The 1,153,433-nt window shown below is 36.0% G+C and overlaps 1 protein-coding gene and 3 long non-coding RNA genes across 18 annotated transcripts; 3 read left to right on the forward strand and 1 right to left on the reverse strand.

Moving 5' to 3' along the window:
- Window positions 1-163,376: 163,376 nt before the first annotated feature.
- On the reverse strand, window positions 163,377-842,255 carry PCDH9 (protocadherin 9). 12 transcript variants are annotated; one of them, XM_071806020.1, is made up of 5 exons: window positions 841,684-842,255; window positions 837,304-840,470; window positions 543,470-543,535; window positions 407,764-407,839; window positions 163,377-165,703 (listed from the first exon to the last, which is right to left on the reverse strand). In XM_071806020.1, exons 2-5 carry the CDS (start codon window positions 840,337-840,339, stop codon window positions 165,330-165,332), a joined length of 3,552 nt encoding a protein of 1,183 aa, XP_071662121.1. In that variant the 5' UTR covers window positions 840,340-840,470; window positions 841,684-842,255; the 3' UTR covers window positions 163,377-165,329. The 12 variants fall into 12 exon arrangements, 11 of the variants coding, with proteins under 11 accessions (XP_071662121.1, XP_071662116.1, XP_071662128.1 ...); XM_071806039.1 differs by lacking the exon at window positions 163,377-165,703 and adding an exon at window positions 331,096-331,240; XM_071806042.1 differs by lacking the exon at window positions 163,377-165,703 and adding an exon at window positions 404,920-406,502.
- LOC139827535 (uncharacterized) lies at window positions 192,274-202,430 on the forward strand. The gene is made up of 4 exons (XR_011738219.1): window positions 192,274-192,426; window positions 195,189-195,330; window positions 200,536-200,695; window positions 202,162-202,430. It is a non-coding gene; the product is annotated as an uncharacterized lncRNA (long non-coding RNA).
- LOC139827536 (uncharacterized) lies at window positions 370,249-375,815 on the forward strand. The gene is made up of 3 exons (XR_011738220.1): window positions 370,249-370,422; window positions 372,040-372,117; window positions 373,498-375,815. It is a non-coding gene; the product is annotated as an uncharacterized lncRNA (long non-coding RNA).
- A 472-nt stretch (window positions 842,256-842,727) lies between the features above and the next one.
- Window positions 842,728-866,365, forward strand: LOC139827537 (uncharacterized). Of its 4 annotated transcripts, none has more exons than XR_011738242.1 (6): window positions 842,728-846,315; window positions 854,533-854,690; window positions 854,777-854,838; window positions 856,802-856,839; window positions 857,388-857,486; window positions 858,541-866,365. It is a non-coding gene; the product is annotated as an uncharacterized lncRNA (long non-coding RNA). The 4 variants fall into 4 exon arrangements; XR_011738232.1 differs by lacking the exon at window positions 857,388-857,486 and having other exon boundaries at window positions 842,730-846,315; window positions 858,541-860,290; window positions 864,759-866,365; XR_011738248.1 differs by lacking the exon at window positions 857,388-857,486 and having other exon boundaries at window positions 842,737-846,315; window positions 858,541-859,213; window positions 860,087-866,365.
- Window positions 866,366-1,153,433: the final 287,068 nt, after the last annotated feature.

A 1,153,433-nucleotide genomic window follows, 5' to 3' on the forward strand; every position in this document is an offset into this window, starting at 1 on the left:
GAGAGCTAGGTAGTCTACTTGAGACTGGTCACTTCAGACCTGTCAAAATATGTGACAAGTGATTAGCTAATCTTGGTGCTCACAGGTGGAGAGCACTATAAAAGGGACTATGATAAAGAGGTGTACACACATAAAGTGTACTTGATTATTCCATAGTCCCACAAGTGCTAAACCTGAGTACTGGAAAGGACAAAAACACAGTAGACAAAATGACAGGTTTCAGTTCAAAAGACATTTGAGGCATAGCCACTTGACTCTCTCACTTTCACTAGCTTCCTACAACTTAGTACAACTCCAAGTGTAGATACTATATGCTTTTTTAATCACTTTTCTTTGCATGTGGAGTGGAAAAGATAAAGAGTGCACAGAGGTGAGGCTTCACTTTGTATAGCTAAACCAATAAAGAAAAAATGTGAACAGCACAATATCTTACAGATACAGACTGACATTTCTAGTCCTGAACGAGTTATTTATCATAGCTACATGTTCACACTTTTATATCTAAATAAAAGAAAACAGAGATAAAGTTTCACCAAGTGACATGGTCCAGATTGCAGCATCAAATTTGGCTCTCCTTCCATTTGTCCCTTATAGTGAGTAGGCACATCTACACATTATTACTATTAACAGTACCTGAAAGGCACTCTGCTGGGAACTGTGCCAAGGTACTTTCTGGAAAAGTTCTAAGTGAAACAGGCCATTTCTTCCCAGAAGTCTGATAATGATTGAATTAATGCTTTGAGCCTGCTTTATGTAGCAGCCTTGATTATCTGTCCTGGTCACATACTAGTAAGGTCAGATGTAGTTTGTAATTCACCCACTGAAAAGTAAAGAAAGCTTACTTTGAGATAAAGAAAATACTGTTGAAACTAGTGGTCATAATCAATGTCCTTCATTTAATACAGTAGAAACAATAATACTTTCTGAAACTCAAGTGTCCATAGAGAGTGAAAATCTCTGGTCAGGGAAAATGTACATTAAGTAAGCTCAAGATTAAGACTTAAATTAAATGGAAGTATCACTGAGAATTTCGAAGTTTAACTGTAAGTGCATGAGTAGAAGTACCAGCAGAGAGACAAGGCAGAGAAATAATAATGGATAAGTGCAGAAACGAGGTAGTAGCAGCAGAATTAGGGGGTAGGGGAAGCTTTTGGGGGACTATATGCTAATCAGTCAAAAAGATAAAGGAAATGGGTCCCTTGTTGCTTAAGTCATCCTGTGTTCAGCGATTAAAAAAAAAAAAAACCAACACAACAAACTAAAACAAGAAACACTGAGTCCTGAACTTTGACTAGTTGCTGAGGTCAAATGAGGTTATATTCTAAACTGTTTCCAAAGTATTTTTCAAAAAGCCCTGATAGTTAAAAACAACACTTCGTTCAGCTTGAAGAAGAGGAGACTGAGGGGGGACTTCACTGCAATCTACAACTTCCTCACAAGGGGAAGAGGAGGGGTAGGCACTGTTCTCTCTGATGACCAATTACAGAATCCAATGGAATGGCAGGGAGATGTGCCAGGGGAGGTTTAGGTTGGACATTAGAAAAAGGTTCTTCACCCAGAGGGTAGTGGAACATTGGAACAGGCTCCTCAAGGAGGCAGTCATGGCTCCAAGCCTGGCAGTATTCAAAAAGAGACTGGACAATGCCCTCAGACACACGGTGTGGACTGTGGGGTTGTCACATGCAGGGACAGGAGTTGGACTCCATGATCCTTGTGGGTCCCTTCCAACTCAGGACATTCTATGATTTTATGATTCTATGATTCTAACATATGAATAGTAAAAGTTACAGTGTTTTACCATGAAAGCAGGCAGCTTATTAATTTAAACTTTGGAAAAAAAAAAAAAAACAGTAGCATATTTGTACTTGGGTAATTTCAGTTGTTTGTTTGTTTGGTTTGTTTTGTTTTTGTTTTTTTTTGTTTGTTTGTTTGTTTGTTTTTTAGAAAAAGGTAACTAGAAGTCTTATATCACAAGTTAAAGGTCTTAAAAATATTGTATTGTCTCTCTCACTGAGCACATCAGCAGCAAATTTTTTCTCCTCAAGGCATAGGAAACAAATATTGCTAAGTACAACACTATTCCTATTATGATCTCTCTGCTGTCCTCCAGGACTGTTATGTTTGTGATACCAATTTCTTTATATGTCGCTTTTTGTAGCAAGTCTTTGTGCCCTTGTACACACTTTGCCTGTTCATCTGCGTTCACAGGCATGGACATTCAAGACTGGAGGGGCAAAGAAGGACAATAGCTCTTCCTGAAGCTCTATTGCTGTACTAAGAATAAACTACCTTATTTTCTAAGCACCCTGAGCCTACTTGCACACTAGGATTAGACAATGAAAATAAATGCATTACTGTCTTTTACTTATTCTAATTAAAATTCAAAATATCTGAATTGTCTATTCATAATCTCTCACATTTATATATACTCTCATCTTGTTGTGCTTTATACAAAAACCTGTCATTCAGACTCTCTACAGAATAGGAAATGAATTTCACCGTTGGTAAATATTAACACTAATAGAAAATATAGCTATATCATTATTACTAGCAATCATTCATATAAAACTGTAGCATGTGCTATGCTTTACAAAGAAATAAACATTTTGAGCTACCAAAGCTACTTAGACTAAACACCAAACTACTGCAAACCAAGGCACAGGACAGCTCTCATGAAAGCTGTGGACTGTTAATTTTAAAAAAAACAAGGAGAAATAACTTCAAATACATATTTTAAAGGAAGTCTTTAAAAAAATCAATAAAAGACAAGGTTCATTCTAGTTGTACAGATGCAGTGTGTACAGTTAGTGATTCATGCCTTCGGTTTTCCTTATTGACCTCAATTGCTCTTATCTAATTTTAGGTAACAAACATGTATAATTGAAATGTCCTTGTATAGTCTATTCAGACGGATAAACATTTCCAACAGGTGAATCAGGAATCAAAAAAATACAGAAACACATGTTTTTATTTAGATGGAAATTCTTGGGTAAACATAAAAATACGGTTTGAATACGTTTTCTATTTTTTTCTAATGTTTACATCCTTACATATATATATTGGCAAGCACATCACTTACTTTGGTCCGTATGGCAAATTAAGCTATTAACTTGATCTGTCTTGCTACCTAAAAGAGTGCTATGGAGCAAATGTCTATAGAAACTGTCTTTCTATTACTATTTTGTCAAGAGCTTTGAATTTAACTCTGACCTAGTTTAGCCAGAGCTTCTAGACACTGCGCTTGTATTGCAGTGCAATTGATACATAACCAAAGATTCTTCCCAGTTCCTCCTCTAACAACATTATTGTCATTTGTAAATTATTTGATCTAATAAAATATTGATGAAAGATTCGCACTGCTCTCAGTAGTGGAGTTGAAATCTGTGCTCACCCTAAAAATAGTTTATTTGTAACTTATTTTCTTCCCAAACTATGTGACTAATATTCTGTTACAGCCTATGTATAGCAGGACTACATCTTGACAACTATGATAAAAGTAAGTACACAGATTTTCTGGATAACTTTAATGTTTGCCACAAAGTGCATGATGCTTCTTTTCCTAACCAATAAAAACGTAACAAATTTTTAAAGGAGTTGGAAATGCCAAGACCATAATTGTGTATGTAGAAATAATACCTAAAGCCAACTGCTTTATTATAACTGATTTGTTATACCTAACAGTCCTGAAAGTACTTAATCAAGGTTCACTCTCCCATAGGGGTCTTTACGGGCATAATTAATATCACATAAGAAGACTAGTTCTAAACTTTGTTATATATGATTTTAATATACTAAAAAGCTAGAATACAATAAATTATTAGTGAGACACTTTCAAAAGATTTATGCATCTCTGGTGAGTACCAAGATATTATATCCAGCAGTCAGCTTGGTCACCAGAAAATGCATTATTTCGCTACTTTTCACAAAAGTGAAGTGTTTAAAGGTTCTTTGTATTCCTTTCCTCTAGTCATCTCTCACACACAAACATATACTACACACATTCCCACAGAGACCACTTTGCAAGGATGGGGAAAAAAAATCATATTGAAGCTAATGAGTGAACATACACATTTTTAAAAAATATAAAAAAAAATCCCTGATTTTGTCATAAGTAAGTTTCTGAACAAGGTAACCATCAGTCAGATATAGTATTTTAATGTTTTCTTGAAAAGATATTTTGGTGTTTGATATCATGAACATATCTGAAATGGCAGAGACAATTGTGTTATACAGCCATCAAAAAGACTGAGTAAAACTAATAAGTCTTAGTATAGGAATTGCATATTTCATCTCAAAGGTTTCAAGGGCATCTATGTCAATTAAAACACATGTTTAAAGGGCTTCAGCATTACTCGTTTTATGGACTTATTCTCCATTTATAATAAAACTTAAGTTTTTTCTCAGAAGGTATTATATTAGTTCATACTTTATTTCCAAATTTTTATATTTTTTTTCGTAAATCCTGCCATAATCAGAGCTCTCCTCTTTATGAAAATTAAAAGGATTTAGGTACACATGTATATGCAGAAAGATGCAGACTTATATATGCTCCAAGCCAACTGGTTATTAACCAGCTTCATCTTAGAAGTCCTATATCCACATTAGCCCAGCATATAGACACATCAGATTATAGAGAAACATGCATCTACCTGCATGCATCCATACAACAGTGCTTTCATATATTCTGAGAATGTAATTAATGTGACAGGGAAGAGTGAGGACCATGACGTATCTGAAATTATACCCATTTATATTTAACTACTGGATAGAGGTAGCCAGATTTCACTAGACTTAATCTCCTTCTGGAATGCATGAGAGCAGTCTCTTTGAAAGACTAAAGGTTCAGTCATTTTTCAATAATTCGCATAACATCAGTGAACTTCAGCCTTCTTTTTTCAATAGGCCAGTGGTGGGATTCTTCTTCTCTAGCTTCAGTTTCTAAAAGTTAAGGTGTTGATTCAGCTGTCTGTTTGGAGTACCATTAAAAATGCAATTGGCTATCCTGTTTGTGTTCCAGTTGCTACTCCAGGCCACAGGTCTCCCACAGTTACCAAGACATATTTATCAGCCACACAAGGAAAACTTCAATACCCCACAGCATTTGAAACAGTGATAAGAAGCTTGTGTGTTGGATACTTAAGTCTGAGAAAATCATCTCCAGGTTCATTTAGTTTCATCCCAAGAGTGTGTCCTGGTTTTGTTAAAAAACAAGTTTCTCTTTTAGTGAATTTGCCTGTCAGCTAAAGCCTTCGTATTAGCTGCGTTTTCCTGGAGAACCAGATACATGTTTTGGTAAACCTAGCAATGAAATGCAAACTTATTGATAAACACGGATGGACATCTCGCGAGAGGGGCAACGAGAAACCGGTGACCAAGAAACTGACCAACCGGTGTATAACATTCCATTCACGTGAATACTTCATATGAAAGTGGGAGATCATGAGGATCTCATCTCTTTCCCTTTTCCTTTTTCCTCATGGCTGACATTAGGAGAGGACCTTGCTGGTTGTCCCTGTGAACTGAGGTCTAGTGAGAGACTGAATCCAGCTCCGGTTGGCTACAGAGTCTAATCCAGGACTTTGGGTGCTGGCTCTGCAGTTGCTGAGACTTTCAAGATTGGTTTTGTATATTTTGTATTATTTTCTCTATTCTTATTAGTAGCATTAGTAAAACATCTTTAATTTTTCCAACTCTCTTCTCTTTGTCCTTTCCCTCCCGATCGCCTGTCCTGAGTGGGAAGCGGGGAGAGGGAGATGCAAAAGGGGGAAGTGGGCAGGAGAGGAGGTTAACAATACATCTGCCAGGGTTTCTGTTGTCACCCCACAATGTTAACCCTCGACAGAGTGGTGTCCCAGACTGTTCAGATCAATGTCTCTGGAAAAGATTATTTCTCTCCACTGAATGATTGCACGAGGAGTTTAAAGACCCACAGATAAACACCTTTGGAGAATGTGGGGTAGATATGTCAGAAGACCTGTGGAAGACATATACCATGCTTGAGTCTGCAGGGTATGCCTAGCAGACAGGTAGCTGAAGGGCATCACAAATGACATTTTGTGAGTATGTGTGAAATGGTCTCCAGAAGAACACACTCAGGCACAGATTGCTGGCTTTCAGAAGTCACGGGCAGAGTTTAGGCAACATAGGCACCTGATGCCTCTATGATGTCCAAGACATCCACAGAAGCTGATAGATATGATGCACCTAGAGGTGAAGTGAGTTCCATGAAGCATCTAAAATGACATGAGACTCCTGCATAGGAGTACATGAAACAAACAGTGAGTAGTTACATTTATACAGTCTTAAAATTACATTCGGCCCTTTGAAGGCAGCCGCAAGGTTGATGTGTTCCCTGGTGAAAATGAGTTTGACACCCCTGGTCTAGAACATTTTAAATGATGCTAGATGCTAAGAGTCAAGCAAGTAAAATGTGTCTTGATAAAAGCATTTGAGATGGTAATCCAAAGAAATTATGATGACATCTACCAGATTCATAGTGCTGTGTCTGGATCTGTGTTAACTGTTGAGTCCATGATTCATTTGATCTTGATGATCTTTTAAAAGCAGATACTTAAAACTTTCGTCCTGATTCTCCTGGAAGTAATGGTCTCTATGAACTAGTCTGTAGCCTCTGAAGGATCCATAATAAGTTTATGAACTGTCTGGTAGAAAATTCCTTGGGAACTGTCCACTGAGCCCATAATGTTTTTCCATGTCCTGGCAAAGCAACCACCAGAAAGCTTCATAATACAGAGGTGCCCGTTACCAACAGTAACAATAAATGTTTGCAGAAATTTTACCAGTTGCACCAGCGCAATATATGCCAGCACACTTAAAATTCTGAACTTACACCAGTATAATTCTCTGTGTCCACATTTTTACACCAAACTAAGCGTGTCTTTTTGGTTTATCTAAAGCTATTTCCCAGGCAACACAGGAAATTCCTATTCTGTAGCTTAGGAGATATTTTGGAGAGAAATTCTCCAGAGTTGTTTTTGTAAAGCAAGAAAAAGGCAAAACTAAACAGTTTGTAAATGTAGTTTTCTGAACTGAGACATTTTGCCACAAAGCTTGGTGAGGATGATGTTTAAAAACCCTGCTTTTGTATTTGTAGAAAGAAAGAACTACTAGAGAAAAAGACTATAGCACATGCGTTATGTTCCAGCAGCTATAAATTGTACATTTCTTTTCGCACTAGGAATTCATTTTAAGAATTAAAGAATCCCTGAATGGAAATTGCTACTGTTATTTAAATATTAATTCATAGCTCTTTACATAACTTTCAAATAATAACTAATTTTTTTTTTTAAATTGCTGACTTCATAAATTTACATGTAGATATCAAAGGTAGATTCAAAGTGCATGTTATCATGACTATGAGTATGTTATTAACAGTAGAATTATTAATTGTAATTAAAAATAAATAATCAAAATACATAATAACCATCATCTACTTACTGTAACTTTATATTACAGTAACATCTTTGGAATGAAATTGCACTGATGAGGGATACATGAAAGATTTACCTGGTCTATCTGCCTGTGGTACCAGAGAATTCTGTTCTAAGCTTATCTTTCTATGTTATCCTTGGTGAAAACCAAATAAGTATACAGAAACCAAGCCAGCAACATAAAGAGAAGCTTGAAGCGTCATTTGAGTTCCTCTGAGATATAAGAGACTGGTAGTCACAATACAGAATCCATGGCAGTTAGTGACTATTGGGGATACCGTTGGTCATTCTAAATGATAATATGTTTGGTCAAAGGAAATTACTCTCTTTCTTTCCTGCTTGCTCCATTTGTACAATTTCCCTTCATTAGAGGAACTGGAGGATGAAATATACTTGTCATCTGAACCTTAGGATTTATACCTTAAATGTATTTAGACAGAAAGTCATGTTTCATGTGCTTATGTCACATATTCTTTTATGTCTATTTTTCCATTTTACTGTGATAATGTCATGAATATCACTATTTAATTGGATTCAAAGTGTTGTGTTTGTGATTATTTACATCAGAAAAGAACTATGGGCTGCATCAAATTCCAAACCCAGAACAATGTTATATGAATTGCTATAGGGTAAAGACAAACAATTAAGCTTTCAAACTGTCAGAATGCAAGAGATCACCACAGGCTGAGTCTGTGGGAAGTAAATAAGGAAACTTTATCAGAAATATTGAAATTGTCTGGTAAACAATTATTCAGTTTCCCATATATAATGTCAAGAGGTCAAAATTAATTTTTTTTTTTTACCAGCATAAAACTGAAATTTCTCATAAATCAAACAATCTCTTCAAAGACACAGCACCATGTAGGGTTCTTATTTGGTTTTTGGAAGACTCAAACTTAACCCTTGTTTTAAATAACTTAGTGCAGACATCACAATTTTTCTCACTCTTGGGATGATTAACTGAACCACTAAGCCTGTGGCTACTCTCTGGAATGGTCTTCTATAATTAATAATTTCACCTTGAAGGTCAGTAAGTTTTATTGTAACCAGGGTTTTCCATGAAAGCTTTTCACTTCCATGAAGAAGCATATCTTAGCAAAATAGAAAAAAAAGTAAAAAAAATCTTAGCAAGCTAAAGTGGAAAAAGGTTAGAAGAAAGGTGAAAGAAATCTCTGGCAACAGTTATTAGCAAGCAAGAAAAAATGAGTAGATGAGCAAAACATCAAAAAGTTTTCCTGAGTGGTACTTCTGTATATTTTGGTACAATTTGATGTTTGGTGCAATACAACTGTATTATTCCATCTGGCTAACAAACTGCAGAAGCATGACATCAGCTATGACCTGGCTGAGAGGCCTCAATTATCACAGTTCTACATGAATAGTCTAAAGATACCAATCACCTCTGCCAGTGGAATGTTCCTATGATGTTCTTATCAGATGGTGTCTGATGAGAGTGCTTCCTCTGTATAAGGACTGTATTTAGGATTCTACAGACAACGGATCCTTCATGGAACTTAGATGCTGTTTTATGGAAGTGAAGACCTGCCTACTGCTGAGCACGCAGAACATAAAAACCCGCTGAGAAATTTTTATAAGTACCACAAGATAAAATCTCTTAACAGAGTTGGGTGGCACTGCTTCTGAAAAATACAAACAGATCAAGAAAGGTCTTAATTCTAAGATCTGAGCTTTCCTGTGTTTATGTATACAATGAAAACACGACAGAAAGAGAAAGCCAAACTGACTATGGAAATAAATTTGTTTTACTGAATTCTCACTCTCTGTAGAGAACTTGAGTACTGTAAGACAGTGCTAATGATGAGTCTCACTTGAAAACATATACAAATAAGCACACACATATTGGCTTGGTTTATTAATTTTGAATTTTTAAAATTTAGTGCATGATATCCTGCTATGTCTCCTGTTCTGAGGTTTGGTTTAGGTTTTATTCCTTGTTTTATATGGGCACTATGCTTACAAGTGAAAACATATTTATGCACATGTGACATACATGCGTATAAATGCACGTATTTATAATTTAGAAAGACCATGATTTTCTCCAGTTTCTTGATGAAGACTGGACTTGGTAGTGTCTGTTCAGTGTTACAGGAATGCTAGTGTTTTAACCAGGGTTCTCACTGCTGAAGCAGATTCCTTTGTCTTTAATTCAACCAATCCTTTTACCCAGGCAAGCTCCTTAACTCATGATAGCTATCAACATTAATTAGATTGCCTGAAATGGCACTAGTACTAACTGTACAGGATTTCATCCTATTACAAAGCATTTCTAAATCAGATAGATGCAGAAAACTAATTTAAAGCTAGAGATAAAAAGGATTATGTATAATCATTAGTAAGATATACATTCAGTTTTGTCAAATTGCAAAAAATGTACAACTCATAATATTTTTTAACTTATTTGAACATTTCATAAGAATCTTTTTATGAATAAATACATTAAATCAACTTGAAAGATTAATTTGTAGATAAACAAGAAGAAAAGGAAGTTAAATCAATCTGAGATTGTTTTAGATGTAATGAAGAAATTATTAATGAAATAACATTTTATAATGTTAAACCTTTTGACTAAGTGTTTTATAACTTTAATTAACATTTTTGGTATGAAAATTAGTAGCACTATCATCACAGATGATAACAGTGTTGAAAAGACGTGCTGAAAATGACATCCCACAAGACTTCTAAATACTTTTTTTTTTTCAAGTTTGCTGAATTCTCAGTGTTCCAAAGACCTAAAGAATATACCTGCAGACAAAAACAGAAAAGACATGAGATATCCTTACTGATCCTGGAAAGTTAATCTACAGCATCTCTCAACAAAGAACTACTCTATAGAACTGAAGGGAGGGAACATAATCGGAATTACTATCAGATTGAATAAATGCATAATTTTAAGCAAGAGAACATGGCCATTGATAAAAGAGCTACTGTTTTTACCTACAAAACTCTAAAAATTCGTCAGAAAATGTCTGTGTCTTCACTGCGTTACTTACACTAACCCGAACCAAGAAATCTATTAGTCAGATGAGCTATTCTACTAAAATACTAATGAGTTTTAGGTTTACTATGCCTTCACTCTTTTTTGTCAAGCTCCTGCCATTAGCAATCTGTGTCACATAACAGGTAGGAATGACAAACAGATAATAAGAATGATAATTATGCTTTGATCAATTCTACTCAACTAATTTTTATGCTTTTGTCAGAGGAAAGTTGATTTGAGCTCACAGATTGACATTGCTGATCTTGTTGCTCTATAAAACTTAATCATCTCCCTTTGAATTGCCTACCAGAGTAGAGTTTTCTCTTTTTCACATATTTATGCAAAAGCAGGAAGAACTTGAGATTCTGGAACCTTTGAAATCAAAAGTATAAAGGTTCTAGCTTTCTAGGTCGTGTATAATGAACATCTAAGGGAATTAAATCCAAAATTGGGGGTGTACAGCATTTGTTTTTCTGTTTTAAGAACACTAAAAGATGGAAAAAGTAGAGATCTCTTTCCTTAATATATGAAAAAAGTAGAATCAGGGAAGATATTTGAAAGAAAAAAAGAGTGGGGAGTAAAATAAATAGGAAAAATTTTAAAGCAAATAAAGTTAGGCCTGCACACCTCAAAAACAGTATTGTTCTTGTGTCCATAAATGAAATTTAGTGCCATTTTGGAAAAAAAAAAAAGTGTCCAGTATTTCAAGTCACTGAAACTAAATTCTCAAGAAAATGAAAAAACTAAAATGAGTATTCAGTTCATAGGTAATACCTGTATATCAACACCGAATCTGATTTTGCCAAGCAAGAGGTCTGAAGAACTATTTTATTATTTAAATGATTAGTCACAAATTCTGATAGAAATTGCTAAATTTTTTAAACCAGTTTTCAAATTAACTCATACTAAGAAACAGATTTACTTATAAGTTCAAAGAAAATTCTATCCATACTTAAAATCTTGAGCAGTAAATCCTGTTGTAAACAGTGTAATTTTGGGGACTATACAGTGTACTTCAAACATAACAAGTATATTCCCACTTTAAGTGCAAAACTGGCTTTCATTATGAAGCCACTGTCAATGGTTTTCTGCTCTCTTTACTTCCTTTGTTTCATTGGCTGGGAAATGTGCACAGGTGTGGAAGCAAAGAAAAAACAGATACATAGTTGATTTACATTTTAAAAAAATATATTGTTGTATCTGGATTTCACATAATCTTTCAAAGAACCAGATTGCTTAGAGGAAAAAGAAATAGAAAACATATAGCATTTGGTTTCTTTGGAATGTTGAACTTTTGTTGTTAGAAAGAAGAAAAATCCTTTTATTTTAAATTGATTATTTATGGTGATCTTTACAATATTTAATTTCCTTGTCTTTTTGCACTCTCCATTCTCTTTTCTATTTCGGTTGAATGCAAAAATATATGGGTGGTAAAACAATGCAACATAGGCACATAATTTTATTCTTTGCAATCACATTTAAACAACTCCCTTCCACTACCACAAGCCTTCATCCTTTCTTTTCACCAGTTCACTGTCATCTAAGAAAATGAAAGTTAACAGAGAGATATTAAGACAATGTACATGACAGAGAGTAAAATGATTAAGCATAAACAGAAACCGTGCTATATCTGATGTTAAGCCCATACATACATAGTGTTATTGGGTTAGCTATATTGTGGAATAATAAACTTATTTCATAACATAGGGTGAGGGGGTAAGGAAAAAGTCATTGCTGTAGTCCTCTAGGGATGCCTCAGACTAGATAAGTTTATTTAAGACTGACATTCACAACTACAGTGGTCAAAATGGAAATACAGCCATTATTGCCCCCTTCCTGACCTTAAATAACAAATAAATGAAATGGCAGTGTATATTGTGACTCAGAATAGATGTCATACACAAATAATGGGTTGCCACCTTTAGAAAAGCTCATAACAGTGATACAACAGCTGTTATCTTAGATAATAAATCTTACAATAAGAAAGGAAAAACAAATACTTTACAATATTTGCAGAATTACTCGAAAAAAAAAAGGAACTTTCAAAGTTTTCCACAAGGCGTCACCACAGTCTTTCCAGAAAGTTCCCATAACATGCAGAAGACATCAAAACCGAGTTTTTGTTTTGTTTGTTTGTTTGTTTGTTTATTATGAAGGCACTTTGTGTGCGAATAGGAGTGTTTGATGTTTAGCTGATCTAGAAAGTCTGATTTCTTAAAGGAACTACTAGCACCATGTTTGTACTCTGAATAACATGGATTAATTTAGTCACTAGAAAGGTCTTTTTGATGTGCATAATCTGTACTTTATGTTTCAATTAGCAAGACTCAATGACAAGCACATACTGTAGTAGTTCCTGCACAGCAGTATAAAATAAAAATATATCACCATCCACGCTTTTGAGTAAATTGAAGAAACAATGGTGAAATGAAAGGCTTTTGAAAACTGAGAAGTTCAATTAGTTTTAAAAGCCAGATGAGGCTGTGATTTGAACCAAATAATAGAGGAATGCTGGCCAGTGAAAGAATAAAAACTTTGTTCCTCTGTGCTATGTATCTGTTACAATATTTAGTGCATCTCTGTTATCTAACTGAAGCAGTTATATGCCATTTTAGTTTTTCTTATACAACGTTATGTTCTAATATTTAAATCTGGTTTGCCTACTTCCACATAATACTGACATTAAATAAGAACTAACAAGTAGAAATTCTTCTCACGTCTATACTCTTATTCAGATTATGTCAGTAAGCTTCAGCATAGTCATCCAATATTCATTAATATTACATGAAGTGGTTAACAAATTATTTTGTAAAAACAGTATAATAAGCAGAAGCATTTACCTCAGCATTTAGAAAGATCACAACAAATAAACCACACTGCAATAAATACATAAGGTATTTAGGCATGTATTTAAAATGTGTAATTGTATTCATTCAAGGTCAGATGCTAATTTTCCATACATTTGATTAGTGCTTGCAGTGATTGTTTTTAAATGTATGTTTTTCTACAAGAATATTCTGAAAACTTTCGTTAAAAACAAATAAATAAACACTCAAAAACCCCAAAATTATTACATCCCAATATTTTGGGGTTTTTTTTGTTTCTTTGTTTTTGTTTGCTTTTAATGTTTTAGCTTTAAAAAAAAAAAAAAAAAAGATGCTCCACAATCCTGAAAAAGCTCCAACCTCTTTACTCTTTCAGAACAGCAAGCTCTTTTTTTATCTATGCACAGAGATGTCTGTAAGTATCTGTCAGTTTATCCATCTGTCCAGAAAATAACTGCATATCTACAGGATGTATCTCTGTGCCTTTTTTTTTTCTTTTCCTTTTTCTTGTTTTAGAAGGAGAGCTTTAGGAAAAAGAAAAGAATATATATATAATCTTATAATTTTGCCTCTCTTGGGAAGAAGGTTATTTTGCTCTCTTTCTTATTTTTCATTCTTCTGGATCAATAATCTTTCACTGAGGAATTCAGGTGAAATCCTCCTTTTAACCTCTGAAGTTACAGAGGAACTATCACATCTGAACAAATGCAGCCTCTCGGGAATGTAAATAGATGCTTAGTTTCTGATTATCTCTTTATTTTCCTAGCTTGACTGATTTTGTCCATGTATGCATGCTGGTGGGAAATAAGAAAGATCTTTCAGAGTTTGTTCAATGCCTCATTCAATATACAACAACCTTAAGAACAAAACAGCACTTACTTAAATGGGGAGGGTAATTAGTTACCTTATAGTACATATGATTCTTTAATAAAACATTTTCTTTAAGAGTCTGTGCTGTTTGTGCATCTATCCAAGACTGGATTCCTCATGAATAACAATTTGCACCATAAAGCAAGACTTTCACATCACTTAGTACATTACAAATAAAAATGGAAGGTGAAAAAAGCTCAAGGAAGTAGTTATTTTACAAAAAAAAAATATTCTTTTTTAAGTGATTGTGCAGATAAATTCCATCTTCAGTAACCAGTATATAATTTTTTCAGCAGGTGTTAGGTTATCTTCATTTGAAGATAAAGGTCAGGGCAAGCCTATTAAAGTAATCTAAATCTGCATTCTAGACCAGAGGCGCAGGGGACCTTGCACAGGGACCTGGCAGGGAAACCTGGAGGGGATAGTGTAGAATCACTGTTCAATAGTATCAAAGATGGAAGTGTTTCTGAGACAGTCCACAGATAATAATGTCCCTCTCTGAATGTGTTTTTAAATTACATTTGCTGTCACATCTCTGATACAAGACAACAAGCTTTGACAGTACCTGTAACCCACTTGTAGCAATACCTTGGGACAAGGAGGTCATGAATGTAGAAACAATCATAATGACTACCACAACTTTCTGAAATGTACATTGTTTAGAAAATGCCTTACTTCATGTTTACAAAATATCATATGAAAATAACATTTGAAAAGGTGAGGCATTTAGAATAAATATGCCATAATTTAATTTCTAATTTTTTTTTTTTCTTGTTACTCTGCTCTTCAAGAAGATACTGGACATTTGGACCCAGATTCCTTTCTGGAACTGGAGAAATACTTTAAATTAGAATGTAAGTCACATTTTCATCCAGAGAGAGAGAAGAAAAATATTTCAGACATGATGGTCAGAAGTGGACTGAATCACTTGTAGGAATATCCTATAGTCTTTAAATGACCATAGAAATAGCTTGGGGTGACTAGAGTTCTAAAATAGATAAAATCTGAAAACAATTTGTTTGAATCAGGTACCTGAAACCAGAATAAGCATTCTGGGGGAAAGCATCATTTTCCCCCTGTGTCTGTAGAATGGAAGGTAGCTTAATGGGAGGTCCTGCTTATATGTGGTCAACTGACTTGATAAACTCATTGGAAGCCTGAGATGCTCTTAACTATGTGGTCAATAGGTGATATGTTACTTCACAGATTTAGGGAAAAGAGAAGCTAATTACAATATTCCTGAGGAAAAAAAAAAAAATTACCAAAGCCCTTTTTTTTCTGTTGTTGCCACGGAGAGACCCAAAAGTCAGTTTTAGGGGGCAAAACAATTCCAAAACTGACTTTATTCTGGTTGGAAAAGTACAACCAATGAATTGACCAAAACAGGGTTTATACAATTAATTATTACTCTGATAACGTAAGATAAAGGTTTGGATATCAGTTGAGGAGATTATTGGGGTGCAGCAAACGAGAATAACGAGGATCCACAATGTGCATGCAGACACTCACAAGAAACAAAGCCCTCTGAGTCCAGGATACTACATTCGCCTGATTTGGTGAGGACTACACTTGCCTGGTCAGCAAGAACTACAGTACATTATCACTCACCCAAACGAGGAGGTGAGGTGCTTCCAATCCCGGAAAGTTTCCTTAGACAGCGTTCCCACCTAAGGGGAGGGCTCTGGTACAGACCTGTTGCTCTGAGAAGACCACACAAAGGGAATCTTCTTCGGGGACCCCATTTTATAGTCTGATCAGATCTGGCTGTGGGCATTCCAGAAGCATCTAGGCTTCTCTGGGTCTCTCCTCCTCTGCTAATGACCCTGTCCAACCCACTTCCGGTCCCACAAAAGAACCATTAACTGTCCCATTGAAGGAGAGGGGGATGTACAACTGCCACAGCAGTTCTCAGAGTGGGCAAGAGCGCAACTGCTACAGTTGTCTCAGTTGTCTTCAAGGAGAATGATAGGAACATGTGGAAGTACTAGATCATGACTGTTTTCAAGGAGGATTTAAACATCATCATCATCACAAAGTCAAAAGTCAATAACTTCCTCTTTCTTTTTTTTTTTTTCCCACTAGTATGTAGGATCAATATAATTTTAAATATTAAAAGAAAGTCAATTATAACAGTCAACAGTTTAATATTGGTATTGCCCCAATCGTAATGGGGAAAATTTGAGTGGCAGAGTCTCTAATATTCCCAAGTATTGGAATACTGGGTGTGCCTGCTACATTTGCAGAGTAAATACATTCACTCCTTTCCAGTCAACAGTAACAGTGGAGGCTATGCAGGCAACCCACTCAAAGAAATAAATGACCCAAACCCAGCAATGACATACTAATATGCATATGAAAAAAAATCTTAACTCACAGAATTGTTTCTTTTGCTTTGAACACATTACCACTGGTTTTACACTTTTTTTTTTTCTCTTCTTATATGTCATAATCAGAAATATATATAATCACAATACAGCAAAATCAACTGAATAAAGATTTTAAAGTCAGTATAATTATGTGTCTTAACTAGCTCTTTTATAGTCCTTAACTTACAGATCTCTGTGAGATTCTCCTCCTATTTTGCTCTAACATTCTCAAACTCATTGTACAAAAGTTCAAAAAAGTAAACACAAGTATAGAATTTAGGATGGTTTCCTGAGAGGGAAAATACCTGATTATTTGGCATGTAGAAACTCTAGTGATGTGTAGATTAGGCTATTTGCAGATTTAAGTGATGATTCCATCTATAGTGTTGTCTGGCACAGTTTAGATTGCAGAGGCAGAACAAGGCATATGTATCGAATTAATACTTTTGAACCATAGAAATTCTATATAATTCTTGGAATGAGAAGGAAAAAAGTTTTGGTATGATGAGAATTGAATAGGATTGTATGATAGTTCAGGCTGGAAGGACTTCAGGAGGTCTCTGGCTGAAAACAGGGTCAGCTATGAAATTGGATTAGTTACTCAGGGCTTTATCCAGTCTGGATACTCAGTTACAGTTTCTGCTATTTTAACAATCCCTTTGATCAAATAGAAAGTAATTTACAATTGAATCTAGTTAAATGGCATTTTCTACTGAATAAAGCTACATAAAATTATAATTTATAAAGTTTAATACTAGAATTACAAAATAACCATAAAATAGGCTTGGACATGACTTGGGCTACCAATATTGTGTACCTGAGCTGTACAACTATCAGAAACACCTCCTGAACTGTATTTTTTTTCTTTAGTTCTGCAGAGATTCATGTATGAGTACAATCTTCTACCTAACACAGCCATGGAGAAGTGGTTTGTAATAAGTGGCTGGATTGTCTCTGTCCCCTTATATTTTAAAATTTGATGCTTTATTGCTTAAGTACTCCTGCATGTTATTCACTTTATTATGAGTTTTCAGTGAGGCTGAGAAATAAATCCATCCATCTGAAAATAGGTAAAATATGTCATCTATTGTATTGCTGGTTTTGAAATGTATTTTCTTTTTTCTAACATTTTCATACACTTTGCTAGTAAAAAATCCTAGAGTTTACAGAAATGCAATGAAAGGTTCCAATCAAAAACTAGATCAGACTGCTTTCTCTTAAGGTGTTAAATGTCCAAGCTATGTTAATGAGTAAGATAGTTAATGCTCTGCTCCAGAAATGCAACACATCAAAACTTATCCTATGGATTTCAAAATAGTGCAAATAAAACAAGAATAATATAGTATAAAGAAGTCTAGAATTCAATCACATTATTTCTGTGACTATTGGAGCTCTATATGCAAGATTTTGTTGACATCTGCATTGAACCAAACATAAGATCGCTCCTGAAACATATGCATAGAATGGGATTAACCTTAATAATTTTAGACTTTTACTATGTAGATACCCACATGAACTAGTCATCTAGGCTCCTTTAAGTATGCAAGAAGAAAAAATAGGAATTTTCAGGATGTACTTAACTTGACCTATCTTAAACTCCTACCTCAAGAGTAGAAAAAATGCTGTCTGGAAATAGTGTTTAATCCGGACACATGACAAAACCAGAATGGTGCCTGTAGTTGCTACATTTCAGATCTATTCACACACACATACACACACAACAACCCAAGAAAACCCCAAGAAAAAAAAAGCACAAAGCAATTAAAGGGTTTTATTTGGTTAGTTGATTGGTTTTGTTTGTCTGTTTTTGGTTTGGTTTTCAATTTTTAACGTTTACTGTTTTGTATGTAATTGCCACTTAAATGTAAATAGTTTTTTACTATTTTTTACTTTTTTTTTTTTTTTTAATTCTGTTCTCATTAATGTAAAATAATTCTGCTGGCAGAATTATGAACACAAAAGCTCACACATTTAAAAAACTCTCATGCTAGTCACTTGGTAGCATAGATACATAGAATCAACTCCAAAGTAAATATTAATATTTGGAAAGAGGCTCAGAGTCTGAATCTGGTGATTGTCATATCATATTGTCAGTGACTCTACTCATTCTCAAGTTCAGGAAGTTAGATATTAGGTGTTTTGAAGGTGCAGCAATACAATTACTTCAGTTTCTAGTTTGTACAGAAGCCTGATGGACAAACAGAACAGGCTTGGAAATCTGTAGAAACTTATTAACGTGTTTCAAGTCTCTGGAATCGCATGTCTTACAGCTCTAGCTCTAACATTTTTATTATACTGAAAATTATTAGCACTGTTTTGTTTTTTTTTTTTTCCCAAGGATGTCTAATTATTTTTTTTTTTTCTCAGTCACAAAAAAACATTTAGACAATCTCTTAACATTTGTTTTGGAAAAAATGTCTGTGTATACTGTTTTACTGCAGAAAAATAGAATACTTTCCATCATACCTCAGAAAAGGAGATGTATAACATCGGTTGTATGGTTGAGTAGCACATTGGAGGTTCATAAATCTATGCAACATCTACCGTTTCAGTGGTATATCAATATGAATATCAACCTGTTATACTAATTAGAAATTTAGATTTAGAAATAAATTAGAAATTGTCTTATTAAAAATAATTGCTAAACATAGCCCGTTAAAATGTCAGATACATTTGAAATTGTGAATCCTAGTAAAGAAATGCGCCATGTCTACACCAGTTCCTTACACCCACTATGTTATAATATATATATTTTTATTATATATACTTATAGAAATAGATACACATGTATTGAATATAAATAAAAGTAAAATTAATATAAATTTTATAATGTACATATATACTTCATCAGTAGTTGCTGCTACTACAATGCAATATGCAATGAAATAATCTCTAGAAAACGTAGATAAGATACAAGCAAATGTTAAAGACTAGTGTTACATTAAGCATTCTGAGCCATAAGTGTACTGTAATGTCAAATGTCATGCAATATCTTGCTTTCTTCTCTATGAATAACCTACAGGCAGAGAAATACTAAAAAAACAATTATTGGTCAAGAAGACCAAAATAAATTAAGTGAAAAATTTATAAATTTAAATGTTAAGGATGAGCTAATAAAACCACATTGTATTTGTTTATCATGCATCTATCATTATGTAGTAAAATTAATCCCCTATTCATGTAAATTAATTTTCATCAAAAATTAATATTGAAGGCTTTTTCTCTCTTCTCAGATCCACTAAAGGTAATATTATCCAAATAATTTTGAAGCACGCTCTGTAGAAAAGATATTGCTTCAAATAGAGAAAATCTAAGTACATCATTTCTGTCACACATGAGATCCAATGACTGTACACTGAAAGCAGGAAAAATTCTTATTTTTCTCAGTAATATTTTCATCATTATGACTATAATTCCAAACATATTTTCTGAAATGTTACAGTGGTAAAGCTCATTAAAGTAGCTTTTTTAAAATCACACTTTTGTGTAAACCTTGATGTTGCTCAGAAATTAACTAGAACATCATTAAATCAGGCTTCTGTTTCATGTTATCTAACTTTAAAGCTCATGAAAATAAGGAGCTTAGGCTAAAAAACAGTATGTCTATCAAAAGAGAAAAATATGCACTTCCAGGGGACAAGTGATCCTATCCAAACTTTTAGCATGGCATGTGTCTGTCTTCCTAGAGAGACCTCTTTCCATCTGTTTTATAGGAGGCATAAACACCTAGTTGATGATAACTTCTTATCTTTCAAGTACCTGATATTAGCATAGATAAGTCACCTGTTTTGAACAACATATTAGGTTTAGGCAGTTACATCTTCAACTCATGTCACTGTCTACTTACTTGTGACTGCTTACAACACAAGTTACTCCCTCATCAAGGAGAATGACCACACTATTTCTGAAGAGCAGCAGTCCGTCTTACACTGGATTCAAGCTTAGGTGGCTTCCCACTAGATTAATTGTCCATGCCAGATTATACTAATGTTTTTTTAATGAATCCTCATTCATAAATCACAGTCCAGCTGTTTTCCACTGTGAGAAGCTATATTACTGAAGAGCTATTACCAGGCTGGCACCTGCCCTCGTCACTTTACATCTTACAAAGCCATTTTGATTATAGTTACTTTCATTTATTTTTAAGTACTTTGCATGCAGAAATAATATGTGGATGACCAGAAAGGTCTTCAGAATATTTAACTTAGTTCTAGTCATATTATGTAGGTCAAGGAAGTATACATACGTAAAACTCTTTGCAAATAGTCAAAAATCCTTGCTATACCCCAATAAATAATCAGTAAAACAGAACATGAACGTTAAACAGATAAATTAATCAGAGAGTTCATTAATATAAGCTTTCATATATTACCAATAATTGATAAACAGTTGGTTCACCGGACCATGGCTTTTTATATCAACTTGAGCAGCTTGCAATTTTAATTTTTAGAGTGCATATTTACAACCAAAGATTTTATTTCTAATCTCTTTTTACATTTAGTTTACACAGAAGACAGAAGAATCTGAAGAGTTTTTGGAACTCTAACAATTGTCTTCACAGTTCATCACATGATTATTTTCTATGTAGACATACCAAAGTTATCCCACCTAATATTAAAAACCTAAGTTTTCCATTTCTCATGTAGATAGTAAAGAAAGAAACAGAATATCTCCAATTTATCCAGATGTTGGAAACATCAAAAAGCCCTTTGGATTTATATCAGCTAGAAACAAAATGTTGATGCTTAACATTTGACAATAAGAACTTGAGTCTGAATGTTTGTAAACTTTCATCTAAGTTGCAGGACATGTGAAATTTCTTCTTCTTACATGTGAGATTCATTTTCCTAAGCCTGGAAGGTCAGATCAGATAGTATTTGGATCCCTCCTTGACTAAGCACCAAGGTATCCTTACAAGAAAGATCACAGAGAGGAAGGATGAAGCTGCAAACGTTGTGTTGACATACAGTCAGGTTCCAGTATCCTGACAGTGCAGGACACCCACTTGAAAGAAATGGGTAGCCAGACTGGCTGTAAAGCCTTATGTGGTTGGATAATAACCCATATATTCAATTCACTACACAAACATGAACTGGTTTGATGTTATTTTTCTATGGATCCTTGAAAATAAGTATGTTTCTAATAAGTTATGTGCACAACACAATATTAATTGCAAAAGGAAGAATCTTATATTTCTTGCAACCCATTTTTTATAAATATGTAAACACTTAAAATTGGTTAATTTTTACAGTGGAACCATCTCAATCAGTAGAGTTTTGTTTAACTTCACAGTGAACAGGAAACTGCAGGAAGATGACTTATTATTATTATTTTGTTATTATTGTTATTATTATTATTTTGTGTAATTTGGACAGCAATTGCACTAACACATTTATCGCTGTTACTTTCTTTCAGTTTAGAAGGAAAACAATTCGACCTACAAAACAGATTCTCTTGGTATTTTGTCAAATTTACTTTATGTCAGCAGCAGTCACTGATTTTAATTGAATGGAAACAACAGCTCTCATCCTTTGTGTCACATTGCTGGATTTTGTATCATTGAATTTCTATCTGATTTCACTGGGACCTGCCAAGTGTGGCTTACACCAACCTCTGAGTCTCCTTGCTATACTTCTTTCCAGGGCAGCATTGTATGCCTTTTTTGTGCTCTCTGATTAAATTGACAGCATTTTACCTTTTGTGACTCCTGTGTCATTTTCTGTTGACAGCATCTAGTAACGGTAACAGACCAGTGTCCTTGTGGAAGGGGCAGAAACCATTGATTGGTTGGGTGTATTAATGCAGACCCTTTAAAAGTCATGCAGACCTGGCTTTGTGCTAACTGGCAGCTGAATGGGAGCCAGTGAAAGACGTTATTAACCACAGATAAGAGTCAGCACCCTCTATTCACTACCAATGTCATTTTGTACCATTTGAGGAGCAGTTGGTAGCGAAATTTGTTAAAGCAATTCTTCTACTCCCTATACACATCCCAAACTGAAGCTATTTAAGGCAAAAGAGTGGAAATAGTGAACTGATTAGACTGATGTTGGTAGGATGCTCATATAATTTCCAGGGAGCTGAAACACTTAATGCAATACATCTGCACTTCACAGCTAAAATCTCTTTAGGACAACAAGATAGGCCCTGCTGCCATGAGAGGTTAAATGTTTACCATGGATAGGGAATTCATAATTGCCTTTTTAGAAATGAATGATTAAAGTGGTTGCAAGAAGCACTGGCTATATAAGTCCTATCTGTAAAACACAAGGGAGATGTAATAATTATGTTAAATCCTTCCATTATAATACTTTCAAATAGGGTAGAAAAGTGAAAATACCAAAATTCTGTCTTCACAAAACATCTGCATTTAAAAATAAAGCGTTTGAGAAATGGTTTTTGTGTAAGCTTATATGCTGAACATGAAGCACTTATTCAGCTCCACTTCCGTTTAGCAACAAAATCACACTGTTTTTTGTCATATTTTCAAGATTTACACACAAATTCCAGTGTTTTGTCTAAATTAAGAAATATACTGATAGTTACAGTAGAAACTACAGTGTGAACTTCGTCTTCCTTCTGCTCAGTTTACCTTATCATGAATAACATGTTTATGTTATTCATAACCAATGTAATTTGAATTTTCATCAACATTCTGGAAACATAACTGTCCTCATATTTTTGTCAAAAACTGAGCATTTCATTTTGAGTTTTAGTCACCCGTTGAACAAAATAAAATTCTGATGGCAGGTCAACATTTCTGATAAAAAGTTATACTGTACACTAAGGTATACTAGTTTATGCACACTGCCACATCAGAGTAACTGGCTTCCATACTATAGCTGTCTCACATCCAGCCACCTCTACGCACTACTGCAATAAATTCAGCCTATCTACATCCACCCTTCTAAATATTTCCTAATTATTGCAAGACATTGTAGAAGCTGAAGGAAAGTGCAAATCCCCAGTGACTCATATAATACAAGTAGTATCTACATACATATAAGCAGGACCTACAAAATAAGTACTGTCATATGATTAAGCCAAAAGATGGTATGTGTTGTATATTATTTTGAGGATAATTAAATCCCCCCTACTGTGACATTACATGCACTATTCCATAAAATCAGTAGAATGGTATTTATTTTACTGAATGATTTTCTTCCCGATAGTTATTGTTTTGCTTTACTGTGCCATAGTGCTGCCTACTTAGGTTATTATTCACTACCTATTGTTTTCAAAAAATATCTTTCTCATTATGAGTAATATAATTAATCTTCTTTTTTTTTTAGATTTTTTTTTTTTTAACAACAAACATAGATGATTTTTATGTGTGTTAGGAAGAAAAAATTAAAACAAAAGGAATATTATGTCATTTGTATTCAGATTCATCATAATAACAGTCAATCCAGTCTTGACAAAGTGTCTTACACTTTATCAGAAAAATGTGTGATGATATACTGCAAAATTGTATATACCACCATAGACTATTACTAAAACAATATTGTAGAAGAGCTCTTCAGTTGAAGTGCAGCATCTCAATAGCAGGGATTCTCAAATGAGAATTCAGTTGTGTATATGTTGTCTCCACATTTGTGCCAAAAAGCAAGTATTCAGAGCATCATTTTAAGTAAACTACATCATTAATTAGGTCTTTGTATATTGGAATTTTTTTGCTGCTGTATTTGAAATATTCCATTAGATGTCTAAAAATAGATATCCCTATAGTAATAAGGATATTGCAACATTTTTGGATGTTTGAGTGACACAGATGAAATAGCATCTGGTTGCAATCATAACCGATACAGACCTGTCAAACTACCTCCTGATGGATATTTTTGTTTCTGTGTCTCCAGTTCTAAGATAACAGTGATGTCTATGACTCTCAGAGGTTGCTGTAATTAAACTCTCAGTCCATCTGTGCAGAAGATTTTACAATATTTTCAAGAATAGATTTTTTTCAGTATTTGTACTTTTTTTTTTTTTTTAATTATTTTTAGCTTGCTATGGGATATATTATCCTGCATAATTTTCAAGAACAGTCTGTAAGGAAGTTTCCTCCAGAATGTTTTACTGAAGCAGAAGGCAGCAACTACCTACGGTGTTTAAAGGTTAACTCCATTTTTTTCCTTTAAAACACCTATGTGTAAAGTGCAAGATGCTTCTTTTGTAAGACTTAGTGACAGTACTAGAACATAAAGTAGGGCAGAAAGCTTTTTTTTTTTTCTTTCTTCTGTGGCATTAAGTATTCTATAGTTATCAAATGTGTAGGCAGTGAACCTACTCTAGGGCTAGAGGTCAAAGAATTGTAAAGACTGAAAAAGACATGGGAAAAAATAAGATTACTGATTCAGTAGATAGTCACATTTCACTTCTTGCATGAGAAATCATGTCAAGAAAACTGTATTACTGATTTCAACAGCTGTAGCAAAATATACTTTGCAGCCATGAGCTCATAAGTTGGCAGATATATATGAAGGCCTCAGAATGATGGAAAACACTTTTGGAGTTCAAATAGGAGTGTATGTATTTAAAACTGTTTTCAATGAGCCTTTAAAGGAAAAAGAACATATAACTCAAGTCTTGGAAACTTCTGTACAAATAGCACTAAATGGTAATACTCACTAGAGAACAATTCCATTTCCCTAGAAACTTTTAAAGTCTCAGTATCTGCTTAATCCCATATTGTGAACAAACAAGCAAACATGCAAAACCACTCATCACCCCCCCAACATCAACAATAGTTTTCTTCAGAAAATGAAGTGCATATAATTGTAGTATCAGTGTTCAATACTGTCAATATACAATGCTACATTATAAAACATCTATCTGAGCTTCTTGTCTACATGATTGGTTTCAATACCTTGTACAAACTCATTCAGCGATGCTTTCACCATGCCAGGTTAATATGAGTCATGCAGAGTACAGATGTAATGCTAGTTTTCATCATTGATACCTAGTGTCTTACTGAGTGGAAAGTTTGGTTGAAACCATCAGCTATCTGCTAGGTATTTCTGCTTCAAAAATATATTTCACCAAATAGATTCTAAATTCTTCGATTCGTGAGTGAATAATGAAATGTAGAGGTATTATGTTGCTTTTCTTGTAGTAAAATAGATTAAGAAAAAAATTATTCTTACATTAGAGAACAAAGGCTTTTATTCATGAGAAAATTAGAAACAGTTGAAAAATACGAGAGCTCTTTTGATGAGCAAAGAAGTGATGGGTAGGGATCTTTCAAAAAAAAACACAACTAAATCTTTTTTATCAATTTGAAATACCTTGACAATAAGGTAATACATTCCTGAAAATAGATGTAATTCATTATTTGATCTTCATCACAGTTGTGAATCATCTGGAGGCTTATGAATATTGTTGCCTACCTCACTAGCACATCTGTCCTCACTTATTCTTCTGTGTTCTCACTGGTGCTCCAAACTTTTGCTGCTGCTTAATGTTGCAGCTCCTTTTGAGTTCCTCACAAGATGAAGTTCTGCACAGCTGCTAGTGCCACCACTTGTGGACCATCAGCTCTCACAGCCTTGTGTAGTTGGTCACTTCCACCATATGATATAATAAAGGGAAGGAGGAAGTAACAGAAAAGGAAGTCATCATCTGAAGACTGGGAGCTACAACCATTATTGATTTGTCATTCTGTATTTTCCTTTTTAACAAAAGGCCACACAACTAATGAGAAACCGGAATTTATAATGCAATCGGTACAACTAAATACAACTTGGAAATTATGTCCCTAATATTTAAATATAGATTTTTTTTTTTTTTAAATAAAAAATCTCCTAAGCAGTCCACAGGAAGAATTGCCAATATCAGCTCCCCACTTTCATAATTTTTTCTCTTCATAATTTAGGAAAGTGTATGCCACTGAGATCTCACTAGTTATTCCGCACTACATCTAACAGGGTTTTCAGTATCATCCATAAAGTCAAGATACTTATAACTATTTTTCAGGTATATTTCATTTCAGTAAATCAGTAGAATCTGAAAGTAAGCGTAAAACAATCACACAAAAACCTGTTTCAGTCTGGTCATCAGAATAATTTGGATTTATTAAAGAACACCACAACATGCCAAGAGGTGGGAGGGCTCAGTTAAAACAAAACAAAACAAACAAACAGACAAAACAGAACAACACGGAGAAAAAGGAATCAAGGAACACAAAATCAGGTTTAAGTTTCCTATGATTATTCACAGAAATATAAGTTGACACTTTATGAAAGACTACAGTACTTCTTTAAATCTTAATTTTAGAAGGAACTCCAAAAGATAAGATATTCCATCCATCAAGTAGATGTAATCAGTACTGCCAAATTTGTCTGCCTTTCAGTCAAAGAGAATCCTAAACCCCTAGAATAATCCATTCCAGTGCTTAGCATTTAAATTTTTTTTTTTTCCCTGTTGTCTGGTTTTCCTCGGTGCGATTAAGCTTCATTACTTCTTGGCCTACACTGCTTGGAATATAGAAAAGAAAATTATTATCTTCTCTATTACGTATGTCTTTTTATGAAACTGCTTACTCCATTCACTCCTCAGCCTTCCTTTTCTCTTTTTCAACTGCACGTACTAATTTATTCAGGGTTTCTCCATTTGATCCTTTACACCAAACATTTCATGTTTTATTCTTATTTTACCTTTTGCCTGACTATTCAGAGTTGCCCAGATATTTCTATCAATAAATATGGAGCCCAAAAGTGGAAGTAGTATTGCTACAGAGATCATACAGTGTTCAGCAGAGTAGAAAGTTTGTTTCATATCTTCCAGATTATACTTCCTGGTTACTTCTTCCTGTTATTGTTCTTGTTTTTTTGTTGTTGTTGTTCTTGCTGGGTTTTTTTGTTTGTTTGTTTGTTTGTTTTGTTTTGGGTTTTTTTGGTTTGTTTGTTTGTTTGGGTTTTTTTATGGCCTTGCTCAATTTGATTCAGACTTTACTAAAATCAAGATACATGTGACCCTTGTTGCTCCTTTGTTTACAAAACTTCCATCATTTTATACATAGAAACTGACTGATTCCTTATAAACACATACGAGTCACAATTCTTCTTGTTTTCCTATAGGTGTCTCCAAATATTTATTTATTGATCTGTCCTGGGTGTCAAGGTGACAAGAGTATAATTCCCTACTTTCCTCTTCTTGAAGATGAGACCAAGGCCATTTTCCTCCAGACTTTTGACAGAAGATCATGTATTTTCAAAAAGGCTTAATGACTTCTCAAAAATAATTACCAACAGTTCTCAGATTCCATCAGCTTATACTTTAAATAATGGGGGCTGAGACTCAATAGTTCCAGACAATCTGAAAACCTGTAATTTGTTAAAATTGTCTCTAACCTGTTCTTCCTCATTCAAGGATGAGATCCGATCCTGCGCTGAAGTTGTTGACAGACTTCATTAACCACAGGATAATAGATGGCCTTTTCTTAAAACAAATAGAAGTCCACACAACTTTCCAGCCACATCTCTGCTGTTAAATAAATTATCAATATTGCTCATATCAATAATTGTTTACACATCATTTGGCACTGGTTTGGCTCACTACATCTCATACTGCCTGAGGCACCACAGAGGCACAGTTCAGTAATTTGAACAAGACTGTATCAGATTTCATTCCCTCAGCTTTCTACAATTCTACAAAACTATTGCAGTAAGCTTTACACTGGCCATCCCCACTACATACCCTCATGTCATACATTGCAGGCAACAATACATATCTTCCAGTTGTATCTATAAATTCAGCTACACGTAGGAGCAGTCTCCGGCAAGGAAATACAATTTTCTTTGCTCACAAACTGATGGAGTATCCCCAGCAGGGTTTTGGCGCATTCCAGCTAGCACCAGCCATTTCCCAGCACAGTTTGGCAGTTTTAACTTTAATGGGCTCATGCCCAATAGAGAATTTCCCTGCATCCACAGCTTGGAAGTTCAGTTTGCAAGCTATATAGTGTTAGCTGACATCAGTTCCTTGTGGAGAGTTTTTGGAAGAAAGAGGACATTGGCTGTGTGCTGTGAACAAGCCAGAGCTTGATGTGCCTGCGGTGCAGGCTAGGACCTACACGGAAGGTTTTTCTGGAGACACCAAAGACAGAAGGGAAGTAAACAGAAGCTGGTCTGCCCTCCACCCAGGCTGCAGGAGAGGCGCCGTCGTTGCTGCGCATGAACAGTTTGTGAACAGTGCCCTGCAGCCAATCACCACAGTGGGGGGGGGGAAGAGTGACTGTAGGGAGTAACCAATCGTAGCCTGCGCTTGCCGCGTGGCCATTGGGTAAAGAGTATATAAGGGTTGTAAAAACGTGCTCTGGCGGGCATTGATATTCAGTGTTGTTAAACGTTCCTTAAAGGGTATCGATGTTAAACTCGCATTGAGCTAGATTCATTACTCTCGTTCCAGTCCGCACGTCACATTCAAAAAGACCTACAAAATTCTTCATTTTCCCACAGTTCCTGGCCATGTTAACTTTACTGATGTAGATACAGTCTCAGATCCTCACTGCAACAGAGTCTCCATATTATAACAGATCCACAGCTCAGTTCTGTATATTACTTCTGTGGTAAACTTGTTAGTGAAAACCAGAGAACAGTTACTAGGTCACTTTAGCTTACAGAATCACAGAATATTAGGGATTGGAAGGAACCTCAAAAGGTCATCTAGTCCAATCCCCCCACTGGAACAGGAAAACCTAGATGAGGTTATACAGGAAGGCACGTTTTGAATGTCTCCAGAGAAGGACACTCCACAACCTCCCTGGGCAGCCTGTTCCAGTGTTCTGTTATCCTCACCGAGAAGAAGTTTCTTCTCATATTTAAGTAGAACCTCTCGTGTTCCAGTTTATATCCATTGCCCCTTGTCCTATCATTGATTGTCACTGAGAAGAGCCAGGCTCCATCCTCATGACACTCACCCTTTGCATATTTATAAACATTAATGACGTCACCCCTCAGGATCCTTCAAGATAAAGAGACCCAGTTCCCTCAGCCTTTCCTCATAACGGAGGTTCTCCACTCCCTTAATCATCTTCATTGCTCTGCACTGGACTCTCTCCATCAGTTCCCTATCCTTCTTGAACTGAGAGGCCCAGAACTGGACACAGTATTTCAGAGGTGGTTTCATGAAGGCAGAAGGGAATGAGGACCTCTCTCGATCTACTAACCACCCTCCTTCTAATACTCCCCAGGATGCCATTGGCCCTCTTGGCCACAAGGGCACAGTGCTGGCTCATGGTCATCCTGCTGTCCACCAGGACCACCAGGTCCGTTTTCCCTACACTGCTCTCTAATAGGTCATTCCCCAATTTATACTGGACCCTGGGGTTGTTCCTACCCAGATGCAATACTCTACACTTTCCCTTGTTATATTTCATTAAATTTTTCCCTGCCCAACTCTCCAGCCTGTCCAGATCTCGCTGGATGGCAGTACAACCTTCTGGTATGTCAGCTACTCCTCCCAGTTTGGTGTCATCAGCAGACTTGTTGATAGTACACTCTATTCCCTCATCCAAGTCATCAATGAATATATTGAAAAATACTGGTGCCAGTACTTGAAGTATGATGCGATGAATGCAAATGCCGGCAGGAGCTCTTTGAGCGCGACGGGCGGGCCGGGCGAGAGTAATGAGTCCAATTCAATATGAATTTAACATCAGTATTCTTTAATGAACTTTAACAACACTGAATATCAATGTCCGCCAGACCACGTTTTTCCAAGCCTTATATACTCTATACCAAAAGGCCATGCAGCAAGCGCAGGTTACAATTGGTTACACTTACAGTCACTCTTCCCCCCCGCACTATGGTGATTGGCTGCAGGGCACTGTTCACAGACTGTTCATGCGCAGCGGCAACGCCCCTCCTGCAGCCTGAGTCGAGGGCAGACCAGCTTCTGTTTACTTCCCTTCTGTCTTTGGTGTCTCAGCGAAAAGCTTCCGTGTAACACAGCCACATCAAGCTCTGACTTGTTCACAGCACACAGCCAGAAACTCTCCACAAGTACTGACCCTTCAGGCACTCAACTAGATACAGGCCTCCAAATAGACTCTGCTCCATGAATCACAACTCTCTGGCTTCTTTCCTTCAGCCAGTTCGCAGTCCACCTCACTACCCGATCGTCCAGATTGCACTCTGTAAGGATGCTGTGGGAGACTGTGTCAAATGCTTTACTGAAGTCAAGGTAGACCACATCCACTGCTTTGCCATCATCTAGTCACCTCATTATGTCCTCATAAAAGGCGATGAGGTTGGTCAAGCATGACTTCCCCTTGGTGAAGCCATGTTGACTGCCCCTAATGACCCTTTTATCTTTGATAGGTTTTGAGATGGCACCAAGGTTAAGTCGTTCCATCACTTTCCCAGGGATGGAGGTGAGGCTGACTGGTCTATAGTTACTCGGGTCCTCCTTCTTGCCCTTTTTCAAGACTGGAGTGACATTTTATTTTTTCCAGTCCTCAGGCATCTCTCCAGTTTCCCAAGACTTAGCAAAGATGATAGAGAGTGGCCCAACAATGACCTCAGCCAGCACCCTCAGTACCCGTGGGTGCATCACATCTGGACCCATGGATTTATGGATGTCCAGATTGCTTAATTGCTCCCTAACCCAGTCGTTGTCAACCAAGGCAAACTCCTCCATTGTCCTACCTTCCTCTGGGGCCTCAGCAGTACGAGGTTCCTCAGAACAGCTTCCAGCGGAGTAGACAGAGACAAAGAAGGCATTCAGTAACTCTGCCTTCTCTGTATCTTCTTTCACCAGGGCACCCACCCCATTCATCAGTGGGCCTGCATTGCCTCTGGTGTTAGTTTTATCTGCCATGTATTTGAAAAAGCTCTTTCTGTTGTCCTTGATCCCTCTCACCAAGTTTAATTCTAAGGAGGCCTTAGCATTCCTAGTTGCTCCCTACATCCTCTGGTCATTTGATTTAATGTCTTCATTTTTGTTCTGTGTCTTCATCCTTATTTTTGTACCAACAAAACTGTTTCAATTTTTTTTGAGTTCCATTAGAAGTATGCAATGTAGCCATGTTTGTGACTCCTAACTCTTCAAATTTTCCTCTACAAGGTGACACAGCTTCTGGGAAGTCTTTCAGACCAATTCCTATTTCTCTTCAAGCCTGCCTTCCTGTTTCATTTCTATTGCATTTCCTCTTTCCCTTTCTGAAGACTATGAAGGTAAACATTTTCTACTTAGCCTACCTAACTAGATCCCACCTCAATATTCCCGATCAGTTCTTCTCTATTAATTAGAATAAAAGCTATTAATTAGAATCACATCCTCAAGATGTTTTCTGCACCTTCCATACAACTAAATTGTTATTAATTCCTTCCAAGAATTTGTGGATCAGTATGGCCAGGGGATTCACCTCATCCAGCTGTTGAAATCAACAATGCAAACTAAGAAATCTGACTGTGACATTCAAAGATTCAATTATAGTCAGAGGAGAAAAAGAAGCACTTGGAGTACATCACTCATGTGCTGCATAGCAAGTGACGGTCGCTGTTACACACCAATTAGGCCGATCATTTGAGGGAATAGCTTCAGCTAAAACAATGGTTTTGGTCCACTCACCAATGGGATCTTAAAAGAACTACGGCTGCTTTAATCACAGAATTTGTGAAATGACTTTTCAGTACATAAATAACTGTAGATTGCTCACAGGAAAGTAATGAAACAATTAAAGTTTTTAATCCTGTCATATCATATGACAACTCTAATTTACTTGATTTCCTTTTAAGTGTCATTGTACTGATCACAATTAACTTAGTTCAAATTTATACATCGACCTAAACTACTAAAATTGGTGGTAACTGCTCTTGTTCTGCTGGTTCTCTCCTATGTTACATTTGAAAGTTAAAAACATTCTATTCTGGAAATGGTTTACTAGGTTTGTAATTAGCTGAACATTTCTGTTGTCCTAAAAGTCTTACATTGGAAAAAAGTAGTTCATTTTTGTTTGAGAAAATGCCAACTGTGAAAGCAGGCAACAAGATCAATTATCCAAGGGGGCTTTGACTTTTATTTTTAACTGTTTGTCAGTGAATTTACCACCCACAAGCTTCTCTGTGGGTGTACGCACGTGCAGAGAGTATCTTTCAGGGCTGCTCAAATTCTGCATGGGAATGTTTTCTGCTTGCTTATTCTTCTAGTCTCCTGATCTATATGTGTAAGAGTCAGTTTAAAAGTTCTTTACACAATCAAGAAATATAATATGTGCTGGGATTAGGAACTCTAGAATGGTATGGGCACAATGTGCTTCTGCCTTTTTATTTTATGAAGACTTATAGAGCCTACAGTTTGGGACAGCTTAGTATAATAGGATCAGAAATATCATGTATGCAGTAACAAATCTTTGTCCCATGGCAGTGGATCTGCACTCCTCAGCCTTTTTAGATTTACTGTATGTATTTGGTCTATTAGAAAAAATTACCCACACTTACCACACTCTACTACATGAGATACTCTTCTGTCAAGGGTTAGATTGCGGGGGTGACAATAAAACCCTGGCAGAAGTATTGTTAACCTCCTCTCCCCCCCACTTCCCCCTTTTGCCCCTCCCTCTCCTCCCTTCCCACTAAGGACAGGCGATCGGGAGGGAAAGAAGGACAGAGAGAAGAGAGTTGGAAAAATTAAAGATGTTTTACTAATGCTACTAAAAAGAAATGAGAAAATAATACAAAATATACAAAACCAATCTTGTAAGTCTCAGCAACTGCAGAGCCAGCACCCAAAGTCCTGGATTAGACTCTGTAGCCAACCGGAAATGGATTCATTCTCTTAGTAGGCCTCAGTTCGCAGGGACAACCAGCAAGGTCCTCTCCTAATGTCAGCCATAAGCAGAAGGGAAAAGGAAAACGCACGAGATCCTCGTGATCTCTCACTTTTATATGAAGTATTCATGTGAATGGAATGTTATACACAGTTGGTCAGTTTCTTGGTCACCGGTTTCTCGTTGCCCCTCTCGCGAGATGTCCATCCATGCTTATCAATAAGTTTGCATTCCATTGCTAGGTTTACCAAAACATGTGTCGGGTTCTCCAGGAAAACACAGCTAATATGAAGGCTTTAGCTGACAGGCAAAATTCACTAAAAGAGAAACTTGTTTTTTAACAAAACCAGGACATCTTCTAAAATAACAAATTTTAGTAGCTAAATCCCTTCTGTGTTTCAAGTTCCACAATAATGGGATAAATGGTAGCATTTCTGTAGGTTGGCTTTTTAGTGGCAGGCTAAACCAGGTACTGGTACCTAAACTGGTGGGAAAGAAATAACAATAGATGTTAATATTTTTTTCCTTTCACATTACAAAGAGACTACATGAAAATGTATATCATTAGCAACATATAGGCAGATATCTCCATGGCACCAAAAAACTAATCATACACAAATAATAAAAAGGAATTATGATAAGTGAGGTTTAAAGGAACAATTTCCAAAAACTTTACATTTCACCAACTAATATTTATTTCTAACTAAAATATAAGTTATCCCTTAAACACAAAAGTTCAATAGTAGACCTAAATCAGAAAAAGTCAAGACAGGATTCCTTGGCGAAAAACTAATTGCAGAAATCACCAGATGAGATTCTATGGCCCATGGCCCATGTTGTACAAGAGGTCAGACTAAATGACTGTGAAATTTTCTAAATCTACAAAAATAGATGTTGTTGTCTTCTATAGGATTCAATTGTAGCTTCCTAATTTTTTATTTTTTATTTCACACGGTGAACCCTTTTTCTCTTCAGACCTTAAGAAAGCAATTGACACTCTTTTTTTTTTCTAGTACCTTCAGTCTTGAGTATACCATTACTTTCAAATGCTATAAAAGAAGGGTACTCTTTGAATTCATGTATTGGCCTAGGGATTAAACACCCTGCTCATCACTGTGGTGGGGCGACTTTGTGCAGCTGCCAGACACTTACTCAGTTGTTCTCTCACTCTGCAATTCCTCAACACAATAGGGGGAGAAAACAAGATAAGAAAGCTCAGAGGTCAGTATAAAGAAAGGGACATCACTTGACAGTTACTGTAACAGGCAGAACAGAGCCGACTCAGGGAATATTAATTCAATTTATTACTAATGTAAAACAGAGTAGGATAATGAGAAACAAAGACAAAAAACTAAAACACCTTCTCCCACACACAGTTTCTTCCCAGGTTCAGCTTCACTCCTTTATTCCTCCATTCTCTGTCTCACACTCCCAGTTGACTCTGGTGAGATGGGAAATAGAACACTGTCCGTAACAGTTTCTCTCTGCTGTTCCTTTCTCCTCACACTTTTCCACTGTTCCAGTGTAGGTCTTTCCCACGGGTTGCAGCTTCCTTCATGGCACTTTCATCTACCATGGCATGGGGTCCTCCATGGGCTACAGTGTGGATAGCTTCTGCACCATGGTCTTTCATGGGCTGCAACGGAATCTTTGCTCTGTTGCCTGGAGCATCCACTCTCTCCCTCGCCTCTCACATTCTTCCGTCACCTTTCTGTCTACAGGATTGTTTCTCACTTTTTTCCTCATTGCCTGTGCAATATTTCTAATATTTCTTTGACTGAGACATTCAACTGTGCCCTGCAGTGGGTTGATTGGAGCTGGATGGAACCAGCTGCGTCTGGCATGGAGTAGCCCCGGCCTCTCCTCACAGAGGGTGCCTGGCATCACCCCTTGCCATCTACACACAACACAGTTATTAACATCTTCCCTGACTGTTTTTGACTGTTCTAAATTTGGTTGGGTTTTTTTGTTGTTTTTTTTTTTTTTTGGTACAAAGATCTGACTACAATGCGAGGTGAGACTGGAGATGTCACTAGAACTCTGAAAAAAAACACCATCCCTTTGTCGTCTTTTATTTAGCAGCATTGTCAAATATAACTCTTCCAGTGTCATGGCTTATACCATTTTGGTTTTATGCCAAATAACACAATATGATACAGATCACCTGCATGCGTTCTGTAGTCCTTGTATACCATCCTTGCATTTGAATAAACTGGAAATAAAGAACTCTGATGGACTACTTAACACAGGAATATAGTGCTTTAGTTCATCTTGTAGTGTTGTCATGGTTTGAAATGCAAATCAATACAAACAGGTAATAATGCTTGTATCTCAGAAATATGTTCAAATTGGAGAGTGCCAATAAACAAGTTTCATGCATTTTATGGTTTAGACAGCAATGTCGTCAAGTTTTACAGTTATGCAGCTTGAAGATGGCTGGATATGCAGCAGAATTAACTGTAAACTGCTTCTCTGCATCACAGAATCGCAGAATGTTAGGGATTCGAAGGGAACTCAAAAGATCATCTAGTCCAATCCCCCTGCCAGAGCAGGAACACCTAGATGAGGCTACACAGGAAGGAGTCCAGGCATGTTTTGAATGTCTCCAGAGAAGGAGACTCCATAACCTCCCTGGACAGCCTGTTCCAGTGTTCTGTTATCCTCACTGAGAAGAAGTTTTTTCTCATATTTAAGTGGAACCTCCCATGTTCCAGTTTATACCCGTTGCCTCTTGTCCTATCATTGGTTGTCACCAAGAAGAGCCAGGCTCCATCCTCATGACGCTCACCCTTTGCATATTTATAAACATTAATGAGATCACCCCTCAGGATCCTCCAAGCTAAAGAGACCCAGCTCCCTTGTTATATTTTATTAAATTTTTCCCTGCCCAACTCTCCAGCCTGTCCAGATCTCGCTGGATGGCAGCACAGCTTTCTAGCGTGTCAGCCACTCCTCCCAGTTTGGTGTCATCAGCAAACTTGCTGATAGTACACTCTATTTCCTCATCCAAGTCATCGATGAATATACTGAATAATACTGGTCCCAGTACTGACCCCTGAGGCACTTGACTAGATACAGGCCTCCAACTAGACTCCACCCCACTGACCACGACTCTCTGGCTTCTTTCCTTCAGCCAGTTCGCAGTCCACCTCACTACCCAATCGTCCAGACTGCACTCCCTCAGTTTAGCTGTGGGAGACTGTGTCAAATGCTTTACTGAAGTCAAGGTAAACCACATCCACTGCTTTGCCATCATCTAGCCACCTCATTATGTCCTCATAAAAGGTGATGAGGTTGGTCAAGCATGACTTCCCCTTGGTGAAGCCACGTTGACTGCCCCTAATGACCCTTTTATTCTTGATATGCCATGAGATGACACCAAGGTTAAGTTGTTCCATCACTTTCCCAGGGATGGAGCTGAGTTACCCAGGTCCTCCTTCTTGCCCTTTTTCAAGACTGGAGTGACATTTTATTTTTTCCAGTCCTCAGGCATCTCTCCAGTTTCCCAAGACTTAGCAAAGATGATGGAGAGTGGCCGAACAATGACTTCAGCCAGCACCCTCAGCACCCGTGGGTGCAACACATCTGGACCCATGGATTTATGGATGTCCAGATTGCTTAATTGCTCCCTAATCCAGTCCTTGTCAACCAAGGCAAACTCCTCCATTGTCCTACCTTCCTCTGAGGCCTCAGCAGTATGGGGCTCCTCAGAACAGCTTCCAGCAGAGTAGACAGAGACAAAGAAGGCATTCAGTAACTCTGCCTTCTCTGTATCTTCTTTCACCAGGGTACCCACCCCATCCATCAGTGGGCCTGTGTTGCTTTTGGTGTTAGTTTTATCTGCCATGTATTTGAAAAAGCTCATTCTGTTGTCCTTGACCCCTCTCACCAGTTTTAATTCTAAGGAGGCCTTAGCTTTCCTAGTTGCTTCCCTAAAAGAAAATATAAGGATAAGGAAAATATAAGAAAAGAAGTCTAAAGACAAACAAATTTATTTAAATTAATCTAGAGACTGGATCTCCAAGTAAAATAGCATGTTTGTTTTCACTTGAGTCTGAAACTTTCCAGATACTCAGTTTTCCTTTCCTTTCCTTTCCTTTCCTTTCCTTTCCTTTCCTTTCCTTTCCTTTCCTTTCCTTTCCTTTCCTTTCCTTTCCTTTCCTTTCCTTTCCTTTCCTTTCCTTTCCTTTCCTTTCCTTTCCTTTCCTTTCCTTTCCTTTCCTCTCCTCTCCTCTCCTCTCCTCTCCTCTCCTCTCCTCTCCTCTCCTCTCCTCTCCTCTCCTCTCCTCTCCTCTCCTCTCCTCTCCTCTCCTTTCCTCTCCTTTCTTCCCCTTCCCCTTCCCCTTCCCCTTCCCCTTCCCCTTCCCCTTCCCCTTCTCCTTCCCCTTTCCTCCTTCCCCTTTCTCCTTTCCCGTTCCCTTCTTTTCTTTCTTTTCTTTTTTGCAAATTGAGTGGTGTAAACAGCATTGCCATAATTTTGTAGCAAGTATTTCATCTATTCAAGAACTAATATGGTGGTGAATGTCGCCCTGTGAGACACAGCTGAATTATGCATCAGTTTTACTTTTAATTCCTACAAACTGTTCTATATTTTACTTTAAGTTATTAAGTTTCTGTTTCAATGTATCTGCAAGCTAGAAATATGCTTTTCTTCTTTCACTTAAGTCTATAATTTATTCTCCTTTTTGTTGTTGGTGTTTTTATTTTTTTATTATTTTTTCCTTTTTTTTTTTTTTTTTATTTTTTTTTTTTCTTTTGAACTGCATGTTTTTTACTGCATGCTGGGATCCGGAGCATACTGTATTCCAGTATATGCCAATAGATGTAACAATTCCTTTAGGCAGCCAGTGGAATCATAGTTGGACTCCAAGCTGCTCATAGGGATAAAACACCATGGTACTGTCACAGAGGAAGAGAAGTTTTCATCAGACATAAAAAGGTACAAGATGCCAGTTGGCTCACTGTCCTAGAGAAGGTACCAATAAAACTAACGTAAAATAAATATTTTAACTTTAGATTGTTAAAGTTGTACATGAAAAATATCATTTGCTGACTGAAAAACATTTTGTAGCTTGGTTGTTACAACAATCACCTGCCAAGATTTTTTCCTGAGTTTTTTGATTTTCATATCCATGGTTTTTCAGATTCAGATAAGATATTTTTACCAAATAGTCCCGTCTTCCAGGAGAGTGTACTGGCCAATAGCTTCTGTTGCTTCATGACCTGGTCTCACCAATATCACTGTTACTGTTTCATAAAATACTTGGATTCATTTTTAAAAATTTAAAAAAAAAAAAAATATTTTTCCCTTTAGGAATGAAAAGAAAACTATTACTTGAGAGTTAGTGTAGATTTGTTGTTTGCTTTTTCATTGCATCAGTGGGCTTTGCCATTATGCCATAACCTTAAGCAATTTATCCTACTTCTTACTTCTTTACCTTTCCCTTCCTTTTCCTTTCGTACCTCTGGCAATCAGACTGTAGCTCGTAGCACTTCGAACAGTACTGCAATTTTTGGATCTGGTGCTTTGCTAGTGAATTTACACTGCATGGTGAACTGAAATAAACTGCCACAATATCCTTAAGTCAGTGAAGTCCCAGGAGTAAAAATGAACTCTGTTCTCCCATTAGTCTGAGTTTGTTGTCTAATGGGAAAACAGGTTCTATTTTATAACTATTTCAGAAAGCCTAATAAGATACTTGCTACAAAATAAATAGTCCTGCAAGTATTGAGCATATCTGATGAGAAAACACTTATCACAAACTGATTCCTATTTTCTGTGTGAGACTAGTATTTCTTTCAATGCTTCTCTTTTCATTATTTTCCCTTCATGGAATTTCTGCTTTTCTTGGCTCATAAATCCACATGATTGCACAGATCATCTGGGTGTTTTGGCACGTCTGATACAGCAAAAAATTGGGTTATCCTGCTTTACTTAGGCTGTTATGAAATGTATTTGAAACCTACAGAAGTCTTTTAGGAGATAACTGTGAGGAGTTCCAGTATCATCAACCTATAACCAGTTACTCAGTTTAAGGTTACTTTTAAAAGTCCTTTGCATTCACTTTTTGTTGATAGACTTTTTTCATATTTTCATGTTTGATCTTGTCAGTAGCTTGCACTAAAATATGATGGTATGAAAATATATTCTCTGAACTCAGATATCAGATTATTACTCTGAGTTTGAAAGCAAAACATGACATTTTCCTAGATAACAAAGGAAGGGCTCTACATTATTGGACAAATCTTTGACAGTGTTCTGTGTTAAACAGGAGTTTGGAAACACATTACTGTTGTCGTAGGGCATCATTAAATTGTTGAAATTATAGATTTTGAAGCACTTATTTTTCAATTATAATCATAGCCAGTTTTAGTTAGCATTTATAAATATGAACAGAATCACCCACTGAAATTAAGCAAAGATAAATCACGACTCTCATCCAGATCTGTACATGCTTCTGTACAAAGTGTAGAGGACCTACTTATCTACATCAGAAGACGGTGAGAACATCTCATTATTTTTCCAGCATACTAAACATCCGATTGACTTCAGTTAATATATGCTTCAATGAATATTCTGTACTCCTAAGAAGTTATTCATCCCTCTTTGAGACAGATTGGCCCATAGTTGGGAAACATAAAAGCGTGGTATTAATATTTCTTGATGACAATAAACTATTTAGGAGATATTCATAAGAGAAATACACAAAGGCTCAAAACTAAACAATTTCTGAAAATCTCTGAAAAGCAGAGTATTTGTGAAGTTCACAGTATTAACTTCCAGACTAGTTGTCATTTTAGTACACCTTGAAATGTTAACTATTGATCCAATATTCTGGAAAAATTATGTCTCAAACATAGTGACAAAGCCAGTTCCTCCAGCCGCAGGAGATGAGACATTGTCAGTGTCTGAAACGAATCATGCCTCTAACATTGTGGCCTAGTAGCAGGAGATGTGATACTCAGGATAAGATGAATTGCGATTAATGTTCCAACAGCAAGCAAAGGAGCCACAGACAAAGGCTGGCTGGTTGATAGTAGAAAGTGGGGGACTTGCCGACAGGCACGTAGATCCATCTTCTGATACATCCAGCATGGCACAAAGGGAAAAAGCTGAGACCCTTTGAGGTGCCCAGAGACCTGTGTGTCTTTTACAATCACCCTCCAGACTCTTCTAACTTTCATAATAACACTTCCGCAGAAGATCAAAAAATTACGCAAGCAGGCAATCCAGAAGGCTATAAAAAGGTTCACCTATACCAGCAGTGGCAGGGAACACGTCACCCTTAGGACCACTCTACCCACCGGCCTTGTTGCGGGAACCAAACTAAGCATTCACGAACTACAAAGCCCAACATCCTCATTGGGGGCCCTGGGGGGGCCACACTTCACTGGACCCAAACTACAAGTCCCATCATCCATGCTGGGGAGCTGTAAGGGTGTTGGGATCCCTCACTTCCTTCCTTCCTTCCTTCCTTCCTTCCTTCCTTCCTTCCTTCCTTCCTTCCTTCCTTTCCTTTCCTTTCCTTTCCTTTCCTTTCCTTTCCTTTCCTTTCCTTTCCTTTCCTTTCCTTTCCTTTCCTTTCCTTTCCTTTTTTCTTTTTCTTTCTCTTTTCCTTTCCTATGTCCCTATTTCTTTTCCTCTCCTTCTGTGAGTAGTATCATAACACAAGGCTTACAACCCCACACATGCTGCAAACTCTTATGTAAATCCTTTTGCTGTTAAACTGTTCATCAATTAGGCTTAAGTAACATATATTTTTCTGCTGCAGAATTGTCTGCTAATTGGGCTGAGCTGCAAAGTGAAAGGTGTTGCTTTTATTGTTTACAGCCCGTAAGTATCGTGTATACTGTATTCCAACCAAGGAGACCCATGCACCTGAGTCACATCCACTCTGAACTCGTACCTCTGGGTGGAACATGACAAATATTCTAGAGAGACAGACTGAATTGTCCTTCCATTTGAATTTCTGTTCAAGAATTTCAGATTAATTCATACAGAGAAAGAACTCTGATGTTCTCAATAGATCGTCACTATATTTTGCTTTCTTTAAACTGGGATCTGTATTTCATGAACATCTGTATTGCAATTCATGCTAGAATTACAAGTGGTATTTATGCATGCATCATTTTTTATATGTCAACTAGGCCATATGTGACTGCTTGTCTTATAGTAGCTGGACTTTAATGGATTAGATTCCTCAGAATTTAAATAATTAAAAAAAACAATGAAATTCTGAAGTTTGATTTCCAAGTTGCATTTTTACAGGTTACTGAGACTTTGTACACTAAGTTACAATATAGTATTCTACAGGTAAGATCATAGGATTAATATAGAAGTAACCAACAGCTTGTAGGGAGAAACACAGATTCCCTTTAGTTGAATAGGCAGATAGCAGAACAAGTCAAAATAAAGTAAACCAGGGTGATATATTTTAAAATGCATTTGAACCTTGAGCAAATTTAGAACAAAATTGATTGTTCTGTGTCAGGAAAAGTAAACAGTAAAAAATGCTACAAGAAATATCCTTCAAACCAAGATAGAGAAGTCAAAATACCGAGCTGGGAGTGAGAAGTACATCAGATGCTAGAGAGACTATGCCAGCTCTCTTAACTACATCCTTGTGTAATACGAGAAATCTGAGACAGAGAAAATGTCCAGATCCCTCAAAAATGACTTAATGTAAGCTTAAACAATGCTATTTTTCTGTACAAACTATAATTCATAGACCATAATACTAGCTATGAAATATAGAAATAATGGTCTGAAAAGTTCTCCTCTGTAATAATTTTTTTTCAGAATTCCATTAACTCTTAACTTTGATCTTCGCTCAATTCTCTGAACAGTCAATTAAAATAAAACCTACCCTTACATGTCTTTAAAGTGCACCTCCTTCAAACAGCCTCAGAGATGTTAATTTAGGAACACAATGTCAGATGTACACACACAAACACACATATATATAAAGCAACAAGCTAAGCTTTACTTCCTTCTTCTGTTGAAGTCTGTCTAAATACACCTGCTTCAAAAAGTAAAATTTACATTTAAAATTATCTTTTATTTCAAAATTCTTGAATATCTTGTCACTCCTTCATTTTGTGATATACCTACAAGATTAATGAACCGTCACGGTTCTTTTTATGTCACCTGTCACCTCCATTGTATTTTTGATGTATTATTTAAGCAAAGTACCTGAAAACCTGATTTTTGTTCTGTATAATATTCTTATTGTCCTTTTTGTTATTAAAAAGTGCATTTGCAAGTCAAAACTGTTTCATCTTCATTCCTAACCAAGGAAATAGGACACTGTTTCACTGTTAGTAAACGGGAAGGCAACAGCTATAACAAAGCAATAAGCTTGATGAATATGGTTTATGAAACTTCCAAAATAAGCATGTATGCATTGGACGGGAGAAATTATATAGACAGAGAATAAATTGAAATTTCTGATTTATGTATGTATTTCCAATATCACACCATTGTATCACAACCTCCAGTTGCATTCAAGATTATTCCCAGCTCTGATGAGATGTTAATAAATCTGAAGATAAACTTTCAAGAAGGAAATACATTAGAACAGAAAATGATCTTTTTTTTTTTTTAAAAAAAAAAAAAGAAGTCAATAATATGAATTCTTTGTTCCATGTACATGAGAAAATTGAAGTGGGGAAAAGTTCTAGAATTAGGCAAAGGTTGAAATCAATAAGACACTTCACAGACAAAAAGAGAAAAATGGCCACAAACCTAGAATTAAGTGATAGCATGGAGGCACACTCACTGGAATGTTGCTTGTTCCATGGTTCTGGATGCCCAAACAGCTATTTAAAAATATAATTATTTATTTAATATTATTGTAAAATTGTTGTAAACTTAATCACAGGTCAATTATGAGAAGACAGAAGGTAGAATTATAGTACTCATTATTATAATATATAAATCCAGAACCAGGTATTTTATACCTCCTTTCAGTTTGTTCCTTGATTTCCAGCAGTGACCCCTGGAGGTACACACACTTAAGTTACGAACTTTCAACAGAATTTATCTGTAAAGAGAGTATTATTTTCTTCTCCCAGTGTACCCAAGTCATAATTTTAGCTGTTCTCATAAAAGAGTTTTGGATCATCTTTAACAGAAATGTGAAGGCAGACACACTTGTATATGTAGCAGATGGAAGATTTATGCTCTTGTGAACCACACCTGGTATCTCTGTTAGGGTTATTACTTCAGAGAAGTCTTGGAGGTTTGACCATTTTTGTGCATAGTAAACTGAGTGAAAACATTATTTTTTTCTAATTACTCTGAAGTTTTATGTGAAAAACAAACAAACAAACAAAGTGGTTGCTTAAATACTGTTGTATTGTTGGTTATTAAATGGATTGTTTCATAAACATTATTTTCTCCTTCTATTTTTGCTTGCTTTATATTGCTCAACATAAAGCACAATTTATCCTGTGTTATGTAAGGCTCACAGTGCATAATTACATATTTGTTAGTAAAAAATACATAAATATTGTGTTCACTTGAGTCATTCTCTTTCTAGTTAGTCTTTTTTCCTCCTGTCATTTCTTTCCTGTGTACTTTATCATCTTATATGGAGGTAGAATTCAGATTCACACACATTAGACAGGGTTTAGTTCATCTTTCTACACACGGAATACTAGTGCCATTTCCAGTGTCGGGTGGTGTTTTTTTTTTTTTTTTCTGACCTGTGGTTTCTGTTTCAGAACTATACAGATCTCCTAAAAGCATTTTGGCCTAAGTACCATACCTGTGAGATGCCTTATATACTCTAGGGCAAGTAAAACTGCAGTAGGTGCCTACATTTAAGTCAACTTTTTAAATTTATGGTCAATACAGCCACTGAGACTTGAACAATTTTCTCAGATGTGTTCATCTCATGCCATTTGTGAAACCTCCAGCTGCCACTCCAGGAAGATGTAAGTCTGCTCTATGTACCATCTGTCACTTCTGTGTGGATGTCTCGGATATCCTAGGATATCTCAAATGGCACCAGAAGCCTATATTTAAGCAATTGAATTAAGCCTATACAAGCTGGAAAGCTGTTCGGTTGACTACATGTCTCCTAAAGGCTGAACTGAATAATTTCTTGGGTTTGCTCAGATCCATTTTAATAGAGACCTGATTCATTTTTTTCCAAAATACGCACACAATCTATTTGAAAAGTTTTGTCATGTTTTGTTAGACCTCAGGTGCCAGTACAGGATTACACAGGTCTCCCATGCAGGTCCTCAGTTATATCTGTTAGCTCCACACAAACACCTCCGATACCATTAAAGGTCTTGTCTCACACTGAACACCTGTATGTGGCAAGGGAAAAAAGTTCTAGATTCCTACAGACTATAATGACAGCATAGACAACTCACAAGTCAGCACGTGCATGTGGACTACTTTATTACAGTTGCTCACTACAGGTGCTTGCACCAAAGTATCTGGGTGGGTTAGGGAACTAACTCTGGTCCACTTTTATTAGTGCCAAAGGGTACATGCTTTTCTGAAGGTTTTGTGTCGAATTTTTTAGCTCGATGGGACATCTCGAGTACTCCAGGATGACTCAAATGCCAGCAGATATCTACATTTAGGAAAAAAACCAAACCAAACCAAACCAAAACACCAGTCCATCTAGTTACACAGATGATACCAAACTGAGGACATCTGTTGATATCCTAGAGACTAAGGCTACTAATCAAAGAGACCTCAAAAAGTTGAAGATATTGTGAACAGAAATCTTACGGAGTTCAAGAAAGACAAATACCAAGTCCTGTACCTGGGATGGAATAACGAGATCAAATAATACAAGCTGGGTTCTGTCTTGCTAGAAAGCAACTTTACACACCCTGGTGGACTAGAAGTTGAACATGAGGAAAGTGTGCTCTCCTAACAAACAAGACTAACATTAAATGAGCTGGTCTAAAAGTCTAGCCAGAAAGTCAACAGAAGTGATTATTTTTCCCTATTTGTCCCTTGTGAGAATGCATCTAGAGTAATGAATCCAATGGAGACACACCATGACAATTAGGGACCTAAAGTGATCCAAGTGGTGTCTTCAGTTTCTTGAAAAGCATTTATGGGGAAAACAGAATCACAACCTTCAGAATTGTACAGAAAAAGGGCAAGAATCAGTGGAGAAGTTGCAATAAGTTAGATATTAGCAAAAGGTTTTCACGATGACAGCACTCAAAGCCTGGAACAGGTTGCTCAGAATTCCCGAGGAATATCTGTTCTTGGAGATACACAGATCTCAAGTGGACAAGATCATGAGACACACACTCTTACTTCAAAGTCATATTTAGATAAGAAGAAATTTAAATCAGATGCCCTTCATAGGCCCCTCACAACCGAAATTATTAAATTATTCTATAATTTTTGAATCCTGTAGTGTAAACCAAATCCTGCAAAGGAATTTCCAAAGTGTGAAACCAGCGTTCCTTTAAATGGTGGTGATGGTAGAAAACTGATCAAATTCATCCTACCCCTTCTTCTCATAGGTAACTTAGAAACAGGTAAGGAACTTTGTACAACTTTTATGTTGTTTATTTACAGAGAAGACAACCTACCTTGAAGTCAGTGTATTGTTCATGAGAAAACATGAAAAGAAGGAAGGACTGTGTTTTTTCCCTTTTTTTCTTTTTTCTTTTTGAAAGGCATTCAAAGAATAATGCAATCATCAGGCACAGACAACATTGGTTTACAAAAAGATGTAATTTTTCTGGGTTTTAGTAAGGTTTTTGATAGTTTCCCTCACAGCATCCTTCTGGACAAATTGTCCAGCTGTGGGATGAGCAGGTTTGCAGTGCTCTGGATGAAGAACTAACTGAAAGGCAATGCTCAAAGGGTTGTAGTGAATGGGGCTACATTTGGCTGATGACTGGTCACCAGCAGTGTTCCTCATGGTTCAGTTCTAAGTCCAGTTCTGTTCAATATGTTTATCAATGATCTGGATGCAGGAGTTGAATGCACCATTAGCAACTTGCTGATGACACCAATCTGGCAGGTGCTGTTGTCTCTTTTGAGAGGCAGAAGGCCTTGAAGAGGGATCTAGATAGATTTGAGCATAGGGCTATGATTAATGGAACAAAATTTAACAAGTCAAAATGCCAGATTCTGCCCATATAATGGAGTAATGGAGTACAAGTATAAATTGGGAAAGGGCTAACTGGATAACAGCCCTGCATAAAGGCATCTGGAGATGTTGATTGACAGCAGCTCAATCTGTGTCAGCAGTGTGCTCTGGCAGCCAAGAGGGCAAACCGCATCCTGGGGTACATCAAATACAATATAACCAGGTGGTCAGAAGAGGTGATTATCCTGCTGTATTCAGCATTGGTACTGCCTTGCCTTGAATAGTGTGTGCCATTCTGGGCCCCAAAATTTAAGAAGGATATGAAGGTCATGGAATGCATCTAGAGAAGGGCAACAAAGCTGGTGAAAAGACTAAAAGGAAAGTCTTATGAGGAGTGGTTAAGGAATTTGGATTTGTCTAGTTTGGAGACAAGGAGACTGAGGGGTGACCTCATTGCTCTCTACAGTTTCCTGGGGAGGGAAAGTGGAGAAGGACTTGCTGACTCTTTGGTATACAGTGGCTGGACATACAGGAATGTTTCGAAGCTGCATCAGTGGAGGTTTAGATTGGGCAGTAGGATGCCTTTATTTCCCAAGAGGGTTGTGAGACACTGACACCACTTCTTAGAGAGGCAGTCGATGCCCCAAGTCTGTTAGTGTTCAAGAGACATTTGGGTAATGCCCGTAACAACATGCGCTAACTTTTGTTTAACCCTGAATTGATTGGGGATTTGTACTAAATGATCATTGTATGTTCCTTTCAACTGAAATATTCTATTCTAGTCTTGTCTAGTTTAGTCCTATTCTAGTCTAGTCTAGTCTAGTCTATTCTTTTTTGCTTAGCTCAGCAATCCTGTATTTATGACTAGGTGCATCAGGAAAGATGCACCCTCATATGTTTTCTGTAAGGCATAGTGAATAGATTTATTGCAATGTAAGAAAAAGAGGATTCCTCTGAATTTTGATTACTATCACTAGCGGAAATATTTTTGATACCCCATTAAACAATTGAGTTATTTGTCTTCCACTTCTTTGTATTAAATTCAGAAGTCTCTATAAGTTAGGTTTAACTCCAACTAGCACCATTGACAGATGGGAGCATATTACAGCAGTATTTGACTCAGCTGTGCCTGATCAACTTTACAATCCTCTCTTACATCCCAGTGACAGTAATGATACCCATCCATGATTATGGTAGCTAGATTTCCTAATGAGAAACCTTTTGTAAGTGTAAAGTGTTATCATCTTCACAAAATTCAAGATGTTCATTACAAGAAGGAATATCATGGAGGAGAAAAGATGTTAAATTCTTATACACTGTAGAAATTATAAAAGACCCTAATAGAAAAAAAAACAAACCTGTTTTTAGGCTGAGTTACTGGAAACAAATGCTGGAGGACATCTAAGATGACAGTCTAAGTTTTTCCTCTATAAGATGTTGTGCGAGCAATAGGATGTTTAAAAACGGAATTATGGAAGTTCTTGATATTTTGGAGCTGCAGCCCAATATTCTTCAGAGACACAGAGTAGTGCAACATCATTAAGATGGGTGCATATATCAAAGTTTTATGATGTATGACAGGCTTTTTAAATGGACTAAAGCAGTTGGTGTCAACCTATACAGTTAAAACTAATATTGGGTGCGATTTTTTAATCCTTGTTCTATCTTGAGCCATGGTAGATGGTGTCCATTGAGGTTCTTAACCTCAAGTTCTCACCATTTAAATGAGAAGAAAACATTAGTTAGGTATTGGCCCTACTGACTCTGAAATTAACTTTCCTATTTGAAGCACTAGAGCCTGAATATCTTGACATTCATATTTGCTGTAACCATGTTATTAGAATTTGATGTTTGATCTGTGGAGCAAGTAATTATTAGGGCAGGATGAGTAGAGAAGTAACTTATATTGAGTATTTTATTATGAATAGTAACATTAGCTAACAGTGCTCAAAGCATGAACATAGCTTAGGAGAATAAGAAATAGCTTTAAGTACAATTGCTCACATTTATGAGTTCACACTTCACTGCCCAGGCATATTCTCTAATACTTGCTCAGAATACTAAATTTCAACACAAATTTCAGACAGTAAACTCACCAATGGAATATTTATATACAACAAATAAAGAAATATGCATTTTTGCAAAATCAAACCATTTATTTTTTTCAGGATTATCTGAAGTATGTGTTCAATTTTTGTTTATTTTCCCTCGCAGTGAAAATACCATGTGTACAGTACACTGGTTCTTTTCATTCAACGTATTTTTTCTGAACTTTGTGGTCAGTCACGGTCCACCTTCTAATATAACACAACTTTTTGAGACCTGACAGTTTTTAAATATTGTTAAACATAACAGTTACAGCAGTTCTTCAAGTAACTTTCACTCTCCCATAAGTACCTGAGAAAGAGTCCTTATTTTCTGAATATATTTGGGGTTTAACTGAGGCCTGCACACTGCATAGACTATCATGACTAAAATCATCTTCTGTTCCACACAGATTTAGACATCTTTTTATGATTAGTAAGTATAAATTATATGAGTCAGTATAAATTATTCATTTTCCCAAATCTTTTGGTGATACACAGAAGATATACAAAGGAAATGCTATGTCTTAGGGAGCTGACACAATGACATGAGTCATAGACATGACGAAATTCAGTTCTGAATTTCAGATATCTGACCGTAGGCATCTATAGATATCTGAGATGTCCTATCATATGATGTCCTATCACAACTTTCTCTCCTGCCCAGTTATGCTACGCCAGTCAAAGAGTACCAATTTTTACCATTAAATCCTGTTCAGCTTTACCATGGACCCAATCTATATAAACTTTAAATTTGCAATCATTCTAAAATAAATGTGAAGGTTTTTACAAATTAGCGTGAAAACATGATATGCCTTTGAGAGTTCCCCAAAAGAGATGATGTCTTCCTAAATTTAGTTTACATAACACATTCACATTCACAAATCTAACATTCTAAAATACTACCCGAAGGGGGTTGACACGGGGTTGTGGTCCAATGGCAGGGTGGGTGTAGCTTCAGGGGGACTGAGTAGGGACAGTGAAGAGAGAGCCCTCAGGCCCTGGAAAGTGGAACACATGTGTTACTCTTCAGCAAACTGAATGCAAAAGAAATAATATACCAGGCTCCTGTCAGTTTCCAATCTACCATGCTTGTTTGGAAAGAACAAGGTAAAATAAAAGTTTTAAAAATATTTTAACAAAGATATGTTTAACATATGAGGAAGTTATTCCTAGTATGAGGTAGATCAAAAAAGACAAGTTACCAAATAGCTAGGCACTTCCTTCATTAATTTTTTTTCTCTAACTTCACTCAAGGTATGAAACCCATGACTCATGCATATAAAGGATTCCCTAAATCCATCTACCAGCTAATTGGATTTTTACACATGTACTGAATTTCTGGTTTTACTCACTTTCTTTACCATGTCATTTCTTAAGAAAAGCCCAAAATGGCACAATGAATGTCAGTGTCACAGTGAATGTCAATGACACAATGAAGCCAGTGTACCTGGCTGTAACCAGAAGTAAAAGGCCTCTTTTCTTTTTCTTTTTTTGTTGTTTTGTTTTTTTTTTTTTAATTTTCCTACAATCAACATTTATGTCTTCTATCTCCAACCCAGAGTACAACCAAGTTACTTGCAAAGTGAAATTCCTTAGAGCAGCATTTTACATTTTAAATGTATACCATTTCATTTGAAGACATACAATAAATTTCTAATATGTGACCACAAATAAAAGTGTTTTCATTAACTTCAATTTTGCTACTTTAAAAGTAGCAGTTTCCTTTATTATTATTATTAAAGTATCTCAGAAATATTTAACAAAAATACTGAAAATCTGAAACAGCTACAGGTTTCAGAAACCTCTGGGGGCAGCCCTTTTTACATTTTTTTGCTTCCATTTTAGTAGTGTATGTAGGTATATGGAGCTAAATAACTAAAACTAAATAAGACATGTACTTGACACTTAGCTGAGGAAGGAATCAGCCTTCTGATGCTGAAAGCCCACCAGGAATAAAAGAGGTTCTATGTTTATTAATCATACTTCTGACAACTGAAGAATGAAAATGCTTCCTGAAAATACCAGAGCTATTTTAGGTAACACTAATCGTCCATGATCTGGTAAAGCAGACATTCACTGACAGTCAATGATCCTGCCTCACATCTTACCAACACTGCTGTTCTGGAAGAAGAGAACTGATACATACTTCAGCTGGTGTGCAGTCTGCCAGTAGGTCAAAACAACTTTTGCTTAATATTAGGATGTTCGTAGAACTCCACAGAAGTCTGAAATGTTGATAATTACAGTTTTTGTCTTCCCAAAGTCACAAAAGCTTGATTAAGCCTTTTAAGAGAGGGGAAAAGAAAACATAAATGTTAAGATTAGGTCATAAATCTTTTGGAAACAACATTTCATTAGAGAAATATATAAAATAAAACTAACTCATTTAGCTGGTGCTCATAATTATCAGAGAGACAAGCCTACTCAGGAAAAGAAAAATGCTGGACAAGCAGTGGTTTTTTTCATATGGAGTTGTTTTTTGGAAATGGAGGGAGTTGTTTGGGTTATTTTTGTTTGTTGTTTCTGTTGTGTTCTGTTGTGGTGGTTTCAGTTTTGGTTTTGTTGTGTTTTTTGGGGGGTTTCTTTTTGTTTTGTTTTGTTGTTGTTGTTTGTGGGGTTTTTTGGTGTTTGTTTTTTGTTTTTTAATAACAAAGAGAATGGTAGAAGTTAGTGTGCAGGTTTTTATAGAAGTCCTCCCTGGTTTTTTTCGCTGTGCAGTGTATGTGTGTATGGATTAGAGACCAGCCAACTTAAAACACTGAGCTGGCCAAGGCACAAATCCAAACTTGTGCCAAACTCATTCAACTCTTAGCATAGCTTTGGTCCATGTCAAGCAGTGCTTTCTTGTAGAAAAATTAGATATTCCTGAGACGTAGCACAAGGAAGCGCTATTGTGAAGATGTTTGTTCCTATCTATTTCAATAGAGCGAACGTATTCTGTAGGGGAAGAGATTATAGGTTTATGGATTAAATCATTTCCACATTATTTTTCCTCAGGGCCAAAGAACCATGCCATTCTTGTTTTGCTAGGGTAAACCTCTGTTTCATTTCTCCAAAGCCATAAAACACTAGATTTGTTTGCAGCCTATTTCAGTTTTAATGCTTAATCCTTTGTAGAAAAATGTCTGTCAGCACATCAGTAGCATGTGTTTCCCCTTCTCTAGCCAGTTAGCAGAGAACTGATTCTGCTGGACAACTAATCATAGCAAAGAGAAATTTAAGAGCTGTAATTCTACCTTGTTTCATATATTGTATTATTGTATGCAGTATTCCTATATACTATGTGACCTGCAATTATGAATACAGTGTTGCAGTTGCTTCCACAAATAAAAGTTTGTCTCAGAAAAATAATAATAAAAAATGTCATTTGAAGAAAATAACAACTAATGATATATGCTGAATTTTCAGTTCAGATAAGTGCTGAAAAGTACAGATGTGTAATAAAAGAGTTTTATCCAAAATATCTGCCTGTTGGGCCAAAATTTCCAGTTCTATATAATGTAGCTTTGCAGTCAATTGCAGACAAAATGTGTATTCAATAAGAATTGAATGTATATTCAATGTGATACCAAACTGCTCAATTTGGGGTCATATGCACTGCTATCAGCTGTGCCTTATGATAAACTATAGGTCTAAAATTAAAAGTCACATAGTCCCCCTTACTGAATCTAAACTCAGGGAGTCAGAAATGCTTCACAGCTTCTCTTTCTCTTTCCTCACTCCCACTCCTTAATGGAAGGAGTTGTCCAGCTTATTAAACTCCTCTGCACCCTGTATGTGTTTGGTTTTCTCAATGTTCTAGATATTCTGAAGCTAAATGGAATTTTGGCACCCACAGATTGACAATCTAGATGATTAGTATCCTGAGGCATGCTGTGGTACAGATCAGAAACTGTGGACGTGACCTGTGAATGCCTATGTTTAGACAGAATATCAGCTCCCTCATGAGCTTTGCAGTTGTCTCTCCTTTTCTGCCAGACTACAAGTGCCAGAAGACTATTTCCTGAAGTAGCATATGGACAGTTCTGATTCTTACCAAATTTGTAGCTAATGGGAGTGTTTATATAAGTCAAATAAATTCTATAAATACATATTTGAGCTTTCAAAATAGAATTTGCATAAAATTTGTTTGCAAAGTGATTATTTTCTGAAAAAAACAACTCAAGGAGTTCCCCAGTCTATGATGCTTATGCTGCTTTCTACATAATTTATCACTAAAAATGAGTAACAGGAAGAATAATGTAATCATTATATGATTTAATTTGAATTTTTCTTAACTACAGTTGAATTTATCCTCCTTTTGTTTTCACTGTCTGCAGTTTACAAAAATAAGATCTCTAAAATTTATGATGAACAGGTATAATGAAAATCTGATGTTATGCTCAGATGGAATTTTCCAGGTATTTAAAAATAGTCTTTCCTTTTCTCAGCTTTTATTTTTTTCTCTCTCTCTCTTTTTTTTTTTTTTTTATTTTTTTTTTTTAATTATTAATTGGCATATTGGGCTATACTACAATTTAGAATTTGACAAATACAATAACTCATCTTAGCACCTATGGAATATCAGCAAGTTAAGTATCATATTAAAGATGAAAATTTAAAGAAACAATAATTGTGTCCTTATTTTCATGAAGGATGCATTTTTTGATGACTGGTTAATAAAAGCCACTTTGTAGTGTAATCAAAATATATTTGTGCAACTTTAAATATTCATACAGAGCTAACCATACCTGAAATACTCAAAAGATTACCAGGCTCTTAAACAGACTCATTATTAGATTACATTTCCCAGTTTGCATCTATTTTATTGTTAAACTGGAGATAGTTCAGAAGTATTTTGTAACAATGTATTTCTTTTAATATTAATTTCTTATTCATATCCTTAAACAACATAAGTACATTCTAAAACAAGTAGAAGGAATCACCTTTTGTGATAAACTCCACTTTGAACACCTTCTAGCATGAGAGCCTCCTCTATCATAAAAAAAAAAAAACCAAAAAACAAAAAACAAAACTCTGCAGAGCTTTTATAGTATTCCCAAGAAAGTAACTTCAGTTCCCTCCTTCCCAGATTAAGTTAATTTGATGAGGTATAATTTAATTACCATTATTTTTTCTACATGTGATGCACAATAAATAATTACATCAAACACCTAATTGCATGTTATGAACTCCATTAACAAAGAATCTGTGTTATAAATTTGGGCTTAAGCAGGGACCTATTCTTTCAAATTTAAAAGTCTCCTTTCCTTTCTTCTTTATTTATCAGTCATTAGACATGTCTTTAATGCCAGCCTTTTTCTGTTGTATCCTTCCATTTCCATCTTACACACACATCCCAGAGTTTTCTAGTGTATGTTTGTTTACCTTATAGCTGAAGCTCATCTCTAATAAGCTTAATTGAATATCCAAGTCTGACCTCCTTTAAAACTAAAGAAAAATATAGATTCACAGAGCTAAATTTCCAAACCATTTATAGGAAAAAGAAGCATGTTCTTAAAATTTTCCCAGTCGTAAGCAACAGAAAGACAACCTGGAAGACTGAATTGCATCAGCACAGACTAATAAAGGGTATTTTATTTTCTCTTGTTCAAGTTCAGCTATGAATTATTAACATAAACACAAAAACTTCTGTTATTTTATCTTGAAATCACGTTATTTGCATCAATGAGGGAAATGAACAATCAGTTGGGAAGAGCTGAGCACCAACAGATATCTTGTAAGATATAAATATATTCCACTGGTAGTGTAGAGTCTCCAAATATTTTTCTCTGCAGTATACATATGTGTAGGTGTGTGTGTCTTTATAATCACACACAAAAGCATGGGTGTCTGTGTGCACACTGTGTCTGTACTTTTTATATGTGGACAGGGGTGTGTAGGACACAAAGTATCCTAGCAGTTGAATGGCTCCCAGGTAATTTGTTGACTAGATATTATTCCACTTTTTTTTTTTTAATCTGATTTTTATAGAATTACAGATTAAATAAAAGCGTTATTCTAGTAATACCAGCAAATGACAAGTGTACCCTTCCTTTTTGTGTAGTTAATTCTTTATTAGGTGTTCATGGCACACATTAAAGAGTTGTTAAACAGTATTTTTCACAATATTTCTCTGTGTGCAATCCTGTCATATGAAACAACTCAAATGTCTAAGAAACTGCACAAAACACATATCCTTTCTTTTTCACCTGTCCCAACATTCTGGATATATCCATGGATATTTTTTGTTTGCTTCTTTTCCAGTTCCCAGATGATGTCATCCATTATTACCTTTATCTTTAATAACACAACTTATGCAGGGTGTTTCTATACTAATATTCTTGAAACAAGAAGTTTACCTTATGTCTTCAGTTCAATTACTTTAATTCTGTGCTATTCATATATTAGAGAACCACAATATATAAAATATTTTTTCATAGAACACTAAATGACTTAGGAGCCTCTATAAAAAGAAGAGAAAAAGGGAAATTATTCCATTTAATCTCATTATGTCTTATCCTTTGAGAAAGCTTCTTTTTGAAAATGTGTATCTGAAATTAAGGTTTTTTAAATATATATATTTTTACATTCCAAGATACATTTAAAGAAATCTAAGACTGGAAAACAAGAAACAGGAAATCAAGTTACAAAAAGACTACAACGATGTACATGACTTAAGTTATTATGCCCAAACAAAAACATACCCATCATCTTTCAAAAATATACATCACGGAGAAAAATCATTGTGGTGGTATTTCATACATCGTTGTAAGGGATCTTGTTTTTGACAGGCAATCTAAACGAAAATTATTTCATGAAAGCAGAAATTCTTCTTAAACCAAAAAAGCTATGTTGATCAGCTCTCTGAAGGTTATTCATTCTCAAGGACAAATTATATTATTGTTTTTTATCTATAGAAATATTATCCATTTTGAACTTTTTCTTTTTTTAATGCTATCTTTGGAAATGGACAGTATTTGTCTGCTAAAATGCAGTCATTTTAAGCATGCACAGTTTAGCTTGTAAAATGGTTTAGAACATCATAGAGGTCTGAAAACCGAAGTTCAAGTATATCCCTTGAATGTTTATGTCAGGCAGAATGGATTTGGTCACACAAAAATGCAGACCGTAGAAAGGAGCGAGAGCTGTGCTAAGAACAGTTTCAGTTACTGATTTTTACAGTAATTTATACTCCTTCCTACCTCTAGGCAGCCTAATAACCCAATAAGACAAGAAGCATTTAAAGTAAAAGGCCAATGGACAAAAGCCAGGCCACTCTACATAATTCCCAGCAATCTTTCCTAAATCTAATACTGCTATGACATGTCAAATAATCAGCTCTGCTGCCCTTAGAAAACAGTACCAACTTACAGAACTTAAGAGGAGTGGTAACTAACTTGCCTATGCATTTCTAGTGAGTCCAAAATCTTGGTGTGAACTGAAAATTAAGGTCTAAATATCTACAAAAATATGGGCTATATTTTCTAGTTCATTCTGCACTGCAGGACAGTGAAGAGGTGAAAGGAAACATAGTAATACCTGTAGGAGGAAATCCATTAAATGTAATTCCTGTTTCTCTGCAGAAACCAATTTCTTCATATATTTTATTAAAAAAAAAAGTTCTGTATTTTCAAAGTCAAAATAGTTGTTTAGTGCTCTAGCAGAAGATTATATAATAGAACCTATGCTACTTTTGTACTTTTAGGAATAAAACCCACAGAAAATAAAAGTAAAATTTGAATATTTTATTGAATTTGATTACTAATTTTCAAAATAAATCAAATTAGTATATTAATGTAATACAAAATGTTTTTATTTTAAGGTCTTGGTTAGCTCAAACTTTTTAAAAGTTAGAACTTCTCTAACAGAGATAATTTTGACTGAACTGAAATAGAGAGTGATTACACAAGCAGGGCAGATCTGAGGGTGGGGTAACGTCTGGTGGGTGGAGAGTAGGAGATGAGCAGGTGGTCTTGAAACACAAGACAGCTTTAGCTGACTTTCAACACTGTGCTGAACAAAACTGACTTTTTTACACTTAATATCAGAAGAAAGGCTGAAAAGATAGGACATAAAGGAGAGCAGGAGAACACTCTCAAGTGTACATTTAGGCAGTTAAACTGTGATGAAGAGGAGCAATATGCAGTGGGGTTTATTTTAAGTCTACATCAAATAAAGGTATCAGAGAAAGTAGGCAACTTTCAAAACACTGACAAACATTTCACTTAGTAATTATTCAGTATAACACTCAGATTTTTGCATAACTAACTGAAGTCTGGAGAGCACATTGGCCAGCTGTGATTACCTTAATCTTTAACAAATACCAATCACCATTGACGTATCAGGACAGGGACAGGTAGGACGGGGAATAGGTGAGGATAGGCAATCCAAAATCAATGCACCAGTGTCTGTTTTCCAATAAAATACCCATTTGTCTTTCATTTCAACATGGCAAGGATGATGCCAAACTGTCTTCATATCAACACTTCATTTTTTGAACATATTTTTTCACTTGTTTCTTCACCAGTGCAAACAGAGGTCGTTATAACTGATGTGCCTTAAGTTAGAAATGAAAATGTAAACCTCTAAAATATCAACAAAGCTGACATAAAACCTTTCTGGTTTTCTAGGGTAGAAGTTAGAAAGATTGTGGCCTCAGGGCAATATACTGAGCCTAAAGGCTCATGGAGTCTGCTGTCACAGATTGCGTTCATGTATTATTACATTATTGACATTATGCCCTTGGGATTTTCATGGGCTTTTGAACATGATCTCTAAGATTGCTCACATTTTATCTACTGCACACTAATATACTGCTTCTAATATAACTATGGGTGGGCCAAAAAATGTAAGTCTATTCTTGCATTGGCTAGCAAGAGTGTGAAATTACCAGCGTAAACCAAGTAAAAAGAAATGCTAATTAAAGGGGTAGGATGTATTCCAGTTGTTCTAATCAAAGAGAGTTTAATCCCTTCATAAGCTGACGGGTTTTGTTGGAGGAAATTCTGAACAACCTTGTTACTTTTGATAACTGTAAGCCACTGACTCATGGCCTCTTGACAGCTAGCTGAGCATGTAATAATGTTTCTCTGTATTTGGGGACTGGCTTAGCTGGCTTTATAATAGATTATTTTGGATGGTAAAGTGAAATGTTAGTCTTTCTTTAAAGCTCCGTATTCCTGGTAATTAAGGTTATAAAAAGGGCACTGAATACAATGCGGCTTCAAGGTCGCCAAACACTGATACAAAAGTCTTCAATTTGTGTAAATAAAGTATTAGCCACAGGTTTATTCTGCAGCGCTAATAACTGAAGGGTGGTTCTTCTATTACCAGTACATGACAAATTCGCTGAAAGCTATTTTTAAGTGCAAACAAATGCTCCTAACCTCAATTAGAAGACCCATAAATTGTAAGTCCTTTTTTATATGAAGACAGAAAAGATGGAAACACATTGAAAGTAGAAAGGAATAAAAAATAAAATAAAATAAAATAAAATAAAATAAAATAAAATAAAATAAAATAAAATAAAATAAAATAAAATAAAATAAAATAACTCTCAGGTAAACAGAATAGTAATGGACAGACCACAACCAAATGACATTGCACAACTACATCTTCAGAAGTGGAGATTACTTAATATAACAAGAACCTTCGCAAAATTTCAGCTTTTGGCATAGCAAGTCTAGAGGGACTGTGAAAACTAGTGATGCTTATTTGTAGTTTACGTTTTTCAATCTATGTTTTCCACTGTGAATGTAAAAGCTTGAAGAAAAGAGTCTCCTGTATTTTAAGTATTAAATTCCTGACAGGTAAGAGAGTAGGACAACAAGAACTACATAGCCCGAGAATGTAAAACCCTTACTAAAAATAGGTTAAAAAAAATATGCTTTTTAAAAAGAGGACTCTCTGGCATTTTGCTGAAAAATTATAAAGGGATGGAAAAGGTAAAATGATATCTAAAGGCAGCCACTAGGAATGACAAACATAAAGGCACACTGAGATGTCTGTATGCACCTGCATTTATTAGATGACTATAACTCTGTTTTTGACAGAGCCAGCATAAGAAATTTCCTACTGCTTTGTGTCCAGATCAGCAACCTGGTGTTACTTTCCAGGTCTGCTAATTCAATTGTCTGTTTGATAGTACTCTAAGAGAAATGTATGATATTACTTGAAAGAAAACAACTCCAAACATGCCACAAAAATATATCGTATAAACACAATGTGAAGTGCAATGGGCACAAGCTAAACCAATAAAGGATCAGATTTGCTAGAAGGAAGAACTTTTTCATGATGAGGAAAGTCATCAACCAATGAAGCAGTTTGTCTAGAGACACTGTGGGTATTTTCAAGACCTGACTGCATAGAGTCCTGAGGAATCTGATCTGCCCTGTAGTTGACCCTGCTTTGCCAGGCTGGTCTAGGATCTTATTGAGGTCCCACCAAATACTTAAATATTTGCTCATAGTGGAACTACTTCTACAAGAATGTAAGCAATTTTTAAACCTTTGATCATTGCTGCAAAACACTACCCTAAGTATGAAGTTTTTAACAAAGCAGGTAAACTCAAGTAAAATTCAGACAAAACACTCAGCTCCTGTTTCTTCGCTATGTATTTAAACAGGCAGAAGAAAAATGAACTGTTAAGAACAAATATGTAAGCTTTTAACCTACAGATAAAGGAGTACTAAAACTATGTAAAACTTTACTATTTGGCAAATGAAGACAAAAATTAAATATCTGGCATATATATATATAGTTGTATCTGCAGAACCAAAATTTAATTATGATGTTTGCAAAGAAGGCAAATAATCATGAATGTAACTTAAAAAATCACAATCCCCCTACATCGTATAATCACCCAAACTATTCTTACCATGAAAGCATATATAAACATAGTAGCAACCACATATCATGAATTTATTCTTAGTTATTAAGACTAATTAGCTTCTCCAAAAAGAAAAAAATGCTGTCTCTTTCTTGATGTGTGCATACAAGACCCTGTTCTGCTCTAAATGGCTTCAACTGAACAGATTCAGTTGTACTAGGACAAAACATTGTTATGCAATGTAGTATAGGTGTACTTGTTTTGAGAATTGCTTAGAGGACTCAAACCAGTAAGCATCTAAAAAGTGAGCAACTCTTTTTGGAAAGGTCTAAAAGGAAAAGCTACAGTTACATGTTGTGAAGGCCTTGGTCTTCCTGGTAGTCTTGTTCTTAAAAGGTCTGTTAGTCCTTCAGGGGACCTGGAGTCTGCCCAACTTCAAAATTCTATCTAAAACTAGAAGCCAGGCAAGCAAGCTGCTCTGTTGGGGGCAAATTTTTGCCAAATTATATTAGCAGGATACAGTAAGAGATTAAAACACCTGAATTTGGGTGCCTTAATATGTGATGATAAATTCATATATGCATATGTCATATTTCCCATTCACTGCTTGCCTTACCCTGAGCTCCAGAGCACTCTTTCCTGTGGAGCATTTCAGCTGATTCAAAGTCCTGCAACCAGGTGAAGATAATTTGCTCCTTTCCCTACTGCTCATCATCATAAATATTATAAAAAAAATATTGAGCACATAGATACTTAAATAGTAACCTATGAACATTTGTCATATATACACAATACAGTATAAAGTCAGATAATTATCTTCATCCATCAGTTTTAATGCATCAAGAATTTTCCATTGCTTAGAATAAAGCAACGCTTTTTGAAGGGAGAACAAGTCAGCAGAATGTGTTTTTCTACATCAACTGAAGTTACTATACATTCCAAATTATTCATTCATTCTATAGCTCTAATTACAGTTTTGCATTTCTAAGCTCTCTCAGTGCAGACTACATTTCCCGTTTTACACTGAAATAAAAAAAAATCCCAGTCTGAATTGTTCACAGCAGGATATCAATGCACCAAGCTTGTAATTTGCAAATGCAATGTCAAGGATAGATATGGCTTCTATGATAACAAGAGCCAAGCCTTCAACTGCAATAAACAAGCATTTCATCACTGACTTTGTTAAAGGAAAATCAGTTTACACTAACTGAGAATTTGACTGGAATTCTGTGAAAACAATTTACAAAGGCTTTTACTTACATAGCTTGATATTCTATTAGAAGTATAAGCATTAAATTAAATTCACTAAAAAAACCTACAACACTTGGCAAGATAATTGAATAATCACCCTAAGGAGTTAATGAAGAGTTAAATATTTCACTTTGTACCTAATAGTTGTCTACAGAATCTTCACTATTTATATTTATCACCCAGGTATTCATTAGTCAGTTAACAGTATTTTTTTTTTTTTTTTCCCAATGGGAAATTCATCAAGAAATAAAAAGGCAGGCAGGGAAATACCTGTATCATTCCCTTTCCTTTCCCATTACTAGAGTGAACCCTAATGCCCACCTTGTGACCCAATCGCTATTACAGAAGTTCATGCATCTCATTCTTCTCCTCAGACTGCTGCTTGTAATTTTCTCTAGAGTTATGGTTGCAATTTCTTGGATTTTCATCACACAGAAAAAAAATTCAAAACATTTGGAAGTTCTTTTTGTGGGATTTTACATATGGATCCAACACATTTTCCTTTCACTACGTAATTGAAGAACATCTCACAATATTTTTGTTCTGCATCACAATGTAACACAGATGGGATTATAAAGATTATATAAATTTACTTGTGTGAGGGTAATTATATAAATTTACTTGTGTGAGGTAATATTAACAGAACCATATTTTATACTGTCTTGAACCAACTATATTCATATTGTCAGCGCCAAAGAAAATAATACTGTAGCATCAAGCATAAGCATAACAAGTGCTACATTTCCCTTGCATATTAAATTTGAACTCTGGTCTTTGACACAGCAACTTGCTGATTACACACCATTATGTCAGTCATGACAATCTGTTGGTTCAGCTCAACTAATTAAACAAATTTAACATCATTATATAGGCATGTATGTAGAAAAATATATGTAAATATTTATGAGACTAAAATTTTATTAATTATTCTTTTTACAGCTGATCACCCAAAGAGTTCTGACTCCTGAGAAATTAATAAGCAAAGGATGCGTCAAAAGAAATACAATTCCTGTAAAGTAAAAGAACAAGGAGCTTCTGTCTTGAGCTCAACAACTGAAGAACTCCCTTCCTTCTCTCTGAGGGAGGCAGCCTCAGTTTCTCTCAAGAAGTGGCAGTTAATGCTGTGTCTCATATGGCATTTCTCAGCAAAGCATGGAGTCCAGCTGTAGAAACAAATGTCTTCCCCACCATTCCTGCAGGTTAATAGAAAACAACGCAACTTCACAATCAAGAGAAGTGCTCTCTGCTTTCCAGGAAATGAAGAAAGAGATGTGCTCTGTCACTAGAGCTCCAAATTCATCTAGGAAATAGAAATTGATAGCTATTAGGCAACTGAGTAATTTTGTCAGATATGCTTGCTGTACCCCTCAGTACATTATGATGGTTCCTTCTTGACTCTACATGTTGCAGCGTTTCAAGCAGCCATCTAGGATATATGTAGGGTCTAGCAGTTTTACATTCAGTGGCACAATATATGGTGCAATTTCTTAAAAATTGTAATAACTTGTTAATGGAAAGGAGAAATATCTTTCCATACTTCTTCATCTTCATTTCAACTCATCACTTCTTTTCTTTTTCTGAAGAGCATTTGTTTTAAAGTTTATACTTACTTTAATTGTGTAGTATGGCTATGCCCAGAAGCCAATAGGGCTGATTATCTGTAACATTAGAAACTTCATCCATGTTCTGAGAGGAAGATGTTTCTCTGTCATTCTGCCAACCATCCCCCCTTAAACCTTTTCTTTCCTTCTCTCTTTCTCTATTATTTTCTTCTCCTTAGCTATGTCTTCCACATTCTCCTACTTGGATTCTTCTAAATGCTAACCAAGAATTCCAGCAAATAGTTCTCATTCTGGTATTTATTTCTGTCTTTTAACTGTATGAGGTATCCAGTGTAATAGCTTAAATGAGATCTGTTTCCACATCTGTCTCAAAACTCTCTTTGATTCCACAGATATTATGGGACATTATTGCCAATTATTCTGTTGTTCAGTAACAAAACCTAGAGTAACTCCAATTTGTATGGTAACCTAATCCAATAGGTGCATACTAAATGCACCATTCTCAAAACACTTAATATATTGAACTCTTTAGGGAGCGTAGACACTTCTGCCATTAATTTCTGAAAACTAACAGTGTTTAGGCAGACGACTGCTCTGAATGGGGCATATAAAAAGGTACATTTCTAAGAATTTGTATTTGTGGAACTCAGCTGTGCCCTGAACTTTGGGTAGCAGATGAACACACATAGTTTGGGACAAGAAAGGAGAAAATTCTGGACAATCTTTCTAAACTAAAAGTTTAAGTCTTACATCCCTCATAAAAATAACATTAAAATGAAAATTTCAGCACAATGTTCTTAGAAATCTACATTGTGCAGCATTCAGAATTTATTTTTTACAGTACTGTCAATCCTGCTGGATCAGAAACCATTAGAAATGTCATGTTATTAGAGTGAGAGCTTTCTTTCATAGTATTTACAGAAAGATTTCTCAAGCAAAATGTCTGTATAAATACAGCTTTCTGGTACAACCTGTAACTAAAACAGCCTACTATCTGCAATCTCATTATACTGAAGAAAGTGGGAAGTCTTACTTCCTTACAAAATAGCATAAACGAACCTGTAGTTATTAACATAAAACAAGAATGATCCCCTTGAGTGAAGAAGGGACCATCAGTAACAAAGGGTAGTAATAATATAACAATCATGTTATCACCATATGATGACTGCTTGATTGTGATGGATTAAACAATTGCAACATTTTATTACTTCATATCCCTCCTGTAGTAACATTATAGCAGCAATCATGCCAGTTTTTTTTTCCTGTAAATTTGGCACCTGCTGACTTAGAGTCATTTATAGGATGTTGTTAAGTTGGTTTCTTAATGCAAGTGCTAAGTTACCATGAATACACTTAATGACCACAAGGAATATGAAATTAGATCAATTAAAAGAGGAGGTTAGCCCTCCCACAGTTTCTAATCACATGTGGACGACCACTAATGAATTGGAGCTCTCTTGGGTATCTGTTCAGAAAATCAAATCTTCTAGACAGTTAATCAATTGAGATAGATATCAGTTGAGCTTGCTCTCCACTGGATTCCACTGAATCATTGCTACTTAGAAAAAAAGAGGCCAAATGAAAAAGAAGGGGTGGTGTAAAGTAAGTTTGAAGGAGTTTATCTACAGTAATGTATGGCAAATAATTATGCTTATTGTTATTCCTGAAATGCCATAAATGTTTGAATAAAAGAACTTTTATACTTTCCTTCTGCTGATATTTTCTATGCAAGAATAATGACAAAAAAAAAAAAAGTCCACAAAAAAGGAAGATCTATTTTGTTGTTCTCAGATCTTGGACACCAATACTAACATGAAATAGCTGTGGGCTAAATATCTTTTCATGCACAAACACAGCAAACATTCTTTTTTCTTTCTAAAGTATTTGCTACCCCATACTGCCAGATGTATGTAACTTTACTAATGCCAGGACTACAGCAATGTTTTCCTTATTTCTGGACTTAATTGTATGTCACAAAACAGAGTAAGTCATGATATAAGGAAAACAAGATAAAAAAAACAGAGAAGTCCTTTTCATGGAGGCAGCCCAAAAGTCAATTTTGGGCAGACGACAAGTTCCAAACCAGATTTTATTCTAGCCAGAAAAGACAATAAACTGAGTAGAAAACAGAGTTTATACAATTATTTAGCACTCCAACAACATAAAATGCAGGTTTGGATGTCAGTTGAGGAGATTATTGGAGTACGACAACATAAAAATAATGAGAATCCACAACGTGCATGCATTCATTCACAAGAAACAAAACCAGAGGCCTCTCACTCTGGGGTACTCACATGAAATAATCACTTGCCTGAGTTAGGCAAGGACTCATTCAAGGATATGTCCAGTAAATAAACACTCACCACAGGAGGAGGTGAGGTACTCTCAATCCCGGGAAGTCTCCTTAGAAGGTGTCCCAGTCTAAGGGGAGGGCTCCAGTTCACAGACTTGCTGCTATGAGGAGACCACTCAAAGGGAGTTTTCAGCGGGGACACCATTTATTAACCTTGTCAGATCTGGCTCTGGGCATTACAACATAGTCCAGAAGCTTCTTAGCTTCTCTGGGCACCTCCTTTGTTGAGGACCCCGTCAACTGACTGAAGGTCCCACTCCTTTTGCCCCTCCAGCTGAGTGGAGGTGAAGTCACCTTACCCCAGCATAGAGGAGGATGTGACTGTCAGCATCTTGGCACTAACCTGGATGAATGTGTACATTGGGACATGGGGCACAAAAGGTTCTAAGGAGCCATCAACTGCCATGTTGAAGGCTCTGGATCCCACGAGGATGTGCAACTGCTACAGCCCTAAGAGCCCTCAAAGCCCTCTGAGACAAAAAATATTTTAGTACTTGATCTAGGACTGCACTCTAATTGTGAATGCTAATTGTAGCTGCCAAGTTGTGCTTTTAAGATTTGCTATTGATACACTACTTTATCCACTGTCCTGAAAATAAGTGTTTTGCCTCTGCAAAATCTTTTTTTTTTTTTTTAAAGTATGTAGTTCAGGACAGAAAACTGCAAAGCAGTGACTACTTGTGCTGCACATGAGGTCTATCTCAATTCTCACTGTATTATACCAGTTTCCACAAGGGACTGTGGCTCCAGTCTCATTCAGTTTATTTTTCCTATCAGTATATATGAAATACCAACCAAAAACTCTGAACAAGAAAAGATGTTGGATTAACTGGCTATGCAGAGGTGATACACCAAGACCATTCCACATCAAAAGCCTTCAAATCTCTGTGGAGATTTGCCTCTGCAAATCCCTGTTCTCAGAAGATTGACTAGCACTGAAAATTACTTGGTGAAGGGAAGCTCGAGAGTACATAAATAAGCTACCCCCCAAAAAGAACATATGACTTTGCTTCTTAGCCATGAGCATGCTACTCAGCAAAAAGTAGGAATACAGTTCCAGATGGTAGCTTTTAAAATTTGAAAGATTAAGATATTTCTCAAACATCTTGTAGGAGCTGCCTACTATCTAACAGAATATATCTTCAGACTTTCAGCACTACTGCTTCTTCTTGATCAAGGATACAATGGAGCTTTAATAATTTATTAAATCACAAAACTTACACCCTTTTGACTCATCCCAAATTCCATAAATAATTGAAATTTTTAAAGGACTTTCAGTCAATAAATGCAATGGATTCTTCCTTCATTAATTAAGACAATTAAGATACAGCTATTGCTTTTTCTGAGCTGTATTTCTGGGAACAAGACAACACTTCGATCTAGAAGATGCGTTACAACCACTAGTAGTATTTCTTGAGTTTCAAAAATCTGGAACTGAGGAATTAATAGCTCTTATTTCCTCAGTATCTGAGGTTGAATCATACATAAGAGCTGTTGGAATTAGTAAATCATACCTGCATCATCAAATCTTGTTTATTGATATTTGTGATATTGGAGGCAATAAACAAATATCCAGTATGAAAAATATAGTTTTTTAAGGTATAAATTTTACTCTGTGACTAGACCAGTACAAGCCATCTCTTATCAGAATGTTTGTGCTTCCCACCTTGATTATGCAGTTCATGCCATTTTTCTTTGACAAATTACGAATGTCACAGTGAGTTCCAGGGTTTTTTTTTCAGCATATCCAGACTACCTTAAATCTTTGATGCCAGTGAATTTATCAAATATAAGCTACATAGGCTCTCTAAGGTCAATTGTAAAGAATGTATGCTGTACTGACATGGTACAATGTATATGCATTCATGCTCACATCTTTACTAGACAAAAAAGAAAGGGGGGAATATTGTTTTATTTCCAGAATAAGTTTTCTCCTGTTTCCCAACCTCTGGTTTCCTAGCTAAGGACTAGCATTTGTTTGCTTTAATTTTTTTCATCTGACTTTTTGATGGGAAGATATCCACTGTCATTCTATCCACATTTTTCTGGTACTCTTTCTAGTATTTGATTAACCTAATTAGTGTTCAAAGTTAATGCAATTGCCATTGGTGAGCGTGAGATGAAATAACCCACGGAACTTGCTGCAGCCCAGTCTTGTCAGTGTCTGGTTAAATCTAGCTCTGTGTGGCAATTGCTACTGAAAGGTCATTGTTGCCCATCATTTCAGTTTGTCCATTCTTTCTAATCTCCTTCTTTGACAAGACCCTCATGAAATAATACCCAGATGCAGGATATGAGAGATACACAGAGAGAAATTTGAAAAGTAATCCTTTAGAAACAGACGGGGAAGAGGTGAGGGAGGATATCTGATAAGAGCAACAAAAACTCTGCTGATTCCAATTCCTTCTTGCCCTCCTTACCTCCATTTAGAGAAGTGAACTATGTACATAAAACAGATATGCTAAAATCAGAACTGGTATCATCTCAATATCTCCTTCCAGAATGTCTGAAGGTCACAGACAGGATAATGAACATGAAATGCCTAAAAGGATCAAACTAAAAAGCTCTCATTAGAAAATACAGTCTCAAAATTACAATATTGAGGTCTAAGGGGTTTCCCCTTAAGCACTTAAACACCATGGAAATATTTTATCTTTAAATATTGTAAATACCAGAACATGGTTACGGAGAACAAAGGAAACTCAAGTAGTCTAAACTTTCATTATACAGACAGAAAAATGTCAATCCACATTCTGCAATGGTAATTAACTGTGGCTAGTGATACCCTAAAGAGGTGTTTCTAAAGAGAGTTTCTGATGTATGCTGTACTTTAAAATATACATTTTAGGGTCTTCATTTATTATTTATATTGACAAGTAATAGTTTGTTTCTTCAAATCTCCACTTCCCAGAAACAGAGTGACAATGATGTCCACAATAACTGAAAACATAACAGAGGTAACAAGCAACCACAGTCCTTGGAGTGGGAATTTGGTAGAATTTAGAGATCACAAGCTAAACCTTTTAGTTCCTGAGCATCTTTCCCCTTAACTCAAAGTCAATTAACCCATATTAGTACTTTCTTTATATCACTAATGCTTACCTCATTATTAAAGCTATACCTCTGTATGTATATCAGATTTACTTTTATGTGTCTGAATAGATCAAAGTCTAATATAGTTCAAAACCTACAAATTACAAAGCAAGACTGGACCAAAAGGAGACAATTTCAATGTTTGTTATAGTTAAGACATTTTCCAAGGGAGCAGAATTTAATACAGATTATATTCTATCTCAAAGAGAGAGAAAATTACCATTTGGCCTACTTTCACTAAAACAATTCACAAACAGACTTTTGAGTAACAGTCAGAACTACAAAATCTGATCCACACTTCAATAGAAACATGCAGGGGTAGAGTGATTTTTCGTTTGTTTGTGGAATTTTCAGCATTTAGATGGGGAGGATAGGTCATATTTAGTTGGTGGTGGAGGGTTTTTTTTTGAGAAGGGAATCCAGAGTGTCAATTCCAAGCAGCAGTCCTATTGGCAAGAACTTAGGAAGAGATACACATCTGACTCTGTATTTTCTTTCTTGAGTGTTGTTTTCCAGATTCCATATTGAGGTATCTAGCTGTGCTGCTATTCTGCTTCAGTGTTTAGGCACCTAAATCAGAAATGTTCATCCCAGTCCAAAATTTGTTCATCCCACTTCAAAGTTAGATTATTCAGAAACCGATTTTTTTGAATCCTCACATCCTTTATTAGTTCAAGCCACTGATATTTACTGGAAGACATGCATTAGCTCTATTTATTAGTCCATAGTATAAATAACAGATAATAATTTTAGTGAAAAATACTTATCTAACTACTAGGAAAATTTCCATGTAATAAATGCTGTAGCTTACAATATTACTCATGCTGAATTTCTTTTAAATACCTTAAATAACTAACATTAATATTATATGAAAAAAGAACATGAAAATATGTGGGTTTCTTAGAATTACATGTGTGTCTTATCCTCCAATTTAGTAGGAGGTTTGTAGCATGTAAAATACAATAACATAAAATATGTTGGGCTGAAAATTAAAAAGATCAGGACAAGCTGAATGACACAGGAAGAAAACATTTTAAATGTTTTAGAGGTATGTGTGGTTTTCTGCTGTCTTCTCTGGATATTCACCAGCAGAAGTGTTGTACTTGCAAAATAACTGCTGTTTGTAGCCTTGCATTTTACCAACAATATTCATAAAGTAGTTCTTAACTGCAAGCAATTACAGACTGCAAGAAATTTACTTTACTTTGAGACATAAAACATACCTTCTAAAATTTCAGTGTCATTTAATGTGAGAAACTCTGTCCTGTGCTCCTAGGTAGGGCACCTCTGCCTGTATAAATGTAATCACATTAATTGAAACATCCGACACAGCAATTGATTAAAGTTACAAATCAGAACCCTACAGAATTCTCTTTTGCACACCACTAGATGGAAGTTTGCCAAGGGATATCTAACTGCCCATCAAAGAGTTAAGAATTTGTAAAGGCTGAGACAGGTATGATAGTAGGTGAATATGGAAGATGGAAGGGAGGATTTATTTTTAAATAGTTTAAGTATAAAGAATTGCAAGAGGAAGAAGCAATGCTGTTAAATTTTATTATTTCATGTCTCTCATATACGTTCATCATTGTAGCAAGCTACAAAAAACGTCCCTGTCTACTTTGTCACAAGATAGATAAGTATGATCAACTGGAAAAGAACCTTCTATTTTTTAAATAAATATGTTTTAGTTTGTTATCTTTAGTATGTTACTTTGTTTTACAGACATCTGCAATCAAGGACCAAACAAAGAAATTTTCCTGTTTTGTAGTAATAATTAATTCGATGAATGCAAACGCCGGCATAAGCTCTTTGATCGCACGGGCGGGCCGGGCGAGAGTAGGGAGTCTAATTCAATGTGAATTTATCATCCGTACTCTTTAATGAACTCTTAACAACACTGAATATCAATGTCCCCGAGACCACGTTTTTCCAAGCCTTATATACTCTATACCAAAAGGCCATGCGGCAAGTGCAGGCTACAATTGGTTACACTTACAGTCACTCATCCCCCCCCACTATGGTGATTGGCTGCAGGGCACTGTTCACAGACTGTTCATGCGCAGCGGCAACGCCCCTCCTGCAGCCTGGGTCGAGGGCAGAGAAGCTTCTGTTTACTTTCCTTCTGTCTTTGGTGTTTCAGGGAAATCCTTCCGTGTAGCACAGCCGCATCAAGCTCTGACGTGTTCACAGCACACAGCCAGAAACTCTCCACACTGTTTCACCTTCTACTGCACTCTAAGAAATTTAGAAAGCTCTAGCTGGTTTTCTTTTTGTCTTCACTTTCTCTTAAGTTTTCTTTGTATACGATTCACTCCCTGGTTATGATGTGTCAAAGACTATTTGTCTGAGGCATCAGCAAAGTAGAAAGTTCATGCCACTTTCCTTTCCCAAGGTGAAATTCAGAAAAAAGAAGGAAAAAAAAAAAAAAACCACAACCCACGCAACAAAAAACAAACACACATCAGAATTTCCATAGTTTTATGGTCAAGTTGTCTTTCTAGGCATGGGATATACCACTTGAATTTCCATGGTTACACTGTAATAAACCTGATCTTCAACATCTAATACACATACTAAAAGAAAGCCAAAAAAATGTATATTAAATAAAACTGCAGTATTAACAGAAAACAAAATCACTAATGAAATGATCATTTAAAAAAATGAAACAAACAAGCAAGAAATATGATATAAAGACTTTCTGCAACCTATCCAAAATAATAATTTTACTATAGGGAATGCACATAACTTTAATGTTTACACAGTGCTATGTGTCTGTTCACCCACATATAAACATACAAACATATACACATATATATATGTATATAAATATATATCTTATGTGCCTGAAAAATTTTTAAAGTTATGAAACCTTATACCATCATTTGACATGCTTATGTTAATAAATTTTGAAACTTTCAGGGGGAGGCATATTCCAAAAGGTCAATGAATCATTCAATTTCCACATGTACTTCCTCTGTCTGTGAATAGATTCCTAGTGTCATACTGTCAAACTCTGGAAGGTTGTGTTAGAATTAAACACTCCAACTCAGGATTTAACACAGGATGGGAAGCTTATCTAGCCTGACAGACTCTAGAAATAATCATTCTGACTTGTCAAAGATGGTACATGCCAGCATCTTTACACTATTTAGAAATGAAGGAAGTTAAAGAAAAAAAAAATTATAAAACCATATGATCAAATATGAATTGTGGCAAGGGAGACATAAACCAAAAGAGAAACAAAAAATTTATAAGATCTCATAGTATACATCATTTATGACTCACAGTTTAGTTTTAACCCTTAGCTACATCTAGAATTCTATTCAAATTGAAGGAGTAAATGATTAAGAAAGATGATATATCTCAGCAACATTTGTCAGTGAGAAGTAGTTTGTCATCTGTTAAGTGGTTGTCACCACAGAAGCACTCTACAGTTGACGATGGTCATCTAAAATGTTTTTCAAAGATGAAAAAGCTTCACCTTTTCAATTATTTATAATATGTTCAGTGAAAAAATGTGTGAATTTTAAAACAAATGTCCCTTTTTCATGAGAGAGGCAAACCCTATTCTAACATTCTCATAAAATTAAAAAAATAAATAATCTTTCAAACAGAAATTTGCTAACTATTTTTTTTTCAAAATATCTCTTATTCTGACCAGTCCTCTTCTGTTTCTAAATATGTGGTTGTTTTGGTCTAAACAGACAGCCGTAGCTGCACCAATGACACAGTGATTCTCACTCTTAGACAGAAGGTAATTTACTTGAAAGCAATTAGTTCTGTTGCAAGGTTCTGTTTGCTCTTCAAACAGTAAAATGCTTAAATATATGCTAGGGATGTGTGTGTAATCGTGTTGAATATGGACCGCTGTGGTTTATCAAGTACTTCGGTCTACTGGAGTATTTTTTTAGTTCTCTGTACTCAACTAAGTAATCTGGATGATGAAGGCCTTTTGAATTTAGCAAATATTAGCTAACGGAAAGGATCTCTCATCAGACTAGTGATTCTCTGTAGCAATTGTACTCAAGTAATGACACTTGCACAGGCTCCTGTCATGTGCTTTTGTAATCTAACTACATTAAATTTAAACTATATAAAATATTTAGACGTATGGATTGATTCAGGTGCTTAAGAATGGGCATGGAGAGCCTTTTGAGACATACTAGGGTAGCCAAATAGCCATATAGTGCCATTATATTTGATGCAGGATGTGCAAGAGAGCTGCACCCTTCTGAATCAGCAACTAAAGACATACAAAAATACCCTAGGATTTCTGAAATTATGGTAAACAATTAAATTAAAGCAACTGAATGGAACCTCTGTGTCTGTATTCAGATTAAATTGCTTTTTAAGCTTCATTGGCTGTATTGGTTGACTATAATCAGAGCTTAGACCCACATCTTGTATAAAAGCCTCAACACTATAGATGGTTACATTTGCGAATCTGAAGCAACCTCCCAGTCTAGGTGCGTAATTGTTAGTAATATATACATTATTTCACTATTTTAGCTCCTTTCAGTTTCACTGACAACAAGGCTTTTTCATGGGCCCCCCTCCTGCTCAGCAATCCAATCACTTGTTTCTTAGACAGAATGTCTAATTGTCATATAGTTATATGTCATACATATGACATGTCATAGAACTCCTGCAGTCTCATTCTCACTGTTCTCCACATGGCAAAACAGACTGGTTTTCACTGTAGCTTCTGGTTTGCCTTTGTGTAGACCCCAAAATAATGGGTTCAAAGAGAACAAAGAAAGGTCTGGAAAGAATAGCTGTCCTTGGAATAATTCAGTGTGATTTGTATTCAGTTTAGTGCAGTGTTAATATAGACCAAAGTAAGCCAGTTCAAAGATCACAAAAAAAGTAGGAAGAAAGAGCAGGTGGGGTGACAGATGTCAAAACTATAAGACAGGAGAAACAAGGATCAATACCGAGAAAGGCATGACAAGATCCCTGACTGGACAAATGAAATTGGTTTTGTGTGATAACTAGCAGCCTATTAAGGACAAAAATCGGAGACAGGAAAATGTAGAAGAAAACAGGAGAAAGAAGGTTTTGACCTAACAACACAGAGAAACAAGGCAACAAAAAAAAAAAAAATCTTTGCTTGTTTGCAATAGATGATTAGTGTAGTCCCATATTGGCTGACTGGTGTCATGGTGTGTTATTCTGCAACTACTTGAGAATCTCATGATAAGCTGCTGTTATCTGTTCACCCTTGGTATGACGATAGCCCTTTTCATCTTCTCATGAGCACTGACTGGTGAGCCCACTGGGTATTCCTTGGTTGACTGGTCACTTTAGTGGGTGGTGAGTGTCCCTTCAATTCTTTGGTGTTGAGTATGAGAGATCTACAACTAGTCTATAGCATGTATAACACCAAAACCAAGATTTATTTTATTGGAAACAAAGGCAAGGTGAGCAGTGGTTCACTACAATGTCATTCTGGAAATGCATGGGTGTAACTATAATGCATGCTGGGAGTCTGGACTGGTTTATATCCTTCCCATAAAAGAGTTTAAATGTAGTTTTTGAAAATCACAAACAAGTGCATTACAATTTGAAAACCAGTTTCAGATGCAAACATTCTATTGAAGCTGCCTAACATATGACAGGAAGACCTAGAGATGAGAATTGTCTTTAAAAACCTCATCTTAAATTTATTTTAAAGGATGTTATCCTACAGAAGTGTTATCTGGGCCATTTTTCAAATCTAGAATGGCTCACCCAGGCTTCTAGGTGGTTTTTAACCCCACTAACTTAAAAAAATAAAATTGTTTAGATCAATACAGTCAAACTAATACTTATAAATTCAACTCTGATTTCATTTATAACTTGTTTATCAAGGGTTCCTAACTTTAAAAATTTATTTAATGCCTTTGTGTATACGTCAACTGCCAAGTTCCTATGAACGGCTGTAATATATGTGACAGAAATTTTGGTGTCAAACTCATGGTAAACATAAAAAGAAATTTTGAATAGCTTTTAGAGATTAAATTGACTTAATAATTATTATTTCTGTATGATGATCCATGGAAAACTCTGGTAATTCTGCAAGGTCTCAGAAGTTCTGTCTCTAGATTGCATTCGGATCTTGCATACTTTGGGGCTTCCTTTTAAAGCTGCTTTTTGAAACTGCAATTAAAAATACCAATTAATTATCTGGTCTAACCAATAGGGATGCAATATCACACACCTGAGGAAAAGAAAAAGAGACACAGGCCAAAACCAGCATTACAGAGTACGCAAGGTTGGGAAATGTCTGTAATTCAAATGAGTAGAGAATAGATGTAAATACACTTTCTATCCACTCTCAGATAAAAAGACATTTTGCAACTCACAGTTCATGGAAATAAAATGTTATTGTTACTGTATCACTGTATGATCTGGGTAATGGTGTTCTTTATGACTCAACTCCATTCCAAAGGAGTCTTGTTCTGGGAGTGTTAAATTTTCTACACTTATCAAAGGTGTGTCATTAAAATGGAAGCAGATTAGTTAAATTGTTCCTCACTGACTCTTAACATAGTCTGAGTAACTCCATCCCTAATCAGGGGAAGCCCTCATTGATCCTCTTTATATTATAGTACTTTAATACAGACATACCGTATAGGCCACATACAGCTGTTTCTTTCACTTTGGCAGTGATCCAGCAATATGCATCTAATGCCGTTTACACTGTCACAGGGCTAGACTGGTCCTCAGCTGCTGATCCAGAATGATTTGGAGTTTTCATAGGCTCATATTCTAATCTCAGTTCAGTCTTGAGGTTTTAGATAACTTTAAGCATTTTAAATTGGCACCTGAAACACTGCTTTTGTAGTTTTTTAGGTTTTTTGGTTTTTTTCTGTGTTATTCAGCACTGATACAACTGGGGCCCTACCATATAACAGATTTCTAGGCTTTACAGTAATACTAGAACAAATTATGATGATTAGTAGCAAAGAAGAAAATGATAATAAGTAATGATAATAACATTAATGATAATAATAACAAACATTATAATGAGATTAGGAAGAAAAGAGAATGTATTAGTACAAGCAATTTGATTTGCCTGCATATACATGAGAAACAAGTTAGCACTACCGTCAAAGTATAATACATGTGACAGTAATACCTGAAATGTATAATAATCAGAAATTACACTGAAGTTTTGTGAATTGAAGTGTGACCTGAATCAAACTATATTCTGTTACCTAAATCAAACTCACTACTTTAAACAGAGACAATTCCAATGACTGCAGACCATTCTGAATGAAGATACCACTGCAGGATAGAACCTGATATTCCAAATCTGTTACTTTTTGTCATCACCTTCTGTTTTCATCATACACTGGAGAAGCGTTGGATAAAAAAAAATAATAATTGAAGGAATTGAAGGAGTAGGTAAATAGTCTAAATAGTGTATATATATATATATATATATTTTTTTTTTTTTTTTTTTCCCTTACAGCTGCATGGAAGGCGTAATCTCCAGGGTTATATTTTCTGTTATTATTTTAACCAGGCCTGTAGTGATAGCACAACGGACAACAGTTTTAAACTGAGAGAGGGTAGATTTAGGCTGGACTTTCTATAAGGTAAGGGTGGTGAGACACTGGTACAGATTGCCCAGAGAAGTTGTGGATCCCCCAGTCCTGGAAGTGTTCAAGGTCGAATTGGATGAGTCTTTCAGCAACCAAAGTAGCTCAAAATTTGAGCATCTAAAGCTCTTAAAGGAGAAGGTCTAAAACTCTGGGCTCCTTTCTGAAAGAGTGACCTAGCCACTAAGCGGCTGTGCAAAGATCATCAGTTACATAAAGAGAGACTGAAATGAGTTCCATAAGGTAAGATTCCTATCAGCTGTCTGAATAAAGAGAGTTTTTTCAAGACTATGTGCTTTTTCTTTTTTAAATTGAACAGTCTTTGGCTGAATAAATTAACACAAGAAAGTTGATGACTACAGTAAGAATGCACAGTAGGTCAGATTTCAGCCCACAAGGAAGGTTTTGACAGAAGTCTTAGTCACCTAAGGCATATCAGGTGCTTGTGAAGTCTGGGTAGCATTTGTATATTGTGGTGCTAAATTTAGGCTTATAAGTAACATTCCATCTCTGTAAATTATCCTAAAATGCTGTCCTAGTGGTATGCATTCATATAAGTCCTAGCAGGTACCAGTTTAATCACTTTACAAATCCTTCAGAAACTTTGGTTCTAGAGCACAGAGGTCTAGATGTCTCATCTGACTTTTATGTCTTCCTCTTTTCTTTTACCTTCGTTGAAGACCTTGAAAGACATTACTTTATTATGAATTCACCTTATATCCCCACCAATTACCTGAGAGCTGAAGGGGTTCTCACGTATCAGTTTGAAAGGATTAAAAAAAGATGAAGTAAGGCTGTCCATTCCAGCTCACAGTGGCAAAGGGTTAGCTTAGAATTAAATTAGAAAAAAAATAAGTGCAGTGTACACTCTTTGACTGCTAAATCAATCTCTTTCTAACAGAAAAGGCCAGAATTCAATCATGTGACTTTGAGCACTGCCCAGAAATTGTTCGGCAATGGTTGTCTATGGCTGACAATGTCTTATAGAAGTAATAATGTTATCTGGGTCTGTGTCTTTGCCTGTGTGTTATCTAACTCAAGATCTAGTTTCTATTAGATTAATAAAATGAAATAAAATAGAATATACACCCTTGTAGGAAATTATCTAGCAAATGAGTTCCTTCAAACTCTAGTCTCAGGAGAAATATTTCACTCTAAGGCATAACTAAATAAACACCTGCTAACAGACTGCAGTTAATGCTAGTACTTTAACATTCAGCGATAGCAGCTCTAAATAGTGCTCAGAGAATGGAGATGAAACTGATTAAAAAAAAAGAGAAAGTGGAAAAGAATTGACTGGAACTCTTGCAGCACAACTGAATTGATTAACTACACCCTTACAGTTCTGTATTACTTATATATGAAACTTCATGTGATCAAATATGCCACCACATAAGGATATTAAATTTGAGGGGGTTTATCACTGTTTCAGAGCTTGGTACAAAACTTAAAATGAAATATGAATCACTGCATTAGCAGCTATTATACAATTGCCATGTACCTACACAAGATTCACTGACACTTCTTTTCCTGTCTTATTTTAAAAGAAATTTGTATTTTACACCTTGATTAAGTTGTTCTGGTTTTTTCAAATTGCAAAAATATTTTTACTATTTTCGTTAGTTTTCCTCCTGTACTCCCCTAGTATGTCTTTGAATTTTAATTACTCAGGGTTTGTTTCGTTTGTTTGTCTGTTTGTTTTTTTCCCAAGGACAGTTGTTTCTCTTTGTAATTCTTATTGTGATGTTCATTTAATAAATTGTTTATTTTTCCATACCAATTTAGGGAATCTAATTCTCCAATTAACTGAAGGCTCTGTTCATTATTGCTATCTTATGATGATAAGTATTTGGGTAAGCTAAGGACTGGGGAAGTGAGAGTTTCCATTTCTTCACAGTTTTGTTTTACTTGCTTTAGAATACCCTCCTATGTCATGCTTTATCAGAACCTACAGTGTACTGTTTCAATATTTCATTATTATCTGTTGCTACCACTCTTTAATATTTAACATAACCTTTAATGTTATATATTTTTATCCCCATAAATTTAAAATGCAATTCAATTTAATTTTAGCTAAACTGGTTTCCTGAAAGATAATATAGAGATTATTACTACGTATGCAAATACATACAACGCATTCAGGGAATTCAATGGTGGTGAAAGATGAAACACTTACAGAATATTTCTTAAGGGTAGAACTAATTAAATATCATAATAATGCACACAGGTCCTCAGAGGAATTCTATGTGACAGGTGTAGTCTACATATAGACTTAACATATTAAAAATATTAATATCATTGGTTTAAGATAAATAAGCATGAGAAGTCTGCGCATTTATATAATATAAAAATATTTTAAAATATATATATATACTATACTATAAAATATACACTATGCTATAAAAATATATATACTATACTATATATATACTATTCATGGGGTAAAATTACATAAACTGTGTGTGTGTGAATGTGAATGTGTTATTGTGTGGGGACCAATTCCTTTTAATATCTATTCAGCATTGTTCAGCCTGTTGTGTTTAATTTCAAAATCTAACATTTTTCATAGTGTAAATTGTTTGTTCACTTCTAATTTATATCGCATGAATTCATATCCAATATAAAAAATAATTTAAGTGGAATCATACTCACAGGACTTTAGAAATTCAGAGCATTGGTCTTAGTTGTGATTTCATCCTTAAAATGACTTTTCTGTCATTAAAAGGGACACTTTCAGAGTCTTCCTGTGGTTATGACACTTCATGACATTCAAAATGAAAACATCCATCCCAGCATGTGAAGGAAAGATATCAAATACCTAGTATCAGAATTTAAGAAATTCAGGAGAATTAACTAAACCATATAACAAGAATCATATTGCATATACTACATAAAGTTGCATAAGGAGGCATGTATTTCGTGAAGACCTGTTAATGGGATAACAGAATAAAAGCTTATTTTATAATATGATTCAGTATCCGAAATGTCACTTAACTAATATCATTCCGTGAATAAGAGAAATCTGTCTGAAACTCTGCTCAGACCCAAACTGACATGGTACTTGTGAGCTAGCAAAAAAAAAAAAAAAAAAGGAAATTATTGCAGAATTTATATCAGCGTCTTTAAATAAGTGAACATATCTGTTCTTATCACTGGTGCTCTCATTTAAGGTTTACTCTAGACCCCTAGCTGCTAATGGATGACCATACTTCAGTAATAGTCAGCTCTTCTTGGTCTCATGTCTGAGAGACTGTATTTTCTCTAATCAAGTTATCATTATGTCTGATAGAAAGACCATACCTAGCTATAATTAGGAAAAAAAATAAGCCTCATGCAACAGCTTACTTGATAAATGGAGCCTCTACTTAAGCACGTGTGAGAGCAGCACTCTGAGAAGTAGAGTAAAAGCTAGATTCATTCCATCTACGGAAACACTGAACTAAAAATTAAACTTACTGAAAACTGCTTTAAAGGAAGTGAAGACTGTTTTCCTTTCAGGAGACAAAGCTGATCGTAGACAGTCATTTTTACTCTCCTGAGGTTTTTAGCTGAATGTCTTTAGGCTGAGCACTACTATGACGTCCACATGGGACACAAGAGAGTCCCAAACTAAATTAGGGCTAGACTGAAAACTGTGAATCAGTGAACCTCTGAAGTAAGGCACTAACTGAATATGATTAGATGGGGTGAGTCTGGGACCAGATAACTTCAGCCTGCCTATGCAATTTAGCATCTAGTTGGTTTATCCTTTCTTAGGAACAGTTTTTTACCTAAGCAGTGATTTTTTAATACTTAAAGGACCTGATTAGAAGCTCTTCATTACAAAGAAGAAACTGGGAAAAGTAAGGGAAAAAAACCTCTCAATACAAGCCTGAAAACTGATCCCATGTTTTGTCTAAAGCAGAACATGAGGTGGTGAATTTCACTCTCACAAGGAAAAAAAAAAATCCCAAGCAAGGGAAAAAAAAAAAAAAAGTGTCTTGGACCTAAAGAGTTTAGTGCCATTTGAGATAGCTTAGAGAATTCACTTTGGCAACCAGTTGTTGCTCTGGAAGCCTTTGGGTATTCTACAATGGTCTATGCCCTGTATTGCAAATCCTGTGCAGATGTCCCAGACATTTTCAAGCACATAAAATTACTACAGATGACTATGGAACCTTTCATTTTCAATGAGTGCCTTCTTTGTTTAACACAAGCATCCAGACATCTTTTATTCCCATGACTTTTTAATTTTATTAAAAAAATAAAAGATTCAGCCAACATGTAAACTTGGTACTTTTCAACTCTGGTTTCTTTAAAATTGAACCTGAAGATTGTGCTGGTGTCAAATCTGGTGAAAGAAAGTTTCCACCAAAAGCACAGGGTCCTTAATGACTGAGTTTTTGCCAAAACTAGATTAATTCTTTCTTGTTTCTGCAATGAATAAGGAAATACACAAATATAAAAGAACAAGTATCAAACAGTTCCTAAAATCACCTGATGTAATTAGCACATTTCTTCATTCATGTGTCCACTTCTTCAGAAAATTTTAATTACTAGAGGAATTGAAAACAGATATTTTAAAATTAGAGTATTCTGCCAGGCACAGGATTTCTTTCTCTCTTTTTTTTGTTTTGTTTTGGTTTGGTTTGGTTTGTGTTTTTTTGTTGTTGTTGTTTTGTTTTCTTAAAAAGAAATGAAATATTTAAGGAAATGATTGGGGAAATGGGTCTTTGACCACTATGATGGTAAATAATCCTGTAAGGTCAGTTTTATACACGCAAGTTAGTATGTCCAGTTCCATGACTGATGCATGACTGTCCTGAATGGCTTTGCTGTTTTCAGAAGAAAGATGGCATGCAGCTTCCCTGATCATGAGTCATCAGAACAAGTTTAATGAAGGTGAAAATATGTGTGTTGCAGTTGGGCAAGCTTTTTAATATTATTGCCAGGAAGACAGAAAAACCTGAGAATTTTGTGTCAGTCTTTGAAAACCATAGTCACAGCAACAAGAAAATCAACATCTGTTGTGTGTTTTTCCTTTGTTTCTTCTAATCGATCCAGCAAGTCTTTGCCACACATTTGCACAGGGCATCATAGAAATGTCACTTGAGGGTGAAAAAGAGTGTCACTTTGCAAGTAAATGTCATTTTGCAAGTAAATACAATTGAGTAGGGAAAGGAAAATGATACTAAGAAAATAAACTCAATGGCTAAATAGTTTCTGATACAAATAATAAGAAAAACAAGCATGTAATGAACATTCCAGTTAATTTGTACCCCATCTGTCTGATGTCTTGATAATAGAAGACGGTAAAGGACGTGATAGTCCTAAGTTTCCAAATAATTTCAACACTGGAGCTCTACCATTCAACAAGCATCTGCAGCAAGCAATAGTATTTCCACCTTAGCCAGTTATGGCAGTTGAAATGCCTCTCCTTTTCAATTACTTCTTTTCCTTTGACTGAGTCTCAGGTTTTCAATCTTCATGTTTCTCTGCTTATGTTGTCCTTTTGCTCCCTTCACCTCTGCATCTTATTTTCACTCACTTATCTATGCTAAGCACTGAGGTCCAGCTGTACTTTTATCCAGCTACATCACCTTTGAACATTTTAACGTTTTCTGTGCCTTCATTCCCCACATGGAAATGGTATCAATGCTATCCAGAAGAAAGGATAGGAATAAGTCTGGAAGGGTGCTAGCAACACACACAGAAATAGTATAATATTTAAGACAAATTTGATCTGCATCTATATTGAGAAAAAAAATACATATCTGCAGTGCTTGAGATGATATGAAAAAATATGGAAGTTCTACATTCACACCGGTTTTTGCCTAAAAATCTCAGTTCTTTACCTGCTAATTTCCACACAGATAACAAAATTAAAACAACTGTCTTGTGATTTTGTTTTCTGATATTCAGCCTTCCAGTCATTTCTATGCATTTATCCATTCTTTTTGTCCCCTACTTTAAACTTTTCTACCTTAAACTTTCACTTCTGCTCTGTATTACTTACAATCCTGAAGAGAATTTTTTCTATACATTGGGAGTGCTTTAATCCAAGCTCCTCCTCTTCCTCAAACCTGTGTGTTTAAGGCAGAGAAGCCTTCTAATTTCTCACAGAAAAGAGTGATTTTTTTAAAAAATGTAATTTTGTTCCTAACTTCTTTTTCTCTTTCTTTGGTAGAAGTTAACAACAGGAGACAGAAGCAGTGTCCCTGCTTCCTATGGCAGTTTTCATTAGCTCTTCTTGCCTTGAATATCAAGCAAAAAAGTCAGCTTACAGGGTCTGGTTTGCCTTTTTTTTTTTTTTTTTTTTTCTCTATGCCCTCTTTGGGGGTTGTACTAATAATATATGCACCTAATAAATTTTGCATTCTGTAGAATTTATTTCTGGAATCTGCCATTTGGTACCTTGATATGCACACAATAAAAGGTCTGTTTGCACAAGAGGAAACCATGTAATTGGCAAACGAGGAGAAAAGGCCAGGAAAACTGTAGATTTTCACATAAACTGTGCAAAACCGAAACATACTAAATATTTAGTGCTGTTACTGACATTCCCAGATTACATATCTGCTCATTTGATTTACATTCCAGAGGACCAGACAGCAGATGGAAAAAACAGTGAGACATTCAGAAGAGTACTATTCTCTGTTATAAATCTATGTAGGACCTGCTAAAAATCTCGACTGCTGACAGTCATGCAGAATAGCATTGTTTATAAGTAAAACACTAAATGAAATAAATTGGTGTTTAGGCACTTAGCTATGCCAACGTATTTCTGGTAGAAATGACAGGTAAGACCAAATCAGTCCAGCTGTAAGTTCTCTTCTGCTACAAGAGGTCAAGAGGTTTTTTAAGTTATTCTAACAATTCTGTAAAAAACCATATAAACCATCAGAAAGAGGGAACAAATACTGGATACAATAAAAAAAGATAGTTTATTAAGCATATTTAGAAATGACCTTTAAACAATTTTCTGAATGTCATCTAAAAAAGAAGTGGTGGGGATTGCGGTAGAGGAGCAGCCAGGTTGTGAGACGCTGGTCTTCAGGGCACCCAGTTCGATCCCCACCCCTGCCTTGACCCTAGGAACGACAGGTCTATCAGTCTTACTTCTGTTTCTGGCAGAATCATGGAGAAGATAGTTCTGGGAGTTACTGAAAAACATCTGAGTGACAACACAGTAATTGGTCCCAGCGAGCACGGGTTCATGAGGGGAAAATCTTGCTTGACCAACTTAATTTTGTTCTATGACAAGCTTCCCCACCTAGTTCACAGAATCACAGAATGTTAGGGATTGGAAGGGACCTCAAAAGATCATCTAGTCCAATCCCCCCGCCGGAGCAGGAACACCTAGATCGGGTTACACAGAAAGGCGTCCAGGCGGGTTTTGAATGTCTCCAGAGTAGGAGACTTCACAACCTCCCTGGGCAGCCTGTCCAGTGTTCTGTTACCCTCACTGAGAAGAAGTTTCTTCTCAAATTTTAGTGAAACCTCTTGTGTTCCAGTTTGAAACCATTACCCGTTGTCCTATCATTGGTTGTCACTGAGAAGAGCCTGGCTCCATTCTCGTGACACTTACCCTTTATACATCTGTAAACATTAATGAGATCACCCCTCAATCTCCTCCAAGCTAAAGAGACCCAGCTCCCTCAGCCTTTCCTCATAAGGGAGATGCTCCCCTCCCTTAATCATCTTTGTTGCCCTGCACTGGACTCTCTCCAGCAGTTCCCTGTCCTTCTTGAACTTAGGCGCAAGGGTAGTTGACTAAGAGAAGCCCGTCAACATGATATTTTTGGATTTCAGCAAAGCCTTTGATATTGTCTCTCACAGTGTTCTCCTGGACTAGATGTTCTGCATACAGCTGGATAAACATACAGTGCCGTGGGTGAGCAATTGGCTGATGGGCTGGGCTCAAATGGTTCTAGTAAATGGGGTAATGTTGGGCCGGTGACCAGTCACTAGTGGGGTTCCATAGGGATCCATCTTACAACCAACACTCTTCAATGTCTTCATAAATAACTTGGACACAGGTCTTGGGGGGTTGTTTAGCAAGATTGTTGATAACACAAAACTGGGGTAAGCTCTTGAAACTCTCAAGGGCAGAGGGGCCCTGCAGAGGGATCTGAACAGATTGGAGACCTGAGCAATCACCAACCACATGAAGTTCAACAAGAGCAAGGGCAGGATTTTTCACCTGGGACACGGCAAACCTGGCTGTACATACAGAATGGGGGACGACATGCTGGAAAGCAGCTCTGCGGAGAAGGATCTGGTGGTTTTGGTCGACAGCAAGTTGAACATGAAGCAACAGTGTGCCCTGACAGCCAAGAGTGTCAATCATGTCCTGGGGTGCAACAAGCAGAGCATTGACAGTCGGGCAAGGGAGGTGATTGTCCCACTCTACTCTGCAGTGGTGTGGCCTCACCTGGAGTACGATGTGCGGTTCTGGGTACCACAGTATAAAAAAGATATTAAGCTGCAAGAGAGTGTCCAGAAGAGGGCTACAAAGTTGTTGAAGGGTTTGGAGAGGGAGTGGCTTGGTTGAGGAGTGGCTAAAGTCTCTTGATTTGTTCAGCTTGGAGGAGACTGAGAGGAGATGTCATTGCAGTCAACAGCTTACTCACAAGGGGAGGAGGAGGGGTAGTCACCGAACTCTTCTCTTTAGTGACCAATGACAGAACCTGAGGAAATGGGAGGAAGATGTGCCAGTGGAGGTTTAGGTTGGACATTAGGAAAAGGTTCTTCACCCAGAGGGTGGTGGAGCACTGGAACAGACTCCCCAGGAAGGTAGTCACAGCTCCAAGCCTGACAGTATTCAAGAAGAGACTGGACAACCTCCTCAGACACATAATGTGAAATGTGGAGTTGTCATATGCAGGGACAGGAGTTGGACTTGATGATCCTTGTGGGTCCCTTCCAACTGAGGACATTCTATGACTCTATGAAATAATTTAATCCTGGTTTCAGTAATGGTTTCATCCTGGTATCATGACAAGATCCAAATTGTTGATTTGACATGGTTTAACCTGAGGTAACAATTCAAAACCACAATAGCTGCTTATTCACTGCCCCTGACCCCCAGACCCAAATGGGAAAGAATCGAAAGAGAATGGAGAAACTCATGGATTGAGATAAACATAGTGTAATAAAATAACAAAATAATACTAATATACTACTACTACAACTGATATATATAAAGTGGAAAATAGAATATAAAGTAAAAGATACTCAATACAATTCCTCATTAAATCCATCCATGTGCAGTAGCCAGTCCCAGGAAGAGAGCGAGCACCCTGGTCCTGAACAGCCGATACCAGGGGGAAGAGAGAAAAAAAAGGCAGAAAAGCACAGAGGCTGACTGCAAAATAACAGAATGGCAAAAAGCCAAACTAAAAGAAAACTCCTGAATGGAATTCCACCAAAACAGAACAGAACTGGAACGGGTCTCTGTCCCTAGCTGGAAAACCTAAACTCTCCTTAAATATGAAGCATGATGCTAATGGCATGGGATAGTCTAATTGATCAGTCTGGATGTCAGTCCACATCTTCCCCATCCATGCCCCACTTCCTAGCCCACACCTGTGGGCCAAACGCTCAGAGACCTTGGCCCCCAGACAACAACTGAGATAAGAGTACGTTCTTACATTCTCTTTGTTCCAACTCAAAGATGCTGGGAAGTTACTTGAAGAAAAAAATTAACTCTGTCCCAGGGTGTTATCTTCTTACTCTCAAACTAAATCCAAACAACTGTGCTAGCTATGAAGAAGAAAGTTTTCTAACTGCATGAAGAAATTTAACTCACTCTAAGTCAAATGAGCACATGATCATATTTTGAATAACTATTAACTTTAGTTAGTAGTTTTAAAGCTTGGACTTTTAAATCCACTGTTCTCCTCAATTTAAGAAATGTATTGTTTAAGAGTTATTTTCTTTTAATTACATTTGAATGCATAATGTGCAAGCAGTATCCACCTTAATTCCATTATATGGAAACTTCAAATATAGAGCAGAGCATGACTTACTCAAAGTTTACTGTAGTTTGAAATGTAAAATTGGAAATTACAGTGTAAATATTTTAACAGTTTAGCATTGTTTGGCTTGAAGTTTCCTTTTGCTTTTAGTAGGTGGTATTAAACCTAAAGACATATCAGGGAAACAGAATGGATATTTAGAAAAGGACTATCTCGTTTCACCGAAAATAAGACAGGGACTTATACTAATTTTTGCTCCAAAACTTATTACTTTTTTCATGTATAGTTGCCTGGACACTTTTTAAATTGACTTTTTAAATGAACTGTAACTATGGCTTATTTTTGGAGTAGGGCTTATATTTCGAGCATTCTCAAATATCCTGAAAAATTATGCTAGGGCCTATCTTTGGGGTAGGTCTTATTTTCAGGGAAACAAGGTAGTTACCATATGTACTGAGCATGCACAAGTGAGAAATATGAGTGTATCAGCAAAGCCTTGGGACAAAACTCGACCTTAACTCTTTTATGCTATAGTTTAGGTCCTCAAAGCACAATAATGAATTAGTGCTACATTATGTGATTTTGTTTACTGTCAAATTGGGAACATCACCTGATGTTAATTCAAATTATGGGATACTAACACGCAACACAGAAAACTATTCTTGTTTATAACTTCAGTCCTAAGCTCACATAGCATTTGAAGTATGTTCCACTATGTCAGTTTAAGATTGAGATCTACCCATACAGCTTCATCTGCCTCCACAGGTTAAAATGTTTACTGAAGAATGGTACTGTGTAAAATGAAAAGGATGAAAAAGCATCATGGTGTAAAATACCATATCAGTGTCTTCCTGACAGCAACATAACATTCAGTAAACAAATTTAATATCAGTATTTATAATCAGAAACTTCTTAAGTCCATTGTTAACAGTGTTTAAAATCTATAAATTTGGTTCTTGGATCTACAAAGTTAATCTTATAAAACAGGTTTCATGGAGATTTTCAGTTCTTCTAGTTGCTGGTCAAGCCAGGAATAAAAATATTAAAAAACAAATAAAAAAAATAAAAAAAAAAATCCTTTTTTATATATATATCTTTAAAAGGACTTGTAGACAATTCCTTCTTTCTGTGAATAACTTGTGATACCACTTCTAAGTCAAGAAGTTGTATGATGTTTCTTATCCAAGTTTCTTTCACTGTCTTTTAGTATAAAATTTGCACTTAGTAAATAGTGCTACCACACAACTAAAAACTCTCCAACCTTATTCAGACTTTTCTCTCAAACACACAATACCACTGGAAAGCTCATTTGACACACTCTTCTTGTAAAGGAAGCTTATATAGTTAATATAGTTATTTCTTTAGTTACTGTGCTGAATATCTGAGGCTCTGTTAAAAAAATAAGCATATGCAGCAGTGCAAAATGACTGATGAAAAGCCAAGTCAGTACCTAGAATGAAGCTAATTGATCCAGATGAAGTGTTTTAGATGAGATTGATTAAGTTGTGTGAAAGTCTTAGAATATTGTTGCAGAACTTATGTTGACCTTTGGACATATCTGATGACCATGATCATTCGTTTGTGCTGAATTTCAAGTGACTAACCACTGCATTTTTCTTTCAGTGCTGCTTTATGTTGTTAAAGGAATTGATACTTCAGCATCAGATCTGTAACTATCTGTGGAAAATTTTCCTGGTAAGCAAACAGTTTAGCTGTTCCAGTAAAACTTCACACTTGCCTCAAAAATTACTTTTATAGAGCTGTGATTTGTGTGTATGTGCATGTATATGTGTGCCTGCGTGTGTGCACATATGCTTCTGTGCACATCTAAAGAACGGAAATAAATTCCTGTAATGAATATGTAGCTTTGTAAAGAGAGATGCAAGATTAGAGATGGAGTTTAAGTAAACTATTTTTTTTTTTCCTGAGGAATTCTGCTAGCCTAGAAATTCTGTAAAATGGCCGAATATTTTCATAGAATACTTCAGTCACTTTATCCCTACAGTGTATGCAGATAGCAATAAATGCTAAATATGCTTATAAGTGAAAATGAATTTACAGAAGGTAAACAGTCTTTAAAAAGATCTCCACCATATAAATGATTGAAAAATAGGTTATGCATAAGATTTTACAGGTGTTTGTGGCTTAACCCTGATAGGCAGCTAAGCCTACACAGCTGCTCACTCAGTCACCTGCAATGCAATGGGAAAGAGAACTGGAAGAGAAAAAAAAAAAAAAACAAACCCAAAACCAAACCCTCATCGGTCAAGGTAAAGATGGTTTAATAAGTGAAACAAAGCAATGTGTGCACAAGCAAAGGAAAACAAAGAATTTGTTCACAGGTGTTCACCTGTCTCCAGGGAAGCAAGGCTCCATCACTTGTAATGATTATTTGGGAAGACAAACCCCATTACTCTGAATGTCCCCACTTTTTCCATCTCCCCCCAGCTTTTTTAGCTGAACATGACATCAGATAGTGTGGGATATCGCGTGGGGTGAGCTGTCCCATTTGTGTCCCCTCCCAGGTTTCAACCCAGGTCCAAACCATAACCCCATACAAGCAACTATGAAAAAAATTGACTCCACCCAAGACAAAACCAGTAAAGGGAATAAGGTTAGTTTTGTGGATATATTTGTACTTTATTAGTTTCTGATTGAATTTATTGAGTAAAACCTCACTAGAAATCTCAAACATTAGAAATTGAGTTGGGTGGCTTCTTAGAAGAGACACAGTAGTTTCTCTTGTCAGAATAATTTAGTCTGTCAACAGAAAGAAAAAAAAAAAAGCAAAAGATAATTACTGTATCATCTAATAGTCACATAGCAGAACCCAGTAATGGTTGAGAACCAAGAACAACATTTTCTCCCTTAATCCACATGAAATAATTATCTAACTTCCTTCCTCAGGTGGACTGAGAAAAAGAGGTTTCTTCTGAGTGATTCGTTCTCTCATCAGAGAAATATCATAGGCGAGGAATTGTCTGGCCTGAGTTAATTTCTCTTCATAATCAGTGGAGAAAAAACAAACAAACAAAACAACAACAATAACAAAACAAAGAGAAATGTCCATAAAACAATTTGTCATTATACCTTAAGATAACTACCTGAGATAGCTGAGGTAACTTATGATCTGATAGTCATATCTCTTTGTTGTTTAGAACTGCATCTAAAACAATGAGCTAAGGTTTAGACATCTCACAGAGATACACTGAAGCAACAAATACCATCTTAATTACTTTTATTACCACAAGCAGCATACTGTGACCACACATATGTAAAATTAAGTGTCAAAATGTAATTCTCCATAATGTCTGTTTCTTTGTTTTGCTCATCTACCTTATATCACCATGATCCATATAAATCTGTATTCAAATAGGGTATGTTTTCTTCATATATTCACCTGGATAAAGATCAATTTTATCTGAGTTCTTACATTATCCTGGAGAATTATATTTATTCCTAAGTATTGTTTATGTTACTGCAATCCTTGCTATTCTTACTCTAACCTCTGTGAGACTGCAGGTCACATCCCACTGCTTTCTGTACTGTAGTGCTTCATCTGTTCCTTTACCTTGCATCAATTACGACAGAACACATCTCTCTTCAGAGGACAGCTGGAAAAGCTTGTTCCTGACTGCCAGTCTTCTCTTGAGAATTCATTTGTGATCAACTTGCAGTGGTAAGTATATTCTCATGGTCTTGTACTATTTGTTAAAGTATACCCTGCCACTGGAAAGCTCTCCTCTGTGCTCCAGGCACACCAGAAATCTCTTTTGCTTTGTGCAACCTAACCAAATCAGAATACTCAGCCAACTGAAGGAGTCTACAATTATCACTGAAAAAGCAATTTCTTAAATAGTGATGCCATCTATTTTATTGTAAAGAACCTTCAATTCTAATTCTGCCGTGTTATGTTACACTTGTCTTTAGTTACGGTATCTAGTCCCATTTGTAAATGAAGACATGCCTTTGCTACTTATTTCACTAATATTATATAAAAGATTTGCTGTTCATGTGTTTGTACTGAGCTTGTCATTTTATATGATGACATAACATGACATATTGCCTTTGTAGTAAATTTTGATAATGTCGAAGTACAGAAGACTGGAATTTTTAGACTTTTTTTGTTTTCTCTCAACCTAAAGGCATGGAACCACACAAATATGCAAATTATTTGTGAGAAAATATATTTAAAAGATTTAACTGACACCTACAAACAATAAGATAAAACTACAAAAGATAAATTTCTTCAATGTGCAGCACAGGGCTTACCTGTTGCTCACAGTGTTTACGTGGTGATATTGTATTTTCTTCTCATCTTGAGCATCAAAAGCTAAGCTGTGCATACAAAAGAAACCAATCAGAGAAAAATAATTTTATCAAATTAATTATTTACTAAAAGCAGTGTGCTCAACAGAATATCTTTTAGATTAATATATCTGTAAAGAGAAAACACTATCTTTGTACCAAACCAAAATGCGCCTAATAATACAAATAAGACTCTTTAATAAAACCTAATTGAAGATCAACCTGTCACATTAAAGCATGTTCTTGGCAATAAGGTTATGCACAAAACCTTTCTGTGATTAATCTAGAAGTTTAAGCTAAAGAAGTACCGTATAATTGCTTATTATCTTGAGCTTCTTACAAAATCTTAAGGGAGAACATAATTTGCACAAACATATGCTTCTTCTTAGATTACTAAATATTTCTTAGGGGAAAATGTTTAGAACGTTAATGAACAATAACAACAGATAATTTCAGTACATTTAACAGAGACATAAGCATTTGTTTCTGTATCAGAAATGTTAATTGCCACAATACATGAAAAGCAGTGATTTAGAAATGTGGTTTTTTTTCGTCTCATGTGTTTTAACAATTATTCAACCTGACAAAAAATCTACTGTGAATCATCAGATTAATTTCTTTCTTTTTAAGGTTTTTTCAAAATTCACATGTATACAAGGGAAATAAACATGACTGATAAAGTTAAAATCACTGAATGTCAGATAGTTTTCCTATAACAATAAGTTAACAAAATGTATGACATGAACTTTAAAATTTTGCATAATTTATTAAAATGTAAATATTCAGAGGAATAGGGAAGGAGGTAGAAAGTAACATTCCTTGAAGCTACAAGAAAAATTGTAGATGTAACACTTGTCATACTAGGAAAAATGCTGTCTACTACTTGGTTTTATTTCCTACTCTTTTTCAGTTACTGGAACTGAAAAAATAAATACATATGAAAACAATCTTTAGAAGAAAATCCTGTCAGACTGAATCATTAACATTTGTTTCTTTATTGCTTTATAGTAAAACATAACTTTCTATGAATGATTTGATAACTGATACCTAGGATCAGTTGTTTATTTTAACATGTCAGCAATTTTCTCCTTATGCAAATGTCAACCAAGTAGGACAAGATGTCAATACCAAAAAGAACTTCTATATCTATTGTTTCTAAATAATGAAATTCAATGCACTTTTCCATATCATAGCCTTAAGTTTCAGGGCACTTGTAGCTTTGAATTTAGTGATAATCCCTGTCAGTTGCTTTGAGACTATGCCTACACCAGTGAAGTCACTACTTCTTCCTACACTGAGGTCACCCTCACTTCCTGGTGAGTCTTCACAGAGCAGCCATCCTTCTCTTGCTACTGCTTTACAGTAAGTTCCAGTCTCTGATATAATTTCTATTTCAGCGTATTATATTAAGCATTTATAATTCAACTTATCGAAGTATTTGGGACAGTATTCTACATGCCTGAATTTCTAAAATACACATTTTGTGTTATTTTTAGATAAAGTAACATACAAAGATGGCTACCAAACCCAGGCTCTCACAGTATTACAACTATAGATACGGTTATAAGATAAGAAATATCTCACTCAGAAGAACTTGACTTTTACAAAGACAAAATTGATAAACAATATTATTGCATTTTGCAGAGAGAGAAATAAAGCATAGACCCATTAAAATATTTAAGCAGTGTCTGCAATGAGCTGAATAAAAGGATCTTAAAGATCAGAGTATTTTGGCTGGAAATACATTATGGGTTCTTTTTTTCACAGCATCACAGTATGTTTGGGATTGGAAGGGACCTCAAAATATCATCTAGTCCAATCCCCCTGCTGGAACAGGAACGCCTAGGTGAGGTCGCACAGGAACATGTCCAGGCGGGTTTTGAATGTCTCCAGGGAAGGAGACTCCACAACCTCCCTGGGCAGCCTGTTCCAGCGCTTTGTCACCCTCACTGACAAGAAGTTTTTTCTCAAATTTAAGTTGAACCTCTTGTGTTCCAGCTTGATCCCATTACCCCTTGTCCTATAAATGTTTGCCACTGAGAAGAGCCTGGCTCCATCCTCGTGGTATTCACCCTTTATATATTTATAAACATTAAATATTTATATACATTTATAAACATAAGGTCACCCCTCAGTCTCCTCTTCTCCAAACTAAAGAGACCCAGCTCCGTCAGCCTTTCTTCATAAGGAACATGCTCCACTCCCTTAATTATCTTCGTTGCCCTACGCTGGACCCTCTCCAGTAGTTCCCTGTCCTTCTTGAACTGAGGGGCCCAGAACTGGACACAATATTCCAGATGGGGTCGCACCAGGGCAGAGTAGAGTGGAAGGAGGACCTCTCTCGATCTACTAACCACCCCCCTTGTAATACACCCTAGGATGCCATTGGCCTTCCTGGCCACAAGGACACAGTGCTGGCTCATGGTCATCCTGCTGTACACCAGGACGCCCAGGTCCCTTTCCCCTACACAGATCTCTAATATGTAATTTCCCAACCTGTGCTGGAACCTGGGGTTGTTCCTGCCCAGATGCAGGACTCTACACTTTCTGTTGTTAAATTTCATCAGGTTATTCCCCGCCCAACTCTCCAGGCTGTCCAGGTCCCGCTGGATGGCAGCACAGCCATCTGGTGTGTCAGCCACTCCTCCCAGCTTAGTGTCATCAGCAAACTTGCTGATAGTACACTCAATTCCCTCGTCCAAATCGTTAATGAATATATTGAATAAAATTGGCCCCAGTACTGACCCTTGAGGCACTCCACTAGATAATGGCCTCCAACTAGACTCCGCACCATTGACCACCACTCTCTGGCTTCTCTCCTTAAGCCAGTTTGCAACCCACCTCACTACTCTATTGTCTAGACCACACCTCCTCAATTTAGCTGTGAGGATGCTGTGAGAGACTGTGTCAAATGCCTCACTCAAGTCAAGGTAGACCACATCCACCGCCCTGTCATCATCCATCCACCTTGTTACATTCTCATAAAAGGCTATGAGGTTGGTCAAGCATGACTTACCCTTGGTAAAGCCATGCTGACTGCCCCTGATAACCCTCTTGTTCTCGATATGCCTTGAGATGGCACCAAGGATAAGCTGTTCCATTACTTTCCCAGGGACAGAGGTGAGGCTGACCGGTCTATAATTACCCGGGTCCTCCTTCTTGCCCTTTTTCAAGACTGGAGTGACATTTGCTTTCCTCCAATCCTCGGGCACCTCTCCCGTTTCCCAAGACTTGGCAAAGATGATGGAGAGTGGCCCAGCAATGACTTCAGCCAACTCCCTCAGTGCCCGCGGATGCATCCCATCTGGAGCCATGGATTTATGGATGTCCAGACTATTTAATTGCTCCCTAACCCAGTCCTCATCGACTAAAGCAAACTCCTCCATTGACCTGGCTTCATCCGGGGTCTCAGGGGTACAGGGCTCCCCAGGACTGCCTCCAGCAGAGTAGACAGAGACAAAGAAGGCATTCAGCAATTCTACCTTCTCTGTGTCTTCTGCCACCAGGGCACCCACCTCATTCATCAGTGTACCTGCATTGCCTCTGGTATTAGTTTTATCTGCTATGTATTTGAAAATGTTCTTTTTGCTGTCCTTGACCCCTCTCACCAGGTTTAATTCTAAGGAGACCTTGGCTATCCTAGGTGCCTTCCTACATCCTCTAACAGCAGCCTTATATTCCTCCTCCCAGGTGGCCAGCCCCTGCTTCCATGACCTGTAAACTGTCCTCTTCAGGACACTTGTAGCTATGATGAAAATATTTAGATACTTTTTTTTTTATTATTTTGTTATTTCTTTGTTTCCAAATCATCTCAGACCTGCACCAAATGTATTCCTAACATCCAATCCTAATAGCAGGGTTCAGTTACTGTAGAAAAATATCTCTGTAAATATTAGTTGTTGTTCAAAGGCATTCCATTTTCTTTTCAATCTTACACATTTTTAGCTCTTTTTTTTTTTTTTTAAGACATACAGAACAAAACATCAGTCAAGAAAAGGACTCTAGAGACTTCATGACTCTGAGTACCATGCTGCAAAACAACAAATCTTCATGTGTAAAATTATATCTCAAGTCATTAATTGGGGCTTCATCAAGGGTCTATGTCTCTTGAATAAAAAAACACCTGTACAACTTGTAGCAAATATAAAGAAAAAAATCTATGGGCACTTGTTTCCTAAGAGACAATTGCCTTTCTTTAGTCCAGTACTCATTAATTTGCAGATTTTCTTTCTTCAGTCAACATGACTCAGTAAAGATTTTAATGATTCTGTAGTCTTTTATCTTACTACTTCTCAGCAAGTTCATAAAAGCTTCCAGTTCAGCAAGTTCTAAAGCTTCAGAGTAAGTACTTTATTTATTTATTTATTTACAATGCTATGTGGCAGTTAATGATATCAAATTAAGCATGCGGGTTGTGATATTTATACTGCAAGATTTGTATACATCTATAGACCTGCGTAAGGAACACAACTGGTTCAGTCTTTTTTTTTTTTTTTTTTTTGATAAAAGTCACTTCACTTCTCTTCATATTTGTTTATACCTCCTTGTACTGTTGTGCATGGTAGACTGGAAAGAGTAACTAGAGATGACATTGTCTACATCATTTAAGACTTTATGTACATCAAATACATTTTAGAATTGTATATATGTCACAACCCTTTTAAATCAATGGCTTATAGGTAAATTAGACTGTTGCAATATTAGTTTATTTGTTTCAAAATATTATCAAGCAACCCACATTACTTTGCAGTTTACTGTGTCTTTGGTCACCCCGTCTACTGCTCCACACTTCACTATTTACACTGCTTCATGTCTTTTCTTATTCAGTTTTTCCAATTTATTTATGTACTTGCTGATTCTGTATGCAATAACACTATTTTTAAAAACGCAGCATATTAAGCGGTTTGTGGACTGTGGATATTTGCCTGTATTCTCTTCTACTGTTTCAATAATTTACCATTGTTTCCTTAGTCACTGACTAAAATTCAATCTAGATTAGGCAAAAACTATTCCATGTTGGGCTGTTAACACAGTGATTTAGAAAAGCAATCATTTACTAAATCCTGAGTATTTCAATTTTGTCTCCATTCTACAGCTTGCCTCAGAGATTTCCCAATTAATACCAAGGAGGTTGAAATCAAATCATCCATAAGCACAATCTTGTTAACCTAACTTGCCCTCCTTATCTCTTCATAGAAGTTTTCATTTCCGTTTCTTTTTCCTGTCCTTGGAGGTTCATTGTATGGTGTACCTGTCTTATTATCACTTTAATACTCCTATGTATAAGCTATCTTATTTCCTGAAGATGTCAATTCATTTCTTCATCCGCTTCATTTTTGCTAACTTGCAAGAGTACAATAAAGCCTGAACAAAAACAATCTGTCTCAGGAAACTTTCTGCCATAAGAGAACACTCTGAAGAGTGTTAGGTGTTTAAATGGGTTTTCCCTAAACAATACTGCTTCTAGAATGGATCTAAGAAATGGTGTTGTTTGAAATGTTCTGGGAAAAATGTTTAGCTTTCAGATTAGATGCAAATTTTTTTTTTTTTTTTTCAGACACTGATATTTGGTTGCCATTGTGCTGAATCTTCATGCTATCACTCACTGTTCAGAATGTATGTCTTACAGTTAATGATGACTCCTTTTTAGGAGACAATTTCTCATAAGACTACTCTCCAACTTGTGAACTGAGGAGAGGTCTAAACCCACAGAAGCTTACAAATACAACTCTCTTGAATACTCTCAAACAAAAAAAAGACTTTTATATGTAATATTTTTATAGATGAGTCAGAGTTTTCTTTTTTCCTGTGTGAAGAATACTTGGAAACAGAAAAAACAATGTTACAAGAATTTTCGGTTAAATAGTATTTTGATAAAAATTGGTAGCCAGTTTTGACCTCCATCATGATATGATGCAAGACAGGCACACAAAAAAATGATTCAATTGAAATATTCTTCGGCACTATTCCATCAGAAAACTACAGGCATTTCTATGTTTTTGATTAGGATTTAAGCACTCATTTCCCTTTCCTTTCCAGCAGAACAGCAGAACAGAGTTCTGCTTCCTATCAGAATGCCAGTTTGTAGGCATTCCAGATATAGCAAAAGAAGGCCAGCTCCAAATGAATTAAAGTAAGAAAGAACAGACTATAGAGAAAAGATACTATGCCTATAATCTTCCAGCTACCTTCTTTTTTTCTGGCCTCTCTTTATTTTCAAGCACCTTAAAATGGTGAAGAAGGGCCAAATCGTGACTATATACATTTCTCACCACAGTTTATCTGAAGGCAGAACTCAGTCCCAAATTTCTTACAGTAAAATCTATTCACATTTAATGGAGAACATCTCCCTTTCTCTTTAGGTCTTATTTCTCAAATTTCTTTTTTTTTTTTTCTTTTTTTCTTTTTTTTTTTTTTTTTCTTAATGTCTTCTATCTTTTCACATGGATGCCCTGACTCAGGCACTTTGGCCATATGTCATTCCACTATTTTCATTGTCCATTTCTAATTTCCATGTACATGGTTAATTTTTATCTGTTCCTTCACTTCCTACGCTGCTTTGCTTGTCCTTGTTTTCTTTCCAGCTGTCCTGGAAGTCTCCAGTACAATTGTCAAAGATCCTCCCTGTGGAATCCCAAGTGCCTAAATTTCCCTTCTAGCTATTTGTTAATTGTAATTAACAATGTTTTTAGCTGCCCTAAGACTGAAAATGTTACTAAGTAGTCATGCTTAGGTGCTTAAGCATTTATATTATTTTGCCTGTTTGTTAACTCTAATGTGTAATTAAAGTATTCTGTGTATTTAAAACACATAAAGAAAGCACAAACAACGTTTAATAGTATATGTTTAAGAAATGGACTAAGGTGAAAATTGTAAAACATATGTTTCTACTCCAGATAAGTTATTTCAATATAGTACCTCCTGAGCTCTTACAGAATCACTGATTGCTCTATGAAAACAATTAGAAATAAGACACTAGCTTGTACATTCTTCAAAAGTCATGTTAATGTAATGTTCCCCAATTACTTTTTAGGTTTTGAATTCTTTTATATGTGTGTATGCACATGTAGAGATACATAATTTTCTTCTGCAATCAAGCTTTTGTTCCCACCTAGAGAAGGTAGATAGAGAAGACTAGGAAGATTTCTGAGATTGCTGCTATGGTAAATTCAAAGTTGCATTTCTTGTGTCAGTAGACAACACCACCAATTGCTGTGACTGATGGTTCATCCATGATATCAACTCAGTTTATCAAACAATAGATAATTAGCTAGAATCTGCTTCTGGATGGTTATTTCTATCTTCTGACAAATCTCACGCTATAACAGACTAAATGTCATGAATAATGAGGAATTATGTTAGTGAAAACTACATCACTAAATCTAAAAGTATATTGTCCTTTGTCTTTGAAGAAGAAGGAAAGATATTTTTATGCATTAGTGGTCTCAGTTCTGTTTCATCTCTTCCTTGAGAGAGAATGCTAACACGACTTACAAAATTAAAAACTGAAGATAACGCTCTATAGAGCTCATACCTGAAGAAACTGAAATAAAAGCTGTGATGCAATTTTAAAAATCCTCAGTATGCTCAGAAAATGTTTGTTATTTAACCATACATGAAGTTTTTTTGCCTCTGAAATGGTATGTTATAAAGTTATAATTGTATTAGGTGACTAACATTTATGCAATTACCTTAGGATATTGCATTATAGTTCCAAGGATATATTTTTACTAAGTGCTGCCTATTGAGTTTGTTCACATTATCTCATATATATAGATGAGGCTCTTTTATTGTCTGTTTTATGTGAGGTGCTTAAAGTACAGAAACAGGCACCTTCCCAATGTGCTGCACAATATCTACACAGCACAGCATTCCCCGAATCACTGCACATTTTACACACACAACAGAAAAAGTGGAATACTCTTGTTTTCTTCTGAACTGGCAAACAACAGGAATATATTTGTGTTTAAAGTTTCCACTGAGGTTGGTACCACTGAGTAAGCAGCAAATGAAGACAAGCCAATGGCAATTATTAGGATTTCACTCCTTAAGTTTTTGTTGCCATGTGGCACATGACTTTTGCTTGGAGCTGCTTGCAAACTGAAAGACGCAAGGGAAAGTGAGCAAGAGAGAGAGATTTATTATTGGAAATATGCACCATTGGAAAATCCTCTTGACTTTCACTTAATTCCTTGACAATTTTTGTTCATTTTTATGCACTTTGGCACCTGAGGAGATATAGGTGTTCTATAAGGCATTTTGCATATGATAGACGGATGCTGAGATCCCATCTAACAATAGAGGTCTTCTGTATATTTAGCACAGTTTCCATGTCTATGAGGGCTTCAAAGAAAATGAGAGATAATTTTCTGACGATATTTTAATAGCTGACCCAATTTGGCTAGGAGCCTTGCCATTCAACAGAAACATAGGTGCACCTAGAGGATGATTCATACAGAGGTAGGTTTTTAAATTAAATTAAGTATGCTAAAACTGTGAGTGGTTCACTGCTGGATAGTATCCCAGGATAATCCACACATGAACCTGGGCAATTTCAAGGTGAGTATTGCCAGAATGCTGCACTGGTCAACTGTTCCTTGTGGGCTCAGTTGAGAGAAGTCAGGCAACCAGGGAACACCAGGGGCAGCTGCAGACTTTGGCAGAGGTCATCCCCCCTGGTGATGGAGACAGGCCAAATCCAGAGCAAGACATGGGCTCACAGGTGAACCTGGCTCAGCAGGGCCCATGGCTGGGCAGAGCAGGGCTGTGGGGAGATGGAGACAGGCCCTGCTGCAGCATTGCCAGGAAGGGACTGATGGTCTAAGGGGCTGACATGGGGTCCTGGGACATGGGCAGGTAGTGGGAGCCAATGGACTGGGCAGTGAGTTCTGTGAATGCCCTCAGGGCCCTGACACTATCTTGCCAACATGTGTAAGATTTCAATGTTCAGCTAACATTGTTAAGTAAACCAACACTATTGTATTGACAAAACTACCTAACCGAATAAGGGTGGTGTCAACGAAGCGGCAAGACACTTAATAGTGGGCCAAGTGATGATGGAGAAAAAGTGAAACTCAGCTGGCACAGTCCTTCTTTTACGCCACAAACAGAACTGTTGTCATTGCTCGTGACTGCCGAACAGACAGGTGGACAAAAAGTTATTTACTACGACCCACAAGATGAATGTAAATCATGAGCAGAGCAAGTATGTGATAATGTTTCAAAGTAAAGAAATTATATTATCTAAGACTCACTCCAATCTCTTTCCTTCTTGCTGTAAATGTGCAGGCTACTGTGCATGCCTGCCTTCTCCCTTCTGTCTCTTCACACTTCTTTCTTACATATCTGACCCCAAACACCTTTTAGTATGTTTTATAAAATTTAAGACCTTAAGCATGTGATATACACAAGCTAGACTCCTGAAGACCCTGAAGTACTAGCATACCCTAGAGATTACTCCAAAATAGCAAAGTATTTGGTGAATATCTGATATGCTATTTTCTCAAAACTTCCTGTATTCACAAATGTTTGGAATATTTTTTTTAAGAATTTTTGTCCCATTTAGTGATTAAGAAATACATTTTTTATTTCAGTGAAAAGGAAAATTAAGAAGTACTCAGATGCTACAGCTGAGATACTTAATAATGTATGAGTGTTCTGTAGTCTAATTCTTCTAACTTGACTCTTGTATTGGGTTCAGGCTTTATATTGTTTTGTTTTCGTGTCTTACACTTCTAAAATAGAGAACATCCTTTGTTGAGCATTTTTTTTACCAACCAATACTTTCAGATGATGCTCAATACAAACATGCTGTCTCTTTTAGTGATTATATTCTTCAAGGGAAAAAAAAGTGGTTTTATTATTTTTATTTTTTAATTGTTCATTGTTCTGTATTTCTCATTCCTTAGATTCCAGAAAAGTAAACAAAAAGACATTGTATGCTGGAAAGTGGCCTCAGACTTGTTTCTGTCTGGAAATTAAAAACAATGTGCAGAACATGAGAGGAGGGTGGGTTTTTTTGCCTTTTTAAAAAAACAAAACAGAACAAACAAAACAAAACAAAACAAAAACCCAAAAATGTGTTTTTAATGTTCTATCTTTCTCTTTCTTGGAATTTTCCTTCATAATTCGAAAACAACTGTGCACATTGAGGCCCATTCCATATTATCCTGGGATCCATGAATTGGTTTTAGAAGAAACCAACAACACCAATTATGAAACTACAGTGTTCAGTGAAGCACAGAGGTTGCAGCTCAGCAAGCTGCACCACTGAATACTGAGTGAGTTTAAGAGGAAAGACTCTTTTTGTAGCCATTGAACTTTCTTACTTTATTTCTTGCTCACAAATCTTCGAAGTGGCAAAAAAAGATTTTTAGTAGTTCATTTCTCATTGACTTTAATGGGAATAGCAACTGAAACTTAATGTATAGATTTAAAAATGTAGCTGTTGTTGGAAGGTATTGTATGACAAATAATTAAACAAAATTCAGACCACACACAAAACATTTCTATATAATTAGAAATAAACCAGAAAATTGTAGATAAGGTTGAGATAAGCAAAAAAAATCTTAACAGAATAAAAATAGTTAGAAATGCATTTTCATTCAGTGAAGGAGATTATTTCACTGACTTCAGTAGAGCTACGACAAATTACACGATCAGACCCATAGATTTATGTGTCTGGACATTCTTCTTACTCACTAAAATTATGTTTTATTCCATAGGAGTATTTCTTAACTGTTTAATGCTACTTGAATTGACAGACTCAGGAAGATTTGCCAGACCTGGCTTTGTGTGTGGCTGTATTGTCTCTTTAGGTAGATTGAGCTCAGACTCATTTCATGCTACCTACAATTTCTCTCTGTTCTTTTATCAGGAAACATCAAGGTCTGTCTAGGAATGATTCCAATGGTCTCTGTCTCTCAATGCTGGCTATGTTACACTGTCACAAGGACAATCGGCACCGGCAACGTGCCAAATCAGAAAGGGAGCAGTAGGACACTTCTACAGAACGTGGAGGAAATCTGTAATAATGTAATTAAAGGAACCAAGAATCAGTTGGTTAAATGTAAATTCTACTTTTGGGTGAGATTAATTGCTTTCTGAAGTCCATGGCTTGTATTGATGAGCCAAAACCAACCAGGACAGAACAAGTTCTCGGACAGAGGCGGAGGCGGAGGTCCTGAGACAGCCCCACCCTTGTCACTGTCGGGCAGAGGTAAATGACCTAAAAGAAGATGAGGGTTGGAAGCTTATTCCAGTTTGGCATCACAGGCAGCCCCCCTCCCTACCTGATTTGCCTCCCCAGGTGCCCCTCCGTAATAGGTTTGAGGCCCTGGATCTTGAAGAAGAGGTAGGTGAGGAGGTGGTGCCAAGCCTGCCTACAAGATCACATAGGAAGAGGCGGTTGACTACACAACTGAAGACTACCTCTGATAAGAAAGATAGAAGGGTGATTGTAATACGAAATTCTGTTCTGAAAGGAACAGAGGGCCCAATATGCAGGGTTGACCCTCATCTTAGGGAAGTCTGTAGTCTACCTGGAGCCCGGATCAAGGATATTGCTAGAGAGCTCCCCAGACTGGTGCACCCGACAGACTACTACCCGCTGCTGGTCTTCCAGACAGATGGGGAGGAAGTTGCTTCCCGTAGTCTGAGGGGAATGAAGAATGACTTCAAGGTCTTGGGAAGGATGGTGAAAGATTCAGGGGCTCAAGTGATCTTCTCTTCACTCCTTCCCTCTTCAAGTGATGATGTGGGGTGGAATGGGAAAATTCAATCTCTAAATGGTTGGCTCCAAGACTGGTGCTACAGGCAGGGCTTTGTTTTTTTTGATAATGGCTGGTTTCATAAGACTCCAGTCCAGACAGTGTTATGCGGGAAAGGCTTATCTCGCAGGGGCAAAAGGATGCTGGGGCAGGAATTAGCTGGGCTCATTTGGAGAGCTTTAAACTAGGCTCGAAGGGGGATGGGGTTGTAGTTGGGCTTGCCCCAGTGGGGCAGCATTCTAAAACAGATGAGAACCGGGTGGCCTCCTGTGCCCCTAGGGAGAAATTGGTGTGCTCTGCTCGCTCCCTGAAATGCCTGTACACCAATGCGCGCAGCATGGGGAATAAGCAGGAGGAGTTAGAATCCTATGTTCGGTCGGGAGATTATGATCTGGTGGCAATTACAGAAACGTGGTGGGACAGTTCACATGACTGGAATGTGGTCATGGATGGCTACGCCCTTTTCAGGAAAGACAGGCCAGCCAGGCGTGGTGGTGGAGTTGCTCTCTATGTGAGAGAGCAACTGCAATGTACTAAATTCTGCCCAGGAGCGGATGAGGAATGAGTTGAGAGTGTATGGGTCAGGATCAAGGGGCAGGCTGGCAGGAGTGATACGGTTGTAGGTGTCTATTACAGGCCACCTGATCAGACTGAGGAAGTTGATGAGGCCTTCTATGCGCAGCTGAGAGTGGCCTCACAGTCACAGGCCCTGGTTGTTGTGGGTGATTTTAACTTCCCTGATGTTTGCTGGAAGGACCATTCAGCCAGCCAGCCACAGTCCAGGAGGTTCCTCCAGTGCATTGATGATAACTTCCTCATGCAGATGGTGGAGGAGCCCACCAGGAGAGGTGCACTGCTGGATCTCATCCTCACTAACAAAGAGGGTCTGGTCAAAGCAGTAAAGGTTGAGGGCTGCCTGGGTTGCAGTGACCACGAGATGGTGGAGTTCAGCATCTCGTGTGGCAGGAACAGAATAGCAAGTAGAATTGCAACCCTGGACTTTGGCAGGGCTAATTTCGGCCTTTTCAAGCAATTGCTGGGGGAAATCCCATGGGCAAGACTGCTTAAAGGAAAAGGGGCCCAAGAGAGCTGGATTGCATTCAGAGGTTGCTTCTTCCATGCTCAGGATCAGAGCATCCCCACACGTAGGAAGTCGAGGAAGGGAGCCAGAAGGCCTGCGTGGTTGAATAGGTATCTGCTGGGTATGCTCAAGCAGAAGAGGCGCGTTTACAGGTCATGGAAACAGGGACTGGCCACTTGGGAGGAATATAAGGCTGCTGTTAGAGGATGTAGGAAGGCAGCTAGGATAGCCAAGGCCTCCTTAGAATTACAGCTGGTGAGAGGGGTCAAGGACAGCAAGAAGAACTTTTTCAAATACATAGCAGATAAAACTAATACCAGAGGCAATGTAGGCCCACTGATGAATGAGGTGGGTGCCCTGGTGGCAGAAGACACAGAGAAGACAGAATTGCTGAATGCCTTCTTTGTCTCTGTCTACTCTGCTGGAGGTTGTCCTGGGGAACCCTGTACCCCTGAGACCCCGGATGAAGCCAGGTTAATGGAGGAGTTTGCTTTAGTCGATGAGGACTGGGTTAGGGAACAATTAAATAGTCTGGACATCCATAAATCCATGGTTCCAGATGGGATGCATCCGCGGGTGCTGAGGGAGCTGGCTGAAGTCATTGCTAGACCGCTATCCATCATTTTTGCCAAGTCTTGGGAAACGGGAGAGGTGCCCGAGGATTGGAGGAAAGCAAATGTCACTCCAGTCTTGAAAAAGGGCAAGAAGGAGGACCCGGGTAATTATAGACCGGTCAGCCTCACCTCTGTCCCTGGGAAAGTAATGGAACAGCTTATCCTTGGTGGCATCTCAAGGCATATCAGGGATAAGAGGGTCATTAGGGGCAGTCACCATGGCTTTACCAAGGGTAAGTCATGCTTGACCAACCTCATAGCCTTTTATGAGAATGTAACAAGGTGGATGGATGATGACAGGGTGGTGGATGTGGTCTACCTTGACTTCAGTAAAGCCTTTGACACAGTCCCTCACAGCATCCTCACAGCTAAATTGAGGAGGTGTGGTCTAGACAATAGAGTAGTGAGGTGGGTTGCAAACTGGCTTAAAGAGAGAAGCCAGAGAGTGGTGGTCAATGGTGCGGAGTCTAGTTGGAGGCCATTATCTAGTGGAGTGCCTCAAGGGTCAGTACTGGGGCCAATATTATTCAATATATTCATTAACGATTTAGATGAGGGAATTGAGTGTACTATCAGCAAGTTTGCTGATGACACTAAGCTGGGAGGAGTGGCTGACACACCAGAAGGCTGTGCTGCCATCCAGCGGGACCTGGACAGCCTGGAGAGTTGGGCGGGGGATAACCTGATGAAATTTAACAAGGGAAAGTGTAGAGTCCTGCATCTGGGCAGGAACAACCCCAGGTTCCAGTATAGGTTGGGGAATGACCTATAAGAGAGCAGTGTAGGGGAAAGGGACCTGGGGGTCCTGGTGTACAGCAGGATGACCATGAGCCAGCACTGTGCCCTTGTGGCCAGGAAGGCTAATGGCATCCTAGGGTGTATTACAAGGGGGGTGGTTAGTAGATCGAGAGAGGTCCTCCTTCCCCTCTACTCCGCCCTGGTGAGACCCCATCTGGAATATTGTGTCCGGTTCTGGGCCCCTCAGTTCAAGAAGGACAGGGAACTGCTGGAGAGGGTCCAGCGTAGGGCAACAAAGATGATTAAGGGAGTGGAGCACCTCCCTTATGAAGAAAGGCTGAGGGAGCTGGGGCTCTTTAGTTTGGAGAAGAGGAGACTGAGGGGTGACCTTATTAATGTTTATAATATATAAAGGGTGAGTGCCACGAGGATGGAGTCAGGCTCTTCTCAGTGGCAAACAATGATAGGACAAGGGGCAATGGGATCAAGCTGGAATAGAAGAGGTTCAACTTAAATTTGAGAAAGAGCTTCTTCTCAGTGAGGGTAACAGAGCACCGGAACAGGCTACCCAGGGAGGTTGTGGATTCTCCTTCCCTGGAGACATTCAAAGCCCACCTGGACACATTCCTGTGTGACCTCACCTAGGCGTTCCTGCTCCAGCAGGGGGATTGGACTAGATGATCTTTCGAGGTCCCTTCCAATCCCAAACATACTGTGATACTGTGATACTGTGATTTGAGTTATGCATTACTGTTTAAATTGCTTACGGTTAATTCAAGTTGCTTTGAAAACATGATGAATGCTGGAGACTTCAAATGTTGTGTAGCATTTTAAAATCTGGTCACTCTAATGACCGGATAGTGGACACACAATCTGATTTGGCCACTATCAGAATTCAGTGTTGACAGCTTTTGCTGTAATTTTTAAAAAAAAAATATCTTTTATGGAACCTTTTCCATAACTCAATAATTTCCTTTTTTTTTTCTTTTTTTCTTTCATACATATGACATGCTGAAGATGCTATCTTTACAAGATAATCCATAACAGCTGTGTTGTTTTAATTAATATTTCTTTGGCCACTCTCTACTCTGAGGGTTTACACACATTTTATAATGATGCCTGATACAGCTATTATTAGTGTAGAACTGACTGCTGCATATCAGTAGTTCCCATTCTTAAAAGTATTGATTACTTGCTATGTATCCAGCTTAGCTTTGTTTTCACAATATTACCCAGTAATGTTACCGAGAGCTCCTTTGAGGATTATTGTTGCCTGGTTTTGTTACAATTTCAGTACCCATTGTTACAGATCAAAAGATGTACTAAACACAACAAGACATTCAACATATCACTTAACCTAACCCAAGAATGAATCTATATAGCTCATTAAGCTCCTCCATCATAACAATTTGAAATATTAAACAGACCAGATTCTTGTCTTATTCTAGAACATTTTTAAACTCTCATAGTGGGATCACTAATACAAAGAATTAGAAATACTTTAAATGTAAGGATGGCAGGTACACGCTATTGATATATTTGGGAAGAAGATCAGTACTTCTGAAAACTTCACAGAATCACAGAATGTTAGGGATTGGAAGGGACCTCAAAAGATCATCTAGTCCAATCCCCGTGCTGGAGCAGGAACACCTATATGAGGTTACACAGGAAAGCGTCCAGGCAGGTTTTGAATGTCTCCAGAGTAGGAGACTCCACAAACTCCCTGGGCAGCCTGTTCCAGTGTTCTGTTACCCTCACTGAGAAGTTTCTTCTCAAATTTAAGTGGAACATCTTGTGTTCCAGTTTGAAACCATTACCCCTTCTCCTACCATTGGTTGTCACTGAGAAGAGCCTGGCTCCATCCTCATGACACTCACCCTTCATATATCTGTAAACATTGGTGAGGTCACCCCTCCATCTCCTCCAAGCTAAAGAGACCCAGCTCCCTCAGCCTTTCCTCATAAGGGAGATGCTTTACTCCCTTAATCATCTTTGTTGCCCTGTGCTGGACTCTCTCCAGCGGCTTCCTGTCCTTGAACAGAGGGGCCCAGAACTGGACACAATATTCCAGATGGGGTCGCACCAGGGCAGAGTAGAGGGGAAGGAGGACCTCTCTCAACCTACTAACCAACCGCCTCCTAATACACCCAAGGATGCCATTGGCCTTCCTGGCCACAAGGGCACAGTGCTGGCTCATGGTCATCCTGCTGTACACCAGGACCCCCAGGTCCCTTTCCCCTACACTGCTCTCTAATATGTAATTTCCCAACTTATACTGGAACCTGGGGTTGTTCCTACCCAGATGCAAGACTCTACACTTTCCCTTGTTATATTTCATTAAATTTTTCCCTGCCCAACTCTACAGCTTGTCCAGATCTCACTGAATGGCAGCACAACATTCTGGTGTGTCAGCCACTCCTCCCAGTTTGGTGTCATCAGCAAACTTGCTGATAGTACACTCCATTCCCTCATCCAAATAACTGATGAATATATTGAATGCCCCGGTACTGACCGCTGAGGCACTCCACTAGATACAGGCCTCCAACTAGACTCCGCACCATTGACCACAACTCTCTGGCTTCTTCCCTTCAGCCAGTTCACAGTCCACCTCACTACCCCATCGTCCAGACCGCATTCCCTCAGTTTAACTGTAAGGATGCTGTGGGAGACTGTGTCAAATGCCTTACTGAAGTCAAGGTAGACCACATCCACCGCTCTTCCATCATCCATACATCTTGTTCTGTCCTCATAAAAGTCAATGAGGTTGGTCAAGCATGACTTTCCCCTTGGTGAAGGCATGTTGACTGCCCCTAATGACCCTCTTATCCCTGATGTGCCTTGATATGGCACCAAGGATAAGTCATTCCATCAGCTTCCCAGGGAAACTTGTAGCCATTGTTCCGTTGACGGGGAAAGATGAACTGAAAAGGGCTTTGTTTGCTTGCCTGTTTAACAAAAAAAAAAAAAAAAAAAAAAAAACAAAAAAAACCAACATAACTTTTACATCCTGTCATCTTGGAGTTTTGTGGTTCTTTGTGTCCACCTCCTTCCTTTGCTTTTTGTTGTCCTCTCATAACTGTCAGTTAATGGATATATTTTGGTATGTATTTTTCAGAATGATTTGGTTATTGGAGAGTTGCAATGGTCATTTATAACCTCAGTGGGGGATATCCACAAGTTTACAGATTTTGGTGTGTTTATCTAGAGTTAATTTTCTGTAGTTCTAATATATGTGTTTATGACCACTAAATATTCCTATTATAAGCTTTACATGGTTATATCTCACAGTTTTACTTTTAATTCAGATTTAATGCAGTTTTAAATTGGGTACTTTTTTTTCATAATCTTGTAAGAATATTTAGATCATAATAAAACCTTATATTCTAGGTAACACCCTATAATTTATTAAGAAATTAGAAAGCAGCTGGTTAGTCTGAATGACATTTTCTGGTTTGCATCAGATTTGCAAGCCCTCAGGTATTTATTTTGAGGTTGTATTTAGAGATGTCATTGTTATTGTTACAGATCAAAGAACTTCACTAGGGGTAGAAAATATTTAATGTTTCAGTTTCCTGCAAATTGCTCTAAAAACTTTACTAATGATAAATCTTCTCCTTTGACTTTCTCTTCACAGAAAGACTACCATCCTGATAATGACCATAGATTAATTAGAGTAAACGACTAAGACTAAGTTTTGGCAACAGCTGTGAGAATCTAAATTGTACTGTGGAAAGTGCAATGTACATAAACAGGAGACTAGAGGTGTCACAGATCTTAATTAGTACATACAAAATTTATGTGTTTGTCGTGGTTCAGCAACCTATTTGTTTCAGTATCCTTAAACTAACCTGAAAGATTTTCTTGTTTGCATCTTTCTCTTAGCCTTTGCAGCTTCTTTGGTTTATGTCTCTGGTGTTATCTTCCATCATCTACATCCTATTTAATTTGTTAATAACATTTCTTAAAGTTGTGGATTTCAAGTGAGCTACCTGTTTGCTTTCATTTTCTTTCAGACAAGACTGACAGATGAGTCTTTACTGAGAATTAATCATTCTTTTCAGTAGTGGCTAATAAAAGATACCCTTCTATCCCATCATAGTAGTGATAGATCATCACATTTTTGTATTCTCTTGGAATCTTGTTAATAGTTGGCTTTGTTGTATCAGCATCATAACAATAAAAAATGGAGCTAATTCAGAATATAGGCACCTCCTTATTTATATATTAAAAAAAAAAAAAAAAAAAAAAAAAAAAAAAAAAAAACCACAATCACCACTGTCTCCTTCCCAGAACACTGTTTAATGTGATGTCTCCTGAAACAGTCATCCCATATCAACCACCTTCAAAATTGATCTCTGTTGATTTCTAATTCCTCAAATACCTCATAGACTATGTCCATGCTCATAATGATGACTTGCATTTACCATTGTGTTCTGTAGGAGCTGTCATTCTGACAATAGGGGGGAAGTTAAATTGTAGAACAGCACTTTCTCAATAACAGGATCAAATCTTTACCTGATCAGACTAAAATAAACATAAATTTAACACCCTTTCAGTTATAGTACAAGTGCACATAGCATGGGGAATAAACATGCTGAGTTAGAAAAGTGCTCACACCTGCAGAGCTATCTATGATCTTATTGTCATTATGGAGACATGGTGGAATGGTTTCTATAACTGGAATGTAGGAATGGAAGGATATAGGCTCTTTAGGAAGGACAGGAAGGGGAAACAAGACAGGAGGGGGTGTCACCCTCTATGTTAGTGGTCAGCCGGAGTGTATGGAGCTCTACCTGTGGATGGATGAGGAGCTGAGTAAGAGCTTATGGGTCAGGATTAAAGGAAGGGCAGGCACAGGTGATGTTATAGTTGGGGTCTGCTACAGGCCACCTGACCAGGAAGATGGAGCACACTAAGCCTTCCATAAAGAGCAGCCTCACGATCACAAGCCCTGGTCCTCATGGGGGACTTCCACCACCACGATATCTGTGGGAAGGACAACACAGAAGGGCATAAGCAATCCAGGAGGTTCATTGATAGTAACTTCCTTCTCCAATGGAAAAAGGAGCCAAAGAGGAGAGGTGCTATGCTGGACCTTGTTCTCACCAACAAGTGAGGGCTGGTGGGGAATGTGAAGCTGAAGGACAACCTTGGCTGCAGTGACCATGAAATGGTGGAGTTCAAGATTCTTAGGGCAGCAAGGAGGGCACACAGCAAGCTCACTACCCTGGACTTCAGGAAAGAAGACTTTGGGCTCTTCAGGTATCTGCTTGACAGAGTACGATAGGGTAAAGCTCTGGAGGGAAGAGGGACCCAGCAAGCTAACTAGAAGAAATCAAAATAATATATGACCTGACTTCAATAGCAGTAGGATTAGATCTAGAGTCACTAGGTGCCTGACAAGACTTTTTTTAAGAGCTGACTGTTTAATATTTATGTTTTAATTTATGTTAATTGCTCTTTTTTTGCATCATTTTGTTGTTTAAAGATGAATAAGTTTATCAGATTTAAATTCATTTTTAAGGGTTAGTTCATGGTTGTTTTGCAGAAAGTAAGCAAGACCACTTTTAGATTTTAATTCCAGACAGAATGCAGTATTGGGGTCAGGATATCGAGAGTGAAATCTATTGCACCTAATTTGGCAACGAGGCAATCCAGGCCACCTAAAGCAAGTTTCTAAGTTTTCAATAAAGCTAACCTGGAGATGTGTGCTTTTTGTTGATCTGTAAAGTGAAATCCAGGACACCTTAGTAGGATGCTTACCTTTTTTCATTATACGTATATTAAGTCTTGTCCACCAGAGGCTGATTCAGTTTAATCATTCTTAATGTAGGTTAGATATCCTTCAGATGACTACAAGGCTAGATAGACCTAGACATATACGTCCCAAGGCAGATGGGATTACATGCTGATTCCCACTTTTTTTTTCACAGTTCAGCGGCTGTGACACTAACCTAAAATGGGGAAAAAGACAAGCCTAAAACACAGAGGATCTACTAAGTTGATATTTAATTATATTTTTAATGTGCCATTCTTCAAATAGACGTCAATAAGAAACATTTACTACAGAGCAATCAGAGCAGTGCTTAATGGCTAAAACACTCAACTGAGGATGAATATTTTTCCTGGTAAACAACTCCAGAGACTGAAATGTTTAAATACCCACATATTCCTAAAGGTAGTCAATACTGAAAAATAACTTGTTTGGCTGTATTGCATATAATTGAAACTACATCCCACATAAATTTGTTCTGAAGGTGTTATTTTCTAAGGAGTCATGTTGATCTGCTAAATTAGGTTTGGCATCATTATTTAAAAATTGTCACTATTTGATATCCCTGAAAGCTTGATCTCTGCAAACTAATTATAAAACAAAAATGATATACTGTTATTGGCTATGCCTATACTTTTGAGATAGTCATAGTGAAAGTCTAAGCACTGATAATCCACAGGACTCAGCCAATGATAGCTTAATTGCTGAGCACAACTTTCCTCTTGTCAACAAGAGATCAGAAACACAGCCAAATCTCTGGTCAGGGCATATCAACTGCAAGGGACCATTTTCAAGGGCAAGTATGATTTGAACAGGGTTTGTCTCTGTACTGTATAACACTTTTTCAAAACTATCATCTCAGTAGAGTTTTCATGAAGCGTATAATTTCAGTTTCATTCCATTAAAATACCACTCTGCTAAGCTGCATTATTATAACGTTATTATAAATATTTACATGAGAAAACATGCACAAAATATTGTCTTATGGATGTGTTGGCTTCAGCTGGGATCCAAAGGAGAGCCAGGCTGAATCGAATAAGTGCTAATGCATCCAGTTTTTCTAGCTTTGTGACAACAGGCTCCAAGCATTGTTGATGAAAGCCAGTCATTTCCACATGACCTCTGAGACAGGGATTGGTCCCTGACTCTCTTTTTATTTTGAAATATATGCACCACTTTTTTCTGTGGACTTGGTCAGGAGTTAACATCAGCAGCATGCATTAACTCCATTCCCACATTTAATTCAAATATGCTTGTTAATTCACATAGTCCCACAGAATTCTGTATAGAAAGAGGCTTTACAATGAGAGTAGCTCATCGCTTCTCCAGGTAGGGCATTATTTATCTCTCAATGGATAACGATTTCGTAATACTTGAGTGAAGTTTAAGACGTAACTTTTACAGTACTAAAGGGTTCTTAGCACTTCTGAAGTAGTTAGAACACTACACGACAAAGTTAAGTACACAACAAAATAAGTAAAAGACAATTTTTTGAAAGAGGAAGATAGTGATAGAACCTCAAGAAAGGGATGTGGTACAGAGGAAGATTGATTTACCAAAGTCTGTAATTGCAACCCAGGGGAATTTGCATAATGGATTTGGGTAATCCATTAGCTGTGTAGAGAGAAGGAAAGATAAAACTTGAAGAAAAGAATGTATATTTTAAAATTTTACAAAAAAAAATGCTTCAATGGAGCTGTTTATATGAATTATGTCAACACCTATTACATTTCATTTGCCAAAGTCATCCAAAACTGCAGTATTAATCTTAAAATATATTCACATTTTAGGCATTTGAGATATTTACTTTAGTGACACAGAAGACTAAGCTGGATACTGTGAGTGTATGTACAGGATGGTGCTGAAAATATGCCATAAATAGCCAAGACTGAGTTTCAATTATAAAAATACAGCTGACATAGAGAGAGTTTTGGGAAGGGAATCAGTGCTCTGTAACCAGAAATGAAGCTACATGTCATACAACGTGTTCTGACACTTCTACATATCTTCTCTGTCCAAAATAAGTAACACCAAGCTTTCTGCTATCCAGTTTTTCTACCTCCCACATACTATCTACTTTTCACTTTTTAAATTTATTTTTATTGCATTGTAATAAGTTTACTAGTTTAACCTTATAAAACTCCAGATTGGAATTGCCTTAATTCTTGGGAATTCACAGTCTATCTGGAATGGGCAGGTGTGGCTCCTAATCTAGGAATCTTTACTAGAAATCAGCACTAGGTACAAAAGAATGGAGCCTTCTCTCTTCCAGATATCCTTCCATGCTGGGCAGTTTGATAAGAATCACTGTCAAAATGTAATGACTGAGGCATTCTTCACATTAGCTCAAGAAAAGCTAAGCTAAGGGTTATGAATTGTTTCATTGCACCCACTTCTTTTACTAGTGTGATTGGAAATTCTGATGATAGAAGGAAAATCTAGCTTGATTGTATTAAAGGGCAAGATTGCACCTCCAACATTCTCAATATGGATGTCTGCAGTGATCAACACTTTTAGTGTGACTTGAAACCTACATCACCTCTTTGAAATCAAACCTGTACAGAGGTTTGCCTTGTGCTTTGTACCTTTGCAACATACTTGTATGGCTGTAGCAGAACACAAACAAAATATGCTTCAGAAATGGATTTTCAATTAATTAGAAAGAGTACAAGATCAAAGTTTTATAAATGCAAATAGCCAAAGACATAATCACAAATATTTAACCTTTTAAAATAAATACATTTGATTTTAAAAATATTCTTACGTTGTGAGTCATTAAAATTTCAGAATGAAGAGACAGATCACATCACTGAATCAAGTAGTTATCATAATACTCCATTTTCAGAATAAAAGGATTGTTGAAAGTGGCTAAGGACCTTGGTTTTTTTATTGTTTGTTTGTTTGTTTTTGTTTTTGTTTTTTTTTTCCTGCACAGAGAAGTAAGCACCAGCTTTGCAGCCATCTGCAACATCCCTGTTAGTTTTCACATCTCCATTATGTCAACAGCAAAATGTAATAAGAGAAATCTTGAAAATAAAGCATAGTTACTTCCAGACTGCAGTAAACTAGTTTCCTAACAGAAAAGAAACAAAAAAGTAGGTCTGTGACTCGTTCTTAGAAGTCTAGTGGCTTGTAGTGTGACACATGGATTGTATTAAGCTCAGATGCATTTCGTTTTACACTGTCAGCTGTTTAGATTGCAGATGAATATGCTTATAAACAGGATTATTGGCCCACTATGGCATGCAATAATTTGAGATTTTTCCCAATTTGGACTCACTCTAACAGCTATTATTTCCATTAAGGTTGCTCTAGTCCTTACCCTTACATGTTTCTTTATTTAATGGGATAAAATGTTTCTGAAATATAAGAAATTTCACTTTGCAGCTCAACTTCTTTTAGAAAGAAAGAGAGAGAGAGAAAGAGGAAAAAAGGTAACTGTGATAACATATATATATATATATATATATATATATATTAATTTTTGTAGCCACTGAAGAGTTTGTTTATTGGTTTTGCTGAATATGCTAAGAGAGAACAGCTATCATTAAAAATGCCTTTCTGCTTGTCTTAGACTCCTGGGGTTGTGAAAATAAGGTCCCAATCAGCTAAATTTACTGCTGTAAGTACAATTTTGACAAGGTATTGAGCTACATTCTCTTCAGGATGGTCTATAGTTTTGGCACAGAGCTTTAAATAACTACAGAATTGACATGCCACTTTACAAGAATTATAAAAAAGCAGAGATTCTCATATAGGAAATCAATAGCCATTACATTTAAGTACATACATAGCAAAGTTATCTACATACTGCATTTTTGTAGTCAAATTGTTCAGCTCTCACATGACTGGCAACTTGGATAGAAGAAAGCACAAATAACAAAGATCAGAACAAGCTACAAATCTGAAACACGAACCAAATGCATGAAAATCACAGAGCTTATGAAAAACACAGTTAAATGTTCTAGCTCCCATGTATAATTCCCACATATTACTGATATTTTAAAACTGAATTATGGGAGCTGAGTAACTAATGTCCTAACTGTATAACTATCTGCTATTATTACCCAAGTTGAATCCCAGTCTGTTCACCTAAATCTGTCTGTCAAAACACACAGCATAACTCCTACATAAAATTCATCATATTCTACTGTTAATTTTCCTCTATCAAAGATCACACTACAAATTCCAGTATCACTAAAGAGCTCTAATTCTTATGCACCTACTAAAACTGCCAACCTAATTTTGAGAATGGATATAAAATGCTCTTGGGAGAAAAAAAAAAAAAAAAAAGTAATTTCCTTAAAAATATATAAAAATCCCTAGAATAATTTAGTTAGAAACATAGGAATATTCTTAACTGCCAAGTAAAAAAAAATGTTCTGAAGGTTTTCTTAAAAATCAGGAAGATACATATTATTTTCTACTACTAATGCATTTCCAGTGCCTTTCCAGAGTGAATGTTTATAATGGGGAGTGAAATTCAAACTTCAGAGAAAGTTCACCTATTCGTTCATAATCAGGCCAGAAAGGATCATTAGAATATCTAGTCTGTCTTTCTGTATGATATAACATTTCATGCAGTTACTCTTGATTTGAACCCTATAACTTCTGCTTGTCTACAGTGTCATTTTCAGAAGTTTGTACTGAAGAATGCAGCTACAGGTCATATCTAAGAACGGAAAGTTCTTATTAGATACTGTACTTGCAAAGACTTTTCAATAGCTTCTTGAGGTGTTCATCTCAGTAACTGAAAATCTTTGAATCTTTCAGTACTTATATGTAATAAATCAATGTTAGAGATAGAAATCAACAGTTCTTACTAAGGATCCTGGAAGAAATTGCATAGCACTGTGGTAACAAGACTTAGATTAACAGAAAATTGCTGTATTTCTACATACACTGTTGATAAATATACTGCTTAAAAACATGTGCTTTTGCAGTTTCTGTGGCACAGATTTTTTTATTGCAGTGCATTGACTTATATAAATATTTCATTAGAACAAGCTGATATATCTGTAGTTTGAGCACATATAGATCTTTGAACGTATATTTCATTATTTTGATCAGTCCTAGACATATGAATATAACAGATAAATTCTGCCATATTTGAGAAGTCATAGCAAAGTTTTAAGAACAAGCACAAGACTTCCTCTAAATTGAGATCAAAAAGTGTTATTTATTTAGAGTTGCAGTTTTTGAGGAAAATGTATTAAAAAACCCAAGTATGTTAGTCAAATATAAAAGGGTTAATTCTATACCATTGTTGAACTAGATAACTTCATGCTAAAAGAGATAGCTGAAATAAAAATTTCAAGAACTATACTTAAAACATACAAAATAAAATTCTAGTTTAATTTCTCTAGTTGGTACTCCTTCATAGATTTATGATTTGGGATTAGGTCCAAAGCTGACTAAAGTCTCTCTTTAGCTTCTGTTTCCATAAAGGTAAAAATCACAGTACCGATATCCATAATAATAACATTTTAATCCAGGACATTGAAAGCTTCAAGACAAAAGAAATATTTTTAAGTTTCTAGACACTTTGGCTAAGCTGTTGTGATTGCAATTACACAAACTTCGGAACATCTAAACTCCATCTTTGATCTGACCTTGAATCCAGTACCTCATTTGAGCAAAAACTGGTTTCTAACATCATCTTTTTGACACATCTTTTGACATGGCTGCCTTCAGCTCACTTACGTGCTATAATTGTATTTGTTTAACATTCCCACAGCTTTTAAATAAGTGTTTAGTAATGACACTGACTGTAGTCAAGCATGCACCACGTGACTATGACATTTAGGCCATACGCATGAAATATATTTCCATCTCTTCAGCAAAATATAATAGGATAGTATCCTTACTAGAGCACACACAGTTTGTAACTCTGTGTCACATAAATCTTGCAATATAGGATGGTTACACTGAATGAAATTAAAGCTTATGCTATTAGTCTTTCAAGCATCTTTTCATCTTCTTTTTAGATGAATGTCCTATAAAGATCTCAACAAATGCAATTGGAGCAATGCTTTTGCAGCATAATGTGGAAAGTTCCATTAATGAGTTCTTGCTGAAAGTCTCAAGAGGGAACAGGCGAAAGCAAAAGAGTTTTTCACCATATTATTTCACATGCTGCTCTCAGCACTCTCTGATAATTGACATACTAGTTCAAAACAGCTTCTTCTGGCTTTCCTGGACAACAGGGTATTTTTCAAATGATATCTAGAAAATAGGTAAGCTATTTAAAAAGGTAAAATGAAAATTTCCATGACACTCTGAAACAGACACTGAGATTCAGAAAAAGAATTCAGGAAACAGATTGTGGAGAATGGCTTTCATGAAGAGCCTTTTAACTTTCTTTTGCTAGTTTTTACCTGAAGTAGATCATCAGTAATATTTTTTCAGTAATAAAATGACTCTTGAATAAAGATCGAAGTTTTAGTCTTAATAAATATTGCACTTTATAAGATTTGTGTATTTAGTTAAATAGAGCAGAAACAATACATAAGCTCTGTGTTCTCGGATCATGGCACAATTTAAAGTTTACACTTAATAACAAGTAATGAGTAGAAGTGAGTCAGAGTAGAATTTTTGTTTCCAGAAATCAATATTGCTCTTCCAAGTCAAAGGAAAAAAAATTGAAAAAGTATGATCCAAAGAAAAAACTAAGGCTTCTAAAAATTAATGTGTCCCAGCTACAAAAGTGTCATTCCTCCATTGCACCAGAGATATGCTTTTCAAGATAACTGAAAGAACGTCTGCAAAAACTGCAATAGATGGTAAATAATCAGTGGGTGCCTTCCATGTCTTTTTGTTACAGAGGAGGTGTGGGTGAAAGTAATATGATTACATTCCACATATGCAAACTGCTAAATTTATTGGAAGTTTAAAGAAGAATATCTGCAATTGAAATTTCAAAAATGTTCTCCTGTGAGAACTTCTTCAGACTTTTAGCATCTGAAAACTAACTTAACCAGATGGAGCTGCAAATTCCATGTAGAATGAAGAAACACATGAACAACTATCATCTGTGCAATGCTGTTGTCCTGGTTCTGTGACTGCACACGTGTACATTTTGGAGTTTCATTTTTTCACAATTGGCTTTATTACTTTAATTTTATGGTTAATGTTACTTTAAAAGAACTTTAAATTAAATATTAGTATAGCTTAAAGGAAAAGGAGAAAAAATATGTAAGAAATTTTATCACGAGAAAACAGTGACAAAGTACTAGACTGAAACTTTTTTTTCAGTATGTCTGAAGATCATATAGAAAAAACACTTAGGAATTTGAAAGTACTAAAACTTCACTCTTTCATTCAGTATAGAACTCTGCTAAAAAAAATTTATTTGAAAATGTTGTAGGAGAAAACTGGTGTAATATTTTCCTCTTAGGTTTTTAGCAGTTTTTTCCTCTCCCTGAGGATTTGTTGATTGTGGGGACTGTTCTACCTTCTTTGATATAGAAGAGTTCACATTGCAAAATATCTGTGCTTGTTTGCTTCCTTGTACTGAACATACTGTACTTCTCAGCTTTCTCTTCTTTCCCTTACTAGTTTTCTATAGTTGTCTTCTTATTGTTCAGTCAACATATAACTCAGTTTGAACTAAAGACAGGGTCTCATTTACCAAACATCCAGAAAGCTAGCATGACTGTAATACCATCAAGAGTAAAACAAGCATATGCTAATGAAAACATTCATGGAAGTGAAGAACCCTCACATCAAATAAATTTTTAGTCAGTTTTGTTGTATCCTTTTTATATCTACATCTGTGGTAGGTTGAGCATGGGTGGCAGCTAAGCAGCCACACAGCTGCTTGCTGACTGCCCTCTCCTGCAGGATGGGGGGAAAGTGGAAGGTGAGAAGACTCATGGACTGAGACAGAGACAGTCTAATAGGTGAAGGAGAAGCTGAGTATGCAAGCAAAGCAAAGAAGTAATTTCCTCACTACATTGCATTAGCAGGCAGCCTAGTTGCTGGTGGGGCAGAGTAGAAAAAGAAAAAAACCTTGATGCTGTGCAAGTATTGTTCAGCAACAGCTGAATTTTTGGTGTATGCCAATAAATCACTGGTGAAATCAACCTTTAGTAGATCTGTTGACATGGAGAAGTCATCTGCTCATTTACCAGTATTCGTCCTGCTGTTTTGTTGAGAATAGTTAACTTCTAGAATATGTGATTACTCAAAATTATATAATCTTTTTTTAGTGTACGGACATAGGCAGAATTCATCTAAAAAATCTTATCATCCAGGCTTCCCTCTACACTTGGTGGACAGAACTAAGAACCTCCAGACAGTGATTCATCTGGGGTTAGTTTTTTGTTTGTTTGGTTGGTTGGTTGGTTGGTTTCGGTTGGTTGTTTTGGTTCTGGTTTTGTGTGGTGTTGTTTGTTTGTTTGTTTGAAGATTGAGAAGTATTAAGCCAGTAGAATGATAAATCTATTATCAAAAATATTGTTTTTAAGGGTATAGTTTGCACCAGAAAACATAGCAGGAATTTGGATAACTAATCTGCACAGGAGGATTAATTTTTAAATCACAAAGTTACAAAATACTTCTTTCGTTCCACCTGTTTTCTCTTAGTATCTACATTCATAGTTATCTCATAGAGTAGGCAATAAAGCTGCCATTACTGTTGGTATCCTGAGAAATATAAATCCTGTAATTTCTCCCATATATATGGATGGTCTGTTATATCAGTTTGGTCTGTTGATGTATGCAGCTTCATGTACGAATTTTTTTAAAGAAACATTGAACATAACATAAAAAACTAAAGAGGCTATCTTGCTTAATTAATTAAGTTCTATATTGCTTAATTAATTAAGTTATCTGTAAATCTAAACATTTTTTACTCTAAAGTAAGCTTTCATTAAAGCATCATAGAATCATAGAACCATAGAATCATTTTGGTTGGAAAAGACCTTTAAGATCATCAAGTCCAACTGTTAACACATCTCAGGTTCTGTTTCACCCCCTGTCAGCTCCATCTTTATTTCTGTGTTCTTCTAATAAAGGAAGTGTTGAACTAGCAGTTAGCAGATGCTGCATGTATCCTAGAACTGGTTGCTTTGGAGTTGTTTGAGCAGTCCCATCTCTAGGAAGCTGAGAAATCTTTAGGAAAGCATATTCTAGATGTCAGACTTATATGCACTTATTACCAAGACTTGACTTGATGAAGTTTCATATCTCTGTCACTGAAGTTGTACATGAACAAATTCATCACATACCACTTCCATATCCAAATTCATCGTTCTTCACTGTTTTCAAAAAAACAAATTATGTGCTTAAAAAAAACCCAAGATCAAAGAGCAAACAAACAAACAAATCCCAATACAATCTTTTTATATGAGGCTTATCATCCTACTAGTTAATATTGCTTGTTACACGCCAATTTATAAGACCAGCAAACCTGGGATCCTATTTCATGCCTTGACTGAACTCTTTTTCCTCTTATGGAAATAATATCCCCTTGTATACTTCTTCTGTCCTTATTCCAGCCCAATTTAATTCCTTTTTGCCACTTTTACCCTACTATTCTTCGTACCTAACAAGCCAGAATGTACCTTCCTCAGTTCTGAGCTGAACACAATCTTGCCTTGCTCCCCTCACTGTCTGTAGACTATCATGAGGTTCAGATAGTATCTTCCCTGCATGTCAGACAGATTTCTCTCAGCTCCTTGTATCCTGTCTGATAGACTGTGTATATACTGCTAAGAAGGGAGCTGAGGATTCCTTTTCCACTAGGGAATTGTTACAATGAGATAAAGCTGGCTCAGCCAAGACTAAATCAGAAGAGTTCTGAGCATCCTGAGGACTGTCAAGTCAGTACATACACTATTGGTTTATTAGAAATGGAAATATGTTAGTTGCCAGGATGCAGTTTCATTTGTAAATGTACTTGAAACTGCCAGTGATTTAATCAATTATATGTTTCTCTAGCTTTCTAAAGAGAGTTAGATTTCATACACAGTACATGAAAGCTGGATCTTGAGAATTTGTCTAGTTAGGTATTAATGTACTTGTTTTGTAGTTATAAATATTTGGAGAAAAATTGCTATAAAGTGAATTACTGAGCAAAAATCTGGCACAAATGAAAACTATAAATTTCTATTTTCTATATCTGAAAGATACTTCTAGGCTTATTTCATAATAATGCAGAACTTAAAGATTTATCTGGAAGCCCTGAGTAAAAAGAAACATGAAGGAGACCTTCAGCCAAATATTTGTGCTACAGGAAAACACCAAAGGATTAACCTCAATACCAGCAACATAGTGTCTCATGTGTAAGCATATTATACTGCCCCCCGTCATGTGCGACTGTGGTACATTGCTGTCATGGTGAAAGTGACACACTAATATAGAAATTTCCTATTTGAAGGTAAACAACTTTGAAATTCCTCAAAGGGAAAACTGAAATCATCCTGCAGAGATCTCCATGAAGCAGTTCCAGGTTTTTTACAGAAGATAAGAGCTATGAAGAAGTGTAAGTACAACATTATCCTTTTATCTGGAGTTACTGTACAATATATCAGATGAAAAGTCACTGCAGTTCCTCAGAAAGTAGTAACCTAAGAATTCAATGTTGAGAGATGAACTTAGTTATAGAAAGCATAAGACTGGTAGGTATGCTAAAAATTAATTTAAATAGCCACAAAGTAACATTTAAAACAGTGAAGTAATAAAAGATGGTGATGTGCTTAGAAATGTTATTCATTGTGATTTCATACATCGGTGTTGTTAAAGATATTACAAAGACTCATAGATTTAGGATTAAGATAAGGCATTTCCACAATAAGGCTTCATGGTAAAATGTAGTAAACGTAAAAACTTCCAAATAATAAAACCCACTTATATCTCTTAGTAGACACTTTAAAGGTAAACTTTCAACAGTCAAACCTTCAAACGTTTGGGTTTGGTTTTTTGTTGTTTTTGTTTGTTTGTTTGCTTGTTTGTATATGTTTTGTTTGTTTGTTTGTTTGTTTTTTCTCAGTAGTTTAACAGCTTAATATCCAAATTTTATAACCTAAAAATGTGTAACCATTTTCTTAGTATTTGTTAGACTATTTTATCAGAGAATCTGATTTTTTTCTTCAGATGTATCTCTAGCATATCAAGTCATACTAAATCATAACGCAGTTATTTTAATTTGTGTACGGATGTGCTTATATGTTCAACTGTCTGTCTGTGTGTCGCTCTTCAATAAAATCTGAAACCAAAAGACTTTGAATATGATATTATGAATTTAACAGTCATCAGTTCTCCAGATGCCTAAGGCACTTATTTTTGTAAGTTTCAGGGCTCATGGATCTACTTGGTTAAATGATACTGCAAAATAAAATAGGTTTAAAATACAAGATTCCATTTAGAATCATAGAATCATTTCAGTTGGAAGAGTCCCTCAGGATCATCAAGTGCAACCATAACCTAACCTAACTCTAGTATTAAACCATGTCCCTAAGAACCTCATCTAAATGCCTTTTAAACACCTCCAGGGATGGTGATTCCACCACATCCCCGGGCAGCCTGTTCCAATGCCTGACAACCCTTTCTGGGAAGAATTTTTTCCTAATATCCAACCTAAACCTCCCCTGACGCAACCTGAGGCCATTTCCTCTTGTCTTATCACTTGCTGCTTGGGAGAACAGACCAACAAACTCCATGCTACAACTTTCTTTCCAGAAGGTCTCACCTCAGCCTCCTTTTCTCAAGACTAAGCAGCCCCATCTCCCTCAACTCCTCCTGATAAGATTTGTGCTCCAGACCTCTCACCAGCCTCATCGCCCTCTTCTGCACTCTCTCTAGTACCTTAAAGTTCTTCTTATGATGAGGGACTCAAAACTGAACACAGTGTGCAAGGTGCAGCCTCACCAGTGTCGACTACAGTGGCACAATCACTTCTCTAGTCCTGTTGGCCACACTATTCCTGATACAAGCCAGGAGGCTGTTGGTCTTTTTGTCCACCTGGGCACACTGCTGGCTCATATTCAGCCAGCTTTCAATCAACACTCCCAGATCCCTCTCTGCCAGGCAGCTTTCCATTTAATGCATTATCAATACAGTATACTCATTATTTTTTTGGAACACTGTATATGACATTTCTTTCTATACATCAGAATAAAGAGATTATCTCAAAAATCAGTTTGTAAAACTGCAGCATTTCTGTGGGGGAAAAAAAAAAGCCACAAACCAACTAACCAAATCAAAACAAACAAACAAACCTGTACGGATTAAAATAACATTAGGAAAATACCAGATACATATTTAACTGTTTTCACATTGATCAACCTTTTGTACTCTCTTGGGGAAAAACAAACAAAAAACAAACAACAAAACAAACAAACAAAAAGCAAAACAAACCAAACCTGCCCCCAAAAAAAAGGAAAATAAAAGAAAAATAGCCACATTGGTGTCTTTTAACTTGCTTCCTTTTCTTCCTCTTGGTTCTCATCCTTCTGCTGATGTCACCTTTTTCAACCACATCTGTTTTTTTCCATTAACAACGCCTAGAAGTAATTAATAAATGAGCTACGCTTTCAGAGGCACTGACTGTCAGCATTTCCTCAGCAAGGTTTTTTCTGTTCGCTTGTTTCTATCCATATTGATACAATTTTTTTTTCCTCTCCTTCCTCCCCTTGTCCAAAACGTGTATCTGTGGACAATCCACAATAAAGATGTGGAACTTGTAGAGACAGCTGAAGGCAAACAAGAACCATCACTGTTCTACGGGGCAGGTAAGAGTAATACTAGTATCCTTCTATATACAGCAGTTCTTCAGGCCATTCTCTTAGCTGCATAATCTTATTTTCTGAAAAGGTTCTAATTCACAATTTAGTGCTTTCAGTCGAGGAAGTTGAACTGATGTGATTTCAGTCAGAGGACAAGGAAAAACAAACTATGCTTGTGGCTAAAAGTATACACAGATATTTTAAAAAATATTCTGTCATCAAAAGCATGGGATTGCAAAATTAATAAAATATTACTTGAGAAGTGACAGATTTATGATGTTCATTGATCACAAACCACTTCCATCACAATGCAGGGTGAAGGACATGAATGACAGAATTATTAAGTGATTTTTTCTTTCATGTAATCAGATGCTTTAAACTATCAGTCAGCACATAAACTTCTACAGCCAGTTGTTCTGATTCTAATTTCTTTCATGTGCATAGAGATGAAGAAGGCCAGATTAATGGCAGATATTCTTTCACAACATTCCTACCTATGTAATCAAGCACATGCAGGCATGGGCAGGAATATCTATACAGGATTTTCTATCTAAATAACATGAGAAGGAATATGTTAGGCCATAGCATCACTGTCATGGAACAAAGAGATGTACCTGTACTTGCTGAAAGTGCCATGTAAAGAACTGTTACAGTTTTTATACTCAGATAAGCCTGGAAATTGGGAAATATATTTGCAAATACAATACAATTTTTCTTCCAATAAACCATTCTTAGCACTTCAAAGAGCAATATGGACTTAAGTAAAATTCTCAGTATTTCCATTAAGTGCTATTTTGCACTACAGTTCACACAACAAATAATTAAGTACAAATATAATAAACAAATTAACTTTTCCCTATCTTTCTTATATATTTGGATTTATGATTTAGAGTTTTAATAGGACAGTAAATACTGTCTGGAATAACTTTTCCCTTTGAGTATATAAATTAGTTTGGTAATAGCCAAGAAAGTAAAGCTACTCCTTCCTAATTACTCTAGTTGTTTGTAACTACAGACAATTTTTTTCCTTATCAGGGGAAATGAAACTTTTAGTTTAATTTAGTTTAGTTTCATTCACATTCTTATTTTTTTTATTATTGCTACTGTCTTCTTCTTAGGATAGAATCTTCAATCCACTCATTTCTATTGCAGAAAATTTTCTTAGAACTTTCATTTTTAGAAAAAGAAATTAAAATATCTTTTCATTCAATAACTTTTACTGTATTATCTGTCACAGATTCCTTCTGTTTCCTCATTTGCTTGATTTTTTTTATTTCCCTAAGGTTTCTTCATTATGCCTGAAGCATGTCCTTGTTTCCAGTGTCTGCTATGTAACTCCAATGTCCCTCAACACAGTAGGACAGGACTGGGAGTTTGATGTTGTATTTACTGCATGAACAACAACTTAATTAATTTGTGCTTTAGAAATATCATCAGTGCTTTGTTGCTACTCTTGCACTTGGGTATGTATCACATTGTTCTGACAAATGTTCTGGGAGAATCTCTTTGTAGTTCATCTTGTTTCTGGAACACTACTGGCTAAGGACCCTGGAACAAATTGTTTCTATTGCACAAGTGGGAATAATGCTTTCAGTTCCAAAAATGAGCACAAAAGAGTCAGCATGAGGACCAAAGTTCTTTCAGGGCAGTACGCAATCTAAATCAGAATTAGACCTATTTCGCTTTCATTGTTATTGCATATGCTTGACATAGGAGATTATATTTCTTTTCCCCCCTACTTTAATAATACAGAAAACCCAGGATAAAATTTCTTCTTCCCTTCTACTTTGTATGTATAGTTAGGGAAGGCAGAAAAATAGAAAAGAAAGTACTTTATTCTGCATTCTGTGGTACCTGGGCCAACATTTTCTGTTCTATTCAATTGCCTTGCACCCTGTGTGGTATGTTCACTTGCATCACACAGGTGTAAATGAAACCACTGGGCTTGATTGTCCATCAGTTTTCAAGAAGTGTAATTATTTACACCTTTATGAAGACATTTTCACAATTGCTGTCCTTAGATAAGGTGAAAAGACCACAGTGCTAGGAGGATCGAAGTGAAAGAGCCATAGTGAAGGAAGAGCTAGCATTCAGAGATTACTTAAATTCCATTAAAAAAAATGAATGCTATGATAATTATATGGGAAAAAAATGTGGGTATTGGAAACAAGCATGAACCAAAAACATAAGATTCCTCTCATCGTAGACCCACAACTGTTAACAGTGTAGATAGCAATAAAAGGTTTCATAAAGTAGAGTTTAAAATACATGTTGCTACCATCAGAACTAATTTTGTAGAGTCCATATAGTTTCATGTATAATTAAATAAACTATTTGAAAAGTCTACTTGAAATTTCTGGTCTAAAGTCTCTTCATGTGTTTGGTGGTTCTTATATATGTTATTGTCCCAGTTGGAATACTGGACTCAGAATCACAGAATCACAGGATCACAGAATCACAGAATCACAGAATGGTTTGGGCTGGGACAATCCTTTGAGATCATCCAGTCCACACCCCCTGATGTAATCAAGGACAACTTTCACTAGATGATATTGCTCAAAACACCATCCAAGCTGACCTTGAACACTTCTGGTGACAGGGCATCCACAGCTTGTCTGGGCAACTTGCTCCAATGCCTCACAACCTTCATTGCAAAAAATTTATTCCTTATATCCAATCTAAACCTACCATCCTTCAGTTTAAAGCCATTGACTTTTGTCCTGTTGCTACAGGCCTTGACAAAAAGTCTCTCTGTATCTTTCCTATAAACCTCTAAGTCTTCTTTTTCTTCTGTCTCTAAGTAAGTATCCCCTCAATATCTGGCTATCAACCACACATAACAAATATGTTGCATCCATTCATTGATAGTAACCTTTATTCCTTAAGGCAAAATATTTGCGTTTAAGGCTAACTAGCACTGGAATATCTTTCAAACTGACTCTTGACAGGGGGACCATGTTCAGGGAACTTGGGGCCCATGAAAATTAAATTTCCTTAATGATTTCTACAACTGTTTCCCTGAGATACTCGAGTATTCTAGAGCCTGTCTATTGCCATAATAGCAATACATCCGTATCTGTATCAGCAGAACCCATGTGTATAGAAATCATATGCCAAAAAGGACTTATTTTTGTTAGCAAATGTGTACAAATTTCCCTCGTAATATTACTTAAACCAACATTTTTTTTTTTTTTAACAGTTCAATATTTTCCTCCAAAAGGCTGTACTAGCAAAATGATACCATGTAGTCCAGGTCTGAATTTACTATTTAGATTATGGTACAGGTATTTCCTCCCAAAAAACATTATACAAAAGTTAAAATATTTAAGCCATGTAATGCAAAATGATGCTTTTTTTTTTTTTTTTTTCCTTTCGTTCATTAGTTTTTTTGGTTGTAGAAACAACTGCAATATCCTTAAGATAAGCTTCATTCTTTCCATGACTTTGATTTATTTCATGTAACGTACACTGTCTACACTGCAGAAGTCTCTGTCTGAGCTGCTAACCCTGCTCTCCTTTTGTGCTTAATGAACGGAAATAACCACACATATGTTGCAACATCTTTTATCCAGTTTAGATCTCTAGATTAGGTCTGTTGTTTCTCTTCATTAACTATGATGGGAGACTAACTCCATAGAGCTGTTTATACTGGAGTACAAATACTTGTATTTTGTAATATGGAGTATGTACCCTGTAATAAATATTATATCCACTAGTTCTGTATTCACAATGTCATCTCTATTGAGGAATGACAATTGTTGTCTGAAATTTGCATAGCGATGAGTAGATTTGGTTATTATAACAATTTAAATAAATGGATAAATGAAACACTAAAGAAAAAAAAAGTGTAGAGTAATTTTCTTCATTGTGGGGCTGAAAAACACTTGTTAGGGATTTCTGTCAAAGGCTACTATTTCTGTAACAATATTTCTGTGGTTATTTAAGAGACTGTATTTTATGCCAACAAGCCTATGGGGCATTTTTGTGAATAAACAGATTCTAAAAAGAAATGTAGTTTTGAAGACTTTGTCATTGCTTTGTTTTCCATATTCAGTCATCATTTCAACTTTATATTTGGCCAAAAACATGAAAATAATTCTCTCAAATTGGAGAATTATATCCTTTTAAGTAATTCTAGTTAAATATTTCCTCAATTTCCTATGACTTAAGTGGTCATGTCAGGGTCTTATGCTTCTCTGAAGCACAAAATCAGAACTTTTTTAACTAACAATGTTTTGTTTCACACTATATAAACAAAATATACCTGTTTTTCATTATTAGCACTCTTATTTATTTCATGCATACTATAAAAACAATAGCTTAAAATATTGCATATTAACACTCAAGAAGTTATGATTATATAAAAAATACAAGTAGATTCCACAATTTTAACAGTCATTTTGCAAATACTATGGTCTTTTCACTTTGAAATGTGATTATAAGTTTTACCCATGTAGTCATTAAGGTTTACCAGAAATTGTAATTGCTATTAATTGTGGTCTTAAACTTATGAGGATAACTTCCCCTTTGTACACACCCTGACTTGTGGATGTTGAGCATTTTTGATCTCTTACCCATAATGTACCGCTAATAGTACTGTAGGGTGTTTTGAAGCATTGTTTGTTACAACACAGTACAGCAATTACTAAAATTATGTGGTTTTCTCTTTTTTTTCTTCTTTTTTTTTTTTTTTTTTTTTTTCTTCTAAGCTGTCTGGACAGATCTCACGGATGTATTCAAACATGCACTAGGGAATGTCTGCAAAGCTTTTATGGTGTGCTTTAAGTAGTTACATACTTTTGGTTTTTAGAGAGAGCTTTGCCCTGGAGGAAAAATACTTCAGAGATAAGAAGAGAGGGAACACAAGGACTCCGGAAAAAAAAAAAAAAAAAAAAGTTTTGCAAATGTAGAAAGTGATTAGTAGAAAGGAAGGAGGAGGAGACATCTGTTGATTAAATGATTTTTAGAGATAATTAAGTGCATTCATCCAGAAATAACAAACATTACACATCGTTTGCAGGCACACATGGCTTTCTTGAAAACAAGAGAGAATTAAACAGACCCTACAAAACAATCGGCAGCTTGGGGCCAGTCAAAACTGTGTCACTGGGATGACCTTCCAGATTTTGTACAAGCCATTATGAAGTAGTAGTAGCAACCATGTGCTGAGTGCTAGATTAAAATGGTCTATATATAGATGGAGGAAGCTGAAGTGAGATAATCCTTTTCAAAGGTGTTGTTCAAATTGCTATTTTTCAAGTAAACAATATTCAACATAAATACTACTTAAGTCCATTTATTTCTGTCATTCTCACCTTAAAAATTTCATGTCTTTTCTAAAAGAGGTTAGGTATTTCAAGGAATTTAACCTGCTTGAGAATCTTCTCATACTTTATGTAAAATGACCGTCTATGTACCTGTAGCTAAGATTTAATCTCTAAGCCTACACATTTTCTCTATACAATTCTAGTTTGTGATCAGAATCTATGAAGAGAGACATTGTTGTGACTAGAATGTTGTCTGCGGATGTATTTGACCAAGGTAGACATATGGTGGACATGTTTGACCCTACATAAGTCATTATTGATCCTTTTCGTGACTGGCAGTTTATGAGAAAGTATGTTTGGTTGACCTTGGCTGGCCACCATGTGCCCACCAAGCCACCCTTTCACTCCCTCTCCAGCAACAGGACAGAGGGAGAAAATACATCAGAAAGCTCATGGGTTGAGGTAAGGACAGGGAGATTACTTACCAGTTACCATCAAGGGCAAAACAGATTTGACTCAGGAAAATTAATTTGACTTATTGTCAATTAAACAGAATAACATCAAGAGAAATAAAAACAAATCCCCTCACCTCCTTCTTCGCAGGCTAAACTTCACCCTCGGTTCTTCTACCTCCTTCTCCTGAGAAACACAGGAAGGTGGGGAGTGAGGGTCAGTTCATACCACTTCATCTCTGCTTCTCCTTCCTCCTCACACTCTTCCTCTCCTCCAAAGTGGGTACCCACCCGCAGAAGACAGTCCTTCATGAATTTCTTCAATTTGAGGCCTTCCCATGGGCTGCAGTTCTTCATGAACTACTCCAGCACAAGCCCTTTCCACAGGGTGCAGTCCTTTGAGAATAGACTTCTCCAGCATGGATCCTCCAAGGGATCAGAGGTCCTGCCAGCAAACCTGCTCCAGTGTGGGCTGCTTTCCACAGACCACAGTTCCTGCCAGGAGCCTGCTCTAGTGGGGGCTGTCCATGGGCTTCAGCCACATTCATCTGCTATGGCATGATGTCCTCCTCAGACTGCAATATAGATATCTACTTCACTGTGATCCTTCACCTGCTTCACTGTGGCCTTCACCAGGAGCTGCAGAGGAGTGTATGCTCTGACACCTGGGGCACCTCCTCCTTCTCCTTCACTGACCTTGGTGCATACAGAGCTGTTTCACAAATTCTCACTCCTCTCTCCCAGCTGCTGCTACACAGTGTTTTTTATCCTTTCTTAAATATGTTATCATAGAGGTGCTACCAACATCACTGATTGGCTCAGCTTTGGCCAGCAGCAGGTCTGTCTAAGAGTCAGCTGGAACTGGCTCTGTCCAACGTAAGAGCAGCTACTGGTGTTTTCTCACAAAAGACACCCTTTGTAGGCCACCTGTCTACTACCAAAACCTTGCCACATAAACCAACAGAGTTAAAAACCCACAGACTGGGGTGAGCAGATGAACTTATGAGGCAGGCAACTGATGATATTAGAGATGACTAAACTTGAGGAATCAGTAACAACCCATGCAGACACTCCATTTAGCAAGGTTGAAGGAAGGATCATATTCATGCATAGCAGTAAGCTAGAGAGGAACTTTCCTCAAGCGATTACATTGGCCACAATCAAATCAGCATTCTGTTAATTTATTTGCTTGTTTAGTTTAAGCTTCCCCATTGAAAAACAGGAAATAAAGGTAACTTAGTAACAAGTTAGAGAAAATCTAAGAAGACAGTATCCATTGCGTCCAAAATACTTCAGAAGTAAAAACTATAGTAAAAAGTGCTGGCATCCAACGTGTACCCCAGTATTCCTACGGATTCCAAGCTTACAATCATTGAACTTCAGGAAAAGACAGAAAATACTCCAGATGCTAAACAGAATGAGATAATTCTCTGTCCAAAACAGTTCTTAAATAGAACAAGGGATTTTGTTATCTCCCAGCCATAAGAAATATGACTGCTCATTTTCCCAAAGACTAGATTCTTCTATGCATACATGCGGCTATTATCAAATGTGTGTTAAATAGAATGTGTCTTCCGTTTAAACACATAAAATTTACTGGTATTTTCCTTACCTATCGAAGCCAATATGTTATCCTAAACTTTACTAATTATGAAGGATCCAGATGATATTACAAACAGATGAATAGACTTAAAAAAAAAGATTTATTGAAAGTATACAATCTTTATTTTCACAGATTTCAGAAAATAATAATACATTTTAAAAAAATAACCCAGAAACCTAGACCTCTGTCTAAGCTCATAAAAAAGTTTAAAGCCAAATAAGAGACTTTTTTTTCATATTTTCCCATTCTGTTTTTCTGCGATGTCTGTTATCCCATTGTTTTTACTGTCATATTTTCATTTGTACAGTACCTTTATTTATTTTATTAACACAGGCAAAACTCTTCTTCCTTATTTCAGAGAGGCAAATTTATTTTCTTTTTGACTAAATACAAGCAAATTTTATATGTAATATTCAATCATACTCTAATCTGAGCCAGATGTGGTCATTTTCCCAGTTTTCTTAATTGACATGTATTGATGCATCTCAATACATGTCAATGTACATGTCATGTATGAATATACTTTCAGCTCAGGTAAATGATTACATATTTACTAAATCAGTATGTGCATATGTTTATTTACCTCAGTACTTTCAGTTAATGAAATACGATTGTAAGTAGAACATGGTTCTTCTAATGTACACAATTCAAACACTAACATAGCAAAAATTTGGATCCTTGCAAGGAGAGGAGTAATCAAGTTCCCTATGGAGGCAGTAAAGATTCAGATTCTAATTTCTGCATAAGAACTGGCAAGAAATGCTAGACATACACACCATATTCTCCTACCTGAATCAGTTTTTTCTCATCACTTTTAGAGCATAAGACTTAATCAAGGAATCTTTCTAATAGAAAAAAAAAAAAAATAAAGTTGAAAATAGCATCTGAGCCTACCATGTTTTTTGTAATCTCTCTACAGAAAGTCCCATACCTACATGTGAGCCCTAACTGTTTTATAACATTAGTTTGCATTCCTCCTAACTCCATTAGACTCTCATCTGTGACTGCACAGGATTCTAGCCTCAGAAAATGTAAGATCTCCTACTCAGGATACTCCATAGATTGGTTGTCATAGCAGTGTCCTAGGAGATGCAAGTTCAAAGCCTTTCCATCTGACAGGGTCAAAAAAACAAGCTAACAAATTCCTATTTCATGGGTAAGCTACATCACAGCTATCAAATGAGACATGACATTTATACACAAACTTGACAGTGGCAAATCACATTTATGTTTTGGGGTTTCTCAGTGGACTTCGAACATGCATATGAGTCACATTTGAATTCCAACCTGAAGACAAGTACCTGTCCCCTCAAAACAGGCACTCCTGAGCAGGCATGACAAATTAACTGTCATTGGCAAGTGAGTATTCAGGCTAAGAAGAGTAAGTAATGAATTTCAGGGTAAAACAGTTCTAGAAAGAAGACAGACTGAGATGCTGTGTGGCACTAAAAAGGAGACTGAATTCCAGTTAATGGGGAATTTTGTTGATTGAAATCCATGACATGAACAATCTTGTCCTCTTATTTGGAAATGCAAGAAAACTAAGCACCCTATATTTCTTAGTTGATTCAGTCTTAACATACACTTGGTTTTGGCTTCATTCTTCCTCCACCTCTAGTATCTATGTCAGAAAATCAAGACATTAGAAGTTCTTTCCTTTTTAATAGTAATTTTCTGCTTCCTTTCCTGTCTGCACATTTATTTTATGTATTTGTGCTTTGTCCAGTTCGACTCAAATAATCCCACTGATTTAACTTTTTCCTGACACAGTTATAGTCTAACACATCAGACCTCAGGATTAGAGATGTCTGATCTTCACACCAGCTTTGACTGATTTGATTTCATTGTATTGTTTTTCTAACATTTCTCTGTGATCATTTCCATTTATATCTTTGATGTGTACATTTTTGAGCGATAACCAGTGGATTATGGTGATTTTTTTTTTGCTGTTTCTTAGTAAATATTCCAATACTTAGGATCTTTTAATCTGGTGCTTATTTTAAGTAAAATCAGATTAATTCCCTGACCACAATAGTTGGTTCACTCTTTTCCATTCATTAATGTATTTCTGATAAAGACATGACCAGATGTGAATGCAGACTTTAATCTTATTACTATATATTTAAAGTAGTTGTGCAAGATGGGTTTTGAATCAATGAACGACAAGTTCACAATGAGATGTCCATCAAACTGACATATTAAGAAGGCTACATTAGCTCCTGAAAAATTTACATTTGCTTAAGAAAATGAGAGGTATACATTTTAGAGTCAAGAACAGTAACTCCTGAACAGAAGCAGATAAATCAGACTTGATGTCTTATAATGCCCGTAAGCTACACAAGCTGAGGCAACACCTCAACGGTAAACTCCAAGTAGCATTAATATTAATTATGTTAATATATAAATTATTAATTAAAAATATGTTAATATATAAGCAGCAGATTGGACAGTAATGGGAAATAACATACGATCCGGAACAGCAGTGGCAATACACCAATGTATAACAGGGTCACCAGAAGAAAAGATGATAGATTGATAAAGACACTTCTGGAATAGTTGCCAAAGCCCAGGAATCTCAACAGAAGAAGATAAACAGAATTTCAGAAAGACAGAACTTGGTAGATAATCAAGAACAGCAGGGGTACAGACTAACCAGATACTGCAAAAGATGCAAGACATCGGGAGTCCTGTGTCCAACAGTGGATTGATAATGACAGACATGCTAAAAATATGTTGTATTTATATTACTAGTGTAGTTGTATGATGCTGTCATATTTGATTAAGCTACTCCATACTGAGTATCTCTCTCATATTCCAACTTCATGTGGCTATACACAACATGATGAAGAGACATAATGGAACCAAATGTTTTGTTTTCAAACAGATTTGTTGTCAGTTTGAATAAAGGACATTTATGTGTAATCTCACCTTTTGAAAGACTATATGTTAATTTCACAAATAGGAAGCATATTCAGTTTCTCTAACAAGTCTGTTGCCCAAGTCACTTTCTTTTTATCTAGGTCTTGGCCACATACAACTCACACTGAGTCCCCTGGGAGCATTGCCTTAGCAAAAGCTGTAAAAGCAGAATCCTATGATGACTGAAGTCAGTGGGAAGTTTTCCAGTGATTTTAATGGAATTTAGATCAGGCCTTCACAAGAGACAACCATTAGGTATTTTGCAGTTAGCTTGTATGTGCACAGATGTTAACAGAACCTTCAGCCCAAAAGAGACACTCATATTCACTTTGTGATTCATGCAGGTATCTTTTGTCAGATTATCACACAAAAAAAATAACAATTTGGAGCATTTAACAAAGTGATGAAATATCTGTTTTCTCAAGGTTACCCAAGACTAGAAACAAAAGCTTGATCATTAGTATCCTACAACCTAGATATGTGTTGTTAATAAGCTATTTGGGCTGTGTTGCAATGAGTTCACTAGCTTCTACTTGGTCACAGTCCTGTAGTGTCATCAAATAAGAAAATTAATTTTGTATTACTCCAAATATATATTTGTAGACATTGTTTCTAGGCATATTAATACTTGTTTAAATTTAAGGAGATGCTTAACTCCCACTGACATTGATAGTACTCAAATTAAGTGATCAGTTTGAACCAGGTGCTTATACGCTTCACTTAATTAAGTCATTAAGCAAATGCTCATTTTAGATTTTTTTTTTTTTTTAAGATTAAAGTATTTTTACCTTGCAATTGCAAATAAGGAGGTAAATAGTCAATATATCATTTGGAAAAATAATTTGGGCAATAATGGTTGTAAACTAACCCTACAGGATACATTAAGTTCTAGTGAAATACGGAGGTTTTTTTCAAAATTGGGCATTCATTTTAGTTCTGAAATGAAAACTTCAAAAACTTTTAAAAGGTGGATATGTAAGGCATATTTTTTTTTTGTTGATGCAGATACTTGAAATTATTCCAAGTCAGGACTCCTAGAAAAAGCAAGATACCTCACAGAACTATAAAACCAAATGATAGCAAATAACATTTTAGAGCTTATCATTAACAGTTTTAATGGGTCTCTTTAGTTTTAGAAAGTAAAGGATAAAAATGTCAACAAAGCACAAGGCACCTAACACATTCCTCAACCCATCTCCTTGTCTCTGTAAAAGATAAGAGGAAAACACCCTGCTGATACAGAGATTTAATGTGAAGTAAGATGCATAAACTTTGATACCTCCTCACGGGTTCCTTAACTCTGTCACAGATCTGCTATACTCTGCATGCTGTATAAACACAGTTCTGAGGGTAATTCTCACACTAAAATTAGAAAAAAGAATAGCATGCGTATTTAAAACCTCCCAAGTGTTTTACTTCAGCAATAAAGCATAGCAGTGAAGTAAGAAGAAGCTTGCAATTCCTTTCCTGAGCTGCATACCTGAAAGACATCATACTGTAGCATTTGTTTTATTATGTAGAAGTGTGTCCTGGTTTTGTTAAAAACAAGTCGAATTTCTCTTTTAGTGATTTTTTTCTTTCAGTTAAGTCCTTCTTAGTAACTGCAGTTTTCTAAAGTAGGATACATGTTTTGGTAGACACAGCAATGGAATGCAAGGTTGCTGGTAAGGATGCATGTCCTGTAAGTGAGAGGGGCAAGGGGGAGCAAACTGAACAGGTGACTAAAACTGACCGACTAAGTATTCCATCCCAATCACGTGACACTTCATATAAAAGTAGGAGATCATGAGGGTCTCGTTCCTTTTCCCCTTCTTTGACTGTGGCTGACATCTGGGAAGGACCCTGTCTGCTGTCCCTGCAAATCTGAGGCCTAGTGACAGACACTGCATCCTTGAATCCAGTTTCAGTTTGCTGGAGAGTCCAATCCAGGACTTCCAGGTGCCTGCTCTGCTGCTGCTGGAGCAGCTGGTGCTGAGGTGCTGGGAATTTCAAGATTGGTTTTGTATATTTTATATTATTTTCTCTATTTTATTAGTAAAACATTTTTAATTTTTTCCAACTTGCAAGTCCTCTCTTTTTGCTTCTCTTTGCCCTCCTATTGCCTTTACTTAGTGGGAGAGGTTAAGGGGGAGGAAAAGGTGGTTGACATAGCATCTGCCATGGTTTATTTTCACCCTGCAATCAAACATTGACAAAGCAAATTAATTTGAATAGAAATGAATTTTCCCACACCCTTTTCTATTTATAAATGAGAGACCAAAAAATATGTCAGCTTAAAGAGTCTCATAGACAGAGTTTATCTTTGGCAGTCTAGATTCAGAAACAATAAGGCTGTGGAAAAAGCAATTCTACAATTCAAACTATTGCATATATTTTTAACAAGCTTTCATTTTTCCAAAGAAAAAACGAAAATAGGTAGCTGGTTACCTTACTGGTTACTGTAATATTTCAGCCAACGTGGTTTGGTGTAGAGTTGAAAGCATACAGACTCATACATCATTTATTAATAATTTTTTTTATTGACTTACTATTGAACTTCTGATGAGGAAAGTGCTCATAAGACAACAGTATAGTGATATACTGTTCTCTACTATCATATTGTCATCATGAAATTACATCTAACAAGTAATTTCAGCTTCCAACACAAAAGAAAAAAATACTATGGAAGATTTAATCTTGCAATTTTGCCCCTGTATTGACATTTACAGGTGCAAACACCCATTACTAATGGAAGTAATCCTACTTAAAGTGTTGCAGAAGATATTTTATGTTATGATATACAATAGTAGTAGCAAGACTTATATTTTAAATTCATTGGGTAAACATATCATGAGATGCAACAAGAGGAAATTGAAAGGCAATTGTGAATACTGTGTTCTTACTAAATGCTAGTTCAGAACCTAACAGTTTAACTTTTTTTGTGCTTTCAAATAATTACATTCTGGAGTGTGATAGATAGGTGTAATACATTGTCCTTTCCTATGTATTTTATGTCTCAGCAGACTACAAAGGACAGAATTATACTACAGTAACCAAAAAATTGAAGTAAATATTTCAAGGGTCAAATTTTGTTTTGATTTACACCATTACAAGTGTTCAGAATCACTGTAGACAATAGATTTATTCCATAAGAAAGGTACTGCAAATCAGAACAAGACCAAGACAAGAAATGTAATTGAAATGCAGTTCTTCAAGCACCACATGCAGTAGTATCAAACCTATTGGTTAATTTACCACACCATGTTTGTCTTCAGTTGTGGTGGTTGAATTTTTTCCTGTGCCATTTATGTTTTGTTCAGGTTGTATGACATATATTATGAACAATATATGAATTATATATATGTAAGTATAATTCTGCTATTTATGTATAAGTATGAATATATGAAGTACTGAAATAGGAACACACCAAAAATGAGTGTTGGAATGGTTTTGGTGAAGCCCATAGTACATAAGTTATACACAAAAATTCAAATTATCTTGAGCTTTGTCACTTTATTAATAGCCTAGATTCAACTATAAGCCAGTGAAGTCAGTAAGGTCTGACCACTAAGTGTAGGTATGAAGTTAAGCATTGTCTTCATGAACAAGGGGAAGTTTGGCTCTACATTAATTTGTAATGAGATTAAACTCTAATTAAGTAAACTACATGAGTTCAGCAAATTGCTGAAACTCTGTTGGATATAAATTCAATATAATTTTTTTTCTGCTGTTGATTTAAACTCTGGTAGCATATAATACCTGAGGATATTTTTCTTGTTTGATTGTTTGTTTTCTGTGTTGTTTGTTTGTTTGTTTGTTTTCCTCTGGAGGGTTCTGGTAAAAATTTGCCTTCTTAAAGTGCAAACTCCTCTGATCAAAACCTAAAATTATAAGCAGACCCAGAGAAAGAAATGGTAACTTTCTGAAGTATGAAAGCCATTTTCTGAAGCACTTTGGGGCTTCTCTCTGGGCATTCTCCGGACTTAGGTAATGGAAGGTTTTAATGTTTCTGTACTGGCAAAAAAATCTTCCATTTAAGACTCTTTCAGAATCCTGGGATATCAAGTGAGTAACTTTGGTCTGGGGGACTAAAATCAGGCCTTCCTTTCTCTTGTGTTTTCATATGTCCATCATGCCTCCGATAACATTGATATGGATGTTTCATGCACTCTGAAGACTGCATAAAGCTCAATTATATTTCTTTACATAGGAATCTATTTGGTTGAAAATAATTTAAATCTTAAATATTACTTCTACTTACTGAGAAATATTCACAGAAATGAAAACAGATATCCTTGCAAAGTCATAAAAAGGTTTCACAGTGTAAACAACTCATTTCTTGTTTTGAATTGTGCTTTCAGATTGCTACTAAATAAGAAAAATACATCAGTGATGAATACTACTAAAAAAACCAAAAGCAAATGAACTTTTAATTTTTATCACTACTTACAAATAGATACCTATAAATAGAATGCACATAAATTTCAAGGAACCTGACTAAAGCAGAATGGTACTTTGATCCTTAACATTAGTTTATCTTGCAACAAAAGCAATTTGTTCCTTGAAAGTAAGGTAAACAAACTGTAATGAATCAAAATATCACTTTTAATATAAGAATTGTCAATTTTATTGCGTATCAGGTGGTTAGGATTGGCAAAAATACTTCATTCCACATGTTGTAATATATAAATAAAGTTTGAACAAGATTTTGAACAAAAGAATATGAATGAATCAAGGGATAGGCTTACAATATTGCACTGTTTAAAAGAAAATATATATATATGTAGTTATGTAATATAAGCTCTGTTATTTTTCATTCTATTGCCCTGAACACTGAAGATTCATAATCACAGCAACATATGTTAGTTTATAAATACGCCAAGCATAGGTGATGCCTTCTGATCTTCCATCATATCAAGGGATCCCTGCTGAAGGGACAAGAGTCACACTGCCAAGTTACAACTGTGAGGGAAGTGACGGCATCACACAGCAGTATTTCTGGCCCTAGCAGAAGTCAGCAAACCCAATCAACATTGAGGAAGGAACTTCAGCTTTGTTTGCCTCTTACAGTTTAAATAAAAGTATGTTCAAGAGGTATCACAGAATCATAGAATCACAGCGTGGTTGGGGTTGGAAGGCACCTCTGGAGATCATTTAGTCCAATGCACCTACTAAAGTGGGTTCACCTGCAGCAGATCACACAGTATTGCGTCCAGGAGAGTTTTGATTATCTCTAAAGAAGGAGATTCTGAACAGCCTGTCTCAGTGCTCTGTCACCCCCAAAGTAAAGAAGTTTCTCCTCATATTCAGAGACAGAACTTGAGTGTTTCAGTTTGTGCCTGTTGCCCCTTATCCTGTCATTGTGCACCATTGAAAAGAGTCTGATCCCATCCTCTTGACACACAGCCTAAAGATATTTCTAAGCGTTGATAAGATCTCCTCTCAGTCTTCTCCAGGCTAAACAGATCCAGCTCTCTCAGCCTTTCCTCATAGGAAAGAAGCTCCAGATCCCTAATCATCTTCGTAACCCTCCACTGAACTCTCTCCAGTAATTTCTTATCCTTCTTAAACTGGGGAACCCAGAACTGGATGCAGTACTCCAGATGTGGCCTCAGCAGGGCAGAGTGGGAGGAAAACCTCCCTCGACCTACTGGCCACACTCTTCCTAATACATCCCAGGATATCATTGACCTTCTTGGTCACAAGGGCACATTGTTGACTCATGGCCAACCTGTTGTCAACCAGAACTACCAAGTCCTTCTCTGCAATGCTGCTTTACAACAGGTCAGTCACAGGTAACCTGTACTGGTGCATTGACTTATCTCTCCCCAGGTGCAGGACTCTACACTTGCCCTTGTTGAACTTCGTAAGATGACTCTCCGCCCAACTCTCTACCCCAGGAGTGTGTACTTCTGGATAAATATAGTAGTAGTCACATTTATCTAGTCTAAAATTACATTTGGTCCTTTGAAGGCAACCATGAGGCTGATGTGGTCCCCAGTGAAAAAGAGTTTGACACCCCTGCTCTAGCCTGTCCAGGTCTCACTGAATGACAGTACAGCCTTCTGGTCTATCAGTCACTCCTCCAAGTTTTGTATCATCAGCAAATTTGCTGAGGCTATGCTCTGTCCCTTCATCCAGGTCACTGATGGACAGGTTGAACAAGACTGGAGCCAGTACTTACCCCTGGGGAACACTGCTAGCTACAGGCCTCCAACTAGACTCCACACCATTGATCACCACCTTCTGAGCTCTGCCTTTCAGCCAGTTCTCAATGTATCTCACTGTGCCCTCATCTAATCCACATTTCCTGAGATAGGTAATGCGTATGTTGTGGGGCACAAAGCCTTACTGAAGTCAAGGCAAGCAACATCCACTGCTCTCCCTTCATCTATCCAGTCAGTCATGCCATCATAGAAGGCTATAAGATTGCTCAAGTATGATTTCTCCTGGATGAATCCATGATGACTACCCTTGATAACCTTCTTTTCCTCAACATGCTTAGAGAAGGCATCCAGAATGAGCCATTCCATCACCTTTCCAGGGATGGAGGTGGGGCTGACCGACCTGGAGTTTTCTGAGTCCTCCCTCTTCCCTTTTTGAAGACTGAAATGACATCCGTTTTCCTCCAGTCCTCAGACACCTCTCCTGTTCTTCATGACCATTCAAAGAAGACACAGAATGGTTTAGCAATAACATCTGCCACCTCCCTCCCATTGAAGCCAGTGGATTTGTGGGTGTGCAACTTGCATAACCCAATCCTCCTCAACCAAGGCAAAGTCTTCCTTTCTCCAGACTTTCTTTCTTGCCTCCAGGGTCTTGGATTCCTGAGGGTCAGCCTTAGCAGTAAAGATGGAAGCAAAGAAGGCATTCAGTAACTCAGTTTCCTCTGAATCCTCTCTCACCAGGGCACCCCTCTCATTCAGCAGTCAACCTGTATTTTTCCCTTTGTTGCTGATATACTTAAAGAAGCCTTTCTTGCTGTCCTTGACATCCCTGGCCAGATTTAGTTCCAAGTGGACCTTAGCCTTCCTCAGGACTCCCTGCATACTTTAAAAAAAATTCCTATATTCCTCCCAAATGGCATGTCCCTTTTTCCACATTCCATAAACTTCATTCTTCGATTTGAGTTTTGTCAGAAGATCCTTGCTCATCCATGCAGGTCTCCTGCTTCCTTTACTTGATTTCTTGCACATCGGCATGCACTGGTCTTGAGCCTGGAGGCATGCTATGCTACTGTAAGATTTGTAACCAGTTCACCTGTCACCATATGGGTTATAAACTTTTCTCTTATTTACGGGAAAAAATATACAAGAATATTTGGACACTTTTTGACATTGGACATGTGTTAACATTTATTCAGAGTAGTTTATCTTAAGGAATAATGTGGAAGGAAAATGTATGTAATTTTGAAATAGTAATTCTACTTTATGTATCCAGCACTACAACAAAACAGGCTATGAATTTAATCTTCTGTCTTTATCTGTGTAACTAAGCTCACATTTTGCCTTTTATAACCCAACATATTCTCCCTCCAGCAGAACAAGACAGGTACATTTGCAAAATAATTAAATAATATCAGTAAATAATTTTAGAGGTAATCAAGAGAAAGGAGAGATTCACTCAGTGCTGTTGCCCTTTTTTTTCCCTATTTTTTCTCCTGTAGATTTTTAAGTTACATACATGATTTTTCTACCTTCAGTTCAAATTAATTTTCTTTTTCAGAAATTCCAGACAATGACACAAGCCAATGTGAAGACAGTTAGTATCCTATTATTGATTTTTCTTTGCTATCATAGGAAACTGCTATGTCTTTTCATTTAGTTTTCAGATCATGTAGTCTTTTCTTCCTTATAACTTCTTTTGACCATCATCTCTCTGGTTTAAACAAATAAACAAACAAACAACAACAAACAAACAAACAACAACAATGAACAAAACAAAATAAACCAAAAAACACGTACAGAAAATAAAATCCAAAAGTCTTAAGAACCTGTTTATATTAATCAAACCACAGTTTGCTAATAACATGCCTAGTCAGTGAAGGAGTTAGGAACAGAATCCACTCCTAGCCTTTTCAACCCCTGTGAGCTAACACTAAAGAACAGTTCTACCTTCCTCCCTCTTATCTATCACCTAAACCTTATTTTATCACTTTAGTGTCCAGATGCTTCAATGAAGACACAAGTAATACTTTTCCTGGTCCCTGCCTTTCTGAACAATGCCACTACATGTTTTATTTCAGACACATTTTCTGTCTTTTTAGTCAGTAATGACAATTATTTTTTTACACTACCCAAAGATGATAATGAATTTGCAAGTAGACCTCACTTCTCCTTTCCTTGACTTCACCAATCAGCAGATTTTCTTTGCTATTATTTCCATTGTGATGCTTTACTCAGCTTGATGTTCATTTGACTGACACTCATTCAGAATCTTACGCATATTGTCATTGACGCAGTCACACCTAAGAGTATAAAGATGTATGTCTTGGAATGTTCAGGATGCTCATGTCAATTAAACTTACAGTGCTGTAAATTTTTCAGTGATTCTGTCCTACAGATAAAACAGAGAGTTTTCACAGGACCTGCTTTTCCTCATGAAAGTAAGAAAAGGAAACATGTCAGTTTACTTAGCAGAGAGAAACAGTTCTAAAGCAAGATTCATCTCATGTCTAAAAGAGACTAGCTAACTGACTCTGTGAAAGTCTCTGTTTCTCTCCGTTCACAATAAATCATGATCGAAGCTGTGAGCTCAGATTTGGGTGTTCATGCTACAGAAGTACAAAGAGATTAAATTAAATCTAAATCAAAGCATTATTCTCATTCTGAGTATTCACTTCTGGATGTTTTTGCCTTTATTTTCTAAAAATATTCTAGCATATAAGTTATAAGACATAAATGAAATTGCACTTACTAATCATTAACTAGTCAACTTGTTGTAATTTGTAGTTTTGTTCTTTGATCAGGCATTCCACATTTCTCTTCATTAATATCATCATCCTCTATGCATTATTTGGTTTTAATTGTTTTTATAACACTTACTAGGAAGATGCTAAATAAGTGTACGCTTATGCTGGTTGCTACATGCTACCTTTTCTGTTATTTCTAGGACTTTTTCTCAAGAAACTCGGACATCAATATTATTTATTTTTCCTCACAGTTAGAACATTAAGGGCTTAATTCAATTGCTTAAACAGAGAAGTCAACTATTGCTTTTTTTTAAATACTCTAGGTTACCTGAGATATCCCCAAAGAGAAGAAAACTATATCATAGCATCTATAGGAGTATTATACTCTCTGTGAAAGGGATTTGAAGTCAAAGCAGGCTCCACAGAGCACCTGTGTCATTAGTTGCTGATCTCTTCAACTGAGCTGAACTCTGTCAGTTCATTGGTTCTATGGCTATGTAAATTCTTGTCTGCATTCTTTTCAGAGAAACTGGTTAGATTAGAAGTGCTGGATTGATTTTTCATTTTTTTTCTTTAAATACAAAAAGTAAAAATGAAATATTTCTTGACCTTCTCCATCAATCTAGTTTCTACAAACTCATGTAATATATCTGCTATAGGAGATAGATAAAATTCCATTTCTAGTTAAGAAGCCTTAATTAGAGTGGCTATATGTCTACATATTGAAATGATAAGATCACATTAAGGTCAATAGTCAACTCAGTTCAGCTGTTTGCCTATTTCTATCCATTCCCAATTGAGTTGTAAGAATATTTTGGCTAGCATCTATCCGACATTTCAGGGCGATGCAGAGTTCCCATAGTATTTGTGTCATATATGCAGATCCATGCAGTCTTGTTGATTATCTTTGGAAGTCTCAAATTCATTTTTAGATCTATGTTTAGGTAACTGAATCAGCTCCCAAACTGAATTTCTTTCTAGGTTTCATTGGCAATACGGAAAGCTTCAACACTTAGTCTGCATATCACAGACAAACAGAAACTGAAACACGGCTGCTTGGAGCTCAGGCCCAGTCTTTATATCATGTTTATTTTCATTGCCACAGTTCATACCAGATACTATAATACTTTTATACACCCAGGCTAACACACTAGCACCTACAGGTGGAGATGGAAATACACTGAAAATGAGAAAGTCTGGAAAAATGAAAAAAAAAAAAGTAGGCATACAACTCCCTTTCTTGACAGAGTTATGCTCAGAGTCATTACAAATTAGAAAAGCTGATGCTGCTCTCAATCTAACAATGAAAACTACAGTGCTGTTTCATACAAACTAAAGCAGCATATTTTTCTTTATTTTGAATTTTTCTGTTTCTTAGAAAGTGCAAACCCAAAGTGCATGCAAGACATACGCACCCAAGGGAAAGCCAGAAAAAGTCTGCTTAAACACTTTCGTCCTGTTTACCACTACTGTTGTGTATTGATAAGGACCATGGCTGGAAACATTGTGGCGAAACTAGTTCAGCCAGCCAGAGGAGATGACACATTTAGTATAGGAGGAACTGCAATTTTCATATCAACGACAAGCTAATGAGCCACAGACCAGTCCGGCTCTTCGATACCTGAGGTGGAGGATGTGCTGGAGGGCACATAACCCCATCTTCTGATATGCCCAGCTTGGTAAACAAAGGGGAAAAACTGAGACACTTCAACGTGGCCCGGGACTTATAGAGACTCGTCAGTCTTTCGATATCGTCCCCTCCCTGTGGATTTCTGCATGACACAAAGGAGAAAAGCTGAGACCCTTCAACGTGGCTGAGGACTCATCCAGACTTGTCAATCTTTTGCAATCATCCCTTTCCCCCCCAGACTTTGCTCTGAGAGCTATAAAAAAAGCTCACCTGAAACAGCACAGATAGGGAATCCAGCACCCTGAGGACCCTCAGCTCATCAGCCACACCTCTGGAACTGAACCAGACATGGGAGGATGCTGTGCTCCTGAACTGCAAACCTCGCCATGGAACACCGAGGCCACACATCATTATACAAGTCCTGTCGTCCACACTGTGGGACCGTAAGAAAGACTGGATGCCTCACTTTTTTCTTTCTTCCTTTCTCATGCTCTTTTCTTCTCTCCTTTTTTCTATATCCCTATTTTTTGTCTCTCCTTCCAGGATATATCACTCTCTTTGTCTCTCTCTTATACCTTAGTTTTCCTTCCATCTCTAACACTCTCTTTCATTCTTTCCCTTTTGAACATATAAGGGTAACATCATCTTTAAGTTTTGCTGTTGGATTCTAGTTAAATTTCATATTATAGTTACTAATGATCGCCAGTACATCGTTTGTAGTAGGATTTTTGCTGTTAATGTGTTGATAAGTTCTGTGATATCATAAAATACTTTCACCAAGCCACTATTCACTGTAACCAATATTCCAACATGTACTTTTAGTAAAACTCATAATTGAATTGGATCCCTGGAGTGATTGTCTGTCATTCACTTTGCATAACTGCACAGAATTAACCCAGAGTTAACTCACACCTGATCTCATCTGTTGAGTCAGGGTGCGTGTCACATTTATAGTTAACTCATCCCTCATCCCATCTGTTGGGATGGGACAACTACTCTGGGAAGAGTCAGAACTGCTCAGCTCAGTCACTACTGCAAGGTCCTACAGCAGCTAGGGCAAGGTGGAGGAGTCCTTCATCACAGAGGGTCCAGTCTGACCTCAAGAGCACAACACTGTAAGTAGTTTTATAATAATTACAGTACTCACTTATACCAATTCAAAATATAATTTTACCTCATTTTGAGTATGTTTCGTGATTGAAACAATTACTTCCCCAAACAGTAACTGCTTTTTTTAAGCATCGCTCTGCAAAATCACCTTGGGCCACAGATCAGAACTGAAAACCCAAATAAATGCTGAGATAAAACAAGTCACTTCCCTAACTGTTCCTTCATCTCTGTCTATAAAATGGAAAGTATGAAATCAAGCTCCTCTACACAGACATCCAAGAATGACTGATAAAAGTAGTATGAAAGAAGTAACTGTTACTATTATTAAAAAAAGGGTGAGAATATTTTTCTCCCTTTCAGATGGTAAATGTTGGTTTGTAGGCAACCTTGTGGAGTTTTTCACAATTGTTTAATAGTGGGTGAGATTTTCAAATGTACTCAGCTCAGATCTAAGTATGATTTCAAGGAAGCCAACGAGAAAACTCCCACTGACTACTATTGTTGTTCTTTAATACTTACTGCTGAAGTTGGAAGAATAAAAGTTGAATAGCAAAGGACCAGAAAATATTTCTGTTTTTTATATGCAATTGATACACGAAAGTGCACTTTTTTTTTTTTTTTAAATAAATGTTAAATGAAAGAATTTAGCATCTGAAAAGAGAGATAGAAGTCAATTTGCTAATATTTATCTAGTCAGCACTGTAAATATGAACAAATCAGTAGAAATATATTACATCTGGAAGTAAGGATGTAAAACTAAATCTTAATGATTCAGTTATTTACTACATTGAAGACACAAGTGATCTTCAGTCTTCAGTACAGTGATATACTGTATTATTAGAGTGAACGTCAAATTTTTACATGTCATTGTAGTATCTTCGCACATTGGATCCACTTTATGAGCTTCTTGGAGAAAAGTATGCATTCAGATTCACAGGAAAAAAGCATCTCTGTAATTTTGGGACTTTATTGCTTTTTTATTCATTAGCTTAAAGAGATTATGAGTGTACAAATCTACATATATGTGTACTTGTTATACGCAACTAGATGAGCCCCGACATCACAACACCACAACACAAAACCAAAACAACAGCAAAATACAAAAAAAAAGAGAAAATGGTTAGTAATGAGAGTGAACTGCTACAGGCTCCAGCAGAGGCAAGATTAAATTTAGCTTACACATAGGCATTTCTGAAAAGGAGAAGGTCACGTGATATTAAGAAAATAACCTATTAAAATAATTAAGATTAAGATATAGAGGTCTCTCAGTTCAAAAAAACTGCTATGTAGTATCATGGAAAAAAAAAAGTACAAAAGAAATAACGTCAGGAAATTTTGTTTGAGAATATAACACTTTTCTATTTTTACCATCTTTATCCGCACAAAGAGGAATGATGTCATTCCCATTTGTAATTTTCCTGTTAAGAAGAGGCAGTATTAGACGTATTAATGTGTTTGCTTCTCCTTTAATTTATGATTCTCTCCCCACTTTAATGAGATCTGCTCTACAGCCCATAAAATAATTGTTATGGTAAACTGACTTTTTAAAATTAGCTACACACCAGTTGATCCAGAAACCTATTCCTCTGGACTATTCATGCACAAAATACCTTTGTGTGAAGCTCTTTCTAAATGTGTAATGACTGGAGTAAGTCCAGAAGTTTGCCTGCAGAGTCTCTCTGCATGATTGCCATTGCAAGCAGTCTTACAGTTTCTTTTCCAAACAAAGTTATGGTCAAGGTTGCTGCAGTGTAGAAATGCTGACACTGCTTTTGGCCTTAACAATCAAAACTATAGTGCTTCTTAATATGAAATCAAAGCACTTTACTATTAAAAAAAAAGAGCTGTTCTAAACTCCCTGTTGTACCCTGTTAGGTCACAACTTTGTGTTACAGAATTTTTTACAAGAAATCTCAGAAGTGGAGAAAAATCATCAGGGTTCTCCATTCTGTCTACAGTCTCATTAAGTTACTTCAGTGTGATACAGCACTGCTGTTTGCCCCCCAGACCATGTCTACCACTGAGACAGTTATTCTATCCCAATTAATTCCTACTGGGAGTGTCAGTTTAGGTCACAAACACTGTTTGTCAACAGTACTTCCTAATCAGCCCTAGGGAAAAAAAAAAATCCCAGAAAATAGTGAGTCAAGAAACAAACCAAACCAAACCAAACCAAACCAAACCAAACCAAACCAAACCAACAAACAAACAAACCAAACAAACAAACAAACAACAAACAACAAGGACCACAAACCTAAGGTGACTGCGCTATATCATATTTTAGGGGCTGCATAAAATAGAGATACTGAAGAAAGTTTAATGATCAAATCACACTAATAAGCAAATTTTGTCAGATGTAAATACTGTATAAAACAATACATACGCATTTCTGTTGTCACTCATAAAAATAGGAGTGTTTCTCTATGTGAGAAGTGGAACAAAAACATAATGGAGAGTTAGTTTTATATTCCAGTGAAGAAGATAAAAATCTCTTTTCACTGCAGCTCATATTTTTTGTGCTCTTCAGCTCTTACAATAACTTCTGTAGAAGAGGATGGCTGCAGCCAAACAGGGAGCTGATTTGCTTTAGACCTCAGCAGTCATCCTAAATGGCTGAGCATTTTCACTTTATTGCCTGACAGCTCTACTTTCCTTTCCTTTCTCAGCAGAGGAATTTTTAGACAAGAGTTGTAATTGAAGACTGTGCAGGGAGTTGGAGCAGTCTGCTATTGCTTCCAGAGCCTTGGCATTTGTAGGGTTCTTAGCAGGACAGAAATTAGAATTCTTCACATTTTTCCTGTGTGTATTTTTTTTTTCTCTAATGAAGATCAGGAGTATATATATGAATAGAACAAGTCTTAATCCTTGTTATAACCCACTCAAAAGAATCAAACCTAATACCTATACCACACATTGACACTAAATAATATGTATCAGAACCCAGCTCATAGGCCCATTCCATTATTTTATGACATAACAGTACAAAGTAAAATGAACACAATGTTTCTGCAGCTGGAAGCAAGGTCTGAGTCATAACCAAGAAAGTGCATTAAACAGATTATAGAGCTCTAGATCATTTCATGCTTGGTCATCTCATACTGCTCTATATGCATACACAAGAGGTACAACAAAAAGAAAACAAAACATCCAGTTTGTTAAACAAGGCATTTTACTGGCCTCCATCTCTTTCAGCAATGTAAGACTGAACACATGCTTTAGTTTCAACCATGGTGAAATAACACCGAGAAGTAATTTTGAAATATTCTCCCAGTAGGATAAAGATTAGCTAACTACAATGGCAAAAGACACAGAGAAGCCTTCATTTACTGTGAAATATTTTGCAAACAGTGGAAAAAAATAAAATTAAAGAAAATAAAACAATAACAGCTACATAATAAGGTTACCCACATTACCAATAAACATAACCATGCAGCACTCTTACCCAATAAGACAGAAATCACATCAATAAATCTCTAGAAATACCAAGAAATTATGGTAATCTATCATTATACTTTCAAAAACTACCTTAAAAATGAAATTCGGATGAGTCAGGATTTTTATCATTTTCAAACAAAAAAAGAATTGATGAAGTGACTCAGTGAGACATTCAAAACTTTTCTCATTTGAATTGTGTGAGATTTGAAAGTTGTTGAAATGTATAGAGTATCTGCCTTCTCTGAAAATCTTAGTGTCAAAAAAATTATGACAGAGAATAAAGCCCGTATTCAATCTACTCAAAAAGTCTGTTGAGATATGTAAAATACATTAACTATTCAAATGTAAGTAAACGTAATTTAAATTAGAGGTGCTCCTTCTCTCTCTGAGGCAAGGAACCTCTCTTCATTTAGTGTAAAACTGGCTGATCCATGAATTCTATTGCATAGTCAGTCAGCACAAGTTTAGTTCCAAATGCACTATCCTTTGCTCTGCAGGTTTGCCATGGGGGATATAGGAAGAAAGCCTAGGGAAAACCAGAAGCAAATCTGTGAAGGATTAGGCTTCAATATCTCCCTTCCTCATGAAACAACCGTTTCATTTTTCAAGGGGACTATTTTTCTGGGTTTCTGGAGCAAAAATATTTTTTTGAACTTTATATCTGAAGTTTATATCATTTGAAAAATATGCACAATTCATCTATACAAAGTCTGTAATACTAATAAGATAACTAGAAACAAAGTAATGGGAATTTGTGACATAGCTGAGTTAGTACTACAGTGACTGTGACTTTTGAACGGCGATACTATATTTTGACTCTAAAAACTTAATCCTTGGTCTAAAACCAAGTGTCCTGGTTTCAGCTTAGATAGAATTGTTTTTTTCCCTGATGGATGTTTTGGTGCTGTGTTTTAAATTTAGTGTGAGAATAATGTTGATAATGTTATAGTTGTTGCTAAGCAGTCAAAGACTTTTCAGCTTGTCATACTGGCTTGCCAGCAAGTAGGCTGGGGGTTCACAAAAAGTTGGGAGGAGACACAGCTGGGACAGCTGACCTCAACTGACCAAAAGGATATCCCACACCATATGACATAATGCTCAGTATATAAAGCTACTGGAAGAAGGAGGAAGGGGGAGTATTCAGAGTTATCGTGTTTGTCTTCCCAAGTAACCGTTACACACGATGGAACCTTGCTTTCCTGGAGATGGCTGAACAACTGACTGCCGATGGGCAGTAGGGAATTAATCCCTAGTTTTGCTTTGCTTGCATGCACGGTTTTTGCTTTACCAACTCATGAGTTTTCTCACTTTTCTGATTCTCTCCCCCATCCCACAAGGGGGGACTGAGAGAGTGGCAGCATGGTGCTTAGTTGCCTACTCAGATTAAGCCACAACAATCAGAAGCTTAGAAAATAGCACATTTTAGAGAGAAGAGTCAGTCATAATACCCCAAAGCAGCATCAGCTAGACCTCTGCTTATGTCTATACAGACCTACCATTAAGTGATTAAGCTCTGGCTTTTTCTTGACACAGATCAAGAATCAGAAATGTAGTTGTTAAACTGATGTAGATAACCTGTGATGTTCTGCAGTTAACAGTGCAGTTTCCCTGCAGCACATTCTATTTGTGCTGTAAATTTCTGGCACATCTTCTGAGGATATTTTAAAATTAGAAACAAAGAAGTATGTACAGAGAAATTCAAAATTAATAAATCCTTGGTGAGAAAAAAAAAAGACTTATTGCATGCTTAGAGGAAGGATTTCAATTCATTTGAAATATTTCTATTTGGAAGTCCTTTCACTCACTGTCGGTTCTGTTCCTAGGAGGATGGATGGGAAAGGACGAGAAACATTATTTACAAACGCTTTCATTCATTACAGACTCATCACTGTATAATAGCAATAATTAATGAAAACGAGCATTCAGGTGATGGAATTTAATTTTGCTTGTGTAGCCATAGAAGGAGAAAAAACCTGAAAGTCAGTGTAATGTCTGCTGGAGTAAGTAGTCAATGATTTTTTTTATTTTTGTTTTTAGGAAGTGTTTAGTTTATTCTTCTGTGCATTAACTTTAAATTTTTCAGAGAGTTTCTAGCTATTCCAACAAAATAATAAAGACAAACTAGTATATATACTTCCGTCAGAGTTTCAATACACCATTTTGTGGGCTTTCTTTGAAGTCTTTAAGGAGACATGATTAGGATGAGGATTAAAGGCTATTGTGGATAATGTGCTGCTTAGGAGACAAAACCTCAGAGAGAGAAAAAATGATCCATTTTCAGACTGGAAATAGGCTTACACTAGGCATTATTAGCGCTAGAATTATTTACTAGTGTGAACAACTTTCTGATGCCCACATCTAAGGAGTACATGTAGACCGTTAAGACTATGGTACAGTCAAGGAAAGAACTGGAAGCAGTATATTATCTTTCAAAGGAACTAACCGAGTACATGAAAATGGTAGAAACCTACTTGACCCCATATATTTGTTAAATCAATTTAATAAAATATTTTGAGTTGTATGCTTGTATCTTCAGAGAAGATGGAAACCAAATTAGAAAAAAAAAATCCCAAACAAACCTTTAGAAGAAAACATTAGTATTCCTTTCACCTCATTCTTCTACTGTTTTATTTTCCTTCTTAAAAATCCAGGAAAATATATAACCTTGTGCTGCACCATGAGGTTCAGGATTCAAGCTACTCTGAGGTCAAATAGCAGCCTAATATTAAATGGTAGATTACATTAAGAATATGTAAAGCATCACTCATACCCAATTTGCTGAATGGTTTGAAGACATGGACTAGTGATGACATATATGACTCCTAGACAAATGTCATCTGCACCAGCTGTGGAACATATTGTGCATCAGATGGTAGGATAAAATTTTCAATAAGCAAGTTTCAGAGCAGAGCTATGTTCCAGGGACTGTAGCCATGATCATCACAGAACAGCTGCATTGGGCTGGTCACACATCTCGGAGAGAAGACAATGGCATCCCTCAGCAGCTGGTGTGCCTTGGACTTGAAGAAGCACCATGTAGCCAGGAAAGACAGATGAAGTACTTCAAGGTTACACTGAAATACAATTTTGGGTAATAAAAACTGCTGAGACAGCAGAAGAGTAGGATTGGTACCCCACAGTTCAGGCTGAAAATACTTGGTTGAAACTAAACTTACTAGTAGAAACATGCATGGTCTTTCTAAGCCATTGTGAAGGAGAGAGGTCTCCAGTTAAGATGTCATTATAGTTCCCTGCTAACTTCTGTGTTTCATTTCCTTACAGAGTACTGTCCAGGGAAGCTAATATGATTGGATCTGGTTACCTATATTTCAGGATAATACCATGAAAGGTATTCTCTTCACACCTGAAGGACAATGTAACAAAAGCAATTTAGTAATTGTCAGAGAAGGGATTTTTTTGTGAAGACCACCTAGTAGGCACTGTCTCTCAGTTAAGTTGATGAGAAACTCAGTCTTAAGGTTCTGCATTAATTGCAGTTGAAACAAGAGAAGATAAATGTTCAGATACCAATTTCAGTACCTCATTTTAATTAAGAAAACTAGTTTCAAATTTTATTTTTGAATAGTCAAACTAATGTATTAGTTCACAAAATTATTTTGATTTCTAAGTGACAATAGAAAAAGTTTTATTAACTTCAATGAATTGAAGATCAGACTTTAAATATCACAGTATCACAGTATCACAGTATGTTTGGGATTGGAAGGGACCTGAAAAGATCATTTAGTCCAATCCCCCTGCTGGAGCAGGAACGCCTAGGTGAGGTCGCACAGGAACATGTCCAGGCGGGTTTTGAATGTCTCCAGGGAAGGAGACTCTACAACCTCTCTGGGCAGCCTGTTCCAGTGCTCTGTCACGCTCACTGAGAAGAAGTTTTTTCTCAAATTTAAGTGGAACCTCTTGTGTTCCAGCTTGATCCCATTACCCCTTGTCCTATCATTGTTTGCCACCAAGAAGAGCCTGGCTCCATCCTCGTGGCACTCACCCTTTATATATTTATAAACATTAATAAGGTCACCCCTCAGTCTCCTCTTCTCCAAACTAAAGAGACCCAGCTCCCTCAGCCTTTCTTCATAAGGGAGGTGCTCCACTCCCTTATTCATCTTTGTTGCCCTATGCTGGACTCTCTGCAGCAGTTCCTTGTCCAATATCTCTGAATTCCTGGAACTATATGTTTATTTATGCTCTTACTTGTATTCTGGATTTACTATAAAACTCTTAAATCTAAAAAGTTAAAAAAAAGTTTCCATAGTACTTGAAATTATTAAAATTAGACAGTACAAGAAAGAATATGTATCCTTTCAGTATACGTTATTCATCTACTACTTTATTTATTTATTTATTTATACATTTTGGCTTCGAAATTTTCATTGTGAAATTAATTATCAGAGGGTAGTAGTTGGTAAACATATAGGGAAGCCATTAGTTTCATAACTAAATAAAAGAAAATCAAGGAAAATCTCCATCTTATTTTTCTTTTTAGTCAAAATAGTTGTGGCTCATCTGACTATGGGTAGATGTCCTACACGGTTGTAGATGTCTGGTTGCAGATATAACTCATCAGAGTTATAACAACTGCTTCTCCACATTCACATGCACGCAAACACAAAATATATATATATCTATAGACAGAAGGATTTGCAGCTAGACATCAAGATTTAGAAAGCATCAACATCTGCTTTTCAGCCTTCTCACATCTACCACAACTAACATCCCCACTAACATGGCTAATATACTCATTACTTCCATTTTGCCTGGACTGTGAATACAAATCAAGACTGTTCGAAATAAAGTCTTTGGGGAGACACCCACGTTCTCTTGTTACTTGGCCTGCAACCATACAACCATGCATGCCTATCCTGAAATATAGTGTTATTCTAAGGACCTTAACAAACAGAACATGCTTTTTTTGGGGGAAGTGGAGTTGACTGACAGAGAAGAAGCACAGATTAGACCAAGATTTCTTACAGATAATGGCAGGTTTTAATGGAAATTTGGGGTTGAGTCTAGTTATACACATGATTAGTAGGACTAGAACTTGTGTGGGGATCTACAGTCAGACAGGGCAAAGTTTGGACAAGAAAATGAGGAGGTGCTGCTTATGGACAAGGGAGGGGAGGCAAGTTACAGTTCAGAGAGGTTAGAAAAGAGGTAATCTAAGTATATCAAGATGTCCATCACCTTGTTTGGTGCTTGTTGTTTTGGAATATTGTTGCATTGAAGACAACCTGGCCTGCTCAGACTCTGGTGGAACTCGTGAGTTTTGAGACCACTGTTGAAGTCAAGAAAAACTTCTATGAAAAGTGAGAGCCTTCCAGCGTATTACCAGCTCCCTTCTAAATTTGAATTAACACTACCATAATAATTCTAGCTCCTTTCAGCAAGGCTGTATTGTGGGTCACCAAGCAACCTTTCAGTGTTCTGGGGAAGAGCTTCACGTACAGTGTATACACAGCAGTCCACCTGCTCCATGGGTCTGACAGCCCAAAACTGGATTGCATGTTCCTTCTTCTTTGGAGTTATTTCCCTATTCTTCCACACTTTTTTAGGTGGAAGAGTCTGCATAAACATTTACAAAGTTTAGGAGTATGTGTCCTGTGTCATGCATGATACTCTCTGACATCATATAGAGACATTCCCCCAGAAGACATTAATCCTGGTCTCGGCTACAGCAAGCACAAACACGAAGTATAACATCTTTCTTTCCTCTTTCCCTTTCCTCTTTCCCTTTCTTCACAGACAATCAAACTCATTTCACCCTATCCTGGCTTCTTGCTCCTTTCAAAAACCTTCACACTTAGTGAAAGCAGCTACTCTGCACAATTATCTAAAAGTGTGGTCCCTGTGACACCCTTGAAAAGCAGGATTTTGCCCTCAAAATATGGAGGTACTGCCTGCAACAATGTAAAGGTAATCTACAGCAAATCTCGAAACATGTCAAACATCAGCTTTGGGACATATTTCCTTGTGCAAAACTTTGAACCCATGGATAATTTGGATTGCTTGAGAGTCTAAAGGAGGAAAAGGAGTGGCCTTTCCACCAATGTTACAAAGATTCAGGGAGAACAAGGTCCTGCAGGATTGGGAGGCTTATGATTTGTTAATATGTATCACTTACCTCGGATGCCTGGGGAGATTTTGCAGTAGAGCGAAGATAGGTAGAAACAGTGAACATGACCATACAGTTTTTTGCAGCCAGAAGGTTGAAATGCCACTAGAATAAGACCGGGAGCAAGCAGCCAGATCATATCAAAAGAAAAACGTGTTTATTTCACACAATAGCAGAAATAAAAAGTAGTAAAGAAAGATATTTCATATCAGAAGTCGTCTCTCAGGTGAAACTATGACTTTTTATTTTTTTTTTCATTTTCCAGTGGCAGTACACATACTTGTCATGGAAGCAGAGTGCTCTGATTTTAAGAGGACACATTGTTCTGCACTCCTGTGCTCATCCTAGCTTTTTGATAATGATCATAGGGTTCTCCCGGGATGTCTAAAGGGGTCAGTTGTTCCCAGCAGTAGCAGTGGAGGTGCTGAGAGGTTTCTCAGCAGTAGGAATGTAGAGAGCACCCTTTATACAGCTGTGTTGGTGTTTAAGGATGAGCTAGGAGAAGTAAGGGAGGTCCTACCACATGTGACACACTGCCACCTACACTACAACCCTCTGCAGTAGAAGCTCATGTACCAAACAGTCTATTGTAGGCTTACCAAATGGGGAATAATATAACATAACACCTCTATGTAATGGTAAAGAAAGTTGTAGACAGTTCTTTCTTCCCATATTACCTATGCTTGTTCCTAGATAAGGCTAAAAAGCAAGCTGAGGACACTCTTACTCGGTGCATAATGCTCAGCCTGATCTTCAGAATATCTGTTTTCTGGAATGCTAACATTGTGATCTAGTTCTCACCATTCTTCACTTAGGAAGAGATGAAGTTATTCCCAGTCACTTGCAATTCAGTCTCAGATGTTTTGGTTTGAGGATAAGAATCTATTTGATTTTGCCCAGTGAACATGTTGATGAAGCCAGTATTTGCCTAAGTCCATGAGCAGCTTGTTGGATAGAGATGTGTGAGGAAGTTATGAACGTGCAGAGCCTACTTTGTAAGCACTGAAAAAACATTAAAACTCATGGAGGTCAACCATTAATTTTAGTGCTGATGGGAAGACGTAGTGCTGAAGTATAATTGGGTGCTGTGTGGTAGATCTGCAACTACATGCCGTAATCTAGGCAGTCAGTCTTTCTAGGTTAAGATCACTGTTCCTCTTTACTCCTCTATGTAAAGTAATTGTTGATTACACAGCTGGATTACTTGGGGGCATATAAGTTTAAGGATTTTACAATGTCTGTGATTGACATATCCTTTCATCCTTACTTGGTGTAATGACTGCTGACATGAAAACTGCTGCTTAAGCTAATCTGTCTCCCACTGAAAACGAAGAGAGGTTTTAACACAGAGACTTTTGCAGAAAAAAAACCAAACCAAACCAAACCAAACTAAACCAAACTAAAACAAAACAAAACAAAACAAAAACAAATAAACAAACAAACAAAAAAAACCAACCAACCAAACAAACAAAAAAACCCCACACTTTCAAGAAAACACACAAACAAACAAAACAACAAAAAACCAAGATGTTGTTTCATAAAATTTTTGCTGCAAACTATTTACTTTTGGCAAAATAACGGGTCCACAACCTCAGGAACTGATTGGAGGCTGCCTATCACACAAAAAAACGAGGTGGTACATGCAAGAAAAGGGCAATGAATTCAGAATAGCTCCCTGTGCCCATGGCCTAAAGTCATGTTAATTCTAGAATAATCACAGTGCCATAAACATTCAAAATACAAAAACACTTTCCCAAGTGGCAGCTCTCAGTATTCAACAGATTCAGCAGCAATCAGTCCATGATAAAGCCAGTCAGACACTGGAAACTAGTCAGAAAATAGTATTTTGGTAGCTGTATATCACGAAAAATGCAGTTTCACTCTCATTTCTGTTTGTTTTTGTTTTCCAGTTCTTTTAGTTGGCAGTTGGTTGGTTTATTGGTTCAAATACTCAAAAGAATCAATGGTCATTAAACAGAATTTCTGTAATTTTGGAGATGTACAGACTGAGACCTCATTAATCAGTAGTATCCCTTTTGAAATCATCCATGTCTACTCCCAGTGTTAATGCAGTTGTATTCATAATTATGCAATTGTTCTGGACTAAAGAATTACAAAGTTTGTGACTGGAAAGCTTATTATAAATAGTAACCATGCATTTGATATTCTAAAAATGCAGTGGAACTCAATTTCTTTATACTTCCCATATGAGAAACATATAGTTACTGAATTCAGACTTCTGTAGAATTATTGCTTGTAACTTTATTTGGTTTAGCCTTTAGCATGGTAAGTGAACCATACATAGTAGGGCATCCAAAGAAAATGCAGTATTAGCAACATACTTCCCTGCAGCTATGTGTTTTACAAAAAAAAAAAAAAAAAAAAAAAAAAAAAAAAAAAAAAAATCTTTTTTCCCCCCATTTTTTATTTATTTTTGTGTAACCAGAGGGTGCTCATATTAGCTTCAGTCTCTCTCTTGCTGTTCTGCTTTTAGATTTTCAGGTTTTTAATAGTAGTGATGGGTAATTTGATATGGTAGAGTATCCAGAGACAGCTGTCAGCTGTAAAGTTTGAAATAGGTTCTGCACCCTGATATTCCATAAAACAGAGAGCTAGTGTGTCTAAACTCAGGAGTGAAAAGCTTCTTTCTGGAGGTCTTCAAAGATAGCTGTTTACATGTTAGGGAACTTGAAGTTATTTTAAAAGTTTTGTCCACTATGCACCTAAAACTAAGGAGACCTACCTAAGACTGAATTCTCCCCAGATCCATGTATTCAGAGGCTACTCATGTTTCAAATGGTTTTCAGAATGAGGTTTAGACCCACCATGAGGCATAACTGCTCATGTTTTCTTTCGATGTTGTTCCTAAAGAAGGAAACAAATGGTGTGTTGCTGAATCGGTCAGCATCAGTAAGTAGGTAGTTCTTGCTGAATGAATAGATCATTGTAAATTTTGCTTTCACAACACGGTACAGTACTTTGTGTGAATAAAACAATGGTCTTTATGTGGCTGACTCCTGTTCTTTTTCATTTTTCTCTTGGGGGTTTAACACCACATGGTGGATAGAAATTATGCATGATCTTTATTAATAATGTAGAAGCAACTTTCTATTGAAGATAGTTTAAGTGTCCTAGGAGTACAAGATCATGCAGTAAAAGCACAGGCTTATTCCATTCCCTGTGGTAAATAATACTCCTGAAAACAAAACAAAAGAAAAAAAAAATACAAACACTGTAAACAGAATTCAAACTTTCTCTTCCCAAATGAAAACAAACTATAAGTTTGCATTATAAAATATACAAAGAAATATACATGTAAACTTGAAGAACACTCTCTTGAAACAATTTCCTTGCTCAGTACTAAGAAGGATCTAATGCTTGTTACCTAATGATTAAACAGTGACTTGCAATAGAAAAAAATATATAATTAATTTTTCTATTAATGTAATATAGGATTTCTGGTTTTATAAGACTGAAGATCTTTAACCTTACATTGGGTTAATTTAAATAACAGATGAAAGCACAAACATCTTCACAACTCAGAGCTTTCTCCAAAATGTTGCACATGAAAAGAAATCCGCTGATCATTTTATGACGATAAACCTGCATCTTTATCAACTGTGCGCTTATGCAGGACTGGGGGGTAGAAGTGTCAGAATTGTTTATCAGGAGTGTTATCCTTTGTGTATTGACCTTTTTTTTTTCCCTCTGTTAGATCTGGCAAAAGAAAATTTCTTATTCGTTCAGGCTTATGGGTTATTTGCAAGCTGTCTGTAGCTAATCTGGATGAAGGGATTGAATGCACCCTTAGTAAATTTGCAGATGACACCAAATTGGGTGGGAGTGTTGATGTGCTGGGGATAGGAAGGCCATACAGAGCGATCTGGATCAGCTGGATTGTTGGATTGAGGCCAATTGTACAAGGTTTAACAAGGCCAGGTGCTGGGTCCTGCACTTGGGTCATAAAAACCCCAGGCAGCGCTACAGGCCCAGGAGTGGCTGGAAAGCTGCCTGGCAAAAATGGATCTTGGGTTGTTGATTGACAGATGGCTGAATATGAGCCAGCAGTGTGCCCAAGTGGACAAAAAGACAAAGGGCATCCTGGCTTGTATCAGAAACAGTATGGCCAGCAGGACTAGAGAATTGATTGTGCCACTGCACTTGGCACTGGTGAGGCCCCACCTTGAATTCTGTGTTCAGTTTTGGACCTCTCATCATAAAAACACTGGAATACTAGAGAGAGTGTAGAGGAGGTCAATGAAGCTGGTGAGGGGCCAGGAGCAGAAATCTTATGAGAAGCAGTTGAGGAAGCTGGGACTGTCTAGCCTGGAGAAAAGAGGGTTGAGGGAAGACCTTGTTGCTGTCTACAACTACCTGAAAGGAGATTGCAGCATGAAGGGTGTTGGTCTCTTCTCCCAAGCAGTGATAAGACAAGAGGAAATGGCTTCAAGTTGTGCCAGGGGAGGTTTAGATTTGGTATTAGGAAAAATTCTTCCTGGAAAGGGTTGTCAGGTGTTGAAACAGGCTGCCCAGGGAAGTGGTGGAGTCACCATCCCTGGAGGTGTTTAAAAGGCATTTAGATGAGGTTCTCAGGGACAGGGTTTAGAGCTAGAGTTAGATTAGGTTATGGTTGGACTCAATGATCCTGAGGGTCTCTTCCAACTGAAACAATTCTACGATTCTATGATTCTAATGATTTTAGAAGCATTTGATATTAAAAATTCACTAACCAAATTAAGTGTTTGGTTACTGAAATTGCATGGTATTTTTTCTGGTCTCTATATACATGTGGAAGGCAGAAGAGCAATGTTTCAAAAAATTTCTTCTTAGAAGGAATGTGAATACCAAATGAAAGAAATTCAATAAGCACTACTGAGTTGTCGTAATTGTGGATACCCCATTTTCACAAGAAAGTAGTGTTAAATGTGATGTGTGTACACACATCTGTACAGATAGGAAGGTTATTTTTGTGGTGTTACAGAGATATGAAGACTTAGAACACATTGTGAAGGGCTTTCCTTCTCCTCAAATTCAAACTTACATTTTACATTGCATTTTTACTTCCTCCCGAACACATGCAACTTTCTGTTATTCCCTCCCATTCCTGCCTTTCTGCTACACTCCCTCTCCTGTTCTCCATTGAGGAAGTTATAAGGTAAACACCCACCTTTTCTATTATCACCCATACGACAAAATGTCTAAAATGTCTGTGAAGTTGAGGACCACACAGATCCCACTTTCAGTTCCTTACCTGAAAGAAATAAAAGAACACCTTTCTATACAGGGAAGAATCTTGTATGGAAAATTACAGTGAATGAAAAGAAAGCAGAAGATGCCTTTCCTTTGAAGGAGGCTGAGGGGAGATCTTATTGCTGTCTACAGTACATTTAAATGCTGATGAAATACTGTTTCTTTGAAATAATCAAGAAAATTCCCATTGGATATGATTATAACTAATGGTTAGCAAAAACAGTTCCCAGTTTTATCAACAATAAACATTTGAGCTCCTTGAAGAGGTACACATTCTAGTTGATCCACTCTACAAAAAAAAAATGGAAGCTGACTATGAAATGTGAAAAAACACTCTTTAGTGTATAAGATTTCTGACTCATCTTTTGTTAAATCAGCTGTTCTAAATATTGTCTTCTGAGTGCAGAGTCTCTTCCTCTCTCATTTGAGACTTAATGGTTAAAGATATTTACCTGAGAAATGAAGAACGTTGGTTCACTTATGACAGCTACAGTAAGCAAACCCTATGTACTGTATTGTGCATTTATTTTATGGTTGACTTAAAGTACATATGTCATCCTAATTTCCCTTGGGAATAAAGGCAAAAAGACATTTAAAAGCCATTGGGACATTCAGAGTTACATGAAACAAATATTGTCTCTGTTTTCCTTTAAATATTGACCATATGCAAGAAGATAGTAAACACATAAAAAGACACATTCTTAAAACTCAGATCACTAATAAATATTGTTATAGGTATATATTTAGACAAGAAAAGAAACAGTTATAATTCCCGTACAGTACTTACCCATTTTAACATTATCACATGGTTGTACAAACAGGATTATAACAAGCAAAAGAAAGCACTTTATTTAATGAATAAATAATTAAAAGCGTTGGCGAGGGTAGTCTTAAGAGTATGCTGCTTCATACAGTTTAAAGTACATCAAACAACAAAATCCATAGTCCCAAAATTCCATTAAATAATACTGAGTAATTATGTGATTGATAATATTCAAGTATATATATATATATATAATCTATATATATGTGTATAATCATATCATTATGAGTAATTAAGGTACCTATTTACATGCCATGCAATATTAGAATGTGTTGCAATACCTAGGCACAACAGGTGGATTTAAGAATGACTGTGGTAAAAAAAAAAAAAAAAAAAAAAAAAGAAACTGAAAAACCTAAAACAACCAAAAGCAACCAACCAAAAACCAAACAAACTTATTTTTGAAAATGAGGGACAACACTTTCAGTTCTTTCTTTTCATAATAGTCAGTGAGAATTTGACATTCTTTCTGGTAGCTAAGGACATACTTTTTCTGTTGTACAGTTAGGTAGCAGTAGAAACTTAAAACTTTAGTTAAAGTCATGAGACACCACAGTTAGGGAAAGCATTCTAGCTTCAAAACTTAGCACATGACACACATGTCTATGATATTCTTCTTTTTGTGGACCCAGTCCTGTGAAATGCTGAGCTTCTCCTACAAGAGGATGCTTACTGCTGTGTTCTAAAGAAATTTAGTGCACTCACTGTCTCAAAAGAGTGGCACAGTATTTGGCAGGATGGGTGGACATATCAGCACATATTTTTTATTAGTGTCAAGTGAAGCTATGTGTCTGTATCAATTAAAAAAAGGTTCTAATCCTCCTTTCATTAGCATTAATTTCAGTTTGTAAATAAACTACACTGTGTCTTAAAAACCTAGAAATTACAAATTTACTTCTTCTCAAGCATTGTCTAATCCACTGCATACTAAAAGGACTTGCTATGCCTGGCATTTTACTCAATAAGAGATTCAATAAAACCTAAAGGATCAGAATCCGGACCTCTGTGTCACAATCTTACTATGCTCAACTTGTTGAAAACAGAGTATAATGGGTTCTCACAAGAAAAATAGTTTATGATATAAGCAGCTGTGTTACATAAGGCATTATATTTCAGAGAAGACAGACTAGAAAAAAATCAATCCACTCAAGTAGTGTGTGAAAAAGCTTATCTTACAATTTTATGAGGAAGCATCTACCAATAAGAGGTATTTTTGGAATAAGAGGAAAAGTAAAAAGTGATTTTGGATTATGGAGTAATTATATTTGATGGATGTGTTCACTAAGGTCATCATCAGTGCAAGTTAATAAAACTAATATTTAATATTTAAGGATACATGTCATAAGAAATTTCATCAACTGAATCAGGTAAATATTGTGTGGTCACAGGAAATAGTCATCACAGACTACTTATTCTTCTGACTGATCTGGATATAGAATCATAGAATCTTAGAATCATTTTGGTTGGAAAAGACCTTTAAGATTATCAAGTCCAACTGCTAACCTAGCACAGCAGTGCTCTTATGCCAACATGAATACTTTCATAACCTTTTCTGAAGTATCAGATGCTACTCTCTAAGGGTATTAGCCCCTACACCCATGTCATTTGCCTTGAGTCCCATGGGTCCCATAACATCACCTGTTGCCATGTCCCATTGTCCTCACTGTGTCCTTCTCTTTCATCAAACCTACTAGTGCCTCTCTTTCTTCGAAACACCACAAGATTAAACTTCTAATAAATGTCGTGTTCCTCTTTTACCTATTTGTTTGTTTTCTCATGTCAGCTATATCGGTCTTTATCACACCCATTCTTTCCTCTCACACAGATAATGCATCTCCTGCTTTTATGCCATTGATGTATCCAAAGCTTCCTGAGTTTCTCCATCAGAGTTTAGTCTACTCCATGCTCAAGTCATTAAAATTCTTTCTGATCATGGTTCCTATTAAGAACTTGATACAAGGTAATAATCACATAAAGCAAGTAATGTGAATATAATTTTCTTTATGACTATTTGTTAAAAGTGATGTATATTTCTGCATCCTACTTAATTCTGCTCCATGTATAATATTTCTTTGTCTGCCTTTTGACAGTTCCTTAGGAGAGAGTCCTGACTGTTCTCTTTAGTAAGAGTTGACACAGCATAGGTTTAAGTAGGACTAAATAAATATATCTATATGCTTTTCATTTTCCATTTGGACAAAGAACTTTTGTCAGTGACAGTAAAAATAAAGGACTATTGAAGAAACTTTTGGTTTATCTTTTTAGCAGTCCTTCAAATATGGGCATTAAGAAATAAATAAATAAAGGGCACCCATTCTTTCTAGCTGAAGAAAAAAATCTAGAACTGACATCAGAGCGGCATCCATGTCACGCCAAGATACCAATAATTTTAAGCAATCTTTAGCTTCAAGCTAGTAAAATTGCATAGTCACCAATATTCATCAGCCTTCTCATTCTGCGCAGTGGGATTTTAAAATGTATTTTCAAAACTCCTCATCGGACATATGACTGAATTCCTGCCAGGTTTTAATTTATTTATTTATTTATTTTTATTTTTTTGAGAGCAGTACTATTATTACTGATTGGACAAACCAAATTGTTGTGAATGAATGGGCACTTACTAAACAGGTTTAGAGAGAAACCCAGATTCCATGGAAGTCTTTGGAAAACATTATTTTGTCTTATATGGGATTATGATACAGTACTCAGTACTGCAGATATTTCCTTCCTTCCTTCCCTCCTTCCTTCCTTCCTTCCTTCCTTCCTTCCTTCCTTCCTTCCTTCCTTCCTTCCTTCCTTCCTTCCTTCCTTCCTTCCTTCCTTCCTTCCTTCCTTCCCTCCTGTATTTTTTTAATAAATATTTCAAAGTTCAGTAAGGCCTGAAAAATCTAAAATTACACTGAATTTGAGAAAATGATATGAGAACATTTTCACCTGCTGGAAATCTAAATCATATTTGTTTGAGCTCTTCTTGCAAAGGTTGATGACATTAAAAAGTTTTGAAGGTTGGAAGATAATATAAGTCTCTTTTTATAGCAATAGTCACATCATTTTCTTCTTGTTTATGACAGATTTTTTTTTTCAAATATATTCTGTTTAAAAAGGTACTTATAATTTAAAATATTTAGTGCTATTTGGGTTTTCAAATAATGATCGTATTTCTGGTTTTAAAACTTAGCATGTTCAATAATAGTTTACTTTTATTAATATGTCTTTATCAAGGTTATTGGGCTTTATTTTTTGTTTGTTTGGTTTTGTTTTGTTTTGTTTTATTTTATTTTTTGTTTAGTTTTTGTTTTTGTTTTTTTACTTTCCTGCAACAAAAGTGGTTATATAACCACACAAATGTTGCTCGTGAGAAAGTATTTAATGTATTTTGACATGGCTACTCTCAAAAGAAAGACTGAGGTGTAGTAAGTGCTGACTTTTCTGTATGCTACCACTGCACTGTTACAAAGATTCATGCAAGGAGGCTTATTACACGTGCTTAAGTATACCTAACAAATTTGGGCTAGATTCTGTCACCTTTGTGCCGAGTAACACTTTATCCAATTCAAATAACTCATTTTGACTAAGTTCCTATTCACCATAGGAATGACACAATATGACCCTCAGACTTTATCATTAGTTGTATATTCCATACTTATCTGTATCAATGAAATGGACCATGATATGTTTAGAAATATAAATGGAAATTCAGAATGAAATAAACAAACCAACCAACAACAACTGAAAAAAAGAGAAATGAATAGGAATAAAGTCCCTTAGGCGCCTGCCCAAGAACTAGCACAACACAATCAGGAATTCAGAACATTTATTGCAAGAGCTGAATAAGTAAATAACGTTGAACTGGCAAAGCAGTAACAAGGATAACTGGTTAGATATTTATTCTGTCAAAGTCATCAAACACCCCTCACAAACTGACACAAGTACTGCAATATGCAATGCACCCCTAGCCCATTTTTATTCCTTTTATAATGTGGAGGGGGAAAAAAAAAAAAAAAAGTGAGGGAAAAAGAAAAAAAGTGAATTGTTATGTACAAAATAATGAAGAAGAAGAGAAAACAAGCTTGTGTTTTTGGTAAGAATAAAATCACCTCCAGATTAGCTAAGTTTGTTACTTTAAGACTGATGTTTTGCTGTGGCATAAGTAACTTTTGCTTTTTTCTGTAAGGACTTTTATTTCTTTTTTTTTTTCTTTTTTTTTTCTTTTTCTTAACATGCTATTTATTTGTGTAAATCATCTGTCATGCCTTACCAAAAGCCATCTAGAAATGTTTGGATTTGGATTTGCTTTGCGTGCAACTTAGATCTTATTAACATTAGGAGTCACTCTGCTGGTTTGACTGAGGTGACTTGATACTGGTACCTGCCAGGCATTGACCAACTATGATAACAAACAGTTAAACAGCAATAATTAGAGATTTAACCCTTTAATTCCCCCAACTAGCCTACCAGGAGAATGCTCTGTTACATCATAAAGGCACAACACATTAAATATTCTGTGGCTATGGTCTAAAAACACTTGTGTTACTACAACATTAACGCAGATGAAGATCAACACAAATGCTGCTGTTTCAGCAATACAAACTGTCTTACGTATAGACACACACCTGCCCAATTGATTAAACATGCTTATTGTATTTTGCTCCTGTAGAATTTCCTCTGTATATTCCAGTTCAATGTCAGCTGACAGACTGAAGTTAATTTGATCAGGGATTCCAAATGAATGGCTTTCCCTCTCACCCACTAGCACAAATTTAAATTCTTTTGTTTTACAGTTTCCTTGTTTTATGAAACATAATGTAAGTTTAGGAAAAAAAAATAGAAAAGACTAATTTTTTTTAAGCCCTTACACAAGCACTTTCATTTTTGTCGTATATATTAAAAAAAAAAAAAAATTCTACTTAAATGCTGTCATTATTTGCTACTACATGGAAAGATTTTCCTTTTTTTTTTTTTTTCTTTTCTATAACAAACCTTCCTTCCCACACCATAACTCCTTTTTTTTTTTTTTAACTTTAACACAAGGGTTTTGAGTTCCTTGGAACATTGTGTGTCAGACAGACCACTAACACAGAAACACCATCACTGAAAATAAAAGCAAAACAACAGGAAGCAAATGAAGGAAAGTAAAAAGCAACTGTGAAACACAGAAATGTGCTACAGTATCTTTTCAAGTGAACGTTATAAGTACACAAAAATTTTAAGCAATAATTGTTTCTATTTACAAGTATTTGAACACTGTTTTACTTATAAGTGTCCACTAACATTGTTAATAGCACAATAGGTTTAATGTTTACAGTTTCATTTGTTTTGTTTGCAATATGATCTCAAGTATAGCAGTCCCAGCATAGATCAATGACAATAAAAGCACAATTTTCTAACTGGATATGTTTTCCAATCATTGTAATCCACTGAACTTTCTTGCTCTCTCACTCTCCCAATGCATCTTCTGTTGTTCATAGCAGCAGTCCAGGGTCAAAAAACAAACAAACAAAAAGGATATTTGCAAACTGGAGACATCTCTGCAGATTTTAATTATGCCTATTTAACAAAACCACACAGCTAGCAGAAACACTCTTTCATGTTGCAGGACATCATACCTTCCATGGTGCTAACTTAAAGATATGCATATCTCTGCTAGATGAAGCATAGTTCTAGAGGTCTACTCAGTACATAAAGCTCTGACACACACGCAGTATTAGCAAGTCTAAGTAGGCTAAAGCCATTGGTCCAAAGTAACCTTTTCTTATAGCTGGTGCTCTTTTGGACTCTCAACAGCTCCTGAGGCCTGTTTATAAGACTTCAAGTTGGCCAGAGGGATGTCAGTCATATGGTTGCCAGTGTTGAAATGGCCCTCACTGGAACCATACTGCTTTCGGTCACTGAACTGGTTTCTGTTGCTATCTTCTTTCCAGGTCCTGGTCAATGTGTGTCCATTAACTAGTTTGTCCTTCTTAACCCATTCTTTCTGAGGTGCAAAGGTGGAGAGAGGAGACTTCGGCTGTTGGTATGGGCCCAAGCTGGGAGGCATCCAACAGTTGTCTGAGTGACCCAAAACCAGGCATTCTTGAGTACACATCTCTGTAGCTTCAGCTAATCCTCGTGGCCCAAGAGGCCCATCTGTAGAAGAAAAAAAAAAAAAAAGAAAAAAAAAAGAACAGGAAGAGGGAGAAAGAAAAAAAAAAAATAATATTAAATTGTGATATTTGGCATTAAATGTATACATATACCTCCTGAGAAAATTATCAATGATTCTGCAACAAAACATTGTTCTGGTAATTCCTAGATACATAGTTGCTTCCTGTATATGCTACCTGCATAGTTTCTAAAAGTGGAAATACAGTTCAGGTATCCCTAAGTTATCACTCTCACATCCTGCTGTGAATAAACTTGAATAATTTTTTTCAGTCACACTAAGAAAATGGAGCTAGCTAGGTGTTCAAGGAAGTAAACATACACTTACAGATTCTGAGTGAGATTAATGCTGCTTGTAAAGACCCACAGTTTGGATGGGTTCTCTTCAACTTTCAACTCTCTTTACTGCTGCAGAGCCTTGGTGAACTAATAGCCTACTGTAAACTGAAACAACTATACTATCCAAAAATTGACTTGCCCAAAGGAAAGCTCTGCATGCAGAATTATTCTAATGTCTGCTCTTTTACAGACTCAGGTTGGTGCATAGTTCTAGACATCTACCCAGTGAATAAAACTGATGAACACTCCCAGCAAGTAAAGGAGAAGTTACACTTTGCTGGATTTAGTATGAAACCATGAAACACTTCAAAACATTGTAACAGGAAAGAGAATAAAATCTATAATTCTTCTGACTATTAAACACATCTGAGATAGCTACTATGCAACCATAAAAATTGAGGGATAAATAAAAGAAGGCTTATGTGAATCTTGTGCTTGATAAAGAACTGTTCTCACAATTCTTTGCAAGTCAGGCATTGAAGACCGCAGGAGACAGAAATTAAGTCTGCTGAATTACTATGCATATTAAATAACCACATAATCTTTACACACTATTGAGGACACAGCTGACCAGCTGCAGGCATCTTGCAATCAAGCAGACAGGTCACCCATGTCTTCAGCAGCACTAAATTCCTCTACTGCATTTCTAAATGGCTGAATTTGCCCACCTGATCCGACTGGATGCATGAGGAAGGGCAACTCAGGAAAAAAAGCAGAGAAATCACTTTCTGTATCTTTGTTAGATATTTCTCAATATCTGAGATATGCTTTGATATAATTCTTTGCTAACTGCATTGTAATTTTGAGCAAGAATTTTGAGATGTCTTTTCTTGACTTCAGAGTAAATCAGTGGGCTGTAGACATTTTGAAGAGTTAAGGAGATCTTTTTCCTTGATTAAACAGTCCAGTGACAGGAAGGAAATTGTAGACTGAGAAAGAACCTTAACAGGTAGGCATGAATAGTGAAGTTATGAAGCATCTTAAATAGTAGTACTAATCAGAAGAAAAATATATCAGCAAAGTGTATCTTTATAATAATAAAACTGAGACCAAAATATTAAGTGAGGACACTCTAACAAAGTTTACTGTGTTAAAATGGCAAATAATATTTCATTCTCTTGTAGTCCACATATAGACCATAAATTACACTTAGTAACAGATCTTTTTCTGAATACTGAAATTACCCCAATTGATTCTATGGAAATGGCTATTCTTTCTCAGTTGTGTTTTGTGTTTTTTATTGTTGTTTTGATTTTGTTTGTGGTTGTTTTGGTTGGTTGGTTGGTGTGGTTTGTGGTTTGTGGAGTTCTTTTTCTGGGGGGAAGGGAGCCCTTCCTTCTTTCCTTCCTTCCTTTCTTCCTGCCTGCCTGCCTTCCTTTTCTCTTCCTCTCTCTCTTTTTTTTTTTCTTTTTAACGGGAACATAAAAACTTATGGTGTTAAACTCCTCAGATTATTAACCCACTGCTTTTACACACACATACAGAAAATGCAATGAGGTATATTTCTACATATTGCAATGTAATTAGTTAATAATCTTATCTCTGAGTAGCTCTTTTTTTTTTTTTTTTTTTTTTTTAATCCCTGGAGAATATAAGGTACACCATTGATGTGACAGAATATAATAAATAATAATAAAAAGTGCTTCTACATTCCCCATATAAGAAAATCCCACTGCTGATAACTAGAACATGAACAATGTATAGAAAACATGCTACTTTCCATTTAGGTCAAAACAAGATGAAATAATTAAGCCATAGCCATTAAGAAAAAAAGAAAAAGTGTCTGTAAAGTACGAACTTAGCAGAGATTTCAATGAAAACCAAGAACCTTGATTCTAAAATGAGAACTGTGATAATTCCCTGGAAGAGATTATTCTTCTTTATGTAAAGCTCTTTTTTGAATCTTGTAGTATGAAGTCGTAATCAAACTGAGGCAGCTACTTAGTACAAAAACAAACAGTAATAAGGAAAAATTCATGGTATATTGTTAACATTTCTAAAGGTTGTTCGATAGGTTAAAACTGGATTTCTTATTTTCCTGGCAACAGAAATTTAATTTCAATTAAGTCTTTTCCTATTTTTAGAGAAAAAATTGAGAAGTGGTAGAACTATTTTCAACTTGGCTACTCTCACAGTACAATACTATCTTGCTGACCAAAAAAAGAGAGGTTTGTCAAGGATTAAAACTTTCAAAACACAAAGAAAACCCTTCATCACAGAATGACACATTTCAAGAAATACAGTGCACTCACTCTGTGCTTGCAGTCTACAGTGACATAAAAGTTTAGCGGAAGAACCTTCAGCACTATAGTTCTGAAGAGGATAAGTGACTTTTTCTATCTAGTTAAATAAATTTAAAGAGATAAGACATTTATTTCTATTTAAAATTTAAATTAGTAATAATCTGGTTTAACTTAGGACTAAACATGCATGTGGCTACATGCCAAACTCTTTGGAAGATTTACTTCATGTGTTTTGCTTCCTTTAGTAACAGTTCTAGACAGTTAATGCTCTTAAACTCAGAATGAGTTCTAAAAATCCTTTGCTTCAGCCATCTTTAAGTTGATAAACTTTCTGGAAAGGACCCAAATATTCAGATACATGTGAGCAGCAGACAGGAATATCGTAACAATGCTGAGATGATCAGGAGGACCAGCCCGTTGTTCTTTTTGTTTGTTTGGTTTGGTTTGGTTTGGTTTTGTTTAGTTTATTTGTTTGTGCTTCTGTTTGTTTGTTTTTGTTAATGAAATACTGTTGTCTGACTTGAACTTCAAAAGTTAATTATTGTGTGTAAGTCCTCCTCCAGTCAGCCTTCCCCATGCAGAGACTTAAACCAAAGGCAAGACTACAGCAGTCTCTGTAGCAGGCCAGTCACCATGTTTTAATGGATGTAGGTTGTACCAAGTGACAGCTGTAAACAGAGTGAGGCCCCCTCCTTTTAGGAAAGGACTGAGAATCTCAGAAGATCACCGGTAGGACACTTCTCTTAGCTGTATAACTATTCAAATAGCTGTGAGATATAGTGCAAGTCTGAACACATCTCTACATATGCCTGTATACAAAAATCTGCTAATAAAATGCATGTTCAGAATTGAGAACAGACTCCTATTCAAGTGAGTATGAATATTTTCCAGTACTCTGACTCATGTTTTCTAACCTATAATATACAGGGAATATTAACTTGCATTATTAAAATATTGTGAGTTTTGAGTTTACAAAATGCCTTGGACTTAAGACTTCATCTAATATGTAATTAAAAATTATTATTTCAACCACTTGCGGTTTAAGCCATTATAAGAGAAAAAGAAATCCACAAACTATTTTTTTTTTAGAAATGGAGATTGTTGAAATAATATATTTTACTGTTGAATGACCATGCCTACTGATTCAGGAAAAAGACAGCTTCCCTCACAATATGTGTGGTGCCTGTCACACTTGATCTCTAAAGCCCTTAGATATTAGCATAATGTTTTTGTAAATATTATTGCTAACAATGGTGATGAATATGATTTATATGTCCTACTGTGAGGCATGGTAAAAAGACGAAAAACAGATTTGGGGAAAAGGGATCTCACCTACAAAAAAAAAAAAAAAAGTCTTTCAACAATACAGGATTTTTTCAGTTTCTGTTTTGTGTAATTATGTTCTCAAGTGTAGAGAGTTTGCTCTTTTCTAAGACTCATTATTCAGGTTGCTATTCAGTAGCATAAAGTGAAATGATCATGAGCAATATGATGGGAAAGAGACCTTCTGGGGGTAACTTACACTGAAGGGTTAGCTACTTTGTATTGAGAAAGCATAATCTTGCCTTAATGGTAATTATCTTTCTCTTCCACCACTGCTGAACAATAGCTTTCACCCAGTTTTCTAAAGTTGTTTCATTACCACATACAATGACACCACTTAAAAACCTGTTCCTGCTGCTTTAATTTTATAATTGCATTAATTTGTTTTCTTTCTCTTCATAAAAATGTCACTGAAATTTCTGTATCAAATTTTTCCACACTGAAATACTTTATTGATATGTGGGGATTTTTTTTTTCGAAGTATTTGTTCTCTGAACAATCCATAATACGTGAGGCTGGTTATCAGTCTTGACTGCTTGAATATGTAATGACACAAGTGCTGATAAAACTGTACAAGCCATCTGTCTCTGGAGTTAAATGTTTTGAAAGCAAACACAAAAGTGAATAACAAACACTCCCTTAAATTGTCTTTGTAAATATTTATATCAGATCTTACCCAAAAATGCTTTTTTGTTGTTATTATATTATGTTAATAGCTGTCAAGCAGATGCATGACTTGCCTACTCAAAAACAGACAGGTGTAAGAAGGAAAATAATACATGCCACTCAAGAGCTGGTCATACCCTAATGCTGGAATTTCTATGTGAACTTTTATTTTTTTGTACTCAGAAGCTAAACTGCTGTTTCATTGATTAACTTACTACTACAACTAGCTTCTGGTGTGTTGACTAGCTGCTTTTCAACCTGCTTCTTTAAAACTCTCTTAAAGACAGAAAATCCATTCTTCAGTTCTGAAAGAGTTAAGACAAGGTAAGTTCCACTAAGTAAGACTTTTTGGTCTGGAAAAAAATATAAATATATATATTTATAAATGAATGGGTACTCACTGGCTGAGGGCACTAACATTAAGAGTAGTGGATTTGAACATGGCTATAGTTGTGTTTCAGACAAATTTATTTATTTAACTTTCCATATTGCATCTTAAAAATAAAAAAAGAAAAGAAAAAACAGCAACAACATTTTCTGCTCTATTTAACCTCAAATACAGAAAGCTTTTCTAAGCTTTTATGGGTAACTTACTAAATGACCTTTCTGAGACCACATGTTTTGACAACCTTTCCCATTTATATTGGAATTGAAATGACATTATTCCATTTTATAGAGGTTTTGCAACTACTGAATATAGTAAATATAAAAACTAGAAAACAGTTTATAATGAAAAGATGCTTTTGACTTTTTTTTTCCCTTAAGTATCACCTAAATAAATGAAAAAGACTGTTCTCTACTTTTAGTCTGTTAAAAAAAATATATATATATATATAAAAATATATAAAGATCCAAGACTACAAAGCCACATACATGCTGTGCTGGATGTGCTTTCTTGGTTAATTAAGAGCAAGATTCTTCAGTGACTACAAAAAATATATTTTCAGTGGCTTATTGCATGGTCATTCTACATGGCACAGTCAGTGCTAATAAAATCACATTTTATCCCCAAACAACCTTGTTCCAAAGTCCCTGGATTCCTATCCTTGCTGCTACCAGTTTTGGTAGACTTAAGAGCACCACCTTGTAACCTGCTGCTTCTCTCCTTCCATCCTGGAGTTGCATCCTCTGTACTCAGGTACAGATCAAGAAATCCTTGCTTGTTCCTGCTCCCTCTCTTGGCCCAAGCTTGTTTTTCATCACTACTGAACCAAATAATACTGTAAGGTTAGCTTATATCTGCATTACTTAGCAGAGATAGGCTGCCAGAGCTGTCAATTAACACAATAACAGGAGGGAGAAGAAGTCAGTGGTAGCACAGGGTAAGGGTGAGTGGGAGGTACTGCCTGGAATACAGAAATGCAACAGCTGAAGCATTTTCTGAAAAGGCAGGAAAGCCTGGCAGAATAAAGTTTTTCTACATAATTGCGTGAAGTACTTACGTGAGCAAGATAGGTTCCACAGAAATGTAGGTGTCTAAGATCCAAACTATAATTTCAAAAGTCATGCATGACTTCCTTGACTCCATGGGAGGATATATTTTGAAATGCAAGGTTATGAAACTGCTTGAAATTCTGCTTCTACACAGAATTACCTCAGTCTTCTTATTACTGAGATTGCTTCATACCTAAATATTCGCAGAGTTAGGAAAGTAATTGTTCCCTTCTGTTCATATCTTGAATATCTAAATGTGCTTGGCATTTTAAGAGTGTAACTAACATATACCAACAGGCTGTAGCTTTGAACAATATAGCAGAACAGGAGGCTGATTTCCCCCCCACTCCAGTTTATACCTACTGGCAGAAAGAGAACATGCCTTTTGTTTCAAACATTGTGCAGGGAACACTTGTGGTTTAGGACATTTCTGGAAAGCTCAGCTCCAAGTTTCCTTTTCTTCCTGATAGATTCTGGCTACTCTCTCCTACAGACATGCAAGAATGAACCTTGGTAACAACAGCTCTCCTAATAAATGAGAAACAGTTCTGTAATCCCTCCTGCAGAGAAGGAGACTACCATGTTTTCTTACACACTTAGGAAATGCTGAAATTACTGATCTGCAGTAGAAAAGTGTTTGATAACACAGTGATTACTATTAAAAATTATTTCATATTTCCTGTCTTGAGTACCTTTCACCTATAGCTGCTCCAGTGAAAAAGCTACTATGAAAAGGAGTGCTACTTAGATTTTCTTGGTTTCTTTTGGTGTGTTTTTTTGCTGTATCTTTCCTAGAAGTTTAATACTATTACCATTTAGAAGTTAGACCTCCATCAGTAATGGCTCTGTTGTCAATATGTTGTTTTTATCTGGCCTAGCTTTCTGTGCCCATTTCCAACTACTTTTTCTGCATTGGCATACATGGTATAAATCTGTATGCATTTCCATGTGTGCATGCTCAGGAAATAGTCATGTACCATATAGTCCACACTTTGAAGCACTGGCAGTCTAGACAAATTTTTAATTCCTTGCATTTTCCAAGGCAAGATATCTTCCAAAAGTTGACACCTTCCAATAAATTGAATTAATTTTTCAACACTTTTGAGCATAAAGCCTTTGATTTCATAGACATGCTTGTCTACACATTTCTTGGAAGGAATTTTGTGGCCCATTTCTGCAGATGGGAACAAACTGATTGCTTTATCTACTGTATAGCTAGATGCAGAGCAGGTGCCTCAAGACTAAGCTGGCATGCTGCAATGTCTGAGCAAATACACTTAGAGAAAGCATATAAGGACTTGCAATAGAGTTTAGTAGTTTAGAGTTGTTAACAATCCCATGAAGTCTTCCAGAACAGCTTGTTTGGAAATGGAAAGTCCAGTCTATAGGCAGGCCACATGTACATGTATTTGCCCTTGCCATCTGAACCCACCCTTAAAATTAATTTAGCTGTGTGTTATTACATTTCTGGTTTAGTTCTGCATTTTTTGTAACAGAAATTATTTAATACTGAATTTATTTAATATTGAATTTATTTAGGATTTAACTCTTAGTAACGTCTCATAGCAAGAAATACATTTTTATAGCCTAGTGGTAGTTCCTCTTGGTTGCATGAAAGGTCACAGAGATTTAACCAAATTCTAGCCTTCAGTTGTTCATAGGAAATAGCAAGCAGGCCATTTCCTGATCTCTACTGAAGACACCTCATGCGACTGCTGAGCTTGTGAGATACCAGGTGTCAAGTTTGTTTACCATTGTCTAGTCTTTATGAATAGATAGATGAATTGACTGTTAGATTTGTGATCATTCTGCAAGCCTGTTACTATATTCTTTGAAATCACAAGGGCATGATCCATGCAGTGAAGGGTGTAGGAATATGTCACAAGAGGCATGCAAAGCAGTCATAGTCTGGAGTGGTGTTGAGCCATACACTGAACAGCTCAAACCTGGATGATTCAGTGCTCTTCGCTGGTCATAGAAATCCAGCTCTGTTACTTATAATAGATTGCATATTGCCCATGTTCAGATCTCTCTGCCAACCTGTTTCTTTTTTTTCCAGAATTTAACTGGGTGAAACTTTATATCTTGTAGTAAAAAATGTAGGTTCATTAGATAATCTACTGGTTCTTTCTGGCCTTAAAAATCTATGTATCAGCAAATATTAACATAAAACTGTAATCTGTATAAACTTTCTCTGACAAATATAGCCAATTATAGCGTACCCTTTAAAAATACAGAAGATACAAAATAATAGTTGGAATTGTTACTTTGGTTTAATGCATTCTGTCATTAAAAACAAACAAATAAAACCCTGAAAATGACCACAATTTGTATTCTCAGCTTAAGTGTCACATTGTGGATGCAGACAGTCGCCTTCCAGAGAGAGCAGGAGAAAACAAGTGCAAACAGGACTTGGCAAAAAAAATCTTTTGTTAACAAATAAATAAAGATTAAATGTTTTACACATCTCTCATGTAGATTTCAGTCTTTGGTCAGAGATGAAAAGTCAATATTTGCAAATGGAGATAGTCCAAATATAATAATACATGGGCAGCCAGAACAGCAGATTCTCTCCCTGAGAGGATATTGTTATTTAGACAGACTTTACGGCACACAAAGAGCAGACAGCATGTCTTTATAAATTTGCAATCATCTTCAGCATGGAATGGAACTCATCCATTTTCAAGTCCACTGAAGCTACTCCTATGAAGAGTGCTCTTTCATCTAATCTTATTTCCTCAAAAACAACATTTTTTTCTACCATACTTTTAATTTTAGCAGCACAATCTAGCAAATCAAAATTCCACAAAGAATTCAAATGAACCTTCTAAATTTGATTAAATCACTTAATGATACCAAAACACAGCCAGTGTTCAGGTATTTGGAACACTATTTATTTTCAGCTTCAATCTTTTTCGTGACATATCTCTTCATTTTGCTACCTAAAAAAGTCTATTCCCAAAAGGTGATGATGGAAGGTTATAATAAAATATTTATAAAGCATTCCATGGTCACAATAATTTACTATCTTTTTTCTCTCACACCTAAATATTTATGGTACCTGATCAAAATATTTAGTTGATTTGATTTACAGGTAACCTGCTGAGACAGCATCATTTTTGACATGGTCACATTTTTTTATCTATTAAGATGCCTCAAACATGAACCTGCTGTCAGTCAAAAACAACTTAAGTCTGAATTTGGAAGATTCTGTCAACTGTTTACCATAAAGTCAAACTTTGGTGAGTAATTTCTACAAATTTCATGTGAGAAAAGGTAGGATTCAATGTGACAGTAAAGATATTATTCAAAATGAGAAATACTGGCCGAATGCAGTGAAACTGAGCTGAACAATATTTATTTCAACACTATATGGTTCTGTAAACTTTTCGTGCAGCTGCCAAATGCCTGACCAATAGCAGAAAAAATGAAATCAGTCAAGTCGAATTTCATTTGATTTTCATTATTTTAAAAATATTTCTAAATCAAAGAGTGGGGTGTGGTTTTTTGTTTGTTTGCTTGGTTGGTTTTTGTTGTTGTTTTCTTTTTTTTTTTTTCTTTTGCTGATCACTCTCTAATTTACAGTAAAAGCTTGATCTTCTGACTTGTGATAAATACGTATCACATCTTGAGGGCAGCTATGATACCTTGTGATTTTATCAAAGTAAGGATATTAGCTTTAGTAATACACAACTGAATAAAAGCACAATTCATCATCATATACACATGTATGACGAACTGTGCTATCTGTACAACTGTATCTACTGTGTTTTATTTGTATATATAACACATATATTTATATAATTTTACTTTTATAAATATTGTGTATCTGTGTATATCTACCCATCTAAGTCCTTTATCTTCATTTAGCAACAGAATGGAATTAACAGAGTGGTGCATATTGAAGTGAATGGAATCACTCATAAAATGAGCAACTTAATTGCTGTGCTCAAGTTGCATATGACATCATCCTAACCTCTTTCTGTTATTAATGTAGAGAGAAGCATTTGCACAAAGTGATTCAGTTCTCTGAAGACCTGAGTCACTTTCTAGAGGTGTGCATTTCTGTCCATTGATAAAAAGGGAATCCGTGGATGGCAACTACATCTGTCTCTACGTATTTAAAATGGATGCATCTAGATCTTCATTATCATGCTAGTTTAATTCATTGTGATCTCTTGAAAATGCAGTTGAATAAAGTTTTTCCATTATAATATATATATATAATACATATGTATATATATAAAGTGGTTCCAGCAGCCGTTGAATAAAACAGCAGACAGCTACACTATTCACAGTACCCAAATGGCTGTGCATCTCAAGCATAGCCAGGAAGGAGGATTCTGTGAAATGTGGAAGGGTCTTACTGGAGGGAGCCTGCTATTGACAGATTATCTTTCAAAAAATTAATACTTCAAAATTATTCTAGTTCTCCACACTTCAAAATCAGTTGAAGACTCTAAAATGCAAATTCTATCACTTAGTTGTGTTTTTAAACATTCAGTCTTATTTCCCATGTATTATTTTCTTAACACTAGATTAACCTCTGTAAAATGGCAAGTGGCAAAGTAAACATTTTCCCCATGATTTTTGAATTGAAAAAAAAAATGAGAGAGAGAAGCAATTTGCCTACTTTAAGCAACAAACGAAAAATGGGGGAAAAAATCAAAAAGCTACAAATCTTATAATCCACATAGCAATTCATATAAGACCAAAATTAAAATGCAGACATATACTACAGTGTTTAAAAATGCAATGTTAGTTAAGAAATATAATTAAGACTATTTTTGTACAGAAAGATGAAATTCATTCTGTAATTAGGTTAATTACAGCTATCTAAGTAAACATTAAATTGAAGTTGAAATGCATCTTATTTTATTAAGCACTATAAGTAATTTATGTTTCTTTTCACTTTTGTGTTTTCAAATTTTCTTTCAGCACAGTTCAGACCAAAATCAAATTTAGGTTAAACTGAATTTGTTGTGAATTTGTGGTAGATGCCTTATGTATAAGTGCTATTATGTAAATAAGTAGCTTAATTAACTTGAAAAGACCTTTCGAAGTACTTTTCTCTTTGCAGAAATAGGACCTTAATCTGGCAACTCATTCTCCTAACTTAAACTACATGACTCTGAATAACTGAAGTACATAAAAAAAAGAAAGTGCTTAAATTAGGTGCTGAGTAAGCTTGATTATATTTTGATTTTGTCCTCCATTCTACGCAGAAATGTATGCTTGATAAATTTCACAAGATGCCGATGTCAGAGATACCGTTAAACTAATCTAGAGAAAAAAGAACAATTTCTTAATTCTGCTTGTATAATGGCATCTCAGTTAATTTTGTAAAATTCAGTGCCAGTTCAGTTGTCAGAACTGCAGCCATATTACACTGAGAATACTAAAAAGTGCTTTTCTTCATTATGTCTGAGTTATACCCATGCTACAGTTCCTTTATTTTCTTTAAAAACTATGTTCATTTACATCATTTTTTCAGAAAATATCTCCATAAGTATGTCTCTTAATGAGCTTATATAGTTTACAGTGAAATTCCTATTAAACAAATGTTCCTGAGTCAAAACACATTTTATTAAATTGTGATTGAAAATTAATCTGTGCTACATTTAGTCATTACATCCAATATACCAAAAATTACTATGGAAGCTATGTCTGTATACACTATTTTTCAAATAATTTTAGTTAGTCATACAGTCCTATTGTGATCCGTGGCACATGCTAGACTTCCAGGCTTTCAAATCTTACTTGGAACATTAAAGAAAAAACATCTTTGTGATTCTAAAGGGGAAATCAACCCTAATTTCACAGGAAAAAAAGAAAAACTGTTGTTTTGCTTCCTTTAAACCGTTGGTTTTGTATAATACCAAAGGACAAGATTTAAGACCTGTTCACATCCTTAGAATTCCTTTCATTGTTATAAAATATGGCTAGAAACTTATATTTCTTGCCCATTCATACAAGAATCTGACAATTCCTATAACATGAAAGTTGCAAATACTTGGCAGTTCACCAAATCTTTTATTTTTGTTCCAATTTGAAACATAAAGGCAAACAATTATTTCCTATATTTGAATTTACTGGTTTTATTTTCCATCCTGTAATAATAATAATAAAAAACCAAACAAAAACAAACAAACAAACAAAAAAAAATGAACACATAATACAATTTTGGGCAAATACTTAGTGAGGTATGTTACAGGCTTTTCACACTCAAGCTTCTGAAAATAATGGGCAATATGAATAGATCTGCACTTACTGAACTTGTTGTAGAATTGAAAAACTATGAAGCAATTCAGATTAACAACCTGAATTAAAGAACATATTTTTCTTCCTGTATATTAAAACAAAACAAAACAAACTGATTTACCAAAATATGAAACATAAACTAAGAATTCCAGTTGCTGGATTGAGTTCACTTAACATTTCCACTGTTTCATGGCCCTGGCAGGAACTGTGGTGCTGATGTTAATTAACATTTATAGAATGCCTTGTTAAAACACCTAAGAATTATTGTTCTGTTAATGACTTTGTCCTGTGCTTGTTTTCAATGACTGATTTGAGCTGAAGAACTCTGAAAAGGATCACTGACACTTGGTTAGGACACCCAGTCTTTCCTGGCAAATCCAAGTTAATAATGCATGGCTTTGTGCCAACAACTTAGCTTTAGAAGAGGAACTGTTATAAAATTGTAGTTATGAGGGAATTACCAGTCACATTTAAGAAGATTATTATCCTTGTATCAAGTGAGTTAATTTATTAAAAGGTAACTTCAGAGGCAGCAAGTAATTTAGAAACAATGCCAAACACTTAAGAACACAATGACCTATCTGAGACAGCAGAATACTTTATTGGTAGACAAACAGAAGTATTGCAGACCAATTTTTTCAGTAGGATAACAGATACAGGCAGGTGTTTTTCCACACATTCATTGGACACATACCTCTTCCAATTTGAAACAGGTTGGAGTTTTGCTACTGCCTTCATTGGTTGAAACACTGGGTCTTTTGTCTCCATAGAACATCAAATTAATTTTACTAGCAAGCCTGATTTAGAAACACATGCACTGAAGGAATAAGTTCAATTCCCTTGTGAACTACAGGACATTCCTTTAGCATTTAGCTTCCTTGTATACCACACCAATTCTTCCATTGCCAGTTCTTCAACTCAAGGCTCTTTTACCAAGCTGTCTATATATAGTTCTGCTTACTCTCTTTTGACATGTTTTCAACTCAGGTCTTGTCAGCATTCCTGTTTTTTTCTCCAAAAAGCTATTTCCTCCTACCATCTTCTCAGCTGCCTAGATGATAAGTTCTTCTCTTACATATTTATATTACTTAAATTAGTTACTAGATTTCACTTAAAATGAACGAGGGCCTTCTTTTTGTACTTGATTAAGGTATAAAATTTAAGATTGCTCAAATATAGAGTCCTAAATAAAGTAGGATTCATTCTACCCCATGGTTCAGCTCTAGAGACTGTTACCTCAACCGATTATACAAAGAGAAGGTTTCATCATGTATATATACAACTTCAAGGATCAAGGTGACAAAGTGCTACAGAGGAGACAAGTATAGGACTGAGATTCAGATTCAGATTCAAAATTTAGATATCTAAAATGTATATATTTACATGGGAACCATAGATATACGTATTTTCTGATCTCTCATTTTAACTAACATAGATCCTGTTAATCCTGTTGGTTTTGTCAATACAATATAGTAGTTCACCAAACAGAATGTACAGAAATGTATCTGAACAGATCACTATATTAGCTGTTTCATACTAGATCTCCATTAGCCATAAGGATAAGTTAAAGCACCGAACTCTTACGCACACATTTTCATTGTAGATATCTAAATTTAGTATTTGAGTCTGAAGCTATGTCCCACCCTTGGCTTTGTCATGACACTTTATCACTTTGATCTCTTAATGTGCACTCACAATTTAGGAAACCGTCCCTTATACAATTGATTACTTCTTTAAAACTGATTGTTATATTAAACTGCTGACTTTTTTACTTACAAAATTAAGCCCATTTAAGTAATTAATTTTTCCTGAGCTCCATTATTTGTGAGTGGTTTCCATCTGGGCAGAACAGAGCCCTTACTCTATCAAGGCTTTCAGATGGTCTCAAAACATATGCTGAACAGTTTCGGGATAGTTTCTCCAGAGAAAATTTTCATTTTTTCTGCATTGTGACACAAAGATAAAAGGGAATTTCATCAAAATACCAGGGACAGTATTCAGTTTCACAGTGTTGCAGATCTCTGCCACCACAGAAGTAAGGATTTCTGCAGTACTAAGGGAACAACCTTCCAGCCTTCTATGATGGTATGACACGGTGGATAGATGAGAAAGCAGTGAATGCTCTCTACCTTGGCTTCAGCAAGACTTTTGACACTATGTATCACTACATGCTCATAGGTAAGCTCAGGAAGTGTGGGTTGGATGAGTGCACAGTGAAACGGGTCATGAACTGCAGCTGTAAGGCAGAGCTCACAGGATTGTGATCAATGGTGCAGATTCTAGCTGGAGGCCTGTAGTTAGTGGGGTTCCCCAGGGGTCAATATTAAGCCCACTCCTGTTCAACCTGTTCATCAATGACCTGGAGGAAGGGACAGTGTACCCTTAGCAAGTTTGCTGATAACACTAAACTGGGAGGAAGGGCTGATACACCAGAAGGCTGTGCTGCCATTCAATGAGACCTGGAATGGAAGAGGACTGGACAGAGAAAAACCTGATGAAATTCAACAAGGGGAAGTGTAAGGTCCTTCACCTAGGGAGAAATAACCCCATGCACCAGTACAGGTTAGGGGCTGACCTTCTGGAAAGCAGAATTGTGGAGAAAGACCTGGGAGTTCTGGTTCACAACAGATTGCCAAAGAGTCAACAATGTGCCCTTGTGGTCAAGAAGGCCGACGGTATGCTGGGGTGCATTAGGAAAAGTATGACCAGCAGGCTGAGAGAGGCTATCTTGCCCCTCTATTCTGTCCTGGTGAGGCCACATCTGGAGTACTGTGTTCAGTTCTGGGCTTCCCATTTTAAGAAGGACAAGGAATTACTGGAGAGAGTCCAGTGGAAGGCTACAAAGATAATTAGGGGTCTGAGGCATTTTTGTTATGAGAAAAGACTGAGAGAGCTGGGTCTATTCAGCATGAAGAAGAGAAGGCTGAGAGAGGATCTTATCAATGCTTATAAATACCTCAAAGGTGGGTGTCAAGAGGATGGGACCAGACTCTTTTCAGAGGTGCTGAACGGTAGAATGAGGGGTAATAGGCACAGACTGAAACATAGGAGATTCCATCTGAATATGAGCAGAAACTTTTTTACTTTGAGGGTGACTAAGCAGTAGAACAGGCTGCCCGGAGAAGTTTTGAAGTCTCCTTCCCTGGATACATTCAAAACCCGCCCGGACACATTCCTGTGCAATCTGCTCTAGGTGAACCTGCTTTACCAGGTGGGTTGGACCAGATGATCTCCAGAGGTGCCTTTCAATTCCAAACGTTCTGCAATTCTGTGACCAAAGATATAGCTGTAGACCAGTGAGGCCAACAAAACTGAAGAATGGTCAACAACTCAAAATTGCATTTTTTTTTCCGCATTCAGATATTAAGTGATAGCAGTATTCCCGATTAAAATGGAAAATGTTATTCCCTGCTGTGAGGAGGAAAGTAGCACTGAAAGCAGAAAACACCTGGCAGACACCTTGAATATGAAACTCTTTATTAGGCACTGCATTTTTTTTCTTTGTTAATTAATCTATTTCACAGTCTTAGGTAATCACTGCAACTTCTCAGTAGTCTGACTTTCAAAGGAACTTCACACTTTGTCAGTTTCTATACCTGTGTTGTCAAAGAACATGGAAGTGACATAAACATCTTGGTAATTTGTTCACCACTGGCTTGCACATTCCTTCCACAGCACTCTTTTTCCAGAAGGACATTCATTGTCCTAATGGCTGTGCATTGACAGTGTATTCTCTGGGTCTATGTTAGTTTACCAAGTAAACATTCAGAGTCCTACTATTTTACAGGTAAAAGATGGAGGTAGTAAGATCTCCTTGATGACAAAACTGATTGAGACCGCAACATTTGTCTGCACAAATGCCCACCTCAGCATGGCCTGCAGCAGTTACAAAACAAACTAAAAATACTTGATTAAACGTCATACTAACTCTGTTGCATATCACCTAAGCTTTCCTGTCCATACTTGATGTGCTTTTGTCTGATACCTGCTGTTTACTGGGGAGTCATTTACTACAGACAAACAGGCACAATTCAACACCAACCAATTTTACAGCTATGTGAAGTATGAGATGTGTACTACCTGACTGGGATGTCATAAATATACAGCCAATCTTAGAGGAAAGAAAAGTGAGCACAAGTTACTACAAATCTATAAGAATTGATCTGAATTAATTAAATAGAATTAAAAAGGAAAATATAAAACAATGATAACTGATAAATGGAAAGATTTGCGACATATATATTAAGAATGGTAGACAATGTGAGATTACCATGGTAGATTACTTCATTTTAAGAAGTAAAGGAAATTGAGTAAATCTCATCTCTTTGGACTTCAGTAAAGTATATGATGAAGTGCCATAGAGGAAATTATTTTAGTTTAGCTATAATGTATGCTAATAGAACCTGTAGGCTGAAGTGAGGAACGAATATATGGTGCTGAAAGCAGAAGTGTGAGGCTGGAGAGAGGTTCCGCAAAATTCAATATCAGAACTATTCCTGAATAATATTTTCAGTAATAACCTTGATGTAAATATTTGTGAAAGGCTGATACAATCTCCTGCTGACACAGAACTGGGAAGTACCATCAGTAAAGACCAAGTTATCTTATGAAAAGAACTAAAGAAAGAAAAAAAAAAAAAAAGACAAGAGTCTTTCTTATTAGGGAAAAGTAGGAGATTTTGACTTGTTTAATTTAGGAGAATTAAATCAGAGAGAGAAAAAGGTAAAGAGCAGGGGTAAACAAATAGAGACATAAAATGACTTTGTAAAATCAGAGATAGTGTTGTCATGAAAGTAAATCTGGTGACAAAGTGTCTATGATAACAGATTACTAAAGCCCTTGCTATATTAAGAAAAATTACACAAGAAAAACAGTAGATGTATTTTTATTGTGCTTATTAGTGGAAGTTTATGCTCTTACATTTCATTTCTTAGTGTCTGACTACAGTCATGGCAGCTGATGTACAATAGAAGTTTGCACTGTAATAAAATATTAAGACACTATAATCACAATGCATTATTTCTAATACAAATAGATAAAAGGATTTATAACTCCTTACAGAGTATATATGCAGCATTAAGGATAAGAATTCTTAGCAAGAAGGTGGGATTATTCAGTATGAATGTTGTCCAGCATTCACCCACTTCTGAAAAATCTCATCTAGTAAAAGAAGGTACTAGAAGTAGGAACGATCTGATGAAATACTGGCATTTGTAGTTGAAGAATACCTTTCAGCTAATCACCCTGATTCTTTAAATAGGCTCTTTTACAATGTGATTCACCTGAATTCCGTTAGGTTTTACTTTACGGTGAGATGAATTGGGTCCTGAAAGCGTCTACTTTTCCCTGCTGACTACTAAATTACACAAAGTGCCCAGATCAGATGTATATGTGGGATTCTTAGCTTCTAGAGCTGAAGCAACTGAAGACAGATCTTTCAAAATACCTACTGAATCAAATAAAATGTGTGTGACCTTAGCTATGTCATTTAGTTTCTCTGTGTCTTTACTGTTCATCTGTAAAATGAGGATAATAGAATTTCCATACCTTAAAGGACAATGCAGTGAGTTGCAAATTACATGGCTCTCTAATATCATGGCAATAGATGCCCTATAAGTACTTAAGCCTCTTCTGGACTGTTAAATGAGGAAGCCAAGAAGGACAGCAAAACTCACAAACTGATTTCTTTTCAGAGCGGAACATTTGACATCTCCCTGAAGCAAAGCACCATTGAAGGACGGTTTCGTGTAAAGCATGCTATGATTAATCATAACAAAAACAGTGATGTTTTCAAAAGAGGGGGTATCCCTCCCTCCTGAATAAAGAAATTCACACGGGATTTTTTTTTCTCTTTTCTGACAAGCTCTCCCATTTTTCTCATGATTCAAGTAAACAATTGCTGCATCAACAAAAGAATCCTCTGTGTTCATTGCCTACTGATATATCCTTTTACATTTTCTTTGTCCTCTTTTAAGACAGATATCAGGGAAATGTTTGCCAGTGTTCAAATCTTTAGTGAAAAATTCATTACAACACATTTCTAGTGTTATACTGTGACTCTTGTGATATGTTTCATATATGCAAAGACTGATTTTGATCTCATTTACACCAACACCGATTTACTTCAGCTGAATTACTCCTAATTTACCCTAGGATTGCTGTCAGAATCATCCTCTTATTTCAGCCAGAGCTTATAAATCTCCAGCAAGAAAGTGCCTTTTTGTTGTAAGGCTAAGTTGGCATTCATCCAGAATTCCCTGGGAGAAAGGGTTTTTTAACCACATTGATTTAGAGAAACATAGAGGTCTTATTTATTTAAACTCAAGGATATAAATATTTTAACAGCAGCAGCAGTCATAAAGAGAAGGCAAGCATTCAAAGTTGCTGAAAATAAAAAAATCTCCTGTTACATTGTCTAGAACTAATGGCTGATGATAGAATTTGGAGAATGCAGAGAAATAGATACAAAGAAGTACTTGTCAATAATAAGAACAACAGCCCTATATTTACAATCCGATGTTTAAAGCCAAAATAGACATTCTTTTCTCTGTTTGATCTCAGGAAAAGTTATCTGCAGCTCACAGGCCCGACTTTGGGTTTTCTCACATGACTCAAAAGAAGTACTGAGACAACTGTGCTAGAGATGACAGACTAATATACCTCTCTAGCAAGCCAGACCTGTGGGGGGGTGTCATGTTTTCTATGTCTGGGCTGAAATGCTCTTCCTAGTTAGAAATGCTCTTTTGTTCTCCCATAGTGCTTGAAATTCATTCTCAAGAGATATGAAAAGCTGAAATTCATCTCATAGAAAAAAAGGTCTCTTCAGTTTCCATAAGAACAAAGAATCACAAAATGAACGTAAATCTTTATTTTTTTTTTCTCCTTCTCAAGGCAGAACAGCTCACAGAAGTCATAAGCCAGATCCTCAGCTGTACCAACTGTTGTAGCACTACTAAAGTTAGGGGGCATCTCCCCAAATATCTGTTTCTGTAAGACACACATAAGAATAATCCAATACTGTTTGATCTCAGCCACATAAAAATCAATGAAATGAGGTCAGATTGTTTGTAACTATGCATTTGCAACATATACTATTGCTCATCAGACAACTGCCAGGAAAAGAAACAAAACCTGATGACTTTATGAGCTATTGTGTTTTAGTATAATTATTGTATTTTTCTCAAAGCATTTACAAAGCATCTACACATCATTTTACTTGTTATAATAAAGTATCAACCTAAATAAAATATAGCAAGTAGAGAATTCTTATAGATTAAAGAGATGGAGAAATTTGAGAGACCAAGTTCAAATATCTAGACATTTCAAATCACATTATGCAAACCATATCCTGAAAGATCAAAACCAGAGCTCTGAATCTTTAAAGCTAGTAACATTGCCAATTGAAAGGCATGTGGAACTACCTTGCTTCAATTTGGCAATTCTCTTATCTAAAAACAACATTTCCGGGAGATCAAACATATTCCTAAACCAGCTAAAACACATGGCCAGAAACATGGATAAGTGTAGTTTTTATTTTATTTTTTTTTTTTATAGCTTCCATCAGACAGGCTTTTAAAACTCTTAGTGCAAAAGCAAGCTTTCCCAGTTTAATTTTCAGTGAGCAATCTAAGAGAGTGTCCTAGTAATGGCTTTCATTTACAACTGCAAGGATCATTCATATCTGTATTGGCAACATCCTTATAACATACATTTTCTACTTTTAAAACAATGCCTATGCTATTTGTAAATTCATCAGGGGACTAAGAAGTCTCTGCTTTCCTCCATTCAACACACTACCCTTCATCTCTTGCTTTCCCTCAGGAACTCTCTCATTCTGCAAAAATTTTTCAAAACCCACTTGCTTGTCCTGAAGTTCCCCTTCTGTTGACCTTATGCATCAATGACAAACAAGTAATATGAGCTAATAATAAACAGCAAGTCCACTCACAGTGCCACACCAGTCAGAACAGGAGCGGTGCAGGCATAGCAGTGTCCATGTGTAACTTGCATCATGAGCATGTGGCCCTGAGACCAGAAGCCTGTACATGAGCTCCATGCTAGGGCTCCTCCATCACACCATGGTTTTGACAAAGAGAGAACTACAGTTACTCTCTTGATTATGGCTTTTTATATGGCTTTGTTTGCTTCTGATTAAGGTGTGCTTAAGTTTTGAAAATGGAGTAGGAGACAGACAGATATCTTGATGACTTTTTAAATAAATATTTTGTCTTTAAAAGATTTATGAACTGTCATTGCAGAACACAGTTACAACTTCCCTTGTAATGTAAGCACTTTACTACTTGAGCAGTGATTAGATGCTTGTTCAAGTAGTCGGCGACAAGCATTAGTCACTTTCTTAATTATTTCCCCCAACTTTAAGAGTCCTATTCTTGGGTCACTAAGAAAGCAGCAAAAGTGTCTTCTGCCAAGTCTACATGACAGAGATTTTATTGAAACTAGCAGTGATACAAGCTTAGAGTAGAGTGAAGCAAATGGAATATAAGACAAAAGACAAAAGAACAGTCCCCTCCACAATCCTTAGAAGACCTGGCAAATCTCCTCTGTGAACATAGTTTCAGAGCATCTGATATAAAAGTAGTAAGTGTTTTTCAGCTGTGACAATGGGGATGATGTTTCTTAGGCACTTTAAGCCTATCAGAGCTCTCCCTGTTCACACATGGTTCCCAAACTCTAGGCATATAGACCCTGTTAGCTATATTCTCTGAGTCAAGCCATTCCTTTTTTCATCTTTGCAATAAAAAGGTTTTGCTTTGCTTTTACTTTTTCTTAGGTCATGTAATATTTACACAACAGGAGGACAGGTTATAAAACATTTGCCTTCCTTAATAGTTTCTTCGTATACTTTTACAGGATGTTTACTTAGGATTTGATCCCAATTTACAGGGAATTATCTGAATCCACCACCTTCAAAACTCTGGACAAAATATTAGAATAAAAAGCAACAGATAAACAACAAAATATACATCCTTAAATGCTCTCCTAGTCTACCTATATTTAGTAATTATTTCTTAAATTTCGAAACATAGAAATAACTGAAATCTCCTACTCCTGATGAATGAAATAAAATAGAGAATCTGATGTATTTTAAAATTACCTGTGTCTAGTCTTGCCTATATGAGAAGGCATTTAAGATGCAGGCATATTGAACACTATCATACTGCATATATTGGGAGAGTGTCATTCTTACTATTTAACAATGTGTTTTATTTCTGGATAAGTAATATCTTAACTAGAAATATTGTATGACTTATGCTTCATCCAACTAGTGGGTATGATTATGGATATTCTCAGTACAAACCAAATGCAGGAAGAGAAACAGTATCTGAAAATCTAACTATAAGGAATGAAAAAAAAATGTTTTATTACGCTAATTTGCTGACTATAATCCTGGCTTTTGGGAGATGAAAAATACAAATACAAAACATTCAAGACACTCCAGAACACTCTTCAGAGTGTACATTATATGTGTGATTAATAAAAAAAAAATCAGATCATAGCTAAATGTGCAAAAATGTGCCAAATGTGTCACTCAAATCATTCATTAACAGTAAGCTGATTAACACAACATATTTTACTTCAGAATGAAATTCAAAGCCTATTATGGCAAAACAATTTAAGCTTACAGGATTGTATTGAACACTGTTATGCTTGACCATGCTAATGTAGTTGTTTTTATTTCAGAAGCACTGGGGAGGGAAGCATGAAATCATTAGTAATTATATAAATATTAAGGCCACACAACTGGCTCTATTACCATTTTCAAATGGTAGCATCTGCAAATTCAGCCTGTAATAAACACTAATGCATCCAGAGACAAGAGTGCTGACACATGAATGGGATGCTTTGTCAGACTTGCATAAAAATGTAGATGAACTGCAGGGAAAGAAAACCAAATAATTCAAAAGGTTTCTTGATTGCCTTCTTTAAAATGCCAAGAACTTAAGCTGGCCTTTCTTATCTTCCTCTACATGCATGTGACACTTCAGGAGGTCTTTCTTATTGTGCTATAATTCAGTAATTGTTCCAGCTCTGTGCACCATACCTTACTTCCAAAGGGCAGCATGAGATATATAATTCTAGTAATGAACAGCTGCATAATTTAAGGGTCGAACTAGCAGGGTATTTATTTGTGTTTTCTTAGCAGTTGCCAAGATATTCCAAGCCTATTTAGGAATACAATCCTTTGTCTGCCTTATTTCTCGTAGATGATATATGCTGAGACTTGGTCACATTCCAGAAAGCAGATTTTATCAGCTGAAGTACCCAAGCAAGCTTTCCTCTCATTTGGCTTCAAAGGGCAGCAGTACAGAACAATAACGAGGTAATTTTTTCCCCAGTCATGAACGTTCTCTGTTCTATCAGGCAGACTTGCTCAAACCCAGTGCTATCCCTTTTCCAAAGCATGACAGACTTAATCACAGAGCTATCAAAGACATTTCCACACAACATTTCTCTCACCAAGGCTAATCTTCTAAATATTAAACAGGTCCAGGCAACTAGGCCCTTGAAGATGAAAGCTGCATGCTGATTAATCAGCTGCTTTTTTATTCCGTTCTGGCAAGTGTTCCCTATTTGTAAATAAAAGGTTTACCCTGGATTTCGTGGAAACTAAGAAGCATAAGGTAACTTTGGACCAGAATCATAAAGCAACAAAGCCTTCTGCTGTTGCATCTGCAGGGGTATGTTGCTTGTTCTATCACAAATATACTTTCAGGTGTCCTGGAGAGAATGAGCTAAGCTAACACAAACATCATTCCAACATGAGAAAATTTTGTGCAACCTCGAAGTCATCTGCTTATTAATTATGCTCTTTGGCTTCCAGCAGCACTTTAATTGTTGCTTGCTTGAGAAGACCTGTCTGTAATTTATGTCATTGCAGAAGTCCAGGTTGGTTTATGTGTGGCACAATGTAACAAAAGTCCCTCACAGAAACATTCTCATATTAAAGCTGCATACATTTATTTCTGTTTCAGAGTGCTGGCTCTCTATTCAGATGGTAAATAGGTACTGTGAAAGATATGTGACAAACCCAAGAAGACTAGAAATTATCTGCAAACTAGCAGTCACTGTGGTTCACTGACAACCCAAATTACTTTCAGGTAGTTGGGCACATATCCATTTACCACACTGAAAAGCCTAAACCAAAGATAACCAATTAATACGAACACCATATTTCTCCTCAAAGCTGGAAGAGAAATACAAATATTTAAGATTTATAGTGTGCACCATGTCATGTACACTTCACAAAGGGATGTAAAATATTTATAGGTAAAGCATACGTAACTTAACTTGCACCACACCTTCTTGGACTCTGCTGAACTCAGGTTATCTTCTATGCTGTGCATACCACCACTGTACTTTTTATTCCAGACAATGGTTTCTCATGTAGACTGAATCCTTTCTGCTGTAAATCATGCAAACGGCTAACGCAAATAGTTTGTGAATATAACAAGTATCTGGGAATGAGCTTTTGAAATATCTAGCTACTCCAAGAAAGACAAACTGTTCCCTCCCTCCTTGATTTTGAAGGCAAGGTGAAGGTTGTTTGTTTTGAAAGTAGCAGCACCTTAATGAATCAATATCAGTTTTTGACATTATGTAAGACCATCCATCACTACACAGGAATAACAGCTGTATCTTTTACTATGACCCAATGCAAATTTATATATGATTTGAATTATTGGTAGTGTAGTCATGAGGGTCAGTCTTATATAGCTCTTGTATGTACACAATCTTTTGTTGAATCCACAGGATCTCCTCAAAGAATTTCCACTAGGCCTGAGTAAGTTTACAGAAGTCCTCTTTTATCCAGATGAGCTTTATGTGTTCACAGAAGAAGAGAAAAAAATGTAATAGTACCACATACTATAAGTGTTCATCAGAAAGACTTGTGAGGTGCTCCTTTAGATTCTCTAAGCCCAAATTAGATACGTAAAATAGACACATGGAAAGCAATGCTCATGGCAATCTATAATGAAAAAGTTTGAAATACTTGCACCTTTCAGAGCAACATGATACAAATCTTCGTATTCTATTCATCAATTGCATTTAGAAACTTTTGGAAATGTATTGAAGAAGTGTTACATAATCAATAAAGAATGAGGGTGACACTTTCCCTGCTCCCTGCTATGTGAAGAAAGCTGCAGCTGGCCCCTTTCCTTGTTTGTCCCCCTTGAAGCATTGGTGAAACAGTGTTTTAAAGAAAAAAGAAGTTCTCAGGTAGTTACAATCTCAGAGTTACAATCTATTCCCACCCAAAACCTGATATTGAACTTGAACCGGTAAGAGGACCACTAACTTTATTTCAAGGCTAGTAGTGTAAATAATATCAGAATCCCTGGTTTTAATTGCCAATGAATATGTTTCACTAAATTTTTTTCCACTTAATCACATGATATTTTTATTGCAAAGTCTAGTAATAAATATAGGAAATGAAATGTTTGCTTGGCAAGTTATTTTGGAACAAATTTTAAAACTAACCATCTGGAGTATATTCAGTTTTTCAGATACTTGATGCTAAATTTTTCATATATAATTTCCTCTGCCGAAACTTCGCCTCTTAACATACATGTTATTCAGAAAAAAAAAAAAAACAAAAACAGATTATAAATGTTAAATTATAAGGAACGCTATTTAAAGATAAGTTCTTAAAGACAGTCCATTATAAAGAAAAATATTCAAAATTCTGATGCAGATTTTTAATTAGGTGGTAAGCATAAGCAAATACTGCTAAATCTATTTCACAACTTAAACCAATAACAAAATATCAACTATAAACCATCATTTACATGATTAAAAACTAAAAATAAAGAAACAGGTTTTTGTTGCAGCATTAAACTAGAATTGTGTAATTCGGGACAAAATGAACACAAAATAAAATATTTTTCCCTCTCCTTAATGAGCATGCTAAACACAGGAAAGGAAAGTAAATCAAATTGTAGAAATTATAAAAGTTTTGCAGAACAACAACTGCTAAATAGAGTGTTCCTAAATAAACTGATTAGAAAGAGACTGTGACTCTAATATAACTTCAGAGTGAAAAATAATTTTGTGGATTTTCAGAAGATAGCCTCCAATAATGTGGTGAAGTTCTGCATAATCTGGGGCTCATTCAAATTAACTTTACAGAAAAAAAATCTAAATTGTAATATAATTTATCTAAATGTAGTTATCTGGGTTTAAATTCTAGATCTCAATCATCATTATTCAAAGAAATTCTGGCTTTGCATTTTTGTTTGTTTCATTCAGAATTTTGATTAGTGAAGGAATAGTTTCAAGCAGTAGTTTCGTTTCTCCATCACTGACATATAAGCACTTTGTTACGCAAAATCTTCAGTTAATTAGCTTTTATAAATCACTTGATGATATTATTTATACAAGAGAAATGAGTATTATTGAAAACAGATGTTATTTCATGTCTAGCCATATATAGTCTCCAACAGAGATCACTTTAGTTTGGGATTATTTTTTTCCCTTTTATTTTAGATAATCCAGTCAAATAGCCCAGAAAGCAAACCCACTAAAGCTAACCTCTCAGTTATTTCAGTGGCTCACTGTCAGTAGATTAGAAACAAAACAAAACAAAACAAAACAAAACAAAACAAAACAAAACAAAACACAAACAAACAAACAAAAAACACAGCAAAACCCCCAAACAGCAACAACAACAACAAAACCCCCAAACCAAACCAAAACAACAACGAGAAGAATAAACAGTGCCTGAGTGAGACTGCATCTGAGATGGTTTTCACTCTGGAGACTGAGCTGTCTCACACAGTTGTGACAGACCCAGTCGATCTCATTGTCCTGACATAGTCCAAGACATATTTATTGTATAGGGAGTCTCTGTAACAAAATCAATCAAATATACACAAATTTTATTGTAATTTGCATAATTTTCTGATAATAATTAAAAAAATGCAATTCTGATTGTCTGGAGTTATATATGTGAGCAAACTATTAAAAACATTCAGTTAATAAAAACAACCTTGGGCTTAGCGTAAGAACTCTTTTTTCCACCCCACTCCACGTCCTCCTCAAGATTTTGGCCGGTATTTGTATTTTAAATGTATTTCCTAGATTAAATGTTACTGCCATAAATAATATCCCGGTCTATGTCACATTTTATCCACTCCTTGGAATTACTGCTTACATTTCTCTCTTCTCTCAAGACTTCCAGAAACACTTGTGGGTTTTTTTTTTGTTTTTTTTTTTTTAAGCAAGGAAAACAATGTCTTTCATTAGAAAATAAGTCGAAAGGAACTTCCAAAATAAACGACTGCAATGAACTACCCTGTCACAAATACCTAGTGGATCTGAAAAATGAAAACAGAAGATGATTCATTACACGTCTGCTTACAGATGATTGTTTGAAAGGTCACCTAGAAGAAAAATGTTCTCCAAAACAAAAAGGTATATCTGGTAAGTAAAATTACTCTTGTAGGACAAAAGCTTACTATACTGATTACTTGCATTAAGGAAATAAGCTTTTCACTGTTCAGATACTCAGATTTCACAGTTAAAACATAGTTTTACAGTGGAAAAAAGGCACATACAAATCTCTTGTTTGCTTCCTTCATATACAAATATACAGACAATTAGACTCTTTGTTGTAAATAATTTTTTACCTTAGATGGCAGAATTTTTCCAGGTAAATCTACTCAATCGTGCTGTGAACACCAATTATAGCATGAAGCTAAAATCTACAAAACAGTCTTGACTAATCAGCTGTCTTTAAAGGTTCCTGTACTCTTGTCTCATATGCTTTGCAATCCATACTCCATTATACACATTCTTTGCTCTAATTGCTGTCCTGCTATGTTTCCAGTGAAAATAATTCCCTTAAAAGATGCAACATGTTCTCTCAGCTGAGAAAAACATTTCCTGTAGAGAAAACCAGTGTTGCTACATAAGCTGAGAAGTAGTAAGGTTACATGAATTTAACTGAATCTAACTGGAAAATCTAGATCAAGGTTTTGTTCCTCCATCCTGGAGAAACTGTTTGTGAAATATGTGGAATTTTAAGCTAATGTAAAGTCTATAAATAATACAAAGAATTCCCTCAATTAGTTGCTCTTGCATGAGAATGTGCTGTAGGGTATGCTCTGAATTCATAACTGAAAAAGAAAGTCTGCAAAGGATTTATGTGAACAAATTGTACAGTGTCTCAAACCCAGAAATATTCAGCACGCAATTTTTCTTTTAAATACTGTATGTATGCTTCTTTTGTCCTAAATATGTCATGTCAACAGTTATGTGTTTATTTTATCCATTGCAACAATAAATATCTCCTCAGCTGAAGGCATCAGATTTGCATACCAGCATACGGAAGTCAACTGCCTGTTTAATTATAACGGAAATGTTTTGCTGAATGATTTGTATAATAAAACAAGGACATACAATTTAGACAATGAGTTCTTTTTAGGATTTCTGTTCTTGGCTGTGATGTTACTGGACTCCTCCTGAAAGTGGAGTTTTAATAAGTAGAGGAATTCCTTTTAATGAAAACAATAAAAAGACATACTCTGAAGGTAACACTGACTTAAGCTAAGTAATCTATAAAGCTTTTAATTTAAATTATTACATTTCATGGAAGCTAAAGAAATATACTGAAATTTAATGCAGTAAATAAAATGAATAAAATGATAAGTAATAATCATCTCAGTTCTTTTGTGCAAAGTATCTCGAGCTGCTAAATGTCTACTGTCAGTGCCTGGCAATCATCCACCTTTAACTGAAGTCCTGAATTTCAGCAAAGATGAAATTAAAACTAGAATAAGAACTAGAATTAAAATTAATTAGAAAAAGGAAGGAAAAAATATTCCTTCTTTATTGAAGACTACATAAAGCAGAGGGACATGTATATATATAATGACTTTATCATAATTCTACTCACAGGAAACATTCATGCTTGTGCAGGTACACACCTGTATGGATAAGTCTGTCTTCCAACAGCTATACTTCCACATAGAAGCAGTGACCAGAAGTTTAAAGATAAACTGAAAACTAAGCAAAAGTATTGACATATCTTTGTTGAACTCTATCAAGTTTCAGTCTGTAAGTCCTTTTTACTTCAACTTTAATCTTTCCAGTTTGATAACACTGCTTTATAAGTTGTTTCTAATGTTATTGCTTCAGCAACTTTCAATGCTGGAACAGGACTGAATATTTGCACCACACTGTGAACATGCGTCTACTTATTAAAAGGTAACAGTGCTCAAGTAAATTCTTCCAATTGAACTATCCATTACAGTGTCACCATGACCAAACAAACAGCCCTGATCAATGCAAAGGTACATAGTTGCTGTAAAATAGCTCCACTAACCAGGGTAAGTAATCGACAATTTTAAAGACCTGAAGAACCAACCAATTAAACACTGGATAAGGTCAAATATTCTTGATTCTAGATTCAAATGAAATTCCTTTTGTTGCTTTTCATTCTTTTGATTTTGCTTGTAATCTCAGTATTATTTCCTTAAAAATATACTTTTTTTCCGGTGGCTGCACTTACATAGCAATAGGATGTAAGTAGTGGTCTCAAAGAAGAACACGATGCATTGACTTGAAGATCAAAACTGCTACAAAACTTTGGATACAGAAAAACTAAAAAAAAATCCCCTAATGGTGTAACTTCCACAACCTTTAAACAGCAGGGTTTGCCAATCCCATGAACTTTTCTAAAAAATACCAGGTAACTATATTTTGCTAATTGGGGAATACCAACAAAAGCTGATTTCAGATTTCCTTCACAGATACTGGAAAGGGAGTCTAAAACAGCATAAGGAGTGAGAGTAAGGTGTTCTTAATGAATACCTTTCTATGTCTTGAACATGCTAATACTCTAGGACAGTCTGGTCCTAGAGTATTAATACACACAAAAATCCAAGGTATCAACTACAGATTAAGTATGCTATGCATTGCTCTTTTGTTCTTTTCCTGCCATAAAATCTTCAGTGAGAAGAAGTAGCTTTCACAATTTGGAAAGCAAAAATATTCAGTATTACAAAAACTACTCAGATGCAAAACTGTTTAAAAAACCCCGTATTTACAGTTAATTTTTCTAATCCTTTTATTGTTGGATAAATTCACATAAAAGGCAAATTTTTATAAATAGATTTTCTTATACATTTTTTCTGGGACATCTTGTCTGCATAGTAGTTAATATATTTTGTCTTCCCTTTCAGAGACTTTGCAACATCATTAGAAAACAGAATGAAAACATTCCTTCCCAGTTGGTAAGGAGATCATCTCCAAGCGTTCGTCTTGTAAGAGTCTTTCTCTCTGAGCACAAAGTCCCTTTCTTTGATGAAGATTCACGGTGGCCAGGTATGCCCTATATCAAGTTTCTGAATTGGAGTCTTCAGAATAGAGAAGGAAAGAGGAAACCTTGATATCTTTGCCTTTTTGTAGTTCTGTTTGGGATACCTATCTTTGAAGCTCCAAACTGATAGGGACTACAGAAAATTTCTGGGTTCTTGGATTCAAAAAAAGCAAGAGAGCTCTGTCGATCTGGCAGTCATCTAGTGTTTTTTTTTTTTTTACTTCGAGCAGCTGACTGTAATGCAATAGTTAATCAAAGTTCAGAATAAACTGTTATGAACACTGATTATAAGGGAGGTTAACAGCATTTTTTATTTTACATTTTTATGAGACAGAGATTTTTTTAATTTGGCAACAATCCATCCTTCTGGTTTGTACATTTTCCTTTTCCAAACAGATTTGACATGATATCTTAGCTTTTCTCTAGCTTTTTAATACCAATTTCATTTACCCTAAAATAATATATGCTACATTTTTGGGCTGATATTAAATTAGTCTCAATCTCAGTCTCATATGCATTCTCATCTATCCACAAGTAGAATATGATATGCTGGTGTATTTTTATCTGTCTGTCTCCAGACAGCTGTGAACAGAGACATGGAAATATCACGTATTTGGAGAAATGCCACCTGGCACAAATCAGTCACTAGGTGGCTGAATATTGTGAAGGGAAACAACTGACTAAATAGAAAATCCACTTATTAGAATCCAGCAGTGCATCTGACTTTCACATTTAAGATTGAAACAAAATATTTGTCTTAGTTAATGGCTTTGATGCTGTTTAAAGTTTTTTCCCTAGTTTTGCCTATCTCACTAATGCAATGTTATAATTTATCCGATGATGTTTAATTAATTAATTAATTTATTTATTTCCCGATCCATAGCAAAAGAAGAATAAGAAAAGTTATGTCCTATTTTTCTTAAACAAGACACTGGTACTTCTCATGGGAGTACATAAACCACCACAGACAATCTCTTTACATGATATCTTTAAAATTGACTTCAAACTCCATATAAAATAGAAACTATGACAGCTTCTCAAATACGCTGGTATCCTTTAATGTCATCTGTTCCTATGTCATGCATGTCCTACCTGCTTATGGATTTGTGCCAGACTTTTCTATAGGTCAAACACAGACAGAAGTGAGAAACCAATAACCTGAGCTAGCATGAACAAATGAAACCATTGAAGATTTTCCACACAAATGTGGGCTATTTTCCACAGAAAATAGAATTTTTTGTGATATAACTGTCTGTCATTTCTACAGTGGAAGAAAGGTTCCTGCAGATGAAAATCTAGTTAGGAAGGTCAGGTTACATAAAGGAGCATAAGGAATCTGCATTGCAGATCTTTTGAGGTACTAGCACATGTTTCTGCATTAAAATATTTGATCCTTGGCTAGAAAATATTTGGTTTGGAATTTTTGCCCCAAAATATTAGATTTATTCTTCCAAACATCACTTTTCACATGATTCTGCTTTATAATTTGAACCCAGTGTAAAACTCAAGTGGCTTTCATTACTTACCACTTTTATACTGTTTGTCCTAACAGAAAGTAATATAAAGGATGAAAACAAAACTAAGATCAACGAACTTTGCATGCCACCAGAACTGTAATCTTATGTTAGAAGTTTTACAGCAGTTTTACATCAAGTGACACTGAGCAGCATCATACATGAAAAATTCTGCTGAAGTCCTACTCTCTCTGTTACCCTCTCACCATGCCAGCTTCAAGCCCAAGATAATGGCAGTGAGATAGTCCATTTTGACAACCTTAAAAATTATAATGAAGAATGACTTGCAAGAAACAGGATATCAAGTAGGAAGTCAAATGAGTAGGTACTCCAGCTAAATCAGATATGATGAGACACATGCAATAAACTCCACAGGTGTAAAATTAGATTGTATTTACTGTGCATCATCTGTGCTTGGCCCACAAATTCTATACTACTGGGACAGCTTTGAATGTTCCATATCTCAGAACACCTGTCAAAAACACCTGCTTTTTTTGTTTTCTTTTTTTTTTTACCTTTAAAGGAAAATCAACCACAAAAATCATGTTCTTTTTTTCGCCACATTATGTTCATTCCCGTACAGACACCTGAGATTATACTGTAGCACTTGCAGTTAGAAGCTGGCTCTAAAAAGACTTGTATATAGAATGAAATACACTTTTTTTAACTCAGTGAAATTACTTACTATGTGCAAAATAAAATTTAACACACGTGAAAATCCTTGCTCCTTATTTATAATGTTAATTAATACGTAAGTGAATGTGCTCTATTCTATGTAACTATCTTTTGGGTCTTCTCAGTGTATGGTATTAGTGCCCAAACCTAACGGATGCCTTTTCTTTTTTAAGAAGACATCTCCCTACACTCATCAAAACGTTTCCTGATTGCCATACAAATTCTAGTGAGTTCATTTTTTTTTTTTTTTAAAAAAAAAAAAGTCTCAATTTTCTTCTGCAGGTTCCCCCAAAGAAAAATGCTCCTGGCATGTGTTCTGAGTATATTACCTATTGCCTCTCTTCAAAACGATTGTAGGCTTTAAGAAACTGACTCTTATGTAGGACATGAAGGACAAAAGAAAGCGAAAAGTATGACCTAGATAATTATTATTGCTTAACTACCACAGTCATTTAATTAAGTTGTTTAAAAAATACCTTCTAACCTGTAAAGATTTAATTAGCGTGAGTTTCCACAACAGGTAGAGTTCTAGGAAAAAAAAAAATCTAATAATTGTAATTTTAATACTCTTTTTACATACTTATTGTTACTATTATAGCACCTACTGTGGATTGTTATTGTTTATGGGGATTAGCAATATCGTCATTTACAAGACATAATTATTCCTGGTAGAGACATCTCTTAATATCAGTTAATTCTTCAGAAAGACTGTCCATATCTTTCTGCTAAAGACAACAACTTAGCTTTTCCATCACATACATAATTCTATCCCAAAACAATTCCAAACACTTTTTTCCCCAACCCCCTTAATTGTTTCCTTTTAAGAAGTGCATGCAAATGAAATTTTCGTCCTTTGCTGCACTACATAGTCCAACATCATTTCTAAACTCCTCAGTAATCCAAAATTTGCTTTCTCAAGAGAATCATATATATCAGTGGTAAACTTAATTCTGAGAGAATCCTGGCTGGAATTACAGGACAGTGAACAAAGGAATGTAAATGGAAGATGCACAGACTGCATGCTACCAATCCTTTATTAAAACTGTAATCTGCTACAGTTTATAACAGTGAAGAATTTGGTTCATTGATTCAATTCAAGAGACAAAAAAAACCCCGTATCTCTGGAGAAATGTTTCTCCTTGACTTAGCTCATCTGACGCATTGTTTTATCTACTGCTGTAAACAAAGAAAAACTGCCTGTGCTCTATGTACAATCCTGAAACTTCATTTGATTTCAGCAATTTCATGGTTCATGTACTAGCTGAAAGAAAATTTTTCTCAAGAAGACTAGGCACTTGAAGCACTGCCAATCTCAAACATTCAAAATCTTGAGTCAAGGAACAAAATTCATGCTAGCTTACTAAAAAAAAAAAAAATCATATTTGGTTGGTTAGCTATGCCTTCTGTTTTCTTGCAGTTCTTAAGATAACTTTCAGTTTCCAGGTTTCTCCCCCAGATCACAAGTACTAGACAGTTATTTATTTTTGTAATAAAAATATTCCCGTCATTCTGGACTTTTAAGAAAAAAAACACTTTCAGGCATATGAACATGTAACCTGAAAGAACTGGCACTACCATTCTACTCTGAAAAATGCCCAGAAATAGAGTGTTTACAGGCAAATTTTCAACGGACTAAGGATTTTTTTTAAATATAAAACTCTGCAACACTTTACGGATTTACACACTGTGGCCTGAATTCAGTTAGTAAAGTATATCCACAGAACAAAACAAAGAGAAATGCTGAGCAGAACAACAATGAAGGTGGTCTGCAGTTCCTTCACACAATGCTATAGAAGTCTATGCTCTCTTGTCCATACTATTGCTGATTTATGTCCCCTGTGCTATTGGGCATGATGCAAATTGCTTATGTTTTGCATGACAATAATTTACCATTCTCATTTGCTGGGTCCCCAACTACTATTAAGCAAATATAGGTTTTTCTAGTAAATGGTTTCACCACATAATTATCCAAGCCTTTTTTTTTAGGTTGGTTGCGGTTTCAATTTTTTTTTTTTTTTTTTTTTTTTTTGAGGGTGGTATTATGTTTCATTTTGGTTTATGTTTGTTTTGGTTTTGTTTGTTTGTATGTTTGTTTTTCAGGAACTATACGATGTATAACTGATGTGCACTTCCAATGGCAGACGAACACCTCAGCTAAGACTGGGGATGTGCAGGCTCTTTAAATTGTACCTTTTGTAATTATGGGGAGGGGCATGGAAATTAACTGCTCTTCATAATTTATAGAAAGAAAATAAATAAAATAAAAAGGAATAGGGCATCATGCTTCTTAACACATATACAATTTTGATAAGTATGATTTAAAATATGATGAAGCAAGATTGAGATGATCTTAGACTACTATTGTAGGAAGCTAACATAAGCTAAAATGCCTACAGTTGCATTCACATTTGTATACTTGTAGTGAATTCATGAGCTTTCCTTTAAATGCAATATTAATAACTTGAGTATGTGATTGTAGAGTCATATCAGCAGAGAGCAAGTATGTAACCATTTTAATATTTTCCTATTTAATACTGCGCTAGTTCAACAAACCTGGTGATGGTTATAATCCTTTCTTTTTTTTTTTTTTTTACCCAGATAAAATTTGGTATAATACTTATATTAAAATGCCTGGGAGAGTTGAAGGAATGTAATTTTAAATGGACAAAAGTAGTGTTTGACAGAAAACTACTGGGTTTGTACCTACTGAGAAAGTGTTACTCGGCAATACATTTGGTGGCTTCATGATTAAAAGCCTAATTAAACCAAAAATTCAATCTTATGTATACATCATAATTCAATTACTTGCAAAAATTATAGGTTTAATTTGAACATTAAGAAATTACAATGTAAGATCTCAATTCTAAATATTTTTGTATTTCAAGATGGAGGAAAAATACTGAATAAATTAATTTCAAAAAATTGCAGATTGAAGAAAATAATGCTGTCCATATAAATTAAAAATGTGAAAATAGTCACATACCTTCTCATTTGAATTTTTTTTTTTCCTATTTATTATAGTTTGCACCTAAATGGTGAACATGCTAACATATCCTCTTGAACTGTAACCACTTAACTCATAGTTCAGAACACTTCATTAGTAAACTGGATTACCATCGTAAAAAGAGAATCACCATGGAATCACACCTCTCAGGAGAAGAGAGCTACAGCAATACTGAAGGTAATAACATCAAATGCTTTAATATGCATGTGTATTGTAAGATTATATAGTGTCAAGTGTATTATGTATGAAGTGCTACTCATAGGCAAGAATTTGAGCACAGAATCGATGGACTGATGATTTCTTATGGGCAGGAACACAAACACAGCATCTTGAAAAATTTCTCATGGATATTCCTGCATGCTAAAAGAAAAATTGGTTACAAAAGTTGATTTTTGTTTAAAGAAACAAATCTTGCTAAACCACCCCATAAAATAGGCCACTCTTGAGAAAGCCCTCAAATCATAGGACTTTAAGAAACTGCCGGAAGTCTACTCTTTTCTGGAGGTAGAATCTGTTTTATTTATGGTATTTCTGACAAATGTCTGTCTCACCTGGTCTTAAAGCCTACCAATGACAGAGACTTTGCAATCTATTCAGAGGAATTCTTTCCATGTACTTCCTTACCTGTATTCTGGAAGATTTTTCCTACTGTCTAATATAAATCTTCCTTGCTGCATTATTGCTTTATCTTATTTTCTGTCTACATGAAGAACAGCCTTTGCAGTGGTTTGTCATGTATTTTAAAATGCTCGTGCTCCTGTTTCATCTTCCTGACGTGTAATTCCGACAATCTTTACAAGCAGATCATTGTTTTGAAATGTCTTCTTATTCTCTTTGGTATTCTTCCCAAATGGTCCACAAGCTTCAAGTTAGAGTTCTGCTCAGAAACAACTGAAAGAGCTTATTTCTTTCCATGGACTATTAAGGGAGTCTAGGGTTATTAGCCTCCCAAGGATGAAGTTAATCTTTGTGAAGCACTGAAGTAAATAAATTGTATTTTGTAGTTTCTTGCTAGATGTCTGCAATGTAAGGACCATTGCTCCTAAAATAGCTCCCTGACTGTTATTGTATGGTAAATGATGTGAATGACTTGTTGCTGTATTCACAATACAGATGGTCTCAAAATCCACAATTATGTGGCTTTATTATGTGACTAGGTTCTGAAGTGTAATACTCAGCTATTTTATTAAACTTACCATGTGGAATACTTGAATTCAACAGATGGGAATCTCTAAGTCATGTTATGAATCAGAAGACACTCACTGGGTACAAACTATGTGAAGAAAAACTTGACTGAGAAATAATCAGGCCTTGTATCTCACAACATCTATTTATGTCATGCTGGTTTTTGCTCATCATTATGTCAGTGAGAACACATTTAATATTTTTGCATTACTTTATTTTTCTGTGTGTAATTCCAGCATGTGACCTAAACTAGGGTCAATTCTGGCTCTTCAGAGTATTATTTTTATATCATCGGGATGCAAATTCTAAAGCTCCCCTACCTTTGGCTCTCAGATAACATGTTGCCTCGTATGTTGTTTATTGTCTCAGAAAATTTAAGAAGAAAAATGAAATCTAAAAGTAGAAGAAAATAAGTCGTTGCTCACAGCTTATTATTTCCTTAATGTTGGTGTCTGTAGGTCAGGTAGTTTTGGAGGACCATGGATCGATTATAACTACTCCGAAGATTTTGTGAATACCAGCTAAGAAACACTGGACACATAGAATGGATATCACCTCTGTCCTTTTCCAGGACAGTTTGAAAGGCAGTGATACAATAAATCAAAAAACTTGGGCAATCCATAAAAATATATGACAGTTACAATTTTTCCACTTGTATAGCAAAGTCATCATTCATAACAGTGAAAACACACAGTATGTCCCTAAAAAAATAAAATAGCCATGCCCTTAGGAGTCTTTTCTGAACAACAATAAAAATATTGCTGGCTATAGAATTTGTGTGTAGTTTCTGTTCTCTCAGTACAGAACTGATGAAGATGAATTGCATTCAAAAGGAAACATCCAGAAGACCCAGTGTGGAAGCATATGAACTCAGAAACCCAACACATACGATAATGAGAAGTTATCAGTACACTACCTTGTGCCAGCTGTCTACTGCAATAGGTTACTTGTGGTGACTACCTATCTCATGTTGGTTAAAGGTTAATAAAGGTTAGGCACTCAATGAATTCAGTATGAATCATTCAGCTGACATGGGCAGCTATTGAATTTGGCCCTAGAACAAAAAGAACTGTATGAGGAAATATTTCAGAGCATTATTCTTTATTATCTCAAAAGAAACAGCATTGAGAACAACAGAGGTAAGCATGCTCTTTTGTATATCTCCTGTATGAATAAAGCTGTAAAGTAATATTGATAAAGTAAGAAAGCAGAAAACAGTGAGGCATATTATTTCCTTGTAGCTGGTATTAATGGCAAGATATAAATTCAGTAACACACACACTTCTATTTCAGTGCTTCAACCAAGGTCATCCTATGCAAAACGGAACTCGCACTCCAGATGCTGAAACCAGGAGTGTTTATTAATCTCAAGATGTGATGCTTATAAGAGGTTATAACTTTCATGACTGCCATACAGGAAATCTTGTAGATCTCTTTATGTTGAGCAAATGTTGATCAGAAAAACAGGTGCATTGTCATTGTACTCGAAAAAGTGTGCTTTTGATATTATTTTATAAAGTAGTAGTTTTCACACAGAGAACTCGCAAATCTGTACCACAAAAGAATGAAGACAAATCTAATCTTCCATAAATTTAAAACACACATTTCAAACTAAGAATCTTGGATGATTTGAAATCACATTGAAAACAGTCTTAATTCTTATATTTGAATAGTACTTCAATTCACAAGGTAAAAGTGATTAATATAAACTGTAGAATCTGTTATCACCCTCTCTAATTACAATCATACAAGCATATTTGTTTTATTTGTATTCTCAGGCAGCTTGACCCTGACACCTCAAATAACTATCCCACCTCTGTCAGAGCTGATCTTTTACTTGTAACACACACAAAAGGTAGGCAAATTCTTTGATACAGTCTCTGATCAGAGAGAGTCTTTGAGATCAAGCTGAAGACAATTCTTTCAAATGAGGCTACTACTCTGCTTTCTCAAATACTCAAGTTAAGATCTTCTACATTCCTATATTGGCTAACTGATGAGATAACCTACATAATAACATACCCCTGCTGTGTATTTCTACCGAATCAATAGAACTCTCAATCTACACAAAAGCAACACCAGCATGTATCAAGCTTATAGAACCAGCACTCTCACAATGAGTTTCTCAACTGTTGTAAAGAGTTGTGTGCTAATCTCACAATTTCAGTCCTGGAGTCCCCAATTGTTCCAGGTTTTGCATCCTAACAGTAAATGTGTATAATTCAAACCAGTCTTTCTTCTACATAAATTGAAATATACTGCACAGGAATACAATGGTTTCAATTAAATAGATGATAATGCAGATGATTTTTGCATAACAGAACATGTACTTTTCATTTTAGGTATTGAAATTACCACTTCACAATGCCAGATTTGAGAAAACATCCAATAACGACTTGAAAACTGTGCTTTTACACACTTTGTTGTGGTTACTAAACATGCGCCAATGCTCAGATAGGATTCAAAACATTGGAATTTGTAACTATAGTTCTGCCCATGCCTCCCCCCACCAAAAAAACAACAACAACAACAACAACAAACAAACAAAAAACAAACAAACTCAACTTATAGTTCTTGAAAAAGGTTGTAAATCTGTAGCAGATGTTTTAATGCCTTTTACACTGAATTTTCACACAAGCAAATTTTCATAGCTAGGCTTATTTTGTCATAATGCCAGCTTCCATAGTCCAGTCTGTTACCAGTGGTTATGCCCATCATGGCAAGTATTTTGAAGTAAAAGGATTGGTTTAGCAAATCACACCAGTTAGTACTAAGGCCCTTACAAAAGCTGTTGGAGGGGGAAGGATGGTTGTTTTGAATTATATTCTATTTGGCCCACTGGATGGAAAATCCCTACAATGTATGCTACTTGAAGCCCGGCCAAAGGTCTAGTGTTTCCTTCAGATGCCTTATCCCATTAGAGGTAAGAAATCATTTAGTCTGTACCTGCCAGATCTTAGCTCTCTCTGAAAGAAATTTACCTTAAAGAAGAGTTGGAACACTAAAACTTCTCTGCAGATCAAAACAATGCAGAAAAAACAGGGAAAAACAGAGGATTTGCTTTAGAACAATGCAACTGATCCAAACCAAAACACTAATGCAGATATATCCACTGAAGCACCATTATTTTTTTTTCTTCATCCTTGCAGAAAGCAATTAATAAATAATGACCTTGACAGAGTAGTAACTGTAAGCCATTGCTAAGCTGAAGGTCCTATGTAGTAGCATTAAAAATTTCACACCACTTCTGAGCAACTAGTCTGTTCGACATGATTAATCAGGACACACTGTCATGAGAAATAATAACATTCTATGTATTCAATGTAAGAGGTATATGCTGTATGATTTTTTTTCCCATATTTTCTAATGCCGTCAATATCCTTGAAAATATAGATGTCTGTTAGCTATAACCAATGATACAGTTTTCAGGAAAACAGAGGAAGATTTCAGAAGCAAAACTAATTTTGAGGTGAGCAACTAGTGGAAAACACAAATTAAGACATACTTCTGTAAGACTAATTTGCAAACCTTGGATAGGTTATTCTCATTCATGTTTCTCTGAAGGCATTTAAAGGTATACAAATGTAGCAATGCAGTGCTAGATTTTGTTGAGAAAGTAGATTATTACAGGTTTAATGTCATATCTGGAATCAGAGCAGCTTCTTGTCCCATAATCTTGTACTTCACACAGAGTGGGCTGAAATGTCCTCTCTGTCTCAAATATATGTGGCCATATCCTCACTCCAAGTCATTAAATCCAGTGAGAAGAGGGACCCTCTTCTGACTAACGTCATGGTAAGCTGAATGTCGATATTCCTCTTGCATTACTCAAAATCACTCTACTCTTAGCCTTTTTAAAATCACCCAATCAAGAAAAAAGATTGTTATTAATGAATAGCAATGTTGTTTCTAAAATGCATGTCGCTGTGGTCAGTTTTTGAACTTTTCCAATCTAACTCTCCCTCAGACATATGTTTGTTCTCCTTATCTCAGTAAGTGTGGAGGTGTGGTTTGGGAGGGGCATTTGCTTTGTTGGTGGTTTTTGTTTGTTTGCTTTTTTAAAATCAGATTAGTACAACTATAGTAGGATATGATTTTGTAGAATATCTTGAATTCATAAAGAATGAATGTGGCTTAGGCAGAGTGCAATCAAACAACTTAACAGACAGCAACGAACAGGATAAAATAAATTTGCAAAATTTCACCCAGAAATTGTAAATACCTTTGGTACTACTTGCATATTTAAAACTTTTAACATTATAATCCCTGTCACCTTTAAGATAGACAGTAAAAACAGATCACTGAACTTTGCAATTGTAAACAAGTATCCCCCTACGTAAGAACAGGATTCACCGGGAAAAAAGATCACTAATTTCAGAAAAAAATATTTTCTTCCCATTGCTATAAATTGTTTAGGATTGTTATTTTATTTTTATTTATTTTACTACAAGTTGTGGAGATACTATTGTCGTAAACCTAACATAGTGAATGATCTTCATCACTGCCAAATAAAGTAACAAAATAAAGCTTTTGTAGCAAACCTTAAATATTAGTTGATATGAACTTCAGCTGGAATCTTAGCACCTCCATCCTGGTAAGAACTTTAACCAGATGGTAAAGGGAATATGTTTAACACTTATATGAAAGCAATGATGAGTTCAGTCATACAGCAGACTGAAATAGGATCTTATCTGCAGCGGAATATTTCCTCCCACCCTCCAAATTATTTCATAACTGAAATAATACATTCGGGTTATATGCAAAAAAAATAATTAATAATAGCTAGTTTGTGCCCAGCACATTAAATTGCTAAATTTTTCAACAGCCAGAGCTGAATTACTAGTGTACACTGAGACATGAGTCGTATGAGAAAGCAAGCCCAATTGCCAAATAAAGTATTAAAATGAAAGGGGGTGAGTGGGGGAAGAAATCTGTCCAGGAAAAAAACTTACATGAAGGGAGACCAAATAGCAGTATATTGTTATATCCTTTGAATGTGCAATTTGCAGATTGATTTTCCTACTCTCTTTTCATAGTGGATGTACAGATTATGCTGAAATCTAGTAAAATTTGTACGTGTGCCCAAGTTAATTGAGAACTTGAGTCAAATGCCTGCCCCTGTTCTAACAAGTGAGAAAATAGCTCTGCAGGGCATTTCTTTGTAAACGCATCCAACTGATTTTGCAGCTATGCAGTTTAAAAGTGTAGGCATGCAGGATGAGTCTTCCTCACTGATTCAGTTTGTTCTTACAACATGACCTACTTTGTGCATCTTTAGCCTTCTGTGATAAGCAGGAATGTCACACATTTCTTATATTTCTCTCATTTCCGTGCTATCAGTGCTCTTTGGTGATGTTTTCTTGGGTGTTTTTGTTGTTGTAGGTTGGATGGTGTTTTGTTGTTGTTGTTGTTGTTGTTTTAAAATACACACTGTCCCTATTTCCTGCTTACGTTTGCCAAGCCCATGGCCATTCCCGCAGCAGAAGGTGAAATTATTGAAAACCCTTTCCACCTCTAACACTCAACAAGAAACATTTCTCAAATGCCACCCATAGTCTGCTTGATTGACAGTTGTACCACCTCTGGAGCAAAACTCACCACTCCTGCTCCTCAGTTATCTCTCTCTATTTGGAGCAGTTGACTTTCTCCCTCCAGATACTTGTCAACATTTATGGAAGATGTTTTAACTGGCACCCTGTCAGATGATATATCTAAAACAGGAAGGCTGACTAGTTGTGAAAGATGTGACTCCCAACCCAAGCAAGACTTAAAGCACTGGAAACCGAAACAAATCCCTTAAGAGCATATGTTAGCCTACTTAAAATGAAGTTTTTGTGACATCCTTTTAATTGCAACCATATGACACCTACTTGTAAGCCAGAGGCACTGAATATGAGTGAAAAGTCTCATGTGAAGTACTAAGCTTTGAGTTTTCATAGGTGCTTTCTACACAGATGAGTAGTTTCACTTACATCACAAAAATAAACAAAACCCCAAAAGCTTTTTTCCAACAGTTCTATAGAGTGGACATATATACAAGCCATTCTTGTCATAAACTCAGAAAATACTGGTCAGCAACCAGATTTTAAAAAATATATCATTAGTAGAATGTTTGTTTTGTGAATAAATCGAATTGGTGGGACCAGGGTTAAGCATACGAGATTCAGACACAAGGAGGCAATGCGATGAACTACTTTTAAGAAGTATAACACGTATGGCATTTCAAAATATTTTGCCTCTAATGCTAGCCTTAGCCGTTTGCATATTAAAGTAGTATTCCCCTGGATACCAGTGAAGTTAGTCCATGTTTAATTCAGAATAAATGAGAACTTATTCACACCTAGACTCTCAAACCTTCTTTCCGGTTTTTCTTCTTTTTAAAACATCTGACACAAGTTTCAACTAAAGCATACTACTGAAGAATGCTTTTTTCTTTCTTTTTTTTTTTTTTATTTTCACCACCTGCATTCCTCTTTCACCTATTTCTATATCCAAACATACTTGAAGGGATGTAGATAATGGTTACCTGACTGATTCAATTTGTAATAAGATATGAAGCTCCAGAATGGTTTCCATTAGCACATCTTTCTTACACTGTGTGGGGTAGGAATGAAAGATAGCTTTACGTGACAATGTTGTGAGAAATCAAAGACTGAGATGACATGCTGAGATACATAATTTCAGCAAAGTGTGATTAATTTCAAAAAAAGATTGTAAATTCATACAGTCTTAATTTTAAAAGAGTATAAATAATATCAAAGTATCAAACAGGAAATGCTAGAGGGAACAGAGCTAAGATATAAAGAGTGAATTAAAATTAAAAGCTGTGTATGCTAGATTAATCTCACTAGAGCTGTCTGAGTTTAGCCATGGTTATAATTTGGTCCCTGATTCAGGAAAGCACTAAAACGTGTTTAAATCTGTCTCTATTTAGAGAAGCACTTTAGCACATGCTCATCTTCAAGCATATGCCTTAAGAGCCATTGATTTCTGTGAAACTTAAGCACGAGCTTAAAAATGTAATCATGTAATTAAAAATCTATATTGAATAGAGATGCTTCCCTGAAAGAGGGCCTGTGCCATGTACCTACAAGCAGTTAAATTAAGAGAACTCTAGAAATGAGAGAGTAACATTGAAATGGTATTGGTAGCTGGATGCCTAAAAGCAGGATAGAAAAGAAAATAGCAGCTACTTAAGCAGAATATATGGCATATTCAGGTGTCATATTCCTGCCTGATTTCATTCATCAGTTAGTATAGACAGAAATAAAATGATTCTCCCACTTCTGTTGCCATGTTGAAGACCCTGATTACACAATGCTTTCCTAATGCCTCTCAGGAAAGAAGGAGCATAGCAAAACAATTATCTTCCTCCTTTACCAATTCAGATAAAGTTTTGAAATCTCTCATGTCTCAGGGATCCAAAAAAAGCTGCCAGTTTGAACAGCACAAAGCTGGTGAAGATTATAAAAAAAATGACCAGTGGCTTTGAGAACATCAAAGGTAGTGAAGAAAATTTAGAAAGAGATGACTAGCCAGTCATGATGAGCATTTTTGTTTTGGGGCTGACAGTGACAACAGCAGAAGACCCTGAGACTAACCCTGTCTCATATTGAAGTTGTATATGAGATCTGCTGAAGGCTAATGGATTCATCCTCTGCACAGTAGAAGGAAATGAACTGCCAAGACACAAATGATTTGCCCAAAGTGGTACTGAAAATCTTTGTGAAGAAGAAAATTGAATGTATACCAACAGAATCCCAGGTTAGTTGCAATGACTGAATAATTTTTCGTAGGAAAAAATAAAAAATATTTGTAAAAATAAGACAAAATTATTATTCTTTTTTAATTAGAGAAAAAACAGACATCAAAGTTTTTACCAAGTGACTGAAATAAACTGAATCGATAAGTCTACATCGACATGCAAATATTGGAAACCAAAAGCAAATAAAAATACTAAAAAACATGTAAAGAACTAGAGACATTAAACGCAATATTCGAAGTAAAAATATAAATAAAAATAGACAGTTAAAAATTAGACTTTTACACAGTAATGGCTTCACAGACTGAACAGAACAATTCAGAAGATAAATTGTGTGTATACTTTTTAGAGAACACTTCTGAAATATATTGAAAAGACAATCATACTGAATGTCAGAAAACATATTTACAACCCTGAATTAAAAATAAAAATAAATGCAGAAAAATGATGTTTGGATAAAATATTTTATGCAGCTTACACTGCCAAACATTAACATTCTGGTCATGAGCTGCTCTGTGGGGATTAATACACAACGGTATGACTAACAGCAGAAGAGTACATTAGCTATCAATAGGATCAATCTCACCTAACCTTATATGGGTAACAGTAATATCAGGTAGTACATAGTCACTGCAGAGAAACCGTTACCTTCAAATGGCAGTTCCTTCCTTTCCAAACTGATTTTCAAAGACAGGAAGCATCAGTTTCACCTGAAGATGGTTTTCTTTCAATCTTAGAAGGATCCTGACTGGATTAATCTTAGGTGACAAATATTTACATGGCCAGAGTTAGATGAGATGCATCTCACACTGTTGTAGAAAAAATACCTTAGAAAACCTAAATGTTTTGGATATTTTTCCATTGTAGTCAGTCATTTAGTTGATTAGTTTAGGCCAGATGATAGCTAAATTAGAACTAACGCTCAACAAGGAACATGACATGTTTTTGTAGGAAGGCAGATTAAAACATGTCAGCACGTCTAGAAATGCTTTTCAGTATCAAAATAGCTTAGAAATATAATTTATTTGCAGAAATAGATATTGTTACTGCAGAAATTTATATTGTTCCCCTGTCCAGAATCTGGTGACAAGACATATAACAGCAGCACTTTAGCCATTAATGAAATATAACAAGGGAAAGTGTAGAGTCTTGCATCTTGGTAGAAACAACCCCAGGTTCCAGTATAAGTTGGGGAATGACCTATTAGAGAGCAGTGTAGGGGAAAGGGACCTGGGGGGTGGACAGCAGGATGAACATGAGCCAGCACTGTTCCCTTGTGGCCAAGAAGGCCAATGGCATCCTGGGGTGTATTAGAAGGGGGGTGGTTAGTAGGTCGACAGAGGTTCTCCTTCCCCTCTACTCTGCCCTGGTGAGACCACATCTGGAATATTGTGTCTGATTCTGGGCCCCTCAGTTCAAGAAGGACAGGAAACTGCTGGAGAGAGTCCAGTGCAGATCAACCAAGATGATTAAAGGAGTGGAATATCTCCCTTATGAGAAAAGACTGAGGAAGCTGGGTCTCTGTAGTTTGGAGAGGACTGAGGGGTGACCTCATTAATGTTTATAAATATATAAAAGGTGAGTGTCACAGGGATGGAGCCAGGCTCTTCTCGGTGACAACCAGGTAAGACAAGGGGTAATGGGTTCAAACTGGAACACAAGAGGTTACACTTAAATTTGAGAAGAAACTTCTTCTCAGTAACAGTAGCAGAACACTGGAACAGGCTGCACAGGGAGGTTGTGGAGTCTCCTACTCTGGAGACATTCAAAACCTGCCTGGACACATTCCTGTGTAGCCTCATCTAGGTGTTCCTGCTCCGGCAGGGGGATTGGACTAGATGATTTTTGAGGTGCCTTCCAATCCCTAACATTCTGTGACTCTGTGATTCTGTGATCTAAGAGCAAGTACAGTCAGAGGAGAGTGCATCTTTAGGTAGCTCTCCATATCTAAAATTTGACTCACTCTCTGCAGGTACTATCTTCTGTTATGAAACAGCAAGCTAGCAGTTAATAAACTTCCAGTGAGGCACCTGACAAGGTGTGAAGTGATAGTATGAATCTAAGCCTAATTGTATAGACAATGCTATCTGTAAACAACCTCTAATCCACTATGATGCTTTGCTGAAAATAGGCTAACCACAAACTTCATTTTCCTTCTCTAAAAATGTTACTTCTTCAGCACCTCATTCCCTGAATAAATGAGAATGCACTTTCTCAATACTGTCTTGCAAGAATTGCTACTGCAAAACTGACTTTCTATAAGCAATTTTGCAAGGAAGGAGCAATTTTTCGTGAGAATCACATAATTGGCTAACAGTGCCCTTAGACATGGATTGTTTTAAAACTCAGATTTTATTTTTCTTTATATGTTAACCAAATTATAAATTTTACAGCTACAAATGTTTTCTCACCTCAGGCCTTATCTGCAAATCAAGTCAAATCTGAACTAATCTATGGTGAAAATCAGAAACAGAACAATTTCATTGAATTAGGGCAGAATGCTGAACTAGATCATCTGGTCCACAGCCATTTGCTATGATACTGTAAATTGATTATACACAAAGGTTTCAGATTAGACATTTTCCTATTTTAACAGAAAAATTTTGTTAAAGCAGATACAGAGAAAGAAAACCATATAATCCAGAAGTGTTCATTTGAAGTATCTAATAAAAAATAGCCCTTAACTTCAAATATAGTAACATCGTCAATATGAAGCAGGTGAGAAATGAACATTGATATTTAAGGAAAGTCTTATGATATTTCCAGTTGGCTCACAGACATGATTTGAAACCAGTGTAATTAATTGTCAGCATTTACAAATTACTTCCATTGTCTTTTACTACTATTCACATCATCTTTTCCTTATAATTAAAGGATCAGCAACACCCATTTGGTGTCTTGCACAGAAAGCAACATTTTCATAATGAAAAGCAAAGTTTTGTAGGCTTTTTTTTTTAATTCTTCCTACCCACAATAGAGACATGGCCTAAAGCATCACACAGATTAAAATAGTCTTAATTAGTTTAGTTTTGAATTAAGTTAATTGTTAGCTTTCAGCCTAATAAGCTGTTTAAATAAAAAATTCCTAGTTATCAAATGAAGTAAATTATCTCTCTGCAACATATTATTGGCAAATTCTGGTCAGTGAAAGTCTGAAATATGCTATGTGTACAGCTTTTTTGGTAGAAAGGAGAACCTTGGCTGCTATCCTACCTACTCACACCCATGTGTGTGCTCAAAAACAAAAGTAAATGAGGCATACAAATTGAGAAGTTTATAGACAAAATGAACCATGTCTTGGAGAAGGAATTCGTCTTTAATTAGTAAGACCTAATGAGATTAACACAGAGAAGACAGAAACTCTTTTTCTATTACCAAATACTTCCACTCTAAAAATGTTCCAGGGAAGTATCAACCATATTCATTCATTTCACTGCATTCCGAAGGTGTCCTCAAAAGAAATTCACACTGATACTAACCCACCTAAAATACTGTAATGTAGTCATCATGCCATATATTCCCAACTGTATTGCTTTTTAATCTGCTTCTTCTAATTATTTTCACCCTTTTGCTCTTTTTCTCACCTCTCCTCTTAAAATCTTCTCTGGCAATCAATAGCATTTTATATAGAACACTAAAAATATGTGACTTAATGAAGAACCTGTCCTCCAGTAGTTAATCTGCTTTACCGTTTGGCTTTCACTTGAAGGTAGGGATCTTCTCTCTCATGCTTAAAACACAGTTTTAAAAGAACAGAAAGGAACTTTCATTTTCCCCTGCTGGCAAATGCCACTGAAACTGTACAAAGCACTTACAATACATGAACATTTAGCTAGAAATAATCCATACCTGAGTTCAGCAGGTTTTTTTTACAAAATTTTGGAAACACTGATTTCCACTGCTTAGGTTCTTTAGTATTTGTAAAATTACTTCTCAACACTTACTGATTCACAAAAACTTAAAATTCAAAGCACTACTAAGTAATAATAAAACATGTCTAAAACTTGTCAGAACTTTTTACACAAATTTAAAAAGAAAATTAAGGTAAAAATCTGTCTGCACCATATTACTGGCAAATTCATACAATATATAACTGCCTGCAATGATAGAAAAATTGTAACATGTCTTGTTACCCAAAATCAGGAAGGGCACGACACTGGATTTAGTAGCAGATCTTTTGAAGAACTGCCCATTGAATTGTTCTCCTAACTTCTTTCTGAATCAGTTATTGCTGCTAGCTCTTCTGGGTACATTCTTATATTTTGCTTTTCTTGGTTAATATATAGGCACTTCCAGTGAAGTCCTAGTCACTGCAAGTAACATCCATCATGTGTTGTTTGCTTTGGCGTGATGATGCTTCCTCACTACGCCCTTGTTCCTCATAATTCAATCCTTCTATCTGGTCTTAGATTAGACAGTACTTTTGGGGAGAAACTGTGTGAATGCTCATCACAACAAGGCCTCCGAGCACTTCTGTTTCCAATGATGTCTTCTGAATGTTTATGGAAGTGGTTCTTCAAAACATCACAAATAACCACGTTCTCCACTGCTTACTATTTATTTTTCTATTGAACTGCATTTAAAAATCATATAAAACCAAAAGAAAACAGTATGTATATTATATGGAAAACAAAAAAAGTAGATGTCTGAAATAAACAGTAGCCATGACCAGGCTTCTGAAGGGCCCTAGGTTAAAAGTGGAAATTTACATGAACGTGCTCACTTTTTATGTTACCCTCTTACACATGTCAACAGATACAGTGCAATTAGTATGCAAATAGTTATCACACATGATCACAGACCACACACTACTTAAACAGCAGTTAAAAAAAGCAATCACCAGAAAAAATGGTAGACCCTTCAGAGGTCTGAGAAGTAGTGGTTACTTTGTACTGGTAAGGTGTAATGAGATGACAGAAAAAACCTCAAATAAATCATGTTTTGGAAAAAGACTTAGAAACCAGTGTATGAAAACTGCATTTAGAGTTGTCCTAAAGCCAATATATGGAACTAGGAGATTATTAGGGATCTACTAATAATGCTTTGTAAATAATAGTTTATTTCTCTCAAAGCCTAGTGAAAAGATCTGGAAAACAGTCTGCATTGCTCCAATGTTACATTCCTCAAGGTTTACATAGGATTAATTTATGGTTAACTTATATTCAAAAAATAGAATGTTAGCGAGAGGACCGCACAGTTTTGCAGAAGAGTTAAATCATATGAAATTCTCTCCTTCTCCAGATATTTACAAGTGCTTCAGAAGTTGTTTCAAAGTAATATTAATAGTTCTATGAGTAATTGCTGCTGGAGGGAGATTGAACATGGACCTTCCTGGGAACAAAACTGTAAATGATGTTACATTCTTTCTCTCTGTACAAGCAAAAATGGTTAGATATTAAAAACATATTTCCCAAGAAAGCTGAATTACACAGAAAGAGAAATACTAATTCAAAATGTGTTTCTGGACTACATTTTTAACTCCTCTTTATAGGAATGATTATGGAAATAACTTTGCTGAAAAGCCCCAAGGAGAAAGTAGAGCACAAAATCATGTGTTTAAATGAAAATTGATTTAAAAATGAAATATTAGAATTGTTGTCATTCAACACTTTGGCAATATAATAATATTTTATAAAGGTTTCTCGGAACCTCTAGTAAAGGAATAATCCATCTCTGACTCATACAACAGTTGTTACCCCACAGAGCTCAGATGTAAGTATACTACACTCCTTTCCTTTCTGTTTTCTGTCACCAAGAAACAATTAAATTATACCCAGATTTAAGAACTGATCAGTGTGCAATCTCTGTTTTTCCTTTATATAATAACATCGCTACAACTCAAGTATATATCTTCTGTTGCAATTAATGTAAACATGTTCAAATAAACAAGAGAGCAAACGAAAACAGAACTTGGAGGTAAAGAATGAAACGTGGTCTCTGACATTTACCCACTTTATAGTGTGATATTAAAATAAAACATAATCTCCTGCTATGCATGTGCTTTACTGACATAGTTTACCACCTGGTTATACAACTACTATATATCAATATTTCACTCATGTGCTAGTCTCCTAATACTAGATTAAGGACATGAATTAACATAGTAATAACTAGTTCAAATCCTTTTCATGTGAAATACTCAGACAGTAATATTCCTAGAACAAAATTGTTCACAAAGCTCAAGATGGAACATGCATTGGTGAGGAAAAGGTGACTGGTTTGTATTTAGAAGACACTTGATCCAGAAGAAACTGAGGAAAAACAACAACAAAAAAATAGCATATGCTGTTAAAAATACCTAGTTTTGGTAAAGATCCTCATGTAGAAAACTTTGTATATCAATACATCCATCTATCTGACCCTGCTAGATAAAAGTAGCTCAAAACAGTGAAAATAAATGACCAAAAAGCCCAAAGACCTCCAAAATAATGAAAAATTATATTCTAGACAAACATAAATGAAGGAATGAAAGATCTTCACTGGAACATTTTTGATACAGGAAAGACAGCAGAACAAGCCTCTAAGGCTATAATTTAAATATCCTGGAACTATTCTCTGGTGACAAGATCACCAACATCGAAAAGCTTGTGCTGCTGCTATTAAATCTTTTGCTCTCTAAAACAATCAGGTTAGGAGAAGGCATGTCTGAACTGCCTACTGGGGATGGTCTCTGGTCTGCTCTGACCACTGGACTGTGCCCAGGAGCTGCTTGGAAGAATCTCATTTGGCCTGGACCAAAACCATATGAGGGACAAATCTCACCATTTAACAAAGTAGACAATTTTGTTCCAGTGGCTGGAAACATTCCTTGGAGCTGGTTTATTTAGTATAAATATAGCCTGTGTTTTCACTAGAGATCTGCTATTGATAGTCAAGTCATGTGGAAGATATTTCAATTTATGAATGACAGTATAGAGCCTTAATATAAAATACAGATCTCTTAGGGAAGCATTGAACAAATTTAACTTCTTATAGAGCAATAGCTCTTTACAGAATACAATCAGGAAAAGGCACTTAAAGCCTATACTATTACAAAATGCAAAAAAGTAAACCCTTGCAGGTTTCTTAAATTATACAGTGAAAAATATATAATATTTAAAATACTACATTAAGTAATTTATTATTTCTTATATTGACTTTATCATTAAAATAATCAACTTTTATGTAGGAATATACAATTAATTCTGAATTAAATTTCCTAAGCTGTATGTTTTTAGAAACAAAGAAAAACCCCTTTAGCTCCAGAGGTCATCATTTTAAGGTATAAAGTGACACTCTGACATCAGTATTACCAAATATAGCAAAGATACCAACTTGTCTGTATTCACAGGCTAGTCGGTAGGCTTGTCAGACATGTCTGAAGTAAAATACATTTAAGTACAACTTTTATGGATTATTAAAAACTCTTCTTAGACTTCTATTTATGAAAGATTTTATGAACCAAAAAAAGCATTACTAGGGTATAGTCTGTGAACACTCTTTTTTTCTTATTCATAAGGAAACTTCCAAGCTGATGAAAATACAGAAACAAGAATCTGACGACAGTAACACACTCAACTCTCCAACAGAAGGTCCTGTATAAATAACAAAACCACAAAGCTAAAAAAAAAAAAAAAAAAAAAGTCAAAATCTGGAAAATCTCATTTCTCTTCTTCACTTTCCACAAGACAAAACAGGGGGAAAAAATGAAAGCAAAACAAAACAAAACCATATAAGATAAAACCAAAACAATAGAAAACCCACCCAAACAAACTCAGTCTAAGCCTACTTGCATATAAAAATTAATTCCTTTGTTTGAAAAGTAAAATATGCTATTTACATTAGAAACAAAAAAAGTGAAAACAACCTTTCTTACTGTTCACAGAATAAAGAAAAGTAACAAGTCCTTGACCAAATTGTCCTCTTGTAGCTGTGCTATAGGACAAGCAGAAATTCTGTTTTGACCTCTTTTGACTTCCAGAAAATAAATGGGACAGCAAATGTTCAATCAAAGTGATTACATTACCTGAGGCTTTCCCCTCAAATCTGCAGCTGCTAGCTGGAAAGCAGTAAAATGAGGTCATGAAGATCAACACAATGGCTGCCAGAGCTACAGAGGCACTCGTGGATGTTCCTCCACTGACAAAGTACTTGAGCTGGCAAATATCCTGATCAGATATTTTAATACCAGCAAACAAAATTTGTTTCTGCTTGTTGCTAACTAGACCTACTCTGGATATTTAAGTCATGGTAGAAAGCAAGTCCTGGGCACAGCACATCTACTGAACAAAAGAATCAAGCAGTCAGAGAGTTCAAGTTGCGAGGGATCTTGAGAGGTCTCTAGTCCATCCTTGTGCTCAAAGCAGCATCAGCTGTACCGTTATCAAAAATTGCTCAAGGATTAACCCAGTCAGGAGAACCTTTAGGGATGGAAACTGCAGAGAACTCCAGGCAGCCTGTTCCTGCTCTTGACTGTCTTCATGTTGAAAAGTTTCTCCTTCTATCCATGCATACTCACTGCCAAAAATGAAGAGATAGTTATACACTTTTTTACTTAATACATCTAGTGGCACTAGTATGTATGAAGAAAAACGGTATATCATATGAACTGCATATACGGTGTGACATCTCTTGCAGCGGGACAGGAGCTGCTCAGGCTTCATGTGCTCATGTCTTGAGATTTTACACATGAAAAAATTGTCCCTTGTTGAAAATTAAGAGTATTTTAAAATGCATAAATATGCTTCACTCGGCGATCCAATGTACCATTATCTGCAACTGCTAGTGCTGTTACTTTGAGGATATATCATTGTATCTATAAATCAAAATTTTGTTCTGCATAATTGGTCAGCTCTCAAAATAATACAGCAAACATGACCTTGTGCTAGTCATCATGCTCTCTTTAAGGTTGTGTAAAGAAAATAGCAAGCAACTTACTCTAATCTACCAAATTATTAAGAGTTTAAGAACAAGAGAAGACATTTCACTTTGTCAGATGAGAATACACAAGGACGTTGAGGTAAGATTCCAGTTCTCTTTGTAGTTGATGCTTAAAATGAAGTTTTCAAATTTTCTAGATATTAAAAGTTATTCTTGGAAAGAGAGGTTGGCTGCTCAGTTGTGCTTTTGAAGTTCTTTATAGATGACAAAAAGTCCTTGTCAGCAACTAAATACTACTTTCAAGTATTTTAGCATGTACTAAAACTTTTTATGATAAAGCTTCTAAATTAGAGAAATTTTATCATGTACATGCTCAGGTTTCTGGCATTACTGAAAGATTACCTGACAACAGAGAATCAATGACAATTAATCTGGTTATAAACATAACTTTTATCTAAAAACACCCCAGGGCAAAGCAGAAGAAAATGAAAAAGAATTGTAAAGACACAATCATGCCCAATTAACTGACTTCAAGTCTTGCTTTCAGGAGGTAAAGTTATTGCATCCTGTTTCATTTACTTTTTTCCTGGAGAAGAAAAAAAAAAAAAGAAAAATGAAAAAGAATATAAATTTTTAAAGATTTGCAGACCCTATAGGAATGACGAAGTTTGGGGAAAAAAAAAGAAGTTTAATTGTCTGAGGAATATATTGTAGTTCAAAAATACTAGATTGTGTGTTTGCATGCTTCAGAAATCTTAAGAAATAGTCTCATGTTTTATCTTAAATTTCCCGCTTTTTGAATTTCTTAAAAACTTGTTGAAATTACTTAGTCCATTCCCACATCAAATTTATATATTAAAAAAAAAGTTGTTTAAACAGACTTGAATAGATTTTAGAAGTTCATTAAATACTATTTCTCCTAAGGCTGAGATTTAATTCAATTTCAAACATATGCATGAAGAGTTATGGACTTAAGTTCAGAAAGTAAAGATGCAATGAAATACATTAGTAGTGATAATATGCACCACTTAATACTAATTCAAAGCTAAAAATAATTGAGAGCAGTGAGAGTTGTGAGAGTGGTATAAATGTATATGTAAGAGATAAAAATACGCTAAATGGTAACTAAAATGTTTTTTTCTTCATTATCCCTTAGAATATAACATTTTTTCCGTAGTTAAAATTGTTGCTGAAAGTACTTCCATACAAAAGGACCTAAAAAGAAGACTGATTGATTATAATTAAACATTTTAAAGGAAATAAGTGGTATGGTTAGGGTACTATTTTAATTTTCATCACCACATTAGGTGGTGTCAAATTATTACTTAAATATAAAACACATGTGCCAGGTTTCTCTGAGCACTATCATCAGTCAAATATCAAGAGTAGATCACTGAAATCTAAAAAGAAATATAACTTTGTTTAAGGAGCCAGCAACTTTAATTAAACTGTATAATATTCTGACTAGTTATATTTTATGTCACCCTCATGCTAAGCAGGACAGGGGCAGCAAGAAGAGACTGAAGAAGGATAAGGAAATTTTGTTCCTCGTTCACATACATCTCCCCAGCTACAGAGTTAGCACATGTTCATAGCACAAAACTCTCTTTCCTCTGAACCGACGTTAGCCCTTTCACAGTTTCAGCAAGTAGGGTTGTTCAAGACATTGATATGCCAGTTGCAGAAAACTATAGAGAAGATAAAATGCCATGTAAAACCATGAAATGTGCTTTCCTGCCCTTCAGATCTGCACTAGGCTCACCATCAACCTGAGCTGAAGCATGAAAATAGGTCCGTATTTCCCCACCTCATTTCTGGCCTTGTAAACCAGAGATAGTGCAGTGTCCTGCTATATAAAACACATTAAAAGAAGGAAACAAACTGGAAAACTACAGTGATCCACATTATGACATTTCCTTCATGGTCCTCAGATGATGACCTTAGACTTTCTCCAGTGACATGCCAACACACAAACTTTTAGGCATGGTGAAGGCCGGGAAGGCCATTCCTGTTCTAGCCTGCTACTAGGGGAAACTGGAAAAAAAATTTGTACCAGTGCCAAAACTGTCAGTACTGTTCACTCATAGAAACCAGCAACTAAATTCAAGGTCAGCTGTAGAAATGCATTTCTTCTAAATAGAACTGTATTTCTTCTATATAGAGAGAAAAGACTGAATGAGGAAATAATGTGAAATGTGTCAAAATGAAGCACATTTACCAGCCAGATGTTACCTAAGAAGTCATTCTGTATACCAGCTAAAAATTAACTCTTCATTTCCAAGCCACAGGGACTTTTTTTTTTTTTTGTTTACTTTCTCTATGCTGAATATTTTAGAGTTGGAAATTACCTGCTTACAGTGACAATGTTCCTAAAACTGCTAAGGATATGATTATTCACTGTTTTCAAATGAAGAAACACATACTCACCCAATAAAGGTCTGGCAGTCTTACTCTGTATTATGGTACAAGAACCTTATGTTACATTATGTTGCCTGTTCATGACATATAAAGGGAAATGGAGAATTTGTAATTAATACAAGTTACTGAACTAGTAATATCTGACTGCCATTCAGAGTCTGTTTACACAGAAAAACAATGATGACAGCAACAACAACAAGCTTTAACAATAACCACTCTGAAATAATCTACTTTAATCTGGATAAACAATTGGCATAGGCTAACAGAGGTACCATGGGTTTACCATGTTTTCAGTAGTATGACAAATGATGGATACTTCAAATTCACATGCATTGACTAGAAAAGAGAGCCCAGCATTAAAGACACTAAAGTAATAAGATTAAATTAGATACTGTCAGATATAAAAACTAAATCTATCAAAACCCTGACAAACATGTATTTTAAATAGAAGCAAAAGCTTTATGGTTTATAAGACAACTGAAATGAAATTCATTATATCAAAACTAAACATCCATATCTGAGCTAATCACCCCCACGTGCCTCTTATAATGAAGGAAAAATAGATTTATCTAACATATAATTTAATTCTACCCAAAGAAGCCACCTAGATTAGGTCAAATGAATTATGCCTGAAAATGAACACCTTTCTCTTAAATGTAAAGGTCTGATGCAGATATGTATACTGTAGATTTCTAAAGCTAGGCAAGATGAATCCCAGTTAACATGACTAGTTAAGACACCAGTTTGCCAGTTATTAAAATCCAGTATATTGAAAAGATTTTGTCCTATTTAATTTAGCTACATAAAATGGTGCCTAAAAAAAAAAAACAAAAAAAAATTAATCTGAGAATTCTTACTCCCCTCACTTCTCCTTGAGGATGAATTTGTGCTACACAAACCTTTGACTAAGTGTCTTATGTGTCAGTGTTTTAAAACTGCTGAAGTTCCAAACTACCATCTAGCTTCCACTTTAAAATTGCAGTAAATTAAACAACAGCTCTTAAGTTGTCTCTAAGTGGTTATAATTAAATCTTCACTCCTAATGATGTTGTCCGTTCCAAGGACAAATTCAATATGGTAAGAGGTAAAGGAAAGGAGAATTATAACAAAATCCTATGGCTTGGCATACAGCCATGTGTAAAGGACATACATTAGCACTTCAACAGTTTCTGCAGGAGTTGTAGGAAAAGAGTCAGTTGAGAGAGGGTACAGATGAAACACAGTTAAAGACACAGCCACGTTTTCTTATTCTGTCCTTCCATACCCCTTCAATTATTTTGTTATCTTGTAAACAAATTCTTGCTTCGTTAGACAAAGCTTAACCAAATTGTACTTTATATACTTTATTCTCAAGTAGTGTATAGCTATGTTAACAGAGCAGAGGTACTCAACATTAGATTGTATATCCAAATCCAGGTATTACAAGATTCCCTGAGATTCCTCTACTTTTCTTGGAAGATTTTGTCCTTAACCCTTGTTAAATTAGTTGTTGTCAAGGAATTTACAAAGCCGCCTTTTATTAACATGCCTAGGTTACCAACAGATTATAACAACAGATAGGAAAGTGAGTTTTAATAGTGTGTGTGAATGGAATATCATATTCTGAGATGATGTTGTCCCAAACCAGAGACCCTTAAAGAGGAAATTATCAATGAAAAGCTTTACATGAAATTACTGTTAATTAGATAAAACAATAAGACAATTGCAAAGGGTCAATTGAGAAACAGAGTTAGTTTTACTAGAAGAACAAAGAATCATGACTTCTGTGATGGCAGAGACACTTTGGAATGGAAAACTGGTAGCAGTGCAGCAGTCGAACCCCAATAGGACACTGCCAGAAGTAAATCTACCATCATCCTGACCTTGTGGGCCTAATTTGGTCTCTTCCCCATGTGACAGCACAGGCAGCTGCACTCCACCTAAAGGGATGTCACTGCAAGGCTGCCACATGCTGGGACCCAGCCCTCAGAGTACCTATGTGAACCCAATGGACCATTTGCACCAGCAACAGGTAGTACTGAGCAGCATGGGTATAGGTCACACATAAATCCAGCACACTTGCAATCCGACCAAGAGTTGGGTATTGAGAGGGGAACCTGCATTCATAGATGAGATGGGGTGTGCACAAAATCATGTGGTTGTGCATCTGCAGTTAGAGCTTTCTGGGATTACTGGAGGTTAGTTAGAAATGTGTAGGGGTTTGATCACATTTTGCAGGTGTTCAGTATTATGCTTTATCCATTACATTGCTGATATTGATCCCAAATGTATAGTTCACAAATTAGCCCATTAATTAGATATAATTCAAAAATTGATCACAGAATCACAGAGTGGTTAGGGTTGGAAGTGACTGCTGAAGATCATCTAGTCCAACCCACCTGCCAAAGGAGGTTCACCAGAGCAGATTGCACAGGAATGTGTCCAGGTGGATCTTGAATGTCTCCAGAGAAGGAGACTTCAAGGCCTCTCTGGGCAGCCTGTTCCAGTGTTCAAAGTAAAGAAGTTTCTGCTCATATTCAGACGGAACCTCCTATGCTTCAGTCTGTGCCTATTGCCCCTCATCCTATCCTTGGGCACCTCTGAAAGGAGTCTGGTCCTACCCTCTTGACATCCACCCTTGAGATATTTATAAGCATTGATGAGATCCCCTCTCAGCCTTCTCTTCTCCAGGCTGACCTTGCTCTCTCAGTTTTTCCTAGGTGCTCTAGGCCCCTAATCACCTTTGTAGCTCACCGCTGGACTGCTTCCTGTAATTCCTTGTCCTTCTGAAACTGGGAAGCCCAGTTAAATCACTTTGATCTCAATTTGAGTAAACCCAAGTGATCTGAGTAGTTCTTCCTTGCCACATTTGTTGCACTTACAGCTTAGAATAATTACAGTTCTGATAAAAACCTCTAATTAATTCCCATCTACCTAACTTTTGCCCAATGAGGTCGCGCAAGATGGAAGATTTGAAAACTAGATCATCAACATACAGCTTTCTGAAAATTTTGTTTAGAAAATGACTTAAAAGTCTGACAAGAAATGGAGAGAACTTCTACTGGACAGCAGTACTGAGCAAGTACTAAACCAGTTCAGTTTTCACAGTACTGAAGTATGCAAATAATTTTTGTTTATACGTGCACTTTAAGATAAATAATTTTGTTTATACTGCAGTGAATACTTGTTCTCTCTCAAAGATCATCAATATCAGGAACACACACAACATCAAAAGTCATTGCTGTGGAAGCCAATTCAGTGGTCTAACAATAAGGATTCTCAGCGTTATTTTGAGTTGATTAACTAAGGTATTTTGAGGTAATCTTTTTTTTTTTTTTCTTCCCCATATGATACTCGTACTTCTATTTATGCAAAAGTACTTATGAATTGTAACTGTGATGATGATTTTTATAATGGCTTCTCATCTAACCTAACCTCTGTTTGATGTTATGAGACATTATGATTTTAAAGATAAAAAGTGATATCAAATATAAAAGTAATAGAATATGTGACTATTCTAGCATGTCAAAATCTAAGAATAGTAGTGATATTGTCACCTGAGATATGTGTAAAAAAAGTTTGCCTTTTTCTTCCATCAATCTGAAAAACAAAATTCTCCTTCTAAACTTTGTCTTACCTAATATCTAGTGAAAATGCAATAATGTTTCTTCACAGACAATTTTATGCCATAATGAGTTGGTTCAATTTATAATGGAAATATGATGTTATATAAAATGATTGTTTCTCTTTTTCTCATGTACAGACATTTGCGAGTGCTTAGATGCTATGGGTAATGACAGCAATGTAATTTTGGACAATGTTTTTTTCATAAACCTCTACCAGTTTATCACCCTATATCTGATGTTGTGGCCAGGTAGTTTATTCTGAATGCAGAAGTTAGTCTACAGACTTGGCCATCACGTATTTCAGGCAAAAAAATCTCTGCTACAGGTAGTACAACTACAACTTACACCTTGAAACATTTTCAAGTTTTAAAATGAACCATTTTTACCCTTAGATTTTACCTCCTAGAATTAGTATCTGTCGGGCAGGAGGAAGTAAGCCCCTGTAAGGTACAAACTGAGCAAGTAGATCTACAGCTGCAAATTTGAGGGTTGTTATGTGAAGACAATGTTGGTATTTATTTTAACTAGCTTTAAAGGTATACAGAAACTTTTCTTATTTTTATTTTTTTTTCTGTTTTTTAAGAAGTGGATGACTAGAATGACTAGATAAATACTTTTGGGGAAGGTGAGTAGAGTCACTGCAGTGTAATGATAGAAAGAAATATATCTAAAACAGAGAAGCTGCTGTGTTATTTTGGTACCTTTTCTTCTAGCTATTTTCAAACATGAATTCGACTTTCTAACACTAATTGGAGTATCGACTGACCATATAAATGCTTGCCGCCATTGTTCAAGTCTCACAAATTAACTAGTGAGCGCCTCCAGTTATCTAAATAAGGTGCTGATTGATTGTGTGGAAATAATTAATCAAGCCAGAGCTGATATGATCTCCAGCCATGCCAGAACTTTCTTTTCTCATTATGCTTACCTAGAGCAGAATTCAAATTTACAGCCTGTGGCAAGAGACTTCATTTTTTGAGAGGTTTCTACAAGTCAAATTACAAGGAGGAAGTCAGATTTCATTGTAATAAGACTTTAAATGAGTCTAATTACATTTTAGTTCATTCGAACAGTCTTGCTTCAAATATTGTTCTGCCTATCTGGCAGCATTTAGTAGAAGCCAACATTGAGTTTAGAGCACTGGAGAATAATATGCCGACTTTCCTGTCTTGAATCACTGGAAGCAGGAGTCCTTAGTGGACAGGCACTTAAATGCATGTAATGCAGAAACTGAAATGCTGTTACAACTGTATTTCTCCTTAACGACAAGTAGACATAGTAAGCAATACAGTGCCTTTTGATGCAGCAACTCATTTATCATGAACAAGCTTACTCTCCTTCACCCTTCACCCTTCATACACATACACACACACTTAAAAAAAAGAAAAAGATCTTTTTAACCAAAAAAGGAGGAGTATCTTACACTATTATATTGTTCAGCAAGGTATGTTACATTCTCAGTGATCATATAAAGTCCCCAGTCTTCTGTGCAGGAAAGAACAGCTGAAGTGATCTTCTAAATCATCAAATCTAGACTAGTGCAATAACTACAGAGCTTATCCTCTCAACACACTAGAAATGAGACAAGAGGAGAAAGCTTTTAGCAAAACTGTCATAATCTTATGACAACGCAAGTAGGCTGAGAGCTAAGCCCGCCACTCCTGCAGTGTAGAAGCATCTGCTTTCTCCCCTAGTTACATAATACAAGAAGTCTAGAGGCATGAGATTCCAACCTATACTAATATTAACTGTTCACCCAAACAGCTGTGAATTTCTGCTACACCCAGAAACATGAATAGCGTAGCAAAGCATAGCATAGCATAGAAAATGAATAGAATAGAATAGAATAGAATAGAATAGAATAGAATAGAATAGAATAGAATAGAATAGAATAGAATAGAATAGAATAGAATAGAATAGAAGTAGACCTCCACTGATGAAAACAAAGCAAAAAGCAACTTTTCATACATAATTATGAGTAGTTCCTAAATATGTACACCTAGGTAACATTCCCTCATACAAGTTTGGTGGTGAATCCCAGGCCATAGAGCATTTTCTACTTCAGAGGTGGCAGAAGCAAAGGCTCCGTTTTAATTGCATATGAATCATCTTTAAGCTGATTTTTACATTGTTAAAAGAACACAATTAACAGCTTTCCTTCAGCACACAACAGAAAATTTATGCTTTTACCCTTTGAATTCAGAAAACATGAATTTGTAGTAAGGAGAAAAAGCTGGATTCTGCACCTTCAGATATATTCCTAAGTGAATATATCTGCAAAGTGTTTGACATTAAAACATAATTACAGCAAGGAACTGTCACACAGAGTATTTGAAAGAAATGCACTTAGTTTACAATGATATATCTTTAATAGCCATTTAAGATATTCACCAAAAGGAACAGAACACAAATCTTCAACATTGCCGAACTGGGAAAATAAATGGTCATCTTGTTTCACTCATAAACGAGCACCGTTGGCAGTGAACCATTATGGAGAAATATATTGCCTTATTTCCAGAGGTAGACCATTATCAAATGCTACCAGATGCTCATCTCAATTTTCAGTGTCATATTTGAATACTCTAATGATGCCAGCTAGTTTCCTACATAACAAAAAAATAGGGGTTCTTCACCTCAAAGCTGCTTATCCCAGAATACACTCCAATTTTGCACGCAGCTCCATTTTCATTCCGAATGCAAAATTTCTTCAAAATAGACCATGACTTACTGAAGGGTTTATTAGCTGCTGCAGAATATTGTTCTGGTAGTTCTCCATAGCTTAGTTCCCAAGAAAGAGATAAATATCTGAAATGCAACCTCAATGGTTATGCCAGCAGTATTGAGTTTATCATGAATATATTAAATTATGTTTTAATCATAGTACAGAATTTTAATAAGTATGTTCAAGAAGAATGAGTAAACAAACAAACAAACAAATAAACAAGCAAACAAAGAAGTATGAAAAATACTTACATATTCATTTAAAACAAGCTTATTCTGAACACAATATAGCAAATTTTATATACATGCATATATAGTATAGGCATACTTCCAACTCTACAGTCTTAAGTTATGGTTTGTATTTTAAAACAGCTGATCACTTTTGGCCTCTGCTTGCAGCTTGCATGTATTTTAAACCAGGCTTGAATAAAGTAAAAAGTCCTAACACATTTGAAAGCCATGCAGTGCATAGCTGTGCTTATCTAAGTGGATCAAGCCATGAGTCAGAATGTTGAATGACCATTTGGTATCATAAATAATTGAAGGAATGCCATGAAATAATTTATTACAAATGGATTTTTAAAAGGGAGTCACTAAGTGCATGTGAGTTCCTTGCTAGGAGATCGCACTGCTTCAGTCACTGAATTCAAATACCATTACTGAGATCCTGCTGAGAGATCAACATAGGTACTTTCTGAACAGCCTGTTTGTTTGCTTCCATCTCTATTCTTACTGTGCTTCCATCTCTATTCTTACTGTGTAAGTATTCATTGTGCTGTAGAAAATATGTGACTACTCAAAAGGCAGCTAGAAATAATGAGCTGAAAAGGTTTTTTAAAGCCAGATTTGAAATTGAAACTTCACTCCATATCAGACAATAAAACATTTTATCCACAATATAATATAATGTAGTTTACAATTCATTTACAGAGCAAGCCTAAATCCAAGCCTATCAATAGAGGCCTTGATAAACATGCTTCAAATTGTATCTTGACTTGCTGCACTTACATGGAACATGTCCTTTTCAAATTCACAGATCTCTCTCCTGTCCAGGCACAAGGCAGCACAGTGTTTCACTGCTCTTAGCAGAACCACAGTCAGACGCAGAGGGACTCCTACTTTACGTAAATCCCTGTATAGCAGCCACGATCTTCACCACATTTTAGTCAAGGGTTTGTCAACATTTTCGTTCTTGCCATGGTGTTATTACTCATAAAGAATCACTCTGGGCTAGAAATAGCACTTAGTGTTTTAGGAATGAAAAGGATAACTATATAGCACTTAAAAAAAAAAAAAATCTTCAAGATTTTTTAAGATCTAAGTACACTGAAGGCAAGAGATACAATCAGTTCAAAACTTCATCATCTTCCACAACAAGAAGCTACAATTTTCACCTCATGTATGGTTTCTTTAAACTACCACTACAGCTTATTTTAAGATTTTTTCTGGATCCGGAACTTGCTGTCATCTTCCTTTTGTTATCCAAAGTAAATGTTTCAAGCACATCTGTGTCAACAAGAATTGTCAGTTACAGTCACATGTTTCACTGGCTTCATAAGAACAAGCAACTTATTTCACAACACCTGGCACAGACATTAATATTCAGGTTCAATGCTTCAAGTCAGTGTTGCATGGCAATAAGTTTATACGTATTCTTTGATGCCAGAATTTATGTATGTTCTATATTTGAGTGACCATGCTCATGACTCCATGAGTGGCCTGCAGCAACCTATAAAAAACAGAGTTAATCTGCAGAATAATTCATCATATACTGTATAGAAATGCATTTTAAGAGTGCAGCCTTGCCAACAAATACCAGCATGCATACAAATATTCTTGCTTCAAGTCCCACGGTATTTACGTAATTGTTTCTGAGAGCTCACAGCTAGTCTGGACATTCAGAAAACATATTTGTTATATTAGTGAGGAACTAGAGAGCCTCTTAAGGTTTCTGATAGAAGTCATATTTACATATTTACATTCAACAAATTCTCTTTTAATCACAGAATTTTACTTTCCTTCATAGCATCCTTATTTCTTCATCTTCATTTCTTCATACTGTATTGGGTTATTTTCACTTGAGGCATTCCAGGAAGCAAAGAGCACGAGTTGTGCATGTGGGGACATACAACCACAAAAGTATGTTCTGGTGTTCCTATTTTCATTAGGTTCTTGGGATTTTTGCCCAGAGCTCACAGACCAAGATTACGTATGAGTGCTAGAACAAATTCTGTAAGGGTAGCCTGTGGTAATCACTTGGACAGAGTTTCTGTTAAAATAAAAATTTGGAGAATTCATATAAAAAAGTTGCTTACAGATGCCCTAAAGATAATGCCACTGTGACATATGGACAAATAGGAATGGAAATGCCAGAAAAATGCCTTATTTTGGATAATCTTATCAATAGATTCAGACAAACAAAATACAATACTAGTAAAAATAAAGCATGTTTTTAGATTTGAAATATTATAAAATTTTAGTCTTGTGCTCAGAAGCAGGTAAAACAACAGCCCATCACTATCATGATATATGTATAATATTATCTCAGTAGGAGGGAATTTGAACTGTAAATTATAACATTAAATAAATGAAATTAATTTGCTTTACCCACTGAAACCATATGTGCAAAATAAATTAGAGCTAAATGGGATGATTAGATGATGTGGTGATGAAGGTTAAGCATGAATCTAGAATGAAAAACTATCAGTAATATATGGCTCATTGAATATTTTAAAATGTTTTTAAATTGAATAACCTTACATAAATATGTGTTATTTAAGTATTTAAATAATTAAATCTACATGTCCGTGTGGAAGAGACTTTTTCTATTTGCTTGATCTTTTCAAACATTGGAATTGATCAAGTAGTTTTATATTTTTATTGTTTTGATTTAGAGAATGTAGTAAAAATCAGTAATTCATAATAACGTTGATGAAAAAATGTTAATGAAAATGTTAATGGCACCGACACTAACAAAAAATGATAAGTTCTTTCAGCGCTAAAGCTAGACACTAGGAAAAGCTCATTCAGTTTAGAGGATAGAAGTATTTACAGTGTCAAAATAATAGCACATTTGTAATTTCTTGCAGAAGTAAAAATTAGAACTTTATTAATGCACTGACCACACAATATGGATGCAAAGAACTCACTGTAAATAAGCTTCAAATAACTCTTTTGCAAACTACCATGAAACATAGTGTATTGTGTTAATGCTATTTATGTTAGAAGGTCTCATACTGTATTATTTGAAAAAAAAAAAAAAAGGAAAAACCATGTTTTGTGAAAAATTCAATGCTAAAAAAATGAAGCAACAATGTTAAGACAAAGTGATAATGTATTTCCAAAATAAGGTTAGAACTCAAGTTACTGTTCTGCCAGATGAGAAACAAGTACTTAAGAGTTAAAGACATGGAGACAAGAATAAATGGTCTTTAGAATAATGATTTGCCATCAGTTTGTCTCAACTATGAACTTCTGTATGTTTTATTTGCAATACCTTCAACATTAATTAAATGGTAGAGGCCCACATATCAGAAAGTGAACACGCAATTTTGTTTTGGTTTTCTGACATGCAAATCCAACCTGTTACTACAGAGGTGGCCCATGATATAACTTCTAGTTCCTTCTCTGCTTCTACTTGGTATAGCTTTTTTGTACTCTGACTGTTCAGGTGGGTCCGTGTTTCCCTATAACCTGAGGCAGAGTTGCAGGACAAACCAGTCTGTCCATCCCAGCTGGCATCAGCTGGCTAAACAAGGTTTGATTAAGACAAGTCATTGCTTCCCTCTTGCATGCACAGTTGTTGTCTCAGATCTGCCTTGGATGAGCAGTTCAGTTACTTCATACTAAATATGCCAAAACTTTCTTTTGAAGTTAAAAAAAATCCAGTATTGTGAATCTTTAAAAATGACTGCAGATTTTTCTGTTGTGCTTTGTATTGATAAACTGTATATGCCAGTGTAATTTGATTTAACCATTAAAATTCATTCTCTTAATTTAAGAATTTGAAAGTTATCATTATTTGCAACAGTATTGTTGATTGACATGGTTTTTCTATTTATTAAATCTTCATAATGGATAGCGCCCAGACGTCACTATTCATGTTGTTATAAACGAGTTCCTATGAAGGCTGACATGCTGTGAAAAATGTAATATGTTAAACTCATCTACAGTAAAATCCTTCATTTCTAGCACTTTAAATCAATATCATGTTTATATTTAATCATACAAAATGCACTTAAAGCATTAGAAAACCAAATTTAAAGTGAGAGAAAGACAATGTATCTAAGACTTGCCAATATTAATATCCTATCAACAAAACAAATTATAAGAAACTAAGTACAAATTGGTTTTGTAAACTACATTATTTGTGTTCACTTTCAGAACCTTCATGATTTTGTATCCTCAAGATCATGCTATTTTGATGCAGTCATTGTGCAGCAGGTGATTTATAGGCAGACCTTTTATAGATATTCTTTATAACTACTATTACAAAATGTACCTCTATCTATTCAAGACCCCTGTATATCATTGACAGCTAATAGATCAGAATAATAAATGCAAATGCTTGATCTTCTTCAATGCCTAACACTCACCAGGTTTTATGCGTGTCTCATGAATTAAAATTCTTTTACAAGGGACACGAGGAACATCGACTGCAAGTGGATAGAAGGTCAAACCAATGACAAAGGAAAATGTGGATATTATTAAGGACTACTCTTTCTATTTCCCACACTCATCTTTTTTTCTGTAGAAAAGTGAGTTTGCCACTCTCACTGTTTATATACAAGAAAATGAGCAAGATTTATTTTCAAATTCAAACAGCAACAAAGATTCTAATTAGGTTACAAGCACAAAGTATGTATCATCAAAAAAAGTGTTAGCTTGGCTGTCCAATTCTAGGCTGATTTGTTGACCTGCATTTGGAAAATATTATTACATTTTTTTTTTCCTGGCTGATAACTGAGCCCATCTGAAAAAGAGTAAAAGAAAAAAAAATACATAATGCCATACTATCGGTTTTACAGTCAGTTTGTATCTCAGGACTGCACTCATATATTCTCCACTGTTTCAAAATTTAAAAAATGCGTCTTTCATAAAGACATTCTTACAGAACAGTGCCAGGGCCTCCCATTCAAATAAATTCAAACCAAGGCTTCCAAGGAAAACTTCTGTCCACAATTTACATGACCTACACATGCCAGTTTTAAAATAACAAAAAAAAAAAAAGCACACAAACAAACACAACCCAAACAAACAAACAAAAAAAGCCTGGAACAAAAAGAAACAATGTCCCTTGGAAACCGACCATCCATTCAAGTAAAAAATCAAATACACAGTACTGCTAAAACTGAAAAGAGGATGTGTAAAGCATACTAGAGGGTAAAACCTTTCTGCTAAAGCTGTGTCATACTATCAGCTGACCTTCACACTTTCACTCCCAGTGTAAGGCACTATGCACAGTACAGTGTTTGAAGCACTTACAGAACTAACAGGAAAGAGGAAAAGAAGCAATTAGTATGCTCAGGCACAGCATAGGAAAAAAAAAAATCACACTAAAAACCACCTAAAAAAGACAACAAACAAAAACACACCCAAACTGCTATGAAGCTATGTAAGAGCACTATGTTACAGTTCACTCTCTCCCTGCCTTCCCACTCTCAGTCCTCTCCCTTGCATATTAAACACTGGGTTCAGTAAGGGACACAGTTTTTTGGATTCTCTAATGAAGACACATCCTTTTTCCATTCCAAGTACCTTATGTAACTGTGCAAGCGATGGAAGCCAATTCAATTGCCATGCCCTCGAGCAGTGTTCATCTAGTGCAAACAGCCATGGAGAAATCTGGTGCCACCTCACATGTGATCCCAGTCTCAGGAAAACATAATTCAGGACTTTGCCAAACATCACAGCCCTAACCATTTGATTATAACTTACTGACTTCATAGGAAAAAATAAATAAATAAATAAATAAATAAATAAATAAATAAATATTTTCATTGTGCCTGGTTCCTAAGCAAACAAGTAAGCTCCCTATAGTCACACCTGATCTCTTATACGAAAGATTAAGCTTGACTCATTCCAGCCAAACAGTTTTGGTTGACTCTCTTAACAAGATTCATACAGATATTTAAAAATAAAACAGAAGCTTAAAGTGTTTGCATTTATTGGCTATCAGAGCAAAAATTTATGTATCTGGACCTGTTAACCACCTACTGCAGCATATATGCTAGCATTTATTATTATTATTTTGTTGGAAAGTAAGAAATGTTTCCTTATGCCCTGGAAAAACAAACTAACAAACAAACTACAAACAAACATCCCCCTATCCACAAAGACCTCCCCCCATTAAAAAATGCTTTCAAGTGTAGTGTCAGCAAGCAAACACAGAGCTGAAGACAAATAAAGTTGCATTGAATGGCTTCTTAAATAGCCATTTTTCTCCACACAAAAGGGTTGTTCATGCACCGGCTTTTAAGTCTTACAAATCCTATAGTCTCTGATGTCCTCTGATTCCTGGAGTGTAAATTCACAGAAGACACCATGGCTTGGCATGAATAGTCTTTGAATGTATTTATTTTTCCTTTGTGTAATGGAAATAAATTAATTGATTAAAAGGGCATGGTAAACAAACAAAACCAAAACCAAAACCAAACACACACACACACACACACAAAAAGAGAGACTGTCAAGAAGAAACCAGAAGCTGAACATTCTCCTTAATGGCAAAACTGGTCTAGTTTGTTCACCTATGGAAAAGATGGTGTATTGCAGTAAAAATAACCAGAGCACAAGAAGCAGGCAATGTCTGCTACTGTAGCTTTTAGGGGGTAAAGCCTCATAAAGGAAAAAATATTTAATGTTTCCTGATATAAGGTGACTGAGATTTCTAGATTTGGTAGTAAAAAAAGAATTTTCTCTGAGGTTCATGCAGCAATTGGCAGTAAATATTAATCATGTATTAGTTACTATCAAATAAGTAAAATACATCCACAGATCTTTAAATTAAGGTTAAAACCGTGGTTTATTTTTTGGTACTTTTAGTTACTATGCTGAGATGTTTAATGGTATTTGACTGCTAAATCCACACCAGTGTTACTGCCCAGATTAAACATCATTTTCACTGATAAATTTGAGGCATTAGCAGACTGAAGGGGTAGGATTTCTGTCAAATAACTTCACATATCTATATTACACAGGTGTCTGTATCTGGAGACAAGTTAGGCTCCTTTATAATCATTTCAGACAAACAGACAATTCCTGGATGTGATTCATCTCATACTGCAGGGGATATCTAAACCGAGTCATGTGAATTGCTCTTTAAAAGTGCCTATTTATCTCCACTGTGACAACACAGAGTGTGACTGGAGGTGGACACCTACAGTTCAGAAGAAATTCATTCCATATCTTTTACAGCAGTGCAAGATGTACCACAAATGAAGTCAGTACTGAACACTGAACCTCCCAAACATTTTTACAGCATTAAAAAGGAGTCTGTTTGAGACTGTTGAGACACTTTAGGCAAAGCTGTCATATGGTTCAGACATCTCAATACTAACATCTTTCACAAAATCGTGTGAAGTGGTAACACCTTGCACAGCAATTTTCCTAAAACCAGCCAAGTAGAGATATCAAAAAATGAAGTAATAAAGTAGATAATCAGGAAAGAAAAAGACTTTTTACACATATTATTCCTTTCAAGAGAATGGAGTCTGAACTCCACAATCAGGTTTAGATCTTAACTTTAGTCCCTGATCAGGGGAAGGAATAAAAGCTGTAACTAAAAAAAAAGAAAAAGAAAAAAAAAAAAAGGCATTTTTCTTTAGTTTTTGGTTACACTGTAATGGATTTGTAAGCCAGTATTTGAAAATCATAGGTGTATTTCCAAATTGTATTAACACTAAAAAAAAAAAAGTTCAAACATTTTAATGGCAATGTCAGCTTTAAAAATAACTTAAAAAAATCTTCACGTTGCTTTTTTCTTCAAGTCAGCTTCGATGTGGATAACATTATACAATCATTGAAGGTGTAAATACCTCATTGATGACCTGTTACACAGTACCCCAAATACTGGTCAATATCCTTAAGAGTTCACTAGGTTTTTCTATTTTCAAGTTCACTTGCTCATTCTTTTATTTTTCTTTTTAATTATTATTATTTCAGTTTTGTGTATAAATTGCTTTGGTTTGAAATAACTGAACCCTGATTTCCAGAAAACAGTGGTCCAGGCACACTTGGAAAGTGCCACAATTTTCCCCTAAACTGCTTGCTGAGCAGGTCAGTAACTTGAGGACTGTGAGAGTGCTGAGTATGAAACTAGAAACTAGTTACTGAGAAGCTATAAATCACAACTAAGATTTAGAACTTACTGAAAAGAGAAAGGAAAAGAAGCATGTGACTCTTTTGGCACCTGAGGTGCAATAGGGACATGGTTTGTAAAGGAAAAATTGTTAAAGCATTAAGACTTCTTTTCCACGAGAAACCCAGTACTGTCATTTTTAGTTGGTTTATAAAGTATCTGCTTTATATTTTATAAAATCGGATGAAGTCAGGAAACAGTACAAACAGATATTACAGGCTTAGGTAAATACTTCAAAAGTTTCTGGTGGGAGAAATGCTAAATGAAAGGGAAAAAAAAACAACTACAGCAAAGAAATGCTTATATAGTTCTAAATGCTAAGTATTGAGGTAATTTTTCAAATCACAGAAAGATATCTGAAAGCACTAAAAGTACAGTTTTATCTGGGTTTGTGTGTTTATATATATAGATATATCTTCGTATAGAATGTAGAAAAAAGTCAGTTAAATGCCAAAGACTGAATCAGCTTTAACAACAGTGATGCAATTGTTCAGTGGTGCTATAGGAATACATAGATAGGAAGAAACACAGAGTATATCTGTAACGTGAAACAAATGAGTCTAGGGATGAAACTGGAGTGCTAGCCATTGTGCAGAAGCATTTGCAGCATTCTAACCAGTTCCCACCAAGACTCAATCCCAATACAGCTCACAGGGCCATTCATGCCAGGGACCCTTCCCAAAATTCAGCAAGGATGTAACCATAGCTGTTTTGAATCCCTTTTGCCTTTGCTGCTCTGTATCATCACTGTTCCAGCAGGCTAATGTCGGTAGCCTAAAAAATCCTCGGCATTCTTTAGGACCTTGTGTACCCACACTTGAAACACAACATACATGCTATAAAAATGCTGCTTTGATAGTTTGCAACACATCTTGCGCATCAGTCCAAAATATTCTGAACTGGTAGTAGTGTCTCATAGTGGAGTACCAGCCAAGGCTCTAGGGAAACCCACAGCTCAACACTGTGTGGGGTAGACAGACAGTCTGCTCCAGAGGGACATAGTCCCAAATAATGCAGGTATGACCATGCTGCGGCACTTTCTGTGTGTAAGTAATGTATTTGCTCACATGTGGACATGTGATAGAGAATCCAGTTGTTAACATACAGTAGTAAAATTAGTACTCTGTTTATGACCTACTACATTTACTGCATGACACAGTGGTAAAGTGAAGAAAAAAAATAAAAACAAACAAAAAAAACCCAGGGAGTAGAAACACACAAAATTGGGTGCAACTGAACCTGGATCACTAGGAAATTTTAGGTTTTTTTTTTCAGACAAATAAATTAGGAAACCTTCAGGTACTCATCCTAAACACTGCAAAGGGCCTCGCATAGCCCCATTTTTCCATAGCCAAAATAAGGTCTGCATAGTTAAATGTCTAAATTTAAGCAAGATGCTTCTGAATCCTGGAGAACTGAGAGCTTGAGGGAGCAAGTGAGTGTGAATGTGTGAGAAGAAATGTAACAGAACAGCAGAGGAAGAAAAAAATTATATTTGAAATGCTGAACAATACAGTGAGGTGTTGATAGTCTGTGGAAAGAAAAAAACACCCTTACAAACCTGTTAAATGAACTACTGTGATCTTTTTTCTCAACAAGTGGCTATGAGAAAAAATATGTGTTTAGATGATAAATTGAAAGCAAGAGCACCAGCACAAAGTTCATGAAATGCTGTAGGAAATTTTGAACAGTTTTTGTTCTATACACTTTTCTAATAAACCTGCTCTTCTAACTTTTGCTGAAAACCTATGAAAAATTTCAAGACCAACAGTTTTTATCCTCAGTCCCATGTATTGCCACATTATGTCTTTCCCAGCAACCTAAAAAATCCCAAAACTGAGAAAGCAAAGACCGCCAAGAAAGAGCATGTATGTACAGAAGATTTTGATTTTTCAGATAATGCCTAGATCATATATCCTTCTATTTTTTATTTACTTCACATGTCTTATTTAATATTAACCTGAATATAGTCCTTTTGATAGTTCTAAGAGCAATGAAACCAAAACTAAACATTATGCACCACAATTTGGCTTGCTTCCATGGCAAAAGAGGTAACAGTATTCCACCATAGAGCATTTTAAAGGATTATGTTTCTAATTATTTTAAAAAAATTAATAAAATAAAATAAAATCTTTATGTAAATGGAGAGCCTAAGGAAATACATAAAACAACACTTCAGATTTTACCTTCACATCACTGCACAAGAAGTACCAACATTCAGAGGAAAAGGAAGGAGGAGAATCCTAGACAACTGATAAATTAAACTTCATGACTTCAAAGCTTTGTTAAATGAATAATTAAACAACAAAGCATTATACAATGAGTGTGTGTTGTGGGTGTGATGAGGGAGTGCAAGTGAAGGACAACTGCAGTAAGCACTTTTGTAGAAAACAGAAGTGAAAATAGCGGTATTCCATTCTTTGTCTCAGACACAGTGATATGATATCAAATAAAAAATGTACAGTGACTTCTTTCCTGCAATAGTTGCTATGTGCACAAAACTGTGTTTTAAACTTACAGCTGGCTAACACTTGCACTATGAGGGGTGAGAACAAACTGCTTAAAATTCTGTTTAACCTTTATAAACATTATCAGATACTAACTACAGGGCTTCTGATGAAGTAATGAGAATTGTAAAGCCTTAGTGTCACATTATCGTTTTCATATAGTACTGAGGACTTAGGGAGTTGAATGACTTTAACCTTAAATTTCTTTGAGAATTTCAAGGAAGAGTGTTTAGGTTTGATCAGCCCTCAATTATTTCACGCTTAACTTTTCTTGATTTCAAGAGAGATGCTAAGGTATGTCTAATGGAAGATCTTCCCCCTCAAAACTAGGTTTTCGGGCAGATTAAAACAGTGGGAAGCACTTTCAGATAGCTGCATACAAAGAATATATACCTTAAATAGCCACGAACAGTTTAGTGATTACACCACTGTTAGTCGCTGAAAATCTATGCAAACATATTTATGAACTTGACACATCATTGAACATATTTTATAAACTGGCATCCTGTTTTGGCATTTTAGTCTACACCACTTTAAAATATACTTTTAACTTCATGGATTTATTGAAGGTGTTATAGACAAATAGATTTTACATTCTATTTCTATAGCCACACTGAAACAAATCCATTTTTTTTTCCAAGCACTATTCAGCCCCAATTCAATTGCTATGACTGTTGCACTTCTCAAACACTCAAACACAGACAGCAAGATCTGCTCTGAACTTTAAAATTCTAACATTCCTCAAGTAAAATTTTATTAATCACAAGGCACAGTGAAATGTGTCTCAATTTTCCATAAAATAAGCAGAAATCTACTGAAAACAGATTCTTAGAAGTAAATAGTACATGATTTTGGTAAATCTGATTCCCCTCACAGTGATAATGTGAAGTGAAGTAGATCCACATGAATAATAACAAGTTTAAAAAAAAAAATAAAGTCCAGTATTTAGCCTGCAAAACAGTTAATTCCATATGTCAGTGTTAATAAAGGCTTTAGTTCAGCCTTACTTCCTTCAGAAATGTTTGCTTATAATTAGTATAACATAATTTCTGCTTTATTCAATTCAAATTCTATGTGGCATAACAAATAATATATGACACGATAGTAAGTATCCCCATTCTACTGGAAATTAATCAACATTAAAAAACAACTAGCTAGAGCAAAACAATAGCTAACCACATTAACACCCAATAAGAAACCATAAACTATTTTAGAAGAGTGGCCTTAGGAAGTGGAATTCATGGATAGATTGGTTCAGAACCTTTCGCTTAGAAATCACAGGAAATTTGGTATCAACTTCTTCAGTAAGACTAGATTTATATTCTTTTCTATGTTTAAAGTAACAATTTAATTATTTTTGAAATTAAGCTAACTAAAGCATATAAAAATAGAGATAAATCTAAATAAACAAATGTAGTGCATCTTCCTTTAGCTTGTAAATGTCACCCTTTCTCTTGCAAATGTTTGAAACCTTTTAAAGAATTCCTCCTTCCAGTAAGCTGAGTTGATTGTGAGGGAGCTGAGGAGCACTGGAAGTGGATATTTTCATGCTGCCTTCGGTCAGCTGAAGGGGAAACAGGCACTTTTGTAATTAGGTCTCTCGATACATTAAAAATTGACTAGAGAAGGTAACCTTGACTTAATATTTGTGACTAAAATACTATGCATATTTACAGTTCTGTAATTATAATTTCCTTTGGTTTAAACCTTGTGATAAGGACAGATGTAACTCAACTGAGTTCATGGAATACATAGTCCAGAGAAGACTTTCACCCTGTTTTATCTTAAAATATTGTCTTATCTCTTGAGTGTACAACCTCTACAATTCCCTTTAAAGAACATATAAAATTCCAGTTTTACAGGCCGAAAGTATAGATATGTCTGTATAGATATATGGCAGACTACCTATGCTCACACTTCATGTTCTCTTTTTTTTTTTTTTTCCCCCAAGGAAAAAAAAAAAAAAGGCATCTAGTTAAGCAGCTTAGAAAGCACTGATGTGAAAAATCCCTCAGAATTCAGTAATGATGTGTTCATCTTTCTGCACATCTGCTCAAATTTCAGCTCACAATGAAAGACCCATAAAAATTCCAAGTCAGTGAGAGAGACACTCACACAAATGTTAAAGTGCTGCTGAATCAGTATTTCAACTACAAACTTTTTATGACTGAGGAAGTGTAAAACCTATAGCTGCAATTTTCCTACTGGGATACAGGAATGCATGGGAGACAAATACAATCAAGGGGACAGATCTGGCCCATTTCCTGTAGCTTGTTATCTTGCTCTGTTCAAACCTCACAAAGAAGGAAGGGTGAACCTCACCTTCACTGATGTGAATTGAAAGTTTTGCCATTAACGTAGAAGGTTGTCATCTTTCTACCCTTTCTACCCTTTCTACACTTTCTACCCCGTACTTATCATCTTTCTACCCTTTTTGGTGTTAACAGTATCTTTCCAGTTAGGAAGCAAAACCTTTCTTTTTGTGTTTGAAGATGGCCTTAAGCAATAAGTCAAAGAGAGGAGATCCATACTATTCATAAATTTATGGGATCTGTTGATCTTGAAGCCAATGTATAAAACTTTAAAATGGGCAATATCTTTTACCTGTGTAACTGGCAGAAACTAAAGTAAGAAGTTGCTATGAGGAAGAAGAAAAGACAGCTATCATTTAGAAGAAAAAGAATAGGGGAGTATAGAAGAATAAAAATAAAATCCAGTAATTTAGTTCTCAGGACAGATTTTTTTAACCTATTCTGTGTTGAACCTAACAATATTTTCCTTTCCAGCCTTTCCAATATTTTCCTAGAATTTGGTACCCCTCTTAAAATATTTTAATTTTTCAGTAATTTTCCATTAATATTATAATAATTATAAATATTAAAAATAAGGTAGTGTATTAAACCCTAGGCCATATTCTTTCTCGGTTGTCTAAATAAGCCTTCACATGATATCACCAACTCCACCTTTTTCTGTTGAGGAATGTATCTCTGTGTCATCCTAAATTTATACCAAATTCACAGACTATGATTGAACTGACAGTGGCAGGTTTGTAAAATGGCTACGTGTACTACTGGGCAATGAGGTAGGGAATGAAATTCATAATGGCTAGATGCAAAGCCATTGAAGACATAAAAAAGTCAAGTGATCAAATTTTCAACATCTATTTCAATATATAGCCATAAGAGGTGTAGCACCGCTCTGGTAGTCTCAAGTTGGAAATTAGCCTAACACTGTATTGTCCATGAAGTTTTCTTATGATCTACAGTACTGCAGTCACACTGGACAGAACAACTGGTGAAGGACCTTGTCCCTTTACCTTAGGTATTTTTGATGAAACAGAAGAACCCACAGAGCTTGGAAAATTGGTTCCTGTAGGAATGACTGTGATCATCTTTTTCTTTTGTTGTTTTCACCTTTTTTATCATGCCTGAGAATTTTTGTTACAGAGCGTTTCTTTATACAGCGGGCAGGAAATATGAGTATTTGCTGTGCAAATAAACACAGAAATATTCTAAGAATATAATATTAACTTTGCCCTCGGTATTATTCTTATAGTGAAACAGAAAATACGTACTTAAGATATCTTTCTCCACAGACTGAAAAAGAACCCCAAAATCTCAGCATATATTCATTTTCACAGAATCACTGAATCACTGAATCATAGAATGTTAGGGATTGGAAGGGACCTCAAAAGATCATCTAGTCCAATCCCCCTGCCAAAGCAGGAACACATAGATGAGGTTTCACAGGAAGGCATCCGGGTGGGTTTTGAATGTCTCCAGAGTAGGAGACTTCACAACATCCCTTGGTAGCCTGTTCCAGTGCTCCGTCACCCTCACCGTGAAGTTTCTCCTCATTTAAATGGAACCTCCTGTGTTCCAGTTTATAACCATTGCCCATTGTCTTATCATTGGTTGTCACTGAGAAGAGCCTGGCTCCATCCTTGTGACACTCACCCTTTATATATTTATGAACATTGATGTGGTCACCCCTCAGTCTCCTCCAAGCTAAAGAGACTCAGCACCCTCAGCCTTTCCTCATAAGGGAGATGCTCCACTCCCTTAATCATCTTTGTGGCTCTGTGGCTCTCTCCAGCAGTTCCCTGTTGTTCTTGAACTGAGGGGCCCACAACTGAACACAATATTCCAGATGTGGTCCCATCAGGGCAGAGTAGAGGGGAAGGAGAACCTCTCTCGACCTACTAATATACCCCAGGATGCCATTGGCCTTCCTGGCCACAGGGGCACAGTGCTGACTCATGGCAGCTAATAAAGGCCAATAACTAAATAATATATAAATATCATTATAACATTTAAACTATCACACTAGAGTTCTACTGTGTTAGGTAGATTACAAGGAGGAATCAAATAAATGATTCAAGATAAACCATATGTAAATAAACAGCTAAAGATTTGCTGAGGGACAAGGCTGAAATTATCAACTTAATTAGTTCTTCCCAATACCATCCTCCCAAATTTATTTTAAATCTGCACTGGATGGTAAGTGAAATATATATATGTGCAAGAACTATGGTGGGATTAATGACACATGCTTTTTCTGTAAAGAAAAGACATTATTCAGAAAAAACAAGCTGATACAGTGAGGTAGGAAGAAGCATATCTTATCTATCTTGCCAGAGTTGCCATAAAGGGTAATAAATGTTGAGTGAGGAACATCCACAGATAGATAATTTTTTTTGTTTAAAATATTATTTTTCTCTGGAAATTTGTATCTGCTGATAAAGTAATTGATAATTCATTTGAACAAGGCTGTCTGATCATTTAATACCACTGCTCAAAGATAACGAGAGCAAAATGCATTGTTGCCTTATCTGCAAGGTAGAACAGTTTGATACATGTGAAACCATATTCTACAACCCAATCTACAACTGAGAAAACTGGAATAAAATTTTCTGAGATAAGGAATGAAAAATTAAACCAAATTCAGCAAATATCTTTATGTAAGCTAAATATCTTTGTTCCCCAGTTTACTCTCATGTCCTCATTTCTAATTTTTATTGCTACAGAAATCTCAGTTCATTCATAACTTTCTAGAGTAAACAAATTAATGACTTCTAAAAGAAAACCTATGTATGGTTCTGAGGACAGTTTGCTACAGGGGTCATTTGTACAAATGTGACTACATCAGACTTGCTCCCTTTGCCCTACACAGTCCTCTAACATTCTTCCTACAGTTTGCATACCTGCAAGCATTCCTGCCTGCCGTTGGGCCGCATGAAAGGCCACCCTCATCCCTTCTTTTGTGCTTTAAAATTCTCATGCTGAGGACTGTGACACACCCTTCGTAGTAGACACCCTGAACTGAGAAAGCACACAAGAAATGATTGCTTTCTCTCAGGGTGACACAGACATGACAGAGCCAGGACCGTGTGTTATGTAGCATGGATGTGATGAGTCTGGTTTGAGAGCGAGTAGCCCTGAGTGATGCTCTGCACATGAGCCATTCTGCACTACTTGGCATGGGATCAGCCCCTTGGGGTGGGTGCAGGTGCAGTCAATTGCTAAAAATGAACTCAAGGTGAAAGTAACACTAGAAAGGACGGCAGCTGGTACCAGCTTTCTGCTACCTGCTCTCTTCCTAATACTACCATGAAAGTCTTAAATCTCCCTTGAAATTCTGGAGATTATTTCCTGTTCAGATACTCACGCTTGTACTCAACATCATTGTAATCAAGACCTCAGCTTAATGCACTTAGAGAAACAAAACAACAATAGCACACAAAAAAAAAAAAAAAAACCACAAAGCTTTATTGCACTGCAGCTGAGATTTATAACACAAGTTGCAGGTAATTTCACCACTGTCTATATTCCAATGGTATGTGAGAAGAGTATGTCTATAAATACATACATACACAGAGAAAGACAGTGTAAACTTAACCTATCTCATCCTCAAGGCATCTACAAAGCTATCAGCTGAGAAGGGCATGAAGTGTAACAGGCCTGGTTTCTCCAGGCCCATTCAGCTTCAGGAGCAGCAAATCTCATTGCTAAAGGAATGCTAAAACGTAACACACTGAAAAGAGATCCAAAATTATAATCTCAGAAACAGGTCATATAGAAATTATTACCCTGACTTTCTGTAAGTGTATGTGTAAAATCAGATGTGTAGTTAGCTATATTGGAAGAGTATCATAACAGAATTAAAAAGAAGATGAAAGCTTACAGAGTTCAAGTGTCTGACTCCAGCCTGAATCTGCAAACAAAAACTGTCATTTTGTCATATGAGTATCCTGAGTAAATCGTTCCCTTGCTCTTCCTCAATACCTCTGTGCCATTTATGGGAAAGCTTTCATCTTTCAATGTAGACCATTGTAAAGCTCACAATTATTATTCCCAAAGTTTAAGTAGAGTCTTAAGCATTATCTGGCTTTGTGTTTCTCTCTTCATCAGTCACTGCTCTACGGGATATACCCCAAGGGTCAGTCTCTTATGTTACCAACATCCCCAGGACAGCGACCACATTCAGCATTAACAGAAGCACTTTTTCCTGCTCCACTTTAGGCAGAAAAGCTGTGTGTCCTGACCATGAGTCTGTTGCCCAGTATCTGCAACACTATTTCTCACAGATAATGAGTCACACAGAACAAACTAAAGGAAATGAGGATCAATAGCAAAAGGGAAACACAACGACCAGAAAATAAACCATACGAAGATACAGTAAACGATCCAGTGTCATTTTCCAAACACGAAACTCTGGGGACATGATCAGTCTCTTCAAATACTTTCAGGATAATGACATAAAATAAAGAAGGGATTTCTTTAGTCTAGAAAATGGTAAGGACAGGGGGCATTGGCCAAAAGCAAAGAACGGAGAAGTGGTGGCAGTAAATAAGAAAAAGGTCTTAACTCTAAGATCAATTGGTTGCAGAAATAGGCTCCTTAAGGGCATTTGGTCAAGGCACTGTCATTGCAGAAGGTACAATGAAAGCTAGATAAATCGTTATTTGGAATGATGTGACATAGTTTTGCAAGCAGCTGAGTAGCTGACCAGTCTGATGTTTTCTAGCATTATTATTGCACACACTATCATACATACAGCTCTCTTGCCTCTAGGTTTCACATTTTCATTGTAACGCAGATCTAAAGAAGACCAAAGATGGGAGAAACAATATTAATTTCAATATCCAGCTGTTTATGATTTGAACATCTCAAGAAGTAATTGTTAAATTTTTAGCATCTCATTTAGATACTGCTGAGTCTCTAATTTTACACCAACATTTTATACATAAGACTTTAAATATTTCTCAACACCAGCTAGATTGATGTTTACCACAAATCTCATTGTTTAAAAGTAACTTTTTGGAGCATGCCTTTTTTTTTTTTTTTTTTTTTAATGAAGTTACTGTATTTGGCAAAATTTCATTTTCATTTTTTAGATACTGCTAAGGGGCAGCCATTAAGAAGGAAGACATTTTCTTCATTACTGAGTAAAAAAAAAAAAAAAACTATAGTGAGTCATTACTTGAGCAATTTTTTTTTTTTTTAAATAAACAAAGGGAAGGGAAGTCTGAATCCATTAAATTCCTGAATATCTTGTGTGAATTCCTTATCTAAAAGAAGACAATCACAAAATTCCTTCAAGACTAGCAAGACCAGGATTTCATTAAATTCCATTCCAGCTCCCACGAGCACAAAGATTAAAATGATAGGATTAAATAAACAAGAATCCAGACTGTGTAATGCTATGAATTTATGCTCACAGTAATAGCTAAACCTATTATGATTGATAAGCTAAAAGGGATCTAACCAACATTTAAGTACTGTGTTGTTTTACAGAATGAAAGTGTAGTTTCAAATGCACTTTCCTGGTTACAGTGATAGGAAATGACAGAGAATAGGCATCAAATGAACCTGTCCATATGCCATTGTCAGATAACAGGAAAGGTAACACAACTGTCTGCACTGTAACTGCATTATGTTATTATGAGAGAAAAGCTTTTTTACAGGCTTGAGAAAGTCTGATACCAGCAGCTAATAACTAGCAGTACAATATTGCAATGCAACTGGGCTAGCTAAGATCATGGTAGAAGACCATGTTTGGGGATTTTTTGCAAAGATGATAGATGAGGTTTGCTTTCTTTCTACTAAACATGTTGAGCTACACTGCCTTCAGAGCAATATTTTATTTTCTACTTTTCTCACTGCGGTGTCCAGAATATAACAAAAACAAATTTTTACTCCTCTCAAATATAACATTATGATCACTTCTCAAGAACAAGATCACTTAGGAAGACCTGGAAAATAATTATCCCCAAAACTTGTGCTCCAATATTCATTATATTAAATACTCTTTACTAAATGAAAACTTATTTTCTTCCTTAAGCGCTTTGAGGAGAAGCTGCAAACAAATGTCCTGCTCTTTAATCTTGCATCAGATTTCAATATTTCTGTCTTTATATGATCCAGATACTGCAGGGATAAAATATTAACCTTGTGTCATATGAAGCATTTGTTAAAATCTGTTTTCCTAAATATATTTTAGAAATGTAATAGAAGTAAATGTTAACAAAACCGTATGGCACCTAGTTACTGAAAAAGAGTAATGTATTCTGGATATGGTAAACTCGTGACTTCAGAATGATAATTCTGTGAAATTAAAAATGCTATTAAAAAGAAATTTTACTAAGCGTTCTTGTTTATATTTTGTGGTGGGTTTACCTTAAAAAGAATGTGTACGTAGAAAGTGAATTAGGATTGGTGATTCTAATTAGTGCTTACCATATAGCATGTGGTTTTTTTTCAGGTACAGGGACCAGGAAAAAAACAATATTGTATACAGTAGATATTTTAAATAATGCTTTTTTGTTTCAAGGTAAAGAGCCCAAATTAGCTTCTATTATCTGCTCTGTGTTGCCTGGTACTTCCTCCAATATGTGTACAGGTCTGACTACCACTGAAGAAAGGCAGTAGTGAAAATGTTTTTCACAGCATTCAGTAATTTGGACAGATGTACACCAAAGAGATTACAGTGCACAAGGTTACCAGCTGACAGGATCTGTAGTCCATCAGTTTTCACATGGACTTAATATTTTAAGGAATGTGTTGTGGCTACTTCAGTTTTGTTAGGAAGGAAGCATGAAGAGGCTTATTAGAGGAAGGAGAGGAATGAAATAGATACAGGCAGAAATGATAACCAGGAACAAGAAGACAAAAGTTCATGGAGTCTTGGAACTGCCAAGACTTTGGAATATTGGCTAGATGTGTGATTTTTTTTGCAAGCTTGGTAAGGAGCCCCACTTGAAGTATTTCATAGTTATTCCCTATGATTCCACTTACAAGTCAATCACAAAGCTAGCATGATTTGTCCCTCACACACATCTCATGTTTGGATTCAGAAGCACTTTCTATGATTTGCATAATTCACTGTAGTCTATAATCAATTTTCCATAACTTAATCAAAGAAGTTTTTCAAATGTTCTTTAAAAAACTGGTAGCAAGATGTGTCCAACAGATATTTTTTCCATTCATTAAAAAATCCTAAAGGAATTAATAAATATTGTATTCCTTCTCCTATTTTAATCATGGTTATCCAGCTACATGAGAACATATAGCCATGAATTACTTTTTTCTTGGGATAAGGAAAAAAAAAAATGTCATACAGTTATGGGTTAACATTATTGGGCAGCTAAGCACCACATACCTGCTTGCTCACTTCCCCTCATCCCACCCGCAGTGAGGTGGTGGAAGAGGAAAGGAATAAGAAAAGCATGAAAACTTGGGGTCAAGGTTAAAATATAACTATATTAATAAGGAAAATAAGATTATGGAAGGAATTATTTCATAAGTGGAAGAGGAGGAGAGGAGAGGAGAGGAGAGGAGAGGAGAGGAGAGGAGAGGAGAGGAGAGGAGAGGAGAGGAGAGGAGAGGAGAGGAGAGGAGAGGAGAGGAGAGGAGAGGAGAGGAGAGGAGAGGAGAGGAGAGGAGAGGAGAGGAGGGGAGGGGAGGGGAGGGGAGGGGAGGGGAGGGGAGGGGAGGGGAGGGGAGGGGAGGGGAGGGGAGGGGAGGGGAGGGGAGGGAGAGGGAGAGGGAGAGGGAGAGGGAGAGGGAGAGGGAGAGGGAGAGGGAGAGGGAGAGGGAGAGGGAGAGGGAGAGGGAGAGGGAGAGGGAGAGGGAGAGGGAGAGGGAGAGGGAGAGGAGATCTGGTGTAAAAGCAATCACTTACCACCTCCCAGGTATGGACAGATGCCCAACCAGTTCCCAAGCAAAAGATGGTTACAACTTGCACTCTCCTCTTTCGTTGCTGAGCAGCATATTATATGGTATGGAGTATTTCTGGTTAGTTCAGGTTATCTGCATGGTTGTCAAATCTCAATTCATTGTGAACACCCCAGTCTATTCCATCAAGAAGCAGAGTGAGATGCGAAGTTGGCCTTGATGCATATTCAGCAAAAGCTAGAACACTAGTGTCTTATCAGTATTGTTTTGATCAGAAATCTAAAACACAGCAACATATGAACCACTATGAAGACAATTAACTCCATTCTAGCCAGGCTGAGTACAAATACGTAATATTAAAAGTTAATAACAGGTTAATTAACTTAAGGCAGAAAAAATTGTTGGGCGTTTCAACATTAACACAGTTTCCATTTAAAAGAGGGATTTCAAGGCTATATTTTACAAATTTTCCATCTACGTTCAGATTTTAAAACAGCTGAATTCAGACTCAAGTTTAACCTTTTTTTGTGGTGCTGAGAGGTGGGGAGGCAAAGAAAAACCCTGTAGACACAGATGAGCTTTAGCAAGAAAAAGTTTCCAAGTTAAATTTTTACAGATTAATAAATCACTGAAAGAACTGCAGTTTAACATTTTAATCTTAGCAATCATGCCTGCTAGCCTCCTTTTATGATTGCTTTAAACTGTATACAGAATGATATACTCATTGTGAAGGTTCTCCGATGTTGTACTGCATAAATTATCAACTTACATTGATAGCTGTCACACTGAAATAAAGAAAAAGCTCTCTATATTTTAGTTCATGCATTTATTAAATGAAAGTTAGAAGATTATCAACCAAACTAAAATTCTAACCTATAATTATCATAGTTTTAAATGACAAGTTAAATGTATAGTTATCAATTAAAAGCTCAATTAACTAATGTAAGGAGAATTTGAGGCTTGCTTTTTTTTTTTTTTTTTTTTGCATTTGCAGCTCTTTAATTATAAAAGAATAGGGAAATTTATACTGATTTTCAATTATTTTCATGTAAAAAATATGTGAAATTAACACACACTTACAAGAGGATGAAATGAACTTCTAGTTTTGCAGGACACTCATGTGGGTCCCAAGAGGATAAATTAGGGAAGTAAAAGCCAAGGTCTTTATGCCAGTGTGGAAGTTGATTATTGCTAAGTAGAACAGTAGTAAGCAATGAATAAATTAACCAAATCTGATCTATTTTTTTTTCTTTTAGTTTAGTGGAATTCATAAAGAAAGTTTCTATCAAAGCTGGCAGAGCTATCTGTCCTACATGACTGATCAGTATAGATTTCTATCATATGTAATATCATGCACATTCATGTGAGTCGATAAATCAAGTCCTAGGTGTTTACTTATTGTGGTTAGATCTCTACTGCCTATCATGCAATATAACATGCTTATAATAATTTAAAGTACTTAGTGTTTTTCCTGTATGTATACATAGGTTTAGGCGTTTGTATTTCCTGGCAGTTTTAATCTTTGGGTTTCGCCCTCAATATTTTTTCCTCACTTCATCTGGCAGCAGCAACATGGGATGTAGGATTGTATGGGGAATCTTCACTCCTTTCTTCATTTCAGCACTCTTACTCTTTGTCATGATAAGTTCAAGAAAGATAAATTTAAGCTTGTTCTTTTAGAAACACCAATTTACTAGTTTCTATCCAGAATGTTCTTGACTATCACTTTTTACATTAAGACATGACAGAGGGCCATTAACCATTAATTGTAAAATCTAATATAAATCCCACAAGTTTTCTTGGAATCACAGACCAGTGATAGTTACAGTGTTAGCGACTGAAAGTAGTTAAAGAACAGTAACTAAAATATCATCATTTTTTCTTACAGATTTCTCTTATATTAGTTATGTTAGTCCCAACTAGTGACATTATACATATATATATATATATATAAAATATATATTTGTTGTTGTGGTTTTTTTTTTTTTTTCCTTTTTAAATCCACTTTGTGCTTCAAAATTGAGAGCATTATGAAATACAGCAGCTAACATAACTAAATGATTTTGAGACAATCCAGGGGAAACATCATTATAGCAATCGGAGCTAGCAATTATGTTCTAGAATAATACTATTAAGCAGCTTGTGAGCTAAATAATGTACATATTTATCAAGAAAACTTTTTTTAAAAAGAATATAGAAGAAGCTCAGGAAGATGCAGTAATTTGGAAGATCCAGAGGAAGAAGTTCATTTAGATTAGCTTTTCACATTTCACAGATATGACAACAGTCAGATACTTTGACTATTTGAGAGGCTCTACTCATAGTATCTATCAAATTTTCAGAAGTAGTAAATAACATTACTGAATGTGTTTGTCATTTACACAGAGAAATTAATTTACTCTGTTTACTGTATTCTCCATTTAAAAAGAGACCAGTTTCTCAGGCTGAACCTTTATGACCCTGGATAATGAAACAGAACAGCAAAGAACTATATTCATAACCTTTAGATCCCTGAATTTATGCATCAGTGAAACATACTTTGCCAGAGAAGGAATTAAACTAGAAACTGCCTCTTAAGGAAGGGATAGAAAAATCCATTAAGTCTCGGCTGGATTCCTTGGTGTTTCAGGGAATGTCAACAAATTAGCTTTTATTATTTGTGCCTCAAACAATTACAAGCTCAGTGATGTTTAGAACAGAACTCAGAGAACTGAAAATGCAAATCACAAAAGAACAATTTAAAAGAAAATATTTAAGGTAGCGTAATTAAAATAGAATTAAAAAAAAAACCACATAGCAATGCTTTAATCTAAGGCTCCTTGAGTTTTACATCTATTTTAGAAAGGGCAGCTTCATCACATTTGTGAGGAGAGGGGAAATAAGGAAAGAAACACACTGGCGGAGGTTTTAATTCTCTCCTTTGAAACAGCAAATTAGTGTTTAACAACTTCCTTTTGGCAACCAATTCAGAAAATTGTTAACTAAAAATATGATTAACTTCCTTTAACTGCTGTCACATGGATTTTAAATCTGGAATTCATCTTTTCCACCCAGTTTTAAAATCAAGTCAGATGTGTCTTCCAAATTCAAGCTGAGAACATATTTGATCATGCCTTAGAAGGCAGCATCTGCTAGTTCTGCCCTCTACCAGCATATGGTGCCAAACTTATGATCAGAAAGAAATTTTTAAAATGCACTTTGTGTATGGAAGGCATAATTTTCACTTTCATTAGATTTAGACTTTCCACTGTTCATTTATTTTTAATGTCTTGCCTTATCTGTGTTATGAGATAGAATGAAGCATCCTAATTCACCTGTTCTGCATGACTTGTTTCCTCTTTTTTTTTTAATTGTATGCCTCTTTTTGATATTCCTCTATGTTTTTAAAAAGAATGTTTTATTTTTAATACAGCCGTTAACAGACTTGTCTTAATAAGAAAAAAAAAATAAGAAATGGAAATATATATTGTCTAACATACTACAGTTTCAATTGACACAACATCTCAACCTTCTGGTGATCCCAGGCAAATTACAATTCAAAAAGACAAATGTCTGTCAAAATAGTTTCAAGTAGAATTTATTGAATGTTTTAAAGATATAGGACTTCAACATGATCTAACATATGATGAAACCAATATCTGCAGTAAGGAGAAACTAACCATTATGTATAATAAAATGTTAAGTGCCAGCACATGAAAGAGACTAAAAGATACAGGGAAACTGCCAATTTAACATTTTAAATTTCACCACTGTTAAAGTCTAACAGGAATATTAATACTGCACTTAGAAATCACTGAAACACCATCCTGTAAAGAACAACAGCACCAAAAAAAGTAAATATATTAATTATTTTTCTTCTTATTTATTGATAAACTGTTTGGCAAAATATAGGCTGCTGACCATGAATATAAGAACATCTGGTAGTACACAAAATATTTTAGAATTTCTATTTAAAGTGTGTGTTCAAGCTCATGTGTTTACTAAAGCATACTCACTGACTATAACTATACATATTATCTGAACCACTTGAGCTCCACATCTCTCAAAATCAAGTTTATCATCATGTTCATAAGAGAAGTATGCAATCAGACACTCCTTTCACTCCAGGTTAGATTATAAAACATTCGTATTTTAGGGGGAAGACAACTGTAATATTTAAAATGGTCACACAAAAATAATGGAAGGACTAGCATTTTAGCTGAATATTTCAGATACAAGTAAAACGTGTCAGTTACCCATGATTTTTCGCTGTGGGCTAGTAATTGAAATGTTCTCAGAGATAGAGGTAATCTGTTTTCTAAATTGTTACTTCATCACTGATAATGCTATAAACTGTGTAAAAAGCAACAAACAAATCCTTCCGTTCTTCTACAGTGCACATTGAACAACAACAAAAAACAAACAAACAAAAAACACCACCATAACAACAAACAACAACAAACAAACAAACAAAAACAAAACAAAAAACACACACACACAAAAAACCACCAAGAAAACACACCAAATTATCACAGTTGCAATGAAGAAGCTACAGGATGACTATGTGGGAGGTTTTATCAAAGCCTGCGATATTGTGAACAAAGGTCTTATCATATACTTGCTTCTGCATCATATTAATTGGTTTCTTATCACATTGGCCAACTCCCGTCTCTCTAATAGAATACAAAAGTGAATAATATGTTAAAACCTTGATAATACTTTAAGACTTAGTAACAATTTTCATGAGATTAGCTTCTTCCTTTTCCAGTAGCACAGTAAAGCACCCAGATCATATACTGTCAAGTACCTTTCATATCCTATTAGTCTAAATAAAATCATTAAGACAAAAGACATGTCAAATATATGATATAAAAGCCTCACTGTTTAAGTAACTTCCTAAGTGTACAGGCTTATATTTTATTACACGAGATCGCAGAAAGCATTCTACTGGCAATATTTCCCTCTTATCATTAATATGGTGATAGATTATTATGTTTCATATAACAGCCAAACAAAAGGCAGTTTTAGCATCCTCTCTTCACAGTGTAGCTGCTATAATAATTCAGGTTCCTCTGAAACATCCATTGATGTATGACTATTGCACCAAGGGGTGATAGTGCCCTCAGTCCTTCTCCTCTATCTCTTGTTGGCCTACCACACTGGCATGGTATCTTAATTAACAAATATGTTGGAGCTGATACACCCACTGACAAAGGATATAAACTTTGTAGCCTTACAGCTGTGGTTTATTAATTTGCATAAGAAAAATATTCTGAGTTGAATTAACACAAATTCAAAATGAAACAACATTTTTCTAAAATGATAGAAGCTGCTAATTTTCCTCATATAAGCACATCTACTAATTAAGAAAGTTGAGGGGATCTTGCCAAAGGGTAAGTTCTAATAACTGAATATGCAGGAGGTATGATGTCATTCTGTAATGCAAATGGTGCAGGATGCAAATGACCTCCCACTCTCCTGGGAGGAAAGTGGTGCTGTTTACCTCAGGATCCAGCAGAGCATTGGGAGGGTGACCGTAACATCAGCAAAAGTAGATGGATATGAGAAAGTTTATACATATCAGGGCTCACTGTTTTATTACTGGAATTAGTAGTATTTTAATAAAACTGTCTATATGTGTCAGCAGCAGTGTAATTTGACTAATAATAACTTTGGTTTTATTTTGACTAGACAGTTCAAACATTGATTAAACAATCAGTATATTCCTGGTGCTTCATAAGATGCATTTTCTTAGTCGACACAAATTTCACAGGGGATAGAATGTGTCCACAGAAAAATTAACCACAGAACTCCTGACGTACTTGTCATATACACTAAATTTAGTTAGCTAAGCATAAGCACAACACAGGTACTGCTCTACCTATGACTGTATTCATGGAATGATCTCTATTAATCATCTTCTGATTCTGCAGACAAGACTGACATCTGCTATTATCTGCATTATCATGCAGGCCAGAAAAGGGTAAAATGAACCCCAAGACATTATGAAGAGCTACCTCTGTGGCCTGCAAGTTTCCTGAAAATTTGGGAGAGGTGGGAATGTGTGGATGGAGACACAGTCAGGGTTTTTACTCAGCTGTCACCCGGAAATGGCTAGCACAGCTGTGTTAGTGCAGAAAGAAGAAATGAGTCAGACATCCACAACTGGCACAGTTTACTTTCCTCTAGGAACAAGGGTAGAAAAAATGACAGCTATAGTTTTCTAAAGCACAATCTGGTCTCAACTCTCTACTTCCAAATAGTAAGAATTGCATTTCTTTTTTTCTAGAGGCAAAATTTCACAGCAGTATTTCTTCTAGCAGAAGTTGTACTAGAAGTATAGCATTGCAGATCAAACTACAAGTCTTGAAATCTGTGGCAGTGACCCATTATCTAAAGTTTCTGTTCTAAATTTATCTCTTTTTTTAGTCAGCTGTGTTAATAGTTCTTCTCTGTAGCATTCCACCCTCTGGACTGCAGCTAAAGGAGGACAGATAAATCTTAGTAAGTAATAAGCCACCTATGATTGCCTCCCTTTTAAATACATAATATTTGCATATGAATGAAAGCAGAACTGTGCCTCCATACACATTTTAGGCATGACTTACATTACAGTGCCCCAGATTTCCTATTTAAATAAGTTTATAGTGCCTTTGTTTCCTCTAGTTGGATTGTGTTTGTTAATTTTAGGTTTAACATTTATTTTCCTAAGAAAAATGCCTTGAAGTAGAAGGTGCAACAGATACTATATATTATTCCCTAGCAGTAATCTGGAAATAAGTGGATTATAAAACAGACTAGTACTACAGGTCCAATTCCTAAGAAGGAAATATAACAGATACGCAAACTCATACCTATGTGTATATAAGTATGCATTTTCCTATGTGTTATGTGGTTGAATATATACATTCATAAATACCTATATGCATGCATTCCACTAATATCAGTGGTTTATTTTGATAGTATCAAAAGACAGTATTGTAGAAGTCTATTATTGTTTACATATTATTTCTATAATGTAATAATGTAAATCAAAAGCAATAGAGATAAGGAAAGAACAACAAAAAAAATCAAATTGATTTCTAATAGGCTTTGTATATACACAAATTTGCTAAGAAAATAAGCAAAATATTTAACACAGTAAGTAATTAAATGGTATAGTTTTAGCTTTAGAAACGTTTTCAAGAATTACATGTATTTCACTAGGAGAAAATTAAAGGTGCTGTGTTTCCCTAAACATGTAGTCTGAACATTTGCCTTCGGTACCACACCTTGCTCAAGTTAGTACACTTTGCTACCCCAGTTATTTTTTACTGCTAATCTAATCTCTCTGTAAAGTATTGGCATCATTTTGCGGTCCCATTACAATCTTTCCAAGGAGGTTGAGTCTCCTCGTCTGTTTCCAGATGAATAGTCACAACATTAGACCATAGAGACAACACAGATACAATAAATCTTATCTACTTGAAACAAAACTACGATGTAGGCAACAGAGCTAATCAGTCTAGTTCCCTTTATAATCAATGGAGAGAAACAGATGCTGCTGGAATGAAATTTATTTGATCTCTTAGATATCTGCTTTAGGATAAGACAAATTACACCTAGAACTGCTTTCTTCTTCTGTAGCCTGTAATCAGAGTCTAGATAGGTAGCTCAAATATAGATGCTGCCTGTAAGATAAATGTCATCCCTTTTTGCTCTCTAAGTGTATGTACTTCATTCTTTTTGGCACATTGATTTACATAAAATGAAGGATTTAGAGTGCTCACACCTGATAAAGAAAAAAGGACCTGTTCCAGTGCCTATTTAATAAAAAGTTCAAAGAGGGACAACTGCAATGAGACTGAGAGAAACCCAGCTCAAGAGAGTCAATAAATTGATTTGTTTTCCTTGTTCTAGAGAGCCATCTCTGAGTGTCTTCTTGGCATCATTCAGGACAATTTTGAAAAAAAGTATTACCCATTCTCTGAAGGTACAGTAGCCCTTAGAAAAATAGCTATTCTGAGGTAAATAGGTCTCACTTTCCTCTTCAAGAGTTTCAGACATCTTTGTTTTATTAAATTAAAATCACAAAACTTAGAAAATCTTGAAAGACTTCGCAGAACAGAAAATTCATTACCCATTCAAATAGAAGATCAAAAAAGATTTTAAGGTAACAACAAAAAATGTGCCTTATAATGAAGTTCAATAACTGCTGTGGGTTCATATTTGCCATTTAGAAAGTGAATTTCTCTCCAATCTGCAGAACTCCTTCAGCCAAACCTGTGGCAATAGAAACATGCCAAGGTCTTAGTTTGTTCCTTTGAGCAAGATGGAAGTTGAAGCATTGGAGTTAACTATATAACTTAGAAAAGATAAATGTATTCACTTATATTTAAGGTGACTTTGACTGCCAAAAAACAACATCAGAAGATTCTCAGTCTGGCTCTGCCTTGGTTTTGTGCCAAAAGAGAACACAGAGCCAAGCCAGCCACAGGTGCTGAACTCTAATTTGACTTTAACTTTCATGACACTCCTCACCACATTGTGATCAAAACAGTAGACCTGCCAAATCTTCAGCTGGAACCAAAAAGGCTCTTAATTGGCCACCAAGGGTGAAGTCAGTAAGAAAGAAGTCCTGTTTTGTTTCCCATTGGGAGACTGAGAGTCTGATATTATAAAGTATGATGATGAGTTCCAGAGTCCCTCTATGTTTTTGGCTTCCTATATATCAGTACTTTCTCTCATCTTCCAAATCATTAGACTAAGCAAAATATTTTCCCCTTCATTTTTTATCTGTACAAAATCTAGGAGAATAACTATGTTTACATAGCCAATATTAATCCAGTCAAACACACACAGAGAAAAAAAAAAAAAAAAAACAAGAAAACAAAGAGCAAACCCAGAAACAACACTCCTGGTAGCATGGCTTTAGTATATTGCTATGATATATTCCCTGCCATTCCCAACAGGTTTCCATCCCAGCCTGACTTTAATCTTCCAATTTGTTCTACAGAGAAAACTATAAGGATTTGAATACTTCAACCGGAGTGGCCTGTGTTTTTTAAAAAGTCACAGGGGCAATATCAAAGAAGGAGAACAATTGGAGAACCACCAAGTCACTTGGTCATTTGCGAAGATCCTCAAATGCAAGATTCATTCACCTAGATTAGTGTTCTAAAAACAAGTTGAACATATGATAGTTCCTTTCAGAACTACATTTTAAACTAGCATTTGACTACCTTGAAACAGACAGGTAATGTTCTCATGTTAGCTTTTCCTCTAACTCATTACCATCCAGAAAACTACCTTTATTTATGTCCAGTTCCTGGATTCTGCACAGCTGATATCGTGATCTGCTAATACCTGATTTTTGGACAGCCAGTTGTAGTGGTCTCATAACAAAGCACTCTTGCTTTCTACCACACTAAGAATTAATGTTTATTCTTATTGAACTTTTCAGCCTCTACCAGAAACTTTAACATAAGCTGTCCAAATATCCATCCACCTTTGACTGGGAAGATTAATAATAACCCTTTTAATCAGAATGACTCTATTGACCAGCAATGGTTTCCATGGTAATTAGGTGGTAGACAGAGCTGAAGCAGATTCAATCATTTGTAAAACAGCATTGAATTGTCCTACACTTCTAATTATAACTTAATAGGACTGACTTTTACATACTGTAGCTCAGAGGCATAAAAAGAAGACAGTTTTAACTATTGGAAAGCTTTCACAAGGAAAGAAATTGCAGTGTACTAATTGCTGGAGCTTTTTGGGGATGTTTTGGGGTGGATTTTTTTTTTTTTTTCCAGGTAAGAGTGCTGCTGTGAATTAGAGGATTTTTATAAAAGGAATGAAATATTATGAAGTACAATTCAGATGCACCTGCTGTATAACACTGAGACTTTTAGTCAGTGTTTAATGTGCTAGTGGGAGTAACACAAACTGCTGCAGGTCTTAGGAATTTTATGTCAGAATAAATCACATATCTTCCAAAATATTAGGTTTAAATGTGAGGATAGGTGATTCCAGCAGCAAGGACAAACACGACTTCCTGTTAACATTTGTATTGTTATATTTTTCTGATTATTTCTGTTTGTTTCTTTATAGAAAAAGTCCTTGCAAAAATCCAGTATGAGGTTTTTATTTGACAGTCCAGCTGGTTCCCTTGGCATAGTATTAGCCAGCATATTATAAGCATGCCAAAAGAATGCTTAACCCTTATTTTAATGGCAAACTCAAGAGTTGGTTGATGCATGTTTGGAATATGAATTAAACTTGAAAAGAAGGGAGCTGAAGATTACTGTATGTTCCTACATTTACCACAACCCAATTCAAATGATGGTGGTACTTATTTACAATAAGTATTCCTGGAATCTCTAGGTAGACTTAGGAGCGAATAAAAGGGGAAGCAGGAGAGAATAACCAATCTCTCATTACATGGAGTTTATTTTTCAGGTAAGAAAGGCATCGGATAAGGCTGAATGGAAAGAATGCATATTTGTTGAGATTCTAGGATGACAAATTCTGTGGCTTGGGTTCAAACTTGATTTTTCAGCCTATAGGTCTTGTGTACACATGTGACTGCAAACATTCTTATTACATGAACAGCTACAGTTGTACATATCCAAAATCAGAGACTCTTCTTTGAAATTATTACCTGCACAGTAACACATGTAGTCAATAACAACCAATGACAAAAGGGAATTATAATGCAACTTTTCCTTCTAGTAATGGCTATAGAAGTTGCCATGAAAGGACAGAGGAAACACATGGAAATATTGAAAATTTATATTTTTTCAAGTTTGGTACCGTATAAACTATAAGACTACTGAAATTCATGCCAGAGGTGATGGAGCAGGCCAGACTTTAGTTGGAAGTCAGTTTCCTAAAAATACTATTGGAAGTGTAAACATGATTCTAGTTCATGGGGTAAAAAACATCAGTGAGTGTACACCATGAACATGCTCTGAAGCTAGGAGACACCAGGTGACATGCAGAGGTTTGAGCTGCACAGCTGCAGACAGATGTTGGCAGGTGGAAGGCCTCACAACAGTATTCCTCAAGTCCCAGAGTCGAGGCTGCAGAGCTGCCAGATCCTCACTGCTTCTCTGTTCTTGGAATAAGCAACCCAAAGTCCTTGGCTTCAGTCATGCTTTTCAGTATTGCAGTTGCAGTGAGGATCCTTGGAGGATAGGGGAGTTTCGACTGCAGAGACAAGAATCCAACTGTGGAAATCTTCCAAATGTGATCTGAACCTCCAAGATGGTGTATCCGGAGGCTATGAGCAGTTAAAGAATAATTCTGATGATTGTGGAGAAGCAAGCATTTTTAATTCCATTTTTCTGGCCTAGTTTTGCCTGGAGATGAAGTCGCTATTTTCTATTAGATTTATTAGTTTAATGCACAAGAGATCCAGTCAAATCTGAGGACCTAAAAGTGCCTGATACAATATAAACATGAAATAAAAGATATCATGGGAAAACAAGGCTTTAGGACAAGGCTTAGAACACAATTAGAAAGAAAAATGTAAGAAAAGAAGTGGAAAAAAATGCAGAAAGAAAATTAAATTAAATATTTCAGAGTACTAAAGGGTGCAAAGACTAGTGAAAGAACTATGAACTTTCACCTTCTGACAGAACATTAGTTCACATGTGATCCAGTTCATTACTGTGTTCAAACAAAACATCATTACTGACTTATGGCTATTCAACTCTTTATGAAAATTGATCCTATGGACTCAGTTCACTTCCTGTTGGACAGATGTCTGCATTACAACTGACATTCTTCTTGACAGCATCAAGAAGAATGACATGAATAGAGTACACAGAGAAAACCTATAAAGAGATTTTGATTTCTTGCAGAAAACTGTTTGTTTGTTTAGCTTTTTCAATATATGATGTTGAAAAATCTTTCAAAATATATTCTTTGTAGATAATCGCAGATTGACAGTAGTCTCCTTCTCAGCAGAAATGTGGAGCTCAGCAATATTTTGAGAAATACATATTGTGACAGTTGCACACTCCCTCTCTCTCCCTTTCTCCCCCTCTTTCAGTGTGGAAGGTGCCTGCACACCCCCATCCTCTTCTCCAACCCGTCCCGCCTCTCCTGCTATGGAGCAAGTTAACAGCTCCTTTTGTTTAACTGTCTGTCTGTCGTGTAGCTAGGAGAAGGGAAGAGGCGCCAGAGAGTCGGGAAGTTTCTGGGTGCCCACAGCCAAAGTGGGCGATGCCGAGAAGTTACTGGGTGCCCATAACCAGAGTGGGGGAAATAGAGAAACTTCTAGACTGCCCACAACCAGATCCAACATGACTATAAACGGTGTCTGCTGATGCTGCCTTTTGTGTGTTCCTCTTGGAGCACAGGCCAAGTACTGTCACCAGGAGCCCTCCCAGGACTGGGACGTCATCTAAGGTAACCTGCCGAAAGAAAAATGGGACTGCCTCATCTCCGTGTGTGAGTGAGTGATAATTTAGATATTTCCTTGCAAGATAAGCAAGTGTATTAAATAATTACTTGCTTTAATATAAGCAAGTGTTTTCCTCGCAGGACTTGCGGGTGTTTTCCTCACTAGACATGTGGGTGTATTCTGTGCTTAAATATAAGCACGTGTATTTTCTTTAATAATTCCTTGCCAGATTCAGGCAAGCATATATCCTTAATGTAATTTCTCGCTAAACACGTGGGTTTATTTTTCCTGGAGTCAGGAACGGCTCTGGCATTGCTTTTGGTGAACCACGTGTATGCACATTGCGGATCTCCATTATTCTTATTTGTTGTACCTCAATAATTTCCTCAAAGTTGATATCCAAATCTGTATTTTATGTTATTGGAGTAACTAATTGTATAAACCCCATTTCTAATTGGTTGTTTTCCTGGACTTTTCCAGACAGAATAAAAGCCTGTTTTGGACCTGGTTGTCCGCCTAAAACTAACTCCAGGGTTCCTCCGTGACACATATAAAGGATAGAATTCTTCATTTAAATCACTTCCAGTGCTCAAAACTGACTTTTTTAGATGTCCAATTTTTGCATTAGGTTAATGGCTATTCCAGTATTTACACTATTTCATAAATGCTTTTATCCTTGTAATAGATTACTCTGAAAGCAGCTCCTACTATCAAATAATAATTACAAACAACCCTAACCTTCATCATGAGTTTTCATTAAATTCGATATTATTCTGAACACAACTGTGGATAGTTGTAACCCTAAGTATCTTTCTGAATCAGGGCACAGCTGGAGTAATTTGTCCAAGGTAAACTGACAAGACTATAAGGAGAACCACTTACAGCAGACTTTAACGAAGGACATAAAGTTCAGCAAAAAAGCAGTCATATGCTTATCACTCCATTTGTTTAAGGAGGAGTACACACAGCAAACAGCAAAGGAAATAAAATGAGTTCCAGATTTGCCTCATAATTTGCAAATGTTGGGTAATTATCAAATTAAGTTTAATGTTGCAAGGGAAAGCACAGAAGAAGGACAAAAGTGTGGCATTATTGGAATCACAGTACAGTAAGAAGACTGAAGACCTGATTCTGCATTTATGGAAGGCAATAGCAAAACTCCATTATTTTTTACTCAGGTGAGACTGGATCCCTTAAAAACAGACATGTTTCCAAAATACCTAAACAACAGCTAATAGCAGCAAAAGGAAACAGATTGTTCAGATATTGAAAATAGACTACAGCTAATAGTACCAGAAGGAAACTCAAATATATATTTATTAGTGTGAGACACAATGTACCATAAGGTATAGAAAATCTTTGAGGACATCTGGATTGGAATATTTTAGAAGTGAAGAAAATCTAGATTTATACTTTCTCCTAGCCACTTAATAACAACTGAAAAATTATATAAATATCCTGGGGAAATTAAAAAAAAAAAAAAAAAGTTGTTATGTGAAATTTCTCTGACTAAATCTACATCTAAGACACAGTTCCTCACATTCAGTAAAAATAACCAGCAGTTTTAGAGTAAAATCTGATTTCACTACCAGGTAGCTGTTTGTAATAAATTAGTTGAATCATATCCTAGAAAAGCCTACTTCTTTTCAGTTACTAAAGAGGTAATCTAGGTAACAAAGTTAGCTGAGTTGAATCTTACAAGATGTGTAATTGTAGAGAAAGAAGGCAAATTACACCACCTGGTTTAGAGTAGAAGCACCATCTTTCACAGTATAGGCTAATATCTACTGAAGATTCTTGAATGGGGATAGGAGATACGAAGTAATGTAAGCCTCTGTCATGACCTGTAATATCCCTAACACAGACAGAGACTTGACAAGGGATCCATCTATTTGATGATGTTCACATAGAAAATATCTGGAACCAAAGGTCTTTTCCACCTCTCTGCTCTTTGTGCAGAAGAACACTCCTTTCCATGATTTAGCCTACAACAAGGTCAACCTCACATCAGATGTTTGTATCATGACAGGAAATGTACTAATCATTGAGTTCCTCTTATGTCTAAGTTGTGCCTGAACAATCTGACTTCCTTCTATGGTGAGAGAATTGGCTGTGTTCATGAGAGGAGAATAGTGGATATGGCATACTTTGAATTTAGCAAGGCATCTGTCACAATCTCTGCTGTATTTTTATAGCCAGGTTCATGAGCTATGGACTGGATAAATGGACAACAAAGTGGGGGAAATTTGGCTGGACTGTTGATCTTGAAGAGCGGTGATCAGCAGCAAAAAAGCCAACCAGCAATATTACTGGGCAAATGCAGTTCAATAACTTTATTAACAATCTAGAGGATGGGAGAGAGTACACTCTCAGCGTATTTGACGATGATACAAAATTGTGAGGAACAGCTGATATGCTTGAGGGCAGGGTTGCTGTTCAGAGGGAGCTGGACAGGTGTGCGGAATGGACTAATAGCAACATCGTGGAGTTCAAAAAGCGTAAAATCCTGCATCTGGGAGGGAATAACCCTACGTAATACTATAGTCTGGGGGCTGGCTGGATGGAAAGCAGCTCGACAGAAAAGTATCCAAAGGTTCTGGTGGACAAATTGAACATGATCCAGCAGCACAACCTTGCAGCAAAGACAGACAACTGCAGCCTTGGAGGTATTAGCAAAAACCCAGTCAGCAGGTCCAGGAAAGTAATCCTTCTCTTGCCAGCAGGTGTGAGACCACATCTTGACTGTTGTGTCTGGTTTTGGGCTCCCCAGCACAAGAAAGACACTGGTACACTGAGCAGGTTGAGCAAAGGTCATCAAGCTGGTGAGGGGGATGGAGCACATGGTGTGCAAAGAGAGGCTGTAAGAGGCTCTGAGGTCTTTCCAGCCTTCAGAGGGCTCAGGGGAAACCTCATTGCTGTTTTCACACACCTTGTGGAAGGACTCAGAGAAGATGGAGCCAGGTATCTTGGAATTACATGATGACTGGGCTGGAGGCAATGGACACTGGTTGGAGAACAGGAGATTTCGAATGCCTGTGTTTGTTTGTTTTTTTTTTTTGTGGGGTCTCCACACAGATATCAAGACATTTAAAACTCAACTAGACATGTCTCTGAGCAGGTCTCTCTAACTGGACCTCCCTTGAGCAGGGGTCAGACAGAAGGCCTCCAGTGGTGCTTTCCAGCCAATAAGGTTCTGCTTCATGTGAATGCAGCTTGCTCTGATGAAGTACTCTCTTGCTTTTGAAGACAGAGAAAGACATGAAGGTTTTTGCCATTTACTACATCTAGTAGAAATAATACTGCTACCAAAAAAAAAAAATCCAATTCAGGTCTGTTCTGTGTTAAGGGCAAAAAAATATGCAGATAGTTTAAATCCCTTAAAGTTAATTAAAAAAGGAAAATTTATATATACTGCCTCTCAGCAATGTAGACAAATTCATATTTAGCTCAGATAAGGGCACTTCAAATAAATTGGTTAAAGAGACATATATAGAACTGAAGAAAAATAAACTAGACCAAGACTCAAGGAACCAATGGAGTATGGTAGCCAAAGGGAAATCAGTGTTTGGAAATAGGGTTATGAAATAAAATATACAGTTATTTAGGAAGTAGCAGATAGATACACAGCAAGGGCTATTTGCAGAGACGGCAATGTCTTAGAAAGAATTAGTTCCTACATGGTTTTGTTTTAAAGAAGTTGTCCGTTGTAAATAAGCTAAAAGATTTCACCTAGAAGTACAGTAAGGTAACACTGCTTAAAGAAAAAATACTTCAAAAATCTTGTCTTGCAGTCTGCTACTGAATGTCACATTTGTTATTGTTTTTTGGTCTATTATACAAGCTTATTTTCAGTTTCTGTCATCTATTCAGCTTCCTGTCAGAGGATAGGAGCCTAATATAAAGAAATAAAGAAACCATGAAGACAATCTCTTTAATGCAGTTTAAAAATAGATGTATGCTTGTATATCCGGGATAAACTGCAAGAGCATCTGTTCATCTCAGTGAAACCTACTAAGTTTAGTTTACATATAAAAAGGGGCAGTAGGTATTTGAATAGGAATATGATCTGCTTTTCTAAGAGCATCTTCATGGATAGCCACAGAGCTCAATAATTTCAAAAATGATAACTGCTTTTTGTTGCTGTTAAGTAGTCAAAAGAACCTGAAAATAGTAAGGATCATAAAAGTTGTTTCGTAATTCATTCCTTTACACAATGGAATGATTAGCTTCAGGATTAATATAGTTTTGTATAACTCATAGTACAAAGCTATGCTTTCTCAAAATCAAACCTTTTTTCTTCATTGAAATTGTAATCTTGAAATACCTGTGGAAAAAAAAAACGTGTAATTCACTGTTCTTTTTTATTTTTTTCACTCAAAATTTGATCAACATGCTACAAATGAATAAGCCATGTATCCTAGCGTAATGGGCATAAGAAATCAGTCTGAATGTTTTCCTTCCCTTTCCCATTCTTGTGTTGCTGACAAACCCCAGTGGTCAACTAAACACCACACAGATGTATATTCACTTCCTCCCCACCCCCAGAGGGATGGGGGAAGAGGAAAAGAAGAATAAAAGCAAGAAAACTTGAGTGTTTAGATTAATTTTTTTTTTTTTTTTAAAGTTTAATAAGTGAAAGACAAATGGAAGAGAAACAAAACCAGAACAAAACAAGTGATGGAAAGGCAATCATTCACCACCTCCCCAGGACAGACAGATGCCCAGAAAGTTCCCAAACAAAAGATCGGTAAACTTCCCAAAACCTCCTCTTTTCCCTTTTCTTGCTGAGCATGAAGTTATATGGTATGGATTATCTCTGGTTAGTTTGAGTCATCTGCAATGTTGTGTCAGCTCCCAAGCTATTGTGTATCCTCAGTTCTTTACACTAGCGGGTCATGATGAGCAGCAGAGAAGGCCTTGGTCTTAACAAAGTGAGAAAATTAGTTTCTTATCAGTGTTTTGGTCACAAATCAAAACCACAGCAACATATAAGATGCCATAAAGAAAATTAACTCTATCCTAGCCAAATACAACCTTTCCTTAGCTCTTCCCTTCTCTTTCTTCAACTAACGATATCTCCAGCCTGCTGTGGTTTGTACTCTTTTGTTCTTCGTAACATTGTGTTATATATATAGTTATATTTTACTTTTGCCTGCTAATACTGAATATAATTTCTCTTTTTCAGACTTCCTGAAGGTTGTCTCTTTATGTTCTAAGTACAGGTTCATAGGGACATGCATTGCTATGCCCAGCAGACAAGGTCAGTGCAGAAGTACGTGTGCATAGTTTATCATTCTAGTCTTTCCCAAACCTGCTAGCTTACAACTATGGACAAGAGCATTGTTTTTGCAAAGTGACACCATAAATTGCAACATACTTCATGAAGAACTGGCCTTCACCCCTCCTAAAACTTCAATAAATAGTATTTGTAATATCGGAAAAGGACTCAGTCAATGAAAATGTTGTATTTGTAAAGGTTTCTGTAAAACCTCCAGCTGTCACATAAGTATCCTTCAGTTATGCCACCTGGAGAAAGTATCTGAAGGTCACTTGCAGATGTTTCTATTTCTTTCATGCAGCTAAGACAGATATATCACAGTAAAATACAGACACTTTATTTTAACCAGGTATTACAAGCTAATAAACAGTTGAACTCTGTCACCATAGACCCAGATTTCTTTAGACTATTAGCTTTGCAGTACCTTTGTTAGTAATGTATTAGAATCCACATTTCAAAGATGGAAAATATGTTCTGAGATAGACCAAACAAATAGCACGCAAAGTCCAGTGGAAATAGAATGTATCTTAAGTAGGAAGAGCACAGAAATCTGATTAATCTCCAGGTAGTGACATGTTTTGCCAGGAAAGCTTATAGGTGCCTCAAGTTCTGTTATTGCTCAGACTCTGGGGGTACCCCAGAGGCTACTTTAATTCATCTGTGCATTTTGGTATCTGTTTCACACCTGAAGCCCAATTGAAAATCAGAAACAGACCTGAACCCGAGATGCCTAAGAGACCTTATCTGATAGGCATGTCTGATACATGGATACCACTGAGCTCACCGCAAAGTCACCTTCTGCCGATTTTTTTTTTCAGGCAGGGGTGAGAGGCTAAGCAATATTTTTTTGTTGTTGTTGTTCAAGAAGGAAGAGTAGTGAAAGCAAAAAAAGAGAAGGGAAAAATCAAGTTGTAACCAAATAACTTTATATTAATGAGTTACCACCCATCAGCTGAGTGTGTCAAATTTGATGTCAGGGAACTATTAGCATAGCATAAAGAACAGGCAAGTTTGATTGTTTATACTGTGGTTGCTATAACTTTTTATGTGAGAAAAACAAAAGTGAGATGCATCTCCCTTAGCTTGATCCACCTAAAAGCTGTGTATCTACTGTTCCTCACTGCCTCAGACTCATTCTATATCCAGTGGGGTATTTCCAGAGGACAATTCTTTCATTTTGACATGGCTGCTCAAAACAGAAGACATTACTTTTTCTTAACACCAGTCTCAGAAGTGGAGAAGATATCTGCTAAGAAGGCCTTGATTCACTTCTTACCTACAGTGCTGCAAAATGGTATAGCACATCCTCCTTTTACTTTACCAGAGCAAAAAATAACCACACTCAATAAAGTTACAAATTTATTAGGAGGTCATTCTTAGGATCAGTACTTTAAGCATAGTTAAAAACATTTTATTTTCCTACCTAAGCCTTTGTTCTTCAGAAGACAAATGTACTCTGTAAGTACAGATAATGTCAAGCAATTTTTAAATGTGCTCTTCTAAGGCTTTGTTGATAGCATCTAGAAGATTCCTATATCCAGTAATTAAGCTAAGTTAAGAAATGGTTATACTAAATTATAAAAAATTGGCCCAGAAGGGAAAAGATTTGAGGAAGTGAATCTGCCCACCCCAGATGCTGAGCACATGGTGATATGATGAACTTACAATAATCATGTAACACTCGAACATATTTGCAGCAAGTAATAGTCAATCATTCAATAAGATATGCTTGATAGTTTAGAAGTTGCGAGTATATTTTCTGCATAATTACTGAGCATAAATAATGTTAAAACTAACTGGAACTAAAAGAAAATTAGGTAGTTAATTATTTCTTTAAAAGAGATCAAGTACTTTATTGAAAGCATTTGTTTTCATTCTTTCAATGGTTTGTTAATTTGTTTGAAGTCATGAAGAAAGCCCTATTTCCATGTTGATCTCATGAAATCTAAATGCAGGGGATAGGAAAGCAAATCAAGGAAACAGCAGGGACTTTTTTTTCATTGCTTTGTCACTTTGTCAACTTTGATAAGTATGTGAACTCGTTGTAAAAGCAATTCCAAATCCATGAGGTGTGGGTTCATTGACAGGAAATCTGTAAGTTCAAAAGATAATGCACGTGATTTTTTTTTAGGTGTCTATCCTCCTTTCTGTCATGACATGGTCTTCTAGCTCTATACAGAGTCTTAGCACAGACACTGCAAGACCAGCTCGTGACATTCTCATTCCAAGAGACACAAAACAGATGTTTCCAGAAGTGCATATAATAAGAGTGCACTTAGCCCTCAATGGCATACTTAGCACTTAGAAAGCAGCAGCTGTCTCACACATAAAAACTCCAAAATGCATCAACTATGAACCATGAATCATCTTTTATGCTAAATTTCATCAACTCCAATCACACCGTGCATATATTAAAACAATCAAATGCACAGTCTACATCTAACCTATTCACAAATGCAGTATCGAGGACATTTGCTGTGGACCGCCATTTTTACAGTTCCATTGTTCTGTTTGCAGTATGTAACACCATTACTTCAATTATAATAGCTCTGCCTCTTTGTGACCTGGTTCCCTGAAGCTTAGCAGTCACAGAAGGTTAATCTTGTTTTCTGATTTTTTATTTACTCAAAGTTCCAGTATCTTTACTTTTATGCAAGTTTCCTAGGGGCTGTGCACTGAAGTGGATACATGTACAACCTCTTGTCCTCTTTAGTTTAAGTAAAAACTCAGATCAAAATAAAAGCCTAGCTTTTACAAAGTTCAATTAGTACAGGAAAATGATGGTAGAATCACAAAGTCATGTAAAAAAATAAATAAATCTGGGAATGGAGATGAAGGAAGCCTCCCTTCTTGCCCCTCCCCCCCCCAAAAAAAAAAAAAAAAGAAAGAAAAAAAAACCTGTGACTTGGAAATAAGCATAATTTGGTTCTTATAAGCCTCTGGGATTCTGAGGCCCAATTCAAACCCGTTTCAAAACCTACCTCTTTTTTGGGAAGATGAGAGGTGGGGGATAACTTATTCCCTATTAACATTACTATAATCGCAGTGAAGAATGATAGAACTCCTATAACTTGAGAAAAGGCCTCTGGGTAAAAAAGCCTGGAGCTATTTCACTCACACCTCATGAAAAAAATACTACTATGTGCCATTACACATGCAAGTATTCCCAGGACCTGTCCTGTAACAAATGCATAATAGTTGTTGTTTGTGTTTTTTTTTTTTTCTGCAAAGACAATGAAAGAATAAAAGATCCTATTAACAGTCTGAGACTAAACTTCAATACACAGAAGGTACATATATATTTACAAGTGTAAATATATATTACCCCTAGTGCCATTTCAAGTCCCAGAAGCCCATTTAAATGACCATGTGGATATCACTAACTGGAGACTTCTTTATTTTACAAAAACTATAATCATCTGTATTATCTGCACGTATAATTTAGCTGACGATAAAATCGGTAGCAAATAAAATGGTCTATCTAGCATCTTATTAGGTGATCCCTTTAGCTGTATCCAGGGAAGATTATTTAATTCTTGACTATGATAAATGGAGAAGACAAATTTAAACATAACTGGTAAATCTTCTGTAAATTGGCAAGCATTTTCAAGACAGCAATTACGATGAGGTAAGCTACTTTTAAGTGGATGTCACTTAAGTCAATGTGGATTTTTTTTTCCCATGTGGTGATCATCTACTCATCTTCCTACACCTTCTTTTAAAACTTTCTCATTACACCTGTGGCTTATTTTGTTTCTCTCCAATTCTGTACAAAATGTAATTTTATGCATCATATACTTAGGTACTTTAATAATGTTCTGCAAAGCCAAGTAAATTAGTAGTAGCTTAGAAAAATGCATACACGATGCATTGTATTTGTTTCTCCTGCAAGTCCTCTAACCAAATTTTAGACAACTCTCTTTCCTCAATAACAGTGAAGTAAGCTAGTCTAATTAGTGTCACAGTACCACTACAATATTAATTTCCATTACCCACTCTTGCATGAGTTGATGTGATGATGATACAAAACAGTATTACAGAAAAATGTGTCATGTAGCTGAAAATCCTGTTAAATACAATAGTACTGCTAGTGAGGAAATGTTTATTGAAAAACACTATGGTTAATTGTTTGAATCAAGGGCAAGATAATTTTAAAATAATATATAAGGATGAATTTATTTTCTATATCCTCCTCTCTCACTGTTCACTTGTGTGTACTTTGCTTAAAGAAAGATAAGCATCTACTGCAAAATGAGACTCAGTAATATTAGACATAGTCAGAGCAAATTCATTCTGATAGATATGAAAATGAAGACACTTCCTTACCACTTACACAGTATCTAAGACCCTTTTCTTAAAAAAAAAAAAAAAAGAGTTGAAAGTCACAATTTTTTGAAAGAGTTCTAAATTTTATATGAAAGCACTGGTTTAACTTGACTATAATTATAGATGCAAAGTGCTAGGAAAATACATTCAAAATGCATCAATGCAAGTATTTGTAAATAATCATTTGTAAGAAAAAGAAACAAACAAACAACTGTTAAGGTATTTAGTCTCCTTTTTTCCTTCAACTCTGTTAATGGGTTTTCATAGGTTGCCAGAGCTGACTTAAAAATGAAAAACTTATACTAATGCATCTGGTTTTAGTCCTTTGGGATTCAGTTGTAATAACTTCCTCTTCCTTGTTAAACAACAACCTGTTTATTAATTTCCTAGAAACAGACCAAGTATTCTATCTCTGATTGTTGGCTATTATGAGTAACTTTAGCTGAAGGTCTTTTGTTTTGCAATGCAGTCCTTAATAAAATTAGCTATACTGTTAAAGACTAAGTCTGCTAGTAAGTCTTTTTTAGCCAGGCACTTCATATAAGTGTCCTCAAGGTAGCAGGTACTTTGCTTAAAATATTCACTACAAATGCTAGTAATGAAATAGGTAATAAAAATATACATTTATTCCTTTATAATAATTCTTCTTCTGTCTTTTCCACTGAGTCCTTTATTTTTATGAAAGCAATTCAGAGATAAGTATTTTAACAAGTTAAGCCCAAACTACAATCACAAGGTGTTAGTTTCCTCAAAATATACTCTGTCCTATTGTACATACCATGACATTACTAGTGAAGTAGTGCTTTATTTTGCTGAAAAAATTGAGGAACGAAAGGACAAATATTGCATGGGTCATCTGGTGTATGAGTCTGATGATCCGTATTTCAAGACCACAAATTTATGTAAAATAATGATATTATTTCCCCTCTGATTAACATCAGAAGTAAATAGACTACACCTTAAGACATCCCTCGATTAATAGTTGTTCTCCATAGATAAAACAAATAATAAGCACTGTTTGTTAGAGACAAGTAACTACTATGTGCAAAAAACCAATAAAAACCATGGGCATGTTTGTGAAGTGAGGAAAAAAAAATATTTTCTGTGTATCTTTCAGTTTGACTGAACCAGAGACCACCTTCTCTCTGAATATCACACTCCCATCCTCCCACACTGGTACTCTGCTGGCAGTGCCCTTGGAAGAATGTGTAGGAGGATTAATTTTTTTTTTAACTAACTTCTCTGTTTAACCTTCACAGCATTTGCTTATTGTGTTGTCAGTAGACACAGGTTTTAAAGTATATATGCGCTGCTGGAAGCACAGTTAAGTGCAACGTTAAGCAACTTTTCCTCAATATCTGGGTAATTTGCAGGTGGAAGTGAGTGGATAAAAACTATATTTCTTAAGCAGAAAAATAAATTAAACAAAAAAGATTGAGCAGAAATTAAAGATAATTAGCTGACAGTCAAAAGTTTCTCATTTTGATGCAGATATTGTTAAGTGGACTGAAAGTCTACTTTATTTGACACCCATAAAAATAAACAATTTTCATTTATCAAGTGTCCAGTAGATTTAATTTATTATTTCTTTGTATGATAGTATCTTCACAGAGTTCTTGACTGAGACCAGTATCCAAGGTTTTTTTGTGAACTTGTGAGGAGACAAGCCATTGGGTAATATTACGTACACACACAAAACAGTCAAAGGATGGAAAGGTAAATGAAAACAGAGGTTAAATTAATTGTTTTAAGACATCTAATAGTCACTTGAAGATTTATGAAGAGAATGCAAGATTTCTTAACCAGAGTTCAGGGGTGTAAATTGTGTGACAAGTCCTTTTCACTGGATAGAATTGTTAGCAAGGACTGAGGGCTCTGTAGCCCTTATTTTAGTAAGAATGACAGTTTTGCTTCAGTAAGGACTGAAGGATCAAGAGGAAACAACAAGTAGTAGGGAAATTACAAATTACAAAATTACAAATTAATTCACAAATTATATTGTCCTGCTGATAAGGAAGTTATAAACCCAATTTCAATAGCCAGGTATATAAAAACAAACTGGTCATTCTGAAATTTCTGATTATTGAATAGATTGGTGAAGCAATAGGTTCATTTAAGGAAAACACAGACTTGAGTCAGAAAAACCAAATGCCTTGGCAACACCTCCTCACACATGGATTCACTTAAACATGGAGACCAATAATATATTTTTCCTTCTGTTTACAGAATATTTACCACTTTGATTTGCATTGGGTAATATTGTAAAAGAGTTCTGTTTAGTTGCACAGCTATGGAAGGATGAAAATACTTTGACAGCAGTTATTTGCCCTTGGTAAAATTCATTGAAGGATTCAGAAGGTTGCATGTTAACAACAAAAATTAATTTGTGCTCATCTACCAGAGACACAGGAAGCTTAAAATACACTTCCATGGCAGTCACCCATTTTAAAACACCATTTTGTTACAAGACAACAGAATTCTTAGCATAAACTTATTGGAGCTTTTCCATTTTATCTCAATAAATGCAATTGTTAGAGTCTACATTTTCTAACGAATTTCCTACCAGTTTGTGATGTTTGTGCTATGTTTCCTTATAGCATGGAGGAAGATGCAAGAATTTTGGAATATCCGCCATTCTCAATGGAAGTATGTTGTTTAAGTAGCTGTTAAGAGAGAGCCTTTTTTACCCCAGTCCTGGCAGTGGGCAGGAAGTATGGAATGAGCTCTTCAGCTCTGACATCTCTGTACCATTCTGATGAGACTTTACAAAAAAACAGTTGTTGCAGGCACATAATCAGGTTTTAACTTGTTCTTGCAAATTTGCTAGCTCTCTTCCTATAGATTACCACATGGAAACTGAAACAGATTTAATGATAATCAGTTCAAAATCAATTCAAAATGTTACTAAGCGGCAACTAAGATAATCACTGCATCAGTAAGCAGCAACAAGATAATTAGTCTGTAATATCATAGACAGCATTATTACTTATTACCCTTCTTTCATGCCTTTGAAGGAGAGATGCAAGCATAAAAATAAGATTATTCAGTTTAGATAGACTCTGATTTCTTGATTTATTTATTGCAACAGAAAATATACTCTTAATTTCTGTGGTTTGGCTACCATTTAACTTTGTTTCTTTCCACCCTCCTGCTGAACAGGAGGTGAGAGGCAAGTGAATAAGTACTTCTCTCATTTGAAATTAAAAGCCAGTTGAACATAATAAAACTGCATCAACAGAAAAACATGGTAAAGCTTAGATTCACCCTAAAACATTAACTGAAGACCGTTTGCACTGAATAGACTATGACTTGCCAGAACTATGCCTAATTTTTTTACAGCAGATGAATACAGCCAATGTGAATCCCCTCAAAACAGTGAGAGGTCTTATATGTACCAGGAGTGCATTTCTTTAATAAAGAACTCACCTAGTAAATACTGTTATGTTAATCATGCTCCATGTAGTATATTAATTGTCAAAAGAAATCTCCAAACTACCAACAATATCTGAGCAGTCTGTTCATCAGGTGAGGACCTGTAACATCTACTGTCAAACCCCTGACATTTTATTGAGACTAATATTGTAAAAGAATGTGAAACTAAAGCAATATTCTTCAATTACTGTAGCTAATAATAAGTAAGGAGTAGCAGGAGAGCATCCTGAACTTCACACTTATTTATTTTTTTACTGGAGAGTTTTCTCTGCTTTGTACTGACAATGTTGCCAGCACAAATTTAGGGTCCTGCTATACTGCGGGTAGGAGTGACTTAGTCTCCTTTAAGTGGCTGCCTACATAGATGGGCTGACCTAGAGCAATGGATTCCATCCAGCTGAGCAACACAATAATGCACATGCTCAAAGGGCTCTGCTCCAGGGAAGGCTGTGTGTCACGCCACTAAGTACAGCTGTCAGCAACTACTTAAGTGCAGAGAGGAATGGATGAAAAGGCAAATAAAATAATTAATGGTGTTCTGTATGACTTGAAGACAAAACACATGACTTTTCGGTGATACCTACACAGCTGTTCATACTGATAGATTCTGACATGATCAAAAGCTCTGTGTTTTTAACATGGCAAGAAAAATCAAGGGTGTCTTTATTCAGCCATTGTTGTAGTTCTGACAGCTACTCCCTTCAGTATGAAACTCAGGAATTAGCTCAGTGAAACTGTAAAAAAGACTGCCATTTAAAATAATATTATTAGTACATGGATGCATAGATGTGTATTTAAACATTTTAAATTAATTTACTGTGTAACCATCCAGCGGTTTCAGTACAAGTTCATGTCTCTCTTTTTCATCATAATATTATCATCTAGCATAAAATACTTTCAGACATTGAAGTATTTAGTGTTGTGTCAATTAGTAAATATCTTCCTATTGTATTTCAAACTAAGCTCAGTATAACACACTTAGTGCCAAATTGTGGTATCTGCAGGTATTAAAACTGCACAAACACAGTGAAGACTGAAAAAAAGGCATAAAGAAGGGATGTGTATCTTTTCTTGTTCTAATTTTTTCATCATGTAATGCAGCTGCATCCTGAATTTGACCTTGTTTTGAAGGCTTCTTGGCTACAATGACATATATGCTACAGTTTTAAGTCTGAAAAATAGGGTTTTTTTGTTAAATTACATATTCTAGCATTTTTAAATCTAAATTGCTTAACTTTTTCTGTTGTTTTGTTTCTACTATGCATGACATTCTAATTTTTTTGAGACAGTGAAATAGATACTGTACACACTCCACAAAAGTTTACAGTTTATTTTGAAAAATATTTGTAATGGAGATCTAGATCTTAAAAAATAATAACAATAATAATGATTTTAAAAAAACACACAAAAAAAACCCAAACAAACAAACAAACAAACAAAAACCACACCAAAAAAAAAAAAAACAGTACCAAAAGTGGATTAAATAATGAGCATGAAAAATCTACGTTATCCATGAGCCTATATGAGGAAACCATATGTAAGATGGAGAAAGAGACAAGGAAAGGTAAATCACCACATAATTACAAAAAATAATGGTAGGAACCAGTTATAGACCTGCTTTTTTTTTTTTTCTATTAGGAACACCTGAAAGGCTTTATGTGGCTGAAGGAATTCTAACCCAAGGAAGCCATACAGAAAACTAAATTATAGTTTTCCAATACAGACTGATTGATAAGAGTACCCTTTTAAAGTAGTGATTATAAGAGCTGATGGCAAGCAGATTTAGGAAAACTTGATCAGGAAAGAGAATTTCAATGCTGAGAGTTAAAATGAGATTCAGAATAAGGAATGCTCAAGACTACATATGTTATCTGAAGTGCTGCTGACTCGGAAAGAAAAGATAGCATCATATGACTCTTTTTATTGTACTCCAACCACAACATACCCTTTCAGAATGCTCCTATTCTCATGTCATCGTTTTCATCCCATTTAAAACTTGTTCTATTGTCAATGTTACAAACCTCAATATTCTGTTTGCTTGAATGGTAGCCCTCAAGGCATGTGAGAGCAACCTGTAAATGCGCTGTTCTTCCATTAGGATCTGCTTTACTAATCAAGTTCAGCCTAAAGTAACACAGTAGCTACAGAGGTACAGCCATCACTTTCATTCAATTACACTCACAGTTAGAAGGCAATTATTATTGCAATCATTTAATAAGAAGTAATTAATGTCAGGGCCCATATTTTTTCCATGAACCATAGTGTGTTAAATACACACTATACTTCAGTGGACATTTATTGTGAAAACACACAATGGTCCAAACTAAGTTCATAGTTAGAGCAAATCTTTAGCTGGTGTAATTGAGAAAAATTTCATCAGCTATAAATGAATAATAAGCTAGATCCAAAATAAGTCCCAGCCAGTGAAGAGATAATAATCTCCTACTTTGGTGCTGAAGACAGGATTTCGAACACACCTTCTGTTGTCAAATCCTGGAATCACCTATCTTACATCAACACCTCTATTTTGGACCTTGTAACTGTGTTTATGTCTAAGTTATTTCACATGCAGAAGTAGGGGGCCCTGCCAGACAACATCCCCTGTTGATTCCTCTCTTCCACTTGGAAATCATGGAAGTCTGTGCTCAAAGGCTGTCTAAGAATGTCAGCAATGGCAATAAGGTTTGTGTAGGGCCCTCCAATGCTACTGCTGAGGCCAAATCCATCAGAACACTAAACTGCAAATGTAACTCGAGGCATTGCCAATGCATGTCCCACAGGACATGCAGAATCCCAGCCATCGTGTGCATTAATTCACCACCACAGAAAAAATTGCTTCTTTGAATCTCAAAACAAATCAAAGATCATAGTGTACTCATGGCCTCTTGCATGGCTTGTCTTTCAGTAGATTTAGAGATACCTATCATATTCAGCACAAATTCCAATTAATTTCCACAAAGAATGATAACAATTTTTTTTTTTGTGAATTGCAGAAGAAAGTCATTAAAAAGAGGGTGAAGCCTGCTTTAAGTGCCGCTGTTGTGTGACTAGGCCTGAAGGGATCATGAAAGGTTCAAAAGGGAGGGAAGAAGGTGGCCATGGCCCCTGCAGGGAAGAAAAAACTCTGTTTTTAAATGGCTGCCTGTCGTCACAGAAAAAATAAATGGGTTGACAGAATCTGCAGGTCTGTTCAGGATGTTTATTTTAACATTCTTGTCACAGACTCAGGAATATTTATATGTTTTATACAAAAATAATTCACTTCAGAAAACAAGTCCTGGAGTTTGTGACTGGAATCACATGTTTCGCCATCTTTCCAGTTCTTCTGGATTTCTATCTGTACAGTGATTCATTTTCAAGAGTAAAAGAGAAAAAGATTGTAAACCATAGACCTCATCTGTGTGGAGAAGTCTTTTACTTTTCCATTTTATGAAATAAAGTCCTGTCTCATTTTTTTTTTCCCCACAAATATTTAAATATATCATACAAGTACAGCAGAGAAAGAAGAGATTGAGAAAGACTTTATTCAGAATATATATATAGCCCAGTACTCGATGCAATCTTGTAGGAACACGCATTCTATTTTATCAAGCACTAAAAGGATCTAAAGGAAAGTTTATCACATGGTGAATGGTTCTTTGATCACTGAACACTTAGAAAAAATGTGCAGAACCTTGTTATTCTGTATTTTGTGTGAAGAGATTGGCTTGGATCCCTGTTCTCAGGACACGTTCATCTGTCAGTCCAGTGAGAGGGACAATATTCTTGCAAAGGTAAGGCTTAGAGGACAATCCTCTCAGTGCTCAATGCAACCCAAGCTAAATAGGAGTCTGTAAATTACCTAGGTTTGTTGCTTCTCTTTCCTCTTCCTCCAAGGAAATCTGTGCACTCACGCTATTCAGTAGAAAATGCCAAGTGCACAATAACTTACTAAATAAATAAATAAAAATGTATATTTAAAGTTATTGTGAATCTCTTTAAAAACTATTCCTTCTTCCTTCTGCAGCATAGGTAACACACCAAACATATGAAGAATATGTAGATACTTGGGAAATATGTATTCTTTTAAGTGAACCATTGTCTCTGCAAAGCTAGCCTTATAACTTAATATTTCCCACACTATACTTCCATGTTTCAGTGTGGCGCTGGCATGTGCAAGTATCTCTGCATATTTACGATGTGTATTAACATTTGTAAAAGTTACTAAACATAAAAAAAAAAAAAAGTACTAGTTGCACATTTGTAATGTAATGAAGGCACTCACGTTTCTCTGATTAAGTAGAAAGGCTATAAAACTTACAAAATGGAAAAGAAGGAAAAGAAGAAAAGCAAGGATTTTTTCCTCCTTCCATTGGTAATAATTATTAATTCTGAGCAGAACCAAGAAATATGCAAAATTAAACATAATTTCAAATTTATTTTATTGTCTTGCCATCTTGCTATATACTAAAAGCATTCTGTAAAAAAAATCACTAATATATATTTGGGAGACAGAATTCAGCGCAGTCACTTTACAGCTGCACAGTGATAAGTCAATCCTTAAGTCAGCTAATTATAGAGCTTACACTAAAACCAAACAAACCAAATCAAACCAAACCAAACCAACACACACACCAAAAAGAAAAAAAAAAAAAAAAAACAAAAAACAAACAAACAAAAAAACCACAAAAAAAAACCAAACATAAGCTGCCACTACTTAGAAAATATTTTATTGCCCACTTCTGAAATCCATTCAATTTCATATGCTCATAAAAAAGTCATATGCCAAAGATGACAAATTTGAAAGACTGAGGTCAGCTTCCAAGTGTTATAAGGAGCAACAACCTTATGCCATGTTTAGATGAAAAAGAATACAAGTAATTGTTGGGAAGAGTGGCTGACACACCAGAAGGCTGTGCTGCCATCCAGCGAGACCTGGACAGGCTGGAGAGTTGGGCAGGGAAAAATGTAGTGAAATATAACAAGGGAAAGTGTAGAGTCTTGCATCTGAGTAGGAACAATCCCAGGTTCCAGTATAAGTTGGGGAATGACTTATTAGACAGCAGCATAATGGAAAGGGACCTGGGGGTCCTGGTGGACAACAGGATGACCGTGAGCCAGCACTGTGCCCTTATGGCCAGGAAGGCCAATGGTATCCTGGTGTATATTAGAAGGGCACAGGTTGAGAGAGGTTCTCCTTTCCCTCCACTCTGTCCTGGTGAGACCACATCTGGAATATTGTGTCCAGTTCTGAGACTCTCAGTTCAAGCACGACAGGGAACTTGCTCGAGAGAGTCCAGCACAAGGCAACAAAGATGATTAAGGGAGTGGAGCATCTCCCTTATGAGGAAAGGCTGAGGGCGCTTGGTCTTTTTAGTTTGGAGAAGAAGAGACTGAGGGGTGATCTCATTAATGTTTATAAATATATAAAGGGTGAGTGTCACGAGGATGGAACCAAGCTCTTCTCAGTGACAACCGATGGTAGGACAAGGGGTAATGGGTTCAAACTGGAACACAAGAGGTTCCGCTTAAATTTGAGAAGAAACTTCTTCTCAGTAACAGTAGCAGAACACTGGAACAGGCTGCCCAGGGAGGTTGTGGAGTCTCCTACTCTGGAGACATTCAAAACCCATCTGGACGCATTCCTGTGTAGCCTCACCTAGGTGTTCCTGCTCCGGCAGGGCGATTGGACTAGATGATCTTTCAAGACCCCTTCCAATCCCTAGCATTCTGTGATTCTGTGATTTTGTGATACTCATTTTTGATTTGCACATTTTAGTTAGCAAAATAGGTTATTACTTCAGCACATTTTCCTACTATATATCCCCAGAAAAAGAATATGAAAGAAATTATACATGATAAAGTGAATTTTCCATATTTTCCACATTATGTAATTTGAATTTACCATCAATAACTGAAAATATGGACAAAAAAGCCTCATGTAAAATATGTTAAGCCAAAAAATACATAAACAGTATGACTGTTTATTCAGTAGAAGAACTCCAAAAATTCTTCGTTCTGTGGAATTACAGCACTAGTAATATTCAGGCAGGATGTAATCTACTCAGTAAACTGTGGTAGCTCAAGCTAAAGTTTTAACATGCCCCTTTCCATCATTTGATGTATATCAGTATATATTGGGGGAATTTTGAAGCATGCACACAATTTTGCCTAAATGTTGAATTCACTAGACATATTTTGTGATGACACATATGAACAGGCATTCTGCAATCATACGTGTTAGCTTATGGATAGAAACTCTAGTATATATCAGAATGGTGTGCTGCTGAGAAGTTGCAAGGGGATTGTTTTGGGAAGGGTGCTGTTCAACAGCAAACAAGGAATGGATCCCCTAAGTCAATTAAACGAGAACTAAATGGAGCCTTTCCTAGGAAATTTTTCTAATGTTTCAAAAATAGAGTGATTTTGAAGTAAGATCTAATGACATACAAGGACATGGAAAACTGATTACGAGGTTAACATAGCCATTCCCCAGGGTTTATTTTGCTGATATCCAAATTCCATGAAATTGGAAGAGGCACAACGCTCCAGCTCTGCCTCAGTAATGAGATGTGAACACCTTGTTATCTATCCTTTTGAATCTGATAAAGTACAAATTTATTGACACTCTGTGTTCTTGTTGATTGTGCTCCAGGCTCTCTCTTTCATGTTTCCATTCCATTCTGAAGAATTTTTTTCTTTTCAGCCTTTGTTATCAAAACACAGTATTTGTTCTTTGCTCTTGGGCAGAAGGAATTCTTGAAGTTAGAGCCAATGATAAAGACAAACAAGCAATAAGGCATAATATTTTAATTACAGTTTTTCAAACAGTGAGAGTATTAACTAAAACCAGACTTTTGTTAAAAATTGTATGGAATACTACTTTACTGAACTTTTTAAACAAAATGAATATTCAACTTCTTTTCCCAAAAGACAGACAAGCCTTGGCTACTCTTCTTAAAGATGAAGTAATTTCAAGGAGCTCCTACAAGTTTTTTAATGAATAATGACAGATCATTTATTTATTTGTTTTTGTTTGTTTGTTTGTTTGTTTGTTTGTTTTTCCTGAACTTAAAATCTCAGTGCTGATTCCAAAGCCACTGCCTGGTCATAACTTACAACACTCACTCTTTGCCAACCCATTTTCATAAGATTTTCTGAGACATCGTACAAAACACAGAATAACACTAAAAAAATGGAAAACACACATCCAAATTAAACATTTCTGGTGCAGAAGCTGGGCTTTTTCTTGGTTTAGTCAACTGTTCATTGGACTGAAGTTAATTCCTTGATGGTTCCTTTTTCTATCAACTTGAAATTGCTTTGTCTTAGTTAACTTCCTTGTGGCTAAGCCTGTCCTTCTTAGAAAACATCCAGAAGAATTGTGACATTTCTTGGCAGTCTGAACAGTAGTGTCAAGCACCAAATGAGCAAGCATTCAGTGCTTAGCTGTGCATGCCCATGGCCTCGTGCAAAGCCACGGCCTCAGGATTTTTTTTTGCACGCTGGTTAGACACTGTGCAGAAACTTGCATCGCTATTTGCCTTTTCAAACTAAATCTCCAAATCTGCCCATCTGCAGTCACTTTCTGTAGGGATGAAGGCTCAGTTTGGCTATCTTAACTTCAGGTAATTGGTGAAAACATACGAGGTTCCTATAGACCTCTACAAAAAGACACAGACTTCTTCCAGAAGATGAATGAATCATCCTTCAGAAATGCCTGTTTCTTTATGGAGAAAAAGTGCTCTTAAGAGCACTGACATTCATTTCAGTGTTTGAGGTAGCTCGAGGTAGCTTTCTTAAATCAGATGGATAAATCCAGGCATAAATTTACACTAGATATATGCTAAGACTCCTGTTAGAGATGCATAGGAGTAAGGCAAGAGGCAAAAAGGTTGCTCATACTGTATTGTTAGGACCAGAGAAGACCTAAACTACAGAGAACGAGGAGATGTAGGATTGAATCATTGAAAGTATTTTAGGGAAGTACTGTAAATATTTTAAAAGTCACAGTTTTCAGTGAACTAATGAATTTTTAACTGAAAGGTACTTTTCTGTTTGCAAGTTTTAACTGCTTTATTACTGTACAAACAAAATAAGATTTCTATCTTTTAAAACACAAAGGAAACACTGGATATTGTTGTATTACAGTGGAAGTAAGTTGCAGCAGGAAGACACAGAAAATCTCAAATGAAGATGTAAGTTCTGAGATGCAGCAGCATATCTGGTGATAACTGAGACTACTGTAATGGGTCAAACTCAAGGTCTTTTGCACAAAAGTGGAGGGTGGGTTTTTTGAGTGTTTTCATTGTTGTTGTGTTGTGTTGTTTGGCTTTTTTTTTTTGCTTTGTTTTGTTTTGTTTTTTTTAAGAAGTCCTCAAAAAAAAAAAAAAAACAAACAAATGAACCCCCACCACCACCAAAACAACAACCACCACAACATCTCTAACACCTAAATATTAAGGAATGGATCTTTAGTCTTCCAGTTGTTAATTTAAACAAACCCAGCCATAATATGATAAAAAAGTAACTGAAAGCTTTCACATCCTCTATATTTATTCAGATTTGTTGTTAAGGGACAAATTCTGCCCTCTGATGCACATCTCAGGTAAGATTTAATGTCCAGAGACTTGCAAGAGCATAATTTCTGACTTGCTAATTTTGCTGTAACCCTGACTTCCCACAGGAGTTACTGCCTTCTGATAGATTTGTAGAGAGATTTCTGTCTCCAGACGGCACACAAATACAGTTAACCTTAAATCAGAGACAATATCAAAGCCAAAGACACAATGAAACATTTCAGTGCCTTTTCCTACACAGAGCAAGTTTGCCACTGGTATGTTTCTCAGATTACATTCTGTCAATAAGAAGAAGAAAAATCAGTCAGAGAAGTCAAGAAGGGTACACAGATGTTATATTCTACATGACAGATGTTCTTAAATACTGGTCTATACACTTGGTTTCTCAATCTAAGGAAACATGAAGGAGAAAAACAGTTTCTTTTAACCTAGAAACCCAGGTCTGCTTAGGAAGTAGGACCAAATAGTTTGGAATTGAACCCAGAATAAGGTCAGGAGACAGCTGAAGCATGTAGCCTAACCCGTTAAATAGGATTAACTCTTGCATTGCATCTCAACTTTGAAATAGCCAAAGTGAGACAGATGTCTCCTTTGTGAGAGAGTTGGAATATCTGCATCCCTGTTTTTGGGAAGTCTAGGAACTTCCTTGGGCAAACTTCATAGGTTTTCTTGCAATTTCCACCAAAGAAAAATATAGACTCAAATCTTTACATGCCGCAGGTGGTATCTGCTGAAAAATCAATAACACTAGTTCATGAAGATTTGATAAGTAAATCCATTAATTCTTCTGAGATTCTCAAGCAGAGACAAGGACAGAAGTCCACAAAACCAGATATTTCAGACCAGAGTAACTCCAAAATAATTCTCCATTTTTGTTGTGATGGATAGAAAAATACATAACTGTAAGATAAAAGAAAGTGAACCACTACTAAACTGTACAGCTTCTTGACACCACACATATGTTTATATATTGCGAATGTTTGATGTATTAAAGTTAGAAGGAATGTAAATAGATTTCCTGAATTCCTCCCAGACACACTGAATTTCTGATAAACAGACTGTCAAAATATTCCACAGAGCTTCCTCTATTTGATTTTCACATAGTTGTGAAAGCACTTCTTTTTCAAGATTTGTTCTGCTGCAAACTGAAGGGACTGGACTCTCTGTCTCTCATTTATTTCTATTTTATAGCATTGTTAGCATCATTCCAATTATGTTTGCTTTGATCTCAATGCAAGAGACAGAATTCTGAAAAGTAGTAAGGACGTCTTACTTAATGTATGTCAATGAATAATTCATTATGAAATCACTCACAGCTCATTTATTAGTACACCTTACCTTCATTTGGGTTGAAGTGAACTTTTAAAATCATCAAGGAATAAATTTCAAAAAGCAACAATAGTGTTTTATTCTTAAAATCAGAAAATAAAAACCCCGTCAGATAATAAATAATTGATATATTTATGCGTTACAACATGCAAAAGTGAAGGGAAAGACAATGAGAATGGCTTAGCATCAGCCTAAAGCTGCAGTCCCCTACCTTAGCAGATCCATGGGCAATGACACTGTAAGAAGAATCTGCAACATCATATTATGTTCTTTCCCTTTCTTCCCACTTTATCAATATTCAGTGAGTGTGAACTACATAAAGAGAAGATTTTTCCATGTGTACTATAGATTGAGAACACTGCCTAACAGATCAAAGAATGCAAGAAGTACAGCCTGCCTAATGCAATGTAATAAGCTTTCCCTGAGTCTAGTACTCTATCAAACCCATTATTTACATCCAGAAATCTGTAGATGTCTAATGATGCTACAACCCAGGGTTACAACAATTTCAAATATATTTGTTTTTCTCTCCTCAGCTTCTCACAAAAATCCCATTTGGATGTAAACAGAGCCATCCAGAAAAATACTAGGATAAGGGAAAGGTTTGGGATTTTTTCTTCTATTTTTCAGAATTCCTCCTGATTAAAAAAAAAAAAAAAAAAAAAATCCCAAACAAACTTGCTCACAGTTTTCCTATGGATTCATTATATGGATACATTAAGAATTTACTTATGCTTTACTGGAAGAGCCTGGAAGTCCAGTTGTCTTACTGAAGAACTGGATGAGCAGCAAAATTATCAGTTGTATTTTTTTTTGTGTACCCCTGAAATGCTAGATTTAATCCTCAGATTATTTTAGCAGCATGTGCTGAGAGACGAATGACTTCAACTCTCCATTACTCGTGGCTCTCAAATTGTTGAGCTGGAGTTAAGCTATTGTAACAGTTTTTTCAATCTCTTCAAACATGCACTTGAATTAAGAAGTGCAGCCAAGTTGCTAAATCTAAATTGCCTAGACTCTGAAAATGTCAGTGCAGGCTGAAACAAAACTGTTTGGAAAACTAGTAATTTAATACAAATTGACTATATTACAAAGTAAGCATATATTTGAGAATGCAAGCCCCATCTAATACTATTCATTACACTCCCTGAGAAGCTGTGAAAAAAATTAATATTCTATACTACTTTTCCCTAGGAAACAGTATAAAATATATTATCATACGAAAGGAGAGAAAATGTGTGTTGTAAACCCACACAATCTCATGATCAATTTTCTTTCTTGTGTTATTCCCACATAGCAACAGAAGCATAGTATGTATGCTTCCATAGGTATTTTTCCTTTCACCCCTTGTCAAACAATGATGATTTAGAAGGGCCCAAAACCACTTCCAAGTTCCAAATTATGCTGGATACATAAAGCACTCAGATAATTTTAAAGAAAGGCATTTAAGTTGCTCTGCCTTCTGTTTACAGTCACTGGAGCAAAAGAAACGTCCTAAGGGTGTTTCAGAATTTAAATGAGTACAGTACCTGGGAAAGCTTGTCTTTCTGAACTGTATGGTCATTAGCACTGATTAAATAAAAATTTTAAAAAGTCTTCTGGATCTCAGTTCATTTGGGACTCATTGAGGATATTCTCAAAATATTAGCTTACCTGTATGATACTATTCACTCAGCACCTGAGTCACACTGTCACTATCATCTGCTAAATTCACTATCCACTTCTGTCTGATTTTGCAAGAACAGTGTAGCATCCACAAAAACCTGCAGCACACCTTGTTTCTTTAAAATGCTGCATTTTCTCCCATTTTAAATAACTCAAGCAATGGGGCTTCCACTTCCTCCCCTGAAAGACTATTAGCATTAAGTTTTCCTCATATGCTATTCTCCTTTGTATAACTAATTCACATATTTTATTATGTTCATTAATAATATGCATTGCTGTAATAATAGGTATTTAGGACTCTTTTCCTCCAACTATCAAATTTTCTTGTTGTGAGCATGTAGTTATTAATGCTTCAGAGACTTTTTCGGAAGCACAGTATCCAAAGTGGGTATTGTTTCACTGTAACATGACTACGGTTTTCCGATATTAATTTAGCCTTTCCTATACATTTCTTCACAATGATTATTTGCTTTGCTTTGCTGGATTATTATTCTTACTGACATGGTAATTGCTATCATATATAGCAATCTGTTTATAAATAAACATGTGGATGAACCACAGAAAACAAGCCACCAAAATAATGTAATGAGGAACAATTTGCATTTAGAAGAAGATTACAAAATTGCACAAAATAACGAGAGAAATACATATTTTTCGTAGTTTATCCAGAAGTCTTTTCTAAAGAATCCGAGGCTTATTTGTCACTTATTGGGAGCAAGCTCTGATCTGGGATAGGAACATACCATTAACTGTGGTATCAAACCAGACTTGACCGCAAATAAAGCTGCCTGGGAAATAATTTTCCCATTAAGATTTACTTTGTAAGTTTTCACAAACTTTTTTGTACTGTTGTTGAACAAACAAAAGCCTTCCAAAATTTCTCAAGAGTAGGAAGAGACCTATGTCTACTCCAGAACGACAAACGGTTGAGAAGAGGCCAGTGGTGACTGGAACTGTCCATCCCCCAGGAGGCCTCTGTTCAAGTCCCTTACACTAATGAGCAAAGCAGGGGCTTCAACTTTTCTCAACATCCCAGTGAAAGTCTCTAACTGAATGTTGCTGAGAGGTGTTTCTTCTGTTTCCTCTCTCTTTTCTGAAAATGATTGATGGATGTGAGAAATATTTCTTAGGACAATCTTCACTGGAACCGGCATGTTTCTGAACAAACTATGATTTTGCTGAATTTGTGTTTCCTAACAAAAAAACTCTCTTCCTCAAAATATGTTCTTACATTTCCAGCTTTCTACTAGGAAAAAAAAAAAAAAAAAACCACAAAAACAAAAAATTGGGTTTGACAATAAAGCACACTGAGACAGATCTCAGCTGGTGAACTCTTGCCCCAGTGTAGCTTATCATTACAGGAATGCTGTATCTTTATTTCCTCTTTGCTCACAAGATATTTGGTATTGTGATTCTTTGTCCATAAGATATTCAGTATTTGCATTTCAGAATACTTTTCTCCATTAAACATTTTTCCCCTAAATTTCATTTTTTCTTGTTCCCATCAGCCTCCCTCCCAACTTTGCTTTCGTAATACTTTTTGTTCACCATTTTCAGGTACATAATAGGTGGGAAAAAAAAAAAAAAAATTGGTCTTTTTTCAATGGAAAAAGTTAGGCTACTTTTACTTTGTTGAGGAAATATTCAATACTTTTCAAAGTTGTTTATTTATGTGGGCAAAGGGTCTGACTCCAGGAGTCCTGCTATAACACAGAGAACAATAAAGATGAGAAAATACTGTCTTTACATGGACATGCATCAGTATATATCAAATACTGAAAGCCTGGAAAGCAACATTTCACTCAGACTTATAAATGATTTCCATTCACCACATCTTGTTAGAAAAAGTCAGCAAATTTAATAATGAGATATATAGTCATGGTTGACAATTTAATTTGTTTTAATGAGGACAGCAATATACCTGTTTTCAGCACAAAGAAACATTGTGCTTTGACAAAAGCACATTATGATGTCTCACAATTAAAGTACTGCAGAAACAACTATTGAGAACGTAATAATAGAAAGTGAAAATATGACTAAGATCTTTTTTTCTGGTGTCATTTTTTTAATGAATATAACATATCAGAGGTTGTTGGGGCACGGTGTTCTTTTACTTACAGGTTCACTAGAGAAGAATCATAACTTAAAACAGACAAAGCCTCAAATACATTCAGCTCTTCCAACCCCTCATATGTGAATGAGTAAGTATTAATCTACTTTCAGTTATCACTTTAACTGCTAAATGACAGTATTCTGTAATTATTTTTTGTCACAATTTTAATAGCGGCAAAATGTTAGAGAATAAAGACAAAATTGCTATCTGTGGTTAGCTTCCACTAGAGCAGACTCCACTAGCACGAGGCCAGGACAAAGACAAGGCTTGATTCTGCACGTTCTGGTGTCTTACACAAGCACAGGAATTCATCAGGACTCCAATTAATACGTGTTGGAGCAGTATTTGCTCAAGAAACATGAACCGTATATAACATAAACTCATACTATTTACTACTTTGTCTTAGCTTACAGGTATCTACATTTCTAATTCTATAGGAAAAAAGCAATTAAGCAACTTCTTAATGGATGGGAATCTTCAGAAATTTTATTACTCTGTTAAAAAAATAGGTTTATCATTTAATGTATTTCCTATCTTGTCATCTAATCCCCTGTGTTCAACATTAAAATATTATCTTTTTTCCTGATATTTCTCATATATCTCTGATACTGCACATGGGATTTGAAACCAAAATACAGGAAAATTTGCACCATTCTCTTCATCTTAGCCAACTGACACAGCTGAAAAAAGAAGGACTGGTGCTGGAAAGGCAGGGAGCCACCTGCTCCTGCATCGGGCTCTGCAGCTGGAGAGAACACTTAGGGGCAAAGACCATCATCTGCTTAGTCCTTTGCCTGATGAACAGCAACTGCTATTGGAGTTTAAAAACATCAGCAGGGCACCTCCACCCACTAAAAAAAGGGACCTTTGCTGACCTCGAAGCCAGCACAGCCAGAGCCAAGGGAATTAAGTGAGCAGCTGAGTCGGCTATTTTACACAGCCGCGTTTTGGAATGTCCTACCACAGATTAAACATAGCATGAAACATGATTGCCTCAGTGTACTTGCACTGCAGGACACTGTCTTGAGAAATCAATCTTAAAAAAGCAAAGCTTTGAAAAAATATATATGGTTTAAACAATGAGAAATCAAAAGGCATAGTAAGTTGACAGAGTATAAACAATTTGATTTTGGACCATTCCCAGCTCCCAGTTTCCTGGTCCAGACAGATAGAAATAGTATTTGTAAGCAAAATTAGGAGGAAATATGCTGTGTCTTGATGAGAATTAAATCCCTTTTTGCTGGACAGAACAGACTTTTGTAGTCTAAAAGCAGAAATTACATCTTTCATGACCACCTTAAAAAATGATGATTCAAAGTACTATTAAAAAAAAAAACAAAAGCTTTACTGTTCCAGAAGGGTAAAAAGGCATAGCAATCTCAAAACAGTCAGCAATGAAGCATGACAGAAGATTCAGTTAGCAGCAAAAAGGACTTTGGTTCTTTACTTTGTAAATTCCAGTGAGGCCCAAATGTAGCAGAATGTCCGAATGTCCTGCACTATTAACTAAAGAGATTATATGTAAAGATTGAAACTATAAGTTAGTGCATCCCATTAACAGTCAGAAAGATGTCACACTTCTTGAGGATTTCCCACTAAAAAAAGATAATTATGGAAGTATGATGCATGGATCTGACCCCTGCACAGCACCCTACAGCCCTGTATCACTTCAACCCTTCTTGCTTCTTGTTTCTCACTAAATTCTGGAACCAGACTTTTGTTGCATAACACCCAATAGTCTCCTTAACCTAACCTTTACATAATCTTCAGAAGGCTGTTACTTTCATTTAAAATTAAACATTTATTCCAAGATTAAATTACACAGCTGCTTGCTTCCACCAATAAAATTGTTCAGCTGGATGTTTATTTTTTTAGCTTTTTGTTTGTTTGTGTTTTTTTTCTGTTTCTCTCTTATGTAATGATGACAAACCTTAATGAACACATGCTGCCTCTTTGTGTATGAACAGTCCTAGCAATACAGAGTAAAGTAAAACTTGAATTGCTTTAACAGAATTCCACCAATAACTCCTGAATAATGCATTTATTAGACTCCCTACAATATAACCTACAATTTACTGTGCAAGAGGTGACAAATGACAAAGGATGAACTCTTCAGAACATTTGGAACGTCATTTGGTATTCATTTTACATGCTCTCTTATATAAAATACCTTACAACACTTACCATCCTTGCAAAATAAAACCCAGCTCTAGTTATTAATATCTTTATTTAAATGTAGATCTTTATTTTCCCTGGAGACTGGTAAAGCTCCAGCACTGAGCTATCAGGGGAAAAGCAAATTTTGAGTCATAAATTATCTGCAATGAAAGGACTTTTCTAGCATTTGGTGGGTTCAATGTGGGGGTTTTTAATTTGTTTTCTTTTTCTTGTTTTTGGTTGGTTGGTTGATTTGTTTGTTTTTTCATGGTTTTGGTTTGGTTTGGTTTGTGGGGTTTTTTTGTTTGTTTGTTTGGTTGGGTTTTTTTTGTCTGGTAATCTATAATCATAGATGTTTGCTTTTAATACTGTATTATACTTTCAGTCGTAAGACAACATACAAAGAAATTGCTTTCATATAATGAGTCACTATGCAGATTACAGTCCATGAATGTAACAGTAATAGGGATGATAATAATGGCTGGCTTTCCTATAACATTCTGTTATAACCATAACTCAATAAGTTTCCAAGAGAGAGATAATTATGTGTGGTTTATGGATGGAGAAACTGAGGCACTGAAGGAACTTAAAGATTGGATTTCAATGTTTGCAAAACAGGTTATTAAGTTATCTTTCTTCATAAATTCTTTATTACAGGAGACTCCAACTATCTAATTAAAAGTGTAACTGACTGATTGCAGGTGCTGACTGAATGTAGTTTCTGCTCGGTATGGTGTCAGCTGACTTAGAACTGGTGCAGAACTGGAGAACCTTTTTGAAATGCCTTGTTCAAGGGCATTTAAAGACTAACTTTTTTTTTTTTTTTAACAAAGAATGCTTAAGATAGATAAAACGAAGTCAACCAGTACAGTCATTGAAATGGAGTCTAATATATTATTTTTCCTTTCTGTAAAACTAGACTGTAGTAGCTACTTCTTTAATCACATCATAAGCTTGAAATGAACGTTACAAGGTAGAAGATAGCAGAAAAATGTTTTGTGATTTAAACATAAAATCATAATAACCCTGGTGCACAATATCATGGGTTTGTAATCTTATTTAAGATTTTAAACTGGCAAGTGGTTACAGAAATTACACAAAATAAGTCTGAGATGTAGAGAAATTTCTATTAAGAACACGGCAACAAAATGTCTAAAAAAAGAAGATACATTTTCTGGATATGGTCATTTGCTTCATATGTCACTGGTTAGCACAGAAATAGAGGATATGACCTAAAAGAGGTTTTGATGCTCTGTTTTAGTTCTTTTCTGAAGTCTTAAGGACCTTTCTTTGTACAGGTGGCCATGTTGCAAAATAAAGATGGGTAGTTTGCAGAGATCAGAGTTAGCATGTATCTCCTACTAAAAAAAAGCAGCACAAAGAAGGAGAATTTGATAATCTGAATTAAGAATTATACCTGCTAGATACTGAACAAAGTGTGGAAATCGGAGGAAGAGGGTGACAATGAGAAACAGAAGTTTAGAGATCCAGGGAAAGTTCCACATGTGGAGAGGGTCCTCCTCTAGGAAATAAATCCTGTTTTGTGGGAAGGAAGAGAAAAAATCAGCTGCCTGGATAGTCTTGCTGCTCACAAAGAGAAAGAACTTAATGAGCTCAAAAAAAAAAAAAAAAGGAAAAAATGTTTTGCAAGTAGTCATTACTGAGGATAGAAAATGCGCCCTGCATTAACAGACGAATAATATGATGTATTTTTTTTTGTTTTTCTTTGGGTGGGATTCAACTGTGTTTACTTAGGAATGTCAATAATGTGCAGGAACGCCTACTGAATGAAGAGAAATAACCATTTCCAGATGACTCAGCTAATTATTAAGTGAGTCCTACCCCTGAAAATGCAAGGTGGTATTCTAGCTAATGAGATTTTACCCAGGCTGTTTCTTCCACGACTAGAAAGATTCTAGATGATTACTTGTTTCATTTTAAGTGTCTTTAAACTTGAAGAATGAAGATACCTTTCTCCACTGACTATAGAGCAAGTCTATAGAGCAGGTTAGATCAGATGACTGACTTACTTTACTAAAATAAATACTATCCACAACATAAATACAAGTTTATTTATGTATCTCTGGTCACCTCACAAGAATTTATTGGTGATGGTCCATTTTAGCTCAAGTGCCATTTATCTGTCTGAATTCATAGAACTTGTGGGGAATCAGCTGACTCAGCCAGTCAAAGAACATTAAACTAACAACTGCCAAGGAGGGTGTGGAGGAGAAACAAATGAACACTCATTTAGCCCAAAATCAAGATGTCAAGAATAAAATTAATCAAGGCACCAAGAAGCTTCAACAGAAATGCTTTAGTTGCCTATATATGAATTCTAGAAGACTGGGCAATAAAAAAGAGAAATTGCATTTGGAATTGCGCTTTTATGATCTAGCTGGTATTACTGAGACCTGGTAGGAAGATTTGCATGAATAGAATGTTAAAATCACTGATATACTGTTTTTAGGCAGGATCTAGTGAGCAAAAAAGAATAAAGGTACTTTATATCAAAATACAGGTATTACCTGCTCCTGACTTCTCTGGCAACTCAGAAGAAAACCATTTTGCTTGTTTATAGATTCATGCTCTAACAAAAAAAACAAATGAAAAAAGTTACTAGGTACTAGTTGGTGTCTGTATTAGACCAACAATTTAGTCTAGGAAAAAGGATGACTGACCTCTGAGAAAACTGATTTCTGCTGTGTGGGTGGAAAAACTACATTACAATGTGCAACTTAAATGGCATATGTTGAAAGCCTCATGATCCTTATGATTTCTAAAATTTATTGTAAAAAAAAAAATGTATTAAAAGAAATGTTGCATCCTAAATGTTCTGTGTTTGTTTCTGTTACCTCAAGCAAGCAAAGAATTCTAAAAATACATACAAACATACACACACACCCCTCCCCGAGTTTGCTTTTTTACAAAAATGATCATGATATAATTACATCTGTCACAGCTAAACAACAGTAAGTCCAAGAAAATAATATATGCATTTTCATCAAGTGTGTGGATGACACCAAACTTTGGGGGAAGCAATCAACGTGTTGGAGGACCTGACTGTCATTCAGAAGGATTTATACAGACAGGAAGAATGGACTTCCAGGAGTGTTAGGGAATTAAAAAAAAAAAAAAAGATACAAAAACTCACAGACCTGCATCTCCAAAGGCAGAACTCCCTGTGCTGGCATAGATGGAGTGGCTTGGTAGCAGCTCTGCTGAATCAAAACTGTAAATCCTGATGGACTGGAAACTAAGCTTCCTTTAGCAGATATTTATTATTATTCCTGACTATTTTACTGCAGCACTCTCAAAGACTCCAGTCAAGGACGGAGTCCCAGGTTAATGCTAGAATATGGCATATTCAACACTGAAATTCAAGACCATGAAGCCAAGAAATATCATATAGACATATTTTTCACTTAGAAATTAACTAATTAACTAATGAGTTTACTAAAAATCAGACATGGAACTTCACATGGAATTTTAAAGACAGTTCTTAGGACATTAACAACGCTTTATTGCTATTTTTCTTTTTCATTCTGAAGTACATTGTCAAAATGACATAGTGCTATGATTTAGACAACTCTCTGCCTTGAAGAAAAAAAAATGCTTTCCTTCATAACTGGCAAACTAGTATGAAGTAGATACAGTAAAAGAATGTTAAACATTATAGGTTAGTTATGTTTTGAAGATTAAGAGAAAACTAAGCAAAGGCAGTCACAAAGTTCAGTGCTACAGTGCATAAGCCATTGATAACTTTCACAGCAGAATAAACCTGTTGTGTTGTGGGTTTTTTTGGTTGGTTGGTTGTTTTTTAACTCCTGTATAAGGAATCCAACAAAGCATTAATAAGCTGTGTAATGAAAATACTAATTATCACAATACACCATTTATCCTTTTTATCAATGTCTTCCTATGTAGGGCTTTTCTAGTTTGTTTTCGTTTGTTTTTTTTTTTTTTTTCCTCCTCCTTAGAGAGTGATGCTATACTAATACCATTACAGGATTTACAACAGTGGGAGGCTGTGTAAGAAATGAAGTGCCAATGACCATACTTTCAAAAAATTAGAGATAGAAGGGAAAATTTGGAAAATTTGGAAACACCTTCTTTCATAGCTAGTATAAGGTATATGATGTGAATTACTGGTTTGAATTAGAATGTTCTGCTTTTTCCAAGATGGGTGGAAATAACAACTTTTCCTTTGGAATGTAATGTTTCTTTTACTGTGATTTTAAAATTTCATTTTAAACTTCATGGATTTTTACAAAAAATAATTTTCAATAGAAGTAGGGGTTTCAAACTGATGCCTTTAACTCTTGGAAAAGTCTCTTTTGTCAGGGGAAAAAAATCCTTACTTAACATTCATATATGACAGTATGCACTTCATTTAGTTATTTCATTAGTTATTTTTCTTACAGTATACTCAATTGCCATGGCAATGAATTTTTATGCTGATCAGAGGCTAGCTATTTTTATTGCAGGGTGTTCCATTCACTCTTCCTCTGAGATAGTTCCAACCATTCAGTTTTGCTTCACAGTCCCCTAACTCTGAAGCAGAACTGCTCACCTTTTAAAACAAAAGTGTTTTCCCTCTGGGTGCAATAACAAAATAAATTGATGGTACAGCATATACAAATTTATTTCAGCCTTCGGAGACTTGCTTGCTGCCTTTCATACTCAGATACATATAAACATGGTAATTCACTCTGATTTTATGAATTGCCTCCTGCCTATCATTGGGGAGTGATGGTTAGATGGTGTTAAATGAAAGCATCTAAGGCAGGTTGAAAATGACTGCAGTGTGTCTCTAAAGATAGATGAGCTGGCAGGTAATGTTGTAAATTACCATCGAGTGTCATTCACAGACGATACGAGCTTTATCCTGCATGACAGTCATTGATCTGCTGCAGAACTAAGATGCAACCTTTGATGACACTCCTTGAGGATAAAAGGTTATGCTTCACATTTAGTTATGAATAATAAGGTCATGTTTTAATTAAAGTAGTATCTCAGTGGAATATTAGGGCAGTGAAAATGTACAAATTAGTATGACTTGTATAACAATTGTTGCTGGAAAACAGCCTAGTGCTGAAGATAATAATGTAGAATAACAATGCAATTACATTAATGAGGCAAATACCCCACCTCATTAGAAGAAGCTGAACTATTCAGACCTAAAATTAAAAAGAACAATATTTTTTTTAGTTTACATTTGACACAAATCATCAAAATAAGAAAATTTACACTTTGGTAAGAAGTAGATGAGACACAAACCAATCTCAAAACATTTGATTTGAGAAATATTTTCTGCAAAATCTAATATTCAACCTAAAAATAAGCTTGGGACTGACTCCTTATAGAGGTTTCTGAGTCTTCTGGGCAGCTCAACGGACGGTTCATGATTTTCTGTCTTTTGTACAGCCTCAACTATTACTGACCAAGTTTTCTGAAAATAAAACTGACCACATAACAAACTCATGCATTCACAAATGGCTATTAAATGAAGGCTTGCAGCAAATATTATTTATAAATAGCTGTGAAAGTTCTATTATATAGTATAATTTAACAGGTAAATATTTATGATGCTGATCCAGCAGAATACTTAAGTTTGCACTTAAGTTTGAGCTTAAGTCATCTAACCAATGCCAATTTTACAAACTCAATTAAGGGATGTAGGGTGGGACAGAGCTATTGTGCAGTCTACTGAATAGTCAATTGCACATATTGCACATATTGCAACTGATACTCCAAAAGGTGATTTCACTCGCCCAAGTCTCAGGAATTAACCTGTCATATAGCAAGTGTTATGAAAGGTCAGGCATGAAGATTTAACAAGAAAGTACCATTGCTACCTTGCACATTCTGTCAGCATGACAAACTTTATTTATTTATTATTTTGACATACTTCAAAGCATGTACCACCAAGCCTGTCTTTCTTCCCACCCACAGCTGTTCTAGCTTATGGTGTCCTCAATCCAACCTAAATGTTCATTCTGCAATTACTCTGCTGTCAAATGATAAGTGAAATACAGGATATATACACAGTAAGTACTTAATAGCTTTAAAAATATACTTTCCATTATAATGTCACCAGTTGCTTGTCAGAAAGAGCAAATTTTAAAATGTTTAGTGCTCGAACTAGCAGAACACATCCAGATCAGAAACCAGGGATATTGACTCTGCAGGAGGCCAACTATGCAAATGCCTTGAAAACATAAATTGCTCTGAAAAGGCTGAAAACACAAGATCAGACTGGGAGGTCAAGAGATTATGGAAACGAGCTGTCCACCTCCTGTGGTGCACAACAGATTTTTGTTTCCTTGGCTTTTCCCAATATGACTCGCCAGCCATAAAGCAAAACACAGTCACTACAGACACAGCAATGATTGCTGTGGGGCTCTTAGTAAGTCTGGGCACTTACACATAATAAATGCAAAACCTCAAGGCAACTACAGAACCAGACCAGTTACTTTGCACTTGAGAACCAAAACTGGGATAGAAGATGTTATTAATTTGTTTATAGCTGTTTTACAGACATAATCCACAGCTTTTCAGGGTAGATGTACAACTTCCTCATTCTGACAAGAAATAAGTGACTTTCCCTATGAAAAATGTAAATCTACTGAATATTTATTTTGCATATGTTCTATATTGTCGCTTATATCAGAATATAGCTAAAATTCTTAAATTAACACATAGCACAGACTTAGAATCTTCTTCCGAAGGCCACATAAAATTCTCCAGAATTATTACTGAAGCTTTTAGATCACTATTTGCTGGCTATAATTTTATAATTCAACACAATTTCCTGATAACAGATGCACGCAAAATTAAGAACATTAACTATTTAGGATAATGTGGTACTGATCTTTTTTTTTTCTCTGAGTTTTAGTAAGGAAATCCATATTCCTTGCTTAAAGAAAAAGAAAATTTAGTATATTTTAAGATATATCCTGGGTAAGGATAGTCATGCACTATGAGGAACAAAGGGTAACACCATTTTTACATCGAGGTTTTTTGTTTTTTTTTTTTTTAATGCTATTTGCTAGCAATACCTTTGATATTAGAGAAAATATTCGGGGTAATTGTGGATGTACTTGGGGATTTGGTGGAAGCACAAAACAATTAGTTATAACTCAGATAGATACATAGAGATGTACATGTTCATGTTATGCAAGTATGTAATATGTAGCTATCCCATTTACTTCTAGTCTGTGGAAAAATAAAATTCAATTAAAGAGACTAGCTAGGAATAAAACAATGTTTTCTGGTAATACTCTCATTTGTTAAGCTCATTCTTTCTGCCTTTTTTCTTTTTTTTTTTTTTTCATTTTTTATTTTTATTTTTTATTTAAAGCGTAAGATTTGCCTGTTTCATACTGGTCCATCCTTTCTTGTGAAAAAGTATGGATCAAAATGAGAATCATGGCGAATATTCTTAAGTGATATCACTGAGAATTACTTCAATATTATTTATGGGGTGAGATCAGGATCAATGTCTGGATGACATCTGTACTATTAATTTGTTTTTGAAATATGCTCAGATATTGCAGTTCCTAACCCAACGTAAACGTATTGCATTCATTGGGGCATAACAGCATTCTACCAGTAAAAGCCAAAAACCTTAATAGGACAGACTATCATAAACATGAAGCTCAAAATAACAAATGAACCAATTCTCCTGCACATACAAATCCACAGCCTCTGAAACAGCAGAGGTTTATCTGACACACACAAAACTTAGATTTGATTCCCAAATACTTAATGGCAGAAGCTGAAAAAGCCATATTCAAACAATCTAACAAGACTTATAATGAGAAAATGGCAAGAGATTTCTATGTTGTTGGGTACACTTACAGAGCATGTGGAAGAGTAACAAACACCTGACTAGAAAATATAAAGAAACAAAGTGGAAAAGTAAAACAAAAAAAGACCAAAAGAAAAAAAAAAAAAAGCTTTAATAGCATAGACTTTCTAATCTGAAAGCAAAGAAAGACTTGAATGCTGTATTTCCAGTTGCAACAATGTGACCCCAGTAAATCTCAATATTAACAAAAAATTCCTGACAGCTGAAAGGTTTTTTGAAAGTACAGAATACTTTTTTTAAGGTCCTCTTAGTTATGCTTCAGTAGAAGAAAATGTGTAGAAACACAGAGAAGATCAAAAATCTAAATCAAATCATAGAATGGTTTGGTTTGTAAGAGACATTTAAAGGTTACCTTGTCCAACCCCACTGCAATGAGCAGGGACATCTTCAACAGACCAGGTTGCTTAGAGCGCCGTCCAGCCTGGCCTTGAATGTCTCTGGGGATGGGACATCTACCACCTCTCTGGCACAACGTGTTCCAGAATTTTACTACCCTCATTGTAAAAAATTTTTCCCACCTGTCTAGCCTGAATCTCCCCTCTTTTAATATAAAACCATTGCCCCTTGTCCTATCGCTACAGTGTATACTAAAATGTCTGTCCCCATCTTTCTTATCAGCTCCCTTTAAGTACTAGAAGGCTGCTATGCATCTCCCCAGAGCCTTCTCTTCTCCAGGCTGAATCCCAACTCTCTCAGCCTTTCCTCATAGAAGAGTTGTTCCAGCCCTCTGATCATCTTACTGGCCCTCCTCTGGATCACCTCCAAGAGGTCCATGTTTTCCCTGTACCAAAGGCTTCAGAGCTGAACGCAGTAATCTAGGTGGGGTGTCACTAGAGCAGAGTAGAGGGGCAGAATCACCATTCTTGACGTGTTGGCCATGCTTCTTTTGATGTAAGCCAACATACGGTTGGCCTTCTGGACTGCAAGTGCACATTGCAAGCTCACATCTATTTTTTCATCCATCAGCACCCCAAAGTCCTTCTCTGAAGGGCTGCTCTCAGTCCTTTTATATCCCAGCTTGTATTGATACCTGGGTTTGCCCTGATGCAGGTGCAGGACCTTGCACTAATAATGATCTTCTTTATTAATTAATTCTAAAATTATATTTTACCAATGTCCCTACAGCACATATTTCAAGGTAATATTACCAATATTTTATATGTTCACTCTGTTGCAAATAGAATTTGCCCTTTGGTGACTGTTTAATTATTACAACATCAAGAAGCCTCTGCCTTCCTTCATCCCTTTGGCAAAAACAGTATTCCATTTTATGTTTGTTCTTTAGGTAATTACTTTTCAAAGAGGTATCATAGGGCACGATCTCAATACATTTATTGAGAGGTAACCTGACTTTCAGAAACACAAAACTGACCAACAGGAATTGGTAAGAGGTATCAAAAGGAATTATAAATCACATCAACGATAATATTTAAAAGAGTCCCAAGATTTACTTATCTATTCACCTTTATGCTAGAGTTAATACTAATGCCATGTTGAAGCTTCTTTTAAAATTTAAGAAGAATGTTGTACACTGAAGGTTGCTGTCTCATAAGTTTGCTAAAATGTATTAAAATTAATACTAGCATTTAATTTCTGCTCCATTTCCCTTTTGGGTTATGTACATTTTCCCTTTTTGTGAAGCATGCAAGATGTATGTATTGTATTGACAGTCATCTAAGACTTGATATGTTAACTGGAGAGTCACCTTATAATTGGGTAAACCAGCACACAGAATCACAGAATGGTTAGAGTTGGAAGGAACCTCTGGAGATCACGTAGTCCAGCCCACCTGTTAAAGCAGGTTCACCTAGAGTAGATCACGCAGGAATGCATCCAAGTGAGGTTTGAATGTCACCCTCAAAGTAAATAATTTTTTTCCGCACATTCAGATGGAACCTCCTGTGCTTCAGTCTGTGCGCATTACCCCTCATCCTGTCGTTGGGCACCACTGAAAGAAGTCTGGTCTCATCCTCTTGACATCCACTCTTCAGATATTTGTAAGCATTGATAAGATCCCCTCTCAACCTTCTCTTCTTCAGGCTGAAGAGACCCAGCACTCTCAGTCTCTCTTCATAAGAAAGGTGCTCTTGGCCCCTAATCATCTTTGTAGTCGGCTGCTGGATTCCCCCAGTAATTCCTTGTCCTTCTTAATCTCGGGAGCCCAGAACGGAACACAGTACTCCAGATACTCACTCAACCTGCTGGTCACACCTTTCTTAACGCACCCCAGGATACCATTGGCCTTCTTGCCCATAAGGGCACATTGTTGACTCATGGTCAACCTGTTGTCAACCAGAACTCCCACGTCTTTCACTGAAATCCTGCTTTCCAGCAGGTCCACCCCTAATGTGTACTGGTGCCTGTGGTTATTCCTCCCCAGGTGCAGAACGCTACACTTGCTCTGGTTGAATTTCATCAGGTTCTTCTCTGACTGTCCAGGTGTCACTGAAGGCAGCACAGCCTTCTGGTGTGTCAGCCCTTCCTCCCAGTTTGGTATCATCAGTAAACTTGCTGAGGGTGCACTCAGTCTCTTCCTCCATGTCATTGATGAACAGGTTGAACAGGACTGGACTTAATACTGACCCCTGGAGAGCCCCACTAACTACAGGACCTCCAACTAGAATCTGCACCATTGATCACAACCCTGTGAGCTCTGCCTTAGTTGGTGATACATCTCAACATGCATTCATCCAATCTACACTTCCTGAGCTTGGCTATGAGGATGTTGCGAGAGACAGTGTCAAGTCTTGCTGAAGTCAAGGTAGACAACATCCACTGCTCTTCTGTCATCTACCCAGCCAGTTATACCATCATAGAAGGTTGTCAGGCTGGTCAAATATTATTTCCCTTTGGTAAACCCATGTTGGCTACTCCTGATCACCTTATTTTCCTCCACACATACTTTTAGTCCATGCATTAGAAGTTTTCTGTAAATGAGTATTTCACAAACCAATGTTAAAACCAAAAAATGATCCAAAAATTATTCTAAAATCACAATGACAAGTTTCAGGAATGGATTTTTTTTGTTGTTGTTGCTTGTTCTGTTGTGGTTTTTTGGTTGGTTGGTTGGTTGGGTAGTTTTGTTTTGGTTTTCACTCAGATCCAACTGCTGGTTTCAAACAAAGTTTGTTTTTATGACTACAGAGACTCTGCTAAGTGATTAGGACCATGTCCAGCAAAGCACTTAATATTTGGTTTGGAACATATGAGGAGATCCACTGATCTCAATAAGCTACAGGAATCAATCTACTAGGATCAAATTGAGATAAACTAACTCATTTTACTACCCTTTAAGGTAGTGAAAGAGGGATGATGCTTCCTCTCCAATGTATATATGTTTGATTATTACTGTTTTGTTCCTTTCTGTCCCATATGACTAGGAAGGAAACTAATATGAAGAAATGAATTATCATGAGGCTCATAATTTTAAAAACCAGTTTGTCCTTTCTTTCTTTCTGGCCTTTACTCCTTCATTTCTTTCCTCTTACTAATTTCTGAAAACCAAATGGTAAAGCCATTCGTTTTATTTGAAATCATACACGAAAAGTGGACAAACTATCTTTTGAAAAATATCAAAGAAAAATGTACATAAACTTATCCCCCAATACACATACACACAAATATCTATATGCAAATACATGTATACAGACAAGATACCATTTATGAGACCAAATGGAGCTAAGTAGGCAATAAGTGTGAATCTAATCTGAAATTACTCAAAGATGCATTTCAAAATCAATTTAAAAAAATATTTTTGAGTTTTCATTGGTTTTGACAGAAAACATTATTTTTATAACAATTCACAGCTCATTTTTATTTTATTAAACACAAATAACAATTATTTGCGCACTTTTGTGATTGTTCAGGACGCACTGCAATATTTCATCTGAATAACTAAGAAATAGCGTAATTATTTTGCCATAACAATTTTTCAGTGTCAGATTTATGACTTGATATTGCATGATCAGGACTCATGTTTGTGTCTTATTTTTCTTGTATCACAATGAAACATTGTAAACCCACATAAGATTTTAAAATTAAAGTGATGAGTGGTATCTCTCAGGGGTCCATACTGGGACCAGTACTGTTTAATATCTCCATCAATGACATAGTGGTATTGGGTGTACCCTCAGGAAATTTGCAGATGACACCAAGATGAGTGGTGTGGTTGACACACCTCGAGGATAGGATGCCATCTAGAGAGATCTGGACAAGATCCAGAAGTGGACCCTTGTGAACTTCATGAGAAGGCTCTGGAGAGATGCATAGCAGCCTTCCAGTACTTAAAGAGAGCTGATAAGAATGATGTGTGCAGACAGTACAGCAATATGCATGGGGTAATGATTTTAAATTAAAAGAGGAGATTGAGGCTAGACAGGAGGGAGAAATATTTTACAGTGAGGGTGGTAAAATTCTGAAACGTTGCACTAGAGAGGTGGTATATGCCCCATCCCCAGAGATATTCGAGGCCAGGCTGGACAGAGCTCTGAGCAATCTGATCTAGTTGAAGATGTCCCTGCTCATTGCAGTGGGGTTGGACAAGGTAACCTTTAAATGTCTCTTCCAACCCAAACCATTCTATGGTTCTGTTTTTGCATTGTCACTCTGCTTCTACTCCATTTAAATAAGTATTTGCTTTTTTTCCTCAGAGTGCCACTTCCATTTCCTTTGCACCAAATCCTTTTCTAGATCTTGGACACAAACATGGTTACTGAGGGTTCAGCCTGTGAAGATAGCAGTGAAGATCAGTGTTCAGCTTGCAGGTTCCATTATTCTATTTGTAATAGTATTATGGTCAGTCGTGTTTTGATTTGACCCTAACCCTAGAAGAGGCAAGGAGGTACTCCAGAAAAAAATAATGTCATGTTGAGATGAATGTGTGTAATTCTGACCACAAGTGTGAAAGTGTGGCTCACAGGGCCTTCAGTGCTCCTATCTGGGCTGCAGCTTGATACAGTACAGCTCTGAATCATTTATAGAGAAAAAGCCATAAACTGCAAACCAAGGAAAATGTGAGGAATGCATTTCTTCATTATCCTCAGGCACTGGCTCTTTGTATGATTTTACATATGCTGCTTGTTATGATGATATTGATTAGTAAGTCAACAGAAGCTTTCACAAGGGACTGCAGATCTCTTTATTGTTGCTCTGTAATATTAAAATGTCATTACTGAGTCACCAACTTTTTGCCCTTCTGTAATGTTATTCTCTGATGATTGCCTGCCTGAGCTGAAATTTGAAACTGTCACCCACAGACTTGTAGAAGTGATTCAGCTTCACTTATAAGGAAAGTTAAATTAAATATTCATCCCTGGACTGCATTTCAGGTTCAAATTGACTGAAGGTCCTCAAGGCAAAATGTACTTAAGTCATAGAATTTTTTTTTTCCATTTTAAAACTTCAAGGTGTCTATTAATCAGGGCTGGAGAGTCAAATAATCATTTATCCAGAACATTTGTACACAGATATTATTTTCCCTGCCTTGCAGCATGTTTTTAATTGTTTCATCTAGATAAACTCCTTTTCCAACATGGATTACACTTAGAATCATAGAATCATTTCAGCTGGAAGAGACCTTCAGGATCATTGAGTCCAACCATAACCTAACTCTTGTACTAAACCATGTCCCTAAGAACCTCATTTAAACAACTTTTAAACACCTCCAGGCATGGTGACTCCACTACTTCCCTGAGCAGCCTGTTCCAATGCCTGACAACCCTCTCCCGGAAGGAATTTTTCCTAATATCCAATCAAAACCTCCCATGGTGCAACCTGAGGCCATTTCCTCTTGTCCTATCACTTGTTACTTGGGAGAAGAGACCAACACCCTGCATGCCACCACCTCCTTTCAGGTAGTTGTAGACAGCGATAAGGTCTCCCCTCAGCCTCCTTTTCTCCAGGCTGAACAGCCCCAGCTCCCTCAACCAATCCTTGATCCAGCTTGTGCTCCAGACCCCTCAGCAGCTTTGTCATCCTCCTCTGCACTCTCTCTAGTACTTCAGCATCCTTCTTATGATTAGGGGCCCAAAAGTGAAAAAAGGATTCAAGGTGGCACTTCACCAGGGCCAAGTACAGTGGCACAATCACTTCTATAACCCTTCTGACAACACTATTTCTGATCCATGCCAGGATGCTGTTGGCCTTTTTGGCCATGTGGGCACACTGCTGGTTCATGTTCATTCAGCTGTCAGTCAACACCCCAAGATCTTTCTCTGCCAGGCAGCTTTTCCAACCACTCTTCCAGTGTAGCCCTACCTGGGCTTGTTGTGAGCCAAGGGCAGGACCTGGCACTGGACTTTGATAAACCTCATAGAAATGGCCCCAGCCCAACAATCCAGCAAGTCCAGATCCCTCTGTATGGCCTTCCTACCCTCCAGCAGATCAATACTCCCACCCTATTTGGTGTCATCTACAAACTTACTAAGGGTGCACTCAATCCCCTCATCCAGATCATTAATAAAGAGATTAAACAGAACTGGCCCCAACACTGAGCCCTGGGGAACACTACTTGTCACTGGCAGCCAACTGGATCTGGCTCTGTTCACCACAACTCTTTGGGCCTGGCCCTCCAGCCAGTTCTTTATCTGCCACAGAGTACACCCATCCAGGACACAAGCTGTCACTTTTTCCAGGAGAATGCTGTGGTTTACGGTGTCTAAGTCTAAGTACACAACATCCACAGCCTTTCCCTCATCTGCTAGGTGGGTCACCCTGCCACAGAAGGAGATCAAGTTGGTCAAACAGGACCTGCCTCTCATAAACCTATGCTGACTGGGCCTGATTGCACCGTTTTCTTGTATGTGCTATGGTGATGTCACTCAAGATGATGTGCTCCATGACCTTCTTTAGCACTGAGGTTAGACTGACAGGTCTGTAGTTCCCTGGATCCTACTTCCTCCCCTTCTTGTAGATGGGCGTTACGTTTGCCAATGTCCAATCAACTCGGACCTCCCCAGTTAGCCAAGATTGATGATACATGATGGTAAGTGGCTTAGTGATCACCTCTACCAGTTCCCTCAGCACCCTTGGATGTATCCCATTTGACTCCATAGACTTGTGGGTGTCCAAGTGGTATAGCAGGTCACTAATCATTTCCCTTTGAATTATTTGGGCTTCATTATGTTCCCCATACCCATCTTCTGGCTCAGGGGGGCTGGGTACCTGGATCACAACTGTTCTGATGATTAAAGACTGAGGCAAAGAAGGCATTTAGTACCTCAGCCTTTCCCTCAACACTATGTTTCCCTTTGCATCCATCAGGGGATGGAGATTCTCCTTAGCTCTCCTCTTCTGGTTAATATATTTATAGAAAATTTTTTTGTTGCCTGTTATAGCAGTGGCCAGGATAGCTCTAGTTGGGCTTTGGTCCTTCTAATTTTCTCCCTGCATAACCTCACAGAATTCTTGTATTCTTGAGTGGCCTGCTCCTTCTTCCAAAGGTTATAAATTCTCTTTTTATTCCTAAGTTCCAGCTGCAGCTCTCTATTCAGCCAGGCCAGTCTTCTTTCCTGCCCGCTCGCCCTCCGGCACACAGGGACAGCCTGCCCCTACACCTCTAAGATTACCTTCTTGAAGAGGGACAAGCTTTCCTGGACTCCTCCTTCCAAGGAACTCTGCCAGCCAGCCTCCTAAACGATCCAAGTCTACCCTTCAGAAGTCCTAAGTAGCAGTTCTGTCGACCACTCTTGTAGCTTCCCCAAGGATAGAAAACTCAATCATTTTGTGATCACTATACCCAAGGTGACCTCCAACCAACATGCCCACAAGTCCTTCTCTATTTACAAACAACAGATCCAGTGGGGCTCCTTCCTTAGTAGGCTCACTAACCAGCTGTATCAGTAAGTTGTCTTCTATACACTCCAGGAGCCTCCTAGACTGCTTCCTCTCTGCTGTGTTGTATTACCAGTACACATCTGGTAGGTTGAAGTCCCTCAGAAGAACAAGGGCTAGCAATTGGGAGACTTCTCCCATCTGCCTGCAAAATATTTCATCTGCCTCTTTATCCTGCTTGGGTGGTCTGTAACACACTCCCAACAGGATGTCAGCCTTGTCCTTTCCCTTGATTCTCACTCATGGACACTCAAACCTGCCATCACTCTCATCAAGCTTGAGACAATCAAAACACTTCCTAAGATACATCAGGACACTGAAGATCCAGACTTATCCCCTCAACATGTAACTGTTCAGTTAAAATGAAAAAAAATTGTGGAAGAGCTTAAGTTTGGACCATCCAAACTTCTTTACAGTGATAAGTATTTCTGCATGTAGAAACCTTCGAAATTCAGGGAAATTCTTCTTTAGGCAGTTGCAGCTAAATTATTGGAAAATGGCCCACAGACTTGAAACTTGCCTCATTTACAGAGCTCAAAGGGGGACCACTGTTTTACTTAGAGTTTTCTTGTTTAATTCTCACTAGTCTTGCTCTAACACTGGGAATCTAGCATAGAACTTGATCATTTTTAATGCCGTATTACTAAATTCTGCTCAGAGATACATTATATTTTGGGAGTTTTCCAAAGCTGTATATACTCAGCCAGCAAAAGAGTGAGCCAGATGCTGCAGATACCAACATGGGCAAAGCCATCAAGAGACTTAGTGAGCTGCTAAGTTCCAGGCAGCCTCCGATGAAACTTATCAAGTTAGCAGAACAGAGGGGAGACAGGGATTTGGGAAAACACTTAGTTCACGGCTGTCCCTCCACAACCACCCTCAAACAACACAGAAATAAATAAAAATGACAATATTTAATACCTTCCCTCCCTTTGCTATTATCGTCATGCAGTAATCAAAATACTAATCAGCAACTATGAGTTTTCTAAAAAAATGAAATCAGGAAAGTAAAAAAGTATGTGACACAAAAGCAAATGAATTTGCAAATGTTTATACATTCATGTGTTTTTCAAAAAATTACAGCCATCTCAGATATCCAACTTCCTATGTGTAGATGAGTTTAAAATCAACTGGAACACTATTTCTTGCTCCCTGTGTAAGACAGCTTCATGTTGTATAGTAAAGATACTTCTGGACATATATTATGGCATTCCTCCTCACTTTACCATAGATAAGGTGTAGACGTTGAGGCAGGATATAAAATAATTGCCAATAGAAACACAGTAAAAGCAAAGACATATTTTTGGTAAACCACCAAAAGAGATGATACATATTCAAGGCTCAGGCTGATACTGGATTTAAATGAGAATCACTGACTATAATGAAGAGTTTTTCCATTAGTGAGTATTTGCCCCTTTATCTGCAGAGCAAAATCCCAATTTTCAGTTAAATAAAATGTCAAGAACACATCAGCCAATAACCTGACTTTAGCACAAGTTCTAACCTGTTGCTTGGTACTTCTGACTTAGGCAATGAGAGTTTTTTCCTAATATTGAAGTGTAGATTTTCTCTTTCTCGTACTTGTTCAAGATTAAGAACAGCAGTGAAAACTAATGTAAGAGACTTTGGGTCAACTTTACATGTATAAAGGGATCTTACTTAACTTTTAATGAAGGACTCAGTATGGTCACATAGCATTCAATTTGCAGGTAGAATTTCAATCCAGTAAGACAGTATCATTAGCAAGACTTATCTTCTAGATTGCATTCACATTTTTACAGGAATTTCCAGCTTATATTAAATTAATGATCTGCTCTGTCTGTGATCCATACCATACATTAAAATTCTGCTATTCTAAGATTTTTAAATGCCGGACAGGCTTGTATTTAAATCTATGACATTCATGCTTATCTTTCTTGTGTGACATAACTGTATTTCTCTCCCTAGGCTTCTCATTTACATTAAAGAAGGTCTTGGCCTCTTGCTTTTCTTCTCATTGCAAAGTACTGTGTAGGAAAATTACTTCTAGATTAAACTTGGCTTCTGCCTAAGCAGGTGTCAAAACCAAACTATGAAAGGACAACCTCAAACTACTAGTTGCAGAAAACACATTTTATCTCTGCTGGTTTTGATGAACAGCACAGCAAGAAATATTTAATTATTGTTTAATTATGCTTACCAGAAGTATATACAAAAACTATAATCTTCCATGGATGAGTTCTGGGAAGGAAATTTTAAACAATACTGTCAATGCAAATAATGCAATACTAAAACTTATCTGTCACTAGAGAATTTTTTTCCTATTAATTTATATTCATAACAAGGACAAAGAAATTGTTCATGATTCCTCATGGATCAAAATTCCTACTTAAAGGACAGGGAAACTAGTTGAAGAGGATGCAAGTATCAGTAATATTATTGAATTCCTTATCCCCTGGCATCATGAATTGTCCCTGAGTAATGGCTAAGGCTTTGTCCCTAAATCATTTGTATATTCTCTTAGAATGTGCATATACCTGAAATCCCAACAGATTTTTCGTCTCCAAGGTGAGATAATAAAAGCAACAACATCTAGCTACTAAATGCCTATTTCACATGTCAGACAAATTAATTCTCTCATTCTGGGGGTAAGCCTTAAGTATCTGAAGATGGGTACTTGGCAAAAAGAATGCTTATTTATCATGCCACTACTTATAATTTCCCTCCAGTTGACTCAGAGAGATTCAGCACAGGATAGTACTTTGCCATGCAACAGGGACACACACACACACACACACAGAAATTAAGTGTTACAGAAGGATTAGAATTTCATAAAACATGAAGTGGGTCAGCGTTTCTGAATTTCACAAATATTCTTTCATAATGGACACACTTTCCTGGATGTATGGAATCATCTTCTATTTCCAATCCTTTAGAAGACCCAGAAAAGTCACCATATTCAAACCCAGTGAGGAAGAAAGCTGGGTACCTAGGTATTATAAAGACATAATTTATTAATTATTTACATAATTAGCATATCTTTCTCACATCTACAACAACCCTAAAATAAATTTTGAAGGTGCCAGTAATTTTCTTTATAAAAAATAGGAATTTTTTTTTTTGTGTGTGACTTACATCAAACAGTTTTGTTGGTTTGTTTGTTTTTTTTTTTTTTTTTCAATTAAGCTAAACCAGGTCATGTAAAAAACAAAAACCACACATAAACCAACAACAACAACAACCAAAAAATCACGAACCAAACAAAACAACAAACAAACCAAACCAAAAAGAACTACCACCCTTTATAAAAGTGTAATTATATCCTTTTGGATGGTGTTATTCTATCTCTTGCTATACTTCATGCTCAGAGTAAATTCAGAATTTTTTTTTTCTATGAGTGAAAAATAAATGCACGTGTTGCCATTTTACAAGTCTGTAAATCAAACACGGAATTCATGAACACATGGATTCTCTGCTTTCTCAGATATGTTACAGCAGTTTTATTAGTTTAAAGCGACAGTTTAGGATATAAAGAATCATCTTACTTAAATTTAGAACTCTTAAATGTTACATGTTTAAGTGTGTTGTAGGGATGTTAGCACCCTTTATGATTGATGTGGAGAATCACAAAACAATGCAGTGGTGACTTAATAGTCATTTAACAGACCAGAAGGGTCATGTTCCTGTGGTACCTATGTTCCTTTTCATAGTACAAATATGGTTGAGTATAACTTGTTCTGTGGATGACAGCTAAATTTAAGAATTCTAAATTAATGTTGATCGTACTAACCCAGGGTGTATGAAACATTTTTTCTAATGCAATGTATTTTTTTCTCATTTGTTATAAATTTGACAAAAAAGTATAGATTTCCAGCTGAGTCAGATTTATAATGTAATTTTCTGAAATAACAAACACAAAACTAATGAAAAAGTAGTACAATCTCCTTTGCTTGTATAAAAATGTCACTGTTTTACCTTAAAAAAACCCACCACTGCAGTAAGTGAAGCTATTAAAATTAGTATTATGGATTTTAAGAAAGGGCAAAAGAAAGTATGTATGAAGAAGCATGAACTCACCTACACAGATGATTTACATAAGAGGTCACTGAAACCATGCACCAATTATCTGGTTTCAAATCATATTTACTGTTATAAACAACATTTATTTTCTTTTAGTTATTTTCTTTTATAATTAGTTTAGCATTAAAATAAATAGTGCATGAATTCACAGAAGAACTTGGAAAAAACAAAAAGGTACCTGACATCTCTAAAAACACATTTTTCTGTTTGGAGTGGACAAAGCTGTGATATGAACTGGAAAGAAGAGGCTTCCCCTTTCTTCAAATAATCATGCTTAATGAAAACAAAAGCAAGAGCTAGTTTCATGCAAAAAAAAAAAAATAGATGGGGATTAATGAGCCAGCCATATTCCCTAAACTCTGCTAATATTAAACATAACAAACCATCTTTCGCCTAAGCAAATTGTTTAGTAGCAGAAAGTAGATATACATGGATCTATCTAAATTCCTGCATACAAACCGTTATGAGATTACAAAGCTATGGGTTGTGACTTTGATATGAGAAGAAACACTGTTTGAGAGATTTTGTTTAAAAATCAGCAAATTTGCTTATTTGTTGAAAAATTAGCAAAACTGCAGATTTTCCAGTGCAGATACAGTTTTATATTATTAGCCAACCATCAAGCAAGCTACCTTGTCATGGTCCCCAAACTTTTTACTTATCTACCAGACTGTAGATTACAATGACGTTGAACCTCGTTTTAGTCAATATTGAATAAAGTTCAGTATAGATTAGATTGCTTCAATAAAAGTCAGACCAGAAAATATCCAAAAACTCATTGAAATAAGGTTCCTGAACTCTCTAATTAGTCTGGCAAGAGAAAATTCCTGCATACAAATAGAACAGAACAAAAGCACCAAGCTGAATATATGTCTGTTTATTTTCAAGAAATTGTCACAAACAACTGAGCCAATAAAACCCAAACAGGCACTAAAAGAATGGTGCATTTTGTTACTCTATGATCTAAAGGATTGCTGATGTTTAATTGAGGTGTCAATAACATACCTTCGCCAATTCCTCACTCGTACAACTACTATGCAATTACTATTTTCTACTATGCTTAACACTGGGCACTATTTAAAATCTATGCTACAAAGAGACAGTTGCACAAAGCAATTTATGCAACAGTCTAATTATTACCAGTGACATTTCAGAGCAGCAATTTCCTCATACTGATTTGGCAAAAGCTGAATCTCTCAAAAGTATAAAAGCTTGCAGATACTAAAAATACAGTAGGATTCTTGTATTCATATTTAAATTTACTATAATACAAGTGACACTGTATGCACGTGTGCAGTGTAGATTGTAACTAACGCCTACAGTATTTTCTCAAAAATCAGTAGCTTGGATTGTGGTCTACTAGGTTTCAATGTTCAGCATGAACCTATTATTGCAGAGCACAGGTTAATAACAGAATTATTACTGGTATCATGTTAAAAAGCCACTATGAATGCGATATTCAGATGTATGCACAGGACGGTTTAAGTATAGAAGAAAATTAGAACTGTCTCATCAGAAGAATCTCTTTCCCAATCTTTATCTTTCCACATCTCCATCATCCTCTTATTTTCTTCTTTAGGTGGATATATGCACCTTGACTTTAACTGGTGCAACAGGGCTTACTAAGGGCAAAGCATATAATCAAGAAAATGAGGTTTTATGAACATGGAGGAGTCAAGCGATCTGTGTGGTAAGTAACCATCAGCATATTCTTAGCCCACAGCAAATGCAGGTAAATCCATTAAGTTTAATGTTCATTTTCAGTTACTGCAGTCCAACTGATGCATGATAACATGTTCTGGCTGTAATAGTAGTTCCATTCTGCATCTAGTTCAATTGTTCTCATTGCTCATTTCCAAAGAGTTCTGCAATAAAGGGGATTTTTATTTTTTTTTTAACTGCAGGTAGATGAAAACTCCAATGTAAAGTTCTTTGCCTCAGCTGCTACGATGCTTGGCAGCAGGTGCCATATATATCAGCACTTGCAAACCTAAGTATCACAAGGCAACAAAAGATTAATAATATATTTTGGACCTTGATAGGTAAGTTACAGTATCATCCTCCTTTTAGAGTATTAAATTCCTCCATAATTTAACTTCTGCAAGAACTATCAGCAAACAGGACTATAATATCTACTGTAATAAATATCACTATAGTGCATGATACTATCTTATTTTCCAAAAATATATTTTACTCTCAATCAATAATTTCATTTCATAAAAACACATCAATCATTTTGTTCCCTTAGCTCTGCAAGCAAAGTAACCTTTTCCCTCTTTAGTTTGAATTTGGCACAAGGGGGCCTTTTTTTTTTTTTTTTCACAGAGAAATATTACTTTGATTACTCTGACAATTTAGACTTTTAAGAATCATATTTAGATTTTTTAAATGTCATTTACCTGTACATTGATAACAGGATGGTTGAACTCTTTATGAGATTTAAACTGCATCTTAATGTAGGACATAGTTTCCTGTCAACTCAGTTTAGACATCTTCAGTATCTTAAACAGCAGACATATCATTTTGTAATCCCAGTAGAAGAAATGTGCACAATATTGTCAGTTTAGGCTCTACATATAGGCCAGTATGAGTAAATCTGCTTCTTCTTGCAATTTCTGCATTTTCTTTTTCTGGGATTTTAAGAGGGGTTTTTTAGTTATCTTTTTACCTTTACTGACATATTTTCAGGTGGAAATAAAATTATCTGGATTATCTTGCATTCAGTGATCGTGGATGAAAAGTAAATTATTATTTTCTTTTTAATATTGTTATCTATCTCTGAAGATTTTTTTTAAATTCAACTTTACATATATTACAAAGTAATTTAAAAAAAAAATGAATATTTTTTTATTGTCTGTAGCCCTTTTATCTTCAGTGATACCTATTCCATTACCTAGATGTCTTTACATAACTTTGTTCTCCAGTAAAACTCCAGTGCCCTTCCTCTTCACTGTAGACAAAAAAATGAAGCCTATATATGCTTCAGGCATATCAATCAAAAACAACAGAGTCAGCACTAAGTCTGCTAATGAAAACCATGATTTCATAAATCATCCTCCACAGGTTGGGGTCATCTTTTAAAAATTTCTTATCAAGCGCAGCTCAAGATTTCTTAGACTCTCATTCTTCTTTCTTTAATGAAAACAATAGGAAGTATGTCAGCATACAAATGATGTGACCCTCTTTAGCTTAAAAATATCCTGAAAATGCAAATATTATCCTGTGCTTTGTCCTTGAAACTGTGGAAGTCACAATTTCTCCATGCCCACCCCACAAAGTTCAAAGAAAAACTTTCTTTTACAGCTCCATAATGAAATAAAAGTATCTAGTAGTATGCGAACTTAATTTAATAAACTGTAGATTTAATTTATCGAACCTGGTGCAATAGGAGACTTTCTCTACTGCCTGTTTCCAGTATGTCACAATTTGTAATTGCCTAAGTGGCTTTTGTTACTGAATGTCCTTAAGCAAAACAGAAGACTTCTATTAATGGAGTTATGTATTTATATTTCCATCAAAAAGTTTCAATGCATTACTTTAAATTTTGAATGTTATTGTAATTTAGAAAACACTAGCCAAAAAAAAAAAAAAAATTGCTTTGTCTTTCAAGCCTAAAATACGAAAAAAGATGAGCATGGTATTCAATATCTGCTAAGAAAAAGCAGATTTTTCAGCCTTCACTTTTTAAACATGATGACCCATTGAATTTTGTACTTTTACACTCACATAGCCTGACATAATGATTTGCAAAAATTCCATTTTAAAGTTTTTTGCAGGGATCTAATCTACTCCCTCATACTGCATTTAATTTTTAACAGTAGGGAAAACAAAACAAAGCAAAACAAAAGAAAAAAAAAAACCCCACAAAACAAAACAAACACTAAGAAAAAAAGATGCATGAAGGCCTGTGGAAAGGAAAAAAAAGGAAAAGGAAAAAAAAAAAAACCTTTACCAGTTTCTATCTGTAGAATGAAAGAAAGGTATCCCCTCAAATAAGACAGTTTTAAAGAAGCATTGCAAGACATCAGTAATACCTTACCTATCTCAGTTAATTGCACCTGTATTGTTCTGTAAGCAAAATCTGGGTCATGCCTTGCTATTGATTTACTAAATTTAGAAAAGTTTCTATGTTAATATGGGATGGATCATGATAATTTGTTCATTTTCACTCAGAGAAGGATACACACTTTTTAGATGTATCTGGACTGCTGGCTAAGGTGCATCTTTAAAATTAGACTCAGACACTGCATAGAGGGTAAAACTGCAATAACAGATCCAATTCAATGAAAGTATGCTTTCTGAAACAATGTGTATATGAATTGGGATCACTTGGGTTGAACAATATTCCACCCTTTATGAAAGAACAGATGCAGTTATTGATGGCAGTGAAAAATACCAAGTTGTGGAATGCTTTCTTGAAAGGAGCAAAACCTCTTCTGTGATATCACAAATTGCAATTTTCTTATCTTTGACTGAAGCAATATCATTAGCACAGAACTTGCTAAGAGAGGGAAAATTCCAGGAATGGTTCACAGGCAAGAAGGGACAGTGTCTCCTGAAATATTCTGACAACTGTATTGCAAATCTGGCTTTGATCAGACCTCACCCTGACCTGGTGATGTCAACTATGTAGCACATTGCGCCTACATCTGAAGGTTTAGGTCACTCAGTACAGCTTTACTGTCAGCACATATGAAATCCACAATTTGAACTGTTCAAATGCTATTTGGTGGTAACCTCTATACTAAAGTCGATGTAGAAGTCTTCTGAGTGTGGTACTTAGGGCAGATGACTTTAGAAAGGAGTTTGAAATACTACACTGCAAAGTGAACAGTTCAGATACAAGCAAACCATGTAACTTACTAGTAAAAATAATTTAACTTCCAGTGTTCCATCATTTAATATGTGGTGGTAGACTTGAGAAAAAGTGGTTTTGCAGGAAGCTACTATTTATCAAGAATTTATCTTTTCTATTGTCTTTACCAGAATTTTGGAGCATGTCTGTATTACACTGCCCTGAAGTCATGGGACATTTCATTGACACTGAACAGTCTTTGGGGGTCTGTGCCATATATGAACCATGATGTTTCCTAACCACCCAAGTAAATTTTAAGATTAGATAGATTTGAAATAAGTTTATTTCACCACTTCCTTGATTAACAACCTGTGGTGAGTATCAAATAGTACAAAATCCTTCTAAGAACAAGCAAACAAATAGATTTTTAAGTTACTTAAGAAACCGACAGTGGCACAAACAACCTCAGAAATCTCTTCAGAAGAGCAAGAAGTGACTATGAAGAGGTGATACTATCAGTGATCAGCCAGTTGCTCCTGCAGAAGTCTTGGGTGATCTCATAATTTCCATGTTAAGAAGGAAAAAAAAAAAAAAGCATATTCACAAACTCAGTAATTACTATAAAGCAACTGAAATATCTCATCATATTTACTACTGAATTTACATAAATGCCTGAAACCTCTTAATGGAAGACGGAAAATGGTTCCACGTATCTACAGATGAGCAATTGTGTGGCCATGACATCCTGGAGTTTTACAGCTCCAGGGTGAACAACCCCAAGTCTGTCATCCTTCCTTTGTTGGTTTTCCAGCCCTCTGATCAGGCCTTTTCAAGGCCCTCCTCTGGATCCACCCTAATAGGTCCATGTCTGTCTTGTAGTGGAAGCCTCAGAGCTGAAGGCAATACTCTAGGTGGGGGTCTCATGAGAATGGAATATAGTGTCAGAATCACCTCCCCTGATCTGCTGACCATGTTTCTTTTCTATGCAGTCTGTGATACAACTGACATTATGGGCTGCAAGTGCACATTGCCAGCTCATACCTAATTTTTCGTCCACCAGTATCGCCAAATACTTCTACGCAGGGCTATTCTTAATTCATTCATCCCTCTGTATGGTGTTGGGAGTGCTCTGACCCAAGTGCAAGACCTTGCACTTGTTCTTGTTGAACCTCACGAGTTTCACATGGGTCCTCTCCTGCCTATTGGGATCAACACACAAGAAGAAAAATGTATTTTTATCTATGTATCTATCTATCTATGTATCTATCTATGTATCTATGTATGTATGTATGTATGTATGTATGTATCTATCTATCTATCTATCTATCTATCTATCTATCGTATAAAAGATATAAATTCATATGCATGTGTACATAGAATGTATATAAAACATGTACAAACAATACATTGTATATGTGTATACTAATTGAAGTTGGTTTTTTTTTATTATTATTGTAGGGGACACATAGTGCTGCACATTTGTAGCAGATTTAACTCATTGTGAATAAAGGTTTTAAAGGAAAGACCTTCAAAAACATAAGCACTACAAGTTTATTGAGCAACTAGCCACCTCTGTATCTGAATGGCTGCTTTTATGTGAGTCGTAATCTCAGGAATTCCGGAAGAGTCATCCCTTACACTAGTATGAGCACATACTCCTCAAAATTCACAATACACAATTCAAAATCCTACTCTGAGCAAGTCCTCCAAAGTTCTGTGGAAATTAATTGATCTATAACACAGGCTGGCAATAAATATTTCAGCACTTCATGCTAAAAAATATTATAGTTAGAAACCAATACACTTCACTCCTTCTTAAAATGAAATATAGACATTTAAAATGCAAGTTCCAGGCAAAGATACAGTCCATCACTTTCCAATACTAACTGGAAAGACAGACATCTAACCTCACAAGACAGCTTTTCGTTGTGAAAGCTTTTTGTGTGCCAGTGCAACAGCACCAATCCAAACCCAGAATACTGTGCTTAGAGAAACAGACACTGAATGTTCCCTTTTGCACTCCATTTGTTTTAAAGATTTCCTGGTTAATCAGGAGTATCTAGTTGATTATGTAATTTATAATTTTTTATTGCTGTATTCTGTGGGGCTAGCGTTGCTAAGCTGAATATATGTCAAAACAGAATGGTATTAAAAGACATTAACTGATCCTTGCTAAGGCTGAGAAAATATTTGTTTAATATAATGAGAATTCTTTACATGTCATCCTAATGTGATTTGAATCCCCCTGTTTTAAAAGGAATTAGTGTATCAACAAAGATTATTTCCCTTTTGTGTTTCTCATTTATTACTAACCTAAGGAAGTATGTAATAATTGAATTTAATTTATATTTTCCTGAAGAAATGCAATTCAATGGATGATACATGTGGAGCCTCTGTATTAATAACACCTAGCTGCAGACAGTAGAATACATATGGTATGTAGTGGTTACAATTAAATAGGAAGATGTGAGACAGAGGCATTTATATCAGCAGCTTTGTACTGCTTAGGAAAGTAATGGACCCTGAGGCAAAGCTGAGGGACTTCTTTATCTGCTATGATTAAAACTATTGATAATTCCCAAAGTGGTAGGTTCAGTTGCTGTTTCACGTTTTATTACTGAAGATATTAATGAGAAAATAGAAACACTGCTTGTGCTATTTGTCATTTCTTCATGATTAGTCTACATTACTATTGTTGATTCCATGTTTTATCAAATGTTCCTTGGCTTAACCCATCTACTAAGAAAGTATAATTGCATTATCAGTATGACAGGTCTTTTGTGATACCTGAAGAATATTTTTATTGTAACACGTTCTACTGTTTCATATATTTCTACTCATTGACATTTAGATATTAATCCAAATTAGCATAAAATCTGTGGTTTAGATTAAAATGTTGCTTCCATATATGATATATCAACTAGTTGTAGACTAGTTGTAGAAATACTGAAGTGTTCAGTACAGCAGAGAAATGCTCTCTATAAAGAAGGGTGGTAGAACAATCTTCCTTGTAATCATTACACTGAAATGATGCTTGACACCGATCTCCAGTCAACACAGACTTTGTTAACAGAGAGAATTATCTTTTTGAGTGGGATGAACAACGAGATATTCCACCTAAGCAGCAACACATTGGAAGAGCAGGGATCACTGGCTTAATCAGTCAAATGAATAAGCACAGTCAGAAGCCAAGCAATGAGAGTTGAAGCACCGATTATAAAAACGAAGGATGAAATGATATTATCAAGCTGTAGTGGCTGATATTGAGAAAGAGTCATGACAATAACTCTACAGAGTGGCTGCTTTGAACATGAGATAGTCAAGGTTATCAGACTCAAAAATTCATTTCTGATAGGCAACAACCCAGTAAAATTTTAAAAAGCATGTCTAACTATTTAGTAAGTTAAAGTTATTACTTTGTCTCCCTAAACACAGAGAGACTTTATGCCACTAAATTAACACAAATCAAAGATTTTAAAAAAAAAAAAAAAGTAAATGTCTGAAACCATGAAAACTAATTAATACTTTAAAATCAGACCGTGCGAGCATACCTGCAGGCTGATATAATTCACAGGGTGACTGTGTCATGTCACTTCTCAATGTTCATAGGATGAGAGAAGCACCCAAATATGTGATCTCTAAAGGCTCCCATTATTGCCATTACACCCCTGGGCTAGCAAAGTTAAAGTACTTAAAAAAAAGGCTTTAGCTTGTTTTCATATGTATTTATAAATACCTGTAAACATGGCTTCACACATTTACTGTGACGGTCATAGGCAAAAGCATAAAGTAGTAATGCTTTGGGAATAGTATGGAGTTGAAGAGAAAAGGATCTGGCCAGTCTCCTGGCAATAATTAGAAAAATAGGTCTCTCAATATTTCCTTTTCTTAATTTGTGCTAGCCATCCAGATTAGAATAATTAAATTAGAAGAAGCTAAGCATGGCAAGAGCATAATAAGACTTGAAGATAATAGCAGACTATTTGGAATAAACCAGATGAGATGAGATTGTCTGTTTCTACCATCCATAAGGTGCTCAACAGCTGGCTTGTGAGATATCCTGACTGAACAAATGGGCATAGGTGGTCAGATTTGCCTCCTACCCATAAGCTTCTCACCTTCCTTCAGAGCAAATACTCTCAGGATCAGGACTGCAATGTGGTGTTAAATGTGGCTATGTATTTCCCACAGAAAATTCCAGTTACAGTGGAAACAAGTTTTCAGATAGAAGCTTTTGACTTTCACTAAAACTACTATTAATTTCAACTTTTCCATTAAAAAAGATGTATTTCATACCACATGAGAGTAAACATGCTATACTATATATTACAAATAAAAATATATTAAAAAAATTTCCATGATGGTGATATAGAACCTATGTTTCATTCATACATACAATTTTTCTATGACTCTTTATCAACATAGAAAAGAGAGGGACCCTTAACTAATATTAAAGAGAAGATTTTAAAATTTATAGTAATAGAAGAAAAAAAAGATTGAATGTTTTATCAGTAAAACTCAAATATGTCATTTATTTCTCAAAATGATATATCTTACATATCAAATGGGATAAATAGACAACTAATGCAATATAATACATCTCTACAGAATTCATAGATCTATGCCGATGCAATAGTAACTAAAATTCTATATAACTGTTGAAAGTATTTATTATTCTGTTTATATACCCTTATGGAATGTTATTTCTTTTAAAATGTTTCGTCTCACAACATTAGTGCTCACAATATCTAAAACTCTTTTAATTCTGGCTTGTTTGCAAGGTAGAACATCTATTTTAGTTTCTCTTCTGTTGTCAGAAGTTTTGGTTATATGGCTGCAGACAGCAGCCATGGCTTGCTTTTGGGTGTTTTTTCAAGGCAGAAAGGCTAACATGTTTAAGCTGCACAACTTACTTTTTTTATTTGACAGATCAGTGGCAGTCCTATTAAAATAAGATATATGCTTTTACATTAGCCTGACAAGGGATTACACTAAATAAAATGTTTTTGACTGGCATGAGTTTCCAATTACTCAGTTTGTCCTTTGCTGCCAGAATAGGGATATAAAAAGAAACATAACATGAAAAGTCCCTGTCCTCAGGCTCCTTGAAATTACTTGAAGGCCAGCAGTCCTGAAATTCATAAGTATTCTTTATTTATGCATTACTAGCATGCTGCTTCCTAATCATGATGACACTAACTTTTAAATGCATTTATTTATCAAAAATAATTACCATTCCTATTGATAATTCACTAACACAGTTTTATATTGACATTTTTGCATGTGTACAGAAACATTCTTTCATCTCAGATGCCCATCTAATTTTTTTTTGTTATAATTAAACGTGTTATACCATTGTTTTTCTGTTGTATTTTATTTCTGTGCCAAGTCAGAAGGTAGAGATTGATGAACTTGGGCTATTCCATGATACTTTAAAGCTAAAAAAAGTGATATTGAACCAAGGTCACCAGTGGAATTTGTCAAGTAGCAGCTCTGCTCTCAGATGGATAGTTCGTGGCCTGATTTCTAATGTGATCAACATTACATCATTCAACATGTTATGTGACCTTCAAATAATGCAGTTTTTGTCATTCAAAGTAAACAAGAACCTCAATCAACAGAGAAATAATTATGTGGGTCACCACATAACCTGTCTTCTTTAAATGAGCCAAAAGAAAGGTTCCCACCTGCTCAAGCAAACATACAATGTGTGTCCCGATTGAAAATCACTCTTGCCAATTCTTTTTCCTGCTTAGTGGAAAGGACACATCAGAGTTTATCATTTCCACAGTGCCAGCTGATAGCACCACCAGGAAAAGCCAAAAGCTGAAACAGGCTTAATCATCTCACAGAATTTTTCAGTTCATAGCTACAAAATGTTGCTTCTTTCTCCCACAGAAGAGAAAAATCAAATTCTGGTTATTCAGAGAAGGCACAAAGTAATAATTCACAATTAAATCTAGCCTTTACACATTCTATCCCTGGTTTTGAATCAGCAACTCAAGCAGTTCCTCAGTTTCCATGGAGTCAGAGGTTTCTGCTTCATCAAATCAAAAGTGTGAAATAATTATGCTTTACATCTAACAACTCCAGTGGGTTCACACCAGCTACCCACTCTCAGACACTGAACATCTAACTCCTTTGATCCAACTATACTAGCTCATTAAGCAATATTTTCTCAATAATTTTGTGTATGTAAACATTGAACAAAAGGCTAAATATTGTACCAAAGAAGAACTGAATACTGCACAGCAGGGTTTGATGCTAGCAGCCAATTGCCTCCCCTGCAGTTGGAAGACAGCTTGGGTAACTATTCCAAAGATTAATGAGCAATCAGTTCTAAATTAAACCAAGACCTATGTTTAAATCTTTTTCCCTCACACCCTTTACAAGTCTGAATTTGAGTTACACTCACAGAGATAAAATGTAGTATTTGGCTTTGTATATTGTAGAACATTATTAGCAGAGTGAAAAATTACTTCTTTAGCATTTTCTTCACATTTTTCAGCTTTTATTTTCCCGATCAGTTAGAAAGGAAATGGACCATTATGAGGTTTGCTGCTTCTGGACCAGGCCAAAACCAGAAGCTTCCTGCCAGTCATTTCTAGAAACTATAGAATCTCATTTTGATACTCTAACAGAAATATTCAATCTGTGAGACTCACAACTATTCTCACATTCCAATTTCATATTGAGGTCGGTTTTTAACTATCGAGAAAGCATTAGGGTAGTATGAAAAAAATAGTATAATGAACAAGGCAAAGAAATGTCATTTGTGGGCTTTTCAGCAGCTCAGTAAATAACAAGTTATTCATGCCTTCACAGCCTCTGTAACTCTGTACCTCTACCTCTGTATTAGCTCATTTTCTAACTACAATAGCAATACAGAACGTAATACTGATAAAGTTAGGTGTACATGTGTACAAACATGAAACAGTAGTAATATATTGTAAGAATCAAATCAGTTTTTAGATTAAACTAAGTAAAGGTGTTGTAGGATAAGACCATTCTAAACAAGACCACTTTTGAATAGATGGGAGAACTAACAGAAGTCCATTTCTTACACATTTCTGTTCTAATTTTCTAGCTGCCCTGTCTTTACCTCCCTCCTCCTTTAACTCCAGTCTAAAAATATGAAGCAGGAATTAAAAGACACCTCAGAAACTACTAAGGACACCAGGGCTGGAAAACCTACCTGATAAGAAAACTTTAAGAACATGTTAATTTGCTGTGTAATTTCCTCATCCCAGTGTGGACTTGCCTTATTTTGTCCATGGACAGCTTATTGCACATGTATGTATCTATAAAGAGGAATCAATGATATGTACCACCAAATTGCATCTCCTACTTATTCTTCATATTGTGTAAAGAGCAAAAACACAGAAGATAATTTTGCTAAATTTAAATCTGCTGAGTTACTATGTTGAGTTTAATTAAGGTACAATTAATCACAGAGTACATAGGATTAAGAATGTAATATGGTTTGGTAACGTTCAGAAAAAAAAAAATCACAGCAATACTGGCCATCTTGATAACGAATAGCAATCACATCACAGTATCACAGTATCACAGTATGTTTGGGATTGGAAGGGACCTCAAAAGATCATCTAGTCCAATCCCCTGCTGGAGCAGGAATGCCTAGGTGAGGTCGCACAGGAACATGTCCAGGCGGGTTTTGAATGTCTCCAGGGAAGGAGACTCCATAACCTTCCTGGGCAGCCTGTTCCAGTGCTCTGTCACCCTCACTGAGAAGAAGTTCTTTCTCAAATTTAAGTGGAACCTCTTGTGTTCTAGCTTGATCCCATTACCCCCTGTCCTATCATTGTTTGCCACCGAGAAGAGCCTGGCTCCATCCTCGTGGCACTCACCCTTTATATATTTATAAACATTAATAAGGTCACCCCTCAGTCTCCTCTTCTCCAAATTAAAGAGACCCAGCTCCCTCAGCCTTTCTTCATAAGGAACATGCTCCACTCCCTTAATTATCTTTGTTGCCCTACGCTGGACCCTCTCCAGCAGTTCCCTGTCCTTCTTGAACTGAGGGGCCCAGAACTGGACACAGTATTCCAGATGAGGTCTCATCAGGGTGGAGTAGAGGGGAAGGAGGACTTCTCTGGATCTACTAACCACCCCCCTTGTAACACCTGAGGATGCTATTGGCCTTCCTGGCCACAAGAGCACAGTGCTGGCTCATGGTCATCCTGTTGTCCACCAGGACTCCCAGGTCCCTTTCCCCTGTGTGACTCTCGGCATTCAGAACTGGATATTTCCTTTCCACTTTCCAGTATATCTCAAACAAAAGAGACAAATTTAGTTTACAATTTAAAAACAAACAAACAAACAAACAAAGTAGAAGTTTGTTTAGCTAGTTTTTTTGTCTGTTTTTTAAGTAGTGCATCTAAAAAAGACTTCCAACAAAAAAGCATATATTCAATGAAACAGCCCACCTGTGAAAATGACAACATAATACAACTGTATTACAATACATCTATTACAGGTCAACCAGTTGATAGTGGTTAGATAAAATACGATATCTATTGTGGAGTTCAGCTGTTATCTGTAAGCACACTCTTGAGCTCTGTGAAACAGATAAGAGGAAGCACTTCCGTGCTGGTGGAAAATACATGAACTGATTTATTATATTTAGTACTGACAATGTGCTTGACGTTATACAATATACAGTAGACTTCAAACTCTGCCTTTTTCTTATTTGGGAAAAAACACTATTATATGTTTAACTTTTCCTGATACTTTCCACATAATCATGTAAAATCTATTGACATTGATTTTTAAAAACATGCATACAGTTATTATATACATATATTTCATTAAAAATTGCAATTATGCTTCAAGTCAAGCTAAAGAGATGAAATCTCAGTGAAAATAATCAAAATCTGAGATTTTTGCTTAGGCTATTTAACTCGTTAGAATATCCATCATTGCTAGAAATTTTTTATAGTACAGATATAATCAGTTGAACCTGGGAAACACAGTGCTCATCCACATTGCATAATGGACTTTGAACTGGAATACTATGTCTGTTCATCCTATCAGCAGAGTGGGGATACAGAAATTTTATGTCCATGTTCATTTTCCTGTCAGCAGTTATCAGGCACAGAGCTCTCCAAAGACAGATTTGGTTCTTCTAGACCCAGGATGTACCACCTTAGGTGTTTCTGTGCCAAAGGCATGTGACTGCAGAAAAAAAGGCGAGATAGGACTTGTTTGCTGCTAGCATCAAAGATAAGCCAACAGACAGTATCTTCATACCTTGATACCTTGTTTTTGTATGTGCCAGCATCCTTTCTAACTCTAGTTTCATGTACAGTTTTCTGTACTTGTCTTTCATACATAAATTTTGCACAAGGAGAAAACAGTTACTGTATTATATAATTTTTGAGTGCTTTCTCAGAAAACACCACATGCTGGAAGACTACCACAAAGCTTTCTGAAGGTGAGTAATTTGGGGTACTTCATATAGCTCACCACATGAAATCTTTATTAGTGGTAGCTTAAGTTTTCCCATCATAAGCTAATGTTAGCAATTTACTTATCCATCACCAGTTATGTAAACAAGAAATATGAGTCATAAATAGGGAGGCAATCATAAGTTATTGTTTTTGAAAAGTTCATGTTCACATTATTTTAATACCATAGTCTTAGAGAAATTATTGTGTTATACTCAAATAAATGGAAAGTAATGGAAAATGAAAAGGAGTTGAATTGTCTGTGAGAGAGGTTCAGAGTTTAATAAGTAACAATGTTTTACAAGAGTTATTAATTTCCTTTAGAACCAAATATGCCCACACAGATTATAGCTTTGATTTTGCCTTTCATTACTTGTTGATGCATATTTACTTTGAGTCATTAGCTATTCAAGTGTGTCAAGAATATACCATTTTACAAGACTGGTCCCAGAATAACAGAAAGTTTTATGAAATGTACCCTGTTCCTCTCATATATTGCAGCTGAAAGCTTGACACATTTATTCACTTATCTAAGTACCTGGCTGTCCCATTGTACTTTCCATAGGAAAAGTAAGTGCTGTCCTTCTTTCTTTCTTTACCCAGGGCTTCTTTGCCCTTTTCCTACTCGTCATGTCTGTCTGTGAATACTCAGCTCTGAAGGGCAAATCAGCCACAAGTACCCAGAGCAGGCACAGGTGAGACATATAAGAAGAGAAAAAGAAAGAAAAAAAAAAAAAACACACCAAAAAAACCACAGTCCTAGACTAAAAGTAAAAGAAACATATGGCAAAAAGGAAGGATTAAAATAAGTCGATACCATAAAGTTGGAAGGAATTGGCAATAAAACACTAAAGAAGGAATTAATGCAGAAATGCAGTATAACTGACTAAATGCATTGGTTGGAGTAGACTTTATCCCAACAGACTAGGTCACAACCTTCAAAATGTAATTCCAATGTCAACTGCAGTAAAGACCCAGAGTAGGCAAAGTTCAATTTGCCTACACTGCTGAGAAGCTTGCCCAGAGCCTACATTCACTTTCCTTTAAAAGGTAAGACCATTCAGCCAATGCTGAATCATATATTAATGAATCCACTTCACATCCATGCGTTTGCTAAGCTATACTTTACACACAGATATCCTGGATGTCTGTTTGTTAACATGGTCAATAGACTTTTTTTTTTTTTTCTGAATTTTAGGGTTTGATTGTTGGAAATCAGGTTACCTGAAAATTAAACACTTTGTGAACATTAGGTGAGATTTAGATTTCAATTCTCATGAAAGCTCATAAGAAATTTGAAAATATATGGTTAACAGAAAGGTTAATCAAAGATTAATAGTTCTTATGACTGAGAAAGTAGGGACACTTAGTAGCTTTTTCACATGTTAACTTGTTTTAACTGAAAGTCTCTGAGGGCTGTAAAGTGACTCTCCTACCTCTGTTTCTCAGACAAAAAACAGTCCAGGGACATACCAGGGCATTAGTGTCTAATCAATTTGATGTCACTTGAGAAAGAAGTGCAAAAAACTAAATTTAGGAAATCAAAATCAATCTAGGCAAAAAAAAATTACACAGATTAATCTTCGAAATAGATGCTGAAAATGAGTAAGCAACACTGAAAATATCTGACAAAATTCTTACCTTGAGAAAGCATAAATTAAGACACTGGATATTCTAGTAATTGTAAATATCCTGATATTTCACACAGGTTGATTAAAGTCTGAATAGAATATGTGGAGAACAAAAGAGAATCAACAAGCAAAACTAAACTAGGCTAAAGCAATGTATTCCTATGTTACTGAAACCTGCAATGCATTTCATATTTTTTGATATAAAATCTCAAAATATTTTTAAAATTCAATGTTTATGTACAAATATTTTGAGAAAACCAGAGTAAATTAAGGGGCAAATCATAGCATTTTCGAAACTGGCAAAAGAGGAGAAACAGGATTAGAAGCAGCTCAGTCTCATAAAAATACAGGTTTAACTTTTCCTTTTTTTTTTTTTTTTCCCCCTGAGAGGATGTGATTTTTTGTTTGTTTTGTTTTGTTTAATCTTCTTCACAAAAGCCTATGCCAGAAATAGTTTTTTGGAGGTCTTGTCAATCTAATCTATATAAACAATTAAAAATCAACTACAAGAGAAACAGAAAGCTTCACGTTTATCTGCTGGGTGGATGCTCTAATCATCAGGTGATAGCAAAATATTTCACTCTTGGGTCCTGTAAGTAATTGAATAATTTCCTTTATTGAGCAGAATGTCTGCAAGCAGGATGTACTGAGTAAAAGCCAAGTCTAAAATCCTTAAACTCTAATATTTAGGGACCTATACTGAAAAATGAAAAATAGTCCTTTAAAGCTCCTCAGACACAGAACGGATGTTACCCCCTGTTCCGTGTTGGAAAGTTGAACCCCTGAAGCTTTATGTAGAAGGAAAGTCATGCCATCATTTCCAAATCAAGATATTAAATCAAAATCACAAATAGTTCCATGATAATGGAAATACAAGTTTTGTACATAGTAATAATTGAGGAAATATCATTCAGCTCTAGAGAAGACAATCTGAGGAAATACAAAGGAAAGAGAAATCTTAGATTCAGCTCTTCAGTTACTCTACAGGAAACACTGTATTGGTGATGGAGCAAAGATTAACTAGAAACCATTTGGCTGACTACCCCATTTTCGGGTACTGGAACAAAAAAGTAGCTCCACTATGTTTCTCATGAAGGAATACAGCTCCATTAAGATCAGGACTCTGACATGACTACACCGTCACAATCAATATTTTGGGGTATTTTTTGATGCTTCTCCAGTGTGCGCTAAGACTACTGGATAGCCATTCACCCATCACAAAGCTGGCCAAAATTTACAAAGGACCGAAAACAAATATACTCAGTATCTCACCTTCCTTCTAAATGGCATTTAAGTCCAGTGAATATTGGGGGAAATAAAAGAAAAAAATTGAGGAAATATTAAATATGGAAGACATCTAACCTTTAAAGTAATTACAAGGTTTTGTTTAATTGGGTTGTGTTTGCCTCTTTGTTTCCTAATTCCCTTATGGGTAAGATTTTTCTAATTTTTTTTTTTTTTTTCCTAGAGATGGGATTTGTTTGATCAGCTTCTAATTTCTGAAAAATGCGACAAGAAAACACCAAGCACCTAAAACTAAGTTTATCTTAACAGTTATTGAATTGCTTAGGGAACCTCAGAAAAACATAGTTCAAAACCAGCCTAATAGAAAACCTGTATATTAGTTACAAATGTCCAATACTGCCTTTGATATACACATTTACTATCAGTGTTTAATTATCAGCTGCCAAAATGCTATTCAGTCTTTTGTCATAAAACAGAGACTGTGGGCTTCTAGATGATTTTTGTATTATCAGATGAAACTGGGCAAACTCAGAAGACCAGCCAAAAATTGGCACTCATTTTACGACATCTTGGCTAAGGTTAAGGGTGTATTGAAGACAGAGCATCTCCAGTAAAGCTGACAAAAAGAGTAGGCCTACAATAATCATTACAATTTGAATTTTGGAATTATTTTTCCTTTCAGTAAGTATTACTAAACATTCCTAGAATGATACCACATGTTGTGCTCACTATAATCACATGGGAAAACTGTGGTAACCATAACTTTTATATCACACAGTCACAACTATTGGTCAGTGACGATTTTTAAAATTATTTTAAGAGAAAACTTTATTTTTATCTGTATAGACATTTTCAAATCTTGCATGGCAATACCCCAGCAAGCTGCTCTACACACATGATTCACAATACAGAGTTAGAAGACATTTTGCTGTTTTTCACTACTAATTCAGTTTTCATCTTCTTGTTCTACTGCACAGGAAAAATTGAAAAGTTCCAAAATTAGAAGAAAAGGGCACATTTGCACTTTAATTACTTGTCTGGATTTGCTGCACATAAATCAGACATTCAAATCCCATCAGCATATCAGAAATTATGCTCATAGAGTCTTAACTGACATCACTTAGCAATCTTATATGTTACATGCTTTATGTCACATAAATTTATGCCAACTGGTTTTGGGGGTCTTTTATTCTTTTTTTAAGTTTGGAATTAGAATAAAAGCAAGAAGAACAAAGGAACTTTATGTGAGTTGTTGGAGAAAAAAATTATATAAACACAGACAATTATAAAACCAAAACCCATCAATGAAAAAATACTGTAAAATATTGATAAAGAAAAACAACAAAAAGGATATAAAAAATAAAGTTATACACTGAAAATGCCAGATACACCTATTTGACCGGAGACATGCACAGGATTTACTCAGTCCAAGACAGGACTGCTTCATATCTGCATGCCAGCACTGTCACCCACTAATCCTTGAGAAAGCTTTTCTGACAAAATTGCTTCACAGTATTGGCAAACTTTCTGGAAATATATGATTACTTTAAAATTCTTGTATGTAATTTCATGAATCCTGTACAAGTTGTAATCACTCCCAGAGGAATGTAAGTCAGGGTTAGTGAGAGATTTATTTGGTCATCCTCTTTACTTATACAAATGGAAGAAAACCCCTTCAATTACTGGTTATTTCTCAGGGTAGGGTGGGGGGATGGTCCTCAGGACAGTAAGCTAGCCTTTGTTTTTGGAGTATAAGCTAGTTAAATACTGGAAGTGTGTTGACTTGTTCTCTGTTTTAACATCATACTGTTTTACTGCACCTTTAAAATTGGTACATATATATTTATAATTTCTTAATCCTTTCAATGAGCTTATGTGGCATACTGAGTTTATATGTAGAGATTTTTGTGCACCACAAATACCATGCGATAGCAAAAACCCTCCTTAGTGCAATGACTTCTTTATACACTGACATTGATTAGAGTTATAAAGTTGGTACATTTAAAGTAAAAAAGTATGTTCCAAAGTAGCACAAAATAAAATAATGTAACAATATTTCTGGCTAGTTTCTCATAAAAGGAATACTGAGAGTCAGACTTAGCACAAGCTTAGCAGATAAGGATCATCCAAATCAATTCATTTTAAAGCTAAATAGTACTATTTTGGTCACTTATTTGATCTCATATACAGCAGTATAGATTCACCCACCAGTTTCTTTTTCATGCTTAGTTCTGTATGTAAAAGTACTTAATACTTCTCAATTGAAAAATAAAAAATCCAATAACCTTTCACAGATTTTAAGGAGTAGTTAATATATTATGCTTGTTGGTAAATTCTGCCTATGGTTAAACACCTTCATCTTCAAAAGTGACATTTGGTTCTCCTTATAAGTCTTCTTTAATCTCCAAAATTCCATTTTAAAATGCTGGCTTTTAGGAAGATTTCAGCAGCTCATACTTCTTGCTGAGAAGTCCCTTCACGCTTTTTACTTTTCAGAAAAAAAAAAAAAAGAAAAAACAAAAACAAAAAACAAACTAACAAACAAAAAACCACACAGAAAAAAAACCCCTCATTATTCCAGATGATTTTTCTAGCATAACTTTTTTGAAACCACTATTTAAAAGCCATTAAACCAGAAAAGTGAGTGCAAATAAAACCTATCTGAAAAGATATCACATTCTGCCTTTTTCGCCCAGTACACTGTAACTACTCTGCCTGACAGTTTCTAAAACAGCTCACAACTCCCATTGAGGAAAAAATATCTGCTTTTCTTGAAACATCTCCATCATTTCCGCAGTCTGAAGACTCCTATAGTTTAGGTAGGGATTAAAATCTGCCTGGCAGTTACTCATATTAATTCCACAGAGTAGTGGCAAAGTCAAATAGTGCACCAATGCCAAAGCTTGAGTGGCACTGCTCCTGCATAGCCAGCTTCCCTGGGGATTGATTGCTACTGTAGCAGCAGAGAATCTCTCTGTTAATCTCCTCTAACTGTTGTTGACCTATCTCTGCCATTCCCTCCCAACTATACAATAAATCAAGCAGATTTTACATGAAAAATGAAGCAATTACTCAGTGAATCCAATGGCTAATTGCACATGGAAGCCTCTGGGAGATGTGAAACAAATCCTTGTCAGATTTCAAAAGGCAGAGAAAAAAGAAAACTACTCAAATACTTACAGATCAAGAGGGATTGAAATGCAACATTTCTTCAGAGGAAACAATACCTCTCTTACTGGAAATGGAATATTCTAGCCACACAGTTCAACTTTACTGCAACAACAGGAGTGATTTTGAGGAAAGACTGTACCAAAACCAAATAGGCTCTGGAGAAAAATGTCACTGAGCTGCAGCTTCTTGTGTCAGAAATCTTATAACATGTTATTAAAAGTAACCTTTTCTTTTTAATACTTTCGTTGATTTCTACCTGATCTGCAGCTGTGTACTACCGAGTCCCATAATTCCTCATTCAGTTTAGTTCAGTTCACTTGCTGCTTCTATCCCCAGCTGTTCTCTCAATTTCACCTTATCCTCCCCAAACTCCTATTACCAATGTATCTGTCTGGTTGCTTAGACACTGTGTACCTGAGCTCACTGGCTTTTCTCAGCCGTGTTGTGAAGGGAGAGGAGAAAAGGGACAGGGAGAAAGCAAGTGGAAGAGAAACCAAATCCCTTGCTCCCATTTGAGTTACCACCAGCCTTTACTCAAAGCAGATCACATCAGGTGTGATTAGTTTCACCCTTGCAGCTCTGACTTGAATGAAGCATTTTCGTCATATTTGAGTATAGCATCTCATCACCTGGACAGCACTAGGAACTGTAAGAGACTAAAACATGTTCAGTGACTTTTTTAGAGGTATTAGTAGTGAAGTTCTGGAAAGTATCTACTGAACATATGTGCTTTTTCAACTTGGCTAAAATATGCTTGGATTGTCACAGGATAGCAAAAGAAACATCCGTGACACAAATGCCACTCCTCTGCCAAATTTCAAGGTCACTTACAACTTAGCTTTGGAAAACAACACAGTTTTCTCCAGCCCAGCTGCTGGAAACAGCTGAAACGTTTTGGCAGATTTTTTCAAGTCGTTGTCCTGAGGTGACTAGCCAGGATGGAAAATTTTAGCCTGAATAGTTATAGAACCTGCCAAGCCTCATATGTTTAGTGTGAGACACACATTTTCACTTAATTCTTGGGTGTTCCAATAGCATTTACCTTCCTCTCACATAGCTACGGGGCAGTGCTGAGGTTTTGCCTGCAATTCAAGACACCATCAGCAGGATACAGCTGATCAGCTGACGAGGTGATTTTAGTGAAGGCGTGAAAAAAAAATGATCAAAACAAACAAAAAAAAATGCTGTGATTTTTGGAAATTAAATTTAGATACCTGTGCTTCTCTTCCCTTGATTGGTTAGACTTTTCAGTGGGGGATACAAGCCTAGTTACATCAGAGGAGATAATATGAGAGAGAAAAAGGGGAACTGAAATATCTGACCTACAGTTTCCTTAGCTACTGAAATATAGCATGTTTAGACTCAAAAGGTATGAATTAAAAATTTTAGTTTAGCAATGAAAATTCAAGACTTTTTAAAAGTAGAAAACAGGAAACAAGTGCCCAAGAGTTCTAATGTTTTAATACAGAGAAATATTCAAAAGCAAAAAACTCTTGGACATTGGAAGATCTGAAGTAATTGGATTTGATCAGATAAAGAGGAAGGCAATATCTGCATAACAACAACAACAACAACAAACCCACAAATGACAGAGGAAAACTAATCTTCCTTTCATGACATCTTAGAAACAATCAGACATCAAAACATTGCTTTAATGCAGCCATGTTTTATTGTCTCCTGAGCTTTAATCAACATGCAGGGATGAGTTGAAGATACCCAGAAATTAAAACTTCATTCCCGCTATCCACATTTCTTTAAGTCCTCTTCAAAAAGTTTAACTTTGTCAGTCTAATGTACTTGCATCCGTAAAGCAAATGTTGTTTCTTTTCTTCCTAAAACAGCAAAACAATAGTGACACGTCACATATAGATGATAGATGATACAGGTAGTATTACAGTTCTGGCAGCAAAGATGTTAACCTTGCAAAGTTTTCACCAATCAGTACTACAAGGTAAATAGATAGGTGGGTACATTCAGTGGACCTTATACTATATATGTGTGTGTATAAGCTAGAAAGGAGAATCTTTATATTACTCTTAGCTCTTTCTAATGTTGTTTTTTGTTTGTTTGTTTTTGTTTTTTTGTTTGTTTTTTCAAAACAGCTTATTTCAGTTGTTTTGTCTTTCCAAAACCATATTTCGGTCATCACTTCAGAGCACTTGAATGTCACTCTCTGACCTCAATTTTGAAAGAACAGGAAAGACAGGAGTAACCTACTTTGATATAGTCATATACCTCATGGGTTAGTGGAAAAAAATGTTTTATTCTACTGATGATTGGTTAGACAGATGAAGGGCACTCAAAAAAAAAGGTAAATTAGTTTGCTCTGAGCTTTATGCTGACATGGCCAGCACTTCAGTTAGCTTGATGATGTGTGTACAAACCTGAAACACAGAAGCAACACAGGGAGACAATGGCAACATATTACCATCACTTGAAGACTATTTGTATGGGGGAATGTTTTTATCCTCAAATACTCAAATTTAAAATTTCTGAGAACCAGTATTTCCTCTTAATTATACTGAAGGTGGAGATTTACACAATTATGAATATTTACATGGTCAAAGCCCAGCAATGCCATATTAAGTTCTAAACTTACTTTCATATTTACATATTTAAAACATTTTTCTGGCAAAATATCTTGCCACCAAGGAAATGCAAATGAATGCAGCAAATGTACTAACTTCTTAAATACTACCCCTTTGGAGAGAAAATATACAATTGGGAATAAGATTAAGGAACTAAAAAATTTGTCTGTTTTCAGAAATGTGTATGTGTCCTAAGCTGTACTAAGTATCATTTCAGTATATTTTTATTACCATTTTAAAAAATTTGTTGTGCATTGTCTTTTCTCAACAATAAGCCCTCCCTCGCCCAAAAAAAAAAAAAAAAAAAAAAAAGACATTGCATGGTTTATGCAGTGAAATGCTATGATCCCAGTGCTGTTTTCTTGCACTGTAATCCAAAAGAGCTTACACTTGGTGGAAAGTATTAAACATGCTTTCTGAGATGCTTTACTAATCACTTTTCCTTTTGAAGTATTTGTATAATCAGCGTGGAAACTCTGATTTTTAGAAGAGGTTTTTGTTTTCTCCTCACTCACCTTCAGTACTTCCACACTGTCTCTAAATCAAACACTGATTTTCTCATTAACTTAATATATGCTTTCTAAATTCTAATTACTACGGCAATAGTTTTCTTTACACTTCATGAAGAACAACCATAAAGCCCTAGAGAAAAACATACTGCTACATATTGAACCAAATATTCAACCTCTGAACCTCGCACAACTCAGTTTTTGGTGTATTCCTGATACAAGACTAGGCAGTGATAAGGCGGTGAGTTTGATGATAAAGTGCTGCATCTGACATGCTAAAGATAAATGAGAATTACTGATAGAAAGCTGTTCTACTTTTGCCTTCTCTGTATGGGAAGGTGGGTTCATTTCCATCTCCCTGTCAGGTACCTGAAAACAACGGGCCTTATCCCTCCTTAATCTCAATGGGTTACCTTTATAAGCTCTTTAAAAGTTATATATGGAAGCTGGAGTAAGCCGATTAGCTATGGTTATTTGCAATCGGACATCAGCAAAGTACATAATAACACTGCGACATTACTGAGAATACAGAATGAGAATGGTACCAGTAGGAAGATATAGCAATGTTATTCAAGACACAAAAGGGTCACATAAAACTCAGAAAGTGGACATGTGCGTTTTCAAATACCATCTCTTCCAACCTGAAACAGACATTTAGAATTTCCCGACTTCGAAGAGGGCACCTTTACTGACAGTACTCAAATTACAGAACCTTTATTGTAGATCACTTTCTAGGTAGACATTTACTCTTTCTCAAATTTTGACTTTTTGACGTTCTAAAACAAAGACTGACAGCACATGTTTATGTCTATTAGTTATAATTTATTGAAATACCATCTGTATCTCTAGCATTCTCCAAAGTAGAGGGTTAAGGCAGCTCTTAAAAATTCACACTAGCATTTTATACTGGAGCATTCCGTCACTAATGTTTGCACTGTGACAATAGTTCAGTTATTATATATACATCTTTTCAATCTAATGTGGCAGTAAAACCAATGCTGAGCAAACTATGGTTCCTAATATCCCCTTCTGAACCGATTTTAGCGTGCCTTGCATCCTTCAGAATGGTATCTGTGCCATGTTTGCCCATTTGTCAGTCCTGCATAACACTGAAAATTGAGAGCACAGAAAAAAAGAGGGAGTTGATTAAAAGTAAAATAAGGCAGAATAGCGTATACGTTAGCTGAAGTTTTGTACGATCTCCTCTGAGATTAGACAACCTTTTGATTTAATTTTTCCTGACAGTTCAGTATAATACCATAATAGACAGCATGTCCTTGGTTATCACTTCTGCCTCCTCTCACTGTTTGTCCTTGTCTAGTGCAGATGCTCTGTCTGGACCACAAAACTTTTTACACAAATCTAACTGGAAAGTTTGTGGAGTTTTTATTTGTTGTTTGGGTGTTTTTGTTTTTGCTTTTGTTTTGTTCCCTCCACCCAGTTTAATGTGAAAGTAATATCAAAGGCCTACCTATTATTTTTGTTGCAATTTTACATGTTGAGTTACTTTCTTTTCTTTAACAAACAGCATTGTGGAAGAGGAAATAAGACATACGGTACCTGCCAATAATTTAATGAGCATACATGCCAGCATGTGATGCTAGACTTACCCGTATTTGCATTAGAAACCATCAAGATTATATTCAGATATGTGCATAGCCCAAGCTCCTAAACGTTCCAAGAATGTTAGCATGTTTCTGTAATTTTGTTGACCAAGCATGACCACAACCAAGCACAGAACAGTCCAGACCGTACAATAATTCCTAAGTTTTGTGGGAATTATTTGAGCCTTTGCCACAGGTGTGCTATAGAAAACAAGGTGTTCAGAAATAATGGGTGCCCAAATTAGCAAAGTAAAGCCCTCTCTTCACCTTCCAATACAGATATAGCCAGAGATACTGGCATAGTCATTTAGAGGTATAAAGGTATCTAAGCTTAGGGGGGTTGATGATGTGAGGTTGATGACAGCTAAATGCTAACACTCAGATCCTGAAAGAGACTTTAATGACATAACCACAGTAACACATGACGGATGGGGTGGATTAGGTCATACAACGTATTTTATACAACTGAAACTAATTCCTATTGCCACAGTTAGAACAGCAATCATTGGTTGTTCTTCCTTAATATATTCCTGTACACCTGGATATGGGGAAAAAAATATAAGTATTTTTAAAATTATTTTTCTCTTGAATCCTACTTTCAGAAGGAAAAATTGTGCTAGATTTTGGGCTGCAGACTTGCATATTGTAATTGTAATGTTATCTTTGGTTATACTTAACCCACACAATTTAGTCCATGTACAATGCTAAATATTCTCCAGGAACATCATGAAAAGGGTAAAAATTATAGAAGTGCTACATGTATGAGGCTGTCACCCCATCCTTGAAAGAGTGATATCTTTAAATTTCAACTTGCAACAGAGATACTACAAAAATGTACTTTTTTAATATTAATAATAAAGACTCTTACTTATCTTTTCACCCATAAATCTCTAGTGCTTTGTTAATACAGTGATTTTACCCCTGGGAAAACAAGAAAATGACAAGTGACATCTCTTTACCCCCAATATACCAATAAAGATAGAAGAAAAAGAAATTACATTATGCAAGGTCTAGTCACCCCGTTTTCTTTGCATTCATTGAATGTTCATGTTAGAGAGATAGATGGCAATGCAATATATCAAATAGAGTAGATGAACTAGACAATGCCCTCAGATACATGGTGTGAATTGTGGAGCTGTCATATGCAGGGACGGCAGTTGGACTTCGTGATCCTTGTGGGTCCCTTCCAACTCAGGACATTGATTCTATGATTCTATGAACAATTCTGTTTAAACAGAAAGCTACTACAATCTTTATAATAATTCAATTATTCTTTTGCAAGCATTGTTCCACAATGTACTAAAAATATTCCTAGGCCTCCAAGCATATTCTAATTTCTCAGACTGGGAGTTGCACTTCTCCCTGGAAAGGCTCAGTATCCTACTCTTCATGGTTCACATGCCTCACTACTTGCCATTTCTTCACTATAATGATTGCAAAGGTTTTAAAGGCACAGCAGAGGTACTCTAACTTTGAAAAGAGGTAGGGATGGATGGATGGAAAATACTTGGTCTTGCCTTTTGTGCATTTAAGGTGTACAAGAAATGCTGTGAGAATGAAAAATTGATTTGCTGCAGTTGAAGTCACCAGTAGATATCTCTCAAGAATACACATTAAAGATGTTTTTTTTAAAGTAGGTTGATATTGAATCCCCTCTGAGATTGCTGATTTTTAAACTGATTCCTTTAATCTTTTTTATCCCATTAAATAATACTTCTACCAGTTAGTTAGCCATACTGAAAATTTGAGAGTAAACGTACCGGTGAAACAAAGAAAGCATAAAACAAACACTGCAGGTTGTAAAGAAAATAATTTTATTTGATTTAAATCAATGATAACTGCTGACGGTGGTACAGCTAAGACCAGCCTAAGGTCTGATTGTATATTTGTTTCTGTAGCACTGAAAGATAAGTGGAAGTCTTTGTGAATAACCCAAAGTGTTTTTAAATCTATGGTTGTGTGCTGGAACAATTTGGATATCCAAAGAACAAGCTAGTTACATTCTCTTCCCCATCTAATTGCATATAGTCACATTAGCTTTTTCAAATGTGGACATGGATTAAAAAAATCTATATAAAAGGTGATGGAAGATTGCCTACTGGAGAGGCAGATCCCCTTTTTAGCTCTGAGTGCAAAAGGGTAATTTTGCATTCCTTACAAATATTGCCCTGTGTCTTTCTGTTCCCATCTGGCTTTCATCACTGTGAGATAGTCACCCATTCATGTATTCTTTCACTTTAACAACAGCAATAGAACTAGTCTTATTTCTTTTAAATTATGGTAAAATCAGTTAATTAACTACATAGACACAAACTAGACCAATACAAGCAGAGACTGACCTGCTATCATTGCCAACAAGGTATTTCAGTTCAAGTATCCAAATAATGCCATTGGGACAAAGAATCACAGTGGTGTTATCCTTAATTTATCTCATCTTCTGCATTTTTCTAAAATGCAACAAATCATGGAAACAAAAGTGACTGAAGTTGCTAAAATGATGTTCTTGAGAAGAGCTCAGACTGAACCTTATTAACAGTATGTTCCCAGACATTCTGAAAGGTTTTGTTCATATTTTGATTTTTAAAGGCAGAACATAAATAGATACATGGTTGTTTTGTATTACAAAATCAGGTGTAACAGAGTCTAGAATTAAGATACATTTTAAAAACCCCAAACAAACATACACCAAATGACACACCCACACCCAGTTCGGGAACAAAAGTGAACAGGAATAAGATAACACATTTTTAACAACATATTTGACTAAATGATTCAGTCTTCTAACCTTACTCCTGACTGTAACAGTGGGATATAAACACTTTTCCAATCCCTTTTATTTAAAAAATAAAACAGAACAAAACTGTTAAAAAACCATGAAGTTTTACCATATATTTTTATAGCCCCTCTGACAATAAGGTTGCAATAGCATTTCAGTTTTCTGGTGTTTCTTGGATAAATATAAAGGAAAGAAAGGGCTTTGTTGCTTTTTTTTTTTTTTTCTTTCATGAAAACTCTACATATACATTAATAACTTTTCAAGCAGTGAATAAGAACATGCCGAAAGATGAAGTATATTAAATTCTCTGATGTGAAGATTCAGTGGTCTCTATCTTATATATATATTGCCATGTGTGAGAGAGCATAATGTAGAGTAACCATAGCAACAGTACAATACGTTGAGTAAATCAGCTTGAAAACTGTCGAGTGCATTAGATATGCAGGTCATAGAGGCTTTTTTCTATCCTGTTGTTGGATCAGGCCCATACTAGTGCTTTATATTAACCAGCTCTGTTATAGATAGAAAGTCTCTAAACCTTCCCAAATTAAGCAAGAATCACTTCAGGGTCTAAAAATGATTGCACACTTGAATACAGTTAGGAGAATGCTTTGTTTGGAGAATGCTTTGAAGATAAATCCTAAGCAGAGCTTTTAATCTACACAAGCAGTAGAATAAAGTGCGGGTTTGCACATACTTGTATTAGAGAAAATTTGTAGTAGTATATTGTGAACAGTTTTGAGGAAAACACTCTGTAGAAATCATATGGTGCTCTAAAACCAAATACCAAAGAAAAAAACCCCTACTTTTAAAATAAATTCAAATAGACAATAGAAGTTCAGAAATGTAAAACCATAATTGTTTTCTATTTATCTTCCTTCAATCTATGACCTACAAGGTTTTTTACACCTGAAAATCTGTGCTGACCGTTAAAATATTTGAAAGGAAAACTAGAAAACTTAGTCTAATTCCTGGAATTCAATCACATGGGATTAGGTTTCTGAATGTGTCCATAAAAACTGAATTAAATAATTACATCCTCGTGAGACTGTATCCATTATTATTTTTGTTAATTTACATGGTTCTTTTGTATGATAAGGACATTATAAGAACAGAGGACCATATATTTTCTCAGTTATAGTTAAGTAAACAGATAATTTTTTTTGGTCAATCCCAAATTTAACATTAAGAATTTATTTTTCATTCTGTTTGCATAAAGAAATTGAAATATTTTCTTAAATATAAATATCTGAGTAGAAGATAAATGCTCACTAAACTAACTACATCACATGAGGCTCATAAGCATTCCCATCTAATCCAAAGTAAATTGCTTTGAGCTCTCAACAGTTTAGATCCTTCATGAGGAAAACCTGCAGTCAGTTTCAATGTTATTTCAGTTGTCATATACTACCCTCCCAAAATTAATTGTGATGAAGTCCAACCCTCCTCTATACCTTAGTAAACATCAGTGGGTGAAAATAACTGGTTTTATGTGTCTCCATCACCTCTGCACTCCATCTACCTGTAGGCAGTGTTGTGGAAGAGCAATAGCCACAGCACTGTTGCAGAGATGGCAGCACACAATAGTACTCACGGTTGCTTCTATGAGTGTTAAAAGGTAATCTGTTTTCAGAGTTATTTAAATGCATCACAAATTTTAAAATGGCTTTTTTGTAAGGAGTGACAAAAGATACAGTCATTAAGACCAAGCATCATTTTTCTTTCTTTTGTGGTTCATAAGTGATGCTCAGAATTTTTTTTTCTCTGTTCTTTCCCGTGGTGCCTTCTCTCCCTATGACTTCTACAGGCCAGCTGTTTGAAGCCATGTTTTTTTCCTAAACGATGCCTATAATAAAAATCTTCAAATAAAAGATGGACCAGGTATGTCAAAAGCCTCTAACTAAATTCAGGTTGCTCGTTAGGAAGCCTTCTTACCCCGTTAGCTGCTATAAGGTATATGTGATGACTGAGAAAGCAACCTCTGACCCAGTGGCTTTTTCATGCTCTAACTAGTAAGTAGGAAACAACAGGGGTCGAGGGGAGCTCTGTGAAACAGTGCTCGTCAGAGCGTGACAAATTGGAAAATGGGCTCTTCTGTATTCTGTAATGACAAGAATATTTAATAGGCTATGTAGGGGGTACATTAAAAAGGATGTTAGCTAGCCTGAAAGTACACTCCTGGGGTGAAGTCCTAGTCCCACTGAAGTCAATTGCAAAAAGTTCTATCAGATTGAATGGGGACATAATTTCACTCCTGGTGTACACTCAAGTGAAAACGTCTATCTAATTTTACAATAGATAGGAATTCCAATGTATGGTTTTTAATTCTACACAAAACACAGAAAATATCTCTTTAGGTAAAATGGTTTAGGCCAGGAGTACAGCTCCTGAGGCTCAAAATAAACCAATTTAATTTTGTCTTCCTACTTCACCACTCTCAAAATGAGAATCTGCCTTTGGGTGCTCAGTGGTGAATTATGTCATCTGTACTTTTTTATCCCACAATTCAATAGGGTGTAGAGGACCATAAAGTGGATTATTGAAAAATGGCTTGCAAGAGTGCAAAATAAAATTTATCTAAGTAGGCTTTTTCTCCCCTCTTGGCTCATAACTCCAATATTAGTAATTTTGCTCCTACTGACATTTATAAGAATTGTGACTGCAGAAAGACTGAAAAAACTACGGTAAAGATGTCATCCGAGGGCTGGGGCATAAACCTAGGATCTGTGTCATAGTCCTTTCTCTTCCAGTAATATCTTGGCAAAGTCATTTGGACTCAATTTTTAAAGGTGTTAGGCTTCAAAAATACAGGCAGGCACCAGATTAGATTTTCAAAAAGCATTTCAGATATCTAACTCTTTTTAACTTCTACGCTGACTATGGGGGTACTGGCAGATGAAAGACTAGGCACTTGCAACCCAGAGGGCAAACCATATATTGGCCTGCATCAAAAGAAGCATGGCCAGCAGGTCAAGGGAGGTGATTCTGCCCCTCTACTATGGTCTCATGAGACACCACCTGGAGCACTGTGTTCAACTCTGGGGACCTCAGTATAGGAAAGACACGGAGATGTCAGAGAGGGTGCAAAAGAGAGCCACCAAGATGGTCAGAGGGCTGGAACACCTCTCTTATGAAGAAAGGCTGAGAGAGTTCGGGTTTTTCAGCCTGGAGAAAAGAAGGCTCCAGGGTGACCGTATTGAAGCCTTTCAGTACTTAAAAGGGGCCTATAAGGAAGATGGGGACAGACTTTTCAGGAGGGTCTGTTATGAGAAAAAAAGGGGTAATGGTTTTAAATTAAAAGACAGAAGATTTAGACTAGATATAAGGAAGAAATTTTTTTTATGGTGAAGGTGCTTAAACACTGGAACAGGTTGCCCAAAGAGGTGATAGATGCCCTATCCCTCGAAACATTCAAGACCAGGCTGGTCAGGGGTCTGAGCAACCTGATCTGGTTGAAGATGTCCCTGTTCACTGCAGGTGAGTTAGACTATTTGACCTTTAAAGGTCCCTTCCAACCCAAACTACTTTATGATTCTATAAACATAAAGATATCAAACACTATGAAAACTTTAGGTACACATAATTCACAAACATCTAAATAGTGACAAGAAAAAAAAGAGAGCGAGAATCAGGTCTGTAATTATGATACTGTTCCTTAAAAAGAGCACTATCTTATTACTCAGTCTTATTTATATAAACAGACTTACTGGGTGGTAAAGTAATAAAGTATGAATTAAGGTAACAGACATGGCCTGAAAATGATTTTGTTTTCACATACAACATTAATTACCATTTGGATTAGACTAATGTACCACTTATCACTCGGAAGCTGTGTACAGGGAAAGGAGGAACAGAAAAAAACCTTAGTGTAATTATTATTCTTTCTAAGTGAATCAGTATGCTTTACATGTCTGTTTTCTTTAAGCTACTAGTGTAAAAATCCTTTTTTGCAAGCTGCTGAAGAGTTCATTTCATTAATCCTTTAGGAAGGTTTTCTGTCAGAATCTTTAACTAACAGCTCATAGCCCCAGATGAGTTTGAAAGGAAAATATTACTTGGATCAATAATTAAGCACCTGAGTTTTGGGGTTACTTTTTTAACAATGAATTTTATATTATTATTCTTGTCAACCTTGTTTGGCATTGACTAGTAACTTTAGAAATGTTGTTACAAGACAAATCTTTTATTTGCCATTGGCCTTTTCCTTTAAGCTTAAATATTCTAAACATTCTGCTTTGGAGAACATACCTTCAAAGTGCTCTTTAATCACTTCTGTATTAACTGCTGTCAGTAACCAATCGCCTCCATGAGTGTTTAATACTGGGTTGACTGATTTTTACTAAAGTTTGCATTAACTGCAGATAAGTAAACAATTACAGTAAAAAAAAATAAAAATCTATTAATAAAAGCAATGAAACACACTTTGAAACAGCTTAAATTTCTTTTTTCAGTATGGCAAAAACTTGTATATTAATCCTGGTCTGCAAATGAGTCCATCAATTATGGATCCTGAATACTGTTATTACCACTTTAAGATAGATTCTAATGTTCTTACTCATATTGGGTAGCACTCACTGTGAAGCAGTCTCATTATTGATTTTAACAGGACTATTTATTAAGTTAAGTAGTTTTCAATATGAGTCAAGATTTAACTCTTAAGTATCTATCATATAGTCTAATTAGGTATTTTAAGTAGGGTACATCTACGGTAGCATTTTAGTTTTGTTCAGGACTGCAGTTTTGAAGGAAAACTCCTGAACTTTCCATTTACTTCCCATTTTCTTGCAGCACACAAACAGAAATTTTCTTGATAGAAATTAAGACATGAAAGACACTCTAGTTGCTACTATTAACAGTAATGGGTACTCACTCCACCAGAGCTGCTCTCAAGAGTACACTTACACACCCCAAAACATGTTCAGTGAGGACACAGAATCCTCAGTAGCATCTCTTTCACTCTATGGTCTGCTGCTACTGAGCCACTCCACTTACTACTGTAGATATTTTTCTAATGCACTCTAGCGACTAATAGGCATTTATCTAAAAGACAAAAATAAAAGTACAAAATAAAAACTCTGAAATGTACACAGTATGCACAGTATACTGTTTGCCTATTTGTTTGTACTGGTCCGCACTACTTATTAGTTAGAAAATAAAAGTAGGATCCTAAGTTCCCCATGTGCTTAATGGACACAGGCGACATCACTAGAGTGGTGATTCAGAACTGGCAAGTCAATGATATAAAGGAGACAGTGTCAATACTTTTCTGTGACTACTTTATTCCTTTATCTTTGACAGCTCAGTGACTAATGTTATGTTTTAGAGAATAACAGTGTAAAGTAATGTAGAAAAACTGTTAAAGAAGGATCTCAGGCTGGACAGTTCCAAGAAGCTCTGACGTAATATGTTCCGAGTAAAACGCTGAACAACAAGCTGTCAACAGGAGCTATAAAACCATAAGCAGCTCCCAATTATCATTTCATGACTTATAAGCACTTTATTTCAAATTGTCATTTGAAGAGATTGCTACTCCATTTCTATCTACTTATCTCTCTATGTCCAGCTTACTGAGGTCCTGCTCACTGCTAGGTTTCATTCTCTCACTTAATGTTTATCTCCACCAACAGCCAATTCAGGTGTTGACCTAACTGATAGGATGAAAAGCTTGAATGGTGAAAGAAGGGAACAAGATGAAAAAGTCAGGATAAGGTAAGCCTGATTTGGTTCTGATAGAAAGTTCCTATTCCCATCATTCAGTCTTAGTCTGTTTATCTTATCACAGTACACTGTGGAAATAAATAATATTGCTATATTTTTATTCGGGTTTATTTTCAGGTCTTGAGGTTTTTCTTGTGTCTGTATGCTTTTTTTTTTTTTTCCCACCACCTGTTAAGACAAAACTACAAGACAGAGTTAAGCCACTGCAGGAGGAAATTGAATATAAATACTGTTTCACTGCTATGTTCTATGCAGGAATATGAGAAGAGAGATGAAGTTTGAGTAACAGGAGCATAAATAAAATCTTCGTTTCACACAATTGTCTAAAAACAAGGAACTCAGCTTATTTCTCTTGTAAGACTCCATTTAAGTGAATCCAAGTTGTATATAGTTGGGCTGTACTCAAATTGTCCTCAGTGGCACTTCATATATTTAATAAAAGCAGAAAATTATTACTTGTACTTTGTTCTTAAGAAAAAAATATTTCCTTAAGATGACTGCAAAATTATGTGGGACTGGGGGACAGGTAAAAAATCTATGATTTCAGAAATGACGGGGAGGATTAAATCATTAAGATTGTTAGACATGGCTTTTTACTACAAACCTCACAATACAAATAGAGCAAGCAGCTGCTGTGACCTTGATTTTATAAATGTGAAAATGTAGTTTAGTATTTAGACAATTCATTGTGAGGAAAAACACACAGAGTAGTAATATGTCAACCAGTATTTTCTTCCTGAAGAAAGGAGAAAAAATTTAACCATTTGTTAACAACAACAACAAAAAGCATTAACAAGGGGAGTGATACAGATTTCAAATTCAGTCACTGTGACACTTTTATTTTAGACAGATATGGCAATCCTGGCTCTTATTTGTGGCTGGTTCTCAGATGCAGCCAAGAACATGAAATAGACTATGGCTTAGTATTTGTCCCAAGTACATTCCCTAATTCACCAACTGAACATGCTTTTAAATCTTTAATTCCAGACTATAGATTTCAACTCTTGATAGTTACTGGGTTTCCCAGACTTAAAGAAAAGCCTCCTGAGTTCTAACATATCAAATAGACAGAATAGCACGCTACGAGCAGCAGCAGTTGGAAATCTGCTTATAGCTATTTCAGCTTGTAGCTGCTGTTTCACAGCTGAGTTCAGAGCCTGAACATATGAGTATTCCTGCTTCACTTCATACGTTGGAGGTGCCAGCTAAAAGTAGAGTTTACCAGCTGAGCCTGATGCCTGGCTGCATTTCCTAAGTAATGACTGTATCCACCTTGGTGGGATGCAGGTATCAGGTGTGAACTAGGGCTGTTAACTGATCATGAATACTATACTAGCACTCCTTTCTCTCCAAGACAGAGAAAATTCATGTTGACTCTCAGAGAACACTGGCTCCACTGGTTCCTGCTGAGTGAATGAGAGAAAACAAAAACTTTCATAATGGTGGTTGTAGTTTCAGTTGCTACTTCCTCACTGAAAGTATCTCTCCCCTAACTTGCCAGTTTCTCTGTCCAATAACTGTCATTCAGACACAGCAGGTAAATCAGTAGTGTTGCCTAACGAAAAGTAAAGATTTAAGACTGCAGCACTTAACAGAACATAACTTTAATCATACAACTTAAATTAGGTTCCTAAAGAAGGCAGACTGTATCACTTATCATTCTCAAACCTAATTACAACTCCTGAGGTTAGTTCTGAGATGAGAGTGGTGTAAGAGCTGGTATAGAATGGAAAAGAATAAGCACACTCATCAGTCTTTTATTTTTAAACAATTGGTTAAGTATTTTGATGTTCAAATTGCTGAGCAAGCTGATAGGCTTAGTATCAGCCCATCTCTCACTGTAAGGAAGACACTTAATTATTTTGCAATTCTAAAAGGTCAGGTAATTTAAATTAAATACAGATAATTTACAGGATATGACACACAGCAAATAAAATGTACCAAGAATCTGTTTACCACAGAGTTGTTTCTGATTCAAATAAATCAATTGGACTATCACATAAAGCCTGCCTTTGCAGGCTTTTCTGAAACAAAAAGAAGCTTAAAGTAGATATAAATCAACCTACTTAGTGCCATTTCTTATTATCCTATTTTCAAATGTAATATGAAATAAAGTGTCAAACTACCTGGTCAACTGCCAGGAGCCCACCTCTCAGTAAATGACCAATGCTTTTATTACAAGTGAGATGAAGCAAAAATGGACTGCTCTTAAGAACTCTTGTCCTTCTGCATCAAATCACAGTGCCCCTGGAGACAGAATGCACTATACCAATTACTCTTTTGCTAGATATACACACTGTAAGGATAATACATGTAACAGATCAGAACAGTTATTTTAATTAGAACAAATGAGTGGTTTAGCCCAGATATCTTTGATCGTTGTCATGTTAACAAACTGAATAACAATGAAGTCTTCAAACAGCAGGCTCTACTGGGATTCGTATAGTGTATAATGTCCAACTACAGCTAAAACCTGCTTAGCCAATGCTTTTGTTTCTTTATGCAGTTTCATCATAAAGGTAAATGTTATCCAGTGTAGTTATACATTAAACATGATCAACGACTGTTATGTCTTTTATAGAGAATTGTTACTGTCAAAGGCTAATCTTCTTTCTTTTTCATCATTATTTTTCTGCCTGACAAAAGGCATAGATAGGGTTTATATGGACACAAGCAATGGTTCCTCACACTCATTAGACTTATCCTACTTGTCTAGGTAAGAGACAAAGGTATACTTAAATAAAGCTTTCCACCCTAATGACACATGAGTAGACAATGCAAATGTCTTACACTTGCTTTTCCTTAATTTAGCTCACTTTTGTGTCCTTTCCTTCCTGCCTTCCTTCAAAGAGAGAGAACAAGAAAAGACAGAAGCAAAGTTATATAAATTCAAACACACTTTAATGTCCCACCACTGCTAGCACTTTATTGTGTCTTGAAGATGATGGTATTTTCATAGCAGACATTTCAGATCACAAGATGAACTGCTTGTTCTTTCAGTCCCCAAGTACAGCTCATCTCAGTGTGTTCTATTTGATTTAGAAAAAGCAAAAACATGTGACAGCAGGACTTCTTATCAAATAAGGCCAGTAGTTTAAAGAAGCTTTAATAGCTTTAAAAAACTAAAATAAGAAAGCCTGTCATCCTTGAAAACCCCTATAGGTTTTACAAAGTGCTCTAGACAGAGTGACTTGCAGTGAGCAGGTACTAGGCATGTGACAGTTCACAAAACATAATAAAACTTTCTAGCTAACAATGACAAAAGAAAAAATATTCTCCTACATCATTACAGAGAATGGTGAAAGCACACCACTATTTGACCTTGCAGACAGTCACCCAGAGCTGTAAATTCACAGACTGACCTCCTTGACACTGCTTCATCATCATCATCATTGCTTTATCATTCCCACAAGCACACCGGTATTGATGCACTGCTTCAAACCACAGACACGCATTGTCACCACTCCGTGGTACAACTACTGAGCAACTTTCTTTCAGCGTCTATCTGACACAATGGGCTGTATGTCCTTAAATGGCCCAAAACCTGAGAAGAGTGACAGAGGAATCCATGCTGAAATGACTCCTCTCACTGTGAACACAACGGAATATTTTTCTTGAAACACAAAAGGAAAGAGAAGGTTTTTCTCTTCTCCCTTTATTTCCCTTGTTGCCAGGGCTGGTCTATAGACTCAAGTCGTGCTGTGGCCCTGCAGAGAATGCTTGTAAATTCAAAATGATTTCTGTATTTTTTAACAGTAATTTACTGGATAAATTAGAATTTTTACTAGTGAAGTTTAGAGATTTAAAAAAAAATAAAAAATGGAATAATAAATACTAAGGTCACGTTACTTGTACAGAATTATGTGGAACACTGAGGTCAAAGGCTTCATTGAAAGGTATGTTTTAAAAGAGCAAATAAAAGCTAATGCACCTGGTAATTACCAATTCAGGATGCATCTAAGAATTAGGATGCTTAGAAAGCAGTGGCTTAGAAAAAGATTTTTAAGGCCCTGTAGGCGCTCACAGGACTCAATGTCCCTGTCCAGGCCACACAGGGTCTCCCAATACCTGCCCATGGCCCAGGACCCCCTGTCATCCTCACGGGGCAACACCACAGCACAGCCCTTCTCCAGCTCCCCACAGCCCTGTCCTGCCTGACCATCGGCCCTGCTAAGCCAGGTCCATCCATGAGCTGCTCCCCAGTGCCCAGGACTGGGGCTGACCTGGTGACTCACTGGCTGCCCTGCTCCTGCTTGGCAAGTGGGACAGAACCTGGCTTCCAGACCCTGCCCTGATGGACCCCATGGGGAGCCCCCAGCACTCCTGGCCCCAGGGAGCCCCCCATCCCACTTGATACCTCAACAAGTATTTGGGAATCAACATAAATAATTGTTCTCTACACAGTGCTATAAGCATAGGAAATATTTTAAACTTTGCAGCCTTGACACTGGTTGAGATGAAAGAAAAAATCCTCACCCAGGCATGCACACTTCAGTAAATATCAAGAAAAGAGAGGAGTCAACTCAGAGGTCATCAATGAGAACTCGGTGTGTGACTTCATCATTTCCGAGTATTTACACATCCAGAGCAAGAGGTCTGATAGCAGCAAGTTTCAGTGTTCCAGAATGAAAAACAATATCAAATGGCTTGAACCTGTATTTAGGAAAATTAAACATTGAAACAAGACTTGATTTTTCCAGTTGTGCAGGTGAGTAATCACAGGACCATGGTAAGGACTTCCACCAGTTACTGTTCAACCATTGAGTTTCTGAATGCTTTGACGCCTCATACATGTCAGGTGCTTGGTTACGTAATTGGCAATTTATCTACACCACCCAAAAAGGACAGGGACTGAAAGTCACTTCAATAAAACAATAAGCACTCTGAAACAATTATACAGGGTGTTTTGGATGTCTTTTTCTTTTTGTACTGATATAGATGTGACCAGTAGCATCATGGCTTGGGAGAATAAGAGAAAAAAACATGACGTTGCTGGATTTGCAGGTCCAGATGGTGCAAATGTTACCCCTTTCTATATCTGAATACATAGGAAAATTTGAAAATACAGGAAAAAAATGAAAAATGAGCTCACACAGGATGTAATCTCACTTCACTGAGCATAGTATAGAGACTGGTAATGGAAATCACATTGGTATTGTGATTGAACTGTATATTGCAATTGCTATATTTTGCTAAGTGTAACTTACATTTATATTGCAGTTTCATTATATTTTACATCGCTCCACTAAATCAGAAATCCCATGTAATGGCAATTGTCTTCAAATAAGTAAATTTTATATTAAAAATTACACTTTCCATGCGTGGAATATCTAAAAGAACTTGATCAGAGAGTATTGGACTCTGATACTTTATAATAAGTAACAAATTCAAGTCTCTTCAGTAACCACCTGCAGCTCTTGATACAGAAGATATGCCCGTTCTAAAGCTGGTGTAAATCAGAGTGGTTTCAGTTGTGAATGAAATTATGTTAATTTAAACTAGCTAAATATCTGATATGTGAAGTCCACAAGATATGGAAGACTAAGCACATGCTTAAATGATTGACTGAATTAGAATAATAATGAAATTTCCCTACTTTAAAATGCCTTCTCTCCATCAGACTCAGCAGAAAAACAATATCTTATGCAAAAGTATGTTTACCTTATTTTTAGATACATCAACAAAGGAAATCTCATAGGTCCTTTAGAGGGTGAGCTGAAGAGAAACAGCTGAACAGCAAATCACATAAGCAGGAGAACAAGGTTCTTGGCTGCATAAACTTATATGTAACTTGCTCTTCTTCAAAAAGATCATAATACACCAAAAGGAAAAATCCCTCTCTAATATTTATCTGACTTTTGAGCTGTTGTGGCAGTTTTCTTCTGTTCCCCATGTAAGTCTCTTTCTTTTTGGCAGCTATGAATTTAGTAAATCTAATGGATGATCATGTTGCCATAGTTGAATAGGCACTTAGCAATGGTCACTCAGAAATGGGATTTTTTGTTTGTTTGTTTTTTCTTTTCTGACATTGAGAAGTAGACTTTAAAAGCCTTTTAAAAAGCTTTGTCTTCTACAAGAAGATAACCTCTTTTTGCTAGCTCCCTGGCACTTACGTTTTTTTCTTAATGGCCACAGCAGCCCTTCAAAGGGTGGAACTGATTATAGGAAAGGACAACTTTATCACAATTATTTTAAATATATGTAACCCTGAAAACGCTGCAGTCTAGTTAAACTTCATGATAGTTATCTTTCTTTGTAGCAGTGAAGGGGAGGAGCATTCTGTGAGTTTAGAAACTTCAATGGCTGTGTGAAAGCCTGTGAAAATTTGACTTATTCTCCCTCAAGAGGATCTACAACTTTTCTACAACCTTCTTCCCTCCTAAAACTAAATATAATTGAAGAATGGAATAAATGTAAGAATACAAAACCTGATGATCAATCTCCTCCTGCCCTGAGGAGCTAAAAATGATGATTCACAACAAAATGTCTAAATCCCCTAATATTCTTGAAAAATATCTGGTAGATTAGCATAGCTCATTTCATACAGTTGTGCCAGTATTATCAACTTGGTCATTTCAGCAAGAAAGAAAATAAAGAATAAAGAACCATTAAATACAACTTATGCTGTCTGTACAACGTGATCACCAAATCAGTTATTAGGTATTTCTTACACAACACCTAAAGTTTAAAGTTCTGTAAGTAACTATTTAAGCTAGTTTTACATGTGGTGTCACTGAGGACACAACTGAAAATTTATTTACACTTACACTGATGACATTCATCAAAGAAAAGAAAAAAGGAAAAGTTCTGAAAATTTAAACTACTATTGTTTCTCTGTAAGAGCAATTAACACATATTCCCAAAGGAACTACTGAGTGAAGCAAAGAAACTGAGGATTCCCTTTGGGGAGGATGGTAACTGTAGGAGGCATTAAATATGCAAGCAGCCATTAGGCATGATTAAAGATTAATTCTATGTCATAGACAGGACCTGGGGTCATTACAAGTCATGACTTTCATCTTAATTATTTGGCTTACTGTTTTTATTTAATTAGCTTGGCTTAATGAGTCTTTGGTTATAGATGTCTGGTGCACTGGATAATTGTGCACCATTTATTAAGTAAAAGGCTCAGCAATTTAACTTACTAGCAGATAAGTTCTACATTTTCAATAATAAGATTCTGGATAAAATTATGGTGGATTCCATGTACGAAATAATGTTACAATTTTATTTACCTCTCCAAAATCAGCATTAGAGGTTCTGCTGAAAGTGGTGCGACATATGAACTCATAATTTGATTATAGTATTTGAACTTTGACCAGAAAAATAATCTTTCACACTTGACTTTTTTGTGTTGCCTATTATATTAGTTACATTGGTGCAACTCTGTAAGTCAACACCCATAGCTCTTACTAGGCACTGTGTATCGTACTCACAGGGTATTCTGAGTATTCGTGTTCTGTTTACTTCTTTTTAAGACAGTCAGAACATAAAAGGACTGATTATGTTAATATTAATTTAAATCAGTTTTTTATCTAAACTGCAACAAATATTTCCATAACAGAGATATGACCAAGACCTTCACTTTTTTTTCTTTTTTTTTTTTAATTTAGTATTTGCATTCTTCTTTAGAGACCTTTCATTTCTTCCCTTTAAAACCATAAAAACTGAATGATGAGGCCAAGGGACATGAAGAACAGGGAGAAGGTGATAGCTCTAAAGTCATGTGACTAACGTTTTTTTGAAATAATGCAACAAATTATAGTTCAGTAACTTTTTTCCTCTCTCCTTTTTTTTTTTTTTTTCAGGTCTAGAAAGTTTCTGTCAGAGAAAGCAAGGATGCTTGTATGAGCACTTCAGGAAGGACAAATAATATTGAAATATTTGGAGATGGATCAAAAGAACAAAAGGTCCCAGAAAAAAATCAGGGAATGCATTTCCTGGCATCAGGTCTGCTAATAGAATGGAAGACTCTATCCAGCAACTTCTGGCATAGATTTGTTTTGGGGTTGGTACAGCAAAAACAGGACAGATGTTCTTGGCCATTGATCCCTGTAATCATGTTATTAAGAAACTTCTATCCAGAAAGAAAGTTAGTGATTTAATGGACTCTTAACAGTTAATGATTTAATGGAATCTTTTATCCATTGAATCTCAAATGCAGCCAAGTCAGCTGCAAGTTCTTAACTGTGCATGAAGGAATAAGCCATTCTCTTTTTATGAAACTAGTGTCTCTTCAGCACTCACTGATGGCTGAGCAACTGGCAGATTAGCTCTTAATTGTTTACCTGATAGTAACCAGAAGACTTACAACAGAATAAATCTGAAAATTAAAATTCAGAGGACACCAAATTCAATGGCAGCTATTAGTAGTGAAATTGGATTGGTTGATTAGAAATATTTATAAAAGTTTTGGAGACTGTGAGTTTGTGCCAGACTCTGGAAAGAAAAATGGCCTGGAACACTGTGAACTGTCAAGCTGCTGAGACAGTTATCTCCTGAAAATGTGGCAATTGCACAAAGGTCTATACAATGGATCAGATAGGTGAACTATTTAGAGATGACAAATTCTACCAGCTGAACAACACAAGCTTGGGGACTGAGGCAAAACTACTTAGACTAGGAAAACAGTTCAAACAAGTTAATTTTTTTATACAATGGCAAATACTTATGACATGTATAACTAAGTGAATCACAGAATCACAGAACGGTTAGGTTTGGAAGGCACCTCTGGAGATAATCTTGTCCAAACCACCTGCTAAAGCAGGTTCACCTACTGTAGATTGTGTCCAGGTGGGTTTTGAATGTGTTCAGAGAAGGAGATTCCACAACGTGCATTTAGTTTGTTATTAACAGAGCTTTAGTATAAGCATAAGGTGTACTGAGAACAAAGAGAGAACTGATAGTGTGGAATGGATGCAGGATCTGTTTAGTTCAATATCCTGTCTCTGACAGAGGAAAATATAAGAAACCTACAACAGTCAAGTCTAGAGTTACTCAATATAGAAGACAGAGAGCACTTTAACCTTAAGATTGAAATGCTATTTAAAAAGAAACAGTTTAAAATTTGTGACAAGAAGTCGAATGTATTGTCAGCATCATTATTTCTTTTTTAAAAACTTCTCAATATTTGATCTAAACCATGTCCTGTCTTAATGAGCTCTATAATCCATTTACATGTTCATGAAAAACAACAGTAAACCTATAAGCATTTCTGGATTGCACAACATTTAATTTCAATTTACCATGTTCTTTTTCTTGTGTTCAGAGGCAGGTAGGATTTACTATGTGGAAATATGTGATTTATAACATAAATCAGAAAACCTATTATAATATTCCTCATTTACTCATTTTCTTTCATAGTAGTTTCAGTTTCTTTCAACAGAAATTTTACACACCCTTAATGATTGCATTACTTATTGTTGAAACTATTTGTATTCTGTGATATCCTTTAAGGTATGGTCAGTATTACATAGCATTATAGAAGAGGTATTCAAAGCATTATGATATCTTTTCTATTCTTTATTATCCCTTTTCTTACAGATGCTAAAAGCTTGCTGGTTTTTTCTTACTATATCTATATGTTAAGCTGAGTTGCTCTGTGAGCTCTATACCATTACACATTATACATATACGTTTATTATTTTTAAGTTGTTATATCCAACTTAAAAAACCCTATAAACTATATTATGGAATTCAACTATAAACTGTCTTTCCTACAATTTGAGTGTTTCTGTGTCCTTGGATATCTAACAACCCAATGATTTCTCTGATCCTGAACAAACGTCTCTTTGATGTTAAATATGCCATCTGCAAATATATCTACCTCATTACTCTCTGCATTTTCAGGCTATTAATATGGATATTTAAAACAAAGGTGAAAAGTGAAAGACTAAATACAGAATGAGAATTCAGGCTCATTGCTGAAGTTTTCCCATTTAAAAAAAAAATCAAACAGGAAAGGGAGGGAGGGAGGGAGGGAGGGAGGGAGGGAGGGAGGGAGGGAAGGAAGGAAGGAAGGAAGGAAGGAAGGAAGGAAGGAAGGAAGGAAGGAAGGAAGGGAGGGAGGGAGGGAGGGAGGGAGGGAGGGAGGGAGGGAGGGAGGGAGGAAGGAAGGAAGGAAGGAAGGAAGGAAGGAAGGAAGGAAGGAAGGAAGGAAGGAAGGAAGGAAGGAAGGAACATAACTTTTTCTTTGTGTCTTGTTTTATCCAATATATGAGCTGTGACGATATTTCACTTCATTATGTATAATTACTTATTTTAATATCCTGACAGTGCAATAAGAATTACTGTGTCATAAAGATATTAGCAACATAAAAAAATGAAGCAAATTTATTGATAATTGACTATTGGTGGGTCACCCGAATATTTTTTCAGTTATAATCCCATATTGTCAAAAATATTCAGTACTGAATGTCTTTCAAATAATTGTCAATGTTTCTTCTTTTTTTTCTCAAAATAATAATGGTTTCTTTTTTACTTTCACTATGTGAGAAACATAGAAAAAACACATAGAAATAAAACTGGAACAATTCAGAAATAGCATCACAACTCTTACAATGAAAATGCATAGTCCAAGGATAACGGCACAACAGTATGATACCAGAAATGGTCTCTATTTTAGGAGTAAACAGACAGGAAAAAATAAAGTGCTTGTTTGGTGGTGCATTTAGTTATTTACTCAGCACTCAGTTCCCTGTGTGTTATATCGGTAGCTTATCTAGAATACATTCCTGAACACAGAGTCAATTTTCTGTGTCAAGGAAGAGAGTATGTTAAAGCTTAGAGTTAGCCTTTTATATTCAAAATCTAGTTTATTGAAGTACTCTAAAGCATTTACATGGCCGACCAAGTTTTCAGGGGAAAAAGTTTCCTCCTTTCTATTTTCTCATTTTGCATAATGATTTTCCTAAGGGAATGGCATAAGCAAATGAAGAAATCAATTGTTCATCAAATTGTGGAAATACTGACACATTTTTCTAGATCACTAGTTATCAGGCAGTAAGTGAAAAGTGTATATTATTTGTCCATCATAATTTGTCAAAATGTTATATGACAACTCATTAACTCACAACAGTTCCAATCACATCTGGCACTAAAACTTTCTATCTGTCTTGCTAACAGAACATGACCTGGCCAAATTTCTAGAGGGATAAAAATTGTGCAATATAAGTAAAAATCTAGTGTAACCTATGAAAAAAAAAAAAAAAATCTGCTTAGTGCTGTCACTATTTTTTTCCCCTCTGAATTTCCTAGTGTTTTTTTGAGATTAATTAAGGAAACCAAGTCCCAGAAAAGATGGAGTCAACATTACAGACAAAAAAAAGGATGCTATAAAACAGAAAAAGTAATGGAGTGATAATAACTGAACAAGGAATTGGTTCCTTGGAAGAAAATATTTCTCCACATAATTGCATAATCCATGACACATCAAAACCACAGATTTGTTTATTTAGTAATGAATAAGCTGAATTCACTGCACTGCTACCCGTAAGGTTCAATTGTGTATTATTTATGGATACTGATTTAATGACCGGTGTCAATAGAAAGTGGTTATCAACACCCAACTTATCTTTTTTTTCCCATAGTTTTTTTTTTACTAATTATTTATAATACTTTATTCTTCATTTAAGACACTGAGTCTTCATGTTATACAGTGAAAATACACCACCTATTTTAGAATTTGGTATTGACTATCATTGCTATATGCACCAAAAACACAGATGTATTTCAGAAATCTTCCTCTTATTTATAGAAATCCAATCTTACTTTCTTTTTCTGGATCAGCAGTATATTTTTACAGATCAGAGTCTCATACTATAATTAAAAAATAAATAAATGTGAGAGCATTTTCAGAATTATCTGTTTCTTCTCTTTCTGTGCTTCAGAATTCATGACTAGCGAGAAACATTTAAATGAAAATTTTAGTCTTTGCATTTTAAATGGGGTAACTCCATAGGGCTTGTGCATTGATCTGAAAAAAACAAACAAACAAAAAAAAAAAAAAAAGAAAACAAATGCACAATAAATACTTTTATGCTTCTGTCAGTTTTTGGATTTCCATTATCCATGAAGAATGAAACTTTCCTTGTGATTCATATATGAAACTAGTATTGCTTCGACCTGTTTTATTCATGAGTACCAGATGAGGATCAAAGCATGAAATTAGAGATGGTAGCTCACAGGATGAAGTTGTGAGGGCAAGGATACATTGCAAAGCTAAAGCTATTGACTATTGATGAGGAAAGCAGCCATATTCCTCACACTCTGGAACCTGTACTTTGTGCTTATATTCATCCTCAGATTTTACATATCCTAGAGCTATATCATAGAACTCACAAATGTAGTCCTAATAGGTGAGACTGGATGGGATTCACCTGAGGATATTAAAAGAGCTTGCTGATATGACTGACTGCAAGGCTGAGGATTTAGCTAACAGAAGTCTCAGGAAGTTCAGCTACGTGCAGAACCATGTACCAGGGACAGAATAAACCTGTGCACAGATACAGGCTGGGAATCAGCTGGCTGACTACCAGACCATCTGAAAATGATCGGGGTGTTAGAACGAACAGCTGGCTAAGTAGGTTTGAATGTGTGTACTCTCATTGCGAGTGAGACAAACAACATACAGGGCCATGTAAGACAAACTCTGGCATTGAGATAAAGGTAAATTATTATCTACCTCAGCTTGATCCCAGTAAGGCTGCACTTGGAATATGTGTCCAGTTTCATGTTCAAGTTCAAGAGAGATGCTGGAAAACAGGAAGGTACTCAGTGGAAGAACACCATGCTAGTGAGGTACCCGCTTGCCAGAGGAAATTGAGGGAGCTGGTTTATTCAGTCTGTTGAAGAGAAGGCTAAGAGAAAGATAAGCCTACAACTACTTGAAGGACATCCATGACTGTAACTGTCAGTCTCTCGGCAATGGCAAATTGTAAAATGAGGAGCAGCAGCTCTAGGCTGTGATTTGTGAGGTTTACATTTGGCATTAGGAAAACCTTTTGTACAGCACTGAATCAGGTCACACAAAGAAACTGTGAAATCTCCATCCTTGAAGATTTGCTTCAAGACTCAGTTGTAGAAAACCATGGGTAATCTGATATAGTCACTGTTCAAGAATCCATCTTCTTGACTTCACTGGCGAGGCTGAACTACACACCCACCCAAGGTCTCTTTCATCTCATATTTCTGTAATGCAGATACACACCCTCCCATAGGTGGAAATATGAGTAATGTTCCTTAAAGAAGAGTAGGAATAAATACTAAGACAGAAAGATGCTGAAACTACTTGGGCATGTAGACTGAGTTTTAAGTAAAGCAGGACCCTATGTCCTGCACTGCTAAAATAAAACCTGTATGTCTTCCTCATTAAGGGAAGGCAGCATCTGGCTGGCTTTCTGAAGCACTTTACTTCAGTCTTACTAAGAATATTTCTCAAGAGGTTCTAATAAATAACAGAATCTAAGGAACAAGACCAAAATCTGTTCAATTTGCAATTTGATTCACCATCATCATTAAGATAAAAAGGCTTTTTTTCTTATTACATGTAAAACAAGGTATTAATTTTTGACAACAGAGTATACTGTTTTTGTGTAATTTTATTAATAACTTTGTATTACTCCATGTTATTAATACATTATTTGCTTCGGAGTAACAACTTGCTTATAATACACAAAAGACAAATACATCCCCCTGGGTTAGAAGAAATATGTTGTTGCATGATCTGTATGATAGTCACCAACTATGGTAATACAGTACTTAGACATTAAAAAATAAAAGGTCACGTTACCAGATCTAACTCTGAAGTTAGTCTTGTTTTGAAGAGGCTAGGATAGATGACGTCTGGAGATTCCTTTGAACATAAATTACTCTGTTAGTCTATTATTACTTATAACAAATGATGAAGAAGGAGAAAGAAATTAAAATTACTTCTGAGACTCACAGGTTTTGCTTAGGGCTGAAAAAAACACACTGTTCGTAAGAACACACATAAGAGAAGTCTAGATCACAAAAAGCAGGAAAAAAATGGCCTTTTTTTTTTTTTTTCTTTCCAGAATTAAAGTACTTTTAGATCACTCAAAGGTCGACAGACAAGTCTTTGAAAGAATGAATGACGTTACATAACAGAGACAGTAATGTGTTGTAGTGCGGCAGGGTGAGCTAAGGACACGGCTTTATTCTGCACTCAAAGTGTCTTTGGTAGAGAAGATTGAAGTCAAACCCTTAATGTGACCAAAATGTGGCTTTTATGGTTTAATAGTAAGATAAGTGAGGATACACAAACACACAAATGCGACCTCGACATTTATAAAATCCCTTTATTCTCTTCATATCTCATACTTGCCTTCACATCCTATTATGTCAAATCAGGTGCTATAGTGCTACATGATGGATATAATCTAATGTGACAGGTTACAATGTAACACATTATTTGGAAAATTGGGAAAAGGCAGTTGTTATGAAACTTGTTGTTAAAGATCTTTCAGGTTTAGTTGGTTGGAGTTTTTTTAGTGTTTAGTTGCTTTTCGTTTTTGTGGGGGTTTTTTGTTATTGTGTTGGGTTTGTTTTGTGTTGTTTTGTTTTATTTTGTTTTTAACTCATGCAGAATAAAATCCTAAGCTGTCAGGTTTTATTTTAAAAAGCATAATTCATCTCTAACATGAGAGCTAGGGTTTTCTCCACATGCTGCAAGTATTTAAAAGGTATAAACATTTAGAGATAGGATAACTAAGCAGACAATCCCTCTAATGAACCAGCAAAAAGAAAACTTGTGCATGTTGCAGTGATGGTGCCTTCTCCATTTTCCTCATAAAGAACCTCCAGCCAAGCTAAAGCACATACCCATAATGTCACGGAGGCACCCCGAGGCTAGTTTAACAGACAACAGGGTCCAAAACAACTTTTATTAAACCGGTGAGAAACGGGGTTTTAGCACTCCAAAAGTGACTTAAATTCAGGTTAAGATATCAGTTGAGGAAAATTATTAAGGGGCAGCAACTAATACAGCAGGCGGTTCACAAAGTGCATGCACATGGCTTCACCAAAACAATGCCAGAACCGTCCCTGAGTCGCGGAGGAGTACACACTTGCCTGAACACGGTGCGGGGTTATTTTTAAAAAGATACACGTACTCATAGCGAGTACGGAAAGTTAGTGCACTCGCGATTCTGCGAGGGTAAATTTATTATATACTCGCAATCCTGCGAGGGTTAATTTACTTACACGTGCAAATGTGCACGGAATATTACACGTGCTTATGTGGAAGCACGGGAGGAAGATACACTCGCAATTGTGTGAGGAAATAATTTAAAGTACACGTGCAAATGTGCATGGAAAGTTACTCGTGCTTGTATTAAGCACGGAAAGTTACACGTGTTTATGTGGAAGCACGGGAGAAAAATACACCCGCGATTATGCAAGGATTAATTTTACACATGCTCATATTGAGCACGGAAAGTTACATGTGCATATGTGCACGGAAAGGATAAATACACTCGCAATCCTGCGAGGAGAAGTTTTACTCACACCCATGGCGGCAAGGCAAGCAGAGTCTCCATCCCGGGGAGGGTGGCTCTCAGCGGCAGCATCTTGCTCGTGCTCCGAGAGACCCGCGACAATGGGCGGAGTCTCGATGAGAATCCCGTTTTTATACTGGCTGATCAGACCTGACTGTAGGCATTCTAGAAGCTTCTCTGCACCCCCACACCGTGTGTGGGGTGCCCCTGAAGCCTCCAAACATCCCCCACACTAGTCACAGGTGCTCAGTGGCTCACTGGCACCTCGACACTCCCTTCTCCTAATGGCCCTGGCCAGGGTGCTCTGGGGCCAAACAAAAGAAGCTGTTAGCCTCAAACAGCAGAGAGAGAGGGAAATGTGCCTACCCCTTCCATACTGTAAAAACAAATAAAATATATGTTTAACTATTTTGAATGGATACAACTACAGGTCTTGCTTTTCCCCTTGTTTGGCTTTGTGTTCCATTTTTAGCATTTTAGAACTCACAAAATGTGTTGGCAGTTAGGAACAGGAAGACTCTGATAACCCTTTTGTTTTTTTCTTTCTTGTTCTAGTATAGATAGCTTTTTTTTTTTTTTTCTTTCTTGAAGGATTACTCCTATTCATTTTTAAGAGCTAAATACTACCTTCAGCAACAAAAGATAAAGCTTGCCAGTAAATTTCAAAGGGGTAGATGAAGCAATTCTGCTTCGACATTAGAGGACATAAGCATTTGGTGTTTTAAAAAAATTATTTATTTATTGTCTTTTGATTTACTGTGTTAGGTTTGGGCTTCAGTTAAGAGACAGGAAAAAAAATACATATATCTATATATATATAGATATATGTTCATCAATATATGTCTGTTCATCAAGCTGAGGCCTGTATACTTAGGTTTTCAATCAGTCACAGTAATGAAGTCCCCAAAGTTTGATTCCACCTTAGAAATTTCACAGATGGAAAGTGGAGCAACAGAAAAACAGAAAGATACATCAGAATTACTTAAGAAATTACTCCAACAGTAGGAACTACTTAATTATAGCCTTATACCTGCGATGTTCTTCAACCAGAGCAAGGCATCTTGATATCGTAATAACATGGGTATTACAAGAATCAGGAAAAAAAGAGAGGAAAATATGTATTATGTAACAGTATTGTATATTAATAAAATATAATTTCAGCAGGTACCTTTAGTACATTCTTCCTGCATTTTTTTCTTTAAAAATTTGGAATGGCTTCCACAATATAACACGTAATGGGATTAACAGCAACACCGAACTTAAGAAAATAAAATATCCATAAATGTATCACTCATCTTTCAGCAGAACAGGCATAGTATTGAACACTGTATCTTAATACACATATGATAAAAGTATCTATAGGAGACCTAAGTGCTGAACATTCAGAAAACCACTACTTCATTACCTCTTTGGAAGATCCCAGATGCATTTGTTTGATAAAGCAGAAAAAAGTTTGAAATTTTTCAACAATGAAGCTGGAAAAATACCCCAAATGTGTACTAAGTATACACAAAATGTATACATACACACATATTTATATATATAATAATTATCTTTCCATTTCAGTGATCGCAAATGTGGCAGGGTGGTATATTAATAAGACTATTCACATGACTAATGCAAGACTGCATTAATTGTTAGCTCAAAGTTAATAAAACCAGGTATAAACTGTGGTTTTCCAGATTTTCAGAAGAGTTTGTTTTGGTTTTGTTTGTTTTTTTAACCCAGAAGAAGATGTCATCAGACATAACGTCATGCATTTCTCCATAGACCTACTATGGTGTCCACCATTATAAGCTTCTATATCTCTGTCATTTACATTTCCATATAACAAGTGGGAAATATAGTAGCAAATATATGGGCCAAGAAGATTTTCTCAGTGCCTGTTTAATCTTTACAACATTAACCTATGTATCAGTGAGGATAGAATATGTTTATATTCCAGCAACCTGTTAAATAAAAAGTGCAATCTCAGGTTTGGGCAGCATAATCTCAAAAATAACATCTCAAAAATAGCATTTCAAAAACTGAACAGAGAATACTTGAAATTTCTGAGGAAAAATAGTAATTGCTGATACATGAAAGAAATAACCATTCTGTAAAGCAATGCAACTGAAAGGGATATAGATTTTTCAAGTACTGTAAAAGAGGCTTCTTCTTTCATACAGCAATTTTACATCAATTCAATTGCAGCTCTGGAGTGGAAACTTCTTATTTTATTAATTACTCTACGATTATTGCAAAAAAAGATGAACAGCTAACTTCTTGTGCATCTTATCATAATCTGTCCTAAATTTCTATTACAGTTTAGCATCCATTCAAGCATCACAGTAGGAGAAGTGTATTATTATTACAACCGTGCATCTTAGGTGGCATTTTGCAATGGTTCATCCATTATTACCTTCCATTAACAGCCAAATAATCCAATAAGATTAGCTCTGCATGTCCCCTCTGGAATTATTTAAAATTCAGTCTTCTGGTATTATTTAAAGTTTTAAGAAGCTGGGGAGCGGAAAAAAAAAAAAAAAAAAAAAAAAAAAAAAAAAAAAAATTGTACCAGTGCTTATCTTGGACTTAGTGATTTTCAAGTTTTTTTATTTCTTGTAATTTTCATAGATAACATTTCCATAGAGCTAAGTTTCTGCAAATATATGCCCAAAGTCAAGGGAGTACAAAATGTTTGTATCTAATTGTATCAGGGTTTTTTATGAGGGTCATGCACGTGCACTTTCAGAAAAGCATAACTGAACTCTGTGAATATGATACTTTCAACGTCCTACAAATTAAAAGCCTTTCAAAGGAAAAAAAAAAAAAAAATCAGTGTCACCCAATGGATTTTTTGAATTTTCTCATAACAAAATGTCGCTTGAAGAAATCTATTATTTTTTATTGTAAAATCCTTATCATTGTAGTTGGTTCTTTTAGGAATTTTAGAAAAAATCTCTTAGAAACAAATAGGGAAGAACTACACCTGAATATCAGATTGGCATTTCATAGCAGAATAATCTTTCTTTATATTTTAGGTCATTCACAAGCTCACTGGAAAGATGTCGAATAATGTACCAGCATGAATGTTTATATCTCTGTGAAAGACACTCACTACTGACTAACACCCCTGCATTTTCTATTACACAATGTCTAATTAAGCCCCATGACGCCACTCTCAAATCTGACAAAGCAGAGATAATTCTTGACATTTTCAAAAACTTGGCTTATGTTCCCCTTCTTTTTTCAGTGACACAAGCTGGGGCTTCAAACTGATAATGACATTGCAGCAAGTTTCTGGGGTTTTTTAGTCTTTTTCACACAGTAGTTTACTCAGAAGGAAGGGAATCACACAGACCTTTATTTGCCTTTGCAATCTTCAGACACAGAATTACCGCGACCAAAAGACCAAATTTTGCCCTTACTTGCCTCTGTTCAACTTCTACCAAAATCAATTGAATTTATGTGTTATGCTACCCAGGGAGTGATTGGGTCCATGGCACACAGACAGAACAGCCACAGCATATATGAGGTGATAGGTCACGTCACTTCAATTGTCCCTATCTTCTTTCAGCACTAGACAAACATCAGAAGAGACAAACATGAAACAGTAAAACAGAGATAGTAATACTCAGTGTCCTGGTGCTGTCCCTGTCACTGTAGCTCCTCCAACCCAGCCATAATGCAGAATTTTCTCTACCACATGTGGTGTCTCACATCTACCTTTTGTGGGCAGCAGCAGGAGGCAGACCATCAATATTTGGAGGCTGTCTTTAATTTAAGACTCATCTCTTCAACATGAAAATGTGTTTTTTTCAGACAGAACAATAAGGACAAGGGTGAAAAAGGTCCTGTGTATGCTTCTGAAATTATGAAAATTAACAGAGATGAACATGCTTTCCCTTTTTAAAAATAAATAAATAAATAAAAATCAGGTGTTTGTATAGCTTTGTTTTCATTATTTAAAAGATACAAATTCCCTCTTTCCTGTCCTGGCAATATCACTGTGTTCTTATTTATTTTACTATGTTCGCTGTGAGGCTAGCTAGAGAGTACTCAACATCAGTTTCTCCCTTAAAAGAAACAATAAAAAGCACTGATAATGACTTTTATGCATTTTTTCCACAGATGTCTGACAGTGATTAAGAACTGGCTCACAGATCTTAGTGGGAAACAAAACAAAACAAAACAAAAAAAACCCTAAAAGTACAAAAACCTATACAAATCTCATTAGTATGTAGTTTGTTGTTTTGTTTTTTAGTCAAAAAGGCTTAATCTCCTAGAATTAAGACTAATGCAAAAATCTTTAATATTTTCAGCTGTAAACTCCTGAGATTTGTGCACCAATAGCAAAATTTCTTGCTTTTTCACAATTTTCCTTTAGAAATTGCTTCAATACAGTTTTACAAGAAACATAATTTGTTCCGGTTGTGTCCCAATTCACCCTGAAAACACAGACAACAAAACTAATTATTTTCAACCCCAACCTTTACTCAATGATATTGTTTGAAGGCAGCCACCAAATTGCTAGAAAATGACATCTTATATTGGATTTCATGCTTATCAAAATTTTTCCCTATCTTTCTTTCTACCTATTAGATTAAATCATTTCACATCTTTCAAAAGTCATAAGTTACAAAAAAAAAAGAGAATTCACCATAGACAGATTTAATGTGTATAAAGAATATGCCCATTACAGTTGTGGATCCGCTCATTTGAGCAGTCAAGCTAAAGAGCACACAGCAATCCAACTTATTCCTGAGCAAGAGTTCCAGCAGACATAATCTTCTTTCTTCTAACACAAACTTAAAAACTAGAAAATAAAGCTATTTTTGTATTTGCTGTGGTTTATTATTCTTCTTATTGTAGCATTAAGGTTCTAGTGAAAGAAGGTTCTAGGCAGCCACAAAAGAAGAAAAGGCACCTGACCAAACTGATTTACTTTTGTACTGGAAAAAACCAAGCAGAAAGGTTAAGGACAAACCTAAACCTGGAGTAAAAAAAAATCACAGAATTATTGGAGTTGGAAAGGGCCTTTGGGGATCATCTAGTCTTCAAGACCATGGAGGAAGCTAGTAGTAAGTTCATAAAAGACTACAGGTGCAAGACTTCAAGTTTACATTTCTACTCCTTAGCGAGGATGCTATGTTGTCCTAAATAATCAAACTCAATCATCGAAAAGACACATTTCTCTCCTTACATGTAAGAGTCAAAGAACTAAAATCAAAGACAGTTGAGAAAAGTTGTAGAAAGATAAGAATCTAAAGAAATATTACTGACGGATAAAGACAAAAAGTAATAAAGAAAGGAAACATATATGTATTTTTCTATTTTATTTTCTATACTTAAATGAAATATTAAACCTTACAAAATTCTCTGATCACCTGTAAGACATACAGTTCAGTGAGATGCCATTTCTTGATGGTATTTTTACTACTGTTGAGAAGCTTGATTTGGGTGGTTCATTTTATAAGAAGGAAAGTTTAAAGAAGCTCCAAAAGAAAACATAATAAGTTCCTCTATTTCACACAAATCAATAAGACTCAGTAACCTGAGAGAAGGTACTGAAGGCTGATGAGTTAGAAAAAACATTGTGCTCACAGGATGGAGTAAAGAACAGCTTCTCTTTGAACCTTTTAACATGATTCTGCACAACCAGGTGCCTCATGGCTGCCCTGTCTATACATTTCTGCTAAATACATGTCTTTAAACACACTCAGGTAACCCACAAGTTTGGCAGTAAAACTCAAAATTGTATAAAAAGACCTGTGACTTAGTGTTCAGTTTCTACTGTTTACCAAGGTGCCACAGGGAATTTTAATTTCCTGGTTCTATATAGATATCATCATAAAGAAAGGATAGACCTTTACCTTTGGTAGCATTTCCTGGCTATAGTGAAGGGACATAGCCTAGGATTTTTCTGCTTGTAGGACAACTCTTGGCCCAAAGAAGATGAAAAGATTTTTTCAGTTTTTTTCTCCCTTTTTTATTTTGTACACCTAAGCCTCCCACATTTAAACGGTCAAAGAAGTTCCCCACAGGATACATACACTGACATGACAGTGACTTACATCCTTTTGTAAGGAGACTACCTATACCCTTGCTATCAGTTCAGGTTTAGGCAGTATAATATCCTAATCATCATACTGACCAGAACAGGCATATTTATATGCATGTGTTTGCATACTGTTAAATTCTCTACTGTAATGCAAAATAAACTACTCTTCTTCACGTTACTCCAAATAGACCGCAGTAACTAGAGGTCTGAAAACTGTAATTGCCTAAGGAATGGGCACATGAGAAGTTTTATAAATACACCAATATGGTGGATTCTTCTTTCACCAAAGACAACAGTAAAGGTTCTATGTGAACTGTCTTGCATCAGGACTGAAGACTGCAGCTTTCGCAAGAAATTTTAAAATAATATTTTCATGGCAAGATATGAATCCAGAATTGACGCATTTCTATTAATGTATTTTTCAGATCAAATAATTGGTAGAAAATATATCCTTTTACTTGAAACAGAATCAGATTAACCGCTTTCTTGAGTCTTTCTTTAGTATCTCGGAACAATGACTAGCTTGATTTGACAGCTTGTCTCTTCTTAGGTAATGACAGTCATCCACAAAAGCATTTGATTAGTGCTTCATTACCTGTGTCTTTGTTTTAACAGATATTTTCAAAGTAGTTAGCCTCAGTACTGAGTACAATTTGTCACCATACAACGTGAAGTGGGCAACTCTGTTGTTCAAGTTACTGCTAAGTTCTTTCAACATTTTACAGAAATTTCTTTCATCATTAAATAGAAGTTTAGATCATCTGTAAAGTAAAACATTTGAGTTTGTTTTTAAAATAGAGGGAACTCTGGGAATACTTGGAAAATTAAGTTGCAAGAAATGAATATGAAGTAGTAGGGTTAATGAGAGGGGGGGCAGGAGAAAATAGAAGTAAAACAATATTTTCAAAAGATTCCTATGTGCATTATTCATACATTAGTTTCAAAGGACTATGAATATCCAGCAATCATAGCATATGTTGTGTCATGTTCTACCCTAAAATTGAAGGATAGCATCATCTTAATCAAGAAAAGTACTGCAGTGTATCACCAGGTAAGAGCGTTTGTAAAAAGGAACATTAACTAGTCAACAGCAACAACTTCAAAGGACAGGAAAAGCACCGTCTCCGTTATCAAATCAGAAAGCACAACATTATTTTGGAGGAAATTTTTGCAAATAAGTATAACATTTATATAGTTACTTAAAACTCAAGGGTGGTCCCACAAAATCACCTACACAGCTGGATTTCTGTGTTTGTAAAGCTTTCTATTTCATGATGGACAGTTGATGCTTCATTTCCTCTCTGTTATGAATGGCTAACTTTGAAGGATTTAATTCAGAATAATACAATTTTCTTCTTTTTTCTTTTTTTTTTTTTCTCATCTTTTTACTGTAGATTGGTTATTTCAAATTTTTAGCGCATTAAAATTTAGGGCAGGTGGACTTGTTAATCTAGGTAGTACACAAGTGTGTTACTATATAAGGTTAAGTGTCTCCCAACACACCTGGCAAGAAGGAATTATATTACTTAGCTGTTGTCTGATGTACTGCATTATGCAGTAAAATTCATTCTACGCTCTATGTCCTAAATAGTACATTCAGAGGTTTTGATCTGAATGAGAATTCATTTATGTTAAGCACATATGCTGTTATGATAGATTCATTTTTTTTCCTTAAAACAAAATTAAGATTTAATATACTACTATTTAATAATACTACACAATAGACATTAAGTTTTACACCAGGGAGAAAAGGATACTATTTTTACTCATAGCAACAATGTATATACAATGCATATATAGCATGAGTTCACGCTCTATTGTAACATTTAGATCTACTTGCAGAAATCTAGATGTTAGATTAGATTTTTCTAATCCCAGCTACTTCATGCATACTGGGTGACTTAGAAAACTGAAGGAGAAATAACAGAAGAAAATTGTGGAGCTTTGCCACAGCATTTCTTTGCTTGCTCACCTTCTGCTAGAAGAGTCCATTTTAGCAGTTATTCATGCTAAGACCCGGAAATAACTTTCTGAGGTTGGAACAATTTTAGTACTAGGAGATTTATCATGGTTTACTACCAGTGAATTTGAAATGAAAAAAAATACTACCACGTTTTTCAATGAAATTGCAGTTTATCTTTCAGCAGTTGCAAATTTTCTAAACCACAGGTGTCAAACACATGGCCCCCAGGTCAAATTCATCCCTCCACCTTGTTTTATCCAGCCTAGCACTTTGTTTCTACCAAGCGTCAGTGTCAAGCTCCTTGCTCCTACCTCCTGCCAGTGCACTAGTCACATGCGCAGCGTGAGTGACACACCTTGCGCTGCAGGAGCAGAACTGTGGGAGCTGCAGCTTTAGCTACAGGAGAGCCGTGAGCCTGTTCAAGAAGAGTACCAGGTGAGACTGATGGGGACACTAGTGACTGTCTTGAGGCACTGAAAGACAAGACTAGAGTTATGCGAGAGGGGGCGCTTAAAGGGCTACTCTCAACTTGGCAAACATTTAATTTAACTTTTAATGAATTAGCTAGATACATTAACTTTAGAAATTACATGTTATTTTAAAAAAGGTACCTGTAAAAAGATATTTAGTAACCAGCAGCCAGGGTCCCACTCATGAATTCTACGTTGTTTTCCATGGATATAGCCAGGTCTGTGGTCGCGCAGTGGTGGCTGCGCTTGTGCAATGACATGTTAATACCATTTAATAATACGGCATTTAATGACTCTGGGGCATGAGCAGTAGTTAGGCATAGTCCTACCATCCTGGCTACTTGCTGAAGTTCATGTATCTGGCTAATTTATCAAATGAAATGTGCCTGCCCAGTTGGGAATATGCGTTTAAGGTATATGGCTTAAGCAGGTGGGGTAAGCAGGAAAGTGCCTGCTAGGATTTGTAATGGTGAAACAAAGCCAATATTTCTACTGGGGAGTGGAAGGGGATGATGGAATAAGGAGAATGCTTCTCATGGGGGGTGATAAAAGGAGAATATCAGTAGGCATGTCCACCCCCAAATGAACATTCTCCTTATTTCACCATGGAAGAATGAGGAGAATCTTCATGCCAGGGAACAGCATTAAGGATAATGTTACTGAGATAGATGGAGAGGGAGAATTGATGGAGAATGAGTGACCGTTGTTTATGGGGAAGGGGGTTTGAAGGAAAGGTGAGTGTGTGTGAGAGGGCGTGACTATTATTTAACCTGGTCTTGAAGGACATCTTGGTCTTTTACTTAGGTGATGCACCATACCATCTTTGGTGGAACAATTTGAAGCCCGCGATGTCCCGTAAGAGAAAGATTGATGCAGAAGGCAGGCAGTTTAATGAGAGATGGGAAAGTGAATACATGTTTGTGTTTCAAGGAGAAAAAACAGTATGTCTTTGTGTTATGAGACAGTGTCAGTGATAAAGGAGTACAATGCAAGTAGACGGAGTGGCAAACACAAGACTTGCTGGCTGAATCCTGAAATTACATTCTGCCCTTTGAAGGCAACTGCGAAGCTGATGTGGCCCTCAGTGAAAATGGGTTTGACACCCCTGTTCTAAACTAAGGTAATCCAAGTGTAGAAGCTACAGACATAGGAAACCTCCTTTGAGACCTGTCTGTGGACCATGTACTGCCACGCTCAGACTCCCCCAGTTTCCTCATCCACTGCTCCTCAACCTGGTGCAACCACCTGGCAGTGTATGAGAAGCATCTCCTGGGTGAGACCCATACACAAGGCAGAGTCCAACCATGCTGTTCTAAGTCACTTGCTAGTGTCTAAATAAGGCCCTAGAGCAGTTAACTGTGCTTGACATTTTTACTGAACTACATTTATTTTTCCTGAAACACTCAGAATCTGTCATGGTGAGTATATTCAGGTTGATATACAGAAAATATGGATTAGCATCAATATAAATTAAAAGAGATTTAAGCTCATGATATGCAACTTCTGTTCTAATTTTAATGCAAGTTTTCCTTGAGCTATTTCTATATTGTTTGACAAGCAATTTTCTTAAAATATAATTGACAAATATGAGTAGATTAGCTGGAATATCACTTATGCTAAGTCTGCTGTATTCTTGGCTCACTCTGAGGATACATTGACTGAGAATATCAAATAGCTGCATAAGGAAAGAAAGGAATATGTGCTTTCCAGACCCTTGCTGTCACTTCGTTATCACATACAGTGAAGCTGCATAAAAGACATGGCTATAAGATACAATTCTTTAATAATTTCTTTATTAATGAAATTGCTATCAAGTTTTGTTTGAGGAGAAAGACAGCAGACTCTTCATCTAGGTAATTCCCCTTCACCCTAGTCCCCATTTAACTAATTAAATGTTCTTCAGAATTTGAAATCACTAAGTATAACAAAGCTCCTGAGAATCATAAGCAAAGTCAGGAGGACATCTCAAACACAGGAATGGTTAGTATAGGACAGTCTAGGGAGTACGTGATGCTTTTAGTATCATTTTGTATTGTACTTTAGGGCTTTAATAATCCTTCCAGCAATGTTGCGCCAACCACTAATCAATACCAATTATTTTTCTCACCATAGAAACAAGGTTTAGTTAACCCCTTGAGTGCTTTATCCTGAAATAAATAGAGGATATATTTTTTACATGGATGAAGAAAACAGTCCATTCACTACAATGAAATTAGTCCTGTAACAAAAGTGCTTCCACATCCAAATGTTGTATGAACATATAGACATTCAAAAAATTACCCTAATACGTGAGTTTAAGGCCACATTTGAAAATTACTCATCTAAATAAACAAACCAAACTTTCTATGTTGCTATCATACTATTCCTTACAATGAGAGAAGTGATAAAGACTCCTACCCTTCGCTGTTTCAGCCACAAGCATCTTCCCACAGAAATTTTGGTATTATAAGCAAAAAACCCAAATGAAACTCATAAAAAAGAAGATGGTCTTACTTATTACTTAGTGTTTTGAATTGCATTCAGCTCAAACATGAGATAAAACAGGTAGGGAACAGTCATTTCTCTGTCAAGTTATGGCATTAAAAACAATTTCATTTTGCATGCAGATCAGGAGGGAATTTACATACAGAACACTCTTCATTACTGAAACTGGGGGTTGGAAATCAAACCAAACCAACCAACCAACAAACAAAAAAAACCAGAACCAGAAAAAAAAAAAAAAACACACACAAAAAAAACCAAAAAAACAAAAAAAAAACCAAACACACAAACACAAAAACCACAAAAAAACTTTCTGCAACATTCTCTTATATCCAAAATAACTTTCTGCAACATTCTCTTATATCTACCGATTTTTATAATAACGGCCTAAATAATTATCAATGTAAGTAAATACCTCTTCTATTTTTGTTCAAAAATGCTAGATGTAAGTTTTCAGACCAAACATTGGTCCAGATTTATTTTTCTGTAATTAGGCAGTAAGTAACTAATATAAAGGCAACATAAAAATAATTGTCAATAAATGTTATTAGGAAATTGCTTATTTGATAGCCTTATTGTTGCTATGCATTCTCACCATCTTTGCAGTAACAAAAATCTAGATTGTCCTGAAGTAAATGCAAATCTCTGATAAGATTCCACTGTTTCATGTCTGTCTGTCTGTTTATCTATCTATCCGTAGCTATGCAGAGAATGTTTATTTCTTACACAACAGTAAATCTCTGTATATATTCATTCAGTACAATGTACCATCAAATGAGAAAAAATTAGAACACAAAATAGTTTAATTTATAGAAGAAAAAAGTAATGAGTCTTTCAGATCAATATAGAACAGCTGCTCCAATAAAATTTCACAAAGATGACAGAGAATACAGACAAAAAAAACAACCAAAGCTGTTGAATACTCTTCAGCAATGAATTTATCAACTGTGGCAGAATGCAAACCCCCCTCTCTCCCCCCTCCCTTCAGTATGGAGGGAGTAGGCACATCTCCCTCTCTCTGCTACTTGAGGCTAACAGCTTCTTTTGTTTGGCCCCGAGCACCCTGGCCAGGGCCATTAGGAGACGGGATTGCCGAGGCGCCAGTGAGTCGCTGGGCACCTGTGACCAGTGTGGGGGATGTTTGGAGGCTTCAGGGGCGCCCCACACACGGTGTGGGGGTGCAGAGAAGCTTCTAGAATGCCTACAGTCAGGTCTGATCAGCCAGTATAAAAACGGGACTCTCGTCGAGACTGGGCCCATTGTCGCCAGTCTCTCGGAGCACGAGTTGACGATACTGCTGCCGAGACCCCCCGGGATGGAGACCCCGCTTGCCTTGCCGCCACGGGTGTGAGTAAAACCCCTCGCAGGATTGCGAGTATATTTATCCTTTCCGTGCACATATGCACGTGTAACTTCCCGTGCTTAATACAAGCACGTATAAAATTTATTTCCTCGCACAATCGCGAGTGTAACTTTATTCCGTGCACATTTGCACGCGTACTTTAAATTATTTCCTCGCACAATCGCGAGTGGAACTTTATTTCCTCGCACAACTGCGAGTGTATTATAAATTTATCCTCGCACAATCGCGAGTGTATTTTCCTCCCGTGCTTCCACATAAGCACGTGTAGTATTCCGTGCACATTCGCACGTGTAAGTAAATTAACCCTCGCGGAATCGTGAGCGTACGCTTTACCTTTATCTCTTTAAGAATAATCCCGCACCGTGTTGAGGCAAGTGTGTACTCCTCTGGGACTCGGGGGTGGTTCCGGCATTGTTTTGGGTGAAGCCACGTGCATGCACTCTGTGGACCACCTGTTGTATTAGTTGCTGTCCCTTAATAATTTTCCTCAACTGATACCCGAACCTATATTTAAGTCAATTTTGGAGTGCTAAAACCCTGTTTCTCACCGGTTTAATAAAAGTTGTTTTGGACCCTGTTGTCTCTTAAATTAACCTCGGGGTGCCTCCGTGACATCAACACATAGAAGTAATTTCCTTTACATTGCTTTCTTAAGCTACCTAAGCTAACGTATCATTAAATGGTCATTTTAGAAAGTGAAGCTGTCTATAATCATATAAGACTATGTATTAATAGTTACTCAGAATACAGTACAATATTCCTTCACTCTCAATACACCATACAGAACTACCTGAGTTTTCTTTATCCAATTTAACCAAAAGCAAAGGAAAAGATGTTTTAACAAGCCACTGCCCTCTGGAGCTGCCAATGTTCTCTGTATAAGGTTGAAACACTGTTTTCAACATTATTTTTTTTCTGGATTTCATAACAAACTGGCCCACATTATTACTATTGTTTGCCATATCCTCTGACTCATTTGGGGCTATAAACTGTTGTAATGAAGTGTATTTCAAAGTTATGCGAAACTATGTGTCTGATCTTCTAGAAAAGTTTTCCAAAGAAGCATGACTTTTTTTTTTTTATGGTGGAAGGAATGTATTGTGGACCACCTTGACAGGAATGCTTTGCCAAAAAATGCATTTTAGTGACTGATGACAAAGAGGAGGTGAATCTTGTTGAAATTTTTTAATCAGACTTTCTAAGGATGTTTTTGTCGTAATGTTCTTTTTTTTTTCTAAGTTGTACTAGAAGAAAGACAGAACAAAGGACCCTGAAGTTTAATTACTTTTTGAAACATTGGAAAAAATAAGGCTAGCAAGCAGAGGATGCAACTTACTTTTATTACTTGCTCAATCCAGTGCAACCAGACACAATAATATAAAACACAACATCTTAAAAGAAAAAAAGGATAAAGGCCCAACCAAACAGCACAAAAACATTTGCCTCTGCTTTCATCATTATGTTTGCCTATTGCTTTACCTAGTCTTAATTCTGATGTCTTGCAAAAAATATGCTATATATTCAAAAATGTAAAGCATTCTTGTACTTGAGAATACAAAATTGCTTACAGTTTGACAGTTTGTCTCTAAATTCCTTTCTAGAGTTTAATAAGAGGAGTCCTGAGGTTTCCTTCCTGTACAGAAAGACTTTTTCCTGTGTTGATGTGATGACTAAACATGGTAAATTCTTTCACCATGGCACACAGCTCAGTGATTAGGTTAACACTATTATCCTCTAATGAAATTATCAGTACTTCCCTTTTAAACCACAGATATCAAAATATGACTGGATATTTAGAGTAGGAATTCTACCTGTATCTTTATATAAATATATATATAATATTTTTTTAATGTTAAAAGAGTACAGAGAAGTGTCGAATAGGGAGGGGAGAAATAAAAAAAAAAAAAAAGGAATAGTTTTCATAACAAAGTTTCTTAATCCAAAACTTGAGGCTGAGGGATAATTGGATACAAATTACAGGCAACTCAGTGAAAGCCCTTGCCAGATTTAATCCTTGCTCTGTTCAGCACATCATCATGCTTCTATTTGTATCAGAAATTGAGAGGTTGAGAGGGAAGAAAAGTCTCAGATCAAAATGAAAATTTGGTAGAATTTTACAATTTACAAGGAAACTTAGTATTTGAAATATTTTACATAAGATTTAAAAGGTCATTTTTTTTTTTTCTGAACTGAAGAACAAAGAAATCATAAATATTAAAACATCTTTTCCTCTGGATTAAATTAGGGTTTTTTAGGTTGGTTACTGAATTAATTTTGCCATATTACTCTCAACATCTTTTGTAAATTGAAATTGTTAGAATGACTAGGTGGCATAGCTGAGGGAAAGGGAGAAAATCCCAATGAGACAAAAAGCTTCCATCTGAATTTCATTAAGCAGTCATTTTCTTATAATTTACTCTATCATTTTAAATCATAAAAATCATTATATGTATTATTAAATAATTATAATTCTCAGAGATTATATAAGAAGATTGGGTTTACTTATTTATTTGCTTGTTGCATGAACTAATATTCCATAAGTCAATTATCTGAACAAAAACAATAATAAGTTATTCACTAATAGTGTTCTGCCTAGGACCTGTAAGAAATTTCAGTAAGTTTGAATCAATTGTTGATCTAAAAGTCAGTATTCAGTAAAATGTAAGCAACCATAATTTTATATGCTTTCCTGTAAACAAATACAATATGACACCCACCAACAAACATATGGTATGTTTTGAAAGAAAACCCTATTCATTTTAATTAGTTATGAAAAATTACATAAATATTAAAAATATAATAAAGACTTAATTTTGAGAACACTTACTAGAATTCCAAAAGCACAGTTCTACTCTGATAAAATAAAGCAGGAGGCAGGAAGTTTTGTTTGGTTGGTTATTTTTTGTTTTGGTTTTGTTCTAATTAATTGTTTATTTTAAATGTGAGAAAGAGAAAAATTAAGGAACTGCATCTCCAATATTATCCTATTACATCAGATTTCTCAGAGAAAGAAAAGAATTTTAAATAATCTGTACTTCTGTGTCTGGTCTTTATGTTAGATCACCATATCCACATGGCAGGCTAACTGGGACTCAATTGCTCAACCATCTTCAAATTAATGAAACCTGGATGACATAAAATGCTGCATTCTCTTGAGAGACTCCTTTGTGAAGAAGAAATAACTGTCCCAATTTCATCTTTGTGAAATTTCCGCAGTCTTGGTCTGTCTCTTTACTTTTCAGAGCTTGCAGAGCAGTGTCCACTATCAGATCTCCTCTTTCTTCTTCCCTGGATGTTTACGTGGATATACAGAGGTTAATCAAAGAGCACAGATGGCCTAGCACTGAAATCAGGGCAGTACAGGTGTAAAGAGTGAGTGCATTACTGAAAAGTTGTATCTAGCTCTGGAATCCTTGCTGCCAGTATAGTGTTGCAAAAATGAAAAAAAGTTAAATAAATAGAAAAAAATATGTATTTAAAGGAATGATGCAACTGTTTAACGTTGCTCCTAAAGTGAAAGATTTGAGACAGCCTGAGTTCTCTGTGAGAAGACTTCATGGCACTTTGATCATGTGTTACAGTACTCATGTGGGAAGAATGTTCCTAAGATAATTCAGGCTGTAATTAACAGAAATAATGGGCTGGCAGCAAAGATGATACTGTTGTACTTTATGAATTTTACCTATTGCAGCTGCTATAGAATCAGAAGCCTATTTCAGTGCTGAAAATAAACAGGTCTCTGTTTCTCTCTCACAGAGTTAAATACTAGTGTAGGGGTTATCTACAGAGATACCAAGTTATAAATTAACCTATCATAACAGTCTAATGTTGAAGAATTTCATAATTTCAGTAAAGTACTTAGGAAGGATTATTTGTGTTTTAACAAAGATAGGGGAGAAAAAAATGTTGTTAGTGAGGGGTGAATCCAGTGCTTAACACTTGTTTCAGTTTACAGGTCGATTTTAATTTTGTGTTAGGGATTACAGAGAACTCTGTCAATAAGACAATGGTACAGAAAACACCTGAAGGCCATAGAAATGCAATTCTTACTATCTAATGTAAAAGTTCCAATGTCAATTATAATATTAAAAGCAAAATAAATTTACATGTTGTTCGAACAGACTACCTAGGTTTCCATACTCTCAGAGGCATCAAATCTCTGGCTGGTCAAACACTCGATTTCTAGACATCTTAAAGAAAACAGAAAAGACAAATAAGATTATTCCAGCTATACAGAACAGCTATATAAAACATTTAATTGCAAAAGTACAAGTCTTTCATCAAAACAAAACCAGTGCCAACAAAAGCACTTACAATTAATAAAACTTTATTATACTTTGCTTATTACTCTAAAATCACCTTCACTGAGGCAGCTCTCAGAAGACATTTCCATTACATACACATTGACAGGGTGAGTTACTTGGCAGTTGTGTTTCTCTATCCCTGTTCTGCACCCTCTGGTTTTGAGGGGGGACATTTCTGAGCACAGACTGAAACCTCTCACCACCACTAAGCATGCTGTCACTCACACTACTTTTGTGTGCCCCCAGCAAGAGGACAGGAGCAGTAATGTTCTCTTCTAAGTCCCTGTTAGTAATTGTTCCCAAATAAATTAACTGCAGTGCACATTACTAAATTTCTTAAATAAAGTAGGCATTTAATATCTATTGGCGCCCCAAGACAGGAACTGGACAGAAAGTAAAAGATGGGATTAGATCAGAGCTGATTAGGATTTATTTTACCAATTATGCATAGATCCTTTGCCTTTTTGCCATACTTTAAGAACAGAAAGATCTAAATTACTATTTGAATACACTGATGTATTACTTACAAAATACTTAAAACTAAGTGACTTAATCAAAGTGCGTTTGTGTTGTAATTACATTAACAATTACATTATTTTAGAGAGAAGACAGTAGGAGGAATGATCTGAAAACACAATGTGTGACACAAACTTCAGAAAGTTATCATTTTGGGATGGGTGATACTGGTGGAGATCCCTACCAAAACAATGTAAAAATCCTGAGAATAAAAGCAATCAGAAGATGATGGAAGCATAAGCAGTAAATGGTTTACCAAGCATCAATTACACAAGAAAAGTCTGATAGTTTTCTGATCAGAAATCAAGAATTTTAAAGGAATCAATCCAAATGAAATAAAACATAAACTTTCAAGAGTATTTCCTCCAACCATAAAGCAGGAATTCCATTGAAATATGTATTTCTTATGAGTTTATTTCTTAAGAAAGTACAAACTTATAAAACTTATTAAGTAAATGTCCATATTTTGATCGCACTGTTATTTGAATAGTGAAACTTACGCCCTCTTTTCAAAGATTGAGAATAACAGATGAAAACTCTGTTCAAGTAACATTTTCTTCTTAGCTTCTCAAAATTTCCCTTATTTCCTTAAAATAATATGCATTTCCATGAAATACAATGCTATTCAATATAATATCAAATTCCAAAATTTATTATTATTAATATTATATTTTAAGTAGTTTTCAAGACGCAGTCAGTTTGCCTAAAGACTATAACAGCAATCACACAATGTAACTGATGATACTTGAGCGAATAAACTTTAATTCCAATTGTTTATTCTTCCTCCAAATACCCTTAATGTAGCTTTTTCTTCCTAATCAAAAGAATAGTAAGTTCTTAATATATTAGAATATGTAATCTCTTTCAAAAAACAAGGAAAGCTGAAGTAGGGAACTTAAAGAAAATGTGTGAGGGATAAGCATAAATGCAATATTTTAAAATAACTTTGGAAGGAGGTAGAATACATTTTATTAAAGTGAACTAACAACTTCGATCTAAAGATGTACTACAATGCACTTCCTAGCAAGTTTTGTATCCACCAGGTAACCAAAATACATTTTTTGATATGCTACAGGAATAAAGCTCTTACCAAGGCACCAAGCACAATATGGTGTTTACTTTGTCTATTAAACTTAAGCATTTGCTTAAAAAAAATCACATCTACCAACCTACTATTAGATCTATGTTCTAAAAAGTATATTTTCCTTCCTGTTTCCTTGACTGTCCAAATAATTCTGGCTTCAGTATTTGCCTAATTTTCTTGATTAGTATAAAGCCTCCGGAAAAAACTTTGATCCTGATTCTAATGTTTTTATTTATATATAAAACCAATTTAGTCCATAAAAAAGCAATTATTTAAAATGAAGTATTCACCATATAATATTTTGGCCTTCACAAAGATTTATTCCATTAAAATGATGTGCAGATGTTTTTTGTCTCTAGTACTTGATATATGTTTCTGTTGATTTTTATGTTACTACTGTTTAACATCAGTGGCAGCAGGCCTGAAATTGCACTCTACTGATTTGAGTATCACAGGTATTTGTAGGGTTGTGAAAACTGAAACTTTCAGGTAAAATAAAACAGAGAAATGAAAACCACGAACACTTGAGTTGTTCATGTGATAGATAGAAGGTGATAGTTTGCTTGCTTTTAATGAAGGTTGGTCAGAGTTGGATATGCCCAATGCAATTCCCTTTACAGTCTACCCTTCTGACAGACTTCCCTTGAGCATATTCTGCTAACCAGCCATTTGCCAGCTGAAGCTGTTGCTTGTCAAGCTGTTTGAAGACAACCACTCATGAGTCAATCTCAGCAATGGTAATGACACAAATATAAACTAGCTTCTCTGAAGGTAATTTTAATGACATACATTCTTGATTTTTGAAGTGTATGACTAATGTTTGTCATTAGTATTCAAATTAGGCAGTGGGTAATAGCAGGAATTCTCCTTCTATCAGACACTCTTTGATTCCTTCCTGAAATGACAGGAAGATGTGTCAGGGGAGGTTTAGGTTGTACATTAGGAAAAGGTTCTTCACCCAGAGGGTGGTGGAACACTGGAACCAGCTCCGCGAGAAGGAAGTCATGACCCCAAACCTGACAGTGTTCAACAAGCAATTGGACAAAGGCCTCAGATACATGGTGTGAATTTTGGGGTTGTCCTAGGCAGGGACAAGAGTTGGACTCAATGATCCTTGTGGGTCCTTTCCAACTCAGGACATTCTATGATTCTATGATTCTTAAGCATTAAAAGTTTTGGTTCAGTTGGAAGACACTGGAGGAGGGAATACTGATGCTCTACACTTGAGTCATGAGGCTGCCCAGTTGGATTAAAAAGAATTCATAGTAATTACATTGACAGATATTGCATAGAAAAATAGTGTATGTGTAGTTAGCTTTCACTGCTGTGCTCATTGTTTTTTAAAATAGACTGTCTTAGTAGAAGGTCCATAGACTCATGTAATTTATCAAAGTACAGTAAAAAGGAACCCTTAACAACTTCATGAAGTATAGTAATTTTTAGAAGTAACTTCTGTTTGCTGAGATTAAACAGTTCCAGTTGCCAAAGTGCAGGTGAGGATGAATGGCTGAAAGAGCAAGAAGAATTGAGAAAGCATGAACATTTTCCATGTTTCTTGTAGAGCTGCAAAAAATATATTAGTAGAGGTGTTGCATTAATTGAGTCCCTTTACTGCATGAGGAAAATTGCACTGCTACTGATAATCCATACTAATGTTAAGACATCATAAAACTGTTAAAAAAAAAAATCAATCACAATCTGTCACAGAGAATGCTTTGATGTGACAGAAGTATCATTTCCAGAGACTTATTTAGCCAGTATGTCTGGGAAGATATTTCCAACAATTTTTAAAGAAAGATAAATAATAAATATGTAAAAAATATGCCATTGCTTTGTAAATTTATTACTAGTAATAAAAATTAAGCTTCAGTTCTTTTAGGTTAAGTAGAGGATATAGAAAGGTTTCTTGTTTCAGATTGTTGAACTGATGTACAGAAATGTAGTCCTAGTCCCCATAGGTCATTACGTAAAAAACTACTAATCAGACAATCCCTTTTACCAGCCATGGGTGTTTTTACCCCATTCTGCATGGTTGAAACCACACTAAAACTGAGAAGTAATCTGTTTTGGTTTGAAATCATAGTAACATGTTGACAATTTAAACTGTGAGACCTAAATCAAGGGATTTGGGCTATTACGTAAGCATTCTCTTGGGGCAAACCTAAAGGGACATCAATAGGCATTAAAAACCTGCAGAAAATGAACTAAAGAAATTTGAAAGTGCAAGGCAAATGTAGCATGGATGTCAGAAGGACTTGTTACATCCAGTTAAAATAAAAATAGATACGCTTTGTTAGGAAAATTTTCAATGAAAAACATTTTTATTACTACAAAATATCTCCTCTTGTTTCTTAATTAATTTTCTTTGTTTAGATTTTTCCCATCTTAAATATTTTTGATTATGTTTCTAAATCCTTACCAAAAATCTTAGAGAAAGTTCTAATTTACTGAACAATTGCTACAACTAAATTATTAGTCAGAGTGTCTTCAAATAATTAGTTGATAAAATGGAGTTTATAGATAACATATAGTGAAGACATGAAACATTCAAATCTTTTTTATGAGCTCATATAAGATGGAAAAACTGAAATGCGATATACATTTAAAAATATATAGCACATATTCAGGAATAACTAAATTATTCCATCTTGACATATTGTAAAACCACGCCTTAGGAGCCAATTTTTAGATTCAAAATTACGCACATCCTGCCTGTGTTCACATTCAATTTAGTCTTTACTCATATTTTTGGTTTAATTTCAAGAACATGTCTATGTAGAAGTAATAAATATTAACTATGTTACATCTATCAGTCACATGCTTAAAAAAAAATAATAAATCATGCTACTGATCTTTTGGCTTAAATTTCTAAGCAAAACTTCAAGGAAAAATATCAAATAGACCAGATTCAACAAAAGGAAAGTAAATAGAAAAATATACACCTACCTAAGTACTCACAAAAATCTTTTAACTTTCTGAGAAAAAGATAAAACTTCAGTAGAACATGAGGAAGCACTGAAATAACTTTGCAAACTTGATCTAATAATATTAATAACATAAAAGCATATCACAACATATGCTTGCATCATTTGTTCTTCTGCAATATTTGATCTTCTGCCACTAAATCTTACTAAGAAAAAAAAAAAAAACAAAACCAAAACACTGTAAGCACTTGGGATTGGCTTTACCGAGCTCATATTAAATTTACTTTACAAGTATAAAAGTATATTGCCCATGGTATGAAAACTCAATCCATCTACTTTTTTAAGGTTAACTTTAATTCTTCCTTGAAGGTTAGGGTTTGACTGTATGGGAATATAACATCCCTGCATACATGTCACACTGACTTGGGGTCCCCAGTCTCTATCAATGGAACACATGAGGCAAGGTGTGTCATAGCTCATATCTGCATTTTGATTACTTGTAAAGCTCCATAGCAACCAAAATAGAAGGAGCCTGTTCTAGCAACGGGAGATTGCTTTCATATGTTACTAGGCCTGGGTGTTCAACTTGAGTTGTATAGTAGTGGATAACCTACTGATTGAAAAAAAAAAAAAATGTTCACAGAATAAAAGTTTAAACTTTGTATATACTTAGATGTATGACATTCAGCAACCTCTGCTGATAGCCAGGAACAGTTCAGGTATGTTTCAGGGGGAAATAATCAGAAGAAGATTATAAGTTTTAGGGATTGGATTTGATTAAAAGAGGATGAGTGAGCATGAATCCAAACTAGAGAAGAGGAACATAAAACCAGAACAAACAAACAAACAACAAAAAAAATACAAACCAAAGAGAAGCAAAATGACACAATTATAAGGTGATGGCATTGTAAATCTTACCTTTTCCAAGGGAAAGTACACAAAATCAACTGGATGAATGAAAACTTTAAGGTTTCCCACATGGAATTTTTTTTATCAAATTGTTCCTTAATGAGATTCTAGTTTGATGACTAAACCCTTTTTCGTGTCTGCCCAACTATAAATAGCAAACTCAGGGTGTTGGATGGTTTTGAGTTCTATTTCTGACCTCCTTGGCAGATTTTTACACTGACTGCAGAGTTTTTATCCTAGAAGATATGTTTACAAAGGGAATAGTGAACATCCACAGCATCTTTCATCCTCACCATTCCTTTTCAGTGTAGTGAAGCCCCCAGAGGAGTCTGATGTGGTTAGAACTGAAATAGTTGAAGCAGTCAGGAAAACATTTCAATTCTGTTTATACAAACTATTTAATGTGTGACCACCTAACAAATCATTGGCTGCCTGCAGACAGAAGGCTAGAGGGGACAGTCATTCCCCAGGCAGACAGTACTGGATGCTGTATAGGACACTCATGCCTGCTCTGCCTCGTGACCAGTTGGATGCCTCCAAGTGAGGGCTACATGAGCATACCTTGAAAGCTGTAGACTGCCTTTTAATCTTCTGCCTGTTGAGTTCTTATTTCTTGTTCTTGGTTCTGAACCCTGCCTCTTCAACTTGTATCCTCGAATTGTGCTGTTTCATACTTAAATCCTCCAATTCATGTATCTTCTGCATAATTGTTAGTCCAGTTTCTCCTGATTAGTTGAACTCTGAAATTATTTGGCACTGCATCAAGGTCATGCTGTGTCTCTTTGGACTAGTGCATTTGTATTTACTAATAGACCTGTGGATTCTGTGGCCTATCCTAATCATTATGTATGCTTTTGTCTTCCTCTTTCTACTGACTGCTTCATGTGATTTTTTGCTTTATCATTCTCTCCAGTGCAACAAACCTGTGTACAGGCTGAATTCAGACCAAAACTAATAATTATGCTTTATCATCCATATCTCATAAGACTGTGGAACTGCTATCAGTGGGTTGTCCAATCTATGTTCCAAGATGGCACCCTATAAAAAAAACTCAACTTTTTCTACAATTGTTGCATCTTCTCTGAATTCAAGGAAGATTGCACTGAATCTTCCCATATATTACTTGGTTGAAAGCATTTGCTCTCTTGAATACATGGCCAGTTCCTTCCATCACTCTTACTTTCTACTTTGCTTTCCAGATTTCCACATGTAGTGAAAAATATTAACCCAGGAAAATACTGTGGGACCAGTACAAGCATAGGCTGGTACCTTCCTTAAAGCTTTTCTTTATACATTATATCTTTATGCTTATAATGTATTCAGTGGTCTCTCTAAGACCACAGAAGACAGATGCAGTTTCCTGTTGTGAGACCAGAATCCAGTACCCCACTTCTTTCAATGCAATCTTTCAATACTCTTCTCTCTGACTCTTAAGAATTTTGCATTCACTCTCCAAAGCAATACTCTGTGCAATCTCCCCCTCTACATATAGATTGTGGAAACTAATCTCCTAAAATTTCATCTTCCTGGGATCAGAGATATGTTTCAGCTCCTTCCTGACTCCTCAGGGGGGCATCAGCTGTGTTAACTAATGCTTAGCCACATAAAGGAGATCATGATATACAAGACAGGAGACAGTAATAGAGCTGTGGAACACCCCAACTGCTGTCTATATCAAAACCTGGGAAAACTGGACTGTAAATCATGCCAGAATTCTCCTTTATGATTGTTAGTTTATTCCTAAATCAAACACCTACAAATTTATCTCAGTATAACTGCGCAAAAAGATGTGGTACCTTCTTCCTGTAAGTGCAGTCTATACTTCAACTGTTCACGAGAATAACAGCTTTATTCAAAACATGAATGATGTGAAACTTTTAAATTGAGAGTTTCATTTTGTTATTAATGAGTATGTCCAGCCTCAAAGAACTTCAGTACTGTAAATGAGGACAAAATATGTCCCTTAAATAATTAATTGTAAGTCACATTCATTATAAATACTGTAATTTAAAGTTTGCTTTACAGTTATTCATTGGCAATCTTACTTGGAAGAAACAGATGTTACGTTATGTTACGTTATGTTACGTTATGTTACGTTATGTTACGTTATGTTATATTAATAAATAATATCTTGATATTGCTATTCTTTACATTCAATAATCACAGTTTAACCAAATCCCATAAGGGGCATTGGGCTCAATTGGTTTTACTAGGCATTTTATTCAAACTCCGAAAACACAAAGCAAAAATCTCTCATGCTGATACATTGATGCTGTAATTGGGACAATTTACTCTGGGTTTAATGTAAACTTTTGACTGAAGCACAAATCTTCCATAAGATTTCAGCCTGAAAATCTATGGCTTTAAATTAGGCAGAAATGATTCTGAGTGATGCCTCCTCTTAAAATCAGGGGAGTGCTTACCTCTTTTACTTTACTTTGTATGTGGCAGGCCTCCAAAACTCCTACTTTTAAATCTGAATTAAGTAGCCTTAATATGTATGATATTTAACATTTTCAGAAGCTATGCATTAAGTCTATAGCCTAAAACTTGTGGTTAAGCAATGAATCCACCACTTCAGGGCTTTACATGCATTACTTTATCTTTAATGCCTCTTGCCAAGTGGATGTTGAAGTGCAAACTCTATAAAAGTGGTCATCACCTGGATCTGTTTTTGTAAGGTTAGTGGAGCAACATAGTCTGAAACTGATCTTTTTGTTCCACAGCTTTTTAGTCTCTGAACTCTAAGGCTTGTATTAAATATGAAATAGGAATAATGAGTTTTAATTTTTAAAGACATTAAATACCCTGAACAAGCTGGTTAAGAATTGTAGAGCGACTTTGTCACCAAAAAAGAGTTTAGCAAATCCAGTAAAGTACCACATCAGTTTTCTATATGTATAATTATCCATCATTGCCATTTTATCGGTTTCTGAGAATGTCTTCATTCCTTGAAATTAAATTTCTTCTGAGCAATGTTAGACAAAAAATGAGTGAAGTCTGTTGACACACTCAGCATCTTACCCCTATACTACAAGTCATACTAAGCCTTCATGTACTACCATGTCAAAGTGTTAACATATTCTGAACACATGCAGTATAATTTTGTTATAAGAGTTTCTTTCTTACTTGTATCCCAAACAAGTGATTTTTTTCCTTCCTTAGTACTGTTAAAAGACCACAATATAATTGTTGTATCAATGTAGATTCAATAAAATGATCATTAATTTTCATTCATTTATTCACATATATCAACATGAATTTACATTCAATTCTACAGTCTTAGTTGGCGATCAAAATCACATGAATGAAGTCTCCAAATAACGATTATCAATAGTAAGGTATTTATCTAATGGAGAAAGTATCAAGATATCACAGAATCACAAAATGGTTGGGGCTGGAAGGGACATCTGGAGGTAATCTAGTCCAACCCACCTGCTGAAGTAAGTTAACTTAGAGGAGTTGCACATGAATGTGTCCAGGAGGTTTTTGAATGTGTGTAGACAAGGAGACTCCACAACCTCTCTGGGCAGCCTGTTCCAGTGCTGTCACCCTCAGAGTAAAAAGTTTCTCCTCATGTTTAGATGGAACCTCCTGTGCTTCAGTCTGTGCCCGTTGCCCCTTACCCTGTCATCAGGCACCACTGAAAAGAGTTTGGTCCTATCCTCTTTACCCATGAGATATTTATAAACATTGATAAGATCCCCTCTCAGCCTTCTCTTCTCCAGGCTAAAGAGACTCAGCTCTCTCAGTCTTACTCATAAGAAAGATGTTCCAGACCCCTAATTATCTTTGTAGCTCTCTGCTGGACTCCCTCCTGTAATTCCTCAGCCTTAAACTAAGGAGCCCAGAACTGGACACAGTGCTCCAGATGCAGCCTCACCATGGTACAGTAGAGATGTATATACATGTGTAATTGCATCTCATCTGAGAAAACGCATAATGTGTAATAATCTGAGACACTATCCAGCACTTTGCCCCCTTTACCCATAACCTCTTTCAGGACTGATGTTTCTACTGTTGACACTAGTAAATGTCTATCAGACCTAGAACTACTGCATCAGTGCTTTATGATAGCTCATACTTCATTGATCCTATCAGTGATACCAATGTGATTTTGTTTCTATTAATATCTCTCTCTTTGTGAAACAGTGTTAGCACTGTAGAAAAAATAATGACAGACAATCCCTGGTCTATATATACTTACAAAAATAGATGGCAATCTCAAAATCTGGACCTAGAACTGTAGTCATGATTTGGTCTAAAGTACCTGTCACTTGTACAAGTGGATCAAAACCAATTAAAAAAAAAAAAAAGATCGGAAGAGCTTTCTATTCTGCTTTAGGTGAAAAGTGATAGAGAAGGGTAGACAAAATGTTCTATCCAATGCATCATTTTGAAGTGATCAAACCTACCCCAGAATACTATAAAAGGGACCACACCTACATTTTAATAGGGTCCAAAGTAACAAAACACAGTTAAAACACCAGCATACAGTAACTGGAAGATTAATAAAACATTGTCATCTGTGGGCTGCACAACTGTTAATGTCAGCTCAAAGGTAAGTGAAAGGTCACACTTTGTCAACTCTTCTATAAATAAACAACCTTTGACCTTAATAGTGTGGTGGGTTGACCTTGGCTGACCACCAGGTGCCCACCAAGCCACTCTATGACTCTGCCTGCTCAACAGGACAGGGGGAAAATACACAGCTAAAAGCTCACAGGTCAAGACAAGGACAGGGAGATTACTTACCAATTACTGTTACAGGCAAAATAAACAACAGAGTTAAGGAAATTAATTTAACTTACTGCCAATTAAACAGAGTAGGATAATGAGAAATAAGAACAAATCTAAAACCACCTTCCTCCCACCCCTCTCTTATATCCAGGCTCATTCCAGACTTCTCTACCTCCTCCCACTGAGGAGATGAGGAGTGGAGGTTGCAGTCAGTTCGTTACACATTGTCTCTGCGTTTCCTTCCTCCCCACAGTCTTCCCCTGCTCCAGCTTGGAATACAGTCCTTCACAAACTGCTCCAACATGGGTCCTTTCCATGGGGTGCAATCCTCCAGGAACAGACCTGAAAAGTCCCCCTCATGGTCACAGCTCCTGCCAGGAGTCTACTTCAGCATGAGCTCTCCACAGGCTGCAGCTTCCTTCAGAGCACATCCACCTACTTCAGTATGGGGTCCTCTGTGGGCTGCACGTGGATATATACTTCACTATGGACCTCCATGTGGTGCAGGGAGACAGCTGGCTTCACCATGGTCTGCACCACGGGCTGCAGGGGCATTTCTGCTCTGGTGCCTGGAGCACCTGCTCTCCCTCTTTCTTCTTGGTGTCTGCAGAGTTGTTCCTCTCACATTTTCACACATTTTTTTACTCCTCCCTCCCAGGGTACTGTTGTGCAGAGTTTTTTACCCTTTCTTAAATGTTATCACAGAGGCACTGCCGATGTCGCAGGTTAGCTAGGCTTGGCCAGTGGCAGACCCCTCTTGGAGCCAGCTGGAATTGGTTTTGCCTGACACAGGGGCAGCCTCTGGCATCTTCTCACAGATGTCACTCCTGCAACTCCCACACTAGCAAACCTTTTCATGTAAAACCAATACAAGCAGCTGCAAGCATATTATGCGATAACAAATGATATAGGAAGTGGTGAAGATATAGAAGAGTATTTCTATATTAAACTAAAGATCAGTCTATGAGCAAAATGTTAAGGTCCTCTCATAGTACAATTTATTGTCCCACAGTACAATTTATTGTACACTATACATTAGAAGATAAACTTAAAATGGCATTTCTCACTATTTACTCCCAAATAAGATTACAACACAGGCCACGCTACCTGCAATTTCCTCTAAGCAATATCTTAAGGCAAACTGAGAAAGCAAAATATTCTTGATGCCGAAGACGATCTTAATACCCATTTTCCATGTAACTGCTGTCATCCTAACAATGTATTTCCAACTGTGAGAACACAGATAGCTTCCTGCAGAGCTTCTAATCTCAGGGCCATTTTGCAGAAGAGCCAGGAGGATGTGCTAGTGTAATGAGAAAGCTGGTAACTACTGCCTAGAGATATAACACTTCGTGTCTGCTCACTTCTCAAGCTCTGTTGGCTTGAAACAGGGATCCTTGCTTGGCTCCTAAATCTTTCCTTCCCCAGATAGCAACACATTATTCTCACACCAGATAGCTTAACTTACTGGCTGCCTACAGAACCCCTGAGATCCCTTTTAATTATATAGAAAACTAACACAAAAGGTCCATAAAACACTTCCAAGTCAGTCAAGATTTCTAACTATGTGATTTGAAATGAACATGATGAAGTTGATACTTACATTTACACTGCAGATGAACATGAAATATGCCAAAGATCAAGGTGGACTAGTGTGCACAAGGTTGTAAAATGGACTTCAAAGTTAGTGTCCCAGATTTGCTTCATTTAAAAGACTACATAGGTTTATTTTGGGGAAAAGATGCTGAAGTACATAAAGAAAGCATGCAATTTCAGTACTTTTTTTTCCCCCACAATAAGTTAAAAAAAATCTTCCTTTTGCTTGACATAATTTCCCTGTGGCATTATGCCACTTCCACATAACCATCCATAACTCTTCTCCTGCTTGAAACAATCTTCAACATGCCACTCTTGTTAATGACTGAGGTACCCCCTGATGGTGCTTAACATTTAATAGTGCTAGAGCTCCACGTTTGCCCAAACAACCTTTTCCATTTACCTTACCTCAAAGGTGTTCTAATTTTTCTTCAGAGACAGAAATCCTTTAAGCCCATTGTATCCTTAGGCTATGAATTTACTGAGATTTAGGTTTCCAATAAGAGCACCGAGATGAATGCCACCTTCTCATTTATGAATCAATTTTTGCCCATCGGCTTTTCAGTGTTATTACTTTTTATTTTATTTCATACTCAAAGGGGAGAACCTCAGGAATACGTACATACATACACACACACAAAATGTTGGAAAGAAAAAAATAAAATAAGGACAAACTTAAAATCACAACCAAATAAAACATATGACACATTCTCCTCAATATATCCTAAATATAGAAATTTCATATAACATGTAGTCACAGATATAGCATCTTTCTCACCTTCAGGACTCTTATTTTGATGATCAACATTTACCACAAAGGCAAGCACGCTATTTCATAGCATCATGAGCTACATTTCTAAATAATGCTTGTGAGCAGTTAAAGAAGCATTTTTTTCTTTTTGTGCACTACAATTCAACTGATACTGTCATCCATCTTCGGTAGTTAGCATGTTTTTGGTCTCAATTCAGACAATATGGTACTTTGCAAAGTTCTGTAAAGAAGCAGCAGCACATTTAAAAAAATGTATTTGCCTGAACTAGCTAAAGATCCAGTGCCCCAAACAGAAGAAGCAATCAGCTGAATGGTTTAGAAAGTTTAGTTTCAATGATCATAGCTTTCAAATCACTGGCTTCTACATTCAGTTTTATTTTAATAGTATTTTGACTGAAATGAATATTGAACTTCATGTAAAGCCCAAGAGGCTAAACAATTCTAATTAGGGATTTATGTGGTCATGGTCATGTATCGGGTCTAGAAAAACTATAATCCATTTTTAACTGCTTTCTAGGAGTCAGATACTATTCTTGCTGTAGGGCTCAGAATTCATCCTATTTGAGAAATACCATGAAGATCAAAAGATGGCATCAATCTTCTATCAGACGTTAACCTGTCATGGCAGCACTCTCCTTGAGTACAGAAGAGCCCTGTGTAAAAACAGAATTGCCATACTAACCAGGCAATGCCTTTGTCAAATGCTGATGGCAAGAGCAAATTTGATCTTCAACTGCATTTATAATAGCTGTAATATTACCTTTCATTACATCGTTGTATCATAAGGAATTATTTAACAACAGGAACAGGTTCAGTTGATGGGGAGGGAAGTATCTTGAGAGTTCATAAGCTACCTAGAAAGCTCAAACAACTGAGTAGAATATTACTGAAGGTGTAGCATTTTGGAATTTCCCTTTGAAGATCTTGCTGGAGAGACAGAAAATGTCTTCCAGGTTAGCTGAACTATAATATTAGCAAAAACAGTGACACAGAGTTCAGTATCATCTATACATATATGCTTAAGGAGTATTCCTGGTCAATGGGTGACCAGGTCTCAAAGGACCTGTAAAAATTGACCCATTGGATATACTATAACACAATGAGTCAAGGCTCTTTCTTAACACCATGAAACAGGACACCCTGACAAGAGTGCTCCATTTATCTCTTCCTCTGTGTTTGTGTTTTTAAAGTTTTATTTTGTTGTTCTTGTTGTTTTTTTTTTTTTTTGCATGTCTTAATTCTGCTCACTCTATTGTACATCTGAATTTCCAGTTGCACAGACAGAAGGTGTAAGTGATGCAAGTAGTAGTGGGATCTACACTTCCAAATATGCCTTGTAGTGAGATTAGAAAAAAGAAAGGGGAAAAAAATCAAAGAAAATCAAAATAAACCAAACTGAAAATCCTCTCAAGAGTGCAGTTGCTTGCATTTGGAGAACAGGTCTTGCATAGCAAACATCAGGAAAAGCCATTTTCAAAGGTTATCTGAACTCATGTTAAATAGTTGACTATTCAACCAAGTGAAAAATAGAACCAAAGGATGAAATAATAAAGCACCAGAGACAAAAGATCCACACACTATTTAGCAGAGAATGAGGGTCTATATAATGGAAACATAAGCAGAGTCTCTTACAGTACTTTCAAAAAAATGATTGTAAGCAAAACCTTGTGAAACGTCAGTGTATTCTGTGACAGCTGTTTACAGTTTTTCCTTTTAAGATGTTCACAATTGTATGTCAGGGCAGTACCTTTAGGAAAAAAATAAATATATGAATTCTTTTCCAGATACAGGTATGCAGTAAAAATATACTGAACTGGAAATAAATGCTAAGGGTATTGTTGGATAAAAAACATTTTGTGCAATGTTAATTGAAGGACTCTAACCCTTGAGTTTTCTAAAATACATTTTTCAGGCTTAGATTTGCTTTATTTAATATTCAGAATTCATTTTCATGGTTTCTGGATAAGCCATTCAGAATGGCAATGTATTATAATTGAAAGTGGAAGGAGAGAAAGAAAATACAGTACAAAGCATCTGCACTGTCGTCTTCTCTATTTGCAGGTAGAAGAAACCAAAATGAAAAGCAAACAAACAAAAACAACAACAAGAATGAACACCAAACACTTTTTTGTCCTGTTGAAGCAAGAAATTCTTACAATAATTTGTTTAAGATAAAGCTGGATACCAATCCAAAAAGTAGCACTGCTACATGTTTCAGATAGCTTTTGACATCCATATCTTTATTTTGTTTCATGACAGTAATGCAGGTCTTCTGTTTTTATTTATAGCTGTTGTTTTTTAAGAACTGAAAGCAAAAAATATCCTTTAAAAAAAAAAGATGGATATTTCAAAGCATTGTTGTAATACACTACCACTATGTTAACCAGTCTTTGACATCTTTGGGAAGCAGTGTAAATGAGGTGAGTGGTAGCACAGCACCGGTCATATGGAACCTGTAAGGGCTTCTGTTGTACAAAGTGGACCAGCAAATGTTTTTCTTCCCAGTTTCCCTTTTACTTATATGGAAAACAAAACCTTATACAATGGAAGTGTTTCATTTGAATGGTATGGTTACAGCCTCTGTAAAGAGCTGAAATGGGAGACTGACTTAGACTATCTATAGTTTCTTCACATAAAAAACCAGGAAAAAGATCTGTGCTTAGTAGATACTAGTTTCTCGTCACTACCTCTCTCCACTGATCCTGATATATAATAGGTAAGACATGTCTTATTATCTTTGGTTTTATGACAATGATAATATTCTCGTGTGTCACTAAGGAAGCTTATCTTCCTAGGTGGGAAACTTTCACAAAATAATATAGCTCTCTTATGAGAAAGCTTGCTGTTCTGAATGAAAAGATTTTGTTGAGGAAGCAAGGGCCTGAACAAAACCTTGGGTGGAGGCAGGGAGAGAACAGTACTTCTTTCATCATCGCTCCTGTTCTGAAATTCTGTACTTATGAGAGTTGCATCAGTGGCATGACATGATCCTTCTCTGAAAAGCAAATATATACAAATTCAAAACATGAGTTTCTCAAAACTTCAGTATATATAATTAAGAAGAGTTATGACATCTTCTACCAAAATTCCTCACATATATCTGTATGGTAATGTCACAGAGGTAGTATGTGACTGACTTCTCTTACATGCAGATATGGACTATTTAGACCAGAGCATCCTCAGGAAGATAAAGTAGAAACTGAGACAGTGGAAATCTAGAAATTGGAATAATACGGGATAGATTAAAAACTGTCCATAACATTTTAACTGGGATCCTCTCTGATAAGGATGAGTATTTATTGTATAATATTTTTCTCTATGCTCTGAGGCTGTTTTCCTAGGCAAGTAATTTAAACTACCAATTTTGGCAGGTTGACCGTAGCAAGCTGCCATATGTCCACCCAGCCACACTCTCACTCTCCCTCTTCATCAGGACAGGAGAGAAAATAAGGAAGAAATGCTTGTGAGTTGCAATGAAGATGAGAAGACTGCTTAACAACTACCATCATGGGCAAGATGGCTTGACTTGGGGAAAATTAATTTAATTTATTGCCAACTATTTCCAGGATCAACTTCACTACTTCATTCCTGATGCGTGGAAAAACCTGCTCTGGTGTGGCATTCTCCAGGGGCTGCAGGCAAGCCTCTGCTCTGATGCCTGGAGCAGCTCTGTGCCACCTCCTTTCACCTTGATGTCTGCAGGGCTGTTTCTCTCGCATTTTTGTTCACGTCTTACTTCCAGGCAACATTTTTTGCCCTTTTTTAAGCACTTTTTTGCCGAGGAGGCACCAGCTTGGCTGAGTGTCTCAGCTGTGCTCTGCAGTGGGTGGGCTGGAGCTGGCTGGAACCAGTTGTGTCCAGCACAGGGCAGCCCCCGCCTGTCCTCACAGAGGCCCCTGCAGCTCCCGCTGCCAGTGCCTGGGTACCTACAACAAACACATCTCTGTATAATCCTGGAAACCACTTCTGATTTTTTTTTTTTTTTAAAGGGTTGGGGGGTAAAAAGTATTACGTGAATGAAAATGAAAAGTATATGAATATTTAGCGAAACATAAAGATAGTCACTTGTTTCATAGCACAGAGCCAGGATGAGTAATGAGACAGAGACCCTTTCTGTGTAGTTATAGAGAATTTCTCATGTGTTGTTCTGATTTACAGTCAAGATTCAACGTGAAAAATGTAATATTTATCTTTTTAAAATCTAGTTGAAACATTTGAGCCAGAAAGGTTAAAAAAAGTTCAGGGAACAATCACACAAACAATTTAAGGCCATGATTTATATAGCAAGTTCAGTGATAATGAATGGAAACTGCTAATCAGTGCCCACAGATATTAGATAATACACTCAGTAGGTTGAAATGAGTGTTTGCAGTGCAGAATACGTTAGTCTAATGAGTGAGTTAATCTTAACACAGAAAAATTCTTGCATGCCAAATTTGTTTACCACATGACATAAAATCATAGAATCATTTTGGTTGGAAGAGACTCTCTCGAGTGCAACCATAACCTAACTCTAGCACTAAACTGTGCCCCTAAGAACCTCGACTAAACACCTTTAAACACCTCCAGGGATGGTGATACCACCACTTCCCTGGGCAGCCTGTTTCAATGCCTGACAACCCTTTCCATGAAGAATTTTTTCCTAATACCCAATCTAAACTTCCCCTGGTGTAACTTGAGACCGTTTCCTCTTGTCCTATTGCTTGCTACTTGGGAGAAAAGACCAATACCCTCTATGCTACAACTTCCTGTCAGGTAGTTGTAGACAGCTATAAGGTCTCTCCTCAGCCTCCTTTTCTCCAAGCTAAACAGCCCCAGTGCCCTTAACAGCTGCTCCTCATCAGACTTGTGCTCCAGGCCCCTCACCAGCTTTGTTGCCCTCCTCTGCACTCTCTCTAAACATGCTAATGAAGATAAAACTCGTAGGTCTTCTCCACCCTTTTGAATAAAAAGTGTTACTTGGGAAAAGTTAAAAGGGCATTAAGTGGCAAAGTTTTGTAAAGCACACATGAAAAGATTTGAGAAAACAGGAGATGGCAATAGATAAGGTACTCATTCTTTATTACTCTTCATATGGCTGAATAGAAATGATTTGATTAGTACAGTGTATCAAAGAATGTACTATGCAAATCAGATCTAGAAATACCCAAAGTGCTTCATAATTAGCTGATCATTCTGGTGTTTCCTAAAACCACATTTGTTGGATAAGGAGGAAAATCCATGTACGTCTGTGCACACACGGCTGGAAATTTAGATCTCTACGCTAATTAACTTTTTATTCCTGATCATCAAACAAAATGTGCTTATAATGACAAGGACAACTTTCCTCAAATATCTTGCCTGAAAATGCAACATCTTGAACAAGGAAACAAATAACACCCCAACAATGAAAATAATTGCTTTTATCTCCTTTAAAAATGTCCAGTTTCTGTGATGAAGCTCAACATTTTTACAGTAGAAATCACTATTTTCAAGTTGCTTGCAGTTTGGCCCCTTAATATACAGATCAATGGCCTAGACTGACAAAACTTTCAGAAGTCAGATTATCAGCAGAGCTGATCCTCAACTACAGAAAGAAACTCCAGATTATTTTCAATTTTTTTTTTTTTTTTTTTTTTTTTTTTTTCAGCTGGTCATTTCTCAGCTATTTTAAACTAGGACTTTACTGAAGTATCATCCAGAAACATAAAATTAGCTGCACCAATCCACCTTTTTGGATTGTGACTGGCTGATTCATATGATCAAAGCTGCTGAATAAACTCCATCAAAACAAAACCACTGTTAATGACTTAGACAGACACTAAGCCCAAGTTTATAGTCACTTATCTGTTCCGTTGGAAAAGAGATTTGAGTGTTTTCATCCAGTAAAATAATTTGAATTATCTAATTATTATTTCTACCAGGGTAGAAAAGCACAATACTACTGTCAGTGAACTGTCAAATTTATGAGATGCTATATACCTTGTAGCAGAATACAACATTGAGTAGGCTGGCATTTTGTGATAGGCAAGCATTTGACGAGACCAAAAAGGAAGGAGGCTGAATTAAGCAATGTGACATTCATCTTTTTTTCCCAACTAAACACTCTCTTTCTCAATTTGGGTTGTTTTCCAGTTTGCTTTGGAATTTCACAGTCTTCTGAGGACCAGCATTCTTCTCTTCAAGTTTGTTCAGTTGACAGAATGATTCATGGACATTTTTGAACCATAAATAAAACAGCTTTCTGACTCTTGGGCAGCACGGAGCTGTTCTAAAATGTTTTAATGTACATGGAAGAATTACCTATACCAATTTCAGTTTCCTGACACTCCATTTTTCACATACCTTGCCTATGCTGTTGTGCATAATCTATCCAGCTGGCAGTGTACCTGACAACTTCCAAGCCATTCCTTTCTCTGCCTCTCCAGTAACACCAGTCTAATCTCTCTGCTTTTCTTTCCCTCCACTTGTGCACCAGGGTAGGCAATATTAACAGTCACTTCTGGATCTGCTCTACTGAAAAATACACTATAGCTTGTCACCAATGAAAACATGTTAATTTCTAAATTAAAGACAGAAGATATAGACAGACACCAACATAGAGTGCTACCAGGATTTATTCTTTTAGTGTGTGAAGGCCCACAGCAGCTAAACTAAGTTAGACAGAAGAGTAGAATATACTTTTAGTTTCACAAGAAAGCAAGAGAGAGATAGAGACGAAACGTCACAGAAAATGTTCCTCCAAAAATGAAAGACTGTGGCCTCTGAGTCTCTGATGTGAATGAGGATTAAAACTGTTATTTCTTGTATGTTTCTTTAACTTTTAAAATGATTTATTTATTCAAGTATGTTCTTGTAGAACCAGCTGATCACCGTTAAGCCAAAAAGTGAATAAAGCATGCAAAGCAACATACTGTTTGGCCATTCTAGGATTCTTCATTGTTTTTTACTTAACCAGATTTCTTTTAAAGTGTAACTCTTTCATAACAATCTTGTCATTATTTGCAAAATAACATGGATAAACTCACAAGTATCTCTAAAGTCTTCTTCATCCTATTTTTCGCTTTTGACATGACCTCCTCTTCTGCTATTTATACAGACAGTAGCTCAAAATTGCTGACTTTCAGGATAGAAAATTACTATTAACACATTATTTTTGAGAGCAAAGTATTTTGATCCATTGAGAGGCATGACTCACATCATAGGCTTAAGTGTTCATAATGCATAATTATGGTTAAAGAGGCTGGTTTTGTTAGATATCTCAGAGATGAACTGGACAGGCACCCTACGTCTAACATAGCAGTCGATATGTTCAGAAATAGAGCTTGTTAGCACAAGTTCCTAGCTAGAATTTCCTGAAAATGTGACCCTAAGAGTCTGACTAAACTACACAGAGTATTGATAGAGCATAACCAATGATACATGAGGTTATTTTTAGCTATGTCCATCTTCAAGACCAGTCATGCTATCTCTTTAAATGCTGAAAGGAAATAGGTAACCAAAGGTCAGTATCATTAGTTAAATTCTAGATCATCTGAACTCCACTGTACCTTAGCTGAATGTGTTATATCTGTGCATGTCAGTATGTAGGGATATGCATCTATTTTTCTGTTACAGCTGGCATAGTGACCTATATTCATCTATAACATATGTTAGATATTTTCACTGTTCTGCACAAAGTGTCATTAATATGTCTACAAAGTAGTTACTCATGCCAATAGAGGCTTATATTATTGTCTGTTTACAACTGAAAATATACAATTTCCATTCATAATAAAGCAATAACAAAGGACATGTATGTGTAGTAATAAGAAAAAGAAAAAAAGTCCTGAAGTAATGGCACAAAGCAATTACCTCACACTATTCCTTTCATTTCTTATGAAAAGAAAAATAGAAACTGTGAAACCATCATCTAAACAACTAATCCACTGTGGTGTGGATGATTATTTCTGAGTCATTTGGTTCCTCTTTTGAATGGTCCAAGGAATCTGCAGTTAAATCAGCTGAAAAAGGCAGCAGTGCAGGGAAATTTTTGATTACACTTGTAATTTCATAAGCTAACCTACAAATGACTTTTAAATTGCTGGTAACACTACAGTACTACTAACCACATACACTTTTTTTTTTTTAAAATGTGTAGCTGTAATCCATTAGTTAATGACTATGCTCTGCTTGCCAGATCACATTCACACTAACAACAGCTAGTAAGTGGCTGAGTTTCAAGGGCCTGGCAATAACACCACAAATTAAAAATAACCTCTTTTGTTATATTTTTACAAAACAAATATACTTTTTAAAAAAAACAAACCAAAACAACAAAAAAGAAAATCCCCAAACACCCAAATTGTATTGGCTTTTCTACTGAAAACAAATTCTATTTTGTATCCCTTTGCTGCGTTACAGTATAAGTCTTTGGCAATATTGAAATATGTGCTTGCATATCTTCAGTACATTTTGAATTACAACAACATACGTGTTTTGACTAATAAATTGTTTTCCCTTAAATTCAGTTAACCAGTGGTCTTTAATAGAAAAAAAAAAAAAAAAGTTTGTTTATATTCAGTAAAAGTTAAACATCAAAACTGGTCAATTATTCCATCACACCGTAATGTCAGTCAGTCAGATATATATTTTACATAACCAAAACCCAAAAAAACTAAAGTCATGAACATGCACACCAGGAGCTTTGTGAATTAAAAAATATGCAATGATTGTAAAGTTGAGAAGGTTTTCATTTTTTTTCCAGTTCTTTTTGATGGATGAATCATTTATAACTGATGCTTTAATATAAAAATATGTCTTCAATAGCTATCTCCATGGCATTTTTCCATAAATGCAGTTATGCAATGAAATATTTCAGTACTGTTCAGTAAGGCTAAAGTAAAAGAAAGAAGTTATTCAGTCTTCCTCAGTGAACTTTAACACTTCCTTTAGAACTTGAAGACAAAACAGATCTAATCTAAAAGAGTAATTGTGCATATCACCAAGAAAGCACATAGAATTTAATTTCAAATTTTATCTTAAAAATGACATTTTTGTGGGTTTTTCAGGGTGAAGAACTTTAAAACTGCCATAAATATGCAGGGAATATTTAAGCATGAAGTACTTGGACAATAATTCAGTAATGTAAATTTCTTAAAAATGATAGGTGAGTTGGCCAATGGAGAAAGAAATAGATATTATTAAACAGTATTTCTGCATTTACTTTCAGGAATGTACTTCTGACTCAAATCTCCTAGTCATCTCCACTTTACACACTTGGATTTCTATTGTGAAGCCCTTTTGGAGCACAAGAATGGGATTCCCTTAGAATGAAATGATACTAAAATTATTCTCCAGTAACTAATGCAACCACACAAACCCAAACCCAGAGTAAATGCCACCGAACTGTATTCAGTAAACATTGTGTCCATAGCACCAGCTGCTTCACACTCAGACCTGTTCCTGCAATGCTGTGTATTACTTGCTAATATAGCTATAACCACACTGTTGAGGTATATGTAATTATTTTATGTTTTTTCCCAAAGATGACCAGATAGTACTGAACAAAGAGTAACTTTTTTTTTTTTTTTTTTGGGGGGGGGTGGGGCGTTAACATGGGTTTTATACTGAAAATCTTTTTACTAGAACTGCAAAATATTCTGAACTTCCTGGAGAGCTGAAGTATTGCTCATGTCATTGTTTATCTATTTAACGCATTGCATATAGGAAACATACAGTCTCAGGCTCTGGTAAAGATTTTGTACATATTTGTGTTTCCTTGCCAAAGTTTGGTCACTTATGATACTACTGCATCTGGATGACTTTTCTCCAGAAGATATACCTTCACCTTTCACCAAAGAACAAACAAATGTAACACACCGTGTATGATAATCAGAGTTAAGCATTCTGTTATTATTTTCATTCTCCTTGCTTATCCTGTTTTGACATGAATTTACCTGGATTTAGTATGAAAGGGGATAAAGCTTTAGACTAAAAAAAAAAATCAACTATTATTCCTTTTTCTAAAAGGTTTACTTAAACATGTTTTAGACTGTAAATATAATTCCTTATTAATTTTCAATCTACTTAGTTCATATTTCCACTCTCTTCTCTTGTTTAAGACAAACAGATCAAGTTGATGCACAGAAACATAAAGCATCCCTTGTGAAGGCAAATATTTGAAAGAAAAGAGAATATTCATTACTTATATAACAGATAACATTCAGATCTTGTTCAGGAAACCCCCCTTCATATGCATGGAATTTTCCTTAGATTTACAACAAAGAAGCAAATATAACATCTAAGAAAAGCAAAAAGAAAAAGTCATAAAATATGCACAGTAAACAAAATGAAGACCCAATCTCTGGACAAGACTAGGTCAAATCTGAAGACACTGATATATAAGAGTATTTCTTAAGATGACACACTTTTTTATACCAAAGGACGAGATCTCCTTGGAAAGCAAAAGCTTCTCACACTATTTGAAAGAAGGAACTCACTGCCCTGTCACTTCACTTCGTGAATGTCCCATGTGGGCATTCTTAAAGAGACAGTCAAAATGCAATTCTTCATTTTGAGATATGTTATTTTTAAAAATGGTATAGTACTTACACTGCTTACCAGACATAATTTGGTGGTTGTTTGGAAGAAGGAAAAATGATCAGAGGGCAAAAAAAATATTGGATATCTGTCTGTAGGACTGTGCTTTAAAAGGCAGGATGTTTTAATTTCAGTTATAGCAGAAAAGAGAAGGAGGAAGAGGAAGGTATGCAAATTGATATTCTATTAGTACTGTAAAAATGAGGCAGAAAATTTAAAAATGCCCTTTTCCTTTGAAAAATGTTATGTGCAGGCAAGTAACCGAGACTTAAATCTCTCAAAAGATAAGAATATTCCCTTAGCAACGAGAACAGCTGGGATTCATTTCACACCATAGGCTGGATTTGCTGGAATTAACTAAATTTTGGTGGATAATCTTCCCCTATACACAATGGCAATCCAGGCAACACAGTCTGGAAAACTATGTCACTTACATTGAAGTGGACACACGTTTGGTAACTGAGTGCGTATCTAGACTCAATCATGATCCTGATTAGGTTTCCACTGACTACAATGGGAGCTCATACTACCTAACTCAGAAGTGAATGAGTTATAGATACATAGGGAGGTTACATATATAACACCCACACACATATTAGTAGTCACCTAAATCTGCTAACTTCTTTCTGAATGAATCTCAACCTAAACCTCACTTCTTTTGCCTTACCATTAGCATGCAATGTCAATTTAGAAATATCCTCGTGTACTTAAGATATTTGCATGTGGATATCAAATGTGAAGGAAGGGATTGCAGTTAACAAGAGGTAGGTAACCTCATGTAGCACCACACATATATGTTTAAGAAATTATTTGAGCCCTATACATCTACATTCTGAAGCTAAATTCCATCCCAAATATCTATATATGAGTTTGTTGTTTGAGCTCCTATTTCACTCAGAAATACAGTAAATGGACTCTAGAGTGAAATTTAGACCACCTGTATTAGGTACCTGCTTTAAGATAAGACTAAAGCTCTAGTGCTCAACAAGTTAAAAAGCGAGCTTAGACACTTAGCATAAGGTTTTAGATCACTACATGTAAGCATCCAAATTCAGGAGTCTATAAGATGGAACTGAGTTCCATCATTAACGTCTGGAACTAATACATGTACTTCTTGGCTATTTACTACAGCCTTCATTCATAACCTATGGTGGGATATAGGCACTTCTCTATGAAATTCACTGGACTAAATCTACCTTAGGAGCTGAAGTTCTATATTACAGCTGCTTCTACTGCATGCATAAAGTACAGAGCTAGACAGATCATTGGTCTTATTCCTTTATTATATTCCTATGAAACCTACCATGGTCTATATCTTCCTATGTAAAGAGAGTTTGAGCACTGTGCTGGTGCAATAGGGTTCTTCCTCCTCACAGAGTTATTCCTTTCATTGGAGACATCAGTAATTCTAATTCCACTTACAATTTGCAACCACTTGAATGCTGAAATTAAAAATTCTATGCTAATCTTGATACCTTTATTCTCACAACTATAATCTTTCTTTTAAGCGTTTGCCATTGTGAATAGCTGTTGCACTGCTAAGACTCTATTAGAAACTGAATGTGAAACATCAGAAAATGAATCTTAGTTTCAATGTAACAAAGAGTCATAGTTGGCAGTAATAACTTTCATTGAATTTCAGAAAAAGAAACCTCAAAAATCTCAAGCAAATATTGCTGTCATAATCACACTATCACACTTTTAAAAGGTGCGTTGTCTCACATATAGTTATCTGATAGAGCACCTAGAATGCTAATAAAGCCCTTCTGGTATATTTAACCATGATTACAGATATATGTATTCAGTTGTGCTTTTTACGTTTACTTCTCATGGAAAGTCTCTAAAGAATAGTAAAATCCATTGCTCTTCTGATAAAAGGTACTGTTAAATAGCATGCTCACAAGGCATGGAAAAGTACCTGTTCTGGTCAGATCAATTAATGATAGAGAATCAGAGAACCTGATGTAAACAAAAAAAAAAAAAAAAAAAAAGGCAAATAGCCTTTGTTTTAGAAGACTTCTGTTTTATATTTTAACTTGAATTCACTGACTGCATTGTTTGTAAAGGTGTTAGAAAGGACTGAATTATTCACTGTTCTTTTCTGTTCTGTCTAGATATGCAACCAATATTTTAAAAAGAAAGATAAAAGAAATATACCCAAGAACAAAATATAGCAACATTCAAAATATTGCAGAGAACTAACCAATTTATTACAGGTCCAAGATGATCTGACCACCATGACTGATCTATGGACATTGACCATCTAGTTTATCAAATAAAAGGTGAACAGTTAATTTGGTCAAAGTCGGTGAGAATCAGAATATTGTTTCCTCTGTCCCTGAAGACCATTAGATGAAAGAATCATTCTGAAACATTTGCTGTAGATACAAGCAGAAGATGACAGACACTTCTTTACAAAGAAGTGTCCTGTGTTATGCAGGATGCTGTACTAGTCAAAATAGTCCCCTGGGCCTCAAATATGTATATACTTCTTCCTGATGACAAAAGGTGGTACAGTCTCACAGACAAGAGCTAGACACTGAAGGTAAATGCTTTCAGACTGGGAAAATGGTATCTACTTGAACAGTCTTGTGGTTTAACCTTGGATAGCTGCCAGGTGCCCACTAAGCTGCTCTATCGCTCCCCTGTCTCAATAAAACAGGAAAAAGAAATAAGATTGAAAAGCTCATGGGATGAGATGAGGATAGGGAAATCATTCATCATTCACTGTCACCAGCAGAACTGAGACAACTTGGGGAAGATTGATTTAATTTATAGAAAATTAAAAACACGATAGGATTGTGAGAAAACAAAACAAAACATAAAACCAAAAACAGCACACCTCCCCGGACCCCTTCCTTCTTTTCAGGCTCAACTTCACTCCTTCGTTCTCTACTTTTCTGGTTCTTCTTCCCCCACACTTCGGCCAAGTGATGCAGGGGAACAGGGAATGGGAGTTACAGTCACTTGATAACACTTTGTGCCAATCTTTTCTCATCACACTATTTCTCTCTCCAACATGGGGTCCCTTCTGAGGAACACAGTCTTTCACTAACTGCTCCAGCATTGGTCATTTGCATGGGGTGCAGACCTTCAGGAACAGACTGCTCCAGCGTGGGTCCCCTATGCGCTGCAGCTGCCTTCAGGGCATATCCACCTGTTCCAGTGTGGAGTCCTCCATGGGCTGCAGAGGACACCATATTCTTCCCCGTGGGCTGAAGAGGCACCTGGAGAACCCTCTCCCCTATTTCTTCAATGACCTTGGTATCTGCAGGGTTGTTTCTCTCATAGTTTTCTTATTCCTCTCTCCCAGCTGCTGTGCAGTTCTGGGCAGCAGTGGGTCTGTTTTGGAGCCAGCAGGAATGGTCTCTGTCCAACATGGGAGCAGATGCTGCTCTCTTCTCATAGAACCCTCTCCTTCCCAGCCTTTGACATGTAAACCCAATACAAACACCAAGGGAAATAAATCACTGGACTATTTTGAAATATAGGTTTGTTTTAAGAAATCTTGTGTGGAATTCTATGCACTGTGCTATGACAGAGGTTTGCCTACATAATGATGATGCTGTAAAACTTAAAAAATCTATGAGTGTCTGCAGTAGATTTGGGCTTACTGTGATAAGACGAAAAACCTTGTGAGAAGATAACACCAATAGGAGAATAAAAACTCTTAGCAATTCTTTAACTCAGTCTTTTGTTTTAGCCTGTACTACTGGCAAAAACATCCTAGATATCAGCAGTGATGGAAGCCACAGGCACCAGCTTTCACCTAGTGTGCAACCTTCTCCTTCTTTTAATCCTCTAACCCTTCTAAATTTTTCTTCCCCCCACCTAGCCTTTTGAAATCACTGCTGAGGAGCTGCAATTTCTTGCCTTCGATGGCAGCAGTGGCTAGAAAGTTCAGACATATCAGGTGTTCATCTTACAGAAGTCATGGGACAAGTTCCCCTCTCGCTGCCTATTCAGTGGTGATGTCCTGATTTACACTCCAATTAGCTTTGGTGTATGGGGGAAAAGAAAGCAGAACAGGAACAGATGCAGCATAGTGGATTTTCTAAACCAAGACAATTTTAAAATCCTTACTTTAATGAGGCAGCAAGGAGATCTAAAGAGATAGCAATACCTCTCATGCCTTTCAGATTTTATTTATCTTTTTAAAAAAATAAGTGCATGGTCTAAGATTGAATTCAGGCTTCAAACTATTTTATAGCTCTTCACTAGGCTAATTCACCAACTTGACTCTAGTTTTTCTTACTCCTACTTGCCTGTAGCTAAATGTGACAGTGCTACATTCTGTGTGAGGTATGAACTTGTGTTTAATGAAATGGATGAAATGACTCAAAGGCAAATGTTCTTATTTTAGTTCACATGAAGTCTCATATTATGAAAACACAAGACTAACTACGGACAGTGATTTATCTAGAGCTAAGCATTAACAGAGTAACATTTCTTTTTACACCTTAGGATGTTCAGCGACAGACTCCAATATTGTCAAGTATGACAAGAAATTTTTGAGGCAGCAAAATGAAAGGCAGGATTAAGCAGAGGGTATGCCTGCAAGGTTAAAACATCATCACCCACTGGGTGTAATGATAGTGACACTGTAAAACCAAAGCTCTTTGCATGAAAGGTTTAGCTTCTCCACATGGGACTCTATCATATGACCAAGTGTATTACAAGACAGTCATGCCATTATTCTGAACTTTAATCAAAATTAAACCACTGCCATGGAGTTCTTTCTACTTATTACTGGAATCATAGTACAATTTAATACCCCTGGCATCACTTGACTAAACCACCATAATACTAGGTTTATAAAAAGTGAGAACTCAGATGTTGATCAGCCACGTGCATCCATACAATTTTAAATGTATTGGAAATAAAAAAGCTATCTGCAAAAAGTATTATTTGTAGACAACATTATAATATTATTTCAAAAAATATGGAATTTCTTTTGAATTTCAATTAATAACTTAGGAGATAATAGAATATTCTATTTAATTTGAAGGTGACCTTCAAAACAGTGGTTTTGTGACAATTTTTTCTACAGCTCCTTTTTTTTGAGCTATTTGTGTTATGTAATGTATTGATACTACATATTAATAGGTGTAGAAATTAGGCAAGCATTTACTTAGCTTCATAAACATATATCAGAAGACACTGATATTATATTTCTGTCTGTTTTTAAACCATTGGAACTATTCCATAGATTCATCTACAGTGTATAGTAGGCTTTCTCCCCAGAGCAGTTCTAGCACTCCACTAAATATATGCTATTCCTCTTTATCTCTTTGAAGAAAAATGAATCACATCCACAGCTTGCAGCTATCAAAATGTGATTTATCAAACATTTTCATGAAAGTACAGTTTTCCCCTTCTTTACACTAGGAGGCACGTTTTTTTCTTCATACAGCTCTGTCACACAGCTCCGCTGCATGAAACCCTTAGACACATTAATAATTCCAATCTAAATTTAAGTCCCTGACAACTTTTACTAAACCACAATGAAAGAAGAATTCTTCACTAATAAGGTGGGTTGGTTTGTTTTTTTGTTGGTTGGGATGGTTTTTATGCAATGAATACCAGACTGCTGGCAAATAAAACCAGTTTTAATTTGAGTGATTATTGAAGAAATAATTCAAATTAAGATACATCAGACAGTTGTACACATTATATGTAACTGATGATAAAGAGGATGTTTGTGTTAAAACTTCACTTTCTGATATGCACATTTAAAACCACTAAAAATCAGGACTTTTGGAAATAAGAGAGGCTATAAATTTATACCAGTAAATACAATTTTACAGTGACTTTTTTTTTTTTTTTTTCAGATCTTAAAGAAATGTTATGTTTTTTAAATTCTTATCTGATATACCTAAAGGTAAAGAACTTTAATCAGGTAATTGATCTTTGGAATATCTTCTTTCAGTTTTTATAAGAAGTGTCATGCACACCCTTCAAATGATAGTGTTCATTTGTAGAACATGTAAGGTCAGCATTTCGCACATCAAAGCACAGTTCAGATTATTAAAAACTATGAGTTTCCCATAAAATACATGTTTCGCATGTGCCTTGTTTTGTTTTGTTGGTCTATTTTAGAAATTCTCAGAACAACAATATTTACAAACTTTATATTTTGTTTGTCATCATAGTGAAAGGCAATGTAACCAGGCTATGCCATCCTACTTTCCTTTCCTCTTGGTCCAAGCTTCTGACAAAGTCATGGTCAGCAAAGCAAGTCTAAGGCTGTTAATTACTGCATTTAAATGCAATGAGGTATTGTAACATACACAAGGCTTACCTTTCAAGTCAATATTGCATGCAAAATTCAATTATCATAACTATGACTCTTGAATAATAACACTTCCTGTAGTAAATTTGAATTACTTGCTGTTATCATTTAATAATGCGTAACAAAACCACAGTGCTGGTGTCACTCTGTAGCGTTATGTTGTTTTTAAATACAGTGAATTGCTGCTCACTGATGGAAGAATTCTCATAAAGCGTATCAGGGTGCAAATGAGTCAAAGGTGAAATACAAGGAAGTTGCAACTGACAGGTTAACATCATAATCCTCTGACAATGAATTAATACTGATCAATTAACAATGGTGAAACTGAAAGGATATCTTAGACAACCAAATGAAACCCTTGAGTTAAAACAGAAGACTACACAAAGAAGACAAGGTTGAGTGTTACAAACCAAAATTGTACTGTACACATCACTATTAAGTTCTTATAAATCTTATTTTTTACTTCATATTTCTATCTATCTTGTTGCATTTCCCTCATAACCACAGTGACAGTGTGTGGCTGCTAATGCTAGTGTTTGGCGTTTCTCTTCATTTCAGTTTCCCCCAGTGAGGGAGATTGCTGTTTTAAGATTAGCCTGATGAATGTACTCTCACTGTATGTGTTTCTTTCATTAAATCATGCAATTGTAGCTCTTGTGTCCCTGTAGAACCTAATGATTGCAAGAAAATATAGCAATAAGGTTTCTCATACCTTTGTGTAAAACCTCATAAAGACTTTTAGATTTTATTATTTTATTTTCCTATTTCAGATTTTGAAGACGTGGGCCTTGGTCACTCTTCAAATATAATTAAAATAGCAGCAGACTAATATTGAGAAACAATGACTGCACTTTTATTCACAAAACTTCACAGTGTACAGTAATAAACCACACAATTCACTGAGCATTAGAGCCATTAACCAAAATTGTTCTCACCATGAGTCAAGGGCTTTACTATCTAGATTAACATCATATTCCCATGAGCTGAAACAAACCTTGACTTAGAATTAACTTTCATAAAAATACAGCTGGACAAATCTGTATTTTTTGTGTAGATTTTATTCTTGGAGATCATTAGAAAATATTCCCACAAGCAGTTATCTGTCTCTTCAGTTGAAATATTTAAAATCAAAATAAAATATTGTCCTGCAACATTTATCATCCAAAACTGGCAATAGTACACATACATAGTAACACCACTACTCTCTACTAAGACTTCTTCCTTACTTTGTAGCTGTATCTTTTACCTCAGCTGCACCAAGTATTTTCATAAACAGCAATCCCTAAAACAGCCACTGAAATGAAATTACCTCTACTGTTAAATACAGCAACTATTTAACATTTCATAGCAATAGAACTAGAGATTCAGCTTAGAAGTGTCAAAGAATACAGTGTTGAAATACTACAGCAGTTATTTTAACCATGAACATATGTAAATACCCACAAAGTAATTTTGCCCAGCCACCAGATAGTGTTTTTCTCTTCTGAAAATTGCCACAGAATCTTCAATAACCGTAAACTGCTTTAAACTCCATTTCACATCTCATCCAGAAACATGTGTCTCCAGTAGCAAAATAGCTTTTGACACAATGCCTGGGCAATAACTTGAAACCAAATAAGATATAGAAGTCAAATCCTTCTAATGAGCAGCATCACTCTCTTCCTGCCTAGGATGACTTCTGTCACTGTAATGACCATATCATTCCCTTCCGAGTTTGTGAGATTTGATGAGATATGTCTATCCTAATTCAGTCTGATAAAAGGTTAAAAACCTATACTTCAGTACTCCACTAATCATCAGTACAACTTGATGGCTAGATTTTCAAAAATTTGCCATGAATTCAGCATCCCCAAGGTTAAACAGGTGTAACCACAGACATGTTATGACTTTTCATATAGCTTTTAAAAACTTTTATTCACTCCGACTAATCTTCTGTTAGTCTCTATATTAGAGATTAATAACTCATCATGATTAATATACTAGTTTTTCACAACATGTTTGATACAAATTTTCTAAAAACACCTTTTTAATAACTTGGTATGAAATTTGCTAAGCACATTTGTCTGAACTGTCCTGGAGAATTTTGATGTCGCATTTTGAAGAGATGTGCAATTCAGAGTTAGTGAAGCCAATGTGACAGTGCCAACACATAATGCTGCCTTAAAACTCCGCTCTGATCTCGCTAAATCTTTCACATGTCTCATACGTGGTCAGAGAATTAACAGGATAATTCCACTTAAGCTCCTCGCTTGCTTAAGCAGACATACATTCTTGCTCCAGAGTCAATCCATTCATAGTTGCTATTCTTTTATAGTTCTTTGTATTTCAACAGATTTAGGGTTTAAGATCATAGTTCCAACAACAGTTCTGTTTTGGTAAAGAAAATATAATGGAGGTGTCATATTAAGGAAAAAAAAAAAAAAAAGAAAAGAAAAAAGAAACCAGAATACCACTCTGAGACAGTGAAGCATTTCATTTCTTTTTAGGGTCTCACCTAACAAACTCACTCTGTCCTCACATAAAAAATGTTTCTAAGGTCAATATTCCACAGTTCACATGCTTATCTATGGTGATTTAAATGTCATAATTCAAATCCAGCTCTGCCCAAAAGAGAACATGGACCTTAATTGTGCATTAGATCCCAGGGTGGGCCACCTTCTCTCCTGGTTTGTATGGGCCTAGTGACAATTTCATCATCTATACAAAAGGAAAAAATCCCAGGGGGGGAAACTAATTCTTATTTCTATACTCCTGGGATGCAAGAGAACTCAAGTTCAATTACCTTCCAAGAGCACAGATCAGACTTTTAACCTTTCCCTCCACATTCTAGACAGAAAACAAGAGGCTTAAGGGCAGTGCCACTGCCCCCTCCCAGTTTTCAGTATGTCCAAGTCTCCACATTCCAATTCCAAAATAAAAGTCATGGTATTGGTTAAGACCACACTTCATTTTTTAACACTGACTGTCACAAACACTTCAATAATGTAAATCTATTATAGAGAAGGAAAGAAGAAGAAAGGAAGAAATTCCCAAACCAGATAAACTGAAAATACTTAGTATTTGTATGAAAACGCATATCAAACATTTCCAAAAAGCAGAATATCATGCCATTCCAGACCAACAGCGAAACCCTGTGGTTCTTGCTGTTAGAAGAGGGAATTGTAGGTGTGTTTGCTATAGAAATTTGGATTCTTTAAATTTTTCAGTGCTTCACTGAGTTACTGTTTTCTAGGTTAGTCTTTAAATGTTTATTTAGAATGACTTTCCTAACACAAAGGCCAGTGCAAAATAGCAACAGCACAGAAAACATCAATAAAATCTTGCTACCTTGTACCACTTCCTTCTTTCCAGCTGTTGTCACTTACTGTGCAATTTGTCTGGAGCTGTTTTTTTCTCCCTGGCTACATTTTTGTTTCTACAGTCAAATTATATGGAGCACTTCAGGCAAAAGACATTATTTCCTACCAAGTGTTATGAGCTACCATGACCAAATATTCATGCACGTGCTTAAAAACATTCTAAAAACATCTTAAAAAAAACATCTCATCCATTGCATCAAAGAGACAAAAAAGAAAGTAATCAAGTTACCAAAGCAACTCAGATAAGCAGAGCACTGACAGTGACTCACCCGAGTTGGGGTCAGAGTTGCCATCAGCTTCAGTCCTCTTGTCCGGTGAAGCCTGGTCGTAGAATTCGTCCTGCGGCTGAACCAGAGGGAGAGGGTGTGAGATCAGGGTTCCACTACCCACCGGCTCGTGGTCTCCCAGACCACTGTCACTGCAGCTTTCCTGGGAGCCATCAGGGAGGTGAAATGTAACACGGCGCTGGGACTACAAAGAAGAGCACAGGACATGCTGATTAGTGCTCTTCTTTTCTGTTCTCCTAACTCTTTACTTTTTTTTTTTTTTTTAATTATTATTATGACATACAAGCAGAATCCTGGTAATGTTTATGAGGCAATTGTTATTGTCATTTTTGCTTTTTTTTGTTTTTTTGCTTGCTTTTAGAGCAGCCCAGGGAAGATGGCAGGGAGGAGAGCCAGATTTCAAAGGTCTGCACATGCTCATCTGTGAAGTAAGCTTCTCGTAAGAAAGTGATCAGTATACAGTTAGATATATTTCTCATCATTTTAGAAGTGTAATCTATGCAAACTATGTTATGAAAATAAAAGGACATAAGTGCATATTTCTGAGGTTAAAACCTGTATTATCACAGTTCAAACTGGGAAAAGGTCCACCAAATTACACAAACTAGTAAAAATTGTTGACATCTTCCAGGAATAGAAGGATATATAAATACATAACTATAATGACATTTAACTAATATCGATTATCTAACTAATATGGATATTTAATATTGATAACATATCTCTGAAATCACAGTGTCCAGCAAAGAATCACAGAATACAATGATAGTATAATTATCACTCTGGTAAGAGAACTTAAAATAAACAACACATAGTTTGGTCAAACAACACAGTGAATGAGAACCAGAATTTTGAATTTTCCTGAACTTCTCAAAAAAAACGCCCCCCAGTAATCTGAAAGTAAAACAATCAAAAAATAAACAAACAAATCCCCCCCCCCCCGAACCTCAACAACCAACCAACCAACCAAACCAAACCAAACCAAACCAAGCCAACAAAAACCCCAAATCAAACCAACAAAAAACCCCCCAAACAGTTGGTTTAGTTAACCATTATTTATTTTGAAACTCTCTCCTCTGCAGAAGTAACCTGATTTCGTGAATTGTGGCCAAAGATGATACAGTGATTCCCCATGAGCTGAGGAGGTGATAGTACTGCTGCAAATTGTTTAGCAACTGCAACTATGGGATTCATGAAAGGAATATTACGGGTCTTCCTGGATCAAAACACTGAATCTCTGAAGCATCGGAAACAACTAGTTTAACAGTATCTCAAGAGAGTGGTTAAAATAAGCACATCTTCCCACAAAAATGAGTTTCAGCAGCAGGGAGCCTGAGCGATCTGGTTAGCTAGATTGGCTTAGAATAAAGAAGAGATTCACAAAGTTTGCCTTAAACTGGATAACTGTTTAGTTTAGTAGTTATTTTCTTATTAATATTAGTCATCTCAAAGTTATATGTTATATTGATGCCATACACGAGGTATCTTCCACTAGTTACTAATTTTTAAGTAGTTAAAATTGAATGTCCTGTAGTCATCCCAATTCCAAGTAAGTTTTCCTGAAGTTAATACAAAAAGCATCAGGTCCTGGAGGAAAACCTCAAATTAATAGCACTAACTGTATATTTGCTTATTAAAACTATTTGTTAATGGTAATTCCTACCATTTTACATGATGATCAATATCCTCTCCCAGATTTGTTTTTATTCATCTCCCTTGGGTGGACATAGATAGTTGATTAAGTCAATTTTAGATTACTGTGTAATTCAGTATAGATATAAATGTAATATTATTTGCTCTTGGCTGTGATTTCATAATTAGCATTTTGCTTTTAAGTTCCTTTTCTGGCTTCAGGATTAGAATCCAGATGTAGCAAAACCAAACAGATCTTCTGAGTCATTAGTTTGTATTCATTTACATCAGCAGAGGACCCAACTCTATATACCATCAAGAAGAAAACTTTAAGCTCATCCTTTGTTATTTTTTCTTATAACTTTTTCATTCTGGAATTGCCAGCCTGAGCAATTTGTTTTGAATTGCTAGCATGTTCTTTCCCTTCAACAGGAAAAAATAGAAATATACCTAACTGCACAGCTTAATATCTTTTCTTTTTGCATTCATTTTCAGTAACCCAAATTTAGAGATCTGTTTTTCCAAAGTAAGAATTTATGTCACTAGTAAAATCAATAAGAAGCACAGAAAAAGGAGATAATTTTTTAAAACTAAAACAGTCTCTGAGAAAACATGAATGATTGAGAAAATAAACCCTTAAAGTAAGAGAGGAGATGCAAATTTCAATTTAAGATTCTGCAAAATCGTTAAACCCCTGTAATTAATTAAGCACGCAAATAAGCAGAAAAAGTACATAATTACAGAAATGTCCAGTTTAATGAGTAATGTAGTAAAAATACTGATCCTGTGTAACAACAGCTCCTCATACGAGCCAAAATCTGCTCTGACTCTACACTGGCAGGTGACGTGTCAGTAAAATGGCACAGGTCTAACACTAATACTGGCATCTTCTTAGGTCATAGTGCTATACATTTTTAAATCCATACTTTAAATCATGAGGAAAAAAAATATATCAGCTTGACTTTCTGAGCTTCTCACTGAGGACCCCACATATCATAGAGGATTATAAAAAATTCTAAAGGTCACATAAACAGTGATCCAGTTCCACAGATGATGAATGGACAATATGCAGTCCATCAAGAAACTTTAGACTAATCTGTGCCATCAAGACAATAAGGAGAAAAAGCCTTCTATAAAGAGAGACTCAAAGCAAATGCTCAAGCTTAGGCATATCAGATCAATTGCAAGGGAACACTGTCACTCAAGCTACTGAGAGCTTGGGAGGGTGTTAAGTGATGAGTTATGTGGCCACATCCTTGAGCTGCCTCGTCCAGGACCCTCTTGGCCAGTGTCTGGAGCCCAGCCCGAGGACGTGGGATCTTTGCCCAGGCTGAGGGGCACGTCTGCCACTTTCCCCTTTGCACTCCCAAAGTTGCTGTGCTCAGACACACACATGGACACACACACAGAGGACATGGACATGGCTGGTCACAAAGATGGCCACAGACAAAGTGCTGCTTCCAGCATTCCACATTCAGGACTCACACCAGACAAAGGCACAGGCAGCCACATCCCCTCCTCCTCTTGGGCTGGCAGAGGCAGAAGGTCACTAGTGCACCACACAAACTCATTCATGGCATCACTGCCTGGATCCCAGCGCCCTTACCTGACCCACAGGCTCAGCTGGATGCTCACCGCACACACGCAGCACTCACACACTCTTCCCACAGGCACACCACACTTGTGGGTCCCCCCAAATACCAGCATGGACCTTTTGGCTGCCCGATACCCCTGAGCAGACCTGGGGCCTCCTACTCATTGGTTGATTCAGCTTGGAGCTTACTAGTGAACCCACATGCACACCACAGGCACACCCAGTTTGAAGCAGGTACAGACCCAGCAGTCGGCACCCAGTACATGGGCTGTGACCCATGGTCCCAATAGAGCCACTGATGCTGAGCCCTTCATTCATACATTGAATTTCTTTTCTCTACAATAGTACTGGGGACTCTTCATTCAGGAGAAAAGCCTAATATGTGCTTAGACTATGTATTTATCTACTCCCTTATGCTACCAAAGGCAGCTTTGAATTTTTTTTACCTAAAGACAGACTCAAGTTCTTCTGAGTAATGAGGTTTATAGCAGGTACAACATTGTGTCATATGATAACAAGTAATTACAGTTTTAATTATTTTACAACATACACAGGATTATATACAGCATGAGGTAGGTTTATGGTTCAAGTCCACAATGCTTGACCAAAATTGAAAACTAAAATCTGTGACATATTCAATCATAAACCATCATTTGGAGGAAGGTGAATATGGGTTTTCTTCAGGTCTTGAAAAACACCCGGTCTTTACTTTAAATAAGGAAACGTCATGTAACTGTTATGTGAAACTCAAAACTGAAAATTCAGTTGAAATAATACAGGTTTAACCTCTGTCAAAGTAATTTCAGTGTATATTTCAGAACAATCTGAGTCAATAGGTTTTTGAACCTAGGTTGTATTTAAAAATCGGGAAAACATTTGTTATCAGTTATACGGAATCATTATTTTAATCACCTATTTCAGCAGATTCTATAAAGCTCATCGTGGTGAAATATGAATTCACATCAACAAGAGATACAGAGAAAAATTAATTCTGTAACTTAGGTGATGGTGAAGTACAGAAAACTCTGGTGTTGGTAAAAGTATAGTTCAAGTGTAATAGGAACACTTTTTTAACAACCAAAATAATGTCAAGTCAACCACACATGAAACTGCTCTAGCTGCTTCTTTCCTGCTTCAACAAGACCAAACACGTACCTAGTACTTTCTAATAATTGTAATTTTTGAAATTACTGGATATAAGGAATAGCTGTGGTACTTGAAAATGCTAATAAAAATATCAATATTTCATCTTGTATGGAGGAAAGGATGGTAGAGGATGGGGATATTCCTAATCTGATTGATCAGGCACAGAAAAGTAGAACCTGTGCTTGATATTGTATATTGCATTTTTCTTCATAAAAATATTTTATCTGGAGACACTGAAAACATTTAAAAATATATTTTAATAATGGTTTATAATTTTTTCTTTCCTCATATTCTTTGGTCCTATTTTTTCTCACTTCTGTTGTCTTAATATGAGGAATAGAGTGATGCCCAGTGACAGCACAGGTAATAATGGGCACAAACTGAAATATAGGGGGTTCTGAATGTCAGGAAACACTAGTTTACTGGGAGGGTGACTAAACACTAGTGCAAGTGGTCCAGAGAGGCTGTGGAGTCTCCCTACTTGGAGATATTCAAAAGATATTCAAAAGACATCATCCTGGACAATATGTTCTAAGTATCTCCACTTGATCAGGGGCCTTGGACTAGGTGGTCTCCAGAGATCCCTTTCAAGCTCAACCATTCTGTGATTCTGTGAATTCTAATTGAAAATAAAAGAAAATCTAGAAATATCTGGATCAGTTTCATAATTTTTCAGTGCTGAAAAGTACTGAAGTACTTTATTTTTGACAATCCTAGCTGTATCAAATATATTCTTATACCAGAATGTGTCATTTCATCCCATACAAATCTATTGCTTTGGTAAGTGGGATAGACCGTTAAAGACACAATCCAGAAATCCTTACTTAAGCAGCAGAATTGGTAGGACTGGTAGCTCAGCATGGATTACTGGAAAAGGTAGATCAATACCAGTGAGGTCCGGGCACTGCTTGTGAGACTAAGCTTTTTTGCTGCTGTCTTTTTTTCCCAGCAACTATCATATACAGTCAGAAAGAAGGGTGAAAATAGTGTAAGTTATTTTGTTAACCCGAGTGCTGAAGAACTGAAGTAGAAGAAAATAACACCATGTGATATCAAGTGTTTAAAACGTCTTGTGTCAGATGAGTTACTAGCTGTGTTGGAAACAAAACTTTAATGTAGGAAGTATAAACACTAGTTTTCAAAACTGTTCAGTGCTTTCCATTGTCTACCAGCTTCTAAAATACATTTTACTTCAAATTATGTGTTTGAACCAAATAGCGTGTTACAGAAATCTGCATTAGGAGGAGCTTTTGCATGGTGAGATTGTTGTATTCTGAAAACCAGACTTTCAAGCTTTGTACAACTATTATATTGTTTTTGCTAATCGGGGATCCAAGAAATAATTATACTATTGTTCCATTGCTGAATGTCTCACTGGGACAGATTTGGCTACAAATCCTATTCAGTGTTATAAAACAACCTATAATTAAAAAAAAAAAAAAATTCTGTACTGGGTTGTTGCAAATAGAACCTGCTGAATTGCAAGCAACTGAGCTGAGTTTCTGAGTTTACAAATCAGCTGCTTTAAACAAAATGTTATCTTCTCCACTCAGGATAAAGTTAAGAGCCTTCATTTCTGTACCTGATTTTTCAGACAGACAGAAGTCACCAAAACATTTGAATCACAGCAAGTCTAATAAGGCTTTACAGAATCATAGAATTATAGAATAGTTTGGGTTGGAAGGAATCATCAAAGGTCATCTAGTCCAACCCCCCTGCAATAAGCAGGGACATCTTCAACTAGACCAGGTTGCTTAGAGCCCCATGCAGCCTGGCCTTGGAAGTTTCCAGGGATGGGGCATCTGCTACCTTTCTGGGCAACCTGGGCCAGTATTTTACCACCCCTATTGCAAAAAATTTCTTCCTCATTCCTAGCCTGAATCTCCCCTTTTTTAGTTTAAAACTATTACCCCTTGTACTGTCATAACATGCCTTTCTGAAAAGTCTGTCCCCACCCTTCTTACAGGCTTCTTTTAGATACTGAAAAGCCACAATAAGGTCTGTCCAGAGCCTTCTCCAGTCCAAGTCTCCAAGTCTCTCAGCCTGGACTCTGTGTTTGCATATCAGAACATATATATTCAAACATGACATGCCTTCAGTTGTTATTAAGATATTTTAATTTTGGATGTGTGGAGATTTTACATTCACAAAAATTATTTCCCTTTCCTTTCTGAACTACTACGAAATACTTTAATATAACAAAGGAATATTATGAAGGAAAAAACAAAGACAAAACATTCTGGGAATATCTTCCTTATGGAACTACTGTTGATATTGAGGTTTAGAAGAGAAAACTGAAAAAAACAATTTACTTTTATGGAAAATGAACAGGATAATCTATACGACACACTTTAGTGAAACTTCAATCTTGATCATAAATAAAGGTGTCAGCAAAGAAACATATTAAAATAAAATGAAGTGTAAACAATAGACAAATACTCTAAATAACCTGTTAAATGATGATAATGAAGAAGATATTGTTTATGCATAATTTCAAGAAGATATTGTAAGGACAAAATAAAACAACTCGAATAGGGCTTTGTATAATTCAGCTCAGTGATCACATATAAACATGTTTGTTCTTTGTGTTTCACTCAAGCTTACAAAATAATATGAATCTGAGATAAAATCATTCTACTTAGTAAAATCCACCTTTGCTTCTCCCAGATAATCTTGGCTCAACTCTGCTATGTACAAATTGTGCAGTAGATCCCTTCAATTTACCCAGTGAAATAAGGTTATTTTTTTTCTTGGCTATTTTTAAACTAAACTCACTCGTGCAATTCCTATAGCAGTCCTTATTCAACGATCCTACTTGCATCACAGGATTGCTCATTCTCCATGCCTATCTTGATATCTTGCCCACAGAACCAAGATAATGGAGATAGATAAGGTTTCCATCAATCTCTCAGGCTAAACTAAGAATGAAATAAAAGAAAAAGCAATTCATATTGTATCTTCATGCTCTGTCTTCATACTATGCTACCCATAGAAATAACTGGAGTGTTTAGGTATTTACTTGTTTTTAAACCCTAAGGTAACAATGCTGGTGTTGATTTCAGAACGTAATTTGCTGTTACACCAGACATCGTTTTTTATTTCTTCTGCTCAATTTTGCAGTACTAAAAGTTTATAGAAAACAGTAAATTACACTGTAGCATATTAAAAAGGAGCATAAATCTAATCACATATTTCTTTTGCTACTTCGGCTGCAGAGAACTGGCCTTTTCTTCAGGGTGAAAATATTATCAGTTACAGTCTGGTCACTGACTGGAGAGGAAATGACTGCTTGATGGTCACACGCACTTTTAAACATGAGGCACAAACAGCCTCTCTGGTTGGGAGTTGGTTTAATTTTGCAGAGAAAGTAAATTAAGAAAGACCCATAGTCGAATCCTATGGTTTCAGTCATCTTTTGAGGTAATATAATTTTCTTGCGTTGTTTATGTACTGACATTCCTTCATTTCGTTTCTTGAAATTCTAGACTTTGTGCCATGAATTCTTCCTGAGTTTTGTTTGATTTCTATTATTATTTTTTTAATCGAACACTTCAAAGACTGACAAATCTTTAATTGAAGACACTAAACACAAGACTATCATATATTTTAAGTTTTTCCTTCCTAATATCCACTTAGAAGGCAAACAGTTCTCCTAATAAGCATTGTCATTTACCTATGTTTATCTTGACTGCAAGGTAAATTTGACCTAACAGGAAAGTTAAGTGTTACAATTTAATCTAGTTCAAATCAGAATATTATATTGTTCAACTTGGGAGTCTGGTAAAATGCTAATAAATTTTAACCACTTTTGGTGTTAGACCCTGTCCTCTTGAATTAATTGAGACTAAATAAATCAGTTCTAAGCCCACAATTATACAAATTAATATCCCAGAAGCATGGAAAAGGAAGTGGGGAGAAGTGATGGAAACTTCTGTACACAATAAAACATGAAAGAAAATAGCTAGGCGTGCTACCAGTAGATTACCAAGGTGATATTCAGAAATATCATTCACCTAAATGGCTAGATGTCAGTAAATCACAGTTTGTTATATTAATTACGTGTTTGATACCAGAAAGTCTGCAATAAAAAATAAATAAATAATAATAAAAATGTTTGTAGTTAATGAAGAAAGAGAGGCAGCTCTAATGAATACTCATGCCATTCTAAAAAATATAGTATTGTAAAATAACAGTAAAATGCCTTTTGGGGGTGACTACACTCAATCACTGACTATAGATGACTAGTTAAACTTGGGCATATATTAGAACACTTAAGAAAGATCAGTTCCTTTGGGAACTTTGCTCTCATACTCTTTGACAGTAGATAGACATGAAATCCAGAATTTTCAAATTTAAATACCCGGAGTTAACCTACCAGTAAGAAAATGTAGATCTCGCATTATGTTAATAACTATTAAAAACCCCGCTTTAGGTATTAATCACTTGAAATTTTAGTTGCCATTGAGTATTTAGGATACAAGAACCTGATGAAACAGGTCTTGCCAACAAAAGGACATCACATTGACTATGAACTACCTTGTTGCTCTGGCACATTTTATAAGACCTTATTCATATTATAACATACAAAGAAACTCACATATGAAGAATTTAGTTGCAACATAATTATATTTTATGTGATTTTTAGTAATTTAAAGACTTAATTGATCTTCAGTTTATTTGTTTATTTTGATCTTGGTGATTAACTCCTCCTAGCAAGACAGCACTCTATTGAAAAGGCATTGCAGAAGCACTGTAAAAATTATAACAATAACCAGCATAACTTCTCTACACTCTCAGAAATTCTACATTAGTAAAAGCATGTGTTGATCAATAATGTATATGAACTAATAAGATGCAGAAGCAGCTGTTCCTGAAATTTTACAAGTTTCATTATAATAATAAATTTGCCTTGATTTACCTTCTGTGAATTTCATCTGGCTCCGGTAATGTGAACATGGTAATAAAGTTTCTGGGACTTTATCTTAACTATAAATTAAGTTTTAAAATGTGACTAAAACAATTGAGAATATTTTCAATCTGAGGAACATGCTTTATCTGCAGGCTGTTTATATAAAGAACCCTGTTTATCATATTTAATGAGTTACAGGAGTATTCAATTGACTAAGGTTTATTAATTGTGTTGAGTAAACATATATGTGATATTATGTCAATAATCATTCCTAATACTGCATTTTGTCGTTGAAGCTGATAATAACTGTGTTACAGAAGTTCTGTGTATTTATGTTTTCATCACAGGCAGTCACTGTAACAGATGTGCAGAGTTTAGAGTTATGCAGTACCAGGAAGTAGGAAACTTTCTAGTGATCTTCAGGGAAAAAAAAAAAAAAAAAAAAGTGATTCAAAACCTTTAGCATTCTATAGTATGGCATATAACCTTGGAAATCAAGCAGGTCACGGCTCTTGTGTAAAGGCAATAGTGTTTTGTCTGGGGTGACACAGCCCTCACTCTATTTTATAACTAACCTTAGGATTTCAATACCTCATTTTTAATTGTGTGTATAAGAGGAAGAAAAACATACTTCAAAATCCACAAGCTTAGCAACAAATGACCAGCTCTCCACTGGGAAGTTTTGTATCATGGGGCTTTAAAGCAGCCAAATTAACACCGTTTTAAAAGAAAAGAGAAAATTTGAAGCCTTTTGAATGATCACACTCTAAAAAAACAGTGCTCACATTGACATAATGATGTCAATTTTTGCTTTTACTTATGTGAATTTGAGGAAATGCTATTAAGAAAATAATTTTTCTTCTCAAAAAAAGCAAGGATTAATATATGCAGAAAAAACCTAAATTCTCATAAAGAGTCTAAGGATATCTTGTACTAACATGAGGGCAGAGTGAGAGCAAGGAAGGAGGGTCTCAATTTAGGGAAGCTGTAGGGGGAATAGTACACTAGAACATTGTCTCCTGAACTAGTACTCGCGTGTGCAATGGGTATCTGTCAATGACAGCTCACTGGGCTACAATTAATTCTGAGTCATCAGTCATGTCTTCTCCTGCAAGCAGAGAAGGCAGAAACAGCAGCAGCATCGCCCTTTGAGGATAAGACCTTTTACATGCTATGATTCTAGAAAGCAGTTGTACATCTATTAACACAATAGACACTATAGCTGTCACATTAGATAAATGGATCCACGCTGGAAAAGCTGAAAGTGGGCATGATTGTCAAGGATAATACGATTAAGCTGATGCATCCTGGGAAAGAAGCAATTTCTATTATATTTTAATGTTGAAAGTAACGTTATTATCCCAATCAATTGCACATGCTATAAGTCAGTTAAAACACCCCTGTTAAAACATATCTGCATCTCTACCAGAAAAACAACTAGACAATAATGTATTTGTACCATTAAAAAACTATGTTATGTTACCTGGGACAGCATCTCCTTAAGAACCTCTTTCGTAAGAGCAGATTTCTAAATTTTATTTTACTTTTTCTTATAGTGAACTCCCAAAACTTTGGAGTTTTCATTTTGCATATGCAAATACATGTTACAAAAAGATAAGAAAAACCCCAACAACAACAGCAACGAAAACCCCACAAACAAACAAACAAAACCTTAAAACCACCACCACCACCAAACCAACCAACCAACCAACCAACCAAGCAAGCAACTTAAAAAAACTCCACAGCTTTTCACTTAGGATTCTTCAGAAAACAACACAAATCACAGCAAAGACTGACTACAAATTCTTCTTCCAGCACATATAACACATATGTACATCTGCCTGGTCCTATTTATGGTGTCAAAGTTTGGAATACTAAATCACAGACAATGTTAGGAATTCCAGTGGCTCAATAGGTATTTTTGTTTTGATAATGGGTCTTTAATTCCTGTGCCATGTTGACAACTGGGGCAAATCTCTGCTACGTGAAATTATATACGCAAATAAAATACAAAATGAAGAGTAACCATATTAAGGTGTTTCGACACAGAGATTTCTAGAGAAAAATATAGATTATGGTTCAGCAGCTTAGCCAGAAAGAAAAGTAAAACCTCATTTATTAATAAATAAGATGAAAAGAAGGAGAATAAAGAAGGCCTTTTTGCAAGGAAATCAGCTACACAGAGAAGACAGTGGTAGTACTGTACTATCAGAACGGCAGATGCTCTTACAGGAGTAGTACTGTTAGAGTAATTAGTTAGAAATGTGTTTTCTGCTGGCCTCAAAGAAAAGTCAAATGAGAGCTGATGAAAATCACTATTATTATTAGACTTCATCTAATTTTCAGTATTTTCCATAAATTACATATGGTATGTTCTTGACACATAAAAAGTTACAGGAAAAACAAGAACTCTGACTACTTGGATAGTTTTAGAAATAGTTGCTAATGCCATCCCCTCAGAATAGACTTTTCTTAGGCAAACTGACAAGCAGAAAGCTTTTGTTTCTCATTTTATTTTATACAACAATATTATTTTAAATAAAAGAATAAAAACCACAGAGGCACAAAGCAATGAAATTGCACTTCACAAAAATATTGTAAAGGTATATGCACATGTTCTATGTGTCTTCATATTCCAGAGAATATTAGGAAAAAAAAAAAAAGTTAACATGATTGTATCTAACCCAATGGTTTATAAGTATTGTGGTTATAATATGACATGTGCTATGTTACCTTACTACCTATCTACAGAACAGACAGGATACATTTCTGAGTGAAAATACAGCTTTAGAACAATTACTAAATTGATTATATCTACTTATGGGCAAATTGCACTCAGTTGCATTGTTTAAATATCAATTTCTCACATAGTAGTAGATCAGGATAATTTCTGATATATAATATTATGACAGCTGGAAGAAAATGTATGGTGGTACTTCAGATTTAAGATGTTGTCAGACTATAGAATCCATCGCAGAGCTCAGTGCCTGTGAAAGCCACCTTATCTTAGTTTTCACAGATCGACAAGGCATTTACAGAATGCATCCAAACCTCCTGGTTTGATCTTTATCATTGAGAGATCACAGATATGGGAGGAACATAAAAGGAACAAAAAGTTGGGTGATAACTAGTCAAAAATGTCAGATAACCACACCTACTTCAACAAGAACCTGAAAATGTAATTTTTTTTTAGAGAGAATGAGCAGAGGAAGAAGATATCATTACTGCAATATAGTTAATATAAAAACCAGTGAAAACAGTAAGCTAAGCAACTTCAAGGCTGAGAAAATTATCGGAAATTGAGGCTTTAATAATTGTTCACAGAGTTTTGAATTTCATTTCTATAAGGAATAAACATGGACCTAACCTAGAATTTAGTAAAGTCACTGGAAATTTTCTCACTAATATAAATTGGTTTAGGATTGGCCTAGCAGCATCTTCATGAGCCCTAAAGCTAATAAAATCCCGTTTTTCTTGTCATCTAACAGTAAATGTTCTGAATGTTTCTGACTTTAGCAACCTTTATAATCTCAATTGCGTTACTCACAAATATTTTTTGTACTGAAAACAGTCATCACACGTAATCTACTTCTTTGCCTTGTAGTGTTGGACTTTCCAGTGTGTGCTAATAAATGTTCTTTAAGTATAAAAAATCAAATCCAATTAGGACTTCTTAAACAAGCTTTAAACACATTAAATAATCACTTAGGTTTGACATTAAGTGTTTTGTGTGCCAGTATTTTGTGTGTGTGTGCGGATATCCCCGTGACTGAACTTCTTAAAATCAATTAAATATATGTTATTTTAATAGCTTATCTCTCCAGTTTCTAAATGGAGATCAAATTCTTATGTGTAATTAATGAACTATATATGAAGCATGCCCTCAAATTCTAAATTGTACAACAGTCAAAAAAATGTAGTCAAAAATTGTGCTGCAATAAAAGCAGGGTTGGCATTTTGATATGAAATGATAGGCATGTTTCATTAAAGGCCAAATACTGCATTTATTCTTCAGAAGGTAATAGAGGGCTTGCACTACAATAAGAATTGCTGCCTTCACCGACAGGTAATTATTCAATTAATACCTCTATTATGCAAAGACAGAACAGCCAAACTACTAAAGTGTCAAGCACACATCACATTCAGCCAGACTAGTCCTCACATACATGTAGGTTATAGAATAGCCATAAAAGTCCCACTCAGCACAGATATAATACCTTTGCTCCTTAAAATGACAACAGCTGTAACAATGTACAGGAGGGTAACAGTAGCTAGGCTAGTTACATCAGTGGTTTTGGTATCAGGCATTTCTCTGAAAGACTTCCTGGAACTGGGGAAAAAAAGCATTTAAGACTACATTTGGATAAGTGGTTATTACAAAATTTGCTTTTTCCATGTTAATAGTAATAGATAATATTTATTGTAACTAGTTTTATTGAAAGGAATACAATCTAAATGATTAAATACTTCATTCTACATCTAATGTAAACAAGAGCATAAAACATATATATATATATATATATATATAAAATAGATTATAGAAGTGTCTTGTGTGCACTTTGAAAAATGCCAGAGGGTATGGTCTATGCTCTGTAGAGGCAAGGTCATTTCTGATTATTTCTTAGGAAAATGCATAGTTCAAAATCCCTAGAATTGAAACGACAGATAATGTGTTTTGACTAGCAGTCCTAATAACAACATAAAACCAATAAAAGTAACAAAAATAATAAAACTGTTTGTAGTTAACTTCATAATGAGGAAGCCAAATATTTCCCACACTAGGAAAAAATTGATATGGTACATGCCCTGGGTTGACAGATGGAAGGAAAAGAAAGACAGATGTGCTCTAATTTCTTGATTTATTTTCCTTTTTTTTTTTTCATAAGATGACTATAAAGCACAGATGAAACTGCTTTCTCAATAACACTGGCTGCAGATATTCAACAAAGCAATAATGCCCAATATCCTTTAGGACTTTGCCCGCTAGTATCATCCCCAATGATATTCAGTAACAAGCAAAATGACTAACAGCTGGCACTTTCCTTAGAAATGGCAAAACACCAACCAGGTCCAGTTTGTGCAGCTCTTGTAGAGGGGACCATCTGGAATGCTAGCCTGAATCTTAATGATTAAAATCAGGGGCCAGGTCAGACAAGTAACATCTTAAAGAATTCATAATTCTGAGTTTCTAAGCTAAACTGAAAATGACAGAACAGTGAACATGTGAGAGGATATAAGGGGTCGTTCTCACCCAGGGGACAGAGGGTGATCATGTGGTTAAAGTACAGGACATGGAGCTAGAAGACTGACTCTGTGACAGATTTCATGAGTAATAAAATGTAAGTCACTGTAATCAATAGAAAGCTTCCCATTAGAGTCAGAATAGGTACCAGGGATCTGTCTTCCAGGCACTGGAAACCCCCTGACAGTGGCCAGCTTCTGTCAGCTGCCAGTGATGTCAAACACTCAACATTTTTGCTTATTGATAAGTGGGGAAGATCATTGTCTTTTTTCAGCTAGGCATGATGCTTATGAAAGCTAACTTGATATTTACAAATAAATTTAAGATGCTCAGATGGCAAAGATATTGCAAAGAATAAATATTTTATTATTTTATATTTTGAGGTAGAAGAAATACATTTATAATTTCCATTTACTTGATTATAAAAGGCCTAACACTGAGCAGGTGAAGGATGGAAGAGTTGCACTGTGAGAGGTAATACTCAAATAACATAGGAAAGAATGTTCCCCTACAAAATTTCCAATCTGACTGAAGACTGAATGAAGTAAAGACAACAAGAGAGCCACGGGGAAATAACAAAGGTAGCAGTAACAGTTCCATATGATTGCTATGGTTAGCGATGTGACCTACTTGATGGATCTAAATCATTATGCTTTCTGCTTGTTGTGTGGACATATTTTCCTCCTATTTAAAAAAATAAATAAAAACCAGCAGCAGCAGGTTTTCCTTTGCTTCTTTTCATAACCTACTGCTGTTTTCTTTACTCTCCTAATTTTGAATGATGAATTTTACTTTAAGATATTCTTTTTCATGTTATTATTTTTAAAACAATAAGAAATAAAAACTATTTATATTCCTCTCCTATTTAGACATTCCCTTGTAAAATCCAGTAGTCATCTACCTGCAAACAGCTAGGGCATCTTTGCAAAAATAAATATAGGAAGACTCATTTTTCTAAGTAATGGTGAGAACAGAATTTTCTGCATAAACATTTCTAATAAATGGTTGTGAAAATCCCTAAATATGACTTTTGCAGTAATTACAGGAGTTGTTTTAATCTTAGAAGAGGTCATTAGTCTGTGATACCACTCAGCTCACTGTGTTCTTAGGCTATCCTTTACTGATACTTTAAAGATATTTTCAACTAAAATGTCTTCAAATATATATTAAAAAAAAAAAAAAAAAAACAAAAACCTGAAGTGATACAATACCACACATGAGCAATTCAAGTGAAATCATAGAACAACTAATTTCTGAAAAATTATTATTTTATAAATAATGATGTGAAACTCCTCCAAACCAGCAACTCAGAAACTGCTTTAATCAACCCTACTTTCTGTCTGAACTCAAATATGATAAATGTGCATAGTGTGCCAGCCTCCAGAATGAATATTTCAAACCATACCAGTGACAATTTTCACTGATATCTAGCACAAAACTCCTCTATGTTTACTTGCAATTGTGTTTAATTTCATATTGAGATGATTAATCAGAGTAAATATCTTTATTTTCTGCTGTTTTAACTTCAAGAAATGATCTGTTCAGTTTTTATCCTATTATAAGGTTTGTTACAAACATGAGAAATAATTAACACTGGGTTTAATGTGTGAATGCCATAGAGCTGAAGTAATTGCACTCAAGGTCTGCTAACTTTTTAATCAGGCATTTGGTTGCAAGCTGCTCATGATTGATTCTGAGAGAAAAACTAACACAATCTATGCAGCAAAAGCAGGTGTGCCAAAAAAGCAGATATGTTGGCAAAAACCAATGAAAGAGTCTAGAGGGTAAAAGAAGCAAAAACTAATAGAAATATTTTCTTAAAAGACTTTTGCTTGAGATCCAGACATAACTGAGTGAAATTAATTGAGGCAAATGAGCATAGAGATAGTTTTTTGACCAAAATAATTAAGAAATATGAACAGCAAAACCACAAAAGCTCAGCATAGAGAAGACTTGCCAGTCAGAATCTTAGTGAGCAGAATAATTAGATTGGGGAGTTGAAATTTTCACATGTATTTTGCTAAATAAATAAAGAAATACCATGAGAGGTTTCTGGAATTACAATTAGAACACTTACTATTCTCAGCATTTATGCTTTGTTTTGGAGAAAAGAACAGATCCATTTTTATTTCTATTCACTGAACATATATTTTTTTTCTTTCCTGTTATAAATCTATTCTCCATGATTAAGAGATTCCTGAATTCAGAAGTGTTAAACAGCACAATACTGCATGGACTTATAAATTACGTGTGCTGATGAAGGCTGTGGCTACACACACATACATCTATAGAATCACAATCATGTCAAAGTAAGTGTATCCACTTGCAAGAATATAATCTAAATGAACACTGCATGCTTACGTCACTTTTCAAGTAAAAATGCCCGTTCATCGTTCATATACAGTACTTTAATGGTAAACTCCTTTCAGGATTGATCTCAAGGAAAATTTTATTAGGTTTATATGTTTGCATACCACCTTTGAGGTTTGTGGTTTTACTTTTTCAACAATAGCTTTAACTAAATCTTCTGTGTACCTGATTTGAGTGATTTTGGTACACTTCTATACAAAATCCGTAGTTTATATAAACTTGTATAGTAGTTCTGCATCAGGATCTTGACCAAACTCCCCAAAACTTCAGACTAGAAATAGAAAGCCATATTAATAAAAGGTTTTGATGCTTGTTAGTGCAAATCAGGAAAGAATCTCATTTGTGAACCAGAAAGCACCATACATTTTAGAGGTGGTGGGGAAGGTAATGCAAGAAGTTTAGAAGGTTTATTTCACAGTTATATCTGGAAAACTTGTACAAATAACACTTTTAAAAAGACTGAAAAGTGACAGGATTGAGCTGAAATGCAGGCATTTCTAAATGAAAAATATTTTGCAAAATTCTAATCTGTTTGCCTAGAAACAATTTCCCTGTACACTGCAGAAACAGCTTTTCTATCTTTTAGGCATACTTTGATGAAGAAATGACTAATATGTCAGCTTCCATGCCCTGCTACTTCTAAGGCAAAGCCGGCAGTTATGACTTAGAATGAGATTAATATGTTATACTAAAAGTAAGGGTATCTCAACATTGTTCTAAAGCCTTTTGTTTCCATTTTTGTGGTCTTTTTTAGACAAGTGAATCCTTCCAAGTACAAGATGTATTAAATAACTTAGACAGTCCCAGTGTACAGAATCCCACATCAAAACACCTGGATCCAACATCATCACTGCAAATTCTTTTAGAGCTGGCTGAGTACAGAAGTGGTAGGATATCAGAAGCTTTAATCATTGCCTTATTTGCTTTAATCGATAACATTGTCTATTCTCATATTGTTTATCAACACTTGAAAACAGCAAGTTGCAGCAGCTTGGGTGCCAGCAGAGCAAAACAGCAACGATAGCTTCTAACTAAAGCAGATGACTTGAGATGCCTAGAAGTTTTTCTCTCTTCCAGTGCCTAAGTGGTAGTGATTATGTGAAGCAATACCCAGTTCAATGGCTGCTATCTTGCCTTGAGATAAGTATGGAAGAATAGTCACATATTTGTGAATCTGCCAACACTCCAATGACAGCTTCTCTCTTTCGCCTTCCCTCTAACAGCTATCACTCTGTCACTCTGCTGTCTGTCATCTGCAGGTGAAGGGTTTTACAGAAATGAAAGGCAGTGGTCTGGCACAGGGCCACCCACACATTCTCACAAAGAGACCCTTAATCATAAGGGACTTTCACATCTCTCTGATCTGGGAGCAATTCAGGATAGATGCCAGAAGGAAAAAGAAGAGAGAAACCAGCATTTGAAAATTCCCTCAGTGGCTTAATAATACGGCTGAGATGGCTTTTGCCAGATTGAACAGACATACTCCTTTAGACCCTAAATATTGCTCTGAAACTAATTCACCAAGCATTGTCCAGAGTTTAACAGGGGTTGAGATACCGACAATCAAACTTTGAAGTAATTCTTCGAATTCCAGTGAAGCTGGCTGCAGAGACAGCTAGAATATTCAGGTCTTTCCAGGCCAAGGAGAGAGAGGGTAGTTTGATTTCTTTGCAATTGTTGTCTTTAAAGGACTTGGACATAGCAGTTCCAACACAACAGGTTATTTCTAAAATGCTTTAAAGTAAAGGATAGGTGTGGGAGGTAGTGAACTAGTTGATATTTTTGAATGGTGCTTACATTCAGCACAGCATTCTGACACTTTAGGAGAACACTAGAGAAGCTGCAATACATTAGTGAAGCCTGACCGGGTAAAGATCTTCCTTCAGTTGCCATTTTGTTTTGAAGTAATGAGAAAGGTACAGGCAATGGAGGATTTCGAGGTGAGGATTCTATCTGATACTCACATGAATTATCATGGTATGCAATCCTCTAAGTGATGTCAAAAATACAAACTTTAACTGTGTATAGGCAGAAAAAAAATCTTAGAAGCAGCATTTTTTGAAAGTGTCTAATGTTTTAGCTTCCTGCATGCCAATACGCACCTATGTAACTCCTTTGAGATACACTCAGATGTTAAAAGAGCCCATTTGCCTATCTATGTTCATTCAGTTGAACACTCAGCAGGATCACTTTCTTGTGATGTTCCTAGTACTTGAGCTAATTTCATTACACTCTGTGAGATATTCATCATAAAGAAATATCAGGATATCAAAATGCAATGTAATACTTAATTCTAGTCCACTTATATGAGTGAATCAAATTAATGTCAATCTGGGAATTTGTTCTGAGTTATTAGTGAATATATTCACTCCTTCCAGGCCCTTATCAGCTTCTGCAGAATCTAAGCTTTTTAAAAAATTCTGAAAAGAAGTCTCAAAACTATAAAATGAATGAAAGTAATGTGGTGCTTGCTTTCTAAATCAGCAGACAGACAGCTGGAGTGCCACTCCTGTAACCCGAAGATTTGACAGACTGCAGCAGAGTTAAAACTGACAAGAGTCTTCTGTCATATTTTCCTGCTGCTATTCAAAACTCTCTGAGCAGTAGGAGACCGATGAGAAGGAGGTTAATTTTTCTCTGCAGCAGTTTAGACTATGGAAGACTGAAGAAAGTAAATACTATAAGACTACTTCATTCCTGTAAATTGCAGCACATGTGGTTTGGGAGAGATGAGTTAACAAGGCAGCTACTTTTTTCTGCCAGACTTCATAATGTCTCCAAACGTGTTTGGGTAGTTGGTTTGGTTTATTTAAATTCCTAGATTTCCCTCCTTTTAACAGGAAAAATTCAGGAAAACAACCCTGAATGTCACTTTTAATGCATTACATTGTTCCAGAATACAGTCATTTATGGAGAAACAATACACCTTTTGGAGCAATATGCAAGAAGCAATCGTTAGACTGCCATACAGATATGAGCTAGATCTCCACAGAGGATGCAAGGTGTGTATACTGCAACCAGGGAAGTGGCAAGGAAGCTGAATCTAGAAACAAAAGATTTACAGAAGAGATGACTGAAACTGGACAGAAAAAGGAGGATTGGAGTTAGGGAAGCAGTCTGAAACTTGTAGGTAGGAAAGAAGAATGAAATGAATGACAGCACAAAGGTAGTGGGTAAGACCAAGGCTGTAAGACAAGCCAAGGACAAAATATGAATAGGGATCCATTCTTCTTTACCAGTGGGACAAGAGGAAGGTGCTGAAAAGAAGAAGATGTTACAACGAATTGAGAGAAAAGCCTCTAGCTGGCCTGCACAGTTAGGACTAGGAAATGAATAGAAGAGACAAGGAGAAATCCACTGAGAAAATAAACTATCTAAGAGAAAACACTCTGATTGACTGCAGTAGGACAAAACTCTTCTGGGAATGAAGAAAATTCAGTGCAGAATACTAATATAATGATCAGAAATTTATTTGCTTCAAATCTAGGCATTAAAATACGTAGGCTAAAGGATTAAAAACACATCCTCTGGAAAAATCTGTATGACGAACTCTACTCTGAATTAGATTTTGTCGTTCCCTTCACCACATAAAATATGTACATGGTACTAGGGAAATTGTTATAACTTCTACAAATGACTAAATAGGGAGAAAATAATAGGTTACTTTCCAAGACAGTGGACAGAAATAGGCATTTGCCAAGGATGCCAAGTTTAAGACATCATCCTTAAGATGGGATGAATGACTTCCTGTCAGTGCTACTTATTTGCTGTTGACTAAACCCAATGTCTACATGACCTCCTCTAAGTAAGATGAAATGTTACTGAAGTCAGGTAATTTCACCTTTAGTTTCTGTTCTTTATTTCCTGAATTATTAATTTAGGGTCTGAGAGTTGAGATCATGCATGCAACAGTGGCTTATGCTCCACTTCTTCAAAGCCACAAAGGGTACTAATATCCTTTGATTCTGCGCTGAAGAATAAATACGTCAATATTTGCAAGGCATTCAGATACAGTAGAGATAAATGTCATAGCAAATTCCATGAGAAAATTAATAGCTTTGTTTTCAAAACAGCATTTGAACACTGCAACAAATCACATCAACATATAGTGAACAACAAGGAGAAAGGCAAACTCTGCAGTTAGCGCATTAACATGGACTGAATATTTTGTGCAGGACCAAGGACCAAGGACCAAGATTTTTCTGGAAATAATGATTAATATATGATCAGCTAATTAAAGACTATTGTAATTCCTGCACACAAGGGGGCTGAACTGAGTTTCCAGTAGCAACATCAATACTAGTTTCTGAGTGGTAGGTTCTGCAACACTAAAATTATGATTAAATGTACTTTTCTCCTAGCAGATATACCACAGCATCTTGTGAACAGGTAGGGAGAAAAGATGTTGTCAAGACATCCACACAAGTATGAGATTTAGTCTTGTTAGGGGGAAGAAGATCAAAGTAATTGGAAACAATCTATGCTTTCTATAAAACTTTTTCAATCATCTTTGCCAAGTAATTTAAAATCTTTTGGAAATGTGGTTCTTTTTTGTTTGTTTGTTTTTGTTTTTGTTTTTTTTCTGTTTGTTTTATTTATACCCTTTTTATCTTAGCCCAGGAGTTTTAATTGCTTCTCTTCTTTATGAATTAAAAACAAACTGACACTACGAAAGACATTCAAGTTTCTGTTTTTCTTTCTGCCTGTTAAAGCCCTCACCGAAACCCACTATTTTTTACCTTACTTCCATTAAGCTAAACACATATTTGTTTGACATTCCCTCACATTTTTCAGCACTCACTGTCTGGTTTCTATTTATAGCTCTCATGGATCGCTTCTACAAAGGCTTACTTGGCTCAATTTGTATGCTAGTCTAACTGGCAAGAAACAACAGTGTTCAGGACTGACACTCTCCTCTCTTTGGAGAGAAAGCCGCTGTGAAAAGTGAACCTATGCACACAGTCATTGAGAAATCTGAAAGTGCTGTGATTGGAAGTGACAATGTGGCTTGCTTAGTGAAGATTTGTTTTGAATGTACAGCTTCACAATTATTTACTAATTAAAAATGTTTTACCACAGAGAAACCTGTTGAGATTTGCCTCTTGTTTCCCGGGGTGCAGGAGCATGAAATCATGGATGAATGAGCTATAGCACCATAATTTGCTTCTGTCAGTTTAAATGAAAAGGTCTGAAATGAACTGGTAAAATTAGTTTACAACATTTTTTTTCCCACCGGTAAATGCAATTTAATTTTGTGGTAAACTGTAAAATCATACCCAGCTTTCACAAGTTTCTAATCTTACACCAGACAGCAGAATTATTTGCCCTATACTCTGTTCCATGCACTTTTTACACTGGGGAAATGAAGGTATCAACTAATTGATGCTGAATTCCCAACATTCAGCATTGAAAAGAAAAGTCACTTGCATGTGGATAAGGCCAAAATACACCTATGCACACAGGCAGCTCCTACTCTTCACTTTGTCTCCTCTTTAATACATAGTAGGCAAAGGCTGTTTTATTCTGATGTTTACTATGTTGAAACAAATAGCAGCTAGAAAGAAAGCCCTTAAGTACTGCAGTGGAAGAAAGAAAGGATGCTTGCTGGTAGCAACAGATATACATGTGACTGAAGATGACTAGTATCACTCTTACTAATAGTAGAATAAAATCACTCAGCTGTGAAATGACTCATAATTAGGATGACCTCACAGATACAGCAAGATACTAGATAAGCAAATCAAAATCATCACCTCAGTTCTTTAAAGACAGACAGCATGCAGTATCCATCTGTTAAGAAATAACACCTGTTCTATCAGCTCCCTACATTGCCTCAAGTATTAAGCAGGAAAGTCAATTAAGTCGATCCATGCACAAGAGGACCTTCATGGAGGGTGAGCAATTTTTCTCTGCTACTCAGTTTCTCATCCCAGCAAGGAAGAACCAGGACAATTCCAGAACAGCTTCATCTGTGCCCTTTAAGACTCCATCTCCACCTCTTGATTAATAATACAGAATGCACTAAACAAATATAACACAGGCTACATAAAAAGTGGGTTGTCTTTTGTTATCAACACAAGGTCATTATTTTCTGTTTCACACCCAGAAATAAATTTAATGGAGTTTTTTGTTGTGTTCCTCTGAGCAAAGGTTAAATTTTATGTGCTTAAACTCACCACCTCAAAATTCTCAGTTACCAGTATGTGTTATTTCAGCCAAACCTTAATAATAAGTTACATGCATAACCTGTGATTGCCAATATATGCATGTTTACAAAAAATACAAGTTCCAGTGCATAAAGAAGCTATGCTCTTCGATTCAGACTCCACCTCTGCAGCTTGAAATTAGTATCTTCACATTGGGTTAACTATTTCCTTGCTGTCAGCAACCATAAGAAGGAAATCTAATATGCTCTCTGGGCAGAAAATGGCAAAGGGCTATTAGTAAATGTAAAATCATGTTTATTGGGAAGTGATAGAGAATTCTTTAGGAAAACTCAGAGATCTGTATCACAACTGACTTACACTTTTGGAATGCCTCAGTGAGGTTTAAATCTTACAAATGTAAGGTGGGGATGGGTATAAAAATCATGTACAACCCAAAACCTCTTCAGTGAAGACAGACTTAAGCAACATAATGCTGACATAAGAAGTGAATCTCAATTACATAGCTAAGTGATTTTGTAGCCTGAAGCCGGCTAAATATAAAGAGTGAGAAAAAACCTCTCATCACTGAAAGAGCTGACAGGGAAATCACTCTTCCTGGAATCTAAGAGGTAGTGTGCCAGGCTGAGCAAGTTCTGCAAAATCATGGCAAGACTGACTTATTGTATTGATGATGTTTGATTAGGAAGGGATGTGGTTTCCTCAGACAGTGTGACATTTCTAGGGAAACCCTTAAAACATACTAGGTCTGATCAATATTCAGTAAAGCTAAAAGCAAAAGGAGCTTGAATGTGCCCTTCAATTATATTAATTCTCTTTAGCTGGATAAGATTTCTGTCTGTATAAGCATAAGATTTCTCTATCTGCACTCTGGCGCACTTATATAAATAGAAGCCAACATTTAGTTTAAATGTGTATGTAAAAATGTGATTTTGTCTTCTTCAATTTTTATGCGCAATTTTATGTAGAATTTGTTTCTTCCTTTTTGGATAGTGTCAAATACAAATAATGCTGAATTGCCTAGGAAAAGAAAAAAAAAAAAAATCAAACCCCCCCCTAAAAAAAAAAACCTAAAACCCAAATATCCCCCAAACCTCTACCTTTCATAGTAAAGTCATTCTTCTAATAAAATATTTTTAACAGACCGACATGATTATGAGCTCAACAGTTTGGTACCATACAAGCCAATTTCATATTACTGTTCCAATTATCCATTTCTAATAAGCCAGAAGGTCCATTAGCACCTCTGACCAGATTTCAATGGACCTGCGGAGTCACAATGAAATCACAAACATCATCTACACTGAGACAGGGACTGAGGAAGCTGGACAACAACAGCCTAAAGATCTGGTTAGGCACAAATTCTGAGCAAGAAGAAGAACAACATTCTATAGAATAATTTTATGTCAGCCAAGCATATGTTGTTGGAACCCCATCAAAATCCCAGTTTTGCCAGTTGAGACTTTATTCCATGAAGCTGCTTTTATATTTTTAGTTTCTTTCTGAGACTAAGAGATTTGCAATCTCACAGTCAATATAAGTGTTCAGGGAAATTGTTGTGTTCCTGAAAGGTATTTACCTGGTTTTGACAACATAAATGTGTACTGGATTTTTTTTCGCTGAAACAATATTATTTGGGTTAGGACAACATTATTTTTTAACCTTTAGTTCTTAAAATATTATAATATTCATCTGAAGAATTCTGTGCATTTAGAATTTGCATTTGCGTGTAGGAACTGATCTTTGGGGAAATAAATTTTCTAGTTGCTTCTTATTCTGCAATCTTCTTTTTGCTTTCCTTAATTTTATTTTGTCATTTAAATAATATTTTAAGTAATATTTCTCTCTAGATTCCTATCTCTAAGTCATTACATCCAGATACTGCTCAAATTTTACGGACTTTTTCTGTCTAACAGATTTTAGAAGGTGTTTCTCAGCTATGTCTGCACAACTAAAATCCCTATGGATCTGTTTACCTTATACCTTGATTACAGCAACAACTCTTCCTTACACTTTATAAAATGCAGTCCCGCTCCATTCATTTCCATGAAGAACACTATCACAAAGATAATCTAACTGCATTTTCTTTACATATGTTTTTAAGATAACACATAAAAAATTGAGTTAAAAGGAGAAGAAAATAATAAAGTGTATCCACAAAATTCTTCTCCCCTAAATGCATGTCTGTTGATCTTCATAAGGTGTTAGGCCCTTCTCACTGCACAAGGGCAGCAGAGCTAGCAGTGCATCTTCTCACATCACAAGATCTACCTGCTGAGTAAATCTTCAAAGCAACAGTAAAAACAGTCATGCTGCTCAGTGAAGAAGAGAGCACAGGGTAAGGGATGACAACAGCTGGAGTGAAATGCAATGCTGGTGCCTCTGTACATATCTCTGGAACGAGATCTGGTTTTCAGTTATCTATATTTTGCCTTGCATATCTGAGGGTGGCAGTTGTTCTCCTGTCTGGAACATGTATAGACAAAGTAGGCATGTTTCCACACAAACAAAATTATCCCACCTCTGAAACATTTTCTAATTAGCTTCTATTCTATAGTAGTTTTTCAGCAAACTTTAGTGTGCCTTCCACTCCAGCCTGCTGCGACTGAAATATACTGTTCAACATGACATCAAGGACATGAAACCCTTTTCTCAAGCAGTATTTTTCATTGGTACATACAGAGTGCAGAATAACACAAAAATGGGTTCGGACCCTTTTGGAACCAGTCATGCTGGTTTCCAGAACTACCTTGACTCAGTGACCATAAAGGACACAGGTTTCCAGAACTACCTTGACTCAGTGACCATAAAGTACACAGTCCCTTATGTGAGCCACAATAGTAACCTTCTTCAAGAGAACCTGTTCGCAGTGTCTGTAGCTAAACAAAAGCCAAAAGACTCTGAAAAATAATTCATGTCATCTGTATATAATAGTTCTCATTCCTGAGAACATAACCTGTGAGCTTTTTAGCTTTTCATTTAGACAAGCCACACTCTGGAGTGTACTTTTTGGCAAACTTCTTGCATGAGTTTACTTTCCAAAAGTTTTGTTTGTTTGTTTTGTTTTGTTTTTTCATAAAACATCATGTCCATAACATTAGGTGCAACTATTTCAGATTCCTTTGCTGCTGCTCTTCTCTGACACACAGTGACAGGCTGAGCCTCTTCACAGCACTGGAATGCTCATAGTCTTGTTCTCAAGCTGCAGCCAAGCAGAAGGTTTAGCTCAGCATTTATCACTGTAATCTGTGACACTGGTACTAGCTTTATGATATTTTAGGAGTCTACATAGTTTCATATGGTTTAAGATGAGAGGGAACTATTAGATCATCTACTCTGACCTCCCATATTTCATAAACCATTAAGCTTCATCCACAAGCTCTTAAATTAAACCCAAAGACTTTAGTTAGCACTTCAGTTCTCAGAAGACTAAGCTTTTTGCCAAAGGCAGACAGAAAATGAGAAAAACAGATGCTACCAATCCAAAGTCCTCTGCAATGGCAGACAATTGATTAAGTGAGATAAGTGATTTATATACACTTTCTCTGGTGTTAAGAAGGCATTTGCTGTAATGGCTGAAAACTGGGAAACATGAATCTTATACCCTGCTCTGGTTGCTGACTTCACACAAGCCTCTTCCTCCTTGTTTGCATACAGTATTAATTTCTGAAATAGTTGTAATTAAAATTTCCTTTCTAAAATCTTATTAATACACTGTTTGTGAGAGAGACTTATGAAGTACTTATATAGATGTCTGTCTTTAAGTAATGCTTCGTTAGGAAAAAGAACTAGCACGGTCCTTTAGTATAGCTTTGCTGTTTGCTATTCTGCTTCTAAATTCAAACACTCTGCTAGTTTTCATGGGGACATGAGGCAGTAAATGGACAGTCTTCTCTTTCTGCACCTTGCCTTTTCTGTCTCCTAATGTTGCAGGTCACTAATAACTGCCACCAAAAATGAGATGGTCCATTCATTCGATCAAAATTAAAATCTCATAGGAATGGGAAGAAAGATGTGGGTGGAAGATTGTTACAGGATTACTAAAGTATGATAAGAGGCATTCAAGATTAGCAGCACAATTTCACCTTCCAGTAATTAATGCTGAAGAAAAAAGGTGGCACAATATGACGATGAAGTTCTTCATACACTTTACTTACAAAATGGCAGTCTAATTACTTCTGCAAGTCACTTTTTAAAGCATGTGTTAAACACTTGGAGTAGTTTGAGAAAAAGAAAATGCTGGAAACATTTTCTGCTGGAACTGTGAAACAGCTCACACTGTGTTGTAATTTTACTGAAATTTTGTTTCAAAGAAGCAAAAAGCTGATGATGTTGGCTGTCTTTAATCCTTTCTTTTGAAATTACTATTCACAGAATTGAAAGAGATCTACTAGGTTAGCAAATCCAAAACCATGCTGTCACAGACACCCATGAAATGTCATCCTGTTCTATTTTCTGTTTATATTATTCTGTGTATTAGAGTACAAAGTAGTATTTAAATAAAACAGATTATTCTGAAATTGTTTTTTAAATCCCTTCATATGAATTTTCAGATTTGTTTCCAATTCAGAAGCAAGACAAATTTCAATAGCCTGAGATCATTCACGGAAAAAAATATTAAAAAAAAAAAAGATCTTCAAAAAGCTTTAAAATAAATGCTTCTTAGAAATGGCAGCCTTCTTACAACATTTTTTCCACTGCTCCAAAAATTCTTTCAAATAAGTCTGACAGAACAGCAAACAGGAGAAAGAATTGGTGACAAATAGGAAGTGCAGTTCTCACTGTTCATCTGAGAAGAGAAACCAGCAGAGAAACAGTGTGCGAGCCTTGTATGAGCACTGCAGTAAAAGCACAAAAGGCAACTCAGCAGGGTATGCTACCATCTCTATTCATGTCAAGGTTAGTTCCATGCAGAAATCCTTGCACGTGGAAGTTAGAACCTACTCCATTCATAGTTTCCACACTACATATCTGACAGTTTCTGCATGCCACACGTTTTAGACTATAAGCTGTCTGCTATGCTAAACTGCAACTCCACCACCCAGGTTCCTTGAATTTAGTATCAACAGAACATCCTTTTAAGCCACAGGGGGCAACATGTTTAATGGATGCCAAAGCTTCTAAAATGTGTCATTCAAAACACTCACATCTGGAGTAAATGTGAGGTATTGTTCTTTATTTTTTATTTTTTTTTTTATTTTCCCCATTTTATATTTCTTTTTTTATCTTCATGCAATATTGCTGAGAACAGTATTGCAAAGTTAATGAGTAATGAATGAAGGGGAAAGTGAGCAGGTGTAAAATCTATTTTGCTTGTTGCTGCATGAAAACATTTTGTGTGAATAAAAATTCTTATGCCTTTTTTTTTTTTTCCCCTCTGGAAAGAATTCAGAATTCTATAATTTAGAAATGTAATTCTTGATCTAAGTAAAATGAAGCATCACTGGAATATATAGAAACAGCTTAGGCAATTTTGCTTTTTGATAAAATTTGATTTATATTATGAAAACAGCAGCAATGATCCAATTGTTTGATGTAGAAGTCAACACAGAAATCACTGTATGTGCCTGTGATTACAGAGTCAAAGTCTTGTGGGTTTTACCAGTCTGCTTAAATTCTGAGACTCCTTGGTATCAAAGAAAAGAATTATACATTGTGAGACATTTTTGTGTCAGTGTTAAACTAACACACCTAAATCTATTTTGCTTCCCAAAGTAGTTTGCAATAAGTAACTTTGTCTTCAATTATATATTCAGATAGGAATCTCATTTTACATTTTATTCATCAACAGAAGAGATAAAAGCAGTTAGAAAATACTTGATAGCAGAATTTTATTGCAATAGTAAATCATACCTCTGCTATAAAAGTTGAGGGAAGCATTATGTGAGGTTGTGTTACACTCCAGGATTTTTTATAGACTTGAAAAAAATCAGCAATAAATTTGAATAAGGCTGAGGAGAAAAGCAGCTGGAGATGCAAAAGAGAAGTGACACCTTTATACTGTACTCCTATTTACCATTTATCTGTCATTTTTACCTCCATATCTTGAGATTAGAAATCTTTTTTGCATAGATAAAATGTCAGTGACAACTTTCTATTTTAACATCTTAGGCTGTTGATGACACTTTGTTTTAACAACTTCCAAAGAACTTTTAACTATTCTGTTTCTTACTTGGTAGAGAAATGAAAAACACAGAAGGGAAAAATGTTTGCAGAGGAAATATTCTATCCCTGTTTCCTTTTTCAGGTGATTAAAACTAGAGCAGGTTGAAAGAATAACCAACAGTTTGGAATTTTTTGTTGTAAATAATAAAAATTAATATGGGTTGCTCCAATTAAAATATTTACATATAAAAATATAATTGATAAATTGTATGCATCTGTATTTTAACTAGAACATATGCTACTACTTAATAGAAATAAATATACTAAAATTTAAGGATAAAACAATATTCAATATTGACTTCTTTTGTTTTGCAGGGGGTGGGAGAATTGCAATACCTTTCAGATAATGCTAGTAAATCACTTCAAAATCTAATCCTGAGGCAAACTATAGGCATAATCCTCTTCTCAATAGTTCCAGAGTCTATAATACTAGTAGTGAATTTAATAAAGGATTTAGATACCTTTGTAGCTAAAGGTTAGCAAGTGGTTGTTGTTGTTTTTAATTTTTTTAAATAAATTCCAAGTTTCACAGGTTTATAATGTACAAATCCTTCTGAACTGAAGATATTATCACAAATGTATCTGTGGGTATTTCTAGAGTAGTAAAAAAATAATAGCGTAACACAGAGCCTTTCCTTTACAGTTCCCACGGACTGAAGTTAATTTTGAAACTAATTTTCAAAATGCTCTTACAACATTTTTTTTAATGATTAAAGCAAAACAAACTTACAGTCATCCTGAATATTGTGGAAACCAAAATTTTTTTTCAGTCTTTATTTGGGAAAAAAATTCCCTTCCCTTATGCACAGAAAAATATCAATTTTGTGAACATTTTCTACAACCACCTTTGTTGTATATCTAGGGCTTCTATATACAACCATATCCTGTCACTGTTTCTCCTGTAACAATTCTGAAATATATTGAAAAGGCCATTCATTATGGATAGAACTTTGCGTAGTCTTCTAGCAGGTTTAACATTCAGAACCTTTCATGGGCTACAGTTAGAGACAATTTTACCTCCTATTTTATAAATAAGAAGGTTATATTTTAATATGTTGATTAGAAAAATAAATTAAAACCAGTACAACTTGAAAGTGCTGAAGTATATTTTGTCCTTTATGAATTTGAAAACACTGAATGTTGGTGGTATGTGAGTTATCCCAGGCAATTTTAATCTTGCATTAGTAGTAAATTCTGCACACATGAAATGCGAACACCTTCCATGCTCAACCCAAACCTGTCTGTATCCATTATCTTAACAGGTTTAAACAGGGGTTACATTAATATAACTGTGACACCAACATCAGTCATCATTCAGGAAAGTTGTTAATGGGTAATACATTATTTCTCCAAAACCAAACAAAACCCAAGAGTATCCATCAAATCCCTCATAACCATAACTGGAATAATTAGAAATTATTAAAGTTTATGTTTCATTATATTAAAAAAATAAAATAAATCCGTTTCTAGTTACATCTAGATGGCTTTCATTTATAACTTCCGATAAAAAGCTGTCCTAAAATACACCTGATAAAATACTTCATAATTTCACAGCCAATGTATCAGTGCCTGCACAGCAGGTCTGTGTATTTTCATGTCTTTTTAAATATGTGGATAGGTAGGTAGATAGACAGACTGTACTCCAGAAATATGCACAAAGACTTTATGTTATACCGAATATTCCTAAAGATCTATATTTGTGTCTCATTATCCAGAGAAGGTACTGAAATAACAGTTTTGGATTCTTTAAAAAAAGGGAGTAGGGTGAGTGTTTTTCTTCATTTTTCCACAGATCCACAGAACACTGCTGAAATAATAGTATACACAGAAAAGAGTGCCAGTTTGTATTATTTTAACCCTCAGCTAATCAAATATTTTCTGTTGAAGTCTTTTTAATATAATAACTTTGTTTTAAAGTAGGCAAATCACCCTCATTTACCTTCACCCAGCATCTCATAAAATGAGGGACTCAGTAAACTTGTGGTGACAAACACAAAGATCTGCTCCTGAAGGAAAGTAACACAACATGATATTCAATCAGTCTAAAGTTCTACTCCCTGTCCCTCACCTCTACACTATATAATTACCTACTCTAAAAATGAAACATTGTCATCATGATTGGCAACTTACAAACTAAAATGATGTGGCTGGATTGTGAAAGTTCCTAAAATAAATTTGAGAGGTATTATCAGGTTACTAAAATGAATGAAAAAAAAAAGCTGTATTTTGCCTTGTTCTGTTCTGGTTTATTTTGCACTTTTTTGTTTTGTTTTTCAGTCAGATAGTGGTGTTTGTCCAAGTCTGGTCAGAGGAGATAATTTGGAGCAGTCCTCAGTTAAGAAACCTTTAAGAATTTCTTCTTTCACTATATAGTTTGATTAATATTTTGTGAAAATAGTGAAATGTTATAACCAAATGTCACTGTCTCCAGGATGAATAACATTGTATAGTGCCTGCTTTCTGTTCTTATACTTTGAATGGGAGATAAAATTTCACATATTTTATTAAAATTAAAGATCAAATCTTAGTTAATTGTCTAAACCCAGTTCAATGTTTAAAAAAAGAAAAGATAAAGAATAACAAAAAATTATGATATATTTGTATGTAGATACAGATATATCTAAAATGGGTGAGATATAAGAGCCTGTGCAGGTGCCTACATCTTTCTGCTTCATCAGACAATTGTAAGGTGCCTAATTTTTCAGACAGTTGAATCTATTAAACGCTAGACCTCTCCAACAGTGTTGTAGGTGTGCATCCACATGATGTAATTTTATTGATAACTGGATTGTTTCTATGCTGGTTATTTAAAAAAAAAAAAAAAATTACTAATACAGAATAAAAAGTGAAAATAACCATTTTGTATTAAAAGTTACATTCACAAATTTGACATCTCACTGAACCAGCATTTCAAAAGACTGTGAAATGTCAAGGATAAGAGTTTTTTCAAGCCTGAGGAAAAAAAAAAAAAAAGAGTTTGTAAGTTGTCAATCTTCTCTTTTTAATAGCAAATCCTGAATTTTCTAAATGAATGTATTCATTTTTGTGACTGCCTGTCTACTTTTACTGTCAAAACTGATTCAGGTTCACTGAGTGCTCAGAAATCTTAGCTGTGACACTAAAGTTTTAACTCTTTCAGATGAGTGAGCGAGGAACACCTAAATGTATACTTCTAATAAACTGGCTTCTTGATTAAAGAAAGGAAAAATCAAAACAAAATGAAACAAAACAAAACAAACAGCAAAAGCAACAAAACTGAAAGACAAGGGTGTAGTGTGGTAACATGTGTCTCTAGCCTCCTGTCAGTCAACTCGATGGGGGGTTTGACCACAGACCTGCAATGTAAGGTACTAGAGTTAACTTTTCTTGCAATTGAGCTCTTTGATGGTACTCAGACACAGCTGTCAAACTTCAGAGAATAGTGTGATCAATATATTTCAGTCCTGAAATCTAAAAATCACATGTTTAAGTTGAAATTACGCATCCTGGATAACTTACCCTTAAGTTTTTACTCAGAGGCAAAAGTATTTAAAGAGAAATAGGCATCTCTGCAGAACATCTTTTTTATCTCCTCTGACCGAACAAACCTGACTTTTCTAAGGTGTGTGATATAGATGCTTAAAGTAGAATAAGTCTTTTTTCTAAGCAGAAAAATCACCTAGATCAACTTTCCAAACCACTTGCTGGTTGAGGATTGGAAGCAGTGGAGCCAGCAGCGAAAAAAATGTATGTTGCCTTAGATTGAAAAATTACTTTATTCAAATGTATATAATTCTACATTATGTTAACATAAATTTGAATTTAAATTATATTCTCAACATCTGGTGCTTATTTAAGAAAACAGAGATATAAAATTGCATGCAAAGCTATACTATATGCACGGGGCACTCAGCTGAGAGAATAACTCTTCTGACATGTACATAAAAATATATTATACATACTTATCTCACAAAAATATTTGAGGATTGATGTTTACAAACCCTCCAGAAAAAAGGTGTCAATTATACTTTGAAAAAAAGCCCTCTTTGTTGGTATTCAGCTTTTCTGAATTTGTAGGTCTTTTGAATTACATCTGTTATGATCAACAAATGGAGAGAATATCATGGAAGTTAGTTGACTATAGTAATTTCTGGGTTTTATTACTGTTCTGTGAATATGCCTCATTTGTCTTCTAATGTTACATTGCTACAAGCCAATCACAAAAATGCATAGATCAATTATTTTACCGTGGTGAGGCAATTACAGTCATAATTTACTAGTAAATCTTCAACACAATCTTGATATTCTGTATAAAATTCAGTTCTGGTGAGCCATTTACTATGGGTACCTTATAATTTTAATTCATTCTACCATGCAACTTGAAGCACAGAAGTGAGACCTAAACTAGGAGTCTATTTAATCTAGGCTATCTACTTGGGTGCCTCAATTAACTGCTAGAAATGAAAGCATGAACTTTCAATTTGTTTTAATGGCAATCCAGATTTATCTTATTGCAGGGTTGGATTCATGCAGGAAGACATGATTCATACATGATCAAGCATGCTAGTACCTAGGAATCTGGTTCTTAATGATTTTTCTGTCTTTGTGGATAGTGTAAAAAAATATTATTTCAAAATTTACCACATTGCCTTTTAATATCTTCTATGAAAAAAAATAATAACATTGAAGCATTATAAAAAATACACAGCTGCATAAATTTTTCAGTAGCCTTAGAAAACCAGTTATAAACACCTTTGGTAAAAATTAAGCTCAGTATGTGTGCCTGCATACACATATCCTGAGAAGAAAACACTCAGAATACACACATGCTTTCAGGTGCTGTAACATTGAAGAATTTTAGTATTAGAGGTTACAGAAGTTGTGCCCAAGAAAATACTGATTTATTTTAAGATTTCTTTTTGGCTAAGTAAGTAACTGCTTCTAGCCACATTTTTTCTGTGGGACGCAACCATAAAATTATACTACACTATTAATTATAATTTCCTGTTCATTTTAATGACATTTGAAAAGCTTTTGTAGCTCACTAAATGAGCTGCTTGGACTCCTTTTCTGCCTGGTTAGTAACTACCAGCAAGTAACAGTGTACAGCAGGGATAGTCTAATTACTGCCAAAACCAAAGGTCACCTAATTCCAGGCAATGCAAATAGACTAATTACATTGTTTCTTAAGGAGTCTTCCAGACATGTGTCAATCAGCAAAAACAGCAAATAGCAGAATAAAAAGTTCTATACCACCATAAATTCTACATATTTCCATTTAGAATAAGACAGTTAAATGACACCACATGAAAACGGTTGATAGGGAATTTAATTACTATGCTTTATAAAAAGGAAACCAGGGGATATAAAAAAAAAAATGAAACTCTGTGACCTTTCAGCAAGTAGTGTTTCATAATTATGTACATGCAGCCTGTAGTTAATTTTTTAAAAAGAACAACAATGTCTGGCTCTGTCCATGTGTGTGTCCCATCCCCCCTCCCCAGCATGTCACAGATTACAGTTATTTTCCTTTTTATTCTAAATAAATAAACTTCTCTTTGGACTAATAGTTTTCATTGTTAATCTGGAAGGTAAGGAAAAAAAAAAGCTCCAATATAAATTGAACATCACAGGATTCTGACTTCTGTTTTGACTTCTGCTTTTTTTTTGATTAATTGAGTTCTACGTACATTTTCTTTAAACTTTTATTTAGCATCTTTGGAAAAATTGCACTACTAGTGACACACATATCCAAATCAGCAATGGATATTTCAGTGTGTTCACCAGATGACTTCAAACAAAACCTCTCACTAGAACAGCAGTTTTCATTATAAACTATCTCTGTTACTGATTTGAAAAATTTCTCAGAAAAGTCTATCCCCAGCAACAGAGAGAGCTCCATGCCAGCACACTGTACTAACACTATATTATTCTATCATACAGGTAATATGGTCATTAACAGCAAGAATTTAAAAAATAACAAATTATAATGCAAGATTCTATTGACCAAGCAGTCAAGCCTGTGAATGCTATACATTATATTCAGCCACTTGTCCATCACACTAACTGAAAGCACTGCCTATCCTGCTTCACACATATGCCTGAGTAACAAACCATCCACTGTCTCCTGTGAATGATGTTGAAAAATAGCATCAGCTCTGAGCTACTTCCTTAATTCTACAGCATGGATTATATCTGAAACAGTACCGAAATTTCCTAATGTGCTACACGTATTTTAATTCTACCTTTCAAAGTTACTTAGAAGTGCCATCTTTACTTAGACATGAGGTTTACAAAGGCTTTGAAGCTGCTGATAGGCAGCATGTATGGGTCCACAGACTCAGCAAAGCCTGTTCCAGAGAGCTGGAAAAGTCAAACCCTGATATACTGAGACAAAAGCACAGAACATGAGAGGGTGCAGTTCATCCTCTTTCAATGGTTGTCAAAAGGAAGCACAAAAGAAGCAAAACAAAACACCCAACTCACTACTCCTGATGTTCTCTAATCCATCAGCATGTAAGCTACTAAGAAAACAAATTACAGAAAAATGTTATCAGCAAAACCCATAATACTGGTGAGAACCGCTAACTTGTTAGGTCAATCTGGAGCTTTCATTTACATTCGGGTTTAGGACATGTTGCGGGACAGGAGTGGACCCTTGGCAAACCACACAATCAAGAAAACTTCAGCTTTGATGCAAAGCCTGTGAGACACTTCCAATTTCTCTTTTTTGGCGCAATGGGCAGTCACAAACTATTGGCCTAGCACCAGTCTAGCCCAGACACACTGTCAATTTGCACAGCTTAAGCAGCAAGGCAGGCTTGTCGCCAGTCATTGTCCTCAAAGGAGTTACACAATACTCCATTGAATACAAGGACAGATAGGTAATAGGGAAGAAAAACTAAAAAAAAATCTGCAGCTGCACATTCTGTGTTGCTTTCCCCCACTTTCAGGGTAGAACAGTTTAATGAGATATACAGTGTGATGTTACATCCTGCAAACTGTCATTCCAAAATAATGTAATCACAGTGCCATTAGTTTGCAGTGGTTGAGTTGATTCTTCGTTACTTAACTTATTGTGCTGAGTGTCGAATTAGTGTATTCAAATTAAAATTGCAGTTCTTCTGACACATGGTTTTCTATTGATGTAAGTAATTGTATAGGTTCAAAGTGGTGAAGAATGTATTTGCTTTTATCCATCACTTTTTCTACCCTACTTAAATAAAATTTCAGAAGAAGCAGAAGCAGGCTTTCATGTGGTGAAGTGTCCACTACAATGTTTAAATGAATAATTTACTATCCAAATTGACTGCACCGAACATCTAAATTTAGAGATATCAGACTTTTAGCAGATGGTACACCACAGACAGTAACTCTTGGTTGAAAGTGTTTCTGGAATATGCAATTTTCTATGGTAAACTGGTCCATCAAATCAATCCGGTATTCTGCCTCTGGGGAAGGGTAGTACTTAATCCTCTATATAAAGACGAACTTCTCCCATAATACACTTGGTGAATTGTGCGATGCTATACATTCTTGAGTGGAAGAAAAAAAATCTGTATGCTTTCAGGTAAGTAGAATTTGTTATGGTATCAACTGGAAGATAGCCAATATCCAAATAAATTATATTTTATATAAAGGGTATGACCCTAATATCCCCTAATCTTATTGACATAAATGGAAGCTCTACACACAGTATTTTCAGGAGCAGACAACAAATTGGCACATAGTTTAGCAGTTAGGATACAGAAAGGAAATTAAAAAATAGAAAGTGTTCATACTTTCTATTTTAGGTTAATGCACTTCTAAGGAAAGGAAATACTACTGTGGTTATTTGACTTCCTGTATATTATAGATACTACACCTTAATTATTTCTGCTTCAAATTCAATATTTAAGCTTGATTTAGACTATAACTTTAAAAGAAGAAAATGAATAAAGGTCACATTTTTATTTCCAGTGACAGAAAAATCTATCAATTGCATCAGAAAGTAGTTTCCAGGATTAGTTAAAATATCCATCTTATTTTTAGTTTGATTTTGTCTGTGTTCTGCTTTTAGCCATTACACTTCGACATTTTCCTGCCTACAGACTTAATAGATGAACATTAACATTTCTTTTTTTTTCTCCATATAGTTATTTATAGCTTCTAATCAAATATCTATGGAGTCCTTTTTTTTTTTTTTTTTTAGGTTAAGCTCATCTTCTCATTGCAAAACACATGTTCAGTTCTTTCAATCATTTCTTTGTGCTTCTTTGGCATTTAATGCTTTGTTTTCTTATCTGATGGTACCAGAATAGGACACAATATTCATGAAATAGTCATCCTAATGCCAAAAGCTGAGACAACATAATCTGTTTGGTCTTATTCAATATTTGCATAGCCACATCTTTAAAAAACTTCCACTTTGTAAGCTCACGTTTCACTGTTTACCCAGTACTTCTCTCCACAAAGTTTTCACTTCGTCAAAGTGATTGCTTTCCTGAAGCATTACTTTCCCATCTGTAAATATGGTTCATCTTCCCAGGATTTTACAGTGCTCACAGTGGAATTCATATCAGTTTACCAAGTGTGATCAGAATTAACTACTTATATCTTTGTTACTAACCACCAATTTTTGTGGCACCATAAAACTGTATCAGTACTGAATTTAAGATTTAATTCCTCAACACACAAAGTAACAGAGACAAAAGAACCACCTTCCCTTATGGAGCACAACTGCCCTCTTGGTTCATTTTCTTCACGTTTGAAAGTTTAGCTCTCACTTATATAATCAAATATGAAGCCGTTTGATCATGCTATTCACACTTGATGCTGGGAAACCTGCTGCATAGTCAGATAAATCAATAAAAGAAATTAAATAACTGGTATCACAAAGTTTATTTTTACCTTCAGTTCTTCAAGGACACATCAGTAATGCACTAATGTTACAAAGAGCTCAACAAGATGATCCAGAATGGCCAGTTCACAGGCTATTAAGCCCTACTTGGTGCCAAGAAAAATATAATTAAATAAGCCTTGATGTTCTTTAATCAGACAATTACTGGGATTTCAAGTTCCCTATAAACATAACTGATACTGTATGCACCATCATATCAGAATAAAATCTGTAACAGTTTGTAAACCTGAACTATATTGTCCCAAAATTTCCCTTCAGCTGCAGTGATAGTAGGGATCTATTGTACATTTTTAACTTGTCCTTTTCTGGACAGTTAAGTAAAAATACATCCCCCTTTGCTTATTCGCTTTTACGGTATTTTCCTAACAGGAAGAAAATATGAAGAATTGTTGGGATAGTGCTAACTCTGATTTATGTTTCCAGCTTTGTAAGATTCCACCCCACTTTGCCCAGATTGAGTACCTATTGTTTTCGTCTCTTGTAATAAACACCTGGCAACAATAGCTGATAACAAACCCTACTAGCACTGTATTTTGAGAGATGAAAACAGTAGAAAAAGCTTTGCTGTTCTATGGTAGTTTGAAAGAAAATCCATTTGACTATAATCCACAATAGGAAAAAAAACAAAACAAACCAAAAGAAACATTGTTAGCAAGATTAGAGTAATAAGACATACCAGAAGTATTGCAGACTGGATGCTACATTTTTTACTTCCTATTTTAAACTGTCACATACTGTCAATCCACATTGGAAAGAGCTGCCACTATCTACTTCATAGATATATGACTTTCACCATGGAATCGCAGAATCATAGAATCATTGTGGTTGGAAGAGACCCTCACAATCGTGATGTATTATGGCCTCACAAATAATATAAACATGGGTTAATTGAGTTTATAACACACACTAGGGCCTCTTATGAAAGGTGCTATGAAAATTGCCCGTAGCCTGTATGTCCTGAGCAATCTAAGCAAATCAAGTATACTGTTGCAGTTTCCAAAAATGCCATAGATGTATAAAATGTAATGAAATCTAGTGCAATGATACAAAGGGGAAAACAAAACAAAACAAAACTAAACAAAACATTTAAAATGAAGGGTTGATCTAGAGAGCAGAATCTGAATATACTAATTAATACTGTTTATATAGCATGCTATTAAGAGATCTTAAAATCTACTGTTTGAAATTGAATAGTTATTTTTAAGTTCTATATCTTTGAAAACAATGGCAGTTGTTCCCACAAAAAATAGTTCTACTTATAATGTACACAAACTTACAACTCTGCAAAGACCTGCAGAAGTCTGTAAGATCAGAATACATAGGAATGATATTTACTGCTTCTGATTTCCTCCAATCTTGTTTGAGATGCCCAAGGAAGTCTATTACAATTCTTGAACATTTCCCAGAGAGACAATGGCAACAACAATGCCAAGCGGCTGGGTTCTGGATAGAGGTGGTTTCCTTCTAGGCAAAATTATACTGAGCAGTATTGCTCCCATCTGAATGCAATCTTCCATGAAGTTATAACACACAAAATTATGAAGATAAACTCTTTTTTTCATGCATAATTATATTTCTTTGTTATAATTTGCTATCACTATTCAGCATTTGCAAACATATCTTTACCAAGTAGCTGGTCTGGCTGCTGATATGAGCTCTACATTGCGCTGTACCTTAAATCAACCTGGAAACAATCTGGTATAGGAAGGTGTCATTCTGCTTGATATGCTTTGTATCCCTTTATGAGCATTTGACATCTGCTCTCCAAATCTGCTCCGGCTGCCTGTTGTTTTTCAAGTGGAGTATGAAGTGCTGTTTTTGACCTATAAAGCCCAAAATGACTTGAAGCTTGCTTTTTTGAGAGACTGACTCACTCCCCACGTGTTAAGATTACTGACAGCACTGAAGAACCTTGGAGTGAAAGATAGGGAACTAATGACAAGGTATATGAGTGCTCTTTCACTGCAGAATTCACTTCCACACCTATCTGAAGTGATCTAAATTTGTTAATCTTCAGAATATACCAAAACCCCATCCATCTATACAGACATGTAGGTAGGACTGATGTCAAGAAAAGTAAAAAGGGGAAGGGAAGGTTTTCTGCGCAATGTTTTCTATGGCCGGGGAATGACTGTTGCCTACTGACTAATGTTTCTGACCATCGTGAATGGCATTTTAATTTGTCAGGAGCACCAATAGGTCAAAAAAGATATCTGAAGGTGTTCTGAAGACAACAAACAGTTTTTTAACACTACATATATAGAGACAGGACCATTAAAAATAGCTCTGTGTATGAAAGGGGACTCAGTCTTCCCCTCCCCCCCCAAAAAAAACAAGCAAACAAACAAACAAAACCCCAACCTACAAATCCACAATCAATTGCTATTAATTAATGTGTGAAGCAAAGTAATGGCAACTACTACATTATTAAATCTCAGGACATATATAGATATAATTGCAGTTATAACTGAACTCCTCACATTCAGATAAAGACGTTTAAAACTAATGCTGATCTGAAAACAGTTTAGGATGTGCATTCATACGCCTGCCCTGCCCTTCCATTAGCACCACCTCTTTACTGCCCACCCCCCAGACAAACAAACCAAACCAAACCAAACCAACAAACAAAAACCACACACGTACACAAAACCAAAAACAAACAAAAAAAAAAGCACCCCAAAAAACCCTGTCACCTGTAGGTTACTAGAAAAGGCTTCTACAGCCCTCTAGTGTTGCCAGACTACAGACCCTGGCTAAAAATAGACCAAAGAAATGCTGACTCCTGCCCCACACTCTGAAGGAAGCCCTGCTGACTTTGCCACTGCTGGGCATACAAGTTATTCAAACAACTAACATCATAGCTCTGGAAGAATGAATTACACTGCTCTCACACTCACATCACAAGGGAGATGGTACTAAGTGGCCAAAAGCTTAGAAGTGGTCTTTGCAAATAAAAGTATATTCAGAGAAAGGAAAGGGAAAAAAAAATAATATGAAAGACTCAGGTTAATTTGCTGTGTACATATTTAAATAGATGACTGGAGAGTTTATTATGCCTGATTGCAGGCCTTTAGCAACAGTGATAGGTCGTTTCTCCTTTTGCTCCCTCTCTGCTTCTTTCCCAGCGAGTTTCCATTGACAGAGCCTACGGCTATACTCTCAGAAATCATATAAAACCTGACAGTGCCAAAATTTCAACTGCAAAAAGGTGTTTTAAGGTGTTGCCTTTCAAATCTAATTTTAACAGACAACTGTGTTCAGCGAGCACATCCCAGGCTGGCACCGTGCGGCACTCGGCTGCCTATGGGCTGCAGATGGAGCTGTTGACAAAACAGTTCAACTCACTGGAGATGAGCTGGGCTGGCACCGAGCGCTACAGAGCTTCAGCTCGCTTTTACAGCTGCGGTGCTCTATTATTATTATTATATTAATATTGTTGTTGCTGTTACTTTTAAGTTTCCCTACATAACTGAAATAGTTTTCAAACCTCCTAACCTTAGAAAGCCAGAGCAAGACTCCCTGGACAGCCTTCAAGATATCATTAAGATAAGAACATAAAAGCACAAAAACAAATTTAGAGAGGTGAATACAAAAATGGAAATCAGAAATTGTGTAATGAAGACACAGGTATACAAAGCATTGATGTTTCTGTTACCAGCATCAACTCCTTTTTGAAAAGAATTTTACAAAATGTAGTTGGTGTCTACAGTAGGAAAAAAAAAAATCACGTGCTACACACTTCCATAAAAATTGTTTTATGAAGTAAATGTGCATCAGAACACCTGAAATGTGCAAGCATTGTTGATAGAAGAGGTGTAACAGGATCAAGTTCACACTGTATATTCCCACTTATTACAGCTGTACACATATATATCAGTGTGCGGACTGACTGCTGTAGCATAACAGTTTACTTTGCACTTGAAATTTCTGATAAATATTGCCTGGAGTTCTCTGCAGGGAACTAACAGAATCCTAGCTGTTATATTTACTAGCAGAGAAGTTAATTCATCCTTCCTTTGGACAATTCAAATTAAAGCACTGGGTCATAATTATGCATCAAGTGAGAATGATGACATAGATGATCTTCATGTTCTCATGCTATTGAAAAAAGCTACATTGTAATTAGTGTTGCAAGCATGATAATGTGTTGCTACAGCTTTGAAACTCCTCATGCTTTAATTTGAGCAGATAAGTGCAAAAAATAAGTAATTGCTCAATCTGAATCAAAAGTTTGAATTAAAATTCACAAATCTGGAGATTAAGCTGGATTTTCTTATTTAGTTACTTTAAATGCTGGAAATATACAGCCAAATTCTGTTCCTAGTTACTGGAAGGTCTCTTCAGTATACGTGAGAAAGTGTGGTCTATTTAAAAATTCCTCACTACTCTTTCATTAAAAGCTTATGAAACCAAATTTCAAACTCATTCTGCTGCAAGATGCATGTGTCAAAGTGGCACTGCCCCTTTATGATTGTTTTTTAAATTACACTCAAGTATATGCTACACATTCTGCAAACACTGAGCATAAACACCATCCCCAAAAGCTAAAATTATCTACACCATAAGCTGCATATGATTTAGTAAGTCAGTAAAGAAAAAAGTAACAGATAACATTTTAACAGAGAAATTTAGGAGAGTTAATATCCAGTAGTAAGTGTAGCAATATTTTTCCCCCTCCTTTGTGTTTTATTTGGTTTTTTTGTTGTTGTTTTTTGTTTGTTTGTTTTGTTTTGTTTCTTTTTTTTCCCTCTATCCCCTAAATTATATTCCTGTTTCTGCTTGTTTCCTTGTTTGTTGTCTTTTGTTTAAACTGGGTGAGACTTTCATATACCATTAGAATTTAAATAGTCCTTTAACTATTTGGTGTACAGACCACATTAATCTGCTTCAGTTTCCAGCTTGCCAAAGTACATTAAAAGCCTCTAATATGTTTGTGCAAGATTTATTTCCTCCATATTTATAAAAGTTTTTAATTATGTTATGAAAGGCATAAATCATAAAGGGAGCATTTTATACTATGTTGCTCTCCATAATGTTTATCCAGGACAAAAAAAGGGAAAGTTACCAGTAGTTCTGAAACATTACAAAATTAGGCTTAAAAAGAACTCCCAAAATCTGCAAAGTACCTTGCAGTTGCCTTGTAGGATTCAGTGTCTCATCTGATCTCCAAGAGAAACGTGCTATGGAGAGGGAGATATCCTTACACAATTAAACCGTTGACTCAGTCTGTTGGCCATGATCAGTCTCTGGCTCTCATTTATTTACCAATATAGAGTCTTAAGTTCACCTGTCACTCCTGGAATTCTTAGACCATCTTTACACAGTGCACAGGCACACGTTGAGAGTTAAAGATACAGCATTATCTGATTACGGGGAGGTTTAAAGAAATAAAATACTTTATAAGCAGAAAAATAACTTCAGTTGTAATATAATTAACTTTAAGTCCTGCTGGACTAGAAAAATGATTGTGCTATTGTAGTCGGCACTGGTGAGGCCCCACCTTGAATACTGTGTTCAGGTTTTGGGCCCTTCATCATAAGAAGGACATTGAGGTACCAGAGAAAGTGCATAGGAGGGTGACAAAACTGGTGAGGGGACTGGAGCACAGGTCTTATGAGGAGCAGTTGAGAGAACTGGAGCTGTTTAGTCTGGAGAAAAGGAGGCTGAGGGGAGACCTTATCACTGTCTACAACTACCTGAAAGGAGGTTGTAGCATGGAGGGTGTTGATCTCTTCTCCCAAGTAGCAAGTGATAGGACAAGAGGAAGTGGTCTCAAGTTGCATCACAGGAGGTTAAGATTGGATATTAGGAAAAAAATTCTTCATGGAAAGGGTTGTCAGGCATTGGAACAGGTTGCCCAGGGAAGTGGTGGACTCACCATACCTGGAGGTGTTTAAAACATGTTTAGATGAGGTTCTTAGGGACATGGTTTAGTGCTAGAGTTAGGTTAAGATTGGACTCAATGATCCTGAGGGTCTCTTCCAACTGAAACAATTTTATGATTCTGTGAGATAAGAAGTCAAAAATTACTAGTAAAATGTTTCAAGTACATAGACAAAGAGAAAGAACTCTTAGAAAAAAAGTTCCGTAAGAAAGTTGCCTCATGAATTGGGAATGGTCTTGAGGCAACTGAAAAAAAAATTGAAAAGTTGAAGAGGATGAAGCCAGCAATTCATGGCTTATGAAAACTTCTGCACAGTAGTACTGTGTACACACTCAGACACACACACAAGCCATGTAATTAATCATCAAGAGTATTGTAAATAACTTCTTAAGTTAAAGGAGAAGTCTTACAGAAAGATGAATAGGTCCACTACAGAATTAAAAAAATGCAGTTTGATGAGATCTGGATACTGGAGAAGGTTGAAAGAAATTTTAAATTGATTGACACAGAAGATGAGTAAAAAAATTGGAGTCAGTGTTACTCTAGTCAAATCAGATACGACCAGGATAGCATAATTTTAAAATATGGGTGGAGAAGAATATTTTTCTATAAATATCTACTCTTATTTTTATGTTCTTATATTCCTACTCATCATGAATGTCGATTTTCTACAACTCTATACATGTGTATTAAAACTGTGTAGTGTTTAAAACAGGTGACTACCATGAGTTCAGATGTGAGAATATAATCTAAGGTTTTTTTTATTTGAATTGAGAAAACACAAACTTTTGATTTAGGTACATTATATGAATTATTGGATTGTCAATAATATACAGGTAAATTGTGTGAGATCTTAGCCCTCTTGGATATTTTACTAAGGCAACAGGTTGTATATTTTTAATTTAACTTTTGATATTGGTCTCTGTATTTTCCATTTATTTTATTAAAATTAGAGGAATTGTGTTAATATAATACAAATACTATTTTAGGCAGATACATTCCATACAGTGATCCATAATTAGAAAACATTAAAAAAAAATATCTAAGAATCTAAGATAAACCGGAAATTATTGTCAGTCATTATTTGTGGGAATAGGATATATTTGTTGTGTAAGTAATGAATATTGCAATGGTTACTGATAGTTTACTGATAATTATACTAAATACATTGCACTCCAAATAGGTAAGATGCAGACCCAACAATTTTTGCATAATTCAGAATATAGTCAGACATAATTTGAAAGGAACATGTATCAAATTGTACATGGAAAAGTCATTTGATGTGTAAATGATACCTATTAACATGTAATGCTGGTTAAATGTGGGATGAGAATTGACAGAGTTCATAATAAGGATATATGGGGAATGAGGTAGCTAAGGAAGAAGCTGGTGTTCTCTGAGCCAAAAACTTGAATGCACAGGTGTTTGAGAAACATCACACTATCTTCAGTGATCTCAAGAGGCTTTAACAGCATTTCTATGATTTCCTCATTTCCCTCTTTTTTTTTTTTTTTTAACAGCAGAATTATTTAGGAAAGGATCTTACACTGGCTATCCTCTATGTTTTTTTCTTGTTTAGTATGTGGAAAGTGGAAGAAAAATAAATAACTGTTTCTCCAGCAAATAAGGTAACATATCAAACAAGTGAGAAACTTGGAATAGGAAGTCAATGAGAAGTCTAGTGTCTGATATGAGTCCTGTAGAATTTGGCATGAATATTGATTCTTAATTTTCAAAGTAATTAGTGCTAAGTATAAAATCCTGTGTTTCTATTTACTTATCTGACTGTATTTACCTAGTCCTTGTCAACTGCTAAAGAAATGCTATTTGTAAATGAATCTTTAACCAACTAAAAATAACATCACCCTACTATTGCTTAATAATAAAACCATTTCAATAATTCAAGTCAACAAGTACACAAGCAAAGAAGACATCCTATGATTTTGAAACTCTACCTTAATTTCTGAGAAGGCCCATTCAATCTTGTCTTGGGGGCAGAGAAAAAGGAGGTATCTGATTTGAATTTTGAATAAAATTATACAATGGTAAACTACCTATTCACGTGAACTTTATTTTTATTTCACATCTACCCATCATTCTTTTGTTTACTAGTATAACAAAATAAATCATTAAACAAAACAAGATGGCAAATTTCATAGCTGCTCTACCCCTATCAATCTTAAGCTCATATACGCCATGGCAAAACCATGTGTCCGTTCCTACTGTGCAATGGCTGTTTTATACAGTTTGACTATGTGATGAAATAAACTAGTTGATATGCACTTACCGTATTAAGCCCTGGCACCTGCATTGCAGACACTAATCAAAGTGCTCCTTCAGAGGGGTGAAAGAATCGCCATTTGTAACACAATAATTAGGCTGGGTAGAAGGGCCTGAAAAGTAAATCAATCTCATCTGCTCTCTAAATCTGACACCATTCTCTAGGCAGGTTGTTAACATAATGAGACAGAAGCCTACAAGAGGTCCAATAAAAGACCTATGTATTTTTTTTTCCCCTTCTTTCTTTATACTTGCTATGTTACTAAGAGCATAATTACAGACAATCCTACCCTAAGTCACTGGCATAAAAGCATCTAATGCTAAGAAGCTCATCAAAAATAAGTTGGCAGAACAGACGGGCTATATAACACAGCAGCAGGCTGACACTATTTGCCCAACTGGATGAAGATTATTTTAACCTATTCCCTACTAAAATTATCATTATAATGGTTGACAGGGAAAAGTAATAAGATCCTATGACATGGCAAGAAAATAATTTTGGTGAATTAATCTGATTCTCTACTCACACTGGGCAACTGAAGAATAATTCCACTGAAATCAATATAATTATTACAATTGTGTGAGAAAAGAATAATGTCCAATGTGATCACTGGGACATTTAAAAATTAAGCCAGTAACAGAGTAGCAATATTAATGGCAAAGGTTTTAAACAGACAAGTTTTCCTTTTACAGCCTTTCAAATTGCAAGAGTTTAATCTGATTTAATGGCCAAAAATAAGCAATTCCATTTTCCTTGGTAAGACAGTTGCACCATAGTTGATGCTTTTAATACCAAAATCTTACAAGATTTTGTTACAGAGAACCTCCTGTGGATGTTGTTCATATTTATGTTAAAAATCACTTAAAATATCTGAGTAATAGATAAAAAAAATATATTAAAAAAAACCTATGCCACAAGTGGTGGAATGCAGTAAGCAAACATTTGTTCAAAGCAACAAAATTAATGAGACGAATGCACATATTTTCCCTGATTTAACATAACTTCATTTAATCACTCCCTTTTACATGTTGTAACTGTGTAGCCTGGCAATACAGTATTATTATTGATAGTAACAGGTGCAAATTTTGTACTAAATCTGCAAGGCCTCTAGACTGCGTCGTGTCAGGTGTGCTCTGTCTGAGCTTTCCTGGCGTTGCAGCTTTGTTTTACTTGGTTGAGATGTGACAGTAATTTTTCTAACTGGCCAGGTGGCTATGGCTAATCCGTACTACTTTTGTGTGTCTTTCTATGGTAGGTTGTCTCTGCATAGATAGCAGTAACAAGCAATTATTCTACACAGAATGAGATATTTATGAGTCTAGTGTGATGATGTAGAGGATTACTGGCCTAGTATGATAGCAGTGGCCTTGACGAGTGGGGACACAACATGTGGCACAAAGGACTTCCAGGTATAACTTCTAAGGTATCGTCAACTACATGATATGCTTTCCAATGTTTTTGTTTTTTCAGCTGTACATCATACTGGTTCTTTCAAATATCCTTAATATTCAGGATACTCAGTGTGACCAACAAAGACCAATAAAGACTACTTAATAATTATTAAATATTTAAAATGTAAATTTCATACATATTCCATATGTAGCTACTTTCTCTCAATATTTTCATACTATTCACCTCACTTTACATATCTAGAAGTTATGTTTCAATGCAAGTCAGTCAGCTTGTCTTCTTTTGCAGGTATGTTTAGAGCATGGTTCATGCAATCAATCTGACTGATCTTAAAATGTGATGAAACATGGTTGATAGACACCTACTTCTTTACATGTGTTGGGTCATTTGGATGTCTAAATTCAGGTAAGTAAACTTAGTAAGAAAGTAGGAACAGCACAAGAGTGTCAGACTTTCTGCAATCTTTTAATAAATTCACAACCCTTTTGAAAATTTATTTGTACACAGGATACTTAAACTTTGTAACCAAAATCTCACACAGACTGCTGTGTTGGAATCCTATTGTTCAATTATCATTTTCAAAACAATCTCTTCATCCTGCTTCTGTTTCTTTTGCAATATTATATCTGCACATTCTACACAGTTTTTGGTGGTGGTGGTTTTTTTAATTACTGTTTGAGTGTGTTTGTTTGTTTGTTTGTTGGTTGGTTGGTTTGGTTTTGTGTTTTTTGTTTTGTTTTTCTTTTTTTAGTTCAGAAACTCTGATTGCCTTGCAAACTGTAAATACCAAACACTGGAAGAGAGGAAACCGTCTGCTGTTGAAATCACTGCACAGCACATGAAAGGTATTAACAGCACACAGAAGCTGTATACAATCATTCAATATGACAAGAAAAATTGAATTGAAAACTGACTTCAGTCTGAAACCTGGATAAACAGTGTATGGCTAGGACAGCAAAGATTCAGTGCTGTAAAAAAAAAAAACAAAAACAAAAACCAAAAACAAAAAACCAAAAAACTATTTTAGGTCAAGTTTTTAAAACTATACAGAAAAGACAACAAAGTTTCTCCATTCCAAAACCACTATGAATGTTCAGCATTGCCTTATCCTGAAGAGCAAACACACACAGAGTTGCTTTTATGTTATTTATAAGATACATCACAACACAGTGTTTTAATAACATTAAGTCATAGCATATTTGATGGTATGAATTATTTATTTTACTATTTCTTTATTAGTCAAAACAGAGATAATGTGGTGGAGCTGGATGGAAGGGAAAGACATATTTTTCTCTAAAAAATTGAGTTTTTGAATGGATATTCTACATTTTTAGAAGACAGTACCTGGATCACATAATATTACACAGCGTTTGAAATTATGTTTTAAGATATTTAGTATCCATTTCTCAGGTTTTAATATTTTTTCATGGCTTCCTCATTGAAAAGAATGATTTGTGTTTTTTTCTGTCAGGCAAATTAAATGCAAAAGAAATAACCCTTTAATTTACATGTTGCTGATTTTTGCATTAAAAAAAATATATCAAATAATCATATTACGTTTTCTAGTTGATTATAACCTTAACTATAGCACACAGCTGTATTTCAGTAAGATAGAATCCAAGTCTCAGATTGTATGGGACAAGCACAGTGGTCAAGAAAACCAGACTTATTCTAATGTTATTTTTCTGTAAGCTTCCATATGTGTATACATACAATTTCATACATGTATGTGTGCATATATATATATATACACAGAGGACATTCATGTTTTATTGAATACTTTAAATGAATGCAAGTTTGTAAGTTATGCTAAGCTTCTGTTTTCATAAGATAATATTCAGAAACTAAGTGCAAAGTGATCACGCTTAGCTGAATTATCAGGGAAAACAACATTTCAAGTCTATTTCTTAAAGAAATAAATTAAAATAATTTCAGTCAAAGCAACATGAACATAAAAAGATTGCAAAGAAAATGGCAAGCGCAACTTGTCGTATCCTAGAGGAACGCATGCCTCTCCCTTCTGGATGGCTGGCAGATAAGAATCTAGGCATGTCAAGAGGAGTCAAAATCCATTTAAAATTTTAAAAAATATTATTAAAGTAAAAATCTCTTCCTCAATGTTTCTGCAAAGCTCTTATCTGCAGTACTGATCTTTAGTATGCTTCTTGAGCTCCTTTGTACACTGCCTGAGAGCAGTTTATGCAACGTACGCAAAACGCAAGAGAAGATGATTACTTATTGCTGTGAGCTCACATGGACCCAGCACCACACTGGCTGGACACTGGCATCTACCCTGAGCAATCTCAACACTTCTCAGGATCTGAGGTGGAATTTAATTTTTACTTCCCTTCTTATGACAGACAAATATTCTGCTCACCCTGCAACAAGGACAGGGACAAACCTGCAGGAGAGAGCCAGAAGGAAAACAGCTCTGGCTTGCTGCCACCATGAAGAGTGAGGGTAGTGAAAACTGCTGGTAGGTGAAGCCTGACATGCATCACACACACCCTCTGATGTGCACACAAGACCTCTCTTGGGAGCAGCAACAGCCAGGCTGGTTTCTGAAGTCTTGTATTTCCCAAAATAGTACACATATAGGCATTTTGCTGTTCTGTGCCTTTCACACCTTTAGTTTCAGAGAGCAATGGGAGCAGAGGTGGTTTATAGTAAAAGGTTTTTTTTAGCTCTGATTTCATCCCTAACTGCAATTCCGAGGAGGTTCAGATAGACATTTAAGAAAATAAATCAACTGTGTGCATTCTTACAGCTAAAAAAGAAGAAAGTTGCAGATCTTTCTGACAATCCTGATGCAGTCTCTTTGCTTTTTTTGCAGGCAAATCAAGAGAGGACTAATGCAACAAAAGCTGACTAAAAACATTAATGAGATGTGTCCATTTTAATTGTTTGAGACTCGCAATTTCCCCTGTAGCATGAAGGTCTTTGCGAGTGTGAAGAAAATAGTTAGAGGCGAAACTCTGTCTCTTGACTGAAAACTGTTAATACAGAATAACTTCTCTGACAGTAGCCCAGCTATTCATGATTTACATTTATGTAACTAACTGCTGATAGGATGTTGACAATTGCTTTCAATTGAGCTGGGGGGAAAAAAAAAAAAAAAGGAGTCTTATTTAATACTGTGCAAGGCTAAGTCCAATTCAAACTTGTTCTACACAGCAAAAGCTTTTTTACTGCTTTTTTTAGTTTTCCAATGGAAAACATGTCCCTGAAGAAATACAGACCCTGGAAAACATGACCTTGAATGCAGATGTTCTTATTTTGGGGTCATGCTTTGAATAGTAGTTCTTGGTTATTCAGAAGCCAAGTGGCTCTGCAGTCCAACAAACTATGAATAGACTGTTTTCAATAGCATTTTGAGATTTAAAAGAGTGACAAGAGTGTGTTAGAGCCTACCAAAACTTGCAAGGCCTTCATAATAGTTCAGTGACCTAAAAGATTTTCAATCTATTAGACTGAAGACTGCATTTAACTAAGTATTATACACAAGTATTAGGTATAATGTTCCCAAAACTTTTGTACAACAGTCTAAGCTCCTGAATTTGACAAAAGGACCTAGAAAGGTATGCTAGACACTCTTCTTCCTGGTGATTCTTACTGACATTATTAAAACCTCATTTATGATTTTTGTGGAGACAACCTCATTTAAAAGGATGTAGAAATCTGAGAAATACTATAATCTGTTAAGACTGTGTTAGCTAAAGGCTGATAAACTTATAGGAACCAGCAAAAAGGGTCTTCTGCCTGCATTTGCATTTTGTATCTCAGAGCTCAAGTCCAAAAAATGGAGAGATAAAATTATAAGACAAGACTTGTGTGTTGTCACAGATGTATTTTTACTGGATAAAAAACAGACCTTCAGATATCCAGTCAATATACCTGATAGTTAACATAACAAAACAGTTATGGTAGATCTTAAAGTGGCAAGTGGCACCAGGGTGTACAGAGTTTTAAGCCAGCTGTCCCTCTGAGACAGCAGGCCATGGGCAGTACTGTAGTACAACAGCATTGACACATTCCTTGCCTAATCAGCATGGGCCTGGTTATCACTGACTTTTGTTAAAGCTACAGGACTTCATTAAATTTCTCACTTTGGAGATAAATCCCTCACTTTTACATGCTAATATGCTCCCTTAAGTTTTCCCTGTGCTCTGTTCTGGGTTTCAGTAAAACCTTTTATCAGAGCCATTTTTTTAAACAGATAAAATAAAGAGACCATCTAGGCAAAAACTGACCTTCAACAGAAATTTAATTAAGGGAAAAGTAGCTAATAAATTTGAAGACCTTCTAATTGCAAATTAACCCCTGACTCACCTACCTGATTATCAGCTTAGCTTTGATACTATTTAATTCTCTCCACACTTGTAAAGAAGAAATACCCATCACTCTTCCTAGCCAGCATTTATTTCAATCTGAGAATACAACAGGAAGACTATAGGTCCAGTTACTAAACACCTTAATTGCTTCAATTAGATCATCCACAGGGAATCACTTTAGACATCCTACAGGGACTAACAAGCTCTTCATGAAACACTACAAACAATTATACAGGGATGAGCAACCACCAAGAGCTGGTGGAGGAACAGAAGTTACTATCAGAGACAGTTTTCTCAGTTACTCTCTGTGCTCATCTGTGAGGAAGAATTATTTTTCAGATCACCTGGACAGGACAAGTCTGAGGCAGATTTCTGTAAAGACAATATACTGGACATCCTTGAGGATTATGCTAATATTAAACACAAAAGTGCTTAATATTTTAACACCAGCTTTGCTCAGGCTACTTACCTTGCCCTTTTCAAATTGTGTTCTCCTTGTCTTTTTCAAGAGTTGTTTATTTGTCATAGCAAGAGAGTCAAATCGTATAAGTACAGAAAATCAAAGAGATTAATGTTCATAGAATGCAAATACAGTGGAAGTTCTTATTTTAATGGACAAATATTTAAACTGTTTTAAACTTTATTTGATCATTTTTGTGAACATGGTATTTTAAAGCCACTTCTATTGGCAATGAAACTTCAGAAAATGAGAAAAAAGAGTAAACAATGCCTATTATGTGAGAATTTATGTATGTAGATAGACACATGCATATGAACTTAGTATACACATATGCTATATGTACCAAAGAATACACATATACCCAGGAGGACGGTATGGAAAAACGTGTGTTAAAATGACAAATACCCTAAGGATAGTGAACTAATTCTAGAACTATACTCTAAGCACCATATCCAAGTGAGAAGGATGTAATCGCCTGAATCCAGAAAACTGCCTTATAGCTAAGACTCTGGTATCTGCCTGTTCTAGTGAGACCATGCAGACTCCACATGCTTCAGTGAAACTAAGCTTGTAGACTGAAACTTGCCCCCCAACTAAATTTATGGTGGTTGGATTGAGAAGTCAATAATAATTCCACAAAATGACAAAGCATAAGCAGCCTTGTCACAACTCAAGAGGTCACAATACATTCTGAGATGTGATCAAAAGTGAGACAGAATATTTTAGCCATAAGAAAATCCCCAGGGCCTTTTAATTTTGCCATAAGCCTGAATGAGCTCGTTGACTATAATATTTCACAACTTATATATTGTTTCAGGAAAAGAAAGCTTATTCTGAAACAATGAATTGGTGACAAAAATCTTCTAAGAAATTCTGGTTACAAATGATACAGTTGCTCTTTAACTGTACCTCAGCCACAAGCACTTAACTTAGCATATAAAATATCTTCCACCTTCTTCTGCTACATGAGACCCTTACTGCATGTCACTTACACTGTATTTCCCTAACAAGCTGAAGCTGCAAACAGACAAAATCCCCAACATCTCCCTTTCCTAATCAATAATTAATGAAGCAGGAAAATATCACAAAAGGTCTTTCTGATAACACACCCCTTTTACCACAGGCTGGAAACCAGAATGCCTGAGATGTTAAATAACATTTAACCTGAAATGTCTTATATCGTCATTTGACAAAGTTGTTTTTCCCAACGGGTAGCGCCATCTTTGCATTTATCAGTAGGAAATGAAATGGGACAAATGAATGAACACCTGCACTCAGTCCTTGAATCAGTATACTTGAATAACCCAAATTATGTGCTAGCTCTCCAGAGGCACAGAAAAAAGTTCTAAAAGTGTTAGGCTGGGTTGGATTGGTGGCAAGGAATTTTCTCATCATTTCCAAATGATGAGTGACATCCTAAAGAAAGAAGCATAGAAAGTAGAAAATGATTGCCTGAGAAAAGTAGAATAAAACTAGCACCTACTTTACAGTCAGACAGACATTACAGAGGATAGATAATACTTCTAAGACTAATAACATCCTACTGCTCAAATTGGGAGAAGAAGAGTTTTCTCTACTATATGAGCAGTCTTACTAGTATATATATCTTTTGCTCTTCCAGACAAGCTTCACTTCCTCTATCACAGCACACTACCTAATTTGCAGCTATTGCCAATTCAGTGTTTCATCTAAGCAAAGTTGGCAGAACTTCCACAGGAATGTAATGTTCACATTGCACCAAAAAAAAAAAAAAAAAAAAAAAAGATGATTCATGGATTCATGTTATTCCATGGAGCAATTAAGACTGAATTTGATGCCCTTTCTGAATCCTTGTTCTCTGGAGAAGTGGGAAGCATTTTGGACTTAAGACCTACACGTTTCAATCGCAGTGACTTAGCTGTGTGGCCTACATTTTGTAAATTTAAGTTTGATTAAGATATGATGTTGTTTTATTTCAGATTTTTATTCTCCAAATTTGTATTTATTGCCAAGAGCATTTGGAAAGGATCTTTTCAATACTTCAGAAGAAATATACTACAATAAATAGAAAATATATATCAGGCCCACAGCAAATCGACTAGAAAGTAAGACTTGAGAAAATATTCTGTATTATTTTGTGTATTTTATGAAATAATAAAACTTATTTTCTTTTACAGTGGTATTCAGTTTTTCTCAGTAGTGTTTTCCAATTATGGTTGGTTTTGTTTTGTGGTTTTTTTGTTAAACAATGGTTCTGGTTTATTATTATTATTATTATTATTATTATTATTATTATTATTATTATTATTATTATTATTAAGTACATAATGAATCAGATTCACTGCATTAGCTTAAATCTCTGAAGAATGTCTGACCTTGTTTTGGCTTAAACAAAAAAAATTGAAAACAAAAAAAAACCCATGAGACAACATGACAAGGATGCATTCTTTACCACGTACAGAATTAGACTTCCGTTGTGAAACAGACACATGTTCTCCATCTTCGAAGACAAGTGCCTTTGCTATGTCCTTCACTACATAAAGGTTTTGCAAATTATATCCACTGCTTATTTGTATCCTCCTCAATGGCACAGTAGACTACAGCAAATGAAATCTGTATATTTAAGGGGTAACATGTACTATCATGTTACTATCATCAAAGAGAAAATGTTACTAAGGAAATACAAAAACCTTCCAAGAAAAAGTACTGAACATATACAAGGCATAGTCATTGAAGCCAGTAATTCAGCTAGGGATGCTTAGAGCTAGAAATACAACTGAAAGAATTAGTATTCCAAAACTACAGGATGGAGAGGGGTATCCATTCTCCTCCAACAAAAAAAGCAAGTCTAATTTTTTATTGAAAATATACAAAAGACGTGTTGAGATATTTTTGGTAGAAATGTCTTTGGAAACTGCTCAGAAATGTTGAGAATGGGGGAGGGGTGTATGAAAATTTATTTGTTAAAAGCTAACACTGTGGTGGTTATGTGCAGACCTGGAGCAGCATGTGGTACCTGCCACAAACTGTTTGCAGCATACAGACGGGATTGTGACATTTGCTGAGCATTTACACAGAGGAATAATGGAGCATAAGGTTAGGTTGCTCTCATGCTGAGACCACTGCCCATCATGCTGACCAATACTGTCTCTTGGCTCCTTTCTGATCCCCCATGGCCTGGATATATTTATTATCTCTCATCTTAGACTGCGTAGAGACATTTTACATGAGTCACAGTGGCAGGTGGCCCTTATTAATACCTCTAAGGTTGTGAGAGCTGCTAGAATGCTTAACCAGAGATAAGAAACCAGAAGGTGGGACAGGAAAGGTCCTATGAGGAAGCACATGAAAACAATTAAATTTGGAAGATAAATATATTTTAGTGTCATTTGAGTTAACAACAAAATTGTAGTCCAAGAATAGGACAACTTCGTATAATAATGGCTCACTATATCCTCTGCTAAGCAGATTTATAACATTTTGTAGTATTCTTGTAAATAGGTAACTAAAATCACAGATGACCTTACTTGACAGGAGACAAATTTATTATTAAAAAAAGTTAAAACTAAAGGACAGCAACAAGTTCCATTTGATAACTACAGCTGGAGTAATATTAAACAATGATATTTAATGGAAACGAAAAACTTTACTAACACTGATGTTGAAAAATAATTTCCAAGAGAGGCAAAGTGGCTATGTGATTTCCAATGCAAGCTTAGAGTCCAGTAACAAAGGAACTATGGACATACCATGCCATGCCATGCCATGCCATGCCATGCCATGCCATGCCAGTAGGAGAGGTGTATATAGTCCATATAGAATTTAAAACTACTAAAGCAAAAGGATTAGAGAAATTATGATGGAAATGCCACACGCTGTAGTAAGTAGAAATAATAGGTAAATACTACTGAAAAAAAAAATACCAAGAAATTAATTACTGCCATTAATGTGTTCCTGGGACAATCTTCAAAGATCAGTCTAAGATCTTAACTGCTTTTAGCAAAGCATCAGTACATATGCAATAAGGGGCAGCAGGAGGTAGTGTGAGAGATACACTTAGGTTTTTTCCATTTGCAAATGTCTGATGACTCTGATTATCCATACACTATCCAATGTTGAACACACACCAGAAAAGCAAACAAACTAAATATATCTAAAACAAAACAAAATTTTTTTAAAAAGCCCTTACTGGTCAAACAGGGGTATTCTCAGAGTGTCCAGATTAACCAGCTAACCAAATGAGTTTCATTTTTAAGAAAGCATACCAGTTTGGGCTTGCAGGCTCTACAAGTGATGTTTACAGAATATCTATTCGTTCCCACTGACTGAATAATCAAATGATGCGCAAAACTATAAATACAAATGTCAAAAAATATGAATGTACACATGCACACATATATATCCTCTCATATACCCATGACAGTGGAATGTCTCCACATCAGAGGGAAATGTTTTTTGGATGTTGGATGTCATTTTCAGAGGATAGAACATCATAAGGCACTTCTTAAAAAAAAAAAAAAGTAAAAGTATCTCCAAATTCACAGAGTGCTACAGTGAGTCACTGATTTTAGGTGATCTAATTAAAATTGACTTATTTTAGTCACTTGAATGCTCAATTACAGTATTTAGTTGTAAGAACAGCTTAAGTTTTAAGGACAGATTTGCTGTACAAAAACAATGTTTGATTGCCAATTACTGTTGCTGTGAGATATACAGAGGTATAAAAAGAAATACTTCTTATGTATTTATAAAATATATAAATATATACAAAGAATGACTTGTAACATCTTGCTCTACTTATTGAAAGTACTTATTAAAAAGACTTTCAAAATGTGTTTACTCTTCTTTTTATGTTAATAGGTACATCTCCTTTATATGTGTAAGGAAATGCTGCTGTGTAAAAACTATTAAGTTCTTGGCCCACAAAAGTAAATTACAATTCCTCTACAAAAATGGGGGGGGGGAAACACCACATATCTAATTCTCATCTTTGAAGGTTTGAAGGAACTCAACAGCAAAATAGTTATCATACCCTGACACTGTAATGCTCCTCGCTCCTCAAGCTGAGTCACCAGACCTTCACTGCTCTTAAGGAGAAAAAAAAAAAAACATTATCACACTCAGTCTTGAATTAAAGTTCTACTGTGTACCAGTATGGCTTACTACACATTAAAATAGGGAAGCCAGACAATATTTGATATGCTGTTATCTTATAGAAATGAAGTAGATGTTCACATGCTTTCAGCTATGAAAAAATTGTTTAAATATTGAGTAAAAATGTGAGCTTAAGTACCTAAAATGGGAAAAAAATCAAAAGACTTCAATGCAGCATACCTGGTGAAAGAAATCAAATGAGATCAGCTATAAATATATCATGAAGATTTGTGGGAGTTCACTATAACTAAACAAGATTCATGGGGAATTTTTCCATTTCAGGTTTTCAAGAAAAAAAGAATCCAGAGGCCTCATCTATTAATCCGAACATAATACTGTGATATTTGAAGCTGTTATTTCAAATAAAGGTATTATTCAAATGAAGCACTTAAGTCCCTTCTACTGCCAGCAATTGTGGAAATCTGGACTTACTTGCAATGTGTTTAAAAACCTTTAGACTTCTCTTAAGTGTGCTTCTGGTTTGAAATATCTGAAGTGACTACAGAAAGTTGACTACAATGTTTGTTATTGATTATTACAGGAGTTGGAATATGCACTTACCCTCTGCTTATGAGCATCTAGATATGTGTGAGATTTGAACCAACCTACCAAACAACAGCTTTATTTTATCTTTATACCTGTTTCTTAGTTAAAACTTTCCAGCTCATGAAACGACTATTTTATTCATTATAATCTCCTTCAGAGGTTACAGAAGAGGAGCCATGATAAAAAAACAAAACAAAACAAAACAAAACAAAACAAAACAAAACCCTCACTTATAAATTGGAATTTTATTGTTTAACCAATAATTGTTCTGAAGTATTAAAGCAGGAATAAAACCTGAGCTGTCCTAAATGGAAATCTAGAACTAATTTTAACTTCAGACTGGTATGGTTCTTCTTATTTCTCAAAGTCTTATTTATTTTTTCATTCCTATTCTGTGTTCATACTCCAAGAGCTATTTCTGGGCTTCTAGATTATTTCTTAAGTATTTCAGGAAAACGTGATCATGCTGATTAACTAGAGCAAATGCTGGCTGGTTACAGTCTAAAAGTTATTTTTGCTCTGGAGTTCAGATCCCAATAACCACCTAGAGAAAAGGCTGGCATGCTGATTAGAAACCAAGTTGGCCTCTGCTCACCCTTAGTATAAATTAATACTTTTCCCAGTGTAAAGCATATTTGCTTTGTTCTTCCTGAAGTTAGTTCCTGTCTTGAAACCATTGCTGGAATATATCTGCCAAATATCCTGCGCTTGCCAAGTCAGTCATGCATCCCTACAGAACTTCTTCCTCCTCTACCACCCTTTTGCAGGCTATTGTGAGCTAATATATGCATTTCCTGACCTTTATCCACCCAGGTCTCATATTTTTGATCTTAAGCATTGAAATCCAGCATTCGGTACACAATTTAAGCAACAGAAATGTTGTATATAAGACTGCAAGAGGAAATGTGAATAAAACTACACTTATATCAAATGCAAGCATCATCCAGTTTTCCAAAGTCTGTTGTTTTTATTTTTAAAATGCAATGCATCATGTTTTATTGTAATGTTCACTAGTGTACTACTAGCTCTTATTCTGTCATTTAGTTTAAACTAAGAGGTTTATCAGAGTGCTGTTGACTCCACGCTAATGAACATTAACCTTTAACTAAAGTGGTTTTAGAGACACAGGTGTCAGGCTCACTTCCTTGAAATAACTTAAACACAGTTATTGTTACTTTTGTTGTTATGTCTACAATATCAGATGGTTAAGGGAAAAGAAAAATCATACTTCATTCTATCCTGTCATAGTTAGCAGAACCCAAAAAAACCACCAGAATAGAAAATATCTAAGTGGAGCCTTTAAAAATACCCAGGTTTGTCCTCCTAGGCTTTCCAGACAGCCAACAATGACAGGCAGGTGTCTCCATAAGTCAATTCAGATCTCAGTCACACTCAGACCACTGAAACTTGGAGCACCTGCGCTCGTGTTTCAGCTGTCTCAGTTAAGTGCCTCATATTAAGTGACATGAATCTGGGCCCCTAGTGTCCTCTTTCTGGTCTGCTAGTGGACTAGTTCACACCTTAAAATGCTGTGCAGGTGTATGGATTACTTACTTAGCCATTACACTTATTCAGGAGATAATATACTAGCTACTTGCAAGAAGAAATAAAAGCTTCCCACAGAGAATTCTTCTGTGCACAATGTTATTTAAATCTATCGCTACTTCTTGTATACCAGGGGAAATATTTTCTCAATATTAATGGAAGAGAACACTTTTCATTTTGTTTCTGAAGATCAAGCATGATTTTAGAAAGGTTACCTAGGAAAGGGAAAATACCTTGATTGTTTTCCATGTCTCACTCTATTGTTTTTTCAATTCATCTGGCTGTCCATTTGAAATAACTTGCACAAATGCTGAAGAAAAAAACACTCCACAAATCCTGAAGAATAATCTGCATTTAAATACATTTTATCCTTTTCAAAGACTATGTTTGGTCACTGCCTTAATTACATAGTCTTGCAACATGGAGATATTTTAAGATTTAGACAAAGGTTTCCTATACTATCAACATTAAACCCTTTCTAAGATGTTGTCACTAATGATGTTTATACTAGGTCTAATTGTGTTATTACCTTCATCCTAATCTTGACCAAGTAAGTTTGGAAAAGATTTATGCTTTTAAGATGTATCATTATAAATGTCCACTGCACTCGAGTCACCCATCATAAATACACGTATTTAGGCTAGCCTTGTTTTCAGAGGGACACGTAAAGGCAAGGAGATTTATTTTTTTTTCATCTTTGAAATGAATAACAGAGAATGGCTGATTCTTTTACTATTAGATTCAAAAACAACCTTTTCATTAGAAGTGTAAAAAAAGTAGATTACCCCACAATACAGCAATGCAATCTCATTAACTGTGTAAAATGAAAATTTCTTTCTGTAAAAGATAATAGTTAAGAGGGCTGCAACTAATTGTCAAATCCCAGTCAAGTTCATGAGTGTAAATTATGCCATTTCCCCCATTTGTACTTTTTTTTTTTTTCTTTTTTTGGGGGGTGGGAGGATATGTTCATTGTGGTTATGTTTACAGAGACTTCAAATGAGACTGAGGGACTTTCTAATTTCTTAAAAATATGATCAAGCAAAATATGGATGTTGCTCTATATATTGATTAATATGTGGTTCTATGTAGTAGTCACAGAACTTGCAATTACAAATACATATTGACTATTACAGAAACTGCAAGTACTTCAACATTTCTTATCACAATGGAGTGAACAATTACAGGTATCAGACACTTTCATTCTTTGCATACGCAGAGATAACTATCTAAAACAGAAAAAAAAAAACCACATATGATTGCAAAACCTGAAAATACTTTACAACCTTCTCTCTCTCTTAAATTTGCATCTTTTTGATGAAACAGTGATTTGTTAGCCTGAGAATTCTACAGGATTGAATGCTAAATTCATACTACAAATGCACTGGGATATGTATACTGCCTTTGTTTCAACCTTACTCTCAAATCTTTGTTCATGCCAGGAACGGTCCACTTGTTACTCTAAGGAAATCTCATGGAAATTTTCTCAATACTTAAGATAGCTATGTATGGCATTATTTTTTCTATGGATAGTTGTACTGGGTGTAAATGGCAAGGTTTTGGTAGCAGGGAGATGCCTCGTAACAGACACAGCAGACACAGCCAGTTTCAGCTGCCTGCAAGTGGACCTGCCGCAGGGCACAGCTGAGCCCATCAGACAAGCTGGTGCTGCCGTGGGGAAAATATAGTTTAAAAAAGGGCAAAGCACTGGACAAGAGGGGGCAAGAGGGTGGGGGAAGTGTGAAGAACAGTCCTGTGAACACCAAGGTGAGAGAAGAAGGAGGGGACAAGGTGCAGCAAGCACTGGAGCAGAGATTGCCCTGCAGCCAGTGAAAAAGCCCATGCTGGAGCAGGTTTATCTGTCCTAAAGGAGACAAGGAGAACCTGTGCTGGAGGAGAGGAAAAGTGTAAGGAAGAATAAGGAGCAGAGACAAGCTCTTAAGGACTGACCACAACCTCCCATTCCCCATCCTCCTATGCTAATTGGGGAGGTCGTGGTGGAAAAAAGTAGGGGAACCAAGAGTGAAGCTGGGCATGAGTAAAGGGGGAGGAAAAATGGTGGGTTAATATTTGGTTTTGTTTCTCACTGTCCAAATCTACTTTAATTGGCAATAAATTATATTTTCCCCAAGTCAGTAGCTGGTAAGGAACCTCCCTGCTTTTGTCTCAAACTATCAGCTTTCTCAGATGATTTTCTTCCCCTGTCCCATGGAGCAGGAATAGTGACTGAACATCTGAGTGGGAGTTTGTCCCCTAGCCAAGGCTATCCCACCACAGCAGTGAAATTAAACACAAGTGTATCACTCATATGACACTGCAGCTCTTTTTCTAAAACAGAAATGACCTACCCCCTTGGCAATGTCTTTTTTTTTTTTTTTTATAAGTCCCACTTCTGCAGACTGAATCATGTCTGTAAAAATTATTTGTTTTATTTGTGACAACAAAACACACCTAAAGCTGTATGAGCTCAGGTAACTGAACACAAAATACATTCCCAAACGTTTAAGTGTTTTACTTTGAGATAACTGTTTTCACAAATAGCTGCATTGGTACTGTACAAAATAGGAAGAAGAGATCTGTGTGTCCAAAAGCTGTTTCTTTTCACCCACTGTAACAGGTAGCCTAATATCACAAACAAAATGCAACATAACCTTGTATTGCCCTTGATTAACAATTAGTATGTAAACAGCATATTACCTCTATGAGGTTTGTGTCTCAGGCTTGCCTTCACCACCAAAACGGTGTTTTCCAAGTTTTTCTTAGCAAAAAATATGAACACATTCTATTGTGGTAGATATTTTTATCATGGCACTAAAAGATCTATTTGGTAAAGGAATTAAAATACATTAATTTTCTAATAGGGAAAACAAGTACGAAAGGTCTGAAGACTTCTATGACCAAATAAAATGGAAAATAGATAAGCATAGGAAATCCAAGAATGCTAGGTACAGTTAGAACCAAACCAAACCAAAAACCCAAACAAAATCAAAACACCCAACACCACAAAGGCCTCCCAAACACAAACCCTACATGCACAATGGTAAGGAAGGACAAACCAAAATTTCATTTGAAGTTCTGAACATGAGATAAGGTGGCAAACTTCTTAGAGCTACTTTAGGAAAGGAAAATTACCTAATGCATCCTCCATGAGGTATTCTTAAATACTTTGGTGAATTGGTCCTGTAACTCAACTGAGAAATCTTAATGAGTTCTAATACCAAGTACTTGATAAAAATCTGAAGTATGAGATCCTGTATAAGCAACAAGGGACATTTTAAGGTTAATTGCCAATAAAACATTTCAACTTTATCCATCTAAAATCAGTTATCTAAGTCTCATGTCTGTATATGAGTTTCTTTTTTATCCAGCCTGAAGACTTCTTCCAGACAACTCCCACCACTCTCAGACACCTATTTTTGAAAAGTATTTATCAGTTGGTGTCAACTTCTTTCTGCTGACCACAGGAGGAGCTAGATGTCCAGTTTACAATCTGGCAATAAATCTTGGACAGCTGAGTTAGGCGAGACAATTCTTAACCAGGCCAATCAGAGGCAACCAGTTTCCAGAGAAATAATATCTCCTCCTCGCCAGTGGGAAGTTAATGCAAGGTCAACTTTGTATTGTATAGGATTGGTTAGGTTTCATTTTTCTTAGCTTTTGTTTGCTTTGCTTTTACAATGTCCCCTTTATCTTTAATAACTTTTGTTTTAAACTGCATCACAAAACTAGTTCCACAGCTTTCCAAAGGAAAATAAACACAGGCTTAGCACCAACACAGAGTTTAGAAGGTTTACTAGGACTTTAAAAGCCAATCTTTGTAGAAAATTGTTAGCCTGCAGGCAGTGGTGCAAACTCTAGAGCAAGCTACTTTGTGGTTCACCTTATTGGACTTCTATTTCTTTTGTTTGATTAGAACTTTTAGAAGGGATCTTCTGGTTAATGGGTACATTCTGAGACTGTGGGTTAAACTCATTCCTTACTTCAAACAGGTTAACACCAGAGGGAATGCACTTCAACCAGTGACACATAAGTGGTGAAATGACATCTGTTTCTTTTGTTGCAGAATAGAAATAAGACTATTTTTAAATGTAAACAGAATAAACACTGAATTTTGAAATCAGAACTCAGAAAAAAAGATCTCTCATTTAACAGACTATAGTATACAACCTCATTTCATAGGAGTAAAGAGTAATTTCACAGTCCACCAAAGCAATGAGGAACTGCAGTGAAAATGTGAAAATCAGCAATAAAACACCAGGGTGTTTAGCTATAGTGTCAAATATTTTAACAAAATTTTCACCTTGTATCTTTGACCACCCAGGAAGTAGCTTTAATTAATACAAATTGAAGCCTCATGTAATGAGGGGAAAAGTATATATCTTGGCAAAGATACTACACTGTGAAAATGTTCCTCTTGTTTGTTGCAGATTTTTTTCATGTGTGACCATGAAAAAAAGTTGTTTATAAAACAGTAATTCTGAAAAACTCTGATTCGAAAGCATTCACACTGCAAGGACATCTGTTTATGTATTAAATTCCACCATGGGTATAAAAAAAAGCTGTCTCTTCAAGTAGCCTTCTGAAGAAGTGAAACTTGATCCTCTGTGGTGCTTTACCTTGAGTAATATTTTACACTCCCACAACGACAATGTAAATCACTGCTAAATCAGATTATCCACTCAAATAAGACAGTAGTCAAACAAGGCAGTGACTGTTATCATAGCTCCTATGAAGTCAATAGCGCTGTGAGAATTTGTGTGAGAAGATCTGCTCATAAGACTACTTCGGCCACTTTGCACAGGTGAGCCTAACTTTGCAGAGCCAAAAAGAGTCAGATGGCAATCAAACAAACTGAGACTGGCAAACATCAGAACCTCACAGAAAGGCTGCTCAGACACACTTCAACACATTTGACTACAGGGTAGTTTTGCAGAAGAACAAATTGATACTTGTTCATGAAGGGCCCAAGACTGTGTCAAGTGGTAATGTCAGCATGGGTCCATCCTGATATTTCCAGGACCTACAGCTTTATACTGTCTTCAAGAGAGTCACAACAAAGGTCACTGGGAAAATGGAATTTTTTTTTTTTTTTTTTTTTTAATATGAAACTGCCTTTTTCCAATGAAACAATGATTAAGTGATTACTTGTTTTCCTTCATGGGTCTCCAAATTATATACAAAATGTTTTAAGCAATTTAACTGAAAACAAATTGGCCTGAAATCTAGTTCATAAATGATACAGGGCTTTTGATAGCAAGAGATTGAATTTGTCTTTTCAGAAGAAAGAACATATGAAGACTCTAGCATTTATTTACTCTTGGAACCGAAATATAAATAATTTAGCGGTGATAAGACTTCACTTGAACAACATATAATTTTAGAATCTGTTTCTCAGTAAACTGATTGTTAACTGTGTCATATGGTAAGGTGAGTCTTTTACATATTGTATCTGTCATATCCACTCCTTTTACCCTTTTGATTGAGTTTCCTCTTATACCAATAAAGATTTTAAAACTTAAAATAAGTTTTTGGACTGGGTTTTGTTTTGTTTTTTCCTAATGACCAGAAAATCCCTTTTTGGTTTTTCTGAGGCTCCACTGAGTAATTTAGTCATAAATCAATTACGGCAAAATAAGCAAATGTGACAAAGACAGCTATAGATAGTGTCTAGATCAATATGAACATTACAGTTTGCTTTCACAGTCTTTTCAACTCAAAGGAAGCCCTTGCCAACATCTTCTCATTAAGAAATTGTCACACAATGTCATGAGAAGAATTTTTTCAGAACTTCAAAGGAATATGATACAGCACTGTTCTGTCATGCTCATACATCTTAAGACAAAGTTTTTCACTTTAAAAACATAATGAGGCTTTAAATATCATTATGATGAAGATGCAAGGGGGAAATACAATAGAGTAGAAGCTTTTTATGCCCTCTTAATCAGGGAATTTTAATAATTATTTAGAGTTTTTAAAAGATCAAACTGTCTTTAAAACTATTTTCCACTCTATCTCAAACACCTACTCTCTTTTAAGATAGTTTTCAGTCTGAGGTAGTATATTCTTCTAAAAATTTTGTGACCTCCTCCAATATTTAGAAATAGAGAATACCACATTATACGGTTGTTTTTTTCTTTTTCTCTGGAGTGAGTTCATTTCTGTTTCTATATCCTCGATAATGTATATCCTCAATAATGTATTTCCTGACAGTTTATAGTATTATGTATTTCTCTTTTCCATACACTTTTTATCCTGAGAGGATACGGAAGCTCACTAATCCTCTGAAGAAAATCAGCATGTTTAAAATTGAGTATCTATTTAAATTATATATAAGAGGCTTACACGAGTGGCTTGTATCAAACACAAAAGATGAAAACTTTTTGGTACTCCCCAGGCTTATGATATTATTTCTGTCTGTTTATGATCCTGCGATTACTTTGCACAAGTAACAGTTCTAAACACAATTTTGAATTTTTTAGGTTCCACAGAGGAGTCAAAGCCAACAGACAACACTCAAATACCCACGCAAGCCTAAGAAGCAACCAAACAATAAAATAAAACAAGATAGAGGTAGATAGCTCTTTTCCATAAACAGAAAGTTTTCTGAATTACATGCTGGTAAGACACCAATAAAGTATATGAAATAGGTAGTAGAGATTTTATTTTTGGTGCTTTTGAAGCATCAGAACAACTCAGAAATATTATCTATAAGGAATATAATCTGAAAACTCGAAATAGATGTAATGATAGTAAACAGCTAATATATTCATGCTTAACTTCCATGCATTTATAGGACTCCTTTTTTTTTATTATTTTTTTCAATTTTTCCATGAGCTGTATCAAACAGTCAAGTTAACTGAAGGTATACATTAGGGTGAAAAAGCCTTGAATCGCATCATTGTAGTGACAGTTGGAAGCTAAGAAGGACAAATAAAGTAAGTGGGTTCGTTTTAAAAAAAGAAGATTGCATCCAGTTTTGAGTGAGAAAACATCTCTGTTACTATGTTTTCCTTATGCTTCCAGAGCTGTATTAAACTGGGATGTTCCTGAAGTTGTAAAATAAAATAACTGGTGAAAGCAGAACAAAGGTAAAGTTAGGAAAAATGGAGGTTATGAAAAAGTTTAAAAAACTGCTTGTTTTCTATACAAAAGATGAAAGTACTTCATTGATTAATATAAATCAATTCCTCACATCACCAAAATCATAATTTGCTCATCTCAACAACTGAAGAGAGTAAGATACTTTAATTGCACTAGATGAATTGGAGTCTCAAAGAAGTAAAAGTTGTTTTTATTTCAAGTTTTTTTTGAAGCCTCAATCAGCAATGATTTTGATGTTCCTATGTATTACTGTTTTTCCTTTTTGTTTGTGCTTCTCTAGGTTCTTCAGTAGACTCTTATAATCCTGGCAGTTTGTGTCCAAGGTCCCAGTGGGCATGTAAGAAAAATCTCTAGTATTTCGATACAGACAAGGAATCACACTTACGATTTTAAGTGTACTACTGTAAAGGACAAAAAAGGGCTCAGTAAACATCTTTAGTTTCTAAGGAACAAAAACATTTTCCAGCATGCCACAGCAAAACCACTGAACCACTTTAAAAAGCAACAGGTTTTCTATTCACAATGTGGTGTATTAGGAGTGCAGAAGAAACTCACTAAAATCACTGTAGTTCTTTATTTGCCTTCAGCTCATTTGGGATTAAGAGTTTTGGAGGATTTTTTAATATTTGTAAGTGCATTCCCAAATACTAATGATACATTTACTACAAATGACTCTTGATTCCTGTAGTTGTTAATTCATATCCTACCTCCATTGTGAATCTCCAGAAAACCTACACTGTTTACACTTCTGACTCTCACATATCAGAAACCATAAAGCTTATAACCTTACATAAAGATTAGTCAGCAGAAAGGTGAACCCTGCAGTGCAGTAAAGCTACTGTTAATCTTATATTGGTGAACTTGTCATAACAATACTGTATCAGAGACATCATTTTGATTCTCTCAGCTTTTAGTTGGCACACTAGGTTGATCAAAACTCCAGTTAAACTCCATTAAATGTCTCCAACAGATTAAGAATATTTAAAGTTTACTTCAGTTACTCTTTTTGCTCTGGACAGCACCTTTCTTGATAGAAAAACATGAAGAAATTTATATCTGGCAAATGGAATTATAAGATATGGCTTTATCATATTATTCATTGCAATTTCAGGCTTCTTTTATGGATTTTGTTTTCCCAGCAAAGCTCTTAGTGTTCTGTTACCAAGTACTCAAATTCTTCTGATACTGAACTTTTATTTGGGCTCATGAATTTATTTCTTTCAAAATAATGGAAGATACTAAGATTCCTTTGCTATCACAAATATTTTAAGAAGCCTTAGTTCTTGATCATCTGCTGAGCAGTTTTTGGATATCATTTACATGAAAAAAAAATCTTACTTAGGCTCTTCTATTTCCCCATGTACTAGTAAATGAATTAATTTTTATTCAGTCTTTATCCCATCATATATTGGATATGCCTTAATTAGTTCTATATTAATTTATCAGCATTTGTTTGTGTAAGCTATATGATTTTTTTCCACCAATATTTTATAAAAACCTTCAATAGAATTTTACAAGGATTAGCCATAGACCTTTAACTTAATGGTTTATTGGCCAGACTGTCAATACTAGCAAGGTGGGAATGATGCAGAAATAGGATGAGTGGGTTTGAGGGAGCGTAATTTCCGTAATGTTTTAAAGATATCATTAACTCAAGAGAGAAGTAAGATTTATTTTAATTTTATATTCGTATTTCACAGAGTCCCAGAATGTTAGGGATTGGAAGGGGTCTCAAAAGGTCATCTAGTCCAATCTCTCTGCCAGAGCAGGAACACTTAGATGAGGTTACACAGGAATGTGTCCAAGTAGGTTTTGAATGTCTCCAGAGTAGGTGACTCCACAACCCATCTGGGCAGCCTGTTCCAGTGCTCTGTTACCCTCTCTGAGAAGAAGTTTCTTTTCAAATTTAAGTGGAACCTCTTGTGTTCCAGTTTGAACCCATTACCCCTTGTCCTATCATTGGTTGCCACCGAGAAGAGCCTGGCTCCATCCTTGTGACACTCACCCTTTATATATTTGTAAACATTAATAAGGTCGCCCCTCAGTCTCCTCCAAGCTAAAGAGGCCCAGCTCCCTCAGCCTTTCCTCATAAGGGAGATGTTCCACTCCCTTGATCATCTTTGTTGCCCTAATTCTTATTTTTATAGTTTTATTTTTATTTACAAGAAGCTAGGTAAATGTAAAAATCATGGATTGCAAGTTGCTTAGAGACACTTTCCATTCTTCCTGTAATAGAATCAGAGATGATGTGGAGGATTTTTGAGAAAAGACCATAAACAGTCTAAAAGAGGCTGCACATCTTTATATTCCTTTAAAAAATGGCAAAACCAGATGCATCTAAAAATCCAGTTCTGTGATATAAAAAAAATGAATATTCAGAGACTGCTGAGTGCAAAAATAAATCACTCAATAAGGTTAAAAGAACACTGAATTCTGGGAAACTGATAGAATACAAGCTACAGCACGGATAATCATTAGGCAAAGAGAAAGATCTGGCAAGATTTCTGTAACAAAATTAATGCTGATAACTCTGCATCATCAGTTTAGAAGTACAAGTGGAATTCAGGATAAAAAAAAAGAATCATGTCCTGTTTAAGTATTGACAGAATATAATAACATATTTTGAAAAGGACACTATTAATAGGCCAGTCTTTTCTGTGAGATGGAGAAATACAGTTTATCTTACATAAGATGCAAGATTATTAAATTCAGAGGTTAAAACTTTGCACACTATAAAAACATTGGAGGAATCAGTCTTAATCATTTGTAAGGAAGAAAGGCTTAAGTTAAAATACAATTTTTTCTAATTATCTATCATCTTTCCAGCACCTGAGGTGCATCTCCATCTTTTCACACAATCTCATTAGTTTTGTAGAGAGTTTGTTTTCTGTGATCACACAGCCACTTGGGGCAGTTTTCCCTCTGTGTCTTGAAAAGTCTCCTCTATGGACTTGCTTGCTGTTCAGACCTAACCTAGCCCCCTGGTAAAATAATAACCTGCTACATTTGTATTGCTTGAGGTTTTTTTCTGTCTCTGCAATTGTTCAACTTTATACCTGTGACAATTAACTGAATGATATAGGTATTTTTATTATTTACTAGTCACTTATAAACTTGCATACAGTGCAGGAGCAATTTCACTGCTTTATTTAAGTCCTAGAATAGCTTCCTTAAAGCAAAATTTAAAAAAAAAAAAAAATCACATTAATGCAGAATGTTATTTGACTAGGAAAATGCAGACATCAGTAAAAGGATGTCTGCATAACATAAAATTCCGTTAAAAAATCAGTAATTTATTAGTTCCAAAATTTGTAACCTGCTGACCACTGCCAATCCATTGTCAAACAAATTAGTCTTTCCTTCCATTTCTAGCCCTGTAACCTCCCAACATTCAACTCAGGTTCTAAGAACACCCTCCCAGCCTCCCTGTTTAAATTAATTCTTTCTGATTCAGCCATAGGCTGGTTCTAATATCCACTACATATAAATCATATTTCTTCCTGCAGCCTTTTGGCTAGGAATCATTTTAAGGACAGGAAAGAGAAAAGCAGCTATCCTGCTCCTGGTGCACGTTTCACTTTCTAGATGTACTATATCGTTCAACAGTTCAGATCCAACAGAGCTGTCCAGCCGTTAAGTCAACTCTGCCCATGGGAATTTCTATGGAATTCTGCTGCAAAACATGATTTTTAAATTTTTTTCTTTTCCAAAGTACTAATACAATTCCGGACATATCTTCAAAATGTTTTCATAGCTAATCAATTCAAACGCCCAAACATTTATTTTCACATACCCAGAGGAAAAAATAAAAATAAAAGAAACCAGATCAAAACATGTCTCTCCTAATAACAAGAAAAAGCAGCAAGGAAAGGACAGCTGAAGACTGAATGCAGCTACATGCTTATGGGACATTATAAAAATACAGATTTCATTAGGAGAGAAAACAATAAATGAGTTTATACACTTCCACAAAACAATTTTTAAAAGTAATAATTTCGACCAGTATCCCATTTGCAAATGACATGAGGTTAAAATAGATACATACATATAGAAAATTTATTTATTAGTAAAAACATCAAAGAAAACGTTTTTCTTCCTTTAACAAAGAAACCCCTATATAGTTTACTTAATTCAGAGGACAGAAAGCAAACCTGAAGAGATGCCAAGTATATAATCACCGAAGTAAAAGGCTATGACAAACTTTAAAAGATCACATTTTTTATCCTTTACTCCTCTATATAAACAACTAGTAATACATTTGTTTCTATCCCAGCTTATGTCAAAAGCTCTCATCTGTGAAGTTTTCAAAAGCTTCCTCAAGCCTCTAACCCAGTGCTTAGGTACCCTTACTTTATTTCCTAACGTCTAACCTAAATCTCCCTTGTTGATTTTAGTCTTTATTTGTTATGCCCACACAAGTTTTTTATAGTCTAGATTGAACAAATGCCACTAAAATTTCCTTATGGATTATAGTTTCTTTAGATACCGGATCATTCTCATAGCTTGCCAGTAGTGAACTCTTTTCAACATCTTTCTACTCTGGTTTGTCACCAGTTGAACCTCAGCCTTTCGGTTAGCTAACATCAGAAATCAAATGTATGCTCTGTCAACCCAGCCTTTGTACAGAAAACCTTTAATGGCCAGCATTTCCTTCAAAGGTTAGATTCAATAAAGAAAGCACATTTTTACCTGTACAATCTGGGTTATTATGGCAGACTGACAGAAAGGACAACCCGTGAGGACTCAGGCCTGGATCATATTAAGGTATAGCAGCAACCCTTCTAATTACTGAACTGCACCAATCAGTAAGTGTGTCAAATATATACACTTTTTCACAAACAAGAAAATATGTTATGTTTTTTTGAAATTAACCAATAGAGAATTCTGGAACACAGGTACTTTATATATATATATATGCATATATATATATATATAAAATTTTAATAAGGTTTGTCAGGTACGCTAATTTAAAATTATTAATCAATTTCACATGAAGAAAATAGTGTAATATATAGGAAAACAGAAAAAAAAAATCTACAGTTCTTTATGGCATCATTTTAATGTATGTATGTTAACATGTTATCACATACATGTAATTTTGGGGAGAGATGTATGTGTATTCTTCAAAGGTATAATTACAGTTCACATGTGCTATACACATGGGATTCTATATGCACTGCAGCTCTCACAGCTGTACTTTTCTTACTATATCTATCTGACTCACATACTGCGGTAATAGGCACTCTAGTATAAACAAATATTGGTCTTATCACATCCAGTAGAGTGAATGAATCAAAAGTTAGTTTGAATATGTCAACAGGAGTCATCACTTTGACTGTGGTTCTGACAAAGCCATAAAGGGGTGAAGAACTCTAATGACTCGTTATCAGCTCTGGGAGGTGCAGCTTCACATATGAAAAGAATGCAATGAAATATATCAATCGGTCCTCCCCGAAAGTGAAATGAGCTAACTACAGACAAAATGGATTTCACACTGTATAAATAAATACAGTAAATTCAGAAGCACAGGTACTTTGGAGGTTTTGTCATGTTCACTGTTTCCTCCAGTCCAACTAAACAATGCAATGTTGGTATTGTTTCTCACCCCAAATTTATTTCTGTGTCTTATTTTAGAAGAAAAATATGCAGTTTATCCAGTCTCCAGAACTGCAGCAAATTGACAATGGTTTTGCAGATACAGTTCTCAATCTCCACAGTCAGCCCACTGGACTGGAAATATGCACTTTATCTATATGATTTGCAGTTGTTTATGCTCCAGTATTTTCCTGTATTTTCTAGTGGACAATTCTACATGTGTCTCAGTTTGACACCTATAAAACTTCTCTATTTTCAGAGCTATTTGCTTACAGAACAACAAGAAAGTGAAGCAGATCCCAGATGCATTTCCTTCATATTATATATAATTCTCTTTCTTGGAGATACTAAATTACTTAATGAGTCTCCCTATCATTAGTTTAATAAAAAGCCAGGGATTTTCTGTATTTCTGTGTGGGTGCACAAGTGCATTTAAAGTATGACTTTCTGAAAAAGATGGCAGCCTAAATGAACTTGAGCAAGATAGATACATTTATAAATAGCTATATATGTATATATATATGTAAAACTATTCACACCTACAGATATGCACATGTATATATAGATATGTATATGCACACACACATCCCACAATAAATATGAGCCCAACAATTCACAAGTAGCACAGCATTATGATACTTTACAGTGTGTCTATCTCACAATGAGGATTGTCATAAAGCTACAATATTTCCTATTTAATTTTTTTTTTTTTTTTTTGGCTGACAGTAGTGCTGTGACATTTCACATGAAACAGAGTTAAATGGAAGATTGGGGAAAAATAGCTAAAAAATCCCTATAGAATTATATATATACAGACACTTTTATATAATAAATATATATATATATATGCCTGTTTGTATGAATAATCAAACAATAATTCTTGATATTCCTTGGTACTCAATTATTTTTTTTTTTTTTTCCAGGACATCAAAGTATTTCACAGAGATCAAAACCTCTAAGTTGATACAAATTTAGGATAACATTATGGATAGAGAGGTATCATGAGTTAAAAGAATTTTTGACCAGGGGATTTTATTCTATTTTTTCCCCACCCACACAGCTGGAAGAAAACTGCAGAGCCATCATCTTGATTAAAATGCAAAGAACATGAGTACCTATTTTATTTTCTTATTTCAGTTTTCTTCATAGCTATAGGTTATTTACAGCACATTTTTGTCATTATCTCTAGCTGTATACTGTGACAGAAAGAATCCTGTTCATAGTCTCCATGATGCCCTTCTATTGTAGCTATATATACCTTGCTTGGCGTTTCAATTTATTCCTGCACTAATGTTTCCTTTCCAACCCTCCTCACTTTAAATGAGCTTGGGAAAAGTTGTTTCTGAAACAGTGGTTTAGCTTATTTTCTGGGCCTGAAGAAATACAGTTAACTGATTCATTGCCCTATGGATGTTGTAATTGTTTCAAAACAGGATGTATTCCCAGAACAGTGACACCAGTATGTCATTTTGAAAATATGCCTCCCAGCATTCTACTCAAATTAACAGATCATCATTAAATAGTTGCAATTCTTAAGCATGTTGTACATTCCAGCATGCAAACAGTTATTGACAAACTTCAAGATGTCAAGGGGTAATGTTTGTCAAATCACAGCTAACTACATTAATAGCCTCTGATGGGGTGTTTTAAAAACATTCCAAGTTTCAGCTCTTTATCATTAACTGTAACTTTGAGAAACTGTAACTGAGAATGAAAAATTGTTGGTTTGTCTTGAAGCATGCAAGTAATTTAGGAGTCACCATATAGCTGTTCCAAATTATCAGAAAGAATCCATCTCAAAATTAGGAAAACTTGCACAACTAAGATTATTGCTTTCAAAAGACTTCCTTGATAACAAGCAAGAAAAAAATTAATAAATACAAATCTTTCTCCAATAACTGTTTATAAGATTCTTTCAGAATGTGTACAGTCTAGTAGAAACAGGTTGTTCTTATTATCAATAGTACTTTGCTAAATTAAATTAAAAGATAGGACAAAATTTTAAGATCAGGTAGCAAGCATTTTCAGTGTTCTCTAAATTTCAGATTTAGGTCATTGCATGAAATACCTGGTTTGAGAGACATTGAATAGATTCTATTTGAGAATAATTCTTAAAATTAAGCCAAAAGAAACACATTTTCAAAAGCTGGTAAGATTAAATTAGTTGAAAGCTACGCTCAGATTTGGGAATATAATTTTTACCATTAAATGTTATTCTCGTAATGTAATCTTAGATGAGGACACAGTCCATACTTCAGCCAATGCCCATCAGCTGTCCTAAGTGCCACATACTATAGGGTGTTTCAAAAAAGTGGATCCAATTTCAAAGCACCCTGTATCCTATAACATGGCTTGACTACAGTCAAGTCAACAGAGTCTTAAAGGAAAATCTAAAATGGGAGATTCACAACGTTGTGAACTTAGTCACACATTGACAGAACTAAGGAGACGAAGACTCCAAGCTTCCCTTTAAAAATGAAATCTAATTTCCTAATCATGAAAATGTTACTCTGGACACCTAATTTTGACTTAGGCATCAGAATTAAGTGCCTCTTCTAAGCAGAGTTATGATATACATGTTATGGGATAGGTTTTATGAAAACAGCTTGGTTATCTCACGTGACACAGATTATTTTATCAATATGATTTGCCCTTGTAACACGTAAAAACTTTCTTTTAATGGTAGATTATTGGTATTAGTCACCGATGCTCTGGATAACGTTAGTAACCCAAAAATAATTATTATTTATGATCCTCATTTTCCGAATGACTTTATTCAAGCAGCGAATAAATGGAGCATGCTCAAGTTTTCATGCCAACAGACCAATATTCCATTATATGTCACATTTTTTGTTTACAAGGTGCTTACTAGTCTCTGTCTGGCTGGTATTCTAAGAAATATTAGAAGTATAAATAGTCTGCCTTTACTTATGCCAGACAAATGGCTGGGATTTTATTGATTGAGACTTTTTTATTTCATATAATGATCTGTCAATCAAAGTAGAAGCAGGTATTCTGTTATGGTTACTAAGTACTTCATTAACATTTCATATTACTTGCTGTTCTTAAAAGTACCAGGGCAGCAAATAAACTACCTTAAATGGCTATAGACACAGTAGAAAATGAACATGGGATATAGAACAAATACTAGAAATGAATATATGTTGCAGGCAAGTAAATGTTGCAGGCAAAATATATATATCAATACCTAAAACTTCAGATACACTTTGATAAATGTTTATATTCATTTTTCTGTTTAGGGTATTCAGGATTGCTGGACTTTTAAACTTTGCTTTTTAAGAATACAAAGAACTATATTTAAATTTATACAATTTTTTCTATATCCTCCTTTTCTGCATGGATTACTCACTGTCACTTTTTAATAAAGACAGGTAAAAAATAAAATAATAAAAAACTCCTTTCAATCAGCTTACAGATAACTGATTAAGCAGACACCTGAAACAGTCAAAATGATGTGGATTCTGTATTGATCGAATTGCTAATACCACTTGAAGGGAAAGTTCAAAGAATTAATTAATTGGAATGATAAATAAAAAACATAAATATCTCAAACCAAATATTTCTATTTTCTTAGTACTATCAGAAGCAGAAGGCAGAATATTTTTTTGCATGTAGCCTGATGATATTCCCCTGAAAATGTGAACGAAATAGTCAACTCAGCAATATTCTCCAGTCAGCTGAGAATGCAGATATAACCTATATAAATTATATTAGCAGCATCTATTTTAAAGAAGGAAAACTATAACAATAGTATAGTAACAACAACAACAACAACAACAATAATAATAATAATGATAACCACCTTATAGCTTCTAATTATTCAAGTGCCAAAGTATCATATTCCAAGATACACTGAATCATGTCAAAACAGCAATAAAAAATTAGCAAATTAGAGAAGTATGCTTTTTGGTCTAAAGTAATATTTGCATAAATTACCATAAAAACTCCATCATTTTACTTTAATTCATTGTTTCATGACAACAGAAACAAAAAAAAATAATAAAAAGAACCCCACATAATGTTATCATAATTCCTTCCTTGTGAGAGGTACACTCAGAATATAACGGTGGATATGAGTCTAAAATACCACTTGGAAACTGCGTGGCTATGGAAGAGGTTCTCAGCAGAACTCAGAAATAAAAAGCTTGAGGATTTTTATTTCATAAGGTTCTACAAATTCTACAAAATAAAATTCTGCAAATTATTGGCCAAAGAAAGTCACTATAGAAATGGAACTTCATACTGAAAATCTACATCTTAATAATTTAGGGGAAGAGAGGGAAAAGAAAATCATTCCACAAACAATAAAAACTTTTTGTGAGCATGGTGGAGCTTCTAATTATCTCCAACAAGGAGAGTACTGTTGTTCAGCTACAGACTCTCTACTGACATTTATTTCATTTAGAAGGCACTCATATACCAGCATGATGGACAGCAACCTACAGTAAATGTATTAGGGTAGATTTAATGCTTGCCTTCCCAGTTAAAAGTCTAAGAATTTGTGAAATGGAAAGGGGCTTGGCCCTGTATTCTTCTCCTCTCAATTGGTTATTCACTGGCTAGCTGACAGCAAAAGGAAGTAACCATCCATCATCTTCAATTGGGAACCAAAGTAAGAAAAAAAATCTTAATAATGTTCTGACAAAAACCGCAGGGAAAAGACAGTGCAATTTTCAGATGCAAGAATGATACACAAGTCCTTGATTTTTATCACACAGAGTATCTCCATATAGAGCTATTTGCCCCTGGTATAAAGGAGGATTAGGCACTTTTTAATTTACTCTTGAGTCTTACTAATTTGAATATCTCCTGCATCATTTTTGCAAGGTAAGAAGACAACACTGAACTCTGGCCAGGACAAAACTATTTACCTTGTAAAAGTTTATTGACTGAGAGCATATGAGTCGTATTAATTTGACTTTAGAATTCAGACAAGAAAGAAAGATGGATGTCCAGCACCTCAGTACAATGATAATGACTCCTTGCATTGAATTAATAGCAATGAAACATGCCTGATTTGAGCAGCTGTTGGAAGCAGCAGGGTTGCTCCAGTTAGAATAAAGAGAGACTTCCATCACCCCAGATAAACGCATTCAAATCAAAATCTGCATACAAGCAGTCAGCAGTACCCTGCTTTTGTGTTAACAGTGATTAATCACATCACTGATTGGTTCTCAAATATCTTCACTTCTGTCCTCACTGTGGACGAGATCACTGAGCTGCTCATTAAAAGAGCTGCACATGAGCTGCAGGAAGATCCCTGAAGAGTTATTATAATCAGTATGAGGCCTTTTCAGCACTTTATATAAGCTTAACTGAGGTCAGGTGTTAGTGATTCCCCACACCTCTCCTGAGGCCAATACCGCTTTGCACCCTGCGACTGACAATACCGTTCAAGTACAATTCAGTTTTATTGGTGGAACATCTGTAGAAACTACAGCATGGAGGAAAAAAAAAAAAAAAAACCACAAAAAACCAGTTGACTCTATATACTTAATAAGTGGCCTGCAAGTACTGGAATATGTGAATATAGAAAAATGGATAGGACATGGGCAGACAGTTACACAATCTTACTAACTGGATAATTTGTGACAGGCACATTATTATTTAACCCCTCTTCCATTGTCTGCTATTTTAGCCTTCCACAAGTTAGGCATCCAATCTAAATTACTCATCCAGTCCTCTTCTATAGAAAAAAAGAGAAAGACTTTCCAGACAATAATTCAAACACTAGAAATTAGATGTTTTGGGCAGCACGATTCACTCCCTTGAGATGCTTGTTTTTCTACACTAACCATAGATAGACCTGGTGTCGAGGGTTAAGATTGCGGGGTGACAATCAAACCCTGGCAGATGTATTGTTAACCTCCTCTCCCCGCAACTTCCCCCTTTTGCCCCTCCCTCTCCCCCCTTCCCACTCAGGACAGGCGATCGGGAGGGAAAGAAGGACAGAGAAGAGAGTTGGAAAAGTTAAAGATGTTTTACTAATGCTACTAATAAGAATAGAGAAAATAATACAAAATATACAAAACCAGTCTTGTAAGTCTCAGCAACTGCAGAGCCAGCACCCAAAGTCCTGGATTAGACTCTGTAGCCAACCGGAAATGGATTCAGTCTCTCACTAGGCCTCAGTTCACAGGGACGACCAGCAGGTCCTCTCCTAATGTCAGCCATGAGGAAAAGAAGGAAAAAGGGACGAGATCCTCATGATCTCCCACTTTTATATGAAGTATTCACATGAATGGAATGTTATACACCATTGGTCAGTCTCTCGGTCATCAGTTTTCTCGTTGCCCCTCTCGTGACATGTCCATCCGTGCTTATCAATAAGTTTGCATTCCATTGCTAGGTTTAACCAAAACATGTGTTGGGTTCTCCAGGAAAATGCAGCTAACATGAAGGCTTTAGCTGACAGGCAAATTCACTAAAAGAGAAACTTGTTTTTAACAAAACCAGGACACCTGGGATGACTAGTTTTGGCCTGGCACCTAAATTTTAGATATTTAACTTCTGTGAGAGAAAACGAATTTATCTGAAAACAAATTATGATTTCAGTCACTAAATTATTTCAAGTTCTCGACCAATCTATTTCTATTACTGATTCTCAGTCTGCATGCTTTGGTCAGATTGTCAGAAGTATTTGTGATACAACTAGACACTAGATCAACTTGACCACCTTTGTCCAGTGTAATATTGGCCTTAAAGAGACTTTCAAGGATCATTAGTGCCTACTCTCAGTTGGATTTGTATAAAGCATTGAACAGGCCCTGTACTGATTGAATTAATTTACCATTCAGCATTCTTCCAAATCACCTTCTTTCCTGGTTTCTGCTCTCTGATCTGACACGTGTTGGTAGCTCTTAATATCAGACCTATCTGAGCTCATCCACTGCTGTAAGACATCTGGTTTCTGAAAACTGGAAAAAAATAATCTATGTACAAAATGCTGTGGAAGTCACATCATTAAAGTTTTGCTGGAAGTTACTGAGCAGTAGCAAACCAGACAATTTTAAAAGCATCTGTTCCTAAGCCATACCTCCTTGTGGTTTTTGGTCTCTGTACCTCTTGACAGCTGCTTAAGTCATTACCATATCCTCATCAATGTAATCAGTACCCCAAGGCTGCTCTACCTCTCAAATTCACAGTCTGCAACACTGCTCACTTCAGTGCTTTGGGGCATATTAGCAACTCAAGCCTTTTCTGCTTTGATGTGCATGTTCTGTGCCACTGACCCCAAAATATGAAGGTCTAATGAATTAGCTTTAACAGTTCTCTTAGCCACTTAAATGTTTTTGTTTTAATTGGCTATACTACCATGTGTCCTGAACTACGCTGAAAAGTTCACAGCATAGATGCTAATGGTGCCTTTCTAATTACTGCATAATGAACAAAGGTCTGTCAGAGCAATTTCGGAGGTTAGACTTTAGAATTAAGAACCCCATTTTTATTAAAATCAACCTAAAAACTTCACACACTTAATAAAAATAATATACAACATAAAATATTGTTTTAAATATCTGGGGTTTAAAAAATATTTGTATAAATTATTCTAGTTACATAAACTTACTGTTTTCTTCATTCCTTTTTAATCTACCTGCCAACAGCCACAACCTCAGCTTTATCACATTGTCCCAGAAGTGTACTTAACTTTCATGGATCACTGCCCTGGGGATGAACTTGATTTCTCTTTTCGTTTACTTTAGGGAGCACTGGTAACTGAGGGGCAGGGTCATACCATCTACTGGCAAGTTTTACATCCAGGGTTGTATGAAACAGAATCTAATGATTTGCCCTAGAAAACTCTAATGTTTTTTCAAAGGAAATTCTATTTTTTTTCCAATATTTCTAATTGCATAGATATCAGCAATTACATTGTTTCTAATGGAGACAAAAAGTGTGGCAACTGGTCCTATTTCATTCCCTGTGCCGCCCGCTTTGCATATCAGTGGCACTAGCTAAAATACAATCGCATTACTGCTAGCCTGAAGACCTGAGATCATGATAACATGGTGAAAGTTTAAGATTAGAGTAGATGAAAAGGATGGAAGGCCTCCTTATAATGTCAAAAGAGTGTGGATTAAGCATCAGCAAGGTCCAATATCAGCAGTCTCCTTTATAACATCACCTCATGTTACATTAGGTTTAATAGCTGGGAGTTTAGCGAAATATTCATACACCTATGCTGCACACATTAGCTATAATTAAAACAACACCTCGTGTTAATACAGTGTAGTATGGTTACGCATTTAAATGTTCAGCCACCAGTATATGTGAAGTTCAATAAGAAAAAGAGAAGAATTTCACTACCATTTCCACTTAAACATTTAGATACAATTTCACAGCAAGGCAGTGTGATATCACAATTTTATTTCAAAAATGTAGCTACAATATTCAATATATTCAGTTCCACCTGGCCATAATTTTTTTTTCCTTTTATCTGTATTTAAAATATTTCCCTTAACAATTAAAAAGTTACTTTAGTGGCAGAGTGTGAAACTAACTGTGCATTAACAGGAAAATCAGGTCACATATGGCTTTCAGTACAATTAACCATGTGGTACCAATAGTTCAGCCATACTAAATGTTTTTGGACTGCCAGAAATCCACATTATATTCAGATTATTTTAAACCTGCATGGACCTAGGGTTTCACCTACACGAGCATTTTGGGTAGAATCAGAAAAGTATTATAGAAATGAACATACAGCTTGTGTTCACTGGCTGAGCCTTGTTTTGCAGTGTGGAAAAATTTGGGATTGCACAAACAGGCTTTCTGCTGAATTCACTTGAACAGTAAGATGAGCTGCTGCATTCAATGACACCCAGCACAAGACCAGAAAAGAGCCAGATGCAGCAAAATTCTAAAAATTCATAGGATATAGATGTCAAGAGCTAAGCATCAGCTGCTTCACTCTAAGGTGGTCTATTTTGTTCCCCTACCTGATAATATTAGATGTAGTCTACATACTTGGAGAAAGATTAAAATAGAAAACTTGAACTCCTTAGGAGGTTTTGTTGACTTTCTCTTTTTATGTTTGTTTGTTTTATTTTTAAGAGTTGAGCAATTTTTGCACAGAGTAGAAAGGTACATCGCATCAGCAGGAAATTACCTATGCTAAGTGTAGTCACTGGACTTTTTTTTATTTTAACAGTATTTAATGGTGATTGTTCAAGCCAGTATTAAAGTCACTTTCTCCTTTACAGACTTAGCTAGACAATGCTAGAATGATTGCCATCTCTATGGAAGTTGCAGAATCACAAGCTGTTACAAGAACATGAACCTAAGAGAACAGAGAAGGAACTCCTGAACTGAAATTTGAAGAATTTTGAAACAAAATTCATATGATTATTTAAGTAAGCCATTTTCTTCACAGATAAAGCATACTTACATACACATTTCCAATTATTTAATCTTACGGGAGGAATATTCACATAAAATCTCTTATGACATTTTTCTACATTGTCCCTTAAAATCACTAGCCAAATGGGTCTCTTGTCCATTTATCACACTGACCCTTGCAAAAGAAAGAAAAAAAAAACTTCAGAGAAGTAAGTTCTTAGACTGTGAATTCCAAGTTCGTTTCTGTCCATGTTGTTCTCTAGCAAAATAGTTGAAGGATATCAGTACACAAAAACTTGGTCATAGCCCTACCCAAAACCTAAAGAGTAGAAACAATCCTTCAGACTCTTCAACTAATATCTAGAGGTCAGGAAGAGAACAACATACATTTCTTGTCTCTTCCTTGCTGTTATGTTTAATCACTTAGATACTACCACCTTCTCTATATGGATACCACTCTGCAAATGCTGAGGTGTAAAGGGATACAATGAACTCTGAGGAAGTTATAAGTTATTTTCACAGTTCTTTATTTCTGATAGAAACAAAAGACATCTTAACAGCCAGGCACAAGGTAACTCAGTAATTTTTTTATACTTTTCCTTCTAAAAACACAAAACTATGACAAATTCACTACTACATTACACTGCCACTGACTACTGTGGGAAACATCTCTCTATAACAATTATTTCTGATTCTCATTTATATAGACTATGCAATTTCATTAAAATGCATGTTTGTGGAGATGAGTGCAAACTATGGACAATAACTATTATTCTATTTTGGATATTATTTTCACTCCTGTCTTACTGAATATTGCTTTAATCTATGAACTTTAGTATTTATGCATAAAGAATACTAATTTGTTATTATGCAATCCTTAAATGATAGAACGAATTTTGAATGGACAGGTATTTCTCTATCTATAAAACTAATACAAAAACAAACTGTTACTAAACTGATGCAGGTTTGAAAACAGAACTTGTACATCATGAGAAGAAAATATTTCAGTCAGCGAAACTTTATAACACATAGATCAAACAGAGTTTCATTGACAGGCTAAATTCCACAGTTAAAATGGGCAAAGATTATCACTCTTTTTCCTAGAAGTGAGTCATAGTTCCAGTGGGTAAACTGATTTTTTGATGGAATACAGCAAGGGAGTATCACTGAGACACAACAGAGCAAAGGACACGGTCAGATAACCAATATAGCTTTCTATCATGCAGAACTGACACACAAGTGGAGGGGTAAGTGAAATTCCCAACAGTCTTCAGATAATATTCCACTTGCTGGATGATTTTGTGACTACTTAGTTAAGCTTCTATTCCTGCCTGCAGACCTGTGTTATATAAAAAGAGTTTTCACAGGTGAAAGTGAGAAAGAAAATATGACTTTGTACCAAACTTCCTCATATATGTATCTTCTAAATATGTTCATTAATTTAAGACAAAAAAAAAACCCCAAAACAAAACAAACAAACAAACAAACAACAACAAAAAAAATCCCAACAACAACAAAACAGACAAACAAACAAAACCTAACCACGCAAAACCACAAAAACCTAGTAAAATGATAATGTAGAATGTGTGTTTGTGAGATTGGATCAAAGATAATCGTACCTCAACATGAAAAAAAAAAAAAAAAAACACCAAAAACAAAACAACCAACCAAACAAAACTTTAAGTAATGGTTTTAGAACAAAGGAAGTGTTTATTTTCTCACTTAGTACACATTTACTTTTAATTTTCATGTTTAAAGGACTTACATTCCAATATGCAAACTGAACTTTAATGCAAGATGTGAGTAAAGAACATCATCTTCATTAAGCATCAACCAGCAATCAAACAAATAAGAACATTTAAAAGTAGAATTCGAACCCTGCAGGGTTCCAGTAAAGGAAATAATAAAGTGAAATATGAAAAATAAAACTGTTCTTCAAGAAGAACAGATCTAATTAAAAGGAAGACCTAACAACTTCATGGATTAATTGGGAACCAACTGAGATAATTAGACCTCTGGGAGTAAGATTACACCCATCATAAACTGCTTTTTTCACAACTACAGGTTAAGTGCTTAAAGCTTTAATTGGGGGTAGCACTAAGAGGAAAGTGGAACTTGAACAGAAGAATTAATATTTGGTGAAGCAATATCCTGAAGTACTTTGGCATCGTTAAAAACCACATTATTATTTTTCCCCAAGTGCGTGGGATTCTTGGAGCCAAGTTGACAACCGTGGTTACAATTTGTACCAATCAAAAAATGCTCACACTATTATACTTTGACCTATAAACCACATGAAGTTACTATATACATTAGCAGTTCAAATACAGTTTCACTCTCTGTGATTACAGTTTAAATGAGCTGTTATTTTAGCACATACATACACCATGATAGTTACTGCAGTCAAACCATGTCTTTCAAGAGAAATCTACCCTCTGAACACTGCATTAAATTTAAAAAGACCAAAAAAAAAACCAAAAAACAAACAAACAAACCACAAACATCTAAAGATCTGAGTAAACTGCTGCAGAGAATAACTGCTTCTCAGAATTGATCCAAGGACTAATTTTAGTTAAAACATTTGAAGCAGAAATAATTTAATAACACAATATAAGTGTCATGGAAACTCTGGCATCCAGCCAATGAATTGTGTGTCCATTAGACAACTTGGAAAGCAGAGTAGGAAAGCTTTGCTAATACAACACAAAAGGTAGTCAAAGTTCCTGCTTTAATCCCCCTCTAGTGATAGGAAAACACTTGCAAAAGACAGAAATTACATACTTTCTAAAAGCACCATATGGTCTTTCGTAATTATAACATTTAAGATAAAGACAAGTTCTTTTCAATTACAAATTTTATTTGCATGCAGAATAACCTATTTCAATACTAGTTCACTCTCTTTATTTTTGAGATTATATACAATAGATGAGAAGGTTGGGTTCTGTAAATGTTTTAAAATATCATGCAGTATGAAAGGGACTGGATTTACTGTGGTATAATTTTAGTGTAAAACAAGTTATGTGGTCCATAGGAATCCAGGGAGTTATGGGTATAATTAATCATCCCTAAAAATCTAATCTACAAAAGTACGAAGAATATTTTTGAGAATTATATTTCAGTGGGTTGTTATCGCATTTCAAGGTGCTTCTCTGAACATGCGTGGTATAGCCTGTGGTTATTTGTTCAATTTACTAAAATATTTTCAGGAGGTCTCAAGCCATTCTTTGATTAAAATAGGAAAAAAAAAAATGTTTAAGATTCCTTCCTTGTTATGGCTTCATATTTAATTAGTCTTGTCCCAGCCTTTGTCAAGTCATCAAGCTCTAGCTGTCAGGCTTTACTTGCATAATCTGTAGTTATGCATTTAGGCACGATGAGTCTCTTGAAAACTAAGAACTACCCTCCAAGCCTGATACAGTTACCTCAGCCAACGAGCATCTTAGGAAATTTCACTCACTGCTCTTTGTTTGAGATGCTGCTTGGATATGCCTTGGTTTTTGTCGTCTTTACTCTACCTCCTCTCTTCTGTTACACCTCTGGATCCTCCCTTTTCTGCATTTTAAACTCCATCTAGTAACATGAATCTAAGATGAAGCAGGAATTAAAGTCCATCGCATCACCATGTCCTACAGACTGCTAGATTTCTTGGTTCCCCCGCTTCTTTGATTATTCTCTTGCCTCTGACCATGCTCTTTGGATTGGTATGCTTCACAGCTTTTCTTGTTCATGATCTTTTCTAGCTCCGAAAAAGTCTGTAGCTTCATGGTATTAGTACTATATCATGGAGTGATACATTAATTGACATAATTACAGATGTCAGTTTTAGTCAATTAAATTGTATGATGAGTTGAGTGTAACACCATGACTTAGTAAGATAACAGTAAACGCATTGTTAATAAGTGGCATCTAATTTGTAACTTGGTGTGAGAAATAAATTTACAATAATAAAGTAGATCTATTAGCAATATTATCAAATACTCTATAATCTTGATCTCTCAAAACACAGACAAAAATATTAAAAAAAAAATTGTTAAACTATTTATAAGTGTATCACATTTGAACCCAAGATTGTCAGTTGATTCTAACTATTTCCATATGCCTTCTGGATTCAGGCACTAATGAACCAGTATCTATCAGCACAACTTCTGCTGAACTGCTCTTACATTAAGTTTGGATCAGCTGCTCAAACAGTTTGGCTGAAAAGGATGTCTGTTCAGGAAATATATTGGAAGAGGTGAACATAAATGTTAAGTTTTAGCCTCATAAATTTAGTTGATTGCAAACATGATGCCCAAAACGTTTTTTTACATTCAGTTTGATTTGACACTGCACTGAATAAATTAGACTCTATATAATACTGTCTTGTTTATCTTTCATGCAAAAACACTGGGACAAGTTCTTCTCTTTATTATACAATTCATAACCCAAATGACATCCTATGTTACACCAGTGTAAACCACTAGTGAATTTGTCACTATCATATTGAAGTCAGCATTATTCAAACCTAGAAGTTATTCCCTCAGTTGTGCTATACCTCTATATTATCCTGTCTGAGACTGACACAAACTCCAGTGGGGTCACATATCCCTAGAATTAACATTCTGCTATGAAAAGGCAACAGGGATTTACATATGACATTGCTTAAATTAATTCTTTCTGTTGTCTTCAGTACAGTACTTCCCTGGAGCACCTTTAGTCATTTAATCCACATGGAATGAGAAAGCTTTCTGTATATTAGTCTATTAAAGGAACCAGAACATGAGTCACCAGTCATATATCTTGCCTTTAAGGAAAACCTCCTCAAATAAAAGTAATAATTAGATTATACCTGAATTAATAACCCTCTGACCCTATGGGAAAGTAAAGACAATACACTTGATGCTGATGTCTTTGGCACTGCGTAGACCAAATAATATGTTTGAAAAGGGAGGGGAAAATCATGTCTAACATCTTTTTACCTACATGTTACTAAACTGTGCCCTCCAAGGAAAAAAAATAAACAAATAAAGTGCAAAAAGTGCATTCAAGCCAATTTAACTGAACAACCTGAAACTGAAATTTCAATCACAGTGTTTTAAAAATATCTTAGTGACACTAGGAATCAGCTACATTTATCTAGTTAAAGTCAGACACCAGCACTTGGGATTTGTTCAGCTCCAGGGTTGTCTTATAAATTCCTTGAGGGAATTCACAATTCACCAAATGACGTGTTGTTATTATCACCAAAAGTGAACCATATTCAACAAAACAGTACTCAGTGGGCAGCAATTCTGTAGTGTATAATTATAGTTGCTGTTTCCCATCCTAGGATTAAGTCTGTTTTCACCTTTCAACTTCAACAACAACAAAAAACAAACCCACCTTTTTCCACCCTTTCCATCTACATTATAATTAAAGTCTTATTTCTTTGTTGATTATTGCAAATGCCTTGAAAAAAATAATAAAAAACACCCATCAAATATTATTATTATTTTTTTAGCAGTGTAAGAGACTGTGATGCCCCAGTTTATGAGTTATGATATTTTATGCAGTATTGTTGGCATCTTTAGGTAGCTAAAATCCTCTGTATTCTTCACCTAAAAATCTAAGGTCATGTTCCATTTTCAGTTCTGCTTGTGTAACTTCAGAAAAATTATTTCAGTCTACATACTTTGGAAGTCCCTGAAGATAGTTAAAATGGATATAAGTCCTGCACTCACGTTGGAATAAAGGGCAGAAGACGTAACTCATAGCTCAGAAAGTTGCAGATGTGGTTTCATAGATAAGACCACGTGATTCTTTTTTGGTGCAATAGGATTAAAAGGTCTTGTAGTACATTGAGCATCCAGGGATGTATGCTATTTTATCACTATATCATACCTCCTGTCATTTAGAGAGCATTGATGAGCGTGCCTATATAACACAAGCAAACGCATGACATATATACTTGAGCAAGCATTGTCTGAAGTACCTTTGGAATAATCAGCAACACAGCCACATTTATGCAATGCTGAGAAAATAGGACCTTGGCACTGCACCAGTAAAATGTGACCCAGTACATTAGCATGGTGATGTGCCATCTGATATAAATTTATTTTCTCGTCTTAACATTAGCTCACAGATTCATTTATCAGAATCTGTGTCATTATGTTACTTTTACCCTACTTGAGTGTCGTATGAACTCTTTCTGTTATACTTCCTATGACATCCAAAGTAGGTGAGCTATGCTAGTAGAGAAAGATGTATGATAACAATTGTCCTGAGAATACTAGAAAACCACAAGACAAAGATTTTCATTCTGTCTCTTAAACTCCTGCCCCCTTCTCTTCCTTTTACTTTTGCACATGCCCATATGAATTGTGAGAAGATAATTCACATCCTACCCATGTTTTCCCATCTGAAATTTTTACTAACCTACTTGACTGGGTGGGTTTTTGTCATTTCTTTTTGTTTTCCTAAAAATGAGACGTTCCTTATAGCCTTTTGAAAATACAGCTTGGCATCCATAAAGCTTTTAGCAATGGCAGTGAGATTATAAATATAAATATAGATATGGGAGGTGGTATCTTTGACTTCCACATATGGATGCCAAATCAGTTAGATGCACTTATTCTACCAACTGATTTGTAGGTAAGGAATTGTGCGTCTGTTCCTACACCTTCCTAAAAACACGCCACTGAAAACTGCCTATTGCACCAATGAAAAACAGACATGAAACACATGCGCTTTCAGAATAAATTTAAGTATGTTTGTAGAAGAGTACACGAAGTTGGTACCTGCTTGGATTCACCTTGCTGTTTAATACATACTTTAAATGACAGTAATTCTAGAGTTGCTTCCTGCATCTAACTGCAGACTTGAACTCTGCAGCCTTTCTAATTGGTGTTGCCTGTCACACTTAATTTGTTCTGATTTTATTTTAAACAATTATTAAATACAAATGAAAACACTAAAAGCTATTTTGCTCCATTAGCCTTGTGCATTCCACTCTGTATTCAGGCCCTACATCAACAACTGCTGCAGCAATACTGTTTCTTTCAGGATGAAGACAAAGCATGGACTACATCCAACTTTTAATCAGCTGTACAGATGGGTTTATTTCACAAATGCATTAGGCTGCGCAGATGGAAGTTCCTGAATGCCTGACAAGGTGTTAAAATGGTTGCTGAGATTACAAAGGAATAAAAAAGCAGCACTGGAAATTATAATTAGTAGGGACACTATCTCTTAAGGACTTATTAGTTCAGAACTTAAATTTTGTCCTTGGTGTGTGTAAAATGGTTTGCAGAGGGGAAAAAGGTAAACACATATCACATTAGTTATGGTAAATGTTTTCTATCCCTTAAGAATACATACAGTCTTACAAATATCTAACTCAACTGTTACACCTGATACAATACACACTGAAACCAGCCAAATGCATGACATAATATTTTTGACCATCCAAAGGCAGAACAAACAGAGCAGCAGTTTTTGCTCAGTGGCATACTAAGCAGAAGTTAAAAAAAAATCCTGCAGATATCAGTGGAGAAAAATAGCTGTATACATGCTTAATGGTATTATGGTTTTGAGTAGTTTTATAATAAACTCACAGATTTTATGCCTAAAAAAGTTAAGTGAATTATCATACTTGACTGAACAGGTTACAGCATTCATCACCTCATGGAATATTATGCCAATTTACTCTCATGATGCCAAATGTTCTAAACTGTGTTTAGGAAATAACACAGTAATAAAAGAGGTCATGAATAACTGTGATCATTACAGATTCCTGTGCTGTTGTTTGCAAGAGTAGAGGGCTGCAGAGACAATGCTATCTTTATGCTAAGAACACTAAGATTTTCTCCATCTTTAATGTGATAAGTTCTGGGTAATTTGGGGAAGAAATAGGGAAGCATATGTGCCTCTGCAGTCTCTTCCTATATACTGGGTTGGGAATAGCTGTATAGGAGAATCAGGAATGAACTGTCCCAACACAATGGAAGCTGCCCTGTAATTTTATACAGAGCTCTGTGCTGAATATTTTATTCATAGTGTGCTCGTGTGAAGATCTCTGATCTTTCAGTACTACAAATAAGAGATTTTTATTATCTTAAACTCTAGTTTGCCTTCCATGCGAAAGACTCAGTTCTGCAATGGACATAGTATATAGATGTGCATATGTGACACCATACAGACAGCAGGTAGCTTTAAATGGATCAGATTCACATAAGGGAAAAAAAAAAAAGTTTTACTAGATCCCAAAAGATGCAAAGATAAAGAAAGACAATAATACTCATTTTGAAATGTAACTTAGAACAGAAAAGAAAACGTCTTTAAGAAGCTGACATTAAATCCAAAGGGTGGAATGGTGGAGTAGTCAAACATGACACAAATGGAAAAATATTCCATAAGTTGTTTGTTTGTTTGTGTGTGTGTTTGTTTGTTTTCTTCAGGAAAAAGTATATACACACACACATATATATATATATAGTTGTAGAAGTCAACTTCATTCTGATTTTAAGTAAAGTAATGCATATCTATAGGGACTTAGCTATAAAAAATAAGATGAATATGAAATGAGATGAAACAGGTTCATGAACAACAAATTCAAACTAATACAATTTTCTTGATAAGATTAATTTCTGTACGACAAAAATAATAGCAGTTATTGACATTGGTTTGTATTTAAAAAAGAAAAAAACCCGTCCCTCAACAACATTTTACTAGTGAAACTATACACTAAAATCAAGCCTTTACACAATAAATAATAAAGAAACAAATTAATAAATAAACAATGGATGATTAGTAAGTGAGAAAATGTAAAGGTAAACACAGAATCCTTATCAAGCCAATTTATTTCTACTGTATCTTTCAGACCCCAAATCTTGTCACTGTGATTTAAGATTTTAATGAATAAATGAAAGAAATAAATAAGGGACGAAGTCTGCAGATGATATAAGGATTAGGGGAAAGTTAATAAATAAAATAAATGACTGATTAGGAGGAATTTTTTATCACATTGGAATCTGGGCACAAGCAAACCAACTATTTTAAGATGAACAGATGTAAAAAACATAGATCCAGGATGGAAGTGGTAGTGGGCAATGAACAAACAGAAAACCTTGCAGACCATGTTTACACAGCTGGGAAAGTAATTATATCCAAGAGGATATGAGGGCTGTTATGGACAATCATCTGAATAAGAGTTCCAAATACAAGATAGCAAAGAAAAAGACTAACATGGTTTGTACATGCATCGTATTCAAAAGGTTCATATAATTTTTTTTTTTTTTTTTTTTTTTTTTTAATGCAGGGGCGACCACTGCTAGAATATGGTGTTCATCTTTACATCAGGGAGAATACTAAAGGAGTGAGGGAGCTCAGAGAACTACAGAAGACAATTTCAAGACTCAAGAACTGCACCTGTGTGAATCTCAACAGACCAAATAATAACGTTTATTTTATTAAGAATTTGCTGATAGGAGATGCTTTAGTCTCTCATGGACAAGTGAAGCAAGATTAAATGACTAAAAAACTAAAAGAAAGAATAGAAGTAATTTACATTAATTTAATAACAAGTTTATTAAAAAAAAAAGTTATAGGAGATGAACTGTCATTGAATATTTTTAAAGCAAAACTATTTCATTCTAAAAGAGAGATTCACATTAAAGGATGAACCACTAAGAGGAAACCCTGTAGCCTTTAAAATGGAGAAATGCGTGTTAGACTACCACATGGCCCTTCCCGCTTTTATAGACAAGAAACAGTATGAAATAAAATCACCGATATGTTAGTAAATCTGTTTGCTGAAATATTGAACAAGATAAAGCCAATATAATATCTGTGCATATGGCAGGATCTGCATTCCTTAAGAGGTATTATTGACACAGAGGTGCCATTCAATTTTTTAAAGAAATTGATGCTAACATTTTAGTCAACGTATGTAGTGGCTTCATACTACTCTACAGAGTAATCTAATCAAATGCAAATGGGGTTTCTGATATTGATATCAGCATAAACTTATCTGTAAATAATTTATACTGTGTAAATATTGTGAAATTATTAAACAAATTGATAAAAATACATTACTTTCTTATTAAGGAGTACAAATTATAGATTAATAGTCTTATCACCAACAGATTCAAAATACAGCATTTATAATATATAATAATGTAAAAATAAAATAATATATTTAATATAATATTAAATATAATATATTGTATCCATATAGGGAATCAGAAGTTAAATTATACACTATGCATATCAGCAAATACTAGGATGAAAGACTGTCAATGGAAATATCAGCAATCCAGAAGGGTATGTTATATTTCATCAACATCTACCTCGTTGTTTAAAATTACAAGGTGATGATGTGCTTGGTAAGGAATGGTGATAGACAGTGGAGGATAATGCTAATGTGACATCTCTCAAATAACAAATAGAGACCCAGATCACTAGGGATTGCTTAAAATCTCATTACATTTTTCCCCATATAAAAATACTATTAGTGTTATACTTGGTGACCTCTACAAACTTCATTTTGAGTAATTAAATTTTGCTTAGCTCAGTTATCTCCAAACTTACATTTTTTCTGACAGTACCATCAATTAGATGCCCATTGTCATAGCAGCTAGGAATTAATTTTAAAATTTAATATTAACGATAATTTCTATAAATTTCCCACCTTTAATAAAGCATTGCCTCTTCCTTCAGAAACATTAGAAAATGCAGTTTAATGTCTTTAGAATATAGAAAGACAGGAGTCAGTGAAATGAAATACACTTCAAACATTTATTTCATCTAATTTTAGATGTCACAACTTCAGTCACCTAGTGTAAATGACTTAGATAATCTCCTTAGCTAGACTTTGTAGAAAATGACTGTATGTGAGCTGAATCCAAGCCTCTGTTTCCAATATCACAAAAAAATACTTCAAGGCTGAAATCTAGACCAAAAGTGCATGGCTTTCTTTTCTAGAAAAATAAAGTTAGATATGAATTACTTTTTTTCTTTAAAATAGTATTCAATTAAAAAAATCTTATGTTAATTTAAGAGAATAGTAGTCAACTGCAGTTTCAAAATACACATATTTCAAGAAAGAAGAATCTACTGAAAGTTTATGCAGTCCACTCCCGATGAGGTTTTTGATAACTCTAAGATGTACCTCCTGCCCATTTTCAAGGAGTAGGATCATGGAGGGAATTGCAGGCCAGCCAGCCTTGCCTCACTACTCAGCAGATCCTCCTGTACATCATATCCATGCACATAAAGTGGGAGAAGGAGACTGGAAACAGCCTCCAGGCATTTACCAACGGCAAAATATGCTTGACCAACTTGATTGTCTTCTGTGACAAGATAGCCTCCTTGGTGAAGAGATGTACAGTGACACTTTTGAAACTATCACCCACAGTACACTTACAGATAAATTGTTGGGATATGTTTTGGATTGGGTGGACTACCCAGTGCCTTGAAGAATTGCTTCAACTATCAGGTTCAAAGGGTTGTGATCACAGGCGCACAGCCCCATGGGCAGCTGGTTTAATGGGGCCAATGCTGCCTTTGTTGCTGTTGTCTTGACTAAAAAACTGGACCATGAGGCAAAGTGTATCCTCTGCAAGTACACAGATGATACCAAGACGGGGAAAAGCGCTCTGCACGCTGGAAGATCGGGTTCCTATTCAGAGGGAGCTTCTCAGGCTGGATAAATGGGAAATATTACTTCAAGCAGTGCAGCAATGACAGACAAGGAGTCCAGCCCCAGGAGGGGATAACCCCATGCAGCAATGCAGGCTGGGAGTTAACTGGAGGGAAAATGGCTTGGCAAAAAAAGAGACTTAGTGAAGGTAATGGAAAACATGTTGAATACAGCTCAGCAGTGTGGCCTTGAAACATGGAAGACCAACAACATACACGGCTGTATTAGTAATAATGTAATCAGCTTGAAGAACATAGGGATTCTTTCCCTCTTCTCAGAACTTGTGAGACTGGGTCTGGAATAACGTGTTCAGTTTTGGGCTCTCTGTTTTCAGCTGGGTCCAGAGATCCTTTCCAACTTATAATATTTTAATGACTGCTACTAATGCATATCTCTGCCAGATCCATTAAGGGTATAAGTCAGACAAAATTTTATACTTTAAAGCTTACACACTTGGCTGAAGTCTTAGAAACTTGTAGTCCTATAGCTAATGTGACTTTTCACATAGCGAAGGATGTGATTTCACCTGAAGTCTAGACATACAGGTAAAAAGTATGTTCACTGTGAGCTGGATCTACCAAGCCAAACTGGGTGAAGTACAGAGGACAGATGAAAAAGCGTTTAAGGGTTCTTTCAAGTCAAAGTGAAAATTCACATTTTGAAAACCTGCATTTCCCTCTAGTTAGTCTTGGAATAACATGAATGAGAATATGGATAGAAGTCTGCAACTACTGAAAAAGAACTAAGATCACAGAATACTTCAATTTTACATTAATCCAAAAGACATCCATATGCACATCTCACTCTTACAAGACATGATGGCTGAGAAACAAGTGTCTTATTCTATGTTGTTGCTAGTAAAAAATATAAGACATGAAATTGAAATGACTTTTTGATGAGCAATAATATATTTTTGACACATAGAAGCTAGGGATCTATTAGGAAATAAAAAAAAACTGTCTTAGAGTTAGAAGAAGGACAGCGATCTATCACACGTACCGATATATCTGAATTCCTTGAAGAAGCAAATAAAACTAACAAGTCCAAACTAAAAGATACATTGTGTGATGAACTTGAGCAACATATGGTGCTCCAAATGCACAACAGAAATATTATTGTGGGTAACAGAAGTGTATAAATATTAAAGAAAATCCATAAAAATACAATCAGGAAAGCTATTTATTTGAATTAGTAATGGCAATAAAAGCAGGTTAGTTTCACTGTGTCTAAACTTCCAGCTTTGACAATAGTTGTTTCTCGGAATACGCGTGCACTAGAATTTCAGTAGATGAGACACAATAAATTATAGTCAACTCTAGAAAATTCAACTTTTTTTTTTTTTTTTAATGGCTATCATAAAATTGAGGTTGCTATGATGGCTAGCTTTAACACAATAATTATGATGTTATGAGACTTACTCAAGAAACAGAAAACCTTGTTCTGATCACCACACTAAAATATAAGTATTCTCTACCCTCCCTACGGGAATCTTGTAAAATCAAGAATATAGAATTTTGCCTCATGAAAGTAAAGCAAATGAGGTAGCCTAACAGTACAAACACCAACTGAGGAGAGGGAAGTCCCTTACTCCAGTCCCTATTCCTAAGGATTTTATCTTTTCCTATCTAAAAAGGAAAAATATGTCTTGAATGGATTTCCCCCCTCCTAGGTTAGTAATCCCAGCAGAAGACAATGTCTTTTAGACCCATATTTTTCTTTCTGTTAGATGTCACTTTTCTATCATGTTGACATTGGATGAGAACATGATAAACAATATTAAAAAAAAAGAAAAAAAAGTCTTATGATTTGTTTTAACATGCAGATGGTCACCAGCATATCATTCATTGCATGTGTTGTTTAACAGTCTTTGCATAATGCTAAAGTGCATTGCTAAAGTGTCCCTGCTAGCAGTAACACATAGTGGCTGGACACAGGTTTTTCACCAGAACTGAGGTAATAAATTAACCAGTCAAAACAAATCTAAATGTGCAAGGAGACTATATGCCAAGAAGACAACTATGCTGACTAAATGAAGGAAACAAACAAGAGGGAAGTAGAAAAGGATACTCTGGCACTGATTACTTTAATGTACTATAGTGGACACTGTACTTGTTGAAAACAAGAAGCAGACAACTGGATATATAAAAGCTTTGTCATACAAATGCAAAGAAAGTTTTTAAGTAGTGGAATAAATTCATTTCACTTCATGGCAAACAACCAGAAAGCACATTTCCTTTTCTTTTTCATGCAATTTTACTCTCTCTTTTTTTTTTTTTTTTTTTTTCAAGTGGGTTGCACTTGATTTTGTTTTGGTGAATGCCTGAGGCAGTTTTTACTGCCTAACAGCTTCCTTTCATGTATAAACTTAAATAGGTGTTTTAAATGTGAAAGCAGAAAAAAAGATAGAAACATAATTTCTCTGAGAAAGAATTGCACAGGAGATTTTACCATCTGACAGTACTCGATTATTGAAGCTTTATTTTCACTGGTTTTTGAAAAATACTACTACATTCAAGCTAGTAGTTTAAATGCTATTAACTTTAATACCTTTTTAAACAAGGTAATCTGTTGAAGTGATAATGGATTTTAAAGTAAGTATACTCATTACATTGGTTTTTACACCACTGTGGTTTCCCAGTTGGCCACATGAATCTCTAAACCTGACACTGTTAATTACGGTTATAGTATGTGGTATGTGAACACTTGATTAACTTCATACTATATTTAAGGCAGACATTAAGGTAATTGAAGGATTCTACCACCAAACTTAAAGGGTGTTATCACAGAAGCCCAAAATTACTGCTTGCCTTTTCATTCACTTGGAAACGAGCTGCACAAGATTTCCAGAGCAAAGCTACTATCTATTCAGTCTTGAAAATTAAAGTTTTATTTGAAAGGCAATCGACTAGTTCTACAGGCATGAGACAGGCACTAGAACTCGTCAAAATTTTATCGATGGGAAAGGTCTGAAGCTGTCGTGCTTTTACATGTATACCCCAATTTAGATTTTTAGTTACTTTTACTTGAAAAATTGGCTCTGACTCTCCACATGGCTTGAGGCATAGTTTCAATACTACTCTTTTTTTGTGTCAAAAACACCTGTCTTTTTACTTTAGTGCCAGAAGGGCTTAGCATCTTGTCAGTGAAGTAACACAGCCTGCACATTTATAGGTGTCACTCACTTTACCATCTGTTTTTTAGGATAACGGTCTCCAGTATCACCCAGCCCCTCCAGAGGCTTTAACAATCTCTATGGATTAAGGTTTAGATCTACAGTGAAGAACAGCTAGTGGTATCTCACCACTTCCATCTCATTCTACATGTTCTTTAACCTTAACTCTGTAAATACCTGGTCCTACCTGAATTCAGTTACTCTCTCTCATGCAAAATTTTTGTCTCTAGCATCCTAGCACTTCTTTAAAGTGTTACAGAAAAAAAATTTCAAACAAAGTCTGCATATTGTCCACTGAGGGAAAACTGCATGCATATAAATACCAGCCTTCACATTATGTCCAAACCTACACCACAGGCAGTATACTTCTGATCTTAAGAGACAGGAGTAACATCATCACTAATCCTAAATTACATTGAAATTATAAAGTTCTAATCAAATTATTTGGTAAATGGACTAATAATAAATACATATAGCATGAAAATACAGGTTTAATTTATCTATTAGTGAACAAAGAGGTTTACTTTAAAGAGATTGTTTTGTTTTGTTTTGTTTTGTTTTGTTGTGTGTTGTTTTTCCCCAGAAATTGCGTTAATCCTTACTTCTCATTAAAATAAATTAATCTATAAATAAATACTGCCATGGAGCACTTTACATGCTTTTTATGTACCAGTACAGCTAAAAAATTATTACGGACATACAGGACCAAAGTCAGAAGACATATGGATTTGGATATGCATGGATGACATTTCAATACTGCTGTGAGGAAATGTATAAGCTAGCAGTCTTTAAACTGGAGTAGTGGAAAGAGAAAAGTTTTGCTCACAATAACATTTAAAAAATGTTTAAATGTTTCTCTCAGTTAGGTGCCTACCTAGTCCTAAAATATGAGACAGATTCAAGTCTTGCAGTAGGACCAAATGGAAGAGCTAATATTTAACACGTATCATTGTGTGATCTGATATCTACATTCTTCCAGAAACAATATGACCTCGACGATTCTTTTGCACATATACATTGTTTTATACTTTCTATAATGTTAGCGTATCAATTAAAAACCATTTGTGCCACCTATGACTTCTTCTTGGCCTGGAAGTAGCACTTTATCAGTTTTATAACCAGAGAGGGCTGAATGAACATTACAAATATATTTCTACATTTAAAATCCCAGAAAGGGCTCTCTAATGGCAATGTTTTGGTTGCTAAAAGTTTAATGTCTTCAGGTCTAAAGGAACACAATGAGAACAGATTACAAAGGTAAATTTTCTGCTAGCTGAAAATCTTCCTGATAGATATCTAAATGTATAACCATGTCCAAATTACCTGGAATAACAGAGCCTCCTCTTTTTTTTTTTCCAACTCATGCATCATAATATAACAGTTACACTTTATTATCCTCTTCATTACTTTCCTTAGAATAGGACATGTGTAAGGGTGGACAATGATCAGTGAGGCTGCCCTGAGCGGCTATAAAGTTTCAGATGAAGTCTCCTCCTTTCCTTTTATAAAGCAGGCAGACAGATGCAGCTGCTGTCCCACATTTTTCCATAGCTGAGCTGCCTGTCTGCCAAGGCAGTTAGTTAGAGAGTTTGAAAGCAATGGTAAACATGCTCATGTTGATAAAATGAATTTCTAAGCCAGAGTATACTGTATAACTGAGAAAAAAAAAAAAAATCATACTAAATCTGACTGTAGACTGAAGCTATTAAACAACACCATTGGAGAGTCTAAAGAGATAATTCTGCTCTCTCCCCCGTTTGCAGTAATTTGTTTCAGCTTCTTGAATGAAACCTGGTCATTTCTCTCATGAGAGATAGTGGATGCTTTCCAGCCTTTCCCTTGTACACTGAAGCCATTGGGGCTGGTTCTTCCTCTCTTCACACTAAATTTTATATATTAGTTGTCTCTGTCACCAATGTATCATATCTTCAAAAGTAATTTAAGCAATCATAATAATGTGGCATCACTATGACTCTGCAATTACTGTGATCTGCACAGGGACATTTTTTGGTTGTCATTAGATGTTGGTTAAGCAATGCTCCTGGCACTGAGTTGTAGCTGGCCAGTGTTTTACCATGAGGCCCACATTTTTTTTCTGTTTTGAATTGGAAAAGAAGCAGCCTGATATTCCTCAGCCAAGTCAGCCTGTTCACTACATTATGACATTTAGGTTGTGTGGGTGGAGGGGGTTGAGTGGTAATGCCTTGCCATCCCTGTAAAGCATTTTAGTCTCTCACAGAGCAACACAGCAGTGTCAGCGCAGTACTCTCATTACTATGGAAATATTACATGTAGCCATTAGTCTTCTCCCTTCAATTAGTGACAAGCAGTTAAGCTGTGCCCCTAGCCTGCTTTAGCTGTTGGCAGCATCACCAAGTCAAACTTGTCTCCCATTTGGAAAGCAAACTAGGGAAACCTACTGTTCACCAGTCACACTCCTTGGTTGTGAAAAGGAAAAGAGGACAAGGACATAGACTTGTTTGAAAATATTATGCAATTAATTTACAGGTAAGGAAATGGCACTGGAAAAGATTAAGGAGAAGATCTTCACATTAATATGATGCAACTTCACAAAATTTGTCTTGGTTCACTTTTTCCTTTTTTTTGGTTAATTTATTTGTTTTCAGGAGTGTGGGAGGAGTTATGTACAATGGGACAGGTTTGAATTTAGGGATTTTGTTAGGAGATCTACTTTTTTTCAATGGAACATATCAGAATTGAGGGTACATACATAAGATTTGAAAGGTCAGCTGTTAAAAGAAGTTCTGTCTTCCACATATTAAATCCAACTCAAATGGGCAGAAAAGAAGATGCTCTAGCTTGAGTGATAAAGGAAATGCAAAACTGAACTTCCCCTTATAAATCCTGTGGGGCAAATAGTCTACCAAAATAAATGGGCATAGCCTAATTGATGTTAAATAGCATCTCGTTTTTTAATAGAAAAAAGAGATTTGGATGCTATGTACAAGAGATCCCCTAAACAGCTGGTGCTGAGAAATGATCAGACGAGATCAAAGTTTTCCTATGTGTTAAGTCAACATGAGACTTTTAGATTAAAAAAAAAAAAATACACTATAAACTTTAGTGTGCTCAAAATAATGGCTAAAAACTGAGTTTCTATGATGTCGAATACAGAATCAAAGAACTTGAAGTCAGAAAACAGTGAAAGCTTAATGTAGTCTGTATACTTTTCTCCAAAAACATGATTTTTATCTCTATTTGTGCTGTAATTACTGTTTTGTGTTTTCCACATGAAACCAAAAGATCATGGCTGTTAAACACCTGAGTGTACCTAAGCTCCATCACTGCTTCCATTGTTCATCCTATCAAAAAATTCTACATTCTTTTGATCGGTTCTCTCTAAAAGAGCCACTCCTATTAATTGTAACTGGAGTGCTAAAATTTATACAAGCTATTTATAACAGTTCAGTGAGGGAATTACCTTTGCAAGATATCTTTACATAATAAAAATAAACTTTGAATTTATTATGACATTTCTTTACAGCTTCAAAAACAATAATCCTAGTTTGCCAAGTCTAGCAATCCAGTTAACTGCTCTAACATGAAATATCATTTTCAAACAAGACGGTCATCTTTTCACATGAAAATACTGTATGAAGATTTTACTACTAAAGGTCAGGTAATACAGCGCTTCAATTGAATAACAAGCAGGGATCAACATACTGCAAGTTGTCTGCTATCAAAAGACTTCTGCTAAATGGCAGATGGCTGGCAAGCTGCTGTAAGGAGCCCAGTATTAAGACACTTAAAACAGAAACACAAAAAGAAAAAAAAAACACAACAACAACACAACTAACAGAAAATGTATGAGCAACATCCATGTATTAACATATCCATATTGGTCAGTCACCTGTGGGTATTTGACCTACTTCCATGATGTCCTCCTACAGTGATACAAGCTTTTTTCCTTCTCAGTAGGTAGTAATCTTCCAGGAAGAACTGCTGAGAACTGCAGGTATCCCTACTTGCTGATCTCCCAAATTGTTTTTGGTGATATGGGCATTTCTGCAGCATATGTACCTTTTGTACTCTCCTCTTAATTTCCCATTTTTTCCTGACAATCCAGAAACAATCTAGCACAAGATTATAAAGTCTGAGAGAAAGGTCAACACTAGCTGCAGTGGTGAAGTCCTATGCACCTTCAATATGCAAAATGGTCAGCATTATTTTTGCACATTTTATAATCATATATCATGCATGTCATTAGTAGTTTGTTAGAAGAATAATCCTTTTGAATATCATGATTGATTTGTGTGAGCTTACTGTTCCTTTACATCATATATTTCCCACTGAACTCCTACTACAAAAAGTCAAGAAATCCATATTATCAAATGCTCAGGGATTCATTTGACTGCTTCCACTTATAAAGTGTGTTAATTCAAGCCTAGCATAAGTAGATGCTGCTAGCTGCCAACATGCTCCTCTATTCATTTTCAGCTGTATAAGTACATACAAAAGAATTAACCTATATGTTTAAAACTGAAAGAAGTAGGTTGTGTATCCACAGTCCAATAAAGACCCTCAAAAATCAGAGAAAGCAAATGTTGCTCTGAAAATATATCTCAAAAGTAACTTATTTATGCCATTGTCCCTCTCCCTTTCCCAATTTTCTAACAAAAATTAAAATGGAAATTCCTTCTGAATTCATAACTCAGGTAACAAATAACAAAGTCTTCATAAAATAACCCAGTTGCTTCTAATTGTATTTGTAGAGCAGGATGTTATAAGAAAAAACATTCTCTGTCATGTTTACTGTTTCATATTTTGCCACTTTAAGTAAAAAAGAAATAAGAATACTATATGTTTCGACCTCGAATACTCTTTGGGACTGATTAATACAATTATACACAGTTATATTTGCACTGCAACAAATTTACATCTAAAGGCAAAATGAACTTTACAATTGCCCTAGGCTCTGCACAAATTAACACTTCATTGAATATTAATGAATTACTCTTTGTGACCAATTGCTATGCAAATAATACTTGTGTCAGAATTTATAATTACATTTATTTCCAGATAAAATACATGAATATTAACATAAAAATATTTTCACAATAAAGTGAGTAAATCAATTAAGAGACATACCACAGTATTACTAAAATAATAGTTTTATTGCTGATTTTGCACAACCAGATAACACTATTTTTTCATACTAATTTCTAATTATTATGAAAACTCAGTAGTGTCCTAGAATTTTATCTCTATGAACTGCATTTGGATTTAGTTTAGAATCAAACATAATTCATATCAGTTACATCATACACCATTCTAACTTATCAGTTAAAACCAAACTGATACTGAACATTTTTGTTGACTTTATCATACTTTTTATATCACCAAACCTAAGATCATGCAGTAGTAGGTGGAAGCTACATCATTGCTTGCATCCTTTTTCCATCAGTGATGAATTTTTTAAAATTGTTTATGTGATGTTTATAGAAGTAGCTTACATGATCAAAAGCTAAATATCTTTACCCTTTTAATGCAGCCCTGGGAGAAAAGAAGCTGCTATATCACGATACTGAATAACTGGTATTGGTTCTACAAAAGTCACATCAGTTCTCTTTGCTTGGATTGCAAGATTGTTTCAACATGCTCCTAAAACATCATCTATCAAATAACAGGGACATATTTTTTCATAATAATACTTCAAATTTACTTTATGAAAGGTGAAGGGAAATATACCTCATGTTTCTCTGCTGCTCTGTGAGGAAACCTGGATTAAATACTTGTGTTTTGCCAGGCCTATGTGAGGTAAAGAGAGAAAAATAATTTTCTTGTAACATGCTTTTTGCAAAAATAAGCCATTCGTGAGGCAAGGGTAAGAAAAAGTAAATAGCTAATACACCAGAGAAGCAACTAAAATATTAGCAGCAATAATACAAAGTCCATAGACTTTCTTTTAGTTCACCCTGTATTGTAGAAACTACACTAACAGAGAGCTCTTTAATTTAACAAGATAGTCATAAAGTATAGAAGCTTTTACTAATCTCATGGCATACTGATAGTGTTGAGGTTATTAAAATGAATTATATAGTTTCACAAATGGGATCAATTCTGAGTACATAGTAAAGTCAGGACTGAATTTCACTACTATGATACAAATGGATATAATTAATTGCGGTGTCAACCACTCTGGCACAGGGCATCATGCCAGCAGAAGACTGAACAAGGATGTGTTGTTTTCTACCTTTTTCCATATTGGCAATTGTTTCCTTGTGCTTCATTTCTCCCCTCATTTTCAAACGTGTAATTTTAAAAGCCATCAAATTCAGAAAATGCAATATACACTGCTATCGCTTTGCACTGTTGCTGCTGCAGTGGTGAGCTACTGTGAAACACCTACCACACAAAGCTATTCATGAGCTATATTAACCAAGTATCCTTGTCCGAAACAAATTTATGATAACTATCACTGTAATTTCACACCAGTGCAATTTCATAACATCCTGAAATAGGAAAGCTTCATCTCCCAACTCTACAGAGTTAATGCTAAGCTATTAGCCATGCATTAGAGAAGGGACTGGAAGTCCCACCAGCAACTTAATGCAGCCACTGTAGCCAGAGTCATGCACTCACTGAAGCAATACTTTTCCTTTTGCTGTCAGTCTTCAGTACCAGAGCAGCAGGGTTTTATTTTATCTCTCCCTTTTTTTCCCATTTCACAAGGGTATTTAAAATTTGATCACAACAATGGTTCAGTTCATATGCATATTACAAACTGCTTTGGGGACTGCTCAGTGCAAAATGGGCGGATAATGTTACAGATTAACTTCACTCTGGAGTGTGAATTGTCATCTATATCCTTTAGCTGGGGAAAATATTTTAAACACTACCTGGAAAATTGTGAAGCCTAATCTTTCTGCTGTGCTGGCTTGCGGTATAATCCAAATAACGTGAATGTGCTTTCCATCTGACTGAAGCAGGCATGCTGTTAAGTGATTTGAGCAATTTGCCTGGTATAATAACCAGTTTTCTCTGTCTCACTGGATGCCAGGAACTTCCTGAAAATCTTTGCCTGTGGCTTGACACAGATAGCTGAGTAGCCACAAAACTGTTTGATAAAAGCACCAGTTTTGTCCAGTATAAATCAATAGAATCCTGCTGCTATACCTGTAGTTGACTACAGCACTCAGTTTTTATCAAGTAGGGGACCTGTTTTGACTATTTTAACTTCAGAGCATGTATCTTTTTCCCAGCTGGTCTTCAACACAGCAGGAATGTCTGTGGTGTGTGCTCAGTGTTTTAGCCAAAGAACATTCAACATTCACAGCACTCCACTGGCCTCCAGACAAAGATTAACTAAAAATACATTTCAAAGTAGATATCAAATTGTTTTATTAAACCAGAGAATGCAAAGCATGATGCCTCAAATGTGAGCTCTTAAATTTGAATTTGAAAGATTTTCCAGTAATTTCACCACTCCTTCCCACCTGATGTTACCCTATTTTTCTAGAAAAACCTGACACAAAAATTCTTACCTTACACAAGTAATTATACATATTCTTGAAATTAGTTGAAATAATGTATTGCCATGAAAGGAAGCTGGAAAACATCTTCTAGGACAAATGTTCAAAATGTTATTGTCCTTGCCTCCTTCATACTTTTTACTCATGAAAACAACTTTTTAGGTGACAAGACAAAATATGTTTTCTGGATAGACTCATGGCACAGTAAGAATAATCTACTTTGTTCTCCATAAAACTGAAATTACTTCTGGAGAAAAATAATATGTCTTTTCTAAAGTTTTTTGCCACTAAAGCTAGAAAAATGCCACAAGTTAAGTGTTTCTTGTTCTGTTATTATTATTTCTTGCGTCTATCCATTTTTCACTTTACACCTTGCAGAGCACAGAGATTTGCCCAAAGCATGTGAGATCCCAATATGTTGGTCTAAGAAAAGGACAAACCATCTGGTGATAGAAAGAATTTCTTTTCCTTTGAAATTTCACTTACAACATGGGGCCAATAATCTTTCATGAATTGTTGACTCCACTGAAATTGATAAAATTTTTTACATTTACTCCGATAAAGCTGGTTTTCCAAAATGTGACAGATCTCTATAATAAAAGATTTATATATCCCTATGGTATAAATGCATCGTAAGAATTGTAATTATGAATATCTTTGAGTTTACTTGGCAATGAAACCGTAAACCTCATGTAGTTTTCTGATCAAGTAGATAACTCTTTCTTCACTTGGAATACTGGGGTGATCAACTTTCCTTTCCTTGTCAATTGCCTTTGGTAATATTATGAAAAACACGTATGATTTCATGCTTTAATTGACACACTTATTTTACAAAATTTTCAAATGCTCTTCTGTATAAGCATCTCAGTGTTACAACAAAATTCATTATGATTCTAAGCTTTACTTTACATATCTGCAAACTGAGGTTCAAAGATGTTAAATTATTTATAGCCTGAAATAATGAAAAACAGTAAGAAAATCCTCCAAGGGTTTCTGTCACTTAGTTGAGTGTAAAAAGCACCTCTAAGAATGTGAATAGCTTGGATTAGGCTGCCCCTAACAAGTAATGTAATAAGTAAAGGATGTCATCTTGCAGTGAGCAGCAGAGTATCACAAATAACGGGTGGTTGGCAATTCATGCATTTATTGTACGTTGAACAGGCTCCATTTTGGACACAAAACGTGCAGAGAGACCTTGAACACTTTTTTAAAGTACCTCTAGCTTTTCTAACCTGATTTGCAGGTAACTTCCAAATTTCAGCTTGCATAACTTGAAACCAGCAATTTAATTTTCCATTCTGAATCAGGATGTACAGCACTGTTAGCTGCTCCCAAGTTATCCACACTATCCTAATAAAAAAGTGAAAAGATAAAACTCCACATATCTACCAAATTAAAAGAAAGAAAAAGAGAGAGGAAGGAAGAGAGGGAAGGGAATTAAGAAGGAAAACCTGGATATGCCCAATACTAAATTGTAAAAAAACCCATAAACGAACAAACAAAAAAACAAACCAACAATAAAAAACCACACACACAAAACAAACAAACAAAAACCAAAACAAAACAAACCCCACACAAACACCAGTTTAAATATCTGGCTGCAAATTGGACATGATAATATAGCCAAACACAGATACCGTCAAAGGGTATCAGCTGCAGTGATTTGAAGTACAGTTATTTCTTAACCGCACACAGTTAACTCAGGTACATAATTTCTGCAAGGTTTTGCAAAATGCTACAGGAGATGCAGCATGTTCAACACCACAAAGTTCTTCCACTTAGCAAAAGTTTCTCCATTTCTTCCAATTACAACATTTTACCAAGTCTCTCCCTCGATTTTTCAAGTAAATTATCTGCAGAAAATTGAAATTTACTCCTGTAGATAAATTAATATGAAGAAAATAATGTCTTAACACAGTTTTCATAGGCATATTCAGAATAGCTTTGTGACTGTCAAAATTCCTACTACATTGTATTTGTGATTATGGCAGACTCATGATTTCGAATTGTTGCTCAGGGAAAAAAGGTCCTGATTTAAACTCAGTGTTTGCCATCTAGACTTCATGCTCTGACCCGATGTAGAAAGTTCATACCTGCCTAAGTTGTCAGAACATTAATATCTGAGTATTCTCCTGTAGAAGCAGTTCAGTCTATGTCTGGTGAATACACCATCCATGTCCTATTTACACTTGAGTAAGTTACGAGACAATCCTTTTTAATATAAATTGACTTTAATTAGAACTTTACTACAGATTCAATCTTTATTTGATGCAGGTATGGGACTGAGTTTCAGCCTATGTTAAAATATATTTCCCTCTAAACTATTATTTGTTTTTATTGTAGCCAAAAAGGCAGCCTGTTGCATGCAGTAAATAGATGTGTACTAAGCAAGAAAATCAGTATTTACTTGCCTGGAACACAGAAATAAGCACACAAAAATAGCATAACCAGGTACAGTATATTTTAACATGGTAAAAACATCAATAACATATTGCAATGCAGCTGAGCTTTAATTTATAAATAATAACCTTAACTGCAAAGGTGCAGATGGAGTTGTGATATAGTGGAACAAACGGTACGTGTGCAAGTATTAAACTCTGCAAGATAAGAACTGAGTATGTGGAGTAGTCAAGAACAATGTCTGGTAAAACCAATACAATCCTGCAGAGCAGGCAAAACCAGACAAGCCCTAATCTCAAAAACACATGTCAAGACAAGCTGAGATCAACTAATTTTCTTCTGGGGAGGAGGCAGAGGAGCACAGAATATCAACGGTGTTTTACAGAGAAGGATGGGGAGGAAAGCAGGTGGTAGACTCTGTTCTGGCTTTCCTTCTCAAATTGTTCTCTGGACTGTTAGATTATAATTATCAGTATGAACTAAAACAGCACCACTTTGGTGGCATTATACACTTGTAACTAATTCAGGATAAGCCTGTTATTGATAACTGACAGTGGTTAAGTACTAACTACTGGCAATGTGTATTGTTAACGAATTCAGTCAATCCAGTCAAGAGTAATTTTGAAGCTTGAAGCTGTCTGGTTTTGGAGTTTTCTCCCATCACACTCGTATCATACCATTCTCTTAACTTCCTGGTATATAGTAATCTACCTATATTCAGTTGCAATATTATGTTTATGGTCTAAATTTTCACAGGACTTCTACAAAAGTTTATCAATGCTTAAAGTTCATCACAGTAAAGCAATAACCAGCATGAAACATATAGAACTTTTCCACCTGATTTTGTTATTTTCTTACAGGGCAATGTAGTCTTTAGGAAGCCCCACGGCTTTGTAGTGCTTTGCTTCTCCTTTCACTACAAGATTATTCTAAAGTGATCACCTTGGAAAAACATGAAAAGCAAAGATAACAGTGCCTATTCTCGTGGCCTATGTGAGTATACTACGTATGTGTACACATGTGTACATATACACATAATATACAGAGAGTGTTAGGATTAATTTTTTTTACCTAGGCCTCAGACGACTTCTTAGGGTATGAAAAATCAGTTGTGACATCTTGAAGTCATTGCATGTATGTGCACACACACACACATTATTATCTATTTTGTAGATATATAAATGCTTTTTAATAGTAGAACAAGAGAGAGAGAGGGGCAGATAATATGATTCTCACATCCTATAATTGCTACTAGGTGATGGTTTTACAGAATAGATTGATTATAGTTAAAGCTCCTCTCCCCCCAGTTGTCTCTTCTATCTGGATACCTCTGATATCACACAGTAGTACTTCTATGAGACAGACCTGCAATTAATTCTCTGCAGAATAAATGCTTTCTCATATAGAAAAGCATAGAAGAAGAAGAAGGAAACCACACGAAAATTTTTAAAATCTATACTCCACTTGCTCCAGCATCAAACTTTTCAATGTATTAAAAGAAGGAAAAAGAAATACAGATAACAACTATATTTTCTCCTTATTCAGTGAAACAGTTTCTGATGTTTAATTCTACATCACCGGAATAGTTTATGGAAATAGTGCTGTTAACGGTGAGGCTATCAGTTGGTTCGTTAATTTGTAGTGGCCATTTCTCCTGACCTAATTTCCTTTCCTGCTTGAAAACTATTTGAAATTTCATCTAACTGCAATCAAGTTTATCAGAAATATTAATGTCTGTGCTCTCCTCATAAGCCACCAGCAAGGTAATTGACTTTAAAGATGGATTACAACATCTGCATTAACAAAATATAGAGTTGTAGTGTGGAGACCGGCTTTTTGTCCTTTACTGCCTTCCTTTCCTTAACTCTGAATGTAATTCTGACAACCGAGAATTTTATTTTTTTCGAAAGAGAGAGACAGCCCTACAGGAAGCTAATTAATAATACACATTAAAAACTGTGGTGTGTAAGAGAAGGTTGTTTATCCAAAGGTTGGGGAATGACTCTTGAAACTTAATCTCTGAAAAAAATTAGAATTGCTATGAACTACAGAGATCTTCATGATATTAATGGGTGTGTGATACAAGAATGATTTATTAGCATTGTTTGCCTAAAAACTAAAAGAGAGACAGGAAGGAAATATCCACACTTATAATTAAATAATATTCCCAAACTTCTCAGTGAATATTCTTCTAGTACAAAATTATTAGGAGAAGGGGAAAACAAGTGTTAAAATCTTGTATGTAATCCCACACTGAGGTCTGTCCTACTTAAAAAAGTGCTTAAGCATGCAAAAATCAAGCACACAAAGAGACACTGAATGCAACTAGGAAAAAAGAATGTGGCAAGAATCTGTGGCTCCTCCAATGCGATGCACATGGTATCTGTGCTCCACATCTTTAACATGACACAGCTATATGTAAATGCATCTTTCTACCATAACATAGAATTTTCTTTAAAAAATCCAATAAAGAAATATAATGCTGATGACATTTCACATTTTCTTTAATTCTGTAAAGAAGAGCATTTTAATACAAAAAGCTAAAAGGAAAATAAAGATAAACATCTTAGTTTCAAAGATTTACATCTGTAAATTATGTCATTTCTTTGTCTAAAATAATTTTATAATTTCTTACCAGTATTTCAGTATTTGCCTCCTAATTATTATTCATGCCTTCAGGATAGCACATGAAGAACAAGACAGGGAAGAAGAAGGCAATGGCAAAAGGTAATCTATTATCTGTAACAGAACTGCATCAAATACAACTCTCGCCATGTCCATCTTCATAGAAGAACAGAGGATGAAAGGATAACAAAAGTGTTCCATGATACAAGGCTGAGATCTCGAATAGAAAAAAATATGAAAGCTACTTTTCTTGCACTGAGTGAAGGAACCAGACAGCTGATTAGCCAGATAAATTAACCAAATTAGTCTGAAGGCTATTTAGTTTTTCAGACAGAAAACCCAGACAACTGACTAGAAAGACAGTTCAGGATTGATGTTCTCATCCATACTATCAATAAAAGTGAAATAGTATTAGCAGGCTTCTGTGTTGATTTCTTTACTCCATCTCTTTCTGTGACCTCCAAAGCTTCCTCAACCCATGGACCATTCCTGCTTCTTTTGGATAATTTTCTAACACTTGTCTCCTACCGATGTGAAAAGAGACCAGGAATTCTTTCTGCCTCCCTATTCTAGCTCTATTTCTTGCTTGCAGCATCTTTTCTTGTTTCTAACTCTGACCAAAATCTTGCTTAGAATGATTGAAATCATCAACATTTAATACTAAGAGAAGCACTTGCTCTCGTTTCTCTCATACCTTAAAACTGAATTTTCTGTTCTTAATGCTTTGTTAATAAAATACATTTGATATACAGTTAAGACTATACATAGGCCTTTTCACCATAGTTCTACTTTTTGAGTGATCTTCGTCATAATGAAGTAATTAAAAACTTATACAACTGTTTTTATGACAGAATGTTTCTACTTATAAATATATAGAAGTTATAAAATTATTTGACAATTTGGTTAAGAAGTCCAAAAGTCACAAATAAATTTAACATGTGATTTTCCATTGGTTAGCTAACATGTTTTGTCCAGTTAGATTAAGCACACAATTTTTTATAGATCTCAATTACAACTGTTGTTGTGGAAGCTGTGCTTATCCCTGTAGACATCAGCTTTTTAACTGCTTCTCTCAGCTCCCCAAAACCTGTAAAACATTAAGAAATCATTACCACAATACTGTCTCCTCCCCCCCAAAAAATAAGGTTTTTCTGGTCACAGATGAAACCATTCAGAATATCTGTGCTTGGACTTGGACGTTCATGAAAAATAAAGATTTATTGTGCTTCTGTTGACATTAATTTCACCTCATTCAGTATAAGCTCTTAGGTTAATAACTCCTGAAGCTCACCTCCACAGAAGTCAGTATCACAAAAACTCTCTGATAGCACCAGCTTCAGTTAAACTTGAAAAATAGTTTCCATTATAGCGACCTGTTTTCACACTCCTTGCTTATTGTTGCTTCGATAGCACTCTGGATAACTAGAATCACTCAAAAAAAACCTCTGCTCTATCACAATTATTACTCCATAACACAATTTTGTTTCCTTGGCCAAAGGTGGGCATATGATGGATAAGGTAGCCACATTGTAGGTGATGTCTAAAAAGTCTATGTTTAGTTATAATTCTGATAGCAACTTCTATTAATGAACAGTTTTGCTTTTTCTCTTCAACTGTCAGCCGTAGCAAGAACTTCATGCAGTGAATATCGTTTTGCTGACGGCAAACTGTCAGAGTTTCTGTTTTCAAGTTTTCACATTTTTTTCTGCATGCCTTTGCTTGATAGCTTAAGTGCTGTACCATAGTGGGTTCTTTACCCTTACATCTGAAACTTACAGTTCAGTAATTTCCTGAAAGGTTTTCTAGTTTCTAAGACTTAAAGAATAATAATGCGTTTTCTGTTTACTTTCACAGGTTTAAGTATGGCAACATTTGACAACTCATTCCAGAAGGAATAACAACATGATTTAAAAGTTTTGTAACTTCTAAATAGAATTTTAAGACAGTAGAAGACAGGTAAAACTGGATTAAACACACAGACCAAAGAATGCTGGGTAGAAAGGTATTTGACATTTAACCTTCATTTTCTCAGTTATCAGAAGGCTGTGCTAAAACCAAAGCAAGGTTCAATTTATCTAACCTACGTTTTCAGAGAGTCAGCTCTTTTTCTCTGTAGTATCATCCTCTTTCAGAGAGAAAGTCTTCAGGGTGCTGTTTTGTTGTGTTTTGTTTTTTTTTTTTCATTTTTCATCAGTTACACAGCAAGATGGGATTCTTCATTTTACCATTTAGGATGCAGATGTGTCAGTCCTTCAAAACTACAAAGTTGACCAAAACTAGAGAGTTCTAGGAACAGAGATTAAAAAGCATCTTCAAAGATGCTCAGAACTTTCTAAATAATTTTTTCTTTCTCTATTTTGCTTTCTAATTAATTCCCATTTTCCAAGAGAAAAAAAGGGTGAGATATTTTTGAATACTTGTTGCAACAAGTGATTATTATTTCATCACTATCCCATAAAGTCAGTGGTGGGAAGAATGGAGTTTCAGGAATCTTTCTTTCTCCCCGCTTTAAAATATCATTACAATATTTTGCTTTGGTCTTATGCATTTTTTGAGCAATGGAGATGTTGTAGTACCTTTCAAGGTGGTAATTAAACTGCAAGCAGGAAATGTTACTTATAATTATTTTGGTAAGATAAATAGAGGAATTTTGAAGAAAAATTAATTACATGCAAGAGAGAGTCCATTTAAACTTTAAAATGCAATGTAAATGGAACATCTCCTTTAAGTCTGCCCCTCCTCTTATCAACTACAGTTAGTAATGTTAAACACAAATGTATAATTGTACTTCTCTTCAGCAAGATGGGAATATTATTCAAAATACCAGAATAAAATGTGTTCTGCTACAGACTTGAACACAACTTTACATTTAAGTCCAAAGCCCCCAAAATTATTATGGGAAAAAAGGAAATTTTCCACTGGTACAAAAATACCCGACAGACACAGCATGCATCCATGACAATGATAATTCTGATTTCAATTAGAACTTACTAGCTCTCTTGTGCCTCATTTTTACAAGAAAAATAAAATTGAGAAAGGCATCACTGTGATTATCTCCTACAGCCACCTTTCCTGAGTAGTCTGAAGTGACAGCCACAGGGATAAAAATGATTGTACTAAAATGTCTACTAATGAGGCCCCCATAGTACCTCTCCGAGAAGGACCATTATAGGTTACGTTTGTCAATTTTGTCTCTTTGGCTTTTTTTTTTTTTTTTAATAATCTGAAAGAATACTGATTAATAGAGGGTTTCTTTTTAAAGCTTTATTCTTGTTTAACCTTCATAATAATGCTCCTTGCCTTCCTGTACAGCAAAATATTCCAAACTAAAACATTAAAATGTTCCATACTTCCTACTGACTTTTCTCAGTTTTCAAGATTAATGTATACTTTATGATAACAATCTACAAACTTTCTGCTGGGTTATAGAAATGGAGACATGAAAAATACCTGCAAATATACTTACAAATGCAAAGCAATGAGTGAAAGGGAAAATAGTAAAATTTTTCTATTCTAGTGGAAGATATATTCATGACAAAAGTCCTAGTATCTCTGAGATGAACAAACAAAAAGTGAAAATAGAAATGGGAATTAAAAATAAGAAAAATAAATTAATTTAAAATAGAATAAAAAAGTAACTAAGAAAGAAAAAAATATAAGAAAAAATAATAACTATCTGGGTGACTACAGAGGAGGAATAAGAAAGAAAACTAATCTCCAAACATAACTGATGACAGAAACTAACAGTAGAATCTCCTACTGCGATCATTCTGGACAGTATACTTATAAAATAGATATAAACAAAATAAAACTACTTTGTATACAGCTCTTAAGAGGAAGCATGATTACTACCTGTGTACAAATTAAGTACCAGTTACTTTCTAGGAAGAAGAAAAGTTTTTACAGGAAGTTTTTGATAACGGAGATAGTTGATCAAAGGAAATGTAATTCAATATGCTACACTTTACTCTCATATAGGATGCTAAATACCTCAGTGGCCACCCCATTAGTCAAACAGTTCCTTTTTACTGAAATATTTCCCTTTTTTTAATTCATTTATGTTCACAGTGTAAGTGTACAATTTCATCCAGTTTATGTAAATCATATCTAAATGTATATGAGTTATAACACTTATACTGATAAACTCTTTTTAAAAATGTTTAAAACACTATTTGAGTAATTTTGTTTTGAAGTAGGATTGCAAAACATGCAGGTCAGTACTGACTGGTAAAAAATACTGAAAAAATACTCATTGATGAGTAAGAAATGTAGGAGAATGACAACATTGAAAGCCAGATTATTATTTAATTTCTTTCTTATTACAATATTCTGATAATTTTTCTTCATATAAGTTTGAAATTTTTACTTTTTTTAACAAATTGCTGTGGCAATATTACGTTCTCTCGGATTACAGTTGTGTGAGTTTTATTGCTTCACACTGTTGAGTGGAAAGGATTTGCCAGTTTGGAAAAATGCCAGAATTTGCATTTTAATAAAGATATGTCAAACAATAAACTTGCGTTACATCCTGTGATAGATATGGTGAAACTGAGTCTTGTAAGTGTGTATTACTGCACTCACTGCACTTTTCTGCATTTGTTGTTTTAAGAGGGACAGGGCTAAAACCAAATTTGTGCATTAACTTCTTTTTTTAGCTGTACTTGAAAATCTGTTACTGAGGTACCATAATTTAGTCAGAACTACAGTGATATGCGGGAGATATCTCCCAAATCCAACACCTAGCCTACAAAAGACACAGTTTGGTGTCAGGATGAAGGCCTGAATTTCACCTGCATCATGAAGAGAAAAAGTTGTTCAGGAAGGCAGTTGCAAATAGAAGGTGGTTGAAAACCCAAAGATCTAGCAGTGACTACAAGACGACTGACACATTCCAGTCTTCTGTCTGCCATATTTTATTCAGTTACATGTGGTAAAAACCAAACCAAACCAAACCACAGTCCCTATATCTGGAGGGAAAAAAAAAAAAAAAATATCCTGCATTTTGTGTGTCTTATTTCAAACAAGGTTTCTGGGATTTAAAACATTGCTTATAGAAATTGTTAATGCCACACGAAGCAAATACCCAGCTAAGGAAGTGCTGTGGAGACGAACCAAAGCGAAAAGATATTTTATAGCTCATCAACTTTTCTAATGGAGCATAGAAGTGATGAAGAATATTTCATTGATCTCTGCTTCCACAGACACAGAAAATACAACAAGTTTACAAGATCATGGGTTTCACTGAAGTGCAAAATGTAATTCAGAAGCTCTTCCCTATGAAAAACCCCACGTGGTGAGACAACCTGCATTTGAATACAGGAATTCATCAAAGCAGTGATCATCACTTTTTTCATGTGATTTCTTGGTGTTGTTCACTGAAAACTTTCAAGTTAAGAAAGATAAGATCATTGATCTATTTACTAATTCTTTGCTTTTGTTGCCCAATAATGAAGCCAGTCACGCAGGGATAGACATGCTAGAGCAGCATATTCCATAGCCAATCTCTGCTGACTTTCAGTCGTAACTGTAGCTTTCATTTGTGTGACCTCGAAAGTACCAGCTTTCCTCACAAATTTGGACTCCTGTTTTCCACCCTAAACAGCACTCCTTGCAAACAGCATGAAGAGAACTACAATTACTTAGGTACAGTGTGCTTTATAAGGCAGAAGGGGAGAGAAGGTCTGTTGTAACTCCTTATTAAAATTCAAACATAATTCAATGCTGAGATGTAACCATCTTTAAAACAGAACAGCATTTGGCAATGACAGATACCTAATTAGCTTCATCTAATGGTACATTTTTCATGCAAATAGTAGATGAAATTTAGGTGCACCATAAGCTAATGTGTAGAAGCAACAAACCTATTTTTCCTATAAAAATTGTGTCATTAGATTTGATAGAGATTCCCAAAAGGTTTTTTAGTAGCTGATAAATACTCTTAAAAATTATTTTATTGTTTTAAACTAATCATTATAAAATTTCCTGACACCTATTATTTGCCAATGTTTTCTTCATAAAAGGTATAGCCCTAGAGGCATAGCCAACTATGCACTATGGGGAATCTGATCTTGCTTAGAGTTATAGACTTTTCTGTGATGTTATACAAAAGCACTAAGTGATAATAAAACCTCTCAAACACTCACAAAGCCTTTTTTTTTTTTTCTTGGTGATGCTGGTTACTTTATCTTTCAGATTTTTACAGTTCACACTAAAAGCATTATTCTTACTTCAGGTATTAAATGGTCTTCACTTCCATAACCTTCAAACTGAAAAGAGTCTATTACAAATTTTCTGTTGAGTGTACAAGTTCTTAGAATAAGGCATGGTGAGCAGGAGAAAGAAGATAGAGTAGTAGCCTTACAGCTGTCTTTTTGCTACCAAGCTAAAACTAGAACTGCAAGCTTCCCCTGAAGGCCTTCAGCAGAGACCAGGAAGAAGCAGAGTCAGAATATTTTACAGACAGATGTTCTTGCAAACTTTAGTACGCCAGCTAAGCCGTAGTTTGGTACAGTTTTAAAATCTCCTGGAACATGAAATTGTCCTTTACCTAAATATACCATTAATATACTAATATACTAATACTAATACTATATAAAATAAATGGAAAATAAGTGCTAGTCAGCACAATTCCTCATGAACTCCATCTGCACTGAGCAGACAGTCCCAGGAAGAGAGAAAGCATCCTGCTCCCCAACAGCTGGTCCCAGGTAGAGAGAGAGAGAAAAAAAAAAAAGAGCAAAAGGCAAAAAGGCCCAGGGGCCAAGTGCAAAATGGTAGAATGGCAAAAGTCTGAACTGACAAAACCTAACCAAACTATTAATAACTCCTGAACAGAAACTCAACTGGAATGGAGCAGAACCGAAACAGGGTCTAAACAGACAGAAAATCCAACTCCAACTAAATATGCAGCATGATGCTAATGACATGGAATATTTTCATTGATTGTCTTGGATGTCAGGCAAGGTCTGTCTCCCTTCCTCGTTGTTTTGTACCTGCAGATAGAGAGCCCAGAAAGACCTTGGTCTCCTGGACAACAGCTAAGAAATCAGTAAGTTCTTACATTTTCTTCATTCCAACTCGAAATCACTGGAAAGCTACTTAAAGAAAACATTAACTCTATCCCAGGGTGTTATCCTACTATTCTCAAAAGAAAACCAAACAACCACCGTGCTAGCTATGGGAAAAAAAAAAAAAATTAAAAAAAAAAGTTTCTAACTGAATAAAGAAAATTAACTTGATTTTGGTCAAAACAGCAAAATATTGAAGAAAAGGTAAACAAACAAACAAACAAAAAAAACCAAAGCAAAACAGAAATACAAAATTTAAAAAAAAAAAAAAAAATCAAAGGCTTAACCGCAGTTCAGTTTGGCAAGTATTTATTAATTACTGAACTGTAGTCCAATAGAGTTGTTACACAAGAATTTATAACCATTTATCATGTTCTAAACTGAAAGAAAACCAAACCAAATAATTTATTTTTACTAAAAAAAAAAAAAAAAAGCTTTTTTTTTTTTTCCTGGCATCACGCAAAAATGTTGTGCACTAATTCAAGGAAAAAGTCAAATTGTTGTCCAGCTGGCTGGACTATTTATATGATGGCTTCAGTCTCATACCACAGTTAAGAATACTTATAGCTTTCATGTGGTACAAAATGTGTGACTCGCTAAGCGCAGGTGGTTGCAAGGATTAAACTACACTTAACTCTGGACCAGTGCGAAGAGTAATTGAAGCTGTTGATTTTAATCTTTGAGAACCTTTATAGCTTAGATCTTATCTTCCTCAGAAGGCATCTCTTTACCTATGCTAGATATAGTAACAGGGATCAGAAGAAATCTTGTTAATGAGGTTGTCTTGATTCACAGCTGAAAAAGACAGAATGTATAAGGCCTCTATAGAGGTAACTATTTGAAACTTTAGAAAATTTGTTTTATTATATAAAGAGTGACATATTGAAAATAATTTCAAAATCATAGCTACTTCTACTTTGAATCTCAGTCCAGATGTTATACCAAAAATCACAGTGAGAAAAAATACTTAGACATCAAGTAAGACATGGATTTACCTTACAGAGATGTGAACGTATGCTATATTTAGCCTAACAGACCTGAAAAAAGGACATGCATGATGACATTCACCAATGTGAAGGACCAAGAGACATTTAACAAACTGTCACTCAAGAAATTACAGAAATTATTATTTTTTTTTTCTATGCACATATTTAATGCCTGGAGAATGCAGACTCTGGCAACTAAAATATCAAAAGAACATTTAAAAATGAACTGACTAAAGACCCTAAATTGCTCTTTAAGGGACACTTAATATTCTCAACTGGAGTGAAATGTGATGTTTTTTTTAGTTCTCACAGCAGTTTCACTTCTTGGCTGAGATTCAACTATAAGATATAGTTTGGGTTTTAAGCACCACAGAATAATAAGCAAACAAATATGGCCATATAGCTCTTCTTCTAGAGGAAATCACTTCCCAGAAAACATTATTGAGAACTTTGTCTGATCAAGTTTCAGATATTTGAAGAACTGATACTTTCATTGTTTTTTTGTGCAATATGTACATAAGCCACTTTAAAAATAGCAACATTCATTGTACTGTTATTTTCAGTAAAATGAATTTTAAAATCCTTCTATGTATAAATTACTGAGCAAATTCTTCTTTGTAAAATGTTAGATAATGCTTCCAAATAATGCTTCCAAACCTTCCAAAGATACAAAACCTTCCAGAGATATAAAAAGTAACTTTTTAGGGGTTAGATTATGCATATTCATTTAACACAATCTGTACACATTTATTTAAATTGCACTTTAATGACCTTTGAAAGACACTTCCAACCAAAACCATTCTATGATTCTATGACTAACACATTAGAAAATTCAATACGTAACATCTAAACCACCAGAAATTCTATCATATAATCTCTAGGGGTACTTCTTACCAAATTGTATATTTGCTTTTTTTAAAATAGGATAAGAAGCTAGTGTTTGACTTGGTTCAGTTTTTCTCCTACTTCCTTACATAAGTCCCACCTGTTCATCTTAAAGACAGTTACTCTGGATTAAAATCAGCTTCACTATATTTATCATTTATATTTTTAAGTTCATTTTTTCAGGTTGACCTTAGATATTCAAAAACTGGACTTTGTGCTGGAAATGACTACACCTCTGGAGCACCTTACTTTAGATATCTTCAAGAACTTACTGAAGGAAAAAAGGAAATATTATCTGAAATTTTACACTTATTATAGAAAAAGGTCGTGATAACTAGCTTACAATAAACAAATACCTGTAAGGTAGACAAACGTAGGAAGGAGGAAGCCCATGCTTAGTTTTCAAAATGTAGTAGATGAGAAATTAGCCCCATTGAACAATACAATGCCTGAAATGACAAGAAATCTCCTTCCATGCTCAGACATCCCCCAATCGCAAAGCAATTCCTTTGATTGCTTTTGGTTCAAGATCAGCTGATAGATCAAGTGAATTTAAAAGCTGTCCTTGAATCTTACTCCTTATCCAGATCCTGTGCCAAGCCCTGAACATATGTATCAAGCATCAGATTAAGCATTCCTGAAATTGATCTGAAGGATGAAGGAATATTTGAGTCCTTGAATTCATGTATTTGGCGTGGTCAATGTTGTCAAAAACAAACAGGCAGTAAGAATGTCTCATTTTATGGAACCTAAAGGTCAGCTCATTTAACCTAAGCTTCTAGAAGTATCAGGTGGTGATTATTTCAGTCATTACCTACTTTCATATTAAGGGGTTAAATATAATGCATTCTTTACTGTGACACCTGTGCTGGTTTGACCGAAAATAACCTTTATTTTTCATAGGTAGCACTGTCATTATTTCAACCTAGTTTGAGAACAAGAGATAACACCCCAGCAAAGAGTTAATGTTTTTAATTGCTCTGATCTGAGAGACAAGGACATTCTGAGCGCTCTGCTCACAAGTGTGAGGCATCGAGGAACAGTGGTATGGATGGAGCGGAGCTTGACTGACATCCAGATTGATCAATAAGAGTATTCTATCCCGTTAGCATCGTGCTTCATATTTAAGGAGAGTGGGGATTTTCCGGTCTCTCTCTCTCAGGTGTTCTTGCTCTTGCTTGCTCTCAGGGTTTTCTCTCTCATGGGGGAGTTCGGTTCGCGACATTTAGTTTGGCCTTTTGGTACTTTGCAGAGACCTCTGGCCTTTTCTGCCTTTTTCCTCTTTTTTTCTCTGTTCAGGACTAGGTGCTGCTTCCTGGGACTGGCTGAGTGTGGACAGAGTTCATGAGGAATTGTCTTGAGTATCTTTTATTTTTATTATATATATATATATATATGTATATACATACCAGTAGTGTGTTAGCATTTTGTTATTTTATTAAACTGTGTTTATCTCAATCCAAGTTTCTCCCTTCCCTTTCGATTCTCTCCCCTACTGGGGTGGGGAAGTTGGGGAGGGGGTGAGTGAGCGGCTATTGCAGTTCTACAACTGATGCATGAGTTTACATTTTGCACATGAAAACTTGCATGAAAATTGGTCATGAATTCCTTTCCTTCAAGATTACAGATGTTCACTGTTACCATAAGTTTTACTCTCCTAAGTCATCTTCATCGACATAGCCACAAAAAAATCTATATTTACAAATCATGAAGGAAAAAGACTTCTGAGAAGGCCTTTCCACTCTATGGACACTCATGCATAAGCTTGAAAACCTAATTTCATTATTTTTTAATCTTCAGGTAGAGTTAAAATAAAGTAAAATCAATGCTGTACTCCAGAACAAAATTTGACCTTGAAATTCATCTGTTCCTACTGTGCATATGAGTTACAGCTGTCCATCTTTCTTCAGGCATAATTTGACATTCTACAAAAATCATGGTAAAGCTGGATTTCATGCTAGCATTGTGGGGTTCAATAACTTGTTTCAGAGAGCCCAGGCAGCAGTCCATCTTTCACCATATCCTGCCAGTGTTTGTTTACCTAATATAATTAGCATTTGCAATTCAGAATGCATCTTATGTGGGGTGCTGAGCTGTATTTTGGTTTCACAATAAACTAGTTTATATTTTTCTCACAGAAGCAAAGACAACAGAATTTTTAGGGATTACACAGCATGACCTGTACTAAATAGAATAAGGAAGCAGCTGGTTCCAAGGAAATCATAAAGTATCACATGATAACACAATATAACAAAATATATGCAGAACTGAAGCTGTGCACCTTAAGCCTCATTACACAAGATGTGAAAAATTGACATTGGCCTAATGGAAGTTGCATATAATCTTCAGACAGTGATTTCAGTATGATGCAGTATTAGGAGAAATATTTGGGGCAGGATCATGTACTTTGTAAATTTCAATCATCTGCCATTCTCAATCTAGCCACTGCAATAAAAGTGCAAAAAAAAAATCTAGAATGATTCATTCTTAATTTCAACTGGTGAATTTATTTTAAAATCAGTATTACTTATTACATAAGAACTAAATGCTCAGCAAGGGGTGTGTTCATTGCAGAGATCTTACTCTCTTTAATAATATGAAAACAATATGTGTTCCTCTCTCATCTTTTTGTTCTGTGTTGTTTAAAAGCTTTCTTATGCCATGTTTCTGCATCTTCAAGTAGCATTACTGAAGAAAATTGTAACCTGACAAATGAGAAATTTGTTTCTAAATATGCCATGAATCTCTGTAAAGCCCCATAAAGGACATTAGGTGTCTAGGTACCTACTCTCAATGCAGACTTCATGAAGAAGCTAGACACCTAAATTCTGTACTATATTTGGCTTCTTGGAATGGAATTTGCAGTTGTGTGGTGAGACAGACAGATAATGCCAGTCATGAAGAAGAGCTATGTTGATCAATAGGAAACATCCAATAGATGGATGCATCTTTCTCTCCTAGACTTGATCATACCTGAAATCTTGAGCTAAATATCTCTGTGAGACTATAGTTTAAAAATTAATTAACTTCTCCTTCACTTTCTGTGCATTTGTTTACCAAAAAACAAGTGGGTTTTTGGTCCTTTTTTTTTTTTAATATGGGATGTGAGTCAGAGGTTAGCAACCTGCATTTTGCTCTAGATTCTATACCTTTCTTTTAAAACTGGTTTTGCATTAAAATCTTCAGGCAAATAACTGAACCCAGAAAATGAAGAGCACATATGTGCCAGAATAATTGAAAATATTCTACTAAGCCATGATTCCTTTTGTTTGAGCTTCTTCTGTTTCCTACACCACAGATCCTGGGTTCCCTGTCATACAGAAACTGCACTAGCTTCAATGAAAGGCACTAAGTGTCTAAAATGCCAGATTCATTGTCTAATATGATTTTGCTGGATAAATACAACAGGTTCAAAACTTTAATTCTGCACATGAAAAGCAAAAGGACATGCGCTATGAACGTTATGCAACAGGTCATTACACGTGTTTCTCCCTGGACAGTGCTCTACTGTGTTCCAATAGTATGCTGCACACTGGAGTCCTACACTGCAGGTTGGCTCTGTCTTTGTCCATCTCCAAGCAAAAATGGTGCTTCCTACTGTATTCAGCATAGTCAACATGTGCTATGCATTACTGAAATATGCTTGTTGGATGATATACACCCTCACAGGGAGCGGTCATAGTGGCAACCACTTTGTGCCTAAATATATTTGGAACTGACAGGTCTGACAACAAAATATTTAGTTCAGCCAATTTGGAAATTGCCTCTGTGCATCCACATTGGCAGATTTTTAGACATATAAACTTTTCCTGAAAAAATGCAGGCACTTACAGACTCTCCAGCATAGAAGCTATAAAGTACTTTGCTTTGTATTTCCTTTGAATTGTCTTCTACAGGTTAGATGTTAACCTCTTAATACAAATCTAATCTGGGAATTTGCTCTCTCACAGTTTCTATAACCTTTCTCATTGTACTTCCAAGCTTAGATAAAAGTCAAATTGTCATGCCAAGCACTTATTAATCTGATTAATATAAACAGTTCTCTGCTTACATTAATGTACATTTTCCTGTCATATATATATAAAAAAAAGGCAAAATATAACTTAAAATTACTAGGTGATTTTTAAAAAATAAATTACCCCAGCTAGCTGAAGAATAAACCCTAAAAGAAATTTAGGGAACAAATACCGTAGCTCAATTGGAGATTTGTTATTTTCATGAAAAAACAAAAGACAAAAGACAAAACAAAACAAACAACAAAAAAGAAACACTTCTTTCTGATACTGAACTTAATTTCAGTGGTTAGCTCCTTTGACAACAATATGGAAAAGACACAGCCAACTGTATCGCAGATAATGAGGAATAATTTCAATATTTATATAATTAACTTATCTCTTAAGGTTTCCTTAATTACCCTTTTACCCAGTCGGTCATTAACAGTTTATAGGTCACCATTTGGAAACCACACTATGGTCTTATGTTCTGAGATTGATACTGAGGTAGTATTTAAAGAACAGTAAGAATACAGAAAGATGGCCTAATTTACTACTCCTACCATTTCCTTCCATTAAACTCCAGACTTACAGTGTGCACTATGTCAAAGCAATCTCCGATTTCTTAATGAATATCTAGCAAAAAGGAAGTAACAAACTGTCAGCTTTCACTTTCTGAGTTCCTATTTCACATTGGAAATATTTTAAATGTGCTGGAAAGGCTTAAATGGTTTCTCTCTGTAGACTGAACTCTTGCTGTTGAACTCAAACCCAATTTTGTGTTGACTTTAATCAGAGTTAGATCAAACACCTACTCTTCTTTCAAACCTACTTCCAGCAGGAAAGATTCAGCCAACAGGAATAAAATAAAAGCAGGACATAATAGGTCCTTCAATCTTAGTTGTCCCTGTAATGGAACAGTGTCATCAAAAGGTGTTTGCCTTCAACACAAAACCACATATCATAACCCATGGCTGCAATAAATATTATGCAGCATGTCTGTCAGGGACCTTCACACAATTAGTGAAAGATCTCTACCACAGGCTGGCAGCCATGGTTCCTGTCTTCTTCCAGCATCATGGTATCTAATCTTCATCCTTCTAGCCTTTACTTTCTATCACTGTACTACTGTCAAAAGCTGTTGTGTTATATAGTGTTTACACTGCCTATTTTTTGGTACCTTGGACATCCCAAGGCTGGATTTGCATGGTAAAGTGGATATGAAAACTGAAAAGCTCATAGAAAACCTGGATTCTGTTATCAGCCTGTTGATGAGTTTCTGTGATACTTTTCTCACTTTCTTAACTGATCTTTGCATACCAGCTTTTACATTAGTAATAATATATATAATAAAAACATATAGACATAGTTATACATAGATAACATAACTGAGAACTGTCTTTATTTGTGTTGGGTTTTTTTCTTCCACCACTTAAATGCATTAGTAAGATGGGAGAGGGGAAATTTACATCATGTTACGTTAACTGTCTCAAAGTCATTTCTAACATTCAGTTTAGCTGCCATATTAAATCATCAATAACCTTTTTTTTTTTTTTTAAGCACAAAGAAGGTAAAGGAATTTTGTGGAAAACATGAACTGGTTCACATTAATTTTGTATGCAGGGAGTATGAATAATGTATTTTTTGTGTGTATCATTTTGTATTGTATAAATTCATCCTTGGCCTTTTACCTTCCACCAATTATATGATCTAATCACTAGCCTGATTTCAATCAGCAGCACTGAAGGGTGTCAGAGCAACAGGCATAGCAGCTGGAACCTTGTCAGAAATTCTGTGTTAAATATCTATTTTTGCTGTATTTTTTTTTTCATTTGATATTTCTGACTTTGTAAATTTAGAGTATAAGGTTACAAGCAATGCTCTGTTAAGCATATTAGTTCTTCCCTCTCAGTATCAAAGCTTGATATAATAATGCCATGTGACATGACATAAGACTGGAGAATGAGGAATAAGTAAAACAGAACAGCTGAACCTAGATGTCAGTTTGGCATGCAATCAAAGCTGTTGACTTCTAACTACTGCAGCTGCCTAGGCCTTGGTTAACCTCTCATTGATTTTCCCAAATAGGATTTCATCTAAAGCACCAAATTAAAATCTGAGACTGAGGGCTGGTTCTGTAAATTGAAAAGTGTATAAATGAATTGCTAGCAAACATACTTGGCAGCTTTCAACTTTGTAAAGCCTCTGATTCTGAACCTAACAAAAGTTGGTAGAGGTCAGTTTGTTTTTTGAGAGGAGGAGAAATGGGAAGAGTATGAAGCAAAATGTGATAATTTATTTTACTCTATATTAGGGAAGTATATAGTGAGTGAAGGTTAGTTATCGTGAAACTGCTGTTTCTGGCAATGAAATGGTTTAACGAATAAGAAAAAAAACCTCAGTGCCGATCACTTGGAGAAAAAAAACAAAACAAAACAAAACAAAACAAAAAACAAAAACAAAACAAAACAAAAAACAAAAAAAACAAAAAAACCAAAAAAACAAACCAACCAAACAAAAAAAACACAACAAAACAAAACAAAAAACCTAAAACCAACCAACGAACAAAAACACAAACAAAAATCACAAAAGAAACAAACACCACAAAACAACCCTCTTGTAACAAATCCCTGTAATCTGCAGTATGTTGTCATGTTGAAGAACATGCAATAATAGGCATTTTACTTTGTACTATTTCCTGGTTGCTACATTCACTTACTGAAGTGTATATACCCAGTCTTCTAATGGAAGGTCCAGGCTGTGCGAGTTTACAGTGCTGCAACATATAAGAAATGTGACAGCTCAAAAAAGAACTGTATTAAACCCAGAAAATTGATTTAAAAGAATCAGCACTGTTGAAACATTTCAGAATAAAATACTTTCAATTCCTTTCCTACAAAGATCACTGAGTGCTTAACCACTCTATCCCTATTCATGAAGCACCATTAATCCTAAGCCAGAAACAATCTGATACATCACGCATGCAAAAAAATTGAAACTTCTTTCTTATTAATATTTTGGATCTTCAGAGGCTACTAAATTCACTACAAATGTTTGATCCTACTCTGCTCAAATCAGGTGAATCATCACAAATGAGAAAAACCTTTAAAAGCCATTAAGATATGTCTGCATATCTCACTCTGACGAAGGGAATAGTAACAAAGCTTTTACCCAGAGCAGACTAAATTTTTACAGATGAGAGGAGTCACTGACAGATACTTGGCCAACTTCCAGTTCAGTCAAATACAGTGGTTAAAATCCAGAAGCATTATGAAGGTCAACAGCAGATGTCCGCTGACTTTAATCAGGATAAAGGTATCCTTATCTATGCTTCTTCAGTCATTGACAAAGATGGTGCTGAATTACATTTTATGTATCACTTCTGTTTATCCCCAGAAGACACTCTTGCTAGCCTATACTGATGTTTGTGTCCTTATTCAATTTCTGCATTTGAAAGCTTATCAAATTCTGCCCTCAGTGAGAAATATGTGAGCTGTTTGTTTTTTTTTTTTTTTTCTTTAAAGGTCTTCTTGAGGACATAATCTGATATCAAATGGCACAAAAATCATGGGCAAAAATGCTAGGTATCTATACACCGCTTCAATCTCTAGGAGCGGAACTTTTCCAGGCTTTTTTAACAAATTCACTGGAAATGATGTGGGGGGGGAAAAAAAAAAAAAAGAAGACAATAAATACCCAAACCAAACAAAAACCAGGACAAACTTGAAGCCTGTGTTTCAGCTCTAGGCTCAGACATTGAAAGCTGTGCATTCACAATACAGATGTGTAAGATCCAGTGAAGCACTAAGGTTTCATTCAGTTGTCTAAACGTGGGTCATGCTAACATCTGCTAACTATAAAGTATGCTGAATGTTCTCTAACACAGTCAACTACCCATTTAGAAACACAGACAAGAGGATACCTAAGAAATAGCATCTCAGCTAAACAGAAAAAAAAAAAATCTTTTTATGACACTATAACCTTTAATCAAAGGAAATACACAACCCCCTCAAAAAAAAAAAAGAGTAAAACATGTTATTATGAATCACACTTTACCTTTTTTTAATCCTACTCCACCTTTGCATTTAATATTGGATCATAAAACCTTCAAATTATGGAACATAATGTTCTTTTTAAATCTCTCCTCCAAGGGAAAATGCAACTGAAAGCATTTCCTTCAGTATGGAAAGTAAATTTGTTTTAATAGGGATAAGAGAGGTGAAGAAAACTTGTAAAGAACTGTTCTCATGCATATTTCCTTGCCTCTTCCACCTACAATGATAATTACTGGTCTGTGAAAAAAAAATAGCATAAACAATGGTATAAAAACAGGAATATTCAAGAGGTTTCTCATACAAATATACCACCAAACAAAACTACTTGGATATCCTCTGTGGCATTCTCATTCTCTCAAAAGACTGGCATCTTAGTAACATTAAATGATAGATATAACTTGCTTAAAATATTCAGATACATGGAAATCATTCTTCTTTTCCCCAAAGAAAAATGGCTTTTAAACAAAATAGATCTGTAAGAGTATTTAAAGATGTCTTTTTTGATAGTACTATTCAGTACAACAGTTCAAATATGTTTATAATACTATAGGCTGATGATTTCTTTATTTTATTATTATAGTTCTGGAAGAAAAGAACATAGAAGTTGCTGTACCTCTTTAACTCCTGTGCTTTTAATCTCTATACAGGACCAGCCTTTCCAAAACATTTCAATGCCTTCTTTACAAAGAAGAATAAACCATCATTTCACTATCAAATTGGCCAGGCATATGTATGACTGCTTTCTGTTTCACACTTCAATGATGTTCAAAAAACAAAAACACATTGTACCACTTGAAAAAACAGACTGAAAGAGTGTCAGTAAAGCATACAGCAGATAAAAAGCTGAAGACAATACTCTCAAACAAACAAACAAATATATAATTATTCAGTTATTTAAGAAGTTTTTCTTTTTAATCTCTTATTTCTCTAGCTGTTTACAAACACATAAAAATATATACAAAGTGTCTATTCTCTTCATAAACTTGCATACAGTATTTAAGCACGGGCAGACACTAAATATATGTACAGATATTTTGTATGTACACATTAAATATATATATCAAAATATTTCTATGTTATATTTAGTAAAGGTGGGAAACACCCAGCCTTGCAAAGAGGCTTGCTAATCTAGTGAAAGGGACTTTAAATATCTGGAGATGACGGACAGAAGATCTGAGACTTAGAGAAGGGATAGGAGAAAGCAAAAAAATCATTCAAGAGAAAGCATGACACATGAGGAACATCCCCTGCGAACACAGGGTGGCTGAGGGCCTCACTTCAAGTGCCTATACACAGATACATGCAGAGTGGAAAACAAATTGCAGAGAACCCATACAGGTTCCTCAGGACAAGTGAGGAGGAGAGGTTGCACTCTATGGAAAAGGGCAGCTTGTATTAACGTAGCTTTGTGCTAGAGCGGGCGACCAACCAGTCCAGAGCTGACAGGTCAAGAGCAGGGTGGGTGCAGTGATGAGTCTAATAAAGACTGACCGATCAAGAAGAGAAAATGAAGCCTCCTTTAGAAAACTGAGGGAAGCTTCACAGTCATAAAGGTGGATCTCAAGAGGAATATGTGTCTTCTTAAAGGGCAAAATGGTGGAACACAAAAATCTCAAGAGATTTCTGGCAAGTATCCAGAACAGGTTTTTGATACAGGTGTACAGGTGGCTGACAAACTGAGCAGAGAAGACACTCAGTTGGGCCCATTACGCAAAAACAAAAAAAAAAAAAAAAAAAAAAAAATTACAAACCTAGACTTTAGAAAAGCAGATTTAAAGTTGTTCAGGGATTCACTTGGTGAGGGCTAATGGGAGACTACCCTGGTGAGTAAAGCTGTTCGGGAGAGCTGATTGATCATCAATGACAACGTCCTCAAAGCACAAGAAAAGTCCAGCGTTATGCCCAGGAAGTCGAACAAGCACAGCATCAGGTCAGGGTGAATAATGGGGAAATCCTGACTGAGTTCAGCTGAATTACAAAAGCCAATATTCTCTTGGAGTTGACGCTAGGGAGGACTGTGAAGCATAAAAGGAGAGTTACACTATCAGCAAAACGAAGACAAAGGAAAATGTGGGGTTACCACTTAAAGTGGTAGGAAACCTAGCAGGAAAGGACACAGAAAACTGTTGAGGTACTAGATGCTTTCTTTGCTTCAGTTTCTACTGGTAAGGACTACCTCAAGCCTTCCAGGTCCTTTGGGCCTGTGCCAGGATCTGGGAGACTGAAGAATTACCCGCAGTAGAAGATCAAGGTAGAAAACAATTAGTAAATTGGACATAGGACAAGATGGCATGCCTCCAACAGAGCCGAGGAAGCCAGACAATATCATTGCAAGACCACTGTCTATGGTCTTACAAAGGTTCGGGTCACTGGGGTAGGTTTCTGATGACTGGAAAAATTTCCAATTTTTAAAAGAAGGAGGATCATCGGAAATAGCTGTGGGACAGTCAGCCTAGCCTCACTACTCAACAATTTGTACTGGAAGATACATCCAGGCACAAAAAGGAGAAAGATACTGGAAACAGCCTGCTGACATTAACGAAAAGCAAAGTGTGCTTGACCAGCCTGGTTGACTTCTGAGATTAGATGGTTGCCTTTGTGAAAATGGGTCCCTTGATGTTAGCTATGCCTTCTTTCTCCATACTAACAACTTGATGATATATGGTTTGGATAGGCAGACTACCAGGTGGCTGGAAAAATTGCATGGACTTCCAGATTCAAAAGGTTGTCATCACAGGTGCACCGTCCAATGGGCAGCTGGTTAATAAGGGTGGATGATGGGGCAAATGTTGCCTTCAGATCTTATGACTTGACTAAAAAAGCTGGTTCATGAGGCAGAGTGTATCCTCTGCAAGCGTGCAGATGATGCCAAGCTGGAGGCAAGTGATTTGCATGCTGAAAGGTCAGGTTCCTATTCAGAGGGAGCTTCACAGGCTGCATGGATGGGAAACAGATACTTCTAGAAGTGCAGCAATGGTGAACAGGGAGTCTTGCCCCAGGAGGGAATAACCCCATGCAGCCAGGCAGGCTGGGGACCACCTAGATGGAAACCAGCTTTGTAGCAAAAGATCTGGTGATCCTGGTGGTGAACCATTTCAGCATGAGTCAGCAGTTTGTCCTTAAACAAAGGACGAATTGCATCAGTAAAAATGTGGCCAGAAAGTACAGGGAGGCCATTCTTCCTTTCTGTTCAGCACTTCGGTCTCTTTTCTAAAGTAACAAGTGGTAAGATTAGAGGAAATGGCTTTAAGATGTTAGGAAAAAATTATTTACTGAAAGGGATGTCAAGCATTGGAACAGCCTGCACAGGGAAGTAGTTGAGTCGCCATCCCTGGAAGTGTTTAAAGGACATGTACATTAGGTTTTCAGGGACATGGTTTAGTCCAGTGTTAGGTTAATGGTTGGACTCCATGATCTTGAGGGACTCTTCCAAGCAAAATGATTCTATGATTCTCCCACTCTTAATGGGAGGGCCTGGAGAATATGGAGCCAGATTTTTTGCAGAGTGATAGGATGAGAAGCAACAGAAACAAGTTGCAACAAGAAAAAATTTGATTTGATATGAAGGAAAAACATCTCACAAGGATGATCAAACACTGGAACAGGTTGCCCTGTGAGGCCATGGTAAGCCTTGGAGATTGCCTTAGGGATATTCAAAAGTCAATTGTGCGAGGTCCTGAATAACATGATTTAAATTAGCCCTCTTTGGGTAAGATGATGTATCAAATGACCTCTGAAGATCCCTTCTAAGTTGGATGACTCCATGATAATAGAACAGTACTTCATGCATATAGAAAAATCATTAAGAATAATCACATGCCTAGCCTTAATATATATAGTACCTTTCAGTTTTATCTATTTTAACAGAAAATTAGTATTTTTTTTCTGTGTAATACACAGGAAAGCTAATCATCCATCAAAGTTTATCTATTTAAACATTACACATTTTAATATTAGAACTACGGTTAGCTATTTAAAGTGTTCTGCTGATGCTGTTAGAGATACTATCAGATAAATAATCTGACAGAGACAGTATGAAATGAGTTGATGTTGTAATAACATCAAAAAAAATGCATTACTTTGTATATAAGTTTCATCTTGACAAAAACAAACAAACAAAAAAACAGGAGATGTCAAAAAACCCTACCCAACAACAACCACAACCGATAAAAAACCACACAAATTCTGCTGTCACTTGCATTGGATTGATTACGGTCCCACAGAAAGCACAGCTAGTGGCCTCAGATCATTCTTTCAAGGTAAAGAGTGACCAAGTTGGAGGCAAATCTGTTTGCAGAAAAAAATGATTACTCTAAATTAACCAAGCCTATCTTATAAAGAGATCACTGTGTCAGAAAGTTTAAAGAATTTTGAGAAATAGGAAGAAGTTCAGGAGTCAAAGCCATATTGGACTCTTTGCTCCTTCTGAAGAGCAAAATCCTTGAGTAAAGGATATTTTCAGAACACAGGTTGAGAAACAACAATAAAATTTGATGGCAATGATTTTTTTTCTAATTGTGGTTATGACATTTAAGTTAATACCAACTGTTTGATTACTCATCTCTTTTCTTCCTCCATGATGGATAAATATTTGATGAAAATAATCTCCACTGTGATTGCAAACGGCATAAAGAAGTTAATTTATCTTCTATTATTTCTCAGGTCTCTGAGAAAGCAGGTATAATCTGAGGAGTTACAAAATAACTAGCTTTCCTCCAAACCTCTTTATAAGTATTCACCACAAACCTAACATTTATTTAGATATACCTGAAGGAACTTTGCTACCCCAGGAGAAATCCTGCTGAACTTTACACAGGGCAACCATATTTAGACTCAGGAACAGTAGAGAATAAGTGCAATTTTTGACTTAAGCTAGCTCTTCAGTCTTAGTTACAGGTGGAATTGCTCAAAGCCTTAGTCTGTCTGACTTAGATGTGCTGATAAAGCCTCGTTATCAGTAATACTGGAAGGAACACATGAGGCTCCTATCAAAACCAGATATGAGGAAATCCACACAGGGGACTATTACATTATTTCTGCTATTAAAATATGCCTCAAAAATATCTCAAGAAATCTAGAAGCCAACAAATTTATTACTGACTTACAATGTGTCTTTAGTCCTACGGAGTGTTTAAAAAAAATGGACCAAATTTGAAATCACTATATCTCTGTAACCATGAACCAATCATGAATGAAACTCTTATCACTTGAAAGGGTGGGGCACAGAGTTTCAAATGGTTACTGCTAGATGCCCCTCCCAGGGCACAAACAGCCCCCAGCCTCAGTCATTTGCAAGATGGCAACCTTGCAACATAGGGCACTTTGTGTAATTGTGACATGTTGCCATGGTGAAATATACTGCTTTGAAATTGGGTCCATCTTTTTGGAACACCTTGTATATTTAATTACTGTGTTTTGTCTCAGGAAGAGAAGCTAGAGGGAGGAGAACGGTATTAAAATTATATAACAAAACAACAACAACAACAAAATACCCCACAAACCCCACACACTAGAACTCCGCATTTTAAAATACTAAAATATTACTTAAATATGAAAAGTAATGGTTGGTGCTCTTTTCTCATATACGTTATGTGCACATAGAAAGACAGACATAGGCTAAAAGACTGTCTTATTATTTTATTCACTAAGAACGGAAGCATTATGTGGTTTAAGAGAGAAAGAAAAATAGGAATATATTGAAGTACTGACAGACAGCAACATCCTGCTTCCAATGGTAGATTCCTAGCAAATGTCTTCACCCAGAGACAAAATAATGCACTCTTTATACAAGATTATGATTTGCACTAGATGCCAAAACAAGGGTGAGAACATCTAGATTTACATTCCCATACAAGACATTAGATCTGTCACAGTAATGCTCAGGCAGACACTAAAATACTTTTTCTTAACATCACAAGAGAAAAGATCAGGCGAAGAGAATAATATGTAAGAGCAGTCTAGAGGCACAGTTCTTCATGAGGACAGGGAAACTTGCCTAACCATTTCAATGGATATCACACTCCTGACAAACTAAAATGTAGGTGAACTAGTTGGTAAGAGTTTTGGAATATTGTATAACGAAACAATAATAGATCTATCTTCACCCCAGTGGAGTTTTCCATATGCTGCTTCATGTGCCTCTGCTGTGCATCTGTCTCACAGAAAACATTAGACAGTTAGGTTCACTATCAATTACGGGCTGGAACAAGTTTGATTTCAATTACAACAGGAGAGGAAAACAGCTGGGATCCCTAAGGGGAGGTGCAGGCACCAAGGGGGTGAATCAAAAATCAGAATGGTACATTGCGTGCTACTAATTAGGGAGAAAAATGAAGTCAAGATTTATGTGTAAACATTTATTTTTATGTAAATTAGAAGTCGTTCAGTTTTACTGCAACCACATTCGAGACAGTAGTACCGTATTGACCAGCATTTATTTTTATTCATTTGACATAGCTGCTTCACAATTTTAATGACAGTTCTAAACTAAAAAGTGGCTTACTTTTGAAAAAAAGTCATAATAAAACCCAATTAGAAGGAAGATCGGTGTTTGTTCAAAATCCATAAATTGCATCCAAGTTAAGAGACTTCTTTTACCAGCTAATAAGCACAAAGAGTTATGATCAGAACAAAACATAAATTGTGAAAACTTTTGCTATGGTTAATGACAATGCTTGTATGTGCAGATTCCAAAAAATAAAATGTACAGAGCATTCCTGTCCTCAGAATCCCAACTCAGGCAATTACTATCATCTAGCTCGAACAGCAGAGGAGCTATGCTGTTTAGTTGTGTTTTGGTTTTGTTTGTTTGTTTGTTTGTTTGTTTTCTTTTCACAGGAAAAAAAAAATCCTGTATGAACTACTGCTTGGAAACCAAGTAATTTATATGGAACATACCCAAATGAGATATCTGAATAGTATCAGATTCCTTCCTTTAACTTTAGCCCATTTCCTACAGCTCTGCATCTCCTTCCTCTTTCAAAGAAAAACTTTAGGACAAGCTCAGTTATAAGCTTCATGCTCACAACATATCCTTCATAAATCTGCCCACTGTTTTTGATTATTTCATGAAGTCTTTATCCCTATTATACACGGATACTCGCAGATTTGTGTGTTCAGGTGTTGGGGGAGTAGGGTGTGTTTCCAGCCCAAAGGAACAGATGTTAGAGTTATCTATGTCAAAATACTATGTAGATTAATGTAGATTTGCTTTGCCAAGAGTCCCTTAGAGACTGTGTCATTGTTATTTAGATAAGCAAAGCACTCATAAGTAATTCAACTGTTTGGTTTTTTTAAAATCAAGAATACAATACATCTTTATTTATACTCAGTGATGCATTGCAAAATGAGCAGTCCTTATCCACTCTACAGACCATAAACATTACTTAGTTATTGCTCAGACTGTGGTCTATCAATGTTAAAATGACAAAAATAAATTAAAATACTAAAAATACTTTCCATAAGTGTTTGAGGATTTTTTCTAAGCCTGAGATTCATATGGATGGAAAAGAAACTTCAATTAAACTGATCAATTAGGCTGCTGTTGCCATCTATAGGAAAACAGGTATAGGAAAAAAATAACCCATTTGTTTAGCTCTCTTGAAGTACTGAACCTAGTTGAAAACATTTGTCTGACAAAGAGCAACAATTCTTATTGAAAGGCTGAGAGAGGTCCATAAAATCTTCCAGAAATTAGCTTAAAAGCTTAGGCCTTTCTTCCTGTTTAGCTACTTTAGAACTTACTTTCTAGTAATTAACATCCAATTTCCACCAAAAAAAGATTTCTCTAAGACCTGTAACTCTTGAAAGATCAGCTTTTACAATGTAATGTGTAGAATAATATGCTTTCCTTCAGAGAAGTGGACTCGACCATGAAGCATTACATATATAATGTTCTTAGAGCTTTAAATAAAACTGTATATTGGCACTCTTTATTTTGTAATTAATATCCAATGCAATAAAATATTGGAAGTGACAGCTTCTGCTAAAACATTATACTTTAGTACTCATACATAAAAAGACATTAAAAAACTGATCTCAGAGCTAAAGTGCATGTTTAGCCTCATACGTTACTCCATTGCCAGAATCCATCTCTCCAGTGAGTTAATAGGAATTTACATATATAGTTATAGGCACCTAAATTTCTGATATCTGGAGAGAATAGAATAAGAATAGAATAGAATAGAATAGAATAGAATAGAATAGAATAGAATAGAATAGAATAGAATAGAATAGAATAGAATAGTTCAGTTGGAAAGTACCTACAATGATCAACTAGTCCAACTGCAAATCACACTTACTATTGTGTTCACTTTGAATTACTTTGTCCTAACTGCACATGATGGCTTTTTTCATTGAAAATTTCCTCCAGAATTCTTTTTTAATGAAATAATGTATAACCATAGCATTCTCTATCATTAGAGAAGAGATAAGATAGATATCTAGATTTATGTATCTGTATCAATTCTAGAGTACACTAATAGAGATTCAATGTTTTTTCAGAATATATTAAATGAAAGCAATTCCCTCAACTCTGAAATGTTTATATTGAGGCTAAAATAGTCTACTACTGAGGCAAAAAAAGTCAAATACCCAGTAAGTAATTAGAAAATACAGTTTTAAATTTAACATCTGATACTGGAAACTCCAAGTTTCCAGGAAATTTTCTTCTTCTGACATGGCTTAAAGCAAATGCCACAGAGTGCTCTGCTTTGGGGAAAGAGGCCTATGTTGTAAAGGAAACAACTTTTTACTATAATCTTGTAGTTTGAATGATCGAGAAAATGTAATTAAATGTATCATAAGATGCAACTGAATTTAAATTGTGTTTATTACTTTTAACCTTGAAAACAATCAGAAGTTCTGAACTTCTACATGGGGTTTTCTGGTATTAATTTTAGAGAGACACTCTTTAAAAAGCACAGATAATGGTCAGATAATACAGTCCTTTATTACAGACAAAAAAACCAGCATGGAAACTGATGGACTAGACTGGAGTTCTGCACACAGAAGAAACTGTACATCTAAATAGACCATGTCTCCTCCTTACTGCAGAGCTTTAGAAATCAAAGCATTGAACCCTGGTTCTTCTCTGATTACTGCCTCTGAAAGAGGAGGACAGACAGCATCTGCCAGACTCATCTTCTGAGAAGTCCACATGGTGCTCAAAAAGGAGATTGTTATTTTCCTTGGTTTACTGGGTTGGAGTCCAGAGCAAGCATTAAACAAAACTAACAGGAGGATGCCTGGGAAAGGTACTATTCAGTAGGCCCAGCTGTGAACCATGAATTGCTCTGATGGGCAATAGCTAAATGCTCGCTTGTCTGAGTAAAGATAAGATAAAAAGTCTTATTATAAACTTCAGCTGAGCAATTCTCTCTTCCCCCGGTCAGATACTACCGCACAATTCTAGTTCACTACAGGCATTACTTCAACTTCACACCAGTGCAATAATATTGAAAAGAATGGAAACACACTTGCATAAATTTGCAGTAATGCACTTCTTACAAGCCCTGTGGGAGTTTTGTCCATTGAATTCACCGCCGGTGCGGCACAAAATACCTATCATAAAATTAAATGTTTATTTTGTTTTTTTTCATCTCATATCTTACCACCCATGGTTTGTCAGGTACCCAAATCTCCCACAAGTACTTCGGCATATCTCCAAAATTCAGTGCCTAAAAAGCAATAATATTTAAATAAAAAAGATGTGTCATTCTTACTACAGATCTTCTGATAACCCACCTCCCCAATGGCCCAATATTGGTAATACAGAAAGCAAAATGTGAGCAAATTTCTACTGTAGATAGATAGATAGATAACTTTTTATGAGGGTTCACAAACTTCAGAGGCCATACCCTAGTGTTATTAAACATATTTGTGGCAATTTTTATAATAAAATCCTATATCAAATATCACTTTGGTGTCTGAAGGCTGATTGTATAACATTTTGCTGCAGCCAGGCAACAGATTTTTGAATGGCTTTTTGCTGTTCTGTTTAGTGAACTACCAACTGAAATCACTGTCTCATAATAAGAAACTTTTTTTCTTAATTTAATGCACTATTAAGCTTTTTATTAAGATATTATTAATCAACCCTGAGATTCTAAAAAGCAAAACCAGCAGATCTTCAAAACTGCAATTAAAGCTGTGTTTAATGTGGGAGCATTAATGGATGTTCATGCTCTGTTACTAACTGCTGAATATAAATAACGCTATGTGCTTCAGGTTCCCTCCTGAGTATAATACTCAGACACCCCAAAATATCATGTCTCCGAGGACTTGAGTCATAAGGATTCTATGTATGTGAATGTAAGATAACTGTGAAGGGAAAGTTCAGTAGGTTACTAACTTTTCAGAACGTTCAAAGCTGTCTATTCCTAGAGGAAATGAGTTGGTTATCCAACCTGACAGCAGAATAGTAACACAATAATTCTGAACAATCTAAGTCAGAGTGGCATATGCCTTTGGAAAGACAGTCAGAAACTCGGGTATCAAACTACCACCAAGCCTTTGTACTGTTCTGTTTTATTCGAGAAAATAAAGCTTCCAAGAGAGAGAACATTACATTAAAAGTAACGTTTCTGAAAGTTAGACAATTTCAAATCCATTCTCTGTAGAGAAATATGCCCAAACAAGCGCTCTGGGCACCATATGCAGAAAGGACATTAGTGTTCTGTACAGAATGGTTTATCTACTCCTTTACCACCATACAGTGAGCAAAATCCTCAGAAAACTTTACATCAAATAGTACTTTTAATCACAATGGAAAACATATGTCTCTTCCCAAGTACTCCCAACAGGTACCTCAGGTATCTTGCACAAATTCTGTGTTCTTGAAGAATTATATCACAGTTCTGAAAGCTTTTTCAGGAAATCCCCTTGAAAGCTGAAAGTCAACCTAAGTATTTTTTTCTACTAAAAATATTCTCCTCTAATATCTGAAGTCACATTTCCAACCAAATTCAGGAAGTCCCTACTTTGCCGTCTAAAATTTAATTTGAAAAACAGAACAAAAACTTTACACAAGCATAAATGTTACTTAGTCTTGTAGTCTGAATGAAAAGGCACTTACACAATCAATGGTGATTAGTAAGTATAGCTTAACAGAAAGGTAAACACTATTGAGAATGCCTCATTTTAAAATCTGCATGTATCTCCTCTGATATTTTACATATGATGGTTTTCCTGATTTGCATGAGTGCAAATGAAGAGCAAGTCACCCAAAGGCAATAGAATTAAACTAGTAAAAAAGCAAAAGAGTCTCTGTGGATCAAGCTCTCATTTTAGAAGGTATCTTGCAGTGTTTTATCCCCTTTGATAAAGTGATGAAATTTTGAAGGGATTCTTCATACTACCAAATACCTTCTTACTTGTTAGAAAGTCACCTTTACAGAAATAAGTCACCTTTGCAGAAATAATAAGTATTTTTCCTGAAAATAATTGGAAAGGAATCATGAGAGTAATTTCAAGAACAACAAATAATGAATATTTCCACCATCCTCTTTGCTAGTTGAAAGCTTAGGAAGATCACCAAAATGAAACAAGAATGAGTAGGAAAAATATCTCCTTCATATAACAACTGCAGATTGAAAAGACAAATGTATGGCATCATTAAATACAATGCCTTTTTTCTACATAGTTACTTTATCAAATAGCAGACTACTGCTACATTAGAAGTGAAATATGTCTTTTTCAGTTTCTCTTGCTTCTGGGAATAGATAAGATCATCATGTATTGCAGGGCAAGTAAAGAGAACAAGGGAAGCAACAGCTTGGTAACAGATTCTCTGTCTCCTCACCCTTCTACGTCTTCCCTGTGTCCACCAACATATGCTAGAAAGCTGAAAAGAAAGTGGCTCCTGCTTTCAGTCTTACAGCTAGTGGCAATTCCAACTGGAATTAAATTCAGACCCTGCTCTTCACACAAATCACTTACAGCTAGAGTTCGAGGGAAAAAAGATTTTGATACACAGAGGAAAGGGGGAGGAAAATAAAAGTAGCTGTAAGGAATGAGTAACATGAAACATATTTTTGAGCATTACAAAGATTGGTTTGAAGTTCTGACAGGAGAAGGCTCCCCTGTCCCCAAGGTCAGTGTAGAAAGTATCCCCACCAGTTGATGACCTAAATTCCTGAAATGACTCATGACTGACATACATTTAGGATTCTAGGCTGGATTCCAGACAACTTAAATATATTTAGCTTCTTCCTTAAAAGGTATTCAAAAGTCAACATAATTTAAGGTGTCATCAAACATGTAAGATTTGTTTCTGTAAATCTTAGTATAACTTTATCTTTCTTTTTCCAACTGTTTCTCTGTTTCATGAGCTGACATCAGCAAAATCCTTCTACCAAAATGCACACTGGCTTTTTATTTCATTTATCATCCAACATTTACAAACAAAAATGTTGTGGGAATATCTTGAGCTAAACAGTTTGGATGGAGGAGGAAAATGACACAGTCAGCATCATAGAAAAGATTGCAATCCAACAGCAGGGAAGATAAAACAGAAAAAACTCGTCAATTGCTTTTTCCTAATAAAATGAAGAGATAGAACCACAGACCTCTAAGAGTAATGAAAACTACCTACTGTGTCATCATTTTATGCAAGAAAGGGAGGAAGAAGATTAGCCTAAAACTCCTACAATAATATGGATTTTTTCAGCTGACAAAAGCAATACTATATAAAATCTTTTCTATGCTTTATTTCTAATTACCTTCTATCCTTTAATGAACAAGAAAGCACTTGATCTTGAAAGTCCTTGTGCAGTCAAAACTCCCACTAAAATTAATGGGATGTTTTTTCCAGCTTAAGAGCTCTGAGATCAGTCCTAAAACTTAGCTCTTTCTAAGCTTCTTCCATTAATCAAACTTCTTAGTTTTTTAGTCTACTTTTTTGCGAGGATCATACATTAAAAAATACAGACACTGGAATCCATAACCTTGCCTGAGGAAGAAAGCCTGCTGTACTTTGTTATCCTCAAAAGTTTAGCTCAATTTCTCAAGTAAAAAACCTCGATTCTGAAGAGCCTTGGTTACCTATACACGTAAATACTTAACTCTGACCTCTTCAAACAGTTCATATATATATATTGTCGCACAGTGCCTGTGAAAGTTAAACTGCCTCAACTACACAACTGAAATGTGTGTACACAAACTTTCTAATCGGATAAACCTTTCTGAAACTAGTGGACCAAAACATAAGGGACTCTCAGCAGCCTTGTCTCTCACTCCCAGCAAATAAGGAGTTAAGGGACTGAAGTTCAATTCCCATTTCTTTCACACAACCTGTAATATATGTCTGACATTTCAGTGCCTTAAAGGAATAAAATTAAATGCTTATTTGTATGCCTCAATAATTCAATTCAATTTGCAGACTGTTGGCAACTCATTCAAGGAAAATGACAATTCTTATAAGGTTTTTTAGAACAACAACAACACACCAAAAACTAGCAGGAAATTTCTGTATTCAAAAGAATTTACTGTCTTTTTGTCTGTAATACAGTAGCATCATTACCCACCATAATTCTCAATTTTCTTCACTGAGATATTATAGGAGGCTTGTGCACAGAAATAAAAATAATATACACTAAAACCTGTCAAATCAGGTAGTACTAACAGTGTCCTAAGAAAAACTATGGGACTTGTTTATGGCTGATCATTAAGAGGCCTTAGCAAAGATAATTTCCGTTGTTCATTTTTACACTTCAACAGCACAGTAGTGTATATATATATGAGAGAACTGACATGACAGCACAGCATTTAATTGCTCATTTAGCAAGCCTGTGAGAGGTTGTAATGCACAGCATACTGTAGAGAAATGATACAGTCCTTCGTGGGTTCTTACATAGGATTATACCTTCCTGTGAAGACGCTTTAATATCTGTCAAGATTCTGTAACACTGCCTTCATTTGTGAAGAATTCAAGCATAATGGACTACTGATCTTTTAATTACAGTGAAGAAATAAAAGATCCAACAGATGACAGAAAGGAGAAATAAGGATGATAGACTGATTTGCACTTTGACAGATTGATACACACATACACATACACACAAAATACCTCTACAATAAACATTCAGTTGAAGAGGCATCACAAGATAAGCCCTTGCCAGCTCACTGGGGTCTCCTCTTTGCCAGCTGGCATGGTTTAAATTGACTTCAGCATTCTTCTGCCCACAGTTTGCCTTTATTTTTAAGTGCTGTAATTTACAGGACTTGAAAACACACAAAAATATTAAATAAATCATACCTACTAGTGATGGTTGTTCACCATGGAAGAGACAAAAAAACAACAGAAAGTAAAACAGCAACCGTATCAGTTACAGAGATAAGCAAATTTGCTTAATTTCAAAAACAAAATTAAAAAAAACCCACATATGCACAGTCACTTTCTAAAGGATGAAGTAAAACCTTAAAATGAAAATCGTAATTTATTAAAAAAAATAAAAGTAAGAATATAATGCCAACGTTAGAACTGAGAGGTTCACAAGCCACACAATTATTTTCCTGTGTGAGCAATTAAGTATGTTTTTAGAAAGATAAATGAACATGTTGCTAGATAAAGACACGGAGAACATATTTCACTGCTAAAAAAACAAAACCAAAACCAAAAACAACACAAACCAAATCAAACCAACCAAATCCCAAAAACAGTACTCTAGAATATACCTGTACTGGTGTTAGCAGTGCATAGAGAACACGTAAAATCCAGTAAGACAAATGTCTTGGAGATCACAGAGAAATTCTAACGCATCAGAAGAAACCAAAAAAAGACTTCATTATTCAGTTTTGATTCTTCAAGCATGTGCATTCCCCCATACAACTTCTATACTTGCAACATACTCACACTATCAAAATTTTACAGTTAAATGCCTCTTAATCACCCTTGCCTCACAGACCTATATTCCCTGCCTTTGTTCCAGGCTCTTTTGTTAAATAAATCTCTGATACTTGACTAGTAACTGTTAAAATTAGATGTGAAAAGGAACTAACACTGCAAAGACAGTGCAAGCATAACAGAAAGTTCACCTTTCATATTCTACCGTGAATTCATTGCTCTGATCTATTTATTGCCTATGTAATGCCTAATTAACAGTGGCCTCCTGATGTGAGACCATTTGGCAAGTATAAAACTTTATGACATGTAAGATATATATAATTTCAGTAGAAGATTTCACTTGTTTTGAACACAGACTTCTATAAGGACAACATAATTCAATTATTAACTAAAAGCCTCTCAATATTTCTAGTAGAGTGCAAGTCTGAAAGGCGTTTGGGCCGACCATTAATTATAGAATCATAGAATTGTTTTGGTTGGAAAAGACTTTTAAGATCATTGAGCCCACCTGTTAACCTAACACTGCCAAGTCCACCACTAAATCATCACAGAATCACACAGAATGTTAGGGATTGGAAGGGACCTCAAAAGATCATCTAGTCCAATCTCCTCGCCAGAGCAGGAACACCTAGATGAGGTTGCACAGGAAGGCATCCAGGTGGGTTTTTAATGTCTCCAGAGAAGGAGACTCCACAATCTCCCTGGGCAGCCCATTCCAGTGCTCTGTCACCCTCACTGTGAAGAAGGTTTTTCTCATATTTAAGTGGAACCTCCTATGTTAACGTTTCCACCCATTGTCCCTTGTCCTCTCATTGGTTGTCACCAAGGAGAGCCTGGCTCCATCCTCGTGACACTTGGCCCTTACATATTTATAAACATGAATGGGGTCACCCCTCAGTCTCCTCTTCTCCAAGCTAAAGAGACCCAGCTCCCTCAGCCTTTCCTCATAAGGGAGATGCTCCACTCCCTTAATCATCTTAATGGCTCTACACTGGACTCTCTCCAGCAGTTCCCTGTCCTTCTTGAACTGAGAGGCTCAGAACTGGACACAATATTCCAGATGCGGTCTCACCAGGACTGGATAGAGGGGGAGGAGAACCTCTCTCGACCTACTAACCACACCCCTTCAGTGCTGGCTCATGGTCATCCTGCTGTCCACCAGGACACCCAGGTCCTTTTCCCCTACACTGCTCTCTAACAGGTCGTTCCCCATCTTATGTCCCTGAGTGCCACATCTACATGCCTTTTAAACACCTCCAGGTATGGTCAACTAACCACTTCTCTCAGCAGCCTCTTCCAATGCCTGACAACCCTTTCTGTGGTGAAGATTTTTTTCCTAATGTCCAGTCTAAACCTCCCTTGACACAATTTGAGTCCATTTTCTCTTGTCCTATCACTTATTATCTGGCAAAAGAGACTGACACCTTCCATGCTACAACCTCCTTTCAGGTAGTTCTAGAGACTGATAAGGTCTCCTCTCAGCCTTCTTTTTTCCAGGCTACACAACTGGTTTCAGCCATAAAAGATTATATTACCACCCATCAAAAATCAAAGGGCAAAGGAAAGACATAGTCATATAAGATAAAGAATGATGCTTAGGCTTCTGTGGATTACTCCTACATGAAATAAATCGGTGGTTTCAATTTAACTCCAAGTAGATGTGATTTATCTATGAAATACCACAAGTACACTACTTACTGGTAACTCTAAGGTCAAAAAGGTCAAAGACTGAAACCATTACCTGACCAAGAGTAACTGGCTCTTTGCACTGTTGTATATTGCACTGCACCTCTTTGGTGGATATACTGTGACAAAACTGGATCATAAAGGTCTACATATCATCTGTTGTTACTGTGAAACTTTCTTCAGGTGAAACTACAGAATAATATGAAATTATATGAATTATATGAAAACACAGGAACAGCAAGGGGACAGATTGTTTCAGTAGTTACAGCATGAAGTTAGTGAACTATATGAAATGCGGAAAAAACCCACAACAAACAAAACAGTCACAAAGAGCACATTTTCATACTTTCTAGATATTTCTAAATGTTAAGTATCAGCAGAGAGAAGGAGAGGGGAGGGGAGGGGAGGGGAGGGGAGGGAAGGGGAGGGGAGGGGAGGGGAGAGAAGGGGAGGTGAGGGGAGGGGCGGGGAGGAGAGGAGAGGAGAGGAGAGGAGAGGAGAGGAGAGGAGAGGAGAGGAGAGGAAAGGAAAGGAAAGGAAAGGAAAGGAAAGGAAAGGAAAGGAAAGGAAAGGAAAGGAAAGGAAAGGAAAGGAAAGGAAAGGAAAGGAAAGGAAAGGAAAGGAAAGGAAAGGAAAGGAAAGGAAAGGAAAGGAAAGGAAAGGAAAGAAAGGAAAGGAAAGGAAAGGAAAGGAAAGGAAAGGAAAGGAAAGGAAAGGAAAGGAAAGGAAAGGAAAGGAAAGGAAAGGAAAGGAAAGGAAAGGAAAGGAAAGGAAAGGAAAGGAAAGGAAAGGAAAGGAAAGGAAAGGAAAGGAAAGGAAAGGAAAGGAAAGGAAAGGAGAGAAAGACAAATTAGACTCTCTCTTCAAAAACAATAAAAAATATCTCTCACTTTCTCTCACAGGCAGCTGATTATGTTGCAAAGGACAATGCTCTATACCTCAGAAGAGGTCTCTAGTCTGGTGGGAAAATTCTTAGTCATGCAAAGCTGCATTTTACTGAAATCCCAAAGGCAGATGTGATGCAGCTTTGAAACTGGCACTACGATTCAAGGTACTAATTGTTTCCCAATTTAACGTTTTGACTTCAGTCCTGTGAATTCTATAAACTCAAATCCATGTGGGTAATAAACATATACACTGAGACTTTCTCATAAAGATTTGCATAGGTACCATGGCAATTCTGCGTTATGAAGTGTACAGATTTTGAAGGAAGCAGCAGCCTTTTGGTTGAGGAGGAAGGCATAGTTAATTGCTGTTGTCATTCAAAGAAAATAAGTGTAAACTTCTGACAATAGTCAGAAGAAAATCATAACGAGTTTATTGTGATCAGTTTATTTTCTCACTATAAAGTGCAGTCATATTGTAATCCTAATGAAGACCATCAAAATATCAAAGAAACAAAGCAACACTTGAAGGAAACTTCAAAAGTTTCCCTGATTACAATGCCTGGGCTATGATTGACTGAAGCCTCTGTTAGTAACTTTTCCCTTTCAGAAACTGAAAAAAGGTATTTTTTCAAGATTTACATAAAGAATCTACATTGTTACAGACATTCCTATTAAATTATTCATATACCTTGTTTCTAGTAAGTCTAACCTTATTTCCTCTTCTGTCTGAATGTCACAAATTTTATCCCATTTCTTACAGCTATGTTTATATTAGAAGGAGAGGAAGGAGTTGCACTGAGGTTTAACCCATTACAATTAATACAGATGCCTGCCTAATCAGTCAAAGGCTGATTCATACTCTAAGATATCTTAACTGATCTGCATTGATCCCGTTATCATCCCATATACCCATATAAAGAAAAAATAAATGACACTTTCGTTATTGTGCTTCCTTATAAACATGACTACCTTTTAAAATCAATAATACAGTCTTCAATCTCTTTAAAATGTTTCTACAAAAGCCAAGCTTAAAGTCAAAACAGAAGTCAATAAATAAATGCTGTCGAATTTGGGTAGCAAATTCCCATTAAAGAACAAGATAAAAAACATTTTTCAAGAAGATAGTGCCAAACTGAACTCAGAGGTCTAAAATTTTGTCTTATTATATCATCCCACACTAAACCTGACATTGCCAGCAGTTGATTTGTATCTGTGAGTATTACAATATAATGTAATTAGTAATGGTAATATTACCACAAATAGTATAAACAGCCCTGCTCTACTGCCTTTAAATTAGTCTTGTAAGCATGTTAATAACATACCATCAAGCATCAATACAAACCCTTCACAGCTTCTTGAAAAAAAGATTATGCATGTCTAAGTAATTTTCTCATACACTGGTTTTCTTTAGAAAACATGTTGTCACTATTCCATTAGCTCAAAAGGGAATGTATGCATAAAAGAGTCTCTGCTAAAGAAGTCTGACTGCTAGCCAGGAAAGTATATGTTCAATAGTCTATTGGTCTATTATTACAGAATCACAGAATGGTTAGGTTTGGAAGTAACCTCTGGAGATCATTTAGTCCGACCCACATCTTTCATTTCTATGGCAGCTGGCATGAAAATATAAAGAAATAAGATATGCCTCTTCCTTTCCCTCCCTTTGCCTAAGACAATCATATAGAACTAGGAGTGACCGGAATAATACTGTTCTGACTCAGTTTCAGTTTAAGTAACCAGGATGATCCTCTTCATTACTCTTAAGCTACTGACAAAATATAAAAATAATTCACTCGATTAGTCTATTATATTAACAACTTTAAAAAATATCAGTTGTCCAAGTTTTATATTACATTGACATTTAGCGTCCTATTGCAAATCCAATATTCCCTGATGTGATACAGAATTCCGTAATGTAATATAGCAGATGATAACACAGCAACATATTTGAAGCTTTTATTAACTCTGAAATCCAACATAACTTTTTCATTATTTGCAGAAAATTCAATATTATCTTAAGAAAATATTAGCACATTGATGAAATTAGAATCCATTTTACCATGACAATTATTTATATCAGATTTTGAAAAGGTAGATTGCAGTTAGTGCTCTGATATAGCTCCTAGGCTTAATTACACAAAATTTTCTAAATTCAAATGCAGGAAAATTAAGTAATTTTAAAAATCGTTAACTTAAAACACAAATGATCAGTGTAGTGCCAAAAGAAAATAATTTTATGAAGTCTGAAAAAAAAAAAAAAAAAACCCAAAACACAGTGAAAATGCTTTATGAAGATTAGGTACTAAAGAAGCAGACCCTCTCACTTTTGTAAATTTCTAGTGTGATTTTCAAGCCAACATCACTTACTTAGTACTTCAGCATTAAATTGCATGATCTATAGTAAATTTGATGATCCTAATTATAAAAGAGTCAGTCAGACTTGTTTGGAATTGGAGAAATTAGGAGAACTGCCTAGCTTCCACGTCCAAGCATGTACATCATTACTGAGTGCCATGGCTAAGACAATCCCATCTGATCACATTTCCATCTGATGGACAATAATGCCAAATAGAAGGAAAAAAACCCTACAAACAAACAAAGAAACTAAACCCCACTTACCTTAAAAAAAAAAAAAAAAAAAAAAAGACAAAAAAAGAGACAAAAAAACCCAAACCAACAAACAACAACCAACCACCAATGAAACAGCTATAAATATTTGAATATGCCATGTGCCAGGTAGTGAGTTTTTGGATCAGACGACCTCCAGAGGTACAGCCATACTGACTCAAGTTAAGGAACTGCCTGGCTCAGTATCCTGTTTCCAATCACCTTGAGAACTTTTTTGAGATGATTCACTCAACAAATTCAAAAACACTCAGTTATCTGTATCTATAGTGGATTTATTCCTTCACAGGTCTAAAATAAATGCATAATTTCTTGTGTGCATACCTTAACCATGTGTGTTAGGGAGTGTTTTGATTGTCTTGAGTTTAATGAGGTTGATGATAGGCTTGAGTGTTTACGCATAAGAATCAAGAAAAAGGCCAATAAGGTGGATATCCTGGTGAGAGTCTGTGACAGACCACCCAACTGAGATAAAGAGGCAGATGAAGTATTTTGCAGGCAGCTGAGAGAAGTCTCCTGATCACTAGCCCTTGTTCTTATGAGGGACTTTAATTTACCAATGGTCTGCTGGAAGCACAACACAACAGAGAGGAAACAGGTTAGGAGGCTCCTGGAATGTATGGAAGACAACTTCCTGACACAACTGGTCCGTGAGCCAACTAGGAAAGGCACCCTACTGGACTTGTTTGTGAACAGAAAAGGACTCATTGTTTCTGTGTCACTTGAAGGTTGCCTTGGGCACAGTGATCATGAAATTATCAAGTTTTCTATTTTTGAAGAAGTAAAGAGAACAGTCAGCAGAACTGCTACCTTGGACTTCTTTCTAAAGGGCAAACTTTGATCTGTTTAGGCGTCTGGTTGACAGAGTCCCTTGGGAGGCAGTCCTGAAGGACAAAGGAGTCCAGGAAGCCTGGCCACTCTTCAAGAAGGAAATCTTAGACGCATAGGAGCAGGCTGTCTCCATGTGCTGAAAGATGAGCCGGTGGGGAAGAAGGCCAGCCTGGCTGAACAGAGAGCTTTGTTTGGAACTCAGGTATAAAAGCAGAATTTATGACCTTTAGAAAAAGAGCAGGCTACTCAATAGGACTACAAGGATGCTGTGAAGTTATGCAGGAAGAAAATTAGAAGGGCCAAAGCCGAACTAGAGCTGAGCCTGGCTAATGCTGTAAAAAGGAACAAAAAATGCTTTTATAAATACATCGGCAACAAAAGGAGAGCTGAGGAGAATCTCCACCCTCTGCTGGATGTGAGAGGAAACATAATGACAGAGAATGAGGGAAAGGCTGAGGTACTAAAAGCTATTTAGAAACATAAAGCTTTTCTCAATATTTCATATTTATTCAGGGTGATTTCCTCAAAAATTGATGAAAGTGATCATATGAGTAGAAATAAATTAGCTAAAGCTGAACTGGCCTACACAGGAAACTGTGAGGTTCTAGGGTGTGTTTTTTGATTTGTCCGTTTCTAATTCTGTCTTTAATAATGACTACTACTTTGTCACTTAAACTGCAGATCTTTTGAACTCTTCAGTATCATTCTTTAAGCATCCAGTAACAGAAAACAATCAAACCAGAAAAATAACCAAAATCAAACCAAAAACAAGTCAAACCAAAACCAACAAACAACCCATGATATACGAAGTCCAGTTGGTACAAATAATAGTAACATAATGATTTAGTATTCTGTCCCTACACTGATATTCTCACTATTACAGAGTTCAACAGAAAGATGCTACAGAATGTTTTAGCTCAAAACAGTACATTTCCAACTGTGTCTCCCATGACAACCAGACTCCTCTGAAAACAAACTGCACCACCAGAAGAAGTCAAATGTAGTAGAAAGAATTTCCATTCTCTCAGAATTTCCATTGTCCCCTATGTTGACTTCACCAAAAGGAAAATCTTATTTTCTTTTGCAAATTCCTACATACAAATGAATCAATAATTGCATTAGTATACATTGATAACTATAGAGAAAACCAAACCTGACAACCTAATTCACCTATTCTAATAGAAATCTTCAGGTATCACTAAAATTGAAAATGCAAGTAGCAGAACAGGGTACAAGGGCAGATACCAACAAAATTAAACACTTGCCATTTGCTAAACTCCGGAGTTTAGCAAACATTCACAAATCCCAACCAAAGTTTTTTTTAAGGGAATTTTTTCATTCTGTAAATTTTTGTTGAGGTTTATGTGATCTCAGAGTGCACTGCCACCAGAGAGACAGTCCTTACTTTCTTTTGCTGGGTACATCCTTTGCTATGTCAGTACTTAAATCACGTAGCTCACCAGTTATGTCAGTTCCTTGAACTGACTAAAAACTAGACCTGCCTCCCTAAATTATTATTTTTCCCAGAACAGCTGAACAATCACTTGTGCTGCTGACACAAGAGAGGTGGCAGGAACAGACAGCTGTAGGCAGGGAAAAGAGCACGACTTGCCTCTTTGGTAGCAGTGTGGTCAAAACTGATGTTGAAAGATCAAAGGGAAAGCTAGAATATCATATGACAGGAGCTGTTTCTCATTCCGTATTCTTCTCCTGAAGTAGAAGAGCATGAGATGAACATGAATTCCCATTAGAACTAGCTTTATTATACAGCCAGCTAACACCAGTACTTTTTCACTATCTGGAACAACGATTTGATGATTTATGGTATTGGAAGCTAGGCTGTCTTTCCATAAGGGGCACATTGAGCAGGATCCTGACTTTCTAAAACTTAGGAAAACAAATTCTTTAAAAGAGCAAGTAGCCACAGAAACAGAGGATTTAGTCAGAAGCACCTGCCAAAGTAGTCACTTTGCTGTTCCCTTGGGCGGTATTAGAGAAAAGGTTCATCAGACATGTACCAGAACAAAGCTCATAAAAGATACTTACATTGCATTTAAAGAAGAAAGAGAGTCAAAACAAAGTGCTTAAAGTAAACTATAATTGCTTGATCTTCAGGTCTACCAGATGACTTCTAATTTCACATTAATAGGAGAGAAATCACAAAAAATAAAATGAAAATACATCTCTTTGAAGCAAATAGATAAGCCATTCAATACTAATCCAGAGTCAAACAACATATGGCAAAGAAGTTTCAAGAATTAAAGGTAACAATTATTCCTATCAGTGGTCCACCCCCCCGACACTAATTGGAAGTGTACTTCTAGAAAATTTACTTAACTGAAACAGCGCAGATTTAAACTGTTTGCCTTGAGTATTTACTGAACGGTATCAGTCAGCACTTCTTTAAATAAGTTACTGGACTTGGAAATATACTATGGTCTTTCTTTCCAGAAAGAGCAATTTGCAACAAAACAATCTCACAAGTGAACTTCCAGGGCAAGTCCATTCTACAAGCCTTATGCAACTTCAGTTTGCACCTGAAAACAGCAGTCAAAATTCTGATTTAGACCTTTATTTTGAATGCCTTTTTTTTTTTTAATATGAAAATGAAATTGTACAATACTAGGGATTATTTAGATGAAGATCCAAAAGTTGATACATTTCCAGATGTATTTCAATCTCATTGTTAGTCATTCTGTCTATTTGCATGTCAGCTTTATTATCTACATATAGGTATTAAACTGTTGTCTTCATAAATGCCATAGTGACCAAAATTGAACATACCCTTGAAATGCTAATTTATACTAAAATAATAAATATATCTGAAAAATAAACGATTTAAAGAATGTTTTCACATTTCCAGAAATCCACACAGATCTTTTCTCTCAAGTTAAGTAAGCTTTTGGGTTTTCCAAAACTGACCACGAAAATAACTTCCCAAAGGTAGGTCCTCAGAACAAGGATTAGAAGAGGGGAGACAGAATATCTGCAGCAGGCTGTGAAGTTAAATTCATTACTTAAAAAGCTCATACATCAGCAGTTATGCCTAAACATTGTGTAAACTGTGCATACATTGCCATTCTAAAAGTAACTTTCCAAACACTGGAAAAGGCAGTATTTTCAGCCACATAAAAAGGTAGTATAGATGTAAATAAAGTCTCTATTTTACCTTTAGATCCAACATATTGCTTTTCTTAAGGCATTTCATTGTCAAGGACTTAAAGCATTCACTTCTTACTGAGGTTTGTTTTACTGTGTGAGATCTGAGCTAAATTAAACTCCACCTGTTGATGAGCTAAACCAATCTGATTTTAGACCTTCTGCTGTACAAATGCTAAATTCCCTTGCCCTGATCCCTTCTCTTACTGAAACAGATCCAGTAATCTCTGTCGTACACTGTAACTAGCCCCAAAGGAGAAGGTATTTTCTATGGCAGTTCTAGGAAGACTGACACCGTTGTTAGACATTACTAAGACCTCAGATATTCAATCTCTTCCAAGTCAGTGAATTTAAAAAGAGTTCCTTGTAGCACAGGGTTCACTGTTTGATATTTTGCACTTGAATGTGTGCCAACTCACCTTTCAGCCCCATTGGTTACTAAGGTAAAAACATTTCTACGGTATTTGTTCATTTTTCTGAAATGGGAAGGTTATTTCTCAGAGTCTAACAACTTCCCACATTGATAAGGCAGAAAAGTCTATCATTCCTTTCAATTAAAATGCTGCGGGTTTCAAACTGAGAGAGAAATTTGATAATGTAGACAGTGCATGTAAAGCCTGTGGCTTGCAAATGACTGAGGACTTGCAATCCATCATCTAAAACAAAAACCATAAGAACTGTCCTAGCATGAAAGATATCTTTCCCAGAACTATTATCCATTGGCATCCTGCACCATTTAACACTGCTACTCTCAGAAAATATGAAAGTATTCCTGAACCATTCAGAGAATACAAATGCTTTTGGTCTTTGATTAATTGCATTAAAACCACAAATGGGAAACCACACAGAGAAATCGGTGAATAGGACACTTTTTTTCCTCTTCTATTTTTGTCGTGTTTTAAAAAATGTCACAGTTTTCACTTTTAGGAAAGATGCCAGCAAAGCTGTAATAAACTGAAAATGTCCAAGTATTGGCCAGAATTAAAGTTTTTTCTGTGGCTTGCAAGGGTTCCTATAAAGGATATTGGGAGGGGGTGGGGATGGCAAAGATTAAAACTATGAGATTTTCAGGGTGATTTTTTATCGGTACTGTTATGTACTAGATTTCTTCTAACCTTTCCTGTTCCCCCGGTATATCAATTCCCTTCTTGTCCCAATGAAATGAACCTATTTTGCAGTTTTTAGTTTCTCTTCATATTATGTTCTGTCTCATCAGATCTTAGAAATATGCTTATTGCACCTATGCCAGACACATGAAATCTTCCTGCCTTGACTTACAAATCACTCAATTATATTGTGCTGGTAGTGAGAATAGCAACCCAGAGTGAGCAACATCTAATCCAAAAGTCAACACCTTAAGTTTGATCTGTGCACACTGGATTATTGAATTATAACAACTGACTTAGAGAATTTCAGAAAATATTAACATCTGTGACCATTTAATTAAATTTGTATAGATCTCATTTATCTGGTTTTTGGCCATGTCTATATTGTGGATCATTTGCAACCAGAGGAGTCCTGTAGTCTGTCTGTATTGTCAGTTAAAGAGAACAAGTAACTAGCATAGAAGAGATGGTAAAATTCCTGATGGCAAAAGTTGCTTATTTTCCTCTCCAACTATAAATGCAGATGTCTGTACTTCAACAGAAATGGAGGGAAAAAACAAAACAAACCAAACAAACAAACAAACAAACAAAACAAAAAAACCCAAACCAAACCAACCAACCAACCAAACAAACAAAAAACAAAACACCGGCATAGAGAGTGTTTACAAAAAACCTCATTGCAAACCATAACAAGCTTTGCAAAGACATTGAAAATAGGCAATTTACCAAAAATTATCAACTGTGTTAATCAAATTTTACATATAATAATGCAATGCTTGGTAATTTACACTTTGGGCAACATCACTGAAAGAGTTCAAAGTCCAGAATTGAAAGTGTCTCAAATCAGATTCTTCTGAGAGTTGTTCAGCATTAGCAGAGTATTTTTTTTTAAATGTCCTGCCATATGTTTGCATATCTGTGAGGCAAAATATGTAATTTTTAGCATATGTGTGCTAACAAATTATTACTTGTAATGGGGTAGGAGAAAGACTACACTGCAGACTACTTCAGGCTAACCAACTTCGCCTGTCATTTCACTGGCTCAGAGAGTATAAAATATGAGTTTTCAGGAAATACATATGATTTGAGAACAACAATCTAATAGACCAAGTCATTTGACCTATTAACAGTTACTGCAGAACTTTGAGGTCTCAGCCTAGGCTTAATTTCTAATGCTGCACACAGGGTGACAATAGCCTTGGGGCTGGAGAAGGAAGGAAAGAAAGGCAAAAGAAAACTAGCATAACAGGAGAACACATACATGAAGAAATCACATAAATTACATTATTTTTACATGCAAAACTGTAGAGCCATTTTCTTGAATACAGAACATTAGTCACAATACGATTGAAGAAAACAGTTTTATTGTGAAAATGAATTGCTAAGATAATTTCCTTAAACACAAGAAAAGAACAAAACAAAACACATTTTTATCAATTTCTACAGAAGGACAAGTTATGACATAATTAACAGGCAACAGATGATGTTTTATTCTCACCGAAAGAAAAATTTACAAAATATTATGGACAATATTGACAAGCTGGATGCACCCAAGTCCATAAAACCTGATGGGATTCTCCTGAGTGCACCATAAGGGCTGGCTGATGTGATTATAGTCTACTGGCTATAACTTTCAGGGCAATTAGATGAGGTCCCTGATGACTGCAAAAATTCTGTCATTACGTTAATCCTTAAAAAATGACCGAGAGAATAATTATATGAGCTTCAGCTAGGTCTCTGACTACAGAAATATTATAGGATATGTGTGCCTGGAATCCTTTTTCAATTGCATGAGGACAAGAAAGTAATCAGGAATGTGCCAATAGTAAGTCATGCTTGACCAACCTGACACTTCTGCTGAAATGTCTGGCCGAAAAGTGCAGTGGATGTAGCCTACCTTGACTTCAGTAAGCCTGTAGATATTACATCCCACACCTTCTTCATATGAAAGATTAAGAGGCATAGGCTAGAAAAATGGATTGTTAAGTGGTATGAAAGTTGGTTGCATTGCCATGAAAGCAAAGGCTGGGCATCTAGCTAACAGCTAGTAACAAGCAGATTATTCCAGTGGTTTATATATGTTGTTCCATATTGTTCAATAATTTAATTTATAGACTGCCCTATGACACAGAATGCACCTTCAAGAAGTTTGAAGGTGGCAGTACTTAAAGGGGGCCTACAAAAAGCTGGAGAGGAACATTTTACAAGGCTATGTAGTGATATGACATGGGGTAATGGCTTTAAACTGAAAGAGGGTAGATTTAGATTAGACATAATGAAGAAATTCTTCACCATGAGAGTGATGAGGCACGGGAACAGGTTGACCAGAGAAGTTTTACATGCCCCATCCATTGAAGTGTTCAAGGCCGAGGTGGATGGGGCTTTGAACAACTTGGTATAGCAGAAGGCTTCTCTGTCCATGGCAGAAGGTTTGGAACTAGATTATCTTTAATATTCATTCCAACCCAAACCTTTCTGTGATTCTACAAAATCTTCAAATATGACATATGGAAAATTATATCACTACAAAACAATACAAATAGCAAAATGAATTGTCCTCAAAAATCTCATTCTAGTTGTTTATTTTAAAATGAATACTTATTAGAATGGTAACATCAATAACACAGAACAAAAGATGTCACTAAGACAACAGAAGGAGAAGTGAGATAATAATGAGAAATTCATGTAATTGCAGAAACATTTAAATGCCTTAGTTTGAAAACCATCCAGTGCAAATAAAAATAAAGAAGTTCTCAGGCAAAAGGCACAGCAGAGGCACGTGGAAATTGAAAAGATGTTTCAGATTGCACAGCATCAGGCAGTACACAATCCATGATGGACATGAGATGACTTCTTGAGGAGTTTTGGCATAGCAGAACAGAATTCTTCCACTGTGCTCACTTGAAGAACTGAGAATGGGACAACTTGCACATCTGCCTATAAAAAGTTTATATTTGCTCTCTAAAAGTCACACAGAAGAGCATCACTTATGACAGCAACAGACATGGACTATTTGTAGGAATTGTGAAACTACTAAACTGTCACATACTGCTGTCATGCAACAGATTTAATTTGCCTTTGTGAAAATTACAGAAATAACAGGAAGGGGAAATGAATGCTAGGCCAGTATGTTAATGAAAAAATAAATAAATAAATGAGAACAGGAGAGTTTAGAAAGAGGCTGAATGACTAATAAAGATCATGCTAGTCTATGGCAAACTGCAGGTTTTCACATCTTAGAATGTGAAACTATTCTATTGTGTAGTTTATTTTCTTAAATATTCTTGAGTTGAACATTTGTTTTCATTTCTTAACATTTTTTCATTAAAAAAATTGTACTCATTTTCGTTTTTTTTCTATATTTCTGAGAGTATCTCCATATATGTCAAGAATTCAACACAAGATGGTGAACACACAAGTATTCATCTATATCTTAATGGAAAAGAATTCCAATAAAATCAAAGGTTGTATAGACTTAAATATCTTCTCTGTTTCTGAAACAAGAGTAGCAAATAAATTATTAGATAAGGTTACGTAATTTTTCATTTTGTTTTTGTCATTCTCTAAATTTAGTCATCTTCTATTTGCCTGAAACTTCCACCTAATTTTTCTCTAAGTTTTATTGTCTTGGGTTCTACTGGAAGAAATTTTGCCATGTGGATCCTTGAAAGAGTAGAAGAAAGACACAGCTACAGTATTTATTAATATGTCATAGGTGAAAGGAAAAAATAAAATATTTTAATGAAAGAAACAATCCCTTCTACCTACTTTTGAGGTGGTTTGACAATGAAGCTGAAATCTTTTAGTGAGTGGGGAAATTGAAAGATAGTATTTCTCAGCAACCTGATTGTTCCTGGTCTTATATTTATTGGTTGAATAACTACCAGTAAGGTAAGGATAAAAGAAAAATAAAATAAAATAATTAAATTAAAAAAAAAAAAAAAGAACAAGCTTCAAATTTGCAACACAGTTTGGAGGAGTTGGAAGTCAGTGAAATTGTCTTTTGAAAAAGTATGCAAGCAGCTAAATTCCAACTGCATATCTGAAGAAATAAACAGCATTAGTTTTTGCTTTGAGTCTTGAAATTAAAATACTAGAATGAATTGCAGGATGTTATCCCCTTGTATCCTACTCCAAGATACAATAAACTCTGTCAATGATTTTCTTAACTGATATTTATTGACTCTGCCCTTAATAAACCTCCAGTGGTGAGAAGTCTTCTGTCTCTTCAGGTAATCTCTTTTCAGATCAAGGTGCTTTACTACTATCATAGGAAGAAAGTTTTAACCTGAGTTTTGAGTGTGCAGCTTAAGCTAATTACTTCTTATTGTATCCACCATGGACATAACACACAGAACAGATTATTCCTTCCCTATTTACAGTAGCTTTTTACATGCAAAACTTCCTGCAGAGAGACAAATGTGATGCAGCCACATAGGGCCTGATCCAATGTCTGATAGACTAGTGCATAGACACTGCTCTAATCATTTATTATATGTTGAGCCAGATGTCCCATAAAGTCATGACTGTATTTTTCCCAGCAGGAGAAGAAGAAGGAGAAAAACCTTTATTATTGTCTTTACTTGTGTGAAACACTCAGATATCACAGTGAAGAAGTCATATTAGAAATTAGATAGGTTCCCTACTTTCTTTCAATAATTTGCCCACTTCCAAGAATTGCAATGGCAGCTGTTATTTCCCAAAGAGCAATCCATAGAAATTTCAACATCACCCTGTAGAAATGTCACCTACATCGGGCTTTGCAATACTCACAGGATGAGCTGTACCAATAAAAACTAGCCAAAAAGGTATATTATATAACAAAACCAAAGCAAAATTGATAGTAAAATTATTATTTAATGAAAAAATATTAATATCCTACATAACTATTCTCAAATAAAGGTTTTCTGGTACTTTTTCTGTTAACAATGCATCTTTTGAGTGTAAACAATTATTACATTAATATGGTGCAGATACCATCAGAAAAGCCCATCCTAAACATATTTCCAGGCCTGGTGTAACAGTTAGTTTTTCTCAAGCTACAGGGTGTTTTGTTTAAACAAAATCCAGGAATGCCTACTAATATTCCAATTGTCACTGCCTATTAATCATTACACCCTCATGGGCAAACAGGTTTTACTTTTAACAGTATGAATAGGAACCAGAAATCCCTGATGAAGGAGGATAATTAATTTCCTTATAAATAATGAGAAGGAGAAAAAAGAGAAGCTGTACACACTTGTTACAAACTTCTTTAGGATCTTGAAGCATTCTCCCTACTTACATGACAAATAGGTTCCTTCTATAATTACTATCACTACCTGTTTCTTGCCCCCTACATTCTTGCACTACAAGCTTCAAAAAAAAGCTTATACAGCTTAGTGGTGGAGCAATGTATTGTTTTTACAGGTTGTTCCCAAGTCACATATTGTACATGCTGGCTTTAGCAGTCAACATGTCTGTGGTCTCCTTCTCCAGCAGACTACTCAGTCAGTATTAATTATCTGGCAAAACTTAAATAACATATTTGTTTAAAACCACATCTCCAATGATGAACTATTATAGCACTATGTAAGAACAGAATTTATTATTAATACAATTAAGATTTCCCTTAGCTGCTCTAGAGCTTTCACTTCTGAAACTAATTGGCCTCTAACCAGCCCCAAGGTTCTCATGCCTTGAAAGTTCTCCGATATGCACTTTTCTTTCTCTTATCATTTAAGATGTTATTACAGTTACTCAGAGTACTGCTCAGAAAGACCAGCCGTTTTCCAGACTAAACCAAAATGACCACAAGCTCCCTCTGTTTCACAGTTCTATATTACGTTTTTGTCTGCCATTGATTCCTGGGATATCACCTGAGAATGGAGAGGATTAGGTTTTCTCCTGTTCCTGATCCTCAAGAACTTTTAATTAAAGATGTTATTTTTTACTCCACTATACTTCTGGTTTCGGACATTTACACATTACAGACATCTGAAATCAGTGAAATTTTATTTACTGTGTAATTAGAAATCTCAATCTACAATCTTTTTAGATTTATACCTTTTATTTCTCTATCACTATTCTATAAAGACCAAATGTCTGGGAATGAGATCTTCGATTGAAAAATATTCCCTTAGAACATGCTGTTAGTTTCTGGAGACTGTCAGAAAACCTAATGAGGTTCATCCACTGTTACCCTTGCTCATGCTTTAACTTTGTTTTCCCATTTTTGGTTAAATACATAAGATAATCTGAATGATAATTACTGCACTAGATAAATTGTAGATGTATTTTTAGTTATTGATTAAAAACAAAAAAATGTTTTAGAACAGTGAAGTACAAGTTCTATTTGTAGAACAAAAGCGAATGGGCGGGGGGGGTGGTGAAGAAAGAAGTGGGGGAAATGCTACCTAGACATGTAGATGCTATTGATAAAATTTATAGCTAAGAATTTAATATGTTTAGGGCCATGATGAAATGCTTATCATCAGCTTGCATTGCCTGTAGTTCTCGCTGATTCCAGCCCACTCAGCGTATCCTGGTAATGAAATGAAATGGCACAGGCCCAGTGCCTGCGAAATAAAATTCATGTCATTACAGTTTGAGTGGTTTTCTTTTTCTTTCTTAAAGGCTGGACTCAGGAAGATACAGATCACAAACCTTTATGTGATTATTGGGGGTTTTTGTTTGTTTGTTGTTTTTTGGGTATTTTGTTTGTTTGTTTGTTTTTGGTTTTTTGTTTTTTTTTAATACCTTCTTTCATATCTGTTGCTAAAAGGATAACAAATATCTTAAATTTAAATTTACTGGCAGTGACTCCAGTATACCCTTCCCTTAACCTGAGCTATGGTGTCATGACTTCTGAGAACCTATTTTAAGAAATTCTATTGAGAATCAATGTCACCATTGATTGGGTAATATATTGGCTTCTTCTTCCTTGGTTCCTCTTTATTTACTCCTTTACCCTTACCCAGCCACAGTGATTCTAGCTTAACAATAATTTGAGGTTTACAAAACACTAGCCAGGATTCATTGTCACTGGATGTCTTTGCTGGGGAAAGGAATAAAAACTCGATGTCTGATTTATCGTACTAGAAAGTAAGAATGTTTTTGTTGCTCTGGTTTTATGTTGATCCATATAGCAGATTTTCCACACTTAGAAATCTAAGCAGAAGCATAACTGACACACAAAATTAGGCTATATCTAAACAACCACATTCTAACAAACATTACATGGCTATGATTAATAATGTTTCTGTGAATCAAATCTTGCTACAGCAAAGTTTATCTATGTAAACTGGTGTGCATACAGTTTTAACAGCACTGAGAACAGAATTAGTCTGTTAAGCCAAATTGAGACCTTGCATTCACCCTACAAAACTGTGTGTTTCCATTAAATAGACTATATAGGTGCCTCAGAATTTGGCCTCCAGTATTTCATCCCTTCAATGTGAATTCAACCACTGAATGGACCAAATGGACCCATATTTCTATCATATAAATAAAAATATTGTAAAACAATAGGTATTCTATTCTCAAATGTGCTAACCTTTCTTTTTCGGTATAAACCAAAACAGAAGCCAATCAGAAAGCTTTTGGCATCGATAACACATCAAATGTACTATTTAATTTGCATTAAATCCAGGCAGGAGCTGCAGAAACTCTGCACTGAGGTGTATTGCTATTTTATGAGAAAACTGACTTTTAAAAGCAGAAGATGAAAATACTTGCATTAATAATCTTCTTCCAAAGGATGGATAGGTACAGTGATTAAAGTGTTATCGTAGGGCTTTAATGACCTGGGTTCAAGTCTCTGTTCTATTTTCCTTATCTCTTTGAGACACAAAGCTACATGACTTGTGTTCCCAAACTAATAAAAATACCCAGATGCTCATGTTTCCCTGTCCTTGAAGATACTTTAAAAAGTTTGTTGTGGTTTTGTTTTTTTTTTTTCTTAACTGCTTTTGGTAGACACAGACTTGATCCAGCTAAAATAAATGGATTCCAACTGGACAACATTTCAATATGATATACAGCATAATAATAATTATAATAAAAGAATATGATTTTTTAAAAAATTTTTTATTTCTTTTTTTTTTTTTTTTTAAACGAGAAACTCTTAAAACCATCTAATGACTTTCTGGTATTGTCAGATAAAATATCTGCAATTTGAAACATCTACTAGATAGAAAGCTATGGAGTCTTGTTTTCTACGCTTCTGCATAGTTACTCATATTAACAGAGCGTAGCATCTAGTAAATACAATTCATACTAAATGGCTTGGAACCTAAATTGTTTTCTACTTTTTTTTTTTTTTTTTTTACCTCTATAGTCCCACTTGTCTGTCATTTTCCATTGTCAGGCCCACTCTGAAGGTCTCATTAGAGCAAATGTGTGGATGAGTGGGCAGCAAAGTTACACAGTGCCAATTTGGCTTTACCTGAATGAAAAGTGCAGCTGAATCTTCTGAGAGAGAAGAACCTAACACTTTCAAAACAGAATTACATTCAGCAAGGTGCTGAAGAAATTAATTGTTCTACAGGATTGGGTTACTGACCTCATTAAAAAACCCAGAAACAACCAACTTTCTGAATTTTTCCTGATACATATCTGCTGCCCTCTGATAGTACATCCCTTGTTGGTAAGCTTAACGCAAATCTTGCAAAATGGTAGCAGACTGCTTTGTCCTGTCATTTTCTAGGACATTACAGTGATTGCCATTCAATCCTCCTTAAACTGGATTATATTTTTCTAAATTATTTCACCTCTCCACAAGGTAATGCTTTATTTTTTCCTGATTTGCAATTCTGTCACTCTAAAACATCAAACTTATACTGGATCATGGCTACTGACATCTGGGCATTTTACCAGTAAATTTGACAAACTTCAATATTATTAGAAGGATGATGACACTTTACTGCCTGCTTCCCCACACACATGCCACCTCTATTCATTTAGTCCTTGGTTTACTAGAACTACTACTGAGCTTAATGAACCACGATACCTTTTCCCGCATTGTAAAATGTAGCCTGTCACTAGAAAAAAATGTAGTTTCCCAATTTGTTTACAGAAGGTTTTGTTGTTGTTGGTGGTGGTGGTGGGGTGTTTTTTCGTTTGTTTGGGTTTGTTTGTTTTGTTTTGTTTTTTGTTTTGTTTTGTTTTGTTTTTCTCAGAACAAGAAAGAAAACTGGAATGGAAACAGCTTTCTAATCTCTGGCAATGAGATCAGAATTCCAGTATTATGGCCTGCATGGATCTGAGTGCAATGACAATTATGGAGAAACAACATTATGACCTCTGATGTATATTGGGCAGTCTATACTTCAACAAGAATTTCACTACTTTTTTATTGGGCTGCAAAGAAGGAGAATCTAAGCATAGAACCAAGAGTATCAGTGGTTTGCCTGGTTGAAATAAGTAATAGCAACTGCTATGGGCTTAACACATGACAAATACATACAGTCATGTTGATATGGGTCAAAGGAACTACAGAAAAATAGAGTAGGTAGGAATCAGTAATGAGAAGACCAATCTGTATTCTGAGGGAGACACAAAGAATGAGTAATATGGTAAAAGATAGTTTTTTTTCCTAACAGACATTGTCTTCTCCTAATACTGGACACACATTGGTGGGTGCAAGAAAAGGCATTTCTTCACCCATAGTGAAGTAGATACATAGATACATAATAGATACATAAATATTGCTGACTTCAACTGGTCTATTAAGAAAATATATAATGTGTGTAAAAACAATTTAAAAAAATCTGTTTAAAGTGTATGTACAGCCAGACAATAAGTTGCTGTACTTATTAATGTAACAAACATTTAAGATTAATAACCTTCTCATGACTGAGTTAACATGCTGCAGATTTCAGAATGAGTCAAGTCAATCCAGGTTAAGTGATTCATTCCTCTGCTTGTTTTCCCTCAACAGAAATTTGATGAGATTTGTTGCCTCTGGAATATGTTATCAATAACTGCTATAACCTCCAGCCACAGCTGAGGGCTCAAAGCCATAAAGTACTGCAGTACTGCACAAAAAAGTACTGTAAATACTGCAGTGAGGTTTATTGAAGAAGTCTTGATTACCATGACAGTAAACTCTTCTAACCACAGCCAGTATAGCAAAAGGTAGTTACAGAATTTATCGAGACTTGTTCAAACCAAATATATATCTAACATCACTCTTGATTTTTATTTTTCTTCGTCACCCAGAAGAATATAATTTTTTGGTTTATCACAAACCTTCTGTCTGTTCTGTCTTCTGTGTCATTTGTCACACTCCTCAAGGTCACAGGGGAGTCTCAGTGGGAAAGCATGTGTGTTGATTGATTGGTACTGTGATGCCTGTGTCTGCCAGGGCTGCTAAATGAGCTTCTCTCCCCTTCTCCCCATACTTTCTTGCCTCCAAGCAATGATGTGATTGAAGGAGGGGGGCGGGAACTGTGGAAGGAATAGAGGGACACCTAAAGGAAAAAAAATCTTGCTTACTAATCCAGTTAAGATACACAAAGCAGTATTATCCCTGGTGATCAAACTATCTTGTATCACTAATCCCTGACCACTTGCTGGGTAACAGAAAGGACATATTTTTCACAGGAAAGGTCAAATACAAGAAGTTTAAGCAGAGTGAAAGAACAAAAGAGACAGGGAGAGAAACAGAGAGACATAGTGCCCAGGAGTGAGAGAGACAACGAGAGTGCAAAAGCACGAGTGAGAGAGTGAGTGTAAGAGAAAGAGTGGGCAAGCGAGAAAATGAGAGTGTGAGCACGAGACGGGGAGCACATGTGTGAGAGACAGGGAAAGAACAAGACAGAAAGGATGTGAGCAAAAAAAATGAGTGTGCAAGAATGAGCAAGCAAGACACTGAGCAAGACCGCATGCAAGAAAGCACATGAGAGAGACAGAGCACACTTGAGAGAAACAGAGCACACTTGAGAAATAGTGTGAGAACAAGCGAGCATGTGAGAAAGAAAATGTGCAACATTGTGAGCAACAGGTGTGATAAGAATAGTGCAGAGGAACATTTGAAAGAAAGTGAGACCGAGCAAGGAAGAGTGCAAGGAAGACAGAGGAAAATAAACTCAGATAAACCAAAGAAAAGAAGACATAGGAACTTCCCTCTATGGCTTATATACCACGTACAACTTCATTTAGAAAAAAAAAAAAAAATATTTCAATGCTTCTGGTAACTGAATTCCTAATATATATCTGTTAACTATGTTGAACATACATATACTTACAACTTTGAAAAGGACATTAACTCTATCTGATATATTAGAGGAAAAGTTGTGCTTCTCTGAACAACTCATTCCTGTTCATCTCTTTGGAACTCATAAACACATAGACATGCCATCAAACAGATTGTATCTACAGCATCCAGAGGCACCATTTTAATTTCAGAGAGAAAAGAAATCTGACAGATTATGACTGCAGTAGGCATCAGTGGCTTGTGGATTATCATAATATCTGCAATAAAAAGATGTCAGATTAAAACAAAACTCACTACCATAAAAATCCTGAATTAAAAAAAAATATAAAAAAAAAAACCGAAACACCACAGATTTCTTACTGATTTGTTTCTTCTTCATAAGTATGTAGAATAGCCAGTAGCTACAGTATCTAGAGGGGTGTTTTGTTGCTGCCCTTGAGTCACATCAACAGAAAGAAACAACAGGTATTGGTGGTGAAAACAGAATGAAAGAAACTGTCATTCTTTTTTCACCTCACTGATTTGTCACTTACACAGGATAAGAAGGTTAAAAATTCCCACCTTCGTCTTTTTACCCCCCAGCTTATACTCTCATGCAGTAGGACTATTAAACCTTAAGACTAGCTAGGATTTGTTTTCTTTTTGTTGTTGGTGGTGGGTTGGTGAGTTTTGGTTGTTTTGGGGGTTTTTGGTTGGTTAGTTTGGGTTTTTTTTTTGTTTGTTTTGTGGGGGTTTTGCTTGTTTGGTTTGGTTGTTGTTGTTGTTGTGTTATTTTGTTAGTTAACATACCCAGCTTCTAAGTTTGTTCAATGTCAAAAACATTGGCAGTTCACAAGAATTGCCCATTAAGAACAGTACGTCTATGTTGTTAATACAGCATAGTGCGCAAAGGTTCAGCTGTGGCCATCCATCCACATGCCACACAAAATTACATTATATCAGCAACTGAAAAACAGATGAATACGAAATAATTTTCCAACTGTCAAAAATATAGCCATAGCAAAAATAAATAGATGCAAAATTAGTCCGCTTTTAGTGAGCTAGACCAGTAATATAAAGTTACAAAAAAATCTCTTGCATGAGAACACTAATTTTCTGTGCAATGGTAAACTCGCACAATTCAGAACACAGAAATAGTAGTAGTATGAAAGTGCATGCAAACCTCTAAAGCTTTCTTACTACTAAAGCTGGAAAATACACAGATGTAATCATTTTTGAAATCTCCATTTACACAGTGGACACGTAAATCTGTCATGATCAGATACTGCTATAAGATTTATTTTAAAATTGTTAAGCGGAGTGATCAGTTACACAGAACAGACATCAAAACCTAAACGCTCAGAAGCACTAATCCTGTACAATTTTGAAAAGGACTGGCAGAAGAAATATAAAGTCATTCATTTGTAAATGGTATGTTGAATTCTTTAACAATTAAGACACAGCAAAAAAGTCAGAAATAATGGATAAATCATCCAGAGTGAACACTTGAATTAATTTTTTTTACCAAACAAAATAACTTTCTCTAAAAATTTAGTCCATCTTTTTTCATTTGACTTGTATTAAAAATGAAAGATAAACTTCAGATTATGTGGGCACATAAATATTTATGAAAAATATCTAAAATTTTAGTATGATAATTGGGATTACCTCACAAGTCAGGAGTAAAAATAAAATATCACCATAAGGTATTGCATGTCTCTGTAAGTATGGTACAGGATACAGTATAGACACACAAATAAAAATTATAGAAGCAGTCCTGCTATAAAGTAGAGCAAGGATCTGTATTTTTTTTGATTGATGAAGTCCCTGAAGTATAGCTTCATCTTTCCTGAGTGCTTTGGGTTATTTTTTTAATATACATATAAGCAAGGAAAATCATCTTTGATATATAGTCTAAATCTATATGCAATTTTTTTGGGACAACTCAAGATGATTTCTTCAGTTCAGAATAGGAAGTAACAGCAAATGTGGTAGTAAATCTATAAACAAAGGATTGGTGATGTGTATAAGCATATGTGTGGTTTCTTTGTTATTACAATAGAAACATCTGCTTTGAGACATTCTTGGCTACTGACTGCAGCATACTGCTAGCTATTTTGTCTATATGTCAGTAGATAAAAGAGAAGTTGCATGTAGTAAAACCCATAGGTAATCAGCAATAAAAAGAGAAAACCTTAAAAAGCATTAGTTTGCAGCAACATCCCAAATCTCAATGCTATCACAAACTAATCCACTCAGTTGTAAAATTATGTCTGAAGTTTTTTATGAGCAAGATTTTCCAGGCAATCTGACACTCCTTACCTTTGCCTAGGACAGATATATTGAAATAAAAATATTTGTCTTAATTTTTCCGCTTCTAGAAAGCACAGAGAAAATAAATTATTGTTGTAGTAACTTGTCTTTTTTTTTTTTTTTTTTAATGCTTAGTATTAAAAAGTATTTAGTCTGAGTTCCGGGGAAGGGAATGTTGCTGTTATCCATATTTCTCTTATTTAATCTAAACTATTTTCCGTATTTTAGGGTTTTTTTTTTTAATTTGGTTTGGTTTGGTTTTTTTTAACCTTCTAAATGAGATCAACTTTTTGAAAAATTTAAAACCCACTTCAATCTGAAAAGTTATTTATGGAAGTTTGCATTCTATTACCCCTCTCAAGTTATAGTATAAAACGATTTTTAAGTTTAAAACTGATAGTTTATCATCACAAAAGTTCAACATTCTGGTCTCACTCTGTCCTTTAAAAACAAAACCACTAGAAAATAAAAAATTAATAGAAAATAACAGAAATACACCAGTGAAAATGTCATTATTTCAGCTGAAACTCTTTCTACCTTCTCATCTTCATACCTTTGTTTCTGTACCATCTCGTTAACATTCAACTAAGTTAGACATCTGAATTCCAAAGATTCAATAGAGCACAGGTTAGAAGCTTGAATAAGAAAGTTACAACAACAGTGTATTTTACCACTTAGAGTTTCTGCATCAGCAAAGTTATTTGCTTTGAAAAACAGCAGGATCTCTTTCTCAAACTTTCTCATTCCCCACCCATAATCACTCAGAGCAAGTAGCAGGCACTTTTTTTTTCTTTTTTTTCTTTTTCTTTTTTTTTTTTTAAAGAAAAAAAGGAAAAAAACTTCCCTATAGCACCTCAATAAATTATTCAGGCACATGCTGCTCCCCATCTTGCTTAATTGTGGGACTTCCCAGCACTCATCCCCACTAATATCCACAGACGTGTAAAACCTATAGAAAATCACCAATGTTTGTATCTTAAATCACTCAGCCTGCATTAATCACAAGAGCCCCACAGCTTCAGGTGCCTTACAGAGCCCTCACAGGGCAGTCTTGTTCCCTTTCTCTCACTCTTCCCCTTGTTTCATGCCTAACCTATGTTCCTGTTTTATAAATTTCACTTCCCATCTTCTCTCTTCTCCATTCCAGTTGTTTATTATAGCTCAGGACAGTTTCAGTGTAAGATATCGGAGCTGTCACTTGCTCTAAATCCTCCTCTGCCTCCCACCCTCCCACTCCATGCTCAATTCGCTCCACGAACAGCTGCATCCCAGCTGTCAAGGTGAACGGCAAAGATGTCCTTTCCCGATAAGCCTGTGCCTGTGGCACATAGAGTTCCTTCGAACAGCTAATTAGCAGGAGATAGACCACAGCAAGGTTTAGTGCCATCCGTCAAGTCTGCTGCCAGTGTCAACACCATCAGCTGAGCTGTCACGTTTGGTTCCTCATTTAGGGGGACTGGTAAAGCCTCTTCTTATGGCTAAGGAGAGATGGTGGAGTATGGGTAGTAGAGAAAAAGTGGAGAGTCAGGCTCTGTAAGTATTCAGTAAGAAGTGTTTCTTGTCTACTAAAGCCTTTTCTATGCATATGTTTTGTCTCTTTCAGTTAGCTCCTCTACTAATAACACAACTATGACAGCAAACAGGGGTAGACTTTTTTTTTTTTTTTTTTAGAAATAAAAGTTAATACACTTGTAACTAGCATTGTATTTCTGATCACAGATTTTGGAAACTATCCTCTAAAAGTATTCATCTCCCCCCAAAAAATCTTATTTCTAATAAATAACAACCAAGAGCATACAATTTCTTGTGTTGTTTTTTGTTTTTGTTTTTTTTCTCCACAGCAAAGCTTACTATATACACACTAAGCACTACCAGTACATGTAATTAGCTGAAGCCAAACTCCAGTCAAAATGACGACCTTTGTACTACAGGAGGGTTTTTTCAAGAAGATAAAAACATAGAAGGGAATGAGAAAAAGAAGCAAATCTCTGATTAAGTCACTATAGAGCAAAAGGTTCTGGGATGCCTGTGGGGACCTGCCATATTTAATTTCAATGGTTTTTAGATATCTGAGCACAATATTTAGCTATGGCCATTAGTGTGGGAATAGTGCTGTTGCATCAGGAGAATGCAATCTGAGCACAGCCATTACGCCAAATTTTAAAATGTAATGTAATTTAGAACTGTAAAATAATTTAAGTTGGAAGGGAACTTGGGAAATCATCTAGTCTAACTGCTCAAAGCAGAGGCTAACTTCAGAGAAAGGCCAGGTTTCTCAGGGCCTTATCTAGTCGAGTCTTGGGAATCTCCAAGGATGAAGATTCTCCATTTCCAGTTTTAGCTTCATGCAGCTGAGTAAAATATGGCTTTTCTCACAAATCACATCTGCAAAAAGACTATGCCTGTGGTGTGCACAGTTCTTTCAAACCCTCACTGCCTGTGAAGCATTTGTACTTCACAAAACACAGGGCTGTTGCCCAAGTTCATGTAAGAAAGAGACATCTTTATCACAGATTTCTGAAAAATATCATAGGCCTATGTGTTTTCTATATAATATCTATCAAAAAAAATCCAGAATATCAAAAGGGCTAAGCTCCTATTTCATTAGGACATATAACCTTCTCCAAAAAGGTTTTCTCACTGCAGTAATTTTATTAGACTCTTTTACCCCATTTATTTCTTATTCTTATTTTTATTTCAGAGTAAATACTTGAAAGAAACAAATCTAAGGTTTACAGTTAGTAGGTATGGAACACAACTCTTGTGAAGAATAAGCTTCCGATGTATTTTTCTCCTTTGTTTTTATTATTCACTTTTCATTTGATAATGTTAGATGAAGAAACAGCAACTACCTTTATTTTCACTTGAACGATTTGCCCATCATAGTTTGAAATTGTATAACACAAGCACACAATTTTTAGTAAAGAAAAACTGGACTGTGTTGAACAGGAAAAAAATATCAGAATAGAAATATTAGGAAAAAAAGGGGGTTTATATTAAAAATATGGACACAGCAGTACTACCAATTAAAATACTTTTATTTCCATATGGCTATAACTGACAACTGATAAAATTAACCTTAGTTTACAGAACATATTATGTGATCCCATGCTGAAATTAAATCTATTAAAAAAAAAAAGTAGGCAGAAATATTTTTGCCTTGTTTAGGTCCTCTACCCTAATCAATCAACTCAGCGGTGTCTTCAGTAACCCTCTTTCTGGGTGATGGGATTTTTTATTTATTTTAAATTAGAAGAAATAGCTACTTGAATAGAAGCAATTAAGTTTTGTGCTTCTTATTACTGAGAGGTAATTGGAATGTGGTTATCATCCAGTTTCACAAAGGTACAGGCATATACTTAATTTCCTCAAAATCTGAGTTACATTTTATCCTAGTGTTGGCTGGGATAGAGTTAATTTTCTTCCTAGTAGCTGGTATGGTGCTGTTCTTTGGATTTAGTATGAGAATAATATTAATAACACACTGATTTTTTAGGTGTTGTTAAGCAGTTAATGACTTTTCAGCTTCTCATACTGACCTAACAATAAGAAGGCAGGCAGTGCACAAAAGGTTGGGAGGAAACACAGCTGGGACAGCTGATCCCAACTGACCAAAGGGATATTCCACACCATGTGATGTCATGCTCAGCAATAAAAATTGGGGGAAGAAGCAGGAAGGGGGTATATTTGGAGTGACGGTGTTTGTCTTTGCAAGTAACCATTCCACATGATGGAGTCCTGCTTTTGTGGAGATGGCTGAACACCTGCCTGTGAATTGGAAATGATGAATTAATTTCTTGTTTTGCTTTGCTTGTATGAGTGGCTTTTGCTTTACCTGTTAAACTGTCTTTATTTCTACCCATGAGTTTTCTCACTTTTACTCTTCTGATCCTCTTCCCCATCCCACTGTGGGGGAATGAGCGAGTGGCTGTGTGGTGCTTAGTTACCTTCTAGGGTAAAGGTAAAATATGGAACAAGTTTAAATGAAAATCAGGAGTAATGTTTTGATGGAAAGAAATAAACTTTTTTTCAGCCTCCTTATTTTTGAACATCTTTCCTAGACATCTGCACCAAGAAATTTCATGGTTGTCCTTTCTGCCTAATTTATTAAGATAAAGCTTGAAATTCACACTCATTAAAATCTCTTTCAACCAGTCCTTCAAACTTTGAGAACTTTGATTTCCACCTGACATTGATTTTTGGATTTCATCCCTACAAGGAAGAAGTCTTATCAGAGACACTCATAGACTGCACGCTGGATGCCTTCGTAAAACTACTTCAGCTGAAGCATCAAAGATGGGTAACAGCTACTTGCACTGAAACACAACCTAATGTGACTTCCCATGGGTTTTTAGTTAAGATCACGGAGTTTGGGAAAAGTGTAGTATTTTACCTGGTGCTATTTTTCACACTTTGAGTTCAATGTTTGCCTAAAATGGACAGCATAAAATTATTCTATAGTTTGCCTTCTATTGCAAAACATCAATCAAATAGCCTAACTTAAAAACTTTGTCAAAAAAACTTACTATATGATAAGTTATATACACTGTTTCGTTGTTATTTCATAAAAGTACCTCAGAAAACAAATGAAGTCCATGCATTTTAACTCCCACATGAAAATTAGCAATTCAGAACTACAAAAATAGCAAAGAAACAACAACTATTTTACTTCAGTTGTCATATGAATTCAGTGAAATGTCAAATAAGATTTGGTATGTCTAAATGCACAGGAAAAAAAAAATATTTTTCCATATATAACTGCAGAATAAAAGTCCATCAAGATTCACAGAATACAAAGATAAAATACAACCCCTGATCCAGCATACACCTAAACCACAGATTATAAAGGTTAAAAGCAGAGGTATGAAACAAAAAACAGGTGATACATACGCAATATGTTTGTCCTGATCTTTTAGTTTTTTAAATTTTTTTCTTATTATTGAAGGTCACGTAATAGGCTAGGTCAATTCTTGGCCAGAGTACAGTAGGACCACTCTTATGAATGTTAATTGATTAAACAAAAGAGATGGATACTGAGATTAATTAAATTGTTTTAGTTAATTATTCATTTTCACTCATCCATTCCTACATTCAGAAAAAAAAAAAAAAAAAAGTTGTGATGGGAAGAAGTAAATCACTTACTCATTATATTTCTACAGTTCTCTTTTTAAATTCAGCAGAATGAGATAGCAGCTATGGAAGAAGCACCGCAATTGTGGATTTGAAATGTCTGAAAATACATAGATTGCTGCAGCACCTGGCAGAGAACAGAGACTGCACCAACAGACAATTACTGGAAAATCAAAAATGCAATTTTTTTCATAAAAAGAGGAGTGATTAAGAATGAATATACAATGTCCTCTGTGAAGGAAACAGGGGAAGACAGGAAAGCTTTAGAAACATCCAGTAAAGAAAAATTTAAAAAAAAAAAAAAATCCTACTTGAAGGATGTGAGGGGAGTGGAACTGTTCTTTTTTCCCCATTTTCCAGCCCATTCTACACTGCACTCAAATTCATTTTTTTCCCACATGTAAAGTGAACTCATTAGTTTTCCACCTGCTTTAACATACCATTAAGGTTCCTGAAAATAAGCTTTATTCTATAAATCTGCAAGGATTTCTATTTTTGAGTACTTGTGATTCACTCAGTTACTACAGTGACATGACCCCTAATTAAAAGTACATTCTTAGATAAAAAGCAGATCATCTGACATTACAAAAAGATTCAAAGCACTTCTGGAGTTCACAGGATGAATTTTGAACTCTTTTGATGTTGGAGTTTTAATTTTACAATCTACACACTTTGTTTAACTTGCCTGATTATGCCCCATTATGACAAACATTTACATAAGTGCTTATCCTTACAGAGAGCTCCCTCTATAGTGATCTGGTTTTGGTTCCTCTCCATTGTGTCTCCTGTTTCTTCCAGTCATAAGGAACTGATTTAGCTGCCTTCAAGCGCAGAAGAAACCCTTGCTTATAGAAAGATTCACAGTCTGTGTTAAGGCTGAGAAAAATTTATGCTGGTCTCACAGAAAACCACATGTGCAGCAACCAAGGTCCTACCCTTTGAGAGAAATGAGATTTGGTAAAATGTTCACTCCAAGCTGGAAGTATCCCACATGTATCAATTTAGGTACAGTCATTTACTTCACTGGCAATATTGGTAAGGTGATTTTTTTTCTCAGAGAAAATCTCTAAGTCATGTTTCTGAATAGCAATTCAAGGACATGGAAATCAAAAGGAATTCTTAACTCAGACTCATGATAGTTAATCATGATCAGCAGACTCCTTGTTTATCTGTTTGAGATAAATTAAAGTTTGTTTTTATTAAAAAAATAATTTTGTTAAAAGTTTTTACAAAACAGAAGATCAATGCAACTCCTTCTTTAAAAAATGTAAAAGAAAACTCTTCATGAAAATAATTATTTTAAAATAAACAATGATAACCATTCACATGGTTCACACGAGGCATAGTGTTAAAAGATACATACCAGACTGCAAAGTAATGAGAAACTCAATATTAAAAAAGTGAAATGGTACATCTGTAATCATCATTGCCTAGTTACCATACCAGTAAAATGCAAACGTCCTGTAACAATTTTATTTCTCATTAAAAGATCAGAAACTATATTAAATAGCACATGTATATAACTTTGTGTTGGAAAGAAAATGGGAAAGGAAATATGTATTTTTACTGTTCATCGTTACAAAACCTTACATTCTATTACAAGTGGGACAGACATCCTTAGAAATCAATTTTTTGTCCTTTATTCACTGTACAAACAAGTATGTAAGAGAAGCAAACAGTGTCATCAATTAAAATAGGATCTCTGTGTATACTTCTATGAATGGCAAGGCAGCAAACTCAGTTTGAAGGTTCCTAATTCACACTTCAGGATATTACACTGTGTTCGTATGCTGTTCCATACTGTTTTTTATTTGAGCATGCAGCAAAAGCTGTTGCAAAACAGGGTTTGCTGAGAAGAACACTTAGTGGTGTAACAAAAAGGGGGATAAGAGAACTGCACTAATGTCTCTTTGTACAAAGGTGAGAAAATGCAAGAAAACACTAACTTTTGAGGAGCAGAACAATTTTCTCCAAATTTCAGAGAAAGTGAGTGCAAGGGCATGTGTGCCTTATAATCTCTTTCATCGAATGCACTTCAGGCTTGTGAGTACACACAAAATTTTTAATTTTTGTTGAAATGGTAAACCACTGAGCATTTAACACGGTCACTTATACTAATCAAAACCAAAACACACACAAAAAAGAAACCCTTTTGTGTTTCTTACTAACAAATGATATTTTAACTTCGTAAATTTTTCCGTGTCTTAGACAAATATATACAAAGGGGTCTGAAGGGGTAGAGGAATCCAGAGAAATAAAGATCATATTCTTATAAACACAACAGGATGAGCCACAGAAACATTCAACATCCTTCATGTTTTGTTTATCCTAGGAAACAAAAATGAAATCAAAGACAAACGAACAAACAAGCAAAAAAAAAAAAAAAGGAAATGCAACACTGAAACAGAAATCTCTGCTTTCCTTACAAGAAGTTTAAACACATTTCTCTCCTGAATTTAACAATTTATATTCCCACAGTTTCAGAGTGTATGCCTACACTGAAGTCCCATGTGTGACTGCAATCTGACCACAAATATAACCTAAGCAGCTTGGGGAATGATGGTACATGGGGAATGTGCTGAGGATATTGCAGCTGCCAGGCCAGTCTACCCAAGCTCCCAAAAGGTGAGAGGTGAGAATATTTCTGTCTGCACTGAACATCACCATAGCTACATTGCTATCTACTTGATCAGGCATGTGTGTATATATATATATATATACATGTATATATATATATATATATATGTTCTGCAACCATATTGTTAGACTGTAGTATAAGGTCAATGTGACAAGCTAGGTGTGTTCAAGTTATTTTTTCATCCCTCCTCTAGCATGGAGAGAAAAAGAAAAAAGGCTAGTCCATCTCTAGTTTGTGCCTCTCGTACTCCTATAACTGCAATGACAACAGATGAGCCCAGTCCCCAAATTCATCTATACTCCCAGAGTTTCTCCACTCATGGCAGTCTAAAGCAATGCATTTTCCATCCCATTCTTTTGCTGCCGTTGCTTAGATCTCCATGGAGATCTGTATAGTCCATACAATACCCAGTTAAACATTCCTAAAGAATCCTAGACCCAGAGATAAACTGATTTTAGACATGTATAGGTAGATGTACTCTAGCAGCATAAGTTAGTCCAGGGGAGTCAGAAGACATATTCCAGCTTTCAGGTTTGTACTGGAATTTTACATCTCCAGGTTTCCAGCCTTTCATGTTTGAATGTCTTTTGTGGAACAAAACTGCTGCATAAAAGTAACAAACAAAAAAACTTTTGTGGTAAGATGTGATTATGAGCATAAAATACTGAAAATGCCAAACGATACACCAAGACTAATCTACTCAATTAAATTCAAGGAAGTCAAAAAAAGAGAAGTTAAATTCATTCATATCTAGGTATCTTCTGAAATTCCATACCTGTCAAAAAAGTTTCTCTTCACAGTTAGATAATGGTGTTTTACGCTGACACTATTGCCATACTAAATTCAAAACTTAGAGGTTTGTAACAACAATTTTAAAGTTCAGGAAATAATACATAAGAACGGCCTGGCTTTGTTACCTTTATAGATTAAGTAACACATTCCATAAGTAGTTTCTCTCTAAGAAAAAATCTAAGTGGAAACACCTCCATCTTGTGTCAAGTTCTGACTAAGAAGTAGGAATAGCTTAGAATTCAAGGACAAGTCTTTAATCAAATAGATGAAGACACCAAAAAATGGTAATCACGATATTTTCTGTAATGACTGAGTTCAATACTACTAGTAAATCTGCTAATGTTGGTAGGTCTTATGAAAGACCTATGTTGCACATGTGAATAAACTATATGCTCTGAGTAAACACTTCAAATTATTGTGTAACTGAAGACTATTCCATCACTCCAAAGATGGGTACTATAAGCCAAATGTGTCTGTGATGGACTGTTGATCATGTAATGTGGGGCCGACCTGGGCATACTCAGTGGTCACTTGTACAGAAAATTCTGGAAATCGGACTACTGACCTAAAAGGGAAACAAAAAACAAAAGAAGTAAACAAACAAACAAACAAAAAGAATAAAATATAAATAAAATAGAAAAGCATTAAGATGCCTCTGTAAGAAATTTCCAACTATAGAATCTAATAAGAGTTGCCAAGTTTAATCAGTTCTTTGAACTGCTTGACTAAAAAGCAGTATTTATGCAGCAATTTTTAGGACCATTTTAGCTCACGGCATTAATGTAAAATATTCTTCCCTTGTTTAGTTTTATATAACCAGTATTAATAAATTAATAGTGTATGGAAGATGTCATAAAAAATCCCACAAAAAAATCACAAAAACAGATGGTTGAAAATGGCAACAAACTTAATGAGGAAACAGCAACATAAAAGAGAAGCCTCCAAGTGATCAAGGAGAAAGTCAGTGACACAAACATGAAGACTCCCTAGAAACATACCTTATAATGTCTTTTTCCAGTCTTCTGCAAATGAGGAATTATCACACAGGGATTTCATGCACAATTATGAGAAGAATACTGTCAACTTTACTAGGCTCAGTTGCACCGAATTTGACTGCCAAATGATTGTGAAAAACTAGTCAGTTACTCTCAGCTCAAAGTTATTACCAATAATGAGCTTTGCTGCAGAAAAAACATCAAGTGCTCCAGACAAAGTCAACCATGGAAATCACTGAAAATATCTGTAAGTCAGAAAGTCTTACAATTTTACATAGGAAAGCTGAATTGTTCATAAAAACTCAGCTCCTGACTCTGGATCTCTGTTAGAATTCTGCCTAGTCCTGCATTATTGTACACTGACTACACAGGAAGTCTTCACAGCCAGCTATCTAGGAAATTATGTGACTTTAAAACAGCCCAGCTATTTAGTCTCAGCATTGAAGAGAACAGTTTGGACTTATAACCTCCTCACTAGTTTGTGGCAAATTTATAGAACCTTCCAATCCAAAGGATTGGAAGGGACCTTTAAAGATCATCTAGTCTAACCGCCCTTTGTAAACAATTCCTCTTCAACTGTTGACAACTGCAAAGAGGACTTTGGGGACCAAAAAAAGGACATAATAAAAATCCTTGCTTATTCAGAATGAATGAGTCTTTACCAGACTCAGATTTAATTCTTCTAAAATGGTATCTTGATCCTCAGTCTACCTACTTATTATAAGTCTTTATGGGTTTTGAAGTATTTTTTCTTGTGATAGGGGATATTTCATGATAGAGACCTAAGTTAAGAATACTCCATAATGATAAATTGAAATTGAAACTTATTTAGAAAATTCTGTAGGGTATTAATTTGCATTAAATGTCACTGAATAGGACCATTAGGTTCTACTTTCTCAACAGCAAACAGTGTACTTTCACAGCAGTATGGCAAAACTCTAAATGTTTTCCCTTGAAATGCTGTTGCTTTTCTGTCTTGTGAGAGACAAGAAATTCAGAGGCCTGAATTGTACAAGCAAATATGCTTGCCTGTTATAACTGCTCATTTTCCTGAAGAGCATGTAATTTCTCTGAAGGATCTGCTAAATTGTAACAAACAGTATTTCAAAAAGTCACAGTAAAACATAGGGTTTTAAAATACCATTAGATAGTACTGGGAACTTGTCAGGTCTGACACAATTCATTCCCCTATCCAATGATGCATGATATTTGGCACACATTGTACTTATGCATTTTGTTTGCAAAAGGAAGACATTTTCCTCCCATTTTCTGACCTTTATTTGTATTATCAAATGCTCTTTCCAACTTCATTGAATTATGCAAAACTATCCCTTGTGAGTAATGTCAGAAGGATATTGTCCATCTCTTGGAATGAGATATTTGACACAGTTTATGCAGTCAGTTTATGTTTCCAAACTCCATTTAAATAAGAAAATATTAGATTCAAAAATAGTGCAAAACCAGGAAAAAAATTATAGAGCTCTCTGCTTTGTATATCAGGATTAGCTATTCTATCTAATCAGTGATTAAAAATAGATTAATACAAAGAATAGTTTATCTAACCAAGTTCAGTGATTTCCTTGTCAGTACGGGAACTGAGCACTTGTGGGGAAGAAAGGTGCTGATAGTGATTGAAAGAAAAGTAGAATAGCTTGAATTTTACTCTACTTTATGAACCTCACCCTTTTTCTGCAAGGGTTTATCCAACTTTGCAATATCATTGCTATTTTAGGATCACTAATTAGTTTCCTCAGTAAAAAAAAAAAAAAAAAAAAAAGAGTCATTCAGTCCAGGAAGGCATTTCTTTCATTTTAATTATGTAATGACTATTTTCAGTGATTGGTGAAAGTTCTTCCAAATGCTATATTCAATCTGTATTCAATCAGGGACAATCTGTACTGCCTACATAGCATTACCTCATCTCACTAGCTTTTACAGCAGCTACATGTTATCTATTGAGATTTTAGGATGTAATTTCCTGTAAATGACAGAAGCTGATAATAGTCCAAGTCATGAAATTGAGAATGATACTCACTTACTTTTTACAATATTGAAAATACACACTACATCAATTACACAAATAATTGAATATTTTTGCTTAAGAAGCTCTTCAGTGCTACTACCCTGACGAAAAGCAATAGCGGTGTATGCTGCTATTTAGTTCCTCCACCTACCCTTCCTACAAGATCAACATTGTTCACAACTGATCAATAGAACCATTATAAAATGTGTTTGGTATAATTAAGGAGGCAGGAGTCTTATATTTGTACTGCAGGATGCATTAAAATACCAAGACATCAGGACTGAGTTAGCACACTCTCAGCTACACCAGTTATTCCTCACTAAACAATATTTTATTTATTTATTTGCTTGGAGTATCACAAATTCCTACTCCCTCATTAAGAAGTCCATGCTCTAAATTTAAAAGCCCTGCAGGAAATGTATTTATTCACTTTCTTTAGTGAGGAAACAGAGTTTAAAGAACAGGAAGTGGAGGGAATAGGTAAGGACTATACTCCCAGTTCCTTGTAAAACAAAGTGGGAAATTTCTTCAAAATCAAATAGAGATCAAAATAGGGCTTCCTTTTGGGGGAGAAGGAAGAAAATCAACCATTTATTTATGATACATACATACATATACACACAAAGATAAACACATCTCATATGCATATATTTATATAGTTTTACACCTGGAACGGATCTTACTACCATTAATAACCACTTTATTCCTGCAAAGCATATAACTGATTTAAATTTTTTGTAGGGCTGAAACCTTCAGATGGAAGACTGTGGTTTCCATTTTGCCTATTCAATAACTTTTGTTAGCAACAGTTCTTACAAAGTTCTCAAAGTATGTGTTTATCTTTGAAAAGGTGTAAATTCTTATCCACTGACACATGGTCAGTCAAGCTTGAATACATCCCAACGAATATAAATAAGCACACAATTACTCAAAAACTCATGTATACCACAAAAGGCCATTGGATCATAAGAGAAAATAAAATATAAGTAAACATGCACTAACTTATATTGTTGCAAATATCACCATATAATAATAGCCCAAGAAGCAGAATATTTACAAAACTGTAATTTATTTCTGGTATAATATACTAGCAGTGTTAAGTATTTGCACATAATGGTCTGTAGAATATTGTCGTAGTCAAAATTGTTATCAATGGCTTGTAAATCAGAGAATCATTAAGCATGCACAAACACATCTATAAATCTTTAAGACTATGAGATTATTATTAGGTGGAAGGCAAAAGAAAAAAATCTCTTGCAACTATGTGTAATGCAGTGATTATTTAAGGAAGTCATCAGAAGGTCTTCTACTGAATGTTCATCTGCATATCTATACAAGACCAACAGAAATCGAAATTTCAAGAGTTACTAGGTCTACAGAAATGAACTCACAGTGTCTGGTGGCAGTGAGTTTCCATTTTTGCAGTAGCAAGTTTGTAAAGTCACGCTCTAGAAAGATGCTTAACATTGTGTTAAAACCAGCATGTAAGATTTTCTTAAAGCTGGAAAGATAGACTCAGAAAGAAAATATGCTGACAGAAATAGGATGAATCACAGCAGAGTATCATACATTTTCCATACAATTAAACTTGTCAAATTTGCAACTGTACCTGTTGCCACAATAACTTATTTATTCCATTACGTAAAATGACTAGAGATTTTTAAATGGTATATCACTAAAGGATGTTTAAAATAAGTAGTATATCTGTTTGGAAAAGGATTTGAAAGAAATTAGCACCAAAGTGAAGTGAAATCAAACAACCAAATACCAGTCAAATTTTGTTTTTTCCTTTAGGCTTGAGGCAATTTTACCAGCATCATTCCCATCCCAAAGAAATACATTTATTATCATAAACTTGTATCATGAACTATTGCACAACTTTGTATAATTGTACAATACTGTATTGCTCCAATATAAAAAAGGCAATTTACAAGAGGTGGAAGCAGGGACAATATAGAAGAGCAGTTTAGGAACACTTCTTGAGCACAATAGGTTGGTGTTAAGAGAGCAAAAGCTGACACTTGCAATGGACATCAAGAGCGACAAGAAGAATTTCTGCTAAAATACTGATAGTGAAAGAGTAAACGACAAAAATGTGGGAATGTTACTGAATAGTACAGGTATTTTAGTGACAGCAGGCACAAGCAGTGTGCTTTCTATGCCTGAGTCCTCATCAACAAGGGCTACCAGGCCTCTGGGAAGAGGGACAGTGTCAACAGTGGAAAACAACCAGCAGTGGCTGAGGATCGAGCCAGTGATATATGCCATGATAAGAATAATTCCATCCCTTTAACTCTGAGACTGTGATAATAAACCTGAGATTTGAAACACTGATAGTGTTTTTTCCACTGCATTTTGTATTCTAATTATTAATAGAATACGTTTAGAACACTCAGTTCTGTGGCATATGTTCATAATTAAACATACCTAAAAATATCAGGGAAAATTACCCTTAAATCAGAACTATTTTTAAATGTCTGGTTTTATAGTGAAAAACAAAAGAGAAAAAAAACCAAATTAGTGTTACTTGATAATATTTAAATTAGAACTGACTCAAGTTTAACAGTGTATTTGTTACACATGTAATAACTATCATACTGCAGAAACATAAATAAACCACTGTTTCAGTTACCTGTTGAAAATAATCCAGCAAAGTTTTCCAAATAATACATTAAATGCACAACTACAATGGAATTGTTGGTGATTTCATTAAGAACTGAAGAACAGCACCCTTTTTGAAAGTAACCCAGCAAGTTCCCAGTAAATGATCTGTAATATAGAAGCCAGACTACTTCAGCTAAAATCCAACAAAGCATTAAGTGTGCCAAGGGAAAAAATGCAGAGAAACAAGTGATTGGAGAATGGTAAGCAAAACCTTGCACTTAGGAAAGCAAATCTTGTATTTCAAAGTCCAACTGCAAAGATGATTCGCATTCAATTATTGCCCATCTCTCCATCTCACTATATCTAAATCGGATGCAATTTCAAGTCATTACTCACAAAGCAGAAGGAATGCAGAAACACTTTGGTATGGATCACATTTTTAGATGTCCTGTGCCCGTTTCTCAGCTTTAAATGCTTTATAATCATTATCTTTCAGTACTTAAAAGAGGCCTATAGAAAGATGCAGGCAAACTTTTAGCAGGGTCTGTTACAATAGGACAAGAGGTAATGGTTTTAAAACAAAGGAAGGGAGATTCAGGCTAGACACGAGGAAGAAATTTTTTACAGTAAGGCTGGTAAAATACTGGAACAGGTTGCCCAAAGAGGTGGTAGATGCCACATCCCTGGAAACATTCAAGGCCAGGCTGGACGGGGCTCTGAGTAACCTGATGTAGTTGAAGATGTCTCTGCTCATTGCAGGGAGGGGTGGACTAGATGACCTTTGAAGGTCTCTTCCAACCCAAACTATTCTATGATTCTATATTTTATTTTTTTTACCCCTGTTCTGAATAATTACCCATGGGTATACATATTTTAAAACAAACAAATAAAACAAAACAAATAAACAAAAAACACTTATCAAAATGTGCTTTGAATAATAATGGGATCTGTCTTCCTACTTCCTCACATACAGTTATTGTTTTGCCAAAAAATTATTTAATGGAAGGAAAATGCAATGAAAGGTTTCAAATTACAATAGGAGAATATGTTGGACTGCTTTACAGATCTGCGTTACAGGCCACAGTGATTTCCTCAGCATTATGCCTTAAATAAATTGAGACAAGAAATGTAGGCATTTGTAACTTTACAAGCAGATGAATACAAATACTATTTTGGTCCAAAGACTGCCTTAGGAAGAATAGATCAAATATTTTTCATTAATAGCAAAATGAATTCATTCCATCTGCTGCTAAGTAGACTGACTCTGCTGAAGAACTGAAGCATTGTAAGCATAGTGAATATACTATCCATATTGTACAATTTTATGAACTTATCTTTAGAATTCAGTATTAACTCCTTTTACATATTTAATATGAAATATGACCTTACTGCAATGCTAGAAAAAGCCCAACATGCTGTGCAATATATTTCAACAGAAATTTATTTCTGAAACAGTTGAAGTACAACACCATAATACTGGTATCTGATTAAAATAAGTGATTGCCTGTCTAAATATAGAAACTAGCTGTATTTTAGCTCAGAGTTCAAATTTACCTTTCATCATTAAAACTATCAGTGAATTTAAAGGAAGAAACCTTTCTAAGCACCTGTCACAATCCATCCAAAAGCAGATGTATTTCAGCAGATGTTACAGACGTGATCAGATATATAAGCAAACAGTTCAAAATACATTTTTCTTCATACATGTTTAGCAATTTATGGGAATAGAAAGCTAACAGTAATTTAGTAAATGACAGTAAAAACCAGTATTTTAGTAAATTTAAACATTATATTTGAGTCTTAAAATTAGCAATGTTCTGTGTTCATTACATGCACAAATACATGTGCAGTCTCATACAATTGTTCATTTTAGATTTTAGATAGAGAACACATTTTTTATTTGGACCTTGTAACAGTGAATGTGATAAGGTCAGGATAAAGAAAACATTTTGAAATAAGTTGATTTGTGAACCTGGGCTATAATATCACATAACAATATAAAGAAGATCAAAATGATCTTTCTATACTGTCTTAAGCTTTGTTCTTTGCCAGCTTTGCAGAACAAACAATTACAAGAAAGCTTCAAGGTGGGGGAAAATATATTAAATATGAAAACAGGAAGATGTTCAGTTTGACTGAAAAGATCATTGTTTTTCTCCTCATTTTCAATCCGCAAAACAGTTTAGCCTGCTCTGAAATTTTGAAATCTACGAAGACCAAAGAGATACCAAAGCTAAGGTCTGTTCTCTCAAGAACAAATAAAACCTCTTTTTAAGATGGAGGGGAAAATGCTATAGTAATCTACAACTGACATTCATTCACAACTATTCAGAATGTAATTTTACTTTTCCTATTCTCCTGATGGGGGAAAAAAAATAAAATAAATAAAAATAAATAAATAAAACCACACTATAAAATCTATCAAGTCATTGGTAGTCTTAGATATTTGAGTTCAAAATCATTAACAACCTGATAACCATCAAGAGAAAAGAAAACAATTAGTGTCAAGACCCAAAATCAAAGGTATTGCATGAAAATATCAGTTATTCTTTGGACAGAGCTCAATAGTCTCTGACTTTTACCAAGAGTGAAGTACCTAATATTTTAAAATCAAGATACCAGAACACATCTGGAGAAAACTAGATTATTTTTCCCAAAAGGAATGATAATGTTCTTACTAGGTTATTTTCTTTGGTTTTCATTTGTTTGATTCAGGAGAAATAAGGAAGTTGCACAATGAGTCCATTGCACAATGAATCTCTTTCACTGCAAACCAGAATCAAGAACTGAAGCAATGTCGCATAACAGAAAACTCTCCCTTATACTCCCACTGAGCGTGAGGGGGAGTTTTGGGTGAGGAGTGAATGCAGAATCATGTCCTCAGGCTTTACTCACCTCTTATTTGGAGCTCCAGTGTAATTGTAACTGACATAAAAAAGGCCAAAAACTAGCTCCTGCAGCAGTGCTTTGACTGTAGAGCTTCTTATTCATGCTCTTGAAAATCATATTAATGCCAGTGTATTTTCAAAGGGAGATTGAAATCTTCCTTCAATTCCACCATTCATAGGGTCCTCCCACATGACCTTGTTCAGTTCTCTTTTAAAAGGAGCAGTAATGGCTGAACTATGCCTTTGATCTTGCCACCATTTTTTATGTTCTAGCAGTATAGAATTGATATAGTTTCAGGGGCTGCTTTGAGAGTCTTTTTGTAGTCAGGAGCTCAATAATTCCTGCATTTAGGCTGCAGGAGGATCAAACCACAGCAATCTTTCAGGCAAAATCCTTATCTTGATACAAGTACAGTCTGACTCCAGCCACGAACTCATAATAAACTGCAATACTTAGTCTTTCATCTAATTCTCCTATAAAATCTTGATATCTCTTAAAATGCATATCCTAAATACATATGAGCCTCATTTCTTTTCACATTCACTGAAAACTGATCCCACAAGCTTAGGGGAATTTCTGAATGAGAGGTATATTGTATGAGGAAGAATCTATAAACTTAGCCACAGAAAAGAAAAAAAATTCTCTTTGAAATCCTGTCTTTGTTTTAGGCACAAAACCTGTACAACCTCTGCACAGCAATTTTAGAGTTTTTTCTTTAAATCCAAGGTCATGTAGCCATAGCAGCTAGTTCGTGCTCAGAGGGGAGGTAATCATCCTCTGTTCTTCTCAGCAAGTGCTCTTTGCTGAGGTCAAAGAAATGGGGCAATGTAACACTGGATTCCATTACAAATTACCATAATGTCACCACCTCTCTCTGTGACATTTAAAATGAGCACAGATGAAGGACAGAGTGGAAAACAATGCAATTGCAAGTATCTGAATCCAACAATAGTTCTGCAAACAAGCAAGGAACTGGAAATGCTTGTAATTAATCCTTTAATAAACTCCAGCATTTCTTGTGTTACCTTATTTCTCTGTCATTACCATTAAACAGAAAAACAAAACAAAAACCCACAAAATCCAGAAGTTCCAGTCAGACACTCACTTCTGAAGGTAGGAAAACTAAATGAAAGAACACCACAAGCTTTCATCATGTACAAATAAAGGAAGAGAAAAATACATGTACAGGTAAGAAGACTAAAGAACACTATCTCAGCACCACAAAACAGCACCCCAGCAAGGCAACCTGTGAAGATGAGATCTCTCTCTGCATCTACACTGACATCTAATCAGACTTTAACATTCCTAAAAATTCATGAAAAAAGGGCACAAAATATAAAGAAAAGGGAAAAGAAACATACAAACCCAGTAGTAATTTCATCGTATTCTTTAATCACCTCTGCTCAGAAATACAGGGTAGGAACATAAGTATAGGTCTCTACTTAGCAGGACAGAGTGAGAAACACCTCAGCTCCTTTTTACTTAAAATTAGTCACGTCCATGTCTTCCTACATGCTCTAATACTTCAAAAAAAAAAAGGGTGGAAGTAGCTGAAAACTTATTTTTATGTCTTTCTGAAACATGATAGCTAATTAGTTATTTGATTATCATAATCAGAAACACTAATCATTGTAGTCTTGATGAAAATTCGGTGATTATCCCAAGAGGGTTGCGGTCCAGTAAATGTGTTGACAGGCTATTTGTTATTATAATGGCAATGCATCATGATAACATATAGCAGAAAACAAAAGGCAAATATAGATTAATACTAGCTATGATACTTCAATACAAGAGAAAATCTAACATGACCTCCAGGTCAAATTACGTGGTTCCTACTCCAACAAAATTTCTTATAACATCAGTTTTGCATTTAGAAAACTGTAGTCTCCTAGTGAATGAAAATACAAATCCCACTAAAATGACCAGCAACCAGTGCTAAGGCACATCATGATCTCTCCTTAAAATTACCACACAATTAACTGAAAAGTTAAAGAAAAACTATTTTATTGTACAATCAAAATATTGCAAGTAAAAATAAATATATGAAGTGACACCTCTCCCTTTCATTAAGTTGTGTCTCTAAATCCTTCAAACACCTAAAAAATTAGTTATTCTATATAATTGTTATTATATACTTCTGCCTTTGTATCAAAGTAACATCCATTTTGAGAAAGACTTAGCAATAACAGACCTTTTCTTGTGGAAATTACAAAAAAAAACCCTGACATTAGCTAAACCACTTTTCCACAAGAAGTTGCAGTTTGCCAGCCCACTTGAAGCTTTATTTTTAACCCCATTCCTTCAGCCTGTAATTTCTTATTTCCACTTTCAGTTTAACAAGCTGAACGTGGAACTGTTCAGAGATGAAATAGTCATGGAGTTGCTTTAAAATACTAAATTACTATTATCGGCTACATGAGTTGGAACCTTTTTCTCTCCTTCTCATTCATGCCTTTTTATTTTTATTATTTTCAGCAGGTAATATTAAATGTCACCCAAGCTATACAAAAATACCAGTGCTATTACTTTTCCTTTTTTTCTTCTTTCCCCTTCCAGACTAGCAGCTGCCAGAACTGTGGCTGTCAAAACTGGCAGCTGGGAACTTTTCCCATACTTGCCAAAGAGTTGATGGGAGATATGCAAATAACACTTCTCCAAAAATTGTCCAAGGGGTCCCAAGAGGCAGAACTGAGGTTAGATACTTCCTTTACAGCTCTGTGAAGCTGCTGTATCTTCCAGTCTCCCAGAAATAGAAAGCAAGCATTCAAGACAAAGAGATGTCATTTTCACAATGACTTTGTAGACTAGCTGTCTATCACTCTACTGTGTAAATGTATATGGCTTCCATTGTCACAGTATCCAAGCAATCTCAATATATCATGTATATATACTCCCATGAGTACAAAACGCAGAAAAAAAAATATTATGGTATTTTAAGGAGAAGAAACTGAGGCACAAAAGTGCAAAATGAACCCAGTACAATAAGTATAAATTTTATGGATTCATATTAATGAATGGAAAATAAGATCTTACAGAACACCTACTTCAACTACATAAAATGAAGAAAAACAATTACACTTGACTTATCTGTCAGACATCTGGCAAAATTGAGAAAAACTCCAGGAAATACAATACCTGTGGGTAATTTATTCCAGTGGTTTACTGCCTGATAAGCTTTTATGTCTTTTACCCTAACCTTAATCCATAGATTAAGCCAATTTATTCTTTTTCATTTGATGGCCAAGAAAAGCAATTGATCATTGTCCTGTTTGCAACAATTTTTGGCGTAACAGAGACCTCATATTTTGTCTGACTCTTCTTTTGTCTAGATTCAATAAAACACATTCTATCAACATTTCTTTATAGGTCATGTCTTCAAAACTCATAATTCTTACTCTTCTCTTTCGGATTTTCTCCAGCTTACTCAATTCTTCCTTAAGCCATGATGACCAAAAGCAAACAACACAACTAGATATGGCCTCAGAAGCACTGACTTGAATAATTATTTTCCACATCTTGTAAACAATATACTGTTCATACATTTTACAGAAGAATATTGTTAATTCTTTTTAGATTTCTTACTGACTATCACCTGATTAGCCAGGTGTTTTTGGCTTGATGCACTTAATTTTTCCTCTCTGAGTGTAACATTTCCCACAAAACTTGAATGAATATCAACTGTCACTTTAAAGGTGTTTTCTAAGATTTTGAATGCTGGTCCCCAACAAACCTTCTACACATGTGAACTTTATTAAAACCTTGATTTTTTTCCTGCAAGTTTTATGAAGATACGTTAGTTTATCATCAAAATTACTAATGAAAACACTGAAAAGAATACTTTCTTCAGGACAGCTGAATGCAGGATTCTATTGACATGCCTTCATAATTTGAAGGGACTTTAACAATAACTGATTGATTCGCATACATCACGTTATATTGATTAAATGGAGTCCAAGTTTGCCTACAAAAATGTCATGTAGGACAGGATAAAAGAGTGTACTAAACTCAAGGTGTGTACATCTACAGATTTCTATAGATCTGGTAGTCTGTCAAAATCATTCTAGAGTTAAATTATATTAACAAGTTGCTCTAGACTATTTCCAAACGTTCAGGTGAGACTGGCTATAACACCCTGGTTCTTATTTTTTTTTTTCCTATTTTGAATCCCAGTAACATATTTGCATTCCTATAATCCCATGGACTCCCTCAACCTCCATGCATCCTCAAAAAGTAGAAGATTCAGAGAAAGCTCTTATTCATTATTTTTTAATTTTATCCATAAATTTCACTTTTTAAGGTATTTATTTTAGGCAGCGATACCTCAGCACGTACTTCATCACATACACTCTGTCATCATATTTCTCATGTACCCTATGCACTCATTAAAACACTTCTAGTAGGTATTGGGTCGAATAATTCTGTATGATGGTGCATGAAGACTGCATATCTTAAAAGGGTTTGCAGCGGTACTTGTACCAGAGTGTGTGTCTCCAGCTCTCAATATAGCTCAGATGATCTTCCTCAAGGAGCTTACTCATCTGATCCTCAAATTTGCCAAGGTCCATTATCCTCATTCTACTGTTAAACATCTTCCTCTCTTTGAGGTAGAAGAGTGAACTGTAGGTTCCCAGTGTTTATTTAAACATGTTATTCAAACATGTTCAAAATTTGAGTCTCAGACAGTTGTACAGGTCACAAACAATTGTCAAGCTCAGACTGATAAACTCAGGTCTTCAGAATATCAAAATGAAACTGAACACCCTACCTCACAACTCTCTTTTTCTTGGAAAAAAACTTTTGCAATTTTTCAGAAAATCCCATGTGTCTCAGAATAACCTTTTGTCCTTTGAGTACTAACGGCTTACCATTCAAAAACATAACTAGTGGTGCTGTATTATCTAGAGAGAAAAACACTAGATGACTAGACAAAGCTAGTCTTCCGTTCTGTGATCATCATCTTGAAGAAGTTTCAATTGCAATTCAAGTACAGGAGTCCTAGGAAACATGGTTTGATATTTGTTAGCAAATGGGAAAAAAAAATCAACATAATTTTCCTTAAAACTACAGAGGATACATATACGGAACAAGATGAATACTAATATAATGGGACTCCAGAAGACTGACTTGGGTGCCAGACAAACTATCAAGTGTTTTAAAAACAACCACAACATGAAAGGGAAACTTATTCAAAGAAAAACAACGAAAAAAGCATAAGTATAAAGTAAAACTTTCATTATTTGAAGGCATGTAATTTGTCCGATCACGTGCAATTTCACTTTGACACAATTCACATCTTGTTAGCTAAATTCTCAATAATGACCTGCAAGCCTGGTCTTACTTCTTTGCAAACAGGAGGAGGGCAAACCCATTCTGTTGGGTCACTGCACACCCAAGCCTGTGTCAGCATACTGTAGCTGACAGTTGGCAACCTAAACCTTGAATCACGTCACAGAAAACATTTGTGTCGACACTGTCAAAATCAGTTCTCATTGATCCTGAGCATTACTGTTAGCATAGCCTGAAAATATTTTGTTTAAAACACTAATTCCCTTGAATTTTTAACATCTACAGTGTATTTTGTACATGCCTAAACAAGACTGAAGTGATGAATTTCGCTGTCTAGCAGAGGTGGTTTACCTCAGCAAATAATTTCTCACATTAATAACCTTTCTTACAGGAGTTGAGTGGCCTTGTATAAACATATTCGCTCTTTCAATCAAAAATTAGAACATGTAGCATGACTTGACAATCCATCATTTTCCTTCCTCTGAAAAAATAGAAAGAAGGTGCAAATCCCAAACGTGTTACATAAATTATGCATGTTGTCTATACACTACAGAATTCTGAGAAAAAATGCATTTCCGTAGCTTTTAATGTTTTTTTTTTTAAAATATATTTCCCACTGGGAAGCAGTTAAAACCAAAGACATCACTTTGCAAAACAGAAGACTTTTTTAAAAAAAATATTTGAAAGTACAGAAATTTGGTCACGTATTTAGTAAAGATGGACATCAGGGTTCTGCAACTGTAAGAAATATATTATTTTAATACAAAGTCTTTTGTGATAAGGCTAAAATTCAGGATGAATTAATATGAAGTGGGATGGTTTTGAGGGTATGATATGTTCACACATTTGAACAACATCCCAAGTATTAGTTGGCAATACATACACTTCAATAAGAGAGAAAGAACAAAGTATCAAATGAATTCCTACAATCTAAATATTACTTAGCAATATGTCAGTACTGCTTTGTAAAAGCCCTGTCTGCGCCTGCTCAGAATGTTAAATCAAACCAAATATTTAAAGCTAGTAAGCAGAATATTGGGTTTCCAAAACTAATTCCAGTATTTAAAATTAAAGATCATACAATACACAGCACTAACCAAGACAGGTATCCTACCAATTTCAATCAACACTAGCAGAATAATGTAGCTCAGTACAAGTGAAAAAAATGAAGACATTATTTAGCTTTTTATAAGCATAGCTAAAAAGAAAGCCACTGAACAACTGTCCCAAAATATTAATGAATTTGACTAATAAAAGGAATAACAACAACAAAGCAAAACAAAAAACCTGTTATTTGAATAGCCTTTTATGCTATTGAGATCAAATCACAACTCTTGACCTTAACTAATGTTCCTATCACAAGTTTGCTTTTGTATTTATGATAACATAAGGGTAATAACTTTCAATTTCAGGTAATCAAAAGCACAATTCAAAATCTAGTATTTTTATTATGTTTATTGAAATACACATTTGTAAACATAATCATGTCCTTCTGACTTAATCCATTCTCAAAATATCACTCACAGAGGTACTAATCCTGATCTATTCCTTTGGATTAAAGCACACAACAGAACTCAGTAGGTGAAATGTGTGAAAATGAATGTAAAATAACCTGGGTCAATAGGGCTTATTTGTTGCTACTGGATAATGTCAGTCCAAAAAATTTCAAAACAAGCATCCAGAAAAGCTTTTTCTCATACCCCAGTTGTCAAGAAGCATTAAAGCAAACAAGCGAGCCAAACACCACAGTTTCTTAACATGGTAAGGATATGGAACATAATCCTCAAAAAAACTACTTACAGTATTCACTGTTTCAAGTGCAGAAGTGTTTTGTATAAAGCTAAAAGAGGCAGAGGAGATAGATAAATAACTACATGATTTACAGTTAGAATTGTGAAAAGGACTTAGTAAAACTGGAAATCTTTGAAAATATGCTAGACTTGGCTATCCACAGAAATGTAGGTTTCAGCACAGACTCAACGAAACATCTACTGAAACGAAAGCAAGCAACCACACTGACTGCATAATTGTTTTATATTTTGCAGTTGGCCTTTCATAACATGACAACAGTCCAAAGACTGGATGGGATTCAGTTTCCTAAACAGTGATGTTTAATACCATTTAAAATACCTCAGAGACTCTGCCACATAACAGAATTTGCTGTCTCATAGGGAAGACAGAACATAGGACTCTTAGGTTAACTACATCCTTGTAGAAGAGCAGCATAGTTGGGGTATGCCAGGGCAACCCAAACTGCATGGGACAACTCTGTTCAGGCATCTGAATTCCACCCAAAGTATCCACATTTTTATTCCTTACTTCCTTAATACAGACATTAGCTAAGAGCTTTTTATTGTTTCCAGATATATGAAATTGCACACACACTTTTGATTTCACCATTATGCACAAGTCTTTCCTTTATACCTGTTCAGCTAATTCATTAGCACTTTTAAAATAATGCTGGTCTAACAACTTCTGTTTGTGTTCGTTCTGATTTAGTCTTAACAGGATCATCCTAGCTATCTTCAGGCAACTCCCTATGGTACCTATATTAATTCACTTTTTGTTCTAGATTCTTAACATTATTTAAGCCACTTAATATCTGAAGTACATTCTGTAGTTATATCTATTTTCCTTTTAACTATTCAAGAAGTGCCAAGTCTAGCACTTCAGCTGGCTACCTAATATTAGAGGGACCCACAGATCACTTCTCAGGTGTGGTAAAACTAAAATTCAGCAGAGATGTATGGGAACACTAACAAGCTGGCTCTTCACCTTCATCCTCTTCTCATCTCAGAGACACCAAGGACTGGATGGTTAATGACAAAAATTACTTGGTGGTTTAGGAGTGGAGCTGAGAGTGAATCACAGTCATGTCTCCATGCAGTATAATTGGAGTCAGAAGACTGGGATGGGTCGGAGACAGTGTCACTGAGAGCACAAAGCTCTTGCAGAAGGACGGCCTCAGACCATAAGTCTTATTATTATTTCTTATTAAAAATAAATTATTTATTCTGCAAAGCAGCAGAACAGCTCTCAACCTTAACTCTTCACCCAATTTAATGTTAGCGCATTTCACTGCTCTACTGCATGATAGTTTTCTCAAGTCATTCCAAAAATATGAAGAGACCTGATCTTCAAAGGGAGCCTCTGGAGATCTACCCAGATTCAATTATATAAAAAAAATATAAACAGAAACTTAACACCTTCTCCCCAAAACCCAACAAACTCTCCCATACAGACGTGTGGATATAAGATCAATACTAACCCTGCATTACATTCTGTTACTGCTTCAGGGCTTTCTATGTTTATCGAAAAAGTAGATGAACCATCATATGGAGCATTCTCCCCTTCTTTTGCACTACATCAAAATCACAAACCTTCCCCTCAGGGCCTGAAATTTTTGCCTCTGCTCTGTCCTCTTCTTGGTGCCTACAGGAACAGCCAGAAAGTACAACCATTGTAACTTCCAGCAGATAAAAAATTGCATTTAATTCTGAGGGCTCAGTCCAATTCTCAGATTTTGTACAATAAACTGACTGGTAAAATATTGTCAAGACTGTTCTCTCAATTCATATCAATTTTTTACACAACCTATTTTATTAGAATTTCTTCAATTAAAATCACATTATCCATTACGTGAATCACTGATTCCCCAAAATGCAAGGTTCCTTACTTTTTGAATAGCTTACAGAAAGCTCTTCATTCCTGAAGGAGACAGAGTAAAAATGTACTTCAAATTGAAAACAAACAAGCAAACAAACAAAAGAACAAGGGAAGGTGGCAAATGCTGGGAACTCAGAAGGGAGCTAGGAGTATTGTGAACGCAGAAGTGGTAAATAAGGAGAGAAGCCTAGAGATAAATTGACATTACTGGAGGGCTCTCCCAGACAACAGACAAAATGTGGGTTTACTGTAGTGGAAGAAGAAATTTAGAATAGGCTTAAAGATATAATTTTGCAACACACCAGGTTTCGTCCTTTCTACCCTTCATGGAATATGTTTTTGCTGAAATTCTGTTTTTTAATGCAAACCCTTCAGACCCCCAAGAAATTCTCCTCATGTACCCACACTGTGTTTTCTGGCTTGAATAAGTTTGTTAGTAGATAAACAGTGCTGCTGTCTCATGCTTGAAAAGTTTTGAATGTAATTGACTGTCAATGATATGATGATTTATAATGCAATCTGCTGCTACTTCTGCTGCTGCAGATAACTCTAATTTGCCTCTATTGTATTAGATATGATGAACTTGACAATCATTTTCAATTTTCCTATTTGGCTTTCATTCAGGTTGATGTGGCCAGTAACAGTGAATTTTCATTGTTCTCCCCGAATGCAATAAAGGAACAGGAGCTTGTTTTATATGAAGCAGTTGGCTGTTTCCAAAGGATTCATTTATTGTGTAATGAAGCTTCTGCCAAGGAAAATATTTAGCAAACTGTGGACTGAAAGTTTTGTTTTAAATCTTTTCATTTTACTGAACCAAATAATGGCCCAATTATTCTATATGGAAAAGAAGATAGGTGACAAGGAGAAAAGGAGCCTACAAACACGATGGACACTGTACCAGTTGGTTAAGATTCCACAGTTCAATAATTCTGGTCATACTCAGACCTAGAGGCTTTGGCTGCTCTAGGGAAGCCATGGATTCTGTTTTGGGGGAAAACTAATAAGGAATGGAAATGGAAATGGAAAGTGTTAATAAAGACCCCAGTGCACATAAAAATGAGTTTGGAGATAGGCTTCCCAGACAAACAAGTACCATTTGACAGCCCTTCAATTTACAGCTGTGCTACCTTGTAGGGCAACTATTTAAGAAGTTAAATATTTGATTGTTACTAGCCAAAAATATAAGTAATTCAATCTTAAAGTGATGCACACTAGACTTTGAAAATACTTTGTGTGTTTGGATAGCCCGGCTTTCAACCTTTCAGGTATTTTCTCTCCTTACATAGGAAAGATAATGACAACTGCATTTTTTCTAACTTACTTTGGTATCCACAGAAAAAATGTAAGATGTAAAAATGACGCATTTCCAGTCCACATAACAGCTTCTATTTACAGACTTGCATCTGTTTCCTCATCTAGCAAAGTTTTCATAATTAGTTGCAATGCAGTTCTAATGTCACTCCAGCTACCACATGGAAGAATGAGCTGGGTCTTATTCTGCCTCATCCATCACCAAAAAGGGCTGGCATCTAAGTTTCAGTAAGTAAACTCTATTCCGTGGATAAGAGTTGAGAGACAGATTTAAGATTTCAAGTTTAGTTTGAACAGCTGGCATTTAGGAAAATAATTTCTTGAATTGCAAGCTAAACACATTTAATAGGGAAATCATTGAGAAAGAATAAATATGGAACTCCACACTGTCATTTTAACACAGTTAACTTTTTGACTATAACTGCATTTCAAGAATGACCTGATTTACAGTGTCATGCTTTCTGTGTCTGAGCATTAATCCCATTATCATTCATCCACAATAAACTGTACTGCTGTGGAGGTTAATTTAGATTTAGTTTTCAAAAAATATGATGGAACTTTAAAACAAACAAACAAACAAACAAAACACCACCACAACAACAAAACAAAACAAAACAAAACAAACAAACAAAACTTTTCTAAAGCATAGGCTGTTTGGGGAAAAATTAACCCTTTTCCCCAATTCAGTCATAACTAGCAATTATACTTTACACTTATTCTTACTTACAGTGTAGAGTGCACAAATACAAAGGTTGAGAGGAACTGATGAGGCTGGGCACCTGTTACAGTAATTTGTGATTAGAAAGCATTAAGTGATTGCTTTTTCCCTTGAAAAATTTTGTGAGAATATAGAACTAGACCTTAAGCATACACTTTAAAGCATACATTTCACTTCTTTAGAAAGAGGAAATATTTGTATTAGTTGAATGATAAGCAACTGTTTTCTGAAAGGCTTAGAACTATTTTTTTTAATAATGTCTTCATAAAGCTTGTAGAAGAAATAAAGGTACACCTATCCTTCATCAACTATGGGCAAAAATGCCAGCAATCTTATAAAGTGTCTTCAACAACGTGAATTTGTATTGTATAATTAATACGTAATCACTCACCAGTGAAGCAAACATTTCACCTTTTATGGCTGGAGTTACTGAGGAAGAGATTTCAGTTGGAGACAAATATGAAACTGATGACAGATTCTAACAAGGAATCAGCTAGAACAGCAAAGGTGGTATTATGATGTGGAAAAATGCCTGCCGTTACACACAGATAGGACATGAGACAACAATTTAACAGGATAACATCTTTTGCATGTGGCCTATCTTTCAAATAGAATTTTACTTTTACTGTTCAAATAGAATTTCAAAGACTCTCTGCCACTTCTGCTTTATTCACACAGAGCAACATTTATGGATAGAAACTCAGTGGCAACCTGTGGCCATACACCATAAGAGACTATACGGATTGCATTTCTCTGCACCAGGTAAAGTGTGGGCTCCGAGTACATATACACAGCATCTTCTCACTCTTGAAACCCAATGATCAGCTTAAATGCAAAAACTTCAACTGGACTTCAACAGCCCTCGGAGTCAAATGAGCAAGAATTGCAACAGCATCTACAGAACCACAGCCCATGCATGCAGGCATAAGCTTTATTCCTTTTTCACAATGAAATAAAAAGGTATTTTATTCAGTGTAAAAGCAAGAAAACTTTGTTTAGCAAAAATGTTGTTTAGTAGAACTGGCTTGTGTCAGTATACACTAATTCAAAATTTGAATGCCTTTTGGTCCCAGAAAGCAGGGGCAAAAAAAAGAGAACATTTGACTGAGAAGAGAAATGTAAAATTACAATGTAGCAACAGTGCAGAAACTTGGCAAAAGCTACATATTTCTACAAGTCTGATATCATATACATATTTGCTATTATCTTTAAGAGTTTTCAGATGATACTTTACTTATATGTTAGTAGAGTTGGAAAAAAAACCTCCTGAGAGAAAGGTTGGTTACGGTTGACATATTAAATTGTAACTTATCCCCTTCTGTCTCCTGTATTATTTGTAAAGAGAGGAAGGAAAAATAAAGAAAAGCTTTTTTTGGTGGCTTGTTTAATCTGCTAAAAACTATTCGAGGTAATCCCTGCTCCACAGTGGCTCCCAGTGGGAGATGTAAGCTGGCAGCAATACAAGCATTTCCCCAAAACTGCAACTGAGACATCTCTTTTGAAATACACATTAAGAACAGGGAGCTGAGCTCTTAAAAACAAAACAAAACAAAACAAAACGAAACATATGTGTATATATACACTTTTTTTTTTTTTTCTACATACAGTTGCAGGTATGGCACCTCAGGTTAACAACAGAAGATGAAAAATCCCCAGTGCCTTTATGTGATAACATTTAAATGGCAAGTTGCTGAAAATTTTGCTGAAAAATGAATCACTGCACATACATGAGCTGAGCACACGGTTCCTCTCTGGAGCTGGCCTCTGGGGTTTCAATCTCGTAACAATTTTAGCTATATAAGCAAAACTTCAGCCTTCTGTACTCTAACCACCAGATTAAGTTTTCAGGAGGTCTGTATATCTTCATCAGGACAGTTACATACCCTAAGTATTTTACTTTCTCTATCATGTCAGTGAGATTCATGAAAATAAATTTCAGAGCAGAAAAAAGGTATTCATTCTTTAAACCAGAAACTCCTTGAAATTTGCTGTCTCTATTCACTGATCTATCACACAAAGAAAACAAAAAACACACACAAAACAGTGTCTGAACATATCACACTCTATACAGCTCCTCTCAACTGCGGTGAGCACTACCTGAATTCCACAATGTGTACAGAGCTCAAAAAAATGAAGTTATTATTAGGGCTTTTATGAACACATAAAAGCAACCCAATGATGAAGGAAGAACTTCCTAGCATTTTACGGTTTAGTTTTGCTACTGAAGCAGCAACATGCATTTAAAGAATTCAGCTTTTCTTAAGAAATGCTTCCACATGCACACTTTGATGGCAGCATCATAAATGAATTCTGATTAAGAAAAAAAAAAAAAAATCCTCACTATTTTTCTTTAATGTTATCCTTTCCTTCTCCCCTTCATTGCTACAGAATACATATACCAACATTTTCAGACCTGACACTTAACAGTTCAGCTCCTGAATCCATATAGGGTATATTTAATGGACATTTTGATTCAATTCACTATGGGTACAGACACTTAGCTTTACACACCAGATCTGAAAGCACTGGTTATAGTTCAGACAAAATTGTATCACTAGGTGGGAAACCATAATATCAGAACTGGTGAAAGACTGCATTCTTTTTAGATTGTGCTACCTAGCAGAAATAGAAGAAAAATTTAAAAGGCATTGAAAAATAGGTGGTGTGGTGTGGTTTTTTTGAGAAACTGAGCTGTAAGGGTGAGAAAGAAAACGGGAATTCAACTCTCATGCAAAGAGCTAGACTGCCAGCATTAGAGGGAGTTTTCATTTATAGAGAGAACTGCAAGCAGCAAAGAACACTAGCATGCCTATTGTCAGTGAATAGCATAATTTACCTTTAAAAGTACCTCTGAAAAATGAAAAGAAAGTCCATATAGCTGTGATAACTTAACTGATCTTTGCAATCTCTGTTCAAATGAGAGAGAAAAACAAATATAGGGGACTCTATTTCTAAATTTTCAGTCTATGTCATTGCAGAGGTTTCTTATCTAATTTAAATATTTGCAGTCATTTTGCTGTTGAACATTTTATTATGAATAAATAGCAATAAATGTATTTCCTGATCTATACCTTTAGAGGGTATTCTTAGTGTTTCAGTTCTCAGACATCAAATACTTTCTCAAACAGAAGTGGCAGTGGCATTTGCTAAAACAGGTATTACGCCAAAAAGGCATTTAACCAAAACCAAGCTTCTCCAGTTTCTCAGCCATGTGTTCTACCAAACTTCAGTTCTATATTAGCAGCCTTGCTGTGCACACCACTTGGAGCTGGGTATCACCTGGCTTCTGCTTTTCTTGATGCAGAGACAAAAGTCCTGATGTTGATGGAAATTTTGTGGCTGTATGCATCTAAGCATGCCTTAGGGGCCCAGTTTACCAAATTATCATACAGATTAGTATCCAGTTGGAGTGTACACCTGCATTTCCTTTTTCTAGGAAGACTGGGGTTACAAAGGAGGAAAGGCTGAAATATTAAGGTTTTGCTTTAGTTGCAGAGTCAGAATGTGACCAGTCGATATGTGCATCCAGCCCTGGGGCTTTGTGTAGCTAAAGCCTCAGGCTCATTTCCAGGACCTGACCTTGATCTATGGTTTCTAAACTCAGTTTTCTAACACAGTGCAATAAAGCCAACTTGAAATATAAAATGGATTTAAGAGAAAACAAAATATTTTCTGTAAGTGTCCAGTATAATGAGCTATTTTCAGCATTGTTTGGCTTTTGTTTCATTTTTCCATCTATGCAAAATACTGTCTTGTTTTTGCTTTTTAACAACTTGAATTTCAAAGTAGTAACCTAAAAGAAAATGCTCTGGATCAAAACCTTCAACCTTGTCAATGCTTCTGAACTTTATAAATGACATCAAAAAGAAAAAAAGAAAAAGAAAAAAAATCACAGGCTTTGGAGTTGCATGCTGTTCTGGTAAACAGAATGTTCAGGTGGGATAATGCTTTTTAATACCAGTAAATGTCATACAAGTTAAACAGAGGGAACATTACAGTGCTGTCAAAAAATTTCATCAGAGAAGTTAATGCATGATGGTAATGGGCTTGTGTCACTTTATGGGGAATAATAGCAAATTAAACAGAAGGAAGATTAAGGTGGCTGAGAGGGGTGCATATAGAACAGGAAAGGACTGCACAGCTGCAGTTTCACCCTTCACCGTGTTGCTGCCTGTCACTGAAAAAGATAATCCTAGTCCTCTTCATCTCCCAGAACTCCTGCAGCCAGGAGATAGTTGGTTCACACTGATTAGTGGAAAAAAAAAAACTATTTTTTTTCTCTATAAAGGGATGCAAGATAAGCAACAGGAAGCACAGGGGCATAAGGCTGGGGGAGCATTCTTGTTGGCAGCAGCCTGTAATTACATCAGATTAGGTATAATGTGATACTGTGCCCAAGGCTGTCTAAAGTTTCAGCACTACCTGTTACATTTTGGTAGACAGAGAAGTAGGGAAAGCTCTGCTGTTTACAAGAATTGCTGAACTACATATCCAGAGCATGGAACTGGAGATTATGGAAGCCATTTGCCCCACAAATTCCCCCATCAGCCTAGAGGTCAAGCCTGCTACAAGCAGTATCCTAAAGAAAACTGACATTTTAGCAAGCTATAGTTTGTTTACATCCCAGTTTTTCTAGCATGAGGGTACATGGTAGATACTCCCAGCAATGCTTCTGTGAATAATTTAGAATTAACCCCCAGTGTCCCCATCTAGCAATCAGACACTGCTCTCTGTGCTGCAATAAAACTGAGGTTTCAAAACCATGCTCATGAATTCTTCTTTCCCACTGTTTGTTCTGAGGCTGAAGACTCATAGGTCCCTGTTATAAGTAATAGCTCTATTTACTGGCCCAGGTAATTACTGGTTGTACCTGACCACAGAGGATTTTAGTCAGGAGCTACAAATACAAACACACCAGGCTTAGCTCTCCTGTTTAAAGCTCCAGTCAGGAGGCCACGGATGGTACTAGAAAAATTGTCCAGCACACTGACAGTAACAGAGAAAGACAGGTAAATGAAGCAACTTCTTTTGCTGTTGCCCCTAGAAACTTTCTGGGTATTAACCAGCTGCTGTCATGGCTACAGAGATTAGGATGGCTGAAGACTGGGATCAGTATTGCTATAATAACTCCTACTTTTATTCTACTTCAGATGAAATGATAAAGCATGCTCTGGCTGCCTCTCTTCTAAACAGTGCTAAGAAAAATGGCAGAGAACTGCTAGCTCTCATTGAAGTTTGTCTTTTTTTTTTCTTTTTTTTTTTTTTTTTTTTTTAATTTACTCCAGTATACTGACAGATCTTAGAAGGATATAGTATCTAGCAGTCTGTTAAGATGACAATAGTAAGAAGTTCAGGATGGGGGTAGGGAGAGAGCGTGAGAATGATGGTGGATAAGTTGAAGAAAAAGGAAAAAAATATTCTTGCATAATACCTAAAAGAACTTTCCTCCCCACTTTCCTTTACAGTAAAATTTAGTCTGTGCATCAGTTGCTACACAGATACTATAAATCCAAGTTACGTAGCCACATACCAAATGAACGAAGTAAAGCCACTTCTCTTTTTTCCTTGATAAGATGTCCCCTTCTGCCACTACAAGATGAGTAAATTACTTCACCTGTCTAACTGATCCCCAGTATCCAGCCTGACACTGACAATGGCAGTGCACCTGTTAGTGTGACGGACAAGTGATTGGCAGCATGGCATTTGCTGCTTTCTATAATAAGTTGGTTATTATACAATGATGTTGACAATCTAGAGAGACTGCAAATATTAAAGTGTAACTAGGTTCAGGTTTGAAAAAGAAAAAGAAACAGGTTATGGGTGAACTGTGACCCTGAATAAATTTTATGCCAAAGGCTTCTTTCATATTGAAAAGAAAAATATCAAATTTTAAGTATGACACTTTTCCTTTGGAGCAAATTATTTTATTTACATGCAGCTACCAAATGTCAGTTCTGGGTTTTCTCATAAACTTAGTACAGGATTTCAAGTCATCGCTTTGATCAGCTTGTCAGGCATATTGCATCTGTAAATGCAAAAAGTGTAAGCAACTACAGTTACAGTCTTTGTAAGAATATGCTTTCTGCAGGCACAGTAAACTAACACTTTGCTGCAACTATTCCATTTTCTTCCCTATGGTCCTACTGTGTGTCTCTCTTCTGTGCAAGCATAACTCTGGACACAAGTGTCACTGTACTACTTGAGGATAGACAAAAACTTCACCAGCTATTAGCAGCTGGAAGAATGAATGGCCTTGGTATTCAAAAGAGTTATCCAGGATACCAATGAGTAGGCTAAAAAAAAAATATTGGCCCACCTTGAAACAAAGAATGCAGCTACATTCTTTAATTTAGCAAGTAATACGAAAATTTCAGGTAAGTGAATGTTTCATTTAAATCCAACATGTTGTTTCCAGCTGTTAACCAGTATCATGCAGAATTAACTCATTGTACCAATTAGACACCTTTGAGGCAATCTCATCCTTATCATATTTTCATCTTAATGTTTCATAGTGAGGAATTAGTTTAAATCTTGAAAGAGGGATTTTTATCCCAAATATTATTCTGCTAGCATTAGTTATCTTAATGATTAACATGGCTTGTTCTTCACTTAAATGTCTACAAATTTTATAGGAGTTTATGTTTTATATTATGTTGAACTATAAAAGATGACAGCGCCAAATTATTGCTGTTTTCCATGAAAACATTTCACCCTGGAGCATGTTACTGTGATTAAACATCGGTAACTCATGCAAATTATAAAACCTGAAGATTATGATGTGATGCCCCAAAAACTACAGAATTCTAACTATATCATTTATATAAATACTACTTGACTTCCCTTTTCCTTTAACTGTGGCATATTAGATGTATAATGATATAGGTCCCACTCAGCAAATGATACAGCATATGAATTTTACATGGTGTTCTAATTAAATTGCTAATCCTGGTCCCAAAGGCTGTGTTTGTCCTAGTAATTTGAACAGCAGAAGGTCACAGCCTTGAACTCTAGCATGTATATATATGCATGGTCCAATTGTTCACCAGCCTGTAAACTGTCCACTGTTTGGACTGTGAAAAATTCTTACAATCCCTTAACATGGTTCAAGTTGTCAGTATAGCCTGAGACTGCTCTCCAGCAAACAGCCTTTTTTGGGGAGGGAGAACAGACAGACAGGGAAGGTGGAAAATAAATGTTTAGGTGTATGGCTGTGATCAGTACTGTGACATTTGAAGAATGGAATTTTCTAAATTCTTTTGTTAACCTCTAATCAAAACCAACAAATTCTAGAGGAATGGAGAACATGTGGAAATATGTGTTTTTAATCAATGTTTAAGCAGTAAGCCTTAACTGTCCTTGTCATACCTAAATTGTTTAAAAAAAAAAGAGAATAAATGCATCATGCAAGCTTAATAAAAAAGTTCCACATCTAATTTTGTAGTACACAGCTTGAAGTTTTTCTCCAAACAGAAGGCTAATTGCTGATTCATGATGTTAGTATTAGAAAAAAAAATCTACAAGATTCAAGTCATAAGTTCTCCTGAAAGGAAAAATAGTAAAGCTTAGAAATGAAATTATCATATTATGTGTTTACATGACACTATTAACAATTTATGCATCTATTAATAGTTGATAAATTAATGATGCCTTAATAAATTAGCAATCCACAATAATTCTTTATCCACAAATCTTATAATTCAACATTTAGTTTTATAACCATGGGTTTCAACCACATTTTGTAACTTCTACGGATCTACATAAAGCCATATATAACACATGGTATTCACAATAGCAACATGTTCAGAAAATACATTGAAATAGCTTTCTGTTCTAAGTTTAGTGGGGGAAAAGTCACTAAATTAAAAGAATGCTGAAACAAGCAGTTACACACTCTAAATGACTGCTGCAATGCAAAATCCAGTCTCACAAAGCTTGCATAGTGACTTGAAATCTATCATTTTTTTTTCCAATCCCAATGCTATTTTTCAATTCAGTGGGCCTCAAGCTTTCCAACAAACTGGATCAATTTGAAGCTACTCATTCAAAAGGATTTCTTAAATGCCAGTCCTACAATTCAACATGACAGAAGAGACAAAGAGTCATCTTCATCTCCAGTCACAATCGGCTGCGCAAACAGCCCCACGCCAGCGCAGGCCCACTGGACTGTGCCATAGGCGCAAGCCACTCAGGAAAGAGCAAACAGACCTCCAGGTTTTTTTCCAACTTTCAACTAGGGCAAGGAAATTAAATAACTTTTTAAAATATGAAATGGTATTTTTTTTAAATATCAATTTCTTCAGAGAAATCAGAACTATTATACCAGGGTATGAATGGAAGAAGTAACTGCTTTGTAGCTAAGCGAATGTATAGTGAGCCCTCCCCACATACAGGAACACTGCCCGCTTTCAGTGGCTTCATTTGGTAGGTGCTGAACTCAGTCCTCAACACACAGTACTTGAACCTATGTAAAACCTGAACCGTGCTCAGTTGCAATAATACAACACAAGCATATGCCAGAGGTCTTATACCAAAAATCTTGTAACAGTTCGGGAAAAAACAGAGTCTTTGATGGCTGTGAAAAATTGCTGCCATGATACCATGGTTGTCAAGAGGGAGTTGATAAATGAAAGTTCAAAAGACTGTGGAGCAGCTGCTTTGTCTCCCATGCACACCTTTACCCATGTAACTTAACTCTTTGATCTTTTCCAGAAATTTGGCTGCCTTATGCTGTTCGCAAGCAGAAGGTACGTCACTGCAGATCCATTTGTGTGCAGCTGATTTGTTTCCATGCTTAAAAAAGAGGAAGAAGTTGTGCTGGCAAATAGCACATAAAGAAAGAGCTAAGTGTATGAAGTACAGCTCGTGTTTCAATAAAGGCCACAGAAATGGGAGAGGACATGAGGATTTTTACAGGAATAGTAACAAAAATGCAAAAATTGAAAAGATTCTCAGATATTCAGAGGACTAAGAAAGTTCAAAAGAGTAGAGAAAGAACTGGTTTGGACATCTATACACAGAAAGTGTAGGACCAGACAGACAGAGTAGGACAATGGAAGATGTAGATGTCTATTCAAAGACTTTTCCTACCTCTAAAAACTGTCAATATAATGATTTGAGAGACAGAACACAATAGGCATTGCTGGGTAGAACTGTAACACAAGCTAGCAGCAGAACTGGTATGTCAACTGGATACAGTGCCCCACTTTCAACTGTTAGCTCCTTTGAAGCCCAGCAGGATAGTACCTCTCATGTCATGGCACCCCATTTGTCCAGGTTTTTGAAGTGCTTGAGCTATCCCAGGCAAGCAGACAGTATCCCAGCACACCTCTCAGAGAAGGCCATTCACTCTGCTGTGATGCCACCACATCTCAAGTGCAGAAGGTTAATAGTATGAGAAGAATTATGAAATGTTCTCACTTCTAGAGAAAGATGCATTGAGCTGACCACAAAATGCATTCTGTTCTCAAATTTAGCCGCTGGTTTATGAACTGTGTCACATAATAAATTAACATTCCTGAAAACAGCACACCTGTCTTGCCCTTTTGAAGCTCAGTTGCATCCAAAAAAATAAGGTCATTCTGATAAGTGTCCTTTCCACAGTACAAAAAAAATGCCATAGGTTTTGCTCACAGACCGTTCTGCTGTGTTGTTTTGTTTGCTTTTTATTTTCCCTTTTTACAATGTTTCTGATTGATAGTTCTATTAAATCCGTGGTAGTAACCAACTGGCAAACAATGCTCCAGTGGAAAAATACAACAGATTTTAATACAGATAAAAATAGAGTTCTACAGAAGTTATTTTCTAAAAATGCACAAAACAACCATTGTGTATGGGCATCTTTTAAATCTACCTACTTAATTTTCTAACAGGATTATATGGCAACACAATACACTGGAAGTCCTAGATATTGTACTCAGGCAGTATGCAACAGAGAAAGTGGCTGAAATTGTTAACCATAACTGTCTCTACATATGTATTCAACAAATATAAAATTTAGACATATATAGTAGGTAATCTGAATGTGGCTTATAATATTCCAGATTTTAGAAAATGTTTTTAAAGAAATTCTTTTAAAATGTTACATCCTAGTAACTCCATGGAGTTTTATTTTGGAAGGCCATCCAAAACTGTCACAATGTGGAGCAGACTGATTCAGCAATATCATGTCCTCTGTTTATACTGAACATGGAATGGTTATCTGTGAAAGCTATACACTGTGTATGTCGCAATATATATTTGGCAAAACAATATCATTTTTTCCAGAGAAAAGAAGACATAGCAGCGACATTTTCCTACAGGCATCCTTCTGTTGTGTTCTTTTTTGCCCCCTGTACTGAATAACACACCCAGTTACCAACTAGGTTAGATTAGTAATTTGATAGGCCCAGCATCCGTCAAGATTTCAGTCAAGAAATCTATTGTCTACTGAAAATGAATCTTTTGACACGTCATGCCATACTTCCAGTAACAGTTTTATTCTTTGTTGTAATAGGTCTCTTAGCATCAACACACAATTGCAAAATCATTTAGACAGAGTTCCTCTGTCTAAAAAATGAGAAAAAAAAACTTCCCTAGTAGAGCACTATTGACTCAATTATAAATAAAATCATGTTGTACCAAAACCACATTCTACAACTGGGAGAGGCAGAAACTACTGGCCACTGCTATAATTTACAGCAGGGAATCTTAGTTAGCATATACTATGTCTATGTACTCTTTTCTTCACTCCAAATCAGAAGATTCATTTTGGATTTCTCTGTTCACTGAAAACCTGAAAGTCAATGTTAATTAATTGTAAGCTATGGTAGCTGCTAGAATGCAAGAAAACTCTTATCACCTGAAAGGCTATCTAGATATTTTTGAAGTCTGAGTGTAGAGGCCTAAATTTTAACTCTAGAAGCAAAAGTAAAATCAGAGTATACCAACTAAAAAAGTTCCTGACCCAAGAAGAAAGTATTTTGCTGATTTCACTGGATTTTGCATCTGAACCCCGGAGACCAGTACAAGACAAAAGGACCCATGGGAATGGCACTAAACATTGTATTATTCAAAACCTTTCTTTGCACAGAGGTTATTCAGAGCTTTTCTGTGAAGCCCAGAACAGCTGCACATCACACTAAGATCAATGAGATCAATCCTTACAAGAAATTGAGGAAATACACCACCTTGCTTTGCAGGATCTTCAAGCAACCATTGAATAACCTCCGGAAACATTATGATCCTGCATTTAGCATCATGAAGCCAAACCTACTGTGATACCCTGTTGGCATTAGTTTGTTTACCTAAATACCTGTGAAGGTTCATTCACACAGTCCCATTTGGAAAAATTCTGTAAGTGGACTAAAACTATAATATTACAAAGGCTTTTTCTAATCATGAGCAAAATTATTATTGAAAAACAAACAAACAAATAAAATAACAACAACAACCAACACACACACATACACAAAACCCAAACAAACCAACCACACACCAAAACAAACAACAAGAAAAACACTAGAACTAAATAAATATGAGAAAATGAAAGAAGAAAGCTTTCCATGTGTTTCTTAGTTACATCAGTTGTCCTGGTCTGTCCCTTCAACTACACATGTTTTCTTCCTGGAAGAAAAGGTGAAGTGATGGATTTTGCATTCCACAGCACAGATACACTATGTTCTTTTGCTTTACTCATAACAGCCTACAATGATGCAGAGAAAGAATGACAAGAGAAGGCTTATCATTAATTGCTGGCATTGTGCCAGCTGACTCCCTCAATACAATACCTTCTCAGAAACCGAGGAAAATGAAATATGTAAAAGAAAAGATCAGAAAGCCTAGAGAATTTTTATGCAAGTATTAAAATGAGAGGCAAATCAGACGAGCATGTGTGTGTGTTTTTAAGAAGTTCTACCCCACACAAAGAATAGGAAATTAATTAATTGCACAAAAAATACTGTGTGCATACATTATGCTTTTCTTCCACTGACAAAAGAAATACAGACACAAAATGTACTTCCTAGGTCAAGTTAAGCATTTATAAATAATAGTAACAATAACAATATAATAGATCCTCAACATTGCTAATTAATAAACATTTCTGAGTGTTGTTCAGATATTTAAGGTAGAAACCACAAGGGTTTTGCCTGTTGTGCATGTCACAGTATCTAAGTTTTAATACTGATTTAAGACTTAACTTTAAAAGATTGGCCACAATTCTCAATTTCCAAAATTGCTCAGAATGTTATTGAAATAGAACTGTCATTTCTATTAGAAAAAGAACCAAAAAAAACTAAAAACCAAAATAAACAACAACTGCAACAACAAACCATGAAGTCACACTGGGTGGATTTACTTTAAATATTTGAGGATATAATTATTTAGCTGAACAACAGTTTTTATCTAGTAAGTTCTCCCTGTACACATTAAATGAGCATCTCAGTATGACACAGGAAACACAACATTCAGAACAAGTTATTCATATATGACAATAGAAACGATTCCTCCCAACATGTGTATGAAAAACATATTTCTGTTTATTTGAAGTGTCACACATCATAGTAGAGAATCTTTCAGATTGAGTCCATTCATCAAAACCAAGATACTATGTTAGCAAATGAGTTACCAGAACACTAGGCAGTTCCTTTTTCAGTAGCAAAATTTACTATATTCAGATGTTAAAATGTAAATAGTAGAAATTGAATTTTGTGACTTGAATAGTATCATTTCAATATGATACAAAAAAAGCAATAAATGAATAATCATGTAGTTTTTCTCCCAAATGAGCTCCTTTTGAAAGTTCCCAACAAAACTTCAGAGTAGCACAAAACTTCTCACATCTGGTCATATTCACTGTCTTCTCAGCTGAACCCAATGCATTATAAGAGAAAGTTAGAATTCATGATTTTAGAAAAAATCTCTTCGTTTTCTTTTCTAAAAAACCCCAGCTCTCAGTTAATATTAAGCACAATATAATCCTTAACATAAGACTTTCACCATCCCTTGAAAATAAAACTGTGAATTTAAAAGGAGAAAAACCCAAACCACTCAAACAAGCCTCAAAAGCTGTATGCACTTTTAATCCTCAGGAAAGCATGTGTTCTGAGAATCATGTTTGTTTTTAAAACGTTTGTAGGCATTTTATAGAAAATTACATTCTGCAAAACCTAACATATTGCAATCACATATTGTACACATTGGTATTCTTGTCTTATGCACATCATATCAATACTTCAGCTAATACCGCTATAAGAGTATGCACCACCTACAAGTTATTAATGCAATTAGAAGACACTTATATTTGTAAGAAGAAACAGGATTATTTTAACTAAACGCTTATTTTATACCACAAATCACATACTTTTTTTTTTTTTTATTGCAAAAGAGAACAGAAAGTTAAAAGGCACACACTTCCCAATTGAACAGAAGGTGAGGATGATGTGGAATTACAAGAAATTATCTGTTAGAAGAGATTACTTCTTTCTCTTTCCATCCTAACTTCAGTAAAACAGTTCTTAATGCATTTGGCATACACATCTATCAATTGATCAATGCCTATTGAGTTACGTAGCCAAGCCTGGGAAAACCATGTGATAATCAAATCTATCTAAGGGTACATTTGAAGCTTTCTGCTATCATCTGAAGTCTCATGCTCTTCGGCATTCAGCTTAATTACACAGATGTTTTCACAGATGAGTATTGACTCTCCCAGCTACTCTACGTGGAGTGGCAGGCTGCTGGCAGGTGGCTGTGCCGTACCTGCCATTCTCACACATTCTGCACAGCACAGTGCACTGCACGGGCTGGAAAGTCACTGACACAAATCCCTCTTTTGCACTCTGGTGTGGCATTTTGCTACCTATAGTAACATTGCTTGCAAACCAAACATTTTTACACTTACATGACGCCCTGACTCCCCCCACTCCTCAACACAGCAGCAGTGCTTTGTAATTCATGCGCTGCTTCCAACAGAGGAGCAGCCAGCTTCCACCAGCTCACCTTGAGAGAAGGATGCTCACGTGCTGGCAGGAAATTAAAATTGATTTCTGCAGATACGCTGCACCAGGTGGCTCAACTATTTTTGCCTGAATATGATGGCAGTGGAGAGGGAAATGGGAATGGGGGTTTGCAATAGGGAGGGGTCTGCACTGGAAAGGTAGGAATAGGGTGTCTATTTTGCTGTTAAGGCAGGGTGTCTGTTTTGCTGTTGCCACTCCCAGGACAATCAAATCCAAAAGACACAGGTTGTTTCTTCACTTGCTAAGTAGGGCACACGGTTCCTGTCTATCAATGAGTAATCTATACTTTATGTGCCTCCCTCAGAGAATCTGTCCCTTAACTGTGCTTCAAAACAACACAGAGTTATTGCTGCTACTGATACTACAGACCTGTAAACTGACTCACAAAAAGGCCAAGGCACATATTTGAACACTGTTTTGGACATTCAGAAATCCAAACACTTCAATTTTCACACATACGCTTCTACTGACCTCAGATAAGGACATACAATTCTTGGGCTTCCTCAGATGCGAAACAAAGTATTCCCAAATTAGACATGTTTTAAATTAGGATAGGAGACATTGAAAAAGCCTACAGTGCCAAAGTTCATTTCATCTCTACTTAAATTGTTAATTATTATTACTCTCCTAGTGAGAAAAGAACTAGCCTCCTAATCTAAACATGTCCAACAAATGTTCAAAAGTTTCTGTCAATATTAGTTAGTCTTAGAATTTTATCTCTCTGGTGGCTATTAAACCTGACTACAAAAATATTGAGGTGTTTTTCCTGGAGTAGAAGTTAAAGACAACACACTTAAGTGACAAGGTCAAGTTTTGTGAGACAAAGAGAATGCAGGTACACAAGATCCTCATTCCCAGTTGAGTGTGAACAGTCAAAAACAGTTCAGAGAGAGATCTGAAACAAGTCCCTCCTCTATTAGTGATGAAAAGCAGATTTCCATCCTCCCTTCAGTATAGAAGAATAAATAACTGGATGGTGTACGATAATTATACTAAGTCAGTCCTGTCTTTTTGCTATCTAATCAGCATGACAATGTATGCAAGTCCTCAAGCAGTCATGCTGTAAATATGTGACTCAATTACTACAAGGAGAAGTTATGAAATCAAGTAATAAATTCAATGTAAGACAGGTTGTTTTCTTTTTCTTTTTTTTTTTTTTTGAACACCTTCCACCATCATTTAGTATGTACAGAACAACGATGATGGTTAAAACACAGAAACTGAATATGAATTCATGTAAGAAGATGAACTTCTCCTTACTCAATATATGACCAATTCATTTCAAGCTTCAATACAAGTTAATAAAAAAAAAATAATCCAAGAGTATAGTTTCACCACCGAAAGTCACGACATCTGTTGTCTGCCTTGAGCTTTGCTATGCAATTGCATAGACAGATTGAGCATGCCCAGCAAGATGTTCAGCAAGCGGTGCATTTCAGCTGTTTCTTGTCCTTATGTATATACCTGTTTTGACACTGTTCTAATATGAAGAACATCGCTGTCAGAAGCAATCGCAACTATAATACATAGCCTTTCAGAAAACCATGTAGAAGAGCTAAGGAAGCTACTTGCTTTAGGAAGCATTATCTTAAGCTATTTAATCAAGTCCTTACCTGTGTTTACCATATGAACTGCTGATTGATAAATCCTTCAGAGCTGACACTTCCCGTTCGTTGCCTAGTGTGCAAAGTGAAAGTATGGGTTTACACACACAGTCATTTGCTTTATTAGAAACCATAACTGACAGCCTTTTGAGAACATTAATACCTGGTGGTTATTTCCTGGTTTTTAATACTAAAATGAATACCTCAGTTTTTATACATGCAACAATGTTGTTGTTGTTATAAAAACAGATTTGTGTTATTCAGACTTTACACTGTTTTCACAGTAGGTCTGGTTACATGAATTCTAATTATCTTCAGCAGAAAAAAGTGGAAAATTCTTGGAGTCATGAATTTCTAATGCATAACAGTTTCTTTGCAACTAACATACAAAGATGATACAGCAGATACTGTTTCCCCTTCCAGAAAGAAAAAAATTATTTTCATAGAATTTACTGTGATAAAAAATTGTTTATTTGTGTAAGAGATTATGCTGGTTAACACCAAATGAGGCCTCACAAGCTTTCAGTCTGATAAAAAAGCAGATGAATTTCTTGGAAAGCAACTAAGAGCTGAAGAGGGGAAAAGATATTTTAGATAAAAATTCATAAGAACACACAGTTCATCTCCAGAAGCAGTTGGAGCTAAGACTCTACCCCAGCAATAGCTCAGTCACATACTTAACTTTGTACTCTGCAAGAAATCCAGGTGACTGTTTGCAGCTATTGCACAAAAGCATGCAGTTCTGTGAAGGAACAGGTTAACAATCCTGATTTTTTTTTTCTTTAATAAACAGTGACCTCAGTCCACTCCCTGAAAAAACTCTTTAAAAGATATTTCCTCCAGCTCTCATCGATGTGAATCTGATTACAAGACTATGGTCTAAGATTTAAGTATATCTGTTCCAAAAAGAATCTGTCTTTATCTAGAAGAATCTCAATCTACTAACCATAAATTTCTAGGAAAAAAATCGTTCTGACATCCTGCCCTAAGAAGGGTACAGAGTAACAGATGGGGTAGCACAGCAATATAAAAGCTTTCCTCACTTTTCGTTCACAGAATTTATGGCTTTTCTACTCACTGTCACTTGGACTCCTCTATTCCTAAGTATTTTTACTGTGAAGCCACTTACATGAATATTAATTAGCACCTTTTATTGTCAATGGATTCTTATGTCACGAACAGGATTCCAGACAAGGAAAAAAGTTGGAGGGGTTGTTTTTTTCTTAATTTTTGTGTCTTTGTAAATGAAATACCAGCTGTCACTTTAAAAGGAACTTTGGCAGTGCAGGATGCCTTTTGGGAACTTTATCCACAATACCAAATGGGTAGATTACCCACAATACTGAATTGTAGATTATTAAACTTTCATGAAGAAGACAAGGGTAAGCTCTATGTCCCATTACAAATACAAGCAAGCCAATGAACACACATTCCCAAAGTTTTATACATCAAGAACTGCTTACAGGATTACGATTAGGACATTCCTATTAAAATACTTCATAAGTTCCATCCATTTTATTTCTCGTAGTTTCTCCCCCTCCTTACTCAAATTTTTGCTCTTCTACTCTCTCCTTATTCCTCAGACTGGGTTTCTAAGATTTTAAATACTTGCTTAAACATCAAGCGTCAAACTTAGGCAAGAATGATAGGAGAGAAAATAATTTTTACTGCCCTCCAGGAAGTCCCCAGAACACATGCTGAGCACTGATGTTTATACAACTGTGGAACAGCATGATGCGTGGATTTTACATGAAAGAATATATTCCATGAAAAACAAGCAAAAACAAACACACTTCTGAATTCTCTTCACATTTTATTCCATAGTTAAACATCCATCTCTAAAAACTTAAGAAGTCAGGAAGGTTTCCTGAATGCTAAACTCTTGGGATGAAATTATTTTCTTTAAAAGTTACTACATTTTAATGTCAAAGGAATGAATTATTGTATCACTGGAATTTCAAATAAACACCGTTTAGATTATTTTGTGGGGAGATGAGAGCCTGCTTGAAGTGCATCCTGCTCTCACCTAAGGAAACCAAGTAGTCTCAGACTTTTGCCATACCCTTGTAGCTTCATAAATCTTTTGCTAGACTCATCATCTAACAATTATATAAGTCCATTTATAATAGTATGTTTGAATGGTATTGGTCTAAGATTTACAAAATACAGCCTTAATCTCTGACATTTAAGGCAGTATACAGAGTTTCACTCCACTGTTCGGTGCTATAGACCTCATTGCTCATAAAAAACAATAAACTGTGGCAACTGGTGATTTTTAACCGCTTATGATGTTTCCACTCTATAAGAGAAAATAGAAGCTAACATGAGCTTGCAAGCAAAGCAGACTTCTACCTTTGTCAAATCAAATAAAATAGGAATCTTTAAAGATACTTTAGTGTTCTAGTTTCAAAATGAATTGTGACTCTCTTTTGTAGCACTGCTAGAATATAAGAAGTAAGTTCTGCTGGAAATTCATCCTGACTTGTCTTGAAAGTCAGAACTCCAGATAGACTTATCTTCATTTAACCTATAAATATAAATCCGTTCCATTTTATGTAAAATCTAACTCTGATCCAGAAGGGAAAATAAACATGTCAAACCAGAATTTAGTAAGGAAAGGAGAAGGAACAGTAGCCTGTTCTTTAAAGAGAGTTTCTCTTTGTCAAGATAGAGGCACCACACATGCAAATGGTTGTAAACAACATATATCAGATGTTTTCTTCTGCACTTCCATAGTAGAGAATTTAATTTATCCTCTGAGAAATAAGTTCATGTATGTTTAAAGGAAAAAAAAACAACCAACCAAACAACTAAACTTGCTTGAACTATGCAGTATTTTACAGATTATAAACCCCTTATATTAAAAATATACTTTTTTTCTTATAACCAGCATTTCAGATAACCTACTTAATAAAAAAAAAAAAAAAAAAATCAATCATAGCAAAAGGGGGTCATTGGAGTAGAAGCAGCAGACTACAGAGGTTCAGAGGCAAGAGGCTACTTGCAAAAAGAGTATTCCAGGATAACCTTCTCATCTGGATGTGTGTTTAACCCTTAGCCACAGCAGATTGCAAGTTTATAGTGCTGTGGATGTTTCATTTACACTGAGTGTGTGAAAATATTATAATTAGGCTATTTTCTCTGACTGAATGCTGATCACTGTATACTTTTGAATCCAGATGATACTTAATTTAAACTCCTTGGGCAGAAATTCTGTCAGCATGTTCAGATGTATGACATGAGAGAATGACCAGGAGTACTCTTTGTGCAGTACAACTCTCATACTACTGTACAAGGTGGCACTTACAGTGATGCTTGGGTGACAGGTACCAGCTTCTGTAATTTTGCAAACTCAATAACTGCTGATGCTACTTTGGTACCATAGACACAGAGAAAAAAAAAAAAAAAATAGAAAATATATTTATAGGTGCGTGCTGTATTTCAAATGTAAGTTTCATCTGAACACTGTTTGCTATGCATGCTTCCTAGCTAGGAACAGTCAGAGAAAAATGAATATTATTTTTTGGTTGTTTTAGTACAACATATTTTTCCTAGTATGAGGTGGCAGAAATATTTAGATAGGAACACCTATTACCCACTAAAAAAGTGAAACATTGAGAAATGTTTGAGCACATCTTTTACTAAAGAGATGCAAAGTACAAGTTAAATACTATTTTTTGCTAAAATTAAAAAAATAGTTGAGTTCCTCATTAAATACAGAACAACATAGATAAATTGGAAAAAAAAGCTGATGAAAAATAATCTTTAATGTGCAAGATGATAAAGTAATCAATATACTGATATTTCTGAGATTTGGGAATAAATCTTAACCAATGCCTTAATTAGAAGTTCTTACACGGTGCAGTATACCTGCCTATTCTAAAAGAATTCTGTATGTGAGGAGAAGAAAAGCAATAAAGAAGGTTGAGAGATTACAGCCAACTGCTTTATGTCTGGAATATTTATGTATTCTATTTTTAATTCATTTGATCAGCTTCTTTCTGTCTGGTCCATTTGGCATAAACTTTTTGTCTGACCTTATTGTCTAGAGATCATCTCAAAATGACAAGTGAAAGCGCAGCATGATGTGCAGTATGCATTCTCTTAGGTTAGTACCCTTAGAAGAAAACAAGAGAACAAATCAACAGTGAAGAAACACGGGGAGGCAAGATCCCCTCACAATCACTTTTAAAACAGAAGAGAAGAAAATGGTTAAATTTTCTATGTCTCATTAGAGAATCCCATATATAAAAAAGATACGTACTCATGTCACATCCACATAAATACATAAATGACCATTTCAATTCTTGTTAAATGAACTGCATACCTGAGGATAAGATTCTCCACCAGCAACATGCATAGACCATTACACTTCAACAAAGCCAAAAGAAGCTTTTGAAAAACTCTCCAGTGTATATACCGTACAGCTACACTAACACACAGTTTGTCATGGAGATGTTAATGATCACCTGCAACATTCATTTATAATCCACTTCCATCTATTGAATGAAAAAATTCCAGAATTAGTATTACATGAAAGTGTCTTTTTTATCAGTATGGAGTTAAAAAATCATTCTTATAGAAAAAAATGAGCACCCTTGCCTGTTTTACTGCTGTCTATAGTTGCCATTTACTTTACTTAGGGCTGCAAAAAATAGATTTCTGCTCTACAGCAAGAAGGATGCTGCTATTACCTGTGAGCTGTAAACCATGCAACACACTGCTTAGAAAATAACTACATATTTTGATAGGGAAGAAAGAGAAAATTACCATTTGTCTAGAGATTGTGCGTGCTTGAGAAAGGACCATGTTTTGTTTACCTATGTATTTTAATAGCAGGTCCTGTCTCTGTTTATAGATTACCTCACATTTCTTCTTTTAAGTTGGTCATTTTTGAATCTAGACATGTTTTTTTTTTTTTTTTTAAATAGTTTGTTGGTTTGTTTTGTTTTTTTTTTAATAAACAATTAAAAGTCATCTGGGTCATATCTGTTAGACTTTCTTAAAAAGAAAAAGAAATCAAAGGAAAGGAATTTGTTCATGTATCAATATGACACAGCTAACCACACACCATTAGAATACAGTCTGAACACATACACAAATGTGTCTTAATTGGTCTATCAGATTCCCAAACTGTTCCTTTACAGCTATCGAAGAAATTAAGTTAGTCATAAAGCTTTATCTGAAAAACTAGAGTAGGTTCACCCCGTCTTTTCTGCTTCCTATTTTGAGCTATTCTCTTTTTTCAGGTCTGATTTTCCCAGCCAGAGAGCTCAGAGAGCTTCATTAAACACGGCACAGGTGATTTCTAAAACGTCCCTGTAGATACTGACAATCATTTTCCATCTGAGGACTTCTCACTATTCAAATTTTCAATTTCCTCAGGAGCATCTTTTTACAATCAACCCTCACATCCCTATATAAACTTGTCATCTCACTGTCTGCCACTAAAAAACTGTACAGTTCCAACCCAGGCAGTAATACTGGGGCACAGGTAAGTGAAAATACGAAGCTTCTCTCCTCTCATACACAGGCAGAAAGCTTCACTGATCATCTCAAAATCTGGCTCAGACTTTCACTGTTTAACCTGTTATCCCAGAGAGTGAGGTGATCTATGAAACATCTCCTTAAACATTGCATTGTATGTCTCTAAGCATTGCACTGTGGGGATTTGCACTCCATAATAAAAAAAAAAAAAAAAAAAAAAAAGAAGTTTTCCTTTTTTTCCTTTATCTCCATGCCAACATTTACAACACATCATTTTGGCACATGAGCCTTTCCAAAACCACTAAAAAGTATGCCTGCAAGTGCATATTTTATTTCAACAGAATTTTCCAAATTATTCTTGCAGAGTATGGAAAACAGGGCACTGATGACTCTTGTTGTAATAGGTTATGTTGCCAGATATCATATGAAAGCAAGATTTGAAAGTAAAGAAACAAAACAAACTTTTTTTTTTTTTATGGGCAAACCTCTCAGGCAGAATTTGGTTAAGATAAAAGTTATTCTACAGCACAGTCAGAGATCACAGACATGAAAGCAGTTTTATTCTGCTCAATACTGATATGGTTCACAGAACCACAGGAGAAAGCAGTCAACCAGATTCAGGTATCAGCCAGAGAAATCTGACCTCCAGGGTAGGGATCCTGTTGTATTTGAGATCCAATCATAACCAAACAAGATATTGCTCACTCACAAATTAAACACTGCCACTCTGAAAGCTGCCTTCTAAGGAAAAGGGGTGAATGAATTAGCAAGAAGACTAACTTCAAAGGGTCCTTTGTAGAGAAGACATATGTAAATATCAGTGCTTTGATCAAGAGTGTCCATCACCCATCTTTCTCCCAATACTGTTCTACTATTTGTCATTAAAAAAAAAATACACAATCAATTATAGAATACACATCTGCTCTAAATATTGCGTATGAAGTTGAAATACACCTGGCAAGCTTTTGAAATTTGTGTTCCCTAAAGAACGCAGTACAACTTCAGGTTGAGACGCAGTTTGTCTTTAATAACCTCTTATACTGAAGGAGCTTCATGGGAATTAGCCCATCTTAATTTTTAAAATCACAGATGCTATTGATAATGTTACTGAAGAGTTAAAACTTCATATCATAGGCTATTTTCCACAAGCCATCTCTTCAGGTTCTAGAAAAAGATCACTGCATGTGGACAATATGTTATAATCAGGAAAACAACCCCAAATCAAACCCAACCAACCAACAAATAACCAACAAAGAAAACCCATGTGTGATTAATATTTGGAAAAAAACTGGTTTATTTTCTAAACTCTGCTAACTCCATAGTTTTCCACCTCTTTGGGTCTGTTTCCAGCCATGCTTGGAGTCCAAGCTGATTTAGGGATTCTAGCTGATAAGAGAATGCAATTATTAATAGTTTAAGTCCACATCATTATGTACTGTCGTATGCAATGAAGGGTATGCATGAGAGCACTGCCTTTTTTGCTGGGCCACTCTTCCAGAGAGGATCTTGAGCTCTGCAGCAATGGAAAGCACAGGTTTATTGTTCAACGTAAAACAGAGCATAGATCCTAAGCTAGCCGTTATCTCCACCAGGTACAGCGTACACCTAGGAGGAGGCAATAAACTAGATTCACAACCAGGGCTAATTCAGACACCATTAGCTAAGAAGTTATGCCATATTCTCCTGCTCCACTTTCAGGATGAGGTCTCAAGCCATCACTGTAGCAGACTGTACAGAAAGAGGAAAGTTGTTTGATTGCTTAGAAACTTTCCACAAGAAATGTCTTCTTCAGGTAAAAAGAGGTTTTTGTCAGTGAAATTTGCAGACATAGCAGCACACCCTGTCCAGCATGGGTATCCTGTATCTACCACAAAAGCCTGATTTTCTGCTGTCTTGATGATTGTGTAGTGATCTGTGCCTGGATAAAATGAGCATAAAATGCTGTTTTCTTCTAGTTCAGTAGCATTTTTACACTCACTATACACCACGGTAAACAATTACACACATTGCAAGACAGTGAAAGTCAGGTTTGAAAGGCATTATTTTTCACTTGTCCTCTGCCATTTCTCAGCAAAACACAAGTACAAAAATGTTGCCAGCCATCTCGAGTTGCCAGCCACTTGGCTCTATCAGAGAATTTCAAAGCATTTTGCAGTCAGTTACCCCCCACATCCATATGAAACAAAAAACTCCCATATTATTATATACTCAAGCAAATCAAGCTACAAAAAAGCTACCTAAGTTCAAGGAAGAACTGAAGAAACTTATATGTCTCCAGGAGACCTAATTCCCAAACTCTTGCCCTAACCCTTAAGCCACACCCACACTTTGTAATAACATTATCAGGAAATGTCCTCATTTAATCTTCTATGTATTGCAGCTGCTCCATCTCTCATTTTCCTTTTCCCCAAGCCTTAGAAAAAAGACACATTAGTTCTTCTCTGATACAAACTTCTGTTTTTTCTGGCATGCTCATGTTCATATAGGCATGGTTTTGCATCTCTTCATCAATTTTCCATCCAGTGGGCAAATCTTAAGGTGTCTTTATATTGAATGAAAGGGTAAACACAACAGCAGAAAGAAATAAAAAATATTAAAAAAAGCAAGATAAGCAACAGCAAGCGGTTCCACAATTCTTCTCAACAGATGACGCTGCGCTGTGACAAATCAGGCTTGTATAGATTCTGTCATATGCGAACAAAAAGACAATACAACTTTCAAAGGTCATCCCTGTTTTCAAAATACTGCATTAAAACAAGGTGTTGCCTTTAATTGCTCTTTTTAGCCAATAACTATGTACTTTGTCCCTTTTTCAAATGCTGTTGAGCATTTGTGAAACACATCTGCCACTCAAAGAACTCTTAGGCAGCTAAATTCCATAGAAAATACAAATACCAGTAAAGTTAGAAGCAGTACTTCTTTTATAAGATGGTGCCATTTATGTGATACAGATGCCAACTGGACCACGTTTTCCTCAAAGAAATCAACTGAAATCACCAATCCTTTTCAGAGAAAAGGTCAAGCTCAGCTTACAGACATACTTATATTCAGCTGCATGTGAATGAAGAATTTACCAATTCATAATTACACCTCCAGTAGGTGCCTTTCCAGCAGGTACTTTTTTTTTTAAATCATGTTAATTATTAGGGCCAAGCGTGGCACTAGCTAATCATATCACAGGTTATATAATTTCATTATAAAAGTCCTCTTTAAGAACATCATATACACGCATACAAGTGAATTTAAAAGTGTAATTGCAATGTTGTAGCAGTAAATGCAGACTAAAATAGGTTTAAATATTTTCTGTATGTCCCACAGGCACTGATTTTAGAATTTTCCACTCCAAGAGACTTTAGCAGACAATCTTTTTTCTTTCCTCAATGCTGTTTGTTGCAGTAAAGTAGCACTTATTTATCTGAACTGCTACATGTGCATAATGAAGACATGATTATCTATGTCCTTTGAGTCCCTTTCTCTTTCCCTCTTCCACCAACCTGCCAGCCTCACGTAATTCACAGCATAACAATTATGACACTTGGCATCAAAAGCATGTTGCTACGACCCCACTATTTTCTTCAGACACAGTGAATGTTTACGAGTCAACACTTTGCAAGACAGAAAGCTCAACTGGATCTCAACACAGCATAAAAAACCTACTACGTTGTGATGCATGTGCAATCACCCATACAGGGACTTAAACTAAAAGTGGTCTTATTATGCAAACAGTAGTCTCTGGTATGCAAATAAATACAAACAAAGCAAAACACCGAACTCTTGAATAATATCAGCTGCTGCTGGCAGTCAAGAAATCATTTCTTATAATCACCTGAAAACAAACAAGAGCCCCTCTGTTTTAAACATGAATGACATATATATACCTAAAGTGAACACACACAGGACAGGACAGGAATGTACTTAAAATCCAAACGTCTGCACACATTTCTTCAGCAAATCGTGACCCTCTACAAGCAGACATTCTAATAATTCATCTATGTTGCAACTGAGCCATCACCACCAGCACAAATACATACTTGCATTAGGGATACAGAATTTAATTGTATAAAACAGTTTACAAAAGCAGAGTAAGCTAACATATACCAGAGTAAACTTTCAGCAGAGGACAGATGCAAAGGACAGACAAAAGATGGAAGCTGCAGTTTTTGAAGCACTATTAGCAGCCTCCATTTACTTTTCCCCTTGTCCTCCTACTAAAATAAAAAAAATAACAGAAGAGAAATGCACGTAGGTTTGAGAACAGCCAGGAGCTAGTACTGCAGAAGACTCTACATCGCCCTTTGTTTTGTTCCTGCAGCAGCTATACTGAATCTGCATTACAATGCTTTGCCTCTGGGCAGCAGCAATACCATAGTATACCACGCTAACTATAAATGTTTAATCACTGCCTATGATCTTAGCACAGTCCACCAGTTTCATTTTGTGAGCATAGGCCAAGCTGTGCAGAAATATCCTAAATCAAGGTTTAACAGCATCAGTTAGAAATTACTCTGACTGTGAATCCTCTTATCTCCTCTTGTTCATACTACCGAGCTCTGAAGGCAGACTACGTTTCCAGCACAAATGTTAAACCTAAAGATGCACCCCACAATGCAGAGCACGTAGACAAGAAAATTAACTCCCAGTCACATTAATTTTGTCTAGATGTCAGTGATATCCACACTCCTACAAGCTACAAAGCCAGCTGTCTGTTCTCTGTGAAGTTGAAAAGTCATAGTAAGACCCAGGAAAAGTGAGAAAATGGGATTGATCAAGTTCATGTCAATAATGCTATTTTGCATAAAAAGAGGCTTATTGGTAAGTAACTAAAGAAAATATTTCCTTCTTAAAAAAAACCAAAAAAACCACAAACAAACAAACAAAAAACCACAAAACAAAACACAACAAACGACAAAACGAACCACACAAATAAGGCAGGACATAATAGGAAGGTGCATTATATGATATGTTGAACTGAATTTTCAGGCCCCAGGGGACTAGGAAGTCTAAAGATGTAACAAACTGACATTCAACATCCTGTAGGCTAATTATGAGCAACTGCACTAGTAATCCTGAATGAACTATTCACCTTCTTCATTGACAGAAATGTACTGACAAAACCTGACTTTAATAATGGACTGGTATCTCCAACACTCTGGTTTAATGAGTTCTGATTTGATGTTAGTAACAGCTTGCCCCATATTAGTGTACTGGTGATGGCCTCCTATAGTGTCTCTTTGAAAATAAACTAAATTAGGAACATAGAACAACAGATTTTGTAAACTCTAGTGAATAGTCTGAAAGACAGGCGCTGATGTATAACGAGTATACAAGACATTAATAAGAAGACAATTTTGTGTCTCAAAAGTTAAATAATCAGGTCTGTGCCTGTAAAATGTGTGCCAGGTATTAACACGTGTCTATATTTTAGACAGTTAAATAGATGTGCAAATAAATAACTATTCCTGCATTCGAATACCTTATCTTTGCAAGACTATGTAGCCCTTCATTGGGTAATGTTATTTTCTTGTTACTCCAGTGGATTATTTTGCTGTGCTCATACACATTTTGTGCATTTGTTTTAGTATACTTTTATTTGTTTTACTTGAGTTTGGAGAAGATACCATTAACTGAGATTAAAATGTACTTTTCAGAAGTGTCTTTTTAAATGAGGAGTCAACATTGTTCCCCCAAACAAGTATCACAGACAGTTATGCTCAGCCCCTCTCAAGACAATAGCTTTTTGTAAAGGATCTTTTGTGATTCATTTGCTATATTTTTTTTCCACTCTAGCAGAACAGCATTGTAAGGGGTTTTATTGGTGGACAGTACAAGGATCCTCCTTCTGAACCAGTCAGAATAAGCCACTCAGATATCCCATAAGTAGAGTTACTAACTTTAAATAAAGATCTCTCCCACACTCTGCAGGCCTTGTATTGGTTTACTCCACTAATTTTTATCTGACACTCTACAAAACACTTTTGAGATTTGTATATTTTCCTTTGCCTATTGCTTTAGTAATGTGCATCTTCCCTTCAAAATTACACAAAAGTGCTCAGACACAGTCATTCTCACATCTCTTTCATTTTCGAAAAGAAAAAAAAAAAAATCTTTCGAAAGCTAGTAAGAAAACCTTACAGTGTTTGTCCACTTTCAGACATCATGTATCCTGGATAACAGGTCAAGCTTTAAACTTACTTCTGTTGTCTGCTCACTGTATTGAGGCAAAAAGAGGGGGGCCCAGGTCCCAGCTGCAAAAGCACAAGATGCATTTTGGAAGCCCACTCTTCTTACCTGTTCCCTCCACTGAAAGCAAGGGACATGCCTATTTTGATATTGTTGTTGTGAAGTGCTCATTAGATTATTGCTCATAGCAGGGGGCAAGGATGCTTTTTACTAAATCTGTTAGCCAGACTCCTGCAGTGACTCTCCTCTGGATTCCTCAGCAGGTGTCTCTTTGAAGTGCTTATAATAAATGGAGTACAACTGGGAGAAATCAGAAAGGGCAATGTTGACAACTGTCATAGCAGGTTGTAGCTAGAATGTCAACTGAGCAGTAGGTCTCTCTGTCTCTCTCATACCTCAGATCTTCTTAGCATCATTTCTGGTAGGCATCCAGCCTCCATTAGCAAGAGTTTGTGGAAAATTGCATTTCTCCCCAAATTCTCTCTCTCTGCTGTAAATGTAATGCACTGTTCCAGGCCACCAGGTCCTCTAGATGAAATGGTTTTGCAACTGTAACAGCATATCCACTATGATAGGCAAAGTGCCAAGATATAATTGGTGATACATAGCAGAAATTACAAGCAATATTAATGGAGAATATATTTCAAGGAAAGACCTGTTTTCATTCCAGAAGCATTTTATGCCATTATATAAAGGGCAGAAAAGTTAATGCTACTAAATATGAGATAATTCCTCAGCAGACATATTTGTCTGATGAATGCTATATATTTATGCTGTACCACAAATTGCCTCATCAATTATTTCATTTCATCAGGACTAGAAAATTCAAAATATATGACAACTTTAAAATATCCACTAATAGCTGATGGTTTTACATACTACTTAACATATTGTGAAAGCACACATTTTTTAAATAAAACTTTTCTATGTACTAGAATGTACATGTATACTACTTCAGTTGGCAATAATAACTGTAAGTTCTTCTGAAGACAGGAAAATTGTATCTCATTGCTGTTCCAAATGTTCCAATATCTAACAATGTTTTCAGCTCTTGTTAATACATTGCTTAGTAACATCAACCTTTAAGGTGAGAGAATAAAACTCCAATAAAAATTTAAGACACCTAACAAAAACTGTTTGAAGACTAAATATAAGAATCAAGGAAAACAAAGAAACAAGGCTTAAAAAAACATTTTTCACGCACACACAAAAAACCTCACAGTCTAAAAAGGTGGAAGGCAAAAGACACTCTATTTGAGATCTCACTATTTCAAATCAGCCTAGAAAATTCCTCTTATAGCAGAAGTTGACGCTACACAATCCAATAGATCTTTACAAATCCTAATATCTATGAGTCTACAAAAAATGCCCACCGAGTTAGTGGGAATTAAAGTAACTCCAACTGAAGGATGCTAAAATGTAAGCTAACACTCTGAGCAATAACAATGCATTGTGTTCTTGATCTGAATGATAATTTGGTGCTTGTGTGAGACAAGCCTGAGGCCTAACTAGGACTTTCCATGGAGAGAGGAGAAAAATGCAGCATGGTATGAGCCCCATAGCAACATTTTCAAGTGCTGTATTTCAAAAAATAAACCTCAGACTATGCGTGGTAGAGAAGACACATGGACAGAAGCATTAACTAAACCTCCAAAGAGCAATTTTAATTTTTCATTTTTCAAAAACTTTCTGAAATCCATCATTTATAGTGTAACTGATGAACAAGAATAAAGTATGTCAGTATACAAAATAATTTCCACAAGAATGAATAATGACAAATTCTCTAGGGGTTCAAATTTTACTCAACATTCACAAACATAAAGAAGATGATCTTCTTGGACACTGGGGAAACAATTTGAAATAAGATATCACATATTCTTTGAAGTCATGCCTTAAAGTTAACTGTTGTACTATTTAATTGCAAATTCCAAGCTAATCTATGTTTTCCTATCATGTTCCTGTCCATCAGACCAGTGTAATAGCTATTTTAAGATTGGCCATGTGTAAGAGATTACTGGTATTGCAAAAATCGCATCACTGAAATATTTGTCTAATTAATTCCCAAAACAGACTGAAATATAACACAAAACAAAAAGTGCAACTGTACAGTTATAAAGCAATGTCACTTCCCATCTTGGCTAGGGAACAAGGACTATAACTTCTGTGCTTGTATAGCTTCTCACTCTGTACCAACACTTCTCTACTCCATGCCCAAAACTCCATTCTCCAGTTGGTTGTTCTGTGGACAGATACTAACTTATGCACTTGGTGGACCATGACTTGGAGGCATATTTCAAAATTTCCCCACTTGCTTGTGACACGATGTTATGCTATCTCAAACACTGCCAGAGATACTACACTCAGTACTTAAATACATAGAAGTTACTGTGAGAAAGAAAACTTTAAAGCTAAAAGGACTCTGACTTTGTGTATAGGTGATATTGGACAAAAAATTCCATAAAGATCAATAAGAAAAACAGCTGAAAAAATTCTTAGGTGATTTACCCCAGGAAGATGCTAGTCAGGCTAGACACTGACTATCCATACTGTCTCAGTGTATGGTCACGAAAAGATCTACAAGAAGCAGTTTGGTGAAAAATCTGATTACATTGATAGTTGTTTTCTAAGCAGCTCCTTAAATCTTATTCCATTCCAAAATGTTTGCTCAAATAGAACAAGAAAAATTGCTAAGATATTCCTTCTGGTTTTACCCACCATAAAAAGTAAGATCACAGGGACTTCGCAAATTCGAAACCTAGTTTTTCATTTTGTCTTTTCCAGGAGAAATAGGAAAACAACAACAAGTATATTTTACTAACAACTATTCAAAGATCATCCAACTTCTAAACTTTAGTGATTACTTCTTAAAATGTATAGCAGTGAAGTAGAACCTAAAATCAATTACCAGCAAACAGTTATCAAAAAAAAAAAAAAAAAATTCTAAAATCTAAAGTCAGTACAAAGGACATTACAGAATTACACAAGGGACCTCTGGAGATCATCTAGTCCAAACCACCTGTTCAGGCAGGTTCACCTAGAGCAGATTGCATAGGAATGCGTCCAGGCAGGTTTCGAATGTCTCCAGAGAAGGAGACTCCACAATCTCTCTGGGCAGCCTGTTCCAGTGCTCTGGGACCCTAAAAGTAAAGAAGTTTCTCCTCATACTCAGATGGAACCTCCTATGCTTCAGTCTGTGCTTGTTGCCCCTCATCCTATCATTGGCCACTACTGAAAAGGGTCCAGTCCCATCCTCTTGACACCCCCCCTTGAGATACTTAAAAGCATAAATAAGGTCCCCTTTCAGCCTTCTCCAGGCCGAACAGACCCAGCTCTCTCAGTCTCTCCTCATAAGAAAGATGCTCCAGACCCCTAATCATGTTTGTAGCCTGCTGCTGGACTCCCTCCAGTAATTCCTTCTTAAACTGGAGAGGCCAGAACTGGACGCAGTACTTCAGATGCAGCCTCACCAGGGCAGAGCAGAGGGGGAGTATAACCTCCCACGACCTGCTGGTCACACTTTTCCTAATGCACCCCAGGATACCATTGGCCTTCTTGGCCACAAGGACACATTGTTGACTCATGATCAACCTGTTGTCAAACAGAACTCCCAGGTGCTTCTCCGCAATGTTGCTTTCCAGCAGGTCCACCCCTAACATATACTGGTGCCTGGGGTTATTCCTCCCCAAGTGCAGGACCCTACACTTGCCCTTGTTGGATTTCATCAGGTTCTTCTCTGGCCAGTACTGCAGTCTGATTAAAATCATCTTTATAAATAGAATCAATCCCTTAGAAAAGACTCATGTGATTATTTGTTTTTGTATATTTTAAGTTTTTTTTGCACTGCAAAGGAATAGTCACAACCACCTTAGTAACAGTTTCAATGGTTTAAGAAGTCAGCATCCCACAGCAGTGATAGCAGAAGGAATTGTCTGAATACTGCCTAATCAATGTAAGCAGAAAACCTTCTAAAACACCTCCATTAGTCTTTCAAATTAAGCTGTCCATCTGTGTACTGTAGAGCTAAGAATCACAGATATTCTTACAAGTGAAAGTAGCAACTTTCAACATGTGCATGATAACAAAGACCTAAAAATAAAATATTAAAAAAAAAAAAAGCAACAATGATTTGGAAGGCTACAACATGCATTCAAATTGAGAGAGTTGCTCTGATGTAAGGTAAAAATTGGTCTATAGCAAACAATAGGAATTTTGAGAAGATGGCAACTACACAGTTAATAAAACTCACCAAAAATTCAAAATAAAACATCGAGCTCTAGTTTTTCAAACTCTTGTCTAACTTGAGGAGATCTGTATATCAGCATGTACCAAAAAGCATTACACTGCCTTTAGCTGAGTGATCTGTGCAAGGTAAACAATTTGTTCTCCTTTTCCAATTAGCTGGAAGTTGTTTGTACTTGTTGTTGGTCTTGCCAACAGGTAGCTACTGGAGATGATCCAAATTCTGAGGTAGTATGAAATTCGTCACTTGTAAGTACTAGCCATGTATATACAATCTCTATAATTTTAAGAATATTTACCTCTTTAATAAATATTTTGCCTATTTTAAATATTTACCCAGCATCAGTCTGAGTTATATCAGGGAGCTAAATCCAACAGGCAGTTGGAAGAGATGATCATTGTGGGTCTCTTCCAGCTGAACTGTTCTATTGTATAGTGTTTATTTTAAAATAATAGTAGTATTAGTAACTACTATTGCAGACACAGGAGGTTCCTCCAGTGCATTGATGATAACTTCCTCATGCAGATGGTGGAGGAGCCGACCAGGAGAGGTGCACTGCTGGATCTCATCCTCACTAACAAAGAGGGTCTGGTTGAAGCAGTAAAGGTTGAGGGCTGCCTGGGTTGCAGTGACCACGAGATGGTGGAGTTCAGCATCTCGTGTGGCAGGAACAGAATAGCAAGTAGAATTGCAACCCTGGACTTTGGCAGGGCTAATTTCGGCCTTTTCAAGCAACTGCTGAGGGAAACCCCATGGGCAAGACTGCTTGAAGGAAAAGGGGCCCAAGAGAGCTGGATTGCATTCAGAGATTGCTTCTTCCATGCTCAGGATCAGAGCATCCCCACACGTAGGAAGTCGAGGAAGGGAGCCAGAAGGCCTGCGTGGTTGAATAGGGATCTGTTGGGTATGCTCAAGCAGAAGAGGCGAGTTTACAGGTCATGGAAGCAGGGACTGGCCACTTGGGAGGAATATAAGGCTGCTGTTAGAGGATGCAGGAAGGCAGCTAGGGTAGCCAAGGCCTCCTTAGAATTACAGCTGGCGAGAGGGGTCAAGGACAGCAAGAAGAACTTTTTCAAATACATAGCAGATAAAACTAATACCAGAGGCAATGTAGGCCCACTGATGAATGAGGTGGGTGCCCTGGTGGCAGAAGACACAGAGAAGGCAGAATTGCTGAATGCCTTCTTTGTCTCTGTCTACTCCGCTGGAGGATGTCCTGGGGAACCCTGTACCCCTGAGACCCCGGATGAAGCCAGGTTAATGGAGGAGTTTGCTTTAGTCGATGAGGACTGGGTTAGGGAACAATTAAGTAGTCTGGACGTCCATAAATCCATGGGTCCAGATGGGATGCATCCGCGGGTGCTGAGGGAGCTGGCTGAAGTCATTGCTAGACCGCTATCCATCATTTTTGCCAAGTCTTGGGAAACGGGAGAGGTGCCCGAGGATTGGAGGAAAGCAAATGTCACTCCAGTCTTTAAAAAGGGCAAGAAGGAGGACCCGGGTAATTATAGACCGGTCAGCCTCACCTCTGTCCCTGGGAAAGTAATGGAACAGCTTATCCTTGGTGCCATCTCAAGGCACATCAGGGATAAGAGGGTCATTAGGGGCAGTCAGCATGGCTTTACCAAGGGTAAGTCATGCTTGACCAACCTCATAGCCTTTTATGAGAATGTAACAAGGTGGATGGATGATGGCAGAGCGGTGGATGTGGTCTACCTTGACTTCAGTAAAGCCTTTGACACAGTCCCTCACAGCATCCTCACAGCTAAATTGAGGAGGTGTGGTCTCGACAATAGAGTAGTGAGGTGGGTTGCAAACTGGCTTAAAGAGAGAAGCCAGAGAGTGGTGGTCAATGGTGCGGAGTCCAGTTGGAGGCCAGTATCTAGTGGAGTGCCTCAGGGGTCAGTACTGGGGCCAATATTATTCAATATATTCATTAATGATTTAGACGAGGGAATTGAGTGTACTATCAGCAAGTTTGCTGATGACACTAAGCTGGGAGGAGTGGCTGACACGCCAGAAGGCTGTGCCGCCATCCAGCGGGACCTGGACAGGCTGGAGAGTTGGGCGGGGGATAATCTGATGGAATTTAACAAGGGAAAGTGTAGAGTCCTGCATCTGGGCAGGAACAATCCCAAGTTCCAGTATAGGTTGGGGCATGACCTATTAGAGAGCAGTGTAGGGGAAAGGGACCTGGGGATCCTGGTGGACAACAGGATGATCATGAGCCAGCACTGTGCCCTTGTGGCCAGGAAGGCTAATGGCATCCTTGGGTGTATTACAAGGGGGGTGGTCAGTAGATCGAGAGAGGTCCTCCTTCCCCTCTACTCCGCCCTGGTGAGACCCCATCTGGAATATTGTGTTCAGTTCTGGGCCCCTCAGTTCAAGAAGGACAGGGAACTGCTGGAGAGGGTCCAGCGTAGGGCAACAAAGATGATTAAGGGAGTGGAGCATCTCCCTTATGAAGAAAGGCTGAGGGAGCTGGGGCTCTTTAGTTTGGAGAAGAGGAGACTGAGGGGTGACCTTATTAATGTTTATAAATATATAAAGGGTGAGTGCCATGAGGATGGAGTCAGGCTCTTCTCAGTGGCAAACAATGATAGGACAAGGGGCAATGGGATCAAGCTGGAACACAAGAGGTTCCACTTAAATTTGAGAAAGAACTTCTTCTCAGTGAGGGTAACAGAGCACTGGAACAGGCTACCCAGGGAGGTTGTGGAGTCTCCTTCCCTGGAGACATTCAAAGCCCGCCTGGACACATTCCTGTGCGACCTCACCTAGGCGTTCCTGCTCCAGCAGGGGGATTGGACTAGATGATCTTTTGAGGTCCCTTCCAATCCCAAACATACTGTGATACTGTGATACTGTGATAATGTTGATCATTGAGCATACAGAGTAGGTGCTTGTCATACAAGATTATCAAACTCTAGTTTTGCATGCATCAAAATTTAGAAGTTGAAACATGCACATATGCTATTACCAATTAGGATGAAAGATCCCAGAAACTTTAGCTCTGGCATTTTTAGTTGGCTTTCAGACTAATATCCAGAAATTATGTAATAATCTAAATCTTGCTTTGGGGTAACTCGAATAGTTAAAGTCACTGAAAACCCTTTTGTTCAGACACACTACATATTCAAAGGCAAATTAAAATGCATGTTAGAAATAAAATGTTTATTTGCAGGCTATGCTAGAAGCTGAAGTATTTTCTGTATCTTAATAGGTAAAGAAAATATATTTTTGTGGTAAAAAGTAGGTGTCTTGGTACAAAACTGCAATTTTAAAAATGTCTTCCCAGATGCTGTCAAACCCTGGAAATGTCCATGTTACACAGCTGTGGCAGAAGCTTCATTTTAGACATCATTAGTTATTGCCAGATCTTACCTTGATATTTGACTCTTTAGGGATGGACTTGCTGGGTTTTGAGATAACATACTAGAACTCTTACACCTTACTAAGCTACCTAAATATTAATTTTAGTAACATAATGCACTGAGACTGAATATAATGCACTGTTTTATATCAAGTCCTGTGAAGACAAACTTGAGATTTAAGGGTAATACTGCTTTCTGAAAGGTACAACAGCATTGGTGACTGTGCTGTTAGATGTTTATTTTCTTTATCAGACTTTAGAGATTGAATCACTCACTGGATGAAATGACACATGAAATTCATAGTAAAGAAAGTTATAAAAATAGTCTAAGCTAGTATTTGAATGCAAGGCATTAAAGTGTGTATGTTGGTCTATATAATGCAAGTACATATTAATCTTAGCAAGCACTATCCTTTTATATGTAAAAAACAATCTATTCAATGCAATACAAATGGAAAAGTGTTTTTGATTTTAGAAAAGGAAAAAAGAGTAACATTTGCCTTCATTCCAATGCAAGAATAAAGTTCTAGTTTAAAAAAATCCACAAACAACGATTCCTACTTGTATTATGCTTAAAAAGACTATATTTCTCTTTTGTGTTTCACAATGGTAAAAAAGGACTATTTTTTTTTTTAATATTCTCATTTGACTAAATTAGAGGATTATCTGAAAAACCCAGATAAGATACAGCTAGTTCAATTTGTTCAATAGAAACAGTCTTAAAAAAATCTTTTTCTCATAAATCCTAATAGTGAAATATATAAGGAAGAGAAAAAGTAAGAATCCCTTTTACTTTGCAGATGTGAAATTAATTACAGAGATAAGTGAGTTACCAAGGGTTATTCAAAATCCTTGAAGAAATTAGAGACTGAACACCAGATCTCAGTCCAGTGCTTTATCAGCATATTGGTTTTTTGAATTGCATGAAGTCTGATCTATTATACCATTAAAAATATGCATATTTACAGCCTCCTCTAAATACACAACCTGTTATATTCGGAAACAAACAAACAAACAACCCACAAGTAAATATAATGAGAAAGAAGAATCCTTGTTCTTTATGAATCATGAACACATAATCTTTCTTCTCTTCAGAAATTTGTATGCTATCAACACAATTTTGGCCACAGAACCAAGCATGGACATTCTTACAAATGAAGCACTATTCGATAAATCCTACTTGCTTATTCCAAATACTGGATGTAAGCTCTCCGAGAGCTTATGGGATGCATTTTAGACATGTGGATAAAATCCAGGGGATTAAACACAAAACTTACACTGCCATTGCTGATACAGCAAGGAAGTACTACACTGGGAAAAAAATATAACAAATTCATAGAGGATAAGGCTCATAAAGGATGTCAAGGCCTCTTTGTCACCCAAATATATGGGAGTTTGAGGCATATTTAACTCCATGTCACGTTAGGAAGATGCAGCTCTTTTGTTTAACTTCATCACTGGACACACATCCCCTTGGTTCTCCATGATAGGCCTCTTGTTTTCAGCGTTAACGTGCATTTGATCTCAGTTTCATAATGGAGTAAAAAAAAAAAAAAATAATAAAAGACCATGATGAAACAGGCAAACAAGGTCAATGATGAGTTTTATTTGAACCTTTCTATGTGTAGACATTGCCTAAGCCCACCAGCTGCATAGCAGCAGGATTTGCTTCCAGATGGATCAAAGGCGAGAGTATCAGTTGCGCTCTGGGATCCCTGTCGATTGGGATCAAATCCATAGGCCAAGAAAAAGAAATCTTGTCTGTTCAGAGGCATCTGAGGGGAATCTGCAGTTCCTAAGGGAACCATGTCTAACAAGCTATAGCAAGCAAAACCTGCTGAAGTAGTATGGTTCAGCTGCAGTTGGATTCTGTTTTTGAGTGCAAATACTATAAAAACAAACCCCAAATCCAAACATAAAAATGTCTCACACAGCTAACACTGGACCTGCATTCAGAAACAGCTTCACCCTGCGCTTCTGCAGCATTTCTATTGGCATGATCCCTTGCCATGGGACAGCAGATGCTTGGTGCAGATCTCTTGAATAGTTTTCATCTTTTGAATACAGGTTCTGCATCCATTTTCCATTACAGGAATTCAGTGTATGAAAAGAGGAAAATGGTTAAGAAATTATAGTATGTCTGCTTAAAACAGATACTCGAAAGCACTATGAAAAACCTGTAAATTTGAACTTAAATCTTCCATGTGGCAGCATGGTGCTTTATCACTGAATCGCTAGCTTAGTTTTGCTTTCAATGAATTCACTTCTGAGACTCTGAGAATAAAAATACATACATTGAATGCACTGTTCTTCCTTTATTAAGCAAAAAAATATCTTACTTCAGCATTAATTGTGTTTTCTTCAAACAGCAGAAAGAAATAATTCAAACCAAAGCAAATCCAAATATTCTCTAACCCCAAAATTAAGAGTTCAAAATCCAGGCAAAACAATTTAGTGTTCATTGGTGATTTATTGCAACTGCAATCACAAAATACCTTCACAAAGATGTAGGAAAAAAGTCCAAATTAATATACAGCAGTATAAAACACACCTAAGAATACTAAACGGAATTAAAATAAAGTACTCGGAGAAAAACTATCCACATCAGTCCTTTTTAAATCAAACTTGTTTTTATCACGAAGAGGAGTGCCTTCTAACATAAACCCATGCAGCTTGTACTTTGATTGCTGCAATAGTACATGTAAAACATCAGAAATTAGTAAAAAGGAATTTTCTTCCTGAGAGGAATACAATAGGCTACAGCTTTACATCATTGTTCTGAGAGAGAATGAACTGAAAGGAAAAAAAAACAAATTTTAACAAAACAAAAAAACCCAAACAAAACCAAAGTGAAACCAAACAAAACAAAAAAAAACCCACACACCACACAAACAAAAAAAAAAAATCACAAATTTTTAAAAAATAAATAAATAAATAAATAGATAAAAACCTGCACAGCTCTCAGTGCATGCTGAGGTTCAAATCCCCAGAAGACATATTAGCACTGTGGTGTAAAGTACACCACAGTTGCTACCACTCACATTTTTACATAATAGTGTATCCATTATAGCAGTCCATTAATGATTGCCCCATCCAGCAGATGCTGAGTAAACACTTCAGCAAATAGCTCCCACGTGCTGTCCATGGCTACACTGCTAACAAAAGCAAAGTTGACTCACTTCAGGCTTATTGGGAACATCTACTTAAGCTGCAGTATCACCACAGAGGTGACCCACCACAGTATACAGTTGCTAGACAAGCATTAAGTGGACAGGCAGATCTGGGGTCTGACTCAGCTACCATAGAAAAAGAGTGAATGCTACATTGGCCTGGAGAGGAAAGAGGGACCATCACACCAGAAGAAGATCTAGATACATAACAGTGACATCTGATTTCCCTGATAATCCCTGAAAGCCACAAGTTTTGTAGTCAACATTTTCTTCCACTGCCTGTGTGGAAGCCACTCACAAATGAAGAATGTAGTCTGGGAAAACCTACAGCAAATTTCCACAACTATTTGAAGCATCCCTTGTCTCCTCCCACTCTCACCTTGTCTCATGAGCACAGCTGAAACGAACAGGAGGGAAGGACTGTGGTCCTCTCACCAAGAGGGTAAATGCTGGATTCTTTGAGTTAGGTAGTACAATCTTACCTGACCATGAGTGGAAACTTTTATCAGATCATATATAACTAAAGAGCTACAGGATTATTTTTCTCTGCTTAGCTGAAGGAATATGTGCCTTAAAGACCCTACCAGGCTAAGAAGCACTGTAAAAACTAATTAAGTTTCACCAAAGCAAATGAACATCCCACTTAGCAGAAACTTCAGTTTCTACCACCTTCCTACCACCTACCACCTTTCATCCTGAGATGCCGGAATGTGGAGAACCCAGTCCCACCACTGACTCAGCTGGGGATGAGAGACAGTATCAGTACACATCATGTAACAGATGGCTTTTGACTGATTAAATAAATAAACAAGTAGGTGCTTCTATAGCTGTTTATCTTTTCTCTCTCAGGCCTCATAGATGTAAACGCAACAGAAGAAAGTGGCAAGATGTCATCACTGTTTCAACAACACACAGAGGAAAAGCAGAAAATACAACTTTTTGGTATACTCATCAGTTTGAATGAAAAGCTGGACATTATTTATGAGATGTGTGAGAAACAATCCATTGTACTGAACAACGACAGTCAATCCTAGATATAAATTCTCTGCTGGTCGATAACCACTATACCTATTCCCTTAGCCATGAAAATGACCTGACAGAGCCATAAATTCACACATTGTCCATTTTTCAAAGACAAGCTCCCCCCACACAGAGAGTCCGCAGTGCACCGGCCGTGACATTGGTGTAAACATTTACTCATTCATTATTTTATGCTGACTGCTTTTCAGCTTCCTGACAAAGGACAGGACCTGGCCCAGGTTCAAGATCCAAGCACAGGCTGAATATAGGTTTCAGAGGTGGAACAGTGTACTAGGACGTCCTATTCCAGCAGTATACTGGTATTCATTAAATATGGACTTTCTTTTATCACAAAAACTTGCATGAATCCAGAAAGTCTCAAGTTACAGATGCATAAAACAAATTCTGTACCTAAAAGTTTCTTTCAGAGAACCAAACAAAAAACTCAGTCCAAACTTACTGAAAATCTTCATAATGCCTGGCATTGACCCAAAACCTTTCCAAAGAGCCTGACTGATAATTAGTGTATTTTCAATTATTTGTTCCTTTTGGGGCCAGTGTTCTAATGGGTTTCAGTGCTAGCAAATTGGTGCTAGGATTTGTTCTGTGCATTAACGTGCACAGAGTATTAAGCTACTTATTTGTAATGATACTACTGTTCCTGTAGGAAAGCCTGTCTTGATTGTTAATGATACTTGAGGCTCTTAATCTTAAAATGGAGGGGGAGAGAAACTGCAGGGTGTGGCACAGTCTGCTACACAGCTTGTCATTTACTGAAAATAAAAACCTCGCTTAATTCTACTGATAGCACTCGGAATATTATAATAGGTTTCTAATTTCCTAAACAAATTGTGTTTTAAGAAGCTGAAGCAATCTCTTAAATTAGACTGGTTTTATTGTCTATATTTGCTGTTGTTTTTTAAGCTAGGACCTATTCAAAAGTGATTTATTCAGAAAGAATAATTTGAAGAAGCTTGCTCGTCTCTTCCATTACTCTCATATATATATATATATTTAATTAACAGCGAAAATAAAAAAGAATAATAATACCTTATTCTTCTTCCAGATTGAACTCTAAAGATTTCTGTATGATCAGTATTATTGCACTGCTGCCTAATAGTGTATGGTGTTGATACATTAAATGGTTTATTGACTATTTTAAAGTTTTACAACTTTTCATTCAGCCAATGTGCCCTTGTTGTGAACTTATCCAAAGAACTACCAGGTTCAATAACCTAAATTATACCCATTAATACTATAATAGATATATGTAATAAAAAAGAACAAGAATACAACCATCACTATAACACAAGGAGCCCTATTGACTTCAGTAAGACAGAGATTACAGAGCAAAAAATTGCCCAGACAATCAAGACTTTGAATATCCAAAATAAAATCCGTAGATGCACAATGTCAGATTTCTGAGCATCACAAACTATAACAAAAGTAAGCTGGAATAATAAGGCCTGCAACAGTTATTCACATGTAGCTGTGGTCAAAAATGTTATGACAGTGAGGGAAAAAAAAAAAAAGAAGCATGACATCTAGGCTGACTGGTAAAGTATCATAAAATGATGTAATGCCAGACTGCCCTGATGCTGTCAACCTTTTTAAAAATATCATTCCAATCTTCCCAAAATATTTTGAAAATGTATGTAGCGGGGGAAAGAAAAAATTAAAAAAAAAATGTTGTGTCTTACCTATCCAGTTTGGAATTCAAATAGAAAGTCAATTTGACAAATTCTATATAAAACATAAATTTCAAGTTTCTCACAATTCCATTTTAGAGTTGAGGTTGCACAGAGATTTCAAGAAAAGTTCTGGATTTCTTGCAAATACCAAACAATTTAACATTGATACATGGATGCCATAAGAGACATCTGTGTGGCCTGAGCTTGACACAGAAAACATTACTTTTACCTTCTAGAGACAAAATGTCAGTTAATATACAAGGTATTATGCCACAAGAGAATTAATTTCATGTTTGTAAATAGACACATGTATTTACAGACATACATATATAAAAACGTGTACTGTTGACTAAACAAAACCACAAAGTGAACTCAACTGATGGTACAAAAGATAAAAAGGCCAGGGTTCAGTATTGAAATAAGACACTGAAAGGAGGTCAAGCGACTTAGTGAATCCGCTGTTGACCTTATATCAGACTCAGTCCTAATCATAGCAAATGAAAATTGCTATTTGTAGATGGCTGGAAAAGGCTTAAGGTCACAAGCCCATTCTGGACTTAATACACTGTGCACAAAAACTGGAGAACATTTTATCACCCCCTACACAACTCCTTGAATTGCCTAGCTGCAAATTGTATAAAATCACCCTGCATTTTCATTCCCATTAATTGCCAGTCTATATCTAAATGAAGATATAATTACTTTTGTAATAAAATACATAAAATCCTCTCTTAATTCAGTGGTCTAAAAATCATGCAAATACCTAAGCTAAATAACCCTGCTACTTCAAATACCTCTCAAAGAATAACCTGCCCTTATGAACTGACTGGAGTTCATAGGGAGGTAGAAAGGCTTTGATATTTTCTGTTCTGTTTCAACCTTAAAAAGGTCAGTTCCAGTGAGAGAACAACTCTGAGAAAACTTCCCTAAATACAGCATTTATGGAAAGAGAGAAAGACATCCACATGCATGCTGAATCTACAGTCATATCTTATAATATTAATTTACCTGTACACTGCAATATGTTAAGGTTTATTCCAAAGCACTTTTGGATCCAGTAACTCACCTGTAACTGTCATTACCCTAAATATTTCCTTACTGAGTGGCTATACAGTCACTGTTACTAAAGTGCATTACATATATAAGTCACTTAAAAACTCTTAAATGTATACTGTCAAAATACCTGAACGTCGCATGCTGAAAACACCTTCCAAGTTATTTTTGTTACTGTGGCTGTCAGACGTGGCTGGTTGCTCCTGATTAGCTCATGCACTGTATGTAGTACTAAACTGACTAACCCAGGATTTGGATTTTTGAGGATAAATGCCAAGATGATACCCTGACACCATTACAACCCACCATCCCAAGTGTCAAGTGCAAATACATTTATGAAAGGAAAAAATCCTTCAGTGGTCAGCTCACTGGGAGAAGTACACAATCTCCCAAAACACTGGAACTGGCAACAGGTCTGGTCGCATTCTCTACCTACGTCTAGGACAAACCTATTTGATGGTGAGGAAGAAAGAAAGCCACCAGATGTGGTGGCTGGTGTCTTGATAACTAACTGTCAGAGTCAGTTATCCATACTGTTTATAATCAGGCTAAAAGTTCCTGAGGCTTTCCCATCTGGAATTTTTTGCACAGCATCTCTAACAAGCTATTTTTTTTTTTTTTTTTTACTGTGACTAGACTTCAGTAAGCAACAGTTTGGAAGTAAGTCTGCCCATTCCTTTTCCTTCAGGTGAGCTCTACAAGCAATGTAACAGAAGGCTTTATTTTTTCTTTTTTTTTTTTTCTCTAGAGTGAGCTGTATTCAAAAATAAATTAGTAAAACAAATATAGAAACGTGGAAAAAAAAACTCAGAATGTGATAGAAATAAGAAAATATTATAGACAAGTCTCTCTCCTGCTTGCTTTGTCTATTCCTCATACTTTCTTCTCAGACCTGCTGTCTTTCAATATTTTGCCATATTGCAAAAATCTTCACAGAAGTCACTGTCCCTTAGGGAAGAAAACAAACAGAAAACAAACAATCAAACAAAACACCAGAGAACCTTTACCATCTATCCCTCCTACAAATATTCCCTGCTCTGCACAGCAAATTCCAGGTCTATGTTGTGTGGCAAGTCTCATCCTCCATTTTCACTTTGCTCTTCCCTCTTTCCTCCTACACAATGTCCAGCTGCTCCCAGAACAGAGGAGCAGCATCTTTTTCCAGATCCTGCATCTAGCCAAATTACAGGTCAGATCAATGCAAAACAAGAGTCCTTTTCTCAATTGCCTTTTTGCTGCCTTCTTAAAGAAAGATAATATGGTGAATTACAAGAGATAAACAAATTATAAATATTCTCTTATAAGGAGCTTTTCATGGAAATTTAGTCTAAGGACTCCTCCAGATTTTTATTTTTCTTTACAGTGCTTTTTACGTCACCATTTTCTATAATGATTCCATCATATAACTTGTTCTAAATCTCCTACTAAACATGGTATTAAATTCACAGATCTACAAGATTACATTTTATTATGTTGTGGAATCAAAGAATGTCTGCCTTTTTTTTTTTTTTTTCCTTGTCCTAATGTAATTCTTTAGGGGTTTTGATTTGTCCATCCGTTTTTCTCAGATGACTTTAGTAGTATTTGTAGCACCAGTTTTGTACTGGCTAATTATATATATTTTTTAATCAAGATAATCACAAAGCAAGTGGACCAAACATCTAAGATTTTCCATACGTATGTGAACTGTGATGTTCCAAATAAATTGTTGGTATCTGTAGGATCAAAAATCCCACACAAAACAAACAAACCAAACCAAACAACAACCTGTTTACCATAAGGATACTATCTTTAATGTCAGTACACCTTAGCTCCAAACTTCAAACAGCTGATAACAATTCCTCTGTAGAAGAGTTTTCCTAGACATAGAAAATACAGTTTTCTAGAAAAAAAAAAAAAAAATCACAGAAATCTTTTGTTATTGTTGTTTCAAAACAATTTAGTTTTGTAAATAGAGGAGCTCTCATTCAAAGTATACTGTATTTGATCAGGAAAACAAGAACATAAGGTTTTGGAAAGATAACAAGCCTGATTACTTTTATTAGCCTCTTATAACAGTAAATTTCTGTACAAGTTGCCTTGCAAAGATTTGATGGTACCTTAACTGAATTTGATAAACATCAGAACAGGAGACCCCAGAGGTTCTCAACATTATGTAGATAAAGAAAAAATCTGAAAATATCACGAAATGTTTCTCAGAAAAATGTTCATTTTCATTCTTCTCTGAAGATAGGGAAACTTTGATGAACTCAAATAAAACAGACTGAGTTTAGGGAATGAACAGCAAATGCTTATGCATAGTATCTTCTCTATCAGTTATAAGGAAATGCATTTTGAAAGATTAAAAAAGTCCTCTTTTCTCTCCTCCTCTCACATCTCACCCACACAGACACATAGACACAACATCATCATATATGCACTCCTCTAGTAACTGTCTGAACCAAGTGAAAATCTCTATATAAAAGCAGCAACACAGAAATTCTAATGATTTTGAAGTTACACTCCAATACTAGTAAAAAAAAATGCAGAGTTTATCCAGAACCTCTGCATAAAAAACTGGTGCTCACCTAAAGTGTAATCCTACTCTGTAAATTACATTCATAAAAAGCATAGAACACTTTTGCATTTTCGGAATGCCTCAGGATTCACTATCAAATTTTCCAAATTTACAGTCTTTCAATCTATCTGGTCCTTGCAGACTCAGCATGCTACTTGTAAGCCAAGCTGTTGTCCTTCTGGCTTGGTATATTGCTGCCAGCACTAAAGATTTGGCAGACGAAATTCCTCCCTCAGTATACACAGAAGAGCGGACTGGAGTATGCTGGACATTCCAAGATCAACAGATACTAGATGGTAAGTTAAGTGCAGCTCCACGCTGCAGTACAATGCAGCACCAAATCAATTTACTAGCTGTAGTTCATTTGTGTTGTGTTCCTCAATGCTTCCAGTTCTAGCTACATAGGCAGTGTATATAGGTCCTGTCATCTTTACAGAACTATGCTCTGGAGAGAGAACATTATTAATATCTTGAAATATGAATGAACTACAAGGCCATCTACCTTGTTCTTCCACAACTCTTCCAGCTTTACAGGGTTAACAACACCACAAAGGAAAAATACAATAACTAAATAACTAAATAATCATCCCAGTCAAAGGGAAACAAACAAACAAGCAAAAACCCCACACAATCCAAAACCACAACAGAAAAAAAAAAAAAGATCTAGAAATAAGAACCACACTTTTAATACGTAATTTTCTTTCTTCAAATGAAAGATGCAAAACTGGTCATAAAATAAACCAGAGGGCAGCATATGATAGAAGTTCCATTCAATCTGTTTCTCAGAGTAAAGCTGTGCTTAAAATATCACTGTGCCTAGACAAACCACTTCCTTTCTAAGAAAAAAATTGAATGGGATGATAAGATGTCATTGCTTCTAACAGTAAAAAGGAACTGAACACAGAAACTCCAGAAGGTCTTCTCTAGCCTTAAGTTCCCCACATGCCGAAAATATGCATGTTGTCTTTTCTCTATATTCTGTTCTAAACTTGCCCCACGAACCAACTGTCATCACTGATGCTTGCAGCTCTGTTACCAGGAGAAAACACCAACATTATTACTATGGATTTGCTGCTGTATCAATTTTGTAGGTGTTGTAAATCAGCATAGCTTCAGTAACTTTAGTGAAGTGATGATGATGTACAACACCCTGAGGATCTAGACCTCTGTCCTGATTACTTCATTAATCTGCATATTCCTGCATTGTACACCCATCTCTTTTCTCAATTACTTTTCCTTCAATCCACCTGTTATAAATCTGATGAGGATTTATACAGAGTTCATACCATACTTCCTTACTTATTTTTGAAGAAGCATTTCCCTGAATCTGTCCATAGTCCATAAATGATCTATATGGATGATTGAATCAAGCCTGAGCTGGTAGCTGTCAGCAGGTATGAATTCAATTTCTCATGACCAATCCAGTAGTATTTAAACACTATTAATAGAGTAGAGAGGGAGAAGTACATTTTTTCTATCCCAGGGAGTAAGAGGCTGGCCACTTCTGGTAGGAAAGTATTTGATCAGGTCTGTCAGAACCAGAAGACCATGGTGAATATCTTCTCATAATAATGAGTAGCTCATTCCTGAGAGAAAAGAAAGTTGGTGTCAGGGAACATGTTTTATCATATTCCTTCAAGACATCAATGAAGATAAGAGCCTAGCAGAATTCAAAGGAGGTTTAGATATTAATATGGATAACAAGACCATTAACTGCTACACCGGACAGTATACATTCTTCTTTGTAAGAAAATAAAGTCTCATATTTCAGTGCATAACCCTGCTACTAGAAATGTGGGATAGAAACATGCTCAGTGAAAGTGTTGCTACATTTCCACTTTGGAGCTTTCTGTAGTTGCCCTTATTTCCCTCTGACACTGTCTACTCTCAAAATATCACTCTCATCCTTCATACCATGGCCTGAAAAAAAAGGAACCCAGTCACTGAATGAAAACCTAACTAACTGCTACTTTTTATTTGAAAATTTATTTTTGAAAAATAAAGTGTTGTGTCGATCCAAAGTTTAAAGTGAAGCATGAATAATCCAAATCAAATTTATTATGTACGCATTTAAACACCTCCAGAGTCCTTTGAAAATAGCATTAACATGGAAGAAATAATTTTGATGGAGTTAGAAGAACCACTACTTCTGCCTAAGACCTGATGTTTTTCTAAAAGCAAAGTCCTCAAAGCATTTTGTGCAGAAATATGCAATGGTTATCTTTAACATGTCAGCATTTTTCAAATGTTACAATACTGTATATCTGAAATGGTAGTTTTTAATAAACTTAAAATAGAATGAAGTGAGACCTCACATACCATACCTTATTAACAAGCCAAGGTTTTTATATAGCATATCAACCATACGAGATATTTAAACAGGGACATAAGATTCCATACCCTAATGAATGACTTGGAGATTATGATTATATCAGGCTGAGAGCACTGAAGGAAAAAAAAAAAAAGCTTACTTTGCATAGGCTAAAGAAAGTCTCTCGCTTAATAGCAGCAAAGGTTTCCTGCATGGGTCTAAGTATTGGGCAGAGTGTAAGGAATGGGATTTGTCACTCCCAGATTCACTGAAATAAGTAGCTTCAAGAGAAGGAGAGTTAAAGGTAACCAAACTGTAACTGAGCTGATTTTAATTGTACATATGGGTTACATACCAAAGCAATGGAAATCAACTAAGCATACCTTTTAAATAAAACTCAGATATTGCTGATTTCTTAAGAGTGGTTTTTTTTTTTTTTTGTTATAGTTCTAACAGGTAAGGAAACACAACTTCTTAGTCATCCCCTCTTCAAAATTTATTTTGGGATACAAAAGGATATCTTACTCATCACTTAAAATTCTCTTCAATAATGAGGAATACTGTAATAAATGCCTGCCTCCCTTATGCAGGATCAGGATAAATTTTAAGGGCCAGTAATTCATGCAAACATTTGCACATACCTTTCTGCATCACTACAGTGTTATTGTTAACTTCCTAAATTGAAGTAAAAAAAATTTAAAAAAAAATTACTGTGCTCTCCCATTTGCCTATACAAACCCCTCAAGACACTACTTTTAATATTTTCTTCCTACAGTTTCTGGGAGACAGATTAGTTTCTAGATGTTCTGATTTTCCCCTAAATATTTCCAACTTGATAGGTTTGCTGTTGCTACTCTTTCTATACACTTATTGCACACCAAGGAGAAATCTTGTTATCATGTCTATTCTGAATGCTTATCTTTAGTCAAGTCACCCACCATTGCTCCTTACATCCTTCAGAAAAGACCATTTCTTGGGCTTTAGTGACTGTTCTGTACACACACATACACTGAGTCTGAATCTCCCACTGTGTTTCAGGAACCACTTTACTGAAATTGCATGGGTCTTCAGAGCGTAAATATTAAGTGGATTTTTTTCACAGTAACATCAAGACAATTGTTAGACTAAAAGAATGCACAAGGCAAATGAATGGGTGAGCCACTTAAAATTTCAGCCTGAGATTTCCGTGCTGCAATCCCTCTTCCTGCCTCCTTTCTTCTCTTCTCTTATTTCAAAATCTTAACTAGCTTGTTTGCTAGACCTTCAATCTTAGAAAAAAAAAAAAAAAAAAAAAACAAACAACAAAAACCAAAACACACAAACAGACAAAAGTTACCTGACTCCCTTCTAGCTACAATAATCTCATTTTCCTAATAAATTTCCTATATCCTCAACCCCAGGCTTCTTACTTGATATCACTACATACTCCACTAGTGAAGTATCACTGCTCATCACTCACTATGAATCACGAGGTCACTGCAGAAACTAATTAAGGACCTCTAGCTGGCAGGAAGCTGTAACTGCAATTTGCATTCACTGCTTAGTGCCAATTGCCTCACAGTGTTGACCATTCACTGTCGGGAGAAAAAAGCCACTGCCATTGACTGGCAACTGCTGTGTGCAGAAATAGATCAGCAACGATCTCTTACCAAAGGATAAGCAGTCATTGTATGTCCAAATTTGAAAATGGCAAATACTGAAAAAAATGGCAGACAGCACTGACAAGCTGCAACATGGCAAATCCAGTTTGCAGCACCTGATCAACTTAAAGTAGTGAAATACCTACTTCCTCAGGATAGGCCTCAACATTGCTGATCGTTATTAATCAGCTACTGCTAAAACTAGAAACAGGCTAACACCAGTTAATGACAAGTAACACGTTCTCTAAATACATGTTGTCCCCACTAGCCACAGCTAAATAATTAACTCTTTCATAGGAATGGATGTTTACTAACCCTTCACCTCTTTTTATCAAGTTTTTCTCTCACATTTTATTACAATATCTTCCCACCCTATTTCTACTCTTTGGTAGCGCAACATAACTTTCCAGCTGCATATCTATCTGCAATAACAACAACAGCTGCATTTCTCAAGGCCTTATTTTCTCCAACTACATATGGATACCCAGCCTATGATCTCTCTAAAAGTTGTTTAGCAGATAAACAGGACCAGCAGCCACTGTTAACTGCCACCCAGGCAATGATTACTTCTTATCTCACTTTTTCCTTGCTTGCAAGCTTGAGAGGTGGTAGCCTTGGTTTATGTCAAGAACAAGGAAGGCTAAAGAAATGCCTTGATGTGTTACATGAATAGTTGGTTACCAGGGGTTTGCTTAGATACATAGTCTTTCCTAAGGTTGATTTATTTAGAATCTAGCTAATAATAGATGTAGTTGGCATGTTTGGCTGTTGTTGCCTTCTTTTTTTTCCTCCTTGCTTTTCAGGTTATATCACAGATTTTTGGCAAGGTCCTGTCTAAGCAGACTTACTTTAAAAAAAGAACTGGTAAAAAAAGGTCTTAAGTTAGATCCTAAAGTTCTAAAAAATCGAATGTCCCACTTTCCCACTGTTTTGCCTCTCACATAATATGCTCTTATCCAGCATTATTAATCTAAACATCTTACTGAGGTAATCAGCTTGATTTGTATTTTACAGATGTAGAAAATGGACACTGAAGTAAATGGGTACTCAGTAAGACAGTTTCAGAGCCAGGAATGAATAACTGTGCTTTGAATCCCTTTCCAGCGTACTGTGTGTGCAATGATAAAGAGCTGTGGGGATGGATGTGAAATTAGAACATCACGCCAGTTCAAGTGATTATATAGAAAAGTTTGAAAAGAAGTGGAAAATTGGGCCCTGAATGAAGCATAAAGCAAACAGATAAACCAAATGTACCTTCCTCCTTTATTAACTTTCTTAATGAGGTTCTCTCTGAGTATCAGGAACTCTAATGAGACCAACCACCACCTATTTTAAATGCCAAGCAAACGTCTGTTAAGCAACAGACTCCCTCTTCATAGGGCCGATGCTCTCAAATCCTAATAGTAACTGACAAGCCTTCCCCATCTGGACTCTTTTTTTTGTACTTTGCATTTTGAGTATGTGACAAAGCACTGTGCAAGGGATTGTCTTTACAAGCAGAGCTGTATGTTTTTAAAAATGCGTGAACAACATTGTAATAACATATGTGGAAAGATCAAACGCAATTTAGTTTTATTATTCCTATTATTGCATTCCCCTACACAAAGGCAACCTCTTCAGAGACATTGTCTGCAATGTAATATTGACTTAATGCGCCACTTCATATGCCTGCCGCGTCCTCAGATTAAAGATTTAAATTAATATGACAAGTGAAACACTAAGAAATTCAACAAATCATCAGATAGACTTATCCACACAGGGTACATTTTATAGTGAAAAAAAAAAAAAAAACAAACCAAACAAAAACAAACAAACAAAAAACCTACCACCACAGCAGCTACAGCTTAGGCATAGGCCAGATTTAATTTGCTTAATTGATCTTGAGATCTTTGAGTGCAAATTCATTATTCTCTTATTAACTACTATCATCATTGGAATTTATGAGGAACCTATAAACCTATTCAACTGTTCTTAAATGTTGCAATCTATTTATTGAAAACACCAGCAATGAAAATTAATTATTAAACAACCACCACAGGAAAAAATCAGTGACCTTGTCACCTCAGAACTAGATTGATAGGATGTTACCTTCTGAAGAGTAGGGCCTTGCAACAGTCAAATATAAACATTGGAAGGGTAACGCTGAGTATGTCACAGCGTAAGTCACATTTTTAATTTAATGTTTTATGAAATGTTAGATAGAATAAATTTATCCAGGCCTCACAGACTCTGTCTTAATAAATGAATTGGCACTCTTTCAGATGTAAAAAATGGTCACAGTTTCTCAAGGACATCAGAAACCTTGAAGGATGAGACACCAGTAAATACAAAGAGCAAAGGCAGCATGGACAGTGATATATTGGCAAGCACTGCGGGTGAGCCAACACTTTCAAAATGCTGAGGCTAACAAAACAAGGGCAGTGAACTCCCAAAATGGGAAAAGCACCTGCAGTAAGAAGCTGTGCTTCAGTACTGTTGCATGAACATGTCCACTGCTGAAAAACAGTGGAAAAGGTGTGGGTTTATCACCCTCCTGCTACTATATTTCAGGATATGTTTGTATGTTTAAAATTTCATGAGCAGTATTAATAATTTATATTTCTCCTGTCCTTTAATTTTCTAAGGCTAGACTTGGAAAACAAAAGGCTGGGAGATGATATATTCTCTCCTTCCTCTGCAGTTATCTATAGCACCTTCACTTGCTTTTCCCTGTAGAACTGCTGTGATTAGTAATATATAATTTGTCTAGGAATAATGATTACAAGTTCCTTACTCAAAACCAATATGCCCCTACCCCAGTACATCCCTCCAGAGACATCCTAAGCTTTCCATAAGTGTCTCCATTTCGAAAACATTTGGCTTACATAAGGCAGGATAGCTCAACACTCCAGCAATGAAAGGCTTTCACAGCATAGTCGAGATGTACTGTATATTTCCACTGACAATAAACTAAATGATTGTAAATGACTGTTAAAACCGCAAGAAAAGTCTCCTTCCTCCCACTGTCAAACAAAAAAAAAAAAAAAAAAACTTAGCATGCTTTTTTTCCAGAACTCTCAAATGTTGTTTAGTAGCTATCTATCTCACACTGCTGCCCATGTTACACTGTTAGCCAGTGTAACAACAGGTTCCAATAAGCAACATGTAAAACCAAAGTGAGTGGTGAGGGATGCTAAGGAACATCTTCCCCCACAGACTGTGTTTCTTGGACTCATACAGCTGTCATCCTCCTGACGAATGCACAAGAGCATTTGAACGAGAAGGTAAAAAGGAAGAGGACTCTGAAACTTCCTTTGAGCCTGGAATTTTTACAGAAAGTCAGGAAGCAAATTCCCAGAATGTAAACCATGTAAATGAAAGTGAATAACAACAAAGCATGTTTGTGCTTCTAACTTCTAAACACACTATATTCTTGGTCTAACTACATGACACTTGCCACCCCACTTATGAGTCTTACAGGTGATATAAAAGGAAATTATAGGGACTTTAATAATCGAAAAATGAAATGTGACTTCATATGGATATAGGGTCACATGGAAACGTAAGAACTGAGATGAACTTGCTACCAGTAAAAAATACAAAAAACCAAAGTTGAGCTACACTATATTTATTGCTATCTGTCTTTAGCTGACCCAAGGAAATATAACCTCAGATGAGTAGTCACAGTTTATAACAGAAACTGCATATTTATATGGAAATTTAATTTTTGTATTCAAAATGTGAAGGAAGAGGTGTGAAACAAAAATTTCCTTTTTTCTCTTTCATTCTGTGAGGATAATAACTTAGGTATTAGTAGACTTTCCTGAAGTATATAGCATTGGATCCTAGAACAGAGTTTAGTTTTGAAACTGTTATGTAACATTTATTTATAAGATTACGCAGGGTTCAACAAATAAATGAGATTAATATTACCTTGAGGCTTAGCTTTGTACTGGTTTTGTCTGGAACAAAGTTAGTTTTCTTCATAGTAGCCTAACTGGTGTTATATTTGAGATTTGTAACCAAAAAGTGCTGAAGTTTTAACTATTTCTAAGCAGTGCTTACAAAGAGTCAAGGTGTTTTCTGTTTCTCACACCACTCCACCAGTGAGGAGGCTGGAGGTGCACAAGAAACTGGAAATGGACACAGCCGAGACAGCTGACCCCAACCCACCAAAGGGATTTCCACGCCATATGACAACATGTTCAGCATATAAAACTGTGGGATGAGGAAGGAAGAAGGTATGTTCAGAGCTATGGTGTTTGTCTTCCCAAGTAAGAGACCTGCTTTCTTGGAGACGGCTCATGGGAAGTAAGTTTTTGCCCTTTAACCCTTCTAATTCACTTCCCCATCCCACTGTGGGAGGTGAGAAAGTGGCTGTGTGGTGTTGTGCTGCCTGTCAGTGTTAAATCACAATCATTTTTTTTTTTTTTATGATCCCACTTTCATTTCACAAGTGATTTTCTTCTTTACACCTTATTGAAGAGAGGCTGCCATTACCAAATAATCTTTCTTTGGTGGTGGAAAGGAAGATAGATTCAGTTTTAAAGGAAGTTCTTTCAAATGTAATTATTTTCGACACAGTTTCAGCTACTAAGGGAAGCAGGTTGCTTTAGTACTTTTGAAGAAATTGCTGCATTTTGACTGTATTTTTGAAGTACACTGTTTTGTAACTCAGGCATATAAAAATGTCAACACTTCTAAGCAAGAGCGTGTACATAAGCGAGCAAAGAAATATGTTTAGTACACATGTTATAAGAGAACAGAAAATCAAGCACAGTATAAATAACTCAAGAAGTTCCAGCTGTATCTAAACTTACCCTCTTAGAACATGACTCTATCTTCTACCCAGTCCAGGTGCCCTGATTTCATTTCCAAGATTACCAGGAGAAGAGAGATATGGCAGATATCCTTCTGTTGCCAAATTATGAAATTTGCATGCTGGTGGAAATGCATTCCCTGACTTGGACATTTGCAGGGTTGATGTTCCCAGTGCTATAGATATATTTACAGTGTCTGGCTCCTGCTCCAGACTGAAGAGAAATTTGATGGTATTGGAATGAAAGAGCTTATCTTTTACTCCAGAAGAAAGAAAATAGTGAGTGATTGCAGCAACTGATATCCAAGGATGTACTATCAATGCAATATGTATCAGTACTCCATTTAAATGACAAAAAAGTATGGGTAGTTAGACAGATAAAGGACTATAAAGTGATAGTTACAATAATAAGTAAATCTTAATCATTTTCTAGTGCTTTAACATCTAGCAGTTTTTCTAGAACTATAAAAACCTCAATATTCAGTAGCTATAAAGCTCACATTACTAAATATGTGACACTGCAACATGTGTTAGTTCACTTTCTCTCTATTGAGAGGCAAAATTTATGAGCCTGTCTAAAGAAAACTATAGCCTTCAGATGTCAAGTACAATCTGTGCCTTTTCTGTAGCCAACCAAAAGATCACAAATTCTTTTTGAATAGGATAAATGGCCACATAAATTTATTGTAATATTTTCAGGTAGAAGATAACTTATCTAAATATTTTTCTTGCCTGTTACCAAATAAGAGAACACAAGCTGAAATTCACACTTCTCTGCTAGTAAACAGGTATCCAGCTGAAGCCTTCTGTCCAATAAGATCAAACAGACTTATAATAACTGGCATAGGATGCCCAGTTTCATCCACAATATAATATATGCAGTACCATTAGGTCTACAACAGCTGGACCAGGCCAGATCTAACCCTAAATATATAATATGATGCAATTTAGGAAATCCAAATACTGTCAAGAATATCTTGCTTTACTCCAATATAGTGTACTTCTGTAAAAGTGGCCATTAGATACAGACTGATATCAGACGATCTGTACTATCAGTACTTAGAAAAGGGAAACCCTGAATCTACAACCTATCACTCACATATTATGCTTTAACAAAACTAACTGTACAAATTTTCAAAACTTCATCAACCAAGTCAATTTATAGTGGGCCAGCAAAGTGAAAGTCCATCAAAGAGAACAGCAAGCAAGAAAATGTCGCTGTCAATTTTAACAGGAGAATTTGCTTCCCGTTTCTCCCCAAACCACAATAATTTTATAGGGTGCACAATAATGACAGCATCTAACAGAAAATTTCTCAGAGATACATGGATCTCAATGGATGACTACATGCCAAATGTCTTTATCCCACATGACATAAGATAACAGATAGGTAGATAAGTAAATGGATAGACACAAAACATTAATATGTGTTTGCATATATGTCTGTGCATGACTAGAAAGCTCCTTGATAATCCCATTAAATGCTAAAAAGACTTCTAAATGGATGTTAAATACGAATTAAAAAATCAAAAGTCTGTTACATGTAGGATGCCTGCCCATTAATAACCTTTGGTTTTGAGGATGAAAAATTTACATTGGCCATCCACTTTTACAGTGACTAATGAGCTTATAAATTTACAGACAGATGAATGCAGAATTCTCGATTTTTCTTTAAAAAGGTGCCTACAACCCAAATTAATTTTTCTAACCAAAAACAGAAGAGCCATAAATACTGTGAAAGGACTTTCTTTTCAAGAGGTCTATCCAACACTTATGAACATAAATGGACAATGGTACCATTACTTGTGAGTATAAATACTTTCTCTTTTAATAAAGTCAAAGGTTTTTTAAACAAATGAATTCCCAATAGCTGTGTGTATTATAAATGCTTTCATACATAGAAATTGTGGGGATTATAGATTAGAGTCCATGTCATAGTAAGAAAGAATTATTATCCTTGGTGACTTTGGGCAGGTAATTTCATTCTTCTTTCTCCCCTTTGACTTCCTATTATTCACCTATGAATCCTATTTTTTCTTGTAAGCTCTTTGAAGCAGGAATTATTTATATATGTACCTCAGTTCTCCAGTATTGACTGGGGACTCCAGGAACATTTGTAATAAGGATATAATAAATTTATATAAGGATATTCACAGCTGAAGGTGTCACACCTACACTATCGTTACAGTTACCTTTGAAGATGATGATGCTTGGTTTGAAGTAGGTGCTATGTCAAGCAAACTGATCTCCCTTTTGTGAAAAAACTTCTACTCATTTCTAACAAGCAGTTTCTAAAGTTCACTATAGACTTACTTCATTTATATTCCTTATCACTCTGTTCCTCCCTTTCTCCCTTGTTTCCTTTCTGTGCCCCTGCAACATATTGGTACTGTGGGAGTTATTCTCACTGTCTAACTTTAGTCAACTAATTTAGGGCTCTGAATCACCCTTTAGGAGTGCCTATCTCATAGAATATGACTATATATGGAATAGACATTTTTAAACTTAGGTGTTCTAATATGTACTTTCTTCAAATACTCAAAGTAGCTTGGCCTGGGTGGTTTTAATATTCAACTGTATAAAACACTGCCTGTCAACAGTAAGCAAAATCATGAAGTGTTCGGGTGGTAGATATTTTTTCTCTAGATTAGCACCTCATTTTCATTTTCTGTCACCTAGAGTATTAAAAAAAAAAAATAAATGCATATGGTATTTACCCATGGAATTTTCTAAAACATGAGAGGAATTCGAAAAGCACATGGCTGCTTAATAAATTGCAGAACTCAGCCAAGGAGGCTGCAACTGTAAGACCTTACATCAGTCTCATGCCTAACCACATCTTGACCTTTCTTCTGAGACTGTCAACAAAGGTGTCAATTAGAGCAATGATTAGAGCAATACGTTTAGTGCTGTGCTAAACACAACTGTTACCAAGGGGACAAAGATCATACATTTTGCTTAACACTGGATTCCTGATTGGTTCACCACAGATCTTTCCCTGACAACTATTTTGGTAAGTCTCAAGATGAGAAGCAGGTAAGTGCACCGCTCACACACGTTTCTTTTGATCTCTTGGGACACAGAAATGCTTATACTGTAAATGTCTGAACGATTTCCTGGTACATTGCTGATTTTGTTCTAGGTTATCATCTCTCACGTACCAACTACGTGATGTAAGAATTTACTAAGTTCCTGTTGTATCAGGATTTAATGCTAAAATTATTTGTTTTCATATATCACAACTAATTATGTCAGTCATAAATTATGCATCCTAATACAATATATTGAGAACTGCAAGCCAGGTATTTAAGATCAGCTTCTGAAAGCCTCTCCTTCAACCAAGCCATAACAAAAAGCTTGATCAACATATCAGCTGTAAGTTATTTAGTTAAAGAATGCTAAATGAAATAAGGTGATGAGAGACAGAAAAAAAAAAAAAAGTATTATTTTTTTCTGTCTCAGTTGCAAAAAGAATGCAAGTAATTTAGACAAAACTTATGGACACAAGATGAAAATAAAATATAGTTGAACATGGACCTATTTGGAGACATGTTGGTAATCTCATAGAAAATATAATACAAAGAACACAAATCTGTTTTAAGTGTACAAGAAAATATTTAGCTGACATAGGCATACAAAGAATTGTTTTGAAAGAAAAAAGGCATTTTTATCCATGGTTCTTTAAATTTATAAAAAACCAAACCAAAACAAAACAAAAAACTTCTAGTAATTACTGTTACCTCCTATTTATCAAAAGTTTAATTAAAATAAATGGAATTAGTTTTACTCAACATAACATTGTTTTTCTTTCCTAATCAGATCTGCTTTCCACCAGAGTAATTACAAGGAATTGACCACCAACAGAGAACCACAAGTATATGGAAAGATGCAAGATCTGTCCAAGCAGATTTTTAGTACAAGGATATTTTGAATTAAATCTGTATAAACACATACAGGCTGACAGTCATGATAGGGCTACTCATGTGGATTTATCAGTTCCTGGGAGGTGAGAAGAGCTTATATAAAATACCGTATTTTAAATCTCACATTTATCAGTTAATGTTATGGACAAATTTCAAATTTTCATCTAAAATTTACAAGGCAGTTCAGGGATTTTTGCATGGAAACTAACTACTGCTTCATTAAAATTCTTCTTTTACAGTTAGACACAGGATGAAAATGTCTCTTTACCACTTTTCTCCTTTGTAAATTAAGTACTATGGCATATTTTCTTTTCCTTTGGTGAGAAAAAAATATATTCTACAATACCAAGCTATGATGTGACATTGACACTACGATCAACACTTCTGGCTGCACTCTAAATCTTTAAATTACTTTCCTAAAATAAGGCTGTGACAAAAAAAAAAAAAAAATCCAGTACCTGGAATATACATGTGCTTTTGAAGTTTTAAAAAGAAGTTGATTTAATATATTTTTATATTTTAAAGAAAAAGACAATACAAACTTTATTACTTTGCTCTTTGGGGTTGTTCTTTTTCCTTCTGTACCCGTAACTTACTCTTGCATGAGTTGGACTGTATTGTACTTGCTCAATGGAATATGAAATGGAACCTTAATGTTAAAGGCTAATCTGATTGCACTGTTCAAAATCAGTGAGATCTGAAATTAAACAAAAAACAGATGAACAGTGAAAAGCAGATCAGAGAGTGAAGCTATGACAGTCACCACTGTTATTAAATGACATGACAGTTAACTTCTATTAAGCTATAAACTAAAGGCTCACCTTTAAAATAAAAATATTATTCACAGGGCAGCATCCTTTTTACAAAACTATGAAGACAATTGGAACACTTAAGTCTGCAGTCTAGAACATCTTGAATTTTAATGACACTCTTATTTGATATGCTTTTACAATTAATGATAAGTAAGAATTTGGGAAGATATCACAAGAACTTGCAATACTATATCTACTATATTTAATTTTGCTAGGAAAAGATTAAATATTTCCTCTGATTCAGCCTTCGGTTCCATATCAATCAGGAAAGTTCAAAGGAAGCACTCTGATATTTATATTTTCAAAAGGCAATCCATTCAAGGGATGGGCAACATTAATATCTGCTGATGTTCACATGTTGCTAGTGGTACACTGATATACTTAAAACAATACTTAATATGGATTTAAAATGATACTTAATATGGATGAACATCGTGTGCATAAGGAAGACATAAGTATCTTGTGAAATCTGTGTTTGCCAGTATGAAGACACAGAAGTTTATTTTAGTAAGATTCAGCTGGGAGAGCATTTTCTTCTCAAACAGGTAAGTGGCATGATATTTTCTACACTACCTGTCAAATACTTCATATGATAGATTCTGTATTTCTCAAAGTGGAGTTGATATGGAAAAAAGAAAATATTTTAAGTTAATGTAATAATTAATGTATCTGTCCATCTAGTTTTAATGTTTTCAGCTGTTTTCTTCTGGGAACCATATATAATTCTGCTCTGAGAGTTTTGACTGGATGGTTTGAGGATCACAGTTTGTATTCCATAGACAAATCTAATTAAAAGTGTCAGGAAAAAAATCAATGACTTTGAAAAACAGAGTGCCATCACAAAAAAAAAAAAAAAAAACAGGTGAAATCACAAGTGATTTGAGAGTGTTCATAAAAACCAGTTTTTCATCTATATCTTTGTTACCTTTGGATGAAATATGAGTTCCACTGAAGTAAAAACCAAAATTCTTATTGATTTTTTACTGATACAATTTTTATCTTTAAGTGAATTTGTAGTGAACTGAACAGAAAAATTGCATACATTTATGTCTCCATGATTGTATATATGTGGGGAAAAAAAAAAGAAAAAAAAATCAAACCAAAACAACAAAACAGTAAGTACAGCAACAATCCATTATCCCAGTTCTTAAGTGTAGGATAGTTGAGTAAGTATCTTACACAGAAACATTTTTATGGTTGTGAATCTCAGGGAAAACAAACAAACAAACAAAAACTAAAATTCAGAAAGGTTATTTTTTTGTGCCTTATAGTTCTATTAGTTTGATTAGCCTAAAGAAAAAAAAAAAAAAAAAGTAATGGTTTTAGGGTTTATATGAATGTGAAATGCAGAAATACTAAAAATGCCACTCGAGCCTGCTCCCAATAGTTACAGAAATTTCTATGACCTGAAACTGATGGGTTTCTTTTCATACATTTAAGAATATGAAATAGGACCTTCCAAACGAATATGTATGTTAGCCAATATAATCCTTCTCAGCTTATTCTCAGTGTGTTGCTTCACTTACTATCTTGCACATTAATATTATAAACACTTATACCACATCCCAAGAAGAAGTCGTAACCAGGGACTAAAGGATGGAGGGAGGGAAAGAATTAAAATATTTCATCCGAAAAGTGCAGCATCTCTCATGGTTTCTGATATTCTACTAGACTCTGGGGAACACAGGTGGATGCACAACCTTTTAAGCAAGCAGAGAAGGAAGAGGCTTGCCTGAAAAAAAAAAAAAATGATAAATCTTTTCTATGTTCACATTAATTTTGATAGAGGTTCTAAAGAAAAACAAAAGGGGGAAAAAAAAAAAAGGAAAAAAAGGTGCTGCAAAAAAGTGTGCCAATTCTGCACTGGAGTATTAACAGGATACAAATTTATTTCAGACAGCATTTTAATGTTTATTTATTCATATATTTTATCACGGTGGGTTTACATGAAAAACAGTGGGCTACAGGCTTCATTTAATGAGTTATAGTATCATAGAGATGTTGTGAAATATTCTGTGATATTCTCCCAAATGGCAATGCACCATTAAAAAGGCATATATTTATCTCTTAATACTATCTGAATACACACACATTTCAAGAGGTATAACAACCCACAGCAAATGCCAAGCGTGGATATTTTCAGTATGAAGCCAGCAGCAGGCACAGTATTCTCACTATTTTCCATATGTGTTGTTTCTGCAAAAGTCAGCCTTCAATCACTTAACATTAAGTCATTTTCTTAGGTTTGGCTGGCAAACTGTAAAGACTTACGTAACTTTCTATTAGGTTGCTGCTTATTTTGCAAATACATTGTGAAAAGCATTCAGTTTTGAATTTTTCACTGCAGTGAGCTTGTAATTTTGGTATACAATTTTTTTCCTCTAAATTAACTAAATGGCACACAGTACAGTTTCTGTTCTTATATTTGGTGCAAAAACATCATTAATATAACATTATGTTCATTAATAGGTGTAACTGTACAATTTATTTTCTATCCCTGTCACTTTCTTATGCTGCACAAGCACTGTGGTATTTTAGAACCTGCCAAAATTAAGTGAAGGGTACCATGTTTTCTTTGTGTTCTTCCTTCAGATAACAAACTCTATAATCCTGATTGTGCTATATTATACTGATAATATTTGTGTTGCTCTGCACAAAATAAAAGGTCACAGTGGCAAGTTTTACTGTTACTGTCTTATAATTCAGCATCCTATCTTTCACTATATCAAAATAGCTTGCTCAAAGAAAAAGTGTATATACCTATATATGCCCACAGATACGTATGTGTGCATCTATATATGTACGTATAATTGGTCCACAGATAGCCATAGCTTATATTCCATGTTCTACCCTCAAATCTCAGTAGGCTCCAGTACTAGTTGTGGAGAGATTAGTAGCATTTTGACAGGCTTGTTCAGAAAAGAAAGACTTGATACCTGTTGTCAACCTCCATTCCACCCAAAAGAGTTTGTTTTAGGGTTGGGTGGCCTGTGGTATGGAAAACACTGTTATTTCCTTCAGAATGAATCTTTGGCAATATCGTAAGAAGTTTAAGTTGTCCTTATAGTTCCTTTACCAAACAGGTAGGTTGTGAGTTGCAGGGGAGTGATCACATTTCCACCAATATGATCAGGATCTCTTTTAGTGTCCATCCTGAATTCAAGGCAGTGGCAAGCATCTGTGCAAGGTGTCCCAAGCAGTCTGAGGAGCCTTCGTCTGTGCAAGCAATCTTCTTTGTGAAGAAAGGTGGTGGAGTCTGTTGCATACTGTAGGCAGTCAGGGTTGATGAAGCAGACATAGACTCTCTCAGGGAGAGGATGGGGAACACTTGAGAGAAAGAGAGAGAGATACCAGGAAATAAGCAGGCCTAGGGGATGTCAGGACATATAAAGCCTTAAAATTAGTTTGTCTTTCCCCTTTTCCACAAGAACATTGGGGATTCCAATGCTTAAAATACCTTCGTTTATATCAGATTTTGAAAAAAAAAAGTCTGGAAAATTAACAGCTGCCTAGATCTTACCACTACTTTCCTTTTTTTCCTTATTTTCACAGAGTTCTAGGTGTAAGAAGTAGGCTCTTATACTGCTCATTTAGATTGATTGTATTCCTGGTTTTTAGGACTATCACCAAGACAGTGTTAAGAACTGCTATGTCAAAAGCTCGCTCCCATCTTAGTTTTGAATGCACCTGCCAAACATACTGAATGAATTAACTGCTTTTCTATCCACTGTCCTTAATTTCCATACTTGTGGTCACAAAGAGCATAGTAGTCTCTCAAAGATTTAGCTCTAATTGTGAAGGTATCCAGCCCTTAACCTTGTTAGAGTAACTGAAGAAATCTGACAGGAACAACATTCCTCTCAAGAGAATAACTCAGCCTCCATCTCAGTCAGAGATTCAGTCATTTTGGGATAAGATGCAAAATGAAGAAAACTTTTCTCAAAGATTAAAAAATGCATATATATTGTAAATTTTCATTATAGCAAAAAGTTAACAGCAGGGTGCTTCAAGGGACCATACAAGGACCAGGTGTTCAAAATATATTAATTACTGAAAATTAAAAAAAAAAAAAAAGAGTGAACAGCAATGTAGAAAAAAATGCAGATAATCCAGAAAAAAACCTGCTAACCAATTCTGAAGAGGACAGGGAACTTCAGAGGTAACTGACCATACTAGGTAGATGCACTATTTCAAAAGAGGTAAAAATCATTTATTTAAATGTAAAGTAATGCATATGGTAAAAACAAAACAAAACAAAATGTAACAAATCATTCACTTTACCAGAGATCTCAATTAAGAGCGTCAACTTAGGAAAAAACACCTGGGCCTCACTGGAGACAGCTCAATGAGGAGCCCTGCTCCATCTGCAGCTGCAGTCAGAAAAGCAAATAAAATGTTAACGTGTAAGAAATGAGTTGGGGAAAAAGAAAGAAAATATAATGTCATTATATGAATCAATAATTTTCCCTCCTCTGGAATAGTGTGAAGTATTGGTCACTTCATCACAAAAAGAGATATTACTGAATTAGGAGGTATTCAGAGAAGAGTGATTGCGATAATTAGGCATACAGAGAAGCCTTCATATGAAAAGACTGAAAAAATTGGAATTCTTAACCTTAGAAAGAAGATGAATAAAGAGGGATATGATGAAAGTATAAAAATGGTAAGTGGTAAAGAGAAAATAGATCAGGATCTTCTGTAGTCCTGCATCTCATAATTCAAGAACAAAAGGCCACTAAGTGAAAGTGAAAAGCAGCAGCTCCAAATCTGATAAAAGGACATATTTTTTAATGCAGCACATAATTAGATTATGGAACTCAATGCCACAGGATGTCACGTATGTCAAGACCTTACCAAGATTCGAAGAAAGACTTGGCACTTACAACGCTTGATGTTCTTGGGAATCTTACACAGACAAACTGTTAAAAAGTTTTGAAAGAGAGGCTATTGACATGTTTCATGATTTCAAAACCAATACTTTTTAAATGAATTTGGAAAAATTCCTGGATTTTCCCATATCTGGCTGTTTGATTATTTTGTTATTTGTTTTGCTTGGTTTGTTTACATTTTCTTTTGGGAAATCTGGGCAGTCTTAGAGGGAAATTGTGTGATAATAATCACTACTCTGATCCATTTACTATTATCCTAGTACTACCCTAGTACCTTAGTGTCTCCTATGAGATCCTAGTATTAGGACTTTGGTCTTCCCTTTTGCAGAACAATTGTCCTAAGCTCTATTGTATTCCACTCCGTTCCATTTGGCTGGCTGGATTTGTCACCCATTGTCAACTAGTATAACCATTGCCGCAAGCTATATAGCACTGTGCATGTGTTTGGAGCAACTGTGAAATGTCTAGATGTGGAACCAAATACATTTTTGCTGTGGCAGTTATGCAATTGATTCCATGTGTCTCAATTGTCTTCAAGCTCTACCTTAACCTCCAGCTATGCTATTGACATCTTGCTTCACATCCTGCAGCTGGAAGACATATGTGGTGTCTCCAAGCAAGAGACACTTTGCTTCTTGTGCTTCCTATTGTCCACAGTTTCCTTACCACATTTTTTTTCCTTCCTGCCTGTCTTGCTGCTGAGAGAGATAAAGTATTCTTCTTCCCTCTTTTGTTCTTAAACTGTTCCCTTTCTAATTAATTAGCTTTTCTTTCTCTAGTTCTTTCTTATATGATGACTTCCAGTGCAAATAAATAATGATAGGCACAAGCATAAAAGAGCTTTTCCTCAAATCAGATCTGTTAGCTGAAAACTGAATCAAAAACAGAGTGTGAAAGATACTTGGTAGAAGCACGATCGTTGATTTTTAACAGTATTCTCAAATAATCCTTCCACTGTTATTAATTTCATTACCTTCTCAAAACCAGCTGGGGGTGGGGAGAAAACTTTCACATGTTGTAAGTATCTGTTAGAGGTTTTGGAGGAAAATGGTAGTAGTCTATTTATTATTATTGGTATTATACTAAAAGCCAATTTAATTATAAAGCATTGAAACCACCTACAATTTTCAAAGATTCTGATTCAACTGACTTGTCAGAGGCCTCATTCAACAGAACCCATTAAAATAGATAGCAGGGAGATAAACCACAGTGGTACCTTAATAGAGGTTCAATTAACTGCTACTATTGCTTTCATCTGACACCTACTCAGCACGAAACCTGCTAAGTTCTGTGAGGGTTTAAGGGTAACTAGAAAGTAAGTGAAGATGTTGGGGGTGGGAGCACATAGAGCAGCTGCGTTTGTGGGGCTAGCTGGGTGAACAAAATGCTGGAGGGGTTTAACTGCCTTTTAAGAGAAGCCGAATTCAGCCAGTGCTCACAAAATGGACACTGCAGAGATAATATGAAAACACCTGACCCAGGGATAATACTTGGGAGAAGATGGGCAAAGCCAGTTGAGCTTTGACAAGCTACTACACAGAAAGATATGGTGTGCTTCCTCTCCTCTCCTTTACCAACAATTTCCATCATTGGAGGTTTTCAAGGTGCAAGTGAACAAGGTGCTAGATAACCTCATCAAGGTTTCCTTTCCCACAAGAGGTTGGAAAAGATGATCTTTCGAGGTCACTTCCAACCTGGGCTGTTCTATGATTCTCTGCATTGCCCGTGCTTTGGTACTATTTATTCTTCTCAGCTTTCAGATGCATGCCTCACTAATCAGACATGGTCCTATGATTATTTTCCCCTTTTTTCCAGGATAAAAAAATATTAAAGTAGCAAAAAAAGTTTATGTTCTACCTTTCCCATCTTGAGCTGGTATATCCTGCACAATGCTACAAAGCCCCATGTCAATTATGTATTTGTGTCAGTGCTGCCCTTTGAGACATCCATATTGCACTCGTCAAATAGTTTAGATATGTCTGAGAGTTTACAGTTAGTCTGCAAGGCTGGTTTTAGGCTGAATCCAGTCCACAAGACATGCATTTGACACACTCTGGCATAAATATGGTATTGTAGTACAACATTCAATAGCAAAAGAAGAGGAGGTGATTAGCAACAACAAGGAATTAAATTTTAAAAGTCTAGAAGAAAAGGATCCTGTATTACAGGGGACAATAAAAAGTACGAATACTGCTGGTCTTACAGGAATATGAGAGGTGTTGCCAGTTTATGAGTGTTTACAAACTTGAGCTCGATATAATGGGTATGTGTATAGTTCTTCACCTTTTACATTTTTATTAAGATTTAATTCTCATTTATATCAATTCCACAATCATGAAACAATGAAATACCTTTAAATTGAAAGCCACCTACTGGGAAAATAGTGTATGTTATTTTTTTCTTATTAAGTACTACACAAATACAAAAGATACACCCTAATGCTGTATAAATACTGTATTGCCAGCCATATATTGGCCATTTTATTCTATCTTTACTAACAACCATTTACTTTTAATCTAGTTTCTTTCTCAATATTTTGTATTATGAAAGAAGTAGCAGAACATCTTATCAGGAAGAGCAGATATAGTGAAATTATAACTATTTTGCAACAAAAAGTTTTCACATCGATGCCCATCGTACCTTTTCAAGTCCTCCGGCCTGCCTTTTCAAGTCCTCTGTTATAAATTTTGTTGTCAGTTAAAAAGCATGGCCTGAAGTCAAATATTATTTTCATATGAAAAAGCTACACAATTACTGAAAACTATTCCAACTAATTTACTTCCCCTGTCTTAGTAAAGAAGCATAAATGTCAGCTAACTATTAAAATAATAGATAAAATATTTCATTATGGTAATGCAGAATTAGGTTTCCCACAATAACATTACCTCATTTGTGTTACGCAAATTCATGCTATTTTTTTGTTTAGGATATTAAATTTAAGCTACGTATTGTGCTTTTTTTTCCTACACTTCATATTGAGTATGTGTTATTTTGTTATATTTTGTGCCTGGTATGGACAAATGAACACACTTCTCTTACCATTAAAACAATATTTTCATGTTAGCATTGCAGATCCAATTAGATTAGGTAGAAGTGTGCATGGAATTAACTATGGATGGGATAGATTTTAGCATCTCAGCAGGAGAAAGGGCACACTGTTTTGTTTGGTGTCACTTTATATTTGAAAATGAATTTTGGAAGAAGTACCAGTGAGAAGTATTTCACATCTGCTTCCACTATGGCAAATGGCTTTTCAAAACAGGAAAGAGAATTCATGTCTGTTTTAAATGACAAAAAAAAAGTGAATATGCAGAATGTTACAAGACTCCACTCAGCACTTCTAAAAAGTGAACCTTCCAAACCTGGAAACATTGCTTACCTGATTACAAGCTAAGCTTCAGTACCAAAGGTGAGATTTAGGGATGCTCTTGAGCATACTGAAACAAAGGCCTACTGAGTTTTATACTCTCCAGTCTATTACAACTTTATCTATATAGTATACACAATTGTATTCAATTCTATGCCGCACTCTTTCATTTGCTTGTAGCTTTCTCTGCACATTATTTAGGATTTGGCACACACTATGCTTTATCCTCAATCCAAAAGAGACTTTTTTTTTTTCCCCCTCAGTACAGGAGACTGAGCTATGCTTAATGGTTCTGAATTTATTTTCCTAAGGATGAAAAGCTCCTTTTTCTCAAACATTTCAGTCAGGAATAGTGTGATTGGTAGACATCAATGGTAAAAGACATCTTTTTTACCTTGTAGTTTCCATCAGGATGTAAGCCACATTTCCATGAAAATGTTTAAGCAATTGGAAAACCTTAACCATACTTAATGTAAGTCTAAACATCACTAATACTTATGTATACTTATAAATGTAAAAATATACTTAACATCAAAATATGGTTAATGCATACATATATATATATATATATTTACTCCTAAAACAGAATATAGGGTCCCAGAAATAACAAAGACAATGACAAATTCTCTGCTTCCACCATCCCTGCATAAACCTCACTCTGGGTGTTAGTACATAGAATATGATCTGTTACTATTTCCTTTGTCTACATCTACTGTCTGATTTGGAATGAACATGAAAATTTTCCAATATTAAATTGTAGGTAATATCATATTTGTAATGGCTTCCACAAAACTACTCATGTCTCAAAATCAGCCTCTACTCAGGACCCCGAAGTGTCAAAGGGCCCAAATGTACACCTCTTATCTATGTAATTAATCCCTTTATATTCACTACATACATATGTAAGGTGTTTGCAGGATGAGACCTGAAATATTGTTTTTACTCTTAGCCAGTATTTATTTAATCAGGCAAGCCAGTTCTCTAAGTTCTAAGTTTATAAGGGGCATTACAGAGTGGTCATCTTATGCTGTTCAGTGCACAATTACCACAAGGGATTCCTGTTTGTTTGTTTTTCCTAATATTATCATTGCTAGTAAGAGGAATTATGAAAAAGCAAAACAGTCTCTGAGGTGATTAAGACTTTGTTGAACCACTGCTAAGACAGACATTCTGGATCATTCTTCTACTTGATTTATGAAATTAATTGGATTTTCAGTTCATGGCAACCAGAACTATCTCTTGAACTATTCTTCCTTTACTTTCCCCTAATCTCCAGAACTGTCATTATGCAAACATAAAAACAGTTTTTCACCTCACTCATTTCTTCCAAAAGATCTCGAAGTAGAAAGCACCCAGTTATCTCACCAGATGATGCAAGTGGACATCATTATCCCAAAAGGCTTCTGTAAATTCACAGTGTAACTCCTGAGGTACTTAATATCTTCTTTGCCTCAGTCTTTAACAGTAAAAACAGTTGTCCTCTGGGTACCCAGCCCACTGAACTGGAAGACAGGAAAAGGGAGCCCACATAATCCAAGGGGAAATGTTTAGCAGCCTGCTACATCACTTAAACATGCACAAGTCTATGGGGCCAGATGGGTTTTTGAGAGAACTGGTGGAGGTGTCCACCAAGCAAGGCGAGTATCAGTCTCTTCTCCCAAGTAACAAGCGATAGGACAAAAGGAAATGACCGTAAGTTGTGCAAGAGGAGGTTTATATTGCATATTAGGAAAAATTTCTTCACAAAAAGGGTTGTCAAGCATCAGAACGGGATGCTCAGGGAAGTGGTTGAGTCACCATCCCTGAAGGCATTTAAAAGGTGTGTAGATGTGGTGCTTTGAGACATAGTTTAGTGGTGGAACTTGGCAGTTTTATGCTAACAGTTGGACTTGACAATCTTAAAGGTCCTTTCCAATCTAAATGATTCTATGACTCTATGAACTCCTGACATGGGATGAAGGAGATGAGGAAAGTCCTAAACATGTTACAGTTGGAGTTTTTCAACATCTGGATGATGAGGTAAGGTAGATCTGGACTATGGATAGTCTGTCTTCTACCCATGCTCATAAAGGACTGAGACTCTGTTGGAGTCATAAATTCTCCAAGGGAATAAGTCTGCTACAATTGTAGTTATTTGTATGAAATTATTTAATTCTCACTAGTTATTAAGTTCTGCAGTGCCCAAGTGGCAGGCTTTAGTCCTAACACAGGCTGCAATTGCAATGTAGTATGTCAAAAGCCAAAGCTAAGCTCTCCCCTGAAAAAATGACAATGATGCTGAAGAACTGAGAGCTGGAATTTGGCCAATTTGAAGATTTGTATAGGACAAATGGGATAAAGAAATAATCTTAATCAGCAGTGGGTAATTTTTGAAAGAGATAACCAGAAGGATGTTATTGTTCTTGTCAACTCTACCATTATATTTTGTTGTCCTTGATTTCTCTAGCTGAATTAGGAGTAGCATCTGCTTCTAAGCTGTCCATGCCAGACAAATTCCAACATAGTTAAGTCCAAATAATGAATAACCTATAAAGCAACCATTATTTGTGACTTCAGATTTTTTCATAAACTTTTTCTAAAGCAGTGGTTATGATTATGACTCTTTACCTTACCAGAAATCTGTAGCAGGTGTATATTAGCTGAAAGAAAGCTAGCATTTAGTTGATTTTTTACTTTGCTATGTGCTAGTTCTCCACCTAATCTCTTGCTCAGTTTACAGGTTTAGTATTCAGGAAATTGAGATAGTTGAAATAGTATGTTGATCTTCACATTTGGCAAACAATTATATGTCAGCATCTTCCTATAGCTCTTCCAAGCTACTTCTCACATGTCCTGACGGACAGCACTCTGGGTTTTGTAACAGTAATTGTCCTGCTTCGACTATAATTAACAATCACCTGAAAAAGATATGGCTTTACTAAGGACCCAGTGAAGTGTCTGTAACTATTCCTTGTTCAACAGGACTAAATGCAACATTATAGCCCTGTCAAAAGAAAACTTATTTATGGGTCACTGTGGTTTGTTTTTTTGTTTGGTTGCTTTTTGTTGTTTGGTTGTTTTTTTGTTTGTTTGTTTTTTGGTGGTTTTTTGTTTTGTTTTGTTTTGTGGTGGTGGGGTTTTTTTGACTGGTTGGTTGGTTTGGTTTTTTTGGGGGGAGTGGTTTTTTTTTGGAACATATTCACCGAATTGTAATTTGGAAAATTCTGTCTATTTTTTTTTAACTGTGAATTTAGCTTATTGGCAAGGATCTGAAACAGACAAGTCTGAGTGAAGGGACAGAAAGGCCAATGAAATGCATACATCAGAGAAGGCAGCGTGCAAGAGGCAAACCCCATTAGAAATTCACTCTGTAGCTTGAAAAAATATTTATATTTTTCTTTACTAACCTGTAAGCAAGTTATTACTGATACAGAAACCCACTGACACAACATTAAAAAATAACAATACAAGAACAATTATAAGGAGGCATTTTAAGGAGCAGAATTACAGTTTGGACATCGTTTGGAAAGGTCATTATTTACCCTTTCTAAAAGCAGTTTAAACATACCCAAATATATATGACATTATATTAAACATCCCCCAAGTGACACTGTATGCACTCAATCTGTCATTCTCAAGATACTCTGCTGCCCTCAAAGAAAGTAATAGATAGTATTTTAATAAATGAGCGAGCTACAAAATCACATTTCACTTTGAGGAGACTTTCCTACTACTTTACTCTTAACATAGAAATGGCAGGTACCTTCATCTAGGGGGTATTTTCTATATGCCTGTAGACCAAAGGACTCTATTTGAAATTGCAGCAAGAATTCTCCTTCTGCCCCTTTTCATTCAACAGAAAGTTTCTAGTGTGTAAGCTTCCACAGGGTAGAGCAGAGTATTCATGAGAGTGAATCCTCTCAGCTTGAGCATGTAAACTCTTTATTATTACCATGACAGAAATCTCATTTTCCAAGCATACTCTATCTCTTGCAGAATATACAAGGTTTAAATGCAGATGCAGTCAAAATCTCATTAATGACTCAGATCAACAGCTGCCATTGATCGTTAAAACGTAAATGCAGTGACTTCTAAATCTTAAAATGACACAGCAGCTGTACATTTTGGGAAATGAGAGAAACTGTGACTATAAGGTAACAATTCATGAATATTTTCTTCCTGCTACCTAGGTGTTACTGAGAATTTTCTAGTTAAAATGAAAAGAACAACATAGCCTTCATTTGACATATTCAAACTATCAGATGAAAAAAAAAAAGAGAAATGTTCCAACTTTTTCTTGATGTCTATCATATGCTGCTTTCTTGATGTGTATGTAAGTTTGCTTTCACTCTGAAAAGAACTGCTTGAAAAGAAACTTCGAAAGCTTCTCCCTTTATTTTTAAAGCATAAGATTTTGTAAATCCCTATGTTCTCTAAAGCAGCATATCTTACTGGACTATAAATTTTGAAATACAGTGACATTTTAACGTAAATGATCCTAAAACATCACTTGCTAGCAATGGATTAGAATTTAAAATGGGCACAAGTTGCAGGTAATGGCCACTAGTGAGACTCACTGCCTTAATCACTTAGCATTGCAAATAATATTAACTGTCAATTAGAGATATAGAGTAAAATAAAATAAAGACTTAAAAAAATAACATTAAAAAAATGAGGTGGCTATCACCTGGTATCACTAGCATTCAAAAACAATTGGTCCATCTCTATTTCTCAGTCCTATGTATTTAATGGAAATCAAGAAAGATTCCAACGGAACAAATTGGGAAAAAAAAAAAAAAAAAGTCCCATCAAGAAGAAAAACAACCAGAGATAAAAAAATAATCGTGGTTAAAAATACTTTAGTTCTAAATTTAACTTATAAAACCACAATTTTTTAAAAAGTGTTTATGAAATCTTTTAATTTTGCTGTGACATGCAATATGTGACCTGGTTGAACAAAATAATAACTAATCAAATAATTGTCAAGTACCTAAAATGACTGTGTGTTACAAATGACTTCTCAGGAAAGCCAATAAGAATTATCAGGTTAGTCCAGCCCAAAATACCTGTGACAAAGAAAGTGCAACTGGAGTATACAGGGACAGAACTTTGAGGAAGGCTAACAGCTGCAACCATTCCCAAATCCAAAAAAATGTGAAAGAGCAAACACATCCCTCTCACAAGTGTAATCCATCCACCTCAGAGAGCTCACCAGTTCTCCTGCCAGGCACGTTGGGATGTTATTCCTTAGGCAAACTCCCTCCAGTACCACACTTCCCAGTCTCTGCAAGAACTGATGATTCTCTTATTGTTCAGGAGAGTTAATAAACAAACTCATAATAAATTGCTGGTTTGCATCTTTTTTTACATTTCGGTGATGTAAATATCATCATTTTTATCTGTTAGTGTTTTAGTGTTCCTCTGAGTTAAAGAAAGCCAGTAGCAGGAAATTAAGTCTCAAGAGCTGTTCCTCATAAACTCCCTGTGATGTGTCTCTATCTGGTATAAAGGTAAAAGCAGCACATGCAGGATAAGAGCTTGGAGAGGAAAGAAAAAAAAAATATTTGAAAAGAGCAAGTAAATGCAAGCTCATGAACAGTAGTTATCTAGTCACTACAAATTAGAAATCCCTCCCTTTTCCATTCACCTCAGCCTGAATCACAGCCATTATTTCAACATACTTCCAAGAACAAGTAGTGTGGGTATGCTCCAGGGCTCTGTACTAGAAGACTAAGGAAAACACTGACAACAATCTGCAGACTTACGATGCATGAAAGAAGCAAATGTTTGTCACATGGCAGTTGCCTCTTACTGCTAGACTTGTCTTGCTGTTATTCATTATTTATCCTTTCCCTCACAATCAAGAAAAACAGAGACATCCTTGAATATCTTCTCATTTTCTTCTTGACTTGTAGGCCCTTACCTACCTATCAAGATGCTACAGCCTCAGGAAACTGTCTTGTCTCTGTACACCAAGTAACATTTGCATGACTACCATAGTAAATCTGTTTCAGGCATTTGGCTTTTACAGTTTAACCGTCCTCATCACAAACAAATTTCTTAATGGCTTTGGGTAGCAAACACATACAGAGCTTTGCCAACTCATCAAGAAATAGCTGAGTAGGTATGACTTGTGGTCATATTTATTGGCATTTCATTTAAAAACCTCTCCTGAATCATCATTTGCATCATCATCTAAGTCTGATCTCTTTTGTTCAATAACTCAATGCTTCTTGTCTGCTTGTTTGAAAAACAACAAGAAATCAAAACTCAGGACTCTTCCTCCTCTCAAAAGCTTGAGAATCAATAAAGACGTGTAGAAAGAGATTCCTCACCTTCATTAACAACACAGTTGAAAAGAGCAAAGCTTCTGAAAAGTAGCCCATCCACCAAGAACACAAGTGTAGTAAAATAATAAAAGCTGGCAGTCCACACTGGCACCACAAGACCAAATCCCTTTTGGCTAAAGTGCTTAAAGATTTCTATAAATGAACGGAGATTTGACAGAAATTCAGCCTAACCTCTCTGTGTACTGCAAGTGCTGCATATCCATGGCATTTCTAACAACATGATGTATTAAAAACTATGTAATAAAAAAATCGTGCTCCTGAAGCATGACACAGGAACAATAATCCATCTATTTTTTAATATACTGGAACAATTAATGCTGTTGTGCATATTTTATCTTTAATGTTTTGCTGCTGCTTGCTGTTTCTCTTAGAAACAAAAGAATCATCAAAAATGTCCTTCACACAATCCTGTTTATAGTTACAGTAAATGTCAGGACACCTGACTTCGTATAAAAACTGGAAACAAAATACAACTTCCATGCTCAGAAAAAAATGTTAGCAGCAAAAAAAAAATAATCCCTAGAATGCAAAAAGAGTGGGATTGGTTTGTTTCTTGTTTTCTTTTGGGTTTTCTTGGCATCTTCCCAGCCAAGTGGCCATGACTACTGCTTCTGCTTTTAGCCACTCACCTTCACAGCTGCAGCCAATAAATCCACTGACCTCTGAGCTTCTATTTGAGAAATACCTTTTATTTCCTCAGGTGGGTAGGTACAAGTTCTGTTATGCAGCCAAGCACTTTGTGGCACAGCTTCCACTATTTCCAGCAGTGACTACAGAAGAGAGTGTTTAATTGTTCATTCTGTGTAGCCTGAAGGAAGTATGGTGAGCCAGCCCATTCACCAATTTAGCCAGGTGTGTAAGGGAAGTTAGATATCAAGGTTAAAGAACTTAATTTAGACCCACTGTCAAAGATCTCTCCCCTACTCCTTCTTTTTTTTTTTTTTCTTTTGGGACTGCTTTCTGGATCTCATCCACCACTGAAAACCAAGCTGCCTTTTATTTTTCTCCTGCTTTTTCTTCTTTTTATTTTATTATTTTGTTTGTTTCTTTTCCCTCCACAAATGCAGAAGATCCAGTAATTCCAAGTAGCCTTTATATGGCCTTGAAAACATATAGTTTTGCACAGAAGTACAAATTTCTAAGACTAATTTTCTGTACTACTTTATTTTTGAGACTATTAACCTACAATGTGAGGATCTCACATTAGATGCAGAGCAAAACTACATGTCTTTAAGAATTTAGTCCAGAATACTCAGTAATATATATTCCAGATTGATAATATACTTCTGACCACAGACTGTGACTCCTATCTATATCGGGAAGAAGACCTTCTTTCTGTCAGTCATAAAAATCTGGGCACCATTTTCATCCTTACACAAAAACTCCCTCAGTGTAAAGGCATTACCTATTGCAAAAGGCTACAGCAGCTCAAAATATTTTAAGTTCACATGGTGAAAATACCTGTCACCAAGAATAGATAGAATATTTTTTCTTTTAGAGGTGTAATAACTACTGATATTTGTGTCTTGAAATTTGCCTGGACCATTAACAATAATTAAACAAGATGCTTATGTTCATTCTGTTTCAATATTGGCTTAAGTGTCCAGAGAAAAATGGCAATGTTTAATATTTAAATATCAGTTTGATTAAACATTAGAATGTTAAACTAATATTAAGGAAGGCTAAAGTGAGTTTATAGAATTGTCCATTGGTCTTTTGAATTACAAGTGCCAAAAATTATTTCTGAAGTTTGCCATGTAGACATTTTTTCAAAAAGTAGCCCAACCCCAAGCTCACATATGTCAACTGTAATTAATAAACAACATTTCAAAGTTTGTACTTGTTGCTGGGCTGCACAAAAAAATGCAAGTTTACCATAAGAAACATAACCTGCAGGATTCTGACTAAAATCAGGTATGAGCGTAGCCATTCAAAGGGTCAGGACAAAAAGTACTCAGCATCAATTCACCCTACTTACTCTCTAAAGTAAATAATTAATTTACACTTTTCTATTCTCCTGGAAATAAATGGAATTCACTAATGGAAAATACTAAATTGATAGACCTCTTAGTCAGGTGTATAACTTTCTAAATACCTGAGGAATTCCCCTAAAATCTACTTGGATTGGTCCAAATAAGCTTCTACACCTTTGGAGCCATTATATCTCCTCTCATGATTCATCCTTCCCCTTTCTACAGAAATATAATTATACACCAATCACTTGAAAGAGTTCAGTCCCATTTCTCCTGAAAACTCCCATCACATCAGTTTAAACTCAAAATTAAAAAAAAAAAAAAAAAAAAGTTCAGATTTTGAATTAATTGCTCATTTCAAAAGATATCCAAAAAGGCTTGAGACCAAAACTAACTAAATAAATAGATAAACTAAACAAACCAAACTAAACCAAATACCAAGAAAAGCACTCCCTAGAAAACAGCTGTTCTCAATCCTGAAAAGCTACAGGGGTTGTGGGAAGGAATAAATATCAATTGCCTGGGTGCAAATGTAAAAGCCTTCACATTCACCCATTTTACAACATAGCTGCAAATTATCAAAGTGCAATTTCCACTGAATTAAGGAGACAGCATATTATGCTTCCAGCTTTCAGTCACATTTAATAAAGAGAAACCTTTTTACTGAATGAACAGTACCCCTTGGCTACTTTTAAAACAATCCATTGAGAATACTACAATATTCCATATATTTATGAAAAGTGCTTTGTTTCTTTAAGGAAATACCCCAAAGAAAGATTATTCTATTTTCATGTACATAGAATAAAACTACAAATACTATAACTTTAGTGGTTGGTGTTTTGGTGGGGTGTTCTGGATTTTTTTGGCTTTAATTACTGACAACAGTAAAAAGATTGCTTAAGACTAGCTGTGTCAGAGTTTTGGATACCAAGTGTGACAGGCTCTGCAGGTGTACAGTGCTTTGCCTATTGATACAAATTGAATCTGAACATAGCAATTTATTCAGCAAATCAAACCAATCACTGGTCTGCAGTTTTCTCTTTCAGCTCTCATTTCCCAACCAACTACTCTTAACCACTTTGCTACTTCTGCTTTACAGCAAGGTTTCAACTGCTATTAGAGGTTGTTTTATGGTGAGGATATGGGGGTTTAAAAAACTTTAAAGACTGTTATACCCTTCCAGTGCTGCCATTAAGTGCTGCATCATTCACAACTGTTCCATACCAGTTGCCTGTCTCCAAACATGCTACCATTAAATGTATTTCTCTCCCCCTTACCCTAGTAAAAAAACTAACTATTGTTACACTGTGCAAAGCGTGTAAACAGTTTGCAAGTTAAATTTGTTCTAATAAACAGTGAATATTTGTCCAAAGAACAACATTACCTCAAATATTTCTTTTTTTGTTAAGAACCATACCAAAAAATAGGTTCTTTAATGCAATCCTGTTGTATGTTATTTTGTTATAAGATATTTAGGTTAACCAGTCACCCAAAACAACCAACACAAAAAGATCAAGGAATGAAAGTTAACACCAGATTTCCCAAAAGATATATGAGGACAGAGGAGCAACCAACTCAGGAAAAGCAGACTGCCAGTGAGCTAAAGGGGGGGAAACAACAGAGCAATCTTACAGTGTTGAGCCAATATATAACCCTGGATTAATAGCTAGCCTTGGCAAGACTCAAATGTGAAGATGCTCAAATTGGGCATCCCAGACTTGCTGCTACCAGAGGTTGTTGCTATGGTAACCAGTGACAGTCAGCCAACAGTAAAATGAATTCAAAAAAGATAGTTAGGAAATACTAAAGGAAGAAAGAAAAAGAAAAGAAGGCAAGAAGTTTGATGTCTGTAAGTAGATGCACAATTCCATCATCTGCTGCTTGCTCTACAGCAGTGAAGGAATCCATCACTGAAATGGAGCCGAATTTCCATTTTATCTCCATGATATTTGAAGGATATTCCTGCCTGTGTGAGTTTCTAATTGAAAGAAATTATTGTCTTGTTCACACGACAGCTTGTCAGTGACTCAGCAATCCAGCAAATTCAGCGCCTCTGAAAACTGCATGGAACTGTTAGCACATTGTTCTCATCTAAACTGTTTACAGGAAGCCTGGAGTGGCCCATTTCTGTCTTTTGACTTTAAATCAGCCTGGTGATGGTTCCACCCTGACATGTAAAAAGGTTCAATGGAAGAAGTATTTGTCACTGAAACAAAAGGATTTGGAACTTTACAAATCTGGTAGAAAACTCGGGGTTTTTGTGTGTGTGTGTTTTTTTTTTTTTTTTAAATTTCTTTTCTTCTTTCCAAACAAAGAACAAAGCGGAGGCTGGTCATTGTAAAAGCAAAATTCGGTTTAAAGGAGGCTTGCTGGAACTGCAATCAGTGGACCATAAATCACAGTCCCCATGCCCAGCTGTGCAGTGCTGCATAGAAGAAAAGGTTTTGGATGGCGGTGTCGCTTAGCGGTAGCTGTGGATGTGTATGCCAGAGAGGTAGAGACTGTTGTTTACTTGCTGTGCTATCAACGTGGTATGCTAGAAAGCACACTTTTTAGGAATCAGTGTGCGTGCACTATATTATCTTATCTCTCGCAAAACATTGTCCCAGCCCCCTGGAAAACTCCTGCTGGAGTACTGGTAGAAAGAGATAAAAATGAAGTACTATGTCTGCTAAAGCTGAAGTGCTGAACTAGACTTCCTTACAAGCACCTTTTCCTAAGATTGACTGTACACCACGATCAAGAGAATGAACACGAAAACCCCGTATTCAGCCCTAGAAATCTTCAATGGTTGATTTGTGTGCACGTGTAGTTCAAATCTGGAAATGGCATGAAGATGGGTAGAGATGAAAAAGCTGTGCAACAGAAGAGGCATGGAAGAAGCTGTTATTTTCAGAGAATAAATATCTATAGAGGCATTTACACAAAAATGTGCTTTTACAGAAATAGCAGGCACAACCACAGCTGGAGAAATTGGTATGGTTTGTCTCCCCTTCCAAGCCTGGGAGCATGAAGGCCCAAGTCATTTAACTTGCCCTTCACTTAGCTGTGCTCTGCTTCATTTTCTCCATAAGTAACAATATAATACAGACCCACTCAGCCTTTTAAAAGTGCTTTCATCTTTAAAGAAATGAAAAGTGCAAAGCGAGTGGTAAATATTGTTTTTGGAGATTAATACTGAGGTAATCAATATACATTATGAGACTGCTCTTACTCATCATGTTTCCCGCAGCTAAGGGAATACAAGAAATAATAATAATATTATTATTGTAGCTGGTAGAAATGCCCCTAGTGAAGGCTGCCAAGTTTTCTGGATTGTAGGGAAAACTGTGTTCTCATTTACTTATATTTTAGTGCAACTTTTGTTGCATGAAATCACCATTATGCCTGTCATCTGGATCAGATTGGCTTGGGGTTTTTATTAATTCATGTTTTGTGTTGATTGATTTACCAAATATTTCAGTAAAATAGTTTTTTATTGAGTTTGAAAATGAAACAAACTAGAATAAAGTCATTTAGCTAATACACATAATAAAAATTCTTCTAGTACTTTCTCTGAAGAGCTTTATGAAGGTTTTGAGCTACAACCTGATGCTAAGCAATGAAAGAGTACTGAGTTCACAGAGGTATCTTTTGTTAGATCTGTAAAAACAAATCCAAATAGATTTTGTCAAGTTACAAGTTTCAAAAGGTTATATGCACTCAAAAAACAGGACATGTCTTTTTTGGTAAGTAAGCTGACTTCAACTACAAGTATATGAAACTTTCCTAAAAGCACAAGCAATAAAATAAAACAAAACAAAACAAAACAAAACAAAAACAAACAAACAAAAAACCAAAAAAGTTCTAAATATTTTGAGAGTAACCTTGACAGTGCCAAAATATTTTTGAATTTTAGATTTAAAACGCTTGATAGCAACTCTGTCAACAAATACTAATCAGAGATCAGAAGTATCATTATCTAGTTGATTTTTTATAGAAAGTAGGCATATGGTAGAATTTCTTGTAGTTTCTTCATATTCAGAAAGATTAGCAGATTTTTTTAACAGATAAAAGGAACCTGTTATTTTTTTAGTAGGTGACTCATAATACTCACCTAGATGATCAGTATTCCTACAAAAAACTAGATCATGCAAAGTACAGTAAATGATGAAAGTTAAACAGAAATCTCTCATGTAAAATTCCTTGTTCATTTACTTCTCATGCATTTGAAACCATAGTAATAAGCTCAGTGGTCTGCAAGAATGGTACCAGAAGCGGGCCACTGTGGAAGCTCATGAGTTCCTCCAAACCTTTTCAAACCCCATGGTCTACCTGCCACCCTCCTTTCTCAGAGGACCTGTGTTATAGAAGGCAAGTGTGGACAAAGATGAAACTAAGAAGGTTTTCACACTGGAAGAGACAGTTCCTCTTTTTGCAGATGGTGGCTTCACAGTCCTTTTGCCATCCACATGAGCTTCAAGAGAACTGTAAAAGTGTAACTCGCACACATGCAGAATTGCTCACTTATTAAAAATTTGGAAAGGAAAAATATCCTGTAGCTCAGAATATAAAGTTGCTCTGAAAGGATAGATAGTTTTTTGAACATCAACATACACTTGCTTGTCTGTAGTTTCCCAAAATTTCCTCACTGTAGAGCCAGACCCTCCCTGACATAAATCGTTAATTAAGTTACTAATATACTTGGGGCAAGCCAATGTAAAAAATTAGTTTTCTTCACACAAATCTAGCCTGACATAGAAATAAATGGTGTACTCATTGATTAAAAACAAACAAACAAACAAACAAACCACCGCAAAAAACCAGAAGATAAGCCAAGAAATGAAAAAAACAAGCACTTTAAACTCATAAATGAAAGAAAATCCTTGTGATAATATGTACACTTACAAAGGTAAGCTAAGAACTTACTAGTTAGCCATCTGATCTAAAACTAATGTTACATTAAAGAATAAGAAGAAATCCAGAAGAGACATTAATGTAACACTCACTCTTGTTATTTCCATGGATAAACATTACTTCTCAATAAGAAAATACTTTTTTTTTTTTTTTCTCCTTAATTTCATTAAATAATGAAACACTTGTGCTTCTTCTAAGTACCTTTGAAGTGTTTGGCACTAGCCCTAATGCTTCACAGAAAAACCCCCCTTTTTAGCTTTTAAAGCAAGAACAGTTAGATGCCAGTCATCATCTTCTTCGACCCACAGGAAAATTGGGGTTTGCCTTTCCTGAATTCATTAATCATTGAAGTCCACCTAACACTGAAATAGTTCATGTATGCATGAAGTATGAGAATGGGAATACATTTTACCTGCAGTAGATCTGGTGTTGTCTTTATCTTTGTTCACTTAAAGAAAGAGTATGTTTTGTTTATCTAAATAAAAGTTACAGGCCAGGAACTTTTGCCTATGGACATACTACTCTTTAGGAGAAAACCAGTGAACCTGAAGTTTGCCAATAGGCTGTAGATTCAAGGTATTATATTTTGGATACTCCTTCTGTGGGAACTAGACAGTAATGTAAGAGGTGGTAAGAACTAAAAAAGACTCTCTCTGTCTTCAGTGGGACCAAGGTATAATTTCTGTATACCAGTTATTCTCAAGATATGTATTCATATAGCAAGGAAAAAGGAAAGGGTTATCATTTTGGGCAACTTAGCTCGAATTTGCCTTTTTAATACATATTCTAGTTACTCCAGAATGAGCATTTCCTAATTATTTCCCATATATTTAAAAGTAATTAATTTTGTAGTGTTCTTTCTCTAATTTCTTTTTAATTGTAGCTGAAGAAGAAACCACATATAAACAAGCAGAATATTCAGAACAAAAATTAATCCCACTAAAACCATCAGCAAGCCAAACTCCTTTTATTTGATCGTTTGCTAACAACAAACAAAAAGAGTTTGGCCAATACCTGGCTTAGCTATTTTTTTTTAAATTGAAACTTCTTAATTGTCTCACCTGCAGAATACTCTGTTTAATCATCTACCTGACAGTTTCTATCTAGGAAGCACAAATGGCCTAGCCTCTAAACCCACTAATCTGAAGTCTGACCCCTGATAAATCAATGTTACAATCTACAGCTTGCTGCCTTTTGCTTTAGTTGTATGTGGCATGCTTTGATGAATATCTGTCTTGCAGGAGAAACGTATGAAAATTATATCATGTGCAACTGGTTTGAACTGTTGTGCAGCCATGGGACATTGAGCCACTCTGGAGAAAAAGTTAAAATAACTACGGTAGATAAATGCCAGTTTCAGGGGTTCTGACATTATACTATATTTAAATTAAAGGAAATGTTATTCTGGTTCCTTCCTGCTCTGAACTTGCTGCTTTTTGCCTTTCAGAGGACTCTGACAAAATACATGATCATCCTTTGCCAAGTCTCTCAATTCCTCTTCAGTGCAGATGGCAGGGTTTATATGAGGAAATTTAAATGACCATGGACCTGCATAGCAATGTGAGGTAGCAGCACATTCTCAGTAATGCTAGGAGTCTGAGGACTGGCATCAGGTCATATTCCTACCACTGAATTCTGCATGTCCTAAGAGGCAGTTTTCATGGAGGTAGAAGCAGCACTAGAGAAACCTTCATTACCATGCAGCAGTCGTACAGATGAAATGGAGATTTATGAATCCCTGCCAAAGAAACTATATTATGGACTGTAAATTAAAATAGGGGCTTAGTACATAGTGAACTACATGCTAGAGAGGCTGATTTCCAGATTGCCTTCTCTGTGTCGCACCAGGCAGATGTAGAGACCACCCCTTGTGTATTGAGTTTATGTGACAAAGGATTAGTAGCAGGAGGGCTACAGGAGTGGCTTCAGTGAGAAACTGCTAAAACTGATAGAGCCAATGCCAACCAGCTCCAAGATGGATCCACCACTGATCAAGACTCAGCCAGTCAGCAACAGTGGTAGCACTTCTGTGATAACATATTTAAAAAGGGGGAAAAAATACTGCATAGCAGTAGTCAGAACAGTGAGAATATGTGAGAGAAATAACTCTGCAGACACCAAGGTCAGTGGAGAAGGACGGGGAGGAGGTGTTTCTGGTGCTGAAGCAGAAATTCCCCTTCAGCCTGTGGTGCAGATCATGGTGAGGCAGGCTGTTCCTCTGCAGCCCATGGGGATCCACAGTGGAGCAGATATCCACCTGCAGCCCATGAACGACCCCACACTGGAGCAGGTGGATGCCTGAAGGAGGCTTTGACCTTGTGGACAGTTCGAGCTGGACCAGGCTTCTAACAGGACCTGTGGCCCCGTGAAGAGAGGATCCCACGCTAGAGCAGATTTGCTGGCAGGACTTTGCTCCCACACTGGAGCAGCCTGTCCCTGAGGTACTGCACCCCGTGGGAGGGACCCATGTTGGAGCAGTTTGTGAAGGACTGTCTCCTGTAAGCAGACCCCAACATTGGAGCAGGGGAAGAGTGTGAGGAGAAAGAAGCGGCAGAGACAATGTGTGATGAACTAACTACAATCCCCATTCCCCACCCCCCTGCGCTGCTGAAGCAGGAGTATGTAGAGAGTTTGGGAGTAAATTTAAGACCAGGAAGAAGGGAGGGGTGGAGGGAAAGTGTTTTAAGATTCAGTTTTATTTTTCTCATTATCCTACTCTGATTTGACTGGTCATAAACGAAATTCATTTTCCTCAAGTTGAACATGGTTTTGCCTGTGATGATAATTTGTGAATGATCTCTCTCTGTCCTTATCTTGACCAACAAGCCTTTTGTCATATTTTTTCTCCCCTGCCTCCAATGTAGTTTGAATGTCTTCTGTGGACAGATCAGTTTTACTCCTCTGCAAGCCATAGTGCATTGCAAGCTCAAAGGACCAGATTTTGGTTTATAAATTAGTACTGCTATTCATGAATCACAGTCTTCTTAGATCTGTCACTGCACACTGGTGATACTTCCACCTGAATCACTAAATCCAAGTAATTAGAATTGTTTATTATGTATTGGTGAGAATCTTTCAGAAAGTACCTCAGGGAGAAATGCAATTTTGAATGAAAAGAACTAGAAAAAGTTTTTTAAGAGTCTCAGGAACAGCAAGCCTGCCCAAAAACCTGTATGGTAAAGGGATAAATTCCGCACTGAACTAACCCTCTGCATAGGCCAGTGTTTCAAGTAAGATGCAAGTGATATACAACCTGTAAATTTGATCTCAGAATAAATTAAAACATGCAACTGGTATGTTGAATGTCTAGGGCTTTCCCAGAGAAAGAGAAATGGATAGGAATTTTTCCAGTAGTCTTTAATTCACCCCAGACCATGAACACAACACAATTATTTCCTTTTCACTAACACCCCGGATGAAGCCAGGTTAATGGAGAAGTTTGCTTTAGTTGATGAGGACTGGGTTAGGAAGCAATTAAATAGTCTGGACATCCATAAATCCATGGGTCCAGATGGGATGCTTCCGTGGGTGCTGAGGGAGCTGGCTGAAGTCATTGCTAGACCGCTCTCCATCATTTTTGCCAAGTCTTGGGAAACGGGAGAGGTGCCCGAGGATTGGAGGAAGCCAAATGTCACTCCAGTCTTCAAAAAGGGCAAGAAGGAGGACCCGGGTAATTATAGACCGGTCAGCCTCACCTCTGTCCCTGGGAAAGTAATGGAACAGCTTATCCTTGGTGTCATCTCAAGGCACATCAGGGATAAGAGGGTCATTAGGGGCAGTCAGCATGGCTTTACCAAGGGTAAGTCATGCTTGACCAACCTCATAGCCTTTTATGAGAATGTAACAAGGTGGATGGATGATGGCAGAGCGGTGGATGTGGTCTACCTTGACTTCAGTAAAGCCTTTGACACAGTCCCTCACAGCATCCTCACAGCTAAATTGAGGAGGTGTGGTCTAGACAATAGAGTAGTGAGGTGGGTTGCAAACTGGCTTAAAGAGAGAAGCCGGAGAGTGGTGGTCAATGGTGCGGAGTCCAGTTGGAGGCCAGTATCTAGTGGAGTGCCTCAGGGGTCAGTACTGGGTCCAATATTATTCAATATATTCATTAATGATTTACACGAGGGAATTGAGTGTACCATCAGCAAGTTTGCTGATGACACTAAGCTGGGAGGAGTGGCTGACATGCCAGAAGGCTGTGCTGCCATCCAGCGGGACCTGGACAGGCTGGAGAGTTGGGCGGGGGATAACCTGAGGGAATTTAACAAGGGAAAGTGTAGAGTCCTGCATCAGGGTAGGAACAATCCCAAGTTCCAGTATAGGTTGGGGAATGACCTATTAGAGAGCAGTGTAGGGGAAAGGGACCTGGGGGTCCTGGTGGACAACAGGATGACCATGAGCCAGCACTGTGCCCTTGTGGCCAGGAAGGCCAATGGCATCCTTGGGTGTATTACAAGGGGGGTGGTCAGTAGATCGAGAGAGGTCCTCCTTCCCCTCTACTCCGCCCTGGTGAGACCCCATCTGGAATATTGTGTCCAGTTCTGGGCCCCTCAGTTCAAGAAGGACAGGGAACTGCTGGAGAGGGTTCAGTGTAGGGCAACAAAGATGATTAAGGGAGTGGAGCATCTCCCTTATGAAGAAAGGCTGAGGGAGCTGGGGCTCTTTAGTTTGGAGAAGAGGAGACTGAGGGGTGACCTTATTAATGTTTATAAATATATAAAGGGTGAGTGCCACGAGGATGGAGTCAGGCTCTTCTCAGTGGCAAACAATGATAGGACAAGGGGCAATGGGATCAAGCTGGAACACAAGAGGTTCCACTTAAATTTGAGAAAGAACTTCTTCTCAGTGAGGGTAACAGAGCACTGGAACAGGCTACCCAGGGAGGTTGTGGAGTCTCCTTCCCTGGAGACATTCAAAACCCGCCTGGACACATTCCTGTGCGACCTCACCTAGGCGTTCCTGCTCCAGCAGGGAAATTGGACTAGATGATCTTTTGAGGTCCCTTCCAATCCCAAACATACTGTGATACTGTGATACCCATCTAAAACAAAAGCTCCACATAATAAAATACAAAATAAATTTACTCATCACACATGTCAAGTCAGCTTTGAGAGGCTCACACTCCCACTTTCTTTATTATATTTTATATACCTTTGGAAATTGGCTTACACCCTTCAGAAAAAGACAATTTGTCTTAGATCTCATACCCTTCCAAAAAGATTGAAAAAAAAGCAGCAGAGAAAAGGGAAAGCCTTCCCCATGACTGCCCTGAAACAAAAAAGAATACAAATTAACTTTCTTTTCTGCTTATTTGTACAATTTAAAATGATAAAATTCACTTCACACTTCAGACCTCTACAAGGACACTCTGCCTCAAGTGAAAGTAGTTCCACATGGACCGTTTTGTGCCTGTCTAATGTGTAAATGTGCTGTTTTATGTTGAAGTAAGTATAAGCAACTCTACAGTGTGCATACTGTAACTCAGCTATCACTTGAGCCCCACAAGTGCCATGCCCTAAGGCATGCTGGAGGCCATGCTTCATAAGGTAAGCAAAGTATTTTCAGTGGACTGTCTGCAGAATATATTGTTGTCCTGGTGAAGCGATATGTTCCAGAAAATACAACATTTTTTTTCTGGAAAGCACAAGGACAACACATTGTGAGGCCATTTTTTGGATCGTGTCAGTCATGTTTTAAAGTACACAAAGTTCTACGACAAAATTATGGGTAAGAGATATTTTATTTTATTTACTCTCTTTTTTCCATGAACACATTTCTCTTGAGTTCCCTAAAACAGGAATATTAAAGACAGTCAGCACACCACCATTTTCCCCCTGTGGTAAGTAGTGCTGGCAAAGCACATACGGGTATGACTCTATGAATAAGAGTCTTTGTAGTAAAGAACTTCCCAGCTCCACAATGACTAGTACCAGGCAGCACATAGCACTGCTACTATGCAGTGTGGCAGACAGCAGTAGTCTGAACTGCATCTCCTCAAGAAACAACAAGAGAATAGCACCTTTCCAACTTCAGGAGGTTGCAAAATGTATAACAGGTGATTTTACAGTGCCTGGAATCCATCATCCCAATGTGTCTTCTGATTTAGTTACCTACAACTGCAATTTCAGTAGTGTGCAGCACTGTGCACACAGGAAATGGTGGAACACAACATGTGAAGAGCAGGTATTACCACTTACATCAACAACTCTCTTCATGCTACTCCAGCCCTCGCCCTTACTCCCAACCAAGCCTCAGCCAGCCGCCAGGGAGGTGCCTGATGTCCAGGACTGGGGCCATCTCCACTGCCCTCTGGCCTGCCCTGTTTCTGGCTAGGGCAGTGGGGCCCCACTCTGCCACCCCCACAGGAACAGCCCCAGCCCACAGGGAGACACTGTCCCATGTAGTGCACAGGCAGCAAGTAATTCCAGAATACAAGAAATGGGCTGACCGCAAATACCTATTTAACACAGCAATTAAATGGTCATAATTTTGATGATAAACCCAAAAGCTTTTCCTAGTTTATACCAGATTTTTCCTATCTAGTTTCACAAACCAGACTTCACCTTGTAAATGCCCAGAGTAATACTAATTTACCATCAGAGTGTGAGTTTCTTTTTCCCTTTTTTAATTGTTCGGGTTGATTTGTTTTGCACAGCAAGGATACTCACGGAGTTGAAGGCTCCTGTACACAAGCACCTACACTATGCATCTGTAATCATATCCTGTAAATGGCACCAGCAAAAGAAAGGAGTGACATTTTTTCCTCTTGATCACAACAGAATAAACAACATTTTAAAGGTTAAATTATTCAAATTCTACAGTTACCTGTAAAAAAAAAAATGACGTCTCTGCTGTAACTTCAGAATTCTTACATCCAATTATTTTGATTTTTTTTTATCCTGTCCCAGGCTTCCTGACTACTGCTGCTTAAGGGGTAAAAAAAAGTGTTGTAACTAGTGGCAACTCATTTACTTCCACTGATAGCTACAGCTCCTGATACAAGGCTTTCAGCTTAACTCGTAGAAGTTAGATGAACTATACAGCAAATTAGTCAAACAGAAACAGACAACAGCTAAATGCATATCACAATGCCTTGTGCACTAAGAAAATCCAATTTGGGTGTCAGCTTTAACTTTTCTAAGGTCAGACAAATGTGACAGTCATGGAGAAGAAATATGCAATGGTACTTAAAACAGTTTCTGTTTGCATTAAGGTAAAATAAAACAAAACTATGGAATTCAGGCTGAAATCTAGTTTCAACTGATGTAAATCCCTGCAGTTCCACTGCTGCCAATGCTACCACTTACTGCATAAGGTTGATAGAACCATACTGGTTCACACCAGAAAAATATCTGGCCCTTCAGTGACAGAAGAGACTATATGGTATCCAGAAAACATAAGGTAATTTGTAAGGGTTAACTGATTTTTCATTTTCTGATCCTGTGGTTATCTATTGAGAAAGCAAAATGAAACAAGGGATTCTACGAAGTACCTGTGTGTGATCATGCACGGAGAATTTAACACAAAAGTTCCCCTTCCTTACTATCTCTCCTGTCAGTCCCTTTCCTTTGTCTGTCAGGAATACCCCTGCCTCTAGTTTTGATTTTCCATAGATTATTCAAGGTGTATGTTTTCACATGAAGATGCACTGTTCTTTAATTTAAAAAACCACAGTAGTTTGAGAACTGAAAAGCAGCAGAGTACGACAGTCCCAATCATTTTATCTGTTCCTTATAAATCCAAGAAAGCTATACATTTACATCCAGACCTTTTGATCCAGACAGTTCTTTTACCCCATTTTCTGATGCTGTTCCATTTCTCAGGATATAACACCATTAATTCTTTCACACTGTTACGGAAAATAACTAAAAGGAATCAGGGAAAACAGCCATACCACACTGTGTAAAGTAACATTATGACTGAGCTCATAAAAAGAGATGCTGACTGAGGAATTTAAAGTTTTTTGAAACTTTTGATCTTGTTTATACATGTGAAGGTTTGATGTGAAAGCTTGATGTCAACTGTAAAGAGAAACATCTCTCAAGACAAAAATAAAAAACAGACCTCCTGTTGAAACATACCCAATGATAACCAACAAGTTTCTGATCTTGAAGAGAACATCATGAGGGTGTCTTGCGTTTAATATTATATTATGCCAAGCAGCCCTACTTTTTCTTCTCATTATATTTTCTTCATAGATAAGTGTTTGGTTTCACACATTTGATAAAAAAGAAAGTTGCTGGATTAGATGTTCAGTAGGGCTTACTAGAATAACTACCCTGTTATATTTGCTTTGCACAGGGGTCTTGAGATAACATCCTGCTTTGTGAGGATCCATGAGAAAAATAAATATTACAATTATTCCTTTCATTTGTGATAATCACAATTATTAGTAAGCAGATTCATAATAACTCCTTTGTATTTCCCCAGCTGAGGAAAATCCGAGCCTGTCATTTCAAATGTTTCTAGATTCAATTTGTTTTCTGCATTTATCACTTTTAACTTTGGTTGAAAAATATCAGTAGAAAGAAGTTATTTAACATTTAATTATCATATGCACAAAAAGATCTTTGAGTAAATTAGTAGAGTTTTTCCCTCCTTGTGATGGTATTACAAGGTGGAAAACATCATCTAGCATCTAACTGGATTTGTTAAAAACTGAACAACTTTGTTTGATGATATTATTCTGGTGATAATAGACAAATGGTATTTGAAACATTTTATCATTAAATGGATGTTGGTAGTCTTTGATTCTAACAAAATAATTCCTGCAAATAAGATACAGTATTGATTCTATGTAACAAAAGAATGACTTGTATATTTGCATCTAGTGGCAACACAAAGGGCTTTGGAAATCGTATAATTATGGAATTGTTTTTAGTTTGTGTGTTTGAGGTGAGGGAACAGATATTTCTTATTTTTAAAGAGAAAGGCAGAGACAACCTAGATACGCCACATGTGAACAAAAATTGCCGTTCAAATGTCACTCATGACCTGACACAGACAGGGAAAGGTTGACAGTCATTTTGAAGCATACAGAAAGGGTAGAGAAATATTTTATCTTCAACTAGTTTATTCATCTTTTGTATATTCAGAGAGGTTTAAAATTCATTCCTACCCACCTGTCAGTGTTCTTCTAATGAACCCATTGGCAATATCCATAGAAGGTAATGGAAAAGGTTCATTATACTTGCATGGAGCAACATAAACTGAATGTTCGACAATCAGAGAAGATTATAGGACAATTTATTAGTATGTGCAATGTCAGTATTTATTTTACTTTTGACCTTGGTCAGATATTCAGGTAAATTTGTATATGTGTGTTTAAAATATGATTGCTTGATAAAAGAAAAATGTGACAGTACATCAGCAGCAGAGTGTTTTTAAGCATAAGGTCTAATAGGTTTCTATATAAACAGGTATGTTAACCCCATGTGTGTATCACACACATTATAGGGACATAAAGTCAGGAACCTTGTGTAAAAATTGTAAAATTTAAGTGATAATAAACCAAATGCAGAAGTTATTTTTCCAGTGAAAGTGATTAACTATATTGTATATTTTCCAAGTATATTATTTTCATTTCATATTTCTTTAAGTCAATGTATTCTCCCTGAAGGATCCATAAAAGGGATGCTTTTGAAGACTTATTTGGATGGTGACAAAGGACAGTAATTTAACTCATAAGTAGAAGTCTACAAAAGTTAATAGTGAAATCCAAAATAAAAGCCTAGAAGGAGAAAATTAGAAGGGCAAAACAGAGAACAAAAGATCAGTAAGAGACATTCTCTAGCAAAAAGAATTAGAGAAAAAGAAAACTATAAAAGTAAGCAACTGCAGAGCTGGGAAGATCTATTTCAGGCTAATTTGCATTAACAGGAGACTTTTCGTTGACTACAGGGGATTTCTTATCCCTACCATATGAATTTCACCTTGATAATCTGAAGGCATTTCGTTTTCTTTTTTAAGCCATGCTAACAGGAGTACAGCCTGTGTCAAAATATCATCCTAACTCTAAATAATGTAAAGGTGTATTTGTGACTTCATCGTACAACCTACATTCCATACCTTCCATTAAAGGTTACACAAAGTGATAAGTGAATGCCCTGACAACTTTAAAATTAGTATGTACTAATGTACATAACCACTCTGTTCCAGACTACTGGGCATGTTGCTATTTCAATCTACTGAAGTTGCAGTGAATCATGATTTAACACAAAGAACAAGGACTTTCTACATAATTCAGCCTGTGTTTTCTGTGTATATATATAGTTAAATCCTACATACACTGCCAGCATTTTAGGTTGAGACACACAACATCTTACAGTCAAATTAAATTCTCGTACACTAAAAAGTAAATGTAATTATTTTTCCTGAAATTGAGAGTTGTGTAGCCAATATCCCATCCAAATTTAGGTTGAGTGTACTGGAATTCTAATAGCAGGTAATCTGAAGTGTTCATTAGAGATATGTAAGTAATTCATTACCTAAGTGTGTGTAATTTAACCATATTTTCCTTTGAATGAAGCCTGACCTACTGGAAATTAGTGATCCAGTCCATACACTTCCAATCCTATCAACACTTTCAATTCATATTTGCATTTTTTTTTTAGAATTTTAAAAATTACTTTCTCTTCTCTTCTGATCTCTACTGGGTATTTCTATGCAGCAAGTATAGCTATGCTTTCAGCAAGCTAGTAAAACTTAAACCCTTAAGAGCAAAGGAAAAACAAAACAAAACAAAACAAAACAAAACAAAACAAAACAAAACAAAACAAAACAAAACAAAACAAAAAGAGGGTGAGGAAGCAAGGAAGGGGAAGAAAATCCATTTTAAAGTGAACTGGTGACAAGCTTACTTGTGTAGAAACAGAAGGCAGCTACATACTGAAATCTCGCAGCAAACTTGTAGGAGATGGTGAGATTTTACTCACACTTAATGAAAGCTGAGGATGGGTATTTTATTGATTTGAACAGGGAGAATATCTACTGGAAGATACGAAAGTAATCACTTTGGCAAGTTGTCTTATTTAAATATCAAATCATCTGTTCATAAATATCCATTCTCACTGACAAGCAGTGATGTATCTCATATGATAGTTCTTGCAGCCTTACATATAGTATATACTCTGAGCTCTGATTTTCATACACATCACTTTCGCTTTTTTTTTTTTTTCCCCCTCAGTAACAAAATAACTCCTGCTAGTACACCACTCTGCTGCCTATTTTAATTTAAAACTTTACCAGGCTTTGCTCTTTCCAAAGTTGTAAAATCTTAAAGAGAAGCAAATAGTAGATGTGATAGTTAGCGGAATTCAGCAGTGTAACATGTTCCTTCCTTCTTCATACAGTCCAGCATCTTCACAGTGCCCAGAAGCCTGAGAATTAGCAAATGATGCCATGTGGTGTACAGAAGCTCTGCTTCAGTGAAGGAAGAGGCTGTGAAGAGCCTTTTCCCTCAAACCTCAGAAAAGCACTGAAAAGAAGCCTATTCCATACAATGACTAAACACAGTCTACAAAATGTACCCTGCCACTGGCCATGAAAGTCTACAGCATAGCCTGAGGTAGCCTTGATTGCTGTACTCACAGGACAAGCCTGGGATGTATACAATTAATTTTTGAAGAAGGATTTGTAAAACTACCCTGCCTTTACCGTCTGGCAACAGAAGCCATCCATCCTGCAGCATTGTGTCTTTAACAGCAATCCTCACACTCTCAGATACAACCTGAACAGTTTGTGCAGTGTCAAGTTTTTCTACTCAGATGTGTCTTTCACAGCTAATTCCTCTTGAAGAAGAAGCCACCATAAATCTCATAAAAATTTTGCTCCATAGAAAAATCTGACAGTCTCAGCTGCCTAATTAGAGCAAAGAAAGGCCACTTTCAATGGCTGAAATGTCAGCAGCATAATTTCACAATAGTTTTAGCAGACAAGAGTATTCTGCATGAGGGAAACCATTTGAAACTGTTTCATAGTGTGTATGAACTATGGGTTTGTTTGGCAGAATATATATTCAAACATACATACCACAGATGAGAAAAATCACAGCCACAAACAGTTAACGGATTCCTTCATTTATCAACAGTCTTTTGTCATTACTGTGTAGTTCTTCCTACAATACCAGTCAAAGATAATTTGCAACCTGCTGTAAAACAAACTATGAAGAGAATTAACCATCGTGGTACTTCACTTCAAATCTGCTTGGCCCTGAAATGGAATAAACAAAATTCAGATTACTTCAAGGGTGTGTGTTTTGTATACAAAAGCCACAGGAAGCAGCATTACTGCAAGTCTGCTAGGAAACACAATAAAAATAAATCAGAATGAAAGAAAACACTGTGGTTAATACATAAAGATGGAAAGCCAGAGTGAAAGGTTAAGAGGTGGGAGGTTAATGTTTACTGTCCTATCATATTTTAAGAACCTGATCTTCATTTTGCCAAGGTAAATGTAGTGCCAAATAAACATAGATCCATATTTCTAGCCTTACTACTTACTTATGAAGATGTTGTGTGTTATTCACTTGGCAGAACAATCCTTAAAATAACAAAACATGTTTTATAAGAACATTATGTAAAGTGAAGGTTAAACTGAGTTATTTATTTAGAGGGTTCTTGGTTCTCAGCAAATGATGCAACACAGATCTAAGTGAAAGAAAGGTAAGAAACTAACATAGAGATTATCACATCTTGAGATAAGGAATGGATAAAACACTTAAATCAGTAAATCAGTATCTGAGTTGTGAGTCTTTTAATCACCTTTTGAGAAGCATGAAAAGTAGCAGCCAGAAAAGGTGTCAGTTCAAGACTTAAAAACAAAGAAAAAAAACACACACACACACACACAAAAAAAAAAAAAAACCAAAACCAAAACCAAACAAAAAAATCCCCAACCATATCATGGTCAGATTTTTTTTTTTCTTTTTTTTCTGAATAAACTTTGAAATTGACAGTCAAAAAGGTTTCAGCGTAAATTAAACCTTTGTCAGGAAGAGTTTAGAAGCCGCTACTGTAAAACAGAAAAAAAAAAAAAAGAGAAAGTAGCTGAAAAGTTACATTTTCCTTATTACTGCAAGTTCTATTCAGTTTCCCTGAGGAGTTCCTCTGACTGTGTACTCATTGACCCCAAAAAATATTTGGGTCCGTGCTTGCTACAATAGATGAACTGCTGATGAATCCAAAAGAGAGTTTTAAGGGCTCCCATTAGGGCAGTTAGTCATGCCAGGGGTGCTCTGTGAAGGGCCTGGAGACTGAAAGCGCTGAGATGTCCAGTTCTTGCTGTATTTATCTCCCATTCTGCAATGGGGACAGCTTCAAGAATCCCAGTTCCTATCAGAGACACAGATCCTAAAACCCAAAGCAGCTGATCACTAAACTGAAGTTGCTGGTCTGTCAAGAATGCCAGCTTCACTGAGAGACTGCAGGGAGCCTATTTAAATTCAAAACACTGTGTGCTAGCACTCTTGAAACTTTTTTTTTTTTTTTAATTTTCAATTCAGCAAATTGCAAAAGGATTTATTTTTCATCCAGTTCAGACTGAACTTTTTCTCAAACTATAAGATTCCCAAATCTGGATTCTTTTCTGTAATAGCCTCCAGTGTTACAGGCTATTTAAATGAAACTATAGAGGTTTCAGCTCTAACTTTTGTAGTTCTTATAGTTTTCTTTACACATTTAGTCCATCCTTGGTGTGCATTATTTGCATTATTAGCTCCTAGCAATTCCCCATTTACCATAAAAAAGCAATCAATCGTGTCATTTGAAACAGAAAGTTAGAATACCCGTTGGTTGGTTTGCTAGCTTTTAAATAGCACATGCAGCTCTGTGAGAGGCTTAGCCGATGAAGCCCAGTTTAATATCGTTTTATGTCTGGCATTTTAATTATCCCATGAAAGCTTTGTTTTTCAAAGCTTAGGGGGTTCAATAGCTCTGTCTTGTGAAGACTGGGATGTCTAAAAGTATAGTTTATATGCTATATAAAGTACATGCATTTAATCTCTGACAAATTTGTCATATTTATTACAAGACAGACTAAACATGTTCAGTGTCTAGGAGAATGGTTCATTAGTAATTACAAAAGTTACAAAGAGCTTATAAATAATGTCAAATAAATGTTTGGTTTTTTTTTTTTTTTCTCATTAATAAATATTTACCAGACAACTCCATTCCTGCAAACTTGGTCCTGTTTCCCTGAGTAATACCAAGTTTTACCCCAAGTCCTTGAAGCCTGACTGGTTTCTGCTTTGTCTCAGTGAAGCTTTCACCTTTCCTTCACAGCAAGAAACAATTACCTCTGATTCTATTAAAATGCATTTTATGTATTTTTCAGGCAGGATTATTGGCTGTAAGATTAATATGCACCTCTAGTTTCAGAGGTCACACTCGCTCTTTAACAAAAAGCACTTTCTCTTTTGGTCATTTCAATTTATCAAGAATTATGCAAAGTAATACCCCTAACCTGGCATAAACAATGAAAAGAAAATCTATAAAAATGTAGCTGTTGCTATAGCCTTACCTTTGCAAACAATCCTTGTTTATTTTTTTTCTGAGTTTAATATTATTAATAACTTTAGTGGCCATGTAATCTTGAATGTGCAAGGCATTAAAAGATATACACAAAATCCAAACAATGTTTTTTGGTTTTTGTGTTTTTGTTTTTGTTTTTTTTTTTTTTAAAGGACAATTGCCCTCAGTTACGTGACTTTTGATATTGCAATCAATGTAATTATAGTTCATAGGACATTCTGTATCTTTTATTTGACAAAAAGAACAGGAAAACCCATTTTCTACTGTGTTGGAAGTGACAATTCTAATAAATACATATTTACTGCAGGTAAATATTTTTGTCTGAAAAGAAAAAAAAACAAACAAACAAAAAATCATACAGACTTGTGGTTTTTGCTTTTGTTTTTTTTTTTTTTTAATTGAGGTTGAAAAGATGGGCATCTATTGTATGGCACACACATACCAGATAGTGAAAAATCTGCAGTGAGGACTGGCAAGCTGCTATGTTTCTTACACACCACGCCAGAACGTTCCCTGTCTTACTGAAATGACCTTATGATCTCTGGTGTCAAGTGTTCAAGTCCCAGCTGTGGATTTAAACTCAATCTCATTTTGAGTTTCCATTCTGTTGGCAGCGGAGTCATTCTTCACTGCACTGCTCAAGCCAGAAACGGCTTCCTGACTCGGAGGCAGCCTCAGATAAGCAATGGCTATAAGAGAAGTTGTAATTGCACAAGCTCTTTCTTCCCCCAACAGGTACTACTACAAATGAGCATCATTGAAAATTCTTCTGAGCTTTAACAGGGTAGATAACCTCATAGGCAATTGTGAATCTAACACGGTGTCCAGATTAGCAAAGCAGACAGAAAAAAGGCTTGTGTTACTTAATCCCTTCCCAGCGAGCATGGATTTTTGTGGTAGTTTTTTTGTTGGTTTTGTTGGGTTTTTGTTTGTTTGTTTGTTTGTTTTTAAGAAAGCCTCCTGAATTAAAGAAGATGATCATTAGCTTGATCATTAGTGAAAGCTGCACTGCTGAAATTTTACAGCAGACTGTTAACACCACAAAATCAGGTAACCAGAAATAAGGGAATGCCAGAATAATAGTTGCTCTGTTTTCTTTTCCCCTCTCTGTACATAAACATTATAAATGACATCTGCTGTTTCTTTTCATTGAGTCCACAAATCAGGCACCGTTTGTTAAATAGCAGCTATTCTATGCTTACTTTATCCTTACTGTTCAGTGAATAGACCATACACCCTTTCCAGCATGCTGTTCAAACCACAAGTTGATATCAAAATATTAACTTCCTCAAGGGTTCCTGATTCTCCAACTACAGCTTTTTAGTTATTTCTAAATGTTAACAGATTTATCCACACAGCTTCACTGTGCTGTGTGCAGTAGCATTGTTGGGCATATTTCACAAAGGAAAGCAGATGTACACCTGCTAAAAGCAAAAATATGGAGGCGTGAAATAAATTTCAGAGTTCTAGGGTCTTGTTTTTTCCAACGGTTGTCCCTGCACAGCCTCCCATGGGGTCTGAACAGAAACCCCTCAGCCTTGGCTGCCAGAATAAGTGTAAGGCACTCTGTATGTCACTGTTGGTGCATCACAGGCTGTCACACAGATAATAAGAAACAAACAGCAAGAATGCCTTTGATGAAATGAAAACTTCACTTAAGTCACTTGTCACCAGGCTAACTTCAGGCATAAAAAAATCCTCTTTCCTAAATTCCCTTTCCAGTCAATGAAGAAGATGATTTAGCATATCTGGCACAGGCAGCTGATCTGGCTTTCTCACCAATATAAGAGCTATCCTACAGAAGCAAGCTTCTAACCTTCCAATTAGGCCTCATGAATATTTTCTGACTCTGAGCTTCCAGTTCATAGTTCTTGTCCAACTCTGAGCATCTCATCAGTCTGCCTACCTACATTATCCTCAGTGACTGTTCCTGTCCAGTCCCTGCTGCTGTTCTCCCACATTCATAAGCCCCATTTACTTTGCCAATACCATTCATCATCTTTGCTCTTATCTCCAGTTTTTACGTTCCTGCCTAGATGCAGCTGCAGTCACACCACCAATGGGCCACCCTATGCCTCTCAGCTGGCTCCTGCCATCTCTTCCTCCTGCTGACCAAGGTGTCCCTTCCCTCCACCTCCTCGGATTCCTACACTACTCCTGTTCCTTACCTCACTGCAACCAAGTCAGACTGCAATCCTCAGTTCTGTTTGAACATCAAGTGGACAAATTCTGTAAACACAGATGAGAATCTCCCTGTGGAGACCAAGAGCCCTGTGTGAGGACTATATTGGAAGAAAATTGCTGCTCACCCTGATATACATGGAAACAGCTATTTAGGAATGGTTCATGTGCAGTCAGGTCACACCATTGATTTATGAGAGATAAAGCAAGCTCAATTCAGACACAAATCACAGACTTTAGCTGCCAAATGCTAATGCTGCTACTGAGCCAGGGCAAACTGAGGTATTTTTCAATGCTTATGAGTGGACTAAATGTGAGCAGTTTTCCCAAAGAAAGAGCAAAAGATGCATTCCTATCAATTCCAGGTTCATCTTCCAAAGGACAAAGGGACTAAATTTCCTCTAGTAAACAGTAACAAGAGGGTCGTTTGTTGTATTTTATATATATATATACATATATATATATATATATATATATTGATTTTATCTCATAGCTCTCTACATATTTTCAGAAATCTGAGCCCAGTCAGATTTTGGCACAGGAAAATGTCAGATAACTTAACTTTGGCAAAGTTAAAAGGAATTGAAGACAGTCTCCTAGTGAAAGGTTCTTTATTCAAGAAATTATGTTACCACCTCACCTACGAGAGTTTGCTTATATGGATAAATTTTCTGGATTTGTTTAACAGTGATGAATCCCTGTGCTGATACACTCACTCGTTCTGGAACATTTCAAACAGCTTTTACAGGCAAAATTATTGCACTTTATGGCCCTAACTCAGGATTCCTGAAACATCCATATTTCTATTTCACTTTAGTAGAGTTTAGCCAAGTAAAAAATAAACTCTTGTTCATTGTTCTGATAGAGGATTAGTTAGACCTCCCAGACTAGCAGTCCATCTGCTCTGCCAGCTAATGCTATTGTCCCAGAGACACCACCTCCTTCATTGTTTCACTGAACAATCCATGCCAGCTCTTTTCTCAGCTGACACCGACAAGTACATGTCAACCCGTTTGCATTCTCCTGCACACATCTGTGACACTGAATATAGCCTTTCACAGTTTCAGGCAGTTTAAAGCCTAGTAAGAGCTAGGAAATACACTATTATAAAAATGAGAATATACTTAAGCTTTTAATTGCACCAGATTGGTTTATCTCATCAATGCAATGCCCAGATTTGCATGTTTACTTTTCTCCCTTCTACCCTTCTTTTTCTAAAGACATACTAGTTAACATTGCAATGTGAAATAAAATGTTTTAAAGCATTCAGCAAATTTAAAATGCACTTACATATAAAGAAAACTAGATCCCCTAGCACAATATGTTCTGGTAATTTTTAAAATATATATAAGAGTAGAATCTCTTTCATTGAAGACTGCTTTTTGGGTTGGATCCACAAAAGGAAAGGACCAAAGTAAGGAAATCAATTCCTGCCAGTAGGTCCCTGAAAAGCTCTTACTAAATGAACTGATGCAATCTCAGTACAGGACTTACAGTCAGCAGTGACAACAAAATTCTCATTACTACCAGTATCTCAAGGAAAAAAGCAAGAGATGGAGTGAAACTGTAATTGTTGCAGGTGGTAGAATTCCAAGATTATTGATAACACATGGACCAAACTCAATGTTCTATCCCTTACCATATCTAACACTGCTTCATTCAAACCTCATGTGAACTTCATGTGATCCAAAACAATATAGCCTTATTTGCCAATGCTAATTAGACAATGACAGAAAATAAAACAATGTAGATGAATAAAAGGCATTATGCTTTAAAACAACAGGCTAAAATTGCAGTTGTTGCCTGCAACACACAAGTATTTAACAACAGAAAAAAATAATGCATCTACTCATTGGAACAGTGTCTATATAAGATACTAAAATATAAAACATCTACTTTTGTTGATTTATAAGGCTCTCAGGGCATATTATTCACTAGATATTCTGAAAAGGAGACAAGCCTCCAAACCAATAAGGGAAACAGTGTCTCTCTGTCATGCCAGACCACACTTTCAGCGATCCTTCAAATGGTTTCTGTGGTAGCTCTCAACCTCTGATAGGGAACAACAATGACCACAGCTCTTGAACCAGGGAAATAGGTGATAGGTACTGGCTTTAAAACAGTATAATAAGGGGGAAATCCCATGCATTCTCTACAGATAGCGTGCACCCTTTTAAAATCTCAGTTTCATTTACGTCAATGTAAACCCATTTCCAGAGATTTCTCTAGAGTGAATTCTGCCTCCAAATAGGAGCATCTGACAATTATCCACCAGTGTCCCAGTTTAACTAAATTGGTTTTAAATTGGAACAACTTGCTATATGGAAGGGGGAGTTGAAAGGGGATGTAGTTTTGTCTGAGACATATGATTAGATTTAAGTATTGAAAGGAAAGGTCCCATCCTTTGGACAGAGGCTGTCTTGCCCATACAGCTGCTTTATGCTCCCCCCCACCGCCCCGCTTCTTTTTTTGCCTTTTGCTGAAAAGCATTTCAGCAGATGAAAAATCTTAATGACATTTTTCTACAAAGAGGGCAAAAATACTCGTAACTTGTTTTAATGCAAGCAAGTACAGCAAGGTGACATATAATCAAGCATTTCCAGACTGACGTATTAAAATGTTTTCTGGAAGCTCCTGCAATGCATCTATGATGTAAGAATTCTCCTTCATTATTCCTTTCTATTATTCTCCCATGCAGATCACCATGACCCATGTTGATCTTTGTCAATGTAGATGGTAATAAAGTCCCTTCCATCACAGCAAATCTTTTATTTAAGCATATAAAATGGTTTGTTCATTAAACATCCAAACAGAAACCATTCCTTGGTGAGGAAACTGGTTCACTGATTTGTCTATAACGACCCAAAGAACAGTGTTAAAAAGGTGCAAGGACGGTAGTGAATCAACAGCATTTCCTTCTTCCAACAAGAGGCCACTAGTAATCAGATGTTAGGGAAGAAAGTTATTCTATAAGAAAAAGAAACCTCTGTGTATATATATATATATATACACGCATCAACTGAACTTTGTCTGCATTCTCAGCATGGATGGCTTTCCCAGCTCTGGTGTTAACCTAAGAAAACAGATCCATCTGGTCTGACTGCGAAAGTGTAGGAGACCTCTCTTCAACAGCAACCAGTTTCTTCCAAATTGCAAAGCATTCCAGCTCCCCTAGATTAGAAAACAGTAGACTGGAAAATTACAGGAGATTGGTTTCTACAGACTCTCTGTTTACAGCTGCAGTCTGTAACAAGACAGCTATGACTTGCTCTGCAAAAGAGCTCGCCTGCAGCAAGTGCCCCAGAGGCAAGCAAAGATCTTCTGTTTGTTCCAATAGTAGATCTCTAGCAAAAAATCAGTGTGATAAGTCTGGAATTCTGTCTTCCCTCCATCCTCCTCCAGTTTTTAGTATTATTATTATTTTTGCTCAGGCAATCAACCTAAACATCATTAAGGAGACTAAAATCTTGGCTGACTTTAATAAAAATAGTATGTGGAGAGAAAAAAAAATATCCAAGAAGTAATGAAATAATAAGGAATTACTATAAAAAACCCTCTCATAATCAGATACTGCTTTTATCACATCATATGCATTAAACTTCTCTTAACTGATGTCCTTTTCATCCTAATGTACTAAATTAAATATCTGTTCCTTGTAGAATTTGATTCATCTAAACTAGATTAAAATCAAATCATGAACAAAATCAATTTCACTTAAAGTACAATAATCCCAGCCCACTGAGGCCCGCTTCTAGTAATCACAATAAATGCTGTCTCTACCACCATTGCCATCCTTTATTTTTCCCCCTAGCCTTTCACTAGATGCATAATTTTTGTATCATATTATAAATTATGATCTTGTATATCTTATTCATATCTTATTACAGCAAGTTGGCCAAGAAGCCAGAGGCAAGACAACCTCATTCAAACATTCCTCCAGGGTTTTCAGGTCAAGTCATTTTTTAAATTGGGATTGGTATAAACCTCAAGGGATTTCTTGATTTAAGAAAGAACTACAAATATTTAAGCTGTCTTGGGGGGATTATGCTGACATTGGATCGTGGGATTACCTCCTGCATAAGACTCAAGGGATTTGGACTGGTTCAGCATTTTGTCAGAAAACTGGGCAAAAAATGCCTCTTATGTGATGTTAATCAGATAGACAGTCGTTCCACACTGTAAGCGTGTCAAAAGGTAGCAAACAAAGGGAGAGGGAAACAATTGCTTTAAAATGTGTAGGTGACAAAAGCAATCTTTTGGCACACTGTAGCATTTTGGTGTTTCCATAAGGCAGCACAATTCCTGGTGACAATGGGCCAAAACCTTGGAAAAAAGCTTTAAATCACTTACGTACAAACCATCTCAGAACTTGACTCTTGGTTTTGCAGATGATTACTACCAGCAAGGTGGTATCTAATCAAATACTTTTACTAATAATAACACCTGGCACTTCTATGACAGAGGATCATTTGTCTCGGAGAATTTTAATGTAGTAACCAAGTCTGACAACAATCTTCAAAATCGGGAAATATTACAGCGGAGATAGTTGGAACTGTGAGAAGGTTTTAGGCAAAACGCCCTCTGTCCTAGTCAGATTCAGGCTCTGACTCAGATCTGAGGCCAAACTTGAATTGCAATTGAAACCATCCTGTCAAGAGCAGCACTTTAATAAATTCCCTGACCATCAAAAGTAAGTGTGAAAAATGTCATTCTCCTTCAGTAATTTCCTTCTCTTTTTCTCACTCTCTTTTTTTTTCTTTTTTTTTTCTTTTTTTTTTTTTTTAATCCTAAAGAAGAAGATAGAGGGGGGAAATGACAGGAGTTAGAGTCATTCAGCACTGGAATAATAAAAGGAACAACACCCAGCAACATACAGAAATAAAATGGCTACTTGAGAACTGCTTGAGAACTGTATCTGCTTGGTTCTGCCAAAATATAAAGGGTCAATGCCAGACTACCACATTGAGAAAAATATTGCAAAGGAAAGTGAATTTTTTATAGAATGAATGTCAAAGGGAAATTGAAAGTCACTCTCAGAAAGGGGTAATAATGTCTTGTCAAACATGGATCCAGTCCCCTCAACGAAGGTATGTTTTTTTATAAACATATTCAACAAGTAAAAGAAACAAACAAACAAAACCCCAAAGGAAATAATCACACAAACAAAAACACAAACCAAAACAAACACATGCACACCCCTACCCCAAAATAAAAAATAATAACAAAAATAATAAAACAAAACAAAACCACAACCCCAAATTCACATGTATTAATTGTCCAGTGTGGAAAACGGAAGGAACTGATTGGTTGGTTTTTTTTCCCTTCAGCTGCTTCGCTGGGGAATGAAGAAAACGTCCTTCTTCTTGTTCTTCATCCAACCACAACATCATCAGACACATTTCTACTCCCTCTACTTGTGTAGTCTTACACATCACCTGTACAACATATTGTACAAAGACACAATCAAGGTTAGTTTCAAACTGCAGAGGCAGAAGATGAAGGAGACCAGAGTGTGATGGGAAACTTAATCATAAATCTGTACTTTTTAAGGGCCCCTGACAGGACTTGCTGTTGGACAAATCTATCTCTTGATGCACAGAAAGCTCTAACGTGACAACTCCATTGAACCAAAATTTAGCTGTAATAGTCTTTCTATTTCAAACACAGGCTTTCTTCTTTGTATCTTTAAGGCAGCACAGGAATCACACTGTACATAACAACAAAGTGTCTATGCTGGAGAAAAAAAAAAAAAAAAGAAAAAAAAAAAGAGAAAAAACTCAATTCTAACTAAACTTGACAGGAAACTACTTTCCACTCACTCATGAAGAGATTCCAGCATCACTGACAACAAGCCCTCCTGATTGGGGTCAGCCACTTTTTAAGCCCAAGGGGACCATCTTTTCCAACTTCAATCACAGTCTCATAACTCCCTATAAATAAACATACCAAGGAACAAAAAAAGCAGGGTGAACCAGCAGTCACAATCCACATACAACAGTGGCATCCATTAAACTGCAGTAATAATGTTTGTGTTCTAGGAAGTCTGGAGAGGAAGGAATCAGTCTCCTTCACACAGATGAAACAAGCTTTATTTGATCTATGTTTATAACTTTGAATGATTTGGTAATTTTACAAGCACATCTGTCCAGACAAACACATTATAAACACTAAACACCATCTGAGAAGCTTCTAATTTTTTTATGTTCACAAAAGAGAAACTGTAATAGAATTTGTCAGATGTTTAACTAACACAAAAATAATTTTCAATTTTAATGCTAATTTTGGGTAAGATTTTGGTGCTTAGGATTCTAGGACCCATTTTTCTTCATTGAATCTACAACAGAGTTTTAATAAACCTTTCTGTAAAACAGGAAAACATAAATCATGATGGTTAACCAAAAAGTGTAACTTATTTCATATCGGTCATATCACAAAACATTGATGATTTTTCAGAGGAGAGCAGCACTGTTTTAATTCCTAGCACTGTGTATCCTGAGAGGATCCTTTGTGAAAGCCTATGTGCGTGGGGGGCAGGTAGGAGAACCAGGAAGAAGAGATAGAAGTTTAAGAGATTTCAATTTATGCATCAGGAACAGGTATATTGAACACATATGAGCTCAAATGTTTATATTGCTTTTTCCCCTAAAGGATCTGTTCATCATTTTATCTTTTTAAGGATTTTATGTGAATAGGAAATATTCCTTTTGGCAGTCTTAAGCCGTCAAAAAAAAAATAAAATGCACACATGTATTTCTAAATTTCTTTTTTACTATGTAAAAATTAACCTGCATCCATGGCTATTGATCAGTTTCTATATATAGATCAAGTCTCACTATCAAAATACTCAAAGGAATCTCTTGTAATATCAGTATTTCTGAGATGAAAAAAAAAAAGTCACTATTTTGGACGTCCATGCCAGTGAGCACAAAAAAACTAAGAACTGTTTACTTGGTACAAGAGACTTCAAAATTTTTTCTACACATGCCATAACTGTCAGCACAAAAGGCTCCAAATATCACAACTTTATAGAAAACTATAGCTGATAGAATCTCAGGACATCAACATCTCCATCTCCCTAATGTAAGGCAGGATTAAGTATGTCTAATGCATATTTGTCACACCTACACTTAAAAACTTGCAGAACTGGGCATTTCACAGTCTCCTGAGTGACCCATCTTAGAGAATCTTTTTAGTTAAAAGTATGGTAAAATGCTATATTTTTTCTATCATCTATGTAGGCAACCAACTAATTAAGTTGTGTGTTCAGCACAAGTACTTCCTTCAGTATTAGCTGGTTATATGGAGACTGCCACAGGCACTCTCTATACTTATAAAACACATGGAGTCAAGCACTGGCACACAATTATCAATACTCATTTCTTTAGTCATGCCAAATAGCATCTCCTAGGTAGACCCCAAGTACTGCATGTGAAATAGGAGGGACCAGTAGGAATTTCCACCTGGTGCTACAAAGCAGTCCATCCTCTTTTGAAGGTGAGTTGAAGAACAGGGGATAATTTAGCCATATGGATGCAAACTGTGTTGCATTATCTGAGGGCCATAGAATGGGCCCGACTATTTTTTTTACTAATATAGTCCTAGCCGAAGGGAGAGAACATGTTTCTGTTAGAAAATAATTCAGACTAATTAATGCTATTTTGTTTGTGTGCCAACATATAAGCATAAAATTAGCATTCTGTAAATATTTAAGATGAGATTACATTTCCCCTGTGAAATCACATTTCTAATCTGTTCCAAACAAAAGTGCATGCCAGCTCCTTGAAAGAAGAAAAATCTTCACCCTATTGAGCACCTGATTTATTAATAAAAAGTGTAATCCAAAATTAATATTGCTGTATATGAAATTAAACCTTTTTCCTAGTGCTGCTTCTGGGAATCCTGTGTACCAAACTTGAAAGATTTAACCATTTCTTTTTATTACTGGGTAGTTGCATAAGGTAACTACCCAAACAAATCCCACTCAGTGCTTTCTCAGTGGGTTCACTATCTGATCTAACATTGCCAGAACAACACACAATGCTGTTCCATGAAAAAAAACCACTGCTTTTGGAAAAATAAAAAAAAAAAAAATCAGATGCCAATAAAAGCTACTTTTTTTTACAGGAGGCTTAACGGTGAAGGACATACTTTCTCTGGTTATATTGGTCTAACTCCACGACTGGTAACAGCAGTCTGAGTAATAATCACTCTTCTAATCATGGTGTTAATTAGCTCAATATAAAAGAAAGCAGGGCTAAGCACTTGCAATATTCAGTGGTGACATATCTGTCTGGCACTCAGTTCCAAGGCAGGATCTCTGTTACATTGTCAGGTTCTCCTTGCCTGAGAAGAGCTTTGCAAATGCCAGCAGCCCAAACAATGCAGAAAGTAATCAGAAGGAAGTAGAAGAGAGCTGGATGTGTTACCCACCTCTCAGATACTATGTCACCTAACTTCAGGTTGCAGAGCCTCCTAGCACACTCCCTCCTCCTTCTAGAGTCAAGTGCTTCAAAAAGAGTAGGAGTCATGTCACGTCTGTAATTCTTAAGCAAAACTAAAGAATAGGGAATGTCATCTGCCCTTGCTACTTTTCCCTGCAAACGTGCATACCATGTCCTGGGCAGGGGCAGCAGTTTCAGGTTCTCTGGACAGGTGAGTAGAGGTGTCTTGGTTTCATCTGGGATAGAGCTATTTTTCTTCCTAATAACTGGTATGCTGCTGTGTTTTGGATTTAGAACAATAATAATGTTGATAACACACTCATATTTTAGTTGTTGCTAAGCATCCAAAGTGTTTTCAGCTTCCCCTACTGACCTGCCAACGAGAAGGCACAAGAAGCTGGGAGGGGAAACAATCAGAACAACTGAGTCAAACTGGCCAAAGAGATATTCCATGCTGTATGACACCACGCTCAGTATACAGATTTGGGGGAAGCTCGTTGAGGGGATCACTGCTCGGAGATGTGATGAGCACTGATCAGTGGGTGGTGAGCAATTGCATTGTGCATCACTTGTTTTGTATATTATTTCATAATAATAATAAGTTATTATTGTTATTATTTATTTATTTATTTTTTATTATGTCTTCCTTTGCTATCCTATTAAACTGTGCTTATCCCAAATCATAAGGGGATTTTTTTCAAGACTGTCTCCCATTCCACTCTGGAGAGGGGGAGGTGAAGCAAGTGGCTGTGTGGTGCTTGGTTGCCAGCTGGGGTTATACCATGACAAGAGGCTTAGTCTGTCTTGTTATCCTGGGAACGCCAACAAGAAGAGTACCTGCCTTGAAAAAACTACATGCAAAAGGCATGCTTTTTAGCTAACCAGAAGCTTCATTACATGAACAGCTGTATGCATATATCGATGTAGCAGTGTTGAAGATTTTGTCATCAGATATTTTGGCACATGAGGACTTCACAATGGTAGCTATCAAGAGTTTTCACGATTTCATTTCCATCTAAGTGCTGAACATACCCACATAATCTGTGATTTAAGTGATTAAAGTCCTTTAGCCCAAAATGCTCAATGTGTTTGTGAGGTATTTAAACTATGGCTTAGAGAATTTCCAAAGCCAGAGGAACTCAGTTGTTTGGAAAAGCTCTTAAGAATGTTCAGAAATTCACTTGGTATGGCATGATTCAAACTACTCCAGTGACATTTGGAAATACAGCAATCACTACGCAGTACTGGCAAAGCAACAGATTAGTAGCTACTCTGAAATTCCACTGGGTGTTTGAAAGGTAATATTTTCTATCATGTTGGAGCATCTGACATTTCATGTTTTCTTACGAACTAATCCCAATTTATTAAAGTCACCAAAGCAAGTGTTTTCATTAAAATCAAGTCAAAACATCTCTTTTAAATAATTTTTCAAATTAATTCTAATCACCTACAGTACAACCTTAAGTTAATTTTCCAAATATTTTGCTAACTTTATAGTTGCAGGTTTCTTTGATGTCTCCTTTTTATAAACTTACATCCTATAAAGCTGCTGGTTTCACACTTTATACTCACTTTTTAACGCACATAATCAAGTTAACTGGTAGCTAATTTGTTTTTGATTGTTAGAATTACATTTTCAAAGACCTTTTAATCATTTTGAGAATGTTTTCTCCAGTCTGTTTACAAGGTAAAGGGTTTGATCTTTGCAATAGGAGATTTTTTAATGAAATCTTTATCCCATTTAGCGGTGGTGACTTCCTGTGTCATAAGCATTAGCACAAGAACACAAATCACAAAAAAACCCCAAACATGATACATATGGAAAAACATAAATGTATTAAACATAAAATTATAAACAGAAATAAAAATAGATTATCTTACAGTAATAATGTACAATTAAGACAAGTAAGATAATTTAATACAATCATTTGCTTGCAATTCCTTGCAAAACTCACATGCTCATGATTTTTTTTTTTTTTTTTTTTTTCCAAGATGAGAATCAGTTTTGAGGATCTGACTTCAGTTTTGAAGGAATGAAGGCAGGGACACCTCAAGCCCCTTCCCATATATCTGCATTAAGTAACACCCAAGTCATCAGGTCAGTCATTACTGAACTGTACACACACTCTACCTCACCGTCAGTTGGTAAAGGTTCTTTATAGCCTCAAATGTATGTTTGATTCTTTTGTAACCGGCCTATCTGGAAATTACAGAAAGGCCATGATGACTCGTTTTCATTTACAATGTTAAGATATGTTTTTAACTCGGCATTTTTAACCATAGCAACAAACATCCAGTGGTATCCACTCTCGCTGCTACTGCCTGAGTCTTCCTCTGCCCTTGCTGCCCTCCTCCAACAAAGTACAGCTGCGTTGTGGATGACAGCTACAACTTTAATAAACAGAAAAAGGAAAAGTGGAAGCATGCAGGCAAAGAAACATCAACTTACAGCCTTGCTTCCTTGCCTTTTGCTTTTCTCAGGCTGGATGAAGCTAGTAAGTAATGGAGTCTGCAGGGAAAAGAGGAGTGCTGGAAAAGCAGGGCACACTGGTCACTGAGGCCACCAGCTACTGCTCTGTATTAAAAAAAAAAATCTACACTGATATTAAAACACATCATAACTCATAAATTCAAGCCCAAAATTAACTGCTTTGCTGCAGTCTACTGGTACTCTGTGAGTTGTCAAGATTGAAGTAATTATGTGCTCAAAGGAAAGAAGATACAAGCTGTAGATTTAATTCTAGGTGAAATTTGTTCCTGCTCTAGGACTGGCATATCTGAAGTTAAGAATCTCCTCAAATTCCTTGTAAAGAATAACCCCAGCATCTGACCTAGGCAAGGTCTCCGCAGAAAAACTGTCTTAGAAATGCATTGCTGTCTATAGGATGGCATTAAGCATAAGGCAGTGTCTTCGATTGCCTTCATGCATCAGCAGTTAACTCATTATTCTATATAGCTCTTGAGAAATTTCTCATACAGAAAAAAAAAAAAAAAAAGTGTAAATCCACCTCACTGTGCAGCTGTGCTAGCATTTCTCAGTGGCTTAGAAAGAGGCATCATTGACAGGCTTTTAGAGGCAGCTGCATCCTGTCCGCTCATCCTTAACACATTGCTCTGGCTAGGGAAGGAGGGAAGGCTGCTGCTGCTGTTGAAAAAGCTGGGGTTATGAAGTAACCAAATTACGCAAGAGGTTTAGGAAAAATCTGAGGTGAAAGGGCATGGACATTCAGACACATGAAGATCTACTGAGCAAACAAAACCTTCTTAATACAAGAAAGCAGCTGTAGTCCATGAGAAAAGCACAAAAGGCAAAAATATTTTGGAGTACTGTGTTCATCTTGAAATAGGAATTTCCAGAGGACCTGATTGTTTCAAATGGCAAAAAATATGCTTCATTTTAAATTACATTTCAGTTCATCTATCTTTCCTTTGTAAATCCAACTCTTCACAGGAGTACCTGTATATAGAAATAAAAGTCTACCAATTAATATATTTAACCTCTACCTGTTTCTCAGTGTTTCTGTGTGTACAGTAACTTGTGAACATTTATGTTGGGGAAAAAAAATAAATATCTATTTTAACCCTCAGCTAAAAGTTGTCATTATGCTCTTGAAATTGGTAACCTTGCTACTGTTATACTCATAGAAGGATGACCTTTTATTTTTAGGTGAGTCTGGCATCGAATCATTGAATTACGGATAAATGTGGTTTTGATATTTCCAACCTTTTTCCAACCCTTTTAGGCTAGATTTATTTCAGTGACTATAGTAATGCTACATTATTTGTTTACAGTAATTGAACTGAGCAATCAACACAAAAACAATGTGTTTGAGAGCTTCTCCACTTGTGTTACAACAGTCATTTATTAAATTATACACAGATGTCATTCAACTCCTTAAAAGGACTGCCCTCAGGTTCAAGGCTGGATTACATGTATACATTGACATTCTATTATTAATCTATCAGCCCTTTTTATTTCCTCTTGCAATATCAAAATGAACTTTCAGTTTTCCATATTTCAGCAGAATGAATAAGGTCTTCTCTGGGGTGGGGACTGGGGCAATGGAATTGATTCATGATTACAAAACAAAGCATATTTCTGCTTCTAATTCAAAACCAGTTGGAGAATTTGACATCATAACCTCATTTTTCTTGTTTCTTCTTTTCATTTTGTACCACTTCAGTCCATCTCAGTATGGCACAATTACAACACTAAATCTGTTTTCTGACAGATGCAAGTATCTCCTTCTAACACTATTGACTACAAAAACAGGAAACTGAACTGAGCAGAGATGCCCAGACTATAGCAACTTTAATTCAGAAGCAATTTGAAGAAACAAAACTCAAAGACATTCCTGTTTTTTGCTTTTTTCAGCTACCAATAATCTATTTCAGTGAATTTGCATAAATAAAAAGGCAATCTGGTGGGTTTTACAAAGAATCCCTTGCTCAAGAAGCTATGGAAGTGTGAAGAAATAGTTTTAGTAAAACCATGACTAGAACTTGCAAAATATTCTGGAAAGATTTCTGTTGTGTTATTCAAGGAGTCCACCAATGATCCCAGGTACAGATGGAGGATGTCAAAGGTATTTATTTCCCTTCTGAATTCTACTTCACTTGGATAATTCATTTGATGACATAAATAATAGTTAATATTCAAACCTGACATATCCTGATCTAGACCAGTGCTCTCTGTTTAGGATAAGCTGGTACCTACCGGTAGCAGAACTGCTACAAAGCAAACTGACAAGCCAAATCACTTTTATGACAATGTTGGATGGACAAAATTACTCTAGTGGTAGAATGACACCATTTCTTTCCTCCTTAAGTCTGTCATGATGTTCTGGCTAGCCCCTGAATTGCAAACAGAAATTAGGCATAACCAGACACATACTGACGAATGGGACTCTGCTAATCCTGGATAAGTCTGTGCTGGGTGCATACCAGAGGTTTTTAAAGAGGTTCCACATCTTTGGATGTTCCTTCTCTCAGCTGGAGGTAGTAAGAGGACAGACACAACCTAACAACATATAACTGGCCAAATGGAACATCAAACCAGCTGCAAGTAGAAGAGACATTTCTGAAGACAGTAATATGCATCTTTTTGTTGCTTGTCAGACTTAGAAAAATAAAAAAGCCTCACAAAAGCACAGGATTATCTTCACCTGGGAGAAGTGAGAAAAGGTAGGATTGGAACCCATTTATATGGCTCAGAAATCAGTGGGTTCCAGGCCTCTAAAATGTTAGATGTGGATCGAGGCTAGTGTCAGAAATTAAATCCCTGATGACTTTTAATGGCTAAAAGTATTAAATAACTTGATTTTATCTAGTTTTTATTAAAAAAAAAAAAAGTCTACTCCTGCCCCCTTTTACAATCTAGTGGAAAGAGATATTTCTATGGGGTTATTTGGTGCCATGGTTTAACCCCAATCAACAACTAAGCACCATGCAGTCACTCACCACATCCCACCCCGTAGTGGGGAGGTGAGGCAAATGGAAAACAAAGTAAAACTCGTGGGTTAAGATAAATTTTAATAGGACAACAAATGAATAATTATAATGATAGTGATAAAAGAACAGACAAAACAAGTGGTGCACAATGCAATTGCTCACCACCCACTGACCAATACCAGCCTGTTTCCAAGCAGCAATCACAGCACCCCAGCCAACCCTCCCCAGTTCATATACTGAGCATGATGTCATATGGTATGGAATATCCTTTGGCCAGCTTAGGTCAGCTGTCTTGGCTGTGTTTTAGCTCGTTGTGCACCTCCCCACTGGTAGAGCACAGGAAGATGAAAAGTCCTTGACTTAGTATAATCATTACTTAGCAACAACTAAAACATCACTGTAATCAGCACTATTCTCCTACTAAATCCAAAATACAGCAGTATATCAGCTACTAGGAAGAAATTTAACTCTATGCTAGTTGAAACCAGGACACCGCATAGCACAAAAAGAAGAATGAGAGCACCTCATTTTTCCCTACATATTGAGTGACTTGAGGAGTGTGTATATCCTTGGGTGGCAGCATCACCACAGACTTCCCCTGGGGATTAGCAGACAGCCTGAGCATGCAAACACTTTCCAGAAGGAGAAGAGAAAGTGCTGCCAGGGCATAAGGACCCCCCACCCTGGGATGTTATGCCTATTGCAAGCTTAAGTAATCAAAATGCCTTCAGCAACCACTGCTCAAGCAGTGCAAGTCGTCCAGTCTCCCTCCCAGAAGGCTTTAAGAGACATAATAGAGTCATTTGTTTGTAAACCAAAGCGTATGGATAACATGGGATTAGGATGTATACTTAATGGTGGGTATATGTCAAGATAAATTCTCTTTTTTTCACTACAGTAAGTTAAGCAGCCTTAGAGAAGTAACAGTTGTTATGGATTCTACACGAGATATTCAGCCATTTAAAAATAATGCAACATTTCCAATTTGCAGTTCCAATATGCATTGGCCTAGCCCTATGATTTAAAAGCCAGGCCTTAATTGTCTTCTAAACATTACTCTTTAACTGCAGAAACCCTTTTTTTCTCACACCCATTTGCAGTCTCTCTTTTAACTTAGCAACAGTGTCCTAGTGCCTGAGATAATGATTTATACAGGGTAGAGCTGCTACTTTGGAAAACAAAAGAGAAAGTTACTGCAGATAAATAAATGTGGCTTCAAAGAGAAAAAAAATAGACAACTTTAAATATTAACAAAACTGGGAGATGGGATTCCTACGCTCAACTGGCTGTTCTGTGTCCCATACCAGGGGCTACACAGTACCAGTCTGACCATTCAGAGCTTTTATGGCTGTCACACACATCAGGAGTATATGCCATAGTAGGTGATGCCAAATGGAAATGCTCTTACCCCTTCAGCCACACCAGAAAACCCATACCTGTACACAGCCACCACCTTGATCTTAGGGAAATTATTATAAGGAAGATATGTCTCTAATTTACTTAGTTTGAATTAAGAGAAGGCAACAAGGCAGAACTGTACAGGCCACCGTGACAGGCAGTCTCTTCAAGGACTGCTGGAAGGGCTGTGTACCTCAGCAGGCTCTAGCATACACCTTTTCACAAGAAGTCAGCCTTTACTTCACTGCCATAGGCATTCCAACTCTTTCAAGCAGGGCTCCCTGTAAGCCTAGTAGCACTCTCAATACCACATTCCTCATGATCTTTCTCAGTCCTTGCATTTAAGGTCTGCATTGAATGTGTTCTAGGGCACATTGAAAGTAAGAAAAGTAGATTTCTGGTATTTCCCAACTGGCATGCTACTATAATGTTAAACCACTCTGTTCCTGAATCTACCTATGCTGCACAGAGGGAGTATAAAGCTTAATTAATTTATGTTTGTAGAGTGTGAGCTTCTCAAAAGAAAGTTACAGTGTAAGTAGAAATTACTCCTATTAAATCAGGTATTGCGGGAAATGATCACACACTGTGGACTGAAACTTGCTCCTCTGTTCTTTAAATAGCAACAACATAGGCACCAATGCCAACGGAGACTGCATTCCTCATCATACATTAGTTTCTTCATAAAGTTCAAGCCAAAATGAATTCTCCTGGCACCTGTTCTGGCACTTTATGTTGCAATCCTGAGTCAGGGACAGGATCTACTCTTTGTAAATGCAAACATTTTGAAGATACTATGTGGTCTCTGTGGGGAATTAATCAGTTATCATGGGTACTTTCTGTTTACAGTCCCATCAGCCAGAATTGACATCTTCTACAAAAAGACAGTCTCTTGTTGAAAGAAAAGTACTTAGGAGAAGATCCTGGCTAAAGGGATGAAAGACTTTTGAGGGGGAAAAAAAAAAAAAAAAAAGAATGAAGGAATGTAGAGAAGGAACTAGACAAATAAATAAAATATTATCAGAAAGAGAATCAAAACTTTTATACAGAAAAGTGAATTGCTTATGTAAATAGTTCTAAAATTAGTAAATACAGTCTGGTAATTTGCCTCAACTGCCAAATCTGCACAGTTATTCTTCATGTTTGTTAATGTTACAATGATATTTCAAGTAAACTAAATATCAAAAGAAGTATATGAGTTCCTGATCATAATCACTGGCATCTTGTTTGAACTGAAACATGTCACTTAACCTTCCTACACAGTGGGAACTAAGAAGATGTACCTGTTTAGAGTGATGTTATGAGAATTATCTAATATTTCATGGGGTCATCACTCTTTAAGTATGGAACTACCACAAAAAGCACAAAGGTGAGATCCTAAGTGTAAGTCTTATTAGTTATACGGTTAACAGTGTGGAAGTGCAGTGAGGATAAGTGAGGGCAATGATCACTTTGTGCTTTGTCACAGTTCTACTGCATGTATCATCACTTCCTTTATTGGACCATATCTCACTCATAAAAAGGGATTCCAAGTAAACACAAAAGATTACAGGAAAGAATGGAAAATGAAAGATGAATGTTACACTGTTGTTTCCTTTCTCAGCTGCTAGTACCTCTCAAAATAACATTCAGCTCACTTCAGCATTACATTGTTATTTTTTCCCTCTTCCTTTTTTCACTCCAGACTGCATTTATATCTTGGGCCTGAGTTGCAATGCCTTGGCATACTGTCAAAGCATTAGCATGAAGAAACCACAAAGCAGTAGCTTCACTTGCATAGCATTTTTATTTGATCATTAGATGGCCTGGACATCTCTTATATGGTTGCTAGGCAGAGAGAGAGAGAGTGTGTGCTTGTGTGTCTGCATGTATGTGTGTACATGTACTGATGATGCTCAGTCAAAAATATTTGTGACCTTAGCAGCCACATAAAAGCTAGAAGACACAGATGTTATTGAGAAAGAAAGCTAACTGGCTGCAAAGGCAGGGAGGGAGGGTAAGGACCACCCCAAATCCTCAGGAAACCATATTCCTTAATTTCATATCCCATATATGACTATCACCTAACCTTTAACTCTTGAAGCTTATGTTGCTGCTCTATATTCTAAAACAAGTATCATATAATTTGGGCCAGTGCAAAAGGTAGGAAGCCTGTCAACTCCAGTTCACCTTTGTCTAGCTTCACAAGGAATTTTTAATTAGTCTGTCCAGACTCTATAGATTACTTCGCAGACTGTTCCTTTCAGCATACTCATCTGAGTTAATTTTAAAGACATGCTACTGGACTTCCCCTCAAAATGGATTTTCAAAAGATTTGTCAGAGTCGAGCAGTCTTGAGATATGTTTGGAACATCTTCTGTTTGGAATTAGAGAGAGGTTTCAAGTTGTTCATTTACCTACACCTTAAAATGCCTGCATGTAGAAGGAGCAATTCTTGGTGACAGCTCCAGAGAAATGGCCTAATTGAAGGAAATTTAGAGATTCCTGGAACTAAAGGAGTGTTATAAAGCCCGAGGGAAATGTCTCCAACTTCCTCTCCCCCACCAATAAATCCCCCAGGAGTGTCAGGGTTTTTCTCTCTATGGTTCACCAACCTTGATGGATGAGTGCAGCACAATCAGCAACTTACAGAAACGCTGGGAGGGGCTTTAATTACAAATATAAACTTTACCAAAGTAAGCACAAGTAAAGAGTTAAACAAGGAAAGCATCTATGTAGCAGTGTGGGAATTAAGGGATAACTCTTCTGATATTGTTTGACTTTCTGTGCCCTGTCAGCTACAACACCATTAGTGTATTTGGAGAAGTTAAGAAAACCTAGTACTTTAAACAGAAGGATTTGCATACATTTATGAAAATACAACACTGCCAAAGCATCCCTGTAAACTAATTGAATGAATGCACTGTTTCTAGATAAGGCTAGCAAACAGCAGGTCATGATTCTTATAGAAATGCTACAGTATCACATTTTTGGAATATAATAATTTATGACATGCCCTTCCAAAAAATAAATACATAAATAAATAGGAAAAAAAATCCTAATAGCTAAAGCAAAACCACTTCTACTGAAATGCCCTAAAGCAGCCAAAGCGTTCAACAGCTAGCCAGATCATTTCATTTCCTCTCACAGAAATCACTCCAGGGTTTTTACAAAAACAAAGCAAACAGTGAATATATAATTGTGCAACATTGTTATAAAATGAAGCAAATTCAACAGTACAATAGCTGAAAGCTTACATCATCAGTGTGCTGGGTTTTTTTCAGCTTGTCTTTTTCTTGTTTATGAGCTGGTATTCACCAGTATTCATGTATTTTCATCTCCTTCACTAGAGTGGTCTACACTGCAATTAACAGCCTGTTTTTTAGAAAGGAAGTAGATAACCACATTTTCAAGGAAAAACACTAAGATGTTTCCTGAGCGTTTGAATTAAAGTGATGGAAAGATTTGCAAATAGCAGTGAAAGAAGAAATATATGCACTGTTTGGTGTACTCAATAGTCAGGTTTTTCCATACTTAAGATCGTTAACAACATATCAACAGTAGCTATAAAAAGGAAGGCAATGGACTTGGAAAGATGAGAGCCATATGTGAAGAGGATGCTGTGGACTCAAAGCAAATGTAGGTTGGACACTGAAAACTAGCAAACAAACAAACAAACAAACAAACAAATTTTCCAAGAGTAAGGATAATGATGGACTGAAAAGATTACATAAAAAGGGACTGTTATTTTCCACCACTGGATGTTTTTGGTTTTGTTTGTTTTTTGGTTTTTTTTTTATCGTGTATAAAATATTTATCAGGAAAGGTTTATAGACAGGTGAATCTGTTCTTTGGCAAACAGCTTTCTTGACTGGGTAATATTCTCTGTCTTCTGTCAGAGAAAATTAATAAGATATGAAAATACAAGTAAGGTGAGACAGGAAGGGAGAAAGCCATTTTAGCCTAATACACATTCATACATTGTTCAGACACACTATCCTTAAAGATTACTTGTCCATGCTACGACTCAGAGCCCTCTTTGGAACTCATCTAGGAAAAATTTAAATGAATGTGACATACCACAGGTGCTTTACCAGTGAACAGACTTTAGGGTGTGATTCCAGAGATCTATATCCCATTCTTGATACTGCCTATGACCTAAACAGTGATTCTGGTCATAACAATGCCTTTAACTCTTTCTCACTTTCACAGTCTATAAAATAATATTTACTTTCTTGTTCATGTGCTTCTAGTTCTATTGGTGCAAATCTGAAGTCAGAGTGACATATTATTGTTGTTGTTGTAGTGCTACTACTAATACTAATATTAATATTAATTAAACTTGTCTTGGCAACACAACTTTTAAATCAAGTTAATCAAGCAGCTTTTAAAACCATGCACCCATTATGGTTTCTATTTGTTGTTGCTAGATATTAAGACAACGTGAAAATGTAACCATAAACGTAGCTGACAGTTTAAGGATTATATTTCTGTTTTTAACTTAGCCTCAGCAGAAATATCTAATTTCTCCTTCACATGTTTTCTCCCAGTAACAAAAAGATATCTAAAAACTCTAAGCAATACAGAAGTCATACATATACCATGCAATGATGGAACTAAAATCTTGAATGAAAATTATCTTTGGACAACTCCATCTTCTGGGCATTCACTCAACAACACTATCACTACAACGAAAATAATCAGTGCTAACGAATGTACCAAGGGACCAAAACTCAACCACCTGTTAAATTACACAAATACTCCCTGGCATAGTTTTAGTCCTAGACAGATAGGTCTCTCTCAAACTACATTTTAGACAAGCATTAGGAGTTAACAATATTCTCCACAGGCAATTTGCATCTACTCGCCGTCTTTTGTAGACTAGTAGATTTTAATAATATGGACATGGGTCACTCCATGACAGTTGAGCTCATTGGCATCAACAGTCCCAGGCACATTTAATTTCCTAGTGCAAATCTTGCCAAGCAGCTCTTACATTAAATAAACTATTTTTTTTTTCTAGCTTGAGCCAAAAGAAAGCAAAGGTTTTCTTTCAATAAAAGTTTGCTGCAGCTAATTGGTTGCAGTTTTTTCTTCTTAATCTGTTGTCTTTGAGGGAGTGCGCTCTGGATGATTGGGTAGTGAGTTGGACTACGAACTAGCTGAAGGGAAGAAGCCAGAGAGTCGTGGTCAATGGGGTGGAGTCTAGTTGGAGGCCTGTGTCTAGTGGAATGCCTCAAGGGTCAGTACTGGGGCCTATATTATTCAATATATTCATCAATGATTTGGACGAGGGAATAGAGTGTACTATCAGCAAGTTTGCTGATGACACAAAGCTGGGAGGAGTGGCTGATACGCCAGAAGGCTGTGCTGCCATCCATCGAGACCTGGACAGGCTGGAGAGTTGGGCAGGGAGAAATTTAAAGAAATATAACAAAGAAAAGTGTAGAGTTTCACATCTGGGTAGGAACAACCCCAGGTTCCAGTAAAAGTTGGGGAATGAGCTATTAGAGAGTAGCGTAGGGGAAAGGGACGTGGGGGTCCTGGTGGACAACAGGATGACCATGAGCCAGCACTGTGCCCTTGTGGCCAGGAAGGCCAATGGCATCCTGGGGTGTATTAGAAGGGGGTGGTTAGTAGGTCAATAGAGGTTCTCCTTCCCCTCTACTCTGCCCTGGTGACACCAGATCTGGAATATTGTGTCCAGTTCTGGGCCCCTCAGTTCAAGAAGGACAGAGAACTGCTGGAGAGAGTCCAGCGTAGGGTAACAAAGATGATGAAGGGAGTGGAGCATCTCCCTTATGAGAAAAGGCTGAGGGAGCTGGGTCTCTTTAGTTTGGAGAAGAGGAGACTGAGGGGTGACCTCATTAATGTTTACAGATATATAAAGGGTGAGTGTCACGAGGATGGAGCCAGGCTCTTCTCGGTGACAACCAATGATAGGACAAGGGGCAATGGGTATAAACTGAAACACAAAAGGTTCCACTTAAATTTGAGAAGAAACTTCTTCTCAGTTAGGGTGAAAGAACACTGGAAGAGGCTGCCCAGACAGGTTGTGGAGTCTCCTACTCTGGAGGCATTCAAGACCTGCCTGGACGCTTTCCTGTGTAACCTCATCTAGGTGTTCCTGCTCCGGCAGGGGGATTGGACTAGATGATCTTTTGAGGTCCCTTCCAGTTCCTAACATTCTGTGATTCTGTGATTCTGTCCTTTAAATAAATGACAGCTTGTTGTGCAAATATTTAGGAACCCCTTTCATTACTACTAAATAGGTGTAAATTCCTCACATTTGGGCTATCCACACACCACCTCACTATCTTCTGTTGAGGCGATCTGATCACATGATGTACTTTAAAACACCTACTTTTTTTAAAATACCCATGACTATAACTTTTTTCATCAATTCCACAAATTGTACCTCATCTCCCCTTAGTATAGAAGTCTCCTTTTCAGCAGTACAAGGAAACTCATGAATAAAAAGAACCACTCTTGTTGCTCCAGGAAGGTGTCTCTCTTGTAACGACCATATACTCTATCGCTTTTAATGATTAAAAGTTGACTGCATATAGCCCAGCGAAGTGACAAACCTGCTTTATTATGCTACCACCATATCTCACAGTCAGGTAAAATTTTACTTTTGTAACATAGCTGTTGTGGCTACTTAATCTTGGAACTACTCATTTGTAGCACAGGGTGACCTTTAACAAAAGCCAGTCCTTCCATGGTAGTTAAGATGTAAGTGGACTTAAAAAGCAGACGAGTGGTAGTCTTCCTGAACTGAAGATGTAGTAGTTTGCATCTCATTCAAATGAAAAGTATACAGATTAATAACTAATGTATTATTAATATGTATTTATTTCCTCTGCTGTATCCAGTTTTATAGCAGGATACATAATTAATATACTATTTTAATCATGCTATAATAACAAAAGTCTCACATAAGCAATACACAACTGGGTTTCATGCAGTCAATGACATCTAATGGGAAACATTTTCATGTCAACTATAAATAAATAATTAGAAAGATAAACAAAATGCATGTCACTGGCATTATTAAGGCAAAAGGTCTTTCTATAGTTTTGTTAAATAACCACAAGAGACACTGTAAGATTTTATTTCTGTTGTTTGTTTTTAAACAAGCCACTTGAAAGAGAATGGATTGGAAAAACTCAGCCACTGAATTACTGCCCTGTCCTTCTTATAGATATGATGTGCCTCAGTGGTTTATTTCTCATAAGCTGCTCACCCATCAATGGGGAAAGCAAACTGACAAGAAAAATGATCAGCAGTGGGAAAAAAGAGGGGGATGGAAGGGAACATTGACTTCTCTCAATGGAGAATGCTAGTCTACACACCCTAACAACAAAATGCATGGGTGAACAAGAAAAAGCACTAGCCCCAGGACTGGCAGCCCACTGTAGCTCATGATAAAGGAAATGCATGGGATTTGGCATCTGTTGTGCTTCTTCCCTTGTAGCAGGACAACTGCACCGAAGTTTAGTTATATGACCCTAAACTGAAATACTCCCTGCTAACTATTGTTACTATTTAAATAAATTCTACAAAATAATAATGACCAAGTTATATAAATAAATCTACTTAGCATCAACCATATCAAGACTGCACAATAAGAAACCTGTCTAATAACTCCAGATTTGAATTCTCTAATCTTCTTAATACAATAGGCTATTATTAAAAAAAATAAAAATCAATAGCATTCTAGTATATTAAAGTTATGTTAGTAAGATCCTTTAAAATCTAAAACCAGCAATAACAACCAGCAGGACTTTTGTCCTTCACAGATGTGGTAACTTAGAATTAGGAAAATCTCTGCTTGCTTTCTATATGAGATATTGATGCCTCTGTTTCCTATTGTATTCTATCATCATTATGGTTGTTTTTTCATTTACTTGAGTGTTATAAACAGCATAACACGAACATCAGTGAAGAATGTAACTGGAACCAGCTGCTCTGCCATGGACATGCCCACAGTTCTGTTAACTTCCACTAACTTTATAAATAATGCTAGGGGGAAAAAGAAAGGGAAATCTAATATTTGGAAGCTACTTAAGTCAGTCTGTTATAATTGCCAAAAGTAGGACTAAAATATAATTATTTAAATTCTAACCCAAACAGTGTTGATTCCTGCGCACCAAAGTGTCAATGCTCATGCCCATGATGCAACCTTATCAATGCTGAAAAGGTTGTAGAATTCGTATGTTAATGACTGAGAAGAAATTTCTATTGACTATAGAGTATAAGGTGTGAGATTATTTATCTAGCAGTTTTATACATTTCTTTACCTAGAGCTGATATTTCTAGTTAAGGGACAATAAAATTACAACCAGGAAGTCAAGCTGAATCCCTCCAAAGTTAGTAAAGCTTGAGAAGACACCACAGAAATAAGGAAGATAAATATTCTTTTGGGAACAAGTTGCATGGACTGAGAGGATGAATCCCAGCTTTGTCATAGCATAGCTTCATGTACTTCTTTAGCATGGGCTATGACAAACACACAAACATCTGTATTTTTTACTTCAGCCATAATCATCAGATTTGAACTCAGCTATCCACTTTCAGTGGGCAGGTATGGGATACCTTTTACTATCCTGGTCTTTCTTTTGCTGTTCTTTGTGATTTTCCATGGTGTCCATCATTCATGAACTTTTGAATTCCCCTTAAGCTTTTAACCTCTACTTGTAAAATATTAATTTACTTTTAGTTATTTACTATTTCTTTTAATATGGTAGTTTCTCACTCTGATGGTCATGTCCACTGCCATAATCAGTTGACAAAATACATAGTGTTATTCTTTCTATTTATTTTTTAAACAAGAATTTTCTTAGATTGCTTGCAAGGAGTGGTATAGAATGATATAAAACCTTAAAGAGAAGATTCTAAAGATATACTTTTGTGAAAAAATAGTATCACTTGGAATTGTCTGCAGTTGGGAACGTTAGAATGAATCAACTAAAACTATGAAGTTAATGCAAAGGAATTAAAACACATTAAACTACACGTAGATGTTCTCATTCTGAATTAAAATGTCTTTATTTTCTGTAGTTTGATCCTCCCTTATGCACTCTACTTCTCAATAAGAGTTTCAATATAGGGGCTTAATGGTCCTTAATTTAGCTGCATTAACTTCATACTTTTAGTTGTTCTCCCACATAGAATTGCCGTAAGATATCTAACTACTGCATTTGCTTGGTGATTGCACAGTTAGGAACATACAAGGCATATCTAAGTGGTACCATTTATAACAGCATTAATTTGAACCTCAAAACTGTTAATGCAAAACTGTTAATGGAAAACTATGGACACTTCAAAGCTTCTTTTAAAATCCATACATCTTTTTTAGGCAGTTCTCTTCAACAGGACATCTCAAAACACTCTGCAAAATATGCAAATATTGTTGTTTCTATACTTCTGAAGAAGTGAAACATCAGAATTTGGGGCTAAACCTGTAAAGGAACATAGCATCATCCAGGTCTTCAGAGGTCTGTCACTTCCTGGGCAAATGCTCCAAAAGAAATACAACACCACTTTATATTCTGCTGTCTGTGTGTGTTAAACTCCCTTGCAGAGCACCTGTGCAGACCATATCCTCATGGGACTTAGGCACAAGGATGCTTTCTTTGTAACAATCTCAATAAAGTGCAAGTTGGACTGCTCTTCCAAGATGCTTCTGGATAAATCCTAGAAAAAAACTTTTGGTTCACTTGGGAATTGAAAAATGAAAACCTACACCATGAAATGCCTAATTAATAAGAAAATAATAAAATATGTTAACAAGTGTAAGTAAAATGGCTGGTGAATATTTGAGAAGTTGATAATGGCATAGAGTTGCTGTCCAGGCTTACTGAAAAACAGTCCAGGTTGGAAGAACAATGCATTTTGGCAAAATTAAATTTCTCTCAGGTTGTCTTTTGTGAAAAAGAAAATAAATAAAGGAGTTCAGTTCTACAACGCAATGGGATAATGCCTACTTTATGACCAAAAAACCCCAGAACTCCCCTCTCCCCCCAGAAAAACCCAACCTAGAACTAGCAGGTAAAATCAGTAGTGTCACCTGGGATTTTAGTCCTGTGGGCTGGATGATCTGGGAATTGTGAGGCAGAGAGATGAGACAGCAGAAGATTTAGAATTAAAAAAAAAAAAAAAAAAGGAACAGGGCTCCTAGCAAGCACAAACATTGAGAGAAGTGTGGATTTTTTTTTGTTGAGACTTAAAAAAAAAATAAAAAAGAAACAGTTTTTCTTATATATGCAGAGGGAAGCAAAAAGAACAAAGATTACACTAAGGTTATGGTCCCAGGAGGCAGGAGGGATAGCGAAGTTGTAAATGGAGACAGAAAGGAGGCAAAGGAGAGAGACTGAGGGGAGAGATAAGAAATGGTTTATGTTACAACAAGTCTAAATGTCATGCAGTTCTCTTCCCCCCTTTCAGCTTAACAAGTGTTCTGAACCACAAGAAACATGGATGGTATCAGGAAGGTAAGGTCTTCCCAGGGGACTACTGTCATGGTAGGATTATTTCTTTTTACCTCCCCAACACTGACAAGTGTACTTTTATAAACAATGTTCTCCTCTTAAATCATCTGCTTTATGCCTTCATAATTTAGAGGTTTCAGAAAATATTTAACAAAGCAATATTTACTGGAGATGCTGATCAAAAAAAAAAAAAAAAGAACAAGGGAAGAAGTATTTTCATCTCAGAAGTTATGAATGTGAAGTAAGCAGATATATCACTTCAGATGCACTGCATGATTGTGTAAGAACAATAAAACCATGTACCTATACAGACAACAAATATTTCCATTTTTGTACCTGAACTCAATGTTCAAGTGTACTCGAAAGCAGCCCTTTGCTTTTTTCCCCTTCGGGTACATTTCCAAATCCTCCTTGCCTGCAGGTACCAGTGCCCATCTGACCCCCCAGGAAGAGTATTTAGCTCATTCAGCCAGAAGAAAATTACTTATTTGTTTCAGTATGGTCTGTTTTCTGTGGACGTGGCAAGCAGCAACTGCTCAGAGAGGTCAGAGCAGAAGATGGGGACTTGCACCTGGGGACAAGAGAGGAGGTATCTCCTCAGGGTAGATTTTGTTGGTTCATACTGCCAGAGACCCCCAGCAGCAAGGATCCTCTTCTGAAGGGATGAAGTGTATGTTTGCACTTCTACAGTTGAACAGTTTAATTTTGTTTATCCCTGTTATAATTTTTTTCAGTTATTCCAGCCTTGATCCATATGTGTGGAGAAATACATTCATGTACTAGTAAAGGCATTCATTACAGTTCTGTGGTTTATTTCACATAAAGGTGAAATGTGAAGGTTATTACCAGGCAGTTCTCAGTTATCAAAATTGTTCTGTTGTTTCCTTCTACTACTATTCCATATGTTTGGGGTTTGTTTGGTTTTGTGTTTATTTGTTTGTTTTTTTTTTCCTTTCTGTTCTTTCAAAATCCAATAGTACAGTCAGTGTGTAAAGTTAGTGACATTGAAATTAGCATTTCTGTGACACTTCTTTTAGTGATTGGTGATGTTTGTTACTAAGCATGTGGAGATAAATAAACCCAGCTTTTAAACTATTCCATGTGAAAAATAAAGTGAAAGAACAATAATGCAGCTGATGTTCATTGAAAATGAAATCACCTATACCTGGAATCATTGTGTACTTAACTGTATGCACAGAACTATCAGTCTTTCTCTTAAGTTGCCTCTTCCCTGCCACAGTGTTTTTAACTTACAGTGGTTCTGATAACACCCTCAGTGTACTGGGAAATTTATGAAGTTGAGGTTTTACAGAAGCATCTCAGGATAAAGAAGCTATCATGTTCTAAACAAATGACAGATTATTATGATAATTGTCAGCCAAGTTACAACTTCCTAACACCGTATAGAGGATGATCCTATCCAATTTATTCCTTCTCAGGAGAGGGGGTCATGTTCACTTCACCAAAAGTTAGCCCAAAAGCTGAAGTCTGGATTTTCCCCAAAGTTACTGGAAGCAGGTACCACCAGAAAATGTTCTTCCCCTCCTATCACAAGTTTGTGCCTGTTAAACAGCTTATTTGTCTGTATTCTGTCCTTTCCTAAAACATAATTCCTGAATTCAAAGTTATTTAATAAATTTTGCAAGACTTTAGATTACCTTTGAAATTCAGTTAATGCTAACATCTGAGAAAGGGTTAGACAGACAGATTTTTGCCAGAGACCTTGTCTACACAGAGACATGCAGCAAAATTATTCTGCATTTAATTTTTAAAGTAGATTATTTAAACTACATTAAATCTCTGGTAGTCGTAATTCATTTGGAAGGGAGTTAAGTTAAACCAAATCAAGACAATTTTTATTCTGAATGAACATCTATACAGGGACTTAATTAGGTTTAACTAATTCACTTTAAATTCGTTTTTACAGATTAATTTTCCTGAAAGTCTCCATATAAATAAGCTTTTAGTGAACTAAATTTAGTTTCAGTACATTACTACCAAAACCTCATTCTATTTCAAACACGGATTGTGTTTTGTTATGTATTTTCTTGTTAAACTTTGACTACCAGAATATATCACAGAGACAACATGGCATTAATGCATTTAAATGCTACTAGTAAAGTAGCTTTTTTTTTTTTTTTTTAAAATGGTCTTGTTTGTAAAGGACTAGTTATTTAAAATAATGTTTTAGAGGCACTTCCATACCAAAAAGAGGTGTGCATATTTTTGCAGCTGATTTCAAAATGTTGTCTTTTTTTTTTTCTTTTTCAACTGTAAAATGACATACAGACAAAACACAAGGAGCATTCTCAGATACGTCTGCATAGCGAAGACCTTAATTCAGTTCATATTTGCCCTGTTAAAATAGCAAAAAAGACAGACCCAAATGAAAACACAAACTTAAAAAACTGATTTTTCTCCAGTAAAGATTCAATTTAAATTTATTTAATTCAAACTGAGTGTGTTAATATTTGGAGAAAATAACTTGTAGTTAATTTCCTTAGAAGCAAGGATGCTGTATCCTACTGAAGGAGTAAATTAAGGAATGGTATGTGGTTTAAATGGTTCCTCATACATTTCAGGAGTGTTTCTTCTTTCTTTATCTGCATGGGAGCATAATAACCTCAATGTTTTGGAAGCAGAAGGGAGTAATGAGGGTTAGGAAATGTGGCCTCTCTCTCAGTTCTATCTTAGCTTTCTTAGTTTAATCTGGGGCACATAATTTCCTTTCTTGTACCTCAGTTTCCCAATATGTAAACTGTGGCTGGCAACATTGAATTCCTTTGTAAAGTACTCTCAAATTTATAGCTGTTTTAAGATTATGGATGAAACACTGACACAATGATATAATCGACAGATATTAGATGTGTTCAAACTAGTAGCAGGGAAAAAATAGTGTACAATGATAGAAAGTATAAACTGATATATTTACAATAAAAGTCTTAAATCATAAAAACTCATATCAGTCTAAAAAACAACAAACTTAATGCTTCTCCTGGATTTCAACAAAATGCATTACAGAAGAGCTTAAAAGGGAGAAGGGCTGGGGTAGGTAAGGAATTTGGTTCAGGTCACATGAACTGATGATAAATATATTAATACTACAACATTCACCTCCAACTGACTGCTTGGAAACTGATGAAACGTTGTAAACGCAAAGGTCATTGCAGCCAAGAAATGAGGTGGATTCCCAAGATGGAGTCACTAAACACAGAGAACTCTCAGTAGTAAAATAAAGAGCTGTAACATAAAAGTTCTCTCAAAATAATTGCCTTTGTTGCTGAGCTGGCTTTACTCACACAAAAATACATGCAGAATTATGTGTATGGGGTAAAGGCTAGGAAACCTAATGACATCAGATTCAGTGAGGAGAGAGTTCAGCACTTGCCATCCCTCACCACCCCAAAACAACTGTCAGACAGGGAAAATAATGAATCTGAACACTAGCATACAAATTTGAATTAAGCAGTTAGCGGTAGTAAAATATTTATTATCACTTCGTTTAGTGCTATGAGAGCCTTCAGCGCTTTCTAATGTCAAAGTCATGAGACAATTTATATGTACTTTTTACCCAACACAGAAGAGGTCTCCTTGGCTTATCTTATTATAATGAATTTTTGGAGTGCTTCCTGAAAGTTTAAAGCTGCTAAAAAAATGTTTTCTACATTATTTTTCTGCACATTTATTTCTCTCTTCTTTTTTTTTCTGTTTTGTTTTGTTTTAAGAGACACTAACATCGTCATATTAATATCTTACTGTGAAACACAAATTTCTCAGGGAAGAAAGGGTAGGCTATCAACACTCTGATCTGTGTTCCATCAGCCTGCAACATTACTTTTTACATAATTTGATGACTGGATACTGTTTGTGGCAGGGAATGCAGGTGGGGAAGTGGGAGAAAATACATAGTTCTGATTCCATTTCAAATTTATAGTAAAACTGATTTCCCTGCTCTCCTGGTCCCCAGCCCACTTGCCTTCTCTAAAGTAGAGGCATGCTTTAGCCTGGTTTACCCTCTGTCTGACCTCCACAAACAGTTTCTATCTGAAGCTCAGTTAAGAACAAGCTTTAGCAGACTTGTAAGTACTAACATACACCCAAAATATTTATGCAATAGAAGAATATTCTGCCATTTTCTCCAGTTTCTTGTCCTCTAGTATTTAAGAACAATCTATTCCTCTTCCTAAGCATAGTGCCACACTCCTCTGTCTGATCTATGACCTGTGTATGTTTCAAAAAAATATGCCAGTCTTGTGCTTTTATACCATCACTCAAAAGTGAAATATTTCTTCTTTGTTTTCGTTTGTTTGTTTGTTGTTGTTGTTTTTTTTCCCACATTTTTTCCCCTTAAGCAGGAATCATGTTGAAGTTATCTGACACAGCCTATAGCTTGTCACACAGAGCAAAGGAAAAAGCATGAAGGGACCTGTGGTGAAAACAACAGGTCTAAGTGAAATGCAATATAAGGGGTTGACACGGCAAACTGGATAACATTCATGTTCATGTGTTGCAAACAGAGAGGGAGAGAGATGATTCTGAGGGTAATAACTTAAAATACGCTTAAACCCTTCATCTAGCTTATTCTAAGACCAAAGGTTAAAAGTAAGTTTGACACTTTTTTCTATTGCCTGTGCTTACCCTCAGGTAATAAAAGAACCAATGAAATATAATAATGGGTCCCTCTGTACCATTACGTCTATTACATACCTCAGGAATATAAAATGTACTTTTATGGGGAATTCAAAATCACCAACTTGTGCTTTAAAAAATGCAGCAGCCACAACATTTCTGTGTGTTTTTCTTCATTCCTTCAGAGGTTGTTTTTTTTTTTTTCTCTAATGATTTATCAGATTGTCTGTACATCAAGAAGAATTTATTTTCTTTCTAAATAATGTCCCTATGAAACATCTAAATAAAGATATCTAATGTTCTCACAGCTGATCTTACACCTTGTTCATAGGAATCCTCACCTCGCCTCCGCATTCCTTAGTTCATAGTCCCCTCTAGAAAGTAAACCATATTTTGATATATAGTTTTGATTGTTAATATCTCACACTCACTTTGTATGAGAGTAAATAACTAAAGAAAAAAAAATAAAGCATGAAGAATCTCTTGAAGTAATCCCTGTGTGATTTGATGTGTGCTGAGCAGTTGAACTTGACCCTGTGATATTGATTTAATGACAATTAATACCAACAGTCTTCCCTTTAAAATTCTGAACACCGTGTAATGCCATGAAAATTTAACTGTTTATCGCTTTGAGCTACACACACATAGCAATTCCTATTAATGTTATGAAATGTAGTAATAAGTCACAATCCTGTCATGTTAAGAGTTTGGTTTAAAATGGTAAACAAACACCCTGAATTAAGCTTCAAAACACACATAGGAACAAAGTATTATTATTCCTGGCTTACAAATAGGAAAACAGGCACTGCAAGATTGGTTTGCAGGGTTTAACATGCTGGTTTCATTCCAGAAAGGTATTACTGCAAGTAGTGGGATTTAACCATGTGCTTAAAATTAACACATCCTAAACATTTTCCTGACTGAGGCCTAGAGTGTGTCAGTGACAAAGCTGTAACACAAAACTTTGGCTGCCAGTCTCAAGCTCATAGCCATTTGTTCAGCAAAGGTAAAGACTTGGCTTAATCTCTACATATTCTAAGCACAGATATTGTTCAGCAAACAGTAAAAAGTACGAAAGGATGAAGTATACTTACAAGGTAAGCACTGTAGTTTCTTCTTGGTTTTGAAAAATAGTAACTCAGATTTCTTCCAAAATCATGTTCTCTCTCTCTGTTCTACATTTGACTCCCTATTCTTTCCCTTTTCTTTCAATCTTTTTAAAAGCTGCTAACATCAGCTGCTTCTTTGTGGATTTTTCTTTTTGCTTCGTTGCCTGCAAATTGCTCTAAGCTCTTCATTCCCTATGAACCTGTTCAGCTGGAGCAGAACAGCTGTACAGCAGGCTGTTCCTAGTACACCTCTGGAAAATATATAAGAAAATGATAACAAGCCATGCAGACTAAAGTTTTTTTGTCTTCTGAAGATTTTGGAGGGGGTATGTATTTATTTGTATTTAAACCTGCATGCATCTAAGCAAATGTACAGATGGGAAAGATAAATAATCATTAAAATACCGGGTACTTTTCTCCAGAGAGTAAAGAGTCTAAAATTCTCAGTCTCTGATTTACAACCCCCAAGGCATCACAGGATGTCTAACCATGTCAACTGGAGTGGAAAAGAACTGCATGTCAGCACAAGAAGGCCTGATTACTACAAAACAAATGTCTTTTTAGTTTCTCACCTCCTTAACCCCCTTCCCCATAAGAAAAAAATGTTCACTCAACTGACATTCTTTACTTCTTACTTGGGTTCAAAAGATAATGAACTCCAGTACTCATTTTACCTTGAAAGATAAATATATTTTTAGAAAAAAAAAATTTTTTTCTTTTTTTCTGGTTTTATTTAAGTAATCAAAACCAGTAAGACGAGAAACTTGAGTACAAGTCTCTGAATAAAGGGTAGAATTTTACAGGGTAAGAAAGAGAACGTGTGAAGAGGAATAGTTTTGAATTTTATTTGAAATTCTCCAAAAGGATGCTTCTAGATGAAGGAAATTGACCCTGAGTTTCTGATCAAAAGCTCAAAGAAGAAGATGGAAAAACTGCTACTGACTTCTAAGTGTTATGTCTAAAGCACCTGGTTTAATCCAGAAATGAACTTCAGTTTCCTCTGACATACCTGCTAGTTCAAACACATAACACAGGCAAGGCAAATCATCATTTCTTATGGTGATGCTATTGCTGTGATTTATGGGTCTACATGAACAAGTTGGATAAATCAAGCTACTCTAATGGTGTAACACCAGTGACTGAAGTGGTGCTCTTAGCCTGGGAGGGGATGAGTTCATGTTTGCCAGATGTTTAAACATCTTCTGATATACAACTTTACTGGAAGCTTTAGTTAGAACAATACTTGGATAGCCTTATAACATTCAATAGAAAATAAGACTCTTTTTTTATTTTTTTATGCATTTCTGACTGTCTCAGAGGGAGAGACAAATAGAAAAGTGGCATCGGTGAATGACCTCAAACAACACAAAAATTATTCAATTCTGATGCTTCAGTTAGACCATAATAGAGGGGGGTTTGTTCCCTTTTCTTCCCTTTCTTCCTCTTCTCAATTTTCTTCTCTAGATTTGAGGCAGGGCTCCCCCACTGGCCTCTCCAGGCTGCAGGGAACAGGGGTGAGGAAGTGAAGGTAGCTATGGTAGCTATGCTTTCCTCCCCATACTATCTGGTTGTCCTTCATCCTGACATCAAAACACCTCAAACAAGACATTTCTGAGAAAGCATGGGACCAAAAGTAGCCAGGGACTCTGAAAGAGATGAAGAACTATTTATGTTATGGCTAGATACCCGAATATTTGGAGGTCCCAGTACACCTGGAAGATCCTAGTGCTAGAGATTTCACCACAGCCAAAGTGTCCTTTTGATAAAGCCCATTATTGCTGGAAAACACAGCATTTCTAGAGCTGATGTCATCCAGTGCTCACACACAGGAGATCACACTACAATCTTAAAATCAAATAAAAGCCCAGAGCAAACCCCTGATAAAACACAAAATAATAACTATGGGATGCGTCATTAACTTCCAAAATTCCTAAGAGGTTGAAGATCTCTGAAATATCTGTCCTTCTGCAGTGCCTGCAAGCTTGATATGAGATTTAATGAGTCCTCTGTATCAATACAGAAAGAAAGAAATGTTCTCTCATTTCCAATTCAGTTAGCTGTCTTTTTACCTCCATAAAAATACAGTTATGCCAGAGATCTAACTGCAATTTAACAGTACAGCGTTCTGTTTCAGTAATATGGATAAGGAGACCAGCTTTTTAACAGTTAAAAAATGTATGCTTTTCTGTAGTAGAGAAAAAGTCTGCAAATTAGATTTATTCTAGAATTCATTTTTATTATTGTTTTTCTCCAAGAAAAAGAAAATCAATAAGGGGAAGGATTTCTCAACATGAGTAGCAGGTCTTAATGCTTTACTATTTAAAGTCTTGAAGTTTAATGCACTAAGTCCTAGCCCATGACAATAAAATCTTATTAAGCTGATGACCTATGCACTGATAATTTCACACATAGCATGTTCAATATCTACTTTAATTGTACATACAGTTTGGTTTATCTTGTTTCTTACTCAGAATTACCTTGGAAAGTTACAATATTGAACTGAGACTAGACAAATGCAAAACCCTCAAGAAGCAAAGGGAACAAACTGTGATGTTTAAAATATTCTGTTGTAAGATAACTGCAGTGGGTATGGGTTTTAAGTGAACAGAATCTGGGAGTAGAGGTGGAGAAGGATGCAATCATTTCAGTCCTTTTCAAAAACATTGAACAAATGTTGTGAGCCTGACTACTATGGCCTAGATAGACTCCTCCCAATTTCTAGTCTCCTGTTAAACCACTTAGCTTCCTCTCTCGCAACCTGACCAGAAAGAACCAAAGCACTGGTGGGGTTTATTTCACCTTCTTTGTAATGATCTGGCTTTAACAAATGTCCTTGACAACGCATTATTAAGAACAAATTACTGTGTAAAAGCAAATAGGAGTTTCTGATGTTTTGTTTGTTTCCTTGCTTGTGTGTTTTTAGTCTTATCTTCAATCATTTCATTTTTAAAACTGAAAATGCAAAATTTTATCTGGTTTCGAGGTCACTCAATACATCTGTGGACACAAAATTATTATTAATAATAATAAATTAATAATACCTAGAGCTTAAGGTTATTAAACTGAATAGATACAATAAAGCACAAAAATACAATATGGAGGAAAAATCGTTGTTAAAATTAATGTGTTTCTGGGTCAGAGAACAATGTTTACACTTGTGCTGTGGTACATATTGTATAGTTATTTGCCCCTTGAAAATCTTAGATTTTATTTTCATTGTCATGTAATTTTAGCATTGAGTTCTATTGCAGCGGTTACACTCACCCCAATGCACACTATCTGCATCAGGTTTCAGCATTAGCTAAACTCTATTTAGCATTTGCACAAACCTGCAATTTAATCAATAGATTTGCAAAAGGTTTTTATTAGTAATGAAACACAGCTTAATAAAGACAAAAGGAGGGTTTAAGAAGAATGGAGGATTTGTGAATAGTCTTCTCATGCCACACTCTTCCAAAATAAACAATGAAATCTGAGACCTGTTTTGGCAGAGTAAGTTGTTTTCAGTTATCATGAGGCTGATGGGACTGTTGCTTCCACTCAGTTCTTAGATTTAGTGGAAAGGTTCTAAATTTTCTGAAAGATGGTGAAACAATGGAGGGATTAACACAATAAGTCTTCTGATCTACAAATCTGTAAGTGAAAGAAACTGGGTTTTTTTGTTGATATTGGTTAGTTGGTTTTTGTTTATCTGTAATCATAAACTATTCAAAACAGTATTTGATGAACAGAATGATGAAAGTTACAGCATACATATTTCAGCATACGTTGTCAACTCTTTCTGGATTAGCTTGAGGAGATGGACTTCATCTTTGTGATATGTGGGACTGTGATAAGTTAGTATCACTTGCACTTAAAATTACCTGTCTGATGATGCTAACAAACAGCATGGATGTTAAATGCCCAAGACTGTAACAGCATTTCACTCATTTCACTAGCCTACAGCTAGTTAGCACCTGACATACCTAACCAAGCAGCAGCAAGCAGTTCATGGGATTCAACCAAAAAAATAAAATAAATAAAAAAAAAAGCCTCACCCTGATGGCAATAACATTATGCTATCTAGATATTGCTGAATTATTTTTTCCCTAAATTTACTGTCACTGTAAAATACAATAATATGTTTTCTATTTCATAGAAAATATTGTAGCCACCTTTTAGGCTGCTAAAATCTCACAAATAATTTAGACGTCTTTGGCATGAAATTTAGTTATCACATCTTCACTAAATTGCCTGTAAGTGCTTATGGTACATTAGCAGCCCTGGCATCATTGACAACCTGTATCATAACAAAGGGCAAGTTTTTCTTCCAAGTCGTCTAGTTACAACAAAACATTCTGAAATCTCCTATGACCTGATAACGAAATATTTTACATGGGTGTCTGATGCTCTATGTCCTTTTACTTATATATCCAAGCCTCTTGAGATATTCAGCCTGGAGAACATAAATTATAAGTTGAAAGATTTAACTTAACTCTTGAGTACATTCTCCCACAATCATTTTCTTCCTATATACAAACCAAAAGATAAATCTCTCCTCTAGCTGTGAAGTCTTCCTCTAAGATCTCCAGGACAGATTTAATACATTTTCAGCACTGTAAATCCCATTCACCTCTAGCCAGGAAGCTTCTCTTCCAGTGACTAACAGTGAATATGAATAATTACAGGGTCTTTACTGACATGTTCAACACACTTCTCCCATCTGGAGACAAAGAGATCCAGGAGAATACTCTCTTGGTTGCCAGCTTTCCCATTATTCAACTCATAGGCAGATTGCAGAATTGCACATACAATAGTAAAACCTCATTCTGCTTCAGGTGGCAGAGAAATTTATAAAGGACTCACTTTGTGAAAATTCCCTAAGTGTCCCCACTTAACTGCTTTGAACCATCTTCAGCCATCTTGTACTAATGTTGCTGTGCCGTAAGGAACATTTGCTTCTAAAAGGTCAAACAGATACTACTGAACTGTTATAGAAAGTATTGTCACAAAACAAATTTTATTTTTTAATTATTTTTAATTCTATTAGTGAGATTTTAATGTAAAAAGTCATTCAGAAACCATGCTGCTTGAATGACAATGTGAGAAAGAGAAAGGTACTTGCAGTACTGCACTGCTTAGCAAGATCTTCATTGTGGCCAGGAAGGCAAGGGAGGGGAGGGGAGGGGAGGGGAGGGGAGGGGAGGGGAGGGGAGGGGAGGGGAGGGGAGGGGAGGGGAGGAGAGGTGGGGAGAGGAGAGGAGAGGTGGGGAGAGGAGAGGAGGGGAGAGGAGAGGAGAGGAGAGGAGAGGAGAGGAGAGGAGAGGAGAGGAGAGGAGAGGAGAGGAGAGGAGAGGAGAGGAGAGGAGAGGAGAGGAGAGGAGAGGAGAGGAGAGGAGAGGAGAGGAGAGGAGAGGAGAGGAGAGGAGAGGAGAGGAGAGGAGAGGAGAGGAATTTCAGTTGGAAGTGACCTACAACAATCATCTGGTCCAACTGTCTGATCAGTTCAGGGCTCAACAAAAGCTGAAGCATGTTGTTAAAGTCGTTGTTCAAACGCCTCTTAAACACTGACTGGCTCAGGGCATCAACCACATCTCTAGGAAGCCTGTTCCAGTGTTTGTCCACTCTCTTGGTAAATAAATGGTTCTTAATGTCCAGTCAAAACCTCTCCTGGCTCCCACACATCTTATCACTGGACACCAGGGAGAATATCTACTAAGTATTTATTTTTTAAAGTATATGAAGAGCAATGATATTAACAAATTATGCAATTTAAACAAGCGAAGGAGAATCAGTTCGAGTTAATTCTGAAAGAGATAAAAATGTGATGTTATTTTTATTCTTGTTTGTTTCTTTTTTAACTCTTTCATGTTAATATAATCTTTCGCAGTACTCTTATCTTTCGTGGCAGAACAGTTACAACAGAAAATTACTGGATGTGTTAAAAAATATTCCAGCACATAAAAGGTCCTCTGTAGTAGATTAGAGAATCAGGAATGTTCATACCATCAAATGCTCTGATTGACTGATCGTGCCAAAGTGATTTCCAGTTGGTGAAGCATTCACTTTCATTGTTTGTGAATAATGAGGGGCTGAATGTGTCACTCAGCAAACAAAACCGTCAAGTGTCTGGACTTGGACTTTTCCTGATTTTGGCTTGAATGCCTTTTTTTTTTTTTTTTTAAATAATACTGTATATTTACTTCCATAAACCTTTCCAGGAATACCAGAAATTTGACTTTCGGCATGAATATGAATGCAGGAAGGTAAATAAAAAAAAATCCAGGGAAATTTAAACTGACCTACTGGGAGGATAAAATATAATTAAAATCTCCACGTCCTGCACTAATCAAATTGAATCTATTCAGAGTGATTAAGAGGACAAAGGAAATTGTTGTTCTGCTATCCAATGGAGAAAAAAGTTACTGACAAATGACACTGTGAAGACCAAAGCATTTAATGTCTTTTTTACCTTAGTTTTAATTAAAAAGGTCAACAATGAAGAGGTGACTTGCATAATTAATATAAATAACAAAGGAATTATTTCAATTCAAAATACAGAGAAAAAAGGTTAGAGAGTACTTAAGTAAATTAGTTTTCAGAACAGATATGCCTGATGAACTTCCCCTTAGGGTATTTAGAGAACTGGTAAAGCCATCTCAGAACCATGCTGCCATCAGAAAAGCAGTCTGTGAAGGACACATGAGGTATCAAAAAAGTTGAAAAAATGAAAATTCAATACTCGTCTTTAAAAATGTAAGGAAGAAGCTGTTTAGGAATAACAAATCTGTCAGCTATTAAGTCTCAGAAAAGTGCTCTAACAGATTAACAATATGATTTTAAGTAGCTGGAAATATGAAAAGGAGGTAAGCAACAGGCAAAACCCAATTAGTTAAGAATTAGTCAATCCTTTAAGAACAAATCATGTGAACAGAGTTAAATCTCCTCACAAAATAGTTACAGACCTTGTGGAGAGGTGAATTGCAAGCAAGAGAAGTAAGTTGCAAGCAAGGTCATTTAGGCAGATCTTTCCTGACAGAAAATTCTCAAACATATAAAAAAGATAAAAAGGGAAAACTTTTCTAAGTGGTACTTACATAGTGTGGGTGCAAAACTGATTAGATAACTGTACTTATAGTGTAATCATGACTAAGCTATTGGTAAAAATTGATTTCCTTTACTTTTTTTTTTTTTTTCTCTAGCAGGCCTGTTTAAGGTTTTAATAATAATGTGGGTGATGGACAGAGTGTTTACTGCATTTGAAGAAGACACAGAAATGGGCCTGCCAGTGTGTTGGGGGGTTGGTTAGAATGCAAAAATTCTAAAAGGCAGGGAAAAATCTGCACAAATGAAAGATACAGACCAATTAGGTGGACAGAGATTTTTCAGGGAAGGATCTGGAGATTAAATCTGGAAATAAATCAAAAGTGTCTTTCTGCTGCAAGAAGTACATCCTTGGATATGTAAAACTGAAAACTACCTACAGGATACAGAAGATAAATCTCCTGCTTTTCTCCAGTTTGGGGAAAATCTGAGATGGATTGTTTCTGTCCTGTTTTTGGAAGCTCAAAGCAGTATGAACCAATAATAAAAAGTCCAAAAGAGAACAATTATGAATCGGACAAAATAGGAAAGATCTAATATTTAACAGCCAGTGTTTGTTACAGCTAAAGAAGAGGAAGCTGAAGATAGAGATGATAGCAATCTTTTAATGTTTAAAAGGTAGCTCTGAGGAGGAATGTCATGTCCATGATAAAGAATTAGTGAAATTGAATTGCAGCAAGATGTTGCAAATCTTTCTAACAGTAAGGAAGATTACTGATACATCAGAACAGATTGTTGATTGAGCTTTGGAGTTCCCATAGTTAGGTGCCTTTAAGAAACAAATATCTCTTAGGAAATATCTCTTAGGAATGATCTTGGTAAAGCTGCTCTTGCTTTGGAAGGGACTGGATTATCAACTATATTATTTTTTCCAATATTTTTTCTGTTCAAATTAGAGGGGGGAAAAAAAAAAAACACCAAACAAACAAAAAACCAAACAAAACAAAACAAAAAACCACAAAACAACCCTTTTATAGAGAAAGTTCTGTAGTTCTTTATACACAGAGCCAACTAAAATATTGTCTATATGTTTCAGAACTACTATGAATCATTTCTGCAGAGTCAAGCCCTCAGATCTGTAATGCCATTGGTAGCTATCTATATCTGAAATTATAGAGAACTCTGGAATTCTTTGCTATTTTCTCGAACTTTACTTGATCAGATCATTTGTTTTCAGACTGAAGAATAAATCAGGTTCAGATAGATTTAAATTTCACTGAAAAATTGCAAGAGTAATTTGAATATGCTATTTCAAAGCTCATGCATACAGTTTGAATACAAAATTCAAAAATGGATATAGAAAATTCAGCTATGAAACTAAAAACAGCTACAAAAGCTGATGCTATAAAAATACTTGCACACACAGAATGATGTGATAATGAGCCATACATCAGAAAAAAATATAGCAGACAATGTGAACAGAAAGCATACTTAAACTCAAAAGTACACCTGTGCCAACGTTAAAAATGATTTATTACATGAGTTACAGGTCAGAGCAGACAATACGTGCCTACAAGAATGAACCAAGAGTCTCCTTCCACTCAAAATTGGACTATTACATGCATTCTAAACCAGTGTACCATCTAGTGCAGTACAATTAACTCAAATTACCATACTGTAAACAGCGCTATTAAGAAATTTAAAAGCTTTGACTAAATGAAGAAAAATTCAGCTAAAGTCATCACACAAATCTTAATGAAGGCTGCTGTCTTTGAAATATAAAAGGAAAATAAAAACATAATCCTTGGACAAGTTGCTGCTATACTCACACAATTCAATAAAAAAATGTAGCTCTGTTGGCAGCTACTAAGTCAACAGTAATATCACCCAGGTCGACCACAAAATAACCCTATTCTGTCTGTGTAACTCATCCTCTCTGGCTTCACTTTGTCATCATAACTCCAGTATTATAGTAATTGAATAAGTCACAGATATATAGGGTGTTTCAAAAAAATGGACCCAATTGGAAATTGCTGTATCTTTAAATTGGGTCCCTCTTTTTGAAACAAGTGGCTTGAAGCAGACTGATACATGATGGTACAGCACAAAATTTCAGAACATTAGTTGCATACAACAAAATTTCTGTTTTGTTTTGTTGGTATTTTTATATTCAAGATTACCAACACATTTAACAAGTGCATAGTATCTATTTTCAGAATATTTCTATAATTTCAAAATTAGCAGACAATATTTTATTAATATGCTCCATAACACTTACTAAACAGTTGTCCTGGATAAGAAAGGCTCAAAAATATTCAATTTCTCTCTTGTAAATTCCCATATTCTTATTTTTATATGTATGAAACATTCACAGGGGAATATCATGTAAATCTTACATTTAAGAATATTTGTGGCAAGAAAGGAAAATAGAGTAAAATAGCATAGTCATGTCTAAACACATGGCTTGAATATTCATTACCCCAAAATTAGAAAGGATTATTCAGGAAAAAATAAAACCTACAAATAAGGATATATACTAAATTCCAGATTTCTCCTTCTGCTTAGATTCCCTAAGCAATGCATTGAGTCCTGAAGAGGAGGCAATGTACCACAGAGGGTGAAGAAAATGCCGAGGCAATTCCTGAGCTGGGGAAAATTGATAGAATGCAACACAGATAAAAGACAGTTTCATGTCACTTTAAGAATTTTTTTTCACTCCATATTGAAGAACATGTGACAGCAAAGAGCATCCCTAGTTCTCAGAAAGTTGCATCAAAGCACCTAATACGGACCATGAGGACTGCAGACTGCCAACTAATTATCTCTTTGTGACCAGTAACAAACTCTTCTCCTTCGGACTTTTGTCAAGACTGTTTTCTTTGTGATTTTAAGAGCTGAATCTTCCTTGAAAAAGAAAACAAGTGAAGGACGAATATGACTGTAAAACTGAATTATCCTCCAGAGATGAACCGGTTGGTTGGAACATGTAAAAATACGCTCTAAAACACATTCACTTTTTAATATTTTACCATGGAAAAAAGGATAGGCTCTCTTGTATCCTTGACCGAAAACACATGAGAGAACACAGGAAATGATAAATGATGAGCAATATCTCTATATTGTTTCTATAGATCTTCAATTTCCTTATATTTATCATCACAAATTACCACTCTGTAAGGCTTCAGAAAGACCATGTTTGACAGGTGGCCAACACTATCAAAGAAAATACCTTATATTTAAGATGATGCAGTGATAAACAGTTCTGCTGCATAGGCAAACCTATGAAATTCAATATATTTTGTTCTGCACTGATCTACATCAACATAATGTTACACTGAGTTCCTCCTAGTCAAATACCTGATAAATGAATCACTTACAAGAAGCAATTGAGTATAAAGCAAGCCTCTGAACAGGTTTCCATTGCATTTGTCACTGCAATAAATGAATAAATCTTTCAAATCACTTATTCTGGTGCATTCTTGAAAACCCTCATCATGGAACCTGAATTACAGCATTCTGAGATAGTGAAGGTTGCTCCTTGATAAACAACTAACATGCTAATTGTCTTGCTTTGCCTTTCCTCCTCAGTAATTACTTTTGTTCCATATGGTGACAAGCTAAGTGCCTCCTATTTGAGTGTAAAAAAGCAGTGTGATCTTCTGATTCCAAAACTGCCCACATTTTGTGTCATGCAAGTACCTGGATTAACAAATCAAGTGCAGTTGTGCAGGCTTGGCAATATCATAGTAACTTTTGCCGAAGTTTTCCTTTGTTGCTATTACAGTTGAGCCCAGTAGATAAAAAGAATGGAAAAGACAATATTAACGAATGCTTCTTATCTTTTTACAGGATTGATGGAATTCTCAGTTCTCTGTACCCTACTTAGAGTAAAGGGTGCTGACAAAATCAGGTTCATTCAACAACCAATTCTGACTCTTGCCTGGAGCTGGTCAGGGGCAAAGGCAAGATCAAAAAGAGCAGGGGTGTTAAGCCAGTTGAGACTAAAACAACAGTGTCTACTACTCCTCCAGCTTCATCAAAAATTGAGCTACAATAGTGAGAACAAAAAATTTGGAAAAAAATCCTGGTGCATACAATAAACAATGAAAAGCCTTTTTATGTTTGCTATAGTGATTTATAAACAAAGCTAAGAAACTGTCACTTTTGGCCTTTGGGTCTTTCTGTCAAGGAAAAAAAAATCATATTAAAAGTCTTAAACACCATTTTCTTAAGAGTCAAACTATGGTCAGCATCATTCCAGCTAATTCCTAGAGCAATTATATTTCACTCAAATTATTTGCTGCAAGTCTGGAATACAGACAGACTGTCCCAAAGGTTAATTTAATTTTCCTCAATTTAACTCACTCTCTAAAACCCACATAGGTTTGAATGAAGATCTCAGAAAACAAAATGCTGAAGCATGAAAAGAGCTTTATTAATTCTTTGTAATCATGGTCAGCACTTAAATAAAAAGAACATTCAAGAATATGCCAGTGGCTTGCTGTTAAGGTAGAGTAGTAAACTTGAAAAAATTTCATAAAGAGTTTTCTTTAAAACAAAACAAAAAACTTATATAATACTATCCTGGGCTACTTTAAAAAAAAAATTAAATTAGAAAAATTAGATATAAACATTTGCTTGTGAGAGGAACAGTAAAAATACTGTGAGATAGATCTAAAGTAAGTAGCTAGTAAATTAAAATAACCTGAACATGTCTTGATAAGCAAACAGGGCTTAAAGAGTAAATATATGGTGAAATATTGAAGATAAAGAGTATATTTAATGTTTACCTTCTTCATAATATAACAACCTAAGGAGTAAAAATAGCATACAAAGAAGATTATGTACTTCGGCAGTTATGCCATTTTTAAATAACACAAATTTCATATTCTGTGCCTTAGTTTACAAATCACCATATTAGTAGGTGTTAAGTTAACCTTGAGTGCATTTTCCACCTTGCAATACAGAAAGAGTCTTTAACTACTTTTTTTCTACTAGCATCTACCCTTTTCCCCATCCGAGCATGTAGCTCTCTCAGACAAATACACACAAACAAGAAACTTCTTGGGCTTTGAAAATAAGGCAAAGATCAGATTGCTGCTCTGGTATTTCGAGACCCACAAAGCAAATTCCTTGACTGAAAAAGGAACAAGAACACAATCAATACAGCAGCAGGGAACTAAGGAAAAAAAAAATTCTCTTTTCCTTTTTTTTTTTACTCTTCCTCTTATAAAATTACATTATTCTGTTACAACTCCCAGGAAAAGAGAAATTTACCTAAAATGAAACCCCCAACAAGGTTTAACAAGACTCCTAAAAATTGTCATAGGCTTCTTTGAAACAAAGGGTGTAACTAGAGCTGCCATATCTGAACTTAGTGCTAATGGTTTTCATCTTTTGCACTTTAGGGCTAAACTGAATATTTTATAGACAGAGTAGGAACTCTTGAGGGAAAGTAGCCTAGGAGATTTTGATGAATCAATGTTTCCTTATGTACATTTATTTTTCCTCAAAATGTTCTCAGAAATGGCAGATTTCTTTTAAGTAAAAGCTTCTCCCCTTAAATAAAAGGGCAAAGCAAGAACAGATTGCAAAGCCATTATATTCACGAAGAGAAAAAGAGAGGTTAATTCAAAATTCTATGGTCTATTGAACTCAATATCCGCACGTTCCCCAAAGCAACAACAAACGCACCACAGAAACTCAATCAAGGCATCAAACCCACTCCAGCAAATGTGTTGTGCCAACCCATTATTAATGTTGCCTCTCAGGGAAATTCTATATCAGCATGAACTTGCTGAAAATATTTTTTCACAAATTCACATTATACTACTTCCTTGACACTAAGTGGCAAAGATGGCAAATTAGGAGAGGCCTGAGAGAGTGGAGAGATTCCAGGTTGAGTTCTGTTCACAGAAGCGATCTGATGAACAGACTGTGCAAGTATGTTCAGAAACGGTTTAATATACTGACATTAGCTGTTGCTGAATTTGACAGGTGATAGATAAGTAAGTCGTCCTTGTGAAGAGAGTTTCTGTGGACTAGTTTTCCTGTATTTTTCCCCATGCCAGTCACAGGAACAGGAGTGAAATATCTGTGAACAAACGTAGCTGAATTAAGCCATTCAGCACAAGAGTATGGAGCCTAATTGTGTTCCCTTGCATCTTTTCCTATTGCCAAATAAAAACACCATTGTCCCTGCTGAAGGATTCCCTTCATGTCTCAAGGATCTCTGCCAACTTAGTTGTGAGAGTCACACTGCATGCCCAAGTCAAAGTGAGGGGATCTCACATTTTCAAATTTATCCCTTCACTCTCTTTTTGGCAATAGGATTTAAATGCAATAAGCACTGCTGAACACCGAGAAAGTTCATTCAGTGGGCGCCTGCACAAAAAAAAAAAATAAATTAAAATTGTCATTTTACAGTCTGGTTGCAAGATACGTTGAAAGCTCTGTATACATGTCATCTAAAGATGCATGCTCAATGTATGCAACTGCATTTCAGCCTCACAACTTGAGAGTACAAGTCTTATTTGAGGTGCAAGTGCAAATGTCCACTTTCACAGGTGAATGGCTACTGTATGTGGGCAGGGGAGGAAGAAGAGAAATACTTTTCATAATGTGACCTAATTAAAATGATAGGTTATAAAAGAAATTGATGCCTCAAAAGTTCAGATATTAAACACATATTTTTAAAGATTCAAAATCCTGTTGGGTTGTCAGGATTCATTAGCAGGCTCTGTGAGACCAGGGAACATTATAAGAAACTTCATAGGTATTTTCTGTAATGCCAGTGACTGAATCGCTCTGAAATCCCTTAGGGTTTTGGTTATTTTTAGAAAATATGTCAGTCAATAAAATAACAGCAAGAATGAAACATGTCACATCTGAAGCTGTTATAAATCATTATGGCTATCATCTGGCTATCACTGATACAATAAGTCTATAACACATGAACATTTTTTAGTAATCAAACTCATTCTACATAAGTTGTTTTTTTTTTTTTTTCTTAAAAGTTTACTTATTAAAAGAAAACACAACATGTAAAAATCTTTTTCACTGAGGTGAAAGCAAACAGTAACTTTGCTGAAATATTGGGTAGCACATTGAAATATGAAAAACACAATAAGTATAATTCATTCAGTAGGAGAACAAATAGAATTATGTATTCATTTCTTTAAATGTCTGCACTGAAAAATCAGCTCTTGGCATTTGTCATGCAGCTGGGACAAAACCAGTCTGCAATTTCCTTTCATGCTCCAGTTGGATTTGATTTCCTAACACCTCCTGCAATAAGGACAAACTGTTGATTTTGCAGAAGTCTGGGCAACTAACCCTACAGAAAGCCTCTAAAAACACACTGCTTGTGAATGGAGGAAACTGTGAAATGCACAAGCCAAGAGTTTTATTTGGTAATAAATCCAAATTTTTGGTATAATTGCCAGATGGCACATCATTTTCTTTTCTTTTTTTTTTTTTTTTTTTTTTTAATGTTTAGAAATTTTTCATTCTAAATTAGTCTTTTTCTTTTGTTAAAAAAACCCCAAAACTTTATTAGGGCAAACATGCTTTTTTTACTTTCCTTTAAAGCTCAAGGGTCTGTCAAAGGTAAGCATATATTGAAAATAACCTGCTAGGTGGATGTATATTGTGTTCAAAATCCTGTTAAGAAGAAAGCAATATCCAGATGAAGACGGACCAGAACCTGGACTGTAAATTAAACCAAACACATTAAAAAAAATGAGATTTATAGCACATTTGCTCCTTCAATCTGCAGCTCATTTATTCTAAATACCTCTTCCTAATGAGTAATTTTCTGGATGTCACCACAATTTACTAGGGTCAGCATCCAAGTGTAATACAAGCTACATATTTAAATTAGGTTATTTGGTCAGGAAAGAGCAATAGAGCCTGGCATATATCAAGAAACAATTAATTTGGCTGTACTTCGGGACAAAAACATTGCCGCTGCAATAGAGGAGCAATAAGCTGGAAGGAAAGTATCCTTTTTGATTGCATGAATGAGATTCCTAAAAAGTTGCTGAATGAATATGGATCTAGCATCATTCTTCCAAGGAAGGTATTAGGATTCCAGCTGCTAACTTCAAGTGTTTAGATTCAGACTGTGAGAAGCATGAACCAAGACCCAGGCTAATCTGCATGCATCAGGCAACTTGGGTCCCCGAAGCAAAAAATCGTGCCCCTCAGTGCTTACTTCCTCTTTTTGCACTCAAGGTGCTTGAAACCCTTTATCAAATTATTTCCATGTGGTCCAAGGAGGCAGAATGAAGACAGGAGAGTCAGGCAGCTTTCAGTTTCTGACTTTCCCCTTCTACAAACCAAAATGAGAAAAAACATCTCAGGCTTAATAATGTCCTTTTGGTACTAGTTTCATCATCGTGTATTATGAAACTATAATTTACATGGAGGCCTATGTTTTCCCTTCTCTGGAGAGAAAGGGAGATTAAAAATACTTTAATTAGAAATCTATCCTGATAATGCTAAGAAGGACAACATCTTATAGCCTGCTGAATTGAAGAAAAGCATTGTATTATTTCATAGGTCTGTATTTCCCTTTAATGACAATGTGCGGCATATTAACATTAAGGAAGCTATTTCCTTAAAAGAAAGCATGAAAATAGGTAAAATCATAACTAGCCCGATTTGTCAATTCAGTGGGAGTTTGGTATGTGCTAAGCTTGCAGTAAAAATGAGTTATGAAAATAGCTGTCATACAGGCCATTTTCAAAACATTAATAATTCAAACAAGTTACTAATTTTTTTCCTCAAAAAATATTAAACCCTGTAGCTTGTACAATTAATGCAGCCAAAATAGTGAGACTTTAAAAGCAACTACTTATTCTATACAATAACATTTCATTGGAATTTTTATTGTGTTTATTTCCATGGATCTCAATAGACAATATATCCTGTGTAAGGAAAAAATTTAATCCATTTTAGCAACAGTGCACAGTCAAAAGAGAGATGGAGAGTTTGCACTTTGCATGTTGTGAAGGAAAATTGAGAATATATGTAATAAGCATCTCTAAACCTTAATGAGTTATTGAGCTATGTGTCTCCTAGTGTGTCAGTGATTCTTTTTAATTTATTTTCTAGTTTCTACACAACTTTTCTGCAGGAAAAGAAAGCCCAAATGAAATTAAAGTGAAAATATATAATAAAGTAAAATTAATGAAAAGCAAATGCTATGGAAATTAGACCTCTATTTGCCCCAGGGTAAATGCATACCATGAATCAAGCCAGGAGTGACTATGGCTCTGAAACTCCAGGCAGAATCATCTCTGGGACTTCCAGAAAAGGGTACTCAACATCTATTATCTCTTGAGGCATATGTGCATACAGAGGTGGGAATGACAGCTGCTGCTTAAAATTCTGGACATTTTTTAAACATCTAAGGCAAATAATTCTATTTCCCCTGAAGATTAAACAAAGAAACTCAAACAAAATAGGTATTTTGTGTTCGCAGTTCTTCCAGCAACCTCAGTTTTAGCAGCTTAGTTCAGAATTTGGATGGAAACCATCTAAGTCACAAATAGAAAAAACTATGTGTATATGGGATAGAAATATAAATAGTGTCTGACACACTAAAATAATAATAACTTTTGACCAAAGATTCTGATCAAATGAAGGGCAGGGTTTGAGAAACCACAATTAGGTTCCCTCTTCCACCACAGGTTTCCCATATAACTTCTGCTAAATGGCCTAGGTCAAGCAACCTCTTTTGTCAGCCTTTCAGTCCTAGAGCTGGAAGTCACCTGTACCTATACGGAAAAGGTTATTCCTATGTTTATTACCTGTTCATGTCTTCCAGATCTGCAGTGACAGCAACATCACAAAACACATCTTTGCAACTGAAAAGCTCTTCCAAGCATCTAAAAAACCCTTCCTTCTGTTTCAAATAAGTATTTTTTGCTTATCTTAGTTGGCTTATACACTCAAGCGGTCTTAGTATAGAGATATACCACCCTACATCAACGAATCATGTCTAATTACACTTCAATTAACATTGACTAAGAGTATTCACACAGTCTGCTATTGAAGCTCAGAGGTTGTGCAGTGACCATGAAGCTTCTGTAACTCAGTCATACATCTGGTCTGGGCATGAAATCCATTCCCCTGCCTTCTCAGAACTAAGTGCTTTCTTCTCTAGTCCATCCAAATTCATGAAGGAAGCTTGGTAGATCAGTTTTGGTAGTAAGTACTCCTGGATCACATCTGAGAAATCGGGAATCGTGCATGAATGGTTATTGCTGTTTCAACTAACTGGTTAGAACACATATTCTGAACTGGGCTGAAGCTATTTTTCTTGATGGGAACTGAAACAATGAGTGTTTCCCATTCTCCCAGTGAGATACTCATGCACAAGTTAGATGACCTATACAATGAAATAAAGTAGAATTAAACTAAGAAAGGCTTAACTTAACGGTAGCATTTCACTACTACATCATGGCTGCATTCAGAAGACAGGGACAAAATGAAAGGTGGTTGGAAAAGCAGAATAATGCTTCAGAGTCAACTTAGAGATAAGAGCCCATGGTCAAAGAGAATTCACATACAGTCAGAAAGAATCTTTATACCAAAAATTTTAAATAATAGGAATAAGAATAATGACTATTCACTCATTTCCAAAGTGAATAGGAAGTGTTTGTTCTTATTACCCCAGAAATCCGTACCATCTTGCCATTACTTGTGTGCAGTACAGTCCTACAGTCCTGCAGTCCTGTGGCTACAACACCAGCCTGCAAGCCTCAGTAGAGCCGTGCTGGCAAAATATTGGGGAAGACAAAGACAAATGACTTCTAAAATCTTTCTTTTGTTCATCCTGAAATAAGCAAAATCTCCTGATTAAATTGTACAATTTTTAAAAAGTTGGAGTCCTAGAAAATTCTGACTAATAAGTAAAAATACAAATTTATGTTACTACTCAAAGATAAATATAAAAACCTAGACACTCTCTTCATTTTTTCTCTAGTTAGTATTCACTACATATTTGATTGTGCTTGTTAAACAGGATCCTCAGCATTCAGCCTAACTTAACAATTTATTTACACCTACATCATGAGCATGTGGCAAATCCAGCTTCCTGAAATATAGTAAGTTGCTTTTGCAAGCAACTTAACTAAGCGATGAAGATAAGTTATGCACCTTCATAGGGTTTCAGAGAGATCTTGCCTGCTTGCACAGCTTCAGTGTTTTCAGTAACAAGTACTTTGGTCAGGTGAAATAGTTCAGTAAGCATCAAATATTAAAACACAAATTAGATGCTGACATTAGAAAATTTCTCTTGAACACCTCTTTCAGAAATATAACTAAAAGTCTTTCCATAGCTATTTATTTTGATAATACACAGACCTCAGCAGTTAGACAAAGTCTTCCAGTGTAATATCTCAAGCCATGTCACAGCTTTCTGTCTTTTTGCTCATGGTGGTCCACTGGGAAATACTTTTTTTTTTCTCTTATGGCTCTGCTGCATTTCAAGACAGATGAATGAAGAATGAAGTCAGTATCACATGGCGGTTCAGCGTCTTTTAGAAAGGTCTCTTCTTGAGCATATTTTCTCTTATCACTGGGGTGGCCATAATGTTGCTGTTGAAAGAATTCTTTCATTTTATTATGCATATTATACTACACACAAAAAATATGCACATATGGATATGTACGCATTTTTTTCACTAATTTTACATGCAATGCGTTCTATTAAACCCCCCCCAAAAAAAACCCAAACAAACAAACAAAAAACAAACAAAATCAAAACAAACAAAAACCAAACCAAAACAAGAAACCCTTCACTAATAAAAATTAAAATAATCTACTTGCAAGGAAAACTTGCTAACATAATTTCTCAAAACATTTAAAGAGGTATCAGAGTATTATGAAACGTGTAACTACTCATAGAAATGAAATCATGATAAAAAAATACTAGCAAGGGCATCTAGGTGTTTGTGAATGCATCTATCTGCTTTTCATTTAAACATCATTATTCCAAGCCAGCCGACAGACTAATGTTTATACGTATATACCTGTTACATTTTCATACATTAATTGTCCTTTTCTGTCTGTGTAAGCCATGAGGAAAGCATAATCCTGGTACAATTAAGTGACAGATAATAAAACATAATATCTGCTTACAATATGTATTAGAAGAAGAAGGTGGAATTTCCAGTCAAAGCACTAGGTAGTTTTTGGCAAATTGGAACTTGCTGGTTCTGTCAAATTTCTGAAACCTTCTGCAAACATTAATTAAGAGTCATTAATTTTGGTGATGAGTGTTAGAGCAAATACAGAGAGAAAGGGAAGAGCAACTTTCTGAGTAGGATTGTTAAAAGATTAGCCTAATATCTTATAGTAAGACAAGTTAAATAAAATAGTGTCTACTTATTTCTTACAAATTCAGGCTGGGATTCTCCTGATTCCAAGGCAGAACTTGAACAATTTTTCTTAGCTAGTTAAAACAGAATACTAATCCTGAAAACCCAGTTTCTACAGTATCTGTGAACTCATCTACCTTCCTCACGTGATGTATCTTGGGGTATTGTGTCTACATGCAAGGTTTTGATGTTGGAGGGCTGCAAAGGTCTCTGTGAGGAGAGACAAGGTCTGCCCTGTGCTGGACACAGCCAGTTCCACCCATCTCCAACCCACCCACCACAGGGTGAACCCAGCAGCCAAGACAGTGGCATTCAGGGAATACAAATATCAAAAATGCTGCACAGGCAATGAGAAGTGAGGGGAAAAAGTGTGAGACACTTCCCTGCAGACACAGAGGTCAGAGAAGAAGGAAGGGGAGGAAGTGCTCCAGGGCAGACATTCAGCTGCAGCCATGGAGGAGACCACATCAGAGAAGATATCCACACTGCAGCCTGTGAAGGATCCTGTGCCAGAGCAAGTTTATCCTGAAGGGCTGCAGCCCATGGGATAGAACCACACTGGAGCAGGGGAAAAATGTGAGGAAGAAAGAGTGGCAGAGAAGAGCTGTTATGGATTGACTCTTACCTTCCATTCCCCACCTCCCTCAGTGAGGTGGGGAGAAGATAGTGTTTTGATTTGTCTTTGTTTTTCACCATCCAACTCTATGTTAATCGGCAATAAATCACATTTATTTTCTCCTGTTTGGGTCTGTTTTGCCCGCAACAGTAAGTGGTAAGCAATCTCCCTGTCCTTACCTTGACTCATGAGCTTTTTCATCTTATTTTCCCTCTCTCCTGCTGAGGAGTGGAAGCGAGAGTGCTGCTGGGTGGGCATCTGGCATCTGGCCAAGATCAACCCATCATGCCTCATATACTGAAGATTTTCACTCATTTAAGGTCCTGCTTCTGAAGACACAGAGAAGAGTCTCAGTTTCAAAAGAGCTTAACAGTTTCATACCTGGAGTAGACTTAAGCCCCATCAGGATCAATAAGCTAGATGTTCTTCTGCCTCCTTTTTTGGAGGGCTTGATCTTACAGACACTCTCAAGCATCTGTAGCAGATCAAGGTTTTACAGAGTGACATTGTAAGTGCCACTTAAAAAATAAAACCTGGCTGCAGGAAGAACCGTTGGTCCCAATTATCCAGTAGTTCAAGCACTGATGTAACATGTGAGATGATACAGTCTTTCAAGAGTATTCCAACTCCTACTGCCAAGTGAAGTGCCATGGCCATCAGGGTATAATCTGTGATGGGCTATTTTTCATTCCTGATGCTGTAACTGTACATGATGATACATAAGACACTCCCCTTCTCCCTGGTGTTAGCTTACTTAAATAACTCTCTTCTCATCGCAGTAAATTTTGTGGATTCCACCCCAGACATGGCACTCTCCCTGTGCACTACCTGGGTGGCTACAGATCTCGCCAAGGTTCAACCTTGGAGACGGACACGCATGCAAAAGTTTGGCATGGCAATGCTGAGGATACAGCTTTTGCTTCCTTTTTCACATCTCAGCATGACTGCTTCCTCCATGACTTACATTAGAAAAATAAGCACTGTTGTGAATTTAATGATGTCTTTGCCTTTCACTGACAACAGATTATGCTTGTTAAAGAGTTTTTTGTTTGCTATTGTTTTACATCTAGTTTCCAGCACTAATTCTTTTTATACACTGCTTTCCATTCAACTGAGAAAAAAAGTCATAGTAATAGCTTAACACAAAACACTTCTTATTCATTTTTCTCCACTGCCTGGGAACCAGATTTATGAAATACTATGAAACACATATGAACTATTTTATATTACGGCACTTTCCCCTCCTCCATCACAGACCCTGACTGTTCTGTTAGCACTGAAAGGGGGGTAAGTCTGTTTATGTGAGCCAGGCCATTTCTGAAAACAAGATTATAAACCTCAAGTGGCTACAGCAGAGAACTATTTATTTGGTTAAAAATAAATGGAGCAACTCTTGGATTATAACTGAAGTCATATGTTATAAATCAGATTATTGAATAACACAGCTTGGGAACAATAACTGTTCTGGGACACAGCCTTCTACTACATAGTGAAATTTTCACAAAACCAGCTACAGTCTATGTTGCTAATAATAAACATTGAAAAACTAGAAATGCTTTTCCTTCTTTCTTACTAACCCTTTTTAAATGGCTTTGGGCCTAACCCTTAGGAATTACACAAGCCAGACATAAAATAAAAGCTATCTTGAAGGCTAAACCAATAGAATTTCTTTTATGTCCTTTCCTGAACTGGTGCTTTCTCTGTTACTGTTAACATATTATCTTCCATTAGTGGAGCTTATGCTTTTCATGCTGTGAGAACCTAGACTCCAGACAGAAATGCGAAGATGCTACATCTGCAGGACAGGACTCTCTTATGCTTGTTAATAGTGTAAAGAAAAAAGCAGTACCAAATCTCATTATCATCAGAAGGCCAAGAGAGTCTCAGGAATTAAAAATAAAAATTAAAAAATGGAGGATCATCACTGCCAAAACAGGGGCAGTTAGATAACCTAAATTTTCCATCACTCCAGCCATGTCAGTCAAAGATGATACAATGCAAGAATATCTGAGTGACACTTTAAACTGCATTCATAAGCAACCTGCCTCATTCAAAGTCAATGAAAAGACAGGACTTACAAGCCCACACTGGAAAGTTATTGAAATGTGACTGACATCTCTAAGGCAAAGTGTCAACAGGATAGCATGACCCTGTGCTGAAACACTGCAAGGTTAATCAAAGTTATGGCAGTTGAGAGCTAGAAAGTCCCTACCTCAGATTGAATTCTTGTAGTCACAGCAGTGATTGGACCACTATCTCCTTTTTACTTCCTCCCCCACTGACATTTGCACCCCAAGTTCACATCATTTGTCCACTCTTTTGGTTTCATTTTAGAAAGATACTAGCGGATGTCACCTGAGAGATTTTATACATCTGAGTAATGATGGGTCTCACTTTTCCTCCTCTGGGACTCACTGTGCTGTTAATATGTGATTTAAGATAGTAAATATACCATTGGGAGATTAAAAGAAAGTCTACAAATTGTAGAGTTATTGCTCAAAATAAGTCTGAGTTAAAGGAGCAGTAGAAGTCCTCTGAGTTTCCGTGGAACAATGAAGGGAGTAGATAAATTCTCAGACTGTTTCTTAAAAGTTTCCTGTCACCCCAAGCCCGGATATCTCCTGACAATTCATTATTTAACAGTATCACATCAGGAAATATATTACATGGACATATCTCCTTCTCTTATAACCCCACCCAAGCACTAACTTTGTAAGTCTATAAATACAATTTAGTTTCTCCCATTAGGTTGTGTAAGCATGTTAGTAACTATTGTTTTCATGCAGTGCTATTATGGCTAAAATGTAGATCAGAAATATCCATCTATCTCAAGCACATTCTGCAAGCCAACAAAGCTATAATAGAAATAAAGTAAAGAATACAGGACACAGACAATGCAATAGTTATGTTCATATGCTCATGGTTACAAAATGCAACCCTTAAGTAATTTAAGCAAGCATTACTTACTTTTATTTAAAAAAAAAAAAGAGGAATTATCTTATTTATTTTATTCTTGAATGGCATATTTTTGCTATCTTGAGTTTACTTCATATGTTTCTTGTTTTCTTATTCTGTCAGCCCATAGCAATATCTCACAGATACAAATAGCACCTTCTTGACACTGCATATCATCAGCTAAAAATGCTAGTGGCCCTATTCTGTTGGTTTCATTCCCTGTTCCTCCTCCTTTTCTGGAAGACAAACAGTCTGGAAAGTAAATATGGTTCTTCCCTAGAGCCTAAGGACCTAGAAAACTTTTTCCTTCCACAGACTCACTGTCTCATTTCTAAATCACTGCCTGCACTGAATGTCACACAACATATCCATTATGGAATCAGTCCTCCAGTCAATTATTTAATTAAAGGCATATTTACCAAATAATATCCCTTTCTCCTCCAGTAAAAAGGTAAGAGCAATACAATAACAAAATATTTATTTCTTTATTATTAATTATTTTTTAAACCAATGATGGGGAAACTTCAGATGGTGGGAAGATCACCTTGGGAATATCTTATATCACACATGACCAGCAAGGACTTCTCTTTTAGGAAGAATAATGGTTTAATGTTTAATTAATCCTATCCATCTCTGCATTTATGGGAAGGCAGAGGAGAAGAAGAGTCTGCTTTATAATGTGGAAAATTAAATATTAAAAACTTTGTGCCTATTTGACTTTACATTTTCATGTTATGAATGGGTATTTTCACTTTATTCCACTTTCTTCAAACTACAAGAGACAGAAGCAATTACTGCAGCTCTGCTGAACAAAGGTATTCTCAATGTACCTCTGATACTGCCTTGCCAATCCCAAAACAAAACAAAAAAAATAAAAACCATTTAAAGTATTAATGGAACCTTTAAAACTCACATTCAAAGTGACACAGGTTACTCAAGATTAGAGAAGGCCAGAGAGAACTTCAGAAAAGCTGAACAAAGTTATGCATTAAAGAAACTCAACAGATAAAATTCAGCGTAGACAAGAGGCAATCCACACTGGATGAAATAATGTGACTTGCTCCTGTGTACAAATGGGTTCTAAATTAAGTGCACATATTCACAGAAGAAGATGTGGAAAGTATTTTAGACAGTTCAATAAAACCATTTGTTCCATGTACAACAGTAGTCAAAAAGCCCAACAATATTATTAAGGTCTGAAGAATTCAAAGTACTAAAAGAAAGAACAATAATGAAAATAAAGCCTTTAAATACAGTGACCTTAAATAGTCTATGTTCTTGCCTTGCCTCATAAAGAAGAATAAAAAAAAAAAAAAAAAGAAATCTGTCCAGAGGAGAGCAGCAAAATAACAAAGATAGTTAAAAATAAGACATTTCCTGAGCTGGGAGAAAGGATGGAGCAGAGGTATGAACGACCTCTCTGAGTCACTCACCCAGCAGCCATTCCGGCTTCCTTTCCACTTTGGAACGGTTCTGCTAAGAAGTCCCCTGGTATCACACCACTGTGAAAGCCCCGACTCGCTGCCACTCCAGCACAGATCTCACCTTGGGCCCCAGTCCCTGCATGGTCCATAGCCCCGAGCCACCCGTGGTTGCATCCCCCCCACAGTGTCCCAGCAGCCTGGGGCAAGCCCCCCCACACTGGGAAGAGAAAAGCTTCTGGGGGGCACCTACCTTCACCCCACTGCTCACTGCATGGACACCATGGAGCAGGGCAGGCTCAAGCCCAGATGCTAAAAGTGCATATGTTTTAGTGTGTATTACTAAAACTAGTGCAAATAATGAAATTTTTATTGTGGACCTTAGATACCTCTGGGTGGAAAACATTTAAAAGGAAACTTCTGTCACATTTATCCCCCAGCACAGACAGGCCCCTCTTTCCCTTGCACTGTCCATCCTCCACTCTATCCTCTCTCATGTCCTAGCCATTTTCTCCTGTATCCACTTTTGAGTCAGTTATCCTTCCTTTCCCATCTCTCTTTGTTCACTTTTTACTTTCTGTCTCTTGTCTTCACAAAGGTCCCAGAGGTTAAACAGAGCCTAAATTGAATACAGTTTTAAGCCCCCCATAGTAAATCATCTTTCCCTTCCAATGCTGAGTGCTTGATCTTTCTCTTGAGAGACGCAGCCCAGCGGGCTGACAGCAGTTGGCCGTGCACTGAATTGCACCCGATGCTCTGAATCTGACTTGTTCAATTCACATTCAGACCCCAGTCAGACTACAAGATGAAAATCCACTGTCTTGTCCTATCTGCTAGCGGCCACTTCCTCACCATCTGGTTTTGGGGCACGAATAGCCTGATGTGCACTCTTCTTGCTCTGTACAGAAAAAAAAGTCTCATAGCTGAATTTAAATTTAACATTGGTTTAGTTAAAATTTGAATGGAAAACCTTGAACATGGGATTTACTCTGGTTCGCATTAAAATCAGTCAGGAATGTCACATAACCTTATTAGGAAAAGATTAGTTGCTGCATTTAGCTTTTAGTTTCTCAGTTTGATTTAAACCAGTGTGTCCATGTCGCTGGCCCATTCTGACCTCCTCCCGCTTGTTACTTAAATAATGCTGCAGTGTCAATGTAATTCCCCTCTCCCTCTGACCACTTAAACTCTGGACTTCTCTCCTTATGCTCCCAGAGGTCTACTCACACTCCTCCAGAATTTCTGGTGATTGCTATTTATCCTTAATGGTTACTGCCAGTTCTCTGCCTTCTTCCATGTTCTTTTTTTTTTCCTCTCTTTTTCAGTGGTTAACAAAGAAGAACCAGAGCCAAAGTCTGCCACTCAAGTGTCTTTGCCATACACTCCATTAATTTCTAGCCACTTTGCATTTGGTTTAGTGTTTCTGGTGTTATGTTACGTGCCTATTATGAACTGTGATGCCTGTGTGTAAAATGTCAAAAGACACAAACCTTTATAAATACATGACATTAATAATAGTCCATCCAGAATAGTCACTGAGACAACTTTCATTTTATATTACTGCTTGTAAGTGAGATCTGGCATAGATGGCCCTGACAGGCAGTCTGGAGGTCTGAATTTCTAATTGTAACTTTGCTATTGGTTTGTTCAGTGAAGTTAGGAGAGCTGCGTCCTTCTCCTTCCATCTGTAAAACACAGTTAGTCAAAGTTACCTCCTCTAAAAGGCTTTTAAATATACTTAAAAAAATGCCAAAGTAAGAACTAAGTAGCTATTATTTTTTAATCATGGAGAGGTTCTTTACAGGCCATTTTTACAGAGCCAGCCCCAAGGTTATACTTGAGCTCTGGTGATTAACTGCTATTTTATAGGTATGCATAGCCAGTATTTTTTGTAAATACATTGGTTTCTGTGGCTCTCAGGTGTTCTGGCTAAGAAGTTAGATGTTTGGTTGCAACCCAAGAGAAGATTTGTGACTGCAAAGCCCCCTAAATATTCCCCGCCCCAAAAAAAAAACAACAAAAAATACATAATTTTAGAGGGGCTAATTCAGTATAAAATTTAGAAAAATGGAGTTGTCTGGCAAGGAATTTAGTATTAGAGAAATCCTTAAAGAAATTAAAGGATTCAGATCCAAACCAGATATTGCAGCCAATAAACTGAGGATCAGAAACAGGCAAGAAGTTGGCCTCCCTTCTAATGAAAGTCCATTAGGGATGCCAATAGACTGTGACTGCTTTTCTTACTCACTTTATTAATTAGGACCCTCAGGAAATTCAAAAGTGAAAAAGAGGGTGAGAGGGAATGTTTAGCAGAATTGCTGCAGCATGTGTCAAACCCCCTCACTTTTAAGACATGTACACAAACCAGTAACATTCTATCTATTCCGGCACAACTGAGCTCGGTGGGAAAATTCCACTGAGTTCAGTTCACATATCAATTTACACTTAAGGCTAAAGTGGTTAAGTGACTTGTCTAATTGAATTGTTTTTATTGTGGGTTCTGGTTTGTCTAAACAGCATGGCATTCGGTACATTAAGGATGCCATACATGGGTAGCTCAATTCTGTTAATTCTCTTGGAAGCTATAAAAAAGAGAAAATAATTTAATACTTCTTTTTTTCTTTTGTCTACGTTAACTAGGTTTTTTGTGGTTTTTTTTGTTTGGTTGGTTTTTTGTTTTTGTTTTTTTAAAAAAATCTCTAAATATTTAAAAGCAAAAGAAGGGTGGGAGAAAAGGAAATAGAAATCTAGGGCAGAGGCTATGCCATTCTTGATGTACATCTGCCCAACCCTGCTAGCACAATCATTACAAAATCAATTTTCAGAGCAAGTAATTCATGGAGGTTGTTTAAAAAAAAATAAATCTGCATTTCTGATCTGAAAAATTCAATCTGTTGTGACAAGAGCCAAAGGCAACCAGACCTTTGAAGTACTCCCCTTACTTCCATTGAAATGGTACTCCCTTTCAGTATAAGGAGTAACCAAAAAATTCCAACAGGTTCTGAATCATTAGAACAAGTTTGTATTTGAACTAACACTAGACCAAATATTTTTAACAGAAAAAACTCAGACTTCACTAAGTAAAACAACAGAAATAAACAGGAGTTATAACTAATGTTCCCTTCAGTGATCGTATATTTGAAATCATATATTTCAGATCATATATTTGAAAGCATTTTCCCTTCTTTAAGCTTGGTTTCAGACCATATGACTCAATGTGAGTTGCAGCACACTCTGCTCAGTACCCTCTAGGTCCCTCGAAATTTTCTTTCCATCACCCCCACACATTAGCTCCCTGCGCTTTCCACCAGCTCCCTGCCCTCTGTCCATGCTACAGGCTCCTACTGAGCTGCCAGGAGCTCTCTACCCTCTGCTCTGGGATCTCTCCTACACATGAAAATAACCCTACCTCCCTCCTACCCAGTCACTCCCTTTTTAGAGGAACAAAGAAATGAAAATAAATGTCATCCATCGCACACATGCATTCAGGAACCAGCAGTGTTCTCTGTTCTTCTCACAAAACATCAATGCAAGCAAGAGAGCTCCATGACAATAATTGGGAGAACCACACTGGAAAATACATCACTGTCTGCATATGGTGGTATTTCATGTGCTTCATGCAAGGATCTGAATGGGTGACATTCCAGTGGACAAACGCTGTTTCAAAATAATACTAATTTATTCTGCAGCCTTGCACAATCTGCACTGAGAGCTAGTGGCAACAGATTGAACATTACGACAGATCTCTCCAGCACAGACTATTTTCCTACAAATGCAGAATTAAGTATTCATGAAGAGATTTCAAAGGTCTAAAATGACTGTAGAGCTTTCAAGATGTGACACTGAACTAAGGCACTGTCAAATAACAAGTCAGAGCTGGAAAGACAAAATTTATCTCCTGAATATAACAGATATTTATAATTATTTTTTTCTCTATCTTCATTTTCACAAATTAGCTGAACTGAGTTTCCAAAAAAGAACAGAAGTAACTGACTAAAAAAGAATAATCAAAAGGAAAGGTAAGAATAAATGATTGGCACTATACAGAATGGTTCTCTCCCTTCCAGCCTTTTTTTTTTTTTCTTAATCTTAGGGTACAACAAAATGGCTGCTAGTTACACTTTTCTGATCAAGAGAATACAGGATTGTCTTAAACAATAACAAAAAGCTTTTGAAGCTTTTGAAGCTCTTATTGATCCTTCATAACAAACGCTTTATAGAGAATACAATTTTGGAGACCAATTTTTATTAGATACTTTTTTAGCATTGCCAATGACTGCAAATTCCCCCTGAAAATAAACATTAAAATATACTGTATTTTACTCAGCTTTCATGTAACTAATTTCACCAAAAGTTTCCTTAAACAGAGCCATGTGGAAATGATCTGAGGTTCTCCTAAAGCACTCTGGCACAGCTGGACACTTTATGCACACCTGAAGAACCATGCTGAACTCACAGTTCCATATATTCACCTAGGTAGCACTAATATGCATTCTTGTACAGGGAAAAAACAGATGGAAACCCAATGTGGCAAAACTGAGAAAGTCACAAACCATCTTTGCTTAAATTCCTCCATGCCAGGAATACTGAAGTCCAACAGACAGATGGTGCAAACCAAGCAAAGGGCGCTGACAGAGCACCCAGCTCTACTGTAGTCTCCGCTACAGAAGATCATGTCATAGAATCATAGAATCATTTTGTTTGGAAGAGACCCTCACGATCATCGAGTCCAACCATAACCTAACTCTAGCAGTAAACCATGTCCCTGAGAACCTCTTCCAAATGCCTTTTAAACATCTCCAGGGATGGTGACACCACTTCCCTGGGCAGCCTGTTCCAATGCCTGGCAACCCTTTCCACGAATATCCTTTTCTGAATACCCAATCTAAACCTTCCCTGGTGCAACTTGAGACCATTTCCTCTTGTCCTATCACTTGCTCGTTGGGAGAAGAGACCAACACCCTCTATGCTATCTCCATGTCAGATAAAGCTGAATTTGTAGCTTTGCTGGACATCCGAGAAGTAGTCTCTGCGGTGGCTACTCAATGTATACACCATTCGTTAGTGTGTGACTGCACCCCATTGTAGGGACTGCACATACTGTGTAGACCACGTGGAGGTACAAACCCACACACTCTGGTCACATGTTGACTTTAAATTCACTGTACCTGATTTTTCATTACTTTGCATGTAAAACCGTACCCATGTAAAAAACACCCTAGCTCAAAATCCTTCTCCCATAAGCTTAGACTTGACATTGCTGAATAGAGGAACTGAGGGTAGTTTTTAACTGAATCAAATTACAGGACACTGCTTCTTTTTTTTGAGGAATTGCTGGGAGACAGAAAGTGAGTTTGACTTTGGGTTTGCTTATTATCTAGAGAAGGAAGAAGGAGGGGATAATTTATTTGTTTCTTTTGCTGGAAGGGTATTTTATTACACATAAGGCGGCAAATGCATTGATGTATTTATTTCCCAAGGGAAGTGACAAATCAGTATATACCAGGAGAAACTTTGTCACTTCTCCTAGAACAATCCCTTCTGTTGCTCTGGGTGACTGCACATACTCTGCCAAGAATTTTATTTTTATTTTTTTGGTACAGCTTTTTGATGTTTGCCATTAGGTTACCAGCATCACAGATAAAACACCCTACACACAGACACACTTGGGAACTTAAGAGGGTTCTTGTTTCTTAGCTCAACTTAGAGAGAAATCAAAGCTGCTACATTTTCTTCCTGGTATCTTCAACATCTCTTTTTCACTCACAGTAATATGATGCATAAAGTGTTTTTCAACCACAGATTTACAAATAAACCTTAGTGTATTAATTTATAAAATATTTTTCATATACACTTCATTATATAGGCCTTGCTACTACACTGCATGAGATTAACATGGTGGCACGGATATACCACTTCACTGCTTTAAGTAAAAAAACTTTCAAAATTAGGAACTCAAAGTTGTCTTATAAAGCCAAAGCTCCCAAAATATTTTTTTTTAAACATGGGAGATGATTATGCGGGTATGTTTTTTTAAGTAATTATACTTATTTTTCATTATTTGTAAATTTGCATTAAATTATAATTCTCTAATTTGATGCCTATAAATATCCTTTTGTTTAGTTTTCAGTTCAGGCTTATTTAAAGCACAGAATAGCCTAACTGTATACAATGCTTTAAATTCTGCATTCAGAGGCATGGGCTCTGCCATGAGAATGTGTCCTTTCCACTCTGAGGCAAAGAAAGAAAATGTTTTATGTCAGTCTCCTTAACTGTTTTACTGTTTTAATCTTGTGGTTATTTTATGTGGGTAAAATTCTGTGTTGTGTGGGGTTTGTGATGACAATTTTTGTTCTTGTTTTTTTTTTTTTGAGTTAAGCTTCTGTACACAGACAACTCTATGGAAAAGTTTTGTCTCAGAAAGACAGTACATGAAGTAGCTGATGAAATAGAATGAGCCAAATTAGACCAATGGGTCAAATTCCTATTGAAAGTAAAAGAGCATAATTCCATTCCTTTCAATGAAATTCAATGAAATTCAGGATTATAGTAAAGCACCATAATATAAAGAGATCTTATGTGATATATCGTATCTGGCAACTATGGAACTGACAGAATAAATGACAAAATCTGTCTGCAGAAAGAATCCCTTCTTCAGTGAGCTGCTGCATTGATTATAAAAGCTGATGGAACTGGTAACATGTTCCATATAAATAACATACATACAAGTAGCTGATGCATGAGTAATTTACTTGAATCAGGCTTCTTCTTTGCTACACTTCAGCTAATAATGAAAATGCAAAAGTTATCTGGCAAAGCAGAAAGCTCCCTTAGCTGGAGAAAAGCTGATGGGTCCCACTATTTGATCTTAAACAGTAGAGGGCTGCACACCTTGAAATGTCTGTACATTACCATACTGTTATGCAAGCTGGTACAGGTAAACTTCAATTTCTGTTTTGTATATGAGACTGATTGAAGCTTCCTGTTGTAGCAACAGATTATTTGTTGTGATAAACTGCCCTTTATCTCACCTTTGCTGGAGCAGAAGTGAGAACAAAATGACTGAGTAAAGGACCCTAAATATGCACCCCTCTTTTTTTCCTCCCTCTTCAGTAAAGGGAAGGAACAGTCAGGCCAAGGGACGTTGCACATTGCTTTGGATTGGCTTTCAGGATTTATCATGTATGTTGTAGCCTTTTCTGTGCTTTTCTGGCTCTTTAGTCATAAGAATGCATGAGTATTCTGAGGGAAGAAGGCTGCATGGCTTGTAAATAAAGTATATGTGCAGCTCCTTCGTTGCAGCAAAGAGTTAGAAATTATCACCCAGGTGGACTCAAAATGCTTCAAAACCAAAAGGCAAAAAAAAAAAAAAGAACTTTTTTTTTTTTTTTTTTCTCCATACACTGGATGCTCTCTGAGAAGTCTGGAGTGCTTGAGGTTGTCACTGTTTGTTTTTCTTGCCAGCAGACTACTGAATTGTGATCACTGCTTTGCCTGAGGAAGGTAAAGACAAATTAAAGTCGCTGAGTCTGTCTGCAGTGGGTCACCTTGAAAGGGGCAACCCTTAAAGAAACTAGTTCTCTCTGGGAGGTGGTTTCTGACAAAATAATATATATGGCTTAAGACTCAAGAAGAAAGAACAAAAATATATTTGAGAAGATAAACATATAAAGCAGGTATATTCTGGATAAAGCAATATGTACAATCAGAAGAACATGAGGAGAAGGCATCCAGTTACACAGCTATCGACCTAGGGGAAGAAAGGCTCCAGCAGTTTACTTTTATATGCACCAAAAGTGAAGGAAGTAAGTTATGTACACTCACTAAAACCGGTCCAAAAACACAGTTTGGAGAGGAGAGAGGTGGGGAAAAGAATCAGCTTTACAACACTGAAACATCTAATAACCCATGAAGTGCAAATGAATACCACAAAACCAAACTTCCCCATAAAGCCCAGGAATAGGCCAACTACTTTAATTTCTGATATGTGGTCACAATCTAATTTAAAAATTTAATTTTAATATTCATAACTATTAAAAACTTATGCAAAAACTCATAATCAAACTAACATTTACCAAAGTTTTTAAATTTTGATGATCTGAAAAGATTTGTTTTCCATTTTTCTTACCAGATATTTTAAACAGGTATTAAAAATGAAATGCATTTAGTGCAAGTTCTATGTGTCTTAGTTCCATGGGAGTTCCTAAATACTTTACAAAGTAACTCTGAGAAACTTATGTCTTTGTCTTTCTGTTTCACTGTCAGCCAGTGCTCATCTGCCCCTGATGAAAAAGAAGTGAAACAATTTTAAGGATTTAACCTCTGAAATGGGACATAAACTATGTATGAGCACTAAGGCTCCCGAACCTTGCAGACACATACAATTAAACAATAAAAAAACAAGTGTCAGCCTCCTTCATTTAAAGAGCATGAGATGTTCATCTGGTTATTCCGACCAATTCATAAAAAGTGAGTGTAATAAGTCTAATTTCTTTCTCACTCTCTATTGACTTACCTGATGTGGAGATGAAGTATTGGGAAGCAAAGTCATTATGCTGTTATTAACTAAAAATCTGTACTCAGTGGTTAAAAGTATGACACAAATTAAAAATAATTAACCTTAAATTCGTCCACTATGTTTCTGACAGACAGGATTGAATTAATTTTATTTTTTGGGTTTAGACAATGTAGATGAATTTTGATGACAGGTATTTAGGTTTTAGGAGCCACTAATTTGATCTTCTTTCCCTTTCAGTTATGGACCACAATAACTCCACCTGTTCCAAAGCTCATTTTTCAAATAAGAATGTTTAATACAGCACTAAATATGTGCTTTTGGAGAAGAACTATATTATGCTCAGACTTCTATCTTATTCTCCTTCTCCTTTTTCTTTTGTCTCAGCAGAACAACAGAGGAGAGTTTACCATGGAAGAATTACCTAATATTCAAAACCTAATCCTCCATTCATAGATTCTAAAAGAAGGAATCAGTAGAGCAATTATATGTCCCTAAAAATACCTGAACCTTTTTTCATGTCTGTCCTCATTTTTGTCATCATTTTTATAAATGTAGGCCACAGGGGGCCTCCAGACAATCCCTCTTTCCTTTACCAGCATGTATTCATCCCCAACCATTTCTGCCCTGCACACAGAGACATGCTCATAAAGTCACATTAAGAGGAAGATGTACTGCTTCGAAGAAAAGATGCAAGAGACCTTTCACTCTGCCTTCACTCTAGTCACACAGAGGCTTGGCTGATCATAGTAATATCTTAGGACAAACTTGGAAACAGTGTCATTCAAGTATTTTTAAGGATCACTGTTAGGATCACTGCTTCTGTGGAAACTCTGTGAATGGGAAAGGTGTAGACTCCTGTGAAAGGAGTCTAAACCTTTTCAAATAAAAGTCTGAAGAACATTGTTATCCATTTAGAAATTTCCACCAAAGACAATGCAAGTAATCATCCCCTCAGATTCTTATCTTTATTAAAAGAACAAAGACCTTAAACAAAATGTACTGGATAAAGAATCTATTGTACCAATAACCATTGTACTGCTTGAAAGAATGGCTTAGTAGCAGTACAAAAGGTACCTTCAGAACCAGGAGTTATAACAATTTTATTATGAATTCTGCTAATTTATTTACATACTGACAGAATTAAGGATTCTAGGGTTTTAACACTAGTTTTTAAATAATTGATTTTCTAAAATTGGATGAAAGCAATAAACAACACAAATGGTAAATCACAGAGAGCTCCATTTTCTGATGTATAATGTAACGGGAAAACCAACAACTAACAGCTGACCCTTGTTTCCTCACTTTCTGTACTGCGATCATTGAGGTGAAACTCTCAGACATATTCTTTTAATTTTTCAAAAGCGAGAAAATGAATAAAATACCCTTTCAGTGATCCTGGTATTTAAATAAATGACATTTATAATAGGAATGCACTTTTGCCTCCACTTTAGAACTCTTTTTTCTCTTTTCTGAACAGCAGTTGCCTATGACAAGGAATGACAGACCATTTCCATTTCTATCTCTGATTTCTGCAGCCAGGTCATACTGTCACATGCAGAGAGAGAGGGCAGCTCATTCTGGCACCAAGGTCTTATCTGCACTAGCCAGCAAGCTGACAGACTGGCACCCGAGACCAAGCATCCAGGCCTACCTTGCCCACATGCAAGTATCCTACAGCAAAGCAATTCCATTAATAGTCAAGTCTTTTGTTTCTGCTCTCAGCTGTGTTTGATGAGGACAGAGCCAATGACTCTTTATGCTAAGATTGTCTAGTATTTACTTCTAGGCATTTTTCAGGAAATTTGGCTAGTCCTCAGGGAGAATATAGGAAGACACGGAAGGACCATCAGCATTTGGGTGGCTTTTTCTATGCTCTTCCCAATGTGTAGGCAAGTTCTGACCCAGGAGAAAGCAACTCTCAGCAGACTCCATCTCCCACCTTCAGTCTAGACCTACCAATCTAAAAGTGTTTACTCGAAGATAAATGCCAGGTAGATAAGGCTAACTTTGAAATTAATTGTGCAATGTATGAATATTTGTGAACTTACTATGTGACTCTCTTTACCATTTCAATGGGCTATTGATACAAGTTTAGATGAAGTTTAATAACCAAATTCAGTCTTTCTACTAGTTTGCAGTTTGAGGCTGCTGGCAACTATATAAAAAAATCCTTACAACAAACCATACAATTCCTCAGCATTATGATCCTATACATCTAGGAACAGCTATTGTGAGTGGCAGAGCCTGTCTAAGAATATCTGCATGTTTATTGTTCCCCCCTGAGGCAACAAGCATTGTCTGAAAGGAAAGCTCTGTGTCTTGACTATCCCTTGAGAACTGTAATTACAGCTATAGAGGAATATACCATACTGACACTCAAGTAATTGAAAAAGACTGACAGGAAAGTGCTTTCTATGTCCGTTGCTCTGGGATCAGATCGTCCGAAAGTTAAAATGCATAGGCAATGGGCCAATTTAGCCTTGGAATTAGAGGACTGAATATACTAACATCAATAGAATTATAGCTTTTCATATTGTTCCTGATTTTGGCCCAGTGCCTTCAAACGGAACCAAAATAAGTACTGAAAAAAAACCCAAGCGCTGGATTTCCAACATTGTTAATTCTAAATAATAACTGCAGCTTTTGGCATACAGCTGAGTGCTTTTTCTAACTAAACAGACTGTGTCTCCTGTTCATAGCTCCAACAGAGAAACCAAAGTCCATAGACTTAACAGGGAAACTAAGCTGAGGACATGACTGACTGAAATCCACAGGCAAAGATAAATAGAAGAATTAAAGAAGCTAAATCAGGTTAGATATTTAACAGCAAGTTCATGATAAAACTCCTTGAGATTGTTAGGAAAATACCTCAAGCCACAAAGACCCACTTCTAAAAACAAAGACATAAAAAGGAAATGTCAAAGTACAAAATATGTATTTGAAGAAAATAATACGGACTACAAGATTACTTCAGATTAGGTTGTCATCACAATGTAAATGAATTAGGAGCACTGACATTCATGGTTCTCAAAAATTCTTTCTCTAGGCAACCAGAATAAATTAGTGGTCACTTCTAAAGCCAGAGGAGCCTTATAATTTATTGCAATGGATTAGGATTTTACCCTTGGTTCAAGTTAAATTATTTTTATACTCTAAGTGAATTCCATGAAAGACAAAAGATTTTTGACAAATCCAGTTTCATCTTCTGAGTCAATCTTCTCAAAGACAAATGCGAATAGAGTCAAATGTTATATCATCCCACTTTTCCTATTTTTGTCGTTAAAAACACAAGTAATGAATTGTTGGTTTCCCATTTGTTGCTTCACATGGATAATGGAACTGATAAAGAATTTACTAATTATCAGTTAAGGTAGTAGTAGTTTAAGAATTTTGGTTAAGATGTAACCTTTTAGCTGTTTTAATAGCTAGAAATGGATCATCATCCTTAATAAGAACAATTCCTAGGATTTTGTAAGGCAAATTAATCTTATATATGGCTAACAACAGAAATCTCATCGCCAACTTTATTAATTACTTTAAGATAAACTCAACAGATTTCTTTAACATGACAGCAAGAAGATGCCCTAGCACAAGTAAAGATATTAATCTTATCTGAGTGTGAACCATACAGCTGCATTTTCTGATCAGAAGTAAAAGGCATTATACATGGCATGATCTCCTCTGTAATTTGTCAGTAATTGAACATGCAGCAACAGAACTGAAAATATTCATGCATATAGCATAAACATACTAATAGCTAATTTACATGCTTTAAAAAAAAAAACCTAAAAATTGAGGGTGAAATGCAAATCAATGTAAAATTGAAATGTAAAAATGGTGTCAATGTAAAATATTTTAAAATGTCAAAGAAGTTAGTATTTTGTTCTTGTTCTTAATTAGGATTTGCAGACTAACACAGAGACATGGGTTCCCTTCCATCTCCACTGTTTCAGTTTTGAAGTTCTTCAAAGGAGGTATTCCATTTTGAAATAAGTAATAAAACAGGAGTAGCTAGAACTGATGTCAGTAAAGGTGATATTAGTCATAGCACCAAGATTTTTAAAGAGCTGTTTAGCACATCATCCAATATTGCCAAAGTGGAGGGGGAGAAAAAGAAAAAAAAAAAAGTTATCTGTCTTGCTTGAAATTCTCCATTACATTTTGCTCTGCTAAATAGGTGTTAGTCAATTCTCTGAAAGAGAAAACAAATCTAAAAAATTAAAACTGTGAGCACGAGAGATAAATAATGGGCCAAGTCAATATGAATAACCGCTTAACCAGGCTAGAATAAACCAAGAAAACTAATTTAAGCATTTTGAAGGACTTTACTGAGCATAAGGATTAAGAATGAGTGGCTAGCAAAGGACATGAGCAAATATGAGTGATAGGAATTCAGAAGAAGGACCACACAGGAAATTATTTGCTTAGATTGAACCCTCAAGCCCTCCTAATCAATTTTCTCTGTACCACAAGGCATCCAAACTCTTTTACTTCCCATACTCAAGTGTATTTTCTCTGTTCCTGGCTTAATTCAATGTTTAGGTTACTCACAATTTCTGACTGATTAATAGCCACACTTTTCAGACAGGCACAGAGAAGAAATTATCTTTTAAAAGGCAGCCTAATATATCCTTCTTTTTTAAGTCTCTGATCATTAAGGTCTGTTCATGTAAAAAATCATTTAGCATCGTGCTTCTGTATGACAATAAACACAGGGTTACATTTTGTAAACAACTATAAAGTCTTAATTCGGAATTTTGTTAAAGACTTGGTATTATTTCCTGGGTTTCAGTGCTTTCAACATTTATTGCACTAATCACAGCTGCATTATATTTTGACAATGATAAACCACAAACTATATTCTGATACATTTATAATGCTCTGTAGGCATACAACAGATTGAAAAGTGGCAGAACAGAAAATAATAGAATTGAAAAGACAAAATACTTGAGCATCATTTTATCATGCTAGCAAACCTTCACTATTCTCACGAAGACAAGAAGAGCAAAGGTTTTATAATGAAAATTTGAATGGCTTAATGACAGCACTTCTCAACTCTTCATCCCTTCATATCATGTTCTGAAAGCAGACTGACCAACCAGCTCTTCAGAGAAAATCCTTTTGAAAACTTGTCCTTTTGAGAAAAAAAATGTTTCATACTGTTCCAAAATGAGTCAGACCCAATTTTAGTAAAACTGTGTTTCGTATTCTATTCGTTGGTGACCTTATTTCAGATGAACACCTGCTCTTCCTTTCCATATTCAGTCTCTTCAAGAGATACCTGAAAAAGCTGTGATGTCAGCTTCTCAAACAAGCTTTTCTCCTTCCGATTGCTCTTCCCATCCTATTCTTAATAATTTGCAATTTAAGGTACTTCGTAGGTAGAAATACTGGAGGGAGAAAGAATAAAAACTCACATACAACCAATTTTTCCTAGGACACAATGTTTTTATATCTTCTTATCACCACAGTGTGGTCTTACAGGCATCATCTACTGCAAACAGACCCCTTAATTATAGATGAATTATAACATTGAAATCCAAGCACGAGCTAGCTTCAGTTTCAGTTCTATTTCACATCCTTCTTAGAAACACTGACTTCTCCCACTGTTGCAATGTTATTCATTCATGTGAAGTCCCTAATTTTAGCTTTCATTTTCACTTGGGTTGTTTCTTCTACCATAAGAGGATTTAGCATGTTAGTTAGCATGGCTATATCCTTTACAATTGTACTTGCACAAGTATAATTTCTACTGCACACGAAGAATTATAAGACTAACTCTCACATTAGCATAAAACAATCATTTATTTTCTTTGAGTTTTAAAAAGTCTTTTAACAGATAAATTCAAATGGATGCCTTACATAGCCTTCACATTTCATACTGTGGTAAGAGACCAGCACCATAAAGCAAGATCTGAACCTTCAAAAAGTCACCAGTTAGCAGCTCTGATTCACAGAATGACAGAATGGTTGAGGCTGGAATGGATCTCTAGAGGTCATTTAGTCCAACCCCACCGCTCAAGCAGGGATGCCTAGATCTGGTTGCCCAGAACCATGTTCAGATTGCTTTTTAATATCTCCAAGGATGGAGACACTCAAGCTCCCTGGAAAAAACGTACCAGTGCTTGGTCATCCTCACAATGAAAAAGTGTTTCCTCATGTTCAGGAGGAATCTCCTGTGTTTCAGCTTGTGCCCATGGCCTTTTGTTCTGTCACTGGGCACCACTGAAAAGAACCTATCTCCCTCTTCTTTGCACCCTTCATTTAGGTATTTATACACATTAGTATGACCCCGTGCCCTCATCATCTTAGTGGTCCTTCGCTGGACTCTGTGTCCATTTGTGTCTTGTACTGGGGAGACCAGAACTAGATACAGTACTTCAACTGTAGCCTTAACAGTGCTTGGATAACATCTAATGCAACAGAATCCACCTGCAAGACTAAGATTCCTAAAGAGTATAGCAGAACAATTAAACAGTAAGTGAAGTATCCAACCACTGGAATGTCAATGTATTCCATTTATTTAGTTTAGGAATCAGTCTTAGAACTTAAAAATTACAGTACTTCTGTTGTATAATTTTATTTCATTCATGCATCAACTTATATCCATAGAACCATAACACTATAGTGTTTCAACCATGTTATTTTGTCATCTGGGCATTTTCAGTATCAACCACTGTGTCAGCGGCATAATGGTGGTACACTAGGAAATACACTTCATCATCGTTATCATCATCATCTAAGGAATGATGATATGTGTTTCATTATACATATTTTTCTTGCATTGTTTTGCTTTTTGTTTGTAATGTCATTTTTATATCAGTAAACATAAACAGACTCTTCCATGAGCGGCATCGGTTTTGATTAAGGTGTACTTACACCAAAGAATTCCTCACAACATATTGTTTTGAAGAGCTTGGAAGCAGCTCACACAAGTTATAAGTGGAGTCCTAAAATTAACCTTCCTTTTATTTCACTGTAAAATTTCTGCTAACTTACAACTTCATTATGAAAAACCTAGCGGTTTTTGTTTTCCCCTTACTAAGGTTATATGTAACTATAAAAATATTTTTGTGGCAGTTTTGATCAGGTTTCATCTCTGTGCCCATTACAAATGCAAACATTTATCTGATTCCCTCTTCCTTTTCCCCTTCATTGACATAAGTATCTTAGCATAAAGATAAATGTATATATAATATACTTGTATGCGTGTGTGTTTTCTAGAACATTGCATATTGCAACCAGTAGCTCAATTGATGTCACTGTAGCCATGATAACTCACATAAACTAAGACTCTGGTCCCCTTTTCCAAGACACACTTTTGTTCATTCAGCACTGCTTTTGAACGTCCTAGGATTGAATTCCCTGAAAACAGCCAAATTTAGAACAGGCACAACATAGGAGCAATGAGCAAGCTTTCTTGTTTGTCCTTGTTTGCTCTCTCCTTCACAATACCCTTGACCCAAAATAACCACTTCTAGGCATGAAACTGTAAAATAGTCTCAATGCTCATTCAGCTTTCCTTTTATTGTTGTCTGTAAGCTAATTAATGCACATAAATTTTTACCTCTACAACAGAAATTGAGTCTATCCAATATTAAATTGATAATATATGTATAGCAGAGACAGCTAAACAGAAATTCGTTTAAAATATCTTTTCAAAACTGTTTTCTTTACTAATTTATTCTGATGTATTTGGTTAAACAATCTATTCACATTCAGTCATATTCACATTGAAATTCTAATTTGAATTAGGCTTCTGTGAGTTTTCTTCCAGCCATCTGTAGAAACTTAAAGACTACCATAGATAGACCAAAGTAGTAAATGATTTAAAATTATTTTTTGTGTATATTATCCATCAATATGGGGAGCATTGGGTGCAACTATTAAAGGCCTTTTTTTTCGTGGTGGTGATAGTGATTATGAGATCATTAAAAGAGAGAGAAAAAGGGAACCATATACAAGTGGAGAGACACAGCCCAAAGGAAATAACAAAACATCACCTTTTCAAGCTACTTAAAGGTGTTTGCTAATATGGTAGCAATCTGCTGTGAAGTCAAGCTGTAAATAGATTCTTTTGTGTTAGATTTGCATGCACAAGATGTTAATCAGTTCAGAAGCTCAGACATTCATGTTTCTCAGAATTGTAACAAAAAAGCTCTCTGACATGTCTGTAAATGAAAATACTCTGAAAGAATTCTAGAGAGCACTTTGTCTCATTTTTTAGGTACAGAACATTACCTATTACATGTAAAAGATCAAAAATAAAAAGGAAAGCTTAAGTATTTGGCTAATTATACACTAGCACACAAATTATGCGGACACTGTTTTGTTACATTCCACCTACTCATAGCTAAAATTTAGCAGCTCAAGAGACGTGATCTACCTCTATGCACTTGGACTACCAAGGAGTGCACTTTCTGTTGCAGTGTTCCTGTCTAGCATTTATCAAATATATGAATACTTCAGTGGACCCATAGCTACCGTAAAAAAGGGGAAGAGAATAAGGATTTGAAAGCTTGTTTCCTTGACCACCCTTCCTTTCTAGTAAAAGCCACTTCTTATGCCATTTATCATGGGATTATAAGCAGATCTTCTAGTGAGAGCAGTTTCTATATCCCAGATGTCAAGTTATAGACTCAAATATATGGTATGCATCACTGAGTAGCTTAAACGATCAACTTCTATGCTGTTATTTTTAATACATGCAAATACTAAACAGGCAACTGAACTTAACTTCAGCTCTGACTCTCTCAACATGTTGAATTCCTGGTCTTGTTTTGTATATGAACAAATTAAAGAACTTGGGTACGGTTATTATGAGACAACTAATTCTTTCTTTGAGGTCTGTACTTACCATGTACATGCTAACCTTTTTTTTTTTTTTTTTTTTTACCACTCTTCTTTGTGTTCTTATTCATAGTTTTTACTTCGGAAGAAGTCCATCCATCTTCGTTCAGAAGAACAGGGCAAGAATCAGTTTGCTCAGGATGTCATGGTGATTTCTATGGCTTTTACTTTTGTTTCTTTGTTTGCTGATTTTTGTTTGTTTGTTTTTGAGTATTGGATGGGTGAATTTGTGCAAATAAAAAATCTACTATTAGCATGGGTACTTCATTTTTTCCCATAACTGAATCTAGGGTGGGCAGATCACTTCATGCTAGACCTTCACTCAGCTGTCACAGAGAAATTACGTCATTGTATGACCAAATTTATGATGGAATTCTAAAAGATTCTCACAAGCTGAAAAAGTCCTTCTCACTCCATGACAGTGGAAATATTACTTTCACTTTGCTTGCAGTAAAGGAGGTGAAGAAGTAAAAATCTGGCATCTCCTAAAGCACTCAAATTGTCACCTGATTGCCCCCTCATCTTCATTAAATTCATGTTACATCTTAACACAGTTCTGTTTTGATAAATTATGATGTAAATGATGATATAACCCATGGTGGAATCAAGACAAAGACTGCAAGATTTCCCAGTGTAGGTATCCTTTAAGAGTCAGATTGCAGCAGGACACGTCAGGTGTCAGTTTGAAGGGGGTGGACAGGTATAAGCCTCAGTCTTTGCTCAGTGACCTTGCTGTGAGAACACAGGGGTTCTGCTATAGGAGAATATTAAGCATTCGAGGCAGGATAAAACTATCTTATCCTTAAACAAATGTCCCTTTCAAAAGCTTAATACAAAGCAGGTCTGGAAACTCTACAGCTATAATGATTTCATGTTTTGCTGATCCCAGCCTTTTCTGCTGAAAGACTTTTTAGTGGTCCCTAGTGGAAAGTTGAGATCAGCATTGAAATGCAAGTCTATCTTTTTAACATAAGTCCTCAGCAGCTCAGTAGCTTTCAGTGATACTGAGAATTTATAAATAGTTATAGATGGATACGGATATAGATAAAGACAGATATATTTGTGAAATGCATATCACGATCCTTTATGACTGATGATTGTACATTCAGACTATTTTTTTTCAAAATAATTTTAATTTCTGCTGGTTTTTTCTCCTTTTTTCTATTAATGAAGATATAAAACCACTACCTAACAAGCTCATTTTTCTTATTTGAAACATCTTTTTTTTGCAGACAGTTAGGGACCAATTATAGACATTTCCCATCTTCTTCTAATTTCTATACTTGACGTACATGCCTTCCTCTCCTAGGTAACAGGGATGCTACATGTGTCATGGGGAATACAAGGCAAACACACGAGCTCTGTATAAGTAATCTTTACCACCTATTTTAACGTGATGGGTAATTTCTACTGTAAATGAGAACCCTCATGAAAGAAAAGCAGAAATCTGAAGCATTACATACCAATTTAGCTTGTGCAATTTGTATCTCCTGCAACCATTATATTCATCCTCTTTTCCCTTATGCAGAAATTCCAGACAACAAAACTCTTCTAGGCAAAAGGCTAACAAAATCCGCTTCCTTGTGCTCTGCGTCCTGCTGGTTACATAATTTAATATTAAAGACTTTTTTTTTTTTTTTTTCATTGGGAGGCCTTCTGGAAAAGCTGATCAGTGCCAAAGGTTTCTTGTTCTAAGGTTAAAAGGGCTACTAGTCTGCTCATTCAGCATTTTCTCTTACTTTGTCATCTAGAGAAACCTGGCTAAATCAATCTCAGCCTCGCTAAACACAGTGTAGGAGAGGGGCAGGCTCACTTCTCTATCTACACATTGTAACTTTACTTCCCACTGTGTCAGTGAAGCAACGCATGACCTTGTCAAACCTCAAGCAGCGAACATGAAGATCAGGATCTCCAGCCAGGGCTCCCAAAACCTTTAAGTCCAGACTTTGAAGAGGCTCCTTTATATTTTCATTAGAAACATCACATATTGCAGTTTTGACACATGGAAATGTCCCTTAGCCTTTTCTTTAGCCCCTGCTGTACTCAATCCAGTAAGAATCTCCATGCGTTTCCCTGACTCTTCAGTCAGTATATGCCTCCTATCTCATCTGCTGTCTACTCTATCTGCCAAATTTCAGGAAAATTAAGTTCAGAGTTCACCGTCAAGAGTTCCCTCAGGCTCTTAGCTCTTCCATGTTTTTTACCTGTGGCTGAATACAAGACATTTAACCTCTCAGATTTGATTTTTGTCATTTTCAAAATGGGGAAAATAATCTTTAGTACTTGCCATGAAAGAAGGCAATATTGATCATTGATAACACAAATATACAATCCATTATATCACACATGGGCGCTCATCTTGCCTTCCTCAAAATCAATGTGAAGTTCTCATTGTCTCAAGGAGAGCAGCATGTAGCCTTTGCTTCTTTATGAACCTAGCAATTCTGTGATAATCGAGACATTGAAGTACTGGTAGTCATTGGTTTTTTAATAGGCTTTCAGTAACAGTCCTGACTTACTGCTACTACTGCCTCAGAAAAGAACCAGGAGAATTAATTCAGTTTTGGTTTTGTCAAAGAAGTAAACAATTTTTTTTTTTTTTTTTTTTTTTTTTAAAAAGCACTGGACGTTACTACATGCATAAAAGCTGATGGTGTTCACGCAGCAATCACTGAGAGTGTGAACTGGCTTCAATGCATTAAGGCTAAGACTTTTATTAAATCTTGTGTTATCCCACAAATTAAATAATGGAAAGGATTTCAATCTAGCATAATACCATTCTGCCCAAATCTGGTTTTTGTTTTTGTTTTTTCAGACAGCAACAGCAAGAACAAAACCAGCTTTTTCACCCCAGGAGTATCCAGTCTGGAAACACAACAGGGACAGACAGCAAGGTAATAATGTACATTAAAAGTGGGGAAAACACTGCTTAGTTGCACAGGTTCCTGTTCGGCTTCATTCTAAAAGCTCTCTTAGTGTTCTTCTGAGGGACTTTATGGTATTTTGTAAAAGTATCTCACTTCAGGAAGAGTTCAGTCAGAAAAGAAGAAAGGTATGTAGAAGCCAATTAATGGAGATGTTTCTATGAATTACACATTAGGATTGATTTAGAGGACTTACGGTGCAAGCACTGTATCATCATCTACAGAAGCAGTCAGACCTACTGTCTTTTTACCCAGGATATGAATGTAAAAAGTTTGCTGGATGAAATCAAGCATCCTTATGTATATATGATCGTAGATAAACTAAAGAGCCACATCACGTCACAGAGGTTATAAAGCTCCTGAGCCGGCCTCATTTGACTCTATCACATTTAGAAGATAAGTGAGCACACCAAATACAAGAAAGGAATAAACACACTCTACTCCCTTTGAGCTGGGAATCTTATCCCTCAGCTAGCTTCAAAGATGAAGTTCTGAGTATTTTTAAAGGGCTCCAAGCAGACACAGAGGCCAGCCTCAGTCAAACTCTCTGTTCCAGTACCAAAATTGAATAATGAATTCCAGGCCCCCTTCTCTCTGAGATGATAAAATTAACAATATACTTCTCATGGCTATGCATCCTCAGTATCTGAAGACATGCTGTGCCATTCAAGCCACTTATCAATAACAAGCAAAACTAAGGCATGTCTTTTTTCACAAACATCTGTATTATTGCTTTTATTTTACAGTGGCAATGTAAGGACAGTCAAATTCATAGACTCCATGGACAGGTAAAAGAAGTTTTCAAATCTCTGATCAAATCAAACTTCTTTCAATATGAAAAGAACTGATAATTTTCCTGAAAATATCTTCAGCTTCAAAATGATTGATGTTCCTGCTGAATGGCAAGCTAGGAGAGCAATCTGCAAGCAGTTGTGTCTGAAGGAAAAAAACAAAAAAGGCAGAAAGGAAGAAGTGCGTTTCTGCATCAACATGCATGTGCACTTATGCACAAAAAAATAGCTTTTAAAATAAGGATTTTAAGAGATATTTATATTTTAGGAGCAGCCATGAGTACATAGGAATATTCAGCAATATATGTTGCTATTACTAGTGTCTTTGATTCATAAGATAGGAAAACTGAGAAATAGGGGATACATCTGAAAAAGAAATATTACTCCACAAAATAATACAATTAGACTAGCGAAAACTTTTCATTGTCTGAAATTGAATAATACTTTTCCCTTTCAAAACTAAAAACGTATATACAGAAGATATATAGCTATCTGATTGCTGTTTACTATTTTTCACTCATTGAAACCTCCTACCAAGTTAATGCACCCAGCTTGCATGCACATATGTGGCTAAAGAAAAAAAAACTGGTTTTTAACAGTGACTATTGCAATTAGACCTGTCAATACATGCAGAATTATCAGACTGTACATATTAAGCATAATAGCTTTAATTCTTCAGTTATGACCACCTTTCCTCATAACAACTTTTCAAATACATGCTGTCCTAGAGTCAGTCATGTGTGTTTTACCCTGTAACCAAGTGTCCCTTTTAGCCTAGTTGCCAGTTGAGTTAGCATGTACAGACTTTGACTTCTGGATATTCATGATTAATCCCAGGGGTTCATCATCCCCTGGGATTTATAGTCACTGGGGTTTATCATCCTCTGAGTTTATAATCCCAAAATATCAACCATTATGGAAGCAGGATACTGCTGAGATTCAGTGTAGTGGCCAGAAAACTATAGTTACAGATGTATCTCATTCCTCCAGATGCAGTGTGCCTTCTCACACTGTCATGGAACCATTTAAAACAAAAGATTCATCCAGTTTCAGAAACAAAACAAGGCAAATGCTGTATTTAGCAGCCCAGGCCTTGTCATGTTTAAGGCAACTATTGCTGTCATAGACAACACTGTGGCATAGTTCAGGGGTTATATTGGAATGGGCACAGTTCCCAAACTGCAGGACAGTGGTCATCTTGATTTTGGGACAGTCTAGCTGCATGGATGTGAGCTGTGACATATTGCTTGTCCTCAGAGCTGAAACCTGTTAAGAGGTTGCAGCATGGACAGTATTGGTCTCTTTTCCCAAGTAACGAGTGATAGAACAAGAGGAAATGGCCTCAGATGGTGCCAGTTTAGACTGAATATTAGGAAAATTTCTTCCTGGAAAGAGTTGTCAGGCATTTGCACAGCCTCCCCAGGGAAGTGGTAGAGTAACCATCCCTGGAGATATTTAAAAGACGTGTATATGCCATGCTTAGGGACATGTTTTAGGGGTGGGCTTGGCAGTGCTAGCTGAACAGTTGGACTTTATGATCTCAAAGGTCTTTTCCAATCTAAATGATTCTTGGATTCTATGATTCTATTTACTAGTCTTAGAACAGAAATTGAGCAATTTTTTGTGTTCTGTGTGACTCTTTAAAATTACAAATGTGTGTAAACATTGGCACATGTAGTCAAGTTATTACTTAAAATCCTCACTGTGTCAGTCAAGACAATGCTTGTCCTCATCTGAATCTGTAAAATCCATGATCATATATTTTTAATGAAATTTTACAAAACAGATCCATTCTTCGAAAAGTAGCATTTTTTCAGTCGAAACAGAGAACCATATATTGCCAAAGGAAGAATGAGGAAGGAAATGTCGTTTACCTTATTTATTTTTGAGAGCCAGATGACTGACCTTTTTCTACCCCTAAGTGGAGAAAGAGGTTGAAGTGTAGCAAAAAAACTTGTCAAGAATACTGGTGAAGGAATATTTGCTGAAATTTGCTAAAGGAGTAACCTCAATAAAATAGAAAATACATGGACATGGAAGGGAAGGGAAGGGAAGGGAAGGGAAGGGGCAATCAAGCATTTCAGTTTTATTCTATAAATATTCCAACATTGCCACTGTTCACAGGGTAAATAAGAAAAAAAGGCCCAGAACCCATTAGCATGTATTTTAATCAGAAAATCAACAAAGAACTGTATTCTCAGTAAAATTCATAAATGATTGTGTCTCTGCTTCCTAACACATACTTTTCCACATCATTGCTCTCAAAAGACCAAAGTCCCACAAAAAGCTTTTCTAAACATACCATCTCATAGCTTGAAATTCTGTTTTTAGTAACAATACCAAGTCCTTAAATAAGGCTGGTGTACACCTGGGTGTTAGGGCTCCCAATTTTCATGTGCATTTTATTTTATGACAGCTGTAACATTTTTACTCTATAGCTCTACAATTCTTATGTGAGAATCATGTCCACATGTACCTGTATTGATGTGAAATTAATTAAAGAGACAATATTATTGCCAACCATATTTGATCTCTGCATGCAATATCCATCATGCTTAGAGGTACAGTAACATGGTAAACTGGAGAGAGCTGTCACTCAGATACACATAATTGCACCTTTTATATGCACAGCAAGCACAAACAACTTCTTTAAGACAAATGTAAAATAAAATATTTGCATAAATGATGAAAAACGTCTAAATTGATCAGGTTTATCTGCACTTTGAGTGCATACCACACCTGATGCACATTCTGAGCATTCCTGTAACCTCTTACTTAAGCAGTCTTATATATCTACTTTCTGCAAGAATAATGCAGAATAAACCTCACATTTATCCCTAAAAATTAACTCAAGTGTATTTCAGGGGGAGGAAGGGGGATTAATTTCCATTATCATTCCTTTATTTTTCTTTACCTAACAACTTTCTAATATAAAATGCCTGAACAGTGCAAAGAGCAGATCTCTAAGACTCCTGTATCCCCAGGGAGGTGTTCAGCCACAATGATACACAACCAAGCACCTTCCTGTTTGCTGTCCTAAATCCATGAATCTTGAATCCCTGGATGCACAAGTGGCCCAGTTTCAATAGAACAAAAACATATTAGAAGGGGTTTTTTTAGGTTAATTCTCTCCCTCTGTTTCTTGTTCAACATATTGATATACCATACGCATTTTACTCTTCTTCACTTTTTGGTCTTTGATTACTAGAGATGTGTCAGAGAGTAGCAACTGTTTGAGTGCTAAAGCACTGACTCACAAGATTGAAATTCAAGTCCTTGCTCTGAAACAGACTTCCACATGTTACCCTGAGCAAGCCACAGAAGCAGTGCATGCCTCAGTTCTTAACTGTAAAATGGAAACAAAAAAATCTTTAAAACCGTGCTACATAATATAGTACAGTACATGACATAGTACATCACAGAATGTGAAAGGCAATCATATCCTATGGCAACAGCAGCTATATTCACATTGTAAATATAAATTAAGGCTAGTTAATCCCAGAAAGGGGGATATATTTTTCACAGAGGTGTCACAGATTCCAATCAGCTTTAATACCAATTGACTATAAGTCACTTGTGATCCTTCTATTGGCATCAGTCTGCTTTAGGCTAAGCTCTTTCACAACCTTGTGATATTTGGGCTTCCAGTACTGAAGGTATTTCAATTAATTTTAAAAGATCACTGAGATTTTTTTCAACGATAAATAATTCTATCCACTTCTGTAAAACCCTTTGTTTCCATCTCTTTATTTTTTGGCATAAAGTAGCTTCCTATCTCCCTCCTCAGTACTGAATGATATATAGAATGGAAAGAAAAATGTAATTGGAAAAAAAAAAAGTGATGATGCCAGTGAGAGTTGCAAAAATGCAGCATTGATAAAAACTCTTGGGATAAAAAGCCAGTGTGAAAGATGTGAAAAAAGAAGGAAAAAAAGACTGTTGCTACCTGGAGTGGAAGTTGGGTAGTACTTGAGTAGCTGCTAATCAAATATTCACTGTTAAGCAAAAGAAGAAACTCACTGTAAAAGAGAAAACTGAAGACACATGGGAGAGAGAAAGTGAATGTGTTTGAAAGAGGAAAAAGAGCCAAAGGAGGAGAACACTGTACATGCTAGAAGTCTCAGGAATTTGCCACATGACATATGGATTCATGGTGAGTGAAGCATTCCTTTAATGCTCAGCTCTACCAGTTTTCACTGACTTCAACAAAACTTCACATCATACCATGTCTCAGCCTGTCATCAGATCCTCAGTTGCATCTCCCATTATTTTTTGCCCTCTCTCAACTCAGCAAAGAAATCTGAAGTTTTCTAGCTGCCTTACTGCTGTGTCCATAGATACTTCCTTACCATTGTGACAGTTAAAATTCACTGAGAAGCTTCAAGTTTGTCAGTGTATCACAGAGTACAGTTTTGAGCCCCACTAAGGCCTCTAATCTTCTCCAAACTAGCTCTGTTTTTCATGGGCAGAATAATACCTTGAGCTTCTCAAGCCGAATTGTTCAGTGTAACTGAATTAGTTTTTAGGGCACAGACAGCATTATAATGTCAGGAAGCAATGTGTGTTACAGAGAAATGTCACCATTCACTGTGCCACTAGATCACAAATGCTCCTTTTTCTGAAAAGCCCAATGATTTTAGGCATGTTACTCAAGTCCTTCCCACACTTGTCCCTCTCCACATTCTTCACCAACCAGTCCTGAGAGGTCCCAGCACTGCCTCACAGCAGAAACACACTCCTGCTCTATGTTCACCTGCTATAAAAGCAGCTGAAAATGGGCAAGGCAGACCCTGGAGGTATCCAAAGCTGATGGGACACTCAGCAGCGTGGTGTCAGCCCAGCAGGACACGTGAGTAAAGATTCACCTCACCACTATTTTGCTGCAGAGGACATGCCAGCAAGTGCATGTACACCACATTGTCAGATTGATCCATGATGCCTCCTACCTAGTGGGAGCTCTCTTTGTTGAATGCAAGATATACACAAGAATGTGTTTCACAATGAATACATTTTTATGTGTAGTTATTTACAAAATATTTTCATTTCTAGAGATATAAAATATACATTCAGCTGGCCCCAAAATGCATTCTGTCCTCACATTGCTCTAAAACTTAATGACTAAGGCCAAGATTAAAGGTGTAGACATTTGTGTAGTTTGGCAGCAAAGATCAATTAAAATCACAGAATAATGTTTATATTTTAATTTTATATCTGAATTTATATTTGACTTTATATGTGAATAATTATATAATTGCTTTTACTGAAGATAAAAATCAGTGCTGGCAACTTTGTTCTTTATCTGTGTATTTTTAAAAGCCTCTTGAACACCACCATGAAAATATTCTCTTCTCATGTGGCCTAATTCCTCTTACAGCTCTGAATATTGCCATCTAAGGATCTAGAAGGTTGAGAGACATGTTTTTCCACAGATGGCATGAGAGAAAAATTAAGATGTGACGTAGAGAAAGATGTTAAGTAGCAACAGACTAATGGAGAACATTTTGTCCTACTTTTGAGGAGCACATCAGGAACAGCTTGTTTTTATAGTGGATGCGAGGTATAATCACTAGCACTATATGATTGCTGTAAGCATTGCTCTGCACTAATCACTATCATATTCTTGTGAGTTTTGCTGAGCATTTTGTAAAAGATACATTGCATTCATTTTTTCAGCACGTACCTTGAAAATGAATCAGACATATCAAAAGCTCTAGACAATAAATAATGATTAAGTTGTACCTTTTAACATTCTTGATAAGTTCAGAGATCTATTGCTTTTCATTTTGACTAGTTACCAAGAATCAAAACACTGACTAAATCTGCTAAGAATCAAAACACCGATGAAATCTTTGTATGGATTTCTTCTAGGTAAATCACGATGCATAAATAGTGGAAGTAAAAAATATTTTTGATGCAAAAGCATCAAAGCCTTAAGCACCTGTTTCTAAATCTGCAGTATTCTTCCGTTTTTGCCATAGTAAATGCCACGTATTTTGAAGAATGATTCTGTAAAATTATATTCAGAAATTTATATTCAGATATTGATCCAATATCCACACAAAGTCACTGCAGATACAAACCATGAAGAATCTATTTAAAATATTTTCTTTCAAGCACACTGGTTTTCTTCAGTCTTGCCATCTCAGTTTCAAAAAGTAAACCAAAAAATCTACAAAACCAAGTTATTAACTGCCCATCTAATGCTCCTCCTGGAAAGATAAGGAAATAGAGAGAAAAATAAACAGACAAACCTGCAAGTAACACTTGCTAGTTGCATTACTGGATATTCTACCAAGTAATGTTCACTTAGTATTTAAAGAGTTAAAAAAAAATCCAAGCTATGCAAAATCAGTTTGCACACATCAAACAGGGATACACTGTGTACGTATGACTGATGGGTTCGGGGATCATGTAATCTGCTCAGCTTCTAGACCTGCTAAATGTGAACTGACTCTTCCAAAATTTGAGCAGAAGCTAATATTTATGAAACAAACATTTATTAATGTAATCACTGTTTGCTGCCTGACAAAGCTGGCTATTAGGAGTGAGCCCTGACTCTCCTGAAATCAGTGAGAGGGCAGCCATTTGCTTCAACAGATCAGTGTCTTACTGTGGATTCATCCTGCTATAAAATTAATTTTATTTCCACCCAGTTGACTTTCAAAATGGGGAAAGAAACCTGATTATTCTTTTAGTAAAGCATTCAAGGTCCCTTGTGTTCTACTAATAGTCCTTTTTTTGCAATTTATGGATTTGCACATGCAAAGAGAGGTGAGTAAAGGCTTTCCTCTAGGATACAAGCTTTCATCCTCCAGTGCTGTTCAGAATTTGGCACAGGATCCCCTACGAGCTGAATATTTGAGACAAAGCTCACCACAGCCACTTGGGATCTTCTCAATACTGTTTCTATACAATCTAAATTTGTCATGATGCCTTTTTCATTGATACCAGATTTTCCCTAAACAAAAAGAATTCAGAAAAATATTTCTGGTTTGTTTCTTCCTTTCCAATCTCTCCTTAACTGGGGAGATACCCTTCACTGTTTCATAAAAGTCTAAAAAAGAAACATCTTGCAACACTCCAATATAAATTTGAAAGCATAAATCATGAAATGTATCTATATTTGTATACATAGTCTATGTAGATATTCAGTTCTCTCTATATTGATATACAGGCATACATGTATATTTGTTTTCAAGCATGTAAGAAACAGGATTTCACTTCATTATTCAAATAACATGTACTAGTTGCAACAGCTATCAAGTTCCTCTGGCCTTTAGCCAACTACAGGTGAAAGTTTATTCATATCAGCAACTGCAGCAGCCTAAGTAAAGGGCACCCATAGGGTTTGGCTGGTGTAAGGGGGGCTGTTGGTGACCAAGGCACAGCAGGGCCAGCTCTCATGGCAGAAGATGCTTCTGGGCCCTTTCTTAGGTGCTCCTGCAGTGCTGGGGGGTGGCAGGGTGATGTAACGAAGGGGTTGCCTTCCCAGCAGTGTTATGGTAAAGGCAAAGCTGCTTGTAGTCCCTCACAAAATTTTTTTCATCACTTTGAAAACACTATCTGTGGGAAGATTGTTCCTCTGACACATGAAGTAAGATCTCCCTCTCCAAACTGGGAGTGTTAAGGATAAATGCTGAGTGTGCATGCCTGCATGTGTGTGTGTATAACATTCAGCCTCTAAAATTTTAATCGAGCTCATACATAAGTTCCTCTGCTGATGGTGTAAGTGTCGGAAATACAAAGCATGCACACACACCTCCCAGCAAATGAAATGTGTCAGCAAGTGCTGTAATCAATAACAATATAATATTCTTTCCTAAATAATGGTACAGCAGCAGAAGTGTGTAAGACAGTGATGAATTATTCAGCAGGTCTGCTTTGCTGCTACATTGAGCCTTCCATGCTCTAAGCTTTCCTACAGTTGAAACACCTGGCACAGCACTCTCTGACTTCATCTTTTTCTGAATACCTAAATCTCTTTCTTTGCTAGTACAAAAATTAAGTTACCTAAGTGCCTAAAGCTTTAAACAGTCTTCAGTGGCAAAATTGTGTGATGTCTCGAAGTTTTTAAGTGCATTATTTCTACTTGATAGCTTCACATGGAGATTTACTATGTATGTTAGCAGGCAGCTGCATATTAAATATTTCTTTAAAAGTAAATACTTCAAACTATAGAAAATTTAATTGGCTAGAGGGTGTATGACATACTGGACAAAGTATTCATTAAAAGACACAAGGCAGATGCCTTCAACTATTCAAAGTGAAAGCCCAGGTTATGAAATGCTTATTTATATTGCACAGTATGCTTTTCCTGTGGAGCTGGAGTTGGTGTAAGATGCTGTTTGGCATTAGCCAGAATGTGGTACATACTAATTTAGTTTTCTAAAATAAAATTATGCAAGATATTTTCAGTCACCTAGTGTTCAAAAAATGCATGTATGTTTTAAGTATATGTCTTGCAGCATGTAATTGAATACAGATTATTATATGACCTTCAAACACTGGACAAGTGTTATAAAAGTTAACTTACACATGCAAAACTATGCTTCACAGAAGGAAGGTAATTTCTGCAAGAAGAACAGGGGAAAAATAAGTTGAAACTCGTTTTTATTTTTTACAATCTCAGAGAAAAGATAATGCATTTTTGCTTCTCTTGTGTTTATTTAAGCTATTCTGGAAATAATTTCAATCTTTTTCTGGGTAGGGACACATTTGTATCTAGAGATGTTCATCTAATCTGTCATTCTGCTACAGATGGTGAGATACCTCTTAACGTATCTCATGTGCTGTGCACAGCTCACTTTTAAATGCCACAAGCAATACAAATCCGTCATCTCTCCTTGGGAAGCTGCCTGATTCTGTAATACAGTTCACCGCTAAGTAGTTTCTCTGATACTCAAGCTATATTTCTCCTGCTTGATTCATGTTCTACTTCCCATTACTTCGCGTTAACTCCCTCTGCCCCTGCTAGCAAATGAAGGAGGTCTGATTCTTACCTGTACTAACTGCTAACTGTTCTGAATGGAGCAGCAAGAAATAAATAACCTCCCACCTCAGAAGGTTACCTCTGTGATCTCCCCACCATCATGCCATTCCTTCAACTGCTGCTGTCCAGTGTCAGAAGCAGGACCTTTGCTGTGACCCCAGAAAGCTATTTTCCTCTTCTAGGAGACACTTCTGGATCGGTGCTGAAATACTTCAACCCTTGTGGAAGAATAGGATGTTTTGAAACAGGTAGCACATTAAATCTCGAGCTCCTGAGAGAGGTTTGTAACAACAGTTCACAGGCAGCCAAAATCATTCGGTGCCACGTGCCTCAGGGAGGCTGATCTACGAGCTTGCGGTGGAGCCATCAAACAGCGCTGCTGCTGAGGAGCAGCAAGAACGCGCGTGGAGTATGGTCACAAGCTTTCGACCTAGATTCCAGTCAGCAGGAGACTGCATCAGGAAATAAAAATTAGACATATTTCAGTGCCCTTGACGAAAAAGGCTGCAGGCCTGAGCAAATAAGGAAAAAAATAAGGCACAGCCTTGCCTTTGCACTGCAATACACATAGAGTAGGATGAAAACTGATTGTGTGTTTGTCTGTATGCAGAGCTCTCTGTGACAATGTGCTCAGAAAAAGCATCTATGTCAAACAAACTGCTGGTTGGAGCAGAGAAAATAGCTATCTGACTCACGACCACTGAAAAAAAAAAATCTTTGTTAAACAAACCGTTAAATTTTAATAGTAAAGTTTAGAAAAGTTGGCTGGGAAATCTGTGGAAAAATACTTCTGCAAAAATACTTATGCACAAACTATACTCTCCTACCAGAATACTTTCTTGTCTCCCTCTGATTCCAGAAGTTAAGAGACATGACCTGCCTAGTCATCATAATAATTAGAATAAGTTGACAAAGAAGTAATTTTCTTATAGTGGTTTTATTAACTTCGGCAAATGGAAATTAAATTAACTGCAAGTTTTCACAAATGCAGTTACTCCAGCAATTCCAGAACACTGAGAAACAAAATGCATTAAATATAAATAACAACATGAAGGTCATAATTGTCCCTCCCTGTATCAAAGTGAATAAGCAAATAAAATCAGTTTATTTTCCATAAATCCTACATGTCCTCAAGACAAAATAAATCTTTTGTTTCTGTTATATAAAGGAGTGTAATTTAATAAGGGAAACAATGACAAGAGCACATATGAAAATATATTGTAAAATGTCATCTGCAGTTCTTCAGTGAAATGATAAATCAAGTTATATGATCTCAGGTGACAATTCAGATCTATAACCACTATCATCTGTGTTTATCCAAATACTTCTAATCTTAAATCATCACAATTATTACTGCACTCCTTCAAATTCCAGTGGAATCTGTATATTAAATAGGCCTCATAAAACAAAGTTACAATCTTCCAACTGAAAATGTTACAACAATGAAATAATCTAATCTTATTTTAAAGGGCTTTTCACAATGGTTGCAATAGCTCATTGTAACTATCCTATTTGTACTATGGCATCTTCACAGAAAAGACAATTACTTTAATTTCTTATATTATTGAATTTATTAGAAGGACTGAATGGAAAGCTTCCCTATCTCAAATTTACCAGTGATAGTTTTTTTTCTGTGAAACTTTTACAGGAATATTCATTAGTAGATATGTAACTAAAGCAACAGAGGCTAACATCCAGAATATTTCCTGAATACTAATGAATGGCTAGTACTGCTGATGAACAGAAGACAAACTTCAAATTACCTACTTCAGATGGACATCCAGAATCAAATCTAGTTCTCATTCCCACCCTTGACACAGGCAGGTCCTGTTCACAACAGCAAGAATTTGCTTGAAAAACAAAAGGCATTTGCAGGAAAAAATGCCCTTGTGTACATGGATAAATGAGGGAACAGACAATGTGTCCTACCACATGAATGAGATCTTGTAATGGATGTTCAGACATAGAGCGTATTGAGATGGGAGTGTGTTGGGCAGAAAGCTTTGCTGGGAACAGAGAAGCCAACCAGGACTTGAAATCATGTTTTTAAAACCGACATACAAAACCAGCTGCTTTAAATAGCAAAAAGAAATCCATGACTAAAAGATGATGTCTGCTTCCTCCTAGATTAACCCTAAAGGTTTCTATTATAGTACAGAAGCCCTATACTTCATGGTCCTATTTCCAGTTAGGCAAGACTTTCTTTGCACAGATATCACATCAAATAGAAACATTCCTGCTAAATTAACCAGTCTCATAAAATTATAGTTTTGCTACTGAGTTTTAGGAATTACGTGACACATAACCTCAACTTCAGCAGAGTTCAAGGCTTTTCACTATGCACATTACTGAGACACCTGTGCTAATGAAAAACAAGTAATATGTGAGTGTTGGTGGGGTGTGTTTGGTTTTTTTAAATGATCTTATTTGTTAAGTAACTGAATAGGCTTACAGAGGCATGTTTTCTACCTTAGCTACAAATTTCTGATGTCATCATGGATAAATCTCTTCATCCAGCATGTTTGACAGCTAGGAAGAAAGGACAACTTCCTATTCCCCAGAAGACAGCAACAATAGCTAAATTCAAACCATCATGCTGAGGTCTTAGAGTCATAAGGGCAACAACGGCTTCTAACCACACTTCCGATGCCACCAAGACAGCACATCCATACCTCACCACCATGTAGTAGCTCAGGCCCTGGAGTAGCTAAGTCCTTTCAGGAGATACAAACGTAGGTGATACAGTCTCTTTCTTATACAGCAGTAAGTGAACCCAGAAGTCCAGTGCTGCATAGGAAACTACCTTGTCATGAGGTTAATTTTAAACACAAGAAAACAATTAAATATAAAAATTTCAACTTCCCTGATCAAATCTTATTGTCTCGAAGCAGGAAATAAAATCTGAAAATCTGAAAAATAGTGGTTTGTTTTTGTGTATACTTTGAAATATGTTCTTTCCACATGCATTAAATTCTTCTTTAGCTACGAGTACTCACTCATAGATACTGTCAGACTGCTTAGAGCATATTTTAAAAAAAGACAACTGTAGATGTTAAGTCTGTATATGGAGGTTCTAAACTAGTAGCACTCATTAAAAATAGTCACCTAAGTTAGTTTTAAAAATAATTTTCTTTTTCACTATCATTTTTTCATGGTAATACATGATTTTAATTGTGTATTTTATCTGATATGGTATGCAAATATATTTAATGCAATTTGCTTTGCAGCAATTCACATTACCTACATTTCCAAAGAGAAAAACCATTCCTGAAATTTATACCATTAAATGGAGAAGAAACAAAGTCTATGAACATCTTAGGACACAATTTAGCTCACTTAGAAACATTTCAAAAGCTCTTTGTGGTTCACCTCATAAAGCTTCTACCTCTGGTCTGCAAGACTTCTGCTTCAGAAATCTCCAAGTAAGATGCATGATGCATGCACAGAAAGAGACATGACTCTTCATATAAAGGGTTGTATTTTACACCACCTGCACCACAAGAGTTTAACATAGTGTTGAGCCTTTTGGAGGTACTGTCATAAAAATCTACATTCACTGTCCAACTGTGGGTAGGATGCATCTTGGGTAATGTTATAAGCTGTTTATGTTACACATAAGGGTAGTCACTAAACCTCCCTGTATAGCAAAACAAAAACCCAGGAATACCTGAAAAATTATTCACTTAATTTACTTTGCCTGCCTGGTTTGGGATTAGTGATGCTTTGGAGGTGCCTCTGTCCATTGTCTGCATATTGAATCAGTGATAACTATGTTATTACCATAGGAGACTCCATGAATTAGGATCGTTCTGGGCCGTCATCTGTACATTGTGTTTCCCAAAACCAACAGAAAAAATTGTCATGTAGCTTCTCCCCATCTCACATTTTCTTTATGGAAACACTGTCCACTCTTGCCTCAACAACTGCACTCTTGATACATTAACAGTCATACAAAATACATATGCAAAAGATAATTGTCCTGGTCTGATGCTTTCATCATATTCCTTGCTTTATGCTCCTTTTAAAGGTGTCTCATCTGTATCATTATTTTGCCATGGAAAGTATTATTTATTTATTTATTTATTTAATGTTCAAGAACTTTCACAGTTGAGCATCCACTTTTCCATTAATTTTTCTTCTATCCTGGGTGGTTGACCTCTGTCTCTGATGAGCCCGTGAGCCCAACCTCTGTATTCTATTCACTTTCAAACAAATATCTCTCTGTATGTATATCAAGCTTTGTGAAATCCCTCCTGGCTATGAACTTCAAAAGCTAATCCATTCTTCTTTTTTTAAATTTTCACTTAAAATTGCCTTTTACCAGAAAATAACTCCTCATTTTTCCATATTCCACTGTCTCTTTGATTTTATCCAGATTTTAATTGTGTTATATGTAAGTGTTGAGAGAAGGACACATCTTTTTGATCTCTGTACAGAACCCACTCAATGGATTCTTTTTTCTAGGTGTTAATAGTGAAAAAAAAACCAAACAGACAATAGAAACACCAACTTGAAAAAATAGCATTCTTTCCCAAGAGTCTCCTGTCTTCCTTTGCAAATGGAAAGCATACTGCTCTTTTTTAAAATTTGCCTAGCCTTCCCTTTTTACCACCATTTAACACTGAAGAGCTCTATAGATTGTTTTTGATAGGTACATAAATTTACTACATTAGAGATTGAAAAAAAAAAAAAAAAAGAAAAGGTGTCCAGATTTGTCAAATATAATTGAATAAAAGCATCCTAATTTTGGTACTTGCAGTCATGTCTCAGCAGAATGTTCTACTTGTTCCCTGTTAGAACAATAAATATAGAACAAGGAGTTTAATAGCATTCTTTTTTAGACCAAACTGATGCGATGAAGTAATTGCTTTTGGTGCTCACAATATCTGCAGCTAGATGAATTTACATGGAAAGCACTTTAGACTTAGAGCAAAATTATGAATATGTATCAGGCTCCCACATTACATTTATTGTCTCCAGTACACAAAAATCAACTTTGGCATAACACGAAGAGAGAATAACTAACAAACTATCTCCTGAAGAAGAAAATTAGTATTTAAAGTGACAGTCTCACCCCTCTTTTCCTCTACATAAATGACAAGGGTCTAAAACAATTATCTATCCTTTTTCACTTCTCTCTTTACTCTGTACACAAGGAGACAGCCATTAGGCTTAGCACTGCTGACACCAACATTTTTATATGATACTTTTGATGACAGCTATTAATGCACCATCAATACAAGACTTACAATACTAAACATGCATTAAGGAGTTACTACTTTCTAGCTGTCTGGAATTTCTCTAAAACAATCAGAGGAACTGGCAGAAGTCCTAGTTTGCCATCATGTACAAACCAAAACAATTTGTATGCATCTAAAGCAACAAGGAATAAGACTTTCTTGATGCTAAGCAGGAGGAAATACTTTTTGAAAGCAGATTAATCTTCAGATTCATAAATGGATTAAGATCATACATTCAGAAAGAAGATGACTGAAATGTAAATATGTGGATAAATGTACAGCAAGAGATAGTAAGCCTTCAAATGAAAAAATATGGCTGAAAAGACTGCAAACTGATAAACTAAATATAATGGACTCTCACTATGGATATCACTTACTGTCTGACAGTATTGGATAAGTCTTTCGCACCTTAGTTACAAGCCATGACAGAAATTTTATTCCCCCAGATTTTTCTTAATGTGGAATATATGATTTAGGAATCATTTCAGTACATAATGCTTCTATTTAACTTCCAGATGATATCTCCTTATGGCACTGCTCTAGTATAGTAACATAGATTCAGAAGGCTGATATAAAATGCTTATAACCAAGGGGAAGGAAACAAAGAACAGAAAGAAGCACAGACAGATGAAAAGAGTTGCATGTACATTTTGAAAAACCACACAATAGCAACTAATGCAAAACTAAGAAATATACAGATAGTCACAGAACAGACAACCTGAGCCATATCAACATTATGTTTTTATGCAGTGTACTCAGAAAGAGTACTATATTCAAACTACATGTCAAAAATTACCAAGCATAACGAGGTAACTCTTGTCAAAGACTATTCTTAAAAATACAAGCTTGTCATATTCTAAAATATATTGATTTCTGAGTGGTTTTCCTCTTTATTTTGCTTCAAACTTTCCAAAATTTAGGAAAGGGTTGTTCCCACATGTAAAACTGCGTTCATATCTGGAAGCAGTGCCTAATTAGTAAAATTAAAAGACTGATATTTTCATGTGTATTTAAATACCTCTCATAAAATCTTCCCTGAGTTTTATTTTCATCTGAAAAGGAAAGAGCTTAGATTGTTGCTGGGAAATTAATCCTTGCTTTCACTCCTTGTTTTGGCCCCTCAAACAGAACCTTAACTTCTGAAAGGTCAATTTTTACTATAATTGCTATAAAAAAGCTGCTCTGTAAAAGCAACTTGTTTCCCAGTCAGACAACAGCTTTATCAGAGAGCTTACTGTCCAGCCATTGAAATGCTCATGTCAATGTCAAGTTGAAATACCATCACACTCACACCAAGTTAACAAGAAAAAGTGTTCAGGCACTTACTGGAGCTAAGAGTCTTATTTTTCTCTCTTTTACAAGCTGTTTCTGAGCCAGCTTCACATTTGATACAAGCCAAAGTAGTTGGGAAACAAAACGTGTGATGGCTTTGCTGCTGTATAAGGAAAAGCACTGCAAGCAACCCTCTCTAATTCCCGCTGGATAGCAGAAAAATCTGTGGAGAAGGATCTTTTAGGTCTTTCATAACCACTGCTAGTCACATAACAACATGTATTCTCTTTCCTTTACCAGGCAGTGAGGATGACAGATCTCGTCAGACTTCAAGAGAGTCAGCTTTGTTGCCATCACACTCCCTCCTTTCAAGGCTGAACAGGGGACAGAGAGAAACTGGGTGTTTCATAGGACAGTCTTTCTCTCTTAGGTAGAGACCTCACAGTGGTGGTCCAGAGCAGTAGATGTGATCTTTTATCCATCGAGATAAAACAGTATGATGCCACCAGGTCTGTTTTGGAAACACATGTATTTTCTTTGAGGCAGGGTAACGTTTTCAGAGGCTTGGGTTTTGGACAGAGGACTGGAAGTTGAGTGTACTTCAGAGAGTTCTAGAATGGGAAAAATCCTAATTCACTAAGCATGAGATCACTGCATTGTTCCCAGGTGTTAGTATTTGCAGACACTGCAGTAATTTTGACCGCACAGAGTCCAACCTGTGCCATCTTATGAAATCCATCTACAGAATGATAAATTACCTTCCCCTCTACTGAACTGGATCCAGGAGGGAGCAGACTCTTCAGGAAACTATCATTTTGAAAAAAAAAAAATCCATCCAAGGACCATTTTTAGAATGTTGTCAACTAAGAGATACTACATTATCTGGAGAACATCTGAGAGAGACAAGCAACAATCAAATTGCTACTGGTTTTCATCCAAGAGATCTGGCCATCAAATTCTCATGCTAAAGAGTAATGTGGATGGTGGGCCAGACACAGATATAACAGTATAAGCTACTTCTTCTATATATTGTACAAGATAGTGAGATAACTGGTTGGAGGTTTTTTTCAATCAATTGGCATCAGAAAGTTTTGGAGATCCAGTGAGACTCCTTTGAAAAATATGGTATATTCTTCCTGTCATCACAAAACAAGAAAATTCTTTTAAACAATTTTTAAAGAAAGAAGCAAAGAGGAACAAAGTTCCCTTTTTCATAAGTAATCAAGAAAGTATTACACCAGTGGTCAACTAGGATTACAAAGGGAGAAAACATTCTGTTACTAGGAATTTCTGGTATTTATCATACAGAGAAGAAAGGGAATCTTTTTCAGTCATATTCACCTCAAAGTTTGCAAACATCTGTTTACAAGGACTATGATGCCCAGGAGCAAGACAGTCAGAATGGAGAGGCTAACAGCTAGTATTTTGAATAAGATGCTTAGCCCTATCATCCTTCTCACTGAGCAATCCCTGGAGAGATCTGGAAAAAAGATTTGTGTAAGTCACTTGCCCTGGACAAAGCATGGGACATTTAAACCATGTATTTCTAAGATATTTGCCATTAAAATATAAGGAATTTAACCCACACTTAAAGGAAAGCAACCCTGCTGTGCATGTATGGATGTGGATTGAGCTGTAAAAATATTTTTCACATTATATGTTTAAAAAGTAGAAATGGCTTTCTTAAATAAAGGTTTACTTTTCAATTAAAAGCTCAACTCAATAGAAACTGCTATGGTACAACAGATTAAATGGAGAATTACTTTTTCTTTTTTGTTTTTTCTTTAGAAAATGTCTTTTCTCTGAAAAAAAAAAAGGGGGGGGGAGAAATCTTTGTGGAATAAAAAAGAGAAGAACAAACAACTTGCATGCAATTTGCACAATAAAGACTTGCTCTACTCAACTGAATAAACAAAACAATCAGTTTTGAAAAAGAAAACTTTCTTACCAATTAGACAGACAATTTTCACCCCCAGAGAATTAATTTGCCCCAAACTGTATTGCATGCCTGTCGTTAGTGAATACCACTTTTCAGTAAAGTGAGAGAAGTTTAAAACGTGTTTAAAACATACAATTTTTTTCTTCTGAAAATGTGTCAAGTATTTCTAAGCTTATCATTTATATAGCATGAGAATTTTTCCATTTCACATAGCTAATTTCTATTCATTCTTATAGCACAGTTACAATGTTGTGTTTTATCAGAAATTTATGTATACATACAAATATACATTAAATGTACACATGGACACAAAAAAAAATTCTTTATGCATTAGTATGTATTCTGAGCATCAGAAGAAGTAACAGATGCTTCAGTGTAAAATGACAGAACTGGAAGCACACATGCTGTGTTGAACTATAGCTGAAACATAGCCAGTTCAGACTTCCAGATCACTCCTTCATATAAGTCTCTGTGTATGAATGACAATGTAGAGCCGGTGGTCTGCTGGCAGAACTCATTCTAATGCGATTTAAGAGAGGAGAAGCTGTTTCATAGGAATCTGAGTCTCTAAGGAGCCATGATTCACTTAGATTGCTGTGTACATGGTACTCTGTATTGGAAGTAATGAGGAAAGAAGAGAGATGTTGTGGTCATGACACTCCATGTACTAAATGTGACCTATATGTCCTCTAGTTTAAAGTTCAAATTTCAGGTGAACTGTGAATGTCAGATTACTATGTGAATTTATGATCATCACTTCTTTTGCTCCAGGGATCCTACTTCCCCCGAGGACCTCATAAAAATATTTGCCCTGTCTCAACCTTTCATTTTGTTCAGCAAAGATCCATTGAAAAGGTATCTGTATCACAGCTGCAGTCCAATGTCAGCCAAAAAAAAAACCACACAAAAAGTTCTGCTGAGCTGCAACTCACTGCACTGCGCTGAACAAAAGCTTCCTTCCTGAAGAACAGCAAAGGCTCTACTTCTGACAAAAGCTTGCTTTCTTTCCTAGCTCTTTAGGATTCAGCATCATGACTTCAGGGATAGCTGTAGACATGCAGAGGTTATGTGGAGATTTCTGAGATCTGAGATTCAGTTCCTGTTATATTTTATAAATCACTTTGCTACCTTTCTATGATACTTTTATTTTCAGATGGAGAAGTCAGCCTGCTGAGACAAACCTTTTCAGAGACAGTTGTCTTCAGAACTGGCATGTTGCTCTGGAGTTGTGTTCATCAAGTGTATTATCACTTTCCTTAGAGATTAATAAATTAATTTCAGGTATTAGATAGATGCAATTCTAAACACAGGTTTAACAATTACTGTCATTTGACCTGACCTCTGCAAACACTGTGGGTCTGTTCCTGACAAATGTTGGTGCTGAATTTCTAGCCAAAATCTAAGTAAGGTTTAAATGTCTTGCAAACTCCTTCCTTAATGTCTTCATAGTAAACATAATGGGAAGTATCTTCAATGATTTTCAAGACCAATAAATGCTACTCTTAGGAAGGATGCCTTTGCTTCAGTTTAAACACTGCGAATATCCCTCACTGTAATGTTGATCTATGTAAAAGAATAAACCGAGCACATCTACTTGTTCTTTTTTGAGCACCTTCAGTAATGGAAAGTAAAATAATCGGAAAAACTTGTTCATTTTAAACTTGTGTCAAGAGGCTAAACTATACTAGCTGCAATTTTAATCACAGAATACACTCATATTTGTCTGACTTTATGATGTACATGAAGTATAGGGCCTACGTGAAAGAAAAAGGTCATAAAAATGCATTGTAAAAACCTTAATGTTGTCCTGATCTAGAAAGCTGGTTTGGGTTTTCATATAATTATTTGGAGGAAACAATACTGATTGTTCATATTAGAAGAGAAATACACAAGGCAGAAACAGAGTTCTGGTGTAAAGATTAATGCAGTACAAATAAAAGATTATTGTTTAAGTTAAGCAAATCTATCTTGGCCTTATCTCATAAATAGCCTCACATTTAGTCTAACATCCAGTTTTCATTCCCATAGTAACAATTTCAAAGTTAAAAAAAGCATTTCAAAATTTACAGCATACAAGACAGAGGAGTTACTCTTCAGACCCATTATTGTGGAACTGGATTTAAAGCAGCTCACATATAGCACGTATTGTATTTTTCCCAACTGAGTTTATAGCATTAGGTGAATTTATTTTCTTAAGTGCACATGATCTGTTGAAGTGTCCTGCAAGTACTTACACCACATTAAAAAGATGCCAAGGAAAGCATTTCTGTATGTAGCTGAAGTCTCTCATATTTGACTTCTTTTTTGTATCTGAACAACTACCAGGAGAAAGCATTATCCATTCCTTATATTGTGAGAAGGCCAGCAAAGTGCGATTACAGCTGGTGGATCGCTAGTAACAACCCTGACACTGTACCTCTTGGGAAATGATGTGTATGTAGATGTAGCTCAAGCGGTGAGACCAAGGGTAAGGCAGGTGCCCGTAAATCACATGTTCCCTGGGTGGCAAAAGGTGCATCCAATCTCTGTAGCTCTAACTGCTGAAGCAGTGCAAAGGAAGTTTTGCTTTCCAGTGAAGTAAGGAGAGCTTCTGTTAGTTCCCTGTAATAGCCTAGCTTTCAAAACATGGTAAGATATTTTCTGAGATGTTTCAAATATTTAAGTTCTTACCAGGCTTTGTGCTAGGAACACTAACACAATACCAGATGCATGAAACAACTTGTCATACTCACATAAAAGGTTGGACATTCTATTTACCATTCTATTATTGAGTTTTCAGCTTGAAAATTACAGGACCTGTATAAGTACCGTCATGTTGTTTTGAAGAGGAAATGTTTAAAACATTCTGGGCAAGTTATTTCTATGAGGTAAAAGATAAACAAACAAACCCTTTAAACCATATGAAATGTGAAAATAAACTGTTAGAATTAAACTGTCATTGGATGACTGCTTTTAAAGTTCACTGTCTTCATTAAATTCCTTATGAAGGGGTCCAAAGGCAGAACTTACCTAACTAAACATAATTTGCAAAACAGAACTTTAAATTTTACGTTTGCTTTCTACAAAAATGCATAATCTAACCATGTCAGATCTAATGTGAATCCAGTAAAGACTGACAAAAGCACATACAATGTTATTTTTCCATCTCCAAATTATTGAGTTAGCTAAAATGTTCAGGGCAATGCCTAATTAATACCTGAAGTGTACTGGGTTGATTCTAATTAATAACACTTCCTAAGTGTGTTCAAAGGCATTTAAGTAAAATGAAAGCCTTCAGAAATGCATTGAAGCATTTAATGCCTAGATACTGTAGTGATAAGCCTCTATAAAAGCCTAAAATAGGTTAGACAGATTAGACTAGCAGATAAAACAAAGAGAAAGAAACCATAGGCAAATAAAATACACAGTCAGGTATGAGAGACAAATATGCTTGAAAAGAAATAAATACACACAGACAAAAAGTAATTCAATTCAAAGCTTGTACTTGCTTATAAAAAACCACTGTTTGTAGTAGCATAGTTTCAAATATCATGTGTGCTATAAAGGAAAATGTATCCACATAACATAGTTGCTCTAGATCACAAACACCTTTTTTTAAATAAATTTTAAACATTTTTCTATAAAAGCAATTAGCATTCCCTGGGAGAATGTGTTATGGCATACATGTGTTATACTGAACCAGCTCCTTCTCTGAACAAACATATCAAATCCAAATAATCTGACCCTGCAAGAAATATTAGCATGCTACAGCATTAGTATGCTTAGTCAGTGGAGAAAAATGAGGAATTGTAGGTCATCTTTTGCGGTTAAAAATGCCAAATGGCTTGTGACAGCCTATTCCCTGTTTATTTTAAAACTATATATGGAGCTCAGATGTAACATCTAAATTGTAGACAAGTAGAGTTAGCTGAGATGAACCCCTCCCTGCACATGGTTCTTGTCTTTCAGGGGATCAAATCTCTGAATAGAATTTCACATGCTTACATAAAGTATCATATTAGAGAAAAATACAAATACCTGTTTGGTAATCCATAATGTTTGGTAATCTGAAGAAGCAAAAGGCCAAACTGCATCTAAATTATCTGTCAGGTCATACACAGGGTTTTCCCTCTTTCTTGCACACCCACAGCAGTAATCAGGGTGTTGCAAGGGAGCAAAGAGATTGCTGTTTATTTACGCTGCTGGGTGTCCAGGACAGATGATCAGAGTCCACTGAAGTTGCTGAGTGACTATGGAGAAGTGAATTATACCTTTCCGAAGAGTGACACAGCATGTACCACCCAGCCTCCTGGGACATGTATTCAAAGGTGTGCCACTCCTGCCGAACTGCAGTGTGTGGTCTGAAGTCTGCATCTATCAATCACTGCAAAATCTGTAGTGACCATCAGGTACAAAACAAGGGGAGCTCCGAAAGGGATCAGAGGACTTTTTTTTTTTTTTTTTCAGAGCAGCCTCAATACTGATGGAGAAACAACTCTGAGGTGACACTACTGAATGGGGGAGTGACTGCAACTGAGCAGCAATGAGCCCCCACTGCCTATATTGAGCAGAAAGCTCATCAGCTGCCCACTGAGCCACAGACCTGCCCTGTTTTAACACTTAACCAGATTCCCTGGGGCTGGCCACCTAATCAGCTCGGTTTCAACTAACAAAAATTCAGCGGAGCTGGAGGCAGATGGAGAATCCCTCACTTGGTGAGGCAGAAAGACAGAGAAGTAGAGGTTACGAAAGTTCCCCGTCAGATGACAAGCAATCCTCCCTTTTAACATTTTTATACGTCTCTAATAGCAGCTCCTCTTGCATAAACCTCAAGCAGGCTGGGTCTGTGTAAACATCCTCCCCTCTGCTGCGCTGGGCCTCTCGCTTATCCCCCGCCGGCAGCTGTGGCTCAGGAGGCAAACAGTGGTCATGTTGTTCTGTGCACAATGACAGACAAATAAAAGAAAAAGCAAGCTTGGGAGATTTAAAATCTAGAGCTGAGGGATTTCTCCGAGTTTCACCGCGCCTCCCACTAAATGCAAGAGCTGTTTTCTTCAATAAATGAAGCCCGTAATAAACACCTCTCCTCATGTCTCTCCAGAGCCCTTAGGGAGCTCTGCAACGGCGGAGCGTAGAAATTTGCAGGAAGGTGTCCTCTGATGGATTTGACTTACACCGTATCGCTTGTTATAAACTGCCAAGAAATGGGAAATGGGATGTCTCATGACACCCATGGAATCTAGCCATTAAAATCATTGTATCAAATGCATATTTGAGCTTTATTTCAAAGGAGTGTTTGATTCCATCAAACTATTTTTGAAGCATAAAGGTTTATTCATAAGGACTTTTTGCCTTTCATACCTTCCTTGTACACTTAATTCAAAGTACCTTTCTTAAGGGCATGAAAAAACTTGTGTGTTAATTAGCAAATTTAGATTTCAGAAAGTGTTTTCTGGCAGAATAATGAAATCAGAATATATCAAGTTGAAAATATGATGAAGATATTTCTGAAGTTGGAAAAGGCAAGGCCAGGTGGTGGCCAGACCTCACATCTGCATAGTTAGAGTAAGTACGATGGAGGACAGATTTGAAGTGTCTGGCCTCAGCAGGGTATTATCATGATACATATTGTACATGCACAACCTTACAAACACTCAGAAATGTACTTACAAGAACCTAGAAGTGCTTTATATTGTATAATCAGCCCAACATTCAAAGCCTGCTGAAGTTAGAGGGGATCTTATTTTCAGTAGGCTTAAAGTCAGGTCTTTTACATTCAGTATTTAAAAGGAAACTCAGGAAAGTCACTGTTTGACTAATTCTTCCTCTCGTCCTCATAAGGATCTGTCTGCCCAGACATTCCAAAAATGATGCAAGTCTACTTTAACAGTACATACCAAGTTTATACTACTGTTAGAATTACGCACCATTTAAAGGTGAGTTGAATTCCTGTTCTATCTTCTGCATCATCAGCAAAATGCAGTGATCTATCACTGCAGAATTTTTCTTAGTAAGTTAAATGTGAAAGTCAGAAACATGGATTTTCAGATATTATATTCACAGATCTAGCAATTAGAAAAGCCATCTTTGACTTCCTACCTACACAGACAGGAAAGTAATTGAGAATAGGTACAGAACTTTATGGGCTTTTCAGAGTCATTTTTCTGATCATATTTCTAGCAATCTTATCTCTCTAAAGTATTTGTGTGTAACTTGGAGTGATGGAAATGAAAAGTAATATCAAGAAGGATGTAAAATATCCCACACACAGCAATGCTAGTGCTTGTGTACAAAGATACATTAGCTCTTTGTATGCTTATCAGCTCAATGTTCTACAAAGTTAGTGATTCCAGTGCATTTAGTTATAATTATCTGATTGCACTGTGTAACTTGCATTGGACAAGGATCCACCAAACTCTGGGAGGATTCTGAATGCCATTTGGATGATCTAGATAGAATTATATTACATGAGTATGCCAGTTCCCACAGCAATCATTCACAAAATCTCTACTGTTATAAATGGAAATGTGATAGTTGTTCTTCATTTCAAAAACAAAAACAACAACCAAAAAATTGTTTTCAAAATCTTCAGTATCCATAGGACAGAAATAATGCCTGCATAACAAAACCTGAAATGTCATTGACATGAGCTGGATCCTTATGGGAGGAACTTAGACAAAAATATGTAATATTTTTTTGAGACAAAAAGGTGGATAAGTTACTTACCTGAACAGGGAAAATGTAAGCCATACCAAATAGATACACTCTTACTTAAATTATAACGTGCATGCACACACTCCCACACAGATTTTTAAAGGGTGTTCTGTACAAGGTCACTATACATATGGATATATAATATAAAAATAAGATAGGGATTAATAATTTCCTACATATTTAGTCACTTTGCCAGTAATGCCATAACTGTAAAACCTTGTAAATAAATGGATTATTAGAAAAAAATATAAAGGATAAAAGCAACTTTCCAAAAAAACTCTCAAAGTGGAAATAGATATAAAGACTAATATTAGGAGATACCCCCAAAACAAATTCTGAATGGTTCTTATTCTGTTTATTAAATAGTAAAGGAAGGATTAAGCTATACCAAACACAAAATAAATTCTGTTAATGCACAGCCATGTTAATGACCTATAAAAGACCTGAAACTATCTTTGGCAGAATTTTATTCTGAAATGACAAGAAAAGCCAGATTTACCTTGGTAGAGGTTTATTAACTTCAGCAGATTTTTCAGTAATGGAAGGAGTGGGCCCTATATCTTGCATTATTATTGATTAAATTATGGTCTTATACTTAATATCACTTCCTTTAGCACTGATGTTGTGGTTAATGTTGCAAATAAGCAAGAACTGTATCTTCCCAGACAATACTATGACTGTTCACTAACAGATAACTTTGAAATACCAGTAGATTTTTAGTTTGCCTACATGTTTATACTTCAGCTAGAGTTTACACTTGAGTCAGACCTTTGATGAGCACAATATATCAGAGGAGGACTGGATAAAGATAAATGTTTGTCTATTGTCAGAATCTGCATGCACTAAGAAAGATTTACTTAGACTTCAATCCTTTCCTCTGCCCTGGGAAGATACAAGAGCTGACAAGAAACAAGTTCCTTATCCCTTTTTCTGAATCTCAGCCCCAGGTGCTTACCAGGTAGCTCGAATTTGTGATACTGACAGTGGGCTTTTCATGAGCCCAGGATGAATGGATGCTCCCACTTCTGTACCCAGCATATGCCCAAGGAGACCAGTGTCTCATTTTGAATTGGAGGGCATTGCTTGAGATTCTTCGTCTCTTTGCGAATAGCATTTCAGTTATCACATCTGATAATCTTTAGATGCACCGTATGTACATTTATTATTACTATCAGAAAAATATATTAGAAGCAATTGATACATTGCATTAAACTAGAATGGGTGAAGCTAGATTTTATTTCTGTTGGCATGACCATCATTTTTTGTCTTTTTTTCATTATGCCTTCCAATCAAAAATGTTAATGAATTTCTGAGTTTCAAGCCCAACCTTCTTTGATCTCCACTTCAGTTATAGCACTTTTGACACTCATATGATACCATACAGACTGAGGACATTTTTTAGTTTAAAATTCTCTGCCAGCTGCATCTTCCTACAGTTTTCTTTACCACCTGACATACTCAAAATTCTGTCTCTGGTTTCCTGAGTTACTTTTCAACTGGGGACTTGATCTTGAAACACATATACACACAACTTTCTTTCCTTTGCTAAGAGTGATAGTCTGTAGAATTGGCTCCAATGTTGTAAGATGTTCTGCAATTGCAAAGAAACAAGGCACTTGAGATTTGATTGTGGCAGTGCACTCTTTGAGTTATTGTCTATATAAATGGTGTCTGTAATCAAAATACTAAATCAGACAATAACAATAATGAGTGATGGTGTATTTAATCTCTTTTACTGAAAAACTGATAATTAAAATGAATATTCTTCTTCTAGCACTTTAACATATATTCCTCTGAAAATTTGAATTGATAAATAATTTCTCTTTTGATGTTTTTTTATAAAGTTTCTTCACTCCTTGCATTCCTTTCTACAGTATTTATCATCCCTCTTTTTATATAATACTCAAAAATGTCATCTCAAGATAACCTTTTCTTTGACCTTTCAGCAGATAAATATCCTCTAAAGAAATCAAACTTATATTTTCCATTTTCCCACTTTCAAATCATCAAGAGCAGGAAATACACAAAGAAATACTGTTCTGCTTCTTGTTCTTGAGCTCAAAACACCAAATTACCATTTGACCCATTTTAATAGTTTAAAACTATTTTTCTTTTAATCTCGAAAATGTCGATTAAACACTGTCAGTTATAATGATATCAAATGGCATATCGTATTTCCTTTGATGAAAATGATTAGTTTAGAAATGCAGACCTATTTTTATGCATTTATTAATCATATCCTTCAAAAACGAATAAACAAAAGAACAGACCTAGTACTTCTAAATATCAATAGTGAAAAGTACATTGTGCTATCAGTATTGTCACTGAGAAAATCTGCAGAAGGTTTGGATTGGGTCCAGAAGGTTAGATCAAACAGGTCTGATCCTGCTTTGTTCCTTATTTTAATGGCTGGAAAATATGGAAGAATGCTACTCCATAGAATCCTTTAGGTTGGAAAAGACTTTTAAGATCATGAAGGTCAACCGTTAACTGATCATTGCCAAGTCCACCACTAAACTTTGTCCCTAAGCACCACATCTACATATTTTTAAAAAACCTCCAGGGATGGTGACTGAACAACTTCCCTGGGCAGCCTGTTCCAATGCTTGACAACCCTTTCAGTGAAGAAAAAGGCAGTACTACCTTTATACCACTAAAAACAGTAAAAAACAAGGGAGGCTTGGGCCACCTGACCATTGCTAGCTGGTGAATTCACTATACTAAATTTAGTTTTCTAAAAACCTATCTGGAAAAATAAAAAGGGGGGCAGAAATGGGAAAGGTTGAAAATAACCAAATGTAGTGATTTAGAAATAGTCATAATTTACACAAAATAAGAAAGTCATCTACGTATTTAAAAGCTGGTTCATAGGAGGACACAAAGGGAATCATTGGTGTATCTCGTCTCATGTCCTCTACTCAGTTGACTTCAAAACTATTTTTGTATGTAACACACATGGACTGAAATTCTATAACTGCAATATTTGCCTTATGACTGATTCATGTCATTAGAATTCCCTTACAAATACTACTCTCTGATACTTCTAGTTGTGTACAGACAAAATCAGATTCTTCTAGTGCCCATTGAAACTTCCCTGACTCTTCCCGTGACTTTGTTCTGGATCTGGCCAAATATGAAGAAAACATACTAGATAGAGTTGCTTGGCAACAGTAGATGATTAAATAAATTTAAAAGTACAGATGTACTTTTTGCTGAATGTAGTCCAGAAGTTTCCCGCCAAAAAAATTATAACTTTGAACATAACTTCCTGGTGGGGAAGACTGGAGAAGTGAAACTTAAAGACAACCATATAGAAAAGACAGACTGATTTTTACTTGCTGTTGACTTAATTCTTAAATTATTTTGGCTTTATTTCTAGAAAATATGTAGAGCAGGACACTTTCTAACAAAGGCCATGGGATTGTACTGACACCTCAAATAATTAAAAAAATGAAAGTAGACTTCTATATCATACATGAAACTAAGACAATTGAATAAAATGGGATGTAAGCAAAATTTATTGGAAGATCCCAACTTAAATGTCGCTCAGCAGAGAAATCATAGTGATCTCCTGTCAAAATAATCTTTTGCTAGCAAGATCTGTGTCTTTGCTCAGCAGAGGAGATTAGCAACAGTGAGGAAGAATAAAACAAAACAAAACAAAACAAAAAAGCAAACAAAAAAACCAACACTGTTTGAATGCTTAGGAACATCTTTGGGTCAATCAAGAAGGAAGGTAGACTTTCTGTATAACAGAATCCACACATTTTCATCTGGCCAATATGGGACTGACCAAAAAAATGAGATATCCTGGAAAGTATAACTGAACAAAATTAATATAAATGAAATACATGCACTAAGTGAGTTAAAGTATTTTCTTTCCCAGATGGAGAGAATTACATATGTACATGCAATGACAAACAAAATTTTAACAGTCTTCTATGCATTTAGAGCATTTAATGACATCAGCTGGTTCTTGGCAAGACCTTGCATTGCAATTTTCTCACTGAATATTACTTTAAAAATATAAATGTTTTAATAGAAAAATCTCTGATTTCAAAGTCTGAAGTCCATGGCTGCATTATAGTTTGTGACAAACTGTATGATGACTCGAACCAAGGCTGTCCCCTTGACATGACAAATAATGCAGAAAACTCACAATGTTCTCATTTATTTCTTTCAGTTTAACTGCACCTTGAAAAACAGGATGTCAAATCAGGAAAACCTTATTCCTAGTCACCTGTGCATCAGATCAGTACATCACTTTTTCCTTCCCACTTGTAAATTGAAAAAAACTTCTGATAAACAACTTACATTGATTTTCAGTTAATGCAGATGCTAGCAGATACTATTCTCAGCAAGAACGCCCTGTCCTAGACTCCTAGACTCTTAGAGAGAAGTCAGGCCCAAGCTTTTTCAAAATGAGTACTGATAAACCTTCATCAAATTAATGTAAACTTAAAAATGCTGGCCTTAACCCTTTTGATCCTTAACTCACTCAAACATAGAAAGAGAAAAAAATTAACATTTGGAAAACATTTTGGAATCCTGATGGGAAAGAAAATATGGACAGTATCCAGAGACTCGTCCAGAAAATGCAACCACAGCCCTATAGCTACTGTTATTTCTAAGATAAAACATGATTCAGATGGTCCTCACAGGCTGCAGAACCAAGCTTTTTCTGTAATGAAGTAACTGCATCATCAGACTTGGGAAGACATTTGAGTGACTGCACTCCAATGATCTTAATGGGGCATAGACTCCTAAATACTTCTGTGAGCAGGACCTGTAGCGCAGCATCTGCCTAACCTTAGATGTCACTAAGTCTTCCCATTGACTTCACAGGCAGCCCTGGGGAGTAGGATGTCTGAAAGCTTACTGCAGTTTTAAATCTAAAGCAGGTATGTAGAAGTAGATGTCCTGACTTTTGCTTCAGTGATTCTGATGAGATAAGAGAAAAAGGAAGTAGTCTGGCTCCAACCTTCATTATGATTTTATGTAAATTATTTTAAGTAAGGATTCTTACTCTCTAGTGTTCCAGGTCCTGAAGCTGAACTACTTTTTAAAGCTAGTTTAGCAAACATTCAAGGATTTCACAAGCAAACTTCATATTTGTTGGGAATTGTACAGAAGGCAGGTGTATGGGTGTTCCAGTATCATAAAAAACACCTTTAAATATCTCTTATTGTTCTTTTTTCCACCTACCTATTCATACTTGCATTATAGAAATGGTAAATTCTCTCTCATTATGAAAAAAAACACACTGGACAATTATTTATTAAGATTTTTTTTTTTTTTATACAACACCTGTAGGTTGATTGTCTATTTAGTTGTCATGGAATGTTATTCAAAAGTCTCTAATAAGGACCACCTACAGGACTGTTTAAAGAAAAATTTAAAAAGATTGTGTTGATGGACAATAAGGAACAAAAAAATTGGGTAAATTAGCTTGCACAGGATTCCACAGACATTTCTACAGAAACTTGCTCCTTGTATTAATTTTATAGAACAGCTTCATAAAAGTAGACCCTTGCAAATTGTCTCCTCATTGTGCCTGAATGAGCTCTCAGATTACAAATATATATATATATATATATATATATATATATACACTAGAAAGCATTCTCCTGAGACTGAAGTTCTGGCATGGGCTTAGTACAGAGAGCAAGCCATGGAAAACAGGAACCTCAGTCCTGAATCCTAAAATATTACTCTTCTCAGTAAAAAAGCTCAGCTATTTACAACATGAGGCATAAAAAGATACCAAAAAGCTCCATAGCCAAAACGAATGACACATTCATTCCCTTTCCAGCAAATTACTGTACTAAGTCAGAATTTTCAAAATATCTATCACTTTACATATATAGATTTAATTTAACTTAAAACAAATTGTACAAATGCATTCTAGTTTCAAAGACAGGATTCTTCAAAATTCTACTATGAGAGCTTCCCATGGTTTCCATGGAAATGACCTTTCACTATTTCCATGCTAATGGATCTAGTTTTATATATTTCTCTTTTATGAGACTTTATCACACCAACAAAGCTAACATCCAGAATACAGTCCTTAAGTTACAGATGCAAACTTACTGAGAGAAGAATCTGACTCCCAAGCCCTATGGACATGCTAAGCTTTGTATGTCTTTTTAATACTGTGTGAGTGACAGAGTTCTGAAAAAGATCACCTACTGAATATTGTCAGCAGAGAAATGCTGATATATTTTTCTCATTGCTGTGTTCCTAAAAGAGTCTCTGGATTCATCTCCTTCAGTCTTTTCCAGACTGCATCACTGCTCCCAAAGGCAGAACAGTTGGGAAAAAAAAGAATGGACTGAGAGCTCAGAGTCTTTTATAAATTCCAGGCTGTTGGTCATATCCGACTGTGAAATAAATATTTTGCTAGTGCATTTATTGAAAATCTATAGGTCTTTGAAATTACATATCCATAGGCTTTTTGATGTCTCTTTCAGAATTTATGCTTGATACAGTTTTTCTCTTCTCTTTTTCATTTTTTTTTTTTTATCATTATGGTTATTGTTGCTGTGATTGAAAGCTAAAATCCTCCTCTTCACCTGGGGACAAAAAGAATGGAAGGAGCAGATTTAATGCTGTTAACACTGAGAGCAAAATAGCAACCGAGGTAGTCCTGTACCCAGCATCCTTGACACCTGAAGAAAACCATCTAGCTCTAAGGTGTTAAATGCCTTGAGGTATTCTGGAGATGGGTCTTGGACAGGATTGTGCAGACACTCAGGGTCACAGATAAAAATCCATGACCTCTGGAGTGATGTTCCAGTAAGGTGAAATTTGGACAAAAATTTCAGAAGTAGTTCAATAAAGCTTTTTCCAGACACAGTATCTAGGGTTTAATAACGAAGTAAATCCCACCCATTCAGAAAAGTAAACAAAAGAAATCTGTAAGAAAACCCTTCCAGATGTGCAAATTCCTCAGAGAACGAGAAAAACACATACACCTGACTGAGTGATTTAGTCTGACTCATATATAATTGGTGATGATGCATAAGAGAGATTTTTAGCCTGTCATTCAGATTTGAGTTTTCTGGGCTAGCCATAAGAAAAATACCAATTTACAGAGTAAGCTAGAAATGAGCCAGATATGGATGACTGCAAGATAATGATTACAGATGACAAAGGTAAAACAGCCAATTTCCAGCATAAAATTTCATTTTAATGACTTTTTTTTAAAACTAAAAAATAGGTCAAGGTACTTGGTTGTTAGAGGGCTTGCTGTTAGAAATGTCCTAAGAATTAACTCCTTCGCCTGCTTCAAAGAACATGATGACCAACATATAAATCAATCGTCATGAAGTGATCAACTTATCTAAAACCACCAATATCACTTTACATTACCATTAGAGAATAACTGAAGTGCTAAGATCATCACCTATGCTTTTTGTCAAGGTACTACAGTCACAATGACTACGAAGGCCTCAGACTGCTAACACTGAAAACAATAGGCTCCATTTAATTCCATTCCTTACACATGTCTAAATGAAACACATTGCATGTAATGACTTTTGTTCTATATATTGAACTTGCAGCCTTGGACAGAGAAATATTGAGGCTGGAAATACAGAACACTCAAAGAAACAGAAGGTCTGAAAAATCTGACCTCATCTAGCTTTAAACCTCTACAGGGCTCATGTCTACACATGAGCAACTTAACAGTTAGGGTTAAATTCACAGGACTGATTTCAGGCACCTGCTTTGGGTTAAAATGAGATCAGTCAACTCCCCAGATTGTTTATTTCTCTCCACTAACTATAAAGGATGTCTAGGTGATTAGACCAGTCAGACAGATGAATTTAATCCAAGATAATTGCAGAAGCAGGCAGCTGATAACACTAAGGACAGTATTTATTTCTCAGAAACTATTCCTCTTACATAGCATTTTGTGTCACCAATTCTTTAGAGAAAGTATTTAAGAGAGGTTTTAAAATGATTTTTCTTAGTAAAGTTCATACTTTTATTAATAATTCTAAATTTATTAATACCTTTTTTTTTTTCCTTCAGATCCTTAAAATAGGTCTGTTTAAAGAAGGCTCCATTTAAAGAAGCCTTTACTTAAGTGATATATTTGCCTTTGGCAACCAGCTATTTTTGCATATGAGAATTATCTTTTCCCTTAAATAAAGCTGATTTCCCAGTTATTTCTACTCTAGATTGACATTTTCGTCACACTTGCAAAGACAGACTACTTAATTTCTTGCCATGGACTATGGTAAGGCTGTTTACAATGGTATTTGTACAGTGATTTGGAGCAGAACAGTAATGTACTATTTCAATTTTTAAAGATATAACTGTAGGTGATGTCAACATTTGCCTTAAATGAAATAATACTGTGTCACCCTGAAAAAGAGCTACATCAACAAAAGAGACTATCTAAGAAAGAATATTAATTAGAGAAAAATAATCAATAATTATGCAAGTCTGGAAACATTGGGCCAGCATAAGAGAAATAAAAAAAACAAAAACAAAAACAAACCCCAGTGTATTGGTTGTAAAACTGTGTCTCCTATTCTGTCATTGAAGCACATACAACTCCAGCTCTTTCCACTGCTATCTCCCATTAAGAATAGTGACATTCTTGATTGTAAATTAAAAATACCCTAGGACAGGTTCTGCAACTGGCCTCTGTGGTCACCCTCTCTTACTGAGAAACATAGGATTTTTCTGTCATGAAATGTGACTTTTCTCCCTGATCTCTGAATATGCCTTTGCGAAGGTTAGTTTGAAGAAGCCAGAGCAAAAAAAGCTTCCTAAACCACCGATAATGCTATTGTCAAGCATATTACTGTGTACTACCAGACCAAAAAAGTAATGCTTCTGACAGCAAAATGAGCTCTTAATGTTATTTTGTAATTAACATATGTTCCAAATGATAGATTGTGTGTCAAGTATTTAACATTAAAATAAGAAACTAAAAGCAAAAGGAGGGATGATGTGACACTTCTGGAAATAGATTCACTGGTATAATCTTTCTACACCATATTTTTTGATCCATCTAAACAGCTTTGTAACTGGTTAAAGAATGTCCCATGCCTCCCAAATGTAGGAACTGTCATAGCCATTTGGATTCAGAAAAGGATTAAGTTTTCCACTGTTTTTAATTATCATATTTCTGGCCATAGTCAAAGCAGTACTGAACAATTTCCATTTAACATTTCTCATGTATCTAATCCACCCACTCCTTTCAGTAAGACACTGAGTAGTGACCTGAAAATAGTGATGCAAAGTAGTTTGAGAAAGAGTTTGAGGGGAGAAAACTTGCAGTGTTAAAAATCTGTTAACCATTGGTTACTAATTTAAACTGCTAATGATCTAACGGAGCTGGTGCTAAGACTCCTATTGATTAGCTAAGGTTGGCAAGACAGTCACTCCAAAAAATAACTCTCTTTATATAGCTATATATACAAGGGAAACAAGCTATAAAAAGAAGAAAGAACAACTCTGCCACATACCAGTGGCAATAAATGCAATAGCTGTGAAGCTCTGTGATGGGATATGACATACATTTCTCCATACATTTACATTTTAAAATTTTAATGAAAGCACATTGTCAGGAAATGCCAAGCCCACTATGTGTTTTCTCTCTGCAGTACTGTGACAAGATCCTGCTTCATGTTGCAAGCAAGAAAACATTTTGTATTAAATGCAAAGTGAATATGCAATAAGGAAATTGAACAAGTTCCTCCAGCAAACCTGCTCCCCATCAAAAATCAAGGTGAAGCCTTTTTCAAAGACAAAAAATGTTTTACTCCGTTTCTCATGAAGCAGGCTCTTATCAGGTATTTGGACACTGGCTGTTGGAAAAGTCCCTCTTTCTGCAAGAAAGCTGCAAAGAGAAGATGCTGGAGCACTTCCTGAAGCTTCATCAGCAAACCAGTTTCTTCAATTAAGAAAAATAAATTGAAATATGTATATAGAAATTTTTAACATCTAACTTCATGGATTGATCGTATCCCTTGATATACAAAAACCTGCAACAACTAAAAAAAATGTAACATTTGTAAGATAAAAATAAGATTTAATTTAGAACTCTTTCTGTAGGGTATTGTTTTTGAGTTTATCTATGTTCAAAAACGAAACTAAATTGTTCCCCTGGGTTCATAATAAATTGTGTTTTTCTTTTTTCGTTTGATGATGGCTAACAGTGAAGAGGTTTTAGTTCATCCTACCCCACGTTCTGCTACAGCTGGCTCTGATCCCTTCTTTTTGGCGAGAATCTGGTTCTTATTAAGCTAGACAAGGTTTGTGTCGGTGTATGATATTCAGTATGAATAAATGGCATAGTGGTGCTCATCAGTCTCATGTGTGGCTATTAAAAAAATGCCAGTACAAGAAGCCTGTTCTACGTGAGGAAAGTTACCATACTCTCATTCGACTACAACTTTGTTTTTACTGCCATTTCACCAAGGTATTGCAGTATTATAAAATTTTACAAAATGAAACTTAGGATGGCACTTCTGCTTGTGGACACCAGGGATCACTTTTCTGTCATTGAGATCAAACTATTTAAAAATTAATGCAGGGACACTCGACCTCAGCTACATTCAGATTCTGCACAGGGAGATCAACCATTCATCACAGGGTCACACAACCCCTCGCACAGTAGTGAGCACTTCCAAGTGCAATACTGAACCTAACAGGGTTCCTCACAGATTTAGCTGCCAGCTAACGTGACTCCCCGTTACACAATCAGGTTCTAAATTATGCTAATCACTTAACTTTGGCAGTAATATTGCAATAAAAAAGATTCATAATTTATAATGGAGAAGGTGAAGATGTGAACCTTAGCAAAAAGGCACAAAGTCATATATCAAGAGACAATCAGGAGTCTCAAATAACAGCAAGCCAAGCAGGCAATGACTAACATCCAACCAGGCAACAAACAGTTTAATTCCCAATAATAGTGAGTGTTTTGTTTATTGTGTTGTACAATAATGGTGATGTAATTTTTCTGATCTCTGGCTATATTTGCAAGAAAAGTGCATGTTCCTACCTCCTTTTCGTCATCATTGTTTCCTCACATGGGAATCCTTGAACATCCATTGCCATTTCCTGAATTAAAAGTGAAAATGTTTCTCTCGTTTGGAGTATAAGTGCTTCAACATAATTGAGTGTGCAGTTAACCCTATAGCAGATCATTAACGAGATAAATGTTATTAAAGACTGAAAAAAAAAAGCCAAGTACAATGAAACTGTCTCTCTTTAGAGATCTGAGGGCTCCCTTTAGAGCCTGAATTTCAGACTCTTTCTCAAAGACAATGCAAATCTCTTCTTCAGTCTTTTATGAAGGAGTCACTTGAAAAGAAAGATCTGTTTTTTCTATAGGAATAGCAACACTATATTTAAGACATTTCTTAAGTAATGTATTCAGCTGAGTATTATCTGCCATTGAGATAATTAGGTCTAATTTTGCCTTGGACCTTAGTTGAAGCTTTGCATTGGGAAATAGTTTCTAGAAGAGTTTTACCTATTTAAACAGACAAGTTAAATAGAGGATTTTGAAAAAAATATAGATTTCTACCTCATTCTCAAATCATATTTACTTTACATAGGAATTACATTTTTAATGTGCAAAACTCTAGCTAACGAGTTAAGGAGCCATACTGGGATTTCCGAATGGAAACTATCAAGCTATATTATGTTTTCAGATATGCAGATCTACAGTGTCAGTAAAAGCATCTTGAAAAAATACTATCTCACAATAATACAGGTATGTTACATGGGGTTGTTGAACATATACATCAATGACCTACAGCTGTGCCACTAGCAATTTTGATAATGATGTCAGTCATAGAATCACTTCAGTTGGAAGAGACCCTCAGGATCATCGAGTCCAGCCTTAACCTAACTCTAGCACTAAACCATGTCTCTAAGAACCTCGTCTAAATGCCTTTTAAATACCTCTAGGGATGGTGACTCCATCACTTCCCTGGACAGCCTGTTCCAATGCTTGATGGGACAACACTAAATGGTTTTTAAAATTTCATCCATAAAATTAAAAGCCTAATACTCTCTTGTTTGAGTAAATAGTAAATTTTGTGGGAATAGATTATTTTATCCTCTAAAGAAAAATTATGCCATCCCCTTGCTTAACCTTTTCAACCACTGCTAAACATACAGTGAAATACAAACTTGTATTTTTGAGCAAACCAACTGAAACTTTTTTTTTTTTTTCTAGATGGGGAAGGACAGAAATGAAAAATAGTTGCTATTCCAAGCTTTACAGAGCTTAATTACCTTCTTACATGGATAAATCCCCCATATATGCCACTATTATTTTTACCTCAATACCTACTGAATCATCTAATAATAAAATAGCATTAAAAACAAAAGACATGGAGAAAAAAAACGAAAATTTGCAATAGATTTTACTGTATACCATGCCCTTGCACCTTTGTCCAATATGGTATATTGACTTTTTATTTCCATTGGGAGCTATAAACCAGATTTTTAGATATTCTAAAATAAACACGGATTTACACATACTTAGGGAATGTGGAACTTAGTCAAGATAAAAGTTTAAGAAGTTTTCAACAAGAAAATTGAACACAAAGCCTCAACATTGTACAAAACAACTTCTGAAACTTTATTGTGAATTTTAAAGTACATTTAGAAAGGATCTTATCCTTAATATCATTAATTAAAAATAAATTTGAAAGAAATCCACATACTAGTAGTTTAAGCAAAGTTCAGTACAGACTTTTTGAAGTCACAATATATACATTGCATGAGAGTGCAATAAGCTTCCAATTACATTAAGTATATATTTTTTTTAAAAAAAAAGGTTTGATTTGACATGTGTGAGAGGCATACTGTTTACAATGAAAATGTTTTACAAAATATAGCAAAGGAAAAATGGAATTTAATACATTTTGAATGTACAACTACTTTATATCCTTTTTAGGTAGTCCTTTACTCAAAGTGTACAAAGGTCCATGTTTTAAAAGACACCTGTTTGTTTGCACTGTTCAACACTGATTAGAAATGATAGCTTTAAAAACTCATTACTATACATATCAGTGAATTATTATTCAACTCAATGGCCACTACAATGAAGAAAATATTACAGAATCATTGACAGCATCTTCTTCTCTCCTAAACTATGCATAGATAAATACATAGCAATGGTGCCTATTACTACAATAAAAGTGAAATGCTTCACCTGATTTTTGCAGCTATTCTTTGCATAAATATAATGCATTATACATATATTAGTTTATTTAACAATCAATTGATTGCTTATTTTAACACTCAGTAACATATAGAAGTACATACACTGCTATCCTTAAATATTTTCCACTCTGTAGTGGCTCATAAGATTCAAAAAAATCAACACTGTAAATCCATATTTCTCAACCTGGGGGAAGAATATCCCTCAGATGGACTGATACTACTTATAGAAGTTAAACCATATTATGAATCCATAGTGTCCACCTCCAAAATACATAACAGGAGTAATATAGTATACTGTGGCTACTAACTACTGCATAACCATTATATAGAAAATCATCACATCAAGTGTTTTACATTTATGATTATTCATTACATTATATAACACACAGAGCAAAACTTCCCAACAGATGGACCTCCTTTTCCATGGTTTTCCATGTTCTAGAGAAAAATCATCACACAATGACAAAGTTATGCCTTGAGTAGTATGCAAAACGTGTTTCCTTTTCTCAGGATTGAAGAGTGAGCAGCAAACTATTAATTATTTACAATCAGGATGTAAACTTACAGTTTTAAAAAGAAAGTCAAGTTTTCAGCACCACAATTAAACAAACCATGTATTGGGGTTGTAGAATTGTCACTCAAAACTGTGGGAAAAGCATACCAGAAAATTAGTTAGCCAATAATGAATTAAAAGTTGTACTTTCCTTTCAAACCGAGCACAGCAGGGTTATGTGATTTGTGTCCAACCACTCTGCAGTGTGTTATCTGAACAGCTCAAAGCATTGCAAAGGACAAGACAGCTTTGCATTCATTATTGCTAAAATAAAAGGAATACGCTGAAATGTGTAATAACCAACAGTGGATTTTTAACTACCACCAAGGACGTCTGGGACATGAAGATCTGCAGAAGAGAGCACCCTATTTCTTTTTAAGCACAAAAATCCACCTTAAGTCGATTTGCTTACCTAGTCTTCCTGGACTTCTTCACACAGCTAAAACAAAGCCTCTTGCACCAGAGAAACTCACTGACTTTTCAATATGACTGTCTGTTGTATGGAGAAAAAAATTATGCTTTCTCTGCAAAACACTACCTAATTGCAGTGATCATTTGAAGGGCAGACACTCCAATTCAGAAGTAATCCACTTTTGGCTGGCCTACTAATCCTGGAACCTCTCTTTGCTTTTTCATGAAAAATGTAGTAGACAAGGCTTTTAGCTGTCATCCCCATTAACAGAGACAAGAAATGCTAATAATTTTGCAGATCCACCTGATGATTTCACTTTGGCTCTCCACAAACCAGACAGAAACTTCATACTGAAAAGCTACAAAAATACGCACCCCAATTTTGCCTCTTATGATATCCATGTAAGAAGAGTGCAGCATGCCCACCAACTTCAGTCATGCTACAATTTAGTGTCCACCACACGCAGCAGCACATAGGGTGAGACCTGTGGATTGCCTTGGGAACCCAAAGAGAAGGGAAATGAGAAGAACCTGGCATGGCTCCTAGTCACAAGATAGGTTTAGAGACAACACTAATGGCATGCTGACAGGCTGTACTTTAAGATTTTTTTTTTTTTTTTTAAATAATAACAATAACCAGAAGCTTTATCAGTCAGAAACCTGTCCAGTGTTTCTATATTAGAATGTCACTTTAGGTTAAAAAAACCATCTTTTAGCTTACATTATGTGACACATTTTTTATCTATTTTTGTTTTAAAGACACAAAATAGCCCACCCCTTCCTTTGATATCCTCAAAGAGGATAACTGAAGCCTTCCAGGATCCTTGACAGCTTAAGTATACAGTGGAATAGTTGACGATTGCATTTACTTTTCCCAGTGTGCAGAAAGGATGGATAATGGAATTAATGAATCATTTGCTGTTCCACTAGTAAAAAGTCTAAATAACAACATGACCTTCAGTCAACGCTGCCAAAGAATAGTTTCCTTAAACAATTCACAATACTTGAGAGATGACATCAGACAGCAACTTATAAATGTGTTTGTGATTTTTCTTTATTTTTTTCTCTCTTGTAGACCTACATAGATAAAAGTTTAACGGTTTGCACCAGCTGCTATTTTCCCTAACGACTAGGTGTTCATACCAAACTGGGAACAAAGGAAAAAAATCTTGTTCTAAAGGCTAAGTTCAGCTATCAGGAACACAATATAAATCTAAAACTTCCACTTAAGCAAAAAAAAATACTCCCAAACTTAGATTTTTCTGAGAGAGGTAATAAAAAAAGTTCAACAGATCAGTTCCTTTCCAAATAAAAGTTAGTGTTTTGAAAACAGATCTGAATAGCTCTATTCTTGCTTCTCCTTGTTTCTATTTCATGTAAATCCACTACCCTCAGTGGTGGGATTCTTGGTTTAATCCAGTACAAAAATAAACCAAACTTGTGATGTTTCATAGTGCTAAATAGTTTACTAAAAAAACATTAATAACCCGTAAGTACTTGGGGCTAAGATTGTTATTGCTGTTTTGAAATTGATATTTATCAAAGCTATAGAGGGGATTTATTTAGCATCAGGTCAGCACATGAATGCAGACTGCAAACCAATTTATATATATATATAAAGTTTTAAAGCCAGAAACAGTGTTTTTAAACAGGAACTGTATTCCTTAATTATCTTTGAAGATGAAGGTTAGACTAACCCTACATTTTTAATCTTTTCTAGGATTTAGTTTAGCAGGACTAAATGTTATAGCAGAGTGAAAAAAATATTTAGTACAGTGCCTACAATCCACTGATGCTTAATATAGTTGATCATTGAAATACTTAAAATGATAGTATTAAGTGATTTATGTGGTTGACATAAATGTTTATGACAGCCTTAGCCACATAGTTGCATCTGTTTGACTTTCACACACTTTATTTGAAGACATGCATGTGTAAAGATCAGTAGCAATTGCCAATTTGCCTGATGTACCACATCACCATATAAAAACTGCTACAGATTTTCCCCCTCAGGTGCAATTTTGTCATACTCCATTAATACTTTCAATCCTACCCCCAGTCCTGCGGACTTGTTATTTAGTAATCTCTGATTGTTGTGGTGAAGGAATATTGGAAAGTATCTGCTGTCCGCAAGGCAGAAAATTACAATGGTCGACTATTAAATTTGGATCTTACAGTGCCTGCTTGGATCAAGCCCACTTGACACAATCACAACCAGTAGCCATAACGTCAGGACAAATTATCGGTGACATCCAAAATGTCAATTTTAAACTAATTTTATGTCTCACAGTGTCGCCTCTTCAGTACCTAGACAAAGGCAGAAGCCCAGCTGTATTTTTAAGGAGTGGGAAAGAAATCTTAAATACACACATCACATAGGCTAGCTTCATTCACTTATGCATGTCAGGTTTTCAACTCCCAACTGGGAACTCTCCCACATGATTGCAACCTATTGTGCAACTGAACAACTTGGCTTTCTTCCACTTGAGTCTGTTAAAGAGAGATTACTGGGAGCGTTCCTTTCCAGGGCTGCTCTCGTTAAATACAAGATTCTCTATAAACACTAGCATTTCTCTTTTTAATTAAACATTTTTACACTGCAAAGTAATCTGTTCATCTGGATCTTCTCTCTCATTTGCACATACGAGCACATGCACACACACAGAAAACCACAGGATTTCTATTCCAAATCAAGTATGTGTATCTCTATCTTTTTTTCCCCCATATAGACAGAAGCCATATTCATCTATTTTTTCAGGAAAACAAACAAACAAACAAACCCCAGCCATTCATCTGCTTGATTAATTTAAACCTGTAAACCTTGGTTTAATTCTACTGACATGAAAAAGTAACAGCTACAAGCTCCCAGCCAGGATTTGTGATTGATTATCTAGTGAAGTCTTTACAGAAAAGCTTGTTTGCTTATTAGTTGCACTAAGGTCTGTGTTAAGTGACATATCCAACCACAATCTTTAATTAAGAAACAACTGACTAAATATTTAGATATTTTAATTCTAATATAAAATAAATACTGAAATAAATAAGCAAATACATTTCAAATTAAATACAAAACAGACAAAGCTTCAAAATCAACCACAAAACAGAGGAAGTTTTAATATAAACCTCTTCTTAGTTATCTTAGATGTTTAAGGTTGTAACATTTTATTTCTCAGATCTGACTTGTCTTTTGGAAGTATTATACTCTGCAAGTATCTCTTCCTTCAGAACTCCAGTAAGATCTTTTCCTTATCACTAGAACAGCAGTCATGAGTATGATTATATGATCTCCATGCTCAGCACACCACTTAAGTTTCTTAGCATATTGTCTTGCCCCTGAGTGCAGTGTATACTGCCTCCAGATCATTGAGCTATTTTGTTTTGATGTACACAGCATAACATGAAAAATTCTGTTCAGAAGAATCATATTTAAGCTTGATGGGACTATTGAACCCTAACCCAAATTTAACAGATTCTGTACTGAAAGGCAAACTGGAATTATTTTCTATGACTAGTCTTAAAAATAGTTGAGATTTCACTGTTGAATTTCAATATTTCTGATATTAAATATGATCAGAAATTATCTGCTAGTAATACTAGCCATGTCTCCTTGCAACACTGTTCAAAACAGCGGGTTACTCTTACTTAGCAAAAGGCAATTTCTTAAATGAAAATAAAAGGCTCAATGCAATCAACTTAAGAGATCTTAATGCATGTACATTCAATATCTGATAGAAAAATCAGACTGGACAAGAAGGTTTGGGTGTCTAATTCTGACCCTAGCAGCTCTCTGAAGTTCATACTAACAATAGCAGACACCATGTACTTTAAAATAAGTCACACCAGTCTGCACTGCTGCCTACATTAACCCAAACTACACTTAACACGTGGACCTTGCCTAAGGAGATGATCAGGACAGGCTTTCTCGTCAGTGGAGGCAGGACCCCACCATGCCACGACCAACCGCACAAGCCATGTTGATGACAAGGAGTTTATCTTCTAGCACAATGCATTAATGCTACACTCCTGTACATGGAAATTGTGGTACCTGACAGCTCACTCTCTGTACCAGCATGGTGCTTCCCTGACTGAAATTTTGAAAGTATCTGCCCAGCTCCTACAGGACCAAAGATCCAGGTAGTTGCAACCCTGAAGACTTTCACATCAAGCAACAAATACTAAAATGCAAGTAAACCCAAATGGAATAAGAAAGATTCATGTACCTCATGACCTCTTCCAGTTAGAAACTCTCTCCTATCATGTGCTAGACGATGCCTTAATGACATCCCTTGCTGTTTTATTTCTCATTTAGACTGTAAGCAGCAGGGATACAATCAGGGAACTGCTTGCTAAGGAGGAGCCTCGCAGTTACAAACTGTTCATCTCTTTTGCCTTCTATTAGGCTTTTGTCTAAAGGCATTCTTACAGAATATATTCATTTCCGTATATATGCCATAGGTCTCTGTGGGATAAGCTTCACATTGATTTGGACTGCAATTGCACTAGATTTTCAGACAGTTCATTGCAATGTATGGCATCTGTTTTTATCCTGTAAAATCAATATTCAAATGTCATTAAATCACATCCTAAGCTGGTTTCATAAATAAAGGGATTGTTCAGTACTACTTGAGGACTTGGTTCAGTTATCAACTTGAAAATGTAAAGCAGTTTTGTGTTAGTAATAAGAGAAGTCATGTTGGTCTTTCTGATAGTGTTGAAAATTACTTTGAACTTCCTTCCTATGACTCTTTAGCTATTAACTCTAAATCAGTGCATGTTCTTTAGCCAACATAAATAATATAACTTTGGCCAGCACTGTGTCTTTTCTTTACAGTAGAATCCTTAGTATATTTCAGTAAGTATACATAATCCTGTACATAAAGCACATGTATATATCTGTACATGTATTTACACATGCATAAGCATACTGAGAAGGCGACATCATAAGTGACATCATCTTCTCCTCGCTTGAATTATTTTAGGCCTAAGTAAGCTAATGCAACTAAAATAACTAAAATAACTAAAAAACCCCACTCAAAATTAATATAACTGGAGTAAACAGCTAAGTATGAGTCACTAATCTTGACTTTGAGTTGATGATATATTACGAAACTTGATCAAAGTGGCCAGTTCATGGAGTTTCCCCTTGCACAAAACAGCATCTATCTGTTACAGTTTAAGACACTGTTGCTGATGTGTTGTTAATTATTTTTCCAGATTAACTACTGTCATCACTAATATTTACATTTAAAATGTTCTAACCTCCAAATCTGATCACCTTTCAGGTGAAGTAGCAGACAACACTCTTAGGATTTGGTTCTTCGATCCTCATCCTTAACATGAGGCAAAAGGGTAGGCTTTTCGAAAGCATTTAGTATCAATTTTAAAATTCCCATGGATTTTAATGCAAGTGTTTTGCTAACCCTAAACTGTTCTGATAAAAATTTAATTCCCCTATGAAATTAGAATTCGGTTTTACAGCACAGAAGCCAGTGGAGCTACTTGTAGGTCAGATGTTATGCATAGTTTTCGAAAAACAAGCCCAAGCTGGTAGTGCTATGGCTGTTACCTTGGCAAATAAGAGTCACTGTAAAATAATGATGATAATCTTAAAACAAGTAAAGGGAAAGTAAAACCAGGAAGCAGTTTAATATTCACCTTTGACAAGAAGAATATGTTCATTTCCAGCTGTTTCCATTTTTAATTGATGATTTTTTTAATGTAGTGAGCAAAAGCCAGACAATATTCTTCAGAGAAGTGTTCCTATTCTCTTAACTCAATAAGAACTATATGCTTCTTATTGGTCTACTGCACCATGGGGATGAGATAAAATATGAAAGCAAGGATTTCTTTATTCTAGCTTGGAAAATTAACTGTTAAGCTCAGTGGGGGCAGAAACGAAGGTGGCATTTAGATATAACTAATTTAGTATCAAACCAAAGCAGAGAGCCTACTCAGAGAAGAAAGAGACCAAAGGGAACACAAAATTGTACCTGAATTATTTCTGAGTCAATTCCTGTAAAAGCAGAAGAACTTTCTTTTATGTTTAAATGGATTACACATTTCCTTTTATAATATTCACATTGTTCACAGTTTTAAAAGATCATGTAATGAACAACAACTGCTAAGAAAGAATGAATGATTTTCTTTCCAATACATTAAAGTGCCAGGCTTGTCTGAAGATGAGGCCTGGACTGCTTTTTGAAAAGAAGATTATGGGATAGATCCTCATTGATATGAAATGACATAGCTCCGTTATCATTCAATTAGAATGTAATGTAACTATGATTACAATTTGCTTACATTACCATATGTTAATAAAATAACAAGCACAACTTGTAAACTTTCTTCTTTGCTTTATTTTGACTGCTTTTAATTGCTTGGATTTTCTTTAATTGTAAAGATTGTATGTTTGAGGGGATAAATTCTCACTTGTGCTGTCAGACCCGGCTAATCATTCCCTGCTTATCCACGTTTCTAAAGACCTAAGATTTTGCTTGAAAAGAGGCTTAGAAGCAATTGTCTTGTGTTCATTAATCCATAAACATTTGATTTCAAATCAGATTGCCAGCAGACATAACCTCTTTGCATTGCTACAACAGAGGCTTGATTTGATTAATCAAACAGCTCTGATTCACTGAATTGTCTCCAGAATAGTTGTTCCTGACAATACTATTCAAATAGCTGCTGAATTTGTATTGGCATTCTCAGCTTTCTAAAATTGTTATGTTTTCCTCCAGGAAAACATCAACGTTTTATATATAATTCAAAAACTATTCTACATAAGAGCCACTGTATCTAATGTACATAATCTTTAATACATGTTCTATTACTGGCTTTGAAAATAAGTGTCACCTTTAAGATGTTGTTTCTCTGTACCTCAGTTTACATTCTACTGAAATAGCAATAGTGTAATTTCTCTATTCTAAAACACTTTTAAATTTATATAAATTATATAAACTTCTTTATTATTATTTTTAGGAACTATGCAACATTATATGCCATATACCTTTTTTTTTGCCTGTTCTGTTTGAAGTAGCTCTTATTTATGCAGAATTAAATGGACTGTTTTAGGAAATAGGAAAGCTTTATCCTTTCAGATTCCAAAACCAAATGTGCTAATTAAGCCTACATAGTTAATACTAACTGTTGCTAAAACAGCACAAGCCAGTAACATGCAACAGACGTATGATTGACTTCATAACAAATAATCGTTACTCTGTGGGAGCATTTGCTCATTCTCCTGTGAAATAAAGCAAAGGTGAAAACCAGCAAGCCTGCAATCAGGGCAAGAAAGAGGAAAAGGGTACACATACTCTTGTTACCTTTGGTTAGACAATAGGAAGAGAAGACAAAGCAACTTAAAGAGATGGAAAAAGTAAGTCTGCAGCCTCAGCAAAAAGAACAAGAATCACAACATTTTCATCATTAGATTTCTAAAAAGTGACAGTTTCCAAGCCCCAGGAAAAAACAAAACAAAACAAAACAAACAAACAACAACAACAAAAAAAAAACCACAACAAAACAAACAACAAAAAACACCACAAAAAAAAAAATCAAAAAAACACAGAAAACCAACCAAACAAAAAACCCAAACAAACGAACAAACAAAAAACAACCAACCAATCAAAAAAACAAACAAAAAAAACTTAATGGACTTCAAAGATCTACAGAAAGCTTCAGGAGAAGTAATAAAAACTGTAAAGGAAGCAAGTATCTGTTTGTTGGTTTTTTTTTTCTCCTGGGCTTTTAAATACTGCAGTTCCCAAATGAGGGTTGGTGCAAGTACTAATGCAACCAACTGCTTCAGCCTGCTGGTTGACCCGGAAGACCACTGTGTGACTAACCCACCAACAGAGACTCCTCTGAACCTACAGAGACTTTGCCTTTCCAGGAAAGAATATTCGCAGTTAAAATGGTCAGTTCTTCAGTATGTGTCAAATACCTACATTAACTGAGAATAGGCAGGAAAGCTCAGCCAGCCTACAATGACTCTGCCAAAGTGCAGATTGGTTAGGTTACGTTATTTCTCACTTTCCATTTGATACAATATGTTTCTTTTTATGATTCAGAGAACCAAAGGATGCACTTTCTGGTATGACCTTCATCTAAGTGCACCATATTGTTTTGGTAAGCTTCTTAACAAATACTTCTATATATTTAACTGCGTATTTTCAGTATTCCTGGGAGAAAAATTAGGTTACAATCATTTGGTGTATGTGCAGCCTCCCCTCATTCACCATTTGCTAAGATGATACACTAAATCACTCACAGGATTACTGACAATGTACTTATATTTCATAATTTATATGTATTAACATAGAAAATATGGATGTTAGTACTTGCATCAGTTACTTGTTTATGATTTGTGCTATATTTTCCTTGCTGAAGTTTTATGTATTTATTGCATTTTGAACCATAGTGTGTGTATTCAATGGTAATTGCTTAAAGAGTTACAGAACAGTTGGTGATTTCAGATTTTTGGCAGAGATTGAAGTATCAGTACTCGTGGCAAAACAATGCTTGTTTGTTTTAGGGAAAAAAAAAAGGTGAAACGTTTTTCATTATTACGCTGGTAAAAATGTGAGTTATTTTCCTGGAGAAAAAGAAGTCAAATGAGAGGAAAAAGGGATGACACTATTTAAAGAAGAGGTGCAAGACCCTCTCCACACCTCTAGAGGTAGTAAGCCGTTCTGCATTAGCAATCTTGATTTAAAACAGGGATGTGGTCAAAAGTGAAACTCCTTTTAGACTTTCAACTACTCTCCGCTGGGCCTTTGTCCAGCATGCAGATTAGCTAATATGCTGTGTTAAAAGAAAGGTCCACGACTTGAAACAGCAGGAGTGCTGAAGTCAGAACAGAGTTGCTTGAATGAACTGAACAAGAAAGTCTGAGCACTGCATTTATTCATTTTTGTTTTTATTAACAGGAAAGATGTATCTCATCATACACTTGTATTCATCCATCACCTGACTTTTTAAATGATGTTACATTGCTTGGAGATGATTCTCACAGCCTAAACTGAAATAAGAAGTTTCAACTCAATTGAAATGCAAAGACAAAATACTGCATTCCTTTCCCAGCTGAGCTTTTATTTAACGTGCCAGATTAAGAAGCTTGCTCTACTTTACTGGATCAGAGTCAATACAGTTTGTTCAAGAAACTCAGAGATAAGGGGAAAACAGGTCTTGATCAGGCAAAATTCCCAATAGAACAAATGGGCATTTTGCCCAAGTATGTTCTGTAAATTTATCATGACATTTTTGCCTCAGCCAAGCCTACAAAAGCGGACTGCTGCTTTCATACCTACATTTTGGGACAGTTACATGAATCCAGAAGAGAGTAAAAACAAACTTCTCCCTTTCTGATGTTTGCTTTTATCAAGCTTTAGTCAACTAGGAATCCCCTAAAGAAAATGCACACAGCAAATTGGAGCAGTATAATCTGAAGCTCCAGTGGGTTTGGATTAAGTATAATGTATCTCACCATTGTGTTAAACTACCTCAAAATACCATAGATCCATGGACTAGAAATGTGATTCTTTCATCCCCCACACTTAGAAAATATGGCATCTACTTTGTAACTGTAAAAGTTCCTGTTAAGGGCATAGATGATCCTAACAACTACACTCAGAAGTATTTTATTTCTTAAAACAGTGGATGTAGCCTGATTTGCATATTCAACTCTTTTTATCAGTATATGCCTCAATTCTTTTTCTATACATTTCATACTGTCCTGCCCTTCTAAAGATGTCAAAGTATCACAAATATTAAAAACTGTAAGTCAATTTACGTAGCTTAGAAATTGCATTCTGAAAATATTTATTTTTAGACAATACCTAAAAAATGCTGTCTATACACATAAGTAGCTCAAAAGTGAGCCATGACAAAAAGTGTCCATGTACTATCAGAAATTATTTCAATGTGCTTAAAACTACTCACTACAGGTCACCCTGACAATAAAGTAAATCAAGGAGTCAGAGCTACATTTTAGTTACGCAGCTATAGTAGAGCTATGCTTATAAAAGCATCAGATAGGCAACTTGATGGTTAAACTGGTAACTGTCAAGAGGGACTGAGGTCCAGTTTCCCTAACTCTTGCTATTTAAAGTGAATTAATGCTTCATATTAAAAAACAGAGATTACTCAAGAAGCAGCAAGAGAAGGACGACTGCTGCAGAAAAGTAAGAGGGTCTTAGAGATCTCTGAGTCTCCTGCAGACTGTTGCTTGTGGGAAGAAGAAAGAGACATTATCACACAGACATGAGGAGACACATTCAACTCTTGATTACAAGCAAAAACATTAGTGAAATAGCTATAATTTCACATATATAAAATTAATGGGTGAGAAATCAGAAATTAGCTCAGATAGCCTTTACACAGAGATCACTACATGCAGCTCTAACCTCAAAAAAACCCCACCAAAACTTGGGAGTAAATGATATTAGCATCTTCTTGGCCTTTTTCCATGACTATAAAATGGCATTAGAGTAAATGTGACTCAGACTTGGGATCCCTGGTCACTGTCGCAGCCAAGAGCCTAAGTACATGAAATCTCCTTGGCTCTGGTAAAGCACTAGTGCTAAATTCTGGGAAATGATAACACTGATTCATCTCAAAACAGTCTATATATAACAGCAAGGCTAGGCACACATAAAATTATGCACTATCTTGCCTCAAGGTTAGCAACATATTCCTAGTAGAAGGAAAAATGTTATTTTCGTTCCCTGCAATCATGTGATAAATAGCTGTAGGGCAGATTCAGCAAGATCTCGAAGGTTGTGATTTTACAATATAATGAATGTATGTCTAGCTTTTTGCCACCTGAAAAAGCAGCAAAACAAAGTAGGACTTGTCAGTATTTTGCTTATGGCAGAAATCAGACATTGTCCAGAACCCATTATGATACACACTGCTACCTTCTTAACTAGTTTGATTATAACATTGACTCCAATACTTCAACAGCTCAGCTTTCCAGCATAGGGCATAATTGGAAGCAGCAGCCAGCAGATATCACATGTGAATGGGACATATTTCCCACTGAGTAACTACTGACTATGAACCAAGTATGTGGCCTTGTAGGTAGGTTTGTGGGGGAAAATAATAACAAAAAATAGTATATTGAGAACAAAAGGAACCTTAGATAGATGAAGCATCTGTGCAGAATATGAGGCAAGCAAATTACCTAGAAATTTCAGAAGCAAAAAGTACAAAAAAAAAAAAAAAGTCATTGAGTTTGGATCAAAAATGAAGAGAGGTGACAACAGGAAAGGAACATTTCCAGAGGTGTAAAACAACTGTTTATCCAGATTGATTACCTAAAATAAACAGCAAATCTTAAAGGTAGTTTTAAAGGAATGACAACCCTTCAGGTAACAGAAATTCAAACCTACAGATAATTTCAAGTTACACTTTAACAAAGGTGGTAGACATATACTGAGAAGTACATTCTTAGGAGCAGGCAGACTCAAACTGCAGCATAAAAATTTTGGAGAAAGCAACTCATGTTCAAGACTGATCACCTTGCTTGCAAAGAAACTGGCATTTTTTCCTATTCTACTCATTTACTGTCAACACGGAGTAAACCATGGTTTAAATGTTTTATTCTGATCATGCTTCCTATAAAATACTGTGTTTTACTGAAGTAAAAATTGAATACAGGCACATCTACACCATCACCATCATGACTTAATGGACTGTGTTGAATTAATGTTTAATTTTGATGCTTCATATTACTCCACTTTGGAGGGATGACTGAGTTATAACCATTGTATGCAGCTGCAATTATTGATGCACTCCTGCATAATTTGCAAAACAGTAGCACCAGCATTGAGGAAAGTATGAAAATGCGTTGGAATTATAACAGATGGTGACGCAAGCCTGGTTGGAACTTTTAGGAGTACTGCTGCTAATATCACCAGAGTTATCTGTGAAAGTCCAACACGAACTCTAATTCAGCCACAGGACCAAATTGTATGGTATTGACAGACAGCAGGGCAAAGATTCACTTTGTGTCACTTTAAAAGTGCAAAAGGACCTACGATGAGTACACACATAATTTATATCCTCAAAGGCACCTTTACATTGCAAGACAGTGTAACATGATTTTACACTGAAGTAGGTAATGCCGTATAAAATCCTGCTAATGATAAGGTATTGTAGTTTTACCTGTACATAGCCAGTTGACATCAACCCCAGGTGTATTGTTCAGGGCTGACCTCGACCAGCTACATCAAGGTACAAAATACCTGCTTCTTGTCTCCACAAGGATTTTACATTTAGACAGATACCTCACAATAGGAATCTTGATGTAAAATACACCTTTTTTCAGTGAAGATAAAGCCTTAACAAAAATCAGAAAAGGACACATCTTATTTAAAGAGTAATGAGTGCACAGCACAGTCCAAATGTGAGATCAAGTCTATCTCAGTCAATTGAATTGTGCAGAATAACATAAAAACTAAATTTTTCCCTTTGTATTTTAAAAGATTTCTAATAGCAGCAAAAATTACAGGAGAAAATGTCAAACAAATTGGCTTAACAGATATAAAAAGTCATATAATTTTTTTGTGTTTACAAGATTGCATCTTCTGGTGCAAGAGTTAATGCACTTTGTGAAAGTTATTACGCTGTAGCTTATAAGCTTCAGCTGGATATGGTGGCAGTTCAAATTTCATGACAGAATGCTAACTTATCTTTGCTATTGAAAAAACTAATGAGGTGGTAAATAGTTGCAGTGATGTTACATGTGGTGATATGCAGGTTTTGCAGGTTTCTCATTATCTATGTAACTGTACACATGTAAAAGTAATGAAAACCCAAAACAGGCAGCAAAAGCTTAAGGCTTTAAAATGGGAATAGAAATGTGTTAGTGTTTTCTAAGGGAAATATGATTGATTTAAGCAATCTTAAAAAAAGTCCCTCAATATTTCAGCTAGGGTTTTCTGCTCAGGCTAAGGTCCCGTGGGCAGCGCTTAGGTGAAGATCGCAATTAAGCTAGCATAGCCAATTTATTCTCATGCTGGTTTAATTCTAGTCAAGGCAATGGCATAATGTTAAGCAGTCTTAAGGACTCTCTTCATTATGCTTGTTGCCTATGGCTTTTAATTGAAGGTGCTATCACAGCATTCCTATCAGACTCCACATGTCAGGAGCAGGAGCACACAGTGAAGAGGGCCCTCCTGACCCCCAACTATCTTTACAGAGGACAGCAGGAAGTAAGATATAACACTTTTCAGTAGCTAGAGGCTTCCTAAAATGAACTTCAACAATACTCAACATGAGCTGGGCTTGTATTTAGCAGTAGGACAAGAAAATGTTAAAAAATACCAAGTGCGAGATAGGCCATGCAGAATATTTTTTAATGTGGTCACCACTGATCCAAAGAATTAAAGTTCTGAAATCAGGAATTACTTCTGTGACATATTTATGACAGATAAAAATCATAAATGGCAACAAGAAGTACTTTGTCTGGAGCTGATCTGCACCATCTATAAAGCATCTTAGTAGGCCTTGCATGAAACCGCTCTGCTGAAAAGTGCTCAGCATGCTACTTTAAACAAGCAGACTCAAGGATCACTGACATTCTGTATATCACAGCAGCACTGCCAGCTTTCCTATTAAAAGAATAAGTTTTCCTACAAGTCCAGACATCCACGCTGAGCTTTTAACCATTTTGAAATGTAAAGATACATGAATGTTTTCATCTCTCATCCCAGTCTCCCATTCAAATTGCTGAATTCAAGAAGCTCTACCCAGTCACCGAGTTGCAATCTCTGCTGCTCTGCTTTGTGATTTACATTTTTTGCTGTTGTTTTCAGAATCAATTTTCTATCATAAGTCTCAGTGAGATACCACACCTATTATAAATTGTGAATGCATTATGCCATCTGTGAGAAAAGTATGAACAATCTTATAAAAGAAAAGCAAGCAAGCAAAACATATATTAAAGAATTATTTATTCCATCTGTTTTAACTATGACAGATCAGGATGGCTACCAAAATAGCTGGTGAAATCCAGCAGACTAGCTGGTGCTACAGTATTGCACAGTACTCCAGCAGCTGTAGGTGAAGACAGATACAGAGGATTTTGGTTGTGTGTGTCTATAATACAGATGTTAACTTCTCTGAAGGAAAATGATTCATAGAAGCCATTATACCATAGAAAACTAGTTTCACTCCTCCGTAATGCACATGTAGGTTGCCTACATAATATCAATTACGAGTGAATCAGATTTGGTCGGTATTGACATGCAAGTGCATAACACTACAAAAACAGCCATCTCTTTTCATCCTATACCTGTTTTTAGTACTTACAAGCCCACTAGGTTAAAAATACTTCCGATTTTGACAGTCAGCTTAGGGCCAGATACATTTACTCCCTCAGTTCCAGCTATAAACAGAGGGACCTGTCCCAGCTAACATCTGTGCAAAACCACAGCTATGAAGCTAGGCCCTAATTTCTCCTCTGCCAAACCTTTAGCTCAGTTTTGAAATCCAAATGTAGTATGCCACAAAGCTTTAGAGGGAAAATGTGTGTTACATATTGAAGGAATAGATTTTCTTCTCAGATTTGTATTAATTACTGTAATTCATTCTAATTTGATACTTTCAAATCTACTAGAACAAATCAAAGCAAGTATCTATCTAGTTTAGAAAGTGTTTTACTTCCTGTATGATGCTTCTCTGCAGATATGCTTCCAAATTTTTAATCTTAATGAAGCCAGTTGGTTTATTACAAGTTCTTACCTGCAGCAATGTGTGGTTATGAGTTGGGTGTGCTACAACAGATCGGGCCCAAAACATGCTACTTCTCTACTGTGATAGTATTAATTTGAGGGTAAATCTCAGATTTCTAATATGTGTATACATATGTTTTACAAAAATAAGCATACTCAGAGAATGAAAGAGGATTTTAAAAAGAGAAATAAGAAAGGGCAGTGAAAATATTTCATTATAAAATAGATGTATTTAAGCATCAGCCAAATGACGCTTTTTTTCCTAGAATTTATAATAGAAGCTTGAAGACAAAAATAGTCCAGAAGCCTTAAGTTTCTTGGTACTCTGTGACGGATTAGAATATTTTTTAGCTAATTACTAAAGCATAGAAGACCTAAGCCTAGATTTGGGCAAAGCTGAGTAATAGTGAAATTCAGGGATGGTCGGCAGGGATGTTATCAACAGACACATCACAGAACCACAGAAGTGCATCAGCTTCTTAAAACTCTTGAAAAGCATCTACCATTTTGACATTTTCTTAGTCCAGATTTTGAAAAATCACATTAAGAAACAAAAGTTCTGATTTATAATCAGGGAAGCAGATTACAAACCCCAAAATGCTACAAGATTCAAATTACTTGCTGAAGGCTCTGGACCACACTTTTGCCTAGAGGTGTTTTGTAAGCCTACACAACCCACCCAGAAGTGGTCCTGCGCTACTGGTTAAGTATTATGGACTGCATGAAGTTTGTTGCAATGTATTAATTCTATAGCAAGAATTAAGAAAAGCAAAAGTAAGTGTATTTACATCTCATTCATACAACATATTTTCATCTCATTCACACACGATTGACATTCACACAATTCATAGCAATGGTCACATATAGCTTCATTGCCCACCTGGCCTGTACCAATACACTGAACAGTATGGCCATCAGAAGTCAAGACAAGCAGGATCAGTGCGAACCAAGAGTGGCTTGCTTATGCTATATCCATGCTTCTCATCTGTTTCCACAGCATAGGCAGCATTGTCATTTTCAAGTCACTGCAGTTTGGGGAAAAAGGGGTTGTAAAATAAAAATAAAATGCCAATCATAGTAGCAGGTCACCTATCTTGTCTCATTTTGTCTTTCTGCCTATTGACAACCTCATGCTCTTGTAGCATACGAAGGTAAAAAATTCAGGTGCTCATTTCAAACTGGAATGTTTGACAGATGTAACAGCTTTCTGAAATGAAACTGATGAAATCTCAAATAGGAAAGTGCATCCCCTGCACAGGGGAGAGAATACATTTCAACAGGCGAGGTTTACTGTCCTCAGACAGATGCAGATTTCATTTATTTTTTTATTTATTTGGCAGTTGTTAAAAATATGTAAGATGACTAGGGCTTTGCTATTGGTGCATAGTCTACCTCCTGCTGCTCTGGATGCTGCAGACTTCAATGTGATCCATGTTTCAGGGTCCTGTTGTCACAAACTGAAGGCAATTTCAAATTCTCTTACTGGTAACACTAGCACTTCACTGATATTTTGACCTGTATTTTAAAACAGTGAAAGTGAAACAATCTGACAAGTGACTGAAAATTCATACTGCTACAGACACATGTCTAAAACAGAGAAGTAAAAGAAGTATTTTTACACTATAATATGAACAGCCAGATATAACTGAAGATAGAGATCAAAAGTTTACAACTGCCTTTTTCTCTACTCACGCTCAGAGAATGAGGTATCAAGGAACATTCAGCACTGAGGAAAACCAGAAATACTCAGCGCAGCACCAAAACAACATAACTGGTGTCTCATTGCGGCATCTTCCTAAAATAGACAGCTACATGAATGGCCATATAACAATTTAATAAAAAACAAAAGTATTTCTGTTGATTTGGGAGCCTTTGAATTCGAACCATAATCTAAAGAAGACTCCCCAAAGGCAACTATGCACATTATATACTTTTGTGTGCATGGAAACTATTCAAATAATACCTGAACTTAAAGAAATACATACCCTTAAAACTCTTCTCTCAACTTCAGTGAGAAAACTGGACTGGATCACGCTCCTCACTGGTGAAGTGAAGGGTATGGATCACACTCGATCATACTCTTCACTGGTGTGGGGTGCATCTCATCCAACTGTATCCATCAGCTTTCGCAACTACTTTAAACCAGCATATTTTCTTCAGGGAGGAGTAAATCGTTAATTCAGTGAGACAGATTAGATTTGACATGCAATTAGAAGTCAGACAAGATGAATCCCACCATAATGTCAACAGAAGCAAAATGAGGTATTGTGTTCACGGGCACTACCAGCTAAGTATACTGTTGAAAATTACACAAATTATACTTTTTGTGAACATCATTTGCAGAAATTGGACTAGATCCACAATCAGAAGTTGAGCACCTGAAGCAACTATAATGTTCATATATATTCATTCCACGCTTCAAGCAGAGAGACTGTCATAACAACAGTATTCCCGAAACCTAGCCCACTGAATGGAAAGCTACTAAAACCAGTGGCTGAATGTCACTCTCCTTCAGGCTCTGCATCTTATTCTATGCAAGAAGGAGGTGTTCTCTTAAATCAAAATTTACTGGTCTGCACCCTTTTCTTAAGCTCCTTGATCCCCTCCTGTAAAAGAAAACTTCTATCAAAACTTTCTTCCTAAAAATACTAGAGGAGAAGACAGAGACTCACATAAACCTCAGTGGTGAAAGTATTCCATCATGAAGTTCAGTAGCAAACCCTTTATTTCTCTTAAGTAATCCAAGTGAACACTCTCTATAATAACCTGATATATAGGTAATATATGAAAACATGTATCGTGCAGATCCCTTTACATCAGGAACATGATTGCATCCATAAACTCTTGTGTTTTGAAGGAGTACAGATTATGAGAGAAATTTGCATCTATCAGCTTTAGGCATTTAAAAGATATTACTGCTAGATACCACTCAACCAGAGGCTATAAGAACGGAAATACCACTCACAACTAAAACATGGTGTTATATGACCATATAAGGCACAGGCTAAAGTAGCTTATTTGATCAAAAATATTGTACAGGCAGAAATTTAACATTTTTGTAACAATTAAGCCAATTACAGAGTTTTCTTACTAGTAACACATGAAAACCTAGGAGGTACTAGGAATATCCTGCAAAATTACTAATAAAAGTAATTGTATCTAACACTTTGTTTGGCTGGAAGGAATGAGGGAGAATGGATGAAAATCAATTCAAGGCTACTAAATGTTTTATTACTCAATATCAATAGATATCCTCTTTCAGCTATCAGCCAGTGAGAACATCCGATTTAATTTTTTAGACTGGGGAGAGGTTGCTCTTTTAAAATTCTACCTGAATCTTGTTTCTGCAAACCCGGGGGAAGAAACAAAGAAAGGAAGAAATATCTGACAGCTGATCCTCCACATTTTTGTCAAATTCACCTCAAAATAAAATTATTTTTAATTCACTTGACTCACGATTAATTTTACATATTTTTTAGATGTTGGAAAAGTTATCTCAACATCATCCTATTGCTTTTATAAAGAAGTTAACATCAGGAAGAGCTGCAGATGGTGTAAATCAGCAGATTTACCCCAGTTTGGATTTAGCTTCAAATGTTGAACTGCTACTCTAAGAAAGGGTTTCTTTTTTTTTTCCTCTTGTAGCAAGAAATGTGCATATTCCAGAACAATTTTCAAAAAATATTTGTGCACCAAAAAAAAAAAAAAAAAAAAAAAAAAATCAGTGTGGCATTTTGCAAAAGAAATGGCAAATTTCTAACTATAAAACTCTAACTACAGAAACTACACACAAACAAATCCTGACAAATGCCGAATTACTCAGTTTTCCCTCTGTGTAACAGAAGATACAGGACAACCCATGCCAAGACTTTAAAACAAATATCCTCCGCAACTCACTAACTGCCAAAGAAACAACAAGAAGAAACAAAGAATGGGTAATTTTTGAGACTGGTACTGTTTGGATAACTCAGTGTGCCTACAAATCAGATTGTTAACCACCTTTCTCTGTATTATCACACATAATTCATAGTACTCACAAACCTGAAAACTACATAGAGAACACAGGATAAATCTTTCCAAGATTTGAAACTCCAGATTTTTTTAGTAAGGTTTTTATTATAATGGCCCCAATGCTTCTGTAAACCCTTAGGCCCTAGGAATAATCTACATGTGGTTTTGTGTAACTACAACAATGGTGCTATACAAAGCAATTTCATTTATTTATTTGAAGTTTTCATAATAGCACAACCAATGTAATAGTGCGGTAAGACCAATTTAAGGTGTCTTCCATCAGTAATGGTTATTTTTTTTTCCAGACAGAGTTTATAGCTCACTAGAACACAATCCATTACAACAAAATTATTGCAACTATATTAGAAGGAATTTTTAATATGATATTCTAATTAAAAAGAACAGTTAAGATGATATGCATTTTATATTCAGACAAGCACTTAAAATCTCAGGTAGGTAATACGGTAAAGCCTCTTATGTTGCAAATATCTTGCTGAAAGATGCCAATGAAAATGAACAGAAGATGCCTCCCTACCCCCATACAGAAGTAAAACATGATAGCATTCATTTATTTCTTATCTACAGTCTGGGTAATCTTTTTGCAGTCAATGGAATGTTATCTTATGTAAACCAGAAATAAATTGATTAAATGGCTACATCAGTCTATTGGGATAACTCATTTTACATACATTCACCATGGGCTGGTCATTCCATCATAGGCTAGTCAAAACACAAATAAAATAAGATCAAAGTAATGTATGATTCTGTGTGTGATTTTTTTTCTTTTTTTTTCTCCAGCAAAGATATGGGCATTACAGAGTGTATGTGAGATGGCTGTACTTGAGGAACATTCTGCCTATAGATCTAGAGACCACTGTGATAATTTGTGGGAGAAATGATACCAAGAATTCAAGTATCACCTGGAATTCTTGTTACATCCTTCAGAATACAGCTATTTCACCAATTACATTCTGTACGTTTGTTACAATGAAATGCTAGAGTAAGAAGAAACAGCATCTCCTGAAACTTGAACTCAGCTATACTTGAACTGAATTTGCCTAGATGAGGATTGGTTCATTAGATATTATGTATCTGCCTTTGTATAGAATATGTATAGATGAACACTTGTACTGCAAAAATACGAATTCTTGAACTGATGAAGCAACCTTAGGACTTGAAACCTGCACTTCAAACAGGTAGACTGTGCCTATAAAGAATTGTTGAATGTAAATGGGTCACAGTTTTCATATCTTAAACATCTGTTGTTTATACCCAAGAAAGCACATCAGGGGCAAGAAAATTAATTCCCCAATTGCTGTCAACCGAGTTAGGGAACAGCAATAAACAGCTTACTGTAAGCTCCTAGCTACAATAAAATTGCTGTCAATAAAGTGTGGCTGATATGGGTTTGCTGTGCTAGAAGAATAGATTCTTTGGAAGTGAAAATCTGAAATGGAAACTAAAAAGATCCCTCCTTGTTCTTATATACAAAAGAACAGAATCACAACATTCCAATAGCATTAAACTCTGACGAACTCGTTCTCTCTCCCATATGTGTCACACATTTATTAATGTTTGTGAAACTTTGGCTTTGCACATTCAGGACAGATAAGACAGCAGAGATTCTGATAAAAATCTTTTGCATGGGAAACTTTAAAAAAGAAATGAAACTTGCTAAGCTTTTATTGTCTGGATCTGTACACATAAAATGTTCCCTACTCTAGTTTAGCATTTCTACTGTCACTATTGAAAATGGTATTATAGCTTAGGGTTATGTTCAGAATTCCATTATAACCCTCAGTTTTCACATGCTCTTAACTTTCTGAAAAATTCTTCTTTTCAGCTGAAATTTTCCATGCTTGGTCTCAGCTCAAAGATGAATTTCTTTAGACAGTTAAGCAAAATCCGTTAACCTATTTTTCAGTTATACAAGGATAGAAAAAATACACTGTACATTTTCATGATTTCTAATATTGTAGTATAGTTGTAGATATAGAAATACATAGAACTAAAAACCAATTGAATTTTACATGCAGATGTTTTCCCAGGTGACTAATCCTCACAGAAGACTAATATACATGATAACATATAAAACAAGTTAAGTGTAAAAAAAGAAACAATGGAATTTTTTTTTTTATACTAAGAGGTAAAACAAGGTCACTAAAAAATAATATTGCACAAAGAATTATGGAATGTGATGGTTACAGAATTTTAATATTTGCAGGTGACGTAGACTCTGCACTGCTGTTCCAATGCAGATTTCCATCAACTTATGCACCTTGAAATTGCCACTCTCAGCGTATCAAATTAAGAATCATTAATGTTTTCAGCTTTTCTTTTCTCTTACATAAACCCTAAAGTTAACAAATTTAAACACCTCAGAATAAGATAACATCAATTACATTTGTCACAGAAAGCTTAAGTGATGTGCATTGATCAGGGGGAGCCTGGCTACTCATTCCTTGATCAGGCAAGAAGTCCATTGACTGAAAAAGGAGTAAAGCAAGCTCCATAGAGCTTATGTTATTGATTTCATGATTAAAAATATATCTTAGCATGGAATGCATTTAATGTGTCAGTCAAGCCCCAAATCCTTGATTTCTGCCAACAGAGCACAGAAATAAAAGGACAGAGTTAACATATATTTAGCTTTCCTGAATCTACTAGAACTGTGCACATTTCCAAAATTTATAAATTAACAACTTGATTCAGAAAAGTGCTCAGAGTGTGCTTACAGCTGTCTTTCTTGAACATAACATCTGAACATTTGGACTCTAAGGATCTGCTTCAGTCCCACCACTTTAAATGAAAGTTAAGCACATGCCTAAATGCTATTTGATTAGGAATGAAGACTGAAGGTTTTGCCCATAACCCATAGTGATACATATTTTTTAAACCGGTGTTATTTGTCATTGCTGTACTTCAAATCTGGTTAATCGAAGTTGTTATAATTTAAAACTGGGATAACCACGGTAAATTTGCCGTAATTTCTTTTATTACTTGATCTATTGTTAAGCTAATGACACTGAGTAGGAGTTTTTTTCTCTGTTTATTTGCTTTTTTATAAGAGGTCTTTCACACAGAAGAATACAACATGTCGTCTTCTACCATATTTCTATGTAGCTGTTTGGTGTAGAGACTTACTAATTTGAAGCGCATTTTAAAGTTCAATCAAATACTGAAAAGAACACTGATTGAGAAGCCTGCATAGATTTCAGTATTCTTTATGAGTCATAACACTGATTTTGGAAGCTTAGCTATAGAAGCTGGTGGTGTGCAGCATCCTTTCCATACTACTAATTATGTGAATTAGCATTTAGAACAATCCCAAGTTCAAGTATTCAAAAATGCTCTTTTCAGAGCATCCACCAGGTTTACTGCAAGATAGGCACTTGAAGAAGGCTTTGGTTTTTATTACATACTGGGTACTTCTGAAACATCAGCCTGTGCAATTCAAAGTGACATTTCAAGAATTAATCGCAGAACTTTCACTAAATTTATTGATGATTGCACAGAAGTTGCCCAGCAAAAAAAAAAAAAAAAAAAAAAATTTGAATGGAACAATTTATTTGTGAATTCTAGAAGCTTCCTGACTTAGGACCCAGTTCTAACTGATTTCTAGGGTCAAGTTCCCATTAAAAGTAACAGGATTTTGCTTGAATGAAGTCCAAGTGGGGACTTAATTCTCAGCTCTCTATTAATATTAATGTATCTGCAAGATACATTGCATGTGTATTTGCCTTGGACTGAAAGAAACTATAAGTAAGAGTGGAGTATGCTAGTAATTCTTAGATGTATATTAATCTTATATTACTTCTTTCCCTATGGTAACGTCCTCCACAACAATTCCCACACCCTTTACAAACCACAGAATGAAAACTTGGCAAATATATAGGTAACTTAACACAACTTCTAACTTCAGGTACAGAGAAAGTAATTATATTAAACCTCAGGAAAACAGTACAGTGGCACAGAACTAAGTATATCTTCTTAAAGGAATTTTTAAAAATGGTTTTCAGACACTATGGCATTAGCACACACTACTTATTCAGCAAGATTAAGTGTGAATACTTTGCTCAAAGGCCATACTCTATAAGGAATCTATTTAAAAAAAAAAAGCTTTGAAAGTCTATTTAACCCCCATGCCAAGGACTACTATCTAAAATGCATCCAAATTTCAGGAACTACAGACAGAATAATAGGAAAGCTGCTAATGATTACTTCCATTGCCGGCTGTACTCCTCCAGCCAAAAGAAACAAGGGGGCATGAAAAGGTTACGTCCTGTAACACTCGCCATTTAGGTTAGAAAAATACTCTGTCTCCTTCCTCAGAGAGTAAAAATACACAAGTTCAGTTTAGATACCTGTCTACCTAAGAAAGAGTTCTATTTTCAGTTACATATAATATTACAAATTTTGCAGGGAGCGATTCAAATCACATGAGTATCTGTTAACTTCCAAAGGATTCAATAAGACTTCAGTGGAATTGGAATCAGGTCCATATACAGGTATAATGACTGATATCATTATTAAACTGAAACTAGCATATTTACTATAATGAACACAAATAAATCTGAAAATACTGCCAGTAGTTTTTGTTGGTTTTGGTTTTGTTTTTTTTGGAGGGGGTGTTTTTTGTGTTTGTTTGTGGTTTTTGCTTCCCCCCCTCATATTCAATTTCACTGTGTAGAGTTTATACATTCTGTCAGGTAAATAATTTTGGGGGGTTTTAACTGCTTCTAGATGCTGCGGGGGATTAAATCTGAGTTTCCTAACAGAGTTTGGAAAGCTAATTTAAGCTGTATTAACATCTCAGAACAGAAAAAGAATGTGTGGGTTGAGGGTGTTACATTTTGTAAGTAAAGTTGGGGAGAAAACTTCAGCTGAGTAACCACAGACTTTGCAGAGTACTTATATAAATTTGTTGTTTGTTTTTTGTTCGTGTTTTTTTTTAATTGTTTCTTTTTTAACTTATGCTGACAGTATGTATATGGTGCTGTGTAACAGCCTGAAAACGGCTCTGAGAGTATACTCTTCTTTAAAGTCCTTAGGTAAGATTAAGGTTTTGTGAGAACCTTCTGCGATGTTTTCAATGTCTTGTTGTAAGTAAGAACTGTTTTAGAGTAGTTACTTTCGCAGAACTGCCTCAAAAGAGCTTGTTTTATTCTTAGCATCTTGTTAGTGTGACACCTTACAGACACCCAAAGCAAAGACACAATTCTGGGAACATCACATTCATTTTGGATAAGGTTAATGCAACAGCAAGAGGATGACTTTATCCTAAACTTAGCTACTGTCAAAATCTTTTTGCAAAGACAAGCCTAAATGTGTCTCACTTGATTCTCTAGGATTCATATCCCTAATAAATTCAGACAAATCACCATCAGTTAGAGGGTACAGTGCCAGCAGGAATGTGACTCCCAACACCTACAAAAGTTGGTGCAGCGGAAGCGAAGCACTAAAGGAAGCTGCCCTGCAAACGCACGAACTTAACTACTGACCGCTCTAGCGCAACTACCATTAAATAAAAGGTTCTTTGGCTGTAATATCAGCTTGATCCTTCCCTCCCCCCCCCGCCCAAACCAGCTCCTCCGAGCCACTGCAGGGCTGGCCGCGGTCCAGCGGCAGCGCCGCGGTGCCTCAGCGCCATCTACAGGCTGCGCGCACACCGGGGGGCGCTGGCGACAAGACGAACACCAACGAAAATAAATTAAGACAGCGCCGCATTTAAATCTTTATTAGCAAGGAATTATTAGGCCTAAGAAAACCTAATGCTGGATTTGGTTGAAATATGAGTTTCTCAGCCTCCTAATCCCTCTTCATATGGCGCATTTCACAGTTTAAAATGAGTTATGACAGATCACTTATGCATTACTAAGATGAGAAAATATTTACAATGGGCTTTTTTTTTTTTTTTTTCTGCATAATTCAGACGTAGTCAGAGAACGCATTCCTTTCAAAAGTATGCTTTGGCCATTTTTAAAAATATGCAACAAACTATCTATGCAATAACAACTTTAATCTATTACAACAAAATCATTTTGAACTCGAAACAGAGGAAGACTTCCGTATGGCTTAGTTATACCCTACCAACAAACCACGTGCTTCACAGATGAAGTAGCCTGGAAATTTGTCTGTCTTTGTTAGGGAAAAAAAATAACTCCTATAGTAATACTAACTTAACAAGGTTCCAAATCAGCTTGAACTATAAAAGAAATTCAAGCCAACTCACTTCAAAATTTGAAACTGAATGTATACATCCCTTCAGTCTTGAAAGAGTCAAGTTTTCTAACTGAAATTTGGCATATAAAAAACAGTTTTTCTTCTTCAATAACTTTTACATTTGAACAGTCAAATACTGGGGAGAAAAAAAAAAAGTTGCTTTTTTTTCAGCTTTTTTTATGCACATGTGTACATACTTGGATGCATAACAGTCCTTTAACAATCAGTATTCTTCAAAACCCAAAGTATCAGAGGCTTTTCACAAATGCATGGTTAAGCCCCATGTAAATGATAAAGAGGGCAAGGTGGTGGTTTTTTTGTTTATTTTTTTCTTTTTTTTTTTTTTGTTCCCCCCTGTAATATAACTATATTAAATTAGACTGAAAAAAAAAAAAAAAAACCACACAAAACCCCACAGCATAGTGGCACTTTTAATACTGGTTGATAGGGCACTTGTATGCAGTACTTATAGACCAGTAAAAGTGCTCATTTACCTGTCTGGTGTGTAAGGGGCCCTTTGTCTTGAAGCCTCCTTGGGAACTGCACTCTGAGGCACTGAAGTGATCTGAACTAGTGGAAGAGCGTTTGGAAAGGGTGTCACAACCACCAACAAAGGTGTTGTCCAACGGGAGCTCCTGAATCACATGGTGCTTTTTCACTGAAACTGGAGTGTCAGGCTTGAGATGAAAAGCAGACTGCGGAGAGGCAGATTTGTAATGCTTGGCAAGATCAGGACTGTTAGGCTTAAAGGTTGTTGGTGGTGCAGTGCCCCAATCAAATCTTCCTATACTCTGCTCCTCCAGCTCTGCTGGAAGGCTTATTGTCCCGTTGATAGGCTCATGAACTGCATCATCAGGTTTGGACTCCTCAATGGTCACAAAGTTCAAAAGAGAACTCTTTGGAGATTTCCTTTTCTTCCTTTTCTTTTTCTTGTTTTGCTTGTTCTCCTGATTGGGAGACATCCACTCAGCACCTTGCTTGCTCCTCTGAGCGGCTTTGAATCTGGATGCGTGTCGACAGCGAACGAGAACTGTGACAAATATCACAACTATGACAACCATGGCACCTGCCACAATGGCGATCATGATTGTGAGATAGTCCTCGTTTTGGTAGGGTTGGCTGCTGTCCCCTATGTTCCGGTCTAAAGGTGTTTCCATAGTCCTGCGTATCAAGTCATAAATATAAGAGGCATTTCCAGCAGTATCATTTACATACAAAAATACAAGTACAAGAGTATGCAGGGATTTAGGATAACCCAAATCACTTATGTTGACAACTAAGCGATGCAGCCCCACATCATTAGGAGTCGGTTTTTCTTCCAGAGTGATATTACCTGTCACTGGATCAATCCGAAACAAACCCTTGTTATTTCCACTTACTATTGTGTACTTAAGCTCGGCATTCATTCCAGTGTCTATATCCACAGCAAACACTTCGGCTACCACCGATCCTGGAATTGCTGAGAGTGGCACCAGCTTAAAAGAAGTATTGGAAGGTGGGTAGATGACAACGGGGCTGTTGTCATTAACATCCATTACGTTTATGGTTACTTTTGCTGTAGAAGAGCGAGGAGGTTGCCCTCCATCCACTGCCTTAACATCAAAGGTGTAGGAGCTCTGTTGTTCTCGATCAAAAGAAACGTTGGACTTTATAACTCCAGAGTACGGATCCAGCACAAAGTTTTCATTGTCATTCAGGATGGAAAGGGTCACCGCTTTATTTTCTCCAGCATCTGCATCGGTCACTGTGATCACCCCCACTGTGCTGTACTTTGGTAAGTTCTCTGATACGAAAAACTGGAAGTGATTATGAGTAAATTTGGGACTGTTGTCATTTTCGTCCAACACGGTAACAATTACAGCTGCTTGACTCTGCAAAGGAGGGGTGCCATTGTCTCGGGCTGTAACAGTGAAAATGAAACGTTCCTGCTCTTCTCTGTCAAAAACCCTGGAGGCTGTCAAAACTCCTGTCTTTCGATCCAGATCGAAAAAGGAGGCATTAGGGCCAAGCTGATAAACAATGTCTGCATTTTTCCCACTGTCTTCATCTGTGGCACTAATAGTTGTTAAGTATAGACCACGACGGTTGTTTTCAGCAACTGACAGCTCAATTACAGGCTGGCTGAAAATCGGAGGGTTGTCATTTTCATCCTCCAGTTTAACTCTTACCAGGGCAGTCTGGTTCAAACTGGGCTTGCCAGAATCAGAAGCAACAATTTTAAAGCTGAATTCTTTGGTGCCCTCGTAGTCCAACAAGGAAGAGGTCTCCAACAAATACTGGTTGTCGTAAACCGCCTTCAAGTGGAAGGGAACCTCTCTCTCAATGAAACAGATCACTTTGCCATTCACATCAGTGTCCTTATCTGAAACCGTAATTAGGGCAATCTTTGTATTGACAGGATCTTTCTCAGATAAGTACACTGTGCCATTGATGGGACTTATTATGTACCTGAGGTCTATGTTAGGAGGGTTATCATTTACATCAGTGACATTGATGGTGACAGTTGCCCGAGCTGGTGTAGAGCTACCATCACTAGCCAGCACTGTCACTTTGTGAATAGCAGTCTCTTCTCGATCTAGTGACCTCTGAACTGTAATCAGCCCTGTGGTGTTGTTTAAAGCAAAAAATCTTTTGGTTGCGGGGGCAACTTGGGCACCAAAAATATATCTGATTTCTGCATTGCTTCCTATATCAGCATCTGTAGCATGAAGCTGAATTACAGAAGTGCCTACAGGGGCATTCTCTGGTATATGAACCTCTACTTGACTTTCTTTAAATACTGGCCTGTTATCATTGACATCACTTACTGTGACTTGCAGGATGGCTGTGCTGGATTTCTGGGGGGTACCTCCATCCTCCACTTTGATTTTCATCACGTAGGTATCCTTTTGCTCTCTGTCCAAGTTCTGCTGCACGATCAGCTGAGGCCATTTCTCTCCTTCTGGAGTTTCCACAATATCCAGTCCAAAGACACTCTGTCCATTTAACAACTCATAGTGCTGCACACTGTTGAAACCTGTGTCAGGATCAGTTGCTGATGGAATTGGAAAGCGACTGTTGATCAGAGTATTTTCTGGGATGGAGATATTGATGACAGGGGATGGAAACATAGGTGCATTGTCATTAGTGTCCTTTACAATGATTTTTATTTTGATCAGCCTAAAAAAGTCATTGGGGAGAATCACAACTTCAAGTTCAAAGAAACACTCATTTTCGTCTGCATAGGAAGCTCCAGCACAGAGTTTTTCTCTGTCTATTCGGTTAGATGTCGTAAAGATTTCCCCAGTGGTACTGGACACTTTGACCAGAGGGGCATCCCCTGCTTTAGATACCAGTCTGTAGACAAGGCTGGCACTGGTCCCTGTGGCAGCATTGATGTGAGAAATGTTCAGGTCCTTTGGTATGTTTCCTATGGGTACGTTTTCAGGCAGCTCCTCTCTAATAGTGTAAATAAGTTCTTGAGCTATAGCAGAATCCAGCCTTAAACAAGCAATCAAAGCGGTCAACAGGCAAAAATCCCTCAGGTCCATTATAATGTTTTTATTCTTTTTTCCCAGATTTTAGGACTTAAAGGTTTCCAGGGAATGATGCACGATTTGCAAGAGGAGGCATGCATGGACTGCAGGATGCATTACATCTCATTTCTTATTTGGAGACAGCACTGTCAACACAACCACACAGAACAGCATTATTGGTTTTTTAGGCATGGCAAATCCACAATCTCCAACTACTACTTGTTTTTGCAATGCATACTTGCAGCAGTACATTTTCCTACTGGTCTCTTTTACAAGCAATCCCTCTAGACAAATGCACCAATATCCCATTGGCTGTATTTGCACAGAGCGAGAATGGAAATAACTACTTGCAGGATTAAGGGTAGCCACAGTTTCGACACGTACTTTCTGAATAAATTCTTGGTACACCGTGTAATCCATAACGTGCATTCCCCCTCTACCCTCCTCCACCCAGTCATTTGGTGCAAGTAAAAAAAATCTTCCTGCACTACTTCTAGATTCTAACTGCTATGTCAGCTGCCAAATGTAATTTGTTGTTTGCTTCCATACGTATTTTTTAGCTCTTGCTAATCAGATTTTTCTCTGCTCCTTGTGCCTTGCATTCCCTTCTACAGCTACCGTACTGGGAAATAACCACCCGGACATGCTGCTGCTGCAGCAGTCGTCACTGGCTACTTCACATCCCTGTTAACTGATGAGACAATAACAGGACTTAACAGTTTCTTACACTCTCAACTCAATGTTTCCCCTCCAGATGTTGGATATTTCTCCTTCTGTGTAATAGCCTTAAACTTTGTTTGTTTTTAAACACAGTCTTAACCAGGAATCTGGAAATTCCAAATGCAACTTAGGAGCAGACAGCATGTTTACAGATGGGGGGGGGGGGGGGAGAAGTATATTTTCTGATGCCGGGAGGAGGAAAAAAGGTGCAGCGTTTTCCCATTGACACTGATCTCCCTTCAGGATGTTATTGGCAGCTGCCACACATAAATACTGCAGACCAATAATGCAGGTGAAAAAAAAAAAAAAAGAGAGACAGACTTCTGTTTGCATGCTTTGCTAACCGCGAATTATCCATGTGCAAGGCTGCCAAGCACCTACAGTTTGGCAGAACCGGGCAGCCCCTAAGCACTAATCTTATCTGCATTAAGCTGCACGGTAGCTGATGCCCGTGATTACTTCCAGCAGAGTGATGCAGGTAGGGATGCAGAGACAGCGAGTAGGTGAGCCTTTGCCACCAATATCAATTGAATCCGAAACACTGTTTCTTTCTCTAGATAAATATACTGCATGTTGGCTTTATTATTTTTTTTTCTTTAAATGAAATGCATGACAGTGTACGGGTAACTTTGCACTTACGTTGGTTGTATACCTTTGACGATCTGCTGCAGCTAAGCAATGATCTGTTCCAGCAGATACAGCACAATGCATCTGGTAAATCACCAGTTTTGGAGAAATCAGCAGCAGGCAAACGCTTCCTCCTTGAGATATGTGTTGCTTCGGGGTGGCAAATTAGCAACTCCAGGGAACAAATTCACAGTTCTGTCGTTAGTCATCCTCTCCGCGTTTCATTTCTATTAAGCGGCGATCCTTCGGGCGTTTAACGTGCACGCAACAACCCAAACAAACAGCAAGCAAAAATCCGGTGCACTTCTTTAGATCGGGAGTATTTTCCACTCTGCAGTGCACACAATTTCCATCCCTCTCTCAGCAGAGCACTGCCAGCTACATGAAGTCTGCAACTTCTGACTGGAAATGACAAGAGTTGGTCTGGCGGTGCTTCTCTCTCCCTCTTTATCTCTGGGGTGATAGTTAGCGATAGAAAAAAAAAAAAAAATCCTAATAGGTTATTGCTTTAGCAACGGGAGGAAGCGACGGCGCTCTCCCTCCTCCCTCTCAGCCTCTCTCCCTCACACAGGCTCTCTCCTTCTTTCTCTCTCTCTCTGAACTGAAATTCTTGATATAACTCTCAATAAGCCCAGAGGGAGGGTGTGAGCGGCGCTAAGCCACCCCTCCCGCCGCACCCCATTGGCCCGCACCGGCGGGGGCGGTGGATGGCGGAGCGCGGGCCTGGCATTGGCCGCCGGGCATGTCGCTCCCCGGGCCGGCCGGGCGGCGGAGGTGGCCAGGCGGCGCAGCGGTTCCGCGCCGCGCGGAAGGGTCAGGCGGGCCACGCGGAGCAGCGCAGCAGGGCCACGCTTCGGGGGGCGGGACGGGAACAGGCGGGCAGGGGGGCAGGCGCCGTGCGAGGGTTGCGGGGCCCCGGCAGGCAAGCGGTCCGCAGGTGGGGGCGCAGCGCCCCGGAGTGGAGGTCGGGGACGCTGTGGTGGGGGCGGAGAGAGGGGCAGGAAGGATCATCAGAGTTCCGAGTAGCCCTGGGGTTGTTCGGAAAGAGAAGGATTTGATGTGGGGTTGGATTTGTGGTTTTTGTTTGTTTGTTTTGGGGGGAGGGGGGTGTGAGGGCCTCATAACGCGCTCGTCCGTCTTGCGCGGGGGAGCGGGAAGCGCCACCACCCGCGGTGCGGTGGCGGATCCGGCGTGGAGCGCTGATGTCCGCGCAGCCTCCGCGGCCTGCGGCGGGACCGCCGCGCAGCGCCGGAGGAAACACCCTGGCCCGGCCCTCCTCCACACGGTTCGACTTTATATTTAATACATGTCTTTTCATCTATAATTCACGCTGCTCTGACTCCAGTCCTGTCTCGGCTCCCATTTACGCCTGCACACCTTTCTCCTTCTCCTTCCCGAAGGGTCAGCTGAGATACTCGCCGAAGGAAGGAGAGAGCAGTTATACTGGTTTGTGTTTTGTATGCTTAAACATTGAACTGGAAAACATTCCACTCTGTGGTCTGATAAATAATAAAAGTGATCATTTCTCCTTCCCCAAAAATGACACAGGTAAATTATCCAGCTAGCCACAAAGAAGCATCACATGCCTGGAAGACAATGTAATAAAATGCCAATGTATTACGATATGAGTGACCTCAAAAGTGTCACAAGAAGATGATTATAGTGCATTATATATAGTGCATTATATATAGTGCCTTTTTCAACATTTGCTAAAGCATGAATGAAGCTTCATTTGACACTGATTTTATTGCTAGCTTTTCTCAGCTTGAACTTGCAAGCCGTATGACACGGTACGTATCCAATTTAGTATGCCCAGGTATGTGGCCACACTGGCTGCTGTTTCTGGTTAAACCTTTCAAATACGTATGCACACAAAAAACAAAGATAGCATCAGCATTTGACTGTTTCTGTACATGGTACTATACCTAGATAATTTGGACATTTTTTCTTGATAGTGGTGACCGGCTAAAGATCTGAGTTCTTGCCTTGAAGATTTTATATTTTCAGATGCAGGCTCCTACCTTCAGACTCCTGTATGCATGTGCACATACAATGCTCCATAAGCTAATGGTGGAAGATGCTTGTATCTGTCAGAGGTCAGTAATCTGCATGCCTTGGTTTTCTGTGGTACATACTGATAAATGTACATGTCCTTGCTAGTCATAAGGATGCAGACACTGTGTATGTGAACATTGCATGTCCTGTAATCCCATGATGTGTCGAGATTAAACACTCTTTAGTTTTGCTGCGCTTTGTGTCCAAAAGGCTCCTGCTACAGACACACACAGAAGAAAATTGATCCTGGTTTTGATGACATCAAGTAATGGTAGCAAACGGAACTGAATCTAATAATAGTTTAAGAAAAATGATCATTATGTAGCCCAGGAAGGATGGCTAGAGCCCTGGCATTGAAAGTCAAGAAAGTGACATGAAGGAGCAACCTTACTGCCAAACCACTTAGAAAAAGAATTCTGTGAATGAATTAAGTATGCAGTTTTCTCCTCTTTTAAAATATAAAGCAGAACAGCCATTAATAAAGAAGATAATTAGAACTGCTAGCATTCCATGTGATGCAGTCTGCTTCTGAAATACGGTGTATTTATATATGCGTTAATAATGCACATATTTTTCCTGACACTACTCATATCACAGCAGTATGGCATCACAGACGTTTTATAGCCTCATTCTAGTAACATCACAGACGTATAACATTCTTATTCTAATCACACCATAGTCATTTCAATGTCACATTGTAGTCACATCACATAGCCTGGTAATAATTATTTAACTTTATTGCTAAGCCGAATAGTTTTCTGTTTGCTCAGGGATGACTTTAACTTGTAGTCAGAACTGATTAGCACATGCTCATAAATGAGCTCTTCTCATGTACGCAGCATTAGCCTCATGCAAAGTTAGGAAGAAGAAAAAAAATAAAAAATTCAATGAACTAGTAACACTTGGGATTAAACCCAACATGGGCACAAGTCACATCAATAGTATATTTTTTCTGTTTTGTGAAGCTATTTTCAAAAGCTGAAGATGTTTATGTGTGGTTCTGTCATGCTAATGTTTATGTTCTCACTTTGGAATGCTACAATTCTTTAACTAATCACACGTTATTAACCTCATGGAAGAAGCAGGTCTTCAGACTGTTGTGTTTGCACAGCAGATTGTAAAATTGAGGCCCAGAGTACCAAAGGGGCTAAAACTGTCACGACTGTTTCTGATAATGGGAGAAAATGAATAGAAAGGGCTGAGTTCCTGAGCAGGAGTCGGAATCACCCAGTGCAGCATCTCACTGCCTCTGAAATGGGAGGAACTGCTCTGAAACATTTCCTATGTTCACTTGAGTAGCCATGTTTTATCCTCCAGTAAATGTTTATTCACTCGCTTTTGTCTTTGAGAAAACTACAGCATTTGACGTTATACTCTCCTCAAATGTGACTATATAGTATTATTTATACTGTTTCTTAATAGTCTTTCTTTACCATGATGTATTAGGCTTTTGTCTGTGTATAAGAACGCTGGACTCCTAATCACATCATAACCTATTAAAATGACTTCTGTATTATAGCATATTAACTATTCATGCACATCATTGCTCGTTATCTTTGCCTCCATATTATTATGTATCAAATTCTTTTCCATATCATATTTGACTTGAATTCTAGCATGCTAGAAACCGACTCCCAATTATTCTCTACTAGCTATAGTCAAATTGCACTAAATGGAATTGCTTACATTGTATCATACTGGCTACAGGCTCACACAATACATTATACATGAAACTGATTCACATTATGCTTAGCTAACTAAAGACTTTAATCTTGAAGTGTTGAGCATAAAATGCTATCATTCTTCACTCAACTGGCTCTGGTCACTTGATCATTTTGTACCTGGGATTGCCTCTTACAGGCTGTTATTATTAAAGCAAAATGGCTTTTCCTCTCCTGCAGTTTTACCACTTTCTATGGAGAGCTGATTCATATGCTAATGAACGAGCTCTTTTGCTTCATGCCATGGTGTTGCAACACTGGAAACTGACTTACAATGCACCCATCGCATGTCCCCTTCAGCCCAGCACACTGAATAGATGTGTGATAAACATGTGCTTGTGTGTTCAAATAGTTTATGTGTTAGCTATTTAGCAATCCTTAATATTACCCCTGGAGGCCCTGTTTCTTAAATGTTGTTTAAATCATTAGCAAATACAGCCTTGGTCCCATCTCCAATAAGAAACATCCAAGGCCAAGGCGCCAGTTCTGCTGGGATCTTTCCCAGACATTTGCTCTGCTCAGACTAGCACTGGGATTGCCCTGTCCTTGACATGGGCTTCTGCTACAATTAGGTCTCAGGGTAACCTTGTGAAATCCAGTTCTTACAAGAAGTACCGGTGCCAAAAAGGGGTGCTTATCTCTCTAACCCCCTAGAACTTCAGGGAATATCTGAAGACAAGAGGAGAATCCCACAAAGGCAGGAGCAGCATAAGGAGAGGATTGTGGAGCCCGTGTTTTCTGCTTATCTTTACAAGCATATTTCTCCTTATAAGCATGCTACTTTTGTCCAGACTTTATACACCTGCTGGTTTGGATTTCAGGAGCTTGCTTCAGAGTTTTGTCTCTTCTCGGGTGCAGTGATTGAACCGTAAGTCTTTATTTACATGAATAGTTCAAATGAAGTCAATAAAAATACTTTACAAAATGTAAACCATACGTAACTACAGCATTTCAAAAACCCAAGTAATTGAATTACAAATTTTATTTATTTAATATGCTCATTTTTATAATTTCAAAATATATTTAATCATTTTTTCAAACTGGTTGTGAGAGCTCTAGGTAGGAAAAACACTTAAGCAAACAATTCAGTACTATATATTAATCTGTACTCTTAAATAAACAGTAATAGCTAAGTCAGTTAACCATGAATGATTTAAGGCAGTCGAGCTGCTTGGCTGGGACAGTAGTTGCAGGATCGGGCCCTTTAAATGTGTATTTCTTCAGGAAAATAAACTCGGTCCCTGGATAATCAAATCATAAAAGGGACAGGTGACGACCTTTATTCCATCTGAATGGCAGAACTAAATTTAACTGAATTTGCCATTTTTTTTTGACTGACAAAGATTGCAAATGTCAGTTCATGGCTCTGAAGGGTCTACAAATGCACAAGCTGAAAACTGGCATTTTGCAGTGCCAGTGTTTAATCCGTGTCACTGTACAATAGAGCAAGGTGCCGAACTCCCATTAATTACTGCTGTTTATTTAAAGGTACAGATTAATGTACAGACTTGAATTGTTTGTTTGAAAGTGTTGATGTTTTTTTCTCCCTCACAGAGCTTTAGTAACTATTTAGTAAAACAATAAAAATCAATTTGGATATGGCAAAAAGAGAATAATAAACAAGTGCAATTTAAAATGCAATTATTGGACCACTTAATAGAAATGTGATTGCATGTGGCACAAAAAGAAAAAAATTCTTTGCTACCCTCTTGTTATTTATTATGATGGAAGTAGCTGATGAATCAGAATACCGAAGCAGATTCCAACCACTATGCTTTTGTGGAGGGTGAAAATATTCCAAGACCTGCAAATAACCTGTCTTATTGATGCTTTATTGTTTAAAAATGGGAGAAGGAAAAAGACAGGAAAAGAAAGGCAGTCTTAAAGGTTTTCAGACAAAACAATATCTGATGAAAGCTTTACTGAAGCATTTTCATTTCCATCAAAACGGTAACGTAAATCTGATTGATGGAGTTATGCTGATGCAATGTTGACAGGATCAGAATTAGACCTAAAGCATGGAATGAGACCTCCTTCAGGCATTTACTTTGTTTTTCTGCTTTCAACTTCTGACCTGCTCCTTGCTTGCACAGAAAATAGAAAATGCTCAATTTAAATCAATATATATACTCACGATAACGTGCATTAGTGAGATTGACATCTTTACATCCAGATTTGAACCTAAATATCTTCTCTTTTTCAGTCCTATGTCTGATGTCAGTCATGCCTCACCATTTACAAAAGGTTACTACGGTAGTGAAGCTTGATTAAACTCTGTGTCCTCTGGGGAAAAAAAAAATACTCGTTTGATATAGACATATCTTCATTCTTTAAATTACAGATAGGCAGGCAGACATTACTAATTTCTGTTTAAAAGCATTGTGCTGTTACGATTGCTTCTTATTTCCAACACTTTTGCTTTTATTAACATTCTGGTTAAACCAAGGAATCTGAGGTTTCAGGGTTTTATATTTTGGGAGTGGTCCATTTTGCAATATGATGGCAGAAATATTGCAGCAGCTACATCCTTTCATTGAACAAATTATGCCCATCTATTTACCATGCAAATACACTGCAGGGAGGAGTGCAGATTCCTGAACCGCATCCCTTTTCTGCACCCCAGTGGCATCACTGTGACTCAAAGAACCTTTCATACTTCAGGGCTAGAGAGCTGAGAAAGAGAAGGTATATGTCTTCCTCCTGTGGGCGGCAGTGCCTCGACTTTGTACGTGCCATCATATTCTGGAGAAGTACTTTGATGTAATTTTGGCTTTCTGTAGGTTAATTCCTCCCAGAGCTCCTCTTGATGTGGAAGCCAGAATTCTGCAGAGTGCCCACGCAGAGCTGGGCCCGAAAGAAAGGATTAATCCAAATGAAAAAAACTCTCATTAAAACAATGGAGGGAAATTACAGGTTTGTGTTTAGTATGTATTCAAGGAATAGGCAATGTCACCAAACACATTTGCATTCATTTATGCTCTGTTCAATATCCTAAAAATATTTAGATTCTGGGAAAGAGAAATCTAAAAGACCCTAAATCCACAGTTAGACTTCTCCATAGATTTTCCCAGTTCCATTCAGTGACTTATTGGCCAGGTTGCTTAATAGTAAGAAGTTACTTGACGTCTTAAAGTATAATGTGTTATCATGTATTTGTTAAGTTGTAATATAAGTAAAAAATATGGATAGTGAGGTACTTTCTCTTAATGGGAATTTACTGGGCATTCATAATCAGAAAATAGAGGAAGAATAAGACAGAGTTTCATTGGTGTCTCTTTTTTACTATTAATAAATCACTTCTTCTGCCTCCCATGTTGACAAGCAGCAGATGTTTCAACACAAACTCCATCAAAGTTAGTCATTTCGTCCTCTTCCTTATCAATGTTTCTGTCGCTCTGAGGACGACAGGCCTCAGGAAATAAGTAAGCACCTATCTATAGGGGCATCACTCAGTCATGCTTAGACAATTATCACAGCAAAACACACCTCAGACTGATCAATAATTGTTTTCCTTGTCAAATTTCTGGATGTCACAAGCAACACCAAAGAGAGGGATCAGACCAGAGCAAAGCCTTGTCTAGACAGGTAGATTAGATTGCTTTTTGTCCTAACAGAGACAGGAGGGTACCGCAGTGGACCACAGCAAAATCTAACAGGGCACTCACCTCCCTCTTCCCAGAAACTGGGCTTGGGTAGACCTGGGTTGCATGAGCAAGAAAAATCACCCCTCCTGGGAAGGACACCTTAGAATCAGAAAGAAAAAAAAAAAAGTGAAATATTAGGAATTGCTTGAAAGTGTCATAGTTTTTTTTTTTCTGGCAAAGTTTATTCTGACATATACCAGAAAGTTATTTTCAGATGTATTTACAGGGATCAGTGCTTAGATTCCCTTTCATATCTCTGTATTTCCCCTTTATCTTTCTAAAGCTTGGATAGACTGAAGACCTTCTGGCTGATTGGCTTATATCTGTGCTTGCAAACCTCAGGCCTGTGATGAGGAGAGGATACTTGTTTCCAAGATATGACATTTCGGAAAACAGTAACTCAAATTTATTCAGAGTCCTATTTAGACATTATTTTTCCGTGTAGTGTATACCTATGTAACTGCTTGTCATTGCAGACAGTAATTTTGTGCAATAAAAAAAGAAATCTACAGATTTTCTTGGACTGAAAACTCATATGAAATGCATGTGATACTAGGAGAAGACACGTGAAGGCCTAATACAAAAATGATAAGTTTATCTCATTTCTGCAACTGAGGGGACTTTTACTTCCAGGCATTGCAAACTATAACAGTCACTGTAAAATTAGATCCACCCTGCCTATGCTATTATCATGCTAGTGAGGAGTAATAATTACAAAGCCTTTTTTTTTTTCCCCCCTGCTGCACTGCTGTCAATCCCCCAAAACATCTGCGCAATTTAGTAAACTTCATGTACCAAACACCAGTCATTTGAAAGGTAAACTTCAGCTATTGCTTGGCTTAGATTACTGTTCAACTGATTCATGACTGAGAAATGTAGGAAATCTCATTGAACAGGATTTTTTTCTTACAGTGTGAGTGCCAGAGGACTTCAGGATATAAGAGAGTAGCCACTTGTATTCAGCACAATAATATGCTGTTCATTACTGACAGAAATAAGAATTTTTTTAATCCAGAAACCATGAAATTCTTATTAACATGATTACATTTAAGTGAATGAAAAGACTGTCTCTGCTAGCCCTAGAGATACATAATTTTCACAGATGGTATAGCGGGAATCTTTCTCTATACACATACCTATACTATTGGGAGAGAATCAGTGAAGTTTTGAACCTTCGATTTTCTTCCTTATTAAGTATTTGTCCTCGGATCTAAGTCTTTGAACAGGAATTAAAATGACCATTTCATTGTAAAAATTGTTTGTTACACCAGTTTGGTCTGTGATGGGTGAGTGCCCTGTACTTTCTATATGGAACAACTACCTGGGTATTCCTCAGCTAGCCTCATCTGTCACTTGGAAACATTTAATGTAAAAATGCTGTAAGGTAAAAGTTAAAGCTTTTGACAAAGCTTGGCGTTCTTTGTCAGTGACACATCAATGGGTGAAGAGTAAGGTCTCTTTTTTTGGTAATTAAATGGATATAAACTTCCGATCAGGCTACGGAAGATCATCTGTTTCAGTATTCCTAAAAACGTGAAGAAAAAGTAAATTGATCTTGGATCAGAAATGTGCTCTGCCTGAACATGGGCTTTAAGACACTTAGAATTCATTTCAGGATCAGGACCTGCATATCTTAGTAATATTAAGAAGAAGTAATGTTGAAAACCCAGATTGTCCCCACAAAATAGACATGAGGCTCGTGTTCATAATTATTTTTTTAATTGTATGGAGTTAGGATTGCAAATGATTATGTCAGTGTTCTCACATAGCCTAAGGCAACTCTGATTTAAAGTATAGTGTCACAAATTCTGTTCTTATTAACAGGGATATTGCTTGATCTGATATGACATAGATCTACTGTAAGACCACTGAGAGGATATGAGGTTAAAAAAACAAAATTTAAAAAGCAGATCTAAAAAGATCTTAGTTTTCTGAAGTGACTTATGGACAGAATACAGGCATCTACCTCAGGATGCAATCCTGAAAGTCTGAACTGAAATTCCGTCAAACTGGAGGAAGTTTCTCCACATCTTGCTTCAGTTTACGTACTTAAAGTTTCTGAGATGTTGAACTTGTACTTTTGTGGCTGCTCAAAAGCATCTTAGTCTTGGTCTGGGTGAGCAACACATATCTCAAGTCCCATCAGGATCTACAAATGAGATGCTTTTCCTCACAGCAATGAATACCTACAAAATCAAGCTTTGTGAGCTTTGTGTAAAACACAGTGCATATTGTTTTACCTTATTTTTAAACACAACCTTGAAAATTATGTTTAAATGGTTTTAATACTCCTTTAGCCTGGAGGCATAACTCATTTTTTGTCTTAAAACACTCAAAATCACAACTCCCAATTTCTAGAACATTTTAACTGCATCTCCCAATGATGCTGTTTATTTTGATATTATGGTTAAAGCCCTACTGGGACAGGCTCAAACCACACAGGACAGAGAGGGAAAAAAAACATCTTGGCTCTCCTTTTTCCGTGGAGAACTGCCAGGGATTTCCAACCTGTGATTCAAGTGCTCTTGGTGGTTCATTTACCACTTCTAAGAGGTCTGTAACCAGCAATTTGAAAGCATTTCTGCTAGCAGTTACTTTCAATTTCATAAACAGGGGTCTCTCATTCTTTAAGAGAATTTGTAGGAAGGCACAAACTGAAAAGTTGTTCAAAATATTGCTGCAACATGTACAGCTATATGGGCTACATACGTATGTGGGTAAATCACCATGGTAGTCGGAGTTCCTTCTTCTCTGACAGATTGAAAGGAAAGAGTGGCCTCTCATTCTTTTTTGAAAGAAAGCGGTCTGGAATTTTTCACTCTTCTCATAAGTTCTAGAGGCGACCAAGGTGTCCTTGAGGGGGACAGACAAATTGACCATGGACTTTTCAACCACTAAGTGGCTTCCAGGAGCTCAACCTAACCTAATTTACTAGCTCAAGTCCTGTAAAAATTACCTAGACACTTTCCAAAATTGTATCTTCTATGAACTGTGTTATACGGGGGCATAAGAGGAGTTTCTGCTTGTTTGTTTGTTTGTTTGTTGGTTTTGTTTGGTTGGTTGGTTGGTTTTTTGTTTTGTTTGTTGTTGTTTGTTTGGGGTTTTTTTTTGTCAGAGAAATGTCAGAAAATGTCTTCATTATCCAAATTTAAAAAAAAATCAGAATTACAGAGTAATTAATCCTCCTTGAACACATTTACATCTAAATAGCAGTAACTGATCTAATGACTCAAATTTAGTGTGCTAAAATGAATGTAGATCATGAAACAAAGAATAGTTGGAAAAAAAGATTAATATTTATACAGTGTCACTTTTAAACAAAGCCATACAGAATAATTAAGTATGTGTGTGTATGTAAGAACAGGTTTCAGTAATTAGGACGCATTCCCACAGTCCATTTTATAGCTTACGATGCAATTAAAACTATTTCAATTGTATTTTAAAGAGTGGTCCTTTTTGTTGAAAGAAAAGTTCAAGATTTTTGTTTAGTTTTATAGATAAATATAGAAGCTCTTGTTTTCACTGAAACTGCTGAAATCTTGGCCACTCACATCAAGAGAGCAGGCTTAGACTCAAACAATACTTGTCAAATGTATTTTATTCGATTTACAGCTTTTTCTTATAAACGCCTGCACATCTTCTAAATGCAGTAAACAGTGTCATCTAGAGGATATTTGTAAGTATTGCATGTCAGTTACAAACGAACTTGTCTTCACAGAGTTTGACGAGCATGAATCTACGCAGTTGCTATAGTAATTATCGTGTGTGTGTGTGTGTGTGTGTAAAATAAAAACAAAACAAAACAAAACAAAACATCGAATATACTATATTTTTGGGACACGAGAAAGTCTAATACACTGTCACAACAAAATACTTGGATGTCTTAAGGCAAGTTCATTTAATCACAGGCATTTAAAAAAAAAAATAATCTAACATTCACTATTACTGTGAATATTTGGTTGAGTTCAGTTAAGGTGACAAAATATTCTATAAAATTACCACAGTAGAAAATAAGGGAATAATTTGTAATATCATGTAGCTTTGACCAGTGCATATTTAAATAATTGCCTTTAGTTATTTGTGTTTAATATAATGTAATTCATATTGCACTAAGCAATTTATAAAAACTATTTTTAAAACCTAACTCAACCAGCAAATAATGTGTTAATTCATGAAACAATACCATGGGACGTATGGTAGGAAATTATCTCTTCAAAAGGAGTTAAAAGAGAAACATATTTTGAATGTCATCTTACATTAACACCTCGGCATTACTAAGAGGCTTCTATTTCCAGCCTTCATTCCATCAACAGGGGATGTGTTATGCAGGTCTTCAGCCCCCTTGTTTATAGTTCAGTTCTGCCATTTTCTGGGCTAAAATATCAGATCTTTTTTTATTAACAAAAATTAAAAAACAAAAGCAAAAACAAAACCACAAAACAAAACCAAACAAAACCGAAACCAGCACCACCAAAAAAACCCAACCAACCAACTAAAAAAACCTCAAACCCAAACCAAGCAAGTAAACAAGAATTAACCAACCAACCAAAACACTAATATGTAAATAACAAATTTCTAGGAAAATTGTTACTGTTTGTCTTAACTGAAGTTACTTTTTTTCTCTCTCTAGACCACAAACATCCTCACAACCTGCAACTCTCTGCTATCTCTGCTTTGCCAAAGAAGGACTTATACATTTCATGTGTTATCCCACTCCTGCTTGTCACAGTTTCGTACTATTTTGCAAGAATTTAAATATCTAAGGCTGTGTCTAATTTCAGTCATGAGTCTAGCAACAGTGCAGTCTGTATAGAACTTGAATGCAATGGGTTCATTAGGATGTTGCTTAATATCTGTTTTACAAATGATCTGCATTAAAAATATACCATTGCTTAATGAGGCTATAATGTTAATTAAATTAATTAAAAACTGTAGTATGAAATAAAATCAAACAAGACAGTTACGTGATACAAGAATTTAATTATAACAAAGTTTCAGTAAAGCTGTCAAGTTAACTAGTTAGAGATAAAATCTTTGACAGGATAATGCTGGCTAAAAAGCAATTTTCTGTTTATACTTCTGTTATAATTACAGTGACCATCCATTTTGAAAGTTGACATCAGTTCCATTTGACAATAAGCTTACATTTATATGAGTACATGTAATGGGAGTAATGATAGTATCAGAATGGTGACTGAGGTAATTAAAAATATGACTGCATCCAGCATATTATTGCCTGAAAAGGAAAGCTGCAAACACTTGTAGAAATGAAGCTAAAGGAAAGAGGATGCCTGACAGGTGATGCTTTTCCTATTCTAGGGACTCTCATAAAGTTTTGTGACAAGGATGGTGGGACCATAATCTTCTTTGTGACCAAGTAACAGTAGTAATGTTAATTAAAATAATAAAAAATGGTATTTCAAACCCATTTGCTTTCTCAGGTAAGGAAGAGACCACAGAGCCCATAGTGTGCCTAGAGGTGGAGGAGATGGGGGAAGCTCACAGCATCCACAGTTTCTTCTGAAGGGACAGCAACCATGGCCCCGCTGGGACAGGTCCTTCTTCAGGCAAAACTCCTCTGGATTTGGATGCTGGCCTGGTAAATGCATTCATAAGGAGAAAACAAACATGTTCACGCAGTTGCACAGAACCTTTCTTATTTCATCCACTCTCTTTTATTTGCAGACGGAGAAGCACCGTGAGACCGACTATGCCCTGTGCAGCACTCAAGAGGCAGCATAGGCAGGGTAAGTTTCTGCACATTAGTACTTCTAACATGATCACTAATGTTTCTACATCTCTAGAGGGTTTTGGTGAAGGAAGACAGTTGCTCTAGCAGGGTATCTGGAGGTAAAGTGTGAACTCTAATGAAAGAAGTGAAAAAAGCAAACAGCTGGGCTTCCTGTCTCGAGAGAGCTGGGGAAATGGAAACAGTCCATAGGAGCATCAGATAGGAAAATGTGATCCCTCGCAATAGATTTTTAATTTTTTTGCAGCAAAATAATGCTTTATGCAATTTAACTGTAGAGATGATAGACATTTAGGAAGCCCTAGGTAGCAAAAGATGTGGGAATATTCTGTCAAGAAAGACCTGAAGTCAGGAAGGCCAAGAATGAAGTAGAAACAAAGTCAGCACCAAAACAGAGGGTATAAATTAGGAAGCAAAAAGAGAAAGAGAGCAGTATCTATTTAAGTTGGGTATAATTAAAACAAGATTTTTGATTGGTGATTATAGAACCATACTTTCAATTTAATTGATAGTTCCGTATGAATATTTACATTAAATATCTACTGAGATTTTATAGTATCACAGTGATCTTGTACAGTTGCCCAGTTGTCAGTGGCCTAATGCCTTGACCTCTGGAGTCCTTAGAGGATGATACAGTTCAGTGTTAAAATGTGCAAAAATGGTTTCTGTGCTCAGTGGAAAAGATCACACAAATACAATTGCCGCAGTGTGAAACCTCAAAGTAAAATTTTTGATGTAGCTACTTCCCAAAATGTAACTTTTGACCAAAATTACTTTTGTTGGCTTATTACAAATGAATATTTGTATCAAAATGGGTAGAGATGTCCATGAATTATCCATGCATTGCCATGCCTAAGTGTCCTATAACCATATGTAGTGCTACCATGTGACAGGCAATGTTAGAAGACTGTTTCTGTTCATAAAGGGTTTATTCTTCTGGACCACAGCCAGGCATTTCCATTTACAAAGTAGAGATTACTTGTAAAAATACTATAGTCTTTCATGAATTCGTTTTTGGGAGAGACACGGTGCAATTTAAAAACTGCAGGAAGGAACAACCCTGACAAATGATATTTTTCTCTGCTACACTTCAACAACAAACACTTCTTGCTTCTGTTTTTACTTACTCAGTAATAGTTAATTACATGCTGTATTGAAAATCCTCCATGGCACCGACAAACAGTTGAGAAACAGCAGGAGTTTATAAAGCAAATACCTGCCCTTACATACCAGTTTATGGAACTGGGAAGCTCTCTTGCAGACAGCAATAGAGATGAGGGTAAAGAAGATAGTGAGAACAAGCTTTAGCTGATTGTGTCAGAGGATTGTTGCTGGAACCATCTATTAAATGTGGATTTCTTCTATTGGACTAGATAATCACTGAATTGATAGGATAGCACAGCCAGCCATGGCAGGAATATGTTTGCTGAAAATTTATGTCAGGGTTGCCTTGGAGCTGCCAGTATCATACCAATGTAAGATTTCCTTGTCTATAGAGATGCATTTTGTTATAAATACCTGGAAACTTAACATTTCTAACTGAAACTGGTCAGTTGTAAACTCATTTGAAACTGCTGCCCTGTCACAGCTAACACTGGCATCAACAAAAATGCAGGTCTTAACAGAAGAAAAAGGCAGGAAGACATGTTATGATTTGAGGAGCTGAAAATCTTCAAACTCTCAAACAGCAGCTTCAGAAGCAGCTTGTACCTTTTGTTTTGTTTTGTTGTTTTTTTAAGGAAAATGAAAAAAAAAAAAAAAGTGGAAAAGTTCATCACTTTCTGCGGCAGACCCATGCACCCAGAGAGTAATGTTAATCTAGACTGGAAATACTTTGGATTTGTATTCCAACATTCCAGAGGGATTCTGCTTCTGAACATCAGATTCAAAGTTATTTAATAAATGTCATGGGTTATCTGAAATCTGAAGTCTTTACCTAGCTGTATGTACTTTATTTGCAGAAAAAGGCCCTTGTGGAACTTCCCTCTGCATTTCTACGGTAAGAAAGCAAATGACAAAAAGAACTCCAAGAGAGAACTAAAGGACAAAACCAAAGCAAACTCAAAAATGTTGCTTAGTGATGCATCCTGTATCACTCCAGGGGGACGGTTTTTGCCACAGATATTTATTTGTTGTGAGTAGAGTTTACTGAAAAGCAGAGAAACATTTGTGCAAAGCCAAAACCACAAACAAATGGTATATTGCAGTTTTTTTCAGTACTGCAATGATCAAACTAGAAGACACAAGAAAAAAAAATACATGTACACATGTATTTTTCAAAGTGGTTAATTTGGAAAAACTTGTTGTGGTTGTTTATGTTTTTTGTTTTGTTTTGGTTTTTTTTGCTTACTCATCCTTTCTTTTCCTACCTTATTTTTGCCATTTAATTCAATGCACTGAGTGATAGTTCTGTTAGGATTTCTCTTTATATTTGTAATTTTGCACATATGAATTCTGTAACTTTCGAAAAATGAGTGTTGGAAGAGTGGCAGACTAGAAAAATTACAGAGCTTAACATTTATTTTGGTGCTTTTGTGACTGTTTAAGGAACTGATGATCTGAAAGAATGGAGAAGGTGGAAAAAAATCCTTCAACATTGCTCATATTTTTGTATTAAATTGCAAGGAGCAAGAAAATAAAAAGAAGGTAAATTGAGGACATTTCAATATTTGTATTAATTACCATCTCAAAATATTTTGAGGATTATAATTGAAAAATTCTGTAGAAAAAAAAAAATATAAGTATATATATATATAACAATTGTCTTCATTCTTCCAGGGTTTTTATTGTAAAAAGCCTTGCCTATTTAGACATCTCTCTCCCATTTATGGTCCGCTTCTTTTACAGCAGACTGCTGCACCTCACGTTCCAAATTGATGACAGTGTATTTTTTATCCTTTCCCTTCTGGTGCAGGACATTCAAATGATAAAAAGCCTTATCATGTCAATATGCTTACTGAGTTCATGAAACCCAGTCATCGTACATGTTAGTTTTCCTCATAGATTGATTGGTGCCGTGCTTTAGGTTACAGGTTTTGCAGTTTCCTGTGAGGTGCATTTCTTACTGTGGCATCGTGCACTGTCTGAGGTGTATATCACAGCTTTTTGTAATTCCATTTTATCTCAGCATTTTATCAGGTATAATGCATAGCATTTTTAACAGCAAACTCTTGCTAGGAATATTTTACAGCATAAACTTGCATATGTATGAAAATATATAGAGGTGGCAGGGCACGGAGGAGGCAGGAGGTAGAGAATATTTTTAACCTCTAACATTTTCAACACTTTGTGCAAAACTCGATTATTTTATACTGGAATTTGTACACGTCTTCTGAGGATAAAAAAATGGAATTTGAAGCACAGAAAGTGTCATATTTTGGCTCTAATATTACAAGGCAGAGACACCTTGCTGTTTGTGCCAGTATAGATAACTATGTTCTTTTATCACCTTAGAAGGAATCCTTCTGAGTAATAAAAATCCTCGGTACCTTCCTGATCTGTTCTCCTTAAACAAGCAAGTCCTCTGCTTCATGGCTGCACAAGTGAATGACATTTTACAATGTAAGAAATGTGGGAGAAATACACATAGGATTAGCTGCTTGTCCTCCAATACTCTCTTAAATTCTTTTAGCTTTTCCTGCTGTTCACCACCCTGTCACTGTGACATGTTAAACAGCCTGAGTTATTTGTTTGTTCACAGTTTCCCTGCACAGTGTGTTTTGTTGAAAGGCTGCACCGGACAGCAAGGTCAAAAGCTACTGCTTTGTTTTGTCCTGGATGTTGCACCCTCTGAAGAGAGAGAGAGATGGTGTTTTCTCCCAGAGCAAGCTGAGAGCCTTTGCTGGAAAACCTTTGGCAAGTGCAAGATGGAGGAGCCAGGGAGCCTGCAGTTGGCATGCAAGTCAGTGAGAAAGCAACGAGCACAGACACAGAGGTGATGGACACTTTCTAAGACAGTAGGGGCGTCTGCTGCAACCCAGGGTGAAAACCGCTGGATGGAGGACAAGGTCAGAAGGAAGGATGGACGCGGTGGATAGGGGAGAGATTTGTTTGTGAATAGTTTAAGCTGTTTCGCCCACTAAATCTTTTTTTCTCTATTGTAATAGTTACCTTGTCCTACCATGTGACCTAGTGAATGGTTATTTTTAACATTCAAAGCCTTGTTTTATGGTTTGACGTAAGGAATAATGTCGGTACACCTACTTCGCATCTCTGGCTGAGTCAGTGTCACATCACACTGACCAGCAATTTGCACAATGAACAGCTACAGAACAAGAGGGAAAACTTACTGCAGTGCCAGTCTACATCCAGAAGAACTGAGCTGGAAAAACAATGTCGGTGCAGTTTCCCAAAATAGGGAAGGGAACATGAAGGTAACAGTTCTGAACTGAGCATAGGGGAGAGTATTTTTTCTCTAGTGCCAAGTCAGCTGCTGCTGGGAGCTTATTAACCTCTGTGTATGACCATTGAGGAATGAATTCCTATCAGTTTACAAGGCATAGAAAATGTTATAAGGCAGAAGATGGAAAAAGACATGATAGGACAAACTGAGAGCAGTCTGAAGGGCACATCTTTTTATTAAGCCTGCTGAACATTGCCTTCTGTAATAGCAAGCTGCAGAACTTTCCAGCTTTTGTAAATAACTCAGTTTTTCAGCCATTACAGTAAATATATAACATATGCTTAAGACTGGGCCTTAGACTTCAAGAACCTTACTCCCCCATTCTCTAGCTTCCCACAGTTGCATGCTCTCAAGCACAAACGCCTTTGCTAATTATATACTAATAGCCTGACACTGATGTAAATTTTACCCAAGCATTCCTAATTGCTGTTGGAGAGTTAGAAACATGAATAAACGTGCAAATACCCTTGTAAAAGCAAAAGGAAGTCAGTCAGTCAGTGGTCACAAAAATGAGGCATAGGAAAGAAAATTACTGCTTTTCAGTCACTTTGCCCCTCTCAAATTTAAGTATAACCAGTTAGCTAATGATTATGCTAACATTATTCTAATTTGAATGTGTTTTTCTAAATATTGGAGGAAACCACATGAGAAATAACTGCAGAAACTCAGACAAAAGAGAATCAGATCCATGGTGATACAGCCTTCTGAAAAGTCAACGATAGATGGATAAGATAATATATTCCATTGCAATTCAGTCCTGAGACAGAGTATCTATGCATCATCTTATTGTGTGTATGTAATAATGGTGTTTTCTCTCCTGACTCCAACATTTTTTTTGTTATAGAGGCCCCTCTTTACCACTCTTTTTGTGGAAGTGTGTTGGTTTGTAAGGGATTCCTCAAGGAGACAATTCAAATGATTACTCAAAGCATGAAGGATTTATTCCGCTTGAGCATGATAGGAAATGGTTTCAAAAGGACTTTTCTACTGTCTGCCAAAGGACTGAACAGACCCTTACCATGATCTTGGGGGCTGGAGAGAAGAACAGGTAGGTGGCAGGCTCAGCTTCCTAAGTGGCTGGGAAAGAATTGTGAACAGGCTTCAGCTATAACAGCACTGTTCAGCTATCTCCCTCAGCTTCCATAGTGCAACCTGCACAGGTTTTCCCTCCACTGTGTATACCAGAAATAATAGTTTCTTGTAGCCAAGTTTTGGACCTTGAATTCAAGAGGGAATGTACTGCAAAGTCTTATAGCCTACAGGTTTCCAGGAAAGGAGTTAGGCAGGAAGACCATAGGTTGACTAGACTGCAAACTGAATTGAAGTGTTTGTATGAACTGTGGTGACTTGTATGCATCCCATTTGTTGTAACTTTAGTTCTTTTTTGCCTGGATTTAACTTTTTTAATATATAGTTATCTCAGATGTTTTTATTTTTTTAATAGAAAGTATTACACACTTCCATTTTTTACAGTTTAAGAAGACCACCTTTTGGCAATATTTTGCTGATACATTAAAAATAAAACACTTTTCACAAAGCATTGTTACATAAAACTTAAGTAAAATAGTGCAAGTTCAGTTTCATAAAAATGAAAATGAAAACCAGAGAAAGAACTTGTTCAGTACTTGTCAAGGTTTGATTGCAGGGCGACAATAAACCATGGCAGATGCTTTGCTAACCCCCTTTTCCCCCCAGCCCTCTTCACGCCCCACCCCTGCCCCCCAAGTACAGATGATAGGAAGGCAAAGAAGGACAAAGAGAGAGAGAGTTGGAAAAAATTAAAAATGTTTTACTAATGCTACTAATAAAGTAGAGAAAATAATACAAAATGTACAAACCCCATCTTGAATACCCCGGCAAAGATCAGCACTGCTCCAGCAGCAGCACGCACCCGGAAGTCCTGGGTTGGACTCTGCAGCAAACCGGAGCTGGATTCAGTCTGTCACTAGGCCTCAGTTCACAGGCACGACAGGCAGGGTCCTTCACAGATGTATACCATAGTTGAAGAAGAGGAAAAAAGGGACGAGATCCTCATGATCTCCCACTTTTATATAAAGTATCATGTGAATGGGATGGAATACTTACTTGGTCAGTTTGGTCACCTGTTCAGTTCACTCCCCCTTGCCCCTCTCACTTACAGGACATGCATCCTTATCAGTGACCTTGCATTCCATTGCTATGTCTACCAAAACATGTATCCTACTTTAGAAAAGTGCAGTTACTAAGAAGACTTAAGCTGAAAGGAAAGTTCACTAGAAGAGAAACTTGCCTTGTTTTGAACAAAACCAGGACAATATTTAAAAAAAAAATAAGAAAAGGATAGCCTATGTGATCTATGTGATTGCTTCTTAGTGTTTTAGAGAAATCTCTCACCTCTGTCAACTGAACCATGGTGATTCTTTCACAGATAACATGAAAACATGTTATCACTATGTAATTTCTAACCTTATTCAAAGATAACTCTTTCTTTACTTTAGTCATCAAAAAGCTCTGTGCACTGTTGCATGACACCCTTGTTGCCAACAGTACTTCGTTGGTGGTGAGCTGAATCTCCAGCACAACAGTAGGTAGCTACTGATCAATAGCAACCAAAGGTGACACGATTCTAGAAGATGCCAGCTGTGAGCTTTTGAACTCTCTGGAGAAGGCAGAGTTTGGCATGAGAGACACCCAGAATCTTAAACAGCCTTTTTTATCCCCTGATTCTGTAGTTACTACTGATCTATGCAGCTCTGAAAGTGCTCTCTTTTTCCACCAAGGAGTGCTTGCTTTATGAACGTCAAAATGGCACTTTAAAAGGTGAATATGATCCAAGCAGCAATCACATTCTCCTCTGCAGTTCCCGGCTCTTGTTGCCAAAACTATTGTTTCTATCATTAGCTTTATTAGCAGTCTAACTTAATTAGCTAAATGACATCATTTAGTGGCAAGTTCTCCAGTACATCTCTGCTAAGCATTGCATATTTAATGTGGATTTTATTCATGTAGATAGGCTGGCAGGTGGGCAAAAAAAGAGATGGACAGAGGACAGAAAAGGAAGTCCAACAAAGGGGCCCTTCCTATTCAAGAAATTTAGCCTAGTGAGGATTTAAAATGAAAGGACAAAAGCTGTTTTCTGTAGTGGTTTTCATGATAGTCTTTATTCTTGAGGTGCAAGAGTTCATTGCTGTCAACAAAAACATGCTAAAATGGCAGATAGGCAACAGGTGATATATTGAGTGAAACCTGATTTCCAGGTGCTCTTGCCCAGGCACAGAGGGAGCATCTGCCAGCTACTTCTTTGCTTTCCCTTACTCCATGGAAGTGCAACTCCTAGGTATTGTCCAGACAGCTCTAGGAGGGGCTTCTATCATGTGCTCCACCTGGAAATCCTTTTCATGGCAGAAATAAGAAGAAAAAGGCTCCAGAGAGTTAATTGCATTCTCCTAAGGATAGCACAGCATAAACAGTACCACTTAAAAGGACATTGCTGAATACATGACAGTGGATGACCACCACAGGTTTTTATTGTATTTAGTGGCAGTGGTGTTGCAGGGCTGTTTATATACTTTGCTACACTACTTTGATGGGCATTGTGCCTTGACTTTCGTTTCCCTGCACTGCTTTTTAATATAACTTGTAATCCTGTGAGGTGGACTCAGATCAGCTTTATGTAAAAGTGCCCTCAAGTTCTTCCACTGTGTATTTAACTGTAGCTTCCTTATGCAGAGGGTAACTTTCCTAGATTTTGCTATCTGGTTGTGCCTCAAAAAAACAGAGTAATAGCCCTTTTATAGTTTCCTCAGAAAAAAAAAAAAATCTAACGCACTTGCTGCCAAAAGTTACTGGGATTTTTTCAAAAGCCTGTTAAGCATAAACTGCATGCAGATGATCCCTTGCATATCTGTATGGGACATGACCAAATGTGTATATCCCACCTCAGAACTGGATGTTTACCTACTGGGTTATATAGTATAATATATTCTGATTTAAAACAGATTCACATATGTAGAGGAAATGGAAGAGAAATAGTGAATTTCAGAAGAGAAAGTAGGAGGAAATAGACTTAGGTCTGGACCATTGGGAATTGTCACATAGGTCACAGCCCACTTTCTCATGGTTGTGGTATCCACAGAGAAGAAGGGATCAGAAACCACAATTTAGATGAATTGTTTTAGACATCTGTAGTTTGTGACCTGGTCATCTGGTGAAAGGACTTGCTATTTCAATGAATCAAACTTTCTGCAAGCATCTAAGAATTCAATTCACAATATCCATTCGAGGCCTCTCACATGCCGAACACCTGGGCAATGTGCTAAAACAATCAACTGAAGGACCAGCAGCATTGAAAACTACAATGCAAGAGAGGGACTGAGCAGGAAAGACTGAAGACGCTTCTGAAATCCCTTTGGTGGGACTCTGCTGGATTCAGATGAGACTCCTTTAATTGGAAACCCTTAACGTTCAGATCTCAAATGTTCTAATGCTTTATCTCCGCGCTTTGTCTTCATACCTCATAAATAGTTGAAGAATTCTTCCATTTTGCAGCTGTTATTGTAATTAGCAAGCTAAATGGCTTCTGCTTTTAAAACCGTGAATCACAGTTAACTGCTTAACGTTACTGCTGTAAACATGTGCTTTATTGACATCTTAAGCCCTTTCACTGTGAGACTCTTTTCTTCTCTTGCATATACCTCTGTTAATAAGTCACGTGTCCCTACCCAAATAAGTGGCTCATCAAGCAGCTCTCAACCTAGCTGAGGCAGTTAGTGATCAGTGGTTTTGTAAGTCGTTTTTCTCATACATTTGTTTATGCCTTAAGGGCTTAATTTAGCCTTCTTCTTTTCTAAAACTGTGGCTGTAGTTCACCCTGAAACCTCACAACGTTTTAGTTTTGGGTTTTTTTGTTCTTTTTTCTGTGTTCAGAGGAGTGAAAAAGAAAAATCACTTGCAGACAATTTCTCAGATATTCTTTTCCACTAACCAGTGCTAACAGGGTAACAGTTCTTGTTTGTTTGTTGTTTTGTTTTGTGGTTTTTGTTGTTTTCTTTTTGTTTTGTTTTTGTTTTTAAGAGGAAATCTGCTGCATTTCACCTATGGGTGATTGCATTTCATTAGTTTCTGAACTCTTTCCTTTGTTTATAAAGGAGCTTGAATTCTTTGATATTAATGGAATATAGATAAAAGTTGTTGTTGTTACCAAGAAATCAAATGCATTCCTGGAGAAACTCCACTGGTTTTGTCACATTTCAAGATAGAGAATTTAGTCTAATGCTTTGAAAACGATTATTAACTAGAGAAGGACTGGAAATAAAATGTTTAAATATTTATGAATCCTGCATATTGGTTAGTGATAAAGAAGAAGCATATTCTGCACACCTGTGACATTTCACCTCTCCATGTGCATGTGAGGCTGACAGAAACAGATACCTTGAATCTGCATCTCTATGTACCTATTTGTAATTATAGTATAGTAATGGATTGAAATTCAGATATAGTGCTGGATATAAATGCAACACTATTTCCTTCTTTCCCAGGTCATCAGGGAGATTGAAAGGGATCCAGAGAAGAATTTAAGTACTGCAATATGTAACTTATGGGAGTTCTGCAGACAAACTATATTTTCTCCTTTTTCAATGTGTGGTGAAAGTGAACTGTCACAGAAACTTGCAAGCTGAACAGGGATTCACATGAAATAGCCAAGTTCTTTGAAAATACTGAGTATAGAGAAGGGTAGGACCTCAATCCCTTTTTCAGGAAGACATTACTATTTCTTTGATGCAAGAATTCTCTTATATAGGAAAGAGCCTGAGACACCTCTTTTACACACTGCTACCCAAAACCTGACAAATAAAAACTGAACAACAAGAAAGCCTACAGAAAAGTCCCAGCCACTCTCAATATAGTAATAGAGTACTCATCTCAAAGGAGGCCAAGGTTAGAGGTGAGGATTCAGTTCTCTGTCCTAGGAGACTACTAAGATACTGGATAAAAGTGTTTTGTTAGCTGCTGTTCAGACACATAGAAGAGAGTTGACCATACCTGAAGTCCCTGGTGAGACCAGCCATTTAACAGCCTTACAACGGCATAGGCACAAAGCAGCGTAGTAGCATCAGGACCTCTATTATGAAGATCATTGGACAGGGAATAAAGGGTCTTCAGTTGCCTATAAATGTAGGTGGCATTCCAGCAAAGCTTAAGAGAAACATAGCAAAGCCACAGTGTCGGTGCTCAGTGTGCAAGTCCTTTTGTAGATGTAGCCTAGTATGACAATAACACAGTCAAAGTACTTCCAGCACTAAAATATGTTTATGGCAGATCACTAGCATACAGTCTACATTTGTTGTGAATTCTTTAGCACTGCAGGCTACATTTTTTCTTAGAGTTTGCAGATTCCACCAGCCTTCAGTGCAAGCTGTTGTCCTGTCATTAACTTTACACATCAGGGTATAGAGAGCCTCAGTTTAAGACTCCTTGTTTACTGAAAAGATGAAAAGGTGCTTGTCGTAACTGTAAGTAGCTGACTATGATCCAAGCAGTACTGACAGCAATGATTTCTTATTCTCTTCCTATTTTATCTGCATTTAAGCAGACTGAAGAAATTTAAAGAGTGTACAAGACTCTCAGAAGTCCATGTAGCTTGTTGAAAGATCGTGAAAAAATATGTAGCAATATTTAGGAAATGACTAATACCTTCTAAAACAAAGCTTTTCCTTTTGGTAAAAGCCATTTCTGTTTTCCTGCTGGATTCCATGAGCTGTCAGAAACATGAATTAAAAATATAGAAATATTTTAGAATAAAAGGCATATTCTTAGCAAAGCTGCTCTTAAATCCATCTGTCTTCTGAAAGAGACTTAGTTTCTTTCTTCACCTGAAAAATACCAGAATGAACAACAACAAAAAATCATAACAAGAAAGAAAAATACATAACAAAATATGAGCAAAAAAGAATTGCAATGTCTCTGCAGAGACAAGTATTCCAATTAAATTTTGAAGGGTTTGGGACTCCTGTAAAATTGCAATTTGTGAAATAAAGAATTATCATTGCTGTAAGTTGCAACATGATTTCTAAATGCCTAAAGAAAAAAACAATATGGAAATTTCATTAAGGAATAAAACTGTTCAAATGTTCGATCTGCACAAGTTGTCTCAGCTCATTCCTTTATTCATCGAGCTATATAGAGGAAATGTCAGTGTTGAAGGTGTCAAAAAAGATCTACATTTATGCAGATATCGTATTTATTGCTACAAAAATATTCAGACATTTAAATGGCAAAGAACTATAGGAAACAAAATACCAAATTTGTCAGTCATAAAATGGTGCTGTCAAGCTCAGTGAAACTTCCACGTGTAAACAGTGTAAGAATTGCATTCCATACCTTTGTCTTTAGATGTCACCAGCAGAGAAATGGATTTATTTTTTAATTCTTGGGGGACCCTTCCAGCCATTAGACAGAACTACTAGACGGATCAACAAGAAACTGCAAATGGGATTTTTCTGTAGCTTTGGTGTTACTGCAAATGGGACGTTGCTGTCAGAACTATTGCCTGTGTTGTAGAACAAATTATGTCCTGATGTAAAATGACACAATTCCATCGACTCCAATGACGTTACAGCCCGTTTATGCCAGGAGAATGTGTAGCTCTTTATCCATTTATCTATAAACTGGTTGCTGTGACTTAATTTCAAATGAATTATGTTACTGTTCTTGGTCTGTGCCCTTGCAGCACTTTATTACTTAGAAGGCTAGTTCAGCAGAAATAAATAAATATGTGATTTGCAGTCTCAGCAAACATCCCAGCCAGGAACAATGGCCTCTCTGCAGTGTTCCAGACTAATTGCCCCCAGTTTTCTGCTCTAACCTTCATACCTGATTCATTCCCTTCTTGCACTGTTCTCCTTACTCTTTTTCCACCCAGTCCTCCTATTCAGATTTTCTCAAGTGTCAGCAAGTCTTTAACCACCAACTCTTACGTATTCAAATTCCTTTAGAGAATAACTTCCTCTACAGTGATCATAAGAAATGTGTGTTACATTTAAGAAAGTATACTATTTAAGAAAATTATATATTTTAAATCTTTCCTTCTTATGCTCTCACCCTGAATTCTTGTGTTTGATAGTACACCCCAGCATTTATGGCAACAAATACGGTTAATGTAATTGTGTCCTGTGCTTACAAGTACATCATCATCCAATGTTTTTCCAATTTCATAGTCAAAATCTGCCCTCAAAATATTATAAGCAGTTTAACTGACATTCGTACAAGTAGGAAGATTTTTAAGCCTTTTTTAAGGCTGATTGGCAGCAACTTTCTGTTCAAAAACTGAATGCAGTAGCAGTACATTACTGATAAGCATTAATAAAATCATGCTTGAGGTAATTACTTAGATACTAAGGACCTTTTGATGATTAGAGAACACGTCTGAAAATTGTTCTGGGCACCTATTTAACAGCCTGTGACTTTGGAAGGCATTAATCCAGAACATTGGCTTCATTTTCTCATTAAGTCTTCTCCATTATAGGAAGTTGTTTGTGAGGCCTGTTGGAATCAGTGGTGCACGGGAAGGATGAAATTAAAGAAACTGGTCAGAGTGAAATATGTAGTTCCCGGCTACTTACTTTGGGGGACACCTGCTGGATTTAACAGAATTGGTTTCCACAGTCCAGCTGCATTTCTGCTGAGTAGTTCAGCCGGGTGTGGAGCCAGAGTCTGTGACCTTTGTGTGTTTATCCACTATGAAAGACCATGGATCATTCAGTTGAATAGAGTATGTAGGTAGAAAGTAAAAGAAAGAATCATGAAAGCCATGATATCTGTAAAATGGAAATGCTGGTGTAAGAAAAAAGCACATTTTACATACAAGTACATGCTTTCAGGTAAATATTCCTGACTGGACTTGCCTCTATCTTTGCAGTGTTAAAAGTCAAGTGCTAAGCTATCTAATGTTGATATATTTTCCAAATATATCCTTTATCCCTCTTTCACTTCAGGTTTCTCCATTTTACTCTGTTCAGCTCCTGCACCAGTCTGGACTGGTGGAATTCTATGCTCAGTTCCTACCTTTTGGATCATATCTCTGTCTTCCTTATTGCACAACTAAATAACCATATAGTACCTGACTTGTGGCTTAACTGACCTGGCCTTCTGCTTATAGTGCCTCCCATGGACACTTAAAAAGAACCATTATGAAACAAGATTATCACTATGGAAAATTTTACTCCTAGTCTCATTTAGTTAGCGTTGCTATAATTTTTGATAAATTCCAGAGGAAAAAAACCTCTTTCAACTTGTACATAGTTCTAGTGTCCCTGTGTTGCTCCCCAACACAGAATTATAGTGTAATGCTGTCTTTCCTTTAGTCTATATATTCAAGGTTTTGATAAAGTTTTTTCCTTCTGTCCTTTGTCAGTGCATCAGGTAACTTTTTGCAAGCATAGTTATATTCACCAGGATTTAAAACCAAATCCTTGGATAACTTGACTTTGCTGGGGAAAAAAAAAAGAAAAGGTAGATGTTGTTCCTATCTAATACAATTTTAAAAAGGTGATTTAATGAGATTTCCAAGAACTTCTTAGAGTATTATCTTTCCATTAGAGAAATCTGTTTGTAAAATCAAACAGATTAAAAAAATAATTTTTCAGTGTAGGTTGTTGATACTGCATTTATATACTTTAAAATCAAATTGTATTGAAGTTTTTCAGATGTTAAGGTATTCTTGATACTAGTCTTGTAGTTCAGTTGACGTTACTTTGCATAACCTGGTCTGTCTTTGTCTTTACCCTGATGCTCTCCCACTCTCTAGTGCTCATCCATGTGTCCCTTCTTTCCTGTGTCATACTTCATGCCCAACCAAAACAAGTCCTGTCTCTTTTGGTAAAATATCACATTTGCTTTGTGCAAATAAGATTCAGTGTAATAAAGAGAATGAGCAAGGCAAGAGAGCACTTATAGTGCAATAGCCTGGGTAGAAAATGCAGGCTCAGTACACCAAGAACCATTTGCAAGCCTGACCTTGACGAATTTTTTTTGAAATCACAGAATCACAGAATGGTTGGGGTTGAAAGGGACCTCTAGGGATTATCTAGACCAACCCACCTGCCAAAGCAGATACACATAGAGTAGATCACACAGGAATGCATTCAAGTGGGTTTTGAATGTCTCCAGAGAAGGAGACTCCACAACCTCTCTGGGCAGCCCACATGTTCTTACTGGCTTCAAGACAGCTGTTCTGTATGTTTGCTCTACAGCAAGTCATGCGCATTTCTGAAAATATTAATTTGCAGAATCGTAGAATCATAGAATAATTTGAGTTGGAAGCGTCCTTTAATGGTCACCTAGTGCAATCCCCCTGCAGTGTGCAGGGGCATCTTTGACTTAGATCAGGTTGCTCGGAGCCACATCCAGCCTGGCATTATACAATATGTAGCTGAAGAATGTAGGGAATCCTCCTTTTTCCTCCGTACATTATCCTTTATTATAGATTTTAAAATATTATCATATGAGGATTTTTTTTGTGTTTTTTCATAGTTAAAAAAAGAGGTTTAGAATGCTTTTGTTTCGTTTGCACTGTGTATGAAGGTGTGATGTTTATATTTTAAGCTGGTATTATAAAAAAAAAAACAAAAACAAAAAACAAAAAACAAAACAACCACAAAACCCTGACAAAAAGCTTTACATAATTTCATACCCAATTTGGCAAGTTAGAGCAATGGAAATTCAAGATAAGACAAAATAAATTTCCCTACTTTACCAGCAATTCCCATATTTTAGGAAAAATTCCAATTACAAATTTTAAATAATTTAATTAATATAGGATAGTTCTTGTAAATAAATGAGTGAGACATTGTCATTCTTCTTATATTCCAGTTAGTTTATTCCAAATCTACCCTTTCTCTCCACCCTACCCTGACTATCTTCCAAACATGCATTCACTGTAGGTCAGGTTTTGCATTTGGCTTTAAGTCTGTGTGTGCCTCCTTATTGAAAGTCTCCTACATATAGAGAGACTGTTGACTTTAGTCCTTCCTATGAATACAACATCAATCTCAGAAGAGTTAGTATGTGGTTGCTTCAGAACAGATACTTTTTTTCTCTATATGATCAGAAAGTCCTTTTTGTTTACAGTTTTCCTGACTTTTCTTGATATTATACTGAATATGTTTTCAGCCTAGTACACACAAAGAAATTCACCAAATTCTGTGCTGTTACCTTGTTTTGAACAGACTTAAATTTGGACCCTCTTATATTCTTATGAGCTTTCAGTACAAAGTAGCCTAATGTTTTTCCTCCTAGGGTAAGATTAATCTGCCCTAGTTCAGGCATTTAAAAAAAAAAAAAAAAAAAAAAATTGAATCTGTCTAACTTACCCTATTCTTCCTTTATAGTCAATGAAGAGAAATGGTCATCTCAAGGGGATGATTCATCTCATCCTGAGATCGGTATCTAGGATAGGTCAGATGGATTGCTCTTTGGAGAAGCAAATTTCTTTCCAGTGACTATCAAGGGAACTTAGGGCGACTGGCTCAGTCTTATATCTATAACTTTTAGATGTCTGAAGTTAAGTGACATAAGCTGTTCTTCCTTATCATAATGTTTTCTGAGGATATGAATAATTAATTCCCTTCAGAAAATATTACCTTCAAGACAATAGTGTTTTGACTGAGACCCAAAATGTTAAATACAATTCAGTGTATATATATTTGGAATATTATATGCTGCTCTGGCAGAATCTTGGGAGATTTGATGAAGCAAGCAGAGTGAAGCACTAGAGCATTACCTGTACTTTTGAACACATGTAACCAGGATTTGATAGAGATCTACAGCAGAGACATCTACATATGATGTAGCCCATGTAGGCTCCTTTTCTAATCAAGTGACAGAAAAAAGACCTTTCAAGGTGCAATACTGCTGACATATTTTATACACTTACTTTAAAATTAGATGAATGTTGACCCTAAAGTTTCTGTTTTTCTCCGCTGACTTTAAAGCAAGACTAGTGAATGTGATTAACTCAGGTGCAGATACCAAATGCACTTCTCTGTTATTCATGGATGAATCAGGAGGAGAAAATAATATGAAATGGCTCCAAGTGGCCAAAAGGTTGTGTTGTAAATGTGTAGTCTCAAAACTGTTTGGTGACCCTCAGCTCTGCAGTGTTGCATAATGCTAATGTGCTACTGTGATATCATTTAACAGCTGTGACATCGTACAAATATTTATGGCTCAAACGTGACATTGATTGATGATGAAGTCAATTTCAGCTGTGTAGAAACAATCATTCTGCACACTGTTACCTCTGATATTTTTTTAAAAGTCCTTAGAACTAATTTACAACGATGGTAGAAAATTAAAAACAATTAGATGCTGAGAAAATCTTGTTAACATCTCAAGATTTTGAATATAGTCACACATCATCATGAATACTTTTATTTATAAACTGATTTTTACATTTTTTACAGTCTGCTCTGCCATTTTGCATATTGGAAATACTTAATCTATGAAAGCCTTTTTTTTTTTTTTCAGTGCTATATGTTTCTCCTTATTCTGTCTGGATTGTTACATTATATTCTTCCTAAATTTGAGGAAATATTGCTTTTATTGTTCTTGAATCCTTCATCAGTCTGAAATTGAAAAGAACATTGGCACAGTATTAATTGTTGTTGTTTACATGGATTTCATGCAGATATGTAGGTATATTTATTTTTTAAAAAAATGTTTGTTTTGTCTCTTGCAAGGATATTGTGTTGTAAGCCTTTAAGTAATTTTACCTTCTATTTCCAGATATCTTTCCTTCTACTTCTGTATACGTTTCCCACAATCAATTGCCCAGTCTTTTCAGGTCATCTTATAGCCTTTTCCTTCACAATGCCTTTATTCCTACACTTTTTTAATCATCAACAATTTTAATCATGTCTGTATTTATATATGTGCTAAGAAAACTCTGCAAGACAGAAAAGTATTACGAGAAAAACAAATAGTAAATAAAGCAGTTATTTTATTTCTCCTTTTTATACTGGGAATTACACATATTTTTGGGGGTTGAGTATTAATTTATGAATATGATATTATAGGTTTTTTGCTAAGCTGAGTAGTGCCAAGCAGCCTTGTCTTTGTACTCTACAAATTGCTACATACAAGCTCTAGCAACACAATAAATAACAATAAAATGACACCTAGAGAGAATGGTCTGGGATCACTTGTGAGGTCCAACATCATACACTAAGACTCTGTTAGAAAGGCTAGCATATAACAGCCCAACCTTTCTCCATCTCACTAAATTTTAGCCAAATAAATGCCACGAGACAAGAAAAGATTTTCAAAGATACAAAGCAACATGGAGGAGATTGTATCAACCACTGAAGGATTTTCATTTTTACTTTCTCCTTGTTATTTATATCGCTTCACTGGTGCTTTAGAGACAAGTTACAAATATTACATGACCAGTGGTCTGTGGATAATACAATCAAATATCTTCTTATTTTTGCTGGGAAGAGCATTAGACCACTGGGTAGAATTATATTAAAGGATGGGAGAACCATTTTTCATACATTTTTATTTATTATTTTCTTTATATGCCTAGAGATTAAGAAACCACTGATGTAGTGAAAAGCAGGAAGACTAAGCACCAAAAAAAAATCCCACCATCATATGGAAATGTATTCCAAAAGCACACAATTTGTTACTTGTTTACTCTAGTCCAATGCCTTAATTTCGAGTTGTAAAGTTTCACAGGTTCTCACATGTGCACAGGACAACTGGCCCCCAGAGAGTGAGGTGACCAGCACTCACCTGTGCTCCATCATGCCCTGGGCTGGTGGCAGATGGGCACATGGGGCAAGGCTGTGGCCCCATGGCCATGCTCACAGCATTCCTGAAGCACGCACAGGGTATGGGCCTTCTCTGCAGAGTGGCAGCTGTGGACACTTCCTCTGAAATCCAGGGCCAGAGGAAAGGTGTCCCTTCAGCAATACTCAGCCAAGTAGCTCCCAGTTCAAACAACTTGCACCTTAGGGAGTAAATGAGAAACCTAGTGCCGTTTTTGGTTTGGTTTGGTTTGGTTTTTCCCATTTTTGTTGAGGGTTTGTGGTTTTGTTTTGTTTTGTTTGTTTTGTTTGTTTTGTTTGTTTTGTTTTCACTGCTTAGTATTTAAACACATGCCTTCTTTCTGAGAGACTTCTCCAATTTTCAGGTGAGGGAAGAGCCACAGCAGTTTGCCTTGTCATGGATGTTTTCCAGTGTTGTACCAGCACCAGCATACAAATAGATGAGAGATTCCTGGGATCAGATGCAGACAATTTAGCAAGCTAGGTTTTGCAGATGAGTGGATGGTGCGCACAGTTGATAACAAGAGACTTGCATTCAAATCCTTGTGTCCTGAACTGTTTATACATTTTGATGCTGCATGGTAACAAGATCAGAAAATCAGTAGTAGACTGATCTTGACCACAACCCAATTTCCTCCACATCCAAGAAGTGGATTCTCAACACCTCACTGCCAAGTCATCTTTTCTTTCCTGTTATCTACCTGCCACAATTCTTGTATTGCTTTTCATATAGTCACCTGGCTACGCTTAAAAGCCAAACATTACACTCACCTAGACTAAAATAGGATGAGTTGCAAACTCAGCGCTGGTCCCTCGCAGTTTGGGCAAATGCACTTGACCACCAGGGTAGTGAATCCAGTCAGAGAGGATCACTGCCATCTAATCTTTAATGAATACCAACCTGCTCAGTTAAGCCTTCAAACATGCATGAATGGGGCTAGCCTCTGATCCTAGATAGAGAGTTTTTGTCTCTGTGAAGAGATGTTTGCATCCAGAAATATGTATGGAGTGTTTTCTTTTGACCAGCTTTACTTAGCTCCTTAACAAATGCAAAACAGTTTTCTAGATCATCTTTCTCAGGCCGTATCTAGTCAATGCAAAACAGTCCATGAAGATGCTTAAGTCAGGATCTGTGAGTCACTCTGTTAGGGCTGAGTGTCTGTATCTGTGTAGTGGTAGTAAATTCGACGAATCCAGACGCCGGCATAAGCTCTTTGATCGAACGGGCGGGCCGGGCGAGAGTAAGGAGTCTAATTCAATGTGAATTTACCATCCGTACTCTTTAATGAACTCTTAAACAACACTGAATATCAATGTCCCCGAGACCACGTTTTTCCAAGCCTTATATACTCTATACCAAAAGGCCATGCGGCAAGTGCAGGCTACAATTGGTTACACTCACAGTCACTCATCCCCCCCCACTATGGTGATTAGCTGCAGGGCACTGTTCACAGACTGTTCATGCGCAGCGGCAACGCCCCTCCTGCAGCCTGGGTCGAGGGCAGAGCAGCTTCTGTTTACTTTCCTTTTGTCTCTGGTGTCTCAGGGAAATCCTTCCGTGTAGCACAGCCGCATCAAGCCCTGGCTTGTTCACAGCACACAGCCAGAGACTCTCCACAATTCCTCCTTTTTTTTTTTTTTTTTCTTTTTGGACAAGCCAGGATTGATTAGCTGTGTGTTCTAATCCTTTTTTTGATATGTGATAAAAAACAACTTATACATAACATATAAATAACAACAACAATCAACGTAAACAGTGCACTTTGCAATAAACCTGAGGTATTCCATTGCCGTTTAAATATCGCAATGGATTGATTAAACAAATTCCAAGAACTTTGGTTTAAAGATACTCAACTTATAACAAACGATGTGCTGGGTGTTGATAAACTTACTCAAGAGGTAGCGGTGTTTAAAGATCTACTTATATAACTATAGTACGCATACATGTCACAGCTAAATCAATGCGAAGGTTACACCTCACTCTGTGACCTCCAAAGGTTCTGCTGCAGGGAGTTGACTTGGTTGAGTTTGTTTCAACTCCGGCTTTACTGCTCGGCTTGGAACCCACAATGGACCTTGATCTGTGGAGAGACACATATACCCTCTACCATTAAAAATAACAGGTACTGGTCCCTTCCACAATCCAGTGGTGGGATCACGATATCTCACCATGAATTCCGGTAAAGTGTTTTTCCTTCCTAGTCTGATCTGATAATGATGAATGATCACAGGAGGCGCCTCATGGTCTCCAGTTAAACATAAATAATTCAAGGTAAACAACACCTTTGCTAAACGCTGTTGACAATCTAACTCTTCCTGCTTCTGTTTGCTCAAATACCCTTTAATCATTTGATGTGCTCTCTCGATGATTCCTTGGCCTGTTGGGGAATGAGGTATACCTGTAACGTGTTTCACTCCCCATTTCATTAGAAAAGTTCTAACTTTCTGGCTAACATAGGCAGGGCCATTGTCTGTCTTAATCTTTTCTGGGACACCCATTACAGCAAAACAAGCTGTAAGATGTTTACATACATGTAGTGCTTTTTCTCCTGGTAAAGCAGTAGCCCATATCATTTTTGAAAAAGTATCAATTGTGACATGCACATATTTAAGTTTTCCGAATTCTGGCACATGTGTCACATCCATTTGCCATACTTCTAAGGCTTTTAAACCTCGAGGATTGACACCGATTCCTATACCTAACATCTGGCTTCCACACTGAGGACATGCCTGTACAATACTTCTTGCTTCATTTAAAGTTAAATCGAATTGTCTTTGGAGACCTCTGGCATTCTGATGAAAGCTCTCATGACTTTGTCTCGCATGTTGGAATTTATCTGTTGGAGGCATGTGCTGTACTGAACTTACTAAACTATCTGCAATTTGATTTCCTTCACCTAGACCAAGATTCCATTGATGACTGCGGATGTGAATCACACAACAGGGTTCTTTTCTTTGATTTAAAATAGCTCTCAATTGTACAAACAATTTTCCTAATCGAGGATTATTCGATTGTCTTAACAGGGCATTTTCCATTCTGGGTATTACACCTGCTACATACAAAGAATCTGTGACAACATTTAAAGCAGATTTCAGCCAATTATTTAAGGCCCATATTACTGCCGTGAGCTCTAAAGTCTGCAATGAATCCTCTTTTGAACCTTCAATTAAATGCTGTTTCCATTGACTATTCTCTTGCCAGACACATGCTGCCTGGTGTCTTCATTTTCCTGCATCTGTATATACTGTAAGGCCTTCAACAGGTTTTGCTTTTACTTTGCTTCTCTCTAACCACTGATTTGTTCTAAGGAATTGCCATAGTTTACCTTTTGGTTGTCGTGAATGTACCTTGCCTATAAATCCTAATAATGCATTCTGTATAGGCATCGAATGTCTCAGCCACCATTCTAAATCGGCTCCATTTATCGGAATACTGATGTCATCTGGTTCCTGACCGCTAATTTCTAATATTCGAGATCTTCCTTTTCGAATCAATTCTCCAATTGCTTCTGGTCTCGTTTGAATACTGAATTTTGGTTGGACACTGAGAAAAATCCACTCTAATAATCGTAAATCATTTTCTGTTTTCAATCTGACAGTGGCACAAAAGGAAGAATCTGTAGCAACATCTATGGGGAATTCCCCGTTTTTGTTTTGCCACTGGCAGATGATTGCACACGGATGTTCTAGATTGCTAATAAGGAGGGAAATTGGTCGATCAGAAAGTCTTCGGCTAGACCAATTTGTCTGTACTTTTTGTGTAATATCAGAAAGACATTTGAGATGCACGGACTCTAAGCTTATTTTCTTAGCTGGATCACCTCCTTTTAGAAGTGAAGTAAGAAGTGCTATATCATTGTTAGTAATGCCTACGCAATTTCTAATCCATTGTATGTCCCCTAACAATTTTTGGACATCATTTAATGTTTGTAAATCAGTATGTAATTCAATTTTTTGTGGACGAATCTGTGCATCACAAATGGACCAACCAAGGTATTTCCAAGGTGCAGACTTTTGAACTTTCTCTGGAGCTATGACCAACCCCTTTTCTTTGAGTTTGATTGTAATTTGGACTATGGAACTTCCTGTGAACTCAGCTTGTTGACAGAACAGAATATCATCCATATAATGATAAATAATTGTTTGTTTCCATGATGCACGAATAGGTTGAAGTGCCCATGCAACCTACATTTGGCACAGTGTAGGAGAATTTTTCATACCTTGCGGTAGCACTACCCACTCATACCTTTTAGCTGGTTCTGCTTTGTTTACTGAAGGCAGTGTAAATGCAAAACGCTGTGTATCTTGCTCATGTAAAGGAATGGTAAAGAAACAATCCTTTAAATCTATAATTAGAATATGCCAATTTTCTGGTAACATTACAGGTGATGGTAATCCAGGCTGTAAAGCACCCATGGCTTGCATTTGATCATTTACCTTTCGCAAGTCATGTAATAATCGCCACTTTCCACTCTTTTTTGGTATTACAAAAATTGGGGTATTCCATGGACTAGTAGAAGGCTTGATATGGCCTGCAACTAATTGCTCTTCTACTAATTCACGTGCCTTTTGCAGTCGCTCTTCTGTTAATGGCCACTGGTCAACCCAAACTGGGCTATCTGTTAACCAGGTCAATGGAGGGTTGGGCAACTGCTTTCCAGTGACCACTAAGGAAAAGGTGAAGTAGTTAACACGGCACCAAGTTGCCCCAAGACATCACGGCCAATAAGCGCCTCAAGGCTGCTTGGCAATTCCATTACATACACCCTAAGGGTAACACATTGACCTTCAGGGAAGCTAATGGAAATGGGATCAACACATATTTGGAGTAGTTTGACCCCCTACTCCAGCAACAGTGGAAGAGATTGATTTTTGAAGTTTCCAATTTCGTGGTCATTTGAATTGACTAATGATGGAGACATCAGCTCCAGTATCAAGCATTGCATTTACATCTACAACAACAGTAGAATCAGATTGAAATAGTTGCACACGTAACATGGGACGCTGAGTCATTGATGAGGTGAAGCAAACTGCAGGACCTGTCGATCCAAATCCTTTATCACGCCTTTCTGTTGAGGATGCTGGAGGAACTCCTGGAAGCATTGGTAGGCAGTTTTCCAGTGCTACTACCTGAGCTATTCTACTCCCAGGAGGAATAAAAATTGGCGGATGCAGAGTGTAGGCCAGAATTTGAACAGTTCCTGTGACATCTGCATCTATTATACCTGGTATTACTATAAGACCTTTGATACTAGCAGAAGAACGGCCAATCAATAGGCCTCCAATGAGACTATCTTGTCGAAATAAAGGTCCTTTAGCATTAGTTGGTATTCTATGAATTGCAGTATTGGTCAATGTTATATCTACTGCTGTCTCCACATCAACTCCGAGGCTTCCTGCGGTGCTTGGCTTGTTGAGGTGAAAGAAGCCTGGTTCACGGTTGGTCGCTGATTGTGATACAGGTTCGGAGATGTTCTTTGTGTCTGGTAGCTGCTGAACGTATACCACAGCTTGTGGTTGTTTGTTTTGCTTGCTGCAAAATTTTCCAATTGTGTGGTTCCCATACCGCTGTCTGAGTGTTCATATTTTGAATTACCGGTAGGGCTAATTTTGCTGGAGACCAATCACCTTCTAGAATGGCATCTTTGATGACCCCTGACCATCTGCCACGTCGGGGCTGCGGCTGGTCAGTAGAATCTATAGGCACCTTTGATTGCATTGTTTGTGAAGGGCAAGCTGGTTTTTGAAACTCAATTTGTTCCTTATTTTTCTCTACATTTGACACTCTTAAGTTGTTCAAGCTTGTTGGTAATGACTTGCAGTAACTGCTCTACTGCTTGGGGTGAGCCCAATGATGTAGGAGGAGGCTCACAAAAAACTTCCGCGGGTGCTTGCGGAGGCAAAGTTTGAGGCGGCCCCGGCCCCGGCCCCGGCGGCGGCGGCGCGGCCGGTCCGGGCCGGGCCCCCACGTTTTTCTCGGAGGGAGGGGGGGTGTCCGGCTCGGGGCAGGGCAGAGGCGGAGCGGTAGGAGGAGGGCGGCACTCAGGGCCTCCCACATCCGGACAGTCGACCAGTTGCACTTCCGCTTTTTTGGCACATTGCCCCAGAGACTCGGAGGGGGAAACTTCCGGTCCTTTGTTTACGAGCCGCGAAGTTTCTAATCCGCGTTGCAGATCGGACTGTGAAAGTATTGGCTGAGCCGGGACCCCGCGACCACCCCGAACGGCAGGCAGACCCCACAGAGTAGCCCACAGGCCCCTCTTTTCTTTTGGACAAGTTTTATCAGTCCAGGTTTGTTCTGGGACAAGCGCCTCCGCGGCTCTTAGGGCGGCACGTTGTTCCGATTTCATAATTTCTAATGATTCTAATACGGTTTTCCACAATTCTCTCACAGATTTAATTTCTTTCTCTTCTTCCTCTCTGATAGTTTTGTCCCACATAGTGTCCCCCGCTGATCTCCATTCCGTTGGGGAAAACAAAAGTGGAACTTCTCCAAAGTGTCCCCACTTCTGAGCTAAAAAAATCAATGTGATTAGCTTTTCCTGTGACGATTCAATACCTCTCTTAGAGAGAATAGTCGTCAGCAGTGCCGCGGCTGTTTCAATATCCATTATCTTATCAGCGCGGTCTTAACATAGGATGCGAGTGGCCAGCTCGACAGGTGCCCGTCTTTTGATATCGGACTAAGCACACTATCCCACACCCCGGCTTGGCTCCGTTTTTTATGAACGCTGCTTACCGCAGTAATTTCGATCCGGAGCGTTATGCTTTGCTAACAATCCATCCTTCTGCTACCATTTGTAGATCCGGAGCGTTATGCTTTGCTAACGAACCATCCTCTGCTACCATTTGTAGTGGTAGCAAATTCGACGAATCCAGACGCCGGCATAAGCTCTTTGATCGAACGGGCGGGCCGGGCGAGAGTAAGGAGTCTAATTCAATGTGAATTTACCATCCGTACTCTTTAATGAACTCTTAAACAACACTGAATATCAATGTCCCCGAGACCACGTTTTTCCAAGCCTTATATACTCTATACCAAAAGGCCATGCGGCAAGTGCAGGCTACAATTGGTTACACTCACAGTCACTCATCCCCCCCCACTATGGTGATTGGCTGCAGGGCACTGTTCACAGACTCTTCATGCGCAGCAGCAACGCCCCTCCTGCAGCCTGGGTCGAGGGCAGAGCAGCTTCTGTTTGCTTTCCTTTTGTCTCTGGTGTCTCAGGGAAATCCTTCCGTGTAGCACAGCCGCATCAAGCCCTGGCTTGTTCACAGCACACAGCCAGAGACTCTCCACATATCTGGGATAAGGTGAGACCAGTAGGGTCAGGTCATCATCTTGTATAGGTACTAGCTGGCACTGCATTGGTAAGTGCTTTAGATTCCTCTAAGAAACCATAATTTTTCTCTTTGTGCCATAGCGAACTGAAAGGAATGCAAGTGCAAGTCCCCTGAAGAGCGTAAACACTCAAATCATACTGTAATTCCTGCTCATCATAATTCTTTAATGTACATATATATATGTATATATATATATGTATATGTATGTTTCATAGAGCTATGGACAGAATTCCAGTGATTCCTGAATCTCCTGATTTTGATTGCGGTACAGTTCTAGTACTCAGCATAATCTGCCTACAACATCCCTAAATGAGTTAAAGGATAATAAAAGTCTTTTTTTTACTTTATCAGCTTGGTAATAATACAGGGTTTAATTGACCTCTCCGCAGCAGAATTTCTAATTCTGAAATAAAAAGTGAAAAGTCAGGGATCTTAAATTTTTTTTAATAGATCTTAATGAATCACCCTGAAATAGCTGGCTCAAACAAGTCAGAACACTGTCAGCCAGCTCAGTTTGCCAAGAATCCATTTCTCTTGTAAGAGACAGAGAAGGTTCCTCAGTGTGGAAAATGCAGAGTGCTAGTGTTATGCCCTTTTATTTTAGAGTTGATTTATTGCAGTTGTGATGAAAGGTCACAAATTTCATTGTTCCTTTTTTGCTTCTTTCAGTGCTTACAAATGAAACTCTCTGGGGTAGGGATAATAAGACGTCTGAGAGTACACTTTTTGTCAGGCAGTTCTCCTACCATTATCTTTGTGTTTCAAATGACCATTATTAAGATATATTTTATTTTTTGGCATTTGTAATGTCTATATTATAACATCCGATCTCATGTCTAGTGAGTTAATATAAAACTTCTGCATCACTACAGTGGATTCTGAATCAGTGCCTGTATTACCTACCATCCTCAATCTTCTTCAACATGCCCCTTGTATCATGACCTTGGCATGCCAATGAATTCCTAAGGAAAAAGTATACTAGTTCAATAAGTGTCTATCAGCCAACTAAGTGACATTGTCTAGTATGACACTGTATTCTTCAAATGCCAGTTGATCTTAATTCTGGAACCAAATTAAATTCAAATGCTTGTTGTTGATTATTAAAACCTTCAATGACTTATGTTTGGATGCCACAGGGAGAATTTATTTGAGCTACTGAATCCAGTTGTATCCTTAATATTGAAGAGTTGAATTATAGATTAAGATGATGAAGCTGATGGGAGGAAGGTTATAAAACCAGCTTCAGAGTTATGAAAGTACTATCCAAAAGAGATCAAAAGAATAATGTAAAATTATTCTACATTACATTTTTTTTTTTTTTAATCTTAATAGTGATGAGCAGAGGAAAGGGCTAGGGGAAGGAAAATCCAGAAGATTCTTACTGGCTTTGCTTAGAGATCGTCTGGACTTCAAAAAGACCACTTATTGCAATATAAAGTTCTGAACCGAGGCTTAGTGTGAGACCAAATGCAAAAAATAATAGTCCTCAAAATTATATGGCAAAAGAAGATGCAATAGGAAACAAGGTGGAAAATTTCCACTTCCATCTTAAGCAAATGTTTTCCAGAAGGGTTATCTAAAGAACAGTGCTTGGCAATCCTAGTTTAGTGGTTGGAATCAATGATCTTAAAGGTCTTTTTTAACCTAAACAATTCTATGTTTCTAAGAGAATTCCAAGATCTGACATTGTCTTCAGGATACCTAAGTTGATTAATATCTGTGCTTCTAGATATTCCGAGGTGAATTATTTCCTGAACTTTTTTTCAAAGTTATATAGAACAGGACAATGGAAATTTCAATCACAATGTTTTAAAGCATTGTAAGGTAAAGAAATGGGAAGAACACAATAAAAAACAGCCACAGAGGTGAAAATGCAGCTTTTGCTGCAAAGTTTGTAGGTCCAGTAAATAGTAAGAGAGATGACTGAATGGCACAGATATCTTAAGTGCAGTGATAGTACTTCAGAGAACAATTGGCCCAATTAATGCAAACAATCCCATTCATAGGGCACTTACTTAACATTTTGAGTGTTTGAAATAATAGTCAGTCCTATGAGGCTACTCTGGAGAAAAAACCTACCAGAGTACCAGGGCCAGGAGAATCTCCAGGAGTTGACTGAGCCATCTTGTTGCTTCAGAGGAAGTTCAACCTCTAATTCCTGATAGCTGCTTAACTAGCTTCAAGGCCTCCAACGATGGAGACGTCACAGTATTCCCAGAAAAACTGTTTCATGGGTTTCCTATGTTTATCATTAAAAATACATTCTAGTGACTCGCCTCAACATTGCTTTAACCCGTTAAAGATGCTTCTTTGTGTTCAGTTCACCGACTACTGAATTCAATTCTTTCTCAGTTCCACTTCTGACTTGAAGACTCTCATGTTCCTCTTCAGTTTTTTCTTCTCTAGGTTAAACAAAGGCATTTCTGTCATAGATTATACCACTTTGGTATTTAATAGTTCTTTCAGACTATCACCAATTAGTTCACCATTTTGAGGTGTGGCATTGAAATCTCATTGCTCCTAGATAAGACCTTGCCAGGGCTGTATTTACCCACATGTTTGTTCAATTTCGAGGCAGTTCTTGTTGCTAGACCAAAGAAAGGAAAAGCACTAACTTGTGCAACTCTTGATAAAAGACTTCCTCTTTCTAAACTCTTTCTAATAACCCTATTCAGTACACATAGTTTTATTATTTTATTCATAGTTTATGGTATTCATAGTTCATTCATACATTTCCTGAAATAAGCCCCAAATTGTAACATAGAGCCATTTGCTATTAGAACAAGCAAGGCCTTACAGCCACTTTTGTTCACAGTATGCATAAATCCAGAATCTGTTTCAAGTAAGTGAAGTCAAAATCCAGCACTTTAAACTGTAACTGTGCCTTTACTATGATACTCACAGCATTTTTGATAGAATTCTTTTTGCTAGAATTTGGCTCAAAAATGTAAGTTATTTAACAGATATAATTAGGTTGCTAAGCATTAACAGTTAATTATCATATTAATAAACAGTTATTACTCTCATTCTATACTGAACCATGCCAAAGCAGCATTATTATGCATGCATTGCTCTTAGGCAACGTAATTGTCCTTAAAGGAAATCATTACAATTTAAATGAAATTGGGAGCTACTGGTTAGGGAAGGCTGTAGGGCATGCACAATACATACTAAGCAAGGAACTGTAATTTCCCAAAATCACATCTTTTCAGTAATTTCACATCACAGGGCTATCTCTGTTTAGTTAAGAGGAAAACAGTTTGTCTTTGCCTTACAATTTTATAAGGGCATTATTTAACCAAGGACAAGCTAGTCCCCAAAATGGAAAGCAATGCAGAGTCACTACCTCATATTATTTAATATGGGTTAGTAAACTACAATCATAATTTTGAATTTGTTTTACTTCAGACTATAATCTAAGGAATGGATTTGCAGGGCCACTGGCACATGCTGCCCAAGCAATGTGAATCATAGACTGAAGGCTACAAGTACACTAAATGACATCCAATGTAAAATATATTTCTGTACAGAAATAGCTGCATGTCTTTTTGCTGATTAGGTTTTTGCGTGCTTTTGCATGCTCTTTCTCTGTGTTCAACATACACTAAAGACTTGTTCTTCTCTATGACATTTTTTGTCATACGAAGGTTAATTATTTGACATAATCTCTTTGTCATCTGTTAAAATACAAGGAGTTTGAACATTCATTCCTGGAATCTTCTCAAACTGATAACTAATTAGTGTTTTACACTGTCATAAACATTTCCTTAGTTTAAGTGAATTACTCACATTTACAAAAAGGTTATATCATGTGTGAGAGCAAAAGAATTTTCAGATTAATTAGCCAATAGCTCAAGATTAACTTTATTAATAAGCATTATTTGACAAATGTGACACATGGCAAATTTTGTGGCTCATAAAGTGCTGGAACAGGAAACAATCTATAGCCCGTCTTCCTTTTTTTCAGCAGCAAAACATATTAAAACTTTTTTTTTTTTTCTTTTTAAAAAAGTGCCAAAATAGTTAAGAAAATTCCTCTAACCCATACTAGCAACATAAGTCTGCATTACATTTGCTTTTTCATACTGTTTGAACCTTTCATCTTTCATATATGCCAGGCTAAAGTAAGAGTGACTCATCAGTATATGGTTGAATTGTGTCAGTAAAAAAACAGAACAGTGATAGAGATCAAGGCCAATACAGCACACATAGAACAAAAATCCATCTGGTCCTCTTTCTCCATACTGAAGAAACAAAACCAAAAACAAATCAAACCCAACCAGCCAACCAACTAAAACCCATTAATTACACATGGTTTGTAACAAAGCTAAAGTAAGTCGTAGCAGAGGTCAAAAAGTTATATTTTTATGTCTGCCATTTGGAACTATAAGAATATATGCTAAACTATGCACAAATTGAAACCAAGTGTCTTTGACAAGAAACTGCTTGTCCTGTCTTTAATGCAAGCTTTTAAGGGTCAGATTCTTCTTTCCTTGTCCCTAATGTCAACCTGGAATTCTGTTCTGAGTCCTTGACATAAAGCAGAATAGAATCTGACCTCCTTACTGCAGAGGTTGCTACTAACTGTAGCACCAAAATAAGCTTCTGTGACTTTCTGAAGCCATACTTACATTGTTTAAAAAAAACATTAAAAATAACTTTTTCATATTGAGAGCTGCTATAAGTGGCATTCATTATTTCTAGCTTTATTGGCATTTTGAAGCCAATGATTTACTGCTAGTGTCTGAATTTGTGACCTTACACAATGTTCTTGTCATTCCTGTTCTTTACCTTGTGCAATTGGACTGCCTGTAAAGGAAGGTCATCAAGGCTGTCAGTGAAGGGTTATGGCATTACCATAGTTGGCATGAGCTGGGAAGCAAAAACTTCTGATTAGATGTGTGCTACTGCCAAAAATGCCAGCTGAACAGAGTTCAGATTACTGCTCTGAAACAGATAATAGGCTCCTGACTGCAGAGTTGTGATTTCTATAACGTATTGTGCTAGCAAAATGCTTTAGTGTTAGGGACTTACGTAGAATGTGCAGTCCACAGCACATGTTCTAAGGCATTTTTGGTGCAGTCAGGCCACCACATTCACATCTAATTACAAAAATCAAGGCTTGGATATGAATTCCAGAATTGTTGCTTGCACCAAACTTGAAGATAAATCAAAGAGCTAGGCAATAGAATCATCATGTAGCTGATACCACTAGACCTACTTGATGGGATTTGATCCAAAGTTTTATTCCAGAAGGAATGATAAATATTCATCTCATAAATTAGGAGTGTGTATGGCTTATGTGTGTCTACTTACAACCTCCCACTTGATATTATAGTAATGGCTTTAGACCTGAGTAAGATGGCAGTATTATAAGGTAATAGTCAAATAAGTTGGAACTGTTTCATTTGAAGTCAGAAAACTCTGCATAGGCAACCTTGCCAAATAGAGACCAACGATCATTTTGCTTGATTCTCTGGAACCGCATGTGTTGGAAGGACAAGAGGTGATCTTGCCCAAAATGTGGATTATCAATACTGGACAATAAGTTGTGGGAGATACAAGGAAAGATAGTTGATGGATAAGGCCTGAGTAGCAGCAAGTCTTTGTGATCATGAGATAGTATCTGAGGTAGGAACTTTCACAAATAATGTTGTTATATTATTTGCCACTCCATTATGGATCAATCTTCCCCTCCTATTATCTTCTAGGTTGATTTTTGCATTCACAATTACCTGTTCTTTTTAAAGCCAAAATTATTACTAAAGAATCAGAAATTATTACTTATCAAATATAGGCAGTTAATACAATTTTTTCCCCCATTTTCCAGGTGAGAGCTTGACCTAGTGTTTCTATTTTATTTACACTAATTAAAGCTAACTAAATAATCCTATCAGAACTATTTAAAAAGCAACAGTTCCCGACAAATGTAGTATCAGTAAAAGGGAAGTATTTATATGGAACAATATATTCTTGCTTTCTTTGGGGGAATATTGCAGTACTTTTAATTTCCTGTGCATCACAGTAGTAGTAACTGGGACAGTATTACCAGTCTTGCATAGAAGTAGCTCCATAAAAACTGTACATAATCAATTATCCTTATGTTTTATATTACTAACATGTTTTTCTCTTCTCTATACAAATACAAGTCAAAGGATCACCTCAGTAATGACTGTTAGTAGATCTCAGTGCTCCCTGGTGTTAGCCAATAGTTCCCAAAGAAACTTAGTGTGAATATACTTATTAACTGATTTCAGTGAATGTTGGAGTGTAAGTTTAGAGTAGGCTGTACTGGTCAGCAATTTGTGCAAATATATTTCTTTTAGTCCCATGAATTAATGAATAAAGTTACTACTAGCAATAAAACTATTTAACATTTGATCAAATAAATGCTGTGTGACAGTGTATGCACAAATCACTATCTGTGACATTTTTGAAGAAGTATAAGCTAGCAATATGGGTATTAACTTTGAACCCTAATGACAGCTGACTACAAATGTAATGGATGTTGTTCCTTTCAATTTTATCAGGAACACTTCATTACTTTGGGAAGTACAGATTCTTAGTACTAAGTTTAAGCAATACTTCTTTTAACTTTTTTTCTGCATTTACAAAATTTTCTTATAAGACATCATAATGACATAGATAATATGTTTTTAATATTAATTGCATTTTTAAAAGGCTTTTGTTTTTCAAAGGAATACTTCCTTTTTCATTTAAGTTTTTTTTTTTTTTTGTAAGACTAATACTACAGTACTTTTTCATTTATACTGCAACAGAATTTCCATACAAAGCCTGAATTTTCTATCTCTTGAATTACAAAATCATTAAAAAAAAATTCTTTTTAGGCAGTTGAATTTCTACCGTATTTGAAATGAGCTAAATGGCAGGTTCCTGTTTCAATCCTAAACATCAAAACACTTAGCAGACTTCTAAAAAAATAGTCTTTCAATTTTTTCCTTCTAACAGGTGAGAAAGCAGGAAAAGAGGAGAGAAAAAACTTTGTATACCAATGTAGTTGAGAGCCATTCACAGGATCAGAGAGCAGCTGATTGAAATCTGGTTTCAAACTCCACTAGGGCTTAATTGTGAGAGACACAATGTTGCACCTGCTGAGGGCAAGGATGAATTTTTAGGGGCTTGCTCCTGTTACCTGGTAGGAATGATCATCGCTCAAAAACTTGCTGTCAAAGAACGTTTTCTGTGGACAACAATAATCAGATGTACTGTAGAACTGATTATATACAATATAGCAACACATTAGCATGATTAAAATGCTTCACACTCTGGATGAAAAAAAGTAGAATGTTTAGGATTTGAAAATGTAATACACTAGTTTAGTTAATAATTACAGATGTCTTTGCCACCAATGAATACTGTATGCTCTGTAAATCCTGTATAGGTCCTAGCGTCTTACCAGACTTGGAAGATGAGGGGTGATGTTCTTGTAAAAGCATAAGCCATGAAAATGGTGGAGAAAAGTAAGGAGATTGCAGCAGAGGGAAGGAGACAGGATTAAGACAATGAGAGGAATGGTGAAGCAAGGGGGAACTGAGAAGGGAACCTGGGAAACAAAAAAGTGAAGGAGTATTCCAACACATCTGTGCTATAAGAAATGCAAGGCAAAACCTTCAAAGTGAAATTTTACATTTCAGAAGCTTGCTTTCTTCCTTTCCTTCCTTACTTCCTTTACTGTTTAGGTTATAAACTTTTCAGAGCAGCTGGAGAAAATCAGCCCTCTGTATGCTTGAATGACTCTCTGGGCAATACAAATGAGTCATCAATGAGTTTAGTGTGCAGCGGGAGAAAGATGATACTGGAACAAAATGTTCTGGTGCATATTTCTGTAGTGTCTAGCATAATGGACCTCTGCTCCTGACTGAAGCCTCTGGGCATTTCAGTGATGTAAATATTAACTAATAATAATAAAAGGACAAGCACTTTATTTGCATCCATGTTGCCATCTGTTGTGTAGACCGAATCAATATCAAGTACATGCTTAGCTTCGTTTGCTCTTCTCTAAGCAGTACACTTCATTTGCTGCAAAGAATCCGACAGTTTTAAAAGCTTCCAGTACATTTTTAGCATTGAAAGACATTGTCAATGTTTTTCAAATCTCCTTGCTAATAAGCAGTAGCTGTAGACTGGAATTGGAAGTAACATATGGATATAGTTGCTGATTGCACTGCAATTAAAAATGTATGTAATGATAATCTTTATTTTAATAGTTATTCTTTGAAAAGAAGGTGCCAGGCTACTTACACAGCAAATAGACATATTTTTCTTGGATGATGTACCATAACTAATGCAGATTTTGCTTATTTTTTCACAATATATTAATAAAGTACATTGTCCAATAGTTACTAGTATGTTTAGAAGGACAGAGAGTACCAGCTTGTGTATGGCTGTTGATGAGGGCATTGCCCTTCTCAGGCAACTGGGAAATGTTCCTTTATTCCAGAAGGGTACACCAACAATCTACTTGATGCACCATGTGACATAAGAATGCTCAATCAAAATTTTGAGCTGTTTAAGGTCTGAAATGTATAAAAACACAAGCTACTACATGCAATCAATGAAAATAAGAAAATATCAAAAACACCTGTGTCTCAATTCCATGCAACTTTCAGAAATTTCTTAAGTAAATGCTCATTTTATTTTGTGAATTGGACCACACCGCTGGTTTCAGAGGAAGACAGGGAAATCACTTGTTATCACTGAAAGCCGAAACTAAGGGAAATTTGTGCACAATTATGAATAGGAGCATCAGCACATTTTTTATAATTTTTCTTTACACACAGACACATAAGTAAACAAGAATTTTGCTAAGTGATAAATTAATAAATAAGGTGGAATTTTGCCTGAAGTAAACAAAGACACAAAATAAAATGTTGGCAAAAATAAGACGTCATGAATAAACTGTGATTTTATATTTGACAGTTGTAGCTTAGTTTTAATTATTCATGGTAATACTTCAAAGAGCACTAGCAGACACAGTGCCAATGTTTATTATAAAAACCATGATGACCTACAAAACTATAGGTCTGCTGGCCTGACATTTATTCTGAGAAAAATAATTGCTTAAATACTAATATGGGATGCAAATATTAAAACTGACCAAACAAACAAAACCAAAAAAACCCAAACTGAAACAAAACCACCAGCCAACTTAAGTAGAATGATATCATTAACACAAATCAGCATAAATTTAGAGTTAAAAGAGTCTGCCAAGCCTGTTACCTGTGTTTCGTGTTTCTGGATGTAAGGAAAGAATAAGAGTGTTACATAATTTGTTTTGGGTTTTTTGTGAAGTATTTGTCTTGTTAGCACACGGGGCTTTTTAGTGAAGAGATTAGAAAAGGTAATTGTACCAGATTTGATTGTGATGGAGTTAATTTTCTTCATAGCAACCCATATGGTGCTGTGTTTGAGATTTTTTGACCAAAACAGTGTTGATAGCACAGGAATGTTTCAAATATTGCTGACTGGTGCTTTCACAGTGTCAAGCTTTTTTGTTTCTCACCACACTGCTGTCAAGTAGGCTGGGGATGCACAAGAAGTTGGGAGGGGTCACAGCCAGGACAGCTGACCCCAACTGACCAAAGGGATATTCCATACCATCTGTTAGGACTTAGGAAGTTATTTTAAGTAATGATTTTAAGTAATGAATCACCATCATCAAGACACAGTGTTACTAGTACTCATCAACCACTAATTTTGTTTTAGACCGCTTGAAATAGTTTTCTCCAAGACAGTACCTGGGGATGGTGAGAAGGATGCCTCTTGGGGCATTCAGCGCAAAATATAAAATGTTTCATGGTATAAAATCACCATTCTCACTGGCTGCAAAACAGTCCTCACACTACTTCAGATACTTGACCTGATTTTTTTTTTTTCTCTAAGTAGTGGTGGTGGTTATGCCTTGGTGTTGTGGTTTAACCTGGCAGGCAGCTAAACAAAACACAACCATTCTCTCACTACCCCCCGCAGTATAATGAAGGAGAGAATTGGAAAAATAGTAAAACTCGTGGGTTGAGATATGGACAGTTTAATAGGACAGAAAAGGTAGATAAAATAATAATAGTAACAATAATAGTAATAACAAAAATAAAAGAAAACCCAAAACAAGTGATACACAAAGCAATTGCTCACTACCTGCTGACTTATGCCCAAACTATACCCAGGCAGCAGCCCTCAAATAGCTTTACCCCTAGTTTATATGCTGAGCATGATGTCAAGTGGTATGGAATATCCCCTTGGTTAGTTAGGTTCAGCTGTCCAGCTGTGTCACTTCCCAGCTTCTTGTATAGTCCCAGCCTTCTCACTGGAGAAGGAATGGTGCATGGAGAGCTGAAAAGTCCTTGACTCTGTGTAAGTACTGCTCAGCCACAACTAAAACATCAGTGTATTATCAACATTATTCTCATCCGAAATCTAAAACATAGCACTATACCAGTTACTAGGAAGAAAATTAACTCTATCCCAGCCAAAAACAGGACATTTGGTGTCAGAGGAATACCACAGACTGTGAATGTAATCAATCTGCTGTACAAAGGTCTACATTTAAACAATCTTGGCATTAGTCAGTTCATAAAACTTGGCTTGGAGAACAGAGATCCGTCCTTGCCCACCTTACCTTTAGACATGGGCTTGGATTTTTGCACACATATATTTCACATTACCATTACAATGTGGAACAAAACATGAATGATAAAGACTGGCAAATACTAAATAATAGAAAGAAAGATAGGCTACAAGAAAGTTATATGGATTCTTCTAAGTTAGAAACAAGCAAACCTGTGTTTTAGTATGATGTCCAAATGTGTGGTCACACACTGAATAAATTGGAAAATAAAAAATTATATTCCAGGGCTATGTGACTGGGGAAAAATAAATTCAGTTATCAGAGGGTTCATCAGCTGTATGTAAACTCCCATTAAGACACTTGAACCAAAAGAACTGATGTGAATATGTATATACAAGGAGGATAATGCTAAGTTGTTGTTGGGACTGAACTCTATGTTCAACAGTGGTGGAGTAGCTAGTACAGTGCAGTCTCTTCCTAGTGTCCACATTTCAGAGGGCAGATGATCATGTTGGCCACTTCTTGCTTTATAAAATAACAGTTCTAAAATATTGTAAAAGTAAAAAGATCTTAGTAATATTCTGTGAGATCACTGTGGCACTTGGTTGTTAGAAAATTAGAAATGGGTAGAAATCACTGAATTTTGCGTGTAATCTCTATTATGAACTGTATAGCAAGATTAGACACATTACAAGGGTCTCTATTGCTATGTATATTTTATTCCTGAATGGTAAATTACTTTTGAGTCATATGTCTAAATTATATATTTCCCTTCCTACGTGGTCAGAAATTTTTCTCAAATCTTTGGTCAAGTAGGTGCTTTTTAAGACAGTTTCTCATTACTTTCTCATCTAAGACAGTCCCATGTAAGGCCAGGGTAAATTTATTGTTCTGTAGAGGATGGAAAAGGTGAATTAATAGACATTCTACACCATCAATTTCTATGGGGAAAGTCCAAAAATTATTCATAACATTGTCTAAATTAGAGCCTTTCCTATTAAACTCACTGGGAATCTTTTTACCTTGCTTTCATTCTGCTGATATATAAAGGACTGTAAATTGGTGCAATCATTACGCCAGGAGGCAAGAAGAAGGTGTAAGTTAAAGTCAGTTGGGAGCCTGTTTGACCTGTATTGTCTTCAGGGTCTTTGGCATACAAACTCATGCAAATTAGCTTTCTCCTTTTTCCTTTAGAGGAAATCCACAATCGTGTGTCCATATAAAAAAATGCTCATATATAAAATAAGCTCAGTTTGTTGGTACAAGACTTGAACTGGCATAACTTTCCAACATATCACGTATAAGTAATTTAATAGGTTCATACCTTCTAAAGCCAGAAAATATCATCTTGCCAGGCTTAACACAGGCCATGGAGCTCTGAACTAATTTCTGAGTCGGCTGTAACAGATGTAACTGAAGGAACAAATTTACAGTAATTTTTTTATGATTTTCAGCCCCTTGCATGCTTCGACAATGAAGATGCAAGGTCGCAAATTGTAGTCTGTGACAATACATCTTTCTTCCCTTAGCTAGCTTTCCTGAGCTTGTGAGTGTCTGTAAACTGTGTGCTGAAAAGTACATAACTGGAACACAGACTTTAAGAGATAAGTATAGAATTACATTTCATAATTTCCACTGAGAAGGTAAAGCATTACACATAAAGTCTGGGAAAAAAGTAATAATTAAAACAGTACTGATTTCCCCAGTACCAGCAGAACCTAAAGACAAGTCAGTATGACTAGATGTAAGAGAATTTGATGAATCTTCATTTGCCTTTTTTCAATCTTGACCTATAATTACCAAATACAACCTCTTGAATTTCTCTGGTGAAAGATGGAAAACAGTTGTTCTTATGCAGGAGTGTTTTTTCTGTTTTTCAGTTCATGGCCAAAAGAGTTTTAGGATGAATAAAAGGAAGAAAATTAGTTCAATAGTAAAAGGGTATATTTTTTCTGCTGTTCTTTTGCATTGATATGGATTTCAGTCTTACTCTCTGATTACTTGTATGATTGTGTTCAGTTGGAGCATAATTCATTAAAAAACTCATTTTTCCAGAATTGCAAGTGTTCTGGGAACTCTGTTTCTTTAAACCTAGAGAAAAGGCAGAAAAGCTGGAATCATGTTCACATTTTAAGCCAGAGCAGTTAGCACTGAAAAGCATGACCAGACTTTGGAATGGGGGATTTAATGTTTGCTTGTTGCCAAGGTGGCTCTTTCTGAGGCTACATCTTGACAGCAATTGTTTAAGATGGACAAGGGGCATGGAGCATCTGTTGTTTATAAAACATGGTAACTGCAATAGAGAACGACATTGGGAACAGCATGAGAAGCAGAGTAATATCCTCTCACTACAGAGACAGTGGAAGGTGGGACCTTGCTTCAGAATAGATATTCAACAGGATATTACTGAAGATACTTAGGGAAAAGAGTACAGAAGATGGCTATGAATCAGGCAAAAATGAATCAGGCAAAACACAGGCACAAAACAAATGCAATACTACGCTGCTAACAGGGAAACAGACCTGCAGTGTTTGTCTTGTGAATAAGAATATGTTACGAAAAGATGTGTTCTTTAGAAAGTTCCCAATTTTCTTTCTCATTGTCGCTACCACAGGATATGGCTAGATATATGATAAGAAATAAAGAGATGGTCAGGTCAAAGTATTTGTCTGGATTTCCCACTTGATTAGAATACATGCTTATGATTGTAATTTGAGTTAATCTCCAATTAACAAGAGGTTTAGTGAAACAAATGTAAATACAGCATACTGCAGAATTGACTTTCTGGCTTGATCTCAGACCTGCCTTATCACTGTAGACCTGCCCAGAAATTGCTGGCTTATGCCTGACCCTGCTTGCTGTCTCCAGACCTGATCCTGACCCTGGCTTGCTGATGACTTTAGGTTGAGAGAGGTTCTCCTCCCCCTCTACTCTGGCCTGGTGAGACTGCATCTGGAATATTGTGTTCAATTCTGGACCCCTCAGTTCAAGAAGGACAGGGAACTGCTTGAGAGAGTCTGGTGCAGAGACACAAAGATGATTAGGAGAGTGGAGCATCTCCCTTATGAGGAAAGGCTGATGGAGCTGGGTCTCTTTAGCTTGGAGAAGATGAAATTGAGGGTTGATTTCATTCATGTTTATAAATATGTAAAGGGTGAGTGTCACAAGGATGGAGCCAGGCTCTTCTGGTGACAACCAATGATAGGACAAGGGACAATGGGTACAAACTGGAACACAAGAGGTTCCACGTAAATATGAGAGGAAACTTCTTCTCAGTGAGGGTGACAGAGCACTGGAACAGGCTGCCCAGGGAGGTTGTGGAGTCTCCTTCTCTGGAGACATTCAAAACCTGCCTGGACAGCTTCCTGTGTAACCTCACCCGGGTGTTCCTGCTCCGGCGGGGGGGTTCGACTAGATGATCTTTTGAGATTCCTTCCAATCCCTAACATTCTGTGATTCCGTGACTTCCCAGCTTGACATGGGATGTTCCCCCTCCCTACAGACTTGTATGGGAATCTGGACTCTTGGCTGAATCTGGTTATCACCACCAGGCCTTTTCTGCTGGTCTGAAAACAGGCATTTTCAATTTTGGAGAGTGTAGGTATGATAAGAACAGAAAGATGTTGAGAATTCTGCTGCAGTGATAACTTGCCTGAAAATCTCTCAAGAAAAGATATTGAAGTGATAACGATAGGATAAAAGACATAAAAGGAAAGGGGAACTGAGTCTCAGCAACTTAAAGGTTGTGAATATAGCTACAAAAAGGAAACTGTGCAACAGTTAGAGCCTTTGTCAGTGTTATCAGGTGGCGACAGCAGTAGCTGCCTTCTGTCTGTACTATGGCTTTCAATACATGACCTGTCTCAGTCCCTCGCCCTTTAAGTAACCTTGCATCCATTGGTTGCAGAAATCCATATCTAGCTTTACAGTGAATTTAACATTTTGTGTAAAATAAACTTTGGGTCCTCTTTACAGATGATATTAAAGAAATATAATGCTGCAGACTTCAGAGTTAAAAGAAGGGGGTCATGAATGAGCTGTTTCTCCTTTATGATCAAGAACAGTTACAACAGCTGGAGGAATTCAGCCTTTTGGATGCTTGAATGAGTCCATGCATAATACGAATGAGTGATCAATGGGTTCAGCGTGCTGCAAAAGAGTAATAGCTATTAAAAGCAGTAGGTACTAGTAAACATGGAACATCTCAATAACTTTCCATGGAAAGCCTCATTACCATCATGAAATATTGCATGGAGCACAGAACAGGTAAATGGCTTTTGTATTTGTTTTGATCATTCCTGCTGAACTAGCTTTTAGAGAAAATATATGCAACATGTAGTAAAGCACTTTGAAATGAGAGGGGAGAGAGCTTCTGAAGAGCACTGCCAAAGGGCTGTCACATTTGCTAGTAAAAAAAAAAAAGGTCAGATTACACTTCTAAAACTACTGTTTCAAGGACTCCTGGCCAAGGGGTGAGGCTGACCTCCATGCTGCTATAGATAGCTTTTCACAGATAAGGTTGCTCAGTGTATATCTGACTGCTTTAGAGAAAGAGAAGCAAAACAACGACACAACAGGACTTATCCCAAAACCTTAAAGACTATCCAGAAGAAACTGGTTTAAGAGAGAAATTAATATCAGACCTGTTTCTTTTATTGGTATGATTTTGCTCTGGGATATTTTTGAGGGGTGGAGGAGGAACTGGATTAATTTTTTTTTTTTTGTTGATATGATTTCCCATTCTAGAGAACTGTCTTAAAGAAAAAAAAAATATAGCTATTAAATGTCTCCTAGTAGTACTCACAATTTTTGCAGGCATTCTAATGAAAACTCACTACTAGAAATATGTTTACTGCTCACATAGCAAATATTTGAGAGAGTAAATTATAAATGTTTAATATTCAAGATATTTCCACCAGATACCTGACTTCATTTGCATTTCTCTGTTCATTGAACAAAAGTTGTATGTCAAGAAAACCAATATTGTGTTTGAATAAATAGTTCAAATGAACAATTTAACATCTCTGTTATTGAGAGAAAATATATGGTGAATAGTTGCAGGTAATGAATATACTTGAGAAAGTATTAATCTACTTGTGAGCACCTGTCACACAGAAAAGGCTAAATGTTATTAAATTATTCACTGTGAATCATTTGCTCTTCCACACTCTCTCAAGTCACTCTTATTTTGATCTGATCATATGGTGCCAACAGAGGGTATAGGGCCAGAGGAGCGTGTCATCTCTAAACAATAAAGTTGTTGCTGTTGTTGTTGTTGTTATTATTATTATTATTATTATTATTATTGATAAGCATAGAAATAGCAGGGATGTCTACTGACAAACAAGAATTTTGTATTGCTCCGGGCACTGTCAATAAGTAGAGGTTAACTCTATTCAGCACTAATATGTAGAAACTGTACTTCGTAAGAAAAAGAGAAAAACTCTTTTATTTATGAAGGTCATCTTCTACCTAGATGCTTAACAGATGATGGATGGATGGATGGATGGATGGATGGATGGATGGATGGATGGAGAAGGTTTGAATATATGGCAGCAAGACAGGAAGAGAAAATGTAGTTACTATGTCGTGAAACTTTAGAAGGGAAAGAAAAAAAAGCAGTAAAAAGAAAAAAATTCCAGAAAGCTCTTGCACGTTGGTATAAAACATTGTAAGTGATAATAATCACTATTTCCTTGAATTCCTATTCCCCTCTAAAGCTCAGTACTTGCTCTGGCACGATTAAAGTTTGTCTCATATCTTCATGGAAAAGAAATCACTTAGTATTAAGAAAGACTGAATTCAGAAGAAGAGGATAGATGTTGAAAGAATAATTAACTATTACCTATCCTAGGTAATTTTCCTGAGATATACAGGGGAATATGTACTCCTAAATGTCTCTTGGCTTGAATATGTTTCCACACTGCCCTCTGTGAGTACATCTCTGATGTTAATCAGTTCTGGTTCCAAATTCCCTCTGGTGTTCAGGTCCCCTGGTGCTCCAGTTTGCATGAATGGTAATTCATTTTGAAGCTCACAATGCATCAAGAAGCTAACCTCCAAACATATCCAGAAAATTATTTTAAAGGGTGTGGTAGACCAGAACAAAGCAGGTTTGTTTCCTCCCTTCAGTATTATCCCTACCTCATTTATGCCCTAACAGCACACCCCTGGGCATGCAGTACATGGCCTCACTTTCATGCTGTAAAAAGATCAGTTTGGTGAGCTGCAACAGAGCCCTCACACTATTCACCTGGGGAGAAAGAAAAGAAGAAAAAAGATCATTACACCTTGCCTACATGGGTCTGAGAAAACATACAGCATTGATTTCTGTGTATCATGGATATAGCCAGTCTACTTCAGTGAACTAGCGCTCAGCAGTGTGGAGCACTATTCTCTGTCTCTTGGTTTGTGGGCAGGGAGCAAAACTCCCTGGGGTGGGCGCATTTAGTAGTGAGGATATAACTTCTGGCATCCTTTCAGGGCACAGGTCCCTTTCTGTCTGTTACTGCTTCTCATAAGCAGAATGCAACTTTGCTTGGTGTCACTGCTCCACTGTCAGCCTCTGCTGTAACCTAAAAACCTTTTCCCACAAAAAACTTAACAGCACATTCTAGGTTTACGGTCAGTCTTCAGAGACTTGTATACACATGTCATGCTCTACAAATGGAAGACCAGATCATGTAAAAAAATAAATACCTGCACACGATTCTTTGTCTCAGTTTTGTCGTAACTGGTGACCATCCTTATGTTTTGGGGAAAAACAAACAAACAAACAAACAAACAACTTGTTTAAAAACCCAAGACCCTTCTTTGCATTTCTTCTAGCATACATTTCCTATGGTCGATGCAATTGCATTTCTGCAGCTGATTTTCTCTGTTCAGTCTCTCTCACTCCAGTCATACAAGACTATGTGAACTGACTCACCTGGGAAAGATTCTCATGTACATAATGGAGAGGAACCTGCGTTCTCTTGTATCACTGATGCATTGGTTGTTGTGGATGAAAGTTAATCTGATGGCTAAGGAAGTGATTGAGTCACCATCCCTGGAGGTGGTTAAAAGATGAGTAGATGAGGTTCTTTGGGACATGGTTTGGAGGTGGACTTGACAGTGGTAGGTTAGCGGTTGGACTTGATGGTCATCTTTTTCAACCAAAACAATTTTATGATTTATTCTTCAGGTCCCCTCCTATGGATAACTGGTGGAAAAGGACTATGAAGTTTATTATGGAGTGCACCCATCCTGGAGAGAAAAGTCTCAGCAAAACTTTCTGTTATTGTTTTCAACTGACTTTTTCAGATAATTCTCAGACAAGTTACCAAAGCCTTTACAGGGTAATCTTTTACCAAGTAATGATATCTTTCACATTCAAACTTAAAAGAAAAATATTCTGGGTTGCATGCATCACTTTGTTGAACATTATCCCATTTAAGTCATCAAAGTTTAATGACTGCTGTTGTCTGCTGTGTGATAAAAGCAAGAATTTCTTATAACACCACCTGTGGGATTTAGCTCAATGCTGAGCTGAAAGTCAGCAGAAAAGACATGCAAGGCGCAGGTTCAAAGCAATGTTTGCAATCTGACAGTACGAGCACTATGTACTAACACTGAATATGAACCACATAGCTCATAAACTGTGAATAGGCTGACTTCTTAACAGCCTCATATATTCATTGGTAAAGCTACTTGATATGCATGTAATTTTTTTTTTGTCAGAGCATATATGCTTTTGCTTTGAAAATCAGATGTATAAAATTAACATTTAAAACTCAAGAATGGGTCACTCACTTCTGAACATTTTAAATTCTCTGAACACTTGTAGATGGGTTTTTTCTTTATGATTTTTATTAAAAAACCCCTGTAACTAGCTATTACGCTTTAATATTTGAAGTTTGGGGTTCAATCTGTCATCTGTTGAAGTAGGCAAGTACATCTAGGGTAACAATAGGTATCTCATTAAGGAGATTAAATGAAAAATTAGAAATAACCTTTAAAGTGAAAAAGACAATTTTATCATCTTTCTTTCTCTCTGCTCCCCCTGACTATAATTCAGGCTAATTTCCTTCAGGTACCAGTCCGTGTTTCATGAGAAGTGCCTTGACAGAGATAAAGGTATCACATATCAGGTAGCCTTTGTATTCTTTCTGTGGCACTTCCTTTTTACCCACTCTCTGCTACGTATGGCTCAATTATAATTTCTGAGACTAAACTGCATCAGGAGATGGCAACCTAGAAACAACTTTCATTTGTAATTTCTGTAAGATATAATGTCTTCTGAAAACTATAAGTGGAAGCATGTGCCACTGAGAAAGTTTGCCCTGTATTTAAGGAGTGTGACAAGTGTCCTCTCAGGAGGTTAGTCCAACAATCACTGAAATAAGTAGGAAAGTTATTTTTATTTAGTCATGCATGTTCAGACTTCAGCAATGAAATGTAGAGCAGCACAGTTCTGGGTCTGATTGTAAAAATGCTTTTTCATCAGCACTGATAGCCAGCTATCTCCTCATCCTTCTTCAGACATGGAATTTCACATTCCCCAGTTTCAGTGCCAGATTCTTTTCTCGGATTCAGCCCTAGTTCAAGCACTTAATCAAAGCTTCAAATCTTTGAATTAACAGTTTTCTTCAGAAGTGTGGTGCAGGTGCAAGGGTAGGACTGAAAACTTGGACAAAGCTATTTTCTGTGTTTTAGGGATGAAATATATAACCTTTAAAACTGATCTTACACGCTGTCATCTGGATGTCAAGTAGCAGGATCCTAGGATGGAAAAGACAGAGAAATAATCCAGTTCAAACCTTATGAATTGTAGGTAAGTGTCCTGTACAGGGTCTACAGAACACCTACTTTTTATCACCTTGTATATCACAGACCACATAGCACCTTCTAGCATCCTGTTACAAAGTGAAAATTTACAGTAAAAGATGAAAACTCTCAACCATACCGTACTTCAGAAAGAAAACAGGATCTCTATCCATGTTCAGGATTCCTGCAGTCAGAAGAAATTTGAGAGGCAGAATTTCCACCATGGGCTTTTATCCACATGTAACCTGCATGTAGCACTTTGATTGCACAAAATCCTCAGCTTACATTAATACTTTCATTGAAGTGGATTGCTATGTGGATGCTATACAAAGACATTACCTTCCTTTGGATAAGGAAAGAAGTCCCCTTTGTAGGAAAAATTGCTTAATGCCTCCCAGATGTGTAAGAAAATAGAAAAAAAATAACTCATTTAAGGCAGGGCTCATGGCTTAGTGAGATTATTAGTTCTCTGAATGAATGAGTTGTCTGTCCTGCAGTTCTGCAGCTTCATTTAATGTACAGACAAAAAAAACCCTGTAGACTAAAATGGAATGTACCAGGCTGCTCATGCAAAATAGCAAAATGAGAGAGATTTAATAATCTTTTTAATGTCTATCAAATATATGTTATTTTAAAGAATACCAATTTCTCAGGCAATCTTTACTCTTCTCCTATCTGATATTCAGTGCCAGTAGATTTGTTTGCAGGAGAGAATTTTAAAGGAATAGTAAAGCTAATTTTCTGTGTTAGATTAACAAATAAAATCTGTGTGCTGTGGATAGCAATCATTAAAAGGATCTGTCATTAAAAACTGATCTGAGAGGGGTTCTCTTTATTAGTCATTCAATAGGAGATAGTAATTAGAATTGTTTGAAGAAAGATGAGCGATACTATGGAACAAAATATGCCATATTGATTTAGGAAACCATTAAAGAATACAGAAGCAATTTTTTTTCCTGTTTTTCACACTTGCATGCAGGGCATCCTCTTAACTGCAAATATTATTGCCATCAGCTGATTACCAATGAAGCTTATCTATTACTCACTTGGTCTTTAAATGACTAAGCTACAAGAGTCGAATGGTTTATTGAATGAGAAGGGTAATTGTAAACGTGGCTTCAAATCTCTGCACAAAGTCCTTTCATAGTACAAGGAACTTGTGGACTAAATCAGCTGATTAGTACTGAATATTCCGGTAATCCAATAAGTGTAGGCACCTATAACTATATTCTAATATTGATACGGCATCATTTGCACATGAAAAGGAAGAGTATGTTGGTAAAATTTGTCCAAAGCACCTCAGACTTTCCAAAACTCTTTGGCTACAGGAGCTTCTCTAGACCTCAAGATTTGTGTCTTCACAAGGAAAATAGCATCTTAAATTCTTTAAAGGACTCCTTCTATATGATGCATAAAATAATATCAGTTCTGGTTAGAACACAACTATGAACACAGGAAGAACTAAGAAATTATTTGTGTAAAACTGATTCATGCATTAGAGCTATTAGATATTTCACAGCTTTTTCAAATGTTGGAACTTCATTAAAGTATCCTTGATTTAATTCTGTTTAAAAAAACAGTTGCAGTTGACACTCTAGTGCTGCCTTACTTAATCTCCATGTATAATTTATTCATCAGACACTACCATTGTTAAATCATTTAAGAATAACTTTTCATTGTAAGAGGAGCATCACTGTAGTTAGATCATTATGCATTTCTAAGAAAATATATTACTCTAGAGAGAAGAAAATATTTTTAGTTTTCTTATCTTCAATTTCTTTTTTTTAATCTCTCTTGTGTTTATCCTTCATCTTTAAAGCTCTCATTCAGAAAAAAACTTGGCAATTGATAAGTTTAAGCATATACTTAAGGTCAATGAAACTGAAAAACTTTGTTTTAGAATGTGTTTTGGGTTTGTTGTTGTTTTCTGTTTTGTTGGGGGTTTTGTTTGTTTTTGTTTGTTTGTTTGTTTGTTTTCTAAATAGTGATATTTTCACAATTTAAGGATCCAGAGAACTGTTTATGCTTGCTCTTCTTGGTGTCAAAGTCACTCATTATACTTTTATTATTTCTCCATGACAACACGGCAGCTACAACGTAGATTGGCAGACCTGTACTAACTGTTCTCCAGGAAATGCAATTAAAAAAAAAAAAAAAAAAAGTCACATGAATAGCAAACCCACCCATTAGGTTTATGTTTATGTCTGTGAGTGGCAATACTCTTACCTAATTTAAGTCACCAAGAAAGTTGTGTATTTAGTTTAAGCTTGACAGCTGGGTGGAATTAAATTCCCAAAACATTTAATCTAGTGACATTTTAAATATGTCGGTATGCCTTGTGTTGCTTTCAGCCATAAATGAAGGGGTCTCCAAAGAGGTCTCTTATTGTCCTGTTTACCAAACCCATGTCTCACATATCCTAGAACACTTGAAACAGCAAAATTCCTATTTTGAGGCAACTGAACTGCATCTTTGACTCTTTCTGGAGGTGTTTTTTTTTTGGTTTTTTTTTTTTTTTTTTTTTATGCGATAAATAGAATTTAGGACAACTAGTTAGGACATGGTGACTAAATGTTAGGTGACTGAAGTCAGATGAAATTATTTCTTTTCCATGACTTTGATACTAACTGGATTAATAAGCATTCTCTGCACTGTGATACAAATATATTAATAACCTTGAAAAGTATATGAAATACTGTGAAACCTATTGTAAGGTATATAAAAAATTAGTAAAAAGAAGAGTGTGGATAATATAATGTTTGATCTGTATGCCCATTGGAGGGCAATTTTGGTCTTCAGCTTGTAATGACTATGTTTTGTTGCCCAGTTTGGAAGCTTATAATGTGGCATTTCACTAAATCTATGGTTCTTAGCTACCTCAAAGTAAAGCATGAAAAAGGAAAGCAAGAGATTTACATTAAAAATGTATCAATTACCTGTGATAATAAGAATAAACCTATGCAATTTATATATATTTGTGTTCTAAGAAATTTACAGAGAATACTTAATAAACTAGGAAAGGGACATAGAACAAGATAAAAAGTGCGATTTTTTTTTTTTCTTAAATTTGTAATACTTTTCAATACTTTATGGTACCTATATTTTAATGTTACGTTTTTGCAGTTGTGTTCTACTAGTTAGTAGAAGATTGTGACCTAAAAGTCTAGGTCAATACATGGTATTTGAACTATACCAGAAAGCTACATGATGATGATCAAGAGCAGGAGAGAGAAATAAGTAAAGTGTTGGTATTTTACACATGAATACGAAAGTTTTAGATTTTTAAGGGAATTTGGTTATTTTTAGCAAGAGAAAACTTAATCTAAAATTTCCATTTTTTCTTAATTCTGTCTTTTAAGGTATCCCCAGGTAGAAAGATTCTCCAAAGGCCTGTTTTTGCTGAGTGCCTGCTAAACAAAAGCCCTGACAGCAGCCTGGCTCCTGAGAATCTTTTAAGCTCTGCTTCTTACCTAGCCCCAATAGTTCTGTCTAGTCCTGTAAAGCTCATAAACTCCTCGCTCCTCAGTGAAGACAGGAGAATAAACCACATTTGCTGTTTCTACAACATGCTGTTTTGGGGATATGCTGTTCTGAAATGCATTAGGATAATGTAACAAATGCAAATTACCACTGATTTTACAGCCTCTCAAATCTCACAAATGCCTTGTCCAATTAACCTCAAACTTTCTATGGGAAAAAAAAATGATCTTCTTTCAGAACACCACACGAGAGAAATTCCTGATAGAACAGTCTGATGTTAAAATTAGATGGAAGGGTCTAATTGAGCTTATAATGGAAGATACTTACAGCCTTAACCATGGAATGACTACCATAGGTCCATCATACCATCTGTCTCAGAAAGCTTTAGACAGACTGCCTGACAGAGCAAAAATACTAGCCAAGACAGGTCTATGTTTATCACTATGCTGATATTACCACTCATTGGATATCAAGAAAAAAACAGCTATTCTTTTGACTAAAGAAAACATTGCCCACTTTTGTGTTGAAAATCTATGAAAGCCAAGTACTTTGGGGACTGCATTTACTAAAACCAGTTGAGATATTCTGTGTTTTCAATTACACAACTCATGGCAAAATATGATAAGAATGTGTCCTTAATTCACTTATTAAAACAGACATTTTTCAGCTTTCAGTTAAGCACCACCACTTTTCTTAGCTGGGCCAACTCCTGGTTTATACACAGGCACATACATTTGTTTTGCAACACATCTGAATGTCTTGGACAAAACTTTGCCTGTGGGAGTAAACAGCTTCCCTCCTACACTTTCATGCCTGAAGTTTGGCCTTGGGAGACCATTTTTATGCAAGTAATCAGGCCTGCATTTGTTTCACTTACATTTAGACACCTAACTTAAGTGACTAAATTATGACTAGACCTTCCATAGATGATTCAGATCTCCGCTATTTGAGAAGCTGATGGGAACACGTACCTAAAACTAGCTGGGACAAATGTTATGCAGTGTGCCTAGTCCTCCCAAGTCAGGTGAGGCATGAATAGGAAGAAAAGCAGATGTCAATGCCATGTCCAAGACAGCTCTGTCTTGTAAAGAGAATTGCCATTTGCTGCTGGATTAGACCAACAGAAATTTACTATCCTACTGAACAAGTTGAGGAGCATGGGTATGTATGTCAAAACTTCTCACAGTATCTTTCAGAGTTACTGACCTATGGACATATTGCTCCTTGCTCAGTTTTAAATTGAATCTTTAATATGTTTTTTGTGCATTGTTTTAAAGTGTTGTGTTGTTTTCCTTATTTTAAAGGCAAATGGAACTGAGGAAAGATGCAGCCTGTGGAAGTTTAAGAACTTCTGGGTTGCATATGACAGAGGCTGTGTGTTTTATTGTTTATATACCTACACAATGGTGGCTGTGATAGTCTCTCTGTTGTAGCTGAATATTTCTAGTTGGTTCAGTGTACTGCTTGTAGTTTGTGAACAACTGAACAAAATGAGACTTACAGGTAGCTCATTACTCAATTTAATTCAGGCACTGCATTGTTCCCGTAACAGAGTAGTAGAAGGATTTTGTGCTCCTTGGATTTAATATATTTTCTAGTTTATATTTTAGTACTTTATTTTTTTATTTATTTTTTAGGATAAATCCAAATTAGTTATAGGTAAACAGAATGTTTCTCATGGTAATATAATAACAGCCAACTGGTCTCCTCAATGAAGATGAATTGTGCATTGAAGAGGCATCTGTTTCTCTCATCAGCTGTAAAGGGTGACAAATACGTTCAGCTAAGGTGTACATATCTATTGTTTAGAGCTGTAAAAGTGGTTGAGGTGGGATTACATCCTTACTGAGGAACAATGTGTGATTCTGAAGTCCTGTGAGACTTTTGCTCTCTCCCTGTTTCTTTGCAGGTAACATGTGTGCACTGCACTGCAGAGTCGATGTCAGAGGCTAAGTGGAATGTTTGACACAGATTCAACAAGCACCATTCTGAAAGGCTGTTTTTCTATGAGGCCCCAACTCCGCAAATGTACTGAATGCTGTTTTGCCGAGCCTTGGTTATTAACTAACCCATTACTTTGTCTCCTTTAGCAGACCTACTTTTTTTTTTCGTGTGTATAGCAACAAAGTGTCAGTGATGCACACCTGGTATAGTTCAGATGGTGAAAATCCTTTTTTTTTTCCTTGTTTGCAGTCTGTGTCTGTGTCCTGGGTGCAAGTGCCCAGATGCTGGCAGCGGAGGCTGCAGCGGCTGGGGCTGCCCTGTGCCAGACACAGCTGGGTCCAGGTGGCTCCAACCCACCCACCACAGGGCACAGCTGAGCCCCTCAGCCAAGGTGCTGGCTCCTTGGGGAAAATGTACTTAAGAAAGGGTAAAAAATGGTGTGTGAAGAATGAGGGAAAAATACGAAACAGCCCTGCAGACACCAAAGTAATAGGAGAAGGAGGGACATAGGTGCTCCAGGTGCCAGAGCAGAGACTCACCTGGAGAAGACCACACCAGAGCAGATATATCCACAGATCAGGAACAAAGGAGAGAAGTTGAGCCCGGAAATAAAAAAAAAAAAAAAAAAAAAAAAAGTGTTGCTTTCATTTTCTTTTTGGCCTTTGTTTCTCACCATCCAGTTCTGGATTAGTTGGTGATAAATTAAATTAATTTTCCCCAAGTCGAGTCTATTTTGCCTGTGGCAGTAACTGGTAAGGGATTTCCCTGTCTTTATCTTCACTCATAAGGTTCTTCTTCATCTTATTTTCTCCTCCTCAGTGGTATCAATACATCAGCCTTCTGTCTACAAAGTTACAGATCCTTCTCTTCAATGCTAAAGGGGATCCTTCCATTAAAAAATACAATAGATTTCCAGTTAACCAAAGTTAGTACAGATCTGTATGTCATGGAAATAATTTTGAGGTAAGTTCTGTCTGTAAAGACATCCTATCTGAAAATGAATTAAGTTTGAGGTGGTGACAAATCAGATGAGTAAAATATGTTTTCTCTTAAATACAGCACATTTATTTCTTTTAACTGGATATCTCTTCTTGTAGGGATAAAAAGCACATATCTATCATGACTAATGGAAACAAAAAGAATGAACTGTCTGCTAGAATTTAAGATAATTTTAATAATAACTGGTACTTTAACTTGTCAGAAAATACAAGAAGTCCAGAAATGTTAAGAAGAAGCAGTTTTGACTTATATTGTTTGGATGGAAATTTTGGAGTCTCTCCAGCTGGAAGTACAGAATTTATTTTTGTTATGCTGATTGCATTGTACATCTCTCCACGCAATGGCACTCTCAGCGTGGGTCTGTTCTCAGCCTTGTATTTCGGCTGTTACGTAATTCATTCCTTCTTAAATTTTGCTGACTCTCATCTCTGAGCCCACCAGACTAATTTGTCTCTGGATATGGCACTACGTGTTTTGTTATGGCAAAAAAGAGGAATTACTGATGGTCACAGCTGGTAGATTTCTGTTGGAGAAAGATTGAGAGACTAAGTCAAATCTAGAAAGCATCAAATAATGCTTTTAAATGTAATGAAGGCTATGGACCTCTACCAAATAAACAATTGTACACACATTAGTAATGTTTTTTTCCATTTAGAATTTAACATAAAAGAGTTAAAGTTAAGGCCATTCTATGCAGTGTTCGATGGAGCTTTACTGTATTTTTTTGCATATAAAATATATTTGTGCCTAGAGACATTGTAACACATCTTTATTTCTCCCTGGTTCTCTCCAATATTTTATTTCAGTCATATTCTATACTACATAGACCCCTTTCCACAAAGTGGTGCCTTTGAGAATGTCAGGCCTTGGCTATGGAATAATCTGTTCAAAAAATGTATTTTTTTTTCCTGAGGTTTACAATTTAGAACCACTGAATATTGGTATGGGTTGCAAAAATATTGAATTCTTGATCATTTGTATGTGATTGTGGTGCTTTTAATGCAACATAATTATTATTGTATAATCTATACCATACATGGCTACATGATATGTTTACATGACTACCTGATCATTTGAGCTGCAGTATAGGAAGTATTCACACTCAGGATGTCACTGAGCTGTGGATTAGCTATAAGCATCCTGAATAAGGTAGGACGCAAGAAGAGATTTTGTCAGTATCTGTAGCATTCACCATCCACCTTCTGTCTCCTTCAACAAGGCTTAACTAGAATGACTCATAGAATAGCTCAATAGCCTATTCAGATAATTTACCTACACCCTGACACACTTATGTAAGACATGGGATTGTCAGTAATTTACCTGCCATGGTAATTATTTTGCTGTACTAGCTATAAATATGGCTCATGGTGTATTCACTATAGCTCATTGTCTATTTAACTCTTCCACAGTCAGCTATTTTTATGGTCTGACCCCTGAAGTCAGCAATACTGCTGATCTTAAACACCTGTCTTATAACATATGCTTATTTCTCTCTATCAACCAGACACTTGGTTATAATATTTTTTAAGTTAGTCCCCCTCTCACTGGCTTAAAATTTGAGACTTTCAGGTTGTAGTACAATGCAGTAACTCTTAATGATGTGTTTAAAAAATAAACAAAAATAAACAATATACTTGATAGCAAATGAGCTGTGATAATACTATTCCTGTCTTCATCTGTATTTTACAGACAGTCTTGTAAATTACTGCTAAAACTCGTGTCTGCACCAGAATAATTACTGAGAAGATTCCACTCTCTCCCTCTAAAAGACCACCATTTTTCTCCCTCCAACTTTTGCCACTGCCAAAATGTATAGTGTATATATCTACTTCCAGAAAAAGACAGTAGCTGAACCAACATACTGTGGAGAATGACGGGCAGTAACACCTGAAGGAACTTGCCCAAGAATTTGAACTCTGAACATATACTCTGTGTTCGTTGCCTGCAGTCATTTGTTCTCTGTGTGAGTATATATTTATACACACACACACATATCAGGCTAAGAACAGATGGACTAAGGAGCTCTTATAATTTTAATAATGGTGACAAATTCAATCTTGGAAATTTTACTATCACAAAGAAATAAAAGTGATTCTGGTTTTTAGCTTCTACCCCTCATATCAGGGAAGAACCTTTGCAATATCTTAAAGATGACAGGTCAATTTCCAAAATTTGGACCCCCGTTACCACTGCAATACTTTAACAATTTATACTCAGTATGCATTCAGACACAGACAGGAGAAAAAACAAAACAAAACAAAACAAAACCAAAAAACACAACAAAAGAAAACAGTTTTTAGAAAGTCTTAGATACATTACCATAATAATTCTATCAGCAGGGACTTTGGGGCACAGACACAATATATGAAACAGAGGAACATTCACTATTCACTCAAGAAGTGCAAAGGAAAAGATCAATGTTTGCTCAATAAGGAAGGTCAAAATAGACAAGGTAGAGGGTACTCACTGTCAAAACTGGGGTGCAGAAAATGGAAATTGTTTTTCTAAAGTGCAATATCTCTAAAAATATTTAGATGCTTTTACAGATGCATTTTGGAGAATGGTTGTAGTTAATAAATAGATAGCTACATAAGAGATTTCAGCTGGAGAGTACCCATCAAGGGATGGAAGAGTGGAGATATGACCTTGAGTTTTGAGGTAGGAGTGGGAAAAAAAAACAGTGTGTGTCCATGCTAAGTACCTAGCTGGAAGCCTGCAAAGTCAAGTTGACTCAGTGAGCTTTGGAGCAACAGGAGGTGGTCCAAGTAGTTACCTGGTGAGTAAACATAAAAGTTAAGGAAAACAAAAACAAAAACAACCAACCAACAAACAAACAAACAAAAAACCACAAAACCAAAAACAAAACCCAGAAGTTAAGCAAAAAATCCAGGCTTGAATATAATTTTTACCATATTTTTTTAAACATAGAACTCTCTGCTTCATTGGTACAGCAAACTGGGCTGTTCTATTTCAGAGCTGTGCTGAGATTGGCAGTAATATTGCAGTAAAATGAATATAGGTTTGTATTTGGGAAGACAGATACTTAAATCTCTGTAATTAGGGTTCAGTTAGGAAAGTAGTTAGTGGTAGCTGTTTGCAAAGTGTTGTGCCAAAGGTTGTGCCTTTCTGAACCAAAAGGGTCAGATGCAATCACTTTTGTTACTTTTGAAATGCTAATTAAAGAGTCTATCAGCATCTCGAAATACTGTTTCAGTAATTATATCATAATATGAAGATGGCATTCACTAAAAGAATATGAGAAAATATTTTTTTAATCAATAGAAGTAATAGCAATAAAGACTGCCCAATATCATTCTTATACAGAATAGTACTATATGTCATGTTAGTAGAAGGCAATGTACTGTACAAGACATCCTTCTTCTATATTCTCACAACTAAGAGGAAGTTTTATTCTCCACCCTCTATTTCAGAAAGCCTTGTGTTTTCGTCTGATGAGAGCATAGAAGCATGGAAGTTTAAAAGGTAAAGATGGTGACACATATAGAAAGAAATAGGGCTCATTTCTCTTCAACAGCAATAGTTCTCACAATTTCCAAACGTTTTCCTGTGGAATTTCAGGAAAAACCACATGTATACCATGAGCAAGTAGATGTTTACAGGCTTAAGGCTTCAGTGTTTGTCAACTTTCTGAGCAGAACCTGAAAAATTTATGACAAGTTTTTTCCAACTTAATAGTTGCAAGAAATAAAGTTTTGTAGTGGTGCTTTCACTATTGATGATAAATAAAAGCCTGATTTAAGCTATTAAAGCAGGAGTGTTCACCATCTGGAAGAGCTATATACTATATAACATCTGTTGATTTCATTCTCCAGAACATCACTAAAATACTTACAATTAAGAAAAATAGTGACTATGTATAGACATAGTTGACCATTACTGGAAGAAACACCCTATAACAGATGTAATTTTGATACCATGTAATTCAACAATGCTTCATGCAATATTAATGACCCTTCGTAACGTATTCTAATTTTAAAATTCATTGCTAAATTATTCAGCAGTCTATAAAACAGATGTATGGCACTGTAGCACTCAAGTTGCTGTATCCCGTATAAAATTATATTTTTATAATCTGCATGCAGTTTGTCCTTTAAGTCTCATACAGAATCAACGGATGTTTCCAGGTGCTATGGCTCACCTTCTGTTTCCTTAGTCCCCTGAAAAGTTTAACTTGTGCTCCCTTATTATCTGTTTCAACGTTAAATGTCAAGCTTTTATAGTTAGTTTAATTGATACTGTTGCTCAGAGCTTGATAGGTATATATTTTAGGAAAGCAGAACACAGAGAAAATGTTTTATATTTCTTGTAATATCTATTTGCATTTGCTGGAGGTTAGAAGTAATTTCTTTGTCCAAGCGTATTGGGTCTTTCACTCTGAAAGAGTTATGAACTAGAAACAAATCTTACACTTTTGAAAGACTAATTCGGATTCCTCCTACAGGTGACAATGCACCCTTGGATGCTCTTTGCACTTTCATCTCCCATGAATGTTGCAGAAAATGTTCTGGAGGAAATTATATGATGCAGGTTATAAGTCTGTATGACAGTTTTGGTAGCAGTAGAGAAGGAGAGGTGATTTTTTTCCTCTGCTGTGTTTGAATTGATGACAGGATGACATGACAGAAAGTTTGGTTGAGTTGTTTGTCTTATTATCTGGAACAGCAAAAAGTGGAGAGAGAGTGATAGTTGTCTAATTATAGCAACTGAAACATGAAAGCTGATGACGTAAAGCAGACAAAGCATAAGGGCAACAGGCTGTGCAAAGTATGACAGGGTATACCAGCAAAGAAGGAAAAAGAGGTCATTTTGAAATGATACATGCATATCACTTACTTTAAAGTCCAAGCTATGCACAATACCAAATTACTCAAAAAACTGCATAAAAATGTACATAAATGGGTCCTAAGCACGTTGAGTTGCAGCTTTACAGAGGTAATAGAACCATAGAATAGTTTGGGTTGGAAGGGACCTTAAAAGGTCATCTAATTCAACACCACTGCAATGAGTAAGGACATCAACTAGACCAGGTTGCTCAGAGCCCCATCCAGCCTGGCCTTGAATGTTTACAGGGATGGGGCAACTATGACCTCTCTGGGTAACCTGTTCCAGTGTTTCACTGCCCTCATTGTAAAAAATGTCTTCCTCATTCCTAGTCTGAATCTACCTTCTTTTCATTCAAAGCCATTACCCTTTGTCCTATTGCAACAGGGTCTGCCAGAAAGTCTGTCCCCATCTTTCTTATCGGCCCCTTTTAAGTACTGAAAAGCCACAATAAAGTCTCCCTGGAACCTTCTCTTCTCCAGACTGAACAACCACAACTGTCTCAGCCTTTTCTCATAGCAGAGGTGTTCCAGCCCTCTGATCATTTTTGAGCCCTTCTGTGGACCCTTTCCAACAGATCTATGTCTTTCTGGTACTGCGGGCTTCAGAGCTGGATGCATTGTTCAGTAAACATGTTTTTACATGCATTTTTGGACTATTCCCTTTCGAGGTCTGGGGGAGAATGAGATCAGAGACTCTAAATATGCCTAGTACAAACACAACAGTGGTTCAAATCAATTTGCTGTTGTACCTCACTGAGGTTTGATCTTCAGATCGACTACTGAGGTCAAAATTGTACTGGGCTGGTATCATATAGTCTCTAAATGGATCAAGGAAGCAGGATAGCCTGCAACAGTCTATTCTGGGTATCATTAGTAGAGACAGTTTCAATTTAGATGCTTTGAACATAATCTGGTTTAAACTACTGTCAGGGCAGTATAGGCATAATCCTTTTTGACTTGTGCTACAATGTTTTATATGACCATGTAAACATTTCCATTGTTATTCCTAAGAATAGAGGCAAGACATCTGCAGCATGGTAGCTAGCTAGAGCGCATTGTGATATACAGAACCTGTGCACTAATTCTGTCACAGCAAAGATTTGAACCACTTGGTAATTTGGACCTAGAGTAGAAATATGCCTGATGCAGGTTTCATCCTCCATAACATCAGAGAACTATCATTTCTATATCTAAATCTGAATTAATAGTTTTATCTCCCCCTATAGTCAGAAACAGGGACACTCAAGAAGTTTTTTTTGTGATTTATCTTAGATGCCTGTCATTAGGTGGGATGAATTCCCTTTTGGAGCTGTTTGCAAAGGAACATAGGATGACTAGCACATAGACTGGAGATGCCTAAATTGGTGCAAATAAATTCTGTTCCTGTTGCAAACTCTTCCCCACGAAGTCTGTATGGAGTTTGGCATACTCTTATCATTTAGCCTTTAACTTTGAAATGTATTGAAAAATGTTGCCCACCTTTTCTAAATTGTTATTATTCTTATAGGAACACTGTGATCCCTGAGAGTGGTATGACATTAGAAATAACAATATCAAAGAACTTTTTTTTTTTTTTTTCCACCTAGTACATTAGGAGTGAGACTGAATCCTCTGGAAAATAAAACCTGTCCAAAAAAGTTGCAGGGTGAGAAGAATATAACATAATAGCAGCAGAATCTGCCTTGTTTATGTTTTTTTTTTTTTTCTTTTCTTGAGCAGGCGATACAGGAAAAATTGCTCAGCTATGATGTTAACTAGGAGCAATCCCAAATGGCAGGAAGAAGGGCACTTCATAGTCACATAATCAACTGAAACAGCATTTAGAAAGAACAGACAGCTGGCCCAGTCCAAACATCAGCAGCCAAGTGGGAGAGTTTGTCATTCTGTAAATGGCAAAATAACAAACACCTGACCTGAAGATAATAGGTTAATTGCTTTAATATTACATTTTGCTTTGATGTTTGTTTTAATGTTGTGATGTATAAAAAGAGGTCATTTAAAAAAAAAAAAAAAGCAGGACTTCCAGAACTGCAAATGTCTGCCCAGTGGCCTGACGAAAAGCATCTTTTCAGTGATAAAATGAGTTGCATGCAAATGACAAGTAGGCTTGATGTGCCCTGAAATCATTCAGCTTGGAGTGACCTGTGATCATAAATTACTGGCGTGCTGCATCAGATTCTAGACTTGTAATTTCATCAAGATCAACAAGATGCAATCTTGGAAACTGTTTGCAAGATGTGAGGACGAATTGATGCCCTTGTCCTTCCAGACTGTTGGTTCTGATGCTCGGGAGTCTGACTGCTTTTTGTCTCTAAGTAGCAGTATAAGGCCATTGTAAATAATTAAGTAGAAATTTGTTACCCTTTTGTCAAATGTATTTCTGATGTTACTCTTCCATCGCCTCCATTAAGAAATCCCTTGATTAAATTTTAAAGTCTTAAACAATTTGAAGGGCTGAGAGCACAGGACACAAACTACAGCCTGAATATTTTTCACAGGAAAGTCATATTCTCTCTGGGAGCAAAGAAAATAATGTCAAGTATTTAATATGCAGTCCCGTGATTCTCTTTCAAGACATGATGCTATAGATTTGATTACCAACTGAGTGGCTGGTACTTGTAGGTCATTTATTTTCTCATCTCTTTGCTTTCAGAGATTCAGAATTTCTCAATAGATTTACAAATGTTTCTATATAAGTAGAATGTATATCCGAAAGCTTAATCCCATGCAGTTACATCAAAAGGATATCTATAGAATAGTTCATTCAGATATGAAATCTTCAGCATAAATGTTGCCATTCATAACTGAAAAGCTACAATTCTACCAATAAACTTATTCTAATTTTCCTGAAATGGAGCTTAAGAAAGAGACAAAATATTTTGCAAATTAATGGGAGCTGAAAAATTAATTACCCTTGTATTGATTTTGGCATCTAGAGACATGATTAATGGTCATTATTTTTATTGTATACCTCTTTAAAAATATATATACAGTTATAAAACTCATTATTATGCATGTCTTCAAGCAGACATATAATATTTATAGTGGCAAAAGCCATTTACCATGCATTGGACAAAGAACACAATCTATATTCAAGGAAGAAAAAAAAAAAACACATTATCAGGGAGGAGTATATATTCCCACAGCAGAGAGTTTAATTCTGGAGCAGAGGATATATCATTAATGTTGACCTATTAATGCTAGCAAAAATATTGTTGTGCAGGTTTAACTGCTCTCATACAAATACATCATTAAGTGTTTTATTTATATTCTGATTTCCTTAATGTTTGTACACTCAGTTACAAATAGCCTCCATCCCTTAAAGCTATATATAATTTTTCACCTCACTCCAGTGAAGCAGTAGAAAATAAAAGCATCCTAGTACAGTATAACATTTTAAAAACACTCCCATGAATGACAGCTCCTCAGTCATCATACTACATTTGTACTCCCTAACTAGAATGCTGTGAAAAATGAGAACTCCCCGTTACAGTCTTATTTACTCCCTCAGTAGTATCTGGACACTCATTTAGAAGATTATAGTCATTAATATATATTGCATATAGCATATGCACTCCTTAGATTTTATATTTAAAATATTCATGCACTAATTATTTGCTTACATAAAATGACTCATCCAGTTTTCACATCAGACAGATCTAATTACATTTCATAGGATCATAGAATCATAGAATCATTTTCCTAATTACACGCTCCCATTTCAAAATTTTACAATGTCAGGTTAGATCCTTCCCTCGGTGAAACTTTGTGAAACAAACTCTCTGTAAAACAAATTGCTCTGCCTCTCCTCTGCCAACATTATCCCCCAAGGTTGATCCACACTGTCCCTCCAGAAGTGCATATAATTTCTCCTGAAATAAAGGTAAGCTGTTTCTAAGAAAACTTGAAGAATACCTACATATGTACCACTATGTATATCTACATCTTCATCTAACTAAATGCGCTTACTCCATGGACAGCATTTTCAGTTTCTGTCAGAGAGCAAGAAAGGCTCAAATACTGAACTTCAAAACCATGTTCAGCAATTGTTAGTGGCTGCAGGCTATATAATGAGTACCACTGAGAACACTGTAAACTGCAAGATGAGGAAAGCTACAGGCATGATGGACTACATTATATTGTCCAATGCATGGTAGACATAATAGCACAGTAGCAGGAAAACATCTTGTATATACTTGTCAGAGTTGTGATCTAGCAGCTGATTTTTCTATTTTAGTTCCTCTACTGAGAAGCCTGCAAATTTTCTGAGTTACAATTGCCAATAAATACTTTTTTTTTTTTTTTTTTTAAATAATTCTAACAAATTGAGGTAAAATTTCTACTCTGGATGCTGCAGACCTAAATTAGGTGAGCACAGTTGAAGTCAGTTATTTTTGATAGAAGAGCACAAGTGGGCCTGTGTTATACAATATTTCACTAGTTGTCAACGACACTTAAAAAACTCAAGGGAGTGATGCATCTTGAACAGGTGATGATATAGGAAAATGAAATATTTTTGAGCATTTTGTATGCTCTTTGTTTAGAATCTTTAACTCACTTACAGTAATTTATATTGTAATATGGAATGTACAAATAAACATTTCCCAGAAGAACTTTTAAAATAATCTTTTTGATCCACTTTCATAAAATTTTAATGTACTGATCTTCAAGTTGCTTTGCAATTTCAGCATTGAAATAGTCTATAAAGTACCCACAAAAATTATAAGCAGATACCGTAATCCCAGTACAGATCTGTGAATCGTAAGACTAAGTTTGCCTATTTGTGGCCACAGAAGATCTATACCACTGTCACATAACTGAAGGGTGGCAAAACCAGATTCCAAATCAAGTAAATGCTTTCTGCCCCTGAAGTTCATCTGCTAATTTTAACTGAATAAAGTATTAGTCTTCCTTTTCTGTCCAGACAGCTGGTTTGCTGAGGGCTTTCAAGTACGTCCCAGGATCCTTATCAGAGATGGCTGGACCTTGCTTGTTTTGATTTATGTAAATATTGTTCTACCATGACTAATTATTTCCTGTTTAATATTGCTTCTGTCTTTGTTTGAGCCACTGCAGTTATTCACCTATTTATAAAGGAAAGCCCTTGGTATATGCCAGTTATTAGCATGCTGTGATATGTGAACTACTCAAGGACAAGAAGGAAACCTTGATGTCCTTGGTGCTGATTACTGGCAAATTGTGACATAATTGATAACTAGTCTGCCTCTGTTGCCTAGTTACTGAAATAGAAGTTCTTTGGGGCAGAATGTGTTGTTCAGTGCTCATTTAAAAAAGAAAGGACAATTTAGAACAGCTGTAGAAAGACTACTTTTCACCAGACACTGTTGTGGAATTTCCTATGTGTGACACATATAGTCACAGGAATATATGTATAATATATGTATATATATATATATATTGGTCTGTGACTGTGTGACCAGTTCTTGCTGACTTCTGTTACCTGCACTGATGGAACTATTAATTGAAAGTGATATTGAGTGTGTTTTTCAAGATGTTCTCCCAGCAGCATTTCAGCTGATATGGTGCTGTGAAAGCTTTTTTGCTTGCACTCAGTCATTAGTTCAAGGGTAGTTTCTTCCACTGTGGATAGGGATTCACTGCTTAACAGGAATTCACTCCTATAGCATTTTTTCTTATGAGTAGGTAACAGATGCGTTTACTTTTCCTGGCTGGCCACAACACTTGCAAAGGTATTATAATAAATCTCTGCATGTGTATGTAAATAATATCTTAAAAATGAGATGGAGAAAAGTTCTACTGAGGGGCTTTAGCTCTTTTAGACTCTGAGGAAGGCTTGATCTCAGTGCAATCTTACACTGTTTAGCTCACACCATTGTGTATATGTATATATATTTTCTATCTATAATTATGCCTTTGTGAAAACCTTGCTGTTTATCAAAATATTGTAAAAAAAAAAAAAGGCTTAAATCCTTGACATGATTCAATCTCAGAATCATCCCATTAGTTTAGATTGACTAGTCTGGAGCTCCATTTCTCATCTGCAAGAAAGAGCTCTTTTTTTTTTTTTTTTTTCCTTTAGAAAAGCAAAACCAGAAAAAAAAACCCCATGTTTTAGAGGTAGAATGAAATAAGATTGTCAGGTTATTTGGTAGGTGATTTAACATTTGCGCCTCTGTTACTTGCACATCAAAACGAGACATAAAAGCTGCTTGAAAACAACAACTGCAAAGCAGTAACAAGAAGCTACCTACCAAAATTCGTATATAGGACTAGGATAAAGTGGTCTATTGTATATATTCATGTTATTCTTGAAAGCACAGACAATAAAAAAGAGCGTGTGAAAACATCTGAGATTGCAGCTCATTGTAACTACAATTGCTTGTTCCTAAAGTTCTTTTTGCATTTTTTCCACTCTTGAGCTTTAGTCCTTCTAGAGTTTCCTGTGCTCTCCTCTCCAACTTCTTTTTTTTTTTTTTTTTAAACTCAGTTGAAAACTGGTTCTCCTTCTCATGGGGGAATAACTGTCCCTTTCTGGATATTGTTTGGAAATGTAGCTTTTTTGACAAATCTAAAGGCAACAGTAAGCTGTACATTTTATTTTTAAACCAAAACAACATATGCAGCTGACTCTAATTTTCTGTCATTAAAAAGAATCAAGTATCTGGAACAAAGAACTGTGTATACAAGTAACAGAATTTCGCTTTCACCTAGACATGCAGTCACATGGTCCAGCTGGAATAAATTGACATTGCCTTTAATAGAGCTATACCAGGTGACAACAGCTGAGCATCTGGCGTCTACTTAGAGGATAAAATATAAAATCCATTTGCTGTTTCAATATACGTCTGTACTTTCAATGAAGAGAGGGTTGTTTGAGTTGGAATATCAATCTGCATGTTATTAGTTAACAGATTAAAACTAATCTGAGAAGCACTGGTGATTACATACACATTTGGATTTTTAACAAGTGCGTGTTTTTGCAGAACTGTGAGTAATTATATGCCTGACTGGGTGAAATGGGATAGATAGATATATAAATCAATAATTTATTATGAGAATTTACTCATCGATTTAGTGTGAAAATCATCAGTAACCATATGCACTTGTGCCAAAGAGTAGAGCTGAGCTCATTTAAAAGTCTTATATAAAACTCGACACTTTAGGATAGTTCGGTCACATCATTGACAGTACTTAAGATTCTTATAGCTCTTCATTTAGCTCAGCCTTCGTAACAGATTTTCCTTTTTGCTATGAAGTCAGAGCACTATTATCCATCCATTTACCCAGGGATGCGCTTCTCTGCTCCATTCTCTCACTTGCGGTAGTCTTTCAAACTCTGCTCTTCGCTTTTTCTTTGTAAGATTTTGAAGTCTTTTAATTGACGAAAAGACTAATTGATGTTCTTTTAATTCGCAAGAAAAGTGGTAAAGGTTTTGGGGTTATGTCGCTGTCAATGTATAATTCTCATTTGTGTTTTGTGAATACCCTGTTGCGCTTTACATTTCATTTTGAAGATAACATTAAGTGCAGCTTAGAGCATTCATTTTAAAGCAGAAGGTTGACACATAGTGAAGAGACTAAAGCTGGGAAGCTTTGATAGAGCAATCAAGGGCCATCAGCGCTTAATGGCTCTACACCAGTGGATCAATGGGCTTGCTAGCAGCAGGGCCATTGACTTTGAACAGCTCTGCCCAGAAGCTGAAAGGGTGCATGTTCGTGTCAGAGCTGGAAAATTTTTGCAGCATAAGCGCAGGGGGTTGGAAAGAGTCACGGGTTGTTTCAAAAGGGGAAAGTTCTCTCTGCAAACAAGGAAGTTTCTTCTTCAATAGTCAGGCAAGCAGTTCAACAAGGCCAGGGGATTGTTTGTCTCGAAGACATGGCCTAAATCCTGAATCCACTCTGTTGCTAAAGGAACAGGGACTGTAAATGCTTTCTGGGATGTTCAGTTTTAGATCAATTTGTGGTTTATTTTTTAAATATGAAAGTGTGTATACATATCTGAGAAACTGCATAACTGACCCAATAACTCTTCCTTATTTTGTGCATTGTCCCAGAATGTTGCTACCATGAAATCAGGCTACACTTCAGCACAGAAACTTTTGTCAAAAATTTCAAAGTCAAGTTTTTGTAGACAGCTGTGTTTCAAGGCGTCTGACACACAGGTTTTACAGTGTTAGCAGCAGCACCATATGGTGCTCCATTACATTAGAAAGAGGATCTAACTTGATTTTGCACTAAAGAAGTTTGTCCAAGATAGTTTTCTGGAATTTTTTGATTGGCTGTTAACTAGGATTAGGAGATGCAGAAATATATCGGATCCAATGATTCAATCCGGACCTGACACAGAGTGCAAGAAAATAGTTTTGACAAATTTGTGTATCAGTAGAGAGGTTTGGTTTTGTCTGTTCGCCTGGGAAAGAAGGAAAGAAGGAAAGAAGGAAAGAAGGAAAGAAGGAAAGAAGGAAAGAAGGAAGGAAAGAAGGAAAGAAGGAAAGAAGGAAAGAAGGAAAGAAGGAAAGAAGGAAAGAAGGAAAGAAGGAAAGAAAGAAAGAAAGAAAGAAAGAAAGAAAGAAAGAAAGAAAGAAAGAAAGAAAGAAAGAAAGAAAGAAAGAAAGAAAGAAAGGAAGGAAAGAAAGAAAGGAAGGGAGAAAGAAAGAAAGAAATGCGTATGTGTGTATAGGGGGTTTTACATAGGTGCATGCGTTTTCTTCTGGCTAGCAAAATTCAGTGGTGTGACAGTTGCTTAGGTAACTGAATGTTTTATTTAAGAGCTGGAGAAATATGGGTAAATGGACTCTGAAGATAAAATTCATTACTTTTTGCAAAACGACTGAGAAATTTGATGTGTGCAGGGAACTAATGGGTAAAAGGTACACTAGATTCACAGACAGATCAACAAGCTTGAGAAAAAAGGTGGATAATGGAATGTGGCCATTAGAATGGGAGTGTTTCAGTGGATAGATGTTTTCAGCAGTGGTATTCAAAAGATAGATCATAGAGAAATACGGAGATTGACACTTCATTTTTAGAAAGAAGTAGTTGTATAATACAGACAAACCCTACAGCTTGTGGGCACTGATATCACAGCAACACATCACAAGCTTTTTATTTAATTGACTGTGATTTAGGAAAAAGCATTTAGAACACAGTCTGCTTCATCACATCAAATCAATTTAAATTAACAGACCAATGTTTCAGCTGTAAACTGATGCTAATCAAGGACAAGATGGTAGAGGTTACTAAGCACCTCTTGTAAGCTTTAAAGAACTTTGATTTCTCTTTACCGCAGAAGGAAGAGAGAGTTATGATACACATCTTTGACAAAAAAAAAGTGGATATTTGTAGGATTTTTTTTTTTTTCGGGTCATATGCAGTTTGTCTCACTCTTTGGTCTTTGCCACAACTATTACTAAATGTTTAACCAGCTCTAAGCTAACAGTCTGAATAGGTGATATTAGGCATATGGTGAAATCAAGGGTGTTCTTAAATGGATGGTGATTTTTTTGCTGTTACAATCTGAATATTCCAGAAACATTATTTAAAGGATTTTTTTTTAAGACTAAAAATAGCACCATCAGAAAGAGTTATTGACGAAATCCTTTTATAATATTTCATTATCTAATTCTACTTGAATAATTAAACAATAACAAGAAGAAAATTCCCAAATGACAAGTTGATCTCTCTCTTTCTCTCTTTCTCTCTCTCTCTTTCTTCTCTCTCTTTCCCTGCAACTAAAATCCAGAGGGACAAGTGGTTTGTTGGGTCAGCTGAACAAATGAATGTGCAGTCCCTGTTACCAGGGCTACAAATTATGGTCATCTTCTCTCAAAATCGTAGAAACAAGACTACAACAAACATAAATTACCTACAATTTTCTTATTCCAATAATTCAAATTCACATTTCCATCACTGGGGATGAGTAAAGGAAAGTATGATTCATGTTGCAATGAAAAGCTATTAAGGTCTAAGATTACTTAGGCTTTGAGTGAAAGGTGCCTGTTACTGTAAATGTAGAAAGCTAAAATTAAATCTTTGGTTAGAATAGAAGATGCATTTAAGATCTTTTCACCTGTTTGGCTGGAAATGTGTGTCAGTCTTTGAAATTTTACTGTCCCCCCAAATTTCCTAGTTTATTAGTGCATTGTAAACAATCTCATTTTCAACCCAGGTCTAAGTACGATGGATCCTCCTCCAGAAGAAAGAAAAAAAAAAAAAAACAGAAAATCTAAATAAATCTTCCCTAGCCCTTCACTGGCTTTAAAACAGTGAGCTAGAAATTTCCTTAAACATGAGCCAAGCTGTTCACAAATAGGGTCTTCTCCTTTGAGGATCTATTTTCATTCTATGGTGTTCTAAGAGCCTGACTTTTCTATGCTGGTGCACCTTGAAACAGAGGGAAGCTCTGTATAAAGGCCATGCTTTCTGCAGCAGTTACAGCTCTGCACTTTAGTACAGGATGTGTCTGTAGCTACTGCTCTAAGAACCTGGGAGTTGATCCTCACTTCGTTATTTTAGAAAAAAGAAATCTGTCTGTCTTCAAAGCTTCATTGTATTCACCGAAAGATATTCATTGCTATGCTGCACCCCTCCATATGCCTTCACGTGTGGGTCATTGTTGTGAAGGCTGTTGCCCTTTCTAATGAGTCAATGAAGGCCAATGGCATTTTTACAATATTATTCATTTTGATACTTTACATTAAGGAAGGTGTACTGAAGCTAGGATTCGTCTCACCCAGTAGAGGTCATCTTTAACACCGGCACATCTATGTCTGAAATATCAGTGGACTCTAGGCAAATGAAAGTACAGTTTGAGTCCTTAGGCAGAAATCACATCACTTATGGTAATATGAATCACACCCTAAAATTTTAGTTTTTCTTTTTGTTGACTGCAAATGCAGTTTGGAATAGCCAACCGAAAACAGGTGTCAGAGTTGTAGGTGACAGAATCAGTTGAGAATACATCCCAGTGTGTGATGGCACCTGCCACTGAATCAGTTAAAATACAGTGATCTTGGATCAGGTCACTCCTTTCATTGTCCTATCTAATAATTTTCAAAAAGATCTGGCTCAAATATTTTGAATTGAACTGTCTTAAGTTTAAAAGCATTTGTGAATACAAAATATTTCATAATGGCTTATGACTAGAAATAAAGGAGTAAAAATAATTATTTCAGAGCACATTGTAGGTTAATGCAATTTTTTATATTGAGTATATATTGGTAGGCACATTAACAAATGCATAAAATAATAACATCAAAGTAAAAAAAATCAAATTACTTGAAACACACTATTTTCATGATCTGTAGTGAATGTATTTGGACTCTTCACTGTTAATTTCAAAGGTTTGTTTATATTTAAATTCAGAATTACCTTTTTTATCTTCAATGAAATGCTAGAATATGCCCAGAAACAAGGAAACTGGCTTTTAAACAGTTCTAAATACTAGTTTTCCAGTAGTATTCTACTGTTTCTTTGTCAAACACTTCATATTACTTACTTAAAATGCACTTAAATATAATTCTTTTTTTTTCTTTCAAAATTAATACCATCAAATAATAAATATGAAAATTTGTTACTTTTACTGTCAAAAATGTAACAGTGTTTGCAACACTAAGCATTAACCATTATTTAGGATACTAAATAAAAGGTAGATACATATTTTAGTGGTGGCTGTAATTTTATGTGTTTCTCACATATCCCTTCCACAGCAAGCAAGACCAAGAGAGTATTTGTAGCTGCATGTCCTCAGCCCGATATGAAATTTATTAAACATATATTAATATATTCAGAAAAGTCCTAGCTGCTTTTCCAGTAAGCCGGGATGTATACAATAGTAAACATGGAGATTTCATTTCATAAATAAGTTCCCACAATTCTTTCTTTGCCAAACAAGGGCTTTTAATTAAAGAATTTTCCATCATAAGTAAATTAAAAATAAAAGGTGTCATGAGATCAATCCTTTCAGCTCCTGAATGTCGACGAAAAGAAATTCAATAAGCTAAAGTGTAAGAATTCTGGTTTGCAAGGTGAAACCCAGCTTCATTATAATCAATGAAAAGCTTTGTCATTGATTTCCATAGAGCCAAGACTTTTCCCAACACCATTTGCTAAGTACCTGTGCTTGGAGGCTCCTGCATGGCAGAGGAGATTTGTGCTATCATTGGCAGAGGAAGCAGAGCTGCTGCCGTGTCTACCAAGAGAGTACAGGTGAGGGGGAAGTAGCCTCAAGTACAGTTAAAGCAGCACGAAGCAGAGACACAGATGCTTTATGTGCACCTACTGAATGCACCAAGATGCAGTAAAATAATGTTTAGATTTTCATTTTCTCCCGCTGACAATCACTATTCAACAATGCTTTCTGTCTGCTTTAGAACTCATCAACAGAAGAAATCAGGAGTTACTGCCACACTGTGACAGGCGTGTTCATTCCCGGTGGAACTTTGCCTCTCCAAAACAGCTGCTGAAAGCTCCACACCTTGTGGTGACCTCGGCTTTTAAAACACTAAGCTTTTCTGCTCATGTACATTTTTCGTATCATGTGTTGTGAAGCAGTATCTTCAACAACCTTACTTGTGGCTTTGCTATTATTCCCTTGCAACCCTGGGGCATAGGACTTCAAAATCTTTTGTTTTCTTGGCATGCGTCACACACTTAGAGGAAGAATGTGAGTGGAACTAGATCTAGCTTCAATTGTGCATAGCCTATGATTAAATTACTACAGCTATGCTCTGTTTTGTTTAAAACAGCCTATGTTCTTCTCTTTAGGAAATAAAAGGTTTTCTATAATGGGATACGGCAGAAGACATTGTTAATTACTCATTTTCATTTTCAATAAACTTTGGTTCACCCAGGGCAAGGCCAACTCTTGTTTACAAAAAAAATAGATATTTATTTTTAGTTTCAATTAACCATAGCATAGATGTATTTTAAAAGTCCCATTTCAGGTATGAACAAACCTTTTGGACTGTCTTACAGAGAGGTGGGAAACTTGAATTACAAACAAAACTTAACGTATTTCAACAAAGCCATCAGGTTCAAGGTTTGTTTCTAGTTTGGAAAGCATCTCTACAAATATTTAACTTTAGTGGAAGCCTTTGGGTATTCTCGAAGTGCTGGCAGGTTTCTGTTCCTAATTTCATCTTTTTGATGATATAGGAATCACTGTGTTATGACTTTTTCTTTGCTTTGTTTTTCACTATATTATGCTGACTGAATACCTGTGAGGTACTGGTGCGATGTGAGGCATGCCCTAAAGTTCTTCTCTGGCTAGCTGGAACTGAGGCTACTTTGTTCCCTCTATGTGCCCAAGCCTCCTCTGATGTAAACTACAGAATGAGAAAGAGGAGAATGAAGAACAGAGGAATTTGTAAAATCTTGACCACCTCTGGGTATGTGCAAGGAGGCATTGGTTCAGAGGGGTTTTTCCATGTCCCTCACATAAGACAGCCATTAACACTGTTCAAAAAAACTAATAAACTTGATATATGGTAGAGAGCTTTGGCACGGAATGACAATTCTGTGCCATTTATTGAAAATGTGTAAAAACTTTGGTTGAAGCATACTCAAGCAGTTGAAATGAAATGATTAAGTAACTGAAATAACTGATCTAACTCAGTAACTTCAGAAACCTGCATCCAACCTAGATCTTGGATCTAAGCATTGTCTGGTTATCAAATTACACCATCATTGCTGCATGGCTGGTTTTTTCCTTAGTTTTTCAAGGAGACAAAAAACGCTATGCTAGTCATTCTCTTCAGTCAAATGCAGTGATGTACAATCTGCATGTTGGTGATGGCAGGTCCTAAAATCTGCTAAGTACAAATAAATGTAGTAACAGTCACATTCCAGCCACAGTGATCTTTTCCCAATGTTTCAAAACAATTTAATGAACACTAAACATACAAGAACTATGTTTTCTTCAATCTAGATTCTTGCCTTTACAAGAAACAGCCTGGAAGATGATACAAACCTATTAGTATTTAATTTTTTTCAAAGGTTAAGGAGAAAAATGTCTAAGGCAACAGAGAACTCAATGAACACCAACATACATGAGACAGAAAAATTTCGAGTAACTATTTACAAGTCATCCAATTTGTAGCTCCTTCTTTAATACTAAAACTGAAAGTATTTTGTAGAGTAAAAGCCTTACTTTTTTTTTTTTTTTTTTTTTAGTTTCGAATAAGTACTGCTGGAGTTCAAGGATCTGTGGGAAGAAAAGTATTATTTTCAAATAAATATCTACTTTACTGAATAACTAATAATCAGCTTTATATCACTTGTACAGATTTTAAACAATTGAAGAAGTTGAAAGGCATCAAAGTTATTTCATCATATCACTTTAGAGAATGACATTCTGAAATTAATATTTGTCAGCTAATGTGTGGTAATAACTTCAAAAATCTGTACTTTTCCCTACCTCTTTATAGAATATCTGGGAAAAAAATGCAGTCTAGAGTTTATGAAACTCTGGCTTCTGTCAATAGCTGGCCATTTTCATCTCTTCAGACATTTCTAAAATTGAAAAAATATAGAAGAAAGACAAAAATTTGAAGCTGATACAGGCAAAATTCCAGATTGTTCATCAAAACGGCGTCCTAATCAATCTGCAAGTGAAATATCAGGCAATTAACACTGAAAATCTGTTTAATTAGGATGGATCATGTAAAAGGAAATGTTGGATAGTTCTATTTACACAATCATTATATTTATCCTTTTGCTGGAGCTATAGTTCAAAGTTTCTACACGTAAGTACTAATGTTGTCTCATTTTCCATACAGATTATAATTTGTTCTGCTAGTTAATTCTCAGTGACAATATGAGAAGGGTTTGTTAGTTAATAATAGTCTAGATTCAGGACTAGTAGTGAGAAATCATTATATACAATAAGGAACATGCACAAAACTTATGTGCGTAAATAATACTAGGGTGTCTTAGTGTGAAAAAATAATTGGAAAAGGTTTTTATCACATAATCACACCCTTTAAGCATTTGTGAAACAAAATCTTAGAGATTCATGGTCTATTTTCTTATGAGAATAAAATGCTACCATAGTTATTTGTTAGAAAATGAAAAATATGTACACATTTTATTCAATACATATTCCATAAAGTGTTTTGTAAAATGTATCAATACATAATATACAGGTTCTTTATAAAAACACAGTTTCTCCAAAGGCTTTGATGCTTTACACAGTATGACTTTGTCAATGTAAACTCTTCAGAGCTGATCAACAACTGACATAGAAAAGTCTCCTGGAGTCATCTAAGTTTTAAACTTTCTGCTGGTCCTCACATGCAAGTGAGCAAATATTGACTGACCATTTTCATATTTCATGATGACCAGCTGTATACTTGCTACCTAAGGAGAATATTCATAACATTTTGTACGTATGAAGGTGAAGTAGCAAGAGACATAAAGCTTTGGCTTTGGTTTGTACACCTGTATTTTGAAATTCTATAAAAGGGCATACAAAGGACTGAAAAAAGAGTGCTTGAAAGGCAAATAAATACAGGGTTTTACTATGTAATGCTGCGTGCTAAACGCAGCTGTCATTTCAGGGCAAGCAGTGAACAGGCTTGTGGCAGACCCACATGGAGTTTGGACTCTGCAGATAAGAACAAGGACTTTTCCTCTGCTGAAGAGCAATATTATCCACCATAAAGAAAAGCATGCTGTTGTGAGGTGTCCTCATTAGCCTGCTCTGCTTCACAGGTGTGCTGCTGCCTGCTGTGCCAGCTGCAGCTTAGTGGTGGCCCTCAGTGTAAAGCCAAGGTACAGTCAAGGTATAGCACAGCAGCAATCGGCTCTTTTGTGATAGGAACACAGACTTTCACATAACCACCCATAAAGTTTGCTGTATGTAAACATTTTGAATGTTTTTACTGCTATGCAGCATGCAAAAAAATAACAAAAAAGTAGCTGGAAACAGGAATTCAATAGGAAGTTGTATATAGTCTTAAAATACCAGGAAAATGATGCTGGATAATTAGCAGCAAAAGACAGCATATCACATTACTAGCTGTCAAGGATGTAGAAATTGTACTTCAGAAGTTTTTGTACTGCCAAAAAAGTGTAGCTGAAGAAATGAAACTGCAAATGATCTAAAATCATATTTGCAAGAACTAGAAAGTGAATCTTCTTAGTGGATTATTGCTATATATGTTGTTCCATCAGTCACTTTAAATTATTGCTCATGTCAAGGTGTTAGTGTCAAAAATTGCCTTTTACTTATGCATCCTTTTAGTAGGTAAGAAAGCTGATTAACTTATTTAGGAGGTAATTACCTAGACAAGAATTAAGAGTTAGACCGTCCCTGGATCTTTCACATGTGCTCAAAGGGAAAGAAAAAAAAAAAAACAACGCCTGTAATTCAACTGCTTCTGAGCAATGGTTCAGTTCAGGATAAGACCCTTATGCCTTCATGAGCAATTTTTTTTACCAATTTATGGTATTGCTAAAAAAAGATGATTCTCTGCACTTGATTTACCTTGAAATATAGCAATAAATTAAAAGTGAAATATATGTTCCAATTGTAGTTTGTGTAGGTAAACTCTGAGCCATTCGCCTCTTTAAAGGCAAATTTTCTTGATTCTGTTAAAATCAAACATTTTGTTTGCAATCTGAATACCAACATGCATCTTCCATGACCACGTTCTTAAAACAACAGACAGGGGAGTTCTGCAGGTAGAAGCAGTGCCTAAAGCTGTGCTGTTTTGCACATAGAATTCAAGATTCACTGGACAAGACAGAAAAGAGCAAGGATAAGATTAATTCAGTCTGTTCTATTAGTCAAAATACAGAAACAGCCCTGTGAATGGGAAATAGGACTCTTCTCTCCTAGGTAATCCCTAAATACCAGACAATATAGTTTTCTCAGGTGTGGGTTTTATATTTTCTCAAGCATAAAACACCATTATGCTATCAACATGTGGTTGATAACACATCAATTTTTCAGCTATTGCCAAGCAGTACTTGCACAGCATCAAGGACTTCTCAGTTTCTCACTCTGCCCCCACAGCATGTGGAACAGGGATGGGCAAGAGGCTGGGAGGGGACACAGCTGGGACAGCTGACATGAACTGACTAAAAAAGATATTCCATACTATATGATGCGCTTAGTAATAAAATCGGCGTGTAGTCTTTGTGAAGTAGCCGTTAGTTAGAGAGTGTCTGAGCATTGTTCTCACCTTTCCTCTTTCCCTTTTATTCTCTTTTCTCCTTTTTCTTTCTTTCTTTCTCTCCCTGCCCTCCCCCCTTTCACTTATCAAAGTGGCTTTATTCTGGACCCCTGAGTTTTTCTCTGCTTTTGTCCTACTGGTTATGCTGGTTCTCTCCCCTATGGCACTGAGGGTTGATTGAGTGAATGACTGGGTGGGGGCTTGGTTGCTGGCTAGGGTCAATCCACCACGTTTACTCAGTGGTTTAGATTATGTTGCCAAGCACAGTATAAATGGGGAATGCAAAGCAGTAAGTCTTGTGGGCCATATCCCAAGGAATTGGATACTGATATATATAAGGCTTATGTTTCTGAATCAGCTGAAGTTCTGCATTTTCTGTGAGCTAAGAAACTCAGATGGAAATCTAAAGATACAGATGGTGTAAGGCTGCAGGTTAAGAAGTTCAGCTGTATTTGGGACTTGTCAGCAGATAGAGATTTTGAGAAATGGTACAGTGATGACTAGATAAAATCAGTGCTCTCAGTGTCTAAATCCAGAGGGTATAAGGTACTTGTTGCACAATGACTAGAGTGAGAGACAACCAGGTATGGAAGGTATATTGATTTCCTTAGGCAAGATTGTAACACCTATGGAACTTATTAGGATGTGTCTTGTTTCCTTTGTGTCTGCTGATTCTGTATTGAATAATCAAAGTAAAGAATCCAACTGACTTCAATGAGATGTGGATCAGGTCCTGAAAGACTGAATAAGAAGGTTCCTTTTACTGAAATTACACAATGAATCCTTCCTCCTGAATTCATTAGTTATTCTTTATTCCACACCTGCTTCTCTAGCAATGATTGTCATTGGTACATGGTTAAAACAAAGAGAAAACAACAAACTAACAACATCTTAATTCTTGGCATTGAAAAATGCTATTTTGTAAAAGTAAAAATAACAACAGAAGAGGACAGTACTGCTTTCCTTACTGCTTACATGTATGTTTTCAGAAATACATAAATAAAATGTTGAGTTTACTGGAATCTTTTTTAGTGCAATATAATCCACATTTTATACAAAATGTAATATATATTGTTGCCATATTTGGTAAAAGGAATAGAAACTAAACACTGTTTTTTTTTCTCCCCTTAAATATTACTGCCAGAATTGTGTGGATATAGCTTTATGTTATCAGCTGTCTTTGCAAACACCTTCATCAGGGGTACATAGTGAAGAAAAAATCAAATAAAACAATTCCTGTTCAGCCTTCATCATGGTCTCTTCTTTTTTCTTGCAGTGAGGTAGTCAACTGTATGTATTTCTCTCGTTGTAGAAGGAAGGCTGCAATGGATAGTTCTGTTGCAATGTCTTACATATTGGGTTATCCAGCAGAAAATGGTGTAAATATAAATGGTTAATTTAGTTTTCAAGAATATAAAATTGATTTTGAGGTTAAGTACAGTTATTAGGAAACAAGTTTTAGATGTGAAACATCCATTTGGCACTGTGCTGCTTTTTTTTTTTTTTTTTTTTTGTGTAATTATGAGTGTGCTGAGCAGACCAAATCCCAAGAAATGCTCAGGTATGTAACTTCTATTAAAATCAATAGAAATCATGTGCCTAGATGTTAGCAATGATCCAGGTCTCAGTCTCCATAGCTTAGATATTACTTATGCTTAGTGAGTCAGTCCTGCATTTGTGATAGAATGGCTGAGGGAACATTTATTTATCTTGCAGAGGCACTGCTAAGTACTTTGTACTTGTTAGCAATTTCTATTTAACTTACTGTTCACTATTGAGTAGATAAACAACAGATACTATACTAAATTCACTGATTTACCAAGAAGTATATTAAATTAAGACACTTCATAGGAAGTATACAATGCTTTTAAATACAGCACTAACATTTATGCATTTTTAGCAGAAAGAAAAACAATATGAGGCATAATCTGTGACAAAGCACAATAAATTTGTTTTTCCTTAGCTTTTCAAGATTGGCAGTTAATTTTTTTTAAGATAAAAATCTAAACATTGTCAAGGAATTCCTGATTTATTTGGACCTCTTAGGACCCTGTTAAACTAGTTATCAATCAGAATGGTATCAATTATGACCAATGTCTGTCTGAGAACATTCTACATCTTGTAAGACAAGTTGAACTTATCTCTGGTATGTGTTCTCTTCATCACTACCTGGAGCTACTTAAACCTTTTTACCCTTGGAGATATCTAAATTCACTTTACTAGCTTGAAAGGTGCAAAAGTTCACGAGAACATTACATCTTTCTGCCTTCTTTATAAATACCACAGAGACTTCTGGAAACCTCTGTTGAAAATGTGAAGTATTCACATTAGAAAGTTATCTATATTACTAGACACTACAACTACAACATACTGCTTATACTTTTGTGTGTGTGATTGTGTGTGTGTAAACCAATGAATGTTACACATCGTGAAAGGCTCAAAGTGTGTTTAAGTCCAATGGGAGCCATAAGTAGTGATCGATATTTACTGAACTCTCAGAGCTTTTAACAAAGATTTTGCTGTATACTTAAGTGGCTAGGCTGTGCTCAGTCCTTCCCCAAGCCAAAGGTTTACAACCTTTTCTAACTCTAACTGTGATGGCGAAAAAAGCCACTCTTTATCCCTTGTTGGAAGTTACTGTCACCTCCACAGATCTTCCAGTTAACTATTTTTTTGGTTTCTCTCTAATACATTTCAGCCAAGAAAAGGTTATTCTAGGTAACTTACAACATCAGAACCTATTTTATCTGCTGACTAATTCAGAAAATGAATTAAAGTTAGTAGGCACAGAGACCAAACTCCTCCATCGAATGCTCATATCAGTGGCTATGATTTGTTTTGCGTTTCATCTTCTGAATCCTGTGTTAGTTCTGAACAGTAGTCTGTCCCAGATTCTGGATTTAAACCAGAAGCAGGCTGGAATTTCTATTTTAATCCTGAAGTGGAGTGCCTAACAACTGGAGAGGTTCACATGATCAGATATACACACTGGTATTTGTCTTTTCTTATTCTGTGTCTCCACCAGACTCATGAAACAGATCAGTTGGCTTGCCTTTAGAACTCTAATACTTCCTCAGAGATATGTCACTTCCGCAAGGAACGTGATTCTGGAATATTTGTGTTTAAAATACAAGCTTTACAGTACCATCTAGCATCTGGCTAGATGAATTTTTAGCCAAACAACATCCTTTTTTCCTAGATTATAAAAGCTTTTCTTATTTTTGCCTTCCTTACAGATCTTCCTCATATATATTCAGTGGTAATAAGCACACCATTGGAAGTTTGGAATTTTACATTTCACTTACATTACTTGTATTTTAGTGTTAATTCTGCTTCTTTTATAACAGCAAACTGTGCACCTTTGTCTCGTTTTAAATAAGTAAATATTATGCTCGCCTTACTGTGATAGCTTACCCAAATTAAATTTTGCACTGATTCAAAAAAATAATGTATCTGTGCTAGAGGTGTTGCATTTTCCGTTTTTTCTCCATAGTTCTCACTGTGACTGTTTGCAAATGGATCCAGTTGACTGAGTCTTTTTGAATGCACATTGTCTTAACTTGTACTCATTTTGATGTACCGTTGGTGTTCCTGAGCTCTGAACTGTGCAGCCAGTTGACATTGAGTGCCTTTTCTTGGATTAAATTACAATTTTCAGTCTTGTTGTAGTATTTCTGTAGTTTATATACATTTAATTGATTATAATTTAATTTGCTGGTTGAATTTCTAGCTACTTTGTTAAGGATTATATTGAATTCAGGAATCCCTCAGACCCTTTTCTAGTACTTGATCAATTCTTATAGCTTATCAGAGATAAATTACTTCTACCACCTCTTAAGAGCTATGACATTAAAAAAATTGTTACACTTTTTTTTTTATTATTATTATTTCACTATTTGAAACCCTGTATCTCACCTTCTTAATTATATGCATAATGTCAGAGTTCTAAAATTTATTGCTTATTAAAGTAGTCCTTGTCTGATTTGATGGGAAAAAAATGCAACAAATGCAAAGGACCCTTGTGATGATATGGCATAAGATTTCTTTCTTTGTGTTCTTCTGCACTGTGCTTGCTGCTCGGAGACCCTGGGTGAGGCACTATTTCACCTGGGTATCTTCTACATTTTCAGAGATTTTTCAGCACAGATACAGTTTTTAACCACTCATTCCCTTACTTCAGGTTACTTTGATGTTCGTAATTCATTTGCAACTTTCATCTCTTCCTAATTTTTTAACCCCTTCAACCAAAAATATTTAAAGGAACAGTTTCTCATGCTAAAAAAGTGATAAAATTAGAATTAGTAATCTGGATTTATACAAGATAGGGAATTACAAGAGGGAAACTCTAAGTTTAGCACATTCTCTGAAACACAGGTTTCTTTTCTTCTTCAGGATAATGGTAATTATATGCAATGTGAATGTATGTACAGTGTCTAGTTGGCAGCATAAGGAGGAAAGATTTCAGCTGAAACTGGATCAGAGCCTTCCATGTTACTCAGCTCATACTTGTACACATAGATATGTGCACATAACTATGTCTGCAGTCACAGCTCCTAGCTCCTGGGGCTCCATAATTATAAATGTAAAAGCCAATAAGTTAGCTATTTGTAGATTACTCCATATTTAAATGCTAGCAATCAAACAGTTTTTCTTTTTCTTGTCTCTTATGCTCATGCCATTTTCAAAGAGAATCACTTTTCAGGCCAAGCTGTAGAACAATTCTTGCCTCCAGCTGTCACAGGTAAGGTAAAGTCCATCCTTTGATGGATTCTTATTACTTATTAAATATTTAATAAGCTCTGAGACTAGTTCAAGGCTGTATTTCACTCTTCCCAACTAATTTTGGTGTTGCTTGTCAAGGAAATAATACAAGCTGAATGAAGGGCACATAGCACTAGTTAGCAGTTTGCATACATGTCAGTAATAATAACTTACAGGTATATAATCACTGTTTTTTTTTCCATTTTAGCTTACACCAAGTCGCATTTAAAAGTATTGCCCTGAGGGGAAAAAAATAAAAGTGCTGAAAACAGATGCAGGAAGCAAAAACCCAACAATATCCAACCACTGTGTTGAAAAATTGAATTTAAAAGGACTTTTTTTCCTTTTCTCTTTGATTGACACAATTTTTAGCATATTAAGAGCAGCAAATAAGGTCACTAGGCTCAACAAGCAACCTTCTGTTTCCCTTTTTTTTTATTTTCTTGCTTTTCCTCTCTTTTACCTCTTTGTCTAATAAGCATTGTTTTTCTTATTTTAGAGGCTCTGTAATATCATGAACAAAGGATTGTAATCTTCAAGATTTTCTTTATCACCATGGCAAAGTGATAAAACAAGTTATCTGAAAGTGCATCTATTTTTTCAAGTATAGTATAGTGCTGTTGAAATAAGATTATTTTGTTTTATCTTGAAAATTCATAAATTAACTTCTGTTTACACAACAATTACCACTTTACAGTGCCACTCTGGTGCTCAGTATCACTGTTTAACCACAACAGACAGTGTGACCAGTTTCATTAATTCAGTGGGAAAGATAATAGTTATCCAATAATTATTTTTGTCTCTGGAAGAGTAGTCATAATTGATAAAAGGACATTAGCATAAAGATGGTATAAAAAGTATTGAATAAAACATACCATATTTATTGTTCATCTGCCGAATTTGAGGTTTTCTAAATAAAATTTGTATTTTAAAATTCACACCTATTTATTTATTGGCAATTAAAGCGACATTATAGCTAATTAAGAAAGATGAAACACAACGGGGTAATAGATCTTAGAAACTTTAAGTAAATACATTTATCACAGGATATTTACACTTGTGAGAAACTAAGTAAAATCACTGAAATGATGATTGTAATCAGGAAATGCAATTAGCTTTCAGTTTTGAGAGGTTTATTTCGATATTATATGGGGTATAATTGACATAAGATCTTTAAAAATTTCCAGTTAAAAAATATTGAGCTACCAGAGTCAGCTGGATGAAAATAATGTTGGAATAAGAAGTGTCAATATGTTATTTAATCACTGTCAAAGCAATTCAATATTTCCCTTTTAGACAAAGTACTGTATTATTTTTGTGGACAAGTACCTTCTTACTCCATGTGAAATTGGATCAGAATTTCCTGTATTGCAAATCTGTAGTATTGTAACCCATCAAATACTTTATTGCTGTTGCCTGTGACAGGCTGCAGAGCTAGAGTAGAAGAGGGAATATAGACACAGAGTGAGCACAGAGGCCTGGGAAATACAGGCACAAGGTGAAAACTGACTCCAGTGTCTTTAACCACTCACCATTGTGCAGCTACTGATCTTTGAAGTAATGCGGCCTTGGGAGCTGGGAAAAAAACAATTATAGGGGTGATGTGTAAGTTATACCATAACCAACAAATTCAGATATATGGTGGACTTGCAGGTGAAAGAGTGGCGTAGAATGTGCTATGTATAAAAATGATCCCAAGAGGATCTTAGAGTGAAAAGGAAAACCATTAACACTAGCATCATATTTCTCCTGTCAAAGTACTTGGTATACTGCTGACTTGCCATCCCAAAGACCTGAAGTCATTGACCGCAGGGGGCAGAGGAGCAGTAGAAGACTGAGCATGATGCCAGAGAAAGGGATAGATACTATAGAGTTTGTGTGTATATCATTCTACCTACATATAATTTGACTTAGAAATGTTAAATTTAATGTAACTGGAATAATAGTTACTTGATTACATTTTTAAGAATTTAGTGAGACTAACAAAAAATTCTCATCTTTGCATACGTGATGTGTTCCTTCTGTCCATAACAAGATTTTTTGTGTGACTGATGGGAACTCAAGTATTCTGTAACATAAATGCAACAAATTGGTAAGAGATTCATGTAACCAGAATTAAGTCTTTTGTTCTTTTTTATGCTTATCAAATACATTCTTAAAAAAAATCAGGCTTGGTTATTTTATTTTTCAAATATTTCTGATCATAACTAATTTTTTAAAAGGAAAAGCATTCCAGTCTTGTGTTTCTGTTCTTAAGCTATCGCTTGTGTCGTTTTTCTCCCAGCTTCACTAAACTGAGACAAATTTTGAAAATTTATTCCATTCCCTGTAGGTACACTTGGCACTCAGTGAGTCTGCCACTCCGTTATACACCTGTAATTAGGCTGAGTACGAAAAACAAAGTAACTTGCCTCTATTTTTTCCCCCCATCATCTGTGATTCTCTGTAGGTTAATATGTAGGAGATCCATCCTTAGCCTCAAGATCCTGTAATCTGGGTGAAGCAAAATTGCAAAAGCATAAAAAAAGTAAGATTCAGTGCAATGTATTGTTAGTTAACTATCTGTCCTCTGCTTTGTCAGCGCAAAATAGCTTTCTCGTACCATGATCACAGTGGCATAACTGCATCTCCTGAAGTCAGTGGATGAAACTGTTTCTTTGAAGCTTTCCACATATCTTCATTTTTAAGCATGCGTTACAGGAATATGTTCATGAAACTATAGAAGTATGTGGTTGTAACAGTGCATATCTGATTTGTTCATGTACTGCTTTGTCAAAAAGTGTGGGCTGAGCCCACAGATAGTAACATTTTTGCACTATGGGTCAGATGGAGACATTTGGAGAACATGGTGCTTTCTGCTTTCTCCCTCTCCACCCAGATGAGGTGCCTGGAGTTCAGGACAGGGTGACAGAGGCAAAAAAAAGGAGGTGATAGCTCCTGAGGTAAGAATCTGCACTTCTCCTAAATAACACGAATCTCAGAAAAGCAGGAAGTAGATGCATAACTGCTCCTTGAAATGAGGGAAAGAAAGACTTTTCCTAGCGATTCAGAGGACATGACGCAGAGCTTGCTGTAACTTGGGGAGCCCCTGAATGGTTTCTAGAGTAAGGGCAAGACAGAGAGGCAGGTGCCATAGTTCAGAGGCTTAGATTGCTGGGCAAATTTCTGAAGAATTCTTGTGCTCTGGTTTGAAGTGTTAGTTGTCTCTCACTTCTGACTGAATCTGTTGGGATAAAAATGCATTCTGCTGTTTATATGTGTCTGTACTTCAGAACTCTTTTTTTTTTTTTTCTGTCCCTGAATAAATGTTTACCCCAGCTTGTTAGGGCTCATTGGACTAACAAATATGGGGGGGAGGAAGGAATCCAAAGAAAATCCAAATGAAGGCTACGAGACAGTGTTCTCATGTAAATGCTGTGTAGGATCAAAAGAAATTTTATTGTCTGATAATTATAATATTTTGATGGTAGTGTTATCTCTTTTTACATGAAATGCTAGAAAGTGTGCAATGCTGTAGGTTATTACAGTTAGGAGGAGGATGTCTTGAGAGGATCTAACGTCTTCTTCAGGTAATGTCTGACTTTCCACTAACCCACTCAAAATGTTGACTTGCTAAATAATATGAGAAATGAAATTACAAGAGACAATTTTCTGGGTTACTGAAACATGTATCCTTTAGTCATTATGCCTCAAAATCTTTCTAGTCTTTTTTTCAGAATTACATTTAATCTGATGGGTAGATTACTTCTTTCCATCTCCTCTCTCCATTTTTGTCTGGTTTATGTGTTTTTATCCTTCTCAACACTTTCTGACCTCCACAATTTTAATATTATATCCCAGAGGTCTTCTGTCCAGTAAGCTGAAGTGGCTAAGTGACTACAATTATTTTGTTTCAATTTGGAGGCTTCCCTAATAAGTTTAATAATTTCTGCTGTTTTCATAAAAGATGCAATTTGTCATACTGAGTTGGAGAGGTTTAATCAAACCTCTAACAATGTTCTCCCAGTATGTTTTTTGAAGAAGGTCCTTCTTCAATTACTCTATGTGTAAAAATACAGCATTTTTCTGTGGTCAGTGTTACTAAGCATTCTGCAGCTCTCTTTCTCTTTTTTTTTTTTTTCATTTTTTTATTTTATTTTGGTGGAATAGGCAATGACAACCATGATATGAATGATTTAAAAGCCTCAGGCTTCTGTACAATGACATAAACATAGACTCTGAGCATAAGTGAGCTAATTTTCATTTTCTGTATGTTGCTGTTCGTTTGGTTTTAAGAGCATCGAGGACATAGATCAGATGGAAACTCTGAGGTGAAAGCATCTGCTCTGTGATTAAAAGAAATCCAAAAGAATATACTCTAAAACAATTTCTAAAAAAACCTACCTAAAGTAATTAACCTCAGTAGAATTGGGGATACTTCTCCAAGACAAATTGTAATATATCCCTTACATGAAGTGCAAGTATTGTAAGGCAGAGAGAAATTTACCTAGAGGCATTTGAGAAATGCGGTTGAATAGTGCAGTTTTGGCTGCTAATTAATTAAAAAGAACATATACACTAACAATAAAGAAAAACTAAACTAAATTCTTAAGTATGATCTGTTTTCACAGGCAAGGACAGATGAGCAACCAGCAATATTGAAAATCAATAGAATAAAAATAAATTAAAATGATAATTTTCACCAGGTACAGAGGAAATATTAGTTGGTGAGTAAAACTCATGATGAGATTATGTTCTTTGAATTAAAACAAGGACTACATGAATAATCATGCATAACAGGTAGTATTAAAAACTGAAATGTTCAAATATTCACAGTTTAGAAAATGAACAAAATAGTTAGCATCTGGAGATAAGGAGAACCCTTTATGGTGTTCAAGAAGAAGAAGTGAATGTGCTCTAATGAGAAAATTCAGAAGAGAAAGGGAATATTTAATTGTTCCAAATTTGGACTATTCATACACTAATAAGAGCTCTTCTACTCAGATCTTTGAACAGGAAGACTGATTCTTTCACAATTTGATATCTCTTTTCTACTCCACATTCTGGTGCAAATTCTCAATCTCAGAATTTTAAATATTCAGCAATGTCAGCCATCTCTATCACACGTGCACATATTCACCTGCAGCCCATGGAGGACTCCATGACAGAGCAGGTGGATGTGCCCATGAAGAAAGTTGCAGCCCATGCAGAGGTCACACAAGAGAAGGCTCCTGGCAGGAGCTGCAGCCCATGAAGAGGAGCCCATGCAGGGGCAGGTTTTCTGGCAGGAACCTTGGCCATGCTGGACTCACACTGGAGCAATCTATTACTGAAAGACTACACCCTATAGAAAGGACCAATGTCATAGCAGTTCTTGAAGGACTGCAGTCCACGGAAAGGACCCACAGTGGAGAAGTTTGTGAAGGACTGTATGCTATGGGAGGGACACCATGCTTGAACAGAGATACAGCAGGAAGAGGAAGGAGCAGCAGAAACAAAGTGTTATGAATAGATCACAACCCCCATTTCCCAACCCCTGGCACCTTTTCAGGTGGGGCTAGAGGAGTTGGGAAGGAAGGAGTGAAGTTAAGCCTGGGAAGAAAAGGGGCTGTGAAACAGGTGAGGTTTTTTTACTTTGTTTTGGTTCTTGTTTCTCACCACCAAACTCTATTTGTTGGCAATATATTAAGTTACTTTTCCCCACATTATGTCTATTTTGCCCATGGTGATAATTGGTAAGTGATCTCCCAGTCTTTAACTGGACCCATGAGTTTCTTCATCTTATGTTCGTCTCCTGCTCTGCCAAGGAGTGAGATAGCAGCTGGGTGGGCATCTGACAGCCAGCCAAGGTCTACCCGCCACAACAGGTGTATGATTTTCAGGGCACATAAGATTTACTGTGAATGAACAGGCTATTGATAGGCAGCAGATTGCACATCATCTTGGTTGGGTGAAAGACATTGTCTATAAGCTACATAACATGCATGGACATATTTTTGTCAAATTAACAAACATTAATAGTCAATCTTTATTCCTGTGTTCATTATTTAGTTAGGCTGGAAAATTTAAATCAAGTTAACATGGTTTCTTAAAAAGTTATACATATATATATGTGTGTGTGTATATATATATAGGTATATCAGGATGTGTGTGTATATATATATATATATACACGCATAAATCTAAACCCAATTTGATTTAGTTAATTCCAGAAGAGTAGTGGAAGAAAGTCCTATTATGGAAAGGAAAAACTTGTCAAGAGTGATGCTGGACAACCGTCCCATCCCACTCAGTGGGGTGAGAGCAGAGTTAACTTTGGAATACTCTGTGTGGTAACTGGGAGTAATAACAATTACTCGAGGTGTTCAATTAAATTACGAATTTACCTAAAACGTGGTGTAATTAGCGGCTGGCAAAAGATTGTAACTATATCATAAAACTTATGTAGACTTCAACAACAAAACTGAAAAGTACATGAAGTACTCAGAATAAAGATAGAAGGAGAGAAAGAGATAGAGAAAAGAGAGATAGATTAAGATATCAGAAGAAAGGTAAGAGTTCACCACTCCAAGGATCCATTGATTCAGTGACGATCTCTGTAGCTCTCTTGGTGGTGGGTGCACTGAAACTTCAATAATGCCACACACACACCTGGCATCCTTAGTGAGAAGTTCATATACTTTAGTCCATTTGCATGCAAGGTAGAAGAGGGCTGCTCATCTCCTCCCTCTGCTTGCTCTTCATGCGAATTAAGGAGATTGTTCCAGAAACAGGCTGGTGGTATCAAAAGTGCCTAGAAGTGAGCCGTTTTGTCCTCTAGGGGTAACTGGTGATTTGTTATTTCTCAGTGATTGCTGAATGACCCTGCCTTGGTTCCTGCCCAATTAATCAGGAATGAGGACTGAGGCCTTGGTAGGCCTCAAGAAAGAAACACTGTTAATGATTTTATCTCAAAAATATATGCCTTCATTTTGCAAAGACGTTCAGGAACAGGCAGAAGCTCTGTCTCCACAGCACTTATCTATTGTCCCGTTCTACCAGGTGGGATTATGGATGAGTTAACTCTGAACGTGACCTGTGCCCTGTCTCACCTGGTGACATCAGGTGTGAGTTAACTCTGGGTATTTCTGCATGGTAATGCAAAGTGAATGACAGATAATTACTCGAGAGGTTCAATTCAGTTGTGAATTTACTAAAAACACTTGGTGGAATACAAATGACAATGATTAGTGACTTGGAAAAAGTATGTTATTATATTACAAAACTTCACAAGACTTTATCAGCAGAACTTACAAAAATATTACCTTTATATATTCAAGAAGAAGGGAAAGGGAGATAGAGAAGGAAAACTAAGATATCAAAGAGAAAGGTATTACAACTCCACAAGTCCATCGGTCCCGTGACATCCTATGGAAGGGAGTGGACATGTTGAGGATTTCAGTACACATACCACCTCATGTCATGTGTGAGGTCATTTTATAACCCAGTTCATTTACATGCAAGATAGGAGAGGGTGGTTCGTCTCCTCCCTCTGTTTGCTCTTCATGCTAATTAGGAAGACTCTTCTGGAAATGGGTCTGAGGTCTTCAAACTAGGGGAAAGTTCACAGTACTGACGACAAGTGAGTTGTTTTGCCCGTCAGGGGTTTCTTCTGATAGTTGGTTGTCCACCAGATGGTTCATCTCTACCATTCCAGTTGGGCCATGAGGACTTCACAGCAACAATGTTAATTGTACAAAACCTTGGGAAAGAAAAGACGAAGTCTCTGCATCCACAGCCATCTATCTTTTCCACCCAAAACTAGGTATTTAAGGCATAACATCACCCTTTGTTTTAATTGAGATGAGAGGAGTGCTTCAAGGTTGTCACATCTATTCCCATCAAAAGTTGCAAAAAAACAGCTGTTTAAAGCATAACATATACAATTAATGAGGCCTTTGTTTTGCAAAGAATAGGAGGGCCTCAAGGCCATCACAACAACAAAAATTACAAAAATTCAGATACTTCAAAAATGTTTTTCTGTCTGAAATGGGGAACATCAAGTCTCATTCTCCCTTCTTGTCTCTACCCAAATCATTCAGGTCAGTATTGTGTATTCCTAAAGGAGCCATGAAGATAGAGAGGTAGATAGAGATTTATCCCATTCAAAACCAGTAAAAAAAATGCCACCTTCCTATCTTCTCTCTCTAGTCACTGCAGCAGTGCTACCACATTGACTAATTTTTATTTCATTTTCCATGCAGAAAAAAGCTTTTCCTTACGCTTTGGACCTGCTTTCCTGTAAGACCTTGAGGCCCTGTTGCAAACCCAAACTTCCTTTAAAGTGTGTTTTTTCCCCCCAGAATGATAACCTGAAATTATTTAATCTCTGAAATGTTGAAATGTATGTGACATAAGCGTTTTACTACAGTATACCTGTGAGATACAGTGCAAATTTTTAAGCTCACATTGCTATTTTAAGCTCTTTAATTAGTGCTTAAGTACCTAAATATCACACTAGAATAATTTTTTTTTCTAATAACTAGGTAACTAGAGATGAAATCAATAAAAGTTGAAAGAGGTAATTTTCATTGAAACAATGCACATAAATGAATGTGAGAAATTCAGATCTATTCTACTTCTGTAGAACAATATAAGCATTTTTAAAGGCTTATAGACTTAGATATTAAGTGGTTTTTTTTTGGTTTGGTGTGTTTTTTCTTTTTTTGTGTGTATGTATTTGGTTGTGGTTTTTTTTTTGTTTGTTTGTTTTGTTTTGTTTTTGCTTTTGTTTTTGTTTCTGTTTTTGTTTGTTGTTGCTGTTATTGTTGTTGTTTTTACCTTGTGCTATAAACTAACAGACTTTATCCAGCTCACTGAAGGATATTCACCCAGGAGAGGTAACTCAGTGACATAACGTATCCTTATCTCTCTCCTTGCTCCAGGGCAGAGCATATGGGACAGTACTGGTGGCCATGTCAATGACACAGGTCATGAGAATGTGAGCAGAAAGACAAATGGCTTAAACAAATATGGAGGTAACAGCTTTTCACAGTGATAATCTGGTGTCCAGTCATGAACTGAGGATGCCCGATGTACTTGCTAACACGCTTGAGTGCAGCAGTGAATCTGTGCCACCCAAATTACCCCTGAGAAAAGGCTGCTGTGTTTCTTGAGGGGGATGTACCCCAGATCCCCTCACACTGCCACTCCTGTGGAAAGATACCATCCCCCTCTCCATTTACTCTGTGACATCCTTGCATTCATAGAAAGTTAGATGTTGTTACTTACCTTACACATTCTGCAGAGGTTAACACTTTCAGACATGAACATTGACCCACATAAAACCACAGTAATTTATTTTTTACCACCACATTATCACTAGTCTCTTTTTTAACTAGTTCTTTATCCTTTTCTGTGTCTTAATCTGGATTTCTGAAGCTTGTAGTTCTAAGCTGAGGCCTGTCATGTAAAACTTGATCAAAGACTTGCTATAAATCCAAATAAAATATATTATATGCACAGTCATTATCAACCTTGCCTGTAAAATGAAGATATAGGTACAAAAATCTTAGACTGTAGCAACGTATTTGCAAGTATTACAATATGATCTGCTACAGAGGGTTATTCTTTTGATGTTTCATTTGTAATATATATTGTTCCATGAATAAGGTAATCCTTAATAATTTTTACTCTGCAAAGTACAAAAGGAATGCCAGAGTAAGGAAAGCATAATGTTAAAAGCTAGTTTCTCTTGAAAAACAGTGGTGGTTTTGTATTTTGTATTTTTTTTTTATAATTTTTTATTTTTTTTTGTTCCTGAATATGGCAATTAGAACTCTTTTGTAGGCTTGCATGTGTTTTATATTGTTTTTCACTGGGGATAGTAAAAATTTTGGTTAGACCACAATAACATATTTTTCTGTGAATCAGGAGGCTCATGTTCTTACAAGTGAGAGAGAATACTTGGGGACCCAAGTCAGCTGGAGTCTTTGCATGATTTCTAAATTATCTGTGTATTTTTAAAATGTGATCATCATGTCAGAGAGACATGAAAAGAGTCACAGAAAGGCACAAGGAGAAATTCAGTTCTGCACCGTGGTTTTTAAGCTTATTATTGCTGCTGACCTCCTTGGTCCATTGTTCTAAAAACTGGCTCAAGGCAGAGCTTTTTGTCAGTGACTGAAAAGGGGCATTGATTTTAGCAGTTGCTATTCAGCACAGCAGGGACAAGTGTACTATTTGAGGTGGTACTAGCAATGAAATTACCATTAGCATATCCCAGTTCCTGTATAGATACAGCTTTAGAGTCATTCAATTCCTCTAAAGCACAATCCTTTGGGAAAAGTTTCCTATCACTTCATTCCTCTTTGGATAGCACTATACCATTCCAGAAATGGTAGGCTGGATCTCTATACCAAGCCCCATATTTCCTGATCACACTGACATGACAGGCACAGCAGAGCTTGACATATGTGAAATCTTTCACAGTGATGTTAGTAGTTGATTATGAATGGCAGAAACTCTCTCCTGCAAGTTTATTGGTTCACTTGAGGTTCATGGAATATAAACGAAAGGAAAAAAAAGAGGAAAAAAGCTTAATATTTATGAATACTAGGTACAATGTGTTTACTTTTATAATGATTTCTAAACTTTCCCAGTACCAGTTAACCCCACAACCATCTAGAAATAGGATTGTTTTCTCTGTGCTCTATATGCCTCTTTCCCAACACATGCTACAACTTCTTAACCTTCTTATTGGGTCAGCTGCTTCCTTCAAGCCTCTAGAGGCTTGATTCATAATCAGGAAGAACTTCTTTGGCTACTTTGCAAGGCTTTCCCCATGAAAATTTACCAATTATTACCCCCGTAATAACTCTTGCTCCTTTTTCTGGTTAGTATTCTCTGTGATAGTGCCTTATCATGTCATACTAGCACTCTATTCAGTTTCTTTCTAATAGTCGAATTAGATTAATTCAATATATGCAGGCAAATAAGATGAAGTTCTTGTTTTAATCAAGATTGATGCAAACAATGTCCTGAGTTTTCTTATAGTGTGAACTGATACACCGTGTTGAAAGAACTTAATTACTCCAAAGTGTAAGAGAGTCTATGGTGGTAAAAAATAACTGTAAAATTAAAATTTTTAAGAAAAGCTATGATAATTGGCAAGGAAGGGATGGGAAAGAAGAAAAAAAAGTTGTTAAATATTGCACTTAAGAATGTTACAGCAGCAGGATGGATAGTTAGTGAAGGATAACATATTGCTAAGGTTTTTCTCTTCTGAATCTTAAGGTAAAACAAAACAGTAGCATTGGAGATACTGACATTTGTTTCTTGCAGTAAAAAAGTGAAAGACTAAAAGGTTTCATTATTGTGCTGGAATAGATAGTTAAGAAGTTCCAGCTATTACAAGTTGATGAAGAACCAGAACTCTGAAATATACATGCCTGTCAATACTTAAAACTTCAGCTAGATTTTTGAAGCATTGGTTCTACTTTATACCCTTTTGCATTTTATTCTCTCTCCACTTCACATTTAGTTGTTGATTAGGAATGTTTTCTGTTACTAAGGAGTTATGAATAAAATTTAGAGTTCATGAAAAGGGCAACTGGGGAATAATGTAGTCAGAAGTCAGGGTGAGGATGGTGAAAAATGATACTAGTAAGCATAGTGAGACTTATGAATGAAAGCATCCCACCACATGGTTTTGCTTCCCCCAAAGACACACTGATTTTGAAGAAACCTGATTAAAAGAAATTGGTAGGGTTCTAAAGAAAAGTCTACATCACACTTGTTCTTCTTTACATTATCAATTAGCGACATGAAGAACTGGCGGTCTTACCATCCACAATGGAGTTATACCATGGACTTGGCTTTTAAGTCATCAGTATATGCTGACAAATTTCCTGATAGTAACACCAGGATTTAGCTCCAATGATGATAAATATCTTTTATTTGGGAACTGGGAATATTGTTGTGCCTCTAAATTGTCTTGGGCTACATCTACAGAGAATGTCCATGAAGGCAGAGCTTTGATTAGTTATATGGAGTTAATTCCATGTTGTCTCTTTCTGTACAGGAGTATGTATTAAAGTACACGTCAACACATGCCATCACAGGGGAACAGGATGGAGTGGGTACAAGAGCAAACCACACCATACAGGAACATAAAATCTAAAATTTATTTACCAAGCAGGACAGGTATAGTGGGTGTATAGTAAATTCTATGCTAAGATTTCAGGAAGAAGCATACACTCTGTACAAATGAAATCATATCAGCCAAGGCTCCTGCTCCTCTAATCCAATTGTGTTTGGCACCATAAAACTGGGAGACCAGGACACTCTCTCTGACCTGTACTGGTTCATCTGAGATAGAGTTAATTTTTACAGGAAGCTGTGAGAGGACACAGCCAGGACAGCTGATCCAAGCTAGCCAAAGGGATATTTGATACCATATGATGTCATGCTCAGTAAAAAACTGGTGGAGCTCTCCAGGGATGGGACCCACTGCTTCTCCCTTTAATGTTCTGTTAAACTGTTTTTATCTCAACACACGAGTTTTACTTTTTGTTTTCCGATTCTTCTTCCCATTCCAACAGGGGCAGGAGAGTGGTGAGCAAGCAGCCACATGACCCTAGTTGCTGGCTGGGGCTAAACCACAATATGGTTTTTAATGGGGCTGGGGAATGGTTGGCAGCTTGACCCCTGCATGCATTTGTTCTCACTCCAGTTTATCCTTCTGCATGGTGCTGAACAGCTATGGATGAGTTTCCGATGAAGGAGCTAATGATGTAACTATTTATTCTTTTGTATAAGCCCCCAATGGCCTCTCATATAGTCTCAGGCCCATCTCATTGACTTTCCCCGTACCTTAAATCAATAAAGCATGTCCTACATGGGTGACTGTCACACTGTGATCTCTTCTCAAGTGTGTTACAAGGAAGTGATCTTGTTAACCATTCATAGAATCATAGAACGTCCTGAGTTGGAAGGGACCCACAAGGATCATCAGCTTCTGTTCCTGCGTATGACGACCCCACAGTTCACACCATGTATTTGAGGGCGTTGTCCAGTCTCTTTTGAAAACTGTCACGCTTGGGGCTGTGACACCTCCCTGGGGAGCCTGTTCCAGTGCTCCACCACCCTCTGGGTGAAGAACCTTTTCCTAATGTCCAGCCTAAACTTCCCCTGGCACATCTTCCTGCCATTTACTTGTGTTCTGTCATTGGTCACCAGAGAGATCAGCACCTACCCTTCCTCCTCCCCTTGTGAGGAAGCCAATAGACTGTGATCATTTGTACTTCTGTGTATCTTTCCTGTGCAGATCTAAACCGTTAGGGCAGTGCCAATGTAGTCCAGGTCTGTGTTTTCAGATAGGCCTCCCCATGACCACTATCATTCCTTCTTTGTTTTTTTCAGTGGATGACAGAGAAATCTTAAGAGCTGGAACCAGGCAGATACAGTTCAAAATTAATTTCCTCTGAGTAGTTCTTTTGGGTAGATTTCACTCATAGCATACACCTAAAACAATAAACTAATCTTGGCACATTACTAGGCATTTTGACTTTTGGCTGAATCAATGGCATTTCTGAGTATCAGGAGGATAATCTGAAGAACTGGGAAGCTGATGATGAGCACAAGCTAAAGCATGCCCTGATCCTGGAAATGTTTGTTGTTTCTTGAGCAGGGTCCCCAACTAATACACAATTATTTCCCTACCTCAGAAAGTATTAATAGAGATTCAAAATTATTAAGATACCAAAATATCTTAAATCAACATGGATATCATTAAACCCATATTATCACTTAATATTTTTATAAAGAAAATCAATTAAATCTTAATTTGGTTCGCTTGCTGTTATTGTCTTTTGACAATTTTAGATACATAGATTTATTTTAATTTTTGGTGAACATATATCCAGGAATTTATACTGATAATAGTAACAGTAATAGTAATAATTTTAGAAGTAATATAGTAAAATAATAAATAAACCTAAATATGGCTTATACAGACAAGTTCCAGTTGATAATCAAGGAAACAAAGGCACAGAGTGGTGAACTGACCTTAACATTTGTGTATGATAATAACCGGCCTGTAACATTGCAGTTCTCTTCTCTTAGGAGACAGAGAAATGTGACATTTCTAAATAGTATAAAATGCAATAGTTTATACATATCCAGATATTAGATTCTCTACTTCTTAAAATTCCTGGACTTCTACAGTTTTGTGTGATAGGATTTGAAAGATTAGGCTCAAAAATTTGTGAACTTGGGAGTTCCAGGATGATAAACCTGTATAATGCATTGAAGAATCAGAATTATGTAGCTTCTTTTGTGCAGAAAGATCGTGTGGAGGGGTTTCATTAGATATGTTGTTGAATTAGTTAGGCCCAAAGGAATCTCAAGACCACTTTGAGAAGCTGAGAACAGAATCTACTGTGAGAAAGAGGGACGTTTCTTCATTAACAGGGCCTCAGCATGGCGTGAGTTGTCGGACCTATCATGGGTGGGACTCCAGCGTGTGGACTGCCCATGATATTCACTTAGCGAATCCATGCTTGGAGCGTGGATTCGTGATTAGAGAATAGTTGCGTATATAAGGAGACTTGTTTCTGTAATAAATGGCTTTGTGTGATTCACACTGAATCGGAATGCTGAGTCCTTTATCGCTCCAACAAGATCACACAATAAAATATCATCTTTTATGTACTGTGTAAGTGGACCTTTCTAGACTGAACAGAGATGGACCAAGTGAAGCCAGGAATGAACTGGCTTAAGATCTAGTGCTAATAAAAGGTCATTTCCTATTACTCATCCATTCTCTTTCCAAAAAATTTCCTCTAAAGAAATTGATCTGATGTTTAGTATAATATGAACGTTCTTACTCATGTTATCAAACTTTTTTCCTCTATGTTAGTTTCTTTGCAACTAATTTTCAAATTGTAAAGTATATTCAAAAAATGTGTTTAATCTTAGCGGTAACTTAACCTAGATGAGTTTAGGTTTCTTTTGGGAATATAAAACAGTTAATCAGGTCTACATATTTTTTTTTTCCAGGGAAGAACCTAGCTGATTTATTTATAATATTCAAAACCAATTAAAGTGTCCTCTAATTATTAGAAATACTTGATCTTCTCTAAGGTAATATAAAAATGAAAATAATTAAAATAGCAGAAGAGAAATTGAGTATAAAGAATAACCATACTAATTGTAAGACATTATTAGAAAAAAAAAAACTTCTGGGGAAACTGCCCATAGTTTTGATAATGTCTTCTGGTTGCTGAAGTTATCTGTATTATCTATTTGGAAATATACAGGAAAGGTATAAGAAAAGTATATGCTTATAAACTTTTCTCAAATCTTACAGACTAGAGAATTTGGGAGAGAAAAAATGCATACTTTCTGGTTTGCATTTATATAAACTCCGTAAGAAGTACCACCTACGCTGTAGCTCCACTACAGTATCATTTGAAACTGTTGTGTAAGAACCTAGTTATTCAAATGAAATATTAGCGGTTACAAACTCTTTTCATAATCTCTACAATGTAATTATCTGGCCTGATTTATGAAAGTCTGGCAATATTTCCATGTGTTCTTTTGGAATTAATTTATTAATTAAAAAATTAGGTCAACTCCACTGACCTAATTAACTCTAATAAAACCAACTAGGTCACATCTGAGATTCTCCTTTCACATAGGTATTTTCTGTGTATTTAGTGTCATTTGTAATTTAAGTCTGGAGGGCTAGTACAATTATCTCATGCTCTCTCTGTCACCTCGTCTGCTTATTTAAAACAACATGAATCCCACAGCTAGCAAAAGCCAGGGACAAAATACTTGAAATGCCAAATTTAGCATCTGTCTTATTTGTGTCATTTGTGGTCTTTATGAAAATATAAGGGAAAAAAAAATCTGTGCTATAGAATGAGAAGAGTCTTATAATCTTCACTGTATTGTCATTGCATCTTCCAGGGAACCAGAAAGGTTGCTAGTTTATGTGGGTTGAGCTTAAGAATTTGTCAACTGTCAGGTTAGGAAGTGTTGATTACATGTGTTACTGAGTTAGGTTTGTTGCACTGGAGAACCATGTTGTTAAAAGAAACACTGTCTGTACTACAGAGAACAAATAGTGAGTTACTTCATAATTAAATTAAAGCAATCTCTCTATCCAGCCTTAAAGTGTTTCAGAGCAAGACCAGATTCATCGTTTGTTTTAGGTTTACACTTACAAGAACCTTGTTGGAAGAGAATGCTGAGGTGTATAAATAGCACTCTGTAGAAACCTTCCAAGTATTTACTCTGAGCCCTGTGTCTTGGTTTCCAGTGCAGTTGATTAACGGGGGAAGGTAGACCACTTAGATGGTGCGTTATCTGGCTCAGGGACCTGTTTTAAAAGGGGATAAGTAACTTTCTTTATGTGTTTGTTTATTTATCTCCACTTACTAAGAGACCTAAAACAGTCTAGATGAGAAATCTAATCTTTCAGATAGTTATTGTAAGTTAAGAGGGCTATAGTAAGTTAATTTTTGCAGTAAGTTAATGATGCTTGTTACAGTCTGACCATAGGCCTGATGTCTAAGATTGTGCAGAAGAAATCTATGATAAATAAAGTAGAGCAACAGAAGTGCTACATAACCCCTGAAGAGAGTGGCCTGTGGGAAAACAGATAATCCAGAAAGACTTATCTAGGAAGTGTCTAAGTTCTAGGAAGAAATTTTGAACGAGAAGGTCCTGTAGCTTCCAGGACTCAAAAATATGTTGAAAATCTTTCTGTCAAGTAGTTAGATGACTCAGTTAATTCAAAATAGCAAAATAGTGTTCATCTAGTGATTATATCTGGTGTGAAAATAAGAATATCAGTACCAGCTGAAAGATGATCTGATGCCCTCATAGCACATTTTACATACATAGGCCTTAAATGTTGCTGTTTCTGTAAGTTTTATTAGAAAAAAAAAAAAAGAAAATTCATGCAGATTGATTCCACTCAAAAGCCATTGTTGGTGACAATCAATGTTACAAAGCTCTTTGCTTGGCCAAAGATGACCGCAGCATTCTGGCAGCTGTGATCACCTTTTTAATGCACATTGTAAACCATTTTCCTCTTCTAGGATTCACAAAGAGGACCATGGTGTAAAGTCTATGTTCTGTTTCTTCTGAGGGTACTTAATATCATTAAAACCTCCAATCTATGCCTATGATTTTGGCAGGCTCTGCTTCAAATTGTTGCACTATTATCTATTTACTTATATTTTTACATATTTTACTTCAGAAAGAAGAAGCTAATGCATGGCTTAATAGTACTAATTCATGAAATAGTAAGTAACTATAAATGCAATTGTAAAAAACAAACAAAAAACCAACAAAACAAAAAACTTTCATTTTTAGGAATCCAATAAAATATCAATAATCAATAATTTCATAATGACTTGTTCTCTGAAGAGTACCTTACACAGTTCCTTTATCTTTTTTTGCCTAACACATCATAGGTATAGAATGGCCACTGTCATTTAGATGGAAATTTCTATTCTGTATATGCCATGCCATTCTGTGTTTATCCTTCCTTCTATTTACCCATCAGTACATCAGTACATTACAATTCAGACTACAGCAAGGCACAAGTGATTGTCCATAAATCATAATAAAATATGTCACATAACATCTAAGTTTTAGTGTAATACCCAAGTTATCTGGTGAGACAATCTGGACATTTAAATTGTATGTGGTTTTCCATTATACGAGAAACAACCTAGTTCTCCAGATAGCAACTGAGATACATTTGCAAACATACAATAGGGAAGAAACTTTTGTCCTGTAAAATTCTTTATTTCCTCATGAGAAATGAATGCAGAGTGTTTTCTGAGTATAATGCTTTTTAAAGGTCAGAAAAGTAGGAAAAATACTGTAATGATCTTAAGTTATGTTGAAACAGCACAAGTTTTATCAACTACAGATAACTGTATATCTGTTCCTAAAAATGTTATTCTTGTTACTATGGAAATTAAATTTAACACTTCTGCATGTGACCTTAACTCTGCACAATGAGGACTTTTTATGCTGGAGCAAGTCTAACATTATTTTAGTCAATGTACCTAATAGCAACCTTAGCAGCAGGATTAGCAAACAAAGTAAAGCAAAACACCAAGAGATTTCATGGAACTTAATAGAATTTTAGTCAGCAACAAGTATTTTTACATTTTTTCTTCCCTGTCGTTAGTATATTTTTCTTCATTTTCTTTATCATTGGAGAAACTTCTTTCTTATTCAGTATAATAGAAAATAATTTTTTATTTTAGTTGGAGAAAGATAAAAAATTTTCACAAAACTAACCAGTGCAGTAACAACGCTACCAGATTTTAGGTTTCTTTTTTATTCCACCAAAGAATTAGGAATAAGATCAGCATTTGTGCATGTCGTGGTTTAACGCAAGCTAGCAATATAACCACGACAGCTGCTTTCCTCACTCCCCCCGACTCCAATCACCAAATACAGGAGAGAATCAAAAGCGAAGGGAGAAACTCATAGATTGAGATAAATACAGTTTAATAAAATAACGCTTATATACTACTACTACTACTACTATATATGAAATGGAAATAGAATATTAAAGATATTCAAGGCAATTCCTTGTGAAGTCAATCCTCACTGAGCAGCCAGTCCCAGGAAACAGCACCTGGTCCCAAACAGCTGATCCCAAAGAGATAAAAAAGGCAGAAAGGCCCAGAGGCCTCTGCAAAATAGCAGAATGGCAAAAGGCCAAACTAAAGATAGTCCCAGACAGAACTGCACTGAAAGAGAGCAGAACCAGAACAGGTCCCTGTCCCCATACCCATCCATCCCATTCCTCCTAACTGAAAGATCCTGAGTCTCCTTAAATTTGAAGCATGATGCTAATGGGATGGAACATTCTTATTGATCAGTCTGGATATCAGCCAAGGTCTGCCGCATCTATGCCCCATTTCCTAGCTGTCTCACACCTGTGATCAGAAAGCTCAGAAGGGCCTTGGCTCACAGACAACAACAATTAAAAACATGAACTCTGTCCTAGAAAGTTATCTTCTTGGTCTCAAACTAAAACACAACAATGACTGTACTAGCAATGAAAGTTTTCTAAATGCATGAAGGAAATTGATTCACTTTCAGTCAAACCAGCACAGCACACCACTTAAGAAACAGAAAAAAATTGGAAAAGCCTAACTTACTCAAGGCTGCTTCTGGGGACAGAGAATGCAATAAACATTTGATCATCCCAGGGATAAAAAAAAAAAGCACAGTTTGGTAATTTGATGTCTATAAATATTCCTGAAAGTTTGCTTTTAATGAGATGGATATATTTGCAAGCCTTTGTATGCTAAAAACTCAAAGATTCTGAGTGGTTAACTCTTTTACAGAAAAAAATGCCGAGATGAGTAATTGCATATCCAGATGACTAAGTAGTATCTTAATTAAGCCTTAAAGATCTTGATGTTTCCAGAATTTGTCAGCTATGTAGATGAAAATTGAATTTGAAACATGCACATTGCTGCGCGTGGGAACACTAGCTGTAGAATACAAATTATGACATCTGTGGCAACATTTTGTCAATATCATATAGATTTTAAATGTAAAGATGGTTTCTGCTCAAGAAGTGTGGTTTACTCAGTGTGAATGGGAATCCATAAATTTGTCCCTCACCTCAAATTGTCTACATGACTTTTTAGCATGGAAGATACCATGTGCAAGGAGAAAATTAATTTGAAAACTGATAAGAAGTATCAGTGCTTTAGAATGATCCTGTTGTATGACATCAACAGGATAATTAATTATTGAATAGAAAATATTCTGCTGTTCCTTCTCTTTCCTCTGATGTGCATGGTCTTAGAATTAACTTTTTTTTTTTTTCCAGTACGAGTGAACTAAGTAGCTGAATATTGCAATTAGATGACTTGTTGTAATGTGTCTAAGAAATTAAATCTCATTATAATCTTTTATTTGACTTTTTCTGTAGCCAGTAACTTACCTGTCCTAGACACTACTCTGAGTCAGTGAGCTGAGTAAATACATTTGAGATTGGCGATTAACTGGGGATTTTTTTTTTTTTTTTTAATTTTGTACTGAGTGAGACTACGTAGCATACCATTCTGCTTCTAGAATAGAAATAATCAATATCAGGCCTCTGAATCTTCATTTTGTGTTAAAGAGCTACTGTTCCTCAGATGGGAGTCATCACCTGCCACAGTGAAGACAGCTATGTCTGAGGTAGTGAGCACATATTCCCCTTAAAATTGGAGAAGAGGAATAGGCAATTGTAGGACACGGATATAGCATCCTGAAGTACACAATCAGCAGAGATCAGATAGACTTTACTAGCAAGGTCTTATCTCTCTTCATTGGCTATAAATGACATTTTCCAGTCTTTTTAAATAACGACAGTATGTAAACTTGCTGAGGAGGATCAAGGGAGAAGGAAAAGCAACATAAATGTATTGTACTAGGCAACAAAATTATTTTCTTCTTAAAAAGTATAGAATCTAAGGATCTGGGATTTATTTTTTTCGAAAGACTTGGCTGGTCCATAGAAGGTATAAACCTGAAATAATATCTATAGCATAGCAACATGTTTCCACGTATACAGTGGTTCTCAAAATTTTGCAAATGAAATCCATCCTTGCAGGGTCTCTATCTTTGTTACCACCTTCTGCATATAAAACTAAGCTGAAGAGTTTTTCCTTCAGAGCCTTACTTGTTACTAACCAATCACTTCATTTTAAAATGAGTAATTTTATTTCTAGGAAAGATCTTGTATTCACTTTCCTGCTTATATAAAATACTCAGTAACTACTACCATTTTACTGTTTCTCAGCTGAGGTGGCAGCAGGCTCCTGCAAGTTGGTGAATGAAGACATGACTGCAATTGCATGAGAATATAAAGTAAGAACCAGAAGAGCCATTTAATGGTTAAAAACCACACAATTTAAATTAAGGACCATGCAGTTTCATGTCTATTGATAGCAAATAATAGATGCTTTAGAGAAGAGTGTTGGAACATGAAGCTGCAGTGTAGGAAGCACAAAATATCACTTCCATTAACAAAGCTTCCTATTCATACATCTTTTCTTTTTTGAACTTATCTGATGACTTTTGTATTTCATATAAGTTTTTGCCATCTGCTACGTTCTATAAAAATCTACAGTTTAACATTCCATGGTGTGATAAGAATGTCCCTCTTCTTTGCTGTTTTGAAAACTTTTCTGCAAGTGTGTATGTTAAAGTGTTGTTTGTTAGCTTCCTTTAATTGCTGACACTAGCATTTACACCTGAGCAGGGGAGTGAACACTGCACTGCTCCTCTGTTTGAAGTTGTTGGAAGAAAGAAATAGTAGCTCCAGAAAACATTCTTGTTGTAATTTCAGGTGTTTCTCCATAAACAGAAAATATTACTTTAGACATTAGAAAGTAGGTGCATTTACATAAGATTCCCACGAAAAATATATAAGGTTTTATTTTCTTAAGACCAGATATTAAAAAAAAAATAAATCAGGACAAAAAACCTCTTTTAAAAATTAAAAAGGACTTAATAAGATTGTTCTTTTGGACAGATAATAGAAAATTTTATGAGTGTTTGATAAAAGAAAATGCAGAAAATATGGTACTTTTCTATGAGAAGTGCATTTAGAAATTATGCCCACAGTAATCTAAAATCACCAATGTAAATTTCCAGAAGTAAATACTTTCCAAGCTTATGTAAGGACTTTTTAATGCATGCGGTATATAAAGAATACAGCTTGCTTATATCAGTACTAATAGTTTTTTGATAAAACCTCATATATTTGTTTGAAGAATAATTTAAAAAGATGTATAATTTAATAGTTTTGATCTTCAGAAGCACAACAGGAGAAAACATTGGGTTGATGTATTGTCATTTTGGCTGAAGCATTGGCAAAAAGATTTGCTTTAGCAACTGCTTTTAATAGATTACCAGAATTATTATAGTGAAGTGAAAACAATGTTCATGCTTCTGCCCCTGTTCATCCACCTTACAATACAGAAGCTGTAATTTTTTTCTTCTTCTATTGGGGTAGTTTTCCCTATAGAGGAACTCTAAATCTTTGCTGTCCCATAAATATGTAAACATAAATAGTGATTTATTGCAATTTAGCTCCTGTTTTGGTGGAGGTTTATGGTGCTAGGAAAACTCATTAATCTAATTCACAGCTCATAGTATAAACATAACATTTACAATATATAACAGCAGAAATTATGCGTGGTTCTGATTTACTGTTTGTGTTTTGGAAGGAGAAAGAATTGTGAACTTGTTTTGCCACTTCCAGTTTTAATATTCTTTGATTAAGCTGAAGAATTAATATGAAACTTCTACAAATAATGAACTATATGTATTTACTTTTTGATACAAGTTTCTTTTTTACTATAAAATATTAAAAAGCAGAAGCTGTGAGAAGAGTGTACTGTGAGTCAGACAAGCAACTTTAAAAAGTATATTCCAAACGAAATTGCTATTAACCTGATCATCCGTTACAACAGTAAATCCACTTAAAGATTGATTTCTGAAGTCTCTTGAACACATATATAACATAGAAAAGTAAGAGACTAAGTAACTGCATTGTAGTAAAGTTAAATTACTCTTTAGGTCTTACATGCTTAAGTATGCATATTTTATTGGGATTCATACTCTCACTGAAGTGGAAAACCTCAATTTTGAATCAAGAGTGGCTGTTAATATAATAATTGTAATATATTCATATCATGTAATGCTATTATGAGTTTACCTATGCTTCTACTGAATTTTAAGAGAAACCTGTGAAGCTTGAAAAATAGTCATATTTTTTTGTTAAATGATCGAAAGAACTATCAGATTTTGGTGTTTCTGTTTTCAGTCAATGTGCAGAAAATCTTGAATATCTAAAGAGAAAATATCTATAATTATGAAATCTGAATATTTTTGTTTGCATTCTAGGATGTTCTTAATGTGTTTCTCATACCACAACTTTCTATAATATTTTCCAGAATATTTTGCAAAAAGTATATAAGTGACATCATTGCAAGGTTACACGGTTAAATATATTTAGTTGAAGTCTTTTGAATATGTTACAGTTTGTATATTGGAATGTTAGAAATATGTTATAAAGAACTCTTGACCAATCAAATAATATTTCTTTTACAGTCATGTTCTCTGTATAAGACACTATTTTAAGAGAGAATTAATGAAAGTGAACATTACATACGTGTTCTTAAAATAATGCTGATATACTGATATATTATTGCTAATAATAACATAATGTAATTTTACTATTTAGAAATTATGAGCAAGTTAGCAATCATTACAGTGATAAACTATATTGTAAAATTTGACTTTCTCATTTTGCAAATGAATCTTCAATTTAAATTCACTATAATTGTGATAGAAATTCATATAGGAAAGATATTATTATTGAAAGTCTGTAATTTGTAAGCACTATAATTTCTCCAAACTGTAATAAAATATTCCTGACTAGAAACTATTTCACAAAGAATGTTGATTACTTTTAGTTTATCTTTCATCTGAGCCACACCAGCATTGGTGGTCTCTTTTTGACCAAAATTTAGTTCTATGGATCATATCTTCTTTGCTTTTATAAGATATATAGAAGAAAATGGTATCTCTTTACATACTACTTTACAGATTTTCCTGATTCCTTTGTCTTGTATAGTGACAGTTTCTGTACAGTACAAGAAACTAATTTTAAAGTACGTATTCCAGCAACGTAGCTGTAATATGCTGCTTGAATTTAAAATATGTATATTCATATACAAAATTAGCTCGTGTGAATTACTCAACTTTCCTTCCAAACTTTGAAAGGAGGAAGCAAATGAATGCCATCTCTTCAACAGTTGCTAAGAAAAAACCTCAACATTATCTCTAGTGATATTGAAAGAACATAGATATTCTTTAAGAATTAAATTGTAGAAAAAAAAAAGAAAAATCAGGAGCTAGAAGATGTTTTTATAACATATTTGGTGACTTAGACATTAAAAATACTACTGCTTTACCCTGCCACAGATTCATGTCTTTATGTGTACTGAGTAATATATTATTCCAAAAGACAAACAGAAGTTGTTTGGATGACTCTAGGTGAAGTTTCTGTGCAATGTGAGGACACTGAGGACACACCAGTTCTTGCAAAGAGCTTTAAGTAATGGGATGGTTTAATCTGAAATTCAGTAGAATTTGGCAAATGATTTCCCTAGAATGTTTTGATTTTCAATGATAAAGTTGAGCTGTGAAATGTATAAACTGGTTTCCTTGTATTACTTTTTTTTGCTTTTTAATAAATTTATCTGTCATGAAGAGATGATTAAATGTTAAAGGAAACCTTCTAGGATTTAGTGACAGATGTTTTCAGCTATAAAATATTCTAGAATCTATTTATTGGGATAATAATGGGAGGAGACCCATTACCAATTCTGGATAAAAATATATTGAGTTTTTATGGACTCAAGTAATAGAGAAGACTTGACCTTATTACAGAAATATGAATCATAACGGTGAAATGTTTGACAGTGTATTTTGAAGATTTAAAACATAAGGGCTGTATACTGCCCATAAATTGTATAATCAATGTATGAACAATGATGTAGTAATATTGAAAGTTCTGCTGTGGAGTTACAATATCCTAAGTGAAGCAATCTAGCTAGTAACAAAAAGTTTTCTTGAATGTTAAACGTGAGTGAACAACTAAAACTGAACACTGGCACATTTCAGAGAAGGCTTTATATAAAGCAAGCTAGTCTAAATCTAAAAAACTTAGAGATGTATTTAAATATTGTAATACCCATAAATCCATAAATAAACCCATATAGCATAATACAAATCTGCAAGTACTTTTCCCTAATACTTGAAAATCAAAAGATGATGATTTGCTCACAGCTTTGGTAAATCAGGCTTAATCATTCAAACCCAAAGATAAATTACTACAATCAAATGGAAGACATTTGTATGACAGCATTGTTCCTCTCTAGACTAAATTTAATCATAGCAAGTAAGATCTCACGTAATCCTACTCAAATCTATTCCAATAATTCACTGAATTGTTAGTGAAAATGCCCAAGACAAAGAAAATTTGGAACATATATTTCAATAGTAAATTTCAATGTTGTATGTATCAATGTGTCTCACATCTACTGTCTCTCACAATGTCCTTCCGGACAAAATGCCCAGCAGACAGCTACACAAATCTGTGGTACGTTGGATCAGCAGCTGGCTGACAGGTCAAGCTCAAAAGTGTTATGGTAAATGTGGTTACTTCAGGCTGGTGAGCAACCATCAATGGAGTTCCCCAGGGTTCACTTTTAGGGTCAATACTCTTCAATGTTTTGAAAGTGATCTGCATGCAGGAATTGAATGTATATTCAATTCAAAGTTTGCTGATGATACTAAATTAGGAAGTGCTGTGGACTTCCTTGGGGTTAGTGAGGCCTTACAGAGAGAACTGGGCAATCACCAGGTATGTGAAATTTAACAAGAGCAAGCACCAGATTCTCCACCTGGGACAGGGTAGTGCTGGGGAGTACAGCCCCACAGAAAGAGATCTGGGGGGCTGAGTTAATGGTAAGTTGAATACGAGTCAACAGTGTGCCCTGGGGTGCATCAAGCACAGCATTGCCAGCTGGTCAAGGGAGGTGATTGTCCCACTCTACACTGCCCTGGTGCAGCTACACCTTGAGTGATGTGTGCAGTTTTGGATACCTCAATATAAAGACATCATACTATTAGTGGGTGTCCAGAGGAGGGTGACCAAGACGGTGAAAGGCCTTGACAGCAAGATTTATGAAAAGTGGCTGAGGTCACTTGGCTCGTTCAGCTTGGAGAAGATATGGCTGAGGGGTGACCTCATCACAGTCTACAACTTCCTCAAGGAGGGCAGAGGGAGAGGTGCTGATCTCCTCTCTGTGGTGATCACTGACAGGACACAAGAAGCTGTATCAGGGGAAGTTCACATTGGACATGAGGAAAGGGCTCTTCACTGATAGGGTGACTGGTCACTGGAACAGCCTCCCCCAAGAAGTGATCATTGCACCAAGCCTGTCAGAGTTCAAGAAGCATCTGAATGACACTCTTAGTCATATGGTTTAGTTTTAAGTAGTCCTGCGAGAAGCAAGGAGTTGGACTTGATGGTCATTATGGGTGCTTTCCAACTGGAGATATTCTATAATTCTACAATGTCATGTGTACATTATCCTACAGGTTACAAAAATAATTTGACTGATAAATTTAAAAATATACTTATTGGTATGTTCTATTAATGTGCATTCGTTATTGTGCTTTCTGATATCTTTTGAAAATAATATCTTATTTTAATATAATATGGAGGGTTTTATTTTGTTTTGTTTTAACTGTCTTCCTAAATCAGGTGAAACAGTAAATTATGATATGATACACTTCACAGAAGTAGGTGGGAGAATTTGTGAAGAGAGGTACTACATGGTAGAGGAATATCTCAGATCAGTCTACTAGTTTTTTTTTTTTTTATACAAATGTCTCTGATGGGTTAAGAATGTAAATAATAAAATGAAGATCAAATGCATAAGAAATAAGAAATTAAAAAAAACCAATTATATTCATATTTTTTAGAGGCACTACATTTTGAATTTTTTTTTCTTTGAAAAAAACCTCATTATTCACTTCTCCATAAGAGATACCTTATGCTCTCATTCCATTTGTGTTAAGGAAGTCTAGATACCTCTTTCCAGAGAACAGCTGAAAAGGTTTTTCTAGGTTATTTCCCTATAAGCAAACAAAAGTACAATGAACACTCATTCTATCTAAATTATACTGATTTACTCAACTCTTTAACATTATACTGATTTTCACATGTAATCTGTCCTTAGAAATATTTTCTACTGAAAGCAACACGGGTGTGTGACACTTATGCTACATCCACCTCTTACAAAAATTAAAATACTTGACAGTAATTTTTTATGGATTCAAAAGTTCCATCAAAGAAACACATCACCAGCATGTTTTTTTAAATCTTGATATTCATATATCCTAAGAAAGGCATACTGTGGGCTTAACTGAACAGCATCTAAGAGTAATTCTGAGGGATCATCAACTGTGTCTTCACAACTCTAGTTCTAGGTGTGAACACCACGTAGGAGTACAGATTTGTCTTTTAAAGGTGCCTAAGTCTCTTCACTAAATAAAGACACTAGATATCCCTAGCTCTGAATATTCCACTAGAAATGTATGCACTTGGGGCACTATGGCACCAATTTTGGGCCAACTGGCATTAGAATATACAGATTATTTAATTCAGCATCTCATTGGAAGGTTGACATAAGAATCAATACTGGGTCTGTATGGTCCCATTTCTCTCCTTTTGGTATCTGAATGACATTTTTTATGCATTTTTCTTCTTCTATAGATTAATTTTTATATAATCTGTCAATAATTTTCCTGGAGTGGGATTCATTTCATATACTCTTAGAGAGGTAAACATTAGTTTAAGCTAGCTGTATAAACCTCGCCAAGAAGACAGCTAAATACCTCCAAAGCAGCTTTTTTTCCTATCTGAGGAGAGATAGATAAGCCAAAGCAGATGACTACTCTTGTTTCTGCATCTCTGGTGCTAAATCATGAACTCAAGTTGTATGCTTGATATTGTTCTGGTGACCCAGCCTCTGCATGCTTCAGAGTAAGTGCTTCCAACCTTCTGAGTTCCTTTGTTACTTCCTCATGCTATTTTAGATCTTTCCCAACCCACAAACACTCTGGTTACATCCTATTATATTTTTCCAAGAAAAATCGTTAGAAAAAACTTTAAGTTATGAGCATAAAATGTCTTCTTAATTATTTCTACTTTTTATTAAATCAACTGAGAATTATATACAAACTGTCAGCTTTCCCTTCTTTCAGGAATCAAAGATTCACCAGTGTTTCAGGCTGAACTGAATTCTGCCTTCTCTCTCTTGACAATAAGTCATTAACTGCAATGAAAGATTCTGCAAAAGATATATTCTGCTTTGAGATAGGTTCATCTTCCCATGCCATGTACTCACAATGAGAGGGTATGAATCCAGCAGTCTACACTTACCGTACCTTGGAGAATGACCATGGAAGGAACATTTTTTCCCCATTAGCCAGTGACCAGTAGTTAATAATGCTCCAGTGATTCTCAGTCAATCTTCCACAATATATGAAAGACCTTCCTTGAATGGTCAGTCATTTTAGAATACAGTGCAAGAGGATATGTTTGTGAAGTCACTATTTCCACACATTGGCTAAAAGAGTTCACAGTGTGTCTGTTTCTATACAATCAGAACACAATAAGCCTCACAATAGAGACACAATAAGCCTATTTCTAACACTGGGGAAAGAATAATCCCATGTAAAGATTCTCCTATGGGAAACAGGAATCTTCTTCATCTCTCCACCGTGAGTCCAAAAGCAAATGCACCCTTGATATACATAATCACTGGTACAGCAATAGGAACCGCGACTTCATCTCATGATGTGCCACCTCTGCTTCTGGTGATTTGGTAGGGGTGGTAATGATGTGGCATGAAAACTTCAGTTTTCTCTATTCTTTTAAATCCTTGGATGAAAAGCACTTCTTTTCATACTGCAGAAGTGCTGGCTGCTTGTGAAGAACCTGCTACTACCATAGGGACATAAGAGTTTCCAGACTACACAGCTACATGTCCAGAGTGTAAGAATAGCTTTGCAGACTGACTCCTGCTGCTGTTTCTTGATTAAGATAAAAGTGTATCAGTGTCTTTTTTGTTGGAGACTAAGAAGCTGTAATGCACAATAGTCTATCTCCAAGATCCCTGCTGCCACCCTTGAAGAGAAAGTTGGGGTTCAACAACAAACTCCCAGTCTTCTCAAATTCATTTTCTACTTCAGAAGAAAAGTTGGTAACATTATTTGGACATACATAACTAGTTGTTTACTCTTGACATTGTAGTCCTACATATTGTTAATGGTAGCAAGCTGTGCGTTGCACATCAGGGTATTTCTTCACCTGCCTACCTTGTTCCCTCTCGCATCCATTATCTTTGTTTCTCCTCTTTTCACCCTTGGATAGCTGATCTCCACAAAGAGAGAAGCCCATATTTCTCATTATTTCACATTTTCCTCCTCACAGATGGTAACCCCACCTGCAGATCTGCCCTTTTCATGCCATTACTAACTTCATGCCCTGTTTAAACTCTGTTATGTTTGCAACCAGGTCACCTGCTGAGGGAATGGCTACTTCTGACAAGACCCAATCTCCTATTGAGCAAATGAGCTACAGACACAGAGGTCCAATTATTATCAAGTGTTAGCATAATTGTAATTATAAGGAGAATGTTTCATTATAATACAGCTGTTGAGGTTTTAATGCATCCCTGTAATGTGCTTTATTAATAAGCTGTATAGAACTGCTGACTTTACAGTTTTCTGGATCACATTTAGGATAACAAAAGAGGTTATGAAAATGAATTCACTATGGGAGCCCTACTGTGTTAGTTACTATGATTCACAAGTTTATTATGGTAATAAAGCAACATGAGACAATAATGTTGGAAACTGAAATACACTAATGATGCTTCATATTGTTCCAAAAACATTATGCAGAACTGGTAGAAAGTGTTATGACTTGCAGACAGTCAAATGTAGCAGATGTCACACTACTGAATAAAAGTGAGACAATACAGTTAGCCCCTGCACCATTTGCTACTTCCACCCAGGTCTTTCTAAGTGAAGAGAATGTTTAAGTTGGTTGGTTGATTGGTTGGTTGGCAGAAAAAAGATTATTAATTCTTATCAGTTTCTATATTAGTATTTGAGTGAGAAACTGTGTGATTTTATCTTGACTAGATATTTTCTATATAAATTCATTGACACTTGGTAAACAGGTATCTGGAGCAAAGGACAAGCTTTTGAAGGCAATGTTCCTACAAGTCTTAAATGTATTTTCAAACTAAATATGGGCCAATTAAAATTACTCAGGATAAATCGACCTCCATTGGTTCTGAGAAAATAAGAACAAGACAGATCAGAACAAGGGAGATTTGTGACACTTCTCCCAGCTTTTAAATAATGGCAGAATCCACTATGCCAGATAAATGTTTTTATATGACATTATCATGTACTCTGTTTGAGTCACTCTAAGCAATGTTCCAGCAAGACTCACTCCAGCTAGGATTGAGTTAGGATTACTCAAAAATGGGTGGCACTCTTTAGATATGGATTTCGATCAATCTGGGTATAATTGCATTGTAAACAAGAGAGTGCAAAAAAATCTCTGTACTCTGGTTGCCCATGATGTTTAATAGTTAAATGCATCTGTGACTTTTGCTTTCAGGCTTTTAAACTAGTTTATTAAAAAAAAATTCTCTAAAGTGTATAATTCTTAAGGACTGTGGACACAAATTACTATGTGGCACTTAGCATGAAGACCAAGTTTTTGTCTCTGGTTCTCTTTTGTTCAGCAGTGTAGAACTATGTACATATAAGCATATGTGTTTATGTAGACATATAGACTTCATATAAAAAAAAAAAGATTTAGATTAAGAAATTACTTATGTTCATTCTAGTGCTATAGACTTGTATACAGTGTGCAGAGGAATAAAGTAAACTACTCTTATATCAAAGCTGTGCTGTGACTCTCATAACATATATCACATTAGTGGAGACTGGAGAGTACAATATTCATTAAATGTACTGCAGCATTATAAGAATAATAATAATCACGGAAAAATTCTCATTTAAAGAGAGATTAAATCAATGAATATCAAAGTTATAAAAATATGATGTCTATCTTGGAACACAGGAACAGTGAAGACATTTAATGAAATTAAACGTAGCATATTCAAAAATGATGAAAGAAATACTTTTTTATAAGCTGTATGGAACTTGTCATTATAGAAAATTTCCAAGGCCAAGAGAGTAAATTAAAGTGGAGTATTTACCTGCAGATAGTGGTAGACATAGAATCCAGTGTTCCTAAAAGCCACTTAAAATACAAGAAGAAACCTAGTCCACCTATCTCAGAGGACAGCTTAATATAGTATGTAGTTTAATTTGTTAGACGTCTAGTTGAGTATCTAGTTTTCATTATTCTGAAAATGCCTTATATATTTAATTTTGTTTGTCAACACATGCTTGAGATGTGTTTTCTGCTGAGATGGGCAATTTTTGTCCAATTGTAAAATTTAATTTCAAACTGCAGTTAGATGGCCCTTAAAAAAAAAAATAAAAGAGGTTTCTGAGGGGAAATTTGAGACCATCAGTCTTCCTTATACTTGGCTGTATCTGCTATTAATCAGGCTCTCTCCTCTGGTTGCTTGGTCTTCTGGTGCTTGCAGTGACCTGAAGCTAACTAGATAAAAGAAGAGGAATACTCCATGCAATTGTGGTTGCAACCCACATTTGCCTTTATGGAAATGACTAAGTGTCCTCACAACAACCTCTTTGATTGAATGCTCCAGCTAGTAGATTACTAGGCAAAAGGAGCTTTTCTCCACTCTTTTAGTGAAGAGATTTAGATGGACTGAGTCACAAGAAGCTTGAGATATTATTTTCCTGTGATTTTCCTCTAGTAAAAAGAGCTAGATACTTGGCACAACTAACTGAGTTTCTTTTTGAAATAACTAATTTGAAGTTTCCTTATACATTCAGTGAAAAAAGGCAAGCACTCTATCTGGATAAACTGTATGTCTTTCTGCTTTTCTTTAAAGGAGTCTCTCCCTTGATGCAACAGAGGACTTTATGTTAGATAAACTTAATTGCCTCCATGAGGCAAAATATCTAAAACTTTGGTGAGGTATTTGATAAAATATGTGCCTAAACTAGGATGCCATGGAAGAATTTTGTTTCTTGAATTGGCTGTCACTGAATGTTATAAGATGCAATGGCTCATGCCTTACAATGCTCATCAGTTAGAAATCTGGTGTGACTCCACCATTCTTAGACACTTCACTTTTCAGTGATTATTAGGCAATGCAAAAGAAGACTGGAATAATGAAAAATTTCATTAGACTTGAAAGCATTTGGAAATGTGAAAGATTAAAACTTCACTTGAAATGTGTAATAAATGGGTGACCGCAAAAAAGTAGACATTTAGAGTCAGACTTATTTCTAAAGCAGCTATTTCTGAAGCATTACCTGATTTTAATACTGCTCAGTTAATTCAAGCAGAGGAGGCTAACTATATAACTATTACAGAAATGAGAAGTACAGTACTTCATATAAAACAGATGGAAAGGTGCTTTTAATAGAGTTTATTAAAAGAGAGAAATTTTAATGCATCTATGGATGAGATCTCATCTTGCAATTTGGGGAACTGGAATTCACTATTATAAAATAGAGATGAAAATAATAATAATAATAATTTAAAAAACAAACATTAAATAAGCTGGATGAAAACAAACTGGAGATGGCAAAATAAAAATAATTTGTTAAGCAAAGGAAATTACCAAATCAAGACTCAGTGTAATAGAGAATGGACAGGATTCTTTAACTGTTGGAGAATATACTACACTGAATGATATTGAAACAAAGATATGGGAAATTCAAAGCTGGAGTCCATTCAAAACTCTGTATGACAGATGACCGAGCCAACATTTAACATTTGGGAAAAGACAGAGGGACTGATCATAAGTATAACAAATTGTAAGTATCAGAAGAGAAAGTGCATTATTGAAGAAGTGGATTAAGTATCATTGGTTCAGAAGAATTATCTGTAAGATGTTATAATAATGAAGTAATGGCTGAAAAGCATTGAAAACTGTACTAATTTAAATTGACACGAAAGACATTACAGTGCCAGAAATACAGACATTAGTACTGTTAAAGTGATGAATAGGGGGAAAAAAAAGGAGCCAGGATGATTATTTGTGTCTTAAAGTGATTATTTTGTCCACAAACATAAGTATGTCAGATAAATATATGTACAAATATATGGAAGTTGCATTTTTAAATTTCTATCAGCAACTATGCCACAAATAATTAAATTATACACAATCATTCACTTGACTTCAATGTAAAAAAACCAAACCAAACAAAAACCACAACAACAACAACAACAACAAAACTGCTGTGTATGCAGATAGCACAAATTGATCTGGGATCAAGCTCTGGCCTCCTGTCGTGAGCACCCCAGCTTCCCAGGTTCTCTTGCAAAACAGGTATGAGGCCTTGCAAGTGGAACCAAACAACAACATTGAGGGAGGTGATTCAACTAAGTTGGAGGTGCCACAGGGGAGAAGTCACCCTCCACCCCCCATCAAGTTAGCTCCCACAAAGAAAAAGAGGTGGGTTGTGGTCATAGGAAATTTCATTCTAATGGGAACAGAAGGCCTTATATGCAGGCCAGACCCACTTCTTTGGGAAGTCTGCTGCCTCCCTGGGGCCGGGGTTAAAGATGTAAACAGAAAACTTCCTACCCTGATTAGGTCCTCAGACTATTATCCCCTAATAATTTTTCAGGTAATCAGTGATGAAACTGAAAAGGGAATTAAGAGAGACTTCAAGGCCTTAGGATGACTGGTCAAGGGATCAGGAGCACAAGTAATGTTCTCTTCTGTCCCCACAGTTGCAGGGTACAATGACAAAATATGCAGGAAGACCCACCAGATCAATATCTGGCTGCAGGACTGGTGTCACTGGCATAATTTTGGGTTTTTTGATCATGGGTCAGCCTACATGGCACCTTGCCTGCTAGCAACAAATACAATACACCTGTTTCAAAAGGGCAAAAGATGCTGGGGTAGGAGTTAGCAGGGATCATTGAGAAGGCTTTAAACTAGATTTGAAGGGGGAAGGGGAGGAAACCAGGTGTGACGGAAACATACCCAAGGACAACATGCTAGCAATCGAGGGGAGTGTCTTGCAAGGCCCTTGGGTCTCCCATCCCAGTGGAGGTAGGGAATGGAGAGTCGTGTGGTAGGAGAAACACAAGGGTTATTGATGTGTAGGAAACCATGGAAGCACTTGGGGATAGCAACAAAGGAATTAGGTCTTTTCACCAGAAAAAGGTGATGGGATCAATAGCCAAGTTGAAGTTCATCTTTATGAATGCACACAGCATGGGCAATAAACAGGAGGAGTTGGAAGCTGTTGTGAGGCAGAAAAGCTATGATAAAGTTGCCATCCCAGAAACATGGTGCGATGACTCTCATAACTGGAGTGCTGCAATGGATGGTTATGAACTCTTCAGAAGGGACAGGCAAGGAAGGAGAGGAGGTGGGGTAGCCATGTATGTTAGGGAGTGTTTTGATTGTCTGGAGGTTGATGAGGGTGATGATAAGGGTGAGTGTCTATGGGTGAGAATCAAGGGGAGGGGCAACAAGACAAACATCCTGGTGGGGGTCTGTTACAGACCACCCAATCAGGATGAAGAGGCAGATGAAATATTTTGCAGGCAGCTGGGAGAAGTCTCCCGATTGCTAGCCTTTGTTCTTATGGGGCACTTCAACCTACCAGATGTCTGCTGGAAATACAACACAGCAGAAAGGAAACAGCCTAGGAGCCTCCTGGAGTATATAGAAGACAACTTCCTGACACAGCTGGTTGGTGAGCCTATTAGGGAAGCCACCCCACTGGATCTGTTATTTGTAAATAGAGAAGGACTCATGGGCAACATGTCGGTTGCCCAAGGCATAGTGATCATGAAATTATTGTTTCCTATTCTTGGAGAAGTTAGAGGGGTGGTCAGCAGATGTGCTACTTTGAATTTCCGAAGGGCAGACTTTGACTGGTTCAGAAAGCTGGTTGACAGAGTCCCTTGGGAGGCAGTCCTGAAGGACAAAGGAATCCAGGAAGGCTGTTCTCTCTTCAAGAAAGAAATCTTAGAGGCACAGGAGCAGCCTGTCCCTGTGTGCTGGAAGACGAGCCGGTGGAGAAGAAGGCCAACCTGTCTGAATAGACAACTGTGGCTGGAACTTAGGAATAAAAAGAGAATTTATAACCTTTGGGAGGAGGGGCAAGAGGAATACAAAAATGCCATGAAGTTAAGCAGGAAGAAAATTAGAAGGGCCAAAGCCCAAACAGAACTGAGCCTAGCTAGTGCTTTAAAAGACAACAAGAAATATTTTTATACATATCTCAGCAACAAGAGGATGGCTAAGGAGAATTTCCATCCCCTGATGGATGTGGGGGGAAACATAGTGACAGAAGGCGAGGAAAAGGCTGAGGTACTTAATGCCTTCTTTGCCTCAGACTTTAACAGTCAGGCCAGTTGTGGTCCAGGTACCCAGCCCCCCCTGAACCAGAAGATGGGGATGGGGAGCAGAATCAAGCCTCAATAATCCAAGGGAAAATGGTTAGTGGCCTGCTACATCACTTGAACACCTACAGATCTATGGGGCCAGATGGCATACATCCAAGGGTGCTGAGGGAGGTGGTGGAGGTGATTGCTAAGCCACTTTCCATTATCTATCAGCAATCCTGGCTAACTGGGGAGGTCCCAGTTGACTGGAAGATGGCTAACTTGACACCTGTCTACAAGAAAGACACGAAGAAAGATCTGGGGAACTGCAGGGTTAGACTTGATGATCCTGAGGGTCTCCCAACCAAAATAATTTTATGATTCTATGATTAAGATTCTGGAAAATTTGGTACACATTGAAATAGAGTTTAAAAAGAATGTTTTGTTTTGATACAGAATTTGAAGAGGTAAAGTATAATACTTCATAATATCTTTTTGTTATTTAACCATAGGGAAAATTCAAACTCATGAAGAGATGAAGAACATAAGTTAATTATGTTATAGACAGGCTCAAAGAAGCAAATACCTAGAAAATGAACTTTTTCATTTAGATACAAAAAGAAACTTTTTTTGAGAGATGGCTGATGCTAGGTATTTTTTAATTTGATTCAGCATTCAGGTCCTGGCATATGACCTTAGAAAATTAGAGCTCATGTTTATGTACAATGTGTAGTTTTTTGTAAAGTACTGTTTCCTCTTACTGCTGTATAATATTCAGCACTTGCTGAGTATCACTTGGAAATGCAAATGATTTATTATATTAAACAGAGACAGGTACTTTCTGCGCAGATGATGTGTTGGTCTGAGAAGTGACAGTAAAAGAGAATGACCAGAGACTCCAGGCAGTCCTGGAGAAAACCATAGCTTCTGGTTTAAATCTAAATTAAAAAAAAAAAAAAAAAAAAGAAGCTCTTTTCATTGGAAATATACCTGGGAAGAAATGAGAAGATGATGATAAAACTGTTTTGATCCCCAGCATACCTACCATAGTAGAGAAGATACTTCATGTTGAAAATAAATGCTGGAATTCTATGGCTATATCAGTAACATCAGAGTGCAACTGTGCAAAATTGTCTAATAAAGCTGAGATACAAATTCTAACAAAGAATTAAAAGAACTGATTTTTAAAAAATTATTTACTCTAATTTTTTATAGTATTGCATAGCATTACATCATTGCTCAGAAGCTTACTGAACCTTAGTCCTTTAGAACTGTTGTGATAAGGAGAAAACTAAGGATATGTGTCTGCTGTAAAGTAGAAATATATTTTTGCAGGCTCCACGGTGGCAGGATAGCTGCTTGGGAATTTTTTACAATACACCTCACTTTATGACCTGATCGCATTGCAGTTGTACCTTAAATTCTGCATAATAACACATGAATGCTAGAAAACAATGTTTCATCATAGGTGGTTCTAAATGTCATGGATTATTTAAATAACTATGTTCTAGTGTATTTAAATAAAGAAGATAAATCTGTTCTTAGTGTTAGGTATGAAAAAGCTTTAGTTTAATTGTAGAGGAGGATTCATAGCTAAAACTCACCGTAAGCTGCTTACTGACAATATTTGGGATTCATTCCTGAATTTCAAATTGGCAAACATCTTCCACTAGAAATGTATAGATTTCCACATGAAATGTGTGGATTGGATAGATTCTAAAACTCCAGATCCAATTTCTAGAGAAGTATTTAGATAATTTTGAAAAAAAATCAATGGCCACCTAAACCTTATGAAACATCTAGAAAACACCTTGTCCAGTGCTTTCATGATTTTTCATGATTTTTGGTAACAGGCGCATAAAAATCCACTTAGGTTCCACTCCAAGTATTATTTTTTAATCTTTTTTTCAACTCAGTTTTCAGACAAATTGTTACATATTTTTCATCATTTTTTCTTGGATCACCTTTACATGTCTTATTGCCTGAATAAATAGAACACATTTATTAGGAACAGGTTGAGGTATTATCTTAGGCAGAAATCATTACCTCTACAAATAGAGCCCAAACAAAAAATAGAAGTTTCTGAAAGAAAGTTTTTCTGATGTATCTCGTGTTGCACTGAAGTCAGGAATGTCCTGCTACTCAAGATCTTGTAGGGAGTTAAGTAAACATAAGACTGGTATGTATGGCTTGCAATGTCATCCATTAGTCCTGTAGAACACTAGTGTGACTTCAGCTGGAATATCAGGTGGAATTTATCTCAGCTAACTTTATATAGCCTCAACATACCATCAATATCCGAGTTGAAGAGTGTAGAAAATATTTTCCAAGCAAATTTCGTTTCATCCCATGATAAGAAATCTAAAATGCTTCATGTTTAACACACTGAAACAGCTGTTTCTCTCCAAGTTGCAGAAAGGAAGAAGACAGTAAAGAGGAAGTCAGTAGAAAAAGATGGGGATGAACTGGAGAGAGTCTGGAGGAGGATGATCTCAGCTCTGGAAAACATCATCCAACAGGAAAAGGAGATCTGGAGATCTTTCAGTTGTTTGTTCTTTTTGACAATAAAATCCTAGTCAACTAATGGAACTACTATGTAACAGCAGTTGGGGATTTTTGTATGTTTTTTGTTTGTTTGTTTATTTTATTAGGGAAGGTCCTCAGACACATGTGACAATGTCATGTAATTGAGAAACCGATTTAACATTACCAGCTAATTTTAGGTCACAGATGGACTACATGTTTTGTAAAGGAAAATATATTTTAAAAGTTAGTGTTTTGAATCACTAGTTAAACAGAATCATAGAATTGTCTGGGTTTGAAGGGATCTTAAATATCACCTAGTATCAACCACCTGCCATGGGCAGGTTCACCTTCCCCTACACCAGGTTGCTCAAAGCCTCATCCAACCTACTTTGAACACTTCCAGGTATGGGACATTCACAACTTCTTTGGGCAGCCTGTTCCAATGCCTCATCACCCTCATGGTGCAGAATTTATTCCTTATAGCCTAGTCTAAATCTGCCTGCTTTCAGTTTAAAGCCATTATCCCTTGTTCTGTCACTACATGCCCTTGTAGAAAATCCCTCTCCAGCTTTCAGCTTTCTTGTAGACCACCTTCAAGGTACTGGGAGGCTGCTATAAGGTCTCCCTGGAGCTTCTCTTCTCCTGACTGAACAACCTCAACTCTCTCATCCTGTCTTCACAGGAGACATGCTCCAGCCCTCTGATATTCTTCATGGCCCTCCTTTGAACTTGCTTCAACAGTTTGATGTCCCTCTCATGTTGGGAGTCCCAGAGCTGTCTAAAAAGAGGTTATGAGAGTATGTCTAAAAAGTGTGTTCTGAGAGAACATAGATGATCCAACATATGTCAGCTGGACCATATTTTCTGTTCCCCAGAGGCTTGTGTTGAGTACGGACAATCAAAGCACATATAGTATACAAAGCAGTCTGCTGACAGAATTAACTTGTAAGTGACTTCTGAATAATGTAATTCACCATTTTTGGGCTAAATAAATATAATTAGGAAGTATCCGAAGGTTTATTTTTCAAGATATTTAGGATTTGAACAGTCTTGAATTTTAAAAGCTCATGACGCTAAATCTTATTTTGATGTGAAAAGAAGAAGATCTGGGATGTGGGAGAAAGCTTAGAAAAGTATGTGTAGGTCAGTGGTTAAACAGCTGTGTGAAAGTAAAAAAGTTGTACATAGGTTGTGAGTGATAAACTATTTTCTCCTGACTGGCAAAAAAAGAAGAAATACTGAGACTTGTCTGTGTTTATCACTGTAGCCAAAGGTACAGTAGTAAGCAAAAGCTCCGTTATCATGGAAATTCCTTGATAAATTTGGTGGAGCCAGATTGCCTGCAGAAATAAACCATTTTTTTAAAAATACTTCCCATGTCCTGTGTGCTCCTTGAAGAGGGATTTTAGATATCTGCTTCCTGCTTTATGTCTCAGACCTTTGACTTCTGAGTCTAGTGTCCTTTACAATATCCTACCAGATGCTGAGCTTCTTGTGTTGGAACTATATTAATGTGAATAATTAGCCCCAGCACTCACTTGAGATGACTATAGAAAGCATGTTATAGTAGAAATATCTGTCAACATTGGTTTCATTACTGTCTGTCAAATAAAAAAAAAAGAAAAAGTCATTCTTTAATATTTTTAAAGAAAATGTATTAAAACACTGCTGTTTCTTTGCTTTTATTTGTAAAATAAATTGGAAAATCAATGAAAAACAAAAGGAAAGAATTTTGTTTTTTAAATGTCATGTCATGACTATTTTAGTTCCAGGAACTGTCTATATATTTAAAACATCAGCCCTTACAGAAAATATCTTTCTGTTTTATACATAAAAAGTGAAAACAATATAGATTACTTTTGTGTTTGATTAAAACCAACAAAATCACTTTCTAGGACCTCTCAGCTTGAAATTCTTGTCAGAAAAGCCCTTCAGTGGAAATCTTTAAAGGTATACCGTCTAAATAGAAATCACTAAACAGGATTCCCAGGTTTGTGTATCAAAGAAATAGCTAAAATTTCCCTCATTTGAAAAACTTAGGAAATATTAACATATGAAAATACTTTATCATAATAGAGAATAACAGAATTCAACAAAAAAAAAAATTGTTGTCATAAAAATGCCTTTTTTCAAAATAGAACAAATTTTTAAGCACTTTTTCTGTAGTAGATAATTGTACATATGATAGAAATATACATATATTTAATTTTCCTTCTTCAAAATCAGCAATTTTCATATTTTTGAGAACTTAATGATTCAGGAAGAAGTGTATCTGACTCTTGTTGGTGTTTATGTCCACTTTAAAATTGCACACAATGGCAGTAGCTAAGTTGAAACTGCTGCATGATTATGAGCATTCTTTTTGTGTTACAGATTTAAACAGAAGAGGTAATATGACTGTATAGCATCATGTGTGGTGAACCCTAGTGCAAGATAACATTTTGTTCATTGCTGTTCAACATTTCGCTGTTAGTATGCTTTAGCACTTGAAATCCTATTAGTCTACTCTCTCAAGATTTGCTACAAAGATTGTAATTTTGCTAATTTGCTCAACTATTTGATCACTACTCTTTTATTTCTGTTTGTAACCAGTATGAGCAGATCCCAAGCCTCTTCTGTTTATGCAAACAAATACTAAAGAAGTGCCATGGAGAAATCTTGGGAGTCAACTGATTTGAAGCATCTGGAAAACACTGATCTACTCAGATTTCAGAGAATCACATTAATTGGCTTTGTTTTGTTAAACAAACATCTTTTGGAGCACCATCCAGATCCCAGAAGCACCTTTTTAAGCCTTATGGACATGTGATTTTATTCCTTACCTCAGTCAATGATTCTGAAATTTCATAGTGAGAAGAGACAAGTCAATAATTACTGCAGTTCTTTGAAGGTCTCTGTTAATTGTCACAATCAAAACCAGAAATCAACAGATTAAATGTTTGCTTAGTCATTCTCATCTAAGCAACCATATGGTTTAAAAACGACACTAATTTTCTTTGATCTTCAAGAGACAATCTCTTCAAGACTGGATCTTCAATTATCTATGGCCTATATAAGAAGCATATTCACTGAGTTTGTTCTCAGTTGGCTGAGTAGGTATTGAAGAGATTATAAGGAGCCATCTCATTTGTTGCTCTCCTGCCATAAGACTTCTCTCTAGTATGTATCTGTTAGCTACCTCAAGTAATTTGAGGACAGGCAAGAGTTCATGACTACAACTGTACTACTCAGTTCCAGAACACTCACAGCACTCGTTTATGAAACACTGGTGTTTAGAGGAACTAAGACCTACATTTCTTTTCAGTATATCACACTCTCTTTGCCTTCATATATCTTCTAAGCCAGTCTTTTATTGTATCTATATTTTTAAATGTACTTGCATATAAGTGGTAATATGGATACATAACTTTTTTTTTTTCCAAGAATCAAGGAGACCCAGGCATAGATCACTAGTCAAAAATAACAATACACATGTAATTTTATTTATACTATTAAATATTCATTGGATTGTAACAGTTTATTGCTATTACTTAGCCAAATTACTTTCAAATGGGTGGCCAAGAGGTCACCGTCTTCAAAACCCATAATAATACTTTCAGGCATCCATTCCCACAGGAACACTTAAAACTGAGTTATAGTTTATTATTGTGTAAGATAATGTAAAGGTATAGAGAGCTAACCATTGGAGAGGTATGTACTTTGCACTTTTAAAGACTATGAGCTAAGAATATTCTACAGTAGACTACTGATGAATTCTCCCTCATGCCCCATTTTCACTTTATTTAGCATAAAATTCGTAAAACTGCTGAATATTTGGCTCTGAGACAAAATCTTTTCCAACCTTCTGCAATTTACTTTGTAGCTTTTTATCTGCTTGCAAATAAAAGAAAAAAAACAAAAACAAAAACAAAAAACACCCTCTTGATGTTACCCTGCTTTAACTTCTATAATTCAATTTAATGTCTTCATTATTAGTGTAAGTACACTGCAGTTTTCATTTTGGTCAAAGCCTTGAGCTGTATAAAAGGAAGGTTGAAAAACTAAACACTCACTTTCTGTCCCTCCACCAATGCAATGAATAACCTGTGTGTGCCCTCCTAAAGGGCATCTGTGTTTTTTTTTTTTTTTTTTTTTTTTAGAGTTGAATTAGCACAGATGCAAAACTGTCCTATCCTCATGGAAGGAACACAAAATCAGAGCATTGTGAATTGGTGAGTGACTGCTCTACTGGCCCATTCACTAACATTAAACAGGGCAAGTGTCACACAAAGAAGGCTCAAGCTTTTCTGACTTCTACCTGCCTTTTTCACACTTTAACCACCTCCGAAACTTAGAGTTCACTTTGGAGGTGAGTGCTTGACTATGATAAGTATCCTTCTCATGAATCAGAAGCTATTCAGGACCTGGACGTTGAGAATTCTGAGATCATCTCAAGCTGCCTCAATTGGTCTCAAGAGGGCTGTTAGTGTTGAAGATATCAGTGTCATAATGCCAGACTTGATCTAGAGAGGCACAGTGAGGTCAGAACACCAGAACAATGGCATGAGTCATTACTGAAATGATGCATACATGACTGCTATGGTTTCAACGTTCCATTTTTTGCTGGTCTACAATGATTATCAACAGTGCAAAATACCACTTACATTAAAAAATAACTATTTAATAAGAAGTGCAGCTGCTAATTTAAAAAGAAGTAGTGTTTAGCAATACTAAGATTATGAAGATTTTCTTGCAAAACACTTGAGCACACAACAGTGATAAAACTGTTAGGGTGAAAAATGAGGTTATATAAACATTGTATTGAGGACTGGAAATTAAATATGCAGTATTAACTTGTTTTCTAGTCTGTAATATGCAGGTGATTTTGTCCTATGTCTTGTGTCTGAATCTTTCAGTAATAAGTATTTCATCTTTCACTCCCCAGCAGGAGAAAAAATACTAATATTTTGTTATATACATACATACATAGAAAAACATCCACAGTTCTGTTTATTTCTGTTAGAGAAAACAAGAGATATTATCTACATCTTGTACTTTAAGAAGGCTGATTCTTCAGCCTTTCACCCTTCAGAAGAGTTACTAATTTTCTCACCAATTAGCCAAAATAACTGAAGCTCCTTAAGATCGGCCAGATTTCTCATTCTAATTCAGTCACTGCCTTGGTGTATCAATTACCTCATAATTTTTAGCAGGTATCCTAAATATTGTCTTAAACTCCAAGGTCGTGGATACAACATGAAGGAAAAGGATTAAGAAATTAGTGTCCAGGGAATTGGTCCATTGACTGCGCAAAATACACTCATGCTGGTTTACTCCTGGGCTTCCTCTGTTCTGAGAGAGCCAACTGTTTCTGGACTAAAACTTAGGCATGGCTTAAATTGTATCTTTCAATAGTGACAGGTCCTCATAGATATCATCTGTTTCTAGATATATATCAGACGTATTAGGTACATACTGTGTTGTTCTCTTTGACCTGAGCCAAACATCTACAATTATTTCAGGAGGCCGCAAAACCTCCAAAGACATATCCACTATCTCTTCAATTTTTGGCTGGTAACTGTGATGAAAACAACATGCTTTATCCAATCTTTGTGTTTCAGGTATGGTAAAAAGAGTAAATTAATTGTTAGTATTATTAATTTTATATCCCTATGGTGAGATGAAATGTGATGGTCTGGAAAGTACAGTGAAGTGCATTCTGTTGAAACCAAGAAGACAGTTGTAAAAGTGTTTTGGCAGTGTAAGCAACCATTTAAATGTGGTGTACTCTAGTAGGCTCTTTAAATACTGCACTGAAACACTCTTGTTATGGATTTACAGCATTTGAAATATGAAGCCTGATCTGTAGAAAATAAAACAAAAGTAGGTATGAGTAACACTTCAGTATTCCAAGACAGTTGGAAGATGACAAATATTGTTTGCATTTGGTGGGGTTCCCTTTTTTTTTCTTATTTCTACAACAGACACATTTGTAAAAGAAAATAGCTGGAGACATAAATTTAATACTGAAGAATTTTTCAAGATCATTTAATCTGTATTAATGTTACCCCATGTTGCTATCATGGCCAGTGAGACCTATGATGACATGCTGAGTAAATGCTATTTGTAAAACTTGCAACTACCTGGGGGCAGCATTAATTATAGCAAGCAGTTTAACTCCAGAAAATATAACAATCAGTTGGTGAAGCTTGAATGAAAGCCACATTGCTGCTCTTCAGTTCATATTAGTAAAACAGAATTTGTCTTCCTGGTATGAGCAACTAACCATATGCTTTTAAAAGATATGACTCTTTCTCTGTTTCTAAACTACTAAACAATATGCTGAATCATTTATGAAGTAGTATACATACGAAGAATCTCTACCTTTGCAAAGTATTTTACTACAATTCAGATTCAACTGTACTGCGACTGCTATTGTTGTTACACTTCAATAATGAACTAATCAATTGTTTGACTGATTCAGGGTAAGCAAAGGAGTGAAAGATAACAGATGAGATAAATATTTTCCATTTTAATAGTGTCTGTGTACACATGTTGAAAGACTAAGGCAAGACACATCCCTTGAAAGGACTCAGAAAATTTTGGGGATGATCACTACAAGAATACTTGATGCTTTCTCTGAATGTTTGCAGAGAGGTTTGTTAAGACTGAAGAGTCTTCAATTATGAGAGAGCTCAGTCAATATAATAGTCATAGTTACACAAAATAACTGTTTACCAAAGAGCAAGAATGTTTTGAAATATAGACCACTGCATAATTTCTTCCAGTTTAGAAGCTGATATGACTATAATGGCTGCATTGATATGGAAAGTGATTTAGACTTGTCAACACATGCTACTTGTTAAGGGCAGTTTTTTTGGATTGAATGAATAGTGTTCCAGTAACAGGTCAAAGCTCAGTGTGCTCTAAACATACTTTTTAAAGTGAAATAAAATTACTCTATTCTATTATTCTATGATTGTATTTATTGCTGGTCCAGGTATTTTACTATTATCTGATCTCTAATAATGACCTCTAACAAGATCCTGCATGTGGGTTTGGTCAATCTCAAGTACAAATACAGGCTAGGCAGGGAATGGATTGAGAGCAGCCCTGAGGAGAAGGACTTAGGGGTGTTGGTTGATGAAATGTTCAACAAGACCAGGGAATGTGTGCTTCCAGCCCAGAAAGTCAACCGTATCCTGAGTTGCACCAAAAAGAAAAAAAACCAACAAGACCAGCAGGTCAAGGGAGCTGATTCTCTCCCTATATTCCGCTCTTGTGAGACTTCACTTGGAATACTGCATTCAGATCTGATGGCCCTCAAATAAGAAGAACATGGACCTGTTGGAGTGAGTACAGAGGAGGGACATGAAGATGATCAAAGGGTTGGAGCACCTCTCCTATGAAGACAGGATGAGAGAGTTGAGGTTGTTCAGCTTGGAGAAGAGATGACTCCAGGGAGACTTTATATCAGCCTTCCAGTACCTAAAGGGTGTCTACAAGAAAGGTGAAGAGGAACTTTTTACAAGGGCATGTAGGAGTAGGGCGAAGGGGAATGGCTTTAAACTGAAAGAGAAGTTAGATTTACATTAGTTATAAGGAAGAAATTGTTCACTATGAGAGTGGCAAGGCACTGGAACAGGCTGCCCAGAGAGGCTGCGGATGCCCCATCCCTGTAAGTGTTAAGGTTGGGTTGTGTGGGTCTTTCAGCAACCTGGTCTGGTGCATGGTCTTCCTGTTCGTGGCAGGGGGGTTGATACTAGACGATCTTTAAGGTTCCTTCCAACTGAAATCATTCCATGATTCTAGGATTGCAGATCTCATCTAGAGTTGAAATTACAATTTATATAGTTTTGAGCTTCACAATGCCAAAATCTCTTTTAAAGAAGCAGTCAAACACTGTGTTCTAACTGATTTAGGACTAGAGAGTTTCAAATAAGAGCTTCATCTATGCTCTATTCTATTCTATTCTATTCTATTCTATTCTATTCTATTCTATTCTGTAATTATCACAGTATCACAGTATCACAGTATGTTTGGGATTGGAAGGGACCTCAAAAGATCATCTAGTCCAATCCCCCTGCTGGAGCAGGAACGCCTAGGTGAGGTCGCACAGGAATGTGTCCAGGCGGGCTTTGAATGTCTCCAGGGAAGGAGACTCCACAACCTCCCTGGGTAGCCTGTTCCAGTGCTCTGTTACCCTCACTGAGAAGAAGTTCTTTCTCAAATTTAAGTGGAACCTCTTGTGTTCCAGCTTGATCCCATTGCCCCTTGTCCTATCATTGTTTGCCACTGAGAAGAGCCTGGCTCCATTCTCATGGCACTCACCCTTTATATATTTATAAACATTAATAAGGTCACCCCTCAGTCTCCTCTTCTCCAAACTAAAGAGCCCCAGCTCCCTCAGCCTTTCTTCATAAGGGAGATGCTCCACTCCCTTAATCATCTTTGTTACCCTACGCTGGACCTTCTCCAGCAGTTCCCTGTCCTTCTTGAACTGAGGGGTCCAGAACTGGACACAATATTCCAGATGGGGTCTCACCAGGGCAGAGTAGAGAGGAAGGAGGACCTCTCTGGATCTACTAACCACCCCCCTTGTAATACACCCAAGGATGCCATTAGCCTTCCTGGCCGCAAGGGCACAGTGCTGGCTCATGGTCACCCTGTTGTCCACCAGGACCCCCAGGTCCCTTTCCCCTACACTGCTCTCTAATAGGTCATTCCCCAACCTATACTGGAACTTGGGATTGTTCCTGCCCAGATGCAGGACTCTACACTTTCCCTTGTTAAATTCCATCAGATTATCCCCCACCCAACTCTCCAGCCTGTCCAGGTCCCGCTGGATGGCAGCACAGCCTTCTGGCGTGTCAGCCACTCCTCCCAGCTTAGTGTCATCAGCAAACTTGCTGATGGTACACTCAATTCCCTCATCTAAATCATTAATGAATATATTGAATAATATTGGCCCCAGTACTGACCCCTGAGGCACTCCACTAGATACTGGCCTCCAACTGGACTCCGCACCATTGACCACCACTCTCTGGCTTCTCTCTTTAAGCCAGTTTGCAAACCACCTCACTACTCTATTGTCTAGACCACACCTCCTCAATTTAGCTGTGAGGATGCTGTGAGGGACTGTGTCAAAGGCTTTACTGAAGTCGAGGTAGACCACATCCACCGCTCTGCCATCATCCATCCACCTTGTTACATTCTCATAAAAGGCTATGAGGTTGGTCAAGCATGACTTACCCTTGGTAAAGCCATGCTGACTGCCCCTAATGACCCTCTTATCCCTGATGTGCCTTGAGATGACACCAAGGATAAGCTGTTCCATCACTTTCCCAGGGACAGAGGTGAGGCTGACCGGTCTATAATTACCCGGGTCCTCCTTCTTGCCCTTTTTGAAGACTGGAGTGACATTTGCTTTCCTCCAGTCCTCGGGCACCTCTCCCGTTTCCCAAGACTTGGTAAAAATGATGGAGAGCGGTCTAGCAATGACTTCAGCCAGCTCCCTCAGCACCTGCGGATGCATCCCATCTGGACCCATGGATTTATGGACGTCCAGACTACTTAATTGTTCCCTAACCCAGTCCTCATCGACTAAAGCAAACTCCTCCATTAACCTGGCTTCATCCGGGGTCTCAGGGGTACAGGGTTCCCCAGGACAGCCTCCAGCGGAGTAGACAGAGACAAAGAAGGCATTCAGCAATTCTACCTTCTCTGTGTCTTCTGCCACCAGGGCACCCACCTCATTCATCAGTGGGCCTACATTGCCTCTGGTATTAGTTTTATCTGCTATGTATTTGAAAAAGTTCTTCTTGCTGTCCTTGACCCCTCTCGCCAGCTGTAATTCTAAGGAGGCCTTGGCTACCCTAGCTGCCTTCCTGCATCCTCTAACAGCAGCCTTATATTCCTCCCAAGTGGCCAGTCCCTGCTTCCATGACCTGTAAACTCGCCTCTTCTGCTTGAGCATACCCAACAGATCCCTATTCAACCACGCAGGCCTTCTGGCTCCCTTCCTCGACTTCCTACGTGTGGGGATGCTCTGATCCTGAGCATGGAAGAAGCAATCTCTGAATGCAATCCAGCTCTCTTGGGCCCCTTTTCCTTCAAGCAGTCTTGCCCATGGGATTTCCCCCAGCAATTGCTTGAAAAGGCCGAAATTAGCCCTGTCAAAGTCCAGGGTTGCAATTCTACTTGCTATTCTGTTCCTGCCACACAATATGCTGAACTCCACCATCTCGTGGTCACTGCAACCCAGGCAGCCCTCGACCTTTACTGCTTCGACCAGACCCTCTTTGTTCGGGAGGATGAGATCCAGCAGTGCACCTCTCCTAATCGGCTCCTCCACCATCTGCATGAGGAAGTTATCATCAATGCACTGGAGGAACCTCCTGGACTGTGGGTGGCTGGCTGAATGGTCCTTCCAGCAAACATCAGGGAAGTTAAAATCACCCACAACAACCAGGGCCTGTGACTGTGAGGCCACTCTCAGCTGCGCATAGAAGGCCTCATCAACTTCCTCAGTCTGATCTGGTGGCCTGTAATAGACACCTACAACAGTATCACCCCTGCCAGCCTGTCCCTTGATCCTGACCCATACACTCTCAACTCGTTCCTCATCCGCTCCTGGGCAGAATTTAGTACATTGCAGTTGCTCTCTCACATAGAGAGCAACTCCACCACCACGCCTGGCTGGCCTGTCTTTCCTGAAAAGGGCGTAGCCATCCATGACCACATTCCAGTCATGTGAACTGTCCCACCACGTTTCTGTAATTGCCACCAGATCATAATCTCCTGACTGAACATAGGATTCTAACTCCTCCTGCTTATTCCCCATGATTAAGCATTTAATAACTGTTACACAAACATATCTTTAGGATTTAGGAAATGAGTCAAAAAGAGTAGAGAAAAAGCTATGCAAGATATACTTTTGCTAGTTCCTTTTTTTTTTTCCTCGAATGATTCGCCTAATTCCAATCATATATTGGTTTTAAACTGCTGTGAATGTAATGATCCCGATTAGGTTATTTTTAATTTACAGAGGTATAATTGAGATTTGAGTAAGACCCAGATGTGCATTCCTGATTACCGCTGCACTTGGCACTCAGTTTTTATTATTTCATTACAGCAACAAAACCATCTGATTTCTGAGAGTAAGAAACAGATCTTTTGTGTTAAGGTTTCTTCCAGCAGCTGCAGCAGTACAATATGACCTGTCCTAATTGAGCAGACAATAGCATACCTGAAATCTTGCACTTCCTTTATGCCATAATTGTTAGTTCTGGAAGAAAATCTTGCTTCATTTCTTGGCCCTGTTGCAGTCAGGATCAAGGAGTTAGAGCTTAATTATCATATACTGCCTTGTAAAAATATCACAAAAACATGGAGAATGGAGGCAAGTAATAGATTACTATTATTTTGTGCTACACCATGTGTTTGTTTAGTGCTAGGAATCAACCATTTCACAGACATATTCCTATGGTATTGCCTCTTAGTTTGGTAAGAACTTCGGAATTTTTGAAATAGATCTGAAAATAGCATAAATTATCACTCAGTTTTCCATCTTGGTACCCATAAATAACCTTATCTAACTCTATGGAAAGTGGAAGTATCTGGAAGCTATCAGCTGATAATGAAAAAATACTAAGCATAAACTCTGTTTTACATGGTGATAATAAATATTCAGACTGCTGGCTCTTGATGTGTTAAGTCCAATCATTGCATGAAAATAGACACTGGCAACCCTAAACAAGGATTTTGATAAAGGCGGAAAGAGAATTCGTCGAACCCTTTAAAAGTTTGTTTCTCAAAGTGTGAAAAACCTCACATAATTCTGGTTTAGAAATAGATATCCAGGATGTGCTATCTCCAAAGGGAGATTCCAGTAGATGATGAATCCAAAGTCCTTTTCCATATATAATTTCTTCAAAGATATCCTGCTTTCAGATTGTCAATGTCCTTCTTGGTGTCAACAGGTTAAAAGTATGAGCAGACTGTATATTCTAAGCTTTTGTAAAATAACATCAGATATTGATATAAAATTATGAAACAAAAGATCTGTAGAACTGTGTGCTATTCCCAAGAATGTAAAAATCTTTTAATTTGCAGTGAGCCATGACTTCTAGTTTTGCTATGTCCTCCATTTGTTTATCAGTCCTGGCATTACACCGCAGTTGGTAGTGAATGACATAACAATTCTCAAATGTCTCTCATGTAGTTCTCATTGTATTAATGCATTAAGCTTCACAGAGATAACTTATGACATATCACACTTAGCCAAATATTCTAACATATTACTTCCTTTCTGTAGAAGTGTTACTGTGATCATTTCAGGTATAAGACAAAGAACAACTTGTCTTCATGGTTGAAATGAAATACTACTTCATGGATACCTCCAACAACACTAAACTTAGTTAGTCCAGACTGAATAGTCTCTGATAACCCTGCTGTGAAATTGCAGAAAGAGCAGGCAGATATTCAGCTTGATTTTGAATCTTATCCCTTCCAGTTGCAAAGAATTGCAAATAGCATAGCATTTATCATATCCTAAATTAAACAGCTGGAGAGCTGCTATAATTTTTCAGTGGACTGTGTGTTGTCATTTGCAAGGTTATTCACAAATCCTTTGGTAAATTAACCACATGTGTATATGCTGCAACTCTGCTTCCCTACAAAAGCACACATTGTCCTAATGGTGTTTCCTAGTTGATCTGTCATTTATACATCTTACAAGTCATGCACAACTGTTACTCTCTGAAATAATTCATCCCTGTTACTATTAGTTTCCTGCTGTACAATGTTTTGTGTCTATTTTAGGGTAAAAGCTATCACAGTTTGTACTTACTTTTGCCTAATTTTATGAAATACACTTTGTGGTCAGTTTACCATTTAAACTCAGTCTGAGATGATATTTCTCTATTAATTTAGTAATTTAGAAATGTGTTCTGAAGTTGTTTCATTTTCCTTCTTTGTCTGCTTGCAAACCCAGAAGCACTCTATACATCCCAGTGGCTTCAAAGATGGAAAATTATGTGGGATTTCCAGTAAAATGAAAAGTTCTCCTCCTACCCCTAATAATTTTCTTCTGTTGGAATCAGTTATTAAATCAACTTATTTATCAGATGTTTCAAAATATCTGATTAATTACTCCTGAGAAGATAAGAGTTTTGGGTTTATTGAGGCTTTTTTAATTTTTCTGAGTTCCAGTAAATTTAATTTCTCCCAAGGTTTTTTATCTTTGCCTCTCTGTTCTGCATTTAGTTCTATCATTGAATTAGAATTCCAGTCTTATTGCTATATTAGTGTCTTTTCTTCTTTTCACGATAAAAGATACACAAAGGAATAGCAGAGGCCTGAAGAGCTATGTACAAGCATGTGAGGATTATTAGTTGTTCTAACTGATTTTTAAGATTTTAAAAATCACAACTATGATAGATATATTGGAATTAATGCATCCTTGTTTTTATATGTTATCGACAGAAACATTGCTTTTCCAGTATTAATGTCTCCCTGCATTTATCTAGAGGTCAGTCAGAAGCACAAGGGAAAACCTAAACAGTAATTGAAAATAGTTTTTCATACCACATTCCTATAAAGTCCTCTTTTACTAATTGAACTTGGAGACTTCTACAAAGAACATAAAAATCAGTAACTAGTTATAAGGACTAAGCTACTTTCCATTATCTACCAGCAATCTTGGCTAACTGGAGAGGTTCCAGTTGACTGGAAGTTGGCAAATGTGATGCCTATCTACAAGAAGGGCTGGAAGGAGAATCCGGGGAACTACAGACTTGTCAGTCTAACCTCAGTGCTGGGGAAGGTCATGGAGCAGATGATCTTAAATAACATTACATGGCACATACAAGAGAACCATATGATCAGGCGCAGTCAACATGGATTCATGAAAGAGAGGTCCTGTTTGACCAACCTGATCTCCTTCTATGACAAGGTGACCCACTTAGTAAATGAGGGAAAAGCTGTGGATGTTGTGTACCTAGACTTCAATCAAGCCTCTGACATGATATCCCAAAACATTCTCCTAGAGAACTTGACACCTCATGGCCTGGATAGGTGTACTCTGCAATGGATAAAGAACTGGCTGGAGGGCCGGGCCCAAAGAGTTGCGGTGAACAGAGACAAATCCAGTTGGTGGCCGGTCATGAGTTGAGTTCCCCAGGGCTCAGTATTTGGGCCAGTTCTGTTTAATCTCTTCATCAATGATCTGGATGGAGTGCACCCTTAGTAAGTTTGCAGATGACAACAAACTGGGTGGGAGTGTTGACCTGATGGAGGGTGGAAGGTCATACAGAGGGATCTGGACTAGCTGGATCATTGGACTGAGGCCAATTGTACGAGGTTTAACAAGGCCAAGTGCCAGGTCCTGCACTTAGGTCATAACAATCCCAGAGAACACTATAGGCTTAGGGAAGAGTGGCTGGAAAGCTGCCTGATGGAAAGGGATCTGGGGTATTGATTGACAGCCAGATGAATATGAGCCAGCAGTGTGCCTAGGTGGTCAAAAAGGCCAGCAGCTTCCTGGCTTGTATCAGGAATTGCGTGGCCAACAGAACTGTTCTTGGCACTAGTGAGGCTGCACCTTGAATACTGTGTTCAGTTTTGGGCCTGGAGCTCAAGTCTTATAAGGAGCGGTTAAGGGAGCTAGGGCTGTTTAGCCTGGAGAAAAGGAGGCTCAGGGAAGGCATTATTGCTGTCTACAGCTACCTGAAAGGAGTTTGTAGCATGGAGCGTGTTGGCTTCTTCTCCCAAGTAGCAAGCAATAAGACAAAAGGAAATGGCCTCAAGTTATGCCAGAGGAGGTTTAGATTGGATATTAGGAAAGAATTCTTCATGGAAACGGTTGTCAGGCATTGGAACAGGCTGCCCAGGGCAGTGGTGGAGTCACCATCCCTGGAGGTGTTTAAAAGGTGTTTAGATGAATTTCTTGAGCAAATGGTTTAGTGCTAGAGTTAGATTAGGTTATGGTTGGACTTGATGACCCTGAGGGTGTCTTCCAAGTGAAATGATTCTGTGATTCTATAACTTAGAAGAAAAAAGCAGGTGAGTAACAGTAACATGGACACAGTACAAAGAAGGTATCTCAGTCTCATTTTCTTCAACAACAGGTTGATATTCCTTGTGGATAGGAATGCAGATATGGTGTTATTATTTTTCTTCCAGTATTCTCAGAAACAAGGAGGAAAATAATGTCTTCTAAGCAATGTCTTCTGTCTAAATTCTAGATGAAACATTTTAGGTGTGTGAAGGTTATTGACCAAATGCTATCAGTAAATGAATTGTAATGATTTGTTGTCAAAATCCAGGAATGTACTAGAAGGTCTGTGATTGTTATACAGGTTCAAAAAGTAAAAGAAAAATCCATGGCAGAAAATTCTGTTGTGTGATATTGGATAGCGTGACATCATCTCTTACTCAGCAAGTTTGTGAGTTGCCAGTTGTTTGAATATGGGAGAGTAGTTTGGGGAAGTAGAATTGCATACAAGCCCTTAATTCTGTTCTTTTTCATGAATCTGTTATTGTTATTCCAGGAAACTATGGACTTGTCAGCCACCCCTCAGTGCCTGGGAAGGTGGTGAAGTAGCTAATCCTGGAAACATGGATTGTTGATCACAAGTTGAACATATATAGAAAAAAAATATTGCAAAAAAAAAAAAAAGTCTCCTAGTATCATATTGTGATCTATGAATACCATAGTCTGTAAGATATATGAAATAACTGACTAATATGCTCAGGACTGGCAAGTTCTCAACTTGGTATTTTGTCTTATTTTAGCTACCATATGTCTAGAAATTTATACAACAGTTGAAGGCAATCTAGAAAAGAGCAGAAGTCAAGAAAAATACCTAACAATTCACTATGCTGGATAGAAATCAGCAGAAGACAAAGGCAATTGTGGACTTGCTAAAAACTTCCAAGGATTCAAAACAAAGTTTCAGAAGTCTATTGAATTAAAACAAAAATGACCTGCATTATCTAATGAGATAGGAGTATATTGCAGCACTCAGAGTAATTTTACTTCAGGTAAAATTCATAAATAATTAGTTTGATTAAATGATAATTTTAAATTTTACTTTTATAAATACACAAAAAGTTACCAAAGAACTGTAATTACTGGAAAGAAAGCCGAAGAGTCTGACAAGAAGTGAGCTGATCATCAGAAAAGTAAAGGCACCTGGTCCATAGGATATAGCCCATACATTCACTGCAGTTTAGACATAGCAGAACACTTCTGTTTTGTAGCTATATATAACTGTCAGCAGTGTATATATCCATAGAAAGTTTAGTTATTTATGTCAGTGTAAAGTAGTGTCAATATTTAGCGTACTGGTGAGAAATACATCAATATATGAAATCTGGATTTCATTAAAGTGGTCCAAATCTGTGCTCCCCTGAAACACATTTGACTTGAGTTCATTTAATTATAGACATTTAATGAGAAGCTAGCAAAAATTAAATGTAGCTATGTTAGTATTTGGTCGTTGAAGCCTTGAAAGAATATAAATATTTGGGATTTCAAGAATAAATTCCAACTGGTGGGAGCAAACCCTCTCCTGTATATTAGTTTGCATACGATGTGAAAGATCTATGTATCCAAACACACTTGATTTCAAATAATATAATACATATAACAAATATAACAAGTATAATAGGTATCCTGAATATCCTAAATATATAATATAAAATAATATAATACAATATATCATAATATAAAATAAATATAATACATAATAAACATACTATATAAAATAATAAGTACATTATATATAATAATATAATGTACATCTAACTTTGGTTTATGTGCCTGCTTTGGTCACAGATTCAAATCCTGTCAGGGCTGACTCATATCACAGATGAACTGAAGATAAACAGCTTGCTATTCAGTTTTCATAGGAGGTATTGGAAGACCTGTTCACCTTCCCTTGACACTCCAGATTCTGTGCTAGTCAGCATGAAAGTTGTACTTTTGCAGAACTGTAATTCAGAAACCTAGAAAATGTTACTTACCTTTATGTAATGGTGATGCTAATGCACTTCTCTGGCTTGTTTTTTATTGCCCCCTTTCTGTTGCTCACTCTTTCTCAGGCATCTGCTTCTAACTCAACTCTACTCTCGTATTGGATCTGTCTGAGATGGAGTCAATTTTCCACACAGTGGCCCTCATAGTGCTGTACTTTGTATTTCTATCTAGAAAGGTGTTGATAACACACCAGTTCTTTGACTACTGCTGAGAAGAGTTTACACAGCATCAAGGCTGCTTCTCCAACATCCCCCCCAACCCCTCACTCCCAAAGGCCAGTGGGCTGGAAATGGGCAAGAACCTGGGAACGGACACAGCCAGAAGAGCTGACTCAAACAGGTCAAATGGATATTCCATAGCATATCGTAAAAACTAAGGGGGGCGTAGCATTGGTTATTACATGAGTTGTCTTTCAGAGCAAGTGCTACATGTACTGAGGCCCTGCTTTCCAGGAAGTGGCTGGACATCACCTGCTTATGGGAAATAGAGAATGTCTTCTGTTTTTCCTTGTTTCCACATATGGCTTTTGCTTTTTCTTTATTAAGCTGCCTTTATTTTGACCCTCAAATACTTTCCCATTTTATTTTCTCCACCTCACCCTGCTGTGGAGGAGAGTGATAGAGCAGCTTGGTGGGCACCTGGCATCCAGCCAATAGCAACTCACCACAGTACTTTCTTGACACCCAACATGGGGCATGAGGAGTTCAAGATAAGGATAGTAATCAGGAGAGGTAATGGGCAAAACATGAACTGAGCATTGCTAGAGAGCAATGAGTGAAATGACTGTGGTGATTATTTTTTTTCACTAAAGCCCTTGGGAAAATACTTTGATTTACTTGCAAACCATTCACTTTTGTCAGTGTTGTGACCATGTCATTTTGATGTGAGGAATCAGTTTTGTTGCTGTAAGTAAAATTTGTGAATATTGTGAACATTGTGTGATGAACATGTATTTCAGTGATAACTCTTAAATATATGATCCACAGAGGCAAGGGATGGAATGTATTGGGTTTGATTGGCCAAGGTTTGGCAATGAGGTGAGCTACAGAGATGGATTCTGTGAGAAGCTGCTAAAAGCTTCCCCCATGTCCAACAGACCCAATACCAGCAGGCTCCAAGAAGGTCCTGCTGCTGGCCAAGACCAAGTCCATCAGTGACAGTGCTAGTGCCTCTGTGACAACATATTTAAGAAAAGGAAAAAGCTGCTGCACAACAGCAGCAGAGAGGAGTGAGAATATGTTAGAGAAACAACTTTGCAGACATCAAGGTCAGTGAAGAAGAAGAGGGAAGAGGTTCCAGGAACCTGCAGCCTGTGGTGCAGACCATGGCCCAGCAGGTAGTCCCCCTTCATTCCATGGACATACGTGGTGGAACAGATATCCACCTGCAGCCTGTGGAGGACCCCACGCTGGAGCAGGTGGAGCATACTGACTGGAGGAGTCTGTGACCCATGGAGAGGAGACCACTCTGGAGCAGGTTTTCAGACAAGATTTGTGACCCTGTGGGGGACCCATGCTGGAGCAGTCTGTTCTTAAATGACTGCACCCCATGAAAAAGACCCATACTGAAGTGCCTTGTGAAGAACTGCAGCATGTGGGAAGGACCCATGTTGGAGAAGTTTGTGGGGGACTGTCTCCTATGGGAGGTCCCCCACACCGGAAGAGTAATGAACTGACCCCAACTTCCACTCCCAGTCACCCTGAATTGCTTGACGGGAGGAGGTATAGAAGTTGGAAGTGAAGTTGGGTCCAGGAAGAAGGGAGAGGGGTGGGACAGGTGTTTTAATATTGAGTTTTAAATATCATTAACCTACTCTGACTTTTGATTGGCAACGAATTAAATTAGTCGTCCTGAGTTGAGTCTGTTTTGCCTGTGATAGTAATTGTGAGGTGATCTCCCTGACCTTATCTCCACCCATGAGGTTTTTGTTGAATTTTCTCCCCCCCATCCAGATGAGGAGAGGGAGCGATAGAATGGTTTGGGGGGCACCTGTCATCCAGACAAGGTTAAAACAACATAATTGTGTTTCTTTGGGGAGAAACCTGAACAACCCACAAATGTATTAGCTTTGTTGCTTGCTAACCTACTTGCTAGAGGACCACTGTAAGTACAGAAACAACTGTTTATCCTGGAAGTGTCTGTAAGCTACCACTGTCTCTCTCAGATCATCCTCTTCCCTGAATGCTGTGCAAAGTACTACTCTTTAAGCTGGAAGCCTTCAACTCCAGCATGGCAGCTTTTCATTTATGAAGTTTAAATATTCTGAGAATTTCTTTCTTAATGTTTGACAATGAAGTCTCTAATTCTTACAGTTTTCTCTATTTTAGGGAATAACACTGAATCTGAAAAAATTTTGAAATTATAGGTGCAGCACAGGAGAAACCTTTCATTGTCATTGCAGCAGAAAAGTTGGAAAGATAAACACCATGTTTTAGAGGCTTGATTTAGTCTGAAAAATTTGGAAATGAATTCTTATATAAATGCCTTAGATACAAGCCATCTTCCCGTCCTACTAAACAAACTTCTCAGAAGTCTTTCAGAGTTTCTTTCTCATTTGTACTCTATTGCATCCCCTTATTTACAGTTGCATTATTTTAATTCACCTTTCAAACAGAAGTTCAATTGCAAATGTATATTCTAGATGCATCTTGTTGACCTTTCAAAGACTCATGAACAGTTGGTATTGTCAGTCAGTTATATTTTGATGATAAAGCCAGAAAATCAGTCCCAGTACCAGGACAGGGAACCTAAACCATTATGAAACAGAATCATGCAAACTCTTTCTAGAAAGTTTTTGGTTCTCACTGTTAGAAATGGGAATTTCAGTAAAGAAATCATGCTTCTGTCAACATACACTAGGAGAGTCATATATATATATATATATATATATATAAATGTGGATTGCAGAGGCTGAGTTATAAAACCAGATTAAGTAATTAGTTCTGGAATAGAAACTTTTTCTTTTGCCACTTACCTGAGTACCAGATGCCCACTGACCCTTTATAATGATCATATTCTTGGCAACACTGAGCTTAATAGCATAATAGTTTAGTTGAGAGCTTTTCTTCCCCCTCGCATGACAACTGATGTTTGAACATGTTTGATGCAAAGAGTTCTCTTTGTATCTCTCTACAATAAATTGATGAAGAGGTTTCTGAGCTTGCAAAGACTTATTTAAGAAACTACATAGGATTTAGACAAGATTTATTGAAACTTTTCTAGGAATGACAATTCAACCTCCACTTTGAAGTAAATTCAATTAAATTTGCATTCTATCAGCAGATATTAGTTTCATGGCACAGAGAGAAATTATAGGCTGATATTTGGATATATTGAAATCCACAAGAAGGATGAAGCATGTAGAAAGAGGATTAAACAGCAGTAATAATCGAATTAATTTGTGGTTATAACCATCTAGAAAATATAATGCAAGTTAAAACAATTTTTATGAGTGGTTCCGGAGAAAAATATACCAACTCATTACCAAAAGACCAAAAAGTGCCTTGCTACACTATCTTCTTAGGATATTAATTTCCTGGTAAAAAACAAAACAAAACAAAACAAGACAAAACAAAACAAAACAAAACAAAACAAAACAAAACAAAACAAAACAAAACAAAACAAACAAAAAACCCACAAACAAACAAAAACAAAAAACCCAAACAAACAACAACAACCAAACCAAACCAAACCAAACCAAAACCAACAAAGCCAAACAAAAACCCAGGGGAAAAAAATACAAAAAAACCACAACAAGCAAACAAAAAAACCCCAAACACACAATGCAAAATCCAACAAAAAACCCTGGGGCATAACAGCAATATAAACCTTTCAAGAAAATAAGTGAAGCGAAGCTAAAACATGTTTGATGTATTACATAATGAGTTTCAAGTCTTTAAGTGGGATTTGTCCCACTAAGTATGGAGTTTATATGTATCTATTCAAGCTTTGCATGCAGGTCTGGTTGATACAGTCAGTGGAGTCTAGGGCGCAATTCACCTCACTATGTGACAGTCACTCAAATTATTCAGAACAGCTGCTCCAGAAAAAAAAATATACCTTTTTTTTTTTTTTTTAATTCACTGTTAAGAGACATTACGTGACTAAATTGGTTTGGTGACATCTATGATGTTTGTTTTCTGGGATGTGACTTGGACCTCTCAGTTTATCCTGGCAAATACTGTTGGTGGTTCCTTTTGTTGTGCCTCCATATTCTTGTTTGTGGAAAAGGATTTATCATACTGACATTTATTAAACTGTGTAGGACAGATGGATGCAAAGTGTTATAGAACAGTCATGTCGTGGATTTCTGACTTTTTACTGATGATAGTTGCATCTGGTTTTAATAGAAAATGATGGTGTTTGGAGTGAAGCTGAGCCTAGGAAAGGGAGAAGAAAAGTGTTTTCCCTAAGTGTTTAAATGTTTCTATTTGTTTCTTAACACTCAAATAAGTAATTAGATTTTTAAAATTGAGTTACATTTTCCAAGTCAAGTTCATTTTTCACCATGAAAGCAACTGGATAATGGGTTCCTTGTCTTTATTTTGATCTCTGAATTCTCTTGCTCTTGCTCTTTGTATTTAGTCCTCAACCCTGCGGGGCAGGGTGGTGGCCAGAGAGCAAAATAGTGAGTGGCTATGTGAGTGCTTGACTTCTCACCATGGTCAATCCACTACCAGGGCACACTTAGATTAATCAAAACATGAGCATCATTCATATCTTTTGGAAATACAGCTGTCAGAAGTAGCTAGCTTTGCACTTCAAGAATTCCTGGAATGAAATAAAAGGATAGATATTTTTACAGTTAAGAAATTACCTAATCAGACTGAAAACTAATTACAAATCATAATACATTGTCAAGACAGAGAATATAAAATATGAAGATTTGTTGTTTTGTTTTCTTGTATTCCCAGACTAGGCCCTGGCACTTGCATTTTAGAGAGCAGATCATCTACTTGGTCAGTCACAGAAAACAAATAGACAATTGGTGTCTATTTGTGCAAACTGAATATTACCAAAACATATACTTTAATAATTTAAAATAACTATTCTGTAAATAGAGGGTTTCTTATTTGCAGTGACCCAAGCCCCTTAGCAGCCACCTTGTCTTATTGTTTCTTGCTGTATAGCTACAAGAACAGATTTATTAATAAAACCAGTTCCTTTCTCACACTGAAGCTATTGGCATCCAGATCAGGATTCTACTTCAATGTGTATGTACTATAAGAAAGAAGATAATCAAGCGTCTTAAATTGTAGCAACAGATAGTATAACATTTGTGCCTGTGATCATTAAGGATTCTACTATTACATTGCTGAAAGAAATTACTACACCCCTATTAAACAACTTACTATTACAGTAGAATTTTTGAGTTTATAAAGCTTGTCAGTTGATACAGGTTAATATTTGTCTTAGTTTGGGAGCCATTAAAAAGTATATGCAGGTTTTGAATTGATCTGTGACATTAGGACCAGATTCCTCTTTCCCAGATTAGCTGCACAATATATTCCAAGGAATCATCTCTAAGCCAGCTTGTATTTGAAAAATATTTGGAAACTGAATGGTCTACATTATGAACTAGTGAAATGTAGTATGTTTACAGGAAAGTGAAACAGACAGCTGCTGATGCTTAAATTTTGGGAATGTGTGACATGACAGGACAACCTAATATGTTCTCAGTATTCTTAGAATACCTCAGATATATGCAATAGCTTTGTCATGGTGTGAAAATGTTCTGGTTCTCTTTTCTATTTCTTTACAATTACTGAAAATCTTGGGCTATTTTTTGTCATCTGGGAAAGATTTATCCTAATTACATATTGAAAAATTGAAGTGAGCAATGATGGAGACCTTATTCCTTTTGTTTACATTGTTTGCATTACTTTTAACCTAAAGATGAGGGAATGAAACGAAGAAGTAGGATTTAAGATATTAAAAAAACCCTAATAATGATCCAGCATAAAGAGAATATAAGGTCACAAACCATTTTACTGAATTAATGCTGATTATGGATATGACAAAGAATATGACATAAAAGTACTGTGTAAGAGTATAGCCTGAAACGTATTTTAGAGCAACAGTGATCCATTTGCCCATGTCTAAAAAACATCACTTAAGTGCTTGAGTTCCTGAAGGGATTTTAGATTTTAAATTACTGTCTGAGAGGAATAAAAAAATGCATCATTAGGTGAGCTGTGAAAGTTGATGTGAGAGGAATCTGACAAATTTCTTGGGCACTTCCCCTTGTCTTGCTAGGGATTTATCAGGGCGGAGTGGCTGCTGTGAATTCCAGATCTCATTCAGTATAAATGAAAAGGAAGTACATAATTCAATATTTGCTAGCTCATTACTTAACAGGCATGTAACTTTTTTGGCATTATATGGTTGAGTGGCTTAATATTTATATACTTTTTTGCATGGGGGTCCAATGCCTGTGCAACAGTCTGAGAGTTCACACTGAAGAGTTCCAATGACATCATGTTATCTTCTTTGTGTTCAGCTACAGTGAAAAAATAAGGACATTTATTTGACTATTTAGAAACATGGTAGAAAATTATTCTGCTCTAAATTAATGTTGCTTAGCCACTACAGTCAAACTTTAAATTTATGGTTGTGCTCATAAAAACCGACTACATGGTTTCTTTTAAGAAATTTCAACCGACCTAGATAATTACATTACTTTACTTCAGCAGATATATTGTTCTAAATCTTATTATTATATACAATGTATTTCAGGATGAATATTCTCTTGCTGAACCAGAAATCAATAGAACTCTGAATAAAAAATCAGAAAGAATATGATCATACGTAGCCAAATTGTTTTGACACTGATAAAGAAAACTGTCTTACTGGAGAAAATCTGTGACATTATGTTAGAGGATTTTTCATTGAAACTGCTATGTAAATCAGTTTTCAGATCTGAGAATATGACAATGAACCATTATTAGCAGACCTATAAACATGTAGAAAGTTTAGGTTTTCCATCTCTTGTCTGTAATAAAAGTTTGGGACTACAGTCCTGGAAAAAATAATTACTTTTTAAGCCAAATTAATTAAAAATGATGGGATTCTAGTTATAGGATTAAAATACATTGATTTTTAAAAAATATTCAAAATTCTTGGTTCTGCCACTAGCAATATGCCTGGTAGGAAAATTTTCACTGTTGAGGTTGTTTTGCATGCTTTTTTTTTCCTTTTGTACCTTTCCAATACTTGTAATACTGAAGAAGGAAAAGAAAAAATATTAGCATCATTGGAAAAGGGGGAAAATATCTTGATTTTTATGGTATTTTTCCTATGCCATTGAATGCCATAAAATGTAAAATTAAAAAAAAAAAAAAAAAGAAAAAAAAAAGAAAGGGGGAAAAAGAAACTTCAGCATTTTTGTGAGAAGGTAAACTACATCATTGAAGATTTTTATTATAAGGTTTTTCATAAATGACTGTTTTTATATACATTTTAAATTGAATCAGATTATTGATCAGTGCTAGTATCAGCAACTTCTAGTCTACACTAAAAGTAATGCATTCTTAAAGAAAATTAAAGTTGGCATCATTAATATTTGTAGGTTAATGTCAATTAAATTACTTTCAGCTCACTCATAAACCCTTTGCAAGCAATATGAGCAGTTTTTGTTCTGGAATAAAGAATGATAAAATGCACTGAAGCCAAAGACCCATCCCCAATATTTTCATGACTGGAAACTTGTAATATGATAGAAAAAGATGCCTTGGTCAATGGCAGACTAACCATCTTCTCTTTTGGAAAGAAGATTGGAAGCCTAGGTAAGGTAAGAGAAAGATATCTGTAACTTTTGGAGAGGGCTTGGTTAAAGTTGTTCATTCTTGATTTGGAATGCTGTTTGTTCTGCTGAGCAAATATGCTCTATTGTGCACCTTTTTTTGAATCATCCAGACTGGAACACATTGTAGTTCTTTTGCTCTGTGCTCAGGTATCCTTCCAAAGGAACCTTAGTGTACCATTGTATACACAATGCTTTCCCAGGTGTCTTTCTGTCGTACCTCTGGAACGGTCCAGATAGTATACTGTATTGAGACTGTAGAGCACACCTACCCTGTAGTGTTGATGTGGTCACTGTTTACTCATTTAAAGAAGTTTGAAACAGGTTAGTTTTTAACTCTCATTTAATTTTTACTCTTGAGTAGTTTTATCATGGATTTCAGAAGCAGTGGGTAGTGAACAACATTGTGTGGTTGTTTTTTCAGTGCTAAATATCTTAATACTTTCCTTCTCCCATCTTTCCTTTCAGTTCAGGTACTGAATAAGATTTTGCAGATTCCTGAAGGACCAAGAGAATACAGACATCTTTAAAAAAGAAAAAGAACCTAAAATAGGAAGAACATTGAAAGTGTCTCAGGAAAAAAATTAAAACCAAAAAAACCCATCACAATGTATTTTGTCATGTATGAGCAGGGGGCAGGAGCAACACTTTCCATGTATTCATATTCTGTGATTGGTTAATAGAGACTACTCTATGATCACATATACTTCAGTTGTACTCAACTAACATTATGATTATGCCTCTATCTTTTTTTTTTTTTTTATGACTGACTTCATAAAAAAAAAAAAATGAGGGTAAGTAATAGGTTTTTTGTTGTTTATATTTGCTTGTAAAGCCGGTTTACATGTCATGATATTGCTAGGTAAGACTTATGTGAAAGAAGTTTTAGATTTGTCCTTGTATTAAACAGTACACATGACAGTGAAAATCAAGAAGGAATAAGACATCGGTCTAGTTAACATGACAGAAACTGGACAGGATGTGAGGTGTAGAAAAAATAAGGACCCAGTGAGCAGAACAAATAAAGGTAACTGAATGGTAAATTTGAGTGGATATCAAATTGTTACTGGGCTCATGACTGAGACCCGACTTTGTAACTTAAATATCAGTATTGGTCTGTTTAGACCAATAGACAGATTAAAGGCAGCTGGCAAAGACATAATGTGCCAGCTTTAATAGTGGCACAGAAATAGTGGCAATGAACTAGGGAAATGACTTTAGATGATCACCAATAATTTTAATTGATGAAGAAAACTCATCCAGTGGAAAAACGTAATTGGCAAACTAGTGAATAAAAGTGATTTAATGTGTTCTATGGAACAGAAAATAAGACCTGGCATGGAGTATTGGCTATTAGTGCAGCTGTTGTGAAGATGATCTGCATTGGAAAATTGAATTGAAAAAAGCCACCAGTGAGAAAGAAGCTTTGGGAAAAATACTGACATTTAACAGTATTTTCTGCAAGAAGTTTAGGATTTTTGTTCTCCTGAAGTTACCTCTAATCACGAAGCATAAAGTCACTGTAAGAGTCAATAAGTACATACAGTGATTTGTGAGGATTCAAAATATTAAATGAACAGCAAAACCAAGAACTATCCTGCCTGATACTCAGTATAGACATACATGTTGTCCTGTTGTTTTTAAGGTGCTAACCAGATGAAATTGTTGAAAAGGAGTAATCATTCAGATGAATGAATATGGATGAGTCAAAAATGAACGTCACCGTTTATTTGATAGAAATCATTGCTTCGCCAGGGGAAAAAAAAAAAAAAAAAAAAAGGGGTCCCTCCCTCACACAAAGTACTTGTGTTTATGCTATAAACACATAAGACGGAAAGGAGAATCTAAATGAGCACTTTGAGATGTGACTGGAGGTGTGACCTTCCAGTGAGATGGAAGTAAATGCCTCCTAAATCTATTGATATCAATAGAAGACGAAAATATTTATTCTTTTAAATTGGGCAATGAACATGTTGCACAATGAAGGACAGGAACCTTCTTACCTGAATTTTGATATGCGAAAATCAGATATCTAAATCTTAATCACTCTTTCTTTCTTGCAGTAGAAGTAGATGTTGAGATCAAAGTTAGATGCCTGAATTTTATGTTAATAACACTAAGTGAGATGAATCCCACTTTCTGTGTTAATTTTTTGTATGGCTAAAGATATCCAGTTATTTTTCATCGTTTGTCAGCTTTTAGGGAGGCTGTTGAATTCACTGAGAACATTTGAGTAGTATTTTGTTAGTGAAATGTGGTCTTATCTCTTCTTTCCCCCTTGTGAGGTAAACCCTGATCATGATCATTTAAAACATTAACTACCCAAGACAGATTGTATACTATGAACTATAGTCAGAGAGCTGGAACTTAATATTTCATCGCCATCAGCTAGCTATCTGCTAACAATGTTGGTGGCAGCTTCCAAAAGAAACTTCATGTCTTTTAGCTATGACAATTGCTTTATAACTTATGGCTGAATTGATAAATCTGATGTGCCATTTTGTGCAAAACTAGCCATGCTTAGCTGGCAACTAAAAGAACAGAGACTGTGCTGTTATGCAGAATGTCACCACACTGTCTAATGTGTCAAGTTCTGCACTGGGCAGAGCACTTGGATGAAAGGGAAATGGATGGCTAATGGCTAACTTGGCATTTTAGCTGAGATTTAGAGAGCCCAGAACAAGAATCAGTTTATAAATGCCAAAATCACTTACAGTATAAGAACTAATGCACAAGTTCAAGTCAAATATTTTTCCTCCTCCTGCTGACTATGTGCTATAAACCTTTCCCCTCTCTAGGAGTGATGAATAAATATAGTGTTTAATGAGACATAGTATTCTAAAGAATTATCTACTGTCTGTTTCATGCAAAAGGAAGTAGTTAAGGCCTGCATATTTTGAAACAGCTTACTGAATTTCAATTGGGATGCTGAATTTGTTCATTGACTTTCAGTACTTCATAGTTTTATTTGACTGATGATGAAAGCTGATTTCTGCCATCTTATGTAAAATTGCATCTTATTTTAAGTCTAGTCTCACAGAAATCACCCTGTGAAACAAGTGACTGCCAATGGTGAATAAAGGTAGCAGGAACTCAGTGTCTTTTTCTAAATTTATAACATCTGGTTGGAGAGGGTACAGCAATTTACTACTGGCTTTATATTCATCTGATCTGCTGTACCTGTGGTTGAGTATCAGGTAAACCGTCACTGACTTTATAATCCTCTGTTAAAGCTGACTTGATTTGATTTAATCTTGATTTATTTGAAAGATCATTGACTTTTCTTCACTGTGGAACTTCTGTATTGTTTCCAAACTCTGCAGTGCTTTGAAGTGGATTTGCTGTTAAAAAGCTCTTTTGTGAAATAAAGTTGTGGTAAAAAAACATGATGTGGAGGTTACCTGGAGACTTCACAACGTGACATTTTCTCTGTGAAAGCACTGTGTGAGAAGTAAACAGCAATACAAGAAGAAAAATGTCCATTTAAAAAGCACAAACCTGGTACACAAGATAAGCAGAAGGGATAATGAATGTTATAAACCCTGAAAATTACTGCTTATTTTAGAAAAGTTCATATGTCATAAAGGATAAAGAAAGTAGATTATTAGAACACAGTAATTTGTGTACACAAAACTGTAGTGCTTCTCCAATTAAAATGAAAAGAAACTCAAATTTTGTCACTTAACCTGTGTTACTTTACAAAGAGGAACATTCTGATGCTGTTCTGGCTACCAAGTGTCATGTATTGCCAGCTCATGTGGGATGCTACTTTCGTATATCACAGATTTCTTGGAATCTTCAGCTAATCAGTATGAAATACCAGAATTCATTCCCTAAAAATCAGGGATAACAGTAGAAATTCAACTGGAACAAAAATATAGCTGTGAATGCCCAGAGGAGGTGATTTATAGGGTAAGTATATTTGTCCAACTATTTTTTGCATTCAGTCCTTAACATCTCTCTTGTTGGTGCCAAGGGTTTTCAGTGGTGTGGGTACTTGTTTGCTAAGGATTGGAAAGCAATCCCAAACTCATTTCAGACATCAGTGAATCAAATTTTCCAGTTCTTTGTCAAACAAATCTCCTCAAGCTTCTTCCAAAGTTTTCCCAGTCAATGGCTATGGATTCTGACCTGATACATCTAAATACTGGTGAAATAAATCAGCTGTTTTGTTTTGTTTGAGTTTTATTTTTTGTTAAATATTCTCCTCTGTTTTCATTGGAAACAATTAATACTGAACCATGATCCTACCACAAGTGTATAATATATATACACATACATGTAATAACTACATATATAAATAGATAGTAAAATACATATATATATGTATATAGTTTCAAAGGCACACCAACTGAAAACCTCTGATTTTGTGGGTCCAGACAAAGAAAATTATGCAGATGCATTTTCAACTCCACAGACAGTTTGTAAGTGCAAATAGAGGAGGCATTGTAAAAAAATGAAAATCTTGTAAACCTGGAATTCTTGCCTCTAAAGCAACCTCTTCTAAAAGCTTGTCCTGGAGTTCTTCTCCCTGCTTGTCCCCGAGTTCTTCTCACCATCAAAGAGAGGTTGCTGCTCTCTGTCTTCAGTTAAAAAAGGGAGACACACCTCTAGGTAGATATTCTCTTGCCTTATCTTTGGTTAGGTACTAAAATATCTGGAATAAATTGAGAGTGGCAGTTCTTCTCTGTTGATGTTTCAGACTATAAATAGTTAGGTTAGATGTTAACCTTAAGGAATTTAAAATTCTGTCAGATGAATCCTACTATTAATCAAATACATGTGTCAAAGAAAAAGCACTATGAAACTCTCCTTATATTTTACATTTCATTTACAAGACAAAGTTTTTAAGAGTATATTTTGATTATTTTTCAGTGCATGAACGTTTTCCTCAGACAAATAGATGACTGTGAGCCTAGGTTAAGATAAAATAAAGCACGCAGATCTGTATTGCACCTATGGCAGAAGTGTCATACCTGACTGAATACTGAACAACTTCCACAAAAAAAGAAGGATAAAATAAGCAGAACAACCCAACAACAGGGCTGATTAACAAGATGTATGATAGACAGCTGTGAGGCTTAAAGGTCATCCCTAAACATGAAGCACATTTACCCTTTTAGCTACAGTGCTGTGGTCTTGTACAGGCAACAAACCCTTGAGATTTCACTGGTACCCGTCTATGTTGAGATACATTGCCAATTTGAATGTTTAGTGATTATGCTGTGTTATGATACCAATTGAAAGGTCAATGAATTCAGGAAATTACTTTCGTATAGCTTATATGACAGTCTTTTTACGATTTTCAACAAAAATTGGATAGTTGATTACTTTCCGTATTACATAAGACAACAATCAGAGAATGTAATTATGACATTCACAGAGAGATGTACTTGCTATGGGTTTTAAAAACACAAGACTAATGAATGGACAAAAAAATAATCAAGGCTTTCTTATAGAAAACATTAGCTTTATCTTATATACTGAATAAGGCAAATGAAAAAAATATAATACAAAATTTTACAAATTCCATGATCTGTAAGGTTTTTTTGTTTGTTTGTTTTGTTTTTTGTTTTGTTTGTTTGGTTAGTTGGTTTTTTTCCCTCTGCATTTTAAAAAGTATAAGAAAGTAAAATACATATGCAAACAGATATCGAAAAATGTATGACAATGTTTACAAATATTTATTTAAATTCCAAATGGGTGTTTGCTCTAACTGTTTTAAAACTGCTTTTATTTGCAAACTGTAAATATTTACAGGAACAAGGTTTTTTTTGCTGGTAAGGATGCTCGGGGGAATATATTTTTTTTCTCTGTAGATACTTACTCATATGAAAAGAAAGACATTCACATATGGACATACATATTTGTTATTTGCAGCTTGCTATTCTCTACTGTTCCCTTTACAGTCAGCTATACTTGAAGCAGAAACAATACCATATGATGGTGATGACTAATCGCATACAGCAAATTTTGAGTAACGACGGGAAACAAGCTACAAGCTGCAGTTGTTCACATTTACTGTCCATTGAACAAATTCACAGAAATCTAAATAATTAAATATCTATTAGTAATCAATAGCTAAAATGGGCTATTATTTTATCCCTGATGTTTTACTAATTTTAATAAGCTTTTTGCAAAGCAGTTTATTTGGTTTAGTTTGGTTTGGTTTGGTTTGGTTTGGTTTGGTTTGGTTTGGTTTGGTTTGGTTTTTCATACAGAACTTTTCTGACTTGGTTCTCTTAATGCACTAGCTCTGTCAATATTATGTCCTGCATAATGTTTTCTGCTGCTGTTGTTCTTTACAAACTGTATGTTATTGCACAGAAATTAAGCTAATAAAGTCTCTGTTTATGTTGTGCAGATTTGTTTTGTTTTGTTGTTTTTTTTTCCCTTTGTGGTGTTTTTGTTCTCTATGCAATGTCCATTCAGTAGAAAGTGGAGTATGAAAATGAATGCCCCACCCACAAGGGCCACACAAACTTATTCTGAAAACATGGAAGCGTTAAAAAAATAAATTGCATTAAATTATGACCCAAATAAATGAAATCTTTTTATTGATTTGGTTTGTCTCAGTTATAAGACTGTTATTTTCTTTGATCTGACCCATCCACTTATCTACTAAAACATTATTTGAGTCAAAATCTGTTCAAATCTGTTCAAATGTTGCATACACTCTTCAAAGTTGAAGGTATTTGACAAGGTTGCCTGTGTCATCCAACATATTTCACCTTCTAGTTCTCAAAATCCAATAGTAAAGCCAACAAAAACTGGAGAGAGGGAGGAACACTCAAGAAAATATTGATTTTAAAGTATTTTGTCAACAAATAGATCTTGAAAATTGTAATGTAAAATGTACCTCTTGACAGCAAGAATGAGACATGAATATGGCATCTATGTAATAGAGTAAGCGAACACACCAACACAAAGATTTGTTTCTAAGTATTTCTGTTTCATTATCAGCTATCAGTGTAGACTTCAATTTCTCAGTAGGCTAAAAAAGTCCTTTAAGGAGGAAAGAGGATTCTGCAAAAGGGTTGTACACATTCATGCTAACAGCATATGTATCCACAAGCTAATATATATCATACACTTCTGGACTAAAACATAACACTAGAGGAACCAGCAATTCTGACTGCCATGCATTAAACATTTCTGAAGAAATTTTATCTGGTTTACACTAGTAATAATCAATATTCATTATAATAATCCACTAAAAATGCCTGTCACTTGAAAGTGTGAAATATTTGTTGCATATGTTTGCAAAGTCAAAATCAATTTGGTTATAGTGGTAACTCATTTCAGTTGAAATTTATTGGGTGAACTACACATTGAAGACTCCAATTTGAATTGCAAACAAATACTGCAACAGCACAACTTTTATAAAAACTTTTCTATAAGTAGAGACATTACTAGTACCCAATATGTGCTTTCCTCCACCCATTGAAGGTTACCAGACCTCTGCACTGTCAGTGCTACACATAAGAATCAGTATAAAAGGAATAAATTATATAGCTGTGCCAAAACAAATCTGTCATTTTTGTAAGGCCAGTCCAGAAGTTTTCAAAAATCTTGGCAAAAATGAGGAAGGATTCAACCACAGACACTCATGTACCTAGCAGTTATGCTGAGGATTTATTTGGGATTCTTTGGCTAGGTGAAGGATGTGGCAGTTTTAAGAAGAAATATTTATTGTGCACTTGTCTATAAGTCTGACTAATGAAACAAGAATACTGAATTTGGTGGTTCTGCAGGACAGAGATCACAATGGAACAGGCTGCCCAGGGAGGTTGGGGAGTCTCCTTCTCTGGAGATATTCAGAACACACCCGGACACATTCCTGTGTAGCCTCATCTAGGTGTTCCTGCTCTGGCAGGGGGATTGGACTAGGTGATCTTTTGAGGTCCCTTTCAATCCCTAACATTCTGTGATTCTGTAATTCTGTGACAGAAGCAAAGTGATTTCCTTGAACTTTTCTAGTGTTGGCTGGGTATTTTGAGTGACTTTGCAGCTAAAATCATGCTATTCATTTCCAGTACATGATGATCACAAGACACAGAAAGTTCATTTTTTTTCTGAACTAGACAATAAAAAATCTCCATCAGCTCTCCCTAAGTAGTTAAAAAACAGGCAGAGAGATGCTTGTCTGCTTCAGAGAAATTATGATCACTGAATACACGCGAATCTATTTGACCTCCACTGAGCCTCATCAAACAAATTAACAATCCGTCAGTTTTCTCTTATTCTTGTTTCCAGCATTGCTTTCATGGAGTACCTGTGTTTTCTGAAGATAGAATTTTTCATCCTTAGATGAATCAGGCATATAATAACTTGTGTTTTCAGAGATCTTGGCATCCAGAACATTTGGGGTGCTAGAATGTGACAAAATAAAAATGATGAAATGAGAGATGAAATGATACTGCTTTTTGTCCAGAATATAGAACAGTCCAAATTTAGTAACATAGAATTTTAAAAATTCAACTATTCTGTCATGCAATATTTTGTAATATTTTGTGAATTTGTCATGATGACATTTAAATTCATAAATAGGTTTTAATGTGACATTTGTTTTATCACAAACTAATCCTATATAACCCTGAAGCTGGAAACACAGGTTTAGTTATAGCTCTTAGTATCTGGAATCTTCCACGATTATTGTTAGAATAGTACCTTGCAGGGCTCTTATTAAAAGGTTAAGCACTTCAGTACAAGTTATGCCCTCAGTCTTGAATTCCAGACATAACCATTATATTGAAACAAACATATTTTTATCTTTATTTATTTATTTATTTATATAACTGCTGCTTCACGTAGTCATTTTTTATTTGGTGATTAAATATTGAAAAGAGTTAATGACATTCAGTTTGATAAATCTCATTGCAAGTATATAGATGTATCATCTGGCATAGGCAAATTGATGACAAACAATATGAACACTTGAAAAGTATTTTTATTGTGAAATCCAATTTTTAGAAAATAATACCTATTCTGCCAAAGATAAAATTTTAGAGAAAAAGCAAAAATAAGAAAACCTCTGAATACTAGCATTTCTTTCAGAACGTTTCATGATATATCAATATGTGAAACTGTGATAACTTTAATATTTCTTGTAAGGTCCTGTCGCATGTGAAAAATAGCTTAAAATGTGAATGCTAACATGGCAGGTAATTGGGTGTATGTGTGTAAAACCTGGACTGAACACAAGTGACACATTGTGAATCTTCCAGTTGGCAGCAATATGAGACAGAACAACCAGTCAGGCAGCTGATCATGTACTGTGTTTCTGCACACTGGCTATTTAGATTTAGGAAGAAGTGGTCTCCAAAAGAAGAAGATGAAGATCCTGGCTGAAGGAAAGATCTGGGAAGTGGGGGCAAAATCATAGAGTTGTGTGGAGACAAATGCTGGTGGATGATCGGGAACTTTGGATGGTAATACACAGAGCTGGTGACTGTGAGCAGCAACATAGCAAGCACAAACACAACTTTCTGCCCAGCCTTTCAGGACCAGCAGTGATCTCCCTGCAGGGAAGGGATGTCAAGACCTAGTGGACGTAACACTGAATGGGAGTGAGCATGTGAGTGAGTAAAAGTGGAGTAAAAACTCTAATCTGCTTGGTTCTTAAATAAACCCGAGGATTTATATCCACTGTGGGTTGCCACTTTGTTTTCAACCATGACAGATTGTTAAAGATCTTACATATCTACAATTCTAATTCATAGTTATTTTCATGAGGTGAGCCTGCTGTGCCCAGATTTCCCTGCTTCTCCCTATTGACTATTCAGAACAACAGGTTCAGATATCTCTGATGGAAAACAGATCTGTTACACCCCTGGTGATATCATTGCTTCTTCAAATATATGAAATTGCTGAGCTTTTCAACATGGAAAATACTCAAAGCCTGAAAGGCATCTACCCTTTGGTTAAATCTATTAATTTTTAGCTGGAAAGAAAATAAAGAACTTTTCAGATACCTAATGCAGTGAAGAGTTTTAAGAAAAATCAGTGCCTGCCAGAAATGTGAAATGAGACATTTACTGTCATTTGAAATATGGTTTGATATATAATATCTGGTCTTGGAGGTCCTCATGGACCAGAAATGTATGTAGGATAACTTTTTTTTTTTTCTTTTTTTTCTTCACATATTCAGAGCTCCTACTGAAGCTGCTGCATGAAAACTCACTTGTCCATAAAAGCGGTAAAATTATGCTTCTTGAATCTGGTCCAAAAATGCTCTTGAAGTGAATAGTGTTTTTTATATATATTTTGGTCATTTAACATTAGACTCTTAAGCACTGCAGATTTTAATTCACTGTCCTATTTGATTCAGGAAATGTTTTTATAACAAAGCATCTAAATGAGAATTTAGACTTAGTTTTGGGTTTCAAAACAATGTTTGGCTCTCAAAGGCTCACAGTTTTAACACTTCTCCTGTCTTGCTTCTTTCCAGCCAGATATGCAGGCTAGCTAACATTAAAATTGCTCACTATTGGAATACTTTTGGAAAACTTAAAGAGAAAAAAAGCTAGTATGTTGACAAGAAATGATACTGTTGACTTAGTAAGTGGCACTCAAATCTCTGGTTGAGCACTAACTCAGACATCAAGTTTTTGAAAGGAACTCATACATAATATGACATTTCTTTGGGGATTTTTGCCCTTTATTGCTATGAAACAAGACCATAATAATTGATGACTGCCTAAATGCACAAAGAAGAATGAACTTGATGCTTGATGCTAATTATGTATGAGATGTTTCTACTCCCAGTTAAATACTGAACAAGTGAGAGTAAATTACACACAGTATTTCTTTATTTTAACTCCTACAGTAATCCCATTTGAACATTTGTGCTCAGAGTCTAGAATTAAGGCTCTTATGATTTTATCACTAAGTCAGTTACATTCCAAACAAATTGGGACACCAGCTTATTTAGGACCCAAAGTAAGTTGCCTACCTTTCACTGAGTTTAATCGATCCCTGTTACCTTCCTTGTGGTGACACTGCACACCATGAAAGTCCCTATACTCTTAACTCAAGTAGGGTGCAATTCAGTGTAATTTGATGTATAATAGTTTAATGTTATGAAGTCATACACACAACATGAATAGTATACCTATTTCTGACACTTCGTGATTATTTTGGCATAGTGTTTACCATCTCTGTGTTCAGAAAGGCAAAACTTTTTCTTTTTTATAATGTGGCCTATTTTGGGTATCAGTCAACACTACAAATGTTGTGTGTTCTTTCTCCATGGATAGAACAGAACAGAACAGAACAGAACAGAACAGAACAGAACAGAACAGGACAGGATAGGATAGGATAGAATAGAATAGAATAGAATAGAATAGAATAGAATAGAATAGAATAGAATAGAATAGAATAGAATAGAATAGAATAGAATTGAATTAGAACAGAACAGAACTGAGTACTTCAACTGGAAGGAATCTACAATGATCATCTAGTTCAACTACCTGATCACTTCAAGGCTGACCAAAAGTTAAAGCAAATTATTACTATTAAGGGCATTGTTCAAATGTTACCTAAATACTGACAGGCTTGGGGCCTCAAGCACCTCTCTAGGAAGCCTGTTCCAGTGTTTGAACACCCTCTTGGTAAAGAAAAGCTTCCTAATGCTCATTCAAAACCTTCCCTGGTGCAGTTTTGAACCATTCCCACCTGTCCTGTCACTGGATACCAGGAAGAAGAGATCAGCACCTCCCTCTCCAATTCCGCTCCTCAAGAAGCTGTAGACAACAATGATATCACATCTCAGCCTCCTTATCTCCAAACTAGACAAGCCCAAAGTCCCCAGCTGCTCCTCGAAGTACATTCCTTCCAGCCCATTCACCAGCTTTGTTGCTCTTCCCTGGACACAACGAATAGTTGAAAGGTTCTCCAGGAGCAACTTTTAGGCTGAAAGATAAGTACAGCTACATATAGCTTGATAAATGAAAACTGCAGTGATAATTCTGTGTGCTGAATGTGTGCAGTCAGCTCCAAGTTATTGTGACAGCAATGTAAAGACAAAAAATGTTTGTTCATCTACATGATAGATCTTAAATCTGGAGCACAGTTCAAAGATATTTCTGAAATTAATCAAATGTGTTTGATTTCTTGTTTTTAAATGACTAAGTCTGTCATGCATCAGTTCCATTATTTTGGAAAAGCTTTGAAATAAATCATGAATAACTTTGACATATCCTCATTTTACCTTTATTATAAAGAGGGAGTCACTTCTGAATCTGATAACATGAATATGCAATACTCCCTGTGTTCCAGTATGATCCTCACAACTTTTCTGCACATCGAGAGACCTGTCTGTCTGTTAGTGGACACTGAAAGAATCGTCTTTTTTTTTTTTTTTTTTTTTTTTTTTCCCTGAATTCTGGTTTTCTGACCAGTTGCTGCAGGTTTCATAGAGGCCCAGTATGACCCTTTGGATACAGTGAAGCAATTCACAAGGAAACAGAATATTTGTTTCACAGATCCTGCCATATGTGTAGGGATGAAACAGGTTACATATAATGTTATTCATAAATAGTATAACATGCTTCCCTATTGAAGAAAATTAAAAGAGGAAAAAAAAGAAGCAAAAATTTGTAGCTAGTTATGTTTATATAGATTGTTTCTTCTCTGAGCTAGTGTCCCTCTGTTAACTTTAGATAGAAGTTGTCTTACTGTGTTAAGATAGCTCTTGATTGCTTTAATTTGCTAGCACTGTCCCAGAAGGAAGGAAGAACACAGACAAAAATTATGACTCTTTTCAGATTCCTTAAGTTTTCCTAGTATCTGATTATAAAGGATTCCTTCTTGTTTCTTGTAACTGAGTTCTGGGAAACCAACCAATACAATTGTGAAGCATCCTTCCTGTTTTATTTTCATAAACATATGTAATATGATTATTTTCTAATTTGAGACACTTTTCCTTTGTTATTTTGAAAAACACTATGTAATGGGAAGTATTAAATTTATATTCTTGTTGTTAGGGTCATTGCTATGCTTTTCCTGTAAGTAGCATGTAAATAAAAGCCAAACCCCAGAGATACTGCACCTAATAATGGAATTTTTTGACTTGAATAACATCCCCACAATCTCATGCTATGTCAGTTATGAACTTTATAGAGGATCTATTAGGGGAATATATCACAATGGTACATCCCTTTCAAATATTTTGTGATTGATGATAATCCTTTAGGCCCAGACATGCAATCTGATCAGACACACTAATATTGGTTTAGTGTGTAAGTGAGCTGAGATCCTAAAAGGTCAAGAGAGAATAAACAATTACAGACAAAGTGGTAGTTGCTAATATCATCAGTAATCTAAGACTATTTAAATATACTTATTTTCTTAATGTTGAATTTAATATAAATAGCTATCTGCACTAAACAGTAACAAGTTACATGGAGGTACACAAACCATATTCTTTTTGGTTACCACTTTCTTTTGGAGGGAACTATAATTTATGATTTGCTCTTATTTCCTAAATAGAGGTAGTCTCATCATTTTCCAATTTCCATCAATAAACTTGGAAAAAGAAAAAAAAACAAAAAACAAACAACACCAAACCCAAAACCAAACAAAAAACACACAAACAAACAACAACAAAACAACAACAAAAAACAAACAAACAAATAAAAAACAAACAAAAAACACCAAAAAAACCAAACACCAAACAAAACTAAAAACAACAAAAAAGCACCTGTTTGCTTACTGGAAAAAAAAAAAGTTCGTTATTGTTGCTTTGTCCCAGGAACTATTTCAGTAGATTCTGTTACAGACTGCTGCCAGAGTTTGACCAGAACAGATACCTGGTATACAAGGGTCATAATCTCTTGGTGCATCATCCTGGTTTTCGGCCAGCATATGTGTACTAGTTTACATGAGAACTCTGTTAAGTTGTGTAAATTAATTTATATCCGTGGAATATCTAACAAAAGAGTTTTTTGTCAGAAAGGCAGGCAAACGGGGTTGTATAATAACAACTTTAGAGCCTTCAACTATGGTTTATTGCAGTGTTCTCTTTGGCTCCAGACCTTCCAGATGGCAGGAACTTTTCTGAAGCAGACTGACTACAGGCTGACACCTTCTCAGTGAAGAGTGCAGTGCACAGGAGCTAATATAGAGATGTTATATGAACAACTGAGTAAGCAACTAGCTTATGAAGTAAAGGAGATATGTTGTATTTCAGGATGGGACCCAGAGTCAGTCTTCCTACAGAACTGACATTTACCTTCTTTCCTGTTCTCTAACTCATGAAAACTCATTCTCTTGTGCAACCAGATTGTTTAAAATAGTAATTTCTCTTTCCCATAATTCAAATATGTGCTGGATATTAATAAGGCAACCATGTCTGTATAAGTTGTATGAGTTAAATCATTTCCATCAAACTTGTAGATCCAGAATAAATAGTTTGGTGTAATACAAATCCCAGAACTCCTCAAATGAATAAAATACTTCTTTAGAAGAGACAAAAATTACTGATCAATTCAGAATGAGCATCACATATTGTAAGACTGATCAAAGAGACAACAGTAAGTATATCTGCTCTATAAGAGATGGAACTCTTTCATGCAAAGATATTTTAATTAGAAATATTCTGGTCTTGCTTCATAAAATATCACTGTGTAACTTGAAAATTTACAAAATAAATTAGGAATGTGATTAGGAAGCAAAATAGTGTAAAAATTCCATAAAACTAACTTGGAAGAAAAGAATTAGGTTTTCAAATGTATCAAAGAAATAAGCAGGAACAGTGTCAGGAGCTAGTGAATATGTGATATAACTCACTGTGAAGAGCAGAAGGAACCCAAAGCAGAATGCACATCAGCTAACTTTAGACATTTGTGTTGCAATATCTGCATTTGCATTACTTATCTTGCCCCCTTTACAGGCAATAGTAAAAAATACATATTCCTAGCTGTCACTAATCTTAACCAAACACACCTGTTTAACGGTTCAATCATTTAAGTTGGCTAGATATCTCCATGAACACATAAAATTCACTTGAGTAAGGAAACAATTTTGCTCTGTACACTGTGCAGAAAACCAATTGGAAATGCTTAAAATCTGGATCCTCATGAGTGGAGGGAGAATCAGTCCATTTAAATCAGTCATTGAGCTTCCTTGACTGATGGAGTAGGAAGACAAAATGAAGTGACGGGTACCTAAAGTAACCTGAAATCAGCTTTGCATAGCCTTATTCTGAAGTTTGGTACTAGGTAGAGCAAGTCTATTTTCAAAAATGTGATGGTAGGAATATGTGATACCTTTGTAGTTATAAATAGGTTTCTATGTATAGCGGCAGGATTCAGTTCCACAAAAAAAGAATCACAGCTAAGATAATCGAAATCCATATGGAATTGCAAGGAGATGCTCTTCTGCAGCTTCAGTTGTAGCACTTGTCAGTAGGTATAGCACAGTTAACCTAAAATAGTACTGGACATCTTTATTTTGGCTGTTCTACTCTTTGTGTGAGTCTCACAGGTAACAAAAGTGAAGGTTTTGGTTGCCTACTATAGGCATCTAGTGTCGTATAGGCACTTCAGAGTATCCTATTTAGGCTATAGATGCTGATACAAGAAAATGAAGGGTTTCTGTGGATTCCTTGTGATAGCTACCAGAGCCAGACGAACGTGTTGCATGACATCAGATATTCATGTTTGTCAACTGAATCCCACTACAGATGTTTAAGTTCCCATTGGGAGGACTGTGAAGGTAGGAGTCAATTAATTACTCCATACATAATTATCTAGAGCCAATGGACAAGGCCTTGGGCATCCTACTTTGCCTCTATGTATCACTCTAGAAGGATATTGTTCTTTTGCAGGTTGTATCTGACATCTACCAGAAACTTGTGTGGCTGCCTTGGATTCCCTGAGACTCACTAAAGGACCCTGAGTCAGTATCCAGAGCAGTGTGAGCAACTGAATCAAGCTCTGAGGAGCTGCATTAATGATAAGGAAAGCTTGGATTCCTAATTAGAGGTGTCTTGTCACAAAGGTACAGAGCCCTGCCTGAGTACTGTGACTCAGTTGCCCACACATAGGTATCCAGTGACACTTGAGAGGATGCTGAATGCCTGATACATCTGCGTGCAGCTAACTGATATAGCAGAATACTGGTGAGAGCTTCATGATCCATTGGAGTGGCAGATGGAGACCAGGCACAATTTCCAAGGAAATCTCAAACAGAAAAAATCCTATATGTAAGCAACCACGTGAAGTTTGTGAGTTCTACCATGAATCTAATTTTCCATATTTTCATCACTCTTTGTTTTCTAGTAACATATTTAAAGCTGCTAAAACCACAGTAATGGAAAGGTCTGTTGCATTGAGAGCAGGAGGAAGATTGTGTAGGTTCCCATTAGACCATCTCTGTGAATGGATTTCTCATGGAAGAGACCATATGCCTAACACTGACACGTTTCCTTACATCAAACAAAAATATAGTCAGATCTTAATGTCATGCAAAATATTTAGGGTTTTGCCATTGCCTTTGGCAGGACCAGGAAATTTGCCGAGATAAATTAAAATATTGAGATATATTTTCCTTTTCTCCCATTGTTAAAACACTCCCATTGTTAACACACAGAAATTCTAAATGAAAAATAGAAAAAGAGAAAAAAAAAAAAAAAAGAATAACTAGTGATCAAAATCTATGGTTTTTATGAAACAATACTTTTAAGATTTTTAGTTGTATTGTTGAAAGGAACTAAAAATGCCTCAAGAAACAACCTTTTTTAAAAAATGTGTTGCTGTAGTCTCTCTCTTTAGTGTCTGTCAAGACAATCATCAAGAGGCAAACAATTCTGAATACTAAATGAGTGGCTAATATTAAAAGTGTCACTGTAGCAATCTTCTGCACTACTGCTGCTATTGATGTTCATGGACTTGTGCATAAATGTGAGTATTTCCTTGCAACAAATGGGCACACAAAATAGAAAAAGTAGGAAAAGGTTGTTCTTATTACCTTGACGTGAGTGCCTATCTTTAAGCTAATGCATGGTCTGGTGGTTCAAGACCTTGTAAAGCTTTTACAGTGCAAAGACTCATTAATATTGTTTTTGATATGTTTTTATTTTACTTCCATATATAGTTTACTTGTTTCAAGGGTAAAACTTTAACTCATAAAATCCTCAAAGGTTTTATGTTCCTGATATGGCAAAATGTGAAGCAAGGTGAAGGGTGAGAAAAGGGGCAAAATGGGAAATATGGGAAATGAAAATCATGCAATAAACATGATGTATAGGTCTGTACAGACATTTTATATCTTCTTTTGCTTCTAGCTTCAAATTCATTTAGTGGCTGCATAGGAAGTATCTAGATCAAGGTTTGATGAAGCTAAAAATTAAATTCTCAGGAGAGATTGGAAGGAGAAGAGTAAATTTTCGTTTTACGGTTGCACAGGAAAAACTGGAGCTGGGCTAGTTGGAGAAGGTGGAAAGGGATGCATGACAGTTTGCGTATTCACTGAACACAGTTTGTAAGACATTTACAGAAGTAGATGTGACGAAGAGAAGAATGACTGGGCTCAGTTCAGTTGCCTCAGAGACCACTGTTATTGGAGAGTCCGCAGATGCCAGGAGCCTGGCTGCCACCAGCTGCTGCAGAAGTGTATGCATGGGTCTCCTGTAGGTCCTGTGACACAGGGAGGCCAGGTCCATGTGGATTTCCATTTACTCCTGGATGTCTTAAATGATGATTGATTACTGTGCTCAGATGTCTTTGACACTGAAAAAAAAAATGAGGTGACATCTTTTTAAATACACGAAAGTAGCTACACTGCAGGCATTTACGTCTGTGTTAGCTACTTTAAATATTCTGTATAATTGATGGAGATAAAAAGCACTTCCAGATGTAGAAGAATCTTTTGCAGTAATGGAGCTCTGAAAAAGGTCAGATGAGTAGGTCTCGTATGTGACTATTTGTCTCCATTGTCTGTAAAACAAGCATAGGCTGAGAGGTAGGCATCGACACTTACGAAGTCAGGATTTTTCTGAAGCATCAGGGTCAGGGTGGAGTACCAATCATTTCCAGGGCTGTGAGCAAGCCTCTGGCTTATCAATTTAAGGATCTAAAGAGATGCAACTGACACGATGAATTAATTTTAACAGCAGAGCTGGAGAGCATAGATTTTGAGGAAGTAATGAAGAAGAAAATGTTGATAAGGAAAACAGAGGCAAAGATCTTGAGCCCATGAATTAAAGACCTTCGCCATTCATAAAGAAAACTTTATTATTGGACTCAGAACAAAAGAGTTCTCATCTTCTCTCTGCCATGGCTTTAATGGTTGGCCATGTCTGTTTTAGCTACTGTGCCTCAGTTTCCTCAGATCAGAGCAGGAAATAATAAGGCTTTAAATAATTTTACAACATATTAATACAAAATATTATAGAAAATATTCTGACTTTACAGACTGATTTTGTTACATATTTGTCAGTTAAAATCTGGAAGACATCATTCTGAACAGTACATATAAAATTATAGAAAATAACTATTTGAATTACTAAGAAGAGTAACAAGCAACAGTAATAATTAAAGAAAAAAAGTTAAACTGACTAAGCCTGTTTCAAAGCTATTTAAAATCCAGTTTGAGGAAATGATCACACATACACAGCCTTCTGTTGTGGCTTTTTAATCCAGTAGGTGTAAAATTTAAATCCTTACATGACTATGAGAGACCTATTTTAGGTAATTAGGGCAAAGCCTGTGTAAGATGTGCTAGACATAAAACATCCAAGATAAAGAATTAAACTGTGATCAAAATAGGATGTTATAAACTTTGCAAAGTACAAGATTATTTTAAGTGGTGAAATACATTAGTTTCGAGCAGTTTTACATTACGATTTATATGATCTTCTCTAACACTAATAAATCAACATTTGTAGCTTCTAGTTCCTAATTTTTCCACTTCTCTGTTCCTTATCTATCACTATAAAAATCATAGAATCATAGAGTAATTTAGGTTGGAAAAGACCTTTAGGATCCTCAAGTTCAACCATAAACCTGACATTGCTGAGGCCACCATTAAACCGTGTCCCTAAGTGTCACATCTACACATCTTTTAAATACTCCCAGGGAAGGTGACTCAATGACTTCCCTAAGCAGCCTGTTCCAATGCCTGACAACTCTTCCAGTGAAGAAATTTTTTCTAATAGCTGATCTAAATCTCCCCTGGCACAACTTGAACATCATCAGCAACAATACTCTGCACTGTACTGTAGAAGAAGCTTTGAATCTTGGTTTGCTCTTCAGAACCATCTAGAATCTAAACTTCACTGCATGTTATTGACAACATTTTGAGCTGATATCTTCACTGTGTACATCTAAATGTTGCAAGGTTTGAATCTCATTTTTAAGCAGTTTTTTCTTGTACTTGGAGAGTGGGTTCAGCTCCCAAATGGTAGATTGTAGATGTTGATTGCAGATAATTAAATTTAGTTGTCTCAGTGCTCAATTTTCCATCTATCTAGATATTTATGTTACCATTAGAGTCAATGAAGATCTAGTAATAACTAGTGAAGGGAGTTTAGAGAGCAATTCAGTTCACTGGAGAATAGATGGTTAATTTTCGTCATATGAAGTTTTCTAGTCTCCATTAATTAAAACCCACTCAAATGCCTAAACTTTGGTATATAAATGTATCTATACAGGATCTTCCACTATGGTAATCAGAATCAGTTGTTTCTCTCATTGGTCTGTGTGGAAAAGTATCAGGCCTTTTCTGCGGGAAAAAAATGTTATGTGAAAGATGAGTACCTAAATTAGGCAGATTTCACTCCACTTGGAGACTTACTACTGCAGCACTGTGGGATGGCTGTCCACAATGAAATTACAGAAAAATATATAGTGGGAGTACTAGAGATGGATGAAAAGTACTATTGTCATGTCAGAAACTATTGCATATACTACAGGTAATTGCATTTAATAGATCTGAAGTGACAGTCATCATGTAGTTAAAAGTTGGTAGAAGAAGAAAAATTGTTTTCCAACAACAGAGAAGATTATGGAAGGTTACCCTGCTTCAGAATTGCTGATTCTTTGCTTTTGAGATCTTGGATCCTATTAAGACTACATGCAGCCCATACATTGTGAAAGGGAGAACTTGATAACTCACTTCAAAGGCAAAGTTCAAGAAGAAAAGGAGTACTGGTACCATCTGTAGTTAGATTAAGTTACTGGATTGGTTTTGAGTTTTTTGAGGCTTTTGCGTAATGCAATAGCAAGCTGACTCCATCTTGATGAAGTATTCTGAGAACATATCTAGAGAGCTCAACAGTCATAAGGACATATGAGTCAAAAGATGCAATTTAGGGAGAACAAGAACAGAAACAGATAGAAAAGACTTTATCAACAATATAAAGGTCAGTAGACAGAGGACAATGGTTGCCTAGCACTAGAAAGGAATATGCAAACTTGTCTGATACCATTGGACCAGATATTCAAACCTGGCTTTTCATAGAAGTTCTTCAGCTATTCAAGGACAAACGTATGTAGATGTCTCTGAGTACATGACCTTTCTACTAGGAAAATTTCAGAGTGGCAGAACTTTGAGTCTTCTAATGCAAAAACTCTCAGTGCTGATAGTGAATGCATATTCTTCAGTTTTCATAAAAGTACTTACAGTTTGGTTTCAGAAATATTTTCTTAATAGGGCTTTTGAAGGTGTTCTTCCAAAGCATAGTTTTAAATGTTGTTAGCATAGGTATATGACCTACTACAACTTTATGATCCTTCTTTATGTTTTGTTTCATCACTAATTTAAACTATATGAAATACTCAAACGGAAGCTTGTCCAATCATGTTTAAGAATGAGAATGCCTACTGTTAAGTTCTAGGTACTCACAATCACAATCCATCTCTAGTACTCCCACAATCACAGACAGTTAATTTGTAGAATATTTTATAACTGATCAATGAAATTATGCATAATATACGAAATACTTTCCGCATTTAAGTCTTAAAAAGACAGAGAGATCAATCATTTACATGTAAACATTTTTTCATACATTTTTTATGGCTTATCACAAATAATAATAAATTTCATATAACTGTTCATTGATTTATCTGTACTTAGAGGAGAAGAAAGGTACTTCTTGTCATGATATTGCTGTTAGATATGGCAGTTTATGAACAGATCAATTGTGGGGTTTTTTTATATAATCTCTCTCTATTTTACAGATTATTGATTCTCTGTTTATTTTTTTGACAAATTAATAGATGTGAATAGTGTGAATAATGTAGAAACATTTGTATGGACACGAATAGTTTTGGGCTTTCAAGAGTATGTTTAGTTAACTAAAAGTAGAAAATTTAAACTTAAAAATGAAAAAAAAATATCATTGCAAAATGAACATTTGTCTTGTAGAACTCATTGCCAAGATGGTCAAAACAGAATGATGAAGAACAGCAGATTTCAATCCTTGAGGACCAACCTTTTGTTTTGGTGGCATTTTGAACAGAATCTGAATAACTAGTTTTATTTACTCTATTTATACTGATCTTTCTACAGGTATGTGCAGAGAATATAAAAGCAAGTCTTTCAGGAATGCAGAAAGGTTGTTTTTCTTTGAAGTACTATTGTCAAGGCACTGCAACTGTTGACTTTTATGAAAAGGTGCAAGTAAAGCACAGGGTTCTATTCTGTTTGCAACAATATTCTGAAATAATAATAGTAATAATAATATACATGAACATATACAGGGTTCAACGTCTCTTCAAACTGAATTATAGCTGACTATATAGAACAGGAAGATAATGAAGATAATTATGTCACCAAGGCCAAGATCTTGGCAAGATACGGAAAGTAATTTGTCACTAATGAGAACATCTATAGGATTACGAGTAAAGATTTGTAATTTAGACAGAATGCAAACTTATATGGCTCCAGTCTTTTGTAAGAGAGTTAAGAGTTAAGAGAAAGGCACTTCTAGGAACACAGAATTGAAAAATTCCATAGTTATTTGCTTAAGTATTTGCATAAAAAAGTAATGGGTGCCAGATATGTCCATACTAGAAGGATTACTGAAAAAGTGAAAATTAAAATCTTCTACTGTATTTTTGTGCTGTATTCCTGGTTTTAATTTCAGACTCATCTCAAAGACGATAAATAAATCCTCATAGAAGACTTTCATATCTGTTAGTAGTCTGGCAGTGTTGTAATGTCTTGAGAATGAAATATATCAGAAGATCAAGAAAACATGAATGACACATTCCATGTGAGTATTTCCATTTGTTTGATGCTGGAGAGCAGAGACTTCCTTTCTCAAACAAGCTCAGTCAGCCCCTGCCTGATAACAAGATTACAATGCGAGTAAATAAAAGCATGAAGGATAGTGTCATATTAGTAGCTTTGGTTCGTGTAATCACAAATAGAGCTTCACAGAAGATAAAGAAAAAAAAAAACTTCCCTCCCTAGCAGTTTTAGCACTTAAAATCTGTCTTTAAAGATTCTGTCACAAACTATAATGACAACTGGAATATTAACTTTATATAACAAGGTGGTGACTTTTGGAGTTTGCATCTGAGGTCTTATTGTCCTCTAGTATGAGTAACACACATTGTTGTTTTATTTCTAACAACTGTTTTGTGCAGTCATGTAAATCAGAAAAAAAAAAAAATATAAAATAAAATAAAAAAAAGAGAGGGAGTGAACACAGTGAATTAACTGCAAGTCTTTGCCATTGGATGGCTATTTTCTTCCTTTATGTAAAACAAACTAGTGGCACTGGTTCAATGTCAGATTCTTCTTTATAGATGTTCACATCACAAAGAACTCACACACTTGGTTTTGGCAGTACTCTCAGAGGGACAAAGATTCATTAAGCATGGTTCTGTCTTCTGTAAATATGCTCCCTTTAGGCAGTGATAAGACATATGATCAATGTGGACACGACAGTGCCATTGTTACTGTTTCATCTTTGGGATCTAGTGAAGATACAGACTCAGTGGAAGTTCGAATTTTACCTGACAGTAGATATAAACCCTGTGAGTAGAGGTTCACTTTGCATGGCCATAAGTTCAACAATTGCTAAGAAATTGTATGATTCATTCAGTTCCTCTCTATTTTGAGAGATATATTCTGGAAGTATTAGTGCTTGTTAAGGCCTTGGTATGCTGAAGTGCTCATTGTGTTTAATGGAGAGCAGGTACAAAATTATTTGGAGACAAATTCTGAAGGTACTTCAAATCTATAAACCATAAAAGATCTCAGAAGTGTTATGCATTCTGTCACACAGGCAATATCTACTATCTGGTTGAAAACAGAAGGAATAGAAATGCCTAATGTTGCCAGTTAAATCTAAAGGTAAATGACAACTATTTCTAACTTGATCCTAAACTGTGGTCCAATAGTACTTCTCAGGTCAATAGATACCCTTTCCAGCCTGTTCTTTCGATAACCCATTTTTTTTAGGTCAAGTTCTGTTGTCTCATCATTTTTTCAAAAGCCCCTATGTGGATGGTATTCCAGTTGCAATAGCAATTAAACCTGGTGAAGCCTCAAGAGTCAAAGTTGTATATAATTGCCTCTCATGGATTTGAACAATGACATACTAGTCTTGGATCCAATATTCACTTAGAGCTTATATCCCAAGGTAGTGTTTTGTGTCTATGACACTGTTTTTCTTAGATATCAGAGCCTGGACTAACCATTGAATTACAGAATCATGGAAAAGCTGAGGTAGGAAGACAGCTCTACTTAGTCTAGCTCTAGTCAGAGTAGGGTCAGCTAAAGACAGTTGCTCAGGACAATGCCCAGTTGGGTTTTGAACATCTCTAGGGATGGAGGTAGCGTTGATAGGCTCTCTGGGCAATCTGCTGTAATGTTTGATCAATTCTGAAGTAAACGGGGCACAGTTTTTTTATATCTCAGTATGTGCACACTCTTTTCCTTTCACTAGATATCACTGTGAAGAGTGTAGACATGGTTAAGATCCCCATAGAGCTTTGTCTTCTCCAAGATGAACAACCCCAGCTCTCTCAGACACTCCTCCTGTGTCACATATACATGTCCCTTAAAAATCTCCCAGAATACGTCAGGAGTGTTAGTCAAATCTGAACAAAAGTTGAATGAATAGTCATAGAAGGCATTCCTGACCACCAGGTGATCACAGGTTTTGTCATTTGGAATATCTCGTGTGCTGCTATGCTTCTCTGTTCTGTAATGGGTGTCATCATATCCTGGCAACACTGTATACCAAGCGTCAGGACTGGGAGTACTGGTCAGGTTGCTACAGGCAAAACTGTCTTCAGTCTTCAGATTCCTAATAAGTGCTTCCTTGTTTGTTTAAGGTCCAGCAGAATGTATCTCTTCTTATTTATCCATGGTAGGAACTTATCATCAATATTCTCCAGAACCTTCTGCACAGTTTATGTTCTCCTGTGTTGCCCCTATTGACCAATCTTCTTGGTATTTCTTCAAGTCTCTGCTTACTTAGTCATATTTCAGGAATCCTCTGACTTTCTTCTATGTCTTTGTGATTCCTCATATCTGTAAAAGTTTGTATAGTACTGAAAAATCAATGCTCTGTAACTAATTTATCAACTTCTGGTGTCTCCAAGAGCTTCCCCTCTTACTAGACTCTGTTGCCTTTTTTCATGAAAGAACTGTGCTGTTTCTAAAAAATTAGGCAGGGGATCAGAAGTCATGCAGTGCAAAATATAATGAACATGTTATTAAAGAATCAGTTCATAAAACAGGCTAATAAATATTAAACAATTATTTTGGTCTCAACTTAGTTATTTTTTTTTCAGCAACAAATCATTAGGTGGTCTCTTTCCCTGTCAAAATACTAAAGATTTGTTTTACTGAAAATGGTGGTGTTTGCAAACAGCATAGTTAAAATTACGTATCTTACTTCAAGGTTTTTTGTTTAAATGTCACACATATACATTTATTTTGTATATTTTTATAGGTATATGTTCTATACAATGTCATATATACACATATATTTTAGATATACATAAATTAGAGACATGATATTTGAAAAGCTTTAACTATGTACTGTCAAAATTTGATAAATCACTAAATTGTTTGTTTCAACATCAGTTAAAGTTAACAATCATAACTTTCCCCCCCAACAAAAATGTAGACATATCTTAAATTTCATACAACTCTTATTAACTATTAAATTATTTTAGAAGAAACATAATATGTGACTGCATAACCTGGTAATATAGTGTGCATACCTTTCTAAGAAGCTGCACTATGTAATACAGTAAACTACTGTTTATGAATAAATGAAAAATATCCATGAAATAAGTTATGTATAAATAACATAAAGGTGGAAGCAAGGACAGATATCCTGGGAGAAATACAGAGAATTTGTCCAAGCAGCCAGGAATCAGGTTTGGAAAGTTAATGCCATTATAGAATTAAATCTGGCCAGGGATGTCGAGGGCAACAAGAAAAACTGGGACCCAGGGAAAACATGGACCCTCTCCAGAAGGAAACCAGAGACATGGATACCCAGGATCTGGAGAAAGCTGAAGTACTCAATGACTCTTTGCCTCAGTCTTCACTGGCAGGTGCTCTAAACACATCGTCCAAGCTGCAGAAGACAAAGGCAGAAACTGAGATAATAAAGAACTGCCTATTGTAGGAGAAGATCAGGTTCAAGACCATCTAAGGAACCTGGAGGTGCATAAGCCCATGGGACCTGATGAGGTGTGTCTGAAGTTGCTGAAAGAACTGACAGATTAAGTTTCAAAGCAACCAAAATACGGAGGGGATTGGTGACAGCCAACATAGCCTTAACTAAGGGCAAATGGTGCCTGACTAGTTTGATGGCCTCCTACAATGGGGTTACAGTGTTGGTTGATAAGGGAAGAACAACTGATGTTGTCTGCTTTGGCTTATGCAAAGCATTTGACATTGTCCTGCACAACATCCTCTCCTAAAGGGGACCCACAAGACAGCTGGAGAGGGACTTTTTACAAGGGCATGTAGTGACAGGACAAGGGGTAATGGCTTTAAACTGAAAGACGCTAGACTTAGATTTAGATTAGATATAAGGATGAAATTATTCACTATGAGGGTGGTGAGAACAGGATTCCCAGAGAAATTGGGAGTGTCCCATCCCTGGAAGTGTTCAAGGCCAGGTTGGATGGGGCTTTGAGCAACCCAGTCTAGTGGAAAGTGACCCTGCCCATGGCAGGGCGATTGGAACTAGGCGATCTTCCCTCTACTCCGCCCTGGTGAGACCACATCTGGAATATTGCGTCCAGTTCTGGGCCCCTCAGTTCAAGAAGGACAGGGAACTGCTGGAGAGGGTCCAGCGTAGGACAACAAAGATGATTAAGGGAGTGGAGCATCTCCCTTATGAAGAAAGGCTGAAGGAGCTGGGTCTCTTTAGTTTGGAGAAGAGGAGACTGAGGGATGACCTTATTAATGTTTACAAATATACAAAGGGTGAATGCCAGGAGGATGGAATCAGGCTCTTTTCAGTAGCAAACAATGATAGGACAAGGAGTAATGGGATCAAGCTGGAACACAAGAGGTTCCACTTAAATTTGGGAAAAAACTTCTTCTCAGTGAGGGTGACAGAGCACTGGAACAGGCTGCCCAGGGGCGTTGTGGAGTCTCCTTCCCTGGAGACATTCAAAGCCTGCCTGGACATGTTCCTGTGTGACCTCACCTAGGCGTTCCTGCTCCAGCAGGGGGATTGGACTAGATGGTCTTTTGAGGTCTCTTCCAATCCCAAACATGCTGTGATACTGTGATACCGTGATCTTCAAGGTTCCTTCCAACCCAAACCATTTTAAGATTCAATGAGGATTAAAGAAATATTACCATTAAAGGAACATTAAGGAAATTGTCCTGAAACTTAATTCACTAGTAACTTCCAGAAAATCCAAAACATATTAGAGTTCAGCTAGAAAAGCTAAAACATGCTTACTTTCTTCTTCTGCTCTGGATGTCAGATGTTTCCTCCTTTCAGACTTAAAAGCTTATTGGTCACTTAATTTTCTGTTTCTGCATATGTCCAAAATGGCTGCATGTACAGCCAAGGACCTAGCTTTTAGCCCGAATCTCAGTTTGATTTATAAGCTAGGCAAAGTACGTGCACATTAAAGGAGGACCTGAATGTATAGATAATGTGGCACCATGCCTAACAAATCATAGCGGGATGAAGTCTCTCATGAAAGCCATTGTAGATGTCATTGAAGAATATGGCAATATGTAAGAAATGTATAATAAACACACAAAGGAAGATGTTTTCAGTTTCAAAAAATTATACTGTCAGTGAACCTGAAGGCTGAGCTGGAATCGGATCCTCCCTGCTTTCAGATCTTCCAGTTATGCAGCAATAAATTTCTTAAGTCTATGGTAGGAATATACAAGCCATGGCCCAATTCAGCAGCATAAATGGTATTCATTTTATATTTTTCACTCACTGGATGGAAACCAGAACTAAACCTGATTCACAGGTCTACAGTTCAGCTCTTAGTCAGTGGAGTATTTCTTAAGTAAAAGATGACAAAATCATAAAAGTATTTTAAAAAAGGAAAATAATTTATTTCCCCAATTATTCTGTACCACTGAAAAAAAACGTAGTTAGATATTTCAGAAAAAAATGTGGCTAATAAGTACTATTCTGCATAATCATTTTGATTTGTTCTTGCGTAATTGTTCAGAAAGATGGGTCAAAAGCCTGCTATAGTACCTCATCATTCTGAAGAGACTTGTGTGCATATTTGAAAGAGAGAGGAAAGGACTTTTCTTATGCCAGGAAATTGTTCTTAGGACTTAAAATGGGCTTTAGAAATGTCATTTTCAGAACATGACTGGAAGTGAGATTGCAGTGCCAGATATCACTAAGCATAAAAGCATATTATGTAACTTTTATAGCTCTCTTTTGTTCAATGTCTTTCTATGCTGATTAACTGGAAAATTCTATCATTGTCATTTTGTGGCCCAGAGTGTAATGTGATGTTATTTAATAAGATGTATAAACTTCCTGCCTGCCTATTCTTGTCAACACTGTTAAATGGGATGTACATGCATCATGACAACTGTGGAAATGTTTTTTGTTGATCTAGTTATGGGTTCCAGAATTTTATAGCAAGACATGTTGACATTATTAAAAAAAAAAAAAAAAATCCAAAAGAGAGAGAAATGTAAGTAACATTACTTCATAACCTATTTTTCCATAATTTTACAGTATATTTACTGAATCAGGAGAAGGAAGGATAGCTTTAAAAACTGTCTGGGAATTGGAATCAGAGAAGTCAGTCACGAGCTATTACATTCTCCAATTAAATTCCAGGGAAAATGTCCTCATGTTATGTGTTCTACTCACTGCTCTATTGCTCATTTGTAAAAAAAAACATTTGCCATGAAGACATAACTGCCAATTTAGACTAACTAAGACAAATGAGATAATGAGGGCAGTGGCAGCTTTGAGTTGACAGACCCAGCTGAGTGCCCAGCTCCAAGTAGAAAGCTTTCTTATCCTGCCAGAAGGTCTATATGCTAATACCAACTGATTTGCCAACTTTGACCCTATAGTGTTTAACAACAGGAGAGAGTACCATTTTGTTACAGATGTGATGTTAATTTGGACGTAAACTAAAGCTGGAATGGGTAATGTATGCAATCTTCTAACTGAGGAGGCAGTCACCAAAAACATAAAACCTTACCTGGTAAAAATAAATACAAAAATACGTAAGTGTAAAAGACAGATTATTTAAATGCAAATGATGATGAACGAATTACAAAAGTCTGTAGTAAATAATGAAATAAGTTTGTCTGAAGCTTCTTATACCCCTTTGCTTTAGTGTCCTTACCTTAAGACTAAAAGAAGAAACAAATAATTTTCCCACACTTCAGAACAAACACAAAAAGTTCACTTTTGCGGTGATATTTATTTGAAGAGTTGTGTACAGAGAAAACTTTTAAGAGTGTTTCAAAACTCCTTGTTTATTTAATTTCTATCACTGTTATTTTTGAGGGAGCTTTTTCCTAAAATAAACTCCCTCCCTGCCCCAAGCTTCATAAAGAAAACAAATGAGAGTGAGTTAGGAATATTGTTAGGAATTCTAGTTAGGATTTTTTTTTTTTTCTTTTAATAAACATTTTAATGTGCAAAATTGATTTATAAGGTCAGTCCAGATGCAAGGTTTCAATATGGATGAGAAATGTATTTCACAGATATCTGGTACACAAAATAACAACAAAAAAACCCCTCACATTAATTTATGTTTTTACTATTTGAGGCTGTGGGAGGAATCCATGTTTTTAGAGGCATGTTAACAACTTTTTTTTTTTTTTTCAATGAGGAGAACAACATGGCTGATGTGCAACATTACTTATAATATTGCGAACAGAGCCGTTTATTGTCCCTAACCACAATGGAGCTGCTGATGATTTAAATGGTAGTTGTGTACATCGACCAAGGACATTACACTAAGACATCTCATTGAAAATATATTGTTTATATAATTGTACCGGCTTCATCTTAAAAATTATCCACACTCAGATAACTGAAATAGCTAGAAATATAATGCTATTTTCCTCCTATTTATAATGCAGCCATTATAAAACTCTTCTGCTGTGGTTCAGTAGAATTAATCATTATCTATACCTGATGTGCTTGAAATGTATATATAGGTTCATACTGATTTGCTAAATGATCCCCAAATAAACTACAGGCTTTCTTTTGTGCAAACCAAACAAGCATTATATCAGGTAATTATACATCTGACCAGCTACTTAAAGAGAACTTTAACTTTTCAGAATTTTATACTTTTACTTAATCTTCTATCATTTTGCCTACCCTAAAACTATGGAAACTAAATAATGAAAAAAATATTGATACAGGTCACAATGAATAAAACAAATGTATTCTAAATAACCAAATTCACTAAAGCAATGCGGGTTCTGAACTGTTTTCTGTAAGATCTTCTGATAAATTCGAATAATTATTTAATATTACAGAGTGAGAATTAGCATCCCCTACTAAAATTTCTAAGCTAGATGAATTCAATATTTTTCTAGAAACCTTTCATTACTCTGGACATCTCCCTTGACAAACAGGAGGAACTCAGCCATTTACTGTGGGAGAAGTGGTTTAATAGGTCCCCACAATTTGAAAATTTGATTCCGACACTAGTCATTAAGGTTTTTTGCGAACTACACTGATTTTTGTTGTTGCTGTTATACAAGTTGTTAAAACTTCATGTTTTAAACAATTACAATTCTAGGTAGCAATTATTAAGAGCATGCTGTTATCATCATTATAGTTTGTATTAGTAGTATTACTGTCAAATATCGGGTATTGAATACTGGGACACGCATAGATCAGTTGGAAGATCTCCAACTACCTTTTAAGGAAAAAAGCTCTCATCATAGTGTCAATGACTGAACGGAAAACACTTATCAAGTTGCAGTTCAAGTTGTGCAGTGATTTGTCTCAGGAGTCCATGAGAAAGATATATTTGACATAGATGCTGCCTAGTAACTTCCAAGCAAGATATATATATGTACATAAAAATTTCCTAAACCCAGACTCAGACCATTCAATATGTGTATATAATGAGTCTTTAGGGATCAAACATGAAAAACTTGAAGAAAACAATCACCTGAAGATTTTGAGCTTTTACAATGAAACAGTACAGAGGTGCAACGGTTCTTGTAATGATCAGAAAAGATGTTCCAGAGCACTGGAACAGGCTACCCAGGGAGGTTGTGGAGTCTCCTTCCCTGGAAACATTCAAAGCCCGCCTGGACACATTCCTGTGCGACCTCACCTAGGCGTTCCTGCTCCAGCAGGGGGATTGGACTAGATGATCTTTTGAGGTCCCTTCCAATCCCAAACATACTGCGATACTGTGATATTGTGACATAATAAATTAAATAATACAACTATTTTGAAAGAGGTGACCTTTGATTTCATATTGTGTTCTTTGGCCTAGTAGAGAGTAGCACAGTATTCAAGAATGGCCATAGCAAAATACAATGCTATGAGCAGTTTAATGACTTGTAATTCAATATAACGATTCAGAAGACACTATACTCTGACCTTGAACAGCTAGGTGGGATTCTGTCAGTTTAACGATGTGTTTTATATTTCGTGATCTTCCAGCTGTATGAACCATTCTGTCAATTTTACACGTCTCCTGTAATATTTTTGATCATTTTCTCAGCACAATTGATAAAAAGTAGATTAGCAGTAGGAAAAGCACAGATTACTGCAGGATTCCAGTAGAAACAGCTGCTTTGATGATAGTTTTCTATTTAGTTGTGTTTTAAGGTCTATCAGTCAGGAAATTTTAATGTTTTTAAAATACAGTACATGAACTGCATGTATATTTTTAATTGTAATAGCTTGATCACTGATGTTGAGCCTTATAATAGTTTCAGTAAATTATATAAACATATTTGATGTCAATTTGCTTGTAATGGCATAAAAACCAGATTAGGCTTATCTGGCATTTCTGAATATTTTAGTAGTCTGCTGACTACCATTAATTATAGCAATCATAGTTAAGACTTTCATGAAGAACTAGTCTTCTTTTTTTGTTTTATACTCTACTTGCAGTCAACACAGTATTATTTTAAGTTATTTTTGTTTTCTACAGTAAGAAAAAAAAAAAAAGAATAAAAAGTCTCAAAATGCTGACACACTTCTAACTTAACATACTTTTTAAAGTACCTTAAACTTTGGATTCCCCTAAATGACAACTGACAACACAAGCCTCTGATATTTTCAAAGTACCAAATAATGCTCTGTGACAGATATCTGTCTTTCCTCTGTTCTTGAAAGAAACACAGTGGAGAGAAGACAGAAAACATCTTTTACCTTCCCTGTAGCAGTGCTATTTTGTATAGGCAAGGAACTGAGGAGATAATAGTCACAAAATCCTACGATATTTTTTTCTCCAAGAAAGTAGAAATTAGCACTCAGTTTGGACTTATTTGTTTATAGGCTGCTTTTTGTGGAAAAGAGCATTAGATGTGTATGTTTAGAAACTATCTGACTAAAGATTAGCTGATTTGGGTGATTAGTTGACAAACAGCTGTTTATGTTAAGTTTCTACATTTGACTGTAAATTCATCTTCAACTCAGAATGAACTTGAAGAAACAAGGGTGGAAGTAGATAAGAAAAAGCAGCAGAAGAGCTCCCTTCAGAGGTGAAAACACAAGCTAGTGGTATATTACTTGGAAAATGAAGGTAAGAAAGAAAATTAAAATGACACAGTGCCTTTTGAATGAGTAGTATTTTATTAAAATAAAACCAACAAAAAGTATGTTTGGAGAGACTTTGAAGTAAAACAGAGAGAAGAGCAGTGGCCATTTGTAGAGTGAAGGACACTTGTTATTTTACTAATAGGAGAAAATAAAACAATCTCAATTTTGACTGTGATTTATCAGAAATTATTTTATAAACCTACTATGCAGATAATGTCATTAGTGCAAATGAACTGAGCTCTCTTTATCATTTGTGAACAGAAACAGAATTCTCCAGAGGTCAGTTCAGAGAAGTAATTTTTATATTCCTATTTTTAACATTAAATGTGTTACAGCCTCTAACTGCACCTTTCTCTTCATTGATCATAATTGAAATCTAGACAATGAGCTCAGATGTAGACATCAAATTCAGATATCATCTAAAGTTTTGCTGTCTGAAGAAAAGGTGTACCCCCACCCCATTCATGTTACTCATTTGGAATCTTAGAAATTATACAGGTCTGGTCCTGGAATCAGCAAGGTTACTGGAAGGGAAAAGCTGATTCCAATTACAAGCCTTATTCACTTTGGACAACATGCTTCATGATTCCGCTTATATATGTACAGAACTGAGTAAAAATGGTGGAATCAAAATAAATGAAATTAAATGTATGATTTCCTTTCTATTTTTTTAAACTTTATTTAGAAAAATATAACATAAAATTCTTGTGAAAAAGAGTTTGGATGTATGCATACCTGTGACCATTTGGCTCATATATGAGGATAGTAGTACTGCTGGGTTTTTTAGGTTCCCTACTCCTACTTTTGCTAGTGACTGTTTTCAACTGCTTATAGCTCTGCCATATTTCTGGTCTTCGGTTGGACTTTTTCAAACTGAGTGTAAAACTAGGTGATATTACTGTCCTCAGAAGAAAGACACCTCTGATGGTTTGCCAGAAAACATCTGTGGAAGGATCCACAGGGGTGATCACCATCTACACATTGTTGTTAGGGTTTGATTTAAGCTCCTACTGCTTTCATGATTGCCACTGTTATTGTCTGATGGCTTCTGACCATGGGATACCACCATGCCCAACATGTAGTCTTGTGTCTCCTCTGCCTTACTGACTGACCATGTCTACAAAAACTCAATTTCCAGCTAGTGATCACTGATGTTAACCAACTGACCTGTGAAAATCATGGCCTTTTTCTTATTTTAGCATTGTACATTCATACTAGTAACAAAAATTGTGTCAAGTGATGTAGAAGTGACAGCCTTTTTCACTTTTCTATTTTTTTTTTAATTTTCATGAATAAAGGGGTGCCTTTACTCAGTACTCTACTTTCTAAGCACTTAATTCCAGCAGCTGGTAGATAATGAGCTTGAATAAAGGCGTGCAGAAATGGATAAAAATAATTTTTCTGAGAATGATGTCTACAGAATAGTTTCTTCAACACCAGACTCATATTAAAAAACCCTGTTCTTGCAAAGTAGTTTTTATTGGGAGTTATATACTTAAAAAATCATTCTTCAACATTTTTTTCTCTGCATTTCAAAAGGAAATAAGGTATGTCATCTCACCTAGCACTCTGAGGCTTCATGCTGGCATAGAGGTGTAGAGAGGGTAATGCTGTACCATTGATAATTTGGCCATGCTGCCTTTAGTAGTATCACAGTTGTAACTTTACATTTGCTTTAGTTCAAAGTATTGCAGTCTAGAATAGAAGTATACTAATCACATATATTGATTTTACTTCCTTTTCAATTAATTACAGCAGTGGTCTTTGTAAATGTATACATAACATTTAGACAAAAAAATGAGGTTTTGTTTGAAAATATCTAAGAAATTTCATAATGAGACTATTATTTTAGTGAGCTTATTTCCTTTGACTAATAAACTCTGTTCAAAATCTTTGTTTTGTGATATGTTTTATTTATTTTATTTATTTTTTTACATAAACGAAGCACTCAGGACCAAGTGTATAATAAACATTTGACATACACACTTTTAGTATGGTGTAGTGGCATAGCAGTGCCACTGCTGTTCCTGCTAATGAAGACTGATCTTATTTTGTTCATGTTCATGCATTCACTTGTACTTGAACCATTTCATGGAACTATGTAAAAGTAGAATTTCAACATTCATAATAATAAACAATTTAGAAAAGAAGAACTAGAGAATAAAGTATACCTTAATGCTTCAAGCCTGTGACTCATGAGATTTGCCTTTTCATGCATTTCTGCTTAAAACTTAGAAAAAATATTTTCATTGGTAGTTACGGAACATGACTTTGCTATGAAAAAAAAAAAATTAGTTTTCTTTGACCCATTTCTAGTGAAATAGGGATAATAGCATTTCCTTTTTATTTTTTTCCTTTAAATTATTAGTTAAACAATAATCTGTTCAGAGTAAAGATTGGCTTTTGAAAATGTCTAATACAATTTTGCATTCATCAAATCATATCATGATTAATATTATGATATAATAAATACACCACTCTCACTGAATAATACTTTCAACAGAGTATCAGTGTTTCACTCTTTGCAGTGTTACAATATTTAGTACCATGTAGATCTCCTTGAATTTTCTTTTGGAATTTGCATTTAACAGAGAAAACAAACAAACAAACAAACAAACAAACAAACCAAAACCAAAAACAAACGAAACCCCTCTCTTTTGACATTATACACATTCTAGAGTGTGGCATTTCTTTCTTCCACACCCTCACATCCAATATACAAGCATGTAATTCATAGAAATTATACAGGTTAGTGGATTCTTGCTCTGTTACAAGTCACTAGATGCAGTTCTTCTCTGCAAATTGAGATCTCTCTGTAAAAAAGTATCAGTTCAAGGTATTCAAAAGATCAGTTCAAAACACTAGGGCAAATAATTGTAATTTGTACCCCTGTTTCCAAATCTTTTGAAAGGGTACTGAGCATTTACTAAGCATTCTGTCACCAACCTAGACTTCTTTATGTAGCATTATTAAACTGGCTAAAAACAGTGAGAATGGAAAATTTAAAAAAAATGTATTTTCAACAGTATTCAACAATATAAAAAACAATGCTGCATCTCAAAGATAGGGTAAGTCTGACTACCATTTAACACACAATTTCTGTTTGTATATCAACCAATTATGTAGTTCTGTACAGAGGCATTAGTTAGCTGCTCCAGTGGATCAGGACTGAGTGTTCTAAACTGTTTACACACAGATCAGTTTCTGATTTTGCTTTATTACAACCTAGTTTGCATATGAATTTATATAACAGTACATAAAGTAGAATTCACATAATGTAATGTAAGAATACCACAGTTAAGCATGCAGTCTTAATCTAGTTTAAATATTTACATCCTCTCTATAGTCTCAAAAAAGAACTAGGCATATCTGAGCAATGACTTTGATAAAACAACCTGCTGATGAGGTGAATTGCTCTCCAGTTTTCGGTCTGCCTCCATTGACCATAGAAGCAGCAGGAGATCGAGTCTTGGTTAGGTAAATACAGTTTTTGTGACAAATATGTCAGGGAAAGAAAGTGGACCTAGAAGTACATTGTGAATTCTTCAGATTCATGGGAAAATGCACATGGAAAATAAAAAATTGGTCTCAGAACTATGCTAGGAAATAAGAGGACCCATATCTCTATGCAAACATTTGTCTCCCACAATAAAATTTAAATACCTCATCAACTGTTAAACTTTCATCTACATATTAGGGAAAGAATTCAAAATTAAGAAACAAAATTCCAATTATCCAGCACAGGAAGCAGGGAAACACACAAGTTAGCTAACAGAAAGCAAAGGGAACCCAGGTATCTCCTTCATTGCCCAAAACTCACTGCTTATTTAAGATGGTGCCTAACAGGGTGAAAATTTCTCCTTTTAGGTTGACAGTTTTTCTGTGTGTGGAGAACTGGTTCTTCTCCCTCTCTGTCTCCTTTGAAACATGTCTGGAAGTGTCAGTGTTGTCCACCTTTCATATGATAGCCTAGAGCACACATTCAAGACCTAACAGATCTCATATCTGTGGCTTCCTCAGCCTGAGGCAGTTCAAACCTGCATTTTACAGCAGAGTGACTTAACCAGTAGAAAGGGAGGAAGCTTGCTCTCCAGCTCTTCTGACAGAGCTTTGACACTGAAGCTGAGAATTTGAGATTTATGGGATGAAAGAGAGCAAGCATAAGTTCCCTGACTCTTAGCATACTGTTGGGACCATTCATCTGAAAAAGTGGGGAAAGCATTGGGGTTTTTTTGCATTTTATTTGTATATTATGAAATTGGAAACACATAAGCAGTAATAAGAACAGAAATCAGGTTTCTTGTTCCTAAATTAGTAGTCCAGTTATCAGGTTACCAGCTCATGCCTCCTTTCTGCCTTCCCTGTGTTCCTAAGAGTCTTTCGTATCTTTCTGCATGCTTCTACAGATTTAACAAATGTGGGGCAAATCTGTTCCTTCTTTCTCAGACTGAAGGTTAGGTTCTTCTCTTGGAAAAGGAGAAACTAAGATTTGAATCCAGAGGAAGTATTTAGAGACCTAACGGGACACAATACCTAGTAATTTTCAATCTTGAACATAAACTATAACTGCTAATCTGTTATGCAAAATTTAGCACAAAAAATAGCTACATCCCTACCTCTACCCCTATATATTACCAGACGTAATTCCGCTAGAGATTTTACACAAAAAAAATATTTGACTGTTGCTCTGAGTTTAATTAACTCTTCTTGAGACATAGACACACAAAAAAACTACTTTGTGTGAAGCAGTCACAAGCAGAAGAGAGTCAACAACTCCAGTCATAACCAGGACCAGAAGTCTGGGCATGTAGCACGTTTTATTAGTTAAAATATAAGTACCACTTTTTCAAATAGCTACAGAACCAGGCAGGTTCTAACTCACCTTGAACTTGACCCCTGAGTTGGTCTTCTGGGTTTAGGTGCTTATCAGGTCCACCTCCAATGCCAATGTTTTAAGAAGAAAATAATGAATTGAAGTCATACAAAAATTGTAAAAAATCATAATTTTGGGAGATACCTGAAATATTTTTCTAGTATCAGATATTTCTTGTGCAAGCACATACCATTGCAGTATATTGCAGTTTATCTTTGTTAAAGAAGCAAAAATGTCTATCATTCTGTTGTTTTTTTTTTGTTTTCAGCATATATATCTTTGATTATATCAGGATAAATATGTATATTAAGTTCTGACAGCAAAAGATTTGTGAAAGTATTTTTTGTGCTAAAGAGAAAAAAGAAATACTATTACAATATGACCATCATAAACTAAATTAGACTATTTCTTTCCATGTGAAATATGTATTTTATTTTTAAATTTATTCTAGTAATTACTCTTCCAAATTGAAATATGTTTCATAATGATATACTTAATAGATATTTTTCATCTTTCATATTAAAGTGATTGGCTAAATTAAAACTTTTCTTCCCTTTTCTTTAGAAACTTTTAACAAAAAATGAAACAAATAATCTTAACATGTTAGATTTCATAGTCACTCACAGAGTCATCACTTGTATGGAATGTGTACTATTCAACTTAGTAACAACGTAATTAAGATTACTCATACTCTTAATTACATTAATGATTACACTGTAGGAAGTGTAAATCTCTCAGAAACATTCAGGACTCCCATTTTTTACAATGGAACTTACATCTTGTTGAATCAAGGCCATGAGGATGATGACAACATTAGTTCAGACAAATTTCTTGAAACAGTGCATTTTGTCTTTCACTTTTTAACTGTTAATGGATTTGTAGCAAGCTTGATGATATACTTTCAGGCCTTTTTGAAGCCTCTTTCTTCTGTACTTAAAAGAGTAATGCCTACTTCAGTTTGAGAAAACATTTTAAGATTTGGATTCAGAAAGATATCACTATACTGCAATAGTCCTTAAGAATTTGCTTATATTCTGTCCTTTTTGAAGTCAAATGGAAACCTTCTCTCCTCCCTGTGGTGGGGACCTCAAAATAGACTATGTAGGAAGGAGATTTACTCAGTTAGAGTATCTCATTCCATTTACCACATCTCCATCAGAAGGCATTTACTGTTTCTTTAAAATTATGTTAATGGTTCTAACACTCGGCCTTCAGACAGAGCATTGTAACAGAGCCAAGCAGCCAGGGGTAAAAAAGGATGTACTAATTAAAGTATACAACAGAAATATTAATCAGATAACTTAGTGACAGGGGGAAGGAAAAAGAAAAAGCTGTTCCCCCAACAGGAGGTAGGAAAATCAATTTTACAGGAAATACAGAATTACTTTTTGGAAGGAGGAGATAAGTAGATAGAGTAGAAAGGATAAAGCAGAAAGGGAGTTTTGCTTTGTGTCCTTCCTGTCTCTTATACTGGAGAACAAAAGAAGATGTCAGCACACCTCAGGAATCAGCTATCAGATCAGGAGTTTCCTTTGTCCTATCACAGGATAATTTCTGAAAAGGAAGTAGTAGTTGTGCCATGACTTTTAAGGACTGCTGCTTTTGAAGTAGTATTCAGGTTTGATTGGGTTTTTTTTTTGGTCTATTGAGGGTGTAAGAACTGAAGTAGCAGTAAACACCAAAGATTAAGAGTGTAACGAGAAGTTTACAAAAGGAGAAAATTGCTGAGTTTTGAGAACTACTCAAAGAGCAAGACTGGATATGCAATTGATATGTAGGTCATCTTTGCAATTGATTGGAATAAAAATTCTGGTGAGATGCTTAAGTGATGTGGCAAGAAGGTAGACTAGTAGCCTGAGGTGGTTTTACTAGAAAATCAAGCAGCACTAGAAAGTCAGCCAATGAGCTAATGAAAATAATAATGATTAAAAAAATTATTAAAGGACCAAAGAAATCCTAGAAAACTATACCTAGGCTTTGAGAAATGTGAAAAAAGCAGTATCAATACAGTCAAAAATACTGTAAAGACCATGAGACAACTGAGTTTATAGATGCTCATCTGAAATGTGTAAAATACTTTGCAAAATGTTAACAATAATTTAATGTAAACCTGCACTGAGTCTGAGAAAACCCATTCAGCCCTTTTAAGTTTGCCATTATCTAAACTAAACTGTGACAGTGTGGTCTGTGGTGTGGAGTATCGAGAAGAAATGCTATAAAAACTTACTTATATGTCCATGGAACCATGTGTTGAGCATTCATTAGAAATGATAGTGACAATCAGAGATATGTCTCTTTGTTTTTATAACACTGTGTGTTACAAAGGTCATACTGGAATAAAATTGCTTATAAGTACATCATTTAAGTATTATAAGGAGGTTCTGTCACATGTTTTATAGTGAAGTTGTACAAAATTCTACTAGTGAATCTGCAGGAGGCTCTGTCAGAGACAGAAGTCGGAGCCAGCAACGTTCTAATTAAAAGGTATGCAACAGACAGATGAATAAAAAAACTTTATGGAGACAGGAAAAAGAAGGTAAAATGAGCTCAATCAGTATCAAGAATCCTTCTATGGGGAGGTAATATTCTAAAGCAGAAAGCAAGCAACACTTTTGCGGTATTTCCAACAGGAATTCCCCCCAGCATGATAATCATCCAGATTAACAATGTGCATCTTTTGCACTTTTAGTTGCAGAATAATTACATTGTGCATATTTCTGAGAAGTCTTTGTCTCTTTGTTTCACCTATCTTATATTCCTGAAGAGGAGATATTACAAGTCAGAAGAAGATCTGAAAAGGAAGTTATTGAATTTCAGGGGTTGCAGTGAATTGTGGACTCTGCTTTCCAAGAAGGAACACTAGGTGATGAAACTCAGAACACGAAACTGGAAGCTAAAAGAAAATATCCGTGTCTCTTGGATACATACTGGTGGGAAAGCAGCTGAGTTATTAAAATCACATCTCTCGTATCTTGATCCATGGCCAGATGTCCACCCCTGTGGAATAAATGACTGCAGAACAAATGTTATCTTAGATATCCATGTTCCAAGTGATACAGAGGGCAATGTGAACTGCAGAAAAACTCACTGAGCTTTATATAAAAATCATACTGTATGAAGACCTATTTTAATCTTATGGTTAAAAACATTCAGAGTTTATTACTACAAATATAAAGATAAGAGAGTGTTTTCTATGAATGAGAATATTTGGATAACTTAATTCATTACAGTTGTTCTACTTGGTCTGCATTATCAATAACTTTTAATTTTTATATTTTTTTAATTATATTTTCTCATAGAAGTACTTGAACTTTCCTAGAAGAACATAATTTAGGTTTTATATATTGACATATTGACATATTGTTTATTCATAGTACTCGCAAAAGCAAAAATATCCTATGGTAGCCTAACAGTTAAAGTACCTATGTGGTGAAAGAAGATAAGGACAAAAAGACTTAAATAAAATATCAACATTGTCTTTTAAAATTTTATTTCTGTAGGGATTATAAGTAGATTCTGGACTCCGCCTTACCTACACACAAAAATAACATGAAAATTGCTGTATAAGCTTTACACAAAAATAAAACCGAATATTTCAAGACAGCATATATCGTGCATATTTTCTGGTTGGGTGTTCATATTCTTAAAGCATAAATTAATTTCAGTAAATATCTTCTGTAAAACCACTCTAAACTGCCAGCTCATGGTGATCCAAGTTATTTTCTCTGAATAATTTCTCTCCACATAAAGCTAACATCAAATTTGGTCCAGAAATAAGCATGACAAGGTTGTTGTTGCCAGGTACTCCTACTATAAGCTGAGACTGATACAGTTGCTGTGGATGTGATGGACTGTTTAACAAGAAGTATATCTGCCACTGACAGAAGTCTGCTTTGGTACCGTTCTGTGAATTATATAGGTCAATGACTTGTACAGCTTGGTTAATACCTCAAAAACTGTCTTTATGTACTTGCTCAAAAAAGAGACGGAAGCATGCGTAAGCTGAGTTTGCATCCCCTTTGTGCTATGTGCCTGTAAATACTTCACTGAATAAGCTGATTGGCAGGATGTTCACAAAAGCAAGTTTTAAGCCTGCATTAAGAAATATGAATGTTGAAACTCAAAATGTGAATATTTGCCCTATACATTCAAGTTTCAGAATTATAAATCTAATTGGGGAAGAGATGTTATCTGACTAGAGTAGGCAAAAATAGGAGCAAACTACTTCATGACAAAAATTTATTTTCTACTTTTTTTAAAGTTTCTATGTATTTAGTAATTTTTCAGCACCCTCCATCAAGTCAGAAAAAGTAAGAAAGACCAATAACAATAAAAATAAATTTATATATATTAGTGATCATGCTAAAAATTCTTAGGTTTTATTAATTCGAATATTACGGAATTTATCCTTTAATTTTTAAATGTTGAATGTCAAAACACAGGAATTTTCTGCTAAATCCTACAAATTAGGAAATGGACTCACCAAAAATATCCAGATTTTACCATATAGCACAGAGTAAGCATGATATTTCCTCGAAAACAAGATACAGACTCCAAAGGCAAAGTAAATGTATCACATAACAAAATAAAACTGCTACATACTTTGAGCGTTGTTTATGCTATCAGAAGTGAAATTTTGTGTGTGTGTCTATACAGTTACATGGGTCAATTTTAACCATATATTGCTAATGTCTTGGTATATGTTATAATTAGTAATTGTAGCAAGTTAGTAAGAATTTCTACAGATTAACTCAGCTCCAAAAAAGTGTTTAAAAGTGAATGATCCTTTTAAAGAACTAGCGGTTGACATCTCCATTAACGTTCACTGAATTTTCAGGTATACTTCAGAGACTACATCTATGTTAATGGAAACAGAATGAAGGCATGGCCCTGGAGCACTGGTATGTGATGATCCATATAGTTTTGTGCTTTGATACACAATATAGAGAGATGATTTGGGGAATAACATGGGCCAGGAACGTTACCCAGTAGCATTACCAGTAAGGCCATCCTTATCAGGGATAGGGAGATCCTTTAATCATGTGGAAAAGAGCTGTGGTTCTTCCTCAAGGGTCAGAGAATGGCCTATGCCCTTTCCTATTTATTTGTATAGACATTAATAAAGACTAATGTCTATCAGCATACTAGGGAAAACCTGTTGTTATAGCTTTTTACAAAAAGTAATGTAATCTTAATTTTCTTCCTCAAAAAGCTAAGTGTCTAATAATATATATATATATATATATATAAAGAAAACAAAATGATTTGGAGACCTTCTCTGTTAAGCTAGAGCAGCAGTAGAATATTTTTGACTTACTGTTTCTATAAATAGCAGTACTATGTGCTCTGACTTTGTTCATCAGCTGTCTCTATAGTGTACTGAAAGTACAGAAATCCATGAAGGACATGAGTTTTAACCAAAAAAAAAAAAAAAAAAAAAAAATTAAAAAAAGAAGTCTACAATAAGTAATTTTATTATTACATTTCTTAGTTTTTTCAAAGTTACTCCTGTTGCTTAGTAGTAGAATTAGTAGTTTATCTATTTTGTCAAGCACTATGTTCTAGGAAGACCCAACGTGCACAATATAATCTCTGCATTAAAAAAAAAAAAAAAAAATCCAAATGAGAAGAAATGCAGAAAAGGATCTTTTAGAAAAAGATCGACCTTTAACTACCCAGAACTTAATTCTACATAGTATTTCTTCAATCTGAAATATCAGATTGGCAACAAGTGATGCAATATATGAATATTTGTATTTTGTTACATTTCAAGGTATAAGAAACTATGTTCATTGATACTTTTGTGTGATCACTTGTATTTTGCAAATATAGAAACTATGTGCATACAAGAATTTCAGAGACTACTAGAAGAATACTAAATGCAAGCATCAAAAGAAGAATGTAATTAAGAGATGTCTATGCTGTAACTTAACAGCTGGCACTGCATATTTCTCCTGATTACAGCAGGGGATTTCCAGAAGGAAAGCTGTGCAGAATGGATTTGAAAAGTTTTGTTTGAAGAAAACACATTGCCAATATGACTCAGACTACTCCTATTACCATGTCTGGAACTTGTCATTAGAGCTTTGATTAAGTTACCATTTCTAGGAGAGTAAGAATGTGGTGTGACAGTAATTGAAGATTTCTAGAATCATGAGCTTTTTTTCAATTCATTTAGTGGGACCGCATACCAAGAGATGAGGTACAGAATGCTTTGACTGCATTTGTTAGTGATCTCTTCCTGAGAAACACGAAACAAATCAAACCAAACCCAAACCTCTTGTTATGTAACTTTACTAACCAAAAAGACAACACGCAGCCCATTTTTTAGACCTATAGACAAACATTCGTACTCCTATTTGTAAGTTTGAATTGTTTCTTCAGTCACCTTAGGTGATAGTAAATAGATCTTTTTCTTTTAAGATTTTTCTTCCTTTTCAAAGAAATACAGTGAAAAAAGGTCGTTTAAAAATTTCAAGAAAGATGGTCACTATTCTGATCTCTAGTACTTTAAACTAATTTTAATCCCTTGCACTCAGTATAATTATTTATGATTTATTTCTCTGAAAAGGAGATCTAAATCTGAGTCCAAACTTCAAGCACTTACAACTTGTGAAAGCCTATTGATCAAAATATTACAGTTATTCCCTAAAGATAATTATGGCTTTCAGTCAGGTCATGACAAGTCATAAAACAACGTCCAGGGAGATATTACCCTTTGTACAAATTACCCTTTTGTTCCTTCCAGAGGGATCACTGATGACATTTGATTGTTGCAAGCAAATTTGATATTCTTCTTCTGCATGAAAATATATAAAAGTTGCTAACATTTTGCTTGTAAACGGAAAAGGATGAAAAAGAAGAAAGCAAGCTTGATACTACATGGTCACAGAGTTATGTCATATTTTAAATGAGATCTGTTCAGATTTAAATATTGGAAATAGATAATAAATATTTTTATAGTTAATTTTTTTGACAGAATTTCATAGGATCAAATATATAACTAGCCTTTTGTTTGTAGAACATTCTTTCTTGTGTATAAAGTAATTATTCAATGACATAAACATTTTGAATATGGCCATAGGTACTTGGTAGCTTTTGAAAATTTAATAGGTGTATGAAGTCCCTTCTCTGTATTATATGTTGCAATCATCCCAGTCACAACAATGCCACCATAGGAAACTCTGTAAGTTTCTGATGTAAGAACTACCGAAAAAAACTAGGGGAACTTCATTTTCTTCATTGGATTTGCATTCATGCCAGGCTTTTTAACACTTTTAACCTCAGCATAGTGACAACTTATCTGCAGCTTTACTGCATGAATTATTTTCAAAGAATCACTATTTATTGCACATCTTGATATTCCAAGATGAAAGATGCTATAAAACTTTAAGGTATTATTATTATCACCCTGTAATTGAAGAACATTGAAGTCCTTTATGCTTTAACTGACTCATGTAAAGTCCACATTATTTGTAATTTAGCAATTATGCTATAAAAATTAAAAGCTTGGAACTGATATTTTACCTTAGCAGAAGTGTTTTAATATGAATGTTTTGCCAATGCAATTATATTTAATACAATAAATTAGAAACTAGAAATTATTAAGCCATTTTGTCTATCCATTCTCTATGGAGTTTGAAACAGCGTTTACCTGACACATATTTGTTTCACATTACCATTACACCAGTTTAAAGAAATGTCATTATTAGTTTGGGACTATTACTGTTCAAGTTCTCAGAATCTCTTGGGAAGTGGATACCTATATCTCTTAAGGAGTCACAAAGAGACAAAACATGGAAATTAAATGTAGTGTAAATACTAACCAACCTGAAAGCACATTGAAAATTCTGAGTAGAATTCCTTAGATGCCCCAAGCTGTATGTTTCTCAATAGTCTTGACAGGGTGAGTAGCTCACTGCTGTGGTGATGCCTAAGTGTAAAGAGGAGCAGTTGACACATTGGAAGGGATGCCACCCAGAGGGACTGTGACAGGCTTGAGAGACAGACCTGTGCAAACATCATGAAGTTCAATAAGACCAAGAGCAAGGTTCTGCACGTGAGTTGGGGAAATCCAAAACACAAATACAGGCTGGACAGAGAATGGATTGAGAGCAGCTCTGAGGAGAAGGACTTGCAGGTGCTGCTCGATGAAAAGCTCGACATCAACCACCAATGTGTGCTAACCGTATCCTGGGATGCATCGAAAGAAGTGTGCCCAGTAGGCTGAGGTGGATTCTCCACCTCTGCTCCACTCTTGCAAGACCCCACCTGGAGTAGTCTGTTCATTTGTGAAGCCCACAACATAGGAGGGACATGGATCTATTGGAACAAGTCTGGAGGTGCACCACAGAGTTGATCATAGAACTGGAGCACCTCTACTATGAAGACAGACTGAGAGAGTTGGAGTTGTTCAGCCTGGAGAAGGCCCCAGGGAGGCCTTAGAGAAGCCTTCCATTACATAAAGGGGGCCTACAAAAAAGCTGGAGAGGGACTTTTTACAAGGGCATGTAGTGATAGGACAAGGGGTAATGGCTTTGAACTGAAAAAGTGTTGATTTAGATTAGATAGAAGGAAGAAATTATTTACTATGAGGGTGGTGAGGTCTCACGCCTGGAAGTGTTCAAGACCAGGTTAGATGGGGCTTTGGGTAACCTGGTGTAGTGGAAGGTGTCCCTGCCCATGGTGGGGGATTTGGAACTAGATGATCTTTAAGTTCCTTTCCAATGGAGACCAATCTCTGATTTGATGATTCTACGGAAATATAAACTCCCAAAGGGACTATTAATCTTATAAGAAAGCCAAAGAGGACTCCATGACTAGAAGTTAAATTCAGGAAAATACAGGTTCAACATAAACCTACAGTAAGAGCCATCACCAGTTAAAACAAACTGCAAATTAAACATGAAGTATTTTATTCATTTTAGTATCTCTTTCAGGGCCAAGCAGCATTTTGAAATTTATGTTTTATGAAAGTTATATGATCTGTTTGTTTAATGAATCAGATTAATGATCAGCTGTTTCTGTCATGTGTCTAAAATATATACATACATAAGGATTGCTAGCAGTAAGAAATTGCCAACATGCTCAAGAGCAGAGTTTGTGACTAAGCATTGATTAGTATTACATCTTGACTCACTGAGATAGAATGTTAGTGATTATTGTGGTGGAAGCCTTAGAGGTTGGATACAGAATTTGTTGAGTTTCTATGAAGGAATTTCTTATTCTCTGGAGAATAAGCACATTTCTTATCTAACAGGTTTAAACTAATCTTTTCACTCTTCAGAACATATAACCCCCTTCATGAAGAGTCCTGAAATTAATCTTGTCCTGAAAGTAATGTGCACACCGTATGGTTTAAAATAGTGGAAAATTATTTAAACATGTTCAGATCACATATGAATGTCACAACTTTGACCTTTCAAATATTACTGGAGCTTGAAGTACAATCAAGCTCCAAACTCAAGTACCTCCCCTTAGTCAAGCAGGTAAAATCTGAGATGTGCACTAATTGTGCACCACACACATGTCCAGGTTTTTCATGAAGCAAGCTTGTGGACCAAATGACTCGCAAGAGATAATCTAAAATTAGTGCCCTTTTCAGTTGTTCTGTTCAGTACTTCCTATGCCTGAAGATTCATAGCAGTAACAATTTTGTCATTTATAGTGATATATCAGCAGTTGAGAATTAGTAGCATGTTGTTGCTCATCCATGTTTTCAAAGCCAAAAAATACGTAGTGCAAGACTGATTTTATGAAATCTAACTAAATCTAACTAGTTTCATATTATCAGCATTTATGGCAAAACACAAGTCTTAAAATGATCAGGTAAACTGGACTTTAAGAGAGCCTATTTGTCTCTATTAGTTTCTAAAGGATGTCACCCTGGCAGTTCACATATAGATACTGATAATATTAAACATCTGAAGTTAAGCCCTATCCAACTGGAAGGGAAATTTCAGGGCATTTCAGAAGCTGAAAAATATATCTTGCAGAGAGATTTCAGAAACTTGTATTTCTCTTTAAAAAAAAAAAAAAGTCATTTCATATACTTTTCCAAGTCACCTAGAATCATAGAATCATGGAATTATTTTGGTTGGAAGAGACACTCAGGATCATCGAGTCCAATCATAACCTATCCTAACTCTAACAATAAACCACGTCCCTAAGAACCTTGTCTAAACACCTTTTAAACACCTCCAAGGATGGTGACTCCACCACTTCCCTGGACAGCCTGTTCCAATGCCTGCCAACCCTTTCCATGAGAATTTTTTCCTAATATCCAATCTAAACCTTCCCTGGCACAACTTGAGGCCATTTCCTCTCCTCCTATCACTTGCTACTTAGGAGAAGAAGCCAACCTCCTTCCAGGTAGCTGTAGACAGCAATAAGTTCTCCCCACAGCCTCCTTTTCTCCAGGCTAAACAGGCCCAGTTCCCTCAGCCACTCGTCATAAAACTTGTGCTCCAGGCCCCTCACCAGCTTTGTCACTTTCCTATGCACTCTCTCTAGTACTTCCGCATCCTTCTTATGATGAGGGGCTCAAAACTGAACACAGTATTCAAGGTGGTGCCTCACCAGTGCTGAGTATAGTGGCACAATCACTTCCATAGTCCTGCTGGTCACACTATTCCTGATACCAGGCAGGATAGGACTTACAGTATTAAAGATTACCTTAAAATATAAAAACAGATACAGAACCTCTAGTCGAAGTGTGAATGCATACTTCAATAATTCTTTTTATTTATTTATTTATTTATTTAAATGATAGGAATTTTTGGCAAAACAGGTTGCCTAAGACCAGGGTGCAATCTCTCCAATCTTGAAGGTTTTTAATGTGGAAAAAAAAAAAAAAAAGTAAAAAAAAAAAAGTGGCACAGAAAATGAGAATCTTTGTAAACTGTATTGCATGCAAGGTCATTCATTTTAACTTTAATATCTATTAATATGTAATTAGCATTAGTTTTTACATAGCCACAGCTGGGGAATCATCCCTTAGAATATCCCTTAGAATATACTTTTACCGTACTTGGATCCTTCAAACAGTCTATTTCTGTGCTTTGTAATCTCATAGCTTTTCAAGCCTTTAAAATTATCCTCTGTTTTAAAATTTTGATTTAAAGCCATCTTTAAAGCTCTTTATTGCATTGTGTTTTACTGCTATTAATATAGTATCAAAATATTTCGATCATATTTTATATGCTATTGACAATATAATTTTGTTTGAAGTATTTGCTTGGCCTCTTCTTTGTATTAGCTACTCATGACATAAAAGAAGAGAGATGTTTCACAGATGTGGGGGAATAAGAGCTCATTAATAATTTAGATACTTAACTCCATAATTGCATTAACTATGTCGCTAAGTACCACATAAAGAATTTGTTCTACTACATAGGGCTGTAGAGAAACATGACATAAATACTAATTTTTCCTTCTGCTATGTTCTGCATATGTTTATTCTAACTGCAGACCTCTTTTTGTGTGTGAATTTATTTTTTCTGTTTATATTCATTTAACAGAAGTCCCTGAAATCTCTGGCTACTTTGATCACACATTTTTGACAAGTAGCTTTTTTTTATTCTTCATCCAGGCCCACATTCTCTTCTGTGATATGCCACTACTGATCGTGTCAATCATGCATCTCCGTAAAAAGTACTGTTGGAGTGGAAAGTGATAGTTAAAATGTCTAATCAATTTAAAAACATATGTTATTACACTTTAACATTAAACAACATACAATTGTTGTAGCAATATAGAGGTATTTAAGACCAGTGTGTGCATTCTAATAAAATTGCATACATAATGGAGATTTATACAAATGACATAGGCTTTTTACAAAGGCTCTATTCATTTTTTCGTGAATTTTGAAAATAGAATGTGGCAAATTTTGTAAAGCTCAAAATTTTTCAGTAATGTGTGGTAGAAGGAAAGGAAGAGAGATGAAAAATAATATTCTGGGAAAGACAAATAGAAGACGATACAAGAGGTTGCGCTCACGTGAAAAGTGCAGCCATGGATTGTTTTATACTATGCTACTGTAAGAAAGTTCCATTAGGATTAGAAATTTTAGATTAGAGACACACATGCCATATTACCCTCCATTAACTAAGAGCAACTGGTTGTCTGTCTCTTTGGAACTAACAAACATATAACTGCTTACAAACTCCTAATATTGGGACTAGAAATACATATTACATTGATTTGCTGTAAAGCACTGCCAGGTAACACTAAACTTCTGAGTGGTCTCTGCAGTATATTTTCTTGTTTGGGGTGAATGGAACGTATACAGCAGCTGTTGTGGTACATCACTAGAATTAGCTTTGTGGGATTAGTATAATGCTGTTCTATGAATCCTCCTTTCTATTTTACTGCTTCTATGTGACAGTTTGTTTTTAGAAAATCCTATCAATCACCTGGATTCATTAAAAGTCTACCTAAATGGCATAGTTCTGTATAATTTTCTTTACCATTATTTTGAAAACTTCATAGGAAACCAAAGTCTGTGTAATTTTTTATTCAGTATAACTCTCCTTTGAGAGAGAGACTAGATTTACATCAAGGCTGATTATGCCAAGATATGATCAAGTTGCTACAATACTGTGCAAAAACATCTACACTTTTCATTAGAAAGGATTGTTCTGATACAGAAAAGTGGTTTTGTCTGGGATAGCAAGGAAAATGTTTTGCAAATGCTACTCCACAATAATGATATTCAGGCACTGCTTAACAACCCATTTCAACATAAAGGTTTGGAAACACTCCAGAGAAACTTACTTCTGTAGATGCAGATTTAAAACCAGCTTTGAAGCTTTTTTCCAGCAAAGCCAGATCTACTGGAGGGAAAATTTGCCTTTGTCTCACCTTCCTTTCTTTCTTCTGACCCTCATCCAAGTGATACTAGAAATTTATTTAGCTGAATACAGCTCCCACTTGCAATCTGACATATGTCTTCTAGTGACTTGCACTGAAAGTTACTTGGTTGTAGGAATTCAACTAATGTAAAAGAGCCTTTAAATATTCATCACATGATTCTATATATATATATATATATATAAACAGGAAGGGTGTTGTTCTTATGACTCTGTGCAGGAAATGTTCCAAGTCCTTTTAAATATGTGTGAAAGAGTTAAGTTGTGAGTTCATTGGATCCAATGGAAAAAAAAATATTAAAGGGGGCAAAAATAACATCTGGAATGTTTCACAGAATCATAGAGTAATTTCTTGTAATAATCTTTCTGAAAGTTTTTTAATTTCACAACTGATCATGGGTTAGCTGTGTTTACATTAGTATCATAGTTACTTGTTTTCCACCTATCTTCCATCCCTTGCTGTCTTTACACTTTACTTTTGTAATTTCAACACCTGCATATGCATTTAGTTATGTTCTTCTACGTACTGTAAAAAGAAAGGCACTAAACAGTATGCATTTCCTCTGTATTGTGTAAACATTTAATCCCTTCAACATAACTAAAGCCTCAGTAGAATTTCAACTCCATGGACAAAATTAAGAGGTTTCCTCCCTCAGAAAAATATTATTTGAAGTGACCTTTGTAATAGCAATGAGAACAAGAAGAGGTTAATTAAACTATGTGAACTGACCTCTGAGGATCAGTGTGAGGATATAGGATGCATATGCATGAATCCTCTTTCTCTTCAAGAATTAGTGGAGGAAAAATGCCTATCAATAATGTAGTCTGAATAGAAAAGCAGAGTTTCTTATTTTTCCTGTTTTAGTCAAAACAATATATTTTAGAGTTTTTTAGTGTTTTTATGTGTAATGAAACCTTCAGTTTGTGTAAATTAGTATGTCAAGCTTGTAGAATATTGGGGTATTTTGATTTGTCTCCCTTTAACCTGTAGATGGCATTACTACTACATTTACAAGCAGAACTGTCCAAAACAGGGGTAACATGTACTGAAAAGATGAAGTTTAAAATACTTCAATATTTATCATAATGGATGAAAAACACATTGGAAACTGTGATTTCCCTCAGTATTTCAGTGGCTTTTAGGTCATCCTGTGCACATTTTGTGAGCCATGTACTGAGACATCTTTTGGAGTAATTTCGTTAGAGGAGGGACATGATGTTAGATAAATCATATAATGCTTGGTTTTCTTGACTCTTGAGTATGCTGCCCCAGTTTCTTTGCCTTTCTTATCATTCATTACTCATATTGAGATAGCATCTCTAAGGCATAGGTGCCCTTTTATGTGTTGTACAAGGATAAGAAAGAGGTGTTTCCTGCTGTCCTGCTTTTATTCATCAGGAAGTACTGAAGTTGTGACTGAGGAAGCAATTGATGAAGGGTTTTTACTCTTTTTGCCTGTTTTCTGGGTGACCAAAGCCCAGGATCATGCTCTCTCTGTGCCTCAGCTTCTGATTCTCACAATTATTCCAAGCTGAAATCATAGAAATTGGCCAGTGCGCCTAAAGCTTGTTTCCTTAATTTCATAATCAAAACGAGATGTCAGAACGGCAGGAAAATACACACTGGATCTTAAGGTCTGAGGTCACAATTAAGTTTTTCTCATGGTACAGTGTCAGAACATAATGTAAATAGTGTTGGGTGGAACAGTGGTTAGAACCAAAGTGTCAGTAACAGTTCTCCCATAATTCTTGCAAAACATGTCGTTTCAGTCAACCTGTCTAATATATAGAGCAGAATTTGTGATGAACACCTTTCAAACATTTCCTATATTCACTGCATTAATCTGCTTAGATTACATGCAGGAAGAGCAGCTAAAAGTGCCTGTGATAATATAAACTATTTGAGATTTCATCAGTAATTCCTGCCGTGATTTGCTGAGTTTGAGTCAATCAAATGTATATCAATTCCAGGCAAATTTATTAAAATTTTAAATAGCACAGTGATATTATTTCTTGCTATGGTGAGTAATAATAATACTCATATTGTGTCAAACATCTAGTCAATACAGTCTTGCAGGTATAATCAAAATTTGTCATTTTGGAACAGTGTTATGGAATACCAATTTGCTTTGTATTTGTTGCACAGGAAATAAAAATTATATGAATTACTGCAACTTCCTTCTCCTCCTCTCACTTCCTCTTCTCTCCTGATAATTTTTTCTCTCTCTTTTTTTTTAATTTCATTTTGCATTTTTCATTTTCTTTCGTTCTGCTGAATCTGAGCTCCACTTCTCATTTTATGAATTAAAGAAAAGTTCAAATGACTGTTCAGTTGTCAAAATTAAAAAAAAAAAAAGTTTCTTTTGTTGATAACAATTTCCTAGCAAAATAAATCTGAATAATCTAAGACTGAAAATCCTTGACAAGTACTACAAATACTAAGTGCTGCTGAGGGTGAAAGGAATTTAGTGTGAAAATGAACCGTATTTTTAATTGGAGAAAACACCCCTTTGAAATGAGGTTAAATGAAAGATTGCAAACTGAGATGGCTATTGTTTCCAGCTCTTCACTGTTCTGCAAGAGGACATGCACTTAAATTAGGTCATAACTTTATTTCCTTATCAGGGGGCCATTTGTCAAAAAATGTTTTGCAAGTCATCATTTGTTGTTTCCTTTTTTTCTACCTAGTGAATGACTGTTATTACCTTTTATGACCCATTGCAGTAGGTGGCCAGCTTCATTTGGACATCATTGCCTTTTCCCCCTGTCAGAGTTAAAAGTTCAGTGAAAAAGATAGTCACTTTGCTGTAAACAAAGTTGTCAGATTCTCTGGTGTGAACAAAAAAAAAAAAAGTCCCTTCCCTGATACACCAGACACTTACAAAGAACATGTCAAATGACAGTACTACTGACTAGTTTGACTGGTTTCCCTGGCATGGCTTTCCATGGCATGGCATGGCTTCCTAACATGAGTTTAAAAACTGTATCAGCTCTCAGGTAAGGAAACATGTTTATCTTTCCTGAAGCCTGATGCATATAACAGCTTCGATGAAAAACTGCCAATGTTTATTGGAGAGAGTTGTTGATCTGCCTGGAGGACAGAAGGCTCCGGTGACACCTTATTGCAGACTTTCAGTATATAAAGGGGCCTTAAAAGTCAAATGCAGAGAGACTTTTTACCAGGGCCTGCAGTGACAGAATGAGGATCAACAGTTTTAAACAGAAAGAAGGTAGATTTAAATTGGACATAAAGAAGAAATTTTTTATGAGAAGGATGATGTGACACTGAAACAGGTTGTCCAGAGAAGTTGTGGGTGCCCCAGCACTGGAAATGTTCAAGGTTGGGTTGGGCAAGGCTATGGGTAACCTGATCTAGTGAAGTATGTCCCTGCCTATGATAGTGGGACTTCACTAGGTGATCTTCAAAGGTCCCCTCCGATCTAAACCATTCTATGATTCTGTGATTTTATAATTCTATGAACCTGTGATTCTATCACAAATCTTCTGGCTTGCAACTACCTTCAATCATGGCCAATTCTGCCTTTGCATAATTTCAACCAGTTTAGAGTTTTTTTCAGTGGCATAAAACCTATGCCTTAATGATAGAATTTCTTCTTTTCTGAAACTCCAGATAGTAATTTTGCTTTCTTTCTTGTCATGCCAACTCATATTTAACCTGATACTAAGTACCAGTTCTGCTCTCTCACTGTGCCCTGTACACAATTCTCAGTCATATTTACACTCCAGTAAGAGCCTTACCTGTGTCTTGTGTGCACTGAAATGGTGGCAAATGATGAACTGCAAGTCGTCAGTCTAACTAGGTTTTTGACTCCCAGTCTTTCCTATTCATTTAATTCAAGTACCCACATATTTACTTATCCCATGTGTTTTTTCAGCTGAAAGAGCCATGCAGTTTTCCTGAAAGTGATTCCACTTTGTGTATCTTACTCTAAAGAAATACCTACATTAAAATAGCTGTGACCATCTTGAGATGAATAAGTAATGCTTGAACTGCTTCACTGATGAGTGAAGTAGCATTATCTATACTCAAATGCAATTTACTGAAAGTACATGTATTTGCACTAAAGAAACAAATTTATTTCTCTAAAATAATTACCTATTACTGCCCATGTGTTTTGGGAAAATTAAAGTCTGAAAAATCGATGTTTTGTATCAAATCATGCACTCTTGAAAATGACATCAGTATAATCTGAGTTATCCACTGACCAGTTTAAATTGTAAGAGCTTTTAAGCTTCTGAGTTGTAGGTTTTGCTTTATGGCAAGTTATTATACAGTAAGTTCACAAGAAACAACATGATATGATTTAAAAGACTAATCTTGGCAGATTGTCAGCATTCGGAATGCTTGTTTGCTATGCAATGGTTTTGTTGGTGAATTGTCTTTCATTTTATTGAAAATATGCATATATGTACAATCAAACAGAGTTTTCAAAATGAATATATACTAAAAAATGGGGTGCTGCACCAATTGAATCATAGGGTAAGCTAGTAAATAATTATTAAGAAAAAGTTGGCTCAGATGAATGACAATGGCAGCCTTGCAACACACAGCACTCCTAACTCATTTTATTCCATGTATAAATGAAATGTTTAAAACATTCAGCTAGCACTAACCATATGCTATTTTTTCAGAATACAGCAGACATACAAATATGATACACGATACACACATAGATGAACTACAGTGCATATTACAGTAAATTTGACAGAACAATAGGGGTTGTATTATCGGCTATTGTATTGAGGATAATAAAAGTGTTCATTCAATTAAGATCTACATAACAAGACACACCTTAAAAAACATATTATGCTTTAAAATTAGTCATCTTAAGGTGCTGCTTAATTTTTACATCTCTAAAATTAATTATGAAATACCTCAGCCATCAAACCAGGTAGCAAATCAATATTTACTTTACTGTTTTATAGTTAAATACTTATTTTCAACTGTCCATGCTATTGGAAATTTTAAAGAACAAGATATAAAAGCTAAAAACTACTCTTTGTTAAAGTAAATGATGCTAAATAGTTCTTTACATTTTAGATATTTCATGCCTATAAGACATAAAGGTTTTTAAACAGAGAAAGTTTATTTCAAGTAGTGTCAGTAGTTTTAAATGTTTTAATTAACCCCCTACAACCTATATTATGTTAAAATGATCTTACTTACCCAAAAATAATTAAGAGCAAATCAAGCAGTAGAACCAATAAACCCAAATTTGTATTGTTGCTATATTTGGTCACAAAACAACCCAGATTGTGTTACCATGAGCTCAAAATTAATTAATTATACAGAGCATACATATCAAAGAAATAATAATTCAACCAAATTGCAAGATAGTTCAATTAGCAGTACGCAAAACACTTATAGATTTAAATATTTTGTCAACATAAGACGGTTTGCACAAAGAAAATAATAAATCACGTTAAAATTTAGAAGAATTTCCTTAGACTACTTGTGGCAGTCTAAATGAAAATAACAAATTTAATTTAACTAAATGAAAATACCAAAGTCTGATAATATTTTGCAAAATTATTCTGTAAAGGATTTAGACCTCGACTACTGAACTGTTTCTCTTGAGCCTCATTGCTAAAAATGCGGTGATGGCCCAGGTAGATATATTTCTTTAAATTATTTTGTAACAACCTTGAAGACAATTAGAAATGTCTAACAGGATTCCTTCCATCTTCTGCCTCACAGCACATTATTTTCTCAAAAATAGCTTAAGATGATGACAACTACAGCGCCCTGTGTACAGGCGACACATTTTCTACCTAACAATTCTCTGAGTAATTTTATTGGAATTATAGAACTATTCAAATATGTCTTAATTTCAACTCAATTTTAATTATAACAAGTTAAGTTGTTGTTTTTTTTTTTTTCCCTGTGTTCCACAACACTAACTTCTTCATCTTCAGAAAAAGTAGCTTGTTTAAGTTCCATTGTTTAAATAAGCTTATATATAGTATTCAAGTAACGATTGCTTCTCTAGCTGCCAAAGAAGCCAGACCAGTAAAGAGATAGGATACAGGCAAGAACATCGGATAAATGACCTGAGAGATGAGGATGTATTTATAGGACTGGGTAGTTTCTTCACTTGCTTTACTTTCAAGAACGGGATTAAAATAGTTCTTTGAAAAAATAAGAAAACTCATTTTTCAAATGCATTAATGGAATTCTAGAGGCAGAGCATGCCAGAAACAGAAATATCTTCTATTAGATCCTTATTAACTGAAAATATAGGCAAGTTTTTGGTTCCAAGTCATTTCATTAGCCAGTGCAATGTAGATCTTGTAGGAAAACCAAAAAAACCAGACAAAACAAAACAAAAAAAAACCCAACACCCAACAAGCCAAACTTTTTTTTTTTTTTTTTTTTTTAAGAAGCAAGTTAAACCAGCTATGTTATATTATTTATTCGTAAGTTAACAAAGGCTATGAAACTATTCTTGTGACTGTTACAGGATCACTGCCTTTTTATTGTCACCTCTAGATCAGAGAAACTTCCTTCCTCATGATCAGAATTATACAAAAGAAAGAAATAATATGTGTGAGCACACCTGAGGAGTGATCTGCAACCAAGCTTTACCCATCTGACATAGCTAAAATATAGATGAGCTTCCTTCATTTTGGGAAGAGTCAAAACAAATGACAAGGCAAGAAGAGTGTACAGAGCATTTGCTGAGGAAGGGCCAGAAACAAGGGCTAAGCTGAAGATTGATATTATTTTTTTTAATTTTTAAATTGATGCTGAGGTGTTAGAGTATGATCAAAAAAGGATGTAAAGGTGAAGAATATTTGAGGTTTACTGATTAGATGGAAAAAATTACACAGTCAAAGCAACAATTGAAAATTTATAGCACCGTAAGATTTAATGTTTCTGAAAGTTCAATAAAAGTAGTCCAACATTTCTCAAAGACAAATAGGCAGTATTCCAGGTACATGTAAAACACAAAGACAACCGTCTCTTTTCCAGAGACACATTTTGAAGGTGAATCAATGTCTTTCTGTGTACTCTGAGGTTCTGGAGAAAATCCCAAAGTAAATTAAAGAACAGATTTTTTTTTTTTCCCTGCCATTTTTTTTCCCTTAAAACTTATAAATTCAAAACTTTTAACTCTCTGTCAGTTCTAGAAATTTCTGTGAAATATATTCATCTATCCCTGCCAGAATATTTAAAAATGTAACTTGGAAAAATGGAAAATATAACCATATGATCTATATCACAGTTATTCCAAGGTCACATTAGTAGTAAAGAGATTCAGAGAATTTCCAGAACTCATTCTGCAGAAATCTAAGATGGGAATATAAGGATTCAGATAGTATGTCCTGAGAAGTCCACTGTGACATGGAAATAGGCACAGACCCTCATTCCTGGGTTTTTCTCAAACATAACTTGTGATTTTCACAATACAACCTGATGTTTTAGGAGAACCAAGCCTTTTATGGCTCCTATTGATGGTCCATTTGAAATGATGAGAGAGCACAGATGCCACTGGCACTTCCATTTTCAAAAATGTCTGGGAGTATTCATCACATTTCTTCAGGCTCCACATATTTTCCCTAATGTTGACTTAAAAAAAAATATTTTCTGGATATGGACTAAGTAAAAGCTGCAGGATTTGGCATATAATGAAAGCTTAATGGTGCATTTAAAGTGAAGAGTATATCAAATACATTTTTGCTTGAATTTCTGCCTAAAAAAAAAAATGTGACATTTCCAGATATGTTTCATTTGGGTCACACTCTCTGCAAATCCATTTGGCAGATTATGGCCCAAGGACAAAAGTAAAGGGGTATGAAATGATGATCCAGCCTTTTCCTTCTGACAGCGTCCATGTTTGCTCTTGTAGAAAACCCCGTATCTCAACCATCTTTGTTGTTAAGTCAGTCTTTTTTTTCTTACTCCTGGATTAGATCTGCTGTTCCTCTACATTATGATGAGGTATATAAGGCTTACAGGTCTGTACGTCAGCCGTTTATCCTTTATGAGCTAGACTGAAACAAGCTAAAGATGATTCATTGGTTTATTTTAAATGCCTAAGGGGAGATGATTTGGCTCTGTAGATAGTGATCACTCACCCCAGACTGTGAAAAAAATTGAGTGATTAGCTCAAACATATATGCCTAAAGAGATGACTAAAAACCAGGGCAGACTAATCCTACACCTATTTGCTAGTAATTTACAGAAGTCTTAACATGTATATAAGTGAGTGTATTTCAGATAGGCAATGCATTCAGTTAACTTCATCAATCTTTCATTTCTAATCATAGGCAGTCTTTTCTGTTCTACTATTTAAAATTAACAGTAATTTATGCAGTATTCCTTAGTCTCTATGTATGCAATATAACTTTCTAGTGTATAAAGCTGAGATGCATGGGTTAATTTTCACTGAACACTAAGGTCACACACTATTTTTTTTCTTTCCTGACAGAATAAGCAGAAGAGTTAAAGTCCATTTGTGGTACTGACTTACTAATTTCCACCCAAATTCAGGTGGGTTTTTTTTTGGGGGTTGTTGGGTTTTTTGGGGGGGGTTTTTGGTTTTTTTGTTTATTTGTTTACTTGTTTGTTTGCTTTACAATCATTATCTAGCTATAAAGTAACTGCAGAACACTTTTCAAAGACAAAAATAAGGAAAACACAACTGACACATGTTCAGAGTCTTTAACTGTTTATGAATGTACAGTATTCTGTGATTTGCACTACAAATGAAGAGAGCCATTCCATTTCAAAGAATTTGACCACTGTGATTATTTTTACCATTTTGTAATTATTTAAGTTTTAATTTTTCGTTACTGAGAACTAGTGCCTGAGGTAGCCTGTGTAAGTTATCTTTCACTTTTTTTTTTTCTTTTTTTTTTCTCTCTCTCATAACTGTTGTGCTAGTGTATGGAAATATATAAACAAATAACCAAACAAATAAATTAATATTCCTCCCCTCACTCTGTTCTTATTTTCTCATACTTTTCTATGTTTTATTCATTTTTGAATAAATTTGAAATATTAGAGAAACTCCTCACAATAATTCCACAGGTTGCTTGAGCTCATTTTAATGAAAATGAGGTCTCCCACAACTGTTTGGAATTTGGCCACTTGCCATATAATTTGATGGAACAATTTTAATTTATGTCTGGTTTAGATCTTGCCCCAGATATTTTCTTGCAAATAATTTTTTAGTAGATAAATCATTTTCATTGGAGCAATAAAATATATTTAGGAATACTATTAAGTAAATGAATTAATGCTTCAAAACGTAAAGTAAAAGGTCAAACAAGTGGCACTATTTAGCTTGGCAAAACATGTCAATCTCAAAATTAGATTAAACATTTTACTCACATATAACCAATTGTGTTATACTGCATTGGTTTCATTCATTTTTGAAGGAAAAAAAACAGAATTTATTGCTAAAAATGATTTGTATAGAATTCACCTCAAGAGTATATTTGATTGCTTTTATTACTAATGAAATATTAGTATTGAACCCTTGTGTATTTAAGTGACTTATGTGGCTATTGTTGTCAGCATCATCTTTATTCCTGAGGGCTGATGCTGTGATATTGTGTTCCCTGTTTCCTCTGATGCTTTGATAAATGTTAATGGAGTACTGTAGAAAGAAAGTGCAATTATAGCTCAGGAAGAAAAAGAGCCTATTTAGGTGGTCAGTATGTTTATACAGTGTACTGTCAGCAGTATCTGTGGGTCAAAGATCAACTCAGTGACATAGCTGTACCGAATTGCTCAAAAGCCTCTGCAATTATACTTTGTTTCATTTCAGGCTTTTACCATTTGAAACACTTTAAGAAAAGTCACTTTATTCTTTATTTATTTGTTGGTTTGGTTTTATCATTTGTACTTTTCATAACACTTTCTATGGATAGAAGAGATCTTATTCAGTCAATGAGCACTTCTAATGAACTCTGAAAGTGAGGAAAAGACAAATACAGGCCTTGAAAGTACATGAGAAACCACTCACTATTCAGTCCAGTTCTGTATTGAAATGGGATCAGGGGTACTGATACTGCCATTGACAAAAGTCTGCCTAACTTGTTTTGAAAAGTCTCCAATGACAGGGATGTTGCAATATCCCTAAGAACATTGTTCCAGTGCTTTACAATATCCATATTGTAAAAATTATATTAGAAAAATATCATCAGTGAGAAGAGTATAGAACATTAAAGCCCTTTCAAGGGACAAAATAATTTTGTCCAATGGATACTCAGTAGTCTAAAACATAAAGGTGGGGGAAAAAACAACAACAAGAAGCCAAACTGATACAAAAACCAACCAACCAACCAAAAACCCCACAGAAAACCACCCCCTCCCCCCCAAAAAAAAACAACAAACACCTAAAAGCAAACAAAAAAACCACTGCCCCCCCCCAAAAAAAAGACCATAAAAACCCCATCACCACTCCTAGTGAAATTAAATATAAAAAGAAGCATACAACAAAATGTAACTCTTCAGGAGATGACTTGGCAAGGAAGACAACTTAAGTATAAGCAATTGTACTTTATTTGACCAGAAATACTGAAGTCAAGTTCTTCAGACTAATTTTTCATCTGAAATATCATCCTTAGAACTATTGAGTGCCCCTTATAAGTAGAGACACTGATTCAGTGTTGAATCAGAGGGGAAAATATTGCCTACTAAATCACTAGTACTATTTCTTGTACCCTCTAATTTTTTCTTGGAAACTTTCTATTTGAGCTGACCTCAACCCTCCTAAGCAACTGAGAACAATCAGGATCACAGTAAAATCCATGTAAGTAGAGGCTTTGTGAATATAAATTCACAGAAATTGCAGTAGTTAACTGCAATTAAGTATTTATTAACAATTACCAATAATGTATTCTGTTAACAACAAAAGTGTTTGAAGATGATTGTGTTATGTCACTCACTACCTGCTGGAAATTTGAAGTAAAATTCAAAATCAGTGTAGAGCAACTCTCCTTCTTACATACTCTTTAGACAGTTACAATACATATAATCAAAGACAATGACAGATGACTTACTAGCTGGCCTGAAGGTTTTGGAACAGATCCAGAAAAACTATGATGGACTAAAATAAGCAAGGCTGAAATTTTGTTGCCTAAATTTAAAGTCAACCAAACTAAGTTATGGTGTCTTCAGGAAACGTTAAGTGTTTGCAAAAATTCCCTGAATTTGAAGATAGAAAATAGATCTCCCCATTGCTTCCGTGTCACTTGCATTTGGACCTATAAGTGCTAACAAAGTCAACAAAGGGTGTTGAAGGCCATATGACTAGAATATTTCCTGAAAACTGGGATTTTGGAATTGTGGTCAAATCCTATCGAGTTCAAGAGTTGAATCTGAGATAGAATTAAGGTCAGCCATTTTCTGGTTGTGAAATCTGATCATTATTAATAAGTAGATAAGTGTAAATTCTTCTTATTTCTTGCCTTGCCTTGGTGTTTTTTCTCCAGTTACGTTCTATTCAGGCTTTACATTTTCTGGAAAATATTTACTTGTTGACTCCCAAATTAAGGAAGGTGCCTATTGATGAGAGAACACTGGGAGTTTAAGTATACTGTAATTTCTTCTTGACTAGTAGAGCTGTTTAGCAGTCAGATCTATTCAGTAGATTTGACTCAGTAGATGTCTGAAGTTTGTAACTTTGCCGTGCATTATACACAGATTTTAAGAATGTATTTTCAACTCCTTGAATGATTGTTCAGACACATAAGTTTTAGGAACTCCAAAGCCCAAAGTTGAAACTGCCTTCAGATGCAACTGCAGTTGGATTAAAAAGAAAGGAAACAACCCATAGTTACTCTGCAATTGCAACTGGGTGACCTAGAGTCCATGTCTATAATTGCCTATATATGAACAACCAGCTTTCTTTTCCAGATTCTTAGTAGTGCCCAAGAGATATGAAAAAAACCCAATCTTAGCAAACTTTCCTACCTTTTTTAATATTCATACAGCTAGTAGATGTGAAAATCATCCATAAGAACTGGATACTGACTAAATTTGGTTATGGGACTTACAAATCTATTCACTTCGATGAGTTATTAATGATAGTTTCACATTTAAAATATTGAATTGAAGTTTCAAAATAGCTTATAGTAGACAATAGGGTTTGTATATGAATGTCCTTAGATATTTTCTTAACTTTGGGATATTGAAAATAAGTGCTGATACTGAGGAACACCATAAATTTATTGTAAAAATTGTGTTACAGTGTGTGCCTTGAAAGAACATAAATATCCAGAGCATTCTTCACTTTTCTTGACATCGTGCATTTCATATGTCTTTTCAACAGACACAGAAGTATAAATAAACATATTGTAAATTTGAATGCACTTTGCTTTGAAATGTTGTTCTATTTAAACATAGATTTCTGATCTATCATATTTTCAGTTTATATATTTGGCATCTCCTGTCACCATGAAAATGATCTACTGATATAATAATAAAGTATGGACAAAAATTTGCTGTAGGGTGATAAAGGACATTAAAATTCCCTTTTGAATTAACACAAAGACAGTTTTCAGGTTCACAATATTTAAAGAAAAATATCTTTTTTTTTTTTTTCTGACTACTGTTATATAGTTCAAAGGTTACAGAGGCTGAAACATATACAAGAAAAATTGAGTCAGATTTTCTAGCTTAAAGTTTAGCACCCACACTGAAGCTTTTCAATACTGGGTTTACAGCACTAGTAGGATTGCTGGACACCCACAAAGCTCTTTGTTTTAGATCTCACACACAAAATCTCTTAGGCCTTAGTTCTGCCTTTCCCTTCAATTCATTTGCTGTTATCCCTTCATGTGTGGAAGTCTGCTGGCTGAGAAGCTTCAGAGTCCAAACCTCAGTTGCCATAGATACCCTCCTGGCTTAACCACATGTATTCTTTCCAACTGTTTCAATTTTTGGTGCTCTGTTTTGTAATTTGCCTGTTTAGGACCTCATGGAATAAGACAGAATCTGCTCTGCTATTTCTGCTGACCTAGTCACATTTTGTTTAACAGGAGTAGAGGAATTCAGTGCTATGAAAGTGTGCTGTGTTACCTGTCTGCCATAGCTTTTCTCCTGCTGATACAATTGTTCTGTTCACTGATTCTGAGTCCACTAAGAATGAACTATACTTACTGAAGTATGACAATATGTTTATGATATTTATGTTTCCTCCTTTTTCACATATGGCAGCTGTGTATCAAAAACTTTTCACAAAATCAGTCCTATGATGTATGATGTTTCTCCTCTACTTCCCATCTTACATGACTAGGAATATGGTTTTGACAGCTTTAAACTTAATAGATGCAATTCCATATATATCATGCATTGACAGTAGAATTGATATTGGAAAAGACTCAACAGAATGAATTTTCTCTCTGGATATCATATCAGAAATGAAGATATTTCAAAGAAATAAGAAAAGATGCAATTTTCCTTCGATGTCCCAAGTTTTATATAAATAGGAGTATTTCTTTTGTTGTTGGACTCTCACAGATATTCTTGAAAAGACGTATTATTCAGCTCATAGGATCCTCTCTTTGTTGTTGAGAGATTGTAATTTCAGTTTTCATTTTTATCCAATCAATTTAGATCTGTTTTGTTGAAAAACAAATCACAATCTGGTTTATACTGCTGAACTTATTTTTTACCTATATTAACAATATTTTGAGGAATTTATATTCTAATTTAATTTAATATTTTTTTCTGGACTTCAAATTCTGGATTACTTAGATTATTCCCTCGGAGGATTAACAACTATTCATTGTTATGTAAATTCAAGTGCATGAGGTTTGTGCCTTCTATATTCCTTTGAAGATGAAATATCTTACACAGCTTGGAGAAAAGCAGGTCAGCTCAATGAGATTTCAGGGTTCTTTGTATTTCATTTACTTCATTAAGACAGGACAAATGAGGTTTAAAGTCTGTAGAGGACATTCTCTTGCATTAGAGTAGCGTAAGATCTCTTGGATATATTCATATAACATAAATTATTTGCTTTTTTTTTTTTTTTTGAGGCTATTTAAAAATTAGGTGTTCATACCTTGAACTGTGACCTACGTTGCCAAGGGAATCCACCAGAATTGCTTTTATGATCAAAGCAGAACAACAACTTCATAAAGTTTCTGGTCAAAATAATATAGGAGCAAACCTCTTCTTATCTTACTAGGGAAATAGTTTTTAGATAAGATTATTATGGAGCAGGAAGCTGAAGACAGGATTTAGGACTTTACATCTGACAGCTCAAAATGGATGGGGGGATGGAAGACATTACTGAATCCCTTTCAACCACAAGGACCATTCAGGCCATATGTCTTGTCGTGTGTCTGATGTAATCTGGAAATAATTAATCTCTCCATGGAAGAAGGAAAGGAAGACATTCCTGACATTTTGAAGTCTCTAGTCACTGAAAAGAAAGGTGTGCAATTAACTTAGTAGAGGACTGTGAGAAGACCAAAAAATGTCTGTTCTTTTCCTATTTATCCCTTGCTTGTGTGTCAATGTTTTTTTCTCTACCTTTCCTCTGAAAATAGCAGAGCACACTTAGCCACTAGCAAAAATGTAGTACATTCGGGTACATGTGCCCACACCATTTTTCCTTCTCATTTTGTATCTTCCCTCTCCCATAGGCACTTGTACTTTCATCAGTCTTCACTGGGCTTCCCCCTTCTTTTTTTTTCTAATTTACTCACACCATGTTCATCTTGCCAGAAAAGGAAGAGGGGGTGTTCTCCATGAAAAGGAAGTGGCACACTTTTCAGCAAGAGTTATAAGATTTTGTAGAATGTCATCTTGCTATAACTTGAGTCTGTAGTGACAGTTTTGATCCATCTAGATCAAACTGACTTCATTCAAAATTGGAATGTTTTTGGTAATTGCTTTCTGATTTAGGACCTTCTCCACCTGAAAGACCAGAATATTTAATCACTCATCCTCCTTTTTTTTTATTAGGTGTTTCACAAGATAAGTGTTAGCCGGGAGTTTTTTAGTTTAGTCTCACCTTTTCAATTCCTCCAAACATATATGACTGGAAGAGTACTGTGTCAGTCAACGTGATCTTGGCCATACTTGTCACTTTTTATCATAGAATTTATCAGGATTATAAATTCAGATTCTCTACCTGAGACTTTTCATTGTCAGAGACAGCAGAGTTGGTTTTAAGAAAGTTTTAGTACTTTAGTTTGTGTTCTGTCTAGGACTCTAAAATGTTGGAGAACTGACAGTTTTAGAATGTGATTCATCTGATAAAATATGGATGTCTAATCTAAGATGAAATCAACTGCTCTCTAAAAGATGTTCCTTCTCTTCCCATTGACTATAAAAAGAAATGAAAGTAACCAGTTCAGATGTAGATATCTGTCTTGTAAACATTCACATTTAGCCAAATGAGTTCACAGTAGGGAAGACCATGTACATTTGAGAAAGTGATTTATTTTTTTGTGCTGTCAAATGCCATTTGACTCTCACAGACACGTGAAATCAGTAGGCATTTCCACTTCAGAGTACTACAGCTTTTGGATTATTTCTTTACTAAATTATTAGCAGAAATTCCAGGAATAAAGATACAAAATCCATTACTTTCTTTGCCAAAAAATAAATGTTAATTATGAGTAATGGATCCAAATCGCCTTCCTGATCTATGTTTTTACATGTCCATGAATCTTCCATTTATTTCAACTCTGTCTCATCCCTTTCTGACTACAATATGGTCCAACTTCAAAGCGATAGCCATAGAACTTTAAAACAACAGCAGGCTTAAAATAAAAAAAAATAATTACCTTTCCACCTGACGTGTGATCAAGTTGTCAGATTTACTACCATAGAATAGTGTGAAGATGAAAAATATAAATGGGCTCAAAAGCACAATTAAAAAGAAAAAAAGGTGTTCAAGAAAAGATTAGACACATTCAGACAAGAAAATTCGTTAAAGGCTTTTAGATATAGTGATGTCGACATGATGTTGACAATGTGGACAAGTTCTGGATCAGAAATGTCAGAGTTGAAGAGTGTTAAAAGTTGGGAGAACTATCAATTACCTTGCTTTTTTTTTTCTTTTTCGGCTTTATTTTTGTTCTGACCATTGTTTGTACTAAATTTATCAGAAGAGTGTTTCAATGATAATATTGTCTAACTCAAAGCCTTTCCCAAATGAGGGTGAAGTGGAAGTGAGATGCGTGTAAATGCAGGTGAAATAAATGGCAAGAAAAAATAAAAAGAAAAGAGATTAAGATGAGGTCAGAGATTAAAAAACCATCAGGAACTCAAAACAAAGCACTCTGATAGTTCGAATGCTAATAAAAGGCATTTAAAAGACAATGCAATCACCAGGTACGGTCAACATGGGTTCACAAAGGGAAAGTCCTGTCTAACTTGTTTGATATCCTTCTATGATAAGGTCACTTGCCAAGTGATGACAGGACAGGACGATGGTGGATACAGTTTTTCTGGATTTTAGCAGAATCTGGAAGAGCCAGAGAAGCGTCTTGAACCTGATATACTCAGCTTGTATGTAAAACAAAATTTCCCTTGTGGCCTAGAAATCACATGTACAGATGACCTCTTCAGGTGCATGTGTGCCCAGAATTTTTTGAAAAAGCCTCCAGACTCTCTTGTGATGATATTATTAACATCACTACCAATTTTCAATAATATCCAAGTGGAATGGATAGAGTATATGGAGCAGTGGTGCTTAGTAGTAATTTTTAATTTGTTAGCTGAGAACTTAGATGTTATTTACATTAAGAGGTGCCCTGAAGACAACCCAAAGAATTCCTGGGAGAGATTTCAAAAGCTGAACACTAAAATAGAAGAAAGAAGAAGAAAAGAATTATTCTTTCCTGGGGTTTGAGGTACAGTAGTCTTAAAGTAAACAGTGCTCTTCATAGATTTTAATATAAAACTCTTGGATTCATACATATGTGCTTATGGTCGTATCAGAGCTCTTGGAAGTAGGAGAAAGAAGTGCGACCCAACAAATTTCAGGCTAGGTTATCTCTATTGCACATGAGTCTCTGCAGGACCTGCGGGTTATGACCTGACTGCTATAGTAAAATAGGCTCATCTTCTTCCAGTAGGCAACAAAGACCACATGCAAACTATTATTCTGAAGTTTCACAAACTTTTTACTCTAGAGTTTGGGTTGCCTTGGAAAATGCTTTTGTGTCCTGGCCTTAAGTTTAGCCCAATTGGCTGAAAGAGAAGGATGAGTGACAGAAAGCTAGATGCCAGGAGTGATGGATCTGTACATAAGCACATCTGTACATAAGCACATTGGGCAAAACATAGAGACAGGGATCTGTCTTCTCATCTGTTTACAAATATTAGACCAAGTATCTAAATTTAAGAATTAAGAGAAGTTTGAAACAAGAAGAAAGAGTCTGGGAAAAAAAAAAAAAATAGAGGTGCTTATCATCTAGGTGGGATGTGAAAAAAAAAAGGTGCTTGAGTAGTAGAAGCAAATTTTCAGAGGAGTTTTTGTCTAATATAAGGGGCGGACAATGTAATCTTATGTTGTCATAGTTCTGTCATTCCAAACAGAATTTTGTGACCTAATCCTAGAGCTGAAATTATTTGGTTGGTCTGAGTCATCTACTCATCCAATATATGTTGACTCTCCCAGCTTCCTGCTCTGTAATTTTTGCTGATCATTACCATGACAAAGACAAAAATTGATCAAGCTGGAAAGTGTCTATTAATTTATATGGTACTGTAAAAATTTCTTATAGATGCCTAGTTTGCTACCTTCACAGAAAAGCATAGCAGTGCTATCGGCAAGAGACCTTGCATTTTTTGTATATCATGTGAAAAATGTTCCCCTCTCTAAGTATTGGAGGGCTTAATAGTGTCAGTGTTGCCAAATGCTACTGGAGAAGGAAGTAGAGCAAGCATAATTTTCCACAAAAGTAATGAGACCTGATTAACAAAGTTGCAAAGCTGCCACTAGCAAGCCAAAAGAAAAAAATCTAGAGAAATTGATTTAGTGACGGTTGTTCCTACCTGCTGTTGACTGGTTTAGACTATGGTCTTGTCATTGACTTCTGTGTTGTAATTTAATTACAGAAGTTCATTATTTCTGGATAGCACCATCCTTGGAGCAACATACTAATACATCATCGGCTGTTGATGATCACAAATGATGAATCACACTAATATATCATTAGCATTGTCACACAGGTGGCTTTTCAGATTAATTTCATCAGAGCAATGACCTGTGATGTTGATGTATTACTCAAAGGATAATTTTGATAAGAATGGGTCTTACGTCATTTTAAATTAAATTGTTATTTAATTTATCTAAAGCTTAATTGGTATACCTTCAAATAATATAACTGAGTGACCAAAGCAAGTGTTTTCCTAAAAAATATGGACAAATATGTAATATTTCAAGGGTAGACTATATAGTCAAACCACAGACAATCTAGAACTATTGAAGCAGTGCAAGTTTTCTTACAAGTCTTGTATTGTTGAAGCAAAAGTGTTTAGAAGTATGCAAACAGTGCAAAAATATTAAATCAAATTTGACTTTCATTAACTGAAGGTACAGAAGAAGGCCAACCCCTGCAATATACATTTAAAAATTGCAGTAAAATAGAATATTTATTATTAAAATTTCCTTTAAATTTTATAACTCAAATAACTGTGATTGCTTGAGGAAATTTTAGAAAAAACAGAGAAAGCAATTTGCTTTCAAAAACCTCTTTGTCATGCTTCTTATATTTCTTAAGGAATAATGCAATTTTAAATTTTGGAGAAACATATTATTTTATGGGCTCATTTTCTGTTAGCTTCTTTTTCCATGTATCTATCCTTTGATCTTCATCAAGAGGGGCTCATTAACCTTAATCTCTCCAGTAAAAATGCATCTTTTCCACACAGGTGTTAGTTTTTCTGAACTCCATTAGCATGGTACAAAGCATCCATGGTACCTCCATATCGTAAAGGTTGTGTGCAGTTCTGGTCATCCTTTCTTCAAAGAGAAAACTAGAGAAAGGATGGTAAAAGAAGGTCAGCTTTATGATAATTTCTGCATGGGGAGAAACTTAAGAGGCTAGACTTGAAACGCAACACGTATAGGGAAATAGACACCTAAAAAGGTAGGAATGTTTGAAAAGCTGTACTAGAAATGAAACTGCCTACCATTTCTCTTCAAAGAACAAGACAAGACATGCAATAAAATTCTGAAGCATTATGGTTAAAACAGAGAGAGAAGTATACTTTTCCTTACAGTACTGTTAAGTCATGGAACCGAACACTACAGAATTCTGTGAAGATGCACAACATAAATGGGTTCACAAAAGACTTAAATAAATTGTAATTGACCTCAACTTTTGGTCCAGGAATTCTCTAATCTAGTAACTTTTGAAAAACAAGAACAATTTATTGCATACTTCTGCTCTTAAACTTTTGCCTCATTAATGTTGTTCAACAGAGGTTGCTGGATTTTTGATCAGACCTAGTAGTGGCATTCTAAAATAACACAAGATTTTTAAGTGATCAGTTTTTTTCTTATATTGGCACTTGAGGAACCAGGTAACAAGTGTCTGGAATCAAGTCTAACAACAATTAGATTCTGTTTTACTGAGGCCCATTAATAGATATCAGGACACAAATTTTCAGTTGATCTCAGCTTTTGTCCTTGCTTTGTCATTAATTCTGTATTACTTCATTGCCATGATTTCTGTGGTGCATTATGCTGTGTTTACTGAGTAACCATTTAGATTGGTTTCATGAACACCCCAAAACTGAATTCAGTGTTATGTGAGCTATTGAAAATAGACTGAAAAATTGGCTTTACACTGAGAAAGTAAGAACCTCACATGTAGGTTAATGATTTCTCTGTAACAAAAAGGCATTTGTGAGGACTTTCTCTTTTAGGTAAACAACCATAAGTATTTTAAAAAATTAATTAAGTATGAGTAAATTAAACAGAAATCAGAGGTGATATACAAAGCAGAAAATATTTCTACTACAGTTAAAGAAAATCACTGAAAGAATGACATTGTGGGATTCCTTTTCTCATCTTTTAGTGGTTGAAGATTCAACTTAGTCACTTCTGTCTCTTCTTCCCCCTTCCTTACTAAACTCTAGGTTGAACTGCAGAAGTTAACACGAGTTTACAAATGAACACATGGAAGAAACAGCTCTTTGAAATGATGTGTCTTTTACAGTTTCTCTTTTTCAGGGAGAATCAAACCTGAGAAAAAGAAGTACTGCAGAAGAAGCTGCATGGTTGGGGTTTATCTTCTACTGCTATAGATAAGAATATGTTAGTGAGTGAAATTTTCTGTATACAAATCATATTATCTTTCAGTAGTGGTATATGTAATCATTCCTTGCTATAGTCTTATTCCAATATTGCTTTAATTAATTCCAATATTAAGGAAGAAGATCATGTCTCTAGCTCAAAGAGTACATTTATTTCTAAATGTAACATCTGTGAAAGAATGAACTGGGGAAGAAAATACCTATCATATTTAAACATCCAAATTATTCTTTATATAAAGGTTCCAGCCCTTCGGCAAAATCAGAGTTTGAAGCAGCTTATACATAATCCAGAAATAATTTAAAAGTCGTAGTTTATTGTAATTTGATGCCAATAATGATAATATCTAACAGGAAAAAAACCTTAAACTGTCATCACTGACAGTAAAAACTTAAACAATTTTTAGCATCAACTGACATATAATTGAAGAAAACTAAATAGAATTCACCTCTGATGCATAAAAGTACACGGAATGCATAAAAGTAGCAGAAAAAACCATGTGTCACTAGCCTCATCTCACCTGTATCTCCTAAAGTTTAACCTAACTGTGCCTAATTAGTCTAATCTAATTATGTATGTTTCTTCTGCAATTAATGATAAGTCTTAATTCCAGGAAGCCATTACTCCTGCCTCAAGACAAGTAGTATAATTGATTCTTTGAAGACTGGAATGTCTGTTAATATGGAAAGAACTAGGCTACCAGTCTAGCCAAGTAAACTAGTTTTTCATAGCTAAAAATAAGTAAAAAAGATCATGCTGCTGGGGTGGTAATCTGTTCCACACTGTTGATATAGGAGCTAAATGCCAGAACCTGTGAGATCTTGTCAGTATAGGAAATACAACTGAGAGAGAAGACATCTGTCTAAACATGTATGTCTCTTTTTAGAGTGAACTGAACAGCACTTCAGAATTCCAGTAGGATCATTGATTAGAGGATCCCTTTCAAGTCCAAAAATGGGAGCTTAGAGTTCTAGGTTACATGTCAATACTTGTATGCAGACATCCATTTAAAGGTGTCTGCAATCTGAATCAAATCTTACTCATGCGGCCTATTCAGTTGCTGAAATGCCACATCTACTACCATTGGAGATATCACAGAATGTTCAAGCCATCTCCATCAGTCAACCTTACATAAAGCAGGACCTAAAGGAGGTCCTTGCCTTTCTGCAGCAAGAGCTGGTTGTTAATTAAGAGTAGCAATTCATTTAATCTCCAAAGAAACAGTACAAATGTTTCTGAATTTTCAGTACCTGTTTCTGATTTTTTAGTGTGAGAGAACTTAGAGACAGAAGACCTGCTTTCAAAAAGCTTAACTAAAGCATGTTAAGTCTGACTGTAAACTGCAGACTGACATCTGAAAAATGTGAAACCAAACAATTTTAATCATGCATTTACCTCCCCCTTATTCAAATACATCTCTCTCTCCTGCTGACTCTGTGCATTCTAAGTTAAAAATATACATACAAAATGAATTGCACAAAAATGAAATTCAGGTCTTGCTGGAGATTTTATAGTCCAAAAAAGCAGAAAATTCTGATATTAAATTAATCCTTGCTGAGTCTTGAGAATAACGTTCCAAATATTGTCAGCTGGAATGTATTGGCATGATTATAGGTCAGGAAAAGTCTCCCTGACTGGAGATCAGTAACCAGCTATATTATATGACTTCAGCTAAACTAAATGAAATAAAAAGGGATATTGCAAGAAATTTGGAATAATCTTAAGGAGCATTACCCATGAGATAAAACCACGCTTGTGTTAAAAATATTAACATGTACTGTACATGTATCAAAGTTCCTCTTTCATCAGGGAACTGACTTTCTGGAATAAAACCAAAATTATTTCCTTGCCTCTTTTTGCCCTTCACTTCGTAGAAGGTTTAAATTTTTTAACTCTAATGACTGCATAAGATTAGAAAAAGCCTTCATGCCTGAAAGCAAATTTTATTGAGACTCAGGAAACACTTTTTGGGTAGCTCCTTTCCATCCTGTAGCATATTCTTGAAGATTTTCTGATGAAATGTAATATCTTGTTTGACAAAGCAAGCAAACAATGGTTGAAAACATATATATAAAAGAGTTACAACTACAATATACCTCAAAGTCAATAAAAGGCACAAGATAAGGTTAAGCATTTACCTGCTTGCTCTATCAAGAAAATAAAAATCTATTTAAACCTCTTGCCAAGGTAGATGGTTCTCCTTGCAGAAAGACTTGAGAGGTTGCAGAGAAGAAAAAACTCTAGAATTCTCAGTGAATTTGATCAAGAAGAGCTTTGTCTACCATTCACAACTGATAAATAACATATATTGCATGAAATTCTTAGAGGATACATTTTTCATTAGAATCACCACTGACAGTCCCATTCTCCCATCTGATTTGCTTGCACCTTAGCTCTGAAGTATTCTGTGCTCTTTTTGAGTTAAAAAGGCTTTCCATAGCACTGGCACAGTCAGAATGAAATCAGATTTTTTTTTTGCAAGATGTAATAGAAGTTTAAAATACACTTCTCTGCTTTCCCATGGATTGTATTTGATGATCTGTGTTCCCAAATAATCAACCGAGAACTATTTTAACCAACAGGTAGAACTGAGAAGTTAAGCATCTTTTGCTGGGTCTCAAAGAAAGCACGTCTTCGAAAGTATCTAGTAGAAAACAGCTTGATTCTGTATATTTTAACATGTCACCATGGTATATGATCATCATAAACTAGCAATGCATAGTCTTCTCCATTTTTAAGAATACTGAAAGGAATGAAATAATTTGTGGTAAGAAGTCATCAGCAGAATCCTGACAAACTTTAGACATCTACAGTGCTGACATCTATATCTGAATGAGGGGTCTAGAATTCTCTTGAAGGCAGAGACACTTGCAGGGCTGAGAAAATTTAGTCCTAATATACTCTTAAAAACTGATTAAATAGATAAAGTTATTTATTTTTTTTTTTCAGTTGAGTGTCTACTGGCATACTAACATATCTATGTAAGTCTTAGTGTACTTAGTTTGCACACATTAATTTCCCATCCAATGCAAGGCATTTTACTTCAATTTTTGGTTTATTTTTTAAAAACGGAGATTCTTCTAGCTACGACCAATTCTCAATATGTTTTTACATCTAGGTGTTGTTTTGATTGTAGAATATAGCTCTGAATAGGCTTCTGTCTTAATCAAATCATGGGAATAGATGTCTTTGAGGAACATCCTAAAACAGAAGACACCACAGAGTTAAGCTGCCTATACTAAACATTCTCATTAAATCTTAATGAGATAGGTTGTCTCATTTGTGGATGTAGAACTTACAGTAACTGTTTAAGTCACTTGAAACAAATAATCTTTTGACATACAGTTGTTGTTCATTGAGGGGCATGGGCGGTGGGACTAATTGTTTAGCGTAGCCCAATATTAAATATTCATCAGCTAGAGAATTTGCTTATGCTAGAATTAGGCTCTGCGGGACCCTATTGTAACTGTGACAATGTTGATTTTTTCCAAATAATGATTAAAAAGATGATAAAGGATATTTTCAGCAAAGGGAAATGAAAAGACCACAGATATTAGATTCTTCCTAAATTAAGATTAATCATGCAATGTTTTCCAATTAAAAATACAATAAATTTTAGAGTTTTAAGCTTCATTGGATGGGTGTACATGGGTTCTTAAGGGGGTTTTGCTTGTTTATTTCTTTTTTTTAATTAATTGAGTATGGTGCACTATACCCCTTCTGAATATTTCTAATGTGATGACATATTTTTTTCTCAGTGCTTACTAAATTGATCAATGGATATGCCACAGAGTTAGATTTTAATTTTCCTGTCTGATTATTTGTTTTAATGGGAAAACATTATTCAGATAGAATTAGAAGTACTAGGTGTTACTGGAATGACTGTGATCTTATATTTTTGGAGATACTTGACACTTAACTTTTATAGCTGCTATGACTATATCACTAATGCACACAAGAATAACTGTTAACTGTCAAGAACACAATGTACTTCTAATCGTATTCCATCAATGACATGTGTTTTACATTGTTAAATCATTTTGGCTGAAAAACAGAGGCTCAGAATGGATTATAAAAAGCTTATTCTTTCAGTTTCTTTGCATTATTCATAAATGTAGTACCTTGTCAGCACTTAGTCTGTAATCAAAACATAAATGATGTATGAATATTTTGTGTTCAAACTGCATGTAGGATGTTCTTAAGTTACACAATACACTGCATTGTCTTTTTTATAATCAGTGTAACATTTTACCTATGTATTTCATAAGCTCTGTAAAGCAAGACTGTCTATTGTTTCTTTTTTTGCTCTATGGTTCAAAAGGATGAGTTTTAATTAATGAAAAAAAAAAAAACACAAAAAATTCAAATATAAAGTCAACAAGTTGTTTTTATCCTGTACCATCATATCTCATTCACACTCATTATGTTGTTGCATGGTATGACTTGATATCATTTTCAAACTAACTCTCCTGAGCACTGTTTGGAGTGTTTCAGAGATAAATAACATCATGAATAGATACAAAAATGTCATGGCAACCTTTTTTTTTTTTTTTTCTCTTTCGTGTGGTGAAGCAAAGGATTAACAAGAATGACTTTTGGATTTTAACAGCTTGGAGTCTCTGACTGTGCGCTGAAAGCTGAAGAAAAAAAAAACAGTCTAGATTCTGGAGAAATTGTGAAGTAGTGAAGATAGAACAAAATCTAACATATTGTAATTCAACAAAAAGAAGAAAAGAAGGGGATGCCATGATTTACAATTGAAAATGTGGAAAGATGAGTTTGAAAGTACTTTTATAATCCCCTTTTATGGACAGGTTACAGAAAATATTCCTCCTATTACACTAGGTGGCTTTCTTAGTACCTTCCAAGTTTTCAGCAGCAACATGTAACTAACACAGTGCTTTCAGTATTTAATTTTGTCTGCAGACACGTGAATGCAGTAAAATAAAATGTAACTAGGAAACTTAGAAACAACTTCAACTTTAATTCAAGCTTTAACAGAATACTGTTTCTTGGAATAAATTTGCCCTTATGCATAAATTCAACAGAATGCACAAATTTTGTTGAATATTGTTCTTAATTTTGTTATGAGAATTAATTGGAATATTGGTTTTCAATGGCTTTTTGCACTGGAATAAATGTCACATTTTTCTGCACCTTTGCCAGGCAAAAAAAAAAAAAAAAACAAAACCAAAAACCCTGAATCTATTTCAGTTGTGAAGTTTAACACCTTGTAATGTCCACAGTCCAAAATATTTTCAAATTAAAATGCCAATTAAATGTCCTCTTGTTTCTTCCCTTCCTCACATTGAAGCATTTTGGCAAAATATGTGTTATTAAGCTTTTAGTAAAAAAATAGATTTTATTTTGTAGGATAAATACTCAAATTCAAATCAGTTTCCTATTCCAAGCATTTGGAATATCCTGCAATACAATATTCAAAGTGCAGATTAGCATCTTTCCAAAATCACAACTTTTCTATAGTCATCAGACAAACACACTTATCTATTACATATGAAATCTATATTGGGCTAAGTAGATTTTTTCTTTAGTATTTATTTTTCCTTAGTATTTTAGCCCACATGGGACTAGATACTGTACAAACATAGAACTAAGTGATGCTTCATTGTATTTCAATTTCATCATCAAAATCTAAGACAAATTTTGTCACTTGATGTCACATCCAGAAGTTAATTTGAGGGACTGTATTAAGTCAGCATGTGGTACCAGCAGCCTCACTGTTGTTGAGTCTTTACAGTAGCTGAGGGAATAATAAAGAGATATTTTTTAGAAATGTTTTGGAAGTACCTCTCAAATATGAGAAAATGTTTCTTAAAAAGTATAATAATGAACAACTGAGACTGATCAGTTTGAGATTGGAGTCAAGAAAATAACAATGAATATTGTTAATACAGAGGGTAAGTCAAAATATTGAGAGGCTAAGCACCTTGATTTAAGCATGGAGAAATACAGTGAACAGGGAGTTTCAAAGGATTGAGTGATGCAGCCAAGGATATGGATTATGAATAAAGTTTTTGCATAGTGTTCTGATTTGCAATGGACTGTGTCAGAAAAAAATATGTTCTACTAGTCAATAATTAATACAACGTCCTGTTTAAATGTTTTGCTTGCAGGAAAAGTCTTATCTAAGAAACATTGTACAATCTAGAATTGACACCTCCTACTTTCATAGAATTATAGAATCATAGAATGGTTTGTGTTGGAAGGCGCTTATGAAGATGATCTAGTCCAAGCTCCTTCTCATGGAGATTAAAACCTTTGCCCCTTGTCCTGTCACTACAGGTGCTGGTAGAAAGTACTCTCCATTGAAAGGCTACAATAAGGTCTCCCCAGCACCTCCTCAACTCCAGGCTGAAAAATCCCAAGTCTCTCACACTTTCTTCATAGGAAAGTTGTTCCAGCCCTCATCTGAACTCACTCTAATAGTACTGTGACTTTCCTATGTAGGAGAATGAAGAGCTGGATGCAGGTGGGGTCTCATGAGAGCAGAGTATTGGGGGAGAATCACCACCTTTGACCTGCTGGTCATGCTTTTGTTTGTGCAGCCTAGGGTATGGTTGGTTTTCTGGACTGCAAGCTCATGTTGCTAGCTCATATCCAATTTTTCATCCACCAGTACCCTCAAGTCTTTCTCCATCTCAATCCATTCATCTCCCAGTCTGCACTGATATTGGAGATTGCCTCAAATCAAGGTGCAGGACCTTGCACTTCGCCTTGTTGAAGTTCATGAGGTTCACAAGACCCACTCCTCAGGCCTGTCAAGGTCTCTCTGGATGTCTTCCCCGCAGTGTGTCAACCTTCAGCGTATCAACTGCATCACTCAGCTTGTTTTCATCTGCAAACTTGTTGAAGGTGCACTCAATCTTATTGTCTTTGTCATTGATGAAGACATGTAATAGCATTGATCCTACTATGAACCCTTGAAGAACTCCACTCATTACTGATTTCCTTATGGACACTGAGCAATTGATTGTAACTCTTTGGACACAGACACCCAGACAGTTCCTTATCCATCTAACAGTCCATCTCTCAAACCCATGTCTTTCCCATGTACAGGGAAGAATATTGTGGGGGACTGTATCAAAGGCCTTACAGAAGTCTTGGTAAATGACACTTAAAGCTTTTCCCTTGTACACAGATGCAATCAATGCATTGTAGAAGGCCACTAGATTAGTCAGGTATGATTTGTTCTTAGTGAAGCCATTTTGGCTGTCTCTAATTACGCCTCTGTCTTCCGTATGTTTTGACCTGTCTTCCAGCAGGATCTGCTCCATGATCTTATCAGGCATGGCAGTCAGGTGAGTGCTGAAAGGCTGAAAGCCTTACCTTATGGAGGTGAGATGAGTGCTGGAATAGTTTGTGAAAATGCTCCATTCACTACAATAACAAAAGTCTATTTTGCATCATGTTCTCTGCCACATTTTAGATAAGAGAAGCCAGGTCTACTTCATCAAACACCTGTCTGGACAGACTGATTCCCAAGACAGACACAGGTGCCTAACTGCTGCTATTTCTTAGCTTAGACAGTGAAGAATGATGGTCATCTAACATAGTAACTCCAAGTAATGATAACTCATGATTGATTGTCCAGGATCCTGTATTAGGAGACTTCAATCATTGCAGTAGGGCTAGGTGCCCAACATCTATGGTTAGGTGAGGCATTCGAATTGTGGATTTCAGCCAAAATTCCAAACACAGACAATATACCTAATGGAGCCACTTTTTAATACCAGATAATGAGTTCCACGATGCTCTCTACGTAACCCTGGAGTATCCAAGCCATTCATGGAAATCTGGGAAATGTGACACAAAAGCTATGAAAAAGCCATATCTCTAGGCTAGTACATGGAAGTCAGGCTAGAGATGCCAGAGCTTCTCAGATATTATTAGACACATATGTCTTTATAACTGAATTAATTGCTATTTCTTTTAAAAGCTTTAGCCATCCCATAGCCAGGTTGATCATATACACTTGTTCCTTGTCTTTAATTTCCTCTGTCTGCCATTGTGTGAATCTGTATAATACCAGATATGTTAGTGCATTGAATCTCCACAGAATACTGAACGCAATATTCTGGTGTATCTTGTGTATCTGTGATTTCTCTATGTGTCTCAACAGAAATGCAGCAGTACAACTCTTCTGGCACCCTTCCTTGACATGGAAGTCAAACTGTGATTTTGCCATGCCTATATGCATTCTGTGGTCTAATCTCATATACATATATTAATACTTACAAACTTACATATATGTGTACTGAAGCTGCCTAAAATCTGCCATGTTCAGAAAACAAATACCAAAAAATCTATTTTTTTTAAGAAATGTGAAAGTGTGTGAAAAATCTTGTCTAGGTTATGAGCATTCAGGCATACAAATTATTTATTAAATCTTCTTTGCTATTAATGACTAATTACTAAAGGCAGAATAAGACATTTAAGCTAAGACTGAAGAGTCAATGTCTTTCCAGGTGAAACAGATGTGACCTAGAGTTTCCATCTAATAAACTTAACTTAAAAATCCAGAGAAAAATCAAGCCTGGAATAAACAATGCTTGTCTGAAGAAAATAACCTTAAAATTGTATTTAAAGTAGATCTAAAATGGGTAAGTTATTTAAAATGAGAAAATGCTGCATCTAAAACACATTGCAGGGAGTATTAAATAGAAATAAAATACCAATATATTTAATTATACGCAACTAAAATATATTTCAACCCCCAAGCAACAATTCCCTTAAAAGACTACTTACAGAGAAATAAAAAATCATAATGAATTCTAAAGGCTCCAGTGGCATCATTTAAAAACAATGTAGTGAATTTATTAAATTTGACAGGGAAGATGAATATAATTAAACAGGAAAATGCTTACTTCAATTTGAGCCCTTCTTTCAGAAGCCATGTATCACTGGTGTAGGGCAATTTTCTCTTTAACATGTTTAGAGAAAAAGTATAAATACATTTTGTGGCAATGGCATCAGTTTCACTTAAAAAGAGTCAACAAAGATGTATTTAGTGTTAGCTAATCAAAGCAGGCTAAATGGCATTGTTCGCACTCTATTTGTTGGAAATGCATTAAGGAACAGCAAAGAAAGATGTACAATATGTACAACAGGTAGAAACAGATTCAAAATAACCCTGGCCTCAGTGGCACCCATTTTAAGTCTCTAAATTAAATATACTAGTGTGGGACGTAATTCAAAATTTGCCTTCTGTGTAGAATATAGAAAGAATTTTTAAGTCACAATCAACCATAGAATTGTAGAACAGCCTGGGTTGGATGGGACCTTGAAAGATTATTTAGCACCCTGTTCAACCATAACTTGAAAACCTCTAGTGACAGCCACTCTACCATGTCCCTGGGAAGATTGTTCTAGAGTGACTAATTATTCTGAATATAAAAGATGTCTTTCTTATGTTGAGATGAAACATTTCCCACTGCGACTTGTACCCACTGCCCCTTGTCTTCTCCATGTGGATTCTTGTAAAGAGAGAGCCTCCATCTTCTTTGTAACTGCCCTGTAATGCTGAAACACTGTAATGAGGTCCCCTCATGCCCTGTGTTCTCTGGAGATAGAAGACCTAACTCCTTTAATCTTTCTTCATAGGGCAGGTTCTCCAGTCCCTTGATTATCTTTGTGGCCTTCCTTGGGAGCCTTTCCAGTCTGTCTGTGTCTTCTTTGAGTTGTGGGGACCAGAACTGGACACAGTACTACAGAGTAGACTGGGGTGATCACATCCGAGTCTGGACAGTGTTACGCGGGAAAGGTTTATCTCACAGGGGCAAAAGGGTGCTGGGGCAGGAATTAGCTGGGCTCATTTGGAGAGCTTTAGACTAGGCTCGAAGGGGGATGGGGTTGTAGCTGGGCTTGTCCCAGTGGGGCAGCATTCTAAAACGGATGAGGACCAGGTGGCCTCCTATGCCCCTAGGGAGAAATTGGTGTGCTCTGCTCGCTCCCTGAAATGCCTGTACACCAATGCGCACGGCATGGGGAATATGCAGGAGGAGTTAGAATCCTATGTTCGATCGGGAGATTATGATCTGGTGACAATTACAGAAACGTGGTGGGACAGTTCACATGACTGGAATGTGGTCATGGATGGCTACGGTCTTTTCAGGAAAGACAGGCCAGCCAGGCGTGGTGGTGGAGTTGCTCCCTAAGTGAGAGAGCAACTACAATGTACTAAATTCTGCCCAGAAGTGGATGAAGAGCGAATCGAGAGTGTATGGGTCAGGATCAAGGGACAGGCTGGCAGGGGTGATACCGTTGTAGGTGTCTATTACAGGCCACCAGATCAGGCTGAGGAAGTTGATGAGGCCTTCTATGCGCAGCTGAGAGTGGCCTCACAGTCACAGACCCTGGTTGTTGTGGGTGATTTTAACTTCCCTGATGTTTGCTGGAAGGACCATTCAGCCAGCCAGCCACAGTCCAGGAGGTTCCTCCAGTGCATTGATGATAACTTCCTCATGCAGATGGTGGAGGAGTCGACTAGGAGAGATGCACTGCTGGATCTCATCCTCACTAACAAGGAGGGTCTGGTCGAAGCAGAAAAAGTTGAGGGCTGCCTGGGTTGCAGTGATCATGAGATGGTGGAGTTTAGCATCTTTGTGGCAGCAACAGAAGAGCAAGTAGAATTGCAATCCTGGACTTTAGCAGGGCTAACTGCAGCCTTTTCAAGCAATTGTTAAGGGAAATCCCATGGGCAAGACTGATTGAAGGAAAAGGGGCCCAAGACAGCTGGATTGCATTCAGAGATTGCTTTTTCCACGTTCAGGATCAGAGCACCTCCACATGTAGGAAGTCGAGGAAGGGAGCCAGGAGGCCTGTGTGGTTGAATAGGGATCTGCTGGGGATGCTCAAGCAGAAGAGAAGAGTTTACAGGTCATGGAAGCAGGGACTGGCCACTTGGGAGGAATATAAGGCTGCTATTAGAGGATGTAGGAAGGCAGTTAGGATAGCCAAGGCCTCCTTAGAATTACATCTGGTGAGAGTGGTCAAGGACAGCAAAAAGAACTTTTTCAAATACATAGCAGATAAAACTAATACCAGAGGCTATGTAGGCCCACTGATGAATGGGGTGGGTGCCCTGGTGGCAGAAGATACAGAGAAGGCAGAATTACTGAATGCCTTCTTTGTCTCTGTCTACTCTGCTGGAGGCTGTCCTGGGGAGCCCTGTACCCCTGAGACCCCGGATGAAGCCAGGTCAATGAAGGAGTTTGCTGTAGTCGATGAGAACTGGGTTAGGGAGCAATTAAATAGTCTGGACATCCATAAATGCATGGCTCCAGATGGGATGCATCCGCGGGTGCTGAGGGAGCTGGCTGAAGTCATTGCTAGACCGCTATCCATCATTTTTGCCAAGTCTTGGGAAACGGGAGAGGTGCCCGAGGATTGGAGGAAAGCAAATGTCACTCCAGTCTTCAAAAAGGGCAAGAGGGAGGACCTGGGTAATTATAGACTGGTCAGCATCACCTCTGTCCCTGGGAAAGTAATGGAACAGCTTATCCTTGGTGCCACCTCAAGGCATATCAAGGATAAGAGGGTTATTAGGGGCAGTCAGCATGGCTTTACCAAGGGTAAGTCATGCTTGACTGACCTCATAGCCTTTTATGAGAATGTAACAAGGTGGATGGATGATGGCAGAGCGGTGGATGTGGTCTGCCTTGACTTCAGTAAAGCCTTTGACACAGTCTCCCTCAGCATCCTTGCAGCTAAGTTGAGGTGGTGTGGTCTAGACAACAGAGTAGAGAGGTGGATTGCAAACTGGCTTAAGGAGAGAAGCCAGAGAGTGGTAATCAATGGTGCGGAGTCTAGTTGGAGGCCAGTATCCAGTGGAGTGCCTCAGGGGTCAGTACTGGGGCCAGTATTATTCAATATATTCATTAACGATTTGGACAGGGGAACTGAGTGTACTATCAGCAAGTTTGCTGATGACACCAAGCTGGGAGGAGTGGCTGACACGCCAGAAGGCTGTGCTGCCATCCAGCGGGACCTGGACGTACAGGCTGGAGAGTTGGGCGGGAAATAACCTGATGAAATTTAACAAGGGAAGGTGTAGAGTCCTGCATCTGGGTAGGAGTAACCCCAGGTTCCAGTATAGGTTGGGAAATTACATATTAGAGAGCAGTGTAGGGGAAAGGGACCTGAGGATCCTGGTGGACAACAGGATGACCATGAGCCAGCACTGTGCCCTTGTGGCCAGGAAGGCCAATGGCATCCTGGGGTGTATTAGAAGGGGGGTGGTTAGCAGATCGAGAGAGGTCCTCCTTCTGCTCTACTCCACCCTGGTGAGACCCCATTTGGAATATTGTGTCCAGTTCTGGGCCCCTCAGTTCAAGAAGGACAGCGAACTGCTGGAGAGAGTCCAGTGTAGGACAACAAAGATGATCAAGGGAGTGGAGTACCTCCCTTATGAAGAAAGGCTGAGGGAGCTGGATCTCTTTAGTCTGGAGAATAGGAGACTGAGGGGTGACCTTATTAATGTTTATAAATATACAAAGGGTGAGTGCCACGAGGATGGAGCCAGGCTCTTCTCCATGGCAAATAATGACAGGGCAAGGGGTAATGGGATCAAGTTGGAACACAAGAAGTTCCACTTAAATTTGAGAAGAAACTTCTTCTCAGTGAGGGTGACATAACACTGGAACAGGCTGCCCAGGGAGGTTGTGGAGTCTCCTTCCCTAGAGACATTCAAAACTAGCCTGGACATGTTCCTGTGTGACCTCACCTAGGTGTTCCTGCTCCAGCAGGGGGATTGGACTAGATGATCTTCTGAGGTCCCATTGAATCCCAAACATACTGTGATACTGTGATCTCTATCCCTGCTAGCGAACCTGGTAATTAGGTCCCATTTTTCATAATGCAAGAAGACTGAGAAGACATTAGGAGACAAAGTTTTTGTGCATTTACCTGATATGATAAGAGTGGAAAGGAAGAATATAAAAATCAGAGAAACCTAGAAATGTAGATATTTTATTTTATTAAAATTGTGGGATTTACCTTCTGATTTACTAATATACAGAATCAATGCTACTCTTGTATATTAAACTATTCAACCTTGCTTGCTATGCATAAAATTGTCAGTGTTACAGTGCAGCCTAAAGCAATTTCTTTACATCTGTGGACTGACAAAAAGTACAAATGAAATGTTTCACAGTTCAGCAGGATGTGATATAATTCTCTCACTGTGTTTTAGAAACAATGCAAATAAATGTTTTGGAAAGAAACTGCTAACTAGGCATTGTGTGAGCTGAGTTTCTGTTCCTTAGAATTTTTTGTATTTCATGGAGTCAGATTAAACTTTCTCAGTTCAGTAGTTTACCACTTTGTAGTTAATATTTAATAATAACTGTAAACAAATGTCTATATTTATACTACATATCTTTACATAGATTTGGATCTCTGTTGATTTACACAGGCAGATATAGGTACCTGAGACTTCTGAAGTCCTCTGTATCAAACACTGGTTTTCTTAAACTTCAAATTCTTGTGCATTTGGGATCTTTCAGAAACAAACAAACAAAAAAAAGGTAAGCTCAAATTAACTTTCAAAGTAAATTATATAATAATCTTGTTCAGATTTTTCTAGTGAATTACTTAGGCCACTTCATAAATTTAGATAGATTTTATTTGTTTTGATATTAGCTTAATCTGGTATAAGTAATCCACTTTAAATTCATAGTCTTACTGATCTTGAATTTATTTTTCTGAACCTCCCTATTCAAGGGCAACAAATAGAGTGCACTTAGGAACTCTTCATAGTATGGATAGGGATAACTGTGCCAGTTTTAGTCCCATGAACATAGGCATTACTCAACTATATTTTCTCCTGCAAAATCTGAATAAATCTGGTCAGAGTGTATAATCCATAGCAATTTTGGTTACAACAGGCTTTTTTTACTGAGAAATTCATAGTTAATGATATGTCATTGTTTTAAAATGAGCATTAAGTTCAGTCTCATTAAAATTTTACACAAGAAAAATATTATATGTTCTAAACTGTTTTCGTATTTGAATGTAACTGGTCAAAATATTTTAAACATTCATGTGCTTAAAATAGTACTCAAAATTTCTATAGAAGTCAGATACCTTTAGTCATAGCAGTCATACTGTGAAAATTTCAGATTCTGCATATGACTAGATCCTACTTCAATGTCATCAAAGGTTAAGAAAAAAAAAAAAGTTTATTTAACAAAGGAACAATCTCGTTTTCTCCAGTTACAGTAAATCCAATTAACCACTGGTGCTGTTTGCATGTTTTTCATTCATGTATGGTACTGAGACAGATTATTGTTTACAAATGTTCCCTAGAGAGGATATTGTTCTAAAAATAGGTAAAGAAAGTTAAGATGCTTCTGGTAAATCATCTGTGACCATCCATACAGACAGTTTCTGTAGTTTTCCAGTTTCTGCAACCTGATTCTGTCCTGTTTCCTTAATAATTAATACCAGTGCTACTAAATGTCCCAAGGTTTCTTCCTTGCTCTGGTTGCTAGATGAGACATCTACTTTATGCAAGAGGATTTTGCATTCTGGCCATCCCGCTCCTATGGGGGCTTTAACTTTTCTTGATTTTCAGCATTCTTTAGCTGCCATTGACTATTATGTCTAACCTCTAACTGCTGGTCCAGCAGATGCAGTTCTTGTATAACCTGTCTGTCAGATATTCCAGGTGTCATAGATGTCTTGGATGCTTAGAAAATTTCATATGGCAGTAGATGAATATATTTGAGCTGCTAAACATATCCCCAGGAAAATAAGATTATCCCTGCAACTTAGGCAGAAATTTCAGAATGAGACAAGCTCATTTATGCTTACGTGAGCTCATAAACTGGGTATTATCATTTGTCTTTATTGACTACAGTGGGAGATTATTGTGGCTACCTGAGATTTAGACATCTAATTTCAGGTACTTAAGATTTAGTATATGAATTCTACATCCACCTTCAAAATAAATGCTGAACTAATTTAGCTACTTTAACATTATTTTCAGAATAGACATTGAAATACACCAGGATATTCAGAGAGTCAGAATAATGTTCACAAGCTGACATAGTTATTAACCCAAATTTGTCACACTGTTCACATAGTTTGTAATACTTTACATTGTTATATCTCATGTTCTTCAGTATTGTGATGAAAACCTGCAGAGGGAAAACAAACCAAACCAAACCCAACCCAAGCTTGTAAAAACTGAAGAACGAAAGGCTCCAGGGAGAGTTGGCTTGGTGTAGAATAATTATTGCAAGGTATTTTGAACTGTCCTAGGCTTTCCTTTGTTGGGTCAGACTAAGAGCTACTTATAGTGATATGATATCATACATTTTGGAAAGGAGTTATGTTCAGATACATAACACATTGCAGTAAGTTTCTTGAAACTGGTTTTGCTAACTGTACAGGTGTGTCAGTGCACTAGTCTGATGAAAGAGAGATTTCTGAAACATCATTTCCTTAGGTAGCTGAAGAACTGACAAGAACATGTTATGTGCCGTTTATCTCCTTTATGGTCTACAGGGAGCTCCTTTGAAACCATTGTGATGCAGTAGACAAATCTTTAGATTTCACTGTGTCATACCCCAGGAGGAGAGAGAAAGGTGGATGAAAGTCAGTTTTTCGTATTAGGTCCATTCTGATAACAAAAACTTGGGACTAAGGTATCTGGAGCTTTTGTCTCCACCCACAACAATAATGAGGTATTGACTTCAGCTGACAATTTTTTAAGTTTTAGATTTTTTTTTTTTTTAATATAGAAGCTATGAGTATCTACTTCAGCAAATTTGTTTCAACCTTTACATTTCTTCCACTTTTCCAATCAGTTATGACCTTGACCTCCCTACACCCCATTTGCTTTAACTGACTTTAATTTTTCTCATAACAGTAGTTTGTCTGGACTCAGGATGATAAATGATCATAAACTCTTCTGCTTTCCTGAGATCAGCTTTGGTTTAATTAGAATTCTACTAGTTAAATTAATGTAGCTCTGGCTTTGTTTTATGCATATCATTGATTAGATGTTGTGGCCTTTCAGAACTTAAAGGGGACTCACAGGAAAGAGGGAGAGAGATTTTCTATGAGGACCTGCAGTGGTAGTGATAGGACAAGAGGCAACGGTTTTAAACTAAAAGAGGTTAGATTTAAATTAGATATAAGGAAGAAATTCTTTGCAAGGATATTGTGAGACACTGGAACAGGCTGCCTGGAGTTGTGGATGCCATAAATGGAAGTGTTCCGGGTCAGGTTGGATGGGCCTTTGAGCAACCTGGTCTCGTGAAGAATGTCCCTGCCCATGGCACGGGTGTTGGTCCAGATAATCTTTAAAGGTCCCTTCCAACCAGAACCATTCTATAATTATATGATTCTATATTCTAAATATCTCCTGCTTTAAACATTACAGAAATCAATGTCACCCAGATTGTCTCAAATGTTTTAATTTGCATGTGTGTTTGTATGTGGAAGTACACCCAGTTTGATGGACTCAGTGATTAAGTCCTAGCTCTGTCTGCTCATTTGGATCAAGATTTTAGTTTGCATTTTTAATGTTCTTGTAAGACAGTTATCGTCAATGATAGTATACAGGCAAGCAGAACAAGTTGCTCAGTGGTATTTTAAAAGCACAAGACCAAATTCCACTTCTCATTGGGGAAGCCAGGAAGGGGAAATTGCCCTGTGTATGAGTGAGTAGCAGGAATGCATGGAGGTCTGCCTAGGGACAGGAGTTCAGCCAGACGAGAGCTCATGGGTCAGGATTAGAGGGCAGTCTAATGTGTTGTTTTGTGTGTCTACTATAGACCATCTGATCATGAAGAAGAGGTTAGATGAGTCCTTCTGACGACCAGAAGCCTCATGTTCACAAGCCCTCATCCACATGAAGGACTTCAACAATTCTGATATCCGTTGGAGGGACAACCCAACAGGACACAAGCAAATCAGGTTTCTGGGGTACATTGATGACAACTGCTTGAGACAGATGGTCAAGGAGCCAGTTAGGGAAAACATTCTGCTGAACTTCATCTTCACTAACAAAGAAGCGCTGATCAGAGATGAAAAGGCTGGAAGCAGACTTGGCTGTAGCTACCATAAGATGGTGTTTACAATTCTGAGAGAAGGGAGCAAGGCAAACAGCAGGATTTCAGTCCTAGGTGTCATGACAGCAGATTTTAGCCTGTTCAAGGATCTCTTTGGAAGAATCCCAAGGGATATGGTCCTGGAAAAATTAGGAGTAGAGGACAGCTGGATGATTTTCATGGATCAAGAACAATTCATCCTGATGAGAAGGATCTCAATAAAAGACAGAAAGATGACTAGATGGGTGAACAAGCAGGCAAGTAGATTCTGACTAAGCGTAAACATAAAAAGAAACATACAATAAATAAATCATGGAACAGGTGACCAGGGAGAAAAACAGGGACACTATCTGAACATGCAGGAATGGTGTTGAAACACACAAAACACATAAACATAAAGTAGTCTTTTTTTCTTTTTCTCCTTTTTTTTTTTTCCTGTAAGGGTGGTCAAACAGTGGAACAGCTTGCTCAAAGAGGTTTTGGAGTCTCCATCCTTGAAGACATTCAAAATTTGACTGGATGTGGCCCTGGGCAACCTTCTCTACTTGACCTTGCTAGATTTCCAGGAATAACTTCCATCCTTCATCATTCTGTGATTCTGTGACTCTAATGCTGTACTCATATTTAGCTTTTCATGAACTAGTTGGAGTCAGAATCTTCATGTAGAAATACTAGAAATACTAGAAAATTCAGGCAATAAGCCACAAGTCTCATTTTCTAGTCACATATGTAGCCATACACTGTTATACTTCCACTCCTCTCTGAAAATACATATTAATATTTTATTCAAAATTAATATAGAAAAATGAGAGAGAAATGAAAATGTTAATATGAGGTATCTGATTTCCTACTGGAAAACATAGAATAAGGTCAGCAAATCTGCTAACATCTGGTAAGCAGCTGACTTATTAACTATGACAAATTGCCAGCCATATTGTATTTTATTGTATATGCGACATCTTGCAGGAAATTCCTGCTCCACCACATGAAAAATGGAACTGATATAACTGCATCATTCCTTCTTGTTTTGAAAACCCTATCTATTCATCTTCAGCCAAATTCCATACATCATGTACCACTTTCAACAAGTCCCCATCTTTTTTTTTTTTTTTTTTTTCCCTGACTCTGAAGTCCTCACAGTTTCAAAGTTTTGTGCCACTTTTAGTAATGTGTAGCAAAGTTATTGGGATCGTCGGGAAAAATTCTTCATTTCCAGTTCAAATATAATCCTAAATTCAGGTTACCTGAGTAAATTCATTGACACCAGAGACAGAAATACAAATATTTTATCAAAACAAGATAGGCCAAATGCAATGAGGAAGGGCTGTGGTTTGAACCTGCTTTCCAAAATAGGTCAGAGAGACAACCTCCAGCACAGCACACGTTGTGTGCTTTAAATAGATGGACTGCAACTCAGAGAACCAAGGTGTGCTCTCGGTGGTCTGAATACAAATGGTGCTCATGGGGAGTTATGCAGATAGTCTAGATGTTATTTTGTACAGATCTGGCATGTGCTGAAGACATCTCCTCTCATACAAATGTCAGAAAAGCTATGGGATTTGATGAGTTGGTATGCCTCCAGACTTGTGTACCCTTTTGAACTAACACAGTGCTTGATTCTTGTCTGGTTGGTATTTAAAACTTTTTTATTCAGGGTACCAAGGTGTAGTTCTATGTAATAATGCTGTGTTCATTTACTTTAATGAAAAATCTATGCAAATTGAGTACGTATACATGTATTTACTTTATTTTTTCAAAATAACATATACAAAATGACAGCAATAGCAACACAATAACAAATTTGTGTAAATTGTACATATATTGTTCTTATTTTTGTGGTGTGAATAAATTTATCATAAATATGGCACTTTATTCTTCCCATTGTGTATATCTTTTGTGTTTCTAGGTCTATAAGAATGAGAATTTTACACTAAGCAACAACAATAAAAAAACCCAATATTTTTCAAATTTGTAAATTAAATGCCCACTTCATTGACCAAACGTATTAATTTCTTCAGAGCTTTTTGTAATTCTCATTTGACCTTCTTCCATATTCAACTCTTATTCTAGTTATAAAAATACACGTGTTTGTCCTGGTTTTGGTTAAAACAAGACCAATTCTCTGTTAGTGAATTTTCCTTTCAACCAGGTTCTTCTAAGTAGCTACATTTTGCTGAAGTTGGCTGCATGTTTTTCGGACAGTGTTCACTCCAGAGCTGATAATGCCTGATGTTTACAGTTTTACTGAGCTAATGGTAGGAATGGTATGCAGAAAAGACCCATTTTTATCTTTTATTGCTATAGCAGCCAAAGTAATGTCCCACATGGCTATGTCCCACAACTGAGGGGTCCTAAAGCATCATAGTTGCAGGGGGGGACAGACAGAATATGTGACCCAAACTGACCAACGAGGTATTCCATGCTATCCATGTCATGCACAGTTTAAAGATGGGAGATCAAAAGGGTCTCACTCTGTTTGTTCATGGCCAGCATGGAGATGATCCTGCCTGCTCTCCTGCCTGTGGTCTTGATCCTGGTTCCGGCCTGTCCATCCCTGAATCCAGTTCCTGTCTACTGCGGAGTCCAGTCCAGGACTTCCTGGTGCCTGCCCTGCAGTCACTGGCAAAATGTCAGCCCCATAGTCAGGGCTCACCACAGCCACTGCGCTACCCCTGGAAATTCAGTATTGGTTTTGTATATTTTACATTATTTGCTCCCATTATTACCATTATTAGTATTATTAGTAAAACACATTATTTATTTATTTGTTTGTTTGTTTGTTTGTTTGTTTGTTTATTTATTATTCTCCCTACAGGAATAATAGGAGTAACAACAGTGTTGAAGTGTTAGTTTCATACAATTTGTTATTTAATATCTGATTGAGTTTTTAAAGTAGAGCTATTCCATTATTATTAAAATTCTGTAACACCTTCTTTCATGTTCAAATCTGTAAATACAGATTATATTTTGGAAATGGAATTACAGACTGATAAGACATTTCATTTATAAAACTGCTGACAGAAACGTAACTGTGGCAATCTGCCTCTAAACCTTTATTATATTGTGATATACTGTACTTCTACTAACCTGAAAATGGTCAGAATTGTTGGGTTATTTTTTTTCCTCATGAAGGAATGGATCTCTCTTTTTTTTTTTTTCCCTTCAATTTGTTGGATTATATTTATAGGCCTACATTATATTTCTTGAGAAAAATGCATTTCTATTAGCCTGCTTGGAATAAGCGGTATCAGAATAGTAATAATAAAAAACCCAAACAAACAGCTTACTGTGATACATACACTCGACTCCCCCTTAACCAAACCAGCAGCAGTTTGGTACTAGCTCCAAAGAAGGAAAAGGTGATATTTTACTAATCACAGACCACTGGATGACCCCAATTTAAGTTTTACATTAGTCACATAGTTTAAATAAGTAAATTTTAAATAGAATTAATAACTTAGAATTCTAAGGTCATGCGATTTTTAGTATGCTCTCTGTTTTGCATTACTTATTAAGCTATATTTGCTGAAATCCGAAACTGCATGTTGTGAAGTTCTGCTCATATTTACCAAACTTGTGTCTACTTGAGCAACATGAAGCAGCTACAAGCCATCAACACCAGCTGCAAAGAAAAGTACTGTTTCGCAGCTTACTGAACAAAACAGGATCCGCTGGAGCAAAGTAACACCTTCAAGGCCAGCACAAAGCAGCTACAAACTATCAACATAACCTGCAGATAAACAAGATAAGGGCCTGTCTGAAACCAGTGAAAGAATCCAATGAGATGCAAGAAGACCCCAGACTCAAATATTGCAATTGGACAGAATCATCACGTCAGGGGTATGTAAATAGCCTGTAAAGCTATAATTACCCAGCAGAGAGGAATTTAGGTGCGACTGGATCCAAACTTAGTCCCAGACTTGGTCAATGGATTACGTCTGAGAAAGCAAGGGGCTCCATTCTGAACCTCGTGACTCAATGGGAGGACCTCCCCCTACCCTTTTGTATTTCCTGTCCCCATATAAATCACTCTAAACTGACTCTTACCTAATTCTCTTTGACATATTTCCTCCATGCAGTAAGTAATAGAGTGAACCTTGCCATCGAACTCAGTTAAGTCACACTTTTCTTTAAGTGATCTAAACACTGGTCTGTGGCAAGCAGGACCTTCAATCACTCATCCGTGACACTTAGTGATTAAGATACTGACATAGTCATTTTAGCTGCAGATGTAAATTTGTATGGATGTCACAAAAACTAGGTTCGTTATGCAGAATGCTACCAGTGTTCAAGAAATCTTTTGTAGGAACCCCAATAATATTGAGGGTGGAGACAGAAGACTGATGTACACAGACACAGAGCGAGAGGTAGGAAGAGAGGAGGAAAAGGAGACTGGAGACTAGACATTAACGCTCCTGAGCATCAGCTAGAGGCCTGTTCAAAGCTTTGCCTTTGTCACTGGTCATTACTGACACCTTCAGAACTTGGACACAGTTTTAGAACTCCCATTTGGCTGAGGTTGTATGCTGCAGAAGTTCTCTTGACTTCCAGCTCTTCAAGGAACCGGATTCATTCAGCTTTGCCCTTATCATAAGGCTTGACATGCTGGTTGTCATATTTCTTTGCTGTACAATACAATAGGTAATGGTTATAACAATTGAACTATGGATAAGTAAGTAAAGAAGGAAGTGATGAACAAAAACACATAGAGACACACACCTGGAAGAAAAGGATGATGGAGACAATGCCAAAAACCCCAAATTATTAATTGATGGACCATTGAGAAACTACAGGCACAGTTTTGGAGAGAGCCAGCCTGCTCTTTGCAGATTGGGGAAAATAGAGATATATGAGGATTTTGGATATCTGAAGAGGGCCTCTGTGACCATGCAAAGATTATGAAGAAACATTTAGGGGAAGGGCATCAAGAGCAAACAAAGGAGGAACAGTTAGAAAGAGGTATAAAAGGAGCCAGTCATGTGTAAACCTGTCTGTCTGAACCGTGGGCATGATCACCCCAGTCTCTACCATCCTTTTATCAAATTATTTCTTAACAATCTTTCTGCATAATCTCATTCTCACTGTGTATTTCAGTGCTGCAAGAGCTCAGTGCCATCTACTGTGGGGACCAGTGTGAGGGGACTGCATGCCAGCTCCTGGGGTCACACTGGGATTGTGGGCACCCATGGCCTGTCATGCCAGCTACGGGAGCCAGTCAGGTCTTGGTGTCAGCTACTGGAGTCAGTGAGGTCTTCAACTTCCAGCCACTGTCTGTCCCAAAAATCAGGAGGTCCCAGTCTGAGGTATCAGGTGGGTAAATGGTGCACACTGGTATTCACAGTGACCCTTGAGTCTGGGGTGCATGTGGGATGAGTTTGTCAGTGCTGCATGTGTGCAGTGAGCACCCAGGTGGACCAGCCGGTGAATTTGGGACCCATGGGGTGGGTAAGTGGGGTCGGGATCCAGGCAGGGATGCTGAGTGGGCAGAGGGGCTGGGGCAGTGCTCGGAGAACCCGTGAATGTGTGTGTGCTTGTGAACCTGTAGAGTGTGGTGTGTGTGCTGCACTAGTGACCTTCTGCCTCTGCCAGCCCAAGAGGAGGAGGGGATATGGTTGTCTGTGCCTGTGTCTGGTGTGAGTCTGGAATGTGGGGGCTGCTGGAGGCTGGCCATGACTGGTCATGGCACCTTGGCCACCTGTGTGACCAGCCATGGTCATGTCAATGTGCTGCTTGTGTGTGTCCAGGATGCACACTCAGTCTGTTTCTATCCATTTGGTCTTCTTTTTGAGTAGCTCACTGAGTTGTGTGAAACCTACATCTCAGCACATAAGTCTGCCATTTTTGTTCCTTAGGAACCCTGAACAAAAATTCAAAGTCTGGAGCTAACCTTCTAAACTGGAGGCACAGCAACACTGAACAAATTTTTAAAAGCTCGTCCCAAATGGGCGCGCTCATCTGAAAATGAACACAGGTAGCCCAGACTTCTTTTTGTTCCTCAATCATGAATATCTAGAGGCATCAGAATATCCCTGCACTAGCTTGAGCATGACTGAGAGGTCTCAGTTGCCGCCCTAAAATGGCCTGGTGTCCCAAAGGCTCTGAGTGACAGCTCTTAGCTCCCTGGGGATGTGTCGGATGCCCTTCAGCCTCATTAAGTATGACATGCTTATGAATAAGCAAGTGAAGTGCGTTTCTAGCATGTATGTCATTTCAGATAGCAGAAACCTAAATATAGGTGAGCACTGACCAAACATTGTGGTGAAATTACTTGTAAAGTATCTAATGTCATACAAGATGCATTGGATGCTCTGCCTGAAGGCCAGCTCCTGCTTCAGTACAACGGAGCTCTCCTAAAGATACTGCAGCACATCTCACAGCCTGGAGCAGTCATCTGATATAACCAAGGGAGTCCAAAAGGGCAGTAGTGCTTATGTTTAGCCAACTACATTGAGCCAGACTGCCTAATTTTAGGTGAGAAGGATAGTTGTACAGACTCAACTGAACAGATCTCAGTGTGTAAGGATCTTGGATTCTTCTCTCGTATGTATGTCATATGTAGACATGAGTGTAGTTATTTAGAGTTAAGTGCATACAGCCTACAGTTGAATTCCAGTTCTTGAAGGATTTTCAGACTATCTATCTATACACCTAGAGCTTTCAGAATAGCTGCTTGAATACTTCTGAAAATTCAGTTTGGCATGTAATTACATTTAAATAAAAATGAAATTAAAATTATTTAAAACCTCCTTGACTGAAAAAAGATAAACAGCCCTTATTTTTACTGTTTCTGTTTAATTTTTGATTTTTTTTTAGCACATTTTTTAGAGAAAAAAAATCCTTATTTAAAAGCAAACAAGCAAACAAAAGAAACCCCAAACAATCGAAACTGGAAAGTTCATTATCTGCAACTGTACTTTGACACTTGTTTTTAAGAAACTTTTCCATTTCTGAGCTATATCACGTTTCACTTGTTTGCTTTGCTTATCTCAAGTAAAGGATTGGAAATGGCATAGTACATATAATTATGTTCAAACACAGCAAGTCCGACAATGAATACTCAGTCTGTAGGAATTATTGAAGAAACAGTTTTATGTGGATAAAAATCTCTATTTGAGTTGAATTCTGGTGCCATGAACTTTATTAATTTCCAGTTTATAATATTTGTATTGACTCTAAAATGATTCTGTAGACAATAATATTTAACTATGCCTTAAACTGATTGCATATTTTTGGAAAAAAGCCTCCTAATTCAATTTATTTCAAGCTAAATTATTACTATAAACATATGTTTATTATTCATATCTCCTTACATTTTTGGTTCTTAGAAATACTGCTGTTCTGCCACACTATTGTTCTTTTTTTCCTTTCTCTTTTTCCTCTTCCTTCTCTTTTTCCTCTTCCTTTTCCTTTTCTTTTTCCTTTCCCTTATCCTTCCCTTTTCCCTCTTCCTTTCCCTTTCTCTTCCCTTTCCCTTTCCCTTTTCCTTTCCCTTTCCCTTTCCCTTTCCCTTTCCCTTTCCCTTTCCCTTTCCCTTTCCATCTTCCTTTTCCCTTTCCTTTCCCTTTCATCTTGCTTTTCCTTTTCCCCCTCCCCTTTCCACTATCCTTTATCCCTTCTTTATTTTCATTTCCTTCCTTCCTTCCTTCCTTCCTTCCTTCCTTCCTTCCTTCCTTCCTTCCTCCCTCCCTCCCTCCCTCCCTCCCTCCCTCCCTCCCTTCCTTCCTTCCTTCCTTCCTTCCTTCCTTCCTTCCTTCCTTCCTTCCTTCCTTCCTTCCTCCCTCCCTCCCTCCCTCCCTCCCTCCCTCCCTCCTTCCCTCTCTCCCTCCCTCCCTTCCTCCCTCTCTCCCTCCCTCCCTTCCTCCCTTCCTCCCTTCTTTCCTCCCTTCCTCCCTTCCTCCCTCCCTCCCTTCCTCCCTCCCTCCCTCCCTTCCTCCCTCCCTTCCCCACTCCCTCCCTCCCTCCTTCTCTCTTTCTGTCCTATATGGATCTCACTCCCTGACTTTGTTTTGCCTGCAGATAGATGTACCCTGTACCTCACTAAAGTAAAAATAGAAGCTATCTCATGGATCAACATAAATGTGCTTGGTTTACTCCAGCTTAACCAAAACACCTATTAATATCTAGTATCATTTCTCCAAATAGAATGAAGTCTTAAAATGAGAGAACAATTAAAGTTGATTGCATAATAAATATGAGACTGTGTCTTAAGTTACTTGTGGTGTGCTCTCTGTCCATGTCCCTTCATTGTGTAAACTGCGGGTTTAGTTAGCCTTTAGAGAGGAGAGTAATGGTACACATACAGAGTCAAGTGTGATATGGGAGATACACAATCTTGAGGGATAACTCTGGAATGATTGGTCACATTCTCCATGTTTGATCGTGTCTTGGAGTCCTCCACAACCACTGGACATGTGTTTAGAAAAAAAAAATTCCACTTTTATAGCAGATAATAAGTGTTTTCTACACACCATTCACCTCTTTTAATCCAGAGAAACCCAAAGAGTTTCTGTATAGAAGTTTCACTGACTTTGTGCTGTAAAATGAAAAAAAAAAAGAAATGTATATACTGTGAACTGCATTGTCTTTTTCAAGAATGTGTGCTTAGTCCATTGTTCTAGCTTTAAAAGATAGGGTTAATGCAACTTGTAGGCAGACTAAGAATGGTTGGTGAGAATTAAAGGAAAAGATCTCAAATAGAAAGAATCAATTAATGCAAATGCATATCCAAGTTCTTTTTCTTTCAGATTCTTCTGATGGCAAAGATGTGGGGTTATTTTTGATGCTGCAAGTAATTAATTATTCTCCCAGGGGAAACTCTCATTAAAACCTCTGAAACATTATTTCATAAACCCTTAAATATTTCTACTGTTATCTATAGAGAGCAGTTTACTAATTTGGCATGGATACAGTACTTGCTTATGTAATTTTTTAATGGTGTCACTTCACTGAGTGCAAGGTGTCACTATGGCATATGGAAATTTAAGGCATTTGTGAGCTTCAGGAACTGAATGGTTGGATTAGGTTTTTGCACTTAAAAATCAGATTTACTTTATAACAACAGTTCCATTGTTTCCTAAAGGTGTATAAACTTTGTAAGTTCTCTTTTTTGGTGTGATCTGGATGTGACATTTAATATCTTTCCAGATGTGAGCTGATATGATAGTTTGATATTTTGTAGTACCTACTCACTGATATCTTGAGTAAGATAGAATTCCTTTCAGCTCATAATGTCTCCTGACTTCCACAGCATCATGCCACCCTTGCCACAGCAAGGGTCAAAGTACAGCCCAAAGAATTTCCTTTCCGTAGCTTGTGTTAAGCATGGGGAATTGAATACATGGGTTCCACCTGGGTTGACTGTAGTTATCTTGTAGTACTCAGTATATTTTTCAATGGCGATGCAGAGACATCTTTTTGAGTGTCAGCAGTAACTAACTTGTCTGGTTTTACCACATGCACCTACTCTAGTTCTCTGGCAAAGGAGAGTTTGTTGCATGCCATCCTGCCTTCCTCAGTTGTGCACCCTGAAATGGAGATCAGGTGCTTTGCACCACTGAAGATAAATGTTGACAAATTGTGATTTTCTGGTGAAAATTATTAGGAGCATATGAAATTGTACATAGTGTTTTACATATATATTTATAGCGTTATACATAATTTTTTATAGATAACACATAAATACATATAGTTTCATAAGTATATTTATATTCTATAGCTATATATGTCTATACGTATATACTTCTTGATGTAAATTCACTGCCTCTTGCTCGTATTTGCCCCAGATACAGACAGTAAACATGACTTAACATGCATGAGGCATAACAAATTTCAAGATACTCTAAGGATGCAGATTTTTAGAGCACTTAAGTTATTTTTTAAACTGCAAGCCCTCCTTACTCATAACCATAATGAAACTGGTGCTCTGCTATAATATCCCATCAGTTGCGCAAGGCTTAGATTGTTGATATAATCCCTGATTCTAGAACTTGTCTACTCTGTGTCTGCTGGCTCTAAGCAAACTGAAGGATGCTGAGTTGTATTTCTGATTTTAGTCTTACTCTGGAATTGAATTTGCTCTTCATCCCAAGTTTTATTAGTGTGCTGCAAACCACATTTATTTCCAGTAAAGTTGTGCAAGGCAAGGTATGTGTGTGTGGTGGGGAGCTGGGGCTGGGTGAAGAAATGGAGTAAATTATTTCTGTAATGGTTTCTGAATGTCAGGGTGCTTCTGCTAATGTAGTTATATTTCAGTTTCTGCTGAAGTTCACTAGGAAGGAATTTACTTGAAACATTTTTGTCCAATGCTTGATACATTACTATAATGTGAAATTGAGCATGGGTCTTTTACAAATTGTGGGGTTAACTGAATTTCTAGCAGTAGAAAACAGAGTGTTTATTCCAAAACTGCTCATCCACTAGTATCTGTCAAACTTGAATCCTTGATAACATTTTCATGCTTAAAACTTTCTATCATGTGTCTAGACAGCTCATGTTTCAGTGCTGCTGTATAACAGTAAACATGACACAGTACTGATTGTTCATTGCATTATCTATTTAATGATATGCTAGACCGAGGCTATCCCTCTTACTAACATCATCCCACTGATCAATAAAAAAAAAGTGCAATTCTTGTATTCTTTGAAAGTAAAGATTGGTTTGGTTTTCTTCTTACGGGCAACTTGTCAGTTTTCCCCAGACATCTTTGCCTTCTAAACTCCAAATATCTTAAATTTATTTTTTTCACATTAATATTTAAGCTTTTATCACCTTTACCTTGTAAAAGGACAAGAAAAATTTTCTTATGTTTGTGAAGATTGTGACATGAAAGCAAGTATACCGCTTGAAGTCAGTGAAGTTTTTTTGCCACCAGGTTTTCTCCCTCAAAATTTTACTTCTGGCCAAAGACAGAAATTGTCAGATTGGCAATTCAAGCTCTTAGCAGAATAGCTACTGAGAAAGCAGATAAGAAAATAATAGTTATTAAACCCTCGAATCTTTTTTTTTTTCCTGGAAATAAATGAATGCTGAACACTGAAGTTTTCTGTTCACCCATTGTTCTTTCACAAGTTTTTTACTTTATTGTTCATAAAAAAAATCTCTCAAATTCTGTTTGAAAAACAATGTGAAATAATTTGTTTCAATATATGTCTTGAAAATTAGACATCTACTTAACCTCAGTTTTACTCCGTTTTCACACTTAGCTTCAAATTGTTTCTTTTCGGGAAAGATTTGTTTCTTTATGGAATCGAATTTCAGCTTTCACTTCCTTCTACTGGAGAGCTACTTTTCATAAAAGTTACTTTGAATCAATGAAAAACAGTAAATATCAGAAAAGACAAAATGCATCTCAACGGCGAAGTCTAATTTTGTTCAATCTGTGTATTAGTTATTGTTTCTGGAAAATGAAAACCGAGGAATTTTTTTTATCAAATAGATATAGGTACTTGATTAGCCTGTAATCTAGGGCTTTGATTTTTCATGAAACTCTGGTCAAACAAGCTTTTAAAACATATTCTTGTAGTCGTGTGCATGAAGCTCATTGTAAGTCCAAACAAGTAAATCCATTTGCAGGTTGCTTTCACCACATTGTTTATAATAGATACACCATCTCCCCAACATGTCTACTTCAGACCCTTTGACATTATAAAATATATAACAGGTCATTTCACATTGCCTTGGACAACACTTTATCTTTTAAAATCAACCCTTGAACAGGTATGTGTGTATTTCAAGGTGATTCCCTGCCTTTCAGAGGTCAGTGTGGTTCAGTGACATTAGATTTCGCTGTTTCTGAAGTGCTTTGAAATACCTCAGGAAACAAGGAGAAAATATCACTGTATATGTGTGTGTGGTTTTTTTATTTGAACAGAAATCATTAGAAAAGAATTGGAGTCTGCTTTATTTCTGAGAGATTTAGCTGTTGCCTTATTAGCACAATATGAACGACAGTCCAGTCACACATACACGTAGAAAAGACACACATATATATGTATATATACACAGAAAAATATGTGTAACCTGGGTTAGGAAGACTAATCAAAACCATAAGATTTAACTGAAGAACAAATAATATAGGATAGGGGTCTGAAACTCATTTTCACTAGGGGCCACATCAGCTTTGCAGGTGCCTTCAAAGGGCCGAGTGTAATTTTAGGACTGTATAAATGTAACTACTCCTACATTTATACAGTCCTAAATTTATATATAGGATTAACATTTTTCTGGTGGAACTTCTATTTTATATGATTAGAGAAAACTTTATATGGAGTATTTGTGAGTGCATTAACGTATTTGACCTGAATTTAAACTGTTTTAACCAGTTCATGATGAAAACTCTGGCCTCTTGAAAAGAATACACCTGCAAATTTTCTATAATCAAACTTCTAGCAATTTCTATGAACTTCAGTTAATTCAATGTGTGTAATAACAGAGATTTCAATTTCCAGATCTTATGTAGTTCAGGAAGTGGAAACAGAAAATAAGACAACAAATGCTAGTTTTTTGTATTTTATATTCTTTTGTGAACTGCATTGGTATATATTTAAAATATTTGGAACTTCAGTACAGTGTATCCAATGACCTAATTAAATATTAATATTTAATGTAGAAAGCTTTAGCTTTTACCATGTTAAACACTTTAAAAATTGTACTTCAGCCTTTCATTTGTTTTGTCAATACAAATGTAGATAAACAAATTTACTGAGTATAACACGTGAAAACAATATCTAATGATATATCTGTATAAGACAACTATTCCTGTTATCCGTAACCAAGTAAAGTAATTCCAATATGGACAATAAACAATATATTACTTATTTGCTGTTTTTTTCACTTGCTAAATCATAAACAGTGTTATCTCAGAAAGAATGAAATATGACAGTATCTTCGTGGGATTTTATTTTTTTTTTAATAAATAAGTTCTGAAGGAAAATTAACAGAACATATCATTTTCTCTAAAATGAAGAATCTGGATTCTGTGTCTGCTGCTCACTCATTCATTGTTCCTCTTAGGAAGTTTAGGAAATTAGGTTGAAATGTCCTCGTTTGAAGTAATGATTTAAACAGATCTGACTTGCATTATCCATCTCCTTCCTTTGCTTCCTTTTATAATGAAATTTACTTGTCTTATGCTTATTAATTTTGTATGTAGACATAATTGAGATAGGTGGGCGAAACTTGACACCTACAAGAACTCTCCTGTATTTTGAATGATGATGCAGCTGAAGACATCAACAAGAAATGTCCCTTCTCTATGTTAGCCTCTGGCAGATTTAATAAGTATCCTCCTTACCTGAACGAAGATGACTTTTTGTTCGATCATTTAGGGATGAACACACCAGGATTCTAGTTCATTAAAGGGTACAAGTAGCATGAGATGTCTGATAAAGTTATTACTCTAAAACCAGTGTGGACTTATCAATAAATATCATACAACAGATTTGGGTAATAGCAGCTTACCAGCTCTATGTTGACAAGAAGATGGATTAATAAGTACAGAGGTAAATTCAGTATACCATTCCAAATTTTAAACTCTAAGTCATAATTTGAGGACTTTTTGGTTTCAGATAAATAGAGTAGGAAACAATATAGCACTCAGCAACCAAAGCATTAGTTTTTACTCACAGTTTCTGGGAAACTATTCATTATACTGAAATGAAATCCTCAGTGAATTTCTAGGGCAAGTAGGACATCATAGCTTTTTCAGTTTGATTGTTAGCAACAAATGAAGCCTGCAGCAGGTTTATGTAAAAGTAGAACTTGCTAAGATTTATTATAGTCTTCAGCATTCGTAAAACCCTTCTTGTTTAGCCCCCAAACAACATGCTGTATACTGGAAAGAAACCAGCAAGTTATGATAGCTGCCTGATATTAATTAATAATTTAGGCTTTACAGTTGTTCTGGCCTTTATTGTAGAAGTGCTTTTTGTGAGCCCTGGCAGTTTATTAGCAGATGCACTGCAGGCAATTAGGTCATCTTCACACAACTTTGTTGCCTGTTCACCTATAATAAAGAATTTTCATTTCTTGCATTTGACTTGCGTTGGAATAGGTACACAAATCTTTGCATCTAAAGTGAGATATAAATGTCTTCCTTACAATGGCTCTATTGTCATAGGAAATATGTGTCGTGAAATAAATGTTTATTTAATGGGAATACTAAGCATGAAGGAAGAGATCAAATCTTGATTTGGTTTCTCTAAGACAGGGCATTAAGATTTAAAGTCAAAAGAGTATTTATGTGACAGTCTGGACATTTATTCATTGCTTTGAATAAAACAATTTGAAAATTATTTTGTTAAAAACAGTTTCCACAGTTTTAGATTTTAGTACACAATGGTGTTCTGAATATTTTTTTTTCCTCTCTTTTGTTTCTTTTTGTATGTGTAATACCTGAATGATGAAAGAACAAGCAATAACACAGTAAACAAGTAGAGATGTGTTTGACACATGTGAAGAGCTCATATAAATATTTGGGGATTCCTAGTAGAAATGTTCAGACTTATTTTATTCGTGTTTTGAAAATTCTTATTTCAAATTGCTTCAATATACTTACTGTATAAATTATACTGTATGTTATTTTTACCACAGAGGATATTTTCCTTCTGTGTTTGGAAAGGCATTTTGTACGTAAACTAGTTGGCATGAGTTGTGATACATTGTGCACAGAAAAGCACGTTTGCGGTTCGTGATTAAAAAGTTAATGATTTTCAGCTATGTAATATATATTACAATGCACAGTAATGAATTATAATGGTTATTCTGAAACCTTATTTTGAAAAGTGAAAATATGACACAATTGTTTAACACTTTAATAACTACATATAAATTCAGTTTTAACATAAAATGTACCCCCAATACCTGTCAAAGTAACAGGTTTTAAATAAAAACAGAAGAATTTCTCACTATTCTTACAATCTTATCTAATGAATGCAAAGAAAAATGCAATTAAGATGAACTGAATGACAAATGTGAAAGATGACAGTGAATATCTGCTATAAACCACTTGACCAACATAAATGAGAAAGAAATTAACTCTAAAAGGAATTTATTCTTGGTCTGCAGAGATGAAAAAAAAACCTGAAATTCCTAAACATTTTTTGAATGACTAGCTCAGGCAGTCACAAAATCTACAAATATTTTCTTAGATTTGCATATTAGAATGCTTTACAATTTAAGAATTGCAAATTCTTGCTAAAGCAAGCCTATATTTAACTTCTACAGAGCATATAAAAATTATAGGTTAATGTATGCCAGTGAGCTCAGAGTGAAAACTGAGTAAGCACAGAGCAGTAGCCTGGAAATATTAAATAAAATAGTTTTGCTGGCAATTAAACATCAGGATGACTATAAGCGTGGTAAATACAAGAAATATAAATTTCTGTTAATATATTTAAGACAGGAAAAAGATTGCATGCATTATATCTTAATATTCTTTTTGGCTTAACAGTGGCATCTACATGAAACTATTTATGGTACACAAAAATATAAATATAAGCTCTTTCATCTCAAATCTAATAATGGAGAAACTTTTTCTTGATTGGTATATACTCTTATCTGACTAAATCAAGGGAAGGAACTTTCTGCACCTAATTGTAGAGGGGTTCTTTGTCCCTTGCCTCTCACCTCTATTACAATGGGACCATTTGAGGTGATCTGTCATGAAAACTTGCTGCAGCTCCAGGAATTTATACAGTTCCACCTGCACAGCATGCAGTAAGACCTAAACCTGACCTAATTCTAATCCAATGACATTAATTCTTTTCAGAATTAATGGTTAACATGTGCCTTTGTAGTACACATTGGAATCACATTTTTGTCCTTTTCGTTTTTTAAAGTAATGAAACTCTCTTCAATTGTCACAATATTCTGTGTCAGAAAAATACAATTAAATACGAATAATACCCTTTCATGTTTCACTAATTAAGAAAAGAGACTGAATGTCTATATATACAGACTGAATGGAAACATGTAGAATTAGCCACCTATTTTTTGAATATTTTGATTACTGTATATTTGCCTCCATTTGAAATTTGTCACTGTCACATTGTGGTTTTGTTTACTTCTATTCTTTCCTCTATGATGAATGACACCTGTTGCCGGCAGACACAGTATGTTGAAATAAAAGACCATATGCTTACATTACTAAACTTTTTGTAGGATATAAAAAAATCCAACAAACAAATAATACCAAACCCCTCTCCATTATTTTTTGGTTTGAAGACTAACAAACAATCTGTCCAAGCACAAAAGGTGAATCCATTCCTGAGTTGTAGCAACAATCTAAAAATCAGTTATCTAGTATAACCTAGTTACACGACTGTATGTAAACAAAAAATTCTGTGAGAATGATTTTGAGCTAAATGTAGTTATTACATTTTTCTTGATTTTTAAAGAATATTGCACATAATGAAAAACTTGCAAAGTGGAAGCAGAAATTACAATCACAAACTTGAGGAAATCCATCTGTAAGTCAGTAAATATGATGTAAAAAACACACACAACAGTAATTTCACATTTACTTGATGGCTCTTCCCTACCTATAAGCAGTAGTTCTTCCACAAAGTTGACAGACAAAACATAAAACTTCAGACATGAGTTCACTAATTTTTAAGAATGATCCTTGAATAATGAGTACAGCATAGAAATGGAGTGATAATTGGAAAGAAATAATTCTGTAACGCTTCAGTTCCTTTATTAAAAATCGAAAAATGGAAAAAAAACCCAAGAAAAATATAGAGAAATCTTCTGATTGTTACTTCAGAATAATCTTTGCCTAGATTAATTAAATTCCTGTGCTGAAGGTTTATCTAAGACTCTTTTACTTGGAAGTTCAATAGAGGATTGTGTGTGTATGTGTGTCTGTGTATAAAAACTACAGTGCAAAGGCAGAACAAAAATCTTCATTTCACCTTTCTTTATCTCAAAAAGGCCCTTCACAATATCAGTGGAGTAGATCTCTGGAAATTATTATTGATAGAATATAGAATAACCATAAAGTTCAACCAGTTGATCTGCTTGTCCATCCATTTTAGTTTGATCAATAAAACACAGGAAAAGGTGAAACAGGTAACCCCTTTTTTCCCAATATATTATTTAGTACACTACTTAAATCTGTATTCATGTATACATATAGCAATATAGATGTATATGTGAAAAAACACCTTATCATACATAGCCTACTGCATGGCATTAACTCATTTGCTACAATCTAAATGTCCCACGGCTGAATTTTCATTTTGGGAGTTCTTGTTTGGTGATTCAGGATCTCCAAAATCACAATAATGACGGATAGTACTTTGATGTATTGTTGGCTTCGGCAAGATGAAAAATAGTTATGAACCTCCTCTTGATAAACTTTTTGTGTTACTTAACACCATCACTGACAGTTATTTTCCTGTAGCTGTTTCTACATAGGAATTACTATACTGCATGGTATGGTTTCAGATGTTAAAATCAGTTCCATGACATCTCCAGCAGCAAGTCAAGAAAGGCTTGTTGAAATTTGCATAAAGGATTCAAATAAAAAAAATAAGGAAAAATTTGAATAATCGTAACTCCACATTATGCAGAAGATACCAAAAGTATGGAATCATGTCGCATGAAGAAACCATCACATCCTTTTACATTTTCTTACTGGCAGATAGTGTTTCTGTCACAGGAAGAAAGGAAGTCTCATAAAATTTAAATTAATTCAAACCAATGAAGAAAGCCCAATAACTCTTAAATGAACTAATATATTGTCTTCTTGGTAGTAAATAATGTTTTAAAAAATATGTTTTCATAATCACATGAAAGCTAATAATCAAATTAAAGTTCGGGAGAAGCTGTGGATGGTCATTATTGACAAAAATGGATAACAACAAGCTTTTTCCAGTGATGCATGTGTAGAATACACCTTTATGTATACTGGCACATGCTCTGATCAATGTTAGCAAGGAAGGAAATACAAGTAATTGTCTCCTTTGGAAAGAGTGACGGCTACAGTCCATCTTTCAATCTCCAGATGCAGGAAAAAATGTTCACAGTACAATTAGCAGGAACTATAATGACAAAAATTATGATTCACTTCTAGAAAGTTGCCTAGGGGTTAGCTGGATCATGAATGCTGGAATAACATAACCAAAAAGAAAAAAAAAAAAAAAAAGACATTCAACTTACTGTCACGAAGGAAATTGGGAATTGTTTAATAAGTCATTCATTGTGTAGAGACTATTATATAACCCTAACAGTGAGGCCACAGGGGCAAGCCTACTAATTACCTATCAGCTTTCCTGCAAGACTTTAAGCAAAAGTTATCTATTCCTTCAGTTTTCATCAAGAGCAGACATGAGCTAGAGACATTTTATTTTGATGAAGGCAAGATGCTCAACATCCTCTGTCAGGAAGCCTGTTTTATTCTTGATTGCTGCAATGAGCTATATTACTGAGGAAATGTTCTGTCCTTACACATTTGCAGATAGATGGCTTTAGATAACAACAAGCTATCTGAGTGAAAGGTTAACAGAATTGTACTTTCTGTGTAATAGGTAGTGAGATTCTTTTTCCCTTATTAAACAGTTCAGAAAGCTGTCTGTCTACTGAGATAAAGGCTCATCTGACCTCTCAGGAGCAAGAGAAATTTCAAGAAGTTATGTGGATTAATTACTAGGAAAACACGTATTCTTATAGCCAATGAAAAACTAAGATAAGGACAAAACCTGAAAAAAATCAAGAATGTAATTTATATTCATTGTGCTTAAGTCACTTAAAGTTTAGATGTGGTGTTTGAATGTGGTATTTTTTGTTTGGTTGTTGTTTTTTTTGTTTGGTTGTTTGTTTGATTGTTTTGTTTTATTTCATTTTGTTTTGTTTCATTTTGTTTTAAGGGATGGTAAAAGCCACAAGTTTTCCTGCTGCTGTTGTCTTCAGTGGGAAAAGGAGGAGATTTTTATTCTGACAATATGCACATTTTGCTTGACACATTTCTGGTAGAATCAGTAGCTGCTTCTCACCAAGTGAAATTCTCCAAGAAGGACAAAACAAAGCAGAAATTCTTCTGCAATGAGGAAAGAAATATGACAGAGAAAAAATATAAATTTATTTAAAATCTGATACCTACAAACTCTTCTCTCATTTGTGAAGCCTGCAACTCTTTCATTCCAAATATATTGCTTCTCCTGAGTCTTAAAGGATACATTATCTTAATTATCATAATGTACACAGCTCACTGAATCAGTATATGTGAGACTCAGGTCAAAGTTAAAGCATGTACATGCTACACGTCTAAGGTTGGGTGTCAATTAAGTTATGCACATGTAGGTGCCTAGCACCATTTGAGATGCCTGAGGGTAGCAGAGACATCCCTGTGGAACAAACATGTGTGATACACACCTGGAGGACAATTCGTGAGAACAAGCATAGCAGATGTTTTTAGACACCTGTGCATGAGCAAGTAGCTAAAACCATGAGTATATGAACTCCTTTTATAGTGAGTGGCTGCTGAGGGCTTGATGCAGTTACCTGATGTCATCGGAGATGATCTAGGATATCGTGTCTGACCTTCAGATGCTGCATTAGAAGACCACAGAAAGGTTTACTTAGAAAAGAGCAGAGCAGAGGGGGTTCTGGTAAAATGTTATCAGCTTGCTTCATAACTGTGCAGTTAAATAAAGTGGTGTGCCTATGGCATTCTAGATGTGGTGCCTAGGGCATTCTAGATGTGGTGCCTAGGGCATTCTAGACCAGTGGCTCCAGGTCACCCACTGTAAAGGAAGTTCACAGTCAATGTGGTTAAGTGTAGACATCATGCTTGCTTTTTTTATGCTATATACACAAATGATTATACATATGCATATACATACATATATGCATGTGTGTATGTGTATGACACAATTATAGACAAGGAAATGCCTTTTCAAATAAGCAATACTTCCCCAAGAGAATAAAACTAAATAGATAATAGCTCTCATAGATTCAGAAAACTTAGTCTTTTCTTCAAGAAACTGTTCCCTAGACATTGACTTCAGAAATAAAAAATTACACCAATACTGTAATCAGAAAATTAAAGCCTGAAGCAAGATAAGGAAATTTAATTGATGTTTCTTATTTCTTTTTACTCTGTGCCTTCTGTTTTCTACTAAATGTGCTAAGTTATTAGTACTTTACTAGTAGAGTTCGTTGAATAAATCCAACAAGTCTCTAAAATATTATATGAACAAGTTAATAAAGAATTACAGTTGGCTAAAATGCCATTGGTTAACTCCCTGGTAATCAACTAATATTTGGGGAAGCTATACAGATATATTCTAGGATACCTTATAAACAGCTTGCAACAAAGTCCCTGTTTTCTAGAAGCATTGATGAGAAGCAAGGGATTAACAAAGGAATTATGATACGGGTGACTCCTTAGATGATCTTGGACAACATTTTAACTTTGATAGAAATCTGAGTGGACTTATTCCAACATTTTTCTCTATGTGATCAGCGAGGGTGAGTGTTGGGTGACAAAGATTTTCCCCATCCTCTGCGTTTCCAGTCTTGAAAAAAATACTCTAAAGGACACTGAACTGAATTAATTCTCTGAGGACATACCTGCCCACAGGTATGAAATATACTGAATCTATGTAAAGAAATGTCAAGACTCCATTAGCTTAAACTGCCATGGTGAATGTTATTGTGGACAACTTGGATCATTGATTAGTTTTCCAGTTTTACAGGACTTTCCCCTCTCCTCATGTCCAAAGCACAAATCCTTACCTAAGGATAAAGAAGAAGATGCTGGGCTACTTATTTCAGCTCTAAAGTTCACTCTACACTTCGAAGAAACATAAATCTATAAAATTAACTGAAAACTACACACTGTTAGGGTACAGTGGTGTGTTAGGTATAAGAAACCACATTAAAGATAATTAACACAAAAATTAAAGCTAGAAACAAACTGACCAAAAATAAATCATACAACAAAATGTGATTATAGGTGAATAAACAAATAATCAAATGTAGATAAATTATAATGAACAATTGTATGGTTTGCTTCAAACACACTTTTGACATAGTCAAATTAGCTTGAAAATATGGACTTCTGAGGGAATTACATGACTTAATACATTGAAATATTTTTCAGATTGAGCTTGTATTCAGGTTTGACATTTCATTAGAGAGTGGAGATTAACTTCCATCAAAAAATAAATGGATTGACTAAAGTATGTGATGACAATGACAGAAAACTGCAGCTAGACATACATTAGACCATTTAAAACTTCAAAGCAGACACGCATTTATTTTTGGTCCTGTTGATATATATATTGAAAACCTTAGGGTGTTTCACGCCAGTATAGAAAGAGAAAGAAATTAAAATTGATCACTACTAGCAGAATGAGTTAGAGAAAGTTGTCATTTCTGTGTTTTGCACACCGTAGTTAATATTGAGGAGGAGAAGGAGCGTAGCAAAGAGGTGTTGTCTACTTTCTCTGTAGGCATTTAGAGGCAGTGATGAATGAACAGGATATCCAGTGTTTCTTTCTGGATGAAAAAAAATCTTCTTAGATCACTGTTATTTACTCAGTGGACTCCTGGAGAACAGGTCAAAGCAAAGTCATCCACTAAACCTCCTCCAGGAAGTACAAGGTATCATATCTACTTCTGTATATCTTTGATCCTTGGCTCAAACACTTTTGTGAAATGAATCAAAGCTTTATTTTTTAAATCTCACTAAAAATGCCAGTCCCCCAATCCAATCTTCCTTCTTTCCACTCCAGCACAAGGTATAGATTCAAAGAAGATCTACTGTTCAAAGATACCCAACCTCAAAACAGACTCCCATCTTTCCTCTTATCCAGATAGTACACCAAATCTGGACATCATACTTAATTTTGCTGCTCAAGCTAGCAGTACAGTCCAAGCTGCAACTGCCATTATGGTGTTTTCATGGTGTGCAGTAAAATCCCCTTGAAAGGATTTTCTCTATAAAGAAGCAGTGTGAAGTGCAACGTTTTCAATTTAAAGGCAGAATCACAGAAAGGTGTACTGATATTGATGAAGAAACAAGTTGCTGCCACAATCTTCTTTAACATATAAAACACTACAAAATTTGCCTTTCATTAAAAGTTTTGAAAAACAGTGCCTCATGCTAGAAAAGGATGTTTTCATTATAGTTCCCACAGTAAAGGTAAAAAAAGCCAGTAACACAAACCTGAATATAATATTATCACTGTGATCAATACTATCAGGGAGCTATGATGATTTCATAATTTCTGTTCTTTCCATGCACCCCAATGCATACATAAAGTTTGTGATAAAGACTTGTCATCTTGGGATGTGACATTCTCAGTGTCCAACAGGAAAATTAAAACCACGTGTAGGGCTTCTGAAGATTTTATTAATCTGCCTATTATCTGTAGAGTCTCTTATGTTGAATAGGACTTGCTAGATACAGACACTTCTGGGGAAAAACAAACAAACAAACACCAAAACCAAACAAGCCTGTTATAATGGGTAAAATATTCTGAGAGGATTTATTTCTTTATCACTTCTTCGGGAAGAGGAACAGTGAAGGAACAGAGCTGCTGAAGGTAGCACACGGGGTTAAGGGACCATGCAGAGATACTGCCTAGTTCTGGTTGGTTGTTTGCTCTAATTCCTTCCCAGTAAGGAAGGTGCAAACTTTTGGTTTGATATACTTCAACTTGCTTCTTGCTAGCTCAGTAGGATGTGCAACCCTCCAGCTGAGAATCGCAGCAGAATGGGCTTATCAGCCAGTGCAAGATGCTGACAGCAAATGTTGAGTTCAGACTTCCAGAAAATGGGAGTCGTCTCCAAAAGGGACCGGTGAGAGTTCGAAGACTGTTTTTACATAATTTTCTTCTTTCTTCCTGTTGATTTGTCACAGATAAGTGTTTACTTTGATATACTTTGTTAGTTTTTCCTTCTTATTGCATACTAATTCTTTGTAGCTTTCCATGAAAATATAAAAAGTAGCAATAACAGTAGCAAAAATCAGGTTGGATGTCCCATAGTGAGTGAACTGTGAGCGTAGACACTGCTTCAAACACTGACAGTGAATCCAAAACAAACCAACCCATCAATGACAATCACAGTCTTTTTCTTCTTGGAAAGAAAATCTATAAAATCTTAGGAGAGTGCCACAAAATAGTGATTAAACCAAAAAGAAAAACTATAGTAAACCTGGGCAGCAGAGAGTATATAAATGAGTCTACCAGGGAGTTCTCTGTGACATGATTCACCCCAAGGAACTTATGAAAACCCTAAACCTTTCTTTGTCTTGGAACTCAAATATAAAATGAAATTCTTTCTCTGAAAGTTTCCAGAAAAAATAACACAAGTACTTCTCAAATGCTTCTCATGAGCCACAAAAGGAAGAAACTCAATGAGAGCTGTTACACATAGTCATGATATTCTAACCCTTCATGATTTATAAGAAGACATATTTGTCTCAAGTAGGTGTATTTTCTAACTACACAACATCTAACTATAAACCAACAACTTGGTCACAGGAGGTGTTATAAGCCTATATACCACTATCCCACTCGAGTGGAACTATTACATGTCTTAAATGCCTGTAAGAGCAAGGCCAGCTCTCAGAATCTAAGATCAAACATAATACCTTGCTTATGTGAAATAAATCATATACTTACTGTAACATATTCCTTCATAGAAGTTAAACATATGAGTGCACCTAAAAATCACCATTGCTCTATATGAACTCACAAACTATAAGAGGTCAAAAAACATGCTTGCCATGGTTGGTTGGTTGGTTTTTTTTTTTTTTTTCCCAAAACAATGACATTCTTTGTGTAGATCTACAAATCTTCTTATGGTGGATCTACAAGACATACTCAAATTATGAAACTGTGAACTAGATGGTGCAATTCTACCAGAGTCTAAGTATCTTGGACAAATCTGGAAAGACATTGCTTTTATATCACATTGCATTTTTCCAGTGAGTTCCTGTACACTTCTTATGATTCACAAGTTATTATTTCATCTGTTTCATAGTTGTGTACCATTAATTTTCTTTCTAACTATCTTTCTGCACTACAGGTATCAAATTTTACAAGTATTTACTGTAATCAAGTCAGTTGAAGTAATTTATCAGTTTTATCTACACATTCTTTGCATATTTGGGTTTCAGAGCTTATGGAATACCTCATCTGGTCAGTGTAATCATTTCAAGTTTTGTTTCTACCTTGGATTTACATCACTTTCATTCTTACTGACTGATCAGCAATTGCTGTCATATTCTTTACAATCTTTTTTGAAAAATAGAGTCTTGGTGTTGCTGCCATATTTAGATTAGCTCCCTTCTCAACATTTCTATGTGCAGCTGTCTTAGTTTCCTCTTTCTTACTGTTTTTTATTTATATTGTTGAAGAACTTCTATTACTTGTTCTAATTTTCTTTCCAAGTTTCAGCTCAACTAGGCTTTTGTCCATTCTCATTTTATTTCCACCCTTTTTGACCTCTGAGATACAACTCTCCTTGCTGATCAATCCTTTTTTTCTATTCTTTTTACGTTCTTTATTTACTCTTAATATCCTGTGTGAGGTGTTCCTTCCTCCAGGGGGGTCTGTAGCCCTTTCTTGCTAAGATTTTTTTTTCTCTTGCTTGCAATGCGAGCTTCAAATAGTGTTTGCACTTTTGACTTAAAATAATTCCATGCTTCCGCTATGTTCAAATCCTTGAGCTCTTTGCTCAGTCAGCCCTGGTAACTAATTCTTAGTTTTTCAAAGTTTTCTCTGCTAAAATGCCAGAAGTTAGCTCTGTATCTATTTTTGTTTGTCTTGCAGTTTCAAATGAATAGAATCAGCTCATGATTACTTGATCTAAGCTTATTTTTTACAACTGGCCCCTGACTGTTTGTCCCTGCTGTTTACTTAGAGTAACTCCAAAATAACACTAGCACATTTTTACTTCATAGACTATTTTGTACATAAATTTGTCAACTGATGCATTCAAGAATATTTAAGACCTACTGATGCCTATGGAGGCATTTCTTATCAAATTAATGTCAGAAAATTAATGTCTCCAATAATCAGGTACTTTCTGTTCTTGCTTCTTTCTTTCATACTTTTACAGACATCACTGCTGCAATCCAAGTCTGGGAACTAGAGGAAGATGCCATTTGTATAGTTCCTAAACATACCTCTTCAGGGTGACTTCTGCTTCCAGGGATGCTGTTTCTTAACTATGAAGAAAAAAATAGTCAATTAATATGTTTTTTTGTTTGTTTGTTTGTTTCTTTTCCTTTTCCATTTTTTGGCCTTTCTTTTTGTCTTAAATGAAAATCTTTATTCCTTTCATTTACTGTCCAATCTGGATGTCTTATTAGTTAGATATTTTAGTTGTTTGAACTGAACACAGTTACCAATCAGAACAACTGCAATCCATATTCTGAAATACTATGCCTAATATTTACCTCACCTTGTTTTGTGTGTTTTTGTTGTTTGTTTGTTTGTTCATATCATCCAGTTTTTCTTCCCCCCATTCTTATATATCTGTTTTTCATGTCACCACATATACCAGAACTTTCAGGACTTCACTGACCACTTTCTAGTTCAAAATTCCATTTTTGACCACGTCAGCAAGAATCTTAAAATGTTATTTGTTGAGTTATGTAAGAAGAGTCTGTTATTTGAGAAAAGTAATCTCTCTGTGTCTGAATATGAAACATCCTTAAATTCTCTTGCTACTACCAGTCCCTGAGGTACATGTCAGTCAAAGTTTTTATGACATTTTCCCCCTCTTTTGCAGAAATAACGTAATTTTGTGAAATTCCATTTCTCTGCAAGTCTTCTCTTTATATCCTAGGCATAATCAGTCTCAGTGAGAATTTGATGGCTTCATTTATTCTTCCAGTATGAAGAATAATGTGCATCTTCTTCCTTACCACAAAAAGCAACAATCTGGCTCTTGCGTTCTTTTTCAAAGGCAAATCCAGATTGTGTGATTCTTTGCAAATTAGGTCCAGAGGTGTTCACAATAGAAAGAATGAATGTTACTGTTAACATTTCTGTGCTTTAGTATTTCAGAGAAGTCATTTCAGAGACATCATTTTGATATTATGTTTAAATTGACCGATGAGGCCAGGTCTGTCATTTTTGGATATCAGGTTACAAATATATTTCATAAAAGCATAATGCCTTCTAAAATTACTAAACCAAAAATAGTCTAAGATTCTGAAGCACTGCAGCCTGTGTAAAGACATCTATATTATCCTGAAGAAATTAACAAAATGATAAAATGTTATGTTGTATAAATTTTTTACAAAGTCATATCTGTGCTTCTGGCTCAGAACTGAGAGAACTCGATAAATCTAATGGAACATACAGTTCAGAATTAAACATTGTCATTAGTTGGCCATTTTACATAAAGTTGAGTAATGCACAAAACTCTCACAGTTCTCCTGAAATCAATGATTTAGAGATAACCTGGAATTTTAAATGTTCATGTTCCCTTGGTGTAAACACTTCTGTGGAATCAAATTTAGTTAAAATGTGTAAGTTGTCAAGATACAAAAATGTAATCCATGTATGTAAAAGCAAAAGTGATGATAGGGGGGATACAGTTATGGAGCATGGCTGTTTTTGGTTGAAACTTCCTCAAAAGCCCTATTAACTGCAACTACAGCAGATTTCACTTTATGTTATTTGTTACAGATTCCATGATTTTATCTAAATGTGCCTTCTACATTTGAATATTTAAGTATGTTTAAGTATGCTGGCTAATATTCTAATCATTAATGGAAATGCACACAGGAAGAGGAAAAAAACTCCACCAACTTTCAAAAAATGCAATTGTTTGTTTAAAATTATTCTCTCAAAGGAGAGTCAAGTTTCAGGAAAATAATTCCACAGTTTTCATCACTTTTTAATCATATGTAACAAGTGTTTTGTTTTCTACTCTTATGTACCCAGTTTTTTTATTATTTGAAGGAGTTACTGGTTGTGAGAATTTTATAAAACATTTTAGTCTATTAGACCACAAATTTCAGTGCACAGAATATTTAATCAGGTAAATTTATAAAATATAAATTTATAAAAACATCTTGGCTATGTTAGACCAAACAGAAATCATAGCAATCCATACAGATGTTTACTAAGCCTTTGAAGTCACTATATATTTTTCTATTGATTAAAAACCAACCAAACAAACCAACCCAACAAGTCTTTTGTTTCCTTTTGTGGATATATTCACAGCTGTCTATGTCCTGGTGCCATAACAATTCAGATTTCTATTCTACATGGAAGATTTGGTAATATTTTTTAAACACAAATTGCATTCAGCACCTTTCAGCACATGAGATAATGTTGTCTCTGTGGCCTGAGAATTCTGTCCCAAACTGATATTTAAATATTTATGCAGGAGGAAAAAATCCAATAAGAGAGAGTGATGTAACAGAGTAAAAAGTAGAATCCCAAGCAAACACATTTAATGAACAGTCTGTAAGAATTTACAGTCAATGTAGTCTATATCCAAACACTGATTTTTTTTTTTGGCTGCTTTGCAGCTGAGGTTGAAACACTGAGAAATTACAGACTGGTTCCACCAAAGATTTTAGATGCTGTTCTGTCTACTGATTTTCAGAAGAGTCTGCTTAACCCACATCCAGTCTGTGAATCTTGATCAGACAGGAGGTAATGACAGCTGAGCTGATGAGACCTGCAATGGGGAAAGAAATTTTGAACATATTTAACAAACGGAACTTAGATATTTGGGAAATATTTGTGGCTAACATATTAGAGTTTCTAAGTATTTATTTTTGGTGTTGATTTATTTATTTAATTTCCACAACAGAATTATTGCATTGCTTTGTGGATTTGAACCTGAGAAACCTTTCCAAGGTCAGACTGGATGTTTATGGTAAAGCTGACAAAAAGCCAGGATTCCCTTGGGTCCAAGATCAATGCATTAACCACAATGTTGCCTTCTCTCAATAGAAGTCAGACTCAGACACTGTTTCTTGCAAGCTCCCTTAAATGCCACAGTTGCTCACATAAACATTAGAGGGTAGAGAACATTCTGATTATTGCATGCAATATTTGCTGTTAATTTCCATATTCATTTACAGGTCATCACATCGCACAAGATTTACTGATATTAAATAACTTATATCTCTGCTCAAACACATAGACCAGTCAAAATCCAGTCTTCAGTATTTATGCCTGAATGATGTTAGAAGCTTACGAAGTCATTATGTTTACCTGCTGTTAACTTCTAAATATTCATAGATGTCAACAAACAGCTTTCTTCTTCAAATTATTACCTGGAATCCCCCTTATTTCACTGACTTGAGTGAAATAAATCAACATAATACTTCTGATTTTAGATCAGTATGATTTGAGATAATTTTATAAATGAAAAATAAATAACGAAGTATAAAAAGAGGTAATAGGACATTTTTCAGTTTTAAGTTTGCTATTAAATTAAATTTAATTAAAGTGTTATTTAAAAACATAGGCTATTTAAATGATTAAGTTCTGAAGAACTGAAGCATTTCATTTGGATTCTATATCTTCTTTCATCCCACTTCTCCTTTTCTTTAAATCCTTCCTACTTCAAATATGTTCAGAAATCATTTTACCAAGGCCATCTTGTTGTTAACTTACTCCATGTTATAGCAGCCTAACATTATGAACAATCATTTTCTGCTGGTTTGTTTTTTGTTTTTTTTTTTTTTTTTTTTTAACTGAAAAAAAACCCAAACTGTATTTGCTCACAAACTCATGGCTAGTAAATAGCAAAGCAGGACTTTCTCACATCTAGAGCAGAACTGATAATCAAGGATTCTGAGTAGTTTGGTTTTTGTGTTGTTTTGTTTTGGTTTTTGTAAGGTACAGTTTTCAGGAAATGCATTGTTTTCCTTCACATGATCTGCAGTGATGCAAGTTATGCAAATGCATATGAATAGAATCCTCAGTCTCTCACTTTTTCATGATAAAATATTTTAGATCTTCAAACTATCAAATTTGATATGCATATAGCATCCCTATGGTGCTTCATCCTGAGGGAACCGTAGGAAAAATCCGTGATCTTGACAATGCTGAGAGCTGCTTCTGATATCACAGCTAAGAAATTGAGGCATTGAGTGTTCCTAGTTGGTTGAAACTAGTCTTTCTTAGTTTCATAAGCTCAGCTTCACATACTAGTCCAGATCCTAAAGAGTGTGAAACTTATTCAGAGACTGCTAACCTTTTCCCTTCCTTTCTCTACAAGATTTATTTCACCCAGTATTTAACATTCTGTTTCAAAATGGAAGAAAGGTCTTTGTTTGACCACAATGTTAGATACATAGATCATATGGGATCTGGGAAAAGCTCTTGATTGTCTCCTAAACACATTTTAGATACGTCCTACCACCGAGTCCTAGCTGCCTTTCTTGATGAAAATCCTGTATCTTAATGAAGGTTGTGAATGATATGATGAAATATATCTGGAAATTTTTCACTGAGAGCCTAATCCAAGGGAATTTCAGATAACTAGTAAACCACATCAAAACACAGGCCAGCAGTTTCTATATGCACAATCTCGTAGTTCTTTCCCATATTTTTGTCAGTTTTGAACACTGACAGGATTAGTTAGTGACCTTTTTAGGAGAACATTTTGGGACAAATTTTAAGTATATGCTGTTACTTGAAACTATTTATTTACTTATTCAGTGGAAAATTCTGCACTAAGCCCAAACAGATCAGCAGTTTCTAGGACATTCCTTGTTTTATGACATCAGATGCAGTTGACAACTTCTTACTGATCAGTTAGTGCAAATGGCATTCTGCCACAACTACTAAACCTAGATAAAGATTTCTAACTCTAGGGTGTTCTGGGGATAAAATGAGGCTTTTAAAGCTGTAAGTAATTAGCTGAAATGTTTATAAAAGAAAGAAAAGTAAATGTGGTGAACTTTTTTTAACTGAAGTATTTACATTTTCTGACTGACAAAGCGCTTTAATATATTTTTTTTTGTGTGGGTGTACCAGCTGTTTTATGTGTAAAATTATACTAAGACTGTTAACCATTACAGAAATGCTTCGTTGAAAGGAATTGTACCTTATGGTATGAAGTCTGTCTATGAGAAAGTTTGTTTTGTTTTGCTTCTTAATGCATAGTATAATTTTCATGCTATCTAACTTCAGGTACCTCATTTACATGCCTAAGATGGAAAGCAGTCACCTCCTGAGAATACAGATCTCTTAAGCTCACTTCTGCCCACTTAAGTCAGACACTTGATAGGAATCAGCCATTAACTACTAATAAATGTGAGAGAAACTAAGCAGGTAGGTGGAAGTATCTCAGCTTTATGTAGCTCTTAATGTACCATATATATGTACATAATTAGAAAAGTTTGTTAACATTTATAAGTAGTCAAAGCATCATAATAAGAAAAACTGGAAAAAAAAATTGGCTTCAGAAGAATCCTATGTGGGCTCTAGTGACTCAAAGAACACAGAGAACAGACCTAGTAACATCTGGAACTTGCATAGCAGGCCTGAAAGGTTGACTGTGCACTGTCTCATCACCTAGTCTCTGAGGCTGTATTGATTTCTTTTAATGAAAGAGGATCAGAGATCAGTCTTCTTCAAGAAGCCACAAGAGCACCAGCTGATTGGAGAGTGCCAACTGAAGTGGTCCAAAAGAAAGTCAAGGAGATGGCTAACAATTAAACATTGTGGGTGATTATGTTTTGATTATGTTTGAAAAGCATGAGCTTTTCACTGCCCTTTTAATTTGCAGTATTGGTATGCTCTGAGCGACTTACCATGAGATTCTTATTTACCCATTTAATATTAAAGACTGAGTGGTGGTTTGCTACATGTCAGTTAGTATTAGAGTCTTATAGGTTACAAAAAGTTCTTAGTTTATGATGTCACAAACATTTTTTTCATTTATATGGACAGCCTCAAAAGCAGAGGTAGAAATGAAAAGGAAAAAGTGAGACAGATACTACAATGGCTCCCCTGAGCCTTTGTTTCTAAAGTTTGGGCCTATTTAAGCCTAGAGAAGAGAAGGTTCAGTGGAGATGTTGTTGCTATGTGCGGGACTATGGTGGATCCGTGGATTCCCTGACGGAAGGCATGGGAACAGAAATTAGCCTTGAAGATATGAAGGCCTACCCATGAGAAAGATGGGAGTAAAGGAGTATCCGGAGATATTAAGGATGTACCCGTGAGAGAGAAGGGAGTAGAAGAGTAACACTGATGATAGCAAAATTAGCCAATGAGATGTTACTGCTGTAACTTGTAACGAATAGTGAAGAGACACATGAATTGGTAAAACTGTATAAAAATGCACTTGTGGCAATAAATGGCATCTACTACTTTCATCCTGGAAGAACTTCGTCCATGTTGTTTGTCCGTCTCAACCACGACATTGCTATCTACAGTTACCTGCTCAGAGGATTCTGAAAAGACAGACTTTACTCAGAGATGCCTGACAGTATGACTAGATGCAACAAACCCAAGCTGGAACACGGGAAATTTCCATTTGACATAAGGAAAACTTTATTGCCATAAAGGTAGGACAGCAACAATTCAGACAGACTATGGAATTGCCAAGGTGTTCAGCACTTGACTAGACATGGCCCTGAGGAATCTGACCTGATTAGCCCTGTTTAGAACAGAGAAAAGCACAATTAGCCCTTCTTTGGAGTAAGTGGCTTTTCAAGGTCCATTCCAACCTATTTATTTCTAAGGCAAATGTTTCAGACTAATGATAAACTTTGTGACCACTACATTTATCAGAGAGTCTGCAATCATCTTTTAAGGAACGTAATCTGTATTTTGATTGTCCATTTTCAATATGAAACTCAATATTATCTCCAATAAATCCATAGATACTAACACAACAAATTAGATACAATATATTCTTATTCCTTTTTGAAGGAAGCAGTTTTGACCAGCTCTTTCAAGGTGTGTGCTTTAATGAAATTTCTTTGAGAATTTATCTGATCTAACAAAAAAATAAAGTGTGTAGGAAGAGTGGCTGTATAATTTATTATAGCAGTCAAGCACTCCTAGGTGTTCTGTGGCACATCTCAATCGCACTGTGATGCCAAATACTGCATTCTTTTGACCTCCAGAATAATGTGCTTAGGTGTGCTATAAATATTAATAGCCCTTTTAGTTTCCTATATTATTATTTGAATCTTGAATGGATACACAGTAAAGGACTGAAAGTACTGCTGATGAAAATGCAAGAGAACAGTAAAGACATTGAACAAATGATTTTAAGTAATTCTAAAACAAATTTCAATTATTCTGAAGGGATGAACTATAATTTCAGATATTTTAGCAATGGAATCTCAGACATTCACCATTCTATAACAGCTGCAGAAATACTGGATTGATCCAGAATGCTTAGAAGGTTGATGATGTTGTACAAGACATTTTAATGGTGGGTAAAGGGCAGATTAAAATTAGTGCACTTTTATTTTAGTTAAAAGCCTCACTGACACAGCTAGCACTGAGATCTTTGTTTCCCCATATTCTCTGAAGATGAGGACTGACTGATCAGCCAAAGGGCTTAACTTCTTCTGTGCCAAAGGGAGAAAGGGAAGAATCATGTCTTGCAGCTCCCTGAGCTCCCATCTGAAGGCTGGTTTCCACACAGAGTAGCATTGTGGTTGGATGGCCTCTTCTTCCTCTTGGCTCCTGACCTCTTTTCTCTAGTAACGTTTAAATCAGGTGTTTTGTTCCCCTGAAGGAAAAGGAGGATCATGGCAACCTAAAGTTGACCTGGAAACTGTGTTATATAAGTATCCTTATTTTTTTTTTTTTTTTGCCATTTGCCGCATGCAGTCAGAGAGAATGGATGAAAAACCTGTTATGAGTTTCTATGTTGCTCTGAATCCACTCATTTCATGTGATTACTCATGATTCATCTGTATGTAAGTAACACAGGGATCTTGTATAATATTTGCTCCTTGCTAAATAAAAAATTCTAATGTTTTTCCCATTTCTTTTTTATCTTTTGTATTATAACTGTCAATACAGAATAAAGCTGTTTGATAACATTCCTATATCTCTTGAAATTTGTTTCCCTTTCAACTTCACACTTTCATCATCAATTTAATCATTAAAAGGTCCAGATAAAATGTGCCTCTTCCTATTTAATCTAACATGGTTAAAAGTTGAAGTCAGCAGGATGACTATAACTATGTAACTATTTTGAAAAGGCTTTCTTTGAATATCCTTTGTGACATTCATTTGAGAATGACAGGCTAGAGGAGAAAAGGCTAAATTTTATCAGGGAACTTCATTATTCATCTATTAAGAAACAAACAAACAAACAACACCTTATTTGTATAAACTACAGGAAAAGTAGAAATGTGTGTTATTTAACTTGGTAAAAAATAGTTAACTTCTCTGGAGTAACACTCATGTTATTAGACCTCATACTGCAACAGAGGTTCCCTCTTTCTAGGATTTCAATGAACTGATGTCATTGGCATGTTTATATTGATGATACTCTAAGACTTATATTGGTGTTAATCTACTGATTTCAAATTACATTTATTGATTTATGTGTAATATGTTCCTGAGGAAAAAGAGAGTTGATTTGGTATTAGTCTGAGGACTGAAATGCAAGGCTTCCATACAGCTTTTCCCTAATTTAGCTAGTTTTTTTCCTATGCTCTAGTTCTGGAAGTACAGTATGAAAACTGTTGTGTTCTGTTACTATTACTTAAATGAAGCACAGGAATCTGGATAATCTCTCTGGGTTGTTTTTTGCCTAACTTTTCCTTTCACAAAAAAAGTGAAAGGAATGCCAGAGATCCTTTCACAATTGAAACATCATGACTCAGCTGTCACTACTGCCTCCACAATGCATCATTTCCCAAAGAGCTTGGAGAAGAAAGGGGCCATGCACCCTGTCTGAGACCAGAATGAGCAAAACAAGAAGAACAGGTAATGTTATATTCAATGCAAACAGAACTTGATAACCTGAGACATCTATAACTACACTGAGGGCTATGTTGCTCCTGAAAAATAAAGAGGGTTACTAATCTAATCATGCCTCTGAGCCCAGTGGCACGAACTGGCTCACATTGATACTGTCTAAGGGTTGCCCCTTCCCTCTCTTGAGACCAGATTAATAATTGAGCAGCATACCCAAAGTGGGAAAAAGTCCAATATCTGAGCTCACCTCCTTCCTTTCTGCCACAGTAGTGTAGATATCCTCAGTGAGTGAGGAGCCAGAGTCAAAATTGTAAGGAAGAACCAAATGCCCACATCCTGGCAGGAATCTGAGCCAAGGATCTGAAAAATGACAGAATTAATTGGAGCAAGATGCAATCCAGATCACTCAGGGCTTGTACACTCTATAGAAAGGGATGCACCTTGTAAGCATTGGCCAGACAGAAGCTTTTCAGAGGTAATCCGTACATTGAGTCTAGTTACTGCACAACTCACTCACTGGAATACCAGACCTTCCTTGTGCAATTTGTTTCTAAGGTGTTTTGTAAGTTAACATACATTCAGGCACCCAAAAATTAAAAAATATTCCAATTTGTGTAAAAGCCACATAAACTCATTTGCACTGTAAGATTTTCACACTAAGAAAGGAAGAGGGAAATAAAAACGAAGTAATCTTAAGTCTGAGTGTTGCTTTAAATGGAAACTGGGCACCTAAGTTGGAACAGAAAAGCTAAATATTTCTGAGGATTTGCTGTTGGGTTTTTTAAAATAGATTAATAAGGATCTGAACTGAATATGTCCACAACATTCCTGTTTTTCTGGATCTGATAAATAATATATTATAAAAGTCTAATTTCATTACTGGGGATTATTTGCAATTCCTTTCTGGAACTTTGGACTGTTAATTCCAGTTAACTAAGAGAGTGGTACCAAAAGTACAAGAACTCAGAAGTGGTTTAGCATCATTTTAAGGAGAAGTGACAAATGTGCATAAGAACAAAGGAGAAAATATGATCTACTACCATTCTAAAATTATAATTGAAGTAGAAATTATTCCAAAAAGCACAAAAAAGTCCCCATATTTTTCCTTATTGCTGAAACATAGTTTAACCCTGATATATCAGGGATAACAATTTTTGTCTCATCTAGTTCTTCCAACAAATGAAACAACTCTGAAAAAACCCACTGCCTCCAGCTGGATTCTTCAGTTTAAGCTGTTTAAGCATGAACTTATTTATATCTCTAATGCACTTTGTGGTGAGGTTGTGCTAGCTGGTTCCTTGTTTGCAGGTCAGTTTGACTTAGTAGCTCATCTTCATCTCTCTGAACAAGAGAGTTTTGCTTCATATCCTATTAGCTGTTAGCCATGACCTGTAGACTACTAGTAATGAGGGTTCATGAGGGTTCTGTCTTTAGAGTGAGATGTTATACCACATTTTTATTTGCAAATTTATGTTTTTTGTTTTGGTTTGGTTTGTTTTTTGGTTTTGTTTTTTTTTTTTTTCGACACATGTTAAAAATCCCATAGCACTTTGGGATTTGGCCAGCTTTCCTTATCTAAATTAATACCGTCACTGACTTAATTAACACCAATATAAATATTCACAGCTGTTTGTATGATAGATCTGAATGCAAAATGCTGTGTTTGCACAAGCTGTTACATTACAGGCATACAATTTATTGCTTTCTTAAGGGGGATGAAATTTATATAAAAATCACCAAGAGGAAGCCAAATTAAAATGACTGATACTTGTTTTACCTGCATTATTATTAGTATAACAGTTCTCTCATCTGTATTAGTGAGAAACTGTTGCAAATACAGAAAAAGATGTACACCATTTTCATTTATCATAAATCATAGAATCATTGAATAGGATCACAGAATCATTCTGGTTGCAAGAGACGATTAAGGTCATCGAGTCCAACCATAAACTAACTCTAGCACTAAACCATGTGCCTAGGAGTCTCATTTAAACACTTTTTAAACACCTCCAGGATGGTGACTCCACCACTTCCTTGGGCAGCCTGGCAACTGTTTCCATGAATAATTTTTTCCTAATATTCAATCTAAACCTCTCTGGCACAACTTGAGGCCATTCTCATAGGTAAATGAATTAATATTTTTGCTGCTATTATTTAAAATATGGTTTGCAGATTAAAGGTTGAAAAACAAAGTATTTTCCTTCTAGTAAAATGCTTAAGTTGTTTGAAGAATACCCTTTTTGAAGAAAAGTCTTCTAGATATTTCCTGAAGTTTTCTTCTTTGAAAAAATAATTGGTCTTTAATTGAAACAAACAAACAAACAAAAATTAGGGAAAAAAAACCAGCAAACAAAGAACAACAACAAAAACCAAAAAAGAATAATCACTCTGTGAACTATCCTTGGGGCTTTAACAAAAAAATGGCCATGTTAGGGTAAACTTTCCCAGTATCTCAAGCTTAAAAGGTGCAAAATTTCTGGTCACATCCAGATAAATTGTTTTCTGATCTTGTTATATTAAGTCACCATAAAGCCTTCTAAAACTACATGGAGTTAAATATAAACTATGGTCCTATTCAATAATTATTGAGAGAAAATACTTCAAATGTATTGTAAAGAGGTTGTTAGAATTCTGGGAATCACTCTAAATCTGACATAGAACTTTTCAATATGTTCCTTAATTAACAAAGAAATTTTTTCTGAGTTTGTGATGGTGATTGTCATTAAAATAAATACTGACTGATGTAAGTGTAGATAGTGGTCCTTTATTTCTGTGAAAACTAAAAGTAATCATTAATTTTGTGCATGTGAAGTATTGTGGCACTGAGATAAAATACTACAATTGCTAATTTAAGGAAATTTTTTTGCTAGTAGAAAAGAAGAAAGAAAGAATTTATTAACTTCAAGTCTTTGGCAATCAGGAAATGAGGAAAATAAATACTTTGGGTCAACAAGAATACAAGGGCTTTGTGCAATAAGGAAGGAACAGCAAACAATCCTTTTCATTTAAAAGTAATAAGGAAAAAGGTGATTTCAATCTGTAATGGCATTTGCTAGAAAGTGCACCAGCAGAAAAAACAGAATTATAAGTATTAAACAAAACAAACTATAAAAAAAAATGTATTGAGTCGGAAAATCCAAACTCTCGAAGTCAAAACTGCTTGCCAAGTCACAATTTCTTCCCCTTTTAGCATAATAATACATCTGTTACAATCATTCTATGAAATTATTTTTATTGCAGACACTTCATACAGTGAATGGGTAGTAGTTTTCAAAGAGACAGCAAATCAGTATTTTTTCTCTTCACTGTTAAATGTCTTAGTCATATATTTACAGCACACTATTCACACTTCCTTTAAAAAACACTTGGTACACTTGGTATATTCTGTTATTATCTTCATGGGCTTTCCTTTAATGCTTATACCTCTAGAATCTGAATGATTCAAGAATTAAGTTACTTTCATACACTTCATAGCGAGGGAGAGATTGTCTTAGATGAGAAACTTAGAGACTGAAAAGTTACACTCATATTTGAGTGTCCAATTTGATTCATGTAAGTTGAGTTTTAAGGGAAATCAGCTTCCTATAGGATTTTATCTTCACAGCACAGATTCATTGGCTTTAACTGCAACTGTGAGTATGTACTATTAGTGCAAATGAGACTCCAGGGTGTCACTGTGTGTACCAATAAAACAAACAAACAACAACAACAAACCACAAACCCAAACTTAAAGTTTACTTTAAGGGCATAGCAAGTTGGTGACAAGATAACTAAAAAATCCAGTTGTTTACTAGACTAATCAAATGTCTTAACCACATAAACTTTTTTTCTCCTCTTGAAAAGTTTTACTTATACAATTTAACATACCTTCAGGCAATTTGGTAGAAGTTTTGGAGATTCTTTCACTACTTCATTACACTGACTGTAATACAGTTGTGTTCTGTGCAGTAAATAGAATAAAGCTGTCAAAAGCATTATTAAACTCTCCAAATCTAGGCAAATCTCAAATTGTGCTCTCTATGGACAACCTTACATTATTTTCTTCCTTTGTTTCTACCATCTGATTGCTTTATTTTTGACAATTAATAATGTTTGAACATTAATTTCTGGTGTCTAACACCTTTCTTTATTAAAAGGTTAAACAAAATCATAGTTGTATGCTTTGTTACCACGACTCTCATCCTCTGGCACTTGAGCTGACTGAACAAAAAGTATGCTCTCTAGACCAACACACACAAAGGTACCAAGAGCAGATCTCATATGTATTTGCATTACCCCTAAACATTGAGGGGAATTATGTTTTGGCAAGACTGCATTCCCCCACTTCCTTCAAGTATGTCTATCTAAACTGTGTGTTCTCAATACTCTAGCACCTGAATTTTCATTCCAGCCTCATCCTTCTAATGTGGACAGTCCAGCCATATCCCCCCTATACAAGTTTATTCTGATGTCTCTTAACTGTAATTACTACTGTCATTTCTCAGTATCCCCCATTCATTCTAATGTTATCTCATAAGTCTCTATTTTCTTTAATCAAGTTGTTCTTTTTCTTGGTATCTAGTTATTCACATAATCTGTCCCTCCTACCTTCTTCCATCTGTTGTCTTTACAGGCATTCAATCCTATTCTTTCTCCTTGGGCTTCTCATTCACCCCGTCACCAAAATTATTCTTCTTAATTAGGTCTTGACCCTTCTGTACTTTCCTGTTTAACCCTTTTAAACACAGCTCCTCCTAAGGGTTATTTTGGTGTTTTTTTTGGTGTTCTGTTGTTGTTGTTCCCCTTCCCTTCCCTTCCCTTCCCTTCCCTTCCCTTCCCTTCCCTTCCCTTCCCTTCCCTTCCCTTCCCTTCCCTTCCCTTCCCTTCCCTTCCCTTCCCTTCCCTTCCCTTCCCTTCCCTTCCCTTCCCTTCCCTTCCCTTCCCTTCCCTTCCCTTCCCTTCCCTTCCCTTCCCTTCCCTTCCCTTCCCTTCCTTTCCCTTCCTTTCCCTTCCCCTCCTTCTGTCTGTCTTTACTCCTTTCCTCCTTTTCAGTTAGTCCAGTTTTCCTTCTGTCGAGGGTTAAGATTGCGGGGTGACAATCAAACCCTGGCAGATGTATTGTTAACCTCCTCTCCCCTCCACTTCTCCCTTTTTCCCCTCCCTCTCCCCACTTCCCACTCAGGACAGGTGATCGGGAGGGAAAGAAGGACAGAGAGAAGAGAGTTGGAAAAATTAAAGATGTTTTACTAATGCTACTAATAAGAATAGAGAAAATAATACAAAATATACAAAACCAATCTTGAAAGTCTCCGCAATTGCAGAGCCAGCACCCAAAGTCCTGGATTAGACTCTGTAGCCAACCGGAGCTGGATTCAGTCTCTCACTAGGCCTCAGTTCACAGGGACGACCAGCAAGGTCCTCTCCTAACGTTGGCCATAAGCAGAAGGGAAGGAAAAGGGAAAAGGGAAAAGGGACGAGATCCTCGTGATCTCCCACTTTTATATGAAGTATTCACATGAATGGAATGTTATACACCATTGGTCAGTCTCTCGGTCATCAGTTTCTCGTTGCCCCTCTCGCGAGATGTCCATCCGTGCTTATCAATAAGTTTGCATTCCATTGCTAGGTTTAACTAAAACATGTGTTGGGTTCTCCAGGAAAACGCAGCTAACATGAAGGCTTTAGCTGACAGGTAAATTCACTAAAAGAGAAACTTGTTTTTAACAAAACCAGGACACCTTCTCAGGACCTGGTCTCTTATTTCTGTCCCTACTTTAGGCAATATGGTCCCCACAGTTTTTTGTCTCTTTGTCTTGTGGTCTTTAAGTGTTATTCTAATATCCTACCCCTGACCCAGGTCTTTCCACAGGATAAGATGCTGGCCTGGGTGGCACAGGAATGACAGAGTGGACGTACTTATATTCTTTTCCACATAATACAGTGATAACTTTTTTTCTAATTCATAAAATGTACATCTTCTGAAGCAATTAGTGAAAGGATGGGAATGCTATTAATTTCACTTGTTATTAATTGTAATACATGTTTTGGAATAAGAGAATAAGCCCCAAGAAAAGTTTGAAAGATCTCTAGCAGTTTAAATCAATGCTTTAATTATTAACGAGCGAAGGCTATTTTACTGATCACAAAAGTGAAAGGAACAGCTCAAAACCAACCAGGAAATAGAGTTCATAGCAACTCTCCAATGTTGTAGTCAATATATACCACACATACAAGAGAGGCAAAACTTATTTGGTCAAGAGAGGGAATCTTCTGTGTTATATTAATTTACTCAATTAATGTGAACAACCGAACTATTAGGACAGTAAGAAAGGGACAATAAAAAATCGTACTATGTGCAACACTGACAGAAAAAAAAAATAGATAGATAGATAGATAGATAGATAGATAGATAGATAGATAGTATTATTAACTCTTGTCCTACAAGTTTCCTGTTCTATCCCACAGCTTGCTCTGTATATCTTTGTTTATAAATAATAAGTTGGTATGGCTAGCACCATCTTGAAAGAGGTTCTAGGAAACAGATACACAGGATCTGTGCCTTCATTAATTTATTTTTCTTCATTGTTGCTTCTGCTTGTTGTATTTCTTATAGAGGAGCCTATATTAACACTCCAATAGTCTGCAGAGAACACACAGAGCAGCATATACATAGTTGTGAGAGCCATCTCACATAGTTTTAGCCACCTTACTGTTATAACAGTTGGGTTGTGGTATAGATATTTATCTACTGTAATTTAAAAAAGGACATCATTTATTATCAGATAGTAAGAATTTTCAGTTCTTACTAATCTTTCTAAACTCTGTGAACTGGGCTATGAACTCCTGGGTCTCATTGAGACAACTGTTTGGAGTTTCACAGGTAACTTCAGGTTAGCTAGATTTCACAGATAAAATCTTTACATATTACACAAACTGTGTTCCCACTGACCAAGGTTTCACAGAAAACAAACAAACAAACAAACAAACAAACTGTGAATTATTTCCCATTCCCATATTTACTAAATAAGGTAACTTTTTTTTTCCCCTGTTTATATTGGAGTTATTGCCAGTAACCAACACCTGAAGTGCAATTCTAAAAGCTCTTCAGCAACATATTTAGTATCAGTTGTGATGCTGACATACCTAGAATGCCTTAGCGTTAACATAAGCTGTTAATTATATCACTTTCAGTAGCTAAACTATAGTAGCTGTCACTTTTTGAGTAAACAAACTTCAATCAACTATAAGATTTTCAGGTCTCATTAAGGAACTTAAAATAAAAAAAAAGGCAGTAAGAAAGCTGGCTGTTTTGAAACGCAAATTGACTTTGTAAACCTTTTAGCTATAAGACATAAATCTTTAAACTGTAAGGTATCAACATAATTAACTGGTATTCTAAAGATCTATACATTTAGGTTCATATGAAGCAAAATAAAATGTTACTTTTCAGAGAAGAATGTATCTATTGAAATTTGCCACAAACTGGTATTTGAGTAAATGTTTTCATTTTTTCCAATATTGGATTTTTTATCGCAGGTAATGTTTTACCAATATTGATAAACTAATAAATTACATCTGTAATTGTAACCCATAATTTTAAAAGAGCTGTATAAGTTTTGAAGTGGGCTTGGATCAAGTTCTGAGGTGTTTTGAGACCAAATGCATGATTTATGTTTGGTTTTAAACACTGAATCTGTTGAAAATTCAGAAGTTGACTCTGGAAATTGCTTTAAATCTAAAAGTAAAACTAAAAAAAAAGTGTTTAAAGAGTCTACTTTATTACAAAAAATATTTAGCACTGATAGTTTGACACTGAATCCATCCAATGTGGTTATAATTTACAGCAAGGTCTTCTATTGCCTGGGGCCTATTAATAATGCAAACACTCAAGGTTTCTCAACAGGTTGTCTATCAAAGTAGGCAAAAGCATCCACCCTGTGGGAAAGGCAAAATACCTGTATTGCTCACCGAGCTAATAAAGACATTCTACTGAGCAGTACCTAAATAAGAAAATTGAAAAGTGAAAATGAGCAGTGGATATTAAAACCACATAACCAACTCAGTACAAGTCCTGGTAATGTCTTAGTCTTGAGACCACTAGGAAAATGAAATAATTTCTCCCCTTAAAAATATGTAAATGGAGGTAATATGGAATATTAATGTTTTCATTTGTTCTTAATCTGCAATGTATTTCATGCTGATGATACACAGCATTTCCTTTTAGAAGCTGCATTAGATAGTGCTCTAGCAAAAAATTATTTTGATGCCTTGTGGTGACTGAGAACGATGCACACAGAGACATGCACACAGAGCTCTTGTTAGCAGTTAGAGCAAAGCATAGCAGAGCTGAGCTCTCTTTAATTAACTCTTTCTCAATTTGTGGCTTACAGATCCAGGTCTGGACCAAGAGGTGAAAGAGGATGTTTTTTTTAAAAAAAAAAAAGTCTTTCGGCCCGAGATCTCTCACTCCTCCATGTATTTGTTGAGTAGTTTTCTGGCCTGGGATTCATACACCCACAGACATACAATCCTGTGTAACTCGTTCAAGACTGCTTTATATTTTGACTGATTGCTATGATTTAATCATGTTAGTATTAGTCTTCCTTGACCATCCAGATGGTCATGTTAGTATTGATCTTCTTTTACCATCCAGTTGGCTGGAGCCTTATGTCCTGCCACTCCCACAATGGGAGTCCTAGGTAAGTATGTGAATTCTCCTAAATGCAGAGCTTATGTCTCTTTATACATAAATAATTTACATCTTATGTTAGAGTACCATGTATATTTTTCTAAGCATTTGGAACTAGAATTTCAAAAGTCATTAAACAGATCCATATAAATAAAAGTTGTATATTCATAGGATATTTTTAAGCAGTAACACCCAATTGTAGAAATTAGTACGTATCTATTATTTTATTTGAAAGACATATTGTCGTTTATAATAAGCATACAGTTAAACATATAAAATGTCATTTACAACTTTAAAGAAAGATGCAAGATTAATTCAATTTGCTTATATGTGCATATCATGTATTTAACAGATGATTTTGTGTTATCTCTTTGTAGCCCCCTCCCTCTGTGAGTGCACAGTTAGTTCAAATAAAGCCAAATTGAAACAAGTAAATTTCAGATATTCATAGCTGTGAACTTGTGTGAACAGAACACATATCTTCATATGGCTCTAGAGAAATTGCTAAATACTGGAGTTGTGAGAAACAAAGTCATGATTGGACCTGAGGGCAATATCTGTAGCCACAGACAAGATGCAGCAGGGGATAGGCACAGTCAATGGTATGCTATTATGTATTTTCTTTCACATTTGGTATGCTGTCTAGAATGGCTACAATTAACACAAATCAGCTTTCTCCTGCCTATTCCTACTCACAGACTGAGGCACAGCATGATTCAGGGACTATTTCAGGAGTCTTTAGGGATAAAGTACTCTTTCTGGAGGGAGCAGAGAGTTTTAGCCATGTGAACACAAGCTGTACCACACCACTTACCTTGAGGGCCAATAAACAAGGCCTTGCCATTGTATTTACAAACACATATGTGAGTAAATAAGAATCTTGAAGTGAATCCACTCATTCTTTTCCTTCTCGTGTGTGCATGAAAAACACCATTAGAACTTTCAACTTCCAAATCTAGGGTTTCAGAAAACACAAAATAATACACAACATTTGGTAAAGTTTTTAGACAGAGGAAGTTCAGACTTGCTAGATGAGATAAATGAAACAAGTTAAAAAGAAACTGTCCATCATATCCAAAGTACCTTTGAGGATTCTTTACATCAAGTTATTATTATCCTATTTTTGGGATTCAAAGGCATTCTGAAGTGTTTGCAGGAAACCAGGAAGACTCTCAGAATTGCTAGACTATTTCCACCACATTTGAGGCTTGGCTGTGCATCTGTTCTCTGGTCTTCTCAATAACTTTTCAAGTTAAACTTCTACAAATGTCTTTTTTGCTGTGTAACTCATTTTTTTCCCCCTCTAACTTGTTCAACACTTTACCACACACAGGTAGTTGCTTCCAGAGAAATATCCATCTCCTCAACTGTTCAGAGAGGCTTATCTACCTGGATGTGCAGTGGTCATGGAAGGCAAGCAGTAGGGTTTCTTTCCTCAAAAGTTCTGAAGAAAGCATAAAATACTAGCAGGTATTGTAGGTGGTAAACAAACAGAAAATAGATGGTGCTACCACAATGCTATTTAAAAAAAAAGATTTCTTTGCTCTTTCCAAACCTCAGTACAGCATTAGGACATTTAGAAAAAGTATTATCAAAAGTTAATTTTACAATTCTTATTTCTTGCCATGGAGATCATTGAACAGATTTAAAGCATATCCAGATTACTAGGACTGAATGTACTTCAAGGACCAACAAACGGAGTTAGGCTCATTCAGCCTAGAAAAGAGGTGGCTTGATGGGCCCTAAAGGCAGCTGTAAAATACCTGAAAGTTACCAAGGAGATTATGCTAGAGTCTATACTGAGGTACACAGCAGAACAAAGAGGTGAAAAAGGTCATAAATTCAAACAGGTGAGGATCTGAACAGGCATAAGGAAAAGAAGATCACTTTGAGGATAATTAAACATAGAAGTAGGTTGCCCAGAGAGAGAGGTTGTGAAGTCTCTGTCCTTTAAGGTTTTCAAGACTTGGTGGTACAAGAATGCTGAAAAACCTAGTCTGAATTTAACAGTGATCCTTCTCTTAGCAGGAGGTAGAACTGACTGACCAGCTGAGATTCCTTCCAGACTTAGTGATTCTGTGGTCTATGTCCAGTTGAGTTGGAATATCTCTAGGGATGTAGACTCCACAGTCCTCCTGGGAAACGTATTCCAAGGTTTGACGATATCACTGAAAAAAAGTTTTCCCTTATGATTAAATGAAATTTCTTGTATTTCAATTGTGTGTCTTGTCTCTTGTCCTGTCTCTGGGTATCACTGAGAAGAGTCTGTCTCCATCTTTGTTACTTTACCCCATCAGGTATTTATGCACATGAATAAGATCTCCTTGAGCCTTCTTTTCTCCAGGCTGGAGATCCCAACTCTCTCTGCCTCTTCAAGAATGTCAGATTAGTCATTTTAGTGTCCCTAAAACCTTAAGGTATATAAATTTTCTGACAAAATAAGTATCCTTGCCCTGTTTACAGCAACAAAATGTATCAGGCTTAAAAAATAATTGCATTCCTCTAAAATTAGTTCTTTTCGAGTCTGAAATGTCACAATTACTTTAATTGGAGAGAAGTTGTTGCTGTTCCAGGAACCCTCCCTCCTTTTCTCTCACCCTGTAGATATTGTTCTGTATCTTCAGAATTATTTTTTTCACTGTTGAGACTAATACTCCAAGACAAAGTACTGAAGACTTCTGTCTGATGAAAACATAAAAGGTTTAAATATGTTTTTCTTACATATATTAGCTTTCATAGTGTAATTTGCCAACAGAAATTTGATTAGGAGGCACTGACAATTCCCCTGAACTTTTGGTCTGTATTGTGGTTTCCAAAGGCAAAACTATATAAAAGCATCAAAAATTTCACTTTGATGTTGTTGTTTGGAGACACTTTATTTCCACATGTGATTATTTGATTTTTGGTACATATACTCCTGAATATTTCAATGCAGAAGAGGTAAAATTCACATACTTATGTTATTCCACCTTCTTTGGGCAGGATCAATTGACTCTGCTGTTTTCCAGAGAAGTGGCAAACAAAATAGGGTCTTCCTTTAAGTGGGGAAGTATGGCCTGAGCAAAAGGTTCCTTCCAACCAATTTTTTTTTCTAAGATTTAGTTAAATATGGTTGTTGATTGTACAGACAAACTAAGTTCATATTGCTCCTATTACTACTTCATACAACTGGTGACATATCTGCTAAAAAATCTATGAAGAATACAGTTAAGAAAGGATTTAGAATTGTCATTTAGGTCCATTTTTTTCTAGATTCTAAAATGACATATAATGAACTTGTCTTTATAAATTCATAGCACCAACCTGTCCTTCTAAAATAAGCTCTGGGTACATTTGCATTATTTTTCTTTAGAACTCTGGTTTAGGTCTGACTGATCATTTTGTAGAGCAATAATCAGTCTCTGCCCCAAAGAGCTAACATATTAGGATTATGATAGATGGGAGAATAATCAGTTATTGTAATAGTGCATATGTTTCAATATCAGTTGAATCATCTGTTTATAATATTATTACTTAATATTAACGCTAAAATGTTGTCTTTATTTCAATTAATGAAAAATACTACCAATAAATGGGTGTTGCGCTTACTCATAAGATATTAAATAGGAGTCACCAGATGGTGCTGTAACACCTAATTTTATGAAGTCCTTTGTCTGAACAAACAACAGGCACTCTCCAGTCACAGGAATAAACTACATTCTTTCTAGTTCAATGATGCACTTCATTTTAGGGTGAGCTCTTGCAAACAACTGAAATATGTGCTTTCTGCCTTGGTTTCATTCATCAGTCATTTTGTTTGAGATAAGTAAATTTTATGTGTTTGGGCTGAGAATCCTAAAACAGATGAATTTTCTGCACGCAATGTGTCCCTGTGAGAAGAAAAGTAGGTGGTGTAAATTTAACACCTTAGGAACATAAGGTAAACTGCTAATTTCATTCTCAAGATTGGCTATGTCTTGGCAGAAGACTAACAGTTTTCCCAGGATAGATACATAAAAAGGAAAGAAAAAAGAAAAAAAAAAAAAAAAGTCTTTCACCCCTGTTTAGTTATACAGCAAAGAAAACTTCCTAAATGGAGCACTTCAGCACCACTCAGACAGTTGCAATAGGGACACTGAAATGCATAATGACTTACATAGCCTTCTGAATTTAAAGCTTCTGGCATTTTAATCTATGGTTTTAGATGGATTAAACCACAGCACAACACAAAGCTGTCTATAAGCTTTAATTTTACATCTAAGGTCTTCCTCAGTTCAGACACCTATTGGTTAGTACCAATGATGCATTCTGACATGTTTGGGGTTGCTCTGACCAGAAAGAAAAATTACTTCTTTGAGTCCATGATTTAAAAAAGAAATTACAGGCTTACTTTTAAGTAAGAAGGAATGGTTACAAGCTTGACATATAATCCAGTCCTTGACCTTAAAACTCTGTAGACTTACATATCTTCCCTGTAAACACAGCCAGGGACTATTTGCTTAGATCTCTATCTATTTCTAGATCTCAGGTGAAAATTTCAGTAGTGGTTCCTCCCACAATTTTTCAGTAATCAAAATAAACTGAAAAGGAACTGTGGAACAATATTTTTTATGTGAAACTAAAAGGAGAACTGAAATTTCAGCCTTCTGTTTTAGTTACATTTCCACAATCACTTTGTACTTCCTTCACCTTTTCCCCTGTGTACTTGCTTACTCACTGCTTCATCTTGTATTTTTGCTGCCAGATCAGAGAGAAGTGCTTGTCTCGTTTTAGTACACAAGATGCAATGAAAAGCCTCCTTCTACCAGCTGGAAAGAAATGTGAAATATTTTTTTCGCATTTTCCAGAAAGTCAACATGGTGCATTCTCTCTAAAACTTGCAACAAAGTCTTCTGGCTTCTGATGTATACTAAGAATAGGCTGTGCAATAAATATAAAAGCCAGCACAGAAAACCAAAGAAGAACATATGCCGTAGCTTTTTTTTTTTTACAGTAAGTCTTAAAATTAAGAGTGTACGTGACACTATTGTTTATAATATTTTTTTTGTGATTCTTTTTTAAAAACTTTTTGGTATTAGTTAGCTGATCAAACACTGCCTCAGAATTTTCAATTTAGCATCCAGTCTGTCATCAAATGAGATGACTATATTATTGACTCTAGGTCCTGTGTACTCTGCATGCAAGAATTTGCAAAACTCTGTGAGGATAAGAAATAAAAACAATGCAAATCTTACGTTAAGTAAAAAAACAAAAACAAAAACAAAAACAAAGAAACAAACAAACAAAAAAAAACAACAAAAAACCCATGAGGAAATATAGGAATAAAATAACAGATTATTGAGTATTTTAGCATAAATAAGTTCTAATCTTTACTTCTGCATGTTGCACTCCAGATAATTTCAGCCCTGTTCTCTAATTTTAATTGATTAAAAAAAAAAAAAACACAGTTAATTCTAATGTAAAAATTTCAAGATATCTTGATTATTTGGTTGAATAACTAATTAAGGTAACACTTACAAATACCTCTTTCATAGTCTGACTTTTTGTTTGTTTTAAACTTGATATATAGTCTAAGGTGGGAACACACAAGTGGATGAGTGTCATAACTACATATTATGACAACAAATATGTATTATTAGCCTGTAGAACATGTGAGCAAAAAAAAGTAGATCAAGATCTTTTCAACTCTCTTCAAGATAAAGTAACATCTTTCACTACACTTGCCTCAGTTAATCTGTCAAATACTGACTAATACCAAATATTATTACTGAAGTTAAGCTGAAGTATCAAGGCTGTGCCTAAAACAATCTTATTAGCTAATGCTTAAATTAATGACATACATGCATAGAGTAGAAGAGTAGGTGCTTGGGAGCCCTATACTCAGTTTTATAGATGGAAGGTCTGATGCCATCTAAAATTATTTGCAAAGCCCCAGAATTTCACAGAGGTTCTCTACAATTTTAACTGTTGAAACAAGCAAGCTTTGGTTTGTCATTGTCATTTTCCCAAGCAGTTATTCTCCCATTCTATTAAATAGCTATTCTCCATTAATGAGTTCTAAGAAGGATCAGATATATTTCTCTATGGTTATTGTTTTAGCAGTAGCTTGTTGTATTTGTGTCACAAGCACAGATGCTTTTTGTTAATGAGCAGTAAGGTTTAGTTCCATTAGAACTTTCACACTCACTTATCACATAGAACGTAGATGAAATAACCATCTGTGTAAATCTAAAAAACTTTTTTGAGAGAGACCAGATTAATATTTTATACATCTACAGCAGTCTATTTTTTATCGCTTGACTAATCCATTTAGACCTGCATTTCAGTTTATCAGTGCATTCATGTTTTTACCATTTGAGAAATCAAGTATCTTGGTTAGATACCTGTCCTGTCCCAACAGGGGGGATGAGGGATGAGTCAACTCCAGACACGACACGTGCCCTGACTCAACAGATGAGACCAGGTGTGAGTTAACTCTGGTTTAATTCTGTGTGGTTATGCAAAGTGAATGACAGACAGTCACCTCCGGGGTCCAATTCAATTGTGAGTTTTACTAAAAGTACTTGTTGGAATACTGGTTACAGCGAATGGAGACTTGGCAAAAATATAACAGAACTTACCAACACATTAACAGCAAAAATCCTACTACGAGTGGTGTATTGGCAACCATCAATAGCTATAATATGAAATTTAACCAGAAATCAACAGCAGAGCTTAAGGAGGGTGTTATCCTTATATGTTTAAAAGGGAAAGAGAGTGGTAGAGAAGGAAGAAAACTAAGGTATAAGGGAGAGAGAAAGAGAGTAATATATATATATGGAAGGAGAGACAAAGAAATGGGGGTATAGGAAAAGGGAGAGAGGGAAAGAGCAGAGAGAAAGGAAGAAAGAAAAGAGTGAGGGATCCAGTCTCTTATGGCCCCACAGTGTGGATGACAGGACTTGTACGATGATGTATGGCCTCGGTGTTCCACGGTGAGGATGCTGGGGTCAGGAGCGCAGCGTCCTCCGACGTCTGGTTCAGAGTGAGGGTCTTCAGAGTGCTGGTATTCTCTTGGTGAGGCCGAGCTGGTATTTCCTTGATGAGACTGGACAGGCCCTTAGATGAGACTGGTCTTCTCCCCAAAGTGTGCTGGTTTTGGTGGGCTCTTTATAGCTCCCAGAGTAGAGGAAAGTCCTGGGTGGGAGGGGGGAAGCGGTGATTGTGAAAGATGAACATGTTTTGACAAGCTCCGGGCCATGTTAAAAAGGTCTCAACTTTTCTCCTATTTTGCCAAGCTGGGCATACCATGAGATGGTGCTATGTGCCCTCCAGCACATCCTCCATCTCCGGTCAGTCAGCTGGCCTGATCTGTGGCTCGTGGGCTTATCATGAGATGGGGCTATGTGCCCTCCAGCACATCCTCCATCTCCAGTTGGTCAGTCGGCCTGATGTGTGGCTCGTTAGCTCATTGTTGATGTGTAGATCCCACTTCCCCCTGCTCTGAATGTGTCTTCTTCTGGCTGAACTAGTCACAATGTTTTCAGCCATGATCCTTATCGATACTCAACACCACCATTTATTCTGGATAAAGTTCTGTGTGCTGGAGTCCACTCATGCATTTTCTAGCATCATATCAACTTTATACAATAAATCTCATAATGTCAGAAAATCATAGGAGCTTTTTGTCTTTTTGCATTTTTAGTCTAAAATTATTGACATGACAATACATATCCTGTTTTGAGATATGATGATGGTACTAGTTTACAGTGTGATTGTACAATAATTTTACATGTGTATTGGTCTATCAATCAAACCAGGAAGGTGATGCAATTTAGAAAAACCTTGAAGAAATAAAACTTGATGAAGAATATATGATCAGTGTTCTACAGGTATTCCACAAATTCAAATATTATTGTTACAGTTAGCAAACAAGTAAAAAAGGTTGTAGAAAATGTAGCAAATTTAACATTTAAGAAATGCAGTGATATGTTTCTCTATAAGAACTTTAAAAAGTTCTTGGAAGGATTTGTCTGCACATGAAAATACCATGTTGTATCAATCTCCTAGATACTACGTTGTATAAATCTTCTAAAACCAGTTATACTTGGGAGAATTATTTCTAACATTTATGTTCGAGAACAATGTCTGTCAGGGACCCTAGAATTAGTCCAAATATGCAGCTACAACCTTTCAAAGTGCAGAAGATACAGAAGAAAGAACCATTGAACTTTATCTAGCACCTCACTGTCTACATTGGTATTTTTGAAATTAATACCTCAAATTTTCATTCACCACTGGAAGACCTGAGTTTGTGGATGTCAAATAATTTTGAATTAGTCCTCTAAGATGGGATTTACCTCAGTCCATGTCCTAGTGAGTCTAAGCTTAGACTTACTCTCTACTTAAAACAGAGTCAGGTAAATGTCAAGGGAAGATTCTTCAGTTCTATCGCAGACAGGGCAGTCACATTCTTTATTACTATAATAAATTAAGATTATTATTTTGCACAGTCTGCATGGGCAAGACTTAGACTGCTACCCCAAGAATGAAAAGTTGGGCCAACTCCAACTACAACATTACTCTTGTATCCTGCCTGCTACATCCTTTTCCCCTCCACATATCCAGATGCAAACCTCTTCTGATAACTACTGCTAACATTGCAAACACGAACTATGAAATCCTAGAACTATCGGTAACCCATAAAGAAGAATACCTCCATAAAGACTTAGATGAAAATTAAAGCACAGTTTCCAGAAAAAAAGCCATAACAGCCAACAAGCCAAAACCACTATTACTGGTCCAGATACCCTGCTGAAGGAAAGAGATTTTTCATTGTTTGCCACAATACCACATGGGTAGTGTTGTGGTTATGCAAGCAAAACAATGAACACCACACTCCAATATTGCCCCTGATACATGTACTCTTCATGTGGAGAGAGGTTCTTTGGCATGGAACGGAAACAGCAGTCCCCCATGTCTATTCATCATGTTTCAGACCCAAACTACACAAAAAAGGCAGTTACGATCTGGACTCAATTTAAATTGAAGAGCTTTCTAGAAACTACAGGGAGCTATCATGGAAGAAATGCATTATGTAATGCCTGAAAGAATATTAAAAAAATTTAGTCAAGAAGGTGAACCTTGCCCATGTGTGAGATTGATATTTATAACAACAAGGAGGATCTTTATGTATCTGTATCTGCATACTTAGCATACATAGAAATTGAGCCTAAAACCCTCTTTCAGTTTCTTAATGATATAAATGCATTAATAGTAAAAAAAAAAAAAAAAAAAAGAAAGGTGAAATGACTCCCACCTTGAACTACTTCTCTACTACTGCATTACCCAAATAATAATGACAATCTGTAAATGATTTTGAGAAACACAGGAAAAATGACTGAACATGGAATCAATTTGGTAATTTTTCATATGTCTGTAGTTAAATTCTCTGTAGGTGGGCCTCCAGTGTTATATCTTCTCTGTCAAATTGTACCTGCTCTAACAGGGAATCATTCAGAGAGTCATTTTGAGTTTGCAGCAGACATTCTTGCACTTTGTTGAATGTTTTATACCGATCTTCTCACTGATTTAAAATGTTGAAATTATTTCTTGACTTATTCACAGACATCTACTGTATCTCAGTCAATAAACAATAAGTTTTGGCTTTATCACCTTTTCTGGTAGATATAAAAGGGCATTAATGTATCCCAAGTTATAAGTTGGGGGGTAGGGGGCATTTTCTTTTCTTTTTTTAAGATGATAATCACAAAATTTACTTAGGGTTAAATCTTACCAAAACTACTACTTTCTTTGCTGCAGGAGCTACTCTTTTATATACAGAAAACCTTTTGTGCAACATCATGCAGCTGTGAGGTCTGTAGTGCTATCGATTTCCTAAGAAGAACTCACCAGTTTTATGCATCCTGTTGATATTGTGTTTTCCTAAGTGTATTATTACCTTGTATTTATCTAAATTAATTCCTTTGCTCTGAGGGAACCTCTTATGACAGTGTATAATCAATCAAACATTCTTCATTTGTAGTAATTCACCATGACAGGTCATATTTCTGCATTTAAGTGGTCATATTCACTCTGAATGTTTGCATGTGTAGCGTTGCTGCATCTTTGTTGCTCCTTAGTACCAAGTTCATCATTGTTATTCTTGACTCACAGTGACAGTAAAAATCAAATTCAGCTGTCTCCATCCAAAGAAGGAGATAGAATGAAAGAATAAAGAAATATGCCAGGTACTAACCACAAATTTCCTCTGAATATGGCTTTGAGGGGAGAAAAATGCCTTTACTGGGAAATACAGAGGTTTTGAATAAAAGTTGTATCACAAATAGAAAACTGCTATGTATTTGGAGTAATTATAATTTGCCCAATTATCCTAAAAAGCCTGAGTGAATTAGTCTTAATTAAGGTTGTGGTTTATCCCATCTAAATGTAACTATGAAATTAAGATACTGGTCTAAACTGACCAGCAAAGATCATTGATGGAAGGAGATATTCACTTTAAGGAGCTCTCCAATGAAAATGTCTAAATATAGACAGGCACTCACACCTTCCTACTTCCCCCCAACAGCTCACTATTTAGTAAGGCTGTTAGTTAATTTAGCTGGAGTGCGGGTCCCAGAAGAAGACACTCATGGCACCTCCCTCTCTCCAGCAGCCTTATGGGGAGACGAGGCACTTAATTATATCTGATTTACTGGGCTTCAGTGTTGGAGCCAGTGATTAAAGTTAGGACTGAGATTTGGGAGAACCGAAACATAATTTTCAGCATCTTCTGTATATTATATATTTGACCTAGAACAAACAATTTAGGCTTATCTCTTTATTTTCTGACATCGCATTAATAAAGAGAAAGTCTTGTGTAAGCTCACTGGTCATCACTATTCTAAGGACTGTTTTGGCTTCCCTACTTCACACATTTTTCCTGTACTTTTGCTGTATTAATTTGGTTGTATCTTTCTATTATACATTGAATTCTATTATTCTGTTTTAATTCTTTCAACACTAGTTGTCACCAGGAAGCATGCAATAACTAGTGAAAAAAAGAAAGGATTTAAAATAGATATATTAAATTTAAGAAACATTAGGCCATTATATAATATTAAATGCTATCATCCAAATCGTTAATTTTGCCTGGTTATTCTTACACTGAAGGCAATAACTTTTGTTTTACTGAAGTTAATACTCAGTAAGAACATCTGTTCCATCCCACTCAGTGGAGAGGGGGCAGAGTTAATTTTTAAATACTCTGTGCGGTAACCAGGAGTAACAAAAATTACTCAAGAGGTTCAATTCAATCACAAATTTACTAAAAACTCAGTGGTATTATGGCAAAGAGAGGCTTGGCAAAAGTTTGTAGCTATATCATAAAATTTTAGAAGACTTCAACAACAGAACTCACAATGATATTACCCTTAAGTGCTCAGAATAAAGTTAGAAAGAGAAATAAAGGAGAGATAGGTTCAGAAGTCAGAAGAAAGGTAGGATTTCACCACTCTAAAGGTTGGTTGATCCAGTGACGATCTCTGTAGTTCTCAAGGTGACAGGTGTGACGTAACATCACAAGATGCCACACACAGTGTCCCAAGTGAGGAGTTTTTTATACTTTAGTCAATTTGCATGCAAGATAGGAGAGTGCAGCTCATCTCCTTCCTCTGCTCGCTCCTCATGCTAAATACGGAGATTGTTCCAGAAATGGGTTGGTGGTCACAGAAATGCCCAGAAGTGAGCTGGTTGGTCTTCTGAGGGTATCTGGTGATCCATTATTTCCCCTAACTGGCCAGTGATTGTTGAGTGACCCTGCCTTTGTTAACACCCAATTAATCAGGCCTCAAGGAAAAGATACTGTTATTGGGGCCTTTGTTTTGCAAATAGGGAGGCCTCAAGGAAGAGGTACTTTCTGCTTCCACAGCACTAATCTCTTCCTCCCTGCCAGAAGCTGCAAAGCCAGCTGTTTAATGCTTAACAGGGTGCATGCCATGGCCATCACATCTTCACAGTAGGATAGCAACTCTGTAGTAAGACTAATTGTGAGGATGCTGGGCAGGCTAGGGGCTGCCTGGGAGCTCATAGGTGGGGGACTCCCCAGTTTCTGGCAGCCATGTCCCATCCCCAGCCTGGAGCAGGGCAGCTGGGGGGGCACTGGGGAAGCCCCATTCTCAGGCACTGGACATCTCACTGGGAATGAGTCGAGGACAGACCTGGATTTGAGCCCAGCTTGGTGAGACCCATGGCTGGGAAGGGCAGGGCTATGGAGAGCTGGAAATCAGCGCTGCCACTGTGCCTTCAGGGCTAGATGTTACTGAGGCCTTAATAAAGATGTAGATAATGTTGCAATTATACCCATTAAAATATTTTCTTTATTGGGCACAGGGTAGCATTGTTGAACCACTTAAATTCTCAGATATTTTGCCACAACTGACACATAATGTGGTTTTTTCTAGTCTGTATTTGTGGATGATGATTATTTCTACCTAACTGTAGGACTTCAGACACAGTCTTAAAATATGTTGTCTTATTTTATCACACTGCTTTTCTAATTTGTTCAGGTTATTTTCACTTCTAATCTTGTCCTCCTACTGCATTGTCCAAATCATTATTAATAAGTAGCAATGGCTGCTGAGTAGAGCCCTGCAAAACCTGATGCAATACATCCTAGCTATTTGGCAAGGCTCATTAATAATTGCTCACATAAAAAGCCTTCTTAAAATCAAGATATGGGAAATTTATAGGTTCTCCTCTATCTACAAGGTCTTCTATCTTGTCATAGAAAGAAAAAAAAAAAAAAAAAGATAATTGTTTGACAGGAGTTGGTCTTAACATGCTGTTGTTATTTACCTCCTTGTTTTCTTCTGTGTGGTTACAAACATTCTATTTGATATTTTTTGTTCTAGTAATTTTCTGGAAAATAAAGTTGGCTAAGTGGTCAATATTTATTCCCTTTTCACCTCTTTCCCCACACTTTTCCATTTCAAAGATAAGAACCTTGTCTTTTTGTTTTGTTTTGTGTTCTTGGTCTTGGGACATCATCCATTTTCATGACTTCTCAAAGATAAATGCTAACAGTGTATCTTTAAAGCATACATTCAGCAAACACCCTTAAGTGTTATGATTCATAGTGCTGCATTGCCTAAGACTTAGAAACCTTGTTCGAAGAATGAAATTCGAAGTAATGAGATAACCATCTAAAGGGTGATATTTGTAGAAGAGCAGAAATGGAATTCACAGCAGGTAGCATCCTCAATGCTAGGTATAGATACCATACAAATAAATGAATGTTTGCAATTGCAAGATCCCCAAGCTGGCTATTTAGGAACACAGGTTAATCTGGATTCAAGAGCTGAAATACGCTTTAAAGGCAAAAAAAAGGAAAAAAAAATAAATCTTTTTTCCTTTCCCAGACAGGTGAGCTAATGCCTAAATTATTAAACAAAGAAAGTGGCAGTAGCTTTAGGCAGTAAAACAGTCTCAGTCTAAACATGACTTGAAACTTGTACATTTCTGAGAACTTAAAAAAAAAAAAAAAGCTTTCTTCCTGAATCTTTAATTTTTTTTTTTTCAATGTAACTTCTTAGATTATTTTATTGTTCTTACCTGACTCTTTACCTCTTTAGAGTTGCTATGAGCTGTGTTGGTTAACTGGCTATCACAATCAATTTTAATGAAAAATGTTCATAGAATCATAGAATGTCCTAAGTTGGAAGGGATCCACAAGGACCATCAAGTCCAGCTCCTATCTCTGCACAGGAAAACCCCAAAATTAACACCATGCTTTGGAGACCATTGTCGTTAAATACTTTCAGACTTGGCTTGGCACTGTGACTGCCTCTCTGAGGAGTCTGTTTCAGTTCTCTACCACCCTCTGCATGAAGAACCTTTTCCTATATCCAACCTAAACCTCCCCTGGCACATCATCTTGACATTCCCTTGGATACTATCATTGACTGCCAGTGAGAAGAGATCCGTGCCTGCCCCTCCTCCTCCCCTTGTGAAGAAGCTGTAGACTGCAATGAGGTCTTCAGTCTTCATATTGTTTGCTGAGGAATTCCTCTACAGAATGGTGCAATAATTCTTCTCCTTTTCCTTCTACGTAGTTAAATAATTTTTTAGGGTTAATCATATATTGTTTAATGCATTAGTTTTTTGATTTTCAACCTACATGTAGCTTTGTCCTATTTTTTTATATTTGTCCTTTGTCATCTGACATAGTTGACATTTTTTGTATATCTCTTTAAGTACAAGTTAGTGAAGGATTTGTGATTATGATAAATTATTTTTTCCTTTATTTACTGTCCTTCTTCCACACATAACTGAATTTTGAAATTATCTGGCTTTAGGTTCAAGCTGTTACAAACAATACAAAAGAAATATTATAAAAACAGAGTAATCTTTGGTAACAAATATTTTAAGACTATTTTACTCTATTCAGCGTATGTGCCAGGTCATAGTGAATAGATGAGAAAATATTCATTTTTTAATGGAAAAAATATGAAAATCAGTGAGATCACAGTGATATAACCCTATAGTAGTGATGCAAGCCAAAAACTTCGTATCAGTTTGTTTTGATGAGATAAATTTACTTATTTTTGAAACTGCTCATACTTCTTGGATGGAATGTTTATCAGCCATTACAAGTGTTAATAGAGGTAGCTATCTTTATGCTAAACACCTATTTGTGTCTGTTTCCATGTTTAATTTCTGTTGGTTAATGCTTGCAACCTATGAGGCTAGGTCTTTACCGTCTTTTAGCTTTTGCCTTTAACTCCTGATCAGTTTTTCATTGTCTGTTCCTGATACTGGCTCCTGACCTTCGACTTGCCTTTTCATACATCTCCAGAGTCTGTGTTCTTCCCTGAGTTTTTTCGCCTGTTTCTCAGCAGGTGCTGGTATTCTTGTGGCTCAAAAGTTACTAAATATCTCTTCAATTTTGTGAGGGCCACTAAATCCTAATTTTATTTTTTTTTTTTTTTTTTTTTTTACCAATAGACACATCTAAAAAGGTCTACTTACACAATCTTGATTATTGTAATTTTGTTTCCCTGTTGTGGTGTCACTGAACAACAATAAATACTAGATACTCTTGTACTATTTTTGTGTGCCACTTTTCACAATATAGCATTAAACTTCTTTACATAGTGACTTTCATAAAATGTCTTCCATATATTTCTGTTATTTTAGTACCTTATTTTCTGATCAACACTACCAAAAATATTTATAATTTCATTAAATTTTTATCTGTGAAAAGGAAAAACATATAACAGGAATAACTCTTCTCTGTTGATACACTGTAAACCATTTGAATCTAATTTAATTCCAATCAATGATTAGCATTTTTGTGTTCTGGGTTCATTTCTGTATTGCAGGCAACAGAATTTCAGTGCAGCTTACATGTAGCAGTGATCATAACTTATAAAGTTCCTATTATAGTCATTGGATATTTGAAGTTTGATTCATCCTATATAATAGGTATCTGGTGTCATATGAGATAACCCTGTGTATCTATGACATCCATATGTGATTGAGAGAAGCTGCATAGGACCCATAGGATATTTGTGTAACATTGGATAGGAAGCCGAAAACACAATGGGGTCTGTCTAGACACGACAATTAACTGGCTGCACCAAACCCTTAGTTCACATGAGAATGTCAATCTTTGGACTCCTAAATGCAGACCTTTACACCCTGATCCTACCAAGATCTAAAGAGAGGCATATATGTTCCTTTCCCTAATTGTCAGCTAATACCACCTCACTCTCACACAGCCTATACGACGGAAATACAGAACCTCAGAGACCAATATTTACTGATGCTGCTTCTTATTGCTTTGATCTCCAGATTACAAGCACTTTATTTAATACGAAGACTCACATAATGGTTGTCATTTGCCAAAGTGTAAGTATCTAGTGTCAATCTGCCTGCTCTGGGATACCTGATCTAGCCTGCAGTGGTGTTCTATAAAGTTTTGGGTTTCCTATAAGGCCTACATTATATCTGCTGACCCAGCATTTCGGAAACTCCAGGTCATATCAAATAAAAACAAGTGCCTGTGTTTAGACAACTGGACTGAACCTTAGTAGACTTATTCATTTAGCAACCCTCAACTGTTTTCAGAAAGAGTGCTCAGAAGCCCTATTTGTATTTATAGGCAGCAGCTGCAAATGCAACTTGGGAACCATAAGTTAAAATGGCCTAGTGAGAATTGAGTTAAACCTCTCAAAATAGATGGACTAAAGAAATCTGACCTGCTACCCTAAATCAAATCAGTGAAGAAATAAGTTTAGTAGTTGTCAATATCTGAGACAGCTGACAATCTGCTTGTCACCTGTACAGCTGGAAAATCATGCTGCACTATATGGAAAAAAAGGTAAAACGTCTTCCCTGGTCATCACAATGAGCTGTTTAGCCCAGTAGCTTCCAAATTTATATGCCGATATTTCCCTGCTTCAAAAACAGAAACAAAGGAAGGAATGAAGAGTTTCTAATATTTCTTTTAAAATCTTAAATCCCATATCTAAAATTTTAAAACCCTTTCATTTTTCCTGTTAAATTACAACATTGCATTTTAATTTAATTTGTTTGTCATTTAATTTAGTGACAGTATCATAAGCTATCATGGATGTTTTTTCAAAATCACTCTTCTCTTGGATGTATATGAAAGTGATGCAACCCTAATTACACACAAAGAACAATGTCTAATTCAGTATTGAAACAGATGAACAGGCACATGGAAATGCATCTGTTGATCTGCCTAAAATCCTCATCCAAATTATTCAGTATAATGAAGGTTCTGTTTTTTAATGTTTGGTTCAACATTTATACATTCTGCCTTTGTAGTAACCTTACCCTGGCTTGTAATAACTGTCTGGTGGTACTGCCCTGTTTTCTGTTAAAAAGTTGACTGTAGTTTGACCTCTAGTAATCAATAAGAGATCAAATTGCCTGTTTCATCTACTGGGGAAGTTTGGGGTCACTTGAAGAAAGGTAATTCAGGCTCAGCGTGTTATTAGAAAATGTAAATTTATTGTCTATAATTCTGTGAAATATTTCCTCAATAAACAAAATAATCTTATATTTGTTTTCCTTCTATCCACCCTCAAGATTCATAAATCGACTGTTGCCACTGGGGTTAGAGGTTAGTTTGATTGAGAGGAACAGAGGACAGTGAGGCACTTTCAGACATCTGTCCAAGTTCAGAATGAACTGTAAAAAGAACTGTTGCTCACAGTTACTTTTTGATGCAGCTGATTTTGTACAAACAGAAGAATAAGTATTTTTTTCAAGGATCATGACAATATATTTTGAAAGACTTGGAGAAAAAAGGTCTAATTTGAAGAAAGGATAGAGCACAAAAGTTATAACAAATATATAATAGAGATAAAGAAGTAAACTTCCTAAATCTTTCAAACACAGATTGAAAGAAAACAATAGATTTACTTGTAAGCTTGGGATGAGTACCTCTCCTTGTTTCTGTATAATAAGTCATTAACCCCCAAAAATAATTTTGGCCTGGAAATATGTTCTGTTTTCCTACCACTTAGTTCATTATTTGGAAGGCTGGCATTTCATGATCAAATTTTACGCAACTCAGTATGTGTTCACAACAACGCACATACAGGTTCTCTTATATTCTTAAACTTAAACTTAATATTCCAGATACAATAGCTTTGGGAATTTCTAAAGGTTCATTTTTTTCAGTATCTCAAAATTTCTTACAGTAACTAATGCTGTGTCTAGCAATGTATTTAATATTCTTTTGTTGAATACAAAGTCAACTGTCCTTGTGACTTTCAGGGTTCAGTCAGTTTTCAACTCATTGGTTGACAGTAAGGACTTCCATTTAAGTTAAAAAAAAAAAAAAAAAAAAGATATTTTAGATAATTTAATGTTGGGTAAATGGCAGATGATCTGTATAACAGAAGTATAGGTCTATCGGAAAATATTTCTGAAAGGACTTCAATTGAACGTGGAGCTATTTAATTAAAACTTCTAAAGGTTTTAAAAGACAAGCATTTATAAACTTATTAATAAACTTAAAACCAGTTTTGCATTTAAACTTAGGAGAAGTGGTTTGTTGGAAAATAAATGAAGAACGTGTATTATTAAATCTATTCTCTTCAAAGTTTGGACAGGGACACAAAAGAAAAAAACACAAAGGAAAGAATAAAGAAAAGCAGTCAGAGCAATATTAATTTAGAAGACATAAAAAAGCTTCAAAATTATTTGTATGGTTCATGAACAACAGACCAATACTTTACTGTTGTATAGGCTTACAGCTTTAGTGCTATTAGTGAAAGTCGTTAGTATTTAATAGCACTGTACTACCAGATACAAAATGACTTCAAAGTACTTAGGTCAGCTTCTAATATATGTCTACAGTTCCAAAATTGTCATAACAAATAAAACTGTTAAATTAAAGCTAACATTTAAACAAATGAGACAAAACCTTTAGGACAGATTTAAAATCTTTGTTAAAACTGAAGATACTTACATAGTTATTGCTTGTGGTGCATATGCTCTGCGAATAGGTAATAGAATTTCAGATCTGTATTTGCACATAACTATAAAGACAAGCTAATAGAAAATTTTACCAAATTCTTCAGTTAGAAAAAGGTGATACTTTTTGTCACTTGCAATGGTATGAAAAACAGTCCTCTGTTGTAACTGTCTGAGGAACTAACATAGCATGTTAGTGCTCCAGAATTATTTGAAATGGAATTAAAAATGTGATGTTATAAATAAGGTTTGAAATTAGCTATATCATAATTAATAATTTATTGGTAGTAATTGTAATGCAATAGCTTCTTAATTTGGTGGGTCATGGGAGCTGAAATAGTCTATACATATATAATTTTGTGTTTAAGTGATCAAGAGCAACTTCCAGTCAGATCATATTGAAGCATGGTGTCTTATTTTCTAGATCAAACTATGTCTGTACTGCAATGACAAGATTTATTCTGACTTCAAATAAGAAAGAAATTAAATGGAAGTTTGTTTAACTTACCTGTAAAATTGGAATTCTTGTGTTTTGATCACCTATTCAACACTAAACAAAGAATATAAGTGCACATATAGAAAACCAGTAGGCATCCCTCATGAACAGCTTTTGAGTTGATTAAAGCAATAGGATCCTTTTACTAAAATTTTAGTGGACAAAGCATTTCAGAATTCTGATAGGAGAGCAATCTATGCATGAAGGATGACCTAGAGGATGTGCTACAGCATTTACCTGTGACTAAAATAATAAATAAAATGGTCTAGGGACAGTTCTCTGAACTTGAGACAAACCAGCACATCATGTCTCTGTTCAGCTAAGGTCTCTTATTTACCCATCCTGCCCCAAAACTGGGCACAGATGTGGACTCTGACTGTTGGGAATAGATCATGACCTGTGTTAACCTCTGAATTGTCCTCAGCTGTTCCAAGTTATTTGACCTGATCACAACTGTGACAGGGATCACTCTGGCAATATATTAGTGGAGATAAACATGTTCCCATGATTATAACAATTAATGTTCCCTGGCACAGTTTGATTCATAAGTATAAATGTAAGCATTGAGAATTGCTTGATAAATGCTTTATGTTCTGCTTTCCTTAAGAATTAACTGCTTTTGCAAATTCTGGATTCCTATGTGTTTCTTTCACTACAATTCCGCTCTCTATGGTAAATGTAAAGATGTCTTCACAAATGCAAAGGTGAAGTTCAGTCCCTAAGTCACTGCTGAGCTCCAGAAGGTGCATATCTAGTTAAGTGCTCAGGATTGCAGCACGTAGAGTTATGTTTCCATACAGGACTATGCCTAAGGCAGAGAGGTAAACAGAGGACAGGGAAGATGATGCCTAATTGCAATTTGAAACAGCTTGGACCTTGGAATACTCTAATTCACTGCAGTCAGGAGTAACTCTTCAGTGAAGGAACTGGAAATTATACAATTATCTCAAAATCAATCACTGCAAAGGGGTTTTTGTTGGGAAAGTCATGAACCACATCATGCAGGAACTGGTCATCCATTTATTATCAGGACAAAGCCATTGCTGTCCCTCTGAGATCAGCACAAATGTGTTAGGAGTGATGTTTCAGGATTAGATTAAAAACTACCTAAACCCATCAGCTGGCCTTTCTGTCTATGAGATAAACTAAACCACTGTGTTTTGGCTTGTTCAAAATCTAAATCCAAATGTTGTTATTCTGTATCTCCTCTGATTTCCACATAATCAGTTTGGATATCATTACAAGCCAGGAGATTCCCACAAAAGCTGTTCAGTTCCTCTCCCTTTTCTAAGTGTAATGCTACTTTTCTATTGCTCTGTATAAAAACTGTGGGAGCTCAGGTGACCAGCAGCATAAAACAAAACACTTGCACCATTGCTGATCTAGACCGGTGAATTAACTGAATAATACTGTGCATGACTGTAAGCCTAACACAGATCAATGGATTAGAAAAAACATTGTACTGGTGTCTACTCCTGAGAGGATATATAGACACATATTTTAAAATCTAAGGTATTATAATACACTGTGAAGTGTAGGAAATGGACATCTGGATTTTTGAAAAATAATCTTTCCAAGATCAACACCATTTTAATAAGTGCAGCCACTTTAATTGCTAATTTTTATATGCTATCTTGAACAAGCTGGATTTGAATATTATGTGGGGCTGTGGTGTCAGAGAATCCCCATACATAACTTAATAAATTGTCCAAATTTCATCCTCAAAAAATGTTTACACTAAAACTGGGTGGTTAAAAGAAGTCAACGAAGAAGATTTTTTCTATCACTTCAAATTTATTCACATTGAGCAAGGTGGTGGGTAAGAGAGAACTATCCAAGAATGTGATTGCCCTCTTAATTATCTGTTGCTTTCCTCTGGTAGTATTGTTACTGTGTTTTAGGTTATTATCAAATAAAATATTCCAAAGTCATAAAAGAAACTGGCTTGGGTGGCATTTACAATGACATACGCCAAAGTTTTAACTGCTTGATACTGTGTGTTCCTACCTTTCATTTGCCTTATGCTACATACTCTTCCCTTGATATATTTTTAATAAACTAACAAGTGAGAAACTCAGTGGAGTGAGGACACAGTTCCTACAATAAATTAAAACAAAAACAAAAACAAAACCCAAACACAACATAATACATATATATATAAAACAGGGAGAGAAACTTTCTTGTAGGATAAAGCTGGATTATTTTCAATTATTTTGGTGGCGTATTTACAACTGCTCATAACAGTGGCATCAGTTCAGGCTGGAAGATGAAAGGATTGTGAGCAGCCCTGCAGAGAACTTAGGAATACTGATAGATACGCTGGACGTGAGCCAACAATATGTGCTTGCAACCCAGAAGGCCAGTTGTATCTTGGGCTACATCAAAAGTAGCGTGGCCAGCAGGTCAAGGGAGGTGATTTTTTTCTCTCTGCTCAGGAGAGGCCCCACCTGGAGTACTGCATCCAGCTCTGGAGACTTCAGTACAGGGAAGACATGGATCTGTTGGAGCAGGTCCAGAGGAAGGTCACTAAGATGATCAGAGGGCTGGAACACCTCTCCTATGAGGAAAGGCTGAGAGAGTTGGGGTTGTTCAGCCTGGAGAAGAGAAGGCTCTGTGGAGACCTTATTGTGGCCTTTCAGTACTTAAAAGGGACCTATAAGAAAGATGGGCCAGACTTTTTAGAAGGGCCTGTTGTGATAGAAGAAGGAGTACTGGTTTTAAACTAAAAGAGGAGAAATTCAGGCTAGACATGAGGAAGACATTTTTTACAATGGATGTGGCAAAATACTGGAACAGGTTGCCCAGAGAGGTGGTAGATTCCTCATACCTGGAAACATTCAGGGTCAGGCTGCACGGGGCTCTGAGCAACCTGGTCTAGTTGAAGATGTCTCTATTCATTGCAGGGGGATTGAACTAAATGATGTTTGAAGTTCCCTTCTAAACCAAACTACTCTGGGATTCAAGATACAAAGGTGGAAAGATGTTAAGTGTAAAGTGCTGGGGTCAGTAACACATTCTCATTGTTCCACCCAGCATGCTGCTCGTAAGAAAAAAAAATATTGAGGATATTTGTGGAAGGGTAACAAGTTCTTGTGTGATTCACAGAGCTGCCTTCTGGTTGCTGAATGCAGGATCCTTTTGCTGTCTGAAAAGCAGTGATAGCAGAATTAGATCTGTTACCAGTACAAGCATGGGATAACTTGCAGCATCACCATCTGTTTTCAGGAAGGCCTGCTGCATTGAGACAGTGATAACCTAGGGCAGAGGCTTCTCAGGTGGGCATAGTAGGAAGATAGCTCCTTCTACCATGGACTTAGAGATGAAAATGTGAAGACAGAGAAGGAAACTCTAACAATCCTGAAAATGGCTCACTTTTTAAGGATGCTGATGTCTGTCCTTAGCTATGAATTTCTTATCTCTAAAGCTGTAGAGTCATGCTTGTTCTCCTTCAAGGCTCGTGATTCTTGCACTCCTGACTACCAAATGACAGAGCTTCAACGTGAGTTGAAAAGCATACCTCCATTTTATTTTTTCCTTCTTATTTCCTTCTCTCTTCCCTCAATGCTTCCATGGCAATCAGGGCATGCTCCTGGGGGGAAAAAAAAAAAAAAAAAAAAAAAAAAGAAATCCCTTAGATTAAGGATACTTAACTCAAATCTCCCAAGCGATTCCTTTAACCAGGAGTCTGTCACAGAAAACATGAGCAATACCTCCCCTCATCACCTTTCTCTGACAGCTGTGTTTTAAAGGCAAAGCAGTTGAAACTGTGTTATAAATGCCTCAGTAAGAGTCAGGCATGCTCAAAGAACAAGCTTCAGACCTTCAGTCCTACTATGTTGCTCTTTGGTAACTTGTGAATGCCATCAGGAGTTAGCTGAGGGCTGTGCATCCTCAAGAGGAGACAAGAGCAGTTCTGGACATATAAAAAAAGGAATTTCAGACAATGAGGAAAGTTTTACATCGAATAAAGTTAAGGCAAGAAATTTAGCTGTTTGCTGAGCATGGGTGTTTTGAATGGCAATTAAGCCATAAGGTATATAGACTCTACCTACATTTTTTAAAAGAAGACTGCATTCTTTTCATTGTATACACTTTATCCTAATTTATACTACAATACAAAATTGCTTTTATTGTCTGCCATTCTTAATCTCTTTTTCTGAAATGGCCAATTTATTTTTATTTGTTGGAAATAGTATGATACTTTTCGCTTTACTCCTAATATCAATTCTATCCCTTTTTCTGAATCACAGTAAATACAAATTTGGTGTAAGCAATGTATCAAACTTTGACTCTATCTTTTGAAACTTCATAGGCTGAATTTTTACTGGCTTGTACCTGAAGACAGTAATATCTGGGCAAGTGTTTTCTTTAGTAAAATATGTCTTCATAAGTGGAAACATTAGAGAATTATAGATGGCTTTTCTTGTTAATTAGGTCTGACTTGCCTTTTTTCTTATTTGTTAAAAATGAAATAATAAAGGACCCTTATAACACTCTAGACCATAAAATTTGGGAACCTTACTCTAGCACCTGTTTGGGGACAACTTTACTCATGATAAAATGTATGAGACAGTAGGTTCAGTTTCTTTCCCTAATTGTTAGTGTAATTGGGGAAAACTTAATGCAAGAGGACTAATAAAATAGAACTACTAAGAGAATAGTGTGGTTTATGCCTAATTTTTAGAACCCAGCAATAAAGAAAGTAGAGTAGGATAAAGCCCATATACCTTAAGCCAATCAAAAAAGCAGGAGACTAGTCTAAATAAATCATTCCGATTCCTTCTCACTATGAAAAATAATTATTTTTTCATGTTGGGATGAATTGCTGACTGCAAGTGGTAGGGTTTTTTGTTTGTCTGTTTGTGTTTTTTGGTGTGTGTCTTTTGTCTGTTGGTTGGTTTTGTTTTTTGTTCTTTTTTTTTTTTTTTTCTATTGACTGTCAAGGCATTTTAGACATCAGTGTTAGACTGAATGTATAACTTCAAATAAGTTAGACAGAATGTCTAACTTCAAATAAGTCAATTTAGGTGAGATAAATCTGACTGAGTGGCTAAGAAAAGCTTAAAAGTATGAGTCTAGAGATCATTTACAAGATGTCCTGTTACAATTTTGTGGTTGTAGTCACAAAATATTATTACATTGATTGATCTACCTGACACAGCTGTTGTGAAAAAGAGCTAGTCTCTCTATAGAGAGAAATAAATCCAAAAGATACAGTTCCACCTCCTCTAGTCCAATACATTTCTGATTGGCTGTAGTGGGAGACACAATGGCATGAAAGGTGCAGAACTAAACTGTATGCAACATTTCTCTTCAATTTACATTATAAATAAGAAAATCCTTCAAAAGCTTTTGGTAGAGGAAATTTGTTCTCTTATCCAGTTTCAATAGTAGCAAAACCAAACAAAACAAGGACAGAAGTAAACCTTCAACTTCTCCCAGCTTTGCTTCTCCAAACAAGAGCCATGTTTATTGCCTACAAAAATAAACAGACTTCCAGTAACTGAAAGATAATTATTCCTTTTTCTGTGTTTATATGTGCTTCATTTACTGAATATAGGATTTCATAAGATTTTGAGATTATGGAATACACTTACTAATTCATTTTTGCTGATTTAAATTGCCAAAACTGTAACTGTGAAGTCAACCTCACCACAAACTTAAGATGTTTTAGTTAATTCCAGGTTGTAACTCAGTATAAAATATTTCTCTATGCATATCAAATTATCTGATCTAGATACAGTGGAATTTATCCTAGCTAATCGGTTCACTAAAAATTAAGATTGATTCAGCCCTAGATTAAGACATTAAAATGTTGGTATCTACATGTGAGCTACCTGTGTAAACTCCCATTGGATTTGATCAACATCTGCAACTCAGGTTTTATAACAATTATACCTGTGATCTGTATCCATCTGTAGAACTTTTACAGTTATCTGTTATTCGTGTTCAGTTTCTCCTGCTGCTTAGTCTCTTCATTTACTGATCCAAATACTTAAGTCCCCCAATGAGAGGGCAATATGTTTTTCTATCAAAATTTTATACTATAGAAAATAAATAAATTAAAAAAAAAAAGAAGATACAATTGTGAAATACAGATTGGTATCCTCCCCCCTTGACATGAGAAATAAGGGTACTTGTGGTGGTTATTAATAAATCCATTGTTGCAACAAATTTCTGATGTAAAACTGAAGCAAGCTTGGGTTCTGAAATCTTTCAAAATGGTCTTGCATTGGTGCATTTTGAACACCTTATTTTAAGTGAGTAGACAGGAGCTTTCTCAAAGTCTATACCAGGAAACAAAGAGAGAGTAGAATGATGATAAAATCAAATATATGAAATAATTTTCAGATGAAGATGAAAGAAGAAGCTATCTGGGCTTGAATTCCCTCCTCTGTTTGTGCCATGAAACTAAACCAACTGTATTTAATTTTAAGACTCTTGAATATAATAAGAAAAGGAATTAAAAAAAAAAAAAAGTATTTTTAACTGGAGGAATATTGAGACAAATAGCCACCAGGAATTCAACCCGAAGTGTGTGTCAAATTACCTAAAAAATATTCTACCTTCTTTCAAGGCCTACCCTAAATAATTTGAGAACAGAGATGACATTTAAAAGCAGAAGGGAAGGTGGGCTGGAAGATCAGAGACAAAAAGATGAATTTCTTGTGCTGCAATATAACACCATCATTTTTCTTAATTATTCTTGACATTTCACCTATTATTCTGTGAGCTCTCTCAGAGCACAGAGGGGAAAAAATGCCAGTTGCTTTTCAGAATAAAATGTGAAGAGGTACTTGCTGTCGGCTTTTATGGCTGGAGTCTACTTTTTGATACACAGCATCATAGCACCACCTATCTGGTAAAATTAACTATTATGTTTGTGGACATGCAACCCAAGGCAGAGTATACAAAATGGTGTGTGTGGTGTGTATTTGTGCAGAAGAAATCCACTACAGTAAACTTAATTTTATGTTAAAAGAGGAATGATGAAGATACAGTGAAGAAAATAATGCTTCAGTGTTGAATTAACCCTCCGAGAACTTTTATTGAAGTCTGTAGACCAAAATATAGTGTGTATCTGTATAGAACATTTAAATTCAATGTATTTTCTAAAACCCAGGAATGTTATAGAGTAATATCAATCTATCATAATAAATGAAACATTAATTTCCTCAGCTCCTCTAGGGTGTTGCTCTAAAACAAGAATTAAGAGCTGTTCATCAGAACCAATGTGAAAACTATGCAGAGGTTATGCTAACAAATCTACAATTTTAATAGAAATATATAAAACAAAGCAGAAAACTCAATCAAACCTCTAAAGGTATAAAGGTTTATCTTTTTAATAAGGACATCTTCATTTCACTTTTTTTTTTTAATTTAATTTCAATACTTCAGTGAATCATGAAGTATAGGTAAGAAATAAATTGCTAGCCCACAAAATTACTCCAATCAAGATAATCATTATTCTTAAAATAATAATTAAAAAAATCCTACTTAATAAGGATTATGTAATTAAAAGTGTGTGTTTGGGAATTTATAAACAGAAGTCACAGCAAATAATTTCACAAGGCAAAGCACATATCTGCTAGAAGGCCATCATCCATGTCAGAATATATTTGTATATTTATGTTATATTTATTTATTTAAGGGAGTACTGACATCTTCATGAAAGTACTGGCTCAAAATGAAAATCCATTTTATTTGTATGAAAATTCTTGAAAGTTTGTTATATTTTGTGGGTAAGCAACTCTTCCTTACGTCTTTCCCGTCTCTAATGAAATTCATGGATGTAAGGTAATGAAACTACATTACCTGAAATGTATAGAATCTCTGTCTCCTCCCCTCCTCTATAGTGAAATTTGTTCTGGGGAAGAAAATCTTCCATGTCAATCCACTATGAACAGTCAGTTCTCTAGTTCCTTTTTTCATTCCTGTTCTCATAAATTCTGGCCTTCTCTCCAATGGTAGAAATTCTCGAGATCTTCAGTGCTACTACCAACCAGCATTGAAAAATAAAAAAAAATCATAGCTGTCACTGCCTGCTGGATATGAATACATTTAAGAAGGCACACTTGTGAAGCACTGAGCAAAAGTCTTACAGTCCATAACCATCCCACACCTGTGAAGGGAGACAGGGAATTATTGACATGAGGTTGTTTCCAACAAAGGAGGATCAAAGCCCCAGATGAGCAATTAGGACTATAACCATACCCACTGCTGCATGCCTTCCTCCCCTTTTCCAGGACAGTGTTATTAATTATTGTGACACTTAGGCAGACTCTTCTACTTTGAGTAGGGTTGTACTTAGGGGTTGTACAGAGTTAACAATGTGTTTAAACCAGGATATGGGTAAGGAGATTCTTGCAAAGAGGTCCTGACACAGCATCAACCACCAGCATGCTGCACACACCTTGTACTGTCAAAGGGCCTGGGATGCGATTAATGGATGTTAGGTGCCTGATTTGAGCATACAACTGAAGATATAACGTAATGAGCACTATCTGACATTTTGTTATTAGATGCCTCCTAAGGAATGACATATAAAATTGCAGATAAATAGACATGGAGGTTGGTGTACATTCTAGGAAACGGTCCTTCAGTTTTTCTGGTTGCCATTATTCAGAAAGTAGTATAAACAGCCTAGAATTAATAAATTAATCATTGATTTACAGGTGGAAATTTTATTATTAAAGGGTTTATGAGTTTTTTGTTATTACCATCATCATTGTTATTATTATTACAGCAATTCTAACTTAAGAAAAATGAAAAAAACTACCGCAAATATGTGTCAGAAAAATACAGAAAAAATAGTATTTATTGTCTTCTTTTTGGACCAAAGAAAATCTTGGAATTACATGAAATTATGGTTAAAAGTTATTGGTGAATATATTTTACCTATTAAGAACAGAATATTGTCAATATGTGGTCAGGCCTAAGATCCCTTTATCGTGCTTTCTGCAAATAAAGTGCAGTAAGAATTTGTGGCAGGTCAGGCATGAATGTGCTCTTAGATTCTTACGATTTGTAGCCTGGGGACTTCCTGAGCCAGAAGCTATTTCTTCAGAATTTGTATAATCATCTTTTGAAGTAATGTTAATTTTTAGGATATGGTCTTGCAGAAAATAATTCCACACCTATTACACATTGTTTGATTTTTTTTTTTTCAAGGTCTGTTGCAGTTAAAATAAAT

The sequence above is a fragment of the Patagioenas fasciata genome, chromosome 1 (assembly GCF_037038585.1).
Source record: "Patagioenas fasciata isolate bPatFas1 chromosome 1, bPatFas1.hap1, whole genome shotgun sequence".
NCBI lineage: Eukaryota > Metazoa > Chordata > Aves > Columbiformes > Columbidae > Patagioenas > Patagioenas fasciata.

What these genes read in the sequence shown, in the direction of transcription:
- PCDH9 (XM_071806015.1), bottom strand. Translation starts at nt 840,339, where the DNA reads ATGGACCTGAGGGATTTTTGCCTGTTGACCGCTTTGATTGCTTGTTTA. An exon ending in GCCCCTTACACACCAGACAG is followed by an intron (nt 407,966 to 837,303) that starts GTAAATGAGCAC and finishes TCTTCTTTGTAG; the next exon opens with TCCCAGCGCCGTGTTACATT. An exon ending in CAACTCTGACCCCAACTCGG is followed by an intron (nt 165,704 to 407,763) that starts GTGAGTCACTGT and finishes TTTCTTCTACAG; the next exon opens with ATGGGCCTCTTGGGCCACGA.